Consider the following 1,153,433-nt stretch of genomic DNA (forward strand, 5'->3'; position numbering starts at 1 on the left):
AGAAGTAGGCTTCCCACTGAGCATGGAGCCCAATGTAGGACTTGATCCCAGGACTCTAAGAACATGACCTAAGCTGAAAGCAGATGCTTAACCGACTGAGCCACTCAAGCACCCTCAGCAGATATTGAATAGGTACGTATTATCTGTCAGTGCATGTTACACAAGAGTAAATACCACCAGTTCTCAGGAATAGACTGTGCCTGAAATCGATTTGTCTCTCTTTAACATATTAACTTTCATAAATGAATTTGCATTTCAAGTGGGCCTGTATTGATTTACCCACAATGTTTCATGTCATCCCTCCCCTGACCCAGGTCACATGTACTTCCGAGTGGACAGGACCCCATCAAAACCAGAGTCTCACTAGGGAGAGAGCAAGGCTAGGGCCCATCTGCAATGCTGGTAGTCAGGAGCCGTTTACCAGAAGGGCCTATGAACAGGCCCAGCTAAGGAATAAAATCTGACTGACCCTACCTTATCACTTCTGTCCAAACATCAAATCAAGCAAAAAAAAAAAAAAAAACATTTGAAAAAATGGAGACAGTACAAACAATTAGCAGAGGACAAAAATAACCCATTGCCTGGATGAAGAAGGAAAATGAGAAGCCTCTACGGGAGGAGATTTAAACCTGTCCATGATGGCTAAACATGCCATGCATATGACCAAAGATCAGTAGGTGAAACTTTCAAAAGTAGGAGTTGTTTTGTTTTAAATATTTTATATATTTATTCATGAGAGACGCAGAGAAGCGGAGACATAGAGAGAGAAGCAGGCTCCCTGTGGAGAGCCCCATGTGGAACTTGATCCCAGGATGCTGACATCACAACCTGAGCCAAAGGCAGATGCTCAACCACCCAGGTGCCCCTCAAAAGTGGGAGCTGAATGGGGTAATCATGTTTACTGGGTAGAGTTTCTATTGTGGAAAGGGATTTTGGTGATGGTTATACAACAATGTGACAGTATGTATGTATGTATGTATTTATTTTTAAAGATTTTTAATTTATTTATTAGAGACAGAGAGAGACAGGCAGAGGGAGAAGCAGGCTCCATGCAGGGAGCCCGACGTGGTACTCGATCCCAGGTCTCCAGGACCATACCCTGGGCTGAAGGCGACGCTAAACCGCTAAGCCACCGGGGCTGCCCTGTATTTATTTTTTAAAAAGATTTTACTTATTTATTTATTTATTTATTTGAGAGAGAGGGTGCATGCGAGTGGGGAGGGGCAGAAGAAGAGCGAGAATCTCCAGCAGACTCGACATTGAACGCAGAGCCCGATGTGGGGCTCGACCCTACCAAGATCATGACCTGAGCCCAAATGAAGAGTTCCATAATTAACCAAACATGCCACTGAGGTGCCCCACAACATGCCGTTATTTAATGCCACTGACTTGTACACTTAAAAATGGTTAAAATGATGTACGTATTATCTCTATTTTATCACAACAAATATAAATTAATTAAAAAGCACAATGCAGATATTATACATGCCTTCCCAAGAAAGTAGAAGTTGGCTGGTTGAATCTGGGGGTTCTCAGGGAAGCCATCTCACTTCCTTATTTCTATGGCTAAAATACTGCACTGCAGTTCTTTTTTTTTTTTTTTTTTTAATTTGTGAACGCTCATGTAGATGTTTGTTTCTGCTTCTTCTGATCTACTCCAATTCAGAGAAGTCAGAAGCTTTGTATGTACAGTGTTGTATGTGGACCCTAACAATGCACTTTCAGACTCATTCTCTGATGATCCACACCACACTGGACACGTGTTGCAGTTGATCTGCGGTTGATCTGCAGAACCCAGGAGGCATAAGCTTTATTTCAAGGATTTGGAGGCTCAGGCCTCCCTATAGTCTCCATATAAGCAAGACTGGGACCTATGTCTCCTGGGATGGACATTCTGTGGATACATGGTATTTTGACTTGTCTTTTACAGGCACGACACTAAAACTTTTGTGAGATGAGTGAAAACAGTCACCAACTGCATAAATGTTTGCCATCTCTGGAGGAAAGTAGTGATAGGTATGACCAACACCAACATAGTGGAAATTTTTACTTTCTACCCAAATAGTTTTGGCATCATATAGTCATGCTCTGAAAATAATTCAATGCAAATGTTGGATCAAAATATTTTTTATAAAGATTTTATTTATTCATTTGAGACAGGGAGAGAGAGAGAGAGAGAGCATGAGCCAGGGGAGTCAGAGGCAGAGTGAGAAGCAGACTCTAAGCAAGGAGCCCGATGTGGTACTTGATCTCAGGACCCTAAAATCACGACCTGAGCTGAAGCAGATTGTCACTTAACCATCTGAGCCACCCAGCCACACCAAGATCAGAGTAGTTTTAAACCAGTCTGAACTTGTGATTGTAGCTAGCAAATGCAAAAGGTTAGTCTGAGGGGCACCTCGGTGGCTCAGTTGGTTAAGCATTCAACTCTTGATTTCAGTTCAGGTCAAGATCTTAGGATTGTGAGATCAAAACCCTTATCTGGCTCTGCACTGGGTGTGGAACCTGCTTAAGAATCTCTCCCTCTCCTTCTGCCCCAGCTCTCTCTTTCTATACATAAAAAAAAAAAAAAAGAAAAAAAAAGTTAGTCTGAAATGTTAGGTGTCATTGGCTTAATCAGTCCTAAAGCAACTTTGCCTAATCTTGTCATCTTATCAAGGCATTCAAATTCCATATTTGTAAAAAGAGACAAAATTATTTATGCCCTAGAGTACCTGGCTGGCTCAGTCAATGGAGCATGAGGCTATTGATCTTGGAGTTCTAAGTTCAAGCCCCACGTTGGGTACAGAGATTACTTAAAAATAAAATCTTAAAAAAAAATTATTTATGCCCTGATTCATTGTTACATTTTACATGTGCAAAAAGATAAAACGGATTTTTTTAAAATTTTTTTTTAAATTATTTATTTATGATAGTCACACAGAGAGAGAGAGAGAGAGAGGCAGAGACGTAGGCAGAGGGAGAAGCAGGCTCCATGCACCGGGAGCCCGATGTGGGATTCGATCCTGTGTCTCCAGGATCGCGCCCTGGGCCAAAGGCAGGCGCCAAACCGCTGCGCCACCCAGGGATCCCCGGATTTTTTTTAAAAGTAACTTTGAAAAATAAATAAAAATAAATAAAAGTAACTTTGTTGGGTAGAAAATAAGGGTAGAAAGACTAAATTAATAATGCAAGGAATAAGATTACACACGTTTACATTTTCCCCTTGAGTAGGTGCTAAAGAAAAGCAGCAGTTCTGAAGAATATTCTAAGGAACAAAGCAATGAGGGAACCTGCTTAATTACAGGATTTATCCATAAGATTAAAGCTAAACTATAAATGAAACACATTTTCTGATCTTAAAACCTGTGAAATATTTTTTCCTGTAGATTTACATGAAGAATACATGGTATGATACAGTGAAAAATGTCCTTGGCAACATTTACAATAGACACAAAATCATGTGTCTTTGATAACTTTTAGTAGAGGCCAGTATTATATCATCAAGCACGTTCTACAAGGGGTCACTGCAAATCTATGTTCTGAAGTCTCAATTCCACATGTAGTAAAAATAACGGAAATGAGATACAATTTGAGCTCAAATTCACTGTCAAAGTCCATCGAAAATGCTTAAAGTGGTTATAGTAAACTTTACCAAATCCCAAGAGTATGCAGATAAAAAACTGATGTATATCAGACTCTGTAAGGAAGGGGTGGGAGATGGAGCAATACACTTACCTATTAGAGCACAACATAATGGGTAGGATGTTCCGGGGACTGGGTTTACCCTTAGGCAGACACAGTTAAGGAGTGAAAGTTACAGCGGGTTGGCTAGCAGTAGAATTCAGTGGACAGGTAAGCAGGGGAAATGCGAAAGTAGTTAGATAATGAATTGATATCAAAGTAGAGGGAGATTTTTTAATATCCTTCCTCCAGGCTCTCACCAGGACTTATTAATCCCTTTATGAAATCAATGACTTAGTTGAAGGTACAGAATTGTGATTGGTGAATCCATCATATTCGATATAAGTGCCAAAAAAATCTTGATGGATTGATGAGATAATTCTGGCAAGATCAAAGTGAATAGAGATGAAATAAGGTCATATATTTTCAAAGTAGTGGGAAGGAAAATACTATTCTGATTATTTTTCCCCAGCCTTTCTGTGTCTTTCTTCTGATTTCAGAAACATTGAGGGCCTGTTGTGTGCCAGGCACTGTGCTATGCACTAGGCATACAATGATAAATGAGGCACATGACCTAGTAGGGAAGACATGTATAAAAATTGCAGGTGGGGGGCGCCTGGGTGGCTCAGCCATTAAGTGTCTGCCTTTGGCTCTGGACATGATCCTGGGGTTCCGGGATCAAGTCCCACGTTGGACTCCCTGCGGGAAGCCTGCTTCTTCCTCTGCCTATGTCTCTGCCTCTCTCTCTCTCTCTCTCTCTCTCAAATAAATAAATCTTAAAAAAAAAAAAAAAACAAAAAACCTTCAGGTGGTGTGACTGGCTGGCTCACCAAGTCACATGTTGACTCTTGAACATGTGATTCTTGATCTCAGGGTCATGGGTTCAAGCCTCACATTAGGCTCTATAGAGCTTACTTGATTTTATTTTGTTTTTTATTTTTAAAATATTTTATTTATTTGAAAGAGAGAGAGAGAGAGAGAGAGAGAGACCACAAATGGAGGGAAGGGCAGAAGGAGAGGGAGAAGTAGATTCCCTGTGGGGAGCCCCATGCTTGATCCCAGGACCCCCAGGATCATGACCTGAGCCAAAGGCAGATGCTCAACCTCTGAGCCACCCAGGTGCCCTGCCCTCATCCAACCTTAATTACTTCCTTAGAGGTTCTAACAACAAATGCTGCCACCCTGGACTCCCACATCTTTTTGTTGCTGTCCCCTTTACCAGTATAATAGCGTTCTCCAGAGAAACAGATACATAGAGATATAGATATCTTATTGGTCTATATATCCTATGGTTCTGTTTCTCTTCACAACCCTGGTACTTATGGCCTCCATGGTCACAGGAGCCTGCAAGAAGTCCCACATCCTGCTGACTGCAAACTAGAGAACCAAGAAAGTCACTTGTGAAATTCCACCTGACTCCAAAGTTCTGAGATCTAGGAGCACCATCATCTGAAGGCAAGAGATGATGGATGTGCCAGGTCAACAGAAAGCAAAGTCACCCTTCCTCTACCTTTTTGTCCAATGTTGCCCTCAATATATTGAATGATACCCACCTATATGAGTGAGGGCCATCTTCTTTACTCAGTCTACCTATTCCAAGGCTAATCTCTTCCAGAGACATCCTCAGACACACCTGGAAATCACATTTTATCACCCTTAGTAGAGTCAAGTTGACACAAAATTAAACCATCACAACTGGTTATATGGTAGTACTGCTAGTGAGAAGAAGGATTCTGGGGAAATCTTCTGATTTTAAGAGAAAGCAGGCAAAATCAGTTTAAGATACTCTAAGATAGGGATCCCTGGGTGGCGCAGCGGTTTGGCGCCTGCCTTTGGCCCAGGGCGCGATCCTGGAGACCCAGGATCGAATCCCACGTCGGGCTCCCGGTGCATGGAGCCTGCTTCTCCCTCTGCCTGTGTCTCTGCCTCTCTCTCTCTCTCTCACTGTGTGCCTATCATAAAAAAAAAAAAAAAAAAAAAAGATACTCTAAGATACTCCAAGCCAATGGAGGCATATGTGCGGTGAGCAGTTTGGATATATAGGTGTTTGCTTCAAGAAGAATAATGTGGAGTGAAAGTACAGGGATGGGGGAGGTCAGCACTCAAAGCCATAGTGGAGAGGGTCACCTGGATAGTCAGGTGTAGAAGAAGGCAAGAGGATCAAGGATTGATTTGTGGGAAGAAACCAAGCACGGAAACACCAAAAAAACTATTGTTAAACATCTTATTATTTCATTTTAAGTTTAGGAGAAAAATTATATAGAAATACTTTTGATTTAATAATTTATATTTGTTCACATCAGATTCTCACCCTTATTCTTAGTAATTTTGTATGAGCACATCCTCACCGTTATTGCTGACTCAAAGTGATATTTTTGCTAATAAATGAGAGAATCCTCTGGAAGGTGCTGTAATGAGTAAAGGATTGTACTTAGCTGTAAATTTAACCTCTGTAACTCCAGCTGCAGAATGAAGTCATTTATTATAGGGAAAAATTGCTGGCTCTGGAGGAGAAGACAAATGGTTGCCTCTTTGCCCTAGTTTAAATAGGATGATGGCCCTAGCATCGTTCCCTAGAGACAAGGTCTGTGCTTTAGAGGCTCCTGGCAGCCATTAACAAGGCCAACTGTGATCAGGTTGCTATGGGTGCCAAATGGTTTTTCTTATAGGGTGGGAAGGGTTCCTGCCTGTGCTCTGGATCAAGGGATCTGTCTCCAGCCCTCTTTATGAGGGCTAAGCTTGCCTACAAATAAAAAGCAAGCTAAATAAATAATGAGAGAAGAAAATATTGCAAGACTGAAGGAAATCTCTTATGAGCTAACATGAACTGAAATGAAAAATGAATATCAAGCTTGAGTGTATAGAGACTACCATCCTAAAGCAGGTGATAATGCATTTGAAGTTAAAAGTTCACAGAGGGTGGTGGGGGGGGGCACCTGGCTGGCTCAGTCAGTAGAACATGAGACTACATCTTGGGGTTTGTGAGTTCAAGCCTGACGTTGGGCATAGAGCTTACTTACAAAAAATAGTTAAAAGATCACCTCTTCCAAATCATGGTAGAGAGTGTGTAATCAGTGTTCCCACTGGTATATAGGACAATACAATAAAAAGCATGGGATAGAAAGCCAGTGGCTGAGGAAGAAACCACCTTGTTTATCCCTAATGCTTTTTAGTTGTATCCATTAGTGACAGGCTTCCTGAAATGAGTAAGTCAAAGCTATAATAGAAATGTTTCTCTGCGAGGCTTCTTTGACTTGGATAACCTTGATTTTTTTTTTTTAAGCCTAGAGGAGAAAGTCTAATAATACCTTTCTCTAAAAAGCAAAATATTTATCAGTTCAATTCTTTTTTAAAGCTATTATCACCACAAATAAGCATTTCCACAGGAAATCAGAAGCAATAGCAAAATTGCATGCATTTTGGAGTACAAAAAATATTATAAAGTTGAAAGACAACATGTAAGACCATTTCCATTCAAGTGTACTGCTTTTGGCTTAAAGATTTTATCTAAGTTAGATATAAGGGATATATGTTATGACACAGAAAATCTGAAATTAAAACCCAAAATAATGCCATTTAACATGGAACAGGATCAAGTTTTTCTTCTTGAAGTTCAAGATATTCCTGTGGCATAATCATGTTAGCCTGAAGGACTGCTTCATACATAGGATAATCATCTAGGAACTTGACTTGTAATCAGAAGTTCTAATGTACATTGTTCTACAGAAAGTACCTCCCATCTAATTAATGCAGAAGGCTTCAGAGAAACTCTATAATGGATGGAATCCTGATTCCACTGGGAAGCATACATTATAACAGCAAACACTAAATGGGTAAAGGTAGTGGAGAGAGAAGGAAATATACCTCAACAGAGGGAAATGTTGGGGCATCCTGCTGCCTCAGTCTCTGGAGCATGCAACTCTTGATATCTGGGTTGTGAATTCAAGCCCCAAGTTGGGTGTAGAGGTTACTTAAAAATAAAAAAAAAGAGGGATATATTTAAATATGTTTTTAAAAGATGTGCTATTTTTTGAGGGGGGAGGCAACAGCCTGGCTCAGTTGGGAGAGTAGGTGACTCTTGGTCATGTAAGTTTGGTCCCCCCATGTTCGGTGTAGAGATTACTTAAAAACAAAATCTTAAAAAATAAAGATATGCTGTTTTAGAATCTTCTACAATAATGTCATGGAAATGACCCTTGGTTTACATGGGAAGAAAGTAAGGAGTTGTAATGTATTAAGAAGTACAAGCAGACACTGATGGATTATCTTGGGGAGAGTCCAAGGGTGGAATTGTTGAGATTTCTCTTGCACCACTCTGGGAAAGTACTGTATGGGACAAATGTAACAAGACAGAATTATATTCCTGGTATATTCCTACATGTAAGGTAAGATATTTCTGCCCAATCTATCCTTCAGAAAAGGAATTTCCATTACAGAAAAGTTCTTATGATACAATTTCTCGATTTCTCACTTTATTTTGAATGACAAATTGTACTGGTGGAGCTACATTACCTTCCATCTTTGGGCCTCAAGCTAGTTTTGAATGCTTCTAGAGGTCACTTAACAAATTAGAAATAAAGGATGCTAAAATATTATATATCAATTTTTTTGAGATTTTATTTTTTTTAAGTAATCTACATTCAAGGTGGGTCTTGAACCTACAACCCTGAGGTCAAGAGTCACATGCTCTACAGACGGAGCCATCCAGGTCCCCCTCAACTTGTTTTATTTTAAAGAATTTGTTCCTAGAGATATTTGCTGTCTTTGTAAACAAATGTCATAAAAGGTAAAGCAAGTGTCATGTTGTGGCTCACTCAGCTACACATCTGTAGGAAGAATAAATAATCTTGCTAATGTTATATGAATGACTATTTGTGAGATGGGATAAAGATTCCAATGTCAGTATCACGTGCTCAAGAAGAACTATGTTTTATTTTTTTACATTTAAAAAAAGTAATCTCTATCCCCAACGTGGGGCTTGAACTCACAAGGCTGAGATCAAGAGTCACATGGTCCACTGAATGAGCTAACCAGGTGCCCCCAAGAGCACTATGTTTTAAACAATTTAAAGAGAAATAAAGATGATGGGCTCAGAAAAGTAGATAAAGGAGTTTAATGGCTCTGGGGATGACAAATGAATGTGTTAAGAGGAAACAAAATTGTTTCATGAACTGAGTGGTAATAAAATAATATTTCTAAGTTATTATTTCTAAATTTATTAATGTAAGTAAAATATGTTATGTTAAATAAGCAAACATATGATCCAAAAGTGTGTAGGGATACCTGGATGGCTCAGTTGGTGGAGTGTGTGACTGTTGATCTTGGGTTCCTGAATTTGAGCTCATTGTTGGATGTAGAGATTATTTTTTGTTAAAAACTTAAAAAATAAATAAATAAAAGAGTTGACCAAAAACCCTTTAAAATAATCTTATGAGGGGGTGCCTGTGTAGCTCAGTCAGTTGAGTATCTGACTCTTAGTTTCAGCTCAGGGCATGATCTCATCGGTCATGAGGTCAAGCCCCATATGGGTTTTGTGCTTAGCAGGGAGTCTGCTTGAGATTCTCTCCCTCTGCCCCTCCCCCTACTCATGTGCACACGCACTCTCTCTCTCTCTCTCTCTCTCTCTCAAATAAACAAATAAATCTTAAAAAGAAACCAATCATATTGGGAAAATGGGATATTACCTTATATAGTAATATATACTACCTACTACTACTATACCTTATATAGTAGTCCCATATACTACATAGAGCAGAGATTTTCTCAAAATTCACTGTAGCCTGGAAGAGATACATGAGCCTCCTTCCTTTTTCTGAACTTTATAACGGTCTAGTGGGACCCATATATATTGAGAGAAAAACTGGAATACTCTTGATCAGGAAATCTGGTTTCTGGTATGCCTCCTATAGCATAGCAGCCTCTTGAGAGTTTGGGTAGCTTTTTGTTTTCAAGGCCCATCATACTTAAGGTAGATTATTTATTGGAGTCCCAGATCTTTTAATCTGCAAAGAAAAGCTGAGAATCAAAAAGAAATTTACCATCTACTATTTTACTACTTTAACTTTCTTTACATCTACTGGAAGGGTATCAATGCTATTTTTATTATTGTGAGGCTTATATATGAAGATGTTACAGTTTAAAGATTTTATTTTATTTATTTATTTTTAAACGATTGATTTGTTGTTTAGAGAGAAAGAGCATGGGCAGGAGGGGCAGAGGGAGAAGAGAGAGAGAATCTCAAGCAGATTCCCTGGTGAGCACAGAGCTGGAGGCAGGGCTCAGTCCCAGAACCCTGAGGTCATGACCTGAGCTGAAATCAAGAGTCAGATGCTTAACTGACTGAGTCACTGAGGTGCCCCTTAAAGATATATTTTTTTTATTTTTTAAAGATTTATTTATTTATTCATGAGAGACACAGACTGAGAGAGAGAGGCAGAGACACAGGCAGAGGGAGAAACAGGCTCTTTTGCAGGGAGCCTGATGTGGGACTCAATCCTGGATCCTGGGATCATGACCTGAGCCGAAGGCAGGCGCTCAATCGCTGAGCCACCCAGGTGTCCCAAAGATTTTATTTTTAAATAATCTCTACACCTTAGGTGTAGAGATTCTACAACCCCAAGATTAAGAGTCTCATGCTCTGCTGATTGAGCCAGCACTGGACTTCCAGGCATACTAGCATTTTACATTTTTAATGTATTTTATTCATACAATCCCCTCATATGGGTAGGGTTATGTTATTTCATATGTGGTAATGGGGTAAAAAGGTGAAGTAACGTCATTGTGGTCACAGAGCCAGTGAGTGGCAGAGCCAGGTGATATACACCAAGCTGATGATTCCAAAATTTGCATTCTTTTTTTCTTTTTTAAGATTTTATTTTTTTCAGAGAGAGAGAGAGAGAGAGAGAGCATAACCACGAGCAGGGGGAGGGGCAGAGAGAAAAGCAGACTCCCCATTGAGCAGGAAGCCTGACACAAGTCCCAATCTCAGGACCCAGGGATCATGACCTGAGCCGAGGGCAGATACTCAACCGACTGAGCCAGGTGCCCCAAATTCACATTCTTTTTTTTTTTTTTTTCAAGAGGCAGAGACAAAGGCAGAAGGAGAGGCAGGCTCCCTGTGGGGAGCCTGATGTGGGACTCCGTCCCAGGACCCCAGGATCATGATCTTAGCTAAAGGCAGATGCTTAACCACTGAGCCACCCAGGTGTCCTCCCCCCCCTTTTTTAAACAAAAAGATAAAGCTAATCTTTCATAAAGAAAGTAATTTACCCAACACAGTGCTATTAAGCTGGAAGTCCAGCTAGAAAATACTATAGGAAGTTCATGGGAGCTATCCTATAAACCTTCCAAGATCTAAAGCCCATAAGGAAAGCAGAGGTGTAACTTTGCAAAGACAACTGATGAGTATCTGAACAAGTGACGATTAGTCTGGCTGTGCTGTGATTACAACTAACCCTAAAATCTCAGTGGCTTAGGAGGAGAGGGTTATTTTCCCCTCACGTAAAATAACCACTGAGGTTTGGTGAAGGGCTCTCTCTGGTACCTAGACTAAGTGAGCAACCCTACCCAGCACTGTGGTAGATGGAAAGGGAGCACATACAATGATACACTGGCTGTTAAAACTTACACTCAGGGGTGAGGTATATAATTTCTGTTCACATGTCATTGGCCAGAACAAATCACATGGCCACATCTGATTCATTCCTACCAGGTGCCCAGAGGGAGGATAACAAAAATTTGGTGAACAGCATTTAAGGATGGCCATGGTGAAATCTTCAGAAAAATTGCAATGAGAGGAACCTGGATGGCTCAGTTGGTAGAACATGCGACTCCTGATCTCAGGGTTGTGAGTTCAAGCCCCACATTGGACATAGAGCTTACTTAAAAGAAAAGAAAAGAAAAGAAAAGAAAAGAAAAGAAAAGAAAAGAAAAGAAAAGGAAAGGAAAATAGAGGTAAAAACCACTTAAGAAAAGTTGTGGAGTGAGGAATGGCATTGGGGCTTATAATTATGTGGATGCTGGATGACTTATTCATAATGGTGGTTAAGAGGATAATAGGGCTTAATGTATGATTTTATAAACTGTGTTGCAGTCGTTGGCCAATTTATGCTGTGAGAAGTTTGCTGAAAAATTCCATAGGATCTCTCACTGGACATATTACTGGTTAGGTCACACCAAGGCATAAAATGGTTTGTATTAATCATTCTCCTTCACTGTCATCAGAAGTTCAGTCAAAATCCTACATGTTACTTCTTCTTTTTTAATGCTACTGACCTACATCTTTTTTTGTGTGTGTAAGGATTTTATTTATTTATTCATGAGACACAGGGAGAGAGGCAGAGACATAGGCAGAGGGAGAAGCAGGCTCCCTGCAGGGAGCGTGATGAGGGGGCTTGATTCCAGGACCCTGGGACCATAATCTCAGCCCAGGGCAGATGCTCAACCACTGAGCCACCCAGGTGACCCCTCTATGTTACTTCTAATTTTTTTTTTAAAAAGTGATTCTAATAGTTTTTCCTATTGCATTGCTATCTGCTGGCATTAGACCTAAGGAACTTCTTTTCTTATGAATTTATGTACAAACATTTCACACGTGAGACACGATCTACATATCGCTGTTTCTATAGTTTATTCAGTAGGATATCTAATTTTAAACTATTACATAAAAAAATGAACTAGATAACTCAAACATTTTTCATTACTGAAATAACCTCCATTCCAGGGAAAATCTGATCTTGTAGCTTCATTGTCCAAAAAGAACAGATCCCTCCCTTTGGAAAGCACATATATGAGAGGTTAGGTTGAGTTCTTCCAGAAGCTGAGCCTAAGACCAGGATTTAAGTACAAGGACTGTAGTTTATTTGGGATGTGATCCCAGGGAGAGACAAGGAAGGAAGCTAAAATAGGGTTCCTTAAAGAGGAGGTTACTGCTATGGGCAACTGAAGTTCAAAATTGGGGACCTCTGGGAAACAGTGTAGAACACAGCTGAGCATAGTCCTACCTGTATGCTGGGGTATTTTTTTAAAAGACCTTTTTTTTAAACTTATTCATGAGAGAGAAAGAGAGGCAGAGGGAGAAGCGGGCTCCCTGTGGGGAGCTCAATGTGGGTCTTCATCCCAGGACGCTGGGAGCATGATGTGAGCCAAAAGCAGATGCTCAACCACTGAGCCACCCAGGAGCCCCAACGCTGGGTTATTTTTAGACCGACTCCCTGATTCCTTGAGACTATGCTAAGACCATTAATTGCCTGGCACTTCTGGCCTATCTGCACTGGCAAAATGGGGTCTGGCAGCCAGAGGAAGTCCTTGGAAAGAGAAGCAGAGATGGGAGAGAATCATAGAAAATTAAGATGCCATTGGCCTGCTAGTAGGAAGCTGAATAGGGGTGTGGTCCCAAATGGAGCTCCAACACTGCCAGTAGAGAGAGGATCCTTGGGTTTCTAAGCCCATCTGCTGATACATCCATCTTTGACCCTAGATGCTAATCAGCTTTAAAAAAATATAAAAAATGTGGTGTCCTGTGAGAAAAGATGGCATCTTTTTAAAAGTTAGTGGTGGCTAGGTCATACACAGTGTGGCCCAGGTGTGAGCCTTCTGATAGAGATAGGGAAACTGGCCTATTTAGGACCAAGATTCTCTGGAGAAATCACTTTATTCATTTTTTTTTTTTTTAAAGTTATTGTTTAATTTTCTTTTTTTTTTTTTTTAATTTTTTATTCATTTATGATAGTCACAGAGAGAGAGAGAGAGAGAGAGAGAGGCAGAGAGAGAAGCAGGCTCCATGCACCGGGAGCCCGACGTGGGATTCGATCCCGGATCTCCAGGATCGCGCCCTGGGCCAAAGGCAGGCGCCAAACCGCTGCGCCACCCAGGGATCCCTATTCATTTTCTTTTTATTAGAGAGAGAGAGAGAGAGAGAGAGAGAGAGCGCACAAGCAGGGGAGCAGCAGAAGAAGAGGAAGAAGCAGAGCAGGGAGCTCGCTGTGGGGCTCCATCCCAGGTCCCTGAGATCATGACCCAAGCAGAAGGCAGATGCCTAACAGATTGGGCTACCCAGGTGCCCCTGGAGAAATCACTTAAAAAAAAAAAATTATTTATGCAAGCAGGGGGAGGGGCAGAGGGAGAGAGAGAAACCTCAAGCAGACTCCCCTCATGGGGCTAGATCCTAGGACGCTGAGATCAGGACCTTGGCCAGAAATCAAGAGGCTGTGGCTCAACCTACGGAGCCACCCAGGCTCCCCAAAATCACTCTGTGCATCAGCTGGTTGTGAAAGAGCTAAGCTCGGACAGGAGTGTTTCATAGAGCCCAGAGAAGGCCTTTTTAGGGTCATATTGACTTTTCACCTAGCAAATGGCCCTTACTTCTCCCTCCTTGAGAAAAGAGAGAAACAAGTTGATATTTTCAAAGGATTGGTAATGTTTTAATAGGATCCGTAGGCACACTCTAACAGTAGGTGGGGGATTGGGTGTTACCCAGAAGTTCTGGAATATCTCCGCTGGTTTGCCCTATAACAAGTAGTTCTGTAAGGCAGCCGATGAGAATTGTCTCGAAGCACCGACTTGTCATTATTTTCCAAGCCGATCCCCGATGATAGCAAAAAGTAAGGGGTTTGTCTGGGGGAGGGTAGCCTTCTCCTAAAAAACGAGAATTGCGGAAGTCATCCTAATTAAATTGTGGAAGTCGTCCTAATTAAACAGAGATGTGCCAGACTGGAGCGGGCGGCGGCTGCTTTCTCTCGGTGCTGGGTGCCGGGTGCTGGGTGGTGGGTGCTGGGTGGTGGGTGGTGGTGCCGCCGGGGGACCCGGGGGAGGCCGCACAGGTGGCCCAGCCTCGGGCAGGTGAGGCGGCCTGAGCGCGGCTCGCGGGTGGGGCCGGGCCGAGTCCTGGGAGCGCCCCGGCCTCCCGCCGCCGCCCGGCCTCCCGGTCCCGCGTCCCCGCCGCGCGCATCCCGCCCGCGCCAAGTCCTTTCGCTCTCTCGGGCGGGGCAGAGCGCGTGCTCCTGCCGCCCTCGCGCCGTGGGCAGCCCGGGGTGCGCTGCGCGGAGTGGCCTCGGCGCCCGGGAGCCGACGGGGCGGAGGGCGTCCCCGGGCCAGATGCGGTCGGGCCCGCTGGTCCCTCGGGGCCCCGCGCCGCGCGCGCGAACTCGGGGGCAAGTTGTCGCAAAGTTTCCGAGAGCGGCGTGGGCCCAGCGAAGCCCTGGGCGGGTGCGGGCGCGGGGGGCGCGGGGGGCGCGGGGGGCGCAGGGGGGCGCGGACCCGCGCTCCTCGCGGCGCCTTTGTTCTGCTCGGGGGCGCAGCGGGGCCGGCCCGCCGCGACGTCGCGTCCTGCTCCTCGCCCCCCGCCCCGCCGCGACAGCGCCCCGAGTCCCCACGCCTCCTTCCCCACCTCAAACTTTACCCACCCGCCAAGATCCCAAGTGTGGGGACAGCCAGAGGGTGGAGGGGAAGGTGCGCGACGGGCCGGATGCCTCCCGAAGGCGGGGTGTTTGCTTTGGAATGTCTGGGTTTTGCTCCCGCGCCCAGAAGCTGCTTCCCCACGCGGCCCCCCATTTTCTCCTTCCCCCCCGCCTCCCGGCTCTCCTGCTCTCCAAGTCTAGTTGAATGTGGGGGGGAAAGCGAGCGCTGCTCGGGGTCCCCCAGGGAGCTAGTGCGGTGGCCCGGAGTAGGGATGAGGGACGAGGGATGGGGCGAGGTGAGGATGGGGGGGGGGGCTCCCCGATTCTGGAGGTCGGGGAACGAGTGGTAAAGGCCCTGGCGAAGGATCTGGGATTGTTCTGGGCCCGAGACACCTGATTTGCCCAGGGCAGGGCAGTGGGCGAAGGGACGGAGACCGGGGATGCTCGGAGGGTACCAGGCGCGCCAGGGGGGAGAAGACGGGGGGCGGCGAGGGACCCCAAGGCGGAGGGTCGGGGGCGGAAGGCTGCGGCCAGGGCAGGGCCGCGGGGGTCACGGAGCACTGCACGCGGGTCCCCTGAGCCTGGCCGTCGCGGTCTGGGGCTCGGGCAGTGCGGGGCGGGCGAGGTGGGCGCGACGCTCAGGTGGGACGGCGCCTCCGAGTCCCCGCACGAGCCCTGCTGCGCGGGCAGCAACAGGTAGCCCCGGGGGTGGAGGCGCCGCCGCCCCGCGCCGGCTTTGTCCTGCGGCTTGCAGTGCTCCCCCAAGGGACAGCGCTGGGGTGGGTGGGGTGGCTGGGGTGGCTGGGGTGGGGAGTTCTTTCTGGACACTTGGAGCCCCTTGGGGGTTCTTTTGGTGCGTTGGGTGGAGGAGGGTGAGTCTGAGCGTCGGAAAGAGGATGGAGAGCCCAGGGTGCGCCCCACCTCTGGTAGCGTAAATGCGCTGATCTCGTGGGGTTGACCCCCTACCCTTCGCCGAGCGTCTCCCGGGAGGACGGGAAACTGACAGAAACTCGATGCCAAAGTGGATGGTTCGCATTGATTGGCAGGGAAAGTGCAAACAAAGAGGTGCATCTCCCGGAAACAATGATTTTGGAGATTCCCCCCCGAGACCCGCGCGCGTGGGGCGGGGGGGACGGCGTGGGGGGCAGGATAAAAGGGCGGTGCGCGGGAAGGGGCCGGGACCCGCATCTCCCGGGGAAAGTTTCGAGTGAGGTCGCGGGAGGAGAGGAGGTCGGGGCCGAGTTGCGTGGAACTGGGGACGGAGCCGCCCCGAGCCGGGCGGGAGATGCGGGGAGAGGGAGGGGGCGGGGAGGGGAGGGAGGGGAGGGGAGGGAGAGAGGAAGAAGGGGTGAGAGGGAGAAACCTGCCGCCGCTCGCCGCCTCTTTGTCTGCTCCGGGACTTGGAACAAAAGGGGGAACTCTGATGAACTCTCCTCCCCTCTCCCCCGGCGCCCGGGTATCTCCTCCTCGCAACTTTGCCGCCGCGACTTTCCCGGCTGTCAGGCCCCACGCAAGTGTCCGAGCGCCTCGCGGGCTGCACAGCGGGGAGGGTCCCTCCCGAGGGCGACGAGGCGGGGGCGGAGGTGAGCGGGGACCGAGGTCTGGGTTCCCTCTCCCCCCGGCGCTCCGGGCTCCCCGCCCTTCGGGGGACGGAGGCGTAGTCCGGTGGCGAAGTTTGGCTGGTAAGTTCTACCTCCTTTCCCTGTTTCCTCCTCTTTTGTTCTTTAACGAACTTGCACAGATTGTTTTATTTGTTGCTTTTTTAAGAGGCAACAGCCGGACAGGCCAGGCGTGGGTCGCAAGTGCCTCGTTACCGGAGGAGCTGGGGTGGGGTGGGGATGGGGGTGGGATGGGGGGCAAGGGTCTCTCCAGGGGGCATTGCCTCGTTTCCACCCCAGCTACACGCAAACGGCAGGGAACTTGCTGAAACGGATGGGGACCAGTCCCGTCCCCCCCCCCACCCCGCCCCGACTTTGGTCCTGCGAGAGAAAGAGATCGGGGAGGTGAGGGTTTCAGAACTTAACCGTCTGCGGAGCGCTCTGCAGAGCCAGCGCACAACACCAAAGCTGCAACAATAGAATGCAAGAAGAGGTTTGGGCTGCGGGGGAGTGGACACTTGCGTTTGCGGGCTGGGGGTTGGAGCGCGCAGGTAAGAGTTCCGAAAGTTTTCTTTCGGGCTGGGGGAGGGTGGAGGAAGCCACAGGTTCCCGACTGTCAGAGATGCAGGGATGGAGGGATGGGGCCTGGACCACTAGGTAAGAGTCGGCCGTCCCGACCGCCCCTTGCAGCCTCACGACCCACCCAGAACCGCCTATGCAGTGCTGGAGCTCTGTGATCCCCCTTCCCACTTAACACCCACCCCCCTACCCCTTCTCATTGTGTTCGATTAGAAAGGGGAACGCGAGCCCCCGGAGCTCCAGCAGTCCGCCCCGCCTTTTGTGTTTTAACCTTTTGTTTCTAGCTGCCACGCCCGCCCAAAAGAGGGATGGCTGAGGCTGCTCCTGCGGGGTGGAGAGGCAGCGCGATTCCCTCCTGATTTACAGGCTGGGGGAGACTCCCCAGCCGCTCTCCCAAGTAGCCTGGCTTTGCAGTCTCTGTAGGCCGGTTCCTGCTCAAGTGAGGGGACCACTCCAGAACTAGTAAACATGTCCACTTGTTATGAAAATTTTCAGCGCTTGCCCACTTTCTCGAAAAAGTTGTTTATCTGTCCCATCACTTGGGGAATAGACATTTAGGGACAAAGATGGGAGTGTGTCAAAAGTGGGCAAATGTAGTTTGCTCTGGCTGTTACCATGTGCTTGAATATTAGGAATGTGTGGAACAGGCTTCTCGAATTCAACAATGCAAATTGAGGTCATTATCTTCAGGTATGTTTTATGGGATCCGTCCAAATACCAAGGCAATTTATCACCTTCTCTACTTTCCTCTGCTGTCCCCACCCCTGAGCTTTCCTCACACCCTTGGACTTACTCACCTGCATTTTCAGTTTGACATGACTAATGAAGTATCAAACTGAATATGCTGTTAATAATTGGAGGAAACACCCAGACACAGTCTATTTTAACTTCCTAAAGTTATGATTTTGCCTAGTAGGGTAGAGAATATCCATTATTTAAAACTTGCTGCTAGAAATGATTCAAGTGCCAGAACTATGTATGTGACATCTATTATGGCTACGGTTACTATTCTTTTCTTTTAAAGAAACTGAGTGTGTAGGATGACTTGGAAGCTGACGTTACTTAATTTCAATTGTATAGGTGCAATTATTATTATCAGCATCTAGAAAGCATCACACGGAGCATTGACCTTCATGCTGCATTGTTCTTACTGGATCCTCCTATCCGTGAACATTATGCCAAGTACCAATACAGCATCAAGTCATTTCTGGATGGAAAGTTTTCAAACTTCTTCATTTGGAGTTACTTAAACGTGAGGGTGTTGGGATTTTTGAGGATGCCTTCCCTATGTGGATTATTACAGTTTGATGACTGATTCTCTGCCTCAAAGAAGGTACGTTTCTTTTTCAATACTCTACAGACATTCGTTTTGGGGCTGGTGGTTATTGCCATTAGAAAACTGTCCAACTGTTGCCTGATTAAAGTGATTTATGACTATGGATTTCCTGGTTTTGAATGGCTTTTTGTAGGTTCATTTTCATTTGGAATGATGATTTGGGTACTTCTGATGAAACTTTATTAATTTCTCAACGTGTTCTTCAACATTAGTACACATAGGAATGTGGGTTATAAAGTCACTAAGGAAAGTTATGTAACAGGGTTGGGTCCAATGAGCATGTGTCCTAGTTTATTTATGATTGTGTTTTTAAATATGGCAGTGGATGTTTATATATTTGCAGGACTTTAGTGGTTTGCATTATTTTTTTTCACCTTTGGTATTCCATTTTGGTGAATAGAATCCAAAAGTGGCCCGAAAGAAATGAATTCCTATTAATGGGAGTTCCTATAAAGTACAAGTTCTATCAGAATGAATACTTAACTATGTGTAACAGTGAAGACTGTAAATTTATTTAATCTTTATAGAAAACATCAAGTTTTTATAGCATTCATGAAGCATCTTCTAGTCCTTCCTTTAAGTCCTTAGGATTCATTTTTGTTAATCTCTGTGAGGAAGCAGTTAAGAGTTCACGTAAATACTGTTGGTAATAGAAAAAAGTATTTTGATCCAGTATTGACTTTTCTTGCTTTGCAGTTACTTGCCATGGAAAGTCAGAGTTTTCTTTGTTTAAGATAGGTTGATTTGAAATGACTCAAGTTGTCGGATTTGATCCTCAAAAATGATTCAAGTTTAAGGAGGTTTAAAATCCTACAGATGGAGGATATCACTGACATGTTACTTTATTGGGAAATGTTAAGATCTGGTCAAAGATGATAATTGGGAATTGGAAATATTTTTATCCTGCTGTAAGTTGAGAAAAATATTGTGATTTGCTTTTTTCTAGTTGTATAAACTTGGACAAACTACTTCACTTTCCTGAGCTTTAATTTATTGTCTGTAAAGTGAAGGATAGGTTAAAGAAATTTGAAGAAATTGCTTGGCTTTAAGATTTTGTAATTTGTTGATTGCTCTTGTAATTAGGGTGCATCTTCTCTTGTGAGATTTGTTTTTAAATTGTTGAACAGTAGACTTAGTGACATGGGAAACTTCTTATATATTAATAATAATTATTTCATGTGAATGCTTAGCTCAGGGAGTATTAGTTCAGGAAATATATTTTTAATTTTTTTGGAAAGTATACTTTCAGGAAAGTGTGCTATATGGAAATGCCAGATTTCCTCAAATATTTTTGACAAAAGTTATCTGCTGGAGTATTTTTTTTTTTTTTTTTTTTGGAGCTGGGGGTAGAGAGTGCAGTATTGCCTCTCAGAAGGTGTTTTACCTAGAAATGTCTGAACTGAGTGTGTTTGAATTTGTTCTATTGGCCACCCAGTGTGGGGGCTCAGACATGGGCTTGGAATGAAACAGACCTGAGTTTGAACCCCAGTTCAGGCTGGGATTCACTGTGATGCACCAGCTGCGGTATTGATTTCCTTGGGTCTCAGTTTCCTCAGCTGTAAGTGGGGATCATAATACTTAACCCGTGGGGTCATTGTTGGGAATATATTTTTAAAAAGCATATACATAAGAAAAAAAACCGGAAATAGGGATAAAGATCTATAAATATAGAATAAGAGGTACTATTGTTACCTTTCACAATGAATTGGCAGTGTCTCGATACTTCCAACTTTCTCTATTGACTGTTTTATAAGTTTCAAGCCACATTAACCAAAAATATTCACTAAAATATTCAGTCCAGTTGGATAGAAGTTTTTACATATTCAATTTTTTTTCTCTAAAAATATGTTCTGTTCGCTTTCTCTATCCATTTAAGTGTGGGTTAACACTTCAACAACATTTATTTGTAAGTCTTATGTGTATAAGCAATTGTTGAAGGTTATGGCTTCCACTTGGAGTATGTGTTCCTTCCATTTCCTGACACAACTTTCTGTAAATTGAGATAATAGTGAGTCTCTAGAATTGGTTTACTCAGATTTTCAATGCTAACCATGATGAGTAGACTTAGTTTTAAAATTTTTGTTCATTCACTTTTCAGCTGTAATATAAAGTGATGGTTCAGTGGTTTCTGGATGAGAAATCAAGAACTCTAGTGCATTTTCTGATATTAGTTTTTATAGAATGGTCCTTACTTAAATAAAAAACTCAGTATAAACAACATGCAGAAGAATAGCATATCATTATGTAATAAAATTTAAAGTCCTGAATTTTCATTTCTTAGATCTGTAATTTAGCAAGACATATTGCCTTTTCTGACTGATGATTTACTTTGAGGAAGATTATATTCATTTGCCCTTAGGAAGTTTCTGATGGAAATGTTAAGGTATGCTTTCTCTCAGTTGTAATTCTAGTTGCCTAGAAATGATAATATAAAGGGGAAAAAGTAGAATAAATAGATACTAAAATGGGAATTTTTTTTGAGTTGGATACAAATCTGTCTGTTTGTGGACATGATCAATTTTAATCAGCAGATAGTATATCATTAGTGTAGCAGCTACTAATAAACAATTTGTAATTACGGAGTTTAAAATGATAAATTCCATTACATTTTTATATGATGTTAATTCTTAAATTATAGCTAGATATACTTAATAACTCTACAAGAAATATCAAACTTTATAGCCTTGGTTATTTGAGACTGTTAATGTGGACTAGTTCCAATTACTGAAACAAGAGCAATATACCAAGGTGTTCACGATAAACTTGCATAGTAAGAAAATCTAAATATTCAACTCTGCCTTCTAAAAATGATGACTAGAATACATACTAAGCATCTTCTAAGTAAATAAAAAGCATTTATCTCACTTTAAACTTTATAACAAGTCTAGGAGGTGATTGCCTGCGTATTTTGTTGTATTTTGAGTACTGTTTCTACTTATTTATTTGCTATGAATTTCTTTAGGTTTATTAGGTGCTCCCAAATTTCCTTTGGTTTCTTCTTTATGCCCTCACATTGGCTGATTTTTAATTAATTAATTAATTAATTAATTAATTTTTTACATTGGGTGATTTTTAAATGCCAGACATTTCTAAGAGCTTTGGTAGTATTTGTACTCATTATTGTGGAAGACACAGGCGTTTAAGAATACATTTATCAGGAACCTATGAAACCTACTTTGGCCATCTATTCTTTCCTCATTCATTCTTTTAAGCAATATTTATTTAGTGCCTTCTATGTGCCAGGCATTGTTCTAAGCCCTGAGGATACAAAAAATAAAAATCCTGCACTCTTGGATCTTTTTAAGCAGTGGCAATAAAACAGATGTTAAAAAGTGGTAACTACTGTTAAGAAAACTAAACCAGGAGAGAAAGATAGGGAATAGGGGAGGGAAGGTTACAGTTTTTGATGAGTTGGCCAAGTATGACCTCATGGTAAAGGTGACATTTGAGGAATGATTTGAAGGAAGTGAAAGAATGAGCTGTGCCATGTCAGGTAGAGGAGCATTGGGGCAGAGGCATGACAAGTGCCTGGTTGTTATAATCAAAGACAGCAAGGAGTGGGTTAACAGCTGGGTGGTGGTGGGAGGTGAGATCAGAGAGGGAATAGGAATATGGTAGGCAGATCACATGGTTCTTAAAAGACCATCATAAGGACTTTGGATTTTTCATGGCTTGGGATGAGATACCATTGAGGGGTTTTAAACAGTGATTGACCTGCTATAATTAATGTTGCAATAGGGTGAGTGGAGACCTAGAGCAGGGCAAAGGGTAGACTATTTAAAAAGCTTTCTCAGGTATTAAGAGAGGATGTCAACTTGGTACAAGTAGTATGGAGGTGTAGTGAGAAGAGGTTGAATTGTTTTTTTTTTTTAAGATTTTATTTATTCATGAGACACACACACAGAGAGGGACAGAGACATAGGCAGAGGGAGAAGCAGGCTACCTTTGGGGAGCCCAATGTGGGACTGGATCCCAGAACCCTGGGACCATGACCTGAGCCAAAGGTAGACACTCAACCACTGAGCCACCTAGGTGCCCCAAGAGGTTGAATTCTTTTTTTTTTTTTAAGATCATTTATTTATTTATTCATGAGAGACACAGAGAGAGAGAGAGGGGCAGAGACACAGGCAGAGGGAGAAGCAGGTCCCATGCAGGGAGCCCGACACGGGACCCGATCCCAGGACTCTAGGATTGCGTCCTGGGCCAAAGGCAGGTGCTAAACCGCTGAGCCACCCAGGGATTCCCAAGAGGTTGAATTCTAAAGATATTTTGGTTGGAGAATTGTCTGGTGGATTGGATAAGAAGTATGAGAGAAAGAAAGGAGTCAAGTATGATTCTAAGATTTTTTGACTTGAGCACTTGAATGGACCAAATGCCAATGAACTGAGATGACGTGTGGGCTTGGTGTCAGGGAGACCAGGAGCTTAGTCTGGACACATTTAGACATATTTTTGAGCATGTAGGCAGTTTGATACACAAGTCTGTTTTTCAGGGAAGAAATCTGGAGAAGCAAATTTGTGCGTTAGATGTCATGAAGTGCCATTTAAAGCCATAATACTGGATGAGATCACCAGGGGAGTAAGTATATGAAGAAAAGAGGTACAGATTTAGGAGTGAGGAAGAAGAGAAGGGTCAAGTAAAGGATAGTGAGAAGAGCTGCCGTGGAGGTGGAAGCCCAGTGAAGAAAGTGTCTCTAGCAAGAAGGCAAGATCATCTCTGTCAAGAGCTGCTGATAGATTGAACAAGAGGACAATTGAGAATAGGGCTTCAGGTTTGGCATTTGGGAGGTCGAAGCTCAATGGTAGTCTTGGCTAGAGCAGTTTTGGTAAATGGTGAGAGATCACATCTTTTTCTCTATTTGTATGGTCTGTTACATTAACTTAAAAAAAATCTCATCTGTTCCAATTAGAATTTGTCCATACTTTATAGTTGGTAAAATGCTTTCACATGGGTCATCTTAGTGAAGTCTCATAGCAGCCTGAGGGAGATGGGATCATAATGTCTATGCTTATCTTACAGGAGAAAATATCAAGACTTAGAAGTAAAATGATTTCTCCAAAGTCCTCTAAATATATGATAGAGCTATCTTTATTTTTTTTTATTTTTATTTAAAAAAATTTTTTTTAAATTTTTATTTATTTGTGATAGTCACAGAGAGAGAGAGAGAGAGAATGAGGCAGAGACACAGGCAGAGGGAGAAGCAGGCTCCATGCACCGGGAGCCCGACGTGGGACTCGATCCCGGGTCTCCAGGATCGCACCCTGGGCCAAAGGCAGGCGCCAAACCGCTGAGCCACCCGGGGATCCCTAGAGCTATCTTTAAACTGCAAAACCCTTTGCCATTCACAGTAGGAGAGATAGTAATAATAAAACAAATTCCACTATAATGTGATAGAGGTGGTAATAGCAACATGTACAAAGTATTTAAATCAGAGAGAAAGTGATTATCTTTTGGGGTCAGAGAAGACTATCTCCAGTTGGGATTTAAAAGCTGCATAGCATTTTAGCATCTGGTCAAAGGGAAAGAACAGTCTAGGCTTGGGAAATGTGATGTGCAAAAACACTGAGGGATGAAACATGAGATGACAACTGGAATGCATTTGGGATGCTTAAGCTGCTCATGCTGACATGAGGAGAGTGGATGGGAAGTAGGGTGGAGTGATAGCAAGGGCTAGTTCAAGCTTGAATTGGAATATGGGTATTTATTTATTTATTTATTTATTTATTTATTTATTTATATTGTACTTATTTATTCATAAGAGACACACACACACACACACAGAGGCAGAGACATAGGCAGAGGGAGAAGCAGGCTCCATGTAGGAAGCCTGATGTGGGACTCGATCCCAGACCCTAGGATCATGCCCTGAGCCAAAGGCAGAGCACTCAACTGCTGAGCCACTCAGGCATCCCGAAATATGGGTTTAGTATAACAACTATTAGGTACCATCTTTTTAAAAAAAGTTTTATTTATTTAAGCAATCTCTACACCCAACATGGGGCTTGAACTCATGACCCTGAGATCAAGAGCTGCATATTCTACTGAGCCAGCCAGGAGCCCCTCAGTGCCATCTTAAATGTGCCTCATGCCATGCAAGGTAGTTATACACAACCTAGCTAGAAATGCCTGAACATATGTACATCACCACAAAAGCCCTGTCTTAGTCTGTTCTGGCTGCTGTCACTAAGTACTAAAGACTGGGTGGCTCATAAACAACAGAAACTTATTTCTGGCAGTCCTGGATGCTTAGATATCCAAGTTAAAGGCACCAGCAGATTCAGTATCTGGTGAAAGCTGGCTTCCTGTTCATAGAAGGCTAAATTTTTGCTGTGCCCTCACATGGTGGAGGGTCAAGGGATCTCCCTGGGATCTCTTTGATAAGAACACTAATCCCATTCATGGAAGTGCCACTCACATGACCTAATCACAATCCACAGCCTGCATCTCCAAATATCATCACACTGGGGATTAGGTTTCAATGTAGGAATTTTTTTGAGGGGGGGATATAAGCATTCAGTCTATAGCATGTATATCTTCAAGATGTTATTCATCCATTAAAATTAACGATCTATGTGAATCCTATACCATGGAAGAGGATCTGGTGACTATATCTCTAGTCTGTTTCAATCAGGATGCTTTTGGCTTCAAGTAAGAAAATACTTAACCAAAAGTGGCTTAAAAAGTAAGGGTTTTTATTATTTTATTTTTTTGGTTTCACATTAAAGAAATTTGGAGCCGTGCTACTGTGGGACTGGCTAATTTAGCTAACGTAGCAGCTCAGCAATGCTCTGTTTCCTGGTTAGCTGAATTTTTCCTTTCGGTTATGAGCTCCTGTAGTGTCAAGTGTTATGTCTCCACTTGGGAACCTAAGATAGGAAGGGTTGAATCCTTGTCCATATATATATATACACACACACATGCATACACACACACACACACACACACACACACACACTACCAATGCACACCATTTTTAGAACTTTATATCATGCCTGAAATATCCTCTGTGCCCATTTGCAGTCAATTTATATTCCCCTCCCCCCTCACCATTGGTCTCTTTCTGTCTCCTATAGATTTGCCTTTTCTAGACATTTCACACTTAAATGGAATTACACAATTAGTAGTTCTTTTGTTTGGCTTCTTTCACTTACCATAAAGTTTTTTAAAAATTATTTATTTATTTTAGAGAGAGAGAGAGAGTGTGTGCGCATGTGAGAGCTGGGGGGAGGGATAAAGGGAGAGGGAGAGAGATTTTTCAAGCATACTGAGCACAGAGCCCCACTGACCCAGGGCTCGATCTCTGGTCCCTGAGGTTATGACCTGAGCCAAAACCAAGAGTCAGATGCGTAACTGACTGAGCCACCCAGATGCCTCTTGCTTACTATAAAGTTTTCCATATTGTTGCTTGTGTCAGAAGCTTATTTCTTTTTATTGTTGAACAGTGTTCCATTGTATGGATATTGCACATTTGTTTTTCCGTTCATCTGGTGTTTTTCCGTTCATCATGTGGGTGGTTTCAACTTCTTAACTATCACAAATAATGCCGCTATGTACATTTATGCATAAGGTTTTGCATGGACACAAGTTTTTATTTCTCTTGGGTAGATATGTAGGCATCAAATTGCTGTATTGTATGGCAAATTTATATTCCACTTTTTGGAAACTGCCAAACTGTCTGACCAAATAGGGGTACCATTTTACAGGTTTGAGGGTTAACCAATGAGGTATCAGAGTTCCAGTATCTCCACATCCTGGCCTTTTGTAACTTTTTAAGAAGGAGAAAACTTCCAAAGAAGTCAAGAAGCCTTCCCAGGGCAACTACAGAAGCCGATGAGAAAAACTAGTCACTAAAAAGGGGCATGGGATTATTCTGAGAGGTGTGGGTTGATCCAGGAACACCTGGGACCCAGGAGGAGGCTCATTATGCATGTCAGTGCCCAGTTTCAGAGCAGTGTGGTGGCTGGCATGTAGGTGACCATGAAACTCAGCCATATGTCTGTGTGCCAGGCTAAAGACATATTAGTGGTATAAACATACAAAGCAGAGCCAAGTGCTGGGTTTATATGACAATTATGACTGTAAAGGTAGCCACAAACTCAAACAGAAATAATACATCCTATGGCAATTCAGGTTAGTTTTCTGTTTATCAGGGTAAGAATTTCTGAAAATTCACCTGTCCAAACGAATCACCAAACAAGCACAGCCTTGGTGAGTGACTCTGGGCAGTTGCTGAGCCCCTGCATTCCTTTCCTATGAAGTACCATGTAACTTCTTTTGGCATTTCAGTAACAGTTTTTTATAATCTTGGTTAAGTGTAAGTTAACAGCCACCGAATCCTTGGCTTAAGATATAGAAAGATATTTAGGCTATGTTAAGTGTTGGACAACTTGGCAGCCACGGAGCTAGGATGGGAAGAAAACAAAACAAAACAAAACAAAACAAAACGAAACCCAAGACTGTATTTTCATAGTCTACGTCATTCTTATATTAGTTCTTTTAAAATCTATTTTTTATTTTGAGTTTTAACATGCAATAAGGATAGGTAAACCCATCTATGTGTAGGATGTTGATGCTGGCCTCTGTTGCAAAGTCCACAACATGTAGGACAACATGGTTATTTCAGTGGAATGATGGAATGTCAAGTGATTCATGCTTGAACGTCCCTGAAAATCTGAAAAGCAAAATAATGTTTGAAATTGATTTCTGTGACACTCTTGTTTTTATTATTATTTTTAAAGATTTTAACTTATTTATTTGAGAGAGAGAGGGGAAAGCACAGGCAGAGGAGGGGCAGAGGGAGAAGGAGAGCAGATTTTCCCCTGAGCAGGGAGCCTGAGGCAGGGCTCGATCCCAGGACCCTGAGATCATGACCTGAGCAAAACATGGACCTTTCTCTGACTGAGCACCTAGGCACCTCAACACACTCCTGCTTTAAAATTTTTTTTTTTAAAGATTTATTTTATTTTTAATTTTTTAAAATTTTTATTTATGATAGTCACAGAGAGAGAGAGAGAGAGGCAGAGACATAGGCAGAGGGAGAAGCAGGCTCCATGCATCAGGAGCCCGACGTGGGATTTGATCCCGGGTCTCCAAGATCGCACCCTGGGTCAGAGGCAGGCGTCAAACCACTGCGCCACCCAGGGATCCCTGCTTTAAAATTTTTAAAAAATTTTCTCTCTTCAGATCTTTAAAGTAGATACCAGCTTAAATTATGATACCTAGAATTTTATAACTGTGGTCTTAATACTAATATGTTGAATTATTCGGTATCTACCTATAAGAATCCAAACAGTACTTCTCTCATACTGGGTAATTGATTCTAGAGATAGAGGCCAAGAAGAGAAATTTAAGTTTAAGTTTAATTATTGGTCTTGGTGGGTATGACATATACATCTTAAAATGTATGGTTTAGTGTCTCAGAGGAGGAATAACCATTACAGAAACCTGGGACATTTGTGCCACAGTATTTTATCTACCCTCTTTAAAAAAAAAAAAAAAAAAAAAAGATTTATTTATTTGTTTATTTATTTAAATAATCTGTACACCCCATGTGGGGCTCAACGTCACAACCCCAGGATCCAGAGTCCCATGCTCTACCGACTAAGCCAGATGGGCGTCCCGGTATCTTATACATCCTCTTATTTGATTTTCTCTCCAATCCCATGTAGCAGGTGTTAGTAACATTATCATTTTACGGGTGAAGAAATTGAGGCTCAGAGAAGTATTTAGCCCAAATAACCAAACTAGCAAATGGAACAAGGTAAATGTAAATTAATTGGAGACCAGCAATGTGAACAAGGTCAAGAGGAATATCCCCTTGAGAGATCCCATGCAACCAGATAGTTTATTTCTCATTTCATGTTGACATGATTTACTCTTTTTCTTAGAAAGGATTATGCTTATTTTTATAAAGATTTTATTTGTTTATTCATGAGAGACATAGAGAGAGAGGCAGAGACACAGGCAGAGGGAGAAGCAGGCTCCATGCAGGGAGCCCGACACGGGACTCGATCCCGGGACTCCAGGACCACACCCTGGGCTGAAGGCAGGGGCTAAACCTCTGAGCCACCCAAGATCCCCGACATGATTTACTTTTTAAAAAAATTTTTTTAAGAGGAGAGGGAGAGGTTATCCCTGGGTGGCTCAGCAGTTTAGAGCCTGCCTTCGGTCCAGGGAGTGATCCTGGAGTCCCGCATCGGGCTTCCTGCATGGAGCCTGCTTCTCCCTCTGCATGTGTCTCTGCCTCTCTCTCTCTGTCTCTCATGAATAAATAAATAAAATCTTAAAAATATAATAAAAGGAGAGGGAGAGAGCAAGAGTGAGAGAGGGGAGGAGGGGCAATGGGATGTGGGGAGAGAAGATCTTAAGCAGATTCCACACCCAACACAGAGACTGACATTGGGCTCCATCCCACAACCTTGAGATCATGACCTCAACTGAAATCAAGAGTTAGGTGCTCAAGCAACTGAGCCACCCAGGCACCCCGAGGTGATTTATTCCGCAAATACTGTTAATATATTTTGAGACCTAGACATTTAATCAGGCTTCAAGGGAGGATGGTCTGTTCTGATGTTGTTTTAAAATTCCTAAATGATTGTTTTAAAAGCGGTAGTTGAGAAGTCAGCATGATCATGAAACTAGTGGCATTCAAGAGTTTTACTTATTAGATTTTAATGGGATAGTGTCATTATTTGTAATAAATGCCCCAGAGAAGATATGTAACAATAATCCTAGAATCCCCATTCTGTAGCAAAAACAAACAAGCAAACAAACTAAACCGGTTTTTGGATCATCTGTTCATCTCATTTCTTCTTCAAGTCAGATATCCAAGGAAGAGCTTTGGGTAGGCTTGTAGTAGCTGAATCATAAACCTCACATGGAAGACTTCCCTATGGCTTCACTTTGCTTTGTCCCTGAACTTAGGCCTCTCTCTCCCTCTGCCCCTTGCCCCCATCTCCATCTTGATATATATGCAGAAGGATTTGTGCAGTGACATGCTCTTCATTCAAGACTCTCATTCCGCGCTATCTGCTTTGGTGAGCAGCTGCTCTGGATTGTAATGAGCCTCTTGGGAGATTTCTTGTCCTTTTCCATGGGGCCTAGATCTGAAGTAGGCCCAAGTGACCTGTTCCATGCTTTCCTTCCCCATCCCAGGATTCAATCTTACTAGCTTTCTGGATATTACAGCTCCATTAGAGGGAATAGGATGTCTTCTCTAAAAGCCTGTAGCAGAATGAGGCCAAGCTACACATGCTCTGCTTGCTTTCTCTTGGGTCTGGGTACACCCTGCTTGAACAAGGCCTTCTGCTGGTATGGGTTTGGGAGGCTTCTTGAGCCCCTGCTTTTCCAGCCTGCCTTGGAAGGAAGAAGAGAACTTGAATCTCCCTCAATACTGCACACCAGCAGGTCCATTGCCTATGCTTTTTTGTTGCTTTCATTTTATGTGAGGCTCATTTTGGACTGGACCTACATTTCCACAGCTCCTATTTAGGTTGGAAAGGGAACCTTAGGGAGTGAACTAAGCTATTAGAGAGAAAAACTGAGAACGCTGTCATCTCTTTTCATTGGGATACAATAAGATGTCAAAGAAAGAAGTTGTCTAAAAACTGAGAACACCCGAAGGTGGGCAGTTCTTGGCTCTCTGGCTCCGTGTGGTCACCCTGTGTTCCTACGTCTCTTTCTGTCTACCTGGCTCCCACCACAATGCCATGTACTTGCTTTGTGGTTTTCCATCTGGATTGCCGGGGTTTGTGTGTTCTTAGGCTTCCAAAGCCAGTGATGAGTTTAGGGAGTGCTGGCTTATTAGATCACCTCTGGAACTTAGCAGTTAACCCAGGCACTCAGAAAAGGGGCATGGAGTCTCCAGCCTCTTGTGGTCCCCATGCTATTTTCTGACTCCTAAGCTTTGCATCAGTTTGTCATTATTTAACTACTGATTCAACTTAGTTATCCAAATTCAGGGACTTGATGTACAAATTCAAATGTTTTATCTTTGCATATCCTGGTCTTTGGTGTCCCTGGTGGTTTTGTCACTGGCCTTAATTGAGCCTAGTCCTACCTACCCTGCTATTATTTCTTGTCCTTGCTTCTCATCTTTGTATCTCAGCCCTCCTGTTCTTATGGAATAATCTTCGATAATGACATGTTGCTAAAAAAAAAAAAAAAAAAAAAAGTCCTACAACTTATTTTTAAAATCAGAACTCTCCATTTGGTGTTATCCTGTCTGCTCTTCTCTCCAGGGCATTGCATTAAGATACTGACATTCCAGAAGTTCAGTGAAATACAGAGCCTCTCAGTCATCTAAAGAGAATGAAGTTGGGCTGAGTACCATGTTTATCAAATGTATTTTAGTGTTTTGATTCTTTGAAAACTGGTGATGGCTGAATAATATATGTGGTGGTGATTCTTTATGAACCAGACTATTTGATGAATCCACATAAGGAACTGTAACAAAGCAGCTGAAATAGGTTAGCTTTGCCTGGAGACCCTTTGGAGTGATGAATAATAGTAGGGCATTTTGTTTTGAACAAAATGCTTAAACCCAGAATGAACAATATTTAATTCTTTTTTCTTTTTTTTTTTTGAGAGAGAGAAAGGAAAAGAGAGAGAGAGAGCATGAGTGGGAAGGGAGGGGCAGAACAAGAGAGAGAATCTCAAGCAGGCTCTACACCCAGAGCAGAGCCTGACGTAGTGCTCGATTTCATGACCCTGAGATCATGACCTGAGACAAAATAAAGAATTGGGCACTTAACTAACTGATCCACCCAGGCACCTAGGAATATTTAATTCTGAGCCTAATTTACAAGCACTTGTTGATTGAAATGCTGTTGCTTGTTGATTGGATGTTTCATGGTATACATTTTTGTACCTTTTGAACTTAAACTATGTGACCACATTTTACCCAGGCTAAACAGGAAGATGAAACAAAAGAAGAGGAGGGAGGGAGAGAGGAAAGAAACTATTAATTACAGAGGTGAATAGGTCAATTAAGTAATATTATCAAGTCGTATGCTTATCTAAAGTACTTTGTGAAGCTCTTGGGATATAAAAGTATACAGTTAAAGGAACTATTCAGAGATGCCTATATGCTGGTCTTCAGGGAAATGATCTTTAAACCTGTCAACAACCCCATAAAGTAGGCACTGTTATCTACTTTTTACAAGTGAGGAAGTGGAAGCTGTTAATGTAGAGCAGGAGGTTGGACGCATGTGTCTGAATGCAAACACTGTGCCACTGTGCCCATTTTAGTCACCTTGGGCTGTTTTAACAGAAGAGTGCAGAGCAAGTGGCTTCAACAACAGACATTTATTCCTCTCAGTTCTGGAGGCTGGGAAGCCCAATATCAAGGGGTAAGCAGGTTCAGTGTCTGATAAGGGCTGTCTTCCTGGTATGCAGATCACTGCCTTCTTGCTGCATCCTTGCAGAGAGAAAAAGAGCTCTGGTCTCTTCACCCCCCTTCTAAGGGCACTAGTGCCATCATGGGGGCCCCATCCTCATTCAAACTCAATTGAATCATCATTCAAACTCAATTACCTCCCAAGGCCCTTACCCTCAAATACATCACATTGGAGATTAGGACCTCAATTTGGATGGATTCGGAGGGGGGAGACACAAGCATGCAGTTCATAGCACTTCCTCTTAAACCAACATGTATTATAAGGGATCTGTAAATATCCAGCATCAGCTCACCAGCAGAACCGGCTTTGAACAAAGTTGTCATATAGGGGAAATGTGATGGCTAGTATTTATAGTTCCCACCTTCTCAATTGCCTTCTCCTTTGCTGTATTCCATTCTTCCTTTTTTTTTTTTTTTTTTTTTTAATTCCATTCTTCCTTTTGTCATCTTTCCTTTTCTTGTTCATCTGGAGCAGTTAGGTCTCTCAGGATGTTATTTCATCTATCCATTTGCAAAGCATCTACCTTGCAACCCCTCATTTAAATATCACTGATACCTATTGTGGGTCGGGCCTGGACTAAATGCTGGGGATAGAAAGTTAAGCAAAGCGGGATATGGTTTCTGCCATCATACAGCCTAAGGGGAAGAGAGGTGTCTATGTTGTATAAAGTACATCTGGGGAACTTGACACACCATGTGTATATCCCTTACTAAATGCCCTAATATGTCTGGTGGTTCAAATTTTGCTTTCTTAAAAAAAAAATGACTTCTTGAACTTAACTTTCTATGGAATCATGATTTCCCTGTTTTTTTTTTTAATTTTGTTTGTGTTTTTTAGTTTTTTTTTTTTAATTTTTATTTATTTATGATAGTTACAGAGAGAGAGAGAGAGGGAGGCAGAGACACACGCAGAGGGAGAAGCAGGCTCCATGCACCAGGAGCCCGATGTGGGATTCGATCCCGGGTCTCCGGGATCACGCCCTGGGCCAAAGGCAGGCGCCAAACTGCTGCGCCACCCAGGGATCCCTGTTTTTGTTTTTTAAATTCACAGAATATTCATTAACACAACTCCACAGAATTAATCTTTTGACAAACATACATTTTGGAAATAATGACTGAAGTTTCTTTTATGAAAACTCAGTAACTTGACCATTTAATGCATAAACCACTACAAAATAGGATTTCAGTTGAATTGAACTGAATTCTGGTTGCAAATGTGCAGTTTAGTCCATAGGAGCAATGTGGGGAATTTTAGGCACAGTGACATGTCCTATTGGGCAATAATTTGGAGCAAGTTTCCTGTGTCTCTCAGGGGGTATCAAAGGTAGTTGCTCACTATAGCTCTGAAAAGACTGACCCCAAGACATGACTTCAACAAAAACAGAAACAAAAAGACTATGTAAGATCATAATGGAGTAGAATAAAAATGTGAAGGAGTGCAGTAGAAGAAAGATGATGCAAATAGGAGATCATTAAGAGCATCTAGAATGGAAAACCTGGGTGGCAGCCCTGGTGGCTGCAGCGGTTTAGTACCCCCTGCAGCCTGGGGTGTGATCCTGGAGACCAGAGATTGAGTCCCACATCCGGCTCCCAGCATGGAGCCTATTTCTCCCTCTGCCTGTGTCTCTGCCTCTCTCTCTCTCTCTCTCTCAAATAAATAAATAAAAACGTTTAAAAAAAAAAAAAAGGAAAACCTGGGTGGCTCGGTAGTTGAGCACCTGCCTTCGGCCCAGGGCATGATCCTGGAGTCCCTGGATTGAGTCCCACATTGGGCTCCTAGTGGGGAGCCTGCTTCTCCCTCTGCCTGTCTCTGCCTCTCTCTGTGTCTCTCATGAATAAATAAATAAAATCTTAAAGAGCATCTAGAATGGCTAAGTACTTAGATCCTTCTGAAGCTCTAGGATCATTTGAGAACATCTGAGAGAAGAGAAGCAGAGCTTCATTCAGGCCTAGGAGAACCATCCTAGTTTAGTTAGGCAACACGCACTGCATTCTCTGAAACTTGGGCAGAAGCTTTTCTGACACCCCACCATTTTGCCCCTACCTATGCTTAAGTTTGCAGTCATTTCAGCTTGATTCCGCAGAGGCTAGGTAGCTCTGGCTGGATAATGCCCCCACCCCACTCCTCCATGCCTTGCATGAGAGGAAATCCTGATACTTGGAAACTGTAGACATTATCCCATAAGGAAAATGATCTCTGCAGATGAAATTAAGTTAGGGATCTTGACATGGGGAGATTTTCCCGGGTTATCTGAGTGGCCCTAAATGCAATCGTAAGTGTCCCTAGAGGAAACAGGCAGAAGGAGATGTCTCCGCAGAGCAAGCAGAGCAAAAGGTGATACGAAGGGCAGAGATTGGAGTAATGTGGCCAAATGCTGAGGAATGCCAGCAGCCACCGTTAAGCTAGAAGAGACAAGGAATGGATTCTCCAGAGCCTCCAAACAGAGCACAGCACTGTCAACACCTTGATTTTGGATATCTGACCTCCAGAACCATGCGAGAATATTTCTGTTGTTTTCAGCCCTGGTGATTTGTTAAAGCAGCCCTAGGACATGAATAGGGGTTGCAGACTCCGAGGACGGGCAAAGTACTTGGCTTCTGTCCAGCATGCAAGTTCTGACCTTTGCAGACACTCAAATGCTTGAGTACTTGGACCGACTTCTTCATTGGTTCAGGACCTGAAGATCTTTATTTATTTACTTATTAAGATTTTTTTTTTTTAATTTATTGGTGAGAGACACAGAGAGAGGAGCAGAGACACACGCAGGGGAAGAAGCAGACTCCCTGTGGGGAGCCCAATGCAGGACTTGATTCCAGGACCCCGGCATCACTCTCTGAACCTTCAAGGCAGACGCTCATCTGCTGAGCCACCCAGGTGCCCCTGAAGATCTGTATTTAAATTCAGGGCCTGAAGATCTTTATTTAAAATTTCATTGGATGGGAAGTGAGACCAGCAAGATCTGATTTGCAAAAGAAGAAATGAATGCCCCTAAGGCTTAGTCTCTTATGAGTTTATTGCATCTGGAAGTTGGATTTACACCACCTTTTAGTGTAGCAATTCCTTTGCTATGCTGCAGTATTAATAATACCACCAAGGAGACTTCATCTAGCAGAACAAGAAAAGCGAGTCATTCCAGGCAATGGTTTGACGTCTTAATTAAATACTACCTTGGTGCCTGCTTTCTCTTCTTTTGCACTGACAATATCAAAATGACAGTGGCCTGGGATTTCTAGATCAAACACAAAATGCCTTCTGCTCAAATCTTCCATGAAATGCAATTTGGAACTTAGGAGCTTGGTTCTTACTTACTCAAGCAGAACCCCAGTGTATTTATTTACTGGGACTTTGGCTGAATGGGAACTGCATGATCATGTTCTTGGGGAAATATACAAAGTTTGTTTTTACGCATAGGGAGGCTGCAGAAAAAATCTGGACTCTCAGCTCAGTAGACTGGCTTGGTGCTGAACATTAGCCTTTCCAGCAGTATGACATTTCTTATAAGATTTCTTATAGGCATTTTGCTTTTGTCCTGTTGAGAGACAAGGTCTTCTCTAAACTATTCCTCTACAATCTCAGTTATGTTGTAAAGCCACATAGGAGTTAAAATAAATCGCTAGAACATTTTGCCAAATATTCTTAAACTAATGGCAAAGGAAAGGCAAATTGTACAGCATGCAGCAATGTAGTTAATGTGTTGATGATTTTGTTTTTGCTGTTGCCTCCCCCCCACCCCTCTTTTTTTTTAAAGAAATCTCTATGCACAGCATAGGGCTCAAATTAACCACCCAGAGATCTGGAGTTGCATGCTCCCATGACTGAGCCAGTCCGGCTCCCCGGTAGTGGTTTTGTTAGATTTATTGTGAGATTTATTTTTCTTAAGCATTGGCCAATGCCATATAGAAATAAGATTACGCTACTACTTTTGCAAGATTTAGTCACTCTCATTGTTTTTAGTGATAAAGTCTTGCAGATATTTGCATAATTATCTTATCTTCTGATTAAGGTTGAAATTAACATTAGAAAGTTTTAGCTTTAAGTTAACTCACCTGGAGCGCCTGGCTGGCTCTGTCAATAGAGTGTGCAATGCTTGATCTTGAGGTTGTGAGTTTGAGCCCCAGGTTGAGTGTATTGGTTACTTAAAATAAAATAAAACAATAACAAAAAAGTTAACCCACCTCACATGTCCAATTAATTCCTTGGATTGTTATTGGTACTCCTGTCACTTGTCATACTTGTCTAAGTCTACTTGAAATATGCTATTTAGTTTTTACTACTAATAGCTACAGACTAATAATAATTACTAAAGTATCAGCTATTGTGACTGGGACCTTGTGTGAAAGGTTCCTTATGAAATTCCCTAGAGACAGGCTCATGTATGATACCTTACAATATGTTGTATTATTTTGCCTGGGATATAGCAGTTGCTCAATAAATAATTATTTTACTAAATGAAATAATGATTCAATAGTGATGAAAATCCACAAATTTTGGCATCAGCAAAGCCTTAACTAGTATTTTCAGTGTCCAGGGCTCACAGATGAACCTTGCAACTGATGTGGTGAAGATGAGCATAGAAGAATATTCTTTTTTTTTTTTAAGATTTTATTTATTTATTCATGAGAGACACACAGAGAGAGAGGCAGAGACACAGGCAGAGGGAGAAGCAGACTCCATGCAAGGAGCCCAACGTGGGACTCCATCCCAGGTCTCCAGGATCATGCCCTGGGCTGAAGGCGGCGCTAAACTGCTGAGCCACCCAGGCTGCCCCGTAGAAGAATATTCTTAGCAGTTTATCCAGTGCTGTTCAAGAAAACTATAATGTGAGCCACGAATATGAGCTCACACATGTGGTTTGAAATTTTCCAGTAGCCACATTACAAAAGGAAAAAGAAACAAATGAATGAAATGATTTTTAGCAATATATTTTGTTTGACTCACTATATTAAAAATATGACTTCAACATGTAATCAAAATAAAAATTTCTTAATGAGATATTTTATATTCTTTGGTTTTTAAATTCTTATATGTATTTTGTACTTCCAGTACATCTCAATTTGGCCTAGCCTCATTTTAAGTGCTCAAAAGCCACATATGGCTAGTGGCTACCATATTGGGTAGTGCATGTTTATACCATCTGGAGGCTCCTATTTTAAGCAATTATTCTTGCTAACTAGATGTAAAATTTGGATTTCATAAGTTATTGAGTGGGATGCATGTATAGTCCTGTACTGATACAAAAGTTGTATCAGCTGTGCAACCCAAACAGAATTTACCACAAAACTCCACATCATTTAGAGCTTTTGTAAAGTATGTAATTTCCTCTTAAGTTTTAGGGTCCATGACCAAGCTTCCATTGCTGTGAGACTCAGATTTTCTCTTGTGCTCTTATGGGGCAAGTTACTTAGCTTTCCTTAAACCTCTGTTTTCTCTTCCGTAGGATGGGGATAATATTTGCCTCAAGGTGTAGCCATAGCATTTGCAGAGGTTTTAAGGCTGAAGCCTTGAGTACTCATTGTTAAATGGCATAGTTTATATTTATTTTTTTCTTTTACACACAGAACTCCAGAAAAAAAAAATGGGTGACTTCTTCCCTATATTTGCTAATCTTTTTGTAATAGTTTTTTCCAAACTCAGCTCCTCATTGTGGCAAAGACTTGATTTGATTTTTGATGAAAATAAGGTGATTGACACTTTGCTTAAATGGGTTCCACATGGGCTGCTCCAGGTTCTCTCCTGTACAGGGGGCTGTGCAGGATACCAAGAAGCACAAGACTGGCATTTACAGGTGAAGAAACTCAAGGGACTCTTTGTTAAAGTTTCTCTAAGTATTGAACTGAATTTGGAGACTCCATTAATGCATTTCTATTAAATATACCAGTATCAAGTCCAAATCTATTATCTAATGGGGAAAGGTGATCACGATGGAGAATTAATTACATATATACCTAGACTGTTCATTCTATGTAAAGCCTATTTCTCCCTCGGCTCTTTTTTGATTTTAGGGGGATAAATGGAATTTAGGACAGGAAATTGTTTTTAGCCATTGTTTGTTTCCCTTGCTTTGTGTAGGGGTGAAACAAATAATAAGAAATGACTTGGAGGTAGTAGCTAAAATTTCTTTTAGTATCCTACCAAAGCTCATATAAGCTTAGTCAAATAGTTTTTTGCCTGTTTTTTTCCTCCCCCTGTTTTTAAATGATGTAAATATGTCTGGAGTATTGCACTCACTGGGCACTTCCTAAGAATTTTTGCATAACTTCAGTCTCTTTATAATGTAATTGTCATTCTAAGTAAGGTGATCTTCATGATAAAGGGTAGGTGGCCACTGGTTACCTGTTCTTGGCTATCAGTTGTGGGTTTGCTATTGCTTTCATCAATAGTTAATGAGTGTTCTGATCCTCCTTCAACTGTTGTGGAAAAACACTTATCAAGGGAAGAATTTATAATTTCAACAACACTTGAGACAAACGTCTGACTGGTTTAGGGAGAATAGTATGACTTTTGAGGCTGGTGTTAAGATTCTTCTTCTTCTTTTTTTTTTTTTTTTTTAATGGATTCTTCTTCTTCTTCTTTTTTTTTTTTAAGATTTTTATTTATTCATGAGAGGCACAGAGAGAGGCAGACATAGCAGACATAGGCAGAGGGAGAAGTAGGCTCCCTGCAGGGAGCCCAATGTGGGACTTGATCCCAGGGCCAGGTTCATGCCCTGAGCCAAAGGCAGATGCTCAGCCACTGAGCCACTCAGGTGCCCCAAGATTCTTCTATTTTTAATTAAAAGAAAAAAATATTTGGTTAGTATTAAACCTTCCCACACACAGCTGGACTTTGGAAAAGAATTATTAATTCCACAGTTGAAAACAGAGCTCTAAAATGTCTTAGTAAAAGCAACATACCTTTGCTAAATTTATTGAGTGAGCATAATAAAAACACAGGCATTTTTTGCTTCTCATATTTTTTTTTAAAATTTTTATTTATTTATGATAGTCACAGAGAGAGAGAGAGAGAGAGAGAGAGAGGCAGAGACATAGGCAGAAGGAGAAGCAGGCTCCATGCACCGGGAGCCCGACGTGGGATTCGATCCCGGGTCTCCAGGATCGCGCCCTGGGCCAAAGGCAGGCGCCAAACCGCTGCGCCACCCAGGGATCCCTGCTTCTCATATTTACGTGAATTGAAAAAATATCCAAAACTGGCCCTGTATTTTATTTTTTAAAGATTTTTTTTAAGTTTATTTTTTGAAGCAATCTCTATACCCAATGTGGATCTTGAACTTACAACCCCAAGATCAAGAATACTATGCTCAGAGGGGCAGCCCCTGTGGCTCAGAGGTTTAGCGCCGCCTTCAGCCCAGGGCCTGATCCTGGGGACCCAGGACTGAGTCCCACATCGGGCTCCCTGCGAGGAGCCTGTTCTGTCTCTGTGTCTCTCATGAATAAATAAATAAAATCTTAAAAAAAAAAAAAAAGAATCCCATGCTGGGGACACCTGAGTGGCTCAGCGGTTGAGCATCTGCCTTCAGCTCAGGGCATGATTCTGGGGTCCCGGGATCGAGTCCCACATCAGGCTCCCTGTGAGACTCCTGCTTCTCCCTCTGCCTGTGTCTCTGCCTCTTTCTCTCTGTGTCTCTCATGAATAATAAATTGTAAAAAAATATTTTAAAAAAATGAATCCCATGCTCTGCCAAATGAGCCAACCCTTGTGTTTTTATGTTGCACAACATGGGTAACTTTAATTGGAATAGACATTGAAATGGAGAAAGTGGAGCAACTGTTAACTTTCTTTTAAAATCTTACTATTAGAATATTTGGATGCGTACAGATCACTATGAACGTAATGGTTTCCCTTTCTCTGAATCACTGGTTGTAAAAACCATGCATTTGGCTTGTTTTAGAATAGGTGAAACTTGGCAAGCCTAATATATTTTCTTTGGTGGGGGTCAACATGATGTTCCCTTTTGCTATGAGGTCAAGGGTATTTGCCTCTTTGATCTTTTCTTTGACACAGCTCACCTTGCTGGAAATGTTGAAAACTCTTCTCTGAGAGAGAATAAATTATGTCTGGTTTTACACTACACCTTATCTGTGTAGAATGGTCAGAGAAAGGGGGTCATTTCTGCAGAACTTCTAGAAAAAGTTGCATCCCTGTGGTGTTGAAGGGGTGCACGAGATGGGTGCATATTTTCCCTCCTGTGGAAATAAGATAATCACTCTGCAGTTTTCCTGTGAGTCAGGAAGCAGTTACCAAGCTATAGATATCACAACCAGCTTAAGAAAAATGAGGTAGTTTATTTCGGGGGGGCGGTGTGTGTGTGTGTGTGTGTGGGTAGTGCGGGGAAGAAGATGAAAGGAGCTGGTGACTTAAAAGTAGAAATATTTGTTTTTCTGGATCTACACCCAAATCTGGTTTTCCCGTTATTTTGTTTGTAAAGAAACCTAATGGGTGGAAACCACCTCTTCATCTTGTGATTGTGCTATTTATTTATAGACAGGGAAGGAGAGGGGACGAGGGCAGAGGGAGAGAGACAATCTCAAGCAGGCTCCACACCCAGTGTGGTGCCCAACATGGGACTCAGTCCTAGAACCCTGAGATCAGGACCTGAGCTGAAATCAAGAGTCAGAATTTTAACCACCGACTGAGCCACCCAGGTACCCCATGATTGTACTTTTAAAAACTTTTGCTTCCGTTGTATAATGACAGTGATTAGGAACACAGCAGTTCCTCCTTATCCGTGGTTCTCCCTTCTTATGTTCCCCCAAGGCAGATGATCTGCTTTCTGACGTAAGGTTGGAAGGTCAAGAGTAGCCTGACCCCATGTCACTCACCTCACTTCATCTCATCACAGAGGCATTTTGTCTTCTCATCTCATCATAGGAAAAGGGTGAGTCCAGGACTATATGATACTTTGAGAGAGAGAGAGAGAGAGAGACCACATTCCCATAGCTTTCATTACAGTGTATTGTTATAATTATTCTATTTTATTATTAGTTATTGTCGATCCCTTATCGTGCCTATGATAAATTAAACTCTATCATAGGTGTGTACGTATTAGAAAAAAAACATAGGGAACCCTGGGTGGCACAGCGGTTTAGCGCCTGCCTTTGGCCCAGGGCGCGATCCTGGAGACCCGGGATCGAATCCCACATCGGGCTCCCGGTGCATGGAGCCTGCTTCTCCCTCTGCCTATGTCTCTGCCTCTCTCTCTCTCTCTCTGTGTGACTATCATAAATAAATAAAAATTAAAAAAAAAATAGTGTCTAGTGGGTTTGGTATTATATGCATTCTCAGGCACCTGCTGGGGCCTGGGATTGTTACCCCTGTGGAGGATGGGGGGACTGCTGTAGATTGATTTCCCTCCTTGGAGCTGAGTTCTGTTACACATCTGGTAAGAAACCTCTCATTGTCAGAAGAACCAAGAGGCAGGCAGGTCTAGCTAGTACTTTCAAATCCAGGAAATATATTATCTGCAATGTTGTTCAACCGATAGGTTTGCAGGATCTTGGCATAAGATAATTTCCCTCATGATAATGAGAGACTGTGTCTCACTTAACTTTTCCACAGGGTGTTTGTTTTCATTTTCTGATTTCTGCTCCTGGATTTCAGACTTACTTTTTTATACTAAAGGATGATGCTGTTGAATACCATTGATAGATTTTTAGCTTAGGGAAACTTGGTTTATTTCCTAAGTTAACAGAGTTCCATTCTCAACAGTAACTGCACGTAGAGAGCCCTGGATATCAGTCTTTATTGAGCCAATAAAGTTTTATTTACTTGCTCTTAAAAGTTTGGTTCAAGATTCCTGAGAGTTGTGTGGATAATAATATATTTAACACAGATTTCAAATATCTTTCTTTGAAATGAGGCAAGGGCTGATCTTATTGGCTATGGACTGTGAAAACGTTTCAGCTGACGTTTTTAACATTGTTTGACACTCTGAGAAGTGGTTCATTTTGGAACAGGTCCTTGGATTGTGAAAGAGGGGAAAGGCAGAGTGGTTCTTTCTCCCAAAGCTGGGTGATTTGACCAAGGAGGAAGTTACAGGGCTTGAGCTAGATACAGCCTTACCCTGCTAGGCTTTATGGGTCAAGTGGTCATCCAAGGGAATTGGAGTCACATTTAAGGAATATAGGTACATATATATATATATATATTTTTTTTGAGGTACATATATTTTTAAAGTAGGCTCCACACCTACTGCAGAGTCCAATGTGGGGCTTGCACTCAGAACCCTGAGATCAAGGCCTGAGCTGAGATCAAGAGTTGGCACTTAACCAACTGAGCCACCCGGGCACCTCAGGAATATTTTTGATTATTAGAATTGGTTCTTCTACATTTTATCATGGAAGAGTTGGTCAGGTCTCTACCTTTTTGAGCACCAGAGACTCAAGATGGCTTGCAAATGTTGAAGAGTCTATAAATATTATGTGTATCATGATATGCTGAAGTTTTTGTAGTTACCACTGCATGCAGTAGAAGGAAAGCACTCAAAGTCCTTTAATTATTAGGGTTTCTTGCACACATCAAAGAGCCACCAGCAGACATGAGATTGCCTTCAGGAAGGTTCTGATTTCTGGAAGATGACTCTCAGCATCGCGAGGTTGTTGTTGTCTGGCTTAGACAGCCTGTGTTCCTGAAATAGGAATTCTGTAGCAAGAATATTGTATTAATTTTGATTAATATTTGGTTATTGTGCTCGCTTCGGCAGCACATATACTAAAATATTTGGTTATACATGATGTATATGTATGTAATGCATACATATCGCTTAATTATGTTTTTAGTTAAAAAAAACCACATTGGTAAAGTTAAGTCTATGCAAATATCCAAAATAACATGGTGATTTTACCCCTACACCACCTTTTGAAGAAATGACAGTAAGAGTGTGGGCTATTGGCTAGTGTTCGAAAGAAATTGAGTATATATTGACTGCTTCCAACACTGAAAGATTTTATCCTTGGGGCAATTTGGAATCTTCTGTGTAACACAGATACACTGGATGGGTCTCTAGGAATGTCTGATATACACAAATTCTGCAGATTGTGGCTATTAAATGTTAACAACATATGTCTGCAAACATTTTAAAATGCTGTGCTAGGGGAGCACCTGGCTGGCTCAGTCTGAAAACCATGCTACTCTTGATCTTGGGTTCATGGGTTCTAGCCTCACATTGGGTAGATTGCTAAAAATAATAATAATAACCTTAAAATTTTTTTTTTTAAAATACCGTGATAGAGACTTCTCATTTGTCATTACATACTGAGTATGTGGACCTGAAAGGGTTCTTCCTTAATTTCACAGCTTGGCATTTCTAGGATTAACCCAGGAAGAACGAGTTGGTTGTGAATCACTCCATCCTGTGCTAGAATCCCAGGCTTATGTCTCCTATTGCTGAAAGTTAAGTCCAAGAGGGTCATTGCTATTCTCAGCATCAAGATTTTTTGCCTCCATTAATTTGCTGATATAGCATTTGTATAATAAAGATGGACCTCCACACTTCTTTCAAGCGCTCTATATTTAGACAAATTTATGTTTTATCAAAAGGTTAATACTGACAGATTATTGTAAATGATCTCTGGAAGGTCTGCTATCGGTGTGGTCGAATTAATTCCACACTCTGTGTAGCCAGACGTATATTTTAGGAAAGATTTAGTGCATCCTGTGTGTTAAAAATAGAAATATGGGACACCTGGGTGGCTCAGTGGTTGAGTGTCTGCCTTCTGCTCAGGGCATGATCCTGGGGTCCAGGGATTGAGTCCCATATCAGGCTCCCCGCAGAGAGCCTGCTTTTCCCTCTGCCTGTGTCTCTGCCTCTCTCTGTGTCTCTCATGAATAGATAATAACACCTTAAAAGAAAGTAGAAAGACTAGAGATGCTCACAGTGGGACTGGGATCTTTTCCCTACTATGCAGATGAAGGATGATCACTGAGAGGTGGAATTAGAGCTTTCATATTCCTGATTGCTACGCTCTACTTTCTAGTATAATCCTTTTTCATTTTGTCTTTGTGACTTTTCCCCCATTTTGATTTCCTCTTTTTAGTGGGAAGGTAATACCCCTACTTATCTTCTATAAAGAAGTATTCTTTGTGTTTTCGTGACAGGTACTTCTCATACTCATTGTTTCTGGAAAGCAGGAGGACTTTTTCATTTCTGTGGTTCCTGGGTCACACAGATACAAAGAGAGGATAAAGCAAATGTGGGGGGATGCCTGGGTGGTTCAATGGTTCAGTGTCTGCCTTTGGCTCAGGTCATGATCCTGGGGTCCTGGGACTGAGTCCTGCATCAGATTCCCTGTGGGGAGCCTGCTTCTCTCTCTGCCTCTCTCTCTGTGTGTCTCTCCTGAATAAATAAATACAATCTTTAAAAAAATTTAGAAAACAAAAGTGGGCCTTGAGAGAGGAATATAAATTAGTGTTTTGAAGTTGAAAAAAGGCATTGACCACACACCTACAGGAGAGGGTTTGACATAAATTAAGTGCAGCAGTCTTGCCTTAAAGGAGCTTATACTCTGAGACCCATGTGTGTAGTAGGATGTAACAGGCAGTCATGAGTAAGCACACCGATTGTTTCTTGGCCTTTTGGCTAAGATCAAGTGTGGTGAATAAGCACATTGACATTTCTGAACTTCCTCAATGAATGGTTCACCTTAGTTTGGTAGGGCTGCCATAACAAACTACCATAGACTGGATGGTTTAAACTACAGAAATTTACTTTTTTACAGTTCTGGAGGCTAGAGGGCCAAGATCAAGGTGTCCATAGGGTTTCTTCTGAGCGTCAAAAGTGGGGGATCTATTCCATGCCTCTCTCCCTGGTAGATGACCACCCTCCCCCTGTATCTCTACACACTGTCTTCTCTTTGTGGGTGTGTGTCCAAATGTCCTCTGTCAGTGTGCCAGTCACACTGGATGAGGGCCCACCCTAATGGCCCTTTTAACCTAATTCTTTATTTTTAAATTTTTTAAAAAAGATTTTTATTTGTAAGTAATCTCTACTCTTCACGTGTAGGGCTCAAACTCAGTTCTGTGTTCTAAGGTCAAGAGTCACATGCTCTACTGACTGAACCAGCCAGTTGTCCCTAGTTACCTCTCTAAAGACTCCATCTCCAAATACAGTCACATTCTGAGGTATAAGGAGCTAGGAATTTTGGGGTCACAATTCAGCACATAAGAAATGCTAGTAGTTATTTCTTCATACTCCTACTTCTTTTCTCATTTCTTTTGTTCTTTTGAATATAAAGGGAGTCAGAATTTTAAATTTTGTGGACTTTCTCTTAAACTGTTTTGTGAATAAGCTAGAAATTGATTTTAGAGTTTCTTAGTGAGTTTGTAGTTTTTAAAAACAGTATTTATCCAAGTCGTCTTTGCCCCCAACATGGGGCTCAAACTCACGACCCTGAGATCAAGAGTCATGTGCTTTTCTGATTGCGCCAGCCAGTACCCTCTGAAGTTCTATCATAGCTCTCATCAGTGGGTCAAATTTGGTGGCTTCTCATTTCTCACTTTTTGGTAGTCCTTATTGGTCTGGTATTGAATAAAACAGTGAATAAAAGATAGGAAAAATAAATAAATTAAAATAAAACATTTGATGGAGAAAATGCTGGGTTGGTTCTTATGAAGCCCATCATGATCATCAAACGTTTATTGAATTAGTACCTGCTATTTGAGCCCTTTTAAGATAGTTGTGAAGTCATTGGAGTGATTTTTTCCCCCAATATATCTGCTGAGTTAAGATTTTTTGGGAGAAAAAGAAAGCATGAGAATATAACCTATTGGGTATTTTTCATAAACTTTATGAAATATAATATGCATAAAAGTATATTATATTACTTAAGTGTACAATTGTACAGTGTATCATAAAGTGAACTCTTTTTTAAAAAGATTTTATTTATTTATTTGAGAGAGAGAGAGCACAAGTAGGAGGGAGGAGCAGAATCTCTACTGAGCAGGAAACCTAATGAGGGGCTCAATCCCAGGACCATGACCTGAGTCGAAGGCAGATCCTTAACCTACTGAGCACCCCCAGGCATCCCCAAAGTGAACGCTTTAGATTAAGGATGTTGATAGCTCTACTTCTGTCCCTTCCATTTACTGTTTCTGCCAAAGGTAACTACTGTCAAGACTTTCATCACCATAGGAAGACGTTTTAAATAGATTTCCGTTAATATAAATGCAGTTGTACACTATGTACTCTATTGTGTTTGCCTTCTTTTCTCAACATTCTGTCTGTGAAATTCAATCATGTTGTTGAGTGTTAGCAATAGTTTGTTTCTTTCATGGCTGTATAGTTTTCGATTGTTTTTTTTTTTTATCTTTAAATTATTTATTTATTTATTTATTTATTTGAGAGATAGACAGAGAGAGAGAGGCAGAGACACAGGCAGAGGGAGAAGCAGGCTCCATGCAGGGAGCCTGACATGGGACTCGATCCCAGGTCTTCAGGATCAGGCCCTGGGCTGAAGGCGGCACTAAACCACTGAGCCACCTGGGATGCCCATTTTCTATTGTTTGAATACGCCACACCATGTTTAATCATTCTACTGTTTGTTTCTGCCATTTTGACTGTTATGAATACTGCTGCTATGAATTTTCTTGTAAATGTTACTTGTTAAACATACATGTGCATTTGTTTTGTAGGATGGAATTGATGGATCATAGGGTGTATATTAAGTTTTAGTATATACTGTCAAACAGTTTTCTAAAAGTACTTGTGCCAATTTACACTTCCACCAGTAATGTATGAGAGTTCTGGTTACTGTAGCTTTGCTAGTACTTGATATTATCATCAAGTTTTAAATTGTAGGCATTCTTTTCATTAGGTACTGGAATCTCATTGTGATTTTATGTTATTTTATTTATTTTAAAGATTTTATTCATTTATTCATGAGAGACACAGAGAGAGAGAGAGGCAGAGACAAGAGAGGGAAAAGCAGGCTCATGCAGGGAGCCCGATGCCGGACTTGATCCCAGGACTCCAGGACTATGCCCTGGGCAGAAGGGAGGCACCAAACTGCTGAGCCACCCAGGGATCCCTGTGATTTTATTTTAAATTTCCCTGATGACAAATGAGTTTGAGTATGTTTTCATCTGTTTTGATCATTAAAGTATCTTCCCTGTGTGTGTGTTTTAGTTTCAGATGTAGAGTTTAGTGATTCATCAGTTGCATATAACACCCAGTGCTTACTGTATCAGGTGCTGTCCTTAATGCCCATCACTCAGTTACCCCATCCCCCCCAACTCCCCTCCAGCTACCCTCAGTTTGTTTCCTAGAGTTAAGAGTCTCTTACAGTTTGTTTCCCTCTCTGATTTTATCTTATTTTACTGCCCCCCCTTCACCTATGATCCTATTTTGTTTCTTAAATTCCACATATGAGTGAAATCATATAATTGTCTTTCTCTGACTTATTTCGCTTAGCATAATATCCTCTAGTTCTGTCCACAATGTTGCAAATATTAAGATTTCTTTTTTAAAATTCTTAATAGCTGAGTAATATTCCATTGTATATATATCCCATATTTTATTTATCCATTCATCTATTGATGGACATCTTGGCTCTTTCCATAGTTGGCTATCATGGACATTGCTGCTATAAACATAGGGTGCAGGTGCCCCTTTGGATCACTATGTTTGTATTCTTTGGACATACACCTAGTTGTGCAATTGCTGGGTTGTGGGGTAGCTCTATTTTTTAAGTTTTTGAGGAACTTCTGTACTGCTTTCCAGAGTGGCTGCACCAGCTTGAATTTCCACCAATAGAGTAAGAAGGTTCCCCTTTCTCCACATCCTCGCTACCATCTGTTGTTTCCTGACTTGTTAATTTTAGCCATTCTGACTGGTGTAAGGTGGTATCTCATTGTGGTTTTGATTTGTATTTCCCTGAGTCTGAGTGATGTTGAACATTTTTCATGTGTCTGTTGGCTATTTGTAGACCTTTGGAGAAATGTCTGTTCATATCTTCTGCCCATTTCTTGACTGGACTATTTGTTTTTTGGGTACGGAGTTTAATTAATTCTTTAGATTTTGGATACTAGCCCTTTATCTGATAAGACACTTGCAAATATCTTCTCCCATTGCATAGATTGTCTTTTAGTTTTGTCAACTCTTTCCTTTGCTGTGCAAAAGCTTTTTAATCTTGATGAAGTCCCAGTAGTTCATTTTTTTGCCTTTGTTTCCCTTGCTTTTGGAGACATGTTTTTTTTTTTTAAAGATTTTATTTATTTATATATGAAACAGAGAGAGAGAGAGGAAGAGGGAGAGAGAGGCAGAGACACATGCAGAGGGAGAAACAGGCTCCACGCAGGGAGCCTGATGTGGGACTCGATCCCAGATCCTGGGATCACGCCCTGAGCCAAAGGCAGATGCTCAACCACTGAGCTACCCAGGCATCCCTGGAGACATGTTTAGCAAATTGCTGTGGCCAAGGTCACAGAGGTTGCTGCCTGTGTTCTCCTCTAGGATTTTGATGGGTTCCTCTCTCACATTTAGATCTTTCATCCATTTTGAGTATATTTTTGTGTATGGTGTAAGAAAATGATCCACTTTCATTCTTCTGTATGTGACTGTCCAATTTTCCCAACACTATTTGTTAGAGAGACTGTCTTTTTTTCCATTGGATAGTCTTTCCTGCTTTGTTGAAGATTAGCTGACCATAGAGTTGAGGGTCCATTTCTGGGTTCTCTATTCTGTTCCATTGACCTATGTGTCTGTTTTTGTGCCAGTACCATAGTGTCTTGATGATTATAGCTTTGTAATAGAGCTTGAAGTCCAGCATTGTGATGCCACCAGCTTTGGTTTTCTTTTTCAACATTCATCTGGCTATCCAGGATCTTTCCTGATTGCATATAAATTTTAGGATTATTTGTTTCAGCTCTGTGAAAAGTATTGAAGGTATTTTGATAGGGATTGCAATGAATGTATAGATTTTTTGGATAGCATTGACATTTTAACAATATTCTTCCAATCCATAAGCATGGAATGTTTTTCCTTTTTGTGTGTGTGTGTGTGTGTGTCTTCCTCAATTTCTTTCATACTTATTCTATAGTTTTCAGAGTACAGGTCCTTTACCCTTTGGTTTGGTTTATTCTGAGCTATCTTTTGGTTGTTGGTGCAATTGTAAATGGGATTGATTCTTTAATTTCTCTTCCTTCTGTCTCATTGTGAGTGTATAGAAGTGCAATGGACTTCTATGCATTGACTTTATATCTTGCCGCTTTGCTGAATTCCTATATGAGATCTAGCAATTTTTGGGTGAAGTCTTTTGGGTTTTTAACATAGAGTATCATGTCATTTGCAAACAGTGAAAGTTTGACTACTCTTTGACGATTTAGATGCCTTGTATTTCTTTTTGTTGTATGACTGTTGAGGCTGGGAATTCTAGTACTATGCTGAACAACAGTAGTGATAGTGGACATCCCTGTTGTGTTCCTGACTTTAGGGGAAAGCTGTCAGTTCTTCCCCATTGAGGATGATATTTACTGTGGGTTTTTTTGTATATGGCTTTTATGATATTAAGGTATGTTCCCTCTATCCCTACCTTGTGGAGAGTTAATCAAGAAAGGATGCTGTATTGGGATGCCTGGGTGGTTCAGCGGTTGAGTGGCTGCCTTTGGCTCAGGGCATAATCCTGGAGTCCCGGGATTGAGTCCCACATCGGGCTCCCTGCATGGAGCCTGCTTCTCTCTCTGCCTATGTCTCTGCCTCTCTCTCTGTGTCTCTCATGAATAAATAAATAAAATCTTAAAAAAAAAAAAAGAATGCTGTATTTTGTCAAATGCTTTTTCTACATCTATTCAGAGGATCATATGGTTCTTTTCCTTTCTTTTATTAATGTAGTGTATCACATTGATTGATTTGTGAATGTTGAACCAGCCCATGAATAAATCCCATTTGGTTGTGGTGAATAATCCTTTTAATGTACTGTTGGATCCTATTGGCTTATATCTCAGTGAGAATTTTTGCATCTATGTTCATCAGAGATATTGGTCTCTAATTCTTTTGGTTTTGGGATCAAGGTAATGCTGGCTTTCTAGAATGAATTTGGAAGTTTTCCTTCCATCTCTATTTTTGAAACCATTTGTGAAGCTGTTTAAAGTAATCATGGACACTGAATTATCCCTCAAATTCCCCAAACTCTTCTAATTTTGAAGTGGATAAAAAAATGTTTTGATCTTTTTTGCATAGTTTGGTTCTTTATTTCTAGGGTGAAGGAGTTGGTTTACTTGGGGCAGTCTAGGTTTATCCTTAATCAACAGCATCCTCTTTCGTTCTCAGAAGTGCCCTGGTTTGGACACTAAAATTATGGTCATGCTGTTTATAATCATCATCTTTTCTTGCATTATTTAAAGCTTTTCTATCTGAAATCACTCCTTCAATTTTTCTATCATTGTTCGACTCCTACTCTATTCCACTAGTGTGATAAACACTCAGGAAATAAAGATAAGTCTAAGGCATCCTCACCCTGAAGGTCCTAAGTATTGAGGAAGAAACAGATTATAGAACTGCTTTACTTGATTTAATCATAGTTCTGTAATCATAGCTCTCAATTCTAATAGAGCCAGATTTCTGCGAGAAGGATATCTATGCTAATGAAATGATTTGTTATACCTAATATCTTGTGTTGAGGATTTATGATATATTTTATGCAACTAATAGTGACTTGGCAATTATATTTGGTCTGAATCACTGAGAGAATTCACTGTGTGTTTTCCTCTAGCTTTGTGAAGGCTCTAGTTAAAAAATACCCCTTTGGGCACTGCATTTATCTCAAGATCTTAATCTGTGTTGTGTATTTATGGTCAGAGAATTCTGTAAGCAGCTTCATAGAACTCATGTTGTGGGCACAAGCCTTAAGCCCTTGAGTTATAGTCAGAGAAACTTGTCTTAATGAGTTGAAATCATGTGTTTAAAAAAATCATTCTGGTCCCGATGTCCTCATTCACTTGGATCCAGCTGGGTTAAAAAGGCAATCCGATACTGCCTCTTACCAGCAGAGAATACTGTTTTAATTTAAATGTGTCCTGTTGTCACATCTGCCCAAGTGCTTAGCTGTTACTCTGTGCTCACTCCCCTGTGTGATTGAACCATAAACCCTGCCTTGGAATTGTCTGTTTACTTGTCCACCTCCTAGATTAGATTGTGATCAACATCAAATTCCCGGCAGCTGGCATGATGCCCAGTACAAGTTAGCTGTTCTGGTCAGTAAATGCCTTTTGAATGAAGTAGGATAAGCGAATAGCAGAACCCAAGCACACACACTTACTCATTCTTTCTTTCTTTCCACACGTAATTACCGGGAAACTGTAATGCACCTGGCACAGAGCTAGGCACTGGGCTGGGTCAGTGTGGTCCCAGAGAGACTTGTCGACTGCTCTACGAGCTTTCAAGTTGGAGGTGAAAAGCAAGCAATGATTAAGGAATAACACAAAGTCTTGTTCAGTTACAGATTGAGATGAGTGCTTTGAAGCAAAGGAGTGTGTGACTAATAAGCCTGACCTGGATTTGGGAGCTGGGAAGGCTTCCCAAAGAAAGTGCCACTTGAACTCTGAAGGATGAACAGGAATGAAGTAGAGGCAGGAGAGGGGGCCAATGGGAAAGTATCTCCCGCTGAGGGAATGGCCTGTGCAAAGGCTCTGTGGTGGTGGTGGTGGGGAACATGTGTGTCCTGGATCAGAGAGACTTCCAGAAAAGATCAACCAGTTAGGCTGTTCATGGGCTAGCAGGCTTCACAACTATATTTTCTAAGAGCAATGTTTGCCTTTTAAAGGTTGTATGGGAAGGTATGGGAGCAGATTTGCATTTTATAAGGATCACCTTGTGCTAGGAACTAGTTTATTACTTTGAAAATGTAAAGAAAGGGAAAGAATCAAATATTTATCCTTACTTTGCTGTATAATTTATATCTCAAAGCAACTGAGTAGCTCACAAAGAGAAGTTTCTCTATAGAAGTGTTCCAGCTGATACATGAAAAGGAATGGTAGGGTACCACCATTTTGTAATCCTTCATGGATTAGGTGCCTAGGCAGTAATTACCAATGTAACTGTTAACACTGGGAAAAGACAGACAAGCAGACATGACATGATTCCTGAATGTATAAAATACCATCATTTGGTAGAATTGTCGAAAACTCAAACCTGGATCTGACCAAGCTTCTAGGCCTGACCAGTATATTTTCCAGGAAATGTGAGGTGGCAGAGGAACATGCTACCCACATCACAGAGATACAGTAAGCAAAATCCAGGTTCTGGGAATCTCTATAGCACATACAACCCTGATTATTTCAACAAAGAAATTGCAAGGTGGAGGTTTGGGGGAGGAAGATAGGGATTAAAAACTGTAGATTAGAAGATTTACACACATGTATAGACCCTATTTGGATTCTAATTTGAACATACTCACTGTAAAACAAAACAACATTTATGAGATAATTGGGATAATTTGAACACTGGCTGGATATTTAGTGATATTGAGGGATTACTATGAATTATCTTTGCATAGTAATGTTATTTTGATTATGTTTAAAGAGCAACAACAGAAAGAGTTCCTTTCTTTTATAGATACATACTGAAATATTTATGAAAGGAATGATGTGATGTCTCGGATTTGCTTCCAAGGGAGAGGAAAAGTGGATGGAGGTTGAAGCTGGGTTATGGGTCAATGGGAGTTCATTTTACTTTTCTTTCTACTCCTGTTTATGCTCAATATTTTCTAGTATGAAAACTTTTGAAAAGTTCTAAGGGGAAAAAAGAGATCATCCTGACTTTGACTTTTTTTCTCATGCCCCAAATCCTCAGTATGTTCAAGTTGAAATTTTATCAGGTGACCACATTTTAATGGATTCCTATATTAGAATATTTTAATTTTAATATCTTGAATATTAGTATATTTTAATGCCCACGGGAAATGAATGGGTAAATTAATTAACTTTTGGAAAATTAATACTTCTAATTTTATAAAATTTGGATATTTAGGAGAAATCTAATGAGGGCAATAAATAGCATTGATAATACCACCATTCTGGAGAGAGCTAAAGTTAATATTTTTTGGTTCTCCGGTCTCATACTAAATAGAATTTTAATTATAAGACTGATTGTATGATAGATTTTCTGTTTTTTTTTTTTAGACCTATTTATTTACTTGAGACAGAGAGAGAGAGAGAATGAGCAGGGTTAGGGGCAGAGGGAAAGAAACTTGAGCAGACTCCACACTGAGCGGAGATTCTGCTGCAGGTCTTGATCTCAGGACTCTGAGATCATGACTGAGCTGAAATCAAGAGTCAGATGCCTAAACGATTGAGCCACACAAGCACCTCCCTTGTTCATTTTTTAATAGTACATTGTGAACATTTTCCCAAGGCATAAGGGATTCTGTTATAAATACATTATAGTGACCATTTAACATTATATCTAAAAGACATGGCAAAATTTATTTAATAAATTGCCTCTTGGTGAACATATAGAGTTTTTTTAAAAAAATATTTTTACTGTGTAAATCATGCTCTAATGAATAGCCATATGTAGATACATCTGGGTGCATACTCTGATTATTTTCTTAGAGTAATTCCTACAATTGACTGCTTGGGTTAATGAGTCTGTATTTTTATAGCAATTGATACGTAGTCCTTCAAACTATTGATACTGATGTGCATTCCCATTAGCTTTATATGAGAATGCTTGTTTTTTCTATGCTCATCAACTCTGAATATTCTCTGTAATTTTTTTTTTGGCCAATTTGTTGATAAAAGATGATATTAAATTGCTTTAATTTGCATTTCTCTGATTACCATTGAGCTTGAATGTTTTTCCTATTAATTACTGCATTAGTCTTGGAATGACCAGAGAGGTCTATTTGTGCATTCTTTTTATTGATCATGCATATTCTTTATATATTAAGGGCGGTATCACTTAGGTAGTCATATTGTACATTATTTTAACTCAGCATATGGAATTTTCTGGTATAGATTTTTCATATTTTTAAATAGTCAAATTAATCTTTTTGCTTATGTATTCTTTTTGTTACTGTAAAGTCCTTTTCTATTTCAAAATTGCTGTTTGTACTATTTTTTCCCTGTTGTTTCATTTCTCTTGCATTTGACTCCAATTCACATGGACCTTATTTTGCTATATTATTATGCTGTTATATTGTTTAGAGTATGGATTAACATTATTTTTCTAGTAATGACCATTTATCCCAGATGTTGAACAATTCTTTCTCTGAATTATTACTACATATATTAATATTTTATTCTTGTATATTGATTTTTTTTTATACATGGGCTTTGTATACTCTCTCAATGCATACTATCCAATCCTGTGCCAGTATAATACTATTTTAAGCCTTGAAAGTTCATAAGTTATTTTGGCATAAAATATCTATTTTCTGGGGTGCCTGGGTGGCTTAGTGGTTGAGGGCATGATCCTGGGGTCCTGGGCTTGAGTCCTGCATCGGGCTCCCCACAGGGAGCCTCCTTCTCCTTCTGCCTATGTCTCTGCCTCTCTCTTTGTGTCTGTCATAAATAAATAAATAAATAAATAAATAAATAAATAAATAAATAAAATCTTAAAAAAAAAAAAAAACCAATTTTCTGGAATGCCTGGGTGACCCAGTGTTGAGTGTCTGCTTTCGGCTCAGGGCATGATCCTGGGATCTGGGATAGAGTCCCATATTGGGCTTCTTGTGGGGACCTGCTTCTCCCTCTGCCTATGTCTCTGTCTCTCTGTCTGCATCTCTCATGAATAAATAAATAAAATCTTTTAAAAAATTAATTTTTTGTCTCTTTCTCTCTCTTTTTTGTTTCTATCCTTTTAAAAAGACATGTCTTGGCCTTCCTCTGACCCTCTTAATCTTTCAGATGGCTTTCTTACTCCTGTTAGGGTTCAATAGGATTTGTGACTTTGAATGAGATGACATCGGACTGATTTGGGAGAGTTTTGATATTTTCACATCATTCATTCTTCTCATCCAGTAACAAGTAATATTCAATGTTCTTTTATGTTTTCCTGATAAATTTTTGAATAGGCTCTGCATTTTTTTTTAATTCCTAGATAATGTGGGAGGCCTTGGGTGGCTTAGCAGTTGAGCATCTGCCTTTGGCTCAGGGTGTGATCCTGGAATCCTGGGATCAAGTCCTTCATGGGGCTCCTTGCATGGAGTCTGCTTCTCCCTCTGCCTATGTCTCTGCCTCTCTCTCTCTTTCTCTGTCTCTCATGAATAAATAAATAAATATTTATTTATGAATTTATTTATGAATATGGAGCCTGCTTCTCCCTCTGCCTATGTCTCTGCCTCTCTCTCTCTTTCTCTGTCTCTAATGAATAAATAAATAAATATTTATTTATGAATAAATAAATAAATAAATAAATAAATAAAATATTAAAAAAATTCCTAGATATTGTATATTTATGTCTGGGATCAAAAAAATGTAACAATTTTATTGAGATACAATTATTTTACCATTTTTCCACTTACTTTCAAAGGTAATCTAACTACTGGGCATGTATGCAACCTTAATACTGCTTTTAGTTTTCTGTTTTGTCTTTTTAAAGGTGATTTTGCCCACTTCTTATAACCTACTGTTTTTCAAGACAGGAAACAGGATTATGTGACATAGAGATCTCTGAATTAGGCATAAGTAAACATTAAACTCTGGTCTCTGCTCTGTCATCAAATTGGCTGTGTTATCTTAGGTGTTAAAAGGTAAACTGAAGCATGTTCAATTTTTAAAAGTTTTAAGCAAAGATTGCTTCAAATTGGGCAGCACCCATTTTATAGATAGATAGGAGCTCTGAGGAAATGTTTAAAATGAAAGACTTTTACAGGCAGAAAGAGCAGGAACAAGAAAGTTACTCTATGCCAAAAAGTGGCTCGATGATTGCAAGGATATGTTCCCTTAGAGCACTGCAGGGTCTATCAAGCAGATTACTGATTTAGTGCTGATCAGGTGATTCCTGATTGACTGGTTTAAGAATCCACTCCTGGGAGAGCCAAAACTGTAACTAAGTCTTGTTTTGATGCTATAGGGCTTAGCATAAGTGACTCCATGTTGGGTCTGTTGTCTTGTTTTTAACACAGGCAAATCCTTTAATTCTGGATTCTGTTTTTTTCCCAAAGGGTCTTCCTAGATCTTTGTTTCTAAAAATGTAATAGAGGCCCTCAAAATCTTTCCGTTTCATACTTTGTGTATTAGAGAGAAGGAAATCAGAATTTCAATGTCAGCACAGCAGATAAAATGTTATAGAAGTGAAACTGTGAAAAATATTCTGTATTTCCTCTTCATTCTGTTTACCTGGTATTGGCTCATTTTAGCATTTTAATTGCCCAGAATAATGCCTTTGTGTCCTAAGTCTACCAAGTACGATCAAGAATAAACATGACCTCACTCTGAAGAATTATGTCACTCCTCCATTTTAGATGCTAGTTTTAACACTTCTGAGGGGAGAACACATTTTTATTTTAAGGTTTACTTTTATAACAAATGACCCAACTTCAGTATTTTGAACCTGGTAGCATTTTCACACAGGCTATTTGCATTCTAATGATACAAGAAAAGAGTTCACTTAAGTTGAAACCTGAAATGTGTATTGATTATGGGAAAGGGTGGAAAGTTAATAACTTTGGATATGCATGTCATGGGAGAGAATATGCTACTGGTAAGGCGCTCAGGATTATAACCTTCTACTGGTTGCTCTTCATTTCTCCCACTGGGTATCTAACAACACTGTGTTCTGAGAAGTAACTGAACTTGCAGAAATAGCTCATGAAGTCATTTTCTATTTAAATGGTCTGCACTTTGTAGAATAAATACTCTTTAACTAGGACGATATTAATATATGTCTTTGACAGCAACTGCATTGAGAAGACAGCCTTTGCAAAAACACTTTTGTCACCCATCCAAGTATGGGTCTTTTATGACAGATTGTTGTGTATCTGAAGGAGCTATTGTGTCAACAATGAGCATCATAATGAGTCTAAAAATCTGACTCAATGGAACAAATGTATTTTAATGGCATGCATTTTACTTTAAAAGGATGTACCAAAATAGAGTGAGAGTCTGAAAGCAGGGCATTATTTTATAATGAAAGACTAATATATGGGTAGTTCTAGCTAAAGTAAGGATGTCACTGGGAATGAAAATTGACTTTGAGTGGATAAAATCACTCCCATCAGCAAACCACAAATGCTGTGGGAGAGTTATCTGCAGTGGTACAAGAGGGACTATTAAAATGGGTGTAGATACTCAGGAATGTCCTTTACTGATGTTCACTCTAGTGAGACACAGAGTTCTGTGGGGCATCGTTAAGACTCCCTTACTATGGCACTCAAAATACCCACCATGTTTTTCTGGGCTTGCAAGTTCACAGTTACCAAAATTCCATACAAGCAAATCCTAGAATAACCTATTTCTTTCAATGTTTAAATTCTGCTTATTAACTGTATTGTAATATTGAGGGGCAAAGAGGTAGGTTTGGAAAGCATGATAAATTTTGTAACATGTTTAAGATAATGCACAAGTCATAAGTTTGTAGAACTGGGGACCAAATTTGAATGCAAAAGGCGGATGGTATAGAATAACAGTTTTCTTTGTATTGACCTCACTATACTTCTGGAATTGATTTTAAAGACTGCATATTATTTGCATTTTGGGTAAGAAAATTTGCATTTTATGGAAATACACCGTCATATGTTTTCTGCATTTGTATTGTTCAATTTATTAGGCTCCCTGGCCTAAGATATTGGATACCCTGTTCATATGTCCTTATATATCAAAACTTAGGTGTGTAATGTCAACATGGGCATTGTTTTTTATTACTGTCTGTGATAATCCACATGGTTTTTCGTGTTACACCTGCTGGCTAAAAACAGCCATAACTCTTTTCCATGAAAGGCCTTTTAGGAAATAGTACTGCTTTGGCAAGATAAAATAGAGAAAACCGAGGGAAGAATGTGAGTACTGGGTTGTCACTTAAGACATTTTGTTTTGTTTTGTTTTTAAAGATTTTATTTATTTGAAAGAGAGAGAACACAAGCAGAAGGTAGGGGCAGAAGGAGAAGGAAAAGCAGACTCCTTGCTGAGCAGGGAACCTGACTCAATCCCAGGACCCCAGAATCATGACCTGAGCCTAAGGCAGGTGCTTAACCAACTGAGCCACCCAGGCACCCCAAGACATTTTGTTTTCTTAAACTTTTTTCTTATTTTAAATTTTCTTTAAGTTTATTATTGCCTTTTTTTGGGTAATCTTTACACCTAACTTGGGGCTTGAACTCACCACCCCAAGATCAAGAGTTGCATGCTCTTGTGACTGAGCCAGCCAGGTGCCCCAAGATGGTTTATTTTCTGGGCAGGGTTTCCTGTTGACTCCAAATCATCATTTATGTTCCTTACCATCTTCTCTTTCCTATTTAGGTTGCTATAACGTTGTCTTGGGTTTCTTTTGCAAATAGCTTACTTCATAAATGCATGGTGTGGTTCTCTTCTTCCATTACATGTTTCGTTTTTAGCTATTAGGCAGGGATGCCTTTTAGGAAACCTGTGAGATTTGCAGGTTCTTGGAGTGGAAGTCTGAAGAGATACATGACTACAAGAATTAGAATAATTCTAATTATTCTAATTAGAATACACCTAGATAGCTCAGTGGTTGAGTGGCTGCCTTTGGCCCACGGCATGCTCCTGGAGTCCCGGGATCGAGTCCCACATGAGGCTCCCTGCATGGAGCCTGCTTCTCTCTCTTCCTGTGTCTCTGCCTCTCTCTCTCTCTGTGTCCCTCATGAATAGATAAATGAAAAATCTTTTTTTTTTTTTTTTAAGAATTAGAATAAGCACTGCTAACTGAGTACTACCATGTTGGGTGGGTAGACTCCTATGCCTGGTGATCTCCTGAGGAAGGCAGTTGACCATGATGTGCAATCCTGGGTGCCCTGTTGGCAGGAAGCATTTACATAGTTTACAGATTTTTTTTTTTTTTTTTTTTTTTTTTTTAGTTTACAGATTTAATACGTAACAGGAGCTCCAGGGCCTGGTGTTTGAAGGGTGGTGAGGCTAAACACATATGCTCCAGTCTGACATGTTGAGGGGAATGTGACCCACCTTTAAGAAAAGTAATATGGAGTTGTGCCTGGGTGACTCAGTTGGTTAATTGTCTGGCTCTTGATCTCAGCTCAGGTCTGGGTCTCAGGTTGTGAGTTCAAGCCCCAAGTTGGGCTCCAAGTTGGATATGGAACCTACTTGAAAGTAGCATGGGGCAGCTACTTTGGTGCAAGAGGTCCACGCTCTTAGGGTGTTTGGTATGCCATCACTCCGCACATGCTATTTCAGAAAACGGACCATGTCTTAGCTACCTCTGCACTGTCTGTGTCACAGTGCCTTCCATTACAGCATTACATGGCTGTGGCCAAATGAATTGAGCTGACATTCAAGTATTTGTTGAACGAAGGGGGAAAACAATGAAAGACCCATGCCTTCCCAATTTCGTGTTCCTGAGCTCTTTGCTCATCTGTGTTCCTCTGTTTTCCCTTATCGAAAAGAACCTGGGAATGTGCAGATGCTACAAAGAAGAAATTCTTGTCAATTGGCACAAGAGAAAGGAGGGCAGAGGTTCAAGAGAAAACAGGAAAGTCAAGCTTCGTGGCTAAAGAAGCACCCCCCAGACTGTCCAGGGGGACCTGCCTCTCGTACCATGGGAGTAGTCCCAGGGGTCCATGCCTGGTTCCCTGCCAAGCCCCAGAAGAGAGCCTCTCTTTACAGAACTCCAGATCGTATTTTTGTGAACAGAAGGGAGTCTTTTGTATTTGGGCCGACCGCGCATTTCAGAGTCCAGTATGGAGAGGTCAGATTTGTGAATGATGGAGGGGCCACTGCGCCGGAGATGGACCGGGGTAGGGGTGAAAAGGTGAGGTGTGGCAGATGGTGGGTTTGTGTATCGGGGTCTCCCATTATCTGAAACGTCACGGGCCTACGGTCATGGCTTAGTGCCGAGCTGTTGACTGAAAGCCTGATGACAGTCTTTAGGGCATTGTGTGCCATGTTGCATCTCACAAGAAGAGTATTAAACTTTTCTGCTTCTGTGTTGTGCCTCGCCTAGACAGTGACAACTTTCTAGAGTGAAGCCTGCCTCCAGAAAAGAGTGATGAGCTTGTCGAAAATGTACTGGAGTCAGTTTCGGTAGTCAGGATTTTCTTTTTTGTGCTTAAATGCATTTCAAAGTGCTTTTTGAAGCTGCTGGCAAAGAGGACTCTAGCTGGGTGACCAAAAGCCCAGCGCTGCCCACATCCAGGTTAGACAAAGATAGAAGAGTGCTCCTGGTCAGACTCCCTCCCTCCTAGGCTAAAACTATGCAGGGCCACCAGACACTCTGTTCTGTATTTTAAAAATCCCAGAGCCTATAATTTTGCACGCTAAATTTGCCCGTGTTGATACCACCATCGCTTAACTCCATCTCTTTTTCCCAAGGCATGGCACACCCACACATTTGCAAGTCAGGGTGGTGGCACAGGAAATATTTCCAGCCTGAAGATGCAATAGAGGGAAGAAGTGCACCTTCAGGAAGACCATGGGAAACCCCTGCTGCCTACACGTTCTCCTGGCTTCCCTCTCCAGCTGTTCCACCTTACAGGGACTTGTTTAGCCACAGAGATCTGGGCACATTATGGAATCTTGGAGACAGGACATTTGGGACACATTTATTCACAATTCAGCAAACATTCATGAAATCCCAATTATATGGTAGGCACCTTTCTGGGTTTGGGGGCTGTGGGCATGAGTAAGGTAGCCATTCACCCCATAGAATGCTCAGAAAATTCCCTTATGCTTTTCCAAGGGAAGGATGATTATGAGAAGACACTAAATTTATGAATTACTTGTTTTTGTTTGTCTTGTGCTAGACATTTATTCTACTTCTTGTTTAGAATAACCCAGTGAGACAGATTTTATAGATGTGGAAACTGCCTTTGGGAGTTTGGCTAACCTGTCCATGGCCCACAGCTAGGGTTAAGGTTAGCCCCAGGTCACCTTGACCTATCAAATGCCCTGTTAGTACAAACCAAGCTGCTACCTGCTGCTACATACCCTATGCTCCCAGAAGATTTTGATAGCATCAGTTATGCCATACTCTAAAGGAAGGGAAGAACTGAAAAGAGCAGAATTTTAAAATTCTCGAAACAAAGTCCACACCTACCACCCATTCCCACTTCTTTCTTGAATAATTGGATACATACTTGCCTGGGCCATGATGCGCTCTTCTCTCTTCATGAAGGATTTATTTCTTGGGGAAAAAAATCTTGATTTTCTTGAGTTCCTGGTCAACTGTAAGTCATTTTTCTTTCTTTTTTTTAAAAAAGATTTTATTTATTTATACATGAGAGACACAGGGAGAGAGGCAGAGACATAGGCGGAGGGAGAAGCAGGCTCCTTGCATGGAGCCCAATGCAGAACTCAAACCCAGGACCCTGGGACCACAACCCGAGCCGAAGGCAGATGCTCAATCACTGAGCCACTCAGGTGCCCCTGTAAGCCATTTTTTGTAGAGACAAACATATTAGCATGGTGCTGAGGAAAGATACTTATTTTGTTCTGGGAAAAAAACTTTGTAACTTAAAATTCGCTTTAAATCATTGAAGAGGAATGAGATAATTTTCAGTAATCATACCTACTCGAGATCCTTGGTTTTTAGGAATTCAAAGTTTGATATTACTGCACTTCTTTAGTGCATCATGTAGCTAATAGCTCAGTAAATTACGTGCTTTGACAACCTAGTGACATGGCAAGCCTCACTAGCTGAACATGCTCACCAAGGGAGTGTTCCCGTAGAGAGAGGCTACCTCCCTACTCTTTGGGTGCAAAATTAGAGAACAGAGAGGAGCTTCATTTATAATTCAGTAATATTCCATTGTCTCCTCCTTGACGGCATGGCACACCACATTTCGTATTAGTTACTCCTTTAAAAATGCACTGTTTTACTTAAGCACATGTAAAAGAATTGTGGCTCCGTGGTACACTTTGAGTGTTTTATTGGAAGGAATCTGTCTCACACACAATTTCAAGACACCGTGGAGTGTGTGTGTATGTGTATTATTGCTGAACAGAATAGATTCAACAACTAAGTTTTTCGCTTCCACGTACTCTAGAATGTGGAATTCCCTTATGATTGAGAGGATGTGCACTCTTCTTTTGGGGACTGTCTCCCATATTAAATGCACAGCTTGCTTTGTCTGGGGACTACTCACAACTCTGCCATCTGCGGTGGGTGGCAACATCTCAGTCTTGGAGAATTCATCTGTTAATTTTCTTTCTCCGACTTGATGACACCATTGTGGTTACTTGTCCTCCCTCTCCAATCAATAACCTCTCATTTTCCATTATTACATCTTAAGGATATTGCAGTGGTTGCAAGCTGTTACATTTTCATTTTGGAGAGGCGATGGCTGGAAAAATCTGTCTGGAAAAAGCAGTGGGAGTTTGAATTCTCCAAACAGGGTGGTCCTTCCAGGTGGGTTAGTTATTTGTTGGAAGAACAACTCCACCTGCCTACGGTTCTCAGTGTCAGCCTGCGCCAGCCCATGCCACCTTTTCACAAAGACCTGGGCTCTGGGGAAGGAGTCAGCTGCCCACATGGGGCTGATGTTGCTCCCGGAGTAGAGTCCTGGGTCCCGACTCTGTTCTTCCCTGTGGCCTCTTTTAAGCTTCACATATGAAGACTATCAGAGGATTTTAGAAGCAGAGCCTTATTTCTCTGTGGATTATTGGGAAAGATGTGTTTGATCATCAGTAGAAATCTAGAATTCTCAAAGTATAAGAATTCTAAGTGGTAGAGTGGCAGGCTTCATATGAGGATGACTTAAAGTCACAAATTGGTCTTTTGGCAAATGAAAGAAATCTGGAGGGTCATTTCCTATGTTTCTATGTGCCAGCGTTTTGAATGTCTTGGTTGATTTCTAATAGATGCCACTTTCTGCATGTGTGTATGATGAGGGAGGAATAGGATGTCTTGCCTTTTACCAGTGCAAATTTAAGGAAATTTCCTCAAATTTAGAGGAAAAAAATATAGCCTGTATTTAAGAAGTTGTGTGGGGACCTTTCTTGGGAAGAGATGGAAATGTGTAGGGAATGTGTCCTAAATTGGAGGAAGAATGGGGTTTAAGATTTCTTGGCTTCGTGAGATTGTGTGAGTTTGGAACTCATGGTGACAGGATCTAGATTGATAGGTGAGCCACCACATGGCCCACTTTTCCATAATGGGCTTTGGGTGTTTGTGGGAGGCTAGGCCTGGGGTGCGCTGAGCTTCCCCATCCTCCATCTTGAGGCCACTGACTGTGGGCTGGTGAACACAGGGGAAGAATGGGGAAATTAAGCTCGGGCCACCTACTGTGTACTTTCAGGGAGTGTATCTCTCTTCAGTGGGTGCCAAGTATAAATCAGGGTGCATTTCCTTTTACAAGATGCGTCATTGTGCTCCTTTTCACAAGAAAGAAAAATCCCTGGGTGGAGGTTTGGCCCCAAAGGAATGGATTAAGCTAATTCCAGTAGTAAGAATAGGACCAATCTTATAGACATCCATTACTCTTTTCCTCACCCCCACTTTCCTCAAGTCTATTCTGTTAATCTGTTGATTTGCCTTCCTAGTGTTTTCTTATGCTTTCCAGTCCTAGGACACTCCCAGGCCTTCCTCACGGTAGAACCTAAAGCCACTCTTCCTCACCCTTCAAGCTCATCCTGATTGCTCCTCTTGAAACATCGGAAAACCTTCCTGAATTGCTGGCTGGCTAAGTGGCCTTAAGCACCTCCTTCTCTCTCAATGCCTCAGTACTACAAGCATCATTGTAGTACCTACCTTTTGGGTTCTTGTGAGTTTTCGATGAAGTAAATACAGGTAAAACATTTAAAATTGGCCAGTGGCCAGACACAGAGTAGGTGTTTTACTGTTTGTGGTTTTTTTTTAATTGTTATTGCTATAGCTCCGTTCCCCATCCACACCCACGGAATAGCTCTCACGCAGCTGGTGTCAGTGCTGGGGTAGTGCCCAGTGTGGTCTGGAACGGGCCTCCCTTTGCCTGCACCTGCTGTGCTTTCCCCCAGGATGCTGATCTACAACCCCCCACTCCCCAGCCCCCCCAGCAGTCTGACGGGTGAGGAAGCCCTCCTGCCTCTGAGCTGCTCAGTCCTATTCATTTGGGCTGCTTTTCTCTCCCCTTCCTTCCCTCTTCTGGTTGGGATGAATCCTCTTCCCATTCTCTCCATCTACTAAATTTGAATAACTCTCCCCTTTCTTTCCTCTTTCCTTCTTCCTCCATTGCCTTCTGTTCTTCTTCTCAGCGCTCCCCCCTTTCTTTCTTTTTAATATTTTATTTATTTGACTAGAGAGAGAGAGAGAGAGAGAGAGAGAGAATGCACAGGCGCAGGGAGCAGCAGGCAGAGGGAGAGGGAGAAACAGACATGGGGTTTGATCCCAGGACCCTGAGATCAGGTCCTGAGCCAAAGACAGATACTTAACCCACTGAGCCACCCAGGCCTCTCTCTCTTTCTTCTGCCTTTTTCTTTCTCCTTCTATCTCCCCCACATATCCACTCTGATCTTTTATCATTGAAATAATTTAGACAATGAGAGGAAGATTGCTCACTTCATCCTTTTCCTAGGTGTCTAGCACAGACCAAAAGTATGTGACCAGAAAGACCGAAAATTTGTCTTAGCAAGACAAATAGCCCAGAATGGTGGGCTCAGAGGACCTTAAAGGTGTTCCCCCTGACAGGTGTGTAGAAAGTGATAAAAGTGCACGAAAATGAAATTGCTTAGTACAATTCCATGGTGGAAAGAGGCAATGGTTATAGCAAAAGGATAAACAGAAGTATTTAGGGTGAAAATTTGCAGCACTTGGATTGTGCTTACTGATGTTAACGAGGCTTCCTCGTTATTTTATGGGAAAACCATATTCTGAGTTCTAGAAACATCTACCCAATTATTTTGACACATGCATGTGTGTATGTGAGTACTCGTGGATGTATATTCGTATTTTAAAATAGAGCAATTTAGGGGCACCTGGGTAGCTCAGGGATTGAGTGCCTGCCTTTGGCTCAGGTTGTGATCCCAGGGTCCTGGGTTTGAGTCTCTAATCCGGCTCCCTGCAGGGAGTCAGCTTCTCCCTCTGCCTGTGTCTTTGCCTCTCTCTGTGTCTCTCATGAATAAGTAAATAAAATCTCTAACAAAATAGAGCAATTTACTATGAACTTGCTAAATTTAAATAGTGAATATTATTAATCTTAGGGAGATATTATACTAACACATAGTTAATGTTCTTGTAAAACATAGTGTATCATTTTTGAATAAAGTGTTTCCTTTTTGTGGCTTTTCAATTCACTTTTCTCTGAGTTTCCCGTGAATCTTTATTAATAATGAAGGTGAATTAAACAAGGCCTGGCATTCTGATATATTTGTTCAAGACCTGGTTCACAGCGTCTGTGTTCAACTGCTTCTCTGTGATAAAGCCCTCCTTGATTTTTTTTTTTTTTTACCTCATCTAATAATTGGTGAGACATTGAGGTTTGCAACTGCAAAATATTAAGAGTTGAGAACGTGAAAAGTAAAGCTACAGGAGTATTGCTTCTTAACAGGTGAGGTAATAATCCCTTCTTTTTGAAGCAAGTGGAAGGCTCACTAGGAAGATTGGTATTTTTCTGGGAGGTCAGGGGGCGGTCGCTTGGGTACAAGAAAGATGCTTAGAAATCAGCTTATTGGTCTCCCCAGATATTACTGGGGAGTTCAGGGGGAGACGTCAGGGTGAACGCATGCTTTCCCTCTTCCAATGGTCACCTACCTTTCTGCCTCTAATGCCCATTGATGTTGAGCTGGTTAGAGAGGATAAATAATTTATTTCATAGTATCAACTTCATCAGAAACCCATAAAGATTTCTTTAAGTGTTTGGATCTAAAATCTTTCTGAGTTGAGTCTTAAATTATTCATCATGTGAAACTAGGGTACATTTCCTGCCTGTGGTGTATACGCTGCTGTATTTTGAAACTGAATTATTTGTGGATCCCTTTACCAGTTGTTTCTCTTTTTTGGTCTAAGGCAGACAGCATGGAGGAAATGGAAGGTCCTAGGCATTTTTTACAACCACTACTAGATATCTCTTCTGGGCCTGATAAGTTCAGGAGACAGAATAAAAGTCGTTAGTCTCTTGGTCCTCTGTTGTTTGATCTGTAAAATCAGTAGATGAAATGAAGATTCTTTGCAGCTTTAAATTCTGTAATTCTTTCTTATAGAACTTGTGAGGAATTGCTAATATTTATGGGAACCAAAGTTCGAGTCACTACAAAGAGGCAGAAATCAGGTTATCGGTCACGGGGTTGTTTTTTCCAGTCTTGTCTCTGCCAATCCAAACCTTGTTATAACCACATTGTGGCAAGTTATGATGTCCCATTATTATTTCTTTCGCTTGAGAATGCTTCAGCTCTATAGATCTATCACAGCAGTTGTTACACTGGTGAGTTTCCTCATATCCATCAGAAGAAGAAAATCCATCACGCTTTTGACTACTTTTTCCTCTCCAAGAAAATGATCTTTAAGAGAATGACATGTAATATAGACTTTACTATTCTTAAGGCATTGGAGGAACTGCATCTGAAATAAAATCAATACATGATGCAGTAGTTTATTTACATTTGAAATATTGAATGGCAAAGCATTTTATCAAACACTTCGGACCAGATAAGCGTAGCTGACTGATGGAGAGTAGAAGGATAGGATGCCGTAGAGATAAGGGGCTAGCTGCTGTGTCCCATGCCCAGTTGTGGTTCAGTCACTCTGTGTATTCTCAACTATGCTGCCAGAATGAGGGGGATTCATGAGAGGTGAAGATACCAGACATGTAGATAGTAGGGTTGGATTTAGAGATTTATTTTTTTTAATTCCATCCCGTAATGTCAAATTAAGTGATACTGATGGTTACCAGGCAACATAGAGGAACCAAAGCTCGGTCTTACCCTTCAAATTTGTGGTTTCATTTTGCACTCTCTTTGATAGGTATAGGTATCAATTATGTGTGGCTGTTGTGTCTTTTAGGGATTTCTTTTTTTAATGTCCTGAAGCAGTTTATATAGCATGGAAATTACTGATCCTTGAAATTTAAAATAATTGGCCAATAAAACCAAATGGGCATTTAGTCTCTTTGTTGGTGTAAATTACTTTATCCATTTCTTAATTTCTCCTGTGTTATTGTTTTACTTTTGAGAATTGAAATCTATACAGCCACCGGTTTTATTGAGATTTAAAAATTTTACTGTGAATCATTCTGCAATATAGATGTATCAAATCATTATGTTGCACATCTTAAATTTACACAATGTTAGATGTTAATTATATCTCATTATAGCTGGAAAAAACAAATAAAATTTTTACCATGAAATCATAGATTAGGTAACCTTCAATGATAAAATTTTAAACACATAGTTATTTTAAATTTGCGTTTTCTATTTTTCTCTGGTTAGGTTTGCATAGTCTTTCCCCCCAAAATCCAGCTTATGGGTTCATTTACTTATTGTAATGCTTTTTGGTTTTTTATTTACCTTTCAGGGTAGTCTTTAACTTTTCATTCTCCAGCTCTCCTGTTTTCTCCAAGTGGCCCCCATTTTGATATAAGGCTAACCTACATTCACATTCACATTCACAGGCTAACCTACAACCCTCTGGCTTGTTGCTTTGCCCTGGAACAGAAGGCCTTTAGCCTCTTCTCTGGGACTCCTGAGAAAGAATGTGAAGATTCACAGACTTTTATGTATGGCTAGCTGTTTCCTGCACATCTGCTGTCACCTGCCTGCCACTGCATTGTTTTCAAGGCTCCCAGTCTCACGGTTTACAGCCACCATCACTGTGTTAGCTTCAGGGGTTCTTCTTCCCTTTATCACTTTAGTCAAGCTTGAACATAGACCCTTTCACTAGTCCCTCAAACATTTCTAAATTGAGGCTGTAACATTTACCATGACTTTTTATTTTTATTTTTTTTATTTTTTTATTTTTATTTTTTAAAAGATTTTATTTATTTATTCATGATAGTCACACAGAGAGAGACAGAGAGGCAGAGACACAGGCAGAGGGAGAAGCAGGCTCCATGCAGGGAGCCCGACGTGGGATTCGATCCCGGGTCTCCAGGATCGCGCCCCGGGCCAAAGGCAGGTGCCAAACTGCTGCGCCACCCAGGGATCCCTACCATGACTTTTTAAAAGTTTAGGGTAATGGGAGAGGATCATGGCACAGAGAATAACTTTGCAAAAAGTTGTGAGATAGGATTATTTTGGGGACCCATGGGCCCAGGTCATCAGCAAGGTTTTACATTTAGGTTGAGTGTCCCCAGGTGGTAGGAGGAAGTCAGCACTCCTCACCATTCATGGGTACCTGGATGTGAATCTAGATTCCTGAGAGTTCAGGCCAACATCCCACTAGAATTAGGGAGAAAAGGTGAGTTTCTTTCTCAGCCTGGGTCTTTTCTGCCTTTATTTCCTCCTTTGGGATCTACCCTTTCCCAGGACAACTGATGGAAAGAAATACTCATTTCTCTCAAAGGAACATCCCAACTTACCTGCAGTGTTATTAGCTTAACCTGTAGCTCTAGCCAAACAACCACATAGTACATAACCGTTTAGCATAACCGTTTAGCTTTGTGTACACAGGTTTGAGTGACATGAGCCCCAGGAAGCCGTGTGCAGTTACGTGGGTGTAGAGCTTTTTCTGGGGGAGAGGCAGATCCATAGCCTTCCTCACATTGCTAAAGTAGTCTGGCATCTCTCCAGAGATCAAGAAGCACTTTAATAGTGCGCCTGAAGTCTGAATTGATTAGGTAGGACATCCACAGAATCCTCTCTGGGAGGCTTTGCTGATAGTCTTTCTTCCATCAGCACATAAAAATGGGGCTTCCATCTCTTCTTTCCAGACCTCTATGTCTCTGCCTTTGACTGCTTGCAAGCAACTGCTCAAGCACAGCAGATATCTCCATGGAATAGTTTTTGGAACCCCATGGTCCATATCCCGTCTTGGATGAGAAGCATTTCTCCAGGGTTTACACGAATGTGCAGAGTTGACACAACTAATCCTGACAGTCATGGGCTGCCAACAGCCTTCATTTTGGAGGAAATCTTTGTAATATTAAACTGCTGGTGTCTCTAAGTCTTCCTAGGACCAAGTTTTCTACAAAGGGGTATTATTGAGTTCCTATCTCATGGCACTTTGAAACCTATTCCCATCAGGATTTTTGAGATCTTAAAAGTCAAGGTTTAGCTAAGTCTGAATCCTGTGTTTTTTTTTTTAACATTTTATTTATTTGAGAGAGAGTGTGAGTGTGAACTTGGCAGAACAGAGGAGGAAGATGAGGGAGCAGGAGAAAGAATCTGAAGCAGACTCTATTCTTAGAATGGAGCCCCATGCGGCGCTTGATCCCACAACTGCAAGATCATGACCTGAGCCAAAACAAGGATGCTCAACTGACTGAGCCACTTGGGTGCCCCTAGCTAGGTCTGAATTCTCCTCCCAGTAGTCTTTGCAAGAAGGAAACCTCTCTGAAGGACCTGACCTAGGATTTGGAGCCCCGTGGAGTGGTGGTGGCGGCAAAGGCTTTCCTTGCTCCTTCCACATCTTGCTGCAGATCTTGTCCCCTGTTCTGCTTGGAACTCAGGCACTTTCCTGGCTTGCTGTGGATTCCCCAATTCCCTCGCAGTTTTCTGTGGACTCTGGCAGAGTCCCTCTTTCTTTTCGGATACTGCAGGGCAGTTTGATTTGCATTGTGATGAGCTCAGCTGATGATGTCTAGCAATGTGTTTAGTAACTGCTATGTCTCTTTCTGTGTGTGGGATTCATTCTCTTTCCTATAAGCAGTGCAGGGATGTTCATTTCTTTCCAGGCTTAGGTCATGTGGAGAAGTGGGGTGGAGTACTTTGTAGGGACATTGCAGCTTTGAAAATTGGGCACCAAGCCAAAATATTCTTGAGGCCTACTAAGATAAAAAGAGTGTTCAAGGAAGGCTTTTTCCTGGGCTTCTCATCTTGCCTCTGCCATCCACTTCCCAGCATCATGTTTTAGTTTGAAATAAGATTGCTCTTTTGCCTTTATCTAGCATTTTTCTCTCTTGTGCAGCTCTCCTTGCAAGAAGTAGGTTCTTGAGCTCTGAAAACAATCTGTTAGAGCGTTTCTAATAGTATTATTAGGTGTAGAAAGGAAGACCCATAGAATGCGAATGTGGGTCACCGACCTGGCAGGCTGTGCATTTTGTCAGGGTGATGTGGTTTCTTGCTCCGGTGCCACCTGTGAAGGTGAGACCCCTTGCTTTCACTGCCCACCTCATAGCTCAGGAGGCAGGTTGCAAAATGGTCTTTCTAAATCTAGCCACAATCTGTGGGAGGGTGGAGGTGTCTCCAGATTATGATTATGCCGGCTTCCTGATCATGTCTTGGCTCTCTATGACCATGTCTTTGCCCCCTATGATGAGATTTCCCCCCTGCTGGGGTGTTTTAACAGGTATTTATAGGAAACTAGGAGGCATTTTACTATTATTTCATTTCACCTGAAATTTTGGAATTTTTATAAAGGATGATTTCACCAATTTGCAAATTTATGATCATGCAGACACAGGTGTGGGTTCTACTCAACTTAAATCAGCGTCTTTACTACTGATTTTGAGTTTGAAATGTAATGTAAAGGAAATATAATATCAGAAAGCCCCCCGTAGAGTTAAAGATTAAAGACACTTTCTCAGGCACCTGGGTGGCTCAGCAGTTGAGCTTCTGCCTTTGGCCCAGAGAGTGATCCCTGGGTCCTGGGATCGAGTCCCACGTTGGGCTCCCTGCACAGAACGTGTTTTTCCCTCTGCCTGTGTCTCTGTGTCTCTGTGTCTCCCATGAATAAATAAATTAAAGCTTAAAAAAAAAAAAAAAGAGCCTTTCAGCTTAGTATCAAATTTCAAGTGTCTCAGTTGTCATGTTGTAAAGGATTGCATAGTCTTCTTCAGTAGTATGGAGTGTCCCATTTTGGACTGAATCAAAATAATTCCTTTCCAGCGTTATTCAGCATCTTGGTTTAAAACTTGGTATATGCGAAGAAGTGTGGATTCCTGAGAAATCATTTTGTAATTCAGACCTTGAAGTACATGGCCTCTCCTCTCCTGATCACTTTGAGTTAGTGCCACTGTAATCTCTGATCCCAGAGGGGAGACAGTGTGCAGAGTTTTTGTGGCTAAGTGGTAGTTCTGACCCAGGCTCTTGGGGCTGGTGAGGTTTCCCACTGACTGCTGGGATAGCCCCTGGCGACAGGAGTAGTTGGCATCTTGCACTTGCAGTTGGAGGCGGAGTCTGTGGTCCACCAGGTGGACCTGGGCTGTCTGCCTTTATCACCATGTGCTTTCTCGTGGTATCTGTTGGAGCTGTGGGGGCCCAGCCTCGGTCATGGAGGTTCTTATTTGCTATCTCCCTGGCATCCTTTTGTGTATAGTTGTTTCTCATGTTCTTTCTTTTCCTCCAATGCATTGGGGATGGTGTCTCAGGTTACAATAACAAAAAACTGAAGACCACGTGGTATACGCAACAGAAATTTACTTCTCAGTTATGAGACTGTGAAGTCCAAGATCAAGGCATCAGCAGATTCATGTCTGGTGAGGGCTGCTTCCTGGTTCATGGACAGCTGTCTTCTCGATCTGTCCTTGTACCGTTGAAGGTGGAAGCAGGAAGGAACTCCCTGGGATCCCTTTTATAAAGACATTAATCCTGATGAGGGTACAGCCGAGGCCCCACTTCCAAAAGCCATCCCGTTGTGGATTAGGTTTTGACTCCAGGAATTCAAGAGCACACATTCAGTCTATGGCAGATGGGTTCATATATTGTGTGGTTAGGCCTCCCAACAAAGCCGAGAATAGAGCAATGAGTCACAGACGGCTAGAACCAAGACGGAACTTCACTGTCAGCCAGTCCTCCCGAATGTGAAGACCGAGGCCTAGAAGGTTTTGGTGATTTCTACGGGGTAACTCAGTTGGTAACAGAGCGGGGAGCACTGGGGATTCATTTCAGTCTCCTTTCTACTGGTCCTAGTCACTTCTGCGTCTGGGCTTGTAATCATATGTGGATTTCTCTAGCTCATCACTAGGTGTATCCAGGAACATCCAGGAACATCCACCATCTCCATAACTACATGAGTGAAAATGTGGCTGCTTCTTCTTTTGTGTGTTCTTTTTCTTTTATTATTACTATTTTTAAGATTTTATTTATATTCATGAGAGAGACACAGAGAGAGGCAGAAGCAGGCTCCCTGTGGGGAGCCCGTTGTGGGACTAGATCCCAGGACTCTGGGATCATGACTTGAGCCGAAGGCAGATGCTTCACCAACTCCCACCAATGTTGGGAGTCCGTTGAACATTTTCAAATCAAAACTGTTGAATAATTTCGAGTGTTCATATTCATTACCCCTCAATAAATACAAATATCACTTGTGGTCCTGAAAGTGTACAAAACAGAGGAGTTTGCGGGCTTGAGGGCCAATGTATGGGTACCTTCATTTTGAAATTTATTTTGTTTGCAATTAGCAAAAGGTTAAAAAAAAAAAGGCCCTTTCCGAAAGTTTGGCTGAGGTCCTAGAATTTGTACATGCCTTTGCAATATACTCACAGTATACTCCCTCGGCCCCCATTCTTGGCTTCTTCCACTGACCAACATAGGGAGGAAAAGGAAGGGGTTTCCCTTCTGCCACCAGAGAATGGTCAAAATTTTATTAAAATAATTTTTAAAAGTTGTTGCAAAACACATATAATATAAAGTTTACCATCTTAACCATTTGTAGTGTATATGGTTCACTTATATATATATATATTTTAAATATTTTATTTATTTATTCATGAGAGACAGAGAGGCAGAGACATAGGCAGAGGGAGAAGCAGGATCCTCATGGTGGCCTTAGGTGGAATTCGATCCCAGGACCCTGGGATCATGCTCTGAGCTGGAGGCAGACACTCAACCACTGAGCTACCCAGTGGTCCCTTAGTTCAGTTATTTTTTTTTAAAGATTTTATTTATTCATGAGAGACACACACACAGAGAGAAAGAGAAGCAGCCTGATGTGGGACTCGATCCCAGGTCTCCAGGATCACACCCTGGGCTGAAGGCGGCGCTAAACCACTGAGCCACCCAGGCTGCCCCCTACTTCAGTTATATTAAGTACATTTTATCATTGTTGACCATCACCACTATCCATCTGCAGGTCTCTTTCATGTCAAGGAATTGAAACTCTGCATATGAAAATATTTTGTCTATACACATAAATCCATGAAGCTGAAACAGTAAAATTCTAATGGTAGAAAGTGCAGTAGTGACATATCACTATTTTGATTTGTATTCTCCATATTAACATTTCTCCATCTTCACCCAACACTTATCTGGTTTTGCTATAAATATTCTCATTTAATGCTCAGAACTCATGAGAGGTAGACATTAGTATTCCCATTTTATAATTGAAGAAATTGAGCTGGCACGAGGAGAGAGGTAATGATGGAGTCAGAATTCCAGCTCAGTGCTCTGACCCTGAAATCCTTTCTTTTTCCATTACTCTGCCCTTCAAAAGACTGTTACTGATATTTTCTTCATCTATCTGCCCTATCTCTTTATTTCGTGGGGCTGGGGTAGGTGTTGAGAAGGTGGATTTGTGGCATTTGTTTTAAAATATGGGTCTTGCTCTAACAATAGACAGTCTTGTTCATAACCTTGGGCATCTCATCAGATCAGGGATTATTGTGCTTTGCCTAAACACTTACTAGATGTAGCAGATGTCTATTCAAATATTACTTTTAAAAATGCCTGGAATTGTATTTAAATTGCTTCCATTATTCACTAATTAAATTGCAGATTGTTTCTCCTGGGGATTTTTGCACTAGGCTGAGTTTCTTCAATTGTTTGTGTTGGACAATGACAAAATAAATCTTTTGCTTTGTAGCTTAGTGGGAAAATCCTGCCGAATGGGCTACGTAAATCCACAATCATCCTACAACAGACCTATTTTTTTTAAAAAGAACACACACACAACAATCTATTTTCTTCTTTTTGGCAAGATGGAGCGTGGACAGATAGTGGGCCTTTGTTTTATTTTTTATTTTAAGCCCAGTGCTTAAAATACCTGGAGGGGTCTTAAATACAATGGAGGCCCATGTGTTCTATTGAAAGTGTCAGCTCCCTTGGTCGGTACGGATTTTACCAAGAACAGCACAATGGAATTCAGATATTTTAAAACCACATGTGTGTCTCCCACATGGCTGCCCCCATTTAAATCTTTAATCAGTCTTTTTAAGGGGTTAGGCGCTGCAACCAGTTTGCCCTAGGACTTCATCCAGGGTCCTTATCAGTTGTCATTGCCCTGCTATCCTGCTTGCAGAGTCTCCCCCGTGCTATTTTCATTTGCAGAGAGAGGGAAGAAAAAAACAAATTGGGACAAGGAATGAGACAGAAGAGTTCAGTGTCCTTCCAGACCAGGGGCTTGTCACAGGAGGACCTTGACATTTATTTATTTATTAAAAAAATTTTTTTTTGTATGTTCAATAATCTGTACACCTAACGTGGGGTGCAAACAGACAATCCCAAGATCAAGAGTCACCTGCTCTACCGTCTGTGCCAGCCAGGAGCCCTGACCTTGACATTTTTTGAACAGGAATGTCTGCTTGTGCTTCAAATGTAAATCATTTACATTTCCCTAAAAAAAAAAATGCACAACAGTTTTGCTCTTATCTTGAGATAATTAAGACTCTCTGCTTTCAGAATAAATAAGTTCTTGACAGCTCTGAGCACTGGCTTTGGGACAGTGTCTCTGCCAAGCCTTTCACACACGTTATTCTATTTAATTGCAGTGTGGTGAGGAAGGTGGTATTCTCCCCATTTTATAGATGAGGAAAGTGAGAATCGGTGAGGATAAGAAAGTTTGGCTTGAAGGTCATACTGGTAACAAATGCCAGATCTGGGTTTGTGTGCATTCTGTGATGTAATTGCTTAGGATTTGAAAAAAGCAACAGGATAGTTGCTGTTATTAATGTTTTTTGGACTTGAGAACTCATGTGGAAGTGAGGCGAGCATATGGATGTTACAGACAAAGTTGGATAAAATGTAAGAATTGAGTTCTGCTCAACGATGTGCTAACACTGGGCCAGCTGAAGCTGGGAGCTCTCGACTTTCCAAATTATCAGTTGGGAAATGGAATGCTTTTACAAATCATGTGTCTTTGAGTGATCCTAGACAGTTGGTGAGAAAGAGTTTGTCACCAACATAAATAATCAGAGAGAAGTTGGATATGCCTGAAGCTACCCAGAGATCTCCACATGGAGCTGCTGAGAGGAGACTGGGGAGTGTGAAGAAATGAAAGTTGCTTGGTGTTCAGGATCAAAGAGGGCTGAATCTTCACACCACAGGTAAAAAAGGACAATGGCGAATAACAGAACCAGCAGAGACATTTCCTTCTGGATTCATTCAGCAAAGGATGTCTATAAACTCTAACGACAGAAGGAAATACATCAGCCCTGGTTTTGTCAGATCAAAATGCAGGATCAGATTTAAAAGGGGGTCTTCACATACATAGTCCCATTTTGAGACACCCTATGGCTTATAAATTGTGTTGTAGGTAAAAACCTATTTTAGTCTCATATATTTAATTTATTTTAAAAATAAAAACACTCCTTTCCACAGATCGTCATACCACTTTATTGTTAGGGACAAATTACAAATTACCCTAGTTAGTTTTTTTTAAGATTTTATTCATTTATTCATGAAAGACAGAGAGAAAGAGAGAGGCAGAGACATAGGTAGAGGGAGAAGCAGGCTCCATGCAGGGAGCCCGATGTGGGACTCCTGGGATCCTGACCTGAGCTCAAGGCAGATAGATGCTCAAGCAGTGAGGCACTCACATGTCCCGCTCTAGTTAGTTTTTGGAATGAAATGTAGGTATTTTGTTCTTAATATTGTTTCCCAGTGTTAGTTCTGAGAGGTTATATGGCAGGTGCTTTGTGTTGTTCTGTAGCCACGTTGTAGTGTTTCAGAAACACTGAAACACCCTTTTGTAGGATAGTGGTGAAATGACTACTGCAGGGGGTTGTGGAGCCAGGAGGAATGAAATGTTGCTGCTTATTTCTGAATGTCAAGTCATGGGGACCTACTTTTTTTTTTTTTTTTTTTTAATCTTTTCATGCTTCAAGTTTTTCAAGCATGTATTACTTGGGTGTTTTTTCTCCATTTCTTTGCTGCCTCTTCTCATGGGATCTTTGTGCTCTGGCACTCACCTGCTAATGTGGATCTTTGAATCACATTTTCGATGAAAAAGCATAGGAAAAGAGTTTGACACCTTTCATGAGACAAATGAAAATTGTTCCATGTTTGTATAATAAAATGTTTTCTTCACTGAAACTAGCAGGATTTCATTTATTTAGGAGTGTGTATGTGTGTCTGTCTTGTCTATCTGTCTCACCAGCCTTTTATTTATTTATTTATTTATTTTTTAAAAAGATTTTATTTATTTGTTTGAGAGCGAGAGAGAGTGAGCACAACAGCAGGGAGGGAGGGTGAGGGAGAAGCAGGCTCCCTGCAGAGCAGGGAGCCCAAGCTGGGGCTCCATCCCAGGACCTCAGGATCATGACCTGAGTTGAAGACAGATGCTTAACCGACTGAGGCATACAGGTGGCTTCTCACTGGCCCTTCATGAGAACGTTTTGAAAGCAATGGATCTTCACCCCAAGAAGAAACCCATACATTCTCATGCACATAAGATTTTTTTCATATAATTTCAAATGGTGGATTCATCCCTGCTCTTGGCTATGAGTCCTTTGTTCTGAATTACCAAAAGTCATTTTGAATATACTTGACTTTGGGCACAATTTGTGTGGTCCCCAGAGAAAGGTGACCTTTGAGGTTGTTTGAGACAGTAGGAGATCTGGACATATCTAGATTTCATGCCCATGCAATACAGGTCACACTTTATATAGAGAGAACTTGAGTCTGAGAGTGTGTTTCCTGGGGATGTTGGATTGGTCCCATTGGTGAGAAATGGGACCAGAGAAATTCATGGCTTAGTTTTTTTCTTTTCTTTCTTACTTTTTTATTTTCTTTAAAGATTTTATTTATTCACTCATGGAAGACACAGAAAGAAAGAGAGAGAGAGGCAGAGACACAGGCAGAGGGAGAAGCAGGCTCCATGCAGGGAGCCCAACTCAGGACTCGATCCCAGGTCTCCAGACTCACGCTCTGGGCGGAAGGTGGTGCTAAACCGCTGAGGCACCCAGGCTGCCCCTTACTTTTTTTTTTTTTTTTTAGCTTTGAACATCCACTGAACATGAAGATTTACAATAATAAATGCAGTGAAAACAAATAAACATTTACAGCTACTTTGGCTCTGTGAGTGAGAACAGAGATATCCTTGAAGGCAAGGACTATATCCTATTGATGTATGCTCAGGGAGCTCCCATATGTACTTAAATATGGGCTCTGGGAGTGCAAGAGCCAGTCTTCATTAGACATCTCCTGGGAGGAGATAAGTTTTGGGTTGGAGCTTCATCTTGAGTCTTCTGGGATTTAAACTATTTTCCCCTATGATTTCCTAGTGATAAACCACCAGCACAGGAGGAAAACCCAGAAGAGTGTAAAGACCTCCCTGCCCTCCTTTCTCCTCCTGGGAGGAAGGGGCCCCTCACTCCTCAGCTCCTGACTGCTGTTTGAGAGTACTGCTGCAAAACAAGAGTTTGTAAGTCTTGGCCTAAAAGGAGCCCAAACTGTCATCTTAGAGCACATGTACCACCCTACTAGCAATATGTAACAAAAGGCCACAAAACAACAAACTTGACTTCATCCTCCTGTAAGTTCCAATAATCCCGTGTTTATACTCATGTGACCTCTATATGTCATGCCTTATCATCACCTTAGTTCATATACCAGACTGAAAAGCTCTTAAATTAGGTCAGAGGTCTTTTTCTAAACAGCTCAATGGTCCTTTTACTGCCAAAGCCAGCCAGGCATGTTGCTGGTATTCAGCAAATAGTTGCCGAGCAAATATTAAAAGGGCCAGATAGCTAGTGTCCTTTAGAATCTCTAAACATTCCCTTTCAAATTGTTTCCAACTCCTGGCCAAGTTGGAACAATGATTCAAGGTTATATTGTCAGAGGCTGAGCCATTGCCTTGCTATTAATTAGTCTTATAATTTATCCTAAGTCTACATAGCAAGTAAACCATACTATTTACATTTTTGGTTTTCTATTGATGTTTATGATGCATAGAATCATGATGGGTGGACTTACGGTCATATTCTGGTAATTTTATTACACGGGTTCAGTCGTTGGCAGGGATGAAACAGATTCCTTCATTAAGTTCATTAAATTCATTGACTCTCATATGCTAGTTATTATTTTATATACACTGCGATAAAAATATGAGTGAGAAGTGGTTATCCGCTTATAAGCAGCTCTCAGGTTGGTAGGCAGACAGATGCATGAGTAGTAATTGCAATATCTAATGTGTTAAGTGGCCTGAAAGAGGTAAGGAAAGAAAGGGCCAAGGAATAATTGATTTTGCCTGGGCCTGAGGAGAATATGCCAGGTCCAAGGACAGGGTGAGGAATGAGATTGGAATGGCAACATTGCGAGCAGAGGAAATGCCTATGCAAAGCACATAGGAAGGTGTGCAGATCTCTGAGTAGCGTGCGGGCGTCTAGGATGCCAGGAATCACTGGTGATGATGAGATGGAGATGTGTAGATACTCTAGACGGGTTTTGAAGCCTCTGTGTAAAGTCCTTTGGATTTCCTCTTGCATGTACTGGGTGCTTTTGAATGGGTGAAAGCAGGTTCTGACTACCACTTTTTTTTTTTTTTAAGATTTTATCTATGTATTTGAGAGAGAGAGAGAAATAGCATGAGCAGGGGAGGGGCAAACGGACAAGCAGACTCCCCATTGAGTACTGAGCCTGATGCAGGGCTCAATCCCAAGACACTGAGACCATGACCTGAGCTGAAACCAAGAATCAACTGAGCCACCCAGGTGCCCCATTACTACCACTCTTTTTATAGTAAACATCTACACCCAGATCTGGGTTCTTGCCTGAGGTGAATAGTAATAAATGGGGACCATAATTGGCCAGAGAAGCGATTTCTTTTTCTTTTTTAAGATTTTATTTATTAATTCATGAGAGACACACACACACACACACAGAGGCAGAGACACAGGCAGAGGGAGAAGCAGGCTCCATGCAGGGAGCCGGATGTGGGACTCGATCCCGGGTCTCCAGGATCACATCCAGGGCTGAAGGCGGCGCTAAACTGCTGAGCCACCCCGGCTGCCCCCCACCCCCCACCCTTTTTTAAGACTGAGAAGCTATTTCATCCACTCCAACAAATAGTCAGCGAAGCTTACAGAAAATGTAGTGTGGGGCATGGTGACTGGCTGCCACATTGAAATCGTTTTAGAAAGTGAGGAGCTCCTCCTGAAGATAAGGTTATTTGTTTGTTTAGAATTAAGAGAAACAAACATGAACTTGAAGTGTTTCTCATTTTGGCAGTTTGACTTGGGAATCTGAGAAAGACCAACATTGTTATTAGTGCTGCCCTTTTTGAATTGGCTTTACCTGGGAGTAAAGAGTAGCAACCAGCGGTATAATTAACATAGGAACCACAACAAACATTTAAAATACTCAATCTAGGTTTAAATATATAAATATATAAATATAAATATAAATATAAATATATATATGAGTTTGATATGCCAACATATAAGACCCAGTGCTCATCCTGTCATGTGCTCCCCTCAGTGCCTGTCACTCAGTCCCCTCATCCTCACGCCCACCTCCCCTTCCACTACCCCTTGTTCATTTCCCAGAGTTAGGGGTCTCTCATGTTCTATCACCCTCTCTGATGTTTCCCACTCATTTTCCCTCCTCTCCCCTATAATCCCTTTCACCGTTTCTTATATTCCTGGTGTGAGTGAAACCGTATAATGATTGTCCTTCTCCGATTGACTTACTTCACTCAACATAATACCCTCCAGTTCCATCTACATCAATCTAGGTTGTTTGGTGGGGTAAGACAACTACTTAGACCCAGAATAACCTGCATAACTGGATTGACATGTTCTGGCCTCATAGTCAGTGTCTGGCAAGTAGTTCTAATAAAAACAGCTTCAGGGGGCACCTGGGGAGCTCAGTCAGTTAAGCATCTGACTCTTGATCTCAGCTCAGGTCTTGATCTCAGAGTCATGAGTTCAAGCCCTGCATTGGGCTCCTGGCCTAACATGGGGCCCACCTAAAAAAGAAATAAAAACAATACCACTTTGTCACACACTTAGTGGCATTGTGGCCCTGTTCATTCTTTTATCCAAAACCAAATATTTATGGAACACCTACTGAGTGCTAGTCTTAGAGGTTAAGTTTTAGGAAACATTTGAAAAAGAGGCCCTCTTTGTAGCCCATTTCTAGGAAAAAACTTACCATGGAGACTTCCAGGACTGTTTGAGTGTAAAAACTTTCTCATTAATTAATTAATTTATTCAGTAGAATAAATCTTGATCACTCACAAAGTGCTGGGCCCTAGGCTGGGCATTTGGTGTCCGGAGGGAATTCAGTATTGAATGCTGTAGACTCAGCCCTTGTCTTAATGGAATTTGCATTCTAGGAAGATATGTACGGATTGTGACAGCATTGGAGTGGAGCATGAGAAATGCTTGGACAAGTTAAATACAGGGAAAATTAAAATGGTTTAGCCTGGCTGTACCGTGAGGTGTGCTGTGGAAGCAGAGAGCAGGGTGGATCTGGTGCCCAGCCGGCTGGTGTTTGGAGCTCTGAGTGTTGAGGATTTACTCTAATGCCAGAAAGAGATTTGCTACCTAGAAAGATTGGGCAGCCTGTGTGTGAAGAGGGTTTGGGCTGAATTTGAAGACAGACCAGACAGATCCTGCCCTAATCCTAATCGGGTTGGTAGATGATTTGTAACTCTACAAGGGGCGGGGCTGTGGGAATGCAGAAGAATGGCTGGAGTGGAAGATTTTTGTTAGGTAGGATCTAAATAGGACTTGGTGAGTGACTGGAGGTGGGGATCTTGAGCAGCTATGGGAAGAGGATGCTCTCCTATCCACTAGGAAACACAGTACTTATCTATGGAGGTGAACATTATTTTCAGTTGTAATTCAAAAGAATTAATACAAACTGACATAAGAACCTTGTCCTTTGCTAGCGCAGCCAGCGGACAGATGCATTAGAGAGAGGAAGGGAAGAAACTCAGAAGGGTGACCGCTCCAATTTTGATTTTTCTCTCTACTTTCCAATTTCAAGGCCAGTTGAATATGCCTCATTAGTTGGAGGGAGACTGATCCTATAATCTGTTTCATTTTCAGAGAACTAGAGAGATGGATACTTCCTTGGAGAAGGTGATTTTTGCAGCCTTTGAATAAAAGCACTTCCAGTTCTACCTTCAGCTGAAAATCAGTGGTGTCTGGTGTTTATCAGAAGCCACTCAACACTCTCATGCCCAGGTCACCGGCACTCATATTTTCTGACTGTCACTTTGAGCCAAATAATCTCTAATGGTCCCCAACTGCTAGGATCTCCAGCTCCCATTCTCTTGGATCTTCAATTTTTTTGTTAATTAAAAAAAAAAAAAAAACTCTTCTAGTAAGGCACATTTGATTTGTTGCTGAATTAATGTTTTTCTCCTTTTGAACATGTCATCTAGGTCGTTAATGGAAAAATGTAGTCTGTGGTGCTGCAGGGTTTATCCGTTTTATTTTAATATGTTTTAAATATAAAATATAAAAACTGCGCTGTTAAAAGAATGTATAGCTGGAATTTTAATTTGATTATCTTTCCCAATTTTCTCAGGCTTTCATAGGCAAGTACTTGTTTGAACAGCTGTACTCCTGTAAATCTCAGTAACAAATGAATGAGGAATGATTTTTTTGTGTAGCAAGTCAGATGAAAGGAACTTCCTAAGAAAGATCGTTAAGAGAGGAAGGAAAACTAGCAAATATTTGAGAAATTTAGCAACTATTTAAAACAAAATAAAGCAGTTTACTCTAATAATTCTTTCCTAATGATCTTAAAATGTGCTGTCACTAATAGAGAAGCAGCTTCTTATTTCATTTCGGTTTTAATCCTGGGTGGAGATAAAATTTAAAACTGGAGTCAGCACGAAAGGAGAAATGCTACAAACTGAGATGCATAAAAAATGGGGATGTAGTCAGTTTTCTATTATCTAATTTTCCTGCATCTATACGTGTTAGCCAATGCTGGCGTGGGGGGAGGGGCGGGGGCGGGGCTGTGAAATCTGTCTGCCTCCAATCACAAAGAGATCCAATTAACATGTGAAAAGATACTCGAAAGAGCTGTGGGATAGAAAGGCTTTGGGCTTTCAACATCTTACCTACTGGATAGATTTGAAAGCATAAAATAAAGCTAAAGTCAATTCAGGGAAACATTGATTCACCCAACTGAATAAACAACTTACTGAATTTGCTAATCTAATTAATCAAACTCTGCTTCTCCTTTCCAAAGTAGATTCACAGGCAGTAAAATAAATTAAGTCAACATTTCCAGCCCCCCTCCCTCCACTTACTAAAAATAAGCTTTCTTTCCCTGGGTAAATCGGTCATTTAAATTCCCAAGGCTGTACTAGGGCAGTCCACTGGCAGGAAGCAATTGTATGGATGCAAAATCGTTTCTCTGCAGATTGCAGAGCTTGGGTTCTGAGTATCATATCTCAGCTCTACCACCTTAACTGATGAATAAAATAAATATGAGCTGAAGTTGTTTTTAGAGATAAATAGCCTATGGATGATGTTGATTTGCAGATAGGGGAGCCTGTGACTTAGAGATGTACTGTAATGGTAGGAAATAACAACTTTGGGGAAAAAAAAATCCTGGAAAATTAAAGGATGTTTAAAAAAAAATTTTTTTTTTAAGATTTTATTTATTTATTCATGAGAGACACAGAGAGAGAGGGAGAGAGAGAAGCAGGCTCCATGCAGGGAGCCTGATGTGGGACTTGATCCCGGGTCTCCAGGATCAGGCCCTGGGCTGAAGGTGGCACTAAACTGCTGAGCCACCTGGGCTGCCCAGGATGTTTAAAATTTGAAAACAGTCGTAATTGTGAAAATTTAAGAGACCAAAAGTAGTAAAAATATTTCAGTTCAGTAGTCTGCAGGCCTGGTCCTTGATGTTGAGTTTCCTTAACTTTATTTTTAAAAAGATCTTATAAAAAAATAAAAAAATAAAAAGATCTTATTTATTCATGAGAGACACAGAGAGGCAGGGACACAGGCAGAGGGAGAAGCAGGCTCCATGAGGAGAGCCCGACGTGGAACTCGATCCTATACCTGGGGATATGCCCAGAGAGGAAGGCAGACACCCAACCGCTGGGCCACCCAGGCACCCGAGTTTCCTTAACTTTAAAACACTAGAATCAGATTCAGTTTTAGGTTGCTTGTGTATACATATGGTTTAGTAACTTTATATACACGTGCGTTCACATAGTTACAGAGCACAAGGGAGAGGGAGGGACAGAGGAAACAGAGAACACAAAGGAAAGGAATGTAAGGTGGTGAATGACAGGTGCTATGCAAATTAGCCAAAATATAATATATGGATGGATAGTCTAGATAACAAGTCAAGTGTGAGACAAGACGTAACACTAGATTTTTTTGCTTTTTAAAGGTATGATACCAAGATGCAGAAATAAGACTACAGATTACAATTGAGAAGGAGATATGCCACAAAGCATATCCTTGCCTTCACCATGAACTGGCACACTTCCGAGGAAGTGCAAAGTGCTTCCAGATGACTTCTGAATGCCACCAACTGTAGTCACCTTGCTGGTGCCCTCCCTTGGAGGAGGATCAAAGAATCCCCAAGGATTGCCTTTCCCCACATTTCCTTCTGTGAGGGACCTATTTCTATTCTTTCCAGTCTTATTCACCCTAGGATATTATGCTCAAAACTCACTTATATGCCCAGCTAGTCTTAATTAAAATGTAAGGGAAGATTAGGGCATGATCAAATGAAGTTCTGAATATACTTGAATAGTCGGGCAACAGTTTAATGGATTAAATAGTTCTTGGAGGTACTTCTTTTTCTGACAGTAAGTCTTACTAGTGCTGTCATTTCTTAATACCCTTTTCTACTTCTAGAAAAGGCTCAACGTTCTCTTTTAACTTACAGATTATTTTGCTATCTGGAAACTCATGCCCACCTCTTTGACTTCGGGTCAAAATTGCTTTCCTCACAGTCTGACTGGGAAAGTTGTAAAACATTAGAATGTCCTTCAGCGGTGGGCTGTGGAATGTCATGTAAGTTATTACTACTTTTTTTCAGAATGTGATGGATTTTCATGTGCAGATTTGGTTGTGTAGATAGCCAAACCAGATGGGTGTCTGAGAATTCACGCTGTAATTTATTGAGTTACCCTTAACATTCAAATTGGGAAAGAATATGGCTAGATGCAGGTGAAGATGATAAACGTTACCTTGTTTTAATTGTGATGGCCAAGTCATCCTTAAAAAACTTACAATTTCCTGTAATATTTACCCCAACTCCAATCTGCATGGTCAGGCATTACTACCTACTGAGTCACTCTGTGTGAAGCATTAAGCATAGTGTCTAGGACCACTTAAGTGTGCTTATAAATGTTAGCAATCATTGTTTTTATTTTCAATATGTATAGTAAAAATATTTATTTTTATATTTAATTTTATTTTGATTTTATAATAAAAGTATTTATTTTTATATTGTCTGTGCTCTTATATGGTGACTCATACATCATACACACATTCAAGTAGTCATAAATGTTTTCTTTTTTTTTTTAAAGGTTTTATTAATTTATTTGAGAGAGAGAGAGAGAGAGAGAGAAAGAGAGAGAACACGAATGGCAGAGGGAGAAGGACAAGCAGACTCACTGCTGAGCAGGGAACCTGCCATATGGCTTGAGGCTTGATCCCAGGACCCCAGGATCATGACCCAAACCAAAGGCAGATGCTTAACTAACTGGGCCACCGAGGTGCACCCCCAAAATTTGTTTCTTAAAAATAATTATTTCTTTCTGCAGATAACAAACGCAAGCTCTCTGTCCTAAAAATGATGGTCTACCTTTTATAATAATGTGTCACCTTGTAATATATTCCTTTACGTCTTCTGGATTGTGAGTTCATTTGAGGTCAAAACCATGGGAACCAAAAAAATTCATGTCCTTACCTTGAAATAGTTTAGGATTAGAAAGATAAATCACAAAGTGCTTTGCATTGATAAAACTATTTTTATTAAAAAAAATTTTATTAGCACTTAACACAGTATCTTACACATAGTAAACTCTTAAATCCAGCTGCTAAAAATAAATAAATAAATAAATAAATAAATAAATAAATAAATAAATAAATCCAGCTACTCTTATCAGGCCGTTTGTTTTAATTGTGGCTCTCTGAATGACTTTTCATTGAAAATAAGTTTTTAGTGAGGAGGCCCAAAAAGGGATAGAGTATCATGCTAAAAGGTTGACCATTGCTGAGTTTTCTCACCAGTTTTATTAAGATGTAATTGGCATATAATACTATATAGTTTTAAGGTATACAACTTAATGATTTGAAGGATGCATATATTGCAAAATGATTACCACAGTAAGTTTAGTTAACATCCATCACCCACATAGCATTTTTTTCGTAGGACAAATTACTTCAAAAATACTGTATTCTCTTCTGGACCCATTTGGAAATATTGATAGCTGCAGTATATTGACATCCCTATTTATGGTTCAGAAGACCTTACTCTAGCAATAATAACCACTGTTACCATCGTCACAATATCTCCCTACCAACAATACCTAGTATTATATAGAGCTCCCATATCTCTTGGCACATTTGAACCTTACAATAATTCTGTGAGATATGGAGGGTAGCAGATTCTTCCGTATTTTATGGATGTGGGCAACCTTCCCAGGTAATAATGACTTCCCTAAGATCAAGTAACTGGTGTCAGGGCTCAAATCCAAGTTTCTTCAGTTCCATTGTGTTCACCGCTAGACTAATATCGCTGGCATATTCCTTAGACAGGTGAAGGGCCTGGGACTGTTTCAGTATGGGAAAGATGACCACTATCTTACCATGTTTGAAGCCTATCCTGTATCCTGTAATTAGTCTTACCCTGAAATTTCTCAGAGTGAAACTTTGAATGTATGTTGCTTATGTCTATACTTATTTTGGCTTTGTAAGACTTCTTTTTCTGATATGCAAGGCCAGAGGTGGAACATGTCTTGCCACACACCCTTGTGCTCCGGCCTCTGCCCATCTCCTGGCCTCATTTCATTAAGTTCTCCCCAGCCCCACTGGTTTTCTTTTCTACCACAGGACCTTTGCACTGCTAGAATGCCATTCCCCTTTCCCCATAGTTTTGCTTGGTTGGATCTTATACATCCTTTAGGACTCAGCCTTATGGTCACCCCTTGTCCAGAGAAGACTTCCCCATAAGGATCAATGTTGCACACAACCTCAGTAAATTAATCAGAATCCTTAATTGCAAGCAACAGGAATGGAATCTGAGCAGAAGTGAAGTCTGCTGAAAGGATATTGGGAAGTTCATGGGAGAGTGCCCTTTTGGGAGGGGCAAAGAGATAGGCACATAGCTACGTTTTCAGGAGCAATGTCCAAAACTGCACCAGAGAAATAGCTCAAGAGTATGGGCTGTCACCTGTCCTGCCTCACAATCACTAGGTGCTGTGGTTTGCAGTGGTGGTGGGAGATCTGCCTGCTTACAGCTGCTGCCAGTAGCAGTGCTGCAATGTGCTGGGGGCTCAGCCTTGCAACAAGACTTGGCCCCCATGCTGGATACCCTGGTTGCCATCCTGGCCAGTAAAAGCAAATCAGGTCCATACCAGTATGGAGTGCCCTTCCTCTCGTTGCTCACACGTGAATCCCAATTTTGCAAGGGCAGATCTCATCGGTGGTACCGAGCTCACCCTAGCTGCAAAGGAGGCCAGGGAACTGGGTTTCCTAAGTTCTATATACCCAGAAAGTGGGACTCAGAAAGCCAGAAATCACCCAACCACATTAAGGCTGCTCCAAGAGTGCTGATCACCAGATCAAATATCTTCTGCACGGAGATCAGTATTCTCATCCGTATGATGGACCAGTCATACTTACCTCACGGTGTTGCTGTAAGGATTGCATATGGTGATTTGTGAAATTGTTGAATAAACTGTGCAGAGAGACAGAAGTATAAAATAATAGTATGTATTTGCTATGACTTATATCTTTGGCCCAAACAAAATTGAATGCGTAAACGGTTGATTAATCTTCAATTCACTGTAGAGGTTTGTAAAATATGAAGGATATTCTGTTTCCCCCAAAGCATTCTAAACGCTTAGGAGAAATTGAAAAAACAAAGTCTTTTTTATATCAAAGTGCTTCCCTTATAAATTTATATCATCTCCACATTTTTGTTTTGTAATGGAAACATACAAAATGATGCCAAGCATAAAAAATGTGGGTGAGTTTTCAGCTACTTTTGAGCCCTTTCTGAATTTTAAGTCTTTGTTCTAATCTAGTTTTTACTCTGGTTTCCTTGGGAATACAGCCCTCTTGTTCCAAAACAGACAATGGGCTATTCAACCCTCAGTGCTCTCTACATTGGGTTTTTCTGCTATGGCCCTTTGGTGACTCTACTAGCAGGATTATTATCTTGGAAAAAAATGTAGACGTGACAGCTGAGTTTTTAGCACAAGTAATAGCAGTTGTGTAAAAGAGGGTGTGCACAGAAATGCTTGTAGCAGTTGCCAGATTTCATTAATGCTAATGCTGTGGGAGTGATTCACACACTCGGTGAATGCAATTCTGGCTTTCTTCTATGGGGACACTTCCTCCATAGGAGAGGTCAATAACAATGCAATTTCAGAGGAGAAAGAGCCAGGCAGGGCTGTTTGCCTATTGGACAGAAATGTTTCTCGTATAACATAGCAGACTTTTGAGTCACAGTATTTGGCTAGCTTTCTCTTTCGATAAATATTGCATTAAAATAATATATTATCGCTAGAAAAAAGCAAAACATGATCCTGCTTTGCAGTACCAAAAATAGGGTTCTAATTCTTGGATTGTTTGATTTCTTTCATCCTAAAGTTATCTTTTATTCAGGAATATGGAGAATTCTAAGATAAGGGCTTTTAGACCTCTTTTACTTAAGTGATACTTCATACCAGATTGAAGAGCATCGTGGATTACCAGTGTTCTCATGCTGAATTTGGAAGAATTTCCTCTCAACATACACACTCTGCTTCTTCCTCCTCAACCCTTTTCCGCTTATCTACACTCATGCACACACTCACTCATTTATGCTCAACCTCAATAGGACATTTGTTTCAAGACTTATCCTTATGCTGGGTTTTAGTAAAGGTCACTCGGCCTGGAAGTGGAACTGCCTTATGAATAGCACGCAAAAGCAGAGCTCTCTTGAGGTAACGGTGCACTAGGACACAGTACATTTTGGTGATTCAAAAGTTATTTCAATTATATGGACCAGTATTTGTGTGATCTGTGAATAGTTTCCAGCTATGGAAATTCTAATTCCATCTCTCAAAATACATCCTGAGCTTAAGGGAGCCGTCTCTTGATTGGGGTAGGAGGAATGAGGTACATTGGGGAGGAAATGGAATATTCAGAGCTGAAGCTTTTGCTTTAATTGGTGGTATTGGAAGGGACTTGACACTGCGCAACCCTCCCTCTTTGTCTGCAAAGGAATTCTCAGGTGACCAAGCGGGTGTATTGTGATTGCCTTTTATTTTATTGGCTTAACTGAATTCTTACATTACTCTTTACCATTTGATATTGACAAACCATAAAATTCTTATAGAACCTGCTCAGTAGCGCCTTACAAAGAATTATCTTGTTAATAAACTCAGGGTCATTTGGAATTCAGGTTTAATTAAAATGGAAAAGTAAATGATTATGTAAAGATTTTTCCTCATTTAAACTTCTATCCTTTTGTTGTCTCTCTCCCTTTTCTCTAAATTCAAAGATAGATTTTATTTCAAACCCATTTTTGCAAGGTGAATTTTTACAGAATCTGTGGTAATACCTGTTCTGCTGTTAGCTTTTGAATTAAAGACTTTTAAAAAATATATAAATTAGAAAGGTTAAGACGAGTGTTCTGAAGTAAAGTCTGAGGGAGGCAAAAATGAAAAACAAATCTATGTTATCCAGGGATTTTTGTTTTTAAGGATGCTGTTTGAAGATAATGATTGTTTATGGACTCTTTAAAGATGTTTTCTCATAAGAGTTGCCAGATAACAGATTAGTTATCCGAGAGTGGTTTGAAAGGCCTTTTGAAATTGCCTCGGTGACAATACTACCTTACGGTACTTATAGAGCTCCTTTGAAGTTGGCTTTTTGTATTGGACAACCGGAAAATATTTTTTCTTTCCTTCTTTTATTAAACAAAAGTAATACTTGGACCAAAGGTTTAGTAAACTGGCATGGAAGAAACACACTAGTTATTTTTGTGATTGACTCAGCTTTTCATCTCTCAGCCTTTGTTGGTGGTGGCAGGATTTTTCTGAATTCAGATTCTTAGCCTAACGTATATGATGCTTTTTGTAAATTATATGTAGTTACCAGGTGCCCACTGCCATGCCTCAAAATTTGAGGGCTTCTCCCCTCAAAAGGAGCAAAGGCCATCCTGCTGCTCCCAGGCTTGGTTGTTCAGAGAGCTTTGGATTGAGATAAACATTGTAGGTCACGGGACATTCCTGCACAACCTTTGTTATAGGCAGTCATGCTAAAAGAACAGGGAAAATGGACTGGGCTGTCAGGGGTCAAGGCTGGAGACTTGACGAGGCAGACATTGTGGTTTGGGTGAGCAGGAGTTTATGGGAGGCCACTTCAGCCCAAGCTTCTCTGAGCTCACAAAGGAGATTCACGGTCCACTGCTCTGCCAAAGCTATTTGGGCAGGCACTTTTCTTCCCAACTAGCTTTTAAGTGCTCCTGGGGCCCTCCAGCCTATTCACTTAGGCCTCTCAGATTATGAATACATAAACCTTAATGATTTTGGAGTCCTAAAGGAAGGCATAGCAACTAGAGCATCATCAAAACATGTTTCTGCTAATCGAATGAACACGTACATTGGGAAGAATCACAAATACACTCCGTTCTAGTAGTCGACGGAGTGGTGAGTTTTTACAACAGTTGAACAACATTTTTTTCTGTTTTAACAGGGATAGGATGGCTGGTACTGATGATAAATTTGCATTCCAATGGGGGAACCAGTATTGTGTGATGGATGTAACTTCTGAGAGCAGCAGAAATGATTTTAGTTTTTATGGATTGACAAAAAGTAGACGAGGCATTCGATGAATACACAAGTTGGTTATTTTAAGCATTTGGGGCCTCTCGTCTTCTCATATTCAGAAGCTGTATCTATTACACAGTTTCCCCCCTTCTTTTCAGTTTTGACTTTCAGACTAAAAATTGTGATTATTGTAAATATGTTGAGTCTCAATGTATATTTCAGTTGTTGTAAGCACTGTTTGATATAATCTGAATCCAAGTCAATTCTTTCAGGAGAGAATAGAAATATTCAGATGAAATTTGTTCTAAAAGGATTTAACCTGTAGTGTTCTGATTCTCTCTTCCCTTCAATTTTTATCAAGTTTTTAATTGCCCACTGGATGATTTATTTTAGAATTGGCCTACTTTCTTTTTTTTTTGTCTTCAGTGCCTGTGGGCAAATGTAAATTTGCAGCTGAATTAGCAAACCAGGGATCTCTGTGTAAGTTAATAACTACAATAGGGAATCAAGTAGCTGATTTCTCTCCTTTTCTAGATGGGCCATGTATATAAGGGGGTAGAGCTAGGATTGGAAAAATAGGGGGAGTTATGGGACTTGACTGGCTTTACATTGTTTGATTAATATGAAAGGAATGCATGTTTATCATAGAAAACAGACAAAAAGAAGAAAGGAAAATCCATTGTTCTTCACTTAGGGATAGTTATGTGAACATTTTGATATCTTTTATTTCAGATTTTTACGGTTTTTGAAATTTTTTTTTTTTAAGTAGGCTCCAAGCTCAGCCTGGAGCCCCACAACAGGTCTTGATCTTGCAACCCTGAGATCAAGACCTGAGCTGAGATCAAGAGTCAGATCCTTAACCCCCTGGGCTACCACTCAGGTGCCCCTGAAATATTTCATACATAGGAGTGTACATGTATTTCTGTCATAAGGAGTAGCAGCACACTACCTACCTGTGCACTGCCATCCAGCCCTAACAGAAGGGAACCCATCTGGTTTTAATCCCTAATCATACCCCTTCACTTGTACTCCAGATGCAGTTTTCCTCTGTGCAGGTAAAGTTGGTTTTTAAAAATAAAACATGTTATTGTGATTATTATAAGCACAAGTCAATTTTTAACTTGCATTCTAGTTGGTTAACATGTAGTGTGTTAGTGGTTTCAGGAGTATCAGTATATTTTACATAATTCCGTCTTCTGGATTCTGTATTTGTCATTTTCTTGTGTTCATTAATATTTCCATCACACCTGTGTATGCTCCTAAATAATGTATTTTTGTATGTTTTAAATCTTTAAATAAATGGACCTGTACTGTATTTCTTCTATCACCACTTACTTTTTCCTGTTAATAATATATTTTTAAAAGATTTTATTTATTTATTTGAGAGAGAGGGAGAGAGAGAGAGAGCATGAGCAGGGGGAGGGGCAGAAGGAAAAACAGGCTCCCCACTGAGCAGGGAACCCACTGAGGACTCTTCCATCCGAGCACCCTGGGATCATGCATGACCTGAGCTGAAGACAGATGCTCAACCCACTGAGCCACCCAGGTGCCCCTCCTATGAATAATAGTACATATCTTGTGATATGTGTGGTTGTCGTACATATAATTTTACTACTGTATTATTTTGAATTCAATGGACCACAGTTTATCCAGGTCCTGTCAGTGAATATTTGGGTTTAGTTGTGTGACAGGTTCTGTCAGCCTCACCCATGACTGTTGAATCTTTCTTGGAGCTCTCAGCAACTTCCAGATGTGGGACCCTGCATCTGTGTCTGAGGGCTCTTCCCCACTGCAGCTGCAGAGAGCCATGCTGCCACTGCGTGAGGCCAGCTGGACATGCCCTTGGAAGCAGCTTGGGAGACGAATACGTCAGCTCCTCAGATGACTCCAGTTCCCATAGTTTCCCCATGAGATGATACTCCAGTCATCCACATAATGACTGGTTTAACAATCTACCCATTAGTAGCCGTCTTTCCTTGCCCGAATTACTTGTCCACACCTCTAACAGTTTTCCTGTTTATTTTTCCTTCTAAATGACCTCAATCTTACCTCAGGGTCTGCTTCTGAGAGAAGTTAAGACTGGTTGTTGGCAGTTTTGGTCATTGCAAATTAATACTGCTGTGGACGTTCTTGAACATGTGTCCTGGTACACAGGGCAACTATTTCTTTGGAATATATTCCCAAGTAGAATGACTAGATTATATTCATGAGTCGTGAATAAGAATTGTTATTATTTAACATTCTTGTTAATTTACCTTTGGTTTTGTGGGGAGCATAAAGTTATTTCTTACGGTTTTAATTTGCATTCCTGAAGAATTAATGAGATTGTGCATCTTTATGTATACATTATTGGCCGTTTGTGTTTCTCTTCAGTAAAAACAAATGTATATCTTCTGTTAGTTTTTCTGCTGGCCTATAGTTTTCTTTGTAGGAGCTCTTTATTTATTTATTTTAAAGATTTTATTTATTTATTCATTTATGAGAGATACAGAGAGAGAGGCAGAGACATAGGCAGAGGGAGAAGCAGGCTCCCTGTAGGGAGCCTGATGCGGGACTGGATCCCAGGACCTGGAGATCATGACCTGAGCTGAAGGCAGATGCTCAACCATCTGAGCCACCTGGGCTGCCCTACCGGTTCTATTTTAAAGTAATCTCTACACCTGACATGGGGTTTGAACTTATAACCCCAAGATCAAGAGTTACATGCTCTTCCCACTGAGTCAGCCAGGTGCCCCTCAGCTCGCTTTCTTATTAATGCTTTTTTGGTGAACATAAGCTTAAAATAAATGAATTCAGAAGAAAGCATTAAGTCCTTCACAATTAAGTATGATATTACTTGTAGGTTTTTCTTATATGCTCCTTTAATTGCAATGTTTCGTTCATTTGTATTTAATGTAATTATTGGCTTGATTGGATTTAAATCTACCACTTAGTTATTTTCTAGTTTTCTTCTTTTCTTTCTTCTTTTCTTTCTTTCTTCTTTCTCCCTCCTTCTCCTTCTTCTTTTCCTCTTCCCTCTTCTTTCTTCCTTTTATTCTCCTATTTAATAACTCATACATAAAAGTTGAAATACAATATATTACAGTTTTAATGGCATTTTTACTATGTCAACAAGTGGAAGATTCTTTTCTCTACTGGAATCTCCAGCTGTGTAGTGGCTATCTGGAATAAAGTGTTTCTGATGGGATGGGTTTGGATATCACTCATTTAGTGAAAAATATGAAGTGTGAATTTGTAGTACTGAGCCACATTCAATGGGTGACATTGTTTGCTAATAAGGTGGCTCTTGAAATGCCATAGACTCAGACAAATATACTGGAGAACACCAAATAATTGAATGTGATACTTACTTTTGAAGACCAAGTGAGACAAGTGATGGACAATTGTAAAGTTTGGAGTTTAGAGGAACATCTGTGGGTAGCTCAACAGGTCCATGATCAAATGATCAGAGGTCCCGTGCAAGGGACCCAAACCCATGGCTCACTTCATCCATCAAATGAAGGAAGGCTTGTTGTAAAACTTTCCCACATTAATCTGCCTATAAATTCAGGAAAACTCTTAAGAAAAAGTCATTGAAATGACATTAGAGAGCTTTATAAGTCAAACTAAGTCTTGCTCCTTTAAACAGTTTAGTGTAGAGAGGTTTTCATAATGTTTATAAAGTGAGGTTGTGTGAGGTCACTGAAATGGTGTTTGTTTCTCTTGCAGCTATCTCAGTGGCAGTTATATACTGCTTGATATGCTTTGTTTGGGAATATGTGATACCATAAGACTACAATTTTTTGGGCTGTACTTCCTGATGTGACATTCTAGTCTGTGTGTAGATAGTGTGGAATACCATCACTCCTGGGATTTTAATAATGGAATGATAATAATATGTGTGACCTGAAATGGGTCTTTTTTTTTTTTTTTGAAATGGGTCTTAAACATCCTCCAGCTCTCTTACTATATAAATGTATTTTATTTTAAGTAGGCTCCATGCCCAATGTGAAATTTGCACTCAGGACTCCAAGATCAAGCACTGCATGCTCTATTGACTCAGCTAGGCACCCTAACTCTGTTACTATATAGAAAAAGAAATAGATGCAGAGAAAGAGACTTATATCAGTTACAGCAACTAGGACATCTGGGTAGATCTTGTAAAATAGAGATTCACCCACAAAATGTTTTAGTGGCTAATTATTGATTTAACAAAACTATTCACAAAAGTTTTTCTTTTGCCTATCAGAAAGTGGCTGAAGTTTCAAGAATGAGGAAGACAGGCTAAATTTCAAGAGAATGTCTATTTCCCAAGTGAGGCATTCATTAGACAATGGTGGGAAGGGGGTTAAGGATCGTTAATCTAAGTGTAGCTGTGTTCTTTCCAATCTCGTAATATTGTGACAGCCAAATTTCATACAGCCCCTGTCAGTGATTGTATTCAGGAAATGGGATGTACTTAAAAATGGTTAAAAGGGTATATTTGAAAAAAAAAAAAAAAGGTATATTTGGTGGTCTATATATTTGACCACAATTAGAAACATGCAAATAAATGAAAAAAAAAAAGTAGTCTGTGGATTCATGCCATATTTTTCCTATTTCCTTGGGTGTGAGGTAAGGTAGGTTTTAATGAGTGGAACTTTTGTGCCTTTTCTCAGGGGAGATACCAACTCCTGAGGACAGGCATCTCTTTTGAAGGCAGAGCTGAGAGGATTGGCAGTCAAAGTTATGAACATAAAAATTGGCTTGCCTGCCGGAGGCTGCCCAAATCCTCTCTTTTTCTGCCATGCCAAAAGAGCACTTCATTCCTATCACTCCATTCAGGCTACTTGGAGTGACTCATGGTTCCCCATAAGTTTGGAGGGCTGATATTATTCAGGATCTGTAATGTGTGAGGCAGTATACTAAAACTTGCCTTTCTGTGATCACATTAATATATTATGGTCATGTGCTGCAGGTGGTATTATCCTTATTTTCATCTACAGAACAAGTGAGGCTCTGACAGGTAAAATAAGCTATTTAAGCTCCCACACGTGGCAATTTAGAATTAGAATCCAAACCCAGGACTCTGTTGTTATAGTTCTTGGTCCTTTCATTTTCATATAATTGAGTAAAAAATTTTTAATATTTATTTATTTATGTGACAGAGAGACAGAGAAAGAGAGAGAGCATGAGCAGGGGGAAGGGCAGAGGCAGAGGAGAGAAGCAGACTCCCTGTTGTGCACAGAACTGGACTTGGGGCTCGATCCCACAACCCTGAGATCATGACCTGAGCTGAAGCCGAGAGCCTGATGCTTAACTGACTGAGCCACCTCCGTGCCCAATTGATTCAAAATTTTTATGCCATCCAGGATAAGCAGAGGCAGTAATTTAGTACCTTAGACTTGGCATATAATGTATATAATATATAATGTATATAATGTCTTATATAAATATAAGAAATAGGATTTTATTTGGCATGAAGTGAATATTTCATTCGTTCGTTACACTTTTAACGAAGACCCACTTTGTGCAAGGCGAGGTTGATCCATTGCCCGGAACAAGACAGACATGGTCCCTGCTTGCAGGGGAAAATAAATTATGCTATAGCTGTGTAAACCCACTTCATCTCCATGCAACAATGTGTTTGAAACCTAATTAAGGACAAAAGTAGAACTTTTAACCATTTCTCTGCTACTTGTGTTACCACCAGCTGTCATCTGGTGTAGCAGGAGCAAAATAGACTACTCAGCAAAATGTCTTTCTTTGGAGAATTCCAAAAATACATATATTAAAAATAAGTGCATTCGGTTCTTGTTTTTCACAGTAGTTACACTGTTTAAAGTTGCTGTGAACAGTGAATTAACGAATGCAGGACTATTGCTCCTAGGGGAAATACAGGGTTAGGTTCCTGCGAGCCTCTGCTCATAACATTTTCCACTCTGCAACACATAACCTTGTTTTATGTGTGTTTCTGATCCAAGACACTTTATTTATTTATTTATTTATTTATAGATTTTATGTATTTATTCATGAGAGAGAAGCAGAGACACAGGCAGAGGGAGAAGCAGGCTCCACTCAGGTAGCCTGATGTGTGGGACTCAATTCCAGGACCCCCAGATCATGCCCTGAGCCAAAGGCAGATGCTCAACCACTTAGCCACCCAGGTGCCCCAAGACACCTTATTTAATATATATTGTTGATTCATTAACATTGAACTCATGGCCAAAGCCCTGCATGAATGGAGCCTATCACACACCTGTATTTTCTTGGTAAGCACACCAGTCTTTTTGCACTTGGGAACACCAGACAGCACTTCCACACCACACTTGGGGGGCATTCTAAAAAGTGAAATCACCAACAAAAATCAACAAAAATGCAAAAATTGGGCAGTGAATGGACTACAGAAAGGACTATCATTTACAGTGAATGAGAGCTGAAATAAAAAGGCAGAGTATCACCTTCTTGGCCCTCAGCTGGGAATATGTGCTTTGGGAAACACAAATTTTTCACTGCTCTGCACTTTTTGTGAATGACATGAAAGTGCGGAGGGTATTGATAAATAAAGTTTAGCCAGGTAGGAAAGTTTGTAAATAGAAAATCTGTGACTCCTGAAGTTCAACTGTACTAATTTCAGTGATAAAAATAATAATCAAGAGAAATGTCAGGTATTGCTCTGCAGAGAATTAAAGTAGGGTGAGGTGAAGGTGGCAATGTGGCGGTTGCTGAGGGTGAGGTCTGGTCTGAGAGATCTCTGGCGGGGCCCCTTCTAAACTGAGATCTGAATTATGAAGAATTCTGTTCTCTGATGATGGGGCAAGGGCATTTGAGGTGGTGGTGGGGACAGGCTGAGCAGAGGCCTTGGGTGGGGAAGGATTTTGGTGTGAGGAACCCCAAGGAGGCCAGCATGACTGTGGAGGAGTCGGGAGAGATGGGGCCAGGCGGGGCCAGCAGGTGCCAGGCTGGTCATTGGGCTTCATGAACTGGGGGTGGCATGTGTGTGTAGGGAATTGATTCCAAGTACAGTGGGACATAGCAGATGGATTACAATGTCGGTACCACGTAGGTCAGTTTGGGGACCATCAGTGAGGCTTCGAGGAACTGTAACAATGTCCTGATCATGTGAGCTGTTTAACATGTACACTGCAAAATTTCATTTGTCCCAATTCTACTCTTGGACAAGTGTTTGCTTACCCTGTGGGTGCCCTTCCTGCCTTGCCCAGCAGTCTCTGGCCAGGGAGTCTTTCCCTTTACAGAAGCACCTGATCCCAGCCAAGGCTTTGTTCTACGTTTCCGGTACCCCATTATTTACTCCACTTGTCCTCCATTAGTGATTCTTGGTGTATTGGTCTTATTTTTCCCAGCCACATTCTGTCAGGGTTGGGGTCATTTTTGCTTCTTTATTCTCTTGGTACCCTAGACACAGTAGCTGCTATATGTGTTGAATGACTCTGAGGTTTTGTATTCTGGTGCTGTAACCTCTTTTTCACCCTGTGACCATTATGAATGAGAATCAAATGTGAATGGCTGAGAACATAAGAGTTGGCTGGGTATTGGGGGCTGAGTGGTGGGGAAGGGGGTAGTGGGCAGCCTTTACATAGCGAATGTTACCAAAATGTTATAGGTCTGTATTTTCTCTGAACGATGGATAGCAGTATCCACCAGGAGACAGAGGGCCAGAATAGGACAACATTTAAGGTCTTTAGTGAATCTTAATATCTGTGCATGATGGTCACAGTTTAGTTAGCCCAAAGCCTTTGGAAATGTGGCAGTGTCAACAAAGATAGCATACTTCTCTACCTTTTGGTGTCTCCCTAACTTGACTGCTTTGAGCTCTTGATACCTCATTAACCAATGGTTTGTTTCCCCTACGTATCTACATTCCCTTTAGTCCCTGTGAGGTAAACTTTTAGAAAATGGTTTGCAGCCAGTCTCTTGCTTCTGTTGAGAAGCAAAGATAGGATGATAGAACTTGTGAGTTTTTAAATTTCACAGAACCGTTTGTTGTTGAATTTGTCAAATGTCCTTCAACGTATTTGGTGAAGGTAGGAAAATTAAATTTGACTTTTCCAATATCTTCTGAATTTTTAATGAGCTGCTATGTGTCTTCTCATGTTTTCTGCCGATAGCTATTGTTTTGAGCATAACTGTGTTCTATATTTTTTTTCCTTCAAAAGTAATTTATTTCTTGTACTTTTCAAGATGGCTTCCATTTGACTGCTTACAGTTCCAGATTTAAATATAAATATAAGACTTCTTTTTTTTTAACTGAAAAGCTGTGGAATCTAGTATACCCCATGATAAAATTGTGACATGTTTATCTAAGAAGGAACATGTCACCATGAAGACATGGGTTTCTCTCTTTGGGAAAAGTTTGCAAATGCCTCAGTGCATTACAAATCACCATTGTGTTGCCCAAATGTAAGGATGAGTGATTTTTAGAAGGAAAAAAATGTGTTCCAAACAGATCTCAGTTGATTTCTTTTTTTTTTTTTTTTTTTTAAGATTTTATTTATTCATGAGGGAGAAGCAGTCTGCATGCAGGGAGCCTGATATGGGACTGGATCCCGGAACTCTGGGATCATGTCCTTGAGCCAAAAGCAGACATTCAACCGCTGAGCCACCCAGGCATCCCTTAGTTGATTTCTTTAATCATAAATTTATATTCTCTCCCTCCTTTGTATAACAACCTGAATGTTTTTACTAAACTATGAAAACGCACGCATAAGCCACTGTGTCACTTGGGAAGTAGAAGTTCTTGCACCTGTGGATTATTCCATAGTCTGTGAAGGCACTAAGTCTGCATGCTGAAATTCATTTTAAACATAATTAAAGGGCGGAAGTGGAGCTTTTAACCACTTCTTTGCTAGCTTTTGACATCATCAGCTGTGGTTGAGTATAGCAGGAGCAGATAATAGACTAACTCAGCAAAAGCAAAAATATATATATTTTAAAGATGTTATTTATTTGAGAGAGAAGAGAAAGAGATAGAGATAGAGATAGAGATAGATAGAGATAGAAAATGAGCAGCAGGGAGAGAGAGAAGCAGGCTCCATGACAATCAGATAGCCCAATGTGGGGCTCCATCCCAGGGCCCTGGCATTATGACCTGAGTTGAAAGCATACACTTAACCAACTGAGCTACCCAGGCACCCCAAAAATTTTTTTTGAGAACTCTAAAAATGCAGATACTAAAAAGTAGCTTACTTTAGTGAAAATGTTTTCCTTTTACACAAACATTGATTCTGGAAAATACCTTAGCTGGTGTTTACCTTGGTTTAAAATCCCAGAAGAAAAAGACCAGTTTCTATTAAAACCAGGATGAGCAAGTTGGTGAGGTGAGTGTCTTTATGAACAACCTCACACTTTCAAGAAGATTGAGAGCACAGTAGTCTCAGCTGTCTGATGGGCATAGCTTGGGATCCTGAATGAGACAGGGAACTGTAACTCTATCCTTAGGCAGCAGCCTGCCACATGTCACCTGTGGAACACATGGTTTATGTTGAGAAAATGTGAATAATTCAGTGCCAGATCCAAGTCTAATGATTGGATATACTCAGGACATACGGGTCACTAATAGTAACTCCCTAATAATGAGATCAAATCAATATATTAACTCTATATACACGAAGGTGAAGCCATTTAGAATTTCTTATTAATGATGTGATAATTTTATGAAAATTTTGCAGCTTTGACAAACAAAAGTGTCTATACATTCATCATTATGTTGGTAGACATGCAAACTCAATAGTTTTTTTTTTTTTTTTTTTAATGATAGTCACACAGAGAGAGAGAGAGAGAGGCAGAGACACAGGCAGAGGGAGAAGCAGGCCCCATGCACCGGGAGCCCGACGTGGGATTCGATCCCGGGTCTCCAGGATCACGCCCTGGGCCAAAGGCAGGCGCTAAACCACTGCGCCACCCAGGGATCCCTTGGGTTTTTCAATAGAACTCTGTGGGTCAGTGTCTGAGCGATTGGTGACCCTACAGCAAACATATATGACAAAGTCATTTCTTTCCATTAACTCGAGGATCTAAGGGAGCCTATTTAAAGGAGGTTACAAGGAATTAAATTAAACCTCATTTTTATAAAATGCACTCATATTCTTGATAGGAACATGATTTATTGCCAGTTACATCTCTTACTACACACTCATTTTTATCATATCTTTATCTATTACTCTATCTCCCAGAATGTAGCTGTTGACTTACCTCTTAAGATTTCATTTCCTCACTCCATAGATTTTGTAAATTTGAACCCAGTTCCATCATCAGCCCCTGTCAAGATTTCTTTGAATTTTTAGGGGTTGTCTGGCTATTTCTTGTCTTGAGTTTATTTTCCATCTGATCTCTTAATCTCCTTTCTCCGCCTGCAGAGCTGTCTTTCTCCTCTCTCTGCACAAACTGAAACATGAGCTTCAAGCTCTTTTTCATGATTTTTGCAGAAAAAGCAATGTATTGTGAGTGTAGAGATTTTAATGAAAATTTGGTCATCCTAAGGGTCTTTACAATTGTAGTAATACCAATAGTTTAAAATTTATAGTAGACATCCATGTTGTTCAGTATCTTACTGGCTGTCCTTTCTCCACAGACTCGAGGATTTTGCAAATTGCTGATCCTTTTCTCTCTCCTTTCTTTTCATCCCTCTCTCTCTCTCCCCCTTGTTCTCAAATGTCTGCAATATTTTTACGTTGAGTTTTAGCTACAGTATCTTCTTTCTCTCCTATCTCCCCTTGCTCTCAAGTGACCTATAAAGATATTTTCCCAAATAAAGACAGTTACCTCCCCAAGACAGACTCTGGGATCAGCTTTTAGATAATACTTATTTTCCCCACAATAGATATGCTTATTAGGCAAGACATTCCCAAATGGTAAGTGCATTATCTATTTTTCTCTGTTTCTCTATCTTGTAGCCTATCTGCGGATTTTTTGTTCCATATTATAGCGAGTTTTGATTACTTTGACCATATGTGCAAAAGGGGGAAGGCACTGGTATTCACCAATTCAGTAACAGAATAGGGGAGTCACCCTGACTTTTTTTTCTGCTTTGCCTCATTTTGGCACAACTGAAATATTTATAAGCGCATGTTCAGGAGTAAATGGAGAAGGTTGCATGTGTCCCAGGGGCTGTGGCTGTTCCCAGGGCTCTGGGCATGGAATCCTCCATCCAGTCAACCCAGCCCCACGGAGATCAATATGGATACCTGTAAAAATCTCACAGCCACCTTTTGGGAAGCTCTGGAAAAGGGTAGCCTCACCCAAGCCAAAGAAAATCAAAGCAGCTTCTCATCTGTCTGGGCTAAGAATCCCTGTTTGGAACTTATGATACTTCAAGGAAATGTATGTTTCTTAAATACATAATGAAACCTATATTAGGTTGTATTACTTCTGGGTACAGAACTCTGAAAATACAAAACCAAAAGCCTGGCCTACAACATTAGTATTACTGGATTATATTTGATTAAGTCATATTTCCAAATGTGTTATACTAAGATGGAACATGTAACTATCTTTTGTGTTTATTGTTACTTTAACATTCTACTCATTGCTCCTTTTAATTAGCTGGAAAATTCGAGGGGGCTTTGGAACATCTGTGGGAAAATCACCTTAACACATGGGTGGTTAATTCCAAAGCTCATTTTGAAAATGCTTAGTGTGTGATCGTTCATTTTTTTCCTTCACTCATTCATTCAAGAACTATTGGCTGAGTGCCTGGCATACGGTGGTTAAGGAGAGAAAGGGAGAAAGTATATCATAGTTGCTGTTTCTATGAACTATGGAATCTTAAGAACAATGGAGAGACAGTTCTTGGATATATGAAGCACTAAACTTATGTTTATTTTATTTTTAATTTAATTTATTTTTTAAAAGATTTTATTTTTTTATTCATGAGAGATACACACACACACACACACACACACACACACACACACAGAGAGAGAGAGGCAGAGACAAAGGCAGAAGGCTTTCTGTGGGGAGCCTGATGTGAAGGCTTTCTCCCCTGTGGGGAGCCTGATGTGGGACTCGATCCCAGGACCTTGGGATCACGACCTGAGCCAAAGGCAGATGCTCAACCACTGAGTCACCCAAGCATCGTCATGTTTAAAAGAGTTAATAGGTGTCAAAATAATAGATAACAACAGTGAAATAGGAATTCTTCAAAAAGAGTATTCTGGTAAGGGAGCATTGTTAGGATTAAGATATAATTTAAGCTGGTCCTTGAAGGATGGGTAAGATAAGAAGAGCAAGAAGCAAGAGACGCCAACTATAGATTCTGGAAGAATGCACTTAAGTAGAAGAAAGGGCTTGTTTTAAAATAAAATCCTTCCCAGAGAATAGACAAAACCAAGAGTTTTTCTAAGTAAAATTTTATTTGTTTTAATGAAAGAGAGAGTGAAATGAAGAAATGATCAAAGATGTTGGCATAATTCTAGTGTAAAATGATCCAGCACAATTTATTCACTAAATATTGGCAAAGGATTGTGTGTTAGCTGTTCAGATGGGTGGTTATTGTTCCTATAATGAAGAATAAGTGTCTCAAAATTGTTGCCTATCAAGAGAGCAAAAATAGGAATAATATCCATTTTTAAGACCTTGTAAATATTTTATTTCTTCATAGCCAACACCTTTATTGAAGGGAAACAATTTTGCTACAGTTGTGACAGTTGCTCTTGTTACATATGTCACAAGTTCTGACTGATCGGAGAGTGATAAGGGTTGTCCATCTCCCTTCCCAACCCCAATTCAGAGGAACCTGCATAGGGCTTACTTATTTTCCTTTTCTTCTTAGAATTGCTTTCATGCCCATAATGGAAATGCCATAAAACTGTAATTTTTGAGTTCATTTGGTCTATGGGGCCAGACTATTTTAAATCCCTAGAAAGAAGCATGACTAAATTTTGTTGGTTCTTCCTTGAATGTGCTGGTTCTGAATAAATTCTTTTCAGGAGTACTGAGAATTATTTTGTGTGAGAAAGTTGCCCAAGAGTTATTGTGTAGAAGGGCCAGAAAGGGGCCGGGGGGAGGACAAACCTAACTATTCTACTTTAGTCATTTTAATCAGTGGAATGAGTCAAAACTGGAGATTCATTTTGACAGCACTAAAGAAATGTATTCCTAGACCTGAGACTCACTCCTGCTGAACTTGTTCTTGAAGGCTTGCAGCGCAGTATGTAGTAATGTTTTTTCTCTCCCATTACTGGCCAAATCTAAGACTTGAAGTTGTTCACACAAGAACAAGTTATTGAATTCATAAGGAGCCATTATAAACATTTTCCATCCATTCACCCATCCACCCATCCACCCATCCATCCATCCATGCAGCCAGCCAGCCAGCTAGCCAGCCAACCAAACTTTAATTGTTTTACACCTTACACTTAACCAGGTAAGGCACCCGGGGTCCATGTGAGCAGCTATACCTCTTGTGCCGCTTACCTTTTTCCGCACATGTCCACATAGTATGATCATTATTCCAGGCCCAAATACCAACATCTTCCTTATTCTTATGAATGGCCACATAACATTTGATGGAATGCAATGGATGTGCCTTAATTTATTCAAGGAGTTTCCTTTAAGAAATGCAGCAAAACTTATCAGTTCTCATAATTAAATCAGAGTTGGAGAAAGCATGTAATATTTGATTTATTTAAAGAATTCCGTGATCCCTAGGGGGTCTTGTGTGTGTAAATTAGATATGGCATGTAACATTTTTTCAAATAGAAAATCCAAAGCTAAAATCACTCCTTAAAGGACAAAATACATCCCCCCCTTTTTTTATGAACATGCTTTTTTTAAATTGAAATATAGTTGAAGCACAATGTTACATTAGTTTCAGGTGTACAACACAGTGATTGGACAAGTCTGTATATCATGCCTCGCTCACCACAAGAACAAAATACATTCTGTCTTTACGCTTCCACAAACAGCAAGGAGACAAAGCATTATGTGGGCTATACTAAAGTCCTAAAGTCTGCAGCTTGGCTGACCCCCGTTGTTCTTCAAGAAGAATCTGCTTTTGATCATTCTATTGTTCTTCATCTCTGGGTATATTCAATTCTAGTGGGGCTTTTCCTTCCTAACTGCTCTGCATATTCTTGGAAGGCCCACCTCCCACCCTAACTTCTCAGAGTCAGCAGGCTTCGTGCATATGCTTGGTGTCCTGAAAATCTGCCTAAGTCTTCTCACCAGGGTCCCTGGTACTCACGACATATTTTGCTGTTTAATTGTGACTTGAACCAGAGTCCCTCTTCTGTAGGGTTTGGTAGAAGACTTCGTTCTGTTTTCAAAGAATACCCAGTCCTTGCTTCCTTCCTCTCCTCTGAACGCCTGGATTGTTTGGTGTGTCTTAATCCATGATCTTAACTTATTTTATTTTACGTAGTTGAATCAAAAATTTCAAATTCATCTATTCAAGTCTATGTAAACATCAGTAGGTAAAAGCAATTGAAGATTGTTCTTCATGCAATAATATCCTTAATGTTCTTCATGCAGTAACATCCTTAATTTCACCCTCAAAGTTGAGATGAATAAGTGTTTTCACAAAGTTGATTTATTGGGAAATCAAATGCAAGCACTGTGGAGAAGAAAATGTGCTGTATATGATCTATTTAGTTTACCAAAGGTAATCACTTAGGTAATTTGAGAAATAAAGCCTTCCAGAGATATACAGAATTAATCTTACCTTTCAAATTATTTTTAGTGAGAGAGGGTTCTTTTTTGTTTAAAACTCAAGTGAAGTCTGATACTTTTGTCTGAAGTCCACTTGGCTTCATTTTGTTTCACATCATTGGACAGCACAAAGCACCCTTATATAGCATGACCCCCATTCCTTAAAAAAAGAAATTAAAATGGGTCAGTGAGAAGATAAACGTATAATTTCTTTTACATACAGGAACCTGAGAAAACTCTCAAGTATTTACCCAATACATGGGTATTTCTACCCATGTGTAGCTAAGTAATTTAGAGTGGGCTGGCTTATTTCAAAACGTCAAATGATATCCTCAGCAAAATAGTCTCAAGAAATAGGAATCTCTAGAAAATAATGAAAAAAATTATACACTTTACCCATAAGACAGTAGTCAGCAAAAACAGATTGTAGGAAGACAAGAAGACAGAGCTCATCTTAATCATGGTAAAGAGTGGAGAAAATTTTAAGAATTAATGTACATTTAGAAAAACCGTCTTGGATAATGGTTCATATGACAGCAGGCTGATTGAAAGCATTTCTTGTAATATTATTGTATAGCATTTACACTCCCTGTCTCTAAAGAACTTTAGCTTCCTAACAGTCTTAGTTCAGCTCACACCATGTCTTTGTGTCTTTCTGTGTCATATTCATTTCCTAGGGATGATGCAACTATACAGACTCAGTTTATTTGAAAGAAATGCAGTATAAGTATTATGAATCATGAAATGCTTTTATTAGATTTTTTTTTTGTTTTAATTCTCATTTCCTTTGGTCATGGCCCTTTTGGAGATTTAAACAGTATTATCATTTGGATTTATCTTTTCTATATTCCTTGCCCATGACAAGGCAATCGTCAACGTATTGTTTTTAGTTGATAAATTCTGATGTTTTTAAGTAATCAATCAGCTGTTTATGAAATAATTTACAGAGCATCAATCAAGGGTCTTCACTGAATTAGGTGTTAAGCTGACATTATTGTCATTTCCTGCACGTTGTCTTACTTACTGGTTTTTAAAAGAAATGGACATTAATGTAGATGAGGATGGAAATTTTTTTTTTCTTTACCAGTTGTTTTCCTTGTATTAACGTGAACTAAACAATTAGCTATGGCTGTCCTTCAGCCATCATCCTCCCTTCAGACTTTTTAAAAAAGTTTATTTATTTATTTATTTATTTGTTTGTTTGTTTATTTATTTATTTATTTACTTATTTATGAGTTATCTCTACACCCACCACAGGGCTTGAACTCCCAACCCCGAGATCAAGAGTTGCACGCTCTTCCAACTATGCCAGCCGGGCACCCCTCCCTTCAGACTTTAAAGGCCCTGGTGTAGAATTAAAATTAATAGTTTCTCAGTGCTGGCTGAGCTTATGGATTGGTGGCACTTCTGAATAATGTTGGCTTCTGACAAACAGAAGAGATGTGTATGGAAATGTCGGTTTCAGAGGTAGAAGCAGAGTTGGGATTTAATTTTCCCCTGTGGTTCTGTGTTGAAAATTTGCCTCCCGCCTCCTCTGCCCTTATGCTTGGGTCATTCCAGAATCATCAGAATGTTTTTTTTTTTTTTCCCTGCTTGGGATCGTAAGGGGTAAGAGGGGCAAACTTAGTCTGTTTTACACCTATTTTTATCCTAATTTTTTACCTTCTGTGTAAAATCATTTTTGTCCTCTTTCTGCAACTGCCTTGGGTACACAGGACCAGTAGTGTGAATGGGAAGGTGAATTCAGGGGCAGTGCTAAGGTTCTTGTCCTTAGCCACAAGGACAAGGTTTTTTGCATGGAGTGACAAGTCTATAGGAACTGCCCCACTTCCAAACTTTAACGGAGAAGCCAGATTTTTTTGCTCAATGGTGTGATCTGCCGTTAAGTTCATGTTACACATCCTATCTTAATATTTCCCCTTCTCTTAGCTTCTCCCCACCCCGGAGAGCAGTCTCTCTCCCCGTGTCAAACTTCCTTTTCTCTCCTCGTATTTCATTCCTCCAGGATCTGTCAAGTGTCCAAGTTCTCAGAGCTAGCTCGCTTAAAAATGGATCATGTCCAGAGGGACCAGTGCCGACTTCTCATGAATCTATTGGAGTTTCAGATGTACACACTTGCACCCAGAGCAGTGGGAGAGGAGGAAAAACGAGAGGGAGGTCTCCTCTCCAGGAAAGGAAGGCAGGGAGGGCCTTTTCTTCCTGTGGCAGGATTGGTACCTTAAAATCTGCTCTCCCAGGGTTGAGTTTTGGGCTGAGCAGTCTGGGAGAAAGTCAGCCTGAATCCAGAGGCCTGAGACCAAGAGCTTGGCCGAGACCCTGTGACCGTAGCTTCATGGCCAAAGAAGAATATGTAAATTCACTGAATTCCCAGGCATTTCAGTTCTAGAGGAAGAAGATTAGGGGAATCCAAGAGTCTTGACCTCACTGTGAGGCTGAATTAGAAGTAGAGCCTGTTTTAACTAGCACAGCTTGAGTTTTGTACTTGAACCCAAGCTTAAATCAAAATACTCTCCACTTCTACCATATTCTGATGGGAACCGTTATGAAATGTTAAAGTCTAGTCTGAAAGCAAACAGAGCTTTAAGTAAAACGATGTAACATCGTTTAATCGTGTTTATAACTTGAGGGACGAGTGTCTGGGCCTCATATCCCAGATAGGAGCTGGAATTCCACGGCCCTCCTTCCCAATCTGGACCTGTCTGGAAGCATTTATTTGTACGAAGTCTCCCAGTCTGAAAGTCTGTGTCATTGTTTAGATACGCCTGAATAAACAGACAGAACGATAAACTTCCTCCTCAGGTGCGGTTTATATCTTTTGAACCAGACCGTAGCCTGTGAGCCATGCTTTCCTGGCCAGAGGCTGCTTCAGCTCTGCACGTGTGTGCAGGAGGCTCTACTTGGTGCCCAGACTTGGAAGGCGAACCAATGGGCGTGAGGACAGGACGGTGACACTCAGCTCCTAGTGAAGTGGGAGTCCCGCTGGGAAAGTGAATCTGATGCACGAAATGAGATGCTCATTTGGGAAAGTCCCCAAGTCAATAGGAGTCAAAAGTCATGATGTCAAATGTCAAATCCTGCTCAAGCAGGTACTGTGTGCTTAGTAATCAGGAGGAAGACAAAATGAGTTGGCTTTAGTTTCTGGGGGGACATTGGATGAAATAAATTGGATTTGAGATCGGCTGTGCAGAATGTGTTCAATTTTGGGTGCCAGACTTTATTATTATTATTATTTCTTACTTATTTATTCATGAGAGATGGAGAGAGACAGGGACATAGGCAGAGGGAGAAGCAGGCTTCCTTTGTGGAGCCTGATGCAGGACTCGATCCCAGAACCTTGGGATCACCATCTGAGCTGAAGGCAGATGCCCAACCGCTGAGCCACCCAGGTGCCCCTTGAATGCCAGACTTAATTTTTTTATTTTATTTTTTTTGAAGATTTTATTTATTTATTCATGAGACACACACACACACACACACACACACACAGACATAGGAAGAGGGAGAAGCAGGCTTCTTGTAGGAAGCCTGATGCGGGACTCAATCCTAGAATCTCAGGATCATGACCTGAGCCAAAGGCAGATGCTCAACCACTGAGCCACCCAGGTGCCCTGAGTGCCAGACTTGAAAGGAGTAATCACCAGAGTCAGCTCAGTGCTTCCCATCTGGGTACTGCATGAGGTGGAGCTGGAGCTCCAACCTCACAACCCTTGTGAGGCCCTTGCCTTTCTTCCCAATATGCTATATAGACACTATCATTTTCTCTTTGTGCACAAGCTGAGTAGTTAGGCAGCACTGAATCAGAGGAGTTTTTGGGTGTCAAAGGACCCAGATACCAGGTCTCCTGAGGAAAATGGAAGGGCCTTGCCACATGCACTCGGAGCTGAGAAGATAAAGGATAAACAACAGTGCTTTTCAAACATTGCAAAGGCCATCTTGTTGCAGAAACAAGTCCACTTGTTATCAATCCGGGGCACAGAATTGAGCCTGTGGGGTGGACGTCCCAATGACCATACAAGAATTCAGCTCAGATGAGAGTTTTCTCACAGTTAAAATGCCTGACAGAGCACTGTTTTTCAGAGCAGTGAACTTTTCGTTTCCAATAACGTGAAGGAGAAAGAAGTTAGATGTCAACAATGCTGGCTGCGTGGATAGGGTGGCAGGGTTAGACTAAATGGACTCCAGGGTTTCTTCCAACTCAAATATCTCCTTCACTGGGTATATATTTAGTACACCAAAGCCAGTAGAAATGATGGAGCTTTCTGTAGCATAAAGAAACAGGGAGTGAGGAGAAGAATTGGGATGTCCCTGTGTCAGGTATATGTCCAGGAATGACAAAAATATGAGATCAATGGTAGAGGTTTTTGAGCATTCTTTTTTTTTTTTAATTTTTTAAAAAGACTTCATTTATTCATGAGAGACAGAGAGAGAGAGAGAGAGAGAGAGAGAGAGAGAGAGAGGCAGAGACACAGGCAGAGGGAGAAGCAGGCTCCAAGCAGGGAGCCTGATGTAGGACTCAATCCTGGGTCTCTAGGATCACGCCCTGGGGCAAAGGCAGGTGCTAAACCGCTGAGCCACCCAGGGATCCCTCTTTTTTTTAAAGATTTTAATTTATTTATTCATGAGAGACGCACTGAGAGAGGCAGAGACACAGGCAGAGGGAGAAGCAGGCTCCCCGTCAGGAGCCCGATATGGGACTCGATCCCCGGACCCCAGGATCACACCCTGAGTGGAAGGCAGAGGCTCAACCACTAAGCCACCCAGGTGTCCCTTCTTTGAACATTCTGATGGGTAAGGGGGAAGGATATGATAAAACAGGTGTGTGTGGGAGTTTGGGTTACTATCCTGGGCTAGAGGGTTGTAGGAGAGATCTGGGGCATGGGGGTGGGGTGGTAAGACATTAACAGCTACTTAGGGAGACCACTGAGGGGCTTTCCCAGTTACCCTACACCTTGCCCCGGCTATGGTGAGAGTAATGGAAACAGAGAAAAAAGAAAAAAGGCAAAAATCAGAATTTAATGAAAAGACCGAAAGGGGTTTCCCTGAAATAGGATTCTGTAAATTATTAATTGAAGGTTATGTGGTTGAGTCTTTAAATCAGGAGACCACAATCAAGTATTTACATTTTGGTCTACCACTCAAGATGACCAGTGACCTGAGTCAAGTCATTAAAATTCCTCGTATTTGAATTCCCTAGTAGCATCATCCCAGCAACAGAGAGTGTTTGCAAAATATTCTGGAGTCCTGGATGAAAGGAGCCTTGTTATGTTAATATTAGACTATAATTTTTCTTGTTGTCGAGGTTGTTGTTCTCAGTTACAACAATAATGCAATTTTATATTTCCTACCTTAAGGATGTTTTTGTCTTCCAGTTGGATTCCAGAAGTGGGCTTTTCTGTGAGATGTTCTTTGAAAGACCGGCAAATCGTTCTAATATTTGTTTTAATATTGGTCCAACAAGGGAATGTGAAAAAATATGTAATAGTCAAGATCATTCTTATTTCTCTCCCTACCCCCAATCTAATATCTAGAATATATTGAAAATACTTTGGCCTCATCAATTTGTAAGAAGCTATAATGATTTATATTGGTGCTTTCCTGGGGTACTGATTTTTTTCTTTTTCTTTTTTTTTTTGTGGAATTCTCTGAACAGGGCTTTCCTGAAAAGAATACATTAAGACTGTCAGAATGATTTTTTTCAGCAGACTAAGCTTTGCAGATGCCCTTTGTTGAGGGAAAAATGCATTATTCTGAAAGTCCTTCTGATCTTCGGGAAAACTGAAAATATCAAATGTTCTTCTACCATTTGAACTTCCCTACAAGAAAAATCCCAGGAATATTTATTTTCTGGGCTCACATAGTTCAGAGCTGATGGTATTTTAAAACATAAGAATAGAAGTGCCTTAAAGAAAATTAAACTTTCAACATAGATTTACTGAAAGGAAGCCTCCTCCTGCCCTTGAAAAGCAGAAATTGTAGTACTCCCTTTCTGTTTTCCATTTAATATATATATTTTTTCACCTGAATATTTCCATAGATGAAGTGATGTGTCCAACATAATTATCCTGGGAGATGATTATTTAATGTGTGTCAGCAAGACATGGTTCAGATATGTATTGAGCTCTGGTTGGCTGTGCCCTGAATAAGACCATCCTGCTATTTCAGGATCGCAAAAACAACTCCAATGCATTGGAAAAAGAAGAAAGGAGGCAGTTGGTCTCATGGTTTAGAAATCCATTTTGTGGCTTGCATGGGCAGACAGTCCTTGAGTGTGAGAGAGCTCGCTTTGATTTATAGGGGCTTATAAAATGTGCTGTGCTTTGTACCCAAAGTCACAGACCTGCTGTGAATAGGACATGGACCTGGAGTTTTTGTGGTAGTAAAATTTATAAAACCAAATAATGATCTCTTTGGGAAGAGCCTCAAAGGCGGGAGGGACCGAGTCTGTTAACCTGGGTTTGTACAATGTCTAGCATGGGGCCATGCAGAGACAAGCCCTCACAAATGTCTTTGTTGTTGACGATGATTGAGACTGAGAGTCCAGTGAGGAGCTGGGCGGGGGGGTGTTTACTATGATAGATCGAAGGGGAGCTCGGAGGCCGGGAGGGAGAAGATAAATGGGCAGTTGAGGACCTCGTTTGGCAGATGCTAGTGCTGTTCTTTAAGAAAAAGGAAAATGGCTCAAATTCTCCTCCAGAAGTGTCCTGGCCCCCTGCTAGGGAATTCGCTCCTGGTTTGGAGGCGTCTGAGACGTTCAGAGTGATTGGGGTGCAAAAGGTCATTTGTGGCTGTCTTCTCTCTTGGCATGGCTGGCTGTCCACTGTGCTTGATCTTTTATTCTGCTCCCTTCTTCCTGCCTCTCCTCCTCTCTCCCTTTCTTCCCTCAACTCCTTATTGATGTTTGCTTCTCTACTAGGCTGCAAAGATCTCACTCTTTTTCTTCCTGTGTCTGGAGACTGTTTCGGGGACAGTGTGCATCCACCAAACCAGCATTTTTATGTGTGAGCGAGTTGAGGCTTGCCTAAGCACAGAGCAGGGAGGTCCTAGGACATTTTCTAGCGTGCCTACTGGGTTTTCTTGCACCTAAGGTGGAAAAGCAAACAGATTGTCATAGGATCAGTATGAACTTTAGCTGGCCTTGCAGTTTGTTATTATAGACAATGTATCCCTTTAAGGCAATTTTGTTGAGAGAATGTCTCAGTTTGAGGGAACGGATGAAGAGCAGAAGCAATATGAGGTTGTTAGGTCCCTGAGTTACTCTCTAAGTAGCAAGAGAAAGGGTGTGTTTCTCTCAGGCTGCAAGTGCAAGGAAAACCTGTGCGTTGCCGAGTTAATAGTTAATGCAGGTCTAGTTTTATGCCTAAAAGAGAATGTGTTTATTTATTTTAAAGTAGGCTCCATGCCCAGTATGGGGCTCCCACTCACAACCCCAAGATCTAGAGTTGCATGTTCTACCAACTGAGCCAGCGGGGTACCCCTGCCTAACAGATGATTTATCATGGAAGGAAGAAAAGATATTCAATGCATATAGTTTGTTATGTGTGCAGAAATTACTGTGCTCTCAGGTATGCTGAATTAATGAATTAATAGCTATTCTTTTTAAAAAGATTTTATTTATTTGAGAGAGAGAGAGAGAGCAGGAGCAGAGGGTAGGGGGTAGGGGCCAGGGACAGAGAGAGGGAGAAGCAGACGCCCCCCACTGAGAAAGGAGCCTGATGGGAGGCTCCATCCCAGGACCCTTGAGATCATGACCTGAGCCGAAGGCAGATGCCTAACCCACTGAGCCACCCCAACACCCCTAAATTTAGATATTCTTAATTCTTTTTCATTTGCTGCCTGCAGCTCTGTGCAGAGAGATCTTTTTACTGCATGTATTCATCAACAAGCACGTTTTCTAATAAAGAAAAGGCCTCCAACCTGATTTTTGTCCCTGTTCCCAGTGTACTCTTCCTTAGGAAGATTGTAACCTTGTCTCACAGTCTGGTTAGCAGCGGGGGCCCCATAAGACACAGACAGGAAATGTCATCCCCTCGCAGCTTCGTCACTGCCATGGGAAGGGTGACATCCTTCAGGTCCACCCCGGCAACAGGTTGTGCCATTAGCATCTAGACTAGTTGGTGACTGTACTCAGTGGTGACCCTCCTCAGATCTGCTTTTGCTTTAGGCTTAAAGTGACCTCCTCACTCCAGTTTGCCCAGGAGCCTCCCACTATGCACTCGCTGGCCCAGGATAGTTAGTAGAAGCACCTCGTTCCTTCTCTGGGCTTCTTCATCAGTTAGCTTGGGTATGAGTGGAGAGAAGCCAGGTTCCAGTCGGCTGTTCCTTTAAACAGACGAGAAACTATCGTTGTCAGTAGCTAGTAACATTGGGTCTATGTTAGCAGGTTTCTGATCTGGGAAGCAGATATCCATTCTCCCACTTAGATATTCCCTCACCGTCTATCTCGGGTCACAGACAGTTCGAGGTACTGGGAACACAGAAGTGAAGAAAACAAGTCATGGCCCTAAAGAAGCTTATGTTTTGGTGGGAGAGACAGGCAAAAACAAACAAACAAACAAGATACGATTTAATGTCACATAATAATAAATGCTGTAAAGAAGCCAAACAGAGGGTGGGGATGGAGACGTCGCCAGAAGCGTGATCTCCAATGGCATGGCCCGAGAGAACTTCTGATGCTGTGACGTTTGAACGGTCACGATAGTGACCTCCGATAGGTCCTGTGCAACAGGAAATGCCTTGTTTAACTACTTCAGATGCCCCTGGGGTGTCCTGGAACCTCACAGGGAAAAGGACAGTGATTGACACGATGTGATGGCCACTTGTTTTGTGTGTGGTGTCTTCAGTTTGCTATGAATTTGCTCTGTATCTTCTGTCCGGTACCAAGAACTGGAGTTTTCCACTTGGTGTATTACTCACATCACACTTCCGGTGAGTTTGAGACTTCAGAGAGGGATGGGGAGAGGAGGACATTTTTGAACATGGCGCAGCAACATTCCAGAATGTCTCCAAGGCTGTCTTCTGTCCGCCGTGTGGCTCCATAGGCAGGTGTTCTGGGACATTCTTCCTGGGCTCCAGGTCCTGGTTTGGAGCCTCCTGCCATCTGAGAGGTTTGCAAAGTCTCCTGAACCTTAGAGAGGGAAGAGAAATGGGCTCTTATACCCAAAACCTTCAGAGTGAAGTATTTGCCAAGTTCTTTGCAATCGGCCTTCCCATAAACCCCCCTCATCATCTCTGTGATGGGTTTTCTCGTGCCGGCACCCACTCTGCGGCATAAATGGAGGGACAGATGGGGATGGCAGAGTGGAGGAGAACAAGAGAGGATATGGAGCTGGAGCTCTTCACAGGGATGACCCCCCTGTGCACTTCCTGTGGGGCCAAGCAAGTGCCTGGCACAGGCTTTTGGCTCTCGGTAAAAGCTGTGGCACGAATAAGCTACCCAAGGCAAAGGTGAGCTGCTATTTATTTGAAAAGTTTTGAATACAGTTATATATTAAACTAGTTAATCTTCAAGGAATGACATTTAAGAATGTGTAGTAGATGAAGAAAGGATGAGTGGTGAGGTGGCCATTGTATGGTGGTCAGTACACTATCTCCCAGGGTTTGAATTGCTGATGATATCTTGGATGTTGTATCTGATTGGTGGTTGGTTTGTCCTTATGTCTATCTGTTCATCCATCTATCCATTCCTTAACCCACCTTTGCACCTCCCCATTCAAAGTTGGTCATATAGGAAGAGGTACTATTACTTAGTGCGATTATTCATCTCACTTGGACTCTGCTTTCTTTTTTTATGAAGATTTTATTTATTGATTGATGAGAGACACAGAGAGAGGCAGAGACACAGGCAGAGGGAGAAGCAGGCTCCCTGCAGGGAGCCATATGTGGGGTTTGATCTCAGCACCCCAGGATCTTGACCTGAGATAAAGAGATGCTCAACCACTGAGCCTCCCAGGCATCCCTGGACTCTGTTTTCTTAGTTACAGAGTAATGGGTTTTATCTAGAGTATTTAAAAGGAACTGTTAATATTAGAACCCTGAGGTTGTTATATTTGATTATGCACGAGACATTGGAAAGAATCCAATTGAATTAAACATGAATTAAACGGGGGTCCTACCTCCAAAGAGCACAGTCTGGAGGGTGTGGTGACAATAGGGAGATAGTAATAGTGCATGCAGAGAATGACCAGTTACCCAACACTGCTGCCGTGAGATTGGGAGGGCAATTCAGAGAAGGGGGAGATGTTTTTTGGCTCTGGGTGTTAAAGAAGACTGTCTGGAGTCGGGGAAGGTGGCATTTATTGAGTGCAGGGAAATAACACTTAAGTTACTGAATATGAGTTGCTTACCATCCTCACTTGGAGCTCATTTTAGTTCAAAGCAGTGAGACAGGCTTTCATATTCCTATTTAGCAGATGGAGAAAGTGAGGCAGGGAATAGGAGTAAGTAATTAGCCCAGAGCCACCAGGCAGTGGAGGAGCCGAGCGGTGATTCAGGAGGAGGTCTATGAGTCAGGAGAGAGATGAGGCTGGCAGGGTGTTTCAGGAGAATAAAAGACCATCTGTGGGGTCTTGACCAGGTGGAAGTGCCCTGCATTATGGGAGGAACAGCAGGGACCCCAGAGGTAGTAGTAGAAACCAGGCGTGGGAAGCTGGTTGGACTTCCCTCATGCTGGGCTACAGGATCTGGTTTTCATTTGGCCCATGTGGAGATTTGGTGCTGGGACACAACATGATTAGAGGAGTGCATTTTAGGATGTTTATGACTATACAGCTTTCTTATGATTCTAAAATACTTGCATGCATCTAAGTTCTTCAGTGTGGTATCCAGAAATTCCCTCCCCTGGTGTCTCCTGCAGTCTGGCCCCTGAGAGGTTTTGTGGAGGGCTTTTGTACTAAAAAAACAGCTCGCCCCGCTCCACCGGCCTGCCATTCTGAACATCAGCACTTTTTAAAAATCCCTGTTCCATTCTTGGGATTTTGAGAAGACAATTCCCTAATCTTCCCCCCACCTCTGTGCTGTTCCCTTGGCTTTAATCTATTTCCCGCGATTTCAGAACTTCTCTATTAATAAAGGAATAATTAGATCTGCTTTGGCTTTGCTAGTGAAAAAATATACCATAATATTTAGATTAAAACAGTGTACAACTACACTAGAAAAACACATCCCGGTTACATGATGAGTTCCTCCTTTTCCTTTTTATTCACAATATCCTGGGGTGGCCTACTGGAGAAAAAATACTATTTGATTCTCCCTGGGTGGTCAGACAAGACTTGTAAAGACTCTTGTTTGTTTTGTGTTGAGGCTTCAAAGGCAAGCAAGCTTCCCTCCATAAAGATGTACTAAGAAAATGGGGATTTTTTTGAAGTTGCTATGTATAAAGGGAAATCCAGAGCAACCATCTTCCTTTAGAACTACAAGCTAATGTGATTAGAGGGTCTCTTTTCACCGGGGATCTTTGTTGTTTCTATGTCTGGTCAATACCATCAGTCTTACTGGGAGATCTGTGCTCATGAAAACCATTTCCACCTGTGTTTTTTAATTTAAAGTTTTATTTTTTTTTTACCCACACAAACACATGCGTTCATCTTTCAACCCATGTTTATTGTGCACATTTAGATGGTTTTAAAAGCTAAGGAATCCGAGTGGTGTGCATGTGTGTGTGTGTTGTTGATGCTCTGTTGGTGCATGCTGGTGAAACCTGGTCCTCGGGCCACATGTTCTGCACATTCCAATTAGTAAGGCCCTCTTGCTGCGGAGTGGGAGAAAAGTTTGGATTGGGGTCAGGGCTGGCTAAATGTGGGATCCCTTTTAATGCAGGCTTTGCAGAATTCCCTTATTAGCACCTCGAGGTCAGTGGGAACCGGGGGAAGCTGGTGTCCTGTGCACAGTTGGTATTTTCTGCTGTGTGTAGCGTGTGTCAGCCATTTCCAATAAAATGCTTATTTTCTCCATTTCATAAAATTAATTGTACTTAATGGGGGAGGTTGATAGTGCTGAATTATTTTAAGCCTGGAGGGAGCAGAGCAGCTGTGTCCTACATCAGACCACTGATCTATCTAATAGGTTGTCTTGCCACCTGATTCAATGGACGAATGTGCGTAGCCAATTACGTGAATCCCTGTATGGAGTGAAAAATGACCTTGAGCCCCAGAGAGCCAGACAGTTGCTTGATGCAGTATGTTCACCCACTGAAGCTGTTTTGCTGCCTTGGCCGGATGGGAAATGTGGCATATTTCTAATCTCTAGAATTGTATTAAAAAAAAAAAAAAAAAAAAAAAAGAAGTAGCCACTATGTAAAATAGGTAAATCTATCATGACTTGCCAGGAACTTTGCTTTTGAAACCAGATGCTTAGAAAAATAAGTAGTTTGGGGGGTGTAGCCTCTAAAAATGTTAGGGAAGGGAAGAACCTGCAAGCATCTACATTGTTATAGCCAGACATATAACCTGTTCTTATAAACTGTGTTTTTTTTTTTTTTCAAATGAAGACTATTAGGGAAAGGAAAATATAAATTTTTTGAATAAAAAGACTTAGAAACACCATAAGCTAATTTTGTTGGGTATTCTTTTGGGCAAGTATTTCTATAATCAAATACATTCTTAGAAAATATCAGATTTTTAAAAGAGAGAAGTCCTGGCATAGAAAACAAACTTAACCCTTGGTATGACCTTGCATGTCTTTGTAAGTCCCGGAGTCAGGATTCACTGTGGCTTTGATGTGAGTCTACCAGCAACAGGATGGCACTCAGCAAAGTGCCCATGGTGTAGTGGGAAGAAAGTCCTTTTGGAGTCAGCCAGCTCCTGGTTTTGATCTATGGCTCTGCTATGGCTAGTTCTATGACCTTGGGCAAGTTACTGCATACTCTCAGCCAGTCTCTGTCCATAGCCTTCTACTGATGTTGAGACAAGCCTTACAAAAATGGTTTTAGAGGGTAAATGAAATAAGCAATAGACAATGGGGTCTGATATATATGATGTGAGTCAGGATTATAAATATATATATATATATATTTGTATTAGCTTTCTTTCTTTGCTCTGATTACATCCCAGGGCTAATATTTTTTCATGTGTAAAAATGCACTGTTAACTCTGGTAGTCACTATGAACATTTAAAACCCTTCATTTTTCAGATAATGAAGTCTAGCCCCAGAAAGGGAGAGTGACAAGCTTGCATTGCTTTACAATAGGAGTAGCAGAGCTGCTGCTAAAACCAGGTTGTTGGGTGCTTCCAGCTTTAATTCCAGGTATAAGGAGGGCCTAGCACTCTGTAGTGAGTCTGTGGCATGGGATGGCTCTAGAGCGGGCAAGTCCAAAAGCAACTCTTATGTGTTCTTTTCTTCTAGAAATCTTCAGGGTAGACCAAAATGTGTACTGAAATGTCAGTCTGCTGTGTCCTTCTGTTTACTCTTGCAACTTTTGACTCAGTTTCCCTTTCTTTCCTAGTACTCTCAGGTGACTACGGAAGCATTAGCACCCTGCATGCTCAGGTAAGAGACTTTTTGGGTGGGAGAGATTTACAGATAAAGGGTCATACTGATTCCCTTTGTGGCTGCGGCCTGGTTTTTGCTCTTTCCTGGGTTGCCCTAAAGATCCTCATGGCCACCTTTTGCTTTTATTTATTTTAGTTTCTTTTCTATGCTATTACCCTATTATATTTTTGGTTTCATTTTTATCTACTCATATATGTATGTTGTGATAGAAAACATGCATGGTAATGGCAATCCCTACCTTCAGGGTAAGGCTTTGCTCTTGAAGAGACAATTCGAGTATAAGGCAGGTGGCAACTATCTGTAGTGTTTTAAAATTTTTTTCAATGCATACATTACTCTTGAAGATGAGAGCTCTTTGTTTTTTTTTTTTTTTACATAGATACACTATTGTTTGTACACCTAAAACAATAGTTAACAATAATCTCTTAAAAGATTTTATTTATTTATTTATTTATTTATTTATTTATTTATTTATGAGAGCCCAAGAGAGTGAGAGTGCAGGGAGAGGGGTAGAGAGAGAAGGAGAAGGAGAATCTTGAGCAGGCTCTGTGTTGAGCTTGGAGCCGGACTCAGGGTTCAACATGGGGGTCAGTCAGTCTCACAACCCATGAAGAAGATCATGACTTGAGCAGAAATCAAGAGTTGGACACTTAACCAACTGAGCCACCCAGGTGCCCCAACAAGAATTCTTTAATATGAAACACCCAGTCTGTTCAATATTCTCATTGTACAGACACATACTATAAAAACAAATCTTAGGCATGCCATTTACAACATGATGGCTATGGTTAGTACTGCTGTGTGGTGTATTTGAAAGTAGTTGAGAGAGTAGATCCCAATAGTTCTCATCATAAGGGAAAAACATTGTTTCCCCTCCTTTTCTTTCTTTTCTTCTTTTCTTTTCTTTCTTTTCTTTTCTTTTCTTTTCTTTTCTTTTCTTTTCTTTTCTTTTCTTTTCTTTTCTTTCTTTTCTTTTCTTTTCTTTTCTTTTCTTTTCTTTTCTTTTCTTTTCTTTTCTTTTCTTTTCTTTCTTTTTTTTTGTACCTGAGATGATGGATCTTAACTAAACGTATTGGGGTGATCATTTCACAATATGTGAAAGTCAAATCATTTAGCTATACACCTTAAATGTAAACAGTACTGTATGTTAATTATATCTTCATAAGAGTATGGGGGAAAAGAATCTCCGGTATTTTGTATGTTGGGAGGCACCACTTTAGTCTAAGCAGTGGTTCTCAAGGTGTGGTCCAGCATCAGCATCACCAGGGAACTTGCTAGAAATGCAAATAATTGAACCCTATCCCAGACTGAGTTAGAGACTCTGGGGGTGGAGTGATTCTTTAGGTGATTCTAACCCATTGCAGAGTTAAAGGAAAAATAGTGGTCTAAAGAAAATCCCAATGTTTTACTCTATACACACCCTATTTTATGTTTGTCTTTGGGTTCAACACAGCAGAATATCCTGAGATACTCAAGATACACAAGATGGTGCACTTATACCTGGGTCATTGTGATATAATAGGAAATATATATTTTGGTCTTCCTCCCTGGCTTCTGGCCAGAGCTCCTAAAACCTCAGTAATTTCCTAAGACTAACAGAAGCGTCTTTTGTTTTAATATCTGGTTATTGTTCCTAGCTCCTGAAACAGCTCTGGAGTGATATGTTTTGTTATTCAGAACAAGCCCTTTCAACCACACCTGAGTTTCTGTTAATAAGGCAACTCTTGGAAAGCCTCTAATTATGGGGGCTGGTTGCCAGGGGAACCACCGTGTGATTAGACGATTAGAGGATTGGTACTTGCAGGCTCCACCCCCTGACCTCCAGGGAGGCGAGAGGGGGCTGGAGGTTGAGTTAAACACCAGTGGCCAATCATCTAGTTCATTATACCTACCCTAGGAGAAGGGGTTTGGAGAGCTGCTGGGTTGAGGCTGGGCAGGTCCTGGGAGCAGAGCATGCCAGGAGGCCCACGTCCGCCTCTTGCGCCTTGCCCCAGGCATCAACCCCGTCTGCCCGTCCCGGAATTGTAGTCTTCATAATGAACAGGTAATCTGGTAAGTAAACTGTTTTCCTCAGGCCTGCGAGCTGTTCTAGTAAGTTAATGAACCGACAAAGGAGTTGTGGGAACCCCTGATTTCCATGTAGGTGGTGGGTGGGAGTCACAGGCTGTGATCGGGGCTTGCAAGTGGCCTTTGGGGTGGGCAGCGTTCTTGTGGCTGGAGGCCTTAACTTGTGGGGTCTGTGCGACTCTGGGCAGGTGGTGCAGAGTCAGAATTGAACGAACTTGCAGTACCCCCAGTCTGTGTCCCTCGAGATGTGGAGAATCGCTGGGTGGGGGGCAAGGCGCACGTTTGGTGTCAGGAGTGTTATGTGAGTCGAGGGAAATGGGGAGTTTGCTTTCTCATGACCAAGTTGGGGTTGAAGGCTTTCGTTGCCTTCCGGGGGCCTGGACCAAGCCCCTTCCATCTGTGGCTGCAGAAAGCATCCTGCTGAGCCCACTCCCTTGTCGGGAAGCCAGCACGCGCAGGCCATTGACTAGAACCTTCTGGCCCCGGAAACAATGTCGGGACAGACCCAATTAGAACCATAACTTCTGTGAGTGTGTTTGGTGGAGAAACAAACTTTTTAAAAAAGAGCACACTGCTAAAAATTGGGGTACTAAGGTGCTTGCCGCACTGGAGCATCACCCGGGCAGCTTCTAGAAAGGCCCCGGTCACCTGGCCTGGCCTCAAGAGTTTCAGTTGAGTTGGGAGTTGGTGTCAGGAGGGGACAGGGCTCGGTCCTCGCATCAGCATCAGCGTGGTCTGAAGGTTCTCCAGGGGACGCTACCGGTGGCGGTGGTTCACAACCAGGAATTTATTTGGTTCGGGATAGAGGTAAGGAACTACGTGAAAATACATCGCAAGAGTGTGACTCTCCGGGGGCTTCCTCCAAACGAATACGTGCTTTTCGGACTGTGGTTCTTGAAGCTATTGGCTTGTTCTGTGTTCAGCTGAGGCCCAAATTCATGCCACAATCTTTCTGGCCAGTTCTAGGTAAGGAGATTCGACTAGGGTTTCTCTGCACACCTGTAGGTGTCTTGGGGGTTCGGGGGTACAATGCGTATTTCTGTAGCCCGTGAGTCAACCTCTGCAGTTGCCCTTCATCTAAGTGGACATTGCTCTGGGAAAGAGACTGATGTTTTGCAGGGTGGGCCATTTTAATGTTTCTGAGGCTATCAATGAGACCAGAGCCTTCCTTGCAGTCCCGAGGTTACGGGAAGGAAAGATTGAGCTGTATTTGTTGGTTGAGTGTTGAAATATTCCATGGAAAAAGGGAAACAAGTTCTACCACTGATTTTTCTTGGCAGGATTGGTAACCTTTCCCCCCAAATTTCTGGCAAGTGTGATTAGAAATTGACTTGCAGGATTTGCTCCCACTTGCTTCCCAAGACATCTTTTGCTGGCTTGCTGCTGACTAGCAGTAGTTAATTTGCTATCTCTCACACGTGTTATCCAAAAATCACAGAACTCAGAAATAAACAGCATGAACTTGGTCGGTCACATTTGGAGGATTAGCCAGATGTAAATCTGAGTTGGACTTGGGAGGTTTCGTGTGCCTCATTTAAAAATAAATAGAACTCTAGTTTTGAGTAGAAACAGATTTTTAAAAAATGAAATATCGTACTGGAAAACAAATTTTATTTTTCCAATAAAAAAATGCGGGGAGGAGGTAAGCTTTTCTTGACGCCAGTGCTTATTTTATTTCATGCCCTTTCTTTCTCCTTGCTGATGGCAGATGCAGCCAAAATAAGACCTGAGTTCATTTTCTAAAATGGGGGAAAAATTAATCATTCAGGAATTTATTTATTCTTAATTGACAGCAGACGTTTAAAACCTGATTGGTTACGGTCGACGGTTTAACGTGCCTTTTAGGAAAATACACCTTTATGTATAGCCCAGAGTTTTCTGTGGACTCCTTATGACACAGCAGGTTGAGGTGTTGGTTGGCCGTGAGGGTTTCTGATTCTTAGACCTTCTAAAATGTTATTCCTCACCAAGAGAAAAGCGAAAGCTATTTTTCATGTGATTACAATATGAGTTATGTGATTAAAAAGTTTTCTGTTGATATGCAAATTTGCTGCCAGAAATACCAAATATTCATATGCCACCTGTTTTTAATTCGAGCAAAATCCATGATCAGAACGAAATAAAAAAATCTTAGAAAAATCAGAAAAAGGATTCAAATTTTCTTAAACTTTTTGTACTTATCCTTCCAGATTGTACTAAGTCAAACTAATACACCAACGCCAAAAGGTTGACTCTACCAAGTAGAGATAATGTTTCATACAGACATGTGATTTGAGTTGCGGATCTGTTAGACCGTTCCGGGGAGTGGATTTTGATCATACAGGTTTCTAAGCAGTCCCCAAATTTAACAATTGTGGATCATATTACCTTTTGTTTTCTATTTATTACAAAAGTGACTATTTGTGACCTGACATAGTAAAACCTGCCTGTCTAAACCGGTACGGCTGTCCAGCCATCCTGTCCCATCTTCTTTGCCCGTGAAATCCTTTTCTGTTCTTCAATCCCGAGATCAAATTTACAGTGTATACCACTACCCTTTTCTAGGGACAAAGATAGTTTGTCCCATTAATTTATGAGTGTTTTAAAAGTAACGAATGGTCAGATGTGCAGCAGACTAACTTTGCAGAAGGGCTTTTTTGAAAGCTTCTGTCACTGAAGGTGTGGGGTGAGGGATGTGGTAGTGATGGGGATCCAACAGCTCTTTGGTAGGTAGATGTTATCCAATTTCAATAAGTAAGGTGTAGGGAAAGGTAAAGAGAAAGAGAGAAAGCACCAGAAGGAAATAATCCTACCCATGCTCAGATATTGTCCATATGACCTCAGACACAGACACTGAAGTGACGGAACCAGACTGCTTCTCTGTGTATTCCTGTGATCTAATTAAATGTGTTTTCACTTAAAAAGGATAACAATGTTAGATCTTAATGGGATTAACCTCACTGAAGTTTATTAGGCATTGCTTTGACAGTAAAGATTATGGATGGCTCAAGTTCTGTGCTGCTGAGGATAGCCAAGGTATCAAACAAAACGTGTATTATATGACTGACACTTGGAATGGGAGCAGAGTTTGAATATTTTTCCCTCTAATTTTTTGGGAAGATTCATTTTGATACTAAGGTGAAGTGTTTAGCTAAAACAAAAGGGAGGCATGGTTGTTGTTGTGTTTTAAGTAGAACCAAGGCTGTATTGTTCCTGAGGGTTTCTCTTGCTCCAAATTATCTAGATGAACTGTTTCTTTAGCTCAAGTTCATTGATAACTACCCACTTATTTTTTTAAAAAAGATTTTATTTATTTATTTGAGATAGTACAAGCACAAGCAGGGTGGAGGTGCAGAGCGAGAGGGAGAGCAGACTCCCCACTGAGCAGAGAGCCTGATGTGGGTCTTGTTCCCAGGACCCTGAGATCATGACCTGAACCGTAGGCAGATGCTTAACTGACTGAGCCATCGGAGCCAACACTTTCTTTTGTATGTGTTGTAGGTACTGAATAGCATTTTTTTTTTCTTGTGGTAAAACATAAAATTTACCATCCTAGCTGCGTGAAAGGTACAGATGAGTTGTCCTGAGTACATACTTGCACAACCGTCACCATTATCTATCTCTACAACTTTTCTTCCCAAACTGGAATTGTACCCACTAAACACTAACTCCCATTCTTCCTTCCTCTCAGGCCCTGGCAGTCACCATTCTACCTGTTTCTGTGAATTAAACGGTAGATAATGATTTGTAGAATCATACAGTATTTTCTTTTGTGTGTGTAACTGGTTTATTCCATTTAGTATAATGTCCTCAAGGTTCATCCATGTTGTAGCATGTGTCAGAATTTTTAATACCATATTCCATTGTATGTGCAGATCATTTTGTTTATACATTCACTTATCAATAGCATGAGTGGATTTCTTCCAACCTTTGGCTGTTATGACTCATGCTAGAAAGAACATAGATGGACAAATATCTGTTGGAGTATCAATATTTTTGAATTGCTTCCCCAGGAAAAGTGTCTTTGTCCAATTGTGTAAGATACCCACATGCTGGTTTTGATACTGATTAGGTGACTTCAATATTGTTTGTAACAAAGCCTTTTTTGTAGCCTCATGAGAATTAGTATGTTGTGTATGATTTGTGAAGGTCCCCAAAGGCGTATAGGGACAGATAAACACATGGCACTACAAACCTTTAGAACACACCTGACGAGACATAAAGATCCACTTTTCCCTGGTAAAGACCCATCGAGATACACTTTTTAAAACAAAGTCTGGCATCATAGAAAGACCTACGTTTTAGAATCTTCATTAAGATGACCTCTGGAAAAATTAAAGTGGCTTCCAAAATTAGCATTCTCTGGCTAACCAAAATTCTCAAAACAGAGGATAATCTGGGATTCGGAGCATATGTCTTTCCCTAGAGAGTAAAGTTTATCTCTTGGAAAGTAGTGCAATAGCTCCTTTTGGGAGCATATACCACCCAAAGATACATCCTCTCCTCACATTTTTGGTGTTTTCAATGTTTTTTCTACCTTCTAGAACAATCCTGACCCGATGATTATTTCAGACACCTTATGGTTACCTAAATAGGGAAGCTCCCTGTAGCTAATATTTGAGCAGGTACTGTATGTTAGTTAGGATATTATTACTAGTTAATGTTCATCCAATCCTTGGTGTGATGGGCATGTTCCAAGCCCTTTATATGTGTCGTGATTTATTTAATCTTTCCCAATATCTCAATGTGTTTGATACCAGTATAACCTGATTTCACAAATGAGACAGAGGTTCATTTGAGGACACAGTTAGGAATTGTCAGAGTCAAGATTTGAACTCAGGCATCTGACTTCAGACTGTGTATCTTTGACCACTATGCCCTACTGGCCTGGCACTTTGCCATTGATCTAACTTATAAGCTATGTGGGCAGCATTCTCTGGAGGACAGATTCTGAGGAGAAAAAGTCAGTTCTGTGTGTCTGTCTTGAAACCCATGCCATATTAAATGATCACCAAGTATTTTAGAAGCTCAGCAACAAAGGACCAAGCTCTCTTCTGAACACTGTGCCCTTTATTTCCCTTTTTAAAAGGTAAACCCATTTCCTGGAAAAAGAAATTCAGAAAGATCATGGTTAGGAATTTTTAAAAAATTAATCTATTTTTATGAAAGTTTACTACTTCTCTATGAATTTATATTTTGTAAAGAATTTACCAGAAGTATTGGGAATAAACCTCACTCAGAAGTTTGGTATTAGAGTTTGTAAGGAAGATCTACTTATGTCCAGTTAAAATTGCGTGATTCCTCTTAAGATACTGGTGTTCTAACAAGTACTTGTAGCCAATTTTATCCCAAAATATCCAAGAATCATTATTTATACCCGTTAGCAAGTGAATGGGTCCTCTTAATGAGGTCTTATTTTTTCTGAATGCTCTTGGTGAGGATTAGAGTCCTTTGTAGCTGAAGGAACATTCTATGAGCAAAAGTCATAGTTGCCAGGCATTTTGCTAGAGGCTGTGGAATTAAGGACCTTTAAGAAATAATGGTTAAGATAGGTTTAACTTAGTATGAGACACAGAGGTAAGACAGGAGATGTACTAATTCTGTTGAGGAATGTGGTTTGGAGAAAAATAAACTGGGTGGGAGCTTGGTTTTTCAAGTTGAAAAACCAAGGAGTTGTCTGGACAAGGTACGGAGTAGTGGTGGCGGGGATGGCGGGTGAGTGTTCTCAGGCAAAGGAAAAGCTGCATACAAGAATATTTAGGTAAGAATGACGAGTTGAATTAATGTAGAAAAAGATTTAGGTGACAGATTTTAAAACTACTTTTGAGTCTTGGCTTATCCTCTGTCAAGGTATATCAATCACTTTGGCCTTTGTTTTGAGGATTAAAAGTAATGTATGTAAACTCTTCAGTAAACCTGATGTAGAGATTTCTACATGGATGCTGTCATATGCTATTATCCTTTTCATTTGTCTCTTTGTTTTGAATGGTATTACATTTGCATGATGCAAAACTCCCCAAAATAAAAAAAAAATCTTCCACATTTGAGCATCTTCTGTCAGGTTCCTCATTTTCAGCTCCCACGGAAATCACTATTTGTAGTTTCGTATACAGCACTTTATGGTCCCTTTCTGCTGCCTATGAGGAAATAGGAGTATCCATTCTATACTTCCTGTTCTTACACAAAAGGTAGCATATTATACACATTGTGTAATACCTTCCTGTTTTATACTTAACCATACATACTAGACCTCTTTCCATATCTGTTTATAAGCGAACTTCCTCATATGCTTTTTTTTTTTTTAAAGTACTACTTTATTTGGATAGTTTGACTCCCAAGATATTACAGTAACAGTACAGAGTTCTCACATGCGCTTCACTCAGCCTCCCCCAATTAGTATCTTAGTATGTTGTCAAAATCAGGAAATTGACTTTGGGACAATACTCTTCACTCTGATACCTTATTTGCACTTTACCAGTTTTTATATGCATTCTCTTTAGGAGGAAGTGCCTATTTCTTTTTTTTTTTAATATATTTTTTTCTTTATTTATTTATGAGAGTGTCACAGAGAGAGAGAGAGAGAGAGAGAGAGAGAGGCAGAGACACAGGCAGAGGGAGAATCAGGCTCCATGCACTGGGAGCCTGACGTGGGATTCGATCCCGGGTCTCCAGGATTGCGCCCTGGGCCAAAGGCAGGCGCCAAACCACTGTGCCACCCAGGGATCCCCAGGGAAGTGCCTATTTTCTATGCAGTGTTATCACGCTTGTGTATTTGAGCGACCATCTTGCCAGTCAAGGTGCAGAACTGTTCCCTTACTGGGGCACCTGGCTGGCTCAGTTGGTGGAGCATGTGACTCCTAATCTTGAGGCTGTGAGTTCAAGCCCCGCATTGGGTGTGGAGATTACTTACATAGAAAATCTTTGCAACAATGAATGGGGCACCTGGGTGGCTCAGTCAATAGAGCACCTGACTCTAGATTTCAGCTCAGGTCATGATCTCAAGGTGGTGAGATCAAGCCCTATGTTGGGCTCTGTGTTGGGCATGGATCCTACTTAAGATTCTCTCTCTCCCTCTGCCCCCTCCTCCCATAAATAAAGGAAGAAAATCTTTAAAACGAAACAAAGAAAAACTTTTTCCTTGCCATCAAGCAACTACCTTCTCTGCTACTTTTTATTTTTTATTTTTTATTTTTTTCTGCTACTTTTTAATAGTGTGACCTATCCACTAGCAACTGCTGCTTAATCCACACATTATATGTATGCCTACTTTAAGAAAACCCAAACATATATTCCATGCTTCTCAACGGTAAGAATCATATTTTCATATATTTTTATTCCCTATTGGACCAAGCACTTAATGGGTACTTAATAAGAACTTGTGGAGGGATCCCTGGGTGGCTCAATGGTTTAGCACCTGCCTTCAGCCCAGGGTGTGATCCTGGAGACCCGGGATCAAGTCCCACATCAGGCTACCTGCATGGAGCCTGCTTCTCCCTCTGCCTGTGTCTGCCTCTCTCTCTCTCTCTCTCTCTCTCTCTCTATCTCATGAATAAATAAATAAAATCTTAAAAAAAAAAAAAAAAAACAACCTTGTGGAAATGCAGGAGTCAAAACCCGAAACAAAGCCAAGCCAAATAGAAGATTCAGAGTTGAAAAACAGATGAGTCAGGATCATTTGCTTCACGAAATAACTAAGTTCAGACTTCCTTAAGTGGGAACTCCTCAATGGGAATTAAGTGACAGTTTATCATTTCTTATAGGACTCCATTAAAAGTGCTAGTGATCAGAACACAGTCTTTTAAAAGCATCGCTTTTCAGTGTTTCTGTTTTCATAATTTCCTCCCCCTTTAAGGCCCTCTATTTTAGTGGCATGATAGTGTTTATTATCCCTAGTTGACAGAGTAAGAAACTGGCTAAAAGAGGGAAGAAAGCTGTCATTGAGTCTAATAAGACTAAATCAATTTGATTTAGGCTGTCCAACAACCTAAGGTTAACATTACTCTCCTCATTTTACAGAAGAGAATGAAAAGTGCTCAGAACTTTAGGAACTTGCCTCAGGCCAGTTGAGATCAGACAGGTTTCCAAACCTACAATTCTCACCAGGACTCCATAATGAATACTTTGCTTTCCTTGGGTTAAAAGTTAAAGAATTCAGATTCCCTGCCTCTTTTTTTTTTTTTTTAATTAATAAATGATGGTGAAAGTAGTATTCCAGCACATTATTTATGGAAGATCTATACTGTAATAGTTTATAAAAATGATCAAGGGCATTGGAGTTGGCCAGACTTTTGTCCAAATCTCAGCTCAGCCATCCTCTAGCTTAGCTGATGGTGGACGTGTTGATTTACCTATGGAAGCTTCAGGTAGTCCTCTATAAAACAGAAACCTTGGTGATTTCCCCATTGAGTTGAGGGAATTAAATGGAATAAAATATGCAAAACACTCAGCGCAGTGCCTGGTACTTACCAGCCATTTAACAAAAATAAAACTATTAAATGTGGGTCTTTATTTTATGGACCTTTCCACTTATAAATACCAAAAGTAATAAGTATTAAGACTATGCGATTGATGTACAATACAACATACTATTGATGGAATTCACCTAGCGACACAGCGATTTAATTTTTTAAACTTTCTTAGGCTGTCCTTTTACCTTGACGTTTTTTTAAATCATTGAAGTTGCTGTATTGTCGAATGTACCTCGATAATTTTTTATTTTTATTTTTAAATTTATGTTTATTATTTTGAAAGGCTTTATTTATTCATGAGAGACACAGAGAGAGGGGGGCAGAGACACAGGCAGAGAGATGGGCAGAGAAAGAGGGAGAAGCAGGCTCCACGCAGGGAGCCTGATGTGGGACTTGATCCCTGGACTCCAGGATCACACCCTGGACCGAAGGCAGGTGCTAAACTGCTGAGCCACCCAGGGATCCCCAGATAATTTTTTTTTTTAATCATTGAAGTTGCCGTAATGTCGAGTGTAAGGTAGCCCTTTTTCCCCCAAGGTGGTTTTTATTTTAAATTTGTGAATGAGCAGATTTTCTAGAAGTTAATAATTTGTGTTGACAGTATAGGAACAACTTTTTTGTGGTTTAGGTCTTACTAAGGTTTTGGTAACGTAATCTTCTGTATGCCCATGGACCTATTCATTACCTGAGAAGTGGTCCAGCAGAAAGGCAGGTAGCTGCTGTGGGTGTGGATGTCTGGTGGTGGTTGGGGGGCGGTGGAGGTGCTCAAGGCAGGCAGCTTTTGCAACAATAAAAGATAATTGAGTGCAATCACCGGCTTTGCTATTTGCATTCGCATTGTTGGAATTGTTCAGGGCCTGTGCTTAACTCTGCTTAACAGGGTGTTTGTTTGTTTAGGGTGAGACCCTTTAGGTATCTGTGAGTAGCATTTGCATCACAGTGACAGACTGTGGAGAGCTCTTTCCTGTGTTACAGATTGCTAGGAAATTGGATAGACCTCCAGAGAAATTCTCTCCCACGCCTTCCCTGGGGACCAGCCTGTGACACAGGTGAGAAAGGCAGTGAGGGTGGGTGGAAAGCCAATGGCTAGACTGGCTAGAAGAGAGTGAGCTACAACTCCATAGGGTTGCCTCCAGTCTTCCAGACTTAGGGACACTCTGCGTGTAGCCATGGAGAGGACACTTGGCACATGCACTGAAGTTCCCTTGAGAGCCTCTGGCACTTCTCAAAAAAGAAAGCCGAAGGAGAGCTTGCCTCACAAGTTCTCATTAGGCATCTAGATGATAGAGTTGGATGCTGTCTTCATGAAGTTGAACCCAGATAGGATGGAACAGCGATTCTCAACTCTACATGCACACTAGGCTATTTTTTTTTCTTTTTTCCATCTTTCAAATGATTTTACTGTACAGCTGGGGGTTAAGAGCCACTGGGATAAAGAGTAAACACCCTGACAAAATGACAAAAGGGCAAAACAAAGTTCCACTCCCGGTTTGGTGGATGGATCCCCATCTTTCCCAGTGAGACCATTGATTTGTTGTGTTGGCTGGAGTTTGTCTCTCCACCTTCCAGTGGTGGGCTCACGGGGCAGATGTTCTGTTGGCTGCTGTCTCCACCCAACCCAGGTTTCCATGGTGTGTAGGATATAACTGCACGGCCTGTCTCTGGAGTAAGGAGGGTGACGTTTTGCTGCTTACCCTTGGAATTGTGATTTAAAGTCTCGACCCTCAGGCTTTAAACAGAAATGTACAGTGCGTTCTAAGGGGTATTGTGTTTAAATCTTAATAATTTATCTCTTTCATATAAGAGAAATAACTGCAGGGTAGACAGAAACGCTCTGAGAAAACCATGTGTTTCACATTTACTACAAATAAGTCATCCCTTCTCCTGAGCTCTCAAAAGTCGTAATTTGGAAATCATTCTTTTCCTGTGAAAACCGGAAAGCTGTTTTTTTCCTGTCCTTTTGATAGGAGCTGTAATAAAAGTTCCCATAGGCAAAAGCTTTTGATTTGATATGATACGGTGCCTGTCTCTCTAGGGAAGTCCTGGAAAATGCATCGCTGCATCTCTCTCTCTCTCTCTCTCTCTCTCTCTCTCTCTCTCTCTCTTTTTTCTTAATTGATATGTCTTTTATTCCTGGGTTTCATGCCCAAGCATGATGTCAGTCACATGTCTTTCGTACATCCCAAGCCATTTTGCAAATGGAAACTATAGAAGAAAGGAAAATTGGTTGAGTGTATAAACTGTATTTCAGGAACCTTCTAAAGGGTATGTTTCAGAGGCACTAAACTCCGAAGTATTAGCTGACATTTATCGTCATGCTTCAAAATTAAATGTCTTTCTGATCACATGTTTTGCATACTGTGACATATTTGTCCTCTTTTAAATGCATAGGAATTGGCAAGAATCTAATTTCACCGGAAGGTTTGCTGAAGCATTATCACCAGACAGCCAGAATGATTGATGAGTGCTTTTCAGGAAGGGAAATGCTTCCAGCTTGGTTTGTATTTTGTCTTACCTGGACGTTAGCGCCTTAATTTTCTATGTCAGTTAAGAATAATCCCTTTTCATGCTTGTCGTCATAATCACACTGTAAGAGACTTAAAAATTGTCATCTCCCAGCAATGTAGTTCAGTGTAAGCATTTTTAAGATTGCGCCCCTTTTTTCCATCACTTTGTGATTGAAGGAGAGAGATACTGAGATTTCATTGTGTTAATGGTACTAACTCAAGGCACAGTGTGGTCAAGTGGACAGGCTAAGGGGTATCCAAGGGAACCCCAACACTCCATCTGAAATGGCAGCAGTAGGAGGTGTGGTGTACTTTGACAGTTTTTAAAAAGTAACATTAAAATGGTGCCTGAGAGTCCGATGGCTTCAGTTAACGTGGAGTCTAGTGAGGCAGTGTAGGTGATTCTGTTTTTCTCTTCTCATGCTTTTATGTTTTGCTGCCCTCTGAAATGTACTCTACAGGCAATTAGCCATTCTTGAAAGAACCACATGTCTCTGGACAGGCCCAGAGATGGAGATAAACAGGCCCTTCCCAGATAACCATTTCCAAGTCTGTTCCTGCAGAAAGGCCAACAGAGTAGAGGCCCACTCTGCATCTGGAAAGTGCAAAGATGTAGCTGTACTATTTTTACAAACATCAAACTACATTAGTCAGTTCTTTAGTAACACTTGAGCCGTGGAGCATAGACCTTGTGGTTCCTTGAATAATCCTATTTAACTTCGTAGGTCTAGAACTTAGGCTTCATTTCTCCTTTCTCTCCTAAAGTACTTTGGTTTAATCTTCACAGAACTTTTTTCTTTTTTCTTTCTTTTTTTTTTTTTTCTGGGCAAAGGATATAAATTCTTTCATTTGGTCCTTCCCCATTCAATATCAATACCAGGTGCTTAAGTTTCCTGCGTTCAGGAGAATATGATACAGCTCAGTTGATTGTTTAGTTGTTGCAGTTTTGATTTATAGTTGCTGCAGACACTGTAAATGGTTTGTGGTCAGGTGGAGTAAATTACTATTTTAAATGAGCAGGATTATCGACTCTTTTATTTAAAGAATATTGACTTTACATGGAGGTTTCTGATTGGCTGCCTATGGCTCTTACAGCTATGCCAATTTTAGAAAAGATGACTCGGAAGTATTTTTATTGATGAATCTAATCCAATGGATAAGCAGTGTTTGACACTCCAAATAGTAATCCTATGGCTCTTGGGGCATGAAGGCTACGTGACTCCAACTCTATAGTAAGATGTAGAAACACCTGGACTCACCCCTTTTGGATTCTTTTTTGGGAGGGGGAAGGGGTTGGGTTCATGTCTCCTGATTGGGGGCGGGGGGGGCCTCACTGAGATCCAAGAGTTCTATACTCTGTTTTTGCAGAAAGACCGAAAACAAGTCAGATATGTTCATAAATATTCTTGTTGGGTTGCAAATAATTCTTTAACAAGTTATGACAAAGGTGAGTGAACACTGAACCACACCTGGGGCAGGGAGAGGAGAGGGCTCTCTAAGCATGTGTAGGTAAGTTTCCTACAACTTGGTTCAGTTCTACCGTCAAAACTTAAAGAAAAAATGAACTGGTTTTATTCCTGGAATGGTCTATTTGACAAGCCTCCAATCAGCTACTAAATCCCACTGCCTTGGGGGCGCCTGGGTGACTCAGTTTGTTAAGTGGCTGCCTTCAGCTTTGGTCATGATCTCAGGATCCTGGGATGGAGCCCCACTCTGGGCTTCCTGCTCAGTGTGGAGTCAGCTTCTCCCTCGGCCCACCCCTCCCACTCGTTTTCACTCTCTCTCATAAATAAAATCTTAAAAATAAATCCTACTGCCTTGGCTTTACTTAGGAAATTACAGTTCATGATAGCTGGGTGTTTCCAGGTCTTACTTGATTCTTTCCTGTCCCCCATTTATGCTTAGATAGTCCTAGAAGTGGAGGAGAGTCTGAAAAAAGAATCAGATTTCCAAATTACATTCCACTAATGTGGAATTAGGAGTTGGCTCATTAGATTTTACCTTATTTTCTCTTAATTTGAAGAAAAACAGAGTATGTACAGAGTTGTAAATAAATGGTACCACCCAAAGTATAGCGAAGGTATGTGACATCCGTTTGAGACTAGGTATATTTTAGAAATACAATTTTTGCACCAACAATTTTTTTTTCTAAATTTGGCTAAAACTGTAAAAATTTTTTTCTTTTGGTATATTTTGCCTTTTAAAGCAATTTCACTTTTTTAGTTTTGTAGAATTCAGATGGGCCTTCAAGGCAATTAATGTTGAATGAGGTTCTCTTGAGCTTACTCTTAGGGATGGGTAAGGGCTGGAATTCGTGCCCCTTGTAAAACGATGATGCTTTGGCACACAGTCTGATGAGCCACATGTTAGGACATTGGTCTTTAGTGAATGCTGTCGATAATCCAGATTTTTCTCCTTAACCAGTTACCTGTGAGCACCTCACCCATTCATGTTCTTTGGTTACAGTTCAGTCACCTGAGAAAGGTTTGAGAGTCGTCTTGAGAGAGAAGTTCATATACGCCTACCATCTTCTCCAGCATGGAACCATTTCACACCAAGAACATAAATTTGGAAGCTAAGAGACCATTCTGTAGTAATTATAATCACAGCATAAAAAGCATCAGTTTACCAAGAAGGACTAAAAGAACCCTCAAGAATTTAAAAAAAAAAAAAAAAAAAAAAGGCCAGCTGGGGACTGAGGAGCAATCTGGGGTTATGTTGATCTTCTGGGGCTGGCCGAGTCTCTGGGCACCAGAGTTCACACAGCTGGATCAGGGTTCTACCCTGTAGTTTCTCTTTCCACTTGGACAGAAATGGAGGTGTTGAGCCTATAATCTGGTCCTTGCCCAAAACCAAGTTAGTGTTATGCAGTATTTCTGTTTTGAACACATTTGTCCTCATTTTCCCTTTTCTCTGCTTGCCCACTAGAAGGGAAAAAAATCATCAGAGGTACTGCTGGGGCGGAGTCACTCTTTGATTACAATGCCCCAGGGTTTTCTAGGTTAACAAATTAGAGCTTCTCAGCTGGCCTGAGTAGGGGTGGGTCCTCCCTTCTCCGGTTCCCTTCCAGCCTTCCCACTGCAGAGGAGCAAGGGGAGCCCAGTTGCTGAGCTGGGAGGGCATGCTGGCTGGGGAGCACAGGATTGTTGACAGCAGCTGTGCCCTTTTAGTGGGGCGGCCTTCCAGCATATTGGAAGGTGTGGGATGACCTTCTTTATATGCTCCTTTTGTAACCTTGCCCGATGCCTCTGCTTGGATGTGCAGGGGTGCAGGGTGGGGAGGAGGTTGGAGTTTTTTGGGCTCAGTCAGCACAGCATCCAAGGAAGCACCAAGCAATCCTTTGGCCCACGTCCTCCTGTCCTCCCCCCTACCCCCCCTGCCGTGGATTAGAAAGGACCTTGGTCAGTTGTGTGGGAGGTCAGAAAGTGAGTGAGCCAGCCCAATTCTCCTGCTGCCTTGCCTTGGGGGGATGACTTTTCCTGCTGCCTCCTCTTGCTTCCCTGCTGGGGGTGTGGAAGAACTGGTGGGAGGTTTGCTGGAGCTGGAGTTTATTGAAAAAACAGCTGCCCTGCTCCATTTCCCTGCCTCCCACCCCGCCCCATCCTTCTCTCTGCGGCAGGATGTAACAGGATGTAACTCTGCTGTAAACTTTGGTGGGGGTGAGGCCTGTTAATGCTTTTTTAAAACGGGAATTTACTTTTTTGGCGTGGAGCTGTTAGGTTAAAGCTGGGAGGGGGGAGGAGGAGAGGGCTAAGTAAAATTTGATATAGTCATTCTAGAAATGATTCTTCTGCATCCCGCCCCCCCCCCCCCCCCCCCAAGTCGGAGTGCAGCGGGTTGGAGTCCAGAAGGGCCGAGCTGAGGTAGGGAGGCCGCGCTGCACGCTGGCAAGCCTTGCTAGGACTCCAAAGCCTGTTTGCAGCTCTTCCTTTATTATCATAACCTCTTGAACAGAAAACGCCATTCGAAACGACAGTAAATGCTTCTCAGCGGACAAGTTTATGACCTCGTTTTTGACCAAGAGCACTTATGGGATTGAGCGGAGCGGGGAGGAGCGCGGCGGCCCGGACACCATTGGCCAGAAGTTCTGTGCAAATCAGGAGCTCGGGGCTAATTAGGACCCCGAGACGTGAAGAAGCAGCTGTTTTATGGTGTGAACTTTCGCACAGAGGATTTCAAGAGGCTAATTCTCCTTGGAAGTCTGTTTGCAAAGTGGTTCTTTGCTGGCTGTTGCTTCATTCTTCTTCGGAGGCCCCTATTTCACCGCGTGAGCGTTTCGTGCCAAACCTAGCAGTGACCTTCTGGCGCCCGCGGCCACACGGCCTGACTCAGCGGCCAGGGGGGGGCGGGGGGGGGCAGCACCCAGCGAGGGGGGCAGGACTTTTTAAGCTCTGCTGGCTTTAGGGTTGGCCCCACACTTCAGACCTGGAGGAGCAGAAGCGAAGAGGGGGGCTCAGAAATGTTTCTTCTGCCTCCCTCTGATGAATGCAAGCCCGGTCCCCCCCCTTCTCTCTCGCCCTCCTCTCCCTCCCCCCTTCCCCACCCTTCAATCTGAACTTGCTTTCTTGCTCTGTGAACTTGAGAGTAGATCTTTTCAGGGAGAATTCTGGGCAAAGTATGTATGTAATGTCCTAGGCCTTTGGGTATGGTTAACACGTTTTCTCCCTCCCCACCCGTTCCTTTTCTTTCCCTCCTCCCTCCCCCCCTCCCTTTCTTAACCATTGTTTTTCTTTCTGTCCTCCCACTTGTGTTTACTTTTACAGTGGAATTACTAAACTAAACATACTTGGACATGTTTGAGAAAGTGAAGCTACTCTAAAAAAGTTAAGGGCATGATGCAGAGTCTGGGATGCATGAGAAGTTGTAGAATTCAGAGGGCCAAAGTTAGCATCTGTTATTAAGCCACTGGGATTAGTTGCGAAAGTGGTTAAGATTTGCAGAATTCACTACTTTTTCCTACTCTACACTTCTTTTTTAGGAATGCATGTCTTCTATACCTCAAAGGTGCACGCTTCTGACTTATTCAGGAACATCATCTCTCTGCAAAAAGCACTTTTACAAGGGAACAATGACAACATCCCTATCATAAACCTGTAGAGAGATAGGTATGTAAGTGAAAACACAGGAGAAAAATACTAAATATTAAGACCACTTAGACCTGTCTTCAGTGTACATGTAAGTTTAACTTGAACTTTAAGTCAAACTTAAGTATCTGCTTCAATTCTTGAAAACCCAAAAGGACTAGAAGATTGCATGTTATGATATTTGTGTAAAAAAAATCCTAAGGCTAGGAAGGAAGCATCCCAGAACAGTAAGTAGGGATTACAAACCTGTATGCTCATTTTCACACTTTCTCCTCAGTTTTTCACAATGAGCCAGTAAATCTTTTATGATCAGAGCTTGTAACTTTCGCTAACCTACTTGAACAAGTGTGTAGGACAATGGATTTTTCCGTATAGTCGGATACAGTTCAGATGAAATAAAATTTATAAATGCTCAGAGTTGTGTTAAGTCTATTCCTATGTGCAGGGCTTTCAATCTTCTGTGTAACTCGCACCACTTGGGGTGAGCCTGGGGTGGGTGATGTACATTCTGATCTCTAGCAAGAGAATAGAATGAGTCTTGCCTTCGTGCTAGGTTCCCATCTTTCTCCTGTGTGCTAATTTGTGTGTTCTTTTTTTTTCCTCCCCCCTCCTGGGACCTCCCCTTTCCTCCTCGCTGCTGCTGTGCATCCTCTTCCCACCACCCTGGAGATGATCCCTGAGTTACTTTATTGAAGATGACTCATAATCAGGGAGCAACAGGTCACCATTAAAGTTAATAGTGCTTCTTAAGGACTCCACCGCGGCAATAAAATTTGCAATGAGGCACGAGCAATTTCCATTTGCAACATTGTTTTAATTGCTCAGAGATGTCCGTAAAAACATAGTGTGGCAAATTAAGATCACTTATGAACTGCTGAGATTTTTCTTACCAAAAAAGGTACTCCATAGAAAGTACCCTCCTCTTCAACAGTGACATACAGCTGTTGGCTTGAGCCTTTGCCGTCTGAGATGATCAAGCTGTGCTTGACACGTGGCCCAGAGGAGAATGTTTCTTAAACAACTTGCTTTCCATATATTGTTAAGAGAACATTTGAACCAGAAGTAGCACCACCTAGGTCGGCAATTGAATAAACTGTTCCATTACTGATGCATATTAGCCTTAGATTCAACCTCTGTGCATGCCACCTAAGGGAAATGAAAACTATTTGAATTCTCCCCATACTCTCTTTCCTAAATCCTTAAAGTATACATACTAGAAATTAGAATTTTTAAGATTTTATTTATTTGACATACAGCACAAGCAGGTGTGGGAGGAGCAGGGAGCTGGACGTGGGACTCGATCCCAGGACCCTGAGATCATGACCTGAGCTGAAGGCAGACAGTTCACTGACTGAGCCACCCAGGCGCCCTGTGATCCCTTAAACTTCTCTGACCCAAACCATAGGCCCAAGGGTCTGGCTCTAGTGCAGGCTAAGGGATTCCTTGTGATGAATGCTGATGTCTGAAACCAGGCAGTGCTTTCTGCAAGCCCATGTCCCTCCTTCTGCACGAACAGCCTGGGAAATAAATGAGGGTGGGGGACAGGGGCACCCCACATGTTCTCACCGTGTTATAAGTGCTTGGCTTTAACTTCACCATTAGTCACCTATACAGAGATGGGCAGTAAACTAACTTCCTTGGTTCCAGATCTCCCTCTTTCTTTGTATGTCCTACCCACATGATTTTATTACTTGCATAAAGCAGAGCTTTCTGGATGAAAACAATTCACGGTACCATTAAACAACACACTCCAGTTGGCTGTTGGTGCTTGTTGGACAGCATGAAAACCCAACCCCCTACCTGGTCGTCCTTTCTATACCCCTCTGTGGCCCTTGAGCCTCCCCATGCAACCCCTTAAGACTTCTCCAGATGAGACCTATGAACACCAGTGTTGATGGGGTTTGGAATAGGGTCTTTCTACTCAAGCAGGGCAGAGAACCAAGCTCAGTCTGTACTTAGTTTTGGAACCTGGGGGGGCAGCTCTGTAGCACTGTACCTTATGTTCGAGCTGTTCATTGAGCTAAACTTTGTTTTTAGGGAAAGTCACTGTTCTGAGCACACAGGAAAATTAACTTTGTGTCAGGACACCGGGGTGGCTCAGTGGTTGAACGTCTGCCTTTGACTCAGGTTGTGATCCTGGAGTCTTGGGATGGAGTCCCACATCAGGCTCCCCACAGGGAGCCCGCTTCTCCCTCTGCCTGTGTCTCTGCCTGCCTTTCTCTCTCTCTCTCTCTCACTCTCTTTCTGTCTCTGTGTCTCTCATGAATAAATCTTTCAAAAGAAGTTTGTGTCTACCAAGTTGATCTTTCTCTTCATCCATTCTCGCGTAATAGCTTGCCAGTGAGAAGAGAGTTAAATAACTCAGGTGGGGGAGGATTTTCTCAATCTTCCTAAAACTCCATCCACTTGTTTCCATACTAGATTTTTAAAACTTAGCTGAAAACTGTGCTTTTGAAGAAGGAATTCTAATGACCTAGATGATGTTAACAGTCTTGTTTGAATCAACTCTGTATGTGAGGGCTGGTTTCCCTTTGATTAAAAAAAATAAAGATCCTAAAGTGCCTTTCCTTAAATTTTTTTCTCCAGTACCTTAGAAGAGTGACTTGTGCATAGGTGATGCTCAGAGAATGGATCGTGTGAACTAATAAATGAACTGCTTCCCCTGAAGCACCCCTGGACCGGCAGATTAAAGTACATTGATGCTGTGCTGCTGGCAGTCCTGACTCTTGGCTCGCATGTATGGGCTCACATGTACCTGAGATGAAGCTTATTTCAAGATGACTCTGACAGTCTTCCTCTCTTTCCTGATACCAGTCATTAAGAGATTAGGTTTCTTGAAATATCAGCATCTGTTGGCCCCCTGGCTGAAAAAGCTCTCTAGCTTAAGGAGGAAGGGATTTCTGAATAGATTTTCAGCAGTGAAGAAATGCTGAGTTTTAAAAAAAATACACATTCATAGTGCAAGGCACTCTTTTGCCTCCTGCAAATGGGCCTGTGACTTTCAAGAACTTAACTGCAGTCAAGGGCATATAGAGCTGTCTGTAGACAGGCAGGGGGGGAGGGGGTGGTGGTGGGAGTGGGAGAGACAGACATTTCCCTCCTGGATGGTAACCATCACATGGTATTTGACTATGCCAATTCTCACCATATAGAAACCTCTTATTTGGAAAGAAGTGCTCAAATTGCTTCGAGACTTAGTTTTTTCAATCTTTTTAGGACAAGTGGTTGCAGGATTCCTCATTAATAAAGTTCTCTGGCCTGTTCAACTGTGGTAGATTTCATGAAATACGTTTTTGGTACTGAAGTGCCTACTATTATCAGGGGAAGAAATGAAAACAGACTGAGGATTCACACTGGTGGTATCACCAGAAGCAAACTGTATGAAAATAGCTACTTTATTTTTTTAAAAAAATATTTATTTATTTGGGAGAGATTGCAAGAGGGAGCATGAGAAGAGAGGAGAGGGAAAAGCAGGCTCCTCCCTGAGCAAGGAGCCCCACGTGGGACTGGATCCCAGGACCCTGAGATCATGACCTGAAGGCAACACTAAACCAACTGAGCCACCCAGGCACCCTGAAAACAACTTTAAAAGGGAAGCATGTGATCACTTACATCCTCCTGGATGAGCTCTTTAGGGCTGTTAGTGCCTGAAAATGGCAAATCCAGTTTTGTTTGGTAGATGGAAACACCACGAATGGGTTGCTTCTTTGCCTTTTTAATTAGAAAACATTGTGGTATAGAAACTTTTTTGTTGGACTGGACAAAAGGGCAAAGTTGTGTTGTCCTCTCCAAATCGATTTGCCTGATTAGTGAAGTCGGTACCATTTCTTGTACCTAAATAGTATAGCATTCAATCAAATGATTTGACTAATTCTGATAGCTAGAGATGGAATTTCTGTCTGGTTCTGTTGCAACCTTCTGGGACTTGCAACTCACTATAGAAACCCATTAAAGGTGGTGGTCAAGCATAATAAAAGCTGAAAGTGCAGTTTCTCAGTTTGAGCAGGAAAGTGGGCCAGCACTTGGCCCCTGATTAGAGGTTAGACATTCCTGGATCCATGAGCATGAGTCTTAGCATCTATTTTCATGTGATTGCCAATAATTAAAAGACAAATGTGTTTATAACTAATCTTTATCTGTTACCTTTTCCTTGACCGTCACCTGGGAAACTGTACTTCAAGGCATAACCTCTGGTATTTTTTACCTTCCTCTACCTTTTCATTTTCGCTGCTTATCCTTACTTTTTTCCTGAGAGATGAAATGAAACTTTTGCGTATTTGTGTATTTTTAACAAATAGTGTGAACCTAAAATTTGTTGCTGAAATATTTTAAGGGTTGTGTATATTTCAGCAGTTGCTTCCTTCACTGCATTGAAGAATCAAGATCATACATTTTCTTCATGTTCTCGGTGATAGATCTCATGTCCACAAATTGACAATGAAGTATATGCCACCAATCAGAGTAATTTAACCTAAAAAGTTGCCGGTGATGGAGCATGGACTATGAGCAAAGTTTAAGGCTAAAATGGAGAGGTAGACACTCGGTATTTCTCACATTATCTTCTCTTCAAATTGTTGGTAGGGTCAAGGAATAATTTTCATGAGCGTCTCGACTTGTCTGGCCAATTAAGCAGGCATGTCTCTGCAGGGTAAACCCTATTAAGTGAAAGGGTTGGGTCCTACTGGGTATAATTGCAATTAAGAACAGCCCACCGTCCCTTTTGCAATTTTACCAAAATAAGGATCCTGAACAGAACAAAATCATGGTTAAGCAAAGCAAAACCTGAAACTCTTACAAGAGGCCAAATGATGTTACATCAGTATCAATATGCAGATTTCCCAGGGCTTCCACCCTGTAGGATCTGAGACTCATTTGAAGTGAGTTTGGCAAAAAAAAAAAAAAAAAAAAAAAAAAAAGGCTACTCAGACCTATAAAGGATATTTTGAGCTGGAATATAAAAAGCAGATGTAATAATTAATATAAAAGCAGCTGAAAGTGCCTGAGGTCAGTCGTTGCTACATCTATATTACATGTAAACAAAGTGTTAGCCAAAATTACTTTCAGAGGGCCCTAATTATATCTGTTTTAATTTGATTTAGGCTGATTCAATGATACTTTTTATATGAATTTGCTTCATGGTTATTCTGATTGCAATTTCCTTTCCCTGACAAAAGTGTATTTGAGATGGGATAATTGTGAACAATTTTTTTTTAACCCATGTAGTTTGGTGACCCTGGATATATCACAGGCATTGGTATCTTAGTGTACAGGAATCTTTGGTTGAAAGAATATAAAGCCAACAAAGAGCTAGTACTTGAAGCTTAATTCCAAATTATTTACAGTTAGTGTAAAATTTCATATAATGAGTTGCAGCAGTCTTATAGGTCCTTTAGAGTTTTGATAAATGGATATACTTGTGTGACTTAGACTCCCATCAAGATAATATTACCATTGCCCCAGCGAGGTATTTCTTGCTCTGGTCTCTCCTTGACTCTCACTGTCAACTGGCAACCACTGCTTGGCTCTTTTATTTATTTATTTTTGGATCTTAGTTTTTTCCATCGTAGAGGAGATTGGCCTTTCCTCCAGCATCATGCAAATGAAGTCTCACAGTATGTTCTGTTTTGTTAAGGGCTTCTTTCATGCACAAGCTTCATTTTAACCAAAGGTTTTCACAGTATATATAATGGAAGCTAGTTATGATAAGCAGTTGTGTAGGAAGAGAGGAAACCAAGAATGCTTCTGTTTCAAAGAAGGCAAAATTATTGCGATATAATTTTGGGATGGCTAAGCTAGCAAATACTTGTTACCGATCTATTCTTAAGTTGAAACTTTAATTGAGGTAATTTTAGGTTTGCGTGCAGTTGTAAGAAATAACATAGCCTTGGCTCTTTTCTGCAATGGTACCATTTTATGAAAATAAAGTACACTATAACCAGGATATTGATATTGGTGCAGTCTACCAGTTTTAGATTCCCAGTTTCACTTTAACTGGTGTATTTGCACACATTTAGGCTATTTTTTTTAATGATAATCACACACAGAGAGAGAGAGAGAGAGAGAGAGAGAGAGAGAGGCAGAGACCCAGGCAGAGGGAGAAGCAGGCTCCATGCACCAGAAGCCCGACATGGGATTCGATCCTGGGTTTCCAGGATTGCGCCCTGGGCCAAAGGCAGGCACCAAACCTCTGCGCCACCCAGGGATCCCCATTTAGGTTATACATTGTTACCATGTGGGGGGTTTGTATATCCATGATCACCTTAAAGGTGCCGACCAGCTCCAACAGCACAAGGATTCTTTCCTTCAGAGCTATACCTACTAACCTCCTATGACACCCCTCCTGTTTCTAGCCCTTGGAAACCACTAACTTTGTTTCTTTCCTTTTCTTTTTTTCCTTTCTTTTCTTTCTTTCCTCTACCCCTACCCCCATGTGGGGCTCAAACTCAAACCCCAAGATCAAGAGTGGCATGATCTACTGGACTGAGCTAGGTGCCCATTCAGGTTCTCCATTTCTTTAAAAAAATGTGTGTGTGTGTGTGTGTATACACAATATGGAATTGTACAGTTTGTAACCTTTTAGAGTGACTTTTTAAAGCCCTCATAATTCCTGGGAGATAAATCAGACTCACATGTATTCTTGGTTTCTTTTTGTGGACTGATACTTCATGATACTGTATATACCGTAGTTTAATTATTCACCTGTCAAAGGACATCTGGCCTGTGTGCAGTTTGGGCCTGCTATGAATGAAGCTCTCTGCACATTTGTGTACAGGTTTTATGTGAATGTACCTGTTCATCTCTTTGGGGTAAATGTCCAAGAGTGAAATTCTGAGTTGTATGGCAACTGCATGTTTGGTTTTTAAAATAAACTGCCAACCCATTTCCCAGGGTAGTTGTGCCATTTTTGGATTCCTGCCAGCAATGTATGAGTGACCTAGTTTCTCTGCATCCTCGCCAGAATTCGATGTTGTCACAGTCTTTCATTTTCAACGTTGTGATAGGTGTAAAGTGATTCCATTGTAGATTTAACTTGAATTTCTGACCACTAATGACGTGAACATCTTGTGTGTATTTGCCATCCATATACTCTCTTCGCTGAAATGTCTGTCCATACCTTTTACCCATTTTTAATGGATTAAAAAAAAATCTGTGCTTAAGAAACAAAACACAACCCAACTAGCTTTCAAGTTTTAAAAATATCCCAAGGAAAGTCTCTTGGCTTGAGAGATGCTGTTAGTAGCTAGGTAAGTAGATGAATAATTTGAATCACCAAATGAATGTAAAAGGATGTTTTGTGTCAGAAGGATGCACAGAAAGAATTTTCATGTGTGGTTCCCATATTCTTCTGTCAGTAGCTTGGTCTTCCCCATCACTCTTTTTCCTAGGTTCTGTGCTCTTCCTTCTTTGGCCCCAGACCTATTCTTTTTTTCTCCTGACACCACCGGGTGACAGATCAGCCCCCTTGACTAGTTTAATTCTGAAACATATCAGTGGATTCCCTAAATGGGTCTTGTGGCCCAAATTCTATTTTTCAGCAGAACTTGGACATTTGACATCCTCTATCTTGGCACTGTTCTGTATGTAGTGTTTGCTTCTATCATTTCTAAGACAGTGTGACAGTTATCTTAATGGAAGGATAAGCAATCTAGAGATAGAGTAGAAAACCCTTCGAGTATACTTGGTAATGAATTTACTATAGAGTGACATATAGGGGTCATCAGAACATTTCCTTAGATGATGCTTTTCTGACCAAGTAATAAAAGAGCCCAAGGCTTACAGGCAAAAGGCCATGGATTTGTGACCTTGTTGTGACCTTACTAATTGAGTGACATTGGGCAAATTACTCAACCTCTCTGAGCCTTCACTTAATTGTGAAAATGGGTAATCATTCCCATGCTACTTCCACAGTGAATTATAAGGATCAAATAGGATAATGTAATGCATTTGTAAGTGATAAAGCACTACACAAATGTAAGCTGCTGTTGTTCTTATAATAATTATATTCCTCCGCCCCATGACTTAAAGCACAGAATCAAAACCTGGAAGAGAAACAGTCATTTTCACAGATTGAGGTCCAATAGTCACTAAGTTTTTTTTAAGGTGGGGGGAAAACGGTTAACATTTTCTTAGATTTGATTTAAATTTTGTTTGGTAGGCAAAACCACAAAAACAAAGACCAAAACCCCCAAAAACCTGCTAAAAGAATTAATCAACCAGCAATAATTATATTTCACATAGGCTGTGATATGGCCACTGAGCAAAGCCAGTAAGAGTGAAAATGTAGTTGATTTAAGAGCATTCCAGTCTTACCATTTAAGTTCTACTTTTAAAGTTGGATTATGAATTAACTTGTGAGTCAAAGCCTTACCTGGGATCCTATTCCCTCCCACTCTTATCTTGAATCATCAGCTAGATTAGCCTTGTGGTAAAGAAGGCAGACAGGCCCAGGTTTGTATAAGGAGTGTTATTAATTGTGTGACCTTGGATGAAAGATTAGTTTTCTCTTTATCCATAATATAGATTCAAATGAAACTGTTAATTTGCTACCTACACCATCAATTATCTGGACATTGCCTTTGAACAGTAACTGAATAATTTTAGATACAGTAGACGCCGAGTGGTTGGCATTCCTGTCTATAAACTGAGGAGTTCAGAGGGAGGGTTGATTAGGGTCTGCTCAGCAGCAAAATCCTATTATTCTAAAATATGAAGCTGATTGTTACCAACTAAGGATTTGATGAAAACAAAAGCCAGTTTGCATGCATGCACTTGTTTGCCTCAGATCTTAGTTTAAGTAATTTACTTTTGTGAGTTAGGGTCATTAAAAGGTCTCAAGGTTGTTGTGAGGATCAGATGTGATTAATGTATGTGAAACTGCTTTGAGAATTGTAATATGCTGTGCAAACATGGTCAGTTGTAGAGGTGATGGTGGATGAAGTGAACGTATGGAGTAGTGCTAGGAGAGTGTTCATCCAGGTTGAAGACTTGTCTAATATTTCTAGTTATTGGGAAGTGTTGGAAACTTTAATTTGAATCACTCTACATTGTAACATCTGAGTTGTAAATGGTAACATTTATAAAATTGTCTTTTAAATCCTAGAGGACTACTGCAATGAATTCAGAGAGCAAATGGGGAGGAGCTTTTTTTAAAATTTATTTTATTTTTTAAAGATTTTATTTATTTATTCATGAGAGGTATATATATACAGAGAGACACAGACAGACAGATAGAGACGCAGAGACATAGGCAGAGGGAGAAGCAGGCTTCGTGCAAGGAGCCCGATGTGGGACTTGATCCGGGGATTCTAGGATCACACCCTGAGCCAAAGGCAGATGCTCAACCACTGAGCCACCCAGGAATCCCCGGGGAGGATCTTAATGAAAACCCAGGCCATGATTAGATGAGGTGACAGGAAGGGGATCAAATGGATTATGGAAAAATGAGGAAGGAAATGAATTGAGTCCTTATGCTTTTAGTTACAGTATATTTTTACAATTGATTCTGTGGGTGGTATACTGTTTAATTCATTACAGCTTTTAAGGACCAATTTCAGATTAAAAGCATGAATGATTAGAGCTTTAACCAGACTCTAATCCCAGCTACTAGAAAGCTATGACTTTAAAAAAAAAAAAAAAAAAAAAAAAAAAGTCTTTTAATCTGAAATAGATTATGGTTTTCCTGTAGTGTTGGACTCTTCAAATATTCCCTTTCAAATACAGGATTTATTTCACTCTGCAAACTTCTAAGGCAGTTGCTTCCTGCCTTTTAATACAGGATGTTGGTATCTTAAAAAAAAAAAAAAGTGCCTGTTTTAAATGAGAATTACATTAGGAATTTGAAGCTTGTTTCTCCTTTATGAAGAATGAAAGATTATATCTGATCACAATTACAATAAAATTAGTAATAAGGTTTTGCAAAATTTGTTTCTGTTACTTGGATCTGATGGTATAAACTATTCGTATATTCCATTCTTTCCCTGAAAAAGAACTCTAAAGGACAATGGGTTTCCTTGGATTTGTTGTGTGTGTGTGTGTGTGTGTGTGTGTGTGTGTGAGAGAGAGAGAGAGAGACAGAGAGAGAGAGAGAGACTGAGACTGATGTGGCCCTCTACGTGTAAGCCAGGCTTGTGATGGTCTTGGTTGGCTCCGATGAGCAGGGCTGGATGAAGGATCTGCCTCTCTGTCCTATTGGCTGCTTCACACATTTCTTCCCTTCTTAAAAATTCTTCAATGTTCCTTCGTTCATGTTCTTGTAAGCAGCCTTTAGCATTTCATGCAGGCTAGTGATTCCTGGTGACTCTGGGGAGTGGGAGTTAATATTATTCTCAGTGTTGGATTTAGTCCATGATTGATTTAAAGGCTTCAGAGAAGCTTTCTCTGCCCACCTTTACATTTAAAATAGCAGTATTATGGCCACCACCCCCTGCCCCCCAAGACTTTGTCACTTTGTATTGCCCTCCGTTTTGTTTTCCCTCCTAGCATTTAACACTGTCTGCAGTTACAGTAAATATTTCATGGCTTGTTGGTAGATGGTCTCTGCTAGAATGGAAGTACTGTATGGCCAGGACTTTGACTCTATCTTTTGAGACTAGGACTGAGCAGGGCATATATACAAGTATTTATGGAATCAGCTAATGGGATCCTGTGAACCCAACCAATGGATGGGCTGGATTCTCTTAATGTTTATGTTCTTTCAGGTTCTAAGCTTGGGATCTGGAATCGTGCTTATAGTTTTCTGGATTCTAGCACTTTTTTGCACTGGAGAATTTCCTAAAGAACATTATTCTGGGAGGACAGATGGCAAATGAGTGTCGGTGTCAGGTTTATCAGGTAATGATGGGAACAACTTTAGCCTACCATTGGAAATGTTTATTTTGCTCAAGTGTGCATTTGGTCTGATCTTAGAGATGGCCTTACAAAGTTGCATAAATGTTAATGCATGTTCATAATGTGGACTATGAGCTGAAGGCACTTAAAATATAAATATTTAAGCCATATATTAGAGAATAACCAGAGCCTTGCAGCTATTTTGGATTTGGGGGAATTGCTTTATTGATAAGAGCTGGAAATTCAGAGTCCTAGGTTCGATTTTCATTCCTGCTTTTGACAGCAGTTTATGCTGTTTAATAAATGTTTAATTGAATATTAATCTCTTTATAAACACCTTTTTTATCCATTAGACTTTTTGTGCTCTGGCTTTATTGATGTTTTGTTAAGTCTGTTCTTTAGGGTTTTCTGTTTTTTTTTTTTAAACCCACTAGTGCCCTCCACTTCAGTGTGTGTATTTGTAGAGTGATTGTCTTCTCGTCATTACCTCACTGGTACATTTTTCTACCTCAAATTTGTATGAGCTTTGCCTGAAAAAACTTGTCCAGTCTTTAAAATCTAAATCTACCTGACCACACAGCATGCAGTCAGTGCGATTTACAAAGAACAAAGACTGCTAGGGCCAGTTTTACTGGCAATGGGCATGTTGCTTCAAATGAAAGTACCTGAAAACAAGATCCACCCGGACAGCAAGGAAAGCAAGGAGAGTGGACCTCGATAAATCTTGAAAAAGGGTGGCTAGGCACAAACCAGGTTCCCTATTGAAAAAGAAAATCCATTTACTACCATTAGTGTTATCTGGGTTTTTAGGCCAGACTTCTTTCTGTCTGTGGTGTATTTGGTGAATTTTTAACTGAACAGACTTTACAACAGGAGCAAGGGAACAGACCATAAACAGCTTAGAAAAAGAAAAAAAAAAAACCCACATCAGAATTCCAAATGCCAGATTCCACTCTGTCCCTCACTCAGCCCTTTGAGCTCACCCCTCTTCCTGGGGTTTCTGGAGGGGTGGTCCTGGGACCACCAGCATCCAGCTACTTGAGGCCTTGATGAAAGTGCTAATTCCTGGCTTCTTGTGTAGACCTGCTTGGTCAGAAACACCGGGGGAGGATTTTGAAGTTGTAACAAGCCCCTCTCCAGTGATTTCTCAGGCACATTCAAGTTTGGCAACCACTGGTTCCCGGTTTAGTAGTATTCCTTGTCTTAAGGTAGCAGGAGGTTTTTTTGGATCATTTTTGGACAATGTTATGCTATTAACGGAGGGGGAAAGAACTGCCAAGAAAGAAGCCCGATTTTTCTCTTCTGTCTCTAATTTCTTTAAAGGTTGTGGGAGGAACGAGAAAACCCCCACACTTGTTCCTGTAGTGGGCGTGCTGTTTGAGGGGATATCTTAGACCTTCTAAATTTTAACACACTGATGTATATTTGCAAGGAAAACCTCTGCAGATACAAATGAGAAATCCTCTGAGCTCAAAAAGCTCATACATACCCATTGGTGTACATAACCACTTTGATGAAGATCTCATCAGGCTGATCAGGCCAGGTGCATTTGGTATTCAGGGTGAATTTGGATCGAAATATTAGTTCTGGGTGGCAAGGAGGGCTTTTTATTTTTATCTTTTTAAAATATTTTATCATTTATTTGAGAGAGTAAGAGAGAATCTGAAGCAGACTCTCTACTGGGCACAGAGCCTGACTCAGGGCTCAATCCCACAACCCCTACATCAGGACCTGAGCCAGAACCAAGAGTTGGATGCTTAACCGACTGAGCCATCCAGGCTCCTGAAGGGGGGCTTTTTAAATATGACTGGTATAGAATGCTCTCTAATAATCTAGGACAGGGTGGGTCTCAGGTAGAAGGTTCAGAGTGAAAATACTGCTAGAGATTTGGAAAGGGAATATGTGGTCGCACCCTTTGTCATACTTGTCCATTGAAGCATCTGTGTAAGGGTCCCGGTTTTGTAACAGGTGAACTCCAGCCCATCTAATATAAGAATTCGTTCTGAGACTTGAAGCAGAACACCTTTTTCAATGTATCTGTAAGGAATTCTAGAAGTATCAACTGATCTCGGAAAATCTGAGTTTCGTTGTCATACATCGGCACCTTTGATGAAAAGGAAAAAGGTTAATGTCAAAAAGTTTTCAAAAAAAAAAAAAAAAAGAAGTTTTCGTGCCAAGCTTCCATTACATCATTCACGAAGAGTTTGTGTGGGAACTCTGCAAGTGGGTTCCCTGCTCCAAATGCTGGAGAGAGTGATGAAGAGAGTGCATTCTGCGTCCTTGCCCTGCGCTACCGCCAGTTTGTGGCAGAGTTAGAAGTGGAAGTGCAGGATGGAGAGCTAGTTTTTATAGACCACTAGGCCATGACAACCCATTGAAATGTTTAGCAGACTGCTCCATTGAATCAGATGGTGGTGTTTTTAAATGGTTCGAGGAGACCTAGGGATGGGCCGAAAGATGCTTTTCTCCCCAAGGTGACAACACCTAGGAAATTAAAACCATAGATCAAAATGAAGTACGTGGCTTAGCAGCTTGGAGGATTGTGTAGTGGACACAGAGTAGTAGGCTTGTATTTCGGGTTTATGGCAGCTGGTGGCCACGTTCATGTCTCCTCTCAACTTCTTGAGGACCTGTGGTTTCAGGGGAGTCACGCCTTTAGGACAGATGTATAGATTTTTCTTGAAATATACTTGACTGAAATTCCTACAGATGCATTTGGAATACACCCTTGCTGAGTTTCAGTTCAAAATTCAGATCGTTTCCCTATTGTACAGGTTTGTGGGAAGGAGTAAATTGAACCACATCAGTAATGCCACCATCCAGTTTCTGGTATACAGTAAGTACTTGGCAAAGTGAACTTCCCTTCCTGCCCCCCTACCATGGAAAAATAAATGTATTAATGGAGGGAAAGAAATTATTCCAGGGATGGTAAAGCACTGTTGCTGCCAGTGGCCTTAATAATTCTTTCTTTGGGGTGTCTAGGTGGCTCAGTTGGTTAAGCATCTGCCTTCAGCTCGGGTCATGATCCTCAGGGTCCTGGGATTGAGCCCCATGTCAGCTCCCCGCTCAGTTGGGAGTCTGGTTCTCCCTCTCCCTCTGCTCCTTTCTCCACTCATGCTTCCCCCAAGTAAATAAATAAAATCTTTTAAAAAATGATTTTTCTTTGACCCATTTTTACCAGTGGCAACCTGAAGTGGTCTTTGCCCTTTTAACAGTACATGTAAATATGTGGGAGAGCCAGATTGTCTGTGTTCTTTAACAGGTTTTTTTTTTTTTTTTTAACACTGTACATGGTATACCATTGAGTGGATTTTTTTTTATGATTTTATTTTTTAATTAATCTCTACATCCAACACGGGCCTTGAATTTACAACCCTGAGATCAAGAGTTGCCTGTTCTACCAACTGAGCCAGCCAGATGCCCCTATAGTACCACGGAGTAGATTAATCTTTGAATATTCTTGCCCTCAGAGTTTGGAAGTTGGATGAAGAGGCAGAGAACAGGGCCATTACGTGACCCAGCCTATGCCCCTTGTGCCAGAGATGGAATGAGAATAAACAGAATTGAGGTATGAGGAATCTTTGTCATTCCCTGTAAACCAAGCAGCCACCTATAATCTCAGACATTTCAACAGAGCAGACCTAGGTTTGGTTTGCTCATCCCCTTCTTCCATGTAGGGGGTGTGTGTCCTAAATACAGCGGTGAAGAGCCAGGTCCTAGAGGTTTCTTGGAACACCTGTTTGTGGAGGATCTGCCTGGGTGCCGGGTGTTGGAGCGCCAGGCTCTGCTGTGCCGTGTGATGGTGAAAAGAGTATGGACAGTTGCACATTGAGAGGAGCTGTGGAGGCCCTAGTAAATACAGAGCCCTCCGTAGAGGGGAAGATGCTTCCGCTTTAGAGGTTTTGACTTTTGTTTTTATTGCTTGACTTTTGGAGAGGCACAGCTTGACTTAAGATTAGCCAAAGCAGCGTCTTAATTGAAGGAGTCACAGCTATTGGGACAACCAAATGTAATTAACTTTGATGTTTTTGAATTCCTTTTGCATTCTTTGCTTTGCTTGTGCTTTGATCCTTAATGATACGTGCACAGTGAGTTATACTGCAAGAGCAATGTCTGTGTGTATATGAAACATCCGCAGACCTTCTTTTCTTGAGCGCTGGGGCATTCTTATCTCATGGTAAGATGTATTGGTAGGGAACATGGTGTACCGTGGTAAGCATGTTGTCCGCTGGAATTACAGCCAGTAACATCACAAATTCAGGGTCTGAATAAATAAACTCTCCTCCATAGCCTACAAAAAAAAATTGTGATGTTGGGAAATGGAGTGTAGGGTCTGGTAGAGGAAGCAGACTCGAAAGATAATTACTACGTGGAAATAAGTTTGCTTCCATCCTGCAGCAGGTTCACTCCCTAGTCATCTGTATAGGATTTGCCTGCGATATTCCTGACTTGGGGGGATAGTTGGGAGTTTACAACAGGTTCATTTTTCCCCCGACTTTCTTTTACTCTCCTTGTTGTAGATTTGAAGTCCGTACTACAAAAAACATAACCTCTTAACTAAGGAATAGGAAGATCTATATTGGGGCTATCTGGTCACTTATTTGTGTCACTTTGGGAAAGTTCTGCAACTTCCCTGAACCTCAATTTTCTGAGCTGAACCGAGGCTGTGCCTACTTGATGGGTTGCTGTTGGATCACAGGAGATCTGCAGAAATGCCTGGGAAACCCTGAGTTTCTTTAAATAGGATTCTCTAACGATGTGTAGAGAAAGGCAGTCCAGAGGACGCAGACCAGCAGGTGTGTCTTTTCAGTTAAGTGATTAACTTACCTCTCAAATGTGTGTTTGATAAGAAGACTCTCTATGTATTGGCTCCTCCTGTCCATCTCCCAATACCGGTTGTCTCATGGTGTCTATTTTCTGTAGGGCCTTTCAGTGACAGACACAATGTCCCAGGAACACACCGACAAAGTGACAGTCGCTGGTTCAGATAAGCCCGTGGTCAGTTAGGGGACACAGATACAACTTTTTCTTTCCCTTTTCTCCTCCTCTCCTCCTGATTTTTTTTGGGGTGTTAGGTACTAACATTGGGGTGTATCAGCCCATATTTTTGGGTCAACTGTAGATATGGGGATTTGGACCCATTTTATCCAGGAAATGATATTTCACATTTTACTTTCAAGGTAAGTGGATTCATAAATGTGTGTCTAATTACTTTACATTCGAGGCTTAATAACTCCAATATTACTGTTGATTCTGACCTTGTACTCCGTTATATATGTTGAAATCAGATTCTCATGTATTTTTGTTTATATTATGTGTGTGTGTGTATAAATAAAACTTGGTCCAACCTCAAGTATCACTGCAATGACACCATCCCAGAGGACTTCCAAGAGTTTCAAACACAGAATTTTGATTATCTGGATAACTAAGCCAAGGAAGCAATGTGTAACTGCTTTTCCGAACAGTAAAGCCCTATATTTTTTAACTTCCTGCAACCTTTTTTATATACACTGTGGGCTTTCTTTTACCAATCCAAATATATTATATATTTATATATATATATATATATATATATATATATATATATATATACACACACACACACATACATATACAATTTTAAAAACATAACCTAAGTGTTCATTTAGGAATGTGATTTGAAGCACTTCTGTCATAATTCCTTCACTGTGTACCTGTCTACTCATTGCTCATGTGAAAATTACTTAACCTATTACAAATATGACCCAATCCTTGCAGTAAGTGTGTGCTGTATGTTAGCCCACTGGCATTTTGAATTGGTCAATCCCCCTTGTAGACATAGATGTATTTCTGTTGTTTTGTTCTGTGGGAAATCAAATTTATTCTTGTCCTTTTCTCTTAGAGACAAGATATAGGAAGGAAGAGACAAGATCATAGCATTAAGATTGAATGTATTTCTCAATCTTCACATCCTTAACCGCTTTCTTTGAAGCATTTGAGTTTGCTATAAAATGTTCAGGGAGGAAGGAAGGCAACCACTGATAATCAAAGGGGAAGAAAGATCAGGGTAGGACTCCGTGACATTTGAGGCTTAGTTTTTGGAGCTGTTGCAAGAGTTATGGCTGTCTGTGACTATTTGGCCTGGCTACATGTCAGGGCCATTAACTTTAGAATAACAGAGCCTTTAAGAGAATGTACTTTTTTGGAAAACTTCTCATTAACTTAATTTATGGAGGGGGAGAGGAGTTAGGAAGTGAAGAGCTGAAAGCCTGAGGTTTCTACAGTGCCTGGGGGTTAGGTTAGGGAAAAAACAAAAGCTGTATGAATGCTGGGTTGTGTGAAAAATCTTAAAACTCCCCAGCTTGGCTTCTGGTGGTCTCTGAGGGCTGTCTTATAGGGTTGGAATGGAGTCCTTGGTGATGGCCTTTGCAGCTCCAGCCCTACCTGTGGATCCCAGCTGGGAAATCTTCAACCCTAATTTAGTTCTTGTTTATTTTGTTTCTCCTCCAGCCTTGAAGTCCAATAGCTTTGTGTGTGTATAGTCTCTTGCTAACAACTTTTCCCACGGTTGGGAAAATGTGCCTCTGCAGTGTTAGTCTTTACCTGGAAGGCTTTGGCCACCATCGTGAAGTAGGTGATGTGTGCTTCTCCCTGCAGTCCCCCACATGGCTTTTACCAGATTTGGGATCTAAGGACCAAGCTATCGTTACTAATAAAAGACTGGGAGAAGATTGGGTGTCGAGGTCTATGTAGTTATGGGAATGTGCCAGGATCATCTCCCCAATCTTTTCAATACCTTTTTGCCATGTTTTCCTGGGCCAGACCAGAAGAGGTGGTGTAAAGTAGATGGAGAGAGAACTTAAACTATTAAATCACTCAGAAATTTTTGCTGAGCCTACATCTTTGCCATGTGCTGAAATCCAAAGGAAGGAAGAATGTCCTCCTGCCACATCATTGCAAGGCAGCGATGCTGTTCCAATGGTACTGTCAGCGTAGCATCATGATTGCAGATGGAGAAGAGCCCAGTGCATGGCCAGAGGAGGTCAAAGGAAACTGTCCTGAGGAAGTGGCCTCAGAATTAAAGAATACATACTTGTAAGCTTTTGGGAATGAAAGTGGGGTGTTCATGTGGCTGGGATATCATGGAAAATGGTATGGGGAAGGATAGGAAGGATAGGTCTACAAGAAGTTTACTATTTCTGGGGTGCCTGGGTAGCTCAGTGGGTTAAGTGTCTGTCTTCGACTCAGGTCATCATCACAGGGCCCTGGGATCAATTCCCACATTGGGCTTCCTGCTTAGCGGGGGGTCTGCTTCTCCCTCTGCATCTGCTTGTGCTTGCTTTCTCTCAAATAAATAAAATCTTTAAAAAAATGTTCACTATTTCTGTAAAAGTCATTTGTTCATTTAACATGTGTTTATTGTGTACCTACTTGGCACCAAGTGCTGTGCTACATACCAGGAGTAAAACTGGCAAATGAGGCAAATATTTAATAGAATTCTGTGATGCATTGTACGTGGGAGGAGGTCTTAAGGTGTCTGACATGACCATCAGATGGCTAGAGGTCTACCTTCTAGCATAGAGGAGGACCAAGCTGGGGGGACAAGTGAGGGTGGGCATGATGTACAAGGTAGACCATGAAACAACATGATTAACCCCATCTGATGGATCTAAAGGAGAGGTTAAGTGGTGGTTGGCTTTATATCTCTAGAGTTCAGAACCATCTGGGTGGGAGATGCCAATTTGAGGTAAAGGTACCTACATAGATCTGTTGAGATCATGAGTGGGGACTGACTGGACCAGATTTGCTAAAGCACATCACCTAGCCAGGTGGAATGGTTGAGGAGGCAAAGGAAGCTAAGAGTAAGGAAAGACAGACATTGGGAGATTGTTATAAAAACCAATAAAAGGGGAATATGCAGAGCACAACTATAGCCAGAAATTGAGGAAGGCCACATGTCTACTGGACTTAGAGACATAAAGGTCACTGTCACACTCATTTATGTGGAAAGATTGGACTGGGTGCTAGATCATGTGCCATTTGCTCTGGGGGCATTGGAAATTTGTGGGATACTTTGTGTGTATGTTTCATGGATTTTGTTTCTTTTTAGCCTGAATGGTTGGGGGCCCTGCAGGCATTTAGTGAACAGAACACAGGATGTTTCTATCTTGCAACCACAGAGTACTCCTGTACAGGAACACGTGTCCTGTATTGAACATGACCCTCAAATGTCTAAACAGATGCTTATGTAAGGTTCAAAACAGACCTGTTATCAGGTATTTGCATTGGAACCTAACGTTGCTCTCCACATATGGGCACAAAGCATTTGTGGTGACATTTTAATATACACATTGAATTTTCCGGGAATAAAACTACTATATGTAAATTGGGGGAAGATGGTACATGCTTTTGTATAGACTTTTACTAGAAATTCCCAAGGTAGGGTAATCATGTCATCAGTGGCTGCAGGTGCTTATAGAACTGGAATGATCAGGGAAGACCTTGCTGGTATGTACTTGTAGCTGTTGTGTTCATGATGATTTGATGTATGGAGGCATCTGTCTCCTTCATTACATCTTCTCTATAGTTGTGCACAAATACTTCCATAAGCAAAATTATTTGAGAAGTACACCTTTTTTCTTTTCCTTGTTTCATATTGTACTGAGGGCATCATAATGATATCTTTTGGGAATGGTCATGCAGGTAGAGTATACTCATGATTTATATTTCAGGGCAGAACGGCATATTATGAAGAGGGAGACTCAGGATTTTCAAGCTTTTTAACCCCTGGCTGTATCTTCAGGCACCTTTTGTATACTCTTAAGGGGAGCCCTATGTCTTGCGTCTCTTGTTCCTCAGACCTTCCAATCAGAATCACCCAGAGGGCATATGAAATGCATCTTCCTGGGCCCCACTCCACCACTACTGACTTCTTGCCGAAGACTCTGGAATCTGTAGACAAGGATAATCCTCCAAGAATTTGGAGGAACTGAGAGGGCTTTTTTGGGCTAAAAGCCATATTCTGATGGGACATCGGAAGGAAGGTTGAAGGAGCATGGGACTGTGCTTGATGTAAAAATTTGAAACCTAGCAAAGGTAGACACAGAAAAGAGACATTATTAAAACATAAAATGATACTGTGTTGTACATATGGGGAATAAATGGGATACATGATGATTAGGGATGGTTTCTGGCTGGGTGGATGGTGGGATCACAGATCAAGCTGGAGTATTCAGCAGAGAGATGACTAGACTGAAAGTTCTGGTTTGGGCATGCTGACTTAGTTTCCTGTCTGGCCTGTAAGTTGAGATCTGAATATGTGCATAGGTGATTTAGTTGGGGAGAGTCATTTGGAGAGGAGAATGGGGGGAATCATACATAGGCAGGTGGTGGCTGAAGCTGCTCCCTTAATAGAGATTGTTTTCTAGGGAGCATACACACCTTTCATTAAACTTTATTATTTGTGGACTTATTTTTTTCTTCCTGTTTCTAAGCAAATCTTCCAGAATGTTTGAGTCTTCTTTTAGGCTTGGTGGTTTTGATTATTGAAGACAGAAGGACTTGAAAAATCAAAGGCCATATAGTTACATCTTTGAATAAGCTTAATTGGGGTATAGTGTGGAAAACCCACTGCATACACAACCTTCCTCTTATTTTGCTGTGCAGTCCAGCTTAGAGCCAAGGATGTGTCTGAAAGAGACGAGCGTGGTTTACGATGTCATCAGGAAGGTTACCCTGAGAGCAGCTGCCAGTCTACCAGTTAGTCCAGTTTGTGTGAATCTCATCTGTGAGATCTGATCATTAAGACCCCCAGGTGAGGTGTATTGTTTTGCCTTTTTTATCTCTGTACTCTTTTCCACCTTAATATACATACTTGTGCCTTTGAAATGACTGCAATTTGAAGTATCTTCAGTAAAGGAGATTCTAGCTTTAATGGTCATTTCCCATGGAATTCTTTCCTTTTTACTCATTCATATTTGAACTGGCAAATAAGATGTAAAATTAAACAGACCGATTTCTTTGTTTAGCCTTTGACCTCCTATGTCAGAAATCACAGCTGCTTTCTGTTTGGTCCTTCTTTTTTAGCTCTGCTATTAGGAGAAATGGTACAGTGTAAAGTTATTTCTTCCACAAGACTTGGGTATTTCTCTGCTTATACTGTTAATTTTTTAATTTCTTTTAAGATTTTATTTATTTGTGAGAGAAAGACAGAAAGAGCACAGGCAGTGTGATGGGGTCAGGGGAGTCAGGGGCAGAGGCAGAGGGAGTAACAGGCTCTGTGCTGAGCAGGGAGCCTGATTGGAGGCTCCAACCCAGGACCCAGGGATCATGACCTGAGCCTAAGGCAAATGCTTAACTCAATGAGCCACCCAGGCGTTCTTTATTCTGCTAATTTAATAACAAATGGAACAAGTGCTTTTTATAGTATGTCTTGGTTAACACTAAATGTCTTCTACCAGAAGTCCAAAATCTCCAGTCCATATTATGGTTTTCACTGCTGAGGAGTTTCACTTTCATTGTTTAAAATTACCAAGTGCCAGGCTCTGGGGACTGGCTGCTGGGGGAGGGCCCATGTATTTAAATGCACTTTTGCAGCACCAGCTGTGGCTGGTGTCATGCCAGTATTTCCATCCTCCTGACTCCCAGCATGCAAGGGTTTATAATGAGACTGTTAAGTTTCACCACAAACTGAAGCTTGGTATGCATGAGTTAGACCTGAAGCAAACTCTTTCATTAAAAAAAAAAAAAAATGCAGTTACTTTATAAAGCCACTAATAAAGAAACAAAGCTAGAGATTGCTGTTGTTACCAGATCCACACTACTAAGTTGACTTATTACTGTGGGGACATGAGACTCTAAGGTGAAGCAATCACCCCAGGAGTTTGAAGAAAAGACTATGAATGTGATGTTTAATTTCGAATGGGGTGTCCATTTGAATAATGGAACACATTTTCCTCTTAGTTTCAAGATAATTCTCAAGCCTTGTTTGCCTAATTGTCCTGTAAGGGAATGAAGATGCTCAGGATCTCAAAGCAGTCCCTGCCCTCCACCTAGAAGCAAGAGCAGTGACACACACATAACTGAGGGGTGCTGGGTGACTCTGGGACCTGCCCAGACTTGGGACTGTCTTGATTCAGTGATGTGCTTTAATTTCCAGGTAAACTTGATGCCAAAGGACCAATGTAGGGAGAGCAGGTACCTGGTGATCCCTCCCTCTTGCCCTGGGGATGATGGAGTTCTGTGCCCCAGTGCTCTGGCCTCCCTCATGACTAGTTGGAAACATGTGCAAAGTGCTAGTTTGAGTACGCACAAAATCTTTGGCCCTGGAACAGAAACCATGTGATTCACATTAGGCTAAATCCATGACTCTGGCCTAACCACTCCATGCTGAAATCACTGAAATTATTTTGCCCTCAAGTTAATGGATGGCGAGCCAAAGATAACCTTGTGTGAGTCCAATCCTGCCAGTCTTGTCCTCTCTCCGCCATGTTGTCCATAGACATTGGTCACGTTTCTCTTCTGTCTCCTGTTGACTTAATTCCTTTCTTTCTTCATCTCCTCTTTTTGGTGGGTATTCTTTCCTCTCCCTTCAAAAAAATTCAGATCTAGGAGCCATTCGTAGAGCCCCTACTAAGGACTAGGTGGGTGAGCTGAATGTCTTCATATATATGCATGACAGGAATTGGGTGGATGGACTCAGATCTGATATTGGAATGATACACATCTATAGAATATATGTATATATGTGTTTTTAAGAGATTTTATTTATTCATGAGAGACACACAGAGAGAGGCAGAGGCATAGGCAGAGGGAGAAGCAGGCTCCTCCTCCCTGTGGGCAGCCTGATACCAAACTGGATCCCAGGACTCTTCGGACCCAGGCCGAAGGCATATGCTCAACCACTGAGCCACCCAGATTCTCCAAACTTAAATGAATTAGAAAAAAGGTGTCTCTGCTGGTTCCAGAGCTTGTGATTGGAGAGCAGGTGAGGGCTGTGTGTGCTCGCTCACTCATAACCTTCGTGTAGGCATCATTGTATAGGGCAGAGCTTGCACAGCTCTGTGGAATGGCCCCAAGAATGTCACTAATTGGTATCAGTCCTCTTTCCTATGTGCGTGTTTCTCTCTCACTCAGTAGGACTCCAATTTTAAGAAATGTGTCACAGATACTCAAGGCATAATAAAGTCCTGTCAATATAATCTCTAAAATTCTTTATGTATAGGAGGAGGTACCTAAGTTTTTAGATTTCTAGACGAGGTAGATAGTCTAAGGAAGTATTTGTGAGATCCCTGCCTATTCATATGATAGCGTGGTGATTTGCAGGCAAGGATCGGCCAGGCCTCTGAATTTGACCCATGGTTATTTCTTCCCTTTAGAAACTTAGAAGGTAATTTCAAGCATGGACATCTTGTTTTGCACTGAAGAGTTAAGTGCTATGAATGCCAGAGTGGCCTCTTAGATTCCTTAAAAATGTGATGATTGGTGATTAGGATTATCTATCTGCCTGGATAAATAAGTATCTTAGTAATAGTTGTATGTTTTCATGAAATTCATATCCTAGCCTTCTCTCCAAATCCAGTGGCTTAGTTATAATTAGATGAAAGTTAAGAATGAAAACCAGTAAACAGAGAAACCAGGAGATATGCTTTGGTACCTTGACCTCATCTGCCTCCTGGATGCCTATTAAGAAATGGACTTCTTAACTCTACCTTTACCGTGCGTGGTCCTTTTCCATACCCGTTCATTTTCTATCACCTGTGTGTGGAAAACATGACCTGTAACGGTGTAACTGTCTTCCTTTATCCTCTAATGAATGTTCTATACATTCTATGCAGACACTGCCTGTTAACTGGGAGTAGGGGAGAATGTGACTATGAATTTGCTGTTCCCAGTAAGAGACTTTATTTTTACACAGAAACCAAATCCTGTACATCAAAATGCAAACTATTTAGATGAAATTTTTATAAGAACTGACTTAGAGTCATTATCAACAGAATGAACAATTTGACTATCTTAAATTGTATGGTTTCAGAATAAAAAGTTAACTCTTGAGTTCTTTCTTCTTCCTTCGAAAAACATAGGGCAAGTTCCCCAGCTCTGTGGTTAACTTCCTGTTTTGGGGGACAGGATGTTGAGTGGTAAATGGTGAGGCCCATAGAAGTCTACCCTCCTTGTTTGGGCAAATGGATTGTTTCCATTGTTTATCCAAGGAACCAGGGAGTCAAGTTGCCTCTTGTCAAATTAGAATCTTCTTAAAAACGGAAAGCTAGGGGCACCTGGATGACTTAGTTGGTTAAGCATGATCTCAGGGTCCTGGGATGGAGCCCTGTGTCAGGCTCACTGCTCAGCGGGGAGCCTGCTTCTCCCTCTCCCTCTCTCCCTACTTGTATTCTGTCAAATAAGTAAATACAATCATAAAGAAAAAAACCAACAGAAAGTGATGTTTTAGTTTTGTTTTATCCACATAGTCTTTCCATTCTATGACCTCAGCTTTACATTTATAACGTCAGCTTTCAGTTTATCTTCTATGTAAAAATGCCTAACTGATCCTGTGTTGTGTACAAGGAGTAATTTGTATCAACTGAACAATGTGTCTCCCCTGTGCCCACCCCCAAGTTGCCAACGCATCTGAAAATGTGTCGCTTGAATGAGACAAGACGTTTTTCCTAAAATCTCAAACCTATCTTCATCTGCTGTACACTTCAAATGTGTAATGAAAACAATGCCCATACGTAATTTGAACATGGATCTGTCACACACAATATTTTGCAGTTGATGGGCAACATAAGGGAATTTTACCTGGAGGAGGAGAGGAGAGAGGAAAGATGGTTGTTCTTCATGCCTTGGCGTCCTATTTTGGGAATACCCATTCCACATACATACTTTTTCTAAACTTCCTCTCATGAATTTCAGAAGCAGATGAGAGGCTTCTGTGTTCCCCAAGGGGATTATATTAAAAGAATACACCATTGGGTTGATTTGAATGAAAAGACAGAGGCTAGAATGAGATGAAGAGTAAAAGGATGCCTCAGGAGGTAGCTTCCGTTTCAACTGCTTAGTCATACTCAGGGAAGAATTCATCGTAAAGATGGCAGAAGAATCAGGTACTGTGATGCATCAACACACATGAGGGCTTTCTGTACTTCTTTAAAAGAGAATCTTGGTGTGGGCTCACCTCTGTCTACTGGATGAGATCACTGGGCATTCATTCTCCAAATATTTTTCTGACTTACCACTTAATCTCAATGTGGAACCTCTGGAATCAGCATTGGAATCCAGGTTCAACCTGCCATTTCTGACTGGAATAACTGTGTTGTGAATATGTTGGATTTGAATTAGAGGTTGAAGAAATGGAAGCAACAGCTTTACCTTTGAAGAACTGACGCCGGGGACAGGGGCAGGGTAATGAGCATGGAGAATTGAGTCAGGAGAGTTGATAATGAAAGACATGGGTTTGGTTTGTCACAGTGCTTCTTAAACCCGGCCGTTGTTGCTCACACCTTTGCACACACATATCCCTGGCAAATCTGGGCATCTGGATGCTTACCAGCACTTGTACCCCTTTGCTGCGGCTAATTCTATCAATATGATTAGTATGTGTGGACAACTTATCTGTGACCGTTCAAAACAAAAACAAAAACCCAAAAGACCCAGAAAACAATCGGCTTTCTCCTATTACCAGCCAGTCACTGTCTGTAGTTGTTAGTTGGTTTGTGCTGAGGGAATATGAAATTGAAAATTCTAAACTAAACGTAATTAGGGAGGGAAATTGGTTGCCAACTTACCACCCCCATATAATACAACTAGAACCAAATGTAAATGATTTTCCGATGATCCAAATTAGTTTTTCCTTCTGCCAACTACCATGGAGCACCAAGATTATAGAGTAGTAACAAGGCCTTCTAATAGGTAGGTTTTGGAAAGGATTCCATTTGTCTTAGGAAAGGGTATTGGGAAGGATGCCCTTTTGAAACATTTACTTAAATATTTATTTTTGGATTTATGATAGTAGCATACTGCCTTTTGATATGTTCCTTTCCTGAGTGCTCAGATTCTCTTGTCTTGCTTTTTCATTTTGCCTTGGTGAATTTTTATAACTTTCAAAATGAGAACACCCATTGCTTAGCATATGGGACAAAAGGAACTTTTTTTCCCCTTATGCTTTTTTTTTTTAGGCATCGAACACTTTTTTCACTTTTTTTTTTTTCTCCCTTAAGTCTCAAATGACCTAAGATTTAGAGGTCCGAGTCATATTCTTTGCTTCACACACAACTATATTCTCCTTATATTGTCATCCTTCTGGTTTGTATGGAAATACCATGTGGCAGGGAGAATCTTTGTGTTGGCTTCAGTGGGTATGCATGTAAGGGTGGTTAGATGATTCTGATTATGTGGCCCCCAAACAAGGGGGACCCCAACTCCTCTTATCCCTTTGAATCTTAATTTATCTTTGAAGCAAGTGAATTATATAAAGGTACAGGCTAATTACTGTATTTGCATGTTTCTGGCATGGGGGGTGGTGAGTTCAAAGCCAAAGGAACTTGTAGACATTGAATTTGCTTTGAGTAGAGTCATTTTTTTTCCCTCCTTGTACATTGTTAAATCTGTAGGAAAGGAACATCAGCTTAAGATCTGTCACTCTGGCTCCAGGCCAGCATGCCAAATTCTGTCATCTTTGCTGCATGGCCAAGCATATTTTATTACATGTTATAATTCTGGGTTTGGGCTTGATCCAGCAATCCTGATACAACATCAGATGGTTAGGGGTGTGGAAAATGAAAAGGGCCATATTCCTTTCTTGACAAGGTTTTGGGAGAAGTGTGAGAGCAGACTGCACGCTGTGGGTGAATAGGGCAGGGATTTTTCATGGGTGCCGTCAACCTTTTCTGTGTGCCACCTAGAATTTTAATTGCATCATCAACTTCTGTTCATCCAGATTGTTGATCTTTAGACTGAAGACAAATTTGGGCCATGCTCCTGCTCTGGCCACCACATCTCCCAGCAGCTCTGTTGTTAGCTCCAGCCTTGAGAACAGTATCGCCATCAAAGATGTGCAGGATCTGTCCCCGTGGCTCCCTGCTCCTGGGGTCCATGGAGAGGCTTGGCCTCCACTGGTCTGGGAGTGGGAAGCTGAATTCCTGAACTCCTGTGTCTGTGCTGGCCAAGGATTAATCATTTCACAATTAACTTTTCTCAGTCCTTCAGGTTGGGGGGTTGGAAGCCATATGAGTAAATAGTAAAAGAAAAAAAAAAAAGTAGGGAAAAGCATTTCAGTTGTTTCTTGAGTCCAGAGAACCTTGACCCTGCCATTGACAGTGCAATCCTTCCTGCTCCTTGGGGTTTCACAGATGAATCCTTGGCTTTGGTTTGTCAATGAAGGACTGTCCTAAAGCTCTAGAACGCGTTCAGCAGCTTTGCAGGAAGCAATGACACAAGGTTCCAGCCACTGTCCCCCGCCTTCCACTTATTGTTTGGGGATTGTCAGAAAACCGGCTGGGATGAGGAGGAAGAGCGGAAGAGCGACTGCGAAGGTTTCTTTTTTTTTTTTTTTTTTGGCAGTTTGGCTGCTGAATGAAAGCAGGCACTTTATTTAGAAGTGAGTAGGGAGGGAAATGCAGCTTAGGGTTGACACCCTTCTGGTGCTTATCCATAAATATGAAATGGTGTTAGAACACCAGACACCGGAGGGCTTTCTGATTGGCTGTTGGTGATGTCATCTTGTCATTAATACTGTGCTCAGAAAATAAACTGATCTGCCTGTTTTCTTTCTTTCTCTTTTTTAAAGCTGAAATGTATAAAATCCATTTTGTAATCGAAAATGAGTCACTTCAGTCAGAGCGTTTTGAAAGAATGATATTTCTCATGTGTTCAGAGTCATTTTGGCCTTCACTTGAGCACTGCAATAATCCACCACAGGTATTCAGCTCGTCTTGTCTTATTGCTGAAAAGTGAGGCAGACGCTTTTCAACACCTGGGCACCAATGGTTGACATTTACCCGTATTAAGTGCTAATGCAGTAGATGGGAGTTTCTTTCTGTCAGCCTTAAATGTCTTAGTATGCTCACAGTCAGGGTTGGCACTTCTGGGTGCGAGAGGGATGTGGATGGTAATGGAAAGTGCTTGCTTTATTTTCTTAAATCCTAATTTTATTTCTCTGCCTCTGATAACTCTGTAGTCCCATCTAAACCGGCCTGCTTTTCCACTCGGTGTTCATCTAATCTCATGATGGTGTTTCAGGAGGATGCATCACACTTGTGGCATGCCGAGTTCTGTGTATGTGTGCGGGTGCGTGTGTGTGTGTGTGTGTGTGTGTGTGTGTGTAAAATCCAATAGCATTCTTGCTGTGCAGGATTGATTGACATTCTCAGGAGGAAAGACACTGCCCAGCAACTGTGTGACCCCTGCATTGATCTGTGACCCCCAGAGGTCGGGGAAGGCCTAGCTGTCCTCCCTTCCTCCTGGTTCACTCTGATCGAAGGAGGCGTATGGAGTTTCGATTGACCGTTGGGAAGGGTTTTGTATAAATATAGTCTATGTGTTTTCTTTACATGTAACTATAGAACATGCAACTTTTGAAAGCTGTGACTTCTCATTAGGAATGTTAGCTAGAATAACCATATCCTTCCTTAAAATACCTAACTGGGTTTTTGAGTAGAACTATTTCACGATACGCTCCTTTGTTTGTCAGTGTACTCTGAGGTAGGATCTCTTCATGTCCTACACAAATGTATAAATTCAGCACCCCTACCTCCCCCGAAGCTTTTTTTTTTTTTTTTTGGAGTAAAAGTGCATCTAAGACTTTGCCCCCAACACCGATGAAATGGCTGTCCAAGGTTATTTTATGAATGCTATGGCTGTATTCCTTGGTTTAGCAAAAAGCCTAGCAAGCAGGTGCAACTGATGTGTGTCTTGAAACCATATCTCTGGTTAGAGGGAGATGCTGCATTACTTTTCAGTTTTCCCTTGTTTTCCAGCAAGCCTAGAAACCATAGATTTAGTGGCCTTTGGGGTCAGAGGAGGGGAAAAAAAAAAGAAGAGACAATGAGGCCCATTCATTCTTACGGGCTCTAATGAATCATAGAGATGGTCTATTTTCCAGGTTAGAGCCCTCTCTCTCTGACAGGCTTTAATTATCTGTGAGCTGAAACAAGAAGTGATAAAAACATGCAAAAGCCTTTCAGGAACAGGGTTTTGAAGGAGATGAATCACGCAGTTGCGCGCCCGGCTCAGCCCTTTGGCGAGGGGCCTCCGGCCTCTGCTCGGCGCTGGAGGTGCCACGGCTCACCTGACTGCCGCCCGCGGCCCGAGGGGAGAGACAGTCCTCCGCTCGCAGGAAACCTAATCCCGGGCAGGTGCAGCTTGAGCGATGACCCTGGGCCTGCAGGTCGGTGTGGCTGCGCGACCTAAGCTTTTGCAGATGGCCCGGGAGGGAGGCGCAGGCTGCAGGATCCCTTGGCGCCCCCGCCCCTGCGGCCTGACCACCCTCCGGTCCCCCGGCGCCGCTGAACTCTTGAACCCCGCGGGGGGGGGGGGGCGGGGCGGGGCGCGAGGACGTGTGGGCCGGGGTTTCAGATAAAGCCCAGCGGGTTTTAAGGAAACCGTAGACAGATCCATTTTCCTTTTCCTCCGGCGATGTTAGGGATCTAATTAGAAGTCAGGTTCGAGCGGCTTCCTCCCTGTGTTTTGGGTTCTTTTTCTTTTTCTAAGGGTCGCCTCTGCACGAGAACAAAAGGCGGATGTTGCACCGGAGCCTGAGCCAGTGCGGAGCCTGAGCCACTGCGCTGAGCGGCCGCCCCCCCCCCCCGCCCCGCGCTCTCGTCGGCGCTGCGCGGACCCGAGGCACCCGGCCCTGTTGGGGCTTCTTGTTTTCGTCGTCTGCACTGTTGTTTTCACTCTTAAAGTGTCCCTCTGCCATTTTATTTTGTTTTGTTTTATTTTATTTATTTTATATTTTATTTTATTTTATTTTATTTTATTATTTTATTTATTTTATTTATTTTATTATTTTATTTTATTATTTTATTATATTATTTTATTTTATTTATTTTATTATTTTATTTATTTATTATTTTATTTATTTTATTTTATTTATTTTATATTTTATTTATTTTATTTTATTTTATTTATTTTATTTTATTATTTTATTTATTTTACTTATTTTATTATTTTATTATTTTATTTTATTGTTTCATTTTATTATTTTATTTTATTTATTTTATTATTTTATTTATTTTATTATTTTATTTTATTGTTTCATTTTATTATTTTATTTTATTATTTTATTTTATTTTATTTATTTTATATTTTATTTTATTTTATTTTATTTTATTTATTTTTATTTTATTATTTTATTTATTTTATTATTTTATTATTTTATTTTATTATTTCATTTTATTATTTTATTATATTATTTTTATTTATTTTATTATTTTATTTATTTTATTATTTTATTTTATTATTTTATTTTATTATTTTATTTATTTTATTTTATTTTATATTTTATTTATTTTATTTTTTATTTTTTATTTTATTTTAATTTATTTTTATTTTATTATTTTACTTTGTTTTATTATTTTATTTTATTATTTTATTTTATTATTTAATTTAATTTAATTATTTAATTTGATTTTATCATTATTTTTAAAGATTTTATTTGTTGAGACACACATAAAGAGAGAGAGAGACAGAGAAGACACAGGCAGAAGGAGAAGCAGGCTCCCCATGGAGAGTCCAGTGTGGAACTCGATCCCAGGACCCTGGCCTGATGACCTGAGCCAAAGGCAGACACTCAACCACTAAGCCACCCAGGGGTCCCATCCCTCTGCCATTTTAGTTTGCAGCCATTTCAGTTGTCGCTTGGAACTGATGGGGACTCCAGGTGCCAAAGTGTGTCACACCCAAGAGCTGGTGTATTTGGAAACCTGTAACAATCGTGAAGGATGTCAATCACCCTTTTGAGAGTGGATGGGAGGTGAACAGTCCAATAGGAATCATGGAGAATATCAAATACACAAATTTGGCGGCGGGGGAGGGGGAGGTGGGCGGTAAGAATGGAACATTTTCTCAGTTGCAACCGGATTTATTGAAATCTGATGTTGGGGAAGAACAGAATATTTGCTAAACTAATCCACTTCTCTGAATAGCTGCCTCATTTCTTGCGGCTTGGCGACTAAAACTTAGAAATCCACAATTATACTGTATAGATGAGCCTTGTTGTAAATTTAGTATATAATCTCCACGCTCGGGCTACGTATGGCTATGAGCACCCACTTGAGAGCTAAAAATGTAAGTTACCACCCACTTTGTCCTGAATTGGAATCCTACATAATTGCTCTGGGCTTTAAAAAATCTTCCCCGGAGGAAGGAGTTCAAGATTAAGTCGTTAGTGGGCAATCCTTTATTACGAAGCCAGGAGTCCCTTGGAAGAAGCTGAGTAAATACTTGTTGTTGAACAAATAGAATAAATGAAGGAATAACATTCAAGGAAGAATTCATAACGTGTTGCTTAATCCAGATGTCACACGGTGAGTCCAGAATAAATACGCATCACACAATGGGTGTAGGCTGTCCAGGGGTGCACTGATGGGCTTGCCTACTAGAACATGTGGAAAGTCTAGTGGTTTCCAACTCTATTTATCGAAGTCCTACTGTGAATTCCTAAAAACAAAAACAAAAAACAAACCAACAACACAACAACAAACCCCCCCCCCCAGGCACACACAAGCAAACAAAAGTCTCCCACTCCCAGACCTAACTCCCAGAAGTCGTGCACAGCTGGAGGAACCACTGGCTCTGTCCATAGGTCGGGAATGCTGGGAATGAGAGATGGATCGTCAGCAGGTGGAGGGGACTTGGTGAGGAGACAAACCAGAACAGTGACAAGGCGGTGCCAGTACAGAGCAAGGAATCACACCCGTTTGGGGGGCTTATTTTAAAAATGGATTAAAAAAACGGATTCAGCAAACACGGAGCACAACACACGGAGTCACATGTTATAATAGAAATACACCCAGCAGAACTCCTTCCTGCTGATGGGTTCAGGCAGGCTTGAACAGGATCACAATGCCACTTGTCCTGGGATCCCTGGGCGGCTCAGCAGTTGAGCATGTGTCTTTGGCTCAGGGCATGATCCTGGAGTCCCCGGATCGAGTCCTGCTTCGGGCTCCCCGCAGGGAGCCTGCTTCTCCCCTGCCCGTGTCTCTGCCTCTCTCTGTGTGTCTCTCATGAATAAATAAATAAAACCCTAAACCCAAACAAACAATGCCACTTGTCCTGTGGATTCTGGACCTCCGAGCACAATTCCTGTAAGGGACCTAGGGAAGGGAAGTCACAGCCAGATTGAGGAAGCCTTCCTGGGGGAGCCGTATTGAAACTGGAGAAGAGAGCTCACCTGTTGGCAGTAGTGTTGCTAGGCTAAGGTGTTTGGGATTTTATACTGTGAATGGCCTTTCTCTCGCAAGAGAGGTGGGAGAGGTACGTGGCTTCTGTCTCCCAACGCAACACTAGCCCTCGGAGGGTGCGGAAACTTATTTTCCATGCTGGTTCTCCATTCCGGCATGCAGTAGGCAGTCCTAACTACTCTTTGGTTAAGATGTTTAATATATGCCTCATTAAGCAGAATAATCATTCTCTGAAAATGCTTATGTGCCTGACTTCTGTTTTTATTCAAAACAAAAATTAAGGGGATGAAGAAGAGGGCAGATCTGCTAGTGTGGGCTCCCTGTTTCCTCTTCTCCTCAGTGATGCTCTGATTTTCACACCTCACCTGCGGGAGGACTTTCTCCCCAGATCCCAGCTTCCTCTGATCACCAAGTGAGCAGAGCCCCTAGAAACAAGAAGGTTTAGAGCTAGTCTGTTTTTCTTCACCCACCTGCCAAGATAGAGCCACAAGGATGTGGGGAAGGAAGGATTTTAAATATTTGTGATGTCTGCCTGGCCTGTCTTTAGCAAGGAGAGGCCTTCAGAGTCCTGCTAAGATGCAAAATGGCTGATACCCATAGGCTAGAAGTGCTGTGTTCTCAGAGTGTTCTTCTGCTTATTTTTACTGCTGGTTTGTTTGCATCTCTGCAGAATATATTCATGAGATAGAAAAGGAATGTGAGGTGTTTTTTTTTTTTTTTTTCCTCCTCTAAAAGATGCCAAATCCAGGTGGGGAGTAATGATCTTAATGAATTCTAGCACTTGTCAATTTGAAAATGTTCAGGGAAAACAAATGAAAGAGAGGATGGGTTTGTTTATGTGCGATCATTCAGTGATTCAAAGCTACAGACATCTCTTTCTTACTACACTTTTGAAGTTGAGGGTTGGAACTGAATAATAGACAACCTTCCAACATAAAGCATTATTAAGCTTGAGGGAGTTTTTATTGGGTTTTTTGATATTTCATTGTTTTCTAGCTTGCCTTTGTCTTTGATCACTTATTCCTCTGACAAAAATTTGGTCATGTTACTGCTTTTCTCTTTCCCCTAAGCTGATATTGCATGATGGGAGTTCTCCCTCTCTCTTTTTTTCCTCCCCTTTTCTTATTAAATTTGTTGGTTACAAATAAATTATTTATTTAGACCTAGATAGTTTAAATATACCCATCCATCATACAGCTGCTTTTGTTTTTGCCTTCAAATATTTTCAGTTTTCTTTTCAAACTTGTCCATAGCAGAGAATTTTATTTTATTTATTTATTTTTATTTTTTTCATAGCAGAGAATTTTAATGATGAAATAAAACCTGTTAACCTCAAGTGTTGGGATGAAGCTTATCTTGGTAAACCTTTATCAATGCTTTGAATTCATAGCGGAGTTATATTGTAGAGGATGTGGTGTGTTTAAAAATCTTAGAGTGTAAACTGTTTTCAAGTGTCCTCAAGTACTTCAGAAGACTCCATTTCCATCCTAGCACTTGATATGATAATGATGATTCTTGTGTGTTCCTTAGAACATGAGCCTAAGTCTCCACTGACCATTTGTAAGCTTCTTACAGGTTGGAAAGTAGTAAGATTGCTTTGCTTTAAAAAAAAAAAAATCTATAATTCAGAACTTTCACTAATCCAAATGATCTTTTTCTCTACTTTTCTCCCAGGTTGGTAATGACAGGAATTACTTCTGTTTTTAGAAAGATTTTATTTATTTGAGAGAGAGAGCATGAGCTGGGAAGAGGAGTGGAGAAGCAGACTCCCCACTGAGTAGGGAGCCTGATGCAGGGCTCCATCCCAGGACCCCGGGATTATGATTTGAGCTGAAGGCAGATGCTTAACCGACTGAGCCACCCAGGCACCCCGACAGGAATTACTTTTTATATACCGCTGAGAAAATGAGGGTGGTCCAGCCACATGAAGGAGGAGGAAGTGGGCAGCCCTGGGTGGCTCAGCAGTTTAGCACCGCCTTCAGGCCAGGGTGTGTGATCCTGGAGACTTGGGATCGAGTCCCATGTCGGGCTCCCTGCGTGGAGCCTGCTTCTCCCTCTGCCTGTGTCTCTGTCCCTGCCCCCCCGCCGTGTCTCTCATGAATAAATAAATAAAAATCTTTAAAAAAAAAAGGAAGTGTGGGGTTACCTTGGGAGGTCCTGAAAGACCCACAAGTCAAAGGCATGGTGGTGATCCCCCGCCTCTCACTTTCTGTGGTCAGCCTCTATCCCTGTGTTTTTCAGAAAAGATTTCTATTTTTCTCCCTAAGGCCAAAATAAGTTGCTATTATTTCAATAAGACCATCATTTTTAAGAATGGGAATGGGATGGGGGAGGCAGTTTAAAACATGTCCACACGATAGCCAAAAGGTAGAAGAAACCCCAGTATCCGTTGACAAAATGTGGTCTGTACTTAGGGTAGGATATTCAGATTTCAAAAGGATATGCTCACACCTGATACAATACGGATAAACGTCGAGGACCTTATGCATAGTGATATAAGCCAGTCACGGAAGAACAGATACTTGCATGTTTGACTTGTATGAGGTGCCTGGAATAGTCAAATTCCTAGGCTTGGTGGTTCCCAGGGGTTGGCGGTGGAGGAAATGAGAGTTAGTGTTTAATGGGCAGATTTTCAGTTTTGAGGAGTTCTGTGGCTGGATTGTGTGGACAGTAACAACAACATGAATGTCCATAACGCCACAAAGGTCTACACTTAAAAATGGTTAAAGTGAGGGACGCCTGAGTGTTCAGTGGTTGAGGGTCTGCCTTTGGCTCAGGTCATGATCCTGGGGTCCATGGATCAAGTCCCACATCAAGCTCTTATCAGGGAGCCTGCTTCTGCCTCTGCCTATGTCTCTACCTCTCTGTTTCTCATGAATAAATAAAATCTTTTAAAAAAAATGGTTAAAGTGCTAGATTTTCTTATATGTTTTACCACAATTAAAAAGAAATCAACAAAAAGGAAAACGAATTTAAAAACATTTTTTAAAAACTTACAAATTAAGTCATATAAAACAAGCTCATCATGTTAATTTTGAATGTTTATGTATGTACTATAAATTGTAAATGTTTAACGTTACAGCAACATCTAAAATAAAAAATGTATGAAATCTTGGTGACGAATAACTGTATTTTTTTAAATTTTTTTTTTAATTTATTTATGATAGTCACAGAGAGAGAGAGAAGAGAGAGAGGCAGAGACACAGGCAGAGGGAGAAGCAGGCTCCATGCACCGGGAGCCTGATGTGGGATTCGATCCCGGGTCTCCAGGATCGCGCCCTGGGCCAAAGGCAGGCGCCAAACCGCTGCGCCACCCAGGGATCCCCGAATAACTGTATTTAATGTAAGAAAACAAAGTCCAGTCAGTTTTCTAGTTTGTGGTATTTGTCTCCTGGACATTTTGTCATTTGGATTCCTGACATAAGGTAAATAAAATTGCTCTGTTTCTGAATTTCGAATTCATGAAACACATGAGAACTGAGATATGTTCAACAGCAAAATAGATTGACCAATGTGCTACTTAGAGTTGATATGCATGTGGAGCACCTGGATCTATCATGTGTATTCTGACTTTGTTGGCTGGGGGAGGGACCTAAGACTTTGCATTTCTAACAACGCCCTCCTTCAGAGGTACTTGGAATGGTTGGGCTGCTGTTAGGATCCCTCTGAAGGCTTGCTAGGTTACTCCTGTGTTTCCTTGCCACTTCAAGCTTCTGCAAGATCAGAGCTGTTGTCATCCACGTCCCCTTGACCTTGAGGATTCTGGCAATCTAAAAACTGCCCTGACCACCACTGTGGTGGGGTGCTGCAGAAAAGGAAGGGAGGTGTAGTGCCCACATTTAATGGGAAGCCTCTGATCCCCTTTCAGTTTTTATGGCTATGTGCTAGTTATTGGGGGATAGCTGACTCATTTTAGTCTGATTATGAGCAATGATACAATGATTAAAGTAGGAAAAAAAAAACACTCTGCCTTCTGTTTCAAGCAATAGAACCTATTTCTGTGAAAGTTCTGAACTGTGGCCATGCTATTGGGTCATGGATAGTTTGGATGGAATTGTTTTTGTAGTTAGGCAGCGTTGGGGGGAACAAAACATGGTCTGAAAGCAAGCATTGTGTGGGAGGCAGAATTTTCATCTAGCCTCCAGGTCCCCTTTCTGCAGGTGCACTCTCAGTGATCCCCAGCTCTGTGAATCCGGAGTTAAAGTCGACCATAAGGTAGGGAGATGATCCACGTGAGCATAGCTTCATCACATCAGCTTTGTTAAAAGCAGAGTATTTTGTCTTGGTGATCAAAGAGAACCTTGAAGGATTTGGTGCAGTCTTGCTGGCTTGGGACCTCAATTCTATAACTACGAAGAACTGAATTCTAGTGATGGAAATCAGCTTGGAAGTGGTTTCCCTCTCCCCATGCCCCACTCCACCCCAGCCTTCTGATGAACACTCAGTCCAACCAAGACTCGATTTCAGCCTCATGATGTGCTGGACTTTAGATGTGAAGAATTGTTCTATAACATATGGCTGTCAAAGCCACTAAACACGTGGTAGTCAGTTCTACAGGAACAAGAAACCAATACACAGGGCATCTTTGGGTGTGAATGAATTTAAAAAGTATACAAGCTGTAGAGGTGCCCGGTTGGCTCAATCGGTTAAGTGTTTGCCTTCAGCTCAGGTCATGGTCCTGGGGTCCTGGGATCGAGTCCCGCATTAGGCTCCCTTCTCAGGGAGGAGTCTGCTTCTCTTTCTTCCTCTGCCCTCCCCTACCCCACTCATGCTTACTCTCTCTCTCTTTTAAATCTTAAAAAGTATACAAGCTATAGTAGTACAAACGAGCTAATGCTGCTTAGCCAGGCTGGACAAAGAAAGTCCATCTTCCTTACACATGATGGAAATAAGAAAAAAAATCTCTGATACATAAGAATTTCAACAGTGGAAAGAATGTGGATTTCAAGAGAAGAAACCTGAGCAAGTCTTAGCTCTATAACTTCCTAGCTGAGGCAAGGGGCTCATGCCTCTGGGCCTTACCTATAAAACAGAGGTTAATCAAAGTTATACTTACCATGTATTGTGCTCCCCTCCCCTCCATACTTTCTCTCCACGCAGCCTACCCTTCACCCACTTGGTACAGAATGAGGGGTGTCTGTTGCAGATCTTTTTAAGGTAGTTTTCTAAAAGCAGTTGAAAATTGTCTGCATTTTTTTTTTTTTTTTAGGACCAGTCCAAAATGTTCCCATGTCAGAACATCAATAATCTGATGTTAGCACCAAAAAGTTACTTCGCAACGTATTAGGTAAAATGTCTGAAATCTGCTCTAGTTCTACAAAACGAATGTCCACGAATAGTTTTTATCTTTTTAAAACCAGAGATTCCCTTCTTGTGTGTTTAAAATATAAAGGTAGGAAATGGTCTTTAAAATCTACTTTTGAAACCTAGGGCGATTTTAGCTATAGAAGTATTTCTCTGCCTAGAACAACTCATCAAAATTCCTTCTGGGTGTTTCTGCAGGGTTTCTGCAGCCCTTCCTTGTGCATCACTGAGCATGAGCCTGGTCTGTTGCACTTAGTCCTGTGTATACCCAGGTCTGTGTGTCTAAGTGCTGGAGTCATAAAGGAAAAGGTTGTGTGGGGCTTTCTGGGTGGCTGGTCTTTTTTCCTATGAGAGGACTCCTCCTTGAGCTTACAGCTCTTATTCACACTGAAATAAAAAATCTGTGGGAAATTAAGGATACTTCAGTTACAGCATCTCAGGAATGTGATACTTTAGAGGGAAAATGCTACTTAGGGAGAGTTCTTCCCGTCAGCACCTGGAGCTTCTCTCCCTGTTACCAGCTAGCTGCTGACACCCATAAATAGGACTGCAAGGGTGGGGGGGACTCCCAACCATGGAACCACCAGGAACATGGTAGAAAGGATTTGTCCATCATTAGGACGAGAGGAAGGAACACTTTTTCAACCACCTCCCAGCATGTGAGGAGCCTCTTCTAGGAATGTCTTCCAGCATAGAAAACAAAGTTGCCTACGTGGCCAGGGATGTGGAAGTGCCTCGGTCACGTGGTTTCATGACTCCATCACAGACAGTAATAAGCCTTTCCATCTCCATCGTCTACACAAAACCCCCGTCAGAGCAAATCAGTGGTGTGAGCTGTATCCCCCCCCTCCATCACTTGTAATTCTGCACAGACTTGCTGGCCCTTATTTGGCTTTGGGCTTGTGAAAATAACTTTTGTGGAGCTATTGTTTCTTCTGTCATTTTTCAAGAATGCCAGAGGATGGCAGGGGAGGGGAAAGGGAATCACAGCTCCCACACAAAGCAGATGCCTCTTAGAGTGTGTGCTAAAGCAGTGATATTCTGGGAATAGCAGTCTCGTTTTTCTTGTCCGCTTTTTACCATTAGTAGAAGTGATGTATTCTCTGACAGTGGTTCAGGGACCAGAAACATCAGGGTTCTCATGGTTGGCCACATTTTTTTTTTGAGCGTGCTGTCTTACTATATATGCCATGACACTCAGCAGCCATTGCTACCATTCCGTCCTAGTGAAGGGCACCCCAGTGCTTGCAGGGTTACAGCAAAAATCCTTTTTTTGGATTTGTAGCTTGGTAAGCACTTTGCAAATGGCTACGCCTTAAGCAAATGAAGCTTCAGTCATTGAACAATCTTGTTGAGCATCTAGAGCTTACTTCTATGTTCCTCATTCTTCCTATCTGTGTTATAAGATTGAGGGCACCAGAGATAGTAAAAGTGGTTTGGCTTTAGAATGCTCATGTAACTAACTGTGCATAATTTCCAATGATCCATTTTTTTTAAAGATTTTATTTATTCATGAAAGACACACACACACACAGAGAGGCAGAGACAGGCCTAAGGAGAAGCAGGCTCCATGCAGGGAGCCCTATGTGGGACTCGATCTTGGGACTCCAGGATCACACTCTGGGCCGAAGGCAGGCACTAAACCGCTGAGCCACCCAGGACCCATTGTTAAATAGAGGCAGCCAATGTCAATTTCTAGGTTGCCTAGCTTTCCACAATACCAAATTCCAGAGTTTTAAAACCATGGCGATGACCTTCCAAGCTGCAATGTTGAACGAGTGTATCGTCTTCAAAGGATCTGGCTCTGTGAAGTGGTGTTTGATGAGAGGATACCTGGAATCTCCTTGATGTGACTGTGGATGCTTCCTTCCTGAGGCAATGTTTATGTAGCAGAACTGGGATTTCACCTGAAGTCTTTGGTTTGAACATTTATCTTCTCTATTGGTAAATTATTTTCCTTCTGGAGGCTTCGGTGTCCTTCTATGAGAAATGGGCATAATAGCTTTCTCATGGGGCCTTATGCTTATAAAATTGTAAAAAGAAGGGACACCAGGGTGGCTCAGTGGTTGAATGTCTGCCTTCAGCTCAGGGCGTGATCCTAGGGCCCTGGGATTGTGTCCTTCATCGGGCTCTGCAGGGAGCCTACTTCTCCCTCTGCCTATGCCTCTGCCTCTCTTTGTGTCTCTCATGAATAAATAAATAAATAAAATATTTTAAAAAATAGTCGAAAAATTTGCCAAGTATCTGTCACAAAACCAGGTAATTTAGTGGGTAAAAGGAGTTAACTCTTTATTCCAGGTTTGCCCTATAAACATAAGACTTATTTTATCAATGTTAACTTGCTCCCTTGTAGATAACAAGAGAAATAATGCAGAATTGTACTTCACGCGATGACTCTTAAGTATGTAACTCACAGCCTTGCCTCTCCCAGAGCACATATGTACAGAATATGGCCCTTCTTTTCCTGATAATGTTTCTAGGCATGAATTGGGTCAAGTCATGAAGAACAGACAACAGGAGGGTGCAGCAAAGACACAGAGGAGCCTACTAGGTCTTCTTGTTTGGCATTATCTTCATCTTAGGAGGATGAGGGGTGTCCCCTATGGCAGCTCGAGTTTGACTTCCCTTGACTTTTGTTCAGGTGTGAAGCCACACATAATGAAGCTAATGAGTAAATCACCATCTTTCCTTTTTTTTTTAATTTTAAGATTTTATTTATTTATTCATGAGAGACACACAGAGAGAGGCAGAGACGCAGGCAGAGGGAGAAGCAGGCTCCTCAAGGGGAGCCCGATGTGGGACTTGAGCGGAGAACCACACCCTGAGCCAAAGGCAGACATTCAACCAGTGAGCCACCCAGGCGTCCCTAAGGGCTCAAGATCTACTTGTTCATTTTCCTTCTTGACTTCTTTTTGTTCTTGTGCCCTAGGGTGAGAACTCACTGTGGAGAGTGAGAACTCTGTTGCACTATAGGGGGTTTAGGATGTCACTGGGGCCCAGCGGGGGTGAATGGGACATTGGTGGGCCTGTAGGGAGGGAACGTACACCATAGAAGAAGCCAGAAGACTTTTAGTGCTAATGTTTTCTAGTAGGAAGACTTTTGACAGGCAACTTCTTTTAATCTTTGATTTCCTTATCTTTAAAAGAGACAAAACATTGGGGGCACCTGGCTGGCTCAGTCAGTAGAGCATCCGACTCTTGATTTCAGCTCAGGTCATGATCTCAGGGCTGTGGGATTGTGAGCCCTGTGTTGGTCTCCATGCTCAGTGAAGAGTCTGCTTGTGATTCTCTTTTTCTTCTGCACCCCCCGAATAAATAAATCTTTTTAGAAAATGGATGTAACATCTATTTAATCTTCACTATTGGGCCACTGGGAAAATAAAGTGAGATATAGTATGTGTAAGAACTGTGCAAGTTATAAAATGAGTTAACTAGCACCTGTCCAAGACATTATTCTTGGTGCCATGGGAGAACGAGCCCACCTAGAATATTGAAAAAATGTGCAGGATTTAAAGTGAGAAGACCTGGGGCTGAGGGCCACATGTAGAGCTTACTATGGTGAGACGCTCAGCAAATTATTTAACATTTTAGAGGCATAACTTTCATCATGCCTCCTATTATCTCTATTTTAAAAATGTGGTAATGTATTATCTAAAAGATCCGGGGCAGTGCAAATGTCAATCTTTTTTTTTTTTTTTAATCCTCCAAAATTGTTGAGTGATTCAAAGAAAAAATTTTTGGGTCTATCCAAAAGCCCATATTGTGGAATCGTGGGAAAGTAAGGAAGTATATCTTGTGATCCAGGTTGCAACTAAGGAACTTATTTTGGAATTGAGAAGTTAACAGGACACCAGCCAAGTTCCTTCAGCTTCTCCATAGATAATAGTTCTCTCAACTAATTTAGCGCATTCTTTCATTTTTGTAGGATTTTGAGATGAAGGAGAAGTTCCCTATTTCATCCCTCTTCATATTTAACAAACCTGATTGGATCTTGTGATAACTTTTTAAAAAATCCTTTGGTGTCTTATAATGTTCATATGTTTAAAAGGCAGATTAAAAACACATGTCTTAGTAGGTGGGATTGTTGTAAAGGCAATGTGAGATAATTTACTGGTGGGTTTTGGAAACCTAAAAGCTAACAAACAGATTAGTATTGTTTTAATGTATTTTGAACCAAACATATACTTTTGTCCAAAATACTTTGTTTAGAACAGGCTAAAAAATATTTCAAAGAAACAAAATAAAACTGAAATGGGATCAATCAGAATTCACATTAAAGATTGGTTTCATTATGGTGGCCTTGAATTTCATAGTTCACAATAATAGGAAGTACAGTTGAAGTAATCTCTCTAAATAATAAAAACAAATTTTAATACTGAAACTTTATTGGACAACAGAAGTAAACTTACATCGTCCTAACCAGAAACATAATAGAATCAACAAAAGTGCAACTTTAAGGAGTAGGTCAAACACATATCTGTCTGAAGAAGTCAGATGAACAGATACCAAATAAAGATGCTAAGGATTTGGTCAGTGTTAACAACAATTAAGGATTAAGGGATATATTGAATTTCGTGCCTTAATGATATTGGACCTTCTCACATATGAAAGGTTTTTTTTTTTTCTTTAAGAATTCATATTATTGCTTCTATTTTTTTTTTTTTTAAGATTTTATTTAAGAGAGAGAAGAGAGAACACATGAGCAGGGTTGAGGAGCAGAGGGAGAGCAAGAAGCAGACTCTCCATTGACCAGGGAGCCTGAGTTGGGGCTCCATCCTAGGACCCTGAGATTATGATCTGAGCCGAAGGTAGGCGCTTAACCAACTGAGCCACCCAGGTGCCTTATTGCTTCTATTTGAAAATTGCCAGGGTAATTGGGTGATTCTATACTATTAACTCATTGGTAATAATTTTCAGACTTTTCTGTTGTTTTACAATAGGTGTTTCTGGCTCCTGCTAAAATACGAGGCTCTGAAGACCTCACAGTGTAATGAGAGCCATGACCATCTGAAGCCAGACACCTCTCCAAAGAGCTTAATAAGAAAAAACAAAACTTTCCATTTTGCCAGCACTTCCCACCCCCCTCCTGTACCCCCTATTCTAGTCTGCATGGAACATTGGGAAAGTGAGGAGGAAGACTCATCAACTTTATATCAGAAATGAGAGGGAAGATTCCAAGAGTCTCACCCACCGAGATTGGGGGTGCCTACAAGAATGCAGAAAATGGTTTTGGATTTCCTGGTTGAATGTCCGCTCAGGCAGACATGTCTATCTCTCCCTGTGCCTGTTTGGGTTGGGAAGGAAAGAACTGAGAGGCATGACAGGAGAAGGGGCTACCAGTGGAGCAGCTCACACATTTTCTGTTTAGTTTGGCAGGAACAGGAGAGCTTTTGGAGGGTGAAGCGAACCCTGCGAGTGGTAGATGGTCTTGATCCATCTTGTTAGACTATTCCTTTGAGGCTGTCTTCTGGTAATGGGAGCCAAGGGGTGGGTGGAAGAGGTTGGGCCATAGCTGGCTGGGGTCAGACCTACATCAGAGAAGCTGTACAGTGAGGAGGTCCCTTGGGAAAATTCACACACCAGCCAGTATTAGAGGAGTCATGGCCAGCTATGTAGAGAGACATTTGTCTTTCCCTCCATAACAGTTGCTTGTAGGAGGGGTATGGACAGCTCAGGGCAGGGAGGGGCGGGGGGAGTAAAAAAGTAGATCCCAGGGATACCTGGAGGGCTTAGTCTGTTGGGCATTGGACTTGGTTTTGGCTTAGGTCATGCTCTCATGGTCTGGGAGATCGAGCCCCACATTGGGCTCTATGCTCAGTTGGGAATCTGCTTGGAGAAATTGAGTATGCATGTGTGCTCTATCTCAAATAAATAACATCTTTTTAAAAAAGATTTGAGAGAGAACATGAGTGGGGGAGTGGCAGAGGGAGAAGCAGACTCCCCACTGATTAAGGAGCCCAGAGTGGGGCTCAATCCCAAGACCTGGAGATCATGACCTGAGTCAAAGGCAGATGCTTAACTGACTGAGCCACCCAGATACTCCTCAAATAAACAAATCTAAAAAAAAAAAAAAGGCAGTCTGGGTGGTTTAGCAGTTTAGTGCTGCCTTCAGCCCAGGAACCTGGGATCGAGTCCCACGTCAGGCTCCTTGCATGAAGCCTGCTTTTCCCTCTGCCTGCCTGCCCCTCTCTCTCTCTCTCTCTCTCTCTTTTTCTTTCTCCCTGTGTCTCTCATGAATAAATAAATAAAAAATCTAAAAAAAAAAAAAAAAGATCCCAGCCCTCTCTGTTTATAGTTGGGGGAAGGGGGTGTCACAGGTTTGCCTGGTGTTATGCTGGGGGCTTACATAAACCACAGGTGACCTTGAGAAAATAAAAATTAAATTGACCTAGAGTTTTACGAACCCAGAGTTATCCCTGAATTGTAGGATCTGCACAAGATGCCATTAATGATAGAAAAGGAGTCGAAAAAAATAACAATTGTTAGTCCTGATGTGAATAAAGCCAAGCTATTTCCCCTTAATTGCTTGCGAGACACGGACACTCAGTAAACGCAATTTCATGGATTCTCCCTCTTTTGCTGTTATGACACCAGATACCCATCCCAGAATTGAATCCTTGCCAGAAAAGTTGGTGTTCCCTGTTAGCCTCCAGGACTTTTACTGTTGCTAAGCTTGTGGCCTTTCTTCACGTTGTATATGGTGTATGTTGTATCAGAGGGCAAAGATGACTCATGGCTCTAGAGGTTTCCTTCAGTGGATTGTTGGTGATAATTTACTGGCCTCTTTGTGCATGAATGGAAATGTCTTTGGAAGAATTGGATTTCTGTTGTCAGTAGTGTACTGGGCAGATCCCCGAGACCTATAAAAGATACTAGATAAAATAATAGAGGCAGATGTATGTAATGATGCAGTTGAAGGTGCCTTGGTGCTCCTTATTTGCTTAAGGAAGACTGGAAGCATTATCAGCTACCATGTCAACACGGCCTAATAAAAAGCTCCCTCATAAAGGGAGGGACCCATTCAGCATGTCTCTCCTAATGTTTTCCAGAGAGTCTGTGAATGGATCGAGAAGTAGATCCAGGATTTCATGTATCAGCACCATAGGTTTGTTTTTTTTTTTTTTTTAATCGTTTTTATAATCCTTTTTCCCCCTCCCTGTTACTGTCAAGATATTAAAGGGGGATTTATAGTTGGAGTTAAAGAGAGCAGGCCATGCAGGCATACCACACAAAGTTGTTAAATCTCCAAGGCCTGAGATTTCTTGGCTCTTTTTTAAGGCTTGGAAGCCGAGCACTCCTAGGGAATGCTATTAGGAATTGGCTCCATTGAGGAAATGTAGCTTTTGGACAGTTAGCTTTCAAAGCTGAGAGAGGATAATAGGTTGGCGACCATGAGAAGGGAAGTTGCTTCAGGTGGAGACAGTAAAGGGAGTGAGGAGGGTCCCGTGGTGTGCCTCTCTTACTGTAATAGTTCTTTAGCAGGACCAAGTGGTTCTCCAGATCGAGTTCAATTTTCTACTGAGTGCATTTGCTGAATTTTGACAAAGCCTGGGTACCCTCTAACTGCGTGTTTCCTTGTGCCCTGATTGCTAGGGCTGTGCTATCAACTTTACCAACTGCCCACTTCCTTTGGGTCTGAAACGAATAGTTTAATTTAAATCAGATATTAGAGATTTGGGGCTTGGCAAAAAGTATCTCCAAGTGGTGCTTTTCCTTCCCCCTCCTCACAGTGTTAGAGGTTTCACATCCCCTGGGTACTTCACAGTACAGAGAAGGGTTTTTGAACTCAGTAGTGAGGGGAGGAAGGGAGGAAGCACCATCTGTGCTTTCCTGAGTGGGAAGTTCAAATCTAGGTACTGGCGAAACACAACGACATGGATGGAGCTAGAGGGCATTATGCTCAGTGAAATAAGTCTCATCAGAGAAAGACAATTATTATATGATCTCATTCATATGAGGAATTGAAGACACAAAACAGAGGATCCTAGGGGAAGGGAGGGAGACATAAGACAAGACGAAATCAGGGAGATAAACCATGAGACTCTTAATTCTAGGAAACAACCTGAGGGTTGCTGGAGGGGAGGAAGTGGGGGGGACGAGGTAACTGGGGTATGGGGATGAAGGAGGGCCCGTGATGGGGTGTGCACTGGGTGTTATATAAGACAGATGGATCAGGGATCCCTGGGTGGCTCAATGGTTTAGCGCCTGCCTTGGGCCCAGGGCATGATCCTGGAGTCCCGGGATCGAATCCCACATCTGGCTCCCTGCATGGAGCCTGCTACTCCCTCTGCCTGTGTCTCTGCCTCTCTCTCTCTGTGTGTGTCTCTTATGAATAAATAAATAAAGTTAAAAAAAATAAGACAGATGGATCACTGACTTCTACCTCTGAAACCAATAATCCACTATATGTTAATTAATTGAATTTAAATTAAAGAAGTCACAGGTGAGGAGGAGGGGAAGTAGCCCTAGGAGTTCTTTGGGTGGGTGGGGGGAGGTGCATTTCAGGACAGGGTCACCTGCGCAGGAGTTGGAAGAACTGGAGCACCTCAGTGAGCCGCACCTCTCAGGCTCTGTGCAGACTGATGTTTATTTTGCTTCACAGGCATTGAGTCCATCACCTCGTTAAGTGTCATTCCTAATGTGGAGATGGACTTGTTCCTGCCCCAGAGCTACTGGGAGCCTAGTTGGGGAGACTCGTCTTGGGCACACGCACGCCCAAGTGTCTACACTGCCTGCGAGCAGCATTGCTGTCACTCACTGAAGCCACTTGCCCGGTGGAATGCAGTTACCTCGTTGGGAGGCCTCTGCCGCAGGATCCCATGAGACCAGGCAGAAAGCTGAAATGCCACGTGACTGCACGCACACAGCAATGTTCGGGGGTGGTGTGGACTGCACCTGGGGGGAGACCCGTTTCTTGGCGCAGAGGAGCAGCGGGCTCGTGGCTCTTCCCTCCAGTGCTGTGCTGTGTAGTATGTGTGTTCTGGTGACCGTGTGTTGGTGTCCTAAGTGTGCCCAAGGAGGGGCACTGCTTCTCCCACTGCATTAAATCTTGGGAGCTCGTGAGTGTGGTGGCCGGAAAGTCAGGGGGGCTCCCTGTACCAGGGGCAGGGGGACCTGGAAATGGCTCTGAGTGGCAGTTTCCATGTCAGCTGGAATTCTGTGCTGGAAGAGCCCATCTGCTGTGTATTTTCCAGATGAGGAAATTCAGTGCCAGAGAGGGAGCGATTTGCCCCTTCCCCTAAGATTAGCCGGCGGAGTCGGTACGAAAATCTAGGTCTTCTGATTCAGCCCAGTGCCTTCCCTGAGTGTCACACGGTTTCTCTCATTATCTGGAGATTTGCTGGAGCCACAGGACTACGTAATGGTCACGCATATGTGGATTTTAGTCCTACAGCTGAATTAACTCATGGCAGCCTAAGTCCTGAGCCGGTTTCTGCAACACGTGGTGGTGAGTAGCCGCTCCTGTGGTCTCTGAATTGGGTGCCCCGAGGCTCTGCTCTCTGCTGCACCCTGTGTAGACCCTGCACCCTCCTCTGCCTCTACTTGTCTTTTCCTCTTTGAGGCAGAGACTGAAGGGGTGGAGCCCAGCAGTTCACGGGTAAAGACAGGTCGGCCCCAGCTGAGCCTAATTTGAGCCCCTTGCATGGTGTTCATGCAGACACCATATATTCTTGAAAATCCAGGGAGGTGTCTTTGGGGGGACATAGCTCCATTTTAAGAGCACTTGCTTGACCCGTCCCTAGACCAAGGAGGGGCCCTGGCCGGGCATCCAGTGTCCAGGATCCCCTGTGCTTTCTCCAGATCCGAACTAATCTTGAGAACTGGCTTGGCTCTGCAAACTCCTGACAGCTCCTACGTCATCGGCTGCCAGATTTTGTGCCATGCATTGTACTGATAAGGTACCACGTTTCAATCTTGCAATTATGCAATGCAATGACTTACTTAAAGGAGCCCTCTCCATCTCAGGCCAGGACCACGATCCAATACGTCCTAGGCTCTTTGGGATTTGAAGCTCACCCTCCGTACATTCTTATTTTGGTACATCGTGTTTCAAGAACATTAACCGGATTTAGGGATCCACCAAGTGAGACCTGTACTCGCCCCTTTCACTGGAGTTAAGCCAGCCTCGTGCACGGCTCCCTCTAATTTTATGCCCAGCTCTTTCTTAGAGAAGAAATCTTCCATTTCCTAACTTTTTTGAAAAGCCATCCAGAGTTGGCTTTAGTTGTTTTTCTGTCCATGTGCCTACTTTCTCACTCCTGCTGTCAGGAGTACCTTCCTGGGCTTGGGCTGCCCTGGGGTGGTTTAGCTGAAGGCTAAGACCTGAAGGCTGTTGATTTCTGTGGACTGGCACTTCTGGTAGAACCTTTGGGGTTCCTGCCTTTCTTCCTCTTTACCCTCTGTTCCAGATACCGGGTGCTCTTTTGGCTTTGTTGCCTATTAGAAGTATGGGCAGGTGGGAATTGCAACACTTGTACCTCTGGTTCTTCTTCCTTGAGGGCTGGTGTTCAAGAGGAGGGCTAAGAGGAGGATCAGAAGGCAGAGCTGGAGAATAGGAGGGAGGGGGTCAGAGCGGTCAGAGCAAGCAAGAGTGGTGATTGCCACTTAGGTTAGCCAGATGGTAAGCACAAGGAGAGGCTGTAAATGAAAGCAGGCTTTCCCTCTGTCCCTGCCAACCCTCTTTCCTCCTTGTAGGCACCTTTACCCCTTAGCTATTCTTTCCCTTCTGGGTTCTATAAATGACAAGCCTTTATTGCCTCAGCTGTATATGCAATTTCACAAAATGTCTCTGTAGGCCCATCTGGAATCCTAGTCACCAGTTATGATTACTATTTCTATGAGGAGCTGTATTCTGAGTTCCAGATAAATCACAACCATTCCTTAAGAGTATGAGCCATCTGCATGTTTAGATAAGTAAATACATCCTTCGTTGCTGGGTCTTCTTAAGTTCGAACTTCGTTTTAGAATCTAAAGTTGTGGGGCACCTGGGTAACTCAGTGGTTGAGCATCTGCCTTTGGATCAGGATGTGATCCTGGGTCCTGGGATCGAGTTCCACATAGGGCTTCTTGCAGGGAACCTGCTTCTCCCTCTGCCTGTCTCTGTCTCTCTCTCTGTGTCTCTCATGAATAAATAAATAAAATCTTAAAAAAACGAATCTAAAGTTGTGACAGATAGCTGTGAAGGTATCAGAATAGGCAAAAAACCTATTCTCTGGCATTGAATCTCCTTTGCTACTTCTACGACTTCTGAGATGTCTTTGTTTTCCTTTCCTTTTCCTTCTGAGATGAGTATTTTTCAGAGGATCATGTTTTGGTCTTTGGATAGTTGTGCTTTAAGAATACAGCATATAGGGACGCCTGGGTGGCTCAGTGGTTGAGCGTCTGCCTTTGGCTCAGGGCATGATCCCAGGATCCGGGATCAAGTCACATATCCGGCTCCTGCATAGAGCCTGCTTCTCCCTCTGCCTGTGTCTCTGCCTCTCTCTCTCTCTCTCTCTCTCTCTCTCTCTCTCTCTGTCTCTCATGAATAAAGAAATAAAATCTTAAAAAAAATACAGCATATAGCTGGGGACTTGCTTTTAAAGTATTATACAGAGTTTTCTCATGTTAGAATACTTTTTTTTTTCCTCCTTGGCTGACTTCACTAAATACTGTAAACTCAAGAAGAGTTCCATGGTTGCAGATCTGGTATCGATTATCATTAATTCTTCCTTTTATGACTTTGCCACTTAAATACACATTTAGAAACAAACCAAATAAACATTAAATAGCGTAACTAGATTTTTAACTTGGGTGGTCCAGTGAGTTTCAACATGTGCTTAAGCTTTGAAAGGTGGTTATGAAAACATTACATTTAACCAAACCATTAAATGATTGAAATAGATTTATTTTGAAATGTACTAATTCAGATATATTTAAAAAGAAACCTTGGATTATTTATAATTTATTGCGATACAAAGTAACTGAAAAGGTAAATTTTTGCCCATCTAAGTGTTTTAGTCACTGTATTTCAGCTTGGCTGGTATAACCTGACTGGTTTCCAACTGTGTGCCATTGGGCAAGTCACTTGAGTGAGTTTTTGTTTTCCCATTAGTGGCAGGAAAGATAAACTAGTTGGCTTGTAGGCTCTTACTTCTGAAATGCTAGGACTCGGCAATTCTGTGAGTTTTAAAGTTGATATTTAAAATAATCCTATGAAACCAAAAGTATACTATTTACTCCACAATTTAAATGGAGACATGGCACGTTGTGGAATGATCAATAAAGGTCTAAAAATAGCATATAATTCTGAGCCTTCTTTAAAAAGTCAGTCTTTATTTATGGCCTTGTTTATTGAACTGTGCACACGGTGGCGAAAATAGATGGGGCATCTGGAAAAAATACTAACGAAATATTTATGGGCAGAGACTATGCCTCAGCATCTTAAATAATTTGTATTATGAGGTGTGGTGATACTGCCATGAAATGCAAGGTCAGCTATGTGAATCAGCCCCACTCGAATAACTTTGGATTTGGTCCAATGGTGTTTTGTTGGTTTCTGGATTGTGTGTTAGAAACTTGAGGTTCTGGAGTGAAGCTTTTACCCCTTTCACTCCCACAGGTTGGCATTTCACATGGACAAAAAGGAGAAAAAGAGTCCTCCTTTCTGTTTTCCTGTTTCACACCTTTTTGTGATCATCTTTGCTTCTCTGTCTGGTGATCCATTTTCCCACATTACAGTAAGAGCTTTTTTTTTTTCCTTCCTGGTGGGGGGGCTGGGTAACTGGTTGTCCTGTTTCTTCTGTTAAGGATTCTTAACTGGTTTCCTGGAGTAAGAATTGGGAGTTAGATAGTGATCACCTAAAACCATTGTCGAGAAAGTGTCTATATAAGGAAGAACTATATTAAATCTTATAAAAGGCACTGGAATATAACATGTTTGCAAAATCAGTTGTGCTTCTGCAAGCAGAGCCTGGGGCAAGCCATTTTGATTTGTCACAGAGGCAGCCCTTGGGCAAATGCTAATGGCACATGAAGGAAGAGTGACCACAGTGTTTCTCCTTTAGGTTCCTTTGATCACTCTTAACTGGTTTTAATATTATACCAACATTTTATCAGAAACCAAAATATTTCTCAGTGTTCTAATCCTGGAACTGGTTTTTTCCTCCCTCTCTGAACCCAGACTAGAAGGTTGGCTGTTGTGTCGATATCTCATGTAAGCAACTCTCTTCAGTTAAACTATAGCCGTAAGGACTTAGGAGCATTTGCTTCCCTTTGTTCCAGGATGCTAAGAGGGCAGAGGGTCCTATCTCAGTACCCCGGGGCCCTACCTAGTGCCTGGTGTTTGGTGGGGGCTTCCTGTTGGATTGGGTTTCTGAGATCCCTGCAAGAATCTTCCTTAGAATCTTAGTAAACCACATAAAATCTAAGTGATCACGGAAGGCGGAGAATAAAATGAGCCTTGCTCCTCTTGTCCTTTTGTTTACATCTTCAGAACTGATGTTTTTTTTCCCCCCTGACAAACAAGTGTAATCCTATAAATGCAGAGTTAAAGTTTATGCTTTAATATTCACACTTGTAGCAATAGTTGATGATAAAAACAAACATAAATCCTACTTTTCAGCAATAGGCTAGTGAAGTACGATTAAATCTTTAGAAATCGAAGAGGCAAAGGAGTGTGTAGGTGCCTTGATAGGAACATGAATCACTTAAAGTGGAAGAATCTGACCACATCTATCCTGGTTGCTTTTTTGGTGATGATTGGGCAGTTGGAGACACATGGATTTACCATCTCTACTTAGAACTTGGTTGTCTAGGTCTTTACTAAGAGTTCCATGGCTGTATTTTTGCTATGACTTTGCTACCTTCTTGCTCGACTTGGTATTTTTAGGTTCTTCAGGGATTTGCCATTTGATCATCCAGGCATCCTGCCTTCTGATCATTCTGCTCGCTGCTTCTGTACTGGAACTTAGGTTGGAGGCACAGATCTGTGCAGCTATTTCTATGCCCTGGGTTCCTTTGGTGCTTAAAGGCAGAGCCTGTGTTTGTCAGTTGGTGGTTTAGACAAGTTACAGGTAAAACACGATGAAAGTCTCTGTCTAGATTCTTATCTCCTGCCCCAGCAGAAGCAGACAGGGAGGGAGGAATGAAGTGAAATGTTGGGCAGCCCTTGTTTAAACAAAGGAGATGCTGGTGTCTAGAACAATTTCAGCCACTAAAACAGAATAGAGCCTCAAGGTGGAGGAAAGACATCATAAAGCTTTATGCCCAAAGCCTAATGTTGAAGTTAGGGCTCATAAAATCTGTTTCTCAAAGACCAAAACAAGTCCTCCTGGAATGTGAAGGTGTTCATTTTATAAAAAGAATGAAACCTGGAATGCCAGGTGGTCCTAAGGATGGGTTAGTAAAGTCCCAATGGATGTGAAACCACTCATTTTAAGTGTTTCCATTTGTTTTGTGTGCTTGGCTTGTTTTATAATATCCAGATAAGAAGTCTAAAGGCTGTGAGAAGGTCTGTTGTTATGATAGCAATGCTGCTTTGATCTGGAATAGATAAAGCCTAAGTGATGGTGTGACTTACTTGTAGATAATGCAGAGCCACCCTTGTGAGGGGAGGAGCCAGGAGGAGCAGATGTGTTCCCAGCCCAGTTAGCTTGCAGTTACCTAGAGTTGCCTGAAATCTGGAAAAACTGAACGAAGAAATTACCCCAAAACTCATGGGACCTACTCTTCAGATGATGCCAAAGTGGCCATGGCAGATCTGTGAACCTGCCTGCCTGCTTCTTCACAAGTTTGGAGTTTTACAAGGAAAACAATCTGGGTTAGAGAGATTATTCCTTATATTATAGCTCCACAGATTCCTCCTTACTCTGACCTTTTCAGCCCAATTTAAACTCTGTTAAGTGGAGAAACTGATATCTAAGCAAGAGTAAGAAGATGAGGTCACTTATCTTAATTTCCTTAAACCTTTAATCATCATAAATACAGATCTGGTTTCTTTGGAGCTTATTACTGATGTCTCAGTTTTGTGGCGGTTGGTTGACTCTTAGCAGATTGAGTCATCATAGGGCTTGAAGATCTAGAATAACATACCATCTGTAAAGAAATGATGACAGTAGCTGGTCTTGACACACCAAAAATTGTATTTACAGAATTATCTAAAAACATCTTTTTTAGGTACTGTGTCACACCTGAAATAAGTGTGTGCTTACCTGATGGGCATTTTAGAGGCTAGACTTGCATCCTATTTTCCTCGGGCCCTTGGCCTCCTGTGGACTGTATCTCCTTTTCCCAGGGACAGACCTGGAGAAGCACCAGGGAATATAAAGCCCTTCACACACAGGAGGCATTTAGTAAGCACCTGATTGGCAGCTGATAGCAGTTGGCAGCCCTGGTGAGTGGATTCTGAAATACAAGGTGGGTGATGCTGTGTTTTTATTTACCAGCCCAAGTTACGCTGCCCAGGCTCACACACTACGATCCTGGTAGGATAGTTGTTGGCATTTACTATCTTTCACAGGTTCCCCTTAGGGGGAGGCACTTTGCAGTAGAGTTTGAATCTTGATCCATGTTGGCCTTCCCCTATGTTGCTGCTTTGAAGGCCTTCGTTGTGGGAGGGAAGTTGCCCTGCTGGCCTGGTCACCCCATTTTGGCAAAGGATCAGTGGGTAAGCCTCCTGCCCCAGAGCTCTCCTACAACTCAGCCGGTATCAGGACACTGATTACATGCAAGCGATCCCCACACTAAGAGCTTTAAAATGAGATTTTTCTTTGAAATTTAAAAGAAGAATCAAAATGTGCTGGCTTTTCAACATAGATTGATTAGCTGGCATGGAGGGAAGGCCGGCCTTTGAAATCTATAGGCATCACGTTGCAGGCCTGACCCTGCTGACCCCGGTAGATTAGTAATGGTCTATGCAGCCTGCTCTGTCAGCACGTCTGGCAGGGCATGCACAGATGGTGCCAGTTGGAGAAAATCACTGCTGAACGCTGCACTGCAGCCTCGCCTTGGCTGTGCTGCCTCTGGAGGAGGAGCCGAGACGGGGTTGTTTACAGACGTGTTCCTGCCTGGAGCTGTGGGACAGACCTGTGAGGATGCCAGTCCAGGGTTAGGATGCGTTTGCTGATTAGGACTGAAGTAATGCTTTCTTGTTGTAGCTTAGGCCTTCTGCACCGTTGAGCAGCTGGGATTTTTACGGGGTCTGTGGCCTTGGGGTTGTTCTGGAAGGGAATTTGAAACTAGAACTGATCTCATTCCAGGGAGTCAAGCATAATGCAATACTTGTTTTCCTAGAGTCAATCAGCCTAAGGAAAATGCGAGTGGGCTGGAATGGGGGGGAGGGAGCAGGAGTCTTTAGAGTTTGAGTAATCAACCCAGGGGAAAGAAGAATTTTATTATAGAAACGAGCTTATGCCACCTCTGTTCTCCCCTCTGCCACCAGGTTGTGGGGTGTCAGGTGGTACCCTGGGTTTAGGATCAACACTGCTCATGTGGGGTCAGTCCTAGAAGTGGTGACTCTGCTCTCCAAAGATGGGAAGGGAAAGGACCTCATGCAAATGTAGCCATTGACTGGGGAATGGGCTTTAAGGAAACCGACCAGAGCTAAGGCTGTAAGCCTGCTCTTTCGAGTTAGGCATTTTATTCTTTGGAAATTCAACTTGGAGTTGCATTGAAAGTCCAGTGTTAAGGAAGTGTATCCTCCTGCCACCCCTCCATCTGAGCTACATTTCAGCAGGTTGAGGACAGGCTGAAAAGTGACCAGTGTCGAGCCAATCAATGTACAGGTGTCTCATCCCCGGGGTCTGACTGCAGGGGCTCTCTCGATCCATCTCAGCCATGGGCTTGCACCATTTCTGACTTTGTTTTGTATTCTTCTCGTCAAAACTTTCTTCTTTAAGACTCCATCCAGGTTAGTTTGGCTTTGCAACTTGTTACTGTTAAACTGACTCACTGGGTTGTTTTGGGTTTTTATTGAAATATGATGTTTCGTTCTTGAACTTTCCTTGGAGAGGATGCTGTTGTGAAGTGTGGACTGTTCTTTTAAGCTTTCACTTGAGAAGAGTTTACAGTGGCTTCATAAACATGATCAGTTTTTTTTTTTTTTTCTTTTTCTACCAAAGATGTAAGGAGATGGGTCCTTTCGATGCATGCTGGTGCTTTTGAACTTGGGATATGGGGCGTGGCCTGGAGGGGGAGTTGAGGGAAGGAGGAAGACATTTGCTATATGCACACAGTGGGTCACACTCAGATGTGGCATTGCCCGCTTGAGTCTGGAAGAGAGGGCTACTCTGAAAGCATACTTAAATCTGATGGAGGAGTATCTATTCTTGGTCACTAGAGTGTGGCGTAGGCAGGATAGCTTATTGACGGGATGGGAGACTGAAGAGAGAAGTTCAAGGATGCCTCCCAAGTCAAGAGGTGGGAGAAACCAGGAGATGATGGAGCGCGTTGGCCAGAGCAAGACTAGTTCAGTTTTAAGCCATTTGTAGTTGAAATGTCCATTGTATCCTTGGCTTTCTGGGTCAGGCTTTGAGCACGGAGATCTGGTCTGGAGACAAATTTGGGAGTTAACCTGTAGTCATGGTACATGAGAGTGGAGACAGATGGGAAAGTGAGGTGACCACTCAGAGCAAACTCTGTTTCTTCTCCCACTCTGGTGTTGGAACAATGATAAGGATTTGCCTAGAGTGGACAAATAACAGAAACTAGTTAGTGATTGTCAGGGTTGTGCTTGTTGTATATTCCATGGGAGAATTTGTAATAGTCTCAGGAAATGGATAAATTCTTCAATAACCCCAAAGTAGAATTTTGGAGGGCTTTGGTCCATTTCACAGATGCCCTACCATTTGAAGTGGCTGCCAAAACCAAGCAGAAGATGGAGAGCTGAGAGTCTGTAGTACACGGAGCGAGCATCTGCTCGTTTATTTAGTAGCAGGAAGAGCAGAGGGACAAGCAGACAGCAGAAGCCAAGAATAAAATCTGGTCAAGAGGCCACATCAACCCAGCTTGGCAGAAGGGCCTAGTGGCTTTGGTAATTACACTGGTGCCCTCCTGTATGTGTGCCTTTTCCACTGAGTTTAAAAAAGACCTTCCTCTAACTACTGGGTCTCCCAGAAGTTGGGCCACTTCTGCCCTTGGTGGTTTCTTTCTTTTTTTTTCCCTCTGTGGAATCTTTGCTGTGTCTGCTGACTCCATGACCATACTCATGGTTCTGCCACTTCACACAGCTCCTGCCCGGGTCCTCTTCCTGCCTGAGCTCCTCCTAGGAGGTTTGTGAGGACATGCCCTTCTGGAAGAGCCCAGCTGAAACCACATGACTGCATGGCTAGACGGGCACACGTGGACTTGACCGAAGCCTTTTTCTTTCTCTGTCTCTCTCTCTCCCTCTCCCTCTCCCTCTCCCTCCTGCTCTCTTTTTCTCTCCAAGTACTTTTGGCATAAATAATATGTAATTAAAATCATTAGAAATTTCATGGCAAAGTTTATTAACTAGTGGTGAGGACTTATTAACACTGGAACTTCCTTTGGATTAATACTTTTTTATTTTGACTAGAACTCCTTTTTTATACCCACATTCACCACCACTTCTATTTTAAGTATTCTAACTCTGGGAATGACATAGGAAGAATTTACCCAAAACTTTAGAGAAAAGAGTCCAGAAAATAATTCTGTAGCTTTTTCTGTGTAGTCCTCCACCATATATAAAGTCCCAGAATAAATATCCAAGAGACTCATTTTTATTCATTGCTTGGGTGTGCTTGTGTTACTTTCTGGGAGAAGAGAACCATAAGCACTAGTTAATAATGTGTTTTGTATTATTTTTTTTAGAAGGAAACAGTGCACTGAGACTAGGATATCCTAAATATTTGCAGCTGGAATACTTCTGGCATTTGTTGAATTTTTAGTTGTTTTAAAATTCCATTCTATTATACATAAATGTATTTGCTTTTTTTTTTTTTTTTTTTTTTGCCACTGTATTTTTTTTCTTAAACACTCATCCACCTGTATAAAAATATTAGGGGCACCTGGGTGGCTCTTTGGGTTGAGTGTCTGACTCTTGGTTTTGGCTCAGGTCATGATATCAGGGTCCTGAGATGGAGACCCATGTCAGTGTGGAGCCTGCTTGAAAGTCTCTCTCTCTCCCCCTTTGTCTCTCCCTCCACTCGTGCTCACTCTCTCTCATTCTGTTTAAAATAAATGCTAAAAGTAAATAAATAAAAATATTAGGCAATGGTAGAAGTTAAGTCTAGCTTTTTTTTTTTTTTTTTCTTCTTCCCCTCCCCTGTCATTTACTGGACATGATGCGGTCTTTTGGAGCTGAAAGATGTGCATGAAATGGTCTTGGCCCTCAAGGAGTCTGGAGTACAGTGGTGGTGGGTGCAGAAATGGATGCTTTTGGTTCAGTGTAATAAGGACTCTGAAAGCTTAATCCATTCTAGGGGGCACTTTTGGGAAAATATTCTCATTGAGTTAACTCCACCTGATTCTTTAGGATCCAATCTAGGAAGAGGAGCACGCTTTCTAGTCAGAGGGGTGATCTGGGTTTTAAACATCATGGGAGAGGCTGGGAACTACATCAGCAAGCTCCGAGGTGGGGATAATAGTGGGATGGGAAGGAAGGCTGAAAAGCAGAGCCAAGGTCAGATCTTGAACTTGGGTTCCTATTTGTGGTTGAAGGGTGTATGATAGTAGATTAGTTTTCCAGTGGTGTGGAGGATGATGGGATTGAGAAAAGGGAGAACTGCAGTAGGGAATCCAGTGAGGATCCAGGATGAAGGCCTGAATTAAGGCAGGGATACGAGTGTGGCCAGGAAGCAAAAGATGTGAGAAGTATTTGGAGATGTAATTGGTGGGACTTTTTGATGCTTGTGGTGTGGTGTTTGTAGGGAATGGTAGCAGGGGAGGGGTGGGGCGCTCATCTTTTTAAATTTTTATTTATTTTTATTTTTTTTATAGATGAAATGATTGGGTGGATAGCACTTCTGGGATTGTTGAGCCAAAGAGGAACAAGAATTACTGGAGGAGACTGATTGTGAATTGGTATCATTCATTCCTCTGTTTCTTGAATATTTACTATTTTTATTATCTTTTAAAGATTTTATTTATTCATGAGAGACACACAGAGAGAGGCAGAGGGAGAAGCAGACTCCCTGTGGGGAGCCCAATGCGGGACTCGATCCCAGGACCCCAATCATGACCTGAGCCAAAGGCAGATGCTCAACCACTGAGCCACCCAGGTGCCCTGGATATTTAACTTATAAACCATGTCTGGAGTGCTGTTTGGCACTTCTCCTTTATAAAAAAGGTGAAGTATGTGTTCAAGTCCTGCAGTAGTGATTTGGAAAATTTGAAACTGGAGGAATGACTGTATGTGTAGGGCCTCTATGTCTAGAGGCATGAATTGAGGAGGACTGGAGCTGCCCCATTTGCCTATTTTTCCACTTTAAAGCCTTCCAGCTGTGCCTTTGTGAGTTACATTAGGTTTCTGCTTCCTTCTTGTTGTCTCTACTGTTCCCACACTTCCTGTGTAGCCTCCTGACTCCCATGATGGTCTGCTCTCTGGCACAGTTAGGGTAGTCCTTCTGGAACCCTAGGCAGACTATGCTGTCCTTTGCTTTGACTTCTGAAGACCTTTCATTTCAATGAAAGTAAGTACAGAAATGCACTCACCTGCCCTGAGGCTGTAGGTCGGGGGTCCCCAGGATATGGACTCAGGCTGAAATTGGCTTGAGGGAGACTCATGGAGGAGGTTCTAGGGAATAACACCTCCAAGGGGGAAGAGAAGCAGGATTGCCTAGAGTGAGAGGGTGAGCTTTGATGCAGTGGCAGGAGAAGGATTGGCTGATGTTACAGTGATCTCTGAAGCTGGGATGACCTTCCAGACCTCTGTCTACTACCCTTAACCTCCAGGCCACTGGATGTACCCCAAGAAGGGGGTTGAAACTCCAGTGAAGCAATTTCCTTTGTTTCCCAGCTCATGGAGAAGTAACTTCACTGGAAGCCATTGACAAGCAGCCTTCCTAGTGCCTGGAGGAGTCAGTGTCTTGGTCTTGGAGGGATTTCTGGGTGGTAGACAACAGTATCCACTACACGTGGCCTGTAAGACTCTGTGGTCTGACCACTCACTCCTGCCATCTTTGTGGCCTCCCTAATTCCTCTCGTGTGCTTGCTTTGCTGTAGCGCCATTGTCCACGTATCCCTTTGACATTATATGCATTTAGTTGGTTTTGGATGATTGGAAAGTACGCTCCATTTGGGTAGGGACTGCTTACCAGTGGTGTGCTTTTCAATTGTGCATTGTGAAAGATGTTCCTGGAAAAGATAGCCTATGAAGTGCTTTTCCTTTGGAGAAAGAAACAGAAAAAGATTTAGAAGTGCAAATGAAATATAATTTAGATGGTAGCTGATAACTATGGTCTGAGCGTTATCAGGGATTCTTTAGGTAGACGGATTAGCCTAGAACATTTTGCAGTGATGAGATTTATAAAAAACAGTTTATATATACCCTAGTTTTCAGTGCTGTGTCTACTGTGTGAAATAATGTAAACCTTGTACCTTTTAAGGGTGTGCTGCTAGTTTGTCATGGCAGTATAATTTTACATTGGACAAGCTTCAATTGAAATAAATATTTATCCGAAGGCAGAAATTATGCTATTAATAATTCAGAAGAGTTTTCAATTAAGCATTAACAACATCGTTGCCTTTGGCGGCAATCTGCTTGAGCTCATAATAGCGAATTATTTTTCTCAATGAAGCTAAAATTGAGCCTCAGATAACCAGAATGCACAAATCCCAACTCTTTAATCAACATGTGCTCCCTTTGAGCATCTCTTAGGAGAAATATAGGATAGCCAAATTGATCAAGGATTTCTTTCTTTCTTAATTTTTTTTTAATTTTTATTTTATGATAGAGAGAGAGAGAGAGAGAGAGAGAGAGGCAGAGACATAGGCAGAGGGAGAAGCAGGCTCCATGCACCGGGAGCCCGATGTGGGATTCGATCCCGGGTCTCCAGGATTGCGCTCTGGGCCAAAGGCAGGCGCCAACTGCTGTGCCACCCAGGGATCCATCCATCCATCCTTCCTTCCTTCCTTCCTTCCTTCCTTCCTTCCTTCCTTCCTTCCTTCTCTCTCTCTCTCTCTCTTTCTCTTTCTTCTTTCTTTCTCCTTCCTTCCTTCCTTCCTTCCTTCCTTCCTTCCTTCCTTCCTTCCTTCCTTCCTTCCTTCCTTCCTTTCTTTTTCTTTCTTTTTCTTTCTTTTCTTTTCTTTTCTTTTCTTTTCTTTTCTTTTCTTTTCTTTTCTTTTCTTTCTTTTCTTTTTCTTTTTTTTCTTTCTTTCGTGTCTCTTCCCAGGCATATCCTGTGGTCTGTTTACATTTGGCTCTGTGTTCTAGAACAACATCATCACAGTTCATTACACTTAAAATTCTGACTCAAAAGCATGACTTGAACTATTTGAAAATTCTTTACCATCAAAGAAAAATTATGTTTATTACATGGAAGCATGGCTAATTAATGCATTTCCTGAAGATCTCAGGGATAACTACATAAAGGCGTTCTTTTATTGGATGATCTGTACTGTTCTCACCCACTCCAATCCCAATTCCCATCAGAAGGCTACTTAGTCTTCAGTGAATCAGATGCTGTTTATTAAAACATCTTGCTTGACCTAATATGTTTAGTGTGTGTACTTTTGGGCAGAACAATTTTTAAAATTTGTGATTATAGATTTGAGAATGAGCTTCTTTCCTTTCCTGGAGCAATAGTTGTTGTTTCTGCGTTGCAAGTACACAGAAAGTGATTCTTCAAACTCCCAGAGGTGTTGAGGGTACTTGTATTACTTGGCATGCTTCCTTGGTGTGTGTGTATGTAAAAAAACAATAAAAGTGGTGTTACATTCAGATTTTATCTACTTGAAGTTTTCTTTCTTTCTGTTTTTGGCTGGGATCTATTTGCATCCAGCGTCCTTCTGAGTAGACTAGTATCACTCTCAATACTTCATGTTCACCCCTACTTTTTTAATAAAAAGACACTTTCCCACCTCAGACGCTAATTATTAAAATCGCATGATTTGCCAGACAAACATGACTCAGTAGTGGTATTTGAGCAACAAATCAATGAGCAAATATTGATGCAACACACATGCCACATGAGCATGACACCATCTGGGGTTCTGTACATGATTTATACTGGAAGACAGAGAGCATCTCTGCCTTTAAGTGGCTCAAAATTAATTAATAGGAGACTGGAATGAAGCAGTAGAAAAATGAACCGAAGCTCTTAAACTCATTTTCACAGTTGCTAGTGTAGTAATGTCATTCATTCATTCAATATTTGTGATCACTCTTGCTGCTTGTCAGGAGATATACTGAGGGCTATAGATGAATGGGGAATGTATGTGTCCTGATCCTTCAGGAGATTACAGATGGGGCTTACTATGTTTGACCTTATAGTTAGTAATATGGAAAGACCATTGTCAGTGATCCAGAAATGAGTGAGGCAATTACATAAACTACTTATAACTAAATTGTCAGGAAGGTTTACTATCTGACTACTGCAGAAGGAGTTCCCTTCATCACTAGTAACTGGTGGATTTGCCTTTGGGTCTCTAGATTGTGGGAGTATGTGTATATAAGCAAGGAGGCAATGTTGGCAAGAGAATCATCTTGAGTTTGGGTGTTCTGTATATTTCCAGTGCCATTTTCAGCTGTACTTTTTTTTCTTTTTCTTTTTTTTTTAAAGTAGTCTCCATGCCCAGTGTGGAGCCCAGGGCAGGGCTTGAACTCGCGACCCTGAGATCAAGACCTGAGCTGAGATCAAGAGTCGGACACTGAACCGACTGAGCCACCCACATGCCCCTGGATGCTGTAATGTTGTTAGAGTATAACTATTGATGTTGGAGTCTGTAGTTCTGGTTTTAAGTCTGACTTTGCAACTTACCAGCTGTGTGAAATTAGGCAAGTGCCGTAAACTCTTTGAACCTCCACTTATGTGTCCGTAGAGGAGATAGAAACTCTGAACTATCCACTCCATGTGCTCTTTGAGGGTTCAAAAGAGACAATGTGTAATGTGAAAGGAGTTGGAAGATTATGTTCTATATGTTTTAGTTGTTAGTATTGGATGGTTGCACAGGTTTGATCCCCCTGAAACATACCTTCCCAACATGGTTTTCAGTTTTTGAGGATAATTGTGGTCTGCATCCAAGGGACATGTTAGAGTTTGTGGACTTAGTAGTAATATGATAGAAATGTAAGGGCCTTGTCTCATGCCTTTGAGATTGATTAAGGGAAATTAATGGGTCAGGTGATAATTCCAGGCCTCTAAATTATATTGGCATTCAGGCTTGAACTTCTACAATTTGAAGGAATTATGTAAAAGTAGGCTAGATGTATGTTTTACTTGTCATTTCATTGAGTAAATTTCTAAGCCATCAAGAAGAAATGTTCTCTACTGTTCTTCCATTCAAAGATGACTTGAATGTAAGCCCGATGAAGGCTGGCATTTTCACAGATTCTATTCACTGCTGTAACCTCAGGGCCTGGGGCCGGGTCTGGTCAGTAACAGATGGTCAGTGGATTTTCCTTAAACTGTTGGCTGTATTGAGAACCTGTTGTATTTGAGGCACTCTGCAAAGCATTTGGTCATATAGTGGGAATGTAATTTCAGAGTCCATGACCTTAAGATCTCCTCATCTAACAAAGAGAAAAATAAACAGAATATGCGATTTTTAACAAGTCCTCCAATAGAGGAGCTGGGGGGTGGATAGTAGCTGGGAAGGCTTCGTGGAGGTGGTGGTGAAAATTATATTCTATATAATGTGTTCTTCAAGAGTGGTATGCCAATGGGTGTTCTCAGTTCCAAATACAGGCAGTGAGAGGTTTCCTCGTTGATAGAGAATTTAATAACAATAATAAAACTGGCTAAAAGTTGGTTGCTTGTTTGATTATTATCCTGGGAGCCATTCTAAAGTCAGACTGTGATAGAGTACTCCTTTCCCCAGGGCTACTCTAGGCCGGCTCCCCAATCATCCCACACAACCTGCCCTGTGCTTCAGTTTTCTCTGGGTGGAGTTAGTCCCTTTGAGATACTTGAGCTTCAGAGACAATTGTCTCCTTGAGATAAAAGCCTTCTGGCTTGGAAATGATGATTTTATATAAGTGTTCTATAAAAAAAAACAGCAAAAAAAAAAAAAAAAAGAGCCTAAACTTTGAATACACATATAATTCAAGATAACTCTGGTAAAAAAGAAAATGTTTGCTCTAACTCTGAGAAGTCAGGAAAGGGGTTTCTTAATCTTTAAAAGCAGTGTCGTCTTTGGGGAAAAAGTCTACTCAGTCTTAAAAATTGATGATTGCTTGGACTTACCTCATGTACTATCACCCCTCTGTTATAAAAAAAATGACCTTTTATTTATTGAAAATTTTCTATAAAAATTGATTTTTGAATTCCATCATTTTCATTTTGAATGTCCAAAATGGATCAACTGGTTGTTTATTGTTATGTGTTAGGTTTTTTTGTTTCTTAGACTTAAGAGAAACGTTAGGCCTTCTCTTGGACTAGCCAAAATTCACAACTCTGACGATCATTCACTGATGAATTTTTATCTTATTGTTTTGCCATAATTTGGGTGTTGTTCATGCTTTAGGCTACTTAAGGATCTCTTCCCTTACTGTTTTTTGGGGTGTACGGAATGAGGTGAGACATTAGTCTTAATATCTATAGCAAGTAAAAAAGTCAGTTTAAGAAAGCTCTAAATTTCCTATGATGGATTTTTGTTCCTTGAAGCAGTCACTTTTCACATCCAAAGCTGTGTGGATAGCTGTACCCACCAGAGGACCTTATTTTACCCAGCAAGTGCTATACTGTTGATTTTTGTGGAGTAAATTATAAGAGCCTATTAACATTCCATTATGCTGAGCACAAAACTGATAGGAGAACATCTGTGAGGTCAGAGATCTGAAGTAGATTTCAGAATGTACTATCCAAAAAAGGGTGAAATGGAGAACATTTACAGAAGCCAGTGGGCAAAGCAGAGACTTTAAGGGAAGGTAACAAAGACCAGAACTTTCTAGTCATTGAGATATATTAAGATGGACTTAATCTATTGCTAACCTAATTTATTCTTCACCAAAATGTAGCTGACTTGAGCATGCACATACCTTTTGAACTTCCTTGGGTTTTCTCCTTAGGGTTTCAAATATTTAACTCAATTAATTAAATTAGAAAATGGGGGAAAATTATTTGACTGTTCTAATCTCATTCAGTGCTTTCATATCAGGTGAGACCCTCTGAGGGCAGGAATGGCAGTTGAGATGTGAAGGTGAGGGAGGGGGCAGTATTGGGCAGAAGCACGTACAAAATAGCCTGGATCGCCCTAGACCAGGAGGCATGGCAAGGCTCTGTGAACCACCTGGGAAGTACAACCAAGATGCTTTCCTCCTGCTGTAGCTGTTAAATGGGCCGTCTGTGCAACCCCTAAGTGGCACTGGAAGGAGGTGGGGGGACTATTGAGTAGTTTGAGAGCTTGTCTCCATAAAATCTGGCAGCATCTACTAGGGAAAGCGGTTTTGAATGTGAGAATTTAGCTATGTTAAGATTAAATGAAATCTTAAGCTTTATTATGTGCCAAATACTGCGCTAGGCATTTTGAGGTGTAAAGTAAGTGAAACAGAATCCTATCTCTAAGTGACAACTCTGGAGGATCTGCATCTGGAAGACTCTGGAACCTATTACAAGCCTCCAAAGAACCCTGTGGATCTGTTAAATTAGCTCCAGTTAATCTTGCTTCACCATTCATTTAGTCATCCATTAGCCATTGTTTTGGTGCAAAGTGGGGAAGAAAATCTGCTTCTTAGGAATGTGATAAGGAAGGAGTGGTCAGACAAGTAGGAGGATTACCAGGAGAAAACTGTGTCCAGAAAACTGAGGAAGAGATAATCTCCAGAAGGAAAGGGTGGGTCAGATGTATCCCTGTTGGCAGAGAATCCAAGTAAGAAAAGTTCACAGAACAGCAGTGATGTGGAGGTATCAGAAGCTGGAGGAAGATTCTTTTGAAAGAGAAGGGGTGTGTATGTGTGAGACACAAAGGGGGTGACGTATGCATTCACCACCATCAGTCCCGTCAATGTGGAATCGTGATCTTGCACAAGTTATTTCATCACTCTGGGCCTCAATTCCTTTGTCTCTAAAACAAGATTGACACTAGCAGCTACTATTTTGGAGAATCAAATGAATGTTGATTCACACTGTTGAGCAATCAATCTCCAGAACTTCTTCATCTTGCAAAACCAGCTCTCTACCCATTAAATAATAACTCCCCATAGCCCCCAGCCCCCAGCTCCTGGCAGCCACCATTCTGCTTCCTGTTCCTAAGACTTTGACTACTTGAGACAACTCATGTGAGTGGAATCATACAGTGTTGGGCTTTTTGTGACTGACCTGTTTCATTCAGCATAATGTCCTTAAGGTTTCTGTGTGCAGTGGCTTGAATATTAACCAGCCCTCCAAAGGAAAGAAACATCCTTTGGAGGGCTGAACAAAGTTTCATTGGGTGGGTATTACCAGATTTTGTTTATCCATTTGTCTGCTGATGGATGTTTGGGTTGCTCCACCTTTTGGTTATTGTGAAAAATACTGCTATGAACCTGGGTGTGCAGATAACTTTCTCTTTTTTAAACAAGCCATGTTGACTTGACCGTTCTGTGTGAGTCACAGCTGGTACAAGGCCGAGTATAAGAATAGGGTGCGCACAGGAGATGGAGTAGCTGTCAGAAGTGTCTAGAAGTCCACTAATGGAAGGAAGCAGAGCTCAAAGACAAAGGCATTTTTCCTTTAGATCTTAGGAAGCACTATTCCCAAGAGTGTAATGCTTGTTGTGTTTTTCAGTGGAGAAGGGAAGGGTCCATCTTCAATTCCTTTTTCAACTTGAGTGGCTGGAAAACCTCAAGTGTGTCTCCCATTGTGTTGGGCTCTAAAAGCATTTTTCTTTACTGCACAATTTGTTTTTTCTTGTGCTGTGAAGGACAATGATAAGAAGGTACCTTCTAGACAGGTAAAGAGGACATAATGAAGCCCTGCAGCGAGTTCATGGCCAAGCCTGTGTTGCTCTACCAGCTGGGAGCGGGGGCCCCAAGCCCCACTGTGCCTCGTCACTAGTGGTGGTCTCCAGCCTCGGCTGCTGAAATCTTCCTCCTTTTCTCCCTGAGAAATGACATAAGAACCAAAGTTGATGCTGCGTCTTGTGTGTGTATTTATTGAATTTGTAAAAATGTTGCTGTCTTCAACATGGTCGATGACATTCCAGAGGAGCTTTGGGCTGGGCATAACTCCCAGGAAGTGTGATAATGCCTGAGCCCGATAATGTCGAAATTTTTTTTTCAACTTTGTCAAGGTTTTAGGAGTAAATTATCTCCCGATTTTTCTCAAGTGGCTTGATGTTGAATAAGCTAATGTGGAGCTGTGAACAAAGTGGATAGGTACTGTCATTTGGGGGTAAAAAGGAAGAATGAGGGGAACAAGTAGAAAAAACTTAAAAATTAACTTCTTATGGTCTATTCAGCCATAATGCACGTTTTTCACCTAATCAGATGCTAGCTTTGTGACTTGCCCGCTTATCTCCCACATTTAAATTTGTGGGGAACTCCGCTGTGTTCTCCTGCTTCCACCCCCATTCCTGGGGGCCTCTGGCTGCACCACAGAACCCCATCCCTGGGGGGCCTTCTGCTCTGTGCCACACTCCCACTCCTTGGAACTTGACTTCACCCAGTTTTGCTTCCTTTGCAGCATTAGATGCTTAAAGAAGTGATAGTCTTTTGAGGTATAAAAGGTGTTGGGCATTGCTGCTCCAACTGTGCCAGAGCTGAGCCTCCTCAGAGCTTCCATCCCATTCTCAAGTGGCGGCGAGGGGGAGGGAACTAGGGCTCTCTGCTGTAGGGAGATTGCTTTATGTGATAACTGAACGTTCTCCTTAGGAGAGCTCACCTGACTACTGAACACAACTGCATAAACTTCAGGACGTTCCTTAGGCTTCTCATTTCAAATTGGGTACCAGAGTCAGCTGATCTATGGCCCAGGCTCCTGTAATCTTACTACCAAAATGTTAAATGCTGCTTGGTCACACAGTAAAAGCTAGGCCTGCTCTGGTTGACCGTGTCCTCAGCCTAATCTTCCAGTTCTGGTTGGATGTCATCCCATTCACAGAGCTAATATTTTAATGTTTTGGTAGGCTTTGAACTGTTGGTCTGCAACCTAAATAGGGAAGTGACTTTGCCAGAATAACAACTGTGAGAAACAACTGGTTCTGGGGGATGAAGCCTAGACTCAAAATCAATAGATCTTTTCTTTTCTTTTCTTTTCTTTTCTTTTCTTTTCTTTTCTTTTCTTTTCTTTTCTTTTCTTTTCTTTTCTTTTCTTTTCTTTTTTTTTCTTTTCTTTTTCTTTTTTTTCTTTTCTTTACTTTTCTTTTCTTTTCTTTTCTTTTTTCTTTTCTTTCTTTTCCTTTCCTTTCCTTTCCTTTCTTTCTTTTCTTTTTTCTTTTCTTCTTTTCTTTTCTCTTTTCTTTTCTTCCCTTCCTTCCTTCCTTCCTTCCTTCCTTCCTTCCTTCCTTCCTTCCTTCCTTCCTTCCTTCCCTTAAAAGTCTCTGTACTCTGAGTAAACAGACCAACACTTTTCCTCAATGTAAACAGCTTTGGTGGATGGAATTTCAAAAAGATTGTTCCTGTCTTTACTTGGGGAGAGGATTTTAATTCTTTTTTTTTTTTTTTTTTTTTTTTTTTTTTAGTTTTTTAAGATTTTATTTATTCATGGGAGACACAGAGAGAGAGAGGCAGAGGGAGAAGCAGGCTGAGCCTGATGCGGGACTCCATCCAAGGACCCCTGGATCACAACCTGAGTTGAAGGCAAATGCTCAACTGCTGAGCCATCCAGGCATCCCAAGAGGATTTTAATTCTTATTCCTAGAATTTTATGAAAAGATGGGAGAAAAGAGTGAGAACACAGAGCAAAGAGGAAGAAGGGAGGTATCCGTGGGTTATAGGCAAACAGTTGGCGGGTACCCAGGGCATGGGGAGAGATGGGCCAAATTCCAAGCAAGACAAGCAAGCAAGATTTTGTTCCCCTTTTTTCCCCAGCAAATACATGTTGGTCTTACCTGATTGATGGTGCAGATTATGAGAAAATAAATCTTGAGACTCCTCTCTGCTGGAGGAAGCCAAGCCTCAATGTTGTTGACTTCAGTATGGGATGAAAATTCTCTGTGTTCTGGTCGGCTTCCCTGGACTTCTTTCCTTCTTCTTCGATCCTCCTACTGCCTTTGGTGACAGTCCACACCAGTTATAAGCTTCTCTCCTTAAATAAAACTTCTGTTATATTCCCCCCTCAGACTGTGGTTTACCTGTTGAACTGTTTCTGCCCTTTTGGTCTTGGTCTCTATATCCCTGTATGAAGCAAATTGATGCTAAGGAGGTAGTAGGTATTTTATCTAAGGGAGTTGATGCCTAGTACACTAAGCAAAGGGTGGGGATTTGGGTACTCTGACAAGCTGCCTAGAAGAGAGTTCTAGAGTAGTAGGGCTTCTTGATGCTCCTGAAATCTTATATGTATTGGCTGAGTGAGCCAAATGTGTGGTTCTGGCCATATTTAAATACCCTTAGTGTAGTAAGAATGTTTTTTTAAATGCATAGTTTTCTGTTACCCCACTTTAGAGATTTTTCATTAAATATTACAGCTGGAAAAGAACAACACTGGTCTCTGGAAAGATCACGAATTGATGTATGTATGTATGAATTGTTGCTGTCTCAGGGTGAGAGAAGGAAAGAACAAAAAAAAAGCAACTTCCTGAAGTTGTGCTTCTCACTAGCAAGAGAAGCTTGGCCCAATGATGTGCTAGGATGAACAAGACTGGCTATGTGTTTGCATTCTCAGATTAAATGTTTGTTTAGCTGGTGTTCTTTTGGGGCTGAATACCTAAAGCTGTTTTTACCTAAAGTGCCTGACTTTTGAGTAGTGGTTATGACTATTTATTGAAACATTCTAGGAATCAACCTAGCTTTGATAAAAGGACGGAATAAACAAGAGGGTTATTAGAAAAATTTAAAAAGGAAAGATACTTCTTGACAACCACCCCCCCCCCGCCCCCCCCCCGCCCTGCTACCCCAAAGAGAAATCAAGACTTTGTTCTTTTATCAAGACTTCTCTCAGCTAGCTGGCCAGGTTCTCTTTATGTGGCATCAGGCCTGGAGTTAGTGTGAGTCAACAAATGGACAACAGCAAATGTCCAGCCACCTTATTGGTGTCAGGCCTAGCAAATTGGCAAATTATATGAATACACCAAATGCGTAAACAAGTTTGCATGAGCCAAGTATTCCAAATGAGGACAGCAGCTGCTGGTTCTGTCCTTAAGAATAGAAATGCCCCTCCTGATCTTCTAATCTGTTTTTGCCCTAGGTTGGGAAATGTCAGCTGTAAGATTTATAGATTTAGGGCTCTGGTATAACAAGTTCCCTCTTTGAACTTTTCAGCTTCAAGAGCTGCTAGCTGCTTGTTATCCAACCGGACAGAGCTAGAGAGACATAGTTATGCTTCCTTGTATAATTCTTGAGCCTTTCACAGCATCAGTGGTGGGCTTAAAAAAAAAAAAAAAAGTGTTTTTTTTTTTTTTTTTTTTTTAATTTGTACAAAAATACCCACCAGTAAACCATGATAACTTTCAGCAAAGTTTCCCTTCAGCTCATAAACTCTATTCATACTGGGACCTGGAGTGCAAAACTCTTAGATGCATACTTGTTTTGCAGTCTGAACATAATTGTACCTTAGCGTGATCCTCAGATAATAGAAAACTCTGCTGCCTCCTCTGTTCCTCCTTAATACCCATCCTTTGAGTCTGTGCTTTCCCTCCTCACCCTCTTCCTCAACCTTTAAGATGTTGTTAGAAAGTTGGTTCTGTTCCTTGGAAGATTGTTAGTGCCTCATTGAAATCGAGTATCTATGGTTCATTATTGAGTGCCAAACTTGATGGCAGGGAGCATTTCCTGGCAAATCAATAAAACCAGCTTTATGCCTGGCTATCCATAATCAAGTGGCAGGTAGAGGGGACTTCTGAACTAGCTGGTCTTCTGCTTTGATCACGACAAATTTGTAAACCACTTGGTCTATGAATCTTTTTTGTGATGCTCTAGTGTCAGGAGAATATTTCCATGGATATTTTATTTATATAGAGAAACAAAACCTAAATCTCAAACCACCATTTATAAAACCCACAAACTGCCGGGCTGTCATTTTGGCTGTAGACTCTGAGCAATCCTCTGGTTGTGTTCTGTGTGGTGGTGAATGTGTGTCTGATGGGGGTGCATTTTAAAGGGAAGATAGATTTAAGGATATAATTTAATCTTTTCTTTTTTTTTTAAGATTTTATTTATTCATGATAGACAGAGAGAGAGAGAGGCAGAGACACAGGCAGAGGGAGAATCAGGCCCCATGCCGAGAGCCCGATGCAGGACTCAAGCCTGGGACCCCAGGATCGCACCCTGGGCTGAAGGCAGGTGCCAAACCCCTGAGCCACCCAGGGATCTCAATTTAGTCATGTTTTGCCTAGCATGCTCCTTGATCTGCATACCTCTTCATATATTTTACAATTTTAATAATACTTAGGTATCTGTTAGCCTACTTGAGGCAGGCCTAACAATTTTGGGACTGTTGAAAACATACATAACCATTCCATATATGTCTGGTTTTGACATTAGCCATTCTTGGTTAAATTTAGTACTACTTTGTGGACTGTATATGAAAACGTGTATATTTAACAAATAAGCCTACTAAATGCCATTAAATGAGTTGTCCTTCTTTTGGCTTATGCCCTGCCCCAATTTTAAGTTTTCATATCGAAATCTAGCCTTTAACTACTACTTTAAAATCTCTGCCTTTTAATTTTGGATACCAAATAAGGCAGAGTTATTCAGGTGGCCAAGTAGACTTTTTCTGACCTTGAATGTGGTTTACTGGTATTACATTAAAAAAAAAAAAAGAAAAGAAAGAAAGAAAGAAAAGTCAGTATTTGCTGTTTTAGGATAGCATAAGCCTGTGAGATTTTTCCAAAGATCATTTTTAAAGTCTGACGTGCAGCTGCCTGACATCTACATTTTTAGCCAAAAGGCGTCTTCCTTACATTCGGATTTAAGTGACCCTGGAATGCAGTACTGGGAGAGTTTGCTGTGGGTTAATCTTTGGACATTTCATATCTGACAGGCACCAGCATCTGTGGTTTATACTGCATTGTTCTTTAGGTCTCGAAATAACATTCTCCTAAACCTGATGATAGTCAGAGGAATGTTTACTAAGATTGGTTTTCTTCCATTTGCATGGCTTTAAAGCTGGAGGTAAAACATAACACAACTGTGATTTAAAAAAAAAAAAGTGTCATTCAAAAACTAATTTATGCCACTAGTAAGTTTGAAATAATCCCCACGAACTCATGTTTTGTGCTGGAACGTTCATCAAGATGTACTCTTTTGTTAAGTAACATATTGTGTCCATGTACTTTACTATGGATGCCAGATCTGTTAACACAGGCTTATTGGAGAAAGTGTATTTCTGTTTGCATATACATTCAGACACAGGCATTATTATTAGTGTTTTCCAGCAGCACAACCAAAAAGTCAAAGGAGATACTTTCGTTTTAATATAATGTTAATGGAGTGTGGATAAGAGAGTCCTTTGTTGAAAGTTGAGCTGACCACAATTCATTTAAATTGAGTCAAAGAGCTTTTGGCCCTACAATGTAGGGCATATAATCTTATTAGAAAGCTCTTTAAAATCAATAAAAAATAAAACAACCTTAAAAGTGTGGTAGCACTGAATTCATTCTTTAAGAAACAAAATCTATTTTCAATTTCAGTACTGTTTTTTTTTTCTTCCAAGTGTACCATGGTGTTCTTATTTAAAAAAATGCTTTTATCCCATATATTTACTCCTGTGAAAAATATGTGTCATTCTTTGTCCTTAGGAAAATTCCTGTTCTCAGCCATTTCAGAGCTAATCCTTGAGGCGGCCATTTTGCTGAAAAGCAGTTAAAGAAGCCGTCTGTCAGCTTGGTCTGGTTCTTGCTGAGAGAGTGTCTACATGCATTTCTGAGCGCCCAATGTGAGCTTTAGTTCCAGATTTTTGAATGAAATAAAGTTAAGGTCAGGGAGTCAAATATAAAAAAATATCTTGCAGACAGAGCCCTCATTAGCATCTACTCATCAATCTCAAATCTAGGAGCTGGGAGACCATTGTACTGTTATCATACTGATACTGAGCTGATAGGAAATTTGATGTAACAGGCTGGCAGTTGTGAAGGGCAGCTGATAATAATGGTGCAAACTCAACAAAAAAGTTTAGTAAAATCTGCAGGAGGTGTTTTCTATCATTTGGCCTTGTTCTGTTGGCTGCTGGCTTTTGCTTGGCAAGAGGGAGGCATTGTTCTTATTCTCCAGCTAGAGAGATTTTAATGTGCTTAAAAGTATTGACTGTGCACTTCTGTTACTGCCTCTCCCCAACAAGACAAATAAATAAAAGTGATGCACTGGTGTATTGAATAGGAAAACCCACCCAAATTTAAAAAATTCACATAAACCTGGAAAGTTGCCTTTTTTTTTTAATTCAAAGTAAAAGAATCCTCTGACTATTGAAAACATGTCTTCTTTCTGTTCAAGGTCTAGTCAATAAATGGGCGCATAATCTTGGAAAATGGGTTAACATCAAATATTTTTCTTGAGAATTGATAGTATATTGTGATTCTTAACCACTTCTATGTAAAACTAAGAGTTGTTTTATATAATTAGGTAGCATCTTAAAACTTAGCATTCATTGGTCATGTTTCTGCCCTGACAAATTTATGAGAGGAAAGTCATGCTAACAACCAGGCCAATTCCACTAATTAAAGTCATGCCCAAGTGGGTTAACATGATATAGATGTTTGCTTTTAATGGAGCTTAGAAAGGGTACTGAGTCCTGAAATGTTCTGTTTGGAAAGCTTTGCTCTATAAAATTTGCCTTTAACACGGCTGATGACTCTTAATTAGGATGATATACTTGCTGGTGTGATGTCTTGTTTGAGAAGAAACACCACCAGTTTGCTTAAGTAATCTTATTTTTAATGTATTAAGATACCTTTCTTGGGGCATGGCATTTCCAAGTACCTGTCTTCTCCGCTGTGTTTTAGGTGTGAATCATGGTGCTACAGTGAAAGACAGATTTATTGCTTTGAGGGGTCTTCATGTGTATGATTAAGGAATAGAAGTGCAGGACTCCAAGATTTACCTCCTTCCTGTTCCATTGGGGATAGTTGAGGAGAGTGAGTAATGGGATAGTTTATAACACTGCAGGCCCTTTATCAAGAGACCTCTAGTCAAAACAAGAAGATAAAACTCAGAGGATTTCAAATGGGAGAATACAATTTTCGATACTCTCTGGGACATACCCATTCAGGCTGAGCAGTAGAGTCCTCTGAATTTTCCCATCTTACTCTTTTAAAATTTCCATTAAAAAAGGTGAGCGTATCAACACTGGTTAAATTATGTAGGTGTGCTTAAATTTTGTATATCTTCGCCCTGTACTTTTTATTTCTTGACATTCTTTAGGTTGTTGGGACATCAGAGAAACGCAGTAGCCTAATTATAGAACACAGATGATTTTTTTGTGAGTTCTTATTATTGAATGTTAGTAGTGTAATGATAAATTTAGCAGTGTTATCTATTTTTGAGCTTACCAAAAATTAGCCTGTTTCTCTGAGTCTTTCATTTTTATTTATATGTACTTCATTCCAGTTTTGAAGTGCTGAAATAGGGGGTTGGGGTTATAGAGTTTTCCCCAACTGTGTGTGCGTGTGTGTGTGCATGTGACAGAAAGAGAGAGAGAGAGAGAGAGAGAGAAAGAAAGAAGAAAAAATATGTATTTAGGGCAAAAGGGTTTATTTGGCCTTGGAGAGGGCTTTATCCAGGATTTTTTTTTTTAAACAAGCAAATTCAGAAGTAGAATAGGGCATCTGCTAATGTTCAAATGGTTTGTTTCATCACCAGTGTATAGATACAGGCTGCTGCTGCTTCTGCTGCTGCTGCTGCTTCTTCTTCTTCTTCTTCTTCTTCTTCTTCTTCTTCTTCTTCTTTTTCAGATACAGGCTTCTATGCTTTGTTTATTCTCATGTTCTTTACAAATGGCAGATACCACCTTTAGAGCAAAAATCACCCTCAAATTAAGGTATAGCCTCACTCTGGAGGAGTTGCTTACTTTTGAGAGCTTTCAGGTACTATCTAATGTGATGGGATCTTTTGACTTGTTGGTGACATTAAATCCTAAAAAGTGACTACTACAAGTGATATTTTTATGTTAAAAATACTGATTTTACCTTTGACTTTGGAATGTGTTAGTAGTTGGCAGTAGAGTTCTTATGTTAAAGATTAAGGTAAAATGGGAACATTTCCAAGCTCTTCGTTTTCTCCTCTCTGCCTGAGGTGACTAACACATTCCCATAAATAACTGGTACCCTTTTGAACCGACCTTCAGGTTCATGTGATATAATATTGATGGCCTTGACATTCCATGGTATATGCACAGTTCTGGAGACAGAGCGTGTCTAGATTCCTAAAAGCAAGTGGAACAGGTGGGTAGACACCAATCCCCATAATTCAGGGGGACCTTAGTAGGAATGCTGTTTCTGGGCTTTGGGCAGGAAGAATGTCTCATAAGCAAAGTCCTCCCACCCCTTTAAAAGTAGAGACTTGAGTACTACTACTGGGGTGATCTTGAACGGTAGCTAAATTCTCTGGAGCTGGCGTTCTCAGCTTCACATTCTGGTTCTACCACTTACTAGCCATGTCACCTTAGGCCAATTATTTTACTTCTCTCTGCCTTCATTTCCTCACCTATAAAATGGGGATAATAATGTATTAAAATTTAATGACAAGATACCCAGTTGGGATTTAGCACTTTAGCAAAGATGTCTTCAACATTGGTCATTAATGTGCTGCCCAAGTATCCTGTGCCTCTGGAGATTAAACTACAAAGCTGAGAAGTTCCAGTTAAAAAAAAGGATCTCTCAAAAAAAAAAAAAAAAAAAAGGATCTCTCTTTGGAGGTTTACCCTCCTGGAGTATATATTTCATTCCTGAAAACCATTTTATTGATTTAGAAAACATGAGGATATAGCACTGACTTTGCAAAAAAAAAAAATAGTTTAACAAGTTTTATGTTGCTACTGGTTTTAAAGTGATATTTCTGGTTTTGTGCAATGCGTGTATTAGAAATGGGAATATTAGAAAACTTAGTTCATTGTATTGTCAAGCATTATTGGTAGCCTTAATTTATATATCCATTGTGCTGCAATTTTATTTGCAAACTAACCCCTGCAGGGATCATTATAGCACTTGAGGGGATGAAATTACTGCACTCTGTTGTGGGTACTTTTTTCACTAAGAAGTATGGGCACCCCGAGATGGTACTTACCCATCTGTCCGTTGAAGCATTTGTATGTATATTACCTGAGCACTTAGGCGTGCCACCAAGAGAGGGGATTTAAAATGGAGAAGAAAGAAGAAAAATCAAAAATAAAAACATGTGATGAGAATAACAGAAGCCTCTCGCAAAGAATACCTAGACTGCTCTTAAAAGCAGATTTAATAGCTAGTAGCAAAACCATTCACTATTGTCTTTAAGAAACAAAGCCCAATCTACAAAGTTGAAACTGAAGTGCAGATCTGGAAAATTTCCAGGGAAGTCAAGCCATGCAGGCTTCTAGATCTCAAATTCAAGGGGGAAAAAAAATCCAATTTACAAAGTAACTTCTTCCATTGATTGTGTGCTGTCAGTGTTTGGGTAGATCCTGAACATTAACTGATTAAATTCTTCAATGTATGTGGTCATACATATGGCTTCCTCTGTTTGGAGCTTCTAAATGTGTGTTATTGACACATGGGACATTCGTTAAATGAAGAAGAGGGAACAGAGTGGAACATTTTGGCCCTAGCTTGATCTTTCCTAAAAAGAAAGAGTAGAGAGCTATTCAGTTCCATTGAAATATTATTTCTTGATTGCCTATGCTTTATATCACCTAATAAATGGCTGTATGTCTTAAAAACACCTAAAATTACTTTAAAATCAGTGGTGAAACAACTCGCTAAGCCATTTTTGTAAAGTCAGTGCTATATTCTAATTTTTAAAAAATATGTATAAAAACACACTCCATCTGCCTAATTTTCCCTTTCTAGTACATCAGATATAAAAATAGTCTGCCTTGGTAGAGAGGAAAGATTTCAGGTGTACCACTGGGCTCCTTGACAGCTCTTCTGCATTGCGCTGTGGGCCCTCACACTTTTGAATTCCACTTAGGGGCTAAGATGAAGTGTTTCTTTTGTTTTCTTTTTTTCCCTACTATATTCAGTTGTCTTAATTTGTTCCCTAGGTGGCCCCCACTCCTACGGACACAGCTCTTTCACCTATACGGTAAGACTGGGATCTGGTTTCCCGTGATTCTTGGTGTCTGTGCATGGTGGAACACCTTGTGGGCTCATAACTTGGGAGGATTTTGGTGGTGATAGGGCTGCAGAGGTAGAGGTGAGGAAACTGGCCTGAGATCATTCAACCAGCCAAGAATCAGGACAATGTCTACAATGAGTGTGATCTTGGCTTTCCCACTGGGACATGCTGAGGAAGGGATGTGCCAGGATGCTGGACTCTGTCACAGTTAATGGACTGCAGTCTACTGACCAAGGAGTGATAGAAGAAGGGTATAAAGGTAGAAGAAGAGGGAAATGGGTTTTGCCTGAGGTTGCCCTGAAGGGGGATACCCTTTAGTGAGGAGGCTACGAATATTCATTCTCTGATATAGGGGGAAAAGAGATTAAAAGCACAATGAAGATCAGATTTAAAAAAAAATATTTTATTTATTTTATTTTTATTTTATTTTATTTTATTTTTTTTAAATCTTTTTTTTTTTTTTTTTTTTTTTTTTATTTATGATAGTCACAGAGAGAGAGAGGCGCAGAGACACAGGCAGAGGGAGAAGCAGGCTCCATGCACCGAGAGCCCGACGTGGGATTCGATCCCGGGTCTCCAGGATCGCGCCCTGGGCCAAAGGCAGGCGCCAAACCGCTGCGCCACCCAGGGATCCCTATTTTATTTATTTTAAAGTGAGGGAGAGCAGGAGCAGAAGGAGGGTCAGAGGGAGAGGGAGAAGCAGGCTTCCCACTGAGCAGGGAGCCTGATGTGGGGCTTGATCCCAGGACCCTGGGATCGTGGCCTGAGCTGAAGGCAGACACCTAACTGACTGAGCCACCCAGCTGTCCCAAGATCAGATATTTTTAATAGTTGTTTACCTCCTATTGAAACGGGAACAAGGAATATTGATTCATCAAGTAATTTAGGGTAATGGAGTCTGGACAGTTTGTGGTTCTACCTTCTCACCTCCTCTGGTCCCTGCTCTCTTTTGTTTTGCCAAAAGAGAAAGCAAGTAAACACCTTCCATATCTGATAAATGCAGAGATCTCAAGTGAAGTGTCTGGCTCCCATCCTGGGGTGAGGTCACACAGTCTGACAGCAGCTGGGTTTGTGTCAACATGTCAACCGAAGTGCAAGGCATGTGGCCATGATTCTTTTTTAGCCCTCAGTCAGGTCAGCAGGAGGGGGCTCTTTGGTCAGGTGTAGTCTATATTATCGTTCAGGAGTCTCGCCCATCCATGGATACTTCTAAATGCATGCGTGAAAGCAGACTTTAAGGTGTAACCAGTGGTATGGCTTTGGCCTGCTCCATGCTTACTCATAGTCTTAAATTCAGTCTTGTCTTGGCAAGTCTAGAGGTCTGGTGTTTTGGTTTCTAGGAGTCTATTTTTGTCATTGTTGGAGGAAACTGTGGGAAAGACCTGGTTCAATGGGAAGAGTTAGTTGAATTGGACAAGAAATATTGAAAGGACAGGTAACCTGGTGGCACCTTATACAATCAAAGCAATAACTATTTTAAGTATACATATCTGAGAATAAATACTTATGATAACAAACAATGGTTAATGAGTGCTTCCTATGTGCCATGAACTATTCTAAGTACTTTACAAATCTCAAAACCTGAATTGTGGACTTTATGCATCTTTCATGTTTGTCTAAAGGAGCTTGTTAACCAATGGAGGATTGTTTATGTAAACCAAGCTTCAAAATGTGTTAGAAGGGAGGAGGAGTTCAAGGAGGGCATGCTGACAATCATTTGGGTTATTCTACAATTCAACACCTCCTAGAATCAGGCTAGAAACCTAAGGATATTTGATGATGTTAAAGTGAAACCAGGGGCACCTGAGTGGCTCAGTCAGTTAAGTGTCTGCCTTTGGTCCAGATCATAATCTCAGGATGCTGGGATCAAGCCCCTCGTCAGGCTCCCTGCTCAGCAGGGACTCTGCTTCTCCCTCTGACCCTCCTCTGCTCATGCTTGCTCTGTCCCTCTCTCTCTTTCCCCTTCCCTCTCCTTCTCTCACTCTCTCTCAATCTCTCAAATACATAAAAAAATCTTTAAAAAGACCAAATTAAAAAAAAAAAAGGTGAAACCAAAAACTGAAGGGAACTGATTGACCAATATCTGTGTGCCACATTGATATGTAAAGTGACACCACTCACTCCATCATGGATTGGGGTTGGCAGCAATAAGAGTAGGTGGTGTGGATAATAGGTGGATATGATATTGTTGGTGTCTCAGCAGCTAAATTAGTACATTGGGCATGGCACCTTTGACATTGGCTCTTTCCTTTGATTTTCTTTTTATTTTATTTTTTTATTTTGAGAGAGAGAGAGAGGGAGACAGAGAATGTGCTAGTCAGGAGTGGAAGAGGGAGAGGATTGCAAGCTGACTCCATGATGAACATGAAGCTGGACATAGGGCTTGATCTCATGACCCTGAGATCATGACCTGAGTTGAAATCAAGAGTTGGATACTTACACGACTGGGCCACTGAGGCACCCTGACACTGGTTCTTATTGGTAGATAGACCTCCATGAGACTGAAGTGGAGGAAAGTGGCAGGCACTATGTGATGGACGAGAAGATAGTGTTCATGAGCTTATCAGTCATCTCCTGGGGAGTCCACAACACTTGCATCGTGAGGATGCACAGGATGGGAGGAAAGAGCATAGGGAATTAGAGAGAAAGGAAGTTCTTAGCAATAATTCTGCACTTGGTTTGCGGTGTGCTTTGTGGACACGAAGCCCATAAAGTCCCATCTAGCAGGTGTTTCTTCTGGAACATCACTGTGCCTCAGTTCTACTGGAATATGGTCATAGTAATAAAATTTACCTTTTTGGGTTTGTCTGAAATAATTAATATAAGGAAGGTGCTGGCAGTGGTACCTGTAGGCCATTATCTCTGTGCTAGCTCTAATGATGAAGAATAAACCGGTCAGTCCTTTTAAACAATAGGAGACAAAAACCACCACTCTAGAATCCAAGGGAGGTTCCCCCCAGCCCTCCTCCAGGAAACTTATCTTACTGAGCAGTTAATTACTTTGACAGTTGTGTATACCTTAGCTCTGGATATCCAATGCCTATCTACCCATACCTATCCAGCCCCAGATTACATTTTACTAACTCTTCTCATGTATCCTGGCTCTCTGGAGCCATGCCAGACAACCCAGGTGACTTGGGTTTGTTTCTTGAATGTCTTGGTACATTAGCATAAGACATTTCCACCGGTCTAAAGTTCCTTCCCCCTTCCCCTAATTTGCCTGTTGGAATGGACCTTCTCTCTGCAAACCCTCCTTCCTGCCCCAGCCCTCTTCTGCCTCCACTGCTTTGCTCCTGTGTTTCTGAGGTGCCTGTTTGAAACCTGTTTCATGTGCACATTCCTCCATCAGATGGAAAGCTTCCTGGAAGATTGATGTAAACGTTTGTATTTCAGACTCTGTGCAGTTGAGCTTAGTGAGTGAACAAATGATTTTTTTTTTTTTTTTTCCCAGCACCACCATGAGCTCTTTGAGGCTGTGTGGGTCAATTTTTTTTTTTTTTTTTGAGCCAGCTTCCTTGTCTGTAAAATAGTTTATTTCTAAACACCCAGACACCCAGAAGAGCGGATAGCATACAATAAGTGTTCACTAAGTGCTGGATTATTAAGAATAGAACTTTGAGATACATGTTTTCAGTGCAGAGTTTGTTTTGCTTATATGAAGGTAACTGCAAGGGCTACTTTATATGTTTTATTCTTCCTGAATGCCTAATCTTCTTTATTTATGAGGACTCTTCCTCCACCACTCTCAGACAGACTTCCCTGGGGCCATTTACCTCCCACTAAAAAGCAAATGAAGGTAATCTCTGGTTTGAAATTGATTCCTATCTAGCCTAGAGAGAACATGCTAATCACCTTTGCTAAGTGCTTTTTGACCAAAGGTGTAAGAGCCTAATCTGATTGGGGGCGTGTAGTGTGTGATTTCTGTTTAAAATTTGTGATTGTGAAATTTGCATTTTGAAAGGTAATGGGTAATGGGATCTCAAATCTAATGATATGCTACTTGCAGTGGACAGAGCGTACATTTTTGGCCTTTTGGTTGAAAGAAGTACAGCAAGGCCTAGATTTCTGTGACATAGTATTTAATTCTGTTACATTCAATTTCATTTCTATAAAAATAGTACAAGTCTCGCCCCCCTCCCCCATATCGGTGGTGTGTTTTTGTGGATGTTTAAAGCCATTTATTTTCCAAAAGCACAGACTGTTTTAAAGAACGGTACTTAAGGCTGTCAGCCTGCCTCAGTTTCTTTGTCAATGAGTATAACCCTGGCCACCTGCATACCTCCCTGGAGTGTTTGGCTGAATGGCTCGGAGCTTGTAAAGTGCTTTGAATTTCTTGGATGAAAGGATCTCTAAGTACAGGTCTTATGAAGGTATTATATGTAGGCTTTCTAAACTGCCGTACAGCCTGTTTTGCAAGAACACTAATGCACTTCTGGGTTTAGAGTTATAAAAAGATGTATGTTCAGAAGCCTCAGGCTGCATCTTGTGAGGTTCCTGAGGCATGTGTCACTGCTTGCTTACCTGTAGCATAAATTCTGTCTACACTACAGGTAGCTACAAGCATGCACAGGTAGAGCAAACATTTGGACTTAAAGTTGCCTGCGTTTGGCTCCTGTGGTATTGATGAGAAAGCGCAGGATGCCGGAGGGTGGCCTCTGGGTTCCCAGACCGGTGGCCTCAACTCTTCAGGGTGATGGAATCACGACATGAGAGGCCACACCCAGGTGTTTGGAAGCAGTGGAGTGGAGGGGAGAGAAGGTTTGCTCTGAGAAGTGACAGTGAGGGTGTAGAGGGTTGGATTTGAGGTCTGGTTCTCCTGGTGACTGGCTCTGGACCCTTACGACGGCCGCCTGCCCTGAGCCCGTTTCCCTAACACTGCCCTGCTTTCTTTGTGGTGCCCAGGACAAGAATGTGAATGCAGGTCCACATTCTGTATAGGTAAGTATTTGGAAGTTATAAATCAAACTAAAAAACTGTCATTATGTTCAGCACTTGTCCTACTCTGAAAAATATACCTTCATGATAACCTTGAAGGCCAGGTTTAAATTTTGAGTTTCCAAATTCTTTTTTTTTTTTTTTTTCTTTTTAAGGTTTTGTTTATTTGTTTGACAGAGAGAGAGATTGAGAGAGAACATAAGCAGGGGGAGCAGGAGCAGGAGAGGGAGAAACAGGTTCCTTGTTGAGCCAAGGAACCCCATGTGGGACTCAATCCCAGGACCCTGGGATCATGACCTGAGCTGAAGGCAGATGCTTAACCGACTGAGCTACCCAGGTGCCCCTAGTGTTCAAATTCTTGAGCTATCTTCCCCTGGCCAGGTAGCATGAACAGAAGCATGGGCCTAGCATGCATGAGGCTACATGTGGATACTCTTGTCCACACCTCACCTTGTGGACCTTGGGTTTGTCTGTTGAAGGTTCGGTGAGTATCTGGGGGCAAATCCTGCACAGTCTCTATATAAATGAACTTGGGCTGTTTGAACAGGGAACATAGGGCCATAGTGCCTAGACCACGATACAGAAGGGGTTTCAGGGATCCTAGTGGGCATGTGCTTTTGGCCATGGAGTCTTGTGGCCTGGGGCTAAGGATGGCACCACCTACAGGATTAGAATGAGCATTTATTGCAAAATATGTATAATTTTGCATTTATAAAGTATTAATATCACATAAATGAAAAGACTTCTAGCAGGAAAGTTTCAGCTTCCACTTCAGCCTGGATCATGTCCATGTTACACAGTGACAAGAGTGAGACCTACCAGGTAGGATGATGCCTTATGGTTCTTGTCTCTCCAGGGTGAAGCCCAGTCTGTTTTTACTTAAATATTTATTTGTTTGATAACATATATTAAAAAATATTTATATTGGTTACTTCTTTTTTGCTTACGTATTAGCTTAGCCATGTTTGTAATATCTGTATGCAGACATGACTTCCTGTCTTTGTAGAACTGACACTTTAATAGGAAGAAACCGGAAATAAGGATAAAATATATAAAATTGTTAGGTTCCTTGAAGGTGGCTTGCTCTCCTGTCATTTATATATAAAATGTGCCCCTGCCAGGGACTAGACACTTTGCCTTCACCAGAGATACAGATGGGGGAGGAGTGGTAACCAAACAAGATGTGGTGTGGAGCACCATTAGTTGCAGGGAATACTTGTGCCCTCTGGGACTGAGGTTCAGGACTTTCCTTTTCATTCAATTCATCACTTGTCTACTCATTCTCCATTGTATGTGAGGCATTGTCCCAGGCTCTCTGAGAGGTTAAACATATAAATTGAAACTTTTTAGTCCTTTAGCATTTATGATCTCCTGGAGGTAATAGGTTAAAATTTGAGATCAGTTCTTGGTGTCTGATGAGTACTTGCATGTTAGCAGTTTTCATGTACCTGCCTGCATTCCTGTCAACAAAATAAACTCTGCCCCATGCCCTCTACTGTCTCCTTCACTGGGGTAGGGGGAAATCTTGTCTGAACCAAGCCACTCAGTGGGTGTGTATTGAAAGAATTCTTTTTACCGCCCTGGAATGCTGTCCTTGGGATTCAGCTGACTTCTCTCAATGGGGACTCATACATCAAGAGGGCTGTAGTATAATTATCTCAGCTACTGTGAAGCCACTGAAAGGCACTTGCTGAATCCGGGTGTAAATTTATTGTGAAGTTTAACAAAGGAAATGTCACCTCCTCCTTTCCTTTTTTTCCCCCGCTTATACTTGGATTGCATTTAAAAGTTTTCTGTTGGGATAAATATGCTATTTGATCTATTAAATGATCTATTCTGGTTTGGGATATGTAAATACCTTCTGAAGCACAGGAGATTCCTTGGCTGTTTTATCTCCCTTTGTGGGGATGGTCTGGTTCTTTTTTTGATAATTAAAATAAAACAGCTAGAATGAAAAGTACAAACAATTGTGGTGAGCCATAATTAGGATAATCAGGAATTTCTCACCCAGTTGATAAAGGGGTCAGCCAATCTTCACCGAGTATTTATCATAATCAACTACCCTCTGTGGCTTATCCCTACTATTATGATTCTTGTATATTTACTACAGTCTTTATGCAGATGTTGGTTAATTTTTACATATGAGATATAAGGGGTGAACTTTTTCTGTTAAAGAAATTCAGGAGGTGGTTGTAGAAAACTGAGTAGAAAGAATGTTAAACCCGATTTTATGATTTTTCTTATAAAAAAGTAATTGTGATTTTAAAGAATCTAAAAGCAGTACATTTTGGGGTTCATATTTTATCTTTCAGGGGAGAATCCATTTGCATATAATCTTGTTTTGAGCAACTAGAGTCCTGGCAGCAGTTCCATTTCTAACTAGTTATGGTCCTGGGCAAGTTTCTCAACAGATCTGGCTCCTCCCTATAAAAGGAATGTTCTAATTTTTTTATTTCATAGGATTCTTCTAGGTTTAAAGTTCAGTGATTGGACAAAAAGAACTTTCTGTTGAAGCTACATAATGTTTCAGAGCCCTGGTGTGTACTATAATCATTCAAGAGGCTTTTTTTTTTTTCTTTTTTTTTTTTTTTAGATTAATGCATGTGGGCCTTGTCTATCAAGATTCTGATTTAGTCAGGGTAAAGTGGAGTCTTAGGACACAGATTTTTTATAAAGGTTCTCCATAGATTCTTCTGATGCACAGCAAGAATCGAGAACAATCAGTTTGCTCTCAGTTCTTCTAAAAAGGGAAGTGTAGTATGAGTCCTTGAGAATTTAAGAAAACTGTGGAATTTTTCCTGAGAAAACTATATGTACACAAATTTTGAATGTGTAATTTAAGGCCGTTCTTGTACCCTGTATTTAACAAATCTTAAAAGTCCCTGATCTAGAAGCTGCATCTAGGACTCTGTTTTTATAAACTACTGCAATCAAATGCATAATGTCAAATATAATGGAATCACAATGACCACTGTTATGTCTGTTGGAAATGCCACTGAGATTCAGAGACACAGGAATTGGTGTTGAAACTAGGAAATAGTGTGAATAGGAGACTTTTAAAACATTTTTTTGCCTTGGCCTTATTTACTGAGATCTGACCTTTCTGATAGGTTTCATGACTCCTTTGGAATGCAAAGTTGGGGATAACTAATATTTGCCACTAGGCAGTATTTATTTAGTGATGTGAGAACCTAGGGCCATGCGTCGACTGCATGTGTGATTATTAACAGGACCCAGGAAAATGCTACCAGAAATAATGGCACCTTTGTTATCACAGTGATGTTTTTTTCTTTTCTTTGCCAATGACACTGAAGAAAAAGTGATATTTGTTATCAAATTGGGCAGGGAATTTACAAATGATAACGAGTGAGAGGGACTGCATTCTTGTTAGTATCTCACTCTTGTAGTCCTAACTAGCTGTCTCCTATGGAAAGATAAAAACACTTGACCAGGGCCATAAATCTGCTCTGTCCCTATCACTAGGGCGTTAGGATGTATACACAGCCTTGACCTCCTCCTACTCTGCTTTTATTGAAATGATGCTTATACTTACTATGTGGTGATAGTTTTAGGAGAGCAGAAGAGACACTTCAGCAGAATTTTCCTAAAGAAAGTAGAGAAGTGGCGTTTTGGAGGGCAGACATATCCTTGTGGTGGTGGTGCCGGCTGCCCTCCTTACCTTACCTGAGAACTTTGTGGGTAGAAGTGGATCGTGAGATGCATCGGCTAAGAGTAAGCATTAAACAAAACCCAAACCCAGCTCTCCAGGGTTCTCTTATCTGATTTCTACTTTTTCCTGTCAATTTCTCTTGCCTTGATTGCTGCCCATATTTTAGGCAGGGGCACATCAGTTTTCATCTGGTAGCATCGGGGTCAGTGATGACGGACACGGAATGGTTGAGGAAAATCAAACTTCTTTATTTTGACAGTGCTCAAGTGAGGTTTTATGGCCCCCTCTGAACTACACAACACTTTGTAGACTGGATATCTCCAGTATATTCTGTGCCTAGCATTTGAAAGGCCAGAATTTGATACCCAAATTACTGTATCACTATCCAGAGTGGAAAGTGTTATTTGGGTAGATTATGAGCAAGTGTGTGGATTGGTTTTGGGGGCACAGTGGATTGGGTTCTGCTGGTCTCCAGGCCTAAGCCTCGTGTTGCACTGTAGTTGACCTGAACTTAGCAGCTGATATGACATCATCTTGAGTATTGCTGGCACATTTTTCTTAGTAGATCTGTATTAAATTATTTTTACTTTTCAAAACATGAAGAATTTTGGCTTGCTTTGCATACCCTATAGGTATGTCTGGCTGTTTCTGATGAGTGAGGTATTGTCCGCCTGTTTATTTCCTTCCAAGGAAGTATCTGTTAACACAATATGCATTTCAATCATCTTTATTACAGAGCAGTCTGAAAAATCTTGAGGGCAAGTCAGGAAAGCCCCCAAAGCAACTTCTGAAAGACAGGCCTAACAAGATACCAGCAGTTCATATTTCTTTATTTCTGGAGATGTGGCTGGTGATAATGAGAGACCTCACAGAATATTAAGATATTTTATTTAGAACATTATGTTAGGAGATGGGAGCAAAAAGTCTCCAGGTGTTTTTCGTCTCTCAGTACATCTGTCTCTGTCAGGGCAATAGTACAGCACAGGATCACTTTGCTGAATGCATAAATGAAGTTTGCAAAGCTCAGGTCAACTTGGGGTATTTGACCCTTCAAGACTCTTGGTTTTTTCACATTTCCTGGTTTGGGGATCTTTCTACAATATTTTGCTATCAAAGATTTCTGATAAGAATGCTATTTTCAATTTCAGATGCTTTAGTAGCATTGGCTTTCCTGGATTTCTGGAAGAGGGATTGAATACCAGAGTCTTTGCTAGGTCCCTCTCTTACTTTATATTAGTTCTTGAGTGCCTAAAATTTGGAGGAATTTTCCTGTACTCTCGGCCTCCATCTCAGTTCTCCTGCCAGGAGCATTGTACACTTAGAGATAGGTGAGGTGGACTTAGATGCCCAAAACCAATTATTAATGGGGCAACCCACATTTTGCTTGGACTTTGTAATTCCTTTCACCCATTCTAGTTCTGACTCCTTCACTGTTTCCTCACAGATATCTAAAGCAATATGATTCCTCCTCACCATATTTATATCTGAAGTAATTAATCATATTTTATCCTATACCAACTGCTCCAAGAGGGGTTTGTAGTTTGTAGTGTATGTTTGACATATAGATATACTCCCCCCCCCCCCAAAAAAAAAAAAAAAACAAAACAGGAGGGACAAGGCTGTGGTAAGGAATAGAGGGGAGAAGTGTTCTATGTAAGTGAGGCTACTAATGCTTTGGGGTTTTGATGAGAACTTAGGTAGAACAGGGCCTGCTGACTCTGTGTTCTATTTAATCACCCATTGTAACTCTACCCAGGCTGGAGTAGGTAGGAGATAGGAGTTACTAATTGGCCTTCTAGAAGTGGAGTTCACTGTGGTTTTGTTGTTGTTGTTATTTATTTTTAAAAAGATTTTATTTATTTATTTAAGAGAGAGAAAGCAGGCATAGAGGGCGAGGCTGAAGCAGACTCCCCTCCTAAGCAGAGAGCCCCATGGTCTGGGATCATGACCTCAGCTGAAAGCAGATACTTAGCCGATTGAGCCACCCAGGCTCCCCTAGAAGTGGAGTTCACTGTTGATGGAAGAACAGTGCATAGTTATTTTTTTTTATGATTGTTTTGGAACATGGCTTACAAACTTTGAAACAAAGGGAACTGTGTAGTGAAACTTCCAATCGGTTTTCAATTACATTTATTACAATACTATATTTTCCTTGTTTGATTTCATCTGTCCCCAGAGACTTCAGTAACTTATTAATCGCTGACTTCTTTGTCTCTAGCCCCTTGGTGGCTCTCTTAAAACCCACATTCCTGTTCTGACTGTTCTGCTATAAGGCTCCATCTAGTTATGTGGGAGATACATCACGTTAGACACCAACAGATTAGAAACAAATTCATTCTCTACACCCAATATTTTCTCCTTATATTGTTTGTCTTTAGAATGGGTCCAAGTTAGAAGCTGGGATTTATCCTTGACGACTCCTTCCTCACAGCCAATTGAGTCACTGTCTTTTCTGTTTCATCTGCTAAATATCCCTGGACTGTGTTTTCATTCACTCTCTTATCATTTCTTGCTGGCAACAGATACTGTCTCCAGAGCTGGATTCTGAAGGAAGTTTCTGATGACTTCTTTCCCTTGCTTCATATCCTCCAGGGTAGACAAGACCCTTCCCAAACTGGTTTTTCTGAATTGTCCTCCTGTCTTCTCCCTCCTCATCCTCTGTTTCAAGTGTCCTGGGTCCTACTGTTGTTGAGGAATAATGCTCTTTCCTGTTCTGTCCATGAATGGACCTGTCCTTTTCTTGGTTCCTCCTCCTTTCTCCTCTTCCTCCTGGAGACTGTGCCACTTACTCACCAGCCTAGCCCGGATGTTTTCTCTTGAAGCCTCTGTCAATATTCCTTTGTCTGTGACCCCTTTGTTACAGCAAATAGCATATTAAATTGTCATTGTTTATGTGTCTGTCTCCCTGTTGAACTGGGTGTTTCTAAAGAGCAATGACTGTGTAATGTCTGGCACCCAAAAGACAGTCAGTAAATATTTGCTGAGTGAAGGTAAGGTGAAGATGGAAGCAATGGATGTTAAACATTTTTTTTCTCTTCATGTGGATCATTGTAAAAAGGCATATTTTACATCTATTAACACATAATAATCTGTTGGCATATATTCCTTTGGCTCTTAAAATAACTATATTGTTATCTATCGGAAACGAGAGTGTAATTTTTGCAATTAGATGATACAGAAACACTGGCATCAAATACAATTAGAATATTAAAATATGCCCTAGCCAACTCCTCCTTCATTTGACATATTTGACAGATTATCTCAACCTTGACCTATGTCCTTAGGAAGCCAAACTTTATTTCCTCTAAATTAGAAAGTCTCCTAAGTATTTCAAGAGTCTAAAAGTCATTCACATTTCAGAAATGGAGATCTTTTCAAGCATGAAATGTCTAAACTTCTCAAAGCAAAAGGAAGCTGGACAGATGGGATCAGGCCAAGGCATACAGAATCCCAACATGGATTTAGTTATGTTTTATAGCACTGAATTCTTAAATGATTATTGCTGTTAATAATATATATTGCAAGATGATTAACAGAAAACTAAGGTGAAAAAGATCCTATTGATAAAGTTAATAGTCTTTTAGTGACTTATGAGCAACTGATCAGGGAGTAGTACTTATTTGGTGTGAGCTTGCAGTTTCAGAGTAGATCAAATGATTTCTTAATGCTCCACATCAATATTGGCTGTATTAGAGTGGGAGATACACAAGCCTCAATGAGGCTTACCTTGCGATTTACAAATCAAAGACTTAAATCTCTCTTGATATTAATTAATTAATTAATTAAAGTAGGCTCTATGCCCAGTATGAAGCCCAACATGGGGCTCGAACTCATGACCCTGAAATCCAGAGTCAGATGCTTAACCAACTGAGCCACTCAGGCACCCTTCTCTCCTGATTTTTTTTTTTAATTTTTTAAAAATTTATTTATGATAGGCACACAGTGAGAAAGAGAGGCACTGACACAGGCAGAGGGAGAAGCAGGCTCCATGCACCAGGAGCCCGACGTGGGATTCGATCCCGCATCTCTAGGATCACGCCCTGGGCCAAAGGCAGGCGTTAAACCGCTGCGCCACCCAGGGATCCCTTCTCTCCTGATTTTAATGCACAATGAACTTAGTTAGATTTAATTATAAATTTTTCAAATGTTAGGAGTGCCTGAGTGGCTCAGTTAGTTAAGCATTTGCCTTCGGCTCAGGTCATGATCCTGGGGTCTTGGGATTGAGTCCCTTGTTGGGTTCCCTGCTCTTCGGGGAGCCTGCTTCTCCCCTTGTCTCTGCCTCCTTCTCTCTTTCTTTCTATCTTTCTTTGTGTGTCTCATGAATAAGTAAATGAAATCTTTTTAAAAAATCTTCAAATGTTGTAAATGAAACTGAGTGTCTGTATTTGAATTTTCATTTCCAGATATTTGAAGATGTTTGTGTTACTGATTTGTAGTTTATTTGCATTACAGTCTGAGAATATACATTATATGGTTATAATCTTTTAAAATCTAGATTTTTTAATGGCCTATGTTATGGTCTATTTTTGTCAAATATTTCATTTACTCTTAATGTGTATTTTGTTGGTGTTGGATAGAGTGTCCTCTGTATGTCAAGTATAGATGCAGTTGGTTGATAAATCCAGTTCTTCGCTATCATTATTGATTTTCTGTCTATTTGTTTGACCTATATTACTGAAAGGGGTGGAGTTTGATGTCTCCAACTATATTGCAGATTTACAGTAGTGCTTCCTTACCTGTGGGTGGTGTGTTCTGAGATCCCCAGTGCAGATAGTACTGGACTCTATCTACACTGTTTTTCAGTACAGATACATACCTATGATAACGTTTAATTTACAAATTAGGCACAGTAAGAGATTAACAGTAATAACTAATATTAAAAATAGAGCAATTCTAACAATATACTGTGATAAGTTATGTGAACGTTGGCTCTCTAAAGATCTTACTATACTATACTTACCCTTATTGCGATGTGTGATGATAAAATGCCTGTGTGATGAGATGAAGTGAGGTGAACAATATAGGCATTGTGACCATAGTGTTAGGCTACTGTTGATCTTCTGACTGTACCTTAGAAGGAGGATCATTTGCTTCTAGACTGTGCTTGAACGTGGGTAACTGAAACCTCGAGAGCAAAACCATGTATGCAGTGGAGTTTACTGTATCTGTATCTACTTCTCTCTCTCTCTCTCTCTCTCTCTTTTTTTTTTTTTTTTGGTCAGGTTTGCTTTGTGTATTTTAAGCTCTGTTGTTGGGTGCATATACACATGTCTTCCTGGTGAATCGGTTCTTTTATCATTCATTATGCGGTACTCCATCTTTATCCCTAATAATTTTCTTTGTTCTAAAGACTGCTTTCTCTGATATTTATATAGTCTTTCACCCCAATTTCCTTTTTTTTAAAAAATATTTTTAATCTGGGGCACCTGGGTGGCTCAATAAGTTAAGCATTGGACTCTTGATTTTGGCTCAGGTCATGATCTCAGGGTCCTGAGATCGAGCCTTGAGTCCAACTCTGCATTCAGCAGGGAGTCTGCTTGAGGATTTTCTCTCTCCCTCTGCTCGCTCCTTACTTGTGCATGCTCATGCGTTCTCTCTCTCAATCTGTCACAAATATTTTTAATCTGCCATGATTATCAATTCACATGCAGCATAGGAGTGAACACTTGATTTAATTTCTCTTAATCATAACACTTTTACAGAGTATAATATGAGGTCCCAGTCAGGATGTGGACATCGATTCAAATCACTGATCTTACTTAGATTCCTACAGTTTTACATGTAACTTGTGTGTGTGTGGGTTTCTGTGTTTACCCCATTGTCAAGATAGAACAATTCCACTGCTACAAGGGGCCTTCCTCTTGTCCTTCCATAACCACACTTGGCTTTCCTCCGCTTCCTCCCAATCCCCAGCCATAGCAACCAGTACTCTGCTCTCCATTTCGATAACTGGAACTTCAAGAATGTTACATACATGGAATCATATAGCACATAACTTTTTGGGATTGGCTTTTTTTCACTCTGCATAATTCCCCAGAGATTCATGTAACCTTGTCCCAATAGTTCTTTTTTTATTGCTGAGTAATTTTTAAATGTTTAATATTGTGAGAAGCTAAACCTTATTTAGTGGATTTCCAAGTGGTTGTATCATTTTATATTCCCACCAGCACTGCATAAATGATCCTGTTTCTCTACATTCTTTCCAGAATTTGATGTTGTCACTTTGTTTTATCGTAACCATTCTGATAGGTTTGTAGTGATACCTCATTGTGGTTTTAATTTGGACTTCCCTGATGGTTACTGATGTTGAAGATCTTTGCATGTACTTATTTGCTATCAGCATATCTTCAGAGAAATGTTGTTCATGTTTTTTTGCCTGTATTGTTTGCTTTTAAGGGTTTTAAAAATTATTTGCATTATATATTTTTCATCCTTTAACTTTTAACCTACCTATATAAATATATTTAAAGTGAATTTATCATAGCACATAGCTGAGTCATTTAAAAAATGCAATTTGAAGGGTACCTGGGTGGCTCCTTCGCTTTAAGTGGCCGACTCTTGGTTTTGGCTCAAATCATGATCTCAAATTCCTGGGATTGAGTCCCATGTCCTCTGGCTCTGCACTCATCAGGGAGTCTGCTTGAGGATTCTTGCCCTTCTTCTGCCCTTATCTCTGCTCATGTACATGGTCCATCTCCCTCACTCTCAATGGAATAAATAGATCTTAAAAAAATTTCAATTTGATTATCTCTGACATTTTATTGCTGTGTTTAGACCATGTGTATTTAATATAAATATTGATATATTTGGATTTAGGTCCACTGGTCCATTATTTTTGTTTAACTTTACTTTTCCTTTCATTCAGTTTTAATATTCCATGTTAATTGTGATTTTGATATCTCTTTGTATAGTTTTATTCCAGCAGTAGCTTCATGGATTACAAAATACATACTTAATTTTTTAACATATAATTTATATCTTACCACTGTATTTGGGCTGTAGAACTCTTCCGGTAGGTCCCTTTCGAGTTCCTTCTTGATGTTCTTGTCTCATATAATATCGACATGTATTGAAAATCCCATCAGGCACTTTTTGCTTTCAACCATCAAGCACATTTTAAAGAGCTCAAGAGGAGAGTAGTCTATTTTATTTATCCAGATATTTACCATTTCTTTTCTTTTTTCTTGTTGTTTATGTTTCCTTCTAGTATCATTTTCTTTGTTTCCGAATTTCTTTTGGTAATTCTTTTAGAGCAGGTCTGCTATCTGCTTCTCTTCATCTGAGAATGTCTTTATTTTGCTGTCATTGCAGATGTTTTTACTGGATATAAAACCTGAGATTACAGTTTGTTAAAGATTTTATGCTACTTCCTTCTTTCTAGCCTCAATGGTTTCTACAAGATATCCACAATCATTCTAATCGTCATTTCCCTATATGTAACATGTCATTTTACTTTGGCTACTTTGAAATTATTTCTTTGTTGTTTTTAATTGTGGTCAAATACACATAACATAAAATTTACTATTTTAACCATTTTGCAGTGTACAGTTCATAGCATTAGTTACAGTCAAATGTTTTGCAGCCATCACCACTGTCTGGTTCCAGAATTTTTTTTTTTTTTTTTTTTACCATCTTAAATGCCATGTCTTTAGACTGTAGCAGTTTGTCTTAGCATAGATGGCTTTGGGTTTACTCTATTTGAGGTTGGCTCAGATTCTTGAATTTGTAGGTTCGTGTCTTTTGTTGAAGGTAGCAAATTTTCCACTCATGTTTTTTCAAATATATTTTTTGCACATTTTTTTTTAAAGTATACTCTAACCCATCGTGGAGCCCAACATGTTGTTTGATCACATGAACCTGAGATTGAGACCTGAGGCAAAATCAAGAGTCAGAGGCTTACCTTACTGAGCTATCTAGGCACCCCACACAGGTTTTTCCCTATATCCTTCATGGACTTTGATGGCATGAATGTAGACCTTCTTCTGTTATTGAGTTACATGTCTCTGAAGCTCTGTTCATTTATTTTCTGAAATTTTTTTCTCTTCAGATTTGATCATTTCTTAGATTGAGCTTAAAGTCCAATGACTGTCTTCATCTCCCATCTTCACTCTGCTCCTGAGTGATCTAAAAAATTTTGTATGATTGTCGTTTTCAGTTCTAGGATTTACATTTGTTTTCTCTTTATTTTTTATTTTTTAAAGATTTTATTTATTTATGATAGTCACAGAGAGAGAGAGAGAGAGAGAGAGAGAGAGAGGCAGAGACACAGGCAGAGGGAGAAGCAGGCTCCATGCACCGGGAGCCTGACGTGGGATTCGATCCCACGTCTCCAGGATCGCGCCCTGGGCCAAAGGCAGGCGCCAAACTGCTGCGCCACCCAGGGATCCCTGTTTTCTCTTTATATTCCCCATTTCTTTGTTGAGACATTTTATTTAACATTTGTTTCAAGAATGTTCATGATAGGTCATTGAAACATTTATATAATAGCTGCCTTAAAGACTTTGTCACAGAATTTCAACATCTGTATCATGTCGACATTGGTGTCTGTTGACTATCTTTTCCTGTATGAGTTGAAGTTCTTATGGTACTTGGTATGTTGAGTAATTTTGGAATCTATCCTGAATATTTTGAAGATTACATTATGAGACTCTGGGTTGTGTTTAAATCTTATGAAGAATGTTGATTTTTTTTTTTTTTTTTTGACCTGGCAGGCATTTGGCCTGGTTAGATTTAGGCTGCAGGTTTCAACCTTTGTTCGGTGGGTGCTTATGCTTCAATATCAGTTTACTTTTCAAAGTCCTCGTAGTACTCTTTAGTTACTTTCTGAGCATGTACCTTCTAGCCGCCCATCTGTTAGTTCATTTCTCAAAACCTTTGGTATGTAATTACAATCTGATCCACCCATTTTGGGCGTGGCGATGATCTGAGCATCTCCCTCTCCATTTTCCTTGTACCTTGCAGTTTCTTGGCGAATCACCTTCTTATTTCTCTAGGTTCTGCTGTGTGCATCTCTATTAGTGCCCAAGCAGCAGAAGGACAGTGTAAAAGAAATGCAAGGGGTTGGCCTCAGTGTCTTCTGATCACAACTTTACGAAGTGGGTAGAAAGATTTTCATCATCAGAGTTTTCATTCTCACTGACTCCTGTTACAGCTCTCTGCCATCACTGCCACAGAACTGTCTAGGGGCAAGAGCATCAGAAAACTGGCAGGAAAGGGAAAATACAGAACAAAGTTGGGGATTTCCATACTCCTGGGAGTGTTAGGAGTCCCCGTTCTTTTTCCATGAGCCAAAATTATTATTATTATTTTTCCTTAAAGATTTTATTTATTTATGAGACACACACACACACACACACACACACACACACAGGCAGAGACACAGGCAGAGGGAGAAGCAGGGAGCCCTACGTGGGACTCGATCTGGGAATTCTAGGATTACGCCCCTGAGCTGAAGGCAGCACTAAACCACTGAGGCACCTGGGCTGTCCACTATCAAGCACTTGTAGCTTTCACCTACTTGAGTGCAATGCTCATTTGTAGGATTCTGGCTATATTAAGGTCAGGCTAAAAGATTCTCCTGGTCAATAAATGGTAAGTAAACCCACTGCCACTTGGTGCTTTAGTCCCATCGGTCTTTTTTGATTTGCCTACTTATTCCTCAGAGTTTTCAAACTCTATATCATGATTTGATATGCTTATTTATTCCTCAGAGTTTTCTCCTCTATATTATGTGTTCAGATTGTATAGTTCTGTTCAGTGGAAGAGGTGCTTGAAATATGCTTATATTTCATCTCACCCAGAACCAGAAGTCTGACCTAATTCCTGTTGACTTTTGAACAATAGAGATGGCTTTTTCTCTCCCCTACACTAATGGAGTCATGCATGTAAGTTGTGAGGACTATTAATTTCTATATTGTTTTTGAGTTGTATATAGTTTTAGGTAATCTAAATTATCACAAGACAGGTTTTTTTGTATATAGGAATATGGGAATCTAGGTAAGGGGACAAAATTTAAAAAGCATATGATATCCTATGAGTATGTGTGCATAAATACACTCATATTCACACATAATGATATCCTATGAGTATGTGTGCATAAATACACTCATTCACACATAATGATATCATATGAGTATGTGTGCATAAATACACTCATATTCACACATAATTTTGATAAGCTTAATTTAAAATCAGACAAAACTTTCAGTGATTATATAATTAAACTCAAGCAGTGGCATGCTGTACTTAGTATGTCATTCCTATCCTAAAGGATAAACATCAGTGATCCGAGAGCATATGAATCTCTGTCCAATGGTTGAGGTGTAAACTAATTTTCCTGCTTCACCATGTTTCATATTCTTGGCATTGAGCAGAGAGGAAACTTACAAAAATAGCTAAAAGGAGTGAGTGATAGAGTAAAAAAAAACCCTCACGTCTAGTAAAATCTGGCCTATTTTCCAAGGGGATCAGAAGAGGAGATTTTGCTGCTTTGTGATTTAGTTGTGGGTTAGTCAAGGGAACTGAATCTATTTATGTCTTTCAGGCCGAGAAGGATTTAATACAGGGCATTGAGTTACTATTGTTAAAAGGACTGGAGGGGAAAATCCAGATCAGGGACTGCAGGAGACCACGACTGCCAGTCCTGGTGTGTGTGTTCATTTGTCCCAACATTGCCCACCGAGTCACTTCAGAACTGCTCTGCCCTATGCTGCTTCCACTACAGGAGCTAGTGCATCTCACCGAAAGAACATAACCCTAGAATCTTGCTGGGCCAAAGGAGTCTGAGTAATGTAAATTTCCAGGCTTGCAGCCTCACTGGTAGGGTTAGAGCTTAGAAAAACAGGGATGATAATTAATGTAAATGTTTAATTCCATGATATTTTAATATTTGTTTTTATCTTATAAATGTGTCGTCTGGTAAACAAGATTCTAAGCTGCTGGAGGGTAGCGATGGTTTTTGTATTCTTCATAACTCCACACAGCACAGCACACGTAGCCTTGGGCTTCCTTAGTGTTCTTTTCCTATAATTAAGACCAGAACAGCAAGCATGCCTTCAAATAGCAGACTGATGTTCTTATATCACATTAGTTCCAGAGTGATTGATTAAAGGGGTCTTCTCTTTAGTCCCTGGGGCAAAAGCCAGAGAAACTCAATCCTATATTCCACAGAATTCCTGGGCCTACATCATTATCTCCCATTCATCTGCTTTTTATTTTTATTTTTAAATTTTTTTAAAAAGATTTTATTTATTTATTCATGGGAGCCACATTGAGAGAGGCAGAGACATAGGCAGTTGGAGAAGCAGGCTCCCTGTGGGGAGTCTGGTGCAGGACTCGATCTCAGGATCCCAGGATCACTCCCTGAGCCAAAGGCAGACGCTCAACTACTGAGCCACCCAGGTGCCCCTCATTTGCCTTTTAAAGAACAAAATTGTCTGTCTTAGGAGGTGATGGCTATGGAGGCAGAAGTATATGCAGGTAGGTTAGTGGGTACTCATCCAAGTGACTTCACATCTCTCATCCAGGGGATTGTCTGCATTGTTATGGAGTCAGACAGGCAATTTTTCACTCACCCCCTCAGCTGTATTAAGGAAAGATCAAAGCATTCTGCTGTAAACCTTTTTGTATTTTTTCTAGTCTAAGTATAACACATCTTTTAAAGCAAAGTCACATGAAACCTGGCTACTTAAATATTGCAGAGATTTTGGCATATTTCCATCTGGCCTATCTTCAGTCTTGTCTTTAATGGTTAGTTTGCATAGATGGCTGAATCTTTGTAAGATCTTTGATTGTGTCCTGGTATACTAATTAGATCTGCCACAATTTACCTTTTTTTCTTGAGTATTCCTGTTTTGTCATTATAAATAATGCTCCAGGGCCTATCATGCCTAATGTGTGGTTGTTTTTTTGTTTTTTGTTTTTGTTTTTTGTTTTTTTATATTTGGTATCCTTTCCTCAATGTTCTAGAAGCAGAGCTACTGGAGGCAAGTAAATGAAGCATTTATTTTCCTTTATATTTAACCTTTTTCTTTTGTGCATGTATGTTATAAACAAATCATAAATGCATGGCTCAAAGAAGCTAGAGATTCTCACATAGGCAGCCCCAGAGTCATTGCCAGTGCCTCTGAAACCATCCTCATGCCTTCCCTTAGATTAGTTTTGCCAGATTTTGAATTATATATAAATGGAATATCATTGTTTATAGTCTTTCAAATGTGCCCCCCCACCCCCACATCCTATTTGAAAGGTTCAAGGGGTTTCTCTTATTTATTTTAGCCATCATGTAAAATATCACTCTATTGACCGTTCATTCTACCATTAATGGATGTAGGTTCTTTCCAGTTTGGAGCATGAATAATGATGCTCCTAAAACCTTTATTGTTTTTGTACAAATCTTTTGATGCATGTGCATACGGTTTTGTAGGTAGGTGCATATTCACACAAACAAACCTGCTCCAGGAGCAACATTGCTGAGTATGAGGTTTTTGTACACTCAAATGACATTGCCATAGAGATTTTGAAGCTAGTTGTACCTTTTTATGCTACCAGGACAAGCATATGAAGTTTTGTTGGAGAAGGTCATTGAGAAGATGTGACTGCCAGTTGACCTGTGAGCCTGGACCTAGGCAGTCAGAGGCTCTTCATTGCTGCACAGCACGCTCCCTCTCCTCCCCACTCCTAGAATGTGGGTCCCTCTTGCCTTTCCTGCTCCCACAGGCTGCTCTAAGAAGACAGCCTTGAGATAGTGACATCGTCTGGAGACTGCCTTTGTCGTATATGTGACTGAACCCAGTTAGGGTCTCTCTGCAAACTTCCAAGATATGATGTATTGGGGGGGGGGGTGATCTATTGGTCTTGCTGGGACCCAAGACAAGCCTCATATGTAAGTTCCTTTTGCTTTATTAAAACTGCCACCTCCAACCTGGGATAGCCTGCCTCTCTATCTTTCTCTCTCTACAGTGAGAGTTCAGTGCTGAAGAGGGTTGAGATTATACCTGGGAAGCTCCTCAGGAGATTGTGAACCAACAGGTTTCTCATTACTCTACATTTGTGTCAACATTTGCTGTTGCCAGACATGTTCATTTTTGCCATTCTGGTGGGTTCATAGAAGTATCTCATCATTTTTAAAATTTATTTTTTCCTCTACTGGCTGGCTAATGAAGTCATCAGTCTTTTTTTCTAGTTTTTATTTTAATTCCAATTAGTTAACACACCGTGTTATGCTGGTTTCAGGTGTACAATACAGTGATCCAGCACTTTCATACAACACCCAGTGCTCATCAAAGCTAGTGCACTTCTTAATCCCCATCATCTATTTGCCCCTTATCCTCTAGTTACCATCAGTTCTCTATAATCAAGAGTCTGTTTCTTGATTTCTTCTTTTTTTTTAAGATTAAAAAAAAATTAGAGTGAGCGTGTGAGAATACAAGCAGAGGGGGCGTAGCAGAGGGAGAGGGAGAAGCAGGCTCACCACTGAGCAGGGAGCCTGACTTGGGTCTCAATCTCAGGGCTCTGGGATCATGTCTGCCAAAATGAAGGCAAATACTTAACCAACCGAGCCACCAGGTGCCCCTGATTCTTGATTTCTTTCTTTTTTCCCCTTTGTTTCTTTGTGTCTTAAATTCCACATATGAATGAAATCATATGGTATTTGTCTTTCTCTAATTTCATTAAGCATTATACCCTCTAAATCCATTCATGTTGCAAATGGAAAGATTTTGTTGCTTTTTATGGCTGATTAATATTCCATTGTGTGTATCTATATCTATATCTTTATATCTATATCATCTATCTACATATATACATGCATATATACTGCACCTTTATCCATTTATCAATTGATGGATGCTTGGGCTATTATAAACAATGCCATTATAAACTTTGGGGTGCTGGATCCCTTTGAGTTAGTATTCTGCATTCTTTGGGTGAATATCTAGCCAACAACTTTTCTTTTACTTAGTGCACATGTGGATACCCTCTTTTTGAACAACTTGATCAAATTACTTGCTCATTTTTTATTGAATTTTACTTCAATTTTTTGAGTTGTAAGAGTTCTCTGTGTACTTTGGAAATGAGCCCTTTGATAGTTAAGTGTGTAACAAATATCTTTGCCCACTCTGTGGCTTGCCTTTTTGCTCTCCTAGTGGTGCCTTTTGTTGAATAGGAGATATTAATATTAATGTCCTCAAATTCATCAGTCTTTTCCATTGTGATTAATGCCATTTGTGTCGTCTTGAGTATTTTTTTCTATCTCCAAATCATGGGGATATTCTGTGTCATTTTCTGGAAACTTTATTGTTTTATTTATTTATTTTTTTAAAAAAGATTTTATTTATTTATTCATGAGAAGACAGAGAAAGAGAGGCAGAGACACAGGCAGAGGGAGAAATAGGCTCCATGCAGAGAGCCCGACATGGGACTCGATCCCAGGTCCCCAGGATCACAGCCTGGGCCGAAGGCAGCGCTAAACCGCTGAGCCACCCGGGCTGCCCTGTTTTATTTTTCATATGTAGATCTACATCCCACTCAGAATTGGCATTTATGTAAGCTGTGAAATAAAGGACCACTTTATTGTAACCAGTCATTTGTTGAAAGTACCATCCTTTTTCTAAATGGCTTGCAGGGCCACTTCACCATAAATCAACTTCCTGTGTATGTTAGCTCTTTCTCATCTCATGGTAGAGCATTGGATGCTCTGGTGATCTCCACCTGCTTCTCCCTCTGGCTGGGCTCCATACACTGATTATCTTTACAATCTTTTATGGAATACCAGTACACACCTCTCTGACCAAAAATATGCTGGGTTACCACTTTTACCTGATTCCTTAATAAATTTGACATTCAGGTTATATCTCTCTATATATAAAATGAGTAACCTGGTAGGTTTCTTTACAGCTCTAAAAAGCTTGTATGCTGTGACTTCCTTGTCATTACTCATTATGTGTTATTGACTCAAATAATTTCAATCCATCACTTTCAGTTATTTTTTTTCTGCTCCTAAACTCTTCATTAGAGCTACCTCAAAAAAGAAAGATGGATTAATTTAATATGATTTTGCCTTCCAGTTATCTCTTTTCATTTTCTGGTAAAGGTGGTTGACAATCAGTAAAAGTATCAAAATTGAAAGAGAGTAGGTAGGGATAGCTGTGAAGAGCTGATGAGGAAAAGAAGCAGAGGATTGGACCCATCCACAAAGATAGTAACCTCTTCTTAACTAATTTGGGGCCAGCTTTGAATGTGGATTAGGAGGTTGGGTGTGGGTGGGGTATTTTATGATACTTGAGAATCATCCATTTTCCAAAAATATATTTGTATTCTCCAATTTTGCTTCTGGAATCCTTCAGGTAGCCTCTTTTATGAGCATGCATTATTTCTTCACCTCTCCAAAGATGAACTTGCAAAAAACTTTTATCAAAAAAGTTGTCCTACATTTTAAAAATGAGAATAAAAAGAAAGGATAAACATTGCAAATACAGTGCTTTAAGAAGTGGCATTGACATCTTTTAAGTCTGATCTTGTTGGCTAGGGTGCACATGTATTTTTGCTAAAGGTTAACTAAATTGTTTAGACATCTCTAAGGCTGGACATCCATCTGCTGTATCCAGCTGATTAATGTGCTAGATTTCTGGAGAAAATTCCTTTAATTACTTATTATGAACTGAGAGTGGCTAATTTTGTAAAGTGAAATTGCTCTATGAAGTTCTTGGCAACCCAGGGAGTTAGCAAATAATCGTCTCTACAAGAAAAAGAGCCCTGGATTATTTGAAATGCGGTGGAACTTAGTTCTAAAACTGCTATTGGTATAACATTGGCAATTTATGAAGCTGTTTTTCTTTTTATTTGCTTCTGCAACCATATAGCAATGTTATGAGGACAGGAATATTATGTTTTTAAAAAGAAGGAAACAGAAGCTCAGGGATTTCAAGGACTTAGGCCCAAAGGCATTCAACGAGCAAGCTGGTAGTAATAACAGCTAGGGTTTATTGAGTGCTTACTGTTTTCTGAGAGCTTTTCTAAGTGCTTTACACATATTAAATTTTTAAATCTTCACACTTGTCCTATTAGAGAGGTACTGTCATGATCCTTGTTTTACCCATGGGGACATGGAGATACAAAGATACCATATCCAAGATCCTGGTATGCTACAGCAGCCTATGTAACCTGAGTTGAGGCCATACCGCTACACTGCACTGACCAGGCTTGAACCTTTGGTTTTGATTTCACAGTCAGGGTTCCTTGGTCTTTACCACTGTGCCACATGGTAATGTTGCTCATTTTGATATATGTGGATTGAGATCCTCCACTCTTCACACAAGGGTCCTGGTTTTCAGTCTTTGGTGATAGGGATTCAATGTCTGTCAAATGGATTAGGCTTCAAATGATGATTATTCTTCTCCTATGTCCCCTGTGTTTTTACTGGTCACCATTGAAGTCTCCTGTTGCTTTTCGGCACTGTGTGGTTGTTCATGTGTCCTCCATCACAGACCTCCTGGCTGTAGCCTTCCATCCTGAAGATCCCACCTCTGACTGTATCTATGACATGGGGGCCCTCCGTGCTTTTCTGACTATCCACAGGATTCATCACTGTCCCTCATGAACATTTCTCCTCTGGCTTCTCTATGTTCTGGTAACACCTCTGTGGGTGTGTGGGCTGAGTTGTCTTTCTACACCCAGATTCCACACTGCCAGTGACTACTTACATCTTTTGTTTTCCACATGTTCATGACTTTGTATTGGGAATTGGGAGTCTTTTTATTTTTATGATTTTATTTATTTAAGAATATGAAAGAGAGCATGAGCTGAGGGGGCGGCGGGGCAGGAAGAAGCAGACTCCCTGTTGAGCAGGGAGCCTGCTGTGGAGCTCCATCCCAGAATTCTGGGATCATGACCCATGCAGAAGGCAGATGCCTAACTGACTGAGCCACCCAGGCACCCCTGGACAAACCACTTAAAACAAAAAAAGGTTTACTGATTTTAGAGAGAGAGCAGGGGGAAGGGCAGAGAGAGAGAATCCTCAAGCAGACTCGCCTCACAGGGCTGGATCCCAGAACCCTATGATCATGACCTGAGCTCAAAGCAGACACTTAACCAACTGAGCCACACAGGTGCTCTGTGTTGGAAATATGGATTCCATTTCCATTGTCTAATTATCAGTCCCTGCATTGTGTTAATTTGTTCTAATGACAGAGCGTAGAGTGTTGTCCATGATAGGGCATATCTTCCCCCTCTCTCATATTTTTTTCTTCAAAATTTTCTTAATTTTTCTTCTCCTTTGGTTCTTCATGTAAGTTTTAAGATTGACTTGTATTCCACAATGTACAATACAGTGTCGAGGTTTGCTTGAATTTAGGGTTGCTCTCTCTCAGTCTCTCTATTTTGGTAAGAATTATTTGTGATGTGTTTTATCAGCAGGCTCATGAGGCCTGTTTATTTTTATGATTTTAGCAGCCATTATGGGTCATTACTTAGATGCATCATTTTCTTTGGGTTTCCAAACTGGTGATGTTCTAATTCTTCAATTATTAGCTGTGATATTTCAATAAAGAGAAACTATGCTAGTATGTAATTTTAAATTTTTATTGGCATAAATGGTTTAATGCCTGATGTGTGTATCCATTTTGATAGTGTGCCTTTTCTATTTTTCATTATATTGACAGCAGATCATGTGTCTTAATAATGTTCAAAAGAACTTTGGGTTTAGTTCATCGCCTGTACTTTTTTTTTTTTTTTTACATATTTTTCTTATGCTTCTAGTTTCTTTTTTTGTGTGTTCTTTATTCATCTTAAGTTGGGTAGTTAGCTCGTTACTTTTCCTTTCTTCTCGTATAAATGCTTAATATCTCTTTTCTATTTTAGTAATTTTAAGAACAAGTACCGTGTGATATGGATCTTTGAATTTTTATGAAGACCTCATTTATGACAGTACAGAGTTGATTTTAGTATCTGTTCCCTGTGTATTTGAAAAGAATGGATATGCTCTACATGCTGGCTACAAGATTCTATATGCATTTATTGGATAGCTGATTTTAATGTTTTATATCCTTACTAATATTTTACTCAATTAAACCTTGAAACTGTATTATCCATTGTGGAATACGACAAGTCAATCGTAAAACTTACATGAAGAACCAAAGGAGAAGAAAAATTAAGAAAATTTTGAAGAAAAAAATACAGGGGAGGGGGAAGATATGCCCTATAACAGGACAACACTCTACAGTATTTGATAAAAGTATGTTAAAATCTCATTAGAATTTTGGATTTGACAGGATCTTGTCATAACTTTTTTGCATTTTGTTTTTAAGGCTATATTTGGTGAATATAAGCTTATGAATGTTATAGGTGCATTTTTTAAAATGATGTAGAGTCCATATTTAACCCTTCAGGTGTTTTGCTTGAATTCTACTTTTTCTGATATTAATTATAACACAGCCTTACTTCTGGTTATTTGCCTTGCCAGGACTATCTTCTCTGATTGTTTTATATTCAGGTTTTCTTGGTGTATTATTTCAGTTTTTTCTTTTAAGCCATTATCAGACTCTTTGAGTGAGTGTGTTTTATCAAGACACACTTATTATAATTACATATTTTTTTCTACCTCTTTACAACTTAGTCATTCCTATTTACCCCCTCTTTTCTTTTTAGGTTTTCTTCTGTATTTCCTGATATAAGTCTCCCCCTGACCCCACTGGAATGCATGGTGAGATTTCTAATGTTTTCCAGAGATTGCTTTTAAGTGTTTAATATCCTATGTAACATATAACTATACAGCTTCCTAATGAAATAAGTAGTTCTTCAGTATGTTTACCTTCTTCCTAACTGAGGTAAGGCATGCTAAATTTCTCTTCAATCTATTAAATGACCCCTCTCATCTTGTGTTTGTTGCTAGAGTTTGAACTTACATCTTAACATAAAAAAAAATTGGTTAGTACTTTATCAGTCAGTCCATCACATTTACTGTATTTTGCCAATTGTTTCATTTGTTTCATATATCCCCATGCTTGTATAACCCATTGACTTCAGTTTTTATTTTACTGAAGTCCATCTTCTAAATTTGTGGGGTTTTTTTTGTTTGTTTGCTACCGTTTTTCTTGGGTCTCTTTTTACATTTTCCTGCAAGAGAAATTTAAAAATTGTTATATAATATTTAATATATACTGAGTACACACATGCACACATACTATTGTATATATAATATTATATGTTATATGTTATGAAGCATGCTGTTAAATGAATACCAGTTAATTCATCACAGGCATTTCCAATGCAGTTTCCTTTACCTGTGTATAACCTTTTACTTCCTCCCCAGAAAAAAACACTAGTCTGAATTTAGTGTTGCTTATTGGCTTTTAAAAACATACATGTTGGGCTTTTAAAAATAGATTTAACAGACTTAGATTTATATTTGAACTTCATAAAAATACTATGAAATAAACAAAATAGCTAGTCTTTTGTGACTTGCTCTCTATCCAACGTCCTGTTTTGAAGATTCACTAGTGTTATCCATAGTTGCAGTTGTATTACTATAGCTATGAATAATATTACATTATTTATAAATACTACAATATACTCATTGTCCCATTAGTGCACTTGTATTCTATTGCATTAGTGTCAGTAGCAGTGCGGTTATGGATGCTCTTGCACATGTCAGCTGATGCATATGTCAGAGAGCTTCTCTAGGGTATACGCTTTGGAGTAAAATTGCTTGGATGTGGACTGTACTAGGCATCAAGCTCAGAACCACCACTGGTGCTGCCATTTGGGATTCCAACAACCATGGTCTTAGCCTGTCTTGCTAGTTGGCATTTCTGGTTTATGAAGAGGTTTATGATTCTATCCCTTGGGACTTCTCTTTTATTCGTGGCAGTGGGTTTGCAACAATGGGATGTGTCATTTGTGAACTTTAGGTGTCGCTATAGTATGATGTCAGCCATCATTGACTTCAAACATTGCGTGGTCAGTATGGAACATTGTCTGGAATTAGAAGGGTGAACCCCTCCATATGATAAAATAGCTAGAGTTTTCTTTGTTTTTGTCTGTAGGAAGAACAGCACCATTTATTATTCTGATTTTAATGTCTATCTCTTTGTCCTACTGGGGATGATTTTGTCCTCGGGACATTAGCCAATGTCCAGAGATATTTTGATGGTCATGAACAGGAAGGGTTGAAGATAATATAATACTTGAATCAGATGTCTCAAGGTCATGGATGTTACTAGACATCCTGTAGACAGCCATCTACAACAAAGAATTATTTGATCCGGTAGGTTAATAATGCTGGAGTAAGAAACTCTGATGTACCTGAAGGTTATCAGTCATTGTGTTCTGGAAGTACCGGCAATACAATTTGATAGATTCACGGTTTTTTTTTTTTTTTTTTTCCTTTCTGTTATGAGCCATCTTTGGAAGTGTGCTTTTGGAATGCCCAGGTAATAATACTAATGAATTACTTGTATGCTATCTATTAAGTGTTCAATTAGTGTGAAATGAGAGATTAATTATCAAGAAGGAACATGTGTTGATTTCAGTTATATGAAAAGCCAGATTTAATTTCTATTTATATCTGTAAATAGAATTCTGTAAGTGTTGGTGGGTATTCTTTCAAGTCTGGAGCCTTTTAGGACTATTGATTCTCCCAGCCATCTCAACTCTCGATCAGGAATCAGAAAGAGGAGAGTCCCATATGTATCAGGGATGGCTGAGGGGGGATGTGGATTTCATTGAATTTTGGGAAAAAAAGCCATGCCAAACCACAAAACCACAGGACATCTCTCCCCTCACTTGATTGGCCCTACCTGAGAGTAGAGCTACCCAATAAATGCAGATGGACTGGAGCTCTCTGAATCTGGTTGGCTCTTCATTTCTGTCCCAGGTCTCTCTCTACTAAAGGTTGAAACCTGAGTGTAGTTTATGACAAAGGGAGCCAGGGAGGGGGGGATGGAAGAGAAGGCAGATAGTAGCCGAATGTAATCAGCATTTTATTACCATCCTCAGGAAGTAGGAATAGGGGGGAAAAAGTAGGTTGGAGCAAGGAAAGTTAATTATGTGAGCTTATTTGACAGGAAATTACTAAATACAAACAGAGAGAAGACACACATTTTTAGAGCAGGGTAGGAAATCTCAAGTTACTTCACTGTGTGTATTTGAAACCCCAAAGCAAATTCTGAAAATAGCAGTTTAAACAAAAGCTATCTTATCTGATAAAAGTATTTCAAACACAAAGGGAAATTTATATATTGGGCAGGCAATCTTAAAATAAACTGAGTTTGTTCCTAGCACTGCAAATTTAATTGTGGGAAAACCCCCTCAGATGTCTGAATTTATCTTGTAAATGTTTTGAATTTATTCTGAATTTGGCATTTTGCTTCTATAGAGGTATAAATGTGTCACCCTGGAAAAAGTGTATGTGTGTGAAATGAAAAGTACCTATATGTGTGCTCCTTTTTAGTATTTCAGAATTTTCCAAGGCTCAGTATTACTTCCAGAAGAGTGTTCTGTCCATAAAACAAAGAAATGAGGAAGTTTTATCTATGGTATTTATTTCCCTGGCCCTATATTTTAAGTGTTTGAATTATTTGGTAATTAATATAATATCACTATTGCTTTTGCAGTAGTTGGGAATGTTGGCAGTATTTTTGTAAATTAGCCAAATATATTTGGTAGTGTTTTTTTTTAAAAGACTGGATGATTAAGGGCCTTTCCCTGTCTTTAATTACTTGGGTTCTCGAATAGCTTCCCGCTAACTAGTCATTGTTGCTGACTTAGGAGTGCCCAAAGTGGTTGATATTTTGGCCTCTCTCCCCACAACACACACACACACACACACACACACACACACACACACACACACAGGTATACATGCACACATACTTATGCATGGCTTTTCCAAGGAGAGGTAGTAGGAGAAAATTTATCTTCCAGCTCTTCATTGTGGGATTTCTAAAAACATTTAATTAATAGTGGAGATATTGAAGAGTCCTGTCAGGGAAATTCAGTCTGGGTGAATGTAAAATCTCACAGTCTGGATCAAGTTACACATTCCAAGTTACTTCAAAGAAAAAGCAATATTTTGAAAACATAAATGGAGCTCAAAGTCTGCATTCCTTTTAGAAGGCCGACACCTGTGGAAGGAATGCAGGTTGCTTCCACTTGACCTTCAAGTGTGGAGCTGGGGGAGGTACTTAGATATTATGGTGGTCAAATAGGAGCACTTCTCTCTCTCTCCAAGTCTCCTGGGGCAGCATCTGTCTTGTCTGTTGTCAGGAAGGGAAAATATGGCAACAGTCAGAGTGCCTCCTCACCCTCGCTTTGAAGAGCTTGCTTTGTATACCACCGAGTCACACGGTGATGGATGAGTGGGTGTAGATAATGTGAAATAAGCCATAACCCCTCTGAGCAATCAGGGTTACTTTTTGCAAGTCCTGGGAAACCCCGGGCAGACCGTATTAGTACACTCAGGCTGAGTCCTCTGTGAGTAGTAGTTGAAGATAAAGACATCATTTATGTTCCAGACAGATTCTCGTCATGCATAAATAATTCCTGAGGACGGAATTAGCCTCCGTGAGTGGTGCTTCTACTCCTTTAGGCTACTTGCATTAGTTCAGCAGTTTATTGTGGTGTCTGAAGGACTAAGTGCACGATTAAACATCAGGGAGAAAGTTACCCACGGAATACTCTTTTCAAACAAGGAATTTCTTAGCCCATGCAACTTTTGATGGGAAAGTATGGAGGTCTGGCTCATTTGTTGTTGTTTCATTCTTTACTCATGTACGTATGCAGCCAATATTTCTTAATTGCCTTTTCTATGCCAGGAAGTGTTGTCAAGGCTGGGAATACGGTGTTGAGCCATACTTGTATTGTCCCTACTTCTCAGGACACATAGTTTACTGTCCTCTGGTAATGCTTTGTGATCTTGGGCAAGGGATAGTTTCTATCTCCTTTTCTTGGCATAATTTTCATGGTTTTCCTAGATGAGCCATCAAATCCTGTTCAGTGCTAATATTTTCTGGATATATACTTTTATTGTTAAATATTTTTATCCCCATGACCTAGCTTGGTTGTCTGGAAATGACTGAATGGGGTGGCTTTGGTTAGATCCGCTTAGATGATTGTATTCCAATCAGTCACTGATATGATGCCTGTGTGGCCTAGTTATCTTTCTGAGTTTATACAGCTTTTATATCATCTAGCTGTTTGGCTCTTATATAAATGTAGTTTCCTAAAACTCAAGGTTATTTTCAAGAGGAAAAACATGGATTTCCACCAATGTTGGAAACATTTCAATTGTTCTGAAGCATGGTCTTTAAACACAAAAGATTATTATCATATATATTTCTTTGCCAAGGCACTAGCCCAGAGCGGTTGAGTTGTTTTTAGCCCCAAATCAGTGCTAGCTGACCGAACTATGCTTGGGACAGCATTATTGAAGTTTGGATCTTTCATAATTTAGTATTACCTGGGAATGTTGATGAATTCAACCACTGATTACATCACCTGGTTTTGTAAATAAAGTTTATTGGAACAAAGCCTTGTTCACCCATTTACGTATTGTCTGTGGTTGCTCTGGGGCTATAAGAGCACACCTGAGTAGTTGGTACAAAGAGAAATCCAAAAATATTTATCTGGCCATTAAGAGAAAAAGTTGCTGACGCCTGGATTCTAGAATGTACTTGTCTGCCTTAAAAGCTAGGAGCCCTGAATTGCTGGGGGAAAAAAAATATGTTAAATAATTGGTCCTGTGGATCTGGAGATCCTACCTTTCTTCGCATTTCAGCTGTGAGGGGAGATGAGACAACAATTCAGAGACATGTAAGCACTTGGGGACATGTTTATAATCTTCCCCTACAGTTTTCCTGTATCTGTAGTTTACGGAGCTGTAGGGCTAATGCATGTGGCCTGCAGGACTGCTGAGTCAAAACGGGAGAAGCCTGGGGTGTAAATTCTGGCCATTGGTCCAGGGAGCTGGACCCAAGCTAGTGAGCTTCAGTGCAGCATCATAAAACTAGAAAGACCGTGAGTGTCAGAGGGACAGGCGGATGGAGTGGAGCTGGTGCCAGAATCTTGCTCTTCAGCATTTTCTCAAGGGCTCAGAATGGATTTGTAAAGACATCAGCTTCTTTTCAAAAGAGTTCAAGGGTGAGGAATGCAGCTCCTTGGTAAATGGCTCACTACTACAACAGAATACATGAAATGAGGGGCAAAATGAAGTTTTAGGGTGAAGCAAGGAGGCTTTTATGGGTTGAAATTTGTCTACTATGACTAATCCTAGTATATAATAATTTCTGAATAAATACTGATGTGTTTAATATGTTTAAAAGCTCTGGAATTTGAAGTATACCAATGAAAAAAATTGCTTTTGGCTTGAGACTTTGTGTTGACAGCCCGCTGATTGGAAATTCTTTGTTATTTTCATTCACATTTGAGTTTTTAAAAAAGATTTTATTTATTGAGAGAGAGAGAGTGCAGAGGGAGAGGGAGAAGCAGACTTCCCGCTGATCAGGGAGCCCAAAGCAGGGCTTGATCCCATGATCCTGGGATCATGACCTATGCCGAAGGAGATATTCAACCGACTGAGCCACCCAGGTGTCCCTTCATTCATATTTGCGTGCCTACTATATACTACACATTTTCTGTCCTCTTGGGGTTTCCATGCTATTGGGAGTGACTGGTTGGTCAACAAACACTTTCCCAAAAGGGTGGGAAATGCCCCTTATAAGGCATGCAGTTGAACCCAAGAAGTGAAGAGGAGGCATGCCTATTTGGAAGAGGGGACTGGGGACAGGGTCATTCAGCATGGAGGAGGGTCCCCAGAGGATAATGCTTCCTTCTGACCTATCCCTAAGGAGGTCCCTTTCCTTAGAAGGTGGGGTGTGTGTGAAGCATGAAGACAGGCCTTAGACCCAGATGACTGGGACTCTCCCTCCTGACACCGTCTAAATTCCCCTACTGCAGTTTTTCCCCCAGTCTGGTCCCATCTGAGAAAAGGGACATAGGCCAAGGACTCCGGTGTGTAAGACAAACAGCTTCCATCCTGGGAACTAAAAAGGATTAAGTCATGCAGGATTGTGAAACAAAGCTGAATGCATCTATATCAGCAGTGCCCTGGTCGGACCAGTGGGTCAGGTGACTCCCCTCCTTCCTCATGACCTGGCCCTCCTCTTTCCTTGATGGGGTCTGCTCCTTTCCCTGGCATGGCCTAGGATCCTTTCCTTCTTCCCAGGAGATTTTATAATTAAGTGAGATAAAGGCAGGAAATCTGTAATAAAGGACTGACTTCCATGTATGCCAGATTAAAAAAAAAAAAAAAAAAGAAAAGAAAGAAAAAAAGAAAGAAACCCCAGCCTGCAAAGTAACACGGTCTGGTGGGAAGAGATCAAAGGGCAGCCGTCTGGCTGGGCTGGCCAGGGCTCTTTTCCCATCAAGTCCACATCCTGCCCTTCAGAGCGGAGACAAGTCAGAGGAGGAAGTGGTGTGCAGTGGGCTGAGGGCTGTTCTCAGGGATATACTCTTAGTTCAAGGGCCCCAGGAGCGTGCCTGGGAGTATGGGAACGATAAGCACACATCTGCTTGAAATCGTAAACAGGGCTCCAGGAGGCATGGTTTTGAATGACCCCTCCTACCCCTGCTGCCCCCCCGCCCACCCGCCCCCAACCATCCTGCAGAGATGTCAGGTCCAGATAGGGCTCTCCACACTCCCTGGTCTAACTGACAACCCCCATATCAAATGGCCCCTGAGCCTGAGGATTAGGTGGCCACAGGAGTACCCTGATCTTGGTTTCATTGTTTTTCCTCTCCCCAGAAGGGTAGGATTGGATCTGGAGGTGGCAGGACCATCTGCAATGGAGTTGCTGACACCCCGTAGGGAAAACCCTCCGAGGGGGTTATTCCCATCTGGAGGGCTCAGCAGATAGGCCAGCAAACAAGCCCGCCACTGTTGTGTCCAGAATCCTTCCCACTGTAGTGCTGGCAAGTCCTGCGCAGGCAGGCAGGCAGGCAGGCAGGCAGGCAGCTAGGCAGCTGCTGTGGAGGGGCTGGTGGAGGGAAGCTGAGTGCTGGCTCTGCTGGGCTCTAGAATTATTACCTGTAAGAGCAAGCAGGCCAGGTGAGGGGAGCTGAGACTGGGGGTGCACGGAGACCCCTCCACCCCTCCTCAGCAGGCTGTCAGCACGCCCAGTGCACACAGCAGCTCAGGGGATTTATGCTTCCTCTCTGGCCTTCCATTGCTTCTGTGGATATACTTAGCCACGACAATGCTGGTGTGGGAATTTCCCTAGGATGGGCTAGGACTTGTTTCCAAAATAACACCTTTCAAAGCATGCAGAGACTTTTAGAAATTAGATAATTGTGTGATATTTATAAAATGAATTACGTTGTGCTAACAAAGTCTGGGCAGCTGTTTCTGAGGCTGAAGTAAATAACACCTCATGATTCATTAAGGTTGGGGAGAAAAAAAGACTTTTTGAAAAGTTGCTGCTTTACAGCTGAGTCTCTGCAAAAAATTTAGGCAACTCGCGAAGTAGGTAAAAACAGTTCCAGGGTAAAATGCTTGGGGGTGTGTGGCCTGGGGGAAGTTGTCCTATTTCATTCATAAAACATTTGGCATTTAAAATTTGCTTATCTGTGATTAGACGCACAAGGATAATAGTTTATCGCTCCTGTCCTCCATGAATTCTTACTCTGTTGAGGGAGACAGATGTATAAATAGATAATTATAATATAGTGAGCTAAGTGCTAGCAGAAGGATGAACGAAATGCTGTAATGATATGAGGGACATATCCACTTACAGTGAAAATGGAGAGGAGGGAACAGCTTCACACAGGAAGTGACATTTGAGCGGTATTTGATGGAAGAGGATGGATTTTGAAAGCAGAGAAGGATGTTGTCTTCTTTTGCCTCCTCTTACTCACCAGCCTTCTCTTACCCCAGGGCCTTTGCACATTTCTCTCCCTAGAAAGCTGCCCCCATTTGTCTTCCCTGTTCAGTCCTTCAGATTCTAGATCTCACGTTACTTCTTTAGGCGAGCCCTGGCTTCCTTAAATCCTTTCTGCTGCAAGAGCTCATCAAGTAGCTCACCTTTTTTTTTTAGGGTACTTATCACAGCTGTACTCTGAGATTTGCACGATCATTTGAATGCTAGTTGTTTTTTCCACTAGGAAGAGGCTCACTGTTCAACTTTGTTTTCTATCTAAATAAACATTTTTGAATAAAGTACATAAAGGACATTCCAGGTGTGAAAATAATGTATGTTAAGCAAATACCAAGGAGGTAGGTATGTTGGATCTTGAGGTGTGTGACCTGGGCGAGGTAGAAGATGAAACCATTGAAGGGCACTGGAAGATCTAAGCTTCTGTTCATGCCACATATCTCAGTTAATATTTTTTAAATTAATTTTCTTAATTTAGTTTTTAAAGAGACGGTGTGGGGGATGGTGAGAGGGAGAGGAAGAGAGAGAGAACCTTAAGCAGAGTCCACACCCAGCACAGAGCTTGCTGCAAGGCTCAATCTCACAACCCTGAGACCATGACCTGAGCTGTAACCAAGAGTTGGGTGCCCAAATGACTGAGCCACCCAGTTAATATTTTTAAATACAAAAAGACATCCCATAGGATCTGCCTCTTATTATCAGTACCACATTTTAAGTCAAAGATGAAATATTAGAAAAATAAACTTTTAAAAATAGTGTTTTATTTTATTTTTATTTTTTAGATTTTATTTATTTATTCATGAGAGACACAGAGAGAGGCAGAGACATAGGTAGAGGGAGAGAAGCAGGCTCCCTGTGGGGAACCCGATATAGGACTCGATCCCAGGACCCTAGGATCATGCCCTGAGCCAAAGGCAGATGCTCAACCACTGAGCCATCCAGGTGCCCCCAAAATAGTGTTTTTATTTTTATATTTTTATTTATTTATTTTTCAAAATAGTGTTTTTAGATGTGGCCTATGTTTTTCAATAGATACACCTTTAAAAAATGTGATGAAAGCACATAACCTGCATACAGAAACAACAAGTAATTGTACACCTGTTTGAACTGCCATGAAGTGAATTGGTATGTGGATCAGAAGCAGAAGAGGACAAGGTGTAGGAGATTATCTGCCAGACTATTAAAAAGTGCAAGTTTTCTGGAGAGAAGGGGAGAGTGATTCACCTAATGCTTCCAAGCTTTCTCATGGACGTGAGAAAGTAGGGTGCAAGCCTTGCAAATCCCAGTGTCCCCTCATCTGTCTCCTTGTTTGTTCTGGTGTGCAGGGTGAGCTTTCATAAGTGTGAAGCCAAGGGACCATGGTTAGATCATGTCACCCCAGCATTCCACCGGGAATGGTATTGACCTAACCAGGTTCTAGCACACCTGTGGCTGAAGTCGCCTATAGCGTAGTGGTGCTGGTGTATCTGAGCGTGGGGGCCTCGTCTTTCACTTACTAGCTGGGTGCTCTCAAACCTCATAGAGTTGTGAGGTTTGACATGTTCATATGTGTAAAGGGCTTATGAGGTGACCTGGGATATAGTAAACACTCAATAAAAAAGAAAGCCTTTCTATTTGTAAATATTTTCTTTTTTGGCGTTTTAATGACGTGGGTGTCCCTAATGGACAACCAAAGTAATTTGAGGGCTTCTGAGAGACACGATTGGAGGGTCGACATTGTAACTTGGTAGAGGAAAAAGGATGTAACCCAGGAGTGAGTGCGTTTGTAAATGATACCAGGGACAGGATATGGTTTTCTAGAGCAGGACTTTGTATATAAAATGATGGAGTCATGGGTTGGGTGGAATGCCACTCTGAAGAAACAGGAAGAGTGCGCATTGAAAGGAAATACTAATTTGATCTTCAAGGTTATAAGCTAATATTTATGCTGTAGTTTGGGAGGTGGATGCTGTAAAGAAACAGCAAGAAAGGGGGCTTTGACAAGAATGATTTTTGATGAACAGTCCGCATGATTTATGATGAATAGAAAACATGTCAGTAATTCCTAGAACTATCGGAGGCTGGAGGTGAGCATGAGTCAGGTGTCTGAATTACGTGCAAGGTATGGCTTAGAAATAAGGGAATTTGAAATAAACCAGAGAGGAACACTCAGTTGTGTAGCTTGGAAACAGAAGGGGACTCGTTCTTGCATATGGTAACAGAAAACCATCGGACAGAAAGAGAACACACATGAGTGTCTTTGTGCACGTTCTCAGCTACCACGTTCAGAGGTTTAAAGATTCACTTCTGACAACAGTACTGAGATCTTGAGAGTATTAACCTCCTCTCACAGATAAGGAAACTGAAGCTGAGAAGGTTAAGTTTCTTGGCAACTTGTTCAGCCCTAACTGGGGTGGTAGCCCGAAGGTGACTTTAAACCATACACTCCTTCTATTCTGCTACATTGACTTTTTGTATTTGTTAAGGAAATATGCACCTGTGTTTAAAAAAAAAAATTCTCCTTGAAGGTAGAAGCACTGAGGACAGCATTCAGGGAAAGAATAAATGGACAAGAAAGGTGATAAATCCTGCGATCATAATAGCAAAGAGTGCCAAGTCTGATGGAGTGTTTGTATGATGTTTTCAAAGCGGGTTACAAAATGGTCAGTAAAATGAGACCGGGGAGCCGAAACGTCAGTGCCCAGACCTTTGCAGTGAGTCTTTTTCTGTTAAGAATAGCATAGGGTAAAATCTAGACTTGCCTTTTGAACAATTTTATCCCTGGAATGTTAAGTAAATAACCAAAGAAATGAGAGTACAGAGTTTAACTTAACAAAATTCAAAATTGTTTCAGAAGTGGAGAGACCCAGGCACAAGTTCAGAGCTCCAAATGAGGGCAGGTTGAGTCAATACACTTTGAACTGTAGGGAATGGTAAGATGCTCTTCTTCTTCTTCCTCTTCCTCCCCCTGCCCCTCCTCCTCCTCCTCCTCCTTCTTTTCAGTAATCTCTTCAGCCAGCAAGTTCAAATTCATGACCCCAAGGTCAAGAGTTGCATGTTCTTCTGACTGAGCCAGCCAGGTACCTCAAAAAAAAAAAATTCTTTTTGGAATGGCTAAGAGATTTTCTGTTGAATGCCAGTTCTCATTGGGGAGCTGTTTCTTCTAGTGTTTTATTGTGAGGTCTTCTAAGACTATGTCTGGGATAAATAGCAAGAGCCAGTTTCTGTGGGTTTTTGGACGGGAAGATGGCTTCATATAAGCTAAACATGCCTTAGCCTTTCAGAGTGAGACTCAGCCTAAACAGCACATTTGAAATATTTAAGTTTTTAATTAGCTAAAATGTCGAGGTATTTTGTTCAAATCACAAGGCAGGGCTTCCCCACTTAGTGCTCATGCTGCTCATGTTTGATTTCTTAAATGGAAGATTTTGTGTTTGTTTCTACTGAACTCCATTATGCGAGTTGGGGCCCACTGCTCCCTGTCAAGATTTCATTCCGTGGATATTTATGTAGAGGCTCTGTTGTGCAGAACACCGTGCGAAATGATGTACAGAGACCACTGATGTGTGAGTGTCGGGGAGATTGTGGTGTAGTGATGAGTTAAAACCAACAAAAAGCGAATCGTTATTATGAGCATTCTAGAATTTGTTCCTTCTAGAAGAGGGATAAAATATACTGTATAAAATATGTTCAGTTGTGTGCAGTCAGGAGAGAGAACCACAGAACACCTACCCCAGGAAGACAATGGCTACACTCTGCCCCATAAAGTAACACTGCCTCGTACAAAAGTCATGAAAACAGGCATATAATACAGTAGGCGATCAGTAACTGTTAGGGAACCTTAAAATAGGTCTCAGGACAGCTGGAGATTTTGTTGCTTTGCAAATGATGGTGCACGGATGCAAGGTGCTCCGGAAATACAGGTACATCAATATCTCCAAATCATGAGAGTTTTTCAGTAAAACTGAATTGGTTTGTTTTTGTGGTATGTGGGGGCATATTTACAACATATTTACAACTCTATCTTTTCTGTTATTTTTTATCGATGTCATTAAAGTCGCTGAAACGAGTATCAACCAGGACAGATCAAGCAAGAGACCTAAAGGCTCTTGTCAATCTTCAGATCTTCAATCTACTAGTTTCAGATCTACTCAAAAATACTCCATGGGAGGAATGGTACGACATGCTTTCATCTGGGATTATTTTCCTTCTGCCTAAAAACTCCCTTTAGAGTTTCTTCAGTTCATGTATCCTGGTGATAAGATCCTTCAGATTTCATTTGAATGACTTTATTCTGGAAAAATATTTCCACTAGCTGTAGAATTCTTAGAGATGTTCTTTTTTTTTTTTTTTTTTTTTACAGACGTTCTTTTTACTTCATTAGAGCTATCCTTTCTGACATTGCGTCTTCTAGTTTATTGCACTGACACTGTGTCAGTCTTACTTTTGCCTGTTTGAATATCCTGGCACCCCTTCCCCCATGAATCCCCACACCCTACAGCTTTCCTAACGTTCACTTTGTTTTTCAGCAGATTTATTATAACGGTTTAGGCGTGAATTTCCTTATATTTACGTAACTCCAGATACACATGGCTTCTCAAATCTGTGGCTTTGATTTCTCTTATCAGGCTTTGAAAATTCTCAGCCATTATCTCATCAGATAGTGCTTTTACTCCATTGTTTTCTGGGATTCTAATGACATGTGTATTAATCTGGGTTTTTTTTTTAGGTTGCTTTCCTCTGTTCTCTCCATGCTTTGATCCGAATCTTTCCGTGTCCAGTTCTCTTCTAAGCTCTTTGGCTATATAGCTATGCTGTTAAAATAATACATTGAATATTTTCATATCAAATGGTTATATTTTAAATTGTCCCCCTGATTCATTTTGCACTGAAATTCTTTAGTTTACTGTCTGATAAGATACACATACTAATCAGTTATTCTAAAATGGTGTTCTGATATGCAATATCTAAACTCTTGGTGTCTCTTTTCTTTTGATTTTTGTTCTTATTTTTGTAAACATGATTATATTAAAAAATAAGATTTTATTTATTTATTCGTGAGAGACACAGAGAGAGGCAGAGACCCAGGCAGAGGGAGAAGCAGACTCCTTGTGGGGAACCCGATGCGGGACTGGATCCCAGGACCCTGGGATCACGACCTGAGCCAAAGGCAGATGCTCAACCACTGAGCCACCCAGGCGTCCCAAGCATGGTCATTTCTGATGAATGCTGGGCATTGTGTATTAAAAGTATACACATCCCATTTAGCTGTGGGTGATCTTCTCAGAGAGTGTTTATATTTCTTCTGGGAGGCAGGCCGGGTAAGAGAACAGCACCTTGGTACAGGTACAAGGATTGGTGCAGGCAGGATTAAACTGCTCCAAAGGTGGCCTTCGTCTCCGTGTGAGCTGCTCAGTGTCTGGTTTGTTATGCTGACTCCTTTGGTTTAGCACTTTGGAATCACAACTGCAGGTCTGGCTAGTTACTGGGCCCCATTCCCTAGCAGGCTATGAATTCCAGTTTTTGCCCACCCAGCTCTGTGAGACTGTTCAGCCTCATAAGATTTTGGCTCTGTGGTAAATCAGCAAATACCAGGCTCCCTTCTCTCTGCAGCCAAGGCCCTTTGAATCTGTGGGCCTCTGTGCACCACTAATGCCTTCACATAGAGGCTGTGTGGACAGCTTTTCCTCCTCGTTATTTACTTCTCTGTTGGAAAAGGTGGTCTCTCTCATCTCCTCCATGGTATTATTGAAGAAGTTGGATTACTTATTGGAGATGGTCTCATCCTAGATGTCTGGAAACTCAGATACTATGTTCCAAAAATTTCAAATGCTAAAATTTGCCATTAACCTGGCTGCCCTGTCTGTCAGAAGTTTTTTTGATGAAGTTATTAGAAATAATTGCCATGGCCATGATAAAAAACATCACCTATTTTTGTCATATTTTTGTATTTAAAGAGAGTTTATAAATTGTTGTTATTGTTTCATTTAATCCTCATAAGAGCCATAGGATGTCAAACAGTACAACTGCAGGTATGTCTCCCTGGAGAATGTAATTGCATTTAGTGACTACATTGGGTGCATATTCATTTACCTCTCGTACAATGAATATTCTGGGAAATGGGGATGGAGAGGGGCGGTATTAGAGTGGAATTTAGAAGATTAGAATTTTGGGGCACCTGGGCGGCTCAGTCGGTGATGCTTCTGACTCTGGATCTCAGCTCAGGTCCTGATCTCAGGGTCATGAGTTCAAGCCCCATGTCTGGCTCTGTGCTAGGTATGGAGCTGACTTTGGGGGGGGGGCGCGGAAGATTAGAATTGTAAAGGACACAGTGACTAATTGTGGAATGAGGAGGGAGTGAAACATTTTACTCCACTAAACCTTAGACACGGTGGTTTTCCCCTTAAAGGGATCATACTGTGAGTAGCATTAAAGCTTGGCACGGTCGATAATGAATAGAGAAAACGAACACTGCATTGTGCTCCCAGGAGGGAGAGTTGTGACAGAATGAAACTGTTAAGGGACATTTTAAGGATGAGAAGCAAAGAAGAGCCAGCGCGGTCTTGGAGTGGCTAAAAAGAGAAGCTCCTCTCTCCCTCTTTCCCCCACCCTCTGTCCTCTAACTACTGAGGGCTTATAAAATGCTGGGCACTGTGCTAGGTTAGTGTATACTTTCTCATTTAATGTCTAAGCCTGTAAGATAGCTACAGGTGTGTCCCGTGTTATGGCCTTGTCTCCTGGTCAGGCAGAGAGGCCACTGCCTCCAGTGGAGCAACATGGTGAAGCATGGAGTTGATCAGGAGGTGGATGCAGGCGCTAAAGATCCTAGAGTTAGTCTGAGTGAAAGGCTTCAGGACTTTAACCTGGAGTCACCTGGCTGAGCCAGGTACAGTGCCTGGAAGCTCAAATAAGCAGTGGAGTGCCTGCTTGGATAGCAGGTCGGCTGGGAGGTGGAGGAGTGTGCCATAAGGGGGCCCAGAGGTGACTGTGGCTGCCACTAATACCCCCCCCACTACTGCTGGAGGGCAGGTTATGAGAGACGTGCCCCCCTGGGGTGCAGTCAGCAGGGGGAGCAGTGGGGTCAGCGCTAGCCTTCAGAGCTCCAAGCTGGAGAGGTCAGGACTTGGTGACTGTGAAGGTGGGAATGTCTTAAAGGAGCTTTCAGGCCTGGGGAAAGAGGGTCCCCTCTCTGCTGTTTCCTGCCGCGAACTTCCTGCCACCCCCACTGTTTCCCAACTCACCAGGTGAGTGCTTCCTGTCCTTCCAGACTCTGTTCCACACCTGTCCTCAGGTGGACCTTTCACGCTCTGCCCTCCCTCGTGCACTTAGTATATGGTTTCTCCTGTTTCAGCTTACTATGAAAGCCCCACTTCCAATACAGTATTAGGATCGTCTCCCTCTTCTTCCCTTCTTTCCTTTATGTTTCCTTTCCCTATGCCTCCTCCAAACTTCCCTTAATTTTTTGCCTTAAGGGGGGAAAAAAAACCAAAAAACTTTTTTGGAACATATAGACAACCTAGGACCACAGTGAGATTTTTGGGTGTAGGGAGTGTGATTTTCTGATTTTACTGCTAGCATCTAATACTATGTCTGCCATGCGTAACATACTGAATATGTGACTAAACAAATGGCAGATCATGGTAATAGTGCCAGAAATAGGTGTAGTGAACAAAGCACACAGATTTGAAAGTCTGCCGTAATTGTTCTCATTGCCAAGTGGGGTTCCTCCGTTTTGTCTTTTACCATAATATATCATAAACCATATTATGTCTGTATACTGTAATATTACTGATGTGTTGTTCTGGTGTCTGTGCTAACTTCATTTCTTTAGACAATTGAGTTTACCACTCACCAATGTTTTTGCTTGATAAGGTTCTGCTGGATAGAGGTTGCGACAAACCCTCCAATGCCCAAATAATGGGTAGAAGGAGAGAAGAGAAACACTATTTGGAAGGACTCCTGTGCTTCATTGGGTTGAATATAACAGAGTTCTAGGAAGTGATTGCTAGTTTTGGAAAGCAGACGAAAGTGGGATGGCATAGAGCTCGGAATTTAAGGAGGAACCGAGGGATAAAGGAGCAACAAAATTCATTAATTTAGACCTAAATTAAGACTTTTTATATTAGCAAAGAAATGCCAGTAAAACAACTTGCTGCCTCATCTCAAATCCAGCATTAAGTGCTTAGAAATTATGGCCCCATGGTCATTAGCTGACAGGCGAGCCTTCCCAGCAGGTTCTTCTTAGGGTAAGGAAATCACACAAGCCATAATTGCTGTGTTTTTAGCCATCTCTTCAAGAGGAGATTGTCACTCTCAGCTGTTTAGTTCTTTGACTATCTCTAATAATGCAGGAAGGTTAACATGAGCTTAGTCATTTTTAAGCTCCTGGGACCAGACCGGAATTAATTTTATCTGCAATTTGTCCAGTGACAGGCACCCTGTTGGAGAAAAATAAATATTCACTGTAATTTTTATTAGTTCATGGCCAGTTGTAAATCAAAGCTGTGAAGAATTTAAGTAGCTTTTCCCAATCCCTGGGATTCCTGGCTCCCTGAGTTATCACTTAAACAAGGGTGGTCACGGGACACCAGTGCTAACCCGGGATGGTGAGCTTAAGGGAACATATTCCTTTCTTTCCCACCTAGCTTTAAAAATGTGATGTTGTTGTAAGACTAGGGAGAGAAGACTTTTCAGTTTAAATCCCTTCTTTTCCCTTAGGTAGGACTCCAAATTTTAGATTTCATGGATGAATAGGTAACCTTAGTGAGTGATTTGAGACTCCAGTACATAAAAATGTGTCAATAGTTCGGGATGATTGATGGCATCTCTTGTAACCAAAGCCACCTGCAATTTTTTATAGTCGGGCAGCATAAGCCATCCTGAACAGATAATCAATTCTATTGCACAAACAGTCATTTTTGTTCACCAAGAAGACCCACTTTCTCTTCCTAAGAAGGACTATAAGAAAATAAAACAACCCATAACATACATAATCCAAATGATCACAACTTGTAGAATACTGGGGCATTGGTAAAGTTAGTCTTCTTCATCTCCTCCCTATACCTTGTTCCTGTCTTCGGTTCTGAGATAAGGAACAGTGAAACCTTTAATGCACCTGTGACAGATCAATGAGAACTCCAGTGATCTATCCATATGCATACATGCAAACACACACACATGGGTATTTCACTTAAAGTATTGTTTCTTGCCCAGCTTTTGCCTAGAATATTGATCCTTAAAGGGTCAGGAGAACGTTTATTTTTTTCTCTTTAAATAAAATATCAGATTGCATTGCAACAACAGCTTGTCTATAGCAGGGATTCAATTTTCCTTAGCTACTCTCTGTGTTCCATTGAATTAAAAATTGTTAAAGGGTTTGAATTTGGAATCTGAATTTCTTGAGGTGTTCACTAAAAATATACTTGTGAATTAAAGCTTTTTTTTTTAATTAAAGCAGCCTTATATATAAACAGTTCATCCATTTCCCCCCCTTTACCTATAAAAATGCCATTATATTGCAGAATTCATTAATGCTAGGGTGGCTCCTATTTATAGCTTCAATGTGGTACACACAGTGTCCTATTTGCCTTGAAATACTCAACAGTATTCAAATACAAACTAAATCATTCCTTCATTCCACAAATATTTCTTGAGCTTTGAATAGTTGAGGGGCCCTTGTTTTAGGTGGTGGTTCTGGGGATTCAGTATTGAATAAGGCACTTGAGGTTTCTGCCCTAGGAGCTGGTGTTTGAGGATACAGGTGTATCAGTTAGCCTCTGATGACCACAAGTCTAAAACATTCTTTGTAGAAGTTGGGCCACTAACAAGTAATGATTTTGAAAGAACTATTCTCAACATTTCAAAAAGAGGGGCAAAATCAATAATAAGCGATTCAGGCTTGTTAGTCATAAAACATGTTCATATCTGGATTTCCACCAGCAACGTGGTCGTTCTGCTTATGCTTTAACAGTGAAAAATGTTAAATCCAATGGGTTGTACCCTTTCCAATTTCTAACAGACAAGCTTAGAAATCACATAGACAGGCTTAGAAACCAGTCTTGCATTTTGAGTACTTTGACTAACTCCTGGTTGAACGTCAACTGGGGGACACTTTGTTTGTTTGTTTTTTAAACACATTATCTGGCCCCCATTGTCAGGCACCACGTTAAGCTTACACCAGCAATTCTCAAATTTTGGTTCACAGATCCTGGGGTCCCGCTATCTTTTGGTGGATCTTCAAGGTCAAATCTATTTTTGTAGTAATATTAACACATTATTTGCCTTTTTCTTTCTCTTTCTCTCATGATGTATGGGGAAGTTTTTTCACTGCACTTAGAGCCTCTGCATAACTCAGTATTTTTTTTTCTGCGGGACCAGTGATTGGCGTTGCAGAGTTTTGCATGGGCATAAAAATCAAGTGCTAAAGAACTCAATAGATTTTAATGTATTAGACTATGGAAACTTCACTGATGGGGGCCTAGGTTCCTATAGAAACTCCCTGTTGCTGAGTTTTGGTGTAGTATCAAGGAGAGAATATCCAGATTCACCTGAAAGGCTATTACATTATTTCATCATTTGCCAACTACTATCTGTGTGAGCATGGGTTTTCTTTATGTCTTTCAAGGAAAATAAGATATCACAACAGATTGAGTGCAACAGATAGGACACTCCAGCTGTCTTCTGTGAAGCCAGACATGAGAAAATTTGCAACAATATAAAATGGCCACAATTTTCACTACATTTGTGGGAAAATTGAATTGTTTATGAAAACATACCACTTAAACAGTGTTAATAGTAATGGGTTTTTAGGTTCTGTTTTAATGAATTAATAAATATTATATATATAAGAATTTTAATTTGCCACATGGTAAATGATGATAAATGTAACCTACATAAGAAAAAGCTCTTTGGAGTCCTTAGTGATTTTTACAGTGAATAAAGGGGTCTTGGTATTAGCTGATCCAAAAGCCACTGATCTGAAGGGTTGCATTAGGGCAAACCCACTCTTAGAAAAATCAAGTGCAGACTGAGAATTTGTAGTAGTTAAATTCCCTGGGATCTGGGGTGTACTTCTAGTTCTCATATTGAAGCAGTTTCAGAGAGTTTAGATTGAGTCTCCTTAATGGTTTCAAGGCTCCCATTCTGGGTGCGGTGATAGGGGATGAAGACAAAAAGCCCATACAGTAATTTTGTTGACGAAGTCCATTTTTAACCTCCAATCGCCTATGTCCCAAAGTCACGAAATCCTCTAAGACCATTTAAAAATTTTCCAACCCCAGCTACTGAAGACGGAGCATTTTACAAGGGCTGCATGACATTTATTCTTCTGGAGCTGCAGCTTGCAGCTCCGCATGCTAAAAGGAAATCAGAGCTGCTTATCTGAAACATCTTCATCACCCATTTGGAAATGAAGAGTTCAGCCTGCTGGACTTCCATCCCTGCAGGAAGCTACACCCAGCGGACTTTTCAGTCTGGACTTGTGCTCAAGGTCACCTATGTAATTTTTTTTTTTTCAAAGCCTCCGCGTCCTTAGCTTTCTGGGAGATAATAGCACCAAGCCCATCAGTCATCATTTCCGTCCTCAATTTTCTTTTTGGCTTCCTGCAATTTTAATCCCAAGTCCCTGCAATTCCTTTCCGTGGAGGCTTAAGTAGCCCCATTTACAACCAATTTTCAGCTAATATTTGATGCATTCTTGTAAAATAAACCCAACAGTCCTTGCTCAGCAGGCTTTGTACATTTGGACTTAATAAAATCAAAGGCCCGAGAGCAGAGCTTTAAACCAATGTGGTTTTGTCTCAAGACTTAAAGAAAACTAAAGTGATCTTGAGAAATAGGAGATAGATACTCATATTTGTTCTTGATGAATACATTTCAGAATCTAGTGCTGTGTTGTTAATAAAGGGAAGGAAATTACCCTTTACTCCGTTTTGCACCAATTCTTATAAGGGAGGGGGAGGAATGGAGTGAAGGTAGGGTAGATGAGTAAGGAAGTCATAGATTTTTCTGGGGGCTGTTTCCTCTGGCTCCTTGGCATGCCTTATCTCTGGCCCCTTCTGTAAGCTGATCCAGCTCATGTCGGCCTGACACATGAACCATGCAAAGCTGCTTTTTAAAGAGATTTTAATTCCTGCTTGACAGGCGAGGCTGAAGCCTATAAACCACAGTGTGTGTGTGTGTGTGTGTGTGTGTGTGTGTATCTTTAAAATAAGAGTGAAAGGCACAGTGCACCTGGTATTTCATTGAACACTCAACATTTTTTTTTCTAGAAAAGATAAAAACAGTTAAAAAAAAAAAAAGCTAAGCTTTAAGTAATAAAGCATAGCTGAGTTTGCCAGGAGTCGTGTATTAAGAACCGAGAGCCACCATTTTTGGCCTGCTTGAAGACAGTTTTTGTTCCTAATCTGTTTTAAATCTTTTAAGGGTTTTATCTTCTTTCCCCGCATTGCCTTAAAACCAACTCATTTCTTTAAATTTTGTATCTTAGTCTGAAATTTCATCCTTTATTAAGCACCAGAGTATCACATCACATAACGTAAACGACACATTCAGTGAGACCCAGGATATTTGGGTAAACTTGACCACATCCCATGTCCTGATGGAAGTAGAGCTAGGAACTGGGATTGTCCTTCAGGACTGTGTGAGGCCAAATCTGGAAAAACAGTGAAATGATTTAGGAGTTGCCTAAATGTTCACTTGTATATATCGAAAGAGCTTGGTTTTATTTATGATCACAGCACATTTCAATCAGCTTTTTTTTTTTTTTTCAATCAGCTTTTATTTGTGTGTCGCAAACAACGTCAAGGTTTGAAAGTAATAACTCTGATGATGGAGATCATGATGTTGGTGCTGTGACAAGGTGGTGACGGTCAGGGAGTTGTCACGTAACTGAGCCTTGGATACCTGGCTTACGCGGGCTTTTTTCCCCTCGAGTGACTAGCATACCACCTCTCAACTAGGTGCCCTCCTCTCCATTTTCCACATGAGGAGTAGAGAAACTGCAACACCAAAGGTTGGAATGACCTAGTTGATTTGATGTATAGTAAGAGTTTGGTGCCAGAGTTGAAACCCTGTGGACAGAGTTGATTCAATCAGTTTTTTTTTTTTTTGACAGAAATGTTATATTAAGGGAAAAGGGAAGGGAAAAAAGAGCCACTTACAGCTGTATAGCATAGCCCCATTTACATAGTATTTTCACAAGCACTGACTTCCTCCTTTCGGAATGCTTATAAGGTAGGAGGTCTTGCCATCCCCATTCTGCATGTCTTCCTAACCATGGCACTGTGGTGATTGATGCTAATTATGACAACTCAGGGCAAGTGCAGAATTCCAAAATAAGGAACTGTTTTTGGTTATGTGAACTATGTTTATGGTTCAACATTTGAGTAAGTGTTTTATTAATGTTCCCATGAAAGACATTGTTCTCTTCTAGTTATTTAAAATTGGTTTGCTACATCTGTGGGTATAAATTTTTCTCATGAGGGCTTATAGCACTGCATGTCTCTCGGTGGATATATTTTAAAATTGTATGTTTAGTGCCTCAGAAAACATTTTTAAAGACAGCATAGCATAGTGATGGCAGAAGTCGGGAGCCTCAGGGTTGGATTTTGGATTGTGCTTCACTTCTAATGAGCTTTTTGACTTTGGGCAATCCTGTGAGCTTTCTGGGTCCTGCTTTCCCCACCTTTTACTAAAAGTGGGTGAGATGTTCGTAAGGATATGCTCAAATTTCTTCTGTTTTAGAAAACTTAGGGACACCTGGTTCTTGAAATTTTTATTGCTCAATAATATATTTTAAAATGTCAGCTCTTTTTGTTGTAAATATATGAACAACTGCCTGTCTTAATGCACATTGGAAGACAGATGAGAATCCACCGGAAAGCGGCTCTAAACTCTGTTACCTCCTGTGGCTAAGAAATGAGATGGCATGGTGATATATTTGGTCTTGGACCTGGATTACTTTTTTTTTTTTGTAAAGAGATGATCGTCTCAAAAATTTAGTATTGCCAGTCTTCTTTGCTTGCTGGCTTCCTTTATTCTCTACTCCCTTTCTTAATTCAGTCCAAAAGCCATTAGGCAGGTCCAAGCAAGGAGGCCTAGGGAGCCCAATGAGCAAATCTTTTGAAGGTAATAGGAGCCAGACCTCTTACTGTCAGAAGACAGTTACAAATATAAAACCAGAATGAATGCTGTGCTGTGGAATTCGAGTATTGATGTGAACTCATGGATGTCAATATGTAGAAGTTACATATAGGAATTTCAATGTAGAAACAAATATAAATGTTAAAGCCTTTGCCTAGTTGTGAATATGTATATAGATATACATACACACGGAGCACACCTGCTTCTTAACTTTCCTCATGGAACAGGCCAGGATGCAGTGATGACCCAGAGAATATGAGCTCATTGATTGTACAGATCTTGGTTTTGAGTCACCAGTCTTTGCTAAAAGGAACCACTTGTCTTTGAAAAAATGTCTAGTTCTTGGGCTGAGGCAGGGAATGTGCAAAGTGGGGAATATCTTGTGCTAGAAAATAGAGGATTTCCCAAAGAATGATGCTAGATGGACATAGTAGTCAGCAAAAAATTACTCCTGCAAACCTGGGACAAAATGTGCATCAAAATAATACTAGAGACAATATTCCACAAAACCAATCAGGAATCCATGGGGCCATAAATAAGTGAGAAGAAGGCAGATAGTCTTTCCTTAAACTAGGAAGCAGTCTGATAAATAGAATGTGGGGACTGGAAAGATGGTGGTTTCAGCAGCCTCCAGGATAAGAATTTAGGTAAGAAACATCAGTGGGTGCTAAATCTAGTGAGCAAGAGTTGGATAAGGATCAGCATGTTTATACTATTTCAAAGTGTCTGTCCATAAAGCCTTATTAATTATAAGGATAATACAGTAACTCTGTTGGAGAAGTGGAGAACAGTTGACCTGACTCAGATGATCAAAGTTATCACTGGGGGCACCTGGGTAGCTCAGTGGTTGAGCATTTGCCTTTGGCTCAGATCGTGTCCCCAGGTCCTGGGACTGAGTTCCATATTTGGCTCCCCACAGGGAGCCTGCTACTCCCTTTGCCTATGTCTCTGCCTCTCTCTCTCTCTGTGTGTCTCTCATGAATAAATAAATAAAATCTTAAAAAAAAATTATCACCGTTGATGGAATAAACCGACATCGCATGTGATATGATGGAATCCACTGAGAACACAGCATCATTTGCCCAAACTGCAATCCTTGAATCTTCTCATGAGACAGCCTTAGGAATCCCAGTTGTGGGGCCTTCTCCAAAATAATTAACTGGCAATCTTCAGTTAATGAAGTTCAAGGAAGAGCTGGGTGCTGCTGTAGATTGAAGGTCATCCTCTCAGATTTCTCAGTACAGAGCGTGGTCCTGAAATGCATTCTTTTTGACTAGAAAGAACACTGTTGGGCCAGTTGGTACAACTTGAATAGGGTCTCTGGGTGATGGGAATGCGGAGGCTCTTTGAATAGTTCATCCAGTTTTTCTGCATGTTTGAAATTCTTTTGAAATAGAATGAAAAATAACTAGTACAGAAGTGCATAGCTGTTAGTTTTTACTTTATCGTACAAAAATAAAACATTTCTGGATTCTATTTTTAGTTTATTTGTATCAGAAACATACAAGGTATGGTCATTAAATGGGATTTTTCATTTTGGATTTTGGTGAAATTGCATAGAGAAGGGTATAGTTTCATGAAATCAGGACTTACTGGACTTGTGGTGTGGTTTGTGTAGCTGTACAAATTAATTCCAATGTTTCTGAGAGAAGAATCAGAACTTTTGAGTTTCCTTGGGTCAATACTGTGAATATCATAATGATGGGGAGGCCTTTTAGATTATGGGGATTAGGACTGAATATTCCGGAGTCTGGCCTTTGGATCCTGCCTCCACTACTTACCAGATGTGTGACATTAAGCAGGTGAACCAAACTGTTTTTTATTTCATCGATAAAATAATTGACAATAGTACATATGTCATGGAGTTTTTGTGAAGACTGTTAATCTTGCTGCTATCATCACAATATCTATAATTTGCATACATACTAGAGAAGCTGGTTAAAAGAAATTTCATTCATTTGCTGGAAATTTGATCCCTCCTTACACTAATGATAAAAAGACAGAAATGCCATTGATTTTGGACATTAGCCCTGTGTATACTGATTCTTCAGGATGCTTCTCTTATCCTCACAGCCAGCCCCTACCCTTAAGTGCACCCTGGGATTCTTTTACTGTTTTATAAGGGGGCGGGCACGCATTTTAAATGTTTAGGAAGCACAATGGAAATGATGAGAGGATCAACGCAAAATATGAGGAAAACAAGACTGGAGAATTAAAATCAAGATCCAAAGAAAAATATGTACTTTGGTAGAAATACCTAGGAAATCTAATGACTCCAGGTCTTTTTTCAAGTTCACATTGAATCTCAACATGTGTACATATTTGCAAACGTAAGTAAATTTATGCACCAAAATGAGCTGGCAAACAGGGCCTGTCCCTAAAGGGAAGGAAGTGTACTGCTAGTCCGTGTTGTCCATGATGTACTCAACATCCTGCCACCTGTTCCTGGCCCTCAAGGGCTCCCTGTCCCCAAGGGGCTTCTGGTCAAACTCTTGACGTATCACACATGATACTTAGCATTGAGCATTATGCATTTCTATTTTATACTTTGCTCCTTTGATAAAAGGATTTGAAGACACAAATTGTTTTGTTTTTAAGATTTTATTTATTTATTCATGAGAGATACAGAGAGAGACAGAGACATAGGCAGAGGGAGAAGCAGGCTCCCTATCGGGGACTCAATTCTAGGACCCTGGGATCATGCCCAGAGCCAAAGGCAGATGCTCAATCACTGAGCCACCCAGGCATTCCTGAAGACACAAATTGAATTGTACCACCCTAGTAAGTGCTGAACTATCCAGGCTGGACCAGCATTGCCAAAGTATAAAATGAAAGAAGAATCTAATTGGAAGAGTGAGAGGAGACACAGATTTTGACCCACATCCCAAGGAATGGATCATGAGGGGACTAATCAGAGGAAAGAAACTCATTGAGCAAATTTGGGCATGAGAGAGCTTGAGAAGTATCTCCACATACAGCTCTTTTTTGTTTCAGCTCTGCTTGAAAAATCCAGGCTCCCTTCCATTGATATGGTCTGTTTTCTCCATATCATCCTGAATGTATTGTATTTTGAATTCTGGATCATGTTTATGTATTTTGAGAAACATTAACAATTAGACAGGCTTAAGTCATCTAGAATTCCTCATGCCATCTAAGCTTTGAGAGTCTTTCGTGCAATAGAGTATTGTGTGTTGTGGTTAAGAACTCAGAACCTGGAGCCAGAATCCCTGGGTTCAACTCCTGGCTCTGCTATCTACTAGCTGCTCAATACTATTGAAAAGTAGTATTGAGATAAGAAACCAATGAGGTTACATGCGAAAACTATATAGGAAGCTTTCACAAAATGGTTAACTAATATTTATTGAGTAGAAATTACACTTTAGTACTTTTTGAGAACTCCTGTGTTTATATGATTTACTCGGAACCATATCACACCTTTCATACAGAATTCTAATCACTGGCTTTCGTCTGTAAGTAAAATCATTTTGTAGAGTTACTCTGTTGTTTTTATCCTGCGGAGATCTAAATCTTGATTTGGAAGTTTTGGACACAATCTTGAGTGTCTGACTTCTCTACATTACCAATTGTAAGTAAAAGCGAGTTCCATTCATTTAAATATGAATTTTTAGTTACTGAAGCATGGAAAATAATTGTTTTGAGATCTGGAATGCATCAAATAAAATTCTGGTTTCTCCATGTTAAAGATTATGAAAATTAAGTTTTCTTAAAAAAAAATACCACAAATAAGGAGAAAAACTTGTTTTCCCTTAAGTTTATGAAAAACTTCATAAAAGCCCTTATCACATGAATTTTTGAAATCCCTACTACCTACTTGTTGAAATAATATCATAAAATGGAAAGAATATACAAGTAAATGAAGAAGCAAGTTATTGTAGGAGTTAAAGAATTGACAGACTAAATAGGAAAGCCTTGGGAATGATAAAACATTGGTGTAAAAAAGGCAACAGGAAGTGAGCTAGGGCCCCTTACACTCCAGTCCAAGGATCCTGGAGGTCTGACAGAGGAGAAAATCCCTTCTGAGACTCCCTGTTCATTTTGTGTCCAAGTAAATTGTTTCATAGTGTTGAACATAGAAGCTGATTTTTTTTTTTTTTTTTTAGATTTTGTTGTTTTTTAGTTTTTTAAAGCAAGTGTGGGAAACTTCCAACAACTGGCTTCTTTTCCATTCCTCACTTTCTCCTCCACAGACCTGGTTTTTACCTTCTTCATTTTACTTCAAACTTCTTGCTCTGGCTACTTGCCTGTGGTCATAAGAGAAGCTTTAGGTGTGAACTCCCTCTCTTCTTCCTTATACACTTAAGTTGCGCTTCCCACTTTACCTCTGCCACCGGTGGGAGGAGACACCCCTCATTCACACTCATTTGCCTTCTTGCCCTGCCCTTGGCCCATGTCAGTCTTACCCTTCTCTTTATCTACCATTCTTGCCACTTTCCTCTTTTTCTTCTTCCTGACCCCTGTGTTAGTACCTGGTCACTCTTATTTCTCATTGAGATAGGAAAAGTGTTATTTTGTAGTTTTTAGTCTATTCACAAAGTAGTAAGACTATCACCATGGTCTAATTCCAGAATATTTTCATCACAACAAAGAAACAGCTCATCCCACTAACAGTTACTCTCCATTCCTCTCTTCTCTCAGACCTTGGAAATCACTTATCTGCTTTCCATCTCTGAATTTCCTTGTTATGGAGATTTCATCAAAATGGAATTCTACAATCTGTGGCCTTTTGTGTCTGGCTTTTTTCACTTGGCATAATATTTTCAAGGTTTGTTCATGTTCATACGTTTTTCAGCATGTACCAATATTTCTTGATGATTGAATAATACTATACTTTGTTTACACATTCATCAGTTGGGATGCACCATACTTTGATTACCCAGGTGGACATTTGGGTGGTTGCACTTTTTGGCTATTTTGAAAAATGTTGCTGTGAACATATATGCACAAGTTTTCGTGTGGACATAGCTTTTCAGTTCTCTCAGGTATAAATTTAAGAGTGGAAATTACCAGGTGATAGAAGAATTCTATGCTGAACATTTTTGAGAAATTGTCTGTTTTCCAAAGTGGCTATACCACTGTACATTCCCAGCAGTGATTGAGTCTTCCAATTTCTCCTTTTCCTCACCAACACTTGTTATTGCCAATCTTTTTAATTACAGACATCTTAGTGGATGCAAAATGATTATCTCCTAGTCTCTTACAGAAACTCTCCTGAACATCTCAGCACCTCCCCTCTTTGGATTATGTTAACAGTACCTCCTGTATGTTTCCATGGCACCCTGTTGTTGGAACACTCCTCCTCACACTGAATTATAATCATTGCCTTTATCTACTCCATTAGAGTATGAATGTGTGAAGGAGGGCCCTAAAATATAATGATATTTCCTGTGGCATCTCCTAGGATTAACCCAGTGCCCGACAGTTATTTTTATCTTTTTGAGAAGAAGAGGAGGAAGAGACTTGCAGACCAGGCTTGATAGCATTATTACCCAAGTCCCTGAATATTAGAAAGGAAATATTCATTGGTGTTTTTTGTTAGCTGATACTTCATTGTCTAGAAAAAAAGACAGGACTTTTTAGCCTGTAGAGTTGTCTAGGACATTGTATTTTCTTTACGGTTGTATTGATGACTTCCAGTCCCTTAATTTTACCAAGAAGTTGGAAGGGGAGAACCAGGGGTTACTTATAATACCACCACAAGGAGAAATCACAGAGGTGACTTTAAAAATCTAAATCAACAGGCCATTTTTACTTTGACTTTTTTTGTAAAGCATAACTGATTGAGAGCTGTTCCTTTTCACAAAATATTACTGGTTTCGTATACTAGACTAAAAACCTTCCAAAGTCAATGACAGTGCCATGAAATTTCTAGACCTTCAGAACCATTGCATAGTTTTGATGGTGCTTAGTTCCAAGTATCAGGATTCTGAGGTTCGTTAGCATCAGAGTTGAACAGATACACATCAGTGCTGGAGAACAAAAGCTGGAAGTGGAATTAAACATAATTAAAGACTTAAAAAAATAAGTTTGAATTAAAAAGTACATCCTGCTTGAGGTTGACTCATAGTAAATTACAATGCCCTGTGCATAAGTACAGATTAAAAGGCATATTTAATTAGTTCTTTTGAGCATTTCTCTTCCAAAAACCTATTTGCCTTTATAATCAATATTTAGATGATTTTGTTTCCGGTTATTATTTATGATCCTGTAAGGATTTGTTTTTAATGTAGGTTTTCCTTAGTTGGATAGCCATTCCCTTCCTTGTTGGTGATTTCACTGTGTTGGAAACTCTATCCTGCTTCTTTGCTATGAGTTTTGTATGCTTCTGGAATGAAGAGGAAATGGGGGAGGGACAGAGAGAAACAAATGTAAGTTGGACCCAGATCAGTGAGATAGTATCAAATGAGGCCAAAATGAATTTGGCAGATGCTCTTCTCATGTTTCTCACTCGGGCGCACACATATTGTTACTTGGAATACCACTTGCATTTCTTTCATACTTCTAAGATTTTTCTTCAGCTTCAGTAACAAACTTTAACTTCAAAGATGAGCCAGGAATGAAAATTGAGAAATTTTTTTTTCTTTGAGCGTGCGAATGTGCTTAGTATGGATATTTTGCTATTAAGGATTGGTTAGTAAATAATAGAGGAGGTGTCTTTTCAGGATAAAAATGAGGGTGTGGAGGGCTGAGCATGGTGGAAGGTATAGCAGAGTTTGAAATCTCACTTTGCCAAGAAGAGTTGTATGGCTTCTACAAATGAATCTGTCTAGTGTAGCTTCCCCTCATAGGTAAAATGGGTATATTCAATTTTACTTCCCAGTGTTGTGTTGGTAAAAGAATTTAATGGCACACAGAAGGCATTCGAAAAATGGTAGCTGTTTCCAAATTGTCTTATTCACTGAGAGAGAAAGTGGGTGGATCATTCTTAGAAAAAGTAAGTTTTTTTAATCAAACAATCTTTTTAAATGCCCACTAAGCATTTTATTCTTATGATAATTTAGATATGAAGGTAGTCCTATTTCCCAGGTTTCTTTTCCTAATGTCTTAAAAATTTTTTTTTTTTTTGAGCTAGAACCAGAACGTGGGTGTGAGTGGATTGAGGGGCAGAAGGAGAGGGAGAAGCAGGCTTCCCGCTGAGCAGGGTGCCCAATGCAGGGGCTCCATCCCGGGACCCTGGCATCATGATCTGAGCCACTGACTGAGCTATGCCTATTTTCCTGGTTTCTGTCTGTAAATGTGGAAGACAAAGAAAAACAATGAAAATTGAGAGTGGGCCACATAAACTTTTCTAGATACCACCATGTGGTAAATTAATATGTATTTAATGGAAGTTTAATAATATCAAATGGGAGTAAGAGGCATCCAGTATTTTATTTCTTGTAGGATGAACATCACAACTGAAAATTGCCCTTGAAACAAAAATATATAAATATATTTCCAAAAGAAATTTATATTTATCTCCAGCATATATCTTAAATATATACTTATATATGAAGTAGGAGATCTCTATAGATATATCTTAAATATACCTCTGTGCATCAAATGGACCATCTATAAATATGTTGATGTGTTGGATACATGTATATCCAAAGCAAAAAGAGATGAGGTAACCTTCCAAAAAGTTTATTACCATTTTTTCAATAAAATATATCGAAATAAAATTTATTGGAAATAATTTTAGGTCATAGGAACGTACAAATCTTGGATAAATCTTGGCTTTGCTGTTTATTTCCACGTGGTCCCGAGGACTTTTCTTAGCATCTGTAGTCCTCTGTTTGTTCATCCGTAAAAGGGGTTGTCACTGACCTTACAGAATTTTTCTGATGATTAGCAATTGTACAATGCAAAGAGCCTTTTAAATAAATGAGTTTTTAAGATGATTGTCCTCTTACTATGTTTTCATCAGAATCCCCAGTAGCTGGTCATTATCTTAAATGTGGAATGTGCCCCTTTGGCACTTTGCGCATACTCTCAAGTTGAGGACCAGATACTAGTAAATACACTAAAACATTAAAATGACTTCATGGTTCCTGTGTGTCCATCTCTTGGTTCTGTACCTGTCCACAGCCTGTTGGCTTTCCTCTGTTCTCTCCCACCTTATGTGCACTGCCTGCCTTCTGCCTGAAAGGCCAGAAATCATTCCTCTCCTTGTAAGAATCCTCTCTCTCCTCCAGGTCTCGTTTGTTATATGGATTATAGGGAACTTAGTTATTTCTAGGTTTTTGTTTTGTTTTAATAATGCCTCTTAATTACTTAATTCTGTTTTCTGAAAAGTTGATTATAGCTCTCCGTTAGATGCCTACTTGAAACCCAAGCTCACACTGCCAATTCCTGGGTATTCCTGCTCAAAATATCCTCTGGGAGGCATTGTTTCCAGGGCTTTGATGGGGGCTTTCAAATGCTGCTGGCTGTAGAGAGGGGTAGTAGTGTTGTTTCTATGTATGCCAGTGCATCTCTCATCTCTCTACTTGGATGTAGCTGCCAAGGTGGAAGCAAAATTCTGCATCCTGCTCTTAATTGTGTGAGTGTACATGTGTGGTTTTCCTTCTCTAACCTCTTCTAGCCCAGACCTCTCTAGCCCTATTTAAATACTTTAAAATGACTATTTGGAGTATCGGCTCAATAAATGTGTTTTCTGGTAAGCCCTTCTGGTATAACTAAAGCTGTCCTCAAAAGACAATCTTCAGTTGATTTGGGACAGAAATTTTATTTTTGTTTGCTTGTAACTTTTCACTGAGCTACAACTGAGGAGACTGTCGACTTGTCTCTGCAGCATCTCCTTCTCTGACTTGGTTTCTTGCTCTTCTGGATTATGTGCATCCTCCCCCCTTTCCCAAGTCTTCTCTTTTATTTTCTTGGTCCTCTTCCTTCTACCCTTAGCCTGTGCTTCAAATGTAGATTTCCAAGAGAGGGCTCCATTTTCTTATATCTACATAGTATTCAAATGCGTGTAAGGACTATTAAAAAAAAAAAAAGTTCCTTTCTGTGTTAAAGTATCCCTTTATGCTTTAGCAAGTGGCATATCATTTCCTGCTTTAGTTTTGGCCCTAGGCCAGCAAGCCAGGGCTGAAGCAGGGTGAAAAGTTCACTCTCCGGAAGTGCTGTGTAGGTCTGACTCACGTGACCAGGAGCAGCCCCAGACTCCCAGTGATTCCCTGTGGATGTGAGTCTGGGAGAAGCAGCACAAGAAGGACCTTGCCTCAATTCTGCTTTCTGGGCTTGAATTTTTAATGAATGTATGGCACTGTTATTCCAGGGATTCTCTAGAATGATCTTACTATTGTCTAGAGCAGTTGTGCTTTAAAATTGAAAGTTGTCAACAATTGGTAGGTCATGCAATCTATTTAGCCAATAGAAATCCGCATTAAAAATAGGGAACGATATAAACAGAAGACATGACATGTAATTATATGTGTTATTTTCTTCAACTTTTGTTTGGTACAGATATACATATACATATAAAACATACAAAGGGGACCCACTTGTTTGTGGCTGCATACGTGCTGGCATCAGACATTCCCCACTATTTCCCATTACATTCTAACAAGAACTCAATTTTCAGGGCACCTGGGTGGCTCAGTGGTTGAGCATCTGCCTTTGGCTCAGGATGTGATCCTGGGGTCCTGGGATTGAATCTCACATCAGGGTCCCCACAGGGAGCCTGCTTCTCCCTCTGCCTATGTCTCTGCCTCTCCCTCTGTCTCTCTCATGAGTAGATAAATAAAATCTTAAAAAAAAATGATTTTCAAAGTGTAGGTACTTGCCAGTGAATGTGTTTTTACAAAACATACAGTTTCATATTTTGAATTTATTGTGCCTATATTTTAATTTATGTGAATGTGTTATATATCCTATTTTCTGATTTCTCCACCCGGCATCGTCTGAAGGTCCATGACTATTGCCATGTGTACATCTAGCTCATTGAGTCTAAGTGCTCACAGTATGTTACTGTGCCGAGAATACAGTTATATTCTTCCCCAGTGATGGACACCTGCATTGTCTCCATCTTAGCTTACCACTAACAAGGCTGCTGTGAATAGCCTCTGACATGCCCTTCTGCTGGAAAATATCAAAGGGCATTCATTTTGGGTCCAGACAAATAGTGGATACCGGCATTGCTTGGCCTTAGAGTGTGTGTACACACACACACACACACACACACACACACACACACGGCTCAGATACCCTTAACAGTATAGTTTTTTTCAAGTACTGTGATGATCTCCAGATTAATTCACAAGTCCACACTCCCTCCAGCAGTATGAGTGTTTATATACCTACATTCCCACCAATACTTAACATTGAGTTTTCTAATTTTCTATATTTTTGATTAGTGGATGTAAGATGATTTTTTTCTTGTTTTTATAGGATTACTGATGAATTCAGTTATTTCTATAGGCTTACTATTATTTGGATTTTCCTTTTCTGTAAATTTCCCTTCAGATTCTTTGCACATTTGTCCACTGGTAGGTTTTATATTTTTCCTGTTAATTTACAAAGTTCTTTGTATATTCCAGATGGTCTCTGGCTGGTTTTAGACTCTCCAAGTATTCTCCTAGCCTGTTGTTTTTCTATTAACCTTGTCCATCATGTTCTTTTAGTGAGTCAGGATCTTTAATGTAATTCATCAAGATTCCACTCAGGGGCTTTGTGAGATAAATTAATCCCTATCTCTCTGTCATAAAATTTATATTATCTACTTTATTTTATAGTTTAATCTTTTACATTTAAGTTTTAACCCATCTGGAGTTCATATATACATATGTATATACATATGTATATATACGTGTGTGTATGTGTGTGTGTATAGTAGGAATTCAGTTCTTTTTCATATGGTGATTTCTGTTTCCTCTAGATTTGGTACCAACTCTGTGCTCCATTGGTTTGTTAACCACACTTAAGCTGTTTTGTTGTTATAACTTGTTACTGTATTTCAATATCTAGCAGAGTAAGTCCTCCATATTGCTCTTCTTTTTCAGGGTGGACTTAGGTATGTTTGAAGTATTTTCATATGCACTTTGAGAAGTCTATTAACTTCCTCAAAATACACTTGAAAGTCGAATTTGGAATGCATTGAATGTATAGCTTAAAACAGGAAAACAACATCATTTTAATAGGTTCCATCAGTTTTAACTGTTTTTCTGTTCTATCATCTATACCTTTTTACAGTTCAAATGACTCTCTGCAGATACTGGTATTCTTTTTTTTTTTTTTTTTTTTTAGAAAACATGTTTTATTTTATTTTTTTAAGATTTTTATTTATTTATTCATGAGAGGCAGAGAGAGAGAGAGAGAGGCAGGTAGAGGGAGAAGCAGGCTCCATGCAGGGACCCTGATGTGAGACTCAATCCTGGGTCTCCAGGATCAGGCCCTGGGCTGAAGGCGGCACTAAACCCCTGAGCCACCTGGGCTGCCCAGATACTGGTATTCTTGTTAATACTTGGAACCTATAGAAGATGAAGGCAAATAATACATATAACGATCCTAAAGTAGTTATAGAGATTAAGGGTTTAGCAGTTCAGGCAGTAATATTCTTTGATCATGGATTATTCATATAAGAAGAAATCTTCAGGTTAATCTCAGATACCACCCCCCCCCCCATAATATAAATAAAACTAATCCACAGGGAGGTCAAAGGACTCACTGAAGAGTGCAGAGTTAGCCTGAAGATCTCAAATCAAAATCAAATTTTCTAACCCTTACTTAGTCCATTCCTTTTGCCAAAACCATGGCCATATATTTCTGATACCTTGTTTTTGTTTTTTTCCTGGTAGAGTTATGATTTGCTTATGCTTCAGAGAAATCAGCTTCTTTTGTTACTGATGTTCACAGAAAGAATGATTAATCTGCCAAAGCCCTAAAATGGGGGGGCGGGGGTGCAGAAGCCTCCCGAGCAGCATGTTTTCTTATTAATAGTGATGTGAGTTGGCATTTGAGTCATTTTCCACAGTCATTTCCCTGCATTCCAGACATGGTTGATAGAGACTTTAAAAGGTGTATATACAATGGTACTTGCACAAAACCATGGTCTCATGTTAGCATGTTAATGAAGTGCTAGAGCGCTAAGCTTGGCTGGCAGGCCAAAGCAGAGAGAATGGTCTGTCCTCACCTTGTGGCAGCCAGATGGCATAATCCACATGGAAGAAGGCAAGACCTGGGTTGAGGGGCAGGGGATTATGCATTATTGACATGCACTTTCCTCCTCTCCCCACCTGCATGTTGAAACTTGGTTTTTGCTATCTTAAACCCATCTTGTTTCTCCAAGACAAGTTGGTTTGGGGACAGAAATGAGTGTTCTTCCTTTTTTCAGACAGATAGCAGAGCTCAGAAGGGAATAATTAGGAGACTAACTCCTCCATTTTAATGACATCAATTGAATAATAGTAAGTCTAAGCCCACATGATTTCAGAGCATTTTAACTCGGTGCATTTGAATTGAAATAAGATGTCCTTTTGCTGTGAGTTTGTGTAGTAGGGTCATTAACTTAGAAGGAGTGTGTGTGTCTGTGTGTGCATCTGTAAGTCTGGGGCTAGTCTTGTCATTGGGTGGCTTGAAGGTTGGGGGATGTCAGGCTGCTCTTCTAGCCAATATAGACACTGGGCTCCCATGTAGGAAACCGTAGTAATGCTGCTGACTCCCATGTGGCTGAGTGGTTCTAGATTAATGTCTGCAGGATCAGCTTTTTTTCAAAATTGAGTTTATTTCCACTCACCTGTTAGGACGTCTTTATCCCCTCAGTACCCTGCCTACCTACCCTACATCAGCTCAACAAATCTAGAACCTCATTACTCATTGTCTGGGGCTGAAACCCAGGAATCCAGGGAGTCCTCTTTCTTGGAGTGTCAGCTGCATTCTGCTGGGCTTGTAGGCTCATCGCTCCCCATGGCATGTCACCAAGTCCTGGTCACTCCTTTGTGGTGTCACTTGTGCACATGCCTCACTCCTGCTTCCCCTTGTCACTCACACCTGCAAGCTTGGACTACAACGTGCAGTCTTTTTTAGCAAACCACCTTGCACGCTCCCCTTGATCAGTAACTTTCCTTGGACTCTGGTGTCGGATGAGACCATGTGTTACCTGTTCTCCCTGGACAGCTCACTTAACTTCTATGAGCCTGTTTTTTCAACCACCAAAAGTTAATATAACAACTTGAGTTGTTGGGAAGACTATGGAGACAATGATTGGAAGGTACCAAACACAGTGCCTGCCACATAACGTGTGCTCTATCTTGTCCTGCCTTCCTCCTTAATTTCTTTCAAGGGTGATTTCTTTCTCCTTGGTGATAGTCCCCAGTGCCCCTGTCTTCTTCAGCTTAGATTTCACCTTCCCCAATCCAAAGGCGGCCTGGCTGGCCATGTCTATTGCCTGTCTATTTTAGAATCTCTTTATGTCTCTGACATGGTCTTGCAATGTAGTCATCTAACTTGCTATTTGTCCTTTTTCCCGCTTGTGCCCTGGAACGTGAGCTCTCTAAATGTGAGGGCTGCATCTGTCTGCTTTGCTGCTATAGCCCAGAATGACTGAGGTTAGCCTTTGAGATCTTTCTGAGACTTAGGAGTTATTGGAACTTAGCCTTCACACACCAGCACCAAGCTTTTAGGCATTTTAGGAGACACAGATTCTGCCGCAAGAAGAGAATAGGGAAGAACATTCTAAAGCTGGAGCTACAGGCATATAAAGGATGAGGATCTATCTCCATAGGCTTTTGTGTTTTATACCTGGAATAAGCATGCTAAGGATAGTAATCATGAGGAAAGACCAGAGCAACTCCATAAGATTAGTTTTTTTGTTGCTGTTGTTGTTTTTGTTGGATTAAATAGACTTTCTTAAAGTACTTTCTTATAGCCACCCCATTCCTGGCTCCCTTCATCAGTCTTGCTTCACATCCCACCCAGCCTTCAAGCTACCTGGTCCATTGCCAGGACCTTAATCCCTACTTATTATCCTGCTGCATGCCACTAACTCTGCTTTTAGGAACCCCACATTCAATATGGTGCATGCCTATCCCTGGCCAACTTCCTCTGGTTCTTTGTAATCCTAAAAAGACCTGCCCCATCTGCTGTCACTCTTTTCCCCATTCAGTGGTTAAATAATAAGCACGTGCTTTATCTGCTATCTGAGGCATTCCCATCTGAATTCTAGTGTACTAACCCAGAACAGAAAGGAGCACCCTGACCCAGCCCCCTGGGTAGGTAAAAACTAGTCCCCATCACCTCTCTCCTCACCCTCCTTTCCTGCCTCCCTGCCTCCCTGCCCCTGAGTCTTCCTAGTCTATCACTGTGTCCGTATTTGTTCCCCTGCTAAGAAAAATTTGTAGGATAAATTTGAACTGTTTAGCCTGACATTCAAGGTACTCAATCTGAACCCCACTTAATTTCCAGCCATGATTCCTACATGAATGCTTGGCCAAGTGTTCCCCAGGCCACTCAGTATGTTTGCACCGCAGCATTTGAGCTTCGCCATTGCTGTCTCTGCACCCGGATGACTTCCTGCTCCTTTGTGCATATTCAATCCTGAGCCTCAGTTCGTAATTCAGGTCCTGCTTGCTCCAGGAAGTGTCTCCAGCTGTTTGAGTTAACGTGTAACCCGCCCTCCCCTTGAACTTCTCTTTCTTGCTTGCTATAACCTTCATTTGGTGGGTGGCTTCTGCTATACGCAGTGCCACTCACCTCTGAGTATAGGGGGCCTCTGCACTTGACTTGAAAGTCCCTTGAAGGAAGTAATATGGTTTTCTTTGCTTTTTGAAATGTTGTAAAGAAAGTAACTTCTGTTATAGCTGGATACGATAAAGATATTTGCCCATTTGGTGCATCCTGTCTCACATATTGTACTATATGTTTTATACATGCTATCTCGTTTAACTTTCCAATTATCCCATGACATAAAACATTTTTTTACAAGAGAAAACAAATTTATTTCATTCAGCTAATTTATTTCATTCAGCTGGGGGAGTTTAGTTTCAAAAGCGCCATTTGTTTTTAAAGCTTGTGTCCTTTCCACTATTCAGTGATGGTGGATAAAAGTGTTATGCATTTGGAATTTGGGAATAAACAGCAGAAAAGGAGAGTGAGATTTTTGGTGTGATCCAAAGACTCTGGAACCTGTCTGTTCCTGAAGACAAGGAATAGTAAAGATGGGGAAAGACTCCGTGTGTGGTGGGGAGACCAAAACCCATGAAATTCGTCTTCACTTAACACTGTTTTTCATTCCTGCTTCTCCATCTGGGCAGTCTGTTCAACTCAATCAGGTAATGGGAAATATAATATCATCGATAATATCTCAAATGTATTTTAGCCAGTGGTTTTCAAGATTTCCTTAAACTTTTTCACTAGATATGTTTACAATTAAGATAACTATTGATTTGAATTTATTTTCTTCTAGGCTTTCTTGGGAGCCAGTTTGTTTAGTGAAAGGAACATTAGCTTTATAGCAAGTCAATGTGGTTTTGGACTTAGATTTAATACAAGAGGAGAGGGACACAAGTGGAACTTCTAAATAATCTGTTGGGATTGGATTTCTTTCTAATATCCAGCAGGTTATAGGTCTTTCTGTATTCTTTTTTTTGGTGGGGGGGGGGGAGGAGAGGGAGTTTACAAAGGTATACTTTCTTCCATGTGTTTACCCAAATGATTGACTAGGGCCATTTACTTATGTCCTCTGAAAAAAACTCATGTAAGTGTAATAATAGTCCGCAATCCATACTTTTTTTCTTATGGACCCATGATCATTTGCTATAATTTAATTATCATCACTTGAAAAGTTCTGACGAACACCAAGTTCAAAGAACCACTGAGCTCTAAGTAAATATTGATATCAACTTCTGATGCAAAGTTCCATGACAAGAAGAGCACAGGCATAGAGTTTCTCAGAAATTTGGGGTAGTTCACTCTCTCAGGGTCTAGGTTCCAAAAAACAAAATCAGAGAATTAGACTTGATTGTCTTTAAGGTTTCTCCAGCTTCAGATCATTCAGAATCTATGATTTTTTTCATCCATTTCTTGCCTCATTAATCTTTCCTCCAAAAGTTAACCTAGTGTCTGGCAATATCTGAGGAAATAGAAACAGAATGTTTATAAGAATTGGAAAGACTGTTGGATGAAGTGGTTATTTCCTTCACTACCTGTTAAAAATAGCAGTGTCTTGAGCATAGGGAATGAATGGGATGTGTCAAAAAGACCACTCATCCTATGAGATAAAGAATTTAAAAACACAAAACACAAAACCTGGATAGGATTTTTAGGATTTTACCTGTCCACATGTGGCCACGAGTGGATTAATACTGAGGAGTTAACTATCCCAGAGTCTTGTAACTTAAAATAGCTAAAGACAGTCATCTTATTACACTATGACTAATGAAGTGTCCATGGATTGTTGGCTATGTGCAAGGCATTCTCTCCAGGATTGACTTAAGCTAGTATTATCTCCATTTCTCAGATAAGAAAACTGCAGTTTAGGAGATGTGCTTGGCCTACGGTCACACAGGGTGATGGTGCCACCATCCAGTTGTGTCTATATTTGACCGTGATCCTCAGTTCTCTCTCCTGTGCTTGTTTCTGTCAATACCAGAAATCCTGCCTGATGTATTACTTATAGGCTCAAGATCCAGCACCCTGTTTCTGTAGTTAGCTGGCTGTGTAGAGCATGTATGCTGTAACTCACTACCAGATCTTTTCTGGTGTTATGACTTAATTAAATGTTGAATAATAACGAAGGCACACTTCTGTAAGAAGTGTGAAAACACTGTTTACACCTGACAAAATCAACTCACTGTTATGTCTATCAAGGTATAAGAATGCAAATTGTGAAGTATTAGACAAAGGCCTTTTCTATCTTCCCATTCTTAAAATTAGGGACGAATAATACTGATAGAATCAGATGATTTTTTTTCAATTGTAGCTTTCCTTCCTAAAATACTCATGTACCTGATTCCATTTTTAATTCATTCTTTTTTTTTCTAGATACTAATGCTGTATGAAAAAAGTACTATAATCTATAGAAAATGACATTATTTTAAAATAGACTTTTTTTTTTTTTTTTTAGATTGATGTCAGTTTCTACCTTGACTTGATTCCTAAAGTATCTCCTTCAGATGTTGGGAGATCATTGAATGTTTGGTTCATTGAAATTGTAATTCCAATTACAAAATTCTTCTAGACTGTTGAATCAGGGCTCAAATAATGATTTTCTTTTTCCTACTGATAGACTATCTTAAAACCATACAGTCTGGGACGCCTGGGTGGCTAAGTGGTTGAGCGTCTGCTCTTAGCTCAGGGCATAATCCTGGAGTCCTGGGATTGAGTCCCGTATTGGGCTTCCTGCAGGGAGCCTGCTTCTCCCTCTGTCTGTGTCTCTGCCTCTCTCTGTCTTTCAGATAAGGACTTCAGTTTTCTTATCTGAGAAATGGAGATAATACTAACTTAAATCAACCCTGGAGAGAATGCCCTGCACATGGCCAACAATCAATGGATACTCCATTAGTCATAGTGTAAATAAACAAATAAATCTTAAAAACAAACAAACAAACCATAGAGTCTAATATTTTAGTTACTATCCAATAAAATAAAATCTGTTAGCATTAAATAAAACTAAAAATTCAGTTCCTCAGTTGTAATAGCCATATTTCAAATGCTTAGTATTCAGATAATTCTTAGGGAGTACCAGGCTGGAAAGTATAGATGTAGACCATTGCTAGAATCATGGAAAGTTCTATTGGACATTGATGATCTAGGATCATTTTAATGATTTTTAAAGACTGTTTTTATGATATTAAAAATCAAGACTGGGACACCTGGGGTGGCTCAGTGGTTGTGCATTTGCATTCAGCTCAGGGTGTGATCCTGGGTCTGGGGATTGAGTACCACATTGGGCTCCCTGTGAGGAGCCTGTTTCTATCTCTGTTTATGTCTCTGCCTCTCTCTCTCTGTGTCTCTCATGAATAAATAAATAAAGTCTTTTAAAAAAATCAAGACTATTTTTTTATGGCAATTTAAGATTCTCAGTAAAATTGAGGGGACAGTACACAGATTTCCCATATACCCCCAGCCCCCACAGATGCATAGTTTCTCCCATTGTCAACATCTCCCACCAGAGTAGTACAGTTGTTACAAAAGATGAACCTACATGGGCACATCATTGTCACCCAGAATCCATATATCACAGCTTGTTCTTGGACTCCTGGTGTTGTTCCTCTCATGGGTTCCGACAAAGCTATACTGATTGGTATCCACCATATGGTGTATACAGAGTATTTTCACTGCCCTGAAACACCTCTGCATTCCACCTATTCATTCCTACCCAGTCCTAGCAACCACTAATCTTTTTACTGGTGCCATCGCCTTTTCTTTTCCAGAATATGACATACGTGATATTATATACAGTGTAGCCTTTTCAGACTGGTTTCTTTCACTTGGTAACAAGTGCTTAAGATTTCTCCATGTTTTCATAGCTTGATCACTCCTTGTTTTTCAGGTTTTTTTTTTTTAAGCATTAAATAATAATCCATTGTCTGAATGTACCATAGTTTTTTTTAATTAATTAATTTTTTAATCCATTCACCTACTGAAGGACCTCTTGGTTGCTTCCATGTTTTGGCAATTAAGGAATAAAGCTGCCATAAACATCTGTATGCAGGCTTTTATGTGGATATAAGTGTTCAGCTCCTCTGAGTAAATACCAAAGAGCATGATTGCTGAATCCTATGGAAAGGGAATCTTCACTTACCTAAGCAATGTATGGAGGGTTCGTGTTGCTCTACATCTTTGCCAGCATTTGGTGTTCTAGATTTTGGCCATTTTAATAGATGTGTAGTATCTCATTGTTTTAATTTGTATTTCTTGATATATGTAGATCATCTTTTTGTATGCTTACTTTCCATCTGCATATCTTGTTTAGTAAGAGGTCTATTATGATCTTTGGAAGGTTGTCTTCTTATTGGTGAGTATTAGGGGTTCTTCGTATATTTGGGATAACAGTCCTTTGTAAGATGTGTCTTTTGTAGATATTTTCTCCCAGTCTGTGAGTTGTTTTCTCATTATTGTGACCTTTTCTTTCACAGAGCAAAAGTTTTTAAATTTTAATCAAGCCCAGCTCATCAATTGTTTCATGGATTACATCTTTGGTGTTATCTAAAAAGTCAGTCATGCCCAAAATCATGTACATATTTTTTTACTGTGTTATCTACTAGGAGTTATATAGTTTTGCATTGTAAATTTAGATCTGTAATCCATTTTGAGTTAATTTCTATGAGTGATGTAAGGTCTGTCTAGATTTATTTTATTTTATTTTGCTTGTGAATATCCGGTTGTTCCAGCACTATTTGTTGAAAAGACTACCCTTTTGTGCCTTGTGTTGCCTTTGCTCCTTTGTTAAAGACCAGTTGTCTGTATTTATGTGGGTCTATTTCTGGGCTCTCTATTCTGTTCCATTGATCTGTTTGTCTATTCTTTTGCCAATACCACACTGTCTTGATTACTGTAGCTCTATGCTAAGTCTTGAAGTTGGGTAGTAATGAACTGCTTTTAATAATTAGTTTATTTGGATTAAAACATTATAAATTGGGTAATTGCCATAAAAGGTAGCCAGATCTTACAGCCAGAAGAGGTTATGGTATGAGGAGCGGGCTTAGGAAGTTCTGGCCAATATTTCTAATTCCACATAAGCAGCTATGTATTATGTTATTTGCTCTAGCATATGTAATAGCGCTGGCTGCTGTAACTTAACCTTGTTTCAAAATCTGTTATTCTGAATAACTATGATTTTATTAAATACATTGCACTGCTGGTTTTGATCGGTTGTATCTTTGCTGAATAAACTGGTAAGGAGCAGCTGTAGACTCAAACTACTTTGATATAAAATCCTAACACAGGGAGTCTTAAGTTACACAACTGCTTTAAGTTCATTTTGTAGTCTACAGATCGTCCTACAGAAATTCACCCTTGAGGGCTGCAGGGAGTTCAGCAGACTGTCTGGTGGCTGTCTGTCCAAGTTCCTTGAGGCAAAGAAAAGAGACAACAGATCCTTGTTCTTTGACAGCTTTATTGAATGTATTCAGTCCTAGATTTTGAATAATTTGTTTAACTAGAGATATTTTGCACAGTGAATAAAATTTCTTTGCTATGAAATTTGATCCTTTTAGTATCTTCAGAATAATTTTAACACTTACCAGATCTCTACATCTACTGCTCAGCTCTCCAAATGCTCTACAGCTTGAAGAAAACTCTACTGTGTACTTCTGATTTTTCATCTCTAGCAAACGGGAAGTATAGAAAATATGTGTTTAAAAAAAGATACAGAAGATGATTGGTTTAACGTTTCTCTTGATCTTACTCCCTCCAAGCACACAATATCTTATGAATTTTTGCTAGTTCTTCTTTCTCATTGAGTAGGTGAATGTATGAAAGATAATTGACAAAGTGCAAAATTAGCTCAATGACCATCAAAAAAAAAAAAAATGACTAGATAAGCATACCTCCAAGGGTTTAAAGGAGATTAATTACGAACATGGAGAACAATTTAACTAGAACTGGTGGTCCTTTAAAATCTTTTGTGACTTCAAGTATCTTCACTTAAAATTGTTTGTTGTAAGCTTAATGTGATACTTGGTGCTTTGTTATGATGTTCTGGTTTCTTTTCTTTTTTTTTTTTTTCTTAACATCCTAACCCCATGATATTGCCAGGGTGCAGGAACATTATTTATCTTGGTGGCCCTGGATGGTCCCCTCCTTTAAGAGATCTAACTATGGAGAGGACTGACATTGGAATGGAGGGGTAGGTTGGTGCCTTCCAGTCACACCATCTTAGTTTTCTGAGTTTGGGAGCTTACAAAGAAGGGTGCCAGCTGTTTATCATCATTTGCGCACTCTATCCAGCTCCAACTTGATCAGATTAGCACTTAGCTTTTGTGGTCAGTCAGAGTATATTCTAAAGATTCTGTTTAGCAGATGGCGTCACAATATTTACTATCGTAAAAGTTTTCTCTGCTTAATTTATAACCTCACCTGTTCTGTTGTCATGCTTGAAATCGGATGTTTCAGAAGCGTCCAATTGTTCAGGTTTGTTCAGTGGTTTTATAAATCAGTTTGGTGTACTCCAAGAATTTAGTGAACATTATCCTCTGCATTCACCTTTCTCTTTGTGAATGACTTACCTAGGCTTGAATAGCAACTGAGCAAAAGCTGCCCTTCCTGTTCATTTTATTTTGCAATATGGTGAACTTTTTTTTCTTTTAGATTTTATTTATTCATGAGAGACACAAAAAGAGGCAGACACATAGGCAGAGGGAGAAGCAGACTTCCTGCGGGAGCCCGTTGTGAGACTCAATCCCAGGACGGTGGGATCATGACCTGGGCTGAAGGCAGATGCTCAGCCACTGAGCCACCCAGGTGCTCCTATGGTGGACCTTTAAGATTTGTTTGTGTTGCTTGGAGGCTTGGAACACAAATATAATGTGGGTGCTACTAGGCTGCAAAGTAGCAGTTGGCCATGATAAGCTGGCAGGCTTTTTTTTTAATGTCAGGGGTGATAGGAATGAATGAAGGGAGAGAGGAAAGCAGAATATTGGCTGTTTTTTTGTTTGTTTGTTTGTTTGTTTTTTAAGTACTGTTTAAATCCTTCATCCACTTCATTCTGTGTGAGGAAAGCCTGTGAGTACCTCTAGGGGAGAGGGGAAGAAAAAGGAGATGGTGCCAAGTTTGCTTGTGAAAATTCAAAAGTTCTGTGTTCTTATTCCCTACTTGGTATTCTGGGTTTTGGAGAAAATGTTATGTATTTGTATTTTCCATTTCTACTTAACTTGATTTTCTGATCTTTCATATTTGGCCAGCTCCTTTCTGAGAACATATTGTCCACATGTTCTGATGCTGTTTGAAGGCCCTCCGAGAGACAAGAGTTGATTGAAAGCTCTCCGTTCTACTGAAGTGGGTGGCCGGAGAGCTGCAACTGAACAGCTGCCATACACCCATTGAACTTTTGTCATTTATAAATTATTTTCCATGCCATCTGGAGCAAGAATGGTGCCATGGTCTAGAGAAACTCTTTGTGGGGTACATTCACATCCAGTGCTTACATAATTTGCTTATTACCACATTCAACTGAAGTCTTAAAATCTTTATTTGCTTGGAGGCTTAAGATGTGAATAAATGTGAGTTACTTCTTTAAATGTCATATTCAAGACACCACCTCCACCCCTACCAACATTTTCCCCTCCCTCTCTCCCTTCTAGTGACTACTTTCTGCCTGCTTTCAGCTCCAGTGGAAAATACATTAATCCTAGAGTCTCTGTGAGGTTTCCTGTTTGATGACATAATCAGAAAATCCTCCTCACATTGCCCTTGGGGTTGCTGTCTGGATGTTAGGTTGTCTTGGTAGGCGTAACTTAGCCATCAAAAAAAAAAAAAATTCAGAGGCCATAAACTTGGAGCCTGAAATGCATTAATATCATGTTAAGAGAAATAAAGCTGCAGGCATGTCTGCAGCACTGGTGGAGAATTTCATTAATCTACGGATTCTTGCTGGCATCGAATGCATTGGCGGGTGGCTCCTGTACATATGGCATGAGCTGGTGCAATGCCACTAGCAGGAGGTATTTGAACTGTTCCAGTGTAAGCTGTTAGACTAAATCTTGTGGGAAACTACCACAAACCTCGACTACTAGACTTTGGTGGTGTTTAAGTAACCCCCCCACCCTAACTCCCACCAAGGCTGTTTACCTAGTGAGTTTTGCCTTTAGTGGTTGATCACCGGAAGCGGAAGTTGGGACAAAGAAAACTACTGGGACAAGTCAGAAATAGAAGATGGGACACATTTTAAGATGAATAAAAGCAAAACGCCATCTGGCATGTAAAGTGGTTTATAAAAGTTCTGAAGCTTAAGATCTCGCAGGGCAAAAACCTCAGTGGCTGTGAATTAGTTGGGTAGGAGAAACAGTGATATGAAGGTTGAAACAAGTTTGATGCCAAAGGGCATGTACAGTTTTACAAGTTCAAAAGTTACTGGTGTAGGCAATTAAACATATGTTCTCCTACAGGTCTTTCCTTCGTTATTTGGAGAATTTCTCATGGTGTTTGTCGTGCTGGTAGGCTGCAATAACCTTCCATTTGGTTGACTTGGATGAGTGTCTCTAACTTTTGATCTTGCAAGTCTGAGCTTGACTGGCACTTGGTCAGGACTAGAATGAGGAACAAGCTCCTTAGCAGGACTTACATGTTCTTGATGCAAGCTGCCTCTGTGATTCCTCCTCTTGTTGTATCAGACTCTTAGATGTAGGGCAGGAACAGGAGAAATGATGCCCCCTGATGGAGTTCCGTTGGAAGGAGTGTTGAGGAAGGAGAGGGTTTTGCCCCAGCCCCAGTGAATTGAAAGCTTGGCAAGATGTTATTGTTCCTGCCTCCTTGTATTAGGGATGTTATTGGGTTTTCTATGTTCTAAGCAATAATATACTTTTCATATGTGCTACCCATGCTGTTGGGAGTCTAGAATGTATAACACTTGAATGAAAAAAATCATATTCATTTATGGATATTGTGAATATTTTTTAAGTTTATAAATCACTATTGATCTCTAAAACTTAGAACTCTGAATTTGTTTCCATGATTTTTTTTAAAGATTTATTTATTTATTAGCATGAGAGAGAGTGAGAAGGTAGAGTGGTGGAGAGGGACAGGGGGTCTTCAGTAGTCTCCGTGCTGAGTGTGGAGCCTGACATGGGGCTGACCCCATGACCCTGACATCATGACCTGAGCCAAAACCAAGAAAGGAATGTTTTACCAACTGAGCCACCCAGGCGCCCCATCCATGATTGTTTTGTATAATGGTATAGACACTACATGCCTACACTATGAGCATTTACTCTCAAAATATGTTTTTTAAACCAACCTATGCCTTGCAGTAGAATAATGGTACCCCGTGGGTAGGAAAGGATCTTAAATAATCACATCTGATGGATGAATCACTTTTTCTAGTGATAATTCTCTAGAGAGTCCACTACTTTCTAGAGTCTTTGGGTGCTTCATGTGTCTGTGCTGGTCGGAAATCTAAGTGTCCCTTTTTGTTGACTTTGCACTGTACCCAGTTTGCTATGCTGAAACCGTAATTCCCAGAATCCCTCTTTTGCACAGTGGTGCAACCCCCTTATGTGGTTCTTGGTTAGGGTTGGTCATGAGAGAAGTTTGTACAAGGTTTTGGAGGTAAAATGAAGGAACATCCAGTTTTCATGCTCTGAAGGTCTGTTGGAAGCCAGACACTGCAGCTCACTTACATTGTTGTTCGTCTCTGGCCTTCAGTGCTGGTGTGGGGATGCATTTGGGTCTCCCCTGCTCCACTTCGTGCATCCTTTCCTCCATTGGCTTTTCTGGGTCCTGGACAAAGTATGCAGCTCTGAGCTGAAGGTGCCACCTTTTCCTGCAGGTCCACCTTGTCTTTTTTTTTTTTTTTTTTTTTAAATTTTTATTTATTTATGATAGTCACAGAGAGAGAGAGAGAGAGAGAGAGAGAGAGAGAGGCAGAGACATAGGCAGAGGGAGAAGCAGGCTCCATGCACCAGGAGCCTGATGTGGGATTCGATCCCGGGTCTCCAGGATCACGCCCTGGGCCAAAGGCAGGCGCTAAACCGCTGCACCACCCAGGGATCCCCACCTTGTCTTTTATATTGGAGTTGGTGAGAGAGATGGGTACCAGCTTTTCCTTGTTTGCTCCTACTCATACTTCATATCCAGCACTCCTTGATTGCCTGCCTATGTGAGCTGTAGCATTTCCACATTGGAAAACCAACACAGCTGCTCTGATTGCTTAAGACTGAATTCCTTTAATTTCTTCTTTTATATCACCCATAGTGATGGGTCTCACTTCCCTCTGCTCAAACTCTAATATATTATTGAATTGTGTAATTCATTCTCTCCTGTGACACATAAAATAACATATGACGTATATTTTGAAGACATCCATTGGTCTTTTCTTCCTTTCAATAGTTGTGCTTTCTCTAGTTTAACACCCTATAATTCCTTCAAGTATTCTTCATATGATCTCATTTCCTGTTCTGTACCATCATGATAACTGTTTTCTAGTTATCCTCTATCCTTTTTATAATCTACCCAGAATGTTGAATGCTATTGTCTGGGTAGTTTGTGACCAGCAGAGAGAAGGGGGACCAAGATCATTTTTACTCTAGATAATCAGCTTGGCTGGATTAGCAAATTTACCAACTCAGACGTCTCATTGAGTTAAACGTTTAAAAATGCCCATGTGACAAAGTGTTACCCATAAGAACACACTGGGACTCTATTTTATGGCATTTCTCCGATGTTTCCTTTCACTGTTGCTTGTCAAGGCCTGTTAGGATCCTGCATCTGTGGTTGTTGCCTATCTCAGGTTTTGGTCAAAATGTGAAGTCAAAAGACTTGAGGTTAAATCCTGACTCTAGCTTTATTATTTGAAAATAGTAATTTTCTACAATGTCTCTGTTTCCTCATTTGTAAAATGGAAAACTAAGTGTTTTAACTTACTGAATAGTTGTACAAGAGTCATTGTGTCTATCAAGGTATTTTGGGGGAAAATAATGCACAATACCAATAATAGTTTTTATTTAGCTGTCTTAAAACATAAATATTCCTTCTTTGGCTTCATCTAGGTGATTTATTAAAAATGGTAAAGCCTATGTCAGTTGTGGTGTTATTTACAATAGCTAAAGTATGGAAGCAACCTACATGTCCATTGGTAGATGAAAATGTGAGGGTGCCTGGCTGGCTCAGTCAGTAGAGCATGTACTCTTGATCTCACAGTCATGAGTTCAAGCCTCACGTTGAGCCTCTTAAATAAAAACTAATGAAAGGAAATTTGGTATAGATACAGTGGAATATTACTCAACCATGAAAAGATTGAAATCTTGCTATTTGTGATGTGGAGGACCTCGAGGGTATTATGCTAAATGTATTAAGCTAGACAGAGAAAGATAAATATGATATGATTTCACTTATATGTTGATGCTAACAAAATAACAACAAAGATAGACACCTAAATATAGAGATAATAAACTGGTAGTTGCCAAGGGGAGAGGGATGGGAGGATGGGTGACATGGTGAAGGGGATGCAGAGGAACAAACTTCCAATTTTAAAAGAAGTCACAGGGAGGAAAAATACAGCATAGGGGATATAGTCTATCATACTGTATACAATACAGTGTATTATTGAGATCTCTCTCTTTCTTCTCTGTCTTTTTGACAGGGGGAACATTCATCTTCCTCATCTTCAGTCTTATGGCATCAATTTTGTTTCTCCATCAGTATTTATAAGAAGGGAAATATAAGAGCAATTAACTTCTGTTTGAGTCCACATTGCATACACATGGCCTTTTGGTGCCTCATCTCATTTTTGCCAATGTCCTACCTCCTCAGGAGCAGTGAGATGTGTTTATTATTATAAATTCAGAATAGTTAACATCCATGTAATTAGAAGACCTTTGGAAGATATTCCTAAATATTATAAATGCACTTTAAAAATCTAGAGTCACTTTCACTTCCTTTGTGAAAGCAAAATCAACAACATGAAAGCCATTGTATTAAGAATATTGTAATAACACAATTTTATTTTTGAAAAAAAAGTATTTTCCCCCCTAAGTTAAAAAAAAAAAAGAGCTCTAGAGAAAGCCCAATCAGTGGAATTTCTACTTTGCTTTGTTAATATGGATATGCAGAAATGAGAAAATTGGTTACTCTTAACATTTTGCTCTAAACAATAATACTAGTAAAACTGGCTATTTAGCACTTTTTGCTATGTATCATACATTTTATATGGTTTGCTCATTTATTACAATTATTCTGCAATGTATGGAGGTTTGCAAAGTTTGGGAAGGAGAAAACCAGGACCCAGACAACTTTACTAAAATACTTAATAAATGCCAAGCTGGAATTCGAATTTAGATCATCTGATTGCAGAGCCACAGGGTTTTCCATTACACCACGTTGTAACTTTAAATGACAGTTTCCATTTGACTTTAAAATTTTTTACGTATTTAATATGATGACCATGCTGAGCGACCTTTCTTTTGGGCTGTGTCAGTGGGAATTGTGTGAATAAAGCTGTTACATTAATAAGTTGAGTAATGGTTGAGTTGGACTGCTTTCATACGTTTTAGTATAAAGAAATTTACCAATGAAGAAAAAGCTGCCTTTATCAATTGCTAGTCATAAGTGGAGATTGTGCTTTATTTATTACAAATCAATTAATGGTCCTTTCCTCTAACACCCCATCAATCAATGCATACAAGTTTCCATTGATAAGGATACCTCACCGAAAGAAATCAATTCTCCTTTGTCATTTTGACAGGAGTCAGCTATAAAGGAGGATTAATCCAGAATGCAACAGGGAAATACCTGCAGGCTATGGCCAAAACCTAATTTGGTAAAATCAAAATTGTCATAAGAACATTTCACGATCAATGATAACAAAAGGCTTTATTCCTTGTTCCCATAGTAGGGATTAATTTGCTTCTCCAACTTAAGAGCTGAAAACTACTTTTGTTTGTTCATTTCAGTTCTCTCACCCCATTGCCAGATGCTGTAGAAGGGCTCAAGATAGTGTCTGCTCTGTTTCCCAAGGCTTGGTTTGGAATTTAAACCATTTTAATAGGGAACTGTATAAGAAAATCTCGTGTAATGCCTGAAAAATGTACAGTTGCAGATCTGCATGAGGCCGTTTGCTGGCTCTGCTACAAGATTTCTGTAAGAATGGTCCAAAAGAATCTTTGGAAAGGAGAATTTTCATTAACACAGGCTCAGCAGAGGAATGTTTGAACTAGTATGAGCATAGTCCAGCCACCAGCTCTGTGCACACAATATTACTAATTGCAGGCTGGAATGCAGCGACCCCAGAAGGTGCGTCTATGGAGTCTTCTTTTAAAAGGTGATTGCAAACATGTGAGCAGTTAGCATGCTCTACTTTGGCCCTAATCATGCTATTTCCATAGTATTTACGGAAATCATTTTTGGAGCAATTTAAAAATTGGACATTAGAAAGCCTCTCTACTTAGCTGTGTGACAAAAAGCATCCAGGAAACATTTATGCTGCTTTTAGTTCATGTTTATCTTCAAGCTGAAAAACTGTATAATGGAAGACCCTGCCTTCCAGAATGTTGCCTCGCTGTTTTGATTTATATAACTTAAATTATGTGGGTCAAATCCGTGACTGGGAACTCACATAAATAAGGTTTACTTCTGAATTGTGCTGTTTAAATAGCTTTGGGGGAACAATACTTTACTAAATAGTCTTTACTAAAGAAAGGCCATAAGCATTAGGTGTTTTCATTTTTAGAAATTTTGCAGTATTTTTTTTTAATAATGAGAAAAATATTTTTTTTTAATAATGAGAAAAAAAAATTTATTCATGAGAGAGAGAGAAAAAGAGACAGAGAGAGGCAGAGACAGAGGCAAAGGCAGAGGCAGGAGCAGAGGGAGAAGCAAGCTTTATTCAGGGAGTCTGATGTGGGACTCGATCTTGGAACTCCAGGATCACCCCCTGAGCCAAAGGCAGGTGCTCAACCACCGAGCCACCCAGGCATCCCAATTTTGCAGTATTTTAAAGTTAACATCCTTTTTTGGAAATCAAGTGGTTTTATAGCTTTGTTTCCCTTCTATTTGGAAATCTTTGAAGAAAAGGTTTACAGTTTTATTTTATATAACTTTGATATATGAATGTTGATATTGGACAATCATTTTCCGGATATTTCTTAAGAAAAAAAAAATCTCAAGTCCTAGTCCAGTTCACTTTGACCCAGGGTAAGTTTTAAGGAAGGTTGTTACTGATCTATTGATAACACCTAGAATGTGTCTCTTAGAAGCAGAGTGATTAGTATTTGGTTTAGAAGTTGTATGAATAATCAGTTTAGAAATTGTATAAAAAGTTTTAAAATTTTGTATAATTCTAAGATAGGATTATACTACTTTCAGTCTGTTAGTGATTTGGGTAAAAAAAAAATATTTTGGCAACTAAAAATAAATACTTTGTCCATTTTCCCCAAGTAGAAACCGAATTCTCACCTCATTAAATAAATTTTGTTGTTGGCTTGCTTCTGTTTACTTATGCAATCCTATAAGTGACTGATATTTTTAATTCATGTGGCCATAGTGAATGCAGCTCTGTCAAAATATGCTACTATTAACATTCTAAATGTGAAGTTGATGTGCTGAGCCATCAAACAGGCTTCTCTACTGTAACAGGGATTGAAATTATACCAAGTATGTTCTCTGACAACAGCAAAATTAAGGCAGATGTTAGTAACAGAAAGGCATCTAGAAAATTCCCCCACATTTGGAAATTGAACAGTTCACTTCTAAAAAACCCACAGGTCAAAGGGTGTATTTGGAAGTGTCAATAATGCATGCCTCGGGTATCAAAGACTGAGGGATGCAGCTATAGCACTACTCAGAGGTTAATTTATTGCTTTAAATGGTTCTGTTAAAAAAAAAAGTATAGATTTAGAAACATCAAATAAAGTTGGTAAAATTATCAAAAGTTGGAAAGCAAAAGCCATTGGAGGGGCTACCCCTGCCAGACAAAGGCTGTGACCTGGGAGGGACTCATACAAGGGCTTCCAGTGTCCTGTTTCTTGAACTGATGTGGCATTGGAATAGGGGTGTCAGTTATGGGGTTGTGTGTCCCCCCCCACCCCACCCCCTCCCCCCCTGCCAAATTCATCTGTCAATGTCTCGACCTCCAGTTCCTCAAAATGTAAGCTTGATTGGAGATGAGAGTCTTTATTTATTTTAAGTTTTAATTTATTTATTCGTGGGAGACACAGAGAGGCAGAGAGACAGGTAGAGGAGAAGCAGGCTCCCTGCAGGGAGCCCTATGTGGGACCCGATCCCAGGACCCTGGGATCACACCCTGAGCTGAAGGCAGATGCTCAACCACTGAGCCACCCAGGTGCCCAACCACATGTCAATTATAGATGACTTCTGTGCCAGGGCACACTAATGACCTTTTGGGGACAATAGTTTTAAATGTTTCAGCTTAGAAGAACAGTGTGTGTGGATACTGAAACAGCGACAGCACTATCCCTTGTAGTAATCCCACATACCTCAGTGTTGTGAGACCAAAGGTGGAAACAGAGGTAGGGCCCCTGTGTGGCACGTGACTGGCACGATCTGAGTTTGCACTAATGCCTGGCCCTGTGATCAATGATGATCATCTCGTTGCAGTTTGGTTTTCTTGAAAGACACTGGCTTCACAACGAATCTCATGTGGTAGATCTCTGGGAAAAAGGGAGGTGAGTTAAACTGATTGAGAATGTAGTTGTTTCTGCTGAGGTGAAGACGTGCTGGGCGGAGACTGTGCAAGTCCTCCTGGGGACGGATGTACTGCTCTTCCTCCGGCCTGGCCTGAACGCGTCCTGCCTTTGGGATTGCACAGCTACAGCAGATGATAGACACATTTCTTGTTTTAGGGCTACTACTTCCTTTGGGACCCATGTGTACTTTTCTAGAGAAAGGAAAAGGGGAGGGGGAGGAAGGAGCTGGTGCTTTTGAACTACTTAGACCTAAGCTTGTAGACCTGAGGTGGGGCACAGGCTGCGCTGTGTGTGTGCCTCTATGTGGGTTCTCATCATCAGGCACACACAGGTTGGCATTTGCTGTGGGAATGATATTAAGGATCAAAAGGCTATTGGTTGAGGGATGAAAAGAAGTGTGTGGAATGTGTGTGCACTAGGGAACGATGGGAATTCAATCAGTTTTTCCTAAAAACTGTCCCCCAAAAGAAATCCTTCCAGCTCCCCTCCTTCCTGTGCTTCCTCCTGCCCACTCTCTCTTTTTTTTTTTAAGACTTTTTATTTATTTGAGAGAGAGAGAGAGAGAATAAGAGAAAGAGAGAGATCACATGCAGGGGATAGGGGAGAGAGAGAGGCAGACTCTCTGCTGATCATGGAGTCTGATAACAAGGCTCATCCCAGGACCCCCAGGATCATGACCTGAGCTGAAGGCAGACACTCAACTGACTGAGCGACCCAGCCCTCCCCTGCTTTCTTTCCCCCTCCTCCCCTCCTTTTCTCTCTGCCCATCATGCTGGGATTCTAGAATTTAAAATATACTCTTTGGATTAAAGACGTAGTAGTCTCTTCCAAGAATTTATTTTTATATGATGAATATTCTTGGAAAGTAAGACTTGGCTCCTTGGGAGGGATCCACTCATCCTATTGTTTTGCCATATGGTAGCTGAACTGGGGGTCAGGAAGAAGGAGAGTATCTGGGGAACCTCGTCCGTTAAGTGGGTTGTGTAGACTTCTGTCCAGCGCACATACTCTGGGGGACTTCCTTCTCTTCCAGGGCACTACAACTTTGTGTTTTCATTTTGGTAACAATAATAAACTGGCATAAATAGGTGCTGAATCACTTGGATGGTAATGTTGTAACAAGATCGTCCCAGGGAACTTACACACCTGTGTTTACATTTGTGCCTGCTCTTCAGTCATTGTCGTTGTTTGGGCTAACCATTGATTTATAAATGATGAGTTTCCACCAAGTTTAGGCTAGGTGACATCCGTTTCCGATATAGGTTAATTGGAAAAGTGGCGGGAGAATTGAACCACTCTGCTAGCCAGAGTAGAGCAAGCCCTCTCGGCTTGGGAGCATCTTGGCTGTCGCCTCCCTGCTACTGTAGTTGGGCTGTGAGCTCAGGCCTCCTCTATCTAATTCAATTAATACTATTACACTGTGTTGGTTTCATAGCTTTTCTGGAATTTGTCTTATAAATTTATTTTGGCTTTAGAGTCGTGTACAAGCTTAAGGGCTTTATTCCTGGTGACGTTTGGATACATATTTTGAAAATTTAATAAAATAACTTGTGTCAAAACTTGGAGTATGAGTGAACTTTTGTGTATTACTCAGTGTTTAAGGAATGCTGGTCAGATGTAGAGCAGAGAAGGCTGGGCCGAGTAAGCCTCTGTAGTGAGGGATCCTTGGGGATGGGGAAAGGACAGGGTTACGCTAGATTGGATAGTTGGGGGATGAAGAGGATTTGGTAAGTCATTTTGCAGGTGTCCTGGAGGAATACAGGGGACACACACAATTTGACCTACAGCTGGCACTCTGGGTGAGTTTTAAGTAAGGAAGTGCTATCTCAGACCAATCTGACCTCTTCTGGAGTATTTAGAAACAAATGCATTTCTAAAGCGATTCATTATGAAAATTGAGGTCAGTGACCTCTGTAAAGAAAGGTGAAGTGGTGTCAGACCCATTCCATTTAGCTACCAGCAGGTCCACAGGCCATATATGGGGTCGTCTGCTTGCATAGTGAGCAAATGGAGCCAGTAGCCTTTAGACAGAAAGGCAGAGGGGCTAGAGAGAGCTGACTCCTGTTCCTCACCTCTTTGGTGGATCCTCATTGCTAAGGCTGAATTCCTGTGTTTATACTGCTAGATAAAACAATTTCTGTGTCCTTTTTAGTTCTTCATTAACTAATCCCACTTTTAGGTAGATTCAAAGATGAAATCAGCTTTATATCAAATTCTGGATAGGGATTCATGTCCTCAGGGTCCCCTATGGTTAATATATATTTTAGGGAGGAACTTCAGCTAGATGATCTTATGCTCACTTTTAAGAGAACTATAACCCTAATTCTAAATAAAAATACCAAGATCTTTTAAAAACAAACATTGCTTGGAAAGCTAACATGTTGTTTATTATCTCTAAGCAGTATTACTACATAGAAATAACCAGGACAGCAGATAGTATGGGATTTCTGGGCCTTTTTGCATGTTTATATACAAGGCACACAGGCATCTTGCAAAACTCAGGTAGTTTTATAATACTAAGAATGTGCTAATCAGACCAAAATAAAATTTCAGAATTTCGTTTTCTTAAATAATAGTTACCACTAGATTTCATTATAGAAGATATAAAATTGCTTTAGGTTCCATATATGAATAAACACATCTCATTGCATATGTCATTATAAATATAATGAGAACTTATGCTTCATATGTTATATGTATAATGAGAAAATTTTCAATGTATGCTATAATTCAAAATTATTTTCAGTTTGCATGTTAATCATTTAAATCCGTTTTGTTCCTTAGCCCTGTGGTGTGGAGAATATAGTAAGTGGAAATCAAGTCTTACCATCTTCTATGAAGGGGAGAGCATATCCTTACAGAATCAGCATTGGCTTGAACAAGCTGATTTGAAGCTGGATCTTAGCTGCTTACATTGTCATTTCACTTTGTATCAGCATTCAATACCAACAAGCGATTCTTCTCAAAGGAAAAGGGGAGAAATGAGACTTCTAGAAAGTGAATCACAATACTGAAAGCTTATATACAAAGGAAGTATGAGATTTAAAGATAAGAAAGAATATGATCTTGAGGTATAGTGAGTGATAGGAAAGGATTAAGACATAGAGGTGTGTGTGGGGGCACTTGGCTTCCTTAGTTGGTAGAGCATGAGATTCTTGATCTTGGGATTGTGAGTTCAAGCTTCATGCTGGGCCTAGAGTTGACTTAAAAAATATCGATGGCCCCTGGCTGGCTCAATCAGTAGAGGATTTGACTCTTGATCTCAGGGTTATAAATTTAATCCTCACATTGGGTATAGAGATTATTTAAAATTTTTTAAAAGAAAATACAGGAAATAGAGATGAGGAAAGATAGAATAAATAATGAATAACCAGAAATGTTATCAAGTAGGTTTGAATTTGAGCTCTTTCCTCAAATGATACCTTTTAAGACTTTGTTAAAATAATTTACATTTATTCATAATGGAAGAACTTGTGGATGTATTAAGTTTTTTAGGGTAATAAGATGAAAATGTGTACGTTTTTCACATAAAGCATCCGTTAATGTGTTAAATGAAAGAACCAAAACAAATTTTTTGGTAAGTTTTCCTTTCATCAAGGAAAGAGAAAAATGTTAGTATCGTTCATGTTCAAAGTTTTCTACATGATATTAAACCCATGTGAAGATACAAACATGGTAGATGTGTATCAATTAATGATAGTGCTGTGCAAACATACAGCTTTCACACAAAGGCCAAAGCAAAATTGTAATTTAAATTGCCTAATGGATTTCCCAGTGATGATGTTTGCCTAATGTTCTAATTTTACCTTCCCTGCAAGTATATGTAGGACTTAGGGATTGCTAATATTGATTACTAATAAATATCCATAGCAAGTCCTTTCTGTTGCATCTGCAATAAGTAATCCACACAACATGTCTAACATTAAGGGCAGCATGATGGAGGTTTATATATGCCCTAACTTAGTAATTGCAGTACTAGCCTTTAAGTTAAATTTTTTACTTAGATCATAGGGATGTAATAGTGTTAATATATATTGCATAGTGTGCACTACTCAATGTCGTAAGGGTGTCCTGGCATCACCGAATTGAAACTTAATAACAACATAATGGGGTAGATCATTACTTTATCCCCATTTGTTAGTTGAGGAAACTCAGTGAAAAGCAGAAGAAATTTGCCCCCAGTCAGATTATAGTAAGAAATGGACTCAAGATTTGCACCTGGATCACTTGCTCCAGGGTTTTAATTACTCCTCCTATGACTTCCTATGGAAGTTTGTATGCTCCTTAATGTAAGCCGCAGAACTGTGATTCTAATTTTGGAATTACATAATGAACTGCTTTTGCAATGATTCAGCTGGTCTATATATAATGGTATATTGATCTTTTTACCTGGTTAAGAAAATGTAACATTTGACTATTAGGCCAGTCATTTTCCTGAGTGGTTTTTCAGATGTCAGACTGGTAAATGCATATTATATTCCCTCCAGGTGTATTATCCAGTTACCTCGAAGTCCAGCATTCTTTGTGAATCCTCTGCACCTCAGATTTCACTGAGTTTCCTTGTTTGATTTGCTAAAATTGGATACTGCTACAAATGAACTTATTTTTTCCATAGAGATGGGAATAACTTATTGTTGCTATATGTTTAGCTAGGCTCTTATCACCTGAGGTCCCCTGAAAGGGAGAGGGCCACACGGATATCTTGGATAGGGAATCAAATAAGTCTTGTGTTTATACAACATAAATATATCTGGAGTTACAGATTTTGATATGCAGACTAAGGAGTAAGGAATGGACTTAAGGATCCCAGATGGCATGGAAATCCTAATGCTACTCACTGTTTTCAAAGTCTGAGTGTGGTCTGTGTATATTAAGTCATTCTTAAGGAATCCCTTTGAGATGTTGATTTGTAGACCTAAGTTGATAATATCTAAACCAAGCCAAAAGATTTTCTGGAGGATAAAAATATGCACAATTAAGTGTTTTGAGTCATTCGGGTGTCATTCTGTTAATTAATGCTCGAAACCTGTGTAGTATTGCAATATTACTTGAATGGCTGCTGGCATGGGTTTTCTAATCCATCAACATTTATGTATAGGGTATCCACTCTGTTGAAGCAAAATACTATATATTAGGCAATGAAGGAAAAACTAAGAGCTTTTAGAGCCTATTCTCAGCCAATCCTTGGGTGGTTGGGTGACCAGATATCTGTATAGCAAATATGTACATGAGTATCTGTATTATGAAATATAGGTATTAGGTAGTCCTGAGCAAGTGCTATTTTATTTGAATAACCTATTCAAGGAAAGGAACATTAGTTGGAAGAGACACAGGAGGGATTTGGGTGGGGTTTAAGTTGAATAAAATGATTGAAGGCAGAAATTTTACCGCTGAGAATGGTCTGAACGAAACAGTAGGGCAATTAACTGTTGGGGACATGGGGAAGAGATTAATTTGACTGGATGAGAGCCTTCTGTAAGGGAATCTGAGATGTTAGATATGCCTTGCTCATCAGAGCTGTGAATGTGTGTTGTTATGATTAAGGATAACTTGGGGGATGAATTCTTAAATTTAATGCTGAGGTCAGGAACCTAGAGCAACTTTTCAAAAGCTCAGTTCTTAATCCCCCATGAAGTATTTGTTGAAATGCATTCTATCATATAAGTGTAGACAACACTTTGCAAAGTTTATGTGGACTTCTCAGAGTCTTGAGTTTACTCATGTATACAGTGCATCCCCAGGAGGGAAAGACCATAGCATACTATGTGTCTCACACTTTAAGCACAGAATCTTTTCCTAGAGAACTCATGAGCAGCTATCCTGTGTGCTAGTTTCTGTTTTATGTGGTTTGGAAAAGATAGTCTTAGATTGTTCTATGTTGGGGTGAGGCATTAAGAAACACTTCTGAAGTGGGGAATAATAAGAAACTATGACCTGTTAAGCCAACCTGCTATTTTTAATTTTTGTAGGCATAGATCTAAGCAGCTAAGATTTTTATTTTATTTAGTTTTTTTTTTTAATTATTTATTTGGAGAGAAGGCATGAGAGCAGTGGGAGGGACAAGAGAAGGAGAGAGAGAATCTCAAGCAGACTCCTTGCTGAATATGGAGCCTGACACAGGGCTCTATCTCAGGACCGTTACATTAGGACCTGAACTGAAATCAAGAGCCAGATGTTTAACTGACTGAGCTACCCAAGTGTCCTTAAGATTTTTAAAGTACGTAGAAGTCCCAAGATTTCATGGAATCCCAGAGTCATTTATAGGAGCTGATTTCAAGGTATATTTTAAATGTAGTTTCTTTTTAAAGTACTGATTTTCTGGCTTCTGTTGTTCTCGTTGACAATGAGTTTAAAAGACTCCTTGTTGTTTGTATTTTTTCAACTACATTGGCATTACAGTGGATATTAAGAGCTGTTAGATCGTGTATGGTCAGAAAGAGAGAAACATGGCCACCCACATTTCCCGTTTTATCCCCCATACCAACCATAGTGTTCAAGGAAGGGCTCACTAGGACCTATGAATAAAGACATGATGGGGCTGTGGTGGTTTCCAGTCTCTCCTGTAACTCTTTTTTTTTTTTTTTTTTTTTAAGATTTTGTTTATTTATTCATGAGACAGAGAGAGAGAGAGGCAGAGACACAGGCAGAGGGAGAAGCAGGCTCCATGCAGGGAGCCCAACATGGGGCTCCATCTTGGGTCTCCAGGATCATGCCCTGGGCTGAAGATGGTGCTAAACGGCTGAGCCACCTGGGGTGTCCCTTTCCTGTAACTCTTGATAAAGCTTTTAATGCTATTTCTAGCACTTCACTTCTAAAACTCCATTTGGATTCGTCCTGGTAGGACCACGTGATCTAATACTTGTGTGCTATGTTATCAATTCTGGATTATCACAGGATCATGCAAGATTGGATCCCAAAATCATTTCTTCCTCTGCCCATATTTGAAATAGAACACATGGAAAATCGCATTTCATCAATAAAATCCTTAGTTGCTTTTTTCTCTGCCTTTCAATAACTATGGAGGAATTTTTTCCTTTTGGTTTTGAAGTAAACTATTTCATTGAAAATAAATGTCTTAGATAAAAGTAGCCAATTGAGAACATTTGATCCAGAGAAATGTGAGGCAAATTAAAATTGCAATTAATTGGATTGTTACTTGTGAAGGCCTTCAGTTAAAATCTATTCTTTACACATCTTTGTGTTTCTAATTTCAAAAAATGGTTTTCCTTTTATTTTTGGTGTCTTACTGCAGATGGAGGAGGAAATGAGATAGGAGAGCAGGGTAATGTTTTTGTTTGTAATATGACAACTTTCATTAAAAATTGATATTTCAACCTGTATGATCATGATCATGTACTCGATCTTGTGTAATTCTTTTAAACTGAGATTTAGATTTCAATTAGGGATGATAGAAGGAAGATTTAAGGAAGATTTATGAAGTGCAGAATAAATCCTGAAGTTATCTTAAAAGTAACATAGTATTTACTTCAAGCTCTACTTTAAAAAGTAGATAAGTGTGTCTTTTAGGAGAAATTGCTTTTTTTGGGAGTGGATGCTTACAACTTGTCTTTCAATATATCTCATTTCATTGTCTTTTGTCACCCTAAATGGTCAAAATTTTCTGCATCCATGTGGAATCCTTTTTATTTAAACTGTCTTCAGAAAGTGTATGTGTGTGGCTATTTTGGTTTGTTTGTATCTGGTACTCTTGGAGATTTTTGAAATAATCAAAAAACACTTAGGTCATAGACAATGTTTACTGTCTTTAAACAATAGTTTACTTTTTTTTTTTTTTTAAATAGAAGGTATGGTGTTGGAGCATGTATTTGAGAAACAGGATAGACAGCATGCAGATTGAGTGTAGGACACTGGAATCCTACTGCTTAGATTCAAATCCTGGCAGTCTACATGCTAGGGATGTAATTTTGGGTCAACCGCCTCACTTTCTCTGTGCCTTAGTTTCTCCTTATGTAAAATGGGGTTGGTGATAACAGTAGCTACTGCATAGAGTTTTGTGAGAATATTTGAGGGCTTAGAATAGTATTAGGTACATAATAAATATTAAATAAATTGGTCATTATTACTAAATAAATTAATAACAAATACTAGACATCTTTGTTTTTCTAATTTCAAAAAATGGTTTTCCTTTTATTTTTGGTGTCTTACTGCAGACAGAGGAGGGAATGAGACAGGAGAGCAGGGTGATGTTTTTGTTTGTAATATGATGATGAGGATCTCTTTAACAGGAAGATAGGATTTGATTATTACATGTGTTTATATGTACACAGAAACCGTATCATTGCCCTTCCAATTAACGACCAACGCCAGAAACGCTCAGTCACCGCAGTTGTAGAAATGACTCCAACTTTGTGTTCCTTACCAGAAGTTGAAAACAATCCATATTCAATTTACCTTCTTAGTTTCAGAAACCTTCGTTGGCCCTTTGACCCTGGAGCTTACAATGTTTACGGTCTTAAACCAAAAATCTATATGTGCGAGATTATTATGATTGTCCATGTCATGGGGGGGGGGCAGTTAGTAAGAATATGAGACTCTACATACCTTTTGGTGACATTGCTTTGATTTTTTTTTTTTGTCATGGCATTAGTGAGTAAAATCAAATTATTAGTTAGCCATAACTTATTTTCTTAGTGAAATTCCATCGAATGCTGTTGGCTGTCATTACTAACCATAAAATTGAGCTTGGTATTTTAGGATGACTATTGCTTGTTAGATGTTTGTCTTTGAAATATTTTGAGAAATATGTTCATGGTATAAACCCAGCCTCATCTCTGAAGTATTTCCAAGTTCTTTGGTTTGGGATTTTTCCTAATAGTTTGCCACTAAAATCAGAAGCTGTGATGTGTTTGAGAAATTCCAAAACCTTTCCATCTCATAGCCCCTGAATTCTTTCTGTAAATGGTTTCTCTAAGATTATAGCCCTTATTCAGCTTCCTGCCAGAGCAGTGACAGTGCACACATTTGCTCTTACCCCTGCCCCCCAGAAGAGATTTCATTCAAGTTATACCATCTGTACCTCCAATTTGGCGTCTCTATAGCAGAATCACTTTTCAATTTGTGTCCATTTTCTTTCTTCCCAGTGACTTATTAGCCATCTCCTTAATCTTCTTGGAGCTGAAGTGTAATCCTAAACAATTTTTATCTTTTCCCTTTCCCATTATTTTCTTCATCCACATGGTTACTGAAACCTTTTGGTTGCCATTAGTATTTTTTTTTCTCCCCAGCTGTCTTTCCTTCAACTCTTTCTTTGCTTCTTCCTTGATCAAGAACTCATGGCTTTATGCCTAGATCATGACCCCCTCCTAATTAGTCTCTATGAGACAGGTATGCGGTCTTGTCTTGGTGGTGGAACTTTCTGATTAAAGCCCATATTTTGTGTTTCATTTCTGGTCTAAAATTTCCAGTGGTTCTGTGTAAAGCCCATCATTGGCCCTTACCATCTTCTCTCTTGCAGGAAGGATTGATTTTCTGTGTGTAGTGTTCTAACTCCAATCATGTCAGCCTCATTCCTGCCTTCTTTTGTTCCAGTCCTTTGGTATCTCCTTCACCCACATTTCTGCTCCCTTGTCTTTGATCCATTCCTCCTGAGCTTCAGCTCACAACTTCCACCTTGTCTTTGCTTAAAGACTCATAACCTTCATTTTGCTTTGTCATTTCTTGCCTTATAAGGCTACTTCACTGTTACCTGTCCATTTTTATATTTACATTTTGCTTTCTATTTTTATACTTCTGTATTTTATATTTTCCATCTTACTGGCTTTTAACTTCCTAGGGGCAGGGATTATTAGGTTTATATTTCTCCTCCATATGATTGATAAAGTAGGCACCTAATAAACAAAAGCAGAGTGAATCCATGGTCAAATCTTGGAGGCATCACCATATGCATAGCTCTGCTAGGGTTCAGATGAGGTGTTAGGAAGCAGTGTTCATATAAATGCAATGCAAATGTAAGGTGATGTGATTAATTGTTGGGCATGTTTTGGACTTTTGCTGCTAATGTCCCTTTTTTTCTGGAATAGCACTTTCCCTAAACGTCCCTTGACCTTCAGAGTTCAATTGGAGACCATGAGATGTGTTTCTGTAATAGGTCTTAACAAATAAAGCCTATTTGCTCATGTCTGTTTATTTACATATATTTTATGATGTCCTTTTTGTTGTGGCAGTTGTTCCTTATGGATATTTGTCTTTCTTGTCCAAAAGCTCACTAAGGTAGAGGTGCTGTTTTACCATCCTCTCATTACTGCTGTGGTCCAAAGGTCCTTCCTCTACCTTTTAGCTGGTTCCAGGCTAGCATTCTGCCGCAGAGCACTGTACACTTGAGCATTTTGGTGGGGGGGAGCATAGCTTCTATAGCTCTAGGGCACAAATGCATCCTTTAAGCACCTGGTAAGCATACCTGTACTTTCGCAGATAAATCGGTGTGTGTCTCCTCTGTGCCCCCCCCCCCACCCAGCACACCGCCCTCCCTCCACCCTCATTTCTTTTCCCAGGTGGTCCATATTAGTGAATATACTGTGTTTTTTTTTTTTTTCCATAGGATTTGCATTTGTTCTTCCAGGAGTGTCTAACTGGATGTCCTCTGCAAATTCATCAAATGTGCCATCTTTTCCATCATGTGGTCATCCCTGGGATCATCATCGAACATCGTTCTCCACCACTCTGGTCCATGGATGGTTGTTCTCTTTTGTCCATTCCATCAAATGTCCTGAACACTGTCAGAAGAGGGAAAAGGCTAATGGTAAGAATTATTTTCTACTGTTCTTTGAAACACTTCTTTACTTTTAAGTGCTGCCAGCATGAGATTTCTCTTATGAGTGGGTGGTAGGAGAAGAGTTCACAAATGTTGATTTTGGATATTAACATTTTTGTGATCTTTTTTGGATTCCTTTCATAGTAATGCATCAGGAGGAAGAAGGTGAAAGAGCACATTACAGACAACTTTTGAACGTGCAAACGTTTTTAACATTCTGAGCTTCAGATGCCAGCATCTGTTGTCTTCTGGATGTCACCCCTGGCATGACCCACTAGTATTTAATTTTTTTAAAAGATTTTATTTATTCATTCATGAGAGACACACATAGAGAGGCAGAGACACAGGCAGAGTGAGAAGCAGGCTCCATGCAGGGAGCCTGACGTGGGCCTCGATCCTGGGACTCTGGGATCACACCGTGAGTCAAAGGTAGACGCTCAACCGCTGAGCCACCCAGGCATCCCAATCCGCTAATATTTTAGACTCAGTATAGCTAGAGGCACACTTATTCTCTCTGTTCTACTATAATCTTTTCCTGCCAGTCTGGTAATGAAAAATTAATGTCATCATTTATCTGCTACCCCCATGCTCCACTAATCACTCATTTGCTGTGCAAGTTACTTGCCTTCTCCTCTAAATATCTGCCAATCTGCCACCTTCGTCCAGTTATTTTATCTGGCCTCTATCATCTCCAGCTGTGGCTCGTTCAGTCCCCTGCTTGTAGGGTTGTATTGGTTACTGGAGATATCACACCTTGCCCCTACCCTCCTGAAATGGATCTCATTGAGTTTTACATCTTGACTAAAGGGCACATGGTAAGCTTTTTAGCATTTCATATCTCATTTCCCTGATTGTACCATATCTGGATCCACTGAAGTCTTTGATTAGATGGTTCTTGTCCTGATCTAGTTTCTGAGAGCATCTCGACTGAACCAGGGTGCATGTAAATGTTCTCCATCCCTCTCTTCCATATCCAGTGGGCACTTAAAACGAAGTGACTATCTGGGGCCAGGAAGTTGGGGGCTCCATGATTACCTCCAAGTTGCTGTATCTCTTATTGTTTCCTGTACTATGCAGACCCAGTTCTTTGTGTGTCACTGTTTGGTGGTATGGTTTGCAGGTCTTCCATCCACTTTGTATTGACCCAGTTGCGGCTTTTACGTGGGCCTCATTCCCTATTTTTTTGCTCAGTTACTTAGTATAATAATCTACTCTTCCTATGTGGCTTCAGCTTGGACTTCTATTTCTTTGTAGCTGAGGTGCCTTCATCTGAATCATTCTTACCAAGACTGGTAATCGTGATACCCAAAAGCCCTTGGCGAGTAATTCTTTGCTCCCTGTGTATTGTTTCTAATGGTCATCATAGCAAATTTCTGCAAATTTAGTGGCTTAATACAATAGAAATTTAGGTGTTCACAGGGCCACACTCCTGACAAGGGCTATGGGAGAATCTGTTCCTTGTCTTTAATAGCTTCTGGTGGCTTCTTTGGCCTGTGGTGGCTTCCCTCTGGGATCTCCATCCATGGCCACATTGTCTTCTCCCCCTACCTCCCTCGTAGGAGTGTCCTTATGAGTACATTTAGGGTTCAGCTGGATGATCCAGAATAATCTCCCCACCTTAAGATACTTAAGTGCATCTGCAAAGTCATTGCCAGAGAAGGGATCATGTACAGTTTCCAGGAATTAGGATCTGTTATGTTCAGAAGCCATTACTCAGACCACTATCCCATGTTTTACACACCTAACGTGGGACATTTCCTTCTCCTGGAAGCCCTGCTCCTGACTATTCCTGAGCCATGGTTAAGCTTGCCAGGCCCTTTGGCTTCTCTGGCCTCCTTATCCACCTCCCCTGCACCTGGAACATTATATGGAGTTAGAGAAAATATCAAGTCCCTTTTCAGAAATGTTACCCTGTGATGCTCCCTCTCTGTCTCCCACAGAGGCCTTGCCAGTCAGAGCCTCCTGAATGGTCTCCTGGCTCTTTGGTTAACTAGGACATAGTTCGACATTCTGTGAGGTATGGGCTGCCTTCTACTTAGCCAGAATGCACTTTTCCCTCTTGTCTGTGCTTGGTAATGTATCATTCATTTGGTATGGTTCTGTTCAGATTCCCTGAAACTCCCCTGATCCCCTTCCCACCCTCCTCTTCCATGCGGAATTCATTACTTCTTCCACTCTTCTTCCTCAGCACTGTGTTCATATTTCACTCTAACCATTACCACATTGTATTCTATTTGATTGCATCTGTGCCTCCTACTCGCTAGACTCTGAGAGCCAGAATACGATAGTATTCATCTTTTTAAAAATTTAATGTGACATACGATGCACAAGTGCTTGACATAATATAGAAATAAGTGTAATATAGGAAACAAGTATTTAATCAATTCAGATATCAATTTTTTTGTAATTCAGATTATCCTAGGGTATATAATATTCAATGCCCTTCTCCCAATTTCCTTATGAATCCGGAAGTAATCATTCTCTTCAGGTGAGCATCCTTGTCTTTTCCAGCTTCTGGTGGCTGCTGCTCTAGGGCCTTATGATGGCTCCATTCAGAATCGACCTCTGTGATCACTTTGCCTTTGTACAGTCCATGTTGGCTTTTGTTTCCAGTGCAAATTGATTAAAAGCATTCTAACTTAATGTATTCCTCACTTAAATTTTTATTCAACATCAGGGGGTCATTACACTTACTCCTCAGTGGAACCAATTTACCTTTATAGGAGAGTTTACTGAACCTGAGACTATAGTCAAGGGATGGTCATCTTGTAGATCTGGACCTTTAGGCAAGAATTTGGAGTTCTATCTGTCAGGGTTGCCTCTTTCAACATATTGGCAATCTGTTGAAACAAAACTTGCTTTATCTTTTCTTTTCTTTCCCTGGATATTTTGTTTTATCTGAATAGGCCTGAATTGGAGTTATTTTCCCCACCTCTTCAACGGAAGCAAGCTGGAGTCAGATTTGCCCACTGCCTCCCTGATTTTAAATGTTATGCCCCATGGGCTGTCTACTGTGGAGTATTGCCTGTGTCTGTTTCCTATTTCTATAGCCTTGAGCATCTTAGGACTTCTGTAGAGGGTACTGGTATTTTATTACATCGCATGTCTTATATTTATGAGAAACTCAAAGGGCTTTGAGGATTTTCTTTCTTGGTATCTAATCTTCTAACTGCTCTCTGAGGTAGACAGCGTGAAGTGTTATCTCCATTTTGCAGATGTTATAACAGAGGTATAGCACGACTTGAGGTAGGCCCTGCAGCAAATCAGAGGCCAAGTGCAAAACGGCTCCCTGACTTTTAACCTCCATTTTTCTCATCTGGATGCCAGATGACTTAATTTCAATTTTACCACCTATGCCCATTTGGGTTTTGCTTAAAATGTTGGCAGCCTCCTAGAGTAGATGGAGCTACAATTTTCATGTGAATTTTTCTGTCTTTTGTGTCCCTTCTCATTTATTACACACCTATACTCGTGTGTGCATATAATAAAAAATTATATACTTTCCTTCAAAAGAATTTGCATACAAAATCAGGTTCTGTGAAGGGGTTGTTTGGTATGGGAATGGCGTGCAGATGTGCAGATATAAGAGTCTGAGACTTTTGGACTGTCTTCCTTGCCATTTGAGTATACCTCATTGGCATTAGCCACAGACATGAAAACATAAAAACATAACTAGTGACAATAGGAAATGTAAGAAAGTAACAGTAGGTACTCACAGCAACAAATGTTTTCTATTTAGATAATTCTTGAGGCAAATGACAGGATCCCCCAAAGTGGGCTCATACTATGACTTTCATACACTTGGCCTCAAATGTTCAGAGTTTTCTTTTTTCTCACTCAGAGGAGAGTTAATACATTTTTTTTTAAATTTAAAATGCTACTGCACACATGCTTTCTAGATGAGATTGGCCTGTTTAAAGAGAATGTCTTAAGGGGCTCTGTGGGTGCCGCATAGGGTGTGCGGCAAGGCTTCTTTCTTCCTTATGACTGAATTTGGAATGCCCCCATCTTTCAGCAAGTGGCATTAATTATACCATTGCTCCTAGAGCAGAAAGAGCAGCCTGGTGGGGTGATTTCCCCAGTTTCTGAGTCTCTAAGGCAGTTTCAGTTTCTGGTTGTGGAATGGGGGTGAGGCCTGGCTCTGACCAGCCACCTTAGGGATCAGCCTCAAGACAGACCCCAGATTTCCCTAAGCCCCAAGAGGGGATTTGAGAACCTGGTGGGGGATGCAGCTTGCTGCCCTCCCCTCTGCCTGCTTTTCCTCCCACCCACTACACTTCTGAGCACCACCCAGCTGCAGTGTTTCTGCCTTGCAACCATTTGGAGCAGCTGGGATGGAGGCCACCCAGGGCTTCTGTGAGCTGTTGTGGCTGCAGGTCTCCTATTGGCCAGAAGCAGAGAGGGTTCTCACTTATCTGCTCTGAACATGGGTGGCCGTGATCTCTTAGGATAATGCAATTTCTCACTGCCTGGGGGTGGGAGCTTATTGTCCTCCTTTCCAGCTTGTTGTTTGAAGCTGGTTTGTAAGGCTTCCGGCTTTTGCTGACTCACAGACACACACTGAAAAGCTCAGTCCTTCCCCCCGCCCCACACCCCCATCCTCATTTAATGGTTTTTCAAAATGACTAAGAAGATAACACATCTCCCTACGAAGGGGTAATTGGCTGAGGTCATAAATAGACCTGGTTGTGCACACAGGTCCAAGGCTGAAAATCCTCGTCTTCCTCTTTAGCTGCTCACTATTTCCTATTCTGTTCCTGTCTCCTCTCTTGTAGTGTTCCTGGGCTGAGCCACAAGCCTCAGTGTGGTTGGCAGGCAATTTCAGGGGCCTCTCTCATGTTGGGGGGACGTTGTGCAGATGAACGAGTTAGGGGATGGTGTCCTTGTCTCCCTAACAGAACACTGCCATTCCTAGTGGACCTGTGATGAGGAAGCCTCCTCCCCCACCTCTCTCACTTGTGCTTAACTGTAGTGAATGTGCGGGAGGAAGCCAATTCCCGGTGTGTGCACCTGGGCACTTTGTGGATTCTCTCCTAACGGCGTGCCACGAGAGCAGACTGGCAGCTGATGGGTTTGCAAAGCAGAAGATCAAGCTTATTCACAATCGAAGCTTATAGTTTTAGAAACCACATGGATAGGAGTGCTATAATTTTGCAAGATTTGGCAGGCATCCGTGAACCCAGTAGCCACAGTGACTGAGCCTGAAAATGTAGAAACTCAGCTTTCCTTCTTAATGACTTTTAAACCATGTTAGCACATTCTCAGTGTCAGTTTCAATACTTCATTGTACTGATATATATATATATTTTTTCTAGCAAGAAACTAATGGTCTTCAGGTGCTTTTATTAATTGAGGAAGAAGTGAAGAGTGTAGAGACAGCGCTGCTAACTTGGTAGCATGTGTAAACTTCTTATAATTATCACTGTGTAGTGGTTGGGCACCAGGAAAATTCTAATTCTGTTAGATCCCTTATTTTGTGTGTGGGGGCCACTACTTGCCCGAGTCAGTAAGTCACTTAACTGGTAACATGTGCACCTTTCTCAGTGATCGTTTAGACTAATAACAACATACAAAAATAGTTTCTATCCTCTATTTTATTGTCATCGGTTCATGAAAATACTGCCAAAGGGCTGGAAAACAAAATTTTCTCATGTTTTACAACACGGCTACCCAGGGACGCTGGGCCTAATTTGTCCTTAGTAATTTTCAAAAAGGACTCTGTCCTTTAGCTCCCCATCAGTGTGCAGAGTGTCTTAAAGCAAGCTGCAGCCTGATATAGACCCTCTGCCAGTTTCTAGGCCATGGAAGGTTCTGGAAAGTGGATCATTTTCCCCTTCTGGTAGATACGATGTAAATTTTAGATGGTGTGTGCGTGTGGGTACATGTGGTGTATTTGTGTTTGACATATATATACATAGCTCCTAGTACAAAACTTGTAAAATCTTTTGGTTTCACTAAGGCTTGTCTCCAATGTTTGTGCCTTGAATACAGATTATAATAAATAGAGGCAGGCTCTGTCTGGAAATGCTGGACATCTCTGCCTGAGTTAGAACTCTTGTTCCAGGCCTCAGGGGATAAAGACAGTGAGTTGTTTTCTAGCTTGCCCTGGAGCCCTTGAGCCTTTGCAGATGGACATAGCTGCTTTTCTCTGTGTGCAGAATCTTGCCTCCAGCCTCCCACGGTGTGGGGAGAGGGGAATGGGAGGAGGGAGATCTATCTATCAGCCTCTGCTAAATGTCAGCCACTGTGCTGGGTGCTATATATGCATTTCATGGCACCTATACCACAGCTCTGAAAGTAAGTATTTTATAAGAGGGGCAGTGTAGAGCTCCAGAGCTGGGACTGGAGCCAGTCCACCAGGATATAATTACAAATTTACCACTCTTAGAGTATGTGATTTGTTCATGCCTCAGTTTCCCCATTGTGAAGTGAGTGTAATACAGGACTAACCTCAGTTGCTTGTTGTTGAGATGTAAAAAAAATTTTTTTTAAAGATTTATTTATTTATTCATGAGAGACATACATAGAGAGAGGCAGAGACACAGGCAGAGAGAGAAGCAGGCTCCTCGCAGGGAGCCCCATGTGGGACTTGATCCAAAGACCTCAGATCACCATCTGAGCTGAAGGCAGATGCTTAATCACTGAGCCACCCAGGCGTCCCATTTGTTGTTGAGGTTAAATAACAAATTGTAGAGTGCTTAGAAGAATCTCTACCACATAGCTTTAGAGAAGTATTTTGTAAGTAAAGAGGATAGAAATAGAGGTCAACGTGCCCAGTTTGTAGAAGGAAGTAGCTGGGTTAAGGTCAGAACCTGAGTCTGTTAGCTTGGAAGAAATGGTCTTTCTACCTCACCGCTCACCCTACTTCCTTTTTTTCCTAGTTGTATTTGGGTTGGTATCTTAGCTCAGTTCTCTTCACTCCTCCTCACCTTGCTGGGTCAGGGGTGGGTTTGGTCCCTAAATCATTCTGGTTTTCCCATTTGTTTGGCCTTGTAGAGACATCCTCAGGCCTATGATACAGAGCTTAAATGTTAAAGGTGGTCCATGGAGACAGGGGAGAACAGCTCTTTCCTCCAAAAGACTTTGGGGTTGGAATGACCACTTTAGTTGCACAGTCAGTGTTTTAGAATGGAAAGAACAGTCGTTCGTTGTTCTATGTGTCAGTTCTTCTCCTCCCTCTCCAACACGGAAGCATCCTGTGAGCAGCTTCCATGGCATAGACTTCCCACCATACCAAGCCTTTGACTTTCTGCTGAGCACATACATAGCAGCTCAGGGGTATTTGAATTGAGGAAGGAGAACATCACATTTAAAAGCCTCTTCCTGTCTCTAAACATAAAATGCCATGGGACAGCATTTTTCCTTTTTTATGGTGGCAGGTTCAAGAGTTTATAGGCCAGATTTTGGGATCATTGACATGTCCTTTGCTTCCTCTGGCAATTCCTTCTGCAGTTTCCATCATAAGCTTCTGTCTCTCTCTCATAGGCCTCCTAATGTTGAGGAGTTGGCTTGGACCTGTGTATCTTATGCCAGCTCTCCTTCTTTTACACTCTCTTAAGAAACGCTGCTAAAGATGTAGAACATATTTACAAAGTTCTTAGGTGTGGCAATGAGGAACATAACATTTGGTCTCCAGAAATGAAAATATAGAAGGGATTTGATTACTTTTGCCTCTGTCCCACCTATCTTACCTACCCATGTCCAGTTGACTTTGGACAGGAGTTTTCAATAACGTTCACATTTATGTAAACTGCAGTGGTTTCTTTTTTTTTTTTTTTTTCCCCCGACTAAGGATACAGGGTCTTTAAGGCAAGACAACACTATTAATAGCATGTGGATGTGTGTGGTTTATTTTTGTTTTCAAAATGGAAATGTTTCTTTGGGGTTTTGGCATGCTCTTTGATATGTTGAAAGATGAGAAAGCATCATTTGGGAAACTCAGCACTCATACCATATTAGGAAATTTACAGTGCTTCGGATTTCACATTTAATGTTTTAATTGCCTGGTTTGGTAATAGAAAAATTTCAAACTCCTCTCTTTCATTTAAAGTTACCACCACTTTCCCCCCTCTCTTTAGCGGTGGGTTGTTTCCAGCTTCTACTTCCCACTCCTGGTTCCCATGTGGACTGAGTAGTTGAGAAAGCAATTTGTCACATGTTATCTTGAATGACCATGTTGACTTCTGACACATGCGGTTGTTTCCTGGGACCCTTGTAAGTATGCTAAAGGTGTGACCAAACTGGAGCTGTGTTTTTGAAACTTTTAGGTTCTGTTTGAATAGAGGGTGCTACTCTGAATGTTCTAGAAAGTACATACAAAATCAAAGAGAATGCTGCCATCTTGGTCTGGGGCAGTATTTGAGACATACACTTTGCATTACAAGAGATGGACATGCCGATGGAGATGGGATGACAGAGTGGAGAAGGAACAGAAATTGAGTAGTTCATGGAGTTTAGGTGTTCTGGAAAAATCAAGACCTGAAATAAAGTTAATATTTACTCTTCTTATAAATCTCTTCTTATGGAAGGAACAGTAGTGGAAGGATTTCTAAAAGTCATTTCTTGTGGACAAAAAGATGTGGAGAGAACAAGCCTATATGTCATCTTTAGTGTCCCACAGAGTCATGAGGTTTAGAAGGGAAATGTGCTCTCCTCTGGGGGAATTGAGGCTCCATCACTAGGCAGCTGAGAGTAGGGATTATGTTCACTTTTCATGGACCACTCTCTCTAAATAGAGTTCCAATTAAAATGTCTATTTCATGTTTCAATATCCAAATATAATTTTTAATTATAGAGTAATCCATGCTTAATGTAGAAAATTTGGAAAATACAGGAAGACCTCCAGAAGAAAATAAAAATAACCTATAATTATATAAACCAGAGAGAATTTGGATATATTTTTTTAGTATTTATTTCCATGTGCTTATGTCTGTATGCATTTTTATTTAAGTAGGATCTCACTGTATATGTGTTTGGAATTCTAATTATCTTTCTGTAATAATAAACACAGTATTTAATGGTCATATTGTAATTCTTCATAAGTTTATCCCAGAATTTCCCCCATAGCTTTTCTGCTGAGCTAATTGTGGTCAGGGTGGTTTATTGTGTCAGGTTAAGCACTACCAGGAAGAGCATGGGGAACCGAGTACTCAGCAAAATGTTGTTGATTGATCTCACTGGTGGCAATTTGTCTGTTTTGTCTATATTTCCTTTTGCTTTTCCATTTCTTCTATTGTTCATTTTGTCAGGATTGAGGATCACTTGGTATCCTTGTTTCATGTTTCCTGCTTGTCTCCCTCTCTCTCAAGCATGACTCCATGCCCTCTTCATGTGTCCTGTTCAACTACCACAGAACCTCAAAGGCTTTAGAAATGAAGTGACAAGGTAATTTTTTCCTGTCATTTTTTTGTTTTCTTGGTAGCCTAATCAGTGCTATTTTCTAATTCTTAATATGCTTCTTTCATCTTTCCTCCTTTGCCAGATTCCCACATTTTATAACCCAGATGTGGCTCTCCTCGTCGTGGGAGGTCCTCCCCACATTTTAGAAAGGGGATGTGGAATATATATATGTGAAGAATTTAGAGATCAAGCAATGAACAGTGAAATGTGGGCCCTTGATGTACTAGGAGATCAGGAGGGGAGAGATGAGTGTGAACTAGTTTATTCAAGAAAGGCGTCATAGAGGGGTGCTTGTCTGGCTCAGTTGGTAGAGCAGTTGACTCTTGATCTTTGGGTTGTGAGTTCAAGCCTCATGTTGGGCATACATCTTACTTAAAAAAAAGGTGACTTCATAGGTATAGGTGACATTTATCATGGATATGAAAGGATGACAGGATTTACATGGAGCACAGGGAAAGGGAAGGTATTAATGATTGCAAAGGCAATAAACAAAGGCCTACGAACTATTAGTAGCAGTGTTTTGTGGAAATAAATATGGTATATAAGTGCAAAGTTGAGGTAAGGAGAATGTCTATGTATGATGGTCAAAAGGGGAACATAATGATCTCTCTGAAGTCAATATATGTGGTCGGTGGAAGCCCACCGTGAAATTCTGTAACTCCTTTCTAGACCTGCTACACAGGTCTCTTCAGATTCCTGACTACTGCTGTTCCCGCAGTCATTATTCTAGCTCCTTCACTCTTCAGTCTTCTCCTGAAAATGCCGTTATGTTCAGACAACAACATTGTCACAATGAGTTTCCCAAACACTATCTCATTTGACACTCATTGGACAGGCACTGCTACACCAATTTAAAGCAGGAATCCGAGGTTCAGTGAAGTTTAGAAACTCTCCTGAAAAGTAACTTAACAGATAGCAGAAGCAGACTGTGAGACTCGGGCCCAGATGTGGTCCCTGCCCCTTGTGATCAGTCATGCCAATGCCTGTCATGTAGGCCCTTTCTGTTAACTCATGTGCTTTTTCACTGGTTCACTAGTTTTTGGCAGATCTTGACTAAGTACCTCCTATGGGCAGGACCCCAAGTTATGACAAAGATGCACAAAGTTTACGTCCTGTTTCCCCTTCCAGTTGGATAGGATTCTTGATGCCGAGCTGTCTGGTACAGTCTGCATGGGTGGTGTTGTGGGTGTATCACGAAGGTACTTTAAGGCTGAAATTTTGGGAGGGACTTAGTTTCCCAGGAGGGGAAGTGATATGTTAGCTTTGTGTTGGGGAAAAAATTGGGGGATTCCTTTGCAGGAATCCATGCCTTAAAGGGCCAAAAGGTGAGAGAGGGTGGTGGTTGGTATATTTGGGAGTTCAAAAATAGTCAAATTTGCCTGGAATCTGATGTGCCAATTAGGAAGCAGTAGAAGATAAAACTAAAGAGGTAGGTGGATCCGGGGTGGCTTCGGAAACCATGGTTAGAGACTTAGCTTCTCAGTGCAGTGGGAGGGGACATCAGGCCTGGATTGGCCCAAGCTTGCCATGTCAGAAGGTTCCTCTGATGCAATGGGAAGGGTAGTCTGCTGAAGAAGAGCCATTAGGAGAGGTAACAAGGTAACCTCTTCTTCAGGGTCTGGACTAGTGCTCTGAAGCAACCTGAAGCCCGCTCTTCTGGAGCAAAGCTTTATGAGCTGGAGAGCAGAGAAGGGAAGTCTGCTGTCCCAACACGATTCTGGCCCAAATGCACACACCCTATTCCAGTTCCTTATAACATCTGTGAAACTGAAGTTAGAACATAGCCTCAGAAGCCATAATGTCAACAGAGATCTGGCATTTTGACTACCCTTCTCCAGGTAGATAACCAAAGGCTGAGTTTGATTTCATTAAAATGATATACCTTCTCCTTTGTCTTCAAGCCATGGGTCTTAAAAATGGAAGCTATTTAAAAAAAAATTATTTTTCCTAAAAGTTGAGAATCGTGGTCAAGTAACGGTATATAGCTAACGGTAATAAAAACGTTGTAAAAACAAAATGGAGCTCAGGAGCTCTTCATTACACATCAGGTTCACAAATAGGAGCTTGCTGCAAGGTCAAGCAAAGAAACTTGGTGGAAATGTATGTCCTTCTGGCCAACAGGCGGCGAGCTCAGGCTGGCAGCGTAGCTGGACTTCTGTCTATGAGAGCTGCTCTTTCCTATGTGACGAAAACATGTTTTCTCTTGTCGTCCTTTCTACATTTTTCTCATAAATAACTCCCTTTAGAGACCACTTCTTGAATGTGTTCTTCCCTTTCCTTCTAAAAAGAGATGTGATAGATTATCACAAAGAGCTGGTGGGGAAGGATCCCACAGCAGAAGGTGATGGAGCCACCTGCAAGCGAGGGTCCTTACAGTCCCCTGGGAGCTCTGAACTTGCTGGTCCCCCCCAGCATCCCTCCAGTGGCCTCATTGTTCCTCTTACCTGAGGGGAAAGAGTATGTGACTCTCCTGGCTGCCTTGCAGTCTCGTTGCCATGGAAACTTCCATTCCACACACCTGATTCACACATCACGCTTGACTCAGTCCAGACAGAGGTCACAGACTGGCATTTGCCCTTTGTTTTCCCCTTCTTGTGTTTTCCAGGCACTTAGAAATGTATCTTGAGAGATGAGAGGGTGGGCAGTATCATGTGTGACCAGGCTTTGTTGGCAGGGGAAGAAATTTGGGAGTTTCAGAAATCATAACTGTGAAGGGAAGAGCAGAGCAAATGGGGAAGTCTGTATAGTTTTAAGCTTCTCATGCAAGGAGAGGCTTTGATTCCAGGCTATCTGAAGGTCATTTTCTGGATTTTTCAGGTGAGATGGGAAACGAGTAGAATGGATTCCAGAAGCTGTTGCTCCTTAGTGGGTTTTCTGTCCCATTTTCACCAAATTATCCACTAATCTGAGGTCTGTCTGTGTTGTTGAGTCTGTTGAGTGTGTAGTCCAGCCATCAATTACAGCTGAGTCTTAAGAATCAAGTCCTCTAAAAAAAAAAAAAAAAAAAAAAAAAAAAGAATCAAGTCCTCTGATGATATTTCTCATACCATGGCTTGACTTTTATATAAAGTACACTATTTTAGAAAGCACCAATAATTTTGAGGAAAATATCATTAAGGGTCAGCACACGTGCTGGAATATGTTTCTGTTTCCCTTCTGATTTCTTTCTTCCTCTTGAATAATAACTCCTTTAATATATAACCTGGAGAAAAGGACCTGGTAGGAGAGATTAACGTTCTTTCCCAGCCAGAATTTTTTTTGCATAGATTGAGAAATTTTCCTTTGATTCCTGTTTATAAGGCCAAGTTTCAGAAATTAAAAAGACGTTCACTTTGACATGGTAATCATTCTTCCTAAAACGAGATTTCAGACCTTTCTGTGGCTCAGTTAGGTGTTACCCACATCTTGGCAGTGGAGTTAGCTAGTCAGTGGCTTCTCAGTCTTACCCTGCTTGCTCTTCTGGTTCTTCCAGTTTGCAAATTTTCCTCCCCTTCAGGTGGTCTCAGTTTACAAAGTGTGCCCTCACAGCAGTCAGGAGACCTAGTTTGTAATCCACCAGGCCTGAGTGAAAAATCTCCTCTCTCTTGTATTGGGCATATATATTCTTTTTTTTAAAAGATATTATTTATTTATTCATGAGAGACACATAGAGAGAGGTAGAGACACAGGCAGAGGGAGAAGCAGGCTCCATGGAGGAAGCCTGATGTGGGACTCGATCCCGAGAACCCGGGATCATGACCTGAGCCAAAGGCAGACACTCAACTGCCGAGCCACCCAGGTGTCCCGGGCACATATATTCTTTAAGTGTGTATTTAAATTCCAGTTAGTTAACATGCCATGTAATACTAGTTTCAGGTATATGATATGCTGATTCATCAATTCTGTGCATCACCTGGTGCTCATCACAACAGGTGCACTCCTTCATCCTCATCACTTGTTTCCCCCACCCCCTTCCCCTCTGGTGACCATCAATGTGTTCTCTAGCATTAAGAGTCTGTTTACTTGGTTTGCCTATTTATCCAACTTTTGTTTTGTTCTTAAATGCCACATGTGATGAAAATCATATGGTATTTGTCTTTCTACGATTTCACTTAACATGATACTCTCTAGCTCCATGCATGTCATTGAGAATGGTAAGAGTTCATTTTTGTGTGGCTGAGTAGTTTTCCATTGTGTGTGTGTGTTTGTGTGTGTGTGTGTACACACATATACACCACTACTTCATCCATTTATCAATCGATATGCAGTGTTGGGCTATTTCTATAATTTGGCTATTGTGGATAATGCTGCCAGAAACATTGGGGAGGATGTATCCCTTTGAGTTAGTGTTTTTGTATCCTCTGGGTAAATACCTAGTAGTATAGTTGCTGGATCCTAACGTAGTTCTATTTTTACCTTTTTGCAGAACTTCCATACTGTTTTCCATGGTGGCTGCACTAGTTTGCATTCCCACCAACATGGCAAGAGGGTTCCCCTTCCTCTTGAACGTGTTTTATCAGATGCAGTTTCCTCATCTGTGAAATGGCATTAATAACTCAAGGTTGTTGTTAAAAATACTGTAATTTAAAAAGCACTTTGCTGGCAGCCCGGGTGGCCTAGCAGTTTAGCGCCGCCTTCAGCTGAGGGTGTGATCCTGGAGAACCAGGATTGAGTCCCACATCAGACTCCCTGCATGGAGCCTGCTTCTCCCTCTGCCTGTGTCTCTGCCTCTCTCTCTCTCTCTCTCTCTGTGTCTCTCATGAATAAATAAATAAAATCTATTTAAAAAAAATAAAAAGCACTTTGCATAATGTCTGCTACATGATGTCTATTCTTGCCTTGCTAGATAATTTTGGAAATGACATTATAGCGTCTGAGAGCATCTTCTCACCACCACTACAACTGAATTTGTTGTTGCTGACTTAGGCTTGGACGAAGATAGACGTTGGGCTAAGAATATGAGTGGTGGATTAAACGAACTAGAGAATTCTTTGTGAAAACAGAGTGTGTGCACACCTTCCCTTCTTTCTGACTTGTGTGCGCACCCTCAGTCTAGTTTTTGAATCTCACTGCAGGTTTGAGCCACAAAATGAGAAGGTTGTACCCTTCGCAGAAGGCAAAATGCTGTCCTAGTGACCGTGTGGCTTAGAGAGGGGTGATGCTCCACCAACGTTCCCAGGCAGTCATGTGCGTGAGAATTTCCTTTTTGATGATCCAAGAGCCATTCACGTCTTCCTGTCTCCTCTGGAGTCTCACCTCCTTTGCCCTTCTTTTCTTGGCATATTGTCTTTTTTTTTTTTATTATTGTGGTAAAATATGCATAACATAAATACATCATTGTAACCATTTTTCTATGTATAATTCAATCACATTAGGTGCTTTCACGTGTTGTGCAAGCATTACTGCTGTCCATCTCCAGAACGTTGTCATCTCCTCAGACTGAAACCTCCACCTATTAAACAATAAATTTCTATTCTCCGTTACCCCCATGGACAGCACCCACTGTTGCTACTTTCTGTCTCTGAATTCCAGATAGATGATTCGTATTAGTAGAATCATGCAGTCACAGACTGTTGTGATTGTCTTATTTCACTCAGCATAACATCTTCGGGGTTCATCCATGTTGTAGCACATGCTGGAATTTCATCCTTTTGGGGGGCACCTGGGTGGCACAGTTGTTGAGCATCTATCGTAGGCTCAAGTTGTGATCCCAGGGTCCTGGGATTGAGCCCCACATCAGGCTCCCTGCATGGAGCCTGCTTCTACCTCTGCCTATGTCTCTGCCTCTCTCTGTGCATCTCTCATGAATAAATAAATAAAATCTTTAAAAAAAAATTTCATCCTTTTCAAGTATTCTGATACCACAGTTTGCTTATCCATTCATCTGTCAGTGGGCATTTGGGTTATTTCCACCTTTGACTGTGGTGCGTAAAGCTGTTATTACATTGGTGTGCAACCATTTGAGCACATTTTCTTCTTTTATTTTGGTAAAAGATGATGAGATGTTCTATTGTGTCAGGGTCCTCATGTGGATTCTTCATTATCTGGAGCATTGATTGTGCCATGCATTTTCTTCTCATTGTGGTAAAAATACAACATGAAATTTATCATTCTGATCATTTTTAAGTGTACAGTTCAGTGATGTTAAGTATCATTGACATTGTTGTGCAACAGATTTTTCAGCTTTTTCATCTTGTAGAAGTATAACTCTGTACCCTTTGAATGGCAGCTTTCTTCGCCACTTCCCCGAGCCCCTGGCAATTGCCATTCTACTTTCTGTTTTTATGGGTTTGACTACTTTGGATATCTCATATACGTGGAATCAGACAGTATTCTTTCAAGATTGTCTTATTTCGCTTGCCACGATGTTCTCCAGCTTTATCCATTTTGTAGCATGTGATAGTTTTCCTTTTTTAAAGCTAAATAATTTTCCACTGTATGTATATAGGACATTTTGTTCATTCATCTTTGGACAGTCATTTGGGCTGCTTCCACTTCTTGGCCATTGGAAATAATGCTGTAATGAACATGAACATGGATGTGCGTATATCTTAGAGATCTATTTTCAGAGTTTTTTCCCCTTGGTATGCATATTGAGAAGTGAGATTGCTGGATCATATAGTTATTCTATTTTTAATTTTTAGGGGAATCTCAACGCTGCTTTCCATAGTGGTTGTAGGATTGCACACTCCCAACAACCATGCGCAAGAGGGTTCCAGTTACACCATATCCTCACTAGCCCTTGTTTTATTTCGTATGGGGGTTATCCTGATATGTGTGACATAATTAATATTGTGGTTTTGATTTGCAGTGAATGTTCTTATAACAGTCTTAAGGTATTAAAAGTAAACAGTTGGGCTGAGCAAATAGGTAGACTCTGGATACCAAGGAGCCTGGAAAACTGCAGGCTCCCCGATGAGCTGTTTCATCTCTTCGTGACAGCTCCTTGCCCTCTGTCTGCTGGGTCTTCTGCACGGCTCAGTCTCCCCTGAAGGCCTGGGGGTTGAGCTTGATGTCAGTGGTGTGGCCTGGCCGACAGACAGTCTGTCGCCCGCTCATCCTTTCTGAGTCCTGGCTGATTAGTAAGCATTTTCTCAGCAGCAGATGAGTCAGAATGAAATGTAGCTCCAGATAGAAATTATTTCAAAAACCACTATGTCTCACTCCTTTCTAACCATTCCTATTGACTATTTCTATGTTGATTTAAAAATATTACTGCTGGGCGTGCCTGGCTGGCTCAGTTGGTGGAACATGCGACTCCTGATCTTAGGGTCATGAGTTTGAGCCCCACGTTGGGTGAGGGATTACTCAAAAATAAAACTTTTAAGAGAAATAGAAAAAATGAAAAGATCACTGATAATCTTAAGTCAGTATTCATTCATTCTTTCTTTCATTCATTCAACAGCATTAGTGGAATATACAGAAAGAACCATGCTGTCCAATAGAAATGTAATATGAGCCATATAGGTGATTTTAAATTTTCTAGCAGCCTTGTTAAAAAAGAAAAGCCCAACAGGTAAACCAATTTAACTGTACATATTATTTAACATGATATATCCAAAATGTTATTTCAGTATGTAATGTATATAAAAATGGAGAAGACAGTCGACTTTTTCATACTTGGTCTTTGTAATATACTGTGCATTTAAAATTGTAGCACTCCTCAGTTACGTTTGGCTACATTTCAAGTGCTTAAGAGCCACATGCATCTAGTAGTCACCTTATTAGATGGAGGACCTAGCAGACTCAGTCAGGGGCTCGAAGCCTTGCAGAGGTCAGCCCTCGGCTCTGCCCCAGTGTGCCAGATGCACTGCTAAAGAATAAACACGGTGTTGTGTGCTCAAGAGAGGGAGATGTGCCTCGAGGGTCACAGCGGCCCAGAAGAGGGGATTCCTGCAACCAATGTGGATTGTCCTGCCATCTCTAGACCCCATCCCTTTGAGCTACCTCCTCATCGGAGGGCACTGAACTGGAGTTCTGCATTGGACCCCAGTCCATCAGACATTCACTTTTTGCCTCCTGTATTAAGAGCCACTGTCATGTTTACATTTAATTACAGGCTCTGCTCTTGCCACGGGCCTGTGAGTTGGGATTTCAGGTCCACATCCCAGTACTCCCGGCCTGCCTTTTGCCCCCAGGGGCAGAATTGCCCGCCTATCCTTGAGGGGACTTCATTTAACCAGCTGCACCTCTTCACTCCTTGGGCTGGAGCACCTGCAGAAGGATAAAAATGTGGCATGGAGATAAGGAAAGGAAGGAAAGCATTGTGATTTTTTTTCTTTGTCCAGATACCTGTCCACTCACCCCTGGGAAGTGACACTAAGAGTTGTGGGTGGTAATGGAAAGGTCATTGTCATCAAATGAGCTGTCTTGTGGATCCATCCTGAACCCCTTCTGTGCCCAGGTTCTCAGGCAGCTCCTGCAGTTAGGCAAGCCTGTGCATTTCCCCGGCTCCCTGCAAGGAGGAAGGGTGGTAAAGATGTGTTTACAGATAGTCAGCCTGGAAGCACAAGGAAGGGTAGGGGCCACTTCCACTTACCTTCCACCTCCTTTTGGCTTTCTCTTCTGGCATTGCTTAAGGTCAAAAAAAGGATAGGAATTTGGCAGAGCAAAAGTATCGTGGTCTTTCCCTACCCCTCCATCTCTTCTCCCTCCTGAAAAGCCAGGGCTGGTTCTACCCTGGTCAGTTAACACTCAGGGACTTGAAATTCCTTTCCTACCATTGATGTGTAATAGGCTTGGACATAATGTGTCTCTCCAGGAGATGAGTGAAGTGGCAGAGAGAGAGGGTCAGATGAGGCCAAGGGACTGGAGCCAGAGTCTTGCCAAATTTGGCATGGGAGCACTTTGGCTGCTGGGCATGCTGTCCTCATGGGAAAGGACTGCCTTGGGGTGCCATGGTGTTGAATCCCTGTGTTGGTAGGCGGAGTCAAAGACAGTGAGCCAAGAGGACTTTGGGGGAGACAGGGTTGAGTCTGGCCCTTCAGAATGATTAATACTGCTAGCCAAGTCTGAGGCTGTGCTTCTGACATCACCTAATCTCTTTTAATCATATTTTAAACTTTATTAGCATAGATTTCTCCAGGAATTGTATATGCCTCCCAGCCTTAGGAATCTGGTCTATAGCCTAAAGACCCTAAATAATTACCTAATGTAAAGGAGAAGCCAAAGTAAAAAATGTTTCCTCTCCCAGGAAAATAAAATAGATGAAGGTAGAAAAACTACTCTTGCCACTACTCTACACTCACAAAACTCCTTCAACTCAATGTTGGCTTCATAATAGGTCTTAGCAGATAGTATTTTTATTGACAAGAAGTATTATATCAGGTAGGGGGTTAACTCATTGATATGAAAACCGAGGCCACGCTATTTGAAGGTCACACATGTGTGCTTAATGTTGTTCTGGATCAATGTTCATCCATGGTTTGCTTTCTTGGTTTGTTACCTGTGGTCAGCTGTCATCTGGAAACAGGTGATCCTCCTGGAATGTGGTGAGAAGGTGAATGGCAGTCTCATGCTGCTTCATGCTGCCTGCATCATTCACCTCCCTACTTCTCATCCCATAGGTTATCTTTCCTCTCCCATCATCACAAGAAAGGTTAGTACGGTGCTGTAAGACATTGAGAGAGAGAGATTACAGCCACATAGCTTTTATTATTGTATATTATTGAAAGTGTTCTATTGTATTATTCATTATTGTTGTTAATCTCTTACTGGGTTTAATTTATAAATTGGACTTTATCATAGGGTTGTATGTGTAGGCAAAAACAGTTCTCTGTAGGGTTTGGTATAGTCTAGAGTTTCTGGCATCCACTGGGGTCTTGGAATGTATTCCTGTGGATAAGGAGGGGCCACTGCAATGAAAGAGGATCATTGTTATTGCTGTGGCTTACGACCATATACATTTTGCTACCAAAAGTCATTTCCATTTTTCTTAGTTTTACTGCATAGATTGAGTGATTCATTTGAATTGCTTGGACTGGTCAGTAGACCGGACCAGGAGCTCGCCATAGTTCTCACATGGGGCATGGTCTGGCACTGTGAGCTATGGCCAACAGACTGTGGGCTCTGGATTTGAATTACAAATTTATTTATTACAATTGGAATTACAAATTTATGTTCATAGAGCTTTTCCGTGCAAAGATGATCAGTGTAAAGTAGCCCATAGTGCCTGACAAATACAAAATTATGGGGAATTTTTTTTTTTATTATTCATTTATGATGGTCACAGAGAGAGAGAGAGGCAGAGACATAGGCAGAGGGAGAAGCAGGCTCCATGCACCGGGAGCCCGATGTGGGATTCGATCCCGGGTCTCCAGGATCACGCCCTGGGCCAAAGGCAGGCGCCAAACCGCTGCGCCACCCAGGGATCCCATGGGGAAATATTAATTGGTACTAATACTTCTGAAAATGTTGAGTTTAATTGACAATAAATAATTGCCCTTGTTTATTTTTGCCAGTAACTAAGTAATACACTGTTTGGTTAACAGTTGTTTGGCCTCTGAAAAATTCTTTAATTATGTATACTTATTCTTCCCAGCATTGTAGGTGTGTGTGTGTGTGTATTTGGAAGGCCAGTAATTACCTCTTGCAGATGGAGCTGCCCAAATACAATCTTTCCCATAGCAACTGAAAAAATAAAAAATAAAAGCAAAAAAACACTAGGGTTACATAATTGCTGTCACTGGCCTAGGAGAATTGAGATCATGAAGTTTTTTTTGTGGCTTCTGGCTTTCTTCTGGTTGAAGGTGTTGGGTGAAGACACAGAATCCTACTCACTAACTCAACAGGATGCCGTTGCTTGCTTTGAAGCGAGTAAATTGGTCACAAGTACAAGTGGGAGGGGAAGTTGAGGTTTAATGAAGGGTCATTATTAATGTTTCCATGGTTTTAACGGTTTAAAAGCTGGGACTTGAGGTGAAGTTGTTGGTTGTGGGGAAAACAGCCCCCAGATGTTCAAACATATCTGAAGTTCTGTCTCTTGGTCTTCATTATAATCTGAAAACTGGAAGCTGGTGCTTCTGAATAACACAGCCAAGGGGTCACTTCATAACTTTAGCAGCGAATGCTAATTATCCCATGTTCACGATGGCACAAGATGTAAAAAGCTACAGCACTCTTTCAAATCCCAATTATCTGAAGAAAGTTTGTCTTGGGAGGTGAAAGAACATTACTATTTTGGATTACGAATCCTCCTTTCAAAAAAGATAGTTAATTCCTCTGAGGCCTCGGTGGAAGGACAGACTTTAGCTTTGAGTGAACAAATGTTCTCTTTTCCTGGCATCCATAAATTGACCTTTATATTCCTTCTTTTTGTATCCCTTTCATAAAGATTGACGTAGAAGAGTTCATTTATTTGATTGGAAGACAGAATTGACTTTTCCACTGGAGAGTTGGCCCTCTGGTTCCCAGAACAAAGGCAGAGAAAACTATTAACTTCCATTCCCAATCCTCAGATGTTAAGCTCATATTTTGTTTTATTTCTAAAAAATTATTTTCTCTTCCAAAGACCCATGAGGTCAGACATAAGCCCAACTCTGCATTATTAGTAATAATCTAGGGGTAGGAAGTACATGGAGAATTGAAATCTAAAAACCCAACTTTCAAAAATTTCTTGTGCTCAGCTCTTTAAACGTAAGTGTAGGGCAGAAGAGTGAGAGAGATGTTACCTTCTGTGAGTGCCTATGGATTAGAACTCTTGGCATCTGGAACTCTGGCTTAGAAACCAGCCTCTTCCAATTACCAGTCAGCACTGGGCAATTTTTGCAATTTCTTGGTGTTCTGCTTTCCTCATTTGTCAGATGGAGAGAGAGTATTTGTTGTTTTCTGTTTTTGTTTTTGGGTGGTGGTTCTATTAGACAAGATACATATGTGACAGTTTGTAATCTGTTGAACATTCTCCAGATCTGTCTTACCTGTTAGGGGGGACAGGAGGTACATACAACCAGTAGCCTGAGAAAATATTTTATATCTATCACCCTAAATTGTCAAGAGTAGACTGTAAACTAACAGTTTCCTCATTTTCTGACCTCCATCAGCTGTAATAGTCCCAGTCCTAAGAGCTGCCATTGTTAAGGCAAAAATGTAAAAAGCAAGATCCATGTCCTTTAACTGCTCTTGCTTACCCTTCTCCATCCATCCATCCATCCATCCATCCATCCATCCATCCATAATATCCATGAGACCATTTACCTTGTTCTGGCCAAATGACTTTTTCCTTTACCTTTTTTGGACATCTTCTAGCACCAGTTTCAGTGTTCATAAGCTGTGGGAGCTGGGAATTTCTTTCTTCCCAGTACTAGCCTTTTTCAATGATAGTATAGGTAACAAATTTCAGAACTCTGGAACAGTGGTGATTTGCATTAGCCTGAAAGCTTGGGGCTTTTGTGATATCTCTGCTCCAAGTTTGTTGTCTACCTTAGTTCTACCTCGAACTTAGGTAAAGGAAATCTATCTGTGCTTTCCATCATCCCTGCCCTATTCTAATCTAGCAGGAGTGACTGTTCAAATAGTGTTACTTCAATTTTTCCCCCTTACCTTCTCTTCATTGAAAAAGAAGATAGACATTTCCTGACTCTCTCAATTGATTTTGGTTGACACTAGTATTGGAGAATTGCCTCTTCAGTGTGTATGTTGGTGGAGTGCACATAGCATCACCCTGCAGGCCCCACAGTCCCATTGCAATAGCCGATGCCCTCAGCAATCCTAGGACTTGTCTTTGGTCTAGTCCTGAGTGCATATTCTGTGATCCCTGAACTTTTAGTGATTTGTGAACACAAATTACTAACATCTAGCCATGAGAAAGGAATGAATCCATGGTCTGATTAAATATGTTAGATGTAGAATAAAAAATTCATTCCAGGGCAGCCCGGGTGGCTCAGCGATTTAGCACCACCTTCTGCCCAGGCCATAATCCTGGAGACCCAGGATCGAGTCCCGCGTCGGGCTCCCTGCATGGAGCCTGCTTCTCCCTCTGCCTTTGTCTCTGCCTCTCTCTCTCTCTCTCATGAATAAATAAATAAAATCTTAAAAAAAATTCATTACAATGATAAGAAATGGTCAGGAGTCAAGACTGGAGGTATAGTCTTGGTTTCACCACTAACTAGAATTATAAAGGTGGTAGAAAAACTTGATTTTTATGGACCTCATATCCAAATATGAAATTATTTCATTTTTTATGAGATAAGATTTTATTGTGAATTACCATTAAGCCTTCACTCAGCATTATGGTTCTGCTTTTAAGTCCAATACTTTTGATTATAATTTTATTATTTTATTAGGGATTACAATATTTGTAGTTTATACTGCTTAAAGAATATCATGCGGTATTCAAGATTGGTCATAGCCATTTGTATGCTCAACACTCAGAGTATGCTGGAAATAGTTATCTGCATCTCTGACTAGTTCGCCTCACCCACTGGAGGAGACTTTCCTCGTGAAAGCAACCCAAGAAACTGAGGTAAAGACCCAATGTCATGGATTTTAGTTTGCTTTGGAAAGGAGTCTGTTTATAAAGGAAAAAAATCTGAGTTCAAAAGGAGACATTGCTTTTAGAATCACTCCTTTTGGAAGTTTTAAAAGTAGAATGAGCAGATTAGTTTATTCAGGTATTCCCTGAAGCCTGGAGAATTTTAATTGGCTTTCTAAAAACTGAGTTTCAACCTTAGCCAGAATTCAGATGCTTCTCTCTAACATAATCCTCTGTTGACTGTGTGGATTATTTTCAGATGAAATGCAGAAAAAAAATACCTAGGTGCATATGAAAGCCAACAAAACTGTAGTTGGTAGGTATATGGGCTCATTCAGAAAGCTTTATATGAGAGCTTGGTCCTCAGAAAGTTGTATGAACCATGAGCCAGCCTCTTCTTGCTCTTGTTTTAAAATAAACGCATTTGTAGACTTGTAGTTGGCACCTAATGAACCATTCATGGAGCCATTTAAGGCATGAGCTTTGCATTGGTGTTGAACCAAGTGAATAAAAGCTGTTTATAACCTTGTATTCCCCTCCAACATAGACACTATCTCCTAAGTAAATCATTTTTATATTAGTCTATATATAACATCATGTAGGAGCTATTCCTCTTCCTTTCTGTGTGATTTGGATTGCTAACATAGACATTCATATCTCCTGACAGTGGTTTTCTAGGTTCTCTTTACATTCCAAATTGGCACGAGCCAAAGATTTTTATTTTATACTTGTCAAGGGATAACACTTTTTATTCTATCATAACCAGGGCTCACAGTGAGTGACTTTTAAAGCTGTTTTAATTTTCTACATATGTATACAAGTATACCCTTTACATAGGTACTTGTATTGATGAATTAAGAAGTGCTTTTTTTTTACTCATTTATATATTATCTTTACCCATCATTATTGTTCCCTACTGATAATTTGTTTCTTTAGATGATCTCATGGAACTTGGTTGTTCTTGAACAAATTTTGTGTTAACTAGATCTAAGAAGATGAAGAATGCTATACATTTTTTTCCAAGGAGACTAAAACTATAAATATCAGTATGATTATATTTTATTCTTCTTTGGTTCTCTTTCTCTCTTTTAAAATAGATTTTAGGGCAGTTTTATGTTCAAATTGAGAGAAAAGTACAGAGGTTTCTGATAATACTCCCTGTCCTACACATGCACAGACTCCCCCATTACCAACATCCCCATCCATCCGAGGGATACATTTGTTGCAATGGATGAACCTACAGTGATGCATTGTTATCACCCTAAGGTCATAGTTTATATCAGGGCTCATTACTGGTGTTGCACGTTTTATGGATTTAGACAAATGTGTGATAATGTGCATCCATCGTTTACTGTCATACAGAGTATTTTCACTGCCCTGGAAATTCTCTCTGTTCCACTTGTTCATCCCTCCTCATCTCCCTAACACAGGCAATAATTAGCCTTTTTACAGTCTACATAGTTTTGCCTTTTCCAGAATGCCATAAAGTTGGAATCCTAAAGAATTTAGCCTTTCACTTGGTAATATACATTTCAGTTTCCTCCATGTCTTTTTGTGGCTTCTTAGTTCATTTCTGTTTAGCACTGAATAGTAGTCCCTTGTCTGGATGTACCACAATTTCTTTATCCATTAATCTCCCGAGATTATCTTTCAGGTTTTGATAATTATGAGTGAAGATGCTTTAAACATCTGTGTTTAGGCTTTTTTGTGTGCAGACTTTTCAACCCCTTTGCGTAAATACCAAGGAGCATGATTGCTGTATGATAAGAGAATGTATAGTTCTAGAAGAAACTGCCCAAGTGCCTTCCACTGTAGCTATACCATTTTGCATTCCCACCAGTAATGTTTAAGAGTTTGTGTAGTTCTGCATCCATGCCAACATTTGGGTTTGTCCATGTTCCAGATTTGGACCCTTCTGATGGGTATGTAGTGGTATCGTTGTTTTAATTTGCATTTCCCTGATGACATATGATGAACATCTTTTTGTGCTTATTTGCTGTTTGTACATATTATTTGATGAGCTATTAAGGTCTGTGGCCCATTTTTAAATTGGGCTGCTTGTTTCCTTATTGAGATTTAAGGGTTCTTTGGATATTTTAGAGATGCAGAGCCCTTCATCAGATATTTCTTCTTCAAATATTTTCTCCCAGTCTGTGACTCTTGATAATATCTTTCACAGAGTCAAAAATTTTAACTTTAATGAAGTCTACTTTATCAATTACAACTTTCATGGATTGTGTCTTTGTTGTGTATCTAAGAGATCACTGCCCAACCACATTCCTCTACATTTTCTTCCATGTTATTCTCTTGGAGTTGTGTAAATTTGTGTTTTACATTTAGTTCTTTGATCCATTTTGAGGTAATTTTGTGAAGGGTGCAAATCTAGGTGGTGGTGGTGGTGGTGGTGGTGGTGGTGGTGGTGGTTGTTGTTGTTGTTGTTGTTCTTCTTCTTCTTCTTCTTCTTCTTCTTCTTTTTTTCTCTGCGGGTGTTCAGTTGTTCAGCACCATTTGTTGGAAAGAGTGTCCTTGCTCCATTGTATTGCTTTTCTTCTTTGTCAGAGATCAGTTGAATGTATTTTTATGGGTCTATTTCTGGGCTCTCTATTCTCTTCTTCTGATCTGTTTTTCTATTCTTTCACTAGTGCCACACTGACTTGGTTACTATAGCTTTCTATTCAGTCTTGAAGTTGGGTAGGTTTAGTCCTCCAACTATGTTGTTCTCTTTCAAAATTGTTGGTATTCTTGGTTATTTCTTTTTATGTGTTTAGTGGATCTCATAAAAGCTGATCTTGGATTTCACAGTATAGGAAAATGTTGGTTCCTTTTTCCTTTTTTTTTTTTCCTCTGGGGAGAGTTTGGATATAGGAGATAATCATGATAAATATGGTATATCCTAGAAATTTGGGAAGGTTCGAAAGAGTGACTTGTTGACTATCCTTTCACTAAACAGTGTGTCTGAAACTGTTCAGGAGACCAGCATCTGACCAGGAGAAAGCACTGTTACAGGAAGAAGAGTTTCAGTTCTTAAATTCCATCTGTCTGTGGCAGATACTATTTCCCTTCCTCTTCAGCAATGCTATTTTCCTAATAGAGTTTTAGTGGCTCCTTACACATTGAAGGTAAAGCAGATGCTCCATGACCATTGCTAGTTGATTCCAGTTTGCCTTTCCAATAGTGAAACTCTGCTTTGCTAATTTGTGTGCACAGAGGAGGCATAGTCTGAGGAGAGGGCGTGCATTGTCAGATTTAGAACACATGGCTCAAATCGCCGTGCTGTGTTTCTGAGCTATATGGATTTTGTCAAATCACATCACCCCTCTGAATCTTAGTCTTTTAAAGGCTAAAAAAGAGTGTGTGTGTGTACACACTTCTGTTTTCATTTGTGATACTGCATGAGTATATATAGTGCAGGGTCAGAAATTTAGTTTTTCATTCAACTACTTATTGTGGTTAATTTGGATTTTGTATTAAATGAACATGGGGAACTCAGAATTTAAGATATCCTTTCTTTCCTTGTTATCTTTTTAGGTGGTGAATTATTCTTTTCCTGTTATCTAAAATCAAAACCTTTGGGCTGCGAACCAGTGATAATTTAATAGTAGATCGGAGGCACAAATAAGATGCTTAAAAGTTAATAAATAAAAAACGATACACAAATCATCTTGAAGTTCATGTCCAATCTTTAATTTGCTATGTTACTCAATTATGAAGAGAGGAGAGAACGTGCAACCTGATTTTTTTTTTAAGATTTTATTTTTTTATTCATGAGAGACACAGAGAGAGAGAGAGAGAGAGGCAGAGACACAGGCAGAGGGAGAAGCAGGCTCCATGCAGGGCGCCTGATGTGGGACTCAATCCCCGGTCTCCAGGATCACACCCTGGGCTGAAGGTAGGTGCTAAAATGCTGAGCCACCCGGGCTGCCCGCAATCTGATTTTTATCAGATTACATATACACTATTATTTATTGTCTTCTCTAATCTTGCAGAAAGACCCAGAAGCATAAGCAATTCAGTGTTCTCAGCTCCTGTTCACCATCTGTTTTCAAAGTGAAGAATGAGCATCATAGGATACGTCTATTATCCTCCACTAAAGTCCAGGCTTAGCTTGATACTAACAATGCATATTCCACCATCTACTTTCTTGCTATAGTTTTCTGGTAACCATTCACCTTTTCTTGGCCCCCTCACATCCATATTGCAACAGATTTTCTTGGCTCAAAGAAACAGGGAACTCATTCATTAGGTTCGATTTCCTTAGTATTTTTTTTTTTTTCTTTCTGACGTGATCCAATGTGGAAGAGAGGGAAAGTAAGAAGAGGATCTTGGAAAATGAGGTGAATCACAGCAAATGAGATTTAGATACAAATTGGGAGGAATAAAGATATAAAGTTTGTGTGGATCATCTGTAATTAGGTGCTTTCATATATATTACATTTTATCAAAAGCATTAGTCATGGTGACCCATGACTAATCTCATTGGACAGAGAAGGAAATATACTTAGGGAGGCACTAACTTGGCCTAAAACACTGCTAGTAAGCATCAAAAAATCAAATATTTTTTTTCTTTAGTCCGTTTTATGTGGCTCAACAAGATGTCTTTTGTGCAATCATATGGGTTATAATAAAATTAATACTACAATTATGTTTCCTTTCAAAACCTTCAGTGATTTCATGCCCTATAGGAGCATACATTAGGACCAGGTTTTTATATTGCCATCTATGAAATGACAGTGACTTTCTGTCACTGACCTTCTCAGAAGGAGCATTTTCTCATCTTCTGGAATGTTCTACTAAAGGAATCATGTAAAAGAGAGGCACATTCAAAGATGACCATATAGCAGTTGACTATTACTGAATGTTTAATGTGTATCACATGTGTGTCTCTTGTCTTTATTTGGATTGACTTTTTTGTTCTGCACAGTGCTCCGGGGGGTAGGTACCATTTTCTTTTTTTTTTTTTTTTTAATACATGAAGTGGCCAAAGCACAACAGGATTCATAACTTGCCACAGTCTCAAAGCTAGCGTGGGTTCAAACCCCAGTGCAGGGGCTCCACGGCCACTCTACAATGCTACCTCCTATCCTGATGAGTTAGCGATTGTGACTCCCTGAGAACTTTAATTGGCCTTGTTTGACTTAGGAACTAGTTTTGAGTGTGTATTACCAAACCATCATATTTTTTTTATTATTTATAAGTAGTCATGAAATGGAACTCAAGGCATAGTTAGAGGGTGGGAAAAGATTCAGTCATTTGGAATGGTTAGCAAAAGCTCTCTGGGCACACTTCCTGGTAATTAGAGTTTTAGCTGTGCTTGGAGAGAGTGGAAGATTTTGTGTCTTTGCACTTAGGTGTCCCTGCATCATTTTGGTTTGTAGCCTGAACCACTCAGCGACGGAAAAACAAATCTCAGGAAAGATCAAAGAGTAGAACTAAAGGAAATACCACCTAGGTTTCAAAGGACTAGAGTTTCGTAGCTATAATTTATAATGTCCACTGCCCTTGTGATAATTTACATGGGATTGTTGATCTTTTTGTGTTTGAGAATCCATTTTTCTTTTATATTTAAAAATATCCTGCCATTAGAATCCTTTCAGATGTAGTGATTGAAGGGTGGAGGTCCTTTCCCCTCCATCTTTTTGCTTTTAGTCTTTTGTATAATTTAAACACTTCTTGGTTCACTGGCATGCTTACTGAACAGATGCTTATTGAACACCTACTATGTAAGACAGATCCTCTGCTGGACACTGGAGATAAACTGTAGATGAGATGCTGAATCTGTCCCCAAGGCATTTGGATTCTGGTAGAACACACTTTTGTGTACTCAGCTAATCAAAATGCAGTCCGAGAAGTGCTATGATAGCAGAATGCAAAGTTCTTTAAGGGCACAAGGGAGGAAGGAGGTATTTCCTCCTATGTTTATCAGCAGACATTTGAGCTCTCTAGGAGAAGTAGAGGTGGGAAGGAAAATAGGGGATATGTGTGTAGGAGACTAGACTCCTCAAAAGCCCAGAGCACTGGAAGGATAGGAAGAATTATCATCACCTTGTGACCAGCGTCATTTACCTGTGAAGGATACGCCACCAACAGTCAGGGCTCAAGGATCTCCCCAGGCTGTCTTCACTTCTTTCTTTATTATTGGGTAGAATTGGGCTTCTGCTGCTTGTCTCGCTCTTGCTTTTTCTGGTTGGTTTGATAGATGTGAATTAGATGTAGGTGTTATCCACATCAGGCTTTAATTATACCAAGGAAGTCAGGAAGAAAGTAAGCCACATGCTGTGACACAGTGCAATATAACGTTTTCTGCTTTTCCTTTCTACACCCTTGTCCTATTTGTTTTCCTCAGGGGATAGTGTTTTTTGTGATACCATTAGAATATGTCTGTTTGATGACTATGCGAGTGCCCATTCACTGCTTCCTCTGGCTTTTTGTAGGCTATCCTAGAGAAGCGTGGCATGCTAATGGGGAGACTTCCTCTGTTGAGTTCCTTAAATGTGCTAATTTGGACTTTTATATCAGGACAGCAAAATGTTCTTGTTTAAATAACATACAACTCCTAGGAAGCTCATAAAACTGTCCAACATGATGTCAAATAGTTTGTGTCTATAAGAAACTTTGCAGATGGCTAAGATAAGTATGAAGCTCTTTTTACTTGTTTTAGATTTACTGTCTCCTTAATTACATTATATATAATTAAGACTTCTCCTTGATCATCAGGGAAGTAGATGATTTTCCAGTCATAAATCACAAATACTATAAACTACAGGATTATAATGGACAGGTCTTCACTGATAGTTCATGTACACTCTCCAGGAGGACTCACAAAAATGTGGTATCCACCATAGTTATTCAGAAAAATATACTCTTCAATAAAATTTCCCTGACACTAGTGGCTGGAGTTAAGCAACTTGATTCCGACTGCTTCATTTGCTTGGTAAAGCAACTGGGTGTCCCAAACGGGGTTGTGTAAGTTAAAAGAGCACAGTTGCCAAAACTTGACAAGAACATGATGTCAAAAATAAATACATGCATACACACACAGGTACAATTGAATATATTGTTCATGATGTTCTGATCCAGGGAAACTAGAAGATGAGTAGGAGGCATAACGATCAACTTGGTATTTATTCCAGAAAAAAAGTCACCGGAGGAGAAAACACATTCTTAGCATGGAATTAAAAAGGCACATTTTGTTATATAATTCATTTTGTGATTTAAATTTTAAAAATTCAATATATCTAATAAAGATGGTAGTGTTGGATGACAAATTGAGTATTGTGAGTTAAAAGAAGTGTGTGAACGATCTGTCATTTTACTAAATGAACTGCTGAATTGAGAGTATAGATGTTCTTTTCCTGATCCTCCTTTCCTTTATCTCCTGGTCATCTTTACACCCTGTCCATATATGCCCTTTCCCTTCAGTCTAACCTCCTTCGATCAAAGGAAAGAAATCTTCAGGGGTTGTAAGGTAATTACATTTGGGATGAGAGTTCTCTTCAGTGTAACATCATTGGCTGATTTAGTAATTTCTAGCATTCTGCCCAGACTTGAAAACACTTTCAATGCCCAATGCTGAATACTGCCGTTCTCTGCATGTTTTCCTTCTGGGATTGAACTGGACAGGATTTTGGTGTTTTAATACATTCCAGTGGGTATAAGAATATTGGATACTACAGGTTTCCTTAACTGACCTGGTTACAGTAGAAATGGTCCCCTCCCCCTGCTCCTGGATTTTTCTCTTTTGTAAAAGCCAGAGATTAATAACTTGCTGTTATCTCCATTACATGGTAGGGGAGTCTATCGACAGTGGGTTACAAAAGCAACTTTGGGGTGAGATCTGGGAAATAGCTGGGATGGTAACAAAACCAGATCCGTGTTTTTATTTTTGTTTTAAAGTACACGGACAGTTTCATAAAATAAGTCACCAATTTCACATTCTGTATTCTAAGCACACAAGAGGGAACAGGTTGCGTCCCCCATCCCACATTGTTCAAATAAAATTTCCTTTGCAATATTTTCTTCTACTCCAAGGACACAGGCCTTTCCCCAGTCCATTTTCTCTGGTCCCAGTACCTTGTTAATGGTGAGCATTCAGTAGACAGTTGAATGGATGTCTTTGTCATTGTGTCTCTATTAAGTGGAGTGCAAGTCTGCCCTGGAACAATAGCTGGTGGATGGTGTGCACTGGGGAGGCCTGGGCTCCACTTCAAAAGTGATTTCCCCATCCTGACAGGGTAGGACATGTTCTTCTTAGGCTGGGGAGCCACAGCTCCAGCCCTGTTAAAGACTGCACCTCCCTTGTGCTTTTTCCTTCCCAGGAGCTGTTAAGTCTAAGTATGACTGCCAAGATGAATCCAAAAAAGCCAAAGAGCCTGAGCATGTCAGACCTTCCTGCAGCCTGCCACACACACTTAAAACCCCAGGGAAATGAGTGCGGCTCAGGAGGGGGGAAGAGCGCCAACCAGGTGAGCAACCACATCAGTCTGAAGACTAAAGCAACAGGAAAGGATCCTTGGCAGTTCTGTTTATTTGGCAAGATTGTAGTGTGACCTGAGCTTACACTAAATTACCTCACAGCAAATAACTTTTTACCAAGCGCTATAAATGTTAGGATGACTCTGGGGCCGAGGACAGATGAGTACATCAAAGACTACTAATTAGTTTCCAGGTGTGGTTGGGAGGATTGTCTCTCTTCTTTCAGGAAGGGGCTAAAGCATAACTTTTTTCAACCCTCAGGTGAGGTTCTTCTGTTCAAAGCCAATATAAGAGCTTTAACACGGAGTCTTGGGGCTTTGGTGTAGCTATGGAGGGGCGGGGTATCTGTCTCTATCCACAAGAGGTGGCCAAGGCTGTGTTTCCTCCTTATTAATCTCACTTTTTTCTTTTCTTTTCTTTTCTTTTCTTTTCTTTTCTTTTCTTTTCTTTTCTTTTCTTTTCTTTTCTTTTCTTTTCTTTTCTTTTCTTTTCTTTCTTTTCTTTTCTTTCTTTCTTTTCTTTTCTTTTCTTTTCTTTTCTTTTCTTTTCTTTCTTTTCTTTTTTCTTTTCTTTCTTTACTTTCTTTTTTTCTGTCTTTGGGGCACACATTTTGAAGCTACCTTCTAGGTGAATTGAATTAGATTATGCCTTAAAAAAAACATTTTAGTAATGAAGTCACTGGTTGGAATCTTTTGTAAAGTTTGCTGCTACTGTAGGATTTACCAGGGTTCCGTCCATGCTTCTAAATTAGTTTCCAATTTCTGCCCCTTGCTTTCCTTTTCATTTGTGTTAAATGTTACTGTTATGTGGAGGGGAGGTATTCTCTTGATAGCAAGGTATCATTTAGAAACTCCCTCTGAATGACTACTCCTAAAATCCAAATGGAATATGAACCTAAGAGGTAGTTTAATCCCTGAAACAATTCTCAGGCAGGGTTTACTCAACTTCTGCACTATTGACATTTTGAGCTGGATCATTCTGTATTGTACAGGGATTTCCAGTGTATTATAGAATTTATTAGTACTCCTGGCTTCTATCCACTAATTGCCAGTAGCACCCCATTCCCCCAGGGTGCAACCATAAAAGTCTCATGGACAAAATTGCCCCCAGTTGGGGACTACTGTTCTAGACATAGATGTGACTAAGGACAAACAAGATAAAGAAAGCAGTGAAGGTGGAGAATATGGAGCTATTGTGTTTGCTTCTTAAAAGTATTACCTGTGTAATTCCAAAGAATGTAAATTCTTGGGGGGTGAGGTCTACCAGTCGAGTCCCCACTTACCGCCAGTGATCTTTCCATTATTGATTAGAATGGAGTTTAAATTAATACAGTTGCAATTAGCTTAGAATAAGTACCGATTTTGATGCTTTTGTTATCAACCCAAGAACACTCTCTCTGCAGAAGTTTCTCTGAAGGTCCCTGATCTCTTAGTTGATTGGGTGGGAAGATGGAGTGGCAGGAGAGTAAGATTCAAATGAGGCTCATATAAGTCTTTAATAACTGAGTGCGCGAATGAAATGAGGAAACACACCCAGGCTACACTGTAATTCAGCAGCTTTATGAATGGGAGGTCAGATAGGTGACTTAAAGACTAGTTTCAGTGAATTCACCATCTTTTACAGTATTAAAATTGTCTAGAATGTTGCACTCCTCCTATATGGGACTATAATTCATTTTCCTGTTCTCACCCCTTCCACATTTACTCTTCCCTCTGTAGTAGAGAGTTTGAGTTGTCAGACAAGTAGAATCATGTCTCTCCTATGATTGAACGCAAAATGTACTGTTGTCTTTATTTCAAATTTTCTTTTATTCTCTCTTCTCTCATCACATGAACATACATGTTTTCCAGGCACGTTCTTGCTTTTCCATTTTCTGTTTCTGATTTTCCATCTCTCCTGCCTGTCCTTGTTTTCTTCTCTTTTCTCTGACCACAGACACTGTCAGGTGGCCTTGCTGGCATCATCTTACCTTTTCTGAACCCTGTTACCCAGAGACTTCCATTTATTATGCCTTGGGCACCCTCTTTCTTTAATGCTATATCTCTCTGAGGGATAGTTAATGATCTTTGCAGCAAATGAAGGTGAACTGTAGCCACATTATTGTTATAATACAGCCAACTGTATGGAACAGATTGGGCTGCGCTCTGAACAGCTGGGGCTGGCAGAGTGAGTCTTGACTCCTCTCGGAAGAGTTCCAGAACTGCCAAATCATCAAACTTGAAGGGGAAAAGGGACAAGAAAGGTTATGGGCAGAGTGGTTCCTGCAGGTGCTTTTTGCCTTTGTAATATACCTTTTTTTTTAAATTCTCACTGGTTTGTGGATCTGGCAAAGCATGGACTAATTGAACCCAGGGGCCGCTCTCACTGCTATTGGACTGGCCTGCTTTTAGTGGCTCTGATGGTATTTTATTGCTCATTTTCAGGTACTGAACATGTGATAAAACAGATGCTTCTGTTGTTAAAACTGGGCCTCTTTTCCATCCATTGAAAATATTTGTAGTTTTAAGGAGAATTTTTCCTTGCAAAATGGACAGAGCCCTAATATGAATTAATAATGACCCTGTTGGAACTTTTGGACTTGGACTATATTGTGTGGCCTCCTGGTGGATGTAATAAATAGGAATCAGTGTGCAGTAGGACAGACTTCATGAACTGGTGGCCCACAGAACCTGATCTAACCCTCAGATATGTCGTGTTTGCCCATACAAGGAAGTGCGTATGTGTATGTATTTAAAGAACTAGCTGCCAACATTAAAATGTATGTGTCTGTATAAATTTGGTGAATTTTTCCAAAGAAACTGGAATATCTGGTTTCCCTGGAACTGTATCTCCTGTGGTGAATATCAGTTGAGGCTAAGTAACTGACTACCTGATACCCATCCTGAGTGGGCAAGGTGCTGCAAAGTTTCCAGTTCCCTGGGGTCTTCTCACCCCCTCAGAGTTGGTTCTTACTTGGCCTCTGCAGGCAAAGTTTGTGAGAGAACTTGACAGAAGCTACGGAATGGAGAGGAACTGGGTTTGACTCTTAGCTTCATCACCAGCTTTCATATGGGCAAGTTACTTAACTTTCTGACTCTTAGTTTCCTCATGTGTCAGAGGGGAAAATGGGTCTTCACTTCACACAGTTGCTGGGAAGGGTATTAAGAGTATGAAGTGAGGTAGTATGCCTGACGCCCTTAAAACTGGCTGTGTCGCGATCCCTGGGTGGCACAGCAGTTTGGCGCCTGCCTTTGGCCCAGGGCGCGATCCTGGAAACCCGGGATCGAATCCCACATCAGGCTCCTGGTGCATGGAGCCTGCTTCTCCCTCTGCCTATGTCTCTGCCTCTCTCTCTCTCTCTGTGACTATCATAAATAAATAAAAAAAAAAGTCTTTAAAAAAAAAAAAACTGGCTGTGTCCATCGCTGGTATGACTGCTATATACATGAGTTGTTGTTACTATATTTTTCAGTTGCCAAGTATCACAAGAGAGCTGATACCAATTCTTTGAAGTCATGTTGATCATGTTGCAAAGTTGGATACACTTTTCTACTACTTAGGACAGTAGGGGGACCTGTGTCTGGCCTTCCCGTATTTCTTTTTTTATCTTGCAGTATAAAATTGAAAGTGTCTTTAAGAAAATAATACAATAGAGACTGCTCCTAAGAGTGGCATTGTCCGTAGAGGGGAATCATTTATTTATTTATCTGTTTGTTTGTATATTTGTTTATTTATTTTTATTTTTTAAAAAGATTTTATTTATTTATGAGAGAGAGACAGAGACAGAGACACAGGCAGAGGGAGAAGCAGGCTCCATGCCGGGAGCCTGACGTGGGACTCGATCCCAGGACTCCAGGATCATGCCTGGAGCTGAAGGAAGGTGATCAACCGCTGAGCTACTCAGGCATCCGAGGGGGAACCTTTTATAATTTAGTTCATGTTAAGTAGACACTTGGTTGTGGAGTTTTTGTTGTTGTTGTGGTTATTGTTGTTGTTGTTGCCTGAGTCATGACTTTGTAATTTTAGATTTGTGCTCCTGGAATTTGCATGGAGGGAGAGGTACAGAAATGAGAATACTCTATCAATATTCTCTTTTTAAAAAAAAATATTTTATTTATTTATCCATGAGAGACACACTGAGAGAGAGAGAGAGAGGAAGCAGGCTCCATGCAGGAAGCCCGATGTGGGACTTGATCCGAGGACCCCAGGATCACGACCTGAGCCAAAGAGAGACACACAACCGCTGAGCTACCCAGATGCCCCAATTAATATATTTTCTTAAAAGTGGAAGTTAAATTTAATTTTGATTTGGATTGAAGTGGATTGAAAGCAGTCTTTTATCAGCATTCTATGCTCCAATTCTTTAAGGTTTCAAAGGACTTTTTCCCCTATGTTATTATATTCAATTGGTATCTTTTCTAATGCCTGATCTTTGACATCTGTCTGAGAGTTCCAGCACACATTTGGCCACACCAGGTGGGGGGGTGACTTCCTGGTTATTATATGTGTGGTGAAGAAATACAAGGTTTTCCGCTTATTTTTCTTCTTCCTGCAATGATGGGTTTCCGTTAGATGTGGATATTTCCCTTAAAGGCATACACTCGTCTCAAAATGGTGAAGGATGACAACAGTGCAGTAATTTCTTCTTTCATTTTGTGAAGGTGTCTGGAAAACTCTTATGTGCTCCATTGAAAAGCTTCTTAGAAAAAAGAAGGCAAGGTGGTTAGAAAAATGTCAAGGCGGTTCTGGGACCAGTAGGAGAAAACAGATGTAAGAGGTGAAAAATGATTTGTGATCAGCTCAGTTTCTAGAGTCCAAAAATCAAACCACATGGCGTATGTTTGTCTTCAACCCACCTAGTGTGAGTGAATGTCATTATTGGGATGAAAGTCCCTGAACAGAAGAAAATGAGAGGGACAGAAGGTTATTTTTAGATCCCTGCTTTAAAAACATTTTAGGAGTAGAAGTGTAAGTCTGCCTCAGGTCCTTGAGCTTGGGCCCTGACCCAGATTTGGTTCTGAGTGACCTCTTAGCCTTACTTCTTGCTCCCACCTCCATCTGACCCTGTTGAGGAGGCAAAGAGAGGAAAGAGAAAGGCTGAAAATTGGAGATGAAGAAAATGGTGATTTTCTGCCCTTTATCAACTTTTCATCCAAATCACCCACAAGTATTGTGACATGTTGAAAATCCAAGGAAATATTCAGGCTGATTCTTAGGAACTTGTCAGTATTGCAGTTATACAAACATGGCAATTTTACATAGCTCAACTAAATAAAATTATTATGTTTTTGTCAGCATCACTCTAGGTCCTTTGACTTGGGGTAAGGATGGTTTAAAAAGCCAGAAATGTTCTGTCATCCAATTGGTGATTTTTTTGTTTTGTTTTCTTTTGTTTGGGCATATACTTGGCTAGAATATATAGGTATGTTCTGCTTGGATTTTTTCTGTTACCATTTTTTCCCTAAAATGACAGTTATTGCCTTAAATCTCATAGAAGAAAGCCTGAAAGGAGTACACAGCATGAGGCAATTGAAGCTAGTGGAGTGTTGTCAGATTACCCATCTGGGGACATACGTGGCGGATGGTTTGGCTGGGGGTGGGGGTACCAAGATCCAAAATTGGATTTTTCTCTTAGCAGGCTTCTATTTTGAAAACAGAAATGGATGTGAAAAGATGAAAAGCTACCTACGTGGACAGTGATCTATCACAACCTGTTCAAAGGATAGATTGAGTCTCTTCTAGGGTTATGAGGTTTGCTCAGGTAGGCATTCTCTGCCCAACTCATCCCCCGGTTTTGTGGGTCAGAACAATTCAAGGAATACTCTTACGGTTTGAGCAACACACCACTTCACTTAGTCGAGTAAAATGAAGAGTCTCTAAGAAGTCCTGGATGTCGTGCCATCAGTGGTCTGATGGTGGTGGTGGGGGCGGTGGTGGTATGTGTGTGTGATTCGTGGTGGAAGGTTTCTGCAGAGTGCGACAGATGCTTCCTCTGCTTGCTTGTTTCCTGGTTTTCAAAGCCTCTTTTTTGTTGTTTTATTTTAGGGTTGAGTGCCTTTTTGTTCTGTCAGTGAGGGTATGGAGAGCCTACAGGCACATGCGCCCATGTCTTTAACTTGCTATTCCTTGTGTAATCTCAAGTGGAAGTATGAAGGCACCACAAACTGCTTTGAGCAGAGCCCACTTCCCTTCACCCACAGAGAACATGAAGCAGTTATACCGACATCAATCAAGGAAAACCCACAGGCTGAACTCACACCGTTAAAGCAGGTGTGTGAGTGAGCATTCTCCAACAGGCACATGTGAGTGAGGTGTACCTCGGTGTCTTGCCCACAGATGTCAGTTATGATGACTGTGTGGGGCTGGGCTCCCTCCTCACAGAGCTAAGACAGGCCTGTCGTATTTGTGGGACGTGGGACAGAGCAAGTGTAGCTCATAGCATCCCAGTGGCCGATTTACTGGGACTAAGGGGAAAAATGCAAGATTTGGTGCCCGTGGATATATATCAAAAGTATGTAGATGTCTGCCTTTGTATAGATGTATGTGCATATACACATATATTTGTAGACATACATGCCAGTTTAAAGCAAAACTCAAGTGAGCCATGAACTAAAGAGAATGTGATATTCTTTTTTTCTTAAGATATTATTTACTTATTTGAGAGAGAATAAGCAGGAGGAGGGGGAGGGGCAGAGGGAGAAGCAGACTCCCCACTGAGCAGGGAGCCTGATGTGGGGCTCCATTCCAGGACCCTGGGATTATGTCCTGAGCTGAAGGCAGATGCTTTTTTTTTTTTTAATTTTTTTTAAATTTTTATTTATTTATGGTAGTCACACACACACACACACACACACAGAGAGAGAGAGAGAGAGAGAGAGAGAGAGGCAGAGACATAGGCAGAGGGAGAAGCAGGCTCCATGCACCGGGAGCCCGACGTGGGACTCGATCCCAGGTTTCCAGGATCACGCCCTGGGCCAAAGGCAGGCGCTAAACTGCTGCGCCACCCAGGGATCCCTTTTTTTTTTTTTTTTTCAAGAAAAAAAGATTTATTTATTTATTCATGAAAGACATAGAGGGGCAGAAACACAGGCAGAGGGAGAAGCAGGCTTTCTGTAGGGAGCCCCATACAGGACTGGATCCTGGATCCCAGGATCATGCCCTGAGCCAGAGGCAGCTGCTCAGCCACTGAGCCACGCAGGTATCCCCGAAGGCAGATGCTTAACCGATGGAGTCATCCTGGCGCCGTGATAATGTGATATTCTTAAATATCTGATGGTAAGGTGATGGTGCTAGTTAAAAATAAACAAAAACCACATCTCTCCTTCTAATTGAACCACTCTGATGTATATTGAGCTTTAGGAAATTTCTACAAAAGTTTTGAATGATCTCAAAAAAATAAAAATAAAAAGTAAAAAACCCAACCATTTCACACTAGGACTTCAATCTATATTGTACCTCTTAAGCAGTGACTAGTTTACCAAAGCTACTTGTGTAAGTTATTGGTTATGAACATCCATGTTGAGCTGCTGTTTCAAAATATTATGCATATTACTTATATTTAAATATGAGAACAATCACCCTTGAAATAATATAAAATAAAGTAAGATCCACTCTTGAACTATCAAAACTGGGTAAGTTGGGGAATAATTAGAAATCCAATATCCCTATAGGCATGGGGAGAAAAGATTTTATGGAGGAGGGAATTTTATGTACTATTTGAAGACTGTTTTGCAGTATATAAGATCAAAAGCTGCAAAATGAGCTTTTTCATAGTTCTGGCAAAACAGCTCCAAGGCAAATTTATCCTGAGATTATTATCGAACAAGTGTAAAAGGGTTTACTACAAGGATTCTTTATCACAATCTTATTTTTGATGTGAATTTTATAATTGTCTAACCTAGTATTAGGGTGGCCATATAAATTATAGTAGAAAAGCACAATAAAATACCAAATGAAGCATTAAAACAGTGTTGTAGCTTTTTCTATGCTCCTATTTAAAAATACTGTGTTGTATGCATACATGGATGTCTGGGTCTTAGAAATAGTTTGAGAGAGATTTATATATAAAACTTAAAGTTATTATCTCTCAGTGACTCAAAGGTAGTAATGTATTTTTATTTTTGCCTGTTTGTTCTTAACAATATTCTAATATTTATATGTATTGCCTGAGTAATGGAACAAAGGCTAATCATGGAAATATAATTTTAAGAGTAAAATTTATCCAGAAATACTTGTGAGGATCAGGAAGCAAAAGAGCTTTTCTCCCCACTCGTTCCCGCAGATAGCTGTTGAGTAGATGTCAAAGACTACTGGTTGATTTATTCATTGATATATGTGTGCCAGACACTGTACAAGTGCTGGTATGTGCTTTCCACATGGCAAATGGCTGAATCAGTTCTACTTGTTAGACTGATAACTGTGGCTTTACCAACGGAGCTATTAATACTAATCGGAAAATTCTGTGGACATGCAAGCACTAAATAGTGACCTGTTGCTTCATGTTCTTACATATGTGTTTTATCTGGTCTATACTATCTCACATGGTTAAGTTTTTCCTACCATGTGGATAGTTGGTGACTCCAGGTCAAGCAAGCAGAAAATCACTGGGCAAACTTGACACCATTTATGAAAACTTTAAAGGACTCTCAAAAGCATAGCGGCAAATGCTTTGAAAAATCTGACCTCTACTTATTTTGTAGGCTTTTGGCTTTGAAACTCAATCTCAGTTTAATGTTCAGCAGGTGTCCTTTGGGGTGGTAGGACAGGATTCGAAGGGGAGAGATTAGCGTGGTGAATTCAGTGTCCGTCTGTCTGGAATGCTGAGACTGTGGAGGATATGAATAGGATATCTGAGGGAGGATCAGGATTCCCCAGAAGTGCAGATACTCATCTAGAAGCTTACATGCTTCTGAATCCCCAAGAATCTACCCAACAGGCAGTCTTCTGATGGCTGCTCCTGGAAGTGTCACTTTCCCTGTGGCCTCTCAATATGTTGGCCTCTTCTGTTGGTAAAAGGTTGGAAATTTTGAAATTCTAGCCAGAACCACCCAGGCCTCCCAAATGAAAAGATTTTTCATGAGTTCAGCTATAAAAATAACAAAGATTCTTGAGAAAGGATCTGTTTTGGATGAGTATCAATTTGCCAAGTTGTTGTTGTGTATATTTGTCTGGGGGAATGATTGTGGCTTTATGAATTTTGCTCATTTCTTTCCCATTGGTGAAGAGAACAAGTCAAACTTTGGATTTGGTTCTATTTTCATTGTTCAGTAAATCAGGAGAGTTAGCTCCATCTGTCCAGCTCCCCCGCTGGTTTTCTGTGATATTGTGGGAAAATTGGTTATTCTCACATCCTCTTTTTCTCTGTATCCTTCTCTCCTGTTAAGCCAGATATGGTGCCATTAGCTAATTGTCTTGGGATACTTTAAAGTATAAAGAAGGGTCCGGGGTGGGGAGAGTTTAAGCTGTTCCTGAAACAAGCCCAGAGTGATAAAATCAATAATTTGAGGAATTACTTGCCTTGAAAAACAAAAGCAATAAAAAACCCTTGTAAATAGAACACGATTGAGAAAAACATGACTTTAGACAGCCTAATCTAATCACACAAAGACGGCAGCCTGTTTTCTTAGTTGTTGGATAACTTCCACTTTATCGTCTCACAGAGAACAATATATTAAGTACAGTATTTAGAAATATTTGTTGAATCCTACTGTCTGATTTTTTGGCAAATCTCAAGGGGAAAAAAAAAAAAGAATATGTCTTGGACCACATGAGCTTTCCTGGGAAGATGTTAGAGTTTTCCCAGAGAGGCTGGCTTCACATTGTGGGAAACATTGGTTCAGTAGATAACACTGTTAGCATTTGTATTTCAGATGGCATTTTGCTTTCTTTCGGTTTTGGAGTAGCCACAGCTGATCTTGTATCTCTCAGGATCTGATGAAACCCAAAGCATATGCTGGTCTTCTGTTGATAGCTGCATTTCCTCCTGAAGGGTATCCTGGTTTATAATCCCCTCATCCCATTACAGCAACAGGCTGAGCATAGGAGCACTGAAATATCCAGCATCCGGATGAGAAGATGTGGGTGTTAACAAGGAAGAGTGAGAGATGGAGCATGAGGGGTGAAATGTCCATTGGCTAATGTTTTTTTCTTCTTATGGAATGTTGAAGCATCAACGTTTTTACAAAACCTGAAACTAATTCTTTTTAAATGTGATCATCACATGGCATTGACTGAGTAATTGAAATTTGTGATGGACATAAAGATGAGATATTGAGAATATAATGTTATGGCCTCTTTATTTAAAAGTGTGTGCTAAGATACAAGTGCATTATTATGAGGGATGTAAGTGAAATGCCTTTAGCAGACGCTTCTTAGCATGTATCTGGCATAAAATCATATTAATAGATCTTAGGCAAGGGCATATTTTATAGCCCTATTCCACTGGTTCCTTCAATGTGGAGTAGATGTATCTGACGAGTTAGCTTGTAACTTTGGGAAGCTGTTTACCCTATACGTTTTCCTGTCTAGGAGGGAGATAAAGAGCATTAACCTCAGAGGTTTTGTAAAATAAGTTTATTGTAGAATAGTTTTAGATCAACAGAGAAGTTGCAAAGATAGCAGAAAAATATTCATATATCCTTCATCTGGTTTCCCTATTGTTATCATGTTGCCATGTTTTAAAATATTTATTTGAGAGAGAGAGAGAGAAAGAGAGCATGCACACACGCATGTGAGAGCAGGAGGGGGCAGAGGGAGAGGGAGAGAATCTGAAGTGGACTCCCTGTTGAGCTCAGAGCTCAATGCGGGGCTTAATCCCATGATCCTGAGATCATGACCTGAACTGAAATCAAGTTGGATGCTCAACCAATTGCGTCCTCCAGGCACCCCATGTTACCTTATTAAGGTGTGTTTGTCAAAACTAAAGGACTCACATTGGTACTTTATATTTAACTAAACTGTAGAATTTATTTGAATTTCATGAATTTCTCCTAATGCCTTTTCTGTGTTTGGGGATCCCCTCCTGGATGTATGACATTTACTCATATGTCCTTAGACTCCTCTGTTCTGTAACTGTTTCTCAGACTTGTTTTTGATGACCTTGACAGTTTTGAGGCATACCAGGTAGTATGGTGTGGACTGTCTCTGATTTGTGGTTTCACCTGATGTTTTCCTCAAGATTAGACTGAGTTATGCATTTTTGAGAGAAAGACTGCAGAGGTGGATCACTGTTCTCCACGCTTCCCATCAAGGATGGACACATTCGACATGGCTTTGCACTCTTGACCTTGATCACGTGGATGAGGTCACGTAGTGCCAGGTTTCTCCAGTGTCAAGTGACACTCTTTCCCTCCCTTTGCAAACCATGTCTTTGGAAGAAAATCACTGGACACCTCTCATAGGATTGTTTTGAGGTTTAAATGAGAAGATAAAGCTCTTAGCACAGCACAGAGTGCTTTGAAAACACTCTGGAAAAAATAAAAAGAAAAAAAATAAAAAAAAAAAAGAAAACACTCTGGAAAGTCCATTGTTACAGTAGAGGTTGCTTTTGCACTTGTCCCTTCAATACTTAAAAGCTAGTCTTTAGAGCTGCTTCCTTGCAGTTACACGGTCTTCAGCCACTTACTGATGTGGTTCCAAATAAGAAAATAAAAAATAAGAGTGCTCACAAACCTCTCACGTGAGGTGACTGTATTCGAGGACCTTCCAGGATGGAGGTCCATGCATTCACTCCAGATTCACCCTTGAAAGGCTATCTGTCTTGGGATCATCAGTATCTGGTTCTATGTCAAAGGATGTCATCAGGCATCAAGGATGAGCATGAGAACTTGTGCATGAGGGGAGCTGGCCTGTTTGGGCATAGGGGTGGGGGAGAAAGAAAGTAATTTAGGAGCTGAGTTTACAGTGAGTTTTGTTTTGTTTTTTTGGATTTTTTTGTTGTTGTTGTTTTGGTTTGTTTATTTTATTTTTTGGGTATACTTTATAGCTTTCAGGTAGAACCTAGAGTTCTTAGAATAAACTGTCTTCAGCATTTCTCTGTAAAATGAAGACCTTGTTCTGCAACCCCAAATGCTTCAAAGCCTGTGCGATTGTTGCTGGAGTAGTTGGCTGAGCCTGGATAATAGAGTTCAGAGTCTTGTAACCATGTCTGTTGGAATAAATAAGAACAGCTGGTCTCTTGTACAGTTACTGTTTGGCATGAATTTTTTATTTAAGTCTCTCCATGTATCTAGTAAACAGTAAGCAGTATTCTAACAGTACTAAAAGCCTTCAAGTCTCTCTCCAATTCACTTCCTTTACTCCTCCCCATTTAAAAGTTGAGGGTGTAGGGCAGGGTTAATGTACCAGAGAAGGAATGCTAAGAAAGTGTTTCAGAGCTAGGGAAAATAAGGTTCCTCTTCTATGTATTCCTTTCCATTTGACCTTCAGCTTCTCTCTTAGTTAGATAACATAGTTTTTGGACGGTTTCTTGGGAAAGCCAAGATTTATGCAGACATTCTTTTGCCATTTTGTATGTACTAAGTGGAGAGAGACTTATTCATATTAAAATGGAATACTGTGTCCCCGAGTGCTTAATGGGGAGAAGATTTGCATCTGCATTAAGGGTAGGTGAGTGATGAAATATGCTCTTGGTCCTCTTTAAGTGACTAGTGAGGAAATTCTTTCCATATATCTTTATGAATTTGTCTTAACAAGCTTACTGGAGGCTGAGCATGCCTTTCCTGCCTCCTAAGGAACCGAGGAAGTACTTGAGGAAAAGATGGCATTATTCACTCATTTCACGTTATCTTTGTTATCGATGGCTGTAAGACTTTTGTCTTCTGGCTTAACCTGATGTATTAACCCTGGGTTTCAGTGGAGTCAGAGCTACTGTAACATATTGTCCAGCCTTTTTTTTTTTTTTTTTTTGTCAGGCAGACATTGAATTCCTTGTCCTGGAGGCTAGGAGTGATTATGAGGAGATCTATATGTACCTCAAGAATCAAATGATACCTTTTATGGGTTCTAAGAGGTGTTTTTGTCTTTTAAAGCCTTTGTGAGACTCTTGTGGTCATTTAGGATGCTCAGAAATGCATCTGTTTGCCCTCCTTCGGGACACTCCATATGGATGTACTTTCTTCCTTCCTTTCATGTTAGACATGATCATGTGACTGGCTCTGGCCCATGAAATGTGAGCAAAGGTCACATGTTACTTCCCAGATGAAGCCTTAGGAGTCACTATAGGATTTACTTTATCCCTCCTACCTACCTTAATGGAAACACACTTTGACATGGAGCCTGCACCGTCTGATCCCTGAGGGGGCCTCATGGAAGGGTACCCTGATCCGGATTGGATATGTGGTGTGAGCAAGACGTAAACTTTGGTTATTACAAGTTACAAGGATTTGGGAAGAGTGTCTTGCTGCAGTGTTATCATCTGAGCCTGACTCAGGCCCTCAGTATGACTAGCTCTTCAGACGTAAGACATAAGGGCTAGGTGTTTGGCTGTGGAGGGGTTGATCACACCGGCCCTGGTGCCCGCTATAGGAAATCTGTATGCGCGGTAGTTACTGCTGCACAAAATTTTGGTGCCATTTCTCAGAGATGAGACCTACATTTTGGTGTGGTTGTTACATTTCTTCAAGGAGATGACATCCCTTCTGACACTGGAATGTATACTTTTCAACAAGTATCTTTACATACTGGAGAGTAATTCTCAAGAAGGAAAAATCTGTTTCCTCATTCATTTTCTCTCTTTCTTTCTCTCTCTCTCTCTTTCCTCCCCTGACCCCCTCACTTAATCTCCCAGGAGTCACATGAAAGATTTTAATGCCAAACTACTGGTTGAGTGCCAGGAAGAGTTTCTTGGGTGGACATAATGCTTAATTTATATTTAGGGAATTTCCACTGTTAAATCACAGGGCTTGTAAGATGTGAAAAGAGGAGGAGGGAATGCAGAAGGGGGAATAAAGAGCCCAGGGATGTGGTTGATAATATTCCTTTTAATTTAAAGCCACCTGAAGGCTTCCGTGGAATAATAAAATAATTCCCATATGGTTTCCGTTTTTAAAGCATTGGAACCTCAGAAATGCAATCTACTCTGAGCTTCTGCTTGCCTCTTTGTCAGGCCGGGAATGCTTCCTGTCTGCAAGCTGGTCAGAAATGTAAGCAAAGCTGACTTCTGGGGGCAGTGGGGCAGGGGGGTTGTGGGGGGACTGATCCCAGGTTGTACTTTGTCCTGAGGAGCCCTCCTGCCGTACGGCTGGACCCCTCCTGTTGGGCATGCCTGAGTCTCGGATGGTTGGAGACACCACTGCCACCACCCTGAAGGTGACCCCCTGCTTCCATAGTGAGAGAGCCTCATGCACACACTCTCCTCAACCTGGTGGTGTTTGTCCCTCTCTTATAGTTCTGTTGACCATAAACCTTTTCTCCAAAGGCAAAACCCACTTTTTTCATTTGGGCTTTGATGCTTTTCCCTTAAATCACAGGTGGTAGTCTTCCAAACTGTTAGAAGGGCAAATATGCACTGAAGCCAGAATTCCTCTGTTACTTGGACTCTGGTTACTCAAAGTTTCCTTGTTTCCCTGTCCTCTGCAAGTCTCTGTTCCCCTGTGTGAGGATGAGTTCATGAGATACTCCAGACGGTGGTAGAAAAGCATTTGGGGGAAGTTTGGCAGTCTGATGCTTACTGTAATCCTGCTGGAACACGTGGAGGGATGTCCCCTTCCTACGCCTCCTTTCTCCTAACATGTTGTCAGGATCCATGGACAAGGAACTTCCTCTTTTTTTTTTTTTAAGATTTTATTTATTTATTCATGAGAGACACAGAGAGAGAGGCAGAGACACAGGCAGAAGGAGAAGCAGGTTCCCTGCAGGGAGCCTGATCTGGGACTCCATCCCAGGACCCCCGGGATCATGACCTGAGCCAAAGGCAGCCACCCAGGCACCCCCTTCCCCTCAAGCAACTTCCTCTTAAATGTGACTGAGAAAAATACTGACCAGCCTTCAGTTCACACCTGGGTGAATTAAGGTGATGTGAGAGTTCACCTGGAGAAAGCCAATATTTCCAGTCCTAAAAGTACTCTCAGTAGACAGTTATTAACATAACACCCTCTGAAAATATAAAGAACCAATTAGTATATCTGCAATAAAAAAATTCGTATGAAGAATAGGCTCTGCTCTGGATGTCGTAAGGTTGGCCCACAGCTGGCTTATAGTCTCTTAGCAAAGTAATTACAGTTCACGTGGCTCTAAAAACTGTTATGCCCTTTATTTTCTCTTTTAGGAAATCCCTGACTCCTCATTTTTTTCATGTAAAATTTCCATAGTTACTTGTTCGTATGTATTTTACTTTTAAAAATGAAATTTTTAATTTATTTAATTTTTAATTTTTTAATTTTTATTTATTTATTTTTATTATTTTTTAAAGATTTTATTTATTCATGAGAGGCACAGAGAAAGAGGCAGAGACATAGGCAGAGGAAGAAGCAGACTTCTTGCAGGGAACCCGATGTGGGACTCCATCCCAGGAATTCAGGATCATACCCTGAGCCAAAGCCAGACGCTCAACCACTGAACCACCCAGGCATCCCTAAAAATGAAGTTTTTAACTGCTATCGTTTTACATCGGAAGAAAATTAACTCCTTTATTAAAAACAAATTTATGTGGAAAGGAAAAAAAAGGTACCTGGGTGGCTCAGTGGTTAATCATCTGCCTTTGACTCAGGGCATGATCCCAGGGTCCTGGGATCAAGTTCCACATTGGGCTCCCTGCAGGGAGCCTGCTTCTCCCTCTGCCTATGTCTCTGTGTTTCTCATGAATAAATAAATTCATTAAAAAAAAACCCAGACAAACAAAAAAAAGAAATGTTACTGGAGAAAAATCATCCTCTTTTGAGAGCAACTTAAGGGAAGGTATATTTAAATTTGGAAGTTGTTCATCTTATTTTTCAAATAGGTGGAATTAAACTAGCTAAGCACTTTAAATCCATTATGGCCATTGACTCTGAGCTGTGTATATCTGTTCTGATCTGAATTTGTGAACTCCCACACTGTCATTGAAATGCCATGAGATAATTGTGCTGTGGCTCCAGAAAAAGCTGTCTAGGAAGTCAGAAAACAGGAATGTTGGTCCTCCTTCACTGTGGTAATTTCACTATTTAATTTCCATACCTGTTTGTCCATTTGAAAAAAAAAGATTCATGAGCATCACCTTTCCCCTCTTCATGGAGTTGCACAATGATTTCTTTTCATAAGGACAATCAAAAGAAGATGTATAAGGTGGCCTGAATCTTTAGAAGGAAAGTTTTATGAACATATAGGTAGATGGAAGTAGAGGAAGACTGTTTACACTGAAGAGCACAGGAGTCTGAGAGGACGTGGGGTTATCAACTCCTTCAATTGCCGAGACAGTACTGAGTATTGATAATTATTCCTTTTCTGCCAAGTCAGCATTTTGATGAGTACCGTTGGTCAGTCTTCCTCTTTTTTTTTTTAAGATTTTATTTATTTATTTATTTATTTATTTATTTATTTATTTATTTATTTATTTATTTATTTATGAGAGCCACACAGAGAGAGGCAGAGACATAGGCAGAGGGAGAAGCAGGCTCCATGCAGGAAGGCAGATATGAAACTCAGTCCTGGAATCCCCGGATCACACCCTGAGCCAAAGGCAGATGCTCAACCACTGAGCCATCCCGGCGTCCCCGGTTCTTCCTCTTAATTTGAAATAAGAAAGTACTTGTTGAGTCCAGAGGCACACTTAATATGACCTCATGCCAAAATGAGCCTCTGTGATGTTCAGATATCAGTCGGGCGATATGCTTTTGTCATGAAAATGATCTTGTCTGGCCTGTAAATTGAATGTCACAGTTTGTCTTCTGTACAATGTGCCCCCAGATGGTATTTGGTGTGTTTCTAAGAAATGCCTCCTATCAAATAGACTAACATACAGCATGTGAGGTCTTTTGTTTTGCCTAATTTTTAATTGTTAACTACTAACATAGTGACTTTATTTTTGTTTGTTTGTTTTTTGTATTTTTTAGATTGTATTTTATTTATTCATGATAGACACAGAGAGTGAGAGAGAGGCAGAGACACAGGCAGAGGGAAAAGCAGGCCCTATGCACGGAGCCCTGACGTGGGATTCGATCCCGGGTCCCCAGGATCACAGCCCGGGCTGCAGGCAGCACTAAACTGTTGCGCCACTAGGGCTGCCCTAACATAGTGACTTTGAATCAAATGTAAAATGAAGAAAATCAGACACCACCCAACACCAATCTCAATGGATGCAAATGTCTCGGTGTCTTATGAATTTCTTCAATACACATTTTTTAATGTGTGTATCATTTAAATAAAAAAAAAACTACTCCTGGTTTCCTTAGATAACTTTGCAATACTTTATTTAAAAATCTACTTAATGAGATAAAGATACAGGCACTTCATCATTATCTCTGCTTCTCTGTATTCCTTCCAGTTTCCATCATGTTCAAAGTGTGCACTTATTTTCACATCGCGTATAGTTGCTAACAATTTTGTTCTGTAACTATTATCGAGTCTCCCTTGTCACATATTCATTTGATACTAAAAATTGAAAACCAGTAACCAGTGTTTATGCTAGCACTACATAAGTAATGCTCACTACAAGCCAATTAAGATGCTCTGATTACATTTTTTTCCAATTTCATGACCCCTATACCTCTCTGTGAAAGGGGTCAAATGCAGAGGGTCAAAGGAAGACTCCTTACTTAATTTTATCAATTAATTGAAACCATACAGCATTGAGTTTGCTTCAAACCTGGCTTTTAACCTTCTTTTACAATTTATTAACCCTGAAATGATTGATCTTTATTTGTTTGTTTTCTTGCTGGGAGAAGAAACTTCTTTAAGAAGTTGAGTTTTTATTCTGGGTTCAGTGTTTTCTCTCATTAAGCTTTTGGGATCTCTTTTAATCTCTGTATTCTCAAATTTCCTTTTTTTTTTTTAATTTTTATTTATTTATGATAGTCACACACACACAGAGAGAGAGAGAGAGAGAGGCAGAGACATAGGCAGAGGGAGAAGCAGGCTCCATGCACTGGGAGCCCGACGTGGGATTCGATCCCAGGTCTCCAGGATCGTGCCCTGGGCCAAAGGCAGGCGCCAAACCGCTGCGCCACCCAGGGATCCCGTGTATTCTCAAATTTCCTAATGATGTTTGGGTCTTATTAATTTCTAAGTGGCTCTTGGAGTAATCCAGAAACTACATCCCCCATTGGCCCTCTGGCACATCATTTATTATTTTGATATGTTTTTCTTAGGTTTTCTCTGTTCGTTCTTATAGAGCTCCTTTCTGCTAGTCAGAGGTTGGATTCCACTGCGCCCCCCCCCCCCACTTGATCCTCTACATGTCTTATCTTCACATTTTTCATCTTTCTTTATCCTTAGCTTGTGGGAGAGTCTGCCTGTTTTCTAGCTTTTTCCTTTGTGTGTTTTTTAGCGGTCAAATTTTTAATTTCTAAGAGCTCATTCTTTTATTTTATGGGCAAGTATTTTCAAAATACAGGAAAACAATATTATGAAGTACTAGTATTATGCCAGGAATTCATCTATTAAAAAGATCTACATTTTGAAGTCAGAATTCCCTATGGGTATTTGAAGACACAGCTAGAATTTGATCCAGTTTCATAATCTGACCACTTAGGAAAAGAATGCCCATTGCCTGTTGGCCATCTGATTTGACTTTTACCTTATTAATAATGAGTACTGGACGGCAGTAATATATAGAGCGAGAGATGAAAAAGATAGTTTCCATTCTCAGGGAGCTGATGGTCCCATTGAAAGAAAAGGCAAAAGCAGAAACATATTAAGAATAAAAATTGCTGTATGATGCAGTATGGAGTTTTAAGCCAGAGAAATTGTTTTTATTTTACTTTGTTTTGGTAGTGGGGGGTGTTGTGGGCTTTTTTTTTTTGTTTTTTCTTTTTAATATGAACCTTTTATACACATAACTTTTTTTTTTCCCCTGTGTTTTGAATTTTTTTATTTATTGAGAGATGTGGCAAGTTAAGCTGTTGGGTGATGAATATTGCCTTTGATACATATGCACATCTTCCTTTAATGAGGTTATCCATCATGTGTTCCAAGATCAAATTTACCAAAATCTAACTTGCAATGGATATTGTAATTTTTAAAGAACTTATTACATGTGAAAAGTGGCATTTTATTGTAGCTTGAATTATTTACTGTTCTACCTCCTCTTTCATTGATTGACATTTGTGTATAAATGATCGTATACCCATATGCAAACGAGACTTTATTTTCCTCTTTCTCATTATTGTTTTCCTCCTCCCCCTCTTCTACTTAATCTTCTCTCTCTTCCTGCTTTAATTCTTTGGTCTTACTCTCCTATAGTTCTGATGAAGAATATACCCAAGCCGGTGATCCCTTGAGGACATGGGATGATTTCCTGAAGGAGGCAATGGGTGTGAATTGCATTTACTATTGGTTAGAGACAAAGTGGTGTTGGTCTATTAATTAATAATGTGAAGGCCACCTCTTCTTAGATGGTAGGAAATGTAAACAGTTTTTTTTGACTTAGCACTTGAATTAGAGAGAAGGGGGCACTAGTTTGTTGTCTTGAACTTTTTCCTGAACACTGATTTCCATTATTTCTTTAAAGGCTGTCTTCGTGTGGGGCATCTGGGTGGCTCAGTCAGTTGGGCATCTGACTCTTGATTTTGGCTCAGGTCATGATCTTGGAATCTTGGGATTGGGGCCATGTCCATCTCTGTGCTTAGCAGGGAGTCTGCTTGTCCCTCTCCTCGCTCACACATGCTCTCTCTCTCTCTCTCTCTCAAACAAATAAACAAACAAATAAAATCAATCTTAAAACCCAAAAAAGAGGCTATCTTGATGTGGAATGGTAGAATCATGTACGGCCTTGGATTCTTAACCTAGCATCAAGCTACATTTAATTGCATCAGCTTGTCACAGTGCTACTTCTGTTTGAAAGTTCTTTACAAAAATGTACAAAGTCTGACAATGTCATTAAGAGAGGAACAATAATTGACCCTACTTACTATATCTGTTTACATCTTTATTTTTTTTTTTAAGTTTTGAAATTTTCTGTCAGTATATTTTGGCTCAAGAAAATTCAAGGAAATATCTTGTGCAAATTAGAATTCAGCATAATGTTTGTCAGTCTTCCATCAATGAAAAGTTTAATTTCTTAGGTGAATTAATTGTGAAAATATAAATGCATATTACTTGATATTTAGAGTAAAACTATTTGAATAAGTTTTTTGGGATGAGAAGCCAGGCTGCAGCTAGAGTAGCAGGCTAACTATTCTGTTATTGTTGAATATTGGTAGCTGCATATTATGTTATGATAGCTTATTATACCTAAGCTTCACATTTAAGTGATAAGAATAGCTTTCTCTATTTAACCCAATAGAATTACTTGAAGCTTATAGGTAATTAACATTTAAACACTCTGCTGATGGTCAAAGCCCAAGGTGAAGGTACAGTCTTGGATAGAATGCTGTTGGTTCTTAAAGCACCATCTGGCAGAAGGTATGTGTACAGACAGTAAGAATCACAGAGAGAGATTTAATTGTTTTTCTCAATAAAGAAAAAGAGAATTATTCAGGCATAGTAGAAAAGTGGGAAAATCCATATATCTTTGGATTTCTTGGATTCAAGCAGTTAATAAAATAGGGGACCCCAAAACTTTGTGTAGACATGTTCCTGTACTATATGTCACTTTGTGTCACCATATTTGTAGGATGTTGATAAATAGCATGATTGCATTTTTCCTGATTGATAGTAATAAGTGACAGTGATTTGTCACTGTGCTTTTCACCTGGGCTCAGATGATAAGCAACTAAACTATTGAACAGAAAATTAGACCTTTTTGTTCTCCCAGAAACATATGTCTAAATATTAGCAATGGGAAATGAAGAAGGGGAAGGAAAATTGTATAAGGATTGTTCGGGAAACATTCTTACCATCAGAATTGAAGGAAGAGCTCATTTTCTTGCCTGCCCCTCTCTCTTCTCTGTCAGCAGCTAGTTTCTTGATTTTTATCAGGTTATTGCTTCTGATGTCTATATTTTCATTTACCTTGGTTGCCATTTAATTAGGAAAAAAAAGACTAATGACTAGGAGTGCAGCCTAGAATGGATATCTCGTTATTAGTATATGAATCTGTCACATTACCTGTGATGTCTATGATGTGGCTGAGTGCTTTGTTTTTCCAAGACATATTCCCAATTCTCACTTTCCTAACTTTTTCTATAATTTTTTGAAATTATAAAAGTGAGGAAAACTCTTGAGGCCCCATTTCTAGAAGTTGGTCACTTTCAAGTTGTGTCCTATCTAGTTTTAAGTACCAGGATGCCTATGATGCCATGGAAGACAGAGATGAGAGAAGGCACAGGTAACAGCTCTCTGGCTTTTCAGAAAGAGAAGACTTCAGCCAGATTTTTCAAATGATATATCAGAGTTCTGTAAAATTTCTATTAGCTATGTCCTGAACAAAGTTTGAAAACCATTGGTCCAGGGCATCCTAAATTCTAAAACTCCTTCCTTCCTCCAGTTTCCCAGCATGGGCAATTGTTTTTGATCCTGTCTTATACAATACATTTCCAAAAAGCATTTTAACTCTAACTGTAGCTGGAGCTGACTGTGTTCTTCAGGCCATCATGCTTCCTCTAGTATTATAAATATTTCTGCTGCTGGGTGGATGGATGGTTAGGCTGATGGATTGAATGGATAAGAATTAATAGGAAGACAGGAAGGAAAGCATATAGTTATTTCTATTTGTCTATTCCTTAATGTCCATGCATATATTTTTTAATTATTTGATTATATTTCTTACCATGTAGGGCAGGAATCACATCTTGCAACAGTAGATAGGTTCTTCATTTCAAGATTTCCATATCACATTGAGGATGGGATATTGGGACAAACACTATTCTGTAATTCTTTGTGGTAGTTGTTCTGAACCTGCTTGCTCAGAAAATCTGCTCCCTGCCCCTGCCACTCCCTCCCCTGCACTCTTACTGGTTCAGCCCAGTGCTGTCCAGATGGAACATGGACCTCAAGTGCAAATCACATCAAGAAGTTTAAAATTTACAGTTGTCACATAAAAAATATAAGGAGAAGCAAGTGGCATTAATATTAAATGTTGTATTTAATACAACAGATCCAAAGTATCATTTTAATGTGTAATCACTATAAAAGTTACTGAGGTATTTTTCATTCTTTATTTCATGCGAAGTCTTCAAATTCCAGTGTATTTTACAGTTTGGACTAGTGACTTGCCAAACGCCATAGCCTCGTGTGGTCAATGGCTGCCATATTGGACAGTGAAGGTCTGTAGCTACTGGAGAAGGATCAGAACTCAGCCTTCCCAGCTGACAAATGTCCTTTTATTAAAGCACTAACAACACTGATAACATAGTGATGTTAAAATCAATTTGTGAAATCTCTTTTTTCTTGAAAAATTATAGATATGGACTACTTTAGGAGTACTGATTCAAGTCTCCCAAGGTATACTGGCAACGATTAACAGCAAAGTAGGATATAGGAGGGCTTATAATGTTCAGTGTACTTCTCTTATCCTAACATTTATTTTCTCCATGTAAGTTTCTTCTGGGCTCTCAGTTACCTGGTTATAAATATTAAACAAAACTCTGCTTTCTTGGCCGTTTCCCGTTCCCAAACCCCAGCTCCACAACTGATTCTAAGATCTTTTGGTAAGACTTTAGAAGTCTATGGATTGCACCTTCTCCCTCTTTGAGGGGAGTCTTCTATGTGCTCTGTCATTTATTTCAATGTGGAAATAGAGTTCAGAGGTGGAGGCTGGTGAAGGCCAAACATACCAAGACAGCTCAGTAATACTCTGCACAACTTCAATATGTGCACATTTATTCGCCTGTAACTGATCCTGTCCATGGCAAAGTTATCTAGAGTTTGTATAGGTAAAAAGAGTCTTATATAAACTGCAGAAATACCTAAATTTTAAAGTTATTTCTAATGGACATGTGAAAACAGAATTTGTAGGGCACCTGGGTGACTGGCTTAGTCTGTTAAGCATCTGCCTTTGGCATAGGTCATGACTCAGGATCCTGGGATCAAGCCGTGCATCTGGCTCCCCAATCAGTGGAGAGTCTGCTCCTCTCTCTCCCCCCTGCTTATGCTCTCTCTCTTTCTCTCTCAAATAGATAAATACAATATTTTTTTTAAAAAAGAATATAGAATTTGGGATTTGGGGGAAACAGAAAGGCTATAAATAAAAGCCTTCAGAGCAGATTGGCTTTAATTTCTGACATTGGGAAACTTGCAGCCCCATGAGAGGCTCCTCCTGTGGCCTGGGATACCAGGAAAAGTGGCAGCCTTCCTGACACTGCTATTTTGGCTTTATCACCTTGAGGGATTCCAGCTGTGTGGATAGGGATCCTTAGAGAATTGGCTGTAGAGTCTGAGGAAGGAGGTAAAGATTGGAGCTAGGAGAATTTTGAGTTCTTAGTTTCTGTAACCACATCTGATTCTATAAGGGAAAGGGTATCTTTGTGGTATATTTATATATATATATATATATATATATATATATATATATATATATATATATATATATATTAGATCCAGGCAATTGAAATAATAACTGGGTTATAAAGAGATCATTCCTTTTCCACATCTTTGTGGATTTGTAGATACAGTCTGAACTCATTAAGTTTGACCTTATGCCAAGTGATTTCAGTTTCTTTAAGGAAGGATTTTGGCAGATGCTAAGATGGATGGGGCCACCTGCTTTTTGGAATTTCTTGAAATAGATCATTTTTTAGTCCAGTAAAAAGAATAAAAGTAATACTTATATTCTCATGATATAACAGCAGCAACAACTGACATGAGGATATCACCTCTTCTGGCCAGGCATTGTCTCCGAATTCTTGATGTAGAGCTCATTCTTACAACAACTATGTGAGATAAGTATACCTCTTTTCCCCCAGTGTACAGTGGAGGAAAGCAGTTCCAAAAAGCTTTCACAACTTTCCTAGGATCACATAGCCAGTAACTGGTGACATTGGAATTTGAGCCCTTGCAGCCTGACTCTCCTGGTTCTCGCTCTTTTACTCATGGTACTAAGTAAAGACTCATGTGCAGGATCTGTGGATGGCTGAAAAATATTTTACAAATCAACTTCTTTTAAAATGCTTTGGGTTTGAAATATAATGCATTCCTCCATTGATGCCGTATGAAAATATTACTCATGTTGGGGCATTAGCTTAAATCTTATTTTTTTTTTTTTGTCTAGTTTTTAAAACTATCAGGCTTACCTACAATAGAAATCCTCTGTAGTAAAGCATTTGAGTTCAAGAAATAAGAATTAACTAGACTAATAAAGGAATGTAATATTCTATGGCAGGATAGTTGGTCCAATGTAGAGTTTATAGTTAACAGTTGAATCAACCTAAGTCTTTTTTTTCTTTTAATTTAAAAATATTAATATTTTAAGTTCAGTTTGCCAACATATAGCATAATACCCAATGTTCATCTCATCACATGCCCTCCTTAGTGCCCATCACCGAGTTACCCCATCCCCCCACTCACCTCCCCTTCCTCAACCCTTTGTTTGTTTCCCAGAGTCAGGAGTGTCTCATGGTTTGTCTTCCCCTCTCTAATTTTTGCTCTTAGCTTTTCAAGCCATTCCAGCACTTCCCATAGACAGACAAGAAATTCAGGCAGAAAAGTTCTCCTAGAAACCATCCAAGAAGCTCTCTCATTGTTCCTGTACTCTCTCTCTGAACCAGCTTCCAACTTACATCTTTGTACGTCCCCGTGTTGATCCTGCCTTGACCCTCTAGGTTCATTCTTTGCTGTTAGTTTCTAAACAGTGTGTGAAATGCAATTTTCACTAAATAACTGCTGACTTTGGTCAGCCCGCAGGCCCCACCATCTCTTGCTGTTTAGGGAGGAACTTTGGGTGGAAGTCTTGCCCCCATGAAACCCAGCCTCCTTCTGCCTCCTTGGACTATTTTTGAAACAAAATATGCTAGTGTAGTGTCTTATTCAGAATTCCGTTTTCTTAGAGCTCTCTCTGGAGGTTTCTGTGGGCTAATGGCTCCCCACCCACTTGACATTTTGCCCATTACACATTATATGTTTCTTCCAAGGAACAAAAATATAACTCTCCTTTCCTGACAGCATGGGAGACATTCTCTTGTTGCTCTCCAGGAAAAATCTCATAATCTAACGAGACAAACCCTTGCTGAAAAATTAGACCAAATGGCATTTGTAAACTCCAAGGAAAGCATTTTTCTTATGTGAAGTATTTCCTAGCTGGAAGTGTTAGAAACTTTACATATACTGATACCGGTTAGGTTTATGGAAAAAATGAAAAGCTATAAACAGCTGGATACGCTGTCAAAACTGAGCTCTGTCAAGCTAATTTTTCCCCTAGTCTTGTGTGCTGAGAAACCTGCAGCATTCTGAATTCACATTTATGAGATGGAGAAAAATGCATGGAGTAAAGTGTAGCTGGTAAAAGACTGGGTAGATTTCTTTTCCTTTTTTTTTTTTTTTTTTTTTTTGCTTATTTAATTATTTCAAATGAAGAAAATAATATTAGAAAGTGTTATGTTGGGATTGTGTGCCTGTATCTCCTTTCTAAAATTGTTTTCACACATGATAAAATCAGTGCCCAATCAACTTGCCAGTATGCCTGACATGGCTGGTGCGTATGTGTTTTGTTTTGTTTTGTTTTCATTTTTGACTTATGATCTAAACCCATTAGGCAATGAAATATCTTGAGAAACAAATATGATCTACCTCTTTTGAGTTACCAGGGAACCATAAAGAATCTAAAGGTCTGAGTGTTTGTTTTCAGTGTCAGAACAAATAAAAATGTTAGGTTTTTGGTTTTCTTTTCTTGTGTGTGTGTGTAACTCATGCTGCACAAATGTGATTTCTTTATAAGGTTCTTTTATTTACTAATTAGCACTTCACTGTCTAATGCAGTATAAAAAATCTTCTCAATCCCCTTATATGATGGCAAGACTACTAGTAAGGGAATAAGCACAGCCAGTGACTTACTTAACATACTTCTAGCCTCTAAGTAAGCACAATTACATAATCAACTGTTTGAAATAATACCGAGATGGAGTGAGTGTGTGTGTGTCTCTGTGTGTGTAGTGAATGTGATCTGTGGTTAATAGTAAGTGTAACTAACTTCATTGTCTAATGTGCCTTTTTTTTTTTTAAAAGAACCAGAATAGTAGCATGCCTGAAATTGAACTTTGAATTTAATATATTTTATTTTATTTTTTTTAAAGATTTATTTATTTATTCATGATAGACACATAGAGAGAGAGGCAGAGACACAGGCAGAGGGAGAAGCAGGCTCCATGCAGGGAGCCTGACGTGGGACTCGATCCCGGGTCTCCAGGATCACGCCCTGGGCCGAAGGCAGGTGCTAAACCGCTGAGCCACCCAGGGATCCCCCCTGAATTTAATATATTTTAGAGAAATAACTTCTTGTCATGGAAAGGCAACTATGACCAGTAGAGCCACTTGCTCCTATTATGAACGCCATATATAATGGCATTTCTTAAGTGATACTTTTCCGTATAACTTGCGGTCTACCATACAGGGAGAACTTGAGAGCTAAACATAATAGTGTGTTTATATCTGACATCTTAGCAACATGCCCTTGGATAAATTACTTAATCTTTGCCAATCATTAATTTTGACATATGTAAAATGATGTATTATGTCATTTCAAGAATTGTTATAAATATGAGATAAAATATCTTATGTAGTGCCTGGGACACAGCAATTATTAAACAGTATTCATGGCCCAGATGATTTCACTGGTGAATTCTGCCAAACAATTAAGGAAGTAATAAGACCAATCTTATTCAAAATCTTTCAGAAGCTAGGAGAGGGTGAGGCCATACTTTACATAGCTATCATAATCCTGATTTTAAACCAAAAAATAAGAAAGAACTTTAAAAAGTAGCAACCTTAGCAAAATATTAAACAATGCAGCAATGCATAAATATGATTATATCACAAATCGAATTTATCCCTTCAAACTCAAAATTAAGCATTTGGAAATTAATCTGTGCAATTCACCAAAACTACAGGATAGTGGAGAAAAAGCTACATGATGACTTAAAAAAAATGTAGAAAAATCATTTAGTGATGTGAAACATCCATCTAGAAAAAAACTTGAAACAGGAATGATAAAGAATTTTACCAGATTAAGTGAATCTACAAAACATATTTAGCTAATATTATACTTAATGATGATATGCTGAATGCTTTCACCCTAAAACTGATGACTGGGCAAGGGTGTCCACTCTCATCTCTTTCAGCTGTTGTTTGTTTTGGATGTCTTAGCTAATGCCATAAGAGAAGAAAAAGAAATACAGATTGTAAAGGAGGCAGTTAAACTATTTACAAATTACACAATTGTTTGCTTATAATATCCTAAAGAATCTGGAAAACAAGGATTAATGAATTTAGCAAGGTTGCAGGATATGTTGTTGATATACAAACTTAAAGTATTTTTATATGCTAGCACAAAGAATGGGAAAAATAATTTAAGATTTTATTTTTAAGTAATTTCTACACCCAGCATGGGGCTTGAACCCACAATCCCGAGATCAAGAGTTGCACATTGCATCAACTGAGCCAGTGAGGAGCCCTGGAAAAATAATGTTTTAACATTCTATTTAAAAAGCATATAGTGTTAAGATCTCTATTTCATGATATGTAGATTGAATGTAATCCCAACCAAAGTTCCATGGGCTTTTTTGCTTGTTTTGTAGAAAGACAAGGTGATTCTAAAATATATATATGAAAATGAAATGGGCCGAGAATATCCAAAGCAGTCTTGAAAAAGACTACATTATTATTTTAAGGTTTTATTTATTCATTTGAGAGAGAGAAGTGAATAGGGGGAGGGGCAGGGGCGGGGCAGGAGGGGTAGAAGCCGACTCACCACTGAGCATGAAGCCCCCATGTGGGGCTTGATCCTCATGACCCCAAGATCATGACCATGGTCAAGACCATGACCACCAAGGCACCCAGAAAAAGAACAAATTCTGACTTCCTTACTCCATATGAAACAGTAGTAATCAAGATTTTGTGATACCTTCATTAAAACAAAACAAAATAGGGCAGAACAGAATTGAACCTAATAATAGATCCACACTTATACAGTCTACTGGTTACCAACACAGATGCCAAAACATTCCAATGGAGAGAGGAAATTATTTTTAGAAAATGGTACTGTGAAACACTGGAATGTCAACCTTTACCTTATACCATCCACAAAAATTTATTTGAAGTGGATTGTGAACCTGGAAATAAAAGCTGATATTATGCTTTTAGGAGAAAACAGGAGAATATCTTTGGGGGAAAGTAAAAGTTTCTTAGATTACAGAAAGCACTAACCATAAAACTGATAAATTGGACTTAAACAAAATTGAAAATTCGAGTTAATGAGAAAACATTAAGAAATTGATGAAATACATGGGATGCCTGGATGGCTCAGCTGTTAAGCATCTGCCTTCAGCTCAGGGTGTGGTTCCTAAGTCCCAGGAACGAGTAAAACATTGGGCTCCCCTTGAGGAGCCTGCTTCTCCTTCTGCCTGTGTCTCTGCCTCTCTCTGCGTCTGTCATGAATAAATAAAAAAAAAAATCTTAAAAAAGGGAAATTGACAAAATACATATCTGACAAAGTGTTGTTTCCCACAATAATATAATGTACTTTTACAACTCAGTAATAAAAAGTCCAATAAGGACAGAGGCAAAAACTTGTTCAGATCCTTCACCAATGAAGATGTATAAATCAATAATGGGCCCAAAATGCTAAGTATCATGAATCATTAGGGAAGTACAAATTTAACTGTAATGAGAGGCATCCATTGGAATGACTAAATTTACAAAGACTGACAAAGTTCAGTGAGGATATAGAACAACTGGAGCTCTTAGGTCTTCTATGGACATGTACTTTTGTGAACCACTTTGAACAAAAGTTTGGTAATCTCTTATAAAACTAAACATATATGTACCCTGGGACTTACAATTTTACTTCTAGGTCCAAGGTGAAATAAAAACACATGTCCATAAAAAGACTTGGAGAAGAATGTTCATAGCAGCTTTATTTAGAATAGCCATCAGTGGAAATAGCCCATCAAGACAAGAGTAGATTGATTTTATGAGATTCATAACTGGAATACTTTTCATCCATAAAAAAGAATTCCTGATTCATGCATCAACATGGATGAATCCCCCAAACTTTTTTTAATCCCCCAAACCTTAATGCTGCATGAGAAATTTCCACAAAAGAATATCTACTGTATGGTTCCATTTATGTCAAGTCCTTGAACAAGCAGAATAAATTTGTGATGAAAACCTATCAGAAGAGGAGGGTTGGGGCAGGAATTTGACCAGGAGGGTCATGAGGGAAGTTTTAGGGGTGACGGCAATGTTCTCTATCTTGACAGAGATTTGTGTTAATATGGGTATATACATTTATCAAAGCTTATTGAATGGCACATTTAAAATTTATGTATTTCCCTATATATACATTTTGCTTATGAAACACTTGGGAAATTTTGAAGTCCATTTCCTGCATGCTGAAGTATTTAGGAGTAATGTGTGTTGAGATTTGTAACTAACTTTGGAATGGATCAGAAAATTGAGTAAATGAGAGAAGGATCGAAAGATGAATAAGTATCTGAGAAAAAGCAAATGTTACCAAATGTTAATTGTAGAATTGAGATGGAGAGAAAATGCTCTTCACTGTGTACTTTTCTTAACATTTTTGTATGTAAGAAAAATTTCATAACAATGGGCAAGAAGGCTACTTTTCTGTGAGAAATGATCTTGATTTGCAGAGGAAGGCATTGAAATGCAATTCCTCAAAATCCAAAGTTGTTAAACAGATATTCAAATTAATAAAATTAATACAATTATTAATAAAATTAAATAGAAACAGCAAGTATTAATTCAGTGCCTCTAGTCCTACAATCCGTATTCTTCCTGTGTTACTGTGCCACTTTCCAAATCTAAACACCCAGAGCCCTGTGGATTAAAATAGGAAGTGGGCGTGAAGCCTCAGCTTTGCTTTGAATGCCTAAGTACTCTCCATTTTTTCTTTTAATAACCTTTTTGTTTTTTTAAACAAAAATTATTTTTTGAGAAAAGAGATGCTGGTAGTCAGATGATTGAGCACACCTTTATTAAAGATCTCTACAAAATAAATATTGAGACGAAATCAGTCATAAAATTTATCTGCTCAAAAAATTATTTTTCTTCCTAATCTTAATGTACTAGGAATTTTATATACTGAAATAAAATTCCAAGTATCTTAGAATCATTGGTCCATGCCACGTGTATTTTTTTCTTCGCTCGTTCAAGTAAAAATTCAGCAGAGTCTTGCAGATGTTGAGATGTGTCTTATTCCTAAGACCCCCACAGGCAGGCTTACAGAGCAGTGGAAGGAATGCAGTGCTGGGTGTGTGGGGTCTGGGACTCCAACCCCAGGTCAGATTGCACCTGCTGCTTTGTACAGTGTCCTTGGCCTTTCTCAGCAGCATCCTTTGATCCTGTTTTCTTTATGCGTGTGGGGATAAAAATAAAACACAGTTCAAAGTTGAAAGAAAATTTCAAAAGATCATTAAACCCAACCTTCTTATTTTATTGACGAGAAATCTGAATCCCTATGGCTTGTTTGAGGTAACAGGTAGGTAGAAGCAAAGCCATGCTGTAACACAGTTTGTTAGAGGTTATTCTAATAGTCTCATCATACTTACCTTCATTCAGTAGCCATGAAAGCAATACAGGGATAAATGCACCCCAGGAATGCGAAATGGTCTCATCGTTTCTCTTAAGATACGTGTAAATATGGTATGCATGCTTTTACTTAGAAAAAGAAGTGTTTTAGATTATAATATGTATATTAAGGTTTTATGTTAAATCTATAACTATATAAACCGTGCATAGATAATTCGACTGTAGGGAAGTAGTCTCTTTGGTGAAATAAATCACTTTGTTAATACTCTGATCACTCTTGGACCTTTCTATAGATTATTCTTAGGTGTAATAATATATATAATAAGTTATGAGGTTCAGTATTTCAATTATAGAGGTCCCATGGGACCTGAGTGAATCAGTCTATAAAGCAACACAGGACGGCATTGCATTTGAAATGCTAGGACTAAAGATACTAAATACAATAGTATCTTTTTAAATATATTTTTTACTTTTTATCCTGAAAAAAATAGAAACCATTTTGATATTTTTAAAAAGGGGCTAAATTTAATTTCTTTAAACCAAACACCTGCATATTGGCAGCTTTTTAATTTTGGTTGTATTTGTGTTTTGTAGACTTTGTGCAAGACCATTACATATCTGTTTTACATCTTTATGGAGGTATAAAATTGCATATATTTAAATACAATGTGATCCATTTTGACATGTTTATACAGTGGCGAAAACATCTTCATTATCAAGATAAATAATAATGTTATCATCCCCCAAACTTTCCTTAGAGCTCCTTTGCAATCCGTCTCTACTTCTGACCCCATTTGCAGGTTTGTCTTTTCCACCATAATTTCCATCTTCTATAATTTTACATAAATAGAATCATAAATATACACTTTTTTGGCCAACCTTCTTCACTTACTTAGCATGTTTTTAGTGTGTTTTTGATACTCATCTGTGCTATTGTGTGTATACAAATTTCCTTTTGTCGGGGCACCCGGATGACTCAGTCAGTTAAGTGTCTGCCTTAGGCTCTCTTGCCCAGGGGGGAGTCTGCTTTTCCCTCTCCCTCTGCTGCTCCCTCTGCTTGTGTTTGCGCTCTCTCTGTCAAATAAGTAAATAAAATCTTTTTTTTTAAGATTTTATTTATTTATTCATGAGAGACACAAAGAGAGCGAGAGAGAGAGAAAGAGAGAGGCAGAGACACAGGCAGAGGGAGAAGCAGGCTCCATGCAGGGAGCCCGATGTGGGACTCGATCCCTGGGACTCGATCCCAGGTCTCCAGGATCAGGCCCTGGACTGAAGGCGGCGCTAAACCGCTGAGCCACCTGGGCTGCCCAAATAAAATCTTTAAAAAAAAAAAAAAATTCCTTTTTCCTTTTTTCCCCCTTGCCCTGTGTTATTCCATTATGTGGGCAGATATGCCAAATTTGCATTTGTTTATTGAACATTTAGGTTAATTTCCAGTTAATGGGAATTGCAAACTAAGCAGCCAAATCTTTGTGTGGATATATGTTTTTTATTTTCTTATAGGCAAATACCTAGAAATTGCACTGGCTGAGGTGTAGGATACATGCCTGATTAACATATTGTGAAGCTACCAAGTGGTTTCCAGAAGTGACTACCCCATTTTACATTTCCACCATCGTTAGTAAAGGAGGAGTCTGTTCGCTCAAAGTTCTGGTCAGTACTGGTTATGGTCAGTCTTTTTAAGTTCAGCCAATCTAAAGGATGTGTGTTTAATATGCTTTGCTCTGAGGATGAATGATGCTTGCATCATGCGCTTTTGGCATTTGGGTATTCTCTGTTGTGAAGTGCCTAAATCTTGTTTATTTTCTTTTTTAAAAGATGGGTTGTACTTTATTGTAAATACTCTTCTCAGTGTTTGAATAAGTCCTTCATCTGACATTGTGTGGAGAAAATGCTCTTGCTGCATATAGCTTGCTTTTTGTGGGGGGTTGTATTTTTCTAGGAACAGAAGTTTTATTTTTTTTTATTTTTTTATTTTTTTTAAATTTATGATAGTCACAGAGAGAGACAGAGAGGCAGAGACACAGGCAGAGGGAGAAGCAGGCTCCATGCACCGGGAGCCTGATGTGGGATTCGATCCTGGGTCTCCAGGATCGCGCCCTGGGCCAAAGGCAGGCGCCAAACCGCTGCGCCACCCAGGGATCCCGGAACAGAAGTTTTAAATTTTGACAAAGTCTGATTTACCAATTTTAGGTTCAGTTATTTGTATTTTTGCGTGTGTCTGTGCATTCTTTCTGCACAAACTGCCCAGTCTGAGATTACATGTATCTACTCGTATGGTTTTCTTTTAGAAATGTTACCATTTTAGGTTGTACATTTGGGTCTGTAGTCTTTTCTGAATCTATGATTGTCAAGAGTGAGATAAGGATCATTATACTTTTTAAATTTTGATTTCCAATTGATCCTGCATCACTTGTTGAAAAGACTTTTTTCCCTCCATTGTACTGGCTTGATACAGTTGTCAAACCTTGGCCATATTTATGTCGGTTTATTTCTGGACATACTCTTTTTTTTTTTTTTCCCGTAAATGTAGATCTCTCTCTTTTTGCCAGTAACACGCATTCTTGAATAGCTTTATAGTAAATCTTGAGAGTAGGTAAGGCAAATTCTCCAACTTTTAACTATCTAGATTCTTTGAAACTTTAAATAAATTTGAGAATCAGTTGTCAATTTCAACCAAAAAACCTACTTGATTTAATTTGGAATTACATGGAATCTATAGATCAGTTTGGGACAATTGCCAACTATGGATATGGTGCATCTTTCCATTTATTTCTTCTTTAATATAGTGGTATTTTATATTTTTTAGTATATAGATTTTGAGTAACTTTTCTTGGATTTATTCCCAGGTACTCCTTTTCCCCCTCACTAATGTAAAAGGAATTATAAGAAATTAATTTCAATATTTGCTACTAATACATTATTATAGAATCATTTTAAAAAATATTAACATATGTGTGCACACTTAAATCTTTCAACAGGTTTGTGTAGACTTTTATGGGTTACTTGGTATTTTCTTAGGTAGGTAATCAATATAAGCATGCAAATATTGATAGTTTTATTACTGATTTTTTTCAGTTAATGCAATGGGTAGATCTTGCAGTAAAATGTTAAATGACAATATTGAAAGCAGGCATCCTTGCCTTCTTACCTCATGGGGAAAAATTAGGTCTTTCATTCTTAAACTGTGATATTGGGTGTTGGTTTATCCTAGATGCTTTTTATCAGTTTAGAGAAATTATCTGCTTTTCCTAATTTGCTGAGAGTTGTTTTTTTTTTTAATCATGAAAGTTTTGAAATTTGTTAAATACTTTTCTTTTTGCATTTATTGAAATAATTTTTCCTTTATTCTATTAATAGGGTGAATGACATTCATTCTGCATGTTAAACTAAACTTGTATCTTTTTTTTAAAGATTTTATTTATTTATTCATGAGAGACAGAGAGAGAGACACACACACAGAGACAGAGACAGAGGCAGAAGCAGGTTCCATGAAGGGAACCTGATATGGGACTCGAACCCCTGGACTCCAGGATCACAGCCCGAAGGCAGGCGCTAAACTGCTGAGCCACCTGGGGATCCCCCTAAACTTGTATCTTAAAAAAAGTCTCATTACTTATGCTATCACTGTGTGTTCACACACACAATTAAATTACATTTGATAACATTTTGTTAAGGATATTTACATCTATTGCAGGGATATTGAAATGTGATTTTTTATATGATCTTTTTTAGATTTTGGTGTTAGTATTGTCCTTACAAAGTTGGGAAATGACCCCAAATTTTTTATTTTCTCAAAATATTTTTGAAAAATAAGTGACTTGGGAGTTTGCCAGAATTTGCTACTAAAAACATTTGGCCTGGAGTTTTCTTTTAGGAAAGAAGTTTCATAATTTCATATATATTCTAACTTTCTATTTTCATGTGCCAATTTTGATAAGTTGTATTTTTCAAGAAATTTGTCAGTTTGTGTAGTTGTTATATATTTTACTGTCATGTATTTCTTACCTTTTTAAAACCCATTGGATCTGTGTGATGAGCTCTTTCATTCCTGATATTATTGATTTGTGTCTCCTCTCTTTTTTTTTTTTTGAACATTCCAGCTAAGGCTTTGTCAATTTTGTTGATTTTTTTTTGGAAATAAGTAGCTATTAGATTTTGTCTGTAGTTTCCTCTGACTGATTTTTGCTTTTTACTCTTTTCTTCTAGTTACCCTGGGGTTAAGTTTTTGCTCTTTTTTGTTTGTTTGTTTTGGTCAGCTTTTTATGATAGAAATCTCAGGTCATTTTCTTTCACTTGTTTTTTCTAATATGAACATTTAAAGTCATGTGTTTCTCTACACTGCACAACTGTAAGTATGTTGTATTCAAAATAATTTCCAGGGATACCTGGGTGGCTCAGCGGTTGAGCGTCTACCTTCTGCTCAGGGCATGATCCTGGATCAGGGGATCGAGTCCTGCATCGGGCTCCTTTAGGGGAGTCTGCTTCTCCCTTTATATCTCTGCTTCTCTCTGTGTGTCTCTCATGAGTAAATAAATAAAATATTTAAAAATTTAAAAAACAAAATAATTTCTAGTTATTTTATGCATTTGTCTTTTATACATGTATTATTTTGAAGTGTGTTATTTGATTTACAGATATTTGGTGTTTTTCTCTATGTTATTATTCTTTGCTACTTTAACTGTGTTGTGATCAGCAAATATAATCTGTATGATTCTGATAATTTTTAATATTGAGACTTTGTTACTGAACCAGAATATAATTTATCTGGGTGAATGTACTATGCATATGCGAAAGTAATGTGTGTTCTGAACTTGATAGATGAGGGTTTCTATAAGTGTTAATTAGATCAAAGCAGTGCTGTTTTTGAGATCTGTGTTTTTGCTGATTTTTTTTTTTTGGAGGCGGAAGAGTAGAATCTAGTTTAAGAATTACTCAGAGGAGTATTACAATCTCTTACCAAGGGTGTAAAATTGTTCATTTCTTCCCTAAATACTGTTTTATATATTTTGAGTCTCTATTAATGAGATGAATTGACATTCATAATTGTTTACCTGGATAATTTGCCCTTGTTGTCATTTGAAATATTCCTTTGAATCTGGAAATACTTTTTGTCTTGAAATTTGTGTTCTCCGATGTTAAAGTTCCATTTGATGCTTATAAACTGCATAGTATATATTTGTCTATTCATTGTCATAAATCAAGTCTCTCTTATGATTAGTGTATAGTGGTTCGTGCTTTTATGTTCATTTTGCCAAGCTGTGCCATTTAATTAGTGTCTTTGGACTCTGGTTTAATTTATACTCTCCATTATACATATATATTTTTTCCATTATATTTTTTGTTTGTCTCCTCTAGTTTTTGATTCTCACTTGTTTCTTCCCTGTGATCTTTTATATTATTTCAATATTCTTTTGTATTCCACTTTAGTTTAATGTGTATATTTTGGCAAAGTCTCTTTGTATTTTCTTTTATAAAAGTATTTTCTCTAGGAATTACATATTGATATACCAAATATTTTAGTCTATTTTAAGCTACTACTGTACCATTTCACATAAAATGTAGGAAAATTCCAATGATACAGGTTATCCCCTGTCAACCATTATGTTATAGCTTTTATATGTACACTGAAAATCATACCAGCTTATAAAAGTTTTTCTTTTAGTTATATGCATTTTAAAGAACTTAAAAAAACATTAATCTTTTACATGATCCAAGAATTTATCATTTGTGTTGCTCTTTCTTCATTCCTTCTGGTTGTCACTTTCCTTCAGTATGGAGAACTTCCATTAGCAAATCTTATATGTCACATCAAATATATTGATTTTACTGTCATTTTTGTAGAATATTTTCACTAGCTACCGAATTCTGATTTGACAGTCTTTTCCACTCAGCTCATAAAGATGATGTTCTGTCATTAGGCTTGCAATGTTTCTGCTGAGAAATCGTCAGTATTGCAAACCATTTCCTGTGTACAATGGGCCAGATAAATAGATTTTTTTTTTCAAAAAGGTTTTCTTAAGGCCTCCTGAGTGTCTCAGTTGGTTAAGCATCTGCCTTCTGCTCAGGTCATGATCTTAGGGTCCTGGGATGGAGTCCCCTGTCAGGCTCCCTGCTTAGTGGGGAGTCTGCTTCTCCCTCTCCCTCTGCTACCCACCACCACTCCTACTCTCTGTCTCAAATAAAGCCTTAATATTTTTTTCTTTATGTTTGTTTTTCACTAGTTTGACCATGATGTGTCTGTAGTTTTCTTTGTGCTTGTGAATCACTGAGTTTCTTGGATCTGTAAATTTATGTATATGACTATATTTATGAACTCTTAGGCATTTACTTACTCAAACTGTTTTCCAAAAATGTCACAATGTAACATGTGGAATCCAAAAAAATTGAAGCAGAGATAGAATATTGGGTATTCGAGGTGTAGAGTTGGGAGAAATGGGGAGATGTTGGTCAGAGGGTACAGAGTTGTGGTTATGTAGCATAAATAAACATGGAGATTTAATGTAGAGTGTGATAACTACAGTCAGTTATACTGCATTGAATTTTGGTGATTTGCCAGCAAAATAGTGACTAGTCATCGTTTCATTACATGTATATATATCAAACCATCATGTTGCTCACTTTAAATAAATACAATTTTTATTAAAATAGTTCTTTTCAATTTCTCTTTGCTCTTCTTGTGGCACTCCATATATACATTAGGTGTTTAGAAATATCCTGCAGGACTCTGGGGACTCTGTTCATCTATTACATTTTATTTCCCTCACTGTTTTCCCCCATCTATATTAAAGTTCCTAATTCTTTCTTTTATTATTTACATACTGCTATTGAGTTCACCCAGTGAGTTTTTCCTTTTAAATTTTGTTTGCCTCCAAAATTTTTTTTTATTATTTTGCTTTTCTCTACTGAGAGCTTTTGTATTTTCATTCAAGAGTATTTTCTTTATTCATAAAGCATAGTCAATCTTAGCTGCTTATATGTTTTTATAGCTCCAGTACCTAGGCCATCTTTTTGGGTTTGTTTGTTTTCTGGTCTTTTCCTTTGAAAATTGAAATTTCAATTTTCAATTGAATTCTTTTCCTTTGAAAGGAAATTTCCTTTCCTTTCCTTTCCTTTCCTTTCCTTTCCTTTCCTTTCCTTTCCTTTCCTTTCCTTTCCTTTCCTTTCCTTTCCTTTCCTTTCCTTTCCTTTCCGTTACATTCCGTTTTGTTTTGTTTTTTGTTTTGTTTTTGTATGTAGAATAGTTTGGGATTGTATTCTGGTTTTGTGAGGATTGTGTTGTGCAGAGTGTATCATAATATTTCTATCATAACCATCTGGAGATGTTGATGTTTATTTTATCAAGGAATTGAGTCACTTAGAATGAGACTGTACGTTGTGTCCCCCCTTTTGGGGAGGTGATTCACACCTCCATTTATCTTTCTCAAGCTTGCCTGGATTGCTTTGTTGCATCCCTGCTGCATGAGGTCAGAAGCCTCAGATCTCCATTCAGCACCCAATGCCTTTGATTCCTTCATTGGGACTGTCTTGTATGTGTGTAGGGCAAGAATTTAAGTGATACAATACATATTCACAAAATTAAGGGATCCTCTTTCTCTCACTCTTTCATCTCTGGGATGCTCTCCAAACTCTTGAGCCTGCTGGAATCTTCCCTTCTGTTTTTCTTGCCAGAAAGAGTTTATCTGAGATTTTACCTGCTTGTGCAGCCATCGTTGCTCAGCACCTTGCAGCTGGGGTCATACTGCACAGGAAAAATAGAGATGAGAAACTCATTATTATGTGAATCACTTTTCCAAGTTTTGATTCTCTTCCATAATCTGCCTGCTTTTGAGGGTCCTCAGGTGACTGAGATAGATATGTATACATATATATATGTTTTGCCATGTGTATGTATGTGTATATGTACCTATGTGTGTGTATAAAGTTTAAGGTTTTTAATTGTAATCTGCATGAAGAATGGGGGATAGTGGACTTACCCACCACAATTGAACCAGAACCCATGTTGATTTTTTTCCTCCAGAAAAACATTAACTATGCCAAAGTATAGAATCTTCAGATTAGCAAAGCCATTGTGACAAAATTCTCTGTGTGTGTGAATTGTGCAGAGAAGAGAAGTGATAGTCAAATTGTGTTCATTACAAACACAAACACAATTTAAGAAAAATACTTCAGATTTTGCATTCCAAGTAAACTTTGCCTTTATTATTTCAAGGGCATTGAAAACAATAGTATGCTTTTTTTCTCTCCATTAGGTTGTTCAGGATAGAATAGGTTATATATGCTTGGAGCCATCAGAATGAAGCTATATATAACTCTAACACACGACTAATCTGTAGGTATTGTTCAAGCCCTTTAGGACTGATACTTTGTGGTAACTTAAATATGTTTCAGTTAAGAATAAGGAGTTTAAGAATTAACATTGGTGATATTTCCTGTTGTGAAATACATATAGTATAGGTCAGCGCCAACTTCCTTATGAAAGTGAGTTTATATAATGATAAAGTAAAAATATCAAAGGATAAATTATTATGTCTGAATGATGTGTGTTTTGGAAATAGTACAATATTCTTTTTTTGTTTCTCAGAATAAACAGAGGCTGGTGTGTATTGTGTATTAAAGATTTCTGCTTTTTGGGTAGTGATTAAGTAAGACTCTTAAGGAAACGAAGAATGAGGGCAACAAAGCCATTTTATGCAAAAATGAAATTATATTGTTTTTTTTTAAACATAGGATGTATGAGCATGCGATAAAGCATAGGATTTTCCATATGCTTATGATACCCTTCTGACCCTGAATTAGATCAAGTTATTTAAATAGGGCTCAGATAAGGAACACATTGCAGTTCAGGTGAAAGAATTTTGTAATGTGCACTTTCTAAGCATTTATTCTTCTTCTTTGCCCTTTGATATGGTTAGTACAAAAATAGCAATTCTCTGAATTTACATTGTTATTTGTAAAATGATGCACCATTTAGAGCTTTTGTTGTATGGCAACAAGGATGTAGAAAATACTTGTGTTTAATCATTGTTTTATTATATCAAGTTACCTCAGTGTTTCACATTTTAAAAATTGAGCTGTAATTTGCATTCAGTAAAATGCACAAAGCTTCGTGTAAAGCACCGTGGCTTTTCAAAAATACATGTTCTCCATATGTAACCCAGATCAAGGTCTGGATCATGTCTCTTGGCCCTGATGCATAAAACTTTCTTCATTCCCCTTCCCTCTCAATATCTTCCATCCTCAGCCAGAGTTAATCATTTTGGGTTTTGTCAGCACATATAGATTGCCTGTTCTTAAACTGTATGTAAATAGAATCATACAGTGTGTACCCTTTCTTTCACATAAATGCTTTGAGATTTGTGTGTTGTATGTATCAATAGTTCTTTCATTTCCACCATTGAGGAGTTACTTAGTTTTATCAATATGCTCCAGTTTGGTTGTCCATTTTTCTCTTGCTAGCTTGCTTCCATTTTTGGGCTGTTATGAATAAAAACACTTAGAATTTTCTTATATGCATCTTTTTGTGGATTATAGCTCACATTTTTCATATTATATGAGTTCATTATAAATTGTGTTTAGTATAGCAGTATCTCTATTCCTTTTTCTTGTCAACTTTAAAAAGATACTTTGCTATAAAAAGAAAAAAATGGTCCCCAGATGTATGTTATGCTAAAAAAGTTAACATTTTTGAAAGATTAGTTGCCCTTTATTCAAACATGGACTGTCCATATTTGATTCTCTTGTACAAACTCTAAAGAAAAATTAAGCATTGTAAACCTATAAAAGACGTATGAAAATTAAAACATACCACCTCTATGAGAGTCTCTTTTCCCAAACAACTTATATGATTATTTTCTTCCTCAAAGACCAACCACATGGTAGCATGTCTTTTCCCCACTAATCTCTTTGAATTTACTATGTAATAAGCAATCATATGTCCATTCCTCATGAGAACAAGGCCATCTGTGTCTTACTCATCTTTCCATCCCTGGCATCCAGCACTTTGCCTGGCACATGGTAGATATATTTTGTGTGTTGTGTGAATTGAATAGCTGCCTTTTGTCTAGGGGGCTTATTTCCCTTGCAGGAGTTGTTTTTGCTATGGAAACATAACACACACTTAGCTTTAGCTTAGGCGTTTACTATTCCCTTTGTCTTAAGTCTTTTGTTTAATACATGAGCTGACTTATCCCAGTTTCCTGTTTATATAGGGCAGACTTTTGATGGAAATGCACACTATCAAGAACCTATGAAAAACGGGGCACCTGGGTGGCTCAGTGGTTGAGTGACTGCCTTTGGCTCAGGGCGTGATCCCAGATCTAGGGATCGAGTCCCACATCGGGCTCCCTGCAGGGAGCCTGCTTCTCCCTCTGCCTATGTCTCTGCCTTTCTCTCTCTGTCTCTCATGAATGAATGAATGAATGAATGAATGAATGAATATCTTAAAAAAAAAGAACCTATGAAATATTTCTGTTTTATTCTAATTACATTATATTAAACTTCATCGATGTGTCTTTGTGGAAAAACAATATCAGGTAAATACTTCATATGTATGTGCTTATATGTATGTACAATATATATTATTAACTTTTTTTTCTCAGGTATATAGTACTTGGTGTACTCTGTACTTAGTAATAGAAGCCAAGCCTCATTTTTTTCTTTTTTCTTTTTGGCAAAAGACACATTATCTGTTTAGCACAATTAAAAGACCTTGAAATTATGCATGATTTTCATTACTACTGGGATTTCTATGTTGAATCAAAGGTCATTATTCTAATCATCTCAGACCCCTCTTTTTCCCTAATAGATCTTTGCAATGCCCATCTGTCAGTCGTTCGTGGTATAACCTTTTCTGATCGGGGCAGGATGGCAGATGGACAGCAGATGGGAGTTTTGCCCTGCCTCTTGATTCAGATCCTGGAACTGTCAGCGAATGTCAGTTTGTCCTCACAGTTTGCGGGTTCCAGTACTGTATTTGGCTTCCCAGCCAGGGGTCTGACTTGATGCAGTGCTCAACCAGCTATTGGTCATTGTGACTTGTTAATGGTTGAAGACGAATAGTTAGGGTGGAGGAACCCACTGGGTGTGTAAAAGCACTTCCTTTCTATTTCACTGAGTGCTATGTGTTCAGGACCCTGGAGTCCATTCTCAATTTCCTATTATTGGGAAATTTTTATTGTAATACAGGTCTCTATGTTTTTAAAAATCTGACTCCATTTGCCCAAAGTCTTTATTTCTGTATAAATTCACATGAGGAAGCAAGCAAGTAGAGATACTCAGCTGCTTAAACCATAGATGTTTTTGTCTAAATTGTTGGACAACTTGTCATCTTTTGGAATTCCTAAAGGTAAGGGATGCTTAAAACTTGGTCTGATAACATTTTGAATAACTGTATCGAACTGTAACTCTACCTGCTTGGGCTACAGCATTAAGAGAGAATTTATAGGAGAGAAGAAAGTCTTTTTTATTCTTTATTTTTTAAAATTCTGAACTGTTAGCATGCACTCTCTTTTTAATTTGTGGATGAATTTGTTGCTTTACAAGTGATTCTCTTCACTGTAAGTATAAGCCAGATTCAAGTAAACAGATGAGGCTGAGTAAATGGAAATGGCCTTGACAGTGACCATGAATAAAAGACAACCATGAGTCAAATTGTATGTGAAGAGGTTTTTCTTTCTTAGTTTCTTTAGACTTAGAGCTTCACAAAGACCATATTGTGCCCCATTTTCAACTGAGCTGAATTTCAACTTTGATTAAGAACATAAGAGTTTATGTAAGGAATGCATGTCCACCGATCTTTAGGTAATTGTCCATCCTGAATATGGAAACCTGTGAGTCTCTTAACTGATCTGTCATGAAACTATTGCCCAGAATTCAAGGAGACCCTCAGAATGCTGCATTCCTTCTTTGTACTCTGAACTAAATTGAAATATTGTGCCCTGCTGGTTAATAGTATTTCGGTTCATACAATAGATTGATGATGTCATCATTACACAATTTCTTAATATGGATTGCTTGTGCTTGAATATTGTGTTCTGGAAGTTGAGTTGGTTCTACATGTGAATAAATTATACTGGTCCAATTATGTCAGTAATATTGGGTTGTTATTCTCAAATTGCTTGCATTAGTTCAAGAGATTCCTTTAATCTAAGATACCTATAGTGTTAGCCACTATAGGGCACTATAAACTGTAAGTTATAACAGATTGCTTGGTAATCATTTGCCTAAATCTTGAGTAATCTGTGCATCATAAAATGAATATGCATTGTATTCCATGTTCCATCAGCTATTCTATGATCTTTCCAGTTTTCTTCTTTCTTAATATATTTAAATTTTTAAAAACTCTGTGCTTGTGTCCTCACGTGAGATTGTGCATGCATGTATGTAATTATCCATCAGATTATATCTGGCAGATGACCAAGGTACCATCATTCTGGAACCATGGCAATCTGTCTGGGGCTTCCTTGAAACTAATTCATTGATTCTTTTAAAGGAATCTTGAAATAGAAAAAAATCTTGTTACTCCACTGCCCAGCAATGGCATAAAGGACTGTGTTTCACCCCTACTAGTGATAAATGTATTTTAATATGGATCTTGCTAACATGATTTCAGGTGAGGTGTGGACAGGCTCTAATTAGTTATAAATTTATAAATCCTGGAAGAGAGGTTTAATTCAAAACTCCCCATCTGACTAACACTTCTGTGATGCTTTTATCCCAAAAAGTGTTCTCATAATGAATTCCCATTAGCCATGGAGTTAAGACAAAGTCACAAACTTCAGGAAAGCGAGCAATCCATGTGACTTAGCCAGTTAGACAGAAGCTCTACTTTGCCAGCATGCCACCTGATTCCCCTGGACTCATTCTTGCTTTTTGGAGACAACTCTTAGAAGAAAGTTTACAACCATAATGAAATGTTGTACAGAAAAATTTAAGCCATCTTACATTAGACATCTTCAAGGACAATAGCTAGGGCCTCATATTTAAATCATCCTTTATGTAGTAGAGTACTTATTGATTTCAAAGTACTTTTCCCATGCTTTACCTCTTCTGATTTCAAAACATCCTCATTAGGCAAGCATAGAAGAAATATAAATAACCAAGAAAGCAAACCAAAGTTCAGCATCTGGTTTGATTAGTTATTGCCTTTTTGCCACAGCCATCAATACTGGTTAACAGTGGCAAACTTACAGAGGGTCCTTACTTACCTTCAGGAAACTTCCATGTTCATAGGCAGTAGAGATAATTAATAGTTTAGCATATGCTGGAAGGTGGTATTTTAATGAAAATTATCACAAATAGTAAAGCAGACCCAAGTGTCCAAGATGGAGAGAGGGGTATGCTCCTTCATGCCAGAAGGGTGGCCAGAGAAAGCCTCTCTCTAATTGTGTGTGTGTGTGTGTGTGTGTGTGTGTGTGTGTACATTTTTTCCACTGTTGGCTTTTTACTGAGATATAATTTACAGATTTACGGACTGAGAATTCAACAGATTTTAAGCACGTGATCTAATGAGTCTTGATAAATATAACCTGCACCTCTGTCAATATGTAGAATGTTTCTATCCCCAGAAATAGAGCACCTCAACCCTTTTACAGTATAACCTGTCATCTTCACTTCCCAAGGCGACCACTCTTCTGATTGTTTCACCATAGATTGGTGTTGCCTATTCTGGAACTTCCTATAGTGGAATCATGCAGTAGGTACTCTTTTGTGGCTGGACTTCTTCCTCCTCTTAAGATTGTTGATGTTTATTCATGCTCTTGCTCTATAGTCATCATTCTTTTTTTCTTGTTCCTGTCTGGGTGTGCCCCAAGTTATTAAATACAGTTTCCAACTTGGATGACTTTCAGTTTTGGCCATTAAAATTAAAACTGTTAGCAATATTTTATGTAACAGATTGAAATATATATATGTATATATATATACACACACACATACATATATATACACACACTTATCTATTTAATATTTATTTATTTCATATGTGTGTGTGTATATATATGTGCATTTATTTATCTATCTATCTATCTATCTATTTATTTATTTTACATTTCTCTCTGGTAGATCCCAAAAGGTAGGTGTTGAACTTTAAAAAGTAACTTCCATACCAGTTTCCAAACTTTAAAAATAACTTCCATAACATTTTCTCCTCCCAACAGCAATTCAGGAGAGTTCAGGGTTTTTTGAATTTTTGCCCCTCCCCCTGCCCCCACATCCTCATCAACATTTGGTGTCCTCAGTCTTTCAGGTTTCAGCCATTTGAGTAGGTATAAATGGTGTTTCATGTGATTTTGATTTGTATTTCCAAAACAACTAATGTTGGTGAGTACTACTTCATGAGCTGATTGGCTTTTAACATATATTCTTTTGTGAAATGCCTATTCGAGTAATTTGCCCATATTACAAATTGAGTCGTCACTAATAGAAATATTAGTGAGTTGTAGGAGTTAGCCCTCCTTTGTCAGATACATGTACTGAGAATATTTTCTCCCAGTATGTAGCTTTATCTACTTATTTTCCCAGTGAGGTCTTTCAAAGGCCAAAGGTTTTAATTTTAATGAGGTTTACATTATAATTTTTTTTCTTTAGTTATCAATGTTCTCTTGCATTGTAGGAAATTTTTGCCTCCTCCAAGATCACAAAGATATTCTTTAATGTTTTCCTTTAAAAGTTCTATTATTTAATTTTGCTGTTTAGATCTATGATAATCTGGGATACATTTTCATGTATGATGTGAAGTATGGGTAAAAGTTCATCCCTCCACCCCCACCCCATAAATAGCCAATTGTTCTAGCGTCACTGGTTGAGATCTCTCTTTATCTTTAGAAATGTTTTGGGGCCTTGGTTGAAAAGTCACTACTATGGGCTTCTATTGAGAATGTAAAAATATGAAAAGACCAGTGTTCCCATCCTCCCAACAGCAACAAAATGGCAGAAAATATGCAAATACATAACAATTCTTCAAGTCACAAGAAGGCTGAGGTCCCAAAGAAGCCAAGTGACCTTAAAATATAAGGAAGGGGGCACCTGGGTGGCTCAGTGGTTGAGCATCTGCCTTTGGCTCAGGTTGTGATCTCAGGGTCCTGTGATCGAGAATGCATTGGGCTCCCTGTAGAAGCCTGTTTCTCCCTCTGCCTATGTCTCTGCCTCTCTTTCTGTGTCTCTCATGAATAGATAAATAAGAACTTTTTTTTTTTTTAAGAGAGATAGCTAAGGAAAGACAAGTTCTTCCAAAGAGAGATAGGGTGCAAGCACTTGCTTACCAAGGCTATGTGTATAGATACTGGCAAGCAGAATTCAAGTAACATTGCTAACAAATTGTCAAAAGCCCATTATGGGATAGTAAGAGGAGGTAAAACTTCTAGACACTAATGGAATTTGTAGTCACTCCAGGCTCTTCTGATGCATAATATATGCATAAAAATGTTAAGTCAAGAGTCCTGAGAAGTCATTTTTATGTGCAGGCCAGGGGAGTGGATCAATTCTTGTGGGAGGAGAGGCAGGAAGTCTTGCCTCTGCCATTTACACCCTTCTCTTCTGACAAACAAAAGCCTTAAAATCACATGGGGGTAAAGAACAAGAAACTGTTGTCTTTAGGATGCTGGTGAAAGCTCATTGCAGCTGGAAGAGGGTCTGGAAAAACTCTCTCTCTCTCTGGGTTAGAGACAGCAGTATATCTTGGGCTCAGGCCTACAAGTTAGGAGTGGGGCAGGACCCAGGAGGAGGTTTATTTCCAAGACCCAAGAACTCATCATGTTCCTGATTAGAGCAACAGAGAACACACCTCAATTTCTACCACCTGGCCAACAAGTGTCAAGGGGCTAATAATACTGGTATGATCCCAATTTACAGATGAAAGACTAAGGATAGAGACATTAAATTTCTCAGCCAGTAAGTGGCAAAACAGATTTGAGCCAGGAGAGTCTGGCTCTGAGTCCCCATAAGTGCTACACAATGCTTCAAAGGTAGGACATTGCATCATTGCTTCAAAGGTAGGACAGTGGGAATGCTGATGGGATTGAGGCAAATCAAAGAATGGGCTACTCCAAAGTGCAGGCGAATGCTTGAGGGGATATATGATTTTAAGAATGGGGTCCAGTCTGGGGCACCTGGGTAGTTCAGTTAGGTGAGTGCCTGACTTTTGATTTAAGCTCAGGTCCTGATCTCAGAGTGGTGAAATTGAACCAGATGTTGGACTCTGCACTCAGCAGGGAATATGCTTGAGATTCTGTCTCCCTCTCCCCTATATCTCTCTCAAAATAAATATTAAAAAAAGAAAGAATGGGTTCCAGTCAACAAGACCTCACCCAAGTGAGGAATGAAAGGGGTCCATTGTACTTAGCAATTTAAAAAATTATCTGTAACATTAGCAAGTAGGCAGTTTCATTGGACTGGCAAAGATTAGAACTAGGATCAATTGGATTCAGAAATGAAGATGGGTAAGTAAAAACACTTCACTTCCCCCAGAAGTTTGGATAGGAAAAGAAGGATCGATGCATAGATAGTGACATTGGAACAGGAGTGGTTTTTAAGAGTAAAAGCAATTTGAACTTGTTTATAGGATGGGGAAGATGTCAGTGGAATGGGAAAATTTCTCATTCTAAGAGAGGAAATGGACAGTTGGAATGGTGTAAGGTTAGTTGATGTGTCTGGGATGTGTATTGAGGGGTTCCTGGGAGTACATATATCTTTATGTGCAATATTAAGAGGCAAATAATTTGTAGAGTTTCAATATATTCCTATGTCAGATAATAACTTATCTATGCCTAGAGACCTATATATTAATGTCACCTACATCTTCCTGGTAATTTTTTTTTTTTGAACAAAGTAGCAAGGAAAAGTTGTTTCCTCTTTACTGATGTGTGTTGATATGCACTTTGTCAGAATACAGCTTTTTGGTAATGGTGCAATAAACCACTGTCGTTCTGATGTAGTAATATATAATAGACACAATAACTCAAATGATTCCATCTTACTTGACATAATGCAAAATGTCTTGAAAGATGAGACCCAAAAAGAGCAGCTTGCAACTCTAAATAGCATGAGTTTTGAGGTTTCCACTAGGGTAGTGGTGTCTTGCAGGACAAATGTTGTACAAACATATACATGCATCTCATTGTTCTTAGGATGATAGGTGCCTCAACGTGTCAAGTGTATTGAAAGAGAGTAGTAACATAGTTGTAAGTCTGTTAACAAGATTTAACTTATTTAAAGATTTTATTTGAGAGAGAGACAGAGATAGCAAGGGAGAGCTCAAGTGGGGAGGAGAGGGAGAAGCAGACTCCTTGCTGAGCAATGAGCAAGGAGCCCTTGTTTAGGTAAGCATGACCTAAACCAAAGGTACATGCTTAGTCGAGCCACCTCAGCTCCCCTGTTGTCAACATTTTAAAGCATGTGGCTATTTGAGTATTTTTAATCCTGCATTTGACAATTAGTAGAACCTCTAGAAATTCTGGACTTGCAAATGTAGTTGAAGTCATGAAGTTTCATCTGACATTAGAGATTTAGTCATGGTAGCCAGTTACTCTCGTCAATGTAAAAGGCATTCCACATGCCTTTTTGTTTTCAGCAAAAGCACTGGAAACATTCTTCTCTTATGCTTCTAAATCCTTGACTGTGTGGATAAGATTGTTTGGTCAGATCCATTTCCATTATATGCATCTTACTAAATATTCATCCCTTCCAAGAATACAAATACAGTATGTTTGCTATTTTAAAAACTGCATTACATTTTACTCCAAACATGTGAGATGGGCTTATTTATATCTATATCTTAAATATTGACACATATGAATAAGAAAATGGCATTTTCATTTGGGAATTGAATTGACAATGGGAAGTTTAGGTTGGCTGTCTCAGTAGGTCACATGGAAGAACCCAGCCAAGTCTATCAGCCATATTTGGCCTAGTTTCCTACATATGTTTGCCAGATGCAAAAACCAGCTTGTTGCTCTAAGGCCCAAAAACCTGGAGCAACTTGTGCTACTTAATCCAATGGGTGTCTTTCTTTTTGCTTAAAGTTTACATAGAGAGGTCAGTTTGTCCCAGTAGAGCATAAATAGAATGAGGCCTCCCTTTGCCTTTCACAACATACAGAGACTTTTATAGAATGCTCTTGTCAAGTATTTTTGGCAACACAACTGCAAAAAAAAAAAAAAAACCCACACACAATCCTACAAATATGAGCTTTATGGTGAAGAAATAGGTATGAATGTTTGGACAATTGAGTTGAATAAACACATTCTTTTATTGAGGGGTCTCCATGTCTTGTGGAAGTTGTGGCTTAGGACACCACGAAAATGTTTATATTCACATGAAATTTGTCTCTTGTGTCATGTTTTTCAGAAATTTTGACAAACCAATCCCACAGTCTAAGGTCATACGTCTGTAGCTGATTCAGACCTGAAAATGAATAGAGATGTCAAAGCACTGAGCATATTGGATGTTCACAGATGAATAAGCAAGATGGCAGAAATAGTTTTCTAGGTCTTTTTTTTTTCTTTGCCTTTGTATGTTTTTGGTAATTCTTCAACTTGAAATTGTCATAGAATATGTTGTCATATTTATGTTTGCTTGTGCTTAGCATAAATATATATATAAACATATAACATATATATATATAAACATGTATCTATGTTTCCATAGTTCTATCATTGCATCATAATATGTAATTATGTGGGGATATATAAATGCTCCCCCTGTACAATAGAGGAAAAATGGGTCTGGTATTTCCCTTATGGAAGTATCTCTAGACTATTTTATGTTTGGGGTATAATTGTACTTTTTAAAATTAAAAGGAACAGTTTTAAGTAATGCATCAGCCTATTAATTACATGTTTATTTATTTATTTAAAATACGTTATTTATTCATTTGACAGAGCGCACAAGCTGGGGGAGAGACCATGAAGTAGGGAGCCTGATGCAGGGCTCAATCTGAGGATCCCGAGATTATGACCTGAGCTGAAGGCAGATACCTAACCAACTGAGGCACCCAGGTGCCCCAGAAAATGTTTTAATGAAGTTTACCAAATTTTATTTTTTAGTGCTCTGTGTGTGTGTGTGTGTGTCTCTGTGTGTGTGTGTGTGTGTGTGTGTGTGTCTGTGTTTGGGCAGCTGCTGTAGCTCCCGAGAGGAAGCATAGTCTTATAGGAAGCTGTAGCTCCCGAGAGGAAGCTGTAGTCTCCTGAGGCTGTTGAGATGTAAAATGACCAGGGATAAGTGGATAGAAAGTGAACATGAGTGGTTCTCATGACTTTCATGTTACTACATACTCTACATTTCTGTCTTTCCCTTTGTGATTAAGATTTATTGGGAGAGAACGGGCTCTATTGGTTAGATATTTGACTCTTTGTTTTGGCTTAGGTCATGATCTCAAGGTCATGAGATTGATCCCTTTGTCTCTCCCTCTGCTTCCCCACTTGTGCATGGTCTCGCAAATTAAAAAAAAAAAAAATATTGACACGGGAATTTTGCACTAAGTTAATTTCTCACATCCCAATGTATAATAAATCTTCTACCTGTAGAATTACTGTAAAATTCTAGTAACCATTTGAAGCATGAAAAAAATTGACTTGGAAACCCTAAGAGTACTATGATACTTAAAATCATATAGTGCTAAACTTGCCTAGTTGTATTATAGTTACATTTGTCTATCTTGTCTACTGTATTTTGGTTTAATTAAGAGCAGGGGCAATTTTTATTTTTAATTTAATTTTTAATTATTTTTAAGGATTTTATTTATATATTCATGAGAGACACAGAGAGAGGCAGAGGGATGAGAAGCAGGTTCCATGAAAGGAGCCCCATGTGGAACTTGATCCCAGTATTCTGGGATTATGCCCTGAGCCAAAGACAGATGCTCAACCACTGAGCCACCCAGATGTCCCTATTTTTTAATTTTTTAAACTTTCTTTTTGGATGTTTTAAAACTAATCAGATTGTGAAGTCTTTTTTTAGCTTGTGTATATTGACACACATGTTACATTAGTTTCAGGTGTAAAACATAGGGATTCAACGACTCTATTCTTTATATTGTGCTCACCACAAGTGTAGCTCCATCTGTCACCATACAATGCCACTACAATACCATTAACTATATTCCATCTGCTGTAACTTTTATCCTTGTGACTTATTCTATAACTGGCAGCCTATATTTACCACTCCCCTTTTATCCCTTTTGCCCATAGTTTGGCTCCCTCCTTTTCCCCTCTGGCAGCCATTAGTTCTCTGTTTATAGGTCTTGTCCTGCTTTTTGTTTATTCGATGTTTAGATTCCAAATACAAGTGAAGTCAGGGTCTTATTCTTTTTTATGGCTGCATGATATCCCATTTTGTGTGTGTGTATGCAAACATACATATCACAACTTCCTTATCCTTTCATCTATTGATGGGCATATAGGTTGCTTCCATATCTTGGCTACTGTAAATAATGCTGCAATGAACATAGGGATGCAAATGTCTTTTTGAATTAGAGTTTTTGTTTTGTTTGGGTAAATACCAAGTAGTATAACTACTGGATCATATTGTTATTCCATTAATATTTTGAGTAACCGCCATACTGTTTTCCAAAGCATTCTCAGGTGGGTTCCTTTTTCTACACATCCAACAAGTATTGGTGAGCAACACTTATTTCTTGCTTTTTTTTTATTATTATTTTTAAAATTTTAACCATTCTAACAGGTATGAGGTGGTATCTCTTTGTGATTTGATTTGTATTTTTGTGATGATGAGGCATGTTGAGCAGAATCTTTCCATGTGTTTATTGGCCACCTGTATGTCTTGTTTAGAAAAATTTCTATTTAGGTCCTCTGCCTATCTTTTAATTAGATTGCTTGGTTTTTGTTTTTGTTTATTTTGGCATTATATAAGTTCTTTATCACAATTTAGATTTTTGATCCCTAGTGTAGTATTTGTTATATTAGGAAATATTCAACAAATGCTAGTTGAATGAGTAAGTTAATAACTTACCTGAATTTCTCTTGCAATCTTCACCAAAGTCATATATTTTTCTTTTTTTTTGGGTAAGTAGCAGAGATTTGTGTTCATATTTTCCCTTCTGGAGTTGACTGACATTGCCAAGGGACTTTTATATTAGTGGTAAAAAGAATGCTGGAGTTACAGTACAAATAACCTGCGTTTAAATTCTGTCATCACTGTGTCATTACATGCTGTGCCTACCTGGAAAAATTATTTATCTTCTCTGAACCCTCATGTCTTCATCTCTAAAATGGGTTAATAACAGCTACTGTATATGGTTGTCATTTCAGTTACCTTTATTCAAGAAGCCCTTGAAATCTCTAATATTCTTAAATGGCTTAGCTCTTTGAATAGGAATAAAATTTTGAAATATTTAATGATAGTTTAAAACCGTTCACTGTAAATCTTGTTGCTGTGCACCTGCCTCAGTCATGGAATCAATGGCCTTTCTTGCTTCAGGAGCATGGCAGATGCAGTAAAAATTGTGGAACAAATGTGTCATTGTGCACTTGTCAGAAGAGTTCTTGTATAAGCTAGGATTTGTTGAAAATGCTAACGCTTCCATTTACATATTGAGAAGAAAGTCTGAAGGTCTGAGACTCTAGCTTATAAAAGTGAGATGGAACCACACAGAAAGGGAAGGCCCCCTGCAGTGAGGCAACAAGATGTTTGATGAGATTTTGGGGGTTGGGAGCTGGGACAAGGTGACTTAAAATGACAAGAAGGTTGAGGAAGGGCTCCCCCACCCCACCTCACCCCACCCCGGGCCTGTGCAGTAGAGCAGAAAGTGTCATCTTCCAAAGAGGCCACTCTATTCACCTCTTCTCCAGGTAACTCATGTCTTAGAATTGGCCCAGATTTTCTGCTGGGGCAGAGATGGTTAACTGAGCTTATAAGTCAGCAATAGCACCAATTATAGGTTCACAGAGCAAGCGGAATCTGTGACAGAGTGTGCAGTGTGCCCCTTTCCACCTGCGATCCCCACAGTGGACATAGCCAAGTCTGTAAGGTAAGGAATAGGAGCCAAGATGGAGTGTCTGGTCAACTGGGGGATACGGCTAGAAACTCGTGGAGAGAACCACCCCAGACACTTCAGAAACAGATACAGCCAGCGAAGGTAGAGATTTAAACCCAAAGACTGAGCCACAGTAGCTCTGCCCTTCTCAGGACGGAGCAGCCCTCCCAGAAGGGTAATAAACAGAGTAGACACCCTACTCTGCCACCACAATCTTGCTTACTTAAACTTCTTCTTGAGGAGATGCCAATGTTTCAGGAGAAGAGGCAAGAGATAAAAAGCCCAGAAACCCTAAAAATGTCCCCCAAAAGACTATTTTCTGAGGAACCTGAGTAATACCAAATGAATAAGCTTTAAGGTTCTGTTTTGTTTTGCTCATTTTGCCACCGAGTGGGAATGGAGACTTCTGAGCAAGATGAGGTCAGTTCTGTGATGGGAAAACATTTTATTTACAAAATTGGTTTTTATACATCTGTGTCATAATGAATAAATTTCAAATTAACCACACTAGTCTGCCTTCCTCTGTTTATAACTTACATATGTATCATGGTCTCATTTATAATTTATGTCTTTGTAATATTTGGTAATGTAGGGAATGCTTTCCCATACACTTTCTCATCTGTTTCTCACCATAACACAATGAGGTAATGTCAGTATTATTATGTTTCTGTTCACGTGAAGAAATTGAAGATTTGTCCCAGAGCAGGTAGCTGAGGACGGAGAAAAGAAGCAAGGCATCTGATAGTTCAGAGCTTCTTTCTATGCTGAGGAGTCCCCACAAATGTTACTCCACTGGCCCTCATTTTGTTTCTCTCTGGAATCCTAGTCTCTGCAATGGTATGATTATTTGTTGGGGTCTCTTACACACTTTTTCACTTCTTTAAAGAAATATTACTGCAGAGCTTAATCAGGATGTATTTGAAATGAAAATATTCTCTTGTTACCAGTATGCAACTCATTCTTTTGCTTTGGTTGTGTTAGTCAAAATTTCACTAGAATAGCCTGTCTATGTGATAGGCTATGGCTACATCTTGGCACAACAAAACAACAGCCTATGGAAAACTCATCCTGATCATTTCTTATCCTAGGAGAAATGCAGAGAACAATGAAAGTGAGTCAATATTTTATAAATTCAAGGTCAATATTCTATGTCAATGTCAATAGTGTATGAGCTCCAAAGGATTTGTGTCACTATTAAATTAGAAATGATCCACTCTTATTTGATGTATAGTAGATTTAGCCATATAATGGACAGAATCTAACAGAATACAAAGGACAGAGAGCAAACATATTTTGTAAGATAATTGGAAACCTCTTATGAGCTTCAATATAGAGTAATAGAGACCATTGTGTGTCTTTGGCTATTCATTCATCTTTAGCATCAGTGAATTTATGGCTTATATTCCTGGCCTTGACCTAGAACCCTGAAGTGCTGCATGTCTTTGCCTTGCTTTAGCAGGTCCACTTCAGGATCATGAATTGGTGTTACATGTCTATAGCTCAGATCTTAGATAGATGGGTGCTATTAAAATTGGGAGGGAGACTTTAAGTTGATGGTCAAGGATTTTCTGCTTTTATTTATGTTTGCATCTTGTATGTCAACCTTTCACTATAAACTTTTTATTCTCAATATTTAGTCCATTTGAATTTGTTGAGCTGTAGTTCATGATGGTAGAAATAGATCTATAGGGCTTTCTTCAATGCTATTTGTCCTTGCTAATGTATTTTGTACCTAGCCAGGTTTGTGGAAACTCCACTTTGTGAGTTTCTCTGAGATCTACATATCAAAGAATGTTTTTCTCCTTGCTTAGGAGTTTTTTATTTTCCATCAGATTTCAGTGGGCCTTGTAGAACCTTCTCCAATCATACAAGTTACACTTTCGCGATTTCTTTTAGAATGTTAAGAGAGTGTGTCCGTCCTTTTTATATGATTTTTGTTTTCAAAGTCAGATCAGGGTTTTATTAGAGTATTGTAAATTCACATCTTAAGTTCCTTTGAAATTCTTTTTATATTCATATTTTAGAGTCTTTAAGTTGAATTTTCTAACCCATCTCTACTCATTACCACTGACTAAAGAAAGTGAGATTAGGAAACCCATGTTTTTGGGCCTGTGATGCTGAGACTCTTTGTTATACACTGTATATCCATTATTGTCCAATCTGGTGGGCAATGTATTTAAAGACACTCGGGTTAAACAAATCTCCTTATCCATCCCTTTACAAAAATGACAACACAGCACATAGATGATTTGGGATGACTTTTTGTGGAGGATGCCTGGGTGGCTCAGTTGGTTGAGCCTTTGACTTTTGATTTCACTCAGGTCACGACTTTAGGCTCTGCACTTAGTGGGGAGTCAGCTTGAAATTCTTTCTTTCTCTCCTTCTGCCCTTCTGCTCGCTCGCTCTCAAATTAACAGATAAATCTTTTTTAAAAAATAAAATGACTTGTTAGGCTATTTTGGGCTAGATTGGGAGGACATTTCTGATAATAAGCTCCTTTAATGATCGAAATCTTTTATACTACTAACTCAATTTCCTTCATATCTATAGCTCCTTTTTTCTACTATAATGTCTCCATTGTGCAACATGTAAATGAAAAATATCCCTACCTGTTTTAAAAACATTGAGAAGATCCTCCATTTGTTTTATATAGATTTATTGTGTAGTCAATCCAGGACTGAAGGCTTGGATGGCAGCTGGTTCCACAATGTGCAAGAGGCATTAAAGCATTGGGAAAGACAACACAATGGGACACAGAGTAATACTGTGCTTATGACCAACTACTTTTGCCATTATTGTTCGATGAGCATCTCTTTTTCTTTTTTATCTGTTATGTATTTTACTTGCAATTATTTTTTCTCTTTGGTTCTTCCATTTCTGCTTAGCCCTCTTAGTGTTATCTTTTCTGTCCTCCTTTTTTTTTTTTTTTTAATAAGAATGGTATTAACTGGAAAGTATATAAATAGCTTTGAGCTATTCAAATAGGGTAGGATAGAAAATTTGCCAGGCCTCAAATATTTCCGCATCTGGATCTAGAACATAGCACTTATTGATAAGAGTTCTCTAAGTCATGTCTATTTGCAAATATTGTGTACACATTTCAGCACATTTTGGCAAAAGCCATGTCCTCTGATGAGGAAGTGACTGTCCTCTTCTTGTGTCATTTCCCAGCCCTTAAGTCTTGTTTATACCAAACTTCTTTGTTAAAAATTCGACATAAAGGTCTTTGATACTCTTGAGCCCATCCCTGACTCATTATTAGCCGACACTTTGTGTCTGGCTGGCAATTTTTCCAGAGTGGTAAGGTCAGCCTCTTTCAGTATTACACAACCTTCCTCATTCCTTGTGCGTCAGTGAGAATCAAATGACTCTTAGCAGTGAAAAACAAAATCTTGGAGTAGGGTAGAAAGATGACCAGTCTCTGAACAAAGCAAACCAATGTTCAGACCAGGAGGATTTTTCTTGCTCATTTTGCATCTTACTGGTTTTCTTTTTTTTTTTTTTTTTTTTTTTTTATCTTACTGGTTTTCAATGAAACAGCTTTCTCTTGCTAAAGTACCTTTTAAAATTTGTCTTTCCTCTAGGTAATCAGCATCTATAATTTGTGGTTTCTCTCCTTAATTGAGTTTTGGAACACTTGATAGTAACTCAGGGTCAGCATAGTATAGTGAAAAGGTTACTGAGTCAGCAGACCAGGTGCCCATTAAAAGGTTCCCTAACTTCTCCTAGTCTCTGATCTCATCTGTACAATGGAAATAATCGTATCTACCTCACAGTTCATGCATAATTTAATGTGTATAAAATAACTTTGTCAATTGCAAAAACCTATTCAAATGAAATAGGCTACTACGCTTTTAAGGGCCAGCAGGGTTTGCTATTATCATTTCAGGGGAGGTCAGAGTCTTGGAACCCTCTAGAAATTGTAGCATAATGTTGTTGGAGGGGTGATTTGATAAATATTGGCTTCAACTAGTGGGATTTTTAGTAGCTCAATTGCTGCATTTTTCTTATTACCTTGCCTCTGTGAGGCTATCAGGCTATATTGGAAAATCTTCTTCTCTTAACCATGAAATTAAAAATGGAAGTGGGCTTGAGTCCTCTGATACTCTTTCAGTGACTTGTGAGCAATATAGTTTGAGTAATGTTATCCTTCCAAGTATTTTAACTCTGTCCCCATCCTCTTTCCTCAGTTCTTTCTTCATTGCTTGGAAAGAAACAATGGGGAATTTCCTTCTACTCTTCCCACCTGTTTTTTTATGGATATACACATTTTTTTTTTAAGGAGCCTGTGTTTAATTCAGAGAAGATATACTCTCTATTTTAAACCTAGTGGTAAAAAAAAAAAAATAAACCTAGTGGTGGGGCACCTGGGTGGCTTAGTGGTTGAGTGTCCACCTTTGGCTCAGGACATGATCCCAGGGGTCTTAGGATCAAGTCCCACATCGGTGTCCCCACAGGGAGCCTACTTCTTCCTCTGCCTATGTCTCTGCCTCTCTGTGTCTCTCAGGAATAAATAAACAAAATCTTAAAAAGAGCAAAATAAACCTAGTGGTAGATACACCAATTAAGAACCTAGAAGTAAAGTTGAACTTTGAAGCCACCATGATAGTTGGGCTCCTGAGTCTTCCTCACAATAGTTCTTCATTATAAGCTCCTTTGGCAAATATGAAATTGTCCCCTTGGGAAGCTTTGCCTTGCCAAATCTTCATCTGTAGTTCTGAACTGACTCCAAGCCAGATGGTTACCTGAAAACAACACACATTCTCTCTTATCTAATCCCTTAACGTCAAGGATTCAGTTGGTGAGCATTGCAACAGCCAGAAACTGTTTGGAGAAAAGTACCTTTTTCAAAATTACAGTTGTTAAGGAATAATGCCATATGGGCTCAAGGGGTGGCAAAGATGCTGAGTGGCTTCTTTTTCATTAAGATGGAAATATTTATATGAGCAGCAATAATAACAGTATATTTTAGAGTCTGTGTGGTATGAAATTGAGCACTGATGCAATTAGATAATATTGACAGCTCTATTGTAATTATGTAAATAATACCGAGTTCAGCTTCCCTGTATCGTGTGTTTCCATGCACACATGCAAGAAGAGGGCTAGGCAGTGAGTAAATACCGGGCAGGAATGCTCAGCTATTTATTTACCTGACACAGTAGCCTGAAGCTTCTATTCCCCTGAGTTATTTTTTCATCTAAATTAAGCAATTCCAACGGGTTGCACAGAAGGGACATACGGGTATGTGTTTATTTGTAGCAATGCTTGGTGATAAAACATCCGCAAGAGAACCCTGCCAACCCAGCAGGCCCATTTTGAGTTTTTCCACTTCAGAGCTGCATGTTTGGATCCCACTTGACTGATACCAAAGCTTTTTTTTCCCCGTTACCTTTTGAACAGATCATTTTAAATTGTCCTCCACAGGGATGTTTTCTATGTCTAGCCGCCTATCAATCTTTCCATCTCAATGCAGAAGTATTTGATTAGTGTATTTAAAGTAATAAAGATGTCAACAGTAGTGTCACCTTGATTGATGCTAATTATAAGTCTTTAATGGTTCCTCTGCTTTGGCCACTATCCTTGCAAGTTGTGATTTTTATGGTTAAAATAGTGCCCTGCTGTCCAAAGGCTTAATCATAAATTCTGATCTATCTTTCTCTAATGATTGTGCATGCAGTGGTATAATCCCAGTAACATACATTATCTTTGTTCGTTAAAAGCAAGCAGTGACTTTCATAGGGGTGATTAATGCATTTATAAGGAGTTTGAAGAATCCTTGTTGGGATCACAGCAGAGGTTATGATGATTATGCTTGCTGGGCATTAGAATTAGCAGCAATGCTACATAGGCTGCCAGAAAGCACTAGAAGATTTTCCCATAGTCCCTGTTCAGCACATTAGTGCTGTGAATGAGACTCTAGCTGCAGTAGGAAGAAGACGTGGGTGTTGCAACCTTAAGATGCTATCAGGGTGTGGTTGTCACACCAGTGAAACTAAAAGCAAGTGAAATTATCTGAGGGTTTCCCTTCTTTAGAACAAACAGTCTTGTTAAACAGGTTTGGGGTCACTCAATTTGAAATATCTGTTGATTAAGATGTCTTTTTCAGTGGGGCTTTTCAGGCTGAATTTTTAAAGTGCTAAGCAATGTTTAGTCTCCTTTCTCTCAAACCCACAGATAGTTTTAAATAAGAGAAAATGAGCCCAGTCCTATATACGTTTACAAGACTTTCCAGATATGGGTAACTTGCTTATAGAAATCTATATATGTCATATGATGTCAGATATGCCATAAATGCCCATATATGTCACACGATGATACTTCTCTGAAATGCCCTATCTTATGGAAGAGAAGCTGCATGTAAATTAAAAGAATGCTTTACTATTTTATAAGAGCAATTTATACTCAACATCAATTACAACACATAGCTCCTTACATATAATAGATATTTTAAATAGTGTTTTAATGCCATTAAAGAAGGCACCAGAAACTGTAAGAAAAGTTGCTTTTGAACTAACATTAGTATTTGCCTGTTTTCTCCTGTTTTATTTTACTGTATTCTATGCTTATAAATTAAGATAGATGGAACTTTATTTGACTTTATCCCCAAACGTGAGAAGTATTCATACCTCTCTGCTTTCTGCTAATTTTATATTCAGCTCCAGTGATTATCCTGCTGTAATATTCTCTACCAGCTCTAACCTCTAAAACTGTTCCTTAACTTCTAGTAGGGAGAAAATAATTTAAAAATTTTTAAAATTAAAAAATAAATTTTTTTTTGAATTGTACTCGTTTTCAAATAAGGGAATGTCAAATTGCATTATAGGAAGATAATTATTCCTCCAGTGGTACTAGCTTAGGGATAGAAACCATAGACCTCAGAGGCCAAACTTGAGAGAGTAGTCTTCTTATCAAAACATGCATTTAACATTTATAGAGGTGGCTATAGTTATAGTTTGGGATGATAATAAGATCTACCCAATATATTTCTTGGGCTAGACTTTGGAAAATACATGCCAAGCTGCATCATGTTTTTTAGAAGGACGCTCAATCTGCAAGCAGTGTACTGGAGAATGTTTAACATCTACTTTGGGGTTTTTACGATGATGACTCACTGTGAAGTCTTTTTATCTTGCCATTAATATAGTTTAGGGTGGTTTAAATGTACATCTCTTTACCAGAGTGATAATATGGAAAACATACACACAGTCTAATCTCTTTACAGGGGACCTTTGCTTCTGGAGCTTTGCTTGGACACTGCAAATATGGGTAGAGAGAAAGTGGTGTTAGCATGGGATGGACGAGGAAGTCCAGAGTTAACTGAATGAGAGAGAATGACTGACCAGGAAGAAGCCTGGCCTGGGAGCTTATGAAATACTAAAGCTGACCTTCATGGTGGTGAAGCCCCTGTGAGGTCAGTAGATGCCTTGATCTGTCCACTCACTTCCATGATGGTAGCACCCCACTTACTCTGAGTAGTGATTTTCATCAGAATAACCAGAGAGAGACCCCTCTTGGCACCAAGAATGGGTGGGAGCCAAGGAGATCTTGGCCCTAGAATTTCATTGTGTGTGCCTCTGCAAAGAGAAATGCAGACTGTTTGATCAGTGGAAGTGTTAGCTGCTTTGCTTGGTCCCTCACTATGTGATTATTTCCTTTTGTAGTTTTGATAAATTAACATTGCCTCACGTACTCAACAGGAATATTTTTTTTAAGTTGTTTTTTTTTTTTTTTTTTTTTTTTTTTTTTTAAGCCCCAGGGCTCCTGTTTAAAAATGCAGGTTAATTCTCAGAGGCTTTCAAAAGCATTTCTGCATCATGCTACTAATTAAGATAAGGTTATCATTTTAAGTTATACCAGGAATGCAATTAGAGCTTCTAGTGAGAACTGTAGCAATCAATTTTATACAAATTATTCAGACCTAGTAAAGTAGAATACAGTTTTAATAGGACAAGTGAACATACTGTGATTTATTAGATATAATGTGAATTCAAATGACACCTGAACACAGCATCTGTAACCCATCATGCGCCCAAGTCGCTGAGAATCCAGTTCAACAGCCTTTTATCAGAAGGGATTTAATAATATGCCTTCCATTCCCTGTTGTTCACTGGCCGTTATTTTGGATTTGAGAGGGATTTTTGTTTTCAAATTTGAATGGATTTTGACGTGAGAAAGTCATTCGTGGAATACAAAGTGCAGATTACCTGGTCCTCTCCTTTATCTAGATTGCTGCGTGCTGCACAGAAGTCGGCTTGGTCCTGCTTGCTTGCTTTTTTCCACTTTTGTGTGGTCTGCAGAGCTAGGTGACCAACTGACAGTATAATCACCTAATTTTTCTGTGTTGTCCCTCTCTGTTGAAGAATATTGGATGTTGGATAAGAACACTGCATGTCTTATCTGCCAGCTGTCAGTGATGACTTATTCATTAAGTGGATACCTGTTTTCTAAGGATGTACAAGGATGGCGGCGTTGGGTAGCTCCTGAGAAGGTTGTGTATCTCCTAAGATCACTGCAGGTCATCCAGCGCTCTGTGCAAAGGCATATAAATAAATAACAGCCTTTCGGGGCTTTCTTTTCTTGGACACCTTGAAAATATTTGGAGCACCTTTTATGTTTCCCTGCTTAGTAGCTTTTATTCTCATTTGACATGTCAGCTGTTCTACATTGTATTATGTGCCTAGATTCCTCAAATTGTCATCATTTGTTCCATGTGTACTTAACGAGCTTCCATTGTGTGCTGTGGGTCATTCTTGCTATCTGGCATGTGGTGGTGGGTGAGGGGTCATGTACTAGTCTCTGTGACACAAGCCTGCCTTTCTCATCTCCACCATCAACCGCACGTGACGCCCTCTCGTGCAGGTGACCTTTCCTTATAATTGACCGAGAAATGGCATCTGGGACACTTGTCTCCATGTTCTCTCCTCCGTATCCACTGCTGTCTACTGACCAAAGGTGTTTCTTCTGCTTGTTCTACTTGACGGAAAATGTCTGCTTTCCTCCATAAAATGACCTGATTAATTTTAAGAAGATACTGAGTCCATTTTCTTCCTCCCTCTTCTGTCTCCATCTTTCTTACCCTTCTGCTCCTTCTCTTCAACTGAAAACATATGCTCAAGATTTGCCCCTACCCTATGCATACACAATAAATAACCATCTGTTGTCTTACCTCTGCTACTCCTTCCCACTTCCGGGCTGCCGGTCTTCAAAAGCATGTCTGCATAGATTCTGAGTCGTCTTTCTCATCTTGCTGCAACTGTCTGGCTTCTGGAGCAGCAAATCTACAGACCAGTGAGCACCAATGGCTTATGATTGATTCTCATCCCACGTAACCTCCTAATAACATTTGGTATTGCTGCCTGTTTCCTACTTCTGGAAATTTGCAACCTTCTTGAAGCCATGACATCATTCTTTCCTGGCTTCCCATCCAACTGTCTGATTGATCATTTCTTTGACTGAACTGTCCTCCTTTGCCAGTCATTTTAGTGACAGTTGCTGTCAGGGTTTTTGCCTTGCTTTTCTTTTCTTACTCTGTTTGGAGAGTCTTAAAAGTAGAGTCTTCAGAAGTGAGAGCTGCAAATGCCCCAAGATCATATTCTACATCTACAGTATGGATTTAGGTATTTGCATCTTTCTGAGAGGAGAATTCCTAGCTTTTATGCGATTCTCAAGGGTGCCAAAGCCTTAACAAATGGTTAAAAGCTTACTTCTTGAATGATTGCATTACCTTCTGTGGCATCCCACTCCAAACCACTCTGTTTCTCCGTATCTCTCAGGCGGTGGCCCCGCTCTAGACTTAGATTCTTAAATGGTCCTGGTGCATCTTCTCCTACCATGTTCAATTATCCACCAGTTTCTCTCAATTGTGACTCACAGCTATAATTAGTCTATCACAGTTTTGTTCTAATTAGATTCTCTGACACCTATGTCTCATCACCCTGGTCCTGGGCAGGATTTCCAGAAATATCTTTTGATATATCCTAAAATAAAAAGCATGCTCTTACCACTCTCCTTCACTTAATTTTCCATGGCACATTCCTTTCCTCTCCCCGTACGGGTTAAATTCTGTCACTTGGATGATGGAACCCACCAATGGAATCTCCCTTACTTATAAGAGCCCTTTGAACATTTTGCAATTCTCCAGATATGTCACGGTGCTGTTTTCTCTCCCTGAAACAATAAGCCCCACTCTGGTCTACATGGCTGATTTCTATTTCTCGTTCCAGATCCATCTCAGCTGTTGCACTGTCAATGAAGTCTTCCCTGGCCTCAAGTAAATTTAGGCTAGATTTCCCCTTTGTCTTGAACTCTATTGTTGCATTGACCCTTCTGTATCTTAACTTTTTTTTTTTTTTAATTCCTCTCCTCAATAACATGAGATGCCAGGGTGTTGGAAGCCTGTCATCTTATCTGAGCACCTGCCATGCCCAGCACAGTGCTTCAAGACCGACTTTCCGACAGACCGCCAGCTCTCAACTTCAACTGGGCATGAAGGTATAAAAAGACACTATGTTTGGTTCAATTGCTGGATTAAGTAAACACATCATTCTCAGTTGAATTCCTTTTTGGGAGAGATTCCAATTTTTGTGATTTGAAATAGGTATTATCTCTGAATTTCGCAGCATGATGCATTCTGCACAAATGTTCATCATATGTAATATATATTGTAATGCATGTTATAATGCCTGTTATACAGTAGGCAAGACACTTGGATCTATTTTGTGAAACAAAATGAAGCACATATAAGCACAAAATATATTTTCTTTGATATGCCTTTTTTTTAAAAGATTTTATTTATTCACGAGATACACACAAAGAAGCAGAGACATAGGCAGAAGGAGAAGACAGCTCCCTGCTGGGAGGTTGATGCAGGACTCATCCCAGGACCCCAGGATAATGACCTGAGCCAAAAGGAGACACTCAACCATTGAACCACTAAGGCATCTCCTCTGATATGCCTTTTCTTTAATTTTTAAAAGATTTTATTTATTTATTCATGAGAGACACACAGAGGAGGCAGAGACATAGGCAGAGGGAGAAGCAGGCTCGCTGCTGGGAGCTTGATGTGGGACTCGGTCCCGGGACCCCAGGATCATGCCCTGAGCCAAAGGCAGAGGTTCCACCACTGAGCCACCCAGGCATCCCTGATGTGCCTTTTAAAAAAGTAAATTTTGAGTAGAGTGAGCAGCTTTGCCTTAGCTGATGTGTAACTTCATTAAGTTTGCAATGGGAATTTGGAATTTTGAAACTTTATAGCAATTTTGCATACTGTACGGGCCAAGACCTCCTCCTTTCCCCTTTCCTGGGTTCTAGCCTCCTTGGCAATCCTCAGATCAAAGTGATTGACATCACTCTGTGTCTTGAATTTTACAGTGCCATGCTTTAATAAAAATGATGGATTTTTTTGGCCCTCTTTTCTGAGATTTGTTAGGTAATTTAATATGATATGTCCTGGGGAAATATATTTTTAATCCTATTACTATCTCAGTAACATTTTTTGCTAATGAGAAAACTGGATCACATGGAGGCTAAATGACTATCCGTGATTTCTTTTTCTGTCCCAGAGTGTTGCAAGTCATTAAAAGTCATAAAAATTTATTCTAAAAAAATTGTACTGCTTCATAATCTATATTAATCTATTAATCCTTTATCTTCAGTCTACCTGGTAAATAGTTTCTAGATACCCTGAAACTGGCAAAGTCCTAGTATTTTGTTATTCTCTGACCTACGAAGCTCTGATTTCTGTTTTATTTTGTTCTCTGTATCTACATAGGAAAAATAAATAATAGAGATTTTTAACCAGATTTTTATGAAAATTCTAAAAACGAAAGATGAAAATATGAATAAAAAGTTAATTTTCTGATCTTTTCCAGTTAGAGTCTCATTCTAAAGGTTTTTAAAATAGTAAGGGAGCAGTGGGATCCCCGTGTGGCTCAGCACTTTAGCGCCCGCCTTCAGCCCAGGGCGTGATCCTGGAGTCCCAGGATCGAGTCCCACATCAGGCTCCCTGCATGGAGCCTGCTTCTCCCTCTGCCTATGTCTCTGCCTATGTCTGTCTATCTGTCTGTCTGTCTCTCTCGAATAAATAGAGAAAATCTTAAAAAAAAATAGGAAGGGAGCTATTTCTTTGGTTGTGGTAGGTAGATTAATTGCGTGGTGTGCATTCTGGGTTTTTGTTACCTTTCCTGAATACTTAAGACTTTCTTTCCCTTCCAGATAGTTTAATATTTGGGTTCAAACAGAATTTAAATCTCAGCCACTCTCTCTTTCTGGCATCTTTGCTCATACTTCTTTTCATCCTGCAATGAGTCCAGTTATAAAACATCCAAATCCAAAATTCTGTCTTTGTACTTTGTCACCAACTGCTCAGACTTGTCATGAGTCTATTCTTTACTGTCTGAAACTGATTCATGTTGGTTTGGCTACCTCATATGTATTTTCTTTTGTAGAAGAATGGAACCCAGCTTTATGAATGCTCTAAGGCCAGAAGCTAGATTTTTCTTTTTTTTCCTGGAAGGATTTTTGAAGGCTTGAACCACTGTTTCATGGAGTATGTTTGAGCATAGGGATGTCTCAAGATGTCTGACCATGTCCATAAAAGTTCTGCATCTCCTAGGTTATTAAGTATCACATGTTAATAATTTCAAGTATGTTTTATCATAAATCCTCTCTGTTCCAAAGGCTTACTGGCACATATGACAAGTTGTGAGCATCAACTGATGAGAATACTTCTTTTAACATTGCTTTATTACAAGACAGATTGATCCAGGCACTCTTGCTACTCTCTTAGATAATCAGGCATATGCTCTGGTTGCAGACTACCACTCTTTCTATTTAACTCAGACTCTTGTTTCTGGCATTTGGGAATATCTGAGGTTTCTGCTCACAGATACCTCATCACCTTCAATATCTTACCTTTCCTGCCTTCTTGATGCTGTTAATGAGATTATAGGAAGAGTCAGCCACCTGTTAGCTGCATTCCAGGACAGACCCGACCTGATATACATAAACACACACACACACACACACACACCTGTATCAGTTATCCATTTTTCCCTCTGTCAAGTTCTGGTGTAATATGACAGTCCTAGCAGATTGAAGCTCGTTGCTCTAAGGTAATATCTGTGCAAGAGTATTTTCTTTTCGATCTTGATTCCTATAAATACAAAGGTGCTACTGCCTAGTCTCACATTAATTCTTTGACGATATTTAAATAATGTATTTAATACATGGCATGATGAGAAAGTATACCCTAACAACTCAGATACAAGATTGTTAAGAGTTAAATTGAATAAGTCTCTGCAAAATAGATATGATTTATTATGAGTAAGTGCTGACTGAAAATTTTCTATAAATACAGGACTCAAGAGATTAAAAAGCACATAGATTCTAATCAAGAATCAAGGTGGTCCCTGGGAAAAATCTAAGAGGCAGGACTGGAAAACAGTTATAATTTGCTAATCAGAAACAATCAGCGTATTGCATCCTGTTTTAAGAAAGGCTGTATAAATATAACCAGGTTATATTTATGTGACTAAGAAAGTAGAGAAAAGTCTCAAAGGTAAATTTATTGATGCCCATTAAAGCATAGTCTGGTGGAAAGGAATTCCCAAATAAAAGTCTTGAACATTACCAGAAAAACTATTGCTAATTTGAGCATCTATTATGTGCCAGGTACGTGTTTAAAACTTTACACTGTCCTCCTGAATCTTCAAAATTACTTTTGAACTACTCTTACATTTTGAAGTATCTACATTTTACAGTTCAGGAAAATAAAACTTAGGTAGATTCAGCAATTCACTCTAATAATTTGGTTATTACCAAGCAATTCATTTAGAGAGCTGGGATTTGAACCCAGATACAAGGGTTCCAAAGCTCACTGAGTCACCAACTGTGCCATATAACTTTGTTGTCACAAAACTATTTCCCACCAATAAAAGAAATTCTTTGTTTTAAGATTTTTTTAATTTGAGTTGAGGGTGAGAAGCAGGCTCCATGCTGTGCAGGGAGCCCAATACAGGGCTCAATCCCAGGATCCCACGATCATGACCTAAGCCAAAGGCACATGCTTAACAGACTGAGCCACCCAGGCACCCCTAAAAGAAACTTCTTAAGAGCTTCTAAGAAATCATATAACACCTGCAGTCATGTAGCCATCAAGACGATCAAGTTGTAGAAGAGTTTCTCATTCCCCCAAATCGTTCCTGCTGCTTCAAGAATAATTTCTATGCCCACCCAAGCCTCTGGAAGCTTCTGGTCTATTTTATGGTCCTACTCACACTTTTTCTTTCTTTCTTTTTAAAAATTAATTAATTTAAATTAATTAAATTTCAATTATTATATAGTGTATTATTAGTTTCAGAGGTAGAGTTTAGTGATTCATCAGTTGCATGTAACACCCAGTGTTTATTACATCGCATGCCCTCCTTAATGTCCATCACCCATTTACCCCACGCCCCCTACCCCTTCCCCTCCAGCAACCCTTAGTTTGGTTCCTATAATTGAGAGTCTCTTATGGTTTGTCTCCTCTGATTTTGTCTTGTTTTATTTTTCCATCCCATAGGGGACTATGGTCCTGTTTTGTTTCTTAAATTCCACATATGAGTGAGATCGTACGATAATTTTCTTTCTCTTACTGACTTATTCTTAATCTGCTTAACATAATGCCCTCTAGTTCCATCCACATCATTGCAAATGGCAAGGCTTCATTTTTTTTGATGGCTGAGTAGTATTCCATTGTGTATATGTACACCACATCTTTATCCATTTATCTGTTGATGGGCATCTGCACTATTTCCATAGTTTGGCTATTGTGGACATAGTTGCTATAAACATTGGGGTGCAGATGCTCCTTTGGATCACTACATTTGTATCTTTGGGGTAAACACCTAGTAAATTGCTGGGGTATAGGGAAGGCTCTGTTTTCAACTTTCTGAGGAACTTCCATACTGTTTTCCAGAAAGGCTTCACCAACTTGCATTCCCTCTTCTCCATATCCTCGCCAAAATCTATTATCTCCTGACTTGTTAATTTTGGCCATTCTGACTGGTGTAAGGTGGTATCTCATTGTGGTTTTGATTTGTATTTCCCTGATGCTCAGTGACGTGGAGCATTTTTTCATGTGTCAGTCATTTGTAGGTCATCTTTGGAGAAATGTCTGTACATTTCTTCTGCCCATTTCTTAATCAGATTATTTGTTTCCACTCACATTTTTATGTGGGGTTCGCCAACATGTAGGTATACCTTGTCTAGGATGAAAATAGGCATCGGTCAGATTGACAACATCTGGTTGATTGGACACTTGTGCATCCCATTGTAAATTGATTGACATTCTGTTTAGAATTTGGTTTTCTACATTGTGGCTTAGAATAGAATTCACTGACATGCTAAATACACACACATGTATGTGTTTGAAAATACTTCTTTAATAAGATAAAATGGCACATGTATACCTTTCTGTATTTGTGGGAGAGTTGTATATGAGTCTGGATTTAAAAATATAACTAAAGATCCCTGGCTGTTTCAGTCAATGAAGCATGTGACTTTTGATTTTGGGAGTTCACACCCCATGTTAGGGTATAGAGATTACTTAAAACTCACAAACACAAACAGACATTGCCCCATCCCTCAAAACCTAGGGCTTTAAAAAAAAATAAACAGGTAGTAAAAATAGAAGGTCAGGATGCCTGGAACACTTCAGCATCTTCTTTCTATATGATGAAAAAAAATTTATGATTTTCTTTGAGTATAGTTGGTAAACAGGGTTACACTAGTTTCAAGTTTATAATTTAGTCATTTGACAACTTTATATGTTTGGCTATGTTCATCACAAGAATAGCTACCATCTGTCCTGTTACATCACTCTTAGGTATTGTTAACTGCATTCCTTACGCTCTGCTTTTTATTTCCATGACTTACTCATTCCATAACGGAAGACCTATACCCCCCACCCCCTTCACTCACCTTGCCCAACTCTCTGGAGTTGGCCAGAGAATACAAGCCATCAGTTTGTTCTCTATATTTATAGTTCTGATTCTGCTTTTTGTTTGTTTATTAATTTGTTTCTAGGTCCCACTTATGAGTAGAATCATAACTGACAACTCAAATTTATGTTGGTGAAAATACTGTAATGGCACCTGGAAGCAGAATGACATTGAAACGAAAATCCCCAGTCCTGTGCCTCAGAGGGCTGTTTGTTTCAATAAAGTGTTTTGAACACACTTCATTCCTTTAACAATGGTTTATTGACAACCTATACCAGGCTAGAAACTGGGTGAAGAGATGCAGTATTGGGCACAGGGTAGAATGTTCTCAAAAGAGCAGCATATGTGGAGTATCTGAAGCCAGAAAAATGTGATGTGTTGAGTAAGGAAAGGAAGTAGTGAGAGCCTGAGGAAGATGAGAGCAAAGTAGCAGAGCCTGGATCTGTTACTAGATTCTATGACATTCTGTGAAGAGTATAGTATCCTTTCACTGTCTCACTCTACTTGAATGTACGTGAATGGATGTGTTTTGCATCTGACCCATCCTGAGTACAGAGGAAGCTCACACTGTCCATGTACCCCTTTTCTCACATGTATAGTCAACTATTCCCTCTCAGTTGAATCCTTCCCATTGACTTCAAAGCTTACTGTTGGTCTAGTTTTACATACCAACAACCCACCCTTTCTTGAGTCTGTATCCTCCTACAGGTCTGCCTTCTTTTCTTCTTCTTTATGGCCAGAGTTAGCAGAAAACATAGCTCTGTCTTCATGTCCTTGCCTCCCCCTGCCTCTTTCATGTAGTTCTGCCTTCATCCTTCTGACAAAATAGCTTTTCCTAAGTTTACAGTGACTTTTTCTTGTCAATCCCATGGTGGGCTTCTTAACTCTTTTTTTTTTTTTTTTAAGATTTATTTATTTTAGAGAGAAGGTGAAAGTGTGGGGGAGGGTCAGTAGGAGAATGAAAGGGAGAATCCTCAGCAGACTCCCCCCCCCGAGTACAGAGTCCGATGCAGGGGCTCAATCTCGATCTTGAGATCATGACCTGAGCTGAAATTAAGAGTTGGCTGCTTATCTGACTGTGTCACCTGGGTGCCTCTGAGTCGACTTTTAAGAGCATGGTAAGAAGTCCTCATTTTGTACAGTAACTCCTCTTAGCTTCTAGGGCAGTCCATGTCCACTATTCTTCATATTAACATTTTCAGCTTCCTCTGCCATTAATCAGTTTTAAAATAATTTTACCCTCAAAATCTCTCTCCTTTTCTACTCCATACTGCCTCCAAAATGCATTGCATCCCCTTCTTGGCTTATTATGAGAGGTTGCTTAGCATGACAGGGGGCAGGAGTATCTGGGGTTATTTCCCAATCGTGTGACTTAGGCAAATGGCTTTAACTGTCTTAACAGTTTCATGACATGTTAAATAATGATCATTATAATATCTGCCGCATGTAGTTGTGGTAAAGATCAGATTAATTCATTTATATAAAGTGCTTAATAGTAGATGCCCCTCGAATTCATAGCTTTAATTATAATATTTGAATAAAACCTAAGTTTATGTACTCTAGATACTTATGTATTTATTTATTTATAAATATCTCTACTTTCAGCTCTAAAGATGCATCAGACTCAATGTATCCAAAATCATCTACTGTTTCCTGCCTTGATGAGTAGGTCAACCATCTTTTGTTTACAAGCCAGAAAATTAGATTCCATCTCCCATGACCTCTCTTTTATTTGTCCAATTTATCACCAATCTCTTTCAGTCTGACCAACCAAATTTCTGTTAAAAGCTTCTCTTTTTTCAGTATTTCCACTGCTACCATCCCAGATAGAGATACCACCATCTGTCATCTTGAGTACTATAAAAAGAGGTCTCCATGATTTTACTCCATCTACTCATTACCTCCAGTAAATTCTCCACCCTGTTGGAAGAATTATAACTTAAGAAGGCTGCCCCAATGATCTCCTTTTTGCTTCAATCCTTTCCATAGCTTCCTGTTTCTCTTGGGATGTTCTTTACATGGTCTATCAGTCCCAACCCGTGAGATCTCCTGAGTCTCTCTCCCATCCTTTCTGTTCCTTGTGCTCCATTCACAGCCATCCATTTACAGCTCCTTACATATACTTGGCTCACCCCCCACCAGAGACTTTTGCCCATGTACTTTCCCATGCCAGAAAGCTCTTCCCACTCTTGCCCCATTTTGTAATAAATTTTTCAGCTCAAACAACACTTCTTCAGGAAAGCCTTCTCTGACCTTCTATTCTACTTCAGGTAACTATGTAATGAGCTTTCATAAATTAATATTATTTTATTTCAGAGTATGTGCCCCAATTTTTATTATAGTTTAAAGTTGGAGTGTTCCTAAGACCACCTTTAGGCCCAAGGATTTGTCCTAAACACTAAAGACTCACAAGGCTCAAGAAAGCTGGTATACTCATGGTTATGGTTTATTACAGTGAACGGACACAGGTTAAAATCCACAAAGGAAAAAGATGTAGAGGTGGAATCCATGAGAGACTAGGTGGAAGCTTCCAGTTGTCCTCTCCCAGTTGGAGACATGTACAATTCCTTATTCTGTCAGCAACTTATTGTTCTTTCAATAACATAAGGCATGTGTTGCCAGCTGGTGAAACTCACTTGACTTTGGTGTGCAGTTTTTACTGGGGGTCAATTATACAGGCAGGCGGTACCTTATCTTCTCAGTCTGCAGCTCCCCTAGAGGTCAGATTCATTCAGTGTGTTCCAACACTTCAAGCTTTACAAAAATAGGTGCTCATTCACTATAAACCCTGTGGTTAATATAAGCTATCTGGTATTGCCCATGGCCTCAGGTGTACAGCGACACAACTGGTAAGTTACTCCAAGGAGTCAGAGGTCATGTTTCAGTTGTCAGGCCAAGGACCACTCCTAACAATTTGGGAAATGTACAGGGTTTGAGAGCCAAGGCCTGCCGCATTACACTTTCGGGTACATTTCCATAGTGCTATTATTGTTTCCCAGCAGAAGATATGAGACCAAAATTGATAACTGTTTTTACCCAGCATTGGGCACTACTTTTTAATGGTTCTTGACCAATAGCAGGCGCTCTGTAACTGTTTGTTGAATGAATGAAATCTATTTATTGTCTTGATTTCCTTCCCTTCTATACTTGTTCTATGCATTTCTGCTCCACTGCTTTTGCATATTTTTTATTATGGAGTTTCACCATGCATTTTAGGCCCGAAGTTACTTAGTGGTAATGAATGATAGGTAGTAAGTATCTAAAATATTTATTATACTTTTCTAACTCCCATTACATTTTTAAACCTTCTTGTATACTTTACACAATTTTTAAAAAGCCAATGTTTTTCACATTTATAAATATATGGTGAAATAAATACAGTCAATATATTGAGTTGTGTGATACTTATATCACTAAAGTTATTTCTAAGTGTAGACTCAGCATTTGTCTGACAAATTTCAATAACCAAGCCATGGTTAACTTTGAAGACACTGACTATGTAATGAATTTTATTTCGGCTATATCAGAAATAAAGTGAGAATGTCCCCTGGGACAAAAAGTGTGTATCCTTTTTTCTCTGTAAACAGAATAGTGGAAATGTCTTCCTGCAAATCCTCAGCATCTTATTCTTGATGGTGTTTATGACCTCCAAATAGTTGACTCTACCTACACTCTTTCCCTGGCCAGGAGACAAAAAGTGGCAGCCTGTTTTTGCAAATGAACTTGAATAAATCTCTTTCTAAAATTTTTTGTTTGTGGTAGTGTTGGTTTATCACTCAAGGTATAAAATAAGTATCCATGAATCTATATTAATATGAAAAATGATTGAATAAATAAGTAAGTGGGAGAGAAGAGAGAATTATCCCCTGCAGAAGAAATCCAAATAATGTATGTTGATATTCTACTCAGAAAAAGCTGGGGAGTAACTCCTCACTCCTTGGTTTGAGCTGTGCATAATGACTTCCTTCCTTTGGAAAAGCACAGTATGGAAAGTGGGTGAGGTTGTGGAGGTGAGTAACTCGATGATAGAGAAATGTGCCAAACACTACCATGGCCAGATGTTGAAGGTGCATAGCCACAGTTCAGGGTATGTTGATGGTATGTAGCCTTTTTTTTTTTTTTAATTAAGATTTTATTTATTTATTTGTTTTTATTCATGAGCTACACAGAGAGCAGAGACATAGGCAGAGAATAGAAACAGGCTCCCTCTAGGGAGCCTGATGGGACACTGGATCCCAGGATCCTGGGATCATGCCCTGAGCCAAAGGCAGATGCTCAACCATTGAGCCATCCAGGTACTCCGATGGTATGTAATCTTAATGTAATGTGGTGAGGATGGCAATGACACTTCACCTCTGTGGTTTTCCTCTTCAAAACCCATAACCCCAAATAGACCATAAGGAAAGGGCCAGATCAACCAAAATGTAAGGGCTATTGTAATACCTGAGCAATACTCAAGATCATAAAAAAGGAGGCAAGTCTGAGAAGCACATAACCCACAGGCACCTAAGGACACATGACAAATATAATGAGGTGTCCTATTTGGGATACTAGAACAGAAAAAGAATATTATGCGAAAACGATGGAAATTAATTAATGATAGGGAAGCTTGGGACTAATATGGGATTCTGTTCTCGCTTTTCCATTTTTAATATATCCAAAACTATTCTAAAATTTTTAAAAATTTTAAATTTTGATCCATGTTAAAGTCTTTCATTTTAATCTCAGTGCCATCTTAATGAAATTTGCTTATTATCAGTTTTATTTGTGTTTGGTCAAGAATTACCTCCAGTTGATTGGAGTTCAGATTTTTTTTTTTTAAGGTGATTGTCATAGGTTGATTTTTCTACAGCAGACACAGAAACCGTTCTGTTATTGTTTAAGTTTGGGCAAAAGAATTCTGTCCTTTGTGATTATGAATTTCTTATAATTGTTAAAATTTAAAGGTTCTAAGATCTTATGAGTCATAGAGTATGTCCAGTTTAGAAGTTAACAGGACAAAACATTAAATTAACTAAATAAATTGGCATAAGAAAAAACACAACATTTTTGAGAGCATGAGTCCAGACAATGTGTCTGTAAGATAGGCTTTACAAACTTAGTTTGATTAATTTTTGTTTTTCTGAGGATATGATTCTTTTCTGTAATTATTGTTCTGTTTTTCCTGACAGGCCATCTAGTGCCGGCCGCCGTAAGCTCCCTGTGAATTGAGTTATTCTCAATAATACTCTGTATTATGAAGGCATTATTTGAGTGGCTGTCCACTGTGATCTCATTATTTGGAGCTTTACATAAAACAGGTGGTTCTTCCATCCCATGAACATTTCTTATTATCTAGAATTCACCATCTTGTCTGTGGCCCGTCGTACCTCCTCCATCACAGATGTGGCTCTATCCTACAGTTTGCCCCTGCTTATTGGCTTCCCATGAACATCTTGGTCATTTCTGATAATCCAGAGTCTCTTGTTTTCAGACTTGATCAGAGCTCATACTATATGGTGATGTGTTTATTTACACTGATTAATTCCCAAAGGGCTTTGCAGCAGCTAATTTTGTTTGGCTCTGAAATGACCCAGGCACCTCTAATTCCAACTCTGTTTGACAAACACAAGGCTGAAGCTCATGACCAAAGAGCAGGTGGCCATGCTCTGTTGATCCTCTGAACCCAGTGCTCTCAAAGGTGCCATTCCACCTGACCCAGATACTCTGGGTGTGACCTCTTTGCTCAGACCTCCTTTTTTTTTTCATTTAGATGATGCTTTGAACATGGCCTATCAAGGTATGACTAATCTGGGGTACAGGCTTTAGAGTCATATAAAGTGAGGTATGAATCTTAATTGGTGTTAACTATTTCATTGTAAGGCAGTTGCTTAATCTTTGGGGAGGTTCAGTTTCCTCATCTGTAAAATGAGAAAAATAACAGACTAGCAGAGCTGTCATAAAAATCAGATTGAAATTTTTCTGGAGCTCCTCTAGAATACCTGATTCTATCATGGATGCTTAATATATGCTCACCGTCCTCAGTCTGATGATTTGATTGGGTTTCAGTCCCTCACCTCCCTAGCCCCTTCTAGCTGGCTCTCCACTGCTGCCAGCCATGTCTCAGCCTTACTGATTTACACCTTCACATGTGTTTCTAGTCACTGTGTGGTAGGAGCAGACTTGTCAACTTTTGTGCCCTGCTCTAATCCTTTTCAAAACTCTATAGAATGTCATTTAGGTAATTCCCACTAGTGTAAACATGTCATTAGAAGTGTTCTAGGGCAGCCTGGGTGGCTCAGTGGTTTAACACCGCCTTCAGTCCAGGTCGTGATCCTGGGGATCCGGGATCGAGTCCCATGTCAGGCTTCCTGCGTGGAGCCTGCTTCTACCTCTGCCCGTGTCTCTGCCTCTCTCTCTTTCTCTCTCATAAATAAATAAATAAAATTATTAAAAAAAAGAAGTGTTCTATTTTCTTCGTTGCATTTTGATGTATGTTGTTTTCATAATAAAACAAAAAGCCAGGCAGACCCAAGAACAGGATCTGCCCTGGATTCGTACTTGGCTGTGTCTGGGGTCAGGTAGGAGAGGGGAGAGACAAGGAGGACATACAGGCAGAATAATGGGGTCTGGACCCCAAGTGCCTGAATTTGTAGCCTGCCCTTCCCTACCGCTCACATGTATTAGCTGTGTAGCCTTGGTCAAGTTACTTACCCTCTCTGTTACTGCTGGTTCCTCCCCTGTAAAATGGAGGTAGGGCATGTCTAACTCATAAGTTTCCTGGTGAGGATTAAATGTGGAGTTCTCACAGCATTATTAAGTAATAATTAAGTGTTCAATATTATTATTCCTTTCCCAGTTTCACAACATTTATTGCATCAGGTAAATCTTACTGATAAATGGGTTTTTTTTCAGCTTTGGTAACTTCAAACTACTAAGATTGTCTTCATCTTTTTTGTATATGCATATAAATAAATATGTTCTCTCACTGTAGTCATACCAAGAAGTGCTACATGTGTGTCAATACTTCAACATTAAAAAATTATTTTATAATTGAAAAAAAATCAAATTGTCTTTGTATTCTGCTAAAATTATTCTTTTGGATATCCTCATTAATAGCAAATCTTTGTTTTTTAGGGTATCAAAAATGAGAGCCAACTCCATTAAATTTAACCAAATGATCTATATTGACAATCTTTATATAATTTCAGATACTGGTGTAATTATGTAACTTTATAATTTTAATAAAATAATACACATAATACCTACATATAAAACGTGTGCATATTTGAGAGGGAGAGTGTCGAGAACCACTGTTCAATGTAAACTGAATCATTTTCATGAAAAAGTCAAACATTGAGCCACAGTTCACTTAAAAAAAAAAATCACACAGAATGCCGCTCATGTCCCAGAATATTTTTCAAAAGCATAATTGAATTTTTTTCCTAAGGGGCCGAATTCTACATTAACCATGCATTCAAGCAAGTAGAGGAACAAATAAACATCTCTTGTCTTTCCGATTCTGGCGCTCTTTTCTTCCCTTGCATAGTTTTACATTCCTGCAGACACCATAGCACTATGGCACTGACCTCAGAGGAGCTGTGGCAAAGAGCATCACATTCAGGGAGCTGTGCTCCAGTGAGCTGCTCAGTCTCATTGAAGGTCTTGGGCATATGCCTGCTTCCCCTATTGCTTGTGAAAGCTTCACTGCTTCTGCATCCAGTGAGATATCTATATGCATTTGGCATCCTAAACATAGCCATTTTATTATCTTAAAGCTTCCTTCAAAAGTCTGCCTCACTGCCTGCATGGAGATGTGGTCATCTGTGCTAATATCATCTTAGAGTCTCCATTGGTGACAATAAGCTAATGTTTACAACTTTTGTTCATAACCAGATACCAGGAGGCACTTAATTATGTAACAGTTTGCTACCTAGAGATATTTTGCAACCACATATCAGAAAGCATCAGTCCCTGTCCTCGGTGTGACCTGTGTTGGAGCTATACCTCTACCGCATAGCTGCTGCTTCTCCTTCAGACTCCCGGCTGTGCTTCATGGCCCTTGCTATGTAAGCCCAGTGTGTTGAGAACTCTGTGCCGACTCCCTAGCAATGATCTGGGGCTGACGCCAGAGCAGTCAAAGAGCTTGCAAGAGAAAGGCTAGGCCCTTACTGAGCTCCAATTTTGAGAAAAGCCCATTTTTCTCATTTTTAGTTTCAATCCTTTGATCTTAGAGAAAAATTGCATAGTCTAATAACCTACTTAGTGAAAAGATCAACTGTTGTGCTCCATGAGGTTAATAGTAGGAAGTTTTCACATGTCTTCGAACCTCATGGTGAGATCTCCAGGTGAGCTGGTATCCTCTTGTAACGATTTGCCATCCTTCCCTACCTTCTAAGAATGGGGATCCTGTTTCCATTGTGAAAACTGCTGATCGACATCAAGCAGCTCTGTTGTCACAGCTCTAGTTTAAAAAATGTGAAAGAAACTGAATCTTCTCGACCTAAAGGTTCCCTCTGTATAGTTAATTAAAGACATTTTAAGGAGACATTTGGATTATAGAAAAGTGATGATATCACATTATGACATTTATTTCTTGCCTTACCCCAAGAATCTCAGTAATTGGCTCACCTATTTGAAACCATTTTATTTTTATCAGAGGGTAAAGATTGCCAACCCCTAGTCCGGCTTGCATCATTTACCTAATTGGCATGTCTTTTAAAACAACCATGGACGCAAGGAACTTTATGATCTGCCCATGTGCTGTTTGCTTGCATTGAAACCATTTAATGTAAAAGTCTGTAGGAAAGTTTATCAAAGGGTTAATATTTTATTTTTGCTGTAGTACTCAAGAACAGATTTTAGAAATTTAATTAAAATCCCACATAAACATTAACTTTTCAAATGCTGTGCAGCTCAAGGTACATAATTGTTGAGGTTCTTACTTCGCATCAAGAAACCAGCATTGGAAAACAGCCCCTTACCTACGGGGTCAGATAGCAAATGAATACCCCACAGCAGAATGGGTACTGCGACCTAGAGCTTTTGACTTCCAGGCCAGTATTCTCCCTTCTAGACAGAGCTGTTTTACATAATTGGAGGCATTTCCTTCAAAGCAGTGCTATTGTAATAGAGGAAAAAGAACAGTTATACTCATGGTCTTCTAGAAATGTATGCCTTCCTGGGGGTTGTATCTTCCGATGGAAGAAATCTTTATTTTATTTTTTTTTGAAGATTTTATTTCTTTATTCATGAGAGACAGAGAGGCAAAGACATATGCATAGGGAGAAGCTGGGTCCCCATGGAAAGCCCATTACAGGACTTGATCCCAGGACTCTGGGATCATGACCTGAGCCAAAGGCAGATGCTCAACCGTTGAGCCACTCAGGAGCCCCAAGAGATTTTTATATTTATAAATACATTCCTGTTTCCTTCAAGGATAGTTCACTACTTTGCCTTACCTTTGTATGTTTTGTTCATACCATGGGATCTTCTATGCGGTGACCCAAAACAACATAAAAGGTCAAATAATTGCACAAAGTCCCTATCCAGCAATGGCCATAATGTGATTTAGGTGGAACCTGTGTTCAGGAAGGCATAGGTGAGCCCAGGGAGTCACCAGTGAAATGTATCCACTAAGAAAGCAGAGGCAGGTGAAGCTGTGCGAATCAAGATCTGGCCTCCTGGAATGAGAATGGTGATGGTACCATTTACACGGTATATCTGCACTCTGGGACTTTGTGTTCTGTTCCATGGGACACTTCATTCAAAGAACTATCAGTAAAGTAGAATGAATTCATTGGCTGAGGAGATGTTGAATGGAGTAGAAGTCACACAATAGTGGCAAAAGAAACTGCAAATATTCCTTGGAGAGCAGGAAAACCTACGTGGTCGATTCCCTCTAGTATTTGAAGGACCTTTAGATGGAGAACATTCAAAACTTGAGCTCCCAAGCTTCTCAGTTGACAACCAGGAAACAGAAGGTACAGCAAAGTTTCCCCCAACGTGGAATCAGACGTTTTAGCTCAGGGCTTTTAAATAATCAGGCTATGGCATTCCAAAGATGGGATGGCCTGTCTCCCTTCCAGGACACCGCATTTTCAGCCACTGGAGGCCCTCCCTGGGAGCCCGGATAGTTGCGTAGTGGAGATATTTTAAAGGGCAGCATTCACAGTTCAGATTTGCAGTTGGACCAGATGACCTTTATGGTGCTTTCCAGCACCTGGGGTTTATGATTCTATTTCTCTTCTGCACTGATGCTGGATTCGTGTCACATTGTTTGAACCAAACACTGAGAACAGACAGGATCGCAGTTTGGAATGTTGGTGGTGCTTACATCTATTTTGTGTTTCAATTTCTGGAAGCGGTCTTTGTCTTTGAGGCAGTTTGGTCTCTGACCTTCTGTAACATTTGGAGCCCAGCCACACTGTCTTTGTTTACTGTAAAGAGCATGGAAAAACTGACTTCCTGACAGTGCTCTGTAAAGTCTAAGGTCAAACCACTCACAGGTGAACAAACACAGTCCTTCCACCTTAAAATTGCCACTTGGCCCCCGTGTAAGGGAGCAGGGTAATGATACTGGGTAACAGAAAGAGGGGAAATCAGTTCTCTGCCAGCAGCCAGCAATTAGTCACTTTGTCAGTCTGCTTTGTTGCAGAGCTCATCTTAATTCTGTATCCATTTTGGAGAAGTTAGAAAACATGGCATGCTATTTCCCGCCCTCTAGCAACCTACTAAATAAGCCTGTAGACCCGTCCTCTCTCTCTCTCTCTCTCATCAGCACCATCATTTCCCAGGATGGCAAAGCTAAAGCATAACATTCTTATTCACTTCTGGAACTTATGAGTACCACCATTTGAATATTCATATCATCCAAGCTACGTTGTTTTTCTTTTTTAATCTTTTATTTTTTAATGATAAGACCTCAGAGTAGCCTGGTTGGGCTGATTTCCTCTCAAAAAGGCGTATGTGTTGGATATTCTTGTTTTTTGTTTTGGCTAACCTCTGCTAGTCCTTACTGTCTTCCAAAGCAATAATAGGTCCCCTTTATCAAAAAATGGATAGTGGCTTTCAGAGTAAGGGTATTGTAAACTCTTGAAGAGCCTAGACAGTGTCTCATTCATTTTACACCCTTCTTGTATTTTACACATCATCTTACGTTAGCAGTCCACATAACACATGTGCGTGTCACTGAATAAAACAATGACCTTGTCACATATTCCCCATTTACTTGAAATCACTTATTTGCAAGATCCATCATTTTTTTAATATTTAAAGATTAATTCCTAGAACTGATCTGAAGCAGAAGAAATAAAAACATAAATCCATAAGTCCAACATAAATTCACTTTTTTTTTCTAATTCACCTCTCTTTCCTTTTTTTTTTTCTTCAAGAATAAATTAGGCTTTGGGTGTATTTCTTTTTCTTTTTCTTTTTTTTGTCTCTAGTGTAAGCAGGCTCTTGAAATGTCCTAGTTATATCTAACATTGCTCTTGAACTCCACTTAGAGATGATATACTAGCCTTTTACTAAAATATATCTGGGTATTAAAAGCCCAATTCTTTATTGCTGATGAGAAAGATTATTAGCACTTTTTTTCCCCAGCTATAATATGAGGCAATAACACCCTTTTTTACTTCCAGAGCCAGAGGCAGTATGTCATATTAACCTCCATTAACTGCCTAAGAAATGAGGTGCGTTCATTAATTTAGTATTCTGGTTAGCTAAGATTGTATAAGAAAGCTGATAAACTTCCCTTTGTTTTGTTTTTTCCCTTTGCTATATATATAAAAAAATAAAAGAATGGTAAAACCTCTTAATACATACTTCCTTGCCTTGGTGAGTGCAGCGTCTGGATTAGGGGCTAGACTAGATGAGGTAGGTCTACAGCCAGTGGGTAACAACTGGGGTGGCCAGAGGGGGAGGGAGCAAACACTGCCTCATCTAAGGAGGCTGGAAAAGTATATCTGAGGCATGCGATGGGCGAGTCCATCATCAAAAATCTGGGCCAAAGATGGAAAGAGAAAAGTCCACTTCTCTGTATATAATTTCATGATGGACCTTTCCCCTTGAATGTCCTATGAAACTCTAAGTTCTCTGTAGAATTTTTCCTTATATGAAGCATTGCTTCTCATTTTCCCATTTCTACCTCCATGACTTTCCTTCACTCATTCATCATTTTTTAAAAATACATCAAGCATTGAGCTAGCTATTGGGGAAACAGAGATTAATGACATGACTCCTAAGCACAGGGAACTGCTTGCTTTATTTATCCAGGCTTTAAAAAAGTACAGCTCTGTGACCATCCTTCTCCTCATTCTCCATGAATCCATCTTGATTTTTCCTTTGCTACTGCCAGAGTTCAGGCACCATCCCCTTACGGTGAGACTATTGTGGGAGCCTCTTTTTTATTCTCCTTCTACACAAGGTCCCTCCTCCCCTATTGATCTTAGCTGTGACTACCAGACTCCATATCATGCAATTTGGATGTTCCCTTGGCTGGTTCTCAGCACAGTATGACTTGAACCAAATTGATCTTTGCACATACCCTGAGGCTTAGTTATGTCTTCTCACACTCTTGGCCCCCTTTATCTCCACGGTGTGTCCAGCTCTGAGACAGTCCAGCAAGGTGGTTAAGAAAGTATGTCACGGACCAGAATGTCCACTCACTCGTCATTTAGTCTTGGACAACTTCTTACTCCCTCTTTGGTGTTTCTGTTCTATAGCATTGAAAAGAACAATGCTTCCCTCCTAGGATCATTAAGATTAAGTGGGCTCATGTACATAAATTGTTCATAATAAGTGCTTGCGTTATCCATGTTGTCATTGCTGTTTTGGTTATGACTCAAACCTTACCCCTTCCCCTGGCCAGACATCTCCTAGCTCACTGTAAATCTCAGGATTCCCTGGGGATCTTTCTCGGTTTTTAGGTAGAAGTCATGCTTCCCTTCTCAGTCCTTCTCTGGCACTACTTATCTGATGCTCATTTAGCAGGTAGACCTAACACCTATTTTATTTTATTATTTTTTAACGGTTTTTTATTCATTTATTCATGAGAGACACAGAGAGAGAGAGACAGACAGACACAGAGGCAGAGGGAGAAGCAGTCTCCCGGCAGGGAGCCCGATGTGGGACTCAATCCCAAGACTCCAGAATCACGCCCTGGGCTGAAGGCAGGTGCTAAACCGCTGAGCCACCCAGGGATCCCCAAACCACCCTATTTTATTTTTTTATGAGAAATACAAGTTGAAGAGAGAGCTAGCAGCTTAGGATAGTACATGGCTAGTGCCAATAGAGCACGTGCCATTGGTTCCATAGAGACCTTCACGGAGGGCGGGGACAGTGCCCCAAGTGTCTTTGTTTCCCTCACAGCGTTTTATGCCTTGTTATTAACAACAGGAAGCCCAAATCAGTAATGTTTTTTTTTTTTTTTTCTGATTCAATGGATGGTGTATTCCAATGCTCAGGAATAGATTAATCTGTATAAATAGTGTACAGTCAGGGATGCCGGGGTGGCTCCGCAGTTGAGCATCTGCCTTTGGCTCAGGGTGTGATCCCGGGTCTGGAGATCGAGTCCCACATTGGGCTCCCTGCAAGGAGCCTGCTTCTCCCTCTTTCTGTATCTCTGCCTGCCTCTCTCCCTCTCTCTCTCTCTCTCTCTCTCTCCCTTCATGAATAAATAAATAAAATCTTTAAAAAATAGTTTACAGTCAGATAACAGGGCATCTTTACTGGTACCTATGAATGTGATCAAGTAAGTACTGTCCTCAGTTTTGGGGACAGGGTGGTCCAGACCCTCTAGACAGGGGTTCTGGACATCACAAATGTGATGGTTTAACAGGATTCGTAGGGTAGCAGGCCACCAAATGGTCTGGAATGCAAAGAGGAAGACCAGAAAGAAGATTGCTGAGGGTGATGGCATGAGTGCTGAGCTTAGACTCTGGAAATGGGGAACAGATGGAAATCTTAAATTCAAGGGGTGTTTGTAAGGAAAGAATCCACAGGATTTGGCAGTTCTTAGAAGATGATGGCAAGGAAAGAGTGTAAAAGTGGCTGCTTGCTGTCTTCCTTGGTAACTTAGGAATGTCCAAATCGAAAGGAGGCTGTCTTCAAAGGGAAAAGGATGTGTGTAGTTACTAGACTGAACCGATGACGGGAAGGCCATGCCCATTTGGCTCACCCCTGGATTCTCGGGGTTTAGAACAGTCCCTGGCACCCTCACACAATGGGAGGCTGGTAAGTGCAGCTCGAATGAATGCAGGGCCTCTCTCCCTGATATCTACACCTCGAATAAGCCATGGTCTAGGCCATCTTGCCGCCTGTTTAACAATTCTCTTGTTCTAGTAAGCTGGCATGATCAGTCTTTCTAAAAAGACCTCCTTCTGACATCATGGGCACGATGTCCTAAAAAGGCAACTTAATTCCTAAGTAAGGGAATCAAGACCCTGAGGCCATCTCCTTCCTCTCTGCCTTATTGTAACTATTAAAACATACCTGGCAAAGCTGCACCTCTGCAGAGAGGTGCTCCAGAAAGCAATTGTTTGCTCTCACCCTGCTGAGAAGTGGCAATATCCGTGTGGCTTAAGGGCTCTAGCTGCAGCCATGAACAGCATTAGAAAAATATCACCACCATTTGCCAGCATGAGATGCCAAACTGCAAATAAGAAGCATGTCAATTCAATGAAGCAGAAACATTTCACTTGTTTTTAATGATTACTTGTGGGAGAACTTTATTGTTGTGTGTTTGTGTGCCTTTAAATAAGAAGCTGCAATTTTTGAAAATGATGAACACCACCGTCTCGTTTCCTCTCCCTACAAAGGGACAGGCTTCTCCCACTTGGGTGACTATCGCCCGCGCCACTCGCCGAAGAAAGGGAGCGGTCTTGGCAAGCATCTTATTAAGTCTAAAAATAAATTATTCAGAATGCAGGTTCAGATACAGATTGCAGGGAGAGATAATAGAATTGGTTTTCCAAGCCTGATCATGCTATGAAGACATGGTGTGTGCTTTTCAGGAATCCACTTAAGTGGAATCAGCTTTGACTAATACAAACTAGAAATAATATTGCTGCCATCCAGCTAGTGTGTGAGGTACAGCACCCTCCCAATGTCTTCAAGTATCTGTAGTCTCTTCGGTCTCCGCAAGTGTGCATATGTGAAAGTATATATGTATGCAAAAGCATTTCTTCGGAGATGCATTCTTCCCATTGTTCTTGCAAGCAAATTTCTTCGTGGCAGCGTGAGAGGGGCCGGTCTCACTTGAGATTTGTCTCCCTCCTGCACACCCCCCCGCCTCGGTAAAGTAGTTGACCACATCAGCAGCCGACTGTAGTTGTCATGTGGCTTCTCATGTGATGCTGGGGCTGCAGCACTTTGAGCAAGAGCCTTTGTGACTCGGCACTCATGGACAGTAGCATTCAGGGACAGGAGAGATTTTGGAGGGGGCGGGGCGGCCAATAAACCGAGAAACGTCAGAAATAAAAGTCGCACGAAGTACCCTGATCTATGTATTCCTTTTTATTTTTTATTTTTTGAAATTTGATTTTAACTCTTGCTTTTTTTTTTTTATATGGTTTGTGTCTGTTTTTTTTTTCTACCCCCGCAAGCGCTGAGCTGCGCTGTTTTGTGTTTCTTTTTTTTTTCTTTTTCTTTTTCTTTTTTCTTTTTCTTTTTTTTTTTTTTTTTAAATTCTGAAGCCAGACCGTCTTTCCTCACAGCTCCAGGGCTGCATCGCTGTGGGCACAGCAAGCTTCCCCGGTTACCTGAGCTGCTCCTGCGGCGTCCCCCGCCTGGGCTTGGCCGAAGCGGGAGCGGCGGTCGGCGCCGTGCAGAAGAAGCACCTGCTCTGGAGCTCTGACCGGGGCCCCTCGCAGCTGGAAGAGAGGGTGAAGCTGCAGAAGACCCAGGGTGGGACGGATAGAGAGGACGCCAAGGACCGGGGCCGGGGAGTTAGGAATACATCCTGTGCCCGGCGGTCCTCTGCAGGGCAAGGGCAGCAACAGCCCCTGCCGTAGGCACCCAGCTCGGGCTGCTCCCAGGGATGAGTCTGGGGGGGGAGAGAGAACCAAGCCAAGATGTGGTGGCATTTTACCTGAGTGGAGCTGAAGATGGATGAACCAGGTATCTGCTGTGTCTGCCTGGCGAGGCAGACTTGGAGAGAGGCAGAGTGAGGGGAGCGCATGAAAAGCAAGAGGAGGTGCCGAATGCCGCTTGATTGTCTGCCGCTTGGTCTGCATTCCCATTCTAGGGAGGATGGCATAATTTATAACCCAGTACATGGATGGAGGAACTGTAAATTGTAGTCTGGATGTCCCCGGGGCTGTCAAGGAAGAAACTGATGGGCTAGGTGACTGTACCATGTCCCCAGAGAAAAGAGCAGCCTTGCAGCATGGATTTAAATGCATGTGCGTGCATGTAGAGACATGAAAAGAAAGATTTCTGACCATTTTACACAGGAAGTCTGTCACTTTGCTGGATCGGGCTTGATTGCAGCTTGTATTTTCAGCTTCAGCTCAACACCCATTTCCTGACTAGCTAGAGAGCATGGCCAAAGCAGCTGCATGCAGAATTTTCTTGTTAATGTGAAAGCAAGACCCCTCAGCTTTAACTCCTTGAAGTTCTGAGTGCTCTGTGCTTTGCTAGGACTGATTGTGGAGTTTTGTTTTCTTCTTCTTCTACAAATCCCTGTAAACACAGCTGTATTCAGTATGGTGAAGAATTCTATCCTGTAAATAGAAATCTGATCAATTTAATCAAAATAAATGTATCCCAGATGACTTTGAGACCAGCTGGCTACCACAGGCTTCAGATGCTAAGTGTTCAATAGAGACGAATGCAGTGTTATATTTACGTGTTGCAGAATTCCAGTTTAGCTTTTAACTTAAAATCCTTGTGTAAGGAAGAGAAGTGGTCGTGCCAGCTCTGAGCTAGGAATGGGTGTAGGCACAGGTGCAGGATGCTGTTCCTGAGGCTTGGGGAGGGGGTGGCGTGGTGTTGCATTTGGGAGGGCGGGCGCGTGACCTGCGGCAAAGCGTGGCCAGAGTCAGCACAGGGAAAGCGCGCATCTAACTTACTGTGTAGGGAGGCGGGTGCCCTCGGAACAGCCTCTGCTGAGGTTGGGGGAGGCGCTGGAGGCTGGTTTTGGACTCAGATGAGTGAGCTATGGTGATCCAACCCCAGCTCCGTGGAGTCAGCTCAGACCTGGGGAGGAGGAGCTTCTGACAACTGTTGTCATGGGGAAGCTCTTCTGAGACGCCTGTCTGGCCCTTCCACTGTTTGTTACTATTTCTACAAAGGCAGCTCTGTGTGTTGGATTATGTTTGGCCAGCTGTTGATGCATTCCTGCGGGCGGGGGTGGGTAGGGATCTCATTACTGTACTTCCAAACTGTAGATCTGAGTGCATGGAGCGTGGGGAGGCAATGGAAAGAAAGCAGGCTGGGGGATCTGATCGCTCTTACCGCTTTCTCGAGATAGTCCACGAGTGAATCCAGAACAGCTTACCGTGGAGAGAAGGGGAGAGGGAATAACGGGGCAGAAGGAGGCAGCGGGGAGGAGGAGGGTGTCCAATGAGACTGAGCAAGCACATAAGAGAGAACAGACTTAGAACTTCAAAGCTGCATAGACAAGCAGAATGTCAGCAGCTTGTAATTAGCGGCTCATGGTTGCGTCAGTGACTGGATCTCTCCAAGAATAACTATGTGATGTGTGCCACAAAGTGAAGAAGATAGTCATAACTAAGTTATCAAACCCGGTTCAAACAAGGGCAAATGGATTAAGGAATTGTCTCTGTTTGTAAATCAAATACTGATGGATTCTGCGTTTAAGACTTGGTGAATTCTGCATAATTGAAGGCTGAATTCTCAATTTGTCAGGGGGTGTATGCTCCTGAAATGAGATTACGAACCCTGAAAAAAGTCAGAAGGACCGTGCAAACAGAGCACAGGCGTGGGGCCCGTAGGTTCGGAGCAGTTGCCCCAAACAGGGCTGTGGGTCCTACTCCTGCACCCTGCGCCTACTTTTGGTTTGCTCATTTTTGTGCAATTGAATGGAGAGGAGTCAAAAGTTGCATTCCACGACGTGTGGTCAGTTACCTTCCCAAATTCCCACTGGAGGACTCACAGTCGGCTGTGGGGTTCTGATTTGGGTTGCTAGCCCCGGTTTCAGCCTGGTGGGAGCCTTGGCTGTCTTGCAGGCAAACAGCCGTCTCTTAGTAAGCCCCGTGGGAAGTCAGGGCACCACGGTGGCTGAGAGGACTTGAAGGCCACGTTCACTTCCCTTACCCCCTCCCACCCCCCTCCTACTCCCTCTCCCGCGCCTGGAGATTTGGGGTGGAGTAGGAGCCCCCACAAAGACATGGTGGGAAGAGCTGATTGGTCGGCGGGCTGGGGATGTTTACTCTTGTTTTCTTCGGTGCTTCTCCACAGCATTCATTTAGTATTTGTATTTGTGTTCACGCCACACAATTACTCCTGACCTGCTTTGTTTCTCTGCCCGGAGAGAAGTCAATTTTAGTTCAGTTCTGTGCATTTGGCTTCCTGGGTAATGTGCGCATATGTATTGCGTTACCCGCATATGCATTTCCCTTTTTAATATGAATTAGGGAAAATTGTAGGCAGGGAAAGCTGTGTATATTAAATCAATAGCTTTTTGAATCACATGTAATATAATTTAAATATACTTACTTTGGGGTTGCCAACGCTGACATTGTCTGAGCCCTTTTAATTTACATCTTCCATTTAGTCAAGAAGCGGAACCCGCCAGATCAGAATAGTGTATTCTGTGCACCCAACAGGGTGGAAGACATTATTTTGTTTGTGTTAGTTCCAACAGCTGGTCATTAATGCGGTCCCCATTTCTAGAGTGAAGTGCTAGTGAACATGAATGCCTGCCTGATTAATGCTGTCCCTCTGAGGGTCCTTCACCCAGCAGCCACGCTCACAGCAGAATAATGTAGCATGATGTGATTGCACTCTAACAGGGTAGTATGTCATTGTGTCACCAAGCAATTGAGGTTATTACGGGGCAGGGCAGACAGACGGGACAGTGGGGTTACTAGACCGTAGCATTTTTAGAAATACAGGCCTGACCTACTTAGAGTTATTCTCTCTGGCTGGCAGCTGCATGGTACATAAAGTCTCCTGATAGGCTGAGGCTGTTGCTAGGGGGAATTAGCATGATTTTTTTTTTTTTCCACACACAGACTCAGTGACTGAATGATAAAAGCTGACTGGAATTAAAGAGATTTGGTTCAGTATTATACAGATTTATCTGCCTCGTTTTTCTTTCTCAAGTGCAGAGAAAGGGTGCAAAATACAGATTTTTGTTTCCATTTGTTCTTTGACCTTCACGTTCTCCCCTCCAAGAGGCAGGAGGGGAGGAGAGAACAGGGCAGTTATGAAATTTGGTTAATCTCTTATTGGTGGGGTCATTGAAACGATGTTACAAATTGCAAGATATTTAAGCTTAAAGTCTGCTGAGAATGACCAACAGAAGGTTGGATTATTTTTTCTCTTCTGTGTACTAAGCTGTTTTGAAGTTGGGCATGCATCTTTCATGCACTGTATATTTAAACTCTTTCCCTTTTGGGCTGGAACAAAACATTTATATAAATTCTTTTCTATCCAAACAGATTGAAGCTTGCAATCTCTGGCTTGTTTAAAATAAGATAGTAAGGATTCCAGATTTAGATGGGGGGGGGGGATATATATATCTATATATATAGATATATATAGATATATATAGATATATATATCTATATACATGTATGCCCTTTTTTTATTACAATTTTTTTTTCTGGGCTATTTTGGGTTTGGCTCATTTTTCAAAAGCCGGCCTGATGTTTATGCTCTTGGATAAAACTTAACTGCTCCCACCCCACCCCCTCGGCTTCACAACATACAGAAAGACCTAGGTTTTTTCCCCAGAAAAAATATTATCTGCAGAATTTATCTGGAGATTGTTTTTCCTTGTTGCTGACATAAGCACTGCATGTAGAGAGCTCACATAATCAATTTTATAAGATGACCCGTTTTTTTCCTTTCCCACTCGGGCATTCTCCAAGTGTCTGTGTGCTTGTGATTTTTAATAGATCTTTTAAGGTAAACTGAAAGTCCATCAGGAGAAAGAGAAAAGCAATGAATGTCTAATCAAGAATACTTTGATTTTTCTTGTTCTTAATTATACACTATCTGGGCTTAAATGGTAGTGTCCCTCTGTAAACTTTTACTGCTGAAAGTAATTATTATCCTGCCTTTTTGATTTGAAATTAATTTTTTGTAAGCACATGCTGTGATATCACAAGTAAACAAGAAGTTTGGCTACATAAGGGAGAGGAATAGTGTAGATTCTTAGGAACTTGGACCACTGGATTCCTTGGCCACATGAAAAAGATGAAGAAATGTAGGAGTGGATTTTTTTCGTTTAGGTTTTTAGGAATATTCAGAATGATTTAGATACATGTGTTTTTAAACCGTGGTTTCCACTTATACCAGAGGCCACAGTCAAAACAACAACAAAAATATGCTCTAATAGTGTCAGAGTCAAGAAATCCATCAATCTTCTTCGTTTTTAAGCCCAGCAGTATTTACATTTCAGCATATAAATCAAGCTGAAATTTACCTTATCAAGCTAAAATACGGTATATTTTCTGATGACTGATATTTCATACCCTTACTAACTTTGAGAATCCCCCAAATAACATTTATTTGTAAAGGTTTTCAACCACACTAACAATGTTTCTTAACTGAAAAGAGTATCCATTAATATTTGTTAAATAAAAGATTACCTTTGTGCTGCTCTTTCCAAAATGAAGCAATTTCATTTATTTTAGTGGGCATTTGAATTCTTCTGTGCTACTTTCCTTGCTTCGGTCAATGGACAGTCATTTAAGTTCAAAGTTACAGAAATAAAGTGCCATTTTAAAATCACTTAATAAGGGAAAAATGTTAGCATAAGTTCATTCATATTTGTTAAGGACAGATGCCTAATTTGTATGTTAAGTACAGCCTGTGTCCAGGTACCCAATCAGATCAAGTATTTATTGTTTGATTAATAATAAATTGATAACATTGAAATCGTCCAGCGTGAATCTTATTTGGTTGGTTAGGTTGTTAAGAATTTTTCATTGCTGTGGCTTTCCTCTGTTACGAGAGAGGTAAATATCAGGTGGGTCAAAGCAAAAGACAAGGCTATTTCAAGTGTTATTTTTGCTGCCTTAGCTATGGTCAAGCTTAATTTCTATTGTCAAGCTGAACTTTTATAATGTATGTCCATAGTATTAGCTTCACCTGCTGCCATTGATCAAAAAGCCAAAGGAACAATCACACTCAATGATTTTGTCAATCACTTATTCATTAGGTAAGTATTTACTTTCTGCTCACCTATGAGGCTAGCTTCTCCACTTTGTATAAGTTTCAATATTTGGGACCTGTGAGTTTGGGGGATGTTGTTGGGCGCAGTGAAAAAGGAACATAGCAGTTGGTCATTGTGGGGCACCAAATACAGTTAGAACTCATTTCCTTTACTGAGTTCTAACACCTAACATAATGTAATCTTTATAATCTGGGGCAGCGCTGGGGATGACGGTACTGGGTGCCTGGAAATGATCAGTTTTCCTCATGTCATGAACAGGCTCCGTCTCTTCTGAACCATCAGAACACTATAATATTGGCGATCTAACAGTAAACCAGAATGTGTCTATTGTGAAGTCATGAGAGCAATAATGTAACCCAGAGATTTTCAGCCTTTTTATTTAAATGATAGTATGTCAAATACCTTTAAGTCCCCAAACTAAATACTACCTGGACCTGTATGAGTCACTGTAAATGGTTTGGTTTGGTTTGCTCCCCTTACCTACAACCTTCTTCCATTCCTTGAAGCGTGACTAGTTTACTGTCTTGTGAGGCCACCCCTGAGTTTCCCAAGCAAAGGACTAACAAACCATATTCATGGTTTTCACCCATGTGATCACCTCTGTAACAAAGCAAAATTAGACCTATCTGACTTCCTCAAGGTGACACCTTTTGGGCTTCCTTTTCCCCAAGTTCCTACTTTTAGAGCAGTCATTCATTACATGGTCCTTTTTCTGTTTCTCCATTGAGTCTCTAACCCAGTCTTCATCTACATGCCATGTGCGTGGAAGTTGCCTCAAATGTTAGTTGATTAACAAATGAATAAATGAGTGAATTAATGGAAATATGGAAGACAAATTGTAGAGAAGAATAATGAAGTCTTCTAACTGCAGACTTCTCAGTGGTACAGGGCAGGGCACAGAAAACCTCTTGATAAAAAGCCAGATAGCCACCACTCAACTTAGCTAGTAGAGTGAGAGAGCAGCCCTAGACATTGGGTACCTGAATGAGGGTGGCATGATTTTTAATAAAATTTTATTTACAAAAACAAGGAATCGGCCAGATCTGGTCATGGGCTATAGTTTGCTGACCTTCTTTTGTAATTTTTACCTATGATATTTTGAGGATGTGATTACAAAGGACATGTATACTGAAGATCAAGATATTATAAAGCATTCCAAACAACTAAAAAAAATGAAGACAAAGGGGCCAATATTATTTTTTAGAGATGAGAACTCATTGCTAGTCCACCAAATTTTATTCCCTTGTGTTTAAAATAAACACAGAGTGGTTTCTTTTAAAAATCAAAGATGAGAGCAAGGAATGTCATTCTTTCTTAATATATAATGCTATTATAATCTGATACATAAAAAAGAAGAATGGAATATTGATACTTCCCCAAATTATCCTTCTCCTTCTGAGGGACAGGAGGAGCCCCTACTTCTGTTGGTTCAAAGAGCTGGCCCAATAATCAAAAGGTGCAAAATGGTAAATCTGGAAGCATTGCCACTGCAGCTTGCTATTGTTTACAGATTCTATTAATCAATTTAAATGCTGCATTATCTCATTGACTTGACCTCCTCAGTCTCTTTTCCGTTATATAGTAATTAACCTTCAGTATTAGAAGTTCTACACTATGCATTTTTACCTTTTCTCTTGCTACATTGGCATCTCCTCTCTCCTCTGTTTTATGGTTAGAGTTCATTGACCTTGGTTGACGGTATCGGGGCAGTGAGCAGGGGCATGTATTGTCTAAGAGCCCAAGCCTGGGTGTTAGGCAAGTCTGGGTTGACATCTCACACAGGCACACACCAGCTATGTGACCTATGACACTTGAACTTTATCCCTCATGAAATAAGGATAATGAGAGTACCTACTTCACCAGAGTTCTGTGAGGGTGAAGTGAGATCAGGAACATAAAATGCTCCTGGTAGATGGTGAATGTTCACAAAAATGTGTGTGGTGCTGTGGCTTCTGTTCTTGCTTCATTTTGGGGAGTTATTCTGTAGACAAAGAATTGTGTGGCTGGTGTGAGGCTTTGAGATCCTAGTGGCATCATTGCGGCTAACTCTCCTTCATGTGAGGAGGCATCTCTTTATTTATTGTGAGGAATCAGAAGTCCTGAAGCCAAGAGCAAAGGAGACACAGAAGCCCAGAAGTCTGGAGGTATCCAAAAAGCTGTCAGTGAATTGTGTGCTTGGCTGTGTCAGCCTTTTTTTTTTTTTTTTTTTAATTGGTTGTGGGTGTGTTTTAACATATTTTCTTCTAGGAATGTCCTAGAGGCACAGTAGGGTTTTTTTATTTTGTTGCTGTTTTTTTTTTTTTTTTTTTTTTTTTGGTTTTTTGTTTTTTGTTTTTTTTTGTCTGTTTAGAGTAAGGCCAAAGACCAATGCTGAGGAAAACTGCTCTTCTAAGGCTACAATTTTCTTTCTCGAAAATTACACTCAGGGCTTATCTCCTCCAGAAAATTTATCCTGATTAAACAGCTTAGAAGTAACACATGTCCACAAAGGTTCCTCAGTCTTAAGCTGATTTTGTGTTGAATTGTTAAGAGCATTTGTTATTCATCATTGCCTGGCTAACTTCCCTGTCCCTTCTTGGCCTCTCTTGAGTAATTATGTTCCCCAGAACCCCTTTTCTGGCCTTCACATGTGGCCTAGGTTATCCTCTTGTGTGAGCACCCTGAGGTCCCCAAGCAGACCACTTATTAAACCATTATTCCTGCTTTTCATCTCTCTGATCCTTGCCATTAACTGTGAGAACCACAAGGCAGGAGAAGGGTGTCTGTCTTTAATATGATATTCCCATCACCTCATAGTAGAGTGATAGGTTCATGCTAAGTGCTCAAAAAATATTTGGGAAGCAAGTGACTGTCAGAAGCTTATCAGAAACTAATGATGTACTATTAGTTCACTACCTAAATTTAAATTTTAAAAAAGGAAATGTAAAAAAAAAGAAGCTTATCCATTCTGTATATTATACTGATTCAAATTAAATTACTCACTTGGAATTTTACCACACCGATAGTAGTAAGTACACATTCATGGTGAAATTCATGAGTCAATCTATCTCATTGTCCTAGAACATCACAAAAAAAAAAAAAAAAAAAAAAAAATGAAGGTCTTATTTGTCTACTTACGGAATCAGTAAATGAGAAAATATAAACATTATTGTAACTTCTATGATCAGAAACAGTTAAGTATACATTTTTTATTTAGACATAGTAGAGATGGGAAACCAATTTTTGTAAAGTAGCAAAAATAGCAATTGTTATACGGCAAGCGTTTTGTACAAAAGAATGATTATTCTTCTTTTGTGGCGATTTCATAAAACATGTATCTTATTCCAGGAGCGAGACATGCTCTTGGTTCTAACAAACCATTGAGAAGCTTATTAAATGAAAAGTGTTCAGGAAACATCAGTGGAATTTGATATTTTGACTTGTCTTTTTATTTTTCTTTAATAATAAAAAAATCCTTTAGTTCTCTATCTGCCCAGAAAAAAAATATTACTTTGATGCTTTTAAGGACCCTCTCCTAACCCATGAACTGAAGTATATTAATACCAGAGAGGTATAGAGCCAGGAGGGGTGAGGGTGTGACTGAACATATCTTATCTCTCTGAGGATTTCCCCTTGTTGCTGCTAGTGGCCACAAATGGCCACGTACCGCAGGGGGAGTGAATACAGCAGCATGGAAGTGAGAGCCTTTTTGTGTTTCCTGCCAATTATTAGGTGTGATTGAATATTTTGAAAGAAGCCAGTACATAAGAATTGGCATTGGACTGGTGCCGTATAGAAGTGGTCTTTTCCTCTCCTGTTTTCTTTTCAGATGTGTTTGATATACGACATTGGATTCCGTCTATGCCTCTTGTTATCAAAGGCAGACATCAACCTTACAAAGGATGCTCAGAAGATATGTTATAGACAACATTGGGTTTACTATATTTTTTTCCTTCTCTGTCCACTATGGGTTTATGTGTTTCCTTGCTCCGTTACATGGACACCTTTACTTCACCTTTTTTTTCCAGGACCATAGGAATCAAAGTTCATACTACAAACCAACCTTGGTTTAGGTTTCTAGTTTTAAGAATGAGGGATGCCAGATTGTTTCCCAAGGATAACCACTGGCACATCTAACTGATGGTATTTTCAGAGTGAAAGGTGAAACAGAATTATAATTTTTGTAATTTCAATAAGGAAATCTCTTTACATTTTTTACAGGAAAAAATAATATAGGATTTTGCACTTTAAATTGCTTCATCAGAAAACACATCAGTAGCAGGAGTGATGTTTGGCAGTCATTAATCTTTATAAAATACGAGGACTCCTGAATGAAGCATCAAAGAGCTCTAATTCTTTTTTTTAAGGGAACACATATTTGTGTAGATGGAGTCTTGCAGAAAAATTTTAAATGTTAATTGCTTAGAGACAATTCAGGTGAGGGCCAGCAAATGGAGTTCAAACATTTGCATCTCTCTTTCCATGAATTCTCTGTATTGTTTATTGCTGAGAATTGGGAGTTGGTGTTGGTGGGGATGGCTTCATTTCTGAGGAGCATAGGAAGGATGGACAACTATGAATTCCTTGAGAAGAAGTAGTGATGGGATGCTGTGCAATAGAGGTACAGTCTCAGAAGCTTTTGGTGTTTTGAAGAACCACTTTATCATATAAGACTATACTGGATTTCCGGGAGTTTGTATGTCCAGGACTCTGCTTAGAAACGATGTACTCCCCTCTGCCATCTAAATCGCAAGTGTGAGTAGAAAGGTAAACACAGATTAAGGTCTCTGTTTTTAGAGAGCTGCTTTTTTTTTTTTTTAAGATCAGTTTTGAATATAAAAGGTTGATATGGCTGTACTATACTCAATTCTTAAAGAACGATTATGTTAATTTCCTTCAGATCTATACATCGGACTATATAATTCCATGGGAGCAAGTCTTATATCAATTTAGCTCACCATTGCCTGGCTCAGAAAAAGTGCTATATATTCATCTATTGAATGAATTGAAAGCAGTGGAAGTGGTGTTAACACCGTTTAAACCAAAATGCCCAATGTAAATGATTAGTTTTCAGTTAAAAATGTAAAAAAAAAAAAAAAAAAAGAATCCACGCAACATTGTTAGAGAAGTCATAATTTCCAACTTTTATTTAAGTACAATGAAATTTCCTGAAGAAAAGTGTAATTTTAGCCATGCTATTGCTTTGTAGGATGCTTTCTGTTATAGGACGCTCTTTCTTAGAAATTGTTATGGTCATGATACTTTGAGATTTAATTTCTTGATAAAATATTCGGTATTATTTGACCAATCCTTAGAAATATCCATAGAGAGAACAGGTGGCAGAATTATTTTTTTCTTCTAAGCAGAAGACTAACTTAGAAAGGTTATTATTATATAACCATTTGTCTAGCAGGAATTAGAATAAGTATCTTAGAACTGGAAGAGACCTCAGAAATAATCTAATCCTCCCACTGCCAGTCATTTTGCAGATAAGGAGATTGGGTCATGGAGAGGTTAAGAGATTTGCTCAAGGTCACACAGCTAGTTTTTTTTCCAGAGCTCATTCCCTAACTGCCCCTCCACTTTGATTCCAACATGTGTGTTTCTGTGACCCTGCTATACCTTATGCCTCTTTCTCCTACCTCAGGAGAAGTCTCCAATGCTTACATTTTCAAAATCATTTATGTTTGTTCATGCCTAAGGTAAGTATTAGAAGAGCTCATATAGGAGAACTAGGAGGAATCCTGATGTGATCCTTTGCAATAGAAATCTATACATAGTGAGTGTGTGGGCATTCAGCATACTGGAACAGAAGGTTAAAAGCCAGAAGTGTGGATTTCCAGCATGGATCTGCTGTCCACCAGCTGTATGAGCTTAGACAAATGACTAGTCTCTCAAGCAACAGGCTTTACCCAGTGAGAAGACAGCATTGTGATAAGTAGTTCCCTCTAGTTCTGTTCCTTAAGTCTGTGGTTGGAAAAGCTAAGTTTACCTGAGTAAATCTGAAGATCTAATTGGCTTTCCTCAATGATTCATGAATTGGGCAGCATCCATCTAGCAAGTAGAAAGCAGATCCAAGGAGTTGTACAAAATGGAAAACTTTCATAGGCAGAAATGGAACAGGATGAGGAAGTTACCAGTAAGAGTAACTCAGGCCAAGTCACCTTCTTTGGGGGATGAGTGGGGGTCCATCTTGCAGATGACCTCATGCTGATCAGGAAATTCCATATTGACTGGTTAAAGGTTACATGCCAGCAATTTAGTCTTGGTTTGCTTCTTTTGGGCCTGTTTCTCCTTTTTTTTGGGGGGGGGGGGAGCACCATCAATGTTCAGAAAAAGTGATCATATGTTTTTTGGAGCTATAACCAAAGTATCTTTTTTGTCAGTCATGGTCTGTGGACTCTTTCATGAATTAAAGGAAGTCAGTTTCCAAACAAAGATGTGACACAGTTAAAGTTGTATCATAAGGAACTGGTGATATTCCCTATATTAAAGTAAAAGAAGAGTCCTAGGTCTGAAACTCTACCAGATTTGTTCTAATTTTTAACCTCTGGGACATAAAGTATGATTACCTTAAACAAAAATATATAGCAAAAGTACCAAATAAAGAGAGTATTTATTGGGCAGTGTGTATGCATTGATATGCTATGAGATACAGTACACTCTGGTCTTTTAAGAATCTTTACCACAGTAAGAGGAATGTAAAATGTATATTGAATTAATTTAAATATTGATTACATGTTAAATGATAGTTTGGATATATTGGATAAATATATGGTTATCAAAATTAAATTCCTCTTTTACTTTTTCAATATGGGGCTTTAGAACATTTAAAATTTGTGTGTAGCTCACATTATATTTCTGTGTGATAGCTCTCATCTAGTGCTATAATTTGTTCACTTTTTGTGTGGAGAATAGTTCTTTAAGTCTCAGAAGCCTGTGACTACCAGAGTGGTTGTGGAGCCTTGAGAAAGCTGCATGCCCTATGAAATCCTTGGGAGTAGTGAACTTCCCACAGATGGGTTGGAGGTTCCTTCTGGGAGTTCCCACCTTCATGTTTTAAGTCTAGAGAGCTTACTTGGAATGTTCATCAGTGATATAGAGATGGGTGTAGTCAGTTACCAATTCACAATCAGTCAGCTGATTGAAATCAATTTCTAAGACCCCTCTAATCTTTGCAGTGCCAGATGTCTTGGCTTTTAAAGGAATTTTCCTCTTTCAATGCAGCTTGCTGGCTTCAAGTGGATTCAATCTGAGGTTCTCACAATGCCAAAAGGCATAATTACCCATAGGACTCACGATAATAGGGAAGTTATGGAATTTGGAATAGAATAGCTGCAATGGATGCCCTAAAGGATCATAAAGAGGTTTTATAACTTTGCCTGTAATAACAAAACATTTGAGCAATAGCAACTGTAAACTTGTGGGATAACCACCATCATCATGAACAAGCTGTGGGGCTCTTTGAAAATAGTATTGAATTTAAGTTTTGAGAGAGAATGAATAGATCACTGATTATGTTCATGTTGTTTAGTGTATTTCATTACTGCTTTAAAGTAGTGAGAAAGCATGACGGGTTACTTAACATTGTTAGACTTAGACTTCTATCTTAGAGTCTTTTCCTATATGGTCGAAAACTCCTTGCAGCCTCTAGAGTTGTGGTGGCTTTTTAAAAATTTTAAGTGGTGAGGAAACAGGTATAGACATGGTAAGCAATTTGATGATGTTGGACTTGGGCTTATATGTCTTGATTTAGAATCAAGTAGTTGTTTCTATATTATCTTGGGAATGAACTACCTCAATGCTACTGGTTTGTTTGTTTTAATCACATTACTAAAGCCCAAGATCTTTTAGCTCTCTACAATTTGTTTCTTGAATCACAAAATACGTAATGCAGCAAAATCTATCAGGGACCCTTCACCTTCTAGGAAATCTAGTTGTCGATAATATGGAAAGAACTGAACAGATCTGAATACACTTTGAAAACACTAAAGGGACATCTTGTTTGCTGACTAAAAGAAAGGAATATGTTGATTGACCAACTTATAGTAACTCTTGAGATCAGGACTCCTGACGTGGAAAACAACCATTAAAACAAAAGGAAAGGCATCTTTTGCTTTATGAAATAACTAAGTAGGATCCTACAGATGGACACCTTTGCTGGAAAACAACGATAAATTCTGGTTATGACACAAAAAGCAGCCAGTCAAAGTCACTAAGAGAAAAAAAAAAAAGTAGGCACACTCTACCAGAGGCATTTCTTGAAGGAAGAGAATTGAATGGAATTATTGCCTGTTTTCATGACTTTAATCTTTAGATAGCATATAGGGGAAGAGGGTGCTGGTGAAGAAATCTGTAGTGTTTCTACAGCAGAAACCAGAAAATGGAATCTGGGGAAAACTTACCCAGCCGAGATAAGAGGAAATCCCAGAAAAGAATAGCTATAAGTGAGATTCTTACATTTTGTTGCTATCTGGCTTATCTGATTCACATATATGGAACACAGTCAAAGCATTTCAGGTAATGATAAAATATCTTAATTTGGACCAGAACTGTCCTCCAAAAATCAAAATTGGCAGTTTTTGGTCGAGGAAGATAATTGCAAACTAAAGCTAAAGGGATAACGCTCACAGGAGAAAAAAAAAAAACAACCCAGAATCCAGAGTGTCAATATCTTATAATTCATAATGTCTAGGGTGCAATCCGAAATTGCATGACCTATAGATAATTAAGACAATGGAATATGTCCTCATAAGAATAAAACATGAACTGATATAAATAGATTGACATAGGTGTTGGAAGTAATAGACAATATTTAAAATAGTTATCATGACCATCTGCTATGAAATAAATATGACCTATTCATAGTGAATGAGGAGAAAGGAAGCTCTGCACAAAAATAGAAAAGATAAAGTACCAATAGAAATTCTAGAACTGAAAAGAAATTTACTTGTGGACTAACAGCAAATAGAGTTGACAAAGGAAAAAGTGTGATTTAGATCTATTAATAGTAATTATTCAGTGTAAAAAACAGAATTGGTTGAAATAAAAATGGAGAGGACTTCAGACACCTGTTAGATAATATTAAGTGGATTAATTTACATGTACTTGGAGTTTCAGACATAGAGAAACAATGGAGCAGAAAGAAGTATTTGAATAAATAATAGCCAACATTGCCCCAAATATGATGGAAGACAGAATGCCACTACATACCAAGCAGAATAAACAGAAAGATGGCCAGTATAAAGAAAAGATCTTCAAAGCAGTGAGGTGTATTACACCATACAGCAGTATGATGTATTACAGACAAGAGTATAATAATTTGATCAGCAGATGACGTTTCTTCAGAGACATTGGAGGCAAAAGAATGTAGAACAGTATGTTTATAACGTAGAAATGAAAAATAAATCTTCCAATACTATATTCACCAGCAATATCCTTTAAAAATTAGGACAAAATAGGGCACCTGAGTGACTCAGTGGTTGAGTGTCTGTCTACCTTTGGCTCAGGTCATGATCCCGGGGTCCTAGGAATGAGTCCTGCATCAGGCTTCCCCCAGGAAGCCTGCTTCTCCCTCCCTGTATCTCTGCCTCTTTCTGTATCCCTTATGAATAAATAAATAAAAGAAAAGAATTAGGACCAAATAAAAACATTTTTCAGATAAGAGAAATCCACCAATATTTGTTATTAGCAGACTTACAGCGCAAGAAATTTTAAAAGAGGGCAGCCCAGGTGGCTCAGCGGTTTAGCGCAGCCTTAGGCCCAGGGCATGAACCTGGAGACCCGGGATCGAGTCCCATGTCACCCTCCCTGCATGGAGCCTGCTTCTCCCTCTGCCTGTGTCTCTGCCTCCCTCTCTCTCTCTGTGTCTCTCATGAATAAATAAATAAAAAAAAAAAAAAAAGAAAGAAATTTTAAAAGAAGTTCTTCAGGGGAATGATACCAGATGGAAATTTTCATCCTCATAAAGGAATGACGAGTATCAGAAATGGGCAATACCTGGGGAAATAAACTTTTTTCCATATAACTTCTTTATAATACATATGGTTGTTTAAAGGATAAATTATAACAATGTTTTTATGGTATTCATAACCTTTATAGCTGTAATATATGTCATAGCAATAGAACAAGGGAAAAGGATGGGTGATGCTTTGGACCCATATAATTACAAAGTATCTACTTTGTGAAATTGTGCAATACTAGCTATAAGATGACTGTGGAAATTTAAGAATTTATGTTGTAGTTCGCAGAATAAGATTCATCAACTTTGGTGTTGACATTTTGGGGGCCAGATAGTTTTGTGTCATATGGAGCTGTCCCATGTGTTTTAGGATATTTAACAGCATCCTTGGCATCTCCCCACCAGTAGTACTTCCCACGCCTACCCCAGTTATGATAACTGAAAATGTCCAGACACATTCCCCTGGGGACCAAAACAGTGGTCGAAAACCATTGATATCTATAATACAATGAGTTTAATGACAATGCCTATAAATTCTTTGGCTATTGAAAGTCATTTAATCAGTGATGCTTCAGGTTTGTGTATGTATACCTATATATGAAAAGTAAAATGGAATTCTAAACCAAATTCAAATAACCCAAAAAAGGACAATGAAGATAAGATAAAAAATAGATTTGACAAATAACAAACAAGTAAACACAAACCTAGTCATATAAATACATAAACTAAACAGTATTGAGATAAATATTCTAACTAAAATGAGGAGATTTTCAAAAGGATTAAGAAAGGCAAAATGTAATTTCATGCTGTTTACATAATCCTACAGTAAATATCCTATATATATATATCCAGATGTATCCTATAAACAGGAAAGAAAAAAAGGTCAATGAGACAGAGAGGACATGAGGACTTGGTGCACTCCTCTCCCCACCACAAATCCCTACCCCTGCCCTATGCATATCTTCTATTTGGCTGTTGTTGAGCTATAGCCTTTATAATAAACTGGTAACAGTGAACAGAGTGCTTTCCTGAGTTCTACAGGCCAGTCCAGCAAATTACTGAGGCTGAGAATGCCATCATGGGAACCCCTGATTTATAGCCAGTTGGTCTGGAGTACAAATCACAACCTGGGCCTTGGGTTTGGTTTCTAAAACTGGGGAGAGTGGCAGGTTTGTGGGCCTAAGACCTTAACCTGTGGGGTCTGTGCTAACTCAAGCTAGTTAGTGTCCTAAATTTATTTTAGAACACCCAGAAGTTATCTTCCAATTGTACAGTTGCATAATATAAGGGAAAACCCCATAGACTCGCTGTCAGAAGTATATGAATAGGAGGAAAAAGTTTTCTTTTTAATTGGAAAAGAAATTCTAAAAATCTATGGTTTCAGTTCCCACCGTAAGAAGTTAGACAATGAGAAAAAATTAAACCTGTAGTAGGAAGAAATAAAAAAAAGGAAATTGTAAAGAAAAAAACTGGAATCACTGCAAAAAAAAAAGTGGGAAAATAGAAAATATAGTAAACTCAAAGTTCATTCTTTGTGAAGAAAATGGAATTGATAGCTATCCCATGACCAATCAAAAAAATATGGGAAAAGACACAAATTGGCAATATCAAGAATGAAAGAGGCACATTATTACAGGTCCTATAGATACACAAGAATAAATTTGATCAGAAGGATGAAATGGACAAAATCATTGAAAGACAAAATTTAAGAGAGTTGACCTAAAAAGAAATAGGAAACTTGAATATATTGATGTTGAATATCAATAAGAGAAACTTAACTCATAATTAAAAGTTCCCAACAAAGAACACTAGAAGCTTCAGTGGCTTTACTGGTAAATTATGTTAAAGATAGAAGAAATGAAAAATACTAATCTTAAATTCTTTCAAGAAACAGAGGTGTTGAGTTCCTCTTTCAGTGAAGATGGACTAACAGTTTGAATCAAATAGTACAATGAAGCTGAAGGTTTTAAAGGAAGGTTTAATAAGTATTGATTACAGCCTAATACAGTTTTCTTCAATGATGGAACTATGTCTGCACTGCCTAGTACAGTAGTCACCCTTGACATGTGGCTGTTAAACTCTTGAAATGTGTCTATTTGGATCTATGGAACTGATTTTTTTTTTTCTTTAATGAGGTTGAGAGAGAGAGGAAAGGGAGGAGTGAGGGGAGAGATAGAGAATTGTAAGCAGGCTCCACGCTGAGTGTAGAACTCGATGTTGATCTCACAACCCTATGATCATGACTTGAGTTGAGATCAAGAGATAGACACTTAACTGACTAAGCCATCCACCTGCCCTGGAACTGACTTTCTTTCTTTTTTTTTTTTTTTAATTTTTATTTATTTATGATAGTCACAGAGAGAGAGAGAGAGAGGCAGAGACACAGGCAGAGGGAGAAGCAGGCTCCATGCACCAGGAGCCCGATGTGGGATTCGATCCCGGGTCTCCAGGATCACGCCCTAGGCCAAAGGCAGGCGCCAAACCGCTGCGCCACCCAGGGATCCCTGACTTTCTAATATAACTTAATTTTAATTAATTTAAGTTATATAGCCACATATGTCTAATGGCTACCAACTCAGAATGTCTTTCAAATACATAAACTTGAAGCATCGAGGGAAGGATGCAGTGATTTTAATTACCCAGAGTATACATAGATATTGTCATTGGAATTGTTAAAAACAAATACTTGGCATGCTAAATTTCATGTGAGTGAATGATTTGTCCATATTCCTGTGTTTCCCAGTTATTCTTTTGACTGGGCCGGTATTGGGCAAATTAGTTTTAACTACTTGCAATATTAAAAAGTTAAAATAGTTTTTTAAGTTATTTATTTATTAGAGGGAGAGAGCACGCCAGCAGGGGGAGAAACAGAGGGAGAGGGAGAAGCCAACTCCCCATGGAGCTGGGAGCCCAACACAGGGCTCCCTCCCAGAATTCTGGGATCATGACCTGAACCAAAGGCAGACAATTAACCAATTGAGCTCTCAGGCACCCCAAATAGTCTTTGGTTAAGAATATGTAATAAATACTTTTCATTGAACAGTCAACACAAATAGTTCAGAAAGAATATTTCACGCTGACTCTTGAAAGGTGTCAGGAACATTATCTTTTAATTACTTAAAGCCATATACAAACTCAATGCTCTTTTGATTCTTATTTTTCACTTGATTAAATGATTTTATTCTTCTAATATTTCTCGCTGTATAGCAGTGGTTAAAACCCCCAGGAAAGCAAAAGCAGGTTAGAAGGCATGGGAAGAGCAAAAAGACTGAAACCTGGAAAAATAAATAAATAAAACATCTCTGTCCTTGGCATTCTCTTTTCCTCTCTTTTGAGGAACATGTCCTGTTATAGCAGTGTAATGTGTGACCCTGAGCCAGTTATTTAATATGTGTGGATATTAATGTTTATGCCATCTACATCTTATAAACTATTGTGAATACTAGACCAGAGATATATTCGTTAAATCTCATGCAACACTCATCACATAATAAGGTCGTGTAAAGTATTCTCTCTTCTGAGGTGATAGAGGACTCTCTTAGGAAAGATCAAGAAACAAAACCAGGGCAGACTAATAGCAGAGAAGTTGATTTAAAATCAAATGATTTCACAAAGAAGTTACAAACAAACAAAAACTATTTACTGCTTAATTTTTATATGATTCCATGATAATATTAATAAAAACAGTGGCCATGATAATCATAACTAAATGATATTTATGTATTTATTTTTATCTTATTTATTTATTCATGAGAGATACAGAGGGAAAGGCAGAGATATAGGCAGAGGGAGAACCAGGCTCTTTCCTGGGAGCCTGATGCGGAACTTGATCCCAGGACCCTGGGATCACAACCTGAGCCGAAGGCAGACACTCAACCACTGAGCCACCAGGGTGCCCTATGTATTTATTTTTAAAGTTTTTATTTGTTCATTTATTTGCAAGAGAGGGAACAAGCTGGGGGAGAAATAGAGGGAAAGGGAGAAGCAGACTCCCTGTTGAGCTATGTGGGACTGGATTCCAAGGCTCTGGGATCGTGACTTGAGCTGAAGGCAGACACTTGACTAACTGAGCCACCCAGGTGCCCCTACTGAAAGGTATTTAACGGTTAGGTCTGCCTGTCATTGTTTGATGCACTTTACGTGTATTATCTCTCTATCTAGAACCTAATGTGGCATTTAGTAGTATTACCCCCATTTTATAGAGGAGGACATGGGAAGCTTTAAGTATTTAAGGACCCTGCCCATTATAGCCCACTATGTTATTTGTGGTGGAAGGGTGATTTGAATTCAGTACATTGGCCCTATTTCTCAAGCATTCTACTTGATGAGAAGATAAATATTATCCATCAAAAATCTCCTCCATCTCCTCCACAAGGACAGTTTACACATTGAAACAATTAGTTCCAGGAGATTTCAAAGTAGTGGAAGATCCAGGTGTGACCTTGAGTAATCTGAGAAGGTTTTGTGTTTTAAATAAATAACAGATAGCTCTTGAGTTGCCCTTTTATAGTATTGGCCAGGTTTCAAAAAGAGACTGCAAGTTGGGAGAACTTTTGTGATAGGAATGTGGGCATGATTCAATTGCCTTACCCCCAGTTGAAATAAGCATGTTAGGACAGAGCATTAGATATAAGATTAGAGAGAGAATGAAGTAGGATCATGATGGGCCTTAAGAGCCAATTGCAAATGTTTTGTCTTCTAATGCTAGGTCTTAAATCAGTGACCTTTAAACTTTGTATCTTGTCTCCTTAGTAGGTTGTAAAGTTAATGTACTGGGTCACAGTCAACATATTTCTTTGAATGAAATGGATAGAATAGAGCAGAATGGAAATTATCAAAATGTCTTGCTATTAATAAGGGTCTTTGTGAAACATTGGTTTAGTTATATATACTTGATACTCATCTGTGGTAGTTCTATTCTATAGAGTCAGTGAAAACAATGAATTAATAAATACTGAATGATTCCTCCTAAGGAAAATGCAGGGTTGGGATCCTTTGAACCTTTGGTTACTTGATTTTCATCAACTGATCTATACGTAAACTTATTTTTTGTGTATTTCTGTTTAAAGACACCTTATTTAATATATATTGTTGATTCATTAACATTGAACTCATAGCCAACAGCACTGCAACTCATGCCTGAACAAAGCGTATCTGACACAAGTATTTTCTTCATTAGACAAAGCATAGCCATCTAGCATTTTGAACACTAGTTAGCACTTTAGCATACGCTTGGGGGTAGGCAATTTTAAGCATTCTAAAAGTCACCAACAAAAAGCTCAAAAATACAGAAAGGGTGACATTAAATAGAATGTGAAGAGTATACTTGTTTACAGAAGGCAGAGCATCACCTTGTTCACGCTCAGCTGGGAGCAAGTGCATCAGGGTACTAAAATTGTTCTATTCACTATACAGGTCTGTGAATGAATGAAACAGTGCTATGAGTATTGATTTGGGGGCCCTAAGTCACTTTTAGCAAGTGGATGGTTTTGCAAATATGTAATTTGAATAATGCAGATCAACTATGTGTATGTACGTACGGAAATGTTTATTAGGTCATCACGTGTGTGTTTCTCAAGCAAAAAAAAAATAGTATTTATTTATTTATTTATTTGGGAGAGAGAGTGGGCATAACCAGTAGGGGAGGGGCATAGGGAGAGAATCTTCAGGCAGACTCATCGCTGAGTATGGAGCTGTCCTGGGGCTGGATCCCAGGACCTGTGAGATGACCTGAGCTGAAACCAAGAGTTGGACACTCAACTGACTGAGCCACTGAGACACCCCAAGCAACAGCTTTTTTTGAGAAATATTGTCCTCGATACTGAGGAATAACATGGTGAACTGTGTCCCTGGTACTGATACGCAGAATGGGGTTAAGAGGCAAAACACTAGCTGGACAGGCATCTTACTGGCTCAGTTGATAGAACATAATAAGACTCTTGATCTTGGGGTTGTGAGTTCAAACCTCACGTTGGGTGTAGAGATTACTTAAAAAAATAAAATCTTAAAAAGAGACTAGCTGGAGTACAAAAATCTTGTAGTAGTCTACCTTTTAAAGTAATGAGAGAGAAAGCAGAAATGGCGGAAGAAGGCTGGAAATGAAGTGAAGGGAAAAAATTGATAATTTGCTTTCAAATTAAGTATATGAATGAAGTAAAAGTTGGTTATTAACCCTGAAGGTGGCCAGTCTAGAAATCAGAAGAGTGGTATAACGGAAGGACTGGCACTTGGCTGCTCCTGGGGTCCAGTCTGAGTCCTGGCTCCATGACTTTGGCAACTCAGAGGCCTATGCTTCATCTTTAGAATAATGCCATTTGAAGTGCATGTTAACTGTTTGAATTAAATGAGGCAATATACATATGTATTGATGCTGATAAAATTCAGTAACACCTGGAATCTAATTAGGTGTTGTAGAAACAGCAGGTTATATGTTTGTGTATCAGGTGTACCATCATATATGTATACATTACATATACAAGATCACTATAATTTCACCTGAACAAATATTGGGTTATAAAAGAAGAGGTACTCCTCAGGCCATTGAAATGTGAGACTATAATAGAGCTGAGATGCTAAGAGAGATTTATTCATCCTCAGAGACAAAGAAGCAACAGAAAAGTTAAAAGAACCAGAAGTAAGTTATTAAGTATATAAACTAAACTGTATGATTGAGTAATCTATATATATTATAAAATATATACTAAAACAAATTTATGCTATATATTTGCAACGCTCTAATGTGAATTATACATTAAAGCTTAAAATAATATATACTGCAATATGATGGGTTATGTTTCTAACACACACACTACATGATAGTACTGGATTTAAACTCCAGAGCAGAAGAGATACACAATAAAACTGCCTGACAAAATGTAACCTTTGTTTGAGAATGAGTAGAATCTTGCAACCAGCCATAATCATAAATATCAATTTTTACCATATTTGCAAAGCATGGAATTGCTAGTAAAAAGGAACTTCTGGTTGATGGACTACCAAAATATGCAGGCTTTTTACTGTAATTTGTTCTACAGGCTAAAGTTAGTATTGTCAAACACTGCAGGCAACATTATAGATTTTAAGGCTTCAGCATCATTATATCCCATGGTATTAAATGTAATTCAAACACAGAAAAATGTTCTTCTTTCATTGTGGCTTTTCTTTTTGATGAGAGATGAATAGATCCACTTGAGAAATGATTATATTGACTACTGTAGTTTTAAATTTTCTTTAGTACTTAAAACCGGCAAGAAGTGCAAGCTGGTGAGTCCAAATAGTCCTGCGAGGGTGTGACTTCACATCAGATATTCTCTCTGCAGCATGATAGACCAGACTATATGGTACTGAGTTATTCCCCAATGAGGTATGTCCCTCTTGCACGCTCTACAAACAGTTTTCATTAATATTAATCATTACTAATTGTAATTAAACCTTGCCAGAGAATAATGGGAATTACATTTTTGCAATTTGCAAATGTTGCCTCACAAAGGCTTTATTTATTTATTTTTTTCCTGCATCCTAGTCATTGTGCAGTCTGATTGCTTTCAAAAGAACAAGCCAAATTGTCAAATGCTGTCAGCGTGTAATGTCATGTTCGATCTGGAGCTGAAAAGTGTGGCCTCAGGTTTCTGGCCCATCTTTTATGTCACAGAAGCACAGAATTGTTAAACAATCTAGGAAAGCTGCAGGCAGCAAATGTGCAATAAAACTTCCCATGTAGTTCAGGGCTACATAACAAGAGGGACCGATAAACTTTGCTTTACTCTTACATTGGATGCTAACTTACCTGCAGGAATGCCATTCACAGCAGGTGTAACGAAAAAGAGAACTTTTTAAAAGTAAAACTTCAAAACATTGTTTTAAAGTCTTTGTTTTAGCTAACACTCAAAGCTTTCCTCAAGTGTTCTGTTGGAAGCAACGAGAATGAAACAAGCTTGATTTTCCATTTTCTCCCTCATGTCTGGGCTTTCAGAACGGTCTTTTCATAACTGTGAACTTATAGTGTGTTTTCATTAAGGACTTCGTTGTCAGAGTATGATAACATAAACCTAAGATCTCCTGCGACTATCATGGTTTATTTATGGTTTTACAACAACCTTGTATTTTATCCTGTTGCTGTATCATCATTGTATCTTTTGAAGCTGCCAAAAAAATCTCAGAAGCTGAAAGGGGAGACAACATCTTCAGCCACTTTGACTTTCTTTTTTTGTGATGAAGTGATTTATCTCTGTATTCAATTCAGTACATGGGACTTATGAGTACATTTATTGTTTTAAAATGTCATATTTACTTAGATCAGATAGAGGACTGTGTTGAAAATAAGACAGATAACCATTTTCAAAAAGAATTTCTGTCTCTGTCAAGGACATTATATGTGTTTTCCTCACGCCAGGAAATGGGCATAATTTTGACATCTTTCACTTTATTTTAAAAGGTACTTTTGTGCTTTTGTCTTAGAAGGAAGGTAAACAATCAATGGCAAGAAATACTGGATCATTACCAAAATTAATTTACAGTGTGGTAAGACGTTAATGGAATTCTACTCTCTTCTTCTGTGTCAGAAATTAAGTTGAAAGCCTCAATGTGGGGCAGAGTAAGGTAGGTGTCTGCAGCTGGAGATAGGGTCTGGGGTGGAGGGGGAGCAGTTGTGGCTCAGAGCAGGGCGTCCAGCCCACGTGATGAGTAGGCATTGATAGGAGAGCTGACTGGGGGTGGGTACCAGGGCTTTGTCAAGGTAAGAAGGATTTTCATGTGTGAGGATGGTCTCGAGTGGGGTTTTGAAGCCCAAGCAGGATGAAGAAGGATCTCCATTTGTGTAGTGGGTTGAAATGTAGACCCCAAATAGATCTATCCAAGTCTCAATTCCTGGCACCAAATTCTGTATTTATTTCCCAGTGCTTCTGCAACAAATTACCACCAACTTACTGACAATAAAACAGAAATTTAGTTTTTAATGGTTCTGGATGCCTGAAGACTGAAATCAAAGTATGAGTAAGGTTTTTCCTTCTGGGGGCTCTTAGTGAAAACCGACCCCAGGCATCTTTCCTACCTTTGGATGGCTGTCATCATTCCTTAGCAGACACATCACTTCAATATCTGATTCTAGTATACACATCATACTCTCCCTTGTGTGTCTTTATGTACTTTTCTTTTCTGTTTCTTATAAGGAACACCAGTCATTGGATTTAGGGCCTTCCCTAATCCAGGATGATCTCAAGAGCCATGTCTTAGTTACATCTGCGAAGAACCCTTTTCCAAATAAGGTCACATCCTACAGGGTAGGCCTGTCTTTTGGCAGACTACTATTCAACTCTCTATAACATGGCAGGGAGTAGCTTATCAAGGGGAGTGAGACATCAAGAGGAGTGAGGACATCCCCGTTGAGGGGTAGCTGCCTGTGGGTGGTAAAACCCAGGCAGCATAGGAGAGAATCTATGAAGGAAGTGATGTTGCCCAGGTATTAGATCCAGAGTGGGATGAAGAGGCCATCTGCCTGGGGCAGGAGAGAATGGGACATGAGAAATTGGTTGTATATGCTGGTGTGATCAGAGAGGCATATATATCGAGAGTGATGGAAGCCAAGTTTCTCCTTGTCAGGGAAGTTAAAAATATGGAAAAGGAGAATATATTAAAATTGATAGTGTTGATGAGAACTCGTGATTTTGCATTAAAGAGTAATACATGGAGATGTAAATTTGTGTAGGTGTGTGTGTGTGTATGGATATTCCCCCTTTGAAGGGGCTTGGGAACAGACTCTGCAATAGCAACAAGCATTCTTAGCAGCCATATCTTGCTTCTAATAGTCTAAGAGAAGTAAAAGAAGAAAGATATTCTTGGGGGAAGAACAGCTAATTTCAGAATTCAGATAGAGGATATGCAATAGGAGCCTGAAACATCTTTTGCCAGAAAGTATGGAGGTGCTCAGGGAATGATGGGAATATGTGCACAGGACATGGAAGTCCTCCTTACGAGGCTCCCAGAGGTCAAATGGGCAGTAATTTGAACATCAAAATAAATGACAGCAATCTATTTTAACCTATTAAATACAGAATTATAAGTCCTTAGTAATCTCAGTAAATCAGTGAATACATTGAAAGTTTAATGAATGGAATAATTAGATATTTTCTAATATACCCACACAAAATATTTATAATGACAAAGGGAAAAGGAATAACTTTTGAGTGGGAAAACCTGGTGGATACCACCTTCACCTAATGATCAAAGCAAACACCGCTGGTCTTCAGATGGCATCAGTCAACAGTGGTACCAGATAGATGCAATGAGAAATATATGTGATATCCTTGCTGTAGACACATAAGCTGAATCATGAGGAAACTTCATAAACTCATTATGAGGTACATTCTACTCAATGGACTATAATTTTCAAAAATATCAGCAGTATGAAAGTCAAAGAAAGACTAAGGAACTGTTCCTGTCTGGAGCTGGAAAACTCATTGCTGGGTGTGATTCTGAAATGGACCCACTGTTTTAACACGTGGGTCTGAACATCAGATGGTGTTAATAACACCTCAATATATGAATTGCCTGGGACATACCTGGAGCAGAGTGAGCCCACATTAATTTTAGCTGTGATGATCATAATGAAGAAAAGGACTGAAGAATCATGTGAAAAGTCTATCTGGCATTTATCTATTTAATATCCTCAGATTCTGGAAGACAAATATTCTGGATTCATATGGAGAAAATAATCTCCCCTAGGTCTAATCAAGTTAAATTGAGAGGTAAATTTAAGTTATTATATTCTTTTTAGTCAACAGAAAAATAAAAAGCACTTTGCCAGGTAACTCAATACTTGGGAATTGTAAAATTAAATTGTTTTCATTAAAGCAAAAAAGTCAGTCTCCTTCCAATAACCAGAGGAACAGCTATGAGAAAGGGAATGTGAATTGTCCCAACATTGGAGTATTGGGAGTAATTCATCGAACTATAGATTTGGAAGAGATATTAGTAAGCATGCCAAGGATCCTTTTATAAAGCCAGTTTTGGAAGAACTGATCTCTCATTCCATTTTTCAAGAGGAAAATAAATCCCAATGTAGTATCAGTACTTCTGTGCAGGTCTTTGCTCATGTTTTCCAAAGTTTGGAGTTCACAATATATCATTTGAACTCAGGAAAGTCATGTGAGTAACCTACTTACTCATATTGCAGTGTTTTTCCTGGGGATCCTGAGTATCCATAGGCCATTATTTTGGTAACCCGGTATAATGCAGCACATCACTCAAGATGTTGTGTGTATAAAAGTATTTCCATACTATCCCACATTGCCTTGAGTTGTCACCAAATGTAAATTGGAGCCTTTTAAGATGCAATCCTCAACAGGCTTGATTACCTGATTTTCCAGAGCCCCATGTCTAAGAAACAGTAAGTTTTTGGTTTAACCTTGATGGTAAAGAAATTGGTATGTGGATGAGAGACGATAGAAGCACAGAGAAAGGTAATAGTGAAAATGTTGACAAGGAAGTGCTTTATTGCATAGTACACATAGAGATGTAGTTAAGTGAGCATTAGATGAAGATTCTTAAGATTTGAATCCTATTCTTGTTAGTGATGGGAGACTTTGAGGAACTGCACAATTAGATGATCTCCCTTTACATCTATAAAATGGGGATGATAACCTTGCTTAATAACCTTGCCAAGTAGCTCACACAATTGTAATAAGGAACAATTTTATAATAAAAGTGTGTGATACACTCAAAGTTTCATACAAATGTAAGATATCATTCTCTTATTTGTTTATAATGCTGCTTCTTCTTTAAATTACATTTCAATAGGGGGGATCCCTGGGTGGCTCAGCGGTTCAGCACCTGCCTTCAGCCCTTGGGCGTGATCCTAGAATCCCAGGATCAAGTCCCACATCGGGCTCCCTGCATGGAACCTGTTTCTCCCTCTGCCTGTGTCTCTGCCCCTCTCTCTCTTCTCTGTGTGTGTGTGTGTCTCTCATGAATAAATAAATAAAATCTTTATAAATTACATTTAAATAGGTAAGCTAATGTCTACTTGAGCCCACAGAGAAGTGTGCATCCAATGTGTGAAGGATTTACGTTAAAGGTAGTCAAAACAAGAGACATAATAGTGCTCTAAGTGGTGAACCCCAGATAAGTCAACAGTTAGTTGCTGAGGATGTTTGGTTGCAGGTGACAGAAACCCAACTAAAGCTAAGTGAAGTCACATACCTGGGAAATCCATGATACAAGTCACGCTTCAGAAGTGGGAACATGCTGAGAGTGGCTGATATTTCATCCATGTTGTCTTTTTTCCCAGGCAGCCTTTTTGCATATGGCGGCAAAGACTACCTTCGAATAAATGTCCCCCCTTTTAAGGATCATTTCAAGCCATTAAAGGCTACTTTGGCTGTACTGGGAGAATTATTTTTGTTTTCCTTAGTTTGTGATGAGTGGAACAGTGAGCTGTGATTTTGAAGAATGTCCTGTGATATATGGCTTGGTATGGTAGGGTCAGTGGGCTGAATCTGATTTGCAGCTTGTTTTTGCAATATTTTTCTTTTTTATTTTGCAGTTTTCATAGGAACTCAAGCATGGTCTTTCATTTACATATTGTCTATGACTGCTTTCAGGCTACAGTGGCAGTGTTGAATAATTGCAACAGATATTCACTCTCTAGTCCTTTACAAAAAAAGTTTTCTGAACCCTGCTCTGGAGGAATGTATGTTTCTAGTCCCAGGAATAAAACTCTTGGATTTTTTTCTCTCATCTTCACAATAATGCTCGGGGACTGGATGATTCTTGAGACTCCTTTATGAATGCTAAGGTTTATTCTTTGGCAGTCCTTTGGCTCTCTTCCCAATGCTACTGAACATACAATTTAAAACCCTGGAATTCCCTTTTTTCTTTTGCTAAACTCATGCCTTCTCACATAGTTAAAGTCCTGTCCAACCTTAGAGGTCTTCAAATCATTTTCCTCAATTAAGAAGAGCTGGATTCAAAAATGGCCCATTATGCCATGCACACTCCATTGAAAAAGCTTCTCTTTTATGCACTGTGTGCACTTGAGCACCCTGGCAGCTTCCCAGGTAGGAAGGGAAGATTCTTCCATAACATATATTATCTATGCAGGGGTCAGAAGCTCCTCTTTACTGTGGAGAGTGATGAAAGGAAGGGATGGGATGAAATGGCAGGAAAGGGATATGACAAAGAATCATAAAATGTGAGGATTGAAAAAGACCTCTGCCATTCAGTCATACAATAGTTTAAAAATGAGAAAAATGACTCCTGATTTCATGGCTGTTTTGGTAAGGCCCATATATTTTGGTACAAAAGGCTCACACCATGGGTTTTCAAAGCTTGAAATAATGAAAATTTTACAATAACACTGAAAATACATTAAATCAGGACAAAAATCCCGGAGCCAGCTTCCTCTTCTTTCTTTGCTCTTCCTTTGGTGTTGGTTCTGGTTTCTCAGACCAATTCCCCAGTCCTCTCTGCTTTTTATGACTTGCCTATTGGTGGTGGTTGCCATTCATGGCCAAAGTAATGAACCTCATCTGTAGGCTCATGACCTTGTTGAATGAGTAGTTATGTAACTAGAGAAAGGATGGTAGCATTTTTTAATTTTTAATTGTATGACCCTGAATCACCTTGACAGGGGATGATAATCCATGCTCTATGCCTTTTGTGTTTGTGCAGGTGCTGGAGAGTTGGTATCTTTAGGACATTATCCTAACTACCAGCCTTTGGGAGGGGCTATATATATGAATATAAATAGATGTTTGTTATGATGGCAACATTACTTTTTTAGTCTAGAGCTCGTCAAAGATGGACATAAGTGGTGTTCATTTTTTCACAAAACTGACCAAATTTTTTAATGATCAGAAAACTGGTATTCAACTCTAGGCATTTTATGGCACCTCAAGTATACCCCAATATTTTAAAACTTAAATATTCAATTATCTTCAGCAATCTGAGAACAAAAATAAATATTTTAATGGGAAAAAAATTGTGCCATGACAAGCTGTGACTTAACAAAGACAAGGAATGGTCTCCATAGACCAGGAGAAAATTGGGGTCTCAGATATATTTGTACTAAAGAATGTCATGCATATAAAAAGCAGCTTGTCAAAAAAAAAAACCAAAATACCCCACCAATCTTTACTTATGTTATTTCAAGACTAATGCTCCTTAGTGAAATAAAGAAAACATAAATTGGTTTACCTGGTCTCCATTTAATATTTAATAACTTTATTTTTATAATTATATTGCCCGAGGGTTTTCACTTCAAGTTCAGCAGGTTGATTATAATGGTTTTCATTGAGGCAAATGCGGAAAACCGAAAGTGTGAGAAATGTCTAATGGGCAGGAACTTCAGTATGCCAACTCAGGTGTGCAAGAAATTGAACTTATTTCTCGAGATTTAAACCTAATTTCGCATTTGAGCCTTTGACCTCTAGATGTTAATAACACTTCAGGGATGTGTCCCTTTCCCCAAGGGTTATGCTTACATTTTAGGGGGTAACATAGAGCTACAGTATTGAAAGGGTAGAGGCTGAAAAGGGGGTGCTCTCCCAAGGCACCATGTATAGCCATGTTGGTCTTGTTCTGTGCTGGCATCCATCCATACTGAGATGGATGGAGATATCTTTTTTTTTTTTTTTTTTTTTACATTTAATCCTTTATCCTTTTCTGTCATACAGCGTCTTAATTTTGACTCACTCTCCAGAATTTTCAGGCCTCTCTTGATCACATGGAGAGCTTTCTAGTCCTTTTTCACCACCATGATGACCCATGAGATTCTCTGTGGGATTCTTTGAGAACCTCTTTGTCTAAATACACCTCCCTGAAATTTCTTTCCTGTGTCCTACCACCTTCCCAGGCCTAAAAGAGCTAATGTACTCTTTCCTGTTGGATTTCTCCAACACCCCCATCTCACCAGTATTGTTCAGAAGTCCACACCCTTGCTTCTCCTTCAATCTTCTATCCTTCTCTGCGAGGGAAACATCCAACGTGGGAGTGAGATGGCTGTCTTTGGCTCCTGAGTATACTCTGAAGACTATTGCTTATTTGAGATTTGTCCCTTTTCTTCCTGAGGACTAAGCTGTTAAAACATTTAGTTGATTTGCTTTGTCTTTGTCTTGTTCTGTTTCAGCCTTTTGCTGGGTTATGCCTTCTCTAAAGCAAGACATTACAAAAATGCTTTAACAGAATAAATGGGGCAGGGGTCAAGGAGTATAAGCTAATATTACAAAATCCTATTCTGCCACAAATAAAAGTATGGTTTATATTATAATGGTGGTGTTAAAGGGATTGAAACACAGTCTCCGTTGTTACTGTCGACCCTCCAGTCTTTGGAAACAACGAAGAGGAGTCAGTATAGGTAAAATAATGAGCCAAAATCATGATTGGATAGACTTTAAAAAGCCTCTTAGTTATCACCCTGGGCTATTACAGTATCTGTTGGAGATTAAACTTAAGTCCTTGGTTGAAGTACCAACTCATTTTCAAGGTCCAGATTCAACCACAAATAAGTGAACCTTGTTGTATTAGTTTACTACCAAGTGATTGCTAAGGCCCTGACAAAGTAATGGGTGCTGAGTAGCAAACTGACTCTGTCACCAATTAATTCTGAAATTCTCTGTTAAATGATTGCCTTTTTGATGTCTCATTTAAAAATATGTCATAGGAGTGCCTGGGTGGCTCATTCAGTTAAGCATCTGCCTTTGACTCAGGTTATGATCTCAGGGTCCTGGGATTGAGCCCTGAATCAGCAGAGAGTCTTCTTCTCCCTTTCCCTCTGCCCCTCTCACACCCTCTCACACTCATGCTCTCTCTTTCTCTCTCAAATTAAAAAAAACAATATATATGTATGCATATACATACATACATACATACATACATACATACATACATAGGTAGATAGATGTTTTATATTGCAGTTTTATTTCAAATCAGATATATACCACATTAGGGTGGGTTGGGAAATAAGAAAATATAAAGGAAAGATCTAGACCCTGAAAATGTAGGGAATTTGGATAATGGAGTTTATCTTGAAGTTCCAAGAACCCCAATGCAGGAAAGAGGAGATTAAATGAAATGCTTGGCAAATAAGCTTGGCAAATTAACTTTCCTTACCTAGCATTTTTCTTAAAGCTGATCATGCCCACATTTTTTATGTCAGCCAGGTTGAACTGTTTGGCTCAGTTTATATTTCTGATCTAAAACTCAATGCAATAAATGCTGTGCTGTTTTAGGTACCTATTATGAAGTGCTCACATGGATTATAGAAAATTCATATGGATTCTTTGATCTCAAGGGATTTGTATTTGTATTATATAGTTCTTTTTATTTTCACAGGTTGGTTTAATGGAAATTACTTAGGCATTTTAAATGATGGCCTTGAAACGTGGGAGTGGGACGAATGTGAACACTTGACCTCTCTCCATAAAATTGAATTGCTCTTTACATTTAAAGTTTTGACAGGGAGAGAGAGAATGTCCTTATTTGGTAATGAACACCTATTAAAAGGACAGTATATTACATTTCATCTTTGTCCTCTACATTGTCATGTTAAGGATTTGCCAGCAGAGTGCTGAGACCTCTAGAGTTAAGAGCGCGGAGACAGGTAGTTTGGATATTTTAAGGGGCACTGGAAAATGTGTGTAGTCTGCATGGTGAAGCTTAATTAGATTCAATTAAATCCAAATATACTGAACAGCTACTGTGTGTCTGGCACTGTGCTGTGTGCCAAAGTGGTGTGAAGGAGAAAGAAGATCCATGGAAGCTTAGAGATGAAAAGAAACGTGGAGCGTTTGGTCTCCTGTCCAACACAGAATTAGCAGGTCACCAGTGCCTTCTCTGAGCTTGCTGTCAGCCCCTCATTGCAGAGAGGCAGTGTGACATGAAAAGGGTGCTATATTTAGACTCTGATTCCTGGCTCTTTGAGTCCTGGCTCAACTGACTTTCCTGTGAACCTGATAAATGGACTTGGTGACTATCCCGCCTGCCATTCTGGGTTGTTTGAATGGCAAATGAGATGGGGAATAATATACCAGTTTCTTTCAAACCAGAAAAGACTTTCTATGATGAGATTTCTGTTATAGGCTGAATCATATCCCCTCTAAATTCATGTTGAAGTTTTAATCTCCATATTTCCTTAGCATGTGGCTGTTTTAGAGATACAGTCTTTCCTTTTATGTTAATTGAAATATAATTGTTTTTTTTTTAAGATTTTACTTATTTATTCATGAGTGACACAGAGAGAGAGACAGACAGAGAGAGAGAGAGAGGCAGAGACACAGGCAGAGGGAGAAGCAGGCTCCATGCGGGGAGCCCGACGTGGGACTCGATCCCGGGTCTCCAGGATCATGCCCTGGGCTGCAGGCGGCGCCAAACTGCTGCGCCACCGGGGCTGCCCTGAAGTATAATTGTTATATGACATTGTATTAATGTCAGGTGTACAGCATAATGACTTGATACTTATAAAGATTGCAAAATGATCATCACAATAAGTCCAGTTAACACCCATCACCACACATAAATACAAAAGTTTTTTTGTGTGTGATGAGAACTTTTAAGATCTATTCTTTTTAGGAACTTCAAATATGCAATACAGTATTATTGATTATGATCACCATGCTGTGCATTCCATACCCATGACTTTATTTTGTAAACTGGAAGTTTCTACCTTTAAAGAGATAATTAAATCTAAATGAGGTCATGAGAGTGGGCCCTAATCCAATATGACAGGTGTCATTATATGAAGGGAAATTTGGACGTAGATGTACATAGAAGACCATGTATAAGCTGAGGGAGAGGGCTGTTGGAAGAAACCAGCACTGATGAGACCTTGATCTTGGACTTCCAGCTCCCAGAACCGTGAGAATACACATTTCTGTCATTTATGCTGCCCAGTCTGTGTGATTTTTTTTGCTATTACAGCTCCCGCAGCACCATTTAGGGTTATGATTCTGCATGTGCTGTGTTTGAGATCCAGTGGGCTCAGATGATTTGCCTTATTTGACCTTGGAGAGTTTCTTATCCTGTAGGGCATGCTGTAAACAGCATACAGCTAAGTGTCCAAGCTATTAATAATTACCCTTCTACCCCGTGTTTCTGCTTTCCAACTTAGCACCATTTGCCAACCTCAGCTGTAGCCAACATTAAACTTCTGGTTTTATCATTTGGTATTATGCTTCGTGCTCTTAAGAAGAGGAAAATACATCCTAGGCTTTATGGACTAAGTTCGGTGTCTTAAATATGCCTTTTAAATGTTTAATCTTCACAATAACATTGAACTTAGCATTCTGTTTTCAAGGTGAGAAGACCAGGTCAAAGAAGTGAAACTCAGTAGCAGAATTGGTGTTCAAACCCTATTCTGTCTTAAAGGAAACCTTGTGTTCTTTCTACCAGAGAGCTGGATTTGTCTTAATTGTAATCTTGCAACCTGGATGTATGGTTCATGAACAAACAAAAATAAATAAAATAGGGTCACCTGGGTGGTTCAGTAGTTGAGCATCTGCCTTCGGCTCAGGTCATGATCCCAAGATCCTGGGATTGAGTCCTGCATCAGGCTCCCCACAGGGAGCCTGCTTCTCCCTCTGCCTGTGTCTCTGCCTCTTTCTCTGTGTCTCTCATGAATAAATAAATAAAATCCTTTTTTTAAAAAGAATATATAAAATAAAAGAGGCATAGAGGCCATTTATTATTTTTTATGAAGATTTAATTTATTTATTTGAGAGTGAGCACGAGCAAGCATGAGAGCAAGGGGAGAAACAGAAAGAAAGGGAGAGAGGGAGAGAGAGAGAATATTAAGCAGACCCTCTGCTGAGAGCAGAGACCAATGTGGGGCTTGATCCCAGGGCCCTGAGATCACAACCTGAATGGCAATCAAGAGTCGGCCACTTAACTAAGATACCCTGATGCCCCGAAAAGGCCATTTAAAGGCCCAGTGAATCTGAAACAGGTTCAAGCAAATTGCTCAGAAGCCCTGCCTGTTCTAGAATGGGAGAATGAAGGCTGACAGGGAGCCTGGCTGCCCATTGCTTGGGCTCCTTGTGGGAAACGTGCAGTGTGGGGGGACTATCAGGACACTAGTACAGTCATCTCTTGGAACTCTTCCCGAAGGAACTGAGAAGCCTGTCATTTGTAGTCATTGTGCTTTGTGTATTGACTCCAGCTCTTCAGGGCCAGTCCTTGGGCTCCCAATCATATTATCTTCCAAACCAAGTCTCTAGACTGCATCGTCATTTCTAAAAATGCCATCACTTCTCTTGTTCGTGGAGTCTGGAAACCCTGGTATCATTCTTATTGTCTCTCTTCTTTGCCATTTGCTCTATCAAATTGCTTCCTATCTGCAAAGTTACCAGGTCTGGGCCTTTCTTATTCTTGGTATTGTTTCATAGAATTGCCATAAACTCGACCCAGGTCCTTGATCACGACTCCTGCCCTTTGGGTTAAGCAGCTTTGCCTTTGGGAGTTACCTGATTTAAGCTTACTGTTTTATATGCCATCTGCTCCCTAAACACACCTGGGTTTCCCAGATCTGTGCTCCGTGCCTACCTATCCCAGATATCTCAGATACCACTTCCTCCATGAAGCCCTCCTGAGCTATCCAAGCAATCTCTCTGAGCTTTTCACAGCATTACTGCTTGTATCTCTCTTCAAGCATGAATTTTATGCTACCCTTTATTCAAGTGATGAATCTTTAAACTCGTGTATTTGATTAATGTAAAAATTACATTCTTAAGTATTTCTTTGAATTTCAAAATGTACTAAATATTATGATTTAAAACCAATCAATTAGAGTGTTGAGAGGTCCTGCCCCCCCCCTCCCTGCGGAACATGCACACTCCTCAAAAGACTCTGCTATACTTTCTGCTGACTTCATCTCCTTTCTAAGTGCCCCTTACTGAGGTTTGTTGATTTAAATGTCTTACCTTAGACCCTGGATGATGGCGGCTGTGCTTGCCATGTTTCACTCTTCTCCTAATATCTAATGTGTAGTTAGTGTTTAATGAGGATTAATTTTTTTTTAATTTTTATTTATTTATGATAGAGAGAGAGAGAGAGGCAGAGACACAGGCAGAGGGAGAAGCAGGCTCCATGCACGGGAGCCTGACGTGGGACTCGATCCCGGGTCTCCAGGATCGCGCCCTGGGCCAAAGGCAGGCGCCAAACCGCTGCGCCACCCAGGGATCCCTAATGAGGATTAATTTTATATAATATTAGGGAAAACTGGATTTGGCTTAGAAAAAGCTAATGCACATAAAAACTACACAGTTAACCAAGCACTGAACTGTGGTCAAATAAGCTGATCTGTCAAGAACTTGATTGCAGATGCACGTGGATTTATGGTGGTGATCCTAGGAGATAGGGCTGTATTTTATTCCACAGAGGGAAGGACAAAGAAGGTTATCCAATGCCATGGAGCAGAACTCCAAGGCCTGTTTCCCTCTTTTTCTTCCTGTGTGCTGATTTTTTATTTTGGCAAATAGAAACATAGGGCTAGCAAACTGGCATCCCATTTGCCCTTATAAACAGAATTATGGGGATGCCTGGGTGGCTCAGTGATTGAGCATCTGCCTTTGATTCAGGTCATGATCCCAGGGTCCAGGGATCAAGTCCCACATCAGGTTCCTGTAAAGAGTCTGCTTCTCCCTCTGCCTCTCTCTCTCTCTCTCTCTCTGTCTCTCATGAATAAATGAATAAGATCTTTTAAAAAACCCACAATTACAGGATTGGCCTTGCCATCAGAGCCTCCATGGGGTGCCACCCCCTTAGTTTGATGGAGCTGTATTATGCTGAAGTACAGCAGAAATAGAAACTCTAAACAACAGGTTAACCCATTGGTTTCTTTCTCTGTCCCCATCCACATGTGAGATCCTTCCTGGTAAAAGCAGATTCCCGTGTTCAGAGCCACAGTATTGGAATTGGATCTATCATTTATTTCCTTGGGTGATTTAAGACTAAATAAATAGAAAAATAATTTAAATGGAAGAAAACTATGCACTTTCAGTGTCATCTAAAATGAATATCTTAGAAAAGAAAAGAGAAAATGAATATCTATAGAGACAAAATAGGTGGCTGGCTAGGGCTTGACCAGAGGAATGAGGACTGATAAAATGGTATACATTTCTTTTCAGGATGATTGAAATGTTCAGAAATTAAATTGTTGTTTTTGTAGATCTGTGTATGTTCTTAAGTTCATTGACTTAAATACTTAACATAGGTGCGTCTTATTATACTTAAAATATGCCCCAATAAAAGTTTTTGAAAATGAATATCTGCTAGGGTAGAATGATAGGAATAAGAGAAGCAGTGTGGCATTCTGAGGGTGCTCTGCATATTGGATCTGTAGTTGGGCAGGTGTATGGCCAGGGCCAGTTTTCTGATACCCACCTTCTTGGGATGATGCCCAAGACAGCTGCTCAGAGATCGCCCCTGACAAGCAAGTTTTCCTCCTCCACTAGCTGGCCTCAGAAAATGACACAATTCCCTGCTGTTCATGTGATTATATTGACTTAAGTTTTTAATTTTGTTTCTTGCTGTTTTTTGTTTTTTCTGCCTTAGCTACTAAAGCATGAACACTTGTGTTTTGCAGTTGCTTTTTCAGAAGGCAGTAAAGAGGTTCTGGTTCATTTCTCTCTTGTGGATGCTTCAGATTATCAACACCCCTCACTAGCTTAACTGAACACAAACCTGAAATCACATGAGAGACCATGAAAACATATTATGTGTCTGCTATGGACTGAATTGTGTCTTCCCAAAAATCCATATGATAAAGCCCTGACCCCTCCACAACCCTCCCCATGTGACAGTATCTGGAGCTAGGGTCGTTATGAGGTAAATAAGGTTAAATTAGTTCATAAAGTTTGACCCTGATTTGATGGGAATGTGGCCTTAAAGAAAAGGAAAGCTCTATCAATTGCCCCACTCCTGTGTTGAGGACAAATTTAAAAGGAAAGTCTGAAGGACCCAGGCAAAGGGCTCTCATTTGGAGTCATCAGCTGGGACCTTCATCTTGGGCTTCCCAGCCTAGAAATATATATATATCTTATAATTTGTCAAGCCACCCAGTTTGTGGTATTTTGTTATGGTGGCCCGAGCTGACTAATACAATGTCCTTCCAGAAAGAGAACAATGCCCATGTGTTGAGGGTGTTAATTTATCCATAATAACAGATGTTCTGAAATATTCAAACCATTGTGCCATTGTTTTAGCGGTAAGGACTGGATCATTTTTCTGTGTTGTGACCCTCTTCTCCCCCAACCTCCCTGGGGCTTTTCTTATCTGTATAACAACAGTAGGACAGATTGCTCACAACAGAAGGCATGCATTTCGTGTAATTTTTAGTAAGTTTTCTTAGAAATATTTGTTGTCACAGCTCCCTGGCCAGACTGAGTCTCCACCTCCACACACTCAGTAACTAAATGTGATTTGATTTTGCTTTCTAGAGGTTTCTTGAATCTGTTCCTTATTCCCCATGCCTTTATTTATGTCAAGAACATCTCTCACGTGAGTTATTGTTATTACCTGCAAAATCTCCTTTGGCCAGTGGCTTTTCAGTTGCCCACAGAAATATAACCTTCACTGACTCTCATGTTCCAGCCCTTGTTGTATATTCAGACCCATTTCCACTCATTGCTTTTATGTGTATCCCCAATATTGCTGTGCAAGTTGGTGTACCTGAACACAGCATACTGTTTCATTGCTGGGTCTTTGATTTGCTGTTTTTTGTTCCTGGAATGTCCTCACTCCTGTCCACTATCATCCATTTTTCTTGCTGGTTTAAATAATAATATGGCCAGAGTGAGCTTACATAATTTATAATTTACTATAGACTTTTTAAGCTGAGACATGTTTGAGAATAAAAGTAGGCACTTGTTAATTCTTCAGAACCTCAGGCATAAGCTGAAATTATCATGGGTAAATAGGATAAATGACCATCTTATTTCTAGTTAAAACTCTACAGTATACCTCCTTTAAGAATCCATCAGTAATATGCCATAATTTGCTTTGTGTTTCCACATGATGCTATTCATGCCTTTAGTATAATTTACTAATACTGTCTTGTTACATTCTGACCCTTCATCCTGATTTGAAAGTGGAAGGAATCAGATTTTTCTCATTTTGGGGAGTGGGGACTAGCACTTAGTCCAAGATCCTAGGGATCAGAGAATCATAAAGAGGTAAACCTCATATATGATGCTGATTTTCTGTAAAAAAAAAAAAAGAAAGAAAGAAAGAAAGAAAGAAAGAAAGAAAGAAAGAAAGAAAGAAAGAAAGAAAAGCCAAAAAACAAAAACTCATGGTAATTTCAAACAGCAGCTGAGCATTGGATGTTCCACAGAACTGCTGTGCTTCCTAGTCTGGGGAGCCTGAAAGTAATGTTCAGTTTCCCCAACACTGAAGCCCTAGGAGAAACTCCAGGTTGTGGATCAGCACCTTAGAAGAGTTGCACACTAGGAAAAGAAAGTGAATAAAACATAGAAAGTCTTAACTTGGGGCAAGTAGATCGACTTACATTCAGATTCAAGTTAGGAAAATACCTGATCAAATGAAAGTGATTTACCTCTGGCTTGACTGATTGCCAGGAGCAAAATTCGATCCACACATAAGAAAATATCCTATAGAGCCTCAAGTTATCTCTTTAATTTTTTATAAACAATGCCCTGAATATAATAAAGAATAATGGGGCACACCAGAGGACTAGATAAATTGAACAAAAATGAGATGAAGTAGCAATAAATAGAAACCTAAGTCATCTGGATACAGCAGTTTTCAGACAATGGGCTTGAAAATATCTCTGAAAATATTTAAGAAATGATGTGCTAAAATAAAGGATAATTGTGGCCAATAGAAAAAAGTTTACAAAATAAAATAACTGGGGTCAAGGTATGGATATGTGGGTTTGACAACAGTTTGACATAGCTCAAGAGAATATTGTGTCTGTGGATCTATTTCTGGTTTTTTAAAAGTTTCTTAAAGCAAGTGAGAATAAATTATTAATACTAAGGCATGAAGATAGAAAAAGGATGAAAATATGGAAAACGATAGATACATGTGTAACAGTGAATTAATGTAACATATGTAATCAAAATCTGAGGAGAAAGGGAATAGTAAAAAAAAAAAAAAGTTTGAGAATTAGACAAAATGAAAAAACACCAAGCCAAAGACTCAGAGAGCCTCACAAAAGCAATGTAGGAAAAAAGGTAAACCAAACCTAGGCATACCATAATGAAATGCTAAAAATTGAAGAAGGAATCTTAGAATTGTTCACAGAGGACTCCTGATTCTAGCCATAAATGAATGCCTTGAATCACTCCAACACTTTTCCCAAGCACAGCTACAAAAGCTAAACAAAATACATTCTGGAAAAGCTCAAAGGCACTGGAGGGCACCTAATGCAGGACTTAAGGTACTGCAATTTCTGATTGAAGGAATATGCATCAAGATTTGCTTCAAAATCTCACTGACTTTTTCCTCAAGGGCATTTACCAAGTCATAGCAAAGGGAAACACCGGTTTCTGAGTGGGGAACGGTAGTCTCACTGGCCTGAGAAGACAGAAGCTATAACATGGGGCTTCCATATTGCTAGGATGTGAAGGTCAGAATCTTGGAGACAGAAAAACTGTAGAGAAATGAGTTCAAAATTTTGCATAGGAGGCCTTAACTGATATGTGAGTTGCATGTATACAGAAAATTGCAAACACCATGCTGAAAGCAGCAGCAGAGATTTGAAAAATTGTGACTGAGAGGGAAATAAAAATTGGAGTTCAGAAGGTGCCAAGGTGGATGCACTCTGGTAAATATCCAAACTTTTAGTTGACACTTAAGAAAAGATCACTTCTAGGAGTAAGGGTCATACCAAAGGACCAGGAAAATCTGTAATACAGATCAGCCCTAAGAAAACAGTATATAAACATCTCACAGGGTCAAGATGATATGCCTATATTCTCTCTGCCTGCCAAAGAAACTTTTGTCTCTTTTTGGATGAAGAGTTCATCATTCAGAGCCTCTAAGAATAATTTAAAAGTTGGGGCATAGTAAATAACATGAGCAAATGACTGAAAACCAAAGGGAAAAAAATGACAATAGAAACTGACCCCAATGTGTTTCAGATGATAATACAGTTAACAGGTAGCATTGTTAAAGTAATTATAAATGATATATTTGGGAAAATTGCAGGAAATTAGAGAGTTTATGTGAAGATTTGAAATCATCAAAAGAATCAAATTGAATATTGGACTTAAAAAAACACAATGTCTGAAATTCAGAATTTGGTAGATTGTTCCATGGATTAGACAAAGCAAAATAGACCCAAGAATATAAAATGACCACACTGATGCAAAGAGAATAAAAATGAAAAATATAGTACAATTGTGAAGAGCCATATGAAACTGAATAAATTCTGAATAAGAATTTTCAAAACTAAGAAAAGTCTTTACAAGCATAGTTTTAAGATCCTTCATGAATTCATACAGGAGGACTTATACCTAGGAAAAACTATACCAAAGCATGTTATAATCAAATTGATAAAAGATTACCAAAAAATTAAAAGAAAAAAAAAACAAAAAGAAAAGCAGTGAAGTAAAAAATTATTTTAAAAGGAGAAGCAATAATACTGATGGATCACTTTTCAACAGAAGTAATGGGAGGCAGATAATAGCAGATGATCCCTTAAATTATGTGAAGAAACTACATGCCAACCATGAATTCAGTACTCAGTTAAATTATTCTTCAAATGGGAGAGCAAAATGAGAAAACTCTTCCACAGAAATGAAAGTTGAAAATTTTCCACCATCACAAATGCATCATAAAAATTCTCAGTTTCTTTTAGAAAGAAGGATGTTGATCCCAGGAGGAAGAATAGAGATACAGAAAGAAAAGTAAATTATCAAATAATGGAATCATAAATGATATAAATAATAAAACTCCTTGATTAATTCACAAGAAACCAAGAAGGCAAATAATAGACAATTTTTTTTTTTTTAATTTTAAGGGCTGGGGGAGGGGCAGGGGGAGAAAGAGAATCTTAAGCAGGCTCCATGCTCAGCAAAGAGCCTGACATGGGGCTTGATCTCATGACCCTGAGATGATGACCTGAACCAAAATCAAGAGTTGGACACTTAACCTACTGAGCCACCCCAGTGCCCCAATAGTAGACAAATACAAACAAATAACAAAGATAGTAGATTTAAGCCAAATGTATTAGTAATTAAAGGTAACTGTATTAAATTCTGCATGGATAAGATAAAATTATCACAGTAGGATAAAACAATAAAACTTGTTTATATGCCATGTACATGAAAAAATATAATCTTGTTTTAATGTGTTTTTTTTAGTCTTGAGGCTGTCTTAAATCATGCGGTTTATTTTCTAAAAGGAAATCACTCAAAAATCACTTTCAGTTTAAATCTCTGATAACATTAAAGATACAGTTCTTTTGTTATGCTTTTAACTCTTGTTGAGGTTTCTGTGACTGAAGGTTCATGAAATCAGTTCAGAACAGTGCTTTTTTGTTATTCGTTAAAGCTAAATATTAAATATAATTATTCCATTTTATAGCAGCATTCTGATTTTCCCATAAATAGACCAAATTATCAGTCAACATTGGTGCTGTAACAAAAAGGAAATTCCTTGATTCCTAGTTCTGATAGCTCTCAGCTCATTATTTTCTATACCCTTGGCCTTATCTTCCGGCATGTTCTTCCTTTTCTCCTACCTTCTTTGGCCATATCTGCAGGAGATATTAGAGAATATGTCCTCTTGGGTACTGAACAGATTTATAAGTAGAAGATCTCACGGGAAAAAATCTAGGACCACAAAAATTGCTGTAGGCTTTGAGTTGCCATAGTCTTTCATTCTTAATCCTGTTTAGTGCTACCTTTGCCTGTAAAGTCTGTCAAACTTTTACTGGCTTCCAAACACCTCCTAGAATTTTTTTTTTTTTTTTTGAGGTATATCTCTCTATCTATTTATTTGAGTATAGTGGTTTCCTGGATGAGCCACACACATATTCTCTATTCTGAGCGGAAATTTTCACCTTAACTAAAAGATTTTTCTTTGGGCAATCTTAAACCACTACCATGTTTAACCAAGTAGGTGATGACCATACTCAAGATTGGGTCTTTACCTTGATATATACAATGTACTATTGATCAAGTATTTGTTAGTATTTTCTTTTACTAGTTAATGATGAAAAAAATAATTCATTTTCAACTCTGCTAGAATTGGAGTTTCTGGATTCTCTCTATATATTTTCATCCTAGTTCTAGTGGGCTCCATTTTCATGTTATACCTTGTCAAAGGCAGCTAATCATAACAATCCAGGCACCCTAGCAAAATCTTTGCTTTGCAATCTCTTTGCCTGAAGCCACAAGTTCAATAGGTTGTTTAGCTAACTTCTATGCTATCACAGAAGACATTTCTATGCACACCACTGCATAACATATGCCATCCTTTTTCTCAGACTCAAATAATATTTTCCTCACCACCTACCCACCTGGCTTCAAGGCCAGTACCTCATATTTCATGTATTGTTAAGTCATCACTGTACTTCTGGTACCAATTTCTTCTTGCCCAAATTTTTACATTTTTTGTTTTTCCTTATGATAGCAATGACCATATAATCCCATTAATTTATAATAACAAACATTTGCCTCTTGCTCTCATTACATTTTGTCACCTGTCAAGTCAGTAGCTGCTGGTCTTCTCCACATGTCTTGACATTCCAACATGTATACAGAGGGAACCATCCTGTATATTCTCTGTCCACACTTCAACTCTATTATATACATTCTTTCCCCACTTCTTATGATGGAGGGAAGGAACAACAGGGCTTTCAGAAGCAACCAATGTGTCTTCAAGCTTCTGCTTATATGTGGCTCACATTTTGTCATCTCTTGTACCTTTAGCCAAAGCCAGTCATGTGCAGAAGTCTTACAATGCACAGGGAAGTGTAACCCACTTACAAGGCACTGCAATTTGTGTAGTAATGGATGGGGATGTAATATACATTTATAAAGAAGAATAGAACAAATAATAAAGGGCAGTAACATACCAAAGATACAAAGGCCAATTGTGTCTAAGAACCTTGACCAATTTGGTGGTATAATTTACTAATCCCCTGAGATGTCCGTATGCCTATATTTCCTGCTAAACAGGCTAACTAGAAGACTAGAATCCTAGTTAAAATAAAAAGAGGTATGTCACAAAGCCCTCTTCATTGTAAAGCAATTAAATTATTATGACATGCTTATTAGATTCATTACCATGGTGTTAGTTATATTTACATTTTATATTTATTAGCGCCTATCATGTGCCAGACACAGTGGTGACCCTTTTCCTGGTGCTATTTATTTAAACCTAAGAGCCCTGAGATGTAACTATTTCGCTTCCAATTTATAAATGGGAACACTAAAGGACATAATAGTTCATTTTTCTGAGGTCACAGATTCCTGCTCTTACCCAATATATTTTCTGTTTCATAGAATGCAGAAATTCTGACAACATTATCATCTATCTTCTATTTAGACACTGCAGGAATGGCAACTTACCACTTCCTAAAGTACCCTCATTCTAATTTAGGATAGCTCAAACTACTAGAAAAAAAAATTAATAGATCTCTAATCAGTTTCTCCTAACATTTTTTCCCCCCAGTGGTCCTAGTTTCAATTTATGGGCTTCAACATTTAGGAAATTGCCCAGTGACTCTTTCAGTAGTAGAAACATCTTTTAAATTTTATCCTTTCCATTCTAAAAGTAGTTTCTTGAACAATTCCTTATATGACATGATTCACAGATTTTTACCATCTTGGTTAACTTTCTCTTGGACTGTCAAACTCTTTAAAGTGTGGCGAAATAAGAACTGGTGACAATGTAACACATATGAACGTTTATGTTAAATTTGCAAGCATTGGTGCCTTCTATTCAACTGAAATATCTCAGAACATAAAAGAGTTCTTGATATTTCAGAAAATTTGGCTCCTGCCTCTTTCTCTGGCCTGAATTGTTATAATAATGAATGATGATATTCTGCTGAAGGACCAGTTCTGCTGTTTTTTATGGCAGAACCAGTGTCCATCCCTTACACTTCTACAGAATCCTGGCTTGAGATCTCCTCTGTTATCGCAAAGACTTAAAAAAGGATTAAAGGTGAGTGATGGGTTCCTCTGGGTTGCTTCGGCAAATTTATGTGCTCACATAGAATGTTAATTGTTTCAGTTTAACTTCATGGCTCAAGACAAGTAACTGCATATTTGTATCTGACACTTGTATTTGTCAAATCCTAAAGTCAACGTGAACCCTAAACAAACCAACTTCTTGGCATATCCTCCAAATAACACACACAGCAAATATATTCACTCTGATTGTACTCTAAAAATGTCAGCTCATCTGTTCTTTTACTCATGGAGTTAGTGGAAGATACTTAACCCTGAGCTTGAAATGAATGTTAAATTCCTGTCTTACCATTTGGTAGGTCTCTTCCTAGTGATCCTGTGAGTCAAAGAATTTGCCATCTGAAAAGCCTATTTGTTTGTCTGTTCTATGTAACACGGGTAGGTCAGTATGCAGACCCACCATGACTATACTGATTAAGAGTAACATGCTGTAAATGGGCTTATCATGTTAGGAATACGGAAGTTATCTTCTCTATTTCCTGAAACTTCTAAAGATTCTAGTGCAAGATTCATCTCAGTCTTGCAGGAGTTTGAATAAGGGAAATAAAGACCAGAGAATCCAGTACTGCATTCTGCCATTTTGTCTTACTTAATTGTGTATTTTGTTATTTGGGGAGCCCATCTTGAACTTCTTCAGAGAATCGAAGAGCCCTTAGGTAATAAAACTTACCTAAAAATCTTGTTAAAGCATAGCTTACTGGGCCCCACTCTCAGAGTTTCTGATTCAGAAGATTTGAGTTGGGGTCCACGGACTTGTGTTTCTAATTAGTTCTCTGGTGATGCCCATGCTCCTAGTCAGAGGACACCACCTTGGAGCCATTAGTGTAGAAAATTTTTTTGATTTATTTATTTTAGAGAGAGAGAGCAAGAGAGTGTGCAATGTGGGAGAAACAGAGGGAGAGGGAGAGAGAAATTCAACCAGACTGTGCTGAGCTGGAGCCTATTTGGGGCTCTATCTCACCACTCCAAGATCATGACCTGAGTGGAAATCAAGAGTCAGATGCTTAACTGACTGTGCTGTCCAGGTACCCAGAGACCATTTTATTTTATTTTTTTAAAGATTCTACTTTAAAGTTATCTCTACGACCCATCGTGGGGCTCACTCTCAACCCTGAGATCAAGAATTGGATATTCTACAGACTGAACCAGCCCAGTACCCTGAAAACATTTTAAATGGATCCATCTCCTTAAGGAATTAAGGTCTCCTCCAGGTGCTTGACGGTGGGAACCATAACCTATGACACAGAGAACCTGTGCTTCTTGGAATGTTGGCCCTCTAAGCCGGAACACTGATTCAGTATAAAACAAACAAAATAAATCCTGGCAACAATTAGGTTCGTAACATGAGAGTGGCACTAGGGTTAGAATGATTAAATTTGTCATATGTGGACCAAAGTAGAACAAGGGACTGTGTAGGTAAATGAAGTCCCTCATTAGCCTTTTAAAAATGTGTTTTGAAATTTCTGTGTGTCTATGTATGAATCTTTTATGAGATGTATGTGGAAGCTCCATTTGGGCACAGGTTTATTCAGAATCTTCCCAGAAGAGTGATTCAGATTTTAAAATGTCCACAATGATTATTTTTCTGAATAAAGGAGGCATTTTATGGCATTTCCTAGTAACCAGGAAACAGATGCAAGAGCCTGAGTTAAAGTTAATACCTCATTAGCTGCGTTAATAATTTGACACCTGTATTTGTGATTAACAATCTTAAAGCAATACATAGTGTACCTAGTGCTGTGTACCCTAATTCAGGGAACATTAATTCATTTGAGTGCTGGATATTTTTTGATGTATTTATTAAATATTAAATGTCTGACATTAAATTATTCAAGTTTTATTTGGTTAGGACTCCTACTATTGTTTTTTTTTTTTTTTCAATGTGTACATATCATTGTGTAGCTTTTGAAATGGAATAGGTTTTTAAAATCTGGTGTGAAAATCCATCTTTCAATAAGCAAGTTTTATACTTTATTGTGAGTACTGCTACATCTCTTTTTGGTAATTCAATCTATTATCTACTCTTCTTTGTATTTAAATATCTCTTATAAATTAGCCCCTATTAGTAATATTCTTCTTTTTTTTAAGATGTTATTTTTTTAAGTAGCGTCTATACCCAGTGCAGGGCTTGAACTCACCACCCTGAGATCAAGAGTCATGTGTTTCACGGACAGAGCCAGTGGGCACCCCAGTATTATCCTTGTTCATACTTAATGCTTATTTAGATTTATCCTTAATTTTACTGTTGTCTTTATTTTTTAAACTGCCAGATCCTGAGAGGTCTGAGATTCTGCTCTTCCTACCAGCTAACAACATAACGTATACTTTTGCCTGTGTCTCCTGGATCCAAGACACATAACTTTATGACTCACGGCAGTAGCATAGTAGCTCTAGTCTTTCAGTATTTTTCTGATGGTTCCTACAGAGGCAACTCTCCGATTCCTTGTTATGCTTTAGGTGTGGGCTATAGATTTTTTTTTTTATGGATGGTTTTATTTGTCCTCCTTACTGAACTATGTGGTTATTCCATAGTATGTGAAAATGTTGACATTTGAGCAGTTTCTATTATGTTAAGGGAACTGAAAGTATTTTTTTCATTTTTTAAGGAAAATTTTTTCAGAGCTTTTGTACTTTAGAACTTTCAGCATTTTTTCTGTACTTTTCAGAGCCATCACCTTTAGATTTTACCCTCCTTATTATTAAATAAGGAGGTGGAGGGATCCCTGGGTGGCGCAGCGGTTTAGCGCCTGCCTTGGGCCCAGGGCGCGATCCTGGAGACCCGGGATCGAATCCCACGTCAGGCTCCCAGTGCATGGAGCCTGCTTCTCCCTCTGCCTGTGTCTCTGCCTCTCTCTCTGTGTGTGACTATCATAAATAAATTTAAATAAATAAATAAATAAATAAATAAATAAATAAATAAATAAAATAAAGAGGTAGAAAGTATGGTGGATATTATTTACAAAAAACTCTAAGCAAAATTTTGGGAAATGATCTAAAAAATTGCTGAGCATGTCATTTTACGTACACTACAAATGCCTAATGGAAACTTCTGCTTTGTACTTTAATATGTCATAATGGAGTTGAACAAACAGTAGATTAACATCTGAACATCAATTTTAAATTGTAGTTGTATCTCATACTGAGTGATTATGGATCCTTTGGTCTTATTATCCTCATCTGTGAAATGATTTTCTTCTTACTTTTGCCATCACTAATGGTTAAACATTTAAAATGTTCCTAGGCAGAATTATGATCCCCCAAAGATGCCTCATCCTAATCCCAGAACCTGTGAGTATGTGAACTCACATGGCAAAAAGGCCTTTGCTGATGAAACAAAGTTATGAATTAGAAGTAAGAGAGAATCTCCTGGATTAGTTAGAGGCTTGGCATTGTAATCACATGGACCCTATGAGTTCAAGAGGGAGTCAGGAGATGTGATAACAGTAGTTCAGAATTATATAGCATGAGGAAGACTTGTCTGTATGTTGCTTGCTGGATTTGTAAATGGAAGAGACCATGAGCCAAGGTGCATAGGAAACCTCCAGAAACCTGAAAATTTGGAACAAAATAGTTTCTCCTCCAGATCCTCCACAAGGAATGAAATCCTGCTAACAACTCTTTTGTGTGTGTAGTTGTATTTTTAGTTGAAGTATACCTGACATATCATATAGCCAAGTAAGACCTGTTTTGTGCCATTGACCTCCAAAAGTATAATAAATTTATGTTCTAAACTATTACATTTATTGCAATTTGTTACAGCAGCAATAGGAAACTAATACGCTACTTTAATAGATTACTGGGATGATTTGAAAACTTAATTGATAATGAGAAAGTGCTTTGTAAACTGAAGTATTATAAATGTTAATTATTATTAATAAAATTAAAGTGGATTCTAACAACTCTAATTAGAAGGATGAGGTCTGTTGCAAACAAAATCTAGATTAGAAATGGGCTAGTGGGTCTTTGCCATTTTCATCAACTTTAATAGCGTTTCTCTCAAAGTGAATTAACAGAACCATTAAAAGCAATCCCTCTGGGACCAATCTGAAATTAATTTTTGAGCTTGATCTCCACAACATTCTTTAAACCATAAATTAAAAGGAAGCAATCATTCTTCTCTGAGTCATGCATCTGCTTCAGTAAGAGACCCATGGGTGCAGGGCGCCACTGGCCTGGGAATAAAACAACCTTGTCGGGTTGAAAATGCTTAAGTCAAAGAAAAGTCTCTTATATATGCCATAGCCCATGGTAGTGTAATCCACATGATAAACTTCTTATTTGAGAAATGTGTAGTCTACAAATACATTGAGGAATCTTTTCTAGCAGTTCTAAGCTCAACTGACTTTCTTCTGGCTCTCATACCTGCCTCGTCCCTTCCCCCAACCTCACCTTCTGGTTGTGACCACTAATCAGTCCTCATGAGAAAAGATAATGACACCTTTATTGGCAACAAACTATAAAATAATCCAATTGGTACAAATTGTTCAAAATTATTCTTTTTAGCCAGCAGTTTCCTCCTTTGTGCCCCTGGAAATTGTTTTACATTCAGGAACAATGATATTTGAAATTAAAGTCAACCTATGTGTTGGCTTTAAACTATCGACATACATAGCATTATGTAGAAAAATGATTATGCAATTGACTAAAATCTGCCCTATTATTCTGGATTTCTTTTTGTCAAATTAAAAATAATTCACTTCTTTATCCTCAAAATCACTAGTTTTTCCTCACAATGATTTTCAAAAGCATGTCAATTACTGAAATTAAAACAGATTTGTCGATTATAGACATGACTTTGGTTTCAAACAGACGCTGATAAATCTGTCCAATACAGCACAAAAACAGACATTAGGAAAGATGGCAGACATTGTAGAGACATCTACCCCATATTTCACTTTGGACCTTGAAAGAGAAAGTGTTCATTTTGAGTTGATTCCTGCTCAGAATTATTTTAATCTAGCAATCAAACAACAGAAACCTCCCAGGGAACTTGAGTCACAAAACTTTTGGGAATTGTTGTCTCCTACAAAAATAGAGAAGCTGATGCGGCACTAGGATGCACACGAAGTTCTGCCCCTAGGAGTTACAGAATACCAGGGAAATGTGGGTTTTATTTGGAAGGAATTCTCTTTGGGCTCAAACTTAAAATGGTTGTCTGTGGTGCTCCTTTCAGGAGCACGATTTGAACAGAACAGAAAACCACCAGAATTTTGGTTTGCTTTGGTGTGTCAGTATTTAGGTTCTTGGACTGTGTCCAATAGAACTAAATATGAATTGTGTTTTTGCATTTGAAATTCTTGTCCTAAACTGTACCAGCTGCTGCAAAATGGAGACTGGCACCTGCTAGTTCTAGGCACTTGACTTCTCCATCCAAGTCCTTGAACACCTTCTCTTAGAACCTGGATAGATTTTGTTTGTTAAAATCATAAATTTACTCAACCAGGCATATGAAGAAGGGTATTTTAATTTATAAGTGCAGCTTAAAATTTTTAAGGGGATTTAATTAAGTTTTTAAATGAGATTGGTTATTTTAAGAGGAACTAAGTTTATATAACTTGAGTGTATCCAACACTAATCAAAGTTTCTTCCAAAAGTTGGTTGACTTTTTATAAATGTATTATATTTATAAATAGATGAGATTTGCACGTTGAATTTCAATCAAAGTCTGTTTCAAGTTTTTTTTTTTTACTTTAACTTTAATAAACAAAGTTAAAACACAAATAACTCTAAATAGTTATTTTTGTGTAAATAGGAGCCCTTGGGTAAAATTACTTGGACACCATTGGCAATTCTCCCAACTCTGGCATATGTTTTTGAAAATGCCTAATTCCTTCTGCATTGCCAAGGCTTCTCTGTGGATCATTGTTCTGCCTCCAGTGGACATCTTAAGAGTACTTTCTACAGTACTCAGGCATCCAGCTCTCTCCTGCTTGGGTGGTCCTTTGTAATAGATTTCTGAGGCTTTTTACACAGTCGTCCCCTACTGGTCTGTCTGGAAGCCTTCTCAGGTGAACTAAGTCCCTCTTTCCCTCCCTTCCCACCCCCACCACTGTCTTCTTAGTTTCCAAAGACCTCGCTGTCTTTGAAACTCTATTCTTCCTCCTTATTCCCATCGCACCCCAGGCATCAACCTACTTTCTTCAGTCCTCTGTCCTTTGGTCCAGTTTCAATTCCATCTGTTTTTTTGTTTTAGAGATAGCCCGGGATTTAGATCCCTGGGGAGTAGAGAATGAGATTAAAGGAAAGCAAAACATCTACAGGACAATAAGAATTTAAATCCTATATTAAGCTACAAATATTCTCTAACTCTTTTCTGTGAATTGAATTGTATTACAAAGAAATTACTTTCTTAACTGGATTTTGACCTAACTTCCAAATAAGGGAGCATAAGTATAGACCCTGCAAAATAAAAGGGGTGGGGAATACTAGCTTGAAGCATCCAGGTAGAGCACCCCTGTCTGGCATTGAGATGGAGTAAATAATTTTTCTTCACATTTTATTTCTGCATGTCATTTCCTGTGTTGTCCAACACTTCTTGACTCTCAAGAAGATGGTCTATTGATTAAGCCTGTTTTGTATTGTTTGTTTGCTTGAATCTTATTGTGGTAAGAACACTTCATATGAGATCTATCCTCTTAATTTTTTAAGTGTGCAATATATTGTTGACTGTAGAGTAGCCTTTATTTATTTATTTATTTGTTTGTTTGTTTATTTATTTACACATACCTAATTTTCTTAGAGCAGTTTTAGGTCTATGGCAAATTTGAGAAGATGGTACAGAAATTTTCTCTATGGGGGCACCGGATTGGCTTGGTTAAGCATCTGACTCTTGATTTCAGGTCAAGTCTTGGTCTCAGGTTTGTGAGATCAAGTCCTGCATTGGACTCCATGCTGGGCATGAAGCCTACTTAAGATTTTTCTCTTCCTCAGCCCTCACCCCAACCTGCTCTCTCTCAAAGAAAATAAAATTTCTTAGAAATTTTCCTTATATCCCACAGTTGTCGATTTGTTACAACTGGTGAACCTTTACTGATGTAGCCTAATCATCCGAAGTCCATAGTTTGCATTATGTTTCATTGGTGGTGGTATATGTTCTATGGGTTTGGACACATGTATAATGACATGTATATACCTTTTTTTTGTATCATACAGAATAATTTCATGCATCCAAAAGTTCCCTGTGCTTACCTAGTCATCCTTCCCTCGTTCAGTCCCTGCCAAGCACTGATATTTTTGTCTCCATATATTGCTTTTTCCAAGATGTCATATAGGTGGAACCATACAGTATGTATGCAGCCTTTTCAGATTTGCTTCTGTCACTTAGTATTATACACTAAGGTTTCCTCCCTGTCCTTTTTAAAAAAGATTTTATATACTTATTTGAGAGATAGCAAGAGAGATAGCAAGAAAGGGAGCATGCACAGAGGGGAGAATGGGGAGAGGAAGAAGCAGGGTCCCCACTCAGCCAGGAGGGTCCCCACTGAGCTGACGTGAAGCTCGATCCCAGGACCCTGAGATCATGACGCAAGCTGGAGGCAGATGTTTAGGTGACTGAACCACCCGGGCACCCCTCTTTTTATGCTTTTTAAAGAAGCTAAATAGGATTCCCTCTCCTTACCAGGTGATTATGTTCTGAAATCACATGCCCTCTTGTACCTGATATAGCCCTACACCCAAAATCTTTAGCCTCTACTTAACTTGTCAGTTTCCTGGTTTACATTTCGATTTCTTCCTGGAACTAGAGCCCTGTTCTGGACCTTAAAATAAGTAGCAGCTTATCTTGGAAAACCCCAAACTCAGGTTGATGGACCGTGTACTGGAAAACCCAATAGTTGTATACTCCACATAAATTAAGCTACTAGACTGGAGATCCATTATCTGCCTGCATGGTGAGTGCATATATTTGTGGTCTTATCCCACCCCCTGGGTAGTACCTCCTGGATATAAGTATCAGCTCTGACTGAAACCCAGGGTCCCTTATCTACTTGAACTTTAGGATTTCAACTGTTGACAAGTCTTGACACCTGGTTAGTTTTCCCAACTCTAGACTCTTCTGTTCCCCATGGTCATTACTCTTCTTGCTGTGCTGCATGTGCTCCCAGCATGCAGAGAGCCCATGTGAGTTATAGCCTTGCACATCCGTAGTTGAATTATAATTAATGTTCATAGTTCTGTCCCTAAGTCACTCTAGGAGCTAAAGGTGCCTGCTAAATCATCAAGGAAAGAATAAATTAGGTTCAGTAAAATTTTATGGTTCCCATATTTTTATTCCTTGAAATCTGGTAATCCACATGGAAAACGCAGTTAGCTCTGTATTAATCAGCTTCATCCGCTGTCCGTTTTTTAATAGCTTCAAATTTACTGCCTTAGGAAGGATCTAGATGATTGAATTTCATTCCATATCTGGATATTTGACATCATATACATAGATTTCCGACAGAGGTTAGGATAGCAGGGAGATAATTTCTAGCACTGGAGCCCTCAGAAACTTGGCCATTATGCCAAAAATCTCAACTACCTGCTAGTTCCTTTGTTTCATACATTGACATTCATACCTTCTGGGTCAACTTCTTCTATTCTCTGAAGAGTGAAGCACCTGGTTTACCACCTCTCTCTTAAATGTTAGTTTCTTGATAATTCCTAATAATGACATGTCCGCAGTGTGGCAGCCAGAAGTGCTCCCTCAATATCCCACGTTACCATGCACGTGGTGCAGATAAAATGATGAGTATCATTTCTGAGCTGGTGCACTGAAGAGCCAACAAGTCATCTCCATTTTATCAACTTTCCATTGTCAGGAAAGAGAAGATCCTCTCTGTGATGAAAGATGCCACATGTTGAGACACAGAGTCAAAATTGGAAAGTTGTCTGATTCTTTAAGTCACTCAGTAGAGACAGCAGAGGCTTTAATCCAACTGTGTGATTAGAAATTGGGTAATATGTTTGATACCACTGAAATATTGGGATTATTTGTTACTGTAGTGTAGCATTACTGGTGCATGTAGGTAATCTTTTCAATAACCAGGACTCAAGTCTTTGATCTCTTTTCATCCTACCATCTTCATATTCATCTTACCTCAGCCATCCATTTCCTTGCATATGTTCCTTTTGCTACCAGTGGTTAACCTCACTTTGTGTAGATTAAATCTTGAGTATCCTGCTCTTCAAACACTATCTCCTGTATTTCCAGCTTACTTCTGCAGATGTCCCCCACTCCTCATTCTATACAACCTTAGTATCTGTTACTCCCCAACTCTCTTTATATCCCCCTTTCCTTCCTTACTAAGCTTTCATTGCTTAGTCTACTATCATGACAATTCCTGTGCACATAATTATAACTGCTCTGTCTTCTTTCCCTTCACCGTATAACCTCAACCTAAGTTAAATGTGACTTTAGGAAAAATTAACTTCAGTATAGTTAACACAGTTTTATATTAAATTCAGGTGTACAGTATAACAATTCAGCAACTCTATATACTAGTTTGTGCTTGTCATGATATGTATACCCTTAATCTCCTTCATCTATTTCACCCATACCACACTTACTTCCTCTCTGACTGCCCATTAGTTTATTCTCTATAGTTTAGTCTGGTTTTTAGTTTGTCTCTTTTTTTCTTTGATTGCTTTGGATTTATTCCACATACAAGTGAAATCATATGGTATTTATCTTTCTCTGACTTATTTAACTTAATATTATACTCTGGATCCATCCATGTTGTTGCAAATGGTAAGATTGCATTTTTTTATGGCTGAGTAAGAGTCTTTTGTGTATTTTTACCTATTCTTCTTTTTTACAAATACTTTATTCATTTATTCATTTATAAGAGACACAGAGAGAGAGGCAGAGACAGAAGCAGAGGGAGAAGCAGGGTCCCTGTGGTGAACCTGACACAGGACTCTATCCCCGGATCCCAGGATCATGACCTGAATCAAAGGCAGATGCTTAACCACTGGGCTACCCAGGTGTCCCAGTTTACCAATTTTTCTTTATCCATTCATCTATCAGTGAGCACTTGGGCTACTTCCATAGGTTGACTACCTTAAATAATGCTGCAATAAAAATAGGGCTACACATATCCCCTTGAATTAGTGTTTTCATATTTTGGGGGTAAATAACTAGTAATGTGATTACTGGATTATAGGGTGGTTCTATTTTTAACTTTTGAGAACTTCCATACTATTTTTCAGAGTGGCTGCACCAGTCTGAATTCCCACCAACAGTGTAAGAGGGCTCCTTTTTCTCCACATTCTCACCAACACTTGTTTCCTGCATTTTTACTTTTAGCCATTCTGATGGGTGTGAGGAGAGATCTCATTGTAGTTTTGATTTGCGTTTCCCTGATGATGAGTAGTGTTGAGCATCTTTTCATGTGTCTGTTGGCTATCTGAAGGTCTTCTTTGGAGAAATACCTATTCATGTCTTCTGCCCCCTTTTAAGTTGGGTTATTTGTTTTTTGGATGTGGAATTGTATCAGTTTTTTATATATTTTGGATACTAACCCTTTATCAGACATGCCATTTGCAAATATCTTCTCCCATTCTGTAGGTTGCCTTTCAGTTTTGTTGATGCCTTCCTTTGCTGTACACAAGTTTTTATTTTGATGTAGTTCCAATAGTTTATTTTTGTTTTTATTTCCTTGCCTCAGGAGACATATCTAGAAAGAAGTTGCTATGGGTGATGACAAAGGGGTAACTGCCTGTGTTCCCTTCTAAGATTTTTATAGTTTTAGATGTCACATTTAGCTCCTTAATCCATTTTGAGTTTACTGCATGTCAACTGAATTATAAGGAATTGGTCCAGTTTCATAATTTTACATGTAGCTGTCCCATTTTCCCAACGGAAGAGACTTTTTTCCATTGCGTATTCTTTACTTCTTTGTTGAAGGCCAATTGGCCGTATAATCATGGGCTTATTTCTGGGTTCTCTGTTCTGTCCCATTGATCTATATGTTTGTTTTTGAGCCAGTACCATACTGTTTTGATTATTTCAGCTTTGTAGCATATCTTGAAATCTGGGATTGTGATACCTCTAGCTTTGTTATTTTCTAGATCACTTTTGCTATTTGGGGTCATCTGTGTTTCCATACAAATTTTAGGATTATTTGTTCTCGTTCTATGAAAAATGGTTTAATAGGGATTCATTAAACCTGTAGATTCTTTTGGCTGGTATGGACATTTTAAAAATGTTTATTCTCCCTACCCATGAGCATGGAATTTCTTTCCATTTGTTTGTGCTATCTCCAATTTCTTTCATCAATATTTTATATTTTTCAGAGTACAGGTTTCTCACTTCCTTGATTATGTTTCTTCCTAGGTATTTTATTCCTTTTGGTACATTTGTAATTGGGATTGTTTTCTTAATTTCTCTTTCTAAAAAAAAAAAAAAAAAAAAAATTTCTCTTTCTACTACTTCTTTATTAGTGTATAGAAATGCATTGGATTTTTGTATATTGGTTTTGTATTCTGCAACCTTACTGAATTCATTTATCAGTTCTAGTAGTTTCTTGTTAGAGTCCTTTGAGTGTTCTATATATAGTATCATGTCATCTGCAAATAAAGTTTTACCCCTTTCTTACCAATTTGGATGCCTTTTATTTCTTTTTCTTCTCTGATTGTTGTGGGTAGGACTTTTGGTACTATGTTAAACAGAAGTGGTAAGAGTGGACATCCTTGTCTTGCTCCTGACCTTAGAGGAAAAATCTCTTAGTTTTTCACCATTAAGGATGATATTAGCTGTGGCTTTTTCATATATGGCCTTTATTATGTATGTTTCTGGGACTATACTTACTTTGTTGAGTGTTTTATCATGAATGGATGTTATACTTGGTCTGATGCTTTTTCTGCATCTATTGATATGATCATATGATATAATGTATGACATCATTTTCTCTTGTTGATGTAATGTATCACATTGATTAATTTGCCAATATCGAACCACTCCTGCATCTCAGGAATAAATACCATTTGATAGTGGTGAAGGATATTTTTAATGTATTGTTGGATTAAGTTTGCTAATATTTTGTTGAAGTTTTAAATCTGAGTTCATCAGAGATACTGGCCAGTAGTTCTCTCTCTCTCTCTCTCTCTCTCTTTTTTTTTTTTTTTAGTGCCTTTATCTAGTTTTGGTATCAGGATAATCCTGGCCTCATAATAGAATAAATTTAGAGGCTTTCCTTTCTCTTCTATTTCTTGGAGTGGTTTGAGAAGAATAGGTATAAACTCTTCTTTAAATTCTTATTAAAAAAATAAAAATAAATTCTTGTTAGAATTCACCTATGAAGTCGTCTGGCCTGGGACATTTGTTTTTTGGGAGATTTTTGTTTACTGATTCTGTTTCATTGATGGTAAACAACCTATTCGCATGTTCTAGTTCTTCCTGATTCAGTTTGGGGAAGTTATTTGTTTCTAAGAATTTATACCTTTCTTCTAGGTTGTCCTATTTATTGGTATATAATTTTTCATAATATTCTCTTATCCTTTGTGTTTCTGTAATGTTGGTTATTATTTATCTTTGATTTTTTATTTTCTTTCAGTTCTATCTCTTTCCTTTTTTAATGAGTATGACTATAGGTTTATCTATTTTGTTGGTTTTTTTTCAAAGAAGCAGCTCTTGGTTTCATTGATCTGTTCTATTGTTTTTTTAATGTCTATTTCATTTATTTCTGCTCTCATCATTATTGTTTCCTTCCCTGTATTGGTTTTGGGGTTTGCTTGTTCTTTTTCTAGCTTCTTTAGGTGTAAGGTTATGTAGGCATGTATTCCTACAAACTTCCTTCTTAGAACCATTTTTGTTGCATCCAAAAGATTTTGATCCATTGTGTTTTTATTTTCATTTGTCTCCATGGCTTTTTTTTTTTAATTTCCTTTTGGATATCTAGGTTGACCCATTCATTGTTTAGTAGCATGTTATTTAAAAATCTTTCCAGATTTTTCCTGTTTCATAGTGCTGTAGTCAAAAAGATGCATGATATGAGTTTCAACTTTTTATATTTATTGAGATTTGTTTTGTGGCCTAACATATGATCTATTCTAGAACTAATACATTGCAATAATATCTATAAAAGATTAATTGAAGGGAGTTCAGGATGAAATGGGAGGAGAAGACATGTGAGCACCCATCAAAAGTTGAGCTATCAAGAGCAGCAGAGAAGTGGTGAGGGAGCTGCAGGAACATATATGATTACATGAAGTTTTCCTGCCTTTCTATTGAGCAAAGTGCTAGCAGAGCATGTTTTTATGCTGATGGGATGATTTAGTAAAGAAGAAATTTATAAAGCAGGAGGAAAGAGAGAGAATTACAGATGAATAACCTTGACTAGGCATAAAGAAAGAGAGTGTCCTTAGAAGCAAAGATGGTTCATCATCTAAAGTAGCAGGTGGAATAGAAGAACAGATGGAAAGAGCAAGTAGGTTGGTAGATGTGGTAGTGAAAGTATGTGGAATTGCTTTTCAGATTGCTCATATTTTCTCAGTAAGAGGAAAACTTATCAGCTGAGAATGAAAAGTTGGAAAAAAGTGATGAGCAACTAAAGAGAGAATAAGATATGAAATATCCATCTTAGTGTGAGAGTGAACAGACACGGAAAATATAATAGGAATAATTAAATAGTAATTAGAATATGGCCAGTGAATTACATGTTTTTCCCCCCACCGTCATTCACTTGCCTGTTCACAAAATATATGAGTATGTTTCAAGAAAGGCACATTTAGATTTTGAGGGAAGGTGATGGAGTAGGAAGATGCTAAGTGCACCTTGTCTCATGGATACAACCGGGTCATCAGTAGTAACCCAGAAACTGGCCCAAAGACTGCCAAAACAGACTCTCCACAGCTGAATGTAGAGAAGAGACTACACTGAAGATGGTAGGAAAGACAGAGACCTAGTGTAGAGCTAACTGGAACCACACAGCTGTCTTTAGGAAAGAGGGATGTTCTGGACATAGAAGAAACAGGCCTCCTACCAATAACCCCAGGCACTGGGAACCTGCAATGCAAAGCCCCATAACATTTGGCTTTGAAAATTAGAGGGGACTAATTCCTTGAGTTCCCACAATTAGTGTGGTTTAACATCTTAACAAGAGACAAAGAACACTGCATGATCAGAAAGGGAATGAGCAACATGAAGGTGTAACAACTGTAGATATTTATGCACTCAAGAAAGGAGCACTCAAATATATAAAGCAACTAATAATAAACATAAATGAAGTAATCAGTAGTAATACAATAATAGTAGGGGACTTGAACAGCCTACTTACATTATAGCTATATCATTCAAACAATCAACAAGGAAACAGTAGCTCTGAATAAGACATTAGACCAGAGGAATCTAACATATATTCAGAACATTCTATCCTACAACTGCAGAATACACATTCTTTTCAAGTGTACATGGAACACTTCAGATGAGCTGTCTTTGCTTCTAAGGACACTCCCTTTCTTTTTTTTTTTTTTAATTTTTATTTATTTATGATAGTCACAGAGAGAGAAAGAGAGGCAGAGACACAGGCAGAGGGAGAAGCAGGCTCCATGCACCGGGAGCCTGACGTGGGAATCGATCCTGGGTCTCTAGGATCGCGCCCTAGGCCAAAGGCAGGCACCAAACCACTGCGCCACCCAGGGATCCCAGGACACTCCCTTTCTTTATGCCTAGTCAAGGTTATTCATCTGTAATTCTCTCTCTTTCCTCCTGCTTTATAAATTTCTTCTTCTTTACTAAATCATCCCATCAGCATAAAAACATACTCTGCTAGCACTTAACTTAGCTTAATAGAAAGGCAGAAAAACTTCATGTAACCATATATGTTCCTGCAGCTCCCTCACCACTTCTCTGCTTCTCAATTTTTGATGGGTGGTCACATGTCTTCTCCCATTTCATCCTGAACTCCCTCCAATTAATCTTTTATAGATAGCATTGCAATGTTTTGGTTCTTATCAAATCCTCCTTCAGCCTCCACATTACCAAGTACAAGATCCATTTTCTTCTTACTTCATCATTTGACATAGTTGATCACTTCGTCCACACTGAAATGATCTCTTCACTTGGATTCCAAGACCTCATTCTCTCACTTCCTTCTACCTTTCTGTCATTTCCTTCTTTTCTCTTCTCATCGTCTTGATCCTGTGTCATGTTGACATGACACGAGGCTCAGTTTTCATGCCTTTTATCTTCTTTTACTTGACTCCCTTGTCTCTTTTGATTCAATAGTTTTAATGAATATTTATCTCTCCTCCAGACTTATTCAAACTCCAGAGAAGGTGCAAAATTATGGAAAAACTCAATGTAAAGGACACCAAGGTCTGTTGGATTTTATTTTTCATTTCAATTTTATAAACTGACATGTAGAAAGACAACTTTCACCATCTAAGCTCTGAAGTGAATTCCTAAAATATTTTAGTAATTCTGTTTGAGTTTTTAAGTCATTTTAATATTCTGACAGATGAGGGAGAGGCCAATTATACTCATAATTAATTCCAAAAGCATGAAGATTGAACTTAGGTGAATTTGTTTTATTGCCTCCATAAGAGAGTAAGATCAAGTTAACTTTTTCTGGTGGTACTTTATATGCTAACTGATTTTTCATTTTTCCTGTCTGAATGTAGATATGGTCCTCACTCTTCTTTTTCTTTTTTGCCAAACTTCCTTACAGCTCTAGAAGGATGTACACAAAGAGTGTAAAATACATGAGTCAATAGTTTTGAGACAGATTACAGTTAAGTAATTAAATTGCCATTTAGTCATAAGTCAATGTCATTGGTCATAAGTCAATGTATAGTACATTGTGTTTAAAACTTGATTTCCTGAATATAAATTTTGAACTTTATGTTCACTCCTAGTCTCCAATATTTTAAACTTTATTTATTGGCTCCTGATGGAAAAACTTGTGTGAACAAAGAAAAATCTTTCAAAATTGTAGCAGCCCTTTAAATAAAGAAGTGTGGTCAATAGTTGTCCAGAATCTTGGTGATATTTGTACTAACCACGTTTGAATGGAGCTCTTGTAAGAGGCATAATGGAAAGAGTATTGGACTAGAAACCATGGTACCTACCACCAAAGAGTGGCTTTCCATGAATCACTTCTCTGTGGGCTTTAACTGCCTCACCTGAAAAATGATGAAGTTGAACTTAGTGGTTTATGAAAGTCCATGGAGGGACTTATATCTGATGACCTGTTTGGCTTGTTGTTGTTTCCTGTATCTTTACAGAAAGATTGAAGAGATTGAAGGGGAATTTATGCCTTTCTTTTTTGTGGGTATGATAAATTTTGCAGGCTTCTACCTGTGATTTCCCCTACTTCTGGTAAAAAGCTAATCCCACCTTCATGTTCCCTAAAATAAAGACCATGTTTTCTCTGTCTACTATCCTCATTTTACATGAAGTACAACTCCTTCTTATGGAAATTGCTCATTCTCCCTTCCTAGCCATATGATTCTTTTGATTATTCTATGTTCTTGAATAATTCATTTCCTCTTTCATAACAGTTATGAAATCAAATGGCTCCAACCCTAGATGACTTTTCTCCTGATCATGCGTGATTGGTCAGAGTCAGGCATGTGACTAAATCGGGGCATCAGAAATTTTCCTATAATTGTTCAAGCTAGAGATGAAGGACAAAAAGGCATTTCCTCATATGTGATGAAGTTGGGGAATAGGAAGCAGGTGGCTTCACATTCTATTGTTCCCTGCTCTGTAAAGAAAGTTGGTCTCTGAGCACAGTGTGATCCAGTGAAGCCAAGAGAAGGGATGAGAGGGGTGGCCTTAGGTAGTATTTGAGTCTATGGCCAGCTGAATTACTCTACTTCCTGCAGTTATGTGAGCCTTCCAAAAATTCTATTTTTGCTTAAATTAGAGTTTGGGTTCTGTCTGTTGCAACCAACATTTATTACTGACTTTTAATTTCATAGCCAGTCTGATGTGGAAATTTGTGGTAGAAGAAATAGTCATTGTTTTCTTCTTTCTTTTCTCTACCCTCCCACACACCTTTTTCAGCTGCCAAAATAATTGAGGACATATGGAAAGATTCTGCTATAAATTAGTATCAATCACGTTAAAAAATGGCTTACTATTGTCCATTCTATGTCTTTTCTCTCTTCTTCTGGTAATAGACCCTGGCCCCAGGAATGAGGATTTGACTCAAGATGCCATAATTGTTTTTTTTTTTAATTTATTTATTTATTTATTTATTTTTTATGGCACAGTGATTAGTCCAAGATGTGAGCACATAACCCATGCCAGACCAATGAGTTCCTTTCCCTGGATTTTTTTCAAATTAGACCAGAAGACATGCCTCTTAGTTTTTTAGGCCACAGAAGTACTGTCCTATTGGTCTGATAAGTTCATGAATGTGTTGTCCACACACAGGATTGAGAAACTGCACCTTCAGCAGGTGAGAATTAAGCTGATTGGCAAAACAGAGGACAAAAGTTTTAGAAAGAATGAGTCTGAATGCTGTGGAGATTCAGGTTCTAGTTTTCACCAGCTAGAGGCCCACTGTCACACTTATGTTCTTCAGAAGCAGATGCTGAGATAGAGTGTGGCGTGCTGCATAATTTAGTGATCAGCGCCCATTGATTGTACACTGAGAAGTGGGTACATGTTATCTTGCAGGAGAGAGGTCTCAGCATGGTCTTCAGTGGAGGGAAGAATGCTAGCTCTTTACAGGGATGTGTGGGCTATTTCCACAGATTCCAAAGGTGCAGAGCACCCTGAGGTTCAAAATTTTGAAGGACCTTTGACCACATGATCTCATCCCCAAGGGAAAGTGTCCCAACCAGGTCTTGATCTTCATCTAACAACTTGCCTTGGTTACCTTGAAGTTTGGTCATTCTCACTATTAAGCCAGAGTCAAATCCAGTTGTTTTTTGTTTTTCCTTGTGTCATAGGAAATGAAGTCTCTTTGTGAGGGACCATAGAGGTTCTCTGGCTTTTACACTTTCATTTTCATTTAGCACCTGTACCTTTTCATTAACTTTTCCCAGAAGAACCATTTCAAAGGTCCCAGACCAGAACCATCAGCATCACCTTGGAGCTTATTAAAAATATAAATTCTTTGGCAACACCTCAGACCTTCTAACTTTGGGAAATTGTATTGGGGCTCAGGAATCTGTATTTTACCAAATCTCCCAAGTTATTTTGATTCATGGTAAAGCTTCAGAAACCATGGTGTTGTCAATATCTCTCAGCATTAGCCATTGGTATAACATTGTTCTTTTAGTCACAAAGTCCCAGCCTCTGTCAAATATCTGATACATCATACAATCTGGGGCATTCCCTTCTACTGGTATGCTGTTCCCATTCAACGCTACTGCTAGTGCTAACAATTGGATCTCCACCCTGTGTCCCGAACTGTCTAGGTTCTATCTACCAAATGGTTGAGTCCTTTTTGGCTGAGGTTAAAGTTAGGATTCTACTACTTACTACTAAGTGAATCCTGATTAATATACCTGAAACATATAAGTGTATCTATGGGAAATGTTTATCTTTCTACTTGCATCATTAATAATAATAATTTAGGACCACATAATCATATTGTGCACTCCTGCTTATAATATGCTTTCATATATTACTTCATGTGGTATAACTGTGAGATGGGCAGAGCCAATCTGTCATAGATGTACATGAGTCTCTATATCTGTGGATCACACTGAGTTTTTCTTTTACTATGATATGAAACATAATGTGAAATAAGGTAAAAACTTCTGGTTGTTCACAGCAGTGCAGGATGCTCTCATTCTTTTATTGCCTCTAATTGAAACTTGTTCCTGAAATCTCAGGAGGACTGAAAAGATAAAGACCTGTCCTCTGCCTTCCTCAGAGGCCGTTTCTGTAGGATTTTCTGTCACTAGGATGACACAAGTTATCCACAAAGCATATGACAGTATTCAATGACAATATTCCTCACATGCTTTCTGGGTGTATATGCAGTTTCCAAATGACACAGTTGATCCTATCATTTTGGCAGTGTTCACATTCAATACAAATCACTGCTCCCAACTAATTGTGATTTACATTTGTTGTTCAGACAGATGAGCTGGTTTTCTAATTGCATGGTTTCTGTATTTTGCATCTACATTCTTGGTTTCTTGGTCTTGAAAACAAATTAGTAAGCTTTCCTCCTGTAGATATTTGGTTGCCAGTATTTCAACTGATCAACCAGAAAATATTAAACACCTAACAGGAGAGTGGGATGAAGTTTGATATCATGGCAGAGAAGAGAAAATATATATGGCATAGTTTAAGTGTAAAATACACTATCTGCTTAGGCGAGTCCTTTAGGTTGGTTTCATAGATTCCACGTCCAAAGAGTTCTCCTGCAAGTGAATAATTGGAGTGATGTTTTCAGAAATCCCTTCAAGGGAATAAGAGATACCAGATAGATGAATGTGTTGTTTGAGAAAACATTTAGCCTCAGATTGTTATCATTGCAGAACCTGGAGAACGAATCATATAGCAGAGTTTGTCCTACACGGAGAATTGGGGACTGGGCTATTTTACCTATTATTGCACTGGTCAGTCGCTGGCTATGAGTTGCCTCCAGGGAAAGGTGGCACAACACCCCAGACATCCTCAGGAGAGGCAGCCAATGACAGTCTTCTGGAGAAGGTGGTGGGCATGAAACTTTCGTAGCTATCACCTCCAGTAGCTGAGCGAAGGGGAATCAGGGAAGCAACAGCTTCTCATATAGGAAAAATGATCAATTATCTATAATTCTGATAATGATGATAGTGATGTTAACAATAGCAAACAATTACAGTGATTAATACATATGAGACATCGTTTTGAGTGTGCCATAGCTATTGACTCACTTAATCCTCACAACACCCATATGAGGGTAGATAGTATTATTATCCCCATTTTATAGATAAGGAAACTATGAATGGCTATGACCTTGGAGATTACATAGGAAGCAAGGGAAAGCAAGACCCAGGCATCATGGGAAATGTTAATTGAGGCAGTATGTCTATGAGGAAAATAGGCTAGACCTGGTGTTTGTCTGAAAGATAACTAGAAAGATAGATGTGGTTCTAGATAAGAACAGGTAAGAATTGAGAGGTACATGGATAATAATGAAGATATTGGCAAGAACACTCTACTATTCATAAAATATGCTTACCAACAACATAATTAGATTTCTACAATAACTTGGTGAGATAAGGATTTGGTTTTAGAGGAGAGGAATAGTCAGAGTGTTTGTGATCAACTTCATGGCACTCAGGAGAGGTATCTGAGCTAGGTTTCTAGACCAGTTCTTTACTGCCCAAATGGGAATATCTTCAACTGTTACAACTACAAGTGGAATAGACTAAGTGTTTAAAGAGTGGTATGGATTGAATTGTGTCCCTGCAAAATTCAGGTTTTGAAGTCCTAACCCTCCATATGACTGTTTTTAGAGATAAACCCTTTAGGGAGATAATTAAGGTTAAATGATGTCATATGGTTGGCCTTAATCCAATGTGTCTGGTGTCCTTATAAGAAGAGGAAGATAACTTTCTCTGTGATGTGCACACAGAGGAAAAGGCCTAGCTAACTAATACAAAGACCAATGTTAATGATGACTAGCAACTGAAACAGTCATCACTAAGTATATGGAACACACCATTGGACTTCAGAATCTTCAGAAGCAGATCTGTACATGTAGTTCAACCTACTATATTAGCTATTATTACTTTGCTAGAGCTACTATAACAAAGCACCACAGTCTGGGTGGCTCTAATAGCAGATGTTAATTTTCTCACAATTCAGAAATTAGCAGTTGAATATCAAGGGTTTGGCAGGATTGGTTTCTCCTGAGGCCTCCCTCTGAGCTTATGGGTGGTGTCTTCTCCCTATGTCTTCACATGGTAATCTCTGTGTGTGTCCTCATCTCTTCTTAGAAGAACCCCACTCATATTGGATTAGGGCCTACCCTAATGACCCCATTTTAATTGAATTACCTCTTTAAATACCCTATTCTCAAATACAGTCACATTCTTAGGTCCTGGGGGTTAAGAACTTCAACATATAAATTTTGGGAGGACACCATTTAGCCCATAACACTGACCATTTCTGGGAAAAAAAAAAAAAAAAAAAAAAAAAAAAACCCTCAGCGTGCTTTGTACATGTGATATATCACTCTCCTGAGAAAATTAGCTGCAGATGTCTCCTTTTGTATTAGTTGTTTTGCTTTGTACAAGTGACTTTACTAAGAAATCTACAGCTGATTGGATCAGTGGCTGAATCAGAGGTAGTGGTGAAGAGGGCTGGCCTGCTATGAGAACTCTCCTTAGTAACGCTACTTTCATTTGAGCAGGGAACATCAATCCAAACATACCCTTTGTTTTGGTGGCTTTCAATTCACAGCATACAAAGAGAAGTTAGAAATAGAAGGTAAAGCAAAGACAGAGACACAATGAATCAGGAATGGTGGTGTGATGGGCATGGGATGTACAGATGCCCTTTGTACTGAAATTTACCCCTTTACTCTTAGATCCACTCCCTGTGCTGCTTCTGCATTGATCTGTAGCACTAGCTACTGGTTGTGTTAAGCCAATGGGAGGCACTGGTGAGAAATTCGATTTCAGGAAGAAGGGAAAAGCCACCATATTTGTCCCTCTCTTCCCATCTTCGTTGGTGTCTCAGGCAGAGACTATTTTACCTTCATGATTCCAGCTCTGTCTGAAAGCTCCTTCATCAATGGTCTCAGCTTCCATTAGTCAGGCTTTCCATCCATGGTTGCATTTTCCTCCACATAGCTGTCCTTTGTGGAGTCTAGTAACCCTGGACATCCCTTTGCCTCTTCAACCCTCAGGATGACAGCAGATTTTAGCTGTTTTAATGAGCTCTATTACCCCTGATGGGCTTCTCACCTCTTTCATCATTTGGGAAACCAGTTCCTCTACTAAATTCCTCATATTGAAATACCTAGAGTAATTTCTGCTTTCCTGACTAGACCACAATTCCAACCCTTTTCTAAGGAGATGAATTCAAGAACCATCACGGCAACACCTATTCCACCCTTAAAAAATATGAATAGCATGGATAGCATTCTGTTCTAATCTTTAGTGTGAATTGCATAGATCTTTTTTGGAGTTTCTTATCTGTCTCATTGAGCCATACGTTATATATCCATCTTTGAGCTAGCTTAGGCCTATCTCTGATTTTTACAACCAGGAAGATTCCAGCATAACTAAAGCAATGACCTATAAGGGAACAGCACTTTTATCAGAAAGGCAAATTACTTCATCACAGGGTCATAGAAACGTAGGAGCTTTGCAGATCCTAATAGCAATCTTATTTACGTGGATGTTCATCCCATTTACCCAATTACCTTCTGGAATTCTTAAACTGGGCTCCAGTAGGTAGGCATACATGGTTAGAATGTGAACCAATCTCACAGACACTGTAACATTTCTTTAAGGTTATACTCCTTTAAATTACTCAAACAGTGGAGATGGTTAAGGTTTTTACTATGCACATTCCTATAAAAGCCTCAGAATAAACCTTATAATACTGTTGCAGCAGAATCATGGGAAAATCATGAATAGCAGTCTGATCTTTTGGGAAGGGGCACAGACATACTGGGTCCAGCATGGCTATATTTTTTTAAAAAGCTCCATAGATGATTCTGATACATACCCAATGCCAAAAAAAACAAAAAAAAAAAAAACAAACAAACAAAAAAAAAAACTCCACCATAGACTGGCAGAATGGTACAATGTCTTTCAACATTTTTTTCCCCAATAATCATCTTTTAGCCGTATGGCAGATTTTCATGCTCTAAGTTGACACATGCTATTGAAAGCACATTGGGGAAAATGATATTATTTGGCACTATTTCACCTTAAAAGTGTGCAAAGGACTCAAGGATATTCTATGAGGTATCTGTGGATAGAACATGAAGCCAAAATCCCAGACCTAAGAGGAGGATGTCTGTGTAACAACAATCCCAGAGACATTAGTCCAGAGTTTTCCAGCCAGTTGCAACAGGAGGCTTGAAAAACTCCTCACTAAATCAAATAATAGGAGTTTCCATGTAAGAGTCTGGAGTACTGCTCAGCAACAGACATAAATGAACGCTTCTTATAACCAGCTCTGCTGGCAGAAGCTGGGACAGCCCAAGCTGCACGTCATGGTGAATGGAGTGACCAAAATCTGGTTGAACAGAAGAACTACATTCATGTGAGCCAAAGCTTCCTGGCAATAGAAGACGGATGAGTAAGAGGAATTAACCAATTGTCTGAGGCATGAGAGGACAAGAAGGAAAGCATGGCCACTGAGAAGGAGCTGGGGGTTTGAGTGTCTGTGCTAGGGCAGGGGGGCATCTCAGCTAATCAGCTCTCCGTGTCAGGGCCAGAGAAGGGTGGGAAGACCCTCGCAGGGAAAAGATGGCAGTCCTCAATAGGATTTTATGTGTCCTGCTTCCTGGCAAGAGCACATTCAAAAGGAGTGAGAAAATCAAGAATGAGGAGGCATGTAACCTTTCTCCGTTGACCATCACCCTGTGCCAGTGGCTTTGGGTTCAGTTTTCACACTAAGCCAGACTGTGGCATATTTGGGGGGAAGGAAACAGCCATGGGATGGGAAAGCTGGAGCTTCCAAATGGGCAGGAGAAGGAATGGAAGCAGGAGGGTGAGCCTGTGAGTTTTCACAGACTCTGGGACCCACTTGTTTTCTTAGTGTGTGTGGTCTGTCTTGTGTTTATCATTCTAGTTTTTGAACGGGTGCTTCTCTCTTACAAAAGGGAAAATGCAAACTCATGAAGGATGTCAATGTGTTTAACTTAAATGATAACTGATTCAAATGATCTATGTGATGTTATTCAATATTAATGACATCATGGTGGTTAAATAGATAATCTGTCACTAACTTATTTGCAATAGTTATTTGCACAGTTATTTTGCAAACGTTTTCTATTTATGATATAAGGTTAGGAAGATAAATCATTTTGTGTTGATGAGGAAAATAAGGGAGAGACTCTAGTTTTTTTCTTGAACTTTAATGCTTTCAATGAAAGAACCTCAAGGCATATGCTTCTTTGAGATAAAATGCATTTTGCATCACTGTCTTCCCCCTCACATCATAGGCCTCTGCCTCACCCCATCGGATATTGGCTCTGAGCATGTCTTATCTCTTCCTAACATGCATCCTGCCATGTTATATTTCTTAAATGAATGGAAACTTTGTTTAAACGGGAGAAATATAATGATCACCTCACCTGTTTAAATGACTGCTTGAGTGTGCTTTGGTCATCATCATTAAAAATGTGTTTACTTGGCAAGTTCTGCTGTATGAATTACCCTATAAGAATTCCCCACAATAGTTATCCGGAGATGGAAATATAGTTAAGTGACTACTTCCATATGTATTTTAAAATTAAAGGTGGCAGTTTAATAAAATGAAAAAGGAATGAGTTTTGGAGTTAGAGCTTAATTCTGATTGTATGTTTTCCATTTACTCCCTATGTAACCTTGGGCAAGATATATGACCTCGTTAAGGCCTCTGTTGCCATCTATAAAATGAGAAAAAAAATCCATTTTATTAAGTTGTATTAGGAAAGAGATCTCTCCATGAAAACACCTGACACATTTGGCACAGAGTACAAACAAAAACATTTTTTGCTTCTTTTAGCATTTTCATTTTTTCCCTTTGATAATTCATCGGTAATAATGTATTTTATTACATGGAGGTTTGCAACTGACTTTGTTCATATCTTCCAAGAGAGTCAAATATGCATCTTCTTAAGATAACAGAGAAACAGAAACTTCATTGAGTATACAGCTGTGGAGTTGGTGGGTCACAGGGAGTCATCTTAGCCCTGGTGATTTTTTTCTTGCCTTTTTGATCATTTAGCATCATCTTTCTGTTTTAATTTTAAATTTTCTGAATGTTATCAAAATGAGCATGTTCTAGTTCCATAGAAGTAGTTCCGAATTTATATTCTAGAAAGGATTAAATGGGTGGCAATGTACTGAATACTTGCAAAAATGGCTTGACAAGTTCAGTTTAAAAAGAAAAGGGCATAAGTAATGAGCATAAAAACAAAAAAAAACAACCCTTATGGGCATAAATTCAGGCTGCTTGACTTTTTCAGAATGACTAGTCTACAGTTTTAAAGGACTCACATAAAGAGCTCTTTCTATAGGGGATACTAACATTATGATATCACTGCAGCTGGCAAGGTCAGCTGGGACATTGGCTCAGTAACAGAAAACATGTTGCTGGGCTTCATTTCCTTCTAAACAAGGGCATATTCCATATTTTGAACAGAATACCTATCAATTCATAGATCTAAAAAGAAACCAGGTGATGTAGTAAAAGGATATGAGTTTTGGAGTCAGATATACTCCACTGAGGTCATATACCAGCTGGACACATTTGAGAAAGTCATTTATCCATCTGTGGTTCAGTATCTGAGTAATGGGGACTGTGCCATCCAATTTGCTGGTTGGTAATGAGAATTTAAATGAGGTACTGCACGTAGAAGTGCCTGGCGTATACTAGATTCTCAACAAGGATCATTGTTTGTTGTTGTTGTTTGTCGTTGTTGTTTTACCAATGATATTCTTACTTATAACTGTAATGGTTAAACCCCTGAGGCCAAGGAAATTTGGAAATCTCACAGAGCTCCTATGGAGAAACCTTCTAAGGACTTCTGTGAAATCACATCATGAACATATGGTGTAGATTTCTAACTTGAACACACCATGTCCTCAGGATTAAGATTAAAATTATTGACTTTTACCCACCCTGGAAAGTTTGACAGGAGTTCAACACATTTGACCCCTCACAAACCTGACTGTGTTTGCCAACACCAAGGAGCCAGGAAATGTTAGATGAAGAAATTTGTCTGCCTCCAAGCCTTCAGAATTCATCTGATTGAAAGCTCAGGGTTCTACATACAGGTGACCTATTGTGAGATTGACTCTGGTGACTTTTTAATACTGTGACCATTTTTTCTTCTCTTCACCATTTACATTTTTGTGGTGATTCTTAGAGATTAAATCACTAGCTCAACCAGAGCATTTTCCTCAGCATTACTTGTTAGCTCATTCCCAAAGTTATCCTACAGTTGGATGAGGTTCAGTTGCTTCTGAGAGGCTGTTGTTTGACGTTTGGATTCCATTCACATGACTTTATCCTTCATAACTCACAGATGATCATTAATAATAAATGCTGTCATGAGTATGTTATGTAAAAAGTAATATTTAAGAGGCTGAATTTCTAAGGCAAGACCTAGGAGGCTATAGTGGGACATTGAGGTTATATGGAAACTTCTTGCCTCTCTGAATTAGATTCTTAATTATGTCCAGTCTCTTAATCTTTCTGATGAGCCTTCTCATCGTAATGCAGTTGTAGAATAGAATTAGAGATTTAGGAAATGTTTAAACTAAGAGTTCATTCGTCCAGCTTGCTAATTCCACTGGTGAGATAACTGATAAAAATATTTTCTTTGAAAGGTGATTTTCAAAAGACACATGTTGCCTTAATGATGATAACGAGGCTGTGTTAATATATGAAAGGTTACTTGAGGCCAAAGCCAAATTTAAGAATAGGAATCCATTGTGTCCATTGAATGCTAGGTAATAGAGAAAAGTTTGAGTTAGTGGAAAACATTCTGTGTTTAAAAAAAATACGTAGTTCAACTCTACATATTTGCCCTACTACAATGCCCTACTACTCGTCCAAGGTTATGGAGGGACTATAGCAAATTTGAATGGCTAATGGTCTTAGTTTGCTCAGTGTAACAAGATGACATTTGATAACACTGAATAGTCCTGGTCACAAAGTGTTAAAATATAATGGTGGGCATTGTGAGTTTTAGTGCTAGAGGACCTGGGTTTGCATCGTGATGCATCTGCTTCCAGTTTGCATAACCCTGAATAAATCATTTAATCACTTAAATCTTCCACTTACGCATCTATGAAATGGTGATAATAGTATTGTCTCTTAGGGCTGTTGTGAGAATTATGTGAAGCAACTCAAGGAAAATGCTTAACCCAGAGCTAAGCCCAGAACTCTATCTGTATTTTCCCTCCCCACCCCGTGTGTGTGTGTGTGTGTGTGTGTGTGTGTGTGTGAATTGTGGCAAATTGCACACAACATAAAATTTACCATCTTACCTACTTTTTTTTTCTGTCTTAACTATTTTCAAGTACACAGTTCAGTGTTATTAAATACATTGACAGGTTTTGCAACCACTGCCACCATCCATCTCCAGAATGTCCTCAAGGCCTACTCATGTGTATGTACATAGCACACTTAGTCTTCCATCCAACTGTCCATGGAAACATGGTTGCTTCCATATTTTCACTATTGTGAGTAAATTGCTATGAACAAGAGCTCACAAGCAAAGCATATATTCAGAAGTAGAAATCCTGGATACCGTACTAATTCTATCTTTAAAGATTTGAGTCACTACCATACTTTCTTTTCCATAGCAGCTGAGCCATTTTACATTGGCATCAGCAGCACACAAGGGTTCCAATTGCTCCACATTCTCATCAGTACCTACTATTTTCGGTTTTGTTTTATAGTAGCCAGCATAATGGGAGTGATGTGGGTAAATATATATATATATATATTTTTAAACACGAGTTTATATTATTATGGGTGTGCTTGTCTCTTTGGGCTATGGCATATAATTCCCATTGTCCACAGTCCTTGGGATAGTAGCTAAGTTAGGCACAGACTAGGCAGAGGAACTTCTTCACTCTTTTTTTTTTTAAAGTAACATTTATTTTTTAATTTTTATTTATTTTATTTTATTTTTTAATTTATTTATGATAGTCACAGAGAGAGAGAGAGAGAGGCAGAGACATAGGCAGAGGGAGAAGCAGGCTCCATGCACCAGGAGCCCGATGTGGGATTCGATCCCGGGTCTCCAGGATCGCGCCCTGGGCCAAAGGCAGGCGCTAAACCGCTGCGCCACCCAGTGATCCCGAACTTCTTCGATAATAGATGTATGTCTGGAGTGGAGGAGGCTAGGAATTCTAAAGTATGGGATAGGTGAAATATGTCAGAGAAAGATAAAAATGAATGATTCCATTTGCATGTAGAATTAAAAAAATGTCTAAATTGGATTCTTAAATACAGAGAGCAAACTGATGGCTATTGGTGGGGGTGGGGATGGGTGAAATAGGTTAAGGGGATTAAGAAGTACAAACTTCCAGTTATAAAATAAATAGGTCACAGAGATGAAAAGTACATCATAGGGAATATAGTGAATAACATTGTGTCATGACTACACTTCTTGTGCTAAACTGTGAGTGTCCCATTACTATGTTGTATACCAGAAACTTCTATGACCTTGCGTGTCAAACTATACTCAATAATGAGTTTAAAAAAAAAAAATCTAAGGCTCTAGGACATGGGGAAGATGAAGAAGGAGGGACTAAATCTCTTCAGAAGGAGATAAATTACTTTCTCCTGGCCATACTAACCCAAACTGGATAAAACTCCACATCTTAAATTAATTAAGAAGATATTTTTTGGTTGTAGGTTATGGAACTGTGAATTTTAGAGATGAGCATCCGAGTGGCCCCATTAGTAGGAGGTAAGAGGGTGGCCATGACAAAGGGCTTGCTTCATACACTGCAGTGAGACGTGGCTGGAGACAGCCAAGGCAGCGAGCCTGCTTTCCTGAAGTCCATGGTTTCTGAGGTTGGTTGAGAGGTACCTCTGTGCTTCTCCCTCCCTGGGCAGGGCAATAAGCAAGCCTCCAAGAGGATCAGTTTCTGTGACCCCAGGAATTCTGAAATTGTAGCAGGGAATGTACTAGACAAAGGATAAGCCTTTAGTGGTACGTTAGGCAAGTACAGACTTAGAGCCCTCACAACTCTTAGCACTTAAAACGTGATCTTATGGTAAAAATGAAGGTAGGGGAATATGTGAAAATAGTGATGTCTATTAATGCACAGCATCCATGTGGATTCATCCAGAAGCTGATGTCCTAGCAGTGCTATAGCACTAAATGTGGCAGATCGGCCTTGCCTTTGATTTTGTGATCACACTGTATGTCCTTACAAATAGCAGGGAGCCTCTGGGTACCAGGCTCATTAAACCTGTGCTCCTCAATATTAATGATCATCTGATTCTATTAGGGGTAGGGTATGAACATAGGTGTCATATTCCAAAGGTTGAAAAGTGGATCAAGCTATTTAGAGAACAATGTGATTTAGACAGAATGCTCCAAAAGTCTTGAGCCCCAGTCCAGATTCTGTGACTTCACTTATTGGAGAGGGGGAGAGGGGATCTCTGTCAAATTACCTCACCTTTCTGAGCCTCAATACTCAGCTGTAAAATGATGGTACCTCATAGTACTGACTCAAAATACACATAGGCAAACAATTACAGCAGAGTGTGTTTAGTACTTTGATAAGAATACTGAGTGTTGTAGAACAAATGTAGTGTGGCAGATTGCATTTTTTAAAGAAACAGCAACAATGTCCTCCATTGTGCTTGTTCATCTACAGTGTGACCTTGATACCAGTGTGACCTTGCATTAAAGGGCTGACATCTGTGCTTCTCCTCCTTGAGTCTGGGCTGGTTTATGACGGTGGTATCGTGAGTCCTGAGGTGAGGCCCTGAAGGGCATCATGGCTTCCACCTTGCCTGCCGGAACTTCTCCCCTTGAAGTCTTCAGCTGCTGTATAAAGGGTCCATCTGTCCCAAGGCATGCCTGCTGTGAGGAAGCTCAAACTAACTCAAGTAGAGAGACCACACTGAGAGCTCTCGAGACTATGGACAGCATGAGAGATGTCTGGCCAGTCCCTACATGGCTGTGTCCCTGCTGCTTTTCCAGCAATAGCCACCTTCTAACTGAAACCATGGGAAGGTTCCTGAGCCAACACTACTCTGCTGAGCCCTTCTTGAATACTTGGGCCAAATAAATTGGAGGTATAAGCCATTACATTTGAGGTGTTTTATTGTTCAGCAAAAGATATCATAATGGTAGGACCCCTATCTTAGACTTATGGGGTTGGGCAGGCTTCCTCAGAGAAATAATATCAGAAATGAGACCTTGAGGTGTTAAGCAAAGTTAAGGGATTATGTGTGGTGATAGTACTCCAGTCAAAGACCCAAGGTGAAGGCGTTTGCTCACGGCATACAGCCCATGGAACATCAATGGGTGGTTAGGTGTAGTTTGAGTTTAGTGTGCCCTAGAGGAGAGAGACAGAGGGCAGCAGGGACTCCCTGATCCTGTAAAGCACTTGGACTTTATCCTAAGGGTAATTAGAAACCACTGAGGGCTTGTAGGGAAGCTAGAGTCAAGCTGATTTGTTTTTTGTTTTTTTTTGTTTTTTTTTCTTTGTTTGGTTTGTTGTAAAGATAATTTTGACCCCAGTGGGAAATGTAGTTTGGAAGAGGACAAGACAGAAGGGTGGCTCTCAGGGAGACTGTATAGTGATTTGGGTGAGAGGGGAGGGTAGGATGAATTAGGGATGAGGAGGAATGCATAGACAAAAGGAAAAAAAATAACTGGAATTGTGAGTGGTTGTGTGCAAGAATGAAGTCCTGGATTTTACCATGGGTAAAGTGACACCACTCAATGCTGGAGGTTTCAAAGGAAGAGGGACATATCTGAGCAGTGGCATGTGGGAGATAAACTTAATTTGAGCCATACTGAATAAGAGATTCAAATGTCCCATGGTGTGTGTCTATGTGTGTGTAGCTTACTGGAGTGTGTATATGGTTTGTAGCTCAGTGGAGAAGTCTCTGTGTGGCAATATTAGGGGTACATAGATGGTCATTGAAGGACATGGGAGGGGGTGAGGTCATCCAGGGAAAAACTGGAAAGGCAAGAGAGTAGAGCCCTTGAGACAGGTCCAAGGAAAAAAGGCATTTATGCAGTGGGCAGAGCAAGCAAAGTTCTTGAAGGAGACTAGGAAGGGGCAGTCAAAGAAGTGAGGGAAAAGCCAGAGTGTGGGGTCCAATAAAAAAATGAATGAGACTCTTTTAGATAATTGTCCTTGGTATCCGATAGCTACAAATTAGTCAAGACAGTGAAGATCCTGGTCATGTCTCTGCTTTTGAGTTGCATGAAGGGTTGATGACATTGGCAGGAGCAGCTTCAGTGCAGGAGTGGGGACAAGTCAGATTGCTGTGAGTTGAAGAGTAAAGAGGGGGTAAGAGTATAATGTCAGCACAGAGGAAGTCCCCAGTGTAGTTTGGCTAAAGAGGGAGGAAGAATGGAAAGAAGGCAAAATCTAGTAATAGAGCTTATGCGATGTTGGAGAGGTCTAAGTTTATACTCTTCTCCATGGTCACCATGAGCCACTTGAGTTGTGGCTAGAGCCACTGAGAAGTGGATTTTAAAATTTTATTTCCTTTTAATTGACTTTGTTGAAATAAGTACACATGACAAGGGGTGACCACAGAAGACAGAGCAGAGAGTACAGGATCTATAGAAAGAGAAAGAGATTTTTGAGGGAGTTTTTGTTTTTGTTGTTGTTAAGATAGTAGACACTTGTATAGTTTTAAATGCCAATGAGTAGTAGGCAGCAAGGAGGAGCATTGGAAGTTGCAGGAGAGGGTCAAGGAAGTATTCAATAAAGGCTCTGAGGAGAGAGGTGGTAAGTTGATGGGACATAAAGCAGAGATGGATGCACTGGCCTTTCAGAATACACAGGACCAGGAGCCTGTGGGAGGGAAGAGGGAATGTGATGGGTTTGGATGCCATTGGGTGTGTAGGCTGCTGGCAGGAAGCTGAGTGGGTTTCCAGCTGATGGATTCCATTTTCTCTGCAGGATGGGAATTGAGGTCATTTACTGCAAGGGAGGGGAATCGTGGTGAGTTAGAGGTTTCAGAGAGTTGAGGAGATTTAAAACAGCTTGGCTTAGAAAACAGAAAGTTGCTCAATCTCTGTCAAATGCAGAGAACAGTTGCACCTTGAGCAGCATGGTTATTAACACTGCCCCAAAATCTGCCCTCCTATGCCTACCTCCTAACAGCTTGACTTTTGACATTTCACCTCCTTCTTCTATGGTGTTTATTCATGTGAAGGCTTTGTTTCTCTTGACAAATTCCAGGTGGGCAGGACCCATCATCTAATTCATCCTTGTATCCTAGTTGCGCCTAGCACAATTCTTGGCCCACCAAGGAGGTTCAGTAAATATTTGTTGAGTGAGGGAGTGGGTGACTGCCTAAGCACAAGGTGCATGTGGCTCAGGAAAATCCCTTCTCGGACTTGGGTTCGCTTTCCTCATTCATATGCATGATTGGCTCCATTTCTGCTTCACATTTCTGGCTGAGACCCAGCGGGAGCCTCTCCCTTTGAGAACCATCCTTTAGACAGGCATAATTTAAAATCAAGTGAAGTGACACTGTATGGAAAAGAAGGGCTGTTATTTTTGAGAATTTTTTTCTTTTTTAAAATTTTAATTTTTATGGAGTCCAGATGGGGCCTAAAAGCTGACACTTGGAAGGTTCCCCTTTCCCCAATTTACCAGAGTTCCTGCTCTTATCTTTCATTCTCGGGGATATAAACAAACATTGGGATCGGCCAGAGCCCTGACTTTCTGGATGATGAAGGCCCACTGGGGTTAAATTCTAACTAAGATCTTCCCCCTGGGTCTCAAATTCTATCATTTTGTGCTATATTTGCCAATAATGTTACACTTTATCTTTATCATAGCAAATATTTAACTTGTTGAGAGAAAATATGTCATGAATGCATTACTCATAAGTTTCCATATTTCCCAAAGATTTTGGCAAGTGGTAGAGATGAAACTTCTGGGGTCCTATTAATACAATTGAAACAAAGCCAAGTGCCAAATTTTAGTGAATTCAGAGGGGTAGAAAGTGGGTGTTGTATAGAGGCTAACAGAGTTACGCTAAGTGATTTCATATGGCTGGTTGATCAGTTATCAGCCTTTTCCTTGTAATGGTCTTCTTAGCTTGGAAATCAGATGGTTTAATAAACGGGCATCTAAGAAGGAAGAAAATGTGTCTTACGTGCTGAAAATGTGGGGAGCTCACCTCTTTTTTTCAATTCCATTCTCTTCTCTTAGGTATATAGCTGCCAATTGATAGATCCAAGGATTGACTGAAATTTTTCATTATCTAGGTTTTGTGCTAATGTGTAAGCTTCTGAACCGGAACATCTTTGGGAGAATAAAATACCTCTTGATATTGATGGTTTTGAGACTACTGAAAGCCGTAGCGTTTTAGAAAACCAAAATAGGCTGTTTATTTTCTTTTTCTAGATCCATAGAATTATTTGATTTTCTGTTTTGTCTTTTTAAAATTTTTAAATTTTTTTATTTAAATTCATTTTATCAACATAAAGTTTAACACTCGGTGCTGTTTAAAGAATTTTTATTGATGAGCACTCTTAAAAACTCCTTATTTGTACTGCAAGCTGAAATTAGACCGTAGAAGCTCTTCTCTTAATTTCCCAAGCGACCTCATAAAAGGTTTGGGCTAACGTTCTCTAATTCCAAAATCCAAAGAAAATAAATTTTATCCAGATGTTGGGCTCGGAGATGTGTGTTGCATTACCAAGAAAATCGAATATTTGTTTTTTGGGGAAATCTTACTACTGTATATGATTTCAAGAAAAGATCATGTCTGTTTCTTCTTTCTTGCCCAGTTTCTTGTTTCCAGCCTCTGAATGCCACTTCTGAGTCTCTGGCCTTTCTATGTTTGTCGACAACACGCATGATTAAAATGATATTTTCATATTTCAGTGTCGTCGGAGCTCCTTAAAGCAGAGGGTTGTAAGTGCAAGGAAGAAAAAAAAAAGATAGGCAGTTCCCTAATGGCTTATTATCATCACATTTGCAATTCAGATCAGCTCTAAATTGACTGAAATTTTTAAACACATAGCAGGCAGTTTAAACTAATGATTGTCTGGAGGTTCACATCTGACATGAACTAAGCTTCTGTTCAAAACAAATTGCAAATAATTCCTCCCTTAGAGTCAAAATGTCACTTTTAAAACTCCATGTTATTCCTAGATTTTTGTCAGTTACATACAAAAAAAGAAATCTGCTTTTATCGTCAGTATTCTACCTTTGAACGAACTGAGTGACACCATTTTCCTATTTTAAAAAAAATAACACAACAACACGTATCTATATATATGACTCTACATCAGTTTCACTAGGAATCACCCCCCTTCCCCCTCTTCCCCTTCAAAAATCCTAATTGTAAAGTAAAACGCCCTTGGGGCAGTGGTATGCCCATGTTGCCTAGCAACCCTCAGCAGGTAGCTGGGATTCAGCTGCAGCTGTCCTGATTCTTTCCTAAAGAACCTTCTTATTACTGTTTGTGTTAATCTTTAACCAGGCTTTTAAACCACAGTCCTGCTCTGGCCGTCTCTTGTTGTTAGATTGCAGGGGCCCTACTCAAATGTTATCCCAGAGGTAATGGTATTAAGGGTGGCTATTGAATGTTTGAAGAGTGATAAGCCCTGAAAGGAATTAGAATTGCATGTTCCAACTCACCTTATTTTACATTCTTAAAAAATATCATGAAAATTGTACCCTAATAGGAACAATGGTCGGTGTTGACACACAGCTCTAAGCCTGCTTTTGCTCCCGGCTGGTAAATAAGGTGCGGCTGCCTCACTGCGAGCGTTCCTTTTAAAAAGCCCCACATTTTCCTACAAAGACTACTTAAGGAATTCATTTAGGATTTGGGGGTAGCTGTTAAGACTGATTCCTAAGTCTCTTGATTTAATTATAGGAGAGTTAGGTATAGACGGGTGGATGTAAACACAGATTGACTAGGGCATGGAAAAATCTCCCCGTTAGGGAGGTGTTTTTGTTGGGACTTCCATGGACTTGAAGTTGACCATTTCAAGGAAAAAGCAAGTGTTATGTGACAAGGGAGGCACATTTCACTTTAATTAGCCTTCCTTTCCTCAGGAAGTTTGGATAAATTTCAGAGACCGCCTACAACTGTTATTAACCAATGGGGGTAAGCTCATAAAACATTTTAAAATGAGGCTATTTCTACATTCCCATTACACAACATAAGACAAAGTGAAGAAGGCACAGCTTCTCTGAGGTCTTTTCACTCCCTTTCTCTCAGTAGATTAGAATTTTTTAAAAAAATCATCAGGGATGATTCACTCCCAAGACCTTCATTCCGTGTCATTTAAAAGGAATTTAGGCCTTTTTCCATGATAGCATTTGGTTACAGACCTAGTCCTATTATGCAACATAATATGTGCTTAATAATACTGATTAACTGGCTTGGAAATTGGAGAAAGGTCAGAGTATATAAAGTCGATAACATTTTCATATTTTCCGGACCTTACAGAAGTTAATCTATGTAGATACAATCTTCAAACTTTGGATTACACACACATGCACACACACAGTTATTAGTCTCCAGATTTCTGAATTGCATTGGTATTCTCCTTTTCTGTCTGAGGCTGTTCTAAAAATATTTTGATCTTATGTGAAAAACTAAAATGTACAGCTTCCCCCTAAATTCAGTAATTGATCGTGTCCATAATCTACTAGGTTATATGTGTTCATTGTTATTCCTCTCATAACACTAAACATCAAAGCACAGGAAATGTACCTCATATTTCTTTTGGAGAAACTAAGACAAGGAGCTTGTTATCCAGATTTCGGACTGCTGTGTTTGGATGTCTCACAAGTGTCATGATATCAGAAAAGATAGGGCACACACATTCAGGGTGGTATGGCCATAGACTGGAAGTCCCAGGGCATCGGATTAATGTCTCCTAGTGTAAGATGGCATTCAGGTTTCCACTGAGATCAGTTTTGCATTCAGAATACTAGCTCATTTTTTCTTTCCAAGAAATGTTACTGATACCATTTAGAAGTGATAAACCCTCTCTGTAATTTTGATTTGTCTCCTGTTTAAACTCCAACCTCTGTCTTTTATCTCTCTCTTGCCCTAAGATAAATTATTTTGTTACATGAATGATTGCCCAAGTGGGTCAATTAAATTCTTAATACAGCTGGTGTTGATTACGATTTTGCTAATGAAAATATCTTTGTGAAATCTTCAAGGCAACTTATAAAAATAAACTCCTTGATGAATCTAAAAGAAAATTTAGGGAAAAAATTATTAGTAAACATGTTGGTAGATATCATTCTATCAATCAAAACTTAGTTTGTGAAATGATAATTTGTCAAATCCCAGTAGAAGAGAGTATCAGTTTAGAAAAGGCAGTTTGAGATAATGTTCCTCTGCCTAGATTACAGAGTCATTTTCATGGCATTTATCCTTTGTCTCTGCAGGTGGGGTGTACCTAGTCCCCTCACCTGTGATCATCAGGCACTACATTCCTATTATATCCAGGCAGCTGTGGACTCAGTCTACTCAGGGCAGACAGCTTCGTGGACCTCATACCTGCCTGCTCCTCATTTATGCCCAGGACCTGTGCTTCCAAACAATCCACATGATAGAACTACTGCCCCGACCCTGAGGGGTGTGTCAGGTTGGGATGACCCATTATGGGCGCTGTGGCTCTCATTGTGGTTCATCATTTAGGTTTGAACACACACTTATAATGTTTCCAGCCTCACACCCCACTCCCACCTTCAGTTTCTTTCTTTCTTCCTCCCTTCCTTTTCTTTCCTTCCTTCCGTCTTTCCTTCCTTTGGACCTAGGTATGAATAAAACACAATATATTTTATTCCTCATGATAATATGTTGATGTTAAGTGGAGCAGATCCATAGATTTGTTTAGTCCAGAGTTTTTCAACCTTGGCACGACTGATGTTTTGGACATTGTTGACATTTTAGGCAATAAGAATTCTTTGTGGTTGGGACTGTCCTGTGCATTATAGAATGTCCAGCAGCACCTCACCCCCACCCCAGTTGTGACAACCAAAACTGTCTCCAGGCATTGACAAATGTCCCCTGGGGGCCCCAGATCACTCCCAGTTGAGAGCCACTGGTCCCGACCCTACCTCAGAGTGTGGTGTGTAGGCCAGCCCATCAGCATCACCTATAAACTTGTTAGAGACACAAGATCTCAAGACCCACCCTGTACCTACTGAATTCAAATCTGTGTTTTAGTAAGATCCCCAGGTGACTTCCTATGAACATTTATGTGCAGGAAGTGCTGATTTCGTTCATCATCTTAAACAGAAATTTGGGCATACTTCCTTCTTAGGCTGAGAGAGCACATTTCCAAGGGTTGGAAAGTAATTGTAGCAGAATCCTCAGTCTGCAAGTTGTTGTATGTATTGGCAGAAGTATTTAAAGCAAGCACAATTGAAATATTCAAGAAAAATAAAACAGTATTGACTTAAAATGTTTTCTCCCTAGTAACTATCATACTGTCTTAGATTTTTATCCACTTTGTACCATATGATTATCAGTTTTGGAATATTTTGGAAATATTTTCATATCTCCCAGGATAATCCATACATAACACTAATAATAATGCCCACTATAATTTATCAGGTGTTCATTACACACTAAGTCCTCTATTAGGTGCTTTAATCCTGACAACAATTCTGTGAAGCATTAGCCTCATTTGATAGATGAAGAAGCTGACTTTGAGAAATCGTAAGTACCTTTGTCCTGATCACAGATTTCTATAAAGTGAAAGACACAGCACTCAGGCTCGTGTTCTCGCCACCTTTCTATTCTTCCTCTTCTTCGAAGGGGAGAAAAAAATCATAATGAACATTTTCTCCAGCTAATTATGCCTAAACAACATCCCCACAGATTCTCAGCCCCAGGAATGAGCAGGGGGAAAGAATCATTATTTTTCTTTAAAGCCCTCTTTTGTTCTATCTTCTTAGGCAGTGGTCTCATTATATCTTGAGAATGTCTGAGTGTAGCCAAGAGCTTGAGGTGAAGAAGCAGGGCTCCCCCATTTCCATCCCTATGCCCCAATAGAATTAGCGTTCAGAAACAACAAAGCCACACGGTACATTGTAAGAAGCATCCTTGGAAGAAATCGTTTTGTCTCTTGTTTTTGAGATTTGCCCACTGATGGCTAGGAAGATGAACTATGGACTACATAGCTAGCCTGAGGTTTAATAAGTCGACAGAAACTGCAAAAGAAAACCAAATGTGGCATTTACATGATTTAATTGGAAACTAATACCTCTGTGATTCTTGATGTTTTTTTCCCCTTCATTAGAGAAACCCTCTGCTTTTACTTCTGATCCTTTCTTCGGCTGAACCTCTTCTACTGTATCACCAACCTATTTTTTATTCAACCTATATTCCATCAGACGGTATTCCCAGCTTCCTTTTATCACCATGGTGACACCATGTGCTTATGCCTTTATTAAAAATTTATCTTAAATAGATCTTCTAGGAACTAGTCTTTTAGCCAATGACAGTTTTTCAGTTTCAAATCCACCATAATGTCCAGATACTGGGAATTTGTGTGCAAATATTATGCCACTATTACTATAAAGGGAAATAAAGCAAAATGTTTAAAATTAGCTGCTATTCCTGTTAGCTACTTATGCATGGAAAAGACATTTTATATGCATTCCATTCTTACTTTCCAAGTACATTTGGCACACATTCTTTTTAAAGAAGAACTTTATGTAGACTTGAATTAGCTTATATGATCATGTATTACTGGGAAATTTTGAACCTTTAAAAAATGTTGTCCAGAAATGTATCCTATGAAAAAAAAATTGGAAATGCTAATAAAGATTGACATGCACATAATTGGCCTCACTTAAAAGATTAAAAAGTACATATATGTTCAGCAACAAGAGAAAGATTAAATAATAATATAGCAGTATGGTTGAACAATGTGCATTTCTGAATGATATTACAAATAATTTTAGTGATGGGGAAAGGATTATATGTTAATTGAAAAAAGATACAAAATTATATGTGATAGGACTTCCAGCTTTATAGATCTATCTATAGCTTTTTAGTTAAATATCTTTGGTTACAGGTATCTCTCTCTACTTATATAATTGAGTAAATGTCAACTATTAAAAATGCTATAGCTAATTGATTAGTTTATGGGTAATTTTTATCTTTCTAGAGCTTTTTTTCTGTTTTCAACAGTTTCTTTAATGAACATAAAATGCTTTTGAAATCAGAAAGAAAACAGGGGAATATTTAAATAAAAAATTAATTCTACCTGGATTGTACCAATATAATTAAGAGGTCCCTGGGATTTTGCATATTTTTCTTATATTTAAAGAGTCTATTGTTACAGAAACTACTCTTAACCTGGTGCTTTTGTTTTAAAAGAGGTTTCAAAACAGTTATTCCAGATGAAGGACAGAGACTATTGTCTTCACCATGGATAATGAAAAATGAGTGTCAAGGAAATAGGAACCAAATCAGGGGACATTGTCCCAAGTGTGTATAAATTAAATAGCTAATTTTCCAAAAGGTCAAATCCGGAGTCTGCAGATGGGTTTGACAATAGTAAAGATTGCAGGAATATTTTTCATTATAATTAAACAAAAATGTACTTAAATAAAACAAAGTGTAAGAAGATGCTTTTCTATATGGATATGATTAATGGGTGTTTTAGGGGGGAAAGTTCTCAAAGGACAATGCTGCAGTGGTAAGAAGGCATAGGATTCGGTCACAAGAATTCTGGGATTTTAGATTTGACTCTGCCATTACCAAGCCTTGGACAGGTCATTTAATCTCTCAGTTTCTTCACTTAGATTATAAAGGGTTTGATTAGATGCTATCTAGAATTCCTTATGGTTGAGAGTCTGAGTTATTCTACTGTTTCATTTGTTCTTATAGTACAGATCAATTTATGGGAGTTTACATTTCTGAAACTGGGGTCAAGATCCTAGCTGATCCTCAGAACAACTGTGTAAGCATCTGTGGTGATGATAGGATTTCTTTGGTGGCCAGACAGGCTCTGTTATTTTCTCCAACTAAATGAAGCCAAGCAATATGGAAAATAGGCTTCCAGCATACAAGATCTCTTCTTGATTTCCACCAAACAATGCTCTTTCACTTGGAACACTATTTACATGTGTAGAAGTATTTCATCTTTTATAAAATGCTTAGTAAACTTGTGATGGGAAACAAAAAATGATGACAATAGCAGTTCTATTTTATGAATATAAGTATCTGTTAAATATGTCCGATATGCACTCAATATATGTGAATGCATGTATCAAAAAGACCTTTAATTTCTAAGCAGACATAAATAACTAGCTTTTGAAGTGGTTTTATCGAAGTATAACTGATATTTAATAAACTACATGTATTTTAAGTACCCAATTTGCTATATTTTGATATACGGATATAACTCACCAAAACCAAACTAATAACTATAACAGCACCCCAAAATATTGTCTTATTTCCCATTGTAATTCCTCTACAAACTTGAATGTGGTATTACATATGGCTCAAAGTTATTTTTTATTCTTTGCAATGTGGATATCTGATTATTCTAGCACTGTTTATTAAACTCTCATTCTTTCTCCCCCATAAAACTTTGTTAAAAAGCATTTGACTACATGCATATGGGTTTCTTTCTGAAATAAACTGCTTGGTTTCATGTTATGATTCTCTGTCTCTGCTAATTCCACATTACCTTGATTCCTATAGGTTTATAGGTCTTGAAGTTAGACGATATAAATCGTCTGAATTTGTTTTTATTTATCCCAAAGTAGCTTTGGATATTTTAGACCTTTGAATTTTCATATACATTTTAGAATCCATTTGTCAATTTCTATAAGAAAGCCTCCTGAGATTTTTATTGGAAGTACATTTAATGTCCAAATCAATTTGGGGATATTTGGTAACCTGATGATATTGAATTGTTATTGAATTGTATGATTTGTGAACTAATTGCATCTCTCCATTTACTTAGGTGTTCTTTACATTCTCTCTGCAAAGTTCTAAGTTCTTTTATTTATCAGCATATATATCTTGCATATCATGTTTATATTTAATTATTTTCTGTTTTTGACACTTGCCTAAGTGGTATTGCTTGTTTCAATGTCAACTTCTGAATACTATCAGTCTATAAATTTACAATTGATTTTTTTTTTTTTTTTTTTTTTTGGTATTCATCATGGATCTCATGACCTTGTTAAACACAATTTTTAGTTCTAGTTTTTTGAGGGCAGATTTCACAGGATTTTCTACAGAGATGATCTTGTCATTTGGGATTAATGGTAGTTTAACTTTTTCCTTTCCAATATAGATAACTTTTATTTTTTTTCTTATCTTATTACACTGGCTTAAACCTCCAGTAAAATGATGAGTTGATGTAGTGAAAGCAAATGCCATTTCTCAATATTTAACATTAAATATTAGTTAACTACATTATTTTGATAGCTATTATTTTGAAGAAGTTTCCTTTTGGTGCTACTTTCCTAAAAGTTTTTGTTTTGTTTTTTTTAAACTAGGAATGGATTTGGGTTTTGCCAAATGATTTTTTTTTCTGCATCTATTGAAATTATATGTGCGTGTCTTCATCAGTTAATATGGTAAATGACATTGAGTTTTAATGTTAAACTAGAGTGGTATTCTGGGATAAGTTCCACTTACTTATGATGTATTATCTTAAAAAAAAATGTACACACACACACACACACACGGTTGGATTTGATTTACTAAAATGTTAAAGAACTTGTTGCATCTACGTTCATGAAGGATACTTGTCTGTAGTTATCTTTTCCTGTGATGTGTTTGATTTTGGATTCAGAATAATGCTATTATCACAGAACGAGTTGGGAAGTGTTTATTTCTTCCTTCAGTGTTTGAAAGAACTGACCAATAAAGCCATGTAGATATAGAATTTTCTTTGTGGGAAGATTTTAAATTGCCAATTAAATTTCCTAATAGATATACGGCTCTACAGACTGTCTCTTCATATATGACTTTTAACAGTTTGTGTCTTTTAGGGAATTTATCAGTTTCATCTAGTTCTCAAACTTATAGACATAAAATTTATAATATTTTTATTAGGTGCTCCGGGTATGAATTTATTACATCTCAGCTCAAAGTCGACTCTTTACCTGCTCTGTGAGAATGGAGCTTTAAACATTTTTTCTTTGCAGCAAGTGTGATAATAAGCTTTGTCAAAAAAAGGCACTGGAGGACATTATAGAGGAGTGAATTTTCTTTGTGACTCCTGTAGGGAGTCAATGCTCTATGTATATTTTCACATTTTTGCAGTGAGGGCTTTTGAACAAAGAACTCTGGCACCTGAGTTAAAGGATGACTGAATAGAACTATAAAGATAGAGATATCCGGTGAGAGATACTGATTTATCTCCCCAGAGCCATTTTGTTTACATTTGTTTATATTCCAAGTGGTTATATAGAGGGCAGAGTTGGGGATCTCCAGAGAGGATTTGTTTATATTCTGGAGCAAAGGTCTCTAAAAGGGAGGATGGCTGGTGTGCCAGCAGCCCTGTATACACTTTGAGTTTCCTAATTTTAGAGTTCCTCTCCTGTGGTGCAAAGCTCATTTTTACGCACAGGGTGCATGTGCTGCACTGCATCACCCTGTATTTTCATTTGAAACAACTTCCACATGTGGAAATAGAGCATGTGATGCTCCACCGCATCGCCGTATGGAAGAATTGAATCATGAGGAAGGGACACACAGTGCTCTGTGTGTGAAAGGTCTATTCCCTGAACAAGAGATTTCACATGCTCACAAACACCCCTCCCCTCTGCATATTTATGCCTCTGTACACATACACATAGAAAGACATCTGTGGCAGGCTAACTTGCCAGTTTATAGATCTGGTAACATTTCAGCTCTTTTATGGTTGCAGACTCACCAGTTCCAGTCTGCTGCTGTGTTGCCTTTCTGCCCCTGCTACATGGCTGTCAGCATCTCACTGCCCCAGCAAACACACACAGAGGACTCAGTTCCTCAAAACACTCACTGCCCTGGCCACTGCAGTCACTGTGGCCCTGCTGATATGGACACCATGTGCTCCAAGTGTCGCTTAGGCCTTTGGTCAACAGGGTTCCAACACTCCAAACTCCTCTGCACAACACCCCACCAGCCTCTTCCCATTTGTATCCCAAAGGGTCATTCTCCGCAGTCCTCCTGACATAAGACACTGCATACCTCTTGCTACACACACACAACTCCCCCCACCCCCCCACCAGCAATGAGTGTACCCACAACACCTTGACTCCTTTTGTGCACCAGCATTGTTTCACCTGCAACTGGGAAAGGGTGGTTGGCCATTTACTCATTCATTCATTCATTCATTCATTCATTCATTCATTCCTATTGCTTAATACCCATGGACCATCTCTGGTTTAGGCAGTCCAGCTAACTTCTCTGCTATGGCGTGGGTAGTAAGACTACCTTTTCCAATAAGGTCTTCATTCAGCCTTGAGGAGGGCATCACTTCCAAGTTTGTTCCTATTTGAATACTCTCCCTAAAACTTGTGTTTTATGTACCCTAATTAGATTTGAACTGATATATTACTTATAAAAACAAGTTTGTAACTGACATAAGATAAAGCACACATATTTCAAGCGTATAATTTAATACATTTTGATATATAAATGTGTTCCTAATATGCCATCAGATAATAAATATGTTTATTAGCCCCAAACACTTCTTAATGTCAAATGATATTTTGGGGGATTGCATAAAAAGAAACTGAGCCAGGGATATGTTTAGTTTGGGCTTATTTGCATCTATTTATGTGATTCATAGTCACTTTTATGTATGATTAAATCAGTGATGGTCATCTTGCTTTAAGGAATGACTTCTGGGATTACTTCTGGTGCCTACTCTTGTCACGTGCTTCTTGATGGGAAGTATTAAAGCCATATGAATGTGTGCTATGGTACTGAGCATGGACCTGTGTGGCTGTTGGAGGAAAAATGCAATTTACAATATATAAATATATAGACCTAGGACCTTGTCTGTGCAAATTGTTCTAAATTCTATGCTCATGTGTACAAGACCCAATATAAATTTTCCCAAGTTATCAATAAAACTTTATTTACAGATAATGCAAAAATAAAAAAAATTAAAAAGAAAATCACTGATAATGCATCCAAAACCAAAAAGAGTCATTTCTAAACTATTAATAAAAAGAAAATAAAATTTTTGTTAACCATATTTAAGGAGAGACTAAAGTAGTTGTCTAGCATCTTTACAAGACAGGGAATGAAAGAGATTGAGGCCAAAAAAATGGGGGTCAAACTTATTGTGGTGGTGATCTGATAGATTGTTAATAAAAATGTTTGTTTTCCTTGAGTCTATAATGTTGATGATATTTGTCAGCTTTTATATTTTAAAATCTGTTATAATTTTTTTCATTCCAAATATTTATGCCTAATTTTGTATCTACAATTTTGTATTTTTCTCTTAAAGTGGGACCCCCCCCCCAGAATGTATAAGCTTCAAGTCCCACTCAAACTAGATCCGTCCCTGCCTCCAAACATTGCTTTACTTGAACATGTCTTAGCAAGTGAATTATCCAGTGTGTGATAATTGTTTATAATATTAGGGACTGTGTAGGGATTTTGAATATAGATACTGATGATGGTGAGGGAGCCAGTGTTGGCCATGTTGAATATGATAGCAGCGACAGTAATGAATGGCTGTTTCTTTCATTCGCAGATCAAGCTGAATCCATTACCACCCTTTGTAGATTTTTCTGACATGTCAAAGATTGCTTCTTGTTTGCTCAAAATCGCACCTACTGCAATTTAAACTTACTTCACCTTGATCTCTCCTCACTGCACAATGAAAACCTCTGGTCAGCATTTACTATATATTTCTTGATGTGATTGAGGTCTGTGATAGCTATATTTTATCAACCCAACATCAGAGCACGCAGCTTTCCCCTCATTTATACATTTATGGGATTATACATTATGGTATTTCCAGCTTTATAAAAGTATCTGGTTAATTTATATTTGCTTATATACTTCAAAAATTGCCCTTATTATAGAAAGTGCATGAGAATTGAGTACATATTTTGAGTACATACTTCACAAACATATAACAGTTTGTGAAAATTGCAGTGGAAAATTGGGGACTATGTTCTTTAGAGTAGTATTTGTTTAGTCTTCAATAATTATGTTTTCAGATGTATTTTTTCATTTAAGGGTTGGCGTTGAAATGGGTGGCTTCAGACAGATTTTTAAGCTCAAGACAAAGGTTAGAAGTCTCCTGTATATTATACTTTGAGAATTATTCAACACAGCATAAGTCATCTGATAGGTGTGCTTTCATCATATTTTACTTATGGGTATGTATTGTTTTTAGATGTCTGTACTTTGCTGTTCTTCATGTGTATCTTCCTAGTTTGAATAGATTCCTTCTTTTCTCTCTTCCTTTGTCGACTTTTCAGTCAGATTGCTCAATCCCAAGACAAAGAACTCGTGGATCATGGGCTAGAAAAAAGGGTTAAAGGATTAGAATGAATTCAAGAAAGAACGATCTGGTTGCCACTTGGAGAAGGACACAGGAGCTGAACCCAATGGTGCTGTGGAGCCTGGGGAGGAAATTGTGAGTACTTGCTCTTGATTGAGTATCATTATCCTCCTGTTGTCTAGGAAGATGATTGTTATAATTAGCGACAAATGTCATGGGCAACTATAATTTGCCTTTCCTTGTAACAGCTGATAGTTTACCTTTCTCAATGCCTTCTTCTACCTAGCCACCATGTCCGTCTCTCTCCACCCCTCCATAACTATAAAATATTGAATAAAATACATTTGTCTTATGGTATTATATATTGATGTACACTTATAACAATAATGTGTTAATTTTTTAGAAGTCACTGAGAGGCCACTCACCCAAATTTTAGGCTCTTGTATAGTTAAAATACCTACAAGGAGAAATAAGAAACCATGAGTTTACATAATAGGCACCACCAGATGGGTTGGTAGAGATATTTTGGAAGTATCTTTCATTAATTTTATTTCTAAGTGTAGTACAAAGGGATGTAATTTGTGGTGTTGCACGGTGCCTTTTAAACAGACTTTTTTTTTTTTTTTTTAGTTTTCTTTTTTTTTTTTTAAACTTACTTATGATAGTCACAGAGAGAGAGAGAGAGAGAGAGAGAGAGAGAGAGGCAGAGACATAGGCAGAGGGAGAAGCAGGCTCCATGCACCAGGAGCCTGACGTGGGATTCAATCCCAGGTCTCCAGGATCGCGCCCTGGGCCAAAGGCAGGCGCCAAACCGCTGCGCCACCCAGGGATCCCTTAAACAGACTTTTAATATCCTTTGGATTTTATTTGTAGTGTATTCTTTCCATTTCATTTTGAACTTATTATGGTAATCCAATAGAATGATACACAACTCTTGAGTTAAATTTTAAAAATAGAATGCAAAGCACAATAATTTACAAAGCATGATATAACTGTGAAGAATACTGAACTAGCATGTACTTGTGCTACGCATTTACTCTAGGAGAGTCACAGTCGTTGAATTGCCTTTAAATAAAAGTAGCTCAAGGGCTCTTTTAAAATGTGTCACTACTTGGTACTTCGTACTATATCTAGGTGAATAAGTCCCAGTGTATATTTTTAAATAACACAGAATGTTATATTTAGAATAGTAATGAAATGAAAAGTCAGTGAATAAATAAATAGCTGATAAATCTAGGGCAAAGATAAATGCTTCCAAAACTGAGGAGGGATGTGATTTCATGTCTCATGATGATATGTTTTTATCTGTGCATAGCTTCTGCCCCAGCATTTTACAGTAGTCTCCCTTTACCTGTGGTTTGCTTTCTGCAATTTCAAATACTGGTAGTAAACTATGATCTGGAAGCAGATGAGCCTCCTCCTGACTTCTTGTCAGAAGGTCAATAGCAGCCTAATGCTAGGTCACATGCTTAACGTCATTCTCCTCACCTCATCTCCTCACTTACGCGTTTATCATCTCACTTCATCATAATAAGGGTGGGTACAGTACAATAGGATATTTTGAGAGATAGATAGATCACAGTCACTTTTATTAGAACATACTGTTACCATTGTTCTACTTGTTGTCATTGTTACTTGGCCTAAGTGATTAATGAAACTTTGTCATAGGTATACATGTATAGGAAAAACAGTCTATGTAGGATTCTGAACTATCTGCAGTTTCTGGCATCTGGCACCCCCCCCCCAGGGGTCTTGGAACCAATGGGGGGACTGCTGTACTTGTTTTACTCCCTCAATTCTAGGGTGAAGAGTCAATATCTTACATCTACATGTCTACTTTATATCCTTATGATCCAAATTCATTCTGTATGTTTTCACTGAGACTCTCTTTTAGAATATTATTAATGTATTGTTTTAGCCATATATAGTGGCCTTTGCTCATTGTCCATCTTTATAGCATTACTGTAGATTTCAACATTTTTGAGCATTCCCTGCTTCTCAAAGCAATTGGCCTTTGTGGCATTGATTCTGGGTTGTCTTCTCTCCTGGGGACAGCTCCTTATCTCGCTACTGTTTTTTTCCACTATTTTAAATGCACATGTTCTGTTATTCCTATTTCCAGAACATCTGCTTTTTTCCTCCTTCTCTGGGGAGTATCTCTCTTCTAGGTCTCAACTATCATTTCTCTGTGGACAAGGCTAAGGCAATGAACATCTTTTCATCTCTAGAGCTTTTTCTTGAATCTCGTGGAGTCCAGGAAAATGAGAAGAGAGCTAAAAAGATCAAGGATATTTCTGTGAGTTCAGAAAACTATCTAGTTGAAGATTTGGAATGACGGAGAATAATGGAGATTCAGTAGGTAGAAACCAAACCAAAGCTGGAGCTTTTCAATTTTGCTCTCATTTGAAAGAAGATTCTTTTCTTTTCAATATACTTTTTAATCTTTCGTTCTTCATTTCAGAGTTGGTTCTGAGATTGTTGCATAGCTTTTTACTAAAGGTCAATAAAATAAACTGTTTTGAAATGACTAGGTCAGGTACTAGACAGAAATACATAGTTTTCAGGTGATGGAAAAATTCATTTACTATTTATACTGAAAGTTACATTAAGGGGCACTGGAGCAAGTCCATTATTTCCTAATCTTACTGATTTTGCTGATATTGATTACACTAAATATAATAATACTTTTCATTTATAAAGTGCTTTTAAACTATATACAAAGAGTGCCTGAATCAGGTCACATTCAATATGTCTCTTCATATGTCACGTGGTAAGTTCACTTTCTGAGGCCTGATGAATACATTTGCATCAGTTCATTTTCCTGATTACTGGAGCCAAAAAGACCAAATATACTCTATATATTCCAATTATATAGGATTGCCCAATAAAGCCTTGTACCAGGATAGGATTTATTTATTTATTTTTAAATGTTTTATTTTTTAAGTATTTCTACCCCCAACATGGGGTTCGAACTCACAACCCTGAGATCAGGAGTCACATGTTCTATCACCTGAGCCATTCAGGCACCCCAAGAATTAAGAACAAAAGAACAAACAACTAGAAAAACAAAACTTCTGTGAGTCAGAAACTAGACTGGTTTTTATGTGTGATTGTGGGATTAGTTTCATTATCTTAAACTCCCATCTGCACCATTCTTGTCACCACAAAAATTGCAAAGAATACTCTCATTAGCTGCCTAAAATTTGGTCTTACTAATGAAGAAAATATTTCTGTGCCACCTCTTCACCATTGGAAGGGATCGTGTATGAAAGCTCTGCAGGTGCTTCTTAGAAGTTAAAGCATATTTGTTGTAACAGTTTAATCTTCTCCCTCAATTTCATTTTGTTCTCATTTGCTTCCTTTTGCTCCTTTATCAGTTTCCATCTCCTCCACGTTGCTTGGGTAATGATTGTCCAGCAATATGACCAGACTCTGGATAATTCAATAGGTTTAAACAACAAAGCGTTCATTAAAGAAAACTACTGAAACTGCATGTGCCCTCTGTCTCTTAGCCTTGTGGGTCTTTGGCTGTTTATTCCCCCCGCCCTTTTAAGACTATATTTATTTATTTGAGAGAGAGATGGAGAGAAGAGTGGGGGTGAGGGGCAGAGAGAGAGAGAGAATCTCAGACTCTGCATTGAGCATGGAGCCCCGTGTGGGACTAGATAACATGACTAGAGCCAAAATCAAGAGTCAGATGCTTAACTAACCAAGCCACCCAGGTTCCCCTATTTTGCTTTCTGAATTTAAAGGACATTTACACACACACACACACACACACACACACACACACACACACAAAGATTGCCTTTTTTTCTTAAGTCATTTTCTGAACTGAAAATATCTCCATATAGACATATGGCCTTCAATATGTATGGAAACTGTATTTGATAGTAAAGAAGAACTTTGGAAGGAAGTTAGAAATATCGTAAAGTGATATTGAGGGTACTGTCAAACTAGACAAAATCATTAATGTCATCAAATATTTGCTATAAAAGAATTAAAATAGAAGATTTATGTCATAGTAAATACTTTGAAAAAAGTTGCAGGAAGCCCTGGGTGGATCAGCAGTTTACCGCCTGCTTTCGGCCCCGCGGCGTGATCCTGGGGTCCGGGATGGAGACCCGGGGTCCGAGATGGAGACCCGGGATCCGGTCCGCATCAGGCTCCCTGATGGAGCCTGCTTCTCCCTCTGCCTGTGTCTCTGCCTCTCTCTCTCTCTCTCTCTCTGTGTCTCTCAGGAATAAATAAATAAAATCTTTAAAAAAAAAAGTTGCTACACTAGAAATTTGAGATGGAAGTTTTCAAGGAAGTTACTTAAATATTTTTATTTGTTCTGTTCCTATTAAACTTATTTAAATACTTGATATTCCAAGTGTGAGTGAACTGGAGCACTGTGAGTTACCAAATATTGGGAGACTTAAAAAATATCACTATATTCATATTCTTGTTAAATTCATTCTGTGACCTACTGGCTTCCAAAACATATAGTAATATAACATTACATCCATTGAGGTGAATTTTGGAATATAGTAGTTGGAGAAATTTATTTCTGCATGACATAAGGCAAAAAAACTCAGATACTGATAGTAAATACTTTTCACAAAGGATGCAAATTCTCTAACACATGATTAGAATGCTGTGTTATGTTCTACATGTGCTCAAATTTCGAATCCAGTTTTACTTCACAATTAGACTTTCTCTGATAGTTTTAGGTAAAACAACATTAAACAATTCATCCCCCAACATATAACAAAAAAGGTAAGACTTTAAGGGAAATCAGTTTACTTTTGTTTTTTAAATTTTAAGGATATTTGGAAGTTAGGCTGTCTTCATTTCTGTTTCAAAGTAATCAAAATATAAGTCCACAATGTATTTATTTTCTTGTCCTCCAGATCTTCCACTAATTAGATTATTAATGATATGCTTTTAAAACTACACCAGATTTTGTTTTTTGTTTTTAAGTTTTATCTTTTTAGGTATTCTCTATACCCAATATGGGGCTCAAACTCATGACCTCGAGATCAAGAGTTGCATGTTCCTCTGGCTGAGCCAGCCAGGAGCCCCTTGTTTTTGTTTTTGTTTCTGTTTTTTATTTTGTTTTGTTTTTAAATAAAGCAGACTACTTAATCCCATATTATATATTCCACTATGGTAGATTTAACAGACTTAAAACACACCAAAAAAACATAGCAAAACATCACTCAAAGTAAATTAAATTAAAAACAATAGAAGTTTTCAAAGAGAAACAGTGACAAAAATATTAAAAGCATGTTATAACACCTACAGACTTGCTATAAATACACCAAAATGTCAGCACTAAACTTTTTAACAATTAACTGAAAAATTGTAACCTGGACAATTCCAGGTTACAGAGCTTATGTGCTTAAAGATAGACCAGTTGTTCAAGAGGTAGAATTATTTTGTGTACTAATCCCAGAAAGGAATTTTGTGCAAGACTCCTCATTAAGAGAATAATATAAAGGACTGTGTCCTCCATGAGATTTCTACAGAAGAGCTTAGGGGGTCTGTTTTGAAAAAAGTATGTATATATATTAAGTATTTTAGAATTACTATATTTACATTAGTGTATTATGTGTGAACTGATATGAGTGCAGAAATAGAACATCAATGTTAAATATTAAATGACATGCTTTCCTACAGTATTACAACAAAGCAGAGAATAGAGAGGTACATGTATTGTCTTTGTAAGTACCATGAGCCAGCAATGCCTTGAATACACATTTGGCCATATCATTTCTTGACAAGCAGAAGGGCTCACTCTAGAACAAAAGTCATCATTTAAAAAAAAAAAAAAAAACTAACCATACCATACAACTGACTTACAATGTTTTTTAAAAGATTTTGTTTTTAAGTAATCTCTAAACCCAACGTGGGGCTCAAGCCCACAACCCCGAGATCATGAGTTGCATGCTCTACTGAGTCAGCCAGGTGCCCCTTATAATTTTTGATTAAATGCAGCATATGAACTTATTTAGTTCTCTAGGTATATCTTTTGCAATCAGTTCTCCTATACTGTACAGAGAATGACCTGCTATTCAAGATGAACCATTTCAAAAGTGCTTTCCTGAGACTTAAAAAAAAAAAAATGCCAAAAGGCATGCATACTTGGTTTGCCTGCATATATAATTTTCAGATTAGTTTGTTTCAACCATAGACCTTCTACTGGTGAACTTTGGGGATCTTTTGGTCTCTTCATCTGTATTTTCAAAATTATACCTTGAACAGCTTCTTGCCTTTTCCCTTAGGGACTGAGGGCATCTCTCTTCATTGTATGGCCTGTAGGGCAGACACCTTGACTTTCCTACAAGAATATTAGTCCATCCCAATTTGGACGTATTGTTCCAAGCTAAGGGACTATGCAGGATGGCTGCATTCCAGGTAAGTGTTAGGGAATACTACCTTAAGGTCCCACTGCTCCAATTCTGTGGAAAACTCACTTAAACAAAAGATACTTATAAACACATGTGTGCACGCGCACACATTACTCACACACAGACACACCTCCCATTGGAGATATATGTGGTCAGACTGGGAATGGCATTGACTGCTGGCTACTCAAATAATTGTTTTCATTGAATTGCTTTTTTAGTACAAGGCCCCCAGCCTACAGTGAGTAATTTTATATGAAATAATCTCGTGAAACATGTTGCTGCCTTTAGTTAAGGGTGCTGTTGGATTTCTTTCGTCACTCAGTGTCCTCTTTTTTTTTTTTTTTTTTAAGATTTTATTTACTTATTTGACAGAGAGCACAAGCAGGTAGAGCAGCAGACAGAGGGAGAGGGTGAAACATGTTCCCTGTGGAGCAAGAAGCCTGATGTGGGGCTCTATCCCAAGACCCTAAGATCATTACCTGAGCCAAAGGCAGATGTTTAACCAACTGAGCCATCCAGGAACCCACCTGTGAGGACCCATGGGAGGACATTGTCTTAGATTTTTAAACCAGTGCCTGTCCTGGGCCCCATTGCCCATCCATGCTATGAATCATGCACCTGATTGGGCTACATCTGAATCCTGGACTTCCTGGCTCTGTCCACTAAGGCCTCCTGCACTAGATGCCAGAGAAGGTAGAGTCGATATGTGATCTAGCAAAGGTCCAGGGGCACAGATCTGTAGGCAGCTGTGTATTCATTTTAGTCCTGCCCTCCATGAATTTGTCCTATTATCATTTTGCCTTGATGCCATTTTTTTGTATCCACTTTGTTTTTATCTTTTCTTAGTATTCTGTATGGATTTTTAAAGCTACCTTAAATAATTGGGGGAAGTGAGCGTGAGAATTTGAGGACAATGAAAGCTTCGACCTTTCCTTATTTCATGCCCTTCCAGTCTAGGGCTCCTTGTGTTCTTTAAGCCATTCCCCCAAAAGCAGACCACACTCAACACTTGTTCCCTGTTCCCCTTTCCTGTACTGATAAAATGATATATTACCACCTTCCCCAGAGAGGGCATGAGACATGGTTGCTGTTGCTTCTATCTCTGCACACCACTTGTGCTGTGCTCTACAAGCATATAAATTTTAATATAAAACTTAAGGTTTCTTGGAAGTGTTAGATTCTGTGGGCTTAACATTTTTGATGACTCACTGATGCTCAGTTTCTTGGGTGATCAGTTTCTTGGGTGATTTAGTAAAAGATCTGAACTCCTCTCTAAAATGAACACATTCGCTTAAAAAAAAAAGTTTACATAATTATTTTGATAGGAGTTGACAGTAAAGCAGAAATTCTGTGAAATGTGGGTACTAAATATTGTCAGTAAACTCAATTCTCCTTTGTCTGAAAATCTTATTTAAATGGCATAACAGAGATTCCATGTATCCTGGGAGTAGCTTTAGAATTCATACTTTTGAGTACCTAGGATGAATATGGGAAAGCCGTTTTTATTAGTTTTTCATTCATTCCCATGTCTGTTTTTCCTGTAGTTAATTAGTGTAACTACTTTGTCCTCACTATTGTTCTAGGTGCTGGAGATACAGTGATGACAAATCAAAATCCTTGCCCTTGTGGAACTTATTTTCCACTTTCAGGAGGAGATACTCAATGAATGAATTAATAAGCAATGAAGATAATTTCAGATGCAGATACAGCCAAGAAAAAGAAGTGGTTATGTATCCTGATGACTTTGGTTAGAGGGATCAGGAGGGTCCAATGAGCTTTGCTATAAGGCCCAAATAAGAAAGGGAACCAGCCATAGAATGAACCCTCCAACAAAGAGCAAAACTAGGACAAAGGATCTGAGACAGGAACAAGTTTGTGTACTCAGAGTCCAGAGAGAAGTCCAGGGAGCTTAAGCATAGAAATGTCAGAAGAGGTAGACAGGAGGATGATGGCAGACAGAGTGCAGATCACTTGGTGCCTTTAGCTGTGCATATCTACCTATTTGACCCTTGAGAAAATGATCTAATGCCTTGGCCTCAGTTTCTCTTTCTTTAAAACAAAGAGGATGAAAGCTAGCTCCTAGGCTTATTTGGATATTTTGTGTGTCAATTGATGTTAAGTACTTGGAAGAATGTCTGGCCCTCAGTAAAAACTATATATGTTTTCTGTTATTAGTGTGTATATATGCAAAGTACAGTTTTCCTCTAGCTAATCACTTCAATTTATTGCCCTTATAGGTTTTTAAAGCAAGCAAGGGTCTTGGCAATCACATCCAATCTTGATATTTTACAGATGAGGCTTTAGCTCAGAGAGGTCAAATGGCCTACACAAGTTCCCACAAGTAGTAAGTAAATGTTTAGACTAGAATCTTAGTTTCTTGATTCTCAAGCCAAGAGTTTGATACTGTTGAATGGTGTTGGCCTGTAGTTAACCTAATGGCTTGGAATTACTTTCCTTAATATTTACCTTCTAGGATTATATTTAGATTAGCATTATTGAACCTGAATGCTTTTGTAAAGACAGAGATGGTTACCATATTGGTAGTGAAGTTACAAGCTAATGATTTACTGACAACTGAAAGATAGCTGAAAGTAATTAGAATTGATATTATCCTAACATTAACCACAGATTCAAATATCCCCTTAGTAGCTTCAGAATTCATACTTTTTTCACAAGATGGATATAGGAAAATCATTTTATTATATAATTTATTCATTCCATCAACAACTCCTCCATGGTTTGGACTATTCTAGATATTGGAAGTATAGTGATAAACAATTTGAAGTCCCTGCCCTCATAGAATTTACACTTTTGTCAGGGGAAACAAATAATAAACCCTTGAATAAACAGACAACTAAGTAAAACATATTTATGTCAGGGCAGTCCCAAACATACTTGAAAATTGGGAACTCAGGTGGTCAGTGATTTGATTGCCATTATGATATATAAAGAGATTATTGCTAAAATTAGAAAATCTAATCCCACTTTATTTTATTTTTTTTAAACATTTTTAAAAAAGATTTTAGTTATTTATTCATGAGAGACACAGAGAAAGAGAGAGAGAAGCAGAGACACAGGCAGGGGGAGAAGCAGGCTCCATGCAGGGAGCCTGATGTGGGACTCGATCCCAGGTCTCCAGGATCACACCCTGGGCCACCGCTGAGCCATCAGGGCTGCCCCCTAATCCCACTTTAAATGATTAACTCAAACAATTCCTTTATCAAACCTCAGTTCTCTGGCCTCACTTTTGAGATAAAGAAAGGGTCAGGTTACATACATTAAAATACAGTTATGCACATGGATAGTACTAGTTGAATGATGGGGGTAAAGTTAATATACGGTATAAAGACTTTGCTAATGAATCACAATCTTGGATTAAAGTTATTTTACCCAAAATATATGATTTGGTGGCTTAGAGAAATTTAAAACTTTTCTGTTTTCTTAGACATATCAAAATTGGTTCCTGAGATAATCTTTTTTTTTTTTTTTTTTTTTTTTTCCTTTGCCTCCTATTAGGAAATCTCTTACCTGGGAAAAATTCATTGTAAGCCATTTTGAACTCTTTTGCCATAGAAGCAATGTTTATTTAATATGATAGTCAAGTTCAAATGGTAGTTTACAGAAGTTCTTTTCTTTGTTTTGAAAGCTGAAAGATTGCATTTACTACGCTCCCCTAAATTTTGTCCAGGTGGGTTTAGAAGCAGTAGGCAGAGTATGTGCATTTTTCTTTTTCTCTAGGCTCAGAACCAGGTCCAGCCATCTTGGGAAACTGGTGAAATACCCCTCTTGCACCCTGCTGCCTTCCTTTCTCTACCCTTACTGGGACATGGCACTCTTCTTTTTGAGGCCTTTATAGTCCCCCTACCCGTGCCCCCTAGCAAAAGTTATGTGTCCCTATTCTCTATTCTTATTGAAATAATACCAAAGTTGGTTATTGAGTACACAGTATGGATGCTTGATTTTTCAGGATGACAAACAGTATCCCACAATGTCAGAAAGATTTCTTGTAACTTTCAGTCACATACCTGTTTTTAGGGGCCAATCACTTATTTTCTCAGACTTGCCTCCCTTTGCCCCCTAACAAACAGCTCCTATTCAGTCAGAGTTATAGCTGACTGGTGTCCATGTATTCATGGAATGTTCTTGTTTCTCACTTTGGGATGGTCTACAGGATTTAAAATCTATAGATTTCACTCCGAGCAAGCTTAGTCCTCTAAGAAAAAGAAAAAAAAAGGCTGAAAAATTATAGCAATATTTTCAGATTAGTTTGGGTTCACCCTGCTGTTGGCATCTGCTTTATTCTTTATATTGTCTTTGTGCACTTTGCTGTCACGTTAGAGAAATCTTCTATGTGAAATCCTAGCCTAAGCAAAAGGCAAACAGAAGCAGTGAATTTGTCCCCAACCACTGTGAAGACTGACATAGGTCTCTGCCTGCCAGAAATAGACGTAGTTTATAGTTTGTTCAACTCCATCACTCAAATTTTTTTCATTTCCTGTTTTCAGTTGAATAAATGGTGGGGGGGGGGGGCAGAAAAAAATGACTACCATAAAAAGTACATTTCCCACTCTATGTTCAATTATGAAGGGACATCTATAAACACAGGAATAAAGCCCAAAGGAAAGGAGAGATTTCCTAAATGTTGTCGGATAGTCACGTTAGCTTCCAAATAAAAATTGTTTAAAAATACATTTAGGACATATAAGCAGAAATATTGACATATGGTATGTGATAGTTGGCTGAGTTTATGGATAACATATAAGCCTGGCTGGAGGAGCTTTGATGACAATTGTATGAGCCAGGAAGAGTCTGGTCATCAGAAATACAGATATTTAGGGAGTCGTGGAAACTTAATGGTCATGTAGAAGAATTTATTTGATAATTAACATGAAGGAATATAACTCAAGATGTGACTCATATTAATGACACTTTTTAGAAACAACTAAATTATTCAGTTTTTATTTTTGTGATCTCCAAAAAATGCTATTGGGTGAGCCCCTGATAGCCATGACCTTTGTCAATATCTACAAGGGAATTCTTGTTTCCAGGCTACTTAGGGTATGACATTTGTTTATTAAACGTTACCTCTGAAGCATATCACACATGCATTTATAGCATATATAAAGTTATAAGATACGTAAATTTATGAGAAAAAGCTAGATTTGCAGCAGTACATGCTCCAGACTGTGCTTATGTGAAAAGTAGAGTTTTTAAGAGATAGCATAGTTATAAGATATTCTACTGGATTGAAATTAGAAAATTTAGTTTCTATTTCTACTCTTGTCATCTAACTTTATGAGTTTAGATACATGAGGTAATCATTCTTGGATTTATTTATACAATTCTAAAACAGCAGGACTGTCTACTTGATTTTCAAGATTCCTTCCTTTTCTAGATATCTGGTGAATCCTACTGGGTATTTTTAGGATATGATATCCCTTTTTTATGTTAAGACTATTGGTTGAAATACCTATAAAATTATGTAAAAAGTTAAGAAAAAGGGACGCCTGGGTGGCTCAGTGGTTGACCATCTCTCTTTGACTCAGGGAGTGATCCTGGGGTCCAGGATCGAGTCCCATATCAGGCTCCTGGTGGGGAACCTGCTTCTCCTTCTGCCTATGTCTGTGCCTCTCTCTCTCTGTCTCTCTCAAGCATAAATAAATAAAATCTTAAAAAAAAAAGTAAAGAAAAAGCATCTGAATAGCTTTTTTTTTAAATCTTGGTTTTTATTTAAAAATTTGTCTTAGCCATTTGCTGACCTCTCAGCTTCTGATATTTGTTTTATTGGAAGCAAATTGAACTTACTGTTGGGGATCTGACACTTTTCAGTATTTAATCTCCCCATTCATGCACAATGCTGGATACACCCAATTAGGAAAGACTTCTTTATGGCTTTTATTTTATATTTATATATATATATTTTATATACATATAATTGAAGTATAATTAACATGCAGGTTATATTAGTCTTAGTTGTACAATATAATGATTCAACAATCGTATACATTGCTCAGGGCCCGTCATGATAAGTGCACTCTTAATCCTCTTTATCTTTTCATGCATCATCCCCAACCACTTCCCTTCTGGCAACCACCAGTTTGTTCTCTATATTTAAGACTTTGTGTTTTGTTTGTATCTCTTTTTTTTATTTTGTTTTTTTTTTCTTAAATTCTATATATGAGTGAAGTCATATGGTATTTGTCTTTCTCTGATTTACTTCATTAAGCATAGTATCCACTGTATCCATCCATGTTATTGCAAATGGTGAGATCTCATGATTTTATATGGTTAAGTAATATTCCATTGTGTGTGTGTGTGTGTGTCTGTACCACACCTTAATCCTTTCATCTACTGATGGGCATGTGGGTTGCTTCCATATCTTGGCTATTAATAATGCTGCGTAATGAACATAGGGGTGCATGTATCTTTTCTAATTCCTATTTTTATTTCCTTTGGGTAGATGTCCAATGGCAGAATTAGTGGATTATATGGTAATTCTATTTTTAATTTTTTGAAATTTCCATACTGTTTTCCACAGTGGCTGCTCCTATTTGCATCCCCATTAACAGTGCACAGGGTTGTCTTTTTCTCCACATCCTTGACAACACTTGTTATTTCTTGATCTTTTGATTCTAACCATTCTGACATCTGTACGGTGATGGCATTGTGGTTTTGATTGGCATTTCCCTGCTGATTAGTTGATGTTGAGCGGTGTTCAGGTGTCTCTTGGCCATCTCTATGTCTTCTGTGGAAATATGTCTATTCAGGTCCTCTGCCCATTTTTTAATCGGATTGTTTGGGACCTTTTGTTATTGAGTTGTATAAGTTCTTCATATATTTTGGATATTAACCCCTTATTGGTTATATCCTTTACAAATCTCTTATCCCATTCAATACGTTGCCATTTTGTTTAATTGTTCCCCTTGCCTTAGGAAAAATATCTGGAAAAATGTTTCTGTAGCCAGTGTCAAAAAATTAATGCCTATGTTTCTTCTAGGATTTTTATGGTTTCAATTTTCACATTTATGTTTTTAATACATTTTGAGTTTATTTTGTGTGTGGTGTAGGAAAGCAGTCAGTTTCATTCTTTAGCCTGTACCTGTCCAGTGTTCCCAGAATCCTTTGTTGAAGAGACTGTCTCATCAACCCCATTGTATATTCTAGCCTACTTTATCATAGATTAATTGCCCATAGAAGTGTGGGATCCTTTCTGGGCTCTCTATTCTATTGATCTATGTGTCTGTTTTTGTGCCAATACCATCCTGTTTTGATGAGTACAGCTTTGGAATATGGCTTGCAGTCTAGAACTGTAATACTTCCAGCTTCATTGTCCTTTCTCAAGATTGTTTTGCTTACCTGAAGTTTTTGTGGTTCCACACAAATTTTAGGATTATTTGTTCTAGTTCTGTGAAAAATGCTGTTGGTATTTTGATAGGGATTGCATTAACTCTCTAGATTTCTTTGGGTCATATGGACATTTTAACAATATTATTCCTCTGGGTAGTGTGGGCATTATAGAAATATTAATTTTTATAATCCATGAGCATGGAATATCTTCCCATTTGTGTCATCTTCTATTTCTTTCTTTTACCTTATTGTAAGTTTCTTGCTAGGTATTTTATTCTTTTTGGTGTAATTATAAATGGGAGATTTTTAAATTTCTACTACTTCATTATTAGCATATAGCAGTGCAACAGATTTTTGTGTTGAATAGTTGATTTTTTATCTTCACCTAGCAGCTCTGTAGCTATGTGTATCATTTTCAGGAAATAAGATAGTTCAATGAGGACCGTAAGGGAAACCTAATGAGCTGGTTAGAGTTTAAGCAGCTAGTAGGAAGTTGTAGTCAGAGTTAAGGTTAACCAAGGAATGACAAAAAGCTTTGGGACAGGCAGAAGCAAGGAAGCATTAATACTTTTACGGCTGCAGAAACAAAGAGTGTGGACTTTGGAATCTGTAGAGTTTTGTGGGTAGCTAATAACTGTAGCAGAGGGCCTCTGATTAGAGCTCTGGGCTTCAGTGAGGAAGTCTGGCTGCTTTCCAGAGAGGTACTTCTCTCTTTCTCCACTGACTGATGTCTTACTGGTGTCTGTCATTGGCCAAAGGGAGCCAAAGAAATGCTGACTGGCCAGGTCTAGAGGGGCAAAGAAAGAATATCAAATATATCCATTATTTGATTCTGTAGAAATAGTTTCTTCATCCTATAATACATAGCTAGCTGTATATGTTTTTAATAGACATTGAGTATGACTTTCGGCAAGATTAACTTTAATGGAAAAGTTAGTTTACAATTTGACACAGACTTGAATATTTGTCACCATATTGCTGTAATGATGATAATCTTATTAGGGCCCAGACTGACTGTGTCACTGACTAATGCACACTCTTTCAAGAGATAGGTAGTGCAACCAGACCTTGGAAGGGAGCAGAAACAGTTCGATACCTATTTTTATACATTGTTAGATTCATTTTGCTGGCTTAGGTGAGAGTGAGGAATTTTAAATCTAAATTTATGAATGATATTGATTTGTTGTTTCCTTTTTTTGGTACTGCCTTTGTTTTTGGTATAGGGCAATTAGTTGGGAAGGTTTTTTTCTCTTCTATTTTCTAAAAGAAGTGCTATAAAATTGATTGTAATTCTTCTTTGTTTGGTAGAATTCTCCTTTAAAACCTTCTGAGCTTGGGGCACCTGGGTGGTTCAGTGTTTGAGCATCTGCCTTTGGCTCAGGTCATGATCCCAGGGATCGAGTCCAACATCAGGCTCCCCTGCAGGGAACCTGCTTCTCCTTCTATCTATGTCTCTGTCTCTCTATCTCTCATTAATAAATAAATAAAATCTTTTAAAAAATTAAAATAAAATAAAACTTAGCTAAAGATTTTTTTTCAGGAGTTTTATATAACAGTTTCATTATCATTAAACATTATATGACTATTCAGATGATCTAATTCTCCTTGGTTGAGTTGCAGCAATTTGTGAGTTTTAAGAAACTGATCATTTCTTCTATGTTGTCAATTTCATGATTATAAAATTATTTGTAGTGTTCTTTTTAAAAATTAACTATAGGATCTGCAGTGATATCTCTTCTATTTCATTCCAATATTGGTGATTTGTGACTTTTTTTTCCCAGTCTTGCTAGAAATGTATCTATCTTACTGATTTTTTTTTTCAAGGAACCACTTTTTGCCTCATTGGGTTTTTTTTCATATTGTTTTTACTGTTTTTTATTTCATTGCTTTCTATTGTTATTTTTATTATTTCCTTCCTTTTGCTTGTGTTAGATTTTCTGTACACTTTTTTTTTTGTCTAGTTTAAGGTAGATATTTCCTTCTTTCTTTTTTTAAAGATTTTTGTTTTTGTTTTTGTTTTTAAGTAATCTCTACACTCAATACAGGACTTGAACTCACAATTTTGAGATTAAGAGTTGCCTGCTCTACCGACTGAGCCAGCCAGATGTCCCTAATGTAAACATTAATTTTATAAATTTCCCTCTCAGCACTGCTTTAGCTACATTTCACATATTTTGATATGTGTACTTTCATTTTTATTAAGTTCTTTATATTTTTAAAATTGTGTTAAAATTTCCTTTTTGACTCATGGATCATTTAGAAATGTTTTTCATTTATACATGTTTAGAGATTTTCTTTTTATTTTTATGTTATTTCTGGGCACTTTTGGTTTTGTTTTTTTCGGCTTTTTTTGCAGTTTAGTTAGGGAACAGATTCTATGATTTTAATATTTTAAAATTGGTTGAGGATTGTTTTATGGTTCAAGATATGCTCTATCTTAATGTTCTATGGGCACTTTGAAAAAATATGTATTTTGTTATTGTTGAGTGTTGTAATTCTGTCCTTTAGGTGCTGTTTGATTGTATTGTTCATATCTTCTATAACCTTGCTGATTTTCCATCTTGTAGTTCTTCTATCAGTTTCTGAGAAGGAGGTGTTGGAGTCTAAAACTATGATTGTGAACTTATTCATTTCTCCTTTCTGCTTTATAAGTTTCTGCTTTATATATATTTTAGACATTGTTATTTGATGTGTATATATTTCAGATTATTATGTCTTCATGATGGATTGATCCTCTTTCCTTATGTAATGTCCTTATGTTTTTCTTTGCTCCTAGGAATTTTTTTAAATTTTATTTATTTATTCATGAGAGAGGCAGAGACAAAGGCAGAGGGAGGAGAAGCAGGCTCTATGCAGGAGCCTGATGTAGGACTCGATCCTGGAACCCCAGAATCATGACCTGAGTCAAAGGCAGACATTCAACTGCTTGAGTCACCCAGGCGCCCCAGTCTCTAGGAATTTTCTTTACCTTGAAGTCTTTTTTTTATCAGATATTTATATAAATATTCCTGCTTCTTTTAAAAATTGTTTGCATGGTACATTTTTTTTAATCCTTTAACTTTCAACATATTTCTGGCATTACATTTGAAGTGAGTTTCTTTGAATCAACTGTTACAGTCTCTCTCTCTCTCTCTCTTTTAACTCTGCCAATCTGTCTTTAAATCTATCTACTTAAATCAATCTACTCAGGTGATTATTGGTATGCCTTGTTTAAGTCTGCCATTTTATTATTTACTTTCTTTAGTTTTTCTGGTTATCATTAATCTTTCTCTTTTCTTGACTTTTTATGTTACTTGGGCATTTTTTAAGATTACATGTTAATTTATTTCTAGTGCTTTTGAGTGTTTTCTTTTTTTGGGGTCAGTCTATCTATCTATCTATCTATCTATCTATCTATCTATCTATCTATCTATTCATTTTTGGATGAATGACTTATTGCAGCCTATTAGTATTACCATAGTGAAATGTAGAAACTTTATTTCCATTTATGGTTTTCCCACTTTTAAATACCATTCTCATGAATATCATGTGGTATTATATTTTTTTGTTTCAATCAATAAATATGATACATAGGTCTCATGAGGACAAGGTCCGTCTGTTGTACATACTCAGTTCTTTCCACCTTCTTTTTTCTTTTATCCCGAGCCTCTAAGATTCTTTCATTACTTCCTTTTTGTTTATAGAAATTCTTTAGTCAGTCCCTAAGAATAGGTCTGCTAGTGATATATTCTTTTAGTTTTCTTCTTCATCTGTGAATGCTTTTATTTTCCCTTCATTCCTGAAGGGTAATTTAGCCAAATATAGAATTTGTGATAGATAGTTCTTTCCACATGTATAGCTTATTTCCCCATATCCTTCATAGTTTTACTAGAAAAATCCATTGATATATGACTTGGTGTTTCCCTATAGATAATGCATCATTTCTCCTTGGTTACTCTCTATATTTTTTCTTTGTCCTTCATTTCCTGAAATTTGATTATGATGTGATTTGGTGTGGATTTCTCTGGATTTATCCTTTTTTGAGCTGCTGAGCATTATGAATCTGCAGGTTTGTGTTGTTTTCCATATTTAGGAAGCTTTCAGCCATTATTTCTTTGATTAGTCTTTCAGCTCTATTCTGTTTCTACCTCTTTTCTGAATATGTTGAGATGAATGTTAGATTTCTTATTGATGTCCCACAGGTCTCTGGGGCTCCATTCATTTCTTTTTCAGTTTCAAGTTTCTCTCTGTTGTCCAAATTCCATGAATTCCATTGACTTGTCCTTAAGTTACTGATTCTTACTTATCTTCTGTTGTTTCTACTCTTTTTTCTTTTATTGTATCTTTCATTTGTACAATTTCCATTTAGTTCTTTTTTTATAACTTCTATTTCTTCTTCTATAAGTTTTTTTATATGTTCCTAGAGAATTTATAATTTCTCGAAGTCTTTTTAAAATGGCTGATTTAAAACCTCTGTCAGATAATTATATCTGATTAATTCCAGTGTTGGCATTGGTTGGTTGTCTTTACTCATGCAAAGTTTTATTGTTATGGTTCTTGGCATGACAAGTCATTTTCTTTTGTTGCTTGGACATTTTTATCTTATGTTAGAAAACGTTTGGATCTTATTTAAATCTTGTTCTGGCAGAAAGTCAACCTGTTTATAGTTAGCATGCAGTTTCAGGTCTACTTTATGGGCTGTGCTTCCATTGCATTTAAATTTCAAAACTTTTGCCGTGTTGTTTTAGTCTTTTTGCCTTACCTGATGTTTCTTAGGCTCTCATTGGCTCCTAATGATGCTATCTGAGGAAGCAAAATGGTTTCTCCAATCTGGACCATTGCTTGTCTTAAAGTAAGACAAACAAACAAACAAACAAACCCACAGGGCCTATGGGAATAAAAAGGCTTCCTGAGCCCAAAGTTACTATGGCATGATCCCCCTAAAGTTCCTCCCAGATGCACCAATGTCTCCAGGTAGAGGATGGGAGTTTTAGACTTTTAGAGACAAAGAGACTTTCTAGATCCTGCTGCTTGTGTGGTTAGGTCTCTTTTGGGGGTCCTCCCCACATAGTCTGCCTAGTGCCCCCAATGTGTAGAGGAGTTTCAGGCTTACAGAGGCATCTATGGCCAGGTGCTGGCCTGATGGGATCTTTTTCTCGAGGGGTACAGAGAGTGTTTCTCAGGCTGTGCTGCTTCTTGTGGTGGAATTCTTTATAGGTACCCTCTGGAGGGAAGTTACAGGATCATGGGGATAAAAAGCCTTCCATAGTTAGACTGCTTGTGTGGTGTCTCTTGCTTGTGCTGTGTGGTAGCCTCAGACTCTTCCAATCCATTCCCCTTGTTGCTGTGGCCTGACTGACCTGGTATGCATTTGAGTTCCATCTGGGGAAGGAATAGCCCTCCCTCAGCTGTTTTCTGATGCTGTTTGGGGGTCAGGAAATGCTGACTATGCGTCACCTTCATTGGATGCTGTTGTGTTGCTTCTCCAGTATTCAGGTCCCAAACGAATTCCGTGTCTTCTTAACAACTCTTACAAACCTCCTTTGGTGGCCTCTTGTTATTGCCTGGACAAAGAGTGGGCACAAATAGACCTATGCTATCTTGTCTCATTCAGAAATCTAGGTTCTGTTTTATATTTTTATAATGTCTTAGAGGAGACTTTTTTTTTTAAAGATTTTATTTATTTATTCATGAGCGAGAGAGAGAGAGAGAGAGAGAGAAGCAGAGACACAGGCTGAGGGAGAAGCAGGCTCCATGAAGGGAGCCTAATGTGGGACTCAATCCTGGGTCTCCAGGATCACTGCCTGGGCTGAAGGCAGCGCTAAACTGCTGAGCCACTGAGGCTGCCCTAGAGGAGATATTTATTTATTTATTTATTTATTTATTTATTTATTTTTAAATAAGTTTATTTTTTATTGGTGCTCAATTTGCCAACTTATAGAATAATACCCAGTGCTCATCCCATCACGTGCCCCCCTTATTTATTTATTTATTTTAGAGGAGACTTTTAAATGAAGGCAGTTGTAGAGGAAAATGGAAAACTTTGTAGCAGGCAGAAAGAAATGGAAGTGGAGCCCTCTTCCTTTGGAAGCAGTGGGAATTTGAATAAATGTTCTAGAAGAATTGCACTTCCATCTCTGAGTGAGTATGCTTTCTGTTTCATCCAATTTTAAGTTTTGTATTTCTTCATTAATTCTCTATACAGATTGGTATGTGTAATGATAAACATACTAGATTTTGTTTTTTCTTCTAGGCCATTGCTCTACTTTTGTCATGCCTCGAGATTTAAATCCATATAGAAAAGAATTGTATTGTAAAATTTGGATTATTACTTAGCACTGAACTAATTAATGTAATAATAAAAGAGGCTAATGGTGATTACTTAATTGAGCTTACAAAATTTTATATATGCATATGAAGAGAGTTATTCACATGTAATATTATTCCCAGCCCCTTGTGGCACTCTGAGTACTTTGATTTGAATTGCATATAAAAGAATTATTTTTTATGATAGTTAAACTGTAGTATAATTATATGTGTGCATACAGAATCTATTAGTCCTGTGATCTTAAAAGTGAATATCCTCATTTCTTTGGGAAGAAACTATCAGCATTTCTATTTATTTTGATCTCATTGTCCTTTAATTTGTATTGTATGCATAGTTTTAAATACCATAATATATTAGAATAACAACAGATGCAGAAAATTTTAAAATTATATAATTTGGGGTCCTGATAGGGTACTTGACTATAAAATGAGAAAAGTTTTGAGATTAGTGATTTCGGGAACAGAAATTTTTAAAAATTTGCTGCATACAAAGGTATTCAATCTGGAGGAGTTTACCCTCAACTCTTTCAGTTCGAATAAAGAAAGGCAGATGTGTAAAATAGTCATGTTTTCATGAGTTTGGAGAATACATATAAGGATTAGAGACTCAGAAACATTTTTGAAGTCATGTGGGAGAGAAGGAAATCTGACCAAACAGGACAGAGCTTGAAGCTGGGGTCTGAGAGAACACTTAGTCTGCATGGTTTCATAGGAAAGTCAGCCATTGCTCTTCCTAATGGTTCACACCTGTCTATAAAAATTACTTCTCTTTTTCCACCTGTACTTCCTAAATTCCTTACTTTGCTTTGCTATTTCTTTGTCCATAGCATAGATCACCTCTAACTTACTATAATGCACTTGCATTAATGTCTATTGTGTCTTCCTTCAGACAGAATGTCAGTTCCATGAGGGAAAGTGTCTGCCTGCCTTGTTCAATGATATAAACCAGATGCCTACAACAGTGCCTGTGTAATGTGGGAATTCATCAAATATTTGTTAATTGACCAACAGCAGGGTACAGGGCTTGCCCACAACTTTTAGGATTTAGTGGTTTTTATTAAACTATATTTGGAGATTAAATTTTGAGACCCAGTATGCTGGCTAGAATACAACATATAAAAAAGAAAATAGTATTGGTTGATTTGCTTTCTTTATTCAAAATGTAAACCCATTCCTTTAAATAATACTTATTTTTATTATTTATTTTTTATGGAGGTATAATTGACACCTAACCATTATATTAGCTTCAGGTGTATAGCATAATGATTCAATATCTGTATGTATTATGAAGTGACCACCATAATAAGTCTAGTTAACAACCATCATAATACATAGTTACAGAAATTTTTATGTGTGTGATGAGAACTCTTAGGATTTACTCTCTTAGCAACTTTCAAATCTGTAATAAGCATATTCCCTTTTTGTAAGTACAGTTAAGTGGAATGAGTGGCTCTGAGTGCTAGAATCAAAGAATCATGATTAAACAGTTGAGTTGGGTAAGACTTCTTGTAGCCAATTCATATAGAGCTGTCACTGAGGCTTTCCTGGCTCCTGTTGTGCTGCTATGGCATGCAAGTGTGGACCTGTTTTGTTTTGTTTTGTTTTTAAGATTTTATTTATTTATTCATGAGAGACACAGAGTGAGAGAGGCAGAGGCATAGGCAGAGGGAGAAGCAGGCTCCATGTGGGGAGCCTGATGTGGGACTCAATTCCAGGACTCTGGGATCACACCCTGAGCCAAAGGCAGATTCAACCACTGAGCTACCTTGGTGTTCCCTGTGGACCTTTTTTAAAACCTATGTTATCTTTTCCATTTCTTCATGCATTGCTTTCTGAATGTTGTTCATTGCTCCATTTGTCTTTTCTATCTTTGCTGTCCAATAGGTTATAGTTATTGCAAAAGCTTTCTGACTGGCAGAGTCATATCTAGATGCCTACAGGGCATTTTGGAAAGATGCTGGAGGGCAGTCATCTCACTATTAGAGCTATATTTTCAGGGGATTAAAGGCTTCCCAGTTTCAAGAATCTTTAAATATGAATATTATCTTAGGAGTAGATACTTTTAAATTATGTATTTAATTCTTGATTCTTGACCATCTGCCGGGATTAAAACAATAATGGGATAGGAAACAGGAGAGGATTCATGAGAGGAGAATGAGAAACTCCTGGAGAGGGTAAGACAAATTTTGGGGAGATGGGCATTACTTTTATTTAGGTTTTTTGCAGAGCTGGCTCTGTAAAGAAATGGATTGTTTTCATTTTATTCTTACTCATCCACTGTGCTTTACAATGTATGCCTTATGTTAGTGTTGAAAGAGACCAGTGACTTAGTACTCATTATTACTGGATAGTATAAATTCTTTGGTTCTGGTATTTGATATAGTCTAGCCATGGCTCTTGAGTGTACTCATTTCTGTCATTTGCTAAAGTAACCTACAATTTTTGATGGTTTCGGGTACAAAGTTGATGAAATACAGGAAAATTAAGTTCAGATGCATTGGACAAAAACTTATTTGATCTCCCCTCTTCTCTCTGGCTTTCCCATCCTTTATTTATTCATCCAGTCTCATGTACTTGGATGCCCTTTTGATTCTTAACGTCTCCCTCATTTCTTCAATTTGATCAAGCCCTATTCTGTACCTGCACATCTCATATACTTTGCTTCTTTCAGCTTGGCATAGTCCTCTTTGATTTTCTTTTAGTGTCATAACAGTATTCCAACTTGTTCCTGGACCTGCTTCTTTTTCCTGCCAGTCCAATACTCCCACAACCCTCCAAACCAGATTATTGCTTCTCTTTTCCAATTCTGAACATATTGCTCTCTTGAACTAAAATTTCCTAATTTCCTATTGCCTTGTAGATTAAGTGCAAACTTTCCAAATTGATGTATGTGATCCTCCATAATACATAAGCAATCCCTGAATGCTTTCCCCTATTGCTACCCTGCAGTAATGTGTATAGTATATCATCTGAGCATAATAATGAGTGCTATTACATGTTTGTTAAAAAAGTGAACTTTTTTTTGTGTTTTGATCAACTTAATTATTTGCTGATACCTATAAATATTAACAGCCCGGTTCCTTTTAGATTAACAGTTCAGAATGCAGGAGATACTGACATCCCAAAATGATTTTAAATGAATTGACAGATATACTATCCTATTTGTGCCTATCAATATCCCATCAACCCCTCAGAACTCCTTGAAGAAACCCTAAGTCCATAAAACTTGCTTGTTCTCACAACCAGATGTCTTCTCATTGTCTTGAATTCACTCTAGTACTTTGGTTAGCATCACTTGGTGTACTGACTATTCTCTACCACATAGGATAGTAATTTGCATGTTTATGTCACTCTCTCCACAACCTGAGAGCAAACCTCTGGAAGATAGAGATTTTTAAAATCTCTTTAAGTCCTTATCATGCTCAGGATATGTGATTGACAAATCTATGAGATCAGTGCATTTCAAGGATTTTTGTTAGTTTGTTTCTCTTTTGTAATCACTGCTGCTGTTCTTTCTATAACAGGGCCTGTTTCTTCAAATGTAATCTTACACGGAAATCCATAAAAGAAGCAAAAAAATAGACTCACTCTGGTTGGCAGGGGAGTGATTGTTATATTCTTCCCAAATATCCCCTTTCCACCTGCCCCTTGCTGACTCTACAGAGCACCCATGGCTCTGCTCAATCTTGTCTGAAAACTACAGTATTCAGTTTATATGTCATGGTCAAGCTGAGAGAAACCTTTTAATATCACCACCTCAGTTATTTATCTGAAGTCTTGAATTTGTGCTGGGAATAAACTTTATAAGAGAAGAATACATGAAGATGTCTGTGAGCTAATGATGAACTTATGTTTCATACAATTGCATTGTTGCCAAATTTCACCCCTTATAAATACCATCCTCTCTGTTGGAAATATCTAGAAATTGAAGGAAAGGGAGTGAAGTTGTAACACAATAGAATTAGATATTTCCAGCAATAAATGACTGAGAAAGGAAGTGCATACAGGTTTTTTCTCATACTTTTAAAAGAAATCTGAAATATGAGAAAGCTGACATTTTGTATGCATCCAGGAGAAAAGGGAAGTTCATGGTTGGTTTAGGGCAGAGATTTCTGTTGTGTTCTAAAAGGTTTGGGTCAGCACAGCTAGAGACAGAAGCAGGACTCAAATAAAAATAATCCTGACCATGAGGGAAATTAGTTTTGTTGGACAGTGTTCCTGTCTTTGTGAGAAAGGCTTCACCACATGGTTGAGGGAAATTGCCTTGAGTTCTGATCAGAAGATGTGTCAATTTCTGCTTGTCTCTAGAGCTATTGCAAGCTAATCAGTAAGGGCAAAGAATATTCTAATACAAAGGAAATTTCAGAAAAGGAAGAGAGAAGAATAAAGTGGAATATGAGGAGAATATGAGATAATATTTGCTCTTAGGGTGTAAAAATAAAGCAATAGATTCAAGTTGTCACCAAATACAGTGCTGATATCATCTCATCCTTCACAACTCAAGTCTTTTACTCACATTTCCCCTTCTTCTCCCCACCCCTTCCCTCTTCATCCTCCTCCTGCTTTAACTTTTTATATCCTCTCTCGCAGGATGTTGGATGGAGTATTTCCTCTTGTCTGTTGTCTAGGAATTCATGCCAAATCCCTAAAGCTGCTGCAGAAACAGCCTCGCAATCCCACTGCCTTCTAAGGAGAGCTAGCAGAGATCAGCCCTAATCCTGGGTTGTTTAGCAGCAGTTGGACAAGCTGAGCTACCCTAATCCAGTTACCTTTCTCCAGCAGGAGACTAAGTATATGAGAAGGTTGTTGTGATTCAGTGGCCCAGCAGGAAGTATTTGCAAGACCAACTCTCTAAGACAATTATTGACAGAGATAATTATTCACTGTTTTTAAAAGAAGGGGAAAACCACGTATCATCCATCAGATTGATGTGTGTTTATGAATCCAACTTTCTGATCCACTTGTGTCTATGTGAACAGGAAGAGAAAAGGATTGTCAGGAGACTCCAGGATGGGATAAAAGGAAAACAGTATAATAGCTACCCAAATTTTGGAATGGTTATGATGCATGAGTTTGCTGTGGGTTCCCTAGTAGACAGATGACCCTGAGCCAGTTTTCTCTGGTAGGCTGCTGGCAAGGCAAGGGGAGCAGCAGCAGAGGCTGGGGAGAATACTGCAAGTGGCACAAATGTGGGGTAGATAAAGAATCAAGCCAGAGAGTATCCCCTGGTAAAGAAACTAGACAGTGGGGGTGTCCCACTTATAAATATCCTTGAAAATCACAAGGGTGTCTCACAAGAGAGACACTTGCCACTTGAGGGAATTCAAGGTTAGTTTCTACTGGCAATGAGAAGACTACGGCAGCACCACAGAAGTCAGTGATGCCAGAACTTGCCCATCTCTCCTCATACTCTCTCCCATTCTAGCATAGCAACGAGAGATGGAGATCCAGAAGTAGGAGGGAAAGAAACCTTGCAGAAATTGACAACACCTGCTTCCCCTGGTAGGTCCTATGAGCCACAAAAGGGCAGAGGAAAAATCTTAAATAGGTTGAATATGAAATAGAGTTGAGAAATGAATGGACTTATGAGATCCAGAGTGACTCGAATCCATGGGATGCATCCATGATAAGGCCAACAAGATGAGTTCAGTGGTACATGGTTGAATACAGCCACTGGAGAAGAATAATGCCATTTCTTGTTTGAATCTGCCCTGGTCTGAATATTTCTAACCCTCCAAATTTCATATGTTGAAATCCTAAATGCTAGAAGGCAATAGTAGTAGTAGGTGGGGGTTTGGGGGTGATTAAGTTATGAGGGTGGAGCCCTCATGATGGAATTAGTACTCTTATAAAAGAGACCCCACAGAGCTGCCCTGGGTCCTTTCACTACTCTGGAACACAGCAGAAGTCTGGGACCTGGGAGAGAACCCTCACCTGGCCATGCTGTGGAAGTAAATTTCTATTGTTTTTAAGTCCATGATGTTTTGTTATAACAGCCAGAATGGACTGAGTTGCAGATGGCTCAGTAAACTTTATGCTATGAGGGTGCATCACAGCCTCAGAGTGCTTACGTTGTCTGTTGGAACACTGTGAGAATTAGCTGATAGTGTGTAGCTGACTTTCATAATGATGCTGGGAGTTCACTCTTCTTGGTAGAATGACAAGCATGATGAATAATTACCTAATTCTTTGATTCTAATAATGTGACCTGTAACAATTTACTATGATTTTAAAAGAAGCTGTTTATGGTCTTATTTGTAATGCTAGCTTCTGCTATTTGTGACACATTTTAATGGGAACTTCTCAATGGTAGTGATGGATTTTCTTTTTATTTTCTATTAAATGAAGACAAGAAACTTTGACAAATTCCCTTTTTTTTTTTTTGACATCTCTAAGGAGTCAGTTTTTATTTTTTAAGATGAGACCCATTACACCCAAGCATGCATTAAAAAGCTATAAAGCTAAGAGAAGCTTGCGATGGGACGGATCATTAAGAACCTTCCCAGAAATAGATAGAATGGATGTGGGCTTAGCAGTTGCTGTCGTAGACGATTCGGCACTTCAGGAGCTTGAGATAATTGTCAATCTTATGTGAATCCCTGCGTAGGCAGTGGAGCAGGTTATAAAAAGCAAAAAGGCGAGTGTCTTCATCCGCCATCTGCAGGGATGGAAGTCCTGACCAGACAGAGTAGACCTCATTTTCTCTGATTCCAGGATGAACCTAATCACCAAAAGACAGTGACTTAGTATTATTAGTATTTGCTTATCTTTGTTCCTGAAGATTTGGGGAAGAAGCATGAATGTAAGGCTCTCTAGATAAAGGCACATATTATTGAGCCAGTGTATCATAAATCTATTAATAGTATAAAAAGTGGGAGCTGAATTCAAGTGTAAGTGTTCTAACATGTATGTGATCACAGATGAAGTATGTGCGCATAGAAATAAACAGAGAACCAACCACAAAGGTGCTACATATTGAGAGAGATTCAGTTGCAATATAGTTGTGCCATATATATGGTTGTTCTCTAACTTGAAGATCTATTTCATGTCCTAAACCTTGTTTCTGATATGTTCTTTGTACCGTATTTCTTCTGATAGGTCAGTGCAATTACATTTATCTATTCCCTGCTTCAAACTGATTATATATTCCATGTTGTGTATGTATGAAAGACCTCAGAAATGATAAGGATTGCAGCTGATGGTTTAAGATGAAGATAATCTAGTGACATCTATCACAAAGAATATCTGCTGAATTAGGAGACTTTCACAATCTACCCAGGACTGAGAACCCCCAAATGTCTTTGAGCAAAAGGTGCTTTGTTTTGAGATCTCTGGAGTGGGAGTTGTTGAGGAAAGTGCCTATGAAAAAGAGTGAGGATGCTAGCAGTGACCCCTCAATGGTGAGAGGTGGGTGGTAGGCTGGGAAGCATGACAATGATAACAAAAGGACACTAAGGAACATGAGGGAGAGGCACCCTGATCTCTGCTTCCCGAGCCCTTACAAGCTGGAAAATCCCCAGAGGATTGAGAAATGGAGTAGCCAGCGTGGCAACTAGGCATGTCAGTTGCTTTGAGAGCTCCCAAGTCCAAGTGTGACGCTGAGCTACTGAACCATCTCTTACAGAGTAAGAGTAATTTTTTTTTTTTTAAGAGTAAGAGTAATTTTTAAACCTGGGATTCCCCATTGAAATTTAAAGTGTGTTTGTTTGTAGTGTGTGTATTTGTTGCCTTGCTTTTCTGTTTATTTTTTGGTGCTTGGGCCCTAAGATGAAATTTACTGTACAAGGGACAATGATATGAATAAGAATAAAGAAATGGTTAAAAAAAAAAAGAAAACCAAAATACCAAATGAAGTATTCTAGAACAAATCAGTGCCCTCAGAAAGTAAACTGACAGTAATGATAAAAATAACTTGAAAATCTAGTTGTTTATTTCATATGTCTCAAGTTGCAAATGTGGTTTGTATTTGTGTTGGATATACTCCTCTCCATGAAAGTGACAAAAAGGACACATGATAACATATAGTTTGTAGATAGTAAGGGAAGAATAAAATCACTCTGGTTATTCTTACAGTCCCATCTTCTTCTTTAGAATGATACATCATTTCTGACAACTTCATAAAGCTATTTGAATGTTACCTCACTTTTGCCAAAATTTTTCCATCTGATCGGAGATCTATATTGTAAATATTAACTTAGTCTAAATATGACATTATTTGGGGAGATTAAATGTAATGACATGACTGTTGATTTTGGAGCCCCCCCCCCACAAAAGAAAACACAGAATTTAGAGGAAACCACTATTCTGCAAGTGACAAAATAAAGAACATTTCAAAAAGTTATGCTCCCTTCTTTTGTGACCCCCTGAAATCTGGTGCTTGTGAGGCAGCACTGATGGCCTGACCTCATCTTTTCAATCCCTGACAGTCTCTTCTCTCTCTGACAAATGTGTCCAATAGAAGTGGGGCTGGGGTAGTAGCACAAAATGCCGTCTCCTCTGATTTTACTTTTCTCTTTTCTCCATTCCCACTGTCATCCTCTGGTGTGGGGAGAAAAGAGAAAGAACATGAGCAGAATTTCAGTAGCAGGTATCCTGGGATACTTTAAGAGAAATGTTTATCTTGCCAGTTCCACCCTCCAGTTGTCTTTTCCTAGAAGATATTGTAAACCCCGGTCCCCAGGAAGGGGCAAGCCTTTGGTGGATTTGTGTGTCAAATGGGGATGGCTGCACCTGTCGTGTATCATATCCTAAGATTCACTTACCATAGATTCTATCCGTGTGAATTACTAGAATCTTCATTATTTAATAGCAGCCTAGGATATAAAATGCCTAAATTTTGTACTTTCAAAGCAAGGTATTTTGGAACTTGCTTCTCACCATGGAGGTCACCTCTTTCATCAATGAAGAAAACAAAAAAGCATCAGGAGGCTGCTCACCTGGCCAACTATCTTCTCCATACCCTCTAGAAGTCTTCTGTTTTGTTCTTCAATCTCTATGGCTCTGGATAGAATTGCATCTGGGGCTTCTTGCATCCCCCGCACTTCTGTGACTAGATGATACAGGGGGTCATTCCAGGAGCGCAGCACCCTCAGTATCAGATTCAGAAGGTCTTCATGCTAAGTGACCATATAAAACAATTGTATTTAAAAAAGCATAACACAAGGGGTGCCTGGGTGGCTCAGTCAGTTAAGCGTCTGCCTTCGGGGTCCTGGTATCGAGCTCCATGTCAGGCTCCCTGCTCAGTGGGGAGCCTACTTCTCCTTCTCTCTCTGCTGTTCCCTCTACTTGTTGTCTCTCGAATAGAATAGAATAGAATAGAATAGAATAGAATAGAATAGAATAATGCATAAGACAGTGGGTTTAGTCACTTGTGATTTTTGCTCTGAGAGGCTGACCTAAATTATCTCTTTGTTATTCCTATGTGTATGTGACATTTTTTGTAGGTGGTTAAAGTTGTAAAAATAAAAAGGTTTAAGCTATTGGCTTAAACTTCGCTAAAATTAAAAAAAAAATCTGGATTGTTTGAATAACTACTTCCTCAGATGAGAATTCTAGTTTATAGCAGGAAGAATTTAGTTTTCCCTTGGAAATTTGACTATCCGCCCACTCAGTGAGTTCTTATATATCTGATAGTTTTGCTTGTCCAAAAAAGAGCTTTGTTGGAACTCACTGTGTGTCTACCCCATGAAAGGCAGATTCCACTAGTGCCAATGACAAAAGGCCCAAATCATCTTCCTTCATCCAAGGACACATTCATATTAATGAATCACATCATCCTTTAATGTATTCATTTGTGATTTGATTCCCCCTAATTTGGGGGAATCTTACAAATAAGAAGTGAGAAGTGACAGAGAAGTCAGAGAGGATTGAAGACAGAACTAGGTGTCAAAGAAGTAGAAGTAGAATCAGAAGGAGGGCCTTCAAAGTCTGGAAGAGATGGCTCACCCGGTGCTGTGCTCAGTAGTGTGAAATGCTGCCAGTGGAGCAGCCAAGGGTATCATGTAATAAATAGAGCTGCATTTGCATTTCTTACCTATCCATGAATTTCTCAAACCTTCTATTTTATACATCATGGAAGTACAATTCAGTTTGGGCTTTCATATGGTATAATATATGTGATCCTGGGTTCAAGCCATTGATTAAAATAATGTTGTTTGTATGAACAACTTATAGATTTTTATTTATTTATTTACTTACTCATAGACTTTTTTATTTTGTTGCTACAATCTGTAGTCAGCATCTGGTTTTACTGATGCTTCCTCAATTATATTCTGTCATTTCTCTCAGATTACTTGCTCTTCCTCCCTATTTCTCTGCCTGTATGATTAGCATTACTTAATGCAGGAGCTCTGATACTCTGTAGCATGTTAACACCAGTGTACTGCCTCAGTGGTATTGGTGAGAAAGCTGGATAGAAGACTTACGTGGATCTGTTGGGCTTGCTCCTTGTCTTCAGGGGTAGAGAGGGAGGAGGTGTGACAGCTGTTGATGGCCTTGGTAATGAACCCCCGGCCCTGGGCATACCTTTTATCCTGAAAGCGAGTAAGCAAATTTAATTAGTTATAGTTGTTTGAGCATTGGTTAAATGAGCCCATTACCAGAATATTAACACACTTCATAGATGTATAATCTTTTTATTAATTGAGAACTACATAAAAAACTAAAACTAAAGAATTGAGAAAAAGTTACCCTTTCCCTGCCTTTCATTTAGACTTTTCTCTATCAATGCATTAAAAAAAAAAAAAAAAAAAAAAGAAATCTCACTTTCTAAATCCCGACCTTGGGCACCTGGGTGGCTCAGTGGTTGAGTGTCTGCCTTTGGCTGGGGTCATGATCCCAGAGTCCTGGGATCAAGTCCCACATTGGGCTCCCCACAGGGAGCCTTCTTCTCCCTCTGCCTATGTCTCTGCCTCTCTCTGTGTGTCTCTCATGAATAAATAAATAAACTCTTTAAAAAAAATTCCAACCTATTCCCTTCTTTGTGATTTTTTGTTTGTTTGTTTAATTTTACCCTTTCCATGAGATACTATTTGGAAAGCAAATACTAAAATATGAGACATTAGGTATTTTTGTTAAGTATACTCTTTCTTTAGTATTTGAACCAATGTCCTAGTGCATATGTACCTATATTTTGCCATTTAATATTTTGTTTACTGGGGGTCCAAGCCAAATAGGCATTACAAAATTATGACTTTTCTTTGACCAACATGTAAATCCACACAACTGTACTTTACCATGCTCATCATAGGTACATAATAAAATTTTGTCAATTCTTCAAAATGGTAAGTAAAAAAACAAGGGTATAATACTTTAGGAAATATTAATCAGTGGACTCAATGAAAATACACACACAGAGACCCCTTGCTCAACAACTAGCTAAAGCATTGACATAAAGCTAATCTCTCCCCAAAGCTGTGAAAATCTAAGGAGATTACCAGGAAGATGTGAAAGACAAAGGAATGGCTATCAAAAAGTTGAGGATGAAAGAAAATTCCGTGAATACAGAGAACTATGGAATATATATTTATTATAAGCATTGAGCTACATTCTTTATAGTGACTGATTTATTGAACCTTTTGTACACTGTTTGCTCCTTGGTCGACCTAAGAGATCTGATACAACTTTCAAAGTACCATGATCCCATGATCAGAAGTAGAATATTGTTTTCAATTCTAAACCAACACTTCAACTCTAGTTCTGAATCTAGAACTAGATTATCTTAGAACAATAATTTATAGCATTCTTGGTTTTCAGAAGAGCTATTATTGTTTGTTTATTGTTTGTGTTAACTTTCTTGTGATGAATTCTGTTCAGAGCGGTGTGATTCTCATTTTTTAAAATATCTAGTATGCTAGATGACAAATGCCTAGGGAGACATGTGCTCTACACACAAAGACAAGAAATCAGCATGCATCCATTTTCTTAAATATCACCCGCAAGTATTTTATGCCAGATGTTGTTAAGGAGTGATAGGTTGTGTTCTCCCGAAATTCCTATGTTGAAGTCCTGACCCCCAATGTTCTGTATTTGAAGATAGGGCCATTATGGAGGTAAGTAAGGTCAAATGATGTCATAAGGGTGGAGCCCTGATCCAATAGGATTCATGTCCTTACAAGAAGAGACACCAGAGAACCTCCCACTCCCACCCCCACTCACTCTCTGCCACCACGAAGGCAGCGCAAAGGCATGATTGGAAGATGTGTGCCCTTCTCAGGACCTGACCATGTTGGCATCCTGATCTCAGACTTCCAGCTTCTAGAACTGTCAGAAAGTACATTTACGTTTAAGCCACCCAACCTGGGGATATCTATTATGGCAGCCCCAGCTGGCTAATACAGGTACTTAAAAAATTTGTTGGAAAAAAATTTAAAGACAATGAATTCAAGGAAAATTTTAAAGAGTTCTTATAACTCTTTACGAAACCTTGAGGTTTCACAAAACTGTCCCTTTCTTGTTCCACGTTTTATGAACTGATGGCTTTTTAAAGAATCTACAAAGTGTGTTATTTGAGATTTGGTTCCTGCAGCTTTCATGTTTAAGGTATGGGGGGAGCCCCATCATTCACGTAAGGTTCCTTCCGGGAAGAAGCAAGGAGTAGGATACTTACAAATTCGTTGAACATTTCCGAGGAGAGGTTGTGGATGTAGTGAGACAGGATGACTGCACGGTCAAACAGGTCTCGGAGGGACACCTGGCAGTTGACAGCCCCGCTGGGACAGATGGGCAGGGAGGCCACGCTCTGGCACAGGAGTAGGTCTGACACCAGCAGCAGCAGGAGCAGGAGTGACCCTGCTCAAATAAAAACACGAACCACTCCGAGGTGATCTGTGCAGCTGAGGTTATCTAGAGTAATTCTGTCCGGGAAGCCTTATCTCCCCCCTGCCCTTAGCCGGATTTGGTACTGTTATAGCCAGGGTGGGGAAGAACCCGCGCCTCCTGCTGTGTAAATTTAGATATAGAATTATATTTGCACAGATACATAGTTTGAGAAGTTGGTTACTCCCTGCATTTTTGTACTGCTCCCAGGAGTCCTTCTGTACTTTGCAAACATTTGGAGCTTAAATTAACTCTGAGCCAGGGTGTTTAAGTCATTCTTATAAGGTAGTTTAACATCTTGGGAGTTACTGCAGATTTCCAGCAGCCGGGCTTTCTATGAATTTATAACTTTTTAGCTCTGTGTTGACTACTCCTTTTAAACCCTGAAATGGCAACCATAGCACAGTAGACCTGTTTGTCTTACTTTCATGCCTGATGAGAATAAATATGATCGGCAATGGCTAATAGGGAGTATGAAGAGAATCTAACATAAGATGATACTATGGCCTAGCTCTGCTAACTCACCTTAAAAACCCTATGTGATTGCTTGACCCCTTACCAAAGGCTTTGAATTTTTTTTTTTTTAATTTGTGTTTCCCGGTAACCTCGTGAGTGCTTTGACCTTCATTATTATCATCAAATTACATTGATGAAGCAGAAGGCTTAGAGAGGTTAAGTGATTTCCCTCAAGTCCTATGATTAGCAGGTGGAGCTGGTCACCTGTATTATCACTTTGACTTTGTCATGGGGTTGTCACGCACACCTGTGGGCTCTCAGGCAGCATCCCTGTAACCAGGAGCATGACAATGGCTCAGTGCTTGCAGAGTCACTGCCATTACTTGGAAAGAACAGTACTTTGTCTTTAATCCATGCTAACAATGGCCTAGAAAGTTGATTTTATCCCTTTCTTCTGTTCCATCTTAAACAAGAACAAAAAAAACCCCACCTACTTTTCAAATCTTGGACATTTATCAGAGATTTATGTGTGAAAAACATCCTAAGCCTAAATGCCTAAAATATCTAAAATTTTTTGTTAATAGAGAATGCAACTCACAATCTGTTAACTGCAAAATGAAAGATCTAAATGTTGTGAAGTGAATCATATAACAGACTTTTAATTTTTCAAACACATGATACTTCCAAAAAGTTTATTTTAGGTACTTTATAGTCATGTAATTTAGCTGAGCAGATATTTAATCTACAGGTATAAATAAAAAGTACGCTGCAGGTCAAGAAATTGGAATATCAGTTCTAGGAAATTCATAACTTCATAGATATTATTTAACTCTGACTACATTTATCTGTACATTTATCATCTGAAGGATTCTCACAGTCTAAAGAGGAGATAAAATAGATAAATGTTTTTGTTCTTCATTTCATAAAATAAATTTTATGGTTGTTGCTAATTTATTTTTCTTGCAAATGTCAACCAAGAAAGTAAAGATGGTTAATTATTACCAGGCTGTTTTTCTTTTTTGAAATGTCACTTGGCTTAAACCCAGTTGACAAAGTATTATAAGAGACAATTCTACTATCATTGTCCATATATTACGATTTCAAAGTTGAGAGTTTTACCAGGCTGACTCATTGTGGCCAAACCATGTCAGAGTCTGAAAACCTGAAAATGTTAATATCTACCTCTGGAGTTGTGATAAATTGGATCATAGAGATTTATGGTCTTATCCCAGGCCGGAATTTCTCAAATTTGCCATTATTGGCACTTTGAGCTGGATAATTCCTTGTTCTGGGAGCTGTCCTGTATATTGTGGTACATTTAGCAGCATCTCTGAGTTTTACCCACTAGGTATCAGTGGCACCCCCATTCCGAATTAAGGCAACCAAAAACATCTCAGACATTAGCCAATGTCTCTGGAAGGAGGATCTTCATTTGAGAATGAGTGTTCTACTGTGCCCTTATACAATTGCTTTCCAGAGCAATGACTAGATAGCTCTTCTAAACTCTGTAAACTTGAAACCTCTTGCTCAGAAAATATTAGCTAAAATTTCAAATGAGTGCCACCCCCCTGAAGAGTATTGATAATTCAGCAATTCCATGAGTTGTTGCACATACCTTTCAGCGACCACCCTTTGTTATCCATGGTGGCGATGCTTTCGAGAAACACACGTCGCCAGAGATCTGGTAGTCCAACAGCTTTCTCTCTCCCAGGTATTGGCTTTATAAGCCTTTAACATCTTCATGAATATATTTAACTAGGCATTCCCTTCCCTTTTGCCAGTCATCTGTTTCCGTCACTGAGATTACCCCCATAATTTCAAACATCAAATGGTATTTTATTTCTTATTCATATTCAGGAAGACATACTGACCAGAAATGAACATTCCAGGAAGGATTTTGATTAATTAGACGAAAAGGAAATGAGAGAAATGATGAAGGTGAGATCTGGAGACTATTTTGAGTGAAAGGGCCTGTGCCACTACAGAAGTCATTTGCTTTAAAATTTACCTTTCTTTCTCTGCAGGTTCTTGAAGATAGCATTATATTTCACTTAGATGTCTCCTGTATTAGCAAAGGGGATTCTTTTTTTCCTAGTTCAAAATTGTGAGGTGAAATCATGATTCCACAACTGACCCAGGAAATATCAGGAAATATAGAATAAGGAGAATGTGGTACATTCAATCCCCCATCATGCTCTCCTTATGTTTGCCCGCATCTTTTTCTTGCTTTTACACATTCTGTTTTGTTCTTTTCAAAATGACATGTATGTATGGTACTTTGTTTTAAAATGGGTATTTTCATCTCTTCATTTCTTTTAACATTTATGTAAATTGAGATGAGCAACCCCAGTTGACAGAGTAAAGAACCAAGGCCTGGAGAGATTCAGCATCAAGAATATTGAAGTGATTGGGACACCTGGGTGGCTCAGTGGTTGAGAGTCCACCTTCCGCTCAGGTTGTGATCTGGGGTCCTGGGATCAAGTCCCGCATCTGGCTCCCCACAGGGAGCCTGCCTCTTCCTCTGCCTATGTCTCTGTCTCTCTCTGTGTGTCTCTCATGAATAAATAAATAAAGTCTAAAAAAAAATAATATTGAAGTGATTGGCCAAGTGAGATGCTGGAAGGATTATTACTTCACGAGGGATCAGGAGGGATGTAAAGAAGACTTGGAAATGAATCATTTAACAAACACAATTGGGCATGAACAAGAAATCACCTCTGCCCTTCAGGAGTTTATTCTGGGGAAGCACTATAGTGGTTTTCAAGGACGAACACACACACACACACACACACACACACACCAGAGTATGATGTAGGAAAACAAAATTCTAGGCAATAATTTGCATTCTCCTCAAGGATAGGGTGGACGAACTGTCACTAATTTATGACCACTTTATTTCCATGACCCAGCACCCCTCCAGGGCCAAGCTGACAAAAGTCATCTTTCTTCATAGGCTCAAAATTTCCATCTGCCTCTTAGAGATTTCCTAAATGAAATGATTATAATGAATAAGAACTGGGTTGTTGACGACTTTCTCTCATTTTTAAGTCCTTGCATCTAAAGCAGCCCATGACCATTAGCTTCAATGTCACCATATGCCTCTCCTGGTAAATCAACAGGTGAAGTAATGTTTTAAATAATTTCTTTCAATGGCATTGACTTTTTCCATAATTTTGACTGCCATAATTGTACCTTAGCAATTTTCCAAATGCTCTTATGGAGAGCTAAAAATCTTAATGAATTACTACTTAATGACTAGCATCCCTTAAAAACTATCTTTCTAATTGCCTTAGTGTAAGCAGTACTAGATTTTACATCCTAGGCAACAAGTGTGGTGATATATAGGCTCTATCAGTCTGAAGCTGGGACAGGATTTCATTGACTCTACGAGGTATCCATTTTTTTTCTCCTGGACAGTGAAAGTCTGAATTATTAAGAGACCAGTGCTCTGTGGTAGAGAAATTAATGCTGCCCTCCATTCCCCTCTTCTTCTAGAAACTTACGAATAGGAAAATCTGCTGTAAGAACTGACAATATAATGTTAAAATTTAAAGGTGTTGTGACTCTTGTAGATGGCCAGGAAAAAAGCTATCTAGGAACACCTGAGTAGTGTTTATTCTGGGAGGCCAATTGATTTATTTGACTCCAAAGAAGGGCATATTTCTCTGTAAACTTTCTTTGCTTCCTTTCTGCCTCACTGTCCTCCCCCGCCCCACCCCCATTTCCTGTTAATGGGATGTTGCAATATCTAATAATGCAAAGGGCATATTTTATGCAAAGAGTTATAGTTGTCCTATTTTTTCTGCTATCTACACCTACCTTTCACCTTAATTTTTGTACGTGACTCTTTTAAAGATCTCTCTCTTTACCAAACCCTGTCCATAATTTAGAGCAACAAAGACATTCACTGAGAATAGACTTGTCTGTTTTTATTTACAAAACTTCATTTGTTTGCCATTTGGGGACTTAGGATATACCTGAAGCTGATGATTGATTTCTGTCAAAAGCTGGAATATATAGCTGAAATGATGTTAGAGTTGCCATGAAATTTTTAGTACCTGAAACTAATGAACAATTTTGTCATCTCTTCTAAATGATTCTAATTTTTAACATTAAGTAACATCAGGTTTCTTTTTTTACTAATTAGGAATAGAGCTTGTAGTTTCTTTGAATTTTCTTTTGTTTATTTTTAAATTTGGAATAGCACTGTTTTTTTCTTGTCTCATTTGTGATGCAAAAGTGTTAAAAATATATCACAAAGCTTGAAAGGTGTCTGCTGCAAGATATTATGTGGGATATAAAGTAAAAGAAATGAAGTTTAAAAACCATCAGATAAGAGGACCACAATGGTATTTCAAATTATATTAGTCATGAATTGCCTTTAACAAAGTGAAAGTTGAAAATGATGAAAAGTGTATTGTTAATGGATTTAAGAATTCCCAACAGCCATCTTCCAAAACTTGGACTGAAAGATCAGATAGGTTGTATGTTGTTTTCTATAAAACATAACAGCAAATATGAAGGGTATGTTGGAAAAAGAATCAATCACAATGGTGCTTTCTTGAACTGCACTTTTTTCAGGATAACCAAAAATAATGATTTTGTTACATCCTCTATGTACGTCAATTTCATGCATATTAAGATGTACATTTTCCCCTAAGTGCTTGTATTTAATGCTTATCTCTGCCAGGGCTTTGCAGGTCATCAGCTTCCTTAAGTAACTCCAGAACCCAAATTCTTCATCTAAGAAGCTGTTAGCAGGGTCTTGAGGGCATTTGCTCCTTAGATAATAAAGCCATAATGGAAGCGTTTGGAAATTTCTCTTGTAATTTCTTTTCACTGATACAATATTCATGTCCTCTGATTTAATTCTCTGAGTTCTCTGTGTTGCTTCTCCTAAGAGTATCTTGTCACATGTTTGTTCTGAACAGTGTGTACCTTTGGACAAATTTTAACAGGTGATATATGACAAATCCAGACCTAAGGCTGATGTGTCTGGAAACTTCGCAGATTCACTCTTTAAGATTACAGTTTTTAAAGTAAAAGTGTCAAATACTGGCTGTAGGCTAATGCAAAGTGGGGCAGATAATAACTTTTCTTCTAAAAGATTCTTCATACTCCAACATTGTGTGTGTGGATCTCTTGTCAAATGGGAAGTAGTTCTAAAGCATGACCGCTTTCAGGGAGATATATATCTATATATAGATATGGACACACACACATGGAGTCATCATCTAATGGGAAGTGGGACTCTGAGCCATTGCTACTTCCAGGGATAATTTTAAATTTTATAATTAGCATGGGCACCACCAAACAGAACAGAACACTCCAGCAACAGACCAGGGTCCCTGAGGGTGCCGTACTCCCTGATAGGCATTAATTCTTTAATTGTTCAATTGTGGTGAGACTGTCAGTGTCCTCGGGGAAGGACTAGGGCAGTTGGGAGGAGTCAGGGCAGCAAATCTGTACTGATCCGAAGAGAAGTATTTCAATAGTGTAATAACTCATAGAGCCGTACATGTACTGACAGCTGTCATCTCTGCCTTCCTCCATGGGTCATCATTTTTAGTGTATTGAAAGAATTCAGATTGAGAAGTAGGGCAAGTTCTTCACAGGAAATAATATACTTCAGTTCTAGTGTATATACCCATCATCCTGAAATACATTTTTCTGTTGAAATTTGCCTAAAATATCTTATCTGGGACATGTCCCTTTTTTCCTTTAATTTATTCATTAAATGAAAAATGTATTACCAACATAATATATACTTTGATACTCAGGGAGTAACTCCAGTGACATTTGTTTAGAAAATTCTCTATCGTTTGGGATTGAAATATAAATAATAATTGATGGAATGTTCTGTTGACCAATTGCTCTATGTACAGACACACATATACACATATTTTATACTCTCTATATAGATATTACTGCGTGTGTGTGTGTATATATATATATATATATATATATATATATATATATATTAGTGCGTGTATGTAAATTACAGAGGGAAAGTTAAGGTACACAGTGATTATAAGGATTTCTGAGATAAGGAGATCACAGAATTCTGGCTCTCCCTAATTCTAATAAAATGAGCAAAAAAGTAAGCTTAAAAAAACTAGCAACATTACACCTGTTGTCCAAGATAGGAAGACATATGAGCCTGTTATTTTTTCATGGCTCAGAGTGGGAAATCATTAGATAAAATCAAGCTAATTTTCTAAAAAAAGGAAGGGAATCGACAGATGATGCAATTATTATAACCGCTAAAAATATGGAAACAGATTAGCAGCCTTCTAACTCAGAAAAAGGAAATATCACACACAAGCAGGCACACATGCACATGCAAACAAAATAAAAGACATTCAACAAAAGATAGGAAGCATAGGGAACATAAGCAGATACACACACCCACATGCACAATTAAAGGTCAGAATAAGACCAAACATCAAAGATAGGATGGGACAAGTTATTTATTAAAAGAATAATACCCCACCCTGTTTCTTTAAAGGTGGCAAATGCCAATTAGATGCTGGATACAAGTGATACATCTAAAAGTTATTTTCAAAGGATGACAGTTGCAGACTGATTGTGCCTCTACTCTTGGGGACATTTTCCAATGTCTGGAGACAGTTTTGAGTGTCATAACTGAAGGTGGCGTGATCTTGGCATCTCCTGGGCAGAGTCCAAAAATGCTGCTAAATATTCTACAACATTCAGCACAACCACCCAGACCAAATATGACACCATCAAAAATGTCTGTATCTCTAATGTTGAGAAGCTCTGACCTAAAACGAAGTGGTTAAGAAACGTTAAGGCGCAAGTACAAAAAAAAAAAAAAAAAAAAAAGCACATCAGGAAAAATTACTTAAAATTGCTGGAGTGACAACATCACTATAAGGAAAGTTTAAAGTTAAGGTGAAAATGTGAAAAGGCCATACTTTGTGATACAATGGAGATGAGGCTATCAACAATCTTTATGCATTTAGTAGTGGGATTCAAAACATAAAGCGTATAGTAAGAAAATGTGAGGGGAAATTAACTAATACACAAGAGTAGGAGATCAAATGTGTGCGTGCATTTGACACACCTAGGAAACCTCTGCAATAAATGACATACTTGGCCATAATGAAAATGTAACAATTTTCCAAAAAACTATGATGGTGTCGTATTTCCATACATGGAAAGAAGATTAATAGTTCAATTTATTTTGTTCTGTTTTCTTTTCATAATCACCAGTGAATATTTCATTACCAGTTCAGAATAACTCCCTGAGTTTGTAACTATATCATTTCTGGGACATTTTACCTGTAATAGCCATGAAGGTGATGCCAACTCTATCTTCCTTCTCTGCCTTCTCTGAAGTGCCATTTACCTGCTACACATTTCAACCTGTCTTCAACCAACATACACTGAATATTTTTTTTAAATCCATAACTATTCAGCTCTTCTCTTGAACTACTACCTTCTCCATGACCCACACTTAACCTCCCAGAGTTGTGTTTATTTGCTTTTCTTTCGTCTCCTTTGACTCCCACTTCATCGGTTCCTAAGTTGCAATGATTCTGCCTCCTTAACTTTGATAAAATTTTCTTTTGTCCTCATCCCAGGTTATCTTGACCTGGATACTTTTACTAGCTTCTCCATTTTGTTCTGCCTGAGTCCACTTCAATTTCAACCTGTTTATCCATCAAGAAGATTAGTCATCCTGAAGGGTAACTTCTTGTACAAGGCTTTATCTGTCTAAACCATAGTATTTGAGATCAGAGGCACTAGAGAGTACATCTAACCACATGGCTCATTGCACAGGTGAAGAAAATGCAGTAAGCACATTTAATTACTGACAGAACTGTCCTGGAACTTCAGTACTCCTGCTTGCCATGCTGATAATATTATTTTTTGCCTTCCACATTCATGCTTGTGCCCCCTGAGCTTCATGTACAGCTGATGGTAGTAAGTCTTGCTGAGGAGATGCAGATGTGACCTTGAAGACACATTGAGAAACACATTACTTCAAGGAAAAATGCCAAGGTAATTGAGTTCCCAAAGAGAGAGGAGAGAGAAATGGAATGTTTTAAACACTTTGAATCCTTTAAGGAACACTGACACTGTCAGATAGAATTTGAGTGTGATTCTTAATCACGTTAAAAAAAAAAAACAGCACGTTTGTTAAACTATTTCTTAATGAGTTATGTAGATAAGGAATGAAGAGCCATTAATTTTATTTCTACTTCAAATTGGTCTTTGGTTTATCTGCCATTTTGGTCTCGAAGAATTCTTTTACTAATAGGAGTCTTGCATGTGTCATAAAATCTTCATTTAACTTTTTCACTTGTCACTTCTACATCATTAGTAGAATGAAAGTCAAAGAATTCTTGTAGATTAAAAAAAATAAAAGGTTATCTGTCGACCACTTGAGAGAAGCAATATTATTATTACCATTATGGGTGATGTGGCATTTGAATGTCCTCTCTTCTACAGGCCATTTGTACTCCTACCTTATACGATGAACTTAATAGATGAGAAATAGGGTGTTTCTTCCAGAAAGGGACATTAATTTCATAGAGAGAGTGAATATAAGCTGTAAGTTTCTGTTAATAACTGCAGGATAAGAGATAGACTTTACTTTCAGCTATGCCTGAAAATAATGACCATTTATATAAATGAAAGTCGTGGATGTGTATAAAGGAAACAGTTATGAAATTGTGAGAATGTTTTTGTGTTTGGTTTATAGAAAACTTTCCCATTAAGGTCTCAAGTATATAGAAACATCTATTTTATCATTTGAGAATATGTTTTGAAGATAAGTATGTGAAATAACCATATCTTCCAAATTCTTGTACATATAAATGAAGTATTAAAAATAAAGCAATATTGATAGGATTCAGCTAAAGAGAACTTTAATCTCAGATGTCAATACACAAAATTTTATCCCCATTAGTGTCTCAAGCAATTTCAAGTATTCTTTGCATTTGTGTGTGTAGATGTGTATCTTACTTTTGGTGAGAACTTTAAAAATTTTTGTTTACATGGGAGCAAATTAGTTGAAAAGAGTCAATGAAATTGTTTGCTAAGTTTTGTAGATTGAAGTGAAATCAGTAATAATTTTTACTTTTCAAGCAATGATGATTAGAAGAATGTAACCATTTTTTAGTGTTGTGATCAGAATCCTATAACATATACAGTGATGGGTAGATTTTATTAATGTTACTAGAATATTTTAACCTTAAAAATTTTATGTCACTTTTAATCAATTTTTGCTGGGGGGTGGGGTAGTGGACGTCTATGAGTATGTTTTCTAAATTATTCAGGTTGTCGTTGCAGTGTCACTGTATATTGCAAGATATGTGCAAAATATGTTTTAATTTCTCATCCCTGTCTTACTGTTTTTAGAAAATATTTCTTAAAACAAATGTATTATTTCTATTATCTGGGTTATTTCTAGCAATACGATGCAAATTAAGAAGCCCATAAAAATGATGCCATTAGGGCTTTCAGTGACTGCAAGAAGGTCAAAGATATGAAAGTGGAAATAGGTCTACTTTTGATGCATTTAAATTTTTTTATAATGTGTATAAAATAAAAGGTGAAAACTTAGGTCTGATAGCATTTTATCACCCAGGTCCATTTACACTGATAACCAATGCTTCCTTCAAAGGTTAATTAAATTATGAACGCACACCTGCAGAATATTTGTGTGTTTAAAAAATTCATTAAAAGTGGAATATACCTTCCTGTTTGGCCAATTCCTTAATGAATATATTTGCATTTAATAACAGCAGCCCACCTTTAGAGCTTTCCTGCTCATTTTCTTTGCCTTTATCCTAAGCAGACAGATTTCCAAGGTTAAGACCAAAGGCTTTGTGAAAATGTCATGGGTTTGTCCTTGTCGGAAAAAAAATCTCAAAAGTCTTTTCTTGTAGTTTACTTCAATGTCATTCCAAGCAAAGGAAACTTTATCATTCCAAACATAAAACCAAAAATGTTGTTTTGTAGTGTTATGAAAGACTTTATTATATGTATTCTCCCTCCCAGCTGATATATTTTAGCACACATTTCATAAAAGATGATATTAAAGCTGTCTGCTTTCATTGTAGCCCCAAATTTCAAATTCATATCTTTTCAGAAAGAGGTTATGTAGGAGTAAACTCCAAGATTTTGAATGAAGACATACGCTTATTTCTTGAAACAAATTGTATCTTATTGTTTATCAAGGAGTTATATAGTGTCATGCATAAGTCATTGAGTAAGGAAAATAAGTTTCATATTATTATTGACTCCATTTCTGGCTGCTGGGGCTATACTTACATGATGGTGACAAATCATTGGTTTACAACCAAATTTGATGAGTATGATATGTCATGGTTCAGGAATGTTCCCAATTAGAAGTCAGCAATGGCCACACTTCAGTTAAGGTATCAAGCTAAGGTATCACGAAATCACACATGTCAAATATGTCCTGTGGGACAGTGGCCTATGTGTACAATACTTATTTAGTATGTTGAATAATATTATGAATACCCTTTGAATCTTCAGTAAAACAGACTATAATTAGTTGTTCTGGTTATTTATTGCTGCAAAAAAGTCCTCCCAAATTTTAGTGGCTTAAAACAATAATGATCAATTTGTTAATATCTGTCAAGATTCTTCCTCTGGGTCTTTCATTCATGTCGGTTGCAGCCAAGGGGTAACTAGGGCCAAATGTATCTGAAAGGTTTCTTCAGCTAGATGTCTGGTAGTTAGTTGATGTAGTTTGTCGGCTGTAGTTTCCAGCTGAATCCCTGCCCATTGCCTCTCCGTGTGGTCTGGGCTTCCCCACAGCATGGAGGCTAGGTTCCAAGCTCAGCCAGCGCAAACCTTGGAAGTTACATAGCATTTCCTTCAGAGTCACTGGCATGCTCAAATTCAAGGCGACAGAGTAGGAGTGGCTGTCAATGGAAGGGCTCCAGCCTTATAAGAAAAGCATGTAGAATGGAAGATTCTATCATGTCCGTCTTGCAGGACGTAGGTGGCAATAATCGTTCTATTCTAAGTGCAGATATTATGTTCTGTCCTTAAATTATTCTGCAAATGAACTTTGATGTGTAGCATTTAATCTTTTTTTTTTTTTTTTAATTCAACCAGCAGCACATTTCCCCATATTCTAGTTTGGGGCTTGCCAGTCAGTGACAGATTCCTCCTTTGGCCCAAAAAAGCATTTCTAAAATTATTTCTTGTGATCTGACACACAAGTCTTACAAAGGAAAGGATATCAGAAATAATTATTTTTTTTCTAGAATCTACATTAGGAGTCAGGAAACTTTTTCTTAAGAGCTAGAGAGTAAATGTTTTAGGTTTTGAAAGCCCAGAGGCAAAATTAAGGATATAACGTAGGTACTTAACATAACCATTTTGAAGTATAAATAACATTCTTAGCTCATGAGCTGTACAAAAACAGCTTGTTTGGCTACATTTGGTCTGCAAGGTATAGTTTGTTAACTTCTGGCCTAGATCATTAAGATAACATTACAAATAAAATTTTTTAAAACCGGTGAATCACATTTAATTTGGTTTTAGGAATGGGGAGGTGTTGAAGCCTGATTCTCTGCTCTGGTCACTGCAACTATTCTGCTTAATGCTCTCAATTCTGATTGCAAAGAGTTACCAAGCATTGCCTGATGGACCTTTCATAAAATGTGTAATCAATTTAAGTTATAAAACTAGTGTGGAAGTGAATCCTAAATATCCAGAGCTGGAAAGCAAAGAAGGGAAAAAAAAAAGCAATGTCATGAAATTCTATTCCTTTTTTTTCCTGCCTTTTTTTTTTTTTAAATGAACCTTAGGTAAAGGAGTAATTTATTTCAGAGTACGTTATCACTATTGTTCAATGCATAGCTGCTCCCTTTATTATTTTTATTATCATCTATCTATATCATCTATCTCTTCTTATCCCCTTCTACACTCCCTTTATTTCCTTTTCCCCACAATTGATCATTCCAATATGTTTATAGGAATTACTTTATGTGTGTTCCTGTAAGATGTATATTGTTCCTGAGTGAGAATATATTTGTACCTTATCTCAAACATATGGTCCTAGAGATTTCATTCTTTGTCTTATTCATTGTTTTCATTGTTATGTTTATAAGATGCATTCAGGTTGTTATATGTATTTGTACTGTGTCATTTCTAACTCCTTTTGATGCTCCATTGAATATATTAACATTTTACTCATCCACTCTTCCAAATTACATCTATTCCTCCCTCACTATAAGCAGTTGGGTGATAAATATTTGCATACATGCCTTAATGGGAAATATTGACAGGAAATTCTCTTAATAATCAAAATGAAATTAGGAATTTGTTACTGTTGTGACTAAATCAGTCTTTTACAGATTCTCTTGAACTATTATAATTTCTGCATATAATGCAATTATGAAAAATGTTAAATATATTGAAATGAAACAACATAAAATGTATTTTATCAAGAATGTAAAGTCCATGATTATTCTGTGAGGTCTAAATGTATTTACTTCCTTAGATTTGATTGAAGTGACAGTTACTGTCTTGAAAATGACTTATGATTGCATTCAGATTCCAATAAATATTCTTTTAGTTGCTTAGCAAATACAGTGTGCCTTCATAATTTTTCCCAGGCTAGTTAGCAACAGGGTTTCATTCCATATAGAATATAGAAAACTTACAATTATATATAGGTCCATTTACTCCCCTCCCCATTCTTTATGCTATTTTTGTCCTATGTGTTACATGTCTATACATGATACAACTCACAAAACAATGTTATAGTTTTTGCCTTAAACATATTATGTAGAAATTAAGAGGAAATAGTATTATCTATTTATCCAGAAATATGGCATTTCTAGTGTTTGCTTCCTGGAAATCCAAATTTACCTCTGGTATCATTTCTTGTTAGACTGAAACATTTTTAACCCTTCTTATAGTACAAATTTGCCTATGAAAATTCTCTCGTTTTAAAAATCTAAACTCTCCTTTTTTGCCTTTTGAGTGATAGCTTTGCCCAATGAAATTTTAGTCATATTTGTTTAACAATTTAAATATGATATTCCAATGTCTTCTAGCATCTATAATTTTTTATGAGAAGTCAGATGTTTATTAATCACTATACTGTTCCTTCTTGTTGGTTTCATGGATTTTCTATTTTTGGTTTCAAATAATTGGACTATAATATGCTTAGATGTGATAATCTTTGGATTTGCACTGCTTGGGTATCATTGAAATTCTTATATCTGTACATTTATTATTTTCATCAACTTGAAAACTTTTTGGGTGGTATTCAAATACTTTTGCCCCATGTTCTCTTCTCACTCTGAGACACCAATTAAATGTAAATTGGACTTTTAAGAATTGTCCCATAGGTCCTTTAGGCTCTGTTTTTCTTTTTTCCTCTTTTGTTCCTCACATTAATCTCTGTTGTTCTACGTTCACTTTACTGACTCTGTCATTTGTATTCTGTAATTAAACAAACAAACAAAAAATACTGCACTTTTCTGGAATTCTCATTTGTTTCTTTTTAATTCTGTTTCTCTGCTGTAATTCTCTTCTTTTATTCATTTTGATCATACTTATCTTCATATTATTGATTATAGATATAACAATTGTTCTAAAATTCTTGTTTGCTCAAACACCTCAGTCATCTCAAGATCAAACTCTGCAAATTGACTTTTCCTTTGAAAATAAGTGACATTTTCCTATTTCTTCATTTCTTCCCATCAATTTCATTGTAAATTGTAAATTGTAATTGTAGTCATTGTAAATTATATATTGTGTTTGGATTTCAAAATAGTTAATTGAAGAGTATTGCATTTTTCTTGCTTGCTTGTTTTAGCTGGCAATTAATTTAACAAGAATAAAGCTTCAATCTACATTTCTTGGATGACAATTTAAACCTTAGTTCAGTGCTTTAATTCTTATCTGTGCTGATTGAAGTCGGCTAGAGGTCAGCCAGAAATTTGCACAGACTTTATACAGAATTTGGGTCTCCTCTTCACTGAGTCTTTCCTTTCTGAAATTGTCTGCTCATTTTCAAGTGGCTTCAATTGCCCAGAGTAGTTGTAGGATTTCCAAGAAAGTTTTAGCCACCTAGAAGAACTTTATTGCAGTCTTCCCTCAAGTTGAAAGTCTTATAATACAGAGAAATCACCCTTGTCTTTCCCTTCTTCTGAATATTGCCTGTCTTCTAGAAATGCTTGCATTTGGTGTTCTTCAGTATGTTTCAGTATGTTTCTGCCTCTTTCCCTTTCTCCGCCTCCCTCCCCCCTTCTTCCTTCCTGGCTCTTCCTCCTTTCTCTCTCTCCTGCTCACTTGCTTGTGTTCTGTCTGTCTCCCTCCTTCCCTTCCTCTCTCCCTCCCTCTCTGTTTTTTCCTCCTTTCATCCTTCCCTTCTTTCCTCCCTCTAATCTCTCCCTTTCTCTTTCTCTTTTTTCTTTCTATTTTCTTGACCCAGAGTTTCTAAGACCAGCAGAAAGAGAAAGTATATTAGGAGATTCAGGTATGTGCACATTGGAGGATATTAAATCTTCCTTTGAAATCCAACAAAACACAAATCTTTTGATATCCCACACTGAAAATTATAAACATCCCTATGGTTATAAGATAAACCATGATCTATTTTATATAAAGTTATGTTGCTGCACTTGGATAAAAAAATTTCAATTGAATTTTTTAAAATGTTTATTTTCCTTTTTGTAAAAAGGATATCAGATGATAGGCAAGTGTCCTTTTTATCTAAAGTATTTTAATGTCCCTATTTGTTTTAAAAAATCTTCATTTTTAATATTTCATGATAAAAATGTTTCTGAGAAGAGAATTTAAAAAATATGCCTGCAAAAACTGCTCTAGTCGGGTCTGATCTAACTTTCATGTTGTCATCAAGTTTTAATAAACTTTGATATCCTTTTTGCCCCTGGAACTGGAAAAAGTATATTGAGAACCTGATTCAAACTTGGAGGAATAATGAGCTAGTGACCTTTGTAAATAAGTGGAATTCAAGACTGAAGTGAGAAAGAATTTAGCCTGGGAAAAGATTGATGAATGAGAGAGATTTTATCATCCTGAATGAGATCTGAACATGATTGTTTTTCCAATTGATCAGAAGAGTGGTAATTAAATTAAGGATAAGATATCAGCACTTATTAGATTTTCTATGCTCTTAGTCAATTGGAAATGGCCATCATCTGTAAGAGCAAAATTGTTATTTATAATTAGGTGGTTAAAACAAAAGAAATGGCCCTCAAAAAAAAAAAAAAAAAGAATGAGTTAGAGAAATATATGACTGTATCTCTCAACATACTTAGAGCTTATTGTGGCAAATTAAGGGGAATAATAGCTCATATATATATGTTTGTCTACATGTATTTCTGTGTATATTTACATGTGTTATACACAAATATAAATATACGTTTAATTGCTATAGAGCAATTGGGGGATTATCTTGAGTACATTTTATGTGTAGCAATAAGTATGGCATAAAATCTTTGTCTGATTGATCATTCACTGGTAGATGAGCAAATGTATGATTTTGTTCGGTTAAAATTGTTCTTTTATGACCAGATAACCTATTGAAGTATGTAAAAATCACTAAAGAAATTCTCAATAGGTCATCCAGACTTTGAACCAAAGACCTCAATAATCACTGGATAAATATGCATTACCTTTAGAGTTCAACAAGAAAAATTGACAAATACTATTTTATTCAACTCGGTGTCATAGCAACATTCAAACTCTGCCTTTATTCACTTTTAGGTGTTATAGTGTTCAAGCATTAGAATTGGGCTAGTTCCCAGAAGTGCACAGATTTGACTCCTGCCTCAGAGTCTTTGTTCTTGGTGCTGGAGTCTCTTCCATTTTCTGATCCACCAAACCCCATGCCTAAGGATCCTCTGGTCCCAGACATTTGCATAAGCTTTTGTATTTTGGCTCCATAATGATTTCCCTTGTTTTTTTGGCAGACACCTGAGTGCATTGGTGATTTATTTTTCATGGTCATTTGTGTTTTGGTTTTCCTGATGCTGATGAGTGTATTTGCTCTCAGACCTACCTCCATTCCTAAATTTTCATACCTACATGTATACTATTCTCAGATTCTCTTAAAGTTTGGCTTTTTGCTTCATCGTCTGTTTATGAACTTACTTTTTCTTCTGTTATATAACTTAAGCTGGCCTCCTCACTTCTGGCTTGTTCTCAGCTTCTTAAGCAACTTTGAGAACTTTGCTTTGTCTCTAGGCAAACCATCCTTCATTTGGATCCCACTGCTGACTTTCTAAAATTCCACTTCCTGCCTCATATATTCTGTCTTTGTCTTTCTCTATTCACTCTGATTTCATTACCATGTGCCTCTGTGTCGGTATTAATCTTCATAGTATATCATTAACCTGATGTACCAGAGAATTAAAAGAGATAAAAATACAACAGTAATAATAAATCTCCCCCAAACCATATAATTCATTAAGGCTGTCATTTTTTCATTATTTTTTATCCATATATTATTGAGGTCCCCTAACTCATTTTTCCTGACTATGCCGTTCAGTTTTGAAATAAAATTTAGAGAGCAATGGGCTGTTGAACCATAGATGTTACCTTGCTTTTCATATACCTATTAGTAACTATGTGAATATTAGTTATTGCACACTGGGGCTCTTCTGGGGCCCATGTTACAGCTCACTCTAGGGTGATAGCTTCTGAGTGCAGGGACTGCAATCACAAAACGGGTGAAAAAAAAAAAGATGGGTGGAAATGAATAAAAAAGTAGTGCCCAGGAGACATGGAAGGCCTTTGTTACTCTGGTAGGATAAGCTTGCCATGCCTATCATCTGGAGTCTGATCTGGAAATTTATCAAAACTCTTACTCTTCTTTGCCCATTTGAAAAAAAAAATATTTTGCTGTTGAATTATATGAGTTTCTAATATATTTTATGTATTAACCCCTTACTATGTATGTAGCTTACAAATATTTTCTCCCATTTCTTAGGCTGCCTCTTCATTTTGTTGATGATTTCCTTTGGTTTCCTTTGTTGTGCTTGTTTAGTTATGTGGTCCCACTTATTTATTTTGGTTTTTGTTGCCTTTGTTTTTGGTGTCAAATCTAAAAAGATCTGCCATGACCAATGTCAAAGGGACTACTGTCTAGGAGATAACCTCTTATGTTTTCTTCTAGAAGTTTTATGATTCCAGGTCTTATATTGATGGGGGTACAGTTTCATTCTTTTCCATGTGGCTATCCAGCTTTTCCAGCACCATTTACTGTAGAGATTGTCCTTTCCCATTGGAGATTCTGGCTCTTTCATAATAAGTTAATTGCTTGTATATATTGTGTGTTTATTTCTGGGCTTTCTATTCTATCCCATTGATCTCTGTGTCATTTTTAATACTATACTATTTTGATTAGTATATTTTTGAAGTGTAGTTTGAAATCAGAAACTACTATGCCTCCAGCTTAGGTTTTCTTTTTCAAGAAAAAGAAAACTTTGGCCATTTGGTGTCTTTGTGGTTCTATATGGACTTCAAGATGTTTTTTTACATGTGCAAAATGCTGTTGGGACTTTGATAGGGATTACATTGAATCTGTAGGTCACTTTGGGTAGTAAGGAGATTTTAACACTATTCTTCCAATTCATGAGCATGGAATATCTTTCCTTCTATTTGTGTTTTTTTCAATTTCTTACACAATGTCTTATAGTTTACAGTGCAGAGATCTTTCACCTTCTGTGTTAAACTTATTCCTATTTTATTCATTCGAAGCTATTATAAATGGAATAGTTTTCTTCTCTTTCTGATAGCTTATTGTTGGTGTATAGATACACAACTGATTTTTGTTTATCTCTTTTATATACAGCAATTTTCCTGAATAGACATTTTTCCCACAAAGAAGACATCGTAATGGCTAACAGAGAGTAAAAAGATGTTCAACATTATTAATCATGAGAGAAATACAAATCAAACCACAATGAGGTATCATTTCATACCTTTTAAAATAGCTACTATCAAAAAGACAAAAAATAGAAAGTGTTGAGGAGGATGTGCATGAAAGGGAGCTCCTGCCTACTGTCAGTAGGCATGTAAATTGGTGTGACTATTACAGAAAACCACTATGGAGGTTTCTCTAGAAATTTCAAATAGGACTATTATATGATCTAGTAATCCCACTTTTGTGTATAAATCTAAAGAAATGGAACTATTCTCTCAAGAAATAGCTATACTCCCATGTTTATTGCAGCATGATTCACAATAGCCTAGATACAGAAACAAGCTAAGTGTTGATGACCGGATGAATAGGTAAAGAAAATGTGATGTGTGTGTGTGTGTGTGTGTGTGTACGCGCACACACACAGTAGAATGTTATACAGCCATAAAAGGAGGAAACTGTGCCATTTGTAGCAATGTGAATGAAATTGGGGGTTATTACGCTAAATGAAATAAACAGGACAGAGAAAAACAAATACTGCATGATAGCAGTTATATGTGGAATCTTAAAAAATTAAAAAGTTGAACTCATAGAAACAGGGTACAAAAGTGATTACCATGAGCTGGGGAGGGTAAGATGGGGGATAGGAAAAAATTGATAAAAGGTTACAAACTTTCCATTCTAGGATGAATAAGGTCTGATGATCTAATGTATAACATGGTGACAATACTTGCTCAGATTGTATTGTGTAATTGAAACCTAGGAGAATTGGACTTAAATGTCAACCACAAAAGGGCAAATGTAGGAGGTGTTGAATGTGTTAATTAACCCAGTGGGAAGGGGGATCAAATCATGAGCTTTATACACTTTAAACATTTTACAATTTTATTTTCTTTTTACGTCTTCCAATTTTATTTGTTGATTATGCCTCAATTAAAAAAGAAAAACCTCTTATTCTTCTTAACTATTCACTGTTTGTGACATTTGATCTATTCGAATTGGTGTTTGTGTAGGAAAAAAAACTTGTTCTTGACAGCATTTTCTGGGAAGTGGTATTGAGAGCTTACTGGGTAGTTTGAGTATTATTTAAGCCAAAGGGTTAACATATAAGTAGTAAATGGTAGTTGGAAAGCAACCTCTTTCAGTTTTAACAGGGCCTGTTCTTTGACTTTTTAAAATTTTTGTAGGTGCCATCTCTTTTAGGTCCAGTCAACAGGGCAATCTTCCCCAAAATGGTCATTGGTATAAGTGGGTATGCAGGCCCCAGACATGCCAAAGTTCCCTATCTTTTGAAACAACTGGTGTGGAATAATAACCACCCTCTCTCTCACTTGTGTTCTTGATGAGATTAAAAAGAGTTGAGGTAATGCTAAAGGAGGGATTTTGTTTTCCTACCTGGACTCTTCCTGTCAGGACTAGATAGGCAGCATATGAAATTTTTCAGGTTGCTTGAGCAGCAGTGGAACTTGTATGTATGTGTATATATGCCCCCCCCACGCCCACACACACCGTACAATAAAGCTATAGTCCTGGAACTGAAATCAGGGTCTCACAATCCACTACACAAAAGATCTAAAAAGTAGACTTCTTTTTATTACTGTAATTCTTTTCTCTTTCTTTCAGTGCAAAATCTGAATGAGAGAGGTGAAAATACCATACTCTAAAACCTTGAAGTCAAAAGAGAATTTATAACTTCTCCTCTTCATTTTCTTAAAAAAAATTAAAAATGAAATAAAATATGTACGTATATGTAAAGTGTAGCTGAGGGATCTATTAACAAGGATGCTGTTAACATTTGTCTGGATGTACTATGACCATGTTCATGATGACTGGCCCCTGAAAAATTGGAAGTTCTTGATTTGGCTAAAATATTTTTTGGGGGAGGATCTGGCTGGTTCAGTCAGAGCATACCACTCTTGATTTCAGGGTTATAAGTTTGAGCCCCACATTGGGCATAGAGTTTACTTAAAAAAATAAAATCCTTAAAAAATATTTTTTTTTGACAACTCAGGTTCTAAAGGCTTTATGGTGATACAAATAAAAAGAGAAACTTGCCCTTGTGTTGCTATTACCACACCTGTGATACAATTTTAAACCCCTTGGAGTGTCTTGTAAGCAGAAGTGTCGACTGAAATGGCCTTTGTAAAGTTTGCATTTATTGTGTGCTCATATTTTATCTTAAAAATATTTTTTATTACTTGTCAGCATAACTGAATTTTAAGCTGATTTTCAAGTTAATAGATTTTATTTTTTTAATGTGTGTGTGTGTGTGTGTGTGTGTGTTATACTGGAGTTATAGGGACTTTGCATAAGGTTTTTAAATATATAATACTTTGACATTTTGGAATTGGAAAATATGATTGGGGTGACCTAATCACTCTCATTCCTTTTGCTTGGTTACAAAGTATGAGCCACATCAGACAGTGACCATTTTGCTTCTTATACAACTCCTGGGAAGTCAGACCACAGTCTCCTTTAATGATTCATCCACTTCAGGATTCAACAATCCAGACTGTTGGAATTTTTTACTACATATACCTTGACACTTGAAGTCACTCTTTTTTTCCTTTTTCTGGTTTTACACAGAGTTTGAAGACCTCCTCCTTAGCCTAATAATAATTCTTAATATACTTGAATGTTGTTATTAAATGATCTTGGGCATAATTCTTTTTTGAAAGAGAGAGAAATAGAAAGAACATGATTAGGGGCAGGGTCAGAGGGAGAGAGAGAATCTTAGGTTCCATGCCCAGCTTGGATCCTGACGTGGGGCTCTATCTCACAGCCCTGAGATGATGATCTGAACTGAAATCAAGAGTTGGAAGCTTAATTAACCAGGCTACCTAGATGCCCTAGACTTAATTTTCTGTAAGGTAAATAATCCTAAGCATTTGACATTCTTCATAAGTCTCACTTTTCATTCTATCTTTTATGCATGTTAGGGTATGAATTACTAATCATAATTGAGATTATTAGAAAGGTTCATAGTTTATTATGCATTTCATATTCATGCTCTCTTTTATTTGGTCCTTCCACAGACATTGTGCTAAACAGGGAGATGAGATGTTCATGTACTGAGATAAGGAAGGAGGGATTTGGGGAGGAGGATAAGGGTATATGTGTATGAAAGGAAGGCTCAGATGGAATAGGAGATGGACACTAGAGCAGAGTATATGGTAGTGTTAGTGGATTTCAGCTGCCTAGTGATACAAGACCAATGTATCTGCCTGGAACAGATTCCCTTTCCTGATTCACTAATTTCCATATCAAAACCAAAGCCCCTAATTTTTGCAGACTTATTGCCTGCTTAAGATGGATACTGAATCCCACTGAGATCAACTTGCCACGCACCAGGCGCACACCCAGGCCCTTATAAATGAAATAAGCTGGTTATCCATATCATGCTACTTGTGTTCTTTGGCTTTCCCCTCTTTCCCTCCAGTTCTCTGTACTTCTCTTGCTTGTCTGCTCTGTCTCCCCCTGGGTAGGGAGGAGAAAGAGGGGAGCTCAAACACATCTGTGTATTAAAAGCATGGAGATAAAGTTGGCTCACAAAAAAAGTTGAAGTTACTTCCATCCAGGAAGACCTTTAAGAAGTCATTTCTCCATTTTTTTTTCATGAGCTCCGCCAAATATGATTTAAAAGCTGGAATTGTGTTTTGTTTTTTTTTAAATCAGAATTACTTGTAAAGTTCCTGACTGAGTAATGAGTAGATAAACTCAGACCCTAAATGTTTAAACTTACAGAACGTCCTTAAGCTGTGATGAGACGGTCAGGGTTGAGAAATCTAAGCTCAGGTCGATCTTCTCTTCACAGGGAGTTGGCTAGCAGATGACATCCTGCTCTGAGCTTCTTGTTTGTCTCTGGTTGTCTCCAGTTTGTAGAGCGAGAAGGCTTAAAAGACTATTAGGGTTTTGTGGGTCAGATTCCTAATGGCAAAAATTTCCCCCACTACTCGATCCCACAAAGAAAACAGCCTCTTTTTGAAATTGGAAACTTTAAAGAAAGATTTATGAACCTTCAGGGTTATGAAACCATCTGGTGCTTTGGGGCTTGCAGACTGGTTGCTCTGACAGTTCAAAGTTTGCGCTAGCCCTCCACTCCTCTTTCTAGAATAGTTCAAATCAGTCTCTGCATCGATAACTGAGAGTCTCATCTTCTAAACATATTGAATGACTTGTGGAAATCAGTAGGATTTGTAAGAATATACCTGTTACTTTTCAAGGGCATTTCTACTGTTTGTTACATGCTGCATTAAGGAGCCAAGTTGGTGAACTCCGAGTTTCCACTCTGCTTAGCTTCCTTGCAGGAGCACTGTGTAATTTTGGTTTTGTTTTGACAGTTGGTGACCTTTGACCCCTCTGAGTAAAATGTTTAGGCTGAGGAGAACTAAAAGAGCTTTCAGATGGGATATTTCCAACCTCTTTCAAGCTAGAGCAGTCTCCCCCTGCCTCAGCGCAGCAAACCCTTATATAGAAATGGTTTTCGGCCTCTAGACGGTGTTCTGGTGTAACACATCAGATCAAAGCCTTGCTTAATATGTTTGAAAAATGCACATCCGCATTGCAGAGCAAAAACATGCTATGGGAATCAATAATATCATATTCAGGCAGCCCTAACTTCAAAGCAACTCCTAATGTGTGTTCTCAATTTCAAAAGAAAGTGGAGAAGATGAGAACAGGGTGCATAAGCTTTCTCGGCTTCATTCTATTTGTAACTGAGCTGAGATCTCAAATGTCTCTTTACTGCTTTTTGACGGGTCCCTAAGGACTCTGGGCGTAGGGCAATCTGCTTGCTAATTGCCTGCACCTGTGATAATCTTGTACACTTAGGTTACAAGAGTGGCAGACCTTCTCCCACCCCCGTGCTTTTGGAATGCAAATTATTTACACTTTATTGGAGAAATAACATTTTAGGGGAGAATATAAAATGAGAAACACAGAGATAGTGTGGTTTAACCCTTTAGATTCTTTCACTCTCAGCAAATTGGTTTGCACTGGCTGTTCGTTTCTCCACGGTTGTTACAATACTGGTTGACCCCTTGTATGGCTGTCGGTCGCTCTCCTAAGTACAGTTTAATTATATATTTATTTATATGATTATCTTTAACAATCTTTATGTCTATATATACTCTTTGGGGGGATCGGACTGATATTTTTACATATTGAACTTGCTTTAGGATAACATTAGAAGGTGTCCTCTGAAATGAGCATTTATAGTTTAGCATGTAAACTGTTTAGTGTATTCTTTCATTACTTATTTGGCACTTGTGTCACGTACACATTATCTGATTTGCTAGAAAGTATTAACCGTAGTGTGATGGAAGGATTGTATAAAATTAAGTCTCCCACCAACTCTTCTTCTTCCCTCTATATTCTGGGTTTTTTTTTTTTTTTTTAGATTTTATTTATTTATTTGAGAGAGAGAGAAAGAGAGAGAGAGAGAGCACAGGAGGAAGAGGAACAGAGGGAGCAGAGGCTCGCCGCTAAGCAGGGAGCCCAGCGCAGAACTCAATCCCAGGACCCCGAAATCATGACCTGAGCTGAAGGCAGACTGAGCCACCCAGACGCCCCTTCCCTCTGTATTCTTTCTGGAAATGTTGATGATGAACTGTAACTGAACCATGTCAAGGATGCACAGCTCACAGAAGGAGAACCAGGGATTGAATCATGAAACTGATCTGTTTTGTAACTTTGCCCCAACACGTTGGACATCATCATATCAAGGGTTAGGTGAGCCAGTAGTGTTCCTTCCGTAGCAATAGCTCTTACTTTGCTTCTCAGGCTGTGGTAAGTCTGCTTGGTAGTGACCTTTTCCAGCACAGTGTTAACATGTCAAAGTTCATATGACAGATTGAGATGGAAAGTATTTGAATTGTGGGCTTTAAGTGATGCTCCACAGTCATTTGTTTAGAAAATGGGAGGATTCCAAATTGTCCAGATGCTGGTACACTCAGAGATTTGTCTACATTGATTCTGGACCTGACTCATTTGTGACTGAATCTTGGTTCCTACTACTGCATTTCAATTCAACGTAAACTCCAAAAAAGGCATCAAAGATTTTGATCAGTTTCCTTCAAATTTATTTTTAGATAATTCCTCAGATGCAGCTTATAGACTAAAGTATGACTTTCAGCTCCTTACAGAATAAAATTGCATGCTCTGAAATTGTTCCTTCTTATACTGCTCAATAACTGGGGTAAAAAGCAGAATCGGGCTGCTTTCTTTCCATCCTGCAAATGGTAGGAAAGAAAAGGGCTCCCTAGGCATTGTTGAGTGAATACATGATAGAAGCTCAGAATTTCAGAGTCAGCTTTCACTTGCTCCTCTTTTTTTATTCTCCTATCCCGTATGTCCACGGTTCTCTGACTTTTCCTCCGGAGAGCAGGTATTTTTACTTGACTCTCATGTCAAGTGCTAGGAAAATATTTTTGAGTTTTGACAGATGTTATCAACTTTGGTTTTTCTAACTAGCAGCACTGAATTACACTCTGTCCTGGGGATTACTGACTTCCAGTCGGCCCATTGACGCTGATCAATGGTTGTGGTCACTTTTCAGGAAGATACTATTTAAAACATCCCACAATGGGACTCTGAATTGTACTTGGACCCCTCGGTATCCATCTGCTGTCCTTACTCAGAGATTTAGAAAAATCTCTGAAAAATATCTGTCTACAGTTTTAAGTGTATTACAATTATACATATATACTTATATATATATGCATATATATGTGCATATATAATAACCTTTGCAATATCTTAATGTTTGTGTTACTTTTTTCTTCCTTTCTTCTTCTCACTCCTTCCTGTTATGTCTCTTCCTTTCCTTTCCTTTCCTTTCCTTTCCTTTCCTTTCCTTTCCTTTCCTTTCCTTTCCTTCCCTTCCCTTCCCTTCCCTTCCCTTCCCTTCCCTTCCCTTTCCTTCCTTCTTTCCTTTCCTTTCCTTTCCTTTCCTTTCTTTCCTTTCCTTTCCTTTCCTTTCCTTTCCTTTCCTTCCCTTCCCGTCCCTTCCCTTCCCTTCCCTTCCCTTCCTTTCCTTTCTCTTCCTTTCCTTTCCTTTCCTTTCCTTTCCTTTCTTTCCTTTCCTTTCCTTTCCTTTCCTTTCCTTCCTTCCCTTCCTTCCTTCCCTTCCCTTCCCTTCCCTTTCCTTCTTTCCTTTCCTTTCCTTTCCTTTCCTTTCCTTTCTTTCCTTTCCTTTCCTTTCCTTTCCTTTCCTTTCCTTCCCTTCCCTTCCTTCCCTTCCCTTCCCTTCCTTTCCTTTCCTTCTTCTTTCCTTTCTTTCCTTTCCTTCTTCCTTTCCTTTCCTTTCCTTCCTTCCCTTCCCTTCCCTTCCCTTCCCTTCCTTTCCCTTCCCTTTCCTTTCCTTCTTTCCTTTCCTTTTTCTCTTTCTTTCTCTTTCTCTCTCTTTCTTCCTTTCTTCCTTTCTCTCTTTCTCTTTTTCTTTTTTTCTTTTCTTTTCTTTCTTTTCTTTTCTTTTTTCTTTTCTTTTCTTTTCTTTTCTTTTCTTTTCTTTTCTTTTCTTTCTTTTCTTCTCTCTTTTCTTTTCTTTTTTCTTTTCTTTTCTTTTCTTTTCTTTCCCAAGCATAGCTAATGTGCAGTGTAATATTAGTTTCAGGTGTGATTCAACCCTTCCATCCATCACCTAGTGCTCATTATAACATGTGCCCACCTTCATTCCCATCACCTACCCGCAACCCCCCCCCCCCCAACTCCCCTTTGGTGACCATCAGTTTGTTCTCTGTAGTTAAGAGTCTCTTTCTTGGTTTGCCTATCTCTCTTTTTCCTTTTCCTTTTTTCCCTTTGCCTGCTTGTTTTTTTTTTCTTAAATGTCACATATGAATGAAGTCATATGGTATTTGTCTTTCTTTGTGTTTCCCTTAGCATTATACTCTCCAGCTCCAATAATGTTGTTGCAAATGGCAAGATTTCATTCTTTTTTTTATAGCTGATAAATACTTTTTAATTTTTACCAAGAAAGGCCAAAACAAATTATGTTCCATCTCTCATGTTAGCGTACTTTGTTTCTCCTCTCCACTTTATGAATCAAGTTCTAATTATCACTAAATTTAGTGAGATCCAGACAAAGTTTGTTATTATTTGCTGCTTTATTAAAAGCTTCATCATGAGGTCTTCATGTGTTTTCTGACCAGTAAATTTCACCAGAGCAAACCCACAATTTACTTCAAAACCATCACAAGAGTTTACTGGCCTTGACCTCTTGATCATTTGTTTGAGATTTTTATACTAACCACACATTTCTGGGTAAGTGAGCACACATATCCATGCATTTCTGCAATATTATGGTAAAAGTCTTGGTCAAGTTGTTTTCAAAGGGGGTGGGGAAGCTGTATTTTTAGTATTCAAGTGACCCCTGGGTCCTGGGTAAAATGCAGATTGCAGAAAAGAAGACATGACCAATCCTGGAACTTTGGCCTTTGGCCCAGAAATATATCTTGATGGGTCTCTGGCTGAATTTCCACAGCAATTCTTAGCGTAATAAAACTGACAACCATGAGCTTTTCTTAAATGTTTACACTGTAGTTTCTTAACAACATGTGAACACAATTGAAGCATTTAGAAATAATCTTCAGATTCTCAAAATTCACAAACATTCGTCTGACCTTGAAGAAAGCTATAGGCAAGGAATTTGGAATTCCTAGCCTGGAATAGCTGAATTAAGTGAGAATAGTGTATGTGAAAGTGCTGTGTAACTTGTCACTGTCATGCTGATGCCAGTCATTTGTTTTTATTCCTTGATAGTTTTCTTTCATTTCCCTGAAATAAGGTTCGAGTTATAAGTGTTATTCGGTTGAAGTGTGTGTGTGATAGTGAAACAGACACCGAATGGGTTTCAGAGTAACTGATTCTGTTCTCGTTCCTATATACCAGATACCTATCTGTTGGCTCTGCTTGTGCAGCATTTCTTTTACCCTTACTTCTGGGAAAAGTTGTTTTTTTCTTTCTTTCAAGAATCTACTCCTCACTTGAGTCCATGCTTTTTGAGGGACCCTGACCCTCATATCCTACTCTGGGGATGGCTAGCTGTGTTAATTTGACCAACCATAATTCACTATGATTAGTCTGTGGGCGGGCATGTGAATAATGCTAGCCTAACTGCAATCATCTAGGGGAATTTTGCTAGAACCACTGGGAGGAGTAACCTTATAGCTTCTAGTAGCTGTGCTTTCTATCCTGTGAGGACAGCCTGCCTGAGAATGAAATCACAATGAGAAAAAAAGACAGGGGTATGGAGAACAGGGCCCCGCATTCCTGGTAACAGAGGTCAGGCTCCCTCATCTACTCGTGCTCAAAGTCTGTTCCTATGAACAGCTCTGGAGGCTGTGAACATCACCACTTTAGTTAGTTTCAGAGAAGTTTCTATTTCTGGAAACAGAGTTGTCTGGTTTATTCCAACTCCTCATTCATTGACTGTCTAATTGTATTACTTCCGGGTTTGCCACCTAACTTCTCAGATTTAGATTTTTCATCTGTAATACAAAATGGTATTATTTAGAATTCAAACAGAAAGCAGGTGGCATGATGAAATGAGAATATTTCAAGGGGTGCTGGTTTATAAAGGTATGGAAGTGAGGTGGTATTAGATGAGTAGTATAGGGATCTCTGGTGGCTCAGCAGTTTAGCGCCTGCCTTCAGCCCAAGGCGTGATCCTGGAGACCCGAGATCGAGTCCCGCGTCGGGCTCCCTGCGTGGAGCCTGCTTCTCCCTCTGCCTGTGTCTCTGCCTCTTTCTCTCTGTGTCTTTCATGAATAAATAAATAAAATCTTTAAAAAAAGAAAAGATGAGTAGTATACATCCAAAGAGATGAGGGCAGGGAGCATATCTTGAAACTGAACAGAGAGACTCTTGCAGAAAGAAGCAGTGACTTGTGTCTGGAACAAACTTAACAGGGGAGAGCCAGGGAGGATAAGCTCACTTGCCCCATTCTCCTTCCTTTCATCAGTCTTCCTGCCAAGGCTTCCCATTTGCTGACTTCAGCAGGAATGGACAGGGGCCTTGCCGATGTGGTCCGTGGAGGTGGAGAGCAGGGTGAGAAGCATGGAGAGCAGATCTGCACAAGCAATTAGAAGGATCTTCAATTTGTCTTCTGGTTCTAAAATTAAATAAGTATCAATGAAAGAATGAGGCAACTTTGGGATCAATTTGGATTTATGTACATATATGTGTAAGAAAAGAGGAAAACAAATCTCATTTGTTTTTTTAAGATTTTATTTATTTACTCATGAGAGAGGCAGAGACACACACAGAGGGAGAAGCAGGCTCCCCATGGGGTGCCCAACGCAGGACCTGATCCTAGAACCCTGAGATCATGCCCTGAACCAAAGGCCGACTACTCAACCACTGAGCCACCCAGGTGCCCCACAGATCTCGTTTTTATTCTTCTGCACACGTAACACTCCAGTTCATTAGGAACACAAATAATTTGGTCAGTGCCATCACATTTTCTCTAATGAGATGGAGAACAAAGGGTTAATGTACTAGTTAAATCAGATAATGCACTAGTGCAAATTGTTCTTAAACATTCCCTTCAGTCAGTAATTAGAGTGGGACTTTATTTGAGTGTCTGTTTTGAAAATGGATAAAAAAGTTTTCTTTTGTATGTAGTGGAGTTATAGGACATTATCTTACTTAATTACATGTGCTTGATAAACACAAAAACAAACAAAAATAACTTTTTACAATATAGCCACTACAGGCAGGCCTGGTTTCATCCGGTTTCTTTTTTTTTTTTTTTTAATTTTTATTTATTTATGATAGTCACAGAGAGAGAAAGAGAGAGAGGCAGAGACATAGGCAGAGGGAGAAGCAGGCTCCATGCACCGGGAGCCTGATGTGGGATTCGATCCCGGGTCTCCAGGATCGCGCCCTGGGCCAAAGGCAGGCGCCAAACTGCTGCGCCACCCAGGGATCCCTTCATCCGGTTTCTTAACTGAAGAAACAGCAGGTTGTTTTGAAGATGGAACCAAAGCTGACTGTACGAGGTTTATTCCAAGACAGTAACATACATACTAAACCACATATATCGTTCTTCGTGGGCAATCTAAAGAACGTTCAGGAGTAACTTTCTCTGAGATTTTCTTCCCCAGTGATTTAATTGCTGCGTATGATACAGCACCACTGTATGGCACAGTAGATTACTCAGGGAGGAAAATAATAATTTTGCATAATGGTGTGCAGATTCTATACATTTAGAAAATTCCTGTTCAGTTCTTTATCTTTTATTAGGACTGCATCCTTATGAAATCTGAAGTGTAAATGTATGCATGTCAACATGCAGTGTAGAAAGGCCACACTCCTCCTTGGTGGTAATGATAGTCTATCTCTGGTCACAGAAGTAGGACAAGTTCCTCATGTCTCGGGATTGTTCTCCTGTGCCCTGCCCTCCACGATGGTAACATGTGGCCGGTGGCACAAGCGCCCACTCAACCTGCATGTACCTTGTACCTTGTGCACGGTTTTAACTACAGCTGTACTGCTCTCCAGAACTTTGCTTTGGTGACCGTGGCATACACACCGTGCCGTGCCTCCAGAAATTTTTCAATCCAAAGGGTTTCACCTTGAGGTTTTAACCCATAGCAGTAAAATAGATGTCCAGAAAAGAATGCAAACTCACGGCCTTGATTTCCCTGAGAATTTAAATTTGAAATCTTTTTAAATTAATTGAGGTCTATTTTCATAGGGTAGGTTTTTTTTTTTTTTTTAATTGTCCAAGGAGTACCTGCCAACAGGTAAAGGTGGGCAATTCATCATCTGGATGCCTTTCCATGGGCTATTTCTATATGGTGGCAGAGCAGTGTAACAAACACCTGCCACACTTACTTCCCTTTGCTTTGCTAGGCTGCAGTCTTTGCATGCACTGGGAAGGATTCAGAGATAACAGGATCTTATCCAGACCAAAAAAAAAAAAAAAAAGAACCACCACCACCAACAAAAAAACCCACTTGCATTTGATTGTGAGAAAAACTGAGCAAAATTTGGTTTCATCCTAAAAATCGCTTGCTTGCTTGTTATCTCTTTCTCTCTTTCCTTCTTTCTTTTTCTTCTTTTTTTAAGTTTCTGTTGTGGATGAGGTACTGTAGGAGATACATGGTATAGGGTGTCGCATTTCCATTTTTATCCACACAATACATGGCAGGGCTTAAGATCCTTATTTTGCCGATGGAGAATGTCTTTCTCTCTTGCTTTCCTTATCCCTTCTACATATACAGTGTTACAAATTGTAACCATTCTTTATTCCTAAAACTCTTTTGGATTTGTCCATTTCTTTCCTGACCTCCTATCACAAAGTGTTGCATCCCTCTCCTGGATTATCAGTAGTCCCTGAATTAACATCCCTGCATCTACTTCTGTCACCTACAATACAGCTTCTGCTCTCCAGTTCGACTTCACTTTAAAATATAAAGTAATTACATCTCCACTCTTGTGACCCTTGGAAGGCCTCCCTTTGTCCAGAGAATGAAGTCTACAATCCTGTGTCACTGCCAATGGATCTCCCAGGTCTGGACTTTTCCCTGGACCCACCTGTGCCGCATCGTCTCCCTTCTCTTCCAGGACAGCCACACCAGACTTCCTCAGGTCCTTGAACTGATAGCTATAATTTTAGATATTGAAAAGTTCTAAGTTCTTTGTGACAACGAATATGTTCGTTCGTTCTTCTTTCTTCTTTTTTCTTTTATCCTTTCTTTTCTTTTCCTTTTCATGAGAGAGAAAGAGAGAGGCAGAAACACAGGCAGAGGAAGAAGCAAGCTCCCTGCAGGGAGCCCAATGCGGAACTCGATCCCAGGACCCCGGGATCATGCCCTGACCTGAAAGCAGATGCTCAACCATCAAGTCACCAGGCATCCCTGGGATATGTACTTTAAAATGTGTTTTGAAAAGATTGTTACAGATTATGGTATTTTGGCAACTGGCGATATACCCACATGTTTTGAAAAAGTTTCATAATTATAACCCTCCTGTGATCATACAATGCTTATAAATATTTATTTATTTATTTATTTATTTATTTATTTATTTATTTATGATAGTCACACACAGAGAGAGAGAGAGAGAGGCAGAGACATAGGCAGAGGGAGAAGCAGGCTCCATGCACCGGGAGCCCGACGTGGGATTCGATCCCGGGACTCCAGGATCACGCCCTGGGCCCAAGGCAGGCGCCAAACCGCTGTGCCACCCAGGAATCCCTGCTTATAAATTTCTTATCATCTCATAGTCTTTCTGAAGTAAAGCTTTCCCAGAGAGATTACTTTTAAATCGCAATATTGCTCGGGTGTTTACTTTTGCATACACAGTACCACGAAGAGATCAGTTGCTGCTGTGTAGCCGTGTTTGTTTATGTTGTAAAAGAAAGAGGACAAATTATTCTGTTGACAAGCAATTGGCATGTGGAAGGTGAAGCTGGTTTATGTTTGTCAGTAGTTAGTTGATCTGTGAAGTTTGATTCCCAGTCCAACCGGTGTTGAGTAATAGAAGTGCAAATGTTGGCCCTGGCTTTTGGTTAGCTTCTCTCTACCAATATTTATAAATACCTCTTGGTTGTTAGCAGTTTACAAAAATTACAGATTGCCTGAGACTAATGATTAAGGAGGATGTAGAAACTTCCCCTGGTTCCTCTTTCAGACCTCATTTTTTTTACGCATCTTGAAAAGGAGAATAATTGAAGATATAGAAACACTTCTACTGCTGGTTAATAGTGAGCGGTAGGCATTTAAGTCTGTTTTAAATTTTAATGAGTAATTGATATTTGGTAGCTGCTGCCTGGCAGTCACCTACTTCTGACTGGTGCCAGTTCTACTCTGGAAGGAGATTCAGGGACAGAGAGGCTTTCTGGAATCCAATGAACCTGCCTTTCTTATTGGTGAAAGTTTGAAAAAAAAATAGCTATGGAGACCTTCAACTTGAATATTATTGGAGTTTATTCTTTTCCTGTTACCTGCATTCATTTGTGACTTTCCATGGATGTTTTCATGATGCTCAAATTAATTTCCCAAGGTAATTTACAGCTGTGATGTAGCATTTGTAGTGTCTACTGTGTAATAGTCACAGTAAAAATCTTTGAAGGTTGGTTTGTTGTTTAAGAGTTAGGAATTTTCAACCTAACCATGACACCCTGCTTATAAAATGGACTAATATGGTTGCATGAGTTTATAGCTGGTGTCAGCCTCTCCTTGACTCCAATGACATCATTTCTTAGGTAGTGACTTCAGAGGTAGGCATTTAGAAATACAGAAATGTTTCAAATGACTCATGAATATGAAAGAAAAATGTCTATTGTAGGTCAGCTGAAAAGTGAAGATGGTTTTGAGTATTAACAATGAAATATTGACCTTTTGATACACTCTGTGAGATTCTCTAAGACAAAACAGCTTTGTAATATTTGTTTCTTTTACTAATTTATATCTTTTGCAATTTTAGAACTAAAAGGAATATTCTTTAGAGGAAAAAAAACACTGGAAGTGACATTTTCACTAAACTCTCAAGAGTTTCTGTTTGTTTTCAAATAAATAAAAATGCGGTATGTGATGCTCTTTACAGAGACTCTTGGTATGTTTCACAAGTCAGTTCTCAAAAAATGAAACTATTTTTTGGTAAAAGCAAATTGAAAATTCTAAGTGGTGAATCCCAGTTGCCTGAAACAAACTCCCAACTGTGTATCTATTGCCTGCAGATTCTTGACAGTATTAATTTGTTTGGTAGAAAAAATTATTTTATTCATAGCAAAAATCAAATAAGTGCTATCCACAATTGACAACTGTTGTTTTGTTTATTTCCACCAGGTCTGGCACTGGTGGAAATCTGACAAGAAAAGGCAGAAAAATAAGTTGGGTGTGTGAGCTGATAGGGAAAAGGATCATTGGAGCAATAAAATACTTCATTTCTCATCTTCTTTTATGGCTGCCACTGTAGGCGACTGCTCTCAATATACTCTCCCATGGATTTACAAATGAGGAGCTTGCATGCTACTCTATCAGGGGCAACTCCTTATTGCTTACTACCACCATTGGAAACAGAAGGCCTGAAATGCTTGGGCTGGAGTGGTAAGAAAAGCCACCACTGGATTCCTGAGCATTCTTTAGATCTTAATTAGATAGCGTACTTTCTGCCATGGCTCTGTAAGTGCCGTGTGGGTTGCAAATTTATTTTGAACCCAAGGTGGATGCGTTATCTGTAAGTCATCCATTCCTGACTAAAGGCTTTGGGGCTACAGATCAGAGTGGGCACTTTATGAAATCAGAGCCAGCGTTTTAACTAAATCCTAATGGTCAGCTTAGATTTAATTGCAAATGGGACAGTGCCTTGAACTTTCCCAAACCATTCCAGGACATCTTAAAAGCAAAATGAATTTGGGGTACCTGAGGTCAGCCTTTGGATGACAGTAAGCAAATAGATCATGGCCAGGACCATGTCCTAGTGTAGACATTTTGGGCATCACTCATGCTGTAATACATTAATTAATTTATTATGTTTAAATATATATTGTAAATACCTTTTCATGATACAACAGCACCATATTCACTCCACGTGAAGTAAATAAGTGGAAAGTATGTTTTCTACCAGTTTCTACCAGCTCTATAATCTTGAGGAAACAGGACATATGACAAGAAAAAAGCTTTAAAGAATATCTTCTTAGTGATGACAGATGATTTTAGATTTGGAGGGGGCTGCTTTAGGATCCTTTGAAACCCAATGTCCTCTGCAGTGTCTTTCCTGCCCAGTGACACACATGAATATCCACATAAGTGACCCCATCTAGTTAACTCTCCAGTTGTTGGCATGCTGTCTGTTCTCCTCTATAATGTAGTTACTGGTGCCCCTTTTGCTGACTAGTCACGCTGGAGGGCCCTCTGCAGGCCATCACAGCTCCCTGGAGGTGAGTTAATGCATGGAGGTTGGACAATGTGGCATGGGTGAAGAGCCTGATACATCTGACTTTGTATCTGACATTCTTTTCAGTTTAAGGTTTTATTTATTTTAGTGAGAGGGAGAGAGGAAGAGAGAGCATGCATGGGCGCTGGGAGGATGAGGAGAAGGAGAGAGAGAGAGAGAGAATCCCAAGCAGCCTCTGCATTGAGTGTGCAGCCCAACATGGGGCTTGACTCCATGACCCTGAGATCATGACCTGAGCAGAAACCAAGAACTGGATGTTCAATGCACTGAGCCACCCAGCTGCCCCTCTTTTTTGTTTAATAGCATCATTTGAAATATATCCATTAAGTCCGACAAATATATGGTAAGCTTCCATAGTTTCAGCTAAATTATTTTTAACTCTATATTGAATTATAAAAACAATTTTATCACCAACTCAGTTTCCCGAATTTGTTTTCTAGAAGACCAAATAATAACATATACAAAGTGATATATGTAGCCCCCTCCTTTTTCTTTAGTCTGATTCATTTTAAGTACTTAATTATTTTTAGCATTATTCTTCGATAGGCCTGTCAAACTCATCCCCTTCCACCTCAGCCATATTGGGATAGAAGTTTTGTTTTGTTTTTCCCTCAGGAGGTAGATAGGTTGTTGGAGTCTCACTAAAATATATAGAAAGCCACGCATAATTAAGAAGCAAAAGCCCCATCTTCCATGTTATAATATCAGGAAGTAGCACAAGAGGGTTTTTATTGAAAAAAACATATTTCTGGAAAACATTTTAACAGTTTGTTTCAATGTACTCAATTAAAAGACCAAAGAAGAGAGTACAGACTTTTTAAAAACTCCTTATCTATATATGTTTAAAGAATATACTTTATTGAAATGGTATCCTTAGACAATAAAAATAATGATTATTTGTTGAAGTGGTTAACCTTGGACAATAAACTTATATCATGTTTATAAATTATAAATGTTGTCTTTACCACAATAAAATTGCCTTATATAGACAAAAGAAGAATGATTTAAGAAAACTAGAAAAAAAAATCTTATCATTTGTAGCAAATACTAAGGCCATTATTTCTTTGTAAAACTCAATACAGTTGTTTAAGAGACAAACAGATAATAATGTACATTTCAAATCAATGCTTTCAGTTTATAAAACTGGAGAATACAAAGTCCCCTTAAAGTTTTTAAATGACACACTTGAATGTTTCATCATTTCATAACTTTCCCTCTTGACTTTTTTTTCCTATCATCTGACAATGCTTCTTTATTTTGCAGATCTGTTTGGTTTTAAAATTTAATCCCAAGGCCTTAAGCACGTCTCCTTATTTCCTAGAAGTAGGATCTGACAAATGCCTGAATAACTCCAGTTTTAGAATTCACAGAATGGCAGGTCAAAAACATGGATGAGAGTGCATCAGCTTGTCCAGACAGCAGCAGAACGCTGAACACTCATAACAGTCCATTTTGCCTGCAGCATGGGGTCTGTGGTTGAGGTGTGTCAGATAGTGTCAGATCAGATTGCAAAGGACTTGCATGACAGGTGAACAAATTTAGATTATATCCTTAAGGAGTGGTCCTGGTGAGCTTTGAAGGAGATGTAGAATGAGAAAATTTTTAGTGAGAATATGAAAGCAACAGATATTTTCCCTAATATATCTGTTGGGGAAACAACAATCTAACATAGTAGCTATAAACTATGAAGTTTTTGTCTGTAAACCCAAAATCTTAAGCTACCATTGCCTCAGGTATAACTATCATGTCTGCCAAGAGTAAGAAAAAAGAGAATAAAACTGTGTATAGGGTTGTTGTTGTTGTTGTTTGTTCACTTTAAGGTGAAGCAGCTGCTCTAAGTGGTGTGTTTGTAAGATTATTTCCCTGAAACAGACTTCAATGCCCTTAGACAGTCTTCCTCCTCACAAAGATTTCCTTTGCTTTCTCTGCATGAGAACCTACAAAAGTATTGAGATTGAGAAAAGAAAAGATTCAAATAAGCTCTTAAGTGGTTTTAAAACATACATAGTGCAGTGCACAAAAGGGAAGCCCAGGGAGAAACCAGGAAGCCACTTGCCAAGCAAGTGCAGAAGGTCATGGAGGCTGGACTGAGGGAGTCATGAAAGGGAGATCGTGGGGAGAAGTTCAAAGATGTTTTGGTAGAATTGGAAGATTTGGATGACTCTAAGGAAGAGGCAGAAAAAAAAATGAGTACAGTTTGTGATTTGGTACACAGATGGGATGCTGAGAGATCACTGGTGGGCAGAGCAAAGAGAAGGGAGGTCCATGGCTTGGAAGCAGATGGCTTGGATGTCTGGTGCTACACTAAGGAGTCTGAAGCACTTCTGTCATTCAGAGGGAGCCTGAAAATTTCAGAGGGGGAAATGATCTCCATACTTATCAATGTTCTGGGTCTAGCATGGGCTCTAGTTCCTGCTAAAGCCACCTTAATGTGAGTTTCAGTATACATGCCAACAAATGAGTGTTCTCTTCTACCTTGCTTGCCAGGGGAGGGTACTTATGATTTTTGTAATGTATTTGTGTATTTATAGGTATTTACTACATTGGTAGCCTAGCATCACTATGTTAAGCTTTTACTATATATAGTATTCTAAAAGAGATGTGGTTATCTAATAGGCATATTCAAATCTATGTAATAATTAGTTGATATAATGGGTCTTTACCAGAGAAAGTAGTTATGAATCTGATTCTGTCTTACAAGGTGAATACCTACTCCTCAGTATAAGAAATGCTTGTCTGAAGGACATTGAAGACATACATATGTATAGATGGTTGGTTGTAAGTTATATGAAAAAAATGAAGTTAGTAAAAAAAATATATATCTTCTACCAGAAATTTGACATTCACTGTGAATTGGACAATGTTATTATACATTATTATTGAAATGATATGAAACATGTAAAATGAATGAGTTATATTTTGTAAGGTATGGCTACTTCATGGGCAATGTATTTGTAACAGTGTTTTGTTATGTATTTCCTGATGTGAAGGAAATATAAATGGTCATGTAGTGTTCTTGAGGTGATTTAGAATTTGGAAGGATAAATGAAATGGAATTCTTGATTGGGATGAATACATTAAATTATTTGGTTTTACATTTGATTTTGCTTTATGTATAGACTTCATAATGGGGCTTCAGATACATAAAAGGGAATTCATTCCATAAACTAGAGTTAGAAATTCATTTTAAATATTTAATGATTTAATTAAATTTTATTAGTGTGATGCTCTTTGCTTTGCCAATTAAAAATTGACAAGAGCCTCATCTGTTTTTTGTTTTGTTTTGTTTTCTGTTTTCCCTCTTTGGATAGTATCTCAGTTAGATTAGTTTGTTCTGTATCTTTACAAACAGTGATAAATACTAATTTTTCAAAATAAATGTTCTTTTTAAACATGTAAAATTGCCAAGAGAAAAATATTAAGCAATTGCAAAGCATTTAAATCAACAGAATTTACTCATTGCTTTGCCCTTTGATTAAAAAACTACTTTATACTTTGTCTTTAGGAAAATTTGATTTGCTTTACTCCAGTTTTCTCTCTATACTAATCATCTTTGCCAGAGTGCAGAAAGTGTTTCATGCCGTAGGACTCAGACGAGGTGCAAATGGTGCTTGCCATTGCACTGGACTTTGGGGCATGGGTGAGAGTGACATATCTAGTGGTCAAGCAAACAGTGGAGAAGAGTGAATTACATAAATTACACTGCTATCAACAATGAGTTCACTGCGAAGGGTGTGTAGCGGGTGGAGTTTTCCCAAGTTTATACCTCAGGATCATGCAGGTACTCCAGGTGGTTATGGAAATACTGTAAAAAGTAAAGAGAGGCTATGACCATATGCATTTCTATGAACCCTCATATTCATATTTCACTTATATTTATTGACATAGAATCTATGTCCATGTAGCTCTGGATAACTTGGTGGCCTGAGAAATTTTATTGACATGAGGGAAAAGGAAGAGGATATGTATAGTTTGCAGTATTTATCCAACAGGCAACAATTGACCCTGTGTAGCTAAGAATATGATTCTCTGGACTTTTCTGACAAACCTCCTGCCCTCTGCCCCAGTGGTGATCAACAGTAAACATTACCCTTAAATGTGCTTCTGAAGGAAAAATAAAATATGTTTTGGAGACAAGAGATCTAGATAGTTGTTAATTATCCTTTTTCTTTTTAGAAAAAAAATATAATTAACCAAAATTCACCTTTACTTTTGTCGACGTTTCAAGGTTCAGGAACACAGAGTATGTGGAAAACTGTCTTGTATCCTGTTGAAAGTTGAAATGATCTTACTAAAGATGGGAACTGAGTTTCCCGGTATGGTAGTCATTAACCACACATGGTCGTTACATTTAAATTTAATTAAAGTTAAATAAATAAGTTTATTTCTTCAAAGTCCACAGGTATTTTGTGGCTGCCATATTGGATGGTACAGAAATATTTCTGTTGTTATAGAACATTATATGGTATAGCACTGCATTAGAAAGTATGTGGTTATGATACCCGAAAAACAGTATTCTTATATAGATACTATTAGACATAATAAGAAACAAACCCGACCATTTTAGTTATGATGAGAATTTTTTTTCAGCTTCTTAAGTTTTTATTTTAATTCTAGTTAGTTAACATGCAGTGTTATGTAACTTTTAGAAGTACAATGTCATGATTCAACAATTCTATCCATTACTCAGTGCTCTGCACTATAAGTATTTTCTTAATCCCCTTCCCCTATTTCACCCACCCCCCTCCTCCTCTCCTCTGAAATCCACCAGTTAGTTGTTCTCTGTAGTTAGAAGTTGGTTTCTTGATTTGTCTCCCTCTCTCTCTTCTGCTTTGCGCATTTGTTTTGTTTCTTAAATGCCACATATAGTGAAATCCTGTGATATTTGTCTTTCTTGGACTGACTCTGCTTAGCATTATACTCTCTAGCTCCATCCACATCATGGCAAAAGGCAAGATTTCATTCTATTTTTAGCTGAATAGTATTCCAGTGTATATGTATACCATTTCTTCTTCATCCATTCATCAATTGATGGACACTTGGGCTGCTTCCATATCTTGGCTCTTGTAGATAATGCTGCTATAAGTAAAGGGGTGCATCTATGCCTTTAAATTAGTGTTTTTGTATTCTTTGGGTAAATACCCAGTAGCGCAATTGCTGAGTCATGGGGTAGCTCTATTAACTTTTTTGAGGAACCTCCATACTGTTTTCCACAGTGGTTGCACCGGTATGCATTCCCACCAGCAGTGAATGAAGGTTTCTTTTCCTCCACATCCTTGCCAACACCTGTTGTTTCTTGGGTTGTGGATTTTAGCCAATGTGACAGTATGAGGTGATATGTTATTGTAGTTTTGATCTGCATTTCTCTGATGATGAGTGATGTTGAGCGTCTTTTCTGTGTCTTTTGGACATATGTATGTCTTTTGAGAAATGTCTGTTTATGTCTTCTGCCCGTTTTTAAATTGAATTATTTAGTTTTGGGGTATAGAGTTTTATAAGTTTATATTATTTTGGATACTCTTTATCGGAGATGTCATTTATAAATATCTTCTCCCATTTTGCAGATTGCCTTTGAGTTTTCTTTATTGTTTTCGTCACTGTGCAGAAGTTTTTTGTTTTGATGTAGTCCCAGTAGTTTATTTTTGCTTTTGTTTCCCTTGCCTTAGGAGACCTATCTAGAAAAATTTTATGGTTGGCCAATCTCAAAGAGTTACCACTTTTGTTCTCTTCTAGGATTTTTATGGTATTTAGGTCTTCAATCCATTTTGGATTTTTTTGTGTGTATGGTGTAAGAAAGTGATGAATATTTCTTGGTCATTTATATGCTAATATGGGTGTTCCCAGTTGTCAGGCAGCTTTTCTCTTTGTGATGAAGATCCTAGGCTCTTCCCTTTTGTGATTTTGTTATGCTGCAAATCCTTGAAGTCCTGCTTCCAGCTGCTGGAAGGGTTCAGTTGCCCTGGCCTCTTCACCACCTTGACCTGAAAGTGATGAAATAAATTTTCCCTCATATTCAGTTGGTGAGAACTACCCATATGGCCCACCTAGATGCAAGGCTTTTTGATAGAAACTCTGCAAAATAAATATGGGGATCCCTGGGTGGCGCAGCAGTTTAGCGCCTGCCTTTGGCCCAGGGCGCGATCCTGGAGACCCGGGATCGAATCTCCTGGTGCATGGAGCCTGCTTCTCCCTCTGCCTATGTCTCTGCCTCTCTCTCTCTCTCTGTGACTATCATAAATAAATAAAAATTAAACAAAATATGAATTTTATATGGAAAAGTAACTAATGAGTTACTGGTTGGCTCAATTGGTTAAGCATCTGTGTTTGGCTCAGGTCATGATTCTAGGGTCCTGAGACTGACCCCCTCGCCAGGCTTCCTGCTTAGTGGGAAGTCTGCTTGCCCCTCCCTCTACTCGTGCTCTTTCTCTCTCTCCCTCTCAAATAAACAAATAAAATCTTTTAAAAAATAGAAAAGTAACTAATGGTTAAGAATAATTTTGTTCATTGTTAAATTGCATTTCTTCATCTTTAGAGTACATATACTATTGTTTTGACAATCTCTGAAAACAAAGTAATATCTTTATTTTCATGTTCTTATACATTTTAACACTTTGGTCCTTGCAGATTAAGAACAGTTAATAAGACCAACATCATTTTTACTTACTTTATATAAGATATTATAGGTCTATGGGAAATTTATATAAAAAGATTATGTATTTTTAAGTGGGCTTTCAACTTTATAGGTAAAACAGTTGTACTCTGTTCCTGCAGGTTTTCTCTTGTGAGCCTGAGTATGATTTAATTTAGAAGACTAGAATGCATATAAAATTTGGATATGCTTATTACATGTAGTGAAGTACACTTGCAAAGGAGGTCTCCCTTGTCATAAACAAAGAGTTACTGGCAGGAATTGTCCCTTATAAATCACTTTCCAAGTTAAAAGATAAATCCATACTCAAAATTTGCAGTTTTATTTTTATTTATTTTTATTTTTTATTGGTGTTCAATTTGCCAACACATAGCATAACACCCAGTGCTCATCCCATCAACTGCCCCCCTCAGTGCCCATCACCCAGTCACCTCCACCCCCTGCCCACCTCCCTTTCTACATTTCCCAGAGTTAGGAGTCTCTCATGTTCTGTCTCCCTTTCTGATATTTCCCACTCATTTTTTCTCCTTTCCCCTTTATTCCCTTTCACTATTTTTTATATTCCCCAAATGAATGAGACCATATAATGTTTGTACTTTTCAGATTGACTTATTTCACTCAGCATAATACCCTCCAGTTCCATCCACGTCGAAGCAAATGGTGGGTATTTGTCGTTTCTAATGGCTGAGGAATATTCCATTGTATACATAGACCACATCTTCTTTATCCATTCATCTTTCAATGGACACCGAGGCTCCTTCCACAGTTTGGCTATTGTGGACATTGCTGCTAGAAACATCGGGGTGCAGGTGTACTGGCGTTTCACTGCATCTGTATCTTTGGGGTAAATCCCCAACAGTGCAATTGCTGGGTCGTAGGGCAGGTCTATTTTTAACTGTTTGAGGAACCTCCACACACTTTTCCAGAGTGGCTGCACCAGTTCACATTCCCACCAACAGTGCAAGAAGGTTCCCCTTTCTCCACATCCTCTCCAACATTTGTGGTTTCCTGCCTTGTTAATGTTCCCCATTCTCACTGGTGTGAGGTGGTATCTCATTGTGGTTTTGATTTGTATTTCCCTGATGGCAAGTGATGCAGAGCATTTTCTCATGTGCTTGTTGGCCATGTCTATGTCTTCCTCTGTGAGATTTCTGTTCATGTCTTTTGCCCATTTCATGATTGGATTGTTTGTTTCTTTGCTGTTGAGTTTAATAAATTCTTTATAGATCTTGGAAACTAGCCCTTTATCTAATAGGTCATTTGCAAATATCTTCTCCCATTCTGTAGGTTGTCTTTAGTTTTGTTGACTGTTTCTTTTGCTGTGCAAAAGCTTCTTATCTTGATGAAGTCCCAATAGTTCATTTTTGCTTTTGTTTCCCTTGCCTTCATGGATGTATCTTGCAAGAAGTTACTGTGGCCAAGTTCAAAAAGGGTGTTGCCTGTGTTCTCTTCTAGGATTTTGATGGAATCTTGTCTCACATTTAGATCTTTCATCCATTTTGAGTTTATCTTTGTGTATGGTGTAAGAGAGTGGTCTAGTTTCATTCTTTTGCATGTGGATGTCCAATTTTCCCAGCACCATTTATTGAAGAGACTGTCTTTCTTCCAGTGGATAGTCTTTCCTCCTTTGTTGAATATTAGTTGACCATAAAGTTGAGGGTTCACTTCTAGATTCTCTACTCTGTTCCATTGATCTATGTGTCTGTTTTTGTGCCAGGACCACACTGTCTTGATGACCACAGCTTTGTAGTACAACCTGAAATCTGGCATTGTGATGCCCCCAGCTATGGTTTTCTTTTTTAATATTCCCCTGGCTATTCGGGGTCTTTTCTGATTCCACACAAATCTTAAAATAATTTGTTCCAACTCTCTGAAGAAAGTCCATGGTATTTTATAGGGATTGCATTAAACGTGTAAATTGCCCTGGGTAACATTGACATTTTCACAATATTAATTCTTCCAATCCATAAGCATGGAATATTTTTCCATCTCTTTGTGTCTTCCTCAATTTCTTTCAGAAGTGTTCTGTAGTTTTTAGGGTATAGATCCTTTACCTCTTTGGTGAGGTTTATTCCTAGGTATCTTATGCTTTTGGGTGCAATTGTAAATGGGATTGAGTCCTTAATTTTTCTTTCTTCAGTCTCATTGTTAGTGTATAGAAATGCCACTGACTTCTGGGCACTGATTTTGTATCCTGCCACACTGCCAAATTGCTGTATGAGTTCTAGCAATCTTGGGGTGGAGTCTTTTGGGTTTTCTATGTATAGTATCATGTCATCTGCAAAGAGGGAGAGTTTGACTTCTTCTTTGCCAATTTGAATGCCTTTAATGTCTTTTTGTTGTCTGATTGCTGAGGCTAGAACTTCTAGTACTATGTTGAATAGCAGTGGTGAGAGTGGACATCCCTGTCTTGTTCCTGATCTTAGGGGAAAGGCTCCCAGTGCTTCCCCATTGAGAATGATATTTGCTGTGGGCTTTTTGTAGATGGCTTTTAAGATGCTGAGGAATTTTCCCTCTATCCCTACACTCTGAAGAGTTTTGATCAGGAATGGATGCTGTATTTTGTCAAATGCTTTCTCCGCATCTATTGAGAGGATCATATAGTTCTTGTTTTTTCTCTTGCTGATATGATGAATCACATTGATTGTTTTACAAGTGTTGAACCAGCCTTGCATCCCAGGGATAAAGCCCACTTGGTCATGGTGAATAATCTTCTTAATGTATTGTTGGATCCTATTGGCTAGTATCTTGTTGAGAATTTTTGCATCCATGTTCATCAGGGATATTGGTCTATAATTCTCCTTTTTGGTGGGGTCTTTGGTTTCAGAATTAAGGTGATACTGGCCTCATAGAACGAGTTTGGAAGTATTCCATCTCTTTCTATCTTTCTGAACAGCTTTAGTAGAATAGGTATGGTTTCTTTTTTAAACGTTTGATAGAATTCCCCTGGGAAGCCATCTGGCCCTGGACTTTTATGTCTTGGGAGGTTTTTGATGACTGCTTCAATTTCCTCCCTGGTTATTGTCCTGTTCGGGTTTTCTATTTCTTCCTGTTCCAGTTTTGGTAGTTTGTGGTTTTCCAGAAATGTGCACATTTCTTCTAGATTGCCTAACTTATTGGCGTATAGCTGCTCATAATATGTTTTTAAAATAGTTTGTATTTCCTTGGTGTTGGTAGTGATCTCTCCTTTCTCATTCATGATTTTATTAATTTGAGTCTTCTCTCTCTTCTTTTTAATAAGGCTGGCTAATGGTTTATCTATCTTATTAATTCTTTCAAAGAACCAACTCCTGGTTTTGTTGATCTGTTCCACAGTTCTTCTGGTCTCTATTTCATAAGTTCTGCTTAAATCTTTATTAACTCTCTTATTCTGCTGGGTGTAGGATCTATTTGCTGTTTTTTCTCCAGCTCCTTTAGGTGCAACGTTAGCTTTTGTATTTGAGTCCTTTCCAGTTTTTGGATGGATGCTTGTATTGCGATGTATTTCCCCCTCAGGACTGCTTTTGCTGTATCCCAAAGATTTTGAATGGTTGTATCTTCATTCTCATTAGTTTCCATGAATCTTTTTAATTCTTCTCTAATTCCCTGGTTGACCCTTTCATCTTTTAGCAGGTTGGTCCTTACACTCCACGTGCTTGAAATCCTTCCAAACTTCTTCTTGTGATTTAGTTCTAATTTCAAAGCATTATGGTCTGAAAATACGCCGGGTACAATCCCAATCTTTTGGTATCAGTTAAGACCTGATTTGTGACCCAGTATGTGGTCTATTCTGGAGAAAGTTCCATGTGCACTTGAGAAGAATGTGTATTCAGTTGCGTTTGGATGTAATGTTCTGTAAATATCTGTGAAATCCATCTGGTCCAGTGTATCATTTAAAGATCTTGTTTCTTTGGAGATGTTGTGCTTAGAAGACCTGTAGATTGCAGAAAGCGCTACATTCAAGTCACCAAGTATAAGTCTATTGTTATCTAAATATTTCTTAACTTTGGTTATCAATTGATATGCTTGGTAGCTCCCACATTCGGGGCATATATATTGAGGATTGTTAAGTCCTCTTGTTGGATAGATCCTTTAAGTATGATATAGTGTCCTTCTTCATCTCTCACTACAGTCTTCGGGATAAACTTTAGTTTATTTGATATAAGGATGGCTACCCCTGTTTTCTTTTGAGGACCATTTGAATGGTACATGGTTCTCCAACCTTTTATTTTCAGGCTGTAGGTGTCCTTATGTCTAAAAAGAGTCTTTTGTAGACAGCAAATAGATGGGTCTTGCTTTTTTATCCAGTCTGAAACCCAAAATTTGCAGTTTTTTAAATTTGTTTTTTGGTGGTTTTGTTTTGTTTTGTTTTGTTTTGTTTTTCTAGATTTTATTTTTAAGAAATCTCTACATCCACCATGGGGCTTGAACACACAACCCCAAGATAAAGTCACATGTTCCATTGGCTGAGCCAGCTGGACGCCCCCCGCCCAAATCTACAAGTTTTATACATGTTAATATCATAATTGGGTATCTTGCATATATGCAAGCATACTTCTCTTTAATGACCTTGGTTGGCACTTACCCCAAAAAAAGATAGTTGAAGGAGTTACACTATGTCCGAATTCATTTTGGCCATTTTCTTTTCTCTAGATATCTCTATCTATAATCTCTACTTCTACCTCTACATCTACCTATCTATCTATCTATCTATCTATCTATCTATCTATCATCTCTACAGACAATCCTCTACACAGTAGTGTGCGATTGTAAAGATGGCTTCACAAACTGAAAAAGCAATTTTAATCATCAAGAGGAAAAATTATGTTTCATCAGTGACCTTTACAAGTTTTTGCTAAAACATTAAAAACTCTCTTACTTTCACTCATAAATGTATAGGGAAATGAAAAAAGCAGTAAAACTCTATTTAGTGTTTTATCATTTGAAACATATTTTGAGAATTAAAGAGCTTTGTTCCTTTATAAAAACTTGTCAAGAGGAGTTTGAACCACATCTGCCTTCTGCTCATCATGTAACTTATGGAATGAATGCCTTCGTGGTCATGGCAAATTGCCTTACTTCTTCTAAATTCAGATCACCTTCTGACATTTCATGCTTTGTGCTTTCAGTGTCATGAAGTATCACCGATTATTCTTTTAATGTGAAATTTATATTTTACAGATATCACTTCCTCTAAGACAACTCGATCCTTTCATCACAACTAGTTTCCTCATGTTTGTTGGTAAGTCCTCTTTCACTATGTTTTTATTGGTCAGATGTCCAGAATCTCTGAAGTGGTAACAGGGTCAATGCTCCTGTGGTCAGCCATGCATGAAAGATTCCAATTTAACTTCCAGTGTCGGTGCTTTTCATTTCTTTGCTCAACTTTCATCTTTTTTGGCCATTTCCCTCTTGATTATCTTTTTTTTGTAGAATGTTTTGTGGGATTTTCACTGGGAGACAAGGGAGCAATGGAACGGCCTGCTTTTTTGTCTGTACATGCACAGAATAACAGATGTACAGTGATCAATCACCAACAGGCTTTGACAGAAGTGCCATGGTTGGTCACTGAAAAGGATGCACATCTATTTTTTTTACATAGAGATTTGTGGATTGAAGAGCTAACAGTAAAGTTTATATTTCAAGTGATTACTCACATTTGATATATTGCAGTAACTGAAATTTGAACCCTGTTGTTAGACACTGGTGGTATTTCACTAAACCATGATAGCTGAAATTTGTATATATTGGAATCATGCAGACAAGGATTGTTTCTGTGTGTGATTTCCTTTTATGGAATCCTCTCTCTGGTCCTCGGATCATTTCCCCTTCCTTGCTATTATTACTACTGCTACATCCCATATAAAATGAACCCCATGAAGCCCTTTATTTATTCTGCTGCAATGTGTCTATGACATAAGCTGGAACAGGTTTGAGGAAAATAAGCATCATTATTCAGAGAAATCCATAAAATATTCGCCTTTGGAAAGTGGATAATGGCTTGAATTAGAGAAAGCTAAAAAAACCCCAAAACAAACACTGCACACTGCAGGGAGGTCCACACCCAAGTGAATCTATACAATCTGTACGCATGGATGTGATTGCATTCCAATTTAAGAGTAAAATATTCATTATTTGAGATAGACAGTATAACTTGAAACTAGTTAATTATTGGATTTGAAAAAGAGCAATGCTGATATTTACAAATAAATTAGATGTGACTCTGGTATGTATACAGAGTAAATCAAAACAGTTTTAAACTATACTTTAGTGGATAAGATTTCTCTTGGTTTATCGATAGTAGAATCTGGATTCATGGTTTTTAAACTTTAAAATGCATTTAAATCGCTGGCAGTTTTTGTTAAAAGATTCTGGGGTAGGGTCTGAGATTTTTTAGTTTTAACTCCTTCTCAGGAAATGCTAATGGAGCTGACCAAACATTGAGTATGAAGAGTTTGGAACTACCTAGATTTTGCTGTATAAATTTAGGAAGCTGATAGCTTTAGCAAATAAAACTACACCATGTTTGAAATTGCTGAATTTGACTATTTTCCACTTCCATGACAGTGGAAAGTACTCACCATTAAGAACAACTTTGGACCTCCCTTATCTTTCAAACTTCTGTCTTGTGTTTGCCTTTCCTTTCTGTGCCTTCTGAAAGATTCCTCTTTCTTTGCTCCTACATCATCACCTTCCATTTATTCACCAGCTCACCAGATCTGGCTTTAGCCTGGTTGTGAATGACTGACGGAGACTTTCTAAATGCACATCAGGACCTCCTTGTAGTCAATGGTGAGATGTGTGTATAAGGTCCGGTAATATTGAGCTGCCTTCATGCAATTCTTCCCTCTTGGTCTCTGGAACATTATTACTAGTTTGTTTGTTTGTTTCTTTTTTCTTAAGATTTTTATTTATTTATTTGAGAGAGAGAGAGAGAGAGAGAGAAAGAGAATGAGAGCAGGAGCAGGAGGAGGGTCAGATAGAGAAACAGACTCCTCACTGAGCTGAGGGCTCAACACAGGGCTCAATCCCAAGACCTTGGGATCATGACCTGAGCTGAAGGCAGACTCTTAAACTACTGAACCACTCAGTCACCCCGACGGATCTTGTTTCTTCTCCAACTTTTCTCATGCCATCTTCTCCATCTCCTGCACCAGCTCTTGTTTGTCCAGCTCTTTCAATGTTCTTCTGCCTTTCCAACTGACCAGCTGCTCACCCACCAGCATTTCCTCTATGACTTCAGTTGCCTATTTACCATGCATATTTCAGTGGCACCCAAATTTTAATCTTTCTGCCTCCAAGACTGTCATAGTTCCACTCCCATAATGACTTTGGGCAAGTTTCTTGACTATCCTGACCTTCATGAGATTCCTCTGATAATATTTCCCATTTCTATGCATGGCAGAGGGGCAAGTTACAGTAACTAGAGCAATCTGAATTTATTTCTCTAGGATGGGACATTCTAGTTTGACCTGAATGCACTTAGAAACAGCTGATTTAATGGATATATCCAATATATGAATATGATATATTTCCTTGGTTATATTTTTAATTATGGGCATCTCTCTCCATTTAAAACCATGCCAAGTATATCAACAATTTTTTTGCTTTTGTTTTTTGAGGGAGTGTGGGGAGGGAAGGGCAGAGGGAGAGGAGAGAGGGGGGGAGAGAGAGAGAGAGAGAGGCTCTTAAGCAGGCTCCATGCCTAGGACAGAGCTGACATGGGGCTCCAACTCATGACCCTGAGATCATGACCTGAGCTGAAATCAGCAGGTTCCCCTAATCAACAACTTATATTAAAGACTACATCATACATCAAACATTTGTTTTTATAGATAGAATTTTTGGAATTATCTACATTTGGAAAATAACTAATTTTGAATTTATCATTCTATTGCTTTACATTAATAAAAATATAATATTATACTAAGACATAGCCTAAAGAATTTTAGAATGAGAAATGAGCTTGATAACCAGTGTATAAGTAAACTATGTGTTTAGTGCATTTAATTCTACACATTTCTTAAATATTTATGAAGCATCATCTTTTGAATAAGTTTTGCAGGCCTTATTTTTCATGAGAAGAAGGCAAATATGTGAATAAGTGATTATAGTCAGATGTGTTAATTTCTGTAGTAAGTATTAGTAAAACACACTTTAGTAACCCAAAGGAGAATACAATCTGTCTAGAGAAGTTATGAGACTTTTCATAAAAGAAGTGTAATTGGATCTTTTGCAGACTTGTCTAGGAGTGAAAAGGGGAGAGAAAAATCCAGATTTGGAGGAGAACATAGGTAAAGACGTTAAACCCAAAAGGTCACTGCAGGTTTGGGCAAAATGATAAACTCTGTAGGTTCACTCCACGTTCTGTGCGGGAGCCAGGTGAAAGCAATAGGGGAAGCCTAACCTGTGGCCCACACTCTAGATTTTCCTCTCTTGAGGTTTAATCCCAGAACCCCGGGATCATGACCTGAGCCAAAAGTAGACACTCAACCACTGAACCATCCAGGTGCCTCTATAGTTCCTAAATATTCACTCATACCCATGAGTGAGGCCCAGCAAATACCTAGCTAAAACTCTCTATCAAGGTAGAAAGTTGTAGGTGAAGAGCTATATAGCTATAGGATAATCATATTTCAAGAGTGTTTTCTTTTAAATAGGTCGATCAGAAAAAGACAAATACCATATTATTTCATTCATATTTGGAATTTAAGAAACAAACCAGGAAAGGAAAAAGAAAGAGAGAAACAAACCAAGAAACAGAGTCTTATTTCTAGAGAACGCACTCATGGTCACCAGAGGGGAGTTGGGTGGAGGGATGGGAGAAATAGGTGATGGGGAATAAGGAGGAATCTTGTGGTGATGAGCACCAGGTGATGTAGGGGTGTGTTGAGTGACCACGTTATATACCTGAAACCAATATAACGCTGTGTGTTATCTCAAAGTACATCATCATAGAACATGACTCAAATTTATAACAAACCAATATGTTTGCTAAGAAATCCTGTGGCAGCCAATGACACCATCGGGAAATAAAAGAGAAAAAAAAAAAAAAGGTGAAGAGAAATGGGTCAAGCAGGGACTGAAGGGAAAAAGGAAGAACAAACATGGATATGAAGTTGGCTGCACTGGACAGCACTGGGCGCTAAGGTGAGAACTGCTCCAGTTTTCCGTTAATGAACAGTCACCATATGTGTTACCTTTAATGCAGTTTACACAGTAGAATATTAAGGACCAGGATACACAAAAATTTTATTTATTTGAGAGAGAGAGAAGGAGCCCAAGCAGGAGGAGCAGAAGGAGCAGGAAGCAGAAGGAGAGGGAGAAGCAGACTCCCCACTGAGCAGGGAACCTGATGCATGGCTTAATCCCAGGACCCCGAGATCATGACCTGAGGCCAAGGCAAACGCTTCACCAACTGAACCACCCATGCACTCCACACAAAGCTTATTCTATACAGCTTCAACTTCCTAGAGATAGTGGGCATGAATAAATTAAAATTAGTGACATCTGGGTAAGTAAAAGTTAAAAAAAATTAAAACCCCAAATATAAAAATCATGTCAAACCTCTTATTTCTCTCTTGAACTTGGGGACCAAATTATGAAATGAGAGTTCTAAACTCTAGTTGGGACTAATCAGCATTGCTATTATGGCTCATTTCTTATTCATTTAAGGTGATTATGCTAATGGAATATTACTATGATGCTTCAAGCAAGCTCTCATTTCATAGGATTTAAATATAGGAGAGGAAGAGGAAGAGAAAAACCCCACCTTTCTAGGACAGCTCTAACTCAGAATACTGTTTGTTTTATTTAGTCTCTTGTTTGTTCTAAGTATAATTCATTCATTTTGCTAGAGGAAATTTAATCTAGAAGAGATTCATTGGGTGTGGCAGATAAAAATCCCTTTTCTCAGTAAAAGACATTTTAATCTCAGAGCATATTCTAGAATAATGAAAGCTATTAAGCAGGCAGCTGTAGCACCCTATAAAAAAACAAAACGAAATAAAACAGTCCAATTGATCAGTAGAGGTTCATAATCATTAGTGTTAGGTAGATGAAATATCCAGATGTTTTATAACAACCAACTTTGTCAAATTGACCAGATATTTTGGCATGGTGTGGACAAAGTCTTAGTTCTGTAAACATTAAATTACATGACATCAGATTTTCTGCTGAGGATAACTCTGGTGACTGAATTCAACGTTAAACATTCTGTTAAAAAAAAAAGTAGTGATTTGGGGGCACTCAGCTGGCTCAGTCGATACAGTGTGCAACTCTTGATCTTGGGGTTGTGAGCTTGAGCCCCACATTGGGTATAGAAATCATTTAAGAATAAAATCTTTTTTTTTTTAAAGTAGTGATTTTGTTTTACTGTACCAAAAAAAAAAAAAAAGGTTTAAATTATCTTGTATTGAAGTGAATTTATTTAGAAGTGATTGGAGCATATGTAAAAACTTAAAAACATGCTTAGTGGGGGAGGGGAGGTGACTCCCTAGAACAATACAGATTTCTCTATCAAAAATATTTTGCAATTATAGAGTTCTCTTCATTTTTCAGAAGTTTCCATTTATATTTTCTCATTTAATGCTCCAAACAGTTTTTTTTCAAGTAGTGCAAATTATTACATTTTTTTTCCAAGTCAGAGGTGAAGAAAATGAATCTCAGACAGGTGACCTGCCTAGCCTAGAGTGACAGATTGTTACACTAATCCTCCTCAGACGGTTCATATGTCCCTGTATCTACTCCCTTATGTTGTCTACACCTGCTCTAACTCATATTGTTTTTGGCTAATGGAACAATAGCAAATGGGGTACAAACAGAAGCTTGACGGGTGCTTGTGCAATCGTCTTTCTATTTCCTCCTGCTGGGAATCTGTGCTACTGGGTGTCTTCTGGATGGGCCTCTTCTGGGCTGGGCTGAGGCCTCAGATATGTGGATGAGGTCAGCCTCCATCTACAGCTCCAGCAAGACAGCCAAGGGGGTAGAACCAGCCAGACAACCCTCAGAATCAGAAATTAATAGTCGATTGTTGTTTTAAGCCACTACCTTTGGGGATGATTTTGAAAGCATCAAACACTAACTCATAAACCTCAAGTCAAAAGAAGGGAGAGGGGCAAGACCACAGCCCAGAACTTTGGGATCCAATTTCAGCGTTCTGCTGGGGAATGGAAAAGTGGGTATTTTACCCAGAAGTCGAAAGAAATTGATCTAAAGGATTTCGAAGATTGGAAAGGGAGAAATTAGATCCTTTTACAGTGACTCTCAGAGACTCTAGTTTTCTCTGCTTTTTACAAAATTCTTTTATCTTCATAATTAAATAACTGTTATCTACAGGCTCATTTCCCCCCTCCTTTGTTTAATTGTTCTATCATCTCTCACATCATAATGTGTGGGTTTTATGAAAGGTTGAGTTTTCTAAAATGTAAGATAAAACTGTTCAGGTTTGTTCATTTATTGTCTTGACATGTTTATAATTCATGGTTTATGTATTTTACCTTCTATAGGCCTGTGGAGCTGAATAAAATAACCAAGGTAGCATAGGGCGACAGGTTTTTTTTTGTTTGTTTGTTTTTTGCTTTTTGTTTTTTTTTTAAATTTTCAATCTTCCCTCTGTAGGGGTTGTGCATACTCAAGGCAGTCATTCACAACTGCTTAAAAATAAAACACGTTATTTTTGTTGTTTCACATGACACAAAAATATCATGCAGAGTATCCCAACGAAAGCAAACATTTTGTGTTTTCAATATTTATTATCTTAGTAGGTTGCTTTGGTGAATTTCCTTCAACTCTTCATCAGTTTCTTCTGGTTCTGTACCAAGATTGATCTTTTGCAAGCCCCAGATGATTTTTTTTTTTGAAAGTAAGATTGAATTTGAATGGAGATGGGGAAGCAGGTCCAACAATAGTTTTTGCGGGAGGCTGGCTGCAACTTTGAAGTCCAGCGCTGTAGCCATGGCTTCATAATGCCCCACTGGAAAAAAAAATCCCACAGAAAAGTAAACATTTTGACAAGGATCTAGACATCAATTGGAGCTTATCCAGTATTAAACAGAAACACATGCTTTGTTCAAGGCATTTGCAGAAACAAAACCATCCTGCCTTCTTTATTTATTTCTTTAAAGCTCCGTCTTCTATTTATGCTATGTCATGACTAAAGGCGGCCATGAATTGGAAACAAAGGGAAATTCTCCCAAGTAGAGTCCGAAGCACATCTAGCCTCCCTCCCTTGTGCCTTCACCCGTGACCACAAGGCCTGAGCTCTCACCCTCCTCCACCATGCCCTTCTGCGTGTTACTATAAATGTGCCATGGCCAGGTATTAATTATATGCCAATAACAAGAAAGCCGAACATGCACCTCTTCCTCTGAGGAGAGTGCTGAGAGTCAATCCTCTTTTTGGCTTTCTTTTCAGCTTTATTTGAACAGTACCTGCTGATGCTGGGGTTCCCTGTGACAGGGAAGCTTCCCATTCTGTAAGTGGGGAGTGCGCCTCCCTCTCTAAACAAAAAGTTGGAGATGTTTGAAAAGTTATATCATACACCAGTGCCAGGAGAGGGCCCAATGTGCATCTCCTGGAACATACAAGCCCCAGATTTAAAGGACTATGATCTATGATGTGGTACAGACAATAGGGACACAAAACCCAACAGTCAAAGAGCTTTGCCAAAAAAAAAAAAAAAAAAAAAAAAGCTTTGCCAGTCCTGTGGGATAAAACGAAAGCAAATGCCCCCCTATCCACAAACCTATAATATTTTTCTTTGTTTTTATAGGAATTGTACAACAGAGTAATTAGCTAAACTTTTCACTTCAACTCATTATATTAGTGTGGACTTGTTGCCTTTTTGATTCTATTAAAAACAGACAACTGGAGTATTTGTAGACTATAGATACAATGGAGTGCTGACAGTGTTTTGGCAAAATTTCTTTAAAGATCATTTAGTTTCTAATCATTATAAAATAATCCTCTGAGTAAGGCAGTTTTACATATTAAATTCTACAATTACCTGTTTGTAAAATTTACAGGCAGTAAAATGGGAGAACATCTGTATTTAATATTTCTTTAAAATCAAGTTGTAACTGATGTTTCCAAGACCACCCACCTGACAGATGAGGAGGTATAAAATGGTCATAAAATATGACTCTAGACCCAAATAGTCATTCCATCACTCATGCTCACCATTTTGCTTTTTCGATGGAACTCGAGCTCCTTTCCTCCTTTTCCAAGAATTTTCTACTCAGAAATAGGTCTAAGAGGGGGCCTGCACACATTTATCCACTAAGAGCAGCTTTCGCTGCTTAGAATGGCCCTGTGTTGGTCCTCCACAGCTGTGCCATTGGTATCGCTGTCCTGGGCACCATCTTTTGGAAACTACTGGCCACATTGGAGATCTCACTCTGTCATGGAAGAATGGCCATGGATAGAAGCACTCCTTCATCCTGCTGCCTAATGGTAGACTACACCATTAGCCCCATCCTGGGTTGGGGCATGGCTGTCTCTCATAGCGCCATTGGGACCACATCTCTTCCATCACCATTCCTCAGAAATATTAAGACTCTCCTCTCCCTTTGTATGGTCAGACTCTCCAGCTGGATTTCATATGAAATTCCTCACACATTCAGTCCATTTCCAGGGCTCCCATCCTAATTTATTTATTAAATATCAACACCATTGGTCATACAGCAAGTTAATGGAAGCTTTACCCTCAAATTTTAAGATTAATGAAATGAGATCATTCAGACTTGTCAATACAAACCAAAGCCCCTGGGGTATGTGGAGGTTTATAAGGACACGCTCATATGGAGTATTTTAAGGAAAACCATTTTCAGACTGCCCACTTCCCCGTGTTCTCTTTTTAAAATGTTTCTCTCCTACAAGGCATTTATATCTGAAGACTCAAACACCAGTCTTCCCACCTCCCCTTTCAGAATTGCCCTTACCCTGTTTTATAAAGAAAGGCATGCCTTCCCCTCACCCAGAAGCTTATCACTGTGCAATGTCCCCCACAGCGTCTCTGGGATGCCAGACAAAAAGACCATTCGAAATACTGTTGTCAACAACAAAGCCTTCTTTGATCAAGACACCATGGGCTCATGGTAAGTCTTCATGTCCTCCTGTCTTATATTCATTTCTGTTAAATGTATAGCTAAAAGAGTTGTGTTTTGTGGCAGTCTGAATTCACATATATGGTGGAACAGAATGGAACAGTCCTGGACAGTTTTCATCCAGTGGCCTTTTGCCTTCTTTGCCTGGTCATGTACCCATGGACCTCTACTTCCTATGGAAAGAAAGCCTGTACATTTGCAGTATGGTGAGGCCTAGCATGAATTCTTACAGTCTCTTCATTGTACCTCTGGACTCACGTATCTCCTGTTTATTACATCACCACAGCTCACTGACTCTGCAATTTGAGGCAGTCCTCAGTTCCATTTCTAAAATGCCCTTCAAATCTTGCCCATCGTGTAGGGCTGGAGTGAGGATGAGTGGAGACGATGTTGGGAAAATATTTCAGAGAAGACCAGAACAAAATAAATGCTTAAGAAATGTTTGTTTCATAGCTAAGCACACTTACGATTTTTTTTTTTTGTGAAGTTACAACAGGGGAGCATCCTCAGGCAAAACCAGCTCTCCAGCTGTGGAGTGAACGCAGCCCTCTCCAGAGAGGAGCCTGGCCTCTGACCTTGTTTCCTGGGAGGTAATCTCTAAGCCCTTAGAATGTTTTGTCTGAGAATAGTTGTCAAAAGTTGACGTTGAGAAAAGTGCTTCTGTTTACCTGGAGGCCTTTGGCTAGCCAGATGGTGACAATGCAGTTTGGAGTGAAAGCTTTGGGCCACACCAGCAGTATGATTTACAGTGGGGTTTGCATCATACATGAGCTGGAGGCGCTGGAGACTGAGTCAGCCGTCTGGACAGTCAGTGATGCCTAGGTGGTAGGGCCCCAGTTAAATCTCTACACACGGAGGCTTGTGTGAGCTCTGCTGCTTGGAAACACTCTATGCACATTGTCACACATCAGCACTGGAAAGGTAAAGTGGATCATGACTCCCTGGGGGTAGGAGAGCCAGAAGCACCACATTTCATACTTTCTTCAACTCTGCTCCATATCCCCTTTCCCTTGGCTGATTTTAATCTGTATCTCTCAGCTGTGATAATCATAACAATCAGTAAAATAGCTTTCAGCATTACCCTAGGCCAGAGTGTAACCAAAGACCTTCTAGCTGATTATGGAACCCAACAGCAGTCTTACAGATCCCCAGACTTGCAATTGACTCTTGTCAGAAGTGGGCGTGGTCTTGTTCATTTCATAATGTATCTAGATATCAAATCCCTATATCATACACTTGAATCTACTTCAGTATTGTATGTCTACTCTTCAATAAAATAAAAAATGGGTGTGGTCTGGTGGACTTCTCTCTATTTTGCACCTGCAAAAGGACTTTTTTCTTTGTACCCATAAGGCTTGATGTTTGTGTGTTGGTTAACTTGGATGCTGTGATAATTTGTTTTGGAACTTAGTAATTAATTCTTATCTTCCAAATAGGGACACATGTGGAGAAGAATTACTTAATCTGACTGATAACCAAGAAGGAACCTACAGACACTCCTGCGTTGTTGTGAAGTCCGTTGATCTCAACCTCAGACTGTGGCTGTTGCTCTTTATGCAGCTCTCTTGCAACTTGGCTTGCAGTCAGCACCACAGGGTGCTCAATATGGAGGAGGAACTGGGTTATTTTAGACAAATCAGGCTCTTATTACTTCTGTTTCTCTGGAGAATCCTGACTATTACAGGGGTGGAGACTCCTACGCATCATCTCAAGTTTATAGTTGTAGGTGAACTGGATCTAGCCTACTGAACTAGAGGAAAGGAAAAAGAAAAACAGAATGTCTGAGGGTGGAAAGTTGTTTATAGAAAGAATGTTTTTCTACTTCTCCTAACATCCCTTGTCCATTCCAGTCATCCTGCCTGTATGAAGATGATTTATTAGGAATATATTGTTCCTAATATGTTCCCAGTAGATTGTTTCTTCATGTTCTAGAAAGGATATATTTGCACTCTCTCTCTCTCTCTCTCTCTCTCTCCCTCCCTCCATCCCTCCCTCTCCCTCTCCCATTCTCTCTTCCTCTCTCTCTTTTTCTTCAAAGATTTTATTACTTAGGGGCATCTGGATGGCTCAGTCAGTTAAGCATTTGCCTTTGGCTCAGGTCATGATCCAGGAGTCCTGGGATCAAGCCCTGCATCAGACTTCCTGCTCTGCTCCCTCTGCTCCTCCCCCTGCTTATGCTCTCTCTCTCTCTCTCGTTCTCTCTCTCTCTCTCAAATAAATAAATAAAATATTTAAAAAGGAAAAGATTTTATTTATTTTAGAGAGAATACATGCATGCGAGCTGAAAGTAGGAGCAAAGGGAGAGGGACAACCAGACTCCTTGCTGAATATGAAGCCCAATGTGGGGCTCAATCCCATGACCCTGAGAGCATAACCTGAGCTAGAATCAGAGTCAGACGCCCAACCAACTGAGCCACTCATGTGCCCCTGGGTATAGCCAATGAAATAGCAAGAATAGCCAATGAAAACAACTCAGAAAACCTAGTGGGAACTTGTAACCAAAATTTAAGGATGGCAGTAGCAAACTACAATGAATTACTCACCATCTTCCATATGATGAATACAATTCATATGTTATCTCACTTGGTCCCCATCACAACAATGTACTATAGCTATTATGTCTCCCATTTAAAGGTGAGGAAGCCAAAGTTCAGAAAGGGTGGCACTTAGATAAATAGTATGGATGGACATAGGACTGGCAGCTATGCTCTCAGATTCTAAAGTCCCTGCGAAACCCTGTCTACTGTGTCATGGTGTGTGCTATGTTACAGATTCTTTCTAGTCAAGACTCAATGGAGGGTAGAGTTTATTGGCCCAGCACTTTGAGATGCACAAATGGTAAATAGTGCCCGCTGCATGGATGGAACTTTGTCTTGACAAGTGAATGGAGACTCCCAGGCAAGAGAGAAAACACCGCACAGGACAGTGAGGACATAAGCTGCCCCCATAAGCCTGGGTGGTCATGTCCGGAATCCTACATGGAAGTTATGTATCATGGATACTTGTTTGCAAGAGCAGGATAGGGTGGCAGAGATGCAGCAACTTGACTCCAAGTCTAATCTGAGTTCTAATGTAACTGCCCTTTGATTTGAGAAATTTATCTTCTCTAGGCCTAAATTTTCTTACCTATGAAAAGAAATTAGATTAGAAAATCCTATACTTTTGGGATGCCTGGGTGGCTCAGTTGGTTAAGTGTCCGACTCTTGCTTTTGGCTCAGGTAGTGATTTCAGGGTCATGAGATCCATCCCCATGTCTGGCTCTGCACTGGGTATGGACCTGCTTAACATTTCTCTTTCTGCCTCTCCCTATGTCCCTCTCCCTGTGCCCCTCTCCCTACGTCCCTCTCCCTCTTTAAAAAAAAAAATAAAAACAAAAATAAAAGTAAATAAGAAAGTCATTCAGCTGAGTTTTATAGGTACAAATGAGGAGAAAACATTCATTAAGACTAAACATGTGGGGTACCTGGATGGCACAGTTGGTTAAGCATCAAACTCTTGGTTTTGGCTCAGGTCATGATCTCAGGATTATGAGATCAAGCCTTGCATCAGGCTCTACACTCAGCACAGAGTCTGCTTAAGAATCTCTCTCCCTCTGCCCCTCCCCACACTCATGATCTCTCTCTCTCTCTCTAAAATAAATCTTTAAAAAACAAAGAAAAGAAAAAGAAAATACTTTACTTTTGCAAAGATTGTGCAAACCTCCATATAAAACATGACCCCAAGCTGAATTTTGTGGTTTTCTCAAAAAGAAAAATATAGATTTGTTGTGCAAGTTCCCTGTTGGAATCACTTACACTCCTCATTATCTGCTCTATCTCACTGTGTGTTTTTCTAGATTTGTTTGAGAAAAAAAATCCTCAGTAGAAACAATCACTCTACACTTATGGAATACTGTTTTCATCTCCTCAGTCTTCCGTTAAAAAGCCTGAATTATAGTCAGTGTAGTCTAATGAGAGAAATTATTTCAAAATGTCAGTATGTCACCTTGAAGAAGTTTGCCAGTTTAAAAATGGGTCTTGAAGTATACAGAAGAGGCATAATTTGCATACTTTTGTTTCCTGCACCAGTGTTTTTCCAAATAACACATCTGTCCTGTCTCTATTTGCCTGAAGCAACTTAGAATGCATACTCTCTTTGAAAGAGAGAATTAATAATGCATCAGGGAACTTTCATCTGGAATAGCAGTTCAGATTTAGTCCAGTCAGCATCTAATCCAAGATAATAATATCATAGTCTCTGGGAGAGTGGAATCCCCATGTAAATTGCCATCAACATCAATTTTATACTTTAGTTTGACAATCACTCATTTAATGTATGCTAGGAGCAAGGACCCATGCTAGATGAGGAGTATAAAGTAAACCCACTTCTCTGAGATTCAGTTTCCTCATCTCTGAAGTGCTTATTGTTGTAATATTTACCTCAAAAAGAAAGAAGTTGATGTATTTAAAAATACCACTTTCTGGCATGGTAGAGATATTCAATAATTAGTAATTTCAGTGCAGCAGATGTAAGCCCTTGTTGCCTGGAAGGAACTGAACATGAGTAGTGAGAATTAGTGTTGTCCAAACAACTAACAATAATATAAGCCAGAATGTGGTCAGTGAGATTAAAATGGCAAGAATGAAATTGGGATACGTGGAGGGAGAAGAAAGTACTTTTGTTTAGAGAAATTAGGTAAAAACATTTATCATGGCAGTGCCATTTCTTTTGGTCCTTAAAAGATTAGGTTTTTATGTGCAGTGTAAGGGTGTTTGATATAGACTCACCTTCAAATATTAGCCATGATCAGGATAATATAGCTAGCAAGCTGAACTTCTATGGAAAAGCATCATAATTGTATACTAAGAAGTAGTTTCAAGAGGGAGGTCTTTAGAGCAAATGTATTTACAGTTCTGCCTTCAGATCCACCTAATACTCAGGCACTAGAGTTTGGGTGGGGGAAAAAATAACTCATTGATTTTAGTCAATTGCAATTCATCTGTGAGATAGCACCTAAAAACTCATTGAGATTTCACTCTGCGATAATAAAATTATGTCACTCAACAAACATCTAATGAAGGGCTACTGCATGTGAAGAACATACATCAGTAAAGAGTACACCCCTGGCCATTGTGATCTCAGGGCTTAAATTTTAATAGAATAAACAGAAATGAAATTATTTTCACAGTTGAGTGTCACACTGCAATTGTGACAAGTGTCAAGAGGAAAAAGCAGACACATAACAAGGGGGCCTGAACTCATGTCAAGGTCAGGGGAGGCTTCGTTGAAGAAGTGACTTTTGCTGAGAAAGATATTTGGGAATTAACCAGGGGAAAGAGAAAGTCTTCCAGGTAGAAGAGACAACATTTATAAAAGCCTTTGGCCAAAAATGAAAATATAGAAGGCCAAGATAAGATACACCAGGACTGAACCTCAAAGGAATTCAGTTCAGCTGGTAAAACTTGATATCTCAAGTCAACTAGATGATTAATATAAAGTGGAATGTGGACAGTGCTGTGAAAGAGCTCAGAATAAAGTTTTGCAGAACATAGGCAAAATTTCCATTTGCCTGGGGAAGTACGTACAAATTCACCAAGAAGATGATATTTCTTTTGGATCTTTAAAGAAAGATCTGGTTCTGGCAGGCAGGGTTAGGGTATTCTCAGTATGCAAAGACCAGTTAGTGGAGGATAAGAGAACAGTAATTTAAATTGTTAAATTAAACAGAGAGCTAGGAAGAAAATCAGGACAGTGTAGGAACATGGTAATTAAAGGGAGATAGTATTACAAAGAGAGAAGGGTTACAATATGGAATGGTTTGACAATGTTCAAATAAGATGAGGCCTGGGGACATCTGGGTGGCTCAGTGGTTAAGCATCTGTCTTTGGCTCAAGTCATGATCTTGAGGTCCTGGGATCAAGTCCTGTATCAGGCTCCTCAGAGGAAGCCTGTTTCTCCCTCTGCCTATGTTTCTACCTCTCTTTGTGTCTTTCATGAATAAATAAATAAAATCTTAAAATAAAAGATGAGGCCTGAACTACATTTACTATATGAACTGTATGTTATTGGTAAACTTAGTGTGAGTAGACATAGCTGTGAGTGTAAAGTGAGTAAATGGAGACAGCTGATAACAGCTAAAAAACCCAGAAATGTAGGATTTTAGTGGCAGGATCCCTGTGATGTTCATTTTTTGTATTTTTAGAAAGACTCATTGTGCAGTAGTCATGTAGTAGTTATACAGAAATTAATTTCAGTTGTTGGATGGATGAATATTTGGGAAAAGAAAGGTTAATTATTTTAGAAATGGGACAAGACTTTGGGGAAAGAGTTGATATTGTATTAGACTCTGTCTCTAGCAAATTACTAACTTTGTGACCTTGGGCAAGTCATTTAACCACTTTGAGCCCTACTTTCCTCACTTACAAAAGGAGGATAATGATAATTGATCTAATTTCCCAAGAGAGTAGATGAGTGTGTGAAAGTATGAAACTACATGATTGTGCTGTGTAGACTGTGGCGTGCTTACATAATAAGAGATATTTTAGTATTCAAATGATTAGAAGCTATGTTGGGGACTGATGAGGTGGTCAGCTCATTGCTTCCCCTTCCTGGACTGCATTTCCCAGGAACTCTGGCCCTGAAACAGTCATGTGTTTGAGTTTGAGCCAATGACGTGTGACCAGAGGTTGTCTATGGCCCTTCCAGGACTCTGTTATTGAAATCTCCCGCAGGAGCTCTATAGGAGGTTTTTTCTGCGTCTACTGGAGTGAACTTGGAAGATATATACTGATGGATGTACAAGCTCTTACTACCAATTTGGAAAACAATTTGGCATGAGCTTCAAAATTTGAACATTCTCATATCCCATAATCTGCTATTGTACTCCTAGGTATATTTGCTCTAGAGAAACTTGTAAATGTGCCTTTAGGAGACATACATGAGTGAGTTATTGTTTGGAATGGATAATAATCCAAACTGATAACAATACAAATGTCTTTCAATAGGAACTCCAATGTCCATCCACAGAAGGATGGAGGAACTCCAATGTCCATCCACAGAAGGATGGAGAAAACAATTTATATTCACAAAAATTAAATAACGGTGTAAGAGCACCTCACTATACATAGACTACATTAATGAAAGTAAGAATTAGAATGATAGGTGAAAAACACATCACAAAGGAAAATATATACTGTGGTAAAATTGTGGAAAAAAAATGAAAAAAGAGATAAAATGACAGGGCCGAGCAATATACTTATCAATGCTGTATGCATCTGTAACTTTTTCAAAAAGAGGAAGGGAATTGTATAAAGCATCTGTTGCCAAAAAAACACTACAAACAACCAGCACAAAACTCAGTGACTTAAAGAGGCATGTAATATTTATATAGCTCACAGTCTGTTCTGTTCATCTGATCTTGCCCATGCTTGACTGACTTTAGCTGGGCTTCCTCATGCTTCCATGGGAGCCACAGGTTGGCTGCGTGGTTCTGGTAATCTTGGCTGGCACATGCTCTTGGCTTGGCTGTTGACTGATCTAGGATGTCCGTGACCTAGTGCGGCATAGCTCTGCTTTACATGCCTATCACCATCCAGCTGGCTAATATGGCCATATTCTCATGACAAGGCCCAGAAAGAAAGAATAAGCAAGCACAATAATTGCTTGTGCAAGGGCAGACAGCAATATGCACATGCTTCCAAAGCTCTGCTTGCATCTCCTTTGCTTACCTCCTATTGGCAAACACATGTCATATTACCAAGCCTAGCACTGAAATGGGAGGGGATGATGATACTATCAGACAAAGGCCCTAGAAGGACATTAATGGGGCATATTAATACAGTCAGCCTGCCTCAGAGACTCATCACGGAATTCAGGACCCTGATGGCCACTCTCAGGAAGGCAAGAGGTAGAAAGAAGAAACACACGGCCGCCATTGGTGATACTCTAGTCTCTAAGTGAGGTAGCAGTTCTATTACTTTTCACTTTATAATTATGCCTTGTAGCATATATGTATATATATGCACATAATATATATACTTGTATATATATGACACATATATATATAATGTTTACCTTTTATAAGTACCAAAATGCCAAAAAAATATATGTTTTCAAATGCTGTATTTATAAAATACTGGGGGGCGGGGGTGAAGCTTTTTGGGAAGTCCAGTGGAAGATGAGACTTCTGGATTCTCCCTGTGTTTTTGCAAAATGGGATATTAATTGTTGCTTTTTAGCAGAAGATTATGACTCTGACAAAGAAATCACTTATTAAATGAAATTGAAGGATAAGCTTTGTCACGGTGGTGAGAATAATTCTTTCTTCTAGAGACCTCAGATCACATTTCAACATCGTAGAAAACACACATTTATTCTGCTCTGTTTTTCTCCCTTTTATTCTGTTTATTTTACTCCCGGAACAAAGATAACCACAGCTTGTCTTCGAAAGACTTCCATGTGAGTGTGAAAGAGGGTCGAATTTGGAACAAGCTAGAGCTCAGATAAAACTCTGATTTTTTTTTTTTTTTTTTCAAAGTGTTTCTCAATTGGACCCAGATCCCGGACCTCCAGGGTTTGATTCATTCATCTTAAGCTGGAACAGTGTTTTTTCACCCCTCTCCAGAAGACTGGGAGATTCACTTTAAAAAGACACTGCTGCTTTTTTTTTTTTTTTCACATCACAAAAGAATTAATGTTTGCACGGCCCTTTGAAGATGTGGTGTCACGCATGTGCTATTATTAATAATAAACTACAGATCTGCTTCACACCATCTGAAAAACAGGGCTGTGCCACCATGAAAGAAGGCTTATTTCAACCAGCTCGCCATTGTGCTTAGCCCAGATCCAGATCCGCTTCAGACTGGGGCTTGTTCCAGAACACGGGGAAAGAAAGGAAGCAGCTGGAGGGAAACAAAACAACATATACCAGCCAGCCCCTTAAAGAAATAAAGAGGAGGCTTTTAGAACCATTAGAGGTCAGTGCCAGCCACTACAGGCATCTTGGCCACCCATGGGTGTGGGACTCAGCACCTGCTGGCAGGGGGCTGATGGATGTTGTGTTTGGTTGTGCAGGCGATCCGAGGAAGGCACACACTCCCGGGGTCGTGAGCCTGCACAGACCAAAAAGAGAGGTGCTGGTCACAACCTGTTAGGTTCTATCAGCTAAGTACACTGAGTAGTTCTGTTTCCCTTTCGTTTCTGAAACCACTAATATTCCCCCAGTAGCTTTGTGCACTTACAGGCTCCCTTTGCATGGCTGGGTTTGAGGAAGCGGATGTGAAATCGGGCCTACTGTAAATACCAGTCCAGTGGAGACGTCGGGACAGGTTTTGCTTGGAGAGGCAAGTACAAACACACCGAGCTGAAATGCAAAGCATGGACTTTGTGGACTCTGCTAGCAGCGGGGACACCCGCTGACACAGGAGCCAAAGGAGGAGCAGATCTGAAGCTGGGTCTGTTACTTCTGGTTTTGAACAAAGCATCTCTGCACCTGTCTTCGGTGGTGGCGATTCTTCACTCATTCCCCTTGTTTCAACCTCCCCTTGGTTCTGCTTGTTGGTGAGCTGGTGACTCAAAATGGACTGCAGCCTTCTTTCTGAGTTACAGGGGTTTGCAGGAGGGGAAAGTATTTCTTGCACCGTTTTGGGCCCTAACACAGAAGGTGTTGTATTATGAAAAACGGAGCTGGAGAGAGAAAGAGAGAAGGAGCAAGCAGAAAAAGGCAAAAATACAAAACCCAAGGAAATCAAGATCATGCTGTGCAAAATTGTTACAGCTGTTTCTGTTTTTATTGGCTGTTTCTTTTGGCTTCACTTTTCAAGCAACTGTGGTTCATATGGGCAGGAAGGCATAGAGCATGGCCCAGCTCTGGGGCGGTGGGAGGACACAGGACCGAGCAGGGAAGGAGTGAGAGGAGGGGCAGGAGCTGGGTGAGGACGTTCTGAATTTCGTAGAGCACTTGGAAGGGATCCACATCAATGCATTTCTTTTTTCTTTCTTTCTTTCTTTCTTTCTTTCTTCTTTCTTTCTTTCTTTCTTTCTTTCTTTCTTTCTTCTTTCTTTCTTTCTTTCTTTCTTTCTTTCTTTCTTTCTTTCTTCTTTCTTTCTTTCTCTTTCTTTCTTTCTTTTTCTTTCTTTTCTTTTCTTTTCTCTCTTTTCTTTCTTTTCTTTTCTTTTTTCTCTTTCTTTCTTTCTCTTTCTTTTTTTTTATAATTTTGTAGAAGCCTTTTGCAATAGAATTCAGATGCACTTAATGGCAAGCTCTTAAAAGCATCCCATCTCCCTGGCTGAATCAGATTAGTGGTCCGTTTTAAGGCTTTGTACTACCTCCTGGAAATGACGTTCCCGTATCTCTGAGGAAATAAAGTGTCAAGACGCATCCCTTTCCTTCTCCCCGACTGTGATTCACCTAGACCACTGTACAGGGCTGAACATAAGGAGAGTGCGTATTTCCCCTGGGGGACTCTATTTCTCATGCTTACAAATGGAATGAGCTCTATGGCTGCTCACTGACCCTAGGAGGATATTGGGATACAGCGCCCCAGGGCTGGGGGTGAGCTGCTCGCCCACCTTATTTCCCCTGCCTAGCAGCCTGCTGGAAGGTGAGCCAGAAAAAAAACCTGTGGAAAAGCCCACAATTTCTCACTGTCTTTCTTAAAACTTCCTATTGAACTGGTAATTAAAATGACATTTTTAAGGTGTATAAAATTGCTTAGAGTTCCTGAATTTGATACTATTCTTAACCACACTTGTCCCCCCTCCACACACACACACACACGCACACACACACACACTGAACCACATTCATTCTACAGACTCTAAGGAAAGATTATTCTTAAGGCAAATAGTGAGTCCCCAAATGATGGCACATTGGTGGGAGAAGGGGAAGATATGGAATATCACAAGGGAGAAACTGTTTACTTAGGTTTGGCTTTGTAGTGAGAGCAAAACAAAATAGGACAAAAAGGCGATTCATGATAAATACCTTTATCCAGTGATACATTGTTGTGTGCCCTCACATTAAAAAAACGATCCAATCCAATGAGCCCAGCTATAGAATGAAGGGCCAATCCAAAGCCCAGGGCCCAACCATTGGTTCTGCTTTGGAGCTTCCTTGGCTTTTCTGGACTGGAATTCTGGCTCGGCTGCAGGAGGGCAAATCATAACCTACACACCTCAGCGTGCTCATCTGAAAATGGAGCTGCAATGTGAAGATGGATTGATGAAAGGCGGCAAAGCACTGGGAGACTATAAAACCTCAAGTAATTGCGAACATTAAATCTAATAGCATCTAATTAGGTGTTGAACGTTGTGTCTTGGCCATTTTTTTTTTTTTTTTGTCTCGGTCATTTTGTTACCTCAATGCAAGAAAGGGTTCCTTCGAAGCTCCTTCTGTTTATTTTCCCAAGGAGGCCATTGAATTACCTGAAAAATGGCAATTTGAACTAACATTGTGAGTTTTTGGGATGTACCAATGCTGCTTCTGCATTATCTGATTTCATCTATTCCTCATTTAACCTTTCTTCTTACGTATTAATAATGGTTAGCAGCCCATTGTTCTCACCAAATATTACATTTGTTTAGAACTTTCCAGTTCCAGCAGAGTGTATGCAGTATAGGTAGAATGAGGCCGGCTGTTCCTCAAAGGGGGTTCACTAACCTCTTTGAACAGGAAAAAGAGTGATTTCCTGGATTAGTGCTGCCTAAAGAAAGCTATTCTCTGGTTATCAAATAACAAAATTGTTCCTTATGAAAGACAGTAAAAACAAACAAACAAACAGACAAATCTTGTATCTGGCACTAATGCTCTGACTTAATGTAAGGGTAGGTGAAATTCCTATGCCTCGAGTCTTGGCCACAAAATGGGTTGGTAGGGCTTGATTAGAAAGAAATTCTTTCCTGAGAATCCTGTGAAATTTAGACATGGAACATCAAATCTCAAGCACCGGATGTTCTTGTTTGCACTCGACAGTGATATTCACAAAAATTAGACAAAATAATAAATGAATTTCTCTGTGTTTTCAGTAAATGCAACAATGAGCTTCATCATCTTCTTTTTTCTTAGAATGGCTCTTTGTGAAGACTTATGGCTTTATACTCTTAAAGTTTTATCCGCACCCTTGTGAAACTCTGCAAAGGTCACTCTTGTGAATGTGGATGTTGGCTATACTATTAGTGGTCACTATTAACAGTCTCCCTTGAAAAAAATCTGGTTTTTAAAAAAATTTTATTTATTTATTCATGAGACACACACAGAGAGGCAGAGACATAGACTGAGGGAGAAGCAGGCTCCCCGTAGGAAGCCTGATGTGGGACTCGATCCCAGGACCCCAGGATCATGACTTGAGCCAAAGGCAGAAGCTCAACCACAGAGCCACCCAGGTGCCCCAAGATCTCTTTTCTTAATTCACTTTTCTGTGCTTTAGAATAAAGCTATTAAACTTCATAATGTTAAAAAAAAAAAAAAAGGCAGCATCTGTTAGGTGTTACTACAAATTTGAAATAGCATTAATCAGTAGCATCTTCTACAAATGAAGAGTAGATCTTTGCATACTGAGGTTCAGGCAGGCACCCCCATTTGTTGGTGTATACTGAACCTCACTTGCAAAAACATGTTTCTGCTATTATCCTCACAGAAGGCCCTATGTTCACACACATGCACAATTATGAGACCGAACACTCCCTTCTTCTGTGGATCGCTCTTTGATCTTTTGTTGTTCTGCTGCTTTGTGTCCATATGGAAATGTTGCCAACCAGCGGGCAATTCCTCTCCATTAGGATTCCTCATCCAGAGTCTCCCCACCCCGCCCCCTGCCCCTGTTGTTTCTTATTTGTATTGGGCTCCAGATTGATGCCAACATTTCAAAGGAATACACCTCATTGGGTTCAAAAGCTCAATTTGCATTAAGTAGCCATCAAAGCTTACACTTAGATTTAAGTACCTGTTTATAGTTAGGTTTTTCTGACATGCAGTGACAAGGCATACCAGTGACAAGGCACACGGGCATCTCCTGAAAAACAGTTTTCTTGTGGGACTGGGGAGACCTATGGAATCAGGTAGGGAGGTTGGTCATCAGTGCTGTGGGCAAGAAACCTGTTCCCAGTGCAGTGTGCTCTGCTGATTTCCATCGTGGTCTTTACCAACTGGAAATATATATATGATACACACAGGCACGGTGCCATCCAACAAAAATGTCTTGAAAATGCCCCAACTCTACAAAAGCTCAATTTGTGGATGGCAGTTTATGTTCATTAGTAACTTTTCTTCCTGTCCATAGGACTTAGTTACACTGGTCCTGGAAATCCCCCACTTTTATTATACTGGAAAATACCAAAGATGTGAGAGCATAGAAGTATGTGCTTACTAAGGGAGCTTGCTTTCTTTAATAGCCTTCTGAAGCTCCTCCTTAGGAGGGATTAAATAAAGCCGGTGCCTTGCCACTTCCCAAGTCTATCTCACACATCAAACAAATGAAAATCCGTCCCAAACTCATCTCTCTTCATGCCCACACTCAAATATGCTGTTTTATGTGGGTTGACCAAAGTCTTTTTCTGATTTTCCTCCCCATCTGTGCTTTGAATAAACATGCATCCTAAAGAGAAGGAGGACTAAAAAGGATCAAATTTGATTCCTGTATTTGGAAATGTTTTCAAAAGACCACACCACACTTGGCTATTCGGTCAAATTAGATTCTGTTTGCCTCTAATAGCATTTAATTACCTCCCACATGCTTCTTGGACTCTCTCACTTCTTGGTCCACATGACTTAGTTCTTCTGATGTCCAAAACAGTTTACTGGCTATACTGGGTGTCTGGGACTGTAGAAACCAAATAACCAGAGACACGACCAGTTGGTTTTTAACTTCTTGAGCTGTTTGTTGTTCTTTTGCCAAAGACACAGTGCCTCAATTTCTTTCTTTTACAAGTGCATTGATAGGCTCACAGGGTTTAAAAACTCACTTGAATGGAAAGCAAAGTGTGCACTGATGAGTCTCTGAAGGAAGTTTAACCCAAAGTATGAGAAATTGAGAACAAGTTCTCTTACAGTATCTTCAAGGGATTTGGTCATCCTGACAAATTAGCTTTTTTTTTTTTTTTCCTTTCTCCAGATTAAAAGGGAAAGGAAGATCAAGTAAAGAACTGTGGACTCTAATGCATGTGTTCAGTTGCATTTCTAGTATTTCTAGTTTAAAACTTCTGAACAAACTGAGATTAGGTTTGTTTGTTTAAGATTTTATTTATTCATGAGAGACACAAAGAAAGAGGCAGAGACATAGGCAGAGGGAGAGGCAGGATCCTTGCGGGGATCCCAATGTAGGACTCATCCTAGGACCCCGGGATCACAACCTGAGTCAAAGGCATATAGATGCTCAACCACTGAGCCATCCAGGTGCCCGAGATTGGGTTTATTAATCGGATTTGAATTCCAGCAGCAGCACGTGCAAAAGCTAATTATTTTCAATATCACAATACTGTTTAAAACATGGGTTGGCAAACTTATTTTTTTAAGGGCCAAATAGTGAATGATTTAGGTTTTGTGAGGGCCAAGATACTTATATGACAAAAGGGGAAACACTTGCCCCTCTGTGGTCCTGTCTGCCCTTTGCATTTGGGGGCTCCTGCTTTCCGCTGTAGGCTTTCTCTGGTTCCACTGGGTGGGATCTGGTGGGCCAGTAGGAGCATCTGGTACACAGGGGATGGGGACAGAGAAGCGTAGAGGAGGATGGGTTGCCGTTGGTCAAAGGCAGGCCCTGTACGCAGGAGGAACTGGGTTTGAGGGGGATACCCTTAGCCTCTGTGGCTCCCAGTGTTCGCACAAGATAGTGTAGTACCTGAGGGCCATACAGAAATAGGCTTGAGTCTGGATTTGGTCCTGCAGCTGTCGTTTGCCAACTCCTGGTTCATCAAATAACCAGATACTGATGACTCCCAAATTGATAATTCCAGTTTGAGTCTCCAGCTATCTGTTGTATATTTACCCTGAGCTACTTGGCAAGAAAGGATGTTCCAAACTCCACTCATTTTTATCTTCTTCCCTCTATGCTCTGTTTCTGTAAGTAGCACCACAACTCGCTCATTTGTCTGAACCGGAAACTTTGTGTTCATTTCTGACTCCTTTCCTTTATCCCTTTGCCTCTAGTGACCAGACTGGAAGTGATGGAAAGGCATGAACCAATCTAGCTCATGTTTATATATGTAACTCTCTCTTGAGTCCTGACACATAGTAGGCTTCTAAACATTGGTTCCTGAATCAGTCTATCCAACCCCAGACTCAGTTGATTTCTTCTTGATTATTTCATTCCTCTGTCAAAATTCTCCTGTGGCTTTCTACTGGATAAAGCATAAGTATAAAATATTTGCAGACCATGCCAAACTTTCCCTCTTTTGACTTTGCCTACCGTAAAAACTGATGGTATAGAATTATGCTACACCCTTCACGTATTCCCATTCATAAGGTGTTTGTTCTCATAGTAACAGTTCCCCCTCTGTCACAACAGTTCATCAGTGCTGAGATCATCTAGTAAATGCATTTCACCCATATTGGGTTATATGTAGCATCAAGGTAAGACTTTGTCTATGTTTTGCCTGGTACTTGGAACATGGCAGTTGAACCAAACAGGATACCTAAGTATAGCTGAGAAACTTCAGACCCTTTTTGCAGCCATGCAAACCTACTGGGCCTTCTAGGCTCTAATGGGCCTTTCTCAAACCTTCTCTTAGTCTGTGTTTGGAGAGAGTAGAGTACAATTAGTCTGTGTTAGGGATTGATTAGTGCAGTGAAAGGCATTGGCTCCAATGGGAAAGGACCTGGTGGGGTGAGGTAGGAAGAGATTGCTTTGAAGCCCCAAGACTTGGTCTTTGCTCTTGAAATCCTCCCCCCACTGCCCACCCCTGTTGGCTTTGTTGCACCCAAGGCAAGGCAATTGCACCTACAAGTTACCTAGACACAAGGATGCTGAATCTGATTGGGGCAGCCAATTGGGGCCAACACTGAGTTGTAAATTTTGTCCTAGAGTCACAAAAAATATGATGTTCAAACAACTCCAGGGATGGTGACAAGAATCTTCAGTGAGTTATTTGTTTTTATTTTTTTAGAGAGTATGAGTAGAAGGGAGGAGAGAGTGAGCAAAAGAGAATCTCAAGCAGGCTTTATGCTCAGTGCAGAGCTGAAGGGAAACTCAATCTCATGACCCAAGATCATGACCTGCACCAAAATCAAGTGTCCGATGCTTAACCCACTGAGCCACCTAGGTGCTCTGAGTTTTTTCTTTATATGTTTAAAAGAAAGAAAGTCCAGAATGATCACTGTAATCGATGATTGTGATACCTTCTATGTGCATGCCAAATTAAACAATAAAATCAAGCAATATATTAGTTTTTCTTTTTCCTTTCTGAAGTATAGGTAGGTGGAGAATTACAAACAGATGAAAGTGCCAGGATCATTGTATCGCTGTATTAATTTAGAAAATCTGAAACAAGTCCCGATGACAGTGATGTCAGGGCGACTGTAACACTAACTGAGTTATTTGGAGGTAAGCATGAGGTTGTTTAATGTAGCCATCACATAATTAGGCGCAATTAAAAATCTCTCTAGCATACGTGATAATTGAGATAATAAGGAAGATAGAGTAAAGATTACAGACTTTTGGAAGAAGTTACTTTGAATTTGATAAGGAATACAATAAAGTACCTGAAAGCATTGTAGAATCCAAGAGGGAACTGAGCTGCAGGGATATGTGGATTTTTTTTTCCAAATACAGTACAGTATATTGTAAATGTATTTTCTGTTTCTTATGATTTGCTTAATAATTTCTTTTCTCTAGCTTACTTAATTGTAAGAAGGCAGAACATAATACATATGCAACATGTGCATTAATCAACTTTGTTATTAGTAAGGCTTCCAGTCAACAGTACACAATTCAGTTTTTGTGGAGTCAAAGTTATATGCGGTTTTTTGCGTGAGTTTTACTTCCAACCCCTGTGCTGTTCAAGGGTCAATGGTACTCAGATTTTCCAGTTGTATTATTTCTTTAACCATAAAGGCCAGAAAGTTAGATGAATTTTTATTGTTATCAGGAGGAAAAAGTAGAAAATCAGGTGCATAGAAAATGCCTATTTGACTCCCTTCTTCCCTATATTTCTTTCACTCCAGTAAAACAAGGGATGAAAAATATTCCAAAAGTACTACTTCCAAATTACTTAGAAATGGGACCATTTAGAAACCAAGAATTCCCCCAAAGTGATAAAATTAATTTACCAAGCCCATGACTCAACAACTTCTTTAGGGAGAAAACTTTGTACAATTTTGTATCTTCCTGTTTCATGAAAAAGAAAATATTGCATCATGGTTTGAGCCATAATTAATCACATGAGAACAGAATTTTGTTTTTGTCCTGAAAATGTTGATTTGGGGAAAGAGTGGGAAGTAGGGTTTTTTTCCTTTTTCTTTTTACCTTTTAGCTTTAAAAAAAAAAAAAAAAAAAACATTAAGGAAGAAACTAGCAGAAATAAATGAATCACAAAATTGTCTGTAGACGAATCAGACCCCTGGAATTAATGAGATTTCTTCAAGTAGAACTTTCTCTGAGGCCAGGTTTAGGATCTGGGAGAAAAAAAAAAAAAAAAAAACAGGTGTGTGCTTGCAGGGCTTCAAAGATGAAAACTGCTTCCTCTGCATGGCAATGCAGAAAAGGATTTACCCCACAAAATTTCCCCAGAGTCCTCACTAATAAGATAAAGTCAGCTGAAAATCACTTTGCTCAGTGCAGACTGTGACTTCTGAAAGGCTTATTGAAATTAATCAGTACATTTCTGTCTTACACTGTCTTTGTGTTTCACATATAAGAATGTTTGTTAGGACCAAGTGAGGAATAGACAGTTTCCCAGACGGGGTGCTGGCAGTCTTGGCAGGTGTCACTTACTTGCAAGGTGGGCTGACACAGGCTGAAAGCAGCTCATCTTAAAGGTTCTGTGTGTTGCTAGAGCTGACACACGTGATGAATGGGGCTGACAAGCCTCTGTTATCTTTTTTCTTCATTCTGCATGATTCTACTCTGGAGCATTTCACGTAAGTCTTCCAAGCCTGCATGAGAAAATGAGTGACCATGCCACCAGGCAGAAATGAAAAGGAGAAACCAAAGAAACGTATCTTGTGTTGGAAAGTTACACAAACCACTAGGATGGTGGTATATTTCTTTGGAGAGACCTCAGTGATGCTTTCTGGCACACTTTGGAAGTCCATCAATGACCTGGTCCTCTTATTACAGCTATGCCTGCTTTCTCTTCCATCACTATATTCTCTTTTAGTGAGTTGAAAATATCTCTGGATTTCTTCAGCCTTGCTACAGAAACTTATTCAGTGCTACAAAAAAGGATACACTAAATAGAATTTGGGAAATAGGATTGTACAGTAAATGAAATGATGCATAAACTTTCGCCCTTGAGCAAGACAATCCTAAGCCTTTCTTTCACTCTTGTTATTTAAATAAAATACACTTCGTGTTTTTATGTGTGTTTTCCTTTATTTAATCACCATATATAAACAGGTTTTTTTTCCTGAAATCTCTAATTTCTAACTCTTGCCTCTTCTTAATTGAGTTAATAAAATATAGCAAGGCTTTATGTCTCTCTGTCCAGAAAAATTTATTTCAATTCTAAATCTATGGCCTCACTTGCTACTTCCTAAACTGTACTATTTGTGTGTGTGTGTGTGTGTGTGTGTGTGTGTGTGTGTGTGTTCTGGATCCACGTCTTCAGGATAATGTGGCAGAGAGGAGGCAATGTATTCACCAAGTTTCATTTTATTTTCCTCTTCCTTTCCCAATCACACTTCCCAGACTTTCCCACATTAGGTGGTGGCAGATGATGGATTCTGGTCAATGAAATGTGGAAAGAAGGAATACACGTCAATCCCAGGTTGAAACAGTGAAAGCTTTTGGGAATCTTTGGTCAGTTTCTTCCTCTGCCGTGGGGAATGTGAAAGCTTCACATTGAGACAGAAGAGCCTCAAGCTTAAAGCCACTTGGATCACCGTGTCACTGTGTGGCGACACCTGCCATGGAGGATGGCTTGAACCCACTGCCAGACTTTGTGTGTGTTCTGTTAAACTACCAAGACTACGTGTTGTTGTTTACATGGCACAAGCCTAGCCTAGTCTAACTGATACTGAAAGGATGCAGTAGGAGTCCTTTCTAGTCTTTGGGAGCATCTTTTGTTTTATCACTTGTGATAATGTGGGCAGTAAATGCTGGGGATCCTAGATTTTTTAAATGGTAAGCTCTTATATTATTATTAGTGTGTAAGTCACATCCAAGCAAAGGATAAAATAGTGAGAATAAGCTATCAAGGACAAGAGGCCACAGTGGTAAAAATAAGCCCTGGATAAGATACCCAATCTGCTGCTTTTCTCCCTAATCATTTTAGTTTTACAATCTACTTTCTGAGTCTCAGTTACTTCAGAGTTAAAATAAGGATAATAATTTCCACTGTATAGAATTGATGGGGGAAGTATTGGCATATGCTTGATTCCTACTAAGCTTCACTGGGTTTTGGTTGCACCATTAATAAGCTATGTGACCTCAAGAGAGACACTTGACCTTTGCAAGCAAGAAATTCTTTGTGTTTAAAAGTAGAAGCAATGCCTGCCTTGCAGGCAGGGTGGCCGTGGTGAGGATTAAGGAGAGTGAATATATTCTGCAGTGTCTGGTGCATGCCATGTGCTCAATAAAGGTTGATCGCTACCGTGAGTTGACAAACAGACTGGGATTTACTCTCCATACTGGTATCTCCAAGCACTTGGGTTTACACCTTGATTAAGAGCATGAAGAGTTTGCCTTACTGAAGGCCCCATATAGAGCCAAACAATTTCTTTTTGCTGTTTTTTTTTTTTTAATTAGCATGGAATACAGATTAATAAATGACATTCCTTTGTTATGCTTAAGCCCTGTTGTTTAGTGTTTTTATAGACCACTCTTTGAGTCCATTTTGGACTCTGCATGGAGAGAAATGAGTTTCAAGTATGTTCTCATCCAGGGGTTATTATGTCATAGAGATAAAACCTAAGCTGGATTTCCTTTAAATGATCAAGCAAGCATACCCACCATCTACACCTGTACTTTTGTCTGGTTAGTTTTTAAAGTATCCTAATCTGATTTTACTAAAAAACACACCACGGAAATGCAAGATGGTGAGAGACTTTGCTCTCCCACATCTGTTTGTAGCTTTCGCCATCCTAATTTGCTCTCTATTTTTGACAGTCAAGTTCATTTGAGAAGTGGAAGCACAGATATCAAACTAGCATCTTGCATACATTATCTTGCAATAATTCACAGTACAATAAACAGCTGTTAATGAAGAGTCTCATGGCAGAGATATCTGGTTTTATGATTTACTCTACACAATTAATTAAAAAAATAAATCTTTATTGCCTCTTATAACTATGCAGTCCCGTCACATATCTTTCTTTTAGCATTTTTTCCCTTCAAGTTTGCGAGAGATACTGGCCCACATTGGTTCGTGCTCCAGATGGATTATGATGTAACTGGATTCTCTTAAATCTCTGCAACTACCTGCTTTGCCAGCTCCCTGTGCTTTAGCCTTTCCAAGTCTCAGGAGCTCCAACACCCTATAGCTGTCCTGGTCCTGCTGCCAGCAATCTGTTAAAGGGAGGAATTTTAAGTTTATAATGGCTTTATTATACACTAAATAACTGTAGGAATTTGAGCAAGTCACTTACTTCTTGGTGAATTTCCTCATCTGTGAAATAATGATGTCTGACTGGATCACACTGGAAATCTTTCAAGAGTGAGGATTTTGTGGCAAGCTAGAAATTAAGTCAAGAGCTTTAGGGCTTCCAAATAGAAGACTGAAAGGAGGTGATGCTGAATTTAACCAAAATAATTAATTTCTAATGGTAGATTATATTATAATCACGCACAAGTATTGGTTGAACACATCCCATATGCATGACAGTGTGCATTTTGGTGGAATACAAGAAATGCAGCTGACGTTGTTTTGTCCTGAAAGAGTTTTCAGTTCAGTAGTGAACACATGTATATGAGTAAATCTATGTCATAAAGTTTCATTAAATTAATTAATGTCATAATGGAGTCTCACTCAGCACCATGGCTGATTTATGTCCATTTTAGCTAGTTTGGTAGATAATTATAACTGTTTGCTGCATCAAAAATAGGATCATTTGCAAAATTGAAAACAATGCTTTAAGTTATTGCCAGAATTCTATTTAGAGATTTGAGGTCTACTTATTGCAAAAAAAAAAAAAATGGTTTGCATGTTCCCTAGAAATACATTGAAACAAAATGCATCCTCCAGTTTGAATTTCCAGGAAGCAAATGAGATGGACTCAAGATCAAAGGAAACATTTTAGTGGATTCCAACAACGATTTCATTTTGTGCACAATCACGTGTGGGTCAGAAATTTCAGCAGAACTCAGCTAGTAGGTCATGTGTCATGCACAGGAGGTCACCTGAAGTTGGGAGAATCTACTTCCATGATGCCTTCATGCACACATCTGGCATCTCCATGTTCCTCAGTCTGTTTCTCCACATGGCATCTCATTTTCTAAGGCTTCTCCATGTAGTTTGGTCTCTTCATGGCAAGATAATTTCATGGTAGTCTTCTCATCTGGTGGCTGGGTTCTAAGAATGCAGGGCAGAAGTATCCATTTTCTTAAAGGTTAGGTCCAGAAACTGGCCTTACATCATTTCTGTCCTATTCCATTGGCCAGGGCTGTCAGGAGGGACACTCCTCTCAATAGGAATTGTGTCAAGAAACTGAGGCTGTCATTCATCTGCCATGCACTCTGGGGCATATGATATAGCATGAAATCATAATTCCCTGAGTTTTTCATTCACCCCATTTTTTTAATAAGTAGTAAGTAAATAAATGGTTAATACAACCAACTTCTTAAGAGTGGACTCCTGGCATTTTGAGTAAGACAGTTGTGTTCTCTAAATCCCAGAATTTTTACCGTCCCTAACCAGCACCCACAAAATGCTATGTGTGCCCTACCTCCGCTGTTGGACAATACAAATATGGTCTGAAACATTTTACAACTCTCTCTGATGAAGCAGACATTTCTCCCAGATCAAAACCACAAACCTGATGTTAAGATGGTGGATTTCCTGATCAGGTTACTATTTGTCCTATATCAATGTAGACAACAATAACATGATTTGTTTCTGTTCTGTTCCAATACATACCATTCAAAGTTCCTTCTACTTGTATCCTCTTTGTTCATACCTGTGCATTTGCAGAGCTATCGGGATATATAATAGGCACCCTCCTCACAGACAGGAGATTACATTATTGAAGACATATTATTCAATAGTAAATAAAAACTACATCCTGAGGGTGCCTAGATGGCTCAGTTGGTTTAGCATCTGACTCTTGATCCCAGAAGCTCTTGGGAGGTCTAAGGTCTTGATCTTAGAGTTGTGAGTTCAAGTCCTGCGTTTGACTCTATGCTGGATGGGAAGCCTACTTAAAAATAATATATCCTGCTCCTTTCTTTTTTTAAGATTTTTATTTATTCATGAGAGACAGAGAGAGAGAGAGAGAGAGAGAGAGAGGCAGAGGTAGAAGCAGGCTCCATGCAGGGAGCCCAACGCGAGACTCAATCTCAGGTCTCCAGGATCACGCCCTGGACTGAAGGAGGCACTAAACCGCCTGCTCCCTATCCTGCTCCTTTCAATTAAAGAAGACATTTACTCTAGAACATTGGAAATATAGAAAACACACACATACTTTGAATCACACAATTCAGATACACCACTGTTGACATTTTGATGGATATCATTCCAATTATTAATGTGCAAATCCATGGGGAACATTTTACATTTGTGTACATATATATATAACAGATAATACATATGATATTTTATAATCTGTATGTGTTACTATATATAGTACTTTTGTAATATGCTTTTGATAATTCTTGACACTCAGAAAACAATATCAAACGTTAATTAAATGAAGCACTAAAGAGAATCAAAGAATAAAAGTGTGTATGGAGATGTTGAGTTAGTGGGGAAACCTTCATGAAGTTATCAAATGAATGAATGAATGGTCAGTTTGTATTCTATCATACTGAAGATGAGTCAATAAGAAAAAGGCTAGTTAAAGTGGTTTCTACTAAATAACCATGTTAAAATAGCAATTTTGGTTCATACTTATAAACTTCTGTTTAAAAAGTAACCGTTGTAGGGGTTGTGAGTTTGAACCCCACACTACATGTGGGTATTACTTAAAAATAAAATCTTTAAAAAAGAGTAACCATTGCAAAACAGCTAGGAGAGGCTCATAGTATAAATAGACCAACAATTCCAGGACAAATGAAGATAATGTTTCTTGGTTAATTAGTAATTTTAATGCCACACTTGATAAAGTCAATATTGCAAATAACGTTATTCTATGTGGTAGGAAGCATTAGAACCACTATTTAGGCACTACAGTGGTTAAATCTAGTGGTCAGAAGAATCAGTTGAAAGTTGTTAAAAGTGGGATTACTGGGCCTCATCACTAAATGATCCCCAAGTCTGGGATTAGCTTCTGGAATCTCCATCTATAATTTGCATGTCAGGGATTCCTGTGCAGATGATCTGCAATCTACATTTTGGAAAACAGTTCTTGAAATTCCTGCTGCTGTGTCCTTGCTTAGAAGATTCAGTATATTAGTGATTAATGAACCTGAGTTGCTCTTATTTTAGGAGGACATTTTCATCGTAGTTTCTAGGCATTCTTTCGATGTTTGCCTTCCAACTAGATCACATTCTCTTAAAATCTGCTCTGCCTCTCTGAAATTAGTACCATCATTCACTTAGGATTTGTGTTCACAAGTATGACTGTCTGAAAAGTCATTTCTTGGGTGATCTTTTTTGGGTTTCAATAACCATGTTATATATACCTTATTATTCCCTCTTTTTGTGTTTGGAACAAAATAAGCAGCACCAATTGCTTTTAAGAGTTTGTAAAATTCCCCTATGATACCATGTGGACCTAGTATCTTTCGTAAGAAGGGAATCTAGATCTTTGATTAATTTCTCTTTTATTTTCATTTGAACTGTTGGCTGTTTTATTACTTCTAGAATAAATTTTCTATTTTGGAAAATTTATATTTCATCCATGTTTTCAATTTTTTTGTTGGTGTAGAATTCAGAAAACTAGTTTTTTATGCTTCTTTGAATTTCATCAGTATTTATGAATAGTCCTCTTTTTATTTTATGTATTATTTTGATATCTCTTTTTCCTTCAATTAACTTTTAGGTGAACCATGGAGAAAATGGCAGCAAGTAATTTAAGGAGAATTTTTTTTAAATGAGAAAAACAATTTAAAGTAAGCATCCTCAGGGGCACCTGGGTGGCTTAGTTGGTAAAGCATGAATCTTGATCTCAGAGTCATGAGTTTGAGCCCCACATTGAATTTAGAGCTTACTTAAAGAAAAATAAATAAAATGAGCATCTTCAGAAGATGGGAAAGGTATATGTCAACACATGTATGAATACATATGAATCTGTGGTCTTCTATTCCAATGAATCTTATCACATCCCTGACAAATGAGGCTTGTAGTGTTCTAATGCATTTATATAATACTTATATGGAAATACAGATAAAAGAATGCCATTCCATTTTATTAATAGTATAAGCTGATTACAGGCTACTTAGTTAAAATTTTTGACATTGACATGTCAGTGTAGATTACATTTTGAAGATATATTAGTTTTTTTAATCTATCCATAAATTTAATTGGATTAAACTTCTTTCAAAGGGTAAGAATGTGGCATCCCGGGAGGCTCAACGGTTTAGCACTGCCTTCATTCAGCCCAGGGCCTGATCCTGGAGACTCTGGATCAAGTCCCGAGTTAGGCTCCCAGCATGGAGCCAGCTTCTACCTCTTCCTGTGTCTCTGCCTTTCTTTCTCTCTCTGTGTGTCTCATGAATAAATAAATAAAGTCTTGGAGAAAAAAAAGGGTAAGAATGCTTATAGACTTGTAAAATTCTTCTAAGCATCTAATCAAGGGCTGGAGTCAGGAAATATGGCAAAATCAGATATTAAGAAAGCAATGGGTTGTATTCAATGTAAGGTAATGTCAGAATGGCCATTTGTCCTCACCAAATCCTCCCTAAATTCTAAATTTGACTGTTGTTAGTAATCCTTTGTAGACTGATCTGAAAAGTAGGAGAAATAGCATAATATTAAATATCTTATGTATATTGGATAATATTAACCACATTTTACTGATTTCATTCTAGTAAGTACAGTTCTCTTAACCTTATAAGAGGTACAAATTTGGAGAAAGAAGATTCTTAGTCTTTTTTATGTATAAAAGTGAAGTTTTTGGGGTGCTTGGGTGGCTCAGTGTGTTAAGTGGCCAGCTCTTGATTTCAGCTCAGATCATAATCTCAGGATCCTGGGATAGAGCCCTGGTCAGGCTCCCTGCTTAACAGGGAGTCTGCTTGTCCCTCTGACCCTCCCCCTGCTTGTGCTTTCTCTCTCTCTCTCTCTCTCAAAGATAAATAAAGAAATCTTTTTTTTTTTAAGTGACATTTTCTTTTCTGCAAAACTCATTTGTAGCACTAGAGAGGTTGTTTCCTATCTGTAACTAAGTGATGGGTTGGAGGCAGAATTCTAATAACTTTTTCAACACATGTTGACACCTGTAGTCTTTTCTTTCCCTTGGGGGGTGTGTGGCTCTAGTTATGTCCAGAATTTCTATAAAAATGCCCTCTGTCATAATAGGTGCCAGGTGCCCTGCTAGTGCTCAATACCTAATGGATAATGATAGGATATATTCACACCTTGAAAATGAGGTGGTGAATTTTTTGAATTTTCTTATAGAGTTTAGCACAGTGAGAATCCTCATGGGGGTACCCAGGGTGCAGATCTGTCCCAGGGAGAGCAGGTGATGACAGAGGGCTCCGTTTCAATATGTTTTGTACAGGAAATCACAGCTTTGGTCTGTTGAAGCTAGTGAGTTGTCATCAGTTGTACACCGGTGATGTTAGAGACTTGTGGAATCTGTCACTCTAAAGGATTCAGGAAACCAGAGAGTGACTCTTATTCCAGATGACATTGGCATCTTTGGCATTGATAATTACATGTATGAAGTTCACATACTTCATAAAAGTTCTATGTACTTTTCTAAAAGCAAATAAACACAGCTTTGAGGGCAATAAGCAAGTGATGGTACTTTTCAGGTTGACAATGGAAAGAAAGTTTTCAATTTCATTTATAGCAACTCCAATTACTAGACCAAGTATGGACAGGCCGATAAAATCGGTGTTTGGAATGCATTTCATCCACTAAATTATTTAACAATTTTGGATTTTTTTTTTAAGTTAGCTACTAGACAAATGGAGAGGAGTGCCAACTGGGTTTCAAAGGCTATCACTGTCTTTTAAGGATAGGCAGGATTTTAAGTATGTTAGCATTCGAGTAGGGATGTGTAGTAGAGAACGTTATTAAAAGTGATCCTGATCTAGCCATCCTGGATGGCTCAGTCAGTTCAGTGTCTGATTCTTGTTTTCAGCTCAGGTCATGATCTCAGAGTCCTGGGATCAAGCACCTGTCAGGCTCTGTGCTCCATGGGGAGTCTGCTTGAGATTTTCTCCCTCTCCCTCTGCCCCTCCCTGCTGCACTCTTTCTCGCTTAAATAAATAAATCTTTTTTTTTTTTTTTTTAAAGGTGACTCTGATACAGTAGTTCTGAATTTCACTGTGTAGACTGCAGTCTATTAAGATTTGGGGGACCTCATGAGGTAGTATGTGTAAAACGTGAAGGTGACTCCGTTGGTTTCAGGGTTTATGTTCTCCCACTTATCCACCCAAAGGGCAGCACATTTCCATGGAGGAAGGTGAGGACAGATATGAGCAGTCCACCTGTGCAATTCCTTGCAGAGTCATCTTGCTTAGATCAGAAAGTCATGGCAATCTCACCCTTCCTACGCGCACTGAGTCACTGCTTGGCCCTGCAGTCCCAACCAGCTCCCGAGGTCCTGCCTGACCTAAGGTCTAATTTCCAGCACTGAGGAAAGGACAGGATCAGCGAAATAGAATCACTCCAGGTCACGCTGACCTGTGTGATTCTAAAATACAGACGTTAGACTTTTTAAAAATAATTACTTCCCTTCTAATCTTTTCCTCCTATGTATTTTCATCATCTCTCATTTGCTCCTGTGTGTTTCATTGTTCTGGAACCAGTTGCTTTCCTGAAGCTCTTATTGGGGTAAGCATAGCTTTCATGGGTTCTATCTCTCTGTGTTAGGGATTGCATAGCACTTTTAAAAAATGTTTTCAGGAAGAAAAAAAAGAAAATGTTTGCAGGTATTTTGGGGTGGTGTATTTTGCCAGCAAAATTTCAGCCCCTAAATATATATATATATACTTTTTTTAATGGATAAGTTGTTTAATTAGGTTCTTTGTAAGAAATTTAGAACACCAATTTGTGAGGTTAAACTCCACTTGTGAGAGAAAACACAGTGCGGAGGTAGCCCTGAAGCTGAGGAATAGCTTTGATTTTTGGCAGAATTTGTGAGTCCACAGTTTTCTGATCAACCTCATGCTGCTCTGAAATCTCGTATTTCTCCTTCTCTGTGTCAAAAATCTCCCCTTCCTGGTGTCTGGTTTTACGCAGCTTCTTCTTGAAATAAGTGTCAGTGAGATGTTTGGGGATTTTCACACTGCTGATGTCAATTTTGGTGGAAGTGGTAATGACAGATTTCTGGTATGTTCTTTGCAGAGGAACTCGGTTGAGGGCCAGAGGTCCAGTTACAAGTAGCAAGCCACTGCTCAGTTGCTTCAGGAAAACTACCCTCTTGCCTCTGTGGCGCCCAGTGAGGATGATCAAAATGGTCCCAGGAGTGATGCTAGCTCACAACTTTCTCACATGCTGACTGAAAGGTTTTTGTTTGCCATGGCTCAACAACTTTCGAGGCACATCTTCAGTAGGATAATACCTAGGCATTTTGCAAAGTTTAACCACTCAGGTACCACCATTCTTGTCACTGGTTTTGTAACAGCAGCAAGAACCTTCTCCTTCTTTTTCTTTTCAACCCTGGATTTAGCTACCAAATACTTCCTCTTGTACATGGCTTTTCTGGAATACATAGCCGATCGGGAATATTTGCCAATTCCTCTGACTAGGACAGGGGTTTGGCTGCCGTGGGGCATCCCCTTCTTTGGCATTTTAGCCTTGAGGTTACCCTTCTTTGCCTTCCAACCAGCATCAGTCTTCTTGGCTTCAGGTTTCTTCTTAGTATCCGGCTTCTAGGCTTTTTCGCCTGCCATCTTGCAAGATGGAAGAAAGAACTAAGGTCCCTAAATATGATATTTTGTGTGATCCCTAAATATGAAAATGCTGTTTTACTGCCCTGTTGAAAAGCAGTGGACTTCGAATAGTCCTAAATATTTAGACAGACTGTGAAAATGTAGTCAGTTAAAACAAGTGTGGTGTGCCTTAAAGACAACGCTGATTCAATTATTTAACTTCAATTTGTTTTCTCTAAGACATGATTATTTTTTTTAACTTGGTTGATTTCTGGTCCTCAGAAGACAATGTCTGTGATAAACTGTCCTCTCTCCCCCAAACCCTTCTGTCTACCTCTAATTTGTTCCTGGTGAATGACAGCAACTTCACAGCCCCAGGTAGCTTTTTACTTCTTTCATTTCTCAAAGCTGCCTCATCTTTCCTTTCTGTCTATCTTAAGATTTTGTTTGGGCATGCAGTTGAGGGCTTTAAGGATTTTGTCTTAAGATCCCTGGATTGGAGTCTTTGATTTAAGTTCCTGCCGAGGATCACCTAGGAGTCAGCAGCCCTGCCTTTTGGTGATGCTCTGTCCGTAGGATCTTTGAGTGCAAGGCCAGACCCATCCCCGCCCCTAGAAGGACCACTGAGACAGCTCCTCCAGGTGTGTGCTCAAAGATGCCCCTTGGGGGTCCCTGGTGTCCAACACTTCCAGAATTTACTTTTAGGGTTTAAAAAAGTACTCTGAGAGTCCATGTTATAATACCCAATTTGCAAGATACTGACCAGCTGGAAAACACAGAAATCAATCAAGTTTGTAAATGAATGGGGAATGAGGTTACATTATTATGTCATCTTCCTCTTTATGCTTGTTCAGATCTTCACGGATGGGGGTTTGGAATTGGCCAGCGTGCATGCAGGAGCATTAGGCTTTTAGTTGTCTATACTAATTAGTTAAGGAGCTTTTCTGAGCAAAAGTGTGGATGTTAAACAATTCCTTTCCTTTCAACTTAATGATAACTGTGAAAGAGAAAGCAATTCCATTTGCTTTCTCCTTTATACAAGTTTTACCTATGGATCCATGGGTTCAGAATCTATGTATGTGATGGGCTTAGCACCTCAGTGGGAGGTAAATCTGAGCTTCCAGAGCCCTGAGATACAGAGGCACTGAGCTTGCAGATGCAGTCACCCTGATGCACCAAGCACTTGTCATTGTGTGTCTTGCATTCAGTGACATGGCCTCTGTAAAACCTCTTTTGGAACTGTTGGAACCTTCCTTTTACTTGACATGGGCCTCAGGTGGTCATACCATGTGCTAGTCAGAGAACAGGTGTTTTTAGACCAGCTAACCCAAATGTCACCCACCTGTTGTTGCTTTGGACATGACATGATGTGGATTTCGTGTGGTAAGCTTCTCCAGGAACCCAGTTTTAGCCTATGATTGGAAATGAAAGTACAGGACAGTGAGGACAAAGGAGAAGAACTCGCCAAAACAAGAGCTCCAATGACTACTGTGACAAGGGGCCTCATTTCCAGAGAAGCAAGGGAAGTCGTAACAAAATGTTGGAAGGATTCAGGATCATCTAAACCTTTGCAAAACAAGACAAGCTCAAGCAAATTGCAACAAAGAAATAAATGGAAAAATAACTCACAATTTCCCTAATAACTTGGTTCTCTTGTTTTCTCTGAGAAGGCTGTTTTGTAAGTAGGCTCCAGGCCCAGTGTTGGAGTCCAATGCAGGGCTTGAACTCATGACCCTGAGATCAAGACCTGAGCTGAGATCAAGAGTAGGCCACTTAACCAACTGAGCCACCCAGGCACTCCTGAGAAGGCTATTTTAATGTGAGTTGGCTTGAGCTTTTTATAAAGAAATACACTTAGTGTGAGGAATGCTTGGCTGGCTCAGTGGTTGAGCGTCTGCCTTAGGCTCAGGGCGTGATCCTGGATCCTGGTATCCAGTCCTGAATTGGATTCCCTGTGGAGAGCCTGATTCTCCCTCTGCCAGTGTCTCTGCTTCTCATGAATAAATAGGCTAAATCTTTAAAAAAAGAAGAAAAGAAAAGAAAGAAAAGAAAAGAAAAGAAAAGAAAAAAGAAAAGAAGAAAGAAAGAGAAAGAAAGAAAGAAAAAGAAAGAAAGAAAAAGAAAGAAAGAAAGAAAGAAAGAAAGAAAGAAAGAAAGAAAGAAAGAAAGAAAGAAAAAGAAATACACTTAGTGTAAATGCTGAGGCAATAAACATGACAGGCAGGCAAGTTATTTTTCAGTCATTAAACTATACACTTAATCTGAACGATTTTATTTATCTCTTTTCAATATTAACTGAATTAGTTTTAGTCTAGAGAACAATAATCCATTTTATCATGGTTTCTCTTTTCGATTTCTGGCCTACCATGGATCACTTGAATATTTTGAGGTATATAAACCATTTCCCATTGCCTAATTAAGGAATTAAAATTTTAGAATGTAGGCAAACCAGAAAACTATTGCTCAGAAAAGTCATCTATCTCCTTGGAAGGAACAGTGCCCCCTTTTCTCTGTTTATTTGTAGTTAGTCTTTGAGATTTTAACAGTTATTGTCCACATGATTATAATCCCTTCTGGAGCACTGAAATCATGAGACCTGTCTGCTTTCAGACTCACACAGCCAGGTTATTTCTTAAGATGCATTTTTCAAAACATATATCATTGGCAGTAAGTTGTGAGTGCTTCAACAGGGAGTATTGTAGCTGTGGTTGCTGTCAGTTGGATGGCATTCATTGTTAGGTTGGCTCAATATTGCTTAGTTCTTCCTTCCATACTTCCAAGGACACTGGTTTCCTTGGCAGGGTGTATTTTGAGTTAGTGTTAAACTTTCTATGTTAAATCTATTGTAGATTCCTCCTTTGTTTTGCTGAAGAGGATTTTCAACTCACCCAGCATCCTTATATATATAAAATTACTTTTTGTGTTCCCCAATGCCTTGTACCATTAGCATTGTTTATTTTGGTTCAAGAGTCCTAGGGACCTCTAGATCTTACTGCTTCTCCCAGAATCTGTGCAGTAGGTTTCCAGAATGCCTATTGTATTGAGTGATGATTTATGTTCATCACAGAGTTTATAATTTAAGGAGTTTCTGTGAGTTTCTCCTTGTAGATATGCTATTATAGTCATAAAAAATCTCCCGTATGAGTGTTCGTAACTCTCTTCTTGCCATTGCCTTATGACTGAACAGTCCATTGGCCCACTGAATTAAAAACAATTAAGATTAAAGAAAAAGTCATATGGCCAAGTCTAAGAGACACTGAAAATAGTATGCCATTTTTAAGTTAAAATGTCCTACTTTTTCTAATGTTTTCATTTTAAAATGTGGGAAAAGATGACATTTGGCTGTCAGAGATAACATTTGTGACAATTTTGCATTTCTACGTTTGTGATTTTTTAGTTTTGGTTAGGAAGTAGACAAAGTATTTTAGAGCTTTAGTGCAGGATTTATATAATCTTTTTTTCAGTGTATTTAAGATTTTTGTTGGTAGGTATACTAAACTCATAAAAGAGTTTCTGTAAACTAAATCACCCAACTTATCTCAGTTTTATTATTCTTTGGAATACCCTGCATTGAATATAGTGAGATTGTGCTAAACTTTTTCTTTAAAGATTTATTTATTTGAGAGAGAGAGAGAGAGAGAAAGAAAGAGGGAGAGAGAGAAGGAGAGGGAAGGGCAAGGGGAGAGGGAGAGAGAGAATCTCAATCAGACTCTCCACTGAGTGTGGAGTCCAAGGTGGGGCTCTATCTCATGACCCTGAGATCATGACCTGAGCTGAAATTAAGAGTCAGACACTTAACTGACTGAGCCACTCAGGTGCACCTGTGCTAAAATTTTATGAAGTACTTCAGGTGAATCACCACATCCTCATCACCTTCCATCTCTTCCCTCCCACCCCTACCCCCATGAGTCATAGACCCTTCAAATGGTAAGAGTTATATCAACATAGGATTTCCCCCAATGTGTTGCAGGGCTCTTAAGCTGCTCAACCTCCTTGTCCCTCTCTTGAGAATTTCTCCATACTCTGTACCACAAGTATGGCTCCCTGAAAGGGTAACCAGTTACCCTGGTCTACCTTGTTTACCAGTTTTAGAACTCAAGGTCTCAAGCAACCAGAACAACTGATCCCCCAGCATGAAAGCCATGATTTGGTTCATGAGCCTGCCCCAGGGGGCCATGACAGATGCAGCTATGATGTACATCTTTGTCAAACTTCTCTGTTCATGGGGTTCTGACTGCTAGACTAAGAGAAACCCTGAGATTAGGAGTTGTTTGCAGTATAATTATGTTAAGTGCAGCCCCTTGGAGCAGTTCAGCAATTATTACACTTCAAAGTCACCTGGAACTCTCTAAAACATACTGCTGAATAGGCTGTGGCCCCTCAACACTGATTTAATCGATTTGGAATGGCTCTATGGGGAAGCCAAACCTGGTTCTGGGTTCCTTGGGAGAACTGGTCCTTTCTCCTTTTCCCACCCTAAGAGGTCTGAGAGCTGGACTCTAGGCAGGACAGCTGGTGCCTAGGCCTTTGTGCTGCTGCCATCACCTGGGAGGAGTGGGCTTTCATATGGAGGGTGTCTCCCTGTGCTAAGATGGTCACTATGAGAACCACTGGGTTTGAGGTGGCCATGGGTGGAGGGAGGAGAAGGAGGGAGGACATGAGCATGTGTGTGTGCATGTGCTGGGTGTGTGTGTATGTGCTGGGTGTGTGTGTGAGAGAGAGTGTGAGTGTGAGAGAGAAAGAAGAGGGTAGGCCCTGATTTTATTTAAATAAAATTGTAACAAAAGGAAAAAAAAGTATGGTACTTTAAAAAGTTCTTGTCTGGTGTTTCTAACATGTAGACAGGGTCCAATATACTGATCAGAAGGAAGATACACACATGTACACAGTCCTCCTGTTGAGGCTCTGGAATTGCCTTGATTTCTGTCATTTCTGGCACTTGTTCAACACTCTCAGATTCTGTAAGAGACTCTAGTATCTTTCCAGTACATCAGTTTTTTAAAAATCTAATTCACATTGTTTCTTAGTTTTTGCAACCAAAAAAAACACAAATATTATGCCTCATCAATTTTGTTCTAAGTATTCTACGTGGGAAGAGGCAGGTGGGGAAACAGATTGGATCACAATTCAGTAATGGAGGAAACATTTGTGCTCAGAGCCCCAAAACTAATAATCTCATAGTTAAGACCAGAGCTTTAGCAGGGCACATACTAGATACTCAAGCATTATGAACTGAATGAATGAAAGAATGAGTCCTGTAGTCCATTGCATGAAAATCTCTATGATCATTTAGAATTACGTCGTAGGAAAAATTGCCAACCTAGATGAACTAATATGCTTTACATTTAAAAAAATAACTTAAAATGGTTGCAGCACTGTATTTTATTTTGCCTCAGTCAACAGGAAGCATAGAACCAAGATTATGGTCAATTAATAAGAATATTTCTTGATTTTTAAAGTATTTTTTCCCTCCAAAGTTTATAATTTTTCTTTTTATTCAAATTGTCTTAGTCTATGAATCTCATATATTAAGATATTTTAAAGTTTCTTTTGAAATAAGATGTTCCAGAATATGAAGAACAAAAAATACAAGGATGAAATGTTCATAGGATGAAAGCCAATATACTAGGTACTAATACTAAGCCTGTGATATGGATTTCAGAGATAAATGACCTTAAAATACAAATGCTGATAAATAAGTGCTATGATAATAAATGTGGGGGGGGGGGAAATGTCAGTAGTTGGAAATATTTTCAAAACATGGTTAATGCAAAGAGTTAATATATTTAATATATAAACAGGCATTGTAAATAAAGATATAAAAATATGATAAAACTCCAATAAAAATTGGCTAAGATCATGATATAACAATTCACAAAATGAAAAAGGCTAATAATCTTATCAAAACATGTTCAGCATTACTAGTATTGTAAGTTAAGACATGAGTGAAGTGGGATATTTTGTTTGTTTTTCAGATAGACAAAGATTTTAACAACATCTGAGATTGTTGAGAATTTTGTATAAAGAATAACTTTTGGTTAGGATCAATAAATGTTAATGGGAACATTTCTAAAGGACAAATTCTATAAAATATTCATATACTTCCATCACTCTAAAAAAATTGGTACATATACATCACATATGTTATATATAAATTAAAAATACATATGGTATATTTTCACTGAGTGTGCACACATATGCATAGAAAAAATTAACCAAAATTTTACTAGGTCATTGATCTATACTAACATTATGAATGGCTTTTATTTGCCTTTCTGTATTTCCTATGTTTCTTTAAAGAATGTATTATTAACAAAATAAAATTCTATCTTAAAAAAAGGCAATCAATATGTGTACAAAGCCATTCATTCTCTTGATTTCACATTATTCTGGAGTTCAATATAGTTTTTATAGTTGTATTAGGTGTTTCCCATAAGTATAACGTTGTTGAGAAATGGGTTATGTGTAAGCAGCCACCATTTTATGACAGAGACTGGGTGGTCCTTGCCAGAGGGAATTTATTATTAGCTGTTGAAAAAGATCCATGAATTGAGAAGGAGAGGGTACACGAAGGAAGAAACCTAACAAAGTCATAAATTGTGTACTTTTAGATTCTTTGCATAACTGTAGGTATATGCTTTGGTATATGCTTTGGTTATAAACATCACAGACAGTCATAATTTTGTTGTTCATATCATACCAGGAGACTAGGATACAGACTCTAACTATGATTACCTACACAAAGTCTCCTTCGTGGGTAACAGTTATGGTAGAACCCATTATGTGAGTAGTTACATTTTGGAATAAAAGGCATTATTTAAAAGTTGGGAATATATTGGTCATTTTTAAAAAAAAAATTTATTTATTTATTTGAGAGAGAGAAAGCACAAGTTTGGGGAGAGACAGAGGAAGAACCAGGCTTCCCACTGAGCAGCAAGCCAGATGTGGGGTTCCATCTCATCATTGGGATTATGACCTGAGCGGAAGGCAAACACTTATCTGACTGAGCCACCCTGGTCCTCCTATATGGGTCATTCTTATGTCAATTGAGCATTACCTGTTCCTTAGATTAAATATATTCCTATGCATATACTTAGCAGTATACATACAACCAAATTTTGCAATGATTTGGTTAATAGGGAATTTTTGTAAAATTTATTAATTTGGGGGACATTTTTAAATGCTACGTGTGGAGCTAGATGCTTTATATACCATGTAACAATATTTTTATCCCATTACAGAGATGATGAAAATAAATAATTGCTTATAAGGGAAGCATCTTGTGCCATATCTATATTTTAAAAATTTGTAATTGGGATCTGTAATCTTCTAATTCCTGCAATTGTTTATGTACTTACATATTTGGGTTCAATAGATTCTTTCTTGCAGGATATGCATTTTGGACGATCATAAACTGAGTATGGGTTAATATATTTTAGTGTAAGTATTGCGGTTATTGCTTTTGAGTTCTTTGCTCATAGTTTTGGAATGTCTACTACCACAAATTTATTGCAACCATTAATGAAAAAATTGGGGAGACGTCTAAAGAACTCCATTAAATATGGAACATGACAGTCCAGATTCACAATTTTAAAACATCGATATAATGCTAAAATACAAAGCAGGGGAAAGTAAACTATAAAACAGTAGATGACACAGGCATTTAAAAATATTAATGGTGATATATTATCTTATTTTTCTATCTTGTTTTACTAGAACTTGCATTTCCAAACAACTCCCCTGAGAATTTTGATGCAGCTAGTCTGTGCTATGGCTTTTGTTTTTGTTTTTGCTTTTTTTTTTTAAATCCCTAAAGTGCTCTATGATTAAACAAGCTTGGGAAGTGCCAGAGTAAGTGGAATCAAATTGTTTGGTGTAGGACTTCACAGAATTTGTAAATGGCTGACATACTTTGTAAATCCTCAAAACAAAAAACAAACAAACCCAAAACAACAGTATGCACCATTTTGAAAATGCATTTGACTACAGAACCCTACCTAAAGGAAAGATACCCTGGACTCAAGGCCTATGAAACTCTAAGTTTATGACATCTAGATCTGTATTGTTAGAGTGGAGATAATGAAATGGCTTTATTTCTGGAAACCAGAATGTTCCCTCAAGTGACACTATGAAACTCAAATGGGGAAATATTTCTTAGCAGTAACTATCCTTCATAGAAACAGGATCTTATGTCCCTGTTGGTTTTCCATCTCTATATATGATTTGAATTTAAACGCTATTTGAATGTGGAATTTATTATCATGTGTATAATAAGATTTGATAAAACAAGACATCATTTCACAGAATCCTTACACCTATTTTGGATTGATATGTCTCACTAAAAATGATTATTGTATATAATATCTTTAATAGCAACAGATATGTTTTTAATCAAAATCGGCATCAAAAATGACAAACACAGAGGATTTTTTTTAAAAAACGATTTTATTTACTTTAGAGAGAGAGCATGAGCAGGGGGAAAGTGCAGAGGAAGAGGGAGAATCAGACTCCCCACTGATCACGGAGCCAAGCGTAGGCTCAGTCGCATGGCCCAAAGATTATGACCTGAGCCAAAATCAAGAGTGGACATTCATGTGATTGAGGTGCCCAGGCAACCCAAGGATTTTTAGGGCACTGAAAGTTATCTGTATGATAGTATAATGGTGGATATATGTCATATCTGATACTTATGTCATATTCTAGGATTTTTGTCAAAACTCCTAGAATGTACAGCACCAAGAATGAATCCTAATGTACATTACTGATTTTGAGTGATAATGAGAATCCATCACAGCTTCATCGATTGCAACAAATGTACCACTGTGCTGCAAGATGTTGATAGTGGGGGAGGTGGTGTATGTGTGGGCACAGGGAGCACATGGGAAACGTACATTCCACTCAATTTTGCTGTGAACCTAAAACTGATCTAAAAATATACTCTATTAGAAAAAAAGTGACAAGCATATAGAGTCTCAAAACATGAAGAGCCTCTTATTTCTCTCTTAATGGAGGCATACGGTGAATAAAGATGAAAGAACATTGTAATGGGTTTATAGGAACTGAATGCCCGAAGCACATTCAGTATAAAAACAGCCCAGTAAAAATTTTGCACATGGATGGACATTCACAGCACAAATGATACCAGATATCTCAATGGCCAAAACCTCTTCAGGTGCAATCCCTGTTTCATATAGTTATTACCTACTGGAAGGGAGATGCGTTTTTGTTTTAGGAAGGAGCAAATGTGAAAAAAAAATGTTCCTAGAATGTTACTGATATCCAAATTTAACATTTCTTGGATTTGAATTCATTTTAACAGATTCACAGGTTTTAATCAAAAGTACAAGTTTTCCATATAACTCTTGAGTTAGTAATAGAAACAGGAGGAGGAACTCAGAGAGTTAATGAGTTAAAAGGATAGATCACTTAAGGAAGACTGTGGACAAAGCACATGAAATTTAGAAAAGATTTTTGCATTCCACTCGATTGAGCCATTCCAGATTCTCAGGCTTAAGTATAAATGTTGGCATGCTGGGGAGGGGTGGCCGTCTGATTTTGTTAATTTCAGTGTATAAAGCGTTATGGATTATTTCCATTCTTTAGATCCTAGCATCTGGTTATAAACTCAGAGAAATTACTAAATGACCAGGCGTGGGCACCTGGGTGGCTCAGTGGTTGATCATCTGCCTTAGGCTCAGGTCGTGATCCTTGGGGTCCTGGGATAGAGTCCCACAGTGGGCTCCCCATGGGGAGCCTGCTTCTCCCTCTGCCTGTGTCTCTGCCTCTCTCTGTGTCTTGAATAAATAAATAAAACCTTAAATAAATAAACAAATAACCAGCAAAAAACCCCCAAATCATCCCAAACCCTCCCAACAGACACACATGTCCATCAGCTTAAACCTTTCTAACACTCACATCCTTCATGGAGAGGGCAGCGTATTGGGGGTGGGGAGCAACAGGCAGTGCTATCAGTTATCCTGCCCCTTCCTTTTATCCCAAAGATGGTGTCTTTATGATTTAAGGATCTTTTTCTAGGGTACCTCTGGCCAATGATGGATGTGATAATGAACTATCTGTGGTTTTGGCTTACTGTCACTGGACTCACCTCAGAAGCTTGCTTGAGACCTTACTTACTTTCACCAAAGTGTCATGCAAAACCACTGGGCACATATGGTGACACTCTCCCTGACCATTAGAATTCTATGTATTTGTGCATTTTCAGTTGCAGGCTAACCTGGCTTATTTCTTCTGAGATTCTTACTGTTTCCTGACTCCAATCGTGACATCAGTATCTGATACTTATGTCATATTCACTCAAGTGTTTCTGTTATCCTTGGTAAAGCAAAGTTCCAAAGTAGCATTTTTTTCTTTTACTTTTTTTTTGTTTTTTACATTGTTAATAATAGTTGATAAAAGCAAGATTAATTTCGTTGCTTTTTTAAACAAAGCTTTCAATAATTAGCCATCTTTAATTTTTCTCTTGTTACCTTATCCCTTAAGATAATAAAAACACCATAAAAGTTTTAAAGACCTCCTGTTTGCAATATGGACAGTTATTTAGTAATAAGCTTAGGACTATCCTTTGATAACCATAGATTTTTGAGAAAGTAGTGAATTTTGTCAGTATGAACTGACTGCTTACTTCAGTAACTTGAAATTGATGACATCTTTGATTGCCGGTAGAAGAGAATCAGATGTGCCTTCTTTCTGATTCCCCAGTTCTCAGGGAAGGTCCTATTGGCACAAAAGTGGGTACAAAGAGACTTCTTTGACAGACTGTCTAGTTACTGCTAATGTTTAATACATGACATGTGATTAATTTTTTCCAGGCATTCTGACAACTAGAAACCCATTCCTTTCCACATTTTTCCTGATGATCCCAGGAGACACACAGCCACTCTCAATGAAAAAATCTGCTCTGTAGGGTCATACTGACCTAATTTATAAGAGAGTTAAAACTCCAAGAGACGGGGTAGTATAAATTGGTGAAAATTCGATGATTCAGAACACATCATGTCCAGTCCTTTTGACTGAGAATTTACTACACTTTGTTTCTGAGTGCCAGGATTTATGATATCTTGTGCTGATAAAGACCAAACCAATTTCCCTCTCCACATGGTCTCTTTGTCATCCTCCTGAAAGTCCTGCTGACGTAAAGATGGTTGCTAGGAATGCTTTACATATCTTTAATGTCAAAACCTCTAGAAAATCTGCTAGCAAAATCTATTTCATTTTTTAAAATATTATATGTGAGAATTGGCTTATTTTTTAATTAATGTAATAATCTTAGTATAAAAATCACAAATATTAGGGGCACCTGGGTGGTTCAGTTGGTTAAGTGTCCAACTCTTGATTTTGGCTCAGGTCATGATCTCAGGGATGTAGGATCGAGTCCCACATTGGGCCCTGTGCTCAGTGGTAAGTCTGCTTTAGATTCTCTCCATCTGTCCTTCCCCCCATTCACACTCTTTCTCTCTTTCAAATAAATAAATAAAACATAAAAATCACAAATAAGAGTTAAAATTTATGATAAAAAATGTAACAGGGAGATTAAATATAAGTAAAAGAATAGGATGGCATATTATCTATAAAAAGAAGCATTATAGGAGACAGAAGTTGTAAGCCAAGGGCCTGAATGACCTGGATTTTATCACCACCTCAGCAATCTTCAATTTTCTTATCTATAAAATGAAAGATTTACATGTTATCTCTAAAATCCAATCTTTCTGCAATGTCCAGTTCATCTGTACAAAAACAAATAAATAACAGTGATGCCTGACTAGAAATAAGTATCTCCAGAATTATATGTCACAAGTGTCAAAGAGTGAATTTTGGTTCAGGAAAAACTGACAACTGAATTTTGTTTTTACAATTATATAGCTGTATTAAGGAAAAACCAATTTATGTAATTTTAACTTCTAGTGAAATTCTGAGAAGGTAGCAATGACATCATTTTTATTTAGGGATCAAATTTCTTGAGGAAGTTACAATAGGATCCTATGGATTACTGTGGATTTATTTAGCTCTTTTTTAGGCGTTGAATTGTGATACACGGTACAGAAAATTGCATAGAGTCTAGACGTTATTCACTACAAAAGGCTGCCAAATCATGGTAGAGGCCCCCTTTGATGTTTTTTAGTTGTTTTTGGAGGGTAACAATTCAAAATGGGAGAAAAGTGAAGGCTTACATAAGCTATTCTCTTTTGTTTGTTTGTATGTTTCCCTAGTAGAAAAGATTAATAGTTCTTATCCCAGAAGAGGCTAAAGAAATTTAGCTAGCACCTGACAACAGGGTGGTTATGCTCATTTTCTTAGTTTGAACACTTCCTGACATAGTCAATGAATTTCAGGGATAAAGACCTTTATCACGGATTGACCTAAAGTATGTATATTTCCAAGGAAGCAAGGCTTAAATCAAATCGGTTATCTCATCCATTCATCTCCTACCCATTTTGAGATCCAATTTATGCCAGACACTATATTAGGAGATTAAAACAATGTCAACTGAACCATCCTCAAGAGAGACAGTGGACAGGGAGAAACATATATTCAAACAAACAACTGCTATTCGGTATAATTGTTTGGATGGAGGAAGATGCATCAGAAGAATGGAAAATGGAATATGAGAACTGGCCTGGATGATCAGGAAATATTTCATGGAGAAGATGACTAAGACCTCAGGGAAGAGCAAAGGATACGCTGGAATCTGATCTAAGCATCTTGGAGCAGGTGGATGGAGAAGGTGGTCCAGGCAGAGGCACTGCAAGGAGGAAGGCATAGGGGATGGGCAGATTGTTCTATGTGAGACACACATGTGTTTGTGGGCCTCTAGCTTCATTCCAATAGGGAAGTTGAGGCAGAGCAGACCACAGAAGTCAGACCATGAATATTTTTGCCTTTCATGCTGATGTGGTAAGACTCAACTATGTTCCCCTTGCTTTCCAATATGGGTTAATTTAACCTTGGGATTAAATGTGAACATGACATTGGATATTTGAAATTGCTGGATACCAAAGCATCATCTTCCTTAAATGGCAATTAAGCTAATATTTAGTAATTTGAAGTTTTAATTTTTTTTCCTCAAAAGACAAAGTAAGAACTAGAAAACTAACCTAGCATGAGTTTTAGAGATTAAATATGGTATTTTGAAGAAATTTCTCTAATAGAGATGAAGTTCAGAGCCACGTGCCTGGAGCCCCGGTGGGTTTTCCTTTGCTATCCTTGATCACAAGGGCTTAGGAAGGTTTCCTGGACAGTGATGTATTACTGGCTTTCAAAAAACAAATAATGAAAAAAAAATGGATAAAGCTATTACTCCCAACAAAAGGGAGTTTAACTTTTTTCTTGTAATGATAGGAAATATTTCTGGCAAAATCATTAAACTATGTTATTGACAGTGAAAGCCTCATCCATTATTATACTTACTGTGCTTTATCAAGCCTAAGGAGTAGAGAAAAGGGATTCTTTGTCATATGAGACAACTCAGTAAATTTTCATAGTCCTCTTTACAACTTGAGAATTAAGGCCAACCTGAGGGTGGACAGCTGCCCCCATGTAGTCCTCCCAGTCAGCATGAGGAACAGTAGCCAAACAGCGACATTTTATATTCTGTTTCAGTACTGTTATGAAAGGCACATAGTCAAATAAGATACTCTCTTAACATGAAACCAAGAGAGAGATGCAACAGTAACGATCACTTTTATTTGAATTTCCCTTCTTCGTGGCCACGTGGGCTTTATTTAATTTTGTAGGGGTGATTGATAATCTTTTTATTTAAAAAATGATTACTTCGAAGGAATTCAGTAACACATGTCACATGTTAAACTGAGTTCATGGTGACTTAGTTTAATTGAAAATAGTGAGAACACAAAGGGGAATGTAGAGTCATTTTACTCAGCATCCTTTCAACCCACTGGTAATGAAAAACATCTTGTCATTTTTTTTTTTAAACTCAAGTGTTGAAAGTTCTCGTCACTTAAGAGAAGCCAAAATGCCTTTGTTTATTTTTAAAGGTGGACACAATCAAGACAGTAACGAAGATTCTGCTTTCTGCTCCTGCCTCATATATGTGAAATCTCTTTGACTCTGGCGGCCTCCTTTATCCATGTGTGAAAAGGATATAAAAGTTTATCTTCTTTGCTGAATATTGCTCATCATCAGGGAAATATGAATGAAAACTACAATGAGATACCAACTCACACCTGCCAGAAAGTCTGAAATTAACAACACAAGAAATAACAGGTGTTGTCGAGATATGGAGAAAGGGGAACACTCTTACACTGTTGGTGGGAATGCAAGCTGGTGCAGCCACTCTGGAGAACAGCATGGAGGTTCCTCAAAATGTTAAAAAAAGAGCTACCCTACGACACAGCAATTGCACTAGTGGGTATTTACCCCAAATATACAAAAATATAGATTTGAAAGGGCACATGCAACCAAATATTTATGGCAGCATTATCTACAATAGCCACACTATAGAGAGGGCCCACATGTCCATCGACTGATGAGTGGATTAAGAAGATGTGGCATGTATATGTAATGGAATATTACTCAGTCATCACAAAGATGAAATTTTGCTATTTGCAATGTCATGGTGGAGCTAGAGTGTATTATGCTAAGTGAAATAAGTCAGAGAAAGACAAATACCATATGATCTCACTCATGTGGAATTTAAGAAAGAACACAGATGAACATATGGGAAGGGGGAAAAGAAAAAAAAAGGAGAGAAACAAGTCATAAGAGACTCAACAAGAAAACAAACTGAAGGCTGATGGAGGGAGGTGGATGGAGGATGGGCTAGTTGGGTGATGGGCATTAAGGAGGCACCAGCTGTGATGAGCACTGAGTGTAGTAGTAAGTGACCAATAACTGAATTCTATTCCAGAAACCATATGCACTGCATGTTAAATAAGTAAAATGAAAGAAAAAAGTTTATCTTCTTAGTCTATGATTAAATGAAATAAGTCTGTAAACTAGAACATTTTATGCAAAAGTAAGGGAGCATCAATATTTTGTTCATTGGTGACTATAAACAGACTCTTACAGAATATGGTAATGTCCCATTCTTTTGGGGGATTTAAATGACCAGGTTCGGCAGGCAAGCTTGTCATACTTTAGATACTTCCATATCTTGAAATTTAATATTCCTTCACATTTTTTGGTGTTTCATATTGCCTTCTCGTGATTTTGTGGTTACCATATTCTTACAATCCAGAAAATTCATGTCATATAAAAATACAAATGACCACATTTCCCACTGGGTTAAAAAATATAGGAGGAAATGGGGCACCTGAGTGGCTCAGTTGGTTGGACATCTGCTCTCAGCTTGGGCCCTGGGTCCTGGAATCAAGCCCTGAGTGGGGGTTCCCTGCTCAGCAGGAAGTCAGCGTCTCCTCTCCCTCTGCCCCTCCCCACCCTCCACTCTCTCTCTCAAATAAATAAATAAGATCTTAATAAGAGGAAAGGGGGAGCAGCCATATTAGTACTATCCAAATACTCATAGCTACTTGTTGTAGTTCCCAATTGTCTTTTCTCCTACTTACTATAATAGTGTGTTCACAGAATTTTCATGTAATATTTTGGCATAAGAATTTTTCCAGGTGATCCTACCCTCAATTCATCTAAATTAGGGTTCAGCAAAACTTCTTTGTGAAGGGCCGGATAGCAAATACATTAGGCTGTGGGCCATAGAATCTCTGTCACATCTATAACCCTCCCATTGCTGTCACCTTAGACAGTGTGTGAATGAGAAAATATTGCTGTGTTCCTTTCAAAGATTAGTAACAAACACAGGCTGAGGGTCATATTTGGGCCATGGATGCAGTTTGCTGACTCCTGATCTAAATGGTAAAGTTATTTTATCATTTAACCATGAGATTATTATACTTAAGTTTTATATTTCTTTCTTCCTCAATTGGAATTTGTTTTAAATCTCATTTTTAATGCTGGGCTTAATTTTTTTTTTTTTTTTACAATTATGCTCTGAGAGCATTGTTGAAGTAAAAATTGTATTAGTAACTACATTTCTTTTATCTGCCTTTTTAAAAAAAATATTTATTTTATTTTAGAGAAGGAGTGAGAGAGTGTAGAGGGGAGGGGCAGGGCGAAAGTGAGAGAGAAACTTAAGCAGACTCCATGCTGAGAGGGGAACCTGATGTGGGATTTGATCTCATGACCCTGAGATCATGACCTGAGCTGAAACCAAGTCAGACGCCTAACTTACTGCACCACCCAGGCACCCCTTCTTTTATCTACTTCTAAAAACAGTGCATTTTTCTCTTTTTTTTTTTTTTTTAATAGAATGAATTAGTCTGTAACACTGTATAAATCTAAGGTGCATAGCAGGTTACTTTGATACATTTAAGTATTATTATATAATTGTCATTGTAGTGATATCACATTACATAATTGTAGAACAATATTATTGTCTATATTCATTATACTGTGCATTACATGTCTGTGGCTTATTTATTACTTGTTACAATTTGTACCCTTAAATACCATCAGTCTGATGTCCTCACCACCCTGTCCTCTAGTAAGCACCATTTTATTCTGTTTTTTCACAGGTTTGACTTTTTTAGATTCCACATGTAAGTGACTTCATACACTATTTGTCTTTGACTTATCTTCCTTAGCATGATGTGTTCAAGTCTATTCACATTGTCGCAGATGGCGGGATAGCCTCCTTTTCTCTGGCTGAATAATATTCCATTGTGTATATGTACTATATCTTTTTTTATCCATTCCTCTTTGGATGGGCATTTGTATTATTTCCATATTTTGGCTATTGTGAATAATGCTGCAATAAACCTGGGAGCATGTGTATCTCATCAAATTGTGTTTTCATTTCCTTTGGGTAAGTACTCACAAGTGGGAATCCTGAATCGCACTCTAGATTTTTAATTTTTTGAGAAACCTCCATACTGTTTTCCAAAACAGTTGGACCAATTACATTCCCACTACCAATAGAGAAGAGTGAATCTAGTAGAACTCATATTGGTAATTTACTTTTTTTTCCAAATGTCTCTAATTTCCAATATAAATTGAATGAATACAGTTTCACATTTCAGAAGTTTTAACTGGTTTACTCACTATGATATACTCTTGCAGAAATCAGCCAAAATTATTTTTAATAGTCATACATGTACATAGGGCAATATCTTGAAACATACAAAAGGACACATAATAACAATAAATCTCCTCAAACATCAGATCCCTTTCCCATAATGCACCACTTTTATTCATTTCTTACACATTCTTTTACCTATAGTTTATGCATATCTAAATTCAGTAGAGAAATCCTGATGAACATTACTATTTCTTTAATGGTTATTGGTCTTAGGTGTTTTTAAAAATTTCTTCTTAGTGCAATATTTGGTATTTAAATTTGTCAGAAATATATATATTTATACATATATTTATGTATATATGTATTTGTATTTATATATATAAATGTATTATATACATAAATATATTTAGTTAGATCTTCAAACTTATTTACATTTGTAGTTGCTTGTAGTATTAACATTTAAAATCTTGGGCAGCCTGGGTGGCTCAGTGATTTAGCGCTGCCACCAGCCCAGGGCCTGATCCTGGAGACCCAGGATCGAGTCCAGCATTGGGCTCCCTGCATGGAGCCTGCTTCTCCCTCTTTCTCTCTCTCTCTGTCCTTATGAATAAATAAATAAAATCCTTAAAAAAAATAAAATCTTGCTCGTAACTCCCCTTTTTCTTCTACATCGTGTTTGTTTGCAACTGGCATTTATAAGGCTAATAAGGTAGAAAACCTCTGTTTTATGTTTGTGTATGTTGATGTTTCTTGCTTTCATTGATATTTTTTGCTTTTTACTATCTTGTTTTTAATTAGATCTATAATTCTCTGTTTTGTGAGGGTATAACAAATTGTTATTTACTGAGTTACTCATTTGAAGTTTTACGCCTCCCATCGTGGCATTTTTTATTGAGCATACTTTTTAATGATTTCTTTTTGCCTCATTCCCTTTGTTCCATCAAATACATTAAATATTCCTTTACTGGCTTGAAAGTTATGAATTCTACTCTTTGTCTTCTAGTGCTCACACATAATTTATTAAAGCCCAGCCTCAGTTTCTTAAAAATTTAATCTATGTATCTTCCCCCAAGTAAAACACATACCTTAGCATACTCTTACCTCATTCTGCTTTTTCCCATTATTGCCCATATTCATATTTCTAGACTTATTTCTGGATTATTAGCAATAGACTCTTGTTATTGCTTTTCTCTGCTTATTTTGACAACTTCACGAAGTTATTTACTTAACCCTACTTTTTATATGAGTCTTAGTACTCTCTTTGTTTTCAGAAATATGCTGAATCCTCTGAAGCCTTGGAAACTTGTTTTACCCCATTATTTAAATGATATTTAGCTGTTTGTATAATTCTGGGCTTGAAGCTTATATCTCTCATTTCTTTGATAAATTAATCTAATGTCTCCTGATGACCTGGGTTACTTCAAAAACCCGATTTTCATCTAATTTTGTCCTTTGCAGTGATCTGGTCTTAGTCCTGGAAGGTTCTAGAACTTTTTTATTCATTCTTGTTTTCTTAAAATTATCTGAAATATTCTGAGTTGTGGGATTTTACACCCCTATTTAGTTATTTATTTATTGGCATCCTATGAACCTTTAATCAGAAGGTAATATTCATCATAAATCTGATAAGATGTCATTCCCTAGTTCTTTATGTCCTTCCTTTTCATTATTTTGTTTTTATTTGGGAGAATTTCTATTATGTGAATACACTTCTCCTTCTATGTTCTTCTATATTAATTTTTATTTTATTTTATTAAGATTGTATTTATTTGAGAATGAGAGAGAGAGAGAGAGCACAAGCAGGGGGAGGGGCAGAGGCAGAGGGAGAAGCAGATTCCCCGCTGAGCAGGGAGCCCTATGTGGGAAACAATATCAGAACCCTGAGATCATGACCTGAGCCAAAGGCAGATACTTAACCTACTGAGCCACCCAGGTTCCCATCTTAATTTTTATTTTAGAAATCTTTTCCTTTCATTGTTTCTGGGTGAAGAGTTCCGTTCCTTGACCTAGCTTTCTCAACAGTTTGTTTGCAATGTTCATTGTATTTTTGAAATCACTTGCTGAGTTCTTTAACTATTTCATATTTCATACACAGTGTTTTCATCTAGTTTTTCCAAATGATACCCCATTTTTGTGTCTTATCTTCAGTATCTTCCCTTACCTCTTTGAAGACATTAATTACACTTATTTTAAATTCTTCTGTCAAGTATATTAATTCTACCTTGTCTATTATAGTTTATTTATTTATTAATTCATGAAGATACACAAAGAGAGGCAGACACATAGACAGAGGGAGAAGCAGGCTCCCTGCAGGGAACCTGATGTGGGACTCGATCCAAGGACCCTGGGATCATGACCTGAGCCAAAGCTCAACCACTGAGTCACCCAGGTGTCCTTTGCTACAGTTTTATAAATTCATTGAATTTTTAAAACAGCACTCAGGTTTAAATGTCTGATTTCCTTTCCTTGTGAGATGATTCCCATTAAGGTATGGGACTATATGCTTGGGGGAAAAAAATTCTGACAAAATCCTGGATTGTATCTTTCCTGGAATATTTCATAAGGGGAGTATGTTTCAGGATTAGAAGATTCTTTGGGATTGTGTTCCATCAGGATGGGCCACTCTCATTTCCCTCCCCGTGCAATAACATGTTACCCTAGGAAATCTCCTTATATCTCTTCCCCACATGCTGGCTCTATGAGTTGTAATCATCAATCCTTCAAGGTATTTTGACAAGGAGAGGAAATACTCAGAGTATGCAGTGAGCCTCACATATTCTGGTCCACTCCCTAGCTGGGCCAGAGCACCGTTTTCAAGTCATCCTGTGGTTCCTCCAAGCTATGCTAGGCTGATACAATCATGGATTTTACTTTATATTATTTCTTTTCCTTCTTCCTTTCCTTCTTTCATTCTCTTTTCTTTCCTATATTTTTCTTTTCTTCACATTTCTCTTTTCCTTTTTCCTTTCCTTTCCTTTCCTTTCCCTTCCTCTCTTTTCTTTCCTTTTTTTCCCCACAGAGGCAATGGAGTGCTCAACAATGTGTGAAGTGATGGAAAAGTGAAAAAAACAGAGTGACTACAAAACTCTTATTACTATCTATTCCCAGATATGGCTCCTGGCCTCTCCTTTGGGTTTCCATCCCTGCTCTCAGTTCTGTGCTAGAACTCAGGCTTCTTGTGTAGCCCTAAGAGAGTCAGCAAGATGTCTACGATACACTCTTTCATCCCTCCATCACCCTCAACTTCTGTGACATCGCCATTGCTGCACTGTGGTTGCAGGAGGCCACCTAATTCTGCCTCATTTCACCGTATCTTCAGGGGGAGAAATCTAGTGGTTTATTTAAGAAAAGCTCAAGGGGCACCTAGGTGGTTCAGACATTGAAGCATCCAACTCTTGGTTTTGGCTGAAGTCATGATCTTAGGGTGGTGAGATCAAGCCCCCTGTAGGGCTCTGCATGCAGCACAGACTCAGCTTCAGATTCTCTCCCTCCTTTTCCCTCTGCCCCTCCCCTCTGCTTGATCTCACTCATAAATAAATAAATACATAAATACATAAATAATTCTTTAAGAAGAAAAGAAAAGCTTAAGCTCCTGGGGTGGCTGAGAGGCCCAGTCAGTTAAGCTTCCAATTCTTGGACTCTTGGTTTTTGCCTCAAGTCGTAGGATGGAGTCCTGGGTTGGGCTCTATGCAGAGTCTGCTTGAGATTCTCTCCCTATCTCTCCCTTTGCCTCTTCCCTCCCCCATTCACATGTATAAGTGCTTTCTTTCTCAAAAAAAGAGAAAAAGAAAAAGAAAGGAAAGCTTATGAAAACTAGGACTCTGAATTAGTGTAAGCTGAAAAACATCTGTTTTATACTTGGATGGATATTTTGGCCAGGTGCCTTTGCTTGGGATCATAATGTCTTTCCTTGGGACTTAACTATGTAAGATCTTCTGAGGAATGGTGATTTTCCCCTTAAAGTGCCTTGGTTTCCCTGCTTTGATTTTCAAGATCATGTCTCTATATGTGAAGTCTAGTAGTCTAATGTTTTCATACTGGGTCTATTATTTGGGTAGTAACCTTTTGTTTTTCCTGAAACACCAAGTGCTTCTTAAGATTTCAGATTCAATTCTCTTTATATTCTGAAGTTTTTTTTTTTAATTAAATATGCACACCTTTTTCCCATTTCATTCATTTCTTCTTACCCTTTTTAGACTGCATTTACAGCAGAGGTGATCAGCTTTGTATTGCACACATGCCGTTTTCTTTAGGATTTTTTTGGTCCTTCATTCACTTCTATCAAGCTTCCACTACTTCCAACATGGACTTCATTTTGCAATAATTTGATTATTTGCATCTTCTCTATTAAGTTCTGCCAAATCATTTCTTCATTTCTTTTTTTAAGATTTTATTTATTTATTCATGGGAGACACAGAGAGAAAGGCAGAGACACAGGCAGAGGGAGAAGCCGGCTCCATGCAGTAGCCCCATGGGGACCCGATCCCAGGACCGTGGGATCACGCCTGGGTCCGAAGGCAGACACTCAACAGCTGAGCCACCCAGGCATCCCCATTTCTTCGTTTCTAAACTAATCTCATTTCTTTCTTCAATCTTATATTTCTGCTGTGATCTCTTGTGTTACAGATCTCATATTTTCTTCATTTCACTTGAGTTCTTGGAAATGACTTACATCATGATTTTAAGCTGTCCCATATAAACACGTTGTAGGGGAGTTCTTTGCCATTTGTCTTCCTTATTCCTTTTCTTTCTTTCTTTTTGAAGATATTTGTAAATATACACATGTTTCACTTGTTCTCTTTGATTACTACTCATCTTTTTTAGTGTCCAACATATAAAATTTAATAGCTGAAGTGAGCGTAAACTATATGGGAAATTTAAAAGGTCTCATGAAAAGAATTCCAAGTTTGACTGGTCAGCATGTAGAGATGAAATATAATGACATTTTAAAAAGATATTCATTTGAGAGATACAGAGTGAGAGAGAGGAAAGAGAGCATAAGTTGGGAGGAGCAGAGGAAGAGGGAGAAGCAGACTCTCTACTGAGCAGGGAGCCCATTCAGGGGCTTGATCCCAGGACCCTGAGATCATGACCTGAGCAGAAGGCAGACATTTAACTGACGAGCCAGCCAGGTGCCTTCATAATGGTATTTTTAAACAGCAATGATTGTTACTACATCTCATTTATACTGTTTGAATTGTTGATAATGTCTAGATATACAGCATTTTTTGTGTGTTACCTGCTTATTATCTCTGGAAATAATCACTTGTTTACCTATTCCTTCTCTGATACTCTTCCTTTTTAAAGGTCCATCTGGGTTTTTGAATTATGTCATTTTCATTCTTTTAAAATAATTTCTGTTATCATTTTGTGCAGGCCAGGTCCACTGACCACAAATTCCTCAACTTCTGTTTATCCGAGAAAGTTTTTATTTCTCCCTCTCTTTTGAGAGATAATTTCACAGGGTATAGAATGCTAGGTTGGTGATATTCTTCCCTCAACTCTTAAATATTTCACTCCCCTCTCTTGTTTGCATGGCTCCCGAGAAGTCAGTTGTAATTCTGATCTTTGCTCCTTTATTGGTAAGGTCTTTCTCCCACCCCACCTATTTCTTTCCAAATTTTCTTTACCTTTTATATTCTATAGTTTAAAAATGATATGCTTGTGTGGAAGTTTTATTTTTGTTTCTGTTTTTGTGTTTTGCATTTATCCTGATTGGGTTCTCTGAGACTCCTGGATCTATTGTTTGGTGTTTGAAATTAATGTTGGAAACATCTGCAATTATTATTTCAAATATTTCTTCTGTTCCTTTGTTTCTTCTCCTGTTGTTTCATTTTGTTTTAGTTGTCCAGGAGTTATTGGATATTCTGCTGTGTTTTTGTCCAGTCTCTATTCTCTTTGTTTTTCAGTTTTGGGGGTTTCTATTGAGATTTTTCAAGCTCAGAGATTCTTTCCTTATCTGTGTCCACTCTACCAATAAGCTGTAAAGGCATTCTCCGATTCTGTTAGTGTTTTTTATCTCAAATATTTCTTTCTGGTTATTTCTTAGAATTTCCATCTTTCCACTCACATTGCCCATCTCTTCTTGCATACCATCTACTTTATTAACTAGATTGTTAATCATACGTGCTTTGAATTTCAATCTGATAATTCCAACATCTCTGGCATATCTGAGTCTATATATGATGTTTGCTCTGTCTCTTCCAGCTCTTTTTGCTGTTTAGTATGTCTTGAAATTTTTTATTAATAATGAGACATGTGCTAACCAGGCACAATGTACTGGGGGAGATGAAGAGGCCTTTAGTAACATGGTGGTGAGGTGTGGGCAGAGGAAAAACATCTTATAGTCAATCCTATGAATAAATTTTCTTTTTTAAAAAAATATTTGAGAGAGAGAGAGAGAGAGAGAGCAAGTGGGGGGTGGACAGAGAGGGAGAATCTTTAAGCAGACTCCCTGCTGAGTGTGGAGGCCAACACAGGGCACAATCTCATGACCCATGAGGTCATGAGGTGAGTTGAAACCAAATTAGATGCTTAACCAACTGAGCCATCCAGACGCCCCTAAATTTTAGCCTTTTAGTGAGCCTATGCCTCTGGACTGTGAACTTCATATGTGCTTCTCAGCCCCACACATATCCCTTCCTAACTTAGTGGGGACAGGATGGCTAGGTGGGGGCTGCCGTTGGGTTTTTCATTTTCCTTTCCCCAGGTTGGTTAGGCTCTGACAAAAATCCCAGTAGGTTAAACTGTTGTTAAATACTTTCTTATGAGGAAGGACTCTGTTAAGAGGAAGAGAGTACTATGGCCTATTTCTAAATGATTTCTTCTTTCCTCCACTCACTGGAAGGACAAGGGGATTTTTCTCCATATTCACTGCAAGAACCTGGTAGAGATGGAGGAGGTGAAACTCACAACAGTGTGGGAACCCCTCAGTGATTGGATCTCCTTGGAGGTTTTACCTCTCAGAGTTGCTCACATGGAGCTTCTAGCAGTTTCAACCATATCAGTTCAGGTTTCCCAGCCCCACGCTGCTTCCTTACATGTTGCTGTTCTAGTAAGTTGTGAGTCCATGTATTTTCCTGTTGATCTTTCCAATTTGGGGGCAGCAGTTTGCTCTGTGACCTCACTTCTCTTTCACATCTAGGAAGAATTGTTGATTTTTCAGTCTTTTCAGTTTTTGTTATTATTTTAGGATGAGGGGATGATGTGCAAGCCTCTTATATGCTAATGTGGGGACAGGAAGTCCTATTGCTCATTATGGTTTGTACCTGGATTCTTGCCGTGTATGTGGGGTTCCAAATATAATGTGTTCTGAGGTGCTTCTGTAGAGAACCCTTTTAACTTATTCCTTGCTCTGAGTATTGAATTTTGTTTCGTTCTTTCATAGCATGCCATCTAACTAAAGAAATCTGTGGCCCATACACTTTCTTGAGGTCACAACTCTGGACACCTTTTTAAAAATGTTATTTTCACCCTGGTTCAGTTTAACAGATGTTTGGAATCTTGTTATATGTATTAACTTTCAAGATTCTAATGTTAATCAAAAATGGGAGAGAAAGAAGCAGAGATATCAATAAACTGCCATCTTAAAATTGTAAGCTCCCTATTTCATTTGGGAAGAGTTTAACCCTTCTCCTTTTATTTCTGTCTCATGGCAACACCATGCTCTAGATGTTTTCCTAAAGAAAATAGCCATGTACCTAGATCTCTACCCTTAACTAGAATGGAATTCTCAGGAGTTTTACAAACATGACTTTGCTTAACATTCTCCAAGTTAAATGTTTAGAGGAATTTCCATCTGCCACATTAATAATCTGTTGCCCCACACTTGGGGAAAAGAGAAAAGTTTATGATCTTGATGTTTAGGACAAATCCCAGGGGTATTTTTCTCTTTTCTCTTTTCTCATTATATGGATGGAGCAAGTAAGATTTATTAATCAGTTGATTACGAAACCCAACTTTCTCTTACTTTTCTTCTAAAAGTGCTCTTCTTGACCAGTAATCTAATCATCTCAAGGTCTGAGAAATAAAAATATTTTTTTCCTCCATGAGACTATTTGTTGTTCCTGGGTACAGTGGGTAAACTAATTCATAGGAAGAAGGATAACTTCACCTTAATCTAGGGAAGCCACTGGGTGAATATGTGATGTTTGCTTTTCTGTCCTTTGAGAAATTATGAGATTTTCAGACATATTCTTGCTGTTTTATTATGTAAATTGGGAAGAACATGTGCTGTTGTGCTTTCCTCCCCCAAATTACTATCAACTGGAACACAAAAAAGTTCAAAATGTGATTTAAAATTTTGGTGCCAACATGCCAAGTCACTAGTATTTTTATTTTCCTTATATTTAATAAAACTTTAAAAAATTTCACTAGCCTGTAAAATTAAAGGCAAAATTGTTTTCATACTCATTCCTTTTAAATGAGGGGAACACTTTCTGTATCATCAGGCGCATAGAGGAAACAGGGAAATAATGAAAATTAGTATGTCATTAATATATTACTTATTCAGACAAATGGCATTTGTCAGTATCACAACACCATCCAAAGTCTTTCTGTTTACTGTCCATCTCCAACAAAGTTGAGTCACATGGAAGAAACACCCCATACCTTAAGGCTTTAATGTATGACAGACAAGTCTGACAAACATACAACAAAATATAAGCAGAAAACTAATTGCAAAAGCATCGAAATATCTGAAAGACAACCAAAAGATTAAGACCTCTAGGGTCAGATTCATGAGAATTACATATTTAGGTGGTGTTGTCACCAGGGGGATTCATTGCTTTTCTTTTGCTTAGATATATTTATGTCTAATGAATCATCAGGGAAATATTTATTGGGCACCTACTGTCTGAGAAGTAGCAATGCTAGAGACATAGTGACAGACATAAGATAAATCAGGCATGGATTCTTCCTTTTAATAATTTACAGTGTAAGGGAACAAAGATTCTACATAACATAAAATAGAAAGCAGAAGATAGAGTTATTGAAAGAATATCTGGGTAATCCATGTATTGTACTTTGTTGTTCCACATCATAAACTCAATATGAGGTTTAGCTCGGTCTGTGATTTCCACATCAAATATAAAAGAAGAAAAAGAACAAAATGCACAGAATTTGTGGATAGTTTGAGGGTTTGGTGGAGATGGAGTATGACTCATATCATATAAATAACTTAAATTTCATTTTAGAATTCCTTTCATTAAAATTTATTTGGCCATCCTGCTATCTTGATACCCAATGGTACTTGTATACAAGTACCATTTTCATCAAAAACTGGTGTGTTTTTAAGATTATGTTCTTTATTCTGTGTCGATAACCTGCAAATGAGTATATCCTGTATATCTCCACTAAGAAAAAGAATATTGTTTCAGGGCAAATAAGGAATTTCAGTTTTTCATTACTTTGCATAGGACCCGCAAGTGCTCATAGTAGACTATTTATGAGGCGTGGGATGTACATAGGGCATCGCTTTTCCTTGGGGATCCAATTACTTCTATGTAGTCCCTTTATGTAGAACTGGTAACCTAACAACATTTATTCTTGGAATGAAAATTGGTCAGATGAAGAATGGCCCCTGTGAAAAGTCTTAGAATCTCAGGGTATTAGGCCTTGAAAGGATCATAGAAATTCTGAGCTTAACCTTCTTACATTATAGTTGAGAAACTGAAACATAGAAAGGTCTACCCAAGGACACCTGGCTATCTTATGGGATCAAGCAATTTATAACCTTCTCTTATAGTTCCTAAGATTTACATGCCATAAAGTGGTTGTGTGAAGTCATAATACAGGGGTTGTAGGACAAGATTTCACCCTTGAGAATTGTTTTTAAGACCCTTAAAATTTATGTGATTTTCCATTTCCTCAGATTGATCATTTCTGGCACTTTATAGTTGTGAGTTAATGCATAACCCAGGTCCAAATCATTTCCATAGGAGAGCAAATATCAATTCACAATACAATATAGAATTTAATGTTAATTTAAAAATCATAAAGAAACTCTGTTCAGAATTGAAATAGTCTCTTCTTTAAATTTCCTTGGCACTTACCCATTATTTAATATTGTTTGCTATACCTTTACTACTCATATAGTTATTTACATACTGTATTTCTACCAATAGGCCAAAAGCACTCTGAAAACAAAGACTGCCATATTGCCACCTCCCTCACGGGTACCTGTGCTTTCACATAAAGGTTTGCTCCATAAATGTTTGATGCTTTAATTAATAAGTGAAAGGAACTTTTACCTACTAAACTTAAACTTACTACCTGATATTCCCTTTCAAAAATAGGCATATGGTAATAATGTAAAATGGAAGAAAGACCTACACTGTAGGTGAATGACTAGCTTTTCTGGCTGATTGAAGTCAACCTTTTGTCACAGTGAAATATCTAATCACAAATGGGACTGATTTTTCTATTCATAGCTACCGAGATTTTATTCTTTCCCCTGGTCAACATGCTTTACCTTTATGATGCTTCTTTATTTCAAGGCACTTAACACATAATGACTTACCATGCAGTTTTCCGGTATTTTTCTTACCATATGATACTATTTCTTTTTTTTTTTTTTTGATACTATTTCTTTTTAGACCTGACTTGCAATGTAGATTCATCTTAGCAGAGTCACACAGTGATTTCATGATGAAGATGATTGTAGGATTTGACATTTTTCATTTTACATCATTATTCCTAATTGCTGACTCTCAGAATTATTTGGAAGGATCTTTCATATACTCTCTGAAAATTCATCCTTTGGACTATTTTCGACTGTAAATGAGGCTGGTAACATCAACTTCATTTTATTAAGATCATCTGGGTACAGTCAAGGATGAATAGATTTTGAAAGTGTTAGTCCACATGAGCCTTTTGTTACTTTCATTTTTAATGAAAAAAGCTTAAGGCCTTTCAGGTCGAAGCCATTTACAATCAATAGTACAAAAAAATCATTAAAAAATAAAATAATCCATTATTGATGAAGCTGGATGATAGCATCATCCTGTGTTAACATTTCTAAGTTCCAACAGTTACTAATAAATCTATAGAGTGGGGAACATAAAATATTTAAAAAATGAATAATTAATTTGCTAGAGGATCATTCATTAAGATCAGAAGTAATTCACTAATATGGAAATAAGCAAGTGAAAGCAATATTGTAATTCATTCCTAAGAAATTACTATTTGATTGAGGAATACAAAAGATCTGAGGAGAATGAGAGAAAAATTATTAATCTCAACTAATTTGTTTGTAAGAGAAATATAGTTACAAACAGGTGGTTGAAACTATTTCTGCTGTTAGCCATTCTTTTAGTCTTTTAGGCTGACCTTGTGCTCTGTGGATCAGAATCCACATAATGGAAGGGCTGCAGCAGGAGAGAGTTAGAGTTTGTGTTTGTAGGACTGAAAAGCATAGTTCAGTGATAGTCATGCTCGGACATTATTGAGAGTGGTGTGGGTGACATTTTTACTCTCTAAATTAGTTTCCTATTTGGGGAGATATCTGAAGATTATTTCAAGACAAGAAGTTTGTATTCCCTGCTGAGGAAGCCCAAAGTGGATCCCAGTGGATTGAGTAGATGTATCCTTTTCCTGGCTCATGCCAACTGATGTAGAGACTCTTGATCTAAGCATGGCTCCTCCCCGGGACTCTGACATTTGAGGAGATGACACAAGGTGCGGGTTCAAGGATTTTTTTTTTTTTTTTTCCTGATTCTGTCCTGGAGTTAGGAGTCAAGTGTAGAGCATTCAGAGGTTAGAGTCACCAACTTCTCTGCAGTAGGACCTACCTTGTGCTCTGCCCTCCTCCATTCTTCCTCCAGTCTGATTTTTCTGCCCTTACCGCAAATGCTTTCAGCCACCAGTTTCTGATTAAGTTAGCCAGAGTCCCAGTTGATTTATCTGGACTGTATTTTCATCAATACAATGGATATTAAAAATTGTACTAATAAGATTGTTTTGAGGGTTAAATGAGATAACATGGAAAGTGCTTGGGCCTTGGCTCATAGTAGGCACTCATTTCCATCAATATATCAACATAGTTGATATCAATTAGTTTTTGCCAAAATATTTAGTCTTGAATGGACTAGTGAATTACATGCTCGGTGCAGTGGACTAAACTAAATGACCTTTTATGGCTTCCTTCATTGATTTCCTAGAGGCTGTTCATTCCTCTGGGGCAGCAGTAGCTTTTGGATTCTTTAGCAGGATGAGGATGTGGTTCTCAAATTAGCATTGTACGTTCAATACCTAAGAAGATGTCACTAGAAATGTAGTAAATACAGATCACAGCATAATTTTAGAAATACAAATCAATGTTTTAGGTCAAACTTGAAGAAATGTTATGATTGAATTTATAATTATATTTCAGTGGATTTGAAACAAGCAACCTTTTTGTGGCTTCTTCCTGTAGAGCTTGGCTAAGGTTCCTTTTTTTTTTTTTTTCTTTAGGTGGTAGGAGTCTAAGGGGAGATCTTACTCTACCTTCCTTAGGTCATGGAGCCACAGGTTCATATAAGACCATATTCCCAGGCTGTGGAGGAGGAAGTTAGCTTCTGTTTCTTTACAAGAGTCTCTCTCTGTTTTCTTCTCTCCTGGGTCTACCTAACATTAATATCTGCATCATGTCTCAGTGGAAAATGAATATGCCAGTTGGGCTCATGTAGAAATTAATGTATTTTACCTAGAGTGCTTCACTGTTTTGAATTAATCCTGTATACCCATGATTATGAAAGATTATTATTGTTTCCAAGTGGGAAAATACTAGGCATGCGAATGTTACATAATTCCTCCACGTTAGAGAATTTCAGAGTGCAGTTGGGAATGAAATATTTAACCAAAATCACTTAACTTCATCATCCATATTCTTCCTTTTCCACCATGCGTCCTTCCTTCATTTTTCTTTCATTTTCTTGCATTATTCCAAATAATGTTTGCATGCTCATATTAGGACTTATGCACTCTGCTAGTTCTGGGAATGTCAAGATAAATAAGGTATTGTTTTCACCTAAAAATGTCTCACTTCAATGTGGAAGATGGACAAATGAATGAAGCATTATAATTTAGCAATAGATTATTTCATGCCCATCAACTAGTTGACCATATGCTCCAAGAGAGCAGAGACCATCTGGTTTCCAGCACAGTGCTTAGCATATAGTAAGCATTTAATACATATTTGTTGAACTGATGAAATAGATAAACAAGAGGAGGGGGAGCTTCTCAGAATGGTAAGCTAATTATATCTATCTTCCACAAAAATTACCAGAGGATCCCATTGTGTGTTATATTCAACACATTCAGTGCTTTGCTTCCTTGTTGGAAATTTGATTTTTATCTGCCAGTAAGAAATGTGAGTAGGAAGCAAAGAACAGACACGAACCCACAGACACATAGACATAAAGAATATGTGTTTTGTTTTTTAGGTTTATGGTAATTTTGCTATTTATGTCAATCCTGGGTCTTCGTTATCATGTGAGTGATATAATCGGAAATATTTATTCTTGCTTTGGCTAGCCCACCTAATACTCAAGCAGTATATAACCTGTTATTCATTATGTTGATCTGTCTATATCCCTGTAGATAGAGGATGATTTTCACTGATGGATGTTTTAATTCTTTGTCCAGCCTAATATAACTCTGCAGTTAACGTGCTTTCTCAGTCTGACATCTCCCACCACCTCCAAATTCTTCCCGATATTCAGATGAATGATTTCTCCTCCTACTTTATTCCAACTCTTTGTGACAGCATACATAATTCTTCTAAACTTTTTTTTTACTTTACTCTTACAAAAATATGTACTAAATATTAAAGATGATTCAATATAATAAGAATGTAAATATCTAGACTCACTAACCTTCATTTCTCTAACCCTTTCCCCTTATAGTCAATTACTGAGTCAATTTAAATTCAATCTTTTCTTGTCACAATTAGATGGGTCAAAAACTCATTTTAGTTGTTAGATAATTAGCATAAATTGCAAAATTACCTTAATATCCTAATCACGCACTAAGTGCGTCTTTTACACATTTTTCTTCCTAAACTTGAACTAGAAAACAGATATTCTAGATCTTTGCTCCCTGCATAAGTGAAATACATACATAAATCCTTGAATAGGCTTTCAGGTAATAATTGTAGTCATTTCCCTGTACTCTTCATTCTTTTATACATGCATTTACTCATTTATTCATACAAGTTATTTGCTGATCACTGTAAGACACAATACCAAGAATAAAATAGAGAAAGACCAACTGCAGGGAAAAATGAATTGCATCAGCTGCCAAAGAAAGTATTCATTTTATTGATCAATATTAGCTTTTAAATTATTTGGGCATATTTGTATCTTACATTCATGGAGAGTATTTCACATTTTTTTATTTACAAACATTTTACCTGAGTGATTAGTAATTAACTTTTCCCTCAAATTCATTCTTTACAAAGATACCTTATCAATGTTGGTAAGAAGCTTCAGAGGTGAATCAAGTCTTTGGGCTTTTCTTGTTTTTTAGAGAAAGGAAGAGAGAGAGAGAGCACAGGTGGGATGGGCAGAGAGAGAGGGAAAGAATCCCAAACGGACTCCACACTCAGCACAGAGCCTGATGTACTGTTCTATCTCATGACTCCAAAATCCTGCCCTGAGCGGAAATTAAGAATCTGATGCCTAACTGAGTGGAACCCATGGGCACCCCAAATGTGAATCAGGTTTTGAGCTTCTTATTATTGTGAAAGCACAAGTTACTTTAAATCTATTTCTTTACATCTGTCTATATCATTCTTTAAAGACTCAAGTTCTACCAGTGACCGTCTTGGTGAGATCACTTCTCCATCTTCTCCCTCTGTTCCCTTTGCTGTGGTCTGGTCTGACCTGGCCTGGTCTGGTCTTCTCCCCTGTTCCTTGATGTATGAGCTACCAAAGATAACTATTTAGGGCCTCTAATCAAATTCTACATAAAACTATCAGAGCAATCACTGTTAAGATTTTACAGACATTTGCAAAAATATGATCTCTTTATTAATACTGATATCTCTGCCCCTTTTCTAGGCTTCTCCTAAATTGTCCAATGCCCTGATTAGTACAACTTACATCCTCTAATTTTATCAAGTATTGATTTTCTGTTTTACACACTTGTCTCTTCTTAGTTTGGGCTTCCTTTTCTCACTTTCAGTTGTTCAAAGCCAAATCCATCCCTCTATGGCACAGCCCAACAATGGTCTTGGTCTTCCCTGCCCTCTGTTCAGTCCATGGCTGCTCTTCCTCTCTGAACTTCACAAGCCCTTGATTAGCACAGTGTTAGCATAAAATTGCATGTCATTTGAATTAACTCATTCATTCAATTAATATTAATTGACTGGCTATATGTAAGAAAACATGCACATTGCTGCAAATTCAAGGTAAACCAAACAAAACATGTTTTGGCTCTCACAGAGATTACTATGTAATTGGGCAACCAGACATTAAACAAATAGTTATCCATAATAAATATATAATTATAAATGATGATTAGGACTATCAGGAAAACTTACAGGGTACCCTCGTAGAGAATTTCTAGAAGAGTATTTTAGAAATTCAGAAATGCAACAGAATGTAGTGCTAAGTGTACAGACACTGGACAGAGGATATTTGAAGTCAATGCTGGCCTTACCATTTGAAGCTGTGAGATCTTGTGCAAGCTGATTAACCACTTTCCTTAGCTATGTCATAGGGATGATAATTGTCTGTACCTTGCAGACTTGTGAGTTAGCTTGCACAATGTCCATCTCCAATTCTGTCTCTCTTATTTCCAGTATGGTTATGAGAAAAGCTAAATATTCTCCAAGCCTTCCTTGTAGCACTGGTTAGTGATCACGTGACACAGTTCTGGCCCTGGATGAAAGTACTAGGGGCTGTCTGAAAAATCTTTTGCTTTTCTGATATGAATGAGATGGTGTTAAAAATGTACTGGCTCTCTACGGGGCTCTGTGTGGTGGCTAAGCCCATGTCCTGTGGTTTGTCACTTTCCTGTAGAGTCTTGCAAGAAAAATCTGTGATCCAAGGTGACTTGATGACACCTCTATCCATGGCAGTGTAAAAGTGCTCAACATAGCCACCATGGAGGACTGGATTGAACCTGTGCTCTGCATGTCTGAAAGTTCTCGCTGTGTGCTGTAGATTTACCCCTGCTCAGTGTCAGGAGGGGATGATGTAGCACTTTCTCCTCAGCCAGAGCTACTGAGCCCACACAGAGCTCAGATAGAGGTGCCAGTGGTTGAGTATCTGCTCCCTGACATTTCCTTTATGTGCCATTGTGGAAAACCAGGAAACGTATTCAGCTAGTTCAAATATATCCTCATCATCATCATCATCATCATCATCACCAATGTCTTTAGTTGGAAACAAATCTTTTGTGGCAGTTCCATTGCTAGCCAAATGGTAGCTGAATACTTCTAACTCAATCGTGGCATTGGGCCATGGTATAAATTGCAGACATTAAAGAAGCTTCTGTCCTAGGAAAACAGGTTCAGGCCTTTCCATACACTTCTGTTAACCCCTCTTCTCTCTTGTCATCCACCCTTTTGCTCACAGTGATCTCTGACCAAATAGCTCTATGATCACCATCCTGGGCCTACCCTGGTCAGCAGTGCCCAGTGCCTTCTGATTGACTTTGTACCCAAAGTCCACCCAGATAGACTTGTCTCTGTTTTTGGTTCCTTACAACACTTTGTTCGTGGCTACAGTTAATCAGACTAACTTATGCTCAGGTATTCATAGGGTTGTTGCTAAAAGCATCACAGATCCTAGTAATTGATTTGTAGGCTGATAGGGGTCCTAATGAAAATCTGCTGTAATGAAATTTAGATAACAAATAATATTATGAGTTAGCCACTGAGCCAGAAGATTTTGTGCCAATTTATGTAATTTTCCCAACCCAATAATATGGGTGCTATTATTCCTAAAGTATAAATGAGGAAGTAGGAATGTCACAAATTTTTCACATAGCTAATTAGTGATGAAGTTGAGATTTAAACATGACACCCAGTCTAGTGATAGTTCTGTGTTGAGGGGGGACATATTGCCTAATGGTTAAGAGCCTCATTGTGGAGCCACACCACTGGCTTGGGTGCTGGCTTGCTTCTAATTGGCTGTGTGACCTTGGACAACTTATCAATATTTTTGTGCTATTGTTTCCTCAGATGTAAAATGAAAATGATAATACTAATAGCTGCCGCCTAGAACGATTATGTGAGGCTGAAATGAGTTGGTGTCTAGAAGGGCTTAAAGTAGTATCGAGGCCCTAGTAAATGAGCATCAAAATGTTGACAATTATACTCTGGACAGTAGAGCTGTTAGCAACTGGGCAATTTCGTGCCTCTAAAACAACATCACATACAAGACTGCCTACATGGTAGTGCTTGTGTATGGATCTTTATGAGATACAAGAAAGTGTTAAGGGAAATTGTAGAATATTTTTCCATGTAGGACCCAGTAAAGTACAATAGACAATTCAGGATATGTCGGACATTTTGGGTATACTGTTCAATAGAGGCTGAGAGATAAAAGTATCACTTTTAAATAACCCTTTTTAAGGTGACTTAAATGGCTCCATTTGCCTCTATATGACTCCAGTTGGGCAAATATCAGCTTATTTTCCACAAGTTTTCCCGAACCTTCCAAAGCAATTTAAGTGTCATTTTCTGAGGTAACCATCTTAGCCTATTAAATTCACATTTACATTCATGAAAAGTTTTCCAAATTTATATTGCTAAATTACAGTTACATTGATCTTACATACATCACTTTTATGGCATAGCCATCTAACTTAGAGTATCTCATCCTTCTAATGTGCTTTGCGTGCAATGACATAGGAGTTAAATGGAGCTGGGAAGGCCTCTGGCATGATTCCGAGCATACAGTGGTGCCCACTATATTTGATGCTGATGTAGGCTGACACCAAAGCTAACATTCTACAGTAGATCAAACCCTTTTATCGGCCTAAAATCTTATCCAGTGAAAAGTAAATCCACACATACATTTGGTTATGAGGGTAAACAGCATTACAGAGTAGGCCCATGGTCTGCACCCCACAAATTCTTTAACAATCTGCAAATTTGCATCTGAGTTAGTGTCACTGCAGTCACTGAAAAGCTTTGCCCTGGGAATTTTAGTTGTATTAACAGAGGTGTATAAATAATAACACCATAGGCCATTAATCATTCTAATTAGAAGCATCAAGAGCAACAGAAATAGGGGAACAGGGCACATGGGGAGCTACCATACCCAATCATAAGATGCTAATTAGCCCCAAAATAGGCTAATTAACTAGGCAATGCAACAACTTACTATTTAAGGAAAAATCAGAACACTTTACATACATTGTCTCATTTAATATTTGCCTAACATGGTGAAATTGGCATTATTTTCATGTTTCTCCAACAAGTAAAGGGATGCCCAAGGTTAATTAACTAGGAAAAGATCCTAGAGATAAGAAAACCCTGAACCAGGATTCAGATTCATCCAGGCTGACTCCAAGGCAAAGTTGTAAGCTTTCTGTGCTGTTGTATTTTTATAAGACCTCATCTTGGGCTTTGTACTTTGGTGGAGACTAAATCATTCCATTGCCTCATTTTGTCACCTCTTCGGTCCTATGTCTACCAGGGGAATAGGCATTGCTTGGAGAGCAAGTTCAGTAGTTTGCCTAAGTTAGAAAGTTAGCAAAGACAGAGTTTTAATCCAGTTCTATTCCTAAAGATGGTGCTTGTTTTAGAACCTAATCCAGTATTTGTTTTATTCTATGGTGCTATAATTAATGAATATCAAGCATGTGTTTTACAAACGGAATGTATAGTTCCTGGTAAGATTTCAGCCACTCCAAGTTATTTCGGACTGGAGGTTGTTTGTTCTACCTCACAAAAAAATATGAAAACACCACTCAATTCTCAGAGTTGACTACGGTAATCTCCCCATAACTAGATACTCTGTTTGTAGACTCAGTCCCCCACCTTCCCCACCCTGCTAACTGCTGGTACCTCCACACTGTTTGCTTGTAGGCTCTCACTTGGTGCTTAGTTCTTATCACAGGATGTCTATAGCATCCCCCAGGTACAGACATCCCCAAACACACACATACACCTTTGCCTAAGTTAATGTGTTGGTGTCCTGTCAGTTATTTGGTTCCTCTTCTCTAGACCCGGTAACCTTCTTTTTCCAGAATGTTCTACACTCCTACCAGTGAATGAGGTCCTGGCAAGTAGTTGAACCTTGCTACCTGGTGCACTAGTTCTCTGTGCTGTGTCACAGATTACCATCTTAAAACAGTCTTATCAGGCTGTAACTTCGAATTGGCCAGGATTGTATTCTTATCAGAGACTCAACTGGGGAAAGATGCACCTTTCAGCTCATCAGATTGTTGGCAGAATGCATCTCCTTGCATCTATGGGGCTGAGATCATAGTTTTAGTGGAGGCCGAGAAAATTAAGGCCATTCCACTTTGAGTTCAGCGTTATCACAAGTGCAGCCATCCCAGGCCCCTGTGAATAAGAGCTGAACTTTACCTTACTTCAGTTACAGGAAGAAAACAGCTTGCAGCTTAACGTCCTAGAAAGCCCCTATTAGAATGAGAACAGAGCCCAAGCCAAGGGCAGGAAGCCCCTATTAGAATGAGAACAGAGCTCAACGCCCTTGAAAGCCCCATATCAAAATGTAAACAGAACTTGAGAAATTCCTCCACCCCTTCTGAAGATCCCCTAGACCAGCCTATTAAAAACTAAGCTGAAACCCACCTCGGGGTCCAAGTCCCTGCTCCGCTGTGTCGCTGTGTCGGGTGTACTTGGACCCAAGCTGGAGCTTGTAAATAAACCCTTGTGCGTTTGCATCAGTGTCGGCTCCTTGGTGGTTTCTCGGATTCGCAATCTTGGGCACAACAGTTTTCTTACTACCTATCCAGGCTGGGGGCAATTCCCAGCTCCTAGAGGCCATTGGTTCTTTGTCATGTGACCTTCCCCATAGGCCCTCTGACATCATGAGAACTGACTTTAAAACCAACAAGGAGTTTCTTGCTCCAGTCCATTTGGACCATCTTATATAATGTAACATAATCATGAGAATGGTGCCCTGCCACATTTGCCATATTCTGTTAGTTTGGAAGCAAGGCATAGTTTCTGCCAAGGTTCAGGGGAAGAGGATTGTACAAGGGCATGACTCACTGGAGACAATAATTAGGATGTGTTGGCCACATCTGGTAACAGTTTTCTTCAATACCAAAGGCCACTCATGAGCATTTCTGTGACCTGTTACTCTGAGATCTTGATTTCCTATCTTTGCCCACTTTGATGGCCGACTTGGATTGAAATACATCCTGGACAGGCTACTGGATGAGGTAATAGGTAATGATCTCTAAGGGGAACTAATAAGCATCACTGTGTTAATTGGAAATTTGCTGCCAGTAAACTGAAATTTTCACATGTGACTTTTGTATAGCAATTGAAATGTAATTAGAAGTAAAAAGCATCTAATAAAAACATTTTGAAAACTTTTCATCTGTCCAGACCTGACAATGTCAAATAATTTCTCAAGGTGTGAGTAAGAGTCACAGGTAATAGTTCTACCTGTCCTGAGACCAGCCTGTAACTGGCACCAGGTATCGAGTGAAATTCCAAAGCCAAACAATGCTTGACTTGCTACAATTTGTCATGAATAAGTGGTTTCTTTAGTATTTGTGCTCAGTCATTTATGGACCTTTTAAATATTTGTCTATTGCACAAAATCATAGTTCTAGGGTAATTCCTAATAAAATGTTATTTAACATTAGGGGCCTGTAATTATTTTCTTATTTTGAAGATTAAGTATTTGTGTTAATGTAAAATTAGTTTCTTCCAGTCCTCTAAATAGATTTTTATTTTATTTTTTATTTTTTTTATTTTAATTTTTTTATTTATCTATGATAGTCATACAGAGAGAGAGAGAGAGAGAGGCAGAGACACAGGCAGAGGGAGAAGCAGGCTCCATGCACTGGGAGCCCGACGTGGGATTCGATCCCGGGTCTCCAGGATCGCTCCCTGGGCCAAAGGCAGGCGCCAAACCGCTGCGCCACCCAGGGATCCCTAAATAGATTTTTAATGAAGATTTAAAGATATTCCTTTCCAAGGGCACCAGATTCTTATTCTGACTTGTATGTCAAGGAGTCTCCATAGGCCATGCCTGTTGGAAACTGCTCTCCCTACTTCCTTCATTCCCCATCCTGACCGCTTGCCTAAATTTCCACCTGTTGGTGATCATTACCAACAGGTATGGCATCATTACCCTTTGGCCCTCTGAGTGTTTGCTTCTCTGTTTGTCCCCTTAACTGGCCTCAATCTACTTGTCCTGTCTCCTTTGATCCCAGGCTCTTGTTCCGCACTGAGCTGCATTTGCAGGTATGATGCAGTTGAGCAAGTTAGTGCTGGATGACATTTTATAATGTATTACAATTCATAAGCACATGAGCATGCTTCGTTTCCCTTGATCCCCACAATAACTCTGGTGGGGGTATATTCCCAAACTTTGCATATGATGGACTTCATTGATAATGGAGGGCCAGGGAGAGAGCTGAGGTGTTTGTAATCAGTTCTTGTGGTGTTTTTTGGAGCAGCAGAGAGGCCTGGAACTGACCACCCTGTGATTTCACTTTTCTATGATATTAACCTGGCTTTAGTCCCTCATGAGATCTATAAGTCTTAACTTGCCACAGATTGAGGGATACAGACTTGAACAAATAACATCTTGATTTCATTTAATAATCCTGAAACTCCTCTCTGCCTAACTTAGCAAGATTGGTGACCAATGCAATTGGTTTTTTAGTTTCACATGACATAAATGGTAAGAGAAATTACCTTTTTTATTATTTTGAGAGGATAAAAAATGCATAAGTGCCAAGTTTAGAATCTCTTTCACTCTGCCAAAGTAGCAAATTGGAGACTGGAAATTCAGCTAAAACTGATAAAGGAAAGAGGTTGACTTGAAATGGCAAAAATATAGATCAGCTGAAGCAAGTTATCAGGCAAGAGGAAGCTAAGCAAATTCAACTTGCCCAAGCCTGTCAGAAGTACTTTCTTGTGCTAGATATGATAGAATGTGATTCACACGGGATGAACGAATTAATGTCTTCAAACATGGAAACCTCTCTCTCTCATGCACACATACTAGAATTTTCTACAATTCAAAAACACATTCATTGTCAGAATGAAGATATGAGTTTGCCAAAACCTGATAATCTATTCATTACTTCAGCAATATTTATATTCAAACATTATGTGGTGTTTTTCTATGCTGCACAATAGGTGCTTCTAAGTATTTAGAAACATGTGTAAAAAAACATCCTGGCCCTCAGAATTTTTATTCAATTTGACCAAAAGAAAAATGGCTGGTATAATGAACAACTCAGCTTGTAAAGCAGTCTTTAAATGCAGTTTGTAAATAATAATTCAAAACAAACAATGTAACAGTAGTCGTAATACATCAAGCTAGTCTTCTAAATTCTATGACATCAATAGCGACTACTATCTTTTCCACGAAAACCTTTCCTGCGCTAACTTCTCAGACACCATTCTCTCCTGATTCCCTTTTGCACTTCAATTGGTTTTTCTCACTTCTAGAATCTCCTTTTGTTTCCATTAGATGTTAGTATTTCCTTGGATCTACACTCAGACGCTCTCTCTCTTCAATCCCCTGCATTCCCGTGGCAACCTGTTCAACACCCACTGCATCCAGGGCTTCCTGGATAGTGATGACAACAAGTCAATATGTCCATTCCAGCCTTTTTTCCTTAGCTCTCTACATAAAGGGGTTCCCTGCTCTTAACTACTAATAGGAAATCCCACAGAGAATCCAATGCATTTAAAAGCAAAATTATTGGGGTACCTGTGTGGTGCAGTTGGTTAAGCATCCAACTCTTGATTTTGACTCAGGTCATGATCTCAGGTCATGTGGAGATCCAGCTCCACGCTCCACGCTGAGTGTGGAGTCTGCTTGACATTCCCTTTTCTTCTCCCTCTGCCCCCAGCCCTGCTTTCTCTCTCTAAAATAGAGAAGTAAAAAAAGAACACCAAAATTATCTTTCTCCCTACACTTGCTCCTATATATATATAGCAGTATGTAAATATATATATATACACACACACATATCTATATCTATATATGTGTATCTGGCTGTAATTACAAACTTTTCCCTTTCTGCCCCATACCTAATCTCTCATACCTGTCTGGTCACTAGATGTTATAGTGTCTTAACTATCTTAACATCTTAACTGTCTTAACATCTCTCAATCATCAACCCTTCTCAAGTCCCAGCACTGCTACCCTATGTCACACCTTCATCATCATCTCTCATGGACCAATGTCAGGATTTTCTCATTCATCTTTCTCCCTGTACTTTCTCTAAGTCCATCTTCTCCATTGTTGGTAGTAAAGTCTTTTTAAAAAATAAAAACCATATTATTTTATTTCCATGCTTCAAATTTCCTGGCAACACATAAATCAATACCATCTATGCACGTCATCCAAGGTCTTCTATCATTTGGTCTTTGTCTTCTAGCTTGACCCATCTTCCCTTTCCTCTTGCATCCCACCTCTGCTTCCATCTTCAGTCCCTGGGTGCACCTTGGTACTACTTCAGGTTGTTGTCCTTTTGCATTTATTCCCTCCACCACCAAGGCTTTCATCTAAGGCTCCTTGTGTGCCATCTGTCTGGTTCAACTGATGGCAGTATCTGATTATCTACTGATTCTAAAGGACCTCAACTAAGCATCATCTCTTTTGTGAACAATTCACATCTGTTTTCTCCCCAGTCTCCCTCCCAAGGGACTTGATAATTTCTTCTCTTGTGCCACAATATCTCATTTGTTCCATCACGTTAGTCTTTTAATACATTTTTAAATTTACATCAGTATCTTCTGGAATCTCCATTTCTTGAGCTCACAAACTAAATACCAGTAATTTCTGACTTTCAGACCTACTGCAAGTCTATGTGATTTACAGTAGTTAGATGAATTAAAGTAGGAGAAGGCAGTGGACATATTTTATCAAACGGTGTAATATTTTAATGCGAATTGAAGTGAAATATATAATTTTAGAGAAAGAAGATATTCCAGCAGAGATTTCCAATAGAAGATAATGTCACAACAAAAAATCTTCCCGACAATAGTGTTCAGCATGGGAAATGTGTAAGCATCACATATACAACTTTTTTCTTCTTCCTTCCCTTCTGCTCCTTCCTTCTCTCCCTTCCTTTCCCACTTATCTTTCTCTTTTTCTCTTCCATTTTCAAACTCACTTTGAATTATTTCACTATTTACCAGATATTCAGCACTAGGCCTTCTTCATAATTACATATTTATTGGATAATTTTAAGCACACATGAAAGAAAAATCCACTTTAACATTTTTTTTCTCGTTGAATTATACATAGGCTTCTGTGAACTTATCCTAATGAAAAAGCAATGATTCAATAAGTTAGTTATTTAGGGTAGTAACATTGCAGCCAAGATGAATCAAAGTGAATAACCACTACTCTTATGTCTCAACTCAGTTTTGCTTCCATGTTGACTGATCCTGAAGTCTGGTCTTAAAAAGTTATCAGGACATTTTCTGGGTCTACCATAAAAAGGTCTTTTCTTTCCCATTTGAATGTTTTGTCTTGAGGATTGTAGCATTTAATCTAGTGTCATCAACTCTGATAGCCTGAGAGTTTTAAAGGGGGTGATGAGTGAAGTAGCTCACTGGGCTGAAGTTAGCCAGTGTCTGAAGTGTGCATGTCCTTGTACATCAGGTATTTAGCTGGGGCTCTGATGCTAAGGAACACAAGTCATTCTAGATATAGCTATGAAGTTTCTTTCTTGAGGCAATTTCAAAATCTGTTGTGAATTTAAGTAGAAAATCCCAACATTGGAGTGCCTGGGTGGCTCAGTCAGTTAAGGGTTGCCTTTTGCCCAGGTCATGACCTTGGGGTTCTGGGATTGAGCCCCATGTCTGGCACCCTGCTCAGCAGGGAGTCTGCTTTTCCCTATGCCCCTTCCCTGTTTGTGCACTCTTGCTCTCTCAAATAATTAAATAAAATCTTTTAAAATGGGAGAGAGTGGGCAGCCCTGGTGGCTCAGTGGATTAGTGCCACATTCAGCTCAGGGTGTGGTCCTGGAGACCCAGGATCTAGTCCCACATCGGGCTCCCTGCATGGAGCCTGCTTCTCCCTCTGCCTGTGTCTCTGCCTCTGTGTGTGTGTGTGTGTGTGTGTGTGTGTGTGTGTCTTTCATGAATAAATAAATAAAATCTTAAAAGAGAAAGAGAGACAGACAGACAGATATGCCAAATCATGCCTCAATCTTAGGGGCATGGTTTTCAGGATAACTAAGAGAAGCCCCTTTGTGATGTTGGGTTAGAAACGAACAAACCAAAACATATTCCCTGGTAAGCAAGGCATCAGTAGGCCAATCCTGTTCTATATAGAAAGTACTATAATACCAGCAAGTAAGTGGTAAGCAGAAAATGCACGTGATTCTAAATTGTTTCCAGAATATCAGTCACTTGCAGAGTGCCTCAGAGAAGCCTTCGATTTTGTACCCACAGACTATGAATCACATACAAAATATGTATTTTTCCTTTCGTCCTCCTCTTTTTCTGAAAATGTTGGAAAGAGGATTAGCCTATGACAGGAGTTGCATTTATTTGATAAATCTCTGACATTGACTTTCTCTGCTTCCTAATAATAGAAACATAAAACACAGTTGTGTCTGTGTGCTGAAACATTACTGTATTGAACATTCAACATAGAACCTTAAAACATGTAGTTTGGATTTAGTTCATTTAGAAATGTAGCACCTAAAACTTTACTGTGAAGGACTTTTTCTGTCTCAACAGCCATTGATATGCTTTGTTACCTGCATGACTATCGCATCTTTCCAATAAACGTGCTCTCTCCATTTATTATTGATTATTGATAACTTTATTCACTAGATATTTATTGAGAGCTATTATAGGCTAATAACTATGTCATGTCCAAAGACAGAACTGAACAAAACCAGAGAAGGCTTTTGCCCCATGGATTGGCTGGTCTAGTGAGGGGAGTATAAAATCTAGTGTTTCATAAAACCATGACTGCTATTGGAAGCAGTACATGGCTCAATGAGAAATGCGTGAGAAGGGTTCTATCTGGATTGAACTATCAGGATAGGGTCCCCCAAGTAAGTGAACTTTGACTTGAAGATATTCAAGGAAGGGGAGAGTTACATAGGTGGTGAGGGAAGGAAAAGTATTTTAGGCAGAAGGAACAGTATTGACTCAATTTCAAATACATGTTTCTGATGTAACATTTAAGTCACATTTGCATTTGTTCTACCATTTTTTCTTTCTTTTTAAAATTGAGATATAATTGACATATAACATTGTATTCATTTTAGGTGTACGACATGATTTGATATTTGTACATGCCACACATGCTCACCACAGTAAGTTTAGTCATCTCTTCTCACACAGAGTTATAATTTTTTTTTCTTGTGCTGAGAACTCTTAAGATCCATTCTCTTAGTGGCTTTCAAATATACAACATTGTATCCTTAACTATAGTCACCATGCTGTGCATTATATCCCCAGGGAGTTAGACCTCATTTGAATCTATTTGACCCAACTGTCCTTGAAAAAGTTTTCATGTTTTTTACCCAGAGATAAAACATCCCTGGATGGCTTCATTTAAGGATTATAATTATGTTCAAATGATTATTTCTGTTATAATTTGTTTTCTTTACTACTTTATTCAGATAGATATTTTTCTAAATATAAGAGTCTTCCACTACCCATTAGGAAAAAGGGACTAAGAGGGTACCTGGGTGGCTCAATAGTTGAACACCTGACTTGATTTCGGCTCAGGTCATGGTCTCATGGTTGTGAGACTGATCCCCACATCAGATTCTTCTCTGTCTCCCTCTTCACCCACCCCCACTTGCTTTCTCTTAAGAAAAAAAAAAGGGGGGAAAGGGGGCTAAGAAATGAAAAAGTATGCCCTCTTACTGTAGGATATTGCAGAAAGGTTTTGAAGAAAGCCTCTTGATTTTCCAGTATCTGTTTTATTTTATTCATTTAGGGTCTTTTTTTTTTTTTTTTTTCTGTAGTTCTTTAGAGTATTCTAACCTGATTACCTCTCAAAAATCTGAATTATCTTGTTTTAGTTTATTGTTGCTATTGTTTTAACAACATAAGCTTGTGGCAGATTGGTGCTGTTAATGATCCTAGTTCTTTGCCCTTTTCTGTCACTATGCCTTTGGTCCTGTGACTTTTGCATCTTTTCCCATTAGAGGGGTAGAATCTATTGCCCTGTCCCTTGGACCTGAGCTGGATTAACAACTTGCTTTGGGTAATGAGTTGTCAGTAGGCAAAGGTGACACAAGCAGAGGCTGGAAAAAAACCCTTTGTATTTCTGCTTGCTTCCTGCTCCTCTGAAATTGCTATGAGAACATGCCTAGGCTAGCCTGTTGGGAGGTGAGACTTGTGGAAGAAAGCCAAATCATCCCAGTTGTCCTGGCTGATGCCATCCTCATCAGCAACAGCTGGGTGAACCTGAGGCCAGAGCTGTCCCGCCAAGCCCAGCTGAGCCCACCAGAGTCACTGACCTGGAGACTTATGAGCAAAACAGACGCTTATTGTTTAAAGCCTTTGAGTTTTGGGGTGATTTATTATGTAGCATTATTATGGCAGTATGAAACTGATAAGAAGGAGAAAGTCTTATTTGCAACTTTGTTACCCCTTCATAACTTCTTTCAGTGATCCACACTTTATTTTCCAATGGGAAGCCGATAAGAAAATTGTAAAATAGATATTTGGCTCTGAGTAATCTTTTAGGAGGCTTTATATTCTATGAAGTGTGGGATACCTATAGTTAGACACTTGAAATTTAGAAAAAATGAAAACCCCAAGCCCCCCCGCCTTTTGTCTATAAAGATACTAAAGTATGTAGTCAGTTTGTCTCAATAAAATTTGTTTTCTTTATGAAGAAATTCAGATTGCCATATGACGATGGTCTAGCAATGAAAATCTCATATGAGGAGAGCATGACCATTGACTTTATTATGAGAAATGCACAAAAGTATGCCGGTTTGAAATGTTACTGAATATAAACTTGTGTTGGTTTTATTAGCTGTAAAGAAAGTTTCTCATATTCTTACTCTTTAGAAATGTGCCTGCCTTCTTAGGCATGGAAATGTGAGTATTGGGCCAAGTTTGACAGTTGATTCTGTATAACCACTTAATTCCAAGTCCCTGAAAGGAAGGGGCTCGAAAAGCAAACAATGGGAAAGTCATGAGTTACAGCAGGTGGGTGTTATGCTCAACTAGCAGAGTCACGTGCAGTGTATTAATCACATTTTAAATTAGTGTATATTAAAGAAAATCATGAGGTTATTAAGAGAACATTAGGTTTATATTGTTTTTCCCTGCTTCTCACATGTATCTGGCCTCCTCTCTGCCAGAAGTCCAGAAGATGGGAAAACTGCCTGGTCAGTTAAGCTCCCCAGCCTTGGGGGAAGGGGCTGCAGAATGAGAAGGTAGCAGAAGGAGGTTATGGGGCATGGGAGAGGGCCCTGACTCTGAGGGCTTCCCATACTGTATAGGTCATGGCAACTGACTATATAAAGATGGCCTATGTTTCAGAAAGTTCATTCCTTTTGTCCTGAACACCATCTCTATGGGTGGACAGCTATTGACAATGTCTTGGGTTAGTGAAAGATTTACTTTCATCTTTAGATAATGCTGCAATGATTATATCACAGACCACCCACATAGTGGAATATTATGCAACATTAAAAATGAGACCTTTAAGGGAAATTTTAATGGCTTGGAAAAAATGCATTATGATAGTGATAAAAAGGGGCCAATGTTAAAATTGCACATGTGCTGTCATGATTATATGGATGTGCATTTATTTGTCCGATGAAAAGACCAGAGGAAGTATACAGAGTGGTTGTCTCTATGTGACGGGTTTATGGTAGTTTTATTAGTCTCCTGTACTGATTTGTTTTGTTTTGTTTTTGTTTTTGTTTTTTTTTCTGATTTTTAAGAGTGATTATGTAAGAGCTTATGATGAGAGAAATTATCATATCAATGAAAATATACTGGTTTAGGAGCTCTTTGGAGACAAGGAATTTGTCTTATTTATTTCCAAACTTGAACATTCTGAAAACCAGTATTTGGAGGGTTGTAAGGGGAAAAGCATACCTGATGAATGGAAAAGGAGCCCTCAGGCAGGGAATCTGTAGGTTGAATAGAGTCTCTGTTAATAAAGCAGAAAACCATGGCTAGTTAGGTGCACTTATTTTTTTCTTAAGGTTTATTTATTTGAGAGAGAGAGAGGAAGAAGGATGAGGGAGCAGGATAGATAGAGAGAATCCCACACAGAATCCATGCTGAGCAAGAGACCCCCGGGGGTCAATCCCACGACCCTGAGATCATATAACCTGAGCCAAAACCAAGAATTGGAGACTTAACAGACTGAGCCACCCAGGCATGCCAAGGTGTAGTTATAAGAAAGCAGAGATACTATTTCTTTAATAGTTACTGTCATCTGTATCCTAAAATACCAGTATCTATCTGAGATTTGGGACCATTTTATCATCAGTTGGCAACCTTTGGGTCATCTCTTAATTGCTTTATGGTTTTGTTTTTTTATTAATTATTATTTTTAATGATTATTAAATAATTATCAATTACAATTACTTCTGAATGAGGCCTTTCCCTGACCATCTCCAAAGGGCATATAATTTAACAGAGACTATGAATGACAAAGAAAATAAAGGGAACATTGTTGCTTAATTTGATGAAAACTTCATTTCCTCCAGGGAGTCCTCCTTGATTACTGCAGCTACTCTTCTGCTTAACTGTCTTCATTACATATTGTCATTCAGCCAAATGCTATGCCAAATGCATGCTTTGTTTTTCATGGATGCATTTGTGTAGTGTTCCCCAACTGGCAAGTATCATCACATAGAACTTCTCTTTTCTATCCTAAACTGAAAGCTCAGTGTTGGATTGACACGCAGGCAAGGTGCTTCCTATGTGCCGGGCTGTGTTCTAAGCCCTCTGCATATGCTGGCTCCTCCGTCCTCTCTGCAGCTGTAGGAAGCAAGTGACTTCTCATTCTTATTCTATAGATGAGAAAGCTGCATAGAGAAGTTAAGGACCCTGCCAGCATCCCAGAGCTCAATAAGAGTGAAGCTTTGCTCCAAAGTCCCTGTTTCTACTCACAACGTCATACAGCCTCTTTTATAATATTAGTGAGTGTTTAGTCACTGCTTGTCAATTGCTTGAAAATGTGGTCCAGGTATCTTTGCAATTCCGAAATCATCTTAGACCATAAATAGAGAAGAATGATAGTATCTGATACATCTGATAGAAAAGTCTGAAAGCTTGATCCTACTTTAAAACGGCAAGTCCCAAGCAAAGGACATTTTAGTTAGTGTTTGAATGACTCAAGGAAACATGAGAGGTTGTACCTTTGGGATGAGGGTGTCTCTGTGGACACATAAAAGCACCTTGTTATGCTATTGGGAGAAGTAAACATTTCTGTCCACTTTCTTAATTCTGCATTTTGGTTTAGTTCTTATTTGGCATATGCAGCAAGTTTCTAATGAAATGGAAACAGTAAAGACAGCCTCTAACCATTTTTTTTGAAAATTTTATATTTATCTATTCGTGAGAGGCACAGAGAGAGAGAGGCAGAGACACAGGCAGAGGGAGAAGCAGGCTCCTTGCAGGGAGCCCGATGTGGGACTCGATCCGGGGATCCCAGGATGACACCCTGTGCCGAAGGCAGATGCTCAACCACTGAGCCACCCAGGTGCCTCAAGCCTCTAATCATTTTTGAACAGGAGGTACATGAATGGGATAGGAAGGCTTTACAACTATATGATGAGTGAAGAGTTCGCCCTGTCACTGGGCTCCTGAGAATAGAGCAGTCGGATGTTTGCAAAGTGGGCCCCTCTGGAGTCAAATAATACCCCTGAGGACCAGAACCTAATCTAGGAGGGCACTCTTCAATTCTTTCCTTCAGCTGAGCTCGACCTCACATGTGTGCTCTGGGTCTAATCACTTTCCTTCTCCCTGCTTGAGTTTTCTTATCTGTCATTTGGGGGAATTAATAACTGGCCTTTTCCTTGGAAAGCAGTTCGAAACCATTCCCCTGAAAGCTGTTGGTTTGTCCCTGTTATTATTAATATGACTGGATCACCGTTACAGGCCAGCCCTGGCTTAGGGATGGAAAAAGTGAGCCGACCTTGCCTGACGTTATTGTAACCCTACGAGCCAGTCAGCTTTCTTTTATATCTGACCCCGATGGCCTCATGCTGCCCTATGAAGCTCAGCCTTTTGACAGCTGGCCCCGGGTCATCTAGTTCAGAGCAAAAGTGGGCCCTGTGGACATAACACTTTGAGGGCTCTTGGAATGATCCAGCTGGGGTGGGTCCAGGCTCTTCCTGTGCCAAATGGAAAATGAAGTGTGGGTCAGTCCCAGAGAAGCACGGCATGGGGGAGCCATGCGCTCCATTCTTACCTTCCTCCCTAAATTCATATTAGTCTGAGCTGCTGGTTCATGTTCTTTATTGCTCACCACTAACCATGAACATTTCCAAAGCCCGCGTCCTTTGCCTCTTGGCTTTGAACTCTTCAGCCATGACTGAAACTTTATATTTTTATGTCTGCTTGGCCAAAATCTACTCCTCGAGGAGGGGAGAGAGTAATTGCCTGTTGGGTGATTCCACCTCTACTGATTTTTTTTTTTTTTTCACATTCATAGAGGGTTTTTGAAGATACAGACTTGCCTCCTGGGTCCATCAACAGGAGAAGAGCAGACTTCAGTGGCAGCAGCCTGTTTATAATCTCCCGGGCCTGTTTCTGTTTTAATTTTCCTGAAGATTGAAGTGGATGTAGCGCAGAAAACAATAGTAGGATAATACTGTAATCCTCTTGACTCCCACGCGAGTTATTCACTAGCATGCATTCGGAGATGTATGTAAGAACCTACAGTCCTTGGACCCGTGGGCAAACAAAGGATCCCACAGTCTGTTGCCTATCCCTGGGGAATTAAAAACAAATGTATATACTATAATATTCCCAGAGATTAAGTTATTTGAAAGGCATTTTATTTTATAATCATGCAAATACATCTGTTCTTGTTTTTCAGGCTGGTAACCAGATCTCAAATGGCCAGGAAATAATCTCTCTTTTCCTTTCTTTTTTGTCCTTTACCCTGATCTCCCTTACCCTCTGCTCTTTGTTGCATAGATGGGTGGGTAATGGGGGTACTGATGATCCACGGGAACTGAGGGTCATTTTTCATTTATTATTTCTTCCGAGGCTATTACTTTTCTTGACTTTAGCTAGTTAAAGAAAGGGGCAAGAAAGAAGTTGATGAGAAGGTCCATTGTATTACCTCTAGGTTCTGGTTCTGTATATTTGCCCTCCCTGGGTCTGTTTACCCTGTGAATCACTTGACATGCTGCACATTCTTCTATGAAATCTAGCTTTGAGCAGCTACCTCTTGGGCACAGGGGAGGCACACTGAGTAGTTCTAGGATATGAATAGCTAAAAGAAATGAGGGATTTTCTTTAAATGACCCGAAACCTAGAAGATAACTTCCTTAATTAGCTGTGACCAGTTCTGCAGGTTTTCTTCTAAAGAAACTAAGATCGTTATGCAATATATGGAAGCATTGTGCATTTGCACTCTTAATTTCACATGTCACAGTGGGTCCATTTCTGCCACTGTGAATGTTAAGTACTGTCTTTATTTGCACAAATATCATAAATGGATATTTAGTAGAATCAAATGTTACAGCGGGCAAGTAGTTATCTGGTGTTGGAGTTCCAGTGAAATTATATTTAAGGGTTTGTATTAAAAGGGACATGTATTTAAGAACACCTTAGTATATGTGTCATGAGTATATATTGCAACTTTTAGTAATTCATAAAATATATCTATGTATTCGCACATTGAAAAATTAGAGATTAGTGTATGGTTTATTTTTAAAGGGCAACCGAGCGCTATTCTGAGATTTTGAGTTGATGAAGGCATCAGTTTTTGGAAACATTGATTAAATCTGCCTAAGAATAAGTGATGGATGAAATTCATTCACAATAAAAATTTAAATATGTTTGTAACAGATGGATATTAAGAAAACTTTTATAATGTCTAAAATGTATTGCTGAATTTTAAGTTATTAATAATTATGACCAGTCAGAGATTTCTAGGCAAATCACCACTCACCAAAAAGAGTCTTTGTGTTTCCAAAACAAAACTTCTTTTAATCATTTAGTAAGCCATATAATCTATGTTACTTCATTGTAAAATAATCCATAATTTGACTGTTTAAAAAAATCATTAACCCAATCTAATCTCTCCAGAGTCATTAGGGTCTGACTCAGCCTGACGTTTTACTAAACCTGATTCTTCCCGTTTATGCTGGATTCTGGCTCTCCACGGCATTTTGCTGGGTAATCTCACCAAAGGGCTACACTATAAATCTAAGTGTCTTTCCCTCCTGAGCTGGAACCACATGAAACCAAAGGACAGCTGTGTCAGAACATGGGTTTTGTTCTGTTTTTGAGCGTTGAAACCTAAGTTTGGATTGAATCCTTCATTTTCAGTTCGACATTGTACTGGAGTCATTACGTACTTTATATTCTTCATAATAGTAGAATAAATGGGATTATAATAAATGAATGGAAATTTTGAATTGCTTTCTCCTGCTATAAACAGTGTTTTGGTGCAGCCCTGAGCCTTGGCATTCAGTTAAAGCAGTGGTTTTTGATGTTGGGGATGGAGAATGAAGTAGAAGAAATGATGTATCAGAATCTCTGGGAAGGAGGTTTGATTTGGGTGTTGGGTTTCAAAAAATATGCTTGCCTGCTTGAGAATTGATTCCATAGTGAAACTCTGTCACTAATGGGATTATACTGGGTGATAGTGATAGGTTTGAAGCCATTGATTTAAAGTACTTGTCACAAAGTGGTCAATTTCAGTGAACGTAAAGACCTCTCCCTCCCAGGGGGGCTGTTTCCATGAGTTGATATGGAGTGTGTGGATGTGTGTGTGCTCCTGTTGGAAGCTTGGAGGGAGGATGGTGCTATTCTTTTCCTCCAAATGATAGGAAAGACAGGAAACTGAAGAATTGGATCCTGTCTGTTTCCTGTCTTGTATTTATTTTTTATTTTATTAATATTTTTAAAAATTTATTTATTCAGAGAGAGAGAGAGAGAGAGAAAGAGAGAGAGGCAGAGACACAGGCAGGCTCCATGCAGGGAGCCCAAGGTGGGACTCGATCCAGGGTCTCCAGGATCACACCCCGGGCTGCAGGTGGCGCTGCACCGCTGCACCTCCAGGGCTGCCCTCCTGTCCTGTATTTAGAGGCCATCCTGACCCTGATACTCACAGGGGAGGTGCCTTTAGGGATTCTCAGAATATCTGGAGACATCTCAGTGGTGGGCTGAGATCCTGTAATATTCAGGTCTCAGAGGAAAATCTGTGAAATTCAGATATTATAGTTAACATTTCTTCTCACAGGCCTGTGAAACTTGAGAAGATTTGGGCAATTTTTTTTTTAAGTTTACAATAACAATCAGAATAACGGGTGTACTAGTAATTTAAAACTCTATGTAAGTGTCATATTCAGAAGGCTGAGCTTTAGACAAGAGAACTATGAAGATGTAAAACTCCTGATTTTTTTGAATGAAAAAGAAGTTTTCCAACAAAATGACACATTCTGAGAAACTTTTTATGGTGTGGATTATAGCCAGTATTTCAAACCCTTAGATAGAAACTAATGACTGAGATTGTTCCTGACTCCAACAATTTGTTGTGTGACTTTTGACAGCTTCCTTAACTCTCTGTGCCAGTTTCTCCATCAGTGGAAGAAGGTGAATACTCATGTTCTACATACTTCAGGAAGAGTGCCTTATTAATGTTTTATTTTTATTTCTTAATCCAGTGCCTAAAGCAAGGTAAAGCTTATCTGTGAATCTAATTTATCAGAAAACCTAAGAAACCATGTTTTAGAAAATCATCAGAACATTTCCAGTATTATGGCAAAATTCTTATAGGAATCACCACCCCCTTATTCCCTTAAAACCCCACCCCCCCACCCCCCCCAAAAAAACTTTCTAAATCTTAGGAAAATGATAAAGCCACATATTTCAGAAATTCAGTAAACCCAAAGCAAATTAAATAGTTTAAACATACAGACAAATGCACATTATAATAAAATTGCAGAAAATTAGTGATAAATATAAAATAGTAAAACCAGTAAAGAATGTCACATTATGTAGAGAGACAGAAAAAAAAATCACAGTAGATGTCTATTAGAAGCTGTAAACCAAAGAAAATGAAGTGACAATTTTAGGGTGCTGAAAGAAAAAAAAGTATAATAAAAATATCAAATTAGTATTCTACACCCAATGTAAATATCTATAAATGGTGATTTTCTTCAGACCAGTATTATAGGAAATGAAAAAGGAATTTCTTTTCACTGAAGAACTTGACACTAAATGAAAATTTAGATCTATACAAATAAGAAAATCAAGAATGGTAAATACATAGGTAAGTATGAAATATTTTCCTCATTTGTAAATTTTGTTTAAAAATACTTTCCAGAGGGGCACCTGGGCAGCTAAGTTAAACAACTGGCTCTTGATTTTAACTCAGGTCATTATCTCAGGGTTCTGGGATTGAGTCTTGCATCAGGCTCTGCACTCAGTGGGGAGTCTGTTTCAGGATTCCCTCTTTCTCTGCTGCTTCCTCTGCTTACTTGCTCTCTCTCTCTCTCTAAAATAAACGAATAAATCTTTAAAAAATAAAACTGAATAAATAAATAAAAATACTGTCTAGAGCAAAAGTGATCACAGTCTATTATGGGATCTGTAAATTAAAGTATGACAAGGGGCTGAAATAGACTATATTGTTATAAGGTTTTTAAATTGTGTGTGAAGTAGTGTTTTAAGATACATCATGATAGGGGTGCCTGCATGGCACCATTGGTTAAACATCTGACTGTTGGTTTTGGTTCAGGTTGTGTCTCAGGGTCATGAAATTAAGCCCCTCCTGAGAGTCTGGTTAAGACTGTCTCTGCCCCTTTCCCCGGCATTCTTTCTTTCTCTCTCTCTCTCTGTAAAATAAATTTTAAAATCTTTAAAAAAAATTAATGGACACCTGTGTGGCTCAGCAGTTGAATGTCTGCCTTTGACTTAGGGCGTGATCCTGGGATCCAGGATTGATTCCTGCTTTGGACTCCCTGCGAAGAGTCTGCTTTTCCCTCTGCCGATGTCTCAGCCTCTCTCTCTCTCTCTATCTGTCTCTCATGAATAAGTAAACAAAATCTTTAAAAAACTAAGATAGATTATGATGAAGATGTATATTGTAAATGCTAAAACAATCACTCAAAATGAAACAAAGCAATAGATTTAATAAGTCAATAGAGGAGGTAAAATGGAATAATAAGAATAAGCTCAATTAATCCAAAAAACACAGAAAAAATAAACAATGAACATATGGCACAGGTTGAAAACAAATAGTAATGTGGTAGATTTACATTTAACTATATTGATAATCTTATTACATATAAATGGTTTAAAATGTCCAGTTTGGGGATAGAAAGGCAAGTCCCTACATTATACAGTCTACAAGAAACTCACTTTAAATATAAATATAGATGGGTTAAAAGTAAAAGGATGGGCAAGGAAAACCATCCAAACATTGATCAAAAATAATCTAGAGTGGCTTTATAATTTCAGACAAAATAGATTTCAGAACAAGAAAAATTATCAGTAATAGAGTAATTTCCTAAGGATGAAGGAATCTCATTTAGCAGTTATGATGATCCAAAATATCAAATACAAGAAAAATATCTGACAAAACTGAAAGAATAGGCAACTAAAATTTAAAGTTACAGATGTCAATATTCTTGTTTCAGTAATTGATGGAATAAGTAGACAAAATTTAGTAAAAATACACAGCAGTTGAACCCACACTATTAACTAGATTGCCCTATTTGACATTTATAGATTAGGCCACTGAATGGTAACAAAATACCCTTACTTTTTTTCTTTTTTCAAGAGTTACTATTTATTTTAGAGAGAGAGAATGGGTGCACACAAGAAGAGGGAGGGGCAGAGAGAGAGAATCTTTCAAGCCAACCTCTGCTGAGGGTATAAGGTCAATATATGAGAGTGATTGCATTTCTTTATATTAGCAGCAAATAGTTGGAATTTAAAATGTAAAAGACAATATCACTTATAGTGTACACAATAGACAGGAAATATAGCTGAACATATGCAAAATCTGTTACACTGACAACAATAAAACTTTGATGAGAAAATTAAAGATTATCTAAGTGAGTAGAGAGATATATCACATTTATAGATCAGAAGACTCAATGTTTTTAAGATGCCAATTCTTTTTTCTTTTTTTTTAAGATTTATTTTATTTATTTGAGAGAGAGAGAGAGCACTTGCATTCAAGAGTGGGAGGAGGGGCAGAGGGAGAGAATCTTCAAGCAAACTCTGCACTGAACAAAGAGATCTCACAACCCTTAGATCATGACCTGAACCAAAACCATGAGGCAGATGCTTAACTGACTGAGCCATCCAGGTGGCTTTAAGATGCCAATTCTTCACAAAATTTTCTATCAATTCAGTAAAATTCTAACAAAAAAATGTCTTAGCAAGAGTTTTTATAGAAATTGATAAGCTGATTCTACAATTTACAACAAAATGCAAAGGGCCCAGCATAGCCACATCAAGTATTATGCTGAGTGACATAAATCAATAGGTGAAAGACAATTATCATAGGTTTCACTCATATGTAGAATATAAGAAATAGTGAAAGAGATCATAAGGGAAGAGGGGAAACTGAGTGGAGAAAAATTAGAGAGGGAGATAAACCATGAAAGACTCTCAACTCTGGGAAACAAACGGAGGGTTGCAGAAGAGGAAGTGGGTGGGGGGATGGGAAACAGGGTGATGGGCACTAAGAAGGGCACATGTGATGAGCACTGGATGTTATACTATATGCTGGCAAATTGAATTTAAATAATAATTAAAAAAACTTCAAGGGCTAGAACTACTTGATTTCAAGAATTTCTACAAACCTACAAAAATTAAGATCATATAATGATTGATATATAAATTAATGGAATAAAACAGAATCCAGAGATAGATCACCTCATGCACTCTTGAATATCAAAGTAATTTGATAGAAAAGAGTCTTTTCATCAAATTGGTGCTAGAACAAAATATGCATCCATAGAGGGAAAATGAACCTCAAACCCTACCTCACACTATATTACAAACACTTGATATGGATCATAGAGCTAAACATATGTGCCCAAATTATACGTTACCGGAAGAAATCATGGGTAAAAAAAAAAAAACAGATGACCTTGGGTGCCTGGGTGGCTGAGTCAATTAAATGTCTGCCTTCAGGTTGGGCTATGATCTCAGAGTCCTGGGATCCAGCCCCAGATTAGGTTCCCAGCTCAAAGGAAGTCTGCTTCTCCCTTTACTACTCCTTCCCCCTGCTCATGATCTGTCTTTCTCATGGTCTCTCTCTCTCAAATAAGTAAAATCTTTAAAAAATAATACATTACCTGCTTAAAAAATTTTTTTAGATCATAGGAAAAAATCATAGAATTAAATATAAGAATTAGAACCTTGAAACTTCTAGAAGGAGATCTTTGTGATCTGGAGTATAGATAAGATTTCTTAAATCCTACACAAAGAGCACTCACCATAAAAGAAAAACAGGATAAATTGAACTTCATCCAATTAAGTTTTGCTTGGCAAATCACACTCCAATAAAAAAAATATACAAAACAAATTAAGTTTTGCTCTCTGACGTACACCATTAAGAAAATGAAAATGCCAGCCACACAATGGGAGAAAATATTTGCAAAACGTATATCTGATAAACGGTTTGATTCCAGAGTATATAAAGAACACTTAGAATTCAATAATTAAAAGTCTAACAACCAACTAGAAAAAAACAACCAAAAGAATTAAATACTTCACCAAGGAAGATATATGAATGGTTAGTAAACACAAGGTAGTTTGCATTATTAGTCAGGAATGAAATGCAAATTGAAACTACAATGAGGGGTGCCTGGGGGGCTCAGCCAGTTAAGCATCTGCCTTCTGCTCAGGTCTTGATCCAGGGGTCCTGAGCCCAATCCCCAAGTTGAGCTTTCTCTTTCTGTCTCAAATAAATAACAATAAAGGAAAGGAAGAAACTGCAATCAGATACCTCTACACACACTGGGACTTCTGAGATTAAAAACACTGCAAATACCATGTACTTCTGCTGATAGGGAGTGACTAGAAGCATCATACATACTAATAATGTCAAATGATACAATTGCTTGGAAAGATGTTTAGAAGTTCGCTGTCAGATTAAATAACATCAATAGGCCTAATTTAAAAAAATTTTCTAGGGATGCCTGGGTGGCTCAGCGGTTGAGTGTCTGCCTTTGGCTCAAGGCATGATCTCTCCAAGGATTGAGTCCTACAGCGGGCTACCTGCGAGGAGCCTGCTTCTCAACTCTATGTCTCTGCTTCTCTCTGTGTCTCTCAGGAATAAATAAATAAAATCTTTTAAAAAAATAAAATGAAGTTTTCTGAACTAGAGTTCAGTATACTATGCATTTATATACTCACACACTTACTCATCTAATTAATGTGAGCAAAGGTCTGGTGATTGGGGCCACTGTAACTACAGTGTTGGAAGCACAACTAGGTGCTGAAATTGCTTACAGTGTAGTTGAGGGATGACAATGGGGCTGATACGATATGGCTCCCACCATGGGACCATGTAGGAAGACTTGATAGCAGATTTGTGGGATGAGGGAGAGCTTTCCAGAGGTAATGATAGCTCTGGCCCCTGTCTTTTTATGTGTCAGCCGAGATTGCTTTTAAAATTTGTGCCAGGTGGCCCCCCAAAGCCAAGGGACTAGAACTGTACCACAAAATGATGTCTTCCCTAGTGAGATGAAAATAGGGAAATGGACAATATGAACCATAAGCTTTATCACTGGACATATTTGTGCTGTGGACACCACATCTTCATCATAAGTGTGTGTTTAACAATCCATAGAATAATTGAATTAAGCAGAGAAGCACTCCATGAATTCTCTGTTGCATAAATAACGAGAGGATTGCTAGGGAAGGCGTGAATCAGGAGCTGAACTCAGTGGCGATGGTGCATGGTGAGTTATCTGGGTTCCTGGATGTGTGAGTGAATGGTAACTGTGTCTTGATAATAAGGACTCCCTGGTCTGGGAAAGATGGCTGCTGAGTGCTGAATTCTTAGGTAAAATTTGGGATGACTCACCTCTGCTCTTATTCTGTGTATTGTTCTCAAACACTAAAGCCTGTAGGAAAGCTTTCTAACACTTTTAAAGTTAAATCATGGTAGAGAAAGTCCAGAACTCTATACTACTCTTAATCCACCTTACCAGACTGAAGATTCCTTGATACATTTGAATGCAGGGCATGTACATTATTTTAAACAATTTGTTTCATAGATAGAATCAACAGAAGTGCTCTTATTCACAGCAATTGATTTAAAAACAAATCTCTGGCCGTAGTAATTTGGGATCTTAATGTTATTCAGATTGTGCCGAGGAAAAAAATGCATTATTTGTTTCCTAAGGAGAAAAAAAAATAACTGGATCTTATGTCTTCAACACTGGTTAAGTAACCTAAGGTACTGAGGTCATAGAAGAGAAGACAGGGATTTGGTGTTCTTCTCTTTTTTCATAAAATATAAATCTCTTTCTGTTCTCTACCTTTCATAGTATGCTTTATTATTTTGGTTTTTTTTTTCTTCCCATCATTCTTAACTCATGTCTTTCTATTCTGTTTTGCTTTTTTCATTTATCTTGTGGAGTTTCCATAGTCCCTGTTTAAATCAGTGGTTCTCAAGCTTGAGTGTACATCAGAATCGCCTAGAGGTTTGGTTAACACAACCTGCAACAGACAGCTAGGCTAGGACTATAGAGTCTTGGATTCAGTGGGGAGAGAGGAGTGGTGTGTGTGATACTTTGCATTTGTAATAAGTTCCCATGCTAATGTTGCTCTTCCTGGGTCCACACTTTGAGAATCACCGACTTGTAAATCACCCACAGACAAAGGAGGTTGTGAGTGTTCTAGAATGGGCTAAAATGGAACTTAAGTGGTCTGGAAGTCTAATTGCTTGAAAACCGTGACTTAAATCCACACTCTCAAGGTTAATTGATGATATTGTTTTTGATCTTAAGACTGGAGATATTTTAAAATCTTTTCGTAGCTGTTCCAGTAGATTATAAATTCGGAAAGTGTGTACTTTTCAAATTGTTATCATTCATTGTTGCCTCTTCCCTCTGATAAGTTTTTTTATTGATTTGCATAATCTCCTTGTAAATTTGAAGCCTTTGATGAGTATTTTCTACTAAAAACATCACAAAATAGATCGTATCTTGTTACATGGTTCTGACAGCTGAAGAAAATGAAAAAGAATATGTCCATTTAATAGATCAAGCATAGAAGAGTAATCGGTTACCAGAAATGCAATGAGATCTATACTGTCTGTACACTTTGCATTCCACAGTCTTGGCAGTTATCCCTTTTCCATATGTTTTACCAGAACTAAATAACAAAATTAATCAATAAAAACCATATGAAAAGCCAGAAATTTCTTTTAGAATTTTCATTAGGCTTCAGAAAATTACTTTTCTTTTATTATTTTAGTCATACCAGTTTTTGCCTTTCTTCATTTGACTTCCCAAAATTTAATTATGTTTGTGAATTTGCCTTCGAATCTTGCATTTCTCCCCCCTCTGTCTTTCAGAGTAAAGTTGGTTTTTTCTCTTTATTGAAACTCACTTTAAGCTTCCAGGTTACTTTTTACTCCTGTGGACTTTTAGTCTTGTACCTGAAGGGAGTATTGTGTATTTTGTATAGTGCATTGATAGCTGGAAACAATAGAGTCCCTATTAGCCAATTAAACCTGGCAAGATATGGACTGGTGCCCAGGCTCTAGGACCGTTTGATCTACACACGTGGTACATACCCTTTGAACTTAAGAGAATTCTCTGCTTCTTAACCCAACTGCCTCATTGTTTGTGTTGAATGGGGCAGGGAATAGACATGGTGGGGAACATGGCTGAATAAGAGAAATCTTCTGAAGAAATATAAGATGCTCATCCAGAATCGTAGGATACTTTGCTTACCATGAAAGGACAAACATACTCATAATTATGGTTTGCTCTTTCTTCTCAGAATGCTTTCATATTCCCTGTTCACCTAAAATTCGGGTCACCTACTGGAGAACACCACGTCACAAACACTCGAATGTGTTTGACTGTGTGCTTAGGAAAGGGTGGTCAGTGCATACCGACCATACCAGCAAACACATTTCACCTCGGGGGCTCTCTTCCAAACCCTTCAGGAAGTCAATGGGAGCTTTGTGTAAACAGGTAGGGAAAGAACTGGGCTCATTGTGTTTGCTTCTTTGCCTGCAGGCACCTGCCTTTGGAGCTTAAGCTTCTGAACTAAACCTAAAGGTCCTTATGGTTTGATTATACCCTCATTCTATTCATTCCTATTCCTTGGGATACTTTAGTAATTCTTTGAGAAAATTGCAATTGGTAAGTGCCTGCTCCCAAATAATGTATGAGGGATTACTAAATTGTGTCTGAGACTGGCACTGTTGAGGGTCTAGGAGATGTTCGGAGATTATGAATTTGAAGTAGAGAGAAAAGATGGAGCAAAGTTAGTGACTATAATGTGGAGGGGCTCTTATTATCGGTTTGGTAGAAGGGAATGCAGCCAAAGAGCTTTAGAAATCCATTTTCAATTTAATCAGTCCAATATATTTTATATTCATGTTGCATTAAAGACATTGTTTTATTAGAGACTTCTTAATGTTCAGAAATCCTTGTGTGGACTTTCTTCCTTCACTCAGAGCATTTTATTTTCTTTTTCATTTTTCCTTTCTGTCTTCATTTTCTTTCTTTCCCGTTTTTTCCCCCTGTGATGAGGAAGTTTTGTTTGGCCTGGAGTAAATGAAACTCAGAGCCCAAAAGGCCCAGTTAAATTGAGCTTGAAACTAAAAACCCATGATGCTCCAGTGAGTGCTGAGCAAAAAGGAGAATATTTGCTGTGCTTCACCCCAGTGGAATCATCTGACTTTTCTGTTTCTATTTCCTCTTTGCCTTCAGAACTAGAAGAAAACAATTATGAATGTAGAAAACTAACTCTTCTGAGATTAAATTCTTATAAACTGGAACTCTTTCATAACTGATGCAGTGATTTATATTAACTAATATTGGTTGTAAGCAAATTCAATTGACCTAGTTGCAATGAAATGCCCTGGCACACATGTCCACTTCCAACTGGCTGTCACACAACCACCAGGCTTGCTAGGGACAGCCATCAGACCCATGCCAGTTGGCAGCTTTGACAGCAAGGCCATAGATCAAATGGAGTAGGAAAAAGCATCGCTCTCCCTCTTACCCACTAGACCAGTCCTATCCTCAGTTCAGAATTGGGGTAGCCAAGCACAGGCTCTAGATAAATTCAGTGAAACTCCTGCTAGAGGCACCTGTTTAAGAATTTCAGTGCAATTGAATCATTATACCTGTCATCCCTCTGCAATAAATTAGTTTCCATGTCAACATGAAGCCTAATAGAAGATTCTAGCTGAATGTAGGACTTTGAAATGGAACATTTTCTTCATTGTAAACCAAGATGGGTCTGTTTTAGGGAAAGAGTTTGAAGATTGGATGGCATTTAAAAATTTGCCTCTGCCTAATGGTTTGATTCACTCCTTAAACCTTGGTAATGACATTTCATACACCCTCTGACACTCCAAGACTGACAGGACTGTGTTTAAGGAGAAAGAATGAAAAACTCCCAATAATACTTGAATTCGGCTCCCTTGGCTGCCTGTGTTATGGCTGCCTGTGTTATGACAACATCTTTCATCATGGTAGTAATCTCATAGAGTAATGCTGGACAGCATAACAATAAACTGCTTTTATCTGGCTTTTTTTTTTTTTTTTTAAGCTAAGCGATTTCCCTCATAGCAAACATTTTTCTGTAGACACCATCTACATTTTCCTTCTTGTTTCTTTCCTTGGGGAAAAGAATTGGCTAAATGGATACTGTTTTGCATCTATTTGGCATTTTGGATTTCAGTGAAGAAGACAAACACTCATATTTCCAAGGCATTTCTAAACATTTACTTTTGCCACATGCACATAATACATCCATGACAAATACAGGAAGTGAGCACAGGCCCTTGGGAAAATAAGAGAAGACAGGGTTGAGATGACATCGCTTATGCTACCTAAAATATTGTAGGCAAAGCTTGTGTACATATACTCTTGGTGGCTTATCGATGCTGCTGTTTTTTATGATAGTTATGAAGGTGGTCTTGCTCATTTAGGAAGGATGCTGCTTTATTTCCCTATTGCTTGAACCAGAAAAGAAATCCTTGTTCTTTGTGAATGTCCTGTGTTCTTTGGAAGAGCAAAGCACCATTCAACACCAAAGCTGGCCATTGGGATTCTCATATTCTTAGACCAAGGTGAGGAATTCATTCCCTGCAAGGTAAATAAACTACACAATGATAATAGCAATAACATATGTCAAAGTTTGCTATGAAAATGAAGTGAATGTATTTGATTTTTTTTTCCCATTCGGACCTTTGATGCTTTGACCCATTTGGCATCTATTGAAATACCTTAAAATTTCTTATGTCTTATGTCTTAGATGCTCTAAACATGTCATCTTGCAGGTTCTAATAACAACTCCTGAGGAAAATACGGTGATTCTTCCAATTTGCGGGTAAGGAAACCAAATCATCAAAAGTTAATGAATTTCTTCTAAGTTGACCAGTTAATTAATGGTTGAGCACAAGATCCAATCCAAGGTAATCTGGCTCAGAAATGCTCGCTTTTAAATGATAAACTTCAGTGCTAGAGATGGGAATGTGTCTCTGGGTAGAGATGTGAATCATTGCTGCTTTGTAGAAAAACCAGTTCAATGGTTATTTTTCTTCCTGTAGTGACTGTCTACTGATTTTGGTATTACAATAATCCAGGTTATTTCAATGATTAGTACATTTTCTTTTGGATCCTTCTCTGGGTAAGAGTATTCACATTAGAGATACATGAAAGAAGACTGTCTACTATTAGGTTTCTGCCCTAGTTCTTTTTTTAAAGATTTTATTTATTTATTCATGAGAGACATAGAGAGAGGCAGAGACCAAGGCAGAGGGAGATGCAGGCTCCTTGTGGGGAGCCTGATGCAGGACTTCATCCCAAGACCCCGGGATCACAACCTGTGCTGAAGGCAGACACTTAACCACTGAGCCATCCAGGCACCCCTCTGGCCTGGTTCTTATCTTAGGATCTAGTTTTGATATCAAGATGACCTGCAAGAGACCAACGTTCCTGGAGAGTTAAGAGTGTTTCCTTTGTGTAGATCCTTGTACTAAAGTTTCTTAAATAATTAGTGGACATTTTTTACCTACTGGGTACTCAGCTTTTTGCTGAATTTGTAGTTTCTTTAAAGCTTTGGTATCCAGGGATGCCTGGGTGGCTCAGTGGTTGAGTGTCTGCCTTTGACTCAGGTTGTGATCCCGGGGTCCTGGGATCGAGTCTCTCATTGGACTCCCCTCAGGGAGCCAGCTTCTCTCTCTGCCTATATCTCTGCCTCTCTGTATGTCTCTCATGAATAAATTTTAAAAAATCTTAAAAAAAAAAGTTTTGGTATCCAAACATCCAAAGACCACACAGCCTAAACCTGAAAGAATGTTAAAAATGAAAATTCTTGTTTCCAATTTCCTGAGTCTGCATTTTAAAAAGACCCTTCAGTGACCGGCACCTGGGTGGCTCAGTCAATTGCACATCTGACTCTTGATTTTGCTTGGGTCATGATCTTGGGGTCATGGGATCGAGCCCTGCGTCAAGCTCCATGCTTGGCAGGAAGTATGCTTGGGATTCTCTCTCTCTCCCTCTGCTCCTGCCCCCAAATCTCTCTCAAATAAATAAATCTTAAAAAAAAAAAAGACCCTGTCATTCATGCATAGTAAGTAAAATCTAAGAAGCTCTGCTTTAAAGAACAGGAGTGTAAAAAAAAAAAAAAAAAAAAAAAGAACAGGAGTGTCTACACACCAGAATGTGATCCAAAAACCAAGATCCTGGCTCTGTCAGATACTGGCTATGTAAACACAGTCAAGTCCTATAGAGTCTGTGAGCTTCAGTCATCTGTAAAAGAAAGGAAATAATCAACAGCATAGTGCTGTTAAAGGATAAAGGTGGGATACACACGGAAAGCCCTTGAAATAGAGCTTTTTAAAGTTCTTCAATAACTCCACTCAGCTTGTAAGTCAGGCTGACCCTGTGTGGATGGGATACTTTATGTCAGGGTGGCCCCAAGGGCAAGGACAACCCAAGACCTGCTCATGCACTTAACCTGGTGAGTGTGGTGTGGGCAGCAGTGGAGGAGGTAGGAAGGGTGATAGAAGGTCACATGTGCATAGTGGCCACAGCCCTGGAAGCTCTGATGTCAGGGAATGTCCCAAAAGTAGGAGGAAAGTAGGCTGGGTTCAGGGGAAACTTGTTTCCTTTAGCTTTGTGTATTCAGTTATCACCATATTAACACATGGGTCATCACACATCTAGCCCAAATCCAGGGACCGGTCCAATGTCAGAACTGAAAACGGGACATAGAAGTCAGCAATAAAAAAAAAAAACAAAAAAACAAAAATACCAAAAACCTGAAAACATGAGAGGGAGAAAACTAAGAAGGTGACAAGAAGGGAATGCTGACCACACCCAAACTCTGGAAAAGCTTTGAGGATGTCAGTGTACCCACCAGAAGTATTCCACAGGCAGATCTGGCCCGCCTTCCGCCCTGTCTGGGATTTGCAGGTGAATGCACGGATGGAATGGGGATTTTCCAATTGTCACTGATGGGCTCAGGACACATTTTCAGAATGCATTATAAAAACAGCACTTCCTCGGCGTCCCTCGCTGTGGTCACACTTCCTGATCAACATGGGTTTTGTTATAATAGTTTCTTTCTGTTGACAGAAATGTAGTTGGCGACCTCAGGCAGCCTGCAGCTGGAATGTGAGCCAAAGCAAACACACCCTTTGGCTCCTCCTAGCTTCAGATGGTTGTAGTTTTTGAGTATGTGCCCTGGCAGCTCTCACTGCCATCACTGTTATTATTTCAATTTATTGTTAAGCTTTTCATAATTCTAGTAAAGATATATATTTCAAGATAGGACAAGGGTTAACTAAGTTCGCTGAAAGAGAAAAAATGCATAGAGAGGTGTGAAGCTGCCAGGGGAAGAGCCCTTTACAAATCAGGGACTCTGTGACCTCCTAGATCACCTTCCCAGTGTCATGCTGCCCAAGTCGTTTTTCTTGAATTATACGGGCCCAGGAGCCACTGAGCATCAAGTATGCCAACGTCACCCAGAAGGTAATTATTGGTTATTTCCTTCAACTGGTGTTAATTCAAGTCCTCAACAAATAAAGTCAAATGAATAAAAATAAATAAGTGTTTTGGTTTTGTTTTGCTTTTTTCTTCTTTCCATGTTTATATTTGTTTTGAGATATCCATGTATTAGATATTAACCGGAACTGCTGAAGTTTGGGCGAGTGAAGTGGGTCACAGGCCATTTTACTCCCTCTGCCTGGTTACAATCTGCTTACTCCTTTGTTTTTCTCTCTCTTTCCCTGTCTTTGAGATACTGTCACTACCTCGTTGACTGCCCCAGGCCAGAGGCATCGCAGGTGTGTAGGTGCTGGAAACTTCCATTAGGGCTTGTCCACCACGTCCTGTATCCCATTTGCACAGCCCTGCTTCTTCGTGCTTTGCCCACTTCTTGCATGCATTTTATGACTTTCCTTTCACACTTGTCATCTGCCGTGCGTTGTTAAGACTGCTGGCTTCTCTGACCAAAAGGTACTGTCACTTTTTAATCTTTCTTATTTGCTTCTTTGTTTCAATCGGCAGCATTATTTTGAGTCAAGGTGCTGTGAAGACAAGTTTGTAGAATTCTGAGTCACTGAAGAGATGATGAGAGAGTGTGCTAATACCTCTTTGCAATTTCCCAAATGTAAGCAAATTTAACGGCACCTCATAGAAAACCCGAATTAAAGTGAATGGAGACATTACCAAGCCGTGAAATCATTAGTTCCCTACCAGCTGAGTCCTCAAAGCAGCATGTCTCTCTTTTATTCCATGTCTTAACTCAAATGGCCTAATTTAGATAAGAAACAACAATTGTACGACACCCTCCTCCCTGTGACCTATGACATCTGTCAACATTGTCAGGTATATGTGAGTTTTTTCCTTCCAAGTATTGAGTGAAGAGCAGAGCAGCCTATAGATAGACTTTCTTCACCAGAGTAGGGTCTCACCCAATAACCATCAAACTGCCCCCTACGTATAACTCACCAGTGAAGTTGCCAGAAGTGCATTTTATGAGGGAAACTTGTCCAAGAACTGGGGATTGTTTCTTCCTCACTATTCCTTGGCTGGTTCTGTCACACTGTCACCACAACCTTTCATGTTCATTCTTTGAGTGCCCATGAAAACTTATTTTACTCTGCCAATGGTTTTGTTTTTTTTTAAGTCTATTAGAAAAAGTCTTGATGGTAACTAGGGGCCCCAGGTATAAGGACAAAAATCTGTGATGGAAATCACAATCGGGTTTCAGAGTTCTTTAGGGGAAGATGGGAAAGTTTGAGCAATGACAACATAGTAGAATAACGGCTGGAGTAGGAGTGTGTATGAGATGCTATGCTTGTAAATTTTGTTGAAGCTCTTTTGAGCTTTCTTGCAGCTCTAGGGCAGCGCTGTCCAATACAACTTCCTGTGGTGATGAAAATGTTCTGTATCTGTGCTGCCATATGGTAGCCACCACCCACATCTGCCTACTGAGCACATCAAATATGGGTAGTGTAAATGAAAAACTGAAACTTTGTTTTTATTTAATTTTAATTAATTTATACTTAAATTTCAGTAGCCACATATGCTATTGACTTGTGTATTGGATGGTGCAGTTATGTGGAGACATTCTTGGTCACTTATATTTGCATTTCTTTTCCTGAAAGATATGAAGGGCATGGGCACACATGGCACTGTCTTCTCCCCAGCATCACCAAAGGCACCAGTAAAAATTCCTAGATGTTTACTTATACTTCCTTTAGGAAATCAACCCACAACTGAGAACACTCTCAGAGCGGTCCATACTTACCCCTCTTGGCATTAAAATTGCCTATTTATTTATATCTTCCCCATTGAACTGTATACTCTGTGGAAGGGACTATTTTTGTCTCATTCACCACTGTATATTGAGGGCAGACTCCAGTGACTACCAGAGAGGTATTTAAAAAACACCAGTTGAACAAATAGTTTTCCACATGGATTATTTAGAGGATCATAAAATGTCAAAGCCAAAGGGACTCTTGTTATTGTGACACATCCCACTGCTGCCTCCTCTAAACCACTTTTTATTTCTTCCTTCTGACCGGCAAACACCAGTGATGTTAGGGTGTCCAAGTCTTCCCCTTATGACTCAGTGAAACGTGGCCTATTGTCCTCAACTCTAGGGGTAAATCTTGATTGGTGTAAACAAATGATGGCTGTCTGGCCCAATTCCTCTGGCAATAATTGATTTGAAGGTGGGTATATAATCCAGATCTGGTTACTAAGATGTGAGGGGTTTCTTTTTGGAGTAGTTTTGGCAAAGGTTTGCTCTTAAAAGGGATGTAAGGAAGAAGTGGTCCATCTTTTGCTTCTAGGTATTCCTACATCTGGATGCGAAGCCTGGAATTTCTGCTGCCATTTTGTAAACACTATGGGAGGTGACTGAAGTAGACAGTTAAGGCAGATAGAGAGTCTTTGATAATGTTGAGCTGGTTAATCAACCAACCGTGAAATCTGCCCCAAATCTCCACAGCTTGTTATGGGATATAATATAGGGAAGACTCCAATTGCAAGCTTACATGGTCATTGACAGCATTTAGTCCTTCCAGGTTACCAGGAGTCTTCCCATTTTGCTAGCTGATGGCCAGAGACTGTCCTCAGGCCCTTATTTTATGGCCTTCTCTATGAGACCACTCACATCTCAGCTTGCTTCTTTAAAGCAGAGTCTCCTCACAAGATGGATTGTTATAGTATAATGTAATAGAGTCATATACATCTCGTCAGCTTTGCTTGTCAGCTTCTGATTAGAAGTCTACAGTCCTGCCGGCACTCCAGGGGAGAAAGTCATGCAAGGGCTTGGTCATAGGGGCCACACTTGAGTCTGTTGCCAAGCCTCCTCATTATAAAGTGAGGAAATAGGCCCAGATGGATGGTTTGGCTTCTCAGAGATATGATTCCTTGGAAGAACTAGGAATAGATGTTCCATTTTTTTTTTTTTTTTTTTTGCCTCAACCCAGTAATTCAGCCACAAACTAGCTTAATGACATTATAAAGATACTTAATCTCATTGAGCCTCGGTTTTCTGATTTCTAAGACAAGGTCAATGCTATCTTTAAGAGATTGTTTTAGAGAGTTTCATGTAGTAATATTTGTATGTGCCTGTCATGGTTTCTGCAGATATTAGGTGTTATAAAATTTTACTCTATGCTTTCTTCCTTTTTCTGTCATGTTGTTTAGTCTCTCTCTTATCTCTGTAGTGAGAAGCAGGGGAGGGCTAGAATGTTTGGGGTGCTGTGTTTTACTTTCAGGGTTTAGAATGTAATCTGTTGGGTTGAAAATGATGGTAAGCAAAGTGTTTTTTTTTTTTTTTTTTAACTATCTCAGGAGTAAAAACCTAGGTCCAGAGTCAAATAGGAATCCCTTCTTTAAAAAGTGCTATCATAACTGTGTCTTTGCTTTGGCCACAATCTCTGAACTTAAAGTCAAAGCAATTGTATTGCTGAACTGAGCTCTGGGGACTTTCTCCGCAGCATTTTGGTTTTTGCTTTTTAAATCAAGGTCAACTAGCTCCAGTGGAGGGCGTTTCTGATGTCAGCTGATCGTCACAAATAGTACACCAATAACTGCTTTCAAAGGATACAGGCTAGATGGTTAATGAAAATTCTTAAAGTGCTGCTGTTATACTGTGATTCTGAAAATGAAATTCAGAAATTTCCATGGGTTCAAGATAAGTTCACTTCATAAAGCCTACATGAAAATTCTATTCCTTCTTTCTGACCCACACTGAATTGTTTTATAGCAGAAGGTCAACAGGGTATGCGTTCTTTCTTACTACACTATCAGACTGCTGTCCTTTGGGGACAAGAGTCTTTATACACTGGTGAACTGTCATGTGTGATATGAAAGTAATGTCTTATGATAGACTCTGACAGAGTTAAGAGCTGGACTATTGTACCCTTATTTATTAAGTTAGGCTCCTGAGGGAGACATGTGTATTAAAAATTCCAACAATGCTCATGGACATTTTGTCAAGGTTCTTAGTTCCATGGTGCCATTCTGGCTTTTGCTGTAAATATGAATCATTTTAGATGAAAGGATTGTGTAGTCTCTGCCTTGTTATTATAATAAAAAAGGTTACTTTTATTGAAATCTCATTATATATGAAGCCAAGCTTTGTTCTAAGTGCTTTGCATACGTTAAGTCACTTAGCCCTCTCAAAAACTCTTGACATAGGAACTAAAATCCCATGAGGGATATTTTCTGAACAGATATAGATATGTTACCAACTTAAGTTTGCTTCCTATTTTGTCAGCAAAATGTAAAATATTATTCATGATATTGGAGGCTGGAGGCAAATCTATTTTTCTTTTTATCTGTGCTTATCCAACACAGCGTCTAACTGTTTGATTTACCCTGGCTTCTACCAAAGTAAGAGAGTCAGGACATTCAGAGTCTTATAGTTTATTATGGAGACAACCTCAGGTCTGTGGTATAAGGATCATCTTACACTACTTCTTATTTTTTTGCTTATAAATATTGTTCATTAACTTTTATGAAATTGGAATTGGAGTTAATATAAATATGCCTTATGATTTATAAGTGATTATCTGATAAATTATGTGACAGATTTTTCATTATATGCAGTTGTCTTATATATAAGTAAAAAGGGGAAAATAAACATTTCTCAAGTAGATTTACTTGAATAGAGAACAATGTAAAGTAAATATATAATACTAGGTCCTAATGGTCAATGACTATTTATCGGTGATTAACATATTTTAACATTCTTACTTACTTACATGAGTTTTTTAAATGGTGAATAGTTTATCCTGGGACCAAAATCACTTGCCTCATTTTCTCCTATGATTTTTGTCACACGAGAGGCATTCACTCAGTGTTTCTGTATCATACCCAACTGTACCACCACTATTTTTATTGGATTCCTGATAACTAGAACAGAGTTTTAATTCTTCTCCTTGAAGAGTAAACCAGAATCATATACACCTCTAATTCTAATACTAGAACAACTACTAAACTCCATCTTCTGAGTAATTGTGTTTTATTGGAGAGTGTCCACTAAATAATCACCATCAGGTTGGAAAAAATAACGGTAATACTCTACTTCACTGGGATGGGGGTGTTTGGTGTGTCTTTTGGTTTTTGGAGGGATATTGTTGTTTGTTTTTGTTTTAAGCTAATAGCTATAATGACTTAAAGTCAATGATGAATTTAAGCTGAGTCCAAGGACTTTCCGATGTAATAGACTGGCAAATTCCACCTGGTTTAAAGTATCTTATCATCTAGAGGCCATTAGAGACTAAAATCTAGTGTCAGAAAATCTTTGAAGGAAATGATGCTCATATTATTTTGAGAATTATTAAAAGAACCTTGATCCAGCAGAGCTTCAGAGTTGTGTATTAGTAACTTGATAAGTTCCTTATGCTCCTCACTGCCAGAATAACTGGGTAACATATAATGGTTATTATATGTTATATGTTATATAAGCCCAAGTGGGCTTACTTGGAAAGTTTTATTTCTCCTGTGCACATAGGAGACTGTTAGGAACAGAGAAATGGACGTGATTCTTTGCATTGTATCTTCATAGCCAATAGACAGCTGACATTTTAACTGAACAGATAGGTTCATAAGTAGCTTGGGTGCTAACATATGGTGATATTTCCAATTATAGTCTCCTACTGTATAGTAGAACTTCTGATTTTTTTTTTTAATTTGCTCATGCAAAACAAAACTCTCTTAATGATCATTTCTTTTGGTGTCCAAAAGAAGGTGCAAAATAATTGAAGGTGTGTTATGTAATAAAGGAAACTAATTCATTGCCTTAGGCTATGAACAAAAATATGTCATATTTAGAAAAATAAATGTATATGCATTGTGGGAGAAATTTGCTATCTTTCAAAGCCTTATGCCTAGTTTTGCTTAGACCTCAGATGCCTGGGTCAAATTAATATATCCCCAGAGAAATCAGCAGGGGAGATTACATTTTGGATTGAAAACTCCTACAAGAGGCTTTTTGTCTTAGAAACTAGTTTGTGCAGAGTAGGACAGCTGGGTACCCATCACTAAGCAGATGCTTATCCAGGAAGTCAGACACGGGCAGAAGAACGTGCAAAGAATTTAATTCTGAATTTCTAATGTGTTGTTTTAATTTTGAATGCGTAACTCCATGTTTGTGTGTGTGCATGGGTGTCAACTTTTCAAAGACTTAAGTTGAGGAGGAACTTTGAGAACTTCGATGGTGAGCTACATTTATTTTTCTTTCGGTGGTACATCATGGCCACTTTCCTTAACCCAAGTCCTGCCACCAGATTCTTCTGCTAGTCAGAGAAGTCTTCAGAGTCAATGACTTGTCAATATATACCTACTCCCTTTTGAAGTCAGAGTTTCTAGTCTCAGAGTTCAAAGTTAAGTTTTAGGCATTTACTTCATTTGTAGTTTCTAGATGATGTTCCTGACTGATTGCTGAAATTTCATGGATTTGATTTCCCAAGTTCCATGTCCAAAGAGCTTTGATGAGACTTACAAGTCTCTGTGAAAACACTGATTGCAAAATAAAGGACAAAAGAGATGACAGGCACATAGACCAAGGAATAAGTGGGTAAGAAATAGTGACAAAAAGGGGATATGAGGTGGTTTTTAAAAATATACCTGTATTAGAATATTTAGAGACCCAGGCTAGTTTATCAAAGTACTGATAAGAAGCTACACAAACTAGTCAAGTAAAAGAGCTGGTAATTATCATTTAAAAAATCCTAGAGTGTGCAAGTCAGATTAAGAAAATAAAAACAGAATTTTTTCATGGGTCCTTCTGCTAATAATTAAATAAGGAGCATCCATGTCCATTAGCTACACTGTTACCTATCATATATAAATCAAATGTCTATTACTGTTTCTTTTCCTTTTAAGTATATTTTAACTTGCATTTGTCTGTTATATTTTGCTTTGAACTAATACCTATAGATGCAAACTTGGCATGCTTATTTGGATTCTAATAGTTAATAAGGCAAAAAATTAATTGATGCTGATAAACTTTATTAGAATTTTGGTCTCAAAATGATCATTTCTAGGGCATCTGGTGGGTTCAGTCAGTAAAGCATCTGACTCTTGATCTCAGAGTTATGAGTTTGAGCTCTAGGTTGGGTGCAGAGATTACTTGAAAAAAAGCTTAAAGCTCAATCTAAAAAAATGATAATTTCTTTGATTTTACTAATATTTGTTATTTGTTCTTGAGTTTCTCTCATGGAAAATGCCCTAATTAACTAATTAACCTGTTGAAATTTTAAATTAATTTTCCACCTAAAGCACACCATTATAATTAGAGCAATAAGATTGGTTAGGGTTAAGGACTAACCTCTACACAGTATAATAATAAAACTGTTTAGAAGATGACATCCATTTTTAGCTAACTAATTTCTCCCCATACCCTGGAAGAGCGTATTTATGGTGCATGTTAACCAAGTTAGGCAGACACAGAAATATGCCCACAATCAAGTAATAAACATTTGTGTGTGGAAGCCTCGTGCTGGTTTATATACAGTGGAATCCATTTCTTTCGGCAGTTGCTAAATTGTCAGCATGAACTCACCAAGGGTATAGCCTAGCTTTAGAAATTGTTGTTCCCACTCCCCCCCTTTTTTAAACCACACTTTATGATTTCTGAAATTCAGCTTTAAAAAAAACCAGAATTACAAAGTTTCATATTAAACACCATGCCACTATGGTTTGACGTTTAGCAGCATTAGAATTGTGGGGAAAAGAGCTTTTCATTATGAAATTAAATTTACTATCTTCTATATGGAAATGAGACTTGCTTCTGGTTTGTGGGCTAGCATTTAAGTAGTAAAAATGATCTAACAGGTAATCTTTAATTTGACAAATATGTAGATCTTTTGAATAAAGCCCTACTAGATATCACTGTCAGTAGGATTAACTTCAGGTTTCTCCGTGGACATGAGACAAGGAATTCATTAAAATAGATATTTCAAGCGCCTTGCTTGACAAATGAGAGTAAAATCAGAGTGGCAGCCCAGACCCTAAGCTCTCGTGGATACATGAATGGATGTGTCTATAAAGTGCAGGGATTTACAGGAAGGCACAGTAGGAGAAAGCCCATTTCCAGCTCTGATGTTACAGGGCAAGGAAAGGGGAGAAATAGGGTGGGAAAGAAAAAGCAATGCATCTCTCTCCTGTGTGGCTCTATTCATAATTAAACATTTAATTCAGTTACTATGGCTTCCTGATTTGAGGTTCATACTTTTGAAATTCTTTTATTGCCTTCCCACCATAGGCACAGGAGAACGGGGCAATGGGACAAATGAGAGAAAATGAAATTTCAGAAGATTGGGTGATCGATAGGCCTACAAATATACTTACAACTTCTATTGTTCCCATATTTCAAGGTTACATGTCTTGCAATGGCATAGAAGTGGCGAAAAACTGATTTGAAAGAAAGTAGGGATAGGGTGAGCAAAAGCAAATACTGCATGAGAATGGATCCATAATGTTCCAAAGAGAGCCAGTGACAGACCGTAGCTTCTTTTGTTGGTGTCATCCCAACGGAAGCTGGAAGTGTTTTCACCAAGTCTGCCCCAGGAGGGAATTTCAGTAGAATGAGATGAACCACAGGCTTGTAAAGTTACTAAATCTTTGAGAGCTCTAGGAAGTTGTAACACTGATGGGAAGGAGGACTTCTGTTATAATTAGAGAATTTCTGTTATAATTCAAAAGAATGATGACAAATTTGTTTATGGCAAATTAATTATTTCTGATCATCTTTTGTATTTTGTGATCTAAGCCCACTGAAACTTGACTTTTTTTCCTAAGCTTAGTATATACTCTTCTCTGAAATCTGGTATTTTATGAAATTACCTTTAATTTCTCCGTATGATTTTTTTCACTGCCTGGTGTTTTGGAAAGACACCTGTCTGTTCATTCCTTTGAAAGCCGGTCTATGTCTCTAGTAGATGTTTGCATACATGTGTGTATATCATCTTTTTGGAATAAATAAACAGGCATTACCATCATATGTTTACAAAATGGTTAGTAATTTATATGCTAGAAATATAAAAAATCTTTGGTATACCTGAAAACCTGAGAATTTCTTCTGATGACAAAATGAGAGATTTTGCATATTTAACTATTCTAAGTGAATCTCAGGCACTTAACTATTGAAAAAAAAAAAGAGCTTCATAGAGTTATATGAATCCAGATGTCCTTTCAGATTGTGAAACAGCTCAGGCTATTATGTAAATGTTTGGGTTGTGGTAGAAACCATAATATATTTTTCCAAAAGGCATTGCTTCTTCCATTTTAAACTTATGTACTCTTTGAGGGAAACTTAGACCATGTGTTTATGATTCATTTACACTTAACTCATCAAAATAATGTTTGCTAAGAGCTATTGGGTATCCAACCAGTTTCTTAATCTATGCGGATTTTTTTTTGAAATGTTTTCTTTTTTCTCCTTGGAATCAAGAAGTTAAATTTGATCAAACCACTTGAGTTTTTTGTTTTCTGCTTTTATTATTATTTTTTTTTAATTTCCCCATGCCTGAGAATCTAAAAGATACATTGGATTCAAACTAGTAAGATACCTGCTGTCTCTTACTGAACAATTACTCTCCTAAGACTGAGATTAAAAAAGAAATCATTAGCTACTAAGAAGTGAGCTATCTAGTGTTGCTGAAACAATTTGGTTACTACAGAATGACTAAAAGTTGATGTGATGAGTGGTAATGATTAAAAATGTAGTGGTGAGTCTTGGCCATTTAGAAGTAATATTTCCATTGCTTTATACAAATACATTTAAAAAATAATTTAGTGGAATGTGTAAGAAAAATAGGCTAACATGGTGACTGTAGTTGATAATACTGTATTGTAGACTTGAAATTTGATAAGAGAGTAAATCTGAATTATTCTCACCAAAAAAGGAACTATTTGATATGACGAGGTATTAATTAACCTTATTGTGGTAACCATGTCACTGTATATATGTGTATCAAATCATTCTGTTGTATATATCTTTAGCTTACACAATGTTGTATGTGAATTATAACTCAGTAAACCTAGGAAAAAACAGTAGCAAAAAAGTCAAGAAGAAATAGGCCTTTTTATTTGTTTATTTATTTATTTTTTTAGAGAAAATGGGAGAGAGAGTGCATGTGTACATATGTGAGTAGGGATGGGGTGGTGGAAGGGCAGAGGGGAGAGAGAGAGAGAGAATTTGAAGCAGGTTCTATGCCCAGTGCAGAGCCATCTAGGGGGCGATCTCATGACGCTAAGGTCATGACTTGAGCTGAAACTAAGAGTTCAATGCTCAATTGACTGAACCACCCAGACTCCCCAAGAAATAGGCAGGGAGGTTTGATAAGGCATCATAAAATTACTGCTGTACTTAGAGAGGTCAGAACTCAAAGGACACATGCCACAGTGTTGTCCAGAAGCTTTTTCTAGGAAAAAACAAGGGGTTTTAAAATACTTGAATCAGAGAAAAATATATATACTTATGTAACTTTTTAGTTCATAACTGATTTTTCCTCTAATATTTTTATAAGGTTGGAAACTTATGGATAGGCAGATGAATTTTGTTTCTTCTGCAGGAATGAGAACTTTTGTCATATCAAAATTCACACTTCACTGGTGTTATCCAAAAAGAGTGAGGGGAAAGCGTTATCTAGAAAGATTAAAGACAAATATCTGCCACGAGATCAAAGAAGTAGACAGGAATTGGTTTGTGCGGTCCCCTTCAGGCTGTGATAAGGAGTTCAGGTTTGGTTACAACTGTCATGGGAAACTACCTGTGGAATTTAGGGAAGAGAGTGGCATAATTTGATTTATGCTTCTTAGACCACTGGACTGCTCGATGGAGGATGAGTCACAGAGAGGCAGAAAGAGAAAAAGCAAGAGTAGGTAGGCAATACCCGGAGTAGTTAGGGGAAGAGATGATGGTGATTTAGCCCATAGTGCCAGTGGCTCAGTTAGAGAAAAATGAATGGTCTCATATTATATTTTGAAGACAGAATCCACAGGACTTGCTGACAGATCACATAGTGGGGAAACAACCAGTGGTGACTCCTTGTCTGGTTTCAGTAACCTGGAATATGGTGGTATTACACACTGGGAGGATTCGGTGTGGTTATAGGGGTCATTTGTTTTGGTTTTAGTTTTTCTAACTTGCTATGTGGCTTACTACAATGCCTGTTAGATAACCATGTATAAATGTCAGTCAAAACATAGATAGTGATAATGTGTATTAGATATTCTCAGTAGGCATGATGCTATTAAAAAGGTTCTTAAATAAAAGTATTCCTACCTGTACTCTCTATATGGGCTCTCAGGCCATTTTAATGAAAACCAGGACAAAGCGGTAGACATGGATAATCCTATTAGAACACTTCTTTATGACATGTCTACTTAAGGATTTTCCTAAACCTAGGAGAAAAATAATTAGAATCATCCACCTGCTGTTTATTGTTTGTAGAGTGTTGTAATTATTTTATGCTTAAATTAACCGTTTACTCTTTGTATGTAACTCATTCCAAAATACCATACTCAATTTTTTGGTGAGAGTCATAGACTTCTCTAGCTATTACTGGAGAAGTCCAAGCTTTAACTTCCACAGATCAGATGAATTTATTAAAATTGTGTTTGTTTCTAAGAAAAAGTATATAAATATGTAAAGCATATATATTATATATAGCATATATATATACATATAAATATACCAATATTTATACAGATATATATCCATTACATCCTAGGTATTTCAACCCCTCTATGCCAACAGTCTCAGAGTCCTCTTGTATATTCTCAGTCATTCAGTGCTTTCCAAGATTTTCTGAGTGAAGTATATTTTATAGTGAGTTTTGTTTATTCTGCTGTAGCCTCTCCTGCCAATTATTTGTGTTCTGGCCAATAGTTTTGATCTATAAAACTTAATAAAAGTGACAGTCCTGGACTTACCCCAAGCCGATTAGCCTCATAGTTGTTAAAAATACAGGTTTCCTGGTAACTTGAAATGCCTTCAAAAAATGGCCAATTATGCAGTGTAAAAGATCACCTGGTAATAAGGGAATGGGAGAAATGCTCTGACATTACAAAGGCTTCATTCATACCACTGCAGCCTGGAGGAGTTTCTCTGCCATTAAATGACCCATAGCTGGGAGAATCTATGGTTGGACAAAAGGCATCGTTTTAGGAATTACACTTCATGACACCACATAGGGCTGGGTCTGTTGGTGATATCATTTCCAAGAGCATATGCCTTATGCAAAATGGAGTGTTTATTTGTATGCGTATCTTCTGAACTGAGCAAACACCAAATGAACCCCATATAAGTAGACCTGGAAAGCATCCCTCTCATAGAATGGGACTGAAAAAAATCTTGTGAGCTGTATCGCCTACCTCATGTGAAACAAATTCATACAGGGTAATGTGTTGAAACAGAGGCACTCAACCTATTTTTTTCCATCACAATACACACGGTGAATGACACTTACTTATGTAACACTTTCTGATGCAGAAGTCCCAATATCCCACATTTTTTTTCACTCAAGAAAAGTAATGCATTTAAGAATACAAGTACATGATAATAAAAATATACAGGTAATCTTACCATTGTTATAATTTGTATTAAAACACGTATGTCATTCACAAATGCTGATTCTTTGTTGTTAATAATTTCTTGCACGGGATACAGCTCAGAGCTAATGGTTGTATTGATGAATGGTTCTGAGATTCTAAGTACAACACATTGAAACACTTTAACAATCTATGTGTGATATTCCTACCCAAAACCAAGCCTACTCTCTGACAAAACATTCCACAATCACTCTGAGGATGAGCTTTTTATATTATAACACTTGGCGGTTTTTCCTTCAAGTCTTTTGGGTTGTATCCCATACTCAGAAAGACTTTTCATTTTCCGAGATTATATTTTTAGAAATAACTTGTGTTTTCTTCTAGTACTTTTATGATTTAATTTTTTTTCCTTCAGTACTTGGAACCTCTGCTATGGAGAAATCCTATCACAACTTGTTCCTTTCCTTAAAATAGCTAGCTCAAAGGCTTTTGCTACATATTAAATCTGGAAGCAAAGATTCTAAGACTTTAGGGATAATTATTAGGTTTTAGAGCAGAAATATGCTATAAAGATCAACCAGCATAATGTCCTCATTTTCAAGGTGGGGAAATGGGAATAAATGTAAAGAATGCCAGAATATAAAATGTCTTATTGAGGACCTCACAGTGTCAGGTGCCAGAAGGCACACGTCTCCATGCTCATGAGTTTACTCCCTTCATTGGATTCATCCCTCTGTTTTACCATCATTTAACAAGCAAATCTTGATCTGGGCAGCACCTGACTTGAGTTGGCTGGATTTTATTGATCATCTTGTTTCACTTAAGAGGATAAAATGGACTTCAGGTCTTTAGATCCCTTTCGGGGAAGTGGGAACCTAGTACAACCCAACTGTTAGATTCTGAATATTTTCCTTCTTGTCCAGATTCAGAATATTGTCACTGGTTATTATAAAGTCTAAGGGTTAGTCATAAAAATATCCCTGAATGTGAAAACAATCTGTTTTCTTCCTAGGCTTTATTGAGCACTTGTAAGAAGGTTGGGAAGAAGCAGATAAAGAGAGGAGAACTCTGTCCATGGCCTTCGGTGACATCACAGCATCCTAAATGAGCAGTAGATTTCCAGCATTATTCCATAGTCCCACTGGATTTCACAGAGTCAGCAAAAGAATGCTTTCAGAGGGAATTGAGATTTAATAAAATATAAAATGTAGAATTCAGTTTTCTATGAGGCAGACATTCTCCAGGTTCATTCTGTTCTCAAGCATATAGATAGTTGTAACAATTGACTGCAAGGTCTAGCTTAGAGAAGCCCGTGAGAAGACTGGATCTGTTCTTTGGAGGACACACTTCCTTCACAGAGACTAAATATTTATGTGGCCATTACTCTGAAATATTTTCCTTGGGACTCAGTATTTAAACTCACAAAGCTGCCTGCAGTTAATTCTTAACAGCAATTCTTGTTTTAAAGAAACCATATTGTGCGCCCCACACACCTTTCTTACTCCATAGTAGCATCTCAGGCTGTTTAAAAAAAATTACAATGGGTATAAATAGTAATCTAATTATAGTTAGAAGAGATTTACAGCTCTAATTACAACTGCTGTTAAATTTCAAAGGGACTGACATAAGCAATCAACACATCCCATACAAGAATCCATCTTGCTATTATAAAAGCTACCTGCCAATTGTTTGTCAGTTGAATGAAATGCAACACTGCACACATTATCTCCAGAATTAGTGATACCGACAGTTTTGCCATGTTTAATGTATGTCGGCAGTATATTGCACAGGCATGGAGCCTAGAAATTACTCAATTAGGGATTGCCGAATTGCCAATATATGCATATTTCATCTAGTATGTGATCATCTCTTCCTCTCCATGGCATTTTAAAAATTATTATTTAGCTCAATCAATTACACATTCAGAACTTCTCGATGGTAAAAGTGACCATTCTGAGAAACATACACATACACACACAACCCCTTTCTTATAAAAAATAATGTGTATTTTACTTGACAATCACAAGGTATTTGCTATGTGTCAGTGTAGAAATTTTATAATGGTCTCATTTGAGACTTGGAACAATCCCTTAGCTTATTTACTACTGTACCTATTCTTTTGGATAATTTCTGTTATGGAATGAATATTATATATTTTGGGAGATGGGGCAGATGCCTGTGCTTTTTTTTTTTTTTTTTTTTTTTTTTAATTGCTAGTAATTCCTGCAGGCTGAGGAAAAATGGTGAAACCATATCCCAGCCCCTACCTCCATCAACCAGCCATAGCTAGGCACACTGACCACCACATCTGAGGCCTCAGCCTTCCTCTGGATTCCTGAACCATCTGGACAAGGCATATTTAATTCATTCCAGACCAGTTATCTAATGGGATTTCACATTAATCACGCTCTGCGATCTGGAATCTGGGTGTCCCAATGCAAACCATCTGGCATCCAGTAAGTTTCTCTAAACCAAGGTTCCCCACTTCCCAGGCCTGACTGCTTGGTGGGACTCCTCCTGCCCTAAAGATCCTTGCCAGGGATGGGACCTGTGCTGACAAAATGTGGCCCTAGGGTGAGGCCTTGCTGTCTTGTGTTCAGACCCAATTATGATTAACTTCTTTCTAACGTGTTAACTTACATTCCACAGTATGTTACCAATACATTCTTCCAACTTCTTACAACCTGCTATCTTTTGACCTGGAAATCTTGTTCTGATGTTTAATGAAATCACATTTTGATTCAGGATTGACATGAGAGAGTATGAACCAGTGTGGGCATATTAGCTGCTAAAATAGTTAAGTTACTTCCTACTAGTTGGTCAAGAGCTGTTGGTCCCAAGACCTCCTCTCACCCCCAAATACTCCTCCCTTCCCTCAGCTGGCATGGTCCCTCCCTCAGGACTCACAAACATGCATATCATTCAGCAACAGGATAGTCCCTGGCACATCAGGAGACCTATGGGATTCTCTCGCTATCACTGGTTTCCATTCTGCTTGGTTGGCTGTTCTACCTGTTGTGTGCCTGTTAATGTTTTGAATATCACTCTCAACTTTTATCTTGATATTTTGTTTTTGGTTTAGACAAATTAGTAGCCCTATATCTCAGGCAATAGCACAGATTTTCACTCCTTTTTACTTCTTGTAAATGGGGGTATTTTATATTTTTTTTCTAAGATTTTATTTATTTATTTGACAGAGAGACTGCACAAGCTGGCAGAAAGGATGGCAGAGGGAAGGGGAGAGGGAGAAGCAGGCTCCCCACTGAGCAGGAGCCTGATGCTGGGCTCCATTCGAAGACCCTGAGATCATGACCTGAGACTAAAACAGATGCTTGACCGACTGAGCCACCCAGGTGCCCCGATATTTTCATTTTCAAAGTACTTTCGTGTGTGTGTTTGATTATGCAGCTATGGACAGCACCACTTTTTAGTTCATGTAGAAAGAATAAAGATGCGCTCAACAAGCAAACTGAAGGAATTTTAAAGCAGGGTTTTGGCAATGATAATGCAGTTTAACTAGATTGTAGGTCAAGGCAGTTGGTCATGTCTCTGATTCAGTGACATTTGAAAGACATAATTACAGTAAGACAGCGAATTCGTGTCGACGTGAATAGTTTTTTCTTGAGATAACTGATCCCAAAGGATGGCAGGAATTATTTTCTTATGTATTCTGCTGGCATTTGTTTTGTCAGAATGTAACAAATTATACATAAATCCTGTTTTATAAATGGTGTGCTGTGCTTTAAATACAGTCCAATATGTCATTCTGTCACAGATTAGCAATAGCAAGCTGTTTTGTTGATTGATTCATGATTCTCAGGGCCCAATTGAAAAAAATTATTACCAAATTTATGAAATTTTCCTTTAAAATGAATTATTGAAATAGTTTATGCTAAAATAATAATAAAGGCATTTTTATTTTTTTGCATGTTAAAACTGCTCCTGAGCCACTGACATGTCTTCCTTAACACCCTGAGAATTCCTGATAGTGTCAATGATGTATTAGGTGGCTACATAAATGATGCTTGGTTACAGTTAATAATTAATATAGAATTTGTGTGAAGCACAAGTTACTTTTTTAACAGCACCTGGTATCTCTTGGGAAACTGTGCAACTTAACTTTACATCACTTCAAATTTCTTTTTTTTTTTTTTAATTTCATTCCTTTCTTTTATTTTTAAATCTCTAAATGCCCTCACTGAATTAAGAACACATAGCTTTGGCAAATCCAGCTCTTGTATGTACCACATAGAAAACTAAAGTCAAAGATTACATCTCAATGGCACCATTGATTCAGAGACAGAATTAAACCTACATCATCAATAAATATTTAACCTTTGTCTTTTTGGCAATAGATACCTTGAGTATCTGGTTTCTAATAGTAAGTCCTTGCTCAAGTTTTGTCTAGCCAATTCTTTTAGGAGTTCACAGTTTTAACCCTCTGGGGTGAAAATTTTGCACATTCACTGTATGTATAGTTTCCTGGTCAAGATGTTTATCTTTACCCCTTCTGAAGTCTAGGCTAATTACCATGAATTCAAAAAATCTGAGTTTTCCTGTTTGTAAAATTTTCACCTCATCATTCTCTCTTTGATCAAAAAAAATCTGTCCATTTGCCTTGGTCTAAGAAGCCCTAACTCTGGAACTCTTGCATTACTTTCTGTTCTAAGAGGCCAGATAAGGATGAAAATTTGATCTGTCTGTGTAACAAGGCGTGGAGTTCCCTTTTATCTTCTTAGGGATTAGGCAGTGATCCGCTGATGGTTGGTAAATCCCAGTATGGATCGAGTGAGTCCCCATTTTACTGATTGGGTTTCAGGCTGAAACCAAAGAAGAAAATCTCCAAAACAGATGACCCCGAAGGGCCTTTTTTTTTTTTTTTAAACCTTACTTGCTCTGTTACTTTTCTAGAGGAGCTCACTTCCCTATCTCTTTCCCTCCAAAGAAGGAGTCTGAAGACAAATCCATTATGATCCTCATCAGCCCTTTAGCTAATGCTACTTTTAGCCTTAATAAACTTATTTGCAAAATTTAAGATTTAGAAAGAAAGTGAGGTCGCTTAGACTGTTGAACTTACGTTGACAATGACAACCAATCCTTGTGAAATCTTGAAAACTGTGAGTGGGAAAGAATGAATGTCTCACAAATGCTCTGAAGAAAGTACTAAATCTAAATCAATAGAATTCACTGGAGCCTACTTGGCACTAAATAAAAAGGTGGAGGCATGGGACAATAACCTGAGAGAGGTAACTTGAGAATTCCAAGTCCAGCTGAACACCCTGCTGTGATAGAGAGCCCTAGTTGAGTTGAAAATAAAATTGAATCTGTATTAAAGCTAAATTGTATACCCTTTTTTAGACATTTCTAAAAATTTCAAGGCTTTATGTTACAAGTCTAGATATGGATTGTCTTGCACTTTAATAGTGTTTTAAAAGTATCTTTCTGAAAAGATAAAGTCCTTAATAAAAGTCCAATGAATGAAAAATTTCAACTGGAAGCAGTTGATAAATTCTTGGACTAAATCTACATGACTAATTTTAAGAGAAAAAGATCTGGACAGTTGAAAAATGCCATGTTTTCAAAGAAGTAGTTGATTTTTGTCCTAGTTAGGGCAAAAGTTAAGTTAATTCTGTATGTATGTCTACAACGTAAAATTGTCAAAAGCTTTAAAATTGTTAATAGCTTTGGTGTTTCTAAAAATCTTATTTTTTTTCATGGTTACTATGGATTGATAAAAAACCCATTTCATAAAAAAAAGTTTATCCTCATGTCATTGCTGCCACTTGAACTTGATTTTCTAAAAATTATTTACCTTTTCCTCCTTATCAGTTCTGAATCATTTTACATATGTATTTGTGTATACACACCCACACATATACACATATATCTTAGGTCAAGTTTCTTGGCAAAAGAAAAAAGAAAAAAAAAAGGTAAGATTTGTAGGAAGTTGATAGGGAAGGGTTTTTAAAAGCATCAAATGTGGGGTAATTAAGGAAGCAGCATCAGGCAGGGAAAGACATGGGGCTATGATACAATCATAACAGAATCTCAGCTGATCCTTTAGGAAGCTCTGCGGCTGGAATGTCACTTCAGATCTGTCCTGAATTGAGACAAGAAGACTTACCTTTGTACCCTACACCATCCAGTCATTGGCCACAAGCTGTCCCTGGTCAACCTTGGAAAAGGAAGTTGTCTTTGAGAGCAATTTCTAGGGAGATGTCAACTGTGAACCACCAGGACCCAACACTCTAGTAGCGTCTGTCTTCAAAGGGTAACTGGGCATCATTTCCATGTACTTGCTTCGTATAATAAATTTATCCCATCTGCAAAGAGTTCCTCCATTCTTCTGGTTGGTTTCTTTTACCTAAGAAATTTCTAAGAGGAAGATCCATGGGGGAAAAAGCAGTTCCCACTGCTGCATATGGCATGATCTTGCACTGCCACCCTTAGGGTCATATGTTGTGATCTTCCTACTGTGACTTTCCATAAACTCCACAGAGGGGCTCCCCTTATAGATACTTTTGAATATGTAGGGTCATGAGGATCTATGACCCAAATGGCAGGGCTGCCTACATTTTAGGCTGGTTCTCCTGAAGAGTCCATTTCTCACACTCACAGTTGGCAGCCTTACATTACTCAGTGAGTTGGAGCAATGCTCCCAGTTGTGGAATAGATGCTTCCAGAATCTGAAGAGGTCAACTAGGTGAGATGCTTTCTTCTTCATAATGGGAACTTCATGGTATAAGAACATATCCTTTATTTTGGCTTAATCCAGATGACTATGTCTCTAAAACTGCACTGAAGCAAGAGGGCCTGAAATCTTTTTTTCATGTGGAAGCACTCTTTATTTTCACTTGGAAGAAAAAAAGCAATTTTCTAAATCATACTCCACAAAACAGCCTTGAACGTAATTGGAATCTTCTTATTTTCTTAGAAGGGAGAATGGATGGTAATGTAAGATAATATGCATGGCAAGGCATAAGAAGAAATTTTGAGGGGAAGGATTGTTATGAACCAGGTGGTTTCATAAACAACCAGATTATTTTCTGAGCTTTATTATGACTTTGTTCTTTTGAGAGTTTGATCAGTCTATCAGGTAATTATTTTGATACTCTTGGTTTCTATGAACCTTTGTTGAATTATCTTCTCCCTCTCCTATATAACCCTTTAAACAACATTCAGTTATCTAACAAATATGTATTAAAGCCTACTTTGTGCCAGGCTCTGTTCTAGGTTCTGGGAATGTAGCAGTGAACCAAACTTTCATGGAGTTCATATCATGAGATAAATTTAAAAAACAAACAATTTTCTATTCACTTATATCCATTCATCCATCTATCCATCATTTCCAAAAGCAGTTCATACCTGAAAATAGTGAGAAAATAAACCATGCATATTTACAGAAGAAGAATGTTCCAGGCAGAAGGAATAGGAAGCACCAAGGTCTTGATATATAAATATGTTTGTCATGTTTTAGGAATAGCCAGGGTGCCACATGACCAAACTGGATAGAGCAAGGAAGAGTGTCAGGAGATGAGGTCAGATTCACAACAAGGTATCAAGTCTTATAAGACTTTGATGACTACTGCGATAATTTGGCTGTATTTGGACTAAAACAGGACGCTATCGGAGGGTTTTGGGCAAAGGAGTAACATGCTCTGATTTACATTTTAAAGTAATCCCTGTGGGGATCCCTGGGTGGCGCAGTGGTTTGGTGCCTGCCTTTGGCCCAGGGCGCGATCCTGGAGACCCGGGATCGAATCCCACGTCAGGCTCCCGGTGCATGGAGCCTGCTTCTCCCTCTGCCTGTGTCTCTGCCTCTCTCTCTCTCTCTCTCTCTGTGACTATCATAAATAATAAATAAAAAAAAATGATTTAAAAAAAAATAAAGTAATCCCTGTGGCTTCTGTTGTTGACAATAAGCAGCAATTACTGAAGCAGAGATGTGGGTTGGAAGCTATCACAATAATCTGTTGAGGATATAAGGGTGCCTAAGGATAGTATGTTGGAGCTATGAGTAGTAGAGTTCTGGGTTTACTTTGACTCTGGGTATGTAGAATTTTCTAATTGTATATGAGGTATGAGAGAAAGAAAGGTCAAAGATAATGTTATTGATCCTGGACTGAACTATTGGAGGTATAGATACAATAAATGGGAGAGGACATGATGAGTTTGTGGGATTAATGTACTGAAAATCTTGGTGAATCATAGCATGTTATAGTTGGGATATCATCCAAAGATGTGAAATGGTGGTCAGAAAGTAGAAGGCATGAAATCCAGGTTATGAATTATTGACTATGGGGATGAGTTAGCTATTGTAGCATGGAAATTTTTGGAGGAAAGAAAGTCAAGAAATTGGAATGTCAGCCACAAATATTCACAGGGACTGGGGGTTGGCATGATTATAAAAAGTAGGAATGTCATTAACTCACAGATGGGGTTTTAGGAAGGAAGGAGAACGTTGTATGTGGCAACACATAGCATATCAGGCCCGTGAAATAAAAGCCATAATAGAAAAAATAGTCATCTCTTGAGGGGGCTGCAGAGCAGGCCATATTTTAGGTTTTAGGAGAACATGCATTAGGGGTTAGATTTGGGGTACAGTAAAAGGATGACCTTTAGGGGAGTGGCAAAGACAATAGGGGATTTTGCTGACAAAGTGTCTCCTGTCCCAGAGGGCACAATGGAAAAGTTTCAAGATTCAGGAAGGAGCAGGAGACAGAGTCAGAAAATGTAGGCAAAAAGCCATATAACAGTGAGCCTTGGGAGGATGAGGAATGACCTGGAAGTTCTGGGCTAGCGTATGACTCACATAGAGATTAAGGTCCTGATGGTCCCAAGACAGATGACAGTGTGAAACTTGTGGGCATTGGAGGGAAGGAAGAAGATTTTGGTTGGATCACACAGAGACCCAGAGACTTTTTAATGAGGGATAGTGGCCAGTGGCAGATGGGTATACTTTGATCTGTTCTAACATTTTTCTATACATCTGTCTTTTCTTTACATATATTGAAATGAAATAGAATCAATAATAATGATAGTGTCTGCATAAACTAATGAAGCTCTAGACCATTTTTCTCTGTCCCTGTAAAATCTGCACACCATTATCACCTTCACATTTTCTAAAACTCTGATATTAACATCTTATTCTCAGTGCACCTGGCTGGCTCAGTCTTTGGAGTGCACAATTCTTGATCTAGGGATCATGAGCTCAAGCCCCAAGTTGAGTATAAAGATTACTTAAAAACTTAAAAAGTGAGTCATTTTCTTACTTACAATCTTCATTAATATCTTACTTTTACCTTTATAATATTCCTACTTCCTTCCCTTGGTATATAAGACCTTCCTGAAATATTTTGTAACTACTTTTTATTTCTCATTCTTTTGGTTTATTCACTTACTATTTACCTATATTTTTGGAGCACTTACTTGGTGTAGACATTGGGGAATGGTGAATATTCATTGCCCCAGCCCTCTGAATTGTCCTCCTGTTGCCTTATTTTTGTACATGACACTGCACTTGAGAGCTGTAATACTGACCTGCTTCTCCTCACCCCAATCACCCATAGAAGAAATGTCACACATGTTCGAGATTGATCACTTGCTGGAGGTATTTTCCTACATGAAGGCCTCTCCCATTCCTCTGTATTTACTACAATTTCCCTATGCTTCAGTGGCCAGCTCAATTTCAGCCTCCCTTTCCAGAGACTATTCCAAGCACAGGAATATCTTCCTTTCTGCACATACATTGTTTCCATCACCAGAGGAAAGCCTAACACCAAGCGTTTGTTCACCAAATATGTGCTGTTGAATGAATAGTGTCTGTTGGTGCATTATATAATATAGTCCCGAAAAACGGAGTTAAAGTAGCTAGCAGTAGTGCATCTGTCTATTCCTTCATTTATTCTTCCATTCAAAATTCACCTGGTGAAAATCCATTAGGTACCAGATATTGTCTTTGACATACAGGTTCTTTTAAGCCATGATGTCTTTGGGTTCTTCTACCTGACAAACATCTTTTTGAAAGTCTGTTAAAATTCATTTTTAATGAAAAGTAAAATTGACATATTCCTCCAAGTAACATTATTAAGGCAGGTTTAACATTTACACAGCAGTGGGTTTCCATTTGGAAATGGATTTATTTTAAAATGCCCTGAATACATTACCCATTGCTGCTATAACAAATGAGCACAAATGCAGTGCCTTAAAACAACACACAAGTATTATATTTCTGCAGGGCAAAATCTGAAAGGGGTCTCCCTGTGTTCAAATCAAGGTGCTGGCAGTCCTTTCTGGAGGCTCTACAAGACAATACCCTTTCTTGCTCATCTGGCTTCTAGAAGCTGCCCACTATTCTTGGCTTGGAAACCCCTCTCCATGATCTGCCCCCTTTGTCCATATTTAAGGAGCTTGTGATGACATGGGGCCCAGCTGACAATCCAGGATAATTTTCCTATCTTCAGATGACCTGATTAGCAACTTTCATTTCCCTACAAGCTCAGTTCTCCTTTGCTGTGTGACCTAATACACTCATAGGCTTCAGAGATTAGACTATGGACATGTCTGAGAGCCATTTCTCTGCCTTATGGAAGTAAGTCATCAGATATCATCACCTTTGAGGTGTCCAGGCTTCTGAGGGTCTGGCATCATGCTGCTCATCAGTCAACCTTGATGCTTCTGCACTTTGAGGTGTGGCTACAGGTTAAAGAGTCTCCTACCCAAAACCATGCACCATGATCACTGAGGATGGAGTATCATTTGGACATGAAATATTCCATATCTAATCTTGCGGGTCTTGTTTAGGGAAACACACAATACTCTCCTAAAGCTTATGGCATTTGCCCAGACAGCAGAAGAGAATTAAACAGAAAGAATCCTTGAGGGAATTATACTAAAAGCATAAAATGACAAATTTGACAGCAAGGTGGGTTGTGTTTTGGTTTACTTACTGGGAATCATTCTCTTGTAAGTGATGGCAGATCGGTGAAGATGTAGAGAGCTGGGTGTGTATTTGAAATTAGGAGTGCTTCTATCTCACTACAGATGACAGGACCATGGGTTGTAATTTGCCTCCTCTGCCCAAACTATAATGCATCCTGCACAAGTTTCAGAATGGCCTTAAGCCATATGTCTCCAAGGGGAAAAGTTTTAAGTGAAAGGCAAAAGACATTCCCCGAATGGGAAGGGAAGTGAAGGGAACACCCAGGTCAGGAAACCAGCTCCATAGGAGAGACAGTACAAGGTAGGCAACTGTTGGTATTGTTTTTAATTAAATGAAATTACTCTCCAGAGAAAAGGTTGTTATAGGGCTCTTCTAGTAAAACAGAAATTGAATATCTTGTGTGAACATCAAGATGAAAATCTACTATGTGCACTCTGTACAGAATTAGCTAGAATCTATTAAAAATTAATATATTAGTTATTAAAATGAAAACTGTGCTTAAAATAATTCAGAAGTTCTGTGGGCATTTTATCTAAGGATAATTCCAAACCTATATGGTTCTTTCCTAAGATGTGCTTTGGGGAATGGGGAAACTTTTCTTTTATCTGTTATTTTTGTTTTCATGCCAGAAAATAGAAAGTTATACGCACACATATAAAATTTTCACTACGACTTTATTTCCTTTGGCTGTTTTCCTTACAGACATTTGCCCTCCTTGTTTCTTTCCAAATCCCATTTATGAGACCATTTTTCCAATCCACTTTTAAAAGTTAATTGTACAGAATATCTTCTACTTTTCTTGCTGAAGATTTTATTCGTTCTATGTTCGTTGAATATTGGGGAAATGTGTGTTGACTAGAGAATTCTTTTCAAATTTGTTCTTGTGTTTAAATTGAAGGTATGCCTTTGGAAAACATATCTAACTATTTCCAAGATTACTGACCATCATTTCATTTTTGACAGCATAGGATAATTAGAGATTCATGGCACCATGTGGTTGAAATGCAGACTGAACGTTTGTAAGGAAACCATCTAGGTCTCAATTCATTGATATGATGTATTCATTTATATCTACTTGGACAGAGTTTCACCCATTCCCCTTGCTCTGGCAGCACTAGATTTCATAAAGTCAGTTGTGTTCTTAACACATTGTTCTTATTTCTGACAGTGTTTTGAGTTTTAACATCTTCAAGAACACATTCTTTTCCCTTGCTATCAGACCTAGTCCTATGAGGCATGGAGACATCGTGCTCACCACCTGAATTTTGTTCTTTAATGACAGGCTCATAAAATTATAAAGCTGGTGGAAGCCTTAGTGTTCATAGTGTTCTGGAAGGCCTCTGAGACTTACCTGCAGTCCTTACTTCTCTCTACTCTGGAAGAGAAGGTCCTGTTTTAGACATGAATTCCAACCTAACTCTGCCCAGCTAAGCAGGGGCTTTTCATCCAAGAAGCCACAGAAAGGTACACAGAAGAAGCCTGTATAGATTTCTGCTGGTCCTATCTGTGCTCTGGACTTAAAGGTACATATTTTTCTCCTTCTGTAAGAATTCATCTTCTTCTTCAGTCCCCCATAAATGGAGGCACTGTCAATTGTTGACATTCTCATGCAGATACTTTAATTAATATACATCATAATTAATATATATTGGAAATAGGATAATAATATGATGTTTCAACTTTTGGTGGGAGGCTATGCCTCAACACATAGCTCTTTTGCTCCCAGTTGTTATCCAGAGTAGATAAAATATGAGAGGAAAAAATTAAATAGAGTCAAGTCTTAGAAAATGTGATAGTATCTCCATGGACCAGGTGTTAAATAGAAATAAGAGAGTGTGAGGAGTTGATGTGAAGAGTCTGCTGGCGTCTGGGACCAGAAGTAGGCATTGGCCCTGGGGAAGCTGAGCTCATGTGGAGCTTGAAAGTGCTTAGGATAAATGGTTCCAGAGTTTAGCTCGCAGATTGGAAACCAAGACCTGTTAGGGGAGCTGGATCTCAAGGAGCACCTTCTCCTCACCCTGAATTTAAGTAAAAGGCTGAAGTAAATTTCTGCCAAATGACTGTCTTTGGCTAAACAATGGAACTGGCATAATGTCCAGCAACTGAAACAGATCAACATGTCATTCAGTAATGGGTCCTGTAATATCTCCAAGGCAGAAGCTTTAACTATTCTGAAATCTCTTTCTGGAATGGGGAGGGACCAAGAGATGAGGACAGCAGAGATAAATTAAAAAAACAAAAACAAAAACAAAAACAAAAAAAAACATAGCAACATCCACACCCCAGGAATTTGGTAAGAAAAGAAGTGAAACCAGAGAAAGGATATAAAATAGGACAACTGAAGTAGAAGGTTTGAATTTAGAGCTTAATCCAATAGATATGTGAAACTCACAACACCCACCCTCCATAAAGAATGTATAATACTATTCAAGTTCACATGGGTTATTTGCAAATATTAGCTACATACCAAATCACAAAGAACATCTCTACAAATTTCAATGGATGGTTATTATGCAATCTCATGCTGTAAATTTCACAACAGAAAACGTTTTTTCATCTTTCTAATCTTACTTCTCTGAATAAGCTATTTTGTGAGGCTTCTGTTTCTTGTGTCTGAGGGATCATCAAAAGTTGTTATGGGAGATGTATCAAAGGATTGAGTGTGATAGTGGGTGAATCAATGATGAGATCTGAGGCAGGGAGATCCATCCATTAGGGAGCTGTTTAATCAATCTAGTTCCAATCAAAGAGGGACTTATACCCGGTGTGATAGGAGAGAGGTAGCCTCATGTAGCAGTGGAGACTATGGGGTCTTGAATCATACAACTCTGGGTTGACTTGGAGCTTCATCAGTAACTTATTAAACCTTTATGAACCTCCTTTACTTCATGTTTAGACTGCGGAAAACATACCAATTTGCATCATGGTTGGTAGGACTAGAGATAGTATATGTAGACACCTTTGCAGTTCTTGGCACATAGCTACCACTCACCAAATGTTAGACTGGGAGTGGTGGGGAGTGAAAGTTAGGGGCAATGTGTGGTGTGTCTATGTGAAAAATGGAATGGAGATGACTTGGTAATTGACTCTATTTTTTGAAGTGCAGAAGATTAAAAGACAATTCCAGGAGCTGCAGGAACTCAATATTTGAATAAAATATTTGAATAAAAATTGAAGGCAAATATGTTTTTTACATGGCTCCATACATCGAAGCATTTGTAAATGTCTAGATAATAATTGATTTTTTTTCAGCTTTTGTTCACAAGTTTTGAGTCATGTCAGCAACCCACAGCCTACAAATCAACCTGGCAGTTATAGGAGTCCTATTTTGACCAGAGCTAATGAATTTTTACGAGATATAAAAATAAATATGATGCAGCTAAAATTTAAAATCTCTCAAGTGTTTATTTAGTGTTTCACTATTTTCCAAATTGTACTCAGTGCACAGATCAGCCTCAGGCCCCTTTATAATTGGCACACACATTTCTCCTTGAATCCAATGTAAATTTAGCTAAATTGTAACTCACTTCACTATTAATAAAATGGTGCTTTATATGAAGTCCGATCTTTTGTTATTCTTCATGTTTTCAGCAATTCACAACATAAAATTACAAATACTTTAAAACAACCACTTTTTTAATATAAAATGAAAGAATTAGAGACCTTGATACTAAAATCCTTTTCTTATTGAAATGACTTTATGATGTATCTGATTTGTTCATGGCGTAGAACAGAGATGATTTAAAAATCATTTCTAATTGAAAGCCATGGGGGAAAAGTTAGGAACCATGAACAGAAACTTACATGAGAAGCTACAAACATATATATATATATATATGTAGTTTATATATAAAGTTTTTATTGAAATTTATTCTTCAATGTGGCCTCTTCTCTCCCTTCAGTTGTAGGTTTGTTCCGTTAGGCTTCAACCTGAAGATTGAATCAACCTGAAGGTTGATTTCTGGGATATTGAGGATGATTTCCAGGGTATTTGGGATGAGTTGTGTTCATAGGGTGAGGCGAGTCTGGGCTCTTCCTTCTCCATCACCATCTTCTCTCCCTCTATTTCCATATATTTTAATGTTACATTTCATTAGTTAAGCAGGGACATTAAAAGAAGATGGAGAACAATCAACAGATCAGATAAGCATGATAGAAAGGTAAGTATGGAAGAAAAGATATAAAGAAAGACAAATATGAAATAAACAGAGATCTCTGTAAGTCTTATAAAAGGAAAGCAGAGACCGAGACCAAGAATAGATATCCTTCTTAGGGGATAAGGTGATGCTAAGTCCCTTATATGCTATACTTTCTTTTTCACTTAAACATCTCCTTATCTATACCATCCTTTTGAGATACAGATGTCCTTTCTCCATTGCAGGAAATTCCAACTGGTTTATTCTTTCAATCATGCCACCTTCCTTCTGTTTATGAATTACTTTGAAAATGTTTCATTCTTCTGATATCACCAGTGTCTTCTAGAAATGTAAGTTTTGAGATGCACTATGAGCCAGAAGCTGCCATCTATACTATGCCTCACTTTCTTTACACTATAAAATGTCTTCGATGACCTTACTACATTTGTTTCTTTCATTTCCTTTATATCTGGTCACCTCTAAATTCTTGCTGAGCAATAATAATCCAACCTACAAATCCAATGGTCTTTTAAAAGTCTTCTCTTTACCTTTTCATAATATAGGTATTATCGTTTAAGATAAAGATATTCTTGTTTAAGATCTCTTCCTCTAGATGGTGTAAAACCGCAAAAATCCTAGTTCTTCACCTAAGCACTCATACCTCTCCTTTACCTTTCAAAGTTTTCTTTCCTTCCTCCACCCTGACATCCAAACACAGAGGTTCTAGAACTCTCTTTTCTTGTTTAATACCCACTTAAACACAAAGATTTCACACACTTTCTCAAATTTTCATAATCACTTTCATAGTCACTTTAATAATGACCTCCAAAGATCTAAATTTAGCTTCAACTTTAATCTCTCTGCAGGATCCCTATCTCCTTTTGTATTTTCCCAGCTGGATATGTGTTTGACACTCCAAAGTTAACATCCTACAACTGGAAGCAAACTCCTCATCTTCCTCTGTCAGTATGATGGTGTTCTCAACTTGGGGGGATTTAGAAGCTCTGCTTCAGTCTCATTCTGCCACTCTTTGGATCAACTTCCATAATTAAGCAACAAGAATCTTCTGGACCTTTCTCTTTATTGTGCATCCAGATTATTTTAAAAGATAGATTGCATTTTTTTTAATTTTATTTATTTATTTATGAGACACAGAGAGAGAGAGAGATTGGCAGAGACACAGGCAGAGGGAGAAGCAGGCTCCATGCAGGGAGCCCGACGTGGGACTTGATCCCAGGTCTCCAGGATCAGCCCCTGGGCTGAAGGCAGCGCTAAACTACTGAGCCACCCGGGCTGCCAGATATATTACATTTTTAATATCATCATCTTATTTCAGTTCTTTCCTTACTTTAGCACCAACACAACTGCTTAACTGGCTGACTCCAATCTTTTATCCATGAACACTGTTGTCAGTCTGAATTTGTAATACTTATCTTTTCCTGGCTACTCACAGGATCATATACCTACTCTTATTGTGGTATTCAGTACCTTCTCCTGACCATTTTTAGCTTTATCTCCTCAATCCCAGTGCCCTCTGTCCTGGCTTGGGTGTTGTACTTAGTGTGAACGGGACATGATTTATACCTCATGGTGTAATGCTTTGTTCCTGCTCTTTCTTTCCCTGGAGCCTCTCCCACATCCTCTGAACTTCACTTAAGGACCAACTTAACTATTTTACCCTGACTTCCTTCCTAAACTCTTTTCTGACCATCTCAGCCCGAATTACCATCTTCCTTTGGTAAGAGTCTCCAGGACATACTGTTGTGTATTATCTCCAAATGAGACTATAATACAAAAAGTGATACCTGATATACCCTTCAGTGCCTGGAAGTGAGCTTTATGCCATACTAGGAGCATAATAAGAATCTTTTAAATGGTTTAACTCATCATGACCTGCTTACCTAATTATGCCTCCTCTTTCTGTCGATTCCCTCTTCTAAGACTCAATTTCTCACTCTCATCACTTCTACATTTTCCTAATTCTTAGCTACTGCAAAACAAAAACCACGCTTCTTAAATTGCTATGTCAAAAAGAGTAAATGAAACACCATTGAGAAAAGCTGACTGATTTTCTACCAGTCAACTCCCTGAGGTTTTTTTTTTCTTCTTTTTTTACTAACAAGAGCCATTTTGCAGGCCAACTGACCTAGTTTAGGATGACATACATCCAGGTTCACCTGGGACAGTCCTGTTTTATGCCTGTTGTCTTGGGCTAATTATTAATAGTACCTCCTTTTGCTCTCAAAAGTGCCCTAGTTTTGATGATAAATTATATGGTTACTTCACCTATAGTGCCTTTTGTAAAAAAAGCATTTTTTGTAATAGAAACTAAGAAGCTGCACTCTATAGTATCTTAACCATGTGTCGTTTACTACCTCTTAACTATAAAAGTTCACATGCATTTTTATTAATGAGTTGAATTTTCTGATTTATACGGGAAATATGTTTGCACGTCCCAGCTTAGATGATGTGCGTTCAAGTGTGAGGATGGGCTGAGGCCTATGAATTTATAATGGGTCCCACACTGGGAAAGGCTAAAGGCAGAAAGTTGTCTGTGACCAAGGAAAATCACAGAAATAGCTTTCAAAGACCATGGTACCAACTGGCCTGTGTTTGACCGGAGCTACTGCTAACCGGAAAAACAGAAGCAGCTTCTAAATCAAAAGAGTTCAAACCAGGGCATGGGAGCTGCAAACTAGTTAGTAGAGGGTGAAGATAGGGACCTGTTGGGAAAAGGAAAGAGCCCTATCTCATAGGCCTACCTGAGTCTCAGGGAAAGCATTTGGCCACATTGGTTAAAAGAATCAAGACACTATTTATATATTTCTTTGGAGACATCGCGGCTCTTAAAAAATTTTTTTGGCAGCATTCCAGGTATACTACAGAAATCTGTTCAGTGTGAACACTCAGATTTCAGCAGGGGATTTGCTGTCGGAGGTTTTGGTTCTGATTCATGGCAAATTTTCACATCATTTATAGGGAACTCAGAGAACATACATACACAGGGAGTTGAAAAAGCATGTTTGCAAATCTTAAAAGGAAAAGGAATCATTTAAAAATCTCCTCTGTTATTTATGTATAAAAAGCCATGTAAGACTGCGTTCCTAGAAAGGTCTTAAGTTCCTCTTAGAATGCAATTTATATGTAATGGTTTATTTCACTTGCAAAAATATACACAGCCCCACTACAGAAAGTCCTGCAGCAACTTTATGATTTTCAGAAACCTGGCTCCTTAATACTGCATTTGCCTTGTCTGTAAACATGATCCAAATTGACTATTGCTGCATCTCAACCTTCATTTGGGAATCTTCTTGGATTCCAACAGACAGACTGTACTTGCCATCAAACTTAGGCCTTGGAAAATCATTAGTTCTGGTCTGGGATGGCATGACTGAAGGTTTGTGTGTCTTGTGAGAGTTCAAAAGAGCACCTGAATTTTCATGCCTTGCCTCTTCTCTTTTCTTGCTTTCCAAAATAAGTTTGTAGTGCACCTTGGACTTTGGCCTCATCTCCTGGGTGTGCCTATGCTGACTGGGTAAGGCTCCTGCTCACCTTCCCGCAGGAAAGGGCTTATGTGGGAAGGAATGGCAGAATGAAATTTGAAGGTATTAATTTTTAAACTCTCAAACCAGTTGATGTACCTGTCACTTTGGGCTTCTGAATTTCATTAGTGCTGACAGAGATGAACGACGTGTCCTAATTGGGGGTTTGCACCTGCAGCCCAACAGCACTGGTTTCTTTATTAGCAGTAGCACCAGGCCTCCTTCCCCACGTCTGTTCTCAGATGTAGTAAGCACCCCCACAGAATGTGTCATTCATTGCAAGAGGGTGATGGAACTACATGTTGGCATCTCAAGAAAGTCTCTTCTTTCTCACTTCCTATCTCCTTTCAGCTGCTCTTGCAACCCCCTTACCTCTAATACATTGAAATAATTCAATCTTTGCAAGGCCCATAATATAAACAGGAAAGAAGAGACTGAATGAGGATAGGAAGAAGAAACAGAGACAAGGGCAGAGTATGATAGGAGAGGGAAAAAAAGAGAACAAATATTTGAGCTCATTTAAGCAAAATCTCGTACTTCTTCTATTAGGTCTTCAGATCATTTTATCTGCTCACATATTTCAGTTTAATCAGTTGTTAAAAAGCAATAGCTTTGTGTCAACATCATGTCCATATAGTTATATGAGTACAAAATTCACTCACACTCATGGATCTGTGTTATCTGTTAGGACCTTAACTAAAACTATTCTCAGATAAGATCAAAAAGAGTTCAAGTGACTATACTTCTACTTACCATTACTTAGAAATACAAACCTACCTACATATACTTAGCACTGCCGTATATGATGTACACATATACAGCTAGTCATATTAATGTGCAGTGGACAGTCATTCAAGAATTACTCATTTGTTGTCTTTAATAAGTGGAATTATTTACACAACCCAATGAAAGTTTATATATATATATACATATATATGTATATATATATAATATATATATAAAACATATAATATTTTAAAACACAGAATCATTTAATATATTCATTAATGAGTGTAATTATTTCACTTTTTTCCATAAGCTGTTCTGTAGCTATTTTGAGGGGCAATAGCAATCAAGAATATTTGACTCAAATTAGTTTCAGTCTTAATTTCACCACTTGTTATGTGTGTAATCTTTATAAGATCGTTTAAATTACAGATTAGCATGGAAAAAATAGGTAATTCCATAGAAAATGGGGCAGATATTTTGAATAGGTATTTCCCCAAAGATGCCATCTAGATGGCTTATAACCATCAAGGAAAGTCAAGGCAGAACCATAACAAAGTACTGTTACACGGTCAAGAGAATGGCTAATACAAGAAAGCCTGCCAATTCTTTCTCCATAACTCTCATACATTTGTGAGACATCTAGGAGTTCAAGATGAGGGAAGATCTAAGTCTTAAGGTGGAAAACACAGTTAATAGCTCTCATTCCATTCATCCCAGCAAGCAGCTCCTCTCTTAATTTCATTATCAAACCCTCAGGAAGGAACATACTCGGGAAGTGGACTACATTCCCCCAACACTAGGGGTTTAGATGGGGACTGACAAGGGAATGTCAGATGCTAGTCAATCTTTACCTGCATTTTTTTTTCCCATTTGTTTACCCAGTAGGGCCAGGGCCTGGATCTATCTATTATTGACGAGGACACCTTGCCATGGATCTTCAGTGAAGTCCTTGAGCAATGGTCCAAGGTGAGGGGAGAGCAGAACTGAAGTTATCTTTTTGAATTATCCCTCTCAGATTGGCCACCGATTGTCTCCCTTCTCTGGTTGCAGAACAGCCTTCAGTTTCCACAATTTTCTTACTTGTGTTGCTGGCACCCTTTTTGTTTGCTGCAGTATATGTCTTACTCTGTATTTTTTCAAGGATTGTTTGTTTGTTTTGCTGGTGGCAGACAGAGAAACCCAGGTTGGCGAGATGGAGAGCCTACATCCATACCTACTTGAGCTTGACAAGCAGATGCTAACATGGGCCTCAATCCTGGAAAATTATAAAATTTATTACATGTTAAGTCCATAGTAGATCATGTAGGTCAAGCCAGAGTCTTAAACAAGGCTACCAGGGAGAATCAAAGCCAAGAAATGAGGTCTAAACAATAAAGAAGAGAAAGTGCAAAATTGTGTGGACAAAACAACCCACATGACTTGGGGGCTGGATATATTTAGCATTTTATCCAAACTTAAACAAACTGAGTGTGTGTACTGATGCTTAGTGTTATGCAACTACTGAATGAATTCAGTCACACAACTTTTAAGACTAGTTATTTCCTACTTTCAACATTATTAAGTTGAAATTTTGTATCACTCTTCTAGGCTAGTGGGAACATGGTAGACCAGGTCACTGATCATAGGAAGCCAGTGATGGAAAATGACACATAGAGAAGTATGTATAATAACATACAGACTCATGTGCTCCAATTTCAAATTGATTGGACTCAGAGCACAAATGAAGGATTTGGTCTGGTACAAGGATAGGAAATCTTCTTCCACCATAACATATGACAGAGAATGAAGGGTTTATGGTAAGAAGCAGGGGGAGTTGATTTTTCTTAGGTTAGAAACTCACCAGATTGCCTATGTTGAGTGAGGAGGTGGCAAAAAATTCGAAGTCTAAAAAGAGTATTAAAGGGTAAAACATCAAAGAACTGAGTAAGAGAGATAAATGTGAAAACAGAGAAGTATTGTCAGACAACCAAGACCAGTTGGGGATGAAAATCATGAATTTATGGTGAACCAACCTGGGTAATTTTGTGATTTTTTTTTGCCAATTGCAATTACCCAGAGTAGAGTCATCCATGATTGAGGTTGTTGAGTGGGGCCAAAGGAAAGAAAATTGAGGATGATTTGGGGATACTGGGCAAAAGAGTTAATTGAATTTCTGCAAAATTAAGCATTGACATCATATCATATTGAAACCTTTCGTGAAATACATCTTAACAGCCAACGACATGATCTCCAAAATTGAAAAACAACAACCCTATGCAACATTAACAGAAGCAATCCATTAGTTGCATGCTATTCATTTGGTTTGTAAAAACAGCTCCAATTAGAAATTAAAATAAAAATTTGTGCAAGATAAGCAGCTCAAAGACTTTGTGACACTCTCTTTTGCTGTCATTCTTCACAAAAATATTTTTAAAAGCTACAAAATTAATTTAATTAATTTAAGAAGCACTAACCAAAGTTTGACTTCTTAAGTGATGAACCAGCTTAAAAATGAGAAAGGTTTAGATGGGTTGATGACTTCAGCACCACCTCATTAACGCACAGAGAAATACTTGCCAATATATTTAAAGAAGAGCTAAAAAGAAAAAAAAAAGGTGCTAACATGATCTGTGACTAATTATCTCATCTCAGAAAACATATTTTATGACCAAAGCAAACACAAAGAGTAAAAAAAATGTCTTGTTTCTAAGTTTTTAGCTTTTATTTATTACTTCTAGGTAGAAAACATACTATAATTTCTGTCCCTTCAGGTTAAGAATGAGCACAATGGAACTAAAGAACTACTTAATGTGATTGCAGTCTGAACCCAGCAAAACATTTTCAGTCCTGGAGATGGTGGAAAATAAAGATGGGCTGTTGTTAGTGGATATCTGGAAGATCCTCTTAGCTGTATAATTAAAACCCTGGAATTCTAGTTCAGGGATATTACTTGGTGCTTTGAGTCTCAGAAAAGCTATCAAGTCTGCTTCTGAAAGTTTCCAAATGTGCAAATCAGTGGACCTATTTTATTTTATTTTATTTTATTTTGAGCTTTCATCAGGGAGAGATGCCAACAGATCAAAGTCAGAACTTGTGCTTAAAAAATGGATACAATGTGTAACCACCCACTAGCTAGGCAGTCTCGAAAAAGGCTTCATTTTCTTAACCTCCATTTCTTCCAACTATTAAATCAAAGAAATGCTAGTCAATAATTTCTAAAAGTCCTTTCACACCAAATATTATGTTCCCTTTAAAGACAGTATTTTGTGGATTGCATATATTATTCCTCAACTGTGACTACCCAGCTCTTGAATAAAAAGAAAATGGATTATTCTGATGATCTCTTAAGAGGGTGATCTAATAGGTCTGTGAAGTGGGAAAAGTGATTGGAAAACATAAAACTTAGTTTTGTGTCTGTTAATTGCATCCAGTGTTGTTGACGGTTTCCACAGTTGTGGCATAGGAATTATCATATACCCTTCCCGTTGCTGGATCAAGATGCAATAATACATATGAAAGAACTTTGATTAAATAACATAATATGATCATAAGAGACTATAGCAATATAAAAGATTTGTAGTCTGTGCAACTTTAATCATGTGTCATCATTAACTTATTGAAGCTTGGGAGGTAGACAGCTTCATTGGAGTTTAAGAGTACAGTATTTATAGGTCCACCAGGGAAATTGTATTATATGAAGTAGATGTTAGAGTGATTTTTCCCCAAAATTAATTTTTCAATAAAAGAAGTTCCAGCTAATATCTCTGGAACTTTGTTTTTAAAAAGAATGATAGTAAAGACATAACAGGAATGGTGGGTGAAAAGTTTTGTTCTGCATGGTAACAAAACATTTTGAAGATGGTCATTAAAATTCAGTCATTTTGGCATAAGAATGGTCAAAAAGACCATTAGTAGTGACTAGAGGATCTATTTAATTTGCCAATTTGGAAAATTAAGATGGGAGAAATCTGAAATATTCTGCTTGAATGTTGATCATTTATTGTCCTTTTTTTTAAAAAAAAGGTAGAGTCCTGTCATTCACAAAATTCTAAGTGTAAAGGAACAAAAAATGTAAAAAAAATACAATAAAATGTAAGGGAATGTGCTCACTAACTTGATCCTGATTGAAGTATTCTTTTTATCAAGTTACAAAATGCAAAAGCTGGGGTGCCTGGGTGTCTCAGTATGTTAAGTGCTCAACTCTTGGTTTTGGCTCAGGTCATAATCTGGAGGTAGTGGGATGGAGCCCCCTGTGGGGAACCCTGCTCAATATAGAGTCTGCTTCAGATTATTTTTCTCTCTCCCTCTCCTTCTGCCTCTCCCTACTCACACACACACACACACACACACTCTCTCTCTCTCTCTCTCTCTCTCTCTCTCTCTCTCTCGCTATGGTATACAAATGAAATCTTCAGGGAAACTTGAGTTGCTTAGTCGGTTAAACATCTGCCTTTGGCTCAAGTCATGATCTTGAGGTCCTGGGGTGGAGCCCTGCTTCGAGGAATCTGCTTATCCCTCTCCTTCTCATCTGTGGTCTCTTTTACTATCTCTGTCTCTGTCTCTCTCTCAAATAAATAAATAAAATCTTAAAAAAAATAAAATGAGATCTTAAAAAAAATTACAAAAGCCATAAGAAAAATATATTGAAAAAATAGTGACATGCTAAATAATGACTCTCATAAACAAAGTGAGATGGTGATTTGCAAACAAAAAATATTCATATCCAAATGATTAATATCTAGAATAAAGAAAGAGCTATTAAGAGACATTAGGAATTCAGAAAAGATGGAAGGTGGAAGGAAGGGAGGGAAGGAATGGGGGAAGAAGGAAGGAGGGAAGGGAGGGACAAAGGAATGGACCAGATGTACGTCACATACGGGGAATCATGAACATGTCTGCATACATGTTGTGTATATTGTGTACATTTATATACTTATTTACTTTTACATATTATATTTATACTTGGCATATATTTTATGTATTACATATATATTGATATCTGAATATGGACAGTTATCGAGGAGGGCTTATCTTAATCTGTCAAAGTGCGTGGACCATTGAGAATAAGAATAAAACCAGAAGTCAGGAATTAAAAACTAATAGCAGGTCTCAGATTGGAAAAAGCCTAACTGAGATTGGAGAGTAGGGTTGAAACAGTTTTTTTGTGAGAAGCAGAGTCTTTAGAGTCTGAGGCCTGCTGACCTTAAGACACAATGTTACTTTATACACCTAAGTTTTTGTGTGTTTTTAAAGATTTTATTTATTTATTCATGAGAGACACAGAGAGAGGCAGAGACATAGGCAGAGGGAGAAGCAGGCTCCTCAGGAAGATCCCAATGTGGGACTTGAACCCAGATCCCGGGATCACTCCCTGAGCAGAAGGCAGACGCTCAACCACTGAGCCACCCAGGAGTCCCTATGCCTAGGTTTAGAATAGGTACTTATGAAGGAGACAGCTTGAACAGAAGTCTCCAAACTGACTGAGGAAATAAATTATGATACTAAATCTGTTTACTGATATTGATTGATAGCAATCTTGGAGTTCTAGTGCACAATGAAACGCTCTCTACACTTCTTTTTTTAAGATTTTATTTATTTATTCATGAGAGATGCAGAGAGAGGCAGAGTCATAGAGAGAGGGAGAAGCAGGCTCCATGCAGGAAGCCTGACGTGGGACTTGATCCAAGGACCCCGGGATGACGCCCTGAGCCAAAGGGAGATACTCAACCACTGAGCCACGCAGGTGCCCCCTGCTATCTATACTTCTGAAGGACTTTTGGATGTCTGGTGAACAGGAATGAGGGTACGGTTGAGGCAATTTTACTTGTGTCTCTAAGTTTAGCTGGAACTAAAAGATTTTATGAGAGAGACAGAAAAGTGGCCATATGTGATTTTAAATTCTCTTCACAATTGACTTTGTGATATTTTATTCCTGGGAATGCAAAGGCAAATAAAATAACACCAAATCAAAATAAAGTTTTCCGATGATGTGGCTTGGCTTAATCAAGCATTTAAATACATTCCAGCATTCTATTTAAGTTATGTGGATTTCAAAAATACAATCTTATGTCAAAGTACACCCATTTTCCATCTACTTTTCTTCTATTCTTATACATTCGAAGATACATTTATAGCTACTTATGTGAAAATAGCACCTTTAATCATACTTTAGACTTGCCCAAAAATAGTTAATAGATTTTATAGAATGTGGTCAGGTCTAAATTTATACAAAGAGCTCATGGTGGTCTTATGTACACAGTTTGTTGTGCTTTAAACATAATTAAATTTCATTATGTGCCCAATAAACATTTTATTGAGGGTTTCACAATGTCCACAGACATATAGCTCTTTTAACAGCCAAAACATTTGTTGAACTTCAATTCTTTTAGTCATATTAGTTATGGGAAATTGAGTATTTGGGAACTAAAGGAACAGTCTGCTTAGGGCCAGAGAAAGTAGTCTGGGGGTTGCCTCTCTTCTCTGTGCCGGAGGGTCTGTGCTCTGAACAGAGAGTTAGGACCTGCCTTAGACAGGAAATGGTAGCCTAATGCTGAGAATAAATCAGACTGGAGCCCAGAATTAAAAGGCATCTGTGATCTAATCCTGAACTATTTAACCTGTCTTTCCCAATTCCTTTCATATACCTCATGCTTCAGGAGTTACTTATTACGTTCCTGCCACCCCATGCTTTCATACTACCCTAGTGTTCCTCCTGCCACCTTGAAGACCCTCCCTCTCTCCCTCCTCTTTCTTTGTATTCCAAATTCTGCTATTCTTCAGAGCCTAACTCAACTTGCACATATTTCTAAGCACTTTCCTCATCCCCTGACCCTTTTTCATTGTTAAGATCTTAGGAATATCCTCGATAACTTCCTCTGACATTCATCACTTATCCTGTGAAATGTCTCATTTCCAAAGTAGATTCTGATAAATGTAAGCAGATGTCCAAGGGGAAGAGGGTGAAAGCATCTCTAGGATTATTACCCTGGAATGTAAACAAATCTCTGAAAGGGAATGAAAGGGAAGGCTTTACCTTTATTACCCTGGGACATCTCCAGAGAGGGAGATGTCTCCAGCTTTGCTTTCCTGGAGTGTCCTCTTATACACACATTGGCCATAAATACCTTTTCTCAGTGGGCTTAAGCCATGCAGAAACATGAGATAATTATGAAGAATTGGCTTCAACAGCTATCATGTGTCAGGCACATTATATGCATTATCTTCAATTCTAACTACAACTCTATAATTTAGATATCATTATACCAGTTTTGCAGATGAGCAGCCTGGGGCCCTGCAGAAAGTCAAAAAATATCCCCAGAGCTACGCAGGTACTAAGTACTAGAGTCAGGAGTCAAACTGTGGTCAGAGAAAGACAATTATCATATGGTCTCATTCATATGTGGAATTTGAGAAACAAAACAGATGATCATAGGGGAAGGGAGGGAAAAATAAAATAAGATGAAATCAGAGAGGGAGACAAACCATAAGAGACTCTTAGTCATAGGAAACAAACTGAGGGTCGCTGTAGGGAAGGGGGTAGGGGGATAGGGTAATTGGGGGATGGACATTAAGGAGGGCATGTGATGTGATGAGCACTGACTGTTGTATGCAACTGATAAATCACTGAACTCTACCTCTGAAACTAATAATACACTATATGTTAATTAATTGAATTTAAAAAGAGTCAAACTATGGTCATTTGGCCTGAAAGACCATGCTTTTTCCATCCCCAATCTGATGCAGCACATCTTCCACTGAAAGGAGCCTCATGATGAATTTCTTTAATGGCATATATTTCCTATTAGTCTCATGTAAGCTTCTTGAGGACAGTCAGGTCTTATATCCTCTCTTATGCCTAATGAAGTGAATAGCTTGTGATTATTGCATGCCTTATTAAGATTGACTGGGTGAAGAATATCTGTCAAAATACATATGATGAAAATTTGGCATTATACCACCTAAATAATACATGATTGTGGAAAAGAGGTCACATCATAAAATTCAAATATAGGAACCTCTTACCTGAAATATTAATAATGATCTCAACTATTTTTTACTCCGGTGACAATTTAGCCTGAATGTTTATTAAAATTTGATGTCTAAAGTTTAGAGAAGGCAAGAGTTGCTAATAAACAATGAGGAGAAATATACAGATAAATTGTATGAGGCAACTCACACGAGAACTCATGTTTTAACATAGGATATCTTGAAAAATGAAACATTTATTTTGTTGGAGAATGAAAACTTATGCTATTCGAACCAGAAATATGCTCAATGCTGAAGAGTCAAAAGTAATGATTGACTTACAGACTTTTCCCTTCAATCTGGTTCTGGGGCAAAAGCTTTTTTTTTTTTTTTTTTTTCCTAATGACAGTTTATTCTAAAATTCCCATCTTCTGTTTACATGGTCAGTCTTCTATTTTCAGAATTCATATCACTGAAATATGTGTTCAGAGTTCTTCTTTATCTCAAATCAGGCTGCACACTGTTCAGAACTTAATGAGCTTCTGAAGTAAAAACATGAGAGACTATTAAATACCCATTGCAAAACTCAGTCCCAGCCTTGTCATGTAGGTACTCTACCCAAGTTATTCAGTAGAATAAATACAATTGCTTGTATTTCCCCCTTTGGGCCAGCATTCAGTGCTTTCTTTTCCTCTTTATGTTCAATCATGAGTTTTTAAGGCTGATCTTGCATTCCTACAAATAACTTGCTTTGGACACGTGCCCCTTCTTGAGCTACAAAACCACTATTCCCCACACATATTGAAAGAGCAAAATATATTTACATAATATTTGAATAAGTGTTAAAAGGGATATTTTAAAAGAAGTATTTTAACCTTTCTTCACAAAGATGTAACAAGAAAACAGAAATGCAAGTACTTATGAGTGGGAGGAAGGTTATGTTTCATTAAACTTTAAACTACTTTGACAGTTGTTTTCCTTATGTATATGCAGGATATTAAAGTGTTAGCTGTGTATGTATGTGTGTGCATGTGCGTGATTTATCGTGGAATCTCTTTACCCAAAAAAAACCCTGCTATTTTAGTAAAGTTCAATATATTTCCTTTGGGGAAGATTAAATAAAATATGTTAACTCAGTTAAATTTGGAGTCTGATGACAAATGAATAAATGTGTCCCAATTAGCCAGGCACAGGAAATCTGTCCAGCAAAGGACAAAACTGGGAAATAAAGTTTGAATGTACACGGCAAAATATTGCTGTTTGTTGCATTAGCATTCAGTACTATAATATGTCATTAATTTTAAGTAGTAAGTTAAAGTAAAAATAACTTTTCTGTTTTCTGGCACACAAGCCAGACATACAGCTATACACTAAAATTCAAATATACGTAAAAAGATAAACTGCAACTAGGATGAAGTAGTGGAATGTAGTTTACATTTGATTTTGGTGTACAGCATTTAGAAAGAGAAAGGATATCTTTATTTAACCCCAAATAACATGCCAAACTACACTCAGGCACTACTGAGTTATTACCTTGTGATAATGGAAATAAATTATTCTGGAGGTAGGGAATATATACTTACTGTGTATTTTTAAATCTATTATTTTATGTAGGGGCAATTATAAAAAAAGAGTGTTAGGAATTAACTCGGGATCAACCAAGTTCAGGTAGTTGACTTTGGTAGGTAAAGCTAGGAAAATAAATAGTGAGGTATATTTTCATGTGTTTTACTCAAGATCAAAACAGAAGTTGATGGCAGACAGTTGGGCGTCCCAACTATATACACGTTTCTTACAGTAGAGGTTTGGAATTATGAAGATAAAAGATACTGCTCTCCCACTTCATAATCCCAGAGTGACCTAGTGGAGAGGTATACAAGATAATATTGCTATTAATGTCAAACTCACAGATGTAGGAATATTTTTCTTCCTAGGTCATGAATTTCAAATTTTGAAAAACACATACAGATGTAAACAGAACACTGGAGAACACTCATGTGCCCTAACATCTTCCAACATCTTCCTTTTCTTTAACCCTTAAAGCATGAACAAGGCTATGCACTGTAGGAAGTAGCCAGAGCACCTCATTTACCATGGGAACAGAAACTGAGTTCCCTGCTATGTCTGTTCAGAGAATAACTATTTCTCCTAGAGGGCAATCCAGGCGTCCAGCCCCTCATCCTTATTAAAGAGAGAATCAAACTCAATGAAAACAAAAACCTGGTAACAGTGCAATAATAAAATGATTTATCTCTTAATTATTCTTACATTTCCTATGAAGGCTAATTTCCATTCCTAAGCTTGTAAACCTCAACAAGTGATCATCTTATAAAGTCAATTTGTACTACACTTTCCATTTCTTCTATGACATCCAAAAGTGTGTCTTTGGTATGGTGCTTTTGGTTGTAGCTAAATCAAAACATGACATATTCTTTTCCCCCAAACCACAGCAGTGTGCCATTTTTTTTTTTTTTGAAGTAAATTTCTAGGTAAACTCCATTTCTGATGTCTGAAAGAATTACAGCCCAGCACTGAGGATTCAATCTGCTGAATTAAGAATGGACAAGGGTTTCTCAGATTTCAATCAATTAGATGATTGGAGTTTAATTTTAAGTAATAAGCCAAAAGAATTTAAAAAGTTGAGGTTTTCAGTGGTGTTGAGTAGCAGTATTGCCAGATAAACTTATATCACCTTGAAGAAATTATCTCTATTTTTTTTTTGGAAAACATTATCATACTCTGGAAAATGTAAAAATGAATCATACATATAAGACACTGCATGAGCTCAGACAGGAGCTGAAAAATGGGGGAAAATGAAACATAAGACTTTATAACAAAAAAAAAAAGGAAAATAGGGGTTGGAGAAAATCTAGCAGAGAGAGAGAAATTAAAGAACAACTATTTTCAAGAGTGCTATGCAAAATGGAATATATAATTGCAGTTTCATTTGAAGGACTTCCTAGGTCCTCAAAAACATTCTGATCCCACTTTTCTGTCTCCAGACCAATGTACTAGTACTCACATGAAGCATTAGTAGCTGGAGATAACCATCACCCATGGGGTGGTGGTATACCTCTGTCGATTTTGATCAATTTTAAGTGCAAATGATTGAATAGTTTAAAAATGAATGGCTTTTAGAGAACTATTATAGGTGAGTAGAAGTGCACTAAAAGATCACAAGATGAGGACTGGTTAATGTGTGTGGCAATCTAATTGTTATCGGAAGAGAATAATCTCCTTGAGCCTAACAACTGTGGAGAATTAGGCAACAGGACTTCAACAGATAGGCATCGAGTTTCTGTTTGAACTAAGTGTTTTTGCTTTTATCTCTGTCTATTCATGGTAACTTCTGAGGAAGCTGACAACTTTGACCGAATTTAGTAGTAACTTCAAGAGGTACCTTAATTTCGATTAATGAGTCAGCCTGCCATCTTGATTTAATACAAGTTTGGGTGACTTAGGCCCATTTTATTTTATTTTTACATTTTTATTTAAATTCAATTTGCCAACACATAGTATAATACCCAGTGCTCATCTGATCATGTGCCCTCCTTAATTGGGATCATTGTAAATATTAATTTTCCTAACTTCGGTATCAAAGAAAATAGCCAGGTCCTTTAATATCACCTTCCTTGATATAAATGTGGATTTAGAGCAACTCTTTTTTTTTTTTTTAAAAGCCTTTATTTTTTTTTATTTATTTATGATAGTCACAGAGAGAGAGAGAATGAGAGAGAGAGAGAGACTCGAGAGAGAGAGAGAGGCAGAGGGAGAAGCAGGCTCCATGCACCAGGAGCCCGACGTGGGATTCGATCCCGGGTCTCCAGGATCGCGCCCTGGGCCAAAGGCAGGCGCCAAACCGCTGCGCCACCCAGGGATCCCTAGAGCAACTCTTGATTTAATCTCTGTGGAGACAATTTGTTTCAGATAATGCACATATTTTGTTATAACCTTCAACATAAATGATAATGCTAGAATTTCCTCTCATTTTTTAGTCAAACACATAAAATTAAGGTTTAGAAAGGAATTATCTTTCTGCAGTAGATAAAATGTGAAGGTGTCAATCTCTGAAGACTGTCGACAAGTTATATTTTGTGAGACCCCTCGTAGAACTCTGATCCTGTATGACCTATAGTTGGCAAATGTTGTGTTCTACGCCGCTTCTACCAGTACACACATGCAACTACAGTGTGTACTGTAGTTTCAGGAACTACAGTATCCTATGTATTACCCAGGAGATGTCCTAGATATACCATGAAGCAGGTCCAGCCAATTCCAGTGTGACACTGCCCTCCAGTATCCTCCTCTAATCTCCTATGCTATTAGAAGCCCCGCTGCTTCTAAGACCCACCAATGCTGTTTATTGTCAAAGCCCTGCAGAAGTCTCTGGAGTTGGCCAAGTGTAAGGGCTGATTGTATTCTAAGCAGTGATTTAAGGAATCCCTTTAGACAGCACAGTAATTTTTTAAATAGCTTTTAAAAAATAAATAAATAAAGCTCCTTCCCTTGAAACAATTTTTGAGTTTCAGACAACTCCATTAAGTAGAATCTTGGCTTAGTAACAAATGTCCACAGAAACAGTACTCTCCTCACTGCTGATTAGGCTTTCTTGCCTGACTGCTGGATTTTCTATTCCCATAGAGTTATCTTCCAGAAAATTCTTCTGTCTCTTTAGCTGTCAGCTTTAGGTAGGGCTTCCCCATTAAGGTGTATAAATGGGACTGTTTCAAGGCAATGATGGTGTTAAACTTTAAGCCATTTGCCTATCATCTCCATTACTTCTGTAGATAAAAATTTTCTGGGGGGAAGATAACTATTCTGATGTGAAAGATTACTAAATGTTCCAGGTTATCACCTAGAGCCCTGTAACTGTTGGAGGTAGAATGAGATTCTGGAGGTAGCTCAAGATGGGTGCCATTACAGATTTCCCAATGAGCTAGCAGGGGCATTATTATGTCATCGTGAATGTTGTGATGGATTCTCTTGAGGCAGCCACCCTCTGGAAATCTGTTAGTGAAACACAGGAACCTCATATGAGAAGCCACACATCAAAATGCATGTGCATTTTAAGGTTCATGGAGCTTTTCTCTGAGGGAAATGCTATGTCACTGCTCTTTTCTCAGTATTCCATGGTGCCAGTTACCTCTGAGTCTTATCAAAGTCTATTCCCCAGATCTCATGAGGTTTTCAGTCCTCTGCAGCCTCATTGATGCTGACAGGCAGAAAGGGCTGTCTTGTGGTTTAGTATACCTTCCATCAACACTTGGCGTGTGCAGGCAACAGCCTCCTGCTAACAAATCCTCATCCAATGAAGAACCCCATTTCTGAATCCAATCTTGTCTCCTGAATGGGCCCGGCATGCACCTTCCTTTTCTGGCTCTGTTTGATGTGGCCCCACAGACACTAATTATTTCGGGATCAAACCAATATCAGCACTCCAGTGACAGCTTCCTGAGTTGGCATATTCTGTGATTATTTAATGCCTTCCTGCAGTTTAGACACAAAACTGAGTAAGGCCAACGTAATATGTGTGTTATATTGAAGACATGCTTCATTTTGCTTTTGTACGTACAACAAGAAGACGAGAAGAGTATGTTGTTTCTATAGACCCAATAAATCAAGAAGTTAAAACAGTTCATCTGGAAGGTAAATCCATCTCCTAAGAACGCATGCTGCAGAAGGGAAAGAAGAAATCTCCATATATGGTATTTCCCCCTGCATTTTAGCACTAGCTCTTAAAAAGTGTCTCTTAGATATATTATATCATTTCAGGCAAACAAAATACTGTATTTCATTTCAAAGAAAAGAGAACTACTCCAAAAGGGAGCTTCTCACATTTTGAAATATTCTTTTCTAAGTGTGGAATAATAGATGTTTATTGTGGAAATAATAAAGAAGTTAAGCAAAGGAGGAAAATAATTCCCTATAATCTCATCACGAGTGTTAACAATTGTTAATGGTTTATTCAGTTTATGTAGAGTCTTTTTATCTATCTGCATACATACCTGTCTATAAACTGTCGTTCTGTGGAATAACCATAACAACGGTTATAAGAGCAAAAATAAAAGCTAACGTTTACTGAGCATTTTCTATTTGGCAGTGTTATCTGTGCTTTTCAAAGATTAGCTCATTTTTTTTAAAGATTTTATTTATTCACTCATGAAGGACACAGAGAGAGGCAGAGACATAGGCAGAGAGAGAGAAGCAGGCTCCTTGCAGGGAGCCTGTTGGAGGATTTCATCCTGGGACTCCAGGACCATGCCTTGGGCTGAAGGCAAACACTCAACTGCTGAGCCATCCAGGCATCCCAAAAATTAGCTCATTTAATTTTCATACATCTTCCTGAAAGAAAGAAAATTATTATACCCACTTATTTGGAAGAGAAAACAGGCACAGAGAGGTTCAATAACTCTTTTCAAGGTCACATAAGTAGCATATAGTAAATTTTAAAAAAAGCACACCCTCCCACATACAGAAACACAGAAACCTACAGATTCAATGCACACATACCCAACACACTCATACATTTTCTCCAGCTTTTTAATAGTGAACATTTTTATGCTGAAGGGTTTAAAAGTAATAGGCCTATAATGAAAAACATGGGAAAATGCACAAAAATTTTAAATAGGAGAAAGAAAAATCATCTAATCCCACTATTTAAAGTGTCCCACTGTCTACATCTATAAACTATTTTTCTTCTATCCAATTTTTTTTTTTTTTTTTTTACTATTTTAAGTGTACCTGGGTGGCTCAGTTAGTTAAGCACCCGACTCTTGATTTCAGCTCAGGTCATGATCTCAGGGTCATGAGATGAAGTGCCCCCCACCAAATCAGGCCCTCTGCTGAGCGTGGAGCCTATGGAAGATTCTCTCTCCCTTTCACTCTGCCCCTCCCCCACATGCATGTACAAGCTTTCTCTCCCTCAAGTAAAGAAATCTTTAAAAAACTTTAAAAAATATTTTAAATAGGGAGGTGGATGGGGCAGCTGGGTGTTGGGCACTGAGGAGAGCACTTGATGGGATGAGCACTGGGTGTTATACTATATGTTGGCAAATTGAATTTAAATAAAAAAATGTAAAATAATTCTACATATATATCTTTAGATACCACTTTTTTTTTTTTACTTAGCACTAAAGCGAATGCATTATTTCATACTATTGAAAGCTGTGGTACCATAACTTTTCCTAATCCAATGATAATTTTGTTGAGGATCACAGCTTAAATGGACATAAGACAGGTGCTAGCAGACAGTACTCACACTAGTACACAGGCTAAAGAAAATGTGCCTCCTGTTTAGTATTTTGGATAATCCATTAAAGGATAATTGATGGAAATCTATTATGCCTGATCTTAAAAGGGATGTTTTCATGATAAAGATGGCATTGGAACTAGCCTTTTAACTGTAGGAGAAACAAGGTTTAATAACAAACACATGGTCAGATTATTTAGCATAGTGTAGGCAAATGCACCGAGGTAAACTTAAGTCTTGTGTGTGTGTGTAGAGGCCAGATAGGCCTCATATAAACTGGGATGCTGCAGCCTTATGGAGAATAAACTTACAGGTTCATACTGGAAAGAAGCAGAACATAAATTGGGATAGAATACAAGAGGATTTGGATAACCCTGAAATTCAATAAGAGTTGCTTCTATCTATAGAACAGAAGCGTAGTTGAATAATGTACATGGTTAAATACAGAACTTGGTAGTTTTTGATATAACTTAAATTTATCTATACTTGCTGAGGTGAGAAGAAACCTCACTGAAAAATCCTTGTTCCTTGAGGGGAGGGAGCAGATTATTTTGTGAGTATATCCAAGAATCTCTGCCCCTGGAAAATAGAAGCTTATGCTTTTAGCCAATCAGCCAATCTCTCTTAATTGCAATGTTTAGCCCATTGACCAGTAGGGTTTGAATGAAGTCTATCCTTTATTAATATAGATACAAAAATCCTAAATAAGACATTAGCAAATCAAATCTAGAGGTATATAAAAAGGCTAATGCATCTAACTTAGTGGAGTTTATTCTACAATATGCAGGGACAAATTAGGATGGAAAAAAATCAGTATCATTTACCATATTAACAGAATAAAGGAAAAAATACTATCTCAACATATGTGGAATAAACATTTGATAAAATTCATCATTCATTCCTCATCAAAGCCTCTGCAAACCAGGAATAGAAAATAACTTTATCAATTCGGTAAAGGATCTACAAAATGCCTTCAGTTAATATTCCATTAAATGGTATGTATTAAAGCTTTTTCTCTAGGGTGGGACAATTATCCCAATCCTATTCAATATGATACGACAAGCTTAGGCAGTCTAATAAGAAAAAGCCAAATTGCAAACAAACCATTAGAATAGCATATGACTTTAGAAAGATTTCATGATATGAAGTGACTATAGAAAAGATCAATTATATCTATACACTGGCAGCAGATGATCAGGAAATACAATTTTAAGATAGTACTATTCATAATAGCTTCAAATACCTGGAAATAAATATGCCAAAAGATGTACAAAATCTCTACACTTGAAATTACTAAACAATGCAGAGCCAAGTTCTGGAAGACTTAAATAAATGGAGATATCCATCATATTTGTGAATTGGACTACTCAGTATTTTTGAGACATTGTTTTTCCCTAAATCAATCTATAGTTCCAAAGCAATTTTTTTTCAGACTTTTGCTCTAGAAACTGACAAACCCACTCTAAAATTTATATGGAAATGCAAAAAACCTAAAAGAGGATAATGTTAAACAATAAGAACAAGTAGAGGGTTTACCCTACCAGATTTAAGTTTTGCTATAAAGCTAGTCATTAAGGTAGTATAATATTCATATAAGAACAGTTAAATAAATCAATGCAACAGAACAGAGTCCAGAATCATTAGATATAATATCATACATCTGTGCTATTTTATAATATATATGTATATATATTATTAACAGTATATGTTTATAGAATGCTAATGAAATTAGCATGATATATTAATTAAATTAGCCTTCTATAATACCATATGGAAAGCTAATGAAAGTCAAGAAGGGAAAACAGGTGTTTCAATAAATAAATTAATGATGATGTAGTGAGATATGTATATGGATAAAACAATGAACCTTGACCTCTACCTCACAAAATTTATTGTAGAGGGTTCATATACCTAAATGTGAGCACTAAAGAAATCAGCTCTCTACAACAGGGACTAGCAAACCTTTTCTATAAAAGTCCAGATATATGGGCTTTTTGGACCACATAGTATCCGTGGCAAGTACTCAACTTTGATGCTGCAGCATGGAAAACAGCCAAAGACATTTTTTTTACATTTTTAAAAATTAATTAATTAATTAGATTTTATTACATTAAAAAGATTTTATTTATTTATTCATGAGAGAGACAGAGAGAGAGAGAGAGAGAGGCAGAGACACAGGCAGAGGGAGAAGTAGGCTCCATGCAGGGAGACCAACATGGGACTCAGTCTTGTGTCTCCAGGATCACGCCCTGGGCTGAAGGCAGTGCTAAACCACTGAGCCAACCGGGCCGCCTGCATTTTTTAATTTAAATTCAATTTGCCAACATATAGTATAACACCTAGTGCTCATCCTATCAAGCTTCCTCCTCAGTGTCCATCACCCAGTTACCCCATCCCCCCACTCACCTCCCCTTCTGCAACCCTTTGTGTGTTTCCCAGAGATAGAAGTCTCTCAAGGTTTGTCTCTCTTTCTAATTTTACCCACTCAATTCCCTCCTTTCCCTTATAATCCCTTTCACTATTTCTTATATTCCATAAATGAGTAAAACCATATGATGACTGTCCTTCTCTGATTGATCTATTTCACTCAGCATAATACCCTCCAGTTCCATCCACGTGGAAGCAAATGGGTATTCATCTCTTCTGATCAGCCAAAGACAATTTGTAAGCAGATAAACATTGCTATGTTGCAATAAATATCTATGGACACTGAAATTTGAAATTTACATAACTTCCACGTGTCATTAAAATATTTTTCTTTTGATTTTTTTGGAACTGTTAAAAAATGTAGAAACCAATCTTAGGTTATGTTCATAAAAAGCAGGTGGTGGGTTGTATTTGGCTCTTAGGCTATATAGTTGGCCAACCTCAGTTCTACAACAAAACAGTAGAATGAATATATTGATGATTTTGGAGTAGCAAAGATTTTTTTAAAGATTTCTAAATCATTAACAAAAATAACAAAAATTCTACAAACTGTCGTTTCAACAAAATTAAAAAAAAAAAGTCTTACATTAACTCTAGTAAGCATATGTAAACAAACCATCAATCAAGAGAAGCTATTGTGAGCGCATATACTGAGAAAGGACTTGTATATGAAATATATAAAGTACTCCTTCGGATCAATGAAAAACAAGAGAAAGAGATACCAATCTTTTAATAAAAGGGCAAAAGTCTTGAATAGGCTTTTTAAAAAGGAAATATCCAAATGGCTAGTAAGAGCATGAGCAGATTCTCAACATCATTAGTTTCAGGGAAATGCACAAACATGGTGAAGTATCACTATACACCACTAAGATAGCTAAATTTTAATAGCAAAGATGAAAATAAATGGCAACTTGGTGAGGACATGGAGAAACTTCAACCTTCATTCACTGCTAATGCAGGTGTAAAATTATACAACCACTTTGGAAAAGTTTTTGGTAGAATCTACAGATCTAAAAATATGTACCCCGTGATCCAGTTATTTCACAACTAGTACATGTAATTGAATCTACTTTCTATCACTCACTATTCAACTAGTATTTTAAGATCCATCTGCCAGATTCCTGAGCTTATCTCCTAACTGCTTTTGAATTCAGCTTTTGGTGCACATTTTTTAGACCTTCTAAGTGTCAACACAGAGATCAAAAAAAGCAAAACAAACTTAAACATTCATGTTCAGCCCAAATCCTATATGGTCAGCCTGCCATTTCAGATACGTTCATTTAGCTCAGTGGTTCTCAACTGGGACAAAATTGTCCCCTCAGGGGACATTTGGCAAATTCTGGAGACATTTTTGGGTGTCAGAACTGGTGGTGTGTGTTACAGGTATCCAATGGGTAGAGACCAGAGACACTACTAAATATCAGTGTATAGGGAGGCCCTCCCAAGCAAAAATTAGCCAACTCAAAATATCAGTAGTTCTGAGCTTGAGAAACGCTGCTCTAGCTTCTCTCCATGTCATACTCAGCTTTCTGAGTTTCATACTTTTCTGTTCTGGATCTCCCTCTGGAACTACCCATTATTTTCCTTCTATTATGCAGGACAGTTTAGCCCATGTTCTGATATCAGGGCATGAGACAACCCCTCGGCTGTAGTGATGAAGGAGGGAAGTAATTCTATACTACATCAGCTGTATATTAAAGCATTTCCCCAAAGGCAGGACTCTCCTTAAGAGCAATTGTGGTACACATAAATCTTCCTATTTCATTTTTCTTAAAATGAAAAATACGTGCAACTTAACTGAGATTTATAGTAATAATTTTAATTAATTTTAACTAAAGATTCAACATATAATAAGCGGCCAGAAATACATTATGAAGCACAGCCCTATGTAAATTTCAGTTAAAATACACATGGACAACATACATAGGACAACACACAAATTGTACTTGCTTTGAGTAGTGTACCGTATTAATTATTAAATATTATAAATTTAACATGTACCAAAATTAATATGAAGAGAAATGCACAAAAATAATAAAAAATTTTCAGAAATGATGTTGGGGATGGAAATCCTCTCCTTCCTTTGCAAAATGTCAGAATATTACTTGTGTGATGCAAAAACTTCATGCTTTGGAGTAAGAAAGTGTTTGCGGTGAGAGGCTATGCTGGTAGGGATGTATCAATGTTATGTGAAATGATTACGAGAAGTTTCCTGAAGATGGTATGAGAATGTCTACATCAGAATAATTGAATTTTGATCATAAGCTAAAATATCACAACACTTTTGTTGAGCTGGATATGAATCTGGCTAAATCACCGTGGTGGTCACAATGGGGATACGTGTCCTGAGAAAACCTTCTTAGGTTAAGAAAAATCTCTTAAACCACTTAGAGTCTCCTCCTCAGACCCTAGGAAGCAGCTGAAAGTCAGCATTGATAGACCAAATCCCTTAGCTGCTGTCTGGAAATCCAAATGGCCTCAAAGACACCCTCTGACCTTGGTGACAGGTATCTGAGTCACAAGCACCAGGTGGATTTAAATAGCAAATTAATTTCATATGTTTGGTTTCTTGTTTGTTTTTTTACTTCCCTTGTTGCAGCAGGTCTGTACTGTCAAGGCCGTGTGATAAATATGTTTTTCGCCCAGCACAATAATCTTTATCACCAACAAAGATGATAATTTATTTCACACTTCATTACAGCTATCACTTAGTGAATTATTTTCAATGCTCAACTTAAAGTATCGGTAGATATTTACAAACACATGCAGGGTGTAGGAATACCATTTTTTTTTCTCAGCACACTGACATTTCTTAGCTAAGGAGAGATTAAATGAGAAATCCAATCATTCCATGGATCATCTCTGTAAAGTATTGTTGATATTCTGAATTCCAACATCCTTTCAAAACAACACTAAAGCCCCAGGGGGCATCTAACATCAATTTAGAAACTGTCCATAGCACATTTTCAGTCTTACATGTATAGGCTTAGTGACATGGAAGTTTTCCAAAACTCTTTTAAGATTACGTTGCTCTTTCCCTTGAAATTTTGCAATGATTCCCATTGTTTGAATTGGGATGGAGACCATTACTTTTTTGAGGTGGAATAAAACTTACGTTCTGCATCAATCACTAGGCATGCAGTACATATTGAAATTAACATGTTAAATATTTTAAAAAGATTTTTATGTATTTATTCATGAGAGAAATAGAGAGAGAGAGGGAGAGACTCATAGGCAGAGAGACGCAGGCTCCTTACGGAAGCCTGATGAGGGTCTCAAATCCCAGGACCCTTGGATCATGACATGAGCCCAAGGCAGATGCTCAACCCCTGAGTCACCCAGGTGCCCTACTATTTTAAATTGTAATTGCCTTAATATATATACCTTATTTCTCTAATTAGATTATAAACTCACTGAAACCAGGCACTCCACTCTTTACAGGCATTTAGAAAGAGGTATAGCTAGAAAGATTCAAACTCTTAATGATTATTGGTTAATATATTAAATATATTTAGCAAGATGGTACAAGAAAAAGAAAAGATCACAAGAAAAATGGCCATTTTGTAAGCAGAAATAAACAAGAATAGAGAAAGCCTAGGACTTTGAGACCTTAAAGAATTTAACACCTTACTGTTCCCAGATGCAGGAAAAAAAGAGCAAAAATACCCTTGAGAGATAAGAGTTTTCTGAATCCCAGTCTTGTGCCCAATCTCAAATTGAGGTCATGGTTTTGTGAGTATGTAGGTTTCAAAGTGGCTACCATTAAGTAGAGAGAGAAGTGTTATGGGGTTGAAAGATGTAATAAAGTAGGCAGATTTGAGAATAATATCTAGGAAAACACTACATATAGATATTAATACATGGAACTAACTAGAAGAAAAGATGAGAAGCCTATTAAGTTTTTGGAGGAAATGTATTTCCTAAAACACCAAAGGCTGGAACTAAAAATGTCTTTGTTCAAAATTAAAATGCACTTGAGTTACCACCATTCCAAAAGCAGGAACATGTTCCAAAAAGTGTACCACCTTCAAAAGGGCATACTTCCTGATACCCACTTTAGATGTAGCCATGGAGGATGGTGAATAAAAACCCCTTCCCTTCTGAGGTCAGAACCCAGAGCTATAGAGATAAAAATGGAAAATGGAGTCTAATTAGGGCACCTCCCTATTGCCAGTTCAGGAAACTTTATAATGTCTGCACCATAGTAACAGAACAAACCAGAAACTGCTGAATGTCTTCCATTGTTCCCTCTTCAAATACGAGCTTTATGTGGCTACTGTCTCTACTTCATCATTGAATATTGGGTGTATATGAGGTGAGGAATGGCAGACAAACTTTTACTCTCTGCTATGTTTTACTGTACAACACACGTGTGTTATATTGCACATGCCCTTAAAAATGTTGCTGTACTTTATGATTCTAATATGATTTAATTTAATAATATTCAGTAATATTGATGATATTTCACCAACAGTTCTTAGTTTTTAAGATTTGTCAAGGAACTCCTCTTTAACAGGTCTTTCAAAAGCCACAGGTACTTATATGCATATCCAGGGAACCCCAGGACCAGCAACCCAATAACAAACTGTAGAACCCATCAGATGCACTCAGGACAAACCAATTACTCACATGAAGAGCAAGTTGTGGGATCCCTGGGTGGTGCAGCGGTTTAGCGCCTGCCTTTGGCCCAGGGCGCGATCCTGGAGACCCGGGATCGAATCCCACTCAGGCTCCCGGTGCATGGAGCCTGCTTCTCCCTCTGCCTGTGTCTCTGCCTCTCTCTCTCTCTCTGTGACTATCATAAATAAATAAAAATTAAAAAAAAAAAAAGAAGAGCAAGTTGTAGAAAGCCCTCATTTTAGACACCTCCATACTGTATTCTCAGAGTCTTACAATTTTACATTTACTTATTTATCATTTAAATGTTATTTATCAAGCACTTACTATGTGCAGACATTGTGCTAAGCATTAAAACCTATTGATGAATAAAACAGATGCCATCCTTTCTAGAAGACTCTCTAAATGCTGTTGGAAACACACTGCTGGATAATAAACACACCCATTTGATTAGTAACTAGTCTGCTGGCAGTTTAGTGGTTTTACTGGAAAACATGTTAGAATATTTTGTATACTTTTCAAAAATGAAATATATATTAATCGTAAGTTTTAGGCATATCCTCCAATGTTACATTTTTAAAGGTTTGACAGAAGCTGTTAAGGATTGATGTGGTCAGTTTATCCTGACTAACATACCGTTAGGGTAGAGGTTGTCTCAACTAATTGTTAAAAATCCAGTGCTATATTTTTATTGGCTGAATTCATTTTATTTTTACTATTGTATTGGATTGTACCACCATGTCATAAAGATAAACCATCCCAAAAGTTATCCACTAAATATAAAAAGAATCAATAACAAATATTGAAAATAAGGCTTTATTGAAGATTCAATCTATTTCCCCTAACTCCTCAGACACAGTACTGTTTATTGTGGATCTTTGTCAATGAGAAGCATATATTTTGCAAAGATTTCTTATTTTCAAAGTACACTGAACTTTCTTATACTCCAGATAGAATTTCCAGAACAGGATAAAATAATGCTTTTGGTGTGAAAAGGCTTCATTGAAAGGCACTGAACTAGATACACATCGTAGTATTGCTAAGAAGTTGTAAAACCTGCATGCCTCCTGAAAACTGTTTCAGAGAGAGAGAGAGTAGGATGATTGGTTGGTGGTATTCTTTAATCTGAAGGCACATCTGGATATTGTTATCAGTGGCATACAATTTGGAGATTCAATTACTCTCTTATGTGCTAACAGGTATTTTTATATTGCAGTTGGATAAAACAATTGTCTTTTCCTTTTTAAGTAATGATTATTTTAAGAAACACAATATAAACTAGAAATGGCATTTGGTTCATGATTGACATCTTTTTAGCTACCCGATCAACAAGGAAAGGCATTGTCACATGAACAAAAGAAGTTGCACAAAGATGGCAATCCACTTACCACATTAATTAGAAATAACAGTTGGAAGTCAATAATATGTCTCCTAATCTTGATTCAGTGATGGAGAAAATAATTAAAATTGAAAATATAATCAAATTTTGCCTCTGAAGGTATGTTTTTCAGCGTGATGTACATATCCATCTTACTATATGCTGAGTGTGTAGGGTAAGTACTCACTTCAGTATCTGATAGGAGAACACAGAAGGATCTTTTTTTTTTTTTTTTTTTGTAATAATGTCTTCAGGTGACTGATAATGCCAAAGTGATATTCAAGATTTTGAATAACAGAACCTAATGCTTTAGAATCAAACAATCATGGATTTAAGCACAAGACGGTCAGAATTTCTAAAAAGAATTGTCTTCTAAATGACTTCATTGCCAAGAGATTTACTTTTTACTACACATGGTGGATTGGAAGAGTCAATCATGTGTTACTGACATGTTTAGGAATATCATTAAATTTCCTCAACAGAACATAAATGTTTCCCATCCCTGAGTACACCAAGAGATTGATTAAAAAGCAGTTACTATTGCCAACCAAGTTCAAACTCTGCAACCACTAGATTCTGAATGTAATGTAGTCAACCTTTAGTAGCTGACAGGATGCGGTGTCTTCAGAGGAAAAGAACAGGGACTTGTGGGTTCAATCCAAGTAGCCAGAACTATCTGAAAGACCCATCAAACAGTTACTGCCTTTCTTGAGGTTTTCAATTGTTGAGTTCACCTGCATTTTCTCATTTAGGGAAAATGGAGAAGCAAGAGACACTAACCTGGCTCAAACCATCCATTACCAAATTGAATATCTAACACACACTAACAATTACTGATTTAAGAATAAGATGCTTTGTTCTAGTATTTAAAATTGTGGTGGACTTATTAAAATATCCACAATTTAGGTTTATTTTTGTCAAGCTCTAGTTAAGTCTTTAGATAGATTGCTCCTGACTGCTTTTATCCCAGACCCTAGAGATCTCTGTAGGAAAAAGTCTTCAGGCCCAGCCCCAGCAGCTAACAGACTTTTCAGTCTCTATAGAGGCTCTTTTTACTTCCTGTTCTTTCCTGGTTCCCAGAAGCCCAGGTAAGTTAAACAAACAAACCACCCAACAAAAAAATTCCAGAGTGGGAAAAATCTACTTAACAGATGGCTAATCCCATTTTTTTTCATCCCATCATCTGTCCTCTTTAGGTGCAGACTGGGTTCTGGACTGGGTTCCTCCCTCATTTTCCTTTGGCTGAGGCCCTTGCCCTCTCCCGGCAGAAATGCCCAAAGGCTGATGCCAATGCTCCAAGGGCAAGAGCCTATCCCCTTTCTAGTTAACTTGTCATTTATCAAATTCTTTGTGACAACTTAGTGGCCTGTGGTTCTCATGACAGGTAAAACTGCACACCGTGAGAATACACGTGAATTCCAATGATTAAGAATGCTTGTTGAGGGTGCCTGGGTGGGTCAGTGGTTGAGCATTTACCTTTTGGCTCAGGTCGATGTCCTGGGATCGAGTTCTGCATTGGGCTTCCCTGCGGAGAGACTGCTTCTCTCTCTGCCCATGTCTCTGCTTCTCTCTGTGTCTCTCATGAATAAATAAGTGAAATATATATTTTTAAAAGAATGTCAGTTCTTATTCTGATCTGGAATCAATTCTGACCAAAGTGGATCTATATCTGTCAAGGGTCAGTACAGGAATGAGGTGGCATATTCAGAAGGATTTCACTGAAAATTGATTTACTCAATGATCCACTAGAGAGACATGATCAGAGTGACAGGAGGTTTCACCGGTCATGTAGGAACCAGCACCAATGCTGTTATCATCTCTATGCCTGAAGGAGAAGGAACTGAATTCTCAGAGCCTCCCTAAAGCGGGACCTCCTGACAAGAATCCTGGCCATACGGAAATGCATCTACTGCCAGAGAATATCAGCAAGTCATGGAAAGAGTGTACAGATTAAGTACTCCACCTCTCTTTCTCTTCCTGCCCTCTATTGTCTTTTTTTAAAATTTTTATTTATTTTTTTAAAGATTTATTTATTTATGATAGACACAGAGAGAGAGAGAGAGAGAGAGAGAGAGAGAGAGAGGCAGAGACACAGGAGGAGGGAGAAGCAGGCTCCATGCTGGGAGCCTGACGTGGGGCTCCATCCCTGGACTCCAGTATTGCACCCTGGGCCAAAGGCAGGTGCTAAACCGCTGAGCCACCCAGGGATCCCCTGCCCTCCACTGTCTTAATAAATTCTTCTGCTTGGCCAAACCCAGCTGGCAGGCAGCAGGCAAGAGTACCTGGGGGTTGATTGGCCTTTTAGGACACAGGAGGACACAGAGAAGGGAAGAGTTTGACCGCAGAAAGTAGGCTCAAAGGGCACAAGACTGGATGCAGTTCTTACAGCGACTATAAAAACAAGCCACATTGTGCTGGAGCCATGTTACCTTTTTAGTACCTGGATACCTCTCCATTCAGATTTCTGGTTCATCTGTGGAAAGGATTGGGGGTCTCCTTGCTTGACTGGCTCTTTCTGCCTGACTACCCTGCATTTTCTGGGCTCTCAGACATGGCCTGATATTCCACGGTAAGCCCATCACTAATCCAAGAGCTCTATTTCTAGTTGGTTTCTGAATGCCAACTTAGGGTATATATCTCTTTTTTAAAATAAATTGTTAACTGACAACATTGGCTTTCAAGAGGGAGGATGAGAAGTTACCAGTTTGGAGAAGGGGACTGCCAGCCTTCTGATGGTATCTCAGTTATATTCTTGATCTTCCCCCAAGCTTATAATAGAATGGGTAGTTTACCAATCATTGGATGCAGATCTCATCAAAAGTACGGGATCCTCACTGGCAAATCTTACCCTTTGCATATGAGAGATAATTATGGAGCAATGTCACTATGTATTTAGTGCCCTCCACATTCTTGGCAAAAATACTCCAGATTCTCCCAATGTATTATTAAACCTGTTGCAAAGACAAGACAATTGAGAACAGACACCTTCCATAACTAGCCCAAAGCCACACAGTTAGTGAAGGACTGACCATTGGTAAATAACCATTCTGGATTTGCATGTTAGATTCCATCATATAGATTTGAGGCTGAATGGATGCAGGCTCTTTGAAGAGGTCCTCCCCCTGTAACAGGTCGAAACCAAGGCTGCCTTGTGCCTTGTGGATAATGGAAATGCCCTTCTGCATGAAGGAAGCTTTATCTTCAGCTTCATGTGTTTGATATAATTTTTAATGAGGTCTTCCGGGCTACCCTATTGCAAATTGTACACCTCTCCAGAAGTTCTTCCCATTCCCTCTCTTATTACTTAATTATTGTCTCCTCACTCTATTGGAAGCTCCATGAAGGCAGAGCTTCTTGTCTGAATTATTCACTGCCAAATCCCTGGTGCTTAGACTAGTGTCTGACGTATAGTAAGTACTTAATAAATACATGTTAAATAATTAAATTATTATTTAATTTAATTATTAAATTAGATGATCTGCCCACATCTGTATCTTTAAGAATCTCAGGAAGTGGTTTTCTCTGGTGGCTTATACTTTAAGGCTAATAATGATTTTTTTCTCCTATTTATATTCAATGAAAGTAGCCTAAACTATCAGATCAACTTTGTGAGCCACAATAAAAGTATCAGAGATACTCATTTTGAATAACCCTCCACTCATGGATTCATGATACAATTTTTGAAATGGTTATTGTTTGTGGTATTGAAAGGTTATTTTCCATTAGTTCCTTAGAGAATAAATGAAAACATTTATAAAGTCATTGCATTGAGTTATGCTATTTTGTTGGAGATGAGGGGAGAAATACATACATGTGTGCATCTATCTCTATGTATTTATATCAGTGTATGAGTATGGACATAGATGTAGATTCAATGTAGACTGTAGATGTAGGTTATCTACAAATATGGATTAGGTATACATATTATATACATACATATCCCATTAGTATATATAAATATAGATCCATTAGATATAAATATATATAGATCCGTTAGATCTAATGGACATATACGTCTATATAGATATAGACAAATATTGTTAGATAGCTATGGATACAGATATAAATACAGACGTATATATCTGGTCAACAGCACATTCCAGTCTTGAAATCAGACATACCCAAGGACCTAATCTCTCCACTCTGTGATCATGTCTATGAATCCAAATGTCTTCAGGACATCTTCTCCTGTGCCTTTGATAGGTATCACCAGGCTAACCATTCCCATGCAGCCTGGCCCTGACATCTGTCCTGTTCCACAACTGTCGTGAATATTGGACACCAGGGATTTCTTCTAGAATTCCCGTTGACTAGTCGTTCTTTTATTATGATATTGGAAATCACACTTTATTATCTTTTCTTTCCCCAAGATCTGTATTTTCTGGCAATTCTTCAGGGAACTCACACTCTATAATAGTTTTCTGAGTCCATTTACCATGGCGAAATGCACTGAATTCATTCTCCAAAAATGGGAACTTAAGTAGTAGAGGTCTCTGCTGATACTCTGTTGGTGGCATAATTTAGTAGAATGGTGGGTTTCTGTTTATGTGTAGGGCACAGATACGGGAAGGTTGGGCTGTGTGCAGAAATATGGAAATAACTAACTGTTTAATTTCATTTTGCAGGTCCAAAAGCTTATATGAAGTTAACCACAAATGAGAGGATTTCTTCATAATCTGCAAAAGCCTTTTAAAAATCCTATTTACCAGTGCTTTTTAAGAAATGCCAAATGGTGATTATTTGGGGAGCCCTAGGAAGGAACCAAACCTCAAAAAAAAAAAGAATACATCCTTCCCTAAGTTATAACTTCTGCATTTGCACATGTTTGCTTTTAATTGCAAAAACATCTTTTCTTCTTATTCATAAAATATGAAGCATTCTGATGCCCCCCCCCCCCTTTTGACACTGGGAATAAAAAAAAATCTTTGACTTAAGGAAGTCACAGATATACACCAACCTTCATTCTGCTGCTAATTAATGCTATCAAAAGACCGAGCAGGATTATTCTGCAGGCTTTTTATCTCTGCATGATGAGTAGCTTCAAATAGCCTCCCATCTCCCTTTACCAGTTGGATGTCACCTAAAAACTGAGTAATCACAGCAACTGTTCCCAGTAAAAATAATACAACCTCTTCCTCCAGAGTATGCAGTAAAAGAAGATAAGCAGCCACATAATTATCTAATGACCAGGGTTTTTTCCATTTTAATTTTAGAAAGAAACATTCTCTGCATTCCTGAGCCATGTATATTAGCATTGTCTGAAATGTTTCAGGATTAATTGATTTTCAGATTGTTTTGTACTGGACTGCAAGAAAAATTGTAGGGTTTTTGGTAAAATATCTTCAGAATCTTTATAGGCTTTGCATTAAAATTCCTTCAAGAGGATAAGCCACAGCATACATGTCACTGTCATAGCCTATGACAGTTCATGCTGAATATCATCAAAGGACATATTTAACTTTGGGCAGATATATAAATGACTCTTATCTTTCTAAATGTACACAGTAAACTTTTCTTCTGAATGCAATTCCCATGATTTCCATAGTGCTTTATTTTTCTCTATTGCTATGAAAAATCAATTTATCCCATAAATGACACAATTTCTAATTTAAGTAAAATGAAGTTAACCTTTAATTTTAAGAATTAAAGAATATACTGGATGGCTTTGTTTCCATTATTATAAAAGTTAAAGGAAATATTACAAATAAGTATCCACAGGAATATTTATTTCTAACTGACTTGTGAGCCAAAAGATTTTCTATGAATGAAAATGGAAAAATACAAAATAATTCCGCATCTTCCATAATATTCCACAGTAAGAATTTAAGCAAAAATTTTTGGATCAACTCTAATAATCAAAGAATACTTATTTCAGTATAATTGGTAGTAGGGTTAGGGAAAAAAATCATTGGTGCATGATTTCATTCTTACTGAAAATCAAGAAACATAGCACCCATGGTTTGAAGTAACAGTTTTTTTTTTTTTAAGCTGTATTTTAATGGCTTAAAATGGCTATTAAATAATCAGTCTTTGGGAAAATATTTTAACCAACATTTTTCCCTCTTCTTTCACAATATAAATTGTTTGCTATTTCTGAAAGTAATACCATTGTACTTGTTAGATAATTTACAGTAAACACATATCCTCTTAATCACATCATTGAAACTTAAATAGATTTGTAAAACCATTAAAAAATCAATACTTAGCTTTTAGGTGATGAATTAATTAATGGAGTGTGAATGCTTGAAGTCTGCATTACACAGCATGCACCATGGCTTTTCATACCATCACTGTCAATGGCAGCCATATACAAAGCAACATGATGTAACTAGTTGGGGAAGTGTTGATAAAAATATATCAATCCCTGTTTCCCAATATTCCAGTAATAATTACTTTTTTGTAAGAAACACAACTCCGTATTTTTCTGTTGCATGTAGTGGTGGAGGAAAGGAGTGTGACTGATAAATGATATCCAGAGAAAAAATAATCAGGAATTTTCCAACTCATTTTAATTAATCAGACAAAAGGGGGTGCCTGGCTGGCTCAATCAGGAAAGCATGCAACTCTTGATCTCTCAGGGTCATTAGTTTAAGACCCACATTGGGCATAGAGCCTACTTTTTTAAAAAGTAAAAGCGCTGGTACACACAATATATAAGTTCAAAGGGCTGTAAGGGTTCGGGTGTGAGATTTTATTGTTTCCTTCATAGAATTTTTTAAAAAGTCTTTTTCTGAAAAACAGATCATATTTTCCTATTTTCATTTGGGTTTATTTTATAAATAAATGAGCTCTTCCAGTGCTTCTTTCCACTTCTTTTAAAATGTCTCCCTTAAATAACAACTAAGATTTCCATAGGAAAATATAATTACATACTGGTCCCTGCCTTCAAGAACTTACCCACTTATTGGATAATGGTATACAGTAGACCACTATTAGGAACAAAGGAGTAATTGAAACTGAGGGAGTTCTATATCTTCAGGTGGCAAAACACAAATAATTTTGGTGATGATCTTTAAGATTTACAAATTTATAAATATACACGTTTGCAATTTACAAATACAAGATTAAATAAGAAGGCGTTCACTTTGGGCTATGATTTCATCCAGACCTAGGATCTGATAACACCCCTAAAGCTAAGAAAGTTTTCTAAAATCTGGTAATTTAAAGAACTGGGGAACTGTTGGGGCAACCAAGATTTTTAGAAAAGCAATCACTGAGAATGAGTAACTATGCAGAGCAAGATAATTCACTTTTACCTTGAGGGCATTTGCTGATTCTGAATATAGGGTAAAAGACTTAACCTGATGTCTGATGTCTTGGATAGACGGCCCCTATGAAGACGCAGAAGAACCACTGGAGATTTTGGCAATCCTGCAATAACAGAGACCAAAATTATTGTCTTGATACCTAAGACCCTAATTAAGCTAAAAATCAGTAACAAAGTTAACCAAAAGTAATTGACTTCTAGTAAATTAAGCGATATACTTCTAAATAATAGGATGGTCAAATACGAAATCAAAATAAAATTAAAAATATTTTAACTATGTGATAATGCAAATAGACATTAAATTATTAGGATGCTGTTAAAGCTGCAGTCTTGCCTTCATATATTAGAAAATTTTTAAGACTCAAAATTGACTCTCTAGCTGTTTCAAGAAATCAGAAAAAGCAATAAATTAATCTCAAAGGATATAAAAATATATAAACAGAAATAAATGATGAACAAAAATCACCTAAGTCAAAATATGATTCTTTGAAAAGGAATACAACAGAGATCTATAGAAAGACTCACCAGAAAGAAAAGGTTCAAGAAAGTGTGTATATATGTATGAGGGAAAAAGACAAATTATCACTATCAGGAATAAAAGGGAGGGCATCATTAAAGACCCCAGAGATATGTATGTATGTATGTATGTATTTATTTCAGATTTTATTTATTTATTCATGAAAGACGCACAGAGAGAGGCAGAGACATAGGCAGAGGGAGGGTTTCTGCAGGAAGCCTGATGTAGGACTCGATCCCAGGACCTTGGGATCATGTCCTGAGCCAAAGGCAGATGTTCAACCACTGAGCCACCCAGGTGCCCCAATCCTGTATATTTTAATGGAATAGAACCTATCATTAAAATCTGCTTCCTCTGTTGCCATCTGACACATATACATGCATGAAGCTACACAAACATACCATCTCCACTGTCAGATAGTGTTACCAGTAAAATTTTCCAAACATTTTAATTATGAAATAACAGCAACTTTACATATAATCTTCCAGATAATTAAAAATATTCATTAAAAATACCACTCCCAGGATACCTTTTCTTCTCCCTCTGCCTATGTCTCTGCCTCTTCCTCTATGTCTCTCAAAATAAACAAAATCTTAAAAAAAAAAAAAAAATGCTGCTCCCAGCTTGGTTTATGATCCCAGTACAATTTTGTGTTATTTTTAGCTTAAAGTCTATTTTGACTGCAGTAAGTCTAGCTACCTCTACATTTGTTTGTTTTGGTTACCATTTGCTTGAAAAATATTTTCTATCTTTTAGTCACAGTCTATGTGAGTTGTGTGTCTTTAAAGCTAAAGTGGGTCTCCTATAAATACCATATCATTGTGACCTCTGTTTTTGTTTTGTATTTATCCATTCTACCATTCTATGCTTTTTGATTGGAACATTTAATCCATTTACATTTAAAGCAATTATTGGTAATGATGACCATCTTGTTCATTGCTTTCTGACTGTTTTGTAGGGCCTTTGTTCCTTGCTTCTTGTCTGATTGGTCGAGTATGTTTCTTGAAGCTCTCTGTTGAATTCTTTAGTACAGTCCTTATATTCTTCAGCTCTAAGATTTCTATTTTTGTCATTGTTGTTTTGTTGCTGTTTTCTATATCTTTGTTGAACTTTTCATTTTGTTCATACATTGTTTTCCTTATTTTGTTTGGTTATCTGTCTGCACGTTCTTGTGGTTCATTAAACTTCTTAAAAAGGAATTATTTGGAATTTTGTGTCAGACAGTTTATAGATATCCATTTCTTTAGGGTCAGTTATTGGAGCTTTGTTAATTTCCTTTGGCATGGTATGCTTACCTGATTTTTCATGATCCATGATTTCTTGCTTTGGTATTCAAACATTTGTGTAAGCAATCTCCTCTTCCACATATTACAGGTTTGCTTTGACAGTCATTCACCAGTCAGCTGAACTTTGGGTTGTCATTGTTCAGTTCTAGTATATAAAAATATCACTTATTTCTGTTCTTTGATCTTTTTCTCTGGTGTTCTGTGTTGTTTTGGAGAGGAGGGTAAATCTGGTCATTGCCACTCCCTTCTGAGTAGGAGTGAAAGTCCCTTCTACTGGTTTTATAGTTGTATATTCTATCTCTGTTATTTTAATGGTTGGTCTAGAAATTTTCAGGTAGTAAAATTAATAAGTATTTACCATCTGCTGAAGAATAGTAAAGCTAAGATAATTTAACTCCAACTTTTTATTTATGTGCTATATTATATTAGTATTCATCTCAATCTTATTTTTTTAAAAGATTTATTTATTTATTTGAAAGAAGGAGAGAGCCAGCACAGGGCAGAGGGAAAAGGAGAGAGAGAATCTCAAGCAGACTCCCTGCTGAGTCCCTACTCAAGCAGATCCCTGCTGAGGACACTGAAATCATGACCTGAGCGGAAATCCGGAGTTGGACACTCACTGACTGAGCCACTTAGATGCCCCTCAATCTTGTGTTTATTACCCCTATGAAATAGTTGTTGTTCTTGCTTTATGCAATGTTTGTTTACATATACTCAAGTGTTTAACATATTCTTTCTTCACCATTTCTTCTGGCATAATTTTTCTTCTACTTAGAGTGATCTTCAGAAGGAATATTTGCAAAGGATATTTTTTTTGGAATTCTCTAACTGTCCATAACCTTGGATAATTTAGTTGAGTATATAATTCTAGATTGTAAGTAATTTCTTCCTGATGCCTTTAAGGTATTATTTCATTGCCTTTTGGCTCTTGTTGCTAATATTTTAGTCATTTCTTACTTTTCTCTCTGGTGCTTGATTCCTTTCCTGCTGTGTTATGCTCAAGTACCAATTTCATTGTAACTATTCTGTTTGGGTTTTCTGAATCTAGGTATCCCAGATTTTCCTTTCTAAAAAATAGGTAATGCTAAAGAAGTTATCCTTCAGAAGCCCAAGTTTTATGTGGAGTTGGAGGGTGGGCTGTGGCAGAAAATGAGAAAGAAAGTCTTTCCCTGATCAAACATTCACTTTGATTGGGTACCATATTTTTTCCTCCTAATTATGTCTCTGCCTGCCATTACAATTGAGGATCTGGGAGCTCTCAAAGAGAATTCACAATTTCCTGAATGTGTTTATCTCCCTTGATGCACATTTCTCCATTTTTTTTCTGGCCTAGAAGATTTCCTTTGCTTTCCTGCTGGTCCAATAGAACATTTAATGAAATTTTACCCAAAATGGTTTAGGATTAATTTAAGTATTTGGTGGTTGTTCTTCTTAGCAAAAAGTCTCTGGAAATCTCTTCTATTGTATTATCAGAAAAGGTGGTATGAGAAGGACTTACATATTCTGTGTGAGTACAGGTTTGTTTATCCTCCTGGACCATGAACTCTATCCAGTTTGAACTTGCATTTAAGTTACTTTTGATAACCAGCATATTACCTGGTAGAGAATACATATCAATAAATATTTAAGTTTTTAAAGGAGTGTGGTAAGGGAACCACATCATGACTTTTGATAAGGAGTGAATGGCCACCATTTTAAAATTCAGAGGAAATGTAATGCATGATCAGGAATGAGAAGAAGTCACTGGACATAAAAATTAGCAGGCAGTTTTGAAAAAGCAGTTTTTAAGGCAGTAGAGAGAAAAGATATAGAGAGGTGAGCAGAGGAGAGAAAGGTAAATGGGGAGGTAATGTGTCTGAGTAGTGTGAATAGGATGGAAAAAGAGAGGGTGAACTTAATTGGGAGGGAAGACTGAGGAAATCACAGTTTTAATGGGAAATATTTTAATCAGAGCTTGGAGTAAGAAGATCTAATGAAGGGTGAAAAATTAGAAGAGGAGGGAGCATTGACGAAGCAAGTTTATTGAGAAGGTCGGAAAGATATGAGATCCACAGCAGATTTAGAACAGTTAGCTTCAAATCAGAATAGAGAAAAAAAGAATAAGTGGAAATACAATTCAGTTACTAGTAAAAGGCAAGAAAGATTGAGAGATATGCTACCTGATGAAAACTATTTTCTCATTTATTTATAATATATTTCCCACCTACTACATGAAAAGAACTAGAAGCAGCTGGAATGTTGTAAAAAGAACTAAAACTGCATCCCAAATAACTTAATTGGAACAGCTGCACGCGAATTTATAGCCATAGATAGCTAACATTGAATTCTTTATGAAAAGATAACAAAGAGAAAAGATTTGGGGAATAAGCTCCTATGATTCAAAAGGAAATGCCATCTATACCCTCATTTATTTTCACTTAGCACTTTTATTTCAACAGTGCAGAACATCAATCTCTTATTGTGTCATTGTTATCATACCTACCGGACTACTCTAATGTTGTCTAGAACTATAGTTTGGGAAAAGTTGTGAGTCTCTCCAGAGCCCAGTGTGAAAATATCCCCATTCCTCCATTTGGATGAAAACAAGACTTGAGACTGAGTCTGGATGGATGTGCCTTTGGAAACCTAGAGATTCAATGTTGAATGTTGAGTTTGAGCCTACATGGCAACTTCCAATACATGAACCGCATTTGCTATTAAGGTGTTGAACCATGTCACACAAACTGTCAGATGAATTTCTATATGGAGCAGACCAAGAGAATATTTTTATAATTAAAATCTGCTACACATTTCACTAGCATTTCAGATATAATTACATTGGAAATTTTTTTCCTCCTAACTCTTAAAATGTGTATTATTCATGCTAAATGATGTCCAAGATAGGTAAACATTCTTTGAATCATTGACAAGAAATTATGTATTTTATGGAAGTCTTCTTCTATTCTTAGATCTGCACAATTGATTGCTTTAGATAGAAAGGAAATCCACAGCCCTGAATATCCACTTAACTGAGTCACTGAAAGGCAATGGCCCAATACAAATATTATAATAAAAGATGAAACTAAGAAGGACCCAATAAGGAGCAAAGATCAAATGGAAAATGTTCTTTCCAAAATGAAACACTTAGTCCAGGAAAGCCTCAGGAGTCAAGCCTTGAACCCGAGAAGCACTTGGCTCTGAAATCTTGGCCTCCAGTATGAGCATGTCTGTTACCCTCTGTGTGGCTCACTGTGATGCCTACTTCTCAAGCATAAAGAAAATGAATCCCAGCCTAGAGTTCAGTACTGTCTGAAGACAACGTCTTATTCATCAGTCAGTGCTCCTGCTTCCCCTAGGTTGTTGTAATCTTAACTTGCGGTTTCCAACCCCACATCCCGTGATCATGCTGTGGGTTCATTCAAGGGATCTCTCTGCAGAATGTCCCATATGAGATACAATCCCCTTTACCACCCTATCAATCAGAGTGTAAGTCTTGCTCCCTTTTGGCTCCAAGTATAACCAACTAGTAACTAGTGAGTCCTGTTAGTAAATGCCAGTGTAGCTAATATCTCCTAAGTAATGCAAGTGTTATTATAAGGGTCTTTCAGGGGAAAGATGCTGAAATGAGAAAGGAGTGGCGATAATGGAAATGATCTCAAGAGCTGCGAATTAATCAGTGGGAAGGAAAGCCCTCGTTCAAACTGATCTGGAATCTATTCTTGTGCCAGACTTTTAGGTGGAGAGGAAGAATCTCTAATATTCAAGGATATGGAGCAAGCACTTTATGCCAAACCCTGAGTTTGTAGTCCTTTCACATGCACTATCTCCTTTAACCATTCCAAGAACAAGTGGAGAAGCAAGCCGGGGAAGGGGGTTTCAGTGTCTATCCCACGAAGGATTCAAAACTTAGGTTGTGTTAATTCCCCGATTGCGATACTCCAAGTGTGGTTTCTAATCATGCTTAGAGCAAAATCCAGAGTCTCTGTCACGTTATTTAAGGTCTTCCAGACTTCTCTTTGTATCTCCACCTTTAGAGTTGTCCATCCCTGTCTACAGTCACATGGCTTCCCTGTTACTCTTCTAACAGAGCAGTTTTGCTCACACACAGGATCCTTGCAAATGTTGGTCCTGCTGCCCTGAAGCGTTGCCCTCGTGTAATATCCATGTAGTCTACTCCAGTCCACCCAATAATCTCCCTCTCAGAGAAGCCTTCCCTGCTTCCCTACAGAAGAAAACATACATCACCCCCAAATCTTTCTGCATTCCTTTATCTGGCTTTATTTTCCTTCCAGGGTTTTTCTCATTATATGGTATCGATATTACATTATATCCTGTTAATATCATATTTTTGTTGTGTTTCCCACTAAAATATAAGAAAACTCTGTAGGTGAAGACATTTTATAACTTCAGTGCTTAGAACAACATCTGGCACTTAGGGAAATGCTCAATAAATGTTGAATATGTGAATAAATTATGATTCATTTTCTCTCACAGCCCAATGCACCCTTTTGATGCCAGAGTAATGTTGCTTTTATTGTTGTTGCTAATGTTTACTGGGTGCATACTGTATTTGAAGCATGAGTAAAATACCTTACAAACTTTATTACATTTAATTTTCTCACACTCACGTAAAGGCACGTAAGTGAGAATGTTTATGATTACCCCAATTTTGCAGATAAGGATATGTTATGCTCAGAAAAATTAAATAATAGGCCACAAAACTAGTAAGTGGACCATCGGAGATTTCAAGCCAGGTATGTCTGACTCTAGAAACCGTACTCACAACAACTATGGACAGACATGCCCGCGTTATCTTATCAATGATTCTGCTATCTTTATAGAATCAATGATTTAGCTCTTTCTCATACAGATGAGAAAAGTTGAGGCCAAGAGTGGGTTTGAAGAGTATGAAACACAGCAAGATCCAGAACTCATACTTCTTTACACTTTCCTGCACATACCATCACTGCTTAATAAAGAATTTGATGAAGGATGTTAGTTACCAATCAAGAAGGAAACATGTTTAGGTACTTCCTGACAACACTAATCAAAATAATATATTCAGTGGCAAATTCAGAAGGAAAGCATGTGAAATTCATGTTTGGAAGTGTGAACAATATTTGGGTGAAATAAGAATCCTCTGGATTTAAATTTGAAATTAACCTATAGTATTTGTGGGACATTAGCATATTCATGTTTGACAAAGGCAGACTTTTGATTCATGATAGGCTTTTGATCCAGTTCATAACCATTTTTAAGGTATTTAAGGAAGCATAACCTGGATAATCAGAAACTCACTCCAGCACTTATTTCTTCAGACACAATATGTACACTTGAAGATAATTCTACTTAGATGTTGGAGCAAATTTCAGTATATTTTACTCACAGAGGTTGAAAATAACATTGACGTTTTATTACATTGAAGGATAAAATCATCAAAAAGTAGAATATAACTATAGAACTAAAAAAAATAGAATTTGGAGGGATGGTTGGATATCTAGACAGATCAGTACTCATGCATTCTTTTCAATTGAAGTATACTGGACACACAATATTACATTAGTTTCAGATGTACAACATAGTGATTTGACAAAGTCTGTACATTATGCTATGCTCACCACAAGCATAACTACCATTAGTCACCATGCAACACACAATAGTATTGACTATATATATTCCCTAATACATATACATTTTCATCTCGAGTTTGTTGTTTTAAAGTATAAGAATATTTTCATTCAGAAGGCTGCCATTGAACATTTTGACTGATTATCTACCAGCATGACAGAAGTTGAACTTAATATTTATTTCTGTTCTCTCCTGAAACAGTGCTAAAATAATTGAAAAAGAAGATAAAGGAAGCACAAATTTCCAAGGAAAAAGAGAAATGAGATGTGAAGACAACATAAAAAATAACATATTTTAGAAACTTGGGATAGATAGGCATGTGATAGCTCATTTACAGAACAGAGAATCTAGCTAAGCCTGTAGAAGAGGAGGAGGGGTTGGGGAAGGGAAACCAGAAGGAATGAGTTGATGTCCTCAGAGTCCGGGACATGCCCACACGTCAGAGGCACCTCTTACTGCTGAAGATGTAAATCAGGCGGATTCCAGAGGCAGGAGGAAAGATGAAGTTTTAAAGAAAAGCATTTGGACTCCAAGAGCATCTGCCCAGACTTTTGAAGCTATTGACACTCTTCTTCTACTCCAGCCCAGGACTAGACAGTGGCCATGTAGACAGGTTGATCCAGATAGATTCTGGATTTGGGGACATCAGACTCCTGCAAGGCAGGAGTAAGAATGTGAGTCATCTTTCTAAATGAGGACTAGATCAGTACCTACAAAATGATCTCTAGCTCCTTTCTTAGCACCTACACTAAGCCCCACTCAGCCGCGTCTAATCATACCCACTTCCAAGCCTCACCAACTCATCTTCTCTCTTTCAAGTGGGAGATCTTTCTGGAAAGCCAACCAGTTTAAGAGAAGAGACCAATAGATAGTGACATTCAGGCATCCTCCAATAAAATGTCCTAGTCAACTGGGTCAACCGGCAATGAGGATTGCCATAGAACAAGCTCCACTCCTATATCCTTCCAAGCATCATTTTAGTGCCTCATTCTTAAACAAGAATGGACTGATACTACCACAAGATATATAAGGGAAAAGCCTTAACATGAAACAAAGAGATCAAAATAAACATAAAAAGAAATATGCTTGAAATCAACACAATACAGAGAAGAAAATTTCAAAAGAACAATTATTAATATCTCCAAAAAAGAAAGAGAATATATCACATCCATAAAAAATAAATAACCAAACACTGTAAAGAGTCAGAAGAGGTGAAAACTCTTGTAAATTAAAAAGACTACAGTAAAAAAAAAAAAATTCAATAGAAGGTTGGCAAGACAAAATTAGGGAGAGTGAAACAAAGATGGGCTGTCTCCTGCATGCTCCCCTCTGTTGTGCAAGGGCTGGAAATCTATGGCCTATATTCAGAAAATCCCTGCAGGCCAAGATTCCACAACAGGAGACACCTGCATGTGATCTGAGAGGTGCAGATGCCTGTTACTATAGTGGCCAGCAAGTGCTTGGGTCTGGAAGGATAGTTCACAGTGGCCTCTGGACATCTTACTGGACATCACCCATCCCAGTGCTAGGGAGCTGTGTTGGCTCAGACTCCTTGACTCCGTGAAATCTAGTGAGGGCTTTCAATTGTCCTTATTTGCTAGCCCTTCCTGTGATTTTTAAACACTTAATTCCTATATTAAATTTCCCAAAGAAATTCTCCCATAGTAGGTAAACAGGAAGGAGAACTTTCATTAGAGCTAGTATGAATGTGCGTGTATGTAAGAGACAAGGGAAGTGGAGGTAATCCAGGTATTTGTCACTAGAAGAATTAATAAGTAAAAGGTGGTTGGGGTGCCTGGGTGGCTGAGTCAGTTAAGTGTCCAACTCTTGATGTTGGCTCAGGTCATGATCTTAAGGTCACAAGATGGAGCCCTACCTTTGACTCTGCACTGGATGTGGAGTCTGCTTAAGAGTCTCTCTCTCCTTCTTCCTCTGCCCCTCCCACATACCCCCTTCCTTCCCTCTCTAAGAAACAAAACAACAACAACAACAATAAAAAAAAAAAAAAAAAACACAAAAGGCAGTTATAAGTCAGTTGGGAACCCAAACAGTACAATATAATACAATTTAGATCATGAAGACATAATATTTAGTGGAAACAAGATAAAATGAGCCTAGTGCATTGCATTTATGTAAATGAGAACACAAACAGTCAAAATGATGCTGCACATTTCACAATGGGCATACTCCCTCTAGCATGCCCACTAGAATGTCATGTGTGGGAATGAGGGAAGAAGATGAGAGCTAGGATCAAGGGTGGATGGAGAGGACAGGATGATACTGCCCTAGGACAGACCAATAACCGTGATGTGCTGTGGACTAAGGAGCAAGACTATCTCCACTCTCCATGGCTGCAATCCCTCACTGGCTCTGGTTCTGTCTCTGTCTCTCTCTCACACACCACACACAAAACTGAAATTGGGCAGCCCATCAGGAACCATTGTCTACTGACTATTAAATCCAGGAGTGATTTATGCACATGGCTCTAAGCACGGCAGTGACAAGTAAGGGGCAAGATGACATAAGAAGGCTTTGAGCTATAAGCTCACTGAGAACAGGGACATAGTTCACCCCTGCATTCCCACTGTCTGCAGATGCTCAATACTGTTTTCTAAAGTGGAACTGGCCTGAAATCAACCGATATCCTTCTCCAGAGTTTAGGTTCCAGGGGCAAAATCCCCTAAACTGAATTGTATCATGAAAATTGTCAGAACTCTCTTTCCTGTGTTGCCATATCAATAATGTATAGTGACCAGTGAACGGCCAGCCCTGCAGTTGCCTTAGTTTAGACAATGACAGCGTCAAGACCATAAAATTGGCCGTTTCCTGACCTTCAGTTTTTCACCAGTGCTCCAGAGAAAGGTATAGTTGGGGAATCAGGGTTGGTGCCAGAACAATGTTTGAGATCTTAAACAGCCACATCTGGAAGAAGAGGACTGTCAATGGCCATTTGAAAAACAGAAATATTTTTCATGCAGTTTAAAGAATCTTAGTTTTAGACCTGAAATGACCAGGACTTTATATAACTAGGGAATCCCTCTCATCATTTACTAAGATCAAATCACTGACATCTCTATAAAACCAGACAAGTTGACAATTATAACAAAGGTTAAGAAATGTGGAGTGTATATAGATGTGTGTGTGTGTGTGTATATATATATATATATATATATATATATACACATTTATACTTATATACACATATGCACATATACATATACACAAACATATCAACATATATGTATCATTCGTTGACTGCACCCAGAGAACATTTGGTCTTATAAACAACTTTATTGCTTAATTGGTAATTAGGTCCTGCTTGCCTGTGTGTGGCATGAACATAAATGGGTCGAGAACAGCACCAGGTGCATTCAATTAAAAAAAAAAGCTTTAAAGAGAAGTATCATGTTTTACCACTTGGTTGCATGTTGAAAATATATTTAACAGGTTTATTCCAATGTCAGAGTTGCAATAAATGGAAGTCAGGCTGACTCAAAACAGACATGTCTTGTGGGTTAATCTTTCTGTCTCCTGATTTCCATCACCTACTTTGAAACAATTTAGTCTTCCATTTGTAGAACTTACCAAAGCCTGTGGTTGAAGCCTGCACTCTTCTTTATGCAACAGAAGATGTATATGTGTGTATGTGTATATGTATATATATATATATATATATTATATATATATTGTATATGTGTATATATATTCACTTGGAATACTGTTTGTCTGAGTCAGGCTAACTATCAGAACTAACAAGGCACAGGGCCAATTATATCCATTATTTCTGTAAAATGGCTCAATGGACTTAGGCGCAGCATGAATAAGAGAGACATTAAATAAACTGTGAGCCTATGTGTACGTGCCTTGCCTCCTGTTACTATTCACTGCAGGGCTCTTGGCATGTGTAATGAACCCTGAATAGCAGATCTCAGAAATATATTAGAACATTACGCAATGCAATTATTTTTAGACTTCTCTGAGCATATGAGAAGTTTATGAAGTAGCTTAAAGCTGAAAACTCAGGTACAGAGTGGAATAAAATAGTTTTCAATACCAGATTTCTCTGTGAAATGAGTCAATACTGATCCAATTAGTCATTGCTAATAATTTCCTGGAAGAACATGCCTTTAAATGTAATAGCATAGTAGTTATGCTCTTCATATTTCTCAGAGGACATAGATAGATACATTCACACACTTTCTCTTCTTGCATTGGCTTCTCCAAAATTGATCTATAGCCATGTCTCTAATACAAGTTTGAAATCTCTACCAATTGTGTGTGAAATTCTGTAGAATTTCTCAGAAATATAGTCCTGTGTATTTATTCTTTGTGTCTGATTTAAAGGTTATCCCAGTTAGTATCATTTCAGCAACAATAGTTTTCACTTTACAAATTTCTGATTTGTCATATCTTACCCTGGGATGAGTGTTTACATGAAACTGCTAGGACTTCCAGAAAACTGTTTTTTTCTCAATATTCCCATGGTTGTGAACCCAGAGATGTACAATTTTAAAACACTGTCTCTGTATACTTCAAAACCACTAATGGAAGGTACATAAACTGTATTTTCAAGGCACCTAATGAGGCCAATCCATAAGGAAGTTAAAATTCTTAGATGTCTTCTCCATCCAAATTTTGCTCATTCCTTAAGAAAAATCTCAACTCCTGCTCCATCCAAAAAGTCTTCCCTGATTATTTTTTTTATAAATGGATACAAGTTTTTGTTTTTATTAGAATCTGTTTTGTATTCTCTAAATATTTCATACATAGAATTTTTTCTCCTCAATTAACTTGCAAATTGCTAAGGGAAGGGTATGCATGGCATTTTATAACTTCCTGATACCTAATTAAGATGCTATAAATTCAAGCTTTGAGACTTTCTCTTTTTGATCCAACATATGGCAAATAGCAGATAAAATATAAAAGATACAATTAAATAACTTCAAAGTACTAAATGTATCCATAGGCTAAAAATGGAATGACATGCAAAGTGTTAGGGGAACCAACACTGGGAGTTGGTATGAATCTGAGACTGGAAGCAGGCAGAGGTGACCACGTGTCAGGATTCTGTGGGGTAGAAGGAAATAAGTCCCTCAAATGCAGGGGGCACTAGAGCTGGTCTCGCTGCTGGGCCGTGCAGCTTCCTGACACTGAAAAAGCAACTGCAAAAAGCCCAGATTTACTAATTTGGGGGAGGGGGGATACAACATTTGTAATGTTGCTTCTGCTAGAGGCACAAAGAAACAGACAGCTCTGCAGCCCGACAACCTTGAGCCAGCACCTGTTGGCAGCAGGAAATGAAATCATGACAGATTAAATGAAAATAAGAGACAAATATCAATGATGGTTTTAAAATAAGCATGTTTAGAATCTCTGAAGGGATAGAGAAATGAATAACTCCATGAAAAACATGAGAAAATATGAAACCAAAACAGATATAAATAAAATAATGAAGGGTAGATATAAAAAATTAGAAATTTGTAAAGTGCAAACTATTGTTACCAAAATGATACTAATTGGTGTAACCTTTAAATCAGACACAGGAATAAATACATGGGACTGTAGTTTTGAGGAATCCTACAGAAAGTATCCTAGTAGATAGAGATTTAAAGCATGTATAAGAGACATGGCTACAGTTCAAGATAATTTAATATACTTATCTAAGTGTTCCAGAAGAGATTGAGGAAATATCTGAGAGGCTATATTTAAAAACAGGAATTTTCTAGAGTTGAAGACAGACATGAGTTTAGAGTAAAGTCTTAAAGTATCAATTGTAACGAGTAAAAATAAGCCCATACATGTCTTAGTGAATTGCAGTTTATCGAGGATAAAGACTTGATAACTGGAAAAGAAGACATGATACCTGGAAAGAAATGCCTTTTGCACTGTGGCTCACTTCTCAGCAGCAATAATAGTCTGTAGAAGACAACAAACTAATGCCTTCCTCACATTCTGGCAGAAATAAAATTTTAATTATAAACCATATACCCAGCTAATGTACTATTTAACAGTGAGGTTACCATAAACATATTTTGAGCTATCTACAGTTAAGAGAATTTATCTACTACTGTACACCCTCACTAAAACAATTATTGAGTGAATGTATTTCATTTATACAAAGGAAAGGAAAGGTGTAGAAGAAATGAATGATAAAATATATGAATAAATGTAATAAACTACTTATAAAAATGAAATTTTAAAGATGTAAAATTTTAGACAATTACAAAGGTGAGTGTTGGGGATATTTGCACATGTCTTCAGATCTGGTTAGAAAATTTATAGAGTTATGTATGTTCAGTTGTAATTTCTGAAAGAAGAGAGTTACCAAACCGGTGAAAGGAACTAGCAAAAAGGAAACCTGTAGTAGTGATGATGATGATAATGATGATGATGATGATGATTCTTTCAGTCTGCAGGAAAGTAGAAAAACAGGGAGAAAAAAACAACGAAGTCATGGTAAATCAAAAACACAAAGTGAGAATCCATCACAAAATGTTAAAAAGACTAAATTTCTGTTAATAAAATCTTAGGTTGAATGCAATCTACCCAGAGACTGGTTTCAAGGGTATTATCATTAAACAAAAGGGCATACAAGTTAAAATTAAAGAACTATAACACTTAAGTGCTAACAACAACAACAACAACAACAACAACAACAAAAGCTGTTTCAAGGGTGCCTGGGTGACTCATATGGTTAAGCATCTGCTTTAGGCTTGGGTCATGATCCCAGATCCTGGGATCAAGCCCCATAGGGCTCCCTGCTCAGTGGGAAGTCTGCTTCTCTCTCTCTGCCCCTCCTCTGATTCTTGCTCTCTCGTTCTGCCTCTCTTTCTCTCTCTTCCCTCCCCCCCACACTCTCTATCTCTCTCAAATAAAGAGAAATCTTAAAAAAAAATCTTTTTACAAAAGCTGCTGTGGCATACTAATACCAAACAAGGTAGAATTTCAAGCAAAAGCCTTCAATAGAGCAAAATCATTCTGATAAAATACAAGTTCTAATAAAAGCCAAACAATATAAAAATAAGGAATTTGTATATAATTAACGATAAAGTCTCAAAATGCACAAAGCAGAAACAAACTTAAAGGAAATCGATAAATCTAGAAATACCGTGGAAAATCTTAATGTATTTTTATCACAGATAAATGAAGAAGACAATATATTAGTAGGTGTATGGAAATATGAATGAACAATTAATAAGCTTGCTTATGCATGTTGATAATGTATATACAAAAATATTATATCAATTATGAAACAGATCATGAGGCAGATCACAAATAATATTTCAAAACATTATCAGAGAATGGATGTAACATAGAATACCCAGTATGACCATTGGTTAAAATATTCTATACTCATGTTGTCTTTCCCACATCACTAGCTCTCTTCTGGGCATGCAATAAGCACTCAGACCCTGAACTGGTATCCGAAAAGATGCATTACATTCCAGATTTCACTGTTCGCTGTTTTCTACATATGTAGCCTAAAAAGTCTCTGTGAAGTCATAGGAGTCCTATAAAACAAACAGGAATAAAAACCAGAAGCCTGAACAAAATCAAATCAGTCCTTCACAATATAAAAAGCTACATGCTATCATTCTTTCATTTTTTTCAGGTATACCTGAAATGTGTGAGACAGCTAAAATTAGTAAAGACAAAATTCGATGAACTATTTCAAGTTACAATTGGTGGAAGAGTTATTAATTATTAATATTAAATTGTTCAATTTACTATTTAGGCATTTTGGATTTATCTGTTAATTGAAAATTTTATTGACTTTGCTATTATGACAAGAGAAAAATGCGTGGTCAGTCATCATGAATCAATGTGGTAGCTTGCAAAAGTCTCAGAATATATGTCCTTTGAAAATGTTTTAAAAAAGGGAGGGAGGCACTTCATGGCTCAGTCAGTTAAGTGTCTGCCTTCAGCTCAGGTCGTGATCTCAGTGTCCTGGGATCGAGCCCCATTTTGGGCTCGCTGCTTTTTGGGGAGTCTGCTTCTCCCTCTCCCTCTGCCTGCTGCTCCCCTTACTTGTGCTCTTTCTCCTTCTCTCTCTGTGTCAAGTATATAAATAAAACCTTTTAAATTTTTTTAAAAAGAAAATGTTGAAAAATGCTCTTATGTGATTGCAGTTTATAGTTATAACTATTCTGAGAGAAAAAGAAAGGCTGGCCATTTAATGATTTATTTATTTGAGAGGGAGATGGGGAGGGGAAAGGGAGAGGGAGAAAGAGAATCTCCGACAAGACTCCCTGCTGAGCATGGGGCTCAATATAGGGCTGATGTGGGGTGCAATTCCATGACCCTGAGATCATAACCTGAGCCAAAATCGAAAGTTGGTTACTTGACTGACTGAGCCACCCAGGCACTCCAAGGCTAGCCATTTTAAAGAGAAGTAGACATTCTATCTGTAATACTTTACACCTGGGGAGATCCCATGTCCCTGCTAACATTACTTGATGTGTAGCTAACATCATTTTACCTTTATACATAACGGCCCATCATCGATTATCAGCATAATTATTGTTCTACATATTATTGTAAGAACAGATGCCCATTCTTAAGATTAAATCTGCCTCTTCGTATCTCCTTCTCCAAACACTGTCATCAAAGGCAGATAGATACACATTTGACTCACTGTCTTTTTTTAAGTTTTATTTATTTAAGTAATGCCTACACCCACATGGGACTCGAACTCATGACCTGGAGATAAGGAGTCACAGGCTCTTCTGCTTGAGGCAGCTGTGCACCCCTGACTCACTATTTTTAGTATAAGAATGCATATACATGGAACTGAAATTGTAACTGGAGTAACCTTAGGAATTGTAACTACTCCCCATTTCACTTTTGTGATCCTTCTAGTAACTTGTTAAGTTTGTGACATTTCTGCTTTCTTAGTATTTGCTTCATCCTTCTCTTCATTTTCTCTCAACCAACTTTTCTAGCCGCTGATAGGTTGTATTTTTTGAATGGCTTTGCTCATGAGGAATAGGTGGACAAGAAAAAAAAGAAAGAAAGAAAAAGAAGAAAAGCAGTATAATGTAGCAAAGTGTTTTAAGAATTAATTAAGAAAACAGGTATAAAGTGTTTCTATCAATATGTGCCATGTAAGTGCTCAATAAATGGTAAACAGCAGCTCTATTATAATTTTACTTATGAATATATTCTCATTATGATTATACTTTGACAAGTGGGAATAGAGTATGGACTTTTGTTATGTCTGATTTTGAAGAGCTATATCCTAAGTGTCTTATGTATGTATTTCAATTTTATAAGTATCGAAAATACTCTATTTTGTCTACCTTGAAAAATGGCCAAAGAGAGAAGGGATAACATCATTTGTTCAAAGAGTCATCATCTGTGTCATATGGAGCATTCTTCTGAGGCATTGAAAGTGCTTTTCCCTCACTGATTCCATCTAAATAATGAACAAACTCTATAAAAAGACAGAAGGAATGCTTGTTGAAGATTTTGCTCACTTCAAATGCTGGTTTATGTTGAATTTCTATGCTCTGACTTTCTTTTACTGGATCTCTATTCCATGCTTTATGAGTTTTTGAATTAATATGAAATCTCTAAACTCCCTAGAGTACTTATATATTTCAACAAATAATATACATATTCCCTCATTTAGAGAAATCTAAATTGTTCTGAAGGCAAAATATTTCTTTCACAATGTTTAAAAAGACAAAGCCATTCATCTCCAATAATCCTTTCGTTAGAAAGATAAATACCAACTCAATACAGGTATCTCTAATCCAAAATTAAATGAAAAATTTAAGGCATTTTGTAATAATGAAATATGTAAAACTTGGGGTGCCTGGGTGGCTCAGTTGGTTGAGTCTCCAACTCTTGATCTCAGGGACACAAGTCTACTTAAAAAAAATTATGAAAACTTCAATCAAAATTATTGCCCATCTTCAAATACCATTTTCATTAATTCAAAATTAGAAATCTGGGTCTAAAAATTACCTATTTTTCCTTGTCATGCATATTGTTGATGATTTCCTTAGATGGAAACAGTATAAATGACTTATTCCCCAAAGATTAGTATTTTGGTAATTATTTTGGAAGCTATGAAACTATTAGAAGGAAGAGTAAGAGGGTATTGAGGTGAAGACTGAGTTTGTAACATCAAAAACTTTTAGAGGCTTTCTGAAAGCTTTAGTTATTTTATTTTTTGTTTTTTTTTTAATTCATGATAGACATGGAGAGAGAGAGATAGGCAGAGACACAGGCAGAGGGAGAAGCAAGCTCCATGCAGGGAGCCCGACCTGGGACTCGATCTGGGACTTCAGGATCACGCCCTGGGCTGAAGGCAGGGCTAAACTGCTGAGCCACCCAGGGATCTCCGATCTTGGATCTTCCAAAAATGTGTTTCTATTGCATGAAGACTATGTTCCCTCCAAATGATAAGAAAAAAAGTATGCAATTATAAGATTAAAGAAACACTGGCAAGACATCAAGCTAAATTTAGAACCAGAAGCAATTTGTGTGTGTGGGGGGGAAACAATAGTAAGCCCCTCAAAAGTATCACGTGAAGCAAAAATAAAAAAGATTCGCATTTTAACAAAATAGAGTAGTGCTTCCTATTTTAATAGTGATGACGAATAATAGTTGAAAATTTAATAGATCCCAGGCAATCTGTTGGACACATACTTTTTGCTCATTTGAAACCGCTTTTCTCTCAAATGGGTCTTAAGTTTATTGAAGAACTAGGTTTTACATAGGCTGAAAAATTGCCTACATTATATATTTGGTTCTTTCTTTTCATTCAACTTCCTATTTTAAGCATTTTCAAAGTCATTAAATTATACTATAAAAGCCTTAAAGACAGAATATGGCCATGTTATATGCCTCCAATCCTCAACTATTGGATACTCACTAGCATTGATAACTTGTTTAAACTTTGCTAATTATATAGATAAAAAAATAACTCATACATTTTTTTGTGTGACCGTTTGAATAAACATTATCCTGCAAGATTCCAATTAGAAACACACTCATATTATTGAAACATTTAATTTTTAACTTTTTCCCAAAGAGTAATCTGTAAAATCTTCTAGCACCCAATAAATCAGGATAATAAAATATAATTTGTAATCAGCCACTTTTATTAATTTTCAAGTGACAATATTCTTTCTATAGCTATGAAAACATCAGTTTTGCAAACTATTGTGATCTATTTGCTCCCTCCTATGTGTCACCCCCATAAACATTTGTGACTGGCCAAGGAGGCCCAAGTTGGTGGCACACATACAGGAATTGGAAAATCTGTACCCTCTGTCTCCCTTCCCCAAATGCCATCATCAAACCTAGGGACAGATTTGACTCACTATTCAAATTGATAATGATACAGCTCCTTGGAAACATTCCTTAAATTATCCTTTAGCTCTGGGACATCCTCACTGATACAGTTTATCCTACTCCCAGCAGATCCCTTGGATTTCAGAAGTCTCTGAGGCTTTAAGGGGTAGGCTAAGTGGTCACTGATAAAATATAAAGGAGACAAAATATAGAAGTAGTGCATCTCCTGTGGCTTTTAAAAAGGACAGTGTGGGGATTTTCTGCCCATGGTCAGGGAGGGGATTTCTTTTCCATACAATTGTGCCTGCTAGAACATTTTAAAAAGAAAAGACTTGACCCCACATACCAACCATGTATAAATATTTCTGTTGTATGAACCCGGAGACGGCTAATATTTTTAATGAAGACAAAAGCATACAGAAAACAACTGCATTTTTTTTATATCATAATTTCATCAGACTAATTGAATTTTAAACTAATTAAACAAGATAACATCAATTAGGTATCTATTGTCTCTCTTGTGTAATTATATGTTTTATTAGCTGTGTTTCATAATTGCTACAGCAGTTTTTTAAATACTATCATGAGTTTTCCAGAGAAGGAAACCGAGAAGTGCCGTGCACATTTTGGATTCTAAGGTGTTTTAAAAGGTATGCCTCTGCTGAAATTAGGTCCCCTTGCCAAACAGGTGTTTTTGGTACATTTGATATTTAAAACATCTTGATCTATTAGAAACAGTTGCACTTCTGGAGATCTAGTTTTAAGAAATGATAATTGTACTTGCCCACAAGTATTTTGTATGACAGCCCAATCTACACCTAACCAGGTTATCATGAACACCACTTCCCTATTCTCTCTGCTTCAAGCAAGAAAGACAATAACTTTTTTATTTTAAATTTTTATTTTAAAGATTTTATTTATTTATTCATGAGAAACAGAGAGGCAGAGACATAGGCAGAGGGAGAGATGCAGGCTCGCTGCAGGGAGCCTGATGTGGGACTCAATCCCAGGACCCTGGGATCATGATCTGAGCCAAAGGCAGATGCTCAACCACTGAGCCACACAGGCACCCAGATAAGAACTTTTAAAAATAAGTTGGTTTCAAGGGTAAAAGAAGCCAAGATCATGCCACTTAATTACATCACTGAGAACAGAGGTGTAAAAGAATTGTATTTCCACGAAAATGGTCCCTATTTAACTTTTTAAATGAATTTCACTTTTCCTCAACCTTCATCCAGTTCTCCCACTTCTGGAGTAAGCTACCATTAGCAGTTAAGTTCCATTGAGGAATATTGTTTTTAAAAATAGTATTTCCACATAACAAAATCTCTTGCATTGGCTGCCGTAGAAGTTGTGATGGATGTGACATTGCATATGTCATATGGATAATCAGCTGGCACAGGGCTTCTCTTCATCCTTCAATGCCCTTATTCCTGAATCGACTCCTTTCACTAGATCTTTATTCTCATTGGGTCTAATAATTAAAAAAATAGCCTAATTCCTACCGAAAATGAAACTCTCCTTCACACTTTATTAGTACTGACCCTCATACCCATTGTTGGGACTTTCATACCCATAATCTCATCAATATTTTTAACAATCCTGAGAGAAATTCAAAGTATTACTTCATCACCTTAAGATCATGTAGCAGAGGCTCAGAACCATTTTATCTACTCCTGGCCTTAGGAGGCTGGCAAACAAATGAGGAATTCGAGAATCCTTTTTATTGTCTCCTACCACCCCTTTCCTGTCCTAACAACCACCCTCCCACTGAGTTCTCCTGGAATTCCTTTGTATTTATGCAAAGAACACGTTTCATCAGTTGAAGACTAGCTTGGGTTTCTCTTTAGTGAAGTCTCTGGTGGCTTAGCTCTTAAATTATAGTTTCAAGTCCTCAAAGATAAAGATCTTTTGTGCTGGCCCTGTAGCACCATACCGATAAGGGGTGAAGACAGGAGAATGATCATTTGTGCCCAATAGAATTTCTTTTACTCTTTGCAGTTCTGGGTGCTTCTCTACTAGACTTTCTTGCTTGTTTCCTTTTTGTTTCAGATTCTGATACGTTTTTGGTTATTTGCTCTACTCCTCAAATGCTCCCTCCAAATAATACCCTCACACCTCCCTGTTTACCTGCTGTGACCCTGATGACACATGATCTTTGATGTTTGGATTACACTGCTACGGCCCATTTGCCCATAATCAAACTCACCTTGAGCTATTGGTTTTTAGGTCTCGTCATGCCTTCAGACTGATGGGATGGCATAACTAAATGTCTTTTCTGGCCATCATCCTGTCTAACCAGACTTTTCCTCTTTGAGCGACTTTGCTACATGATCTGTGCTTCAGTGCAGCATAGTGAGGGCTGAGAAAAAAAAAAAAGGCTGCATGTGTGTAGTAAGGCCTCTGCCTACAGAAACTCCACATTCCTTCCTACCATGGGCTCCACAGTTGCCCATGATGTTCTATTTATCTTCTACAGCCACTAAACATTTCTAGTTTTCTGGTGCTTTCAACCTCTCTATGAAGTTGAAGAGGAAACGTTATCAGATTCATCTTTGTAGCAGAATGTCATAAAAAAAAAATGTTCTGAGAAAATGGCTTGACAGAAAAAGCTACAAGGACTTGTTTAGAATTATCAAAGTGCAGGGTTTTGTTTTGTCTTACTGGGAGAAGGTGCCTTCTTTTGCCCAGAGCAGGTCTCCACCAACCAGAGGCAAATTGGTGATCATCCAACCCAGGAAACAGGAAACAAATCTGCGTTGTAATGAAACTGGTTAATGGTTCTAATTCTCCACTGGTCACTGTTGGTTACACTAGGAAAGGACATCTGTGTACTTAAACACATGATTAATATTGAAGGGTGTCTGTCATAATAGCCAAGAGTACTCATATTGATAAATTTGGCTAGGCTTCAAAGTGGAAGCTCACAGGACTCAAAAAAAGATGGATTTCTCCATCTTTCTAACAAATGCAGTTACATGGAAACTTCCCAAAGTATCAGTTTAGAATCCCTCTTGTATCTGGAGAAATGTCTCTTCTTTAAATAGTGTCTCAGCTGAGATAATGCTTTTTTTTTTTTTTTTTTTCTCTGTCTGTGGCCCCCGGGAAGGCCTAGTTACCAACAGCATATTTGATATGAGCAGACCTTTATCTAATTCATAATCACAACCATCCCACCTTTCCCCCTCTTGTAGCAAGATTTTGAGAGCATTTGGTCTACTCTTTGTGTTAGAATCATTAAGTCTCATTGTTTACCATACAGTAGAATCACGCAAAGAAAAAAGTCTGACTCCAGCCTGCGATGCAAACCTGCCACGCAAAGTGGGAAATTTTGATATGGTTGGTTTGACCTGGGCATGCAGCTGATATAAACATTTTGTGGGATTCCCAACCCACCCCCCACCCCAAATACTACCGGTTCAGAATACTGGATTCCAGAAAGATGTGCACTCAGGACATCCTAACAGTGTCGCTAACTCCATCCCTTTGCCTGGAGGAGGCCTCAGGGTCAAGCCTCAAAGAAATCAGAAAAACCCAATGAAACCACTCACCCAACCAGGCCACCAGAGGTTTCTGAGGCCAGAGTGGTTTGCTGCCCCGAGTAGGCCGGACGCACCCGCACGGACACCTCGAGTTTGCACTAGCCTGTGACTGGTCTCACCCACATCTGGGTGCACCGAGTCACCTAGTTGCGCCAACCACACCGGCCCATCTCACCCCCTCCCGGGCCCCTCTGGCTCACCGCGCACCACATAGTCCTCGTGGCCCGGGGACCCTGGGGATCGAGGGGCACCGGGCCACCGGGTGGCCGAGCTATGGGCTCCATCATTCTAGAAATCAAGGCGTGCACAGCGGGGCCTCGGAGATGATGCCGTGTGCGCGCTGGAACCCTCCGGGGTGCGGGGGTGCGGGGGTGCGGGGCGTGCGCGGGGCCCGGGAGGGGGGAAGGCGGCGGGGAGGGGGCGAGGGGAGGGCGCGCGCCCAGCCCAGCGGCCGCCACCCGCCGGCGTTCCGGGCGTCGCCAGGGCCTCCGCCGGGGCCTCCACCGGGCCGGGGCCTCCACCGGGCCGGGGCCTCCACCGGGCCGGGGCCTCCGCCGAGGCCGGGTGCGCAGCCTCGCCATGTCGCGGTGCTGCCGGCGCAAGTACGAGAGCGGCGACCTGGTGTTCGCCAAGCTGAAGGGCTACGCCCACTGGCCGGCCCGGGTCGAGCACCTGGCCGAGCCCAACCGCTACCAGGTGTTCTTCTTTGGGACCCACGAGACGGCCTTCCTGGGCCCCAAGCACCTGTTCCCCTACGAGGAGTCCAAGGAGAAGTTCGGCAAGCCCAGCAAGAGGAGGGGCTTCAGCGAGGGGCTGTGGGAGATCGAGAACAACCCCTCGGTCCGGGCCGCCGCCGACCCGCCGGCCCCCCAGGAGCAGCGAGGGGCGGCCAGCGCGGGCGCAGGGGCCGGGCCGCAGGCGGGGCAGCCGCGCGGCGACGTGGGGGCCGAGGAGGAGCAGCAGCAGCGGGAGGAGCAGCTGCAGCGGGAGGAGCAGCAGCGGGAGGAGGAGCTGCAGCGGGAGGAGCAGCTGCAGCGGGAGGAGGAGCTGCAGCGGGAGGAGCAGCTGCAGCGGGAGGAGCAGCTGCAGCGGGCCGAGCAGGCGCGGGCCAAGAGGAGCGCGGGGGAGCTGCCGGAGGGCGTCCCGAAACGTCCCCGGGAGGCCGAGCCGGAGCGGGAGCAGGAGCCCCGGGGCGCCGAGCAGCAGCAGCGGCGGGGAGAGCGCGACAGCCCCAGCCCGTAGTCCCCACTTCCTGGAAGAGCCCCCGCCCCGTTCCAGCCGCGGCCTGCCGGGTACTGGGGAAACCGGCCGCGGCCTGCGAACTGGGACGCCTCCCCCTCCCCCACCCCCTCCCCCTCCCTCTCCCCCTCCCCCACCCGCTCTCCTCCACCCCCGGCCCGGGGTTGACCTGCAGAGGCGGGCGCCCGGCCCCCAGCTCTGTGCTCCCCACACCCTGTGATCTGGGTCAGGGCCTCCAGCCCCCGGGATGAGGGGCGCCCGCCGAGCCCCTGCCGGCCCGGAACTGTTTCCCAAGGCTTCAGTTGGGGCCTGGCAGACACCCGCCTCTCCCTCCGCCGGCATTCTGGACGTCTGCGTTGGAATCGGGGATACGGAGCGGCGGGGGACTTGCGGGGTGACTTGCAGGGCCCGGTGGTGCTGGTGGGGAGCAGCCCCCGGGGCTCCTGCCCGCGCCCCCTGCTGCCTCTTACCCCAGCTGCTCAGATGCACCGAAAGTGGGACAGCTTCTGGGGGAGGGCCTCCCTCCTTTCTGAGTCCCTTTTGGGAGTTCTGGGATTTGTCATTTTTCATCCAGTAATGTGGGAGCTTCCCAGTTGTTGGTGACATGGGGAGGATTAGCTTTGCCCCCGCTCTTTGGATGGAAGTGGTGAGGCACACCTGTCCCCTGTTTAGATCTCTGGGGCTATAGGGGATGTTCTGGGACGACGCCTGGCCACCCCTCTCCCTCGTCCACAGCCTCAAGGCCACCCCGCAGTCAGTCATATATGTCACTCAGGTGGAAAAGGCACATAGTTTGGGAAACTTTGTTTTAATGAAAAGATTCTCTTTTTTTTTTTTTTTTTTGACAAATGAAAACTACCCTCAGCTATGCCTTCAGTCCGCTCTCAGCTCTGCGGTTGTTAACTCCATTTCAGAGATGGACTAGGAGGTTCCCTTTCTGTTTGGGATTCGATGACTTTCTTTTTGTAGCTAAGGCTTTGGTGTTCCCGGGCAGTGCCATTTCCCATCCACCTTCCGCACTCTGGCCCCCTCAGCATTGTCACCAGACCTGAAATGTAACTTCCTGAGGAGAGGGAAGTGAGTGCCCCCTCCCAGCCTCTCCTGGAGCCTCTCTATGTGCCTTTCCCCTGTTGTCTCCTTACCCCTGCCCCTCTCCCATGGGCTCTGATGAAAAATTGTTGACTAGCTTTGGAAGTTGAGAACTGAACTATTTCAGTTCCAGGAAATAAAACCTGTTGATTCAACAAATCTCAGGTCTGTTCCTTTGGTTCCTTAAGAATTGGCCATTAACGTTAATGCCCCTCCTATCTTCTGTACATCCTGTGATAAAGGCAATCGTTTGTAAGGTACAGGGATATTTTAGAAACCCCGCCCCAATAAAACTTCCTTATTTCACCGTCTCTACACCATCTGTAGTAGTCTCCCCACGCTGTGTAGGACCAATGGAAAGACGTCAACTTAAAATGTTTGAATGGTGACCCCCTTAGGACTATAACTGGGTTTCTAATACTCTGCTTGCTTTATCAGACAACAGATTTAGAGCAGAAGGAGGGTAAGAGGATGGATCCTTCCTTTAATTGTTGTGATTGCCCTCCCAGATCTCATCACTACTCTCCTGATAAAAGGCCCTTGCTTTGTATTTCCAGTTCTTAAAATATGTCATGTCCGCAGAATATTTTGTTTTCTTCAGTGGTTTTGTGCATATATCTGAGGATATTTAAATATCCTTAATGATGATCACATGCTGGTTTCCAGGTATTTGTCAACACTGCATGCATGTGGAGGCTTAGTAAATACTGGAGTCCTTTTCGTAGAACGCGCCAGGCCCTTCCCAACCAGCACGGTTGGCAACTAAAGACAACCCTATTTTCCAGCCCTGTACGAGATCTTATTTTCCTCCAAGGCATTATATCAGGATGACTCCTTGTTTTTCAGCTGCCACTATTGCAGTCATATCTATACTAGAACTTACTATTCAATGAATGTTGACCAGGTGCTGAGAAGAATGACCTCATTCAATCTTTGTAATAATCTGGGAAGGTAGACATTGATAGTCAAATTTTCCATTGGAAACAGCTTGGTTCAGAGAGGTGAAATGGCTTTTCTTATACTTCACAGGACCCTCAGGAGTCAAATACAAGTTTTGCTGGTCCCAGCCTAAGCTTTGTCCCTTGAATTACACATTCAAAAAAAGCACTAACTAGGAAGTCAGAAATTCACAAAACTGCTCTTTTAAGATTAATAACAACTAATCATGAGAGCAGCTAATTAATGCTCTACACACAATGTCTTTATTACACAACTACCCAGTTAGGTACCTACTATCCTCTGTTTAAAAGCTGGGAGAGCTGAGGTTCAGAGGTGCTAAGTATTTTACCAAGGTGAGACAACTAGTGAGTTGAGCCAAGATTCAAAGGTTACAGATGCTTTGGTCTTTTATAGTTTATGGGTTCCTAGTAAACAAGACCTCCTAATGAACAAAATGGGAGTACTTATTTTTCTCTACTATTTTGAACATTTAGAAATTTGTATGTGCAAAGAATGTATTAGCAAACGCTGCTAGTGGGTGTATAAAAAAAAAATCCGGGGTAACTGACAATTGTTTTGTCATTAAAGGACTTGGTGAAATGATGAGGACAATTGCACATTCCCTATTTTTCAAGAAGTATGTGACTATGGGAAATTCAAATATAGATTGGTATATTTGCCACAGGCAAGCGTGTGATTTTGATAAGGTTTTTATGGAGGCACATCTTCTGAAATGATTCAATAACCTGAAAGATAGAAAATGAAATTATGACCATTTGAGTCTCTTTGTATTATCTCTTTCTTCTTTTTTTGTTTCTAATGTTGGGGATAGAAAAAAGTTGGTGTTTATTAGGAAGCCTCGCATACATTTGCCTTCCCGGCAACTATAATATGGTAGTGAAAATGATAATCCAACTAAGGGTATCTCTGAACAATGACACAAGGAATTAGCAAACACAATTGAGACTCAATAAATAAAGGGAAATGTGGAAAATCTGTATTCTCAGTCCTCTTCTCTGACGTAGCAGACCCTATTTGTATGCTTTTGTGGTCAAGAAATGTTTCTTATGTGTGTGTGTGCGTGTACTGAAAACGATGCTATTTTGTAAAATGTTTTTGGTTTCTCGGTAATTCCAGGGCCTTGTTTCTTTGTATGGTTTTGTCTTCTTCTGAAACACATGTGCCTCAGTGACAAAATTACTGATCAATAACTAGTTACCTTGCTGAACAGAGAGAACTGCTGGGCCTTTTGCCGATGCGGTGTTGGAGGTACCCAAAGGTGTTCATGAGTGTTCGGAAGATCTTGTTTAAGTGTTCCATGCAAATGCATGCTCAGCATGTTGTCAGTGATCTGCAGATGCATTTAGCATACGGGCTTCAGTAAGGCTTTCCAAGCATTTGATATTTTACACAAACGTCACTGATTACGTCACTTTGGCAAGCGACTTTTGCCACTGACGGTTGTAAATTTTGTGTCTGTCTTTTAGCTCTCAACCTGTCCTGCAAATTCTCACCAAAGGTGCTGATCCTTCTCTGCGGTCTCTACCTCTGTTTTTTGTTTCCTGGGAATATAGTAGATATTCAGGGCACATAGGGCATTTTCTATTCATTCATTGTCAACACGTTTGTCAAAGAGAAGCTTCTGCTACACATGCTGTGCACACATGCTGCTCTTTGCATTTGGAAAACACCGCCCCCCTCTTCTGGACCTGGCCAACCACTCAAGGGAAGAGACACCCCATGTGTTCCTCCTGTAGTGCTCCATGCTCACACTGACTGTATTCTAATTTCCTGTTCGTTTTTTTTGGTTTCCCACTAAATGGAGGAGAAAGAAATATGTGTCATTGATATTTTATCCCCATTATAAGCACACAGTAGATATAGTCTAAATGCTTCAAAGTCTGCTGTCAGATATCCTTATAATCATGGTTCTAGAATAAAAGTCACATGTGAAGTTGAACACGTTCTGACCCTATCAGGGAAGCAGGGTAAACTGACCTGTTCACTAATGACATGTGCAGATTTTACGTCCCCCATTTTCATAACGCCTGGGTGCCCAGGTAGGCAAGGGAGCATACTGGTTGCTGCCTTCTTCAGATGGGAGCCTGTATTAACCCTTCAGCCCAAAATATATACAACAATAAAGTGTGAGTATGCCAAGAAGAACTTGGATCTGCCATTCCTTCAGCCTTTTGTGATATAGATGCCTCACTTGGTATATAGAGAGTTCTCAGAAGGGAATATATTTAAAGGAACAGGATCTGTTCACTACACAATATGGCCCCAATCTCACAAGCCAACTATCTGGCTTGCATAGAAACACTTATGTTTCCCACTCTTGGTGGAAAAATTGACTGTATTAGACTTTAAGATCTTTAAAATAGAGACCTCCTAAGTGGTTTCCTAGAGTAATTCTGACAGCAGGCGATTTTCTCTTTGCAGTTTGATTTTACACATAAACTTCAACTTCACTGAAATGGTCTTGAGAATTGCTGGAGAGCACACAGAAGAGATCACAGCAAAGGGCTCCAGATGGCCTGGGGCAGCTTGAGGCATCTGTTGGTCCAGGGCACTCCTCATCATGGAATGGTCAAATCTTTGGCATGGGGACCAGTGAAAAACAAGCTTCACCTGCTTCCTGCCCTGGTGTGTGGTCCGTGCCTGAGGACTGTGGGTCATTTGGTGAGTGCCCTTGTCTCTCTTGTTTTTTTACCACTTGGAGACAAGCTCTTCTTTCTGCCCAGAAAACGAACAGCTGCATTTCCTCTTTCCCTGATGAAGCTTTCCCTAAATTACTACATCAGAATTAGGTTTTGCTCCAATGTTGGACAAGACCCTGGATTTCCCATAACAACATCTACTCTGGTCCCCTATGCTCAGTAAAACAGTAAGATCCCTTTACTGGTTTGTATCACTCACTCGTCTCTATACTCTATGGAGACAGGAAGTGTGACCATTTTACTTATTCTAAGAGCCACCAAAGTGCCCGGTTTATACTAAGCTCTCAGTAAATGGTTGTTAATAAAGAAATGGATGAATGACTAAATCATCCCCACTCTCACTGCAGTCCTCGGAGGGAAATTTGTGGAATTCTGTGATGCCGAGTAAAACACTGTAAGGGTGTGTGTTTTTTTTCTAAAAGGTGTGGGCCCTGGTTATTAAATAAGATTATTTTGTTACCATATATAGGTAGGTGTTGCTCTCATAAAATAACAAACTTCAGCAAGACTGAAGCCCAAGGAAAGTCAATCAAATCATCCAAAGTCACCATCTGAATCACATACTCAACACAATGTCTGGTTCCTCAAGTTACATTTTTCTCTTGCGTAGTATAATACTTCATTATCAACTTCCTTTAATGAAAGAATCAGCTTCGTGGCAGCTGGCTTTGGAGCTATCCAAACTCAGATTTAATTCTTGGCTTTGCGATTTAAGAGCCACGTGATCTCAGTTTCCCTCAGCTAAAAGTTGTGATAATGACTTTCCTGTGACAGGTTTGTTGTGAAAAGCAAATGAGCTCATATATGTTAAAATGTCAAGCACAGGACCCAGCACAAAACAGGCTCCCTTCCCTGCAACGTAGTCCAGAGCGACCATCCCATTTGAGGTCATCAGAGCCCACCTTAACATTTTGATTTAGGAAAACACTGGAGGCCTCTGCCAGATGCCAAGCATCTCCCTCGTGGAGATGTACGTGACAGTGCTATATTTAGCCGCCCATACACAGACAGAAACTGATCTTTTGTTCTCCCATTTCCTCATATTGCTCTTCAGATAGCTTCTTTAAATTCCCCCACTGTTAGCGGAGTTATTTTATACAGACATATCCAATTTTAAATATTCCTCCTCTTTGGCATGACTCATCCCTCCTGTGGCTGCTTTTATTGTTCCTGTTATTTCCCTAGGAGCCACTCAAATGTTTTCCAATGGGCATTTTTTTAAAGTACACCTCCTCGAATACCTCCTAAGACCTGATTTTTTTTTTTCCAATGCTAGAAATAGTAATTGTATTGTTCTAGCTATTTCTTGGCTCCCTTGCCTTTTTGCCAGGGTACCTATCTGTTCACACGTAATTTTAATGAGCTGCCCAATTTGATTACTAGAAGGCACTGGAGTGTTACAGGGGATTGACCATTCTTTCCAGAAACCCTGTCAAGACTCACGTCCTCCTGTGATTTACCAAGTGTCACTTAATTTTGCTTTTTTTTTTTTTTTCACACCCTGGCTGACTTCTCATCGCAGTCATTATCCACCGCACTTGGTGATCTACTTAACACTTCATTAAAAATATGTTCAGCTCGGCTCCTTTCTCACTGCCTGCTGTTCTTCACTTGTCAACAAGACCCACTGTCCCCTCTCACTTGTGATTCTTTGGGTGCTCAGGATTCGTCAGTCACAGGTTCTCCCCTGGATGCAGTGGCTTCTTTGAGGGCCACTCTTCAGGAGTGTCTGGTTTTCAGCCTGCACATCATCCACTTCGATTCTTTCCTTATTGTCCTTGCTCTCATTTTTTGATGTTGGGACAGAAGTACTGATGATAGTGAATGCTTTGAGGAGAGGACCTCGAACATCTCTTTAAAATAAAAGTAAAAATAGGAAAAGACAAGAGTCAGCATTACATGGTATGAGAGTCACTTGTTTCTTTTTTAAAATTAAAAATCTGCTAAATTATTAAAAACCTCATAAAAACGTTGCTCTCCCACATTTTGGATAGTGGGTTGGGGGAGCTGGAGGGAAGAGCATTCTTGGTACAGATGAGTCGGTGTACCTGCATTGCAGTGGGGCCTGCTGGGGGCACTGGGAATAAAGCAGTGACAAGACAGACAAGCTCTCCACCCTCATGAAGCTCATATTCTAGTGGAGAAACAGATAAGTAGACAATGAAGGAATACTATGGAAATTTCAGAATGTGCTAATATCAGAATTTGACACAGAAATGGCCAAGAAAGGAAAATTAAATTTTGTGTACTGTAAGGCTCCAAGGAAGTCTGTGGCTCACTTCATGTTAAGGTGTTTAAAACAACAAAATGTTTCTGGTTTTCTGTGAATTCATAGCACCATTGTCTCTGCTACTGATTCTCAGTCTTTTTAAGGCATAAAAAAAAAAAAAATCCCAGAGACTTTCATGCCAGTAAACATCTCTGTATGTGTGGATTTTATTTATTTATTTACTTATTTATTTATTTGAGAGAGAGTGCAAGCGAGCAGAGGAGGGGAAGAGGGATTGGGAGAGAATCCCAAGAAGACTCTGTGCTGAGCTCAGAGCCTGACAGGGAGCCTGACACTGGATTCTAGGAGTGACTTGGTACAGTGATCGTCAAGGGGCTACATCTCAGGACCCTGAGATCATGACCTGAGCTGAAAGCAAAAGTCGGACACTCGACTGACTGAGCAACCCAGGTGCCCCAATAGCACCCATTTATTGAGTGCTTACTGTGTGCCAGATGGTCTTCCAGGGGCTTGAGATACATTCAAACATTTATATCAACGTGGTTTCTTGAGGCTTCCATTTTAGCAGGGAGAGAGAGGCAAATAAAAATAAATTTAAAAAATTTTAAATTATTTACTTAAGAGAGACACAGAGAAAGAGAGAGACAGAGGCACAGGCAGAGGAAGAAGCAGGCTCCATGTAGGGAGCCCGACGCGGGACTCCATCGCGGGTCTCCAGGATCACATCCTGGGCTGAAGGTGGCACTAAACCACTGAGCCACCTGGGCTGCCCGAAAAATAAATTTAATAAGTAGGGAAATTCTATGGTATGTTAGAAGATTATAAAAGATACAGGGAAAAACAAAGCTGGGTAAGCTGGGCTGGAGAGTAGCCGGCAAGGATTGTGTTGTGTTAAACCACTCAATGAGGGCAGTGGCCAAGTGTACATGTACCCGTGGGGCTCTCCTTTTCCCCTGTCTCTCAAGCCATCACATCAGAATCTAAGTGAATAGAGCAGCATCTTTACAAAGATGACCTTGAATCAATATATTTATGAAAATTAAATAATCCACACACTCAAATACTTTATTATTTATAATAGTTACATTTTAATACTACATATAATGTTATTTATAATATATCACACTTCACAGCAGAGAGAGACATGCAAGTACTTTAATACTTGAAATGAGAACCATTGCTCAATTCCACTTATTTGCCAAGCTGTCACACACATCCATGTGGCATCTTTCACACCGTGGTATAGACCGAGATTATATCTTTATGCTATTCAACATTTTTCAGCTTTTTTTCTCTCCCCAAATAGAAAGTACAGAGGCCATGAAATTTCCCAGATCTCCAGCAATGCCTATCAGATCACTTCACAAAGAGTCACCCATTGTTATTAATTAACTGAAATTAATGGAATAACAATGTAGGCAGGTGTTGGCAGCACACCTCAGTATCCAGAGAGCATGTGCGCGGGTGAGATTAGTTTCATAGGAGACATAGGAGACGTGGGTTATGGTAAAGGTCGGATGCCAGTACAGCCTCATGGAAACTCCATGGGGCATGTTGTTGTTGTATGCCTATAGTTTAAGGTTTGCAGGGTCAGTATATTGGCCCAAACAGTTCCCCACCCCAGTCTTCACTAGCTAACATCCCTGAACATAAACTGAGTGGTTCCTACTGGAGTGCGTACATGGAGGGAAGTGTGTGTGTGCAGGTGGGAAATATTCTAAAGACAACTTTCTGTTGTAAGGATCAAAATCAAGGTTTTACTTCGATTTCATAAGGATACGTCTAGGTAGGTTGAGTTTCTAGCTACAGTTAGATCGTTTTAGGCTTTAAAACCTTCTCCATTTCTGTTTTTCTGGTCTAGGACCTGAATTGTTTCTTCGTGACAGGAGCAGAGTCTGGATTTATAATAGACATAAATCAAATATGTTTCCAGGGTCCTATATTATCCAGTCATCCAAGGAGAGGTCTTGTGGTATCCAGGATTTTTGTAAAACCTACCTTGAAATGCTAGTCTTTTAGATGAACAATATAAGCCTGGGATAGATGATGGTGCAGAATGTACAAAGAGATGAGCTTAGGATACATTAAAAGCCCCCTTTGACACTACAGAGCAAAGCATAGCTTTGCTATTTCTACTTGATTTGGTATTCCTAACAATTGCTCACCTGTGAGCAGCCTTTGCCACTAGGTCTGAATGTCACAGCCTTGGGAAAGAAATCCACATTAAGGTCTTTGGTTGAAGCAGAAGAGAGTTCTTTGGACCACATCAATTAATGAGGGAGCTGAGTGTCTACCTTCTCATATTTCTTATGGCTGTCATGAGAAATGGGCACCCTGACTATATTTTAATCACGCTGATATAAATGTTTGAATGCCAAGCAGACATAACTCAGTGTAGATATTCTGTAATATTTCTGATACTATCAGTTAAAAAGAGAGAGAATGGTGAAAATGATATTTTACATCCCCAGGGCTCACTCTGGAACAAAAAGCCCAAGCGCAAGACTTACTCTACTTTCTCATGTCTCCTCCCCACCCCCAGCACTTATATCATACCATGCAGGAGTCCCTCTAATTGTACTCACCCCATGATCTCTGATTCGAGAGATTCCCTCAAAGCTGAATAAAAATGATACTGAACAGGTTAAAAATGGCAGACAGAGTGGTCCCCAAACCTTCCCACCAGAGGCATAGCTTGCCACATTTGTTTTCACAGAGTCAAAGATAAACTTCTTTTACAGAAGCTGCATATTCAACCTTTTTTCCCCCCTGATTGTGTGGGTTCAAGATAGATACTACATATTCATCAATTTTGAAAAATAAATCAACCCTATAGCACATCTGGTCAATGACAGGGTGTTTCATGCTGTACTTGGAGAGCTGTTTTGGTTGTTGAAATAAATAGATGCCCCCCAAGAATTATATCATAAAAATAATTGACGTAGCCTGTGTCCATGAGGCCATTCTTTCTGCTGCCACCTCCCCTCTTCTTAATGGCCATTATCCATAGCAGGGCACTTGAGGTCACTAGTGTGGTCGATGTGCACGGGACCCTACTATCCATCCTATGTCATTCTCCAGATTGTGAGCTCTGGCAAAAGGATTAGAAAACCAGTTTATTCTTTGTATATGGGATGTATATGACCTTGTGTTGTCCTTCTGCGTCTTATATGATCTCACAAACCCTCAACACAAGACTTTCAAGCAGCCTGGTAAAAAATATCTCCCACTGTGCTTTGGTTTTGAGTTTAAATCATAATATTCCAATCATTTGTTGGTTTTGCTATGAAGATGCCTGGGGCATCCAGCTGCAGCTGAGAGGGCAGACTCGCCATTGTTAGTAATTAGAAGGAGCCTGGTACTGATTCAAGGTAGCTCAGAATTCATACATTAAACACTCACACACACACCACAATGTGTTAGTGAGATGTAGTTTGCTGAATTCATTGTAACTGTGTGGCTGTCTTTTTAACCTTGCTGCCCTGCTCATTATACATGCAGTCAGTCACCAAAGGCCCTGCTTTCCTGCTGTGCTCCTGAAGCTTGATAAAATGCATCAACTATTAGACGAATCTTCTGGTCTTCCTCTCTGTTGGTCACTGTCTCTGAGATTTCAGACAGTTGGCACAGCCATAAACTGAAATAAATTCCGAACACCTAATACGTGTGCTAGGGCTTTAGTAGGCACAGAATAAAGGCCTAACAAATTAATAAAGAAAGAAATAATTCCATGGAAAAATATTGTTTATGGTGTTTCAAAGACAGCAACTTTATTTTACCAAGGAAATCAATCATTAGAGAATTGCCCAATCTTGCACACCCGCGGGAAAGTTCTCAGGCAGACAAAGTTTTATGGCTTCTTTTGAGGTTGCCCTAGTTACCAAGGGAGCAGCACCTGCATTTGTAAAATAGCTTCCCCTTACCAAAGGTCCCTTTTCAGGGGCTATTTTTTTTTTTGTCTCTAGAGAAGGTATCAATACTCAATAACAACTGGACTCTCTGAAAATAGGGATGCTATTTCAGAGAGGAAAAATCATTTTAGTGGTGTAACCAGGAAACATTGATGTGTAGCAAATTAATGGATGTCTCACATTAGGCAGTATGAGGTAACTTGTGATCGTCTCAATTAGTAACTTCAATCTTTTTTAAAAAAAGATTTTATTTGTTTGAGAGAGAGTGTGTGTGAAAGAGAGAGGGAGAGAGAGAGCACAAGCAGGGGAAGCGGGAGAGGAAGAAGCTCCCCACGAGCAGGGAGCCTGGTGCGGGGCTCCATCCTAGGACCTCAGGATCATGACCTGAGCCAAAGGCAGCCACCTAACCAGCTGAGCTACCCAGGTGCTCCTCAATTAGTAACTTTATTCCATAAATTTAAGAGTTTAAGAGGAAGATAGACAAGGTAAAATCACTGAAACATTCATCAGTTGTTTACATTTTAATTTGGACAACATCTATACATTTTATGAGCTCTTCTATTACAAATAAAACTTGATTCAGCTTTCTTGATCTACTCCTACATTTGCTAGCATCTTCATCTGGAATTTAAATGTAGCTGGAATGAGCCAGATTTCCTTTTAACGTAAATGTGCACAGTACAGGTAATTAATATATTTCCTAATTAGACTCTACTACTACACCCATAAATATACTCTTAGGTTTTTGTAGTAGTATCGGTCTTATGAAGTCCTATTTAGTTGATGAACAGTTGTAATCATAAACAGAAGTTGAAGCTAAAGATAAAGGGAATGAAAGGAAAAAGGTCATAAAGAAAAGTGAAAAAGGGGATGCGGGAAAATTTTTGAAGCCAAGCGAAACAATCAGATGTCATGTAGTTTGCAATGATGCCAAGATTCTGTTCTCCTGATGTTTCTTGGTGAGCAACTCTGGCCTCAGCTGTGCTCTATCTTGAGTCTTATCAAGTGATTCTACTGGCATTTTCAGAACACTCACAGGAAACGCTCATTGAGAAATTTGGGGGAATCAACCACAGAGGTATTTTTATGTAAAATTATGCCTTGTTACTCAAGAAGAACAAATTTCTCTACACATGCAAAACAGCAAGTGTTTAGATATGTTTTCAAAAAAATAATAATAATACTTTTTAAGAGCCCCAACCTTCTTTATGATAAAATACTTTCATCTTCCTTTCTAAGACGATAATAGTAAAAGCTTTTTTTTTTTTTCCCCTTGTGGTAGCAAGTTACAAATTTACATTGGAAATTTATAAGAAAGAATTTCTGAAAGCTGTAGATTCGCATTTATAACTTCACAGAAAAGTTTTTAAAAGCTCAACATTTGAATATTTTTGCATTAATTAGGAAGAGGGCTATTGAGTGAGCTCTAAGGATGGATTATGAGTTTTGATCTAATGTCCTTTGAAAAATGAAGAGAGTATAACGATTTAAACCAAATCCTCAAGCACTTATCCACCGTCTGTCTCTATATTCGCCTCCTGGTCAATATTGTTTACAATGCATATTTAAAGAGGTGTTAAGTTTCTTTCAAGGTGTGTGGAAGGAGCTGAGATTTATGAAGGCTGCAGGTGTGAGTGACTTATTTCAAACTGTTTCTCTATAAACAGGGAGGTGAGTGCTTATTGTTGTGATGTTATAAAACACGTGTCTTTAACCCAAATCTAATGTTCCCCCTGCACTTAAAAAAAAAAAAAAAAAGTATTTCGCAGTCTTGTTTAGTGTCAACTGTTTCTTTTCTGGCAAACAGAGCTTTATTTTTAGTGACCAGAATGACTCATTCCTCAAATCCCAGAAATATGGTTTTCCATGACAGTCAGCATTTCTGGTTTCTGATTGTGAGCTCTGATTGTGATGACATTCCAGGAGCTTAACAGTGGCCAGAAGAAAACCCTCCAGCGTCAGGGCAGTGTAACTGCTTTCCTTACAGAGTTGGGCAAGCCACCCTTACAAGCGATAGAAAATACGAAACATTTTAAAATACAAATTTCATTTTGCTACAAACGAGGTCAGACTTTGGTTCCTAAGTTTGAGGACTGGAACCACTTGCTACCACTTACCATCCCAGATTTCAATCAAGGAAACCAGAAATATGAGAATAGTGAAAATATATATTTGACAGCATTATCCTACAAGGTCAACTTGACTAATGTCTTTTGTGCCATGTGGAAATGAAAGCTCACTAGAAACCCTGTAGGCTCAGCCCCAGGAATATTTCACATCCAGACAGATGAGGCTCTAACAGTGGGTTCTGCACCTTGGCATAAATCAGGAGTGGTAGGTGAATGTTTGCCCATTGGCTTAGATGAATATGTGATACTGACCCATAAACATGGGGGGTTGCATGTGGCTTACATGGATATGTAATTCTGCCCCCATTTCACCATTTGAGTTTTTATCAAATAAATGATCATTCGCGGGGCACCTGGGTGGTTCAGGGTGTGATCCCAGGGTTCTGGGATCCAGTCCCACATCAGGCTCCCTGTCAGGGAGCCTGCTTCTCCCTCTCCCTATGTCTCTGCCTCTCTCTGTGTGTTTCTCATGAATAAATAAATAAAATATTTAAAAAAATTAAAAAAGATAGGTGATCATTCAAAGTAAAATTACAAACCCACCAATATGTTAAAGAAAATCCTTGAACAGCCAAAATTGATGTTATTATGCTGCGGGTGTATTGTAGGGGGCTGGAGCCACAGGGGGCTGTTGAGGAAGGTCACCCTGCTGCCCATAACATGTTGGGAACAGCGCCTCCCCAGGACCTATCCAGATCCCAAAGTTTTCCTCCTGAGACAGCAAGTATCAATTTATCTGCTACACTTGACCTTGGCAACAGTCTCAAGATGACATATTTAAGGACTTTTTGTCCTTTTCGTCCCATCATCCTTCTGGTGGGACAGCACAGAGATACCAGGCCCCAGAAGAGAGAGGAGAGGGAAGTGAGTTGTGGTTGCAGAGCTGAATCACATTGGGCCAGGAGAGAGAAAAAAAAAAAAGCTTTAAACAGGCTGTGGACTGAAGTTTTAAACTGAGTTCAATTAAAATTTTGTCAAGGAGGTTCCACCCCTATACGGGGCTTGAACTCACAGCCCGGAGATCAAGAGTCCGATAATCTACTGACAGAGTCAACCAGGTGCCCCTAGACTGAGTTAAATTAGTTTGGTCTTTTTTTTTTTTTTTTAAGATTTTATGTATTTATTCATGGGAGACACACAGAGAGAGACAGAGACATAAGCAGGAGAAGCAGGCACTCTGCAGGAGCCCAATGAGAGACTTGATCCCAGGGTCCTAAGCCGAAGGCAGATGCTCAATCGCTGAGCAACCCAGGTGCTCCTAGTTTGAACTTTTAAGTAACTGATAATAGTTGACAAATGATAGAATATGATTGAGATGACATTAGGGTACAGGAAATAGGACTTTTACAAAGCGGGTCTGAAATCAGCAGTTAGAAGAAAAACACACACACACACACACACATTTCCATTCTACAAAGTAAACCTTTTAATTTAATCAATGTTCCACACCTTTTCCTGAGTTATGTTGGATGAATGAATGAATGAATGGATGAATGAATGAATTTGTCACTAACTGCAGAATCAAGTGCATGTTTTTCTACATTTAAAGCCTCAGTGAGCAGATGGTAGGAGCTTTTATTTTCCTGGAGACAAAGAACCTGGCCCATGCCTTTTAGCTCACAGCAGTGGGAGGCTGTGGTCTCTCCCATGGGTAACAGCCCCAACAAATCGCAAATTGTCAGGAAAGCCAATCTACAGCTTTCACTTTAAGAAAAACTACTTAAATTGTCACAAAAAGAATCTTTTTCAGTGAGCTATTTGATTTTGAGAAAATTAACACTTTTATATTGGTGTTTTCACTTTTATTAAAATGTTTAAAAAACCTACATTCTAGAAGAACAATTTCCCTAAAAGGGACAGCAGGATTGCTAAGAATTAAATTTAAAAACTCCAACACTTGGTATTAGAATAGACAGAGCCTAAACTCCAAAAGGATTTAAACTTGACAACGTGAACTAAGAGATGTCTGCTTTCTCTACATTACAATTTTTAAAAGTGTCATTCCAAGAAAAGCAACCAAAACTGTGAATGTTGTTTGTTATTTCACAGCATAGGATATTTGCTCGTATCAGAGTTTCATTGTTTGAAAGAGACTCTTTTTTTCCTAATATGAATATGAGATATCTCCTTTGGGGTCAGAGGCATGCATAAAGATATATCATTTGCCTTTTAATGGGGCTTTCTGGTGACTCTACAGTTTTAAATTGTCCTATATGCATTGAATATTCCTTACCGAATGTTCTTGCTGTGTGCTCTACAAATATGGATGGAAATAATTATAGCGAGGATGGCTTCACAAGATGATGTCACTCCTGAGAAAACCTGCACCCCAGGGAGCATTTCCAGTAAAGCATGGCAGAAACTGCAAGGTAATCAAAGTGCAAATTCCAATTTATTTAAGCAATATTGTTCTTGCTCCTCCATTTCACAAAGCTGTCCTTTCTCATTAAATTTTTGAAAGAGAAGGAATGAATTTTACCAGCATAAATCTGAATGCTAGTTGACCTTTTTGAAAACTCTGCTTGGAGCACTGGCATCCGCTGCCTTTTCACACATCTGGTGAGAAAAGGAAGAAATTGAGGCTCATAAGGAGAAAGCTCAATGTATGCAAGACTTGATGCCATCCAGTTAGGCTTTGATTTGAAGAGAAGTATGTGTATATTGAGGGTGGTGCATTTGTTGTTGGCCCTCTGAAGGGCTTAAGTGGGATAGGAGTCTAAGGATTTCTGTGTCTTCTGGATGGGACAGCCCAGGGACTGGCTTTGGTCTGAACACGCCTTTTGCTTTCTGGCAAGACACACACACACAAACAAATATGAATAGAATTGATAACATCTGTGCATTGGTGATGATTTGACAGAGTTAAGCTTTATTTCATAGTTTACTGAGTCTATTGTATCAGATGTTTTTTAGGCATCAATGATGTATCAGTTGACAGTGTACGGGGTGGAGGGATTACAAAATCAAATATAGCATAGTTCTTGCCCTTACTTAATGTGCTTATAAATAGGAGCGACCTTCTGATTAGTACACAGACAATTACAGTGGAGTGTGGCTCATTCTATGGTGGAAGGAGGCCCAGGGCACTATCAGAGTATGGAGAAGTGACCTTCGCCCACATGGTCTGTCAAGGAAGCTTCCCAGAAATGATGATATCCGATGTCCAATTTGAGTTTTTAATGACCAGTAGTTCAGGAAGGGGTTAAGTAAAATGCTTTGAAAGCAAAAGAACTAGAGGGTTTTTTTTTTTTTTTTTGGTTTGTTTTTTGTTTTTTGTTTTAAATGCCCAACCTAAGAAAAAGCAAGGATATTGTGGCAGGAAGTCACTTCCCTTTGGCTAGAAAAGGAGAGTCTGTGAGAATGGGGAAGACATCTAGCGGGGGGAGAAACGATCCAGGAGTTTGCCCATAGAGTCTTGTCTTCTATATTGTATTACAAATATATGGATTTCACTGGAAAGGCAACAGTGGTTTTGACAGAACTGCTCATGTCCCCTAGGCTGGAGGAGCCCTTGCTCTGGAGCCCATGGTTTAAGAGGCTTTCATTTAACAATCACATAAAAAGTTTTTAAAGATACAAGACTACCTCTGTACTCGGGTTGTACAACCAAGGGTAGCCTGGTTCAACACATAATCCTCAACGAACATTCAGGATCCAGGACATCACTGACCCCATGTCCACAGGCATTCCATAGGTAATGCTGAATATTTTAGAAGAAATGACTGTAAATATGAAAAATAATATTTGTTTTTCACTTGTATTTTTAACTTACATCTTGAATGAATGAAAATATATTAAACTTATAATCTTGGAATATTTCTCATCTTTCAGATCATTATAGTCACTAGAACATAAGTAATGTAAAATATTGATTAAATAACAGTGATTTTGCTAAAATGGGTATTATAAAATACATAATAAACTATACTTTTTGTGTTTTTATTACTAATTCTAACATCATCAGACTCTAAACAGAACACTGAAGCATGTACAATAATAATATAATTAATTGCTTTACTATTTTCCTGACTTCCTTTATATAAAAAAAATATAACTTTACATATTGTGGTGAAATTTTGTCAACATAAAGGCATACATTTCACAAGATGTCTTCTGTTCATTAGTTTGTTAAACTGATTAGTACTTATGCTGTATTTAGCTATATTTATGTGGGATTTAACCTGTATTTTTGCCCCAAGTCCTGATTACTGAAACATCTTAAGTAATGAAGGAAGGAAAATGATCAACATTGCACTTGAGAAAGCTCACTGCACTGGGCACAATAAGACTAGTTAGGAGGCTGATCTCCCTCTGGGTGGCTAATGTTTCCAATTCTAGCCTGAATTCTGAGTCAACCTCATTCACTTCGTTCCTTAGTGTATCACTGGGGAGGTGTGTTGAGCCCTGACACTGTAGGTTTCCTGGCCAGCAAGTTCTTGGCTGCAGGCCTATCCATTTTCAGACCAGGCACTTTTGACAGCTCAGCTAGAGGGATAGATGGACCAAAGGTCTTCTAGCTTAACTAAAAAGAAAGTTGAGAATTTACAGGAGGCTATCTGGGGTTTCAAAACCCAAGGCTCATGCAATAACTGATGCCAGCCATTAACCACAAGAACTGTTCAGGCACAATAACAATGTTTTGAACCCAAAATGGCAAAGCCATTGGTGAGAAACCCCTCCAGACTTGAGTGACAAAATAAATGAGACTCTTTAGAGCACCTGAAACCTCTAGCCTGGCCACTATTCCAGTGAGTCTGCAAGGTTTCCCTGGATTCACTCAAGTTACAGCCTTCCAGTTGGATCAATAATGGACTTCTCAGGAGTCAGCCATCAGTGTCTTCAGTGACAAAGAGTGAGGAGCCACTATGGTGCCACAATGCTTTGAGATACTACTTCAAATATTCTGCATAGGTTATTTTATGGACAGAAAAGTATTATATGAATAGAAACCAAAGCACTTTTTTTCCCCCAAAGCACTTTTCATTCAGGCTTCAACCTAGAATTGAAGGGGAAGTCTCCTGCCTACTGTCAAACTGGAATAAGATGTAGAATGAATCCTAAGTAAGAGCCAGAGAGTCTAATTAAAGTTTTTCTTGGACTTAGACATTTAGAAAGATTTCTTCTCTATTTTTATCTGAAAGAAAAATACAGAAGTTAAATTTTACGGTGATGCCTTGGTGACATCAAGTTTCTAAAATGGGAAGCAAATTTTGTTTAGAAAATATACTCAGTAATCTCAGAATGTTTTTTATGTTTTATCATCATTGATAGGAGAATATATCTTGATGGGAATATTGAAGGTTACTAAGGACTAAATTAAGTAGGAGATGAAATTGATTAGTCCTGATAAATTAAAGATTTTACATATAAATGTATAATTTATGTATGTATGCATAAATTTACATGTATGATAATATAGAGAGTCATATTTTAATAAACAGTATAATCTCTGTTTTCAATTTGTGTGGAATTTGTGAATTTCTCATCACATCAGTAGGACTTCTGAAATGGACTTATGTAATTAAAACTAGATTTAAAATAATTTTAAAAATCTATTACTGTGATTTACTCTTATTAGCAATTTAACTTGCCCCGGTGCATTTTATCCTATTTTATGCATGACATCTATCCATTTCCCACAGGAGTGGCATGTGGCAGCATCATCAACTCCAAAGACAGCTTTATACAAGATTAGCATCTTCAACAAGAATGTCAGAGGCATGTAGATGAGGAAAATGTAATCATAATCACTCACTACGAATTTCCTGGGACAAAAATCATACTTAAACAGCAACCACAAAGAGTGAACTTGGTTAAAATGATTGATAGCCACTTTGCCTTTGCTAAATTTCATTCTATTAAAATAGCACAGGTCATATTTGAGTGTGTTCTCATCAGATAATTGGTTACTGTTTTGGTTTTGGTCTGGGATCTGCTACTTATCACCTGTGAGACTTTAGTCGAGTTAATTTTTCCATCCCTCAGTACTCATCTGTAAAATGGGAAGAATGAAAGTACTTGTTGGGATGAAATGTAAGTGAAATAGTACATATTGTACTGATTAAATGACATGGTATGAGTGAAGAACAGCACAGAGGCTGGCACATAATCAGTTCACACTACATGTTAACCATTATTAGAGTACCTACAAATCGTATTTTACTAATATTGAACAGCTGTGCTTTTCTCTTTATTTGTCCACAGTAATTAAGCTCACTGGCTATTTGTTTTGATCCATAATAAGGATGAAATTTAAAGGTAAACCAGTCATCCCTCATATTATAATTGTAAAAAATTATCTTTCATGAACTTCAATTATAAACCCTAAGGCAAGAATATTCTTTATGAGGCCAAAGATAAAGAGAGCCAAAGCCACAAAGAATTGCATTCCACTTAAAAATTCTCCCACAAGCCCAGGACAAAATAAAATTGATTAGTGTCAAGTAACAATTCTATCATTTTGGCCACCTGAATCATGTCTGGCTGAAATAGAAGTGGTTGTTATTTTACTAAATTAGTTTTTTTTTAAGTCTTTTGTTTTTGTTTTTGTTTTTGTTTTGTTTTTGTAATCTCTTCATGGAACCTGGGGCTCAAACTCATGACCCTGAGATCAAGTGTCACATGCTCTTCTGACTAAGTCAGCCAGGTGCCCCACTAAATGAGTTTTTAATGCATTCATCTCAAACTCTTTTTGGGCATGTTTAGACTCAGTAGAGGGCTCAACCTGACACACAAGAAATCAGGAGTTAGTGGACAGCAGAACAGAACCACTCTGCACAGTGCCTAAGGACGGTAAAGACCATAGCCAGCCCCTACTGAGAGTCTACTGCAGTAAGCACATGAAGGCACAAGCCACAGAATGGAAAACCTCACAGGTTACCACTTTGGAATATTTATTTTGTCTACTTCTAAACTATTTAGTCTGGAACTTTTAAGCGGATCCTTTAATGGTGTATACACTTGTCCAAATTTACAGCAGCCGACACTGTGTGGAGCTTTGGGGACTCAGGTTCACATCTAGCTGATTGTTTAGAAAGCTCGTATGTGAAAAGCCAGATCTTTCTGTGAATGTAGATAAAAAGTGGATCAAGCCAAGTGTATGGAAAATGAGATAATGGGAGATTCAAAGACTATTCCCATGGGGGCCCGTTTCTCTGATGTCCAACTGAACTACATATTAATGAAGGATGGAAACCTCTCGCAGCTGATAAGCAGGCTGTCTCCTGGCAATTATCATAGTGCCTGTTGCAAAATAGGTACTTTATTTGGACTTTATCCATTCCTTGACTTGCTCTCTGTGAGGAAGCATGGCCTCAAATAATTGCAGGTCTATTAGCACATCAATTACCTAAAGACCTTGATTTTAGCAAGGAGTGGATTTTAATCAATCACTGCAAATGTTATCGAGAGATGAGTTGTCCCAGAGAATAAAATTAACTACAATTAGACTGTAATAACCTGCAAGTGCCACTAGCATATATTTCCTGGTCCCTTTAGAATTAATCCATTTTGCTGCTATCCTGTATAGAAAAAATATGTTTAGACTTTTGCATTAATAACTAGAATTCATGTTACCTTTTGACTTCCTTCCTTGAAAGGATGCAACTAAACTAGTAAATAAGTAACTCACACTTGAAGATATCAGAGATCTTACTAGACAAGTCAATTTGAGATAATTAATAGAAATTAAAAAATTTGTAAAGGAGGGATCTCATTTCAATCCTGAAATTCAGTCCAGTGTTCTCTAAGCATCGAATAGAAGAGGGCATGATGCTGGGTGAAATGAGAAAAAGCAACAGTCAATTGAGATAACGTGACAACATGGCAGATCTCAGAAAACGCGAACATTCTCTCAGGCACCCGGAAATTTGTGATGAAGGAACTTGTTCAAAGAAGACACTTGCTGTATTCCCGTGTCTGTAATAATGTGCTTTAAAGCGCATTGGCATACACTGTACAATATTATAGATGTGCTACATGGTTCAAGCTTCACCTCTGAGGCCATTCCGTTTCTGTCATCAGGAATCCATACACCAGGGATGGCTCCTACCATTATATGAAAAAAGCTCATTCCAAAGATGGCTACTAAAAGCCTTTTAACTATCTATAGTTCAATCAACACCTGAGGATTTTCTAATCAGCATAATGAAGGTCAGACATGGGTTTGCTTGGTGAAATTAGTGGCTGGTTATTTCGCATAATCGCAGGTAGAACCATATTCTGATTAGGTAAAATGAAAATTGTTCTAGGGATGTGACATGGCTAAAATATTTTAGTGATGTTGTACCTACTTGCATGGATAGAATGTGGGGATTCAGGATGATACAAAGTCAGTGTTCTTAGAAATGGCTCCTGATGTTTAATCCCTTATTTTTTTTTAATTTTTTAAAATTTATTTATGATAGTCACACACAGAGAGAGAGAGAGAGAGAGAGAGAGGCAGAGACATAGGCAGAGGGAGAAGTAGGCTCCATGCACCAGGAGCCCAACATGGGATTCGATCCCGGGTCTCCAAGATCGTGCCCTGGGCCAAAGGCAGGCACCAAACCGCTGCGCCACCCAGGGATCCCTATTTAATCCCTTAATGGCTCTCTCTGGCTGGTCCTTAGTGCTGACCGCCAAAGTCACATTTTCACGCCTCCTGAATGTGGTGACATCTATACAGAGAGGAAGTTTCATGCAGGGTGATGGCCAGGGCATCTACAAAGGCAGAAATGTGATATTTTTGTCAAACTTACAGAATAGGTAATATCAACTATTTAGGGTTTGATTGCAGAAGTGTTTAATACATTCTATATTTGCTACAGCAGAATGTTGCCTGAAACTTACTTTCATTATAATCTGGTAATAAGGTGGCATGACTAACTTCCATTTACCTCAGACTATTCAGTGATTTTTACTTTTTTCCACCAAAAATAATTTAAGAGTTGTTCCTGTCCAGATTGGCTTAGGATCCCTTGCACCAGGACATCACATTACTCCCATTTTGGAATGAACTGGTGTACTACCTTCATAGTGAAGTTACACCTACCTTATGATCTGCCAAATGTTGTGGGAGGATCTTGATACTCACTCTGCAGGGGCAATTCTTCACCTAAATTTAAGGGGTCTGTACCTGGAAAGGGGAAAATTATATTTTTAATTTCACTAACTGCTAACAGAATTTAATATTTCTAAATAAACCACATTTTAGCAGCACATGTAGTTTTGTTACCCATTAGAATCACAGATATTTTTCAGATCATTTTATGGTGGTTGCAGACAGTGCTAAATATCATTGAAGATAATTGGCACTTAAAAAAATATAGTAGTTACTGGACCAACTGCTAGACTTTTTATTTAAGAGATCAGTAAAAAAAATTGTAGGAATTACTGTATCACATACATATTTCCTTAATATTTTGAAACCTTATTTCCATATAATTGGCTTTCTTTTTAACCCTATGTGCATTATCCTCTTCAAAAAACATTTTTTTAAAAAACCTTTTTTTTTTTTTTTTTTTTGAGGAAAGGCATTGTTTTTTTGAGGAAAGTGTTGGGTGAAAAGCTTTCATGGCACAAAGACATCAAAACCCCCTGTCCTAGAAGATTTTCTCAGTGCCAGGCCTATTGCTAAAATCAAACCTAGCTGCCTGAATTAGCTCTTTGTTTATGTGACACCATAGAAGGAAGTGAATAGTATGCCTCTGTGTGTGTGTGTGTGTGTGTATGTGTGTGTAGAAGTGATTGGATTGAGGCATCAAGCAGATTTTAAAGAATAAGGGTGGCTAGTAGAGCAGGATCAGGAGAAGAAGGGGATAGAGCAAGAAAGGAGTTGTTGGTATTCTTTCCTGAAAATCATGTTTCCAGTTTGTATGATGGAGGAGGAGAATGTCATAGAGAACCATATAGTAGGGTTAGGCTAAAGGTCCTAGTATATGGTTCTCCATGACATTCTTTCACGTTGCCGTGATCAGCATCCCCTCCACCATGGCTCCCCTAAATGAAGAGTTGCCTTTGCTTCCTTCATTTCCCTGCATTGATTCATCAGCAGGGCCACCCTCCTCTCAAACTCAGAAAATGAACCAAATCCATCATTTGAGGCCAGGCAGCCATCATCTTGCCTGACTGTCTGAAACAGTCTCCTGAAGCCTCTCCCTGCTTTTCACTCTTTCTTTAAAAAAAAAAAAAAAAAAAAAAAAAAAAAAGATTTTATTTATTTATTCATGAGAGAGAGAGAGAGGCACAGGACACAGGCAGAGGGAGAAACAGGCTCCATGAAGGGAGCCCAACACAGGACTCGATCCTGTGTCCCTGGGATCAGGCCCTGGGCGGAAGGCAGCGCTAAACCGCTGAGCCACCCAGGCTGTCCTCACTCTTCCTCTTTCAAAGTCAGTTTTCCATGCAACGGCCAGAGTAATATTTTTACCCATATAAATTTTGTATATCCATATATATATACCACATCTTCTTTATCCATTCTTCTGTCAAGGGACATCTTGGCTCTTTCCACAGTTTGACTATTGTGGACATTTCCCAACCATCAGAAAGGATGAATACTTACCACTTACATTGACATGGGCGGAACTGGAGGATATTATACTGAGTGAAATAAGTCAATCAGAGAAATCAGGTGATTTCACTCATGTGGAATACAAGAAACAGCACAGAGGATCATAGGGAAAGGGAGGGAAAACTGAATGGGAAGTCATCAGAGAGGGAGACAGACTGTGAGAGACTCCTAGTTCTAGGAAACAAACTGAGGGTTGCTGGAGGGGAGATGAGTGGGGGGATGGGGTTACTAGGTGATAGACATTAAGGAGAGCACGTGATGGGATGAGCACTGGGTATTATACGCAAGTGATGAATTATTGAACACTACATCTGAAACGAATGATATACTATATGTTGGCTCTTTGAATTTAAATTTTAAAAAAAGAGATAGAAAAAATATAAATTAGAACAAGTCACTTACCTGCTTAAGATCATTGAACAGTTACCCCTTCCATTTAGGCAAAAATTCAAATGCATTGACGGGACTTTCAGAGCCCAGAACCAGATTCTCGGGACCCTCATGTGTGCTGTCTCATCTCAGGGTCTTCACATTAGCGATTCCCTCTGTCTCTCCTTCTCACTGATGCTCATATCAATGGCTTTTTAATATTTTAATGTCATTCGATGCTCAGAGAGGCTTTCCACAGCTGTTGGATCATTTGGTGGCGGCACTTCATCCTATTCTAATTCTCTGCTTTGCAATGATACTTTTTGATTTTGCTTGTTTAATTAGTAGTTTACATTTACGTAGAGGTTCCTGTGTGTCTCTCATCATCTAAATCCTTTACATGTTTTAACCATACCCCCTTCTTGGGCGATCTCTTGCACTCCCAGAGTTTCAAAAAATGTCCATGCACTTGGTAGCAAAGATGGGGACTGGGTCTCTCCCTTTCTTCACTGTGGTCCCTTTAGGCTTAGCACAAGGTGTTAGCACAGAGGAAGGGCTCAGGATTCCTTGAATAACTGATTGGTGACTCTTACATTTCCCTTGCATTTTATAGCCATTAATTGCCACTGGATAGTGATACAATCGTCTCAAAATTGTCTTAAAAAATACAATTTCGGGATCCCTGGGTGGCTCAGAGGTTTAGCACCTGCCTTCGGCCCAGGGCATGATCCTGGAGTCCTGGGATCGAGTCCCATATCAGGCTCCCTGCATGGAGCCTGCTTCTCCCTCTGCCTGTGTCTGCCTCTCTCTCTCTCTCTCTCTCTGTCTCTTTGTGTGTGTGTCTCATGAATAAATAAATAAAATATTTTTTTAAAAATATAATTTCTCACCTTTTCCCCAGATGACTTTTTCCTCCTCGACTCTGTACATGAGCAAATGATAACAGCACCTATACTATTGCCCAAGCTGGGGACATCCTAATGCTAATGCTGAGCACATTTCTCCTCTGCCAATCGCTATTGAAATTGTCTAAACTCTCTGAAATAGTCTACACCTCCAAGTTCCTGTATGAGCTAGAGCTTATTTCACTAGTTTTATTTATGCTGGCTCTGTCCATACTATTGCACCACTCTACATTGTATGCTATGACGTTAGCACAATGCATGCCTGTTCACATCAAGATGGCATGTGTGCTGACCCCTCAGACTGCAACATTCTTCTCTCTCTCCCATTTTATTCTGCCCACCCCACCGCTGCTGCTCCTGACCCACCCTGGCCCTGGTGACAACCTCACACAAGCCTCTCCTTGATAATTCCCATCCCTTGATGAGACTCATTTCCTCTGGGAAATGAGCTCTCTCTCTTGGCTCTCCTGGAATGCCGTAACATGGTTCAGACTCAGGATGCCTGGAGCAGAGTCCTGAGAACATGTATTTTTAAAAAGCCCCCCTGGTGGTATTGATGTAGTATGATCATGAATCATCCTAGCACACTTTCATAGGTGAGCATTTGTTTATCTGTATTTGTCACTAAACTGTGAGCACAGTGGGACAGGGAACAGATCTTACGCTCTAAGAAACACACAATGAGGCCCTTGATAATTTTTTTCAAATTAATAAATGCATATACCTTGTGAGTTTTCTTTGAGTATTCAGGGCTCTGTATGTAGCTGCATCATTTTAGTAATCATATCTCATACCAACCTATCATAATATTATTCAAATTTTTCCAATAGTTTTGATACCATACCCAGGACTGTACATGAGACATCTAATAGAGTTTAAATCCCGAGTGCTATGGTTTCTGATTTTCTTTATATAGAAATGAAAAAAAAATTGCTAAAAGTGAAAGCCAATGTTAGGCTCCTGGACAGGTTCCTTGACCAATATTTACGAAGAGTTCCTTTTGCGAATAATCTTGTAAGATGTGTGTTAAGAATAAATTGTTAAGTATAAATGCCCTTGTCAAAGTACAGGTAAATGTCAAGATAAAGGTAAGTAACTGGAATTAGATAGAAGTTTATGCACATATGTGTGCACATACACACACACACATACTTTAAGGTAGGGTAAATATTATTGCCGTGAACATTAACTAACATTTTTCCAAGTGCTATGCTGAAACTGATTTGAAGGTTTATCAGTTGAAATAGAAATGAAATGCTTTCCCCCTTAAGGACGATGATTTATTTATGCTTTTAGCCCCTTGTTTCTGCTTGCAAACTTCCACTGATCATCACAGTGCTGTATGTTTTGCTATCATCTTTCTCTCTTTACACCTATAAAATTCATAAAAAAATGTCTTAAGATATGTTTGGAAAAATCAATAGTGGTCTTCATGTTTTTAAAATGACAGAGATAAACATGATTACCTTGTGGTTGTTCATAATACTTCGAAAATCAAGTAGGGGGGATCCCTGGGTGGCGCAGCGGTTTGGCGCCTGCCTTTGGCCCAGGGCGCGATCCTGGAGACCCAGGATCGAATCCCACATCAGGCTCCCGGTGCATGGAGCCTGCTTCTCCCTCTGCCTGTGTCTCTGCCTCTCTCTCTCTCTCTCTGTGACTATCATAAATAAATAAAAATTAAAAAAAAAAAAAGTATTTAAAAAAAAAAAAAAAAAAAAAAAAGAAAATCAAGTAGGAAACAAAGAATTGCTCAGATAATTGACAGCGATTCTCTACTTTGGTTTTGTCAGAAGGAAATCTGTGCATTGGCCCCTCTGTCTTCCAATTACAGAGGGTAGCCGATTTCTTCATGGCAAGTACAGCTGTGTCTGATTTTTAAATTATCGTTTTGATAATTTTTAAGAAGTATAAAAAACAATCCTTAATGCCATAGACGGAGATCATCAAATGAGTCTGGTGTCTATTTACAGGAATGGAAATAGACGTCTCTTCTAGCGATGTGCCCTGTTAATGGGTGGAGTCAACTTGGATTACTGTTTTGAGAAAAACAGAAGATGCTTCTGTGCCTAGATGGAAAAATAATTGGGATTGATTAGCAAAGACCAGCATGGACACTGGGGGCGGGGGTGTGGGGGGTGTGTGGAAGCCATGCCATGCCTTTGCAATCCTTGATTTTTTTTTTTTAAAGATAGTATTCATTTATGCATGAGAGATACAGAGAGAGAGGCAGAGACATAGGCAGAGGGAGAAGCAGGTTCCCTGTAGGGAGCCTGATGTGGGACTTGATCCCAGGACCCTGGGATCATAACCTGAACCAAAGGCAGACGCTCAACCACTGAGCCAACCGGACGCCCCTTGATCCTTGATTTTGAATGAAATACCTATGTGGACAAGGATGTGTAGAATTAATTTTTTTTCAGTATGGGTCAGGCTAATTCTTGAGGATTATAAATGGAAAGTGAAAGTGGCTGAAAAGCTCTCAAACCCTCCCATTGAGTTGTATGCAATCTGTGCCATCCCTTACTTTATATGTGGAAAATTAAGTACATTGCATCTAATTTATAGTATTAAAAGTTGTGCCTTTCTTCTTTTACTCAGTATGCCTTCTGCCCTGGGCCTGGCCCTTTTTTATTAAGTTCATCCTCTCTTTCAAAATAAGTATTCTCAACTGTAGGTGACTAAGCATACAGAGTTCACTATTCATGACCACCTTTGAAACTTGCTTACCGTTCGTTGCTCACCATTTTGCCCAGAAAAGAGCAAGAATGAAGGGTGAAATGGAGGACAGGGAGAAAAGAAGGAGGAAGAAGGAAGGATGGAAGGAAAGAAAGAAATGGCACAGTAAAGAAGAAAGAGAAAAAGAAAATAGGAACATGAAAAGGAGAGGGGAACACAGCGATTTGGGTATTAGTCGCACCTGCAAATCCCAAGGGGACAGGAAAATGAATCCTTGAAACGGCAATGGAAAAGCCCAGATCATCCCTGACAGTCTCCTCTGGGGATGCTGACAGGACCCTGCCCTGCTGCAGTGGACAGGCTCTTCTGCAGTTGAGCTCAGGGACTAGCTAAGGGGACCAGGGCTCTCTCCCCTGTACTCACCCCTGCACTCTGAGCTGGGGGAGCTGCAGATCCAAAGGAAAACCAGACCCCGGAGGGAGGAAGTGGGAGGAAGAAGAGTTGCAGGGCTTTGAACTTCAGGACATTCTCGGTGCTCCCCACCCCATTGCCAACCCTCCCTGTCAGAGAGCAAAGGAAGAGAGATGTGGGTCTGTGGCTCACTTCACTAGTGAGTTTGGGGAGAACTGAGAATCCTTCAGCCCAGAACGATTTGTTAATGGAAAGAGGGGAAAAAATGTGGAAAAGCCCATTTGTACTACACTTTTGCACTTGGGCTGATATGCCAGAGGGGAAATTGTGTTCAAAATCTGTGGCTACTTAAAAAATAAAAATAAAAAAGGGATGCCTGGGTGGCTCAGTGGTTGAGCATCTGCCTTCAGCTCAGGACATGATCCCAGAGTCACAGAATCGAGTCCTGCATCGGGCTCCCCGCAGGGAGCCTGCTTCTCCCTCCGCCTGTGTCTCTGCTTCTTTCTGTGTGTCTCTCATGAATAAAAAAAAATAAATAAAATCTTTAAGAAAAAAAAAAGAAAGAAAGAAACCTGTAGCTTTCCTGAACTATAACATGTATTCTGTATTCCACTTGTAGAAGACAGGTTAATTTCCCCCCAGACAGAAGAACCTGTGGCTTCAGCTTCCAGAGACAGTGGTTCCTAGTTGGGGAGGACTGTGGCCAGAAGACCTGTGGACCAGCCGGTGAGCTAACATCCTCCTCCTCGGCCCCATGGAGGTGCTCAATCCCCGAAGCTTGAGAAGGAGCACCCCGAGAAGGAGCTGATACACAAACTCAAGGGAGCCAGTTGGCATCAAGAGGGGGGACTCTCTCCCAGTCCGTTCAGGCTCCTATAACAAAATGCCAGAGACTGGGTGGCTTATGAGCAGCAGGAGTTTGTTTCAGATAGTGCTGGAGGCTGGCAGGCCCAGGTCAGAGTGCTGGCAGCGGGGCATGGGGACCCTCTCCTGGTTGCAGACCTCTTGTGTCCTCACGTGGTGGGTAGGGCCACGGAGCTCTCTGATATCTCCTTATAAAAATATTTTATTTAAATTCAATTTGCCAATGTATAGTATAACACCCAGTGCTCATCACACCACGTACCCTCCTTAGTGCCTTAGTGCCCAGTTATCCCATCCCTCCACCCTCCTCCCCTTCTGCAGCCCTTTGTTTGTTTCCCAGAGTTAGGAGTCTCTCACGGTTTATCTTCCTCTGTAATTTCCCCCCCCCCCTCAGTTTCCCTCCTTTCCCTTATGGTCCGTTTCACTATAATCACTAGTATGTGGTGCCTCTTTTATAAAGAGCACTAATCCCATTCCTTCGGGTTGTACCTTCAAAATGTAAGCACCTCCCACCTACTAATACCACCACCTTTGGGGGGGTTATCAGCATATCCACTTTGGGGGAACACAGCATTCAGATCCCAGCAGCCTCCAAAAGGAATGCTTTGAAGTGTCCATGATGACAGTGTTTGCAGAATTTTCATAAATTCCTCTTTATCTTGACTTCTCATCTCTTTAATAGCAAATAATGAAAATAGGAAATATGCATGAACACCTTTGAATGGCAGCAGTGTGGATAAGATGGACATATCTCAGGGTGAGTTTAGCTTTTTCCATATTTTGCTGATTTTTACTAATTCTAAATCATATATAGTTGTTATAGTGATTGGAATACAGTATGCAAATTCTCTAGTACTCAGAGGACTTACAATAAATGTTAACTCTCATGTCTTATTTACTTGAAGAGTTTAGCCTTAATTTATTAGCTGATACGTGCTAAGGCAAATCTTCATCAGTTAACTATTCTGAGAGTTGTATAAAATTGCTTTTTTTTTTTTTTTTTACAAATTGTTCTAATGAAATATCTTAAACGTCTATATTGTACCCTTGATATTCTGTGGTAAAATAATCATAATCATGATAACAAACATATACCACAGGAACTTTAACTGCCATGTGATATTTTTGGAATCAAACTCTGTAAATAAAGGCTGGCACACAGCAAGGCAGGAAGGAGCCAGCACACTCAGATGAGAAGAAATGAATGTGCTCACTTGAGCAGAGTTATGGTCAGGTTGAGAGAACTGGAAAGACCTCAAGCTGTAGGAGAGAGCAGCCAGATGGAGCTCTGGCCTTTCCCGGAGAAATGTACCCACTGCCAGCCAGTGGCCAGCAGGGACAAAATTGGGAAACGCACCTCCTGACCTCACTCTGCTCCTGCCCTTTCTACCAAGAGCCTCTCATTGGCTGAACTCCGTGAGAAGCCAGAGTGAATCTGGGAAAGGGAGCCAAGGTTAGCCTACAGTGTGTGTGTGTGTGTGTGTGTGTGCGCGTGCGCACGGGCATGCCCAAGGTTGGGGAGGGGGGAAGCACAAGCACACACACCCGTAAAGTCAAAGCCAAAAGTCCAGGTTCTCCACTTTGAATCCTCAACCCTTCCCAGCCTAAGGTTAAGTGCTTGAACTGAATTATTTAGGTTTGGAAGACAAATAACTTAGGCAGTTAACTGTATCCCAGGCAGGAGGTCAGAGCAGTGATTCATCACATCATTTTCAACTTCTTGTTTGCCCTGATAGGATAGCGGGGGAGTGATTTACCTAACCTAAAATTCTGTCTCTGTTCCTTGGAGGGAAAGAAAGAGGGCTCTAAACCTCTAAACTGAGATCAGATGTGAGTGGGTTAAACTTTCCATCTGCTTCTTGAGAAGGGCTGACATAAATTCCCCAGTGAACAGGCCATCTATTATTTACCTCACTTAATCCAGTACTCATGGCACTAAAAGTATCACCACGGGGACCCCAGTTTGGCCTTTTAACTAATAACTTTTTAGGGGAGGGATCTGTTTTGCTCTGAGAGGAGGACGGCTTGTTCTACCGGATGAGAGCTTTCAGATGTTAATGAAATTGGATTCATCCCTGACCCATTTCCTGATACTTGGTGATTCACCTGCGGGTGAACTCAAGGGATAGCCAATTGGGAGATAATATCCTGAGCAGGCCTCTCACATTTGTTTTCCAGGGCAAGTCAAGCAACGGGGGATTGCAAGATAACAACGATGGTAAGTAGCAGTTCGTAGTTTCAAGTGAATTGAGAACAAATATGCAATCTGTAGTTAGTGAGCTAACAACTTTGCTGGTGCTTTTTATTTGCAGAGATCTCTGTTAATGCAGAAACAATCTATGAGTTTGGGGAGGACTAGAGATGATAATCTCCACCCAACCTGGAAAACATGCCCAAGAAGCCCCCATGTTCCTTCAGCCAGAAGCACGTGAAGCTGTGGTGGAGGAGGCAAGCCATAAAGGCTGTTACAAACTTTGGCAACCAAGGGAATTTTTTTTTAGATCATGTATCAATAGTGTTAAGTTACGTGCTATCTCCTTACCATTACATTTCTCTTTAGACAACCCTTACATAAGACTGCCCTTTACTTAGATATTCCTTAGATTTCTGTGAAAGCAGCAGTGACATTAGCAACGATAAAATTCCAAGGAATCAACTGCATGCATGATGTGAAGGAAAATTCACTGAGCTGGGTGTTACTATAAAACATTTCAGAGAATGTTTTATCCATTGGAAAGGAAGTGTGCTAGTGCTCGAAAGGTATTTCACTTCCAACTTTCCTCAATATGGAAGTATGTTTCTACACAATGTGCCAGCGTACTCTTCTCAAGGCATCAGCATTGTGTTTGTTTTACTTAAAGCCTTACAAATGTTTTCTCGTTTTGCTTAAAACCCAAGCCCCTCATTATGGGTTTGGAGGCCTAACACGATCTGGCCCCTGCCTGCCTCTTCCACCTCACTTGCTCCCACCCTTCCTTGTACCAAACGCTGGCCATGCTGAACCCCTTGGTGCTCCTCAAATGTACCAACCTTGTTCTTGCCTCAGGGTCTTTGTGCTTTCCCTCTCCTTTGCCCCGAAGCTCTTCTTTGGACCCCTCCATGCTGTATATGTATCCAGTTGTGTATGCAATTCTCATCAGCCTTTATCCCTAATATTGAATTATGCTTTCTTCAGAGCACTCACCATTAAGTGGAATTTTCTTGCTTTTTAAGATTTTTAAAATTTTATTTGTTCATGACAGACACACACAGAAAGGCAGAGACATAGGCAGACGAGGAACAGGCTTCCTTTGGGGAGTTCGATGGGACTCAGTCCTAGGACCCCGGGATCATGGTCTGAGCTGAAGGGAGACGCTCAACCACTGGGCCACCCAGGCATCCCTCAGTGAAATTTTTTTGTCTGCAGATGGATGGTCTGTCTGTCTTTGCCAGAGAATGTAATCACTTTGAGGGCAAAGACTTTTCCAATGAAGCTTTGTCTCTGGCACAGAAGGCAACAGTTGGCCACAGAAAAGCTGATTCTTGACAAATAGCTCTTGAATGAATGAGAGCAGCCCCTCCAAATCAAAGCCCTGCATCCTGAATCCTCTTCTGGTTTTGTCTGTAGCATCAAAATAAACATGACTCGGATTAAGTTTTAATGTCTTTAAACTTGGGTTTACTACTTGTAAAATAAGATAATGTCAGTTCTTGACTTTCTTTGAGAATCACTAGTCCTAAGTGGCTTGGAGTTCTTCATTCAAGCTGCTTTATATGCCAAATTGTGTCTGTGGCCAAAGGAGAGCTGTTAAATGAACTTGACAAAATGTGTGTTTGAGTACCAAAATTGAAATAGTGTCATTGAATGAACAAACTTGCTCTCCATACTTAGCATGGTAAAGGTTCTGTGCGTTGTGAAGCGAAAGGATATTAGTCAACAGTCATTGTTCTTGTATTTGCGTAATATTGCCTTCCATGGGGGATTGTTTTCATGGCGTAAATGTGTTGATTATATTGACACAAGCATTGTCCATGAAACCGCTATATTTATTAATTTAAATGAATGAATTGGCATTCTGTTTGCCCATCTGACTCTTGTGTACCTGGGTGATGTAGACTTCCTTTTAAAAACAAAAACAAAAACAAAAACATGGCATCCCAGTGCTACCTTATGACTAGGCAACCAGTCAGCTTTTATGCAGCAAACACCCCTTTTCAACTACTACTCAGATCAAGACTTCCTGTCATTCACCTTCAAAGACAAGTATAGATTCATTTTGCCTGCTTTTTCACTTCATATAAGTGGAATAATGTAGTATTCACTCTTTTATGACTAGTCTTCTCAATATTTATCCATATTTTCTGCTTGTAGCAATATTTGCTCTTTTTTCTTGGTAGATACTATTCCATTATCCATTATCACACTTTTTTTATCCATTTACTGTAGATACTGTTTTTACTACCAGAGTTTGCTTTTAATGAAGTGTGCTATGAATTTTTTTTTTTTTTTACTGTTTTGTTAGAGTCCGTGTATATGCCTTTCTGTCAGGTATATCCACAGCTGGCATTAGTGGGTATATGTGTGTCCAGATTTATACTGCCAAGAATTTATTGAAGTATTTTCATGAAGGTGTACCACATATGAGTCTAATTTGCTCTAAATTATTTTAATTTTAGGCATTTTTGTCAAAGTTTAGTAGTATCATATTTTGCACTTGCTTTTCTTTTTAAAAGATTTTATTTATTTATTTGAGAAACAGGGAAGGCATGAGCAGGGGTGAGGGGTAGAGGGAGAAACAGACTCCTCACTGAGCAGGGAGCCTGACACAAGGCTGGATCCCAGGACTCTGAGATTGTGACCTGGGCTGAAGACAGGTATTTAACTGACTGAGCTACCCAGGCACCCTGCACTTGTTTTTCTTTAATGACAAATGATGTTGAGTGCTTTTTGTTGTATTATTGACCATATGGAAATTATGTTTAATAATAATTAAATTATTATTAAATAAATTATTAAATAAAAAATAAAAAAATAAATTATGTTTATTGACCATTTCAGCAAATTAGGAAAAAGTCTTCATTTTTCAAGATGCTTCAAAGCCATTAGCTGGGAAAACTGTCACAAAAACCTTGCAAATCTATAATGATTGGAAGGTTCGTGACAATATCTAAAGATGTTTGGTACCCAAGTTGATATGAACAGTGAACAGTAGTCCCTGACAGACACCACTACAGAAATTAAAGGTAAGTGAAAGACTCACCTCAGAAATTTATATTGGCCAAAGTGAAACCAAAGGGACCCTGGTTTTGTATAAGATTCTCTGGGACTGTAAGAATTTGAAGGGGAGCAGACACTCAAGAGGAAGAGATAAGTTGTCATTGAGTTCTGTTAGGAAAGTGTCCTATGAAAGGAGTGGCTTAGCTTAGACAGTATGCACCATGGGTGAGTTTCAAATTATGCTGTAGGCACCGACCTATCATTGGATGCCAACCATAAAAGGCTTACAGCTTAACAGATGCACATTAGTCCTGGGTACCAGGATGCTAGGGGCAAACATGGACATGGAAGGTATTTGAAAAGAAAACAAAGGGTTGTGCACAAAAAAGAAAATATGCTATGAGTAAACCCCCTTCTTCACACTTTTGCTTAGACCTGGGCTCCAGGTTCAAGATCAAGAAATCTAAATTGTTATGACCCAGTATCATTAATCCATTGTGTGATGCCATGCAAATCAATATGTATCCCTATAAGCAAATTTGTTTATAAACGAAGATGATATTATTATATGTCCTAATTTCCCCTTATTTGTTTCAGATACTATAGTTTTAGAATTGAAAATCCATCAAACCTGTTACCAGCAGAAAATATTTTTGTTGCCTAATTGAATGCCTATTATTGTTTCAGATTCTTTTTAGATTTACTCTAAGAAATGTAAAGCCATAACATACTAAATAATTTCATTAGACGTACATGCAGATAGATAAAACACCATTTAAAAGTTGTTCTGAATTCCAAACAGAAGCAATAGTCACATTTATAAAACTTACCAAAATTAAAAAAAAATCTTCTGTTTGTGATAAGTCTCATGACCTTTAGCTTTTTATCAATATAATTATTTGATATGATAGAGGGGAAAGCTTGCAGTGTATGAAGTATTTTCATTAGATATGCATTTAGATACAAGAAAATTCCATTTAAAAGTAATCTGCATTCACAATACAAGCCATGGTAATATTTATAAAACCTATCAAAATTTTTAAAAATCTAATTGTTTAGTAACAAGTCTCATGACCTTTAGATCACCTATTGCATTCAATTTTATTTTTAGTCCTTTCAATTATCATCCTGATACTCAGATATCTTACAGTGAATTAATTCTTATGTGGGAGAGTTTCATCTTCTTTGTGGGGGGCATGAGTCATTATTCCTTTCATCTTATGCACAGCATTTCCCCATAGTCATTTGGGTAATAATGAACTATTTAAGCATTTCTGAATATAAAGAGTAAGGCATGAGTTTGATGGTCATTTATTTGGAGTGAGGAAAATGATCTTATAATGTTGGTGATTATGCTAATTACTTCAACGGGGTGGATTGAGTATGTGAATAGAGGAAAAGAAACATGAGAAACTAATAATGTCGCTAAAACACACCAACAACATCAAAAATGATTTAACTATATGTAGCATTAGAAACAATAGGTTAATTAAAATTGCATAGGATACTTTTAAATTAAAATTTGATCAACTTTTATGTTATGTGCCTTTATGATTTTCTATGATCCTTTGAATTTTGATGCTTGCTCTATCTACTTCAAAACTTTAATAAATCGTTGCCTATAATATTAGTTATATAAAGCAGACATTTCAGTCCCTTAGAGAAAACACGAACGTCTCTAGGTCAGCTTGCTTTTATAATAGTTTTGGGAAGCCCAAAGGCCGCATATAAATAAGTGTATTTGAGAGCCTTTGGCAGAGTGGTGCATAATGTGTAGGTAATCATTAAGCTATAGTAAAACTGAATTTCAATTAAGGCCAGCTAACACACTAGAAAATGAACATAGGTAATTTAAACAAGGTTTGGTGGAGGAAAAACAAAATCACTTACTGGTACTTTTTTTTAAAGATTTTTTTTTATTATTTATTCATGAGAGACACACACACAGAGAGAGAGAGGCAGAGACATAGGCAGAGGGAGAAGCAGACTCCTTGCAGGAAACTGGATGGAGACCATGCCCTGAGCCAAAGGCAGAGGCTCAACTGCTGAGCCGCCCAGGTGTCCCATTGCTACTTTTCTTAAAGAGGATTTGTACATGGTATTTAATTATTGGTACCATTGCTCTGAATTAATTAAGCAACCACAGCCTTGCTAGATGTTGCAAAATGTAGATAGAGCTGTGGTATAGTGGTTGGAGTTGACAGTCTCCTTAAACTCTTAGGAAAGTAAGGGTGTGCCAAGTAGTTTCAATGAGAACTGATTCAGTAGGCCTGGAAAGGTTAAAAGAGAATTGTGGAGACATTCCAGGGGTAGGAACAGGTAATGGAATATTGGTTTCTTTTCCTTACTGTATGTCTCAGAATAGGTATGTATATGGAGTTCCCTTAATATTTTCAGACAAACTTTGGTGTGCTTATTTTGTTTCCTCCTTAACTACAGAGCCACATTAAGTGGTCCTGAAGAAAGAAGAAAATATATATTGGTGATCAGAAAAAGAGTATTTGTGAGTAATGTTCTCCTATCAATGATACTTAATGCAAATATTTACTAAAACTATATAATACTAGCTTAGAAACACTATTCTGATTCGGTTGGGAATTCACCCAATGTTACTGTTCTGGGTTTTAAGCAAATGTCACATAAACAGCATCCGCTTATTCTATAAAAATCAATTGAATGTGAAGTGGCAGACACTGCTGGTTGTCTACCAATTTCCCTTCTTCTTAACCTGATAAGCAAGTTTCTCAGTTCCCCTGAATGCACAGCCACCCAGATAAGAATGTTTTCTAGCTTCTCGTACAGCTGGGAGTGCCGTGTGACTAGATTCTGATCACCATCCAGCAGAGAGGTGAGATGCCTCCTGGAGGGATGGTTCTTTCCTATTTCTCCTCTCCATTGTGTGGGAGATTCTCCAATAAGTAACCACTTGCATACTGCGAGTGTGTCAGAAAGAAATAAACTCCCATAAAAGAGAAATATAAAAGGCTTTGCATGTTAATGTCTCTTAATTATGCCTGCTTTGCCCATTGGGTGAATAATACCAATACTAACTGAATTTTTGGGAGGATCTTATTGGCTTTATTTTTCTTAGGCTAAAATATTAGCACACATTATTTCGCTACTACATACATGTATATCCTACTGGTAAATTATTTTTAAAATGACACTACTCAAAGCCAATCCTCCTAATATTTTTCCAAGATCAACATACCCCAAACTGTAAATGCTCGAACTGTCTGCCTTTCCTCCCTACTTTGGTGGAACACTCTTCCCACACACACCCATGCCTGCCATCGCATCACCTTGCTCATGGAGAAACTATCATCAGAAAGTTCATACTAACAACTCTCAGGCATTATCAAGCTCATATTTGATGATGGTAGTGCCTGAAGATATCTCTATTGGACTAAATAAAGCCAATAAAGTACAGTAAGGCTTAGATTTACCAAAATATTGATAGTGCTTTTATGCACAATGATCCTGATAATTTTCCTTCAAAGACCTTTTCTAAACATAATAATCTTAGCAAGATTCCACAAATCTAAATCATTTTCCTCCCTAATTCTCCTATCCTGTGCTGCTGAATTTGGCTTGCTAGTATTTTGTTCAGAATGTTTACATCCATATTCATCAGGGATATTGGCCAATAGTTTTCCTTTTTGGTACTGTCCTTCTCTGGCTTCGGTAAAATGACCTGGGAAGTATTCCCACCTCTTCCATTCTTTGAAGTTTTTGAGAAGAACTGGCATGAATTCTTTTTTAAATTGTTTGGTAAAATTTATTGGTAAAGCCATCGGGTGCAGTGTTTTTCTTTTTTGGGAGATTTTTGGTTACTGATTCAATTTTATTACTCATGACTATTCTGTTTAGATTTCTTCTTCCTGTTTCAGACTTGATAGGTTGCATATTTTTAGGGATTTCTCCATCTCTTCTAGGTTGTCCAGCTTGTTGGTATGGAGTGGTTGAAGTCTTTTATGGTCCTTTCTATTTCTGTGGTATCAGTTGTAATTGCTCCTCTTTAACTTATAATTTTATTTATTTGGGTTCTCTCTCTCTCTCTCTTTTATTATTTATTTATTTTGGGGTCAGTCTAGCTAAAGATTTTTCTTTTTTTTTTTCTCTTTTCAAAGAAGCAACTCCTAGTTTTGTTAAGTTATTGTTTTCCTATTCTCAGTTTCATTTATTTCTGCTTTAATTATTCTGTTGTCCTTCTACTAACTTTTGGCTAAGTTTGTTCATCTTTTCCTTCTCCCTTTAGGTGTGATGTTAGGTTGATTACTTGAGGTATGCATGTAGAGGTACATGTCTCCCTCTTTCTACTGCTTTTTCTGCATGCCATAAATTTTGGTATATTGTATTTCCATACTCTTATGAGGCAGACTGAAATCAGGAATGACCTTTGTTGCTATCTTGGTGCCACCAGAACTCCATTAGTTTCTAAAGATGAAATGTAGGATTCGAATTGGTATTGGGAGAAATTCAAAGACAGTGACTCAAGAGAAAAGACAAAAGGAAGAGGACAAAATAATTTATTTTATAATATTTTTAGTAATCTTAGACATTCAGATTATAATGGTTGATTTGTAATGTTATATTTCTTTATTTATATTCCCCCGATAAGCAAGAAAAGTTAAAAAAGAGGGCCTTATGATTCCAGAACTGATATTCTTCAGTACTCTCTAAGAGAACAGGGGAAATTTTCTTCCATATTTTTGTTTTAGTTTGCAAAAGTTTATCATTTACCCTTCAACCTCTCACACAAGGGGAAAAACCACCAAAACTCTAGCATGCATGCACATTTTTTTACATTGGTCTTTAGAAACTAATTTTAGATTTTAGCATGCATACACATGCATACATCCATATACAGTCTAGTTTTCCTAAAATTGGGTGTCTCCTTGTGGAATGTTAGCTTCTCTCTGCCTGACACAAAACATTGTTTTCTAGCACATTTGACCATCTTTTGTTCCTACAAAATGATTTCGATTGATAAAGAAACACATATTTTCCTCTGAGTTTCTTTCTATTCTGAGTTTGTGTACTTTCCTATGTTGTACCTGCTGCCATAGATTTTTTTTTACTACTTTTAACAGAGCTTAGGGTTTTGCCAAACAAAAACTCCTTGCTTCACAAATATTAAATCCATGGGCACATGCATACTCACACACACACACAGAGGCAAGCATATGTTGAGTTTACGGGTAAGAGCTTGGGGTCTCCAAGTCATCCAGCCTTCAGGAGCCCAGTCTCTGTTAAATTCTTATCCAGTTGGCTTTCTACCACAGTCAAACGACCACGTGTTCTCAGCAGAAGAGGGAAACACCAGGAAATCTGCTACATAATGTCAGACCTAAACATCTAAGAATATTGTTGAGAGGAAGAAAACAAAAGAAAATTGGGCCCTTTTGCTTCTGTTCCCTTCTTGGTAAAATCTAAAAACTACTTGCTCTCTGGTGGAACAAAGTGATTGGGGGATGACTTTTTACAGTTTCTTGGAGAGGAAGGCCAACTCAATGAGAGCAAAGACTGAGTACTAGAGATAGATCCTAACTCCACAGCATTCAGGAATTGAGAGAAGACTGGGGGAACCCATGCCAATCTCCAAATTGCCTTGGATTTTGGTACATCAACACTTATCGCCTGCACACCTACCACCTTCACGTAGCCTCAAATGGTTTCCCCAACCTATCATTCCTCAGTGCAGTGTTCATTAAACGAAAGAATAAATGACTTGGATTTTCAGCCTGCTTTTCTGGAAGCTGATGAAATGCTAATTGTCACATAATTTATCCTGTTATCCTGTTTAAACCAAGGGGCTGATGAGGTGATCAGAGTCCTCTCGACTCTAAAGTTCACTGACATAGAGTGTGGAATTTAATTGATCTGGAAAATAAGGTCTAGACCAGTTATTTATCCCATATCTATATTACTCCTTACCAGCAGAGATGGGACTTGGCATTTGATGTCTTCACATTTAATTTAGAGTTCATCTCTCTCTCCCTGTGGTTTACACTGTGTAAAATTTTAGACTCAAGATGGGTTACTTCTGATTACTCGATGTTTTCTTCCTTTCAATAAATGTTTTAGTATTAAAATTTCACTTTAAACCAATCTGACAATCAAATTTTGATGGAATAAATAAATAGAAAATATCAAATCTATCTCAAATGAATAAATAAACTTTTGATTTTCCAATGGTTTTATTTATTTTTACAATTTCTCCTATATATAGATGACTCTCATTCAGTGGTTTCCAAATAGGCTTTCACCCCAAAATTCCAAGACAACCTGGAAAGAATCACAAAGCTCAGGAGACATTTTGTGATCACTTAGAAATTCTTGAGAACTATGGCAAATATTATATCATCATAGATTTAGGCCTTAAGCAATTTTTGTAAATACTGTTTGTCTTCAGAGAGGGTATTTATAAAGCTGATTTTATTATGGGATTGAGAGACAACCTATAAAATATATTAGAAAAATACTGTATCTGTACATACAGGCAAACAGTATGTAGGATAGTCTTGAAAGGGATTTGCTCATTGGCCTGGAACAGTACTGAATGATCAGGTGAGTAGAGAAGCATCCCAATTCCAAGAATTTACCAGGGGAAGAACGTAAAGAAAAATCCACCTCAGTAAGTATTCTGCATTTCAAGTCTATTAAATAAAAATTAAATACTTAAAAGCATAGTTAGGTTTCAGATGGAGGTAGACTAGGTCTCAGTATCAAAACTTTAAAAATATATCCACTGAGTCTTTGAAAGTCTTTGGATATATTTGGACATATTTTCCTTGTGGCAGAATGTGGGTCACAGAGAATCATCTTTCATTTTTAAAATAGAAATACACTGATGCATAAATGTATTGCTTCTAATGTATCCATCTGCAGGGTATTATTTTTCTCATAACAGGAAATGGAAGAAGTAGGTAACTATATTCTTCTGCTGGAAAACGGAACGGAGCGATCTTTTGCAATTACAATGCGTAGGCTATACTGGTCCTAGTGCGGGAAGCATAACAATTTGCATATTTTAATTTAGAGGTTAGAGACCCCTGTCAAAGTAACAGCTTGGACCAGGCCAGCAAGGAGAAATCGAGAAGAGAGAAATAATTGAAAAGGCAGTTCCCAACAAAATGAAATTTGTCTCGTTGTCATTTAAGGTTGTCTTCTTGTCTTTCTGAGGGAACAAGGTCAGTTTAAGAATGAAGGGAGAGTAGAGCATGGTAGATCACTAAGGACCAAAGGATAATTTTTTTTTAATAACAGTGGCAATTGCAATATATATTTATGAAGGGGAGAGGAAAAGAATGCACACAGCTTTCCAGTTAAGAGTCAGCAGGTGTCCTTTGAGTCGAAATATTGCCGACGTGTACATGGCAGATCTAAAGTTTGTCCTCAAAGACAAGCAGGTTACAGAGGAGATGAAGTACTTAATGAAATGATTTAGTGTGACATATTGATATTGAAGTCTGGAAGGCAGGAAAGGATTTGCAACAAAATTAAGGTACAGTTCCCCGTTTCTTCCTCTGAGGCTGATAGGAGATTTTCATGAGAAAAGGAGCCCATTTTATTTCTCTCTCCAAATTTATGCCAAAACATAGATGCCACTGTGAGGTTCAACATTTGCAACCATAAGACAATCTCATTGGAATAAGGTTCAGAGGAAAATTGAGTATGAAATGTGTCTTGGTTATGTTTTAGAAACGTTTTAATCTCTCCAATGTCATGTGTTTTCAGTTAAAATGTACATTAGCGAAAAATTCAGAGCACCAGCAGTGAAGGGAATTAGGCCTGGGGAATGTTAGTTTTACATATAGGCAACGGAGGATGGCTAGGGCTATTATCAGGGCATAGAAACAGCAGCCAAATTTCAACTCTGAGTGGGGCTAAACATTGTCAGAGTATCTGGGAGTATTAAAAGAAAACTGCTTACTTGAGAAAATAAAGATAAGTATTTCATGTTCATGATATAGCTTTATCATTTACATAAAAAAAAAGAAAAAATCCACAAAAAAAGCCATATTCTGTGGTTGGCAAGCTATGTTCTATCCTAATACACTGGAGGGAAGCCATGCATCACAACGGCTGACTCTGTCAGTAATTCTCAACTGGTGGGACATTGCTTATCAAACTTTTCAGATGAGCCAGGTAGGGAACATGAAATGTATGAAAACTGCCCCCGCTCCATTCCCTCGATGAGAATCAAGGGTAGAACATTAATTACTATTTTGGAGAATCAGAATATTGGGTTAGAGTACTAGTGCTCTAGCTGGGCAATCTTGGGCCAATGAGTTAACTCTGCGTTTGGCAGAGTGTCTTGGCTTCTAGACACTTGCAAACCATTAGCTCAGCCATTTTCCCTAAAGCTAAGTCTCAAACACCTATGCTTCCTCTTTGGTCCCAATCACATAAACAATGTTATCACAGGCTTCTGCACACTTACCCACCCAGAGCATGTTATAGGAAAGAGTGGGCTTGTTCTCACAAGTACATTTCCAAAATATACGACACCTATTGCTCCAGAAATGTTTCCCAAATTTCTGTCCCCCTGGTGATTTTTCTCTTTCAAAATATAGTGAGAAAATAAGAAAATGCATTTGTCACAAAACATAACTAATAATGCAGTTATGTAAAACTCCTATGGCTTCTGGTAAGGTGCTGCTAAGTGGCAATTTTGGAGAGAAAGTTTATAGAATTTACTTGGCACTGCTGAGCCTTTCCATTAAAAAGAAAAAAAAAAAAAAAGAATGAAAGACCACACAACACTTGCTATGAAAAGATATTACATTTTCTCCAGAGAAGTAACACTTCCTCCTTTGTTTGGAGGTTCTCCAGTGACTCTAAAGCATTTTTGCAGATTATTTCACCTAAAGTTTTTAAAACTCACAAAATATCCATAAAGTAATAAAATGGAAACTCTTAGTATGCCAATCAAAGGCAGATATAGAAACAGTAGTCCTAAGAAAATGTGACCTGTCTAAAACCTCCTTAAAAAAAGCTGATGGATCCAGAAATAGAATCCAAGCAGCTGATTCTAAGCATTGGGCAACACTTCCTCTCTGCAGCAAAATTATTATTGTTAAAAGCCTTTGCTCATAAACCACCTCCTGCTCCTTGAGGATGGATGAGATCATGCTAACAAGCTACCCATTCTTTCTTTAAGAAATATTGCAGTCATGGCCAATGAGCTAATTCATAGAATGTTCGTGGGCCACAGCGAACACACACAAGCACATACATATGCACACAAAAAATCCCATTCGAGGTTCAGTTTGGTTTTGTTTTTTTAAACTGAGCTTTAGTTGGAATTTTAATTTCAAGCTTTAGCCCACAAATTTCGCCTAAATTTCACACTCTGTCCGTTTCTGTTCCTACTTGCTCTACCCTCCCTAAATCATATAAAGAAGAACTAGACCATGGCAGAATGGATTTTTAACAGATTTTATAATTTAGCTATTGTCATTTCCATAAAGCCGTTCATTAAACTAACATGCATTATGGATATGAAATAGAATCTGGAAGGTTGGAAGTCATCAAATCTTGATCATGAAAAAGATATCAGTTTATCCCATCAGAATTATACCTGGTCTTAAAGATGTTGGGAAATAAAGTGAATATTGGGGCACCTGCATGGCTCAGTCATTTAAGCAGCTGCTTTCCACTGAGGTTGGGGTCCTGGGGTCCAGCCCTGCATTGGGCTCCCTCTTCAGCAGAGAGTCTGCTTTCCTCCCTGCCCCTTCCCCTGCTTGTGCTTTCTCTCTCTCTCTCTCTCTCTCTGTCTTGTTCTCTTCTCTCTTTCTTTCTCTCAAATAAAATTTTTTAAAAGGTGGGTATTTTTAAAGAAAAATACAAATAGCATTTGGATATAATATAGGTAATTTGTACAACTTATATATATCTTTTTCTGTACTATCCTTCTGAGATAATAAGATGGAAAAGATAAGATAGTAGTAGTTAATAGAAATTGGCTCTTCAAAGACCAGATGAAGTTAGCATCAAAAGGTACCTTGCCTACGTGTATGGTTTAAAAAAGGCTGTTGGCCCACACCAGGTTTTAGGCACATCAGGGCAAACACAACTACCAGCTTCATCTTTTTTGGATGTGAAAAGAGGGCATTCTGGCTGCCTGTTTGGCAGCCAGCAATTCTTGATTCTCCCTCTGCAGTCTTTCCATTACAAGGCTCCTGAAAACAGGGAAAGAGATGCAGTTTCCACAGTATTGGTCCAAAATGTGTCAGGCAGAAAAGGTGGAGAGTCCAGGAGGGAAAGCTTTAGCCTGGAGGCAGAATTGCAAAGCCACTTGGATTAGTAAAGTGTGGGATTTCCATCTACACCACTACATGGAGTCACAGGTGCACTTTTCTGTTTTGTGAAAGCTCCTCCACATGGAAGCCAAACACATTGTTCTACCCTTTGGCCCCACTTCAGACTTCAATGCATTTCTGCCCAATATTCCTCGGCAGTGAAATACTACTGAGGCCAACATGGGTGTGGATAACCCTTTAGATCCAGATGTTGGAATATTTATTTTACAATTTAGAGATAAAGTTTGGCATGTAGCTTATTAAATAAGAGCATTGGCTTTGGATTAAAAAGAAAAAAGCCTAATTATACATCCTAGTTCCTCCATTTTCTACCTCTTTTATCTTAGAAAAGTTACTTAATCTCTGAAAGCCTCATTATTTCCACCTTTAGAAGGGATAATAATAGTAAATTTTTTTCATAAGATTTTTGTGAAAAAACTCATTGAGATGATATATTCAAAATGTTTAAATGGGGGGCACCTGGGTGGCTCAGTGGTTGAGTGTCTGCCTTTGGCTCAGGGTGTGGTCCTGGGATCGAGTTCCACATCAGGCTCCTCACAGGGAGCCTGCTTCTTCCTCTGCCTGTGTCTCTGCCTCTCTCTGTGTCTTTCATGAATAAGTAAATGCAACCTTTTTAAAAACAATGTTTAAATGGTGTTTGGTATATAGTTCAGTGCTTAATAAAATTAAAATGTTCAAAAACTAAACTGTAATCACACAATTAAAATTATTAGAAACAATAAACTATAAGAACATTACAGAAAATTGAACTTTTAATAATGAATAAAATCTTGAGTGGCTTAGAACCCAGAAGAAAAAGAAACACGGAAATGGAAACTGATGTGAGAAAGAAAGACAGCAGAAAAATGATTCAATTACCTTACTACCAACAGCCCACTGACAAGTCCTTGAAACAGGCAGAGTGACATTCTTCTAGGATGCCTTGATGTTAATACTTTGCTGAGGGCAAAAGGAAATCTTAGCCCAACCCCCAGGATCCTGTAAGTCTACTTTAACATATAAAAATTCCTTTATTTCTAAACTCTAAGATATATGTTGGCAATCATTCCCCAAGCATATGACCCACTGATATACATGGGAAAGGTCTTATGACTAAAGTTTTATTAGACAGCAATAAATGACCTTCTCCCAGCAGGAGCCAGCCCCCTCAAGGTCCTAGAAACCTTGCTTCCAAATTTCTTAGAGACATAATGCTCTCCCTAACCCCTTCCCAATTTGAAAATACATAATGGGTCACTCCTCATGATCCCAGTGCAGCTCTCTCTGCCCACAGGTTCTGTCCCTGACCTTTAATAAAACCACCCTTTTGCACCAAAGATCTCTCAAGAATTCTTTATTGGCTATCAGCTTCAAACTCTAATGTCTTTCCTATATCAGAAACAATGATAGAAAAGACGATAGATATTAAAGTCAGAAACATCCTTAACATATACTTAACTGGGTTTATAATAAAGAAATAAAAGTAATAAATAAATTATAATGGAAGCCAAACTTATTAAGCTTAATACTTTAGTATGTAAAACAAATTATGTGCCAGACAAGTAAATGGAGAAAAATAATTAAACATCAGTTTGTATAGTTTTGTTTTCTTTTTTGTATATTTGTCATTTCAACTTTTTTTTTTTTAAGATCTTATTGATTTATTCATGAGACACACACACACACACAGAGGCAGAGACATACACAGAGGGAGAAGCAGGCTCTCTGTGGGGAGCCTGATGCAGGGTTCAATCCCAGGACCCTGGATCATGCCTTGAGCCAAAGGCAGATGCTCAACCACTGAGCCACCCAGGCTGCCCTGTTATTTCAGCTTTTAAAGAACTCTTAATTTAGACAAAGCATTAAAAAAGAAGTTGCAACAAACCAAACAACAAAAACCAGAATTGTTTCACAGTTTTTTTTTTTTTCAGTAACACAAAATTCTAGGAACCAATCAAGCAACATCAAGGCTCACAATCCCAGTTGTCCAATTGCTGATAAAAGTGAGACAGGTAATGCAAAAGAGTGCTAGGGTGAATTGGAGAGTACAGGTTCAGATGAGGGGCAGAAGGAACCACTGCACTCTAGTTCTGTATTGCTATGTAAGAACTATATCCAGGGCTGCCAACCATTTTAGCCTTTTGAGAAAAGCCAGGATTGTGAATTTTTATGTGAAATCTCCAGATTATAAAGTCATCGACAAATTCACATTTTCTGTTAATACTCCACAGGCCAAGAAAAACACATCAGCAGGCAAATATATGGTCGCTAAACTAATTCCAGGTCAGCAGTTCATACAGAACAGAGCTATAACATAAGCTAAAGAGTTCCATTTCTAGCCAAGTTTTTGTTCATGTATAACAGAAAAACATATTTTCATATATTGACCATTTATTTTTATATATTTCATGTATATTGCAACCTTTCCTATATTTTTGCTTTTAACGTATTTCTTTATAGAATGGATTTCTTTTGAGCAACCTATAAATATATTGTGTTCTCTCTCTCTCTCTCTCTCTCTCTGTGTGTGTGTACGTATAAGTGTATATATGTTTGTGTTATATTAATCATATAAATTTATAAAATACAATCCCTGTCTTTTTACTGGGGTTTAAACCATTTAGATTTGATGTGATTATTGATAATCTATTATCCTGCCATTTGTTTTCTATTTGTCCTGTTTTCCCTTTGTTACTTTTTTCTTTTCTGCTTTCTTTTTTCTTTTTTTTATTTATTATTTATGATAGTCATAGAGAGAGAGAGAGAGAGGCAGAGACATAGGCAGAGGGAGAAGCAGGCTCCAAGCACCGGGAGCCCGACGTGGGATTTGATCCCGGGTCTCCAGGATCGCGCCCTGGGCCAAAGGCAGGCGCCAAACCGCTGCGCCACCCAGGGATCCCTCTGCTTTCTTTTTAATTGAGTATAATTTATGATTTCATATTATTTCTTTTTTTGGATGGAGCATTAGTTATAACTCTTAATCTTAGTGCTTACTTTAGGGTCTATGAGTATACATCTTTAACTTATCAGAGTCTACCTTTAAGTGATATGACACAAATTCATGTATACTCTAAGAAACTTAAAACGGTATATTTCCATTTTTCTCCTCTGAGCTTTTGAGCTATTGTAACTATAGATTTTGCTTTGACTTATGTTATAAACCATATTACACAGTTATTAATTTTTCTTTAAATAGACCCTTTTAAAAAGATATTTAAATAATTTTCTTACAAAGATTTGTATTTACCTATATAGTTATTATTCCCAATGTTCTTTATTGGCCACAGGTTTCATATATTTGAAAAGTCTTTATTTAATATTTGTTTTTGAAAGATATTGTCAATGGGTGAATAACTATAAGTTGAGAGTTTCTCTTTTAGTATGTCTGGCTTGCATTATAACCAACGAGAAATCTGCCATGACACGTTCTTTTATATGAACTGTACTTTTTTCTACCTCTGGGTACTTGTAAGATTTTTCTTTATCTCTGATTTTAAGCAATCTCATTCTGATGTGACTTGGTAAAGTTTTTTTCATGTTACTTGCACTTGGGGTTTTTTTTGAGTTTTTGGATCTTGGGATATATGGTTTTCAGGAAATTCAGAAAAAATGTGCCTGTTATTTCTTCAAATATTCTCTGTACTCCTGGTTTCCTGTTTTTTAGCAATTCCAATCAAGTGTTTATTTGTTCTTGTGCTTACTGACGCTGTGGCCATAATTCTTTAGCCTCTAATCTTCTACATTTAAAAAAGAAATTAAGGGATCCCTGGGTGGTGCAGCAGTTTGGCGCCTGCCTTTGGCCCAGGGCACGATCCTGGAGACCTGGGATCGAATCCCACGTCGGGCTCCTGGTGCATGGAGCCTGCTTCTCCCTGTGCCTATGTCTCTGCCTCTCTCTCTCTCTGTATGACTATCATAAAAAAAAAAAAAAAATTAAAGAAATTAAATACTTTTTATTGATATATTTTCAATTTCACTAAACTCTTCTGCAATGTCTAATCAGCCATAAATCCCATCAGTGAATTCCACATCTCAGATATTGTAGTCTTTATCAGTGTACGTTCAATTTAGTTTCTTAAAAATCTGTACCATGTCTCCATTGAACATACCGTCTTTCCTCTAGCTTCTTGAACGTATGGAATACAGACATAACAGCTTTTTTTAATGTTCTTGTTTACTAGTTCTCTGATTTGTGTAATTCTTGTTGTCTTAGAATATTATTTTTGTTCCACTTTCTTTCTCTCTGTGTAGTACGTGTAATACTCAGTTGCATATATCAAGAGTTGATAACCTTTTTCTGTAAAAGACTGGAGACTAGATACATTGGGGTTTGCAAGTCATTTAATGTGCCACAACTACACAACTATCCCACTGTTGTGAGGAAGCAGCCATGGACAATACGTAAATGAATGGATGTGGCTTAGATAAATGTATCTTCTTGTTCTAGTGTTTCTTTTATGGGTTGATTAGAATCTTCTTGGCATTAAATTATATTTGTCAAGTAATAAGATTACTCTGTCAGTTCTCTTTTGGTTCTATTTGCTTGATACATCTTTTTTTTTTCTTTTATACAACAGATTATTGAATCTTTGTTTATTGTATGCATTATTAGAGTCTATACCATTAATTCATGTTTAACTCAGTTTTATAGATAACTATAACTACCAGATAAATATAACTGCTATTATATTGGTACTTATTTTTCATGTAAACTTCACATTTTTTTATCCTTTTTCTCTACTTATGTTTTCTATTTGATAGATTGTAATTTGTGCTACTGCTTAAAATGTATACATGGCATTTTTTTGTTATTATGGCAGTGTCCTTCCCCACAGATTATATTCTTGGGGATATGATTATATTCTTGTAGCAAAATTTTTAAGTTGTATTATGTAATTATGATTATATTCTTGCAGAATTTTTAAGTTGTATTATGTATACACACATGTATATATATGCATATATGTATATATGTTTTGAGAATTTTGTATATTTTTCTCTTCTGACAAAACAAGTAATGAACATAACTTTCGAACGGACATTTTCCTTCATAAGACAAATATCTTAATTCAGTCTTACTACTCAGGTTTGCTACCTCATCAAATTGAATCATGTTAACTTTTAGTTCTGGGTTATTGTATATATACTTCTTAATTTTCTCTAGATTATCTCTCAGGTTTTGCCAAAAATAACTGTTAACCACAATATTTGATCATTCTACTTATCATATTTCTTCCATTATATTCTGGATGTGTTCTTTTCTAATTTGATTTCATCCTCTAAAGTTGTTTTCAGCTGGGGCCTTATTTTCTTCCTTTGCTTTCTATTTCAGATTTTCTCTTTGTCTTTTATATTTTTAAATTTAATGGTACTCTGTCTAGTTGTGAGTTTTTCATTAACAGTCCTATTTGGTACCCAGCTGTCCTTCTAAATCCAAGATCTTTCCTCTTTCTTTAATTCTGAAAACAGTGTTTAAATTTTTATACATCATATTCCCACTTGGAACTTTGTTGTATCATTTTTCTTTTTTATAGGGCTAATATGTCTACTATCTCTATATTTATCACGCTGTTTTTAGTTCTTAATATGTCAGTTCTACTATTTTTGCTTAAGGTGGTATATGCTACCCAGTTTGTGCTTTCTCTTTTAGGTAATCGTAGGTGTTGACATCTAGTTATTTTGGTGAGTTCCTGTTCTCCTGGTGCATCAGCTACTCTGTTTCATTCTGCAGGGCCTCTGAAAAGAAAAGATGATCCTGAATTTCTGGAAATGTGTTTGGGAGCAAGGGCCAAAGGCCAGGCTTCGGTCTACATGAATTGTAGGGAATGGAAAAACAGAGGTGCGGGGTGGTAAGTCCTTGGGCAGAGTGTCCAGGAACCACAGAACCTCATAGATTCCAGACTGTTAACTGTCATTCAGGAGTTTTTTAATGGTAACACAGCAATGGGAGGAGGCTGTCTGTCTAGGTTGACATTCATCAGGGAATGAGTATTGAGGGGCAAGAGGGGGACAGTGAATGCTCAAGGGCAGCTGGTCAATCTTCATCTGTTTTTGACAATTTATCATGCAGGCAGGGCCTCTGTGCTGCTTCAGTGTTCTCTCAGGGGTTCCCCCTTGAGTGATCTGAGCTGCTATAGCAGACTTCAGGCAAATGGGAAGGTGAGGTTGTCCACAGACCACGTAAGGGGAAGGCAAGTGCCAAATTTGGAAGGCTTTTCTCCACTTTGTCTTCCCAAGGTCATCTTTGGAGTACGTCCATAAGAAGATACGAATCTTGTGGGAGGATGTAAACCCTAAACCTTTCCGCATGCGGCAATTTCAGACATTCTTCAGCCTTCTCAGGGCCTCCTGTTAGTTATTTCTTAGAGACATTTTCCTGTAGTGACAATATGACAAAATAAACTTTAAGGTTGATTTGAAGAAACTGAGCCAGCTGTACAAGCCATTTCACCATCTTGACAAGAACTGGCCCTCTCCAAGTCAGTTGCTTCATTAATTTTACAAGTAATTTGCATTTGTTTGCCTTTGTTGTTGCTGCTGCTTAAATAGTTTAAAACCCTTCTTCCAACTTCGGTCTGTTGGCATAGTTTTCTTGCTCAAGGGCTCTTATATATTCATCAATATATGCACAGTCCATTATATGTTCAAGAGTTCTGTGCTGAAAAGTGGTGTCCATATCCATGAGAACTGTACCAGTTTAAATTCTTGTCTTTTAGAATGAAGGCAAGTGGGAGAGCTTGAGCTGAGATGGTTTCCTGTCACTGGATCTCATTTAAAATAGTGCTCTCCTGCTAGTAGTTAGACAAAGAACAGACTGTAGTGTGGAAGAAGTTGAATTACATTTTTGCCTGCCACCCCTCAATTTAGATGCATTTTTAAAAATAGGTATCAAAATGCAAAAAATATAAAACAAATTAAAATGCAAAAAATGCCACTTGCACGGAGTCCATACAGTTTTAATTCTAAATATTTCTAAAAAGTCTTCTAAGATTGCACGTATTTTTTTTTTTAACGAAGGGAGGTGAAATGGATAATTTGAATTACAAAAAAGCCTTGATAACCCCCCACACATCAATTTACCTGTGAACAAAAAGATTCACACTGAGAAAATGGGATTTAGGACTATTTGATAAATTACTACAGACTACTTGAATATTCCATTAGCAAAATAATAGCTCGTTATGGAACCTCAGAAGAATGTAGTATAATTACAATAGTACTATCCTCCCTGGGGGGGGGGGGTGGAAGGAATGCAAATGTTAAAAATGATAGCTATTTAACCAATGTTAGGGAAAAATGCCTCAAAACAAACTGAGAGGTTATATGATTTTTGGAACTCGGTGAATTTTTGTAGTTTCCACCAGCTTTAATTAGTTGACTGTGTTTCTGCCAAGTGAAGGTTATTTGCATTCTTGGACTCATATAAACAGACGCATGCACACTGCATGTGATAGTGATGATAGAATTGCCTTAGTCTGTTACACTTGGCTATAAACCACACCTGGATGTATTTGAGAAATTATGGCATGCTCATACTCTCAGTACCAGGTGAAAACATTCTGGAAGATAATTGACCAAAGGTGGGTCAGAGCCGGTATGATGGCGGAAAGGATGAAGACAAAAAGGAGAAAAGGAGGTAATTGAAGCCTAGTGCCCAACATGTAAATATGATGACTCCTACCACAGAGCGGAAGTGCAAAATACTTAGCTAAAATCCTCCCAAGTTCACGAGCTAATGAATTTGTAGCAAGTGCTTTTTTCTTGCAGCTAACCCAACAGGATAGAAAATGAAGGAACGGCAACAACAACAAAAAATTCATTTTCTTTACAAATTTAGCTTTATTTTTCTGACCTGAGGTTGTTAACTGTGACAGTCAATAAACCACTGGGAAAAGACAAAATTGTGCTAATCAAGTCACGTAATTTGTCAAGGTAAAAAATTGCTTAAAAAAAAATTAAAGCTAGGGATACCTGAGTGGCTCAGCAGTTGAGCATCTGCCTTTGGCTCAGGGCATAATTCTGGAGTCTTGGGATCGAGTCCCACATCAGGCTCCCTTCATGGAGCCTGCTCCTCCCTCTGCCTATGTCTCTGCCTCTCTCTCTCTGTGTCTCTCATGAATAAATAAATAAAACCTTTAGGAAGAAAATTAAAGCTATAATTATTAACTTCAACTGGGAGAGCACAAATCAGAGTAAAGAGACTGGATTCAACATCTGGCTTTTTTTTTTTTTTTTGTAAAGCTGACATATTTGCCTACGTTTTAAAAATTTGCAAAATATTTCAAGGTGAGAATTTCACAGGGAGTGTTATGCTCAGTGAGTAGGGCTATTTATGCCTAAACCACATTGTTATGTTTAATATCCCTCAGAAGTGTATAATGGCCCCAAACTTTTCCGCGTGAAGGGTATTTGAAAAGAAATGTGATGAGTCGAGTCTCCATCTTGTTGTAAAGATCACACTATAAACAAACTCAACTTACAGAATAATTAAGAAAAAGGCAAAAACTCTGCATATTCAAAACAATATTGAACAGTTGCACTTGTCAGCTTGCCTATGAAATTTTATTCAAATATCCACCCTGATAGGATGAAGACGAGACATTACCCCATTTGTTCCCTGCCTCACTGTCAAAGCCAGAGCTAGAGGAATGCTCAATAAGTATCTGCTGAATAAATAATACAGAATGTAGGATTAACATGTAAGACTGAATATGTATTTTCAGCATATAGCCACCTTCCCACTGTTAGTACTAACGATAGTAATGGCAGAAGAGTCCAAAATCCTATTTAAATCTGTAAAGTCTATATATTTAGAGACACTTTAGCTTTCTAAAATATGATTTTCTTGAGCACATTTAAAATATTCTCGTTCTTCCATACGCATCCGCAGTGCGATGGGAAAGTGACTTGGGATATAATTAAAGAAGTTAGAGCCCTTTAAATAATCTATAAACAGAAAACCCAAGGTGACTTCTTTAGCACTCATCCGTGAAAACGTTATCCAGAGACTCAAGAAGTACTATTTTGTCATATTTAGCAGTTTTCCCCCCAAACACCTATTTTTTTCGTGTATCCTTTGTGGCAATTGCTCTGGAGGGATGTGGTTGCAGGCTGCAGGGAGCCGTCCTCAGCCCTGCGGTGGAAAGCCACTGAGGCCAGGAGAGCACCCAGGGCAGCCACCTTGGGCCCAGGTACTTCCAGGAGCCAGAGGGCGAGAGGAACAGACTCCTCAGACCGAGGGAGTTTTCTGCCCCCCACCCTGGTAGCAACCCCCGGCGGCGTGCACCTAACCCAGCCAGGCCCCCGGAGGTGAGCCCCCGTCTGCAGCCCTGAAGCTCCGGGGAAAGCCGGCTGGAGGACTCGACACCGGGCTTGCAGCCCCCGCGCCTGCTGAGCCGCCCGGCACCGTGCACCTGCCACTGCGCCTGCGCCTGCTCCAGCCAATCCCGGGGCAGCCGTGGGGCGCTGCGGGGCGCGGGGCGCGGGGCGCGGGCGGGTGTCCTCGGGCAGCCCGCAGGGCAGGGAGCCGGCTGACCCCGTCCCTTGGTCTCTGCCCTCCGGCTGCGCCGCCCAAGGCCGCTGGCAGGATCTTTGTGGGTGCTCTTTCACCTAAGTCGGAAACTTTTCAGCCATTATGCCTTCAAAAAAATTGTTTTCCAGACATGCACTTTTTTCTTTCTCCTGGTTCTATGACGTTACAAGTGTTGGACCACCTGGTGTTTTCCCTCAGTTCCCTGGTGCTCCTTCTTCTCTTCTCTTCTCTTCTCTTCTCTTCTCTTCTCTTCTCTTCTCTTCTCTTCTCTTCTCTTCTCTTCTCTTCTCTTCTTTCTCTTCTTCTCTTCTCTTCTCTTCTCTCCTCTTCTCTTCTTTCTCTTCTTCTCTCCTCTTCTCTCCTCTTCTTTCTCTTCTTCTCTTTTCTTCTCTTCTTTCTTCTCTTCTCTTCTTCTCTTCTCTTCTCTTCTCTTCTCTTCTCTTCTCTTCTCTTCTCTTCTCTTCTCTCTCCCCTCCCCTCCCCTCCCCTCCCTTCCCTTTCCCTTCCTTCCTCCCTCTCTCTTCCTTCTGTTGGTTTCCCTTCTTTCCTTCCTTCTGTTGGTTTTCCTCTCTCCCTCCCTTCCTTCCTTCCATTGGCCTTCCTTCCTTCCTTCCTTCCTTCCTTCCTTCCTTCCTTCCTTCCTTCCTCCCCTTTCCTTTCTTCCTTCTTTCAAAATGAGTGTCTGTTCTTTGATGTTCAAGTTTACTGACTCTCCTGTGCTACTTCCATTCTGCCATTGAGACCAAGCCGACGTTTTTATTCTAGTTACTATATTTTTCAGTTCCAAAGTTTTCTTTTAAGTTCTTCTTTATGTCTTCTATTTCTTTGCCAAGATTGTCTATCTTTGCATTTGTGTTAGGGGTGTCACCCTTTCTTGCTGGAGAATTTTATATAACACCTTTAAAGTTTCTATCAGACAATTCCCAAACCTGTATCACCTCACATTGTCTTTTCCTATGCAAGCTGGGATTTTCCTGGTTCTACGTCTGCTGAGAAATTTCGAGTTATGTTGTGGACATTTTGAATACCACCTTGCATCCCTGGCTCTGGTTGAAAGCCTAACACAGTTGCTGGTATTCTTTGTTCCGGCAGCAATCAACTTGATAGGATTCAAACCACACGTTTTGACAGGGCTTCTTTGGGTCGTGCTCCAAGTGTCGATTTGGTTTTCAAATCCGGCCGCAGTGCTGTTCAAATCTGTCCTGCACGCAGCCAATCTGGGACTCTGTGTGTAGGGGGTGGCTGTGATGGGGCTATCCTGTCATTTAGTTTTCACAGTTGGTGGGTGCTGTTCAGGTCAGATCCTTGCACATGCAGCTCAGGTCAGCATAGGAGTTCATGTGCAACTTCAGGGAGTTGCTTTCTCAAGCTCTTCCCTCTCTGCTGTCTCCCTAATACTTTCAGCTCCCCATTTTCAGTCCTCTTGACCATAAAGCTGGGGCTATACAATATATCCTGCTGTGCTGCACACTGTCCTTGGCTGTACCCACACTGGAGTCAAGAAACGGAGGAGCGGGAATGGAGGGGAAGGGGAAGTAACTAGAACTTCTCCACTTATTTTAAGGCCAGAACCCCTTTATTTGGAAGGGAAGGTTTTCTTTTCTCAAAGTCACGGGCCCCTGATGGATCCACTTGCTGCCATTGCCATCAGTGCTCTAGGTTGCACTCACCCTTGGCTGAGGCGCTAGAGAAAGGAGCGAAAAGAAAAAAAAAGAAAGAAAAGAAAAGAAAAGAGAAAATAAAAGAAAACGGGACTTCCACACTCTTCATGAGCATTAGGAGACCCTGTTAGCACTCCTTGAGTCGGAACTAGGATGCTTGTCCTCATTTCTGTCTGTGTCAAGGACACCTCGTTCTTGGGCTATATTGAATTCAGGCCATGAAACTCCAGCGGGGAATAAGACTGGTGAACTGCCTGTTTGATGGTACGTTGAATTCTGGTCCTATACAGTCCACTTGCTGCTGTATTCTTTTCAGAATCCTCAAGTAACCACTTCCTGCACCTTCTATCCAGGTTTTAAAGCTGTATTCAAAGAGAGATGGAGTCGGGAATGCTTAGTTTGTCTTAGCTGGTAGTGAATGGTTCTCTGTCTCTCTATTCCTATCCATCTATCCATGTAGGTATCCATCCTTAGATTAGATTAGCTTAGATGCTAGACTATAAAGCTATAAATGGTTGAGCAACATTTTATTTTGGCAACCCTGTTATCTCTTTGGGTTAGATTTTCTTAAAAGCAAGCTTCAAGATTCCTTTGTATAAAATATTCAAGATGTGATGAGGTGGTTTAGGAAATTGGGTTAGTTAATATGGTGCACAAATGTCTGGCTGTATTTTTCTTTATTCTGCTGTAGAGGTAAACATGTAGAACTGTGATAAGTTTTATTATTCTGAATGAATTTGTATTTTAAGGGACACGGCAGACGGAACTATCTATTCACCATAAACTTGAATCCCCTTGATCATATCTTTGCTAAGTGACAGTCATTCTAGGATGAATCTAGAAATAGTGCTTTCCAAGGCAGTCCAGTTTGACTGTTAGAAATTCTTCTCTAAATTGAGGCCAAATCAATTTTTCTACATTTTCAACCCATATTTCATTTCTCTATCTCTTGGGGTCTTAAAGAAAACGGCTTTAAAAAACTCTATTTAACTTTTTTTTTTTTCCCCAAATAGGAAGACATTTTAAATATTTGAAGACAGCTTAGCTTTCCCCAGCTAAATATTCCTGGTTTCTCTGAAAGCTTTTCATGTAATAGTCTATGGCCACATTTCCCTGGGTGGTCTGCAGACCATCTGTTGCAGAATCTTCTGAGCTTCCTATTAAAAAAATGCCGATCTTAGGGTTTCACCTCAGATGTACTGAATCAGAATGTCAGATTGGAGAGCCATCGCTCTGTGCTGTGGGAGTTGGGCCCCAGCTGGGCTCAGTGTCAACCTGCTCTGTGCTCCTTTTAACTGAGTTTCTTCTGCCCATCAAGTGAATACCAGTGGGGAACTCACCCTTAGAATCTCAAAAGTCCTTTAAAAAAGTTTCCAGAAATTGGCAAGGACATATGCCTTGGGATTCCTGTATTTTCTGATGGACAATACAATTTGTAGCAAGTAACGTCTTGAGAGCCAGGATCTCTGAGAGCCAGAGATACCAAAGCCACAAGTTTCAGGCACCATTTCTGGATCAAAAAGATTAATTAGAGAGAAAGAGAGCCAGAGCTGTGGGGCTTGGTAAGGTGACTTCTGTTGTTGTTATGTCTGGGCTCACCAGTTCCTTCGTCTCTCTATAGGAGAGAGGCAGGAATACTTCAGCTTTAATTCTTTGTGTCCTGATAGAAATCCTTTTGTACCAAATTTGATCCTCAGCCACAAAGAAGTGGCAGCTCTCTGGGAGAAGGAGTTTTTCATCCAGGTTCCCATTAGATTCAACTGAGAGTTTAACAACAAAATACCAGAATGGGCTCCATGTCTAGAGATTATGATTTAGCTGCTCTGGAATAAGGACCCAGACATCCATTTTGTTGAAGTGCTCCAGGTGATTCTAACATGCTTCGAGGGTCAAGAGCTGTTATCCTAAATAATTAAAATAGAGCTACCTTCCTGCTGGCATTTATTGTCAAAAGTGATGTGAACACTTGCGGCTAATTGATAACAGAACCATGAAAAACCTGGTAACTATTTGGAGCTACAATGCCACTGCTTTTGAAAAAAAACAAAAATTCCACTTTGAATCTCTAGAGAAGAGAGAGAGACATGTTTAAATTGTTTTTTTTTGGGAAAAAAAATCTCCTTATAGTAGGGAATGAATGAAAGCAAGTAAGTCCAAAGGGAAAAATTCACTTTGCTTCTGAATCAGCAGGACATGGTCAAAAATCACTCATTTTTAAGTAAATAATTTTGTTTTAATAACCTGTTTAGCATTTTAGACACCACCACCCCTCACTATTGAGATCGTGGCAGCTTAAAACAAACTAAAAACGGTAAATGTTTTTTGGAGGTGATGTTAGAGCATTTCAGAGACAAACAGTTATTCCCCTGCCCCTAAAAGTGTATATAATTGGGATGTGGACTCAGTCTCTTCAGCTTGAAATAAAACCAACATCTTTTTTTTTTCCGTTCCCCCCTCTCTGCATATTCATACACAGTAATTTTTCCCTCTTCTGAAAACAATACACTCTGGCAAAACCACATTATCATCAGACTTGACCTTGTTCCCCATCCCCTTGCCACCAAGTTTCAACTTTTCAACTTTCACAGTTGTTGGGAGCTGTAGACCAAATCAAAGCTGAGAGAAGCTTTGTAGTTTCTGAAATGTCCCGTTCTTTCCAGAAAGTGACAGAACGTCTTGGGATGTCTGAGCCACTGCCAGACGGTGACAGATCTTGCAAGACCTGCCTCCCCTCTCATCTCTCAGGAACTCGGCTGATTGAAGGAAGCCACCTGTTCCAAGGCTGCTGACTTTCCCTGTGATCAAGAAATAACCACACAGGGGAGAGCAATCTCTTTGTTAGTTCTGGTGAGTGGCCTATTAGTTTGTGGTGTAACCAAACACGAGCAAACCTCAGCCAAAAATTAATGCCAAGAGCAGAGCCATATTAATGGTCAGCTTTCATTTTTCTGTCATTATCATATGGTTCTCTGTTGATTTTGGAGCTACAACTTCATGGTATGTAGTGATATAAAGAAGATATTTTTCCTCCCTCTCAGGAGTTTCAGATTTTTATTGTCAGGAAGACCTTTTAAAGGAAGGTGCTCCTTTTTAAAGGTAGGTAATAGTGACTTGGAGAAGGGGTTTGTGTGAGTGAACAGCAGTCAGCCCACACCAGGACGTGGCCTAGCCTTGGCTAGTTAGATGTTTCAGCCTCTAAATTTTAATCTGGAACAGAAGATTCAAAAGACAGAAGGCTTGAAGATGCATTCATATCTCTCACTGTGGCGAGGGTGTGGTGTCTAGCCCCATTACTGTTCTATGATGACTGAATCAATGTCTCAGTTGGACATTTCTGCCACAATTGTTGGCAACTGTTTTTGCTTCTTGTCTTTACCAAATTCCCTTACTTTTGATCTCTTTCCTAAGGCTGATTTTTCCATCTTCCTGCAGATTCTGTGAACTCCTTTTATTTCCAGTAAACACATTTCTATAGCTACCAGGACCAGATTCTGCTGCTTGTAACTACAGATCTTACCTGATACACAAGAGGTGAACATGGCACATCATTATAATGGGGAGTGATCATTTTAATTCCAAGCCTAGCAATATTTCTTGAGAAAATCTCTGCAGTTTTGAAATATATGTGAAATTATAATCCAGAGTGTAGATAGATTAGAGATAACTATTAGAAAATTCAGCCCTAGGGACACCTGGGTGGCTCAGTCAGTTGAGTGTTTGACTTCAACATAGTTCATCATCTTGGGGTCCTGGGATCAAGCTCCCATGACAGGTTTCCTGCTCATCAGGGAGTCTCCTTCTCTCTCTTCCCTCTGCCCTTCCTCGTCTCTTTCTCTCAAATAAATAAAAAAAAAAATTTTTTTAAAATAAAATTCAACTTTATAGTGCTATAAAAAGTTGGTACATGTTATTGAATTTTTAGACTGAATATTCTTTACTGGAGCTCCTTAAAATTAAGTCAATGATAATTTTTCTACAATGCAGTAGATGCAGTCCTGCTTTGGAGCAAGGGCTTGTCAGCATTCTTCATATATAATGGATGCTGGAGGCTCTCAGCAATTAAATTTAATGTGAGAAATATTGCCATTTCTGTGTGTTTTAATGCAGGATTGGAAGTCTCTTCTTCTGATGATTAGAATCTGGGTCATGTATTCTCCACTATTGTGGGGTTGTGGAAAACAAGCAATAACCACTGGAATTTTTGGAATGTTCCAGCCCTTTTATCAATCGCCTAGGTCACCTAGTTTCAAAGGATTCCTCTCTGGGGCACCTACACTTTGAGGAACCCCAAAGGAAAGAAAATAAAAGCATCTAAGCAGGCTTTTTTGTTGTATGAGGGCTGCAGCAGGTGAATGGAGGGAGTCTGAGCACTTGTCTGGTTAGACAGAGCTAGTTAAATAAGAAGTTGCTGGTGAAGCCCCTGGGAGTAAAGCCATTCTCTATAGTTTTCCTTTGTAAAGGATAAAGATAGGGTTGAGTGAACCCAGAAGCTTTTTCCTGTCAGGGGGGAATTAGAACAAAGATTTCCTTTAAAGACCGCGTGCTTAGTACTGTCTAGTGACGGATGAATCTCAAAAGACTCAGTTGTGATAAAACCCCAATGTGTAGATTCTCAGTGGAAGCACAGAGTAACTTCTCTAAACTTTCCTCTACTTGTCCTTTGTCCCCCTGGCATCCAATTTCCTGTTTCTGGCTCTCTTCCCTCATCCAAATCCCATGTGACCTTTTACCTAGAAGAATTATTACAAAACCAAACCAAAACCCAAGCACCTCCAAGTTGTCCCCCTTCTGGAAGAAAGTAGAGCCACAAGGTGTTGAACACCCATCCCTTTAGAGTAGAGTAGCATTTTATTGAAATAATTGAAAGGATTCTTATTTAACACTAGACTGTCTGATCTTAACCTTCTGAAGTCTTTTTTTTCCCCAAGAGACTAATGTTTACTAACAGTACAGGAATTCTGGGATGATTAATTAATAGTGGTTAGTAGACCACGCAAAATGCTCATCGCTCCAGAAATAATAAATATGATGAGAATCTGACTGTACACTCTCCTCATTTTCCTTAATTTCAGCCTTCTCAAAGCGCCTGGGTGTACAGCTCCACAAGGCTACACAGTCGCCATGTGTTTCTCTCTCTGTCCTGAGTTGTGATGTTGACTTCTTATTGTGACTCATGTTTGAGATGAAGTTTTACTCCTATGAAAATAATTGTGTATTACCTTAGCTTCTAATATAGTACTTTGGGGTATTATATACCCATGGCCTACCAAACATATGTATGGAGGAATTGTTGAAAAAATATTTGACTAAGGAGTCCTAATTACATAAAACCAGTGGAATTATGTAGCTCTCGTTTTTAGCACTTTGCTTCTGTGTTTCTATTGTTGTTTATGTTTTTCCTTAGTGAAGGTCTCTCAAATATCTAGAGAGGTGAAAACAGAGAAACATTTTCCCAGCAAATGCCCCCAGGGCTGCTGTGTGTGGTTGAGTAGTTGCACATTGCACAAATTTAAGAGACACCATTCTTAGTGTAATCAGCCCATGTGGCTGCCGTGATGTACCCCATCTTTGTATGTTTTCTCCCTTTATGACAGGATTCACTTAAAAAAAAGACATTAGTAACTAAAAAATATAAATGACAGAGATAATATTCATTAGTTCACTGAACCAAAAGCAAGCATACGGACTATCAATCATTTCACAATATCATGATTTGTGGTGAGTTGGCTCCTATCTATTCCCAGTCTCTTGACACCGTGTTTCCCTTTCATTCAATTATGCTCCATATAGTAATGTGATTTCTATCGTGTGCCAGATAGTGAAACAATAACTATATGAAACCCCCTATTCTGTAGTCATATGTGCAAAACCTGAATTTGCTACTCAGTATTGTATTTCCAGATCTTTAAACATAGTCTGGTTGGGCCCTTCTAAAAAAATAAGGTATAATTCACGTACAGTAAAATTCATTCTTTTTAGAGTAAAGTTTTATGATTCTTGAAGTCTAGTAACTACCACCATAGTCAAGATCTAGAACTGCTCCCGGGTGCCTGGGTAGTGTACTTGGACTCTTGGTTTCGGCTCAGATTGTGATCTCAGGGTCATGAGATTGAGCCCCACATTGAGCTTTGTGTTCAGCAAGGAGTCTGCTTGTCTCTCTTCCTCTGCTCTTCACCCTGCTTGCACACCCGCTCTCTCTCTCTCTCTCTCTCAAATGAGTAAATAAAATCTTAAAAAATATATATAGTTCCACATCATCTCCGATGGTTGGAATTTTAGCTGTTTAATTTTTAAAATTTTTTAAAAAATATTTTATTGATTTATTCATGAGACACACAGAGAGAGGCAGAGACATAGGCAGATAGAGAAGCAGGCCCCCTGCAGGGAGCTGGATGCGGGACTCAATCCCAGGGTGTTGGGATCATGTCCTGAGCCAAAGGCAAACACTCAACCACTGAGCCATCCAGGCAGCCCTCATTTTTTATTTTGACCATTCCAATTGTTATGTAGTGGTATCTGGTTGGGGTTTTAATTTGCATTCTTTAATGACTGCTGAAGTTTGCATATGGTTTTATTTATTTATAGGTACTCTGATTTTCTTCTTAGAATTTCCATGTTGTGTAGACTTCAATGACCAGAGCAACTATCTTCCTCTCTAGAACATCTTCTCAGACTGTCAGCCAGAGAGATAAGTTCTTTCTCTTTGGTGTTTGAGTGGCAACAGCAACTTGCCTCTGCTGGTGCATTTCTCATTTTCTTCTAACCTGTCTGTTTCAATATAAAGTTGGTGAATCTCAGGTGAATAGGGACCCTGCTCCATTCGTGTTTGTATTTTGAGTGGCCATTTCAGAGCCTGCTTGTATAAATTGAAGATTGGATGTATGAATTCAGATCAGCTGAGTTTCCTCAGATGTCCAATAATAGGGTTGATAGGGGACATCTGGGTGGCTCAGCGGTTGAGCATATGCCTTCGGCTCAGGTTGTGATCCTGGGGTTCAGGATGGAGTCCCACATTGGGCTGCTGTGAGGAGCCTACTTCTCCCTCTGCCTGTGTCTCTCATGAATAAATAAATAAATCTTTAAAAGAAATAATATAAAAAAAATAAATAAAAGAAATAATATGATTGATAGTACAATTACGATAATCCTGTCTGTCCAGGTGCTGCAATGATTCCATCATGTAGTCTTGCTGCAGAACCAGGTCTAGCAAACAGGTTGAAGCTCCAGTGTGGGGTGAACACATACATACATGGCAACTGATGTTATAATAATAAACTATTAATACTATGCATTGAGTGCATTACTGGTGGCAGGCACTGTATCATGTCAGAAGTTTAATACGTTATTTAATTTGTTCCTTATAGCAACTTTATAAAGTAGATTTTACTAACATATCTTTACGGTATAAATCAGGAAATGGGGTATCAAAATCATCAAAGTAACTTGCCCAAAGTCGCCCAGCTCTAAAGTCATGGAGTTGGGCTGTGGACTCTGGCCTGTCACTCTCTTAATCTTTTACTTTCCCTGCTTGGCAGCATAGTCCCTGTCCTGTGCCATGTCCTAGATTCATTACACCATCTGTATCCTCTAACAATCACAGCTAAAAGACCTGGGGAATAAGGGATTTCTTGCCTTTGAAAAAACTAAATAAAATGTTAGTGTTTTATAAATAGCCACTTTAAACAGATGCAAGGGAAATACAGGAATAATATGTGGAATTTAGTGAGCTGTTTGGATATCTAAGGTCCTGTATCACAATTGAAAGTAAGGTACCTCCGATGAGAAATCAAAATGCTATATTCTAGGTGGATTTGTGAGGGGCCTGGTCGCCCCGCTGACCAGAGTGCAACACCTGTTAAGTCCCAGCAGTTTATGTAAGCTATTTTGGGAATGCAGAGGTTTTATTTCTTCCATTCCTCCTGTCCCTCTGCCCAAGATCCTGTTGCTTCCTCTAATTGCTTCTGCTTTATTTGGTACTACGTGACAGTTTATTAAGGAAGAGAGAAACTGCAGTGATTCATCATTAAACTTCCACTGTAATTACATTTCTGCACACGTAGGCTCTTGTCAGCCTTCCAGTTCAGCTCAATATTGCATACATTAATGTTATTAGGATATTAACAACTATTAGATGCTAGGCAGAGCAATCTGTTTTTTCATTAAGCAATAAGTAACATTCAGGGATGTGCTATTGAGGATATCGATAAAGAAACAAAACCCTGAGGCGTGGAGACAGGCTCTGGCTTTGAAGCTGAACATTGCACTGCGCGTCCAGTTACAAAAGTATGCGATGTCACCCCATGTGTTTCTGGGGGTGTCTGGTCTCCGCAGACCTTTCACGTTTTGAGTGCAGGGGGAAAATGTCTGATACACTGAAAATATTTAATTAGCCTTATCATAGTATCATTTATAGGATACATTCTTGAGGCTAGAGGGGTGCCATTCTATCACTCTATGAGTCAGGTAATCAAAAGGTTTGCTTCCTTTTCTCATTTTCCCCTCTCTCGGGCTCAGAGACCATTCTTCCACATTCCACTATACAAACTTAGCAGTGATGACCCCTCCTCTAATATTTCTCACTCAGTAAGCAGAGTCTAATTCTATTGAAAGTATTATGGCCTTATCTTAAGTCTTATCTTATGAAAATTCTGCCAGTTACTTCATTGACTTCACAAGATGGTGGATGAAATGGAAGTGCTCGTACTAGGATAGCATATCTTTTCCAAGTTCTTCAAAGCAAAATGGAGTATGCCGCTTAAGGATTCAAAAAGGAAAGGGATTGGCAAATTATTTGGTTTTCTGCATGATATTCTTCTGGTCTTTGCATTCATTTATTCATTCATTCATTCATTTAAGAGCTCAGTGGGGAAGAGGCAGAGGGAGAGAGAGAATCTCAAGCAGACTCTGCACTGAGTGAGGAGCCTGATGCAGAGCTCTATCATGACCCTTTGATCATGACCTGAGTTGAAACCAAGAGTTGGACGCTTAACCTACTGCACCAACCAGGTGCCCCTAAAATTATTTTTTAAAAATATTTTAATTTATTTATTATTGATAAATAAGGATTATATAGATGGCGGGATCCCTGGGTGGCGCAGCGGTTTGGCGCCTGCCTTTGGCCCAGGGCGCGATCCTGGAGACCCGGGATCGAATCCCACGTCGGGCTCCCGGTGCATGGAGCCTGCTTCTTCCTCTGCCTGTGTCTCTGCCTCTCTCTCTCTCTCTGTGTGACTATCATAAATAAAATTAAAAAAAAAGAATTATATATATGGAAGGTGTCCAACATGATCTTTTGATAGGTCTATACATTGTGAAATGATTACAGTCAAACTGAATATATCTATCACCTCTCATAGTTACTTTTTTTTTTTTCCTGTGGTGAGAACACTTGAGATCTACTTTCTTCACAAATTTCAAGTATATAATACCTTATTATTAACTACAGTCACTAGGCTATATATCAGCTTTCCAGAATTTATTCATCTTATAAGTGAAAATTTGTACCTTTTCATCAGTATTTCCCCTTTTCTTCCATTCTCTCACCTCTGGTAACCACCATTCTACTCTCTCTTCCTATAAATTCCACTCTTTTGGGGCACCTGGGTGGCTCAGTTGGTTAAGCATCTCCTTCGACTAGGGTCTTGATCTTGGCATCCTAGGATTGAGCCCCACATCAGGCTCATGCTCAGCAGGGAGTCTCTTCTCCCTCTCCCTCTGCTCCTCCCCACTGCTCATGCTCTCTCTCTCTCTCTCTCTTTCTCTGTCTCAAATAAATAAATAAAATCTTAAAAAAATAAATTCCACTCTTTTTCCTTAAAGGTTCCACATATAAGTGAGATAATTTGACATTTGTCTTTCTGTGTGTGGCTTATTTCACCTAACATAATATCTTCCAGATTCCTTCATGTTGAAAATGGCAGGATTAGATTCTAACATTATCAAATACGTGGTTTGCAAATCCTTTTTTCTCATTACATAGATAGCCTTTTAATGATTATTTGCTTTGCTATGCATAAAAATTTTATTTAAAGTAGTCCAACTTGTTTACTTTTTGCTTTTGGTATCTATTGAGAAAGAAAATCATCACTAAGACCAAAATTGAGTTTTTCCCATGTTTTCTTCTAGGAGTTTTATGGTTTCAGGTCTTAATCCATTTTGAGTTGTATTTCTGTGTCTGCTATGATGTAATTTAATTATTTTGCATGTGGGTATTCCGTTTCCTCAACTGCTGTTTATTGAAGAGACTGTTCTTTCCCCATTGTATATTCTTGGCACCTTTGTCAAAAATTACTTGACTGTATATGCATGGATTTCTTTCTGGGCTCTCCATTCTGTTCTATTGCTCTATATGTCTGTTTTTATGCCAATACCATATGATTTGGGTTTTTATAGCCTTACAATAAAGTTTGAAGTTAGAAATTGTGACTTCAGATTCTTCCAGATTTACTTCTTGCTCAAAGTTGCTTTATCTATTTGATTTTTTTCTATGGAAGAGATGCCACTGGAATTTTGATAGGCATTGCATTTTCTTTTCTTGTAGTGTCTTTATTTGGTGGTGGTAGTCAGGCTTTGTAGAAAGAACTTGAGAGTGTTCTCTCTTCTTCAGTTTTTTGAGAAGAGTTAGAGAAGGAGCATTGATTCTTCTGTATATGGTTTGTAGAATTCACCAGTAAAACCATCTGGTCCTAGTCCTGACTTTTCTTTGTTGAGAGTTTAGTTTTTTTGTAACTGTTTCTATATTTTTACTCATTACTGCTCTGTTTGATTTTTCTGTTTCTTTTGGTTCAGTTTTGGTAAATTGTGTATTTCTAAGAACTTACCATTTCTTCTAGTTTATCAAATTTGTTGGTGTATGATCAGTCATAGTAGTCTCATGATCCTCTGTATCTCTGTGCTATTAGTTGTGACATCTCCTCCTTCATTTCTGATTTTATTTGAATCTTCTTTTTTTCCCCTCAGTCTAGCTAAATCTTTATTAATTGTATCTTTTTTTTAAAAAAGCCTATTTTAATTTCATTGATCTTTTCTTTTTTCTTTCCAGTCTCTATTTCCTTTATTTCTGCTCTAATCTTTATTTCTTTCCTTATACTAACTTTGGACTTAGTTTTTTTTTTTTTTTTTTCCCCTAGCTCCTGGTGGTATAAAGATAGGTTGCTTATTTGAGTTCTTTATTCTTTCTTCTTATGAGTATTTATCATTATAACCTTCCCTTGTAGAACTGCTTTTGTTGTATCCCATTAGTTTTAGTGTATTTTACTTCCATTTTCATTTTTCTCAAGGCATTTTTAAATTTTTGATTTCCCTCTTGATTTCTTCTTTATCCAATTGGTTGTTCAGGAGCATGCTGTTCAACCTTCCCACATTTTGAGTTTTCCAGATTTCTTCCCATGTGCACCCAGTGGCAAAAGCTGCAGGGTTTCATGGTGGCTGTGATGGCTGTTCATTTCCTCAGTGGTGAAGGCTCCTGGGGTCCTCTGTGGAGCAGTCTGCTGAGGTCTGTGACAAGGTGCTCAGTGATAAAAGCTATTAGAATCTACAACATTTGCAAGGGCTGTGGAAGCCCTCAGTGACAAAGGCCCCTGGGAACCATGGCCATTCCTGCCATGTAGCTGCTATTGGTAATGCCTGTACTTCCTTGTTCTAGCCATCTCTGGATGTCTCAGCTGTGCTGGGCTCTGGGTAGGGTAAATCCAAAGAAGTCCATCATGCAGTCCCCTGAAAGGCTGAGGCAGCTTGTTGTTCACCCCACTCTCCTTTTCCTGATGAGGAGAACTGTCTCAGGCTGGGAAGTTCTCTCTTGGCACTGAGGAGTGCTGGCCTGAGGAAGAGGATCATGCAGACAAAATGAAACCATTTTTCTTACTTTTTTTTTGTACTGTTATTCTCAATATGTTTACTCCATTATGCTACTGAAGGTTTGTAAGTGGATTCTTGCGATCTTCCAGGGGTGCTGTTGTTGGCGAATAGCTACCTAAACGTTGTTCTTTATGGGTTGAAGGATGGGGTCTCATATCTCACCACCTTGGTGACATCACTCTCTTGAAGATATTTTTGTTAGCTTTATTATGTCCCAAGGCACCAACAGGCCTTCAAAAATGGAAATACTGTTACAGGAATATAGTAATATTTCTGGAAAGAAACAAGACAAGAAAAATTGTTTATAAGTTACATGACAGGTCATTTGATGGGTTGGATTTTAAAAAAACAGCTTTAGTTACCACTTGGGCAAGGTTTTTGTGTTATATTAATATTTGCTTTACTTGCTTTATTGCTGGCCTTCTTTCAGAATATACTGACAAGTTATTGGGTTTTGTATAGCTTTATAAATTTTTCCCAAATTAGAAGTGTCTATTAACTATTTGTGGCTCTAAATTTGTCAAAAATAAAGGACAAAGGTATAGCTTATGTCATGTAATAACACGATATTACATGTGATGGAGGGGAAATCACCCACTTTCACTAACTCCTTACCTTGCTGTGTCCCCTCCATCATACCAAAGGAAGTCAACCTATTTATATGGAGTTCAACACATTTCAATCTTCTTTTTGGACTCATTTTGTAGTGACACTCTATCATAATGCAAGTTATTTTTTAAAGCAACTGGTTATTGAATATTTCTCAGAAACATTTTCCAGAGCATAGATGATAGCAGAATTTGAATTTTGGGAAAGCTGTCTCTTCCCTGTTGACCTGTTCATTAGTCCCCCTCATATTTCTTCTGTTTACCCAACCACACAGAGGGATTGCCAGTTTCCAAAACACGAATTGGGCCCATCTTGTAGTGAGGGGATAACTCTGTGAAAAAGTGGTGCACATGAACGTAGCTCTGTCATCTTTCTTATTTCCATGTAGTAAGCAGGCATACTTGGCTCTAATGTCCTTCTTTCTCAAACCCTTGTCTACATCATAAAAGCCACAAGCAGAGTTTGGTCTGACATTTTGAGGATGTTGAGCCATCCTCCTTCATCTTACACAACTGCTTCCATGCATTGGATTTCTTACAATTTGGGCTCAGCAACTTGCTTATGATGAGAACTCCAAGCCAAGGAAGGACCTCTCCTTTTGAAGTCAAGCATTTACTTTGGGGCTTTACTATGGGGTTTAGCTGGGAGTTATGACAGCTGGATTATTATAATAATGTGGTGATTGAACTTCTCATTTGTCACCATCCCTTGTGTGTACAGCTGTTTGTGAAATCTTGTAAAGTTGGAAAGAGGAGCCCATAGCATCTTGGGGGCCTTCCTCCATCTCATGGTTATAAATCAATAAAATAAAGAACTTCACCTTGATTCCTAATATTTTGGTAATTGGATATTTTTCAGTGGATTAAATTTGGTGATTCAGTTTCAGACCTGTATATTTATTTGTATCATCTTATAGATATAAGATATGGCCATGGGTGAACTCTAAGGAGAGCTACATTAATGAATGTCACCTGTATTTTGTTTTTTGAAGAACGTATGCACATATTTTTTCCCAACTATATATTATAAACACTTTGAAGAGAAAAAGTACATATGATTCCTTCTTGTGGGACACTATCACAATGCATAGTGCATGGTTAGTGTTCACTAAATGTTGAAAAGAACTGATATTAATGTCAGTAGTTGAAAAGGCTAATTTTCTGCTTATAGGTTTTGTTACATTTTCCCCATTTTTGACATTTTAGGAAAACAAGATTAGTAGCTATTTACAGGTCTTACTTTTGACCTTTTCATCGGAATTTAAAAAAAGTGTAGATCATTGGTGCATTTGATTCAGAAATTATAATTACGTTGTTGTTAATAGGAAGAAACGGAAAAATACTGGTCTTATAGTTTATTTCCAGTGCAGACTGTCAGTCAGCTAGTCCTATCTGTCAGCATTTCCAGTTCAGCTGCATTGTTAAGTAAATGCATGTAAAACTGAATTTGCTGAATTAAAGAGCTATGTAAAGCAATTTTATTTTGTGTATAATTTCAGAGTGGCTCACCTTGCTCAGCAATGTATATAGCAAATCCCGTCAGGGTGTTTTGTTTAAAGAACATAATGGAGGAGGGTAATATTGTCTTTTCCATTTCTTTACTTTTTTTTATCTCTGGAGTTTCTATAGTTCTTCATTGCTGTTGAACTGCAGGAGGCAAGTGGTTTTTATTCTGGTGTGCTTAGACACAACTGATAAAATCTTATTGGGAGAGGGTAGTTACTTCCAACATTAATATTTTACACAAAGTTGTCTTTATGAAATTTTATATTAGAAAAGCTGTTAATAAGAAAAACAGTTCTGTTCTAGGCCATATATGACTTCATCAATTAAGATTGATATAGCAAAGAGATAAAGCACCATTGAATAATATTTGATTTGGCAAACTGTACGTTTGGATTTTTTCTATACTGGAATATTATAAGGAAAGTGCTGAAAATTATGTCCTTTGAGTACTGAAAATTATATCTTTTTGTGACACCCATTTGGATCTTAGAATATGAGTACCCAACCCCCTAATGGAATTTCTCAAGATTATTTTGCTGGCAGAATTTCAGGAAGTAATGGGGCTTTTTTTTTTTTTTTTTTTTACAGAATGCCATAAAATATTATTATAATTTTACTATGATATATACAGTCACAACCATAGAGATTTATGTGCAGGGCAGTGAAGGAGCCTGGAAACCATAATCCATACTTTCAAAAGCATGACATTGTGAGTAAGAACTCACATATGGGTATAAAGATGAGTTAGAATTCCAGCTTCACTAATTACTCAAGAGCACTCTTAAGAAAGTAGGTTACCCCTTCTCTAGCAGAAATGGCCAGCTGTCCACCAAAGATCTGTGCTCGCTATACATTGTATGAATATACCGCTGGACAGTCTTCTATGTTGTGGTCTCAATTTTCCAATCATCTTTGCTTCTAAATGAAGCCATATGACTGATTCTTATTTTTTAAAGATTTTATTTATTTATTCATGAGAGACGCAGAGACACAGGCAGAGGGAGAAGCAGGCTCCATGCGGGGAGCCTGATGCAGGAATTGATCCCAGGACTCTAGGATCATGCCCTGGGCTGAAGACAGGTGCTAAACCACTGAGCCACCCAGGCATCCTTCGATATGACTGATTCTCACTAAAGGAAAGTGCACAGAAATGAAGAGTATCATTTCTAGGGTGCCATGATTTTCTTCTTCCACAGTGACTTTGCAAGCCAAGTATTGAAGATGGTGGAGCTATAACAGTACAAATCTTAGTCTTGAATTATTGCAAAAAAGATTATCTACTTAGTACTCTCTTTGGACTATTGTAGAGAAAAGAAATAAGTTTCTACTGTTTTAGCACCTAAGACTTCAGGGTTTATCTTTGTTAGCAGCCACTGTGACCTTGACCACTATAGCCACTAAACTTCAGTTTTTCTCATAAATAAGATGAGAGTAAAATTATTTAAACTTCACATACAGTGATTATCGGGGTTCTTTCTCTGTAAATTAATACATGTATAACATAGAAGATGGAGGACGCTTTCAACAAATGTTGGCTATTGTTATGAGGGTTTGCTATTTCTATATGACCTCTGCAAGTTTTTTAAGTACCAGCATTTCCCAGAGGACAAACAGTAGTAGACACCAAGAAATTAAGAATAAGTTAAAGCATTTATGTGGAAAATAATCAACTCTGAGATTATAGTCAATGATGTCATTTTTTTTTCCTGGGGTTTGGGAAAAGGTATCCATTATTGTAGTTTGCGGAATGCAGTATACCATGGGTAACATTACCTTGAAATTAGGTTGAGCAACCAGTGTGACTTGCTCCACACATAAAAATAGGGGATCAGAGTACAGTACCTCCATCTTTCTCACTTAACTTCTCTTATTTTAAGAGATTCATTCTTGAGTCTCTATTATTTCCAGCTACTACCCTGGTTGATTTTACTTGTCCTTGAAAGCAGGAGGGATGATACGGGGGCACTCATTGGTAAAGCTCCCAGGTAATTGTAGTAGGAGATCAGCCTTAGGCACTGTGAAACATGAGGCAAAGGTAGTATGAAGATAGAGAAGTAGACCCATGACAGAATTGTATAGCCAATGCAACCAGTCATACGAGGGATGTATGAGAATTGAGAACATTGTGCTCTAAACTTGCTCTGAACTGTACAAATTCCAATTTATGTTTGTTCCACAATCTCAAGACTGCTGAATTTCATGCAAATAGTCTTTTTTTCCCTAAAGTCCTTGAAGAAAAGTGATGATTTTTCCTAATTTCTAGGCTATCATGTAAGTGATATTCTTGTCTTTAAACTCCATTCCACAAAAGACTGTCTATAGTTTACAAAGTACATCCGTGTTATTTTCTTGTATGGAAACTTTTCTGGGTTTGTGCATCTATTGCCTGTTTCTATTTTATGCCATTTTTATTCAGCCACAGTATAGTGTGATACTAAGATTGGTATACACAAGGTAGTTGGGATAATGGAATTGATGTAAATAGATATAATTAAAAGTTAATTTAGAAATATGCTTTCTCTACTTTTATTTTTATCCAGGGTAGAAGTGTTTATTTTTATCCAGGGTAGAAGTGTTTATCCAGGGGAAGATAACAGAAGGTAAGATATCAAATTGTAAAGAAAAACAAAAAATATAATTGTCCTTCTATATCATATGTGTTCTATGCCATTCTATGTGGGTCTTCACACAGCCTTACACCCGAGACTGCCTACTCAGAAGTTTCTCAATTCTGAGTGTGGTGTGGATGCATCCAACCAAAATATGACCCCATGTTTACATTCAGAGTTCACCATAGGTTTGCAGTCTGAGAAATTGGATTGGGGTCATTAAAATTGCGGGCAGCATCTCAGTAATGTGCTGCATGCTTTTTAGTAGAGAAGCTTCCACTGACTGAACAGTTCTACCATGTAACAATCTTCTCCGAGCTGCTGTACTGATGTTGGAGCTAAGAGCTTGAAGATCTCAGGCAAGGCCAAGGACCCAACAAACACACCTGACCCAGGCTGTGTTAACACTGTACAAGTATCGAGAAAATCAAGAAAATCTATGATAATGAAGTTACCATATATTTGGATTTGGTTTGTTTATATATTCTTCTCCCTTATAGAGCTTTATTCGTATTTATTTATTCTAACAGTTGACCAGTGGGAAACAATACATGATTTTCTATAGGATATCTATCTATCTATCTATCTATCTATCTATCTATCTATCTATCTATCATCTATCTATCTATCTATCTATCTATCTATCTATCTATCTAATCTGTCATCTATTATCTATCATCTATTATTAATAAAACATCTACCATTTCTCTATCCGCCTATCTAGGGAGGAGAAAGAATTAAATATCACATTCTATTTTAGGTTTTCATACAAATTCTTTAGTTGATCAAAATATCTTTTAAATTTAACTTCAAGGAGCAACATAAAAATGTGTAATGCAGCAGAGCTTCTAAAAAGAACCTAAGGTCCTGAAGGCTGTTTTTAACTGTGCCACTTACTACTTCTGCTCCTCTGAAAGAATTACTTATTCTCTCTTCAGTTTTTTTTTTTATTGGCAAGATGAAAATAAATTTTTATTGTGTTTAAGCACACTTATTGTAATTTAATAAATACATAAAATGTATAACATGAGTATAGAATATAACATAATTATAGAATTTATACTAGGTTTATGTATTAAATTGAATAAGCTCAGTAAAAACCAAGTCTCAGTTTTACCTACCACTATTTTTTTTATTGATTTTTATCAGCTAATTAAAGAAATGGTCTTTGTGCATCCCATGTCCATCTGGTTGCTATTCCCACAGATACAGTTTTCAGAATTTAAGTCATCACCATGACTACCTTGACAATAGTCACAGATCCTTTTTCTTGATGAAAGACATAAATACTTTTGCAGCCAAAATACATATATCATTCATGATTTTATCAGGCACTTAATATAGTTTATCTATAGTGCTTTGGGAAATTTGTTTTTTCAGAAAACTGGGACGACCTCTGAGAAACTTATTGTGGTAATAATTTACTGATTTTCTCTTGTGAAAGAAGGGTGATAGTGATAGACATAGTTTGAGGAACATTCTTTCCTTCAGATAATCCTGAAATTTCTGCTTTTTCTGTTGTGAGTGTTCAGAGTATGGGGTACTTAGGCACGTTCTCTTGAAGTCGACAGATGAGTTTCTGTTCCTCCATCTGTAAATATGCTCTACATTTCTTTCTGGGCTCTTACAATGTGGTTTCATCATGATGTCAGGCAAAGAGTCATTTTGGATGTGTTCAGAAACATTTACCCCAATTCAAAGGATAGGACAGGAATTGTTGAACTTGGGGGAAATCTTCTTTTTCCCAGAGCTCACCCGGTCCAGAAATTCTTGGCCGAAGATCCTTGCTTCCCCACAGTCGATTAACAAGCCCAGGGTGTAAATACTTCTTCAACAAGAGAAATTCACTTCAGTGATAATCTGAAGTAAGAGACTCTTGATTTGTTCATGTCTATACCATTACTGTCTTATTTCAGATACTTAATAAACATTTTTTTTCACAATTTTTTCTATATCCAAATTCTTCTTTAATTTGTCCATGACTAGTAAAGAGTCCCTCCCCCACCAGCCCAAGAGAAACAATGATAGCTCCCTTTCACCTCCACTCATTTTTGGTAGTTTAGCCTGTTTCCCGTAATACCGGTGGAAAAAAAAAAAGAGTGGATTGCAGAGATTTTTGCAGGATTCCTTTGGTTTGGCTTTATGAGTGAGATTAAAAGGGGCAGGGAGATGCAAAGCTCTTGATTTTACTCTGTAAATTGCTTTGTAAAATGGACTTCTGTCACATGATGTGGAGATGATACAACAGGCCTGCTTCATGTTCCCTACAGAACCTGGCAGGAACATGACTGACAGCTCTGCATGGAAATAAAGCTATACCAGGAAGCCATTCCAGTGTGGTCATGAAATGAAGGAGACACATGCTGTGCTGGCAATAGTGTAGGAGCCACGGGATGAGCAGCTCCTCCATGCCATGTCCCCTGATTGCTCCACAAGCCACTCTGGGCTACACCCCAAACATTGTAGCTCACTGCTTTGGAAACCCAAATAGGGCACCAGTCTGTGCTCGGTGGCAGGCCTCTGGTCATAAATAAAACAGAATGGAAGGCATTTGATGGTTATCATAGAAATGGGCTTTCCTTACCTGGAGTTTACCTGCCTAAAAACATCCACAGGGGGAAACAAAATATCCGTTAGGATTTAATAACTCATTTCACATGTGGTTTTTAATCTCAAAACTTGATTTTTTCCCCTAAGTACTCATGCTTTAGTGTATCTGTTTGTATCTCTTTCAGATTTTAAACATAACCATCTTAAGGAATATCTAAAGAGCAAAATATTTTCACTGTTGATAACCTAAGATGAACTGTCATTAAACAATTTAGTATGCTTCTTCAGCACTCAGCTCTGTGGGGTGAAACGGTCAACAAGATGAGGATGTACTTTGCCTCCCGGGGCAGTCACTTAATATGGGACAGACCAGAGGACTTGACATCCTGTGACTTGTGACAAAGTGCTAGCAAACTTTGATCTATAATCCATTTTTAGGGAAATTCACCTTTCGTGTTAAAAAAAAAATCAGATCTGCATTCCCCTGATCTCATTTCATTTATATAAAATATGAATGAAGAGACAAGTTAACTAGAGCTAATAAATAAATTGTTTTTGGGAATGTACTTTATTTCATCTAATGATTTGAATTCAAATATGCTTGAAGGAAAAGAAAAAGCAAAACAATGATCATTTGAAAGTTATGCATTGCTGATGGTTGCAAACAAACTCAAAGGCTGGGCTATTTGGCATGACCGTGAAGCTGGAGGATGCTGAGTACATGCCAATGTTGATAAGTACAGTCCATCCCTTCTGCATTATGTCCACATCTTTGGGACTTCGGGTCTGGCAAAAAGAATGGGGAGTTTATCTTGTTGGAAGATATGAGTTGGGAAACCAACCCAAATGAAATCGTGGAAGCCAAAGAGTGAAAGAGTTCTAGAAGTTTTCTAATCTTTCCTTTGTTAGTTCGATGATGTTACATGCCTGTATGTACTTATTATCGTAAGACATTTTTTGAAGAGTATCTAGAATTGCAAAGACACTATTAAGATGATAATATTAATGATACTTTAAAAACTACACATTTACATCATTAAAAAATAAATTAGAAGGCTTGGCTGAACTTTCTTCTATAGCCCAGATAGACAATTTCAGTTAACTGCCTTTTTGATGCTTTGGTCGCTGGATACAATTAGAGTTTGAATTTCTCTACACTGCTTCTGAGCTCTGTGTCTACGTTCTGATCTGCATTTTCCTCTCAGTATTATCAGTGTCGTTACTTATGTTTCACTGCTACTCTTAACTATTGGTGGTGGGGATGCACTTGGAATTTAATGGGTTGAATTTATGTACGTAGGTGTCTGAATTTACTTCAGTAGCCACATTTTCTCTGAAAACTAAATCATCATATCCATGCACTTGCTTTAAATGGCAGTTGAAATTAGATAGTATTTCGAGATATCTTCACATAGCATTTTAGTATATGGTAAGTTTAGTTCTAAATTTTTTACAAATGTTAAACTTTGTTAATCTGTAGAACAACAAAGTTATTACCTAGGAAGTGTTATTTTTATCCCTGATTTTCTGATGAGGAAATTTACTCACAGATTGGGTAAAAACCTGCTTCATGTTCCTATGGGAGCAGGTGTAAGTAAGACTCAGGATGCTCCAGAGAGTCCTCTGCTGCCCACTACACAAGCACCTGCCAGTCTAGCTTTGCTGACTACAATGGTAGTTACAAAAACAAAACAAGGCATAAACTTGACAATTTGGCCAAATAAACTTAAATGAGGTAGTAGCCTTGATTGAAATCAAGACAACAAATGTGTATTAGATACATAATCTACATCAAGCAAGATGCCTCCTACTACACTAGTGTTAGTACAAAGTTAGGTCCAGAAAAAGTAGCTGGCCAGGAATGCAAGAGGTGAAATGAATCATGTTAAAAACTATATTTGCATTTACTCTGTTGTCTGTATTTTGTTGGTCAGCAACTTATACAACAAGAAATATGGATTTAGCCCCCCTTGAGAGTAGTTTTAGAGTCTTTTATAACAAATGCCACCCTAATTTTGAACCTTGTGAAATTCCTAACTGAAGCTTTAAAAACAAATTGAGATTCCCAAAGCTGTAAAATAGCAGTCTCGAATGTTTTGGTGTCAGGACCCCTTTACATACTTAGGAATAATGTGGGTTAGATCGGTCAGTAATTTATATTAGAAATTAAAATAGAGAAAGTTGTCAATATTTGTTCATTAATTTATTTAAAAATAATAACCCGTTACATTTTTACATAATTGCATATTCTTATAAAAATATATTTTTTTCAGGATGTCTAGGTGGCTCAGCAGTTGAGCGTCTGCCTTTGACCCTGGGGTCCGGGGTTAAGTCCCACATCGGATATCTTGTGGGGAGCCTGCCTCTCCCTCTGCCTATGTCTCTTCCTCTCTCTCTCCTTCTGTCTCTCTCATGAATAAAAAATAAAATCTCTAAAAGATATATCTTTTTCAACACAAAAGGATGGCATGATTTTAGATTTTTTAAAAAATTCTTTATTATCTTTTTTTAAAAGATTTTATTTATTTATTAATGAGAAAGAGAGAGAGAGCGGCAGAGGGAGAAGCAGGCTCCATGCAAGGAGCCCAACGTGGGACTTGATCCCTAGTCTCCAGGATCAGACCCTGGGCTGAAGTCAGAGCTAAACTGCTGACCCATCTGGGCTGCCCTATTATCTTATTTAATAGAAGACAGCTGGATTCTCAGATTTTCTTCTCTGTTCAGTCTGTTATGATTTGATACATCATGTACCCTCTGGAAAACTCCACTGGACACTTGTGAAAGAAAGAATGAAAACGGCAAAAGTAACATCTTAGTTTACTGTGAAATTAGCTCTGATGGACCTCTCCAAGTGTCTTAGGAATGCCAGGGATTCCCTGACCACACTTTGAGAACCACTGCTATAGAATCAATCACCAACATAATTATTTATCATGCTATATGTTTTAGCTTCTTTTCATCCAATATCATCTGAATTTGAACATTAGCAGTTCAGTGTATTGCTTGTCTTTGATTTAAAATAGGTGATTCCTTTCTAGTATTGGTATAGTTCATGTATTTTAAATATGTCTCAATAAAACATAAATATAAAAAAGGAAGATGAATGGTAGTTTCAGGTATTCCAACACCTGTGCAATAAAGTGGGCAGTGCACACAAAGTGAATTGAATAGATAATTGAGATAGACTAACAGATGGATAGATAGACAAATGGAATTATTTCTGGGCTTACAGAGACATATACTGCTTCCTATCTGTTGTTTTGTAATGCAAATTAATAGCCTTTTAATTTGTTGTATTTACTTTCTCTACCTAGACTCTCTTTTTTTTTTTTTTTTAGAGATTTTCTTTTTAACTAATCTCTAACCCAACATGGGGCTCGAACTCACAATGCCAACATCAAGAGTCACATGCTCTACTGACTGGGCCTGCCAGGCATCCCTGTACTCCTTTTTAAAATAATCTGAATACATGGAGGTATTGATTAAATCAATAATGGCTGCACTAGTCTCATACAACTGAAATCCCTATCTAGTTTGGAATAGCTAATAAAATATTAGATATTTTTAATTCTTTGACAATTTTAAATGTGTTGACTGTTAGTATGTATTTCACAGCCTTACTTTGTTGTGGCTGAAATACAGGCCCACAGGTATAAGAGAGTTTCTAGACTGGTAAAATTACTATTACAGGGTGTTGAGGTCCTTTGGTTTTCCTAAGGTCAAATGGACATCTGTTCTTTTAAGTTTACACAGTATGCTTACCGATTGCCTTCTGTTTATACACAGCCTTTGAAATAATTCCTTTTTAGTGTCCAAATCTGTCAAATACACAGCCTTTTCAGTAAATACTGTGATTTAATATTAAAGAAAATCATTAGTTTTATTGTTTCAGAAGGCTATCTGAAAATTTTCAAATTGGCATTTTAGAGAAAAGCACAAACCAACAACTTTGAGGAAAAAAAAAGAGAAAGTTTTTGCTCACAAGGCGGTGAACACTTTGGAAACACACACAAACAGCAAATAAGCATGAGTACACATGTGTGTGCCCTTCCCTTTCCAAGAAAAGGTGACACTGCAATGATGTTCAAACTGATCTTTTATGCTCCAGTGAAGAGGTTTCTCACTGAAATATTCAATTATTACTCCAATAGGGCAAAGAAAGTCTGGGCTCTCATCTGTATTTGAGTGCCCTGGCCTGGGTGAAAGCTTCATGGTAGCAGCCAACTGCCAGCTGTCCACAGACAATAGGACTCTTCTGTTTCTCAGTTACTAAGGGGATCCTAAGGTCCCACATTTGGAGGCAAGGAGTCCTCTTCTTTCCCTGGCATCTTCCTTTGGCAACCTTGGGAAGGTTTGTTATCCAGCCTCAAAAGATGATCTGGAGGATGGCAAATGCTGGAGAAGGACTTAAAACATGTACATTTGCTCAGAGCAAACCATAACAAAATAGGGTGAATAGATGCATTCAAATCCAGGAGTCACTTACTTCTTCTCTTTGATAAGGGGCACTTATTCTATTTTTTTAGACACTAACCTGGAGCTTCTGAAGTTTGTGTTTTTAAATTAGTTGTAGGTTCAAGTTTATAGAGATAGTCCATTGTCTAGTCAATCACTAAAATACAGTATTAGATAATTAAGGCACATGTGTTGCAAATTAGGTGTTCACTGTATGCCCTTGATAGGTTGGAACATGACATGAGATGGAGCCACTCATGTAGACATTTATTTTGGTCAGTAAGTAGCAGTTGCTGAAGCCAAATCAATCACATATCAAACCACATCAATTGTTAGGATGGTCAATACGAAGAGGCGATAATGGGGTTTATTTCACATGTAATGTGCAGACAGAGCCAACCTGGGATAAAAACCACACATTGGAACACAATTTGTGTTCCAGCATAGTTTGGGAATAATGTTTGCAGCATAGTTTGGGGATTTGCAGGATATTTTGGGAATAATGTTTGCTTACCTGAAGTATTTGGAATTAGATTTGTACACAAACCTTCTGTTCTGACAGGGCATTATCTGTGAAGCTAATACATAAAGTAGCTTCCCTCTAGGGTCCCTGAACTAATGAGACCAGAGTGAGACAAATACTTACATTTGCTTGTCTTGAAACTTCATCACAGAATCATTTTGTAACATCTCGATTAAGTACATACATAGGATATTTTATAAAGACTTTTACTAATTAAGGAAGAAATCTAAGTGTAATTGCTTTTACTTGAATCAGCATTGTCACAGAATCCCAAACTTCTCCAGAGAGGTCCACAACCAAGCAGTTGTTGAGGCTCTGTTGTTAAAATTGCATTGTTTCCTATCCAGAAGGATGGTCAGTTTTCCAATACAGAAAGTATCTGTCCAAGAAGTTCCATCCTTTTATGTCACTTGTTCTAACACTTCAAATTGTTTTCCATTGCTTAGAGTCATTTGGCATTAGCTACCATTTGAAGACTCACTTTCAAGTATTTTAGTTTCTCCAAATAAAATGAAGGCACGATACAAAGCATTAGCTTGTCTTTTACATCCTTTTGATTCTGACCTCATTTTAGACTGCGCTGATGGAGAGATAGGGGACATGATGAAATAGTTGAGTCTATAAAGAGCAGGAGGCAGAAGCTTAAATTGTAGCAGCTTTTGGATGTGATGGAGAGCTTGGAAGGCAATGGCTGGAGAAGAATTCTGGGTCAAATGCAGTGACTGTAGTGAATAAATATTCTGATTTGAAAAGAAATCATTGTTTCACAGGCTGAGAGGTGAGCAAACAGGAAAAGTGAAGAAGTATGTTCCTTCTGTAGGTTACAGTACATGGTGCAAATATTCCATCAGAATTTCTAAACTACAAGACAAAGCAGTCTCATGAATGGAAACTTTGATTTTTGTTCTTGAACTGGTACTGTTTGCAGAGTCCTTTGAGGAAGAGCTTCTCTGTAAAATATCTCATGATATACTGTCCCCTGTTTTGAAGGAAAGGGAAACCACCTTTCCACTGTGAATATACCTTTTGTGTGATGAACTGTTAGGACATGACAAGGCTACACAATTGATTCTTTCTTCTATCAAACCCTCTTTTGCTTAGGTTAATGCCATTGTTTGAGAGGATTAGGAAACAGGTTTCTGCCTTTCCAGGCTGTTTGATATTTCTTGATGTTTCATGTAACTTTAATGGAATAACTTGATAAAACAATCTACTGCAGCCTTGCTCTAGGCCTTACTGGCCCCTTAAAGGCCGGGGCTGAGGGACTTTGGCCCCATAGTGAACACATTTCCTTTAATGATGAGTTCCCCGGGTCAGGCAGGTATTCTGTGTGCCCGAAACTGACCCAAGACTTGATCCTGAGGAAGAAGTGGGCTGTAGATGAAGGCACACCTGGGTTCTGGAAGCTTGCCTGTTGAACTTGAATATCTATAGCTTTTAGATAGGAGAATAGCTTTGCCCAGGGCTTTCTGAACATAGGTAGCTGGTGGGAGCTGACTCTTAAGAAATAACCTCAAATCAGAGAAACATGTTTTTGTGAAATTAGCTACATGGGGCATTTGCTCACTCACTTCAACTGGGTGGAAGCCCCCGTGGTAGAGGAGGGATACTATGGGCCCTGGAATCAAAAATTGCACTCAGATTCTTGCTCTACCACATAGCTGCCAAGGTGGGTCTTTTATATTCTCTGAGTCCCCAAATCCTTCTCTCTAAAATCTGTAATAATAATAATACCTCCTCACAGGATCATTAGCAATATTTGTTGGCATAGCATATGAAAAATACATGGATTAATTTAATTTAATTCAGGCTAAGGGCCTTGCTAGGTTTTTGAAGCTGCTATGTGTTCTCCCTCTGACTGGCTCTATTATTTACACAGTTATCCTATGCTTCTCTTTTTCTCTAATATTTTGTTAATGTTTTAGTAAATTATTCATCAACGGAGAACAAGTTTTTTGATAAAATGGAACATACTTGGAGGGGAGGACTGTTCTATAGGCCAAATAAGACAGTTGTCATCCATGGTTTATGCTGCTGTTAGAGCGCTAAAGAGGCTTGGTTGGGGACCTGACACCTGACATGTTCTCGTTCAGACCCAAATGGTTTCCTTGACTTCCAAATCCACTGATCTTTTAGTTTCAATGTAAGTAAATCTAAGCCCTGAACTCCAGCATTTTCAACACAATGAATTTTTAAAATATTGAACATATTTTGTAGGCCACTTGTACAGAGAAGGAAGCTTCCAGAAAACGTTGCCTAAAGAGATAGGCTATTGGAATCCTTCAAAAGTTAAATAGTAAAATTTGTTCTGAATATTTACAGAGAGCTCCAGGAAGGAGGCAGGGAGGATGACTTCTAACCAAATAGTGGACTGTTTGCTTCAATTGATCTGCATTTGATTAGCAAAAAAATGGTCTCTGATTAAAAAAAAAAAAAAAGTCAAATTAGGCTTTACTGATTAGAACAACAGAGAAATGTCATTCTTTCTTCTCGAGTAGGGAAACCATTCTGCCTAAGTTAAGATGATATTCTTTCTTAGAAGTGAAAGGAAGAAGGTAGGTGATATGTTTTTTTTTTTTTTCTCTTTTTCCCCTTTAGAAATGAGGAATGTTCACCAAAGAGGAGAAGGCATATATGTCTCCTTGAGGTAGGTCATGATGTTTCCTTAACCCCAGATGCGGCTGTAGGGTCTTCTATGTATGCTCAGGATAGCCTGTGGGAATTGAGTTCCCAACTCTGCTCACAAACTTAGGAGGCAACATATGAGTTTGAATAGGTTCCATGACCTTGTTTTCCAAATTCTGTCCCAGATTCACATCGTCTCAACATCTCCCCTCTGTAGTACATATAATTTCTACCTCTGTAACAACATTCAGCAGTTCTTAAGATTAACTGAGCCTCAAGTTGGGTAACCACTCCATTGCATCATGGAACTAGAAACTCAAGATACCTATTACATGGGCCCTAATGCCTCAACTGCTCTCTTTGGGTCTGAAGTAACCTCTTTCCACCAAGGCAACTCTTCACAAAGATTTTTCTACTGTCTTATCACCTCCCACATTGTATAGGAGAAGCTAAAATGAAATTAAAATTAGGATCATTATCAGTAAGGTCTCAGGATTTAGTACCCATACCCCTTGTCTTAGATTATCCATGTTAAAGAGCAAAATTCAACTGAATGTGTTTTAAAGATCGTATTGGCTTTAGTCAATGATTTGTGAATCAGCAGAATCCAACGTGTCAGGTAGACAGGAACTCTGAGGAGTGTACAAAATGAAACTTTTATAGGCAAAAGGGAACAAGAGCAAGGAAGTTGTACTGGACAAAAAAGCAGATTGTTTATGGCAAGATTACCTTCCTTTAGGGGCTGGGAGAGGTCTACCAGGCGGGTGACCTGACTAGTGCTGATCTGGTAATTACTGATCGATTGTTTTAAGAGTCCATTGCTGGACAGTCCAAGAGTGTTTGGTGATATGGAGCTTAGCACAAGCAACTTCATTTTGGGCTTCTTGTCCCATTTATAACATATATCTTTAAAACAAGTGAAACCAAATTCTCCTTTGTCAATCATGGTTTCAATTAAATGGCATGTCTCTCAACCTTTAAGCTACCATGAAAAGCTAAACTGCAGACGTAGACAAAACGGAGATTCTCTTAGAAACAGCATCTAATGGAGACTGTTGGAGTTTGCCTCTTTGGAATTGCGAACATATTTAAGGGAATTTTTCAATATGTAGATAAATGCTTTACTACCAGGCTCCTTATAGGAAGTAAAATTTGGCAATGCATTAATAATTGTGTACAAAGGTACTGTAAACAGCATCAAAATACCTCTGGCATATTTCATGGTTCAGACACCAGAAGAAAAAGCCGTAAAATCTTCTTGGAGTAAAACAAAGTCATTTTTCCTCCTTTGGCATGCGTGGCTAGTATTTGTTAGCTACTTCATATGTTAGAGAAATAAAATTATTTATTTCTTTATCAGAGGTATCTGGAGTGTTTTTGAATACCTATGAAATATCGAAACATTTCTGTCTCTTATGTTTACTTTTCTCAACACTACACAAGTTACGATGACCTTGACCATTTAAAAAGTCTCCGCCCTGTTTCTTATGATACTTAGGATTAGTTGCATGTATTATTTTTTAGAAGTTTTTTTTTTTAAGATTTTATTTATTTATTTGTGAGAGACACAGGGAGAGAGAGAGAGAGAGAGAGAGAGAGAGAGAGAGGCAGAGACACAGGCAGAGGGAGAAGCAGGCTTCATGTGGGGAGCCTGATGTGGGACTTGATCCTGGGTCTTCAGGATCACGCCCTGGGCTGAAGGAGGCGCTAAACCACTGAGCCACCTGGGCTGCCCAGTTGCATGTATTAAAAGCTTTGTTAATAATCTCTAAATGGTAGGTGAATTCAGTTATTTAGTTTTTTGGTTTAAGACATGATCAAAATAGTGTTCTTTGTTTTCCCTATCTTATGCCAAAAATTATATGTGAAAAACACTGACAGAAATGAGTATATATATATATATATATATATATATATATACACATATAGTACTTAGGAGTTTGATGGGCTATGTTATCATGAATATTTCACATAGAAAAAGTGAATATATCACACCAGAATGTCAGTGGGGTACTCAGCTAAAGAAAGAGGGCAGGGAGCCCACTTTCATACACCTGGAATAGATTATACACATGGAGTTTATCTCCTCCTCAGAGCCAGAAAGCTCTGGTAATGTGCCCTCTACTCTGTGACAAGCAGGGCAAAACTGGGAATTAGTCACCCAGTGCTAGCAGAGCAGTTAATTAAGTACATTTGACAGCCTTCTCTCTGCATTTCTTTTTTTTTTTTTTCCCCTGCATTTCTAGATGGCTGAGAATCAAGTAGTTGCACATCAAAATGTGAGGGTTATTTATTTATTTATTTTTTACTTGTTCTTGGCACACGTCCTTTATCTGTCATCATTTCATGTCCTCAAAGGCCTGAGAGATGCTGCCATCCTTGGGCAACAAAGGATGCCATGCAAAGCAGCTCAGAACTTGAGTTGTTTCAACAGATGCTGTTTTATGTTTTGCCAAAGAATGGCCCCTTTTATTTCTGTCGTGAATGCAGTCTTTCATTCCGTCTCTAAATGTTTTCCAGTATTAAACCTAATCCTTATCTATCATTCTTTTTGGATGATAGGCTGTCCCTTTGCCTTTGGATCCAGCATAGCCTTCACCATGTAAATATGGATTTACAAAGAAATGGAAACTTCATGTTCTTCACTTTACAGCTCCTGCTGATTTCTTGGTAGGGTGGCGGGGCTGCATTTCAAGGTCAGAGGAGCTGAGCCAAGTTATTCCAAATGTAAGAGAAAAATGCTGAAGTGGAAATGAACAATTTCACCCTGTAGAAATTCCCTGCTTTTCGGGGGTAGAAAGATTAGAAAAGCTTGCTGGTTGAGGAAAGAAATGAGATCAACAAAGCAAGCAAGCAGGCTGGAGATTATTTATTCTTACATTTGTTCCTTGCAACAGAACACAGAGGGGCCAATGACAGCTGAACGAATGTAATTTATAGGAAGGGAGGCCCTCCTACAGGGCAGTGGAATTCTCTCTTGCCAGAAATGTAATCAGGAGGGACTCCCCAGAAATCCAGGGAGTGCCAGGCAGAGATGGTGCCCAGCACCTTTATGACCTCTGTGGTTTTCATCCTAATAAAAGAAAATAAGAGCATTACTCCTGAAAGTTACTTCGATGAAAAATTGAAGGTCGTTCTACTTCTGGTCACTAATGGAATTGTTCAAAGGTGTTGTCCTAGAGGTCTGTTTTTTCCTCAGTATACTAGCTGTTTCTTCTCTTGGGGCAACCAGAGGGCTAACCCAGCTTCAAAACCAGAACTCCTCCCACTGGACTCCCAGGGAGCACTCGGGGTTGGTTTGTTCTGTCTGTTTCTTCTGTGGCTGCTTCAATCACCAAGCCTTTGTTTGGCTTGTGAGTGCAAAGCCACTGTGCTGGTGATGCATGGGATCTATAAAGGAGGGGAGAACAGTCACTCGAGGGAGGTTCACATATAGAGGGAATAATCCTCCATATGCAATCATAGCAGCGAGGAGAGGAAGAGTGCAAACATCTGAGGGATGAAGTTTTGTGGAGATTTTCACAGATTTTAGTGATTGCTGTCCAGTCCTTTCTGTTTCCCTCTTCCTGTCCTTGGTGGGAATTATCAAACTAGCTGCCATTGACATGCCCAGGATGTACAAAGGAGGGATCTCTGAAGAAAGCAAGAAGCCACTAGCCTGTGTGTAGCCCAGATATGCTTTAGAGCCGTGCTCGGTTACTATTCTTGATTAAGAGCCTAGAAATAGCCATCTGGGCAATCAGACTCTTGCATTAACATGCAATGTTGGCTAAATCCACAGGCAGCTGGCTGAGTACTATTTAAACTGGATGCTAAGATAGGAGTGGGCCCTGACAGGCAGTAGTTAAGGGACACTCATCTATTCTACCCGTGTCAATGGTAATGATACTGTAATACTCTCCAAAATGTGGTCCTTTTACGATGTTTTGACAGGCTGGTTGCTGTTCCAAGGGTCTGTATTATTAGAGATACATAGACTAGGTTTTGACAGATATATATGCATATGCATGTGTTTATATGGTTGTATATATTTGTGGAAGAAATCATGAAAGTCAGTCATCCCTATTTACCATGTACACTATGAGAAGCACTTTCTTGTGTGATTTCAAAAAATGTGGAAAACATTTTAAGAACAGTAAGTCCAGAGGAGGTTGATTCATTTATTTTCCAGGACCTTACTTTGTGTTTCTACCAAATAATTCATCGGGGCCAGACAGACTCTAAATAATTTCTAGGTCTTTCGTTCTGTGATTCCATCTTTCTAAACAGAAAATGAATACACTGCTGAAGACACATGGACTAGATTACTGGTTAAGAGTCTAAGCTTTGGTGTCAGGTTTACTTTAAATACAACTGCAGTTTCTGCCATAGAAAAGCTCTGTGGCCCTGTGGAATTTATTAAATTTCTTTATATTTCAGTATCTTTCACTGTAAAATGGGAAATTGAATTAGTGATCTACCTCATAGCTGTTGGATCCTCATACCTCATGGATTCAATGTGGTCAGGCAGGTAAAGCATTTTGTAGAAGTCATGGTCAAGAATAGCTATGACAAAAAATGTTGGCTGTGATTATGGTGATAATTATGAAAGTAATGGAAAACTAGAAAAAGTAAGTCAGCAAAATGGAGTAAACTTGATTTCTTTGCACTGACTGGTTTGAAAAGTGTTGGCTGGACAGATTTTCCCTGTCCTGGAGAAAGTGAAGTAGTGCATTTCTTTGTATAGAAATAAATGAGGAGATATTTTGTATAAATCACCAAATTTCTATTAGCCCTGATGATTCCCACAAAGGACTCTGGGTTTTAGGTAAGGAAACATGCCTTTTTTCCAATGAGTTCATTAGCAGTGAAGGGATGTGTATGCGTTTGTGTGCGTTCACGCACCTGTGTAAAATCATCCTGGTGTTTATGTGTCCATGAGAAAGAACCAAGGGCTATGGATTGGAAGGCAGGAGGTCAGGTTCAAGTATATGCTCTAACAGTAACTTGCAATATCATTGTGGATGAGTTATTGAACTTTGTAGCCTCAATTTATTTCTATGTATAGTTAGGGCGTTCGCCATTAAATTGTCTCAGCTCTAATACTCTCCTGAAATTCTATGACACTTTGTCAAAAATGGCCCCAAGAATGAAAACCTCCACTCTAAGAGATTGACTAGGATGAACTTCATTCTTGTCTGGTCCCGTGTTTTTTCAACTTAGCATTTCTCAGATGAGAATTGGAAATCTCAAGAGTCCAGACAATGTTGACTCAGTCAGCAGCCTCACTAGCCAACAATGATGTGTTCAAAGCAGTGTCCCCTCCAGCCACCCCCCTGAGGCCCCAAACCCAATAGACAGACAACAGGAACCAGGAACTGCATAGTTCCTGTGCTTGATATTAGCAAACTAAAACAATAAAGATACGGTGTTGATGTACCCTGAGAATAGCAATGATTTCATTACTGTGAGAGGGAAATCCAGCACATTGGCTGAGGGCAGACGCACTGTCAGGTGGTCTGGGTTCAAGTACTGAACTTATTTAGGTGAAATAAGTTCACTTATTTAGGTGAAATGCTCAGCAGATTATTTAACCTCTCTGCTTCAGTTTACTCATCTGTAAAATGAAAATGATAAAGTATTGCAGGGATATGTTTTTGGAACAGCTCTCTCAGTGGCTTTTTTTTAATTAGCATGAAGCAGAGAGAGTTAATGAAACAAGAATGGGTAAGCTGAAAAAAAAAAAAAAAAAGAATGGGTAAGCTGGAGCAGAAGCCAGCAACCTGATCATAGTGAAAAGCTGTTTCATGGATGTTTTGCTAAAAAGAGTCTTTTACATGGTGCTGATGGGGAGTCATTACATGATTTATATTGGAGGGTCTGGGGGCCATTTTCATAGCAACAAGAAGAATAGACTAGAAAAAGGGCAAATTGGAGAAAGAGAGTCATTTTTATGGGGAAAGGTGAGTTGTAGAATAGTCCAATGTTCTGGATTAGGTGAGTTGTGACAAGGGACACCTGAGGAAGTGGTGCAAGTCATTGGGTAATGTGATAAATGCAGTTTGGTTAAGTGGGACGGTAGCTATGGGATGTGAGCTGGAGATGTCTGGTGAAAGATTTGCATAGAGAACAGCATCTCAGAAGGAAGTCTAAGTGATGCTGTCCGACAGAAACCTAGTGGGAGCCTCAGATGCAAATTCCCTGGTAGTTCCTCACAAAAATGTAGAGAAACAGGTAGTAGTACTCTTAATTTTATATCTTATTTAAAACTATAAATCTAAAATGTTATTTCACTCTAATCAGTACAAAATTATTCACAAGACATGCAGCATTTTTTTTTTTTTTTTTTTTGCTAAGTCTCCAACTCAGTGTATACTTTACACTAAGCACATCTCAAGCCACAGTTCAAGTATTCAGTAGCCATAACAAGGGTCAGGGACTGCCATAGAGGACAGTGCAGCTTTAGAGCATAGTAATGGATAGAATTTATTTAACCATTATTAGTTGCGAGGATCCAGGCACCTGTGATAGGAGCTGAGCATTCAGTGGTGAACAACATGGACACAGTTTCTTCTTCTTTGAACTTTCCAGTTATTAGAGAATAGGGCTTCTGTTGGCCTGAAAGTTCTCTTTGTGCAAATTAGATAAAGACATAGCCTCTGGGCAGAGCTTCCCCACTCCTGGAATCCCAGAGTGCAGAAGAGATTTCTCTGCCCCTTCTCCTCTTCTCCTCTGAACCTTTGCCTATAGAACAGACTGCACCGGACACCAGTGGCCACTCTTCAGGGAACACAAACACTTCTAAGTCACTCAAAGAAAATAGGCTGAGTATTACAATGGAGGAAGTACCTGGAGGGGGCACTCAGTCATGCAAAGGTCGGAGAAGTCCACCCTCAGGCTGAGGGGTCACCAGAAATGAGACCAATGGAAAGAAGAGATGGTAATTCTCAGGGCATCTCATGGAACTGAGAGAAGTTTAGATCACATGCAGGAGGGAAGGAGTGGCAGGCATGAGGCTGGAGAGTCCAGAGGACCCTCTGCACAGTGGATTAGGGGGGCACGGAGCACGCAGAGTCCTGGATACCACTAACAACTAGTGGCCGACTATAAAGGCATTGAGCAGGAGGGGTCAGAAATACAGGATGGGGGCACCTGGGTGACTTAGCCATTTAAGCGTATGCCTTTGGCCCAGGTTATGATCTCAGGGTCCTGGGATCGAGCCCCACATTGTTGAGCTCCCTGCTCAGGGGGGAGTCTGCTGCCCCTTCTCCCTCTGCCCCTCCCCTGCTCACATGGTCATTCTCTATTCTCTCTCTCTCTCAAATAAATAAATAAAATCTTTAAAAACATGAAAAAAACACAAGATAAAACCCAGGAACAGGCACTGAGAGAGAGAGAGAGAGAAAATTCGCTCTGTGAAAGTGGCCAGCCGGGTGTCAGGTGCAGCAGGGAAGTCGAGGAAAAGGAGGGCTGCGGAATGGCTGTTGCCTCAGCGGTGGAGGAAGCCCCAAGGACTTTGGGGAGCGCCGTCACTAGAAAGGGGAGAAACCACATGGCAGCGGTGGAAGAAGAACACATGGAGCGGGAAGAAGGGAAGATGCTTTAAAGAAGGCTGGCTTTGGAGAAGTGGATAAGGAATTTAATGTTGTTACACAAAGAAAAGTTGTTTGCTCTCTTATTTTGTGTTTTGTCTTTACTCATAGGTTATCAGCCCATCTCTAAGATTTCTACTTCCCTCCTTCCCTCTCCGACCCTACTGTAGCAAAGCAGAGAAATGACCTACAGGAGAGATGAATTTTGCATTCATTCAGTAAACACTGTGGAGTAACTATTTTGTGCCAGGAGCAAACACTTGCCAACAGTGATGAAACGGTGGATTTATTGATAATTTATTAAGTGTCGGTGACTCTTCTTACTTTTTGACAGGTATCACCTGACTCATTCTCCCCCAGATCTTCACGGGGTACATACCATTACTCATCCCATTTTGCCAACGAGAAAAACACCAGCTCACAACCACCGTGTTACCTGCCGACATAAGACAATCTGAGGAGTTGGTCCATTATCACTTTGTGTTGGAACTTTGATCAAAACTCTTCCCTGGAAATTCTTCCCTGGTTAACTCTAAGCACCCCAGGGCACTGATTTTACTTTATCACTGTTCTTCCTTTGGGTCATTTGCCTTGTTTTTATTACCTATTGCAATGTGATATTCTTTGTTCGTCTCTTCATGGATATTGTACCAAATATTTATCATTGTGGGTTTAGTACCTGGTAGCCATAAAGACCCTTCCAATTCTAAAATTGTTTAACTTTCTATGTTTTTTATCATTTTAATGGGAGGGTCACATAAGGTTAGTTTCTCTACTGATACAGTCTTGCAAATGGTGCCTAGGGGGAGCACTCCTCCTCCTGTCTCAATGATCTTCTCTTTCCTTCCTCCATTTAGTTTAGGCAGTGCTGATCAGATGACCCAAGGTGCCTGGCCTGATGCCATCTGTTATAGAAAACACGAGCAAGGTTTCACCAGTGTTTCATAGATACCCACATTCCAGAGGATCTCATCGGAGCATAAGAGCTCTTCCTGATAATTAGTAATTGGTCCTCACAGCACCCCTGGGAAGTACCTGGGTATGCAGCAAAGATACACAGAGCGTAAATGAGCTTTTCCAGAGTGCAAGACAATTTCCTCCTCAGTGAAATGGGGACAATTATAGCGATCCACCTTACAGGGGTGTCAATTATTCACAATCTAAAAGCCCTGGGAACTATAAACCACACTAGGAATATGTACACATGGCACACTTGTATTGCGCTTAATTGACATCCTCCTTTCCCGTATCCTGCTACCTGCAAATCACCCCACAGTGACACCCGTGGGTTTACCTTTGGTCCTGGTTATTGACATGGAGCCTGCCTCTCTGCATCAGAGTTCTGTCTGGATCACACCAGAGGATAGAAGAACAAACCTGCCAGGTGTTGATGAGCCCATGACAAGCAACCTGAATGGAATTCTGACAGGACTTCGACGCCTTGTGCATAAACATAATTAATCAACACAGAATACACACTGGATAAGCTACAAGAAACGCAGAACACAAAGCATGAGGACAAAGGGAAAAATGACAGATCTGGTTGGATGATAGGAATTGTAAAAGCCCACTTGAATGGAGCACATGCACAGGAGTGGAATGTTCCAAAGAAGCTCCTGTTGACAACTGCCTCCGTGACCCACCCACCTTTGGGCTCGGTTTATCTGGGCCTGTTTTGTCCCCTCCTTCTTTCCCATCCTCCGTCCCTGCCTTCTTGTTCTTGTCTCCTTGTGTGCCACTATCTTATCTCTCTGATGATGACTCGAAATTGTGAGCCCCAGGCAAGGAATCTATCCTCTATGTTAGTTTGATTCAATTAAATATGAAACACAATTACAACAGAACCATTTCTGCTTCAGTGTTCTTCACCTGTGGAATTGCTTACACATCTCATTGTTGGCACAAGGACCATTGGATTCCTTCCATTTCCTTTGTTTCAACGTATCTTCTGTGTACAAGTCCTCATTTCATGCAGCAGCTCTGATTTTACTTGTCCTTGCACCGACTAGTAAACTGTCTGCCCTGGGTGGCTGGAGGAGGGGCTCGATTACCACACACCATTAATAGTGTTTTTTTTTTATTTATTTTTTAATTTTTATTTATTTATGATAGTCACAGAGAGAGAGAGAGAGAGAGAGAGAGAGAGAGAGAGGTAGAGACATAGGCAGAGGGAGAAGCAGGCTCCATGCACCAGGAGCCCGATGTGGGATTCGATCCCGGGTCTCCAGGATTGCGCCCTGGGCCAAAGGCAGGCGCCAAACCGCTGTGCCACCCAGGGATCCCCCCATTAATAGTGTTTTTAGAGAAAAGAGCTCACCTGTATTTTATGCTGACTGCCTAAATCCCTGACTCCCCTAAAGAGATGTGGGACAGAGCTATAGTCCAGCACATGTAGAAGGATAACTGAAGATAAATGGAAGAGGGACTTGGTCAATCGTCTGATGTCAAGTCAGAAGCAAGTGAAAATTGATAAATGCATGATCCAAAGAAATGTCTTTCAAAATATAAGCTACGCCATTCTTTAAAACCTAACTCCTACTGGAAAATACCACTACCTAATGCTTTTTATTCCAAATATGTGCAGTGATAGACTCTCAACAGGGTAGGGTTTTTCTTTGTTTCGTTTTTGTTTTTGAAGGGTGGAGAAAAGCCAGTGCCATAATCTCTATGATTTCCAGAGAAGTTGAAAGAACTAAAACAAATCATCTCTTGCTATCAAAAATGAGACAGAAGTAGAAAGGTAAATTAGATCCAATAGGTCTTGGAACAATTGCACACACTCCTCAAACCTAAGTGACTAGAAAGCTTCCATAGTTTTCATTAGTTAAACGCTTGCCACACAATCCTTCACCTTGCCTTTGGTTGATTGCCCACGTGAAGGAGAAACTGGTTCAGTGACCAAGGTGGAAATTTTTATATTCGTCTTAGGAAAATCAGGAGTGAATATACACATTTTAATTCTAAAGCTGCATTGAGTAATAATAGTAAAACCCTGAAAATACAAAGCAAGTAATGATTTCCAGAACTCTCTTGCCAAATACAACAGTGCAGCAGTGTGGCTGGAAGATCATCCATTGTGGAGCTAAACAAAGATGCTTCGTCTCTATTCCTTCACATTAAGTGAGGAAATAGAGCGCGCCAACCCAAGAAATCAACACTGACTCCTTTCCGAGCATAAGAAACATTTTGGCAGCTCAGACCATTGAGAGTGAACAAGAGGAAACGTAAAAAAATCCACCCAGAGCTCACAGTGGTGTCCATGGTGTGTACAGAGATAGACGAGCATGCATTCGAGAATAGTCAGTTTCAGAATAAACTTGTCACCACTGATTTAAAAATACTCCGTCATGCCGTTAGGAGATACCTCATTATGGAGAGAAACTCTGCTTTGGGATGGTTGGTAAAAACAAACACGATTGAAACTTTGGTAGATTAATGCTTTCTTGATATTTTGTGCCAAACTTTAAAGACAAGGTGTGCTAGGTGTTAAGAGAATGTAGAAACCAAGAAATCTATTAACTGATACAATGGAAACACAGAAAACATGCATTTCTATATGCACCAAGTTACAATATATTTGTGTGCCTGAATTGTCCAGTGTAGGTATTGGTATTTATATATTTGAAAGTTACTGGCAGTCCTCTGTATCACTTTTGTGCCAGATAAATCTGGTGAACAAAAGACCCAGGGCATTTAGATATTATTTATTCATTTATTTGCAAGATTTGTCTAGTGTATAGCTTCCAAATAGCCAACAGCATTTTGCCAGGGTACCTCTACCCTTGCAGTGTTTTAACACTAGGGCCTTAGAAACAAGCAAACGAGTAGGAGAGTCTTTTGACTTTCTGGGTATCATGGCTATATAGAGGGACAAGATGGCATGGATTTAATTTAATGAATTTCAATTAGAAAAAAAAAAGTAAGGAATAATATCATGTAAACATTTCTAAAAAAATAAACACTCCTAATTCAGATGCTGACGAATGAGAGTAGTGTGTCCCCAAAGGTACCAAAATAGTGTTAACAGTGGATGTAACAGCCTAGTAAGACACAATCCTTGGCTGCAATTGGTGCCGAACACATTTCAAGGGAGGTTTATAGTCAAGTGATAAAATGTTTGTAGGCCTCAGCACAGCAACAGCAGAGAAATTCAGATTTGTCTGTTTGTCTATTTATTTGTTTGTTTGTTTATTTATTTCTGGTAGGGGGTCTCCAAGGATTTGTTCTTGGCCCCATGAGAGCTGTTTCTTATAATTGCCTATATTCACCTGTTCATTCTAGTACTTTTCAGAGTCTTTTTTTCCCCCTTTCTTTTTAGGTTTTCTTTATTTATTTGACAGAGAGAGCACAAGCAGGAGGAGCAGCAGAGGGAGAGGGAGAAGCAGGCTCTCCACCAAGTACAGAGCACAATGCAAGGCTCAATCTCAGGACCATGGATGGGATCACGACCTGAGCCGAAGGCAGATGCCCAGCTGACTGAGCCACCCAGGTGCCCCTGGAGTGATTTTTTTTTTTTTTTTAAGTAAATATCTCAGGATCTTACTAATGCATTAGAATCTCAGGCCTGTAGTGCTATAGAAGGCCATATGTGGGTTGAAGGATGAGATTTTTTGGGGTCCAGAGAGATAAGACAGGATGGCTGATGTCATATTAATTAGCTACAGATTGGAATAAGAATCCTAATGTTTCATTCCATTTGAAGTTCCTATGGCAAATGTTTCTTGCTTGATTAGGGAGCAAACAAGGATTCAGCATTGTCAGGTAAGGTTGTTGCAAACATCCAAGGTCAATTCTGGGAGTTTGTGCATATTCTACAGTACTGTTTGAGTCAAGTATCTCCTTCAGGGTCAGATGGCCCTGGATCCCAAACTGGATCTTTCCTCTAAAATGAGTGGGAAACACAGGCGTTTGTTGTTGTTGTTGTTGTTGTTGTTTGTTTTTGTTTTTGTTTTTTTTTTTAAACAAGAGAAGACATCAATTCTTCCAAAGTGAGAAGAGAATTTCTGCTGCAAGTTTTCCTGCACAGAGTAAAACATGGTCACTGAGTCACTGGACTTTAGTATCATGTTAAAGAGAACTAGGAATTTTGGTCTTATGCTTAAAGAATAACCGAAAATACTTGAGGCTCTCTGCACCAGATGACCTCGGGGGACTTTCCATCCTTACCTCTGTGGATATGGCTCTCTGGACCCTGCCAATGTCTTGGAAAGACTTCAAGCCACATCTTTTCAATGACAGCTTGAGTTCACAGGACCTCTTTGTGATAGCAACTGAGTGATCTGGCCAGGATTTTTGTTCCATGCCTGAACTCATTCTTTGCTGATAAAGGTCAACCCATTCTGATCACCAGTTTCTGCCCCCTGCAATTCCATAGGGGATCTCACAGTTGGGGGTGGCTCTTATGTAGTGCTGCTCTAGTTGAGCTGCTACCTGGAACCCTGGCACCACAACCAAGGCTTCTTTTTCTCCAACTCCTCTTCCCTGAAAATTGGCCATCCAACTCATTATTGAGTGGTCTCATTTTGTTCTGAAGTTACCTGTACTCAAACCACAAATAGATGCTTTCTCTCTACATTTGTTAAAGGAAAGGTTTTGTGTCCAAAGAATTGTTCTGGGGAGACTCTTTTTCTTATCACCCCTTCCTTCTTCCAGATGCATCTCTTCTGGAGCACATAACACATGCCAACTGAGTGGAAGGAAGCTGATTGGGTGTTAGGAGGCGTGGCTCCCCACCCTGTAACCAACTGCCTGCTTTTGTTTAGACAAATCTTTAAAATCCTTCTGAGGGTCAATATCCTCATAATAAGCTGAAGGATGTCTATGTCCCATGTGGACAATATTTGTAAGAGAATTTGGAGAATATCTCACAGGGCTAGACGAGCAGACCAGCACAAGCATAGAGCGGCTTTGAAGTTAAAGATGTCATTGATGTTCATTTGGTCCTTCCTTTTTCCTCTCCCCTATTTTGGCTTTTGTTGACTCATCTATTCATTCAGCTTGCTCGAATTAATGAATTCCAAGTATGCATCAGGTTCTGTGATAGGTCCCAGGGTTTTGAAGTTTAATACCACAGGTCTCTTTCTTTACATAGTTTATAATCCCATAAAAGGGACACACCAAACTAGAGATTAGCCTTTGAAAACCCCAACAAAACCAACTGTATGGGCTTTTGTCATCATCAAAGACTTCCTGGATAAGGTGATCCTTCAAATGAGGGGAGGAGGACAAAGCAAGGAAGCACCTCCATCAAAAGAGAATAGTGTGCACTAAAGCTCAAGGGTAATGGAGCTTTAAGGATTTGGGAATTCAAAACTGGCTCTGTATTACTGTAGCAATATGTAAGTGGTGGAGAGAGGGCAGGGCATGAGACAAGGATGGTGCCCAGGACCCCTTTTCAATCCCTGTAAAAATCTTGGTCTTTTCCAAGGCTTGAGCAAACAGTGGACTGTTGTCTCAAGAGAGATCAACTCTGTGCCATGGCTGTGTGCTGACATGTTGGGTGTGGAGACCAGTTGCTATATAATAGTTCCATTTTGAGATCATCCAGATTTGCAGCCTTCCACACCCATACACACACACATACACACACATACATACACATTAAGTGTTTGGGTGATGTCCTTCAACACGATCTAAGTTTTAATCCATCTCTAAATGGGAGTAATTTTAGTCACTAAAAATTGGTAGGTGTTCAGTGGTCTGACTTGAATGAGTGATTTGATTAAAATCCAAATGAGAGGAAATAGAACTTTGCACTCTAAAACCGCAAGCACAAAGGCCATTAAATTGGATATGTTAGGGCAGTTGCAGTCATTGTGTCATGGAGGTGTGGTACCTGACTGTCATTTCATGGCATTTACTTTAAGAGAACTGAAAGAAATTTGAAAGAAAAAAAGAAAGATAATGACTTGCTTGGTCATAAGTAAAGACACATTCATTTCTCCTTTACAAAATATTTAATTCTCTTGATTTCCCAAATAAAATGTAGCCGTTGTGGTAAAAACTGTTCCTCTAAAAGAGGGCTATGATTATGGTTCGCTGCAAATAGTGGTGACGATTGTCATCTACCGCGTGACCATACGTCATTGGTTGGCTCTGCTGTTTCTAGACTCCTCATATTTCTTAAGATGTTCTAGTGGTAAAAATTAATTTGTGAGAATGAATTCCACTTACACTGAAGTAAATCGGTTAATGTTAGGGAGTTTTCAAGAGGTCAGGTTTTTGTTGTGCTGTTGTTTTTAAGGGCTTGTGATCTTAATTATAATTTCCAGCCCCTGTTTCTATAACTTGGTGGTGGTATTAACAGTGTTTTATGAACCCAGGCAGTAGAAATTCATGATGTGCTCTGTTCTTACAGACACTGGGTCTTCTTTCTCCCTTCCCTACCCCCTCATCCTCTTTTTCCTTCTTTTGCTATTCATTGCAAGTAATCATTTTTTTTCTTTACTTTTTCCCATGCAACCTTTGGCACTGATTTTGTCAAGCCTTCAGAAATCATTTCAAAGCCTCTTCTTGCTTATTTTTGGAGACAGGGTTTCACCCCAGGGGAATTAATTTCCTGACCTCTCCTGGTTCCTAATAACTAACACACCCACTTAAACCCACATCTATGCAATTATGGTTTATCTGTAATCTTTGAAAATTAGTTAAAATTACTTAAAAATATTTGACTTCTATTTACATGGGAATAACAACCTAGGTCCACTTCCTGGTATTTCCTTTTTCAGGTTAGACTGAACAATTTCTGTGCTTCATGCTCGAGGAGACCCGCAATAGATAATTTCAATTACTTTTCTAACAAGATACCCATGTGGAGGTATGTAACGATTATTCATTTGAGACCAGTACACATGTTGTTAGAAGAATCTTTTACTTCTCAGTAAAGCAATTAGTAGTAATATTAAATCCAAAGGTCCTTTTTATTTTTGTTTTTTTAATAACAAGAATTTTTGCCATGTTTTTTCTGGTTGAAGCTATACTCAGTGCTCTGCAATTTATGTTTTAGCCTCTATAATGTTAGCAAGATATTAATATATGCATGAAGAGTTGCAGTGAACATAATTACAGTGGCAAAGTGATAAACACAGAGCTATTTTGCCTGGTAATATTATGTATTTAACAGGTTTATTTGTTCAACAGTTTTAACTTTAATTATATTTTGCCATTTGGGATTTTTAGACATGTAACCATCATAGCCCTTCTCTGACTATTAGTCTAAGAAGATTGCGCTCATTATAAAAAATAATCCATCTTTGTTTATTTAATTTTTTTCTTCATGCCTTCCAAGTAAACTAAAAAAAAAAAAAGATAACTTTCTTTGCTGCTGGTATTATGTGACTCATTTGGATGCCAAACAGATCATTCTCCATTCCTCTGTGTGGCAGGGAAAAGTGCAGAACGGGGTTTTGGCCAGGCCTGCTGGTCTCAGGAGCTGCATGGGGTTCTTCTCACACAAACTTGGAGAGACATGTGAGTCCTGCCGACTCTGGCTTCCCAGCACACTGAGAATCTGCAGTGCTTTGGGAAGCATGCTAACAGAAAATAAACAGGCAACATGTCCTGAAGCTGATAAATGGATGCAGAGGGCCAACCAGTCTTCCCAAAAGCCAGGACGGTCCTTCTGTGCTCAACCACAGTGAAACCGCCTCCCTGACATTCACCCTTTTGGGCTGTGAGGAGGAGGCTGGAGGACATCCAAGGAGGTGGGTTTGTAAGAAAGTGTTGGACTCAGTTTATGTCACTGAAGAGTCGAGAGATGTGCTGAATTCTCTTTTGCAAGTTGACTATAACATGATGAGCTCACCTATTGTCATGCTTCTGCAGCATGCAAGGTATACTTCAGGACCAAAAGCTTTTTTGTGCCCCCCATCCTCAGATGCCTATTCAAAAATCTACCTTGCTGTGTTCTGAGAAAAATTATTTCTGCATTCAATTCTTTTGATAAAAGCAGATTTTTTCCCCATATCTTACCAAAGGGCACATTTTACTGTTTGCATAGTGGTATTGTTGGATGTACAACTTACATACAATCAAGTGCACAGATCTGAGGTGTATGGCATGATGAGTCATACTTATGTGTCCCAGGATGTTGAACATCTGGTGCACCCCACAAGGCTCTCATCTCCCTCCTGACTCTCCCTTCCCACCAGGTACCTTGCACAGAAGCTTTGGTAAGAGCAGATTTAAGGCTAAAAAGATAGTGTGATAAGATATTGTGATTAATTTTATTATTTTGGCATCGGGTGTTTCAATGCAGTTGGTCATCCCTGATAAATACAACTGCAAAGCACAGTGTACGAGACAGAAGTTCTTCCTCATTCATTCATTAAACAAACATTCATTGTTATACATAAAATACCTTAGTTGCAGGAAAGATTAGAAAGATTAAAACACATAGAAAAAAAACAAATAGAAAAAACAACAAACAAAACATGCCACAGACCCTGCCTTGAAGGGGTTATGTCGTTATGATGCTTTGGTTATTATTTAAGCCAAGGTTGCAAATGGGTGTATGCATGTCACATACACACACACACACATTCACAGAGGCATGCACACACAGAGACACTGAAGCTCTTTATTCCTTTTCTCTCTTTACATAAAACTAAAAAAAAAAAGAAGAAAGGAGGAAGGAGGAAGGAAGGAAATGAAGAGAAAAGAAAAGAAAGAAAAAAGAAAAAAAAAAGAAAAATCAGATCCGACCATGTGGTCCTCATGTTGGATGAGCCAGATCATTGGCTCCCATGAGACATGAGGTTAAAAACGCCTGTAAAGGCTTCTCCAGCAGCAAGCATTCTTCTGCTCCTGGTAGATTTATTCTAGTATCTTTGGTTTGCATTCTGTGGGTTTGGGACTGGCTTCTGCCTTTTCAACTTGGTGCTTCATTTGGACCACGAGCTTGGTTCCTGCTATCCCCTTTGCTAGAATGTGTTCCATTTTTTCTTGATCCATGCTCTGAAGTACACACACCATCTTCTCAGACAATTCTGGCTGCCGGCACCCTTGTCTTGGTCGCACTCCCCTGTTACTTAAACAAAAGCCGAGTCCCAATGGTGACCCCTTGCTGCAACAAGATTCCCTTGGCATAAATATTTGCATTTATAATCAAATTTCCAGTTCCCTTGGTTCCACCAGAAAATAGAACCTTCTCCTCATAGATTCTATCTCCTTGGAAATTTCTATGGAATTTTCTTGAAGATTTTCTATAGGATTTATCAGGTTGGTAAGTCAGTTATTATTATTTTTTGTCTTGAATAGGGTTTTTTATACCCTTGAGGTAGGATGTTTTGTGGTAGAATTTCTGTTATAAGATCATGGATCTTTAATGTGGCCAGTAATCCTCGATGACTAACAGGCTTCTATACACATAATGCCTTTACATCTCTTGCAATAATTGTTTAGCTATTAATTATTCTTTCAGTTTTAAAGTGGAGATAGGACCCCACCATAAACTTGTCAAGCTTTTTCCCTTTACAATCTTAGCTTCAGTTTGAACGGAAATGTAATTGATGAAGCCATTGCTGTGTGTCATAAGTTATAGGTATCCCACATGCATTAAAAGGAAAGAAACAGCAAAGCATCATGAGACTTTTATATATATAAAATGTATCATGTATATATTCTGACAGAGGAGGGAAAACATCGCAGTCTGGACTTGGAGCATTTAAGCTGCCACAGCTTTCTAATTTGGGCCACTCTGAACTGTTTGGTTTTATGTTTTCTGGCTCTCTGCAGTTAGCAGGGTGTTTATTTCCAGAGTCGAAGAAACTGATGTTTAGTCTGTATACACATGGGAATACCAAGCTCATGCAATCATATAGAAATAGAAAGAATAATCCAATGGAAATAATTTCTTCCCCTCGTTCTTGTGCTTTTTCTGAGCTTTTAGGATATGATCTACTTCTGCCTGTGATGCAGTCTTGGAACTCTTGACTCTCTGGAGGGCACTCTACAGTTGAGCCTACAAAGGATGACTTCCTTCTGAGTAGCACTCTTGTCATTACTGATGTCACAGCTGACTTCTCTTCCATTGTGGTAGATCCATCAGGCATGCGGAACATCTTGCGGTCTGTGAAAACACATAATGCTAATCATTTCTTCATCTCACCTTTGAGGCTTTGAGCCATTTTTTTGGAACATAGGTGTTCTATGGGAAATAGAATAGAATTTCAAAACCTAGCAAAATAATCCAAAATGATTATTTAGGAAAAACTGAGACCTGATGAAGAGTCCATTGTGGCTTTATTTTTGTAAAGTGTAGAATTTCCTTCTGGCATTGGGTCAGTATTTTGCAGAACATAACAGAGCTGTAAATAGTGCCTTCGTGTGTTCTCACAATCTTCTTTTAAGAGCTGAATGGCTTTCTCTCAGAAATGTATTTTGGACCTAATAATTCCAAATTGCTGATACACATAAAAGCTGGTCTTTGACATTGTCTCCTACTTAATTCTGTCCTTGGAGCAGTTTTTGTTCTACAAATGTACGACTACCTCCTAGTTGGGCTGACACACCAGGCTTCATTACCTGAGAATAAGTTGATGTTTTTCCATGACATTTGCTAGAGTAAAATATGAAGGAAGTGTTGCTCAGTATTTTCCTTTCAGTATGTGCGTGTGCATACATTTTTCAGTAAGCTAAAGTGTTTCTTTAAAAAATTTAACTAGAACTCTCTTTTGAGCACTGCTGACATATTATGTGAGAATAGTGTCAGTTTAAATTGTTTTCCTTTTAAAGTCACATGTGGTAACTTAAAATAATAAACAGATACGTACAATTAGCATTTTTCTTTAAAATCAGAATTAGGAAGTTGTGCATGAACAAAAATGGGAAGGGTGGGAGAAAAAATGCAATAATTTCTCCTCGAGACATTCTTTGATATTATTGGCAAGTTTAAGAAAAATTCAAAAACGAATTTTGCCTATTGCCCACCACAATCTGTGAATTGCATGGAAGCTGCCATTTGGTCCTCTGATTAGATTCAGAATGGGTGAAGGACTGTGCATTGGACCGCCACAGGACACTGAAGGAGAAGCAGGTGAAGAGAGGCAGTGGAGGGATGCCTGGGTGGCTCCGTGGTTGAGTATCTGCCTTTGGCTCAGGTCCTGATCCTGGGGTCCTGGGATCGAGTGCCGCATCAGGCTCTCCACAGGGAGCCTGCATCTCCCTTTGCCTATGTCTCTGCCTCTGTCTGTGTCTCTCATGAATAAACAAACAAACAAATAAATAAATAAATAAATAAATAAAATCTTTAAAAAAAGAGAAGCACTGGAGGGATGTGTTCCCTAATTTTATACCCTCTATAAGTGCTCTTTGCACTTGCATAAGAAGCTGCCACATAAACACTGTATGGTAATAATGAAATATAAATCCATAAAACCATGAAAAGGCCCTTGTAGGAAACAATCAAGTGTCCTCATTTTCCTATTTTGCACCGCCCAACATGTGTAATGTATATTTCTGGGTACAACAAGCATGAAGAGATTATATCACCAATTCCATAAAAGGCTGCAGAGTATGTGAGATTCGTGACCAGTAATGACCAAACAAAAATCTTTAGTTCTGTGCCCAGATAATTTTTAGCATTTTAACTAAATACAGTCTCATTTGCACTAAATGAAATTTGCATGTCCTGGTTAAAATTAGAAAGAGCGTGAAAACTATTTGAATGGATTCCTAAAAAATAATGTAAAGATAAGTCCTTCCCACTGATGATTAATTGATATTGTAAGCAGAAAGCATATCTATACTGTCAAAACTAAAAATATTATCAAACGAGTTTTTGCTAGGTAAAATTTGGATAGTGGTTGACTTCAAAGTTGAGTCTAAAGGAGACTCCTCAGAACAAATGACCTAAATCATGCCGGTGAATAAAATAAAGTTTGTTGATTTGATGGTATTGACCTTATAGTAAGTTAATAATGAGAAACTGGCTATACCCAGAGTCAAGCAGCTCTTAATACACTTATTATTGTTGATAAATGTTACACATTTATTCATGTGTTTTATCTTAAACATAATTACCAGTCTCACTATCCTCAGATAAAACAATTTGTTGTTTGGATTTTGAGAAAGCAACGTGGATGGCATTGTCCATAACTAAGTAAAGATCTTAAGTCAGAAGCAGATTCTCCCAAAAGTCATCCCTGTAACAAACTCAAAAGCATATACATACTTCATAAATTTCACCATACTCTTATGTTCCAAAAACTTAACACATTTATGTTGTAGAATTAACACACATTTTGATTATAGAAATTACTTACAATTTTTGAGTAACATGTTTAAAGTATCATATTCTCAGAAATATATACTTTTTCAAAAGATAAACAGTCACTGGCTGAATGTTTTTCAGTTATTCCTGTGACTGCTTGGAAATTTACCCACATGGTTTTCCACATTACCACTTGATGTTTAGACATGACATTATTGGAATAATTATGTCAAAAAGCATAGACAGCTGGACTTTTAAGAGTAGTAACTAAGGGATTTAGAAAGTAGATAAAGAGTAAAGATGGCCCTCTGAATCTCCACACAATCCCAACACGCTCCTGTCTCCTTTGTAGGGCTGGGAACATGTAGAGGATCTGGGGACAGTGGCCTGTGTCCATAGTTGTTGGTTTGTCCATATCCCTTAAATATGAATTGGCAGTCTGGAATGTTGGTGTATAGGAAGTGGTCCTTGTATGAAAGACATGCAGGAGGTGGTGTAGTCAGGGTCTGGTCAGGGCTGATCTGGATGTTGAACAACCATCCCATACTCCTGGCTTTGCGTAGTGAGGGATGTTGGTAATAGCACAACCAGGTGAAAATGGTCTCTGAAAGCTAGGGCCTAAGCTTGAGTCCCCATCCTATCCCTTATAGGTTCTGCAACTTTGGGCAAGGCATTTAACCACTCTGAATCTTGTTTTACTCATGTTTAAAACAGGAATAGTAATGGTCTTGCCTCTTAGGGTTACTATAAAAATAAAGTGAAATTATGCTTATAAATGTTTAGCTCTGTATGTTTTATACACTAAGGACTCAGTAAATGGTAGCTATTATATTATAGGTACCTATTATGTTTTTCCTGCTTAGGCTATGTAAAGCCTTTATGCATTTATTCAGAGGTATATATGTCCTAGATGTCAGCACATTTATTGGGGAGGGGTCAGCCAATAACTAACGCCCAGCTGACCTTTGGGAAGATCATACGAAAATCACCCATGGCTGAACTTTAGAGAAACATAACCAGTGGCATACCTAGCCATCATATGTAAAATCATGTCATCAGGAATTAAGGAAGGGGTGCTGTTGGTATTGAGCCTTTAAGAATAACTTTGATGATATATACACACTTACGCTCCCTGTAAGTATGTGATCAAGCAAATGATATAATAACACAGGGTTTGAGGAAGACATTCCTGAGTATTGTTCAATAGCCAACAGAATCTAGTAGAGTAAGGAGTAAGAAACTAAAATTGAGACGTTTACACAAAGATAACATAGACCTATTTTCTGATAAAATGGACCTAATTTCCTTTTATGTGGGTCAGCACTTGGTCACTTTAGGCACTTAAGAATTTGACGCATACAGATAATGGCCCTCTGACAGTATGTATTTATGATGTTAGCCCCTTGGGATTTTTCTGCACACAGTGTGTCATCCCAGAGAAAGTCATGAACTCCCTCTAGTCATAAGGTACTCAGGTTTTTTTGTTTTTTGTTTTTTGTTTTTTTTTGACAAACTTGTTAGCTGGAATATGTAAATTTTGCCAATGAAACAACCAAGGATCTAAAAGATCTATTCAGATTTATCCAATGAGTCACTGTAAAACCAAGACTTCCACCTTCTAAACCATTGCCTTTTATTCTTCCTCTGTTCTCTTTGGTCATCCAGACCATTTTGGACAAAATGAAGCATACCTATATTTACATCCAGAACCTAAGTTTTTCCAAATTTCAAGTTGAGTTGATTTACCTATTTATTTCCCAAACTTTCTTATTAAGGCAATTTCTGACTATGACCAAAATTGAAAATGTGTAACTATTGAAGCAGGACCACATGCTGTTTTCACCCAACTTAAAGCAGGAAATGTTGGCAAAGATATAAAATCCTTCTTGGATGGTTTCCCATTGGCTTCCAAGGGAAGAAGATAAGCAATGTATGAATACCCAAACATTTGGATTTTTAAAAAAATCTTCACTAAATCCTTGCACAAACTTTAAATCCTATCCACCACTCATTTATCTACACAATATACTTGGAAACAATAAAGGAAAATCAATGAGGCATTGAGTTGGCAGGAGAGTGGAACCTGAATTCAGTGTTTGGCTTTGAAAAGCAGGGCTGTAGCAATGCTGCTGAGACATCCCACCGGGAGGGGAAGCCAGTGGTGAGCCAGGAGGACGTGCTGCCTTTGGTGTCTGTGGGATTGTAGGACTCAAGTTTGTGGATGCAAAGCCAAAGCAACACCCCATTCATTACTCATCCAGAGCTCAGTTATTTGAGCTGATAAAATGGATGCCACACAGCATAAAGGAGGTACAATCTGAGATTTCCTGCAGGTACTGCATAACGTGTAGGCACCTGCCAATACTATCTGGGATGATTAGCAAGCCTGTAACAGCAGAAACATGAAATAAATAAAGTGACAGTACAAAATCTGTGGTAGGTATTTACTGAATTCCCAAGTATTCTGAGAGAGAGAGAGGAAGAGAGAGAGGGATGTTGGTGTTGGATGCAAATATAAGGCATTATCTATTTACACAGTTTCTCTGTTCATTAGATGAAATACACATTTTTAGGTGCCTGGATCTTAAAGAGGAGCGTCTATAGCCTTAGATTGTGCTTCACAGAAAGGCAATAGGCTAGCCTAGTTCTAGACTACAGGTTTTTTTGTTTGTTTGTTTTGTTTTTGTTTTTGTTTTTTTTTCTGGTTGCAAGAATTCTGTCTACAAATCCATCAATAAAGTCTATTTGTTTCTTAAGTTAGATACATAATGATCTCCTGAATACTCAGATTTAAAATTTCTATAGTTAATTGTACTTCTTGACTGCCACCTTTATACCTTCACTTAATTTTCTGGTAAAAATGATATTTTGGCTTGCAATAAAGATTGTAATAGTACAGATTTTGGATTAATAGAATGGATAGTGACAAGCTTGGTTATTTGTTACAGCACTGATTCTGAAGGGACTAATACTATTTATTTCATTACATGTTTCCATGTTCCCTTAAACTTTACTATAGTTACCCTATATTAGCCATAGTATGACTTTTTGGACATGTTCAGTTATTTGTGTGTGTGCTTGTTAGGACTTTTCAGACCTCAAGCAGACCTATTAGACACAGAGAACTCTAAAGGAATCTTTCTGAATTGCTTTACAATGAAATGAAATAACAGTGACACAGTTAAATAGAAAAAAAAACTTTATATATACTCGTGAATTAATATGCCACTGGCATTTCTTAGGCATGGGAATGCCTATATTTGTAGACTTCTGTTTTCTTAAATACTCACAGAAAATGGAATGGGATTTCCCCAGTTTTATAAGTAAAAGGATGTATTTTATTAATTCATCTAACCATCATTTATTGAGGAAATGCCATTGTTAGTGTATGAAACAGGGAGATCCCATGTTATCTTGTAGATTATATCCCAGTAGGAAAGAGAGAAAATAAATACGTCACAGGTATAATAATTTCATATCCAGATACGTTCTATGAAGGAAATCAAACAGGGTAGTATGTTCGAGTTTGGTGATAAAGGGAAGACTTATAAAAGAGGAATGTGAGAGAAGGTTCTGAGGTCATTGCATTTAAAGGGAAATGAGAATGATGAGGAGAAGCCAACAATGCAAATATGCTGAGAATGGACACTGTGCAATCTGAGACTAGAAAGTGCCTCGCAGATATTAACATGCAGGGACACTTTAATAAAACATCTTCCTCTAAGCCGAGTTCTTCTGTGAATCAAAATGGCACCTGCCCTACACTAACTTGATGGAATCCTGTTTCCCCAGAGTCCTAGAGAACAGGTCTGTGTAACTGCCAGCATTTGGTCTGCCTTCTGGACAAGCTCGTCTGAGACTAGGTTCTCTGTGACATCACTGTACAGAGATTTGGGGGTAAGAAGGTGAATCCACAAGGTAAGTGCCTAGGTCACTACATAGCCATGTGCAAGGTGATCTGCCATTCAGGAAGCCTTATTTTGGACTAAATATGAGTAAGTAATCAACTTCTCTTTTGTTAAGTCACTGCATGTATTAAAGCAGCTGGTGTGCCAAGTAAACTAATATACCTACTGCATCTCCTCCTGCATGTATACCCTCTGTGTTCTCACTCTTATTCTGACTAAGCATCCTATCATACGGCTCCCCAGTGAGTTTCTGCTGCCCAAATGTCTGCATCTCCCCAATTCAGAATTAATGAGTAGCAGATTTTAGAGGCAGAGGGTCCACAAAGTGGGAGGCTGTCAGCAAGTGTCCACCATCTCAGAGTATGAAAAGAGAGTGGGGACAGAAATCTGCAAGCTGTGGTACTTTGTTCCTGGCATGGTTTAATGCATACTTTGGACTAGCTTCTTGGAAAGCTTCCAGAAACTCAAGTGCCAGGCTCTTCCTAGTTTCGGGGCTTACAGTGTGCCTAATTCAGCTCCTTCAAAATGAGGGAGAATGCAAGGCACATCTTGCTCAAATCGAAATCTTCCTAATGTAAAATATGAATTATCTTTAATTTTGAAAAGTCATACACTCCCCGCCCCCTTCTTATATATGGACTCTTCCTTTCAGACAAGGCTCTCTTCATTTCTTAGTGTCCTGCCATCTGTCTTCAAGTGACAAGTGATTTAACACTTACAGTAAAAGTCATTACAACTTTTGTGGTGAATGGTGGGAAATTACATTGAAAGTGGTAATAAACTATTTTAAAGCACCAAACAAAGGAAAAGAGACTTAAAATTCAGTTGCAGATGCATGAGTAAGCATAAACATAAGAGAAGGATTTCCCATTTCTCACTGTTTGCATGTTATGGAGAAAAAAAGGGTGTTTTTTCTTTGAGAACGCCCCTCTCCTGGTTTGGATGTCTCAAGGACTTTAGAGGCCACCAAGTGCAAGTTGTGACTCTTCAGAGGATAGACTAAAAATCCAGGCCTGAGAATGTGGTTGGGTGGAAATAATGGGCTTTAAAACCAAGCAGGTCAGACTGATTCTGCCATTTTTTATTTCCATGTCCAGATCTCATTTTTCTCAGCAGTGATAATACAGTTTACTGCACAGTGTTGTTGTGATGGAAGCTGTAAAGTGATAGGCAAGTAATATCAATAACAATGTAGCCAAAATCATAAGTGAATAAATAAAATCATGAAATTGAGGGCTTAGGTACACCAAGCTCTGCTTTCAGTATTAAATGTATCCTCTCACTTAATCTTCACAAGTATCCTTGATGGGGAACTCTACATTGCCTCCCTGTCCATCACAAAGAAGGAAATCAAAGAAACAAAGATGATGTTACTTTCCCAAGATGGCATTCCAAATAAGTATGAGTTCCTGCTACCTTCCTAGAAATTAATATTGTTTCTGTGACTCTATCCTGTCCACTCTCCTCTCACCTTAAGTACACTACCAGCCTATGGTTTAGGCTGAAGAATTTGGGTGCCCAAAATCTGTCAATCTAGAAGAATCAGATAAAAATAGTCAATTTTAGTATATTTAGTCTGTCAGGAAAGACAAAGGATATGAAAGAAATCAAAGAAAACCTAAATAAATGGAGAGACATACTGTGTTCATGGACTGGAAGACTCAGCATAGTAAAGATGTCATTTCTCTCCAACATGATTTATAGATTGGACATAATTCCTATCAATATCCTTGCAAGGTTGTTGTGAACATAGAAAAGCTTATTCTTAAATTCTATATGGAAAGGCATAGGACCAAGAGAGCTAAAATTATTTTGGAAAGGAAGAATAAAGTGAGAAGGATCACTTTGCCCAATGTTAATGCTTACTCTATAGCTACAACAGCAAGAAAATATAGTATCAGCAGAGGGATGTATCAATGGAACAAACTAGAGAACCCAAAAAAATAGATCTGCAAAAAAAGGTACTCTGCTAATTTTTGACAAAATTATGGAATATGGTCACTGGAGGAAAGATAGCTTTTTCAAAAAATGGTGCTAGAGCGACTGGACATCCAGAAGCAAAAAAAAAAAAAAAAAAAAAAAAAAAAAGCACCTTACTGTAAACCTCACATCATACCTTGTAAAAAATTAAGTCTAAATGGACCACAAGTTTAAATTTAACATGAAACTATAAAACTTTTAGAAAAAAATAGGAGAAAATCTTTGAGAACTAGAGCCAGGCAGAGTTGTTAGACTCCATGAAAGGAAAAACCAATAAATTGGATTGCATTGAAATGGAAAAGCATGAGATTCCCAGCTGGTTCAGTTGGTAAGGCATACAGCTCTTGATCTCAGGGTCATGAGTTTGAGCCCCACGTTGTGTATAGAGATTACTTAAAAATAAAGTCTTAAAAAAAGAAAGTGGAAAACATAACAAAAATTTTTGCATTGTGAATGGCCCCATGAGAGGATAGAAAGACAAGCTACAGACTGGGAGAAGATGTTTGCAAAGCACATATCTGACAAATGAGGAATGTCTAGAATATATTAAAAACTCTCAAAACTGAACAGCAAAACAAACAATCTAATTAGAAAACACAAAATATATGGACAGACTTTTTCACTTAAGAGGATGTACAGTTAGCAACTGAGCACAAGAAAAGATGCTCAACATCATTAGCCGTTAGAGAAATGCAAATTAAAGCCACAATGAAAGATAACACACTCATCAGAATAGCTAAGATTAAAAAAAAAAAACACAGCAAAACTGGCGAGGATGTGTAGAAATTGGATCTCTCATGAACTACTAGTAGGAATGTAAAATGGTATCATCACTGAAAAGCCTATGAAGGTTTCTTTTTTTTTTTTAATTTTTTTTATGATAGTCACAGAGAGAGAGAGAGAGAGAGAGAGAGAGAGAGAGGCAGAGACACAGGCAGAGGGAGAAGCAGGCTCCATGCACTGGGAGCCCGACGTGGGATTCGATCCTGGGTCTCCAGGCTCATGCCCCAGGCCAAAGGCAGGCGCCAAACCACTGCACCACCCAGGGATCCCCCTATGAAGGTTTCTTACAAAACTATATATGTGACTACCATCTGACCTAGCAAGTGTGTTACTGAGCATGAATTAAACTTACGTTCACATGAAAACCTATATGTGAATGTTCACAGTGGCTTTTTAAATAATAACCCCAAGCTGGAAACAACATGAAGGTCCTGCAGTGGTTGAGTGGTTAAAGAAACTGAAGTTCACTCTTGCTGTGAAATACTGCTTAGCAATAAAAAAGAATAAAATATTGATACACATGAAAATTTACATAGATTTCAAGGGACTTATTCTGGGTGCAAAAAGGCTAATCTCGAAATGATTACATATATTAAAAAATTATTCCAATTTTATATTACTCTCAAAATGACAAAATTATACAGACAGAGAAATATGGTTGTAGTGGTCAGTTGTTTAGGTGGGAGGATAGTGTAGCACTATGAAGAAATAGCAGAATGGATCTTTGTAGTAATTGAGCAGCCCATATCTTGACTGTGTTGGCTATAACATGAGTCTACACATGTGATAAAATTGCACAGAGGTGCACACACACACACACACACACACACACACATAAGTGCATGCACACTGGTGAAATCTGAATAAGATCTGCAGGTTGAACCAACATCCATCTCCTGGCTCTGATACCATACTATAGTTATGAAAGAAAGTGTATTGAGTCAGCCACGTGGTGGGTCCATGGGACCCTCTGTACTATTTTTGCAACTTCCTGTGAATTTATGATTATTTCAAACTAAACAGTCAAATTGTAACTTTTCAATGGAAGAAAATTACAAACATATAGAAATAAATCCAACTATAGGTACATAGTTCATTACAGAAATTACAAACTTTAATGATGCTCACAAGGGAAAGGATAGAGAATATGCTGTGTTTGAGGAGGGGAAGTTCCAAAATCATCATCATAAAGAAGGGAATTTGCCTATAATTCATCCATAAATTTAGTGTCATTTCTATTAGAGAACTAATAGAGTTCCATGAGCCTCTTCATGGAACTCAATTTATTGAAAAATTCAAATGGAAAATATAAAGAGTTATCCTATATACTAAAAGGTCTATAATAACTAGATTTCTGTGGTGTCACAATACATAGTTCAAATTATTATGTGGTATACCTAAGATTAATATTGTGTTATATGTTAATTGTATTTCAATTGAAAAAGAGTTGGGGCACTTGGGTGGCTCAGTAGGTTGAGCGTCTAACTCTTGATTTCAGCTTGGGTGATGATCCCAGGGTTCATAGGATTGAGCTCTGTATTGGGGAACACGCTTAGTGCAGAGTCTGCTTGGGATTCTCTCCTCTCTCTCTGCCCCTCACTCATGCCTCAAATGAATAAACAGATCTTTAAAAAAAGTTATTAGAAAGCTATAATCATTACAGACATAATTAAGGAATAGAAAAAATATTAATAGAACAGAATAGAGAAGGTAGAAAGGGAACAAAGAAACTCAAGTAGTATTATTGAGTATTGAAGAAAAGAGAGACTATTCAATAAATAGTGTTAGACCAACTGCTTATTCATATGAAAAAAGATAAAATGAAGTCTCTTTCATGCACTATTCATTAATGAAGATCAGTGACCAAATATGAAGAACAAAACCTATTTCCTTTATTATATCTGAGTCGGGAGAGATTTCTTATGGAAAGATGAACAGCATAACACATAAAAGTAAGGATTGATATGTTTGATTGCAGTAGAATTTAAAACTTCTTTGAGACAAAAGGTACACGAAGTAAAGCACAAAAGGGAGTAAATGTTGCCATGTGTAGAAACAAATAACCACAGAAGGTTAGTACCCTGAATTGGTAAATAAATCCTATAAATAGAAAGAAAACTCTATTGAAAAAAATAGCAATTCATGATAGAGGAAGTCAAATTTTTTACCAAATGAACATATGAAAAGATACTCAACTTTTCTACTCATCATGGAAATGCAAACAAACAAGCGAAAAACAATGCCATATTATTATAAATTGGCAAAACAGATACTGCATATGGTAACAACATGTCTTGGTGAAGACAGCAGGAATGAAGAATTTCTATACAAAGAACTGGAAATTTGCTTCACTTCTGAGGATGGCAATCATCTATTCCTTTATAGGAGTGGTGCCACCTATGGTTGTACCATTCATGGCAACACTGCCCACACATTGCTGTGGAGACAGGAAATCAGTACCAGCATTTTGGGAAGCAAAGTGGCTATCTTAAAAAAAAAATGCAAGATACACACACCAAATGACTCAATCATTCTACTACTAGATATTCTTCCTCTTGAAACTCCAACACATGCTCACAGGAAGTCATAAAATAATGTTTATTGCGTTGCTGTTTCTAAGAGCAAACAGAAAATCTAAACAAACAAAAAGAGGGTAATTGAACTAGTTTTATGACTACCAGCATATACAAATCTTCAAGACAATTAACATTAAAAAGTTCATTACAAAAAGATACGTTGAAGATGTCAAATGTGTGTAATGTTAAAGACTCAATCATCTGGATAGGTAGGTGATATACGGATAGATATATTGACAGACTCATGAACACAGAATATGAGCACAGAAATGTAGATGGGAGTGATATGCAGCAATATCAAGATAATGGCCTAGGGAAGAAGGGATGGGAAAAGGTAGGGAGTAATGTGTGAACTCATACGGTAACATTTTCTATTTTTTAAATGATCTAAAGTAAGACAAAACTTGTTAATGTCTGTTTAGTCTCAGGGGTAGGCACATAGATATCCATTACTTTGTGTATTTAAAATATTTATTAATTTGAAATAATTCTGAAAGAAAGAAGCAAGCAAGCAAGAGGCAATTGCCTGGTAAGAATTTTATAAGTAATAAACCTGTACCTTCCCTGTGGCTGTTTTATTTTATTTTTCAATCTCCTGAAGCAGCAATCTGGAGAAAGAAATGTTCCTCAGTGAAGATTCAATGGGGGATGGAGAAGGTGACAAGTCTTCTAAGTGACAGGTTGGGGGGGAGGTTGACATCTCGCAAACAAGCCTCCTTAGTTGTGTGTGCACCCCAGGGTCAGGACAGCTGGGATGTTGCTGGGATTTTTAACAGAAGTCAACTTGGCAGGATTGTAAAAGCAGTTCCCTCTGGTTGGTAGACGTATTCAGGAGTGCTCACACCTGCCTGCTCAGGTCTTTTCCTTACGGGCTTGTGAAGGTCAGCAGGACGGGCAAGTACAGTCCAGCTCCTCACACCCTTGACAGCTGGGAAAAACATACCAAGTGTGGCCATCAAACCACCACTGAGTTTGATACAAATGAACGTTTTTTTCTCCTTCTTGGCCGTTACTCATGGGGAAAAAAAAAAATCCTATATAAAATGATTAAGTTCCCAAGTATTTCCAGACTATTTATGAACTTGCATCCTACTTGCATCTCTCTCTCTCTCTCTTCTCTCTCTCTCTTTTTATTTCCAGACTTATTTTCGTTGTCTGCTCCCATGTCCAAGCAGCAAACAGAAATTTGATCTGGCTTGTAGAACAATTCCTTTCCACAAAGAAACATCTCTAGCTCTGGCACTAGGTGTGTCAGCTTAGGAAGACATTGGAATTCACTGAGCCTTTGTTGTTCCACCTATAAAATGGATTATAAAGTAGATTTTTTTTCTTTAAGATTGTATCTATTTATTCATGAGAGACACAGAGAGAGGCAGAGACATAGGCAGGGGGAGAAGCAGGATCCCTGCAGGGAGCCCAATGCAGGACTCGATCCCAGGATCCTGGGATATCGACCTGAGCCAAAGGCAGACACTCAACCACTGAGCCACCCACGTGCCCCACAAAATAGATTATTATGTCAATAAGGGTTAAACAATATTACTCAGTACTGGATGGAGAACTTAATATATAAACTACTGTTATTAATTGGCAGGGTAACTAACTGCCTAGTTGTTAGAAACATCATTACGTTAAAGAAATGTAACATTGCAAACAAAGGAGCCAGAGTGTGCTCTGGAGTGAGTATAAGAGAAATTTTGGTAGGAAAAGCAATTGTCCTTTGACCAAACAACATTCTAGAAAATATTTTTTAAGGCATCTGGGAAGCTTGAATCTAAGGACAGCAAAGTTGTGGTGGAAGCATTATCTCTGGAACCAGATCACCTGGCCTCCAGTACTGGTGCCCTGTTCGTTATACTATCTTGAACAATTTATCCATCACTCTGTACCTTAGTTTCCTCCTCAGGTTGTGGTGAGAACATAAATGAGTTAAAAGATGAGATCCTTAGACTAGTGCATGACACATTTGTATATTGTGATGGTCTTTTTGATGTGTCAATGTGGCCGGGCTACACCTGACAGTTTTCAATTAAACACGAATCTGGGTGTTGCTGTGAAGGTCTTTGGGAGACACCAAGTCATAATCAGTTTTTTTTTTTTTTTAAGGTTTCATTTATTCTAGAGGGCAGGGGTGGGAAGGGACAAGCAGACTCCATGCTGAATGTGGAACCTGGTGCAGGGCTTGATCTCAGGACCTTGCGATCATAACCTGAGCCAAAACCAAGAGTCGGAGACATCCCTTCAGTTGAGTTTAAGTGAGGGAGATAATCCTAGATAATCTGGCGGGTCAGACTTGCCTAGCCACCCCCCCACGGCAGCATAAACCCATTCCTTGCAGTGACTCTCTCCTATACATCTATGCTTCTGCTTTGCTGACGGAACACCCTCAGTAACACATGTACGTAGTGCTGTAAACTATAGTACTACAAAATAAATCACGACTATTTTAGGTTAGAGGTTTCCCTGTGTTGACAGAAGAGGCCATATCACGTGAAGTTGACTGAGGAAAAGGGAAGAACATCAAATAATATTGGGAGGACAAGTAGTTCCTGGATACTGATAATGAGATTTCTAAGTTCTTATGCCATCACAAGACCCAGGACTAGGCCCCTACCACCCTCATCAGTCCCGACTCCCCTGGATCCCCTGGACCCCCATCTCCCCCATCTCACAATGGAAGGCATTCTGGGAATGTTGATTGCTCCTCAGAGCACCCTTGGGAGTATTTTTGTGCCTTGAAAAAGAGAGATATGTTTTTCTGCAAATTACAAGGTATCCATTTTTTTTTTCTGTTTAATATGACTGTAAAGACCTTAAGATGTCTGAGAAGAAACCCCGTCTCACCTCCTCATACAAAGAGTTGATTATGACTGAGGCCAGGATGACACAGGAGCCCAGTTGATGGGGGACTGTCAGAGTATGTCTGTCAGAGTATGTTTGACTACTTGAAATTTGAAAATAAATAATCCTTGAATTCACCAGCGCATTAGAAAAATGCACTCTGCAAGAAAAGAAGATCCTTCTGGTATGGTGCCACCATCCACATTGATCAAATGTGAGGGAGGGGAGGCATGGTTTGACAGCCAATTTAATTTCACTTGGCTGCGTGTGTGTGTTGGTGTGTGTGTGTGTGTCTGTATGTGCATGTTTTTGTGTATGTGCGTGTGCACACACGCACACGTGTGTGTTGGTGTGTGTATGCACTTGTGTGTGTTTATGTATATGTGTGTGTACACACATGCTTGTGTGTGTGTCAATAGGATTCAGTCCTCTGTCAACAGTCATTTTATTTCCACATGGTTTTCTTTTACTTCTGACATTTCCACGTATTATATTATATTAACGTATATATTAACGTATTTTTATATTAACGTATTTTTCCCACTAAATGCAGTTGTTGACAGTTGGCTTGATCCCGAGCCTCCACTGGGGGCAAGGGGAGAGACAAGGTGAACTCTGGAGGTTTTCCCCAGGCCTATACTTATATTTGTGCAAATGTTTTCATGAGATATGTAAATATTTTCTCCTTTGGTGCCTGTATTTTGTTTACATTGTTAGACTAGTTTTTGAATAGAGAGATTGAATTACAATGAAGTACTAAATATGACAACACATGGTCCCATAGATTGTACTGAGACAGATTTATACGTGTTGCAGAGAAACTCATTTTTAGCAATCCTAGACCAGATGGTGAATCAGCCCTTCCTTTTGGGATCCATCCTCTACACATCTTCTAACCTCCCTAGCCGTCTCAACCATGAACACTTCACCCCAGGACATAATCAAAGATGATTGGTTAGAAGCCATTTATGAAATAATGTGAATTAATCACTCTACATTGGGGAGAAGCCATTTTTAAATCTTTTCTTTGCCTGTATAGAGAGTTTTCATACTTCAGTCTAAGTGTGTGGTGGGAAGGGAAGTCTTTCATTTTCAACAGGAGGGAATACGGGCGGCACAATTAGAAGGTCTGGGTTCAAATCATGACCTAATGAATGTGTGCCTCTGAGTAAGCCATTTCATACCCTGAACTTGAGATTCGCCATTTTGAAGTAGGGGTTATATTACCTTTTTAACAGAGTTGTTTTCAAATCTTAAAATGATCATTTACTTTGATATTCTTTGTAAGTTGCAGGCACTCTGCCAATGGAAAAACTCGTTTTCTCCATCCATAAACACGTTGACCTCTCCTCCCAGTCCCCTAGGTCAGGCTTCTAGCTAAGAGCACGCCATCCAAAGGGCTAAAAATCATATGAGCTGATACATATTGGGTCCTTACTAATGCCAGACACTGTTCTCAACTCTTAAGCTTATAATGCATTTACTCAACACAACAGTCTTATCAGGTAGGTACTGTTACTGTCAGCATCATCCCCATTTTGCACAGAAGGAAACTGAGGCAGGGGAAGGTGAAGTAACTTACGCACATTTACATAGCCAGTATGTGGTGGGCCGGAATTTGAATCAAGATGAGCTGGCTTGAGAGCAGAGTTGTAACAGCTCCACTTTACCACAATGAGTATAAACCCTGGAAAAAGAGTGTTTTCTCTATGATGTCAGAATATTCCACTCTTTTGTAGAAAAATAAAAATAAAAAAGGATAGATAAATGAGATAGAGGAGAAAATACTTTGGAACATATGTTGAGCATAAGTGAGCTGAGTAGAGCCAAAGACATTAAAGATAGAGAAGAAGGCATGGAAGGGTCGAGGAGGCAGTACATATTCATGAGGCCTAAAATCATCCACCCAAGGGGCTCATCCTGGCCCCATGTGTCCCCTGCCTGAGAAATGCAGCTAAATCATAGCTGCTCATCAGGCTAATTGGCAAGTTATAGTTACTGGCCAGATGGACTTGCCCTGTGTCTTTTGGAAAGTGCAAGTGTGTGTTGGCTCCAGGCGTCTCCCATCTGCTGAGCCCCCTGGCTCAGATCCTTGCTGTGCTTTTTGCAAAGACAGCATCCACAGGGCAGGCTGATGTGGTAGGCTGGTGGGGGGGACTCCTCCTTTCTCACTTGCACACTGCCCCAGGATTATTAACACCCAATACTTCCCTTTGTTCTCACTGTACATTTTGTATTGACTTAGCAAGCTGTGTGATAATTTGATCTCCGAGCCTCTCTGTTCTGTGACCCCTGGGACAGCATACAAATTGGTGTACTTGGAGGTTACTTGAAACCGTTTTCCACTGGGCACCCCAAATTTCACCGTGGTCAACAACTTCAAACTCTTCCACCAAAAAGCATCTGCCAAGTTACGAGTAAGAGGTGAAAATCATATTTAATTTCCTATAATCCCCCTTTCTGTAACCATTCTCTGATGATGAAAATGATGCCAGTAAAAATAATGAAGACCCTGAAGTCGATGTGATGATTTTTCATATTTTGCATATGTGACAATTGGGGCTGGTGCTGAGGTGTCTGCAAGTACTATCTCATTTAATCCTTGCAACAGCCCCGTTAGGCAATTATCATTATTATCCTGATTTTGAACTTCATAACTCTTCCCTAGTTAAGGAGAATTCAAAATAATTAAGTAGTATTAATAATTAAGTCATGTAATTATGAAACTGCAGAGCAGGGATGCAAACCAAGGTCTGACTCCCGAGTTGTCCATGTTCCCATTGGTTTAGTGGTAGTAACAGACCTAATTTCCCCCAAATCAAGTACACACTTGGAGAAGGTAGAGAAGGTAATGACCCTGATCACCCACAAATCGAAGCAAAAAGCCTTTAATAACCAAAACCCGGCAATGTGAAGTCCTGGAGAGAAAATAAGCACTTCTTAGGAATGGGTACATCTGATGTACTAAATGCTGAAAGGGATAACCTCTGGAGAGCCAAGGACGTGAGGGGTGAAGATAAAAGTCTTTCCATTTTCATGTGTGCAATTCTGTGTTACTGGAATTTATATGCCTATATGATTGGGTGTCATTTTAAAATAATAGGAGGAAAGAAGTCTCATTTATATCCCTGCATATGAAGCTGATGGCCTAGAGCAATGTTTTTAATGATAATAATATTAATATAATATAATATTAATATTATATAATCATTATATTATATATTATATAATTATATTATGTCATATTATAATATATAATATAATATATTATTTTAGGTTATTTATTATATTATATATTATATAATAATATAATATTAATATTATAATATTAATGTGATTATTATGATTATGTTATTATTATATTAATAAAGCCTCAGCTTCAGGACCCCTTCCCAGACCCAGCGCTTAATTTTGCATTCCTCATTTTGTGGAAGTTTCTGGCACCACCAAATAAGGAACTGCCCCATGAAAAAGATGTACTCAGTAATAGAGAAATACCCAAAGTATAAAAGATCAAGGCAACGTATCATGTTCAACATCACCATCAACAGTGCTATGAGGCAGAGGCCTAGCACGTGTCAAGATAATTCTGAATTATTTTTAATAACATCTGAAGAAATATTAAAAATGATCTAACTCTAAAACACTAAATCAAAACATAAAAGGCAGCACATTTCCTGCTCTTTGTTTCCTTTCCCTGTGCCTTTTTAATTTCTCTTTCCTCCAAGTATGTCAGCTTCATCAGAGAAGGTGGAAGAGATGTCGAGGCGATTTCAGCAGGGAATTTTATGCAGATGCAGTATTTATGACGGCAGTCCTGGGGAGAGTCTGTGATTAATGATCACATATAACCTGGTTCAATATATATATTTTTAAAGTAGTCTTCCTTATTGGCAGCAGTGCACTCCAAAGGGGAATTTCCACGGCAGGATCTCTTAGTCCGAGGACACAGACCAATGGGTCAGTTGGGTATTGTTTATAACCTTTAAGATCAATGGTTTTGAAGGTCAGGCGTGGCACACATTTATTTAGCCTGCCGGTAGCAAGTCTATTTCCTGGATATGTTAACAAAACTGCTAACGTTCACTATTTTCTCTACCTGGCCTTGGACGCTATTTATTTTTCCAAACAACTCTTGGAAGACAGATTCGCCATAGCCATTAGATCTAGGAACAGTCTGGCACCACCTTCCTCTGACTCCCCCCTTCGCCTCTCCAGAAATTAGCCATGAACTCACGTCATTGGGAGGATAATTATGTGTCCAGAGTGGCAGCTGGGATAACCATAAAAATAAGAAACTCACCCAAGTGAGGTTATTAGAGAAGTGTGTTAGAATCACACCACCTCTTAACATCTTTTCACTTTATGGCTCTTTTTTTTTTTTCCCCAAAAAAAATCTTTTCACTGCAGGGTGTTTTTTGCCTGCCTGGAGAGGCCCTATGCCGGTGCCAGTGATACTAAACCTTGGCTGCACTTGAGAAATACCCTAGGGGGAGGTCTTAAAAAAATACGATTCGAGGGCTGTATGGCTAGAGACCTCATTCAATTGGTAGGGCATTGGCGTTTTTCAAAAGCTTTCTGGAGGTTTCAGGGATGCAGCAAGGTTGAAGCAACTGCTTTGTGCCCTAACCAACCTGTTCCATCATTCTGTTCTGTGAAAGATCTGCAGCGTATTTCAGGTCTTGAGATGTCCTACCTCCTTCCCTGCCTTTTACTCAGCCCTCTAGGGACCTGTTTTCTCATTTGCATTTGCTCATTCATTCATTCAAGAAACATTTACCAGGGATGTACTAAGTCTCTGACCCAGGGCTAACACTGAGGGTACAGAAAATGATAATGAAATTCAGGCACTGTCTTTGAAATGTTACAATTTGTCAGATAGATGATAAGCTAGTGGCCATCTATTTGCCTAGGACTAAGGGGTGGAGGTCCCTGGATGTGGGCCTTTTAAGACTAAAACCAGGAGAGCCTTGTGCAGTAGAGAAGTAACATTAAAAATATATATATATACTAAAAGTATATAGACACCTGGGAGGCTCAGTGGTTGAGCATCTACCTTTGGCTCAGGGAATGATCCCAGGGTCCTGGGATCGAGTCCCGTATCAGGCTTCCCACAGGGATCCTGCTTCTCCTTCTGCCTGTGTCTCTGCCTCTCTCTGTGTCTCTCATGAATGCAGAAATAAAAATCATATATATATACATTTTTTTTTCTCTTCAAGCTCATAGAGGGTAGGGTCCGGATAAGAGCACTACACCTAGTTAAATTTGAGTTTCAGATATAAAACAAATAATTTCTTAGTGTGAAAGTATTTTATCTAAATCCCCCCCCCCAAATCTTATAGCCCTAATAGAGGATGAATTCTCATCTTAAACTTGCAGCTCATCTAATGGGGAGATAGCAATTCCTCCCCACCCTACCACCCTGCCACATATAAAGAGCTGTGTTGGCTGAGATATAATGGGGTTCATTCTCTTGGTAACAGGCACAGCAAATGAGCTACGCATGCCTGTGTTGGACAGATATAAACTGAGTGAAATAGATATTTGTTAACATTTTTGGTGTTCTTTTTTTTTTTGTTTTTTTTTTTCTTACCAGCAATTCCCATATGGCCACACTTTTGGTCATTTGCAATTTTTGGTTGGGGAAAAACCCCCAACTCAGCATATTACTTTGATAATGGTGAATTATAGAATGGCATACCAACACAAAGGAAGCTAGCAGTTGAGGCATATCTAGTAAAATTTGAGAGAAATTCAGAAAACATTATTTTTGGCTACTTGCCAAGTACTGGCTGTTTGTAATTCATGGCATTTTAAATTAAAATTCAGGGGCAGCCCGGGTGGCTCAGCAGTTTAGCACCTGCCTTCAGCTCAGGGCCTGATCCTGGAGACCCAGGATCGAGTCCCATGTCGGGCTCCCTGCATGGAGCCTGCTTCTCCCTCTGCCTGTGTCTCTGCCTCTCTTTCTCTGTGTCTCTCATGAATAAATCAAATCAAATAAAATAAAAATTCAGCCAAGAATGCCCAGGTCATTGGTGATTATTTCAGATTTGGGGTCTATCTCTAGCATGTCTATTTTCATTTCAGCTGCTGTTTCCTCTCAGAGCCTGTGTGCTAGGGCACACAGAGGAGGCCAGAGTCCTGAGAAACTAAATGACCTTCCATGAAAATCATATAATGTTTGAAATCGGTCTTTGTGGTAGTTTGCTAACAATCTCTCATCCTTTGTATGTTTTGTTATGTAGATTTATTTGACTTTGTTCCATGACCCTTTCAGAAAGTAGGGACTCTGTTGGTCTACCCTTGGAACACGGGCCAAACTTGTGCCTTGCATTCACCAGTGGAAAAATAATGGTGGCTGGATTCCAGAGCTTAGGCTTCAAGGTACCTGGTGGCTTCAGCCTCACCTGTCCACCCCTGTGGCTGAGTTGTCAAAAATGCCCCATTTGAGGGGCGCCTGGGTGGCTCAATTGGTTAAGCCTCTGATCTTTGATTTGCACTCAGTCATAATCTCAGGGTGGTGAGATCAAGCCCTGAGATGTCCTCTATGTGGGATATGCAGCCTGTTTGGGATCCCCTCTCGCCCTCTGACTCTCCCTGGCCATGCCCTGGCTTGTGTGCACATGCACACACACACACACACACACACACACACACACACTCTCTCTCTCTCTAGAAAGAAAGAAAGAAAGAAAGAAAGAAAGAAAGAAAGAAAGAAAGAAAGAAAAAAAGAGGAAGAAGGGAGGAAGGAAAGAGAAAGAAGAAAAAAAAAGCAAGCAAGCAAATGAACGAATGAGTGAATGAATGAATGAATCTCTGGTCTGAAAATGGATAGGCCTGCAGCCAAGAATTTGTTGGTCAGGAAACGTACAATGGCAGGGTTCAACACACACCCCCAATGATACAGGAAGTGAATGAGATTGACTCAGAAGTTCAGGCTAGAGGTTGAAGCATTAGCCAGAGGGAGACCAGCCTCCTAACTGGTCTTACTATGCCCAGCAATGTTGATAATGCTCCTTCCTTACTTAAGATGTTTCAGTAACCAGGGCTTGGGCAAGAGTACAGGTCAAAATCCCACATACATAAAGTTAAATACAGCATAAGTATAAATCAATGTAACTGATGAACAGAAGATATTCTGTGAAATGTATGTCTTTATGTTACACATAAACTCATGGTTTTTTGTATGAATGAAGTCAGGGGTGCCTGGTTGGCTCAGTCAGTCAAGTGTCTGACTCTTGACCTCAGCTCAGGTCTTGATCTCAGGGTCGTGAGTTGGGGCTCTGCACTGGGTTCTGCACTGGGTGGGGAACCTACTTAAAAAATATGTATTTCAAAAGCAGCTAAATCATATTATTGTGCATGCCTAGGTATTCTAATACAGTCTGATTATGTTAGGATGATTAAGAAAATAAAGACACAAAATATATATTCTATTATGTATTATATATTATTATGTATTCTGTAATGTTCATCTTAGCAAAATCACTAATCATGTTTTTTAATCAAGATTTTCACATAATTTATGTTCTAGTGATAGTAAAGAATTGATCTAAGGAACTGAAAATCTTAAAAGTGTGCAAAATTAATGTTGGATATATTTTTACCCAAGATATATGGTAAAGCAAATGTAGAAAATGAAAAATGAAAGTCATTTTTCATATGTCTGTTCAAAAAGGACTTTTGTCCAAAAAGGTCAATGTTATCTGTAAAATGAAAAGGCAAAAGCCAAGTCATAATGAAAGAACATCAAAATAAGACATTTTAAAATAAAGCCTTTCCCCTCATGGGCCAATTTTTACCATCAGATACTGCAGATGAGAAGCCACCAGGAGAAAAAGCAGATCGCAGAGTTGAAAGCCCCAATCCTGTTAGACAGTGGGAGGGAGGATCCAGACGACCCAGTGCGCACAGGTGTGCCCAGGTGAACCTAACCCCCAGAGGACCCATCAGCTGAAAGCCCCTCCTGAGAGAGCCCAGGCAAGGTGAACAAAAGCACCAACTGGTCAATACACAGACTCCTAAGACTTATTATTAGAAATCTGAGGTGGTATTTTGATTTACAAACATGAAAGGAAAACAGAAAAAAGATGACTTGCCCAGTATAATACTCTCACTTCCTGCAGGAGCTGTGGTTTTAAACAGTCTCCATAATTTATTTTCCCTCCCTGCTATTTCTTAGAAAACTGCAGGGAATCTTTAGGAAATTGAGGAAAATTGTAATTGGACCTGGATTATTGCTTTGGCCCATAGATTTTATTTATCAGGTAAAGTTAATCCTCATTTTTAGATGCTCTGACACTTGTAGAAGAACAAAAAAACTAAAGGCAAAGTTTTTATTGGCACTGTGTTAATGTAGGCATGAATATATGTCAAATGAACTAAATAAGGTAACATGAAGGAGTGTTTTGCCAAATCCCTGGCACTAACATATATATTATTTCATTTTTTAGCTGCACACATATAGACTTGACCAAAAATGAGAATTTATTATATTCAGTGAAACCATGTGCATCTGGTTCTGTAAAGCTTATTACCAGAGGCACCATTAATCAAACATATCAAATTAATAGACAGATATTTGTTGAGTTCACACTGTGCATGAAGCTCTGTGTTGGGTGTTGTATCACATTTTCCAGCTGAAAAACCCAGTGTGGATGGCGTGCTTGAAACAGGCTCAGATTTCTGGAATGATGTGGATATTCCTCTTTGGTGGTAACCAGAACAGGGGACAAAGGAAGGCCCTGGATGAATTGCTGTGGACATCTGAAGGTATATGAACTATGTATGGGTCATCCATATATCAAATAAAATGTTCCTGTTGCATATGTTTTGCCCAGATATACATTTACAGTAACATCTATTTCAAATAGAAGTAAGGAAGGGATGCTACTTTTTATACTTTTTTACACTCTCCGGTTTGACTATTTCTTTATTGTGTACATACATTATTTTAATTGAAAAATATGAGTTTAGGAAACTACATGTGCTCAGAAGTTAGTATATTTAAGATGACATATTTCTATCTTTGTAATTGTTGTGTGAACATTTATTTATATTATTTAATGTACTTCACGCTTGCATTGGTCTGCTCAGGTGGCCATAACAAAATACCACAGAGTGGGAGGCTAGGACAGCAGAAATTTAGTCACTAACTGTTCTGCAGGTAGAAAGTTCCTGACCAGGGTTTTGACAGGTTTCATTTCTGCTGAGGCCTCTCTCTTTGGCTTGTGGATGGCCACCTTCTCCCTGTGTCCTCACGTGGTCTTTTTGTTGTGTGTGTACATCCTTGGTGTCTCTTCTTGCGTCCAAATTCCCATTTATAAGGACACTAGTTAGATTAGATGAGGACCCACCCAGATGACCTCATGTGACTCTGATTATCTCTCTAAAGGTTCTATGTCTAAATACAGTCCTATTCTGAAGTACGGAGAGTTAAAGCTTTAACATATGAATCTGGTGGGGGTGGGGGTGGGGGTGGGTGTCACAATTCAGCCCATAGCAGTTGTCATGATCCCATTTATAACATCAGAATACATCAATTCCTTTACATTATTGGTAAAGGGCATTTTATGTATTCCCCCTTACATTATTTGAACATCTTACACCTACCTTTTTGCTTACAACAGTAATTAATATTTAACATTTAATGCCTACTACTGTCAGGCTAACCCTATTTTATTTGCATTCCAGCATTTGGGCCACACAGCAACCATATGACCTAGATGCTGCTATTATTCACATTGTGCTGGCAAGAAAACTGAGATGTGGAGATGTTCGTGGGCTCACCAAGCTCGTGACTGGTAAGTGGAGAAAGCCCTCTGCCTGCGCAGGAGCTCTGTGAAACCCCTACAGCAGTTGTTAGGTAAGTCATGGCCGGGGGCGGGGGGTGGGGGGCAAGTGGCAAGTTCCCTGACCAGATTTTAAAACTTCTATATGGCTGCTCCACTTATTCATTTTTACCTTCCCAGCATTTCAGTTCAGTGCCCGGCAAACAGTTGGTACTCCATACATACTGAGCAGATGCTGGTTAGTTCAGATCACTGTTATTTTCTTTTAAGAAATAAATAAATGATAGATGAGTATCTTTGTGATTTATTCAACTGAGCATCCCAAAGCTAGCCTCATGACATGGTGCCCATCAGTCAACACCCTGCCGAACTTCAAAGTTGAAAGCAGGGTGCTTCATACATGTGCGAATCCAGCCACATGAAGAGATTGAAGGGTTTGCTGAAGGCTGCCCATTTAACTGGTGACAGATAAAAAAACCACAAGAACTTTAGTCCATTTCTGGTCCCATTACTTTTTTTTTTTTTAAGATTTTATTATTTATTCATGAGAGACACAAAGAGAGAGAGAGAGGCAGAGACACAGGTAGAGGGAGATGGTCCCATTACTTTACTCTTAAATCTCACCACCCCATTTAGGAGTGCAATGACCTAGTAACATTTGTAGGGGAGAGAGAGAAACATATGCTCTGTGTTTTTTTATTTATTAAAGATTTTATTTATCCATGAAAGACAGAGAGATGCAAAGAGAGAGAGGCAGAGACACAAGCAGAGGGAGAAGCAGGCTCCATGCAGGGAGCCCGATGTGGGACTCGATCCCTGGTCTTCAGGATCATGCCCTGGGCCGAAGGTGTGCTAAACCGCTGAGCCAGCTGGGATGCCCTCTGTGTTCTTTTGAAAATACTTGTTAGAGGGCAGCCCGGGTGGCTCAGCGGTTTAGCGCCGCCTTCAGCCCAGGGCATGATCCTAGAGACCCAGGATCGAGTCCTGCGTTGGGCTCCCTGCATGGAGTCTGCCTCTCTCTCTTTAAAAAAAAAAAAAAAAAAAAAAAAAAATACTTGTTAGATTTCTGCAAAAGAGAACCCCCATCTCCTTGCTTTTCCTTTAGTCAATCAGATATTTATTTAGTAACTCAGAGCCAGTTTAAAATGAATGGAACTTACAGCATCATTTTCAGAAGAGCCACAGCAGCATTTTAAAATTTATAATGAAAAAACAAAACAAAACCACAACCCACTTCTGTTGAGCGAACAGTCAAGGTGATACGTGTGTGCAAACTCAGGGGTCACAAGGGCACCTGTGCATTGCTGGTCGCTGCCCCGCATCGCCGACCGGTTGTGCTTCCTCGTTGCGGATGGTTCAGCCTTGGCTCGGAATGGAGAGCCCTGGAGTCTGGGCGAGCTCTCCATAGAATCCCAGTTCATTAGCGTCGCCTCCTTGGCCACCTGGAGACTGTGAGTGAGTGGGAAGCACTGACGCTTCATCAGAGCCCAGAACGATGAAATCCCAAGCACCTTGAGATGGTTCTTGGTTTTTCCACTTAGAAGTCAAATTTGATCATGTTATTCTTTTTGCTCCTTTTATTGTAGCCAATTCTGTGTTAACTTAATAGGCCTTCTCTGACTTTCCATCTTGTAAAAATAGGATACAGGTTGTTTACTGGCAATTTCTTAAACACTTTCCTTAAACAAACACAGAGGTGTTCCGCCTTGCTCTAAATTGGTGTTTTCTTTGTACACACCTGCTCATAACATACATATTTACTTCCTTTTATTTGGTTTTATGCTACACGTAAAACTGAGTGGTTCTGCCATTTATTTCATATATATTTTTCAAGGAATAGCTTTGTCTTTTTTCTTTAACCATTTAATTATTTGCTTATCTAGAGAGAGTAAGGCTGAATTATTTCAGGGGTAACCTGGGGAAATAAATCCCAGTTTGGAAAGAAGTTTAGGTGTCTCTGCTGAAGATTTTATAATTGATATTATTTTTGTTTCTATCAACCACTGTGGAAAGTAATAGAAATTTTAAATGAACGGGGTCCAAGCCTGATGCTCAATGGTTCAAGGGTAATTCTGTTTCAATTTAGATGCCTTAAGTTCAGTTCTGTATGTGATTGGACCCGCAAAAGGCAGAGACTCCACAAACTCATTACAATCAAATGGGACTTGAATTCTCTTGTCTAATGTCATAATAAGCAATTATGAGCATCTTCTCAGCATTCAAATAGGATAATAGTGAACCCCCAGAGAGACATTATATGCTGGCAGACTCTGGCTGATGGAATGCACATATGCTCAATGGACCCCTCAAGGCAGGATGGGTAGCTAGATGCCAGGGCAGATTGCCCTCACTATTTAGGGTAGACACTACCTTCAGTGATGACTTGTGTTTTGTACGCTGAGCAGTTATAATAATATGTGTGTTCATTCTGGAGAATTCTCTGTGGCAACAGAACAAACAGCCTTTCCCATCTATTTCCCATTTTCATGAGAGAATAGCAAGCGAACCTTGCCTTCTCACTTCACGTTTCTCTGATGGCCAAGGCTGCGAAAATACGAGTTGCTGCTGTGTGCTGCTATTTCATGTTAAGCTAAATGTCCTTTTGTCCACTCTGGGAAAGGTAGCAGATTTTGCATTAGCAGGGGGACTATTTGTAGAGATAATTGGATAAGTAAACACTTGCCGACCTGCAGCTCAGCATCGAGTAGTGCCTCATACTTATTGGACAATTTCCCTGCAAGCAAATGTTACTAAACTGTCATATTCTTTTCAGCCGGGTCCTCCCAGCAACACAAGATGGCCTCTTTTTTCACGAATTAAAAAGGAGGTTCAACCAGATGATTTCTAAGGGAGAATCCTGCTCAAAATGTATGATTCAGCGAAAAAAACGATAAGATGACATTTATACATGTTGTATTCTTTAAATTGGATATCTTTAGAAGAATGTACTTTCCATAAGGACCCAGGCTACGCAGTACAAGTAAAATAGAAATTTGGGCCAAATTAAATAACTCTAAAATGTGTATCAGCATTAAAACAATTTTTTAATGTGAAGAAAAACAAAAATGGGAATGGTTTGCAGAAATCATGGAGTTGTTTTCATATATCTCTAGTTTGCACCTTACCTACTTTCACAAACTATTTAAGGCCTATAGTACACATCAAAAATTAAACTATTAATAGACACTCCCAAGTGTGTAGAATAAGCCATAAAATTTAATATTTAAAGATATGATATCTATTTATTTTCCCACCAGCAAAACCAGTGTAGTTATTTTGTTTATCTTGATCAGATCACCCTGCTGCATGGTTGATATGATCCATGATGGTAGCATCCGTTTCTGAAATAGTCAGAAGCCTAATATGGCCATTCTATGCAAAGATGGTCAGAACCACACCTCAGCTGCATCCCAAATAGTCTCTTCGATGCATACAAATCATAAAAGGGTTCCTTTCTGTCTCTTTTTATCCATCAAAGTGGGTTATTTTAAGACTATCTTACCTGGTGATGGCTATTTTTAATTTTGCAGATGACAAATCTTACGCTCTGTTCCTCTCTAAATTAACAAAAAGAGCTGTCATTAAAGGGGCTGGCACCCACTTTTAACAAACAGAGTGACATTCTCCTGTTTATCAAAGTTACATGTAGGGATTTGCCTAGCACGTCAACAGAAAGGTAAATACAAATGCGTAAGCAGTCCCAAACACATCACATTGAAATTATTTTTGAGTTGAAAAAAAAATTGCTTGGCTTGACTTCCAAATTGGCAGAAACCTTCGCAGTAATATTTATTAACGCAATTAGGCTCAAGGATTGGGTGGAGGGATTAAAAACAAACTAATCAACAACAAACAATCAAGTAATGACAGGAGATTAGACATAGTTGAACAGTTGCCTGGAGTTCAAAAGGTCTTCTTATAACACATCGGTTTTTCATAATTCTGACTCCCTCTGTGTGGACTCCGACTCTCTGTTTCTATCTGATATCGAGCGCTGAGAAATAAGCACAAAACAATGCTCCCAAGTCCCACAAAGAGGGTTTTTTTTTTTTTTTTCTCCATGCTTTTAGCAACGTGACCTTAGGTATTGATTCATAGCCCGCCACAGCCCCCCAGAGCAAAAGGGAACATTTGATAATTAAGTCAGTATCTGCACTTTCTAAAATATTTTGTGCTGACTTACAACAAAGAGAGACCCTTTATTTTTCCTCTCAGACTCCCAGTGAATGCAGATGCAGGCTCTGACCTCTGACCTTTCTCCAAACTCTAGCTACAGCTGCTGTTTCTCCTTCTCTGGGCCTGTAGCTGCTGATAGACTGGTAAAATTCATTAAGTGGTGTGTGTATAATTTTCTTTTAAGCAAACATGAAACAATTTATACCCCAAGACTTACTTATAAAATATACCTTTATTGAGCTCAGAAAGAAAGTAAATTCTTTCATTGAGGCGCCTATCAGGGATTTGCCAGATAAGTACCAAGGCCGATTGACTAAAATAAGGCACAGAAAAATTATTTTGAAGAATTTTATATTAAACCTTGAGCTTTCCATTGTAAAACTCTCAAGATTGTAAAGCAAATTAAGTCAGAAATCTCTTTTTTTTTATATTCCATTAGAGTCATTACTGAAATAGGGCCACAAAAGGTAATAGCAATAAAACCAAATACCTTGAGGTGTGTATGCAAATTATATGCTAATATATGATAATCTGAGTACCATGCTCAGTGGCCATAAAAAATACTAAATGCAGCTAATTAAAGGTAGGTAAGTTGCTGTGTTTTATACTTCACAGCAATACAAGAGAGGTAGTATATTATGATAATTATAGCATCACTTGCCTTGGGGAATACATCCAACATTTTAACAGGATTTCTTAATCTGGTATATTTGTCCATTTCACCGAATGTAATCACTTACTCTCTTTTCTACCCCAGGTTGTAGATCCATGAAGTTAGTGCAGAACTAAATAACACATTAAGTCTTTTGCCAGAAGGAAAGCAAACACTCTTCTCCCTAGAAATTTTGAAAGTGTCATGCCCACTTAACAAGACTCTTCTGAGGGCTCCCCACCAGGGTAGTGGGGTTCAGCAGTCAGCCACATTGAAAATCTGGGTAACCAGAGCCAAGAATTCTCAACATAACTGGGAAATGCAAAGAACTGCTTCTCCCAGAATGTAAGCTCAATATAGAGTATTCTTTCATATAGTGAACTTGAGTCATGGAATATATGTTTCCATTTTTAATCCTAAGAAATTCAAAGAAAATGAAAACTAAAAATTGCAGTGAGATTTATAAGAGAGCATAAAGTTGATGTGAGATCTACCTGCCAAAAAATACCTGGTTTTCTATAATCTAACTAAAAAGTTACGTATGTATATTTAATTTTGGTAGTAATTTAAGCTCTAAAATGCTTTTGCTCCAAAATACAAAGCATATACTGTACCAGGCTGAAAATTACCTAAGGTAGGCAAAAAATTCACTTGAAATAAATTTACCAACTTGTGATGTTTATGTTGTTATTTTCTGGGCTTTTGGGTGGAGATTGAAGTGTTCTGCAATAAGATGAATTGGTAATTTATGAATTCATCATATATCATGTATCAGTATTTCAAATAAAATGAACTGCAGAAAGACAAAAAACAAAAGACCTACCCAAACCAACCTACCAAAAACCCCAGTGATATGGTTAGCATGTGAGTTAGTGGGTCTTAAATTTTGGAAGGTATTAGAATCACATGGAGAATTTGTTAAACCTGAGTACCAGACCCAGTCCCAGAACTTATTTTGAAATAGATCTGAGGTGGGGCTTGGTAATTTTGTCATTGGTATGTTTCTGGGTGATACTGCTGGTCCAGGGCCCACACTTTGAGAACCAATACTGCAGGCTAAGGAAGGCTAGTTGTGTAGCTTGCACCAGTTAAAAGTGTGCATTAGATTGCTTTGAAGACCTTTCAGGCCATTCCAGCAATGAACACAAGAGTCCTTGCTCAGGTGGAGGTCATGCTAATTCACCAGTGTATGGAGTCATTTTATCTCCAGCCATATTCAGGGTCTTGTGACCCAAGATTTGTGAATTACTTGAATTTTTTTATTACCCTGACTTGTTTGATGATAGTTCTATTTGTCGGGACTCTTTTCATTGCAAGAGTCATAAACCCAATTTAAAATAATTTAAGAAAAATAGGAGATTTGATTACCAGACCATGGCTGGTCACAAAATTCAGGCTACAGAGGGTTAGGAGAAGAGCCATACTTGGACCTCAGAGCCCAGGAAGACTGAGGGTCTCAGGCTAGTGCCTAGACACATTCAGCAGTTTCCATTTCTTATTGATTGTCTTTGTTTTTACAGATTATTTTTCTCTGTGTAGCAGAGAATAAAGCTGAGAGCATAAACAGCATCATATTCCCAGAATTACCACTGCTTTCCTCCTTTCTTCTGGAATACCAGTGGACTGACTCTGCCATCCTGGTCTCAAGTCCCAGTGAGTACATAATGACAGCAGAGAGACAAGTAATACATGTATTTAAAGCTCTGCCAGTTTCACTTCAATTAGGTGAAAAAGTTCAGCTTGAGGAGATGGTGGCTTTTTGTTTTAAGGTGAGTATATTTTCTTAAGAAACACTCACCGACAAAAAGACATCAAATTTTAATCCATAATGGTTCGCCACTCTCCACCATGGTAGGGGATCCAGGTAACCACTAATTGCTGTGGTACTTTGAGGTAGACACACAATCAGGAACATCTGAGAAAGCCTCCTGATTTTCCCCTGAAGGGATGGGGCCTGGAGGAGCAGTAATGCCTTTGGGGGGCTATGTCTTCTTTAGGACAAATGTTAGAGTATTCTTTGAAATATGAGATGATCCCCAACTCTACATTTGGAATGGATTGTGCCTACTGAGCTGAGATTTAGAGGACAGGCATTCACCTTGAACCTGTCTCAAACCATCTCTCTGGCAAGTGCTACTTGTATTAGTTTCCTTTGGCCGCTGTAACAAATTAACCCAAACCTCCTGTCTTCCAACAACATGAACTTCTTATCTTAGAAGCCCAACACAGGTCTCACTGGGAAACATCAATGTGTTACAGGGCTGTGCTCCTCTGTAGAGGCTGCAAAGGATAACTCTTGTCCTTGTCTTTTCCAGCTTCTGGAATCCACTTAGATGCCTGTACTTTGTCCCTTTCTTCTATCTTCCAGGACAGCAAGAGCAGGCTGAGGCCCCCCAGATGCATCACTCTGACCTTCTCTTCAGCTTCTGTCTTCCACTTTAGGCCTCTCGTGATTACTTTGGGCACACCAGATAACTCAGAAAAATCTTCCTTTTAGCAAACTTAATTCCTCTTTGCCACATAAGGACAACATATTCACAGGTTCTAGGGATTAGGACATGGATATCTTTGGAGGAAGAGAGCATTTTGCTGCCTACCACATTGGCATATGTGTATGGGGAGTAGATTCAGATAAGATTGAGCCATGATCCTACCTTCAGTGATTATATGGCCAATACCAAGAGATAAAAGTGCAAACAAATCCTTATCATACAGTGTAATAAGCAGTATAATAGAGGAATCTGCAAAGCCCATGGATAGAATAGCAAATTCGGTTTTGTTAGATCATAAAACATTTTAAGAGAGATGAGGGAATTTGCTTAAGTTTTGAAGAATGGGAAGAAAAGCTCTGCAGAGATACCAGATAAGTGGAGATTCAAGATAAATATAAAAGTTCAAGGTATAGGACAGGAGTAAGGGATGCTGTGCAGTTGCAATGATGAGTAGAAGCAAGTGCTTAACTATGCTAAGACCTTGAATTTCATCCTGTGTGCAATGTGGAATCACTTATGGATTCTGAGGCATTGTCTGTGGCATTGCATCACTGTAGCTATCATATCCAATATGTGCATTAAGTAGATTTTTTATATTGACAGTGTTGAGGAGAATTTATCGAGGAATTCACCCTCGATTGAGGAATTGTTGAGGAATTGGACACATCCCTAAAGAGATGATTGCAATATTCCAGGAAAGTGGATATTATAGGCATTTGGTGAATTCAGTGGTCAAGATGATGGGGAGAGAGATGGTTGGAGAAAAATGCCAAAGGATGGCTGAAGGATTTGCTGAGGGTTGAATGCAGAAAATCAGGGGAAAAGGAGTCAAGGAATCACTCCTGGTCTCTGCTTGGGGCAGCTGGTTAGATTGTGACACCATTAGCCAAGATAAAATGATAAGCAATGATGGAGAAAAAAATAATTGTTTCCACTTTGAGTGTATTGACCTAAGTGTGGGAAGATGTTGAAGATCCATCTTTACAGCAATTAAAGTGAAAAAATCTGGGATATTTGGTTGATTTTTAGGTTTAAAATAAATCCTCCAAATTGTGATCTTAGCTCAGTTAGATGAAGAGGTTCTTTGAGTGAGATGGTGTATATAGACGGGACTAGTGGCCAAGGATGGAGAAGGAGACATGGCACAGAACACTGGAGATAATATCAAGAAGGAAAAACCCAATGAATGTTCAAAAATGTTAAGAGTAACTAAAAGCACTCTGTAATGTATATTTAAAGCAGAGAGAATGTAAGCAAAAGGCATGTGATATATTAACAAATGACACTACAAGAGCAGAGTTTTACAATGATTTTCTTGGTCTTCCCAAAAGAATCATCTTCAACTTGAAAACAGGTATATGGATCCAAAGAAAGGTAAGAGAGAAACTTAAAGAATATCTTTTTGCCTGAACTGAATTCCTGTCTCCAGGCTGAGATTATTCCAGAAGAGCAAATTAATTTCCAGATGCTGTCAAAGAGCCATTACTCATAATCTCTGAGGAGTTATGAAGAACTGGTGAAGTGCCAAAAGCTCAGCACTCAAATAGTAAGGGCATGTGATTAGGGGAGTTTCCTGACAAATTCTACAATAGCTACTCTGACAAGTTGTGTTTAGAGAACAGTCACTCACATGAAGGGGTTAACGGAAATGCAAGAGTGGGAAGTCATTTCAACTGTATTTCATTTATATCTTAATTCGAGGGCACACAAAGTTTGGAGAAAGCTGATTCATTGGGACAAGATCAAAATAGAATGATATTTTCCTTCTGGAATAATGACCCACACAAGGTACAATATAGAGGAACAGATGTAAAGTCTTGAGTTTAGGTTTAAGAAACCAATCAAACAAGGCAAATGGGAAGATGTTGAAGATCTAGCTTTGCAGTAGTTAAAGTGACAAGATTTGCGTATTTGGTTGATTTTATGTTTAATACCCCAGGGACACCTGGCTGGCTCAGTCAGTAGAAAGTGTGAATCTTGATCTTGGGGTCATAGATTTGAGCCCCAGATTGGGTGTAGAGATTACTCAAAAATAAAATCTTTATAAAAAAAAAAGAAAAAAGAAATACCCAGAGATGTAAGTTGGCAAGGAATAGCTTTATCCTCACTGGCAAACATATCATTTTTAGCATTGGGTTGTCTTTGGGTACTCTATTTTAAAGGGACAAAGACTAAAAGAAAGGAAGCCCTTAGGACCTGGAAATTATGCCAAATGAGTAAAAGTTGAAGGAGCTAATTACAATGTTTAGGCCAGAGAAGACATGTTATAGCTTCAAATATTTGAAGAAATGATGAGATTAGGCTTCTAATTTTCTTTAGCTTGAGAAGCTGAAATTAGTGCAATGAGGTACGATTAAACTCAATATTGAAATAACTTTTAAAAATTAGATCTTCTAAATTTCATCTAATACCCAGTCCATACAAAAAAAAAAAAAAAATTAATTAAAAACCTGAGATCTAAAAAAAAAGGATTGAGCTGCCTGTTGAGAAATATGGTTCTTCTCCATAGCAATCCTCAGACACAGACTAAATGACCACTTGTCAGGGATGTCGGAAAAGAAATTCCAGCATCTTGTGTGAGTTTGAAATGTGTCAGTTTTTTCCTGTCTTTTTAACTATGAAGATTCCTTTTAATTAAAAAAAAAAAAAAACAAAACATTCAATGGGTCTTCTTATACTAATACTCCTATCTGTTACATGAGAAAGTATATACAGTAACATAAAAACATTTATTTGGGTCCAGAACTAGAGTCATATAAATATATATTGAAACGGCTCAAAAGTATCTTTACATTTTGCAAAAATTAAATTCTCAAAGTATACTTATTCCACAGACAATGCCTACTGCTCCTTTGGATTCATGGCTCCCATGAATAGTCATGAATCCCATTTCCTGTCTTCTCATGGTTTGCATGGTTCAGACTGGGATGGAAAAAGATAAGAAATATATGATTCAATAGGTCTGGTTAGGGCCTGAGAATCTGCATTTTTAACAGATGTAGAGAGAATGTTGATGCTGCCAGTTTGCAGATCACATTTTGAGTAGTAGCAGTAAAGCATCTCCCAGGTTCAAGTTTGTCTTAGGAGTTTTACAGTTTATCCAAATCCAAACTCAATACTGTCCCCTGTGGATTTATTTACTTATTTATTCATAAGAGACACAGAGAAAGAGGCAGAGACACAGGAAGTGGGAGAAGCAGGCTCCCCGAAGGGAGTCTGATGCGGGGACTTGATCCTGGAACTCTGGGATCACGCCCTGAGCCACAGGGAGCCGCTCAAGGGCTCAACCGCTGAGCCACCCAGGCGTCCCCCTTGTGGATAATTTAAAGCATAGTTCCCTGGCTTACTCTGAATCCCAGCTTTTCCATTTACGAAAGCAGAGTGATCTTGAGGAAATTCATTAAGACTTCTGACTCCTTTGTGAGGTTGTTATATAAGATTAAATGAAATAATGTGTATAAAGTGTTCAGCATAGTACCTGATAAATAGCATTCATTCTATGTTTATGGTTACTGATTTTTTTTAATGACAATGAACATAAAGGTGATAATGAAAAATTAAGTGGAATGAGAAGACAGGCATTTCTTCTCCAATGCTGTGTGTGTTCCTAAAAAAAAATGCACATTAAAAATAATAGGCTCGAGAGAAACAGACCAGTCCAATGCATTTTTTAAAAAGAATCAGAGTACTAAGAAGGAAGGAAGGAAGGAAGGAAGGAAGGAAGGAAGGAAGGAAGGAAGGAAGGAAGGAAGGAAGGAAGAAAAAGAGTTTATATCTGGGAATTAATTCAGATGGCCCAGGCAGATGGCTCAGCATTGCTGAAAATTGCTCCATGGATGTTAAAAATAAGCAAAAGAGAGTACAAAATCGATACCGGCAACACTTTCCTTGGAGCAGTGTTGGTGGGTGAAGGGAGTCTGGGGTGGTAAGGCTGCCATTAGGATAGGTGAGGGGGTTGGTGGTACCAGGTGGCCCTAGGGAAGAGTCCTAGGAGGCCCGCCCTGCCCCTGAAATCCCTTCAAGTACAGTAGAGGCTCCTGCTGAGATGGCAACAGCTGAGCTGAATTTTTTTCCCCTTTCCTCTTGAAAATTATAATTCTATTTTGCACCCATCCTTGCCTGGGAGGGGGGGTGGGGAGGGCAGGGATCACATCTTAGCCAAACTGACTCCCGTAATGTCCCTGACGTAATTCCAATGACAATGCCGCATTTCAGAACTGGTTGCTAATTTTGGTGACCAAGATCTGCATGGCAGCAGCACAGAATGTACTGGAGTTTCCATTTTAAAGTCTAAAGAAATAACCATTTCTTTTTAATCTACTGGAAGGCACAGAGAAGGAGCAGTACCCCTAACCTTCCCTGATTCTCTAACACCCAGGTGTAGACACCTCCCCAGGTGGAGCCAATGCAGGCGAATAGAGGCCCGGCAGGGGGTGGAGCAGGGGCCCACCCTGGGCTGCTCCCATCGCCCGGGAGGACAATGCTCAGTTCTGAAGCATTTTTCTTCCTAGTTCAAGCCAGCCCTATATGCCCTCTCCACATGCCACCCCGCCTCGCAGCAGCGACGTAAACTGGGTAAGCGAGCACTTTCAAAGGGAGCCGAGAGGATCAGGTGCGACTTTCGGGTTGGCAAACTCATTTCTTTGGGGAAGGAAGGGATTTAAAAAATATTTCAGAAAGACTGCAGCTCTCAGCCCAGAATCGGGGCTCACTACAGGCTTTCTGGCTTTTCCCTGATGTGTCTTGGAGCAGCAGCCTGCAGCCAGGCATGAGGAAGATTTTTCCTTTGCTTGTTTTTTTCTAAACAGTTTTGAAAAGCTCCTGTGAACCCGGACCGGGGCTTTGATCCGGTGAACTTAGGGGCATTGCCGCAAAGGACTCCAGCTCCAGCCACTTTGCAAATTCTCATTTACATTCAAATAGCCCATAATCTTAATGGGCAGGAGATAGATGGAGAGCGAGGAAGGCACAGGGAGCTGCCTGTCAGGTGTCCCTAAGGCCCTCAGATCAAAGGGAGCCATGTAGGCAGCAGGGAAAGGGTGGAAAATTCCTGAAGCAACTAGCAGAATGCCTGATGTGTGCCATAGCCCTTCCGGACCAGGGCTTCTGACCCACACGTGGTGCACAAACCCGCCACATGTTTATGGGGGTCTCCCCAAACCGTGCAAATCCGAACAAAGTAGCTATACATTTCTAAATAGCACGGCTGTCTTGTAAGATGTCTGAAAATTTTTAAGGCCTATTTTTGGTTCAAAATAGAAATGAAAGGCTTGACGTGGTGAGCAGTGCGTGCAGGAGGAAGCATCCTTTGCTTGGGTTCATTTCGTGGGCATTCCTAAAATCCATGGTCAGGTTTTTCTTTCTTTCCTGCCTCTCACCCCATTGCCTCCTCTAAATTCATGCTCAACCCCCACCCCATCCTTGGTGATTTGAGGAATTTATCTATTTTAGTGATATAGGAAGATATTTTTAACTTACACATATTGGCAGCAGATTCCCATTGTTTCACGGAGCTGCACAGGACATAAGAAACCCTTTTTCTGCTTTTCACTTTTGACCCTAGGGAAACAGCCCATCTCCCATTTGCTCTATGGTACAATTTGGGAACTCCTGCTTTGAGACTGAGCTCTCCCCGCCGTGTGCCTGCCCCCACCCCCATCCACTCTCCTCTGCATTTGGTGACTTTTGGGAAGTCTGTGTTTGCAGTATTAAGGCTTCTCAGCTAACTTCTCAGCTGTTCTCTGGCCCTAGAACTCTGCTCTTTGCTGGGGTCATTGGTCTATCCTTTGAGACAAGAGGGAGGCTCATTCCCTCAAGTACCCTCAGGCTCCACATTTGGGAGACTAAGATCGGATATGTTTTCTCACAAATCTGATTTCTCCAGAAGAGTTGACAGGGCACAAACTAAACAATGAGTTAATTTCATCATTGATCTTCAGGATACACCTGGGACACGTTATGCTTTTCTAAGTTACAAATCATTTCACCCAAGATCCATATCTAAAGAAATACATATATATGGTGCAGAGCCAGTGGGTAAAGATGATTCTACAAACTATCATTTCCTCAAACTTTTGTTTGCTTCCTATCTCCATTCCCTTTGCCTAAGATGACCTTATTCCTCATCACTAATTACCTCTCAATTAGTTCTTCTGCTGTCAGGCCTAGGCCTTTCGCCTTTCACATTGCCACCAGAGGATAATGTCAAAAATGTCGGAATGCAAGACTGGTAAAGTCTCTCTCTTGCTCTGGCGTTTCAAACATTTCACTTCCTACCAGGCAATTATGTCCGCAGTTTCTCAAATAAAAACAAACAAAACCAACAGGGAATCCGAGAGAAACTTTAGCAAATGAATAAATGGTGGAACACATATTTAAAAATCAACATAGTGAAAACCCCTCTTGGAGACTCCACCATATGCATTCATAATTCAGAGCAGTAATGGTTCTGAAGATGGCTACAGTAAGGAAAGGTGTTCAATCCAGAATTTTAACAAGTTCAGTCTTGGAATTCCTTTTCAAGTTTTACCTACTAAGTATCTACAGTACCTGTTTCCACAGAGACACCAAGGGAATGTTTTCTGGGGTGAAAACCAAGCTGTTTAACTTTGTAGCGCTGGGCACATTGTGACATGTTATTTCTTGTCTGCCTATCACATGGTCTGATTTTCTGCTCCCGGAAGCATTTACATTCTACGTGAACACAGATGCAGGGGATCTTCATCTGTGATTTTGCATTTGTTCGTCCCTCTGGCCAGAGTGTTTTTCTTCCATTTGTCTGCTTGGCAAACTTACCCTCTCTCATCTTCCCAAATCAAAATAGATGCCTCCCCAACATGGAGAATTCTTCCCTGACTCTTGCTCATTAGAGGGGATCCATCCTCCTTAGATCTACCGCCTTGCTTTGTTTCCTTGTTCACGCTGTGGTTGAATTCATATACGAGTTTATAATTGTGCTTGTGGGTCTCGTATACTCAAGTGGCTATGAGAAAATGGATGCAAGAGGTCAACTGCGTGCACATCGTTAGTTTTTAGGGTAATGCCTGGAACATGGTAGGAGCTTAAAAGATGTTTATAAAATAGGTGAATGGCCACATCGTACAGCGGTAACATCCTTTGGGATTCTAAGCTTGTAGATATCTTTAAGTTAAAAAAAAACAAAAACAAACGTGTACATCAAGAAATAAAAGCACCAATGTTCTCATTCTCATTCAATGTTCTCATTCAATGTTCTCAAATGATATTCATAAGATATGTGTGTATACATCTGCATAGATACATATATACGTACATACACATGCATAATACATAAACAGCTTATATGTATGCAAGAGATGCACACAAGCAGTTTTGCCTTCCCAGACATCATTTTCTCCAGTCATAAAACATAGTTATTTCACATACACGTACCTTATTTTATTGTGCTTCACTTTATTATGCTTTGCAGACGTGGTTTTGTTTTTGTTTTTGTTTGTTTTTACAAATTGAAGATTTGTGTGTCAGGTAAGTATTGGCACCATTTTTCAAACAGTACTTGCTTATGTCATGTCTGTCATATTTTGGTAATTCTTATAATATTTCAGTCTTTGTAATTATTTTATTATGGTGATCTGTGATCAGTGAGTGATCTTTGATATTACTGCTAATTGATTCGGCATGACATGAACGGTACCCACGTTTCACAGCAAAATTTATTGATGAATATATGCATTCTGACTGCTTCACAAACTGGCCATTCCCCATCTCTCTCCCTCTCCTCAGGCCTTGCTATTCCCTGAGACATAAAAATATTGTAATTAGACCAAATAATTACTATACAATGGCTTCTGCATGTTCAAGTGAAAGGAAGAGCCATGCGTCTGTCACTTCAAATCAAAAGCTGGAACTGATTAAGCTTAGTGAGGAAGCATCTAGAAAGCCAAAATAGGCTAGAATTTTGGCCTCTTGCACCAAACAGTTGACCAAGTTGTGAATGCAAAGGAAAAGTTCTTGAAGGAGATTAAAAGTGCCACTCTAGTGAACACATGAATGATAAGAAAATGAAAGAGTCAAATTGAGAATATGGAGAAAGTTTGAACGGTCTGGACAGATGATCAAACTGGCCACAACATTCCTTTAGGCCAAAGCGTCATTCAGAACAAGACCCTAACTCTTCAATTCTGTGAAGGCTGAGAGAGGTAAGGAGGCTTGCAGAAGGAAAGTTTGAAGCCAGGAGTTTGTTCATGAGGTTTGAGGAAAGAAGCCATCTTCATGACACAAAAATGCAAGCAAGAGGAAGCCATAAGTGCTGATACAGGAGCTGCAGCAAGTTCTCCAGAAGATCCATCTGAGATAGTTAATGAAGGTGCCTAAACAGATTTTTACTGTACATGGAACAACCCTCTATTGGATGAAGATGTCATGGAGGACTTTCATAGCTAAAGAGGAGAAGTCAGTCCCTGCCTTCAAAGCACAGGCTGACTCTCTTGTTAGGTGTTAACACAGCCCCTGACTTGAAGGTGAAGCCAATGCTAAGTCACCATCCTAAAAATCCTAGGGCGCTTAAGAAGGATGCTAGATCTACTCTCCCTGTGCTCTATAAATGGAACAACAGAGCCTGGATGACAGCACATCTGTTTACAGCATGGTTATTTCTGAATTATTATTATTATTACTGAATATTTTAAGCCCACTGTTGAGACCCTGCTCAGGAGGAAAAAAAAAAAAAATCTCTCTCAAAATATTCCTGCTCATTGACAATGCATCTGGTCAACCAAGAGCTCTGATGGAGATAAACAAGTAAATGAACATTGTTTTCATGCCTACTGACACAACATCCATTCTACAGCCCATGGATCAAGGAGGCATTTTGATTTCCAAGTTCTTCTTATTTAAGAAACCTGTTTCCAAAGGCTATACCTGCCATGGACAGTGATTCCTATGATAGGTGTGGGCTGAGTAAATTAAAACCCCCCTGGAGGGATCCCTGGGTGGCGCAGCGGTTTGGCGCCTGCCTTTGGCCCAGGGCGTGATCCTGGGGACCCGGGATCGAATCCCACATCAGGCTCCCAGTGCATGGAGCCTGCTTCTCCCTCTGCCTGTGTCTCTGCCTCTCTCTCTCTCTCTCTGTGACTATCATAAAAAAAAAAAAAAAAAAAAATTAAAACCCCCCTGGGAAGGAGTCACCATTCTAGATGCCACTCAGAATATTTGTGGTTCATGGGTTCGGGTCAGATTAACAATCTGAACAGCAGTTTGGAAGAAGCTGATTCCTACTCTCAACAGATGACCTTGAGGGATCCAAGACTTCAGTGGAGGAGGTCACTGCAGATGTGGTGGAAACAGCAAGAGAGCTAGAAGCAGAGCCTGAAGACGGGACTGCATTGCTGCCATCTCATGATCAAACCTGAATGGACGAGGAGATGCTTCTTATGGATGCGCAAAGCCAGTGGCTTCTTGAGATGGAATCTACTTCTGGTAAGGATGTCGTGAAGTTTGTTGAAGTGACAACAAAGGATTTAGAATACTATATCAATTGGGTTGATGAAGCAGTGGGAGGGTTTGAAAGGATTCACTCCAAATTCAAAAGTTCTGCTGTGGGTAAAATGCTGTCAAACAGTGCCACACGCTACAGAGTAATCATTCGCGACAGGCAGAGTCAACTGATGTGGCAAACTTTATTTTTGTTGTATTTTAAAAAGTTGCCACAACGACTCTATCCTTCAGCAGCCACCACCCTGATTGCTTAGCAGCCATCAACATTGAGACAGAACCCTCTGCCAGCAAGCTCAGATGATGGGTAGCTTTTTTTTTTTTTTTTTTTTTTTTAATTTTCAATAAACTGAGTGGCTTCTAGAATGGGGAATCCATGCTCAGGATGTACGTTCTTTAGCCATAATGCTATTGCACACTTAGTATGGCATAAACATAACCTTTATATGCATTGGGAAACCAAAAATTTTGATTCAATATGCAATCAAATAAAAAAATTTGATTTATATGCATTGGGAAACCAAAAAATTTTGATTCAAATTTTATTGCAATATTGGCTTTATTGTGGTGGTCTGGAACTGAACCACAGTATCTCTGAGGTTGTCTGCACTAAACAAATAGATGTGAATGAAAACCATAAAGCACATGCATACTTTTTATGGAATAGACTTAAGTGTGCTACTGGTCATTCTCTAAATCATTTCTGTGCCCTTTCCTGGCCTGCTGTGTGCCCTCACCTGACGACCCAGGCCCTAGGTGGCTGCCACTTGCATCAGCAGTTGATGGGAGGACAGGAGGAGGGAGGGTGGGGCCCATCTTTGTTGTTCCCTCCTGCTTTGCCTGTCATGAGGACAGCTCCTTATTGGGCCTAGATGACCCCCTCATCCCTCCAGGCCCAGGAATGGGAACAGACTCTCCTATTGCTAGTTTCTGGAAGTCTCCCCATCCCTCTCCTACCCACCCCCCTCCCCATCAATGCCATAGCTGGCGAACTGAGCCATCAGGACTGTCTTTTTATCTGTACCTTTTGGGATGAAGTGTCTCCAGGTAGAATCTTGTCCCATATTCAGGCAACTCTGCTTTTGCGTGTGTGTGAGTTAAGTATCTTCTGTGTATATGCAAATTGTGTGAGCATGATTTTCCTTTCTTTTTACATTTTTAAAAAATTTTCAGCTTTCTTTATATTATCCCCTGGTACAGACATATTAAAAGTGATTCATATCTGCATCGTGTGAATGTGTATATATATGTGTGTGTGTTTGCCATCAAGGGAAAACTTTTATTTTGAGGTGCCTGGCTAGCTCATCCAGTGGAGCCTGTGACTCTTGGTCTCAGGTTGTGGGTTCGAGCCCCATGTAGGGTATACAGATTACTTAAAAATAAAATATCTTTTTTAAAAATAGATTTTCACTTATTTATTCATGAGAGACACACAGAGAGAGGCAGAGACACAGGCAGAGGGAGAAGCAGACTCCCTGTGGGGTGCCTGATGCAGGGTTCAATCCCAGGACCCGGGATCATGACCTGAGCTAAAGGCAGATGCTCAACCCCTGAGCTACCCAGGTGCCCCTCAAAAATAAAATCTTAAATGAATTAATTTTAAAAAGTAAAGTTAAATCTTTAAAGATGTTTTAACTATATGAAAGTTAAAAACATTTAAACAATAAACAGGGGATGCCTGCGTGGCTCAGCAGTTTAATGCCTGCCTTTGGCCCTGTGATCCTGGAGTCCCGAGATCAAGTCCCATATTGGGCTCCCTGCATGGAGCCTGCTTCTCCTTCTGCTTGTGTCTCTGCCTCTCTCTCTCTATCTCATGAATAAATAAATAAAATCTTAAAAAAAAAAAAAACAGTATCTTAAATAAAACAAGAAAAGTTTAAGAAAATAAGAAGAAATGAGTTGCAAAATTTAACCTCCCCTAAATTCATCTATGAGTATAGGGCTAATTTATAGGGCTAATTTAATAGAAATATGAATTTTGAATGAGTATTGCTGTTAATTAGGGGTTCCCCCCCTTTTTTTTAAAGTCAATCAGATTTTTTTCAGGTAAACATTAAAGTTCTTGTACAGACTTCTAATACATGCTCATATATTTCAAGATGGCATATAAAAATGCTCATGCCATACAAAAATGTTCTTTATTGTTTTGAATATCGGTATCCATGCCAAATTTTAATGACGGTTAAAGTCAAAGTGAATTTTTTGTTTAAATAAAAATACAATACTTACATTATCTAATTCTAGAGGGCCCAATGATGTGAAAATAATGAATTCATAAGAATTATATTAACTGAATCTTTATTTGAAAAATACTATCTTAAAATTAGACTGCTAGATCTACTTGAATAAGAGTGACTGTAGCATCAATTAAATTACAGTAGCTAGGGATCCCTGGGTGGCGCAGCGGTTTGGCGCCTGCCTTTGGCCCAGGGCGCGATCCTGGAGACCCAGGATCGAATCCCACGTCGGGCTCCCAGTGCATGGAGCCTGCTTCTCCCTCTGCCTGTGTCTCTGCCTCTCTCTCTCTCTCTCTCTGTGACTATCATAAAAATAAAAAAATAAAAATAAAAATAAATAAATTACAGTAGTTAAACCAAAAAAGAGATCAATGAAAATTTGCTGTAAAGACATGTACAGATGCTGTGCCCTGGCTGGGGGTGCTCGGGACCCGGCCGTTGTGAGCTGAGTCACACCTGCAAGTGACCCTGGGGACCCCTGGACACTTGCAGCCTCTGCGGGCTGCGGGTGGAGCAGCGGGAGCAAACGGGCCCCTTGGGAGAGGCTGGAGTTGGACCCGGCAGTGGCCAGCGTTTGCCTGCGTGATGATTTTCTTCTCTCAGCTCCTTGAGGATTCTCTCAGTCAACAAGAGGCCGCCTCGCTGTCTTGGGCCCTTTCCTCATGGAAGAGGATCTCCTTTCGATGGTGCAAGTGCTTCTCTCGATTCTCTGCCTGCGTCTTCAGTCATCTTCTTGCAGAGGCTGCAAATCTGATTTGCACAGTTCATGTTTCTCCACGTGCTGGGAGGTTTCTTACTGATTCCCCAGCAGAGTCCTTCCTCCTCAGACACTTTTCTCTGACGTTGCGTGATGTGTTCCTGGTGTAATTCAGGCAGAATCTGAAGCTTCGGCTTCAGCTGCTCAATCTCACTTTCAAGCTGTGAATTTTCACGCTGCAAAGATGCTTCGTTGGCTTGGAAGCTTATTTGTCCCTAAGCCCCTCATTCATCGGCTTTCCTTCCCACGATGGCCCTGCTAGTTCCTCACTTTTCCCTTCAGTACTTTGAAGGGACACGTGGAAGTCAGTGTCACCAGTGGTACTTTCCGAGCCGACTGCTGCCTGGTGCACGGGGTGATTGCACTCTGCTCCCCTCTTTCACTCGCCTTCCCGGCTCCGTGACCTCTCAGGAGAGCAGAGAAGGGGAAGGAAGGTCTTCAGCAGGTTTTCGGCCGTTGGTGTTGACTGTTGGGGTTTCTCCTTCAGGACCTGCTCCATTCCTGCTGCATGCAGAGGCTCCAGCCTTTCTTTCGCTTCCTCCTTTTCCTGGACTCTCCCCTTTCCATCTCGCAAGTTCTTGTTCAGGCAGTTCTGGCCTCCCGGGGAAAAGAAGTATCTTCATTCAGCTCGTCTACCATGTCCTCCCAGAGTTGTCCTCCATCCTTGTCTGATGCTCTGAAGATGGGATTTTTGTCAGTTGCTTGGGCAAGTTCGGGAGGCTGGCTCTTCTCTGCCTGCTTCCGAAAGTCGACAGTGTCTTGAAGTGGCACCGCTCAGGTTTGTATCGGTCGGCGACAAGCACAGGTTTGTCGTGTGAGGGGACTGGCCTCCACCCCAGGCGACCTGAGGGCCTCCCCGGCCTGTGGCCTTGGTCCGTTCTTCTCACCCATTCCCGCAGACTTCACTGCACGCAGAACACCGTTTGCCAAGCGCCTTCACGCTTCTTAAGGTGCATCATGTCTTTACTATCACAATCAGCACCGCAGTACATGCCCGGATCTCCCAGGGAAATGCAGAGACTCGGGCCATGGCTCCAGCTTTCAGAAATCCCCAGCAGGGCACCCGCAGGTGCTCCTAGACCAGCTGGAAAGTGGATCTGGTGGCAGGCGGTAGGCCCTCGTGGCTGCATGGCACGCCACTGCTCTGCCTCTGGGTGCCCGTGTGCTGTGCGGCTCCACAGGCAGCTCAGAACCCTGGGCAATGCTCCATCTCTAAGGTAGACCAGGGCCAGACAAGCAGGGTAGATCAGTTGGGTCAGGGGAAAGGGTGGCCAGGCAGGTGCTAGGAAGCAGCTCTCCCTAACTCTGCCCTGAAACAGAACGTGTGTCACTTATCCAGTACAGGCAGCAGTGGAAGGGGATCAAAGCAGGGCCAGGCCATGTCCCCTTCTGTGCACAAGAGCAAGTCAGGGCAGTGGTGGGGTCCTGTCCCTGCGTGAGCCTCATTTTTCTGATTTAAAGTTTCTTTCTGCTGCAGGAAGCCTGGCGCTGCCCACAGGGTCCCAGGAATCTGCCCCTGCTAAGGTTCTCTCTCGCCTTTGTATGTTGTCACTGTAGGGAGGCAGGGGCCCCGGACTGAAGGGTCTCCCCAAATGTATTAACTAAGAGACCTGGATTCCAATCCTAACAAGTCAGGAGAAATCAATCAAAATTGGCAGGTCTTAACATTTCATGGATTTTCTGTAGGCCAGTGTGCCCCTGTTCAAGTGTTCAAGTGTTCCTGGAGGGCGGTGACTCGGCTTTGGAGGTGGCACAGTGACATGGTCTCCTTCCCTCATGGGACCCTCCATCTTCAGCCCACTCCTCCCATGACAGTCTCAGGGAGGGTCCCCAGTCCATGGAGCATCTTCAGAAGTGGGCCTCTGGGGAGGAGATGGGTCCTTCCTTGGGCTCCATTTGCCACCTTTCATTTCACTGAACCACATCTCACTCTCTGATCTCTCTTCGGTAGACCCAGCTCAGAGCCTTCTTGTCCATCCCTGGGGCTCTGTCATGAACAACTTGTCCCCAGGCCATTTACTGAGAGGGATACCAGGCAACTGCCAGCTGAAGCCAGCCTGAGGGTCCTCAGGGCTCCACGGGTACAGAGAACAGAGGCTCTGACTAAGACTGGGGGTGCGGGAAGAAGGTGGCCAAACACCCCCAATGGGAGGATTTCTTTTCTTCCTTTCACTGAACTATTTTTTTTAAGAGCATCACCAGTTTAAGGAAAAACTAAGGAGAAAATGCAGAGAGTTCATGTCTGCAAAGGATTATTAGGGAATATAGGAAGAGAAACCTCACCAGTGGCACCGAAGCACATCAACCATTTTAGAAACAACACCTTGGGAGTTTTAATCTTTACACATAACCTTAGCTTCTGAGGTCTCATCCAAACAACAGACCTGCAGCATCCTGTGCAGACTTCCATTTATCTACTTGGGCTGAGCTGACCCCACTGGAAATCGAACATTGCTCCAGATATTGATCCAGTCACATGGACACTGGCAGGGCTCCCTTTGTGTGAAATTTACAGAGGAGCCTGTTCTGGGGAGTTCTTCAGTACAGAAGTATCTGGAGGCTGCTGCTTCCCTCTTGGGCTGGTGGGAAGGGATCCTCCCCCCAGGGGGGTCAGGAATAGCACCTTCACGGTGCCTGTGTTTTCACGGGAGGGCTGGGTGTACTGGGCTCTGCAGCTCTGCTCGCCCGTTTGGCCCGCCGACCCTTACTGTAACGTGACCGCCTAGTCATGACCTTCACGTGCTGCAGTGGTGCTCTGTTCTGCTGCTGCTCTGTCTCTCTGGCCTTAAGCTAGAGTGAACTCACTGAGCACGAGATTCCTTTTTTAAAAAAATCGAACTGAAAGGAGTGTTGTTTGCTCTCTGGCCCTCAAACACCAAGGCACTGTTGTGCTCCTTAAAATTGTAAATTATGTCTGTTTAAGAAAATGTCAGTGTTTTTTAAAACAGAATAACAGTGCTGGAAAAGACTTGGCTGTGCTATTTGTTACCAAAGTTTCATGCAAGAAAAATGATGCATTCATCATTATGAGTGCAGTCAAGGGGCCTAATGACTCAGGCACAATGCCGCTTCAGTTCTTTTAAGTAACATGATGGATTTTTTTTTCTCCTCAGCAAGTTATCTGAGTAATGTAAAAGCTCATAAACTGAGATCCAGGGAGGCTTTGTCAATAATGCACTATACTTAACAACAATTAAAACGTAAGACACATCTCATATAATTAAATCGATTTTTTTTTTTTTTTCTGCCAGAAACAAGACTTTTTTTTTCAGGTAATGATTGCTTTGGCTGTCTAAAATTGTATTTATTGAGGTGGGGGAGGAAGAGATCTGTTGTTACATTCAGACACCATTTCTTGTGTCTTCAAAATCCAATTCTTAAATAGGCCAATAGGATGATTTTTGAGTAGAGAGGGTAAATAGGTATGGATAATCTGTGCCATCGAGATAGAAGCACTGTGCTGGGAATCATATTATTTAGTGACATAGAATTTCAGCCCTGCAAGTGGCCTCGGATACCTAGGAAGGCAGGGATAATGGTGTTCCCAGTAGGACCAGGCCTCTCATTTTGCTGTCTGCTGGCCAGTTGGGACCCAGGGCACAGCTCTTAATCTAGCCGTGCACTCTGCGGTGTCATGCAAGCATAACATGGTTACATTTTTGTGTCTAAAATATGTTAAGGTCTGTAAAAACAAGGGACTTCACTTTTTCCATTAAAAATTGCCTTTTAAGGGTAAATGCAACACCATCCCCCCCAAAAGCACATAGCTCCTCTTTGACCCCTGGATAACTCTGCTAAATTGGAATATTTACCTGAACTTTCCTTACTTGGCCTCCAATCATGTTAAACAGCTGTTGGAATGAATACAAAGGGACTTGCCTGACTTTCTAGTAATAACCTTGTTTTTTTTTTTTTTTTTTTTAACCTTGGTGGCTTGAAAGCATTATTTAGTGAATCAAGTTTTGCCTTTTCCAGCAATGGGAGTGGCTGTTTTTCCATTAAATAGTACTGGGTTTAATGGGGCTAGAAACCCTAGCCACATGGAAATTTCAAAAGAAGAAAGAAAGATTGTTTTCTTTGTATTTCTTTTTTTTTTTCTTTTCTCTTTTTTTTTTTTTTTTTAAAGCTGCAAGTACTCAGAGCGGACAAGGGTTCTATGCGAGCGGGTGGGTGGGATATAGTTGCTGTGAAATATGATGGAATGTTTGCCGAGCTGTTTTCCATGAGAATCAAAATGTTTCTCTACTCCTACTTCGTTTTCATGGCAGTGGCCTTTTAAAAATAAAGTTGCCTCAGGGGCTGGTGATCAGACTCTGGTGTTGCTCACTTTGGAAGTAATGGCCATAGACTGTGACCAGCCATTCTCATGCTGTGGGCAGAAATGCAGAGAGATATGCTCCATTTCCGACCATGTGGGGATTGAGTTCTGATGCTTTCCAGTATTTGTTGGAGAAATGGATGAGGGAAGGCGAGGGAGAAAGCTTATCTTAATGGAGTACTGCTGCTTTGTTGGCTGGGTTAACATTTATCTCTCTCTGTGTCCAACTCTTGCCTGGAGCTTCTGCTTTTGCTATCACTTGGGCTGGGCAGAGGAGGCAGGGTGGTGTGGTGGATAGAAACAAGACCATGGATTCTGCCCATTTCATGATTGGATTATTTGTTCTTTGGGTGTTGAGTTTAATACATTCTTTACGGATTTGGATACTAGCCCTTTATCTGATGTGTCATTTGCAAATATCTTCTCCCATTGTGTAGGTTGTCATTTGGTTTTGTTGACTGTTTCCTTTGCTGTGCAAAAGCTTTTTATCTTGATGAAGTCCCAATAGTTCACTTTTGCCTCTGTTTCCCTTGTTTTGGGTGACATGTCTAGCAAGAAGTTGCTGCAGCCAAGGACACAGATGTTGCTGCCTGTGTTCTCCTCTAGGATTTTGATGGATTCCTGTCTCACATTAAGGTCTTTCATCCATTTTGACTCTACTTTTGTGTATGGTGTAAGGAAATGGTCCAGTTTCGTTCTTCTACATATGGTTGCCCGATTCACCCAACACCATTTGTTGAAGAGACTGTCTTTTTTGCATTGGATATTCTTTCCTGGTTTGTTGAAGATTAGTTGACCATAGAGTTGAGAGTCCATTTCTGGCTCTGTATTTTGTTCCATTGATTTATATGTTTGCTTTTGTGCCAGTAGCATGATGTCTTGATGAAGACCTACAAATGGACAAGAGACACATGAAAAAATGCTCAACATCACTTGGCATCAGGGAAATACAAATCAAAACCAAAATGAGATACCACCCCACACCAGTCAGAATGGCTAAAATTAACAAAGTCAGGAAACAGATGTTGGTGAGGATGCAGAGAAAGAAGAATACTCGTACACTATTAGTGGGAATGCACACTGGTGCAGCCGCCCTAGAAAACAGTATGAAGGTTCCTCAAAAAGTTGAAAATAGAGCTACCCTACAACTCAGCAATTGTACTACTGGATATTTACCCCCAAACTAAATGTAATGATCTGAAGAGGCATCTGCTCCCCAATGTTTATAGCAACAATGTCCACAATAGCCAAAGTATGGAAGGAACTGAAATGTCCTTTGACAGATGAATGGATAAAGAAGATGTGGTATATAAATATAATGGACTACTACTCAGCCATCAAAAAAATGAAATCTTGCCATTTCAAATGATGTGGCTAGAACTAGAGGATATTATGCTAAGCGAAATAATTCAGAGAAAGACCATTATCATATGATCTCACTCATATGTGGAATTTAAGAAACAAAACAGAGGATCATAGGAGATGGGAGGAAAAAATAAAACAAGATGAAATTAGAGTAGACAAACTATAAGAGACTCTTAATCATGGGAAACAAACTGAGGGTCGCTGGAGGGTGGGGTGGGGGCCCGGGGTAATTGGGTGATGGACATTAAGGGGAACATGTGATATAATGGGCACTTCCCTTCCCCTGTACTCCTCTGTTTTGTTTCTTAAATTCCACATATGAGTGAAATCCTATACAATTGGCTTTCTCTCATGGACTTACTTCTCTTAGCATAATGCCTTCTAGTTCCATCAAGAATCTACTTTACATACTTATAGTGACTCTATCAGTCAGTTAATAGTATCCTCATTACACAAGTAAGGAAATCATGAGTTAGAGAATTCAGCAACTAGTCCGGAGTCACACTACCAGATCTGACATCCAAACCAGGCTTTCTGACTCCAAAGCCCATGATCTTGTTCTCATTGTTTATTGACTCACCAAGTCTAAGAACTGATGTTTGTTTAATGTGACGGCAGCCTAATTATTTTAATTATTTGGCCATCTGAAAAATATAGTTCATCACAAATACATATATATATATATATATAATTTTTATTAGTATATATATTTATAAAAATATTTTTCAGCCTTTAAAAATGGGAAAATTTCAGCTTTGTTTACTGAACTTTTAAACTATTCACATTGGTGTATTATGGAAATCCTACCCCTTCTTTATGAAGGGCCAACAATAGTAACCAACGTTTTTATTTTAATAATATAGCAAAGCTCATTTATGATAATTTAAAGTAGTGCCATGCTTAGATAGATCTTTGATGTTTCAGAACAATCTTCAAAATGTAAAATTACCTTGAGTATCAAATTTGAATTTGTTGGGATGCCTGGATGGCTCAGCAGTTGAGCGTCTGCCCTTGGCTCAGGGTGTGATCCCAGGATCTGGGATCCCTGCAGGGAGCCTGCTTCTCCTTCTGCATGTGTTTCTGCCTCTCTCTCTGTCTGTCTCTCTCATGAATGAATAAAATCTTTAAAAAAAATTTTTGAATTTGTTAAAAGATGTTAATTCAGGTCCTTAGTTTGGAAAGGTGAAAATGTACTCTTTCAGAGATTACTTGTAGTAATTAACAAGGTGTGTTTTTAAAAACAACAACAAATAAAATAACAGACATTTTGTTGTTTTAATTACTACTATCATGTTTTTTTTGAATTTCATGTTTTCTACCCATGTGCATCATTTTCTGTCTTTAAAACTTACATTAGGTATATAAAGTCTTTTTTTCTATTATTGGTAGATTCTGCATTAGAAAACTGCCAACTGTTTGTAGCTTGCAATTAATTACAAAAAGATAACTCTGCCATTATTGACTTCAATCTTATAAAACAATGAAACCAAGTATAGAACATTCTAAGTAAATTACTTTTATAGGATTTTTATCTTCAAAATTGAGTGTGACTCCATGGTTTGGTGTGATTAATTAAACCTCATTAGTTTGAACCTTTGATCAAATCAACTAGGTGAATTTATTTTGCTCTGCATTTGACCAAAAGTTTGATGGTAAGAGCCTAAAGTAGATTTTAGGAACAATAATAAAGCCTAGTAAAAATACTAAATAAGGAAGTGTACTCTTATAACTTATCAGTGTTAGAACTTGAAAATATTTAAACTAAAAGCAAGCAAGTAAATAAACAGAAAAGAAAGGAAGGAGTTACAGTCGGATGTATGTAAATAAGCGGTGTAATGTACTAGAAAGAACACTTGGTCCAAGTCAGGGGATGTAGGCTTGTACCCCAGCTTTAGAAATTCCTGTGTGGATTTGCATGAATTTTCCCCAGAGCCTTTGTGCCCTTCATTTGTAAATGGAATTGATTGGGCCGAAACAACGGATGGCTTTGTAATGGTTCTGTAGTAACTACTAAGAGAAGATTATAATATATCCTTTTTACAAAAACTGAAAAACTGGTACAAGCTCTACTCTTGTATGTTTTTTATACCCCTGTTCTGTATAAAGTTCAGTTTGGGATGCAGAACTGTTCTCTGTTCAAAAATCTCTCTTTTCTCACTCTCTCTCTATGTATGCATATACCTATCCTATATCTTGCATTCTAAACAATCACTGAGACAAATTGGCCTGCTCTAATATTTTATGATTTAGGATATTCCTCAGTGTAGAGAAATTCACATTATCCAGAACAATGTATAGATCAAAGTAGTGATCTTGGGGGACCTGGAATCCAAGTGCGTCCAAAACAAATCAGCCATATCACTGAAACCAAGTCAAATTTCTACAATGAGATCATTCATAATTGAATTCTCTGAACATCCATCTTGTCAGAATTTGCCCTGGATTTGACCTGCCCACCTGACATCTGCCCCCTTTCCAGCACCCTGAACATACTCACACTTCCCTTTGTAATGTAACGTGGACCATGCTGTGATTCGAATGTAGATTTCATTGCTCGCTGATTTTAGTTTTTAGGTTTCTAGAAACACTTTTCCAGAATGTTTCCTTCTCTGAACTTGTGTTAGCTGTGATGTTCTTTCACTAAAGCATCATTTATCTCCTTTCAGCATAGGGAGCTCTGTGCTCCTTGGAAATCTTACACCCACTAGCCCTCTTGTACAAATTACATCAACAAGTATTGGCCCGTGGCAGGTGGGATGAAGCACAGTAGGGTGGAGTCTCAGATTGCCTACCTGTGAGAAAGGTGGGAAGAGGAAAGAGAAGCAAGTGAGTGACCACAGGAAGGAAAGATGGGAAATTACCAGATGCATCAATTATAAAGTTCCTGATGGTTGTAGAGGAGTTTAAGTTCCTGTCATCAAGAAGCTTTAAGAATATTTTTGAAAGAAAAAGTGTAGACAAAATAAAATGGTTACATGATTATACAGGTATGTAGGGGCTCACTCTGGAAGTTGGTGGATCATACATAGAGTACTATGAGAGTTCAAAGCTTTGGAGTCGTCTTTGTCAGATGATTTGTGTATGAATGGACACCCAAAGGTAAAACCAAAAAGATTACTCGAGCCGACATCCTTGTCACATCCTTATTTTTATGGAAAATAGTGGTAAAATATCAGGATCTCAAATATTCCTGTTCTGATTAATAGGGTGGAATAACTCATGTTGGAAAGATAGCTGTCCCAGTCAGTGTGGGGAATGCCTTATGGAGTTTTTAGTCTTCAAGATAGGCAAAAAAAGAGAAGGTATCGTAATTAAGGTCAATGGTAGCAGCAGGACCTGACCTGGCCAGTGGTGCTAGATTCAACCCACTCTTATTTCTGTAGGTTTGTTTTGCCTGTTGTTAATAGAAATAATCACTTCTCACACATTTATATTCAAATAGAGACTAAGAAGTTAGTAAATGAATCTATTCACTCAGTTAAGAGAAACAATCCAATTTTCCCAGTGCACATATGTTTGTGGTTTGCCAATATATATATTTTTTTGTCTTTTTGAGAAATACATATACTATAGCTTCAAGGGTGGAAAATTTCACACACTTCTATAGTGAGGAGGTTTAATTGTAACCCTTTTGCCTATGTTTTTGAAGAAAATTTATTTTCTTAAAAAAATAGATATTACCTTGTCACCTAGGAATACAAATAAAATACTCTAAGTATCCTCCTCTAGCCTTTCCAAACAAGAATATCAGGTCACTGGTTCTTTCTGTGCCTCTTCTTGGGGCTCTGCTAATTCTACATAAACACATCCTAGAAAACAGCGAGAGGATATTGCCAGTTATAACCTTCCAAATACATTCCACTTCTCTGCATGCTAGAAAATATTTAAGACAGATTGTATTTTCCCTCTGTGTTTCAGTTTTCACAGTTAATAAGATAGGCATTTTCATGGCTGACTTGCTGTTTTCATGGGTAGCAAATATTCAGATTAGTATTCCAGATACCAAGTTTACCGAATTTTATCCAGAATAGAAAGTGCCATAAAAATGAAAGATTTTACTTCTTGCCATTTATATTGAAAACATCAAAATAGTTCTAATCATATTATTAAGTATGTTATGATTGCTCTGGTAGCTGGTGTTTCTAAGAAATGTCTTTTGAACCTATTTCTCTTGATGGATTTTCATGCCAAGTAGAAACTGGTGAGATTAAAAAAAAATAATCTCCTAGCATTAATCTCATATTCAAAACTGTAAAATAAAACCTTGCTTCTCACCAGAGAGGAGGCAAGCAGAAGATTCCTAACATTTTCTCAATGTTAAGAGTTGCATTTCTTAAGATCTGAATTTATTTGCTATTCTATGATACGTGATCAACCTTTTAAACCACCCACCGAGTACAAGTAGTCAATGGTAATATTGTGTTAGCCACTGGTAGGTTTTTGTAATTATTCTTGTGGAATGAACAGAATCAGTTCAGCTTTAGTACAAAATCTACTTACCTTCCCAACCTCTCTTTTCATGGAGAAAATTGAACCGGTGTTTCACTCATTTCCTCAATTTGATCTGTCCTTAGTCTTATGATATAAAGGATGGCACCATCCTAAATAAGATAAGTAAAGTTCAGGAAAGCGATTAGAAGGAAAATTGAATAAAATGTGGATGCCATGTGAGGGTGGTGATGGAGATGGACATTTCCAAGGGAAATAGTGAACCAACAACATGGAGGTCATGTGGATTTCTGTCATAACTAATAAAGATCAGCCAAAAACTACCAAATGAGTTTCTTTTTATTGTAAATATTATATTCTTAGTAAAAATATGGGGTCATATCATTGTTACATGGGCTTTAAAGCTCCTTGGTAAGCTTAGGAATTTAATTCATTGATTTTAGTATTGTGAAGTGGATGCCCTGTGAATCACAGTTTGAGAGTACCTGCAACAGTATCTAGCACTTATACTGACAGCATGGTTTCCAGGGAAGCTGTCGTCCAATCTCATGCATTGCTCTTCTCCTAATTAGAATTTTCCAGAAAGGTGTATACAGTACATGCAGTATCTAACAAGGTCCTTCTCCTCTCAAACTCACAGGTACATTTGATGGGAGGTGTGAAGATACACAGCTGACCAGCCCAGCTAATGCCACCCAGTGAAATGTTCAATGATGGGTATTGGCTTTAACTATCTTGGTAAGTATTGTTCTGATTGGACTCCAGTCTCAGGCTGGTTTACAGCTGGAAGATAAAACTTTTGCCGAATTACTTATGCAGGACCTTTTTATGGCTCTAATTTTGGTTTGGATCCAGAGCAGGGAATCAGCATGGTGGGATCATTTTTTTTTCCAGAACACTGAATAAATGGAAGAGAAGGTAAATGCCATCAGGAAGGACATACACATTTATTTTTGTTATTTTTTTTTCAGCTTTGAATTGTTTTCAGCTTTATTGATATATAGTTGACAATAAGATTATAAGGCATTTAAAGTATATGGTGTGATGACTCAACATACATGTGTATCATGAAGGGATTCCCACATCCCACAGCTGAATTAGTAACACATTCATCACCTCTACATACATACAAATATATGATTTTTTTGGTGAGAACATTAGATTTTACTCTTAGCAAATTTCAATTATATAATAGAGTATTATGAACAACAGTCACCATGTTTTATGTGAAATCCTCAGACCTTATTTTTAAAACTGAAAGTGTATACCCTTTTATCATCCTCCCCTTTCCCCCCACTGCCAGCCCCTGTCAACTACCATTCTACTCTTTATTTATAGGAGTTCAACTTTTTTTTTTCTTTTTTCTTTTTCCATTTTAGATCTCTATGTACATAATGCCATGAAGTATTTGTTTTTCTCTGTCTGGCTTGCTTCACTTAATATAATGCCCTCTAGTTTCATCCTTGTCACAAACGGCATGGTTTCCTTCTTTTTTAAGGAAATGCACATTTTTTAGAAAGATGTCAGTTAGGATACAACAGTCCCCAGTGTACCTTCAGAAAATTTCTGTTCTCAGAGGCAAACTTGGGTCCATTACCTATGGATTTGTCTTCTCATATTACATTAAAGACAGAGGAAAGAAGAAAAAAATGAATGAATAAATGAATGAAAAGAAAAAGAAGGATGAAAGGAAGGAAAATGGAAGGAAGAAATAAAAGAAGGAGGAAAGGCAAGATATTTAAAAATAAGCTACTTTCTGAAAGTTATCCAAGTAGGTAAATTGTAAAAGCAACATAAAGTCCAGATCTAGTCCATTTACATAAATTAGCATTCAGTTCTTTGTCCATTCATTTGTCAGTTCTGCTACTCCTTCATTCCGCCAGGCATGGCCAAACACTATTAGAAGTGGGATGGAAAAGCCCCTGCCATATAAGGCAATGGTGTGAACCCACAGGAGAGACCCTATCCTCCGTGTGCTTGGAAATATCAGGGTCTCAGCAAAATGACTGCCACGTAATGCCATCCAATTTCTATTATCCATCCACACGGCTCTCCTGATGTTTCAGGGACTCATAGATTATGCCTTTTGTATTTAACATTGATAAACCGGTTAAATGTCTCAGGCTTTGGCTTAAAAAGCCACACAAGATAGGACAGAGAGTGAAAGAGTGTAGTCAGATTCAGAGAGAAAAGCAGCAAGTAGCAGAGTCTCAACAGAGACCTAGTTATTTTCTGTAAGCACCTGGCCCTTGCAAACAACTGCTGTCCTTAGTCAGATGCCCAGCACGTGATGTGGAAAGGCCAGGGCTGGCACCCCGCACAGAGCATCGTGCCTCTTCACGGTGCAGGTGTTCTGGGCCCCCAGGCCCGCCAACCAGCAGTCTGATTCTCTGAAGGGATTACACACACTTGCCTCTTAGTTAAAATGGGACACTTGGGCAGACACGGGATCCTCTGTTGTTAATTTGGTTCTTGCCCTTTTCCTCCCATCCTCTGGTTTGGAAATGAGAGGGGCAGATGTAGGCAACGCAGGCTCTCCGATTCTTGTTTTCCTACTTGTTAAAATCAGCACCCATAGTTTCTGCACAGTGACTACACAACTCTGAAATGATGCATGAAATGGGGGGAAAAAATGGAAACAGTGTTTGCCCTGAGCACCCAGAACACAGACAGAAATTCATACAACAGATGCGGCTAAGTGTCTACTTCACTTGAGCCAGAGTGAAGCTGACTGTGGTCGGTCCTGCTAGTTAGCAGAGTCCAGGCCGAATGGGGGCTAGTCTGTCTCCTTGGATGTAATATGAATCTTCTCCAGCCCTGCCCTTCTTCTAACCCCCCACCCTGAGTGCTTGCTTATCTGTAACCCACGTTGCTTCCCGGTTGTTTGGTTTTATGGAGGCCTTCCCCAAATATTCAGTCCTCCCTTTGTATGCACTCTTTTCTTCTTTTTGCTCTAAGCTTTCTTAAACTTAGTGGCTGCTCAGGAAGTGTGCTGAAGGGAGGCAGAGTGGAAATGGGGTCATGGGACTGATTATTTTTTACGAATATACACTTACCCAGTAGAGAGAGCCATCAAGTGCTACCTGTCTTTAGGTGCTAGGTGCATCCTAAGGAAAGGAAAACTATGTTCTGTCACCACAGTTATGACTGTCAGGCAGTTGTCTCCCAGGAAATACTTGGGAAAGGTCACTTCACTTCCCATTGCACTCCTGCTTGTGAGTACCCTAAAACAGGAATTGGGTTACCCCAGATATCTGTCTCTATTTTCATTCTGTCTCTCCCACTGGAAGAAATTAAAATGTAAGAGTAGGGGATGCATTAGGAGTATATCTTTGAAGTTTATTTGAAATAAAGTAAGATAAAAAATTATGCCTCATTTTAAAGACCTATATATAGCTCAGGGATTTTGCTGTTCAGAGGGATAAATAAGGCTGAGGAAATTGGTTACAATCTCCCCTGCTATTTTTTTTTTTCTTCTGTGAATTGTTAGTTGACTTTTGAGAACTTCTGGAGTTTCCAGGAAAAGTTTGGGACTTGACATCAGCACACTGGCAAAGAATTCTGGCCGTGGCACCTACCAGTTGTACAAACTGCCAAAATTAGTTAATCTTTTGAAGGCTCTTTTTTCCTTTTTTCTTTTTTTTTTTTTCCCATAAGATCGGATTGGAACAAAGCCCTTTTGAGAATTTTGTGAATCAAATGAGATGGAGTGTGTTCAGGACCTTATAAAATTAAGCAACTGTGTAGGGAGAAGGTTATTATCTGCTCTATGGTGCTAGCCCCCACTTTAATTTGAGATGGCTAGACTGTAAGAATATTGTTTTAACTTCTTCAAAATTTGCCATATTGGTCCATAACCAAATATTTTCACAGTGAGAGTCTAAAATCAATGTAAAGAATCCATTTCACACTATGGATAGGAGCATGAACTCTGTAGCAGGTCTGAGTTCAGATCCCAATCTTGCTACTTGACTTTGTTTCTTCGTTTATAAAATGTGAATAATAATACTGCCTACCACCCAGGATGGTATAGGGACTCTGTGATGTAGAATGGGGCCTGGCACATGTAATGTGCTCCATAAGCATTGGCTGAAATAAAGAAAATAGAATGTGCTCAAGGCTCTTCTGGCCACAACTGCTCTCAGTACCCTCATCAAGTATGTCATTTGATTTTAGAACTTTTGCACAGAGATTAGTGCTACAAATTTCTTTCTGGTTCCAAGAAGATATTTGGATCCTTTTTATTTTTGTCTTTTCATGCCCAACAAGCCACTTCCCGTGATTCATTTTTATTGGCAATCAGACATGCCGCTCTAATGGCATGGCAAATTTAATCAATTAATGGAATTCAATAGGCCATTTGCAGTTGCAATATTTTGAGAGGCTAATTTTGCAAACACTTGACTACTTTGGAGGATTGTGAGGCAGCCTGAAGTTATGGCACATGCATAACCTCAGTGGAACGAACAGAGAATGATCAATATATAAGTATAATTTTTTTCTCTACCAAATGTCCTTGGACAAGATGCTAATCCCTTACTAACTCAGTGACTGCATCTGAAATTTACATTTTCAAGTTGTTTTCAAAAATAATTTCACAGAAAAAAATTGTTCATGGCTCTTGGTGACATTTGTCATGTATGCCAGTATTTTTCTTTACCATCGTCCACCTCCTTATTCACATGTCTGGGAATACACAACTATGTGTGACAAAAATACTCATCATTGAAACATAAAATATTAAAACAACAATAAAACCAACAACAGCAAGGGTGAAAAAATAGAAGGAAAAGTGTGTGTGTGTGTGTGTGTATAGAAACAAGGAAAATTGTTAATTATCAGCTATGCTTATAGTATAGAGAATAGTTAATATTAATAGTCATAGAACACTGCTAGCAAAACAAATTTCTTACAACTAATAGCAAGTTAAAAAGTACAAGTTAAGGTAACACTCATATTAAGTGTTAACTAGTTGGCTATGCTTTAACATTTCCCACATATGACACAAATGTAATCTAATATATTTCTTTTGCCCTTGAATTCTCAAACTTTTGTCTGCATCCGTATTACCTGCAAGGCTTGATAAACATAGATCTGTGCACCTGTCTTTAGAATTTCTGATTCAGTGCTTCTGGAATGCAGCCCAAGAATTGGTGTTTGGAAACAGTTTCCTGGTTATACTGATGCTGCTGGTCTGGGGACCACACTTTAAGGTCCCTTGTGCTACTATTCCCTTGTAGCAAAGGGAACTGAATTTTATTGTGACAGACTGTTAACTTCTGTGCCCCCCTGTAAATCACACCTCCTGAGGTCAACTCCCTTTGCATGTGACTTGCCTTAAACAATGGAATGAGGCAGAAATGATACCGTGCCATTTCTGGACTTGAGACTTACAATAGCCTGGCAGCTTCTACTTTTGTGCTTGTGGAAATCAGCCACTGGTAAGAAGCCTTACTTCCCTGAGAACTTCGTGTTTGGGAATGTTCAAGATAAGCACATAGAGAGCTAACCCAGGAACCCTGCCAGCAGAGAGACCGAAGGTCCCAGGCAGACAGCCTCAATTGGGCTCCCAACAGCCAGCCAGCACCAACTTATCTTAGAAGTGAGGGTATTTTAAACCTGCTTGCCATCAGTCAGCAGTCGGCAGAGCAGAAAAAAACGCCAAGTCAACTGATGATGGTGAGCACTAGTAAGCTATTATTAAGCTCTGGGTGATTTTTTTTTTTTTTTTTTTTTTTTTTTTTAAGGCAGCAACAGAAAATGAAAAAAATTTTTGGTACCTGCAAGTGGCATGTCACCATAACAAAAAGCTGAACCACATGGTATTAATTGGTTTTGGGATTAGGTGGTGGGCAGAACTTGTGAACGGCCTCAAGGAGACTTTCCTATCAGCTGTGCAGGTGGAAGGAAGTTCCTCTTGATCCCTGGAGGAAATGGGACCAACAGAGAAGTGAGTGGGAGACTTCTACCTGTGGTAAGGCAGGTGATATGGAAGATACTCCATCAGGTTGTGGATCTGGCTATGGAGATTGCCAAGCAGAAAGTTGAAAGTGCCAGTGTATTTCCTCTGATAAAGGTAAAAGGCGTGAGATGCAGTAACAAGGAAATTTTAGTTGTCAAGCAAAATTAAAAAGAATTAGAAAGAAGTCAGGATTTGGTTCATTCAAATATAAAGTTGCTTTTCATTCCCAGCTTTTCCATTTGTCAAATAATTCTCAAAATTATAAATGGCCTTAGGGCAAGGATCAAATCAGGTCGTTGTTGATGAAATGTGATGTCTGGTTTAGGGTCAGATCTTAAGGCCATTTGTTAATTCCTTTGAAAGACTTAAAGTGGTGTTTCCTAGATTCTCTCTGCTAGACAACAGGGTTTCTGAGCATCGTAAAAGTTTGCCACACTGAGCTCCTAAGATAAACAAAGGAAGTTTAAATATTATAGAACATTGTGCCATGGCCAAAACTACAGAGGAGTCTTTTTGATGAGGTATGTTGTAACATTTATGTTTCATAGTAATGGGATTAATGAACTGCAGTGAGATTCATTGGAAATCTACAAAGCTTTTAAGATAATTGTGCTAATAGAAGGATTTCCGATTTGGATTAAAAGGGACAGATACAGTTCCGAATTAAGGAAACTTTGGACCTTTGACATTCTATTGGCAGCAAGTAGATTGAGAAAGCTCCTTATCTACAAATATGGGTTACTTATTATGGAAAAGGAAGGACAGGTCAGAGGATTGTTTTGTGGGGAAACAATCCTAGACCCTGATCAAGGAACTGTTTATGTTTACCCTAACAGATTTCAGAATTTCTTTGACCAATGATACTACGTGCCTTCTGTACCCTGGTTTTGAATGGGAGTTTCTATTATGATTTTCCTATTCCTGATTTACAATTGTGTATTGGGGATGTGAGGGAGGGAAAGTCTATCTCATTTGCTCACAGATCTTAAATCAAGTGGAGCTACGCCTGATGAACCTTATCTGTGTCTGAATTTAGATGGTGAGTATCTGGACTTTAAACCTAAGACCATGCTGTAATGAGATGAAGTTTTATGGATCATAGAGGGGAGTAAATAGACTTTGCATGTGGAAATGACTTGAATCTTTGAGGTCCAGAGGACAGATGAACCTAAGTCCAGAAAGAGGCCAATTGAGGAAGAACAAAGGCCTTGCTGGCAGCCCATGAGCTTCAAGCTGAGAAGTGGCATCAGTTTCCCAGACTACCAAGTGAGTAGTACATGTGAAAGTATGTACTCAGCCCTAGCTGAGCCACACCAACTGATACCATGTAAAAGACAATTCAGCCCAAATTGCAGAATTATGAGCAAATAAATCAGTGTTGTTTTAACTCCTAGGGCCTAGGGTAGTTTTTTTACATAGCAAGGTATTTGTAATGTTGTCTTTAGAACAAAGACAGATTTGGATTTGCCCTAAAGCCACCACCCACCCCCTTTCCCTTTCCTCTATATAATAGATAATTCTGCTTTCTAGCATTCCTGTCGTCTGCACATTTATGAGTTTTTTTCTAGATGATACAGGCAATTTTCTTCATATTTTCACCCTCCCTGAGCTTTCTATTCATTGCTTGCATAGCAATTAGTGGATACATTTACAGTCATTCACTTTTTTCTGCTTCTATGTACGGTATCTAATATTTGACCTCAAATTCGGCTCCTTCCAGAAACCAGCCAAATGGACCCTACTAGGAAGTACTGGAATCTGTCTGGTATGATGGGGTTGGCAAGCTTCCTGGCCTCTGTATTCTCTCTGCTTATTTTCCTAGACCAAGAGGATGCATGAATGGCATCCAGTAGTGGCTCTACAGTGCCTACAGGACACTGCTGCCTCTGTCCTGCCATCTCCTGTCCCAGACAACAGGGAATTTATTTTTCTCTCCTTTATTTTCAAGTCCACTGACCTTCCAGTTTTCTTCTTCCAGGACTATATTAACATTCTTCCTGCCTTCCAAATATGGCTCTATTTTATCTTCTAGTGATAAACCTCAATAAATGTTCAGTATGAGATGTATTTGTAGTATTTTAACTTCTCATTCTTTACTTAATCCAGCTTCATTCATTCATATAAGTTCATTTATGTATCTCCATCCTTCCATCCATCCATTTCATATGCTTATCCTTTCTGGATAGCTCTACATATTGAAACAAACATTAAAAAGAAAAGAGTATAATCTCTCAACTGTGATGGATTTTTTTTTTTTAAATCTAGTTGGTTTCAAAAGATCTGAGAGAAATAGATTACTCTTGAACTTTATCACCTTATATTTGATGGGTACTAAAAGGTTTAAAAAAAGTAGCAGAAGGAAAATGGCACTTCTGACACATCATGGAGTTCTTTGTAAGTTTGTTTAATTCTCCACAAATGAATAGATGTGATGTGAAAATGGAATATCATCTCAGTGCTCACTCTAAACCCAGGAAGATCGAGAGTCCAGGGAGATTTTGCTTTCTAGATTGGAATGCATTCTCCTGAGTTGAAATCATTCTTATCTTTCTCTCAGTTTCCCTTAGGGGTTTTCTTGATTAGAAAATTGTTCCCCTTAGCCTAAGAGTTGCCAAGAAGAAAGGCAACACGTAAGAGTATCTTCATTGAGAAAGGAAATAAGAAGCTCCTCTAGATAATCACATGAACTAATAGTTTTAAAGACCTAAAGCCATTAAAGAGTTTTTTCTCTAAGAATTGCATTATCCAGTCTCTTAGAGACTCTCAATCTAGGAGACTGACTCAAAGCTGGGGATGCTGGATACAGTATCATAATCGAAGAGGGCCTGTGTATTACTGGTTGTGAAAAATAAATTCTATTTGACTTTTTAAAATGTAAAGGCAGTCAAGTCAATAGAAATATTTTGGTTGTATATCACTATAAACAAACATTTATAAACCTCTGTGGCTTCAAACAACCACCCTTTAATCTCTTCTCATCATGGCACAAGGCAACAGTTTATTGGGATTGTAAGAGGTGTATGGCTCGGCTTGGCCCAACTGGGGTCATATATCTGGGACTTCCATTTTCTCTTTCAACTGGGGAATCAGTTTTCCTCCTGTAGACTCAGGGTTTCTGCTTCTCTGTATGTTCTCTCCACGTGGTCTCATCACATGGTCTCTCTAGCCAGGTAGCCAGACTTCTCATAGGGAAGCCAAGGCTCCCAGGAATGCAAAAGCAGAAGCTTCCAGGCCTTTTCCCTCCTCAGGCCTGGAACTGGGACAATGCTGCTTCCATTGTTTTGTTGTTCAATATAAGGTTCAGACCCAGCCCAGATTTAAGGAGAAGGCATTACCCAAAGGTGTGAATACCAGAAGGTGCAGGCTCTTGTAGGCACTCCAGTGTACCAGAGTACAAAGTGCAATCCACAGTGTTTATCAGTGCAAGTAGCAAGTCTGAAAATGAAGCTTGCAAAACACTCATGTGGTTCCTGCAAAATGTACAGATGGCAAGAAAGGCAGATAACTGTATGATGATGGATGCTAGTCTCCCAAGGATGGACCAAGTAGAAAAAAAAGTGCCCCCGGAGGAAGAAAGACGATTCCAGTGGTCATCTCGAACATTAATTGTTTTCATTGAAGTCATGTTTTCCAATATCCCAGAACAGAGTAGTTTCATCATACTGATCATACTGCTGTGGATTACACTTTAGAAAAATCAGACTCTGAAAGTCAAAATCATATCTATTTCAGGAGTGTGTGCATTCCTGCGAAATTCTAATTCTTGTTGCTGAGTTCTCATAAAGATCTACAAAATAAAAGGAAATAAAGGGCATACTATCCTAACCCAATCTTATGTATTTTAGCTGAAGGCTGCAGCCTTGCAGAGGAAGACAAATACCCAAAGCGATCTTGTACATTGGAGCATCACCATTTATACCTTTTGTTCTCCAGGTTTCTTATGTATTATGCAAGGTCCCTACCTAAAAATGAATTAAAGGGCAGCTGTCAAGATGACAGCTTAAAAAATTATCTTTTCTGCGTTATTTCTTTGAGGTTCAATTGTGTAGTTAAAAAAAAAAAAAGACCTGTTTAATCATCTCCTTATCTGATTTACATTATCTCATGGCATGATATTAAAAGAATGACAAGGTAATTCATACTTTTGGGGGTATATTTTACTATCTGTTGCTCTAGGACTAACTCAGTTTTGCAAACTAATATTGGAAGAAGTAGCAAGGAACATTTCAGAGAAAAGGACAACCCTAACCAGATCTTCAGGTTTATTGAAGAATAAATTGTTTTCTTAGGCTTAAATTCTATTTTCTATATTGTTTTAATTTTTCATATCTGTGGTTAGCTTCCCATGTAGTGGATTTTTTTAGGTGCTCTCTAATTATAATCCACATTTCTATTTTTCTGTCACATAGAATGGTATGTCCTCAACATACATTTTTATGCAGCTCTGCATCAGTGCATGAGATGAAATATTTGAATAGCAACTGATGTTGTGTGTGCTTTTCACCCCAGGAGATTTCTCTCAAGAAAAAGCAGTAGCCGGGACGTCTTAGAGTCTCTCTATCAGTATTCACACAGCTTTTACCTGTGGCTTCATCCTAATCCTTGGGTATAAGAACTGAGCCCTAGCCATGTATTCTTTGTTTACATTATCCAAAAGGGCCAAGGAGGAGAAAAAGGGGAAGAAGAAGAGAGCAGAAATAAGATTTTTCAATATCATTGCTTCTGTGCTCTGGAGAAATTAGATGTGAAACCTCAGCTGATATTAACACATATATGCACACGTGTACGTGCGAGCGGTGTCTGTGAGTGGCGGCCACCTCTTTGTTGCATCATAATCAATATCCTTCTCAGAAAAGCTTACAGGCAAGAATGCCATTTCTACTTTGATACCTTAATAGGCTGATTCTTTTGACTTTGTGGCATTGGTGAGAATGGATATGTGTCCATGGGATCCCTCGTTATTAAAGAGAACATACTTGATTATGTTTCTGTATTAATAAGGTCACTGGTTACTTGCCTGAAAACCACAAGATAAGTCAAAATCACCTTCCCAACCCCCACCCACCTCACCACCAGTTTTCTGCACTGCTCTGAATAATCTAAAGCCCTATTCAGCTTGCAGCCAGATGTGAACAATCACCGCTTGACACGGGGTACAAATAACACCTACTCCAGCCATTACTCTTAAATTGGAGCCCTGCCCTTGATGGAGGCTGCAGATTGCTCTGGCTTTTGTAACTTGCACATGAACGGTAGTGAGCACAGAGCGACAAGGAGGCTGGAGCAGTTAGGTTGCAAGCTGGAAGCAGATCTGGACTTCTCCCAAATGTGAGTGGTCTATTTTTAAGTGGAGTGAGGTCACAGGTCACAGTTCAACCCGAAGGACTTCGTGGACTAATGTGCTGGGCAGACACAGTTAAACAAAACAAAACAGAACAACAAATAAGGCAATGAAAGGTGCAAGCCAACTTTGAAACCCACACGACCATTTGTTCTCATTCTTCAAAACTTTCGGGAGTCTTCTAACCATCCAAGGCTAGAGCTATTTATGGTTCATAGCATTGGAGCAAATGGAGTCCTGACATCTAACCTTGAATTAGCCGGAGACACAGAGTAGAATGAAAGCATCTGGACTGGAAAAGCCCTGGACCCCTAGCAAGCTGCTGTGTTTGATAATCATGGTCAGATTTTACCAAGATCCTCCGATTGTACTTCAAAAATAAAACTAACACTCCATTTTAATTCCATAGCATTGACTGGTTTTGTTTTTGCTGCATGAATCTCTCTCTCTCTCTTCCTCTGTCTCTTTTTAAAGTTAAGATTGCAATCATTCCTTCCTGGATGTCTGATATTTGTTGTGAAGAATAACAGCATGTGCCATGTGCAGAGAAGGCCTCTGCTGTATTAATGTTCAAGTCCAAGGCATTAGAGTCATAAAAATCAGGGAAACAGGTAGTCCTCCTTACTGCTTTATTCCTGAATTATTTGTTTTATTTAACTTTGCATTTTTCTTAAGTGTTGTTTTTAACAAAAACAAGATTGTCTTGTTTCTGATCTTCATATTGAATGATTCCCTTAGGAGAGGGACATGAAATTATTGCATATAATGGTAAAAATAAACATGGTCTACAAATTGTGATCAATAATGGTGACATTAATTGTTCAATAATTAGAAGAGCAAAGCAAAACGGGGCGCAATAAGCTCTTTAAAAAGAGATCCAGGTTACTTAAGGCATAAAATGCATAGAAATTTTCCTCCATCAGGAATCGCTTAGTGGAGCAACAGGAGCTTCCATTCGTTGCTGGTGGGAATGTGAAATAGTTCAGCCACTTTGGAAGACAGTTTGCCGTTTCTCACAAAACTAAACATACTATTAACATATGATCCGGCAATTGTTCTCCTTGGTATTTACCCATACAACATATGGCCACACCAAAACCTTGCACACAAATGCTTATAGCAGCTCAACGCATAATTCATAAACTTGTCCTTCAATAGGTGTATGGAGAAATAAATTATGGTCCATGTGTACAGTGGAATATTATTCAGTGCTAAATAGAAATGAAACTATCAAACCAGGAAAGGCAGGGAGGAATGTTAAATGCATTTTACTAAGTAAAAGAAGCCAATTTGAAAAGGCTACATTCTGTATGATTTCAACTCTATGACATTCTGGAAAAGACAAAATTATGGAGACAGTAGAAAGATTAGCGATCACCAGAGCTGGTAGTTGGGATGGGGGGAGAAATGAATAGGTGGAACATAGGAGAGTTTTAGGGTAGTGAAAATACTCTGTACGGAATTATGATGAGTACGTGTCATTACGCATCTGTCCAAACCCATAGAATGTACAAAACTGAAAGTGAATTGTAACATGCGCTACGGACTTTGGGTGATAATGATGTGTCAATGTAGGTTCATCAATTATAACAAATGTATGGTGCTGGTGGAGATGTGGATACTGGGGAGGGGGTTGTGGGTGCCTGGGGAAGGAGGGTGTACAGGAAATCTCTGTACCTTTTCTCAGTTTTGTTATAAACCTAACACTGCTCTAAGAAAATAAAGTTGTGTTCTTTTTAAGACTCATTTAGAAGTGAAAATTAGAATTGGAGGAAAGGAAAAACACTGCCACATCCATTAAATAGGAAAAAGAAAAATCTTTTTTTTTTTTTCTAAATTTTTATTTATTTATGATAGTCACAGAGAGAGAAAGAGAGGCAGAGACACAGGCAGAGAGAAGCAGGCTCCATGCACCGGGAGCCCGACGTGGGAATCGATCCAGGGTCTCCCGGATCCGGCCCTGGGCCAAAGGCAGGCGCCAAACCGCTGCGCCACCCAGGGATCCCAGGAAAAAGAAAAATCTTAATGTCAACTCTGCTTCTATTGAGTCTCTCTTGCTGTCTGACTTTGTTAGGGCCAAGGTGAAGCCTTAGCAGAAGCAACTCACTGGCTCCATTTAAATTTCAGTCACCTTGGCTCTTAGACCAATGAATAGACTCCTCATTTGCTTGTTCTGTGGGGAATATCACCTCTTGTAAGTATGCTTTGTTAGAAGGATACCAGAATTTCCTTGAAAGTAGTATTTATGTACCAAAACGTTTAAGAAAAGGAAAGTTACGTGTTAAATAGCAAACTATTTAAAAATTGATCAAATAAGATATTGTCACCTGAAATAGATATACATGTTAGAAACACTAAAATATTGCTTCATTTTTGTCTTTTTTTTTCTTCTCTGGGGAAATAGGAGGAGTATGGTTTAAAATGTTAGCCTAATGTCCTATTTCACTAGGTCTAGCAAAATCATGCCATATCTTCACTTTCTCAATATCTCATCCTTCCAGGAGAAATCAGCCTTATTTCTTCACTTGGGAAATATTCGTCAATGTGTTCATTCACTGACAGGTGAACGAAGGCTACAAACAGCTTACATTTGATCTTAGATGTTTTCTCAAGGAAATAAAGCAGAGAAAAAGTGATCAGTAAGCAGACAAATTGTGTCTAAAGGTTCTCTGTTGTTGAAGTAATGAAGAAACCTCATTCCACCATTGGTTGAGGAGAGTTGTTGAGGAAATATTCAACAAGTTGATAGGAGAATGATCTAGAAGCTACAGAAGAACTTCACCTCTTAAAGATAGAATGCATCATACGTTTACCTTTTTGAAGACAATAATACCTATGGAGGGAATTGGAGTATTGTCTGCTTAGTCTTTTATTTGCCATAAAATCTGAATAGTTATGTCAGTCCTGTGACGGTTCTGTGGACTGCTTAATTATATCATCTTTGGATTGAGAGAGCCGCAGATTCTAAAGTCTGCCATTGTCCTTATCATTTACTAGCTAATCTTACATAATCTCCTTAACTCCTCTATGCATCAGTTTCCTTATCTATAAAATAAAGTTAATAGTAGAATTTACCTCACAAGTCTAATTTGAGAATAAAATAGAATAATGTGTGAATTATTGAGAGCACTGTCTCTCATAAAAAAATATTTTCTGTTATACTAGAGCTCTTTTTTCAATTTCATAAAAACAATTAGATATGTTAGATATTTTGGGGTATGGAATTACTAGTTTCTAGGCTATAATTTTCTCAAATTTACAAAATAAAGAGATACATAAACATGGAACAACATTAAACTATAACAAAAAGTTGATGAAAAGTATTTGGATTCAGATTTCTCTTTTTTTTCTTTAATTGGATCGCAGATTTCATTTTGAGCTGCTTGATTTTGTTGAGTTATATCATGCATGTATATATTGAAGTGCACAGATTTTAAATGAAAATCTTAATGGATTTTTGCATATTGCATAAACTTCTTTCAACACCATGCATAGTAGGATACAGAACATTTCTAACACTCTGAAAGGTTCCCACCCCACCCTACAGTCAGTATATACCCCAAGAGGAGCCATTACTCTGTTTTACCTCTTTCTGAATATTCTATAAAAAATATATATAGAACAGATGTTTTTTTTAAACAGTTGAAACTTCAAACCACATCTTTTTTTTATTTTAAAGATTTTATTCATTTATTCATGAGAGAGAGAGGGGCAGAGACACAGGCAGAGGGAGAAGCAGGTTTCATGTAAGGAGCCCGATGTGGGACTCGATCCTGGGACTCCAGGATCGTGCCCTGGGCCGAAGGCAGGCACCAAACTGCTGAGCCACCCAGGGATCCCCAGAATGGATGTTTTTAACTTGAATTCTTTCTCCATCATTATGTCCATGATGTTCACCTACATTATTATGTGTACCTTTCATTCATTCTTTTTTATGGTTGAATAAGATTCTGTTCTAGTTAGGTACCACAATTTATTTATGCTCCTGTTGATGAATATTTGTTTTTTTTTTCCACTGAGGGGATACTATGTGACAACTGTTGTATATGTAATTTGGAGGACGAAACACTCATTACAATGTATATATACTCAGAGAAGGAGTTATAGGTCATGGAGTATATATATTTAATAGGTGCTGTCAAATAGTTTTCTAAAGTCATTGTACCAGGTCATAGCCCCATCAACAATTCAAAAGAGTTTTCATTCTCCTCAACCCTTTATATTATTAATTATCATTCTTCAGGTTGTTAGTGATATCATCTTTATTTGTATTTTTCTGATGAATAATTATCTTGAACTTTTTTTTCATTTGTTTGCTTTTTGTAAATATAAGGTTTGGGAGATCATTTTAAAAAGTTGCTCAAGAAGTGTTAGTATAATATCAGTTTCTTGGCAGTGAAAAAGAAGGTGAGAATAGAGAAATAATATTCACTTGGTGCCCATCATGTTGTGAGAACATTGCCTATACTATCTCAATTTTTTAACAGCTGTTTGTGGTGGATATTTTAATGGGTGGTAAATTCATATATTTATGAATAGAATCCATCCCATTTTTTAATTCTCTCTTCTCTTCCTGTATGTTGATATGCCCCAATTTTCCTTTAACTCCCACATAAGTCAGAAAATGTTTTTCCAGATTTATGAGAATAATAATTATTGCTATGGCTTCTTGAGGTTGTTTATTTAACCTGTAAACAATCTAATACCATGTGCAATAGTCTTCTGGTGTTTACCTTCTGGTATTTGAATTTTTATAATAAATCACCATTACTGTTATAACTTAAAAACTGTAAACTTATTTCCATTAAAAAAAAAATCATCCCTTCCTTCTGGTCAAATGAGGAACCAGATCCTTGCTCTCTCAGACTGTAGTATGAGAGGTAATCAATAACCTATTTGCATCATTACTTATTTTCAAAGGCCATTCAGATCCCAGGTTTAAAATAATAAATAGTCTTATCCCTACTTCTGAAGAATAAAATATTGCACTCTTAAATCTCAGCAATTCTTCCTTATTTGGGGCTTAAAAAAAGTTCTCATGTTTATGCTTAGTCTCATTGACACAATTAGCCTCTTTAAGAAAAAAGACACTGGATGCAAAATGTAAACCTGAAGGGAAAATCATTAACCTCAAAAACAAGTTTATAAGGTGCCATATTTGGGAGTGTCCAAATTGACTAATGGTGTTACTGACTTTACTGGGTAAGAAGTTTCCTACACCCCTACTCTCTCTTCAGTCTCCTTATTCAGCCCTGCAACCGCAAACAGAAAGGACATTACAAACTTTATGTAAAAAATAAGCTGGCATTTATCTATTAAAAAACATAAAAATATACCTTAAATATTAAGCAAATCCTTTCTGGTATGGTTCTCAAGAATTAAGGTGAAAGCCAATTGCAAATGTAAGCCTAGTGTATGAAGTTTATGCTGTAAGCATTTCATAGAAGGCTCGGTACATAATAGATACTCAAAAAAAAAAAAAAAAAAAAAAAAAAAAAACCAAAACCTTCTTTTGTATTCACCTGATCTTTCCTTGTCCAGATACTTTTAAATATCAGTGTTGTCTTGGTATGCTTGCTCATGTCCAAGCACAAACGCCTGTTCATCTTTGGTATTCTATTTACAACAAAACTAAAAACACCTTCCCTGAAATATCATAATAAGCCACTTCAATTTGTGAAATGTACCAGCTCCAGATCAGTTTCTTTATGTCTTCATTAACAACGAATACATTATCTACAAGTGTCACTGGGAGCAAATACATTAGCTTCTGAAATCTCCTGGAAAATGTCAAATGACATGGCATAAGTCCAGCATGCCCTTATTATATAATTTCTGAATGTACCTGTGTTTATGTTTTCCTATGTGATGTATTGGTCAGTGGTGGGAGGTGTGCCTCTAATTTCAGATCTACTTTTTGCCATACATTTGAGTAGATTCACACTATTAAGCCCAGAGAAAGTTTATGGATTTGATATAAATGTGCTATCTTGTGTTTGGCAATGGTAAGTACATATTTGGATAGACAAGAGGGCTGGCTGCCAGCTCTCCACAGGGGTAGCAATTTCTGATGCTTTTTTTTCCCAAGACTGTTTATTTTGCCCTCAAAGTAACTTTATTAAGTTAAAGAGTCACAATAAATCTCTATTGTAGAGCCCAACAGACTCAGTCCCTTTGTGGAGCAACGATGTTTTCTCAGGTAGTTTGGAATAATGTACTTTGCTTGCTTTCAATCTAATGTCATTTGAAAAGATAGAACCAGACCTTCATTAAGACAGAGTGGGTAGCCAGGAATCAATCAATCAAACAAACAAGCAAACACTAGAGGTCAGGAAGAATGTGGGTGAGACAGTGACCAACGTTTTGGTTGGAGTTCCTGCTCAAATTGCTGGGAAAGATATTTGTAGGCTGTTATTTTGGATATACATGAGTGGCTATTCTGAGATTTTTGGATAGGCTGGACCGGATATGGCTGGGTGTGACAGAGACGTGGCTTCTCAGGAAAAGCAACCAAACCAGGAAAAGGGATGACAGAAATGCATGCACTTCCTTGAGATGTATGTTTCTGGATCCCGGTATATTTGACGTGTTAATCTCTGAAACTGTGTGTCTAAGGCCAAGGGAAAGGAAGTGCGATTCCACCCCTTTCTTTTTTTTCTTTTTTTTTTTTTTTAATATTTTATTTATTTATTCATGATAGTCACACAGAGAGAGACAGAGAGGCAGAGACACAGGCAGAGGGAGAAGCAGGCTCCATGCAGGGAGCCCGACGTGGGATTCGATCCCAGGTTTCCAGGATCGCCCTGGGCCAAAGGCAGGCGCCAAACCGCTATGCCACCCAGGGATCCCCCACCCCTCTTTCTTGTTCAACTTCTATTTTCATTCTATACAGTGATGAGATACGGTATTTTCCACTGAAGATAGACCTTGCCAAGCCAGCATGTGAGCAGGTGTGGCTGCAAGCTACAGAAACCAGAAGGTGGCAACACAAGAGGAAGAACCATGCAGAAGAAGTGCAGTTGGAAAGACAATCATCAGGGCTCGCATCTTAGTAGCTCTGACACAAACTAAGCCTCAGAACAAAGCATTTGGTATATTTGATAATTGGTGATTGAAAATGACAGCAAACCAGCTGGTAAATTAAATAAATAAATAATATATTGCCCTGCCTCCCAAGTCCACAAAGCACTCCCAGTTTTTACTCTTGTGCATGTTAGAGAGGTTCTAGATATCCATTCGGGAAATACTTTCTCAGTTTCATTTACTTATTCAACAGATAATTGTTGAACATCTTCATATGGGAAAAGTCTCACATTTTTTTAAAAAAGATTTTATGTATTTATTTGAGAGAGAGAAGGAGAGATCACAAGCAGGGGAAGAGAGAGAGGGAGAAGTAGACTCCCTACTGAGCAGGGAGCCCGATGCAGGATATGATCCCAGGACCTTGGGATCGTGACCTGAACGAAAGGCAGACACTTTTCCCATTTCTTGAGTGTGAATTGCTAGGTAGGAAGACAGACGTTAACGTGGAAAGATCAGCAATGGTCAGGGCTGCCTTTTCTTGCTGAAGACTTGAGGTTCACCCTATGAGACCAAAAACATAGTCTATGCAAAGTGGACCCACTGAAAGGCTTAACACAGAGAAAATAATTGCATTTGAGTACTATACTCAGTGCTCACTTTACTTTCACTTTATGTGATTAATTTAAAGTTATGATTCCCTAAGTTATCTGAACATTGGAATCAGATGGGGATCTTTGAAAGTTCCAAAGCCCAGACCACATCCCAAACCAATTAAATCATAAACCCTGGGAGCGTATGTTGGGGAACATTGGTTTAGGCATTAAAAAAAAAAAAAGTATTAGTTGGAGCAGATTGAATTGACTTGAGATGGGTTGGGCCAATTCATTTATTTATTAGATATTTGTTTTTTTCTGACTTTTTCTTAATATTTGAGTGACAGAGAATGGCATGAAGAAATAGTCTCAGGACCTTTCACACAAATAGAAATCTATCCAGTTGTGTTACTGCATGAGCACTTTGTATCCTGTTAGTTAGAAGGAGGGACTTGGGGTGAGGCAGGGAAGATGATATTCCAGACACTCTATCCTTGGACCCATAAATTACTCTTTACTTCTCCATGGAATCATGCTGCCTGGGAATAATTTTAATATAACATATATTTGTGCAATATTTGTACTTTGAGAACAAATAATATTTATTTTTACCATAATATGGTGATATGTCTGAGCAGGCATGACCACATAGGTCCATTATATACGCTATTTCCTTGTTACTCAGTTCAGATAGGGATCACTCACACAAAGGGCTTTTCCATTTTGTCCTGGGTCTGACTTTTTTTTTTTACTCTGGGTTCAAACCAGAGCTCTTTTTCTTGGCCTTCCTTGGATGTCAAGAAGGAAGTTTGTTTTCTCTTTTTAGTCACCAATCCTATTTAGTTCATGCATGTGCACATAACACACATATACACACACACACAGAGACAACACTAACACAGATCATGAACTCATTGGTCTAGCTAGCAACCTTAAATTAGAAAGCTCACCTGAGACATGGCATAGAGTGATTCTGTGCCCCATCCCCAGATCTGGTCAATTTAATGTGTTGCTCAGAAGTCTGAATTTTAAACAATCTGATACTTCTGTACAGTTGGTCTACTATCACTATTAGAAACACTGATTTTTGGTAATTGAGAGGCAAAGATAAATGGGGGGGCAGTGGACTGTCTTGAAAGTGTTTGGGGCCAAAACAATTGTGGCTTCCATATCTGTCATAGACATTGTTCTGAATCTGAATGATTTTTCTTCTCACCACATGGCCTAAGAAAAATGTTTAAGCCAGGCCCTCTTCCATCTTTTAAATGGGCTCTCCTCCTTTTCTTCTTCTTTTTTTTTTTTTCTACTTTTTATGGTGTGTCTGCTTTCTCTCACCTCATATACTGTCTTTGTTGGGATTTTGGATTCTCCTCATTCCTTAGCTTTGTACCCTGTCCTTAATCCAATTTTCTAAATTTTTTAAAAAATTACTTTCATGGTGCTTGGCCTTTACGGATTTTACCTGGCCAGCCAAACCAGGATAGTCACTAGGGCCAGCTGAGCCTCCATTTAGTAGCTGCCTTGCTAGTCAAGGAGGGGGAGGCAGTAGAATGAATGTTGAGCTAGAAACCCTGTGACCTAGTCTTGCTTTAACATTTAGCAACAGAATGCTCTCAAACAAATTCCCTTTCTAAAGTATAATTTCATCTTCAGGGAGTTGGAGAAGCTAATATCTGCTCTGCTTATTTGACAAAGTTGTTATGAAATGAAGTGACACTGTTATATGTCGTCATAACTTGCAAATCTTATAAGCCTCCAGAATGTCGAAGGCAATGTAGCTTGCATCAGACTCACCTGGAGGGCTTATTGCACACAGCTGGCTAGACCCAGGATTTGCGAGCCAGCAGTTGTGGAGTAGGACCCAGGAGTTTGCTTTTCTAGCAACTTTCCAGGTGCTGTTAATGTTGATGCTGCTAGTCCCGGGATCGTTCCCTGAGAACACTGGTCTCGGGTGTTATTATAATATGGTTTAATTTTTCAGTTTGTCCTGTGTTCTCTGTGGTTCCCTGTGGGCCTGAAATCGTGAGATGCCATTAATGAAGTTAAAGTGTGCTAAGGGTAATTTGAAAATTGTTCAGGAGTGTAGGTCTTTACAGAGTACCTGCTACATGGGAGCAAGAAGCAGTAGCAAACAAGCTCTACAGTGAGCTCCACAAATCTCAGAGACATTTTATTTTAAACCTGTGTTTTCTCAGATAGTGAGTTAATTTACTTTTCAAGGCAATGGAAGCAGGCAGTATTATATTGAACTGAAGCTGGATATGCCTGATTGGGGCAATTGTGTAGGGGCCCCCTGCATGTCTGCCCACTGCGTGAATGTTTAATGGTGCAGTCGTGGGATACTGTAATGAGGAACAGGACATTGTCAGCTTTGAGGCAAATTTGCTGTGCTCTAAATGGTAACACAGCACACGAGATAACTTCAGCTGGGAAATTTTTTAAAATGTCACTGCATAGCTATGCAACTCTTTGCTACCAAGCTAATAGCATTGTGGCTTATGACTGTTAGATTCCATTTGTGCAAAGGGGGGTTAATTAATGAAATAAATCTGTTCTAGGATGGTCTAAAGGAGCTCTGATGGGTTGGGCCAATCTTTGAGATGCCAAATAAGACCGAATCTGCCTACGCAGAGAAGGAGTGGGCTGGAGTCAGTAAAAGTCAGAATGCCTGTAGATTTATGTTATGAATATGGCTTCTCCAGCCTATCTATGTGTAGTGTGTGTACTTGACCAAGCAGCAGAACAATCAAGCCTTTGAAGGAATGATGGGTCAGCCTAATTGGTCTTTCCCAAGCAGTTGCTCATACTGCTAAATTAAAAAGAAAAGATGGGTCAGCTTAAAGCCATTCACATGACTCTGATTAGCTGTCAAGGTCCTACAAAAGCCCAAGCCAGGCAATCCGTGCTCACTGTTTCTTCGGGGTGCAAGGATGGATCTGGCCAGCAGCATGGCTCTTGGTTGCCCTCTGCAGGGATGAATATCGGGAGCCTTGTTTGGGGAAAAGACTTGAGAACTGCAGGTCTTAGAAAGATCTATATGCTTGTGGCAGTAAATTTCAAGGCATGTCTGGCTTTTTAAGGGCCTATCCAGTGTGGGTGATTTAACAAGCAGGCAATATTTTCAGGAGCCAAGTCTAGTGCTTCCTATGTATAAGGCATTTGCTGACTTGGGCAAACAGGGAAATTTTGGTCTGGAAGACAAGTAAGAGAAGGATGAGGACTGTTTGTCCCTTTCATGGGAAGGCTACAGCATTGTGGGGGGTGATATGATGTTAAGATAAAACAAAAACAGAACAACACACCATGCCACACCACACACACACAACTCTTGTTTTTATATATTTAGTACTGATGTTAGTGGAACTAATGAAAAGCAGATTGGTCACAGCAACATAGAAAATCAATTCTCAAGCTCTTTCTTATTCAGGTTCTTGATAGTACCCTGCTCTCATCGGTTATGTGAGGGCCTCAGTGTGAGTTTGAAATGGTTTATTCTTTAGAGTGGAAATGAAGACACTTGCCCTGGGTCATGCACAATAATAAAAAGTGACCTCTTCCTCAAAATGGATATTTTCCATGTCTTTCAGTTTCCAGGCTAAAAGGAAAGAACTTGTACAATTCTCTTCCAGGAGACTCTTTCTGGGTAATAGGAATCACCAGCTGGAAAATGAGATGTGTGCATTACACATGCATTTATACATTAATATTGGTCACCGTTTAGGATATTTTGTGACTTCATGGTGACTTTATGCTTTGTCATTTCCTTACATGTTAGCAGGACTTGAAACTAGTAAACCTGACTATGTAAATACATATTCCAAGACAGATAAAAGACCTTAGTCTCTAGTCTACAGTCAAAGAATACACAGTTAATACACATTTTCTCCAGCAACATTTGCAGCAACATATCTTTAGGAAGTACATGGAAAGGAGATGAATAGGGGATAGGTTAGAAATTATTTCTAAGTATAAATCTGTAATGTTGCTATTTCTCTTTGTTGAAGGACAATGAAAGCACATTGAGCCATTTTGGGTCAAAATGCAGCAATCAGAAATATCTGGGGGGACAGGTGCATGGGCATGAGGGACAATGGTAAAATTCTAGATGACTAAAAATAAAATGAACTAAACAGGTAATCACTTTGGGCCTCAGTTTGCTTGTGTATGATAATAGATTTGGGTGAAACTAACATTTTCAGTGTATTCTATGCAATTTCTGTTGGAAATAAGTATCGATCCCCCAAAGTTTCCAGCATGAAATGGGTTTGAAAAAAAACCTGGTCAGATGAATTGAACGTTTTTATTGACCACTGGACTCTTCGGGTTTTCATGTACCAATGAAAGTATTCAACAGGTAGGTAAGTTTCCAGTGTTTTTGACCATGCAACCATTGTCTCCATACTACAATAAAAGTGCTGATTTTCATTATCATTAGGAAATTGCTTTGCATTTCCACAACATTATGGCACATTACTATTATTTTTCTTTAACTTCTATGCATTGCCTTAGTAGGATAAAGAAACTTAAGGTAGGAAAAAAGGCACCAGAGAAATATCCAGATATTTACATGGCAAGGAAAGAAACCTTTATGTAAAATTGTTAGTACCCGAGAGCTTCATCAGCAATGCATTACTGTTTTTAAAGGTGGCACAATATCCAGCCGTGAAACCAAAGCTCTTCCCTGTCTTCATTTTCTACCCCGGTAATTCGCACAATATGCCAGTGCTAGGCAGGCTCACAGCACTGTATGCATTTTGTGTCTTCATAATTAATTGAGAAAATGTGCAGCATCCAAAGGTGAGCCACAAAGATTATTAAGGAGTTGGAAAACAAGCCCAATTTGAAAAGGTTAAATGAGATGGGATTTTTTTTTTTTTTTTTAAGCCTGGGGGAAGAGTGAGTAGAGAGGCCAGTTTATAGTGATTTCTATTATGTGAAGTGTTATTAAACAGATGAAGGTGACCAGCTATTCTCCATTGTCTGTGAGGAACAAACAAGAGGAAATGTGCTCATGTGATAGCTGTGAGGACTTATTTTAGATGTGGGGAATAGTTTTCTTATCTGAATGTTTCCAAATGATGATTGCAGTTACTTACCATTTGATTAGGTCATAAAGATAGTTTCCAAAGGTACTTTACCAATGAATAACTAATAAAGCTAACCTTTATTAAATTCTTTTTATGGGCCATGAACCATACCCGGCATGTTATATACATTATATCGTTTAATTTTCATGTGAACTTTTTAAGAAATGTATTTTTATCCCCATTTTATCAATACAGTAAATGAGGCTTATAGATACTAACTACCATCAGTATTTAGTGGAGTCATTTTCCAAACCCATATCTTCAGGAGCTTAAAAGTCAAGCCCCTGCACACCATGATGTACAGTTTCCCCACTGTTGCACTGTCTCCCTGAGTAGATCAATCAATATTTCTTTGAGTTTATTCCTCAACATTAGTATATAATACAGATTTACTATGACAAATAGACCAAAAGATATTTAAATAAATAGTTTTGTCTTTTTTTTTTTTTTTTTTGACACAAGGGGACAAGTGTGATCTTATAGAGAATGAGCTCACTACCATGGTTCCATGTGTATCTGGGGGTTGCAGATTGGATTCTCTGGGGTCTTCACTACTACCCCTCACCTTGTCTTGATTTTATTGGCTCTTTTACTAAAGACAAAAGATGGAAGATAGGACTGTATATCAGAAGCATGTGTCCTGAGAGGGTCTGTAACTAAAGACGCTTTGGTGCTTTATGAAAGTACATAAGAAGGAGAAGTTGCTTAGAAAGATATTGTATGAAGTAGTTGCTGAAAGTCAATATCACCTCCTGTACAAGGGCTACGTAAGTAAATTTAAGCTATGAAAAAGAAGTAAAGTTGCTATGAAAATTTATATGGGTTCACACAGCTGTATCTGTATCTGACTTTGAGAGTCTCATCCGAGGTAGATAAATCAGTAATGAGAGAGAGAGAGAATGAAAGAGGAGGAGGAAGAGGAGGAGGAGGAGGAGAAGGAGGAGAAGGGGGAGGAGAAAGAGGAGGGGAAGAGAAGCATCATTAGAATTTCTATCTAAATTTTCCTATTTCACTATATTTTATACTAGGAAAGTACTAAGCCCCAAAAGTATATGTATCCATACTGTGGATGAAGTTAGTGAAGTTTGGCAATTCATGTAGAGTTGGGATGCTCACTTTCATAGTGTTCTGACTACCCTCCTGAGAAGAACCCAGAAGGTCTGGCAAGAGGTGTGCTGGGGCCTGGGCTCAGCATAAGTGCACACCTTATATGGTATGCAGATGTGTATTCCAAATTCTAGATTGTGCAGGCTTTTCAGTCTGAAAGGCTATGCTTTGTGTCTGTAGTTGTAGTACGTGGAACAAGGCAGCATCCTGCTAGAAAGCAAGTTGGAGAATCAGAGCAAATAACGGACAACAGCTCACCAAATCAGATCCAGGGTGTGGGGTCAAGCAGCCAGTGCCAATGAATATTATGTAAAATTATTCAGATAAAGCTGGAAGGAAAAGAGTCTACAGAAATGGGTGAAGAGCATATATATCAACTGAATTTTTGTCAATTCATTCCATCACATCACATAAGAGAGCTCTACTCAAGTCTTCAGTGGCTTTGAATCTTCATCCATCGGATTTCCATTGGTTTACATGTGATTTACCTAATGTATCCTTCATCTTCTTCTTGTCACTTGGAATAAGAATATATTGAAAAATTGACTCAACTATCTTCATGTTTATCATTACCTTGCTCACTTGGCAGCCAGTTTGAAGGACCCCCCAGAACTGCTCTAGATCAGTTATTGTTTCTATGCAGATTGAACACTCAAATTATAATCCAGAATCATCAGTGTCTTTAATGTTACTTAGCGGAATTACTGTCTCTGATAAGCAGGCTCTTTCATTGTCCTTAGCTATTACTGAAGACGTATACAATTCTGATAGCTTCCATCCTCACCCTGGCTACTTTCTCTCCCTCAGGAGGTAACTGTCCTTCATCTGATTTTATTTTTAATAATAATAAAAAGAGTAAAATAATAAAATAAAAAAAAGGATTTTGCTAAAAATTAAAGTCTCATTTGAGACTCTAAATTTGTATTTACAAGAATCTTATCTCTTTTGTCTCCAAAGAAGAGTGATGCTCATCCACTCTAAATGTATCCTTCCATATGAGCACTGTGTCCCATAACAGCCTTTTTCCTCAGTGACCTTGCTCCAGCAACTAACCCCATCCTTTCCTACATCTCTACATCCTTTCCTACATCTCATCCTTCATTTATCTTTTCCCTTGGCATATAAACAGCATGAAATCTCACCCATATTCTTAAAAAGACTTCCTCTCTTCCTTGTAGTAATGCTCTTTATATCTCCTTCTGTTTTAGCCAAACTTCCAAAAATTATTTCATTGTGTCTACTCTCTTCTTTCTCATTCTTCTCACCCCAGCTCAATAAAATCTGTGTTATTTTGTCATCAATCTACTGAAACTATACTCTCTAATGTTCTCAACATCTGCCTACATGTCAAATCCAATGGCTACTTTTAAACCTTATCTGACATGATTTCTCTCTGATGTTTGACATCTTTTCCTTTTTGAAACATGGCTTCCCTGAATCCACTTTCTCATGTGTTTCCAAAAATCTCAGACTATTTCTTATCAGCTTCTAGTTTCAGGTCCTTTTTCTCTGCTTTACTTTCAGATTTTAGAGCACCTCCAGATTCTGTCTTTTGTTTCTCTCTTTTCCTTTTCTTCTTACAATGTTCTCAATCATCTTTTCCTTTTTCTTGATCTCCATAACCACTTCTCTCCACCCCATTCTCTCTTCTGAACTCCAGAAACATATATCTGATCAATGAGGGGATGAGAAGTGGAGATATATTAGAATATGATAATTCCAAGACCAAAGTTAGAAGTTTGAATAAAGAATAGCAAATGTGGATTTGTGGTGATTTAATCTGTGCTGTAAATGAATCAATTATAATCCTATATGAAAGAAGATACACTAACTATACATGGATCAACTATACACTAACTATAAATGGATCACTTACTCATGTAAGTGGCCTGTGCAATACTTACTCATCAGATTAAAATAAAATGTCAATGAAAGGTCAAAGGTGGTCTGTAAGCCCTGGGATAGTTGAGGGTAGCACTTATTCTTCACTCCTCCTAGTTCCATAGAAAAAGAGAATGCACACTGCCCTCTCAAGAAAGAATAGTATGGGATAAGCAATTATTCTCTGTCCCTTAACAAGTCCCCAGGTCTGGAAGAAATGATTGGTGAATTTTGAAAAAAGAATTGAGTGCGGTGGTCTGTTCAGACCTTTCTCTTTCTCTCCCTCTCTCTTACATCAGTCTGTCTACAGGAAAGGCAGTGTCTTACCTGGTCTGCTCACCTGAAGTCCTGGGGAATAAATTCTATTTAGAGAGATTAATAGGAAACTCATTAAGGATGTCTAATCCAAGTTATATTATTAATTAAACTGATAATATGAACTTGATATGTTTGATTTCCTTATATATTATTATTTGAAAAGAAAAGAAAAAAGTTATTCAACTACACATTAGTAATGACAATTCTAACATAAATCAACCGTGATCAGATATTCTTAAACTTGGGCCTTTGGAAGTTTCTCAAGGTACATTTCCCTTTATACTCTTATTGAATCACAAAAATTGATTCTTTATTTTAATCCTCAAAAAGGATAACCTTCCAAATTCATTTATAAAGGATAGGTAAAATTTTTTATGTTTCACATATTTATTATATTTTTTAAAAACTTTTATAATCATATAAGGTATTACTTGATAATTAAGCAAAAAGTCTCAAAATTTCTAGTATTGCCCATGAAAGGAATAATACTGTCTATCATGAAAATATTTTGAAAGTGAGTATGTCTTATATAACTTAAAAATTAACAGATATGTGAAAGACATCCTTTCTTCAAGGATTGAAAGACAATATTATCAAGATGGTAATATTCCTAAGCAATCTTGGTGGAATCCTTATCAAAAATTTTTTAAAACATTTTATTTATTTATTCATGAGAAACAGAGAGAGAGAGAGTCAGAGACACAGGCAGAGGGGGAAGCAGACTCCATGCATGGAGACCGACATGGGACTCGATCCTGTGTCTCTAGGATCACACCCTGGGCTGAAGGCAGCGCTAAACCACTGAGCCATCCAGGCTGCCCTCCTTATTAAAATCTTAATGGCCTTTTCTACAGAAATGAAAAAGCTAATCTAAAATTCACATGGAATTGCAAGGGAACCTTAACTGAAGAACCTAACCAATCTTTAAAAATGGAGAACTCACACTTCCTGATTTTATAACTTAATACAAAGTTTTAATAATAATTTTAAAAAGGTATGGAGTTGACATAAGGATGGACATATATTCAATGGAATGATGGAATAGAATTGAGAATGGCCAAGTGATTTTTTTTAAGGATTCAGAGACCATTTAATGGAGAAAAATAATCTCTTCAGCAAATGATCCTGAACAACTGGATATCCAGATGCAAAAGAATGAAGTTGGATTTTTACCTTATACCTTATACCATATGTAAAAATCAACTCACATTGGATCTAAAATCTACATATAAAAGCAAAAACTGTAAAACTCTGAGAAGAAAACAAAGGAGGGAAACTTTATGACATTACATTTGGCAGTAGTTTCTTGGTTGTGACATCAAAATTACCAGCGACAAAAGAAAACAGATGAAGTGAATTTCAAAAAAATCTAAAATGTTTGTTTAATCAGTGGACACTATCAAGAGAAGAAACAACAAATGGGTGGAAGAAAATATTTGCAGGTCATGCATCTGATAAGTGTTTAGTATCCAGATTATATAGAGAACCTTGACAATTCAACAATGAAATGACAATTGACCCAAGGAAAAAAATGAGCAAAAGACTTGTATAGACATTTCTTTTCCAAAAAAAGATATACAAATGGCTACCATACTCATGAAAAGATGTTCATTATCATTAGTCATTGAAGTAATACAAGTCAATCTGCATGAGGTGCCACTTCAGACCTACTGAAGTGACCAGAATAAAGATATTAAAAAGGAAAATAACAAGTGTTGGTGAAAATGTAGAGAAATTAGAATCTTCCCATATTTGTTCATGGGAACACGAATGTGCCATTTCTGTGGAAAACAGTTTGGCAGTTCCTTGGAAAGTCAAACACAGAATTATCATATGATCCCACAATTCCACTCTTAGGTATATACTCAAAAGTCTTAAATATGTATATTCAAACGAGAAGTTGTACATAAATATTCATAGCAGCACTAGTCACAATAGCCAAAAGGTGAAATAACCCAAATGTCCATCGGTAATGAATGGATAAACAAAATGTAGTCTATACATACAGTGGAATATTATTTAGCCATAAAAAGACTGAAGTTCTGATATAGCTACAAGCATGGTTGAACTTTGAAAATATTATGCTAACTCAAAGAGGCCAGATGCAAGAGATTAAATACTGCATGATTCTGGTCTATGAAAGATCCAGAATAGGTAAGGTGATAGAGACCAAGGGCAGATTGATGGTTGTCAAGGATTGTGGGTGGGGAAGATGGGGAGGGGGTGCTTTAATGGATATGAAGTTTCCCTTTGGGATGATGAAACTGTTCTGGAATTAGTGATAGTAGTTTCACAGCATCATGAACATTTTCAGTGCCTTATTTACTCTTTTAAATTGGTTAAAATAGGGCAGCCCCGGTGGCTTAGTGGCTTAGCGCCGCCTTTGGCCCAGGGTGTGATCCTGGAGACCCAGGATGGAGTCCCACGTCGGGCTTCCTGCCTGGAGCCTGCTTCTCCCTCTGCCTGTGTCTCTGCCTCTCTCTCTCTCTCTCTCTCTCTGTGTCTCTCATGAATAAATAAAATCTTTAAAAATAAAATAAATTAGTTAAAATGATCAATTTTATGTTACATGTACTTTACCATAATAAAAACATTAATGTATATGAAAAGAATTTAATGATTCATGTAATCAAATAATGGGATTTTTTAAAGCTATTAATGAAATATAATGAAAATATGCTCAACCATACTTTGGTAACACTGAACTCTTCAGACTATTGTTTCTTATCCATGTGATGAGATACTGGTTGTTTTGCAGACAGCTCTGGAAGCAAGGGAGGGACTGGAAGTAGAGAAAATAAAGGTGTGTTAAAGGTTCATATCCTGCAATCATAGAAAACGATGTTACAGTATCTGAATAAAAAGTACAAATTGTCAGACTGTCTTTGAAGTCCTTATGTTTACATAGCTATTGTTTTTAATATTTATGATCTACTATTGAAATGAAATCTTTAGTGATTTCCTAGGGCAAGGATTATGTATGTTTTGGAAGAAGGAGAGAAAAGGAACTATTCAGCAAGATATGTACAGTTTCAAAAATATAGATTTATAAGCAGAAAAGTTTTTGTATTACATGAAACCTCTTCTGTGAAATGAGGGCTTGTAAAGGAAGGCTAAAATATTTCATTACTTGTATAACACACTGAAAAGATATTTGTCTCTGACTGTTGATTAATTCTGGCATAACGTGCATAACATATTTTTAGCAGAAAAAAACCTTTTTTTAACAAACAAACTCAGTCCATATTAATTAGATTTTATCAGTGTGGCTTACTCTTAAATTTCAGTAACTGCAAGTTCCCAGTCACTAACTCCATCTCATGATCATATAATATGTCATATCTCGGGTGCTGTCATGAGTGGAGTTTATAGGAACCATATCACTATTGCAGAGATGTCTTTGGTATTCCTTTTTTATTTTTAAGATGTTATTTATTTGACAGAGAAAGAGAGAGCATAAGCAGAAGGGTAGAAGGAAAGAGGTCTCACCTGCTTAGTGGTGAGACCAATGCAGGGCTCAATCCCAGGACCCTAGGATCATGACCTGAGCCGAAGGCAGACTCTCAACAGACTGAGCCACCCAGGTGCCCCAATATTCCTTTTTTAAAATCTTACACACACACACATACACACACACACACACACACACACACACACACACAGAGCAATTGGAGGGGAAATGACAGAGAGAGAGGAGAGACAGAGTCTTAGGCAGACTCCTCTCTGACTATGGAGTCCAGTGCAGAGCTCAGTTCCAGGAGATCAGTACCTTAGCCAAAATCAAGCTTAACCCTTAACCCACTGAGCCCCCCAGGTGCCCTTAACCCACTGAGCCCCCCAGGTGCCCCTCCTATTTCTACTTAGTGGGTGAGACAACTTGTGTTTTCATATAGAGGTAAGCTATGTTCACTTGTTTAGATGCCACTTATAAAAGGTGGAAAGCAAAGGCTATTTATCAGATTTTCCTGACAAAAATATCTGTATTTTAATTGTAGATAATCAGATGACTCTAGTGCCAATACCAATATTTTACAGGTTACTGAAAAAATGACAGAATGAAATACACTCATATAATAATATATATAATATATATATACATATATAAACATTAAAATTTATTTATTTTAGAAAGCACAAAGAGGATGGGCAGAGGGAAAGAGAATCTCAAACAGACTCTGTGCTGAGCTCAACACGGGGCTCAAATTCACAACCCTGAGGTCATAACCTGAGCCAAAACCAAGAGTTGGAGTCTCAACCAATTGCACCACTCAGGTGCCCCATATAGTAATACATATATATATATATATAATATATATATAATATATATATATTATATATATATTATAAACGTTTTATGAGGTAGAAAAAAATCTGGTTCCTCTTTAGTTTTGGGCAAATGCGAAAATTGTCCCATTAATAAGCTTTGCTTCAGTCAATGAAATTTGAATGAACATAACATCTAGATGGAAGCATTTGATAACCAGAGGGTAATTCTTCATCAGCCCTTTCCACTATAATGGCAATGAGAAATGTTTTAGCTGATAGAAATTCCATCATCATGTGTTCATTTTTTAAAAAGATGTTATGTATTTATTCATGAAAGACACAGAGACACAGGCAGAGGGAGAAACAGGTTCCCTGCGTGGAGCCTGATATGGGGACTTGATCCCAGGACCCTGGGATCATGACCTGAGCTGAAGGAAGATGCTCAACCACTGAGCCATCCAGGTGCCCCATCATGAGTTCTTATTTGAGGACAACATGGAACTGAGTTTCCATGGAACCAAAGTGAACATGTTGCATTAGTGTGTCAGGAACATGCTGACATGTTACACAGCATAGCCTCTCTTTTACTAATACAACATATTATAGGCTTAAGTTAAGGAGTATATACAATACGGCATACCATATGCATGTGTTTGCAGATGTACATGTAGTATATAATATGATATATAATATATGTATTCCTATATTGTTGATTCAAAGGTAACTTCCTTCTCTCCAAGAAATTGGTGTAACCTTATATAGATATTCTTCAAACTGCCATGGAGTCACGCCCTGATTACCTTATATTAAGTTAAGGTATCATAAGTTGAAAATTCTTTTAATATATTGAACTTACATAGCTTAGCCTAGCCTACTTTAAACTTGCTCGGAACACTTCTATTAGCCTACTGTTGGGCAAAATCATCTAATACAAAGCCTATTTGAAAATAAAGTGTTGTATATCTCATGTGGTGCACTGAATATTGTACTGAAAGTGAAAAACAGAATGGTTGTACGGGTACAGAATGGCTATAAGGTATTGGTTGTTGACCCTTGTGATCATCTGGCTCCCTGAAAGCTGCAACCACTGCTCAGCCTCACGGGAGAGGGTCATAGGGCACATTGCTGGCCCTGGTTGGAAAAGGTCCAACTTCAAAATCCATAGTATGGTTTCTACTGAATGTGTATGGCTTTCACCCTATTGTCAAGTAAAAAAAACATAAATGGAGCCATCGCGCATTGGGTACCCATCTGTGCAAGACTAGGAAGGTGTTTGCCCCGGCTTCTGTCTAGACTCACCTGTTTGGTCATCAAGTTTAGGACACTTCACAGCTCTATTTCTGTGTACCAGAATGTTCATACTAATCAACACTAGACTTACTACCTCTTGGTATAAAGGCCAACATATGGATTACAGAGTGTTTTCATTCTTTAAGCTGAAATTTTGGAAATTCAAATCTATAAATTATATCTTTAATATTCTATTTAATTTACCCATACCTGTCTACTGATTACTGATTGACTAAAAATGGAAAAATCTTGGAAATAGGACTCTGGTGGTGTTTTCTAAGTCAGCTGAAGAATGCTTCACGTGGTCTTTTTGCTGTCTCCTTAGGGTTTTGCTATCTTCTTGGGATTTTTGAGGAAAATTTCCTTTTCCTTTTCATAGAACCATGAATTTATCCTTCACTGAAACATCATGGTAATAATTATATATTAATGTGTACAATTGTATTTTTTAAATGTCTCCTTCAACAATTAGGCTGTCATTTCTAGGACTGTTTTGTTTACTCCTTTGTCCCCACAGGCCACACTAGGCCTGTCACATAGTAGGTTTTTAATAAATATTTATTGATAATGACTGAGGGAGCTTTCCAATGTTGATTACTTCTCATTCGTGTGTGTGTGTGTGTGTGTGTGTGTGTGTATTTTCCCCTCCCAGGACCACTTTTGTTTACATGAGACTTTAGTGAAAATCTATAGAAGAAAGAAATGAGTGGTTAGTGTCAGAGCTCTGTTTTCCCTCCCTCCATCTCACCTGATTTCATCTGGTGCATGATAGCAACATAACTGAAGCATGCATGTGGTCCTGAATACAAAGCCCATAAAATCATATAAATCACTTCATTTTTTTGCTTTTTTTTGTGGTTGTGATTCATGGCGGTGTTGGTGAGACTGGGTGTCAGGAGGGAGCATTGCATTTGTAATTAGAAAGGGAAACAGATGTTGAAGCCTTCATTTTAAATGATGTTTCCCTTATAATAGTCCTCATTGCTTGCTGCTCATTTTCTATCTCACCTGTTGAAATTCTCATTGAAAAGATCGGAGTCTCTAGATAATGCTCACCATATGATGGCCTCACTGCAGTGGGGCAACTGAAAATTTTTGATTCAATATGCTTATAAGACAAACCCCCAAAAGATCCCATGTGTAAAGACGTAAAAACAGAAACAAAATTTTAAAACTTATTTTTTGGGGAAGCAAAGTATTGGATGTATAATCATGTTTGCACACTGACTTTTTGACTCTAAATGGTTATAGGATTTACCTAGCATATCTTGATCAACATCCACTTTTTCCAGCTGATCAAAGAATAGAAAACAGAACCTGTAACCTAAGTCAACCTAACCATGTTCAAAGAAGAACAAGGCAAGAGTAATGAAATGTATCTCAGCACACCAAATCATGTGATGAGAAACACCATCTGTGCTGTCCCCATGATGTCCCCCCATCAGAGCGTGGTCACACACCTGCTCTGATGGGGGCTGAATGGCATTGATGTACCTCTATTTTTCCAACACCGATACCTGGGCCACAGAAAAGGTGTAATGCTGTTGAGTTTAGTTCAGTTAGGATTTATGAGAATGGTGTCATTGAGTAGGAAGGATATGAAACTGGGAGCGGAGTGTCAGAAATAGCTTCAGGCCACTTTATCTCTCCCTCTGTTCCCTTCATTCTTGCTCCCACCCCCACCTTGAATATAGAGCCATGTAGAAATATCTGGCTGCAGTTGGAAAAAAACTTGAAAGATTACAAATATGTCTAAACGGGGAGACCTGAGATCAAATGGATGCCTATTTACCACCCAGAATATCATGAGGGCAGGCAATATGTCTATCCCATCCATCACTGTATCTGCAGTGCCTAACACAGTAAAAGGTGGAAGGTAAAGGGTTAGTAATTAATTATTATTAAGCCTCCTAACATGCTAGTAATGTTACTCAATAACAAAAGTCCTGTATTGAACATTGAGTTAAGTAGACCCAGATTTTAGGCTCCATAAAGCACTAAAAATATCTAGAACCAGGTCTCAGATACAAATCTGCAGACCAGCTTCTCTTGCCTTTAGGAAGAAACACTTTTTTGTCTGGTTTCACCAATGGAAGTGATTATCCATATCTGAACTTGAGGGAGCCAGTCAGCTACTTCTTCAAACAGAATGCTTCTCTTAGGAAGAAATAAACATCAGCCAGTTAGCAAATAGAACTACATATGAGATAGGAAACTCAGGTAATGAGTTACAGAGATGCAGTGAACAAATCAGCTTTGATGTGACACTGGAGTGCTGGTGACATTAAGATGGTGGCCAAGCCCATTTGATAAAGCCCATGGAAAAACAAATTTAAACTTCTCTTGTAGCAGTCTATATAAATGTGTGTGTGCACACATCATTCTTTGATCAGTTAATGGAATCCCCTTAAAACACATTTTCGTCCCCAAATGGTTGTTAGTCAAGTTTTTCTACTTGCTTTGCATTCTTCGGCAGGGTCCCTTGACTTTGCAGAGTCACTCTTCACTTTACTTCAAAGAGAGGTGTGTGTTTATTGTCCCTCTTGTGCACAGAAGAAGAATAAAAAGGTTTTAAGTGGAGCCTTGCAAACTTGCCCAGAATTTATATCAGTGTAGAAAAACAATTGTGTGCAAGAGCAGACCTATAAAGTCTCATTCATTAAAGGGAGATGTTCTCCATTAGAGAAACTTCTCAAGTCCTTTGTCTATCCCCAGAGATAAGTGTTGTTCTTCCTTTGATAAGAAGACATTTATCAGGTGATACATCAATTTTCAATTAATCACCACTCCAATGATGGCTTCACTTTATTTCTATAAATGAACTTGAAGAATAAATCCCCAGTTTATGGATGACCCACTGCTGTAAGTGAAATGTTTCAGCACACACTATACGAAGCCAGACACTTACTTTGTAATCGGTCAGAGCTTCTTCAAATTAGAGTCTGAGCTCACTTCACTCTTCCCAGATGTTGTCCTTATCCCTTTATTAATAGTTAAAAGCTCTAACTGTAACTTGTGAGCAGCTAAGAGTAAAGGATCAGCACAAGAGTACTGGCTGTTGATGGAAGATGGTAAAGCCCAAGGTCCTGGTCTCCAAAAGCCCACCTCTGAGTGAATAGAATGAGCATCAAGAGAGACAGGGTAACGTGTCATTGGGGCCTGAGGAGAAACCTCTGCATATACGTATCACTCAGGAAGAAAAGGCAAAACTGAGTTGTTTATTATTCAGGAATGTTTTGCTCCTCATCTGAATTTTTGAATAATCATGATCTGATCTGGAGAGGGAATGTCATCTTCTTGTGAGACAATCTGGTGTCTGTCCTGTTTGTTTCACCTCGTGGGTCAACAACACCTCTCCACGGGCACACATGCTGCTGTGCAGGGTATGCGTGCACCTGCAGGTGGTGGCTTCCAGGCATCAGGCCACGGGAACTCACGGAAAGTCAACCCACACGTCAGAGCTCTGGACAAAAAGCCTTGCAGGCCAGGTCATGGTTTGGGTAGTTGTAAGCAGAAACTAAGGAGGAACTCTGAAAGCCTTGTCCACACTGTCCCAGAGGGAAAGCTGACAAAAGTTTGCTCTGCTGTGGAAAACATTTCACACACGTCAAATGCCCACTGTTCCCCGAGGTAGAAAAAAAAGAGAGTTTAAAGTGTGTGATTGAAGGAAACAAAAACCACCTCTTGAATGTTGTCTACATGCAGCAGGTAAATAAGACCTTTTTTCTAAGTGAAGGTCCCTTTGTTTCTTGGCAACTCAGCATTTACTCCTTCATGCTCAGTGACAAGAAATTTCCCCCTTCCAAAATTCAAGCCATCTGCGCTATTAGCAACATAATCAATCCTAGCCAATAAATCACCCCACCCAATGTTCTTGACAGCACAAATTCTGTAGTGTGTTAAAACATTATAATAAATGACAACATGGTATGATCTATGAGGCCTCTTAGCACTATCCACTTCATCCAGCTGGGAAAATTATGGTCTCCAAAATCTTCACAGTTTTGAGCTCTTATGTTTGCTGAACAGACTTCTAAAAATGTGTCAATTTTGTGAGATTTTAAAACCACTCACCCATGGAAGAAACCCTCAGCTTCTCTTGCAAGAAGACTTTGGGAGCAAATTGTCTTTTTAAAATTCGCTCGATGGCCATACAGAGAGTTAATAAAAATCAACAATCTGGGAGCTTGTTAATAATGCAAAATGGTTTCTTATGGTAGAAAATAAAAATTGCGTTTGCCATGGCTTATTCTGTATTTAGTTCTATTTCTTAAGGTAAGGTCTTACAAATGAGCTATGCTCTACTTTGCTGTGAAAATATCTACAGTGGCTTGCAAATATTAAGCCATTAATATCCTCTGTGTCCTTAGGGCAGACAAGCTGGGAGCATTCTATTTCAAATATTCCGAATCAGTGTATTAAGACTGGGTCCACCACTCCCACAGTGGCCACGATGATAAAGTAAGATGTGCAGAGTTGCACTGGATGACTCATTACGAATCTTCTTGATTATTTCTTTGCCAGGTAACTTTTCGTGAGAATATACCAAATTTCTGTAATAAAAATAATGCATGGTGATTCCTAATACCAGAAATTAGATGCTAGGTACACTTATGAAAAGCCCTTGGGAAACTTGTGGATTAACTCTTATCAGTAACAGAGGAGATATGAAATATTTAAAAGGCGATATAAATAGGCACCTGTGAGCCATCACTAGGCACATAATGTAATAGATGGCTCGAAGATTTGTTTGAGTTCAACTCTGGCATGTCCCTGGCCGTACTGACAGTTAGTGTCAATTACGTTGTACAGGTATGCTGCATCAAGAAAACATTATTCAAGAGAGGGCTAAAGCCCAACTAGAGTGCAAGATGTTAAAATAACAAACTATTGGGGGAGAAAATGTCAAAACTATAAAATATGGCACAGATGGTACAGCTGAGAAGAGGCTCTGTTCTGATATAAGACTAGTGGATATTTACATACTGAAATCGATGTCACTCATATGTCACATATTATTTATTGTTTAAATATACACAAACACACAGAGTCATTGACACAGAAAGCCATTTTGACAGTCCAGAGCGCTAAACTTCAGTGCATCATTCTAGAGATTTTTCTCCTAACATTTAAAACATCTCCAAAGCATGTTATTGAGAAGAGCCTGCCTGATGAATCCGTCATCACGTGTCAATCAGTCAATCATTCAATCAATCAATCAATCAACCAATCCATCAGAACTAGATATTCTCATAAACAATCACTCCAGGGCTTTTGCATTTCATCAACTAGTGAATTTTTTTTTAAATTACAAACCTAGAATTAATACAGAATTGCTAACATTGTCTTTTCCGAGCAGGAATTTAAATAATGGAAACTACTAGTACCATTTGCTATTACTACTACTCAATAAAATATATTTTGACATCAGAAAAAGAAATATGGATATATTTCAGATTAAAGCATAGTAGTCCTTCCTAAGAATGAAGAGTTTAGACTTTACCCTTATATGTCTCCCCATGTGCACACACAGACTTACATACAAACATACACACACATACATACATATATATATTTTTTTTCCTTTATGGATTCTAAACCACCAATCATTGTTTATATTGTCAGAATTTGGTAGATTGGGGAGGGGACTCTGACATAATCCCAATCCGAAATAGTCCCCTACATGCCCATAAGGTGATAATATGAGATAGTTTCCCAATCATAATTCAACCCAAAAACATCAGCTAAAAGAGAATCTTGGGTTTTGATATAATGTGCCAGTTTTGCCTCTTGGCTCCAAGCCTGCCCTCTGCTCCGCCAGCTCGAGCAGCCAATAGGGGGCGCTCAGGGAAGATACCAGGCTAAGAAAGGAAAAACCCCCGTCGGTGTCTTCCGTTCTACAAACCCTGAGCATCCTGTGGGCTTGCTGACAGCTCGCCCTGAGCATCACTCCAGCGATGCTTCCTCACCTGGGGAGTGGCAGTCCTGTCTAGCCTGATCTGCTGTGCAATTTTTCCAATATTTGCAAAACCAACTTCATCAGGCCTCTATCATTCGGCCAGTACCCCATCCTCAGGGGTTTGGGTCCCCCTCTTACAAGGGAAGGCCCCTCTTGTAGGTTTCCATATTGTAACAATCCAATCTTGTCTTTTGTTCTCTGTCTACTGGAGCTGCTTCCTGCAGCTACCACCTCAATGAAACCTTAGGGCAGGGGTTGGCAAACTATAGCTTGCTTGCTGTCCTGCTTGTTTTGCAAATAAAGTTTTATTGAAACACACCCAGGCTCACCCCTCATATCAGAGGCTGCTGCTTACTTATTTCTGCCCTAACGTCCAGTAATTGGTATAACTAGCAAAACTCAAACTATTTAATCTGGTCTTTTATAGAAAACATTTGCTGGCTTCTGACTTAGATTCCCTGTTTACCCTTTCAGTTACCAAGTTAATGACCTTCTATCTAATTAATTGGTTTTTTTGATGTTAAATTCTCTTTGTTCAGATAACGGGGTGAGATATTTTCAACGTAACAAGATATTGAGGAGTAAGAGAACTGGAAAACAGATACTGACACCAGGAAAAGCAAAGCAGTCATAGGTTAACAGGACCTCCCTAAAGAAGCCAGCAAATCACCAGACTCTGGAATTACCAGATTCCTAATGCAAAAGGAAACAAAATGGAAAAGTTTTGTACCAGGAAGAAATGATGAACGGTCAAGAGAAACTTTTTAATTGCACATACTAAAATCAGATAAACCTGCAGCAAGAATATTTATGAACAACTACCATTGCCATGGAGACAGATCCCAACAACAGATCAAAAGAACAACTTTAAAACTAAACTATATTTCAATGAAACTGAACTGTTAGCATTTTCCTTCACTTCGCTTTAATAATTTTAAATAGATCTTAGGAAAGTTGGAATTATGGGCTCAGATTACATCTCCATACAATTCTGCATTTCTCTTCTTTATATGGCACTTTTTTAAATTACAAAAAAAAAAAAGGCTATGTAAGGATGAGAAGAGAAATATAGGTATCTACTCATTATTTTTATTCCATCTTTTGACAGGAGCCCATTAAGGATATAACTAGTGGGAATATCGTTTCAACATAATATTCCATTAGGCAACTTATTTTTGGCTACTTATTAAGAAGTGTTGCCTAATGTACTGTTTTAATGACTAAATCAGGTTTTTCCTACCTGGTATACAAGGAAAGATTTCTGGGCTTTCGAAAGTAAATGTCAGTCACTACAGAGAGAGAACGTTTTGTCTACCATCTCTGGAGATTTCATTCGCATCATCTCTTTTTATTAGAAATCTTTTTTGTAGGACATTAAAACCTTATTAATATTCTTGGCCTCTGAACATTAGAAGAACCTGCTTGCTTGCCAAGATTTTCGACCCTAATTTGAGTCTATATTTTTAAGAGGATACTATTTTACACATACACAGAAACATGTATGTGCATACACACGTAATTCTCAATGGAGAACAATTATTCCTCTTTACTCTGATGTCTCTTAATACACACTTACTATAAATTGGTAACTGCTTTGTTTTTGAAGCCTGCTATAGTCTTTAATTTGAAAAAATACGTGTGTGCTATATGTATCTGCAACGAAGGAGAACGTAACAGCTGAGGTTAACTTTGAACATGCCCTTGGTATTTAGACAATTGAAAAATCATTTGATTTAATGATAGTAAAATCCCAGAGAAAACATTTCATACAGCATCCTTCTTTATATTAAGGTAGTCTTTATATCAGGGCTTGGCCAACCATGGATGGTAGACCAAATTAGACCCACTGCCTGCTTTTGTAAATAAAGTTTTATTGGAAGACAGCCAGGCCCATTTATTTACATACTGTCCATGGCCGCTTTCACACTACAAGAGCAGATATAAGTAGCTGTATCGGAGACTATTAGGCTTTCAAAGGCTAAAATATTTACTATCTTGCCTTTCACATAAAAGGTTTGCTAACCCTAAACTCTACAAACCTGATGTTTATAATTATATTTCATCTGAGAATTTTTCCCGCCAATTTTCATTAGTCTTCAGAGAACTAAAGTTTGGAAAATATGAACGTATGGCTTCCCAAGTCTCAACATTTCTAAAATGAATGTATTAAAAAAAATAATAAAATAAAATAAAATGAATGTATTCCCCTTCATCTCATCTCTGATATTCTTCTGCCGTCCATTTTCACACTTAAGCAGACTCCTCCCCTCCTCCCTTACCATCTGTGCTCTTTGGTGAGCAAGTCTTTCCCCTTCCACTCCTCATGTATCTTCCTCTTCTTTCCATTCAGACTGGCACCATGTCAGCTCCTTTTCCGGAGTATCGAAACCTCTACTACACTCTACCTTCTTCAGTCCAGCCCCTCATTATCAATAGACTGGTCTTGTCAGAATGCAAATTGAGCATGCCCCTCCCTTGACACTATCCCTTCACTGCTTTTAGCATCAGAGTAGTTCTTAACCTCGCTATCATAGGATATTGGGGTGAGGACAGCTGATCTGTGTGCATCTGATCTAGAGAGATAACTAGATCTCACTGGAATTAAAGAACTGAATTTCAAGGTGATTTTTTGATGAAGAAGAAAAGGACTTTGTCACCCTCTGTTTGCCTTGACTCCCTAGGATTCAGACACATGTTTTCTAAGAAGGAGAAAGTGGGCTGAAGCCTGTTAGTTCACCTGGGATTATGGTTTAATAATTCCTGGAAGGGTGGGGCATGCGGGGATTCTTCTAATGAGAATCCATGACCTATAGGATAAGCCTCAGAATCTTAGCATGCACTGATTAGACCCGGGACAAGTTTCTCTGTGGGACTTTCCATCAATTTGTCACATAGTCTTGATGTCTGTGATTATGACCCATTCATGGTTTCTTGGCTGTCTTTTAGTTTCTATCACTTCTATACACTTGGCACACTATTTCCTCAGCTTTCAATGCCCTTCCTCATCTTCATGCTTGATGTACTCCTGTTTATCCTTCAAGACTTGGCTTGAATCATTCCTATTCAAGAATAGCCCTTTCTGACCTATCCAGGCAGACGCATACATATCCTCCCCTGTTCTCCTCAAATGTCATGTTCATACTTTATGCCAGATGTTTCCTTTACAACCTGTGTGCACAATCTTCAATTACTATATTGTCTTCCCTCTAGAGGACTTCAACTGTACTTTGTTCTTTTTCTTCTTTACATCTATAGGGCCTGGGACCACACCTGTAATATAGTGAGTATCAAAGAATTATCTGTTAAGTGATTGGATCTATTCACACTATTTTCAAAAATCTGAGAAAACATGGATATTTACTGCTGGACCTCTGCCCTCGCTTCTTCCAAAGAGTAAAAGAGGGAAGAGATTTCACTCACGCCGCAGAGTTATGAGTTGAATGCCATCTAAATCGCTCAAAGCATTACTAGATGAAGAGCCTCAACTCAAATAAATGAATTTGCAAATGATATGATTTCATATGTCAGGAGAAGGTTTTGGGGGTAACAGCATTCCTCACATCATTTGCATTTTACTATATCTTCCACTGACTAGGAGGTCCCTGTAGTCTATTCTGTATGGATAGAGTGCAATTTGAGAAAGATTCCTGGAGAATCCCATAAGGTTACCCGGGCATATTTATATGAACTCTGAGGTATAGCAGATGCCAGATACAAGCAGAAGGGTTTTTCGAGAAGAGTTTGGGAGGCTGTCTAAAATAAAATATGCCGCCTTCCTCTTAATCCTGCATGCACCAGCCACTGAAAATAGAATACTTAAAAAAAACATATAACCAATTTCAAGTCAGTATTTTTAAATTTCAGGATTTTTTTTTAACCAGAGGGATTTTTTTTTTGACTCTATATATGGTTGTTGGGTCAACCAATTGATAGTGAAAAGTCCAAACAACTTTCAGTTTACATACTGCAATATTATATAACGATCTTTATTTTTAAACTGAATTGACTAGCTATATTTTTTCTCATGAAGTCACAGAGTTTAATTAGAGCTCAGAACCTAGTAACAATGGAATAGCAGGTTTTCAACTTCAAGTCTTTGTCTAAAAAATGGGGGAAAATCCATTATAGAAGGAGTTTAGGAAATTTACCGTGAGATAATTCAATCTGAACATGAATTGTGAGTGAGAAGTTGATTTCTGGGCTTCCAATAATGGCACAGGAAATAATCAAACTTGATCAGTGACAAGAAACCTGTGAAACTGGCAATGATAATGGGGCTATTTTGCCCTCAAAAGTTTTCCTGAAAACATAGGGTAATACCATTAGTACTGAATTTCCCCACCTGTGGCAAAATCGTTTCCTTAGGGCAGAATCAACGTGAATAGAAACCACAGTGTGATGAAGAAAAAGTCTGGGATGATTTATGTGTGTGGTCTGGCTTGAAAGTGGGTGGCAGAGGTAAGGGAAAAAAATTAATGACCTTTCCAGGCTCCTTTCTTCCTCTAGTTCTATAGAAAGAGCTGTGTTCCATGGAACTGCAGTGATAAAATGAGGGTTTTTTAAAAAAGCATAACAGGGATTATTATTAAAATATTCTCATAGATGTGGACAAAGAATGTGAGACTCAGTGAGTGCCGTGATTTCCCCTGGAATGATGCATATCAAGTGTATTGACGGCTGAATGGGAATACAGAATAAAGAAAGCCATCTTCTAGAAGTATTTACAAAATCCAGCAGTTGGAAAATAACCAAATAAGTAAAGCTAATTTATTTTATTTAACAAACGTTTATTTAGGGTTTATTGTGTGTCTCACTCTTACAAGTGCTTTACGGCTACCAAATCATTTAACCCTATGTGGATGCTACTACTGTTGTCCTCATTTTAGGAGGGCACAGAGACATTAAGTAAGTGGCATAGGGGCATGCAGCTAGCAAGCAGTGAGGCCATGATTCACAACCAAGGCAGTCTGGCTCCTGCCCTTCACCTCGTGGATAATGACATTCCCCGGGGGAGAAAAGGAGTGGGATATCCTGGGAATGCACAGCATAAATTGTGCATGGTGTTGACATTAATTAAAGCAGCACGGGACTAATTGTTTCTGGCCCTAGAGCATTTCCTGTGGCTCCTCACTTCCTCTCCACTTGCCACTTGCCCCTGATTCTTCTCCAGGGCTCAGGACATGAAGCGAAGAAGGCAGAGAGAAGCAACAGCAAAGTGATCCAGATACTCTGGTGAGATTTTCCTTGATTGAGATACTACTTATTAGGGTGGTGGCTCTTCCAATAGCGTTGAAAGGAGGGCTGCTTTAAACGGTTTTCATGCTTCACAAAGGAATGTTTCGACTTTTTGCTGTTGTTTGAGGATCTGTGACTGCCCTTAAAACTTTATTTCAACAAAGATCCAGGGAAATGAGAGATGATGATTATCCTTAGCAGAGTCTGTATATAATTAAAGCACTGCATGACTCTCTTAATGATCTTTTCACAGGACTGTAAAATCCTCTGTCACAGAGAACAAGTGTAACTTCTTCCGATGTCAACTGGAATTAATTGAGTGTTTTCTGTGTGCATGTGAGGAGAAAAGCCATATGATACCACCAACATTATCCAGGCCACCACCGACACAACAGCGCCGGCAACCCAGACACAACTCTTCCTTGCCCTCCTGCAGCTTATCTGACATTTTGCACACGAGGTTTGGAAAACTGAACTAGCAAATTTAACATACGATCCCACTTCAGGACTTCCCTTGATCCTGAAGGACGGTTAGCTATTATTGTCTTCGGCGGGGTCCTGGTGCGTCACATTTTTGAGCCATTCTGGTCTGTAGAGTCAGCTAGGCTTGTACCGGGCAACACTGGGTGTTGTGTCTTTCTTATTCCTTGTCCTTGTAGATTCTATGGCTTTTGGATCAGCAGCCTATTGGATACAACAGTTAGCACAGCCTCTGAAATATGTGGCTAAATAGACAGCAAGCTCTGCAACAGGGCAACTGCACTCTACTGCCAAGTCAGAATGATTTCTCAAGCAAGGCATACGACAAGGATCTTGAAAAGGAAGATGCCTGCTGTCATTTTCATTAGGTAGACAGGACCAGTGAAAACCTGTGCTTTGACTCTATTAAAGTAGACTTCTTTGAGGCCTCGTTAACAGGACAGCGTCTCCGACGTCTTACTCATCATGCCAGCTTGGATTGATACCTACTCAGCCATGAGTGATATGAACCAAGTGCTATAAAAGTGCAGTGACTGCATACAGAATTGTATGGCCTGTCAGGGTGTGTGTGTGTGAGTGTGACAATTCCCCTCTGAGGACAAGTAAAATACTGTATATAGCTTATCTATTAAGCTCAATGCCTATTACATTTAAGACCTAAGAACACACTCATCAAATGCTCAGTTCATCTACAAAGCTTGTCCTGTCCTGTTTCCAGATATGGGGTTTGGCCCTTATGTGTAATAACACACTGAGTGATAATATTTAAGCTGTTTCTCTGATTCAAACCAATGGTCCGTCTTGCCTGCTTCTCTCATTTGTAAAAGAAGATATTTAGAGAGTATAAAGGTATAAAGGCAGTCTTTTACTTTTGATTCAGAGAAAATCACATCTTTAAAAATAAGGATGTTCCAGGAGAGTTAGTTACCCTGCCTTATAACTCCTTTGTAGCTCTGAAGAATTAAACCAAAGGGATCTAAATATAAACCCTTTAGATCATTAAAGAAATTCCTATAGATCATTAAAGATATAACGTTAAAAGACACCAGAAATTTCTAATATTCTTCAACCTCTCTCTTATTCTCCAATTTATCTCTCTCTCACTCTCTCTCTCTCTCTCTCTCTCTCTCTCCCCTTTCCCAGACTGGTTAATAATCTCCTAGCTGCCTGATGTAGTGGGAAAAAAGTGATCTTTAGAGCTAACAGACCTGAATTTCCATTCCAATTCTTCCACTTACTAGCTGTCCAAACCTAGTAAGTGGCTTAATCAGAGGTTCGGCTTCTATCTGCAAATTTGGTATAAAAATCATTTATTAACAAGGCTACTACAAGGAACAATAAATGTATGTCTGATAATTCCTCTATATTCTTTAACACATAGAAATGGAATAACTACCAGATTCTTTTCCCTTTTCAGTTGGAAATGGCAAGCAGTAGCAGGACTACTCTGATTTAAACAATCTGAAAACCCACTCTGGAAAACCTGTGTCAAACAAGAACATATTCAAGAGATCCAGGGACATGATCCAGCCTACTGTTGGCTCTTCCCTCACACCCATATTTTCTTATTTTTGATAATCAAGAGACCGTGATATTTGTCCTGAAAGGCAGGAAGTTTGTACATCTGCTGTACTTTGCACCCAGTATTTATCGGATTACCTGGCATTATTTAAATAAACAAGAACATACCAAACACATCCTCCCCCATTGAGCGCAAAGCCAACTGAGTCAGAATATAATTTCTTTGTAGCTTGACACACCTTTAGGAAGATCAAACACTGAACCATCTCCCAGCTGCAAGTCCCTAAATAGAGCCCTTTTGTGGTGTCTCAAAGACTTTTGGTTGAGTCAGAACTTCTTATAGTCTGATGAAAGAATTAATGACAATGAATGATCTGACCCTAGCTCAGTTACCACTTGCAAATATATGTTTTGTATATTTGCTAGTATATAATTATTGTATATTATAATATATAAAATAATGGAGGATATTATATAACATAATATACAATGGGATATAATATATAATATTACATTATATAGCAATATATTTTTAAAAGCATGTGTATTTATGTATGTATTTATGTTTGTACACATACACACACTTTTTTTGAGTACTGTATATCCCAGTAAATTGAATGATACTAGCAAGAAGATCTACATAGGGGCAACTGGGTGGTTGAGTCTATTGAGCATCTGACTCTTGATTTTGGCTCAGGTCATGATCTCAGGGTGGTGAGATGGAGCCCCATATCAGGTTCCATGCTCAGCAGAGAGTCTGCTTAAGATTCTCTCTCTCCTTCTCCTTCTCCTCCTCTCCTTTTCTCTCTCTCTTTCTCTCTCTCTCTCTCAAATAAAACAATAAAGGTTAAAAAAAGAATCTCATGTACTACTGTGGCTTGCCAGAGCAATATCTGTCTGTATAATGCTTCCTTATTTTAGAACACAAGTAAGATTTGATTTTTCTCTTTCTTAATCTTTCTTTTTTTTTTTCAGTCTTTCATCAAGTTTTGTGGATTCTTTGCAAAATGTGTCTCATCAACATAACCACCACCTTGGTTAAGGCCTTAATTTCTCACCTAGCATATTGCAGTGGAGTTCTAGTGAGATTTTGTGCTTCCATTCCTGGTTCTCTTCAATCTACTTTTTAATTGTAAAAGGATCTTTTCAAAAGGCAAACCAGATTGGGACACCTGGGTGGCTCAGTAATTAAGCATCTGCCTTCTGGCTCAGGGTGTGATCCTGGAGTTCTGGGATCAAGTCCCGCATCAGGCTCCCTGCATGGAGCCTGTGTCTCTGCCTCTCTTTCTGTATTTCTCATGAATAAATAAATAAAATCTTAAAAAAAAAAAGACAAGCCAGTTCAACATAAGCAAGTTAGAGGTGACTTGGCCCATGTAAGAGAATTCTCCATCCTCAATCACAAATGTGGGTCCTCCAATATATCAATAGCTGGTGTGCCCAAAGCAGAGGTGAGATAGAATCCAGCCCTTCCTCATCATCTAAGGCTGACTCAGAATACCAGCTGTGACATTTACAATTATGGTCAAGAAACATTTTAATCTCTCAAAACTATCCTCGTGACCACTAACTATCACTCTCCATCCTCCTTATGACCCGTTACCCTTATGCAACAACAAATCTACTTTCTATTTCCTATCTCTATAGATTCTGTCCCCTAGTTTGGACATTTTGTATACATTGAGTCATATAATGCACGGTCTTTTGTGATAGGTTTCTCTCACTTATCAGCTTTTCTCTCACTTCATGCCTTTTCATTGCCAAATAATATTGCAGTTATATAGTTATACCACATTTTATTTGTCCATTCGGCAGTTGAAGGACACTTGGATTGTTTCCACTTTTTAGCTATTATCATAATGCTGTTGTGAAAATTTGTAGTACAAATTTTTCCGTGGATCTAGGTCTTCAGTTCTGTGAGTTGTATATCTAGGAACAGATTTACTGGATCACATGCTAACTTTGCACTCAACTTTGAAGTAGCTACCGATATCTTCCCAAAGTGACCACACCATTTTACATTTCCACCTGCAATGTTACAAGGCTTCCAATTTCTTCACATGCCATCCAATACTTGTTATTGACTTTCCAGAGGCTGTAAAGTCATCTCTTTTTTTAATTCTCACCTTCTTGAAGAGAAACATGAGTAAATAATTATTCTTTGCTCTGCCACATGCAGCGCAAATTGTCGTCAATAACAATGGGCTAGTAGATGAATTGGGTAGGAGATACAAGGAGAAAAAGGCTCCTGGTAGTATTGGGGGTTCATCACCATGAAGAACTGAAGTCACCTTATATTTATGCCTTTTTAAAAAAATATTAAGAAGGACCTCTCCTTATGTTGGGATGAGCCCTTGGATTCTTCTTGATGTATACATAGGATACCTGGCTTTATGGTTTTAAGCAGGCATATAACTGGGACCCTCATTATGAGAAGAGTGACTCAATGAAGTACAGAAAGCAGAGCAAGTTCTTTAATTATTGCTCCATCACTGTATTCAGAAAATTTGCATATTTCATGGACACTGTTAATGAAGCTGCACAGACTCGAAACCATCCCCAGAGCAAATGCTCACAGTAATAGGCTGAGGTAAAGGTTTCCACTCCCAAATTCTGGCCACTCTTACATCATGGATTCCATATTAGGCTAAGATCAATAGTGGTCAGGGATGCCAACAGTTTGACATGTTGTTCCATCTAGGGACAGTGTTGTAGGCATGACAGGCTCTTTGATCAAAAAGCTAAATTCATGGTGTCCATTTAAATTAGGGCATAATTCAAATATCTTATTGACATACTACTCAATGAATTTACCCACTTTTGATAACTCCTCACAAAACACCAGTACTCTGAAGCTTCCAGAATCACCAAAATAGGTTTAGGTTGGTGGGTGACTGCAGGGGCAGTGAGTACTTTTGCTAGACCATGCTGGAATGGTTCTCAGCCTCTAGATGCCTCATTAGTAGACCTGTATTTGAAATACCCCAGCACTCTTTCTTCGTCCATCTTTTCTGGTGACAAGAAATCCACTCAAACTCGTGCCACTATGGAGACTATTATAATAATACGACAAAACACCAGCATTGCATTAAATCGGGCCAGTTGTCATGGGAGCTTCATATGGGAAGACACTGGAACAAGAATTTGATTTTGATGTTTTAGAATGCATGTTTTACTGTGTCCCTACTCACTGGAGTTATGATGTTTTTTCCCTCTACTCTGTGTCTTCTGCTTCTCTCTCTCTTTCTCAATACACAAGTAGGAAGAGACACTGATCAGTGTGCAGAAAACAAAGCTAAAAAGCAAGAGACCAAAGGAAAGCAAAGTGAAGTGTTTAGCTAGAGGCAGTGGACCCTGAGAAGGAAGGTAAGGTAAGCGAGAACCGCTAATAGCCTGATTGGGAGGTAGAATGAGCTCCAGAGGGGCTGGTTCTAAAGCATATGCCACAAGTTTGAAAAGCCTATGGAATTGTGTTTGTAACGCATAGCCTGCTATGTTTCACCACACCAGGACCGAACTCTTAAAGGTACTACTCTACCCTGAGAAACGCATCCTCACTCTTCAGAGTTGACATGACTATTTAGGCATAAGTATCTTCTAGCCTTTAAGAAATCACTGGATGTCACTTCTAAGTAATTGTAGTGGAAATACATGACATCTCCCTTAACTTTTATGAAAGTATGTGACTTTTCAGCAGCTTAAAAAGATATTGCTTATTTAAGCTGGAAATGAGATAGATTTAACCTAAATGAATAAATATATCTTTGCAGTTTTATTCTATGTTAAGATTCTATAGGAGACAGAACTAAATGCTTTCTTCAGAATTAGAGCTGTTCTTAAGGGGTGCATTCACTCAAGATATGCATTAATACTCTAGAAACACATTGCCTGTCACTTCTTACTGCTTGCTGCTTAATTAAAAGGGATGTCAGACACTTTTGAAAAGGCTCTGGTAAATTGTCAAATTCAACAAAAGAAAGAAAATTTTAGATAAAAAGCACCTTATGTAAATTATGCTTTCCCCAGCCCAATTTCTTTCCTTTTTCTAGCCATGGTTACCGTCATTTTAGGTGACTTTTGTCTGGCATTTAAAAATGAAATGTGATTCTCTTATTCACTCCTTGGCAACATTCCCTGAAATACTCTGTTAAGTGTTTTCAATTATATCCCAGCCCCAATAGAATTTCAGTAAGAGGTTTTAAAAAGATATTTTATCTAGTACATAATGTTTTTCAGTTTGCATGCTATTTTTGTTATTTTTGTTGCAATAAAAATAGAACAATTAGGCAGTGTTGAAAAATCTTATACCTTGAAATCAATATATTTGTATATAATCAAACATACCGTCTGAAAGGTTAAGGATTTTAAGAGGTCATTTCAAACCTTTGCATTAGAAATATCATCAAATTTGTAAGCAGCTAAACTGCAAAAAAATCAAAACTAAAATTATCGTTCTAACAAGTGGATTCCTGGTATTATTTGGTTGTATACAGTAGCTTAAAGTTACATAGAAAATAAGTTGCTCATTGATATTCAACTTGTTAAAATTTTAAGTAAAAAAATGTTTTTCTTACATCCTTGGGGATCAATGTTATTGGGTGAAAAGTACAATAGTAAAGAAAGAGAACTCTTAGGGTTCAGCGGTTTAGCATCTGCCTTCCCCCCAGGGCATGGTCTGGGGTCCTGGGATCGAGTCCCGCATTTGGCTCCCTGCATGGAGCCTGCTTCTGCCTCTGCCTGTGTCTCTGCCTCTCTTTCTGTGTCTCTTGTAAATAAATAAATAAAATCTTAAAAAAAAAGAGAGAGAGAGAGAGAGAACTCTTGAGGTCTAGGTAGGCTTCACAATTTTCCCAGATCTATAGCGTTCCACAGAGTATTTAAACATCCCATGTTTCAATTTCTCCTTTTTTTTTTTTTTTTTTTTTTTAGATTCATCCATCCATTTCAGAGAGAGCAAGAGAGCACATGAGCAATTAGGGGTGTGGGGACAGAAGGGAAACAGACTCCCTGCTGAGTGTGGAACAGAGCCCATGTGGCTGGATCTCACAACCCTGAGATCACAACCTGAGCCAAAACTAAGAATTGTGTGTCCAACCAACTGAGCCACCCAGGTGCCCCCAATTTCTCCATCTTTTCAATGGGGATAATATACGTGTCCTGCTTATCCTATGGGAGTATAGTGATATTTAAAGGAGAAAATGGCTGCTGATGATTTTGTAAATTGTCATCTGTTGAGGACTTGCAGGTATCATTGTCAGTTTCTCTTCCAGTTATTATACCTCCATAGCCATCCTTGAACAAAGGATGGATTAAAAACAGATCACTGTTTTAACTTTGCCTAACTTGCTCGATGATAAAGGTAAACAAAGGAGAGTCCTATAAGTGTCCAGTTTGGTTGGTTGTGACATATTTAATTTGTTGACATCTTTTGCCAACTTCATAACGTTTCAAGATTCATGACCTAAGGCTGCAGGAAGTAAAACAAGTTGGAAATGAAAACAAAAGGCTGATAAAAGAAATCTAAGAGACAATTATGATACTCACCGTGAAATGAATTGGAAAAGTAGAGATTTCAAAAACTGCATATCTGTTTTAATGAATATTAAGATATTGATAATATCAGAGCATATGATAAGATGTTTAACAGAAATATAAAGTGAAAGTTATAAATGAATTTATAGATATTAAAATCAAGAATTTACAAACTTTTACTGTAATTTTGGAAAACAAAAATCATCCAAACAAGTCGACCCTTGTCAAATTCCTACTTTAATAGCTTAACTAGACTGGGAGTGTTATTTCTGGGAAAACACCCTGCTTGGTTAATTAGGAAAAAAAAAAAAGTAAAATTCTTTGTCATTTGCCATCAGGGTAAATGCTGTAATAAGTAATTGTTCTCTGAGTAGCTGCTCCTCCAAAGTGTCACTTCATTCTTTTTTTGCATGTTTCACAAATTTGAATATTCCCCAAAGACAGTAGTATGCCTTCAGCATGAATAAGATGATTATAGGATGACAGAATTTTTCTTGAGAGCCATTTCAAGAGTCATTATATATACTTTGTCAACTTGCAGTTGGATGCCAGATGCATTAGGCTATGAGACTACTATTTAAAATAAAACAGAGTAAGATAATTATGGCAAATGACCAATTGCAAACTGAAAAGTCTGCATGTTATGTTTTTAAAAATTTATTTCTACATCCAAGAGCATGTGACTTAAGCTTAATGGTTATACCCATTGACTTTTCAGTTCTCCTGCATGTCTCTTATTGATTTTTAGGTTATGAAGATTAGATGGCTGGCTTGCAAAATTCACTTTCAATCCTGTGTAGGTCTCAATAATCAGGACACAAATAATCTTTTTCCCTCCAACTGGCTATAATAAACACAAATCTAGTAGTTATAGTTTTCTGCTGTCTCGTATCAAAAGAGAGATTTTTTTTAGATACAGGCATACCTCCTTTTATTGCTTTTTGCTTTATTGTGCTTTGTAGATATTCTATTTTAAAAAAAATTGATGGTTTCTGGCCACCGTGCATCCAGCAAGTCTGTCAGCACCATTTTTCCAGTGGCATTTGCTCACTTCATGTCTCTGTGTCACGTTTTGGTAATTCTTACAATATTTCAAGCTTCTTTATTATTGTTATTTTTCTTATGATGATCTGTGATTGGTGATTTTGATGTTACTATTATAATTTGGGAGGGCCTGCAAACTGCCCATTTAAGTCAACAGACTTTTTTTTTAAGATTTTATTTATTCATTTATTCATGAGAGACAGAGACATAGGCAGAGGAAGCAACAGACTCTTTGTGGGGAATCTGATGCAGGACTCCATCCCAGGAACCCGAAATCATGGCCTGAGCTGAAGACAGATGCTCAACCACTGAACCACCCAGGTGTCCCTAAGACAGTAAACTTAATCAATAAATGTGTGACTGCTCCATTGCCTGGCCATTTCCCCATCTCTATCCTTCTGTTCAGGCCTCACTATTTATTCCCTATGAAATGACAAAACTGAAATTAGGCCAAATAACAACCCTACAGTGGCCTTGAAGTGTTCAAGTGAAAGGAAAAGTTGTATTATCTCTCACTTTAAATAAAAACTAGAAATGTTTTTTAGTACATTTAGTACGCAGTACAAAAACTAGAAATGATTAAGCTTAGTGAGGAAGACATGCTGAAAGCCAAGATAGGCTGAAAGCTAGGCCTCTTGTGCCAACAGTGGGCCAAATTGTGAATGCAGAGGAGTTCTTGATGGAAATTAAAAGTGCTACTTCCATGAACACACAAATGATAAGAAAGCAAAACAGTCCTATTGCTGATATGGAGAAAGTTCGAGTGGTCTGAACAGAAGATCAAACCAGCCACACACAATATTCCCTTAAGCCAAAGCCTAATCCAGAGCAAGGCCCTGACTCTCTTCAGTTCTCTGAAGGCTGAGAGGGGTGATGAGGCCACAGAAGAAAAGTTTGAAGCTAGGAGAGGTAGGTTCATGAAGTTTAAGGAAAGAAGCCAACTTCATAACACAGTACAAGATGAAGCAGCTGATGTAGAAGTTTCAGCAAATATTATCCAGAAGCTCTAATGAAAATATTAATGAAGGTGGCTACAAAGAAACAGATTTTCAATGTAGATGAAACAGCTTTCTATCAGAAGAAGTTGCCATCTAGGACTTCTGGACCTAGAGAGGAGAAAGTGCCTCCCTTCAGAGCTTCACAAGACAGGCTGACTCTCTTGTTTAGGGGCTAAGGCAGGTGCTGACTTGAAGTTGAAGCCAATGTTCAGTCACCATTCCAAAAATCCTAGGGCCCTTAAGAATGATGCCGGATCCACCCTGCCCGTGCTCTATAAATGGAACAACAAAGCCTGGATGACAGCACATCTGTTTACAACATGGTTTACTAAATATTTTAGGCCCCCCGTTAAGACTTACTGCTCAGAAAAAAAAATTCCTTTCAAAATAGTACTATTCACTGACAATGCACCTGGTCATCCAAGGGTTCAGTGGAGATGGGCAATGCTATTTTCATAGTCTAGCAACACAACATCCATTCTGAAGCCCAGGAATCAAAGAGTCATTTTGACTTCCAAGTTGTTATTATTTAAGAAATCCATTTAACAGGGTTATAGTTGACATAGACAGTGAGTCCTCTCATGGATGTGGGCAAAGTCAGTTGAAAACCTCCTGGAGAGGATTCACTATTCTAGATGCTACAAAAAACATTTGTGATTCATGGAAAGAGGTCAAAATATCAACATGAACAGGACTTTGGAAGAAGCTGACTCCAAACCTTATGGAAGACTTTGAAGGGATCACAAATTTAGTGGAGGAAGTCACTGGCGTTGTGGTAGAAACAACAAGAAAATTAGAGTTAGAAGTGGAGCCTGAAGATGGGATTGAGTGGCTGCCATTTCATGATCAAACCTGAACAGATGCTGCTTTTTATGGATAAGAAAAGAAAGTGGTTTCATGAGATGAAATCTACTCCCAGTGAAGATGCTGTTAGGATTGTTGAAATGACAATGAAGGATTTGAATCATATGTAAACTTCGTTGATAAAGCAGTAGCAAGCTTGGAGAAGATTGAATCTATTTATTTATTCATGAGAAACACAGGGAGATGGGCAGAGACATATTGAGAAGGAGAAGCAGGCTCCTTGTGGGGAGCCTGGTGTGGGACTATATCCCAGGACCCCGGGATCACACCCTGAGACAAAGGCAGAGACTCAACCACTGAACCACCAAGGCTCCCAGATTGAATCAATTTTGAAAAAAGTTCTGCTGTGGCTAAAATACTATCAAACAACATCACACACTGCAGAGAAATCATTTGTGAAAGGAAGAGTCAGTCAATACTACAAACTTCTTTGTTGTCTTGTTTTAAAAAATTGCCTCGGCCACCCCAACCTTCAGCAACCATCACCCTGATCAGTCAGCAACCTTCAACATGGAGGCAAGGTCCTCCACAAGCAAACTCAGCTGATGTTTGGCAAGTTTTAGCAATAACTTATCTTAATTAAAATATGTGCATTGTATGTTTAGACATAATGCTATTGTACTCTTAGATTACTGGATAGTGTAAAGAAAACTTTTATATGTACTGGGAAACCAAAAATTTTATTTGACTCACTTATTGCATTGTTTTATTATTGTGATCTGGAACCAAACCTACAATATCTTTGAGGCATGCCTGAATCTTTAAATACTATGCCTGAGAAAAAGCTGGTCCTCCATGGGGAAAAAAAGTCCTGAAACACCTGCATTTAGTGTTCAAGATGTCCTATAGACACAAACATTTCATAGCTTTGGACAGTAAAATAGGATGATCAGGTGACAGTGGATGTATATTAATTATTTTTTTCAATGAACAAAAATGAAGGAGAAAGTTATGTTATAGTATTATATAGTCTAAATCCTAAATTTGCTTGAAAGTGGCAAAAGAAGATGGTGAATGTTGTTGATTATTCATCTATTTATTCTCCTATGAATCCTGAGCTGCCCATCTGGACCACTTCAATTTGGGTTAGATGAGATCCAGCAAAGCATGAAGACTATATTTATTTGACAAATATTTATTCAACAAACACCATGTGCCAGACTCTGCTCTATACACTGAGACATTGATGTTCTTATGATGGGCAAAATCCCCACTCACTGTTCTAAGGGTTTTATGTTCTAGTATACATATACTAGAGAAAGCCTTCTCTGGGGATGGAGCATTTGAGCTGAGTCTTGGGCAATGCAGGGGAGGAGTTGCTGGGCATATCAGCAAGGGAAAAAGCCTAGGAGGAGGAAATTAGATTGGTATATCTGAAGAAGGAAAAGAAGGCCAACATGGCCAACGTATGAACAAGGGGAAAGGATTATCAGATATCTTTTGGGGGCATTTAGCTAGCATTAATCTAGTTACCTGTGGGAAATACATCCTTTATTTTTCATTTTAAAAATATAAGTAAAAATGTAGTAAAAAAAAAAATCAATGCAACCAACAACTCATGCTATCACTGGGATTTTTATTCCCAACGTGCCTTGACCAACTAGCTAGACATTACCAGAAGATGAAGGCAACCATTGTATTAGCCTTAAAATAGATATGACTGTGCTGGATGATCTATGAAATTTAAGGAAAGGAAGCTCACTTGATCTAGGCTGAAGATATTGTAAAATTCTGACATGAAGAGATAAAGTTTTATGTGCTTTAATATAAGAGAAATAAGTGATACCTAGAAATTCTGAGGATTTGGTTCTTAAGGAGAAACAACTCCATTCATCTAGATAATTTTGTATATTAGAAACAGATGTGAGTCGTCAGTCTGTTCAACATTTTCTCCCCCTGTTCTTTCTCTTAGGTAGACAGGCTTCTGGTTATGGCATCATAATTTTAAAGATATTCTAAGAGAGTAAATATTACTAAACAACTTTTAGAGTAAATATTTTAAATCTAGACCTCCAGAGTTGAGTGAAACCTTTTGAAATTGTATGTATAATTTTGTATATGCCTGTGTACATACAGATGTATGACATTAGAGTACAGCGTGCTATCAAGTCAAGTAGATTCTGGAACCGTGCTACATGGGTTTAAATCCCAGATCTGCTGCTTATTAGCATGGGATCTTTGACCCATTCATCTGTGCCACCATGCCTTCATTTGAAAAATAGAGATAATAGTATTATTCACCTGATAGAACTGTTTTGATGCTTAGCTGATTCAAGCATATGGTACTGTGCCTGGAAATATAATCAACACTTCTTATTATTTGAATTGAATTGAATTGAATTTTTGAATTTTTCTGGGAAGAGAGGCCATGCGAAACCCTCTCACCCTTCATCTCAAATAAAGAAAGTTAAGAAGGACTGTCTGAACACTTCAGGAAAATTATTTTTTAAAGTGGCAATAGGCTAACATGTCGAGGTAATTAAAATATCAATCTGTGCATGTTATTTCCTCTCTGAGGATATACTCATTATTCTGATCTTGTTTCAGAACCACTAAAGTTAACATCTTACCTTCCTTTATTATTAATTTCTCTCAGTGTCATATTAAAGATTTTGTTCCAGTAAAAATAGTAATAACTACTTAGCCTTGAAACCTACTTCCAATATGGAATTATCTATCATGAAGGAGAAAAAAATTTATAGTTAGTTTAAATAGAATTTTAGAAATAATCTTCAGTTAAAGCAATTAGGTTTTTTTTTTTTTTTAAAGTCCTCTCTGTTTTTTCTTTAATAGTCCTTTCTGTTTGAACTTCTACTCCAGTAACCCTTTGCTAGTTTTAAAATACAGAGTACTCTTCACTGATATAACTCCCAAACTTGCGTATGTCAATGTCTAGTACAAGCTGGAGAGAGTGTTTTCTAAAACATTAAAGAGTCAAGTGTTCCTCTGAGATGAGTTTCCTTTTTCTCTTTGAGACTTCTAGAGACACTCAGAACCATGGCATAAGCCTATGTGACCTCTCTCCTCTGTGTATTGAGCCCTGTAACTGTGACAAATCTCAAAAGTACCTGCCTTGTTGCATTCAGGAAGAAAAGGTTTCACAGAAAACCAAATACAACAAATTGCGGTCGGCTCTCAACCATCACCTTCAAAGTCTATTTAACACACAATGTAGCTGGAATAAAACATGTATATTTGTATGCATCCAACAACAATGAAAAGATGTCAGAAAACTATTTAAAATAAATTATGAAATACCCTATTTCAATCATGGTCAGAGTCAAATAAGCACTAGCATCCTGGTCTAGGAGTCTAACATTTGTTCATCACATTTCCCCCACCCTCCGCAAATATCTACCTCTCATTTCTATACTATTTTGACTTCTGGCAATTTTTCCCACAAGTGTATCATTTAGTCTCTGATTAGCCTGGCCCACAATATCTGGGACCACATCTCTTCAATACGTCTATACAGCATTGAATCAAGGCTACTATCAACAGGACTCCAAGCAGCAGGATGAAGCCAATTCACTACTTTTACCACAGCACCTGGTTCTGGTCTTGGGACCCATCAGCTGAACAAATCCCAGGAACCATCAGGCTCTAACTTAGAAAGACTTTCTTCTAAAGTTCCTGAATTAAACTTTCCTTTAGACCCAAGGCAATAATCCTAGTTTGGTAGGACACATTAATGTTTGCACAGACTGCCTTTGCCTGTGAGGAGGAAGTCTATGTATAATATATAAAAAGCCTGGCCAGTGAGTTGAGGCTGACCTGCTGACCTGGATTCCTTCCAGGGCCAATGTGGTCTAACTGATCAACTTAATTTAAATCAGGGAAGGACAGATTTCATAGTCACTTTTGTAAATGGATGACTAATGCTACAGTTTTGGGAGGGTGGCAAATGTGTCTGGTTTCTACACATGCCATATAATCCCAAGGACACACATGGTGACTGGAAAGAAAGTATTGTTCACATTGCTGGGATAATCCATATCATCCAGGGGACATAGGTTGGTAGAGCCCCTAAGAGAGTCTCTTAGCTAGCTAGTAGGGCTTAGGATCCCTAATTCCATTCTAATAATTGAGTCTATTCATTGTTTTTTGAAGGCCGCCAATTTACTCTGTTCTGTTTATTCACATCAACAGCCAGATGGCATTCATCTGCCCCATGGAATGCTGAAGAGTGGTGAGGTAGGGTGCAGGAGGACACCTGGAGGTGTTTCACATGGGAAGAGCAGGAACTGAGGGTATTTGTTGTTTTCAGTAGAGTCTCAGGAAGATTAAATAGAACAGCAATCACATCATGGTCAGAACTTTCTCATAGGAGAATATAGACTCATAAGTCAATGAAATTAGAGGCAATGTACAACAATTTGGAAGAGCCATATCAAGATGGCTTCCTTCACAAGCAAGGCTCTATGGGCATTTCTGAAGGACAAGAGATCACTAATGACCCTCTGTCTCCTTACCTTCCAAATATGAGGATTTCCTCACCATTTGGTTGGTTTGTGGCTCTCTCTCTATTGTCACAGGAATGGAATGTCCCATTCAGTAACTATCACCTTCCCCTCACCCCTGAATATTCCTCAACTCACATTCAAACCTTTCACCTAGAGTGGTCAGGAAAGAGGGATGAAGTCATCTTTATAAAACTTAACCAGGATTAAGTTTGAATCTCCGAGGCCCTGTTTGGCCAGGCTTCCACTTGGAGAGTGTGTCAACCAGGCTGAGCTGGTTTTGAGGAAAGAAAGACCATCATGCCCAGATGGTCAAAGCAAAATGCTGACTTTTCAAAATAGGTCTCTCCAATATCTTTCATCCTGATCATTAATTAAGAAGCAGCTAAGATTTGATGATGCCTTTCTGAGGATAGTTATAGCCAATGGCCAAATTTCCTTACCACTGTGCGTGGCCCAGAATATGATGAGGGAGGCAGACAAAGTCAAATTTTTGCCAAGGCTGTTCCACTGCTCATAAAGCCCTATGAATAGTAGGTGCCTGTAAATAGTACAGACCACTCAGCGTCCATCATAAGTTTTGACTATTAGTCTACTATTTAGTTGCTTTTGTAATAAAAGGTGCATACCTACCTTATTGTAATGGCCGCAAAAACCTAAAGCATGACACAGATCAGTTTCAATGGCCACAGTGATGTGGCTGGGGCAGGCTGATTGGACTGGAACAACAACACTATAACCTAAAAAAATTTCAACAAGATCCAATAGCAAACCAAGAGCCACTCTTAAAAAAATGATGTACCTGGTAGCCATGTCAGGGAGGTGACAAGTCTGAAAACTCAACAAGCATCTCTAGATGGAGACTGCCTTCTCTTTTGAGAGCCTCCATTGAAAAACTCTTCAGTCACCAAGATCATTAGGATTGTGGGACCTCAAGGAAAAGAGTGTTCCACAGCTTGCTGGACGGCTTCCAGAGATACCTGTTGGTTTGGTTCCCACTCAAAGGATGTTAATTTGGGGCCAGCCAACATAAAGGACCAAGTAGAATGTACAGGTGAGGAATACACTGCCCAAAGATTCTGCTAAAACCCTGGCCGGCACTATGATGGTGGGGGACTGGAGACAGAAGAATCTTGGAGGAATTGAACATTGTGAGTTCAATCACATTTATGTGATAAGCAGCCCCCTAAATTTTATAAAGGTTTATCAGCTAACTCTGTTGGCACAGGTGTGATAACACTAGTCAAGGCCATTGAGAGGAAGGCTTCTGATGTTCCTCCTGACAGTACATTATCTATGCAACCAAAACTTTGCAAATCAGAGGGTGGAGGAACTGGTCCGAATCTTGAGTCAACTGCTCCTGGAAAATGGTGGACAAATTTACCTTCTCTAGGTGCTGCTCTACCCAGTGAGAAGAAAATTTCCACCAACTTGTGGGATAGTGATACAGAAGCATAAAACCCATCAGCTATAACATGCAGATGTAGAAACAACACCAAAAGTATATTGAATTGGTGCATGGGATTCACTTATAAGATGACATTAGCCCTTCAGCTTCACTGTAAACTCTTCTCAAACCACATCAGGTGAATCCAGATTGCTCAAAGGCCTGGGTCAGATGAGGAGTTTGATTTTCACACCCGTATCCTGTGGATCCATAAAACCTTGAGTCCTTCCTCTCCACAGAGCTCCCCAGAATGTTCAGACAGATTCATATCTTACTTAGTTCCCATTGGAGACAGGGAAACTTTGGGCCTAATCCATAGCCATTTTTTGTTGTTGTTTGTTTGTTTGTTTTTCTCCAGGGAGGTGATCAGAAGACATGGAGGGAGAGAGTAGCTCCGTGACAGCAAGCAAGGCACATTGGCTGCTCATGGCTCAGCGGAATGCACTCCCAATGCTTCTGTTCACCCAAAGCCCAGGATGAGTTTTGGGGACCCCTTTATACTTCCTTCTCCAGCTTAGAGTTAGCCTGCTGCAGGTTGATGAATGGTATCAGAAGACATGAGACTCTCGGCTCAGAGACTAAAGTCTTTATCATTCATGGCACAGTAGGCAACATGAGCTTAATGCTCCCAGTGGTTTTGAATGCCCCTGGGTCTCACAGGAGCAACTCAGAGGGGCCCAGGTGGATGCTGTGCCAACAGGGGTATGTGTCACAGCTGAGGGATGCTGAGCTTTGGACACCTCCATACATGAGAAGAGGCTGCAAGCAAAGCTGTGCAACCTTTGCTTGAGAGAGACATTATCTTTACTATACTAGACAGCAAACAAACATGTCCTCTGCTCCAAAAGGAAGACACAATCTTTATCTTCCAAGGCTGTTCTCTGTGCAAACATCCCTGAAAAGACAAACCATAAGAAAGGGCTGTCAGCGACTCTGCTTGAAAGATGTGCAGATATGGGAGTGACCCATGGAAAATTGTTTCGCCACATACCTAATTCATCACACTGTTGGGATGGTTAAATGAGATAAGATGGCTTGTAAAGCATTTTAATGAATATTAGTTATCATTATTACATTGTTACAATTTCCATAGAGAAAAGATTATTTTGTAAAAATAGAGTTATTTCAATTCAGAGGCATTTTAATTTGTTTTATAGTCTTCTGTGTGAGAAAAATGCAGCCATATACACAAACAAGGTTTTGAGAGCCAAAAGAACTATATATGCTTAGAGAATGTAAAAATGATATTCAAGTCTTAGTATGCTTAAAATCCTAAAGATGGTATGTATAAATAAAAAACAGTTTCTACACTCTTATATTAAGTGAGCTTGTGCATTTTAATATGGTTATTTTTTTTCCACAGTTCTAACAGTCTTAATTGAATGCTTTAAGTTAATAAATAGATAATTAATATATTATTAGCAAACATTTTGCTTAAGAATGGGTATTGGGTATTGTTTCTAGAGCCTACAGTGGTGTGTTTTATGGCCTTATATCTATTTATCAGTCTCTTGTATACTTTATAAGTTCTTGGTTTTTAAAAATAGGCAAATATTTGTCTAGACCATTTGTTTCTCTCCATTTCTAACTTAGTTCCACAGCTTAATCATAGGATTTATTTGTGGAAATTTTGGTGAGGAAAAATGCTTGTTTCTGTAATATCATCTTTGAGTGAGCCTTAATATTCTTTTTTTTTTACAGCTTTCATTTATGTAAAATTTTAAACGGATACAAAAATAGAGAAAATAGTAAGATGCACTTAGTTTACTCATTGCCCATCTTCAATAATTTTTAATCCGTAGCCAATCTTGCTTCATCTTGCTCCCATGTAACATGACCTTCCTTCCCTCTGGATTATTTTAAAACTAATCCAAGATGGAATATTATTTCATCCATAAATATTTTAGTAATACTTAATACTTAAAAATAAATATTTCTAATACTTAAGAAATATTATAATATTAAGTTCTAATACTTAAGAACTGATTTTTTAAAGATTTTATTTATTTATTTATTTATTATTTATTTATTTATTTATTTATTTATTTTTATTTATTCATTAGAGACACACAGAGAGAGGCAGAGACATAGGCAAAGGGAAAAGCAGGCTCCCTGCAGGGATCCTGATGGAGGCCTTGATCCCAGGACCCTGGGATCACTACCTGAGACGAAGGCAGATGCTCAACACAGGTGCTTCAGGACTGATTTTTAATGACATAACTATAATACCTTAATCACAGTTTATTTTTTAATTTTTAAAAAGTATTTTATTTATTTATTCATGAGAATACACAGCGAGGAGAGGGAGAGAGAGGCAGAGACACAGGCAGAGGGAGAAGCAGGCTCCATGCAGGGAGCCCAATGCAGGACTTGATCCTAGGTCTCCAGGATCATGCCCTGGGCTGAAGGTGGTGCCAAACTGCTGAGCCACCCAGGCTGCCCCTTAATCACAGTTTAAATAATTTTTTAATATCATCAAATACTTATTCAAGTTCACATTCCCAATTATCCTATTAGTTGTTCTCCATTTAGTTGTTGAATTTATCAATTAGTCAATAGACACCACTTGAATTGGGATTCACCATGTTAGGTTTCTTTTAATCCATTTGGCTTCACTGGCACCGTTTTTTTGGTTGAAAAATCCAGATCATTTGTCTATAGGGTTTCCTTCATCTTAGATTTAACTGATTATATCTCTGTGGTTCTATTTGCCACATTCGCTGAATGTGGCATATCTTCTATTTGAACACCTGATGAAATTCAAGTTTAGTTTTGATTTTACTGGTTTATTTTGAAAATACAACCTCAGAGGTGACAAATTGTAGTCAGTGGTGCTTTCAACAACTGGTGACCTGTACCAGACTCACTGTTGCCTAGGGGCTTACATGTGGAGATGCAGTAAGTTTATTTCTATTAGGAGAAACTTCCTCTTATTAACCTTTTGGTTCTCCTCCAGTACCACTTACAAAGGAAAGGCACAGTGATTGCTTGCATCTTTCCCTGTATTTACCAATTCATGTACTCATGAAATGGTTTCTTAGCATCCCAAATCACCACCAATTAGTTTTTGTTGTTGTTGTTTTTTTTTTTAATATCATCGTAAACTCACAAATTTACGCATATTTGATTTTCTAGCCACGCAGGTTTTGTCTTTATCAATGGTTAAGTTGTTCCATTTTGGCCAGCAAGAATTTATCCAGATTGGCTGCAAAGTTTTTTGATAAAGAATTATCTTCTCTTCTTGTGTAACAAAATATCCATGCTTATTTTGTATTTTCCTGCCTCAGATGGAAATCAGCAATTTCTCCAAGAACCCTTATGTCCTTTTATGGGAAATAGCATTTCCCATAAACTCCCATGAAATGTCACAATTATGACATTTTTAAGGGGAGAAAACACACACTCTAGACCGGGCAATCCAGCAGACCTGTAAAATACTGGATTACATTTGATACCAGACAAAGGAAAACAGGAGGGAAAGATGTTGGGAAAGTCTGCTTTTGTGCTTTATCCACAAGGTCATCATAGTCACTGTCTCCAACAAAGCGAATGAAAGATCTTGGCCAAATTACATCCTTTGTTTCCGATAGGAGGATCCTAGTGGTTCCTATTTGCCTAAGCATACATTTATAACTTCAGGATTTGTATTAAGTGAAAAATTCTTAGTATTGCCCTTAAGTACCCTCTTTAAAACTGGATTTGCTTCAAGAAGATGTTTAAAAAGCCAGGCGTGGTTTCCTATTGATGTGACTGATTTAATAATGTTCCTCTTCATTTTGTTTATGCAGCCTTATTTGAACTGCTCGCTCTAGCCTGTTTTAAGCCTGATATCATAATTTGGTCTATTTCTGTGGGTAGTAAACTAAGGAAAGAGCAGAAGTGAGCAGAGATATATGTTATCCTCTGTGATCCTCAGTGCTGGGGCAGCTCTGCATTTGGTGACCTGCAATCACAGAGCCCGTTGGATGGGTAGCTCCAGGCCTGGATGTGCATTTTGATGAGGCTCCCATGACAAATCTAATGGAAGGCTCCGGCTAGCTGATGCATAGCTGGCCTCCTGCCCTCATTTAACACACAATGCATTCTTCATTCCACATACCATAGTCTATTTATGGATTCTATTCAGACAAACTCTGAAAATAAGATACACTTTGGCCTTGTTTAATAAAACTGGACACATAGGAAAAGGAAGGCAAGGATCGTCCAAACTCTCAGCCGCGTTTTAGCATACAGATGGTAGCTATAGGAGGTGTTAGTTGCAGGGGGGAAAAAAAGAGTTGATCAGGAAGATTTGCTTGAGTGAATTTTGATTTTGTTTCCAGCAGACCTCCTCACATGGCATTGTTTATGCAAATAGACCCTCTTTTCATAAACCGTCTGGCTTCAGAAAACCGCTGTCAGTAGAGCATAAAAGCGAAGTTGTACAGCAGCAGTTAGCAGATCTGAAAGGCTGGCTGAATGGAGCAATGGGTGCAATGTGCAGGCCAGCAGACAGAGGACTCATTCTTCTCTGCCTCCCAACGGTGTGCAGAGAGGCAGCAGACCCCGGAGAAAAACAGAAAAGGCCTGGAGAAAAGAGGCAGTCACCCCTCTGCTAGAGAAAAAGAAAAACCCCAAGGAACAGTAGCTCAGGATTTTATACACGAGTGTGCTGAAAGGAAAGAAAAAACAACCCAGGATTTTACCCTTTCGACTCTATTTTTAGTGTCTCTGATATCTGGAGATCTGTTTTTTCTGTCTTTCCATCTTTGATTCCTATGAAATAAGATTTAGGGAATCTAAATCTTATTTCATCGTGTTATTTACTCACTTCCAAAGAAATGGAACAAGCTTTGCCTTCCATTTTCCTAGCATTTCTTACAGAGAGCAAATTTTATTAATATTGATGGCAGAGGTAGAAGACAAAATCTGAGGGTCTTTGTTTTTTTTTCTTCTTAGTAATCTGTGTTTTCGTGGATAGCGTGCTGGGCACAGAAAAAATGGGATTCTCCATGTCATTGCAGTTTTAGTCTTTACTGTGTTTCTGTGCATGTGTATCATATGCATACCATTCACAAACCATCCTAAAAATATAAATACTTCACCAAGAACAATGGCTTTCTCAATCAAACAGCAGGGAACAAAGAATCATATAAATTCAAGTGTATTTTGGTTCCCTTAGAAGATTTTTTTTTCACTTTGTGAAGAATGTAGATTCTCCCATAGAATTTTCCAGAAACATAAGAGGCATAAAATCAAAGGTCGGTGAGGGCGCTTCTTATCAATAGACTGAATAACAGTTGATTTAATTGTTCCCTTGTGTCATTTATTATAACTCAGTTCAGAGGCAGCTCAGACTTATTTTCTCCTTTCTGTTTGAATAAATACTTTTTTTCCCTAATTGAACACATCAACATATAGAGGAGAGTATAACATAATATAATTGTGTGTAAATACAGAAAGCATTGACACTCCAATAATGAATATTTGCTTCAAATAGCATGGTGTTGACTGTATCTGGCCATGGTTTTCAGAGTATTCTTTATTTTTTTAACTAGTATAGAAAGACATCCCTTCTGATCAGGGATAAAATAAAAATAAAACCTTAGGCCAACGCTACATAAGGGAAATGAATAATGTATTTTTTAATAGTTCTGCCTTTCTTGCTTCAGCCACCTTTTAAAGTGATGAACAAGTCCTGGAAGTCTCTTTTAAAATCATTGTACAATCACAACCTGAAATTTTAAATCGCTTTGTCTTTGTGAGGCCTGGTCATCCCTGGTCATTATGTCCACCTTAGAAGAACATCCTTTTGAGCAACACAATCTAAAAACAGCAACAAAGGAAGAGACTGGCCTCAGGCACAGTTCACGGGACTGTCGTCCTTTCAAAACAGGATCACCTCCACTCTCCTTTATCACCCATAAGAATAACAACAGACATTTTCGGGGGAATGTTGGGGGCTCTTAGCAAAGGGTTATTTCCATCTGTCATCAGTTTGGATTTTGCCTATCAATAAAAAATTAATAAACTAATTTCAGGCATATATGACACAGTTAATGTGGAAGGCCTATTGTTAGGAAAGGAATAGTATATTCTTATCAGTAGATTTAAACAGCTATTCATCATTTCTAAAGGGCAATTATTTGGAATCCATTAAACTGGAATTCATAATACCCCTGCATACTGAATTTTAAATAGAAATCTGTATTTAGATGAAGGAATACATTAGTATAAGTCATTAGAGCACTGAAAATCCATGACTTGTTCATTTTTCACTTTTTCTTCAGATAATATGAAGCACCGGGGATGTTGGTCCTTCAGTAAAGCAAACAGAAAGGAAACCAGCAATTTTCATAGCATTGCTATAGAGAATAACATTCTCTTTTGCCTTTTTTTTCTCTTCATGTTCCAGATTTTCTAATTATTACACATGAAATGAATCATACTGTGGAAAAATCCTCAGTAATTATTAGAATTCTCCTGTCTCGACAGTGGTGGCCCTGTCTGCAGTTGAGTCTCCACTGGCTACCTGGCATCACACCCTCAAAATTATGGCTCAAGTTAGCAAAGCAGAGCTAAAGGGAGACATGCAGACAAGTGCACAGTTCCAAAGAGGTGGTAAGAACCAGGTTTGGTTAGTACAAATTTAAGTGATACAACATTTAAAAATAAAATTAGGCCCAGTAATTTTAAATACTATGGTTATTAGACCTGTTTTAGCACATGGACCAGGAGCATTTACAGTTATTATATTTATATCCGTAGAAATGGGATTTTTGTAATTGCTATAAAGGGACAAAAGAGTGTTTGGTTGACAGACATCTCACATAGTCAAACAATAAATATTACATTATCAGTTTGCTTAACATCCCCTCACCCCAATACACTATGCCTAATAAATTACAGTTCAGCCCATATTAGAATAAAAGCCGATTCTGATCTGGTACGGATTGATAGAAATTTTTCAGTGTTGCATCCCTTCCCTCAATTTGGACTTCTGTTGATTTTGATATGCTAGCTATTTATATTGACTTCTTTAATAGACATATTTGGCAAAGGGAAAATGATAAACCCACAGCTAAGAAAGATGAAGATAAAGACGCCTTCACTAACTCGGACCATTGCAAGCCAGCCTTTGCTAAGCTCCCCCACCCGCCAACACACACACCAATTCCTCTGCTACTGCAGAGTTTGGTAAGGCAAACTAATGTAAAGGCAACTAAAATAATAGTTCCATGCTCCATGTGTGTCGATGCGTGCTGGCAATCGATGAGATTTCTAAAAATCACAGCATATGGCCCTATGACTTGCAGCCTCATTTGGAACGGTGCAAACACAATCTGTTCCAGCATCCATACTATTAACATTTCTCTTGACAAGACATTAGGCTTTAAACATGGGCACAAGCATGTGCATCTGCTTATATGTGTGTGCACATGCAAGCAAGCATACGCTGTATTCACGTACTTTATATCAGACCACATGCCAGTAAACATGTAGCCTGAGTAACATTGAACTATAGGCAACCATTATCAAAGTTCAAAGGACCATTGGCCATGGAGTTGTTATTTCAAGCCTTGGATAATATACATCCATATTAAAAATGTGCAATAATGTGCTTATACGTGCTGAGGCAGTGCGAAATCCAGTCAGGTGCTGGCATTTGTGTTTGTGGAGACTTTGAACTATTTCTAGATGCACTTTCATGATGTTTATTTGTTTTTGTTTTTCTTTCCCTAGTCTGAATGTATGAATTTAACCTCAGTTTCTTTATTCACAAAAGAAAATTAAGCATTTGCTAAGCAACTCTTAAAGATGCATTAAACTATATCTTTATGTACATGGTATATAAATGTATGTCATATATGTCATATATTTTATAACATGCTGTATATATATTACAGATATATATATATATATATATATATATATATATATATATATATACACCTTTGTGTGTATGTGTTTGTGTGTATAAAATGGTGAGCAGATGACCATCAGAGCTGCCCTTCTCTGGAGCCTGTATAGTTTGCTAGACTGCTCTAACAAAGTACCACACACTGAGTGACTTCAACAACAAAAATTTATTGTCACACAGTTTCGGAGGGTCAAAGTCTAAGATTAAGGTTCTAGCTGGGTTGGTTCCTCCTGAGGGTGGTGAGGGAGAATCTGTTTCAGGCCTCTCTACTTCTGGTGGCAGACATTGATTTGCCAAGCTCCTTGACCTGTAGGCACATTAGCCTGATCTCTGCTTTCATTGTCATGTGTTCTCCCTGTGTTCACGTCTGTGCCCAGAAGAACAATGGTCATATCGGATTAAGAGCCCACCCACTCCAGTATGGCTTCATCTTAACTAACTCATCTACAAAGACCCTACTTCAAATAAATCTGCATTATGCAATATTGGATTAGGACCTCAATATACAAGTTAGAGGAGAAATAATTAAAACCCATAACAGGGCCTATATATAGACCCAAAGAGAATAGGCTCTGTGAATCAAATTTAATTAATGGTTTTGGGACGGAGTTGCCTTCATGGGAAGCTAAGCTCTCCAGAGCTACTCCCATTCTCAAGGGAAGAAGGTGTTCAGGTGGCTCTGTGCAAAGCCACCTTTTTCCTACACATGCATGTGTACTTCACCAGAGTAGCAATTTTCCTAAGAATTGGTTAGAGGCAAGCAGTTACACCAAATCACAGTCCAGTCACAGATCAAAAATGCAATGAAACTAGGCTTAGATACTTAAGTTCTGGCCTAAGTTTTGGAGTAGGAGAGATGGGCAGATGGAGGAGCTTTTCTGGGGCTCAGATAGTCTTCTTGAACTCTGATACATCAGGAAGACCCAGACTGTCCCGGGTATGCCTTTCTCTGGCAGAATGCCAAGAAGGACATTTGTTAATATTTCATAGGTAACTTGTTTTGAGAATTTAGACCAGTACTTTACTAGAGTTGAAAGTGTATCAAATAATATCTTGTTATAAACTAATTAGAGTAAAATGCCCACCTCTTAAAGCTAGCTCACTACATACCTTGCACATTTAAATTTCAATCCATCCCATTTGATAGAAAAACAATGATTTATCATTAGATTTATTACGTTAAAAACATAAAACATGCAAATGAAAAGCCAAAGGAAGTTGCCCATTATTTACACTTAATAAATGTTTATGAAATGGATCTTGCAATTTTGTTCAATGTACGTTAGAAAACAGATGATAGATGGTTCTTTCGAAGATGTGAATTTTAAAAATACCTAGTTGTTTGGTCAGGGATCGACAGCAGTTTGGGAAAAGCTGCATGAGAAAATCAAGACAACATTTAGACAAAAATTAATACACCATTGAAGTGACTAGAACAGATAGAGTCTGAGAAGACCTTATGCTCACTGATTAGAATATCTTGTTTATCTAAAAGGCGGGAATATTGTGTCATCTGCCTAACCAGTAGAAATATGAAGAGCCAGACAGTAAGCTCTGAATGAGTTCCAAAATAACAGTTTGAAGAAGCTTGTTAGGTATCGTTAGAAATAAAATTATGTTCAATAAATTACCGTATTATCTACAGTGCTCATTGTCCTTGGGTTGGCCTTTTATTCCTTGCATTTGTCAATGCTATCATGATTAAAATTAATGTCACTTAATTAAAATTTTATGTAAATAGTTTTACTTTTGATCAATTAGTTATAATCTCAGTTCTCTTTGGGGATATCACAGTTCTTAGTTTAAGCACGTGATTTTTTTTAGGTCATGAGGTATTTATGAGATGATTCTGGGTACTATCTCCCAATGGTGAATAACTACTGGATGAGTTTTGGGAGGCCTAACTACAAATGATCATTCAATTCCCCAACACTTCTGCATAGCGTGAGGTGGTCATATCACATTATTCAGTTAGGAGTAATTTGAATCATGATTGAATTATGTCCTCCCAAAAGATACCTTGAAGTCCTAACACCCAGTACCTGTGCATAGGACCTTACCTGGAAATACAGTCTTTGTAAATGTCATCAAATTAAGGTGAACTTGTTAGGGTGGGCCCTAATCCAATCTGACTGACATCCTTTTAAGAAGAGGAAAATGCAGGATGCCTGAGTGGTTCAGTGGTTGAGTGTCTGCCTTCTGCTCAGGGTGTGATCCCAGAGTCCTGAGATCAAATCCCACATCAGGCCCCCCGCAGGGAGCCTGCTTCTCCTCCCTCTGCCTATGTCTCTGTCTCTCTCTGTGTGTCTCTCCTGAATAAAAAAATAAAGTCTCAAAAAAAAAAAGAAGAGGAAAATGCTGTCTAAAAAAAAATAGAAGCATAGACAGAAGGCTATGTGAAGACAGAAGCAGAGATTGGAGGGCTGCAAGCCAAGCGTGCTAAGGAATGGTGGTACCTCAGCCAGAGGCAAGGAGGGGTCTTAGGGGTAGCATGTCTCTGCTAATACCTTGGTTTTGGCCATCGAGCTCTAAAACTGTGAGAGATCCAATCTGTTGTTTTAGGCCATACGCTGTTACAGCAGCCCTAGGAGTCTAATACATTAGATTCTGGGTACTCAGCTTTTTGCTTTACAGAACCTACATGCCTACACAGATAAAATTGCAAACGTCTTGAAAGCAAGCATCTCCTTCCTTTGTCTCTAATCCTGCTTTGAAGATATACATTTGCCCACATACACGTGGTGTTTTGTTTTGGTTTGTTTTTCCTACGTATTCATGGCATAATTCAATAAATGGATCAGGCTTACACAGTCTAAGGTTGGAGTATGTTTGGGAGTAGTCTGTGTGTTTCTTTTCAGCAAATACCAAATCTGGACTTTCATTAACTAAGGAGGTAAAAACCACATCTTTCCAACCTCTTTCTGGATCCCCTATCCAAATTATTACTATCTCTTCTTCCAAATGCAGATACCCTCTGCCCCCATGCTGCTCTTTGGAATCATAAAGTTTTTAAAGTGCCTACCCACATCAGCTCTCACATGAAAAGACCCTTTCCACCTTCCTGTTAAGGGCATAAACTGAATTGAAATGCCTATTTTCTCAGTAAGACTCATCTCAGCTGGGTGGAAGCAATTTGATTAACTCAGTTCACTTTAAGGAATTAATGGCAACCTATTTGATTTTCTCAAGGATATTTGCATTTTGAAAGAGGAAAATTATTACCATAAATTAGTCTTTTATTAATAGAAATTTAGACAGCATGCAAAACAAAGAATTGCATGGTGTGGAGAGAGATTTTGAAGGAGATGGTCTTTTACATTATTCATCATAGCTTACCATCAGGTAAGAGCGTACTCTGACATTCTAGTCAAGCAACCGTGTTTCCCTATTTTTGTCACTTGTAGGCACAGAAGAGATTGTGTTTTGAAAATACTGGGCCAAGGTGAACATTTGGGTTCCTATTTAATATTCATGGAATTTTTAGGGTAAAAATATTTTTAGGTAAAGACAGTTATAAAAAAGGTAGACCCAAGATTAAATTTTGGTGTTCTCTTATAGGGCAATGTGAGCTAATTATCTAGCTTCACAGTATCCCAATATACAGTATGTGAAATTAACAGTAAATAACAAAACACATCTAAATGACCCAGCACAGTGTCTGACCTTCAGTCATTAAAAGATATCTATTGCACACCTCTTATGCCCCAAAAGTATAGTATATCATCGATAACATTGCTTTATTTCTTTTGTTTGTTGGCAAGCATGCACCCAAAATATGCAGTAGTATGACATTGCAAAGATTGAAATATACCTAACTAATTCTGTCCAGCAAAACAGCATGTTTTTGCCCAGTAGGTAGTTACTTACAGCCACACCTGCTTCCAGCTTTGTATACGAATCCCCTTATTTGCCGTATACAGTTTACATTATGACATTAATCTCAAAGAGATTTGAATTACATTAAACACTCACATGAAGCAAAAGGCAGTTGCTTTGTAATGGATATTGGCCCTAGTGCAGCGCTACTATCTATTTAGATTCTGAGAACTTTTTTAATATGGAAGATTTTCACTTTATAATATGAAGAGGTATTTTTTATTGTTTTTATTAAGGAAATATCATATATACTGTCTAAAAATTGGGAAAATCTATTTCTTAAGGTTACAGAGCAATGAAATTAAAATCCAAAACACTGTCTGCTCCGATCCACTAACTGAGCTTTAAGAAGATGCTTCTGTCCCATTCCATATAAGGAGCTGGAATTGTCTCACATCCCAAATGAGATGTGCTGTAGAAAGACAAAGGGTATTTAAGGTCATGATTTAGATTTAGCCTTAGGCTTCCATCAATAATTAAGCTCTGAAAACCTTCTAGGCAACAATTCTTTTTGTTTTCAAAGGTTAATTGCTGGGTTTTTCTGTGTATTTCTATCCTTTGAGCAAATATTCCATTAGCAAATGAGTTACCTGGCTCAGTGTATCTGATTATTTGTGTCTGTTTGCTAGCTGTGAAAAACTCTCAGAAGTCCATCTTTGATGTCTAGGGCACATAATGTGTGTCTATACTCCAGTATTATGTGGCTTTGCATATGGTTTGTACTATGCAAAAAAGATTATGCAGCTCAACCACTAAATACCACGTCCTGTCGCTATTTTTTTTTCTGTCTGTCCATCTGCTTGCCTTCTTATCATTTACATATTAATTTAAACATAAAATGATCAGTAAGGCTGATCTGTCTGAATCACCGTTAGCTTTCTCAGGACTTTTCAGAATAGTGGTTGGCTGAATTGGGTTGACTATAGTCATGTCATTTCACTTGTTTAGATCTTATGTTTCACTTTCATGAAATTCCTCATTGAATTTCCCATGAATCCATGATTTCTGTGCTGGACAATGGTACTTCATTTCACAGGGGCATTAGGGAAGCATTCCTCCCAGGGGGTATTTATCACTGAGTCCACATGCAAATGGTGATGACACCAGTGGCAGTTACTAGTGTGGAAAACTTGTGTTGGTCACAAGGAAGTAGTAGGCTAATGGGGTACCATTAGTTCTACAAGTTTTCCTTTGATGACCTAAAATACTATGCTGTGTGTGGAGCTATTTCTGATCTAGTTATGAGTAATACTCAAGAACTCAGAGTAAAGAAACAGTAGCTTCCTGAAAGGTCTTCTGGAGGCCCATGCTGGTTTTGAACTACATACTTCAGTTAGCTTATTAAACTTGCAAGCCTGAATGACCTAATTCGATTTTAATTGTTTCCATCTATCAAGTTAGTGAAACCAATGACTAGATTTTTATATTGCTGCATTTTGCTTCAAGATGTTTATTGAACTCAAACTGGTACCTTCCTGTGTGTGTGTGAATTTGTGCAGTCAACAATGTTTTGATAAGTACCTACTGTAGAGCAGGAACTGTGTTAGTTTGGTCAAGGAAGAGCCACTCTTACTATAACCAAAGGAGAACTTGACTCTACCAGAATTTGTTTACTTTGCACTTGAAACAGGGAGAAAAGCATCATCTCTGAACATGCCACTTTGAGACCCCAAATATTTTAACTCTGACAGGATTATGTCTCTTTCTGTTTCTATCTCATATTTGTACTCTTTATGAAAAAGGGGTCTGTTCTGTTCATTCTGCAATTTTCTAAGCACAGCTAAACCTAAGCATCACTGGGTAAGCCAAGATAACCAAATCAACAAAGCTACACTATAATGGCTAAGCTGAGATTTACAGTAGGGAGTATAATGAATGGGATGACTGAAGGTTCAACCATACTGTTGCTACCTTGTGTTTCTGGATCCATTTCTGATGTCATTTATCACACATGAAAGCAATCCTCTCTGACTCTCACCTAACCATCATAGGAAATTGGCAATCCTGTTTTTACTTTTTATTATTTTGGCTTTGGTATTTTCTGTGGGTTTCATTTGTTGAAACTGAACAATGATCAAACAGATTTTTACTGGGTCCATTGTTGGTCTGTCATACAAGCTCAGAGAACCAACTAACACATGCCTCTGTTCTAGAGAGCTAGTAGGAGCACTCAGCAGTTAGGGACAGTGCACTTTAATAAAAACTATTATTTTATTGTATAAATTCTGCTGCTTTCTCAACCAAAGGTATACACTAGAATAAAAGAACCAAGCAGGGAAATTAAGAAGATGACACTTAGTGCCAGAACATTCCTCTTTGGACTAATGGTTATCCTAAAGACTTAGAGGTGTCAAGTGCTGTTTCTTGCTTACTCAGAGACAGTCCCACTAAATTTACTTTCTGCCAGGGCATTATGTTTTAAGCTCAACCTGAAATTCTGAAGGAGAGCCATATCATAAAGTCGTGATATGAATTTGGTTTTTCCTCCTGGCACACCAAATTTAGTGAAATATTTTGGAAAGAAGATAAATGCATTGCTTCAATTAAGCATGTAAAAGTATTGTTTGGGTTGCTTGGGTGGCTCAGTCAGTTAAGCATTCAACTCTTAATCTCAGTTCAGGTCTTGATCTCAGGGTTGTGAGTTCAAGCCCCACATAGTGCTCTATGCCCAGGGTGTGGAGCTTAAAAAAAAAAAAAAGATATTTTTATTACATGTGCATACACATAAAATGGAGAATGAACTACTCATCTAAGGCTTTGCAGTAAAGAGACATCGATGATATTTCTTCCAGTGTAAGGTCTACAGTTTAATTCCTTAGCTAGCTCTTATCTCCTGCTCTCACCTCTCTGGGTATTCATTCATTCACTTGTTTTTTTATTATCTGCAATTAGGAGTTCTAAAGAGGAAAAGCTTAAAAAGTTTTGTTCTAAGCAATGTGAGTGTGAATGAGGCAGGGGGAAGTAATAGGCACAGTATGGTAATGGTTACATTTTTTCCCTCCGTGGAGATGTTAAAATTTATCTAATCACCAAATACTGTTCTGAGCTCCATCAGCTTATTTGAGGGTAACACCAGCTCCCATTACCAATATCAACAAAAGAAATAATGGCACAGAGGGATAACCTGCATCTTTTTGAAATATATGAATACTGTAGATCTTCTTTTTTTTTTTTTTTTTTTTTTTTAAACTCCAAAAGGCCACAGAACATAAAGCTTAAGATAGAATGATCTGGAGAAAGGTTGCCTTGGAAGGAGACAGTTTAATGTATACCTTCTCCTGACTCTGTAGTTTTCTCCCACTTGCAACACACTTGCTTACTTAGATGTTAGCCATCTGTCTATGCTGCATAAGTATCCCAGCTCAGAAATAGCCCCTTCCAAGTTTTCCTTGACACTCAGAGGCCATAGGAACCTCTATTTCCCAGTCGTTGTGAGCAGTTACTATAATTTTTATTACTTTTTTAGTTTTTAGAATAGTCTCTTATTAATTTTTTTAAAAAATTTATGTATTTATTCATGAGAGACACAGAGAGAGGCAGAGACACAGGCAGAAGGAGAAGCAGGCTCCCCATGAGGAGCTCCCCTGTTAATTATTTTGATAGGCCCATATCTCTTGTCTCCAAGTCTTGTGTGTTATATCTTTTACATATGTGTAATATGCATTGTATATATACGTACATAATATGTACTATATAGTGTGTGTATATCTATATAGATCTTCCTTAACTTTCCATGGGGTTATGTCTCACTAAACCATGTAAGTTGTAAAGATTGTAAGTTGAAAATGTGGTTAAGTCAAAAATGCATTTAATACCCTAATCTGCTGAACATCATAGCTCAGTCTAGGCCTACCTTAAATATGGTCAGTTGGGCAAAATCATCTAACCCAAAGACTCTTTGCTAATAAAAAGTAAATATTTCAAATAATTTATTAAATACTGTACAAAAAGCCAAAAGCGGAATGGTTGTATGGACACAGAATTGTTCTAAGTGTATCATTTTTTTACCCTGTAAATTATGAAGCTGACAGGGAACTGTGGCTAGCAATCACATTTCATATCGCTAGCCCTAGAAAAGATTCAAAACAAAAATTTGAAGTACACTTTTTACTGAATGGATATTGCTTTCACACCATCATAAAGTCAAAAGTTCCTAAGAGGAACTATCATAAGTCAGGGACCGTCTATGATATTATGTTGATTTTATGTATCATATCTGCATATTTATTTCATGTGAGCCTAAATCATTGTGTAATATCTATATCACCCCTGGAATATCTCTAATAGGGAGTTAATGATAAAAATCTCCAATAACACAAGTCAAGTTAGAAATACAGCCATTTTTGCAAAATATAATTCCATAAAGTAATATTTGCTCTGATAGACATCTTTTGAAAAATGGATATGATGGACAATTAATTTGAGGTATGCTAAGTAAAAGCCATTTAAAAGCATTCATTAAAGAACTTTTAATGCATTGGGTGTAATATGTGTAATAGATAATTAAAATTAAGTTATAATACACAGAAGTTGTCAATCTTATTTAAAAATGGCAGACCATTGGGGCGCTTGGGTGTCTCAGCTGGTTAAATGTCCAACTCTTGATCTGAGCTCAGGTCTTGATCTCAGTGTCATGAGTTCAAGTCCCACATTGGGTTCCATGCTGGATGCAGAGTCTAATTAAAAAAAAAAAAAAGTGGTAGATTATCCTCTAGTAGCTCACCTACCGAAATAAAATTTGACAGTGTACATTTGAGGAATCACCAGATATTTAGGAAGCACTAGAGGGCTCAAGTTTATAGCTTGCAGGTAAAGATACTATAAAAGCACCCCTGTTAATAATGTTTTAACTCCCGGTCTTGAGTAACTATTTTTGCATCTTGACATACTCCCAGGAAACTCTAGTTTCCTGTATTAGGAAACAGCAGTGTTGACTCAGTGTTTAGAAGCCAACTTCTTCAAGAATTAGTTAAGATAATTGAGGGAAATGGTATGGTTTATCAAATCAAATGTTTATTGTCCATTGGATAAGCATTATTAGAAGGGAGATATAAATGTAGCCAATGTTCTCATGGCATTGACTCCAGAAACCTTGGGGCAGAGATAATTATTAGAATATTTCTCTGGCTGTAGCCCTGACAGCAAATATATCTGAAATTCTAGCCGTTTTAAAGTATTACCCATGCCACCCTCACAAAAACAATTTAGAGCTTCCAGAGGATTGGTCCATATACTTTTCAACAAATTAGTTATTGAGATGTCCTAGAAAATATCATCTTCCTCCTTCTTGACTCCATTTAAATATGTGTGCTTCTCACACGTCTTCATGCCTTGCAGGCTAATCAAATGTGACTTGTCACAAGTTCTGATAATGAGTAGTGTTCAGTGAGGATGCACAGAGGCTCATCATTACTCACGTTACCATAATTGTCCATCTGCCCCTGGCATCTACTCCATTGCAACAGAGCCCCAAGAGCTTAACCAACGCTGTAGGGATTGCCAGGTTCCCATGTGAGTGTCAAGGTGTCTGGTGTGCCTGTTAATATGGTGTGCTTCATGAGGAGCATTGCTCCTATGTCCAGGGCATGTTTTCATATGTTGCCCAGATCTCAAAGGACCAAAGGCCTGCTTTGTTGCTCAGAGTGCTTGGCATTCTAAACTCATGTTCTTGTTCAACTATGTTGAAAGGACCTTGATGCAATATTCTTATGTGCTCACAGCATCTTCTGTTTTTTTTTTTTTAAGATTTTATTTATTTAATCATGGGAGACACAGAGGGAGAGAGAGAGAGACAGAAAGAGAGAGGCAGAGACACAGGCAGAGGGAGAAGCAGGCTCCATGCAGGGAGCTGGATGTGGGACTCTATCCTGGGTCTCCAGGATCATGCCCTGGGCTGAAGAGGGCGCTAAAACGCTGAGCCACCTGGGCTGCCCTCTTCTGGGGTTTTTAAAGTCACTCTTCCTCAGTTTTTACTTCAGTGGCATTAACACTCACTCCCCTCCTCCTGTACTATTGGAGACATAGTGCTCACATCCAATTTTTCTGTTGGAAATTCCTTTCCTTTGAAATAATTTATTTTCCAATTGGTTCCTAAGGCTATCACATATTCTAATCATTGATAAGTGTGTTCTGCAAGTCTGAGACATATCCAGATCATCTATGCTCTTGGGTGCCTACAATTAGAAAGACAAATTTATTAAAACATTAAAGTGTGTTGTATTTCATGATCCTTTTTTTTTTTTTTTTTTGGAGGGGGTGTCTATTTTTAAGTTGTGTTAAGTAGTAGGACCCATCTAATGTAAGAACGTAGTGTTGAAAACAGAAGATTCTCAGAGAGCTTCTTTTCTGGCATTTGTAAGTCTAAACTCAATGAAAAGATTTTGACTGGATATGTAGGTAATGGAGGGGAAGATGCTTTTGAAGGGAGGAGACAAAGATTTCTTCAAGCTAAAGGAAAGGGTGGTGATTTCTGAGATCCAAGAGGTTTCAGAATTCAAGAACAAGTTTCTTGGAACACAAATTAGTGGCTGGAGTCCAGGAAAAAAGCTCAACTAATAGTTCAAGGCATTGGAATTCCCAGTCTTGAAAACTTCTAGATTACATGGTGCTTCTAAACTTCAAGGACTACACAGACATCGATAATGATCTTCCCAGGGTGACTAGGGCAGACCAACAACTGGAAGATAAGCTTGTCTCCATTTAAGATCTCTGGATGATTAAATGACCCAAGAATTACCAGAGTTGAATTTTCCACCAATCTAGACAGACAATGGGAACTTGGAGTAGAATTTAATTTCATTTAAAGAGAAACCCAGATCTGAAGTAAGACTTGAACCTGCAAGAACGGTTTAATTAACTTAAGAATCCAGCCCAGAAATACTAAAAATATTAATTAGTATCTTTGTCCTCACAACACTTACATTTTTTTATGATTTGCAACATCTAACAATGCAAGGCAATATATACCAAATGCCCAAATGAGTACAGAGCCTAAAAATTTTTAAATTTCAAAGCAGAACATATGCTTGAGCATAAATATGGGAGAAGTCTTCAGAGAAAATACATGACTTCTCTTGAGCCACAACAGTGGGCAGTTATGGATCACAAGAAGAGAGTAAAAATTTTCCAAGTAGCCAAATAGTGTGATGGGAAAGAGAATCCTATTTTCAGGGAAGAGTGAGGCCATCAACATGGCAAATTGGTAGGGATGAGAGGATGGAGAAACAGATCCACTGAAGAAACTGTTAGGACATAAGACCAGGATTTGGTCCTTCGTGATCCTCCACATCACACAAACCTATGTTATACCAGAAACTATGCAGTTCAGCATAGAAATGAATAAAAGAATGAGTTAACAATTAAAATTCCCTTTCAGGGGCACTGAGGTGGGTCAGTGGGTTAAGCATCCAACTCTTGATTTCGGCTCAGGTCATGATCTCAGGGTTGTGAGATCAAGCCCTGCTTCAGCTCTGTGCTGGGTGTGGTGGAGCCCGTTTAAGATTCTTTCTGTCTCTGCCTCTCCCCCTCAGCTCCCTCCTCATGTACATGTATGCACTCCTTCTATCAAAAATAATTATCTTGTATATCTGCTTTATAGGCCAAAGCTGTAAGAAGTACTAGATATCATTTATAAAATAAATACTATTTACAAGGCTTTGCACTAGGCAACTTACCTCTATTACACCTAATCTTCATCATAAAAAGGCATAGGAAGTATTTGTGTCTCCATTTGACAGATGAAAAAACAAGGACTAATGAATATTGGATGATGTGCCTAAATCAAATAGGTGGAAAGTGCTAAGCTATGAGCCATGAATGATGACCAGATTCATCTCTGGCTAAAGCCCATATGTTGTAACTACCCTCACATTATCTCTATCATTAAAATATTTTTATAGCACATTAACAATTCAATAGATGAATTCTTATGTTCTGGGAGAGCATATAACTAAATCATTAATTGAAAGTAAACAAATAGCTATTTCTTATTTTTCTTTCAGCTTCAAATCGTGTTTGAGGAATTTTAAGAATGAGATAAAATTAAGCTCGCTGTTGATTTAGAGCGATGTCTTATAATCAGGTAAAAGATGCATGAAATTTGCATCAATTAACAAAGCCAAATAAAATCAGAAGAGAGCAAAATTTCACTGTTTGGAGTCACATATTATTTTTTATTTAATTTAATATCATTATGCAAAAGGAGCAGAATCAGCTACACTACAATGTGGCTAACAGGAAAAATAACAGAACATGACTGTATTTGGTTGAAAGGTGGCCCCCCGAGAGATACATCCAGCCAGAACCCGTGGATATTCCTTATTTAGACATAGGACCTCATTTTTGAAAAGAGTCTTCACAGATGTAATTAAGTTAAAGAAGTTATGGAGATGAGATCATTGTGGATTAAGATGGGCCCTATATCTAATGACAGGTGTTCTTGTAAGAGTAGAGAGAGAGCTACAGGACACAGGACCCAATGATGAAGGCAGAGATTGGAGTGATACTACCAGAAGCCAAAGGGCCCTGGAGCTCCCAAACATGGAGGAGTCATAGAGTAGATTCTCCCTCCCAGCTTCCACAAGGAACCAACCCTGCCAGCAACTTGATTCTGAATTTCTGGTGTCCAGACTGTGAGAGAATAAATTTCCATTGCTTTAGGCCATGTGGTTTTGCTGTAATTTGTTATGGCAGCCCTAGGAAATGAACACAGTGACACGATGCAGTGTAAACCACAAGTTAAACAGAGTTCAGAAAATCCTCTCTGCTGTGTGCAATGATACTAGTCTTTACCAAATAGAATAGTTTCCCCATAGGCAAAACAAACAAACATATAAAACAAAATAAAGAAGGGGCACCTGAGTGGCTCAGTTCCTTAAACATCTGATACTTGGTTTCAGTTCAGGTCATGATCTTATGGGTGGTGAGATAGACCCCTGCATCAGGCTCTGCACTCAGGGGGAGTATAGAGGGCTCTGCACTTACTCTCTCCATCTGTCCCTTCCCCCACACTCCCTCTCTCTCTTTCAAATTAAAGTCAATTTTTAAAATCTTAAAAAAATAAATAAATAAATAAAACAACATTGAGCAAGGTATTGGAATTGGGCCTGAGTCTGTTTCTAGAAAGAATCCATATAAATGGATTTTGTCCATTTATATGAAGCTTTATTCAAAGAACAAGTCACTATATCCTTGAAAGGATAAATATGTATATTTTCTTATATTAAGCTCAGAATGTAGGTTTCCCTTGCTCTGTTCTTTAATATCAAACACAAATATATTTACATGAAGTGACTAAGTACCCTCATGTTCATGTGAAATGACTGTTTGATGATTTAGTTATAAATCACATGCAAATGCCCCACAAATAAAGCCTTTATTATAAATTTAATTACTTATGTGATTTATTTTGTTTTTATGAGACCAATACTTTAATAGGTTTTTTTTTTAAGTCACAGAAACAGTTGTTTATGTAACCACCATAAAAAAGAATTAGTATTCTCATAAATAATAGTGCCTACATTTAGAAATAGCAAATTACCAAATTCTGGAGCACCTTTCAGTTCTATATTTGGACACCATAAATCAGTCTTAGAGACACATGAATATTTTAATTATCTTAGCCATTTATTGGAAAGTTTCCTCCTCTTTGATTTAAAACATGATGGCACATGTAGCAACCTTGTAAAATCCAAGCTCAAACAATATATTTTCATACTCACAATGTAAAACAATACTTATCTCCTTCCATATCTTCTCTGCTTTTACATTGTAAAAATTCTTACTTGACTCAAAGGCCACTCTATCCATGAAGCCTTGTGCTGTCACCCTGGTCAGAAATCATTGTTCTCTAAATATGTTTTATTGTTACATCATTTTCCAAAATTTGCCACGTACTGCCATGTGTTGCAGTGATTTACCAGTGTTGTGCGCATCTCTATGATGGTAAAAGCTACTTAAGTCACCTCCAGTGACTGGCAGGGAATGCCCGAGGTGCCATGTTGAGAAGCATCCAAAGGCCCTGTTCTGGCTCCGCAGGAAAACAAAACAACACAAAACAACAACAACAAAAAACAACAACAACAACAAAACTCTGATCAAATAAGAATGTTGACTACACACAAGAGGACTTTTGCTCTTTCTGTTCTTCAAGGTAGGACCCGATTGCATTTGTGTGTCTGTTGGCAACACAGCCTAGCACCAGGGCATCTGTTCATCTCCTGTCTGCCTCTTTAATTAGCTCCAACATAAAAATACAGAAGGCCACAAAAACTTCACAAAAACTAGCCACACAGATCTGATCTCTCACTGATGTAGTTCTAGAGTTTTGTTTTGTTTTCCAGTTGGCTTCAAACCTTCTTGTTTTGGGAATGCTGGGTCCCCCATTTGATTGCATTGTGATTCCTTTTCTTGATTTATACTCTTTTGGATTAATAGCTGCTTTCAGATCATCATGAAAAAAAGTCCCAATGGATTTTTCCTTGTTTCTCTAATTGTGATTCCAGGCACAGCGGCCACTGGCTGTCTCTTCTCAGACTTTACAGTTTGGTGTGTGTGCGTGTGTGGGGGATCCTGTAGCTTTCCAAAGGCTGGGGCTGCAGCCCCTGGCCCTAGTATGCCAACACATTCAGGAAGAAGAGATCCTGAACACAACACGCTATGTATAAATAGTACTGGCACATTTTTGATCAGCTGATTTTTAAGTGCATGTGCATTTTAGGGGGACTCACACGCCATACAAATCCTCCCTTTTTTTGAAAAACGCAATACTTTATTCTTGAGTTATTATGCAAAATGAATGAAAACACTGGATCATTGGCTTATCTATTTTAAGTGAAATATTTAGTACCAAGAAAAGAAAAAGTGAACTGACCCTGAAATTTGCGGTTTTGAAAAACACTTAGGTATACTGTTTCAAGGAACAAGCTGACCTTCACAAGAGTAAAAGCTATTTTTTTCTGCCTTTATGTTTCATTTTGATGATGGTATTTTTTTTTTCAGAATGTCTTTTGAATAAAGTCTAACTAGTAAGTAAAAAAAAAAAAAAAAAGACCTCTATGGACTCAGAATGTTTATTATTCAAAAAAGGAGAATAAAGTATTTTTAGTTTTTGTTTTACCTTTCCACAGTCTTTCATAAATGATATTATGTGTGTATTGTGTTGGCAACTGCCACGATCTTGGTGATTGAGAAGAAAATAATGCATTTTATGAGCCTTTGGGTGTTTCTCAGGGAAGCACATGCTCTAGGACGAGGCACTAACAGATCCTGGCAGACTGACAAGTCTGTTCATTGGGACCTATGGAAGTGAGAATAGAAGCAAGAGTTTTCTAAGCAAGTGGCATGGTTATATATATGAATATACATCCATGTATGCACAAATGTACATATATGTCATATAAAAATGAGAAAGTCAGGGGAAAGCAAATAGGTGTTATATTTGCAACCAGACAACAGAGTCCTAATAGAGAAAAAAGCTACAGTTAAGGCTGGAAGGTATAGGGAAATAAAATATACTCCGGCATAAAGAAGATGTAAAGTCTGGGGTACCCAGCTTCATCAAACAGAAATAGAGAGCTCCAGCCTCATGAAATTTAGACAGACATGAATTCTAGAATGCAGTGCGTTCCAGTTAAAGCTCTGGTGAAAGAGGAGTGGTTTGCAACTCAGAAGAGATTTAGACAAGGAGGCTTGTTATTAGCCTAAGCCAGGAATCCAGGCGAGACTTGGTGGTGATCTAGGTTTTGCATCTTGTAAAAGCCTCAGAACACCGAGAAGGGTGGTGAAAGGAATGAAGTAATTTGGCTGGAAGGGAGGCCCGGTGTTGCTTTAGGCCAAGGTTGCTGGGGGCAAGAGGGTCACAGTGCCAGTGCTCTGAGGCACCATCTCCCTCTCCAGTGGCAGCTGGAGGGTGGTGGTTACAGTATGCAAAGGTTGACTCTGCTCCTTACTAGCTATTCAACTAGACAGCCTTCTGAGGGACAGTGTCCTCAAATAGAAACAGTGGCTAATACTTCAATGTTCATCTGAGCATTAATTGACATGATACATGTGAAGCACTTAGCAAATTGAAGGACATGTACTAAACAGTCCTCAGAAGAAGAAGAAAACCTCTAAAAATCAAATTTTTTACCACTCTAGATGGGACATCTGAGGATCAGTGATTGTAGGTCACTCTGCTCCAATCACCCAATTTGTTTCACTCCAGAACCTGGACTCTTTCATGTAAATCACACTAAATGTGAGTCCAATTCAGCCCAGACTCGGAGGCTATCAGGAAGAATGAGTTCATCCTGGCTGATGACATCGGTCCTATGGCTACTTTGCCACAATAAGTAAATCTCCCTAAACAAGATCTGCTGTCAATTTATGTCAAGATGGATCCCACTAATAATAATAATTAAAAAAACCCAGTCACTACTAAGTTTTACTTGATTTAGATATTCAAGTGACTTTAAGTAATCACTGCAGCATGTGGTGCTGTTCTTAAGAAAATAATATCCTCTATGTTTCAGATAATATGCTTTGGGGAAGTGTTGTTCTCAGGCTCACAGGATGAGCTAGGGGAAAGAGCCTTTTTCAAACATCTTGACACAGCTGACACAGGCACCCTGTCGAGACTTAGCACTGGAGCTTCTCACTATTCTCTCTATATGTTTAAAAAATATCTGCCCTCCACATTTCTCTCCTAACCTACGGCCACTTGCTACTTCTCTGACACAGCGTGCCAGTCACAAAAAGTAAATGTGGAATTTGAAAGAAGGCGGTAATGAGCACGTGACATGCTTCTCAAACTCTGCCCCAGATCCAGTGTGATATGGTTCCCTAGAGATGTCATGGAATTAGCAGTTTCCACCTGGAGGTATAGGTATTTACCTATTTGTTCAAGCGTACATCACTCCATAGGCAGCAAAAGGAGTTTTCTATGTAAAACTACAGCAAGGAGGCAGGTCCTGCAGCTCTTCAGATTCTCACTTTGATTTATGAAGAGACGAAAAATAAGACAATACAAAAAATGCTATGCTAGTCAGAAACCAGTGGAGTGAGATCAAGAATAACACTTTGCTCTGATCAGTGGAAGGTCAGAACTAATCCTCTGTCTCACCCTCATTCTCAGACTATCAGAGTGCTGCTTTGCAGGGGAATGATGAATTGGGGGTTGTCTTAGCTCGCTTGGTGCTGTAGATCTCATTTATTTTATTTTACAAGTCATTTGGCACAATGGTAATAATGACAATGAAATTGCATTCTTGCTACTTAAAAAGGCCTTCTGCTTTGTGCATAAATACGTTGGTCCCTGCATTCAGCTGTCAGGAGAAGGCCATTATCCGGTTACCACCTCTAGTTACAGAAACTTTAATTCAGTAATTTGAGTGGCCCAATCAGACCCATGCATAAGCAGGATAAGAATTTGCCTCCACAGTGCATTTAGAACTGTGAAAATGATCTTGGCTCAGAAAATCTTGTCTACCTACATGTAAAAGAAGCAGAAAACCTACAAGAGGACCATATCTTTCTTTTAAAGCTCTATGCCCTTATGTATGTTTTAAGAAGCGAATATTCAAGTGTTAATAAGCCATTTAGTTATCACCGTGGATCATATTATCTCCTCCAGGACAACTAGCAAAGATCTCAAGTAACATGAAATAAGGGCACGTGTCTGATTATTCTCTATACCAGACACTGTTCTCAGCATGTCGTAGTGCCCATTGCAGTTGATGAATAATTTTAGTTAACAATAAGTAGCTGAGTTCAGTGTACAGTGGAAAATACATGCCAAAATTCCAGGTACTACAGGATGAGAAATCTTGATGGCAGATAAAAGGAGAATAATTAGAGGATACAGGGACCACTGAGGCACTGTCAAAGATGAACAAGCCAAGAATAAGTATGTATTGGGCCTGGAGGGGATGAGGAGAGATACCAAAAGAAAAAGCAGAGGCTTAGGCAGGCCATGTAGGAAAAATATCCAAGAAAAGACTCACAGTTCTGCCTCAAAGTGATCATGATGGAAAAATTTATAAAATTGAACAAACTGAAAGCTGTTCTCAGCAATCAAGTCCACACTGACCATTTCAACCACACATCTCTCTTCTCTAATCTGATCCCACTGTGGGAGAGTTGATTTGGATTACTTTTTTTTTTTTTTTTTTTTTTAAAGAAGAAAAAATCCTTTCCAGGATCCCTGACGAAGTGTGCTGAGAGCACATTTTGTCGCCTTGAAGTAGATGTGCTTTCCGTGGTTCATTAACTCACTATGTTTCAAGTATAATTCAACTCCACCCTCCTGAACACCATAGAACTGAGCCATGCATTACCACTGAAACACCACTCCTCTTGACTATCATGGAAATGGAGAAAGTTGTCTTTTCTGAAAATAAAATATATTTCCAGAAATGAAATTGCTCAATTCTGATCTGGTGCTTCTAACGTATAGACCAACGATAGCTTTTCAGCTTATTTAACAACACTCATTTCAAGAGTATTTATATACAACATGTAATCCATCCACACACACATATGCACACAAAATAGAATTTCAGCTACTCCTCCTCACCACCAATGACCCTGAGGAGTCAATATTCTCAAAGCTGGCCATTGTTAATATTTGGGGCCATACAAAATGGATTTGCCTCAAAGGGGTTGCACTGCAGTAGAAGCTGGTTAAACGGGAATTCTGAGCTTTCTGCTCAGTTAGCAACAGGCTCTATCTTCAAAAAGTGACAATTTAGAAACATAAGACACCTCTAAATGCCCAGGTGCCCTGAAATCACAAGAGGCAACACACTGAAAAACTGAGGCTTCAAATAGGTAATCATGGAAAGAAATGTTTACAGGTGAAAATGCTCATGATTGCTATAAACAGTGTTCATCCCTGCAGAATTCAGGATTTTTTTTTTCTTTCCGAATCAAACCCATGATTTCACTTCTTATATGGTTCCATATATTTCTTACCGTACTATTGACAAATCTGTCATATTGTGTCTTTTGGTTGAAATAATATGTCCTGCCTTATCACCGACAAGGGTATACTAAAAAATATAGAGGGAGGAAATTGTATTTCAAAGATCACACACATTCACTCATCTGCCACTCAGCATTCACTATGGAGTGTGTGTCCTGTGCCATGAAATGCTGTTTGGTTAGTGAGAAAGTTGGGTAAAGTCCCTGTGCCAAAGGAGCTGACGTGTTCTCAGAGGAAAATAGATCTTGAAGAGCTGTACCCATAAATAAATGGGTAATTTTAGAGCAGGATGATGCTAAGAAGATATAAATCAGGGTACCAGGATAGAGAGAAATGGGTGAAGTGATCAAAGACAGCATCTCCGAAGAAAAACTGGCATTTGACTAGAGCTCCTTGGTGGGAAGAAGTGAACCCTGAGGTCACAGGTGATAATGCCCTTGGTCCATAGAATAGCAAGGAGAGTGATGAACAGCTGTCATCAATACAGGAAGACCACTGTGGTGAGAGTGGATTGAATAAGAAGTCAAAACAGGAGAGAGAGAAGAGTTGGGGTGGAGGGAGGGGGGCAAGGGAGGCAATTTGGGAGTTTGAATGTATTCCAGTGATATGATTTGGATTTCCAAAAATGACTCTGGCTCCTACTTGGGAGTAGTCTGTCCTAATCCATTGTGGCAGCTATAGCAGAATACCATAGGATGGACAGTTTATAAACAACAGAAATGTATCTCTCATAATTCTGGAGGATGGAAAATCCAAGACCAGTGTCTAATGAGAATCTACTTCCTGGTTCATAGATGGGTATCTTCTCCCTGTGTCCTCACGTGGCTGAGGAAGGCAGAGGGCTCTCTGAGGTTCCTCCTATAAAGGCAGTAATCCCATTCATAAGGGCTCCACCCTCCTGACCCAATCATCTCCCAAAGGACCCACTGCCTAACAACATCACACTGGGGATTAAGATTTCAGTATATGAATTGGGAGAGGAGCAGAGAACTACATGGTCTTAGGAAGCCAAGAATGGAATGAGAAAGACTATTTATTTTACTTTCTAGATCTTTATAGTTCTGTGTGTTGCTTCTTAATTCTTTTTTGATGCATGGGCTATCCTGGCTATGGAAGCACACAGCATCATTGCTCTGTTTTGCTTAACACAGAAACAGGGAACCTGGTCTGCAGCTTTACAGGCTTCACATCGGGGTGATGGGGAAGGGAGATGAAGTTCTCTCCAGTCCATTCCACTTGAGCTTTGTGCATGATTTTCTGACAAGAAAATCACAGATTTTTGCTTTGAGTCTCTTACTTTCTGAGGCAGGGTGGTAACTTGGAAATGACATAAGATTCAGAGTCAGGTTTAGAGTTGATTCTCCATCATTTAGTAGATGCATGATTTTTAGAGTCAGTTAACAGCAGAGCTCAGGCTGCTCCACTTCGGAGGGTGTGCAAGGTCAAACAAGACAACTCATGTGATAGTGCTCCACAAACTTGAAAGCATGATATAATGTTAGGCATCTTGACAAATGAGTGTTTAGGTTGAACTCTTATTCACAAGACAGAAATGAAAGAATATCGAGGTGCATTGTCATATACAAAATTGGGTCTCTAAACGTTGACTCCCACCCCAATCCTAGAACACCTTCCACACCCCAAAGCCAAGGCGAAAGTGGGACTGGAAAGAGAAGAAGATAACAGTCACATTAAAGTAAAATAAAAATTGGAAAGGGAATTTGAAAGTTCATGTGGGCTAGGGACACATTCTTTCTATGAAGGACCAGAGATAAAGTATTTTAGGTTTTGCTGGCTATGTGGTCTCCACTGCAACTACTTATCTCTGAGTTACAGTATAAAAGTGGCAATAGACTTTTGTTAAAAAAAAAAAAAAAGAAAAGAAAGAAAGGAACAGAGTGTGGCTTTGTTCCAATATAACTTTATTTGTGGACTCTAAAATTTGAATTTCATATAATTTTCATGCGTCAAAGATATTCTCCTTTTAATTTTTCCCAGCCATTTAAAAATGTAAAAATTGTTTTTAGCTTGCAGGCCATCCAAAAATATGGGATGGATTTGGCCAAGGGTTGTCGTTTGCCAGATCCCGAAATATTCCTGTCTCTCCTCGATTAACTTGAGGGACAATCCAAACCACCTAGCTTCTAATTTATCTGTTAGGGATCCTTGAGAAGATGGGATAAGTAAAACTTTGCAGGGAGAGAACATCCTTCAAAAAACAAATTATAGAAAAAAAAAAAAACCTTTACTTTTACAGATAATTTTGAAAAGACATTAATTAAATGAAGAGGATGGCTTACAAACGAGGTATTGCAGCAAATAAAGACTGGCTGGACCTCTACTGATAAGAATGTCCAGCTACATTAAGAAGTTTGCTAATTGACATATGTAAGTTTATAAAAGATAAATCGAGCTTCATTTGTAGAACACATAGGCTGTGTTGTTATGCACAGACAGACCAAGTTCACTGTTGCTAAGAATCCTGTCAGATTAAATCAACCTGCAAATCTATAATTGTGACATCTTGTTCTCATTGGTACAATGCGTGCCACTGTAGTCATTATCTGAAAGCTCTTTCACTCTGAAGAGCATCAGTGTTTAATTATATTCTTTTATGAGACCTCATTTGTAGACATCATCCTCCTTCAGAGTTGGCTTTGCTCAGGAAAAGTAGGCCATTATTTTCAAGACTGTCCCCAGTAGAACTGAACATTAGGTCTCTCAGCAGTGTCCTTTTAAAGAGAGCATCTTGTGTAACCAAAACTCCATGTTCTCGCTTCAAATTCTTTAGTTGTAAGTTGACAGATGAACTCATTCCCAATTCCTGTAGGCCCTTGCTATACTCATCAAGACCCGGAGAAGATGACACGTATGTGGACTGTTCAGTCTGGCAGCAGGGTTCATAGTCTTCCTAACAAATGGGAGGAAAACAACATTTTATGTCTATGTTTCAGATAAAAAGTTAAAATTATGGATAAGTTGAGAATAATTGCTAAGACCCTCTCTGTGAGGAAAGGAATTTCAGTCAGCGCAGGAAATGATGGTTGCTAAAGACTAGGGGTTGACAGACTCTGGCCCATGGGCCAAATCCGGCACACCGCCTGTTTTAGTAAATGCATTTTTATTGGAACATAGTCATGTTCGTGTTATGTATTGTCTGTGGCTGCTTTCCTGCTCCACAGGGTGAGTTGAGTAGATGCAACAGAGACTTACGGCCTGCAAAATCTAAAATATATGCCGGTCCTTCATAGAAAACTTTGCTGACCTCTACTTAGAGACTGTTGAAATCACTGAGTTAAAAATCTAAATGCATTCATGTTAGCACTTTTTGACAACACTCGATTTTTCTCAGAATTAAATTCTGGCATGCTATTTTCAACTTGAAACATGTTGTCTACAGAACTCCCCCCTCCCCTTTGTTCACCTAAATTAACAGTATCTCAGAACAAGGACTACACATTCTACCAGCATTTCAAAGACACTCCAAATAAAGTTTCTTCTGGGAGTGTGTGTGTGTGTGTGTGTGTGTGTGTGTGTTTAATAGAAACAAGAGTTCTCCATTTTTAAATTTTGCATTGAAATATGAGGTCTATACATTCTTGCTATCATACTCCACCTGGACAGGCCTGACAGTTCCTCAATAAGCAGCAAGCTTGGCAGGAGAAGATGCTTCCAAAGTAAAAAAAAATTCCTCAGATGCTTTACAAAAGAACCACTGCCCTCTCCCTTACGTGGGACTTCTTGTTTTCCTAGCATCATGTGAGAATAGGAATCATGCTATCTATTACCCTTGTCCATACCTCCAAAAGTGGTGGGAGGGCTTGCTCGGGAGTCAGATTTTGTGATAAGCAGATCTTGTAGATAAATCAGCCAACGCCTTTATCCATGCATTGGAGATGGTCAGCATGCAGAGCTAGCTACTCAACAGAAAATAATCTGGTTTGATGGAAGAAAAAATTCAGCCAAGAAACCACAGAACTTCTTTAACTAAGTTTAGGTGTAATTGTTTTCTTTCACTTTCCCGTAAGTTATTTTTACATGCATACATTGTTAAACAGTACATTCTACATTCTCTTCCAGCCAGCACACAATAGGATAGTGAGACTTCACTTGGCAGTTATTGAAAAGCTAGTTTTAAGACTGGATGCATAGATTTTTTAGAGTTCCACAAATGTGGTTCTATTTCTAAACATAAACTTTTCCTAACTAGGATCCATTCACCAATGCCAAACTAAATGTTGTTGTCAAATATGGCACGAAGAAATAAAGGAATATAGAAGCATTTTTTCTAGAAATTATGATTTTTATGATACATCTTTTTTTGAAAGTCTGAAAGGAACACAAATACCCATCACTTAACCTACTGAATGCTAACCATTAATTATGATTTACTTATTATAAAGGTCTTCTGTGAAGTGAACAAGGGCTCAGTATGTGGAGTGGCAGCTTGATTTTCCTTCTTTTGACATCTGTTAAAAATGAGCTATGATATCATCAATCATATTAGCTCTGTGGTATTGTGTTATTCCTTGGGTGTTCCCGGATTTCATTTGACAACTTTTTTTTAGGATTCAAACCATAAACACTTTCTCCAGAGACTATAATAAGAGGAATAAATAAAAATCAAGGGGACTGGAACTGATTTTTAAAAGCCAAGAAAACAAACACACTTTGGCACTCTGTCTCTCTCTAACCTACCAAATGCATCCTTCACCATAAGTTCCTACAAATATAAAAAATTGGTAGCATCACTACTCCCTGAAAGTCTAGAGAGATATAAATTTAATCACCCACAACTAAAGACAGGAAGAATTTTTTGGAACAATATTAAATTTGTTAGAAAATGATATGAAGCAGTATTAGAAAATATGTATTATCACTAATATGAGCCGAGTGTAACAATCTGCACAGTGATAACTAAAATGATAATTAAACAAGAATAATGAAAAAATAAACAAGAATAATGTACATATTTTATCGACAACTTCTAGGAGTATCTTATTTACACAAGGAATAGTAAATAAAATAGTTTTGTTTAAAACAATGACTTTGATAGGAAAATTGTATCTTCTCATACTTAGAAACATTTGTATATTTAGCCACAACCCAAGAGTTTGGAAGCCACCTTTCAATTAAAAGTCAAAATATTGTGTGTATTTTTAAAAGCTCTTTAATGCTTGTTTGGACTGTAAACAATACAATAGCATAAGCAGTTCTATGTGACAGGAGCTGATCTGAGTGATTTTCAATTCATTTTATACTAAATGAACTTACATTTTTTAAAAAATTATTATTACTCATTGCAAGGTAAGTACCCTAGAGACTTTACCAAGGCCTTCCTGTGGGAAATAGCTAGTCTTTCATCCTAGTTCTCGTTCTTCTTGGGTAAAATGCAGCTATGCACATATGCTGTGCAGGTAGCAATTCTGAACAGCCATACAGCTGATTCCTGGCATCTCAATGTGTACGGGTAAAAGTTGGATGTACACCGTTTCCAGGCTTGGCCCATAAAAGCTGTAAACATGCAATTCTCTACATTCTTTCCTCTTTCATGATGACCTTGGAAGCTATCCATGGAACACAGTGGAGCCACAAGGTGGAATGGGATCAGCCCCCTGAGTCATGGGGAAGAACTATCCAGCAATCAGGAGCACCTGTTCGGGACTTTAAGTGAGCAAATAATAAACCACTGATATTTGGGAGTTTATTTATTATAGCAGCTATGGCTACCTTTGTTGTTACAAGCTTGAACTAATTTAGATATAATTCTGAATTATTTTTTTAAGTTTGAATACTAACAGGTCTATGAAAATATTGGGCCAAAGTTATCTAATTCCCACAAAGTGGGAACAGCTGGCTCACTCGGTAGAGAGTGTGACTCTTGATCTTGGGGTTGTAAGTTCAAGCCCCATGTTGGCTGTAGATATTACCTAACAATAAAATCTTTAAAACATAATGATAATTCCTACAAAGTAACTCCAGTCATAGTGAAAAGTTCATCTGCCTATGACCTGCTAGCCAGCTTTGACATAAGGGATCTGAATCATTTTAGAATAAAAATCACAAAGAAATAATGCAAAGTTCAGAGACTCACATCACCAGCTATATCATCTTTCCATGGTAGAAATTCTAAACACTTAATAGGCTCAACTTATATATGAATCTCAGAGTCTTATTGAAACTAAATTCTTATGTGCTGACCATGTGAAGAATTGACTTCCAAAGGAATGGTCCTCGATTCTATATAACTTTTTTTTAAAAAAAGATTTTATTTATTCATGAGAACATAGAGAGAGGCAGAGACATAGGCAGAGGGAGAAGCAGGTTCCTTGCAGGGAGCCTGACACGGGACTTGATCCCAGGACCCTGGGATCGTGACCTGAGCCAAAGGCAGACACTTAACCACTGAGCCACTCAGGTGCCTCACTATAGGGCTTTTGCATCACATTTAATCCCTAGTAGAGCTGGCTGGCCTTCTTTACTTAATTAGAGGTAGTGACCATGGAGGAAGAAGAAAGAAAGAAAAAAATAGCGACATTCACACCGAATCAAGTTTTATGACACAGGCCACAACTCTTCTGTTCATGGAGAAGTTCTGGACATGCCAATACCTTTTTTTTTTTTTTTTTTGTAAGCATCCCACCCTGTAAGTAGTCATAGAAAAAGGTAAAAGTCACAGACAACAATCTCAGCAAATTTAGGTTGGCATTGTGCAAAAGAAAACAGTGACATGCTGCACCTCCAAATCCTTTTGGTGGACCCAAAGTAGAATTATCATTTGTAGATGATAACTTTGAAGGTGATGTTCAACCCAGAGTTTGCTACCTCTGGGAATGCCCTTCCCTTTCACCAGAGGTTTCTTTCTAGGCTTCATATCTGGCTACGGTGCACTGTATCAGTTGTACAGATAAAATTCTCCCTCTGGAAATTGGTGATGTAGAGATAACAAGAGCAGCAAGTCAGGACTATACCTGGACATAGTGGTATATAAACTGTGGTGTTGAAATGGTGCTATTGATCTTCAAAGTAGAATGACTCAGGCCTAGCAAAGGGGAGAATCTGAGCAGGAGAGGCAAAAATAAAAAGAATGAGAGAGACAGAGTCAGACCACATGAGTTAATATGAGAATAAGCCTAGATCACTGGTGGCTTCCCTTTTCCTAGGATAGACCCTTTACTGGAACATGTTGGCTTCTGCACTGGAATCAAGGTACCAACGAATGGCACTTTCAAGGGTCCCCAGGACAGGCTGCCCTAGCGAGCATTATATTAGACCTTTCACAAGCTTGTCTCTTTCCACCCTCCCTCCTTAGCTTTTCAAATATTCTTTCTTCTGCTTTACTAAGTTTTCAGCAAATGCTTTCTACTTATCTGTAAAGATCTGGATCAAGTATCACCTCCTCTGTGAAGTGTTATCAAATTCTGTTAGATGTAGTTAGGCATTTCTGCACCTGTGTTTTCATAGTACTTTCCACATTCCTGAATTACAACTATTTGCTTATGCAACTCTCATCCCTCAAACTGGGAGTGCTCATGGGTGGGGATGTAATAAATATATATATTTAATCTCTAGCATCTAACAGTGTTTGGCACGTAGTAGGTTCACATTCAATGAATGAATCAGTGCAGCTAATTTAGTTGGTGTTACCTCCTCCATGATATCTTAAAACACCAAGGCACTCCTACAAATGTTGTGTGTACCCTCAATATTTTGAAGAATACCTTTCCCTTTGAAGGAACTCTGCCTCCTTGCCCTCTCTTCTCACTCATCTTGAGGCAGGATCATTCTAGAATACTTATTTTATACCTAACATATTTTTTTATGAGAAGTTACTCAGTCCTGCCTATGGCTAGGTTTCTTTAGCAAATGAGGCTTTTATATTCCAAAAGTCATTGCTACAATGAGTTTACATTTAGAGAAATTATGTAGAAAAATGAATTTGAAAAATATCACAAATTGCTATCATTTATTATGACTATGGTTTATTACTAGATTTATTAATTTTATTGTTGAAACTAACAAGATATGTTAGTTATACCAAAAAGCACAAACTGATGTGAAAAAAGTATGATTTATAATATAGGTTAATTTTTTAAAAAAATTTATTTATTTGAGAGAGAGAGAGGGAGAGAATGAACGGTGGGAAAAGACAGATGGAGAGGGAGAAGCAGACCAGACCCTCTACTGAGCAGGGAACCTGACTTGGGATTCAACCCCAGGACCCCAAGATCATGACCTGAGCTGAAGGCAGATACTTAACTGACTGACCCACCAGGCACCCCTATAATATAGATTCTTTTGGAGACTAGGGCAAGCCTAAAGCATAGTGAGGGAAATGAGTTGCATATCCTAAGTCCCAGTGGTTCTGGCTATCACATTGGAACCAAGATTTCCAGGCTCACTACTTTTAATCCAGGGGGGTAGATACTTAAATAAAATATACAAGTAGCATACATGGCTACAGGGTTTTTATCTTCTTATTTCAAAGAAGAATGAGCTTTTAAATTGCCGGATTTTTGAGATCTATGGAAGAGAAAAGAAAGGAAAGGGATTTTTTTTCTGCATGTATGTGTTTTTCTTTGTTTCTTTCTGGTGTGTGTGTGTGTGTACACACACACAGGCAAGATTACATGCATAATATACACGAGTACATATATCCAAGTGTATATATAGATATATGAGCATATCTATATGTATAAATCTGAAAGAGCTCTTCTGATATTTCTTCTTCCCTTCAACCTTTCATAAGGTGAATTTCATCAAACCATATCATGTGACTCTCCAGGAACCTCACTGAACGGGTCTGACTCATCGTCTGGGAATTTTAAATAGGCATGTGCTTCCATGAGAGTTAATACTTAAAAACACACATACACACAAACTGGCAGTGAAAGAGAGAAGGAAAGAAAGAAAACACACACACACACAAACACACACACAAGTGAAACTTTTGCTTGGCACAAACACTCGGGTCAGACACTGGCCACTCCATATTTCACAGTTAATTACCAGGTGGAATTACCTTTAGAGTGGAGGTGGTGGCTCAGTGCTCAGGGGACAGAAGCAGTAAATCTACAGTTTATATCCTTAAATCAGCCAAGGTGGATTAAGCAGTGAAAGGAACTGCCCCTGAATTAGTTGACCCTGATTCCCCTCTGAGATAGGACTTATCATCAGAACCAAGGGCTGTGCCTGCCCACTAGTGGTCAAATGGCAGAGCTGGTATCCAGACATTCCCTAGAGGATTTTGTGCCAAGTTCCATCTGGCTCAGCCTGGGGATGGCCACAGTCACCCCATCTGGCTTCTAAGCAAGGATCTATCAACTCAGCTCCGTCACAAAAGTTTGTAAGAGTAACAGGCCAAGTTAACTCCAAACAAAACTGGCAAAAGTGCTTCCAAACCCTTACTGATGAGTAAGTTTGGCAGTGGAAATGAGTTTGCTAGTCTATTACCTATTATCTATTATCTATTATCTATTAAAGGATCAACTGTGATAATAACACCTAATACAAATGAACAACTTTCTTTTCTCTTTTCCCAGATATCCATACTATAGCACACTGGAATATTTTTCTGTTTAAAAATCACTATCTATTCTAACTTTGCCAATGGAATTAATTGGAAAAGCCTTAGGTTGGAATTAGAACTCTTCCACAAATTGGTACCAACCTATGTTTTCATCATTATCTTCATTAGGTCACTAAAAAAAATCCATATTCTAACTAAACTCAATTAAACACTTCTTAGCAGAATTTTCCCTGTTTGTTCTCCATGCATTGCTCATGACTACCCATTTGAACTATCTACCATGTTCTTTTTTTTTTTTTTTTTTTTATGATAGACACACAGAGAGAGAGAGAGAGAGAGGCAGAGACACAGGCAGAGGGAGAAGCAGGCTCCATGCACTGGGAGCCTGATGTGGGATTCGATCCCGGGTCTCCAGGATCGCGCCCTGGGTCAAAGGCAGGCGCCAAACCGCTGCGCCACCCAGGGATCCCTACCATGTTCTAATATCTACCTAAACAAAGAATACCTTCAATTCAAATACACACACACACATGCACACGCACGCACACACACACACGCACGCACATATACAGACAGCTATTCCTTTCTCCTAAAATCAACTCATACAGGGCCCAGCCATAGTAATATTCCTAAAAGTTGAAGTTGAAGTTGCTCCAAAAAATTTTACTCTGTCTAAGCTGTCTTCTCAGCTTCTTCAGGAACTATACATTAAGGTAATTTCAAGTTTCAAAGTCCAAACTTGGAACAAAAAAACAAAACCGTACCCTGTTTGATTATACTGCCTTCAAATAAATTCAGTACAAAATACATCAAAAGGGGAGAATTAATTAAACAATCAACCTAGGAACTGCCAAGAATGGAGCCATTATACTTTTTAATCTCTTCTCTCTAAAATATTATCAGAAATCACACTTCAGACATGAGAGAAGGATGTAACTGGTAGACAGGGAATAGTTGATAATGTCATGTGGAGGTGAAGGATTTTTTGTCACTTAACTCTTTGAAGAATCTTTCACTTTGTTAGTGTAAAACAGTGTTTTTGAAAATATTACAATTGCTCCTTTCATTCAAAAAACAGTTTCTGAGCATCTTTTCTGTTTCAGCCATGGGAGAGGCATTGGTATAAACATGTGTGGAATATATATCATCAGTTGAAGTCATGACTCTGCAGACTGAGCCAGGTTTATGTAGATCTTTGCTATGATACCACCTATGACCATGCAGATAAAAAACTAGTCTGTACTAAATCACGACTTTTTATCTATTTACTTACTGATCAGGTCCATTGTTCAGGGATATATGGTATAGTCATTGAGAAAACCAAAAACAGGTGAATAAATGATATTTATGTTGGCATTTATCATTGGTTTGTGTGCCATCCATTATACCTCCTAAGAAAGAAGATAGGCCTATTTAGAAAAGGAAAAAAGGAAAAAAAAAAACCAACAGAAATGGCACAAAAAATAGTGTAATGACTCTTCATGATATAAATGTATAAAAATATCTAATCTTATGCAATAGTGTCTTAAGAAAATGGGAACAATATGAAGCCTACTGTCATTCAGAAATATAAAGTTACCTATCGTAACAGATGGAAATAAAAGCAAATAGAAGATTTTCACTAGGGCATTTATTTCTCCCATCCACAAATTAAATAATGAGATGACACAAAAGGAAATAGTGGGTGATACATAACGGCTGTCACAAATAAGTAACACCTCAAAGCAGAAAGGTAAGGTAAAATTTCACTCTTTTTTATATACAGGCTAGAAAAATAGGGTTTCTTTATTATCCAGGCTGTATACTTCCCTTTTAAATAAATTTTCATGTAAGACTGTTGGTGTATGGGGCACCTGGGTGGCTCTGTTCTTTAAGCCCGTTAGTCTCGGTTTCCACTCAGATCACAATCTCAGGGTCTCGGGCCCAGCCCCACTTAGGTTTCCATGCTCAGCAGGGAGTCCGCTTGAGATTCTCTCCCTTTCCCTCTGCCCCTCCCTCCTGCTCTATCTCTTTCTCTTTCAAATAAATAAATAAATAAATAAATACACGGAATAAAAAAAGATCATTGGTGCACATGAAGATCAACTGCATGTTATAGCAACATGGAGCAGAATATTACAGACATTTGTTTTAAAAAGATTTTTTATTTATTTATTCATGAGAGACACAGAGAGAGAGAGAGAGAGAGGCAGAGACACAGGCAGAGGGAGAAGCAGGCTCCATGAACCGGGAGCCCGACGTGGGATTCGATCCCGAGTCTCCAGGATCATGCCCTGGGCCAAAGGCAGGTGCTAAACCACTGCGCCACCCAGGGATCCCCTATTACAGACATTTAAAAAAAAATTTCATGATACTTACTTTGTGTTGGTCACATAAGATAGACTTCCAGAGAAGCACTAGAAAACAGCGCTTAATTTTTTTCTCCTGTCTTTATTATTCAAAAAATATAAAGAACTTATACAACTCAACACCAAAAACCAAATAATCCAATTAAAAAAATGGATAGAAGACACAAACAGACATGTCTGCAAAGAAGGCATCAAGATGGCCAAGAAACATGACAAGATACTTGACATCACTCATCATTGTGGAAATACAAACCATAACCATAATGAGAGATCACCTCATACCTATCAGAATGGTTAAAATCAAAACACAAGAGACAAGTGTTGATGAGGATTTTGCAAAATAGGAATTCTTATGCACTGCTGATGGGAATATAAACTGGTGTAGCCACTGTGAAAAATAGTATGGAGGTTCTTCATAAAATTAAAAATAGATCTATTTTATAATCTAGCAATGGCACTAACTGTGTATTTACCCAAAGAAAACAAAAACACTAATTCAAAAGCATACATGCATTCCAATTTACTGCAGCATTATTTACAATAGCCAATTGTTTTTTTTTTTAATTTTTTAATTTAAAATTTTTTTTTTTATTTATTTATGATAGTCACAGAGAGAGAGAGAGAGAGAGAGGCAGAGACACAGGCAGAGGGAGAAGCAGGCTCCATGCACTGGGAGCCTGATGTGGGATTCGATCCCGGGTCTCCAGGATCACGCCCTGGGCCAAAGGCAGGCGCCAAACCGCTGCGCCACCCAGGGATCCCACAATAGCCAATTGTTAAGTGTCCACTGAGAAATGAATGAATGAAGAAGATGTAGGGTACAATGGAATATTATTCAGCCATACAAAAGAATGAAATCTTACCATGCAAAAGCACAGATGGATATAGAGTATATAATGCTAAGCTAAATAAGCCCATCAGAGAAGGACAAATATCATATGATACCATTCATATGTGGAATCTAAGAAACAAAACAAATGATCATGAGGGAAAAAGAGAGAGGAAAACCAAGAAACAGACTCTTAACTTTAGAGGACAAACTGTTGGTTACCAGAAGGAAGGTGGGTAGGAGGGTGGGTAAAATAAGTGGATTAAAAGTACACTTACCTTGCTGAGCACTAAGTAATATAAGGAATTGTTGAATCACTATATTGTACACCTGAAATGAATATAACACTGTGTGTTAACTATACTGGGATATAAAAAATAAAATAGGGGGACTGGGTTCCTCGGGCAGTTAAGCATTTGACTCTTGATTTCAGCACAGGTCTTGATCTCAGGGACATGAGTGCAAGCCCCACATTGGGCTCCATGCCGGGTGTGGAGCCTACTTTAAAAAAGGAAAGAAAAGGAGAGAAAAGGAAAGGAAAGAAAAGAAGAGGAGAGACAAGAAGAGAAAGAAAAGAAAATTTTTAAAAAGAAAACAATTTGTTAAAAAAGATAAAATGAAAAATAAAAATTAAGAAAGTGGAAAAAATGTAGTCTTCTGATTTTGTTGACGGTGAGAATTTCTCAACTATGTGGAGAAAACCATGATATTATAATGCTGAAAGAGAATTTACTTATCATTTCATCTAATCCTCTATTTTGCAAATGGGGAAAGTGAGGACCAGCATGTTTCAGTGACTTTTTCAGGGTCATATATCTAGCTATAAAAAGAAAAAAATTACAGGTAAAATAGCTTTCTTTTGGGTCACAATCAAATATACTTTCTGTAACACCGTGTTTCCCTTACATTTTGATGGTAATTTTGTTTGACTTAGTATTTGGTATGAAAGGCTTTATAGAATGTTATTTAGCAATGCCTTGTTTATTATAACATAGGACCTATGGCTTCTAACTTCAAGTTCTCTCACTAATCATATCAAATCTTCTTCAGTGGCTGGTAGTTTCTGGGATAAAAGAAAGTTGATAGAGGTTAAAGAGATGGGCAGAGGCTTCTGTGCCTGTCTTGACCCAAGCTACTAAAACAAATTATCACAGACTAGGTGGCGTAGGCAACAAACATTAATTTCTCCCAATTCTAGAATCTGGGAAGTTCACGACCAAGATGCTAGCTGATTCAGTGTTTGAGGGGAACTGGTTTGCAGATAGACATCATGTATTTTGACAGGGCAGAGAGAGAGCAAGATCTCACGTCTCTTCCTCTTTTGAAAAGGGCCCCACCCTTTAGTTAGACTTCCTCTAACTTTTAAGTACTTCTCAAAGCCTCTACCTCCAAACTCTATTACTCTGGGGATTAGGGTTACAACAAATGAATTTTGGAAGGGACACAAACCTTCAGCTCACAATAGCACTCAGAAAGGGAAAAAAGTCTTGTGAACACTTACAATGTCCGTACATTCCTATGAAACTGCTTCCAGCACTCCACCACTAAGCACGAGGGGCTCTGGATTCATCACAGATAAGAGAACTTTCACTTCTCTCTTGTCAAAACTTGTACATTCATACTTTCAGAATATATTATTTTTAAAAATTGCTATTTACTCTTTTCTTTCCAAATGTAATAAAATAAAGGATTATATGCTATCTGCAAGTGTGTTGAGAATCTGAAGAGAAAGAAGGAAATAAAACTCACCTACAATCTCATCACTCAAAGTTAAAACAATTCTAATATAAAATATTTCTAGCATTTTGAGATATGCGTAGTGTAGGTATACTTTGTTTTATTCAGAAGGCAAAAAAAAATCTCAGAGAGTTCAAATTAAGTGTTTTACGGTAATTTCATTAACATTTCTTCATGAATGGGATAAAGTTTTAGAAAAATCCTATTACACGAAAATGTTCAAAGTCTAGTACTGAGATCAAGACAAGAAGTTTTACTCTAGAGAAAGGATGGGAGAGGAAGGTATAGTCACAACAGTGCTCTTCATTTTAAAGAGCTGTTGACCAGTCACTCCCAGACTTACGCACAATGATGCCTTTTTCAATGTTGACCAGGCATGTTCTTCACCAGTCAAGGGCTTTCCTGGACACCGGTTATTCATGAAGTTGGTCAGCACCAATGTGTATTTAGATTAGCTGCTTGATTCAAAGTACTCTCTGAGGTAGATTCTTTCACACAACCTTCCTCAGGTGACCTGGAGACTTCCATTAGCTTAGAACCAGTCATTTCACCTCAAATAATCTTTACACTTCTTTGAATACCTTTATTTCAGACAGACTGCAATTTGCTTCGCATACACAAATGAGACACCTTTTGAAAGAGTACAGGCTAATTGAAACTGTCTTGAGTGTCTTTATTCTAGACAGCATCTATTACAATATCTATTTTTACATACACTTTGTATTTTACCACTTTCAGGCTGATTAAGGTTCGAAGCAGGAAGTAAAATCATACTTTTTTTTAAATGATTTGGATAATTCTAATGGCCAATTCTTAAATGGCCTTACATCTTAAAATGGTCAATTTTTTTTACATTTTATAATAAGAAAGTGAAAGCAAAGCAGAAATGTAGGAACCCATATATTTTACATCTCTTGAAATGTAATATACAGAAACTGTAGGATTCATGATGTCCGTGATGTTCTGAACCTAAAAATATGCATTTTTTTCGGAAAATAAAAAGATTCATTTACTGTCTGTCACATATGGTTTCCTTCAGCTTTTGTTTTGAAAATTGTTGCTCTAGGCCCTTCTTCACTTCCTGTACACCTTTAAGGTGCTATGTTAAAATCACGCATCATCAGTAGTTATTGGATGCACTACTATATGAGTCTAGACTTCACAACAGAGTAGAGACTTCAGAATCAGTTTTCATTAGCATTTTTCAGTCCTTGCTTGTTTTTGTTTTTTAGGACTTTCAACTTGACATCATTGATTTTAGGCCACTTCTCACTTTCCCTCCAGAGAATTGCTTCCTTCTCTTTCTTCCAAGCTCACTTCTTACAGCACATCTCCTTCCCAGGCTTCATCCTTTGTTGTGGTTGTTTCTTGTATTGATTGTTTATTACACAAGGAATTCATGAATGAATTATCACTGTGAAAGAGTCAAACTATACAGACTCATGCAGAATAAATGGTACAAATCACCCTCTCATCACTCACACACTCAATTTCCTTAGCAGAAATACTCTAGGGTGAGACTTCTTGTCTTTTTCCCCTTGGTAAATGTCTGCATATACTGCATTAAACACAAATCAAGGGTAGTACAAGGATTGTTCTGTGACACACTTTTTTCATTTAATGATCAGCTTGGAGTTTGGTCCTGACTATTATGTGGGTCTATCTCTTTCTTTTTAATTGTTGTATAACCTTTCATAATATTTGATACTTTATATTTTACCTAAAACTCTCCTTTTAGGCACATTTAGTTCTTTTCATATTTTTAATAGTTTAAGCAATACACAACAAAATCTATATACATATATCATTAGGCACACATATTCCTATGAGATAGATTACTTGGAATCACATTCTGGATCAAAACATGAATATTTAAATTTTGATAACTGCTGACAAATTGCTCTCAAGTTATTTTGCATACCCATCACCATTATATGACAGCACCGATTTTTAAAAATCTTTACCAACACAGAATATTAATGCTGGTATTAGTCAGGGTTCACTCAGCATATTAGAAACCATACCAGTTATTTAGAAAGAGAAAATGCAATATAAGGCATTGGCTAATGGGATTAAAAGACTGGCAAAGACAAAATAACAAGAAGGAAATGTAAGTCACTGCAGAAAGTAGCTACCACCCTTTGTAATTGTGGGGAAGTGAAAGGATAAAGTTGAATTTATCACTTAAATGTCTGAGCACATGCAGAGCTGGGACCCAAACTACTAGCCCATCCAGTTGGTGCTGGGATAAGAAATCCAGAGAACAATGCTTGAAGAGCTGGAAATGTCCAGAGAAAAAACTAGAAACTGGAACTAATTGCTTTATTGGAACCAACTGCTACTTCTAGGGTGAAGAGTTACAGTTGTTACAATTGCTCAAAGAAACAATCTGAAAAGAGCAGCTAAAAGTGTTGGGGGTCCCACCAATTCTGATTCTCAGATGAAATCAGATAGGCTGTACAATGGAGGAAGATGCTGGAGCATTCTCAGCCCTACAAAGTCTCAGCACTAATAAACTAAAGCCTTCTTTCAGTACAAAGACTGACATAGAAAATTTTCTAGGAGTTTAATCCAATTTGAAAGATAGAGATAATAGGTGGACCAAAGATGATCAAGATCAGGATTTTGCCAACTTTCTATAAATTGCCAGATAGCAAATATTTCAGGCTTTGCTAGCCATAGAATCTGTGTCATAAAGCTTCAAATCTGCCTTTGCAGCATGAAAGACATCAAAAGGAACAGGTAAGCCTATGGCTGAGGCTGTGTTCTAACAAAAGTTTATTTATAAAAACAAATGTCAGGCCAGAGCAATTAAGTTGAAAGGGAACAGGTATGATAGTTCTCAGGCAGTTTAAAGTCATGTTTTTATTAATTTTTAAAGGGACAAAAGAAGGAGCTCTAAAGCAATGAGGCTGAAATTTCTCTAAGCACACCATTTTCTACTGAAAGTACAGAAAAAAGCATCTCACTTTAAAAAAGGACAGGGAAAAAAGAAAGCAACAAAAAGAGATTTGTGATCAAATCCAACGGAAATTATTGTAAGCCAATAAGAATAAAATATAGGATAATACACCTCTAGACAATGAAATCCCACTGAGTAATAATCTTAGAAAACTATAACCCAATATATTTAAATGCAAACAAATATTCTTGATTTCTTTGATCTCGTTAAAAATATTAGATTAGGGTTTTCTGGGCATAGCATTTTGTGGGTTATCATTGTCTAGGGACACTGTAGTGATGGTTTCATGGATGTACCCTTACCTCCAAACTCAACAAGTTGTACATACTGAATATATCAAGCTTTTTGTATATCAACTCTACCTCAAGAAAGTGTCTAAAAAGCAATTAAGAATTTTAAATTAAGGAGTCAATCCCATTTACAATTGTACCCAAAAGCATAAGATACCTAGGAATAAACCTAACCAAAGAGGTAAAGGATCTATACCCTAAAAACTACATAACACTTCTGAAAGAAATTGAGGAAGACACAAAGAGATGGAAAAATATTCCATGCTCATGGATTGGAAGAATTAATATTGTGAAAATGTCAATGTACCCAGGGCAATTTACACGCTTAATGCAATCCCTATCAAAATACCGTGGACTTTCTTCAGAGAGTTGGAACAAATTATTTTTAAGATTTGTGTGGAATCAGAAAAGACCCCGAATAGCCAGGGGAATATTAAAAAAGAAAACCATAGCTAGGGGCATCACAATGCCAGATTTCAGGTTGTACTACAAAGCTGTAGTCATCAAGACAGTGTGGTACTGGCACAAAAACAGACACATAGATCAATGGAACAGAATAGAGAATCCAGAAGTGGACCCTCAACTTTATAGTCAACTAATATTCGACAAAGGAGGAAAGACTATCCACTGGAAGGAAAACAGTCGCTTCAATAAATGGTGCTGGGAAAATTGGACATCCACATGCAGAAGAATGAAACTAGACCACTCTCTTGCACCATACACAAAGATAAACTCAAAATGGATGAAAGATCTAAATGTGAGACAAGATTCCATCAAAATCCTAGAAGAGAACACAGGCAACACCCTTTTTGAACTTGGTCACAGTAACTTCTTGCAAGATACATCCATGAAGGCAAGAGAAACAAAAGCGAAAGTGAACTATTGGGACTTCATCAAGATAAGAAGCTTTTGTACAGCAAAGGATACAGTCAACAACTAAAAACTAAAAGACAACCTACAGAATGGGAGAAGATATTTGCAAATGACCTATCAAATAAAGGACTAGTATCCAATATCTATAAAGAACTTATTAAATTCAACAGCAAAGAAACAAACAATCCAATCATGAAATGGGCAAAAGACATGAACAGAAATCTCACAGAGGAAGACATAGACATGGCCAACATGCACATGAGAAAATGCTCCACATCACTTACCATCAGGGAAATACAAATCAAAACCACAATGAGATACCACCTCACACCAGTGAGAATGGGGAAAATTAACAAGGCAGGAAACCACAAATGTTGGAGAGGATGTGGAGAAAGGGGAACCCTTCTGCAGTGTTGGTGGGAATGTGAACTGGTGCAGCCACTCTGGAAAACGGTGTGGAGGTTCCTCAAAGGGTTAAAAATAGACCTGCCCTATGACCCAGCAATTGCACTGTTGGGGATTTACACCAAAGATACAGATGCAGTGAAATGCCGGGACACCTGCACCCTGATGTTTCTAGCAGCAATGGTCACAATAGCCAAACTGTGGAAGGAGCCTCGGTGTCCATCGAAAGATGAATGGATAAAGAAGCTGTGGTCTATGTATACAATGGAATATTCCTCAGCCATTAGAAACGACAAATACCCACAGTTTGCTTCGACGTGGATGGAACTGGAGGGGATTATGTTGAGTGAAATAAGTCAATCGGAGAAGGACAAACATTATATGGTCTCACTCATTTGGGGAATATAAAAAATAGTGAAAGGGAATAAAGGGGAAAGGAGAAAAAATGAGTGGGAAATATCAGAAAGGGAGACAGAACATGAGAGACTCCTAACTGGGAAATGAACTAGGGGTGGTAGAAGGGGAGGTGGGTGAGGGGTGGGGGTGACTGGGTGACCGGTACTGACGGGGGTCACTTGATGGGATGAGCACTGGGTGTTATTCTATATGTTGGCAAATTGAACACCAATAAAAAATAAATTTACAAAAAAATTTTTAAAAAATCTATAAAAAACAACCATATCAGAATTAGAGAAATTCAGAAACTAGGTAACTGAATAAGGGAGATTTGAAGAGATGTAATAAAATCTAAGAACAGGATCAGAAATTAAAGAAAGTTGTGAAATAAGTATCAAAATAAAAGAGCATAAGAAATGATGATATTGCTTTAACATAAAGAGAAAATAGGAAGAATATTTTTAAATCTTGGAGAAATTATAGGGATAGAAAATTAGTGGGGGGAAAAGAACTAATATATGTATAAGAAGTGTTCCTGGAAAAGAAAACCAAAGCAATAGAATAAAATAAATATTAAAAATACGATTCACAACAATGTTCCCATCATGAAAGCAACCTAAAAATACATATTGAATGCATATTATGCACTTTGGAAAACTGACCCCAAATTGCCAATGCCAACATACAGTTTCAAAAGTTTAAGAAAAAAGAAATAAAAATGGGGAGCTGTTGGACAAAAAGAAGACCAAGCCATTTATAAAAGAAAGAAAACCATATAGTCAGTCTGCTTTATATCAGATATTAAAGAATTAAGACATTTAAGATACTTAGGAAATATGAGCTAAGATTCTATGTCCCAACAAAATGACCTTTAATTCTAAAGGCTCTGCATGACCATTATGAACATTCAAAAACTCAGGGCATATTGTTCCTTGTGTCTTATTTTTTTAAGATTGCATTTATTTTGACACACAGAGAGAGAGCACAAGTAGAGTGGCAGGCACAGGAAGAGTGAGAGGCAGGCTCCCCGCTGAACAGAGAGCCTGATGCGGGGCTCCATCCCAGACCCTGAGATCATCACCTGAGCCGAAGGCAGATGCTTAACCAACTGAGCCACCCAGGCACCCCGTTCCTTATGTCTTTCTTAAGGAATTTCCCAATGAACAGGCTGCAATAATTGAAATGATTGGAGAGACACCAAGCAAAGGACTGGTAGGTTTTCAAATGCCATTTAATTTCAGAATACTAAAAAAAATAAAATAAAAAGAGTTTTTCAAAACCAACATTAAAAAGCAGATGATTTTCAAATAAGCAACAGAATAACTGCTACATTTTCATCAGCACTAATGGATTCCAGAAGACCACAGAATAATGTATTTAATGTACTATAAGGAAATAACGGGCCACCATAACATCTATCTTTAGGAAAAAGAACTTTTAAAAATAATACTAAACTAAAGATATCTTTAAGCAAACAAAACTCACAGGAGTTTGCCACCAAAAATCCTAACTAAAGGAATTTCTAAAGGCAGAAAAAAATAAATCCAGATGGCTGATGTGAGATGGAAGAAGGAGTGAAGACCAAAAATGTGGTAAAATATAATCAAACACTAATTGTATAATGCAACAATAATCTATCTGGGTGACAAAAAAAAATTAAAACCTCCAGATAATACTAAGACACTGGATGAAGGCTGCAGTTATGTCCTGAAACTCTTGAGAGTGGGATGGGATGGGATGCTTCAGGCAGTAAATGGTAACTGGTATACTTGGATGTTTCTTTTATCATGATTTATATATATTATATATTTTATAAAATTATTTTATATATATTTATATTTTATATTGTTTTCATGTTAATTAAAATAAATTATGGGTGGGGGGGCAATGCACCTCCCAATGGTTGGTTCAAGCCAGTCATGGCATTCTTTTAAAATGTTACTGAGAGTTTACTTCTTTTTCAAACTATTGTCAAATTTATTAGCTATGATATGCCCCATAAGAAATGATTTTCCTCAAAGATCCTGATGTGGTTCATGCTGTTCGGGTGACATTCAAGAAAGAAAAAACAGTTTTATCTTTCTTTTTCTCTGGAAGTTACAGTTGGAATAAAACTAAAGTCAAAGTGATAGAGAGTACTAACTACTATTCTTATTAGCCCTGTGATTTCCACAGCTAATTTCTCTCCTTTCTTTTCTATATATTAAGATAATTATAGTCATTAGTATTACACTGTGATAAAGATACTATCACTATTGGTTAAACACTATTGGCTTTTCACAGGAGTGTTTTCACAGAATGGAGAGAGAGAAAATGCAGAAGTTTGTCCTCAGAGAGCTTTAAATGTACTGATATGTTAAGTAAGAGTGGGGCTTGAGAAGGGAGGAGCAGAGACAATGAAAGAAAGAGCTCGAAAGCTTTAAATGTAAATGAACGTTAATCATGAAAAACACTGATTAAAGTGTAATGATGTAAAAGTTAATCTAGCTACTATGCAATTAACTTAAAATTACAACCATATATTGTATGTGTAATCACATCCTAAGAAACATATTACATTTTAAAAAATTAAACTGCTTTAACCGGATGCTTATGGAAGCCTGCTGACAGATAGCTATACCAATTTGATAATTAACTTTTTAAGGCTAGTTCACATTTTGTGTTCCTAATTAATGCCTACTTAATTTTTGATACATTCTATATTAGGTTAAGTGCCAATTAAATGCTGTGCAAGCTCTAGGAGTGGAAAAATCTCTAAACCTCAAAAACCATGTGATTTTATCATTAAATTGCTCAATAGAAATTAACTAAGAAAACCACTTTCTCACTAACTCTCTAATAATTTTACTCTCAAACAAAACTATTAAAAAATAGATAAGATTTTCTATGATGACTTAGTGAATTCAAGTTATTACGATGGCCACTGTGATAATGGTTTCTGGTTACATGGTAACCAATAAAAATTTCATAAATAACCTTGCACACAATCCTGTAACAATCTCTGGGAGGTCCCCATGAGGTACTTAATTATTTCTTCATCTGTATCAGAAAGCAGGAGAGCCCAGGACTGAAATCTTATCCAAGAACACCACCAAAGACAGAACCAGTGCCAGACCACAAATAGAAGACACAGAGTGAAGCATCAGGCAAGTTTGTGTCTTATCTGAAGCCTCAGAGTCTCTCTTAATGTAACAAGAATGACATTGCTTACCTCCAAGAGTGGCTGAAAGAATTAAACAAACCTGCCAGACGCATGGCTGACAGCAGAAATTACAACAAACAATATTAACAGTTACTGTGCACAAAGTAGCCTAAATTCCTTGTAGAACCTGGTCATTCTCACAATATTGCTGTGAAGTGAGGTGTCTTCCCTCCCACTTTGCAGATGAGAAATCTTAGGCACAGAGGGCTAAGGAATCTGCCAAAATTGCATTAGCCAGTAACTGGTAGAATCAAGGAATCGATCCCGCGTACTTTGATTCTAGAACCTGGGCTGTTAACAACTATGTCACACAGTTTAGTAAAAATGAATTGGGTTTAGGAGTAATTTGCTACCACTGTTTTCTGCTTTGTGCCTGGGCTTCTCAATCTAGTGAACTCTTAAGCCTGCAGGATATTTATTGATTGTTGTATAGACTACACTTTTATCAAACTACTGAGTCATGTGGCCAATTTTCCTGAATGTACAGTTAGAAGAACCTTTAAGGAAAAAAAAAATCAGCATTAATACATTTGAAGTAAATTTTAATTTTAAGTATTTAACGTATATATTCTAAAGAAAAATTCTTGAAGCATCATATATAGAGTGCCTAAATCATTAGTATAAGGCTAGGTGAATTTTAAAGCAAACACATCCATGGAACAGCATCCACATCAAAAATACTAGCACCCCAGAAGTCCATCAACATGCTTTCACTGACCATCTCTTCTATAAGCTTGGTCACTATTTAATTTCTAACGTCATAGATTTTTTTTTTTTTTTTTTTACTATTTTAGAAATCTATAAATGGAATCATACCCTGGGTATTATTTGTCTCTTTTATCTCTGGCTTCTTTCATTTAACGTTATACTTGTGCTATTCGTCTGTTTTGTTGTTCATAGTTGCATTTCACCTTTTCTCACTGCTATGTAGCAATGAGATACCACAATTTATTAATGTATTCTATCATTGGTGAGCATTTAGTTTATTTGTAGTTTGGGGCTATTATGCATCGTTTTGGGGGGTGGTGTTTTGTTTTGTGTGAATGTATGCACACATTGCTACTCACCCTCAATGTGCAATTGTTAGATCATGGGGTCTGTGTAGCGTGACTGTTCTTGTCTGCTCAGGACTGTCCCAGCCTGACTTCTGAAAGCCCTTTGCTTCGGGAGACCCTTCAGGTCTCATAAGCTAGGACAGCTGGTCCTCCTAGGTATGCTAGCTATGCGCACACTTGTCTGTAGTTGATGCTACCAAAGAGTCTTCCAAAACATACAGATTTACATCCCTGAGAGCTTCCTCTACATCCTCATCAGTGCTTGAGATTATCTGTCTTTTCATTTTATCCATTGTGCTTGATTTGTAATGGCATCTGCTGGTGGTTGTTGGGACTGATGGATCAGGCAATTCGACTCTTTTGTTTGTGACATTTCTGTTCCAAACTCCCACCTATTTTTTAGTTGATTCCGCCTCATCATTGATTTATTGGTCGTATATGTTGCGAATCACATCCCCCACTCCATGTCAATTCCTGTGTTTTTATTTGCTTAATGATGCCCTTTATTGAACAGCAGTTGTTACTTTTTAAAAAAGATTTTATGTATTTGTTCTTGCTGAGAAAGCACGTGAATGGGGGAGGGGCAGACGGAGAGGGAGAGAGAACCCCAAGCAGACTCCTGCCGAGCACAGAGTCTGACTCGGGCTCCACCTGACCCCCCAGATCATGACTGGAGTTGAAATCAAGAGCCATATGCTTAGCCAATGAAGGCGCCTGGGCACCCTGCAGTTATTACTTTTAATGCCATCGAATCTATCATCTTTTCCTTCATAGACAATACTTTTTATCACTTATTTTAGAAACCTTTTCCTGTCCCAAGGCCATAAAGTTGCTGTCTTTGCTATTTTCTGGAAGATTCATTTTATCTTTTGCATTTAGATCTTCAATCTCCTCAGAATTGACTTTTATGTGAGGTATGGATAAAAATTCATCTTTTATTATATGGATATTCCATTTGTCCAGTACCATAAAATTCCAAGTGCTCTCTAATGATATTTTCATAAATTAAGGGTCTGCGGTAACTTTGATTCTTTTGTGCTATTTATTCTGCTCCACTTTTCTATTTCTTTCCTACTTCCGTTCTTTAAAATTCAACACAGTGTAATTTCCTATAGGACTTCTGAATCCTGTGATATGGTCTAAACATCTCTCATATGTTCCAATATGAGCTGGTGGAACATCTAAGTCATTTTTCAAATCACATTAAAATTAGGCTCAAAATTCCATAAAGGCCAGGTATATACTTATTCTGTGTTCTATCTCTGCTACTCAGCAGAGTGCAAGGCATATGGAAAATATCTATAAATGCTTGTTGAAATGTTGAGCTTAACTGCTGGGTAGAATATAATTTCAAAAGCCAATATAAGAAAACTCAGTATTTTGTAAAAATCACCTTATAGATTATAAGAATTTTCAACCCATTTTTCTAATTTGAGCTCCACAAAAATTTTATAAAATAAAGCACAACTGTTATTTAACCAATTTTACCCTTACAAAAAGGAGAACTTAGAAATACATCATTTCACTGCATCATTTATTTTTTTTTATTTTTTATTTTTTTCACTGCATCATTTAAAGTAACATCAAATAGAGCTAGAAACTGTGTCTTTGGAATACGAAACTCAGCATTTCTTGAAATCTAATGCATGTTTATTCACTATCAGATTATCAATGGTTTGTTTGTTTTTGTTTTTGTTTTTTTGGTCTCAAGTTGTATCACTTTTACTTTCTCAACAATTCCTTGGAGTTTTCATTACACGACAATGTCCTGATAATACCCAAGGAAATGAAATGATTGTGACTACAGTATCTCTGTTGTATTAATATGGCATTTTACCTTTGCTATTTACATTTTCAAAATGCTTAATTTTTCCTCCTAAATATCCCCATGTGTCTATTAACGGGACCCACAGCAATCCTACATTGGTTTATAGAATTTATTTTCCTTAATACTCACTGTCAGCTGCAAATACCACATGGGAACTTCTTTCTGGACATACCTTTCAGTCTTAGTCTATATAGATTTGGACTTGCTTAGAGCCTTTATTTACTTAGACTTTTTAAAAATCTGTGATGGATAACCTTTTTATGCTGTGCCTTCTTTTGAAGCGCTTGCATATCTGTCTCTTGATTTATGCTTCTACTCTATACAAGTTACAATTTCCTGTAAAGATTAAGAAAACACTTGCCTGATCTGCCATAGGTGTTGCCTCTATATTTAAATAGGAATGCTTTATCTCTTTTTATTTTTTTCTTGCTCTTCTTAGAGCAAGTGCATTTATCTTAAATGGTCAAATAATTCACATGAATACAAGGAAAATACTTGACCTCATTTAAATTTTAGGCATGAGATTCCAGATGGTTACAATTACTGCTGTGGGGCATTTAGCCCTAAAACTTTTTTTTTTAAAAAGGTTTATTGAATCCAGATTTGTCATCAACTTTCATGAAAATCATACGTCTCTGCTATCTGAAACATTTGGCCTATTTTCAAACCAAAAGTCTGGTGCACTGTAGGTATTTTTATTTACATAAATTATCTAAGATTATTATTTTTGCACATTTTCAGAATGGAAATAGAAATTTCACCTGATTTTAATAATATTTATAGCCTGATAAATAAATCATGTTAGGTAACTTTTAATTTTACATTTTACTGTGTTTTATGGTCTTATTTATTTACTTGAGAGAGTGCACAGAGGGAGAGAGAGAGAAGTAGAACTTGCCACGGAGCAGGGATTCCGACATGGGGATGAATCCCGGGCTCCGAGATCATGACCTGAACCCAGGGCAGTCACTTAACCAACTGAGCCACACAGGTGTCCTCACATTAGATAATTTTAAATTGATTTAGATATTCTAATCATTCTCTTAGGTATCATCTTGCTACTACCATGAAAAAATCTTTATTAATAAGCAAAACATATTAATTACTACTGAATGCGGAGAAAGTGTTCTAGGGCATTCATTTCTTGCCAAACTCTTGTCTCATCTTCCTTTCAGCTAAAATGAGCTATTCTAGAGCAGGGACTTGTCATAATAACCACAGTACACCAGGTAAATTTAATATTTTTTGTCATGCAATCAGCATTAGTAAAAGTTTGTAGAAAAATGTCTTAGCTTCTCTCACAAAACAAAACAAAACAAAACAAATCAATATTGGAAAGGTCTTTAAGAAGTCCATTTACTAAAAGGTTTATCATAAAATTTCATTTCTATTTTTACTCTACAAATTGGAATAAGTTGACAGGGGAGTGGAAGGAGAATGGTAATATTTCAGATAGACTCATATTGTCAAGTAATGGAACTAATATCATATATATGTAAATACACACATATTACTTGAGATGAGAGAGTCAGTTTATACTCTATTCAATAATAATAAAAATATACCTTTCTTTCTTTCTTTCTTTTTCTTTCTTTCTTTTTTTTTTCTTTTCTTTTTTTTTTTTTTTTTTTTGTTTTGCGATTGATCTGAAAATTTTGACCTGGTTGACTGAATGCATATGGTAATAGGTTAAGGCTTAAGCACAATTAAACATGTCCTTTATGAATAATGATGGATATTTTTTATCATAGCCCTTTGTATCCCCAGAGAGCCATATTCATGGTATTAACAGAAACCTCATAAGCCTCATTTAATTCCTTTCTCTATCCCTTCTTAGTTGAATGAACTTAACCAACTTACATGACCTCTTTATAGATCTGCTAAAAAATGAGTGAGTAAGATGACCTTAAATGGATTTGATCTAATATACAAATGTGGACATGCCAAACTACTCCATGGATATAAATGCTCTAGTCAATACACATTCAGTAAACATTTGTTGTAAAGGATATAATTAAAAATTCTCCCAGTGAACTTGTCTCCAGTGTTCCTAAATGCACTATCACTATGCATATATATTTAAGTTCCATGTCTGAGTATGACATCAAGAATTGATGTCTGGATATTGTACAAAAGATATAAACATTTTATTGGACATTTATCTGGTCCTACTTCAAGTAATACCAAGCTTCTACTACTAACTTCTGGTCATATTTTTTTTCTTTGTTAGGGGAAGCCGAAAAAGATTGAATTTGCACATTAAGATAATATAATTAAGGATAATGAAGTTACTATAAGATCATTATTCAAGCAGAATCCTTCCAAATAGATTGAAAAAGGAAATGAGTACAGGAAAAAAAAAATGAGAACAATAACTGTGAGTCAAAAGGACATCATCTAATATATTCTATCAGTATTCACATGGAGTTTCCACTATAACATTTTTATTTTTAGTTCAATGCCTTGATTTACTACTAGAAGAAAATGTCCCCCAAAATCCATATATCCCTTTCCACTACTTTGAACATCATTTTGCACATTGTCTTGGTATATTGTGTCTGGGTGAGTAGCATTTGCAAGAGAAATGCCAGAATAAAAGCCTCCTTTGTTGGTGTCTTCAACAACTTTAAAACTGGGCTTTGACATCTCAGCCCTTGTCCCAGAAAACCTATAAGCCATGCCGAAGGGAAGATATGGTGAGGCAGATCCATGTGTCTGTGTGTGAGAGGAAACTCTTTTTTTTTTTTTAATTAATAAACAGGCCTTTAGTCTCCAGGGCCCATTTCCCCAGCAGTCAATTCACTTAGAAAAATAAAATGTCACTTAATTGGCAAGAAAATTGCCTAAATTTTGTGTGACAAACTCAAAGAAATACATTCTGTAGATGGAAAAAAGGAAAGAGAAAAGGATATAAATTAAATGTTAATTATGAAGATGATTAAAATGTAATAATATACAAAATTCATCTAGCTCCTTGGTAATTGACACAAAATTATATAAATTTGGGATATGTAATCACAATCAAACTAATATTATAAACTTAAAAAAATAAATTGCTTAAAATTGATGCTTAGGTTCCATTGTGTTGACAGCTATCTACTAAATCTGTAGAGAGCGCTAATTTGATAGGAATGACTTGCATTTAAAAGTCAGTTCAGATTTTAGGTTAATTGGCATCCACTTAACTTGTGAAGTCTACCTTGTTAAATATAAGTTTTTTAAAAAATTAATGCCAATAGAAGTGAGAAAACCATTTGACACAAGGCAGCAATTAACTATATAAAACCAAAATTCAAGAATCTAGAAGTTGGTAAAAATGCAAAATCTTTTATTTGCCCTTGAATTTACAAATCAATCATATGTCAAAATGAAATGTAGGGGAAAAAATGAAATGTAGGAAAATAACCTGCCAAATAGTATAAAAGAGATATCAGAAAATCCAGAATAAGTGCAAGTGCAAAGATTAAAATGGAAAATAATGAAATAAATGATGAAAAAAAAAAAGCCAAGTACTCTCAAAAAGTTGTGTACCTCTTTGTAGCCTTGTTTAATACTTGAATTTATTATTGCTTAACATCTGTAAAGATTCTTTCATCTTTTGTCCAACTTTTGTTAATGCTAAGTTACATTACACAGTCAAGTATATTCTAATCTAGAGGATGATATTTAGTGAAAAGCTCTAGTGCCTATGTTTTATAATAATATATCTCTTCTCTTTCTCTTTATTTTCTGGGTCTTTTATATTTCAACCCAACACATGCTCATTCATAGTCTCTTGTATTTGAAGCACTGAAGTGGTTACTGGAAATATCTATCTCCTAAATCTAGTATCTATGTGGCTATGGATGGGAGGATTTGACAATTACTTGGGGACATCTCCTGTTGACAATTTTTCAAGAACAAATAGGGACAAATGCAAGCATGTTTAAATGAGGAGAGACGATCTAGAAACTGTCAGGGACCTTGGCAGAGAGTATCAAGGGAGCACAAAACAGTAAAATATTGAATGCAGACAGGGTTTTGAAGTACAAAAATGATGGAGTTTTAATTGATTGTGGTGTCTTAGCCATGATGCTGGAAAAGATTAAAGAATTTGTGAAAAGGACAGATTTGAAATGAGTCAGACATAGTTCTATCCTCTAAAGAACTCTTAACGAATGGTAGACTTGAGATCACCCTCATCTTGCTTAGCAGACTATTTTATTATTATTAATTATTATTATTATTATCATCATCATCACCATCATTATCATCATTATTTTAGAGAGGAAAAGAGAAAGGTGGGGAGGGGCAGAAGTAGAGAGAGAGAGAGAAATAATCTCAAGCAGACTCCTGCTAACTCTTCAATGTAGGGCTTGATTTCACAACCCTGAGATCATGACCTGAGTCAAAATCAACAGTTGGAGGCTGAACTGACTGAGTCACCCAGGCTACCCCTATTTAGCAGAGTCTTAAGAATGTAAGTTCAAAATTCAGTCAATGTGAGTATAGATCTTAGCCCTGCAACTTGCTCTGTTTGACTTTATGCAAATTACTGCAATTATTCTGCTTCCAGTTTGCTCATATTTAAAATGGGAAAGATGGTAATTGAAATCCTGGAAGCATGAAGAAACACCTGGTCTGTTGAAGGAAAAATAAGAACACAGCTCTGAAAGCACAATTTTAACTAGAAAGGGCTTAAAGGATGCATACATTAAATAAAAATATCTAAACATAAATAGAGCACAGAAGAAAGCACAAGACTTAAGATTAACATCCCTGCAATTTCCCAGATTTCATAAAAAAAATACACCTACAAAAGAAAGAGAATAAAGTTGGTATAAGAAGCCTCATCAGTGGCTAGGCAACATGGCAGGTGACAGGTATGGGTGGTGAACATTACCTTAATGTGCAGAGGAAAATTATTTTCAAATTAAAATTCTATACCCAGCTAAAATGTAGTCAAATGTGCTAGTAAAGACAGTCTTAGATATGCAATGACTACTCATGTATCTTTTTATAGGAGTATATTAAGGATTTCTTTCTGGAAGAATAAAGATAGAAGCCAAGAAATAGAAATCCATGGAGAAAGAAATGGTATAGGGAAAAACAAATAAATCATATTTTAATTAATCAAAAAATGTCTATCAGAGGTGGTGGAGTAGAATAGGAAAAATTTCAAAAGAGAAAATACAGAATGCAAGGGCAGGTATACATCTATATATTTATCTATCATCTATCTACCTATATCTATCTATCTATCTATCATCTATCTATCTATCTATCTATCTATCTATCTATCTATCTATCATCTATCTATCTATATTTTTTATATAAAAACTATATAATTAGAGCAATATAAGTATAAAAGATGTTTAATAATATTTAATACCCATTTTTGCTGAAAATAATTTTATTAATATAGGAATACAAAAAATTCTTTAATCTGATAGAGGACATCTCCCCACAACTGTAGTTCACATGACTTATAATAATGAGGAATGGTAAAAACATTCTTTTTAAAGTGATTGCAAAGACAGTAAAGCCCAGAATCACCCAGAATCATCTTTTTTCAGAATATAGTCAATAGAGGACAAAAGAAAAAGAACTAGAAGTATTAGAAAGAAAGACAGCATTTTTAAAAATTTTCACCGGTGATTTGACTATGTATTTAAAAAAAATATATACAGGCAGATTATTAGAATTAATAAGAATGGCCTAGCAGCCAAGGCCATAAAACAGAATACACAGGCAATATAAGGAAAAGAGATGGTACACACAGGAAGTAGGAAATTTTAATTCACTTCTCTCAGTATATGCCAGATTAAATCAGATAGATAAATAAGGTATAGAAGATATATATTATGTAACTAATAAGATTCTCATGATTGATATATTAAACCCTGCATTCTGAAATAAAGAATATGCATTTCAGTTCTCATGGAAGTATCATAAAAATTTACCATACAGTATGACATGTGGAAATGTATTAAGATAGATTTCAAAAAATATAAAAGCCAACTGGTTTAGTCAATGAGGGCTGCTATCACAACAAATCAAGGAGTCAGCCTTCTTCCTGGCTCACAGATGGTTACCTCCTCTGTGCCCTCATGTTGTAAATAGAGGGACAGCAAGCTTTCTGGCCTTTTCTTATAAGGGCACTAATCCCATCAGAAAAACCCCACCCTCAAGACCTCATTTAAGCCTACTATATCCTAAAGCCCCAGACTCCACACACCATTACACTGGGAATTAGGGCTTCAATGTATGAATTTTGGACACAAACATCTTATCTATAACAATAACATTTTTAATCATAATGGAATAAAAATACATCACAGCATTTAAAAAGTCACCTATACATGAGGAAATTTTAAACATTCTTTAAACGACTTTTGAGTCAAAGGTAATTCAAGCTGGATATGCAGAATATTGACAAAATATCAATAATGAAAACAGTACCTGTAAGAACCTACGACATACATCATATGCCACACTCAAAGGACAAAGAATGACATTAAATACAGCAATTAAAATAAATTAGTAAGCATCTGAATAAAAAATTTAGAAAAATTGGTCTAAATGAAAGAATAAAGTTAGACAAAACAAAAGAGTAAATAGATGAAAGCAGGTATAAATAAGTGAGAAAACAGAAAATTTGTAGAATAAAAAAATTAATAATAGCTTTTTTGAAAAACATACACCATAAGCTAACCTAGTTAAGGAATAAACAGATGGAAATGGGACGTGGGGTGAGGAGAAGTGGGAAAAGTGCCAATCAACCACATAAAAATTTATATGTAGAAATCAAATCTATCTATCTAAGGACATTTATGAAACAGTGTTGAGTCAACTTTTTCCAAACCCTTTACAATAACTTAGAAATCTTATTAAAATGGATACAATCTCATAAATAGGACAATTTCTATTTATTTCTACAGAAGTCAGGGAAATCCATTAAGAAGCCAGCTTCTCAAACATCCCATACCAGAACAGTTTTATTCTGAATTCTACCAGCACCTTTAAGAGTGAATGTTGCCAATGTCATTTAAACTGGTCCAGAAGGGATGCCTGGGTGGCTGAGTGGTTGACCATCTGCCTTTGGCTCAGGTTGTGACCCCTGGTCCTGTCCCACATCAGGCTCCCTGCGTGGAGCCTGCTTCTCCCTCTGCCAGTGTCTCTGCCTTTCTCTCTGTGTCTTTCATGAATAAATAAATTAATTAATTAAAAATTAATTTATTAATAAACTGCCCCAGAAAATAGGAAAAGAAGTAAAGCTTTCATTCTTTTTATTTATATTAATATATCTAAGAAAAAAATCATGGATATCCTTGTATATACTGAAAAAGAATTTGAAATTTTTCAAAATCTGTTTTCGGTTTCAAAACAACCATTTCTTTTCTTCTCACCTCTTTCTTGCTTGCATCTTTCTTTCTTTCTTTCTTTCTTTCTTTCTTTCTTTCTTTCTTTCTTTCTTTCTTTCCTTTTTCCAACACTTAACCATTTCTTAACATGTTAAATTGTACATTCCTCTCAGCATTGAAAACCAGCTAGTAGAAAACATTGGATATAGTCACACTAAATTCAAAAGCAAGGCAAACTACCAGTTTCAGCTCTAATACTGTGTTGTTCTGGAGGTACTAGCCTCCAGGCTATTTGAAATTACCAAGAAAATAAAGCTACATGCATAAAGTTAATAAATTAGGATACAAAATTTATTTGATTAAATTGAGAATTCATATATAAAATTAGCCTTCAGTTAAAAACTATAAGGAGAAATGGACCCCATTTATAATGGCAATAAAACGGATAACATGGTTAGGAATAAATCGAAAGGAACATGGAAGACCTAGATGAGGTCTTTCACAAAAGAGATGTGAAAACAGGAGAAGACACACTGTTCTAGTGTCAGCAGATGCAGCATGGCAAACGTCTATTGGGTCTCCATAAATCTTTATTGTTCTATTTCTTAAAAAAAAATGTTTCTACTTATTTGGGATAGAGAGAGATAGCTAGAGAGAGCACACAGAGTATGAAATTAATGTGTTGTTCATGTGTATGTTTTTTTATTTTTATTTTTTAAAGATTTTATTTATATATACTTGAGAGACACACAGAGAGAGGCAGAGACACAGGCAGAGGGAGAAGCAGGTTCCCTGTGGGGAGCCTGATGTGGGACTGGATCCCAGGACCCGGTGATTATGACCTGAGCCAAAGGGAGACGGTCAACCACAGAGCCACCCAGTTTGTTTTAGGTAATAAATTCCTTAAAAGTTTTAGAATTTCAGGGAATCACTGAAATAGATGTGATATAGTGGGGAATGGAGGCCAGTCTTACTAAATATTGAAGTTGAACACAAAGTCTTAATGATTAAAACAGTGTGGTAATGATGCCTGGAGAGATAAACCAGTAAAACAGAAGTCCAGAAACAAACCTTGATGCATTGGGGTCAGTTTTGTACAAAATACAGAAAGCATCTCAAAATCTGCATGGAAAAGATGGAAAAGATTAACTAATATATATATAAAAAAAAAAACTGGGTGAGAACAGACTCAGAACTCATATTTGACTGAATTCCTAAAGAATCAAATGTTTTAAAAAAAAAAAAGGAGCAATAAAATGACTAGAAGAAAAACAAGTAATAATTTGTTATAATTATGGAGTAGAAAAGACCTTTAATCTATGACAGAATCCACAAAGTAGGGAGGAAAATATTGATAAATTTTAATATTTAAGTATTAAAATGAAAACCTTTTAGAGGCAAACAATAACAATAGCAAAATAACTTAGCATTGTGGCAAAGAAACAATGACAGCGGTGCCTGGCTGGCTCAGTCAGTTGGTTAAGCATCTGACTTTTGATCTCAGCTCAGGTCTTGATCTCAGGGTCATGAGTTCAAGCCCAACCTTGGACTCCACATTGGGTGTGGAGGCTACTTAAAACAAAACAAAACAAAACAAAACAAAACCAATGGCAGAGATAAACCAGTAAAACATTTTGCAATCTACATCACAGGTAAAATTTAACAGTTCTTCCTAATGTACCAAACAAAAGCTCCTAGAAATTGAAAAGGAAAGGTCAATAATCCACAAGCAAACTTACAGCCACGAAAGAAAGAAAGAAAGAAAGAAAGAAAGAAAGAAAGAAAGAAAGAAAGAAAGAGAAAGGAAATGCTAGATGTTTAAACCTTATTTTTTTTAAAGATTTTATTTATTTATTCATGACAGATACAGAGAGAGAGAGAGAGAGAGAGAGAGAGAGAGGAGAGAGAGGCAGAGACACAGGCAGAGGGAGAAGCAGGCTCCACACGGGGAGCCCGACTGGGACTCGATCCCTGGTCTCCAGGATCACACCCCAGGCTGAAGATGGTGCTAAACCGCTGGGCCACCGGGGATGCCCTTAACCTTATTTTTATAAAGAGAAATGCGGATAAGATACCAATATTCACACATCAAGTTGACAAAAATGCAGAAGTTAAATACCATTCTGTTCACAAGGCCATAGAATCAGGGACTTAGTTTCTGGTAGGAGTACAAATTCTTACAAACTTGGTGGAGGGCAATCTGGAAATATCTATCAATAGTAAAAGAAATACACATTTCACACCTGTGAAACCACATTTATAAAGCAATTTTTGCAGTACTGTTTCTTACAGCAAAAAACTGAAAACAATTTAATATTCATCCATAGTGGACAAGTCAAATAAATCATGGTGCATTCCAACATAATAAAATACAGTTGAAAATAAAAATGAGAAATCTCTTTTATAGATTGATATGGAAGTATCTTCTGGGGATATTAAGTGAAGATGCGAGAAACAGAACCATGTATATAGTATGCTACATCTTCTGGTTGGTGACAGGGAAGGAGGAAAAAGAAGAATATATTTGAATTTGTTTGTAAGAAAAATAAGATACAAGATACAATTATGATGATTCCCTGAATGGTCTGCCTGGATATTCATGAAGGTAAGAAGGACACAGTCACTTAAATGTGTAAATCATGTCAATGTATTATATCCTCAAAAAAGTTAAAATAAGCCAAATATAGTAATATACATGTGATAAATGTTCTAATCAAAGTATGGCAAACACCAGGGAAATGGTGATGAGGGGATATTCAACTAGCTCAATTGGTCCAGCTGGTAGGAAAGTTAGAAGAAATAAAATCCTAACAGTACTGATATTGGTTCTAGATTGCTGAGTAAAAATCCACCAGGGAAACAAGGTGGCAGGAGTGAAATCCTATGAATCTGGTGGTCTCCCATGTATAATGAAGCAAGTGGAAAGTCTACCAGGCTTTAGAAATATACTTTTATGAGTGCATTTTTTTTTAATTCTTGTGAGATGAATATCAAAATAAGACATTATTTGGAAAAAAGTTAGATTTTTATTTACATACAAACTATAATATCAGTGGATCAATGCCCAGATTTTTCTACAAAATTAACAAAGTGATTGCTCATTAGGATGAAACGTGTTGATTTTTGGTTGTTCCCCTCCCCCAAAGTATGTAATAAATTGAAGGCTGGACTGTCTTTATTTTCTCTCTGGGTCCCCTTTGTGAGGATCGACGAGGATTTAACAAATGATGGAGTCACTTCTAAAGCATCTTCCATTTCTCACCTCTCACCTTCTGTCAAATCCCACATATAACATCTCATTGAAGCTCATCTTCCCCTCTCTGAAGTATTTCTATGGTTCTCCCTACCTCTTAGTGTAATACTCCCACTATTACAATCTCTGATACCTGAATACCTCAAAGCCTTGTCTCTCATTTTTTTCATCCAGGTTAATAATTTCAAAATGCAAGGCACTTGAGTGGTTCAGTGGCCTTTGGCTCAGGTTGTGATCCTGGGGTCCTGGGATCGAGTCCCACATCGGGATCCCTACAGAGAGTCTGCTTCTCCCTCTGCTTATGTCTCTGCCTCTGTCTCTGTGTCTCTCATGAATAAATAAATAAAATCTTTAAATAGTAATAATAATAATAATTTCCAAATGAATTTCTTTTCTAGAGGTTTCTTCATCCTCCAGTTTGAAGGCACTGTCATAGGAAATTGTATAGAGATTTGATGAAGTTATTAGGATTAATTGTTTTCCTGAGGCATCTAGTGACTTACCAAGGCACATTCTGAATTCTTTTCCAAGACACATTTTCTTCATCATTGACTGCTACATGAGTGCCTGTAAAGCCTCAGAAACTTAGATTATGCTACTTGGAAATGTGTTATCATTCAGGCAGAGGTAGAGCTAAAGTTCCGTTTGTACTTCTTATCTAGGATTCTTTTTTAATCCAGGCAAATTAACAGTATCAAGACTGGGTAATTTTTAGGCTATGTAAGAGAACAGATTGTTTTCAAGCATTGGTAGGCAGTGTGGAAGAATCTATTTACCTTTAAGTTATTTGCTAATTAAAAATCATTATTAGCTATTAACTAAGAAGAGTCTTTACGTAAAGACAACTACCAGGCCAACACTTTGTTAAACTTGTTCCAATGTCGGGGACTGGAGAACAATAAAACCAAGGTTAAACATAGTTCATAATCCATATCTCTTTCCATCAATTCAGATACCTCCCGCCCTCGTTTCCAGGCCAAATGCTTGTGGTTTTATTGGACCTGAAATATCTCAGTACAAAATAGTACATATAAGAGGAGTGCTGATAAATTGTCTGAATTCAAGAAATCATACCCTTCAAGGTTATATCCCAACTAGATTCTTTGCCTGGATTTTTTTTAAAGCCTATAATCAAGGAGGTAGCACAACACAATCTCAGAAAAGACAGCTGCGGGGGAAGCAGGGATAAGCATTTGTTTTCACTTTGAAAACGAGCCTATTGCCAACAGGTTTTGGGCTCTTGTACAAGCCTTTGCAGAATTACACAAAGATTTCAGGACAGAAGAGAACAATGGTCACAGTTACCTTTGATTAAGCATATCATTTTTCAAGTCTGGACAGACATACATCAAAATAGATGTCCCGTCATCTACCAGAGAGGTCAACTTAATGGAAGAAGGAAGAGAGCTTTGCTCCGGTCCCTCCAATGCTCTATGGAAGCAGGATAAGCCCAGACTATTTCAGGGGTCTGTTGCACTATTAGACTCCATGTCATGGGAAAAACATACAGCTGGATAAGATTCTGGTTCTGACACTCTTAATCCCTCCTGTGGTATGAATCATGCTGCCCTTACAGAACTGGTGAAGATTTGTGAGAGCTAATTCTTTATATAAATGGTTTGTGAACTAGGTATTACTCTCTAGAAGTAGGTGGTATCATTACTACCTGCTGGTGGACACTGCTAAACGCCTAAACCCAGAACGATAGGACTTAGAAATGATCTTCCTGAATGGTGTATACAGCAAAAAGGCATGACAAGATATTCATTGAAAAGAGAAGACATGTTATATGAAAAGTTGCATGTGACAACAAAGACTGCATTTTCACCAAAATATTTTTATAAACTAGGGTGGAGTGAAAGAATGCAAGGACTGCATAGAGGTCAGTGATTTCCCATGTTTACTTCCCATGTAGAGCAGAGGGTTCACAGATTTCTGATATATTATTAAAACAATCAGATAGCACCATGCATGGTTCAACGAAAATCTGCCGTAAATAAAAAATCAGGATTCATCCAATTCTGTGTACCTGACAGGTCCTTAAAATATGTCAGCAAATTAAGAAAGATTTTTTTGAACTCTTACCAAGTTACTTTCAATAAGTTAAATAAAGTCATTAGTGTCTGTCAACTGTCAATAAAGAATTTGAATTTCTTGAGTTCTTCCATTCCTCTACTAGAGATCCCATATCTATGTCCCTCACATAGACTAGCAGTTGTTGTAGTGAACAAATAGAAGACCTTCACAGTGGCACTGTGAGCAGGAAGCTGCTTAAGGAATGTTCTGTTTTGTGTCTGAAGGCATTCATTTGTCCCTATTTGGTTCTTCAGTATGAAAATAAGACACTCCATGAATTTGTTAATTTGATCAAGAACTCTTTACTAGGGTAATGAGTTAAGCCAATTGTTTTAAGATATTTAGCAGAATAACCTCTTGAATGATCAAATAAAATGTTATGTTATGTTGAAAGAGTGGGTATTGTGTTATTTTAGTCTTTTGGTGATTATTCACCAAATACTACCATTCTTGTGCCTCTATTTTGCACATTATTTTGTAAAGAATAGCAGGAGAGAATGGTGTTCTCTACTACCCAACAGAGTTCTCATAACCTCCCTAGATGGATCCTCCTTGGCTTTTGGCTTTTAGCTTCCTGGTTCAGGCCACATGCTTAAGGCTTATAGTGCTTTTAGGTGCTTCTGTGTTCCTTCTTTTTGCTACAGATCACTTGGTATCAAAAATATGTCCCTCAAAATAATTGGGACTCTGGCTCAGTTTAAGAGGTGACAAAGTGATTTTTATGTGGGTCATTTACGTTAAACATTCATCCAAATTTTAAGATCTTCTTTTATATTATCTTTTATATTTCCCTTTTTTAAAAAAGATTTTATTCATCTATTTGACAGAGAGAACAATCAGGGGGAGAAGCAGGCAGAGGGATAGGGAGAAGCCAACTCCCCACTGAGCAGGGAGCCTAATGTGGGGCTCAATCCCAGAATTCCAGGATCATCACCTGAGTCAAAGGTAGGTACTTAACTGACTGAGCCACCCAGGCACCCCAACTTTTATATTTCTTTACAACATATAATGCTAACAGATAATGATAACAGACTTTTTTTTAGGTCATTGTCCTTTTGAAATATTGCAAAATAGGTACTAGGAGCTAGGAAGAAGCATGAAAAAAAGAAATATCCCTTTGGTTGTCTATACTATGACTGAGTAGAAGAGAGAGACACATTCCATGACTTTGCCTATACTTGAGACAAAACTAGAAGTTGGTTCTAGAATATTCAGCTGAGCTGCCAAGCCTAGAGCCTGGCTGGACCGAGACTTAAAAAATGCCCTGCTGAAAGACAAAAAACAAATGGTATTTCTTTCTTGGAGCTTTGTAATGCACACACTCATGGAAGGCTCTGAGAAATTTGATGGAAAGAAACCTGCCAAATTAACTGAGGAATGTATAGAATAGTTGAATCACTATATTTTATACCTGAAACTAATGTAGGACTGTATGTTCGTTATACTTCAGTAAAAAAATAGCAAATTAGGAATTAGCAATGTGAGCATATTATGTAGATAAATGGCAAAATACACCAGAAGAAATAGCAAATAAGTTTAATGTGGTTCTGGGACCAGGGGGATGGACAGGTAATGCAGAGATGTTACTTTTTTAATTGCTATTATTGTAAGTAAGTCTTTTAACACTTCTTTTAATTTAAAAACAAACTATATGTAATACTCTGATAAAATAAATTTAGAATATAAATTAAGTTCTTAAAAAAAATAAAACAGTGATTACATATGTTTTCTCACAGGACAAAAATACTATTTCACAACCTGAAAGTGCTAACAGTTTCCTTGAGCTGAGTCATTATTTGGAACTTCAACTCTAAATTGGTGCCCGTGACACAGTCAAAGCTGTCAGAGCCAGTCATGGAGTCCCCAGGAGTGCCAGGTTGGAAATGAAGTATCCTGTAGTAACAGCCTAGGCCCACGGCAACAGTATTTGATAACCACATTCCATTGTCATAGATGATGGGGAAAAGTTATTCTCTCTTTGTTTCTTCTCTTGAAATCATATAATTTACATAAGTAAGAAATGTTTATTAACCATAAATCAATTATACTGAAGCATCAGTGAATATCTTATTGTTTAAGTATACAAATTTGTCAAGGTGATTTGAATAGTTACAGACCACTATAAAAATGATGTTGACTTTTTTCCTTTAAACAAACCAACCAAAAAAAAAGAGTCTGCTAAATTTTATTTAATTCAGATTTCTTTTAAAGTCTTTGAAAATGGAATCCTAATTTTGAGAAACACCTATCAAATTAGACAAAACTCCCTTTTGTTGGAATGCATTTTGGGACATAGTGATTTATACGTGGACAATTTATATTCCTTAGTATGATAGTGAGAGGGTGTGAGAGGAAGCACATAGTACGGGGAAATAGAATAATGAAGAACGTGACCAATGGTCTTCAGCTGCTACTAGTAAGAGACCTAATCAGGAAAACAGGATCATTATTTTGCTGAAGCACAATTGATAAGCATATGATAATTTTAAGAAATTACCAGAAATCTAAGATGCAATAAATAGAGCAGAGTTTTTTAAAATATGAAATGCTCTTCTTTATTTTTCAAAAAAGTTTACCTAAAAAGATCTTTGGAGAGTTGATTTAGAGAGAAATATTCCTGTTTTCTCCCTTAAAACTCTTCAATCCATGTCATGCATAAGGAAAGACATTTCCATCTTGTTCTCCCTCACAATCATGTTCTAGGGATTACAAGCAGCCCACTTCTCTTCTTACTAACATCTCCTCTTGGAGAAGAAGTAGCCCTTAGTATTGGAGTGTGAATTGAGTATGGTCTGGTCTCCTAAGGAATGTGGGGAGCACCTAAGAGAATGTCAAGCACTTCATTGTACACACTCTCAGTGGATCTTGAATATTTGTGTAAGCCATTGAGGCTTACAAAGGGGTAATGGTATATTTTTTGGAGTAGTTGCTTCTTTCCAAAGCAGAGATTTAATCTCAATGCTCCTCTTGGAATTCAGGGGAAAAAACAAACAAACAAAAGAAACTGATTGGAAAACGTGTCTTATAGTGTCCGTGCTGTAAATATTTAATGTTACAATGTTATCTAGGAGTCACAAACAACATGCCAAATAATATTTGCTTATTTTCTATTTTGTCAAAGATTTATTTTCCTGAGGTACCAGTATGGGAGGGAGGAGTTATGAAGGAGAGAGGAGGACAAGAAGGAGAGAGGGAAGGAGAATGGGAGAGAGAATGGGAGGGAGAGAGAGAGAGAGAAGGGGTGCATTCTCTCTTTGTTAATCTATAGCAATCACTTCCTTTCTCTTTTTTTAAGATATTTATTCATTCATGAGAGACACAGAGAGAGAGAGAGAGAGAGGCAGAGACATAGGCAGAGGGAGAGCCAGGCTCCCCTGTGGGGAGCCCAATGTGGGACTTGATCCCAGGACCTGGGGATCCCCACCTGAGCCAAAGGCAGACGCTCAACCATTGAGCCACCCAGAGGTCCCTATAGCAATCACTTTCAATGAGAAAAGCATTCAAATTCTGCCTCAGAGAGGGAACAAGTGAGAAGATTATCCTTCCTGGAAGCAAAGCTTTGATGTATTTAATAACAAAAGGTCTGTGTCTGCCACAGAACCCAGAATTATCTGAATGTCTACTGAAAGTAATAACTTCCCCACAAGCTTTCTGACACTGAAAATTTCCCTACCCTGAATCAAACTAACAAACAACAATATATATTATTATACTATATTATTGTATAATAATGTATAATAAAGTATATATAATACTTATAATAAAAATGCGTCAATATATGTTTAATACTATATGCTTTCATTAAATAATTTTATAATAAAATAATAGCTCTAACGAACATTAAAATGACTTAGTGCAGACAACATGAACAGATGGTAAATGCACACTGAGTGAAAAGCAGGTGATGATATATAATAATACTTACAAATGAATTCATAGGCTTCCCCTCAACTCCTGCAGCCTTGATAATTTTACTGTAGTTACCTCTCCAAAGCAAGTATTCAACATATAGTACATAGCACAATTTCCCTTTTTTATCAAAGCTCTTTCACTTGCACACCACCTGTTTGATAATGTTATGTGAAAATCACAAAGAAAAACTTGTTGCCTGGGGTGCCTGGCTCGCTCAGTTGGTAGGGCATGTGACTCTTGATCCTGAGAGTCTAAGCCCCATGTTGGATGTGGAGCCTACTTAAAAAAATAAAAATATTTATCATTAATTAATTAAGAACAAAGCAGAAGCAACTTTATTCCCTGAAACATATTGATCTCCTGAGCTAATAAGAATGACTGGGCTAACCTGCATTAGGATTTAAGTGGTCAACTAAGCATTCCCATAAGGGTATCTGCTCTCTGTTCTGACATACTCTGGGGTTCAAAGGTGGCAGAAAAAGTATCTAGGGTCCTCAAGACACTGTTTACTCTTTTAAAAGCAATGATGGTCATAGTAATATAACTGAAAAACCAAAGTTGTGGGTAGTGTATGTATGAGCAAGTGGTCTAGGAGTACATAGTCAGACTGTGTCTTTTCTAAGACATCTGGCCTATCTTAGCTTGAAGCTAAACTTACATGTAGCTTCAGGTCATGATCCTCTACATGTTCTCTATCCAAACAATATCTAGCAATGGTCTTCTGAAAACTCAGACTGCAAATGACGATCATTGCTAACTGTCCTTCTAGCTATGAATGCCCTGCCTTCTGTCACCATACTGGAAATTTGCTTGCACAAATATGGATCTCTTCTTATTAAGTAGGTATCAATTACTTAGTGGGTGAGAACCTACCCTCAAGAATACTTGGGTTCAAGACATGACTTCTTGACATCGCTTGTATGTGAGCTTTGGAAAGGGATTTTTTTCCTCTCCAAACCTATTTCTCCTCTGTGAAACATGGGTAAAAGTATTACCTACTTTACAGGGATCAAGGAAAAGGAAATTCATACAAATTACTGAACACATTCATGTACATAGGAAATGATAATAAAAATAAGGTTAATTGTGATCTAAACTGGATTTGGAGGAAATGGGACAATGATTTTACTGACAGAAGTGAACTGGTTCTATGTCCTCAAATTGAGCCAGGTCCAGTTTTTTGCCCAGTAATGCCAGGAGATCCTGTAAAAGAAATAAACTTGGGGATCCCTGGGTGGCGCAGAGGTTTGGCACCTGCCTTTGGCCCAGGGCGCGATCCTGGAGACCTGGGATCGAATCCCACGTCAGGCTCCTGGTGCATGGAGCCTGCTTCTCCCTCTGCCTATGTCTCTGCCTCTCTCTCTCTCTCTCTCTGTGACTATCATAAGTAAGTTAAAAAAAATAAAAATAAAAAAAAGAAAGAAAAAAAAGAAATAAACTTGGACCTATTCTCTATTGAAGGATGATAAATACTTCATCTCTTTTATTCATACAAGGCAATAGGGATGTCATTGACTTACTCAGGGTTCCTAAGTCTTTATTTGTTTCATGTATAAATCAGGCATGATATAATTTGCACATTGTTGACCTAAAAAGTCATACAAATGCTGTTCTTATTGTTAATTTTTTCATTGGTGCTGACATAAATGAAATGAAAACTAGGAACTTTAACCACTAGGATTTGTGTTTTATCAGATTGCAGTGAAAAGCTGTTCACATTACTCTGGGGAATAAAGTCATTCCTTTCTTAGTTCTTTGCTTGCACATAGATGGACACAAAAATCATTATGACAGGTGTCTTACATATAGTATTTTTCACTTACAGGTAAGTCCATGAAAAGTTTCCATAATATACTTTGTAACACTTAATTGGATATTTTAAAAATATAGATTATCTTAAGTTTAGTTCATCTTAGCCTTGGCTGTCATGTTTCTTTCTAGCTGGAAATAAACCACTGATTTTATGAAAATTTAAACAAGCAAACAAACAAAAAAGAATTAAAACCACCATGAAAGCTCACTACTTTCTTCCCAATTCTTTAAATATGATAAAAATAAAATGCCTAGGTTTCCTTCTGATAAGTCAATAACTGAATTGTGGACATGTAATAGATGTAGAGATGTATGGATATGCAATCTCCATGTCAGTGTGATGGGCTACAAAGGCAAGATTCAGAACTCTTGCTCTCAGAAAGCCAAAATATTGTTTTGTGCAATCTAATCTAGTTCTAGAAATCAAAGCCTACAATGAGTTTGACTACCATGGAATTCTATGACTATTTAACTGTGTCCTCTCTTTTCCCTTTGAAAGCCTGAAGAATATTTCACAATAAAAAAAGAGGGTTACCCTAAAAGGACTTTCTTCCAGCTTTCTCTTCCCTCCTGCCCAGTGTGCATGGAATCTCCACCCCTGACTCATTACCTACTTCCTGGGATGCTGAGCAAAGAGAATGCCAGGACTTTAGGGAATGTACCAAAGCCACTGAGGTCACTGTATAAACAGACTTTGCTTAAAGGAAATCTTAAGAGATCCCAGGAAATATGAAACCCATTGAGGTTCTGCCCAGAGAAAAGACGCCCCCACTCCCTAATTCTCTCTTGCTTAATCCATGGAAAAAGATTCAACCAGACAAGTTCCTGAGTTTAAGGTCACATTGAAATTCTTTTCCCACCTCTTTTCATTTTTTCCAAGCCAAACATTTTACTGGCTCCAATGCAGAAAGCATAGAAGTTTATCCTTACTTGCCCTAGAAACCCTGTTATTTTCATCTTAAATAACCAGTCTTTGTGCTTGGAGCTTTTAACTCACTACCAAATGAGGTTTCACTGGATTTGCTCTCCCCTGATTTGTCTCAATTTGTACCATTTTAATTTGTAGATACACAAGCCAATGCGTTGAATTTTGCTTACCTACAATAACCAACCATCCTACTCTACCTATAAGGTTTCTTTCCAGCTACAATCTCAATTTTCACTTACTCTCTACAGCATAAATCTATAAAAATGGTCTCAATTTTCTTTTCTTCCATTTTTTTCACCTATTCTTAATAGGCCTTTGCATAAATTAATGCTCAAGCACAAGTCAACAATGGCATCCATCTTATAAAACCCAGTGGTCAAAAATGTTAAATCAATTCCCACAAAACTTCTAGGAGAAATATAGGACATGACTTTTGTGAACTTGGATTAGTTAGGCAGAGATTTCTTAGGTACAGCAGGAAAAGCCTAATTCATGAAAAAATAATATATTGGACTTCAGAAAACATAGAAACTCCTGTGCTTTGAAAGCACTATTAAGAGAAGGAGATGACAACCCATAGACTGGAAGAAAATCTTTGCAAAGAATATATCTGTTTAAAACCTGGTAGGTAGAATGCAAAAAGAACATTAGTAACTCAATAATGAGAAAACAGCCCAATTAAAAGATGGCCAAACTACTTAAAGAGAGAGTTTGCCAAAGAAAGAAAATAAAGCTGGCAGATAAGTACATGAAAAAATGCTTAATATCATTAGTCATTAGAGAAATGGAAAGTGAAACCACAATGATATACCACATTTTAGAATAACTAAAATTAAAACAAAGAGAAGAAGAAAAAAATATGGAACCAGTGGAACTCTCATATATTTCTGGTGGGAATAAAAATGGTTCAATGACTTTGGAAAACAGTTTAGATTTTTTTTTAAACTTAAACATGCAGTTATCATATAACCCAGCATTCTGTTATGTTAGTGTTTATACAAATGGAATGAAAACCCATGTTCACACACACAAAAACCCCAGTGAATATTTATGATGGATTCATTTGTAATCTCCCAAAACTGGAACCAGCCCTCAACAGGGCTGCATAACAAACTGAGGTTTATGCACCCAATGGATACTACTTACCAGTGAAGGGAAGGGAACCATCTGATGAATCTCATGTGATTTATGCTAAATGGAAGCAGATTTTAGAAGCTATGTATCAAATAATTCCATATATATGACATACTGGCAAAGCTAAAGGTGCAGGAAACAGATCCATGGTTGGATATGGAGACAGTGTTTACTACAAAGAGGCCCTGAGAATTGAGGTTTTGATGAAAAATTCTATGTCATGAGTATGCTGGTGATAACACAACTGTAAATATTTCTCAAACCATATGTAACTGGGGGTGCCTGGGTGGCTCAGCTGGTTAGGTATTCGACTCTTGGTTTAGGCTCAGGTCATGATCTCAGAGTCCTGAGATCAAGCCCCACATCAGGCTCTGTGCTCAGCAGAGAGTCTGCTTGAGATTCTGTCTCTCCCTCCGCCCCTCCCTTCAACTCATACTCTCTCTTAAAAACAACGACTTATGGAACTGTATACTAAAAAGGACAAAGTTTCTCGTATATAAATTATATCTCATTTTAATAAACAGAAAAAAAAGTTCGTGGACCGTTACTTCCTAAATACCTAGGGTCATTGATTATCACTCAAAAATGAATCCACTAGTCAACTCTAAGCCCTCACCCTTTCTGACCACTCTGAGGTCATTTGACCAAGGTGACCAGTCCTTCCCTTCCTGAATTACTTTTTTCCTTTTTAAAGTTTGGCTTCCTAGATGACAAACTTCTCTTGTTTTCTTTCTACTTTACTGACTGCTCCCCTGCAGTCTCATTTGCTGCTCTATCATTTTCTGACATCCTCTGTTACCGCTGTGCCCTTCACTCAGTCTGCTCTGGGTACACCAGCTACCTTGCCCATGGGAGTGCCTTTCCTCCCACATGCTAGTCCACTAGCACAGAGCACAGTTCCTTGCAAGATTGGTCCTCTGTTGTCAGGTTTCTGTTCAAGGCTCAGGTCCTGAAGGTGGTCTTCCTGGGCCACCCTGTCTAAAATAGCTGTCGTCCACACCCCAGGTTTAGCTGTAGTCCCTTTCATGGAATAATCTGTTTTCCATAGCACTTATCTGGGATGATCTTTGTTTATTGTCTGTATCCCTTTTGAGCATATAAATTTCAAGAGAGTAAAGGCCTTATCTGGTTGTTTGCTGTATATCTGGTGTGTAGGATAAGGCCCAACACAGCAGACTCTCAGTACACACACACACACACACACACACACACACACACATCTTCTTTCCTTTACTACTTGCTATAAAAACCCTCACCTCCATCCATCCATAGTAAATTAACAATAGATTGGACCATATGCAATTGTGAAATTGTCAATATTTAATCATTTTGGAGCTACAGGATGGAAATTTCATATGTTCAAATTAACACTATTGTTTACAAACCAAATAACACATGAATGTGCCAATGACAGCTAGATTAAAATAATAAAGGTGCTAGATAGATCAGACATCAGAACAGAATAGTATTACATATAAATAAAATCTGGTGCTGCTGCTGTGATGCCTCTACCTCTCCGTGAAAGTCTATAAGCCAGTGGACAGTGACAGGACAACTGCTTCCTGAATGATAAGAAGAAATGAATGTATTTCACACTGACGCCTTGTTAATCCATTACCTGGCAACCACAATATCAGAGACCAGTCCTCATTTTCAAAAACTCATGTTCTCTCTTGAAGTCTTATTTAAGTAATATCTGTGCAATCTGTGAATGAAGCCAGAGCAGAGACATGTATAAAAATCACAATGACATTCACTGACAGATATTATTAGCTCTTTCTCTGTTAATGCAGAGAATGGATTTTTTCATTTTTCTTTCCAGCACACCAACTATAATTAAATTTAAGAAGTGCCAAAAATTAATGCTTTCTTTGTTTTCTCTTTCTTACATCTGAAACAAATAATCCCATGGTATTTATACAGTGTACTTAATTGCAAATGGTAATCGACAGCATAAATCTTACATTAGTATGTGCTTCAGTGACATCTATTTGTACCTCCAAACTTTAATACTGCAGATGGCTTAATATTGAATAATCTCCATTTTTCAATCTCTTCAGCTGCTTTTACCTTTGTAAGTTTTTTTACTCAGAGTTTTTCCAACAGCTTTGTGAGTCTAATAGATCTATGGGTATCTAAAGCCCAACAGCTGGAAACTTGATGGTGTTTATAATCCATATCGTGGGTTTCCCATTTGGGCATCAGACTGAAGATTTTCTTCCTTATTCATTTTTCTTATTTTCTCCCATTGGCTAATATAATTTATAGGCCCAACCATTCTTTGAGTAAATTTAAAACCTGATGTTTATGCTTTTGAAAAATAGGCACTAATTAAATGTATCCTTCTGTTTATGTATACAATCATCACACTCTGCTGACTTAGTCAATGACACAAATGGTCTTCTTACTAGAAGGATGTGCTCAGTTATTAATTAGCTGGCATTGGATGAACAAAGAGTTATTACTAACAGTAAGGCAATCAACTCAGTTAAAATGACAGTGATACCTTAGGAAATGAAAGCAAGGCAGAGATTCCTTGAATATACAGAATAAATACCTAAGGTTTCATCTCATGCTAGGTGAATTTTGAAATTTACTGGACAGTTTTGTTTTTACTAGCCAATTTTGAAATACCCCCGTAAAACGAGTGGACTGCCTAAAAATCTCACCATGAAGGTACTGATAAAGATTCACCAAGGGGGCAGCCTGGGTGGCTCAGTGGTTTAGAGCCACCTTCAGCCCAGAATGATCCTGGAGACCCGGGATCGAGTCCCATGTTGGGCTCCCTGCATGGAGCCTGTTTCTCCTTCTGCCTGTGTCTCTGCCTCTCTCTCTCTCTCTCTCCCCCTCCATCTCTCTCTCTCTCTCTCTCATGAATAAATAAATAAAATCTTTTAAAAAAAGTCATTTGGTAAAAAAAAAGATTCACCAAGGATTCAATATATAGTATATTTTTTATTTAATGCTGATTAATTTAAGTTTGGAGAGTTAACTGCTTATTTTTTATGAAACAGTATTTGAAACAGTATTCTATAATAGCACATGTAGAATGTATGCATGTGTGGGTGCTTGTGTGTGTGTGTGTGTGTGTGTGTGTGTGTGTGTGTGTCACTAAGGACGAGACGCAAACAATACTGACATGGTCTAAAAGACCAACATCTAATAACAAGGGGGTAAATATAGCCTGCTGGGGAAACCAAAACAGTGCAGACTTTGTAATCTTATCTATGCCATCTCCTTGGACATTTGAGAATGTTTGACTAAATAGTGCACATGTAGACACTTGGGAGGAATAGATATTTTAATTCACAAATTTATTTTCCTTGTTTTCAAACTATTCAGGTTTTGTGGAATAAACATGTTCAAGAAAAAGCAATATGGTTTCATAAAATAGATGTGAACAGAAATACTCACAAAAGAAGGAAAGATAAAGAATTTAAAGTGGAGTTTTTGAGGCACCTAATAGATTTTTCCTGCATAGTGCAATTCCCATTGTGGGGGAGGGTGCCTATATGAAACACAGATACGAATTCCTTTTTTCTATATCCAATTATTGTACACTAACCCAGACTTTTAAATTTGGCAGATGTTACCTATTTTGCTGTAAAATATGACTTCCTTGACTCTTAGATCTCCTAAGGTTTGAGTCTACTCTTAACAGTAGTTTTCAATGCTGGCTGTGTATTAACACTGCCAAGAAGTTTTTAAGTAAAACTGATGTTTACACTCCTTTACAGAGTTATTACATCAGAATTTCTAAGAGATGAGACCTGGGAAATCATATTTAAAAATATATCAATTTTAATTGAAGAAAAATATGCACGCGGAAGAATGCAGCTCCCATAAATGTACAGCTTAAGCAATTACCACAAAATGAACACACCTATATTCTAGCTACTAGAACATCACCAGTGTCCCACCTACATGCCCTCCTAATAGGCATTAGTACCTCTTAGAAGCTCTTTAGCAGATTCTAAGGTACAGCTAGGGATGCAAACCACTCTATTAACTGCTAATTGTTTTCTACACCAGCTTCTGTTTGATTGAGTTCTGAGGAACGAGTTATCAATTGTCATTAAACATACTCTATGTTGGAGATTATACAAATATGATCTTGTTTTATCTTTAAAATAACCATTTTGAATAGCCAGCATCACATCCTTTTGTACAAATGAGGGATCAGAGGCTAAAAGAGTGATGTAATTGTGGAAGTGGTCGCATTAAAATGAGGGCACTGGAAAGTCAACCCAGGTCAGTTCAATGGTTTAAAGTCAAAGCTGGAACCAGACAGGCTTGGGTTTGAACACCAATTCTAAGACTTCCTACATGTGCAATCTTAAGTCAACAGATTCAGTTTTCTTATCAATAAAATAGAGATCACAATGTCATCTAGCTCATCTCACTGGGCTTACCTGTAAATGACTCTACACAGAGTAACTGTAACTATTATTTTGGCCAGTGTTGGTCATATATCTGGTTCTAGACCCAGCTTTTCTCACTCTCCCAAACTGCCTCTTCTAAAGGCTCAAAGTTAATAAGTCCAGTTCATGACCTCTTGTCAGATTTTTAATTTTTTTAATGATTTTATTTATTTATTCATAAGGGACAGAGACAGAGAGAAAGAGAGAGAGAGAGAAAGAGAGAGGCAGGCAGAGGGAGAAGGAGGTTCCTCAGAGGGAGCCTGATCCAGTACTCGATCTCAGGACCCCAGGGACCTAACCCAAAGGCAGATGCTCAACCACTGAGCCACCTAGGTGCCCCTATTTTATTTTTGAATAATCTCTACACCCAACATGAGACTCCAACTCACAAACCTGAGACCAAGAGTCACATGCTCTACTGACTGAGCCAGCCATCCACCCCATGACTTCCTGTCAGACCTTTAATGTTGTAATTATTTGATTTAATTTCTATGAGGAGAAGTTCATCATAATATATACACATCACAGTGTGTTCCCAAATTCTAAAAACACCGGGCAAACAGTATGCTTATTATTCCTTTTTCAGATTAATAATTAGATCCACTGACTTAAGTTTTGAGGGACTCCATCCTAAAAGGTGTCCAGATACTGAAGAGAAACATATTAAAATGTTAATTAGGAATGAAACTGACATGCTGTTTTATAATAAATTTATCATACATTTCTTTCTTTTTATGGCCTGGAGATGATAGATAGATGATAGATAGTCAGACAGATAAGTAGATCTATATATTTATAAACAGGTAAGGAAACCAGATTAAGTACAGTAAATCATGATATTTCCTCTCCTGGTCCCCTGAAACTGAGCCTACCTACCCTGCAGAGCCTTTAGAAAGTCAAGAGCAGAGGAAAATAACATTACATCACTGTTGTCCTTTCAGGTTAGCAAACAAAGGCTGGATACAGCAAATTATGAAAATCTGAGCCAGATACCTTTGCCTTACTTCCCTACCAAGTTGGGGAATTTCCACTGCAGTCCTGGGATGTGCACTGTGAATAAGCTACTTCCTTATTAGACCAGTTACCTCACTTGACCCATTGTTATTGCTAATCATGCAATTCTTCTAGAAAAGAGGAAAAGAGAGAGGAAAAGAAAGAAATGAGAGTGGTTAATGATCATATTTTATCCGTATTTACCCTTCTACTTTGTATGAGCAGGTAGAGATGAACAGCTTTCTTAAAAAATGTCATCAGTTCGATCAGGCATGTGCTCTAGGAATTCCATAATGAAGGCAGATCTATTTATGGAAAGAGCCGAGACTGATTATCAGCAGGGTATGTGAAACTTGCCTGTGACCCTTAGGTTGGTCAAGCACTTTAGGTTTCAGCTGCCTGATGTGTAAAATGTTCCTGTTACCTCAGATTCCATGTGTGATTTGACTTAGGAAGGATGAGGACAAAAAAATGGAGGAGTCACAGGACTTTATTAATGTTGTTTTCTTGTTATTTGCTTTTTTGTCTTCAAGGCTTTACGTTTATATCTGTGTGAAAGCAAGAATTTCCAAGATAAGCCCATCAGAGACTGGCCCGGTAATCACAAACTCATCATAATATTATAGTATCAGTATAGATAGAAAGGGACATCTATGCACATAGAGCTTTCTGCCAATTTCAGTTCTGACTCATTTCCCCAGAATTCATTCACCTTTCTGGTTTTTAAAGTTTTATTTTATTTATTTATTTTTCTGGTTCTTAAAGTTCTATTATTTTAACCTCACAGATTGGAACTTAGAGAACTTTGTTTTAATACCAAGTATTTACTCTTAATATTATATATTATTAACTAATTATTAAAAATTTTAAAGATTTTATTTGTTTATTCATGAGAGATACAGAGAGAGGCAGAGGCATAGGCAGAGGGAGAAGCAGGCTCCCCCTGGGGAGGGAGCCTGATGCAAGACTCAGTTCCAGGATACTAGGATTATGACCTGAGCCAAGGGCAGATGCTCAACCACTGAGCTCCCTAGGTGCCCCATTAATGTTTTTTTTAAATTAAATATAGATGTAAGTCTCCAGTAAGAGTAATCAACAAAGACTATCAAATAAGAGTTCTCAGGACTAAGGGAAACTTCCTATTTGAACCTTTCTATCCTATTTCAGGGCTCAGCCAAATTGTACAAAACAATAAAAAATTTCCTCTTTAAGATGAAGGATGATGATGAAAATAATAGGAATAGAGATCTGAAACTTGTTTAGAAAGGATCAAGTGGTTGTCAAATGTAAGCTGTCAGTAGCTATACCATGAGCTACTATAGTTGCTGCTTTCTGATGGGCAGGACTGGACTAATTACATATACAAATGTGTGATGATAGATAAGGGTTTCAGCATAATGACAAAGTTTTCGATCATGTTAAAGATAATGAATAACAGCAATGCTGTTTGGCATATTTTATACAGAATTTAGGATTTAACCTTGCGCTGTTTCTGGTACACTTCAATTACTAGGGTATGTGTCTTGATACTAAATAAAGGTTAAGTTTGTGGTGAGCCATTTGGAAACTAGGTACTATTCTTTGGAGTTAGAAAATCTGTCATCAGCCACACAAATCGGTGTTTACCAAAGTTAATTTCATATTACATTAGTCTAAAGCAGTCTTTAATTGTGAGACGTCTTGGGCTGGATAATTATTTGTTGTAGAGGGCTGTTCTATGCATTGTAGGATGTTTAGCAGCTTCCCCAAACTCTATCCAATAGATAACAATAGGACCCACTCCTTTGGTAGTTAAAAATATCCCCAGATTTTGCCAAATGCCTCTGGGTGGGGAGGTGGGGGGTTGACTGTGAACATCCATTTTTCTAATGTTCCATCCATCCTCAATGGTTTTGTGATGGGATTTACATGACAAATTCTGCAATAGTATAGCTCTTACAGATTCATATTTATTATTAGAATATTAAAGATTCCAAAAAGTCTCATCGCAAAGAAACCAATTTATTTTTGTTTAATTTAACATTTCCCAAATATTTTGACTACAGAATCATCTGTATCTCAGTAATTGCTATTATAAATCTTTGCACTTTGTTACAAAACACACCAGAAAATCCTGGTGAAATTGAATGTGTACGCAAGCACTTGATTCGCTAAGAAGAAATTCTTAAAGCTTCAGAGTTTCTTATTAATTATGTGATGAATTTGTGTACCTTTAAACTTAAAAACATCTTCACTTATATACATAGCCACAACATCGACCACAGTAAACTAACAAATTCTTTTTATAACACATAATGGTTTATAAAATTACTTGGCGGGTGTGAAATAATAGAAAATATATATATCGGTCTCTGGCCTCAGTTCCTAGCATGGAGCTCTTAAAACCCTTGCAATTTCCTAAGTGATAATAAAAACACTGAGAATAGCTTTCACTCTAATACAGATTCCCCCCACCAACATTCAACCCCACCCCCTCTCCAAAGGTAGAACATTCCAATGGAACCTGTTGTAAGCTGAAATGGTTTCAAGAGAAAAAGCAATTATCATTAATTTATGTGAAAAAAATTTTAAGTGTTCCCAGATCCAAAAAATCAACTCTCTTCGGCTTTTCTGATGCCTTAGGACCCATCTTGTTAATGAATGCACAAAGTAAGTCAAGTTAAAGCTCAGATGCTTACAGTCACAGTTCAAAGTTAGGGCAACTTGATGCCGATAGGAGTGTGTTCTGCAGGAAAGCACATCCACGGGGCCACTCTTGCTGTGTGCTGCCCATATACATCAGCTTGCTGCAAAACAGAAACAGATTGATATTTTCGCTTTTCACCTTTTATTGTAAAAGCCAAAATTCTCGATTTCTTTTAGATAGCAAAAATATGCTAATGTAGATCTTTTCTTAAAAGTGAACTTTTAAAAAGCAGGGGATACCTGTATTTGGTCTTTGACCCTAGTTCCTGACACAGAGTTCTTGAAATACTTGTAGTGTCCTGGGTGATAAAAATGTCTTTTGATCTATCAAGATACCTCTTGGTGGGTCTGGGTAGCTTCAGGATGGGAGCTGGTCACTATAAGACCAAGCCATGATTAGAAATTTGGAACTTTCAGCCCCATCCTCCATCCTCAGGGAAGGGGGAAGGGTTGGACATTGAGTTAATGATCCATCATGTCTACTGATGAGGCCTCCTAAAATCTAAACCCCTCCTTCATATCTATGGGTTTGAAGAGCTTCCAGGCTCATGAATATGTGGAGTTGTGGGGAACATGGTACCCGGAGAGCGTATGGAAGCACCACACCCTTCCCACATAGCTTGTTCCAGGTATCCCTTCATTTGACTGCCTATCTCTATCCTTTGTTATATTCTTAATAATAAATCAATAAATGCATTTCCCTGAGTATTTAATCCATTCTAGAAAATTTGAAGCCAGGGTGGGGGTTGTGGGACCCTGATTTACACTGTCAGAAGTCAGGTGACAACATGGGACTTGTGATTGATATCTGAAGGGGGGATTTCATGTGAACTCCAGATAGTGTCCAAATTGGATTGTTTCAGAGGCCACTCCCAGTATCACAGAGAATTATATGATTCACAGTGAAGTGTGGTAAGAGCACGAGAGTCAAGGAGAAACACAGGCAATGTTTCCTCATTTTATAGAGGACATTCATTAATTCCTTTCCAGGATAGAGATACTAGTATTTTTCTTCTTTATGAGTGAAGAAACAGTCTTAAGAATGTGAAGTGACTTGCATTGGGTCTTACTACTTTGAAATGGGGAGCAGAAATCTCAATCACATTCCCAGAACCCACTTTTAGTCACAGTACACATCATAGAAGTAGCCACTCAGCACACTGCTCCCCCTCTCCAATGGGGCACAAGCTGTGCAATGAACATAGGACCACCCTCCCTTTCCCCATGTCCACTAGGGATTAACTTCATCAACTCAACTTAAATCCTTCTCTATTCACAATGACTGGTTCAATGAGAGGTACCTAATCCAGGCTGACTCAGAGTATGACATTGGACTACTCTTCTGAGAGTCCACACTTGACCTAAGTTGGTCTAGCAAAAGAGCAGTCTAGGGCTTCACAGCCATGCCAGGGGAAGGAAAACTTTTTGGTCAGATCAATCTGATGGTCATATAAGCAGATATGAGGCCACAGATTGCTGGGAATTTTTGCTGCCATGTGGGAAACTCACCCACAGAGAAAGCCAACACATGGAGCACAGAACCAGAAAATTCTAGAGTAAGAGATGCCTCATCCCACTCCAACTGCATAAAACCAGATTTACCATTTGATGTTTCCAGTCATCTAATATTTTCTTTACTATTTTTCCCCACTTGAGTTTGGGTTTGTGTCAATTGCAATAGAAACCCTTCTTAGCAATACACCTGATTAAAAAAAAAAAAGTAGCAATAAATGATTTATTGCAGTAGAAAACAAAAAATTTGACTTAAAATGTCTTATATATTTTAAACCACTATATATTTATATTGCAACTCTTAACTTAGATGTGTCTAACCTAGACTGCTGTTAATCACAAACTCTAAAAGAGAATGAAAACAAATTCCAGGTGGTATAGGTAAACACAATTAGTATGGTAACCCTAAAGGAATGCTCAGATAATCAGCTAACTGCCAGATATAAAACAACAAGAACAACAACAACAATAATAATACCTGGAGAGAATGGCCTAGGTGAAGCTTTCTAAAAGGAGAAAAGTCAGGGTGAGCAAAAAATTTCATATGTAACACATTGGTATTGGTATTTAGTAGTGGTATTTAGGAAATTCATCTGAAGCAGTAAGAAAAATAAGATATCAGTTGCATACTTTTTGGCAAAATAGATGAATGATCCAGCTTAATTATTTAATTTACCGTGGAGAAGTTGGAACTGAGGAAAAGATTAAAATCAGTCCAAATATTTTTCTAGTTTTCTCCATAAATAGAGCCTCATAAGAATTTTTTCTCTTTCAATTCCAAATCTGGAATATAGTTCATGCAAGAGACACATTTCTTTATTATTTCTGTAGCTAATAATTATTCTAATTTGGTTAGAATTCTGTTCTTTGAAGTCCAGACACATTCATAGCAGTGAATAACAAAGAATGTTCTTTAAATATTGTCTCATACCCACGCCATTCAAAGAAATGTCCAACATGTCACTGACTATATCCCAGAGTTCCTAACTCTTCATGTGGAGGAGCCACACAATAATCAGTAACAGAAACTACTGCCTAAGACAATAAAAGCAGGTTTTGTGCAAATCTGAACCCATTTTTATTGTCTTCGGTAGTAGCTTTCAATTACAAGAAACAAAAACAAACAAACAAAAAATTCAAATGGGAAGAGGATCTACTGACAATGGCCACCTCTCACTGGGGTCTTGAACAGAAAGACATTTCTGGATACACAATGTATCTAGAGATCTCTACAGCAATAATCTGGCAGTCTTTATTATACACCCTGCTGTGCCCACGTTATGGCATAAATACTCTCCACATGCCCACTTTTTATATCCTTTGGGAGAAAAAAGTTTCCTTAGCATTCACTTGATATTTTTTTTCTTTACCTAATTGCTCCGCTTACTCATAGTTTCTGTTACCTCATAACTTTGGCAAAGTCCATCACGGTCTTTCCAGGCTGATTTCTACAATATTTAACTCTGGTTCCTGCTGCTAAATGACTCATTCTCCTAGAATTTCCTCCTTTGAAAGAATTTCACTTACTGAGCTCATCTTTGGTGAGCCAGGCCACATCACAGCTTCCTCATCAGCTTTCGGGTTGACTGCCCTTGAGTCCAGTGTTCTAACCTCTCCCTCTGGTTGGGGACGGCTAAGGAGGTAAAACGTTGTGCAGTAAGATGTTTATGAGGCAGCTCATCCTGCTAAGAAATGTATCCACCATGAGCACAGTCCTCAACATGTTTAACAGAATTCAGCTCTCGCTAACCAGTAAACTGCCTACACCCCACCCACATAATTTCAAAGTTGCTGCCACCTCACACATTCCATCCATCACACATATTGTAAATACACCCACATCTTGCAAATAGGATGCCATTAATATTGCATCAACATCATCTGTTACCTCTAGAGACAATGTCAAAAAAGTCATATCAAAAATTGCTTGATGACCTTAGAGTTTACTGAATAATGATAAAGGCCATTGATCTGAGGCTAGACTATGAAATCTGGCTCTGATATTTAATAGCTGGACAATTGTTGCAATCTCTTTATTCTTCATTCTCCGAATCTATAAAATGAATATGCTTCTTACCCACCCTCTAAGATTTTGGGGCCAGTTAATTGTATCAATATATCTTAAGTACTTCAAAGACTATAGGAACATGAAATGTTACCTACTGTTTTAAATAGGACCATTGAATGCATTCAGTTTTTATTTGGCTCCTCTCTGCACTTGTAACTCACATAAATACCACTAAATAGCTGATATAAAATAGTAGTAGAAACCCACAACTGTCATAACAGTTACCTTTTGTGGAAGAGAGAAACAAGAAGAAACCTTCATTTCTCAGTACCTGGAGCTCTGTATCATTCATTTGTCTCTGGTCCTGAATATATACTTCATTTTCTAGAATAGTTCACTAACCTTGAAACATGTGGTTTCCATGGTTGGTATTACAAGGGCATTTATTTTTTCATGGTAAGATATTTAACAGGATGAATTACTAAGGATATTAGCTTGCTACCTACCTTCTCTTAGAGTGAGGAGTCCTGATACTCCTATTCTCCAGAAATCACAGATGAAGAAGATGAAGACTTGATTAGCTGTATTATAGCCACAGTGAGGCACTAATGATTCCAATTACCCCACCATTTCTACTTGCTTACACCTGATTCCTGTTACAAATTTAGGTTTTATTTAAAGTCTTTTTGTTACCAGTAAACAGACTCATTATAGTGGCTTCAACATAAAGAGAACCTCTCTTAAGGATCTATGCAGTCCAGTTCTAGAACAAGACTCTTGACCAGAATTGAAAAAGCTCTAGGAACCAGCTGCTCCATCTGTGTCTCTCAGGATAAATGAGATTCTGTATTTTGATGTCTTTGTTTTTTTCTGAGTGTCTATTCTTTTATGGCTTTGGTTTGCCATATTCTCTACCTTAAGGCCTTAACACTGTCTCATGGCTTCTTTATGCCTCTTTTGACCTTTAGCAATGACTACCAATTACTTGATTTTCTTTGTGCTTCTCAATTAAAATCCAAGAGAAGCAAATTTTGTTTGACTAGCCTGTTATATCATAGGTTCTGTATAGCTAGTAGCTTGACTATCTTTGGTCATTACCAACTCCTACCCAATTAGTAGAGAGAAGAGAGGATATTTCATTGTTTTACAGAGGGCTGCCTCTTCCTTCGATGCTAAGGGCAGAGACATTTTATTTAGAAGGTTCTATACACACAGAAGGGGATCTGAAAAACATGTTAATATAAAAGACTAAGAAGGAATCACATCTTACTCCTTTGGGCATAGTACTGCTCATCAGTTTTTAAGGAACATCAAGAAAAGTTTGCATTTAGTGGAGTGAAGTCAGTAGCTTAAAATCATCTAAAGTAGGAGTATTTTCTCTGTGGGAAATCAGCAAACACGACAAATTGGAGCTTCCTATCTGTACTACCCACTGGCGCCACCATCCTACATCTGATTTATCAACACTTTACTGCCTCTTACCCAGTAATTTCAAGGGAAAAAATCCTATTTATATGGGCCAGGAATCCATTCCTGAGTCTATTACTGTTCTCACAGAGTAGACTAACCAGGTTGTCCAGCAGCAAACCTCCATGGAGCTAGAGTATTAGTTGTCCTTGCTAGATTGGCAAAGACAGAGGGGAGTAGAAGTGGTTTCATCACTAGAATTGAGATGAATAATGAATATGCAAAAATCACAAGGCAAGACTCTTGGAGAATCTGAAACATGTTTCAATCTAGAAGACAAAATAGAACAGGGCAAGCAGCTAAGGTCATAAAAGATTTCAGGACACTGGGGGATTGTGTGGATGTTTCTGGTTATATTTCACTACTCTAACATAGAATTTCTTATTAAATTTAACTTCATTCATCATAACTTCTCTAAAGTAAAATAAGCATTCAGTGTATATAAGAGAATATAGGAGCATACAAGCCTTTTCCCCTCTTGAAACTCTTAGAAAATAAGAATGACACCTATATTTTATGATTATTATTTAGAGTAATTTGGCTACTAACAATAAATAGAGGACTCAATCTTAAAATCACTTAGACATTTCCCCAAATGCTCCAAAATTAGGATGTGTATGTGTTCTCAACTAAGAAAACATAATAGCATTCAATGATTACAGCTTATTCATGTCTGCACAGCAAGGCCTGGTTGGTTTGCCCCAAGTGATATGAGCTCACATAACCACACTTCTTGTTAAAGAGTAATGTCAAAGTAATGAACACTTGCTTATAGGTCTCCTATGGATACGGATGCAATTGTTAGAAGGTCATCCTGACCACAGAAATGATTTCCACCAATTTACTGAGGAGTAAAACCTAAATACAAACAATACAGCTTCTTGGCATCTTTTATTTGCCCTAGCTGATGCTGAATGCTACAAAGATTCTAAGAAGTTCTAAGGGTTCAAATGTGATATAACCATTTAATTTCACTTTATGTTTCCATGAAGCATGGAAAGCATAGATAGAAAGTAATTGGTTCCCACCCTCTCACCCCCACCTATATCCTTCAAAAATGAGCATTTTTGTTTGTATTTCATTCTATATCCTTGGAGTCTTCTTCACCAGAATAAAAATTTTATTTTTTTTTAAATTATCATCGTGTCTAGGACATACAGAATCAAAAATGCAGAAAACTCTTTGATTATATTCACCACTTCTAACCCTCAAATATACCCAAAAAGGACCTGGATTTTCCTACTCCTCTTTTAGTGTATATCCCAATAAAAACAACAAGTATAAAAACAAAGGCATCTCCAGTGAATTTAAAATCATTAAATTAACTAAATTAATTAAATAATCACTCAATGCTAGTCTTTCCTCTATGACTCTTGATCAAGACTATTTCATTGAAAAAGTAACAAAGATATCACCATGCCTGTTAATAAAAATATACTGACATTAAATAACTAAATAGATCAGGAACAGGAACAGAAAATTAAAACTAGACCCACTCAGTCTGTATTGAGCATACCTGACGTGAGGATACAATGACCTTTTCGCTGTCTCTGCTGAATTAACTTCAATGTGGTGCCTTTCATCCCTATGTAGGAATGAGAAAACCACCTCCTGCGGAGGTTGAGTCTTACAAGAGGTATCCTTCCCTTGCTAAGATCCTTACTCAAAAGAAAGGTCATGAAAGCTGCATACTGATCACATTCTAAACCTTTTTGGCCAGGCCCCAGTGGAAACCTGGATTAATGAGACTGATAAACTCTGACTTACCCTTTAAGACAGTTAGAGAAAAACACCCTGTGGTGATCATTCAAGGCCAATAGGGGAGGCCATTACCAACTTTCAGCCCTCTTGACTGACTATTGTTCCAAAGACACTTTTGATTCAATAATAGGCAAGTGTGCAAACCTTCCTTTCTTCCTCTTTCCTTGAGTGAAGAGGGGACACAAAAGTCAAAATTTCCAGAATAAAGAAATATGTCAAAGGTCACTAGATTGTTATGCTTACCAAAATTATTGATAAAGATTTTTTGTCCATATCCATTGTGACGATTTTATGTTTAATGATCCCTGTAGGTAACACTGATATCTCTGATATTTCTTTTCACTTCTTCAACTTAGGGTGAAAATAGCAATCAGTCAGAAAATGTTCACATTATTTGTGGAAAACAATCTCATTTTGACAGCAACTCAAACAACAGATGCATATTGTTTGTTCATAATGAGAAAAAAATATTCGACGTACAATAATAGTCTCCCGAAAGATGTCTATGTCGTAATTCCTAGAATCTATGAATGTGTTATCATAAATGGCAAAAGGTACCTTGCAGATGGTTCGTAATTCCTAGAATCTATGAATGTGTTATCATAAATGGCGAAAGGTACCTTGCAGATGGTTATTAAATGAAGAATCTTGAGGTGGGGAGATGATTCTGGATTACCTGGATGGCCCTGATTTGTCACAAGCAAAGATTTTATGAGTGTAAAGTGTGGCAGAAAAGTCAGAAACAGGGGAAGTGATAGATGTGTCAACAGAAGAGAAGTTTGGAGGGACACAAATGCTGGCTTTTGAGCTGAAGTAAAGAAATGAGGGCAGTCTCTAGAGCTAGAAAAGGCAAAACAAGGAATTCGCCTAGCCTAGAGCCTTCAGAAGGAATGCAGCCCCTGCCAATGCCTGAATTTTGACTTCATGAGACCTATTTTGGCCTCCTAACTTCTAGAACTGTAAATTCATACCTATGTCTTGTTTTCATCCACAGAAATTGTATTTTTTTGGCAGCAATAGGAAACTAATACATTGTCTAATAACTTACTTACTAAACCATTGTAAAGATTATGAGATAACATAGATAAACCACCTAATTATTGCTCATTGTTAAAATGATTACTAACAAATCTTAGTTGACTTATCTCTTATTTTCTAAAGAATTAGGTCATCTTTAGAGTCTATGAAAACCCATAACTAAAATATAAAATCATTGCTCAACATAGACCATATTATCTGCTCTAAAAGTATTTGTAACTTTATCAATTAAAAAACTATACAGATCTAAAATTAAGTTTACTTCAGTAGATTTAGATTTAGCTTACCTAGTGTACTGTTGGCTATCAAATGACAGTATTCAAAAATAAAGGACAAGCTATAAAGATCTAACCTTTTGTGGATTCTAAGAACTAAAGTAGTAAAGTCACATTTAAAAGAGTTAAGTGACTTTTTAAGCTTTTCAAAATTAAGTAAGTTATTTAAAATGTGCTTTGGGAGCAAACAGAATGACCGATGAAATATGCTTATGTATTTATTTTAAAAGAATCTAACTAGAATGAAATGTTTCATGATTGCATTAAACTTAGGACATTTCAATTGATTTAAACATCATGTGTATGAACTCAGAAGTGTTATCATTGTGTTGCTTATTGCTTGTTTTTTTAAAAAAGGAACTTTGATATTTTGATCAGGAGAGACAATGCTTTTAATTCCCTTGCATTTGTTCAAGGAAAGATCTAAATTCAGACTACTTCTGTGCCCACAGAGATAATGATAATATTCTTCCTATCTTCAAGGACAAAAGCAAGTATGGGAAACTCCAGATGGGTATTGAATCTATAAACTTAAACTCTTTCATGGGGGAGTAGGGGTGGAAAAAAAACATGTTTTGTTTTGTTTTGTTTTCTATAAAATTTTTACTAAAAGAGTCAGTAAATCCTTGCTAAACCTTAGAAACATTATTTGGAAAATTTTAGAGGGAGAAACTTGAAGAAAGAAAATAATTTGGTTGCAGCCAGAGTATTTGGCCTGGGCCCCATCTGTACCCTGAAAATGACCCAGTGGGTGTTCCACTTTCATAAGTGTGTAACCTCTACATTTAGGATGACAACTGAGGTCCTATATGTCTGTACAATTTAGGCGAAATCCAGCAATACATTTTTTTTTAAACCAAGGTATACATGCCTTAAATAAAACATTGGTTACTTCTAGAAAATTGGTGTTTTATAAGCTTTTAAATAAAAAGAATATATATATAATATATGTAAAAATGCACTTAATTATGATTGTAAGTGTTCTGTAATCTGCTTTTTCCTACATGATTGTACACATCAATCCTCAATAACATTAATTTGCTTCTGAATACCTCACTGCTATATCAAAAATCAATAAAATAAACATATTTCCATTATTTTATTGAAATATGACATATTTAATTCCATCCCAATTTTTGCTGACAGAAAAAATTCACTTGAGCAAGTTACATATGCAATCAATGAAAACCTGGAAGTGCATGAATATAATTTTTTATAAAAAATGTAATTCAATGCAGCTTATTTTACTCACCTTAGGAAGAAAAAGACCCATAAAGGGTGGTGGGTGGAGGAGAAGACCCATAAAGGTACAAGTGGGGCCTGAAGGTGTTGCTATAAGAAAGTGTTTCCTCAGGGTACCCAGATGGCTCAGTAAATTAAGTGCCTGCCTTTGGCTCAGGTCATGATCTCAGGGTCCTGGGATTGAGCCCTACAACAAGCTCCCTGCTCAGTGGGGAGTCTGCTTCTCCCTCTACCCCTCCCCCTGCTGTTTTCTGTCTCTCTGTCTCTCTCTCTCAAATAAATATATAAAATCTTAAAAAAAAAAAAAAAAAAGAAAGAAAGAAAATGTTTCCTCTCTGCACTATTTTCTCCGCCCCCATTTTGGCCTCACCATTATTTTGCACACACACCACTTTTACAAATGGAGTCATAGCACAGAGAAAACCTAGAAAGCAAATAAAGTTAAAAAACAAGAGTGCTTCAAAACACGAGGAAGCAGTGCAGATGCCCAGTGACCCAAAAGCCAAATGCCCTTGCTTGATTCAGCACCCAGGCAAAGGTACTGAGCTCATCCAAACACTGGGCATGATTCACACCTGTTTCATACAGCATTCTCAGACCAAAACTAGTTGTGTCAAGTAAACTATCTCTGCTTGAACCAATTGTGTTGAAATATTTCTTCTTAGAGAATATTTATTTTAGCAAGTTTAGGGATAAATCCCTTATGATTAAAAAGGTGGGAAAAGGGATGGGAATTATCTGGAAATTGGTAAAGCTTTGCAGGCACTATTCAGAGAAAAACTTATTAACTGAACTTTTATGTGAGATAAGTGTATCATGAGTGTAATTAGTTAGCGATATTACCAAAGGTATAGATCTTGGTCTTCTCCCGCAGGAACAATCCAGTTTAAGAAACAAGGTGTTATCCCATCTACACATAGCAGCCACTGTGAGAAAATCTATCTGAGAAACACCAATGAGCTTTTGTATGGTATTGTAGCAATTAGATAAAAACTTTAAAATATATATATTCATAACCTTAAACCCAGTAGTTCCACTTTGGAGAACCTAGCAAAAAAATAGAAATTGATGTACATGTACAATTATTGCTGTGTTCTTTATAATAGTAAATATTTGAATCCAGGGGGTCCCTGGGTGGCTCAGCGGTTTAGCGCCTGCCTTTGGCCCAGGGCATGGTTCTGGAGTCCCAGGATCAAGTCCCGCGTCGGGCTCCCTGCATGGAGCCTACATGTCTCTCTGCCTGTGTCTCTGCCTCTCTCTCTCTCTCTCTGTCTATTGTGAATAAATAAATAAAATCTTTAAAAAAAATTTGAATGCATCTGTATCTGTAAACAATAATATTTAAGTAACTTAGTGCATCTATATGCTGAGATAATTCAGTCATTAAAACACATCTCAAATAATAGTTAATGCATTTTCATGCATTTGATACATTGCTAAATTAAAAAAAAATCAGATTGCAATATATTCAAATCAATCTCAATTTTGTAAAATACCTCTGTAAATGTAGATTTATTATTAGAGACATTTGAACAGAAATAAACCAAATATTTTTTATGATTTTATTTATTTATTTGAGAGAGACAGAGGCAGAGAAAGCACAAGCAAGAGGCAGGTCAGAGGGAGAGGGAGAAGCAGACCCCCCCTGAGCATGGAGCTCTACATAGGGCTTGAAGCCAGGACCCTGAGATCATGACCTGAGCTGAAATCAGACGTTTAATTGCTTGAGCCACCTAGGCGCCCTGAAATAAACCAAAAACTAACTATGATTTTCTGGGGACGCATGGATGGCTCAACAGTTGAGCATCTGCCTTTGGCTCAGAGTGTGATCCCGGATTCCCAGGATCGAGTCCTACATCAGGCTTCTTGCATGGAGCCTGCTTCTCCTCCCTCTGCCTCTCTCTGTGTCTCTCATGAATAAATAAATAAAATCTTAAAAAAAAAAAAAACCTGATTTTCTGTGTTGTGAAATTTGGGATGATGAATATGTTCTTTTTTATTTATTTTTGTATTTTCCCATTTCTTTACAATAAATAAAAATACTTTAACACTTTTTAAAGATTTTATTTCTTTATTTGAGAAATAGTGAGCAAGACAGAGTGTGCAAATGAACAGGAGGAGGGAGAGGGGGAGGGGGAGAAGTGGACCCCCCACTGAGCAGGGAGCCAGATTCAGGGCTCCATCCCTGGACCTTGGGATCATGACCTGAGCAGAAGGTAGATGCTTAACTGACTGGGCCACCCAGGTGCCCCATACTTTGACCTTTTTAAATGAATAAGGCATTCAACCGGAAGCAGTTTTCAAGATAGCTTGATGTAAGAGAATGAGAAATAAGCTTGAGTAGGAATTATAGTTTGAAGTAATAGAGGCTTAAAGTGATGAGGGTGGTAAGGATTTGGTGGTTGTAGAAAAGAAAGTTTCTGTAGAATTTCGAGGGGAAAATTTAACCAAGTACTCAGTAAAAAGTTAGCAAAATGCCCTAAAATAGTAGTCATTGAACATATATTTTTAGTTTGAGAAGGAAATGGATACATTCTAGTTTTCTCTTAAATCTTCCACTTTGGTGAATTGGACAGTTCTAAAAATCTCTGAACTTTCTAAGAATCTTAAGCTCAAGAACTGAGTATACTTTCATTGTTAAGTTCTCTGAAGTAGCCATCAGAGAATTGTGTCGACTTTTGAATTTCATCTTTGGCAGAACCTGCTATATCATATCATCTATGTGGACATAATTGAAGAGTTCTGATGTTGGCCAGAGATTTGGTTTAATATAAAGTGACTGGTTGCTCAGTCCTATGATGCATTCCATATGAGTAACATTCAGCTTCCTATATTTTGTTTTAGGAGAGGAAACAAATATGGAACTGAGTATAAGATAGTCAGCTTTACTAGTAGATGTACACATCGTTCTTAAAATTCAAACCCTTAGAATATGTAGATATGAAAAAAATAAAGTCAACAAATGTACAATTTAGAGATTTTTTTTCGGTTCAACATTATACATACATTGAAATAAATTTATCATATTTTGAGTCTATTTCAAATGTTCAATGCACAAGTTTTATTTTGTTTTGCTTTGTTTTTAACAGGAGTATAATAAACACTGTATTGAGACTGCACTGCCCAACGTTCATAATTATCTCAAATAGTCTTTTTACTCTGGGCCACCTGGAGGCAAAATTATAAAGAAGGGAAAGTTTGCATTCATCGTTTCCTTTCCTATTACCTTTTACTTTTAGGGATGAATGTATACCCTAGATCCTGAACTTACCTGGATGCTCATATATAGCCTTTTATTCTTACCCCTAAAATAGGTTTCTTGTCTATTCCATAGGACTCGGTACTCTATGCTTTCCCAATAGCTTTGTTTTAAGGACAAGTAACTGTTCTTCCTTTCTGAGTTCCGGCCTCTACCCTATGTTTAAAATGAAAATGGAATTATTCGCATATTGAGTGTGATTATCTCTCACCAGCAACCACACACAGAGAATGATACACAGAGCCATTATCACATCTGCACTTCGCATGGATCAGAAGTCGCCTGAAATAAATATGCCATCTTAGCTACCTAGACCAGCATTGAATGTAAAAAATGAAAGATTTTATCCTGGTGGCTATAGCTGAATAGTCCTGATGAGTTTCCATACAAGTAGAGTGAGAACGGCAACCAAGATTTCATGGGAAACAATACCACTCTGAGTCACTCAACTGATGTTACTTCTCCTGTCAAGGTTCCAATGCTAAAGACATCACAGATATTAGATTCTTTTTCCCCCAGTTCACCACATCCTTGCCTTCACCGTTCTTCTCTATGGAGTTAAGGCAAAGCTAACCCCAAGGATCAATATATCATTCTGGCCTTGTTAAATTACATCTTTAAATATGTTTGGGGCTTTCCTCTTTTACTTCTGTGTGATTTTGTTAGTTTATTTTTATAATTGGTATGGTTTAAAAAGGAAAAAAAAAACTCAGAAGGGTATCAGAGGCTATTTTTAAAGAACTAATACAAAAAAAAGGAACTAATACAACTACATAAAATTAATTTTAAATGGAAAACAAAAGCAAGAGAAAAGCAAAAAAAAGATAAAGGTTCTGTATAATTTATGTTTTATAGAGACATCTGTGTCTCAAGCTGAAACGCTGCAAACTTCATAGAGCATTTGTTCTGTTGTCTTATTCATCTTATTAATTTTCTATTTGGTTCACCTTGTAAATTAATTTTGGGCAGTGCAGAATGTATATAGGTAAGTAACGAGAGATCTACACAGAGAAAGAAGAGACATATTTCCCAAAGGTACAACTTCAGCTTCCAGGTGTCTCTGTGGAAATCTTGAGGACAAAGGAGACTGGAACATGAAGAGAATTGTTGCACAGCCAGTCTAGAAGAAATCTTCTCAGCCATTTAAATCTATGTTAACACATAAAATGAAGACAAAAATAAAAACAGCCTGAAATAAATTAATGCCAACTTCCTAAGAATACCCAAAGACATATTATTGATAAGAAAATAAAAAGTTATGATTCCTCTTTTGTTATAAAGTATTATGCTCTTTGTTATCATCTGCAGATAGAGATTGCCTGTCGTGTCTCTGGCCCCCAAGATATATTAGTGGGGGTAAAGACACTGACATCCAGGGAAGATGAGGGATTTGCCCAATGTCACCTAGTAAATTAATCAATGGGTAAAGAAAGAGAGCAAAATACAGCTCCATTTTTAAGTCTTTGTTAGATACTCAAATAAACCATGAATTCCAATGCATGCAATATGCTGACACACATGTTTATAAGTCAAAATATATATGAAAAAGAAGTATATTCCCTTATTTATGTGCATATTTTTAACTATTTTGAAGTGATTATAGACTTATGTACATATTCAATATTTTTTTAAAAGAAAGCTGCAGGATCCAAGGATTTCAGGTTTGTTAGGATTGCCTCAACATTTAAGTTATTTATAAACCTTGATTCTAAGAGTGCTTCCCCCAAAATCTTGTCTAGTGACAATCTTATGAGGGAGGATGATAGTAAATATACTTTACTAATAAAATGTCCTCCCAAGCCACATATAAACACTTCCCTACTCATTTCCCCAAAATCAAACAGGTAAGTGTCTGTATCTCATAGGATGTTCCCTGGAACTAAATTTATAATAAAATAATAGACACAGACTTGACCCTACAGTTCGTATAGTTTACTTGGTGAAATGATATTTATGTATCTCCTTGAAAAGTTCTATGCCCTAACACACAACTTTTAGCACTTTCAGTTTCTGACATTGTCTGAATTGCTGCTGGTAGAATAAGACACAACTATTTTGGACAAGTTAAGCAACATGGAATATATATATATATATATATATATATATATATATATTTTTTTTTTTTTTTAAGATTTTATTTCTTTATTCATGAGACACACACACACAGAGAGAGAGAGGCAGAGACACAGGCAGAGGGAGAAGCAGGCCCCATTCAGGGAGCCCGACTTGGGACTCAATCCCGGGTCTCCAGGATCATGCCCTGGGCTACAGGCAGCACTAACCCGCTGTGCCACCAGGGCTACCCAGCAACATGGAATATAAAAACAAAACTGAAGATTTATTTATTTATTTATTTATTTATTTATTTATTTATTTATTTTTAGAAAATGAAATCTTTTATTGCACAACTATTTACAAAGCCCTGTCTATGAGCCAGGCGCCACTCTGAGGGCCAAGGACACGACAGTTGGCACAACTGTCCTAAACCCTTGAGCTCAGAGAGCTGGAGTCCCACCCAGCATGTCCACACGAGCCCAGCGTGGTAAAGAGGAGGAAATCCACGACTCTGGCTGGTATAGATGCTTGTCATCTACACCGGAACAGCAGTTAAGGTGGTGATGTGCTTTTTGGGTCCAAAACTGAAGATTTAAAATAAATCTACTTCTTATGAATAATGTTTATCAAACACCTCAATATGCAAATATAGAGAATTGTAAAGCTTCAAGAAATGAACATTGCATATAAGACATGGAAGCAGTTTGAGTCCGGGTTCTGACATACCTTGTCTGATTTTTGAAGAAGTCATTTAACTCCTATCATCACCAGGTTGATATTGGCATTTGGACAGGATAATTCTTTTTTGGGCCTACCCGAAAATTTGCCAGATATTTACAATCCTTTGTCCCTCATATCAAAGGTCAGTACTATCTTCCTTTTATTCCCTCCAAATTTTTAAAGTTTTTAATCAAATTCTAGTTAGTTAACATACAGTGTAGTATTAGTTCCAAATGTACAATTCAGGTATTCAATACTTCCATATATCACTCAGTGCTCATCATAACAGGTGCCCTCCTTACTACCCTATCCCCCTACCCACCTCCCCTCTGGTGACCATCAGTGTGTTCTTTGTAGTTAAGAATCTGTTTCATGGTTTGCCTCTTTCTTTCTCTCTTTTTCTTCCTTTGCTTATTTGTTTTGTTTCTTAAATTCCACATAAGAGTGAAATCATATGGTATTTGTCTTTCCCTGATTTTCTTTACTTAGCGTTATACTCTCTAGCTCCATCCATGTCACTGCAAATAGCCAGATATCATTGTTTTCTATGGCTGTTATGGCTGAATAATGTTCCATTGAACATTGTGTGTGTGTGTGTGTGTGTATATATATATATATATATATATATATATAAATATATATATATCACCTTTTCTTTATCCATTCATCACTTGGGTTGCTTCTATAATTGAGCTATTGTAGATAATGCTGCTATAAACATCAGGGTACACATATCACTTTGAATTAGTAATTTTGTATTCTTTGGGGAAATACCTAGTAGTGAAATTGCTGGATCCTGGTTCTATCTTTAGCTTTTGAGGCACCTTCATACTATTTTCCAGAGTGGTTGCGCCAGTTTGCATTCCCACCAACAAGCACTATCTCTCATTTATCTTGACACCAATCCCCTCTTCTAAACCCTCACATTTTTCAATACATTGGGTAGAAGTTAGGAATGAGTGAGTGATATTGCCCTTGTGAGAACCCCTCCTTCTTTTTACCATTATGTATCTTTTATTACCTCATTTATAGATAAGACTTTTGCTTCACAAATTAATTTGTTTCCTTTTGTTTTGAGTTTATCAAATTCTCTACAGCTGAGTACATAAAGTAAAATGATAAGGATAACTCTTTTGTGAAGTGGTTTGACTTCTCATGTTTTTATTTTTCTTGTCTCACAAATAGGGCTATTATGCGAAAGGCATGTCTTGGTGGATATTGGAGGACATGATAGGCAGCTAGAAGCAAAGTATACAATAAGAAAGAAAGAAAAAAAAAACCTTTCTCAATGATGTTCATTTCTCAGAATCTTTCTTATCTTTCAAAGTCCAATACAAATGCCATTTGAAATATTTTATTTCATTCCCCATCTTTTAATAAACTTACACTATGTGTATGCCATGAAATTGGAAGCAACAACAAATTCATTGGATTATAAAGCAACTGGGCTTAGCAAAATAAGGTGAATTTTAATAAAAACAGATGCTAAATCTTGGCACAGGGGTCGAAGAAAATTAACTGTTTAAGTGTATAATAAGGAATATTGCTCAGCAGCATCATGTATTACAAACAATGGAAGATTCTTGAAACTTGTATGAGCTACAACAGCCAAAAGACCGTGTATGTATGTTAAAATAAAAAAGGACCAGAGAAGGATAGTCATCCCCTCTTATTTGTATGGGATATGTTCCAAGATCCCCAGTGGATGCTTAAAATCATGATAGCACTGAACACTATATATGCTGTTTTTTTTTTCCTATACATACATAGCTGTGATAAAGTTTAATTTATAAATTACATACAGCAAGAGACTGATAACAATTAACTAGTAATAAAATACAACAACTGTAACCATTTCCTGTAATAAAAGCTAGCGAATGTGGTCTTTCTCTCCTTCAAACCATTGTACTCACCCTTCTTTTTGTGATGATGTGAGATGATGAAATGTCCCTGTGATGAGAAGTGAGCTGAATGGCCAGGCATTGTGACCTAGCATTAGGCTACCATCGACCTTCTGTCCATATGTCAGAAGGAAGATTGTCTGCTTCCAGATAGGGCTTGACGGTGGGAACTGGAACTGCAGAATGAAACAGCAGATAAGGGGGCTGCGGAATCCCTATGACTTCAGGATAAGGCTCTTCTTTCTAAAGTTGGAAGGTCCTTTGGATCCTATCTGTTATATGTCTCAGGGGATCCTGCTGGGCCCTTCCCTTGTTGACCTGTCAGCTCCTTTCTATGTTTTAAGTTCATCCTATGCCAATGGAAATAGGAAGGTAGGAAGGTTGAGAACAAAATATTCAGTAAATGAAAGTTGATTTTGGATAGCCACCCTTGCCCTCTCAATCTCTCTCTCTCTCTTTCTCTCTCTCTCTCTGTATGTTTTATGATTTTATAACCATTTTCTTTTGTGAAACTTAATTGAGTCATATTCCAAGACATTCTCATTCATTTTGTGATGGAGCCCCGTTTTTTTTTAAATGGAAAGAGGGTTCATTTGAATACAAAAATGTAGGTGACCTTTACCCAATGATGAGATCTTGGAAAAGGTTTATAATCTTGAAGGGATTTGTGTCTAGCAGATAGCAAATCCCAGCATGTCCAGGCTCTGCCACTGCCTCATTTCCTTCTGCCACCTTGTTTTGCTGCAATGTTCAGTCATTGTCTTCTTCAGTATGTTTCAATTGACAGGAACATTTACAAATGAAATCTTCACTAAAGGTGAAGTAAAACGATTTTCTCCTTCAGGGTCTGAATTTAGGAACCTGTCTTTTCTCATAACAGCTGATGGCATCTCTGTTGTCTAGGAACAGAAGGGAGAATCCATCTGTTGGCAGGAAGAGAAAAAAAGAATATACACAAGGTACTGTATATTTGCAGGTTTTTCCCAAACACCAGAGACAGGAGACATGTAAGTTAAAGTGGCAATGCTAAATGTCTAGGTGCATGATCTTTTATTATTGCACGATGATGAAAAACTGACATTTAGAATGAACTTAGAGATGACACACTGAATAGTAACTGTTCTTCCCCCAACATAATTTTTTTTTTAAAACACAATCTACACTAGTAAGGTTGATGATATGTCAAAAAAATTAAACTAGGTTACAGTGCACTTTAAAATTATCACTGCCGTTTAATGGATAATCATTTAGATGCTCTGGTGCAGAGGGAAATACATAGTGAGATATGCCCATTAATTTGAAATCCTGGGATAGTCTCTTTATATTATAAATGCTTTTAAAATTATTAATTAAAAATTATTAATTTTGAAAAAAGTAAAAAATATATTAATTTTTGTCTTAGGAGAAAATATTTGTATACAAGACCCCCAAAATCAGACTGAATCAGTAGAATAACCTATCTGGCTCCTGTGTATCACAATTCCATCATTACCTAGAAAATTGGCTCTTGGGAATGGCCTGGGTTGGATCGTTTTAATGATATGTTACAAATATATCTGAGCTGTTATAAACAATTCCTTGTTTGTTTAAATGGAAGAAAAAAAAGAGAGAAAACAAGAAAAAGTAAAACACTTCTTATTTCAATGTGATTATTCTTGAAAATATTCATACACTTTTGACAACATTCCTCTTCAACTATCACACCAGCAACCACATACAGCCAAGGTGAGGTGTATATGAGTGTATGCACACACCTCTATCTCCTCACACATGTCATTGGCTTCATTGTGTGTCCAAAAAGTTATGATTCCTCAAAACAATTCTAATACTGGAAAAATACAAATGGGCTGAAGACTTAAAATGCCTGATCAGGTTTACTGTAGTGAAAAACATAGTGGACTCTGTGTTTCAGTTTACCCACTAAATGAATACTGCACATAAATAAAACTCAGCACATGGATTTGGTGGGATTCACATAAAAGAATGTGTATTTGGCACGTTGCAGGTGCTTTACAACTGGGGTTGGTTGAACCTGACTCGAATCTAGTCTGCTGTTCCCTTTGAGAACCAAAACAATATTCCAGAAGGTATCTCATCTTTTGAACCAAAACCCAAACAAAACATTGGAAAATATACTCATAGACACACATACGACCTAAAAACAAAACAAAACAAAACACTCGCAAAAAAATGAAAACAGGAACTAAAGCAAAGTTCAACTTAAAATTCAAGAAGAAAGACATTGAAAATTATTCAAGTGGGGATCCCTGGGTGGCTCAGTGGTTTAGCACCTGCCTTCAGCCCAGGGCATGATCCTGGAGGCCCCAGGTATGAGTCCCACATCAAGCTCCCTGCACGGAGCCTGCCTCTCCCTCTGCCTGTGTCTCTGCCTGTCTTTCTTTGTGTCTCTCCTGAATAAATAAATAAAATCTTAAAAAAAATAAAGTAAAATCACCCAAGTGAATCATTGGGGCCTTTAAACATGTACCTTCTTTTATAATGGACTCTAGCACAATGAAGTGATTGGTCTTGAATTTGGTTTCTCCACATCAAAGATCGCCCTTGAGTATAGTAAACCAGGAGACTGAGGCTCAAGCTCCACCCTAATTTTCTCTTCCTATCCTCCAACTTAACACAATAATACATGGGTAGTGGTGGTTAGTCAACAGAGAAAAACACATGGTATGATTTGCACAGAGCTTTGAACTTCAGCGACTTGAGGTTGAGTGCAGTTTCTAATTCATAGAGAAGAGACAAAGTATGGTTTTATCACTAATAGCTTTGCATCTCACCTGCTTTATGTGAATGAAGCTTTATAGTCACTGAAACTTCAGTGGGACCTCACACTTTCTGAATATTTTGATATAGGTTTGAACTTCAACATGTGATACATTTAACCATATACAGTGATATATAACATAAGATATATCAGGAACTATTATTCAGGTTTGAACTTCAACATGTGATACATTTAACCATATATAGTGATATATAACATAAGATATATCAGGGACTATTATTCAGCCATGAAAAAGAAGGAAATCCTGACATTTGCAACAATTTGAGGGCATTATCATAAGTGAAATAAATCAGATAATAACAAATACTATAGGATCTCATTTATATGTGGAATCTAAAAGAAAACCAAGTTCATAGTTACAGAGAATAGATTTGTGGTTGCCAGAGGTAGGAGGGTGCAGGAAATGGATGATCAAATGATCAAAAGGTATAAACTTCAAATATTATTTTAATTTTTAAACTATAGTCACCATGCTATGCATTACATCTCCAGAATTTATAAGAGGAGTTTGTACCTTCTAATCTTTGAATCACTCATTTAACTCAACAGGCTTTTATATAGGGTGACTGTTTTCTTCAAGTTCTGCCAAATACAGTTGCCAGAACCAAAGTCAGCATGCTTAGAGTTCCGATATATTCTCCTAGACTGATTATTAACACATTCTCGTATAACACTGTATCTGCCATTGATGTGTCCACCATTGATGTCACCTCTGCTATCCTTAGTTGTTGCCATCTATTAACTTCCAGGTCTCTTCTCCATATTCATTGTCCATTTTGGCTCCTGCTTTATGGTTTTATCTTCCTTAGGCATTGATGCCATTCATCACACCCTTCTTCACACATTCTACATATTAACCCCCATATTTAGGTCTTGCTACCACTTCCCACTGATTTTATGCAATTTTCCAACCCCTTAATATACAGCAGGGCAAATCCAGTTAAATAATTTTGATATAGTCTAGGTAATTTGTAAGTGTTTAGAAAGGAATTTTCTTTAGTCCCCAATATCTTTGTCTTTTCATTCTTTCCGGAAAGCTAGAGAACCTGTAGGAATAAAGTCCATTATGAACTTGTTACTTGCTTTATAGACATACCTTGAGAAGAAATCATAAAGAAAAATAAGTGAATAACAAAGTTGAAAGGATGGGGCACCTTAGTGGCTCAGGGGTTGAGCATCTGCCTTTGGCTCAAGTTGTGATCCCAGGGTCCTGGGATCAAGTCCTGCATCAGGCTCCCCACAGGGAGCTTCTCCCTCTGCCTATGTCTCTGCCTCTCTCCGTGTCTCTCATGAATAAATAAATAAAATCCTTTAAAAAAAGGTTGAAAGGAAAGCAAGAAAGAAGAAATTCTTCATCAAGAAATAGAAGATACCACTGGTTGGTAAGGTGCTAAAGATGTTCTTTGGCCTGGAAGAGCCTGGTCCTGAACTTCTCATGGTTTGGTTGAAAAATGAACTTGAAAATATAAATGAAAAGAAAGGAAAATAACAAAAATCCCTCCATTTGGCTGATCTAATGGGCAGTATGCCAAGGATGAATTGGTTTATGCAACCAGGGATACGTGTTTGTGAAATAAAAGAGAGCCTAAGTTACTTACCCATTTCAGATTGATCTCACATGGTTCCCTTTCCTTACATTCACACCAGCTCAATTCTGAGTTTTCTTTTCAAGGCCAGTATGACATATCAGTGACACTGAAGAACAGGAGGGGAGCTTATTCACACATGCAGAAGGAAACTCTACTATCTTTGAAGATGATATATATTATTTTATGGATAACTGAACTAATCACAACCTGTTTCTGAATATCATTATACATCATGACTATTTTTTCGTGAAAATAATAAATGAAATAAAGATGGTAATTTGTAAGCTATAGTGCACATAAGCAAGAAACTAACCTTCTGGAAGTGACAGCTGAATCACAAACCACCTGTATGTTAAGAACTATCCTTCTTCAAATGGGGGAACATCTAATTTTCTGAGACTATCTCAAACACTGAGAATATAGCAGGAGCAGTAGTAGTAATAGATTACAATAAACCTGAGTTTATTTGATTTATAGGGGGAAGAAAACACCATTCATCCTTTCTATTCTTTCTTACATATTTATGTTAAAGTACTATTAATAATATTACAAATACGTGATAATTGTCACAAGAATATTAATTTTTTTTAATTTTTATTTATTTATGATAGTCACAGAGAGAGAGAGAGGCAGAGACACAGGCAGAGGGAGAAGCAGGCTCCATGCACCGGGAGCCTGATGTGGGATTCGATCCCGGGTCTCCAGGATCGCGCCCTGGGCCAAAGGCAGGCGCCAAACCGCTGCGCCACCCAGGGATCCCCCACAAGAATATTAATAAGAATAATGTTGAAGATGTCTTTTCATTTCATGTTTACATAAGATAAATACTCACCAAATGGTGGGGATCAGCATTTCTTACAAGGGTGAGGGGTAGTACTACTGACCTTTTGAACAGGGAAGTCTTGCACAATGCTGATTTTAATCAACATTCCTGGCTCTGCCCACTAAATGTCAGGAGCATCCTTACCCTCTGTGTGTAGGTAAATAAAGAATACTCCCCCAGCACACACACATCTGCAAACGTTCCCTGGGTGGATGGTATTACTCCGATTGAAAGGCACAGATCTAAAATAAAACATTTTCTTAAAATAAGAAAGACAGTTCTCAAGGAGAGTGCTGACTTTTTTCTCTTTGCATTTCCTCTCCCCTTCCCCATCTAAAACAGGTAACCAAACCTAGAGAAACCTCTTCTTCTTAAAATCAGTCATGTTACAGGAATAGGAAAAGGTGTAAAACATCTAGCACAGAGTAGGTGTTCAATGAACATGGAATTTCTTTGCTCCTGTCCCTTTTTCCAAGAGGAGGAAACAAAGTAAGGGAAAATTTCATATGAAATATTTTCATTATGACTTTATTGCTCCTTTGTAAAAGGTAAGTCATTTTCTTACCAATCTGCTTATCAACAGCAGGCTGTCCACTCTTGTTTTGTTGTTTCTGTGGACAAGGCATAATTTGTTTCATATTGTTAACGTGGAGCCAGTGTTTTCTCGCCAAGCTGCAGGCAAATTTCAATGGCAGGAGTTATCAACCTTTAAAGGAAGCCGTGTACAACAAGGCACCGGCACTTTGCTGACTGATATAGACTGGTATTTTATTTTTGGAAAGTAGCCTAAAGCTATTTTGGCTCTGGGTGTTTGACAGCCATCATGTGTTGCTATTTCAGAAGAAAATTTAACTTTAAAAATCAAGTAGCCTGAGGCTTTGGAATCATACTTAAATTTTTAATAAGTTGTCAAAAAATACTTTGTGCAGTACTCATTTGTAACTGGACCAAACTCTGCAAATTAATATGTAAACCGTCACAAATATATAAACCCATTTATAGCTGGTTGTGTGAAAATACTTAAAGGGCCAGTTAGCAAGTTATACTCAGAGAAGTAGGAGGCTCTACCTATTTATTCTGTCTGTGTTAGACAAGATGGACTCTCCTGAACCTATTTCTGTCTGGAACTAAACTGATACAGGCTTGGTTGCTTTCAATTTGACCAATGAAGTTCTCAGAACAGCCCCTGCAGTAAAGCTGGTAATTATCCATAGGTCACTGAGAGATCTGTTTAGCATCCAGAAGGAGAAAGACACAGAAAGGGACTGCTTTAGCGGAGATGTAGGTGGTGGTCAGTCAGTAACTTTGCCATCTGCAAAGCAGGTTTTGGAACTGATTATTTGATCACTGTCATCTGACCAAATGTACACACAATTAAAAATATTGATTATTCAGTTGACTCAAACATTATTACTGACCTGGGAAGCAGATGGATCTGGGGCATGAATGCAGGAATCATGGGTGGTTTGAATAAAGTCTATGAGAAGTGTAGAGGGTCACCCTGGAGTCTTTGAACACTCCTTGTGTTAAGTGAAATAAGCAAAACCTTTTTAAGCAGATAGAGCTTATTTTAAACTCTACGTCTTCCTCTTACAGGCCATGTAACCATGTCTAAGATTTTTACTCCCTCTGAGTGTCAGTCCCTTCAAGTAAAAATTCCCATAACAATAATGATGGAAATGCTAATAATAATTGTAATAATATCTGCCTTATTACATTGTTATGGGGATTAAGAAATATACAAGAAACACATTCTACAATTATTTCTGCATTAGAGAGCTGATATTTCTTTTCCTGTCTACTCATAGTTGGGACCCAGGGCCAACATGGTGGCTCCTATAAACCTCCAGAACTTATTCAGGTTATTCAGGCTGACAAACCTACAGGCAAAATACCCATAGAGTGGTATTTGACTGTTGTATATCAGGATAGTTAGTTAGCTTGCCAGAAAATAGAAAGTAGGCGTAAAAGTCAGCTGCTTCCTGACTAGCAGGTGTTTGAAAGTTTATCTAAAATGCAGGAAGAATTCTGCAGTTGCACTGTCAGAATGACAAATGTATATGTAAAATACACAGGTCTCTAAGGACCCCATAGAGTCTGATCCCTTACCAAGGTGTCTGAGATATTCTGCAGAAGCACAACAAAATTTCAGCTGGACTTTAATGAGTGGTTAAATGCAGAGGGTGAAGTACAGAATAAAGTCATTATAAGGGGTTGTGGATGATCCTAATCTTCAACATGCAAACACTTATGCCTTATTTCAGGGACAAAGTTGTTCGGAGCAATAGAGTCTAGAGTATTCTCATGAGAGAAAAATAGAGAGATTATTTGGAGGTGGTGTTTAGAAAGTCTTGAACACCCAGTAACTCCTATATCTTCAGAGTGTTTGACCATTGCAGTATAGGAGGAGAATAGAGCCTCCAGAAGACCCCACGTTGATGTGTGGGGCAGAGAAACCAGAAATACACACTAAAGAACTATTGTGCACTATGAGTAGTGTGTATGATTTTTCTCAGAAACACAACCAAAAGTGGTGTGGAATGGATAGCAACATAGAATCAACAAAGTGTTGGTACTTTTGAAATGAGGTGCCACCTACATGAGAGTTTATGTTACCATTATCTCTAATTCAGTGTATGTTGAAAATTTTTCACAGTAAAATAAAATAAATATATAATACCAGCATTCTTTTTTTTTTAATTTTATTTATTTATTTGAGACAGAGAGAGACAGAAAGGGAGAGAGAGGGAGAGAGAGCACGAGCAGAGGGGAGGGTTAGAGGGAGGAGCAGACTTCCTGCTGTTTAGGGAGCCTGATGTGGGGCTCGATTACAGGACCCTGGGATCATGACCAGAGCCGAAGGCAGACGCTTACCCAACTGAGCCACACAGGCACCCAATGCTAGCATTCTTAAAAATGCCTGTCTTCAACGACTTTGAATAGCTAATAAAGGCAATTGATAGTCTGTCCAGAAATATGCATGCACTCAAATGTATGTGTGTACATTTGCAGAGTCATGGCTCTCCCTTCTCCCTTCCCCTCACCGTGAAGTTCATCCATATACCTGCTGGCCCCATAGGTTCTTTTTATACATACAGAAAATGCCTCCAAATTGAGACTTCTGGCGACTTTCAACTGGGACTTTGGATCTTCAAGTGAAATTCACCATTCTCAGCCCTCTGAGCTTGCTGCAACTCAGATCACTTAATTACTCCTCTTCCTAAGCATCTTCTGTTCTATGTCACACAGAACTTTCTCAAGGGTGACAGTGCTTCTCTTGCCTGTGCTCTATTTAAAGAAACACAGGGAGCCAAGGTCAATTCAAAGGAAAGAAGTGGTTTATGATCCCGTACTGCATAGCCACAGAATTGTTTATGATAGTGGAGGCATTTTCTAAACTCCAGTGAGGAATTTAGGACATCACTCAACAGCTGAGCTGTATTACACATATCTGAACTGATTATTGTTCCATAAAATGGAATTGATGTTGGTAAAAAGTAGGAAAGGAAGCAAAACACTCCTTTGGTTAAAAGCTGAGATTCTGGAATGACAAAACCCAAAACTCAGTTCCAGAAATTTCTCATCTTTGCTACTCTAAGAAAATCACTCACTTCTGTGAGCTTCAGTATTTTCTCTTCTATGAACTGTGTGATATATAACTGAGAGTTGTTGGAAAGATAAAAGGGAGACAGTATTGATGATCCCTCCAATTAATAGCGGTTATGGGCTGCTGTTTCAACCCGGGGCTTGGCCAGGTTTTTGTGTAGGACTCAAGACCTCATTATTTTATCTGAATAAAGCCCTCAAGCATATCAACAATGTGGCATTGATCATCTCTGATGTATTTGTATAACAACATCTTCCCTGAAGTCGCTTTTCCTTAGGATCACTCTTTTCTGTCCTGACTTTTTCACCTCTCCAGACATATACCCTGATTGACCTCCAGTCTGCCTCTAATCTTCTTACTCTATAAACAAATCCTCAGGATCCTAGGCAGTCTCATTGTTTTAATTACTGCCCATACATTGATGGTTCCCAGTGTAAAAAATATATATATACTTTTAGCCCTTTATTATTCCCCAGGCTTCAGACTTTGAAATGCAAACTCTAGGAAGTCAACATTTCTGGAACCGAGCTCCTTTTTATTCCTGTCTCCTTCCATCCTTACAACACTTACCACTCTTGGCTTAGTCATCACAGCTCAGGTTATCACAAGCCAACTAGGAGGTCCCTCTCCGGCAGACCCTCCCTCCCTCATCATTCAAATCCAAGTAACTCTTGCAGAATCTTCCGACCCAATTATTATTAATTTTGCATTCTCTCCCATTCTCTTCCTGCCAGTTGCTACTTCCCCCAGTGACAATGTCATTGTCTCTCCCCTAGTCTTCTGAAAAAACCTGCTTGCTGGTCTCCCTGACCCCATCGTTTTCTCCTTTTCTGATGCCAACATCTCTCAACATGTGGTTTATCTGAAATGTGAAGCTTATCTTGAACTCCCTTGCTTAAAAGTCAGTTTGGTCACTACAGTCGGACTAGCCTCCATCACCAGCAACTCCCTGATTCATATTTTATGTTTGGGCAAAACCAAAAAAGCAAAAACAAAAACATATAGGGTTCTCTCACTCGGGGAGATTTCACATCTTCCTGCCTTTGTTCTTACTCTTCTGAGTGTATGAAGTATTTGCTTCCACATGTGTTTCATATAGTAACTCATCCTTGTTCTGTAGGGTTTGTTCTTCCCTAACTCTATCATACAAATTTCTTTCCTTGGCTAGAATAGTTGTATGGCTCTGTGCTCCATTGCATGGCATGGCTCTATCATGACTTTTTATTTCTTTTTAAAGATTTTATTTTTAAGCAATCTATATGCTCAATATGGGGTTCGAACTTACAACTGGGAGATCAAGAGTTGCATGCTCTACCTACTGAGCTAGCCAGGCATGCTTATCAGGGCTTGAGTTATTCCACCCTTCCAGTAAGATACATTTTCCTCAATGGCAGGATTTTACCTTATTTTTGTTCTGAATTTCTATGACACGGCACATGTTAAAAACTTACCGAGTGTCCGTTGTACACAAACTAAACATGGCCCCTGTAATCATAGAATATTTTAGAAACGTAGTCACAGGTAAAATTCTAGGAAAATATGAAGTACAGTAGACCCCTCCTTTATCTTTGGGGCATATATTTCCAAGACTCCCAGAGGATGCCAGAACCTATGGATTGTATCAGACCCTATACAGGCTGTGTTTTTTCCTATATATACACACCTAGGATAAAGTTTGAATTATAAATTAGTCATAGTAAGAGATGAACAATGGTAACTAATAATAAAATAGAACAAAAAAAGAACAATTATAATGATACACTGTAAAAAAAGCTTATGTGAATGTGGTCTCACTCTCAAGATACTTTGTAATCCTATATTCCCCCCTTTTTGTGAGGATGTGAGATGATAAAATACCTGCATGATAACATGAGATGAGGCGAATGACAAAGGCATGTAATGTAACGTTAGGCTATTACTGACCTACTGATGATTTGTCAGAGGGAGGATCATCTGCTTTATTGCTGTTGACTGCAGGTAACTGAAGCCATGGAAAACAGGACTGCAGGTTAGGAGGACCAGAGTAGTAAGAATCTCTAAATCCACCATATACTACCATCTGCACTCTTCACTGAGCTTCTTGTAAAGTCAATGATTTCTCCTGAAGTGATGTTTTCTCCCTCATCAGCATGAGAAAGTTGAAGCCAGAGTAATAAAAATGGTAGGGGTTAGACTCCAAAGGCCTTCTGGTCCCCAGATGTTTCCCTCATATAATCTGGAATTAAACACTCTGCCTGCTTTGGAAGTTCTACCAATTAAAGATCACTTTGGGTTCATAGAGGAGGGTCAATCATTAATTCATTTTTGTTGGCTGGAAACTAGAATATTTTCCTCATGTTAAAGGATCGAGATAACATCGGTTAAGTGAAAAATTTTCAGTGTGGATAGCAGAGAAAACAAAGGAGGGAATTTCCTTTTAAATGCAGGGCAATGGAGAATAAGGACAGATTTAAGCAAAGTGACAAAATAGGGGAGGATTCGAATAACTTGGCAGCATTATGGGGTTCTCCTCACAGTGTGGTCATAATGGCTGTACACTATACACTTACACTATAGAAATCCACATTACAGTCTCTGCAAATGGAGCTACTGGTGTGGCTGTAGTTGGTGGCTCTGGGTGGGCCTGGGGGAGGAAAGATGAGAACTACTAAGGCAGCATAGAGCTACAGTGGATAAACACACAAAAAATCCAGATACTGTGCACATATACACCCTAGTGCCTGCAGGCTTCTTTCTAATAGACTAAGTCATATGATATATACTAGCAAAATCAATTTTCAATGTAATAAAATCTCTCAAATGCAGTGTCTAAGCACAGCATTATGAAAAAATAAGTTGTTAGAAAATCTCTAGTGAATGAACACTGTGCATAGAAATATTTTTCCCCCTTGGCAGATGGAAACAACTGAGAATAGAGGCTTCTCCATCCTGAGAGGTGTATAATTGGGAGGATTTGCTGGCCACTCACTAGGGACATGGAGTCTTAATGAGAGAGTGGACCTATATTTTGAGTATATTCTGACTATTATAGTAAACTTCCCCAAAACAACACACACACACACACACACACACACACACACGCACACACACCGGGTATGGCAAAGTATCCTATTTTTCTGGCTAGTCAAATTATTTGTAAGTATACACAAGAGGATCAGGTATTTGAAACTGGAACCATCATAGAAAACCTGGAATATATATTATATTGTCACGTTTTTATGCAGAAAAATTCTCATGACATGTCTACTAAGAATGTCTTATGTTTTATTGGTCCTTCCAATATAACGCAGTGCATCTTTAGAAAAAAATTCCTTACACTGGAAGATATTTAGTGGATTTGTACCTTGAAGTCTAGAAACCAGAGTCAATTATTAAATAGGAAGAATACATGATAACATGTCGCAGGGATCTTTAGCACAGATGAATTTATGATCAAAAGATACCACCAAAGACAATGGAGAGCTTTAAGCTAGCCCTCCATATGAAGTCTCCTTTATCAGCCTTTTCTATCTTTGAGCCCAAAATATGATTGGTTGACTGTTGAAAAACCAGAACATTTCTGCCCATTACCGAAAAGTCTAGCTAGTTTATAGATTTCTCTGAAAAAGTTTATCAACAACTATAGCATCCAAGAAAGCAAAAAGGATTCCATTTTTAGTACTAAAATAATGTTGAAATGAAGTATTTTGGAGTTCCTATGCTTCCTTCTCTGGAACCATCCCCAGTAATTTAGTCAAGGAATGTGATAATAGGAAATAACCAGTCTCTGCAAAATTTAAGATTTAGAGAAACAGACTTTTTATTCACCTTAAAACTAAAATTTCCCAAAATAAACTCAGGGAAAAAATGTTCAATAATAAGAAATAAGAGAGGACCTAACTAGAAAAAAAAAAAAAAAAAAGGAATCATAGGACTACTCATATTTTTGCAAATTCAGCATTTCCACTGTTTGGTTCCATAGTTAGCTGAGATAAGGTAAACATTTTTAGAAAGAAAGAGCAGGAACATTCTGGCTTTCTTTAAGGCCAGGTAAAGTTGCTTAAGGAACAGTTTTATCAATGTGTTAGTTCCTAACCAATCCCATCCCTGTGAAATGAGTTACCAGTCAAAATATTTAAACAATGGCTGCTCAAAATAGCTAATGGTCTATGTAGGTACATACTTCCTGACCTAGAATAATTTAAAGTAATCTTATATGACAAAAACTGTCAACTCTCACCCAGCTCATCAGTAAAGAACAAAAATAAGAAAGGAAAGATTAAAATTTCTAGCTTGCTATATCATACCAGTTTGTTTTTTGGGGTATTTTAAATACCGGCTTTTCAAGAAATTGAAGAGGGAAATCCAAGTATATAATTTTCTATTCTACATTTTCTGTGATTTTAATGGGTTATTTCTGTAGAGTTCTTTAATTCTAATGGACAGTGGTCTGAACATATACTTAAAAGGGATGCAATTGGCACACATATGTATGAGAAACACAGGCAAGTTGGATAAACATTATTGCTAAAGAATCCAGTAAATAAAGGTAGATGACAAAGATCATTTCCTGAAAGACACTACAGGATAGAAAGTTACAAGCCCCGAGATTAACTCCTTGTTCAATCTCTGAGTACTGTTAAGATATTTAAACTCTGTTTCCTTATTCAATTTAGTTCAATTTAATAAAAATACACTAAGTCCAGCAATTTTTATGATGTATAAGTTGGGCTAAACGAGTGCTAAGGTCCATTCAAGGGTGTTTGGTGATTCTTCAATCTGCTACTAAATCAAGCCATGATAACTGCGCAGATGATTTACATTGAAGGAAATTTGCCTTCTTTACCCCAAATTTTGGACCTAATTTGCATTTGTCAGATATACTTCCTGTCTGAGGCAGGTGATCAAATATACATGAATACTGTTCTGGTTTTCCTCTAGGAAGATACCAAGATATGTTTAGCTTGATCAGAACTTCGCTCTAGAACACAGCTTTCCACATAGAATAAAACAGGCATTAATATATGCTGTTTTATTAATGAGTAAGGAAAGGGAACATATACATGCGGAAATAACTCATTTGAGTCTTTCATCTTCCCATATTTATTGGTTATTTAAGGTGTTCCTAAATTGTACTGAGAGTTAACACAATCAATCCCCTTGTTTAAAGTCTTACTCCTAGTTTGAAATATCTTTAATCCTGTGGACAAGGAGAAAGACCCTTTTGACTTCTTTTAACACCTCCCCCCAAAGCTCTGGGTCAAAAAACTGAAGTATCTAACTGTTCAAATATTGCTGTAGCAAAACCTTTACCTAGAGCTTGTTGTAACAAAATAAAACTTCACTTCTGGACTGAAATTCCCACCATTAGAAGACTCAAGTTGCAGACTCGATTTGGTGTGAAAGTATCTCCTCTGTACCACCACCCCCACGAACACCCTTTGTTCCTCTCCCCCTCCCCCCTTCCCATAGGCCTCCACAGGTGGGAAGATGGCCTGGAGGGAGAGAACTGGTGGCAGCTTCCTTCCTTCCTCCACTCCCTGACCTTCCTCTCCTCCAGCTGGTTCCTGCTGTGTCTGACCCCATAGTACAGGGACACAAGGAAAGTTGAGAGGAAAGCCCTTCAATTAACAAAAACTCTCCCCTCAGCTAGTGTCAGCTCTTTAGGGGCTTGGCAGGAATTTAAAACTTAGTTTCTCCTGAGATTTATGAATTCTTTGGAGACCTCTGTGCATCTCCTCCATTTCACTTCCACCTATCTAAAGAACTTGCAAATCTCATTTTTCAGTATGGCAAATGTCCTAGGACTCCAATGACTCTTCTGATGTCTTTCTGCCAGATCCTTCTGGACTCATGGGTTTATCTAAGGGAAACACGTATTCGTCCTTCACTTTGGAGTCTCTGGGGGTGGGCTTACTTCACAAACCTCCTCCCTGTCTTTGCCAAGTTTTTATATATCTCTAGGTTGACTTGGTCCCGAGTTCGGAGTAATTTCCTTTGTAAAAAAGAGGTGCTGAGAAGGCAGGAGTCATTTTGGTGATTCTTTAAGCCTCATTCTCCTAAAGTAAGGGACATTCTCATTTCCCTCCCTTGGGTTGGGAGAGAAACATCACTCTCTTCTAGAAAGTGTTCTCACATATACTCTCCACTCCCTAGCTCCAAACTCATTTGTATCTTTCATGTGCAAGAGGAGTTTCAGAATTGTCTAGTGTAGTTTTACCTTTATTAAAACAACAACAACAACTACAACTTCCCAGTCTTGAGCTGGCACCATCTTTAAAATGTTCTTCCCTTGACACATTCAATTAAGCATCACATAAATAACACTAGCAAATTTTCCCATCTATTCTTGTTTATGTAGAGATAAGTATGTTTGTTGACTAGTTTCTGAGAACTTAGGAAAATTAGTCTTTGAAACATTATTATATCTGCCAATATCTTATTTTAACACTGCATATGGTTTATAATTATGTAAATCTAAAAGAATTCAACTGTGAAATGAAAGATCTACAGATGGCCTTTGAAACTTCAGTTTGAAATGCCCAAACATAGGCTGTTCATGGAGCATTATCAAAAACTAGGCAATGTTCTTTCTTATCATCTCAGACTGAGATGCCTGTTATCATATTTTGCATTTAACAATATAAAGGATCAGAAATATTGTTACTTATATATACATTAAGGAATTCAGCATCAAAAAGTTAATTCTAGGCAGTTACGGAGCCATGTTATCCACAATAATACTCACTAGCCACCTGTAGCTATATATACATTTAAGTTAATGAACTTATATAAAATTAAGAATTCTAGTTCTTACATGCGTTAGCCATATTTCAACTGCCCAATAGTCATAATTGGCTAGAGACCGCCATATTGAAGAGTGAAAATATTTAAAAATTTTTTTTGCATCATTATAGACTCTAAAGGAAAATGTGGTGATTAAAACTATATGCATGGAATCAGATACTCTCCTTGTCAGGGGAGTCGGATGTTTGGGGGTTGTTTAAGGTGGGCCTCAAGGCAGAATTGAGGGTTTGCTCCCATGTAAATGATCAAATGCCTTTTGGGGGACAGCTCAGTCTTGTTCTGGTGATGTGATTTAGGAAGGTTTCGAGTCGGGCAGTACATTACAGAAATGGTTCTGCTGAATTACAAAGTTATAGCTACCAGGAAATAATTTTGATATAAGGAGATCTAGACCTTTACTGTCTGAGAAACTTTGAAAGATAATCTTCAAAGGGGCAAAGTGAGGACACTACATGGTGCAAATTGTACTCACTGCTAAATATTAACATTCATTTTTTTTATAGAAACCCACACGGTTTACAAATGTGAAATAATTCCATTCTCTTTTCTTACCTTTCTAAAATAGTTACCATTTAGATTCAGTCATTTTTTTAAGATAACAAGGTCTATAGACATGGTGGGTAAGATGTCACTGGCACTTTCTTAGGGGAAACTGTAGTGCGACTTCTCTTTCTAATTTATTTATTATCCTTTGCTTTTAAAAGTTGACTTCTTTTGTTTCAAAAGAGCAGGAAAGGATGAGATAAAACCTGGAGATGGTGAAAAAAAATATATCCTGTTTGTCTGTTTTCTGTACAAAACAAAAGGTTAGAGCTATTATTTCTTCTCCAAAATAAAGCAAATATCTCTTTGGTCATCCATAATAGGTCAGAGCTATTTTGAACAGTTTGATGTCATTTCTATATCCCTCAAGGAAACAAAGGGGAAAGTCAGAGGAAGGGGAAAGGCAGCTTTGATAAGTTATGCCAGCCACTTGTCCCCAAGAATGAAGCATCCTGTTTTTATCATGTGGCTGATAACAGTGGGGGGGAAAAAAAACCCACCGTGATCAATGGAATTCATTCTTTTGTTTTTTCACAGTTACCTGCCATCATACCCTAAATAAACTAAACGAGGGCCTTTTGGTGACAACTGTGAACAATAGGTCAGTCTGGGCAAAGGTCACTGCAAAATTACAGCTGCAGGGGGAGAAGGAATGGTGACAAGCCCGAGAAAGTTCACAATACAAATAACCTCAGTCTTGAATGTCGGTTGTCATTAGATTTTATGACAGTCCTATCAGTGCCATCAATTAATACTTCAATTATTGTAAAAGTGGGCTATATGACATATAAAAAGTAATAGGAAATTTAATGCTCACAAAAATTAAAAATCCTCTCCAAACCAAAATGTCTTTTAAATAGACTTTGTGTGTGTGTGTGTGTGTGTGTGTGTGTGTATGTGTGTGGTTCCTAGGAGAACTCTAGCCATTAATCACCCAACTATTTAAAAGGACTTCTAGCAAAATGACCTCAGAGATTGCTACTGAAGGAGACTAGAGTATGTGACCCCAGAATGTGCCACTTTGTCATGTGGGTTATGTTGAGTTGAAGACAGTCAAAGCCCAGAAGACTTGGGAAGATATTTTAACCTTTAACTTAACTGCCCCTAATAATTTAGATAGAAGGCATGGCTCAGGAAGATAGCTATCACCAGAGACAACTACAGAGTCTGGGCCAGGTGTCATCCGCTGAGGGGAGCTTGCCAGGGTCTGCATGTTCAAAGTACTCTCCATGTCCTGCCGTCTCCCACTGGCATGGCAAATTTTGCTTACCAAACATTTGCTTTTCCCATCTTCCTGTGCATTGTCTTCCTTTCCCTTGAAGCCTCAGACCCCTATTCCCATTCTTAGCTCAGGATGGCATATATGCCTCAACTGCCCGACTTTGCCCTTGAACCTCATATCTTTCTGGCTCTCATATAAATGAAATTAAATTTGTTTTTTCTCATGGTTTGTCTCCCTCTCTTATTTTTCCCATTCAGTTCCCCTCCTTTCCCTTATAATCCTATTCATTATTTCTTGTATTCCACATATGAGTGAAACCACATAATGATTGTCCTTCTCTGATTGATCTACAAACCATGAGAAACTCCTAACTCTGAGAAACAAAGGGTTGTGGAAGGGGAGTTGGGTGTGGGGTTGGGGTAATTGGGTGATGGGCACTGAGGAGGGCATTTGATGGTATGAGCACTGGGTGTTATACTATATGTTGGCAAATTGAATTTAAATAAAAAAATAAATTTGTTTTTCTCCTGTTAAATCTGTCTTGGATGTTAATTAATCATTAATTAATAAACCAGCCAAAAGAATCTGGAAGAGTATAGAAAAAAAATTTCCTCCCCTACAGTACTTTTGGAATTCATATACATTTGGCCATCTTATCTCTGGGTGTCCAGGTGCATTCCTATAGCACTTATCAGCACAGCATTGACAGGATGTCACTTCAGCATGAGTACACATGCAGCAATTACAGAAGAAATGGCTCTTCACCCATCTACATGTCAGACTAGCTTCTAGTACATTCTCCATGGTGGGGCAGGAGGACAGCAGCATCTCTACATTTCAGTACCTTTAGGAATAATATGTGAGGAAAAGCTCTAAGTTATTTTTCTTCACAAGTATGGTTCTTTGGGATGCCTGGGTGACTCAGCAGTTGAGTATCTGCCTTCAGCTCAGGGCGTGATCCTGGAGTTCCAGGATTGAGTCCCACAAGGGGCTTCCTGCATGGAGCCTGCTTCTCCCTCTGCCTGTGTCTCTCCCTCTCTCCCTTTCTCTCTCTCTGTCTCTCATGAATAAATAAATAAAATATTTAAAAAACACAATATCTTATATTATTTTGATTAATATAGGATTCTCAAAAATGAACTATCTGGGAAGTAAATTGCATTCTTTACTTCTCTGTCAGGACTTGGAAGAAATATTTGAAATTCCAGTCCATCATCTGGATGTTTGTTTTACTTCCTGCCAAACATCTGGATATTCAAACATACCAAGATAAAGTAAGACTCTTCAATGATTTTATATGAACTGTATAGATGTACCCTTAGATTGGGGGCAAGAACAGCTAAAATGATTTCACAGAGTTATCTATACAATTAAAGCCTTATCAAGGGGTGGGGGATGTGATTTAAACCTCTGTCCTTGGGAACATCACTATGATTTATATGGGCTTGATTTACCATTTTAAAATCTCTGTATGTTGTTTTCTTCCACAATAGCTCCAAGCCTCCTAATGAATTGAAAATATTCAAGTATTTAGAATCCCAATGGATTGCCACAGGGAATGAACAGAAGGTCTCTCTCCCTCCCCCTCCTTTTCCTGCGTTCAAGTTACAGGGCCAGATATATGGCCCTGAGACAACACAGAAGCAGTGTCAAGAAAACCATTTTGCTCGAGGGACCTGGCAGCTGAACTCTCCCCAAATGCTTTTAAAAAGAAAAATATACATATTAAATGCCAATTTTAAACAAATCCAAAGATTTGTGGAGCCCTCATTCACCTCATGATGTTGCTGTAGATATGAATGTACACCAAATGAGGTAACAGATTATGAAAAGTCAATGCTTAGAGTCTCTCGAGTTTTCTAACAAGAGATCTGGGAAGTTTAAAAGCATATCAGGTTTCTCAGAGATTATTAATTCTGGACTGCATTTCAAAGTATATCAAGTGCAGTCTGCTTTATACCAAACAGAAGGGAATGCACTACCAGACAGAACTAATAAGATCTCTAATAAATCAAATTAAGAAATATTTATTGAACATCTCTGTGTCTCCAGCATTGAGCTGTTAGGTGTGCGATGTATATAAAATATAAATGAAAAGGTCTGTGGTCTCAAAAAGCTTAAATGAATTTGGAGAGGTAAGATGATTGCTCAGAAAATAAATAATAATACAAAATTTGAACAGTGATTCAAAACGAATGTCTCAAGAAATATCAAAAATGACAAAAATAACCCAAAGCAGGAACAGCAACAGAAAGTCATTTAAATTTGGGGGCTAAAAAGGCAACTTCAGGAAAATGTTGCATGTGGAGAAAAAAATGTTGGCCTTCAAGTTATAGATATTACTGCTTCAGAGATACCAGGCTTCAGCTGAATCCTGTACTTGTTCCCAGTTTGGCGCTGTGTTTGTAATGGCCGCAGATAGCCAAACTGATTAGCATAAATGGTGCTTGAGGAAAGAAATTTTAAAAGTCAATTATAAAATACACAATAGCCAAGAAATGGCATTGCAATGTAGGAAGAATTGGACCCTTGCTCCTGGAGATGTAGTATGACACAGAGGATGAAGTTGCTATTTGAATCTCTGGGCTTCACCTGAATTAGTTACCAGATCTGCCCATCTCAGAAATCTCTGGAAGGCCCAGCTGTAGAGTGGTGTCAGCTCATTTCCTCTTTCTTGATTTACTATGCTTATTAAGACAATCAAAAATTATTTTAACCAAGGTAAATTAAGCATGCCTTCCTTCCCTTTGACCCCTGATGCGAATGACCTAGCTCCTCTTGACATTCAGTTGTTGCTATTACATCACTATGAGGTGCAACAAAGAGTTTAAAGAAACAATAATAAAAAAGAAATAAAATAAATTAAAAAAGAAACAATAAGAAATGACCATGGAACACAGTATGAAATAAATAAACAAACGATATGTTTTTAAAACGAAGAAAGACATCACAAACTCAAAGTGAATGAGCTAAAACAGAGAAAGGGAGAGAGGTGGGTAAAGGGTCAAATCCTTTACCTAGAAGAAAGAGGAACCAAAAATTATTTCGTTCTACAATTGATAGTTTAATATAGTTCAAGATGTGCTGTTAAGACATTAAGCTCATCTCAAATAGAGCTACAAATAGAATGCTTACCTTGAAAGTCCCTGCTGAAAACAAAACTAAAAAAACCCTCTACTAACACAGTCGAAAATGAAAAGGCAAGGGAACTGAGATTAAAGTCTATAACAAAATGAAAAGGAGTTCAAGCAAACACAGTATAGCAACAAGGGACTGGTAGGAGACAGGCAGAAGGGGGGTATTTTGTTTTTGAATTTTAAAATTTTTATTTAAATTCAATTAATTAACGTATAATGCATTCTTGGTTTCAGGGGCAGTGCTCAGTGATCCATCAGTCTTATATAACACCCAGTGCTCATCCCATCACGTGCCCTCCTTCATGGCCATCCCCCAGTTACCCCATCCCCCCACTCTCTTCTCCTCCAGTGACCCTCAGTTTGATACTTTTAATCATAAGAAACAAACTGAGGGAGGCTGGAAGGGGTCATTTAATAAAATTTCTGTTTAAAATGCATGAATAGGTATAGGGACATCACCAAGGTAGATTCAGTATTACAGAGCAAACAGCCTAAAGAAACTTTACCAACCGTGAAGCATGAAGATAATGGCAGAAAACACTGGCCAGGAATCCCAAAAATGGGTCTAGAAAGAGAGCTTCTGACAGGCTGTGGCATTTGGTGGAAAGACAAAGCAATCCTGAGCAATACAGCAGGATGAACTAGGATGACTCCTTGACCTTACTCTCTTCACTGATTCATTCAAGTTAATGTGTCCATGAAGTTTAGCATCCTGGAGTACAGAGCAGTGGAAAGTGGGAAGGTTGAGGGGGCGGGTGGGGGGCAGAAACAAGATATCCTGCACACAACAATTACAGAAATCATCATAACTGGGCAAAACATCGTTTTGAAGATTGGGTTTTTTAAAAAATTGCTTCCTTGAGATAAAATTCACATACCATAAAATCTACCTTAGAAGTATAGAATTCTGTATTTCTTATTATAGAGTTTTAGAACATTGCTATATCAATTTTTTTTTTGAAATATTAATCACCCAAACATAATCCCCTGTTTGTTTCCCCTACCAGTAAACTATGACAAACACTAACCTTTTCTTCTCTATGGGATTTGCCTATTCTGGACATTTCATATACATGAAATAATACAATATGTGGTCTTTATGTGTCTGGCTTTTAAGCTTAGCATGACGTTTTTCAGGGAATATCCATGTCATAGGAGTATCATTATCTCATTATTACGGCTGAATAATATTCCTCTGAGTGAACTTATCAGTTTGCTCACTCATTCTCCAGTTGATGGACATTTGGTTATTTTTACTTTTTGACTATGGATAATGCTGCTATGGATATTCATGTACAAGTTTTTATGTGAACATATGTTTTTTAATTCTCTTGTGTAAATATTTATAATGGAAATTGCTAGATCATGTGGTATCTCTACGTTTAACATTTTGAGGAACCGCTAAGCTGTTTTCCAAAGAGCTATTCCATTTTACATCCCTGCCAGCAGCACACAAGGGTTCCACCTTCTCTGCAGCCTTGCTAACACTTGTTATTATCCATCTTTTCTAAAACTTTAGCCATCTTCAGTAGATATGAAGAGGTATCTCATGTGATTTTGATTTGCATTAATGACTACAGTTATGTTTTTTAAAGTATTTCTTGGACACAAATATTTTTGAAACATCTCTATTCAAGTCCTTTTCCCTTTTAAAAATTGAGTTGTCTTTTCATTGTTTTGTTTTTTTTTTTAAGATTTTATTTATTTAGTTGAGAGAGAGAGAGTACAAGCAGGGGGCGAGGCAGAGGGAAGAGACAGGGACAAGTAGACTCCTCGCTGAGCAGGGATCCTGACTGAGGGCTTGATCCCCAGATCCTGGGATCATGACGGGCTGAAGAAGACATTTAACTGACTGGGCCACCCAGGCGCCCCTATTGTTGCATTTTAAGAGTGTTTCATATATTCTAGATACAAGACCACTATAAAACATATGATTTGCAAATATTTTCTCCCATTCTATGGGCTTCATTTTCACATTGCTGATGGTATTCTTTGGCATGCAAAAGATTTCATTTGGATTAAGTCTGATTTACCTATTTTTTTAAATCATGTGCTTGTTGGTTCCTAACCCTCCTGTGAACTTCTTGGGTATAATCTGAAACTTGCCCCCATGAAAAGAGGGCAGAGAGAGAAACCAAAAACAGAGGCAGGCTACCCAGGGTGGAAGGTGGCAGTTTTAATAAAGCAAAAGAAACTTACATATGAGGCTTGTCTTGGGTCTCAGCAAGACCAATGGATCACTGCACCTGCCCACCATATCTTAAAAGCTTATAAAGAGGCACTAATGGGGCTCAGTCACATATACCATATACGTTTTTTCAACACCAGGTCACTATGTCAAGGTTATGTCCTTGAAGTAGCCTCAGGGACCAGGAAAGGCAAGTGGGACCCATGATCCAAGGGCAGGGTAGGGGTGAGAAGCCTCCACACTCTTGAGTCCAGCTCATTGGTCAATTAGCAGCCACATATTTTTTTATCACATCCTTCAACAGTACTTTCAATGTCCTATCTAATGTCTATTGATGCCTAGTCCAAAGTCGTGAAAATTTATTGTTATATTTTCTGCTAAGTATTATATAGTTTTAACTCTGTAATTTGAGGTTATGGTCTAATTTGAGTTAATTTGTGTATATAGTGTGAAATAAGAGTTGCTACTTCATTCTTTTGCATGTGAATGTACACATGTCCCAGCATGATTCCTTGAAAAGACTTTTCTCCCTTGAATTGTTCTGGCACTCTTGCCAAAAATGAACTGATGATTAATGTATGGTTTTATTTCCAGACTCTTCATTTTATTTACTACCACACTGTCAGTACAACATTGTCTTGATTACTGTAGCTCTACAGTAAGTTCTAAAATTTAAAAAAAAAATGTGAATCCTCCATTCTTTTAAAGATAGCTTGGCTATTCTGGATTTCTAATTTTCCATATGAACTTCAGGATCAGTTTGTCAATTTCTTAAACAAGCAAAAAAAAAAATAATGAAGCAAAAGCCAACTGTGATTTTAGTAGGGATTGTATTGGATCTGTATATCAGTTTGGAGAATATTACCAAATTAGTAATATCTTCCAATCTGGTTATGGGATGTATTTCTAATCATTGTTTCCAGTGATGTCTAATAGTTTTTCATTGTTTTCAATGATGTTAATAGTTTTTAGTGTACAAGCCTTGCATTTCTTTGGTAAAATTTATTTCTGAGTACTATATTTATTTTGATGTTATTATAAGTGCATTTGCTTTCTTAATTTTATTTTCAGGTTATTCATTGCTAGTGTATAGAAATGTAATTGATATTTATATACTGACTTTGTATCTTGAAACCTTACTGAATGCATTCATTAGTTCTAATCATTTTTTAATGGATTCCTTAGGATATCTACATATAAGAGAACACCATCTACAAATAAATATATTTATTTTTTCCCCAACTAGAATGGCCTTTATTCTTTTTCTTGTCTAATTGCTCTGGCCTTAGAGAAGTGGCAAGAATGGACATCTTGGCTTGTTCCTGATCTTAGGGAGATAGGGTTCAATCTTGCCTCAATAACTGTGATATTAGCTGTGGTTTTTCCATAGATAGTCCTTTTAATTGAGGAAGTTTCCTTCTATTTCTAGTTTTTTAAGCATTTTATCATAATACAGTGTTAGATTTTGTCAAATTATTTGTCCTGCTCCAGTTGAGATAATCATGTGTGCTTTGTTTGTTATTCTATCAATACAGTGTATTTTATTCTTTGATTTTCATGAAAAAATAAGAATTACTCCACAGATGGAACCGTGCCACATGGTGTTATTCCCTTGAAACCCAACAGAGTCTGGTTGACTAGATTTTGAAATTGCTTGGGATTAGTCTGGTGAGTACTATTTTTTTTTGTCCCATTTTCTTTCATTTTGAATAAGTATAACTGTTATCCTATGCATTTTCCACCTTGGTATTTTGGCAAATGATAACGTATCTTCAGTTTCCAGGTTCTCAGGTAGAGAAGAATTGTACTTCAGGACAGATTTGTTTTAGATGATGAAATTTGGCACTTTTTTTTTTTTTTTTTTTTTTTTTTGAGAGAGAGAGAGAGAGAGCAAGTGTGTGCCAGCAGGGTGGGGAGCAGATGGAGAGGAAGACTTTTAAGCAGACTCTTTGCTGAATGTGGAGCCAGACAAAGGGCTCAATCTCAGGACCCTGAGATCATGACCTGAGCCAAAACCAAGTTGAATGCTTAACCCACTGAACCACCCAAGCACCCTGAAATTTGGCACTGGTGAGATGATGAAATATAGATGAGATCTTGGACTTTGCAATGATTCTGTAATGGAATGACAAGAATCCACGGGGGATGTCAAGATGAAGTAAATTGATTTGTAATATTCTAGTTAATAAGGTAAAAATTAAGTTATAGAGGCCTGGTTAACATACATTAAAACAAGAACTGAGAGAGAAAGGAGAAAGAAAGATGCCTGTACTGGCTGAAGTGAAAAATCTTCTGTATTATGATATCATTGTGTACAAGAGAATTTCAGAATTTCAGGTAAATAGCTTCTGGGGAGAAAGTGATGGAGAGAGATATTATTTTGTGCATTAGTATTGCATGTTCTTATACTAGGACTTTAGTATGTCCTTGTGATTTAATATAAAATTTTGATGATTCTAAGTTTTGTTTTCTAGGCTATATTCCTTTAAAAGCAAGTCCACTTAGCAACCATGAAGCCTAGTTACATTTGAGTAAATAATGAGGCCTAAACTCTGGGTTGGTGAATTTAAAGTTCTCAGTTTTACCTCCAATTCAAATTATTATCCTAGGATTGAGACAAGAGTTCATTTTTATCAGACTTTTGGATTTGGGAAAAAATACTGTAAAGAAAAAGGAATGGGTGGTGTTAACAAGCTTCTTGGGGTATGACAGTTCTCAAAAAAGAAAAAAAAAGGAACAAACTAAAGCACACATACACACACACACATGCACACATACATACATAAACTCATCCCAAAAAACACACATTAAAACACACACACTCATGTGAGAAAAAGCAAAACGATATCATGGAGTTTACACTGAGGTCAAAATTGTTATACAAGAAAGAATGTGTTGCTGGGGCTCTATATTCCATAGAGAAAACAGATTCTATGAGTCTGTATATGTGTTCACCAGCTAGAAGAAATCTTTTTAAAAAAAATTTCTGCATTTGCTGCCTGGGAGTATTTAATCCAACCTCTATGGAACTCCTGTTTCTTAAGAAGTTAGAGTTACTTCTGGAAGTGTGCAGAAGATTGATGGCAGCCAAGTTTGGATTAATTCAGAGTTTCTAGTTCCACAAGTGAAACTGGATCCCTGGGGACTTGGAAATTGCTGTGGGATTTTCAAATAAACAGTCTTTGGAACCACTGATACAAGCTAATTGCTAACAGAAACTTGAGAAACTGGCAGAAAGAACCATGCCAATGACTGGTGAAAAATATTTGGTTTGAGAAAGATTTTTAACAGTAAAGAATAGAAAGTCTCAGAGACTGGGATGTTCTGCTGACTCAACTTATTCTGCAGAATCTGGCCTGAGTCTTTATCAGTGTATTCATGGCCATCTACATGTAGTTCTGTCCTGGAATCTCCCATGCTTTAAAGGAAACTTAAAAACTGATGACTTGTTGAATTTAAAATGATGCTTTAATAAAGAAAAAGCTATTCACATTTACATTGGATTAAAGTTCCTGCTGAAGTAATGTGCTGTTGACCAGTGAAATAAAGCTTAGATATTTCTCCAGAGTTGGACAAGATTCATGAAAGGGTAATCTATGAGCCCTGTTTGCTTAACATTCTTGAATTGCATAACGAAACCTAAAGGATAATTTGAATATTCACCATGGGTTGTATTCATCAAGATTTAGGAGGAAAAAGCTGTCATTGTGACTACACTCTGGAAGTTGGATTGAGGAATGACATTTAGGATGGGAAATGCCCGGGTAGCCTTTAAAGCCAGAAGTTATGCAGACATACTTGTGACTCTGAAAGTTGGACCATCAATGAGTGGGGTGCTGGTAAATGGAGAGCAGGTCAGTTGGTCAATGTGGATTAGTGTATTCCTTAGCACTAGTCAGGGTCATAAGATGGGGATGATGCCTTTACATTTGAACCCAGTATGAGAGAGTGGATCATAATATTTTAGGCACAAATATTAGTTATACTATGAAATTAAATGCAACCCAGTCAATGAGGGATTGGTTGTAGACAATGGAAAAGACAATGCTATGTTTTTAATATTGGTGGAGATGAGTATGATTGATAGGGTGTGTTACAAATTGAAGATAAAAGGGGGAAAAATTTGCAAGGAAGGTTATCAGTATAATTCTAGATTGACTGTAGAGCTGTTCTCTTTATTAGTCAGGAAATAACTGAGGCCTCCAAATCTCAAGTAAGCCATAGAATTAGCAGAAAAGATAATTTTAGAACTCAAATTTATAAAAACTGAAGTTCCCAGTTAATTCATCTCAGGGATGAAATAACTAGTATTTTGACTAAATGATCCAAATGGTGAATTGAGATTTGAAGAATTATTGTAGAGCCAGTGAGAAGGGTGGAAGCCTGGAGGAACATTTGCCCAGTTCCTTGTGAGTATGAGGGTCTAACAGAGAACTCAGTAGAAAGAGGATAGCAGTTAGATGATGAAATGTGGTTATATAGTACGAGCCTAAGTTAAATGGCTTTGTAATATGAAATGGGTTTGCTATAAAAATAACAAAGTAGATTTGCCTGGGTGGCACAGTCAGTTAAGCATCCAATTCTTGGTTTTGGCTTAGGTTGTGTTCTTAGGGTCATGGGATCAAGTCCCATGTCAGACTCTGAGCTTAGATCAGAGTCTACTTGAGATTCTCTCTCCCTCTCCCTCTGCCCCTCCTCCTTGTGCTTGTTCTCTCTCTTTAAAATAAGTAAATCTTTGAAAAGAAAAAAGAAAAAGAAATGACAATGTAGAGTGCATAGAACCATTAACATAAAACAGTTTTAGTGTTACAGTCATTTTGCATATAAAACAAAGTCAATTAAAGGGAAGTAGACATTGATACTGGTGATTAAAGTTTGCCTATGATTGTTGGCTTACCCAGACCTAATTGTTTTTTACAAAAATAAGCAATGCTGAATGGGAATATGTACATAACACACACACACACACACACAAACCTTTGAAAATGATGGCCAACAGTAGAACCAACATTGTATCACTAGTGGCATTTTCCCAGTACTGCTTAGATCTACTTCTCTATTTTCTCTTTTTAAAAATTTCCCCCATATCTTCCCCATACTTGATCTCCTTTCCAAAAAGAATTTCTTCACTTTGATTTAAAAACCATTTGCTCACGGTGCTCCTACAGACCCCTAAGCCGATAGAATATGGATTTGTTCTCTTTGTTCTTTTAATTATATGCCATGTAAACAATATAAATGTAGTTAAACAAGCCAGACAATATTCGTGGATCTGATCGTTTCTAGTAGCCAGTGGCTAAACTTCATAATTATCTTCATAATGTCATCTATTTAAAGTTATCAGTACACATAGGTTATATTTACTCTAAGGAACAAAGATAGAAAAGCAAAGCAACTCTTCTAAGGTCAGGATGAACAAAATCAGAAATAGTTATAAAACCTTTTGTTTCCTGATTTAATATTTTGGCACTATCTTTAATTTCTTTTATACATCTGCAGCATTTAGTATGGTGTGGATTACCTGGAAAAGATGTGTTCAAAATTGACTTTCTCATTTTACAATCTGCTAAATATGTAGAAAATACAAAATATGATAAAGGCCGTCTTTTAAAGGGGGAGATTACACTATTTATGCTATGTGTGGAGGGAATTAATAGAAATTAGTCTCAACACCGAAAAATCAGTCGTACATATAATATTTTACATTGCAATGCTGTTGTCCTGAACATTTTAACATGATTTACAAAAAAAGGTTACTCTCAATAAAATGTAGAATACACAGAATAGATTTATGTAGTATGAAATACTACGTCAAAAATAAAACTGTCCATATACTTTCCTCTCTCTTTGTGTTATGATATAATCTAGTTCTTGCTGACATTTGCAACTCAAAGCACCGTGGCTTTACAAGTGGAGACTAAGAAGAAACTTTAATAGTGATTAATGCTGATTCTAAATATATATACTTTTTGATGGATGCAAAAAGTATTTAATAAAATGATTTAAGATCTTCCAAAAGAGTATCGTACAAACCTAAAACAAGCTTTCTTGGAAAAATTGAATTTGCTCCTTTTAAAAAAATGACATCATACATGATGTATTTTTAATCAATTATCATTGTAGATAATTCAGGGGGCAAAATGTATGGAAGTACAATGGTGTGATTAACTGGGCGTTGACCTCGTGTCATGGCACTGGTCCAGAGAGAGCTTATTAGTTTGAGTTAGTAGTAAATATGAAACTGAGGGCATCATAAATCACAACAGTGGGATTAATCTGAATGTGGATCAGATACATGGGTAAAACTGAAACATTCCCAGTTTGTCCAAAAACAGCTACATGAGGTCAGTGGAGAGAAAATAATTTTTGTACTGTTTGTGCACAGTCCTTTCCACTTTATCTATTATTTTCAATTGTAGAATTTCAACAGAGGCTCTTACCACTAAATAAGAATTTTCCTTAATTAAATAAATCAGAAACATGGGCTCTTGGGATTGTTCATGATGCTGGTCAGGGCAAAATCATTGTGAGGGAGAGGTGTATGGATTCTGTTTCTCAAAGTGTTTTGTCTAGTTGTATCATTAGAGGCTTGGACAACCAGCATACCTTAAGGCTATCTTTTTAGTTCCATAAACTCATTTAGTTTGTCTGGCTCATCACAGGAATTTTTATTCTGAGAAAAACATTGCCACCCATGTTTCACTGTGCCAACCAATTAACTGGCTGAACCATCTTAGACAATAATACAAAATTGGTTGGAAGAGTTTTGAACCCTGTTTTGATTCTCAGGATTTCAAAAAGATCCTTGGGTAATGACATTTTCAAGCTTATTTTCTACATTAAGAGGAAGAATTCTAAGAGTTTACTGTTTTTTACACAATAGGGTTGGCAGGTAGATGCATTTCTTACCTGTCATGAATATGTCAACTGTAGTTTGAAATATTTGATAATTGGTCAGGCTCAACATGTTTGAATTTTCATTACCTTGTAATTTCTGGGTATAAGTTTATGGTAATATGGGACATCTGGGTGGCTCAGATACTCAGGGAGTATCTGCCTTTAGCTCAGGGTGTGATCCAGGATAGAGTCCCATATTGGGCTCCCTGTGAGGAGCCTGCTTCTCCCTCTGCCTCTGTCTCTGCCTCCCTCTGTATCTCTCATGAATAAATATATAAAATCTTTTTTTTAAGTTTATGGTAATATTACTATTAGAAAGAAATGAAAAGGGATAAAATGCCAGCAAAGTAATTATTTGGTATTATGGTAAAATGAATACCAACAATAAAATTGTTTTAGTAAATATACTTTTTCTTTTTCTTTTTCTTTTAACTTTAAGAAAAAATTCAATAAACCCAGCTGGCTAAGGAAACATAGCCATGTCAGTATAGTAAATCAGAAATGTTAGTTAATCAGAAACATACATGAGCTTCATACTCTATTGGGGTTTCTCTATGGTATTCTTCTACTTCCATAGATTTATTTTTTCAAACAGACATACTAACTACATACTATACATAGTATATATTTCCCTACTGTAGTCTGCTTATAAGCTATGTGCTGTTGTTGCTTTCATATTTTTCATTGAGACCTACTTGTTCTTCACCAGAGGCATTGGCAATATTCACTGTAGTGTGAGTCAGTCTTACAAATGGCTCCTTTATGTCAGAGGATGAACCAAATATGAGATGCCTAATTCCAGAAGGTTCTAGGGGAGCAGAAGAAATGGTGTGTGTATCTTCTAGCTCAGCTAATGCCAGGAATGTATATATATATATATATAAACAATCAGTTCTTGTCATCTGCAGCAAAGTCTTCTTCAAGCACTTTAATTGCCTTGGAGATTCACAGTAGAAACAAAGCATGAATAGAGCATGAATAGAAAGCATGAATAGCTCATGTAAAATTATATTGTACATGTTCATTATTACCCTGAGATGATGATACACACTTTTTTCAACCAAATAAGAGAGGGTTAAGTAAACTTAGTAAATTAAAAGATCATATTAAAGGAAGTTAAAAGTGAAAAAAATATTTTTATGATTGGAGAAAGTATGAAATTATATAGGGTAGGTGAAACTTTTATGTCATTCAATTTTGTTAGAATATAGCAAGCCAATTAGATAAAATTAAATTTCAAGCCTGATTGATTTTTTAAATATTCATTTTAAGCACTGCATTTGGTGTTTAATATATTATATAGGAAATATGAAAGAATGTCTGCTGCATCCAGGAATTAAATGAAACCTATACTGTCAATAGCCTAGCCTAGTTTTGATAGAGTATTATGACATTTCTATATTATGCAGCACCATAAAATGCTAAACATACACAGAGCACAGGACTATAAGTTTCAAAAAGCACACACTGGAAGCTAGAGTGTTTTGGCATTTATGGCTGGCTAGCACGGGAAGATAATGAGGAGTTTGATACCTTGGAAATCATAAGTATGAAATATATACAATAGTTTCCCATCAAGATGGATCATATATCATGCAATATTAGAGGATAATTCAAGTCTGCAATGCAATCTGCTTTTCATTTCAAGTGGAGGGCAATGTAAGCCATAATTTATGCAGGTAGTACTCACATGGGAAATAATGACAAATTTAGAGCAACTCATGACAAAAAAATCCACATAGGAAAACATGAAAGATTTGATATCCTCTTGCCTCTCAACTTTTTCCCCCTTACTATTCTGACCCTTCTCCATAAATTGTAAAATCTTTGGTCTTAATATGGATTCAGGATGAAATATTAGTATTCCTTAAAAAATATAAAGAGACATATACAATTACTAGGTACTACTTCCCAAACTGCTGGTGGAGATAAAGTGGGAGAAATCACTTAAGTGATAGTTTATTGTGGTTATCGTGGAGTCTCCAGGAAGATCTGAATTTAAATAATTGTCAACCTAAAACTACTTTCTGTGTTAAGATGTGCCATGGCTCTTTGCTTATACACTGATTACTTCTTTATCAAAAAAAACCCTCTAAAAACAAACAAACAACAACAACAACAACAACAACAAAACTCTTTTATGTCATATAGAAATGGAGTCTGGGAGGCACAGGACCAGAACTTGTGGATAATGGGAAGAGCTAAATGACTGATCCTCTGTTTTCACTTTTAATTTCAATATTTGATGAAATATTGAGAGACAGTAGGAAGATAGAAGGAATTTTTGAGAAATAGAATAGTCCTTGTTATTGGACAAAAGAGTGGGAATTCTGTGGCCTTTGACATTTTTCATCGTGGACGTAGGCTTGGCTACTTGGGCTCTCTATCTCATGCCATTGGTTGAAGATCTACCTCTGTGTGAGGGAAGTTTAGGTGAAGTGCAGCAATATGGACCTGATCATTAGCTTCATCTCTGCCATTATTTATTTATTTTTAATGATATGAAGCTATCTCTCTGCTCTCTAAAATCTAAAGACAGTGTATGCACAATACAACAGACACAAAACCATGGGCTGTATATTTAATCTTTATAATTTCTCTTCCTTTTTTTTTTTTTTTTTAAGGCTAAAGCTTACATCCCCATTTTTCTGTTCCTGAAAATCAAAGAAAAATCAGTTTAGACCAGTAGTCAAGGGATGGGTGGGCCTATCTTTTCATATCTGAAGACAAATGGAATACTGTGAATGTTTTAACTTTCTTGAGCTTAAGTTTTATATTCCATTGGTGCTTATAAACACGCTGATAACACTAGCAAGACACCAGCAAACAGAAATAATGCAGAAGGTAATGGATAAATTCCAGCATAAAGTTTTCCAGTAAAGGGACACTTGAATGGCTCAGCAGTTAAGCTCTGCTTTCAGCTCAGGGTGTGATCCTGGAGTTCAGGGATTGAGTCCCACATCGGGCTCCCTGCATGGAGCCTGCTTCTCCCTCTGCCTCTCTCTCTCTCTCATGAATAAATAAATAAAATCATTTTTTAAAAAAGTTCTTGAATAAAATATTATTTAAGCACACAACACCATCTTCCCAATGTTCATTTCAGACTTTTAAGCTTAATTCCTCTTATTTTTACATAGGCTTTATTTTCTAAAGAGATGGAAAACAGTTTTCTTGATGGATGAGATCTCAAAAACTGTTATTTAATTTCTTTATAGTCACCTCCCTTTTTTTTTAAGGTTTCATTTATTTATTCATGAGAGACACAGAGAGACAGAGAGAGAGAGAGAGAGAGAGGCAGAGACATAGGCAGAGGGAGAAGCAGGCCCCATGCAGGGAGCCTGATGTGGGACTCCATCCCGGGACTCCAGCATCACACCCTGAACCAAAGGCAGATGCTCACTCGTTGAGCCATCCAGGCATCCCACTACTTGAGTTCTTTTACCCATTCAAAAATTGTCTTTTTTATCTCATTTGCTCTTCAACATTTTGGACACAAAATAAAAAATGGTATGGTGTACACATCTTAAAAGTTAAATATTTTTGAAAAACTATTACATAGCAAGCACTCACAAGGAAGGCACAGGTTAAATAGTCTTGCACTTCGACATCAGAGCTTAACCTAGATTTACTTATCTACTTGCTTATAAACTCCCTGACTTATTTTAACAAGGAATTGCCAGAATTTACCAAAATAATCATAAAAAAGATAAAAAAAAAAGTTGAGAGAGACAGAGTAAGGGGGATACATGGGTGATGTTCTAATAAACCCCTTGATATACAGAAGTATAAATATATGTGATGGACACACTGTAGTTACTACAAGCAAGTCACAAATTTGGCCCTAAAGCTTTTAGCAGTTAAAGTAAAAAGGGAACTAGTATCAATTACAAGAATCACAGTGTTCCTAAGACTCAAAAATAAGAACAACAGAGAAAACCATAATTCGGGAAAAAAATACCCCAAACTAAAAATCCGAGAAATTTCTCTTATGGCTTCTCATAAACAAGTATCAGAAAATGTAATAGAAATAATCTTACAGTAAGTATAATGGCACAATTTACTGGGCTGTTTCTTACGGTGTTTTCAATACAGACAACTGGCATAAAGTTACTGGACAATTTAGTGAAAACTGATAGAGATGGTGCCAAACATTTTGGTTCAATGCCCAGTTCTTTGGTTTGATCCAAAGATAGAGTCAAAATACATGAAAGAATAAATATTTAGCATGCCCACCAAGCCTCCATCTACAAACATCTCTTCACAGCGGCATTTTGATAAGCATTAAATAGCACGGATTTAAATATTGTTACCTGCCTGAAAGAACCTGAGGGTAGCTTTTGGGTGCTGCAGATTAAGGGCTGAATCCTATCCTTCAAATCTCAGTTAAACAAAAAGAGAGCCTTCATCTACCTTCCCTACCTGAGAAACAGTAAGACTTAACTTTAAAAGCTCAAGGAAATAAATGAAGTATCCTTTTCTAGGGACCATCAGCTTCACCAACATGCAGTTCTAATGTACTTGCGTGGAAATTTTATCTATGGTTAGCTGCCCACTTCTTTGAGCAAGATAAACTCAAACTCCAATAGAATCAGTGCTACCAATGTTAACAAAAAGTGGACTTATGGAATGATGTTTTCTGCGAGATGTGAATCTCAACAGAAATAGTTTTTGATAGTATATTTGAGATCAGAACACCAATCATATTTTGTAACTGTGAAAGTGATGTGAAATGCACACAATGGACCATAAATATAGTTTTGATTTGTTTGGCTTTCCACAAAATTAAAAATAAAAATGCTACTGCTCATTTGCCAAACACAACTATTTGGTCAAATTCATTTTGGAGGAATCTTGAGAATGTTCCATGGCTTTATTTTTATTTTATTTTTTTTTTTATTTCAAGGTTTTATTTAAATTCTAGTTAGTTAACATATATGGTAAAATTGGTTTCAGGTGTAGAGTTTAGTGATTCATCGCTCCCATTACTTTAAAAGTTGCATTTTTAGAGGAAAGAGTAGGCTTCCTCCCACCTCCAATCCCCAAGAGAGAAATGACAGAGGAGAGAATTATGGAAAAAATTGCAGGTTCTACATTCTCAGGGAGAAGGAACTTATTTGCCTCCTCAATCCATTCCAGGGCCACATGACAGTTTTGTTCTACTGCTTGCTTCCCCCCGCCCCCTTTTCTCCTGTAACCTCTCATCCTCATAGTACTGAAAGAGTTTAAACAAAAATGACTTTGTTTGGTTCTGCAGAATTAACACGACACTCAGGCATAATTCTAATTGAATGCAGATGTTTTCTAAGCAGAGAAAAGCCTCAGCCTTGTGTGCATAATTCTTACACTGCCCTAATGGAGAGAAGGGAGTCCAAAATTAGCAACTTTTTAAAGCAAAATCTGGCCAAATGCCACAGAGACTTCATTTGCTTTTTACTTTTTTTTTCTTTCCTTCTTTTTTTTTTTTTTTTTTTTTTTTTTTTCAGTTTCCAAGGGCATGCAGACAGAAGATCTTTAAAAATCTATACGGGGAGGGCCACCATGCTTCCAAGAAACTTGAAGGAAAAAAAAGCAAGCCAAACTAATCAGTGTGGAGGTGCATGTATGTTCTCCTCTGCTCTCTGCCCTCAGAAAAAAAACGTTGAAAAATTCACCAAAATGTTGATCCCCGAGTGGCAGAGCAGCAAGCTTTGGAGGGACTGAGGTCAACTCGAGGGCTCTGTTTTGACTGTCTTGAGACAGAGTTGCTGACATGGATGGACTTGTGAACACCAGATGAAGAAAGGGATGCTCTGTGTTTTTTCAACTCCCTATTTCAACAATTTGCTCTAAAGATGGTACAACCTCATTGTTCCTTCCAGATTCATGGCCATGGGCACATACACTAGAAGAGCAGATTTTCAGCTGGAGTATGTTGTCCTTTCTTTTTTTCTTTTTTTTTAAAGCTTTTATTTATTTCTTCATGAGAGACACAGAGAGAAACAACAACACAGGCAGAGGGAGAAGCAGGTTCCCTGCGGGAAGCCCAATGTAGGACTCAATCCCAGGACCCTGGGATCATGACCTGAGCTAAAGGCAGATGCTCAACCACTGAGCCACCCATGTGTTCCCCCAGTATGTTGGCATAAAAAAAAAAACAAAAAAACACAATCATTTTGATTGTTGAGAACTTCCTAATGACAGTTTGTGTACAATGTGCTCCAGAGGCCTGACCACAGGATTGACAAGAGAAAGAATGCACAGCTGATGGAAATTCATGTTTTAGATAGAGGATGTGTGTCTTCTTCCTTTCCCACCAGTGAAAGAGTTCAGGACAATTAAGCAAACTTTCAAATGTAGAATTCCATTTAATGTGAAAATAAATAATCCCCAGAAATTACCCATTCATAATTGAGAACAAAACGTCTGAGTTGTTAGAAGGATGGTCTAATAATCTTAATGAACTTAAAAAAAAAACTCAGCTTATACTAGCTTACACTTAGGTTTAGATTTAGACAGATATTTACCTTAAAGAAAAGGATTCCTGACTTCCACTAGCGTTGTTAGCCTCTCAGTGCAACCCACCTACATGAGAATAATTCCCCTGCTGCCCCACAGTCACTGAGTTTTTATTAATTTCAATAATATTTTTGCATTTTGTAAAACTTCACCTGAAAGTGTACCGTTACACTAGGTTTTAGTGATCTAGAAAACAATGGCCTGCCATGGATTTTGCCCCCATGGAATTATTTTCAAGGATTCGGTTGTGTAGTCTTTCAGATACTACTTTAGTTAGAAATTCATCCTTTGGCACGAGGCTGAGAATAAGACTTTTAAATAGAGCTCAACATTTTGGAGAGGGAGGAAAGGAAGAAATATTTATTCCCATTTCTTACAATTTATGATTGACCTTCCAAGGAAAGCTCCATTACAGAGCCAAAGTAGGTTACAACTTTGAGAGGCTAGAAGTGGAATTCTCCTTCTATAGAACTAATTCTTCCCTTGCTCAAATAACGTATATGAAAAAGGAAAAGTCATGAGAGCATGTCGTACTGCTTTTTTTTTTTTAATTTGCCACACTGTAGGTACTTCTTTATATACTACTTACTTTTTCATGGAACATTCAACATGTGGGCATCTCTCAAGTTGCCTTTATAATAAGACACTGCCCTTGCTAGCCAAAATATTTTAACAGGTTCAACCTATCTCCATACCCATGAGATGATTTGGGATTTTCATGATACAGGAGTAGTATGCTACCTAAAAATAAAATCGTGATACGAAAGCCTAGGAAAAAGAATTATTGGAGATGTGAGAAATGTCTCTATAAATACTACCCAACTTGAGTGTTCTTAAAGGCTCAAAGATGTTTTATACATCAGGTAGATCACAGGAAAAAGACTTGAATTATCTGTAATCAAGGGAAACATTTAAAGCCAATGTCAACCATGAGGACTCAGGATACTGAATTGAGTGAATAGTTTGGTTTTTCCTCCACGTCCTGAAGCATCAGGATGGGTATTTACACAACCAAAGCCTTTCTCCTGGGCCTTTGAAGTTCTGTGCTAAGTAGTTCCCCGTTCACCTACTTTTCGGTTTCTTCTCCTTTGGGTTTCAGTTACCTGTTCTATTTAGTTACCTCTAGGGCACACAGCTAATAGCTTTTAGCTGAGTAACTTCTGCTCTTAAAGGGAATTCACAGTGTGGTGTTCCCAGGTTATCCGTAACTGATTGTTTTTAATGAATGGGTCTTCTTGTTTGACTAAGGATTTCTGACCTTTAAGACTGTTAGTATTTCTAGGTGATATTTACTCTGTTGATCTCTTGCTTTCATTGTTTCTTTGCACTCTTTGTGTGTAGTTTCTGTGTTTAAACTAGTGATTTCATGTGTTTTGAAACTAAACACTTAATCTCCTTTGGTTTGTATACTTTTGAGTCTGTGCCTATGGAAGCACTCCCCCAATGCATTAGAGATGTTGATATGCTGGTTTCAGATAAATTCTAGTGCTTCTTGCCAGTGGAGGAGAGCCACTTGATGTGGCTTAACAATGCTGGTTTATTTTCCGTTTAACCTTGGTTTATTATACCTAATAATTTCAGACACTTGCTGAGAACAGAGGAAAGGGAAAACAATCCTGTAAGATCTCCACACTATGGATTATTTTTTACTTTCTGGGAATGGTAAAGGGTAAACTGATACACTCAAAATAATGCTATTTATTCCTGAAGAGTAATATCAGGTTATACATTACCTACCAGGAGCCCGGAGGCCAGTTTTCCTAGTTTGGCATAAGACTAGGGACAGGGGTGGCATGCCCACACCTTACCAGTGAAATCATTTTTAAAAACACTTAAGGAGGGATCCCTGGGTGGCGCAGCGGTTTGGCGCCTGCCTTTGGCCCAGGGCGCGATCCTGGAGACCCGGGATCGAATCCCACGTCAGGCTCCCGGTGCATGGAGCCTGCTTCTCCCTCTGCCTGTGTCTCTGCCTCTCTCTATCTCTCAGTCTTTCATGAATAAATAAATAAATAAATAAAATCTTAAAAAAAAAAAAAAAAAAAAAAAAAAAAAAAAAACACTTAAGGAAGTTCTAAAAGAAAGAATTGAACAATCAAAGTGGAGTGTGAGCGGAAAGGGTCAGCAGAACCATAATTTTTATCTTAATAATTTGCTCTGTGATTCTGGGCTCATAAGCAAAGTTGAACCTGTGATTTCCATTATCATGGAGTTACTAGACACACTCCTGGCCACATCCTTGTTCCACAGCGTGGACCCTGGAGTGAGAAGCCTAGAACACACTCAGTGGGATGATGACTTTGATTCACTGCACCCTAGAGTGGATGCCACCCAATCTTGCAAAATCAGTCCTGGGTTAGCAAAGCCATTCCCATCTGGAGAGTATCCAGGGACCTCTCAGGAGTCTTGGACAAATAAAAGCAGTGAGCAAAGGTGAGGTCCTTACACAGTCCCAGCAAGCAAGAAAAGGCAACATACACCATTCCATTTACTGGCTTTCAAAAATTCGGGGGAAAAAAAAAGATTTAGTGCCAAAGCACACATACGAAAGAAAAATCAAGAGAGTACAGCAGAAGCTGGGAGAGGAGAGAACACGTAGAGTAAAAAATTCCCTCTGAGCCCATGGAAAGCAATAAGAGTTCTCATTTAACCTCGGAAAATGACTTGAGAATCACTTGTACTTTGAAACGATTCTAAATTGCAAACTAATTTCCCAGTGGGATATGTTGATGGCCTACTGTACACAGCATAAATAATGAGTTTGCAACCAGGACCCCAAATAAAGCAGTGCACGTTCGTGGAATTTATGAACAATTTTTCCCCCACCTGACATTGCAATGTTAATGCTTTCCAGTTAGGAGTTTTACTGTGTCAGCAGGTGAATCCCCTGGCAGTAAGTCAAGCTTTAATGGAACATGCTGGTAGGAACGATTATGCTGCTGCAGTGTGAAACTCTGGTGTTAGTATTGGGCTTCTAATTCTAGAAGCCACAATACATGGCCACAGTCTGCAACCTACCTGATTGCAGGTGTTCCTGGTTGTTTGACTTTTAATCTACACTTCAAATTGGCAAAGTGAAATTTCTATCTTATAGAAGATTTAGAACTGGAAATCATTGTGATATCTAGTGAAACTTGTTTTTTTTTAAAAAAAAAAAGAAGAAGAAGAAGAAAGCCATGGCTTGGGGGGTTACCTGGCTGGTTAGATAGTCCGCATTAATAAGAGGCTATGTCCTAGGAGTCCTCTGTTCTTTTGGTACTCTGTGCCTGCCTCCCTTGAGGATGCTGCCTTTTGTTGAGAAGCAAAAATGGTGAATGCAATGCATTTTAAGAAAATGTGACAGAATTTGAAATATGCTTTAATGACAGAGAACAAAAAATACTAGCTGGCATATACGAACATCCAGACTTCTCTGACTGAGGGAAGACATGTAACAGAGACAAGTTTATAGGTGATCATGATGTTCTTATAAGGCTTCATCCTCAAATTTCAAGATATTATTAGATCAAATGTCACTAATGGATTAATATGATGCTTGTAAACAACTTGCTGCAGGTAAGATACCATGGTCTTTATCTAATTTCAAAAGTGGTGTCTCTTTAAAAGCCACGAATAACTGATGTTTCTCAAGAAGTCTCATGTGTCATGTGGCTTAGGAATCTGTAGCCAAGGTACACCCGGCTATAGATCTAATGAGATCACTCAGGGGTATTTGCACTGTGGGGGCCATGTGATTCCTTTCACGAGAGCAATACCCAAATTCTTAACCACCTATTTCCAGATGTTTACTCTACAACAGGGTATGGATTCTTCTACTCAAAGCAGTCCCATTTGTCGAGTATCCCTGGGTTCTCATAGCTCACAAATAGTGCTGCCTTACTGTCCCTTCTTCATCAAATCTCCAAGCCTATGAGTGAGATCTGTGTTCTAGTCAAGCATGAGAAATGGTGCCACCATTAGAAAGCCATCCCATCTAGGCTTGGAATGCCAATCAGTGATCCTTTCCTCATTGGTTCCTTTGCCTAATCTTTTTTTTTTACCTTTTTATTTATTTATTTATTTGACAGAGAAAGAGAGAGAGAGAGCAAGTAGGGGGAGCAGCAGGCAGAGGGAGAGGGAGGAGCAGACTTCTCCCTCCAATGCAGGACTCTGGGATCATGACTTGAGCCAAAGGCAGATACTTAACTAACTGAGCCACCCAGGCACTCTGCCTTTTCCTAATTTCTATATCAGCTATTGTAGCCAATCCTCCTTTCAAACCCTCTAAGTCATTCCTTCATCATCATTCTCCAGAATATCTGGTCCCTTTTTCGTAGAGAATGTCAGTCAAGGACATCTCAAACTGTATTCCAAACCACCATGCTTTCCTTTCCTATATCTGTACCTCTATTTTCTGGATCCCATTGCATTTTTCTGCAAACATCATCCACTCTTCTCAGGTAGCATTTTCCTTCTAGGAACGAAACATGCTCAAATCTAAATGAAACAGCCAGAAGAAAGCAAAAAACTCACTTGGCCATAGATGCTCCCTCTAGCTGTTACTCTGACAAACTTCTATTAAGAGCAACCTGCATTCTTAGCTCTTCCACAAGACATTAAAATACATTATTAAAATAATTAATTAAATATTATTATTATCATAATTATTAAAATACATAATTTCCCTGTGAACACACACCTCTGGACACTCCATACCAAAACTGTCCATGACTTTTCAGATGCTAATGACAAAGACCATGTATCAGTGACATTACTTTGTCTCACATTTTCTGTAGTCCTTCTTGACAATCCTCAGTATGTTCCCATTTCTATCTGTTAAATGTTGGCATTCCTCAGGGTTTCATCATTAGCCTTTGTTTTTTATTCCATTCTATCCACTCTCTTTGGGTGAAAATATGCCTCTCATGGTTACAACTACCGTTTTGAGGAGATAACTCCCACTGCAGAGCTCTCTTCTGTGTAATAAACAAGTATATTTTCCTGTAAACTAAGCTTATTTTGCATAAATTTACATATGAATCGATCTAACTAGATGCAAATCTGGAAACAGTACCATTTTGCCTAAATCTACCTAATCCTCCCCTGTTCTTCCTCTTGATTAGTGACATAGTCAACTATCCAGTTAACTAAATCAGATAACTCAGGGATATATTCCCTCTCCCTTAAATTTTCAATCCAGTTGTTGACAACATTCTCTATATATTCTTCCATCTTAATGTCTCTCAAATCTTCCACCTTTTCATTGTCTCGACTCCACTGTCTTAGTTCAGACCAGTTGGTTCCCTCCCAGAGTATGAATTCCTGAAATGGCAAACTGAGTGGTTTCCCTGCCTTCACGTACATGTCTCTCCATTCCTTTCCCCTAGTGTAGACCGTGAAGTGAAAAACAGTCTTCAGGGCAGCCCGGGTGGCTCAGTGGTTTAGCACTACCTTCGGCCCAGGGCCTGATCCTGGAGACCTGGGATCGAATCCCACGTCAGGCTCCCTGCATGGAGACTGCTTCTCTCTCTGCCTCTCTCGCTCTCTCTCTCTGTCTTTCATGAATAAATAAATAAAATCTTTTAAAAAAAAAAAAAACCACTCTTCAAAAGCTTTCCACTAGTAAGGCCAAAACCAAACCACTTGATATGACAGTAAAGGTCCTTTCTCATTTTTCTGTCATTCTACCCTACAGTCTGGAACACAGGCTCAATTGCCTGGACAGTCCCTTCCTCTCTCTTCTCTGACAAAGCATTCACTCACAGCATTCTTCTTGGTGTTTGTCTTCTCCCTTCTCCATAAGCTACGTGGTAGGAGATGGGGACCATGTCTTTTAATAGCTCACAATGCCTGGTCCACAATAAGTACTCAATAATACTTAAGTGAATAGAAGTCAAGTATCTAAAATACATTATTATAATTGTGATTGTACCTTCTCATGTATATGCTTTCATGTATTTTTGATCTTTTCATTCAATGATATGCATTTGCCAAATATCAACAGCACATTGCATTTCTTACCTAGCTCTTTAAGCTGATAATAAACATATTTATTAAGATCTTATTATTTTTCTTGGGTATTCTTTTTTTAGATTTATTTTTTTTATTTATTTATTTATTTATTTATTTATTTATTTATTTATTTATTGGAGAGAGACAGAGAGAGAGAAGGAATGAAGGGAGTGGTGGAGGGAGAGGGATAAGCAGACACCGTGCTGAGTGGGGAGCCTGATACAGGGCTTGATCTCAGGAAACTGAGGTCAGGACTTGAGCAGAAATCAAGAGTCAGACGCTTAACCAACTGAGCCACTTGGGCACCCTTAGGGCACATTTTTATTACTCTGTGTGAATTTATTTAATTTTTCTAACAAGACATTATTATTATCATCACTATTTTACATATGAGATAATTGATGCACACAGAGAAGCAAAGTAGGGATTGGAAGCCAGATGATGTGAATCTACAGTCTTGCTTCTTAACTGCTCTGTTATCCTTCCAAATCTCAAAGTTATACTGCCTTGGGATTATGCTTCATCCTAGCTTTATCTTTGACCCGTTCTTTTTTTTGTACATTCCTTAAAACTTTATTTTTGTAGTTTCAAGTATTAATAGCAATAAACCTCCCAGTTTGAAGACTATCCCTCTTCCCAAGACTAGCCTATTCTTGTCCTTAGCAGTCTTAGTAATATGTACATATGATGGAGAACTGTTTCAATATAAAGTATAAAGAGAGGATTTAGAAAAATGGCCATGAATGAGTGGGAAACACTACTAAATCTAAAAGTGCTTGAACATTCCCTTCAGAATGCAGAGGCAGTAAAAAGATATTTAGAATATATTTAGAGCATCTATCCAGAGAGTTCTATAAAAGATAGCCAAAAGTGATTGAGATTCTTTTTGTGTGTTTTTTTTTGGGGGGGGGGGGGGTGCGTCAGGAGAGCATTTGTTGACTGAATTATGAATGAAAATATATCCCAGTCAGTGCCCATGTTGTGAAGAGCTCTCGATATGTTCATGTGCCTCCAGAGTCACATGATCCTCAAACTTCCAATGATTATAAAATCTTTAAAATAAGGTATTATCCTCCTATTCTAAAATACACTCTTCCAAGTGCTAAGTTCTTTCTAGAGTATTATGACTTATTTCAGGGTAATGGTGACAGAAGGAATAAATCTGTTCATTTGTTTATGCCCACAGTTGAAAACAAAGTGAATATCAGCCAACATAACTCAGTTGACATTATTCTAAAATATCCTCCTCCCACATGAAGCATGATTTCACATTTACAGAAAATATTTATCCCAAGCTGCAAGCCATACTGACTCTTTGTTTCAGACTATTCAATCACCATATTTAGGTAGGATGCAAATATGAAGTCAGGCGTCTTTCAATACACTGTAAGAAAGGGATGTGGTGGAAAATCTTGTACATTCTTAGAAGGGCTGCATGTGACCTAAACAATCTGTAATTGCTATCAGTGGGATAGTAGCAGAATGTGCATTTATCACTTTTTGGCCAAGCAGCTGGCCATTTGCATTAGCCCTCTGGTTAACCTGGATTGTTCAGTGTGGATTCATGACAATGTGGTCTGGCTAAATTGGTCAAAAGAAGCAAAAGGAAGTAGGGCCACTCAGTTATCTAGTCTTCACATTTGCTTAAATGCTAAGTGCTAAGTTATCTTATTGCTAACTTTTCATTGCTTGAACTTTGCCTGTATCCTGAATACCATAATGCTATTCAAAAATAAAAATATGATTTCCTCTTAACTTTATCACGTCATGATTTTTTTAAAGATTTCATTTATTAATTTATGAGAGACACACAGAGAGAGGCAGAGACACAGGCAGAGAGATGTGGGACTCGATCCCAAGACCTGAGGATCATGACCTGAGCCAAAGTCAGATGCTCAACCACTGAGCCACCCAGGCATCCCACATCATGATTTTTTAATTAAAAATAAGTATTTACCCTTTCCCTTTTAGTTACTAATGTATCTCATATGTAAAAGACACGAAACAGTTAAGCAGCAAAGCACAGGAAGATAGAATTTATTCTTGTTTTTTTTTTTCCAGAAAGTTGAATTTTTAATTAACTTGTTCTTTCTTTTATAAATATTTATTACTGGTACTTGAGACGTCTCTGTCACCAAACTGGGCAATAGCGGTGCAAGTGCAAAGACCATCTCCTGGGCCTTCAAGAGGTTTACAATGTCTTAGAGAAAACATACAAAATTAAGTTACAAGTGGGATATGATAAGTACTTTTCCAGTAATATGAAGAAATACTGTGTAAAACAACAACAAAATCTTTGCAACTTACTGATAGACTACGGAGAAGAAACTTGAGTGTAATTAGTGAATAGAAGTTCACCCCAAAATGGAGTTTGTCTTATACATGAGTGCAAAAATATGGAGTGTCAAACTGCTCTGATCTAGTCTCTGGACTTCTGCTGCTATAGTGGAGAGTGACCACGGTGCTGGGAAGACAAGAAAAATGAGGAGAATTTTCTCCTAGATCAAGTTAAACATAAGGATAAATGACCATGAGGTTTCATTTTAGAAGTTATTTGACTTCCTCTTACTTTGAAGAGGCTTATAAATCTCTACCCATCACCTACTTGAAGTTGGGACATATTTGCAAACATTTCAAGCCACTGAAAAGATTTTCTATCTTTTAATGGTTATAAACATTGCTTAGATTTAGGTGGTGGTAATCAGGGATCAGAAATGCTACAAGGGAAGAATTATCACTAGTAAAAGCAGAGAGGACGTACGGATGAGACTTGAAATGCTGTACTTGGCAGAGATTGAGAAGGCTCCATCATTATCTTAGATTTCACACCACAACACAGCCATTCTTACACAGACAACTGTAGAAACTAGAGCCACAGAATTGTAATGACGAAAGAAGATCTGAATGAACACACCAGTCAGGACCCCTTGTCCCACCACTTCTAGATAAGTCTGCAAACACCACAGTGAGGAGGTAATTGGTTGCAATTATGCCTGCGTGTTGCTTACTTTTTATTTTATGGACAGGCAAAGAGGCTAATAGTGTAATATTTAGGGGCACATTTCTTGACATATGGGCAGTTCTCCATAAATATTTATGGAGTGAATGAATATGTTGTAAATTGTTTATTCCACGAAGTAATTTTCTTTCCCCCATATTAATCCTTCATTTGTTATTATAAACCCCATGTTAAAATAATCCCTTCAGCTCTGGTTTAGTGAAGGTCTTTGAAGTGAGAGGACTTACCCTATATGCTTAGCTGCTGATGGCTATTCCAGTGAGAGAGACCATAAGGAAAGTTTCTGAAACAGGCATTCTTCAGTGTGAGAGAGCCTCCCTGTAGGCTAACCTCCTTTTTCACCTATAGTTCTTGCCTTTCTATACATACGCAGCTTAAAATGACCAAAACAAAAACAAAAACAAAAACAACCAACCAAACAAAAAACACCATCATTGTGAATGTGGATTGATAACTCTTTTGGTGAGAGAAGAGTTTATGTGGGAAACCAAAAGCTGTTGTAATGATATATTGATGACGGCTTTTAGGAAAAAAAGCTACCTTGTGTGCTCCATCTTTATTAACCATCACTAGAGATATTCCTCAAAGCCCAGGCCCTGTTAGAACAAAGAAAGGCATTCTCAGCCATTTTATAGGAAAGGGGATGATTAAAGATGTTTAATGCTTTTTAAAAACCATTAGGAGATAACTTAAATTTTCAGTACCCATCAAGAGTACCAATAACCAAAAACTAAAATACTCCAGATCTGACTGCTACCATGATTCATACCATTGAAGTAAGAAGAGAGATAGGAGGATCCTAGTTCTTTCTGAACCACAGAATAAAAATTAAATTTAGAACAATTTTATTGCTTCCTATGTTTGATAATGTTCCTTTTATATGAATGCTGGTTAAACATGTATTTGTTACATATTCATTCATTTATTCAAAAGAAAGCTTTTTCCCCCTATTTGAGAGCCAGTATATGCTAGATGCTAGGAGTACAAATAAATTGATTGGTTCCTGCCTTCAAGAAGCTTAAAATCTGGTATTTTAAAACTGGAACTTCCTGTTTATTTTGTCATATCACTCATTTACCATTACACTTGACTAAGATGTTGGATTCACAGTCACTGTACAAAAAGAAAGTGAAGTAGAAGGACATCAAGAAGAATGAAAGGATACTAAAAATCCCCTATTGTGATAGCAGCACATTATTATTATTATTCATTATTATTATTATTTTACCAACAAAGTGTCATTTTTTTTCATCAAATTGAAAACCTGTTCTTAGGATATTTTAGCCCAAACTTCATTCATGAAAGAACCACAGCCACATGGTGGTAAAGAAAATTCAAGATTCAAGGCAACTGAAATCATAAATAGCTCATTGCTCGACGTAATTGGTCTTTCTCCTCTCAATACCTTTCTCCTGTTAACATTTTGCAATTGGAATGTCTTCCATCTGTGCCTTTACTTGAATTGTGTGAATATAGCTGATGAAAACCATTATCACTCTGTCTTTTAGTCTTTGATCTGCTTCGTGTTGACGCACTCACCACCAGATAAATGTTAGCTCAGTCATACACTTGATGTTATGCTATATATGCTTCATGCCCATGTTCAAAGTTTTCCATCTGCTTTCCTCATTCTGATGGAGGACACCGACATACACATGGGCAAGATTGTCCACAGGATCAATAACTGTGAAAGTTGCATCTGGTTAATTTAAATCTGCAGCCTAATATTAAACACACAAACTATTGTATCAATAAATGAAAGCAATAAAATAAATCAACCTAGCCAATATTGGAGCTCGATATTCTTCCAGTAAAGTGCTTAATTCTCTACTCTATTCTCTCCCATGTTTTCACATGTTCTTCTCAGAAGGCTGCATTAGTGACCATGTGCTGTTCCAGAGGGTATGATTCCCATCACAAATAGATGAGGATGGTGGCCGCTGACACCACAGTGCACAAACACTTGGTTGATGCAGTGGTCCTGGGTAAGGACTTCATGATTGTCATACCAACCGCAGGGGCCCAGAGAGACCAAACCCATGTTAGAAAAGCAGGATGGTATTGGGCATGAAGATGCATTTTGTTTTATGCATATGGAAATTTGTTAATTGAAAAGAACATGAGTCGTTGGAATAAATGGCAAATCAAATGCTAAGCCGTAAGGAGTGAGTGACCAGAAGCTGAATCTAAAATCAGAGAGGGGAGACGGCTGTGCTGCAGGGTGCTTGCTTTGGGTTTGAAATGAGAAAACAGTGCTAATTCACTTGATTATTTTTGTGGTGATCTCATTTACCATCTTTACAGATAACATGATCGGAAGAAATTTGGACCAGAAAAAGAAGCCAAGTGCTCTTTTGTATTTCTGCTTCAAAAAAATATTATTACCTAATTTGGGAAATGGGAGTTTCTCTGCCTCAGATGATGCCCAGGGAGAAATCTGAAAGATCTGACTTTTTATTCTCCCAAGTTCTGAGGATGTTTGGTTGCAAGGATTGTGACTGGTTCCTCTTGTGTGGCAAGGAGATAATGCCGGTGCCCCTTTCTGGGCCAATAGGAGAACCAAATAAAGCAGTTTAAAGCCGGAAGCAACATTTCTTCAAAAGCTACAGTTTCTCATTTAGTTTCCAAATAGCAACCCCAGAAGCACAGGAAGCAAAGGTAATACTGAAAATAAAATGTGTTTAAAAGTCATAGTTTGTCTTTTCTTCATGTGATTACATTAGGAGAAACCTACTGGTGAATGCCGAGTAGGTTCATTGTTAATGGGCGTTATGTGTGTTGTTAATGGGCTTAATGTACGTGTTCACAAAATTAATATGCTAAAATCCTCACCCCCAGTTTGTCTGTATTTGGAACAAGAAATTATTTAAGGTAAATGGAGATCATAAGTGTGGGACCCTGACACAATACAGTTAGTGTCCTTATAAGAAGAGACACCAGAGAGCTCTCTTTATGTCTCTGTCCATGTACATGCAATAAGAAGGGATGGTGTGAGGACATATCAGAAGTTGGCCATTGGCAAGCCAGGAAGGGAGCTTTCACCAGAAACTATCCTGCTGGAACTTGATCTGGGACTTCTTGCCCTCAGAATGGAGGAAAAAACTTCTGTTGTTTATGTTGTTTATCTGAGTGTTTAGTATCCAACCTATGGCGTTTTTATGACAACCTGAGCTGACTTATACAGTACTTAAAAAAAAAAAAGACTGTTGGGGCTCCCAGTCAGTGGCTCAGTTGGTTAGGCATCCGCCTTCAGATCATGATCTTGGGGTTGCTTGGATCAAACCCTGCGCCAGGCTACCTGGTCAGCAAAGAATCTGCTTCTGTCTCTGCCTCTCTCCCCTCTCCCACCCAACCTGCTCATGTTCACTCTCCCTCTCAAATAAATTAATAAAATCTTTTTTTTTAGAAAAAGAATGTTGTAGTTAACTCTATTTATAGATGTCCTTTGTTAAAACCTCCCTTTCTAAAACAATTTATTGGGGATTTCTCACATAGGTTTGTATCTTTATTGTGGGTATTGCTCCCACATCCACTCCATGTTTACATTTCTTAGGTACAAAATAAGCTACGTGTGATACCAAAACTTACAACCAAACAGACCACTACCTACTTGGCCCTTCCATTGTTAGCTCATGCTTGTGAGATTCTCCCTCTGATTATTACTTTCATAATTGAATGTACAGATATTTCTGAACTTAAGTGATCCAAATATTTCTATGTCAATACCTAGTTATGTAGGTAGAACATTTACGCAGTTCAGTCAGTGGAATATAAGCTATTTTTATACTTGAATAGATTTGTAGCTGATTAAATCATAGCATACACTACCGCAGTACCTCTTCTTAGGAAGTATGCTAATTTCATATAGTTGTTTTATGATGGTGGTGTACAAGCATGCACATATGTATGTATGTATTTGTGTGTGTGTGTGTGTGTGTGTGTGTGTGCTTTCAGCACATACTTCCTATTTCTCCAGTATTATCCAGGAAAGCATTTTCCATAGTTATTTCTAAGCTTCACATGAACATCTGCAGTGTTCAAGGTGAAAATGATTTCTCACGGATTGGTTTTAACAACAACCTGGGTAGTGCAAAGTGAAGAGGATTAAGGCAGACAATGTGACCACACACCAATTTCCTTCCTTACAAACCTTTTATATCACTTATCAGAATTTTAATTCCATCTGCTAAACAATGCAGGTCACCAGAGCAAAGGTTATGCATGTCCTCAGTTGCTTTCTCATTATTCCGTGCCCTGCAATTTCTGTGGGCCTCTTTGGTGATAGAGCAAGAGATATTTGAGTTAGACGGTTCATTCTTTTATTTATTGTTTCAATAGGGAAAAAAACTCCACGTATTTTAAGAACCATTCACCCATTGCTGGATAAGGACAGCCCTACGATCTTTAGACCCAAATAGTCCCAACCCATCAATTGACATGTTTTAGAATAGTCACAGATCCCTTCTACTACACCATTTAAGAATGATTTAAGTTGGAGTATTTAAATATAATTCTTGGAAAGGAGACCATCTTTCCTGAACAAAGCTGGAATACTCATTGGCAGGCAGCAGAGATGGGCTGTGTTAATGTCAATTTCTTTACTTTTTACAAATGCCACCTGTGTTACCAGCATTGATTTGAAGGTGATGTAATTTTCTTGCAAATCCATTAGTTTTATAGGTTTTTGGCAAGCCCCACTGCTGTGTTGATTAGATATAGTAACTGTGTCTATTTAAACAGGGTTTTAAATGCCTGGCTCAAGTCTCTGTATTGGCTGGATAACAAGACATACAGTGGATGCTTTAAGTTAAGGTTGTGCTAAGCAATGATTTGACATATAGCTTAGTGTTTAGCCATTTGTGATAATAAGCACTTTAATTGTGGAGTTAATTGCAGGTACTGGCAAGACATACCTTAAAGTGATCCTGACAAATAAGATACGGACTATCCACCCTCTTTCAGTGGTTTTATTCTAACAGCATTTTTCCAAGTTCAGTTCTCAGACAGCAATATCAGCATCATCTGGGACCTTGACAGAAATTCAAATTCTTGGCCCTATCCCAGATCTAGTGAATCAGAAACTCTGGGAGTAGGGCCCAGTAGTGTATGCCTTAACAAGCCCTCCTTGTGACTCTTCCCCATGCTAGTTTGAGAACCATGGCTGTAAGAGAATCCCTGACACACTGGAATCACACACATTCTATCTGGCAATGAACAGTTCAATGTGAATCACTTTTGTAATTACTCTCAATGAATTAACCTTCCATATCCAAGTTGGATCATACTGGAAAATCATTTTATATTAATAAAATACTATCAGTTCATCTCTTAATTCTTCAATATTTACCTTTACTCTGATAGACGGTGGCTTATTATAAATGTATTAGGATTGAGGTTTGGGGTGAGGGAAAGTAGCTAATCTTTATTTTCCTTATCTATCCTTGTCTTCTCTTTTTCATTATCTAAAGAAGTGAACATTGCATGCTCCATTAAACAAGATGCAGTTTTTATTATCTTGTATCTCTTCCTGAACCCTTCCTATAAATGCTACTTGATTACTCTTGCATGTTGAGATAGACATTTAGAATAATCAAAACATCAAGAAAGCGATGCTTGGTTAATCTATGGCAATACAGCTTCCTTGACACAGACAAATGGGTTGAGACACATGCAAGCCTAAATTCTACCCGATGAGCTGAGATGATGCTTTACAGAAGTAATCAGGTAAGAGACTTGATGTTAACAAATAAATAAACAAAATGATAACAACTATATTTTCCAGCAAATGAAAGTTTAAATTTCCTGAAGGAAAGGAAGATAATTGGCCATTCACATATCCAAAATTCACTGTGATTAAATCTTCAACATGATCAGTTGCTTATTTGTGCATTCCTTCATTTATTAAATATTAATTGAGAAGTTTTTATATTCCCTATTATCTTCTGCTTTTAGCTGAGCCGGAAGTATGTTTACAGAATTCCCTTCTCTGTGTAGTTCCAGATTAGTGTGGGCCACAAAAGAAGAGATGTTTTGTGTGAGATTTGGAGGACAGCAATAAAACACAGCCATGTTCTCTCGGGAACTTGTCACTTACCCCTTGGCTCACCTTGTAGAAAGGGACCACAGCCAGGGCTGCAGCACTTCCAGATTTTTTTTGGATATATTCCTCCAGTTTCTCAGATTCCCATACCACCTGCAGATATACCACCATTTTTAAACTTCCTTGCTTCTTCTGCTGGTCCTACGCTATCAAAGTAGACTATTAGAGATAAGTATGAGTTCCAATTCATCCCTGTGGATTCCAGCTTGCCCTCCCAGTTCCCCATTGATTCTTATTCATGCCCCACTCTCCACTTCATATCCATCTTTCCTTCAAAGCTGCCTGCCCTACCTATGATGGGTCTGGAATCGGGAACTACAGCTTCAGACAATCTCTAACCAGCTCTCATATTTTCATAAAGTCAAATTCCCATAGATAAATCCTTGCGAGCTATCATCTCTGGCATTTCTACTTCACTGACTAAACTATGATATAGGATTTGGTACTAGAAATGGCTCCAGAAGAGCTGAATCTGAAACTGAGAGTCTCTCCAAATTAGTCCTGCATTTTCTAGAATTGATTCTCTGCTTTGTTTAGATTTATAGGCATCACTAGCTCTATTTCCAGTGGTAAAGGGGCTAAAGCATGAAGTGCTACAGCATTTACTTTTTACCTGCAGCCATGCTAATATATGACAAGAATTCATTGATCAAGCCTGTGGTTGGAACCCCTGGCCCACCCCCTCCAAAAAAACCTCTATGGCTTCCAAGTCACAAATATTTATTTCTGGCTCCTATTACATGAACACCTCTATAGGGGGACTGCAGTCACTTTCCTCCTGTAATTTCATTTTGTAGCACAATCAGAAGGAGCAGTGCTGCCCTGAAAAATGCCCTTCTTGTGGCAGAAGGGATGGGCCAGAGTGCTGGTGGAGCCTATTCTCCTCATGGGTTAGGCTCAACACACAGCATTGGTCCCATGAATTCATATTCACTAGGCAAACATGCCACATAGCCAAACCCGATTGCTGTGGGACAGGACTGTATCATCCTCTTACAAAGAACGAAGAATGAATAGTGGCCAGCAGCAATGCAACCACACACAGGAACATTAGATGAGTCAAACTGAGAGGCCTGGAAGATCAAGTGCCAACCTATCTCAAAGCAGAGCAAAAAAAAACCCCAAAACAACAACAACAACAACAAAAACAGCGTAATGAAAATTACAGTGGATAGGAAATAAATAAAATAGTAGTTCCAGAAGGGGAAAAAAAGCAATTATGGAAAAAAGCATTACTGAAACAAATAAGAAAAATAAAATGTCCTTGAAATAAAAAGTTCTGAATTTGCACCAGGCTATACGGATAAGAAAAAGACACATCTAGGAAAATCCCCAATAAAATTTCTGACTATAAGAACGGTTAAAAAAAAAAAAAAGGCAATTATTCAAGAAATTTCCCCAAGAAAATTTGGCAATTTCTTCAAAGGAAAAAAATCAAGCCATCAGCAGGCTTTTCATCTCTAATACTGGACAACTCTGAGCAACAAAAAAAAGTAGCAACAGGGAGAGGAGTGAAGGGAAAGAAGTGTTGTTTATGAATCTTCTACCAGCCAAGACCCCATTTGCTGGGGGAAAATATTTCCTGGAAGTTTTTAAGGACTTTTGAAACGGAAAAAACATCCTGGCTTTGGCCTCTTTATTGGGATGGAAGTGGGGGTGGTGGAAAAATCGGAACTGTTTTAGTTTCAATAAATACTATGTTCATAAGTGTCTGACTATAAGAATAGTAACTATTTTGATTGGAAAATTTCAGTAGAATTCCCAAACTAATAAGGGAAGCATGGAAGGAATAGTAACTTGATCAACTGAGCAAAAAACAAGGAAAGAAAGAGAAAAAAAAAGAGCAAGGTATAATAAAAGATAAAATACAATAAGATGGAAAGGATAAAATCAAGATTACCAGTTTTTAAGGTAAATGTGAATAGTAATTAAGAAATTTTGAAGGTGAAATAAACCACTATCTAGAAAGTGAAGAACACTTCAAAAGAATATCTATGTAACATAGCAAAACAATACCTAGCTTATATTTCCTTCTTTTCTTAGTGGGAAATGAATAGACTTAAATGCCTTTGAAATTAAACAAAAGAAGGAATTAAATATTCATTTTAAGAAATTAGAAAACAAAAATGTAAGAGGTAAGAATTAATAGAGAGAAACTTAAGTTAATGAAATAGAAAACAATGAAAACATTTAAAGTATAGATCAATAAGTCAATTCTCCTGGGAGAAAAAAAAAATACAGTAAAATAGATAAGCCCCTAGAAGTCTGATTAACTAAAAGTGGATAGTCAAAGGAGATAAGATTAAGTGTGAGAAGAGAAACAAAACCAAATATAGAAGGGAAAGACAGACTAAAAAGAGAATGCTACTTGAATAATATAGTTTGCCAAAAGTGACACAGTAGAAAGCTGAATAGGGCCATTTACCAGAGAAGAGACTAGAAAGGTGGAACTTAATAATGAAAAATGGGTCAGAACATCCAAACATGCATGTTCATACACAGATATCCACACACAGAAAAGGAAATTAGCCTATCTTATCACACATACCATATTGTCACTAAATGAAGTAAATATGATATTGATGTAGGAAAAGGCAAATAGAATAGTGAAAGAGGCACAGAATGAGGGTTTTAGTTTGTAGAGCTTTAATACAGAGAAAAACAATAATTAATTCAATGACAAAAAGATGAATTTCTTAAGGCAACCAATACAGGCACAACTGGCCAACCATCTGGAAAGAAATAAAAATGGAACCCAATCTTACACCAGAGACAAAAATATATTCCAGATGGACCAAAGCCTAGAGTGAAAAACAAATGAACAAACAAAGAAAAAATGGAAAATTTTATAAGCAATCTAGAAGACTATACATACCGAGATGTTAGTGGTTGGGTGACATCATGATCAATTCTGGAAGACTAAACAGCATTACAAATAAATACAGTTTATTTCATAGAAACAAAAACTATATATGGAAAAATACATAATCAAGTCAATAGACAAGGATCCATCTATAGAACTATTTCTGATGGCATGCAAAGAGTTGATATTTATCAGTTCCTAAAAATAGAAAAACATAGTTCAATAGAAAATGGATAAAAATATAACTACAGAATCCACAGAAAACTGAAGCCTTATAGAAAAGAAATACACTAAGATATTTTCATATTTTCTAGTAGGCTGAACAAGAGAAACATACAAGTTAAGCTTACAAAAAAGTGATTACAAAAAAAAAAAAAGTGATTACCTTATACACAATAGACCAGCAAAAATTAGAAAGAAAAGATATCCCTGTCAGTATAATAGACAAAAGAGCATGCCTATCCAAAGATGGATGAAATGTGAAGTATTGCAGTCCTTGTTAGAAAAAAAAAAAAAAAAACGACTACTTATATTAATGTTAAAAATACAATATGTCCTTTCAATCCAACAATTTCATTCAAGAGATCAATGCAGTAGAAATACAGGTGCCAGCCTGTAAGAGTCTAAATGCCTAGGGTGTCTAAAGTGGGGTTGCTTAGACTGGTCCAAACCAGAAACATTGTAAATGCCTATAAACAGTGGAATGAAACTGAAAGTTACCAGAAAGCTAAAAGTTTTTCCTCTAAGTTTAGGAATAAGACAAGGAGGCCCAATCTTGCCAAAAAGCTTTCAGCTTTTCACTGTTGGGTATGATGTTAGCTGTAGAGTTGTCATCAAAGGCCTTTATTATGTTGAGGTATACTTTGTCTACTCAACATATTATTGGAAGTCCTAGCCAGAGCAAATAGGCAAGAACAAGAAATTAAAGGCATTCAAATTGGTAAGGGAGAAGTAAAATTGTCACTATTTGTAGATGACATGGTATTATATATAGAAAACTCTAAAGATGCTACCAAAAACCGGTTAGAAATAATAAACGAATTCAGTAAAGTCACAGGACACAAATCCATATATCAAAATCATTTGTGTTTCTATACACTAAGGATGAACTACCAGAAAGAGAAAGTAAGTAAACAATCTTATTTATAATTGCATCCAAAATAATAAAATACGTAGGAATAAATTTAATCAAGGATGTAAAAGACCTACACCCTGAAAACTATAAGACACTGATGAAAGAAATACAGAATGATACAAATAGATGGAAAGATGTCTCATTTTTGTAAATTGGAAGAATTAATACTGTTAATATGTCCATACTACCCAAAGAAACCTGCAGATTCAGTGCAGTCCCTATCAAAATTCCAATGGTGTTTTCACAGAAATATAAAAAAAATTGTTCTAATATTTATATGGAACCACACAAGACTCTGAATAGCTAAAGCAATCTTGAGAAAGAAGAATTCAAACTATAACACAAAGCTGTAGTAATCATAACAGTAGTGTAATGGCATAAAATGAGCATAAAATATAGATTAGTGGAGCACAGACCTAACCCCATGCATATATGGTCAATTAATTTATAATAAAGAAGCCAAGAATATACAACGGGGGAAGGATAGTCTCTACAGTCAATGGTGTTGGGACAACTGGACAGCTACATGCACAAGAATGAAGCTGGACCACCTTCTTACATCATACACAATAATCAATTCAAAGTGGATTAAAGACTTGAATGTAAGACCTGAAACCATGAAACTCCTAGAAGAAAGCAATAGGTAAGCTCCTTGACATCGGTCTCAAAAACAATTTTTGGGGAGACTGCAGCAAAAAGCAAAGGCAACAGATGTAAAAATAAACAAGTGACACTACATCCAATTAAAAAGCTTCCTTACAGCAAAGGACACCATCAACAAAATTAAAAGGCAATCTATACAATGGAAGAACGTATTTGCAAACCACGTATCTGATTAGGGGCTGACATGTTAAAATAGGTGAGGAAGGAATGGGAATGTGAACTGGTGCAGCCACTGTGGGAAATACTCTGCAGTTTGCTCAAGAAATTAAAAACAGGACTACCATATGATCTAGTGACCCACTTTTGGATTTAAATCTATAGGAAATAAAAATCACCATCTTGTGGAGATACCTGTTACCCCATATTCATTGTAGCATTAGTCACAGTAGCCAAGGTATGGAAACAACCTAAGAGTCCTTCAATAGATTTATGGATAAAGAAATATGATATACATAATGGAATATTATTCAGCCCCAAAAAAGAAGGAAATTCTGTCATCTGTGACACATGGATTAACCTGGAGGGTGTTATGCTAAATGAAATAAAGAGAAAGACAGATGTTGCATAGTATTGCTTATATGTGGAACAAAAAAAAAGTAAGCATATGAAATGATGGATTTGTTAATTAACTCAATCAGGGGAATAGTTTGATTCAATTGTGTGTGTATATACAGTGGGTATGTATACTAAAAGTATGTATGCTTTAAATAGCCAACAGTTTTATTTGTTACTTATGCTTCAATAAAGCCAAAAAAAGAACATTATAGATATCTATACCTACAAAACAGTGAACGTGCATAACCTTCTCTTCCTTCTCAGCCTGCTGATTCTTATAGTATTGTACAGATTGCAAAAATTTGATAATACTATTACACTATCAGAATATTATAAAATAAATTTTATTTTCATATTATAATGATACATTATGCATGTGTCAATAAAATTAAAAATCTACAAATAATAGCCAACAACACATAAATAATTCAAGGGTTAAAGACAAGAGTAATAAAAATTATAAAGCATTTATAAATGAAAACAAAGAAGCTTTCAACCTCCTTTCACCTTTCTACCTCTTCATTTTATGAGATATTCATGTATGTGATATTTATGTGTCAAAGTTTATAACATTTTATTCTCTTATAAGCATTGTACCCAGTTCATCATCCTTTTTTTTTTTTTTTTAAGATTTTGTTTATTCATGAGAGACAGAGAGAGTGGCTGAGACACAGGCAGATGGAGAAGCAGGCTTCCTGTGGGGAGCCTGATGCAGAACTTGATCCCAAGACCCGGGATCACAACTTGAGCCAAAAGGCAGATGCTCAACCACTGAGTCACTGGGTGCCCCTCAGTTCATTATCCTTAGTTTTCCTTAATTCTATACTGGAATGCATGATGATGGACGCCAGTTATGTTACCAGGGCCCCTCTATTCATTCTTTGTTTAGTTAAATTGCCAACACCAAGGAGGGTCCTTCTACTTTTACTTCCACCAGGGCTCCCAGATACCATCTTTTCTGAGTTTTTATATATTTAAAAATATCTCTCTGTTGTCTTCATATAAAAGCATTTTGGTTCACACATCCTCTCCCCAAGGACTTTGTATATATCGATTGTTTTATTCCCTTCTGTCACTTAATATTCCCCTGGAGAAGAATGTTGCCAAGCTTATTGATTCTCCTTGTTGATACCTGTTTGTTTTTTAATGCCTACATCACCGAGAAAATATTTCTTCGCCTTAAAGTCCAATTACTTTAAGGACATGACTTAGTATTAATTGCCTTGTATCAATTTTTCTTAGTACATGCTGTACTTAGCGTACGTGGTGTAAATTCAATTTGCAGATTCAGGTATTATTTATTTTTGAAAAGTTTACTGCTTCTTTGTGGTAGGGAATATAATTCAATTCCACTTTTTCAGGGTTCTGTTCTGAAAGAAGAATTATGTATGTGCTAGATAACTGTTATAGCTATCATTTTCCACTTAAAAATTAATTTTGCTCACACTGTCTTCTATATTCATGATATTGTTTTCTGTCACATCTTTGAATTTCTGCTGCTGCCAGTGGCTTCTACTTTTCTCTTTTCCTTTTGGTCTTTCTTTTTTATTAGTTTTAGGCAGAACAGTGCTTTAGAAACACCTATTTTTCTGAAATATTTAACCCAGAAATACCAATTTATGATATTAAATGTTTTGATCTGCTACATAAAAAATCAAATTAGTCAGGACATATGTGAATAAAAAGTGTGATGGGACACTATTATATCACTTAGGGGAGAGGTGATTGGTACTTGAAATATAAATATCAGCTATAAAGTTTATACCGTTAGGATCACATTGAAATCCTCCACCCATTATTACACTTTTGCTTAAGATTATATATAATGAATCTTTGAGGAAAGCAGTCAATGGCAAAATTCAGCAGTAAATAAATACTCTTAATCCAGCACACAGCACCAACTATACATAAAATAGTGTCCTTTTTTAAATATACATACTTTTCCATTTCTGTTAGGTATAGCTCCTACTACCGTCTTTTGATCTTAATAAAGTCTAAAGAAAAGAATGCCAAGACATTGACTTCTTTTTTAGTTGTCCAAAGAAAGGGATTTTGATATCCAGTCATAAGTTCTAAGTAGGAACCTGCTATGGAAAACAGCCCCAAATGCTGAAAAAACATAAAAGCACCACCTTAAATGTGTTAGTGGGATGGTAAGCAATCAAGAAATACTCAAGTGAGGGAATGCATGAGTATGAGTCCACAATAAGGTTAGCAGAACACCGAAACTGGCTTTATCCAAGGGAATTTGACAAGCCAGGTGATCCTGTCCATTGGTATTATTATTATTATTATTATTATTAAAGATTTTATTATTTATTCATGAGAGACACATACACAGAGAGGCAGAGACACAGGCAGAGGGAGAAACAGGCTCCCTGCGGGGAGCCTGATGCAGGACTAGATTCCAGGACCCTGGGATCACACCCTGAGCTGAAGGCAGATACTTAACTACTGAGCAATCTTAACTAAAGCAATCTTGAGAAAGAAGAATTCAAACTATTTATATTTTGAGCATCCCAAGCATCCCAAGTCCCTGTCCATTGGTTTTCAAGGTCTCCAGGCTTGGAGTACCTGAAGAAAAGTCCACTGCCTGTAACAGGATCTTCCTTTCATTAATCTGAGATGTCAAAAATTTGTGCCTTGAAACAGACATAAAAATGGGAATGAAAAAAAAAATGGGAATGAACCAGTCCCTCAAGATATCTACCCCAAATAGATTGCAAGGAAAAATTGGGTATTTTAACCCTGATGCTGAGCATGGAACTGCAATAACCCCTGGGACTTTCTACCCATCAATTAGCAAGCTCTCCTGCAGAATCTGTGGGCTGGATTCATATCTTTGTGGTCAGAAAACCATAAATCAATGATTAACTTTAAAGTAATCCTACATTTGTATCTGTCATAAAGGCCTAGAAGAAACAAGCCACAAAGCCTCCCTGGAAGGCTTCACTGTCTTCCAGTCTCCAAATAAATCATACAAGTATAATTCTTTGTAAAAGGAGCACAATGAATAAAGTAAAAAAAATTCAGCAGGAAAAGAAAACTCCCTGAGGGAAAACCAACAGAACAACAGACCACAGAAAGAGATCTGCAAATTCTTCATTTACCAAGATTTTATAGAAAAAAAAAAATCAAATAACTGCATGTTTAAAAATGCAACATTTGAGTATTTTGTAGAGTATAAAAACCTACAAAGAATGAGCAGGCAGATTTGAAGCAGAATCAAATAGCACTTGAGAGGTTAAAAGTAAAATGAGGGGAATTTTGAACCAGGCAAATTGAGTGACAGAGAAGATACGGCTGAAAGAAAAATTAGTAGTCTGAAAGATTCTGGAGGGGAATTATTTCAACTACAGTGGGGAGATAAAGATGGATGAATTGATAGATTTCCAGAAGGAGAGAAAACCAGAAATTGGGGGCAACATCATCATTTAAAGAGGGTGTGATGTTTCTGAATAAATGAAGGGTTAAAACCTACGGAGGTAGGCATCCGGGTGTGTAGCGTGCAGTATATAATGTAAAGAAATCCAGACCTGTTCCTATCAGAACAGCACTGCCTACAGCAAGGACCAGGCAGGTACAGGGAGAGGTTCTGCTCGTGGTTCTGGTAGTGGCATCAGAGTTAACAGGGCAACAGGAGGCTCCCACAGATTTGCAGAACTTTTTTTTTAACGACAGCAGGTCTGATGGCACTGATCTGGTTTCTGGCTAGAGCCAGTAGTACTGCTGTGAGCAGTTCCTCAGCCCCTTTGTTCCGTGCCAGAAAGAGCAGCCAGGAGCAAAAACAGCTTCATCAGCTATCACAACGTTTTCTTCTCTGTTGTTCTTTCAGCTTTTGTGATACTGTTGTGACAAGTTTTTGTATTTAATAAAACCTTCTTAATTTGAAACATTTAGAGTAGTTTGTTTTCTTGGACAGCACAATGGTTGCTAAAATAATGAACAGGCTTGGGGCAGCCTGGGTGGCTTAGTCATTTAAGCCATGGATTCTTGATTTTGGCTCAGGTCATGAGCTCAGGGATGGAGCCCCCCCCCCCCCAGCAGGGAGTCTACTTGCAATTCTCTCTCTCCCTCTCCCTTTGTTCTCCCCTTGCCTCCCCTCCCCTGCTTGTTCTCTCTCCTGCTCTCTCTCAAATAAATTAAAAAATAAAATCTTTAAATAATAATAATAATTAGCAGTCTTAATCTAATGTATGCAACAAGTTAAATAATACACTTGGGGATTTTTCCAAGCCCAGAGAACACTTTACCTTTTACATTTTGTCCACTAAGGTAGGAAACTAGGTCTTACTTAAATCTGGTATTTTAATAGGCAGTCAGCCTCTTTAGGTTTATGATGTGGTCTTGGCCTACTTTCTCAGGTTGTGGTTCCAATGGCAGTTGAATTTTCAGAGCCTTTATGGTGTTATTTTGTTCTGTTTCATTTATCTAGTGCTCCTGGGGCTCCCATTTCCATTCTCTGCTGATATTACCTGAGGGGGACAAAGATGCTACCCAGGCCAGGCCACTGAGCATCTCTTGATGGGAGAGAAATATGGTAGGACTCTCTGAGGTGGCCTGGTGTCTCTGGGTAAGGGGGACTATCTCAGTCAATGGGGACAAAAGATGTTCAGGACCAGGCCACTTGCTTTGCCTGCATCCCCTTTGTCTGCTCTTGCAGGCCTATACTGCTCTTAAAGTACAGAATATTGGGCCCACAAGGACAAAGAGGCTTCTTGAACTATATTGCTCTCTGTAGCTGGGTTTTCTTGCCAGATCTGCTACCTCCCTGCCTTGGTACCTTTTGACGGGATAAGGAAGTCTCATACCCAATGGGAACAAGAATGCTTCTCCTGGCTGCTAATTGTTCGTGGGGCTCTCCACTGAATCCTCTTGCCAGTGTTATCTGGCTCTCTTTATATTGCCTGAAGGATGTCTGGTCAGTCTGCCAGTAGAATAAATCTATCTAAACTACCTTATTTTGTTGAGTCAGGGATTAGGAAGTGTGGTGACCTTCTATTGGTTGATATTTGAAACCAGCTCAGTTTGGTTGACCCTTGTGCCATTTCTAGGTTTTATAGTGACATGGAGTAAAGAAGTAAGAAAAAGGCGTCTATGTGATCATGTGCAGCCCGGACATATTCTTAGTATTTTTTTAAACTGAATGCACCTGTTTCAAATGTTCTTGTTATCTAGGTATTTTAAAAACCATTTAGAATTTTAAATATATTTACTAGGCTTAATTTTTTAAATTATTTATTTATTCTTTTTTTAGAGAAAGAGAGTGTGGGAGGGGCAAAGGGAGAAAGAATCTCAAGCAGGTTCAATGCCCAGCACAGAGCCCAACATGCAGCTCAATTTCAGGACCCTGAGATCATAACCTGAGCCAAAATCAAGAGCTGGATGTTTAACCAACTGAGCCACCAAGGCAGCCTAGGCAAAATATTTATGATCTGTGTAGTGCCCCCTTAAAATGTACTCTTGGAATCATTGCCTATACGAAATGCAAAAAAAGGAGTTTGCATATGAATCAAAGTAATTTTTTCTAACTATACATTTCTAATCTAAAAATTAGATTCAACAAGCAGTGATCATTCACCATATAATTCATTACTTCATCTGCACTTTATATGTAGCATATATTTATTTATTCTAATGGATTTATTGTATTCTGAATCTTATAATATGCTTAGAAATATAGAATGATTGTTTGAGTACCATACAGTAAACTGTCATATAATAGATTGATTCTTTTTGCTGTGTGCCTAATATACATTCGTTATTTTATTCTTTTATATTTGTTATTTTAAATATACCATTGAAGTGTCTCCTCATAATAGATCTACAAAGTATCATCATCTACATTCCATAAGTGAGAAAATGTGTTGATTCCTCACATTCCTTGGCACTTTTTTATGATCACATGGCTGTAAAAAGTGACAGGCCTAGGAAATTAGCTCCCATCTCCTCCAAGTACATGTTCCCTACACTGTACTAGTTCCTTTGTAACAAAAGGCCAATACTAAATTAATGATGTAAAGAAAGAAAAAAAATGTTAATGTGCATATCTAAATTCTCTCTCTCATTGTATTTTTCATAAATTAAAAACTAGGATTTCTAGGTTTTTAGTAGAAAGTAAAAACAAAGATTAAAATGGTAAATCCTACAGAATGCGGAATCTAAGATACCTTTTTCTCTCTTTTTTTGGGGGGGTGTATTTTGTTTTCAAAATTCTATTACAATAAAAAATACATACTCAAAATCAAAAATAGATATTAGGTTGAAGAAGTTAAATATTCCATAAAATTTAAAGAAATGTTTGCACCCTAATCTCACTATATTCAAGTAGACGATAGGAAAAGCTTTCTTAGTTTAGACTGGCTACTATTACTTTGAGCCTGATAGAAATATTGTCAGGAAAATAAGATGAGTTGTGTTCCTAGAAACACCCATGAGAATAACTGTTTTGTCAGTGTATTCATAGAATTTACTTGTAGCTTTAATCTGGAATGTTTTTGCCAAGTACAAACTTTTTAAGTGCTTTATAAAAAGCAATTTCATTCTGAGATGGGATACTGATGGCAATTTACTTTTTTATATTTGTTCAAGGTCTAAATGATGTTGTATCTGTGTAAAAAGAGTTCCCATTCTGTCATCTCACAAACAACCTTCCATTTAATGTCTGAGCTTTGGCTTATTAAAGAAGCTTCCCACACATTTACTGGAACACACAACTATCTAAATAAAACTGGAAATACATTTCATTTGGAAAACACAAATTAAAAACCAACCAACCAACATTCTTCAGCTTTTATAAGTGCCATCATCCCAATCAAAGAAAGAACTTCTTTTGAAAAAAAAAATTAATAAAAAATATACTTGATGTATTTTTTTCAAATTCTTCTTTTAACAATTGGAAGTAATTGCTTTTCAGTTTAATATACACAAACAAATAAGCTTCGACCAGTATTTTATATCTTCTTGGGTTGATTATACCCAACCAAATCTTATTTAGCACTTACCTTTCTTCTGAAAATGCTTGGATAACAGTTTAGGAAGAAAGAAGCAAATATTTCCTTAACCATTTTAAGGTTTAGGGTTTTTTTGTTTCCTCTTCTTTTTTAAGTTAGCATTAAATTGTTGGTTCTGGAGCTATTGCCTTTGTATTCCTGGCTCTTAGGCTATTTCTTGTCCTAAGATTTACTGCAGTACAAACTCAGCTATTACATTAATTTGCAAAAGTATTTTCTGCTTGGGTATAAATTAAGATCACTCAAGGAGAGGATACAATTATTTACTGAATTCTGAGTTGTAATCTGAAATCAAATATTATCATTTAAAACCAAAAAACATTGATGATGATTTATCTCTTGAGGATGGAACCCACTACGTTTTTCATGAAGAAGTACACAAATATATATTTATATTGATATAGTTAAATATAGATATATATAGTACATTAACTATATGTGTGTATATATATAGGTTTTTAGTAGAAAGTAAAAACAAAGATTATATATGTGTATATATACATATATATATATATATGTATATATACACACACACATATGGTTAAAGAGCTAATTCCCAACTTTTCCTCCTTACACTAAATTAGAAATTCCTTTTTTTTTTATTTTTTTTTTATTTTATTTATTTATTTATTTATTTATGATAGTTACACAGAGAGAGAGAGAGAGAGAGAGAGGCGCAGAGACACAGGCAGAGGGAGAAGCAGGCTCCATGCACCGGGAGCCCGACGTGGGATTCGATCCCGGGTCTCCAGGATCGCGCCCTGGGCCAAAGGCAGGCGCCAAACCGCTGCGCCACCCAGGGATCCCAGAAATTCCTTACACAATCTCTGAACTCAAAACTACTTGGGTTTTTTGTTGAAGAAAGAATACACTTTTTGAGTAACACTTTGCTACCACCAAATAGCAGGCAAAGAGGTTTGCTGTTCAGGAAGGGAGTAACTTTATGAAATCAAAGAAATATAGGCATTTTGCTACA

The 1,153,433-nt window shown here is 38.7% G+C and overlaps 3 protein-coding genes, 2 long non-coding RNA genes and 1 pseudogene across 22 annotated transcripts; 4 read left to right on the forward strand and 2 right to left on the reverse strand.

Annotated features, from left to right (window-relative positions):
- Nucleotides 1-16,393: 16,393 nt before the first annotated feature.
- On the forward strand, nt 16,394-602,734 carry LOC118349920 (uncharacterized). 18 transcript variants are annotated; one of them, XR_007408488.1, is made up of 13 exons: nt 16,394-16,741; nt 18,317-18,569; nt 84,122-84,249; nt 118,289-118,332; nt 212,357-212,397; nt 239,678-239,732; nt 302,926-303,126; nt 334,300-334,446; nt 508,839-508,996; nt 587,808-587,868; nt 596,636-596,722; nt 597,219-597,321; nt 598,168-602,734. XR_007408488.1 is itself a non-coding variant. In XM_049106055.1 (9 exons), the coding sequence occupies exons 2-9, from the start codon at nt 18,544-18,546 to the stop codon at nt 493,098-493,100; spliced, it is 675 nt and encodes a 224-aa protein (XP_048962012.1). In that variant the 5' UTR covers nt 16,394-16,741; nt 18,317-18,543; the 3' UTR covers nt 493,101-493,485. The 18 variants fall into 18 exon arrangements, 7 of the variants coding, with proteins under 7 accessions (XP_048962012.1, XP_048962015.1, XP_048962013.1 ...); XR_007408490.1 differs by lacking the exons at nt 597,219-597,321; nt 598,168-602,734 and adding exons at nt 591,626-591,776; nt 596,798-597,212; XR_007408489.1 differs by lacking the exons at nt 597,219-597,321; nt 598,168-602,734 and adding an exon at nt 596,798-597,212.
- On the reverse strand, nt 535,220-543,929 carry PRL (prolactin). The gene is made up of 5 exons (XM_025443441.3): nt 543,797-543,929; nt 541,517-541,698; nt 539,334-539,441; nt 537,846-538,025; nt 535,220-535,630 (listed from the first exon to the last, which is right to left on the reverse strand). Exons 1-5 carry the CDS (start codon nt 543,822-543,824, stop codon nt 535,439-535,441), a joined length of 690 nt encoding a protein of 229 aa, XP_025299226.1. The 5' UTR covers nt 543,825-543,929; the 3' UTR covers nt 535,220-535,438.
- Nucleotides 602,735-624,112: 21,378 nt separating the features above from the next.
- LOC112659763 (60S ribosomal protein L6-like) lies at nt 624,113-625,014 on the reverse strand (annotated as a pseudogene).
- A 150,044-nt stretch (nt 625,015-775,058) lies between these two features.
- On the forward strand, nt 775,059-777,086 carry HDGFL1 (HDGF like 1). Its single transcript, XM_025443258.3, has one exon. It carries the CDS (start codon nt 775,179-775,181, stop codon nt 775,839-775,841), a length of 663 nt encoding a protein of 220 aa, XP_025299043.1. The 5' UTR covers nt 775,059-775,178; the 3' UTR covers nt 775,842-777,086.
- A 28,829-nt stretch (nt 777,087-805,915) lies between these two features.
- Nucleotides 805,916-809,472, forward strand: LOC112659760 (uncharacterized). The gene is made up of 3 exons (XR_003136495.3): nt 805,916-806,086; nt 806,812-806,851; nt 806,946-809,472. It is a non-coding gene; the product is annotated as an uncharacterized LOC112659760 (long non-coding RNA).
- Nucleotides 809,473-900,622: 91,150 nt separating this feature from the next.
- Nucleotides 900,623-931,377, forward strand: LOC118353386 (uncharacterized). The gene is made up of 3 exons (XR_004812227.2): nt 900,623-900,734; nt 907,071-907,203; nt 931,280-931,377. It is a non-coding gene; the product is annotated as an uncharacterized LOC118353386 (long non-coding RNA).
- Nucleotides 931,378-1,153,433: the final 222,056 nt, after the last annotated feature.

The sequence above is a fragment of the Canis lupus genome, chromosome 35, assembly GCF_003254725.2.
Source record: "Canis lupus dingo isolate Sandy chromosome 35, ASM325472v2, whole genome shotgun sequence".
NCBI lineage: Eukaryota > Metazoa > Chordata > Mammalia > Carnivora > Canidae > Canis > Canis lupus.

What these genes read in the sequence shown, in the direction of transcription:
- LOC118349920 (XM_049106055.1), top strand. Translation starts at nt 18,544, where the DNA reads ATGACTGATTCTCTGCCTCAAAGAAG. An exon ending in GGTGGGCTGTGGAATGTCAT is followed by an intron (nt 84,250 to 118,288) that starts GTAAGTTATTAC and finishes TTTCTTTCCTAG; the next exon opens with TACTCTCAGGTGACTACGGA. An exon ending in ACAGCTCTTTCACCTATACG is followed by an intron (nt 212,398 to 239,677) that starts GTAAGACTGGGA and finishes TTTTCTTTTTAG; the next exon opens with GTTTTCTTCTGTATTTCCTG.
- PRL (XM_025443441.3), bottom strand. Translation starts at nt 543,824, where the DNA reads ATGGATAACAAAGGGTGGTCGCTGAAAG. An exon ending in AGCAAGCCCAACAGATCCAC is followed by an intron (nt 538,026 to 539,333) that starts GTAAGTCTTCTA and finishes ATGGTCACTTAG; the next exon opens with CATGAAGACCTTCTGAATCT. An exon ending in TGGAGAAGATAGTTGGCCAG is followed by an intron (nt 535,631 to 537,845) that starts GTGAGCAGCCTC and finishes TTTGGTGATTAG; the next exon opens with GTTCATCCTGGAATCAGAGA.
- HDGFL1 (XM_025443258.3), top strand. Translation starts at nt 775,179, where the DNA reads ATGTCGCGGTGCTGCCGGCGCAAGTACGAGAGCGGCGACCTGGTGTTC.